At 33.9% G+C, this 1035374-nt stretch overlaps 7 protein-coding genes and 1 long non-coding RNA gene across 19 annotated transcripts in view; 5 read left to right on the top strand and 3 right to left on the bottom strand.

Annotated features, from left to right (window-relative positions):
- Positions 1 to 57757, top strand: part of LOC118194055 (growth/differentiation factor 10-like) — a 75224-nt gene extending 17467 nt beyond the window's left edge. Inside the window, exons 2-6 of the mRNA XM_035365242.2 lie at positions 1410 to 1679; positions 10168 to 10337; positions 20505 to 20718; positions 41669 to 41883; positions 49892 to 57757. Of these exons, the coding sequence (XP_035221133.1) occupies positions 1410 to 1679; positions 10168 to 10337; positions 20505 to 20718; positions 41669 to 41883; positions 49892 to 50083 (1061 nt within the window). The 3' untranslated portion in view covers positions 50084 to 57757. The remainder of the gene's footprint in view (positions 1 to 1409; positions 1680 to 10167; positions 10338 to 20504; positions 20719 to 41668; positions 41884 to 49891) is intronic.
- Positions 57758 to 79834: 22077 nt separating this feature from the next.
- Positions 79835 to 219171, top strand: LOC118194056 (microsomal triglyceride transfer protein large subunit-like). The gene is made up of 18 exons (XM_035365243.1): positions 79835 to 80175; positions 107628 to 107818; positions 124365 to 124583; positions 136928 to 137044; positions 143228 to 143376; positions 149484 to 149581; positions 153642 to 153703; positions 160454 to 160614; positions 167377 to 167542; positions 175235 to 175345; positions 181151 to 181360; positions 185752 to 185966; positions 195783 to 195880; positions 204639 to 204760; positions 212308 to 212502; positions 214490 to 214644; positions 215737 to 215907; positions 218963 to 219171. Exons 1-18 carry the CDS (start codon positions 80136 to 80138, stop codon positions 219099 to 219101), a joined length of 2619 nt encoding a protein of 872 aa, XP_035221134.1. The 5' UTR covers positions 79835 to 80135; the 3' UTR covers positions 219102 to 219171.
- Positions 219172 to 228616: 9445 nt separating this feature from the next.
- On the top strand, positions 228617 to 328765 carry LOC118203298 (zinc finger CCHC domain-containing protein 24-like). Of its 2 annotated transcripts, none has more exons than XM_085816141.1 (4): positions 228617 to 228808; positions 283775 to 283996; positions 318843 to 319007; positions 323158 to 328765. In XM_085816141.1, the coding sequence occupies exons 1-4, from the start codon at positions 228707 to 228709 to the stop codon at positions 323269 to 323271; spliced, it is 603 nt and encodes a 200-aa protein (XP_085672267.1). In that variant the 5' UTR covers positions 228617 to 228706; the 3' UTR covers positions 323272 to 328765. The 2 variants fall into 2 exon arrangements, with proteins under 2 accessions (XP_085672267.1, XP_085672266.1); XM_085816140.1 differs by having other exon boundaries at positions 228619 to 228808; positions 318822 to 319007.
- A 12353-nt stretch (positions 328766 to 341118) lies between these two features.
- On the bottom strand, positions 341119 to 731988 carry LOC118192048 (calpain-9-like). 5 transcript variants are annotated; one of them, XM_085816136.1, is made up of 21 exons: positions 731760 to 731988; positions 722811 to 722940; positions 565974 to 566111; positions 437428 to 437726; positions 425797 to 425866; positions 408643 to 408895; positions 404165 to 404339; positions 398099 to 398173; positions 394006 to 394169; positions 387563 to 387735; positions 381770 to 381933; positions 378941 to 379146; positions 374549 to 374621; positions 373478 to 373513; positions 371838 to 371895; positions 370838 to 370902; positions 365742 to 365810; positions 355551 to 355629; positions 350102 to 350215; positions 348111 to 348166; positions 341119 to 344207 (listed from the first exon to the last, which is right to left on the bottom strand). In XM_085816136.1, the coding sequence occupies exons 4-21, from the start codon at positions 437671 to 437673 to the stop codon at positions 344181 to 344183; spliced, it is 2103 nt and encodes a 700-aa protein (XP_085672262.1). In that variant the 5' UTR covers positions 437674 to 437726; positions 565974 to 566111; positions 722811 to 722940; positions 731760 to 731988; the 3' UTR covers positions 341119 to 344180. The 5 variants fall into 5 exon arrangements, with proteins under 5 accessions (XP_085672262.1, XP_085672264.1, XP_085672261.1 ...); XM_085816138.1 differs by lacking the exons at positions 722811 to 722940; positions 731760 to 731988 and adding an exon at positions 568090 to 568354; XM_085816135.1 differs by lacking the exons at positions 565974 to 566111; positions 722811 to 722940; positions 731760 to 731988 and adding an exon at positions 508898 to 509128.
- Cad87A (cadherin 87A) lies at positions 609545 to 773962 on the top strand. 3 transcript variants are annotated; one of them, XM_035376800.2, is made up of 45 exons: positions 609548 to 609753; positions 638767 to 638848; positions 641314 to 641391; positions 644306 to 644439; positions 647834 to 647902; positions 650006 to 650095; positions 650282 to 650380; positions 652535 to 652669; positions 654897 to 655010; positions 656599 to 656677; positions 660500 to 660612; positions 664689 to 664889; positions 669934 to 670089; positions 673327 to 673491; positions 677001 to 677074; positions 679688 to 679955; positions 680064 to 680209; positions 682301 to 682373; positions 682603 to 682675; positions 687856 to 688034; positions 690823 to 690949; positions 692266 to 692414; positions 695526 to 695658; positions 700268 to 700483; positions 703770 to 703927; positions 704020 to 704169; positions 707043 to 707165; positions 714630 to 714816; positions 717257 to 717474; positions 732641 to 732838; positions 735696 to 735809; positions 739275 to 739395; positions 742583 to 742722; positions 744385 to 744520; positions 747642 to 747928; positions 751919 to 752007; positions 754916 to 755002; positions 756397 to 756526; positions 759765 to 759889; positions 760094 to 760122; positions 761021 to 761054; positions 765426 to 765449; positions 768323 to 768347; positions 773080 to 773274; positions 773546 to 773962. In XM_035376800.2, the coding sequence occupies exons 2-45, from the start codon at positions 638794 to 638796 to the stop codon at positions 773699 to 773701; spliced, it is 5652 nt and encodes a 1883-aa protein (XP_035232691.1). In that variant the 5' UTR covers positions 609548 to 609753; positions 638767 to 638793; the 3' UTR covers positions 773702 to 773962. The 3 variants fall into 3 exon arrangements, with proteins under 3 accessions (XP_085672260.1, XP_035232691.1, XP_085672259.1); XM_085816133.1 differs by lacking the exon at positions 609548 to 609753 and adding an exon at positions 619228 to 619249; XM_085816134.1 differs by lacking the exons at positions 760094 to 760122; positions 761021 to 761054; positions 765426 to 765449; ... (1 more) ...; positions 773080 to 773274; positions 773546 to 773962 and having other exon boundaries at positions 609545 to 609753; positions 759765 to 759893.
- Positions 773963 to 791653: 17691 nt separating this feature from the next.
- LOC118204497 (uncharacterized) lies at positions 791654 to 845985 on the bottom strand. 2 transcript variants are annotated; one of them, XM_085816130.1, is made up of 16 exons: positions 845781 to 845985; positions 841318 to 841411; positions 823152 to 823222; positions 823040 to 823061; positions 822226 to 822763; positions 818045 to 818076; positions 812697 to 812756; positions 810160 to 810269; positions 809907 to 810056; positions 804142 to 804247; positions 799798 to 799944; positions 797631 to 797830; positions 797359 to 797504; positions 797128 to 797253; positions 792873 to 792998; positions 791654 to 792742 (listed from the first exon to the last, which is right to left on the bottom strand). In XM_085816130.1, the coding sequence occupies exons 1-16, from the start codon at positions 845913 to 845915 to the stop codon at positions 792136 to 792138; spliced, it is 2670 nt and encodes an 889-aa protein (XP_085672256.1). In that variant the 5' UTR covers positions 845916 to 845985; the 3' UTR covers positions 791654 to 792135. The 2 variants fall into 2 exon arrangements, with proteins under 2 accessions (XP_085672256.1, XP_085672257.1); XM_085816131.1 differs by lacking the exon at positions 812697 to 812756.
- Positions 845986 to 869893: 23908 nt separating this feature from the next.
- On the bottom strand, positions 869894 to 966623 carry LOC118190791 (glycine receptor subunit alpha-2-like). 2 transcript variants are annotated; one of them, XM_035361570.2, is made up of 9 exons: positions 966474 to 966623; positions 955120 to 955250; positions 939062 to 939129; positions 926298 to 926524; positions 905489 to 905571; positions 887438 to 887575; positions 880371 to 880631; positions 876397 to 876563; positions 869894 to 870369 (listed from the first exon to the last, which is right to left on the bottom strand). In XM_035361570.2, the coding sequence occupies exons 1-9, from the start codon at positions 966524 to 966526 to the stop codon at positions 870142 to 870144; spliced, it is 1356 nt and encodes a 451-aa protein (XP_035217461.1). In that variant the 5' UTR covers positions 966527 to 966623; the 3' UTR covers positions 869894 to 870141. The 2 variants fall into 2 exon arrangements, with proteins under 2 accessions (XP_035217461.1, XP_085672255.1); XM_085816129.1 differs by lacking the exon at positions 955120 to 955250 and having other exon boundaries at positions 966474 to 966522.
- LOC118190792 (uncharacterized) lies at positions 947527 to 952790 on the top strand. 3 transcript variants are annotated; one of them, XR_015040898.1, is made up of 3 exons: positions 947527 to 948022; positions 951422 to 951513; positions 952389 to 952790. It is a non-coding gene; the product is annotated as an uncharacterized LOC118190792 (long non-coding RNA). The 3 variants fall into 3 exon arrangements; XR_004758474.2 differs by lacking the exon at positions 947527 to 948022 and adding an exon at positions 948052 to 948601; XR_004758475.2 differs by lacking the exon at positions 947527 to 948022 and having other exon boundaries at positions 950897 to 951513.
- Positions 966624 to 1035374: the final 68751 nt, after the last annotated feature.

Raw genomic sequence — 1035374 nt, 5'->3', positions numbered from 1 at the left:
TTGTTTGCTTAATTTCTTTTATACATCGCTCTAGCTTTATTATAGTATTTGAATAGAATATGTGGCAACGATTAGATAATTCTATTCTTTAAATGATATAAATTTTGTGCATTATGAGTTATAATATGAACGAAATATAATACTGTTAAGTGAATCTAGTGCCAGAGTGTCGCTATGGTAAACAAATACTAGAGTGAATTATAAAGAATGCATTTATTCTATTGTGGTTTATGCGCTGTCGGCGAAGTAGATTTAATTCAATCCAATAAGTTTAAATGAAATGCAAGAAAATCCAATAAGTTTAAATTCAATCCAATAAGTTTAAATGAAATGCAAGAAAAGTGCGTAAAATTTAATATTCCGTACAAGGAAATCATGTGGTGTACACATCAAATTTTTTATTGTATGCTTTTGTACACGATCCACCTTTTGCTGCTCATTAAGAATAATTATAAAAATAGCTCTTTTCCATGCCGATTGAGCAGAAAAAAGAACAAACGCAATCCAGCCTATTTTTTCCCTTCAGACAATGCGGCAGTTAAATATAGAACTTAGAAATAAATCACGCTTTCTACAAATGCAGCATGAAGACAAATTGTCAATCTTAAGTCTTTAAGAAATCTTGTCAGTTGTAATTCTAGGATTATTTTTCAAGATGGATTATTTTTAGCTCTCAAGACGTCGCCATTTCTGCAAGTAGGCTATTCCAAACAGGGCTTATTATCTAAGTTAATATTATTAGTTCTAAATCGTCCAAACCAGATTTTACTACTATGTTAAGAAAAGAAGCACATTCCAAATGTGCCTCATATTTTCTTGTTCAGAATCTAAAAGAAACAGGCCGAGATCATTGCCATTTATTACTCATTAAGGTAGATTAAGGAAAGTTTTCAGGAGCCTTATAAATTTTGTTTATACAAGATACTGCCTCTTCTCTGCAGGACTTGGGAAGCCCAGAGGACAATAATATTTTGATTAGGGACATAGAAATTTAATTTCAGAGTTGACTAGATTATATGATATCTCCATTTGTTGGCCAAAGAACATGTGGCATATTTGGCAATGAAAGCTCTGACAGGAACTGACTTTCCAAAGAGCCTCAGGTCCACGGCTTTAAAAAAAAAAGGTATTCGAATCATTAGGAAATATCTGTTTAACCAAAAATAAGTCAGAAAATTCAGAAGGGGTATTTATTTTATCAAATATTGTTATTTTTTAAAATTCATATGGTATATTAAGTAATATTGATGTTAAGAACACATTTGCCAAACCAAACAGCTTCGCTGTTAGATGGAAACGTTACGAACAGCTTCCCTGTCTAGATTACGAACAGATTCGCTGTCTAGATGGGCTTTACCTCTTTCCTAGGAAGAAATACAAAAATATCCTATTCTTTTTTCATTTTTTAGGAAGACTTGGAAACGATGATATTTTAGTATTCAATTTAACCGGTGTCCATCCAACAGAATACGTGGAACGTGTGGATTTGCATTTGCAGTCAAAGAATGCTTTCAGACAAGGTGTCCGTCAAGATCTCAAGAAAATAGCTATGGCCATCGAGGTACTGGACTTAAGTCGCCCACTCAGGCCCAAAATAGAGACTATTCCTTTGTCTCGCATGCAGTCTACTGGATGGCAGACACTGGATCTTACGGATAGCATCATTGCTTGTTTGGAAGGTACAAAAAATTTACTTTACTACTTTGATTTAAGTAATCTATGTTACTTTCTTTCTGATGAAATGCTTTTTACATTTAAGGCAGGTTGAATAATAAATTAAAGGCAAATGCAAAAAAGTCAAAAATTAAAAGATTTTAATTATAATTATTTAAATAACTATAATAATAATTTATTATCGCATAACTATTATAACTAATTATTAAGAAATTTCCCTTTTTCCAATGTATATTAATGCATACGTATTTTAGTTCAAGTACACTTTGCACCCTCTCCCCACCAAATTAAAAAAAAAGTTCTGCATCTGGAGCGTTTGACGAAATTTAATTTTCCTTTTCATGTCTCAAAAGCGTAATTAATTAGCTATGAAGCCTGTTTCGCAATTTCAGGATTTCCTTCGATTGACCTTCATGTTTTGAATGACATTAAAGATACCATCAGCAAATTTATGTTCGATACCAAGGTGTTGTTTGAAGATCTTCCACATCCTGCCAATCGTTTGCCAATTCAAACTATCATTTATGACAATTCTGTTGATGATAATTTCCCTGTTGTGTGTTATACAGATGGCAGTAAAATTAATAATCGAGTTGGATTAGCTTATGTCGTTCTCCATAGTGGTTCTGAACTGGAATACGAACTCTTTAGAATTCCCAATGAATGCAGTGTTTTCCAAGCCGAATTACTGTGCATTAGTGAGTCAATTAAGTGGATATTGTTCGCTAAGTGCTAAATTTCTTATTCGCACTGATTCTCTTTCATCCTTATTTTCTCTTAGGAATATCTTCTCATATAATAAATTAATTGTGACTTCCCATGCTCTTCTTAAAGACCTTAATAATAAAGGTGTTGATGTTATCTTTTCTTATGTACGTGGCCACACTGGCAATCTAGGAAATGAAAGGGCTGATTGGTTGGCAAAACAAGCTACACATCTTCAAGTAATTACTCCAATGATACTTCCTAAGTCATTTTAGAAGAACAAAAGTACGGATGATACAATACTCGAGTGGAATGAACTATACAAGAATTCTACTACTGCCTCTTTGACTAAACTATATTTTCCTTCCATTCCTCACAGACTGAATAATAAACACTTTTTCTGCAATTTTGAAGTTACTCAATTTCTAACTGGACATGGTAAATTCAATTCATATCTGAAGAGATTTAGATTATCTAGTACAGACTTGTGTTCATGCAGTTTCGGGGGAGTGCAAAATATCGAACATTTGTTGTTCTATTGTTCAAAGCTCAAGAGGAAGGACGAAAGGAACTCATTTCCAGGTCAAACTCTGTGAATATTACATTTCCTCCCCCTCTTCACGTATTTGTTCAACATAAAATGGCTTTCTCTTTCTTCTGTAAATTTATCTCTTACGTATCATCTGTGAATTTGTAAGTTTATTTTATTTTGTGTTGTGTTGTTGTATTTGTTTGTTTTTTTGTTTTTTACTTACTTCTGTAAGCCTTGTGTTAATACTACGTGGTGCACAAGGATTTAAAATTTTCAATTAAAAAAAAAGCGTAATTTAGGATATATATAAGATTTTTATATAATACTGTTTTAACAGATAAGAAGTCGTCAACGAGGCTAGAAGAAAGTACGATTGTACTATCTTACATTTTTACCTTGTTGTTTTCATATATTACAAAAAACTTGGTGGAATTCATGTCTTCTTAATGATGAGTTGGATACACATCTTGATTTCTATACTTCATTGTTTTAACAGAGATATTTTGACCCCAAACCGGACTGTTTCTGTAATGGTATATAGGTTTCTTCCATATTTCGATTCTATGACTCAAATTATGTCCAAATATTAAATTTTGTAAAATTTCGTGAGAAATTTAAAAATTTATCTTGGCGCACTAATAATAATTAATTTAAGGAAACTCTTAATTTATAGCAACTTCTTTCTCTTTCCCACTTTTCATTGTACATGAGCGGAAAGAAAAGGTGCATCTTTCATTCTTTCAAATAATTTTACATACAAGTAAATACAAATAATACAAATAATTTTACATTACAAGTGCGTAAACCATCACATTTCGTATTATTATCGCTTGCAAAATATATGCCAAATTTCAAAAGGCGCCAATATATAAATTCACATATATATTTGGAAGTTTTGAATAAAAAATTCTAATTTTTTGAAGGTATGTCTAGAAATATATCCACTTTAAGATTACGGTAAAAATTTTAAGGTTTATAATTCAAAATGTTTTTTTCACAAAATTTATAAAAATTATTAAAAAATGCAAATTTTAAAACAAATCAGAGAATAGCTGCGAATTTTATTTGTACACCTAAATTTCGAATTTTGAAGTAATTTTAATATAAAAAAGAGATATCAATAAATATATACTAAATTCAATTAACACTGAAAAGCTAAAATTTTGAGAGCTAATTTTTTAAAATCTATACTCGTGCGATTTTTACAAAACTTTGGCATAATTTGAATCGCAGAATGAAAATATTGAAAATAATAGGTATGCCATTTCATAAAAAGGTCCGATGTGTTAGAACACCTATGTTAGAACAATTGCTGTATATAAATCTAATATGTATCTTAAGTTTCGAGACATGAAAAGTGCAATTTAAATTTCCTTAATCGGCCCAGTAGTATGGGAGATATAGAACTGTCCCCCCTTATGTTACCCCGTGCAAGGTGCATGCAATGATTATTAACGATAGTATTATTATCATAACAATAATTATAATATTAGAATTCATTTAAATGAAACTATGCAATTAAAAAAATTCGAAAATTTTCTGATTTTATCCGTCCAAAGGGGGCCTTTTCTTTAATGTTTTGTGTGTTACTTTTATTTATTAAATATCATATCCTTCGCACTTAAATCATAAAATTCCATTCAAATCCAGTATCACAAAATAATTTTAAAAGAGCATGTCTTTAGAATTTCCGATACACAGTTTCGCGCACTAGAGATAAATACTATATATTTTTGTTTCCGTACAGTGTTACCATTGCTCGCTTTGAAATCGTTGAGTTTGTTAAAAAATTTGTTAAACTATTACAAAATATGAAACCGATAGTAAAACATATTCCAAATTCCAACTTGCCGGATGCCCATATTCGGTGGAAGACAACGTTATTCAGAATTTGATGGCTCTAGGTACCATTGTTTTATTACAATGCGAGAAACATATTTATTCAGATTTTTCATTATTTAATTTCTTTAAATATAACACAGGGCGATAATAGTTGGTGGCAACAGTTTGAACAGTGATATGGACATTTACAGTGAATCGACGCAAAATGCCAAAAACGAAGCTTCTTTGGGCTAAAAATACAGTAATTAATTTTATATAATTAACACTTGCTATAAAATAATAGTTATTTACTACATTTTTTATTTTAAAATTATGCATACATAGCAAAATTAAGCTTTGAAAACACTCATGTTTTTACCAATATATATATAAATATAATAAATGTCCAAAATTAAACACAATGTAATCAAACAGTTAATTACAAATGACGATCAGCATATTTATTATCTTAGATTACTTAAAAGTAATTTTCTGCCTGTTTAAATCTCTGCTCTTTGAATGCCATGAAAATACACAAGGAAAATATAAGAACGGGAGTATCTCTGCTACATGATTCGTGCCCATCCACCCTACTTCATGAATAAAATAGTTCGAAATGGCGCATATGTGCTTGTGCATTTGGAAAAATTTTTGTATCGTTCTTCCTTCTAAGACGGCGAATATAAAAATAACATTGAACATCTCGATAATGAAACATGCTTCATTCTGCACCAAACGCAGGGAAAATGTTTGCAGTTCATTTCGCTCTAGTTAAGAGTATTCAACATAAAAGTCTGCAAAAAATGAAAATTGTTTCTAAAACAAAAACAAGCAGCCTATAATTATCATCACAACTGTAATAATATACCTTGAGTATATCTAAAATATATCTCAGTGACTCGAAAAAAATTAAAGATTAAAGATATAAACTTATGAAAACGCGTACGACGTGAGAATTTGACATAGTAAAGTTTCCACCATGAGCAGAAACACGCATGCGCGAGGTTAAATTTTTACAGAGTGCTTTGACGGAAACTGTGCTATTCATTATTTGCTTCATTTGTGAAACCGTAGAATTTGTTAAAGTTTAGAATATTTTAGGAATTTTCATTGTTTCAGCTTTTTAAAATTAACTAAAATGTAAGAACTCACTGCTGCTCTCTATGTGTATGTTACGGTGAAACACCGAAATCTGGAGAATGGCGACTTTGCACCGGTGAATGTCAACATTCACATAGTCGCTTGGTGTATGTCCGAAATATTTTCCAAATACTCTTATTTCTGACCGGTCAATGTCGACATTCACCATGTACTAATGGTGAATGTTGAACATATAACAATATTATATTTTCTTCTCCGTAATTCAGTCGCGAATAAACGCACTCGAGACTCGAAATAAGAACTTGAGAACATGAGAACCTAAAACACACAATACATTCAAAATGAGAAAGGAAAGTAATAGAAGTTAAAAACTTACTTAATTATACAGTACCTTCTAAATGAGAAAAATAAAATAACAGTCATAAAAAACTTACTAAATTATGGGATTCAAATTTTATTTATTGCAACAACTTAAACTATTATGGCACTTTTATGACCTCTCTTTTCGACTTTCACCAGAGCGTATCTGTGATTGTCAACATACACCGGTGAGAGTCCGAATATACAAGAATGTAGTGAAATATTCGATCTTTCACCGACGTATTTGGTGAATGTTGATATTCTCAGGTGAAAGTCGACATTCTCTAATTTCGGTCTTTCACGGTAACATACTATACACCTTATACACAAAAGTCCTTAGCTGGCCTTTTTGCAATCGTTGGTCGTAGACATACACTTCCAGTTACAAAAATGTTTTTAGTGATACTGGCAGAAAGAAAAAAAATAATTATTTTTTGTGCACCGTAAATTTTAGTGACTTTTGGTTCCACTGGGCAAAAAGAGACTGAAATCGGTGCGCCAACTGACTCAAATAACTATACTACTAAAAGTTTCAGATGTAAACTAATAGCCTTCACATTACGTCTAGCGTCACTTAAACTTTTAAATTGTTATTAATTCTACAACTATTCATGCAGATTAACTAAAGGCATAAAAACCTTAACCAGAAGATAACAACAACATAATTCAATCACTTTTAAAGCAAAAAATGCACAATTTACCAACATATAAGAATAAAGCAACCGAGGTCACCGAATATATAAGTATCACCCGATGGCAGCAAAAAATGGAGATGCACAACTAGATGTTATAACAATTCCATGTACAAAACTTCAATCGTTTTTGAGTTATGCGAGATACATACATACACTTGTATACGTATCACAGATACGTGTATACGTATTGAAAATCATCACGAAAAACTTCCTTTTGAATCCACTTTTAAATCCATTTTATAATCCGTTTCGGAAAAAGGAGTTCCTTTGTTCTCTCCGTACGTATAGATGTAAAAAAAAAAAACACTACCTCATACGGATTCGAGAGCAATCAAAATGGAGATTTTCGATGAAATATGGTACCCGAAATTTTTAGCAATTACAGTACTTCTTTACTTTACAGGAAAGTATAAAAGAAGGAGTTTAAACATTCATGCAACAGAAATTAACCGAAATATTTAATTTAAAAATTTTAAATATTTGAAATTAAATATTTTTATCATTTTCCACCGCCTTCAGGAGTCGTATAATACATAAATTGGAATAAATAATAATACATAAATTAGCTAATTAGAATAATTAATGAAGTAACAATACACAAATTAGAATAAATGTATGTTCATTTTTTTGCTTTTAAATGCCATTCAGTGACCTATTTTGTGATTTACCAGCGCGTAACATTTTTAATTTATAATTTTTTACAACTGGTACGCTGAAAGAATTTTTCCTCATGTAGTTTATGCGTTTTCAAACGTTAAAAATATGTCAGTAAACTCTCATAAAGTTTTATTACTTTAGAACTCTAATCTAATAATGATATAAAAAAATTCATTAAACCAGAAATATTTTTAAAGTATTAACATAGGAAACTTTTAGAAAATTGATATTTTATTTTTTAATGCGTTCAAATGAAACATAACTCGTTCTTCTCTTTATGTAATAGGAATACGATTGCCAACTTAAAAATGAAATATCTCGATCAATTTGTATCGCACATTTTGTATTTTGTTTTTTATAATGCATTTTATTAAATATAAATATAAGGTAAAGAAACGTAAAAAAAAAGGTTTTTATAATTTAAAAAATATTAAATTAAAAAAAACTAAAAAGACGCATGAACATTTGGGTCATTTTAAAATTGTTAGCCCAAAGGGTATTAACGCAGAAGGGCTTTTAATTTCGTTTTGGCATTTTGCGTTGAAAACTTTAAATGTCGGTTCACTTTTCAAACTGTTGCCCCCAAATATTACAGCCCTGTATTATATTTAAAGAAATTAAATAAGGATGAATCTGCATAAATGTATGTTTCTCGCATTGTGATAAAACGACGGTACCTAGAACCATCAGATGCTGATTAACGTATGTTTCCCCCCCCCCCGAATATGGGCATCTAGGAAGCTCGAATTCGGAATCTGTTTTATTATCTATTTCATATTTTGTTAAACTTTAACTAATTTTTTATTGACAATTTCAACGATTTCAAAGCGAGCAATGGCAACACTGTACGGGGGGGGGAAACATTTTTACCTCCAGCATGCGAGACAGTGTATCGGAAATTCTAAAGATAGGCACATTTTAAAATTATTTTGCGATATTGCTGTTGAACTGAATTTTATGGCTTAAGTGCGAAGAACATGACATTTAATCAATAAAGGTAACCTACAAAACGCTAAAAAAAAGGCCCTTTGTAATCTGAATGTAAAATCTGAAAGCTTTTAGATTTTGTTTTTTTCGGTAAGTGGAATTATACGAAAATCTGTTGTGAAAATAAAAGCCGAGTGAGAACTTAAATGGAATCGGGGAATATGCAGTGCAGCACATAAGGCATATTATCATTATTTTTATTTAATATTTTCAATAACAGAAGTTGCATAGCTTATCAGACTTTACCATAGTTAATGTATATTATAGTATCACAGATAAATAGAACATTTTTCACATCAACACACATTAAATAAAGCATTTGATGACATGAGCAGTCTTACTTTAACCCTGAACACCTGGAGTCTACCTGTAACTCCACATGATAATTTTTAAGGAATGTATTATTTTGGCAATACATCTGAATGACGATTAGTTTAAATCTAATTTGGATCATTTTACTCTTAAATAAGGTTTTTACTTATCTCACAGTTCAAAACAAGTGTAGTATGAAAGAAATGGTAAACTAAGACACAATAACACGCCGAATAAATACTAATTCAGAAGTCAAACAACAAAAATTAGCGTTATATTTTCAAAATTTTCACAGGACTAGTTTCGATGGTTTTACCGAACCACCATCCTCAGCTGCAAAACCGCAAATGAACAAGATAGGAAATAATGATTAGATAAGATAAGAAAGCCTGGACAAGAATAAGCAAGTGGCGCCATCTGTTGGTGAAACCAGAACTAAAACATAATTTCTTTAAAGGCCGAAGGCAAAGATGGATTGGAATTAGGATCGTTAACAAGAACAGAAAGATTTTTTTTTAATATGAAATGCCTCTAGAAAATCCAGTTCTCCAATGGAAGATGTTTTTTGAATATATGATGTTTTTTGTTCTCATCTCAACACACCTAAGGCACACTCTTGTTTTAGGAGATTATAAAAATTCTGTTGTCATTCCCTTCTTCCCATCAATTAGCTATAAAGTTGCACATATTTTGCAGAAATTTAACTTTTGGGTTGTTTATTCTCCCAACAATAAAATTCCGAGTTCCATACTCAAGGACCCCATTCCGGATATGTATTCTTGGGGCATTTATAGGATTCCTTGCCAGTGTGCTTTAATTTACATTGGCCAAACTAAGAGAGCCTTAAAATTTCGCATCAAGGAACATGAGGCATATGTTAGATAAAAAGGAAACACAGAAGTCTTCTGTTGCTCAACATTGTTGGTCCGAAAATCACAGTTTCAATTTTTCGGCTGCCAAAATTATTCAAAAAACATCTTCCATTGGAGAACTGGATTTTCTAGAGGCATTTCACATTAAAAAAAAATCTTTCTGTTCTTGTTAACGATCCTAATTCCAATCCATCTTTGCTTTAGGCCTTTAAAAAAATTATGTTTTAGTTCTGGTTTCACCAACAGATGGCGCCACTTGCTTATTCTTGTTCAGGCTTTTTTATCTTATCTAATCATCTTGTTCATTTGCGGTTTTGCAGCTGTGGGTGGTGGTTCGGTAAAAGCATCGAAACTAGTCCTGTGAAAATTTTGAAAATATAACGCTGATTTTTGTTGTTTGACTTCTGAAATGGTAAACTGTTTGCTTTCTTATATCTTTATACTCTATCAGGCGAAGCTGAACAACATCATCTGGTGGGTATTGCTGTGAAAGGCCCAGAAAATGTGGACATAGATGAAATGCTTTCCCAACCTTTTCTGGTGCTTTTTTCTGAAGACGATGATCATTTGGATATTCAAGAACTGGACAGAGGAAGAAAGGACGCCCGTCTTAAAAGAGAGGTTCTGTTTCATTAACTCTTTTAGACTAAGAATGCATATAATGTATTTAAGATCTTTTATAACAGTAGCATGAATGATTAAAAGCATAAGTCTTGTTAAAATTTTAAGAGAATCTCTTACATAAAGCATACGATAACAAAAAGGAGACCCTTTTAAATGAATGTGCCTTCAGCTTTTATACGCAATGGTGCAAAGTTAAAATCATTGTGCATTTCAGAACTGAAACCGAAAGACAATTAAACCAAACCAAATTATTGACGTATTTTGAACCAAAAGACAAATTATCAGACAACTGCTGAGTTGGTGTTAATTAGAAAACAGAGAGGGTTATTTTCCAAGATAAGAAGACTTTCGAGGAAACCTTTCCGATAGAAATCGGCTCACATTCATATCACAATGATGAAAACTACGAAAATGCTTATTCTAGCCCTGCGCCGGGATTCAAACCGGGGGTTCAATTGCCAGTTTTCAGCTATTTTTTCCACTCGACGACAGATGGGTTTCACGCCCAAGAAAAATGCAAATTCGATACCAAAACTAGAAAAGTAGGATAAATATAAAACCAAATTAAGTCTCAGGCAAAAAGATTTCGAAAAGAAATAGTTTCTTGAGGTTTCACTATTGAGAAATTAATGGGCATGTTAAGATTTACCCTTGTAATGTTTTATATATGTATTTTTAACTGATAGTTAATTTTTAATGCTTTCCTATCGCTCTCTTTTCACCCACGTTTTTTCATGCCAGAACGTAAATGAGATAGCGTTTATTTGCGAACATTTATTCAGATTGAGGGAGAAAGAAGTGCCATTTAAGAGAAGATTACGCGAGTTATTTTCCGAGCGTGTTCTGTCTATTTCAGCCCACGTTGTACCGTGTCTGTTAGCGATTTGATTCTGTGGCGTTGCGTGCTTCTAGCCATTTAGCTTGTCTCGCCGGTTTACTACAAACCAGAGCCTTTTCTGTGCATTTAAATTATCCTATGAGCCGTTAAGCTAATCTACTACATTTGAATTAATTCAGCATTAAGTGTTTAAGTTAAGCCAGAAGTGTTGGCTTGTGTAAATCCAAGTAGGGTCATTGTTATTTCTTTGTGTTCAAAATAAAAGGGCTATTTGTAACCTTTCGACTTTTTCTGGCTATACTTTGAGACAAAAGGATTATTTCTTTCAAGAGCTCACTAGTTTACATTAACAAAGGAAGTGAGACTCTGTACACTGAAGATTACGTTATTTGAATATGGAAAACGACGTATTATTGAATATGGAAAAACACGCAATATTGAATATGGAAAAACACGTAACTAGCTTGTACCCACGTTACAAATTGGGAAAATCACGAAAACTAACCATTCAGCCAGTCCGTTCTCCCACAATCGAAGTATCAGTATTCAGCTGTCCTGGTGTATTGGTGTATTTAATTATGGCAAAGCACACTAGGGCTACCTGCCTAAGGGGAGGGATGCCTTCGTGGAGGACTTTCTAAGGGAAACTAGCTCGTATACACGTTACACATGGGGGAAAACCACGAAAACACCCATGCAGCCAGCCCGTTCGCGGGATTCGAACCTCGGACCGAACTACCAGTGTTCAGCGACTTAACCGCTCGGCCGCTGGTGGGCTATTCAGCTGTAGTGACTTAACCACATTAATACTCCTATGAATTTTCATTTAGGCTACCATGATCGGTATGATGCTTAATGCTACTGGTTGCTGTATCACGGCTTAGACTCAAATCTTGGAGAAGGCCTGGATGTTTAAGCTGAGTTTCTGAATATCTGTCGGGCATGGCAATACATGAAATGCCGGTAACTCAAAGCCCTCTTGAGAGGTTCAGTGGTAGGGTAAATTGGTCTCCATCAAAATTCAGATGGACTTTCCTCGTTCTTGCTGGTGTAAAATCGATTGCTGCTTATGGTTCCATTTGGGGAAGGCTCTGGGTGATAGCAAGTCTAAATGGCTGATGGGTATTGGCTATTTCCGATGAATGCATTAAGTTGCAAGTGTTAGGCCCTTCGAAATAACAACAGCAACATGTTTTCATTTCATGAATGTTTTATGCATAAAGAATTTAAGTAGAACTATATACCATTCCGTCTTTATCGTTTCTGATGGTGGTGGTGGTGGTAGTGGATCTGGTGCAAAACCTTAAAGGTTGTATGCTCCGAAATTGCCAACCATAAATTAGGTTCAAGAATAAGTTATAGCATGAAACAAACTGAAACAACAGCAAATTTATAAAATCAAAAGAGGTGATAAAATGATCAATGCTGAAAAGAATAACACCACGAAACTCAAGTAATTATGTCGCATGCAGAAAAAGACTAAAACCAATAAACATGAGATATATTAAAATACATAGCATTAAAACTTCAAGAAACGATCTCAAAGCAAACTCAAATTAAATAATAAAAACTAGTACAGAAATTTTCTGTGCTAGGTTTCTGTACTAGTTTCAAATACAGAAATAAATTGGCACTGACCTCTCCAGATTATACGGTCAAGAAGCGAGTCACACTCGTTAAATTACTTCAAGCGAAGATTTTTAAAATATGGAAGCTCAAATAAAAGGTGGTGCACTGATATACAACAGCATAATAGTTGGGGCAAACAGGCTCGCTCTCCGCTTTTAATAGGTAACAGTGAGTATTTAGAGAGTGACCGATTTTAAAATATGGTAACAAGACATCCTTCTTCCGATTAACGGTAGCTTCCCAACATTCCACTTCAGGTTTGACTCTTCTTATTATCTCGGCAAAAATTCAAGAACTTCTGCCATTTCACCGGGACCTTTTGCCTGATGACTCTACTGATGTCACTAAAAGTGACGAGTCGATCCGACAAATGAAAGCAGACATTTCTGTCAAGTCTGCCACCTCGTTCCCTTTTATGCTTATATACCTAGGAAACCAGCAGGAAAGGATGTCATACCTACAGCTCTTTAATTTAAGATTCAAACTTAAGATGTCAACAATGACGGGATTTTGAGTATTATGATTCTAAAGATTTTAAAGCACTGAAACAGTCTGTGTATATTATAAACTTTCATCGGCGTAACTTAGAAATACACGAAAATGCATAATGTATAGCAATTTAATTCTGAAGTGAGGATTGAGGTGTTATGTAGTCTTATACGCTTAATGTGGTCTTCAATAACAAATGATGCACCAACATGTCCTATTGCTTTCAATCCATTCATAAATATGGGAATATGACTAGTGCATTAGCGTCTATACTGAATAAAAAGTTGTCTGTGTGCAAGCTCGTTAGTATTTCTTTTGCCAAGATGTTGGTATTTAGTGGACTGCATTCTGCAGACTTGCTTTCGTACATCTTCAGTAGAACTAAACAAAATCTCAAACCTTGACCGAAATTCTTTTTTTTTTTTTTTTTTGCTTCTTACAGATATCACGTAGGCTACTCACCAAACACGGCAAAAACTCGAATTGCAACTTACTACATAAAAGCTTTCCTCAAAAGCTTCCCTCTGTCATTCGAACTCCAGTAACTAGCAACTAATTCGAACTCCAGTAACCAGTAACTAGCAACCAAGACGGTATAGTTGATAGGGGAGCCTACTGTGGTATCGAAGGGCCCGGTTTGAATCCTGGAGAAGGCATAGATGTTTGTAAATGTATAGTGTCCGTGTGGTCATTAACATACAAAGACCCTGAAACCATTGGAGGAGGTTCTTTTAGAACAGAGTTTATTTTTAAGCTGAACAAAGTAAGGTATGTTCTTGCGTTCAGTATACAGCCTTGAGACACATCCTTCTCTACAGAAAATACATCTGACATTACAGAGCCAATCCTCACTTAAAAATTCCTAGCCTTCAAGACATTTTTACAGAAATTGGCAAGTTGCCGCGTAAGCCACTAGTGTGAAGACCAAAATCCCATGTCTTACGTTCCTTGTCGTAAGCTTCTCTATGTGAAAAAAAGATGGAGACTAGATTTTTTTTTTTAAAGAAGGCTTTACAGATAGAGGTTTCCAAAAGGAGTATATGATCAATAGTTGCTCCACCTTTACGGAAACCGCTTAGATATGGGAAAATTACGCTATTCTTTTCTAAAAAACTAAAAAACAGAGTAAGCTGCGGTTCACCATTTTTCAAATAGCTTACAAAAGCAACTTGTAAGAGCTATGGACCTGTAGTTGAAGAAATTCTTTGGATTTTTCCCTGGTAGACATTAAGATTTATGAATGAAAATAGCCTTCTTATTCGATACACTGGGAAGGTTATGCTTCTTCCATACTCGATTGAACAAAGCAAGAAGGGCTCTCAATCACTTACAAGAAAGATGCTTCAGAATTTCATAACTGATGCCATCTGGACCCGGGACAGATCTATGTGTCTGTAACAAAGCGCCCCTTAATTCTGTCAGGAAAAATTCCCTATTGTGAGATTTCGAGAAGGTAAAGTTGAATTTAATGGGAATATTTTCGGCACTTAGCTTTGCAGAAAGCAATGATGGACAGTAACTGTGGCCACTAGAGCAAATGTTTCGCAAAAGGTATTCGTAATTTCTTCCGCAGTGCTTGGTTTTTCCCACCAGGATGATGAGTAGTCTTTGTATATTATACATGCTTTTCTAATTCTTTTCCCCACTCGTTTACTGAGGGTTGAGGGTGGTATTCAAGACCCATAGGATACCCAGGTATCCCTCTTACTCTGCCGCCATATAGTTTTTGCGTTTGCTTTGTCTTTTTGCCGTAATTTTCTTGCGTTTGCTTTGGCCTTTGAAGGACTCAAAAGAAAAGATCTTTAATCATTTGCTCTGTTTGTGCATCTCAAGGATTCGTATCCATACTTCCCTAAAAGAGGACTGTGTTCGTTAAAGTTCCCAATAATAGTAAAAGACTCTGGAGCTGTTGTATAAACTCAATCAACTCTTTCTGATCAATAGCTTCATTTGGAGGCATATACATGGAAAGAACAGAAACTAATCATTTTATATTAGACTGTATAACGACCGCTTGAAGGGATGTTGCAAACGAAAAGACAGTTGACGGATAATCGTGTGAGGTGAGAAGGCCTACATTCTCTCAAGACACATTCACTAGCAACAGTGTCCTTTCTCGTAAAAAAATATATCAGCCTCCTTAAGCTTGACAAAATAGCTCCTAAGCTTGGTTTTACTATTGGGTTTGAGAAATGTTTTCTGTAAACAAAAGCATAGTGACTGAAGCAAATCGGTGACATTTTTTATATTCAAGAGAGCCTTGTGGAAATCACGACAGTCCAGTAAATAATATTGGCCATCAGGAGTGTTTATTTCGCCCAGTGCAGCTTCTTTGCCAGGTGTGGAAGGAGACATTTCGGAATTTTAAATCCCGCTCCAGTTTCCATATCATCAGAGCCTATATTTTCGAGTGAGCTGCGACTTCGACGACTCCTAGATTTTACAGTAGAAATCTTAGATTGTTTCATTATGTTACGCTGATTTTGTTTGTAGCAGTGTTTTCTTCTGGTTTATTCTTGGTGTTTATTACTTTTGTTACTTTGCTTTGAGTTGCATTAGTTTAACTTTGTTTGTTCTTATCCGTATTATCCATTGGTATTACTTTGCTTAACCGTATTATCCATTGTTTTGATTTCAGTGAATTAGGAAACTGTACAGTGTGTCGCATCAAGATCGTCAAAACTCTGCATAGCCATATTCTTCGTTTCGTATACACAAAAAGTGCCCAAAGAATTGCAAAGAAAGTATAACGTCATGTCCGTCATATTGCCTATGGTTGCAGCATGACGGAGCTCCAGCAAATTTCAACGCTTCTCCATGTGATTGGCTGGATACGGAATACGCAGGGAACTGGGTTGGATGTGAGGTCCGGCTTTATGGTCGCCACGATTGTCACCTTCGTATTTTTTCCTATGGGGAAGTCTGAACGAAATGGTCTATCAAGACCTAGTTACTATAGAAACGACGTAGTTGCTCTTACTCTGCTGATGGGCACCACGCTACTGCTCTGCATCTCGGCGGATGCATGCCTCGATATGCGATGTGGGCATTTGAATTTCTTCTTATCTAAACACATGCAAATATGGATTATCATGTTTCCATTAATTCCCCCCCCCTTATATCTGATGCGACATCATACTTTTAATTTGCATTTATTTGGAAAACTATGGGTCGTACAGGTACAGTTCTTTGGGCATTTTTTATGCATTTCGAGCAATGAATCTGGCTGTACAGAGTTTGGGCTATCTTGAGGGGACATCCTGTATATGTTAGAGCGCTCTCAATTAGGAAACTGGTGAATATTTTACCACTTCAGTTTAGGATGTGCGGAAACCAACTATTTCAAATGTTAAATTTTGACCCCCAATGCCAAACGACTTATCATTCCGTTCTAAATCTTCTAGCAAAGTAATACGAACTCGAGAATTTTAAACACGGCTAACAAAGGCTAAAGACGATTCAACTAATTTACAAGAAGGGCGGAAGTAGCTGCAAAACGTTCAGCGGTCGTTTCCAAAACTCAGTCTTAACTCCAAAAACTCTGTTCTGATATACTTTACTAATTTACTTCCTGATGAGAGCTGAAAGGAAGTAAATGTGATAGCACCGACGATATAAAAAGAAAACGTGCTAATAAGCATGAAACCTTACAACGGACTTGTAGCTGTTATTAATTAAAGTGTAGAAAAGATTTTAATTTATAAAATTTCTGAATACGTATAGCAGTTAGGAACCGTAGCGAGTTTTTTAATTACTAATAAAAATCTGAGCTTTTGTTAAGCATTGGAATATTTGTATAGAAATTTTTATTTAATTCAAGGGCACTCACGATAACATGCTTGATACGTTAATAAGGACAACTTAGAACTCTCAGCGCAGGTGCGATTCTAATTTAAAATGTTTTAATGGTCTTTGAATGTAAGAAAATTTCTTTACCTTTTAAGCCAGATGCTGTGATCAAAATGTATCGGAAATTATTCCTTAAATTGCAAAATTTCAGTTTATTGGTTGATGTGTATTACATCCCGTTTAGAGTAATATCGTCTGACTGCAATACACTTACGTAAGTGTTTTTTTACCAATCGTCGAAACGTGTGTTAGCGTCGTTTTCCTTCAGTATCGTATCCTATCGTATCGTATCGTATCGAATACGGAGCTTGCGAAGCTCTATTTATTAAATTTTTGGCGCAAAACTTCACGAATAACAGGAGCATTGCGAGTAGGTGTATTTGTCATGATACAAATTTATGGATTTGTGAATTTTCCTTATTTTCATGGAGCCATTTCAAACGTCTCGCCATAATTCATGTCATATAATAGGAATGGCTTGTATCTTTTAGTCTTGAAAAAACATCTTCTAGGCAATTTGAATACTTGCTATTTTTGGAAAAAATTCGAAGTTTTTTTTTTTTTGGAATAACTCGAGAAGTAATGCGTCTTCAATCCAAACGGTCATTCAAAATTATCTGACAAAATCCAGCTGATATAAGAGCTTTTCAATAATATTACTAACTATTAAACAACGATCTTTAAAAATCAGATCCCTCATCTGATCCACAACTACTTACTCATTAACTGATGTAGAAGGTCTTCACCTTATTCTCTGTCTTCCTCAAACATCTCATTCCAAACTCAAATTTATTTTTGATAAAGAGTTGTCCTCAAAGACTTCTTGCAACATTTTACGCATGCTGCCCATGTGTCTTAGGGAAAGGGCAGTCAGCTGCCTGGGTTCAAATTCCAGAGAAAATATAGATGTTTGTAGGTGCATAGAGTCTTTGCAACATGATAACACTTAAAATATTGTCGAGTTGAAAGTCCTGTCGAGAAGTTACTGGTAGGGAGAAGAGTGGTAGCAGATTCAAAGATCCATCATTTATCCTTAGAAATACGGAGAGAGCTTCCTCTTTCTCTCATTCTGATTATGCCTATCAGATAAAAAATCAACAGTTGTTTCCTTGCGGACTAAGCAAGATTTTCGCATTCCTTTACTTGATGGTATCTTACCAACTGATTAAATCTACTGGATTTAAATCTTTGAAGGGCGGTGGTTACCTGCAGTAACAACCTTTTCTACTGAACGTCTTACTTACTCGTGTGAGTGGTTTTCAATACTGACCGTTTCTGAGTTCTCTTTTAGCTCACTAGATGGCATAAAGAAATATAAGCCAATCAAGAAACATAAGCCAGTAGTTAACGCAGCAATTTGTCTTCAAGAAAATAAGTACTATTAGCCATCGAAGACAACATCACGACGATGTGCACACTCTGCAGCACCAAGAAAGAGGCCTGTAAGAAGAATGTGGGAATGAAGCAAATGCAAAGTTGCACTCTGCTTGAAAAAGAAAAACTGTTTCCTTAAGTACTGTAGAGACTGATTTGTAAGGAAGTGCTCTGTGGGCAGTGATCACTGACACTAACCACCAGAAGTGGTCCTTCTTTTCACACATCTTGGACAAAATAGGTGTAATTGTCTAATTGTCGCTAATAATTTCATTATTAACATATAGTAAATAAAACAAGAGGTTTGCTGAAAAAGTTAATTGCCTTTTCTTGCCCCGCTAAGAGTTATTTTATTTCAGAATAAATTCTTAGAATGTCATCATGGGAAATCTTGTGTGATGATGATTTTAGGAGTATCTCGTTCAATGCAATAATCCCGGACATTAGGCGATTTGAAATTAAGGTACAGTTTTTACTAATAATAATGTTTTATAAAAAGAAAAACAGCTCTGTGTTACCAATTGTATTTTTTCACAGAACTGTGCCGATTATTCTAACCTGTTGGCAACAACTGTATTCCTGTGGCATTCGACAATATTTGAAAGCAGTTAAGACAGAATTAATACCTTTTTTGGCAAACAATTACATATTTTGTTCGAAATTCTTTGAAGAGAATTATAATAATGACATACACTTTTCAAATGTGCTAATAATTTTGTTGATAATTTTCAATGAATATAAAAAGTGAAAATTTTTCAAATAATAATATATTCACTTATTTTTACCGCTGTATTAAAATGAATTTTTAATACATATTAAAATAACGAAACATGATTTTTCATCTCATTAATGCATTTGATATCCGTCTGTAAATAGAATATTTAGCTGAGAATTTTTGATTTAGAGGCGCATAGTTTACTATTAGGTTACTGAAAAATGTGATGAAACTTCATCTTTTCTAATTAAATTTTCATAGCTATGCAAAAGACGCATTTCTTATGTTAATAAAGAACTTACTTGCAGTTAGATACTAAATTTTCATCTCGCACTAAAATTTTATTTAGCTCTCAAATCTTTGTTATCTAATTTTCTAATTTTAAATGCCTTCGGGGAAAGAACTAAATGTGAATTTCTCTATTCGTAAATACAAATTGACACTGGGATATTCTTCTCTTCAGTTTATAAAGAATCTTCTATTAATAACTCTAGATATTTTGCTAGTCTATATTAGTATTGAAATGCAATTCCTAGATTTATTAAAGCATTATAAGTAACATTGCTTTTGAAATACTAAAGCAGAATACAATTTATTTCAAATGCATTCGCATCATATAATAAATATCATGAAGATTTTAATTAAATATTATATTAAATATATATAAAGATGTTTGATTATCCTAAAACGTACGAGCAAAAGCAATATAAATTTCCATACTTTTACTGAATGAAATAACGACTTGAATTTACAATAATTTAAAAGCAGGCAAAATAGCAACCTTAATTTGGCTGGAGTTTCCACTAACATTTATCGATTTCGAGGACAATCAGACACAAGTTCCTTAAGAACAAATACATTTTGCAAAATGGGAGGAGTGACGACACATTTATGTCGAAGACAATGGCTGGAGCACAAAGAACGCGAATGCACCGCCATCTGTCTATGAAAATAGTAATGAAATGGGAAAAACTAAAATATTAGAGTTCTAGAAGAGATAGGTAGGACTGGATTAGAATTTATGTTACTAACTAAAGAAGAAAATTTTTGTAAATGTGAAAAACTGTGTCTGATAATCCTCAAACTCGATAAAGTTTTATTCAAAATTTACTTCAAACAAAACTACTGCTTGTTGCCTAATTTTAAATTTGTCCGTATTTCTTCGAATTTGATTTATAAGAGTTTGTTGAAATATTTTACCTATGTGAAGGTTTGAGGTATAATCACTCGAAGGCATTATAATAGATATGTTTTTATCTACTTCTGTTAGATTCTGGACAATGAACTACCTGATTACCCGTCAGAAAATGTCGATGGATCACTTCTGGAAGTGCAAGCGCGGCTAAAATATAAACCTTTAGATTCGACAATCGTTCCACGCCCAGAAGCCAGAAAGGTCTCCAAATCAGACATGGAGAAACACAGGAAAAGACGGCGACGAAGGAGGAGAAAAGATAGGCGCCTTCCTTATGCTTGGGGTAAAGGTAAATCATACGAAATTTGGCATTCTTTTTTTCAGTAATTTTTACTTTATTGTACGAAGTAAAGGAACTACTGTAATCGTGAAACATTTCGGGTATCATATTTCAACAAAAATATCCATTTTGACCGCTCTCGAATCCATGTGAAAGATGGTTTTGAGCGACTTCTATACGTATGGACATAATAAAGGACTCTTTTTTTCCCCCCCAAACAGATTGTAAAATGGATTTTAAATGGATTCAGAAGAGATTTTCTCTTGACGCTTGTACGTAGGTACGTATGTGAGTGTGTCGCATAACCCAAACTAAGTAAATTTAGAAAGCTGAAATGTTGTATATGTGACTAGTTGTGAAACTGTCGTTTTTGTTGCAATTTGGTAATTTGCAGCGCCAATAAATATCACGTCATGGTGTTCAGAGTGGACGGGATCTTTCAAATACGCATATATATTTTTGAATTACGGGTCTGTTTGTAAATCTGAAGAAAAATTTTTTCACCGTGTTACAGGGCTTAGTGAGCTCAGTATTTTTCTTCTTATATGTTGGCAAAATGCGCATTTTTGCTTTAAAAATGATTGAATTATGCTGTTCCTATATTCCGGTTAAAGTTTTTATGCTTTTAGTTAATCTGCATTAAATAATTTTATAATTATCAACAATTTAAAAGTGTAGCTAAGCCTAACGTGGCGGCTATTTATTTACATTTAAAACTCTTAGTAGAAGAGTGAATTAAGTTAGTTGGTGCACCAACTTCAGTGTGACCAAAAGTTAACTTTCAGCTTTGTGCACTGAAAATTTTGTCTTTTCGCCCTCTGGCCGATTTGCTTGTTTTTGCCACAGAAGCTCTAATTTTAATTGTAAAAAAAAAAAAAAAAAAAAAAAAAAAAAAACTGCTTTTTAACTGTATTTGGTATTTCAGGTTTTCTGTATTTTATACAATTTTTAATGAACATGGAGTTTTTATGCATTTCCGCCTTACAACGAAGTTAGAACTGAATTGATTGAATGAGAAATATATCTAATGATATTCGAGGAAGTAAGTTTAAGTGAAGTGCAGCAAAAAAATGCATACAATATAACTGGGCACACAAGGAAGTCATGTGGTGTCCCCATCAGATTTTTCTTTCTGTACAACCAGAGAGATACCATTGTCTTAGGTTTAGACAGAGTGAACTAAGACCCAATCTTCTGAGCTAATTGCCATGCAATTTGATAAAAATTTTGCTAAAGTTTCAGAATGGTTACATATTTTATCTACCGTATACTTTTCTTTAATACGTGTAGATAAGATTTGCTTTCACAGGAGCTCTGTTTCATGCGTCCCTCTGAAACCGGAATTCACAGTGCAATATTTGGGAGCTGCGAGATTCCCTGGTACTGGAGGTTTTACTATATACCTGAGCTACCTCAAAGTTGATTTATGTTTTGATTCTGTGATGTCTCCAGAGTGTTTCAGTTCTAGCATTCCTTTTTTTTTTAAGAAATATTCTTGAAATTTCATGATGTAAAATGGTACATGCTCTAATTTAGGTTATAATTTTTTTTCCATTTCTTCAACATCAGCTCAATTTAACCTAAACTGATTATGTAAATGCAGTTAGTAACAAATGAAATAATCCAATACCGAGTACCGCAATTTCAACCTAGTGTGGACTGAGGAGGTGACGAGTTATCGAAAATGTCGAAGCTTACGGAATCAGGGCTGGGCTATTTACAACTCATATTTTACCATGTGTCACTCTAATGAACATTCTAACATAATACGGGACAAAGGAAAATACCGCGAACACCAGGATAATTTTTAGAAGTTAAAACAAATTACATACAAAACTGAAGAATGACTAGCAGCTCTCTGAAGAAAAATACCTGATGAAGCTGGAGTGTCTCTCACACTCGTTTCGGACTCATTTCGTCTTCATCTCTCATGGAGCTCCGTTCAACTTCATAACAAAGACAACGGAAAAATAAAATATTCATAGCAAGATGTATAGTCCGACTGCGGTAAGTTGGCATATGAACTTGGAGCCTGATCAAGAGGCGTCATTTCAAAGCGAGGGTTACTTGCTTAGGAATGCTAAAAGCAGATGATGCCTGGCGACGGTACATTTTGGCGAACGATTCTTTTGGTTGAAACTGCTACATTTACGAATGATTATAACTTTATCATCAATTTTAAACTTCTAACCAAAAAAGAGGATAACAGTGCTAAATCGGGAAAGCACTATGGTTATGTTACTAAGGAAACAATTGAAAAGCAAAATGGCAAACATTTCAAATATACCATAAAATGTTTTGCACCACAAAAATCTTTGACTACTCTATGAGAATATGATAAAAATCTTTGAACAGGAAAATATTCGGTCATTCATAGCTACTGTTATGAATTTGACATGATGCGAAGCATTGCCAGAAAAATACGATTACAGGAGCAAGTCTACTTAACAGCAAGTCTACTTAACATTGAGGTAAATGGGGGTTCAAAGGGCGCTCCTACATCGTAATGTGCAAAGGTGGGGCAAATCTTGCGATGCATATGCGGGCGGGAAAAGACCGAAGAAATGCAGACAAGGGGAAAACTGCAGCGTTACACAGTAGGAGCGTCTTTTGAACGCATCGCCATTGACATCCTGGGACCTCCACCACGAACTGCTGATGGTAGAAAAACACAACCTCGTTTTCATTGACTATTTCACAAAGTGGACTAAGCGTGTTTTGTCTCTGATCAAGAGGCGTCTAAAGAACTAAGCATGGAAAAAAGCAACTTTATATCTACAGTCAGATCTCATGGCACAGAGGTTTAAGTCGAACTATCCTCAATAACGTCTCCCTGATGATTTCCAGAAACCAACAGGTTTGGGACCAGAAGCTGTCCACAAGACTAGCTGCTATTCCCCATCCCAGAAGCTCTTCTATCGTGACCTTCGTCTGCCTTGTGATCTGTTGTTTGGTCGCCCTCCGGATGCGTCTTCATCGCCTAAGAAGTACATTCATGATCTCCAGGCATGGTTTGAAATGATGCACAGTTTTGCATGAGAGCGAGTCAGTTTGACGACGGAGAAGGGGAAGACCCAATACGACACGAGAGCTACAGGACTTCGATTCAAAGAAGGTCACAAGATGTGGTTACAGAATCCACTTCGTCGGATAGGGATTTCTCTTACACAAAAGTCATCATGTGACGATCCTTACACAGTCCTAAACAGGCTGAATGATGTCGTAGTTTGAATCCGTAAGTCATCATATTCTAAGCCTAAAATCGTTCATAACGACATGCTAGCCCCTTATGTGTATATAAATTCGTGAATCTTTACATTTATTTATTGATTTAGTATTTGATTTGCTGTATATTGTTTATTGAAGTTATTAGTTTAGTATTGCATTGATTTTCCTTATTTATAAGTTGGTTTTCCTGTCCAAGAATTGTACCGCCTGGGATGTGCAGTTTTTCGAAAGGGGACAGTATTATCAATTTTGTATAATACAGCATGAACGACATCAAGAAAACGAAACATTGCCGGAAAAATAAGATTACAGGGGCAAGTCTATTTAACATTGAGGTAAATGATATCTCGCTAAATCGGCGAGATAGTGCCAAGCTGCCGGCGATTTCTGCAACTAATTGGACTAATTTCTGCGACTTGTGGGCAGCCTTTCTACACATTAAATTCAATATTCATCCTTTCTGAACTTTCCTTATTTTTTAAATACATTTTTAAAAATAAATAATCCTTTATAACTCCAAAAATATTTCTTGGGATACCTAAGTTTTTAATATGACCCAGCAGCGAGGCCTATTGCACAGAATCGAATTTCCCCTTAACGTCAAACAAAACCAGGGCCACATGGTGCGTTTTCATTTTTTCTTTTATATTCATAAGAACTTGATAAAGTGCTCATTCCGCCTATCTGCCCTTTCTAAAACTAAATTGATAACCTGAAAGGCTATTAAAATAATTCATATTATATGATAGTCTATTTACAAGAAGTTTATCGTAAAGCTTAGCAAAGACTTTCAAAAGATCGATCGGAAGGAACCTACCCTTGTCTTTCGGTAACAAAACCAATGTTTCTGTTTTCCATATATTTGGAAAAGTACATAATTTTAAACATTCTATTATACGCAATCAAAAAGAATGAAGGGCATTCCACAAGCAATCTTTCAAATATAAAGGCTTCAATCCCGTCCAAGGTTATCTCTGAGACATTTAATGATTTAATCTCTTCATAAGTAAAATCTGTCTCCTCTTTATCTTCTTCAAAATCAACATCTTCAATACATCTATCTTGTTTTGTCTCATTTATATCCAATATCTCGTTAACATATAAGTTTCATCAATGGAAGCGGCCATCCCATCCTTATCTTTTTTAACTTTATTAGTGGCCACCTTAAAAAAATCTACCAAAATACTCTCTATTCTTCGTAAATAAACAATTCTTGTATTTTTTCTTCACCTGTTTGATCAACTTCTTATGCATAGCTAAACCTTTTTTATATTCTGTCTTCTTAATAACTATAATCTGTTGATCCAAATCCTTAATTTGAGAAATTTTTTCTCAAGACTTTTACTCTCCGTCTAAACCTATCTAATTCACATTCCACCAAGGAGTCATAACTTTCTCTTTAACCTTAACATCTCACATATTTCTACATTTGTTTCATTAATTATTTTCAACCTGTAGGATCACATCATTTTTTTTTTCAATGGTGGGCGCTTGCCTATGCCGGCATCAGCCAATCCTAAGGCCAGATGTGGTGGTCTCTTTATTATGGAGGCACCTAACAGGTGGACAACCTTTGCTTGCTATGAAGGGACAGACAATGTTTACATCCATGCCTTCTCCGAGATTCGAACCCGGGTCCTTCGGTATCACAGTCACGCAGCCCTAACCACTATACCGTCTGGGCCACAGGATCACATTGTAAGGATCTTAAGTTTTACTAACGTTTATTTTATTTTAAATCTTTACTATCACTTCTTATTTTCTACTTCCGGCCAGAATTATAAGCGTGAAGGTTTTTATGCAAAGTTTGTCTGGCGAACGCCAAATATTTAAGTGTGGCCTTTTTGCCAAGCGAAAGAGAGGAAGCAGTGAGTTCGAAGCAGGCCGCTTACCTTAGAAGTTACGCAGTTGCTATTTGCCTTCCAGGCCAGAGGTTTTAATCCTCTTGATAAATTAAACGTATTGTAGTGTTCACAGTCTCTGTGCTACATACGCTTCCTGTTACTATAAGGCCAATCTTACACGTGTATTATTCTAAAGTTAAATTAGAGTTTAGTTTTATTTTGATATCTTTTACGTTAGACCCCGAGTGGAGGGTCATTGTATTCCGAAGTACGGAAGTCATTGTATATAAAGAAAAATAAAGGGTTTTGTATACCCTTCGTCTGTATCCTGTCTACTTACTACAATTAGTGAACATAGCTTTAGTAAGCTCTCTGTTCCTAGTCAGGTCCTTGTATGTTTCCGAAGAAGGTTAGAAGAAACATTGAACCTGATAGTGGCGCCCAAAGAAGAAGAATAACCATGGCCGAGTTTCAAGAAGAACCTGTGCTGCCTACAGAAACGGCTCAGAATCCAGAAATGCCAGCTGCCGCCCTGGAAGGATTTGGGTACATCGTCCAGACCATGCACGCTTCGATGAAACCAGAAGCAACATTTAATGGAAACTCACCGGTAACCAGTTTTTTTGGAAAAATTGGATGACCACTTCATGCTCTACCCCGTGCACGAGTTTCAAAAAGTTACCTTAGCTACCAGCGCTTTGAGGGGCCAAGCGCTTAACTGGTTCAAGTGTATCGGCAGAAGTGTCTTGGGTCAAGCAGGAAGTCCCACCTATACTTACGAAAATTTCAAGACTGCCCTACTAAAAGCCTTCCCTGTTGTAAGGGATCGTGCGAAATTAGAAACAGAACTTTTCAGTATATATCAACAAAGAATGGAAAACCTCTCGAGCTTTATTTTAAGAAAAATTCACGTTTTCAAGCTCTTGTATGGAAACCGTCCGGATCCTGAAATAATTCAAGTGATTTTGCCGAGGTTACTACCCCAAGTGCAAGACTTTATTGAATTACGAAATCCGACTACACTGGAAAAGTTATTTGAGCTAGCAATCCAGTTTGAAAGTAGAAGAACGGCGGACGTCGAAAGAAGACGCCAATATCAACAGCGAAACCAATTTGGTACGCCAAGACTACAGCAAACTCAAGCACATGGCTACGGAGAAAAAGCGAATCAGTGGGCAAGGAAACCCGAGCATTCAAAAACAGCCGGCGAACGTCGACAGTTCAATAGCAACCCAGGAAAAAAGTCTCAAGGCCAGTGGAGAAAGAAGGAAAGCACGGAAAGGAAAAATAATTTAAACTAAAACGGATTTCTGCTGACGAGAGGGTGCGGAAATCCGAAGGCCACGAAAATCCCTCTTCCTACAAGTTAAATACAGTAATGGTGAAAAATTTAACTCTTCCGAAGATTGAAGTCTTGGTAAATAATATCCCGGCCACCGCACTCCTGGATACCGGCGCGCAGTGTTCCTGTGTGGCAGAAGTCTTTTTTAGAAAGTATTTTCGCAAATACAATGCGGATAATACGACTGTATTAGCGGCGCAAGGAGAAGAATGTAAGTGCGTAGGTAAAGTACCTTTATATATCCGTATCAAGGACGAACAAGTAAAGGTGATGTTTTTTATAGTAAAGAATTTGCAAGCACATTTAATCCTAGGAATAGACTTTCTTTCAGACGCACAAGCTACACTGGATTTTAATGAAGCGTCCCTTAGGCTGACAATGAAACCAGTGCGTGTAGAAAAGGTTGAACCGCCAAGGTTAAATCTTGACCACCTGCCTAATGACGAGCAAGATAGAATCCGACAAGTGGTAAGTGAATTTGCTTTCTTATTTAGTGATATTCCAGGATTTACTCAGGTTACTAACATTATTGACACCGGAGATGCATTGCCGGTTCGTCAAAAACCATACCGGTATGATAAGAATAAGGAAGAAATTATAGAATGGCATATTACCGATATGCTACGTAAAAAGATCATAACGCCCATCTCAAGTAGTTATGCTAGCCCGGTGGTTTTATGTAAGAAAAATAATGATTATCCTTTGGAGCATCCAAAAAGGTGGAGATTCGCTATTGATTACCGTAAATTAAATTCCATAACGAAATATCCGGTATATCCGTTACCGATCATAGAAGAAATTTTAAGGAACATAAAATCAACCAAATTTATGACGACTTTAGACTTAACGAATGGTTATTTTCAAATAGGGGTCAGGCCTGAGGACGTGCCTAAGACTGCTTTTATAACCAAGTCTGGCACTTATGCATTTTTGCGTATGCCGTTTGGCCTTTCTGGGGCCCCAGCAACATTTCAGCGATGCATGGACATTGTGTTAAGACCTGTTCTTGGAAAGTCCACATTTATCTATTTAGATGATATCATTATTACTAGTGATAATCTCGACCAACATATACAGGATTTAAGACAGGTGTTTTCTTTATTAAATGAGGCCGGTCTAAAAGTTAATGTCGAAAAGTGCAAATTTGCAGCCCCTGAATTAAAATATTTAGGTTACAAAATATCGCAAAAAGGGATCGAGACAGATGAATCAAAAATAATCGCTGTACAAAAGTATCCGACTCCAAACACGGCAAAGAAGCTCTCTTCTTTTCTAGGACTTTGTTCATATTATAGGTCCTTTATAAAAGATTTTGCGGCTATCGCTGAGCCATTGTTAAAATTAAAAAGGAAAAAGGCAAGATTCTCGTGGACGGCCGAAGCCAATAGTGCTTTCGAAAAATTAAAACAAGCATTAACGCAAGCCCCTGTGTTGAAATTTCCTGAAAAGGATGAAAATTTAGAAATTTCAGCGGATGCTTCGGATTATGCGGTAGGAGCGGTACTTTCGCAAAATCAGCAGCCCGTGGCATTTTTTAGCCGAACTTTAAATCAAACACAAAGAAACTATTCCGCGACCGAGAGAGAGGCACTTGCAGTTCTGTTAGCAGTGCAAAAGTTCCGAGTCTATTTCGGAAAGGCACCGATAACATTATATTCTGATCATGCGGCGGTAACTAGATTGTACTCAGGGAAAAATTTATCCCCAAGGTTAATAAGATGGGCACTCAAGCTGCAAGAATATAATCTGGTAATCAAGCATACCCCCGGAAAGGAAAATATCGTAGCAGATGCCCTATCACGAATTAAATTAGACGAACAGGGTAATACCGTAAAAGTTGCAATGCTGACAGCGTGTACAATAAATTCCCGAGAAACTGTAATAACCGAACTGGCTAAGGATCCTGAGTTTGGAAGTATTTATGAGTATTTGAAGGATCCTGAAAATTTTAGCCACCAAGATATTGTGGCGATAAGAAATAGGGCGGCCCATTACGAACTAATAGATGGTCTTCTATTTTATACAAAAACTACGAATTCCAACAACGAATTTCGACCTGTTATCCCAGCTAGTCTTAGATTAAATATCCTGCAAGAGCTCCATGACAGCCCTTTAGCTTCTCATGCTGGTATTCGAAAAACTATCCAACGCGTACGCGAGGCAGTCTACTTTCCTGAACTGCAAAAGTTAACAAGGGCGTATGTCCAGTCCTGCCCAACATGTCAAGCCGTTAATTATATTAATTTCCGCCCGGCCGGGTTTCTAAATAGTATTAAATCCGAATTTCCAAATGAAATAATCGGCATCGATTTATTGGGCCCTTTCCCAAAAAGTCAGTTAAACAAAAGTCGCTATCTCCTTGTTATGGTTGATCATTTTAGTAAATGGACCGAAATTGTTATATTAAAACGAGCCTCCGCGAAATTAGTTACCGATTCTATTTTAAATAAATATATTTTAAAATACGGGGCGCCCCTAAAAGTTATATCGGATAATGGTCCTCAATTTGTAAGTAATATATTTGAAGACATGTGCAAAAAACTGGGCATACGTCATTTAAAAATGGTCCCGTATCGGCCGCAATCAAATATAGCGGAACGGGTCAACAGAAATATAGTGAAAATTATCCGCAGTTATGTTAAAAATTTTCATAAAAGCTGTAATAACTATGTCAATGAATTTGCTTTCGCCCTTAGGACCGCAAAACATGATACAACGGGAAAAACTCCTGCTGAGTTATTTCTAGGCAGAAAGATTATAACACCGTTAGATAAATTATTTTATATGCAACAAAGAGCCCCAGAATTTAAAATGGGTGATATAGAAAAACTAATTAAGGAGGCAAAGAAGAATACTGAAGTAGCACAGAGAAAACAAAAATTGTATTACGACTTGAAACGACGGGGAGTAACTTATAAAGTAGGGGATGAAGTACTAAAAATTAAGCATTCACTTTCTTCAGCACCAGAAGATAAAACTGCCAAATTTTTTCCACGATTTGAAGGACCATATGTTATAGAAAAAATAACTCACGCTGTTGTAGTGTTAAAGGCCAGAACTGGTGAAATCTGTTCCGCAAATATTGCCCTACTTCGATCGTAATAAAATAAGCCCTACTTCGATCGTAATAAAATGCAAATCTTTTCAGATCTTTTGCAGGATCCGGCACGGCAGACACCGCAGGTACAAGTTCCAGAGGTGGGAAAACGACAAGTACAAGGGCAAGCCAATGAGAGACAGAAGCAAGTGAAAAGAAAATTGCCCCGCGGAAAAATTGAAGGTAAAAAGAAAAAGAAGCCGTTCCACCGTCCAGAAAACAGAGTTCACGAACACCCCCAGAATGAAGAAGGGAGAAGGACGACGTATGTGAAGAGGACCAGGAGAAATGACGGCAACTATAACCCGGCTTTAAAACGGAGGATCGACTCATCCGACAGAACTCTCCGCAGCAAAAGTCGCCGAACTGCGGAAGGGCCATCAGCGGCGGAGGAAAAAGTACAAGAAAAATTTGAACGGCCAACAACGAGGTCCAAGCAGGATCACGACAGAAGTTTCCCGGTTCCACCAAGACCAGCTGCCTTCAAACGGCCAAGACCACAAGCAGAGGACAAAAGGAAGGTGTTCAAGGGTGGCCGTACTGGTGAAAAACGGAAGCTTCCAGAGGAAAGCACTGAAGGGCGAGCCCGTACAAGAAGGAGGATCAACCAAGCTACTATTTGCTATACCTTTAAAGACTGGGCCCAGAAAAGGATGTCCGAATATTACAAAGATAAGTAAAATTTTATGTTATTTGCAAACTTAAGTTAATCTTTCATTCTTACTGCAAGTGGCAGATTTCAAGAAGTTTTAACTCATGCGAGGTCTACCTTTATCGCCAAAAGGGCGAGAAATGAGTTATGACCGATTTTCTTATTATGTTTTTCAATTACTCACGCGTAAAACTAAAGTTGATGTATAATAGCGTTGTGTAAAGACTTAAATATTGTAAAAAGTTATTGTATAAATTTTATTTAAAACATTCTAGCAAGAAAGAAGTTTTAGTCTGAAAGACTTTTTGAAATGTAGTATTATTTCAATGTAGAAAGAATTGGCACTTGCTTTGAAAAGAATAGAAGTTAACAATGTACTACTAATGTATGTTTTCAAATGTGTAAAATTAACGGCAGGTTGATATGTTCTTATATACATGTGAACTGTTATTTTAAATGTTAAGAAATACCGTGATATGGTAAACGTGAAAGTAATGTTAAAAATTTGTTATTCGTGTGACTGTAAAGATTAAATCATGGTGAATATGTGGTAAAGGTTGAATGATGTAGTTAGGCTCTCTGACGCTACACTTTAGAGTTAGCCACTTTTAGAATAGTACCTCAGGGTTTAGAGTTGAAAGTAGGGTGTGTTAAGAGGTCTCGTTATGTTGAATTTTAACACGTTAGTGTTTTGATTGTAGGAGGAAGTGTGGCACACGTAGACAGAAACACATTCGTGTTTGGTGTTCTTTTACAACACATGTCAGAGAGCACGGGGAGAGATAATTAAAATAGTCATGAATGAAATAAGAATGTTAAGAGAAGTATATTCTATATGTTATTTGCAATGTCATTCTGTAACATTTCATTAAACTAGTTTTCCTTCCAGATCTCTGGAAGGAACCAGAATTGAATAAAGCTCCTGTTTAGATGCAGTACAGATGAAAAAAAAAAGATTGTTGTAGATCCTGGGAGCTGCTATTGTAACAAATTTCTTTCTTTTAAATTTTCTAGTTTCTAACGAAGTTATGATTGTAAAAGGTTGGCCTCGCGTTATATTCTAGAGCTAAAAGTTTTTAACAAGGTCGTTTTAGACCTCAGTTTCAAACTAATTAACTCTGGCGGGAAGTATGTAAGGATCTTAAGTTTTACTAACGTATATTTTATTTTAAATCTTTACTATCACTTCTTATTTTCTACTTCCGGCCAGAATTATAAGCGTGAAGGTTTTTATGCAAAGTTTGTCTGGCGAACGCCAAGTATTTAAGTGTGGCCTTTTTGCCAAGCGAAAGAGAGGAAGCAGTGAGTTCAAAGCAGGCCGCTTACCTTAGAAGTTACGCAGTTGCTATTTGCCTTCCAGGCCAGAGGTTTTAATCCTCTTGATAAATTAAACGTATTGTAGTGTTCACAGTCTCTGTGCTACATACGCTTCCTGTTACTATAAGGCCAATCTTACACGTGTATTATTCTAAAGTTAAATTAGAGTTTAGTTTTATTTTGATATCTTTTAAGTTAGACCCCGAGTGGAGGGTCATTGTATTCCGAAGTACGGAAGTCATTGTATATAAAGAAAAATAAAGGGTTTTGTATACCCTTCGTCTGTATCCTGTCTACTTACTACAATTAGTGAACATAGCTTTAGTAAGCTCTCTGTTCCTAGTCAGGTCCTTGTATGTTTCCGAAGAAGGTTAGAAGAAACATTGAACCTGATAACATCATTAAGTACTTCTTTTGTTCTAGCATTTATCATGCAATCTTCCATAAAAATAAGATTTTCTTTATATTCTTACAAAATCTTTCTACTCTTATAGCATATTTAGAAAATATAATTTTCTTGTTATCTGTCTCATCCATTTGTCCAATTTCAATAGAGGTGTACTTGTGATCACTCAATGTTCAAAATCAAAATCTCGATCTTAACTTTAGTGACATCAATACGGGAAGAACTTCAATCAGTCCAACCTTCACCAACGGGTGAAGAAAAACTGAGTTTTGAACCCAAACTATTAAATAAAAATAGATCATTTTAAATTATAAAATCATTATTTAAAATTAGTCTATCATCTAGAGATTGAGGCCCCCCTATATAAAATTCTTTGAGTTAAAATCCCCAAAACAAATAAAATCGGGTACTTTTCCGTTTCGCCGGCGCAAATCTCGCCAAGCAGACTTTATTGGCGACAACATACAGTATACACGTAAAAAATATTAAAAAAATGTTAGTTCTAAGAATTCTTTTTAAAAAAGAAGGCATAAACATTTTAATGTCGCTTAAAATTTTATAAAAAGCCAATAAATAAATGCAACAAATTTGTAAAAAGACATTAAGAATTTACTATGCTTTCATGGTTCAACATCCTGATTCGCCGGTTCATATCACGTGACCCCAAGCGATCTCATCTCACGTAAACTACTCTACAAAAATCTAATGCTCTTAGTAATTATCCACATTAATTTCAAGTTAAATCTTAATTTGGAACACAAGTTTAAATGCAAGAAATATTTCAATTCGTACGAATAGCTTACTCAGAAATTATGTAAAACTGCAGTGCTTTACTTCGCTAATGCATTCTCATTAGAATTGATGAATTTAACCCTTGACTTTACCTTTTCTATATTTTTCGGCTTCGGGTAAGTGCTGTGATTGCATCCTAATTAACTTAATTACCGAAAATTGCCTTAAACATAAAACTGAACTATCTGATAAAAATTATATGTAATGATATGCCAGTATTGAAAGAAACAATCAATCTGATAAGAAAAAGCTGCGACTTGTTTTGAAAATGAGGCGTAAAAGGTTACCAGCGAGAATATTTCGTTTGGCATGGGTTGTACCATTATTGGCGACTTTATCGCTTGCGCCGGCAAAACGGAAAAGTACCTAAAATCGTTTGTATATAACAATAAAACATCTTAAAGTGCATATTCAAATGCTCCACCGTTGAGAAGTGAGCCGCGATAATTCCAAAACTTTTGTTTTCTTCAAATATTGAAATTACCACAATAGTACCCAGGACCACTTTCATACGAAATTCAACTCCTGAATTTATTACAACTATAGCTGCCCTCATTGCCTCAGCATATACCGCTCTCCACCCATTCTTAAGATATGCAATATTTTCACTAATATGATACGGCTCATGTAGCGTTATAATATCCGAAATTCCATTAATGATGTTATCAATAGCAGAGAGCCGGCGTTACAATGATTCACATTTCCATTTGAAAATTTTCATAAGTAAAATAATCCAATAGAATATACTCATTAAATCAGATAAAAATTCTCTGAGCAAAATTTTAAAATTTGTCACAACTAAAAACCATTCTATACAATAAAATTAAAATCGGTATGTGCAAAATTAATTAATCTGTACTTACTCTGGGAGGCAAGGGGCAAATTCTTTTCACAACTAGACTACAGAGTTCCCAAAAATTTAAATCTTCTTATATAATTTTCTCAGATTAATTTCAAACATTATTAAATGCTTACGAATATAATTCTTCAAGGCAAGAAAACCTGCGCTGTAGGAATAAAACACAAAATTCTAAAAATACAGCAAATATAGAACATATATTAGATTAAACTCCCCATCACAGTACATTATATGAAAACATAGGTCTCTAAAAATCCATATCTAAATGTCCTTTAATAAACTTTTTTCCGCGAATTAAAGTTGGACAGTCTTTCGCAGACTTTCACAAACGTATCATGACAATAATCAACCTCACTACCAAATTTTTCATAAGCTTATTTACAATTGATACAATCAATTTTATCACTCTGGCGGTTCTTTTTGTCATATTTCTACCAGTGCACTTTGCACAGGATATATCTTTTTTAGAATGCCCAAATTTAAGACAGTTCATGCATCTGTCGGGCTGAATAAATAAATAACCGAATAGGCCTTCAATTTGAAGACTCTAAAAACTTTTAAAAAGTCAATAAAATGTATGAAATATTTTTAAAAAAATTGTGCAATTTTCGGATCAAAAGTGACGAAGTTTGCCAACGGGCAAAAAGACCTAGATTTTAGCACGCCAAAATTTATCATACTTTCCGCCCGGCCGTACAAAAAGACCTAACTCGGTAGTGCACCAAATGGCTTAATTCACTTTTACCCAAGGAGGTTAGAATAGAAGGAGGGAGGGTTCGCAGTTTCCTCCACTATCGGGGAATGAAACTCCACGGAACAAGCGGCGTCCATGTTTGTTACTTCAAAACATTGCAATACGGTAGTGAAACGTATGTGTTTGTAAGCTGTTCTATGCATGAATTTTCCAGTAAAAATATGTTAAATTTGTAATGAAATGCTTCGCTATTGTTAGTTTTTTGTTTTAAAGTTATAAAGATGATATTTGTAATTTACTAAGTACAGAAAATCATTAAGAAATATTTCGAAATCTAAATGCATGTGCATAACATTAAAGCCTTTACAAATTATGTTTCTGCATAATTTCAAGAATTTGTTTAGGTTTTATTAGCAACTTCTCTGGTATACTTTCCAATTGTTTCTTTAAGAAGTGATATTTCTGATTTATTCGCAATATTATTATAATTTATTAAAGAATCATTTTTACCTGAAATTAATAGCAGATAATTATCTAAAAAAATGGTAACATGTTGCTTTTTTTTTAAATGAAAGTTTTAAATAGATTCTTTTCACAATCAACAACCTTATATCAACAAGAAAATAAATATTAATAAAATGAAACAGATTTATGTGAATTCAATGATTTCAGTTTATGCGCGTTTTATATTTATGAATCTCAAAGAAATTACCTTGAATTAAGCTGAATTACAGAAATATACCTATATAAATTTTTGGATATATCTTTTCACATGTTCAATTGTGTAACGTTTATCGCTATACTGCCCAGAAATTTGTAAGCTTATGCAAAAACATTTAACAACAGAACAGTTTATCTTGATCAAATGCACAAATTATATTCGTAACAGTTCACAAAACTTAAGAATGAATAATAATTAATACATAAAGAAAAGCGTTGCTTTATTTAACACCTTTACAATTCATAAAAATAGTAACAATTGATTTCTTACTTTTCATGAAAATTATAAAACGAATTATCTAAGCGTTCAAATTATACAGCAAGCATATAATCCTAGCATATATCATTGTATGTTAAGGAACGAAGATACCAGCTGTAAGCAAAAACATTAAAATATATTGTATTTAACATGTTTCGATTATTATTAAGTCTTTTTTGTCACATCTGGAAAGAAAACAACATGACATTGTGACATTTTTTTAACATATTTATGAAATTACATAAAAAAAAAAAAAAAAAGAAAATACGAGTGAACAGTAATCCCAGGAATATTTTTCGAAAATCTATTTGTGCATCCATATGCAATATAAGCAGACATGCTTCAAAAAGAAAAGAAAAAAAAATGTTACAATTACAGACTTCCTTGCACAAGTCACAGTGATAACAGTAACATGGCCGCCAAGCTTCACCGTTTGAGTTGAACCTTCCCTCCTTCTATTCTAACCTCCTTGCTTTTACCTATAATACCTCTAATGACAACAAACGGCATCCATTAGGCTTAGCTCCATACTCAAATTTTTGAAAGTCCAAAATTCATTAAATACGAATAATCACACAAAAAATAATACAAATTTGTAAATCGGCACTCAAATGCAATCAGATTATATCACTTTCAGAGCATTTAAAGCATTATTTACTGTAAAGTAAGACTTAAAATATGAGCTTACCAAAATCGCCGCTTCATCAGTCCAGACATGCGCAGCAGAAGTATGGACATGCGCAGCAGCGGTGTTAAAGACTGCCTCAGTCTAGCTATTTCGTAGATAACCGCGTTACTTCAAAGATGTTCTCCTGAACAAGCAGAAATCATTTGACGGTTTAAAAAAAATGTGATCGTCCTCTTATACGGAATGTGGAGTAAGCAGTCGAGTTTGCAGTACTCTCCTTCTTGCTCATTATTTCTGGTAGCTCTTGTTTTTTTTTTCCCCCATCTGATAAATACATTCTAATTTTATCGCATATGCGGTTATTCTTATCTTTCACTTGGGCTAAACTTCCATTTTATTACATTGGAAGTGTTAGCTTCATCCGAAAACATCTTCGGTAGTATAGGTTATCTAATGACTGCAGGACTTTGTTAGAAAAGTTGTGGAACAAAAACTAAATAACATACCAGCAAAAAACTTTGAGAAAAGTAATATTTTATTCTAACCGTGTCTCACAAGATATATATATATTTGAAAATTTTATAACGATGAAAACGTTTTATGTAGTAAAATGATGCTGGAAATGATTATCTATGCAAATAATTGCGATTGTCCAGACGTGGTTTCATTTTATTCTCTGTTGTTATAGCGACCTATCCCTGCTATGATAGCCGTGCATCACTGCCATAACAATGATGCACCACAGCTTGTCATACACGAAGTGGTAGTCCTCAGCGGCTGGTGCGTGCGATGTCTTTTCTGTAGGTAGGTATATTACGGAGACGTCTGGTGTCTAACAGAGGTAAACAGGCATGTATTCCACGCGCTCCTCTAACTACAGCAATAGCTTGGAGCCCCACGAGGCTGCACCAGGAGATTATTAAGGTTGTCAAAGGGAAGTACATGGCCTTACAAAGGCATTAGTAGGATTGTATTACAGACTGGAGAGGCAAGCTGTGGTGTTACAGATGGTAAGTAGTTAAAGTAAAAGTACAATAAGACATACACATTAAATACACATAAAACAAATAATACACAAAGCTCAAAATACATAAGCAGAGAACACATGAAACAGGTACATGCACATAATCACTTAAAGAACAAAAAGACAATTGGAGTACATGAAGTCACATGAAGGCTGGAGCACAAAGTTAGTTTTGGGCAGTTTGGCAGTATATAAATACAGGTAAATTTTGCATGATTAGTTCGTGAATACTCATGTGTGCAGATGAGTGCAGTTAGATTGCGTAAGGCATTGATTATTCTAGCGTCAGGCACTGATATAGCACTTACTAAAAATACTGATTACAGAGGCTGTTCGCACATTTTTTAGACGATTTTGGTGAGCGGTAATACAAAATCGTTTGCTGCAAAAGAAGTAATTGCAATTGTACTATTTTTTAAAAATCAAAATTATCGTCTGTGGCTTGAAAGTTTTGTTTTTATTCAAAATGGCGAATTTAACAAAGCAGTGGTTCGAAGGCTACATTTACGCTCTTTCCGAAGAGAAATATGCATACTCCGTTATCCAAAAACGATGTGAGAGCCATGGTTTTGTGATATCTAAAGCGTCGATAGGTAATATCATCAACAAGAAAGGAAAAAACGTCAAATTGGAGCCTCAGGTGGGACAAAAATTCCAAACAAGTATCCAAGTAAAAACGGACATCTTCGACTATTGCAAAGGTACGTTGTTTAAGTGTTAAAAGAAAATCCCCCTAGTCAAAAGACAGTTGCAAAATCATTAAAATGCTCGGTGTCCACTATAAACAAAATGATAAACGTTGATTTAAATCTCTAGAAAGCGTAAAAACGCAATGCGCACCGTCTTCTTTCAAAGCATATCGCTCAGCTGTTCGGGAAGAATGGGATAAAATACCTCTTCTGCCACTTCAAAAGGCGTTATTATCCTGGAAATTGCGATGTCGAAAGATAGTTCAGAATAAGAGATGTCAAATAGAACATTTAAAACACAAGAATTTTATGTAATTTAGTTTTGTGAATACAATATACATCGTCTAAAAATGTGTGAAGAGCCTCTGTATAATAACACGAGGATGTTGTAGCACTAATTATTGGGCAGTGTCCCAGCAATTAGTGCACCGTGAGGCACACAAACGTTCACTAACACTGCACTAAAAGATGCTTGTTCACATGCTGTTGAAGGGATTACACACATATTATTAAGGAGGTATAACACATCTCACTAAGGAGATGTTATGCACTTGCGAATTATTAGTATTGGACGCTTTAAATTGGTGGGCATGGGAGCTTAAACACATAAAGTTGTTGTGATGAGCAGATATTTTAAAATTCATTGGACTAGTGGTAGAGCTTATCATCAGTACACCAGATGGTGGAGGCCGAAGTCTGGTGACCGAGTCATTTTAGCACGGTTGGCAAAGGTCTGTGCCCAGTGCCGCGATGGTATTAATGATGCTGGAGACTGAATGATGATGTACATTAATGATGCTGGACATTGACTTTTCTGTATTTAGACCAGAGCTTAAATTGTGCCGATCAGTATAAGTATTTCTCAGTTTTTATCATAAAGCGTAATTTCAGCAGGAGAGCTCTAGATCCTTAAATAGGAGGGCTCCATGGGAATCAAAGTTTTTGAAGGAGGGTGAGGTTTTAAGGGGAAAAAAGCCCTATCCACATGCCAAAGGCTTTTTCTCCAGAAAGTGCAATAAATTATAAAACCAAATAAATGTTTCGCTCATGAAGATCATTCTACTCGTGAATGTCCAATGCTAGTGACCTTCCTCCTAAAAGGAAAACCTGCAGTCTTTTTGGAACGTTGTAACCAATACAGTGGAGGGAAATTGTCACTTTACATTTCAGTTCTCCGATTTGGAAGGAATGTTTTTCTGGTGTCATGTGCTACTGCTACAATTATATCAGCAGGGAATGATGGTCAGAAGAAATTAGACTCTATTTTCTTTGTTTTCATACTTACAGATCTCCCTTAAAACTTCCTTCCATACTCTCATATGGTTTCTGGCATTCTGTCTATTCTCATTATTAACTGTTTTATCATTTTTGATCGCTGTGCTGAAAAAAATAATGATATCTGTTTCTGGCATTCCTTCAAATAGTATTTTATACTGTATATTGCAGGCTTAATTTCAGCCAGAGTCCGGCTGAGCTGTTTCTCAGTTTTTAAGCGAAATTTTAACTTTAGCCGGAGCCCAAATAAGATGAGGTTCGGCATTTTATTATTTACCGATTTATCATTAATTTGCCATCTTCGAGTGGAGAACTACGCTATTCAAAATTGGATGGCACTAGGTACTGTCGTTTTTTCGTGAAGAACGTACATAGTAGATACATTCAAATTCCTCATTATTTAACTTCTTAATAATACAGGACGATAATATTTGGTGGCAACAATTTGAAAAGTGATACGTCGTTTATGGTGAAACAACGCAAAATCCCATTTCGAGACTAATAGGCCCTTTTGGGCTAATAATAGTACAAAAAATAAGTTAACGCGAGTCTAATAAACCACTTTCTTTAAATCTTTTGTCGATATTCTTAGCCTAATTGACATTTTTAAGTTATTTTATGAGCAATTATTTGTATTGCGATTATTGTGTGTGCTGTAAATTATAGATAAAAATATAAGTGTCGTCGAAGAAAATTAATCTTTTAAAAGAGGTTGGTGCAAGGAAAAGGTTTGGGAATCCCTGATCCAGCATCCAACCAAACTACTGGGGGAGAAATCAGATTCTGTAAAATTTAGAATATGGGCGGTGAATAAGACCGTTAATTTTCAAAGTATACACATTAATCTTCGGATACTATGATTCGGAAATTTCAATTAAGCACGTGCGAGCAACTTGTTTCACAAGCCTACAATCTGTATTTTGTTTGTTTGTCGCTTATCCCACCCGTTCGACAGTAATATCAGATCAGGTGTCTGATATCAGGATTGGATTGGATTGGATTGGATTAATTAATTATGGCAAAGCACACGAGAGCTATTTGCCTAAAGGGAGGGATGCCTTCGTGGAGGACTTTCTAAGGGAAACTGGCTCGTATACACGTTACACATGGGGAAAACCACGAAAACGCCATGTAGCCAGCCCGTTAGCGGGATTTGAACCTCGGACCGAACTAACAGTGTTCAGCGTCTTTACCGCTCGGCCGCTGGTGGGCCTCTGATATCAGGGAAAGTTCAAGAAATTCATCGTGTCTCAAGGGGTCCAGATTGCGCTTGTCGTTCGCAAGAGCCTAGAGCACTATATAGGTGACAGTACTACTTCGCTGAGTTCTTCCCCCCCTTTTGAAGAAGAGCATCCGGGGGGACGTATCCGAGAGTCTTCCTCCCCTCTTCCCGTACCACCAACCTTTTGAGAGGACTTTCAGCTAACCGCATACTTAGAGTGCCCCTTGCCGCACAGACATTATACATTTACAAACATCCCTGCCTTCTCCAGGATTCGAAACCGGGTCTTTCGATACGGCAGTCAACATTACTAACTACTATCCCAGTTGGGCGGTAGCCTATGATGTAATCACATAAAACAATTTACGTATCAGATAAAGTTTTCTCAGCATTTACAACATGATAATATAATTGTACTTTATGTCAACACTACCACACCTCCATAATTTGTAATCGGTTATGTTTTAAAGAACGTACAGGAACGCTTAGGAAAATAATTGTATCTCTTAAAGTTTTTAAATATTAATTGAAGTTTTAAACTGAAGAGTACAAAAGCAAAGATTTTATCATAAACAATTCAAAACTGTCGTTAAAATTTTATTTAAATGCTCGATCAACGGCTTTCTTAACTGTAAGCATTTATTATAAATTTATAACATCTTTAAATGCGGCTTGAAAGCTGAAGCTGCAAAGGAATTTCTTTGTAATAATAAACTACAAATTAAATTCTTTATGTAATTCTTTGTAATGATTAATTTTCAAATTAAATTTGTTTTAACGAGAAATTAAAGCTCAAAGCTTCTGATATCCATTCCTTAAATACAGCCCTAATATAGATAGAGGGATATTCAAAATCACGTGAGTTTTGTTACAGCGGAATTGAAATCCCATATAATCTTGTTTTGTTCCAGGCTGGTGGAGAATGAATGACTTGAAATCTGGACCAGGCGATGAAGGGGATGAAGAAGATGATGACGACGATGATGAAGATAATGATCAGCTTATTTGTCAGAAAAGAAAAATGATTGTAAGCTTCACGGACATTGGATGGGGTGACTGGATCATATCTCCTAAAACATTCGATGCATCTTACTGCTCTGGAGTGTGTCCTCACCCACTGAAGAAGGTGAGTATAATCACGGCCAACTGGAGGAATTCACGAACGTCACGGTATAATAGGCTGCGTTCAGACGGCGGCGTAAAGGGCATAGAGGCGTAGTCATAAGGGCATAAAATACGGTAATTCCGTTCACACTTGCGAGAACGGAGTGTAAGCCGTGGCCAATGAGAGAAGCTAAATTTGCGCATGCTTGGATGTGTCTACAACTTTCCTGCGCTGTTCTCCTGCTCGATTGATTTCCCGCGTTCGCTCTGCTTGTTTTGTAACAGCGAAATCTTCTGTAAAACGCCGCTTCGTTTTAGCTTCGCTCTGATTGGTCGACGCTTATCCCAAACTCGGCGTAAAGTTGAAAACTTTGAACCCTATGCCATGAACCCTAAACCAGATTTTGTGACTTAGCACAGACTGGTTGTCTTGGCAACAGAGCTCGGCTTTAACTATTTATGCCCTTTACGTCGCCGTCTGAACGAAGCTATACAGTAGTACCTCCTGGACGGTACATCTCCAAACAAGAGACACCCCTATTTAAGGGACAGTTCTGTTGTGTCGGTCCCTTTGAATAGGGACCTTAATGTATTTACCTCTTACTAACGGACACTGTATTTAAGAGGCACCAAAAATCAGTTGCAAAAATGAGACAGAAGTAGAAAAATAAATAAAAGTAGAAATATTCTTTGTTAGTAATCTTTTGAGGTTTCAAAGGTAAATTTATGCTCAGTGAAAGATAGTTTTGTTACAAGGAAACAGTAAAATGGAAAGCTAATTCCTCTATTTTGAAAACTGTTTTTCAATTAGGAAAATGGGAACAATAGCTTGGGAAAATTCAAGTTGGGGTGCAATCAGAAGGATATTTCACATTCATAAATTTCACAACATTAATTTTATTCATAGAATAAAAAATCCAGTTATTCTTGCTGCAGTTCACAGTAGGGGGAAGAAAACAAGTATCTTGGATTACCCTATAGCAAGTTGTAAGGCAGTCCAAGATAGAACCAATTGTTAGGTTAGGTTATTTAATTACGGCAAAGCCTCGAGGGCTATCTGCCTAAGAGGAGGGATCCCTTCGTGGAGGACTTTCTAAGGGAAATTGGCTCGTATAAACGTTACACATGCGGAAAATCACGAAATCACGCATGCAGCCAGCCCGTTCGTGGGATTCGCACCTCGGACCGAACTACCAGTGTTCAGCGACTTACCAGTGTTCACCGCGCTCGGCCGCTGGTGGGCTTAGAACCAATTGAAAAGGGAAATGTGAGATGACTAGGCCACCTGCCAAGAAACAGCAATCTCAGAATATGATACTGTGAAAACTTTCACCATTCTTAGTTCATGCTAGGACAGGGAAGCCAAAGTAGTGCAGTTTTGCACTTGAGTGTTATTTTACATATGTTATTTATCATGACTTTAAAGAGGAAAAGATTAACATTAAAACAAAAAGTTGATTTAATTCATGTAGTAAAATCTGAAAAGCTTAGTTTGAGAGATTTAGGGCAGATATTTGGTATAAGTAAAAACCAAGTAAGCCATGTGCTAAAGGATAGAAAGGAAATAAAATTACAATGGATTACTAATTCAAATGAAGATTCCAAGACTGCAAAATTTGGAAAAACTGAAGCATGTGAAATTGATACATTAGAGTTCAACTGGTTTTATTTTGTAAGACCAAACAATATTCCTGTAAGTGGAATATTATTGCAAGAAAAGGCAAAAGAAGTTGTGGAAAGTCTGGGACTACAGAACTTGGAACCTGGAACTTCAGTGCATTAAATGGTTGGTTAGACAACCTTAAGCAAAGACATGACATAACATCACTTTTAAGATCATTTGTGGTGAAGAGAAATCAATAAATGTGCAGTTTGTAACAGACTAGCTAAAAAGACTAAATGGAATTTGTGAAGTAATGAGGCTATAAACATCCATAGTGCAGCAGAAACGGGATTATTTTATTGAATTTTGTCTAATGAAACGTTGTACTTCAAAGGACAAAAGTGCTCTGGTGGTAAAAGATTCAACGAAAAGTCTCACTCTACCTACTTTATTGAAACACATAAGGAGAGTTGATCACTTGTAATTCGAAAGGCCAAAAACCAAAAGGTTAATCTTCGGATTATGGTAACTTGGCGATTTTTTGGCGAAAATTTGGCGACCAACCCTGCTACAGCAACCTGCTAGTTTTTTTATTTTTTGAGACGCCATTTTGTTTTCACGAAGTAAAGGCATGTGTTTTTTTTTTTTCCTCAAAATTTTTTTCCAACAATCTACTAGCCGAATTACGCTTATGCTAGAACTTTTATGGAACAAAAGTGCTTAATCATGACGAAGATTAGGTGCGAAATTGGGAGAAAGTGCAGAATCGCCCACTGCTTGCCGCGTTTTTAAGAATTGTACATACACGGTATCCATGTACACGTCGACCTATTTTCAATTAAAAAAACATCCCAGAATTGCACAAAAATGGCATTGCGCACACTCTTGACTTTATCCGTGTACACTGCTAAAGTCCTAGCTAGTAACCTTTATCGCCTTACCAAAATATCGCCAAACTACCTGTTACCATAGTCCAAAGATTAGCCAACCAAAATGCCTCAAACACATCAGTCCAAAGGCTTTATCGGTCCATTGGCATCATAGTTTAAAATCATGGATGATGCAAAGCATAATATCGGAATGGCTTGTTGCTTTCAGTGCAACAATGTCTAGAAAGAATAGGAAAATTTGGCTGTGTCTTGAAAATTCAAGACCAACCAAATGTAAAACGGGTGAAACGGGCACCATGATCTTTGTCAGGATGCTCGCGGAAACAACGGTCAGTTTGCAAAATGTATCAATGTGTCAGTAGGTAACAAAAGTTGTTAAATCCGTATTAAAACGTTTTAGCACTATTTTAAGAAAGCAGGCTTCGAAATTCCAATTTTGAGTGCCATCAGTGAAAATAATAAATATGCAAGAGTATTTAGAAATTGATGAACGCTTGTATCCTGAAGACACCAGTGAGGACATAAACTCATTTCAACTATAGTTTATGATGTGAGCCTTAACAAAAATAGCTTGGGGAGCAGTGAGGAAGGCGAAGAAAAGCCAGATAAAAAGTGTGACATAAAACTGTACTGATGCCTTAAAACACACCTCACAATTAGAACAATTCATGATCACTATTGGTAATAGTGAAGATTTTAAGATTATCAGTGACTTCGATCCACATCGAAAAATTCAAGTTTTTACAGGCTTCCAAACAAACCCGTGTAACGGATTATTTTGAATTGTGTAAGATGTACGTATGTGTTTAAATGCATGTAAGTACATAACTGAATTCATGCATTTTTGCAATAATTTAACTTTTCTAATTAAGAATTTTCATTTTCATTAATTTCAAATTCAAAAACCTGTGACAATGTTACTTATTTATATATCATTTATTTAAAGCTTGATGCAACCTAAATTTCTAATTTATATTTTTAGCATACCTCTCTGAAGATGGGACACCTCTGTTTAAGGGAAAAAAGGTCTGGTCTAGTGGGTGTTTCTTACTGGGAGATACTACTGTATTTTCATAACCAGCGGAATATCTTATATACGATGTAGGAGAGATTAAGAAATGTATTGCGGCTAAAACGATTACCTGAAGTTATTTAATTAGGAATCATATTACTGTAAATATATATCCGGTCCTGTACATATTTACGCACTTTTCATAGAAGTCCTAATCAGTCATTATTTTTCCAACCATAGGGTTTGTAGACATATACTTACAATTACAAAAGTGTTTCAAATAACGCAAATATTCATGTTTTGTCATTTTTTAATTCAATACAGAGGTTGTTCGTACATTTTTAGACGATTTTCATTACAATTTTCCTAAATTTTTGTGTTTTAAATGTTCTGCTCGATAAACCTTATTCCTCACTATCTTTCTACACCGTAATTTCCAAGAGCCTTTTATAGTATCGGGGGGGGAAGAGGTATTTTACCCCATTCTTCTTCAACAGCTTCCCTTTCATGGATTTCTTTTCACTGAAGCCATTTAAATGCCCCAAGATTCATTTATTGTGATAAAATTTTCCCATTTTTGTTGGGATAAATGTTTCTTGTGAAGAATTCTGCAGTACGTAATGCGTTCGGCGATATGTCGCTAAGAAAGACGATGCACCTTATGTTTTTAAGTTTTTTTTTAATATTAAAATGAGCATTAATCACTTTGTTTACAGTTGATATTAAGCATTTTAATGATTTTGCAACTTTGTGGATATTCTTTTATGACTGAAGATCTTAGCTTCGCAACATTCGAAACATTCTGTTTTTTTTCCTTGGATATGTATTTGGAACAAGTTTTCCGCCTGAACCCAAACTTTGACTTTTTTTTTTCCCCCTTTCTTGTAGACCAGAGATGATCAAACGTTTTCGGTCGCGGGCCAAAAATCGTAAACAAAAAGTTTGGCGAGCCCAAGAAAAAGTTTTTCTAAAATTTTAGAAACAATATAGAAGTATTACAATTTAAATATGTTAATATGCATGAAATTGCGATTTCATTTGTAAAAGTTCCTTATATTGAGTTTCGAAGTAAAATGTACTATTCTAAGGAACGAGGCTAAATGCTCATTTGTCGGTCTGCTTCTGAAATAATTCTTTTTAAGTTTCATAGTTGAAGACACTTGTTCACATATATAAGATGAACATGGCACTGATTTTCCGGGCGTGAGATATTAAATTTTGAAAACTTACTTTCGATAATGATTTATAAAACTATAACTTTGGCACATTTAGAAAAAAACTGCTTTAGATTGCAACTCAGTTGATTCAAGCTACAAATCTGACCTCACTGCTTCACAGTTTACGTTGAAAGGCATGGTAAAAATATCCAATTCTGTTTGAATGGCACTGAAATCTTAAAATCTTCATTCGAACTCAAAATGCAGTTTTTTCAGGCCATCTTCATAATTCTTAAGCTTCTCTTCATTTACGGAGGGTATTGAATTTAACCTCTGGAAATGAGACTAGCTAGCTGCCCAGAAAACAGATTAAGTTTTCTTATTAAGTTTTAAGTTAAGCTAATTAAGTTAAGTTTTTTCTAAGAAGACTAATTCACCTACATTGGATTCCCATATGTCTGCTCCCCGAGAAAGAAATAACGCCTGTTGGCGCCAATCTACAGCTATAACTAACAAAGAATTTCCGCTTTTAACAATTTACCAATTTCAAAGCTGTCTGTGCTTGCTATTTCAGTTAATTCATGTTTTGTAGAACAAAAATAAAGTAAAAAATCATCAGCTCTTTGAAAAAAGGAAGAAAAAAATAATATTTAAACAAAGTTAGAAAAGGAGATGGTATATAATATATAAATACATATTTTTTTTAATTTGCCTCGGACCGGCAAATTATAATTATATCCTCGGGCCAGATAGAACCTTCTGGCGGACCGTAGTTGGCCCGCGGGCCGTAGTTTGCCCATCCCTGTTGTAGACAATATTACTTGTCGTAGCTTTAGGTATCGGAAAACCATTGCTTTCACAGCGTTTTTTAATAACCAGGTACGAGTCATTTTCTTCGGAAAGAGCACAAACATAGCCTTCCATACATTGCTTCTTTAAAAGTGCCATTTTGCATGAAAACGAGTATTTATATAGTATACCATTTGCATGTAGCATACCATAATTTATACTTTAAAAATATAAGTTGCAGTTAAAAAAAAATTCCAAGTAGACGATTTTTTTAAATCGTAAAGCAAAATCAATAACTTCTAGTTTAGTAAATGTTTTTTAATGATTGTTAGATTTTTGATTCTCAAGTAAAAACACTGTATGAGAATATTTATGCTATATTATAAATGTTCGAAAATTTATACATCCCTTCTAAAATTCTTTCTAATTTTCACACAAGGAATTTTGTTAATAATTTATAATTACTATTATAAATTATTAACAAAATTAATTATATGATTAATATTATAAATTATTAATAAAATTATAAATTATAGAATGTTACACACAAAGAAATATCTAAGGAATAAATAGCATTCATTAGAATAAGAGAAAAAAACTGCCTTGAATTTTTCTAATATACTTAGTAACTAAGCTGAAAATGAAGCCAAATATCGCAGATTTAGGAATTAAATATTTCGGTCAATTTTAGCGTACGGAAATCAAAATTTTTTTTTTTTTATTTTTTAAAATATCATTTTTCAAATATACCTATAGGGATCTAAATATACGTATGGGATACGTATAGGGATACGAAAGGGCCAAAAGATGAATACGCCATTTAAAATACTTTAGTAACTGGAGACATATATCTACGACCAATGGTAGCAAAATAAAGGACTTTTGGGGACACGGCTTTATATGTGAAAATACATGCATATACACTATCGAGGAAAAACTTCCAACATCAAGAAGACAAGTTAGATTGGTTTGTGATTTCAGAAACTGACACGCAAATAATTAGGTTTATTACAAAAATCACTTATTATTGCATATTCAGTCAACATAGAGAATAAGAAAGAAATTAGAATTTTCTGATCTCGCATATTGTTCTGAAGTAGAGGGCTGTTATACTCGATATATGAACCCCTAGCGGTCTATCCGCTTAACCAATAGAAATGGAATTTCAGATGTTGTTATTTGAAGGTATGCGCTCGAGATTATAATGATTTAAAATAATACATCTTTCACGGTTACAGTTAGTGAAAACATTTCCAAATTTTTTGGAATGGCAACACTCATTTTTTTTTTCCTGCGCAAACAGATAAGTATACTGAAAAACCATAAATGACACGGGTCCTTTTACAAAGCTTTTCTTTGCAAATGCTTTAGCAATTTTCGTTATACATTTACCGTTTCAACGCTATTTATAGTACACGAAAAACTTAGGGTATCATATTTCAACGAAAATATTCTTTTTGATCGTTCTCGAAGTCATTTGATTTGCCTTATAACTAACTGTACGTACGTACAGAATAAAGGACTCTTTTTTTTCCAAAATGGATTCAGAAGGGATTTTTTTCGAGACGTCTGTACGTGCGTATATACGTACGTATGTATGTCTTGCATAACTCAAAAATGATAACTTGTACAGCGTTGAAACTTTGTATATGAAACTGTTTATCTGCATGTCCACCTCTCTTTTTTGTTGCAATCCACCTCTAGAAATATATATGCATACAACTTACAAGCTGGGTAAGAAAATGGGTATATATATCCATCTTCTTACTCGGCTCTGTGAGCTTTTTTTTATTCTTATATGTTGGTAAATTGTGCATTTTTTGCTTTAAAAGTGATTGAATTATATTGTTCTTATGTTTCGGTTAAGGTTTTCATGACTTTAGTTAACCTGCATGCAATAGTTGTAGAATTATCAACAGTTTAAAAGTGGTGATAGGCCTAAGGCGCCGACTATTTGTTTACATTTGGAACTCTTAGTAATACAGTAAATAAAGTCAATTGACATAGCAATTTCAGGGTCTTTTGGCCTAGTGGGATCAAAAGTGATCTTTAAAATTTTGCGCACCGAAAATTTTGTCTTTCTTCCCGTTGGCCAAATTGCCTGTATTCCCTTAGAAACTCTAAATTTAAGGGCAAAAATTGTTTTTCTTTGCCTGTATTTGGGGGAGTTTCTGCGTATAGATAGGGGAGGGCGCGGGACATATGCCTGTTTACCTCTGTTCAACACCAGGCGTCCCGTCCTCCGTCACTTGTATTTTACAATTTTTAATGAAGATCTTTTGAGTTTTTCTGTATTTTTGCCTTGCTGCGAAGTGAGAACTGACGCATCGATGAAACACATCGCTAATGAAATTCGAGGAAATACGTTTAAATGTAGCGTAGCAAAAAACGTGTATAATTTAATAAGCCGTTCAAGTAAGTCACGTGGTGCCCACGTCAGATTTGTTTTTTATTTTAATGTTATTTAAAGCCTCTGTTTACTTTTAGGCATCGATGGTTTAATTCGTTATTCGGGTTTAAATTGTCGTGCCCATTTTAGAAACATTAAAATATATTATCCATTTTTTTATGTTTTACAGAGCGTTCAGTCTTCTAACCATGCCACCATACAGAGCCTTGTCCAGTCTCTTGGCTTGAAGAAAGGAGTTCCAGGATTGTGCTGCGTTCCTAATTCGCTCTCTCCGGTATCACTTCTCTACTATGATCAAAACAGAAATGTAGTCCTGAAAAGCTACCCTAACATGAGTGTCGAGAGTTGCTCATGTCGTTAAGTACATGTTCAGCATCGTTTTTAACACTTTTACCCGCATCATATGAATGTTAATGTATTACCACATGTTCGAACTCCTGATGTAACTACTTTCGTGTATATTACAAAAAATACTGTATAAAATTATCATCTGAATTTGTGTTGCATAGATTACTATTATGATGTAACATAAATTTCGTTATTTTTAGTGATGGTAAGGATACTGTAGGGACTCCTCTGAATTAAGTTATCAATGTTTGGATAGACGTGGAAACATTTCGGCTGTTTTAAATACTTCGAATAGTGAAAAGTTGATGAAGGCTGAGGAGAAGTAAAAGAGCAAATTATATTGCAAAATGTTTTTAAATTTTGTATAAAATCTTTGGTGGCTATGCTTCTGAAAAATAAACCCTTAAGTTTACTTTAGATATTCGAAACTGGTTTTAAATTGCAACACAGAATCCAGATAGGAGGCAAAAAATGAATTACTTATACTATAGTTAACGTTTCCAAATTTATTTATTTATTTATTTATTTATTTCTGTGTTTGTATGTCTAAAGAGATGCTCAATTAAGGATAATATACGTTTCATCTGTACTTAAGTCTTCAGCAATAAATTTTACATATGCAGCATAATAAATTAAATGATAATTCAGAATGCAAAATAACTAATTGTCCAAACAAAGAAAGGTAACTGTAACTAATTCTCTAAACAAAGAAAGGTAACTGTAACTAATTAGTCATATAATATCCCATGCAGAACAAAAATGATTTACAGGTATAAAAATGATTTCAGTATGCTATAATTTACCACAACGAAATATGATGTACAACAATACATACTTGGGACAAAATTATCGAGCTTTACTCGAGTTATGAATGTTGCTCTAGCATTTGCAGGTTCAAAGATATCTTGGAGAACAATGACCTGGAGAAAGACGTTCCCCGAATACATATGGTCTGTGGGATTTAAAGCGCTTAGGAAAACTGGACACCGTATAAGGATGATATACCCTCTTTTTAAGTATTTTCTACATTAATGTCCAAAATTAAGCTTACAAAAATAAAATATGTGATACCTCTAAAAATATTTGGTTTATCATAATGGACGTTTGCCCATTATTATGTAACAAAAAATAGTGACATAACAAAATAAAAGGGCGTAAATGTTTTATGATATGTAAATGAAACTAAAATGGTTGAAACATAACACCACCTCATATTTCCAGAATGACCAGGTTTAAAGCGTGTTCCCATCCCGCGCAACTTTACATGCCTTACAAGGTATAATTCAACCGCTTCATCCGCGACCATGAGCGCAAACACGCATGCGCCATTCGGACCGAATTATTCTCAAAATAGGGTGGAAGGATGGGGACTTTCTTTCCCTCCAGTATAGCTCTTTCCAGAGAAGAGAAGACCTTTCACGTCACAGCAAGTAATACCATCCCTTTTGCCCGAGTCTGTGTTTTGGCAGAATGCCAAACAGGGTTGCGCTTCAGACGGTCGAACTACCTATATTGCAAATTTTATACCCCTATATTGCAAATGAGGTTGCTAATCATAGCTTGTAGTAATAAATGCTTTTCTTATAAAAGTGAGGATTTTAACGCCTGAAGAATCCTCAAAAGGTTTCAGGAAGTGTTATGGCTCTTCCTAAAGCATGCCAAAGTTGCAGTTAGTCCTGGACCTTTAAAAGCCACAACTATGTCCCAAATACCCTCTTCCTCCAGAAAATCAGCGATCAGTTTGAGCTTTGTGTGGCCTCCTTTTAACGTCTATAAAAATAAAGGCTTCTCCAATAGCTCCTTGGAAAAGACTTATATAAGGTTCAAGAATCTTGTCCCAACAACGCTTTGCAGTTAAGTGTCCTCGTTGAAAACATGCAGTGACGTGCAACCGCCCGACATGTACCCCTTCGCTCAAGGATTACGCTTCCATAGTGGTCAATTTCTGTCATGTTGAAGGGATAACAGTATGCAGCAGGCTTTCTTCAGGTGACAAGCTGGGGAAAATTAATCTGGGTGCTAAATCTCGAAGAGTCACTGAAGATGTCATTTAGTATGTAAGACGGTTGTACAAACATCTTACATACTAAATGAATATGACTCAACAAGTGCTTTTCTTCCAGCAAGTGCCGCATTGTTTTGGTTGTAAAACTCCCCCCCTTTTTTTTAATTCATCATATTGTAGAGACATCAGGTTAATTTGGAAGCAGGCAAGATGAAAAATTAGCAACCGCCTTCGCCGGGAATCGAACCACAGAGCTCTGGAATACCGGCCCAGCGTGCAGAACCACTACACCACGAAGGCACGTTAGAAAAGCGGGAGAAATACCTTATAATATATTTAACGTGATATGTGTTAAGCTCTTATCTCATCATTGGAGCAAATCATAACTCTGGAATACTTCAGAAAACGGTATAGAACATTTCACATGGAAAATCACCTTCTGTAGGGCAACATTTGACGTGATTTGTGATTATCCTTAATTCTTGTGCACGAAAGCATGTTCAAAATATTATTTAATAAAGTCAGACAACAATTAATAATAAAAGATTTTCTGAGGATTTAAATAAACCTTTCAAACCTTAATTTACACGTGTTATCGGCGTCTATAACTATCTGTTTCTTAAATATATTAATTTTTCGATATTATTATATTATCATCAAAATTTCAAATTCAAAATTTCTTCATAACATACAAACAAATAACGCATAAAATGTTTTTTGTTTAGTGCATAGCATTACCGGAAATAAAGTAAACGATTCTGCTTTAAAGATTAAAAGTATATAATTTTACCATCTCCATAGTATAGACCTAAGTGAAATGTTCATTTGTTTAATTTTTGGAAAACTGTAATAAATCTGCGTAAAAAGATCTCCCAGAAAGAAATTTTGTGAAATATTTTTAATACATACATGATGCGTAAAAATATTCGATATTACATTACATCTGAAGAGCGTATATTTAAAGTTGATTACTTACGTATTATCGCAACCACCTTAGTAGAAATCGCCAAAGCTTCAGAATATACCAGATTTTGATAACCCCGCCCATAACAATTATTCGGGCAACCATGCGCAGGAAAAATATTCTGTTTCCAACATAGTTAGTTTCGTATGCGTTCTTTTTGTTGCATTCCAAGTTTCAACGGCTTTTATAGAACAATTATGATTTTTTTTTTTTTTTTGTCTTAAACTTGATTTTAAAATTTGGGTTTATAGGATTTTGCTGTAATAGTAGAAAGCGAGAAGAAATTTCAGGAGGAATACGTTATTTGGTCTCAAAATAGCTAAAGGAACAATGCTTCGAATTCTTTCTCACAGCGCCCACCAGCGGCCGAGCGGTAAAGTCGCTGAACACTGCTAGTTCGGTCCAGGGTTCGAATCCCGGCAAACGGGCTGACTGCAGGGGCGCTTTCATGTTTTCCATGTGTAACATCTATACGAGTCAGTTTCCTTAGAAATTCCCTCACAAAGGCATCCCTTCCCAAAGGCAGAGAGCCTTCGAATGCTTTGCCAAAATCAAATAAACCAAATCAGCTGTTCTTCTCCTTCAGTAAAACCTTCCAAACTACCTCAAGGTGGTTGCGATAATACGTCAGTTTAAATAAAATTTATATAATTTTACATGCATGAAACGTATTTATCCGTATTATTTTCTCTTTAAAAATTGTTCCAACAATTATATAAAACATAATGAGCTTACGAGGACATATTTAATATGAGATTTAAAACACATTAAATACTCAAAGAATTAAAAAAAAATATGAAGCTCCTAAATAACAACACTCACTTGTTGGTAAAAGAATTATATTGCTGCTGATAAGAGTAATTTTAATCCCAATGTACATACGTTTCTTGCATTTTTCAAATAACAACTCAGAAGAAAAATAAGAAATTCCGCACTTTTAAGCGACATACATTCTATCTTATAATAATTAAATAATATTTAATCAGTAATGATTATTTGTATAACTACTTATTAAAAGCATAAAACTATTGCTTCTGCTTTCAGTTTGGTTTTAAACTTGATTTAACAGACAGGTTGGAATTAGTCTTCTAATGATACATTAACTTATGTTCCAGAGCAATGTATATATATAATATACCGAGTCTTGGAAACCAAAGAATATAAATAGAAGCTCGCAATTCTTGTGCATAAAAATGATAAACTTAATTTTGTTCTGTATTCATTGTGTATACATATTCAGACTTTCATGATAATGAAATTAAAATAGTATTTATAACTTTGACATCAGAAAAGAGGATGAAAAGCAAGTGGAAATTAAAGGTCTTGGCACTTTTGCTTTACTAAAAAGAGAACTGATACTTAAAGTTATTTATTAGGCTGCGTAAAAGTATAATATAAACAAAATATCATGAATTATTGCAAGCGTGGTACCTATAGAATGGTGAAATTAATTTAGTTAAATAAATTTAAGAATAAATATTTACGAATCAAAAAATTAATAAAAAATGTGTATACAGTCAAAAGTCTTTAATCCGGACTCGTCGGGACTTCGGCGATTCCGGATTATCGGTTTTTCCGGATTATAGATAATTAATTTAAATCTTGTAAGATGGCAAGCAGAAATTAAATCTTGTAAGATGGCAAGCAGAAATTATAAAATTAAAAATATGAAACCGTAATTTATGAAACAAAGAGCAATTATGATCTAAAGGGTATCAAAATTTACAAAAAAAAAAAAAAAAAAAAAAAAAGCTGAATATTTATTTGTTTACTTTATTAAACATTTCTTTCAACGCGCGCATACGTAAAGCTTATATTACGCATAGTCGAAATTAGAAAATTGCAACCAGAAAATTATTTGATGTGTATTCGTGATATTCATAATAACGAGGAATTTGATTTAAATCATATCAAAGACGGAGTACATCGAGATGAAAATACTACATTTAGTAAGGAATTATATGCCGAATAAAATAAAAACAGCTGTCCTGAAGATAAGGATAGTGCTGACAGATCAACTTCCAGTTCATAGCCCATCCCACCCCCCACAGAGCAGCGCGAAATTGATAAACAGATTTCGGAATGATTAGAGAAACAAAGGCCTTTATCCATTTTTTGCAGCAATTCCACTTTTTGTTTGATGGACATCGAAACATGCTTTCGCTTTGTAGATCCTTTGGCAGCTCTAGAACCGGAAATTCTTTTTGACATAATCCAAAGTTCAAGCTTACTTTTATAAAATTGCTCTAACAGTCTGCAAAAAATAATAAGCCGGATTCAATCAGAAGATTAAGGAACAACGCAATCTGCAACATGAACTGAAATAGATAATTAGATAATTTTAGCTTAGCTTATACCATCCGTTATACATTAAACGGGCAAGCGTAAACGTATTACGCGCATGCGTAAAAGCTACGCATGCGCAGAAATTTGTAGCTTTGAGGTCCGGATTATAGATCATTTCGCATTATGGACGTCCGGATTAAAGACTTTTGACTGTATAAAATTAATAGAATCTAAAATTAATAGCCACTGTTAATAATTAACTAAATAAATACTAAATGCACACATATACATTCAACAATAGTGATACTACGAACATCATGAAGGAAGAGCAGTATGTTTACACAAATCATGAGGGAAGAATGAAGATGTAATTATGGTACGCTGGGAATTAAACATGAGCAGTAAATATGCAAGGCAACAGAATTGGTTTATTTACAAACCTTTATGCGCAATATGAGTAGAAAAACACTTATTATCAATTCGATCATTAATCTTACCTTGCTGCATAAACTCTGCCAATGAAAGCATCAAAGTTCAAGACTAGCGGAGCTTTTTGCAGCTGCTGACTGATGATATCCCAGATGGTCTTTATGGATGACAAGTTTCGAGACATAAAGGCTATGTCAACACATCAAGTCCGTACAAATGGGTTGAAAGGATTTCATGTGTTTACACATGCAGGAACGTGGGCAGCATGCATTTTGGCATTCTTCTGTAGAAAAGAGATGTGTAGAGTACATTTTAAGAATGATTGCAGGGCTGATTATTTAGCAAAATCAATATCTTATTGAGCTATGAATGTTTGTGGAGTATGAGTTAGAGCAGGCATGCCAAACTGTGGCACGCATAAGACTTTTGATTTATAATTTCGAATAACTTTTCTCGCTTATAAAAAGGAACAAGTCCTCAGCGAGATCTAGGTTAACAGACATGCATCTGACCTCTGTTCTGAAAATCACTAATGCGATCACTATGTCGCCATACATCCGAAAGCTGGTTTCAGGAAAACGATGCCAGATGTCCGGAAAGAAACAATAAATATCCATATACTATCAGGATTGCCATATGCTCCTTCTATATTTTACGGTAGTACAATATTTGATAAAATTTAAATGGGTGTATTTACTTTTTCATTATGTCGCCACACGCTATAATGTCAAAAAATGGACAACTGCTCATGTAGATTGGAATATTTTGCTGGCAATATTATTCTTACTTTCCAGACAAGACCAAAATGTAACTATCGCTATAGAAGATAATACTGTTTTCGAGCTTCCAATGCTGTCAAGCTTTATAGTATGTCAAGCTGGCCACCCATTATGATAACTTGGACTTAATGGAATACTGACAGCAAAAAACATAGCAAAGACAAGAAAGTCATACAAAGGTCTTTTGGTAGTCTGTGTAGATATTGTAGAAGTACGTAAGGAATAGTTAATTTTACACAAAATCACTGCCAATTTTTCTGATATGATGAACCATTTGCATAGAGGTTCGATACTGCGCTCTACTTCTTCGCTATTCAGTTCTCCGATGTCTTTGAAGTCAATGCAATATGCAGTATGCAGTATTGAATAATAGTGATATTTCAGCCAACACATATTACAGTATTTTGCAGGCATAATTTTGTGCCCCGGCGTTTAAGCATTCTGCTTGGCTTAGCGGACGACAGTTATGGCCTTTATGATAAGTTATGGTACCAGTCATGACCGAAAACATTGTTACAGCACAAGGTTTCTTTCACACTAATACTTTTCACTAAAAACAACCAACATGTGTCTCACGAAAATATTTTTACTTTTGGATCCTTCTCCCATGACCAACTGGAACCTTGAAGCGTGAATATTCGATCACCTTTAAACAGTAACCATACGTATATCCTTGATTTGCATAATTCCATGATTTCATTTCTTTTGTTTCAGCTAAAGCTTTCACTGTAGATGAATGTGTACATGCATGCAAATATGCACGCATATAAGATAGATATTGATAGATTATTAACATAGGTATTCGGGAGGGGGTGGCAAAAGAACAAAAGACTCTTTTTTTATGAATGCAGTTTCGTACATAACAGACATACATGTTGGACCACATCAGTATTTTGAGAAATTCTATATTATAGTAAGCAACTTTCATTACTGTAAAATGGTTAAAATATAAAAGTATAATATCATTTCTGAATAAATTCTAAAAACAGTTCACACCAAAGTTGTCTATTAGTATCATTCATAGACCATTAATTCGTCATCTGATATGGGTAACATTCTTCACAATCTGTTACATTGCGGTATTAAATTTCAGAGTGTTTAAGGACTGAATCTTTTTGATTGAAATATTTTATCTCTGACAATTATATCTTATTTCAATGAAATGTTTAAAAACCTCTTTTGTTATGTATGTAGATTTCCTGAATAAAAAAATCTTTTATTTAAGTTTCCTTGTGTGATATTTTCTAATAATTAACTCCTTTGGAAGAAGAGAAACTAATAGAATACATTGGAAGAGAAACACGCCAAAGTAACATATGAAATTAGGCATAAAAGAAATCTTAGTTTAGCCTAGATTTTGAAAAATTTCTGCTGATCTCGAGCGAAATCAGAGAGGGTACTTTTCATCAGGGGCAAAATTTATTCTTTCTGATAAAGAGGGTCAATTACTTCCTCGTTAAAGCGGCCATTGATTAACTGCAACCAGTGCACAAAACTGCCAAACATAGTTTTTTACCTCTGTAACATGTAAATTTAAAATGACACCAAAGGTTTATGCGGTAGCCACTTTAACAAAAAAGTACTGCCGATAAATTTAGCATAGTATAAAGTGGACTGTTTTGGTCTCAGAAGATTTTGTAAAAATTTTTATGTTACATATGTTATAAATTTTTTCATGGTAAAAAATAAATTTGAAGAACCCTTGCTTTGAGAGTAACGTAAATTCGATCGAAAAGATTAAATATTATGCATGATTATGAGAGCTAATTCTTACAATCAGAATCCAGCTTAAAATGTGAAACTTGTAAACTTATAATCTTCATGTACAAGTCGATAAAAAATGAACTTTTTAAAAATTTAGTGTTGCCTACGCTTATATGCTTAATAGACCTAAATTAAAATCCTTGAACTGAATATTTGTTGAATAACAAATACGCCGTGCCCACTAAATCCATAAAACATTACAAACAACTGCATTTTCTTTGAGAGATATGCTCTAGATTGCTTATCAGAATATAATTTCTAACATTGTCTGCTATTTTATTCTCATCGATAGCCACTAACATCGCTATATAATGGTATAGATACAACCCAATGAAGGATTTTGCGTCTTCACACTGCTATTATCAGCGCTTAATGAGCCGGCACAAGAGCTGCTGAAGAAGCTCCAGGAATAAACTTGAGCAGTGGTAGAATTGAAAAGTGGAAGATTTTCCGCGGTAGCAAAACGCTTAGAGCTAGCCTTAATTGTGCCAGACACCGAAGGAATCCACTTATGTATAGCAGCATATTGAATTGGAAGAAATTCGATGAGGAGGATAATTTGTGACTTATTAAGCACATTATGCTAGCTTTCCGCGTTAGAAAAAAGGGAAACACGCGGGGAAAGCTTTTCTACACCTAGAAATCTCACATGGAGCTCGGCAGCCACAATTTGTTTAATCGATTATGGGGAAAAAAAAAAAAAAAAAAAAAATTACCGCTATCCATCTAAAGAAAGGAATGTCTTTGCAGAAGATTCTCTAAGGGAAAGTAGCTCGCAGTCACATTGCACACAAGAAAATAGCAAAACCATGAATGAAACCGATTCATTCGTCAAGATTCCAATCCATGTTGAAATATCAGTGTATAGCCATCTTTAACAATTCGTCCAGTGGTGAACTCGATAGTTCACTGATAAAATATGCAAAATTTTTCCTAACTACATGAAGCCATGTACATACCTCAGAGCCTGGATGCAGTTACCGCCAATGATAAGGAATTGAGTGTGCAACTCTACATTGGGATAAAACAACGGGCGAAAAAAATGGATCCATTAGGTGATTCAATGTATAAAACTGCTGAACAGTGGTAGTTAGACTTGGATTAGAATTTGGTGAAAGAGCTCAATGTATGCGTGTATTTGTGGTTTACCCAATGTGTAATGTAAATATGAGCTAGTTGCTCTGAATAAGGCCTTCAGGGAAGTACCCCTCTTTTTAAAAGATGGGTTTGGATTAACCTTGGCATATTTAGCCAAAAACGATAAAGATGTTCATTTGAAATTTTATTTACCTTCTGATTCTCTCTTTAAAACTATACCTCCTAATATGCAAAAGCATCTTTGCTGTGGGCATGAAAATAGATTATGTCCAAGTGATCAAAATGTTTCAGTAGTTAGTTAATTTGCAGCAATAAGGCAACTTTTCAACATTTTAACAGAAAGAATAAAAGTCTCGTCGGTGTTATTTAATTCGTGTAGAGTTATTATCATGCAGTATCTCCAGTTTGCGTGTTATTTGCATTTATTTTAACAAAATTTTGTTTAATCATTGCTTCTTATTTCTTTAAACTGCACAAAAATACCAAAGAATTCTTAACAATTCCATGCTTTTATATCATTTATAGACAGGTACATAATGTATTTATTAGGTCTTCATAACAGAAGAGAAACACGCTAAAGTAAAACATAAAATTAACAAAGTAACAACCTTGTGTTTGGCGTAGATTTAGTCGAGACTCTGGAAGTCTTGACTAATTTACGCCACACATAAGGTTCTCGACTAAATATGTCACACATTCATAATTTACGCCACTTATGTGGAGACTCAAAACGTTTTCACTTTGTCAAGACTCAAAGAACCTTAACTAAATCTATGCCATGCATAAGGTTGTTACTTTGCTAATTTTTTTGATTTGTTGCATTTATTTGGGTATAAACTCAGTCGGTTTCTTCGGCTTAACATGTTACGTTATGTTTTATTTTTGATGACATGAACTTAAATATTCAAAGAGCGAAATAAACAATGCTAGAAAAGGGCAAATCAATCTTCCAGTCATCAAAATAATATTACAGGAGGCCATACGATTTGTCATATTTTTTGAATTATTCATTACACATTTATTTATCAACGGAATATCACAAACTGAACACACAGCTAACTGCTCGTGCAATGGGAAGTTAGCTTAGTTCAGAACATTCAATGTGTCCAACATTTTATTTCATAACTTCTTGCAAGCAAATTTTACTCGTAACATTTGACACACATCTTCCAATTTTCATTGTACATCTGCAAAATAAAAGACTTGGGCTGCACTACATTTTTAGCCTTCCTTGAGAATACTTTGCCTTAAAAAAATCTTATGGATTAATATCAGGGCTAAGATGAGGAGCACTCTCTCCCAGCTTCGTTCAAGAGACCAATGTGACATTATTGCCACATTGAACATCTCAGACAGGAAATCATGAACATTTACAGCTTGTTGGTGTCAGAGTCGTAGCTAGGGTTTTCAGCGCCCAGGGACAGCTGAAGATTTCGCGCCCCCGACTGCTTGCCAAGGATGGAAAACATTTAATTCTAAAATGTCGTAACATCAGTTTGGCGCCCCTTGGATTCTGCGCCCGGGGACAGATGCCGCTCTCTAGCTACGCCCCTGGTTGGTGTGCTCCATTTTGTGTTAACCACTGAATGTGTGAAGGGTAATTGACTGCTATTTTGAAGTAGATGGGCGCCATCGATTCTTTTCCAACACAGAGGCAGTGATTTCCAACTGCTGACACTGTCTGTGAATGTTATATTTGTAAGAAGCCCATCTCAGCAAGGATAAACAGGGAAGGAAAGAATTTCTGCAGAAAACATTGCATACACATACATACACATGCAAACATGTTGCTCTACAATTTGTGTACGGCCCCTAAATATGATACCCGAATTTAATACTAAATATCTCAGTCAAGTTTCCAGTACGGAAATAAAGCTTTTTATGTTTTATTTTTTATAATGAGTACAAAATTTTCTTAAATATAGGTGTAAAACCGGAACGTATAAAATGTTAGATTTTATATTTTAAACAAAATTAATTTGCTTAAATTAAAAAAATACGAAAACGTAAATCTTTGCATCATTCAAAATAGCTTTGTAATGGGAAGTATATGTCTACGACCAGATGCTTTCTTCGAGTGGTGCAAACACTGGAATTCCTGGCCTATGGTGACCTACCCCCATCGAAAAGTAATTTGCTTGCAAACATAGCAACGAACTACCACAGTTGTTACAGGATAGTGAATCACAGTCCTAAAACTATTAGAAAGTAAAGTGCATAAAAACTACAGCGAAAGCCGTCGAGCTGGTGAATTGCATGGAAGATTAAATTTAGAAATATGTAACAGCATACAGAGTAGGATATAACAGAATAGGTAAAACAATAAGTGTGACTTAAATAGGGCATCTTACCTATTGTAACTAAATACACAAATTTCGTGAGGGTAGACCGAAGATTTACCGAAGACAGATTTAAAATAAATGAAATAGGATAAATAATAAAGATCAAAGATTACAGGAAGTACAACAACAAAGTAAATTATCGATCAAAAATAAGTTAATTGCCTCCACGTGTGTACGTGCGTGTGTGTGTGGGGGGGGGGCTGCTGAATAAATTTCTGAACATATTGAAAATGGCAAACAATTTATCTACGAGCTTAGGGGCTTGTTTTAAATCATATAATTTACCGTAATTGTTTATAAGACATCCAAGATAGAAAAATCAGTAAACATTTTCTCGATCTCCGAGATCACAAGCTAAAATTCAGTAAAGACTGTAGAAATATTGTCACTACTGTTTCGCAATTTCTTCAATGAGGAATTAGACATCTCAGACAATTTAATTTTTTCTGATCAATCCAGAGTGTTTTTTGCACTTTCAGATGCTTTCAGATGGAGCTAGGAATTTCCAGGTTTTGCGTGCTGAAATCATTTAATTCACCATTTGGTCTAGAAACAGTTGCCTTACTATTTTGGAAGCATCTCTGCTTAGAATTTAGGAGATTTTTTAACATTTCCTATAATTTGCTACATGTTCCCCATCGCAATGACAGCAGGTGCCTTGGAAATCCTTTTAGCTTAAAAATCTGAGCTCTTGTGAGGAAAGGCGCACTTACACTCGTCCGAGGTGTGGAAACGTATTGACAATTATGACACTGACTTGTCACAACACCAGTTAGGTTGTATACAATTCAGCAGATATACGAAAACACATAAGATTTTCAAGATCGTAAATCTCCACCCCAGGCTCATTAAATAACTGAGCCTGCAATAAAGACATAGATAAGCGCGTTCTAAATCTAACCATGGAAGCTACTTTAAGTACATTAAAAAACCAAGAGTGATAAGTTCATCTTCAACTTCCTCTGAGAATTCTAAGGAATTTCCCTTAACCCCACTTTTATTGGTTTAAGGGGACTCATACACCTTAAAACCCATAACATGTTCGAATAGTTGACTGTTGCAAGAACTGGGATAACTTATTTATTTTAAAAGCAATTACTACCAACTTTTTACAGTTGACTACATAATATAGCTGCTTTCTGAAATGGTAATCAGAAAGTTTGTGTTGCCACAAATATTTTTATAATTTAATCCGCTTTGTGACAACATTTTTCGTCATGTTTCCAACTTGCGCGCACAGTTTAAAACATTCTGTTTCATAATTTAATTCCATATTTAATATATAGCTTTTATAATATTTGGGAACTACTGTGAACCTAAAATTCTAAAAATTTCATGTTCAACTTTTATTTTATTTTGAGTTGAGTTTATAAAATGTATTTTATTAACAAAATTTTTAATGTTTTCGTCCAAAAAATTTTTCAATATTAAAATATTCATCAGATTGTTGGTTCAGTCAGAAAGTAGTGCCCATATAAAGAATTCCATCCAATTTCAAGTATGTACCATTAGCCATTTTTAAAATATCATGCGCGCGAGGTGGAAACACCGGCGAAATATTTTGTCACAAAAGAGGATTAAATTACAAAAATATTTGTGGCAACACAAACTTTCTGGTTACTATTTTCCAAAGCAGCTATATTATGTAGTCAGCTGTAAAAAGTTGGAAGAAATTGCTTTTAAAATAAATAAAATATCCCAATTCTTGCAACAGTCACATAATCGAAGATCATAAAGGGTTTAAGGTGTATGAGTCCCCTTAACTTTTTTAGGGTTAACAATGTAATGCTGAATATGTGTCTCAGGGAACTGCCTAGATGGAATTGCCTAGATTGCCTCTATAGTTCTCTGGAGTGTCAGAAAAGACTTTTAGGAAATCGCCGGAAATTCTGGCTTAAACATTGCTTTAGCATCGTCTTTTAATTTTTTAGTAAAGTTCAGAAACTTCAGCGACGTAATAACCATGATGGGTTTAACTTTTAATTTACTTGCATCCCCACTTGGGGGAGCCTCACTGTTGATCTTTTTATTTACATCATTTAAACTTTACTATCATCTATTATTTACTAGTATTCATTTTGTATAGCATATCAAACTTGTTACTGACATCAACGCCAGTGAAATTCTTAACAATTTTGCTGGGTGAAGTTATTTGCTCAGGAGAGGTAAAATCACTCAAGTTTTGAAAGTTCTTAATACATTTCTTTGAAACTTGACTACCTTCAGTCCCCTTTAAATTCTTAAGGGGATACAAGAATTATGCACATTGCAATTAAATTATAACACCATCTAAAAATTATAAATGATCTGAAACATCAGACTTTATTATTGCATTTTTAAAGATATAAGTCTTCTTTGCTGCTATAGAAAATATTGCGCAATATGTATAAAGCACAATTAAATAATTGAAATACCTGATAATGGTAATGGCAACCAATATGCTATTTTTATTCATGGACACTTACACTTAAAACTAGTTATTATATATATCAAAGGTTTGTTTTCTATGCTTCAGTTGTCAGAAAATAATTGAACGAAAGTCTGAAAACCTCAGACTGCAAACCTAACTTCCCTAGAACCTTTGAAAACTTTACAAAATTTAAATAATATGAAAATTAGAAAAATGGTGCTAACATTTCTCTTGTTTCTTAAATAAAAGGAATATATACTGTTGCCAACTCATGAAATTAAATCCTTAATTTTGAATGTAATTAAAACTCGATTTTAAGAGGAATTCTGATTTTCCGGTGTCAGTTTCTGCATTTCTTGTTTTTGAATGTAAAATGCTACAAAAAAAAAAAAAAAAAAAAAAAAAAAAAAAAAAGGTAAATATGGCGGGGGGGGGGCGGGAACCTGAAAGTTTTCAGCTTTTATATTACATCTAAAGAGGCTTTTTTCAATGTTTTGTGTGTTACCTTCATTTGTTAAATATCATATTCTTAAGCCATAAAATTCAATTCAACAGCAGTACCACAAAATAATTTAAAAAGAGCATATCTTTAGAATTTCCGATACACAGTCTTGCGCCTGGAGATAAAATTTTTTCGCCCCCGTTCAGTGTTGCCATTGCTCGCTTTGAAATCGTCGAGTCTCTTAATCAAAAACTCACATATGCTTTACAAAATATGAAATAGATAATAAAACAAATTCCAAAATTGGGCTTCCAGATGCCCATATTCGGGTGGAGACGTACGTTATTCAAAATTTGATGGCTCTAGGTACCTTTGTTTTATCACAGTGCGAGAAAGATACAAATGTTTATGCAAATTCTTCATTATTGAATATCTTTAAATATAATGCAGGGCTCTAATTTTTTGTGGCAGCAATTTAAAAAGAGAAACGCTACAAAATGCCAAAACGAAATTAATAGCCCTTCTGGGCTTACGCCCTTTGGGCTAAAAATTTATATTACTCGCTGAATAGAAACAGAGAAGATGTATAAGAGATGAATTAAAAAATGGTTACGAGAATAATAAAAAATATTTATTCACAACAGACAGATACTAAAAAAAGGGAATTAAAAGGCATACTTGCCAATGCCTTTTCGTCATAACCCACAAATTTGTTTAGGCATTATCTGAAAACCTAATTCTTTGTTTGATTGACTGAGCGTAAAGAATAATTAAAAGTTACTTTCAGTCTATTTCGTGTAGAAAGTTATAATAAAAAATATATAAAAGCGTCCATTTTACTTTCTACATGAAGTGGTTTCTTGTAATGGCATGAGAAAATTACACGAAGTTATGTAATGCCCATATTCATTTCTTTTTTCTTTCAAATGCAGTGCATCAAACGTCTTCAACAATAGAAGAAAAAAATCTGATGTGTACACTACATGACTTCCTTGTACGGAATATTAAATTATACGCATTTTTTCTTGCACTTTATTTAAACTTATTAGACTGAATTAAACCTACTTCGCCGACAGCACATTAACCACAATAGAATAAATGCATTCTTTAAAATTCACTTTGTTTACCATAGCGACACTCTGGCGCTAGGTTTACTTAACAGTATTATATTTCGTTCATATTATAACTCAGAATGCACAAAATGTATATCATTTAAAGAATTATCTAATCGTTGCCACATGTTCTATTCAAATACTATAATAACGCTAGAACTATGTATAAAAGAAATTAAGCAAACAAAACAAAAAAGGAACAGTTTTTCACAGACGATTGAGTATTTCTCATTTAATTAATTCAGTTCTTACTTCGCGAGAAGGCAAAAATACATAAAAACTCAAAATATCTATATTAAAAATTACGAAGTAAATCTCAAACGCTTATTTTCTCGAAAAAATTCCAGAAAGAATTAAGCATGATTTAATTGGCAATAATAAATGAATGCGTTATCTTTGTTGTTGCGAAGCTAAGTTTCTCTAGATTTGCAACAAATCCACTAGTCTCCTGTTTCAAATGTAAACATCAATGGCCGCCATTAAAAACAGGCTTAGCGGCAATTAAACAACTTTAAAATTGCTGATAATTCTAAAAATATTGCACACAGATTTACTAAAGGCATAAAATCCTTAACCGGAAGATAAAAAAAAACCATAATTCAATCATTTTTAAAGCAAAACATGTACAATTTACAAGCATATAAGAGTAAAGAAATTGAGATCACTGAGCCGGGTAATAGAGTGGATATATATATAAATATATTTATATACGTTTGGTGCGGCCGATTGCAACCAAAATACGAGGTGCACATCTACATGTTATAGCAGTCCTATATACAAAATTCCAACGTTCTGAGGCTACTCGTTTTTGAGTTATGCGAGATACGTACGTACGCACGTACGTACATACGTTCGTACAGACGCCACGAAAAATTCTCTTCAGAATTAATTTTAAAGAAGTTTTATAATTTTTTTTTGAAGAAAAAGGGTGTTTTATTCTGTCCTTACGTACAGATATCACGCAAAAACATTGTTCAATTGCATTCGATAGCGGTCAAAATGGATGTTTTCGTTGAAATATGCTGCCTGAAACTTTTCGCGATTACAATACTTCCTTTTTACTTCGTACAAGGAAGTAAAAAGATTAAAGTGTAACGCTAGCCAACTGAGCACTAGGGATCCAAATAAAACGATCAACATCCAGATTTCAAGCTACGGAATGAACAGATGAAACTAAAGGACCTGCGGAAGAGAGAAGTAAAAAAGAGACAATCAAAAACTATCGGGTCACTTCCATATGATAGGATGAATGATTTTTCTTCATTCATTTATCTGTTCTTTTCCGAGATTTATTCATCCCCCCCCCCTCGCGGATCAACTCTCTTTCTTTCCGAGTTAGATCTCGGGCGCGAAATAGAAGACAAGACGAAGGGATTGTCTCCCTCAAAATAGTTTTGATTCAGCGCAAAAAGAGGAAGACCGACAATCAATGGATCGCATCCTCGCAGCTACAAAGGAGGACACTAATCCGAGAGAATGACAAGGTCCGGACCTCAATTATCCGGCAACCAGATTCCAAACCTCCCTACCCACTCTTTCACCCCGCAGGGAAAGCGCGAAACAGAACGGGGGGAAGAGAAATCAATGCGTGCCGACTTTTCCGCTGATTTTCGATTGAACTCAGCACGGGGACCCCTTTCGAAGGCATTCGCCACAAATGAAGGATCGCGTTCGGTTGCCATGACAACAAGGAACACCTAACACCAACAGCTGACGCTGAACAACTCCAATAAATGAGAGCAGTCTTCAAAAGTAGCCTCGATAGGACCGCTGCCACTTCCCAGTCAAGAAAAAGAGCTGGATTATTCTTAACGGAAACTAAAATAAATAAATAAAAAGTGGGCGATGAAATCTTCAACAAAAGGAGTGCGACACTTTTCTTTCGTCCTTTTTTCTTCGCTTTTTTTTTTTTCTTTAGGGGAATCATTCCGATGCTCTCATGTTATGTTCGCCAGTCGTCTTTAAGAGTTGTCTTTTGCAGCTAATTACGCGGTGAACCTTCCAGACAACACTTCAAAGAAACTCCTTTCTCTACAGCGCTGCGGGGATATCAATGGAATCCTTTGACAAAAAGGAAAAGTGCTTGGACAAAAGAATTCCGCGAGCTTTAGGGCTGGGTCGCAAGAACAGAAGGGTTTCGGAAGGAGAAAAGAACGTTCTGCCAAGAGAAGTTTATTTTTCTCTTTTTATTTTGTTTATAAATATAAGCTTCTGAAGAGCGACTTTCCTCCCACTTCAATTAGGGAAAGAAATAACGATGGCTTTTGAAATCTGCATTTGACATTGAGCTCAAATTTATCAAAGAAATAAAGCAATCAGTAAGCTTTTTATTGGCTTTCTTTCAATAAGAGGTATATTATTTTTTCCTTTTATAAATATCTTTGTTTGTAACAGCGAATTTTAGGCACCATAATTAGCAAATGTGGTAAAGAAGTCATTTAAGAAGATGGATAAAGTGATTTTTTCCCCTTTCAAGTAAATTAAAAAAAAAAAAAAAATTTTTTTTTTTGTCGATAATTACCGCATTTAAATCACTCACACAATGTTTAAATGATGCAAGCAAACATAAACTTCTGAAGAGTGATAAAAAATGGGGGATGAATCACAAAAATAATAAATATGGGAGATGAATTCTATATTATTATCAAGGCAGGGAACCTTTCCTTCCTTTCTTTAGAAAAATATCTGACGTGGACGCAACATAACTTCCGGTCAAACAGAAGCACCTCTGCCGGCAGCTCATCAAAATTATGGAGAAGCTAGCCAGTCTCGGCACGGACCTCTGCGCAGCAGAATAAATGACCCTGGAGTGACCATTACAGCAGGAAGTATCCTCTTTTAATGGCAACAACTGGAATACTAATCGTTAGCAATTTACAGACTATCACTACCTCTTTGTCTTTATCGTAATTTGTTATTTACACAAATGCAACTTGTTATTTACACAAATGCAACAATTTTACTGCCAAGGTATACCACAATTGTTTGTAATCAATCATTCATTTTCAATAATGTACTCACGTATTTGAATTAGTGTTGTCTTAAGGGTTCTCTAGATCATGGTGGACGTGGTGCTATACTAATTAACCGTATGGTAGAGGCATAGTGCCCACGTCCCCCGTTCCTTATCCTTATCCTTGTACGGCCTATTAAATTGCACACATTTTTTGCTGCACTTCATTTAAACTTATATATCATCGAATTTCATTAGAGATATATATCACATTCAATCAATTCTTCGCGTCAAAGCTAAAATGCATAAAACTCAGAACATTTTCATTATAAATTGTAAAATACAAAAAACCTAAAACACCAGATGCAGTTAAAAACAACCAATTTTAATTTAAAATTTGTACTCAAAAACAAGCAATTCGGTCAATGGACAGGAAGACAAAATTTTCTGTGCACAAAATTGAAAGTTTACTTTCGGACACACTGGGTAAAAGGACACTTAAGTTGGTGCATCAACTGACTTAATTCACTCTTCTACTAAGAGTTTCAAAAGGGAAAAAAAAAAAAAAAAAAAAAAAAAATGACGGTCTCGTTAGGCTTAGAGAGATTTCAACTTTTAAACTCTTGGTAATTCTACAGCTATTCAATGCAGATTAACTAAAGGTATGAAAACCTTAACCGGAGCACAAGGACAACATAATTCAATCACTTTTAAAAGCAAAATATGCACAATTTATCAACATATAAGAATTATAAAAACAGCTCATCGAGCCGGGTAACAAACTGGGAATATATATAATATATATATATATATATTGTTTCAAAAGAATAAGTTGAATTTAAATACAAATTTAATTAATTCTTTGCGCAATTGCTGCAAGGAATGAAATTTAAATTTTAATAAATATGTATATACGTAAAAAGCAAATTTAAAGTTAAAATAATTAAAAAATGTGCAAACATATAAAAGATTTAATTTTCGAACTAATCTACAATATCATTTAAATTCAGAGAGCATAAGTAAATCAAGTGCAAAACCAAACCATGAAAATAAATTCACCAATTTTAGCAAATTAAAATAATCTAAATTTTTTTTAAAAAATGCATAAGTGAAAGACCGTTGAGCAGGCAGGAGACAGACTTATCAAGGGAAAGTTGCCTCCAAACCTAACTTTACAATCATTCAATTCGTGTTTCGTCATTCATGCAGGCAAGGGTAAAAGTCAAAACCAAAAGTAAAACCATAGTGAAGAATGTCCAAAAAGAAATACCAATAAAGTGGTACCTTGAGAAATTAGCAATTAAAATAAAGGTTTAAAAACTGAAAGTAAAAGAAAAACTGAAAGTGTGGTTTTCGGACCAACAATGTTGAGCAACAGAAGACTTCTGTGTTTCCTTTTTTCTAACATATGCCTCATGTTCCTTGACGCGAACAATCTGGTTTAACAATCTAGTTTGTCAGCTGTTTTTAGATCGTGCATTCTGCCCACATGCAATTTGAATTTGAGACCACTGACTTAAAAACATCTCGAGATAGTTCTAGTCAACATATGCTGATGATACATGGTACATATGCTGTTGAAATCATAAAAAAATTAAAATAATAATAAAACTTCCATGGGAAAGGGGAGAAGAAGTTGATGTAGATGGCGATCGAATCGCTTTGGAAAATATACTCATGTGAAAATGCTACGGAAAACAACCGCGTCAAAAAACTGGTTGAAAATATTTTAAGAGATTGAATATTTGAGCCTATCATCAAGAAGAGAATATGCCCAAAACTCTTCCTCTGGTGATTGAGCGATGACAATTCAGGTGCCCCTTTCTTGCGCCAGAGCTACTGATGTTAATTTTACAGTAATATTGTCTTCTCAAGATTCTTTAAACTGCAATAGTTAAGACAGCAAGATCTGTATCAATGAGAGTGTTTTGCTGTCAGCTCTCGGCGCAAGTGATTATTGACGACTGCAGCTTATGAACGGACAAGCCACGTTTTAAATTTAATAATTTATACGCTTTTAAACGCTAAAAATGTTATTAATAAAGTTTATTCTTTAAAAATGATAATTTAATAATTCAACAAAAATTAATTACACTAGAAGTACTTTTATTTTTAATTTATGCAAATAATGTTACGGATTGTCTATATGTCAATACTGAAGTCTGCCAGTGTTTTCTAGAACACGAATTCTATAAAATTTAGAGAATAAGGCTTTCTAATAAAGCTTGAAAAAATATATTGATCAATACCTTTTACGATAATCTTCATAGACATGAATGATTTAATCTATTAATGTCAGAAACGTTTTAATATTTTGTTTTTATACAGGGTGGCCCAGAAGTCACTTTACATTTTGAAAATTAAATAACTTTTTCTTAAATGACTGTATTTAATTAATTCTTTTTTATTTTTTGCTTATTCACATGTCCATTCAAATGGAAATGAGCTTCATCTCCCATGATCAACTTGTGAATAAACTCATTGTCATTTCTTGCAGTTCTCTGAAACCTGACAGCATAATTTACTCGTTTCTGAAAGTCTGCTGGTTTTAAAGATTGCACTAATTGAACCTTGAAAACGCGTCACTAAGTTCCTTATTGCAGGCCTACTAGGGGGATGTCGAACATTAAAATGGCGCATATATTGCGTTGCAACAATTGACCGTCCATTTTCAAAGTAAAATTCAATTATCTTCACTCGTTGTTCTGTTGTAAAATTATCCATGCCAAAAATTTCCAGGGATTATATTTTTTAATTCTGAAAAGAGAAAAAGAAATATATTAATAGAAAAAAAGTTATTTAATTTTCAAAATGTAAAATGACTTCTGGGCCACCCTGTACATGTTCAAATGCAAACATTTAGGTTTCTATTTGTGTATGACCCCTGAATATAAATGCTTTTTTTTTTTTTTTTTAAATGAAATATCTCTGTGGTACTCTTTGTCGTACTCTTTATCTTTCATTTTTTTGAATGAGTATATAATTTTCTTCTGATACTTGACAGTTTTGTTTTTATGCAAAATGGCGCTTTTAAAGAAGCAATGAATGGAAGGCTATGTCTATGCTCTTTCCAAAGAAAATTATTCATATCTAGTTAATGAAAAATCCTGCGAAAGCCGTGGTTATTTGATATCTACTACGATAGGTATGATGAGTAATACGATGCATGTGCTACAATAAGGTACGATAGATAATGCTATCAACAAGAAAGGTAAAAAAAGTCAAAGTTTGGCTTCAATTGGAAAAGTTGTTCCCAATGAAGGGAAAAACGGAATGTTTCGAATGTTACAAAAGTAAGCAACTTTTTTCATCACATGCACAAAGAAATTCTTAAAAAACGTTTTCGGTATAGTGCCGAAATTACCATTTTTCAAATGAGAATTACTAGAGTTCTATAGTTTTACTGTGTTGCATCTTTTTAAATTTTAACATCTTACTTATAATTCCAACATACCTTTTTTGAACTGCTTTTTATTATAATTTTAGCGTATAACCTTAACTTGTTTATTTAAATTTCATACAGTACCAACTTTATTCACTATCCAACCGCAGTATCTTTTACTTACATCCTATTTGATAATACCACAATTTTCCTTCATTGAGATAAAGCGAATATATAATTATTAGTCATTTCAAAATAGAACTAGAATATTTTTCACAAACATTACCTTCTTCTATTCAAAACACCCCTTAACCTATAACTGATTTAAGAATACAAACGAGACCCTTATCATAGATTGCTTATCTGTAAGCATCTTTCGACATTTCAGGTTTTTACAACTTCTTTCGTAAGTATTTTCAGTACCATCAGAAAATATACTTCACATTTTTACTCAATTTAAAGGAGACATACTACACTGACTACCAATAAGTATTTGGACACCTATGCAAATGACGATATCTGCAGTCCTAAGGTACGTCACGGACTCCGCCGGTATTAAATCGTGTAGGAAACAGCATCGGCTTTAGTCGCATGCAAGATGCCTCGCAGTTCGGAGCTCTCTGATTTCGAGAAAGGTAGAATTATCGGGTATCACAAATGTGGCCGATCCTTAAGAGACATATCTAGCGATCTGAAGTACCCAACAGTGGCCTACGTGATTAAAAAGTGGAAGGTGAGCGGTGATTGTTGGAATGTGCCCCGAGTCGGCAGACCAACGAAACTGGGAGATAGAGACCGACGAGTGCTGTCCAGAGAAATTCGGAAGAACCGCACCCAACCGATGGCCCTCATCCGCGAAGAGTTTCAACAGGCATCCGGGAGTATTGTTTCAATGAATACCATCCGTAAGGAAGCAGATCTGCTTGGGTTTCGTGGTCGTGCTGCTGCCCATAAGCCTTTGATCACAAAGTTCAACCCCGCTGCTCGGTTAATGTGGTGCAAAGCACATCGAAATTGGACCGTAGATCAGTGGAAACGGGTTCTTTGGAGTGACGAATCAAGGTTCACCCTTTACCGTTCGGATGGCAGGGTCTGGGTCTGGTGTCTACCTGGAGAACGTCTCCTGCCAGAATGCACTGTGCCAACAGTCAAGTTCGGCGGAGGTGGAATAATGGTCTGGGGGTGTTTCTCCTGGTATGGGCTGGGACCCTTTATTCCCATTCATGGTAAGCTCAACTCCGATGCCTACTGCACTATTTTGGATGACAATGTGCTTCCTACGTTGTGGCAGTTTTACGGGTTGGACTCCTGTTACTTTCAGGACGACAATGCCAGTTGTCATGCTTCGACGTTAACCAAGGCTTGGTATGGGGTCAATGGAGTTCATCGAATGGAGTGGCCTACCCAGAGTCCAGACCTGAACCCTATCGAGAACCTCTGGGACGAGTTGCATCGCCGAATTCAGGGGTGCACTACCCGTGCAAAATCGGTGAAGGAACTGCTATATCTTCTCCAAGCCGAGTGGAAGAAAATACCACTAACTGTCATACACAGACTTGTGGAAAGTATGCCCCGGAGGGTCCACGCTGTAATTACCTCTCGTGGAGGCTCTACCAACTATTGATTTTGAATAAAGTTAGTTTTTCTTTTCTATCACAGGTGTCCAAATACTTATTGGTAGTCAGTGTATTATCAGCATCATTTTAGTTAAATTTATAACACAAATAAACACATTTTGTGCTAAATATGCATAAACATTTAGATTCAGAATACTTCTTTTTAATCCGATTTAAGATATGAATTTCATTCATGATATGGATTTTCTATTGATTTATTTGACCATACAGTGTAGAAAATTTTTATTTACAAATTCAGCTTTTAACGAAACAGAAATGAAAACCACAGTACATTTGCTGTTTTTTAAGAAAAGGAACTTTGATATACTTCTGGGAATGTAAACGGCTGTATAGTTTGTAAGGATAATGTTAATTTTATTAACAGTTAAATTTAAAGTTCCTTTCCAGTCAAATTCTTGACTTCAACTTACTACTTCCGGCCAGAACGTCGTTTTGGAATCTTGCTGAATATTTAATGAGGGTATTTAAACCACGAAGTTACTTACAGAGTCCGAGAGAATTACAGTTTCTGATTTACGCGCGTCTATGCCTTTTTGGCCACTCTCTATCTCAAAGCTGTTATTACGCTCGGCCGTACTCAGGCCCTTGCTAAGCTTCGTAGTCAAATAATTTAAGGGGCCAACTCGATATGAATCTTGATAGCTTCGGCTATATTTCTTTAGTTAATCTTAGTTTTAGTTTAATTCTTAGTCTCTTAAGTTCAAGCCCAAGTGTCGGCTTTGTTTGTACACTCCCAGGCGGAGTTTTGTTAAATCTTATTGGAATAATAAAGGGTTAGTTACCCTTCTATCTTGTTGTTTCTTGTCACCCGAACTTAAGCGATTATTCGCTTATCAGTTCTTAAGATTCTTCACTTCCAACATTAACTTAGAATTACAAAGTGAGGAACTCTACAAGTTTTTACCCCAATCTACATTAAATTTTAAAAATGTTTAAACTTTCATACATTCCCGAATACGAAAGAAAACTAAATAGGTATTTTTATATTTGCATATATCAGATAAAATTTATTTAAAACTTTTATGAATGATATTTGAAGTAATGTTTAGAACTTCATAAAAGTTAGCATTCACTATGTGAATACACGTATCATCAGTTATTTATATTAATCAATGTAAAATCATCATTCAATACATGTGGATGATATTACATGCATATATATTTAATTATATTAATGCATATATATTTAATATAATAATACATATATATATTAATTACTTTAATGCATATATATTTAAAATTTTGTTGTCTTACGTTTATTACAGCTGAATAATTAACTTTTGGTAGGAAGAGGTCCATAATTTATAATATTTACTTCGTATTGAATAAATTTCCCCAAGACCCACATTAAAACACATTCATTGAATTCATCAAACCTCTTCTATTTCTCCATTTTTACACTCACGACTCATTTTAACGGTAACCACTGAACATTATTTCAGACATCGATATACAGGACGTATCGTTAATGTTGCGACAAACTTCTAGGGGAGGTAGGGCGCATCGTAATAAATATCCATGCCCGGAAATGTCAGGGGTAAGTGGTAGCAGAGGTAGAAGATGGGAAAAGAAACAAGAGTGATTAATCTGAAACATTTATTGGTCATGAATACAGATGGTGTACACGACAGCCTGCTCGAAGCTTGCAACAGTTGCTCGAAGTTTTCACCATCAGACGCCAAACATGCCTGATACCGACGGACCATTGATTGCCGGACATGTTCAAACACACCGGGAGTTTCTTTGATTGTAGCAGCTGTGTAAGCGAGTCTTGCCACGAGAGCCATTTCAGACACAACAGAATCGTGATAGGGAATACTTTTGATGGCTTCCCGAAAAAAGAAATCAAGGCTCGATAAATCCAGTGAGAGTGGGGGCCAGAGAACCGGTCCACCACGCCCAATCCATCGATGCGGGAATGATCGGTTCAAATGGCTACGAACATCCAGTCCAAAATGAGCAGGGGCCTCATCATGTTGGAATCACACGTTGCGCCTTACATTTTGTGGAAAGCAAATCGAGAAGAACCTGCTCCAGAAAGATCAAATAATTCGTGGCATTCAAATGGTTAGGCGTGTTTGGCATCTGAGGGTGCAAACTTCTAGCATCTGTTGTAAAATTCAAGCTGTCGTACACCATTTGTATTCACTTAATTCAATAAATGTTTCAAATTAATCACTCTTGCTTCTTTTCCCATCTTCTACCTCTGCTACCACTTACCCCTGACATTTCTGGATATAGGTTCCTATGCAAATCTTAATCCTTATGATGCGCCCTACCTCCCCTAGAAGTTTGTCGTAACATTTACGGTACACCCTGTATATCTACATTATAACTAATTTTTTCTGCAAGTTGTAATTTCATATATTCAAAAAGCACATTGAAGTTTTGATTATTCTCTGTGTTCTAGAAAATCGCCTCAGTTGAGAACATACCATTAAGATTTGCGATTTTAGTAGATTTACATGCATTAACAAGGTCAATGTTGCTTCCTTTTTGCAAGGTTCGTGTCAAGCCATGTTGCATTCGCATGTGGTCTAACAGATACCTTTTTCTTTTAGCATTCGTGAACACTGGGCATAATTTCTAAGATGAGAAGTATTATGTTATTTCAAAGCAACATCCATAGTAAATCTCTTTGGACTATATTAAAACAAAAATCATAAGATTTCACGTGTTTCTTCAATTTTTTTTTTTTTTTTTTTTTTTAATCCAAAGGGATTTCAGTCCCGAAGGACTATTGCTTTCGTTTTGGCATTTTGCGTCGGACTCATAAACGTCGGTTCACTTTTCAAACTGTTGCCACAAAATGTTAGAGTCCTGCATTATATTTGAAGAAATTAAATAATGAAAAATCTGCATAAATGATTGTCTATTTCTCGCATTGTGATAAAACAATGGTACATAGAGCCATCGAATTTTGAATGACGAAATCCTACTGCGAATATGGGCATCTGAAATCCCAAATTTGGAATTTGTTTTATTATAGATTTTATATTTTGTAAAACTTTAACGAATTTTTGATTTACAAACTCAATGCTTTAAAAGCGAGAAATGGCAACGTTATATATAAAAGAAAAAAAATACTTTTATCTCCAGCTAGCGAGACTGTGTATATCGGAAATTCTAAAGATATGCTTAATTTAACATTATTTTGCGATATTGCTCTTGAACTGAATTTTATGGTTTAAGTGCAAAGAACATGATATTTAATAAATAAAGGTAACACTCAAAACGTTAAAAAAACGTCCCTTTGGACGTAATTTAAAATCTGAAAAATTTCAGATTTTTTTTTTTTACTTGAAAAAATATCCGAACATTGTTTACACCTACCAACATGTAAAGTTTCATGCTGCTTTAAATGATCAAGCTCGCTAAATATTTTTGAGCTAATATATTTGTCTTTCAAACTGAATCTGTTTGTTGTGGATTAACAAACTAAGCTGTTTGAAAACTTAAGAGTATTCGATTCTTCTTTTGAATTGGGTATATTTAAATAATAAAAATGCATTTTTAATTCACCATCTGCCTAATTAAAAATATTCGATATTTTCATACAATGATGTTATATATTATTATTACTTATTTCATATTTTGTAAAACTTTAAGGAATTTTTGTCTGACAGTTCAACGATTTGAAGCGAGCAGTGGCAAAACTTTACGGAGCAAAACATTTTTAACTCCAGTGCACGAGACTGTCTATCGGAAGTTACTAGTCACGATTTTGTCGTTGAATGGAATTTTAATGTGGCGTAAGTTAGAAGAACATGGTACTTCATAAAGTTAGCACAAAAAATTTTAATAATAAAAATACAATAAATAAATAAATTAAAAAATGATGGCTCTAGGTACTGTTGCTTTATAACAATGCGAGAAACATACATGCATTTATGCAAATTTTTCATTATTTAATTTCTTTAAATATAACACAGGGCCATATTATCTGGTAGCAACAATTTGAAAAGAGAGCCGACATTTACAATGAATCAAAGCAAAATGGCAAAACGAAATTAATAGCCCTTTGGGCTAAAAGGTTCAGTAAGCAATCTTACTCAGAAAACTGAGCATTGATACGATGAAATGAGAAAAGAGTGAAAAAAAATTTAAAATGTTTACTCCAACACTTTATACTGCATTGGGAATTCGTAACATATGCTGTAGTGCAGCTTTTAAAAATTTTGTGATTTTGTTGAGCTGTGTGTGGTGTAAGAGGGAAGAAAATAAATAATAAATAAACAATGCTTAATAATAAAGCTAAAATTTAAAAAATCTGATGTGTACACCACATGACTTCCTTGTACGGAATATTAAATTATACGCATTTTTCTTGCATTTCATTTAAACATATTGATTTGAATTAAATCTACTTCGCTGACAGCGCATAAACCACAATAGAATAAATGCATTCTTTAAAATTCACTCTAGTATTTGTTTACCATAGCGACACTCTGGCGCTAGATTCACTTAACAGTATTAATAATTATATAACAGTTAACTTATATAATAATTATATAACGGAAACTAAGTTAACTGTTATATAATCCAATAATTATATAACAGTTAACTTATATATTTCGTTCATATTATAACTCATAATGCACAAAATTTATATCATTTAAAGAACAGAATTATCTAATCGTTGCCAGATGGTCTATTCAAATACTACAATAAAGCTAGAACGATGTATAAAAGAAATTAAGCAAACAAAACAAAAAAGAAACAGTTTTTCACAGACGATTGAGTATTTATCATTCAATTAATTCAGTTCTCACTTCGCGAGAAGGCAAAAATACATAAAAACTCAAAATGTTTATATTAAAAACGAAAAAAATTCCAGAAAGGATTAAGCATGATTTTATTGGCAATAATAAATGAAGGCGTTATCTTTTGTTGCGAAGCTAAGTTTCTCTAGATTGGCAACAAATCCACTATCCTGCTGTTTCAAATGTAAGCAATCAATGGCCGCCATATAAAAAAAAAGGCTTAGCGGCACTTAAACAACTTTAAAATTGTTGATAATTCTAAAAATATTGCATACAGATTTACTAAAGGCATAAAAACCTTAACCGGAAGATAAAAACAACATAATTCAATCATTTCTGAAGCAAAAAATGTACAATTTACAAACATATAAGAGTAAAGAAATTGAGATCACTAAGCTGGGTAACAGAGTGGATATATATATAAATATATTTATATACGTTTGGTGCGGCCGATCGCAACCAAAATACGAGGTGCACATCTACATGTTATAGCAGTCCTATATACAAAATTTCAACGTTCTGAGGCTACTCGTTTTTGAGTTATGCGAGATACGTACGTACGTACGTACGCACGCACGTGCGTACATACGTCCGTACAGACGCCACAAAAAATTCTCTTCAGAATTCATCTTAAAGCAGTTTTATAATTTTTTTGGAGGAAACGAGTCTTTTATTCTCTCCTTACGTACAGATATCACGCAAAAACATCGTGCAATTGCATTCGATAGCAGTCAAAATGGATATTTTCGTTGAAATATGCTGTCTGAAACTTTTCGCGATTACAATACTTCCTTTTTACTTCATACAAGGAAGTAAAAAGAGTTAGCAGTAGTGAGTGCAATAGCGGACTGCTAGAGATTGTGAACCCACCGACAGCGCAAAAAACCTTAACAAACTCTTTTGGGCAAGCGTTAAAATCTGAAAACTGGTCAAGTTTATTATTATTTTTTTATATATGTATATATACGTATATGTTTACTTCTTTTATTTAAATTTTTGAATAAACTAGAGATCTGAAATCAACTGGAGTCGTATAAGATTTCAGGACATCTTTGAAAACTTTTCAGGCATTTGGATAGGGATTTTTAATATTCATGCCATAAAATACTACACATGATATTATTTACGTGCACGAAACGAGCTTTGTACGTTCCTCCTCCTTTACACGGACACAATGACGAGCGCTAAGCGAATCCAAGCACGTCGGGTGGAGCAAGTTCAGCTGTGGTCAACCTACGTTGTTATTTTTTAATCGCTCTTTGACATTATCAATGTCAACCACACACAGGAAGAAGTAGTGGGAAGAGGAAAGATACCATAATCTGCGCTATCGCTGTGTTTAACATTAGAACAAATATTTACACACATAATGCTGGCCATCGAGGAAAGTCATTCTTCTCATTATTCTGTAAGTTGAACAGAAACTGAAATTTCCTTCAGCTGACTAATCAATAATACTTAATTGTTTTAATTTTTCTATGGTAGTAGGAACGGAAGGAGATACTCAGCTGGGAAGAATGTTATCAGTCTTTTCTGCTAATGCCCAAAGTGTCAAGATTGGGTGAACTTTCTAAGGTTAGAGGTCGAAAGCGATAAGAAAACGGCTGATCGTTGAATTTGTACTATATGCTCTGACGTGGACTAAACTGAGTTGGATGCGTCCCGAACAGTTTCGATTGTATTAAAATTCCCATCTACAATGCAAGGATTTAAAATCTTGCTGCTTTTTGCCGTCTACGGTAAGTACATTATTTTCCTCTTCATTAACAATGTAATTTCAAAACGAATCGAATGTTTTAACTTTCTTACGAAATTATTGAAAGTAAGCTCTCAAGTAAGCCAGTTAGATAAGTCTCACTGTAGCTGGTGACTATCAAAGTTATCAATTTTACTAAGTGAGGATATACAAATTAAAAATTAAATGATCCTCTCTGGATATTTCCAAAAAGTGTTTGTGAGCTGAGCTTAAACAATAAAACGCATATACTTGCAATATTATGTGTATGTTTGCGGTGTGTATGTACGTTTATACGTGTATATTACATTACACACAGAGTCCACAAAAGCTGTAATCCCGCCTTTGTTTTCGCGACTATTGGTGATTAATTACAAAAAATGTTTGATATGACCTATGACCTAGCATTTCTACGTTAAAAAGTCTGATGTGGCTATTGCATGACTTTGTACGCCTATTAAATCATACACATTTTTTGATGCACTTCATTTAAACTTATTTCCTAGAATTATTCTAGTTTACTTAACCGATCGCTCGGGGCAAGTTAAAAATGACATAAAAAATCCCAAATTTTCAAATTAAACATTCCGTTCAATATTTGTCTTACGAGAGTCCTTCTTGTATTTTTATTTTTCACAACCAGTATAAAACTTTTCCAAATATAAGCATAGAAGCCGAGAGACAGTATTAAAAGTTAGATTTCGTTATTTGGCCCAAATTATTTTTTTAAAATTGACGTTGCCAAAACATGAATATTTTCGTCATTTAAAACACTTAAGTATATGACTACTACAACGATTGCGAAAATAAAGGCCGGGTGCAGGGGGTGCAGTGGCGTAGTTAGGGTGGGGCAAGGGGGGACATCTGTCCCTGGGCGCAGCATCCAGGGGACACAAAATTGATGTTAAGAAATTTTAAAATGAAATGTTTTCCATTCTTGGCACACAGAAAGGGACAGAAAATCTTCAGTTGTCCCCGGGCGCTGAAAACCCTAGCTACGCCTTTGATGTGTATATATATGTATATATGTCAAAAGTATGTACATACTACCGATGGCGATAAAAAAAGAGACGTGCAGAGTTAGATGTTACAGCGGTCTCATATGCAAAATTTCAACGTTCCACGGTTAATAATTTGTAATTATGCGAGACACATACGTACGTATGTACGTAAAGACGTCTCGAAAAAAAAATCCATTCTTAAACTTATTTGAATCCATTTCGGAATCCGTTTTGCAATAAAGGGTTCTTTATTTTGTCTGTATGTAGAGACATCACGCACAAAATAATTCAAGCTTCGGGAACAGTCAAAAGGGATATTTCCGTTGAAATATGAAATCCGAAATTTTTAGCAATTAGAATAATTCCTTTACATCCCATGAGGAAGTAAAAAAAAAAGGAAAAATTAACGAGATCTGACCTTTTTATTCTCCCCCCTTCCTGTTCAGAAAAATTTCGTATTTATTACAAAGAATGGATAGTCAAAAAGTGTGGCACTTATCGAACAAAAATTGATCCAGATATTTAATTTCAAAATTTCGAATATTTGACATGAACCTGCCTCGAGGAGCTGTTTAATAAATAAATTGCAGTAATTCGAGGTTGATTTGTCTGCGAAGTAAAGGAAGTTTTGCAATCCCGAAAATTTCTGGATATCATATTTCAGCGAAAATATCCATTCTGACCGCTATCAAATGCAATTGAACGATATTTTTGCCTGACATCTGTACGAAAGGACAGAATAAAGAGGTCCTTTTTCCCAAAACGAATTATAAAACTGATTTAAAATGGAATCAGAAGAGATTTTTTTTCGAGGTGTCTGTACATACATACATATGTATCTCGCACAACTCAAAAACGAATAGCCTCGGAATGTTGCAATTTTTTATTTAGGACTGCTGTTTTGGTTCCAATCGGCCGCACCAAAAGTATAATATATATATATATATATATATATATATATATGTTGTGTATATATATATATATATATAATGTTGTATGAACTTAAATCCATTTAGTGCGAATACAAATAATTCTACTTTATTAAACTTAGTTGTTTACCTTAAACTTAGTTGTTTTACTTTATTAAACTTAGTTACCAACTACTTTATTAAAATAATTCTACTTTAATTAAACTTAGGAGATAATATAATCAATTAATCAATACTGTTTAGGAAATAAATTATTATATATATATATATATATATATTATATATATATACATTATATACATTATATATATATATATATATATATATATATATGTTGTATGAACTTAAATCCATTTAGTGCGAATACAAGTTATTATTACTTGCGCAATTGCTGCAAAGTTAGTTAATAATAAATTATTTCCTAAACAGTATTGATTAATTGATTATATTATCTCCTAAGTTTAATTAAAGTAGAATTATTTTAAAAGTGTGCATCCATACTGGTAAGTTATATTTTGAAAGATGTTTTGAAGTAATTTGAAAGCAAAATGTTAATAATGTTTTAACGGGGACTGGAGTTAAATCATCACGAAGAATAATATTACAATTGTAAAAGGAAAAATTAAAACATGTAATTATTGTCATTGATCGGAAATTAGTTGACTTTTCAAGGGGAACAAACCAACTCCCGTTCAATGAACAATAATTGAAAAAAAAAATACGTAAATATGAAAGTGTTTCGTCTTTACTCGAGTTATAAGTTAAAGCCAAACCGGCAATTCTAGTCAGGCCAAATATTTCCGCGAATAGTTGCTACTCAAAGAACTTATTCTCATGAAGCATTTTAGTCAATTCAATTTGGAGTAAAAATCAATTACTGTAGAGAAATCCTGTAAAACTCGAGTAACCGTCCCCGACACTATCATCTTTATGTATTTGAGTACTATATTATTTGTAGAAATTAAACATTGGAAAATGTCATTATGAAATCGAAATCAAAGTAAAGTTGAAATAAAAATAGAAGATTATAAAAAAGATAAATAATGCAAACTTTGTAAAAACAAATCAAAGAAAACATAAAAATAATATAAAAATAATATAAATAAGATCAGTGAATGTACATGAAGATATAAAGGCCAGAAAGGTATTAAGTAACTTACATTCTTTCTAGTGGGGGAGTTGGCAAAATGTTCTCTTCGTGTCTGACTCAGAAGTGTAGGGTGTCAGAAAATTCTTAGCGGCAGTAGGGGCTTTGAATAATATCAGTCGGTAAGATTTGGGTGAAGTAATTTATGGTAGTGGGTGGGACTTGGAATTCTTGAGGGATGTATTTTGTGGAGTTCTTATCTGAGAGAGACCGTCTGTTAAGATTTTTTCGAAAATACTAGTGAATGGAAATTAATTCATTTCTGGCTAATTGTCGTGTCGCAATGATTAAGAATTTAAGAAAGGAAAAAGGTATTTTCGCTGTCCAAGAGCTAGTAGACAGTCTAAAGGCAGGAAATAGGCCCATTTTTTTAGTAACAGTATAGTAACAGTATATGTCTGAAGACAGTTAGCTTTTTACAATATATACAATTGAGTAATTACACTATATACAAATCTTTCAACTGACAGTCATCCAACTTATACCGCCTTCTCAGGTTTAGGAATAAATTATCATATCCCTATCAGTTAAATGATTTAGAGTGAGTATTTAACGCCTGCTCTTTTAAGGCAATGGTTGATAAATTGAAAGGGAATTAGATTATTTTTGAGAATTTTGATAAGGATCAAAATTTCGCGTTGTAAATCTATTGTATCTGTGCATATAGTTTTAATTCGTTGTATTTGATTAATTATAGTATTGTTAATTACTTTTTTGGATATGTTGGAGTTCCAATTTATTAATTTGTTAGTATTGAAATTGAAGTTTCTTGTTTTGTCAAAAAGTAAAATTTTTTTGTAGTTAATGATTTGAAGATCTAGAAAGTCTATGCTATTTTGTGAATTATTAGTTTTATTAAGTTTAAGACAATTCGGATAAATGTTGGAGTTTTCAATTTTACCAAAATTATTAATTGTAATAAGGTCATCAATACATCTGTAGGTGTGTTTGTAGTAATTTAACTCTTGTGGTTGTAGATTTTTTTGGAAGTTAAATTCTTTGACAAATAAAAAGATATTACAGATCGAGGTGCTGGAATGTAAGCCCATTGGCAATCCTCTGACTTGTTTAAAAAGTTGATTTTGAAACTTGATGTAGTTATGAAAAAGTGTGCAATTTAGGTAGGTTTTCCATTTGTCAAGAGTCATGATATTGAGTATATTAGGGAAAAGTTTTGGTAGATCAAGTAGACTGGTATAGATTTCTTCTAGAGGAAATGAGGTATATAAGTTTTCAAAATCATAGCAGTTAATGTTTTGGATGTTAATGGTATGAATGGTATTAATGACAGGAGTGTTATTATGAATGATCCAGCAATAGTTATGATTAGTGTTACAATCATTGAAAATAAACTTACAGATTTTATTAAGTTGAATTGAAAAATAATAGTCTATATTTTTCTTGTAATTATTAGTTCCATTAGCTATAAATCTAAATTTTAATGGTGTTTTGTGGAATTTGGGAATCGCATAAATCTGTTGTAGTTTGCATTGAAAGTAATATTGAGTTTCTTATGAAAAGTTTTAATCCTGATATACTGTTACTATACTGTTACTAAAAAAATGGGCCTATTTCCTACCTTTAGACTGTCTACTAGCTCTTGGACAGCGAAAATACCTTTTTCCTTTCTTAAATTCTTAATCATTGCGACACGACAATTAGCCAGAAATGAATTAATTTCCATTCACTAGTATTTTCGAAAAAATCTTAACAGACGGTCTCTCTCAGATAAGAACTCCACAAAATACATCCCTCAAGAATTCCAAGTCCCACCCACTACCATAAATTACTTCACCCAAGTCTTACCGACTGATATTATTCAAAGCCCCTACTGCCGCTAAGAATTTTCGGACACCCTACACTTCTGAGTCAGACACGAAGAGAACACTTTGCCAACTCCCCCACTAGAAAGAATGTAAGTTACTTAATACCTTTCTGGCCTTTATATCTTCATGTACATTCACTGATCTTATTTATATTATTTTTATATTATTTTTATGTTTTCTTTGATTTGTTTTTACAAAGTTTGCATTATTTATCTTTTTTATAATCATCTATTTTTATTTTAACTTTACTTTGATTTCGATTTCATAATGACATTTTCCAATGTTTAATTTCTACAAATAATATAGTACTCAAATACATAAAGATGATAGTGTCGGGGACGGTTACTCGAGTTTTACAGGATTTCTCTACAGTAATTGATTTTTACTCCAAATTGAATTGACTAAAATGCTTCATGAGAATAAGTTCTTTGAGTAGCAACTATTCGCGGAAATATTTGGCCTGACTAGAATTGCCGGTTTGGCTTTAACTTATAACTCGAGTAAAGACGAAACACTTTCATATTTACGCATTTTTTTTTTTTTCAATTATTGTTCATTGAACGGGAGTTGGTTTGTTCCCCTTGAAAAGTCAACTAATTTCCGATCAATGACAATAATTACATGTTTTAATTTTTCCTTTTACAATTGTAATATTATTCTTCGTGATGATTTAACTCCAGTCCCCGTTAAAACATTATTAACATTTTGCTTTCAAATTACTTCAAAACATCTTTCAAAATATAACTTACCAGTATGGATGCACACTTTTAAAATAATTCTACTTTAATTAAACTTAGGAGATAATATAATCAATTAATCAATACTGTTTAGGAAATATATATATATATATATATATATATATATATATATATATATATGTATACCCACTCTTGTTACCCGGCTCAATGAGCTCAATTTTATATTCTTATATGTTGCTAAATTATGCATTTTTTGTTTTAAAAATGATTGAATTATGTTATTCTTATCTTCCGGTTAAGGTTTTGTTTTGTTTTTAGTTCGTCTGCATGCAATAGTTGTAAAATTATCAACAATTTAAAAGTTTAGACAAAATAACCCACCGTAAACGTAATTATTTAGAAGTCACACAACAAAAATCAGCTTTATATATGCAAATTTTCACAGGACTAGTTTTGATGGTTTTTACCGAGGCATCATTCTCAACTGCCAAAACGCAAACGAACGAGATAAGATATCGTGATTTAGTGATCATCATTTAAAAGTTGTTAAAAAGTGCGGCTAACCTCCCTTTTTTTAAACCATAGTAGCCATATTTGCTTACATTTGAAACTTAGTAGAATAGTGATTTAAGTCAGTTTTCATTATCTTTTTGCCAGTGGGACCACATGTAAACTTTCAGTTTTGTGCACTGAAAAATCTGCTTTCTTGCCCGCTGGCTGAATTGCTTGTTTTTGCGTAGAAACTCTAATTTTAATTGTAAAAATTCTTTTAACTGTACTTGATGTTTTATACTTTTCTGTATTTTTAATAAAGATATTCTGAGGTTTTTTGTACTTTTGCCTTGCCGTGAAGTGAGAACCTGATTGATTGAATGAAAAATAATCTCTAATGAAATTCGGTGTGGTGTGGTGGTGTATTTAATTATAGCAAAGCACACTAGGGCTATCTACCTAAGGGGAGGGATGCCTTCGTGGAGGACTTTCTACGAGAAACTGGCTCGTATACACGTTACACACGGGGAAAACCACGAAAACACCTATGCAGCCAGCCCGTTCGCCGGATTCGAACCTCGGACTGAACTACCAGTGTTCAGCGACTTTACCGCTCGGCCGCTTCTAATGAAATTCGAGGAAATACGTTTAAATGAAATGCAGCAAAAAATGCGGATAACTTAATATTCCGTACAAGGAAGTCATGTGGTATACACATCAGATTTTTTCTTTTAAATGCTATTGAATGAAATTCTTGTACATAGCATTCTTTAGTTTATAATTTTATTACAATTGGAGTGCCGAAATAACGAACGATTCTACGAATCATTTATGTTTTAAAGAACTAAAAACATGTTATTAATATTTTACTCAAATTTTTATTGCTTTAGCAGCATAACCTAATAATTATATAAAAAATTCACTATACTTTTAATTTACCCATATAATGTTACGAGTTGTCGGTGTGCCAATAGCGAATCCTTCTAGTGTTTTGTAGAGCGCGAAAATTCATTACGATTCTGTGAATACGATCTTCTTTTTGAGAGACATTACATAGATCAATACTTTTCACAGCACCCTGCATAGAAATGCTTGATCTATTATTATCAGAAATCTTTTTAAACTGTTAATTTAATTTTTAATTATGTACAAATGACATTTTGATCTTTAGTTTGTGTAGCCTCTGAATATGATGCTCAAATTTAATATCATTATCTGGGATAGTTTTTGTTGTACGGAAATCAAACTTATTGTTTTTATTTTTTATAATTAGTATAAATAACTATATAAGGACCGAAGTACGTATAAAAAGTTACATTTCATTTTTTTGACCGTCCTTTTTTAGCCCAAAGGGCATTAGAACAGAAGGGATATTAATTTCGTTTTGGCATTTTGTGGCGATTCACTATAAACGACGTTTCACTTTTCAAATTGTTGCCACCAAATTTATCGTCCTGTATTATATTTAATTAAATTAAATAATCAAGAATCTGCATAAATGTATGTAGGTGTCTCGCATTGTGATAAAACATTGGTACCCAGAGCCATCAAATTTTGAATAACGTAATCCTCCACTCGAACATGGGCATCTGAAAGCCCAAACTTGGAATGCGGAATTTGTTTTCTTATCTATTTCCTATGTTAATTAAAAATTATTTAAAGTTTTACAAAATAGTCGGCGATTTCAAAGCGAGAAATGGCAACACTGTACGGAAAAAAAAAGGGGGGGGGAACATTCTTACCTCCAGCGCGGGAGACTGTGTATCGGAAGTTCTAAAGATATGCTCTTTTAAATAGTTTGTGACCTTGCTGTTGAACTGAATTTTATGGTTTAAGTGCGAAGAATGCAATATTTAATAAATAAAGGTAACACATAAAACGTTAAAAATGCCACTTTGGGCGTTTTTTAAAATCTGAAAGCTTTAAGATTTTTTTTTTTTTCTAAAGTTAATAGCAACAGTTGTAACCTTAAGTACTGTTTTGAATTCTTTCTTTTTAGGAAAAAAAATATATAAATAAAATGAAAATTTTTTTTAGACTTACTGGAATTGGAAAATCTTTACGAAGATTTGAATAAACTATTGGGAAACACAATTTTGCATCTGAAAAGCAAATTAAACATTTTAAATTCACATAAAATTAAACACTAAAGGGTCAGGATGTTCATCTAAATTAACAACAAAAAACTCGTAGTGTAATTCGAAAAGTTCAAGTAAATTCTAACCTAAGAGTATCGTAATTAGTAAGAATATTAAAATATACTCTCAAAAATAACAGGATTTGATTTTTTTTTTCTAAACCTATTAAAAGAAAGCCACCATGGTTAACTTACACGCAATTCCCTCTCTCCCGCACATACACACAGTGAATAGATTAGGTGCCTTGTCTTTGGAAAAAATTACATTAATTTTAATTACCTCATTGATTTCTGAAAACGGGTAATATTTTCCGATATAAGGAATCTTCTGCGTATTTAGCTTTAGAGAACGCAAACTTATCTGTGAAAAACTATAGCACAGCTTATTAAAGAAAATTTGACGCCAAATTTGTAAAGCGTGGTGAAGACAGCTCAGTGTTTTAAAAAGGTGTAAGGGAAGTGTAGCTTGAGGCAACTGGAACTTTTAACTCACGATGAACACAATGGATTACTTAAACATTTTGAAGCGAATTTTAAAGCTTGGTATTGAAAAGCTTGTGGATAAATAACGATTGATACTTCCAATAAAACAACGACTTAGCACATTGTTGAAATTAGGAAGCACTAACGGCTCAGCTGCACATCCGTCTCGGTCGCCAAACGGGAATCAATAGTTTGGTTTAGTATAACATTTATGAGATTTTCTGGAATGTAGAATGTACAAATACATTGTAATATTAAAGACTGTGCTGAAAATTGCGTTGACAAAATGTTTGATTTATTTAATTATGGCAAAACACTCCAGCCGCCCAACCGGTATGGTGGTTAGCGTCGCTGGCTGCCGTGCCGAAAGACCCGGGTTCGAATCCCTGGGGAAGGCATGGGTGTTTGTAAATGTATAGTGTCGGTGAGGCATGATGGTACTCTAAATATGCGGCGAGCCGAAAGTGCTCTCGTGTGGTTTGGTGGAAGGGGAGAGGGGTGGGAAACCCTCGGACCTGTCCCCTCCCGGTGTGCTCTCCATAGAAAGGGGGGTGGAACTGAGGTAAATCGCACTGTCACCTGAATGTTGCCAACGGTAGGCGTAATCTAGCGCTCCTTGCCACGAGGAATTTCGTGGGCTTGGGCTGACTACGTCAGACAAGTGAGCATTAACAACAACAAAACACTCAATGGCAGCCTACCTAAGAGGAAAGATGCCTTCGTGAAGGACTTTCTAAGGAAAACTAGCTCGTATACACGTTACACATGGAGAGATCCATCAAAATGCCGGCTAATCTTCCAGAAGTGGGGTAAATTGGCGCCAGATAGACACTCTTTGTTTGCGATGTCAGAAGCCGTTTCATTTTGCAACTGCCAATTGAAAAAAAAAAAAAAAAAAAAGGCGATGTAAAATCTAACATCTCCAAACGAAAACGAAGCTAAATGCAACACAAGCGTCAATTACTGCGAACTAAAACACAAATTTAAAATAAATTACAAAAAATTCAAGTCACAAAGATGAAACTAAAAATTACAAATATACAAACATAAAGGTACTATTCGGTTTCGAGGGCCGTAAAAAAATTGCAGCGAAAATGTACGCGCAAAAGCGCCAAATCTGGCAAACGCGCCCATTTTTCACAGCGTGCCAAATCTAGCGTACGCGCTGATTTCAGATTGCTCTCGTGTGGTTTGGTGGAAGTTTATATAGTTCTATATTTCTTAAGACGCCATTGAAATACTAGTTTAATTTTTAAATCCTTTATTGATATCCTATGGATTTAACAATTTGCGAATTTCCCCGCGCAAAAGCGCCAAATCTGGCAAACGCGCCCATTTTTCACAGCACGCCAAATCTAGCGTACTCGCTGATTTCAGATTGCGTTAAGTTTATATAGTTCTATAGTTCTTAAGACGCCATTGAAATACTAGTTTAATTTTTAAATCCTTTTTTGATATCCTATGGATTTAACAATTTGCGAATTTCCCATGACGAAAACTCGGCAATAGAATTTTGAGTAAAGTGCAGAATCACCCACTGCTTGACGCGTTTTTAAGAATTGCACATACTCGGTATCCATGTGCACATCCACCTATTTTCACTTAAAAAAAAATTCCTAGAATTGCACAAAAATGGCACTGCGCACCCCCTTGACTTTATCTATGTACACATCGACCTATTTTCACTTAAAAAGTAAAAGAAAATTGACAAAAATCCAATTGTTTTTACCTTTGTAAAAAGCGGCAAACAAATAAGTGAGGGATTCTGCACTTTACCGAGAATATTTTCAAAGAAAAGGCATCATTCATTATAGAAAATTGCGTTTGAACAACCAACGGATGAAATTATGCTTTAGCGATAAGTCGGTAGCGAAATAGCGACGCAGGCATCCATTCAGTTATGTTTAGCAATTTTTATATAAATTATAATAATGATCTGAAATAGTTATTTACTCTTATGCTTCCATTCAGTCATGTTTAGTCTTTTTCATATAAACTATAATAAAAAAATATTATATGAAACTAACCTTTCATCTAAATTAAAACATCAATCTTAAATAGTTATTTACTATTATACTTCCTTTCTTGCCGCAATGATTAGGGTTGCCGCAATTATTTTTGGCAGCATTGGCATCAACAATAGTTTGGCGATTTTTTACGGCCCTCGAAACCGAATAGTATCAAAATGGGTTACTACAAAATTAATATACAAATGTCTCTTCACTCGTATCAAAAAATTGTCAACTAAGTAAATATATTCATATTCACTAATAATGGATGCATCATAAACTCACAAAAATATAGAAGTTATTATCGTCGTGGAACTCAACACACTAATCCACTTACACTCAACACTTAAACTTTCCACATCTCTCGACTGCCACATTAAAGAAACAAAACTAAAAAAAAAAAAAAAAATAATAATAATAATTAACTGACCCGAAAAACATTAATTAAATAAAATGAAAACATTTATAAAGTATAAATTACACGTCATCTTAAATCCAACATTCTCCCACCAACAATAGCTTAACCACCTGCACATATTAAACAGTAAAACTTTTAAAAATAAACACAATATTTCGAAATTAAATTTGAAAAAAATCTTCTGGCTACATTAACTCACACACATTACAACCACCGAAATAAAGCTCTATGTTTGCCACAAGGAAATACACGCCGGAAACCACAACTGAATCGAAATCGCCCCAAATAAAAACTCTCGTCAAGTTTCGCGCTCATCTCACTTATGGAAGATTAGGATTTAGGATTTAGGAACGGGGAAGACGGGCACCACGCCTTTATCATTTGGTTAATTGGTTTAGCGCCGTCTCCCCACTACGTGATCCCAGCCGTTTATTAATATTAGCAAACAGATACGCCGGAATTCGAACCTTGGATCAAACTACCAGTGTTCAGCGAATTTACCGCTCGGCCACTGGTGGGCCTGCGTTAACGAAAGAACGAAACAATATAATCTTTATGACATACATACATTGTTGGAATTCTTACATTGTTGGAGCGAACCTATGACATAGCATTTAGTTCTACTCAAGAGGCATAGTGAAGTGAAAATGTACAGTAAACTATGAACTTCTAACTAAAATAAACTTTTCTTGCGTTTTAATTTGATATGCATAGATCTTTTTCTTCTGAACATTCAATTCATTTTAAACTCCACATTTTTTTCCCCCTTTACTTTTGGCAAAAGAGAAATATTTTCAGTCAGTATCGAAAGTGCAAAGGAGATATAAAAATTAAAATTGTATTTTTTCTCATCGATCATTTTAATGAATAAAAATTGTCGCCAAACAGTGTTATTTAGTGCCAATAATGGTTGAGCGTGACGTCATAACGCTCTTCAGAAGTTCTTCGCTTTGGTTTTATGTAACCTTGATAAGCTTTTAGTGAAGAAAGAATTCAAGTTAACTGCTGTTTCTTTGATATTCTTTTGTATTTTTCAAGACATTCAATTGCGAGCTTCGTCAAAATGGTGAAATGTGTAATCACTGCACCACTTGGACTCATTCTCATTCCAATTAAGTGAATTTATGTGGAGTTAAATTTACCACGAAGGTCACAATTTTGAACGTCAATAGGGATTTTTGAAAGATTAGCGCTACATTTAATCTTTTTATCAGATTTTCTAGCTAGATCTTGCTAGAGCTCATGTTCATCTAAACTTTCTAGTGCTCTATTCACTGTTTTGAACACAAAAGCTATTTGCCCAATATATTAGTAATTTATCTAATATATAAATATAAAAGCAGGTTATCTAATACATATATATGTAATTATTCCAGTCTGTAAATACTGTTTTTCCTATGTTTGTTTGCTGCACCATCGGAATTATAGTTGGGGTATTTATGTACTATTATCGCAACCACCTTAGCAGAAATCGCCAAACTCTGGCAATCAGGCACATGCCAGTACTTTAGCAACCATATCCATAATAAGTTGCAATATACAAATTCACCGCATCAATTTTTTCTTCTGTAAAATATCTCCAAACTAAGCCAAGGTTTTTGCGCTAATACGTAAGTACCACAGTCGCTTCCTCACTTCAGTTATTTCTAATAGCGATAGTATAGTCAAAACCGCTGAGTATTGATAATTCAACCGCTTTCCAGTTTCGTGAAATGAGCTAGCTGTATGTCGCGACTTTTCACAAGTGTAATGGGAATATGAGCCATTTTCTTTAGAGAGTTTTTCCCAATGGGAATGCCAGGTTTTACTAAAACAGCTTTTGTTTGGGTTACCGTAATCTAAATAGTCTAGCCCAGTCCATCCTTATTCCAACAATGTAAGAACTTCAATGCTGTAAGGGAACATATTATTTAACTGCTGAACCGTTTTGTAACGTGAACACATTTTTATAGTGAGTGCTGATATTGCATCTCCGTGTGGTTAGTTTTGGTTTATTTGATTATGGCAAAGGACTCGATGCCTAGCTGCCTAAAAAGGTAGGATGCTTTCGTGGAGAACTTTCTAAGGGGAACTGGCTCGTATACACGTTACACATAGCGAAAACTTTCATGCAGCCAGACTATTCGACTGAGATCAAACCCGGATTAGTGGTCAGCGACTTTACTACTCGGCAGCTGGTTGGCCCATCTTCAGATGGTTGAATTCGATATTAAGGCCATTTGCACAAATTCTTTCAGAAAGGAAAATACCTTTACTGGAAAGGAAATACAAACAACGGCATCTTGTACATGGTTTCGCATAACACGAATCATAAATTGCGAGAACTGTCCTATAACACGGTTTCGCTCTAACACGATAAGAAAACTGCCCAAGCGATCCCAAGAAATTTAACGAACTGTGCATGAAATTTTTCCATATTGAGCAATCGGTCAGAGAAATTCTGCCCTGCTCACCCTCCAGGGTGCGGAGATAGTCATTGTCCGACAATCTTCCCTGTCACTTGTCCGATGACCTTCGAGCCTAGTCTGTTATCTGAAAATTAACAAAGGCGACACCCTAAAGAAACGATTTCAAAAGAGTAGTAGTTTCCTATTGAAATGGCAACTGAAGGAGGTGAAGATCTTTTTAAATAAACCTTTCCAAAGAATCCTTGTTTCGTAAGTGCTGCCAGTTGTCTTCTCAGATCCGGTTCCGGTAAGAACAAAAATCCTCAGGAGAAGAGCCACATGGTGGAGACCGACAGTTAAATTTTTAAATGTTAACAAGGGAAAATCGTTTCCTTCTATGACCATCAAAGTATAGCATATTAGAGACAATACCCAGGCACCACATAACAATGAAAGAACCTCACTATCGCAGAAGATGAACGGCATAAGGTCACAATAAAAGCTTCAAAATGCACAACCTTGAACGTTCGGCATCCAAAATTTTAATCCTCATCTACGTGGCCAGAGAACAAAAAAGTTTCACACCGCTGGTCATCAGTCTGCGTGGAGCCACGGTTGTTAAAGAATAACTTTTCTGCATTTAAGACATTAAGTTTCAATCCCAAAACATGTCCTATAAAGATTAAAAAAAAAAAAAGTTTAAAAAGAACTTTATTTCTTTAGAAGTAAAGATACAATTTTGGTTTTAGAAGGGGAAAAGGCATCTCACATTGGAAAATGTCTTAAATTGAATGAAGCAATAGTCCGAACTATTAAGAAAAATGAAAAAGAAATAAGAAGTGCAGTTGCTGCAGGATCTTCGACACTCGCAAAACGTGCAGTTCACCCTAGGGCCAATAATTCAGAAGATGGAAAAGGAACTCAGCATTTAGACTGATGATAGCTGTCAAAAAATAATTCCGTTGGATGGTAATATTGTCAGGACTTGTGTTTCTCTTGATTTGCTTCGGAAACATGAATGATCCTGAATAGGAACAGGGAGCTTACTCAAGCTATGTTCAAGAAGGTGTGAAGTAGACAACACAAGCAAGGAAGGGTATACGAAAACCTTTATTTTCAATCTTTTACAGGCACTTCCGAACTTCGGAATACAAAGACCAACCATTTGTGGTCTGAACGTAAGAATATAAAAACTACTAACTAAAACTCTAACTAAAAGCTAACTTTGAATTAGTATACAAATGCCTAGCACTAAGACTGGCCTTTATTTAAAAAAGGCACGTATGTAGTACGCCGAGCTGCTGGTGGCAAGCGGCTTGCTCCCTAAAACTCCTTCTCTCTCTCGCTTGGCAAAAAGCCACAACTTAAGTACTTGGGCGTTAGCAAGACAATTTGCATAAACACGTTAAAGCATTTAATTCTGGCCGGAAGTAGAAAATAAGAAGTGATAGTACAGTTTTAAAATAAAATAAACGTTAGTAAAACTTAGGATCCTTACAATATCATTAAACAAAAAGCACTCAAAATTTACAAGCACCTTAAAGAACATGGAGAATCCTCTGTCAAACCTGGGCCCACCAGCGGCCGAGCGGTAAAATCGCTGAACACTGGTAGTTCGGTTCGAGGTTCGAATCCCGCGAACGGGCTGGCTGCATGGGCGTTTTCGTGGTTTTCCCCATGTGTAACGTGTATACTAGCCAGTATACCTTAGAAAGTCCTCCACGAAGGCATCCCTCCCCTTAGGCAGATAGCCCTAGTGTGCTTTGCCGTATTCTCAATACACACACATACACATCTGTCAACCCTGATTTTGTGGCACGTAAAGGTTGGTTCGAAAATTTCAAAAAGCGTTTTGCCATTCATAGTACAAGAATTCAAGGAGACTCTGCATCGGCTGATTATGAAGCTGCTAGGATGTTTCCTCAAAAAATTCAAAATATTATAGAAGAGCAGGAATACGTTTCAATAGATCAAGTTTTCAATGCGGGCGAAACTGGGCTGTGGTGGAAAAGTGCCCAGTAGAACCTTTATATCGACAAAAGAAAAAACTCCACCTGGATTTAAGGTGTCTAATAAAGATCATCTAACGCTACTTTTATGCAATAACGCGTCGGGAACTTTATGACAAATCCCTTGTTGTTAGTTTACAGGTCTTTAAATCCTCGTACACTTAAAGACGTAAATAAAAACACCTTATCGGTATATTGGAAAGCAAATCCAAGAGCTTAGATAACTGGAAATTTATTTAAAGACTGGTTTTTAAATTGTTTTGTGTCAGATATTAAATGTTATTTAAGGCATAAAAATTTGAGCTTCAAGGCGCTATTATTATTAGATTCCATATCACCCACAACATTTTAATCATCCCAACGTCAAAATAATATTCGTACCACCTAACACTACTTCATTACTCCAACCATTGGATCAAGGTATTATTTATACCTTATGAGTATTACATGAGAACAGAATTACAGAGAATTTTAGACGTAACCGATTCAAAATTAATTAATGTAATGGAAGCTTGGAAGAAATTTTCAATCAAGCACTGTATCGACATCGTATCGTTCTTGCTGAAATAATTGAAAACATCAACGTTGCATGCGTGTTGGAAGAAGATAGAGACCTCTTCAGTTGAAATAGAAAACGCGCGTGAATCGTCAGAAAATAAAATTGGTGGCATATTAGAACTTGCTAAGTCAATCGGAGGCGATGGTTTTCTGGATATCGCTATTGAGGACGTTCAAGATTTATTACTAGAAGAAGAAATTGACGAAGAAGACTTGATGGAAATGCCATCCGAAGCTGTAAATCAAATTGATTCTGAGGACACTACCACTGATAAAGATGGTGCAGTTAATAATTTAAAAGTAAATATAAGAAGACCTTAGTTGAAATTCTCGAGTTCTTTTCTTTAATGCAGAACCTTCCGCTGAAAGAAGCCGAAAATTTAAAAGAGAGCTGCAAAACTGTCTAGCTCCATATCGAGAGGTGCCCACCAGCGGCCGTGCGGTAAAGTCGCTGAACACTGGTAGTTCGGTCTGAGGTTCGAATCCCGCGAACGGGCTGGCTGCATGGGTGTTTTCGTGGTTTTCCCCATGTGTAACGTGTATACGAGCCAGTTTCCCTTAGAAAGTCCTCCACAAAGGCATCCCTCCCCTTAGGCAGATAGTCCTTGAGGCTTTGGCATAATCACACACACCTATATCGAGAGATTTACAATGACCTGGTAAGAACTAGTAAGCAAAGTAAAATTACAGATTTTTTAAAGAAGGTGTCAGAACTTTAAATGAAGAAGAAAGTGATCTCATTCCACCGAAAAATCTTTCTCGGTTGATTATACTGAGCAATGACGACAAAGAAATTAGTTAAATTAAAGTTGCGTTAAATTAAAATAATAATTTTTGTTTTGTGTTGTACATACATTTATATTTTTAATAAAAATTGAAGTTATTTATAAATACTTGGTTTTAATAACTTTTAAGCCCTCAATCGGAAACCAATACGAGTTCACAAACAGATGTCCTAACGCCAGAGAAAGTAAAATTAATCGAAAGGGATACAATTATCTGAAAAGGGTGGTTCGGATTCTTTGACAATTTAATTAGTACAGAGCACAATTATCTTGCCTGAAACTATGTTTATGGAGGATCAAGCAACGGAAAAATATTCCAACACACTTTAAAAAAAAAGTACGTTTGACAAAAAATTTTGATAATTACTTTCTGTTTCATACCGTAAATAGTTTAATGTCGTTAGTTTCTTAGAAGATAAAAACAAAATTTGAAAACAACGCAAAGCAAGCATTTTCTTAGTGGATATTTTATCGGAACGCATTGATTTTTTTTATTAACTGCTGTAGTGGGCTTTTAAATATGTAAAACACATTGTAAAGTAAATCAGTCGATAGGAGAGAGAATTGCTTCAGCAGGTTGTTTCGAATTCTTTTCAATAATGAAACTTATAGATAATTATTTTATTTCTGCGCTTAGAGCTTCTTTTCAGGTTTGAAAAAAATTAGCATCATCTGGGTAAATTCATTTAGCATAGGTTAGGATAGGTTACTTTTTCATCGCAAATGACTTGTAACTTTGCGCGCTTCCAACCTGCACGCAACAATAGTGGTGACTGCTAAGAACTGGAAAGTAGACCAAAGTCTTGAGAAGGGTTTAAATCCCTTTTTATTCAACTTTAGAAATTACAAATGCGTGCTCTTGACGCTCACAAACTTCGCCGACCCGGCGGTAAAATAAAAATTAGAAACTGAAAAGAGATAATAACAAGTGACTAACTACGAGGCTCTCTAAACGTAACTAACCTAACCGCGTTCTAAGATACCGCTGATAATTCAGCAAACTTCTGAATATTAAGTTGAAAGATTAACAAACTGCCGAGGCAAGCACACAGGCCGAAACGCGTGGTTCTTCAATTTCTAACTAGCCACCTCCACGCTCGTGAAGCAAGAAAGCACACCTTCGAACTCGTTTCCCTTCTATTTAACTCAGAAAACTTCCGCTGACAGTTTGAATCGTTGCGCGTTCTACTAAAATTTACATACTCTGGCATTGGCAATTCCAGGGGAAAGTAAGGCTTGACAGGAAAGATAATTTAAACTTAAAATAAATGTTAGTTAAAATAAATATAAACCCTACAGACTTCAGGGCATTCTGCTTAGTAGCTAGCTATTAAAAAAAGCCTGCATTTTTAAACCTTTAACATTACTTTTGAAACATATTTCTATTATTTAGTGGAATCAGTATTTCTGTATAAACGCTATGTAATATAATTTACACGTATTTTTTATTATTTAACGAAGCCTTTTAATTAAAGTCATTTCTGATTTCGTATTTATACATAGAAATATTAATTCTGCAATTATTTCGCTTGAACTAGGGAAATAATCCATATCTTACTATCTTTTAATGAAGGGAGGTTCGGTTTCATTTAGTTACGGTATAGTACGTGAGAACCTTTGGAGAAGACTTTTTAAGGAAAACTGGCTCGTATCCACATTAAACATGGAGAAAACCATGTAATTGCCCATGCAGCTAGCCCATTCATTGAGCGGAGATTTTTACTAAATGTATTTGCATTAAAGAGTCATATTAAGTACATAATTTTCTGAAACTGTTAGTTATATCTTAAGAAAAGAAATATTCTTGAAATTCGGAATGAGATTTTGCATTTTCTACTTCACTTGAATTTGCATATGGAAATTTAATATATTTCTTATACTTGAAGATGTCGCTCGACCGGAATAGTGCTTAGTAACTCTGAATGCCGTGTCGAAGGACCCAGGTTCGAATGTAGGAGACAGCATGGGTATTTGTAATGTATAAGCATGAGGGCACTCAAAATATTGGGTAAGCTGAAAGTCCTGTCGAGAGGTTGCCAGTAGGGGAAGTAAACCCTCAGGACCATTTGCCCATGGTGCTCTTCAAAACTGAGGGCGGAATTTAAAAAAGACGTACTGTCACAAAGTCGTACTGTATTACTGAGGCGCAATCTTACCTTCTTGCCACGATCTGTTTCATGGGCTTGTTCTGATATGAAACAAGAGAGATTAGTCCCAACCACAACAACTACGATACTTTAATATACTTCATTAATTAGCTAGTAATAAGTGCCATATTTAAGATAATTAAGTTTTCGTTGGTGTTTATTTGATTAATTATGACAAAGCGTTAGAGGAATCTCTACTTAAGAAGAAAGGCATCTTCATGGAAGATTTTCTAAGGGAATGTGTCGTGTTTACGTTATAGCTGGTGAAAACTAAGTACGCCGGGTATCAAGTAAATTCAAACGTCAGGTATCAAGTATAGTTGCTTAAGATTGGAAAAATACTGTTTTCATACCTTTAGCCTCTAAGCCAGTGACATCTGTTTTTTGTTTTTTGTTGAAAGGAACAATTTTTTTTTTAAAAAAGGGCCAAGATTTATGACCAACTGCTTAATATATACAGATTAATCATTATATTTTATAACAATTTTTGAATTATTATATTATTTAACAATTTAGAAAATGTTTCAGCATTTTCAAGGAAGCGCCAAAGTTGGCACCTTTTATACCATGTGAATAGCTCATAAACTTTTTATATCAGGCACATAAGGCATCATTGGGAATAGCTGTGCAATGTTTTTTAATATGCGCAATGCCATGGCTGTGGGAAAACATCCGAGGAATTATACACTCATGTCCATAAATTGAGGATAATTCGTAGTCACGCGGAAATCGAACTCTAAAATAAATATATCACCTGTAAAATCACTACACACATCTTCAAGAATCATATGCAAATTTCAGGAAGTAACCAGATGACACCGATGGTACGTCACAATGACGAGAGTGTAAGAGAGTGATATATAAGGAATACAGGCAAAGAAGTAAAATTGTTCGAAGGCGCTTTATAAGCATTTCAGTGCAATAACCGAACAGTTATGACACAAAGGACACATTTAGATGATGTTTTACGTGGTAGAATTATCGGCCGTCTGGAATGTAGGCGTACCCAACTGGAAGTATCAGACGAACTTGGAATTGCCCAGAGTGTCATCTCCAGGCTTTGGCAACGATTCCAAGATGATGGTAATGTGAGTAGATGTTATAGCACATGTCGCCCCAGAGTTACAACGCCGAATGAGGACCGGTATTTGGCAGTTACTGCCAAAAGAAACAGGCAGAGCACAGCCTCAAACCTGTCTCGTCAGCTCTCTACGACAATTTCAAGGCAGACCGTGTACAGACGCTTAGGACAGATTGGTCTATATGCTCGTAGACCTGTCAGATGAGATCCTCTTACTGAAACTCACTGTCGCCTGTGGTTAGTCTGGAAAAGGGAGCATGCATTGTGGACACTGCAACAGTGGGTTTGTATGATGTTTTCCGACGAGTCCAGGTTTAGCTTGCAGTCTGATTCTCGCCGGACTTTCATATGGAGAGCTCCAGGTACCCGTTACTTACCACCAAGAAAACATCATTGAACGACACCGTTACGGTGGTGCAGGAGTGCTCGTTTGGGGTGGAATTATTCTGGGTTCCAGAACATCATTGAACGACACCGTTACGGTGGTGCAGGAGTGCTCGTTTGGGGTGGAATTATTCTGGGTTCCAGAACTGACCTGCATGTTCAAATTGGAACCGTGACAAGCCAAATCTATCGGGACGTCATTCTGGAACAACATGTACGTTTGTTTCAGGGCGCCATGGGCGCACAATTCGTGTTTATGGATGACAATGCCCGTCCTCACCGTGCAAACATCGTAAGCGAATGCCTTCAATCGGAGGATATCACCCGTATGGACTGGCCAGCATTCTCACCGGACTAGAATCCATTAGAGCACGTGTGGGACATGCTTGGCCGACGAGTTGCAGCCCGTCAACCTCCTCCTACATGTCTACCGGAATTTCGGAGAGCATTGCATTTTGAGTGGTGTAATATCCCCCAAGATCAGATCGATAATTTGATACTCAGCACGCCTAGGCGTTGTACGGACTGTATTGCATCGTCTGGGAGACATGTAATGTATTAACAATCATAGTAATATTGGTTTTTTGTAAATAGGTTTTTTTTTTTTTTTGTAATTTGCTCCAGGGAGAAAAAATCGCTAATTTTTTTAATAATATCAAACATATAGCATCTTTTTTTGCTCTTTACCTTTTGTTTAATAAATAAGCTTTACAAATAAGTTAAATTTGTTTTTCTTCTAACTCTTCCTTTGAATGATTTTGCATTATCCTTAATTTATGGACATGAGTGTATTATATGATAAATTGCTGTTACAACAAGTTCATTTTCTCCAGGGTTGGCGCCAAGATGCATTTTTTCCAGGCCATCTAGTTAGATTTTGCGAGCCGCCCATTCGGTGTAGTGGTGAGTGACCGAAATGCCGTCGCATGGACCTCCGATCTACACCAATCAAAGTTATGTCCATGCGACGGAAAAGAATCTACCATCCACCGTCGGCGGCATTTACTGAATCAATGATAGTAATATTACAATGCTAAATTGACAATGTCATCTGTACAATAATTGTTACATAATAATCCGTATGAAAAATAGATATACAATCAATTAATCATTACATTGTCATGGATAGGAACTATGTGGAGAGTGGAACGTATACATTAACTAGTTTCTAAACATATGTCTTCTTCAATACGTCATAACTGCACGTTCTTATCGGTTACACACCTAATGATGTGTGTCCTTATTACTGTCGCAGTTATCCACAGAGTAGGCCAGTCACATCAGTTCACGCAGTTGATAGTTCCATAGCTCAAAGTATATGATGTTATGTAGACTATTCCCTGACTGTTGTAGCCATGGATCGGAGTTTGCATCCAGGGAAAAACATGGTTGTAACTGTCTGTCCCCTTCATAGGAGGCAACTGTGGTCACCTATTAGGTGCTTCCATAATGAAATGGCCACCACTTTCGGCTCTTGTAGAAGCACAAGCCTAATTAATGGCTATTAAATAAAGCGCCCGGCCATTCAGAAAAAATGCTCCAGTGTTTAGTTAAGTCTTACTGTAAATGCCATGTACAATTACAGATGGCTTACTTTTGATGGCATGCCCGTGAGTTTGGCGTGCTTACTTTAGAACGTTCTTCGTGAAAGCATTATTGCTTCGCAGAGAGTACTGTAATGATTCTAATGCTTATTATTTCAGCATATTCAAAGCAAATCTAGGCTAGCTTCGGTTCGTAAAATAAGCTACATGAAATTATAGCTTCTCAGATTTTTACCCACCTGATAAGCAGGTGGCCATAAGCTTCTATTCAAGTTCTCTTCTTAGGAATCTGGCTTTTTTTCGTCATAGTTAGAGAATATGTTGTGCTTCAAACAGGACTGAGTTTCGAAATGTTATCTATTTCCTTATGCAAACACAACTTATCTTTAGGCGCCGGCTGCTTTGCAGCAGCTAAAATGTGATACTAATGCTAATCGCATGCAACGCTTTATCAGTTATTTCTTTCATTGAACAATTTCCGCAGCAGAGTCGATCATGCTTTAAGCTTCATTATCAATCCATTTACTCTCAAATCCTGAGATTTCTGTCGGTGAAATCTATTTCTACATGTATCGTGTGTACTAAGAATCCCCATCTGTAATTTCTGAAGTTTATTATTTCAGGTTTTTACTCGTTAATGAGAGATATTTCAGTATGAAAACCTCCAATTCTATGACAAAGTTGCAAGTATCTAGCAGCTTCGTTGAATGATACGGTTTTAAACTTTTGAATTTGCAACAAACGTAAGAGTGCTAGACAAAGTATAGAAGTCTTTTAACTTATCGCTATTTTTAAATATACACCTTTTAAACTAGTTATCATAAAAAATATAATAACCATATAAAGGTTTTAGTGAACTCAGCCTGTATAATTTTATATTTTCAAATAAATATTTAATGTTTTCAGTTATATGTCATGAATTAAACACATTTTTATTTATATAGATCAGATCAAAAAGTAAAATAATTATAATTGCTTTTAAATCGCTTAGTTTGTAATCAGTAACAGACAGATTAAATTTGAAAGTTAAATATCTTACGCTTTGCCGAATGGTAACACAGTGGGTGTCCGCCGATAACATCGCGGCAAAAACATCGCGGACGAAAACTTCGCGGAGAAAACAACGCAAGGCGAAAACGTCGTGCTACAAAACATCGTGGGAGAAAACATCGCAAAGAGAAAACATCGCAGTTCTAAAACATCGTGGTACAAAACATCGTCGTCGAAAATAAAGCGGTTCAAAAACTTCGCAATTTAAAAACATCGTCGTCGAAAATATCGTGATAAAAAATAAAGTATCTACAAATCATCGTATGACGATAGCATCGCAGACATACTTTTTTCAGGCTTTAGTAACTTTAAATGGATATTCCCATAATGATTTGTGAGAGCAAGATGGAAAGAAGGATAATTTTTACTTTCACATTTTTTTATTAACTAATAAATTTTTGCTGAGAAAATAAGAAGAAAACTTAAGCATAGCAAATTATTGCAACTTATAGCACTTAATAGAATTTTAAACTGACATATTTAATTAACAAAGGCCATTAATAAATCATTTTTATAAAGTTTTTACTGGTAATTTTTCATGAAAAGTATAATCTATAAGTTGCATTTAATTTTCTATTCTTAAGTTTCCTTCTTACATTTGCAGCAAAAATTTATTAATTAATAAAAAAATGTGAAAGTAAAAATTATCCTTTTTTACATCTTGCGCTCACAAATCATTATGGGAATATCCATTTACAGTTATTATAGCTTGCAAAAAAGCATGTCTGCGATGTTATCGTCACGCGATGATTTGTAGATACTTTATTTTTTACCACGATATTTTCCACAACGATGTTTTTAAACTGCGAAGTTTTTGAACCGCTTTATTTTCGACGACGATGTTTTGTACCACGATGTTTTAGAACTGCGATGTTTTCTCTTTGCGATGTTTTCTCCCACGATGTTTTGTAGCACGAAGTTTTCGCCTTGCGTTGTTTTCTCCGCGACGTTTTCGGCCGCGGTGTTTTTGTCGCGATGTTTTCGGCTGTAACCAACACAGTGGCATAGAAGAAAGAAGTATTCTATTTCTGGGAATGGTAATGCCTTGCTTTTAAATAGCCGATTTTATTGATTAAATCTTACATTTTGTCGATTGGTATATAGAGGTATAAAATATAAGATAAGGAATTTTTGTACAGGAACAAAAACTGAACAATGCAGTATTACTTGTAGCTGTAATTAGACTAAAATGTCTTTTTGCATTGCATTTAGCTTCCTTTTTTCATAGGAAAAAATCTTAAAGCAGCAATACTTCACAAACTCTTAGCCATCTTCTGTGGATTGAACAAAAGCGTGAGTGGAGAGCTAATTTAGTTCAAGAACGTTTCCAAAACGTAAAGTGAATCGCGATCTGACAAAGACTTGTTTTAAAATTCATTCAACAGCTGCAGGGAAGGATCGGTAGAAATCCTCATCTATCACATTGATGATAACGGTGCGCGAATCACCTGTCTCTTGTTCACATATAGGGATAGGAGTAGAGTTCAAGGGAAGAATCCATTTTTACTTTCCTTAGCTTATTTCTTTCCTAATACTTGAATCAAAGAATACATAAAATTTTAACACCGTAATCTGTTTTTTTTTCACTTCATCTGTTTTTACGCTCATGTCCACAGGTGGCATCAGAATTTAGGCAAAAGCTTCTGCAAATATACGAACCAATTTGTTTCCTTCAAATAGAAGCAGGACGTAACAGAATCGAACTTCTTCGAGTAGACATGTGTTTAATATCATTTTCGTTTCTTCCGCCGTGGACTACAGAAATTATGATGTTTTTCACCGTAGACTACAGAAATTATGATGTTTTTCACCGTAGACTACAGAAATTATGATGTTTTTCACCGTAGACTACAGAAACCATAGCTTCTCGTTATTAAGCAAAATGGTTCTAGGTTTTTCATAGTTAACTGTTTCGTTTGGATGCGGGGATATCTTTTTTGTATTATTTGAATGTTATTAATTCTTTTTTATTCAGTTGATCTTCAGTTTGTATGCTTTATGAAACATCTTGAGTTTTTTTTTTTTTTTTTTTTGCTTAATTGGTTGTGGCAAAGCACTCGAGGGGTATCTGCCTAATGCCTTCGCTAAAGATATTTTTAGAGAAACTCGTATTTTTGTTAGACATAGAGAAGGCCAAGAAAATACATTAAAACTTGAAAGTGAGGAAGACTGTAACGTCAGCCAAAGAGAGGTTCATATGGAAACACAGATTGAGTATAATTTTGCTTTTAATAATTTGCACAAAGCGTAGTTTTCCCTTAATTATTCAATCTTTTTTTTTGTACCACCTAAAAGCATATTTTCAAAGTCTTGATTAGCTCTTTTTATACTTTCTTAGCTTTGCAGATGGCAAAACTTGTTTACGAACATCTGTTTCAATCGAAATCTCATCTACTGACATGATTAGGATCGATTATTTAATAATATTGTAATCCATCAATGTCTCTCATCTCCACTTCGAAGTGGAACTATAAGCAGCATTCTCGAAGGCACGACTCGAGAGGGTGTCCTTTCAGTTGACGAAACTTGTATTTTTATTGATCGCGGTTTCACATCTGACTGGCTTCAAATTTAATATCGTCTAATCTCGTTGGATAAACAGTTGTCATTACATTTGATTCGGCGTCACGATAGACGACCCGAAAGCCAACTCGGCTATCTTCATCATCTTTGTCTAAATCCTGTCGCCAGTCCATCTACTTCGTATCCTAACATTCATAGATTTAAGGGTCCAGCCCAGCTACTTCGTACTAGGCTAATATAGGTCTTTCGAGTTTCTGCTGAAACAAAGACTCTTATTTGTTGCCCATTTCCACGTTCTCTGGCTTCGAGAAGTATCGCGTGGTGATACTACAATCTTCTAATCTTGTTGGAGCACATTTAGGTTTACCGGGAAGTGTTATTACAAGTAAAAGAAATCCATTATAACCATTGCCCTATGTTTAGATTTCTCACCATATTTATTAGCAAGCTATAGGTCATTCTCAATTTGCAGAATTACAGAAATGTAAATACGTTCACTAAGTTATGTACTACTTATTCCGCAGTCTTTGACATCAGAGCCTTGAAGACCACAAGTGTAGCGAAATGGTTATTGTATACCATTATAAACTTGATATCACTGTCAAGATGCGACCGTGAGTTTGTAACTTTACAATTCTTAATAGTTTCTTTTGGCATGGCTCATAAGGATGAATGTATACCTTAACATCAGGATGAGCAAAGTTTTTTTTTTTTTTTTTTTCATAAGATTTCTTTCAACATTCTGTCATGGTCTCCCATGCCCATTGGTCATATGAGTTTCACGAAGTACATTACATAACTTCAAATCTGTTACTTAAATCTTTGTTGCAAAAGAGCTCCTGTTCGACAGATTCTGATGTTCGAACAGCTTTGTAATGCGAGCATTTGATCAACTCTCGAGATAGCTGAAGGCCTCTTAGTAAGAAAACGTAACATTGATATGATGAACTGAGAAAAACACAAAAATATATGCATCGGAAATTCTAAACATACACTGCTATGCTGCTTTCAAAATTTTCTAATTTTACTATTGAACTGTATATGGTTTAAGCTCAAAGAAAATAATGCTTAATAACAAAGCTAAAAAGACAAAAAGAAAAGTTAGTAGGAGTGAATGTAACAACAGACTGGTAGACTGCGAGCTCAGCGAGAGCATAAAAGAACTTAACAAACCCTTCTGGGCGACAGTCAAAATCTGAAACCTTTCAGATATTTTTTATTTTACTTTTGATTTTGTGAAAATTTAACGAATTTTTAATTAACAAGCTCTATTTTTCACACTCTGACGTGCCATTCGGCAATGTGTAATATATTAATTTTTCTTTCGAACTAAATCCTCTCTGCTATTGAATTAACAAATTAAACGATTAAATAGAATAAAGAAAAAAAGAAATAAAAGCAGTTCTTCTCATCTATTATTATTAGTTAATAGCTGGACCCATGAAATTACACCATTGGAATCCATTAGAGTCACTATATGCATTTCTTTCTTCTTTATATTAACTATTTTAGTTGGTTGGTCGCGTAACTAGTTAGTAATGAAAAAGACTAAGTCTATTAAAGACAAAGAAGTTTTATTTAAAAATTAAATTATTATTATTATTACATTAAGAAAATATAGTTTATACTAAATGAGTAATATTAATAACTTTGCTCCATAAAATTACCAGTACGCTGCGGTTATATTTTTTATCTTGTTATTCGAGAGTGTTATTTCTGTAGCTCAAAAAAGTATTAAAGTTTCGTTTCCTAATGAATATTCTTTAAAACTTTTGGAAAATGTTAATTTTGAAAATAAATCTCATTTCTTCTTTTTTGTGTTATGTAGTAATACTTTGTACCTTACAGCGATAACCAACGCAAATTACGAGATTGGTGTGACTAACAAGTACGTCTACGAAACAACGGTTTCTGTGGAAGAAGAATGTGGAACGGACGTCGGTGCTCAAATCGTCGGCCACCGGTTAAAAGCCAAAATTCATTTGGCAGCTATTTGGCAAAATCCAAAGAATTCTTTACAAAAGCTTCTTAAGATACAGGTATTTTAAATTGGTTTCATTCATTTTAGTTATCACCTATTCTTCAAATTAATTAAACTGATGATAGATCAATCTGAGTAAGAAGTATCCGACATTTTAAATTAATATTCTTTTTGACAATTAGGGCCTAGCATTGGCCGACTGGATAATCGGCCCAAATCGAGTTCCGATAAATGGATTGCCTGCATGGGTATTTCCCCATGTGGGACATGAATATGAGACAATTTCCCATAGAAAATCCTCCATGTAGGCTTCTCTTTTCTTACAACCTATATGTTTCACAGCAATTTAAAAAAACCCAGCTGTATTAGTAATTACTGCTTAAGAATCATTGAATATGTCAGTGGAGGTTGAGTTATCAGCAGGCTCAGATTTTTAAAAAATATACTTTTAAAAAGAATTTTTTTTTTTACGACTGAAAAAAGTACAATAAGTAACGTTAATAAAGGGATATGCAACATGAAAACCCATAATAATAAAAAAAAAGTGTGTTAACTGAAAACGTTACCATACTTCATTAACACCAAAGAAAATTTATTAAAGTTATTGTAGCAACAAAATATCTGAGTAAATTTCTTAAATTTTTATTTCAGACTTAGTTTCGAGGTCAGATAGAACCATCTTCAGTTTTATGAGTTAAAATGATGAAAAAGAAGTATGAGCTCATGCTATAATAATAGAAAAAAAAAAAATCGAAAACATTCCAACTAAAGAAGAGGAAGCAAAATCACTGGCCTGCATTCTATGACCAAAAAGTGAAAATAACTTAAATGAATTCTTTAAAACGGAAGGTATAAACTTTTAAGAACTGGGATAATTAACTGGAAATTAAAGAATTTCACACACACACACACACACACACACACACATATATATATATATAATTAACAAGCAAGGTAGTTAGTACAATACCGTAAGACCAATTTGGTCTAAATAATTTTTTTGCGCAATATGCTGCAAAATTAAAGATATGAGAAATTGTAGAAAGCTCGCCAAAAAGTTACCAGGAGCTGTGGCTCCAAGAAAAGTTCAACACATTTTTTTTAAAAAACAATGTCACTGAAGGGTGAAAAATTATGCTACACGTTAAATTAAACACAGTAAAATACTAATCTTTGGAAACTAGTAAAGGCAAAAAATACAGAAAATACCTATCGATGTGACAAGTGTAAAGTTAAAACATAGAAAAACCAATCGATGGAACAAGCTGAAACATATAAAAAAAAATATAAAGCGGAAAATGGTAAATTAGCTTAACCCGAAGTCCAACCTGGCTTTTCAAGGGAAATTTCTATGCTTTTGGTATTGCCGATTGTAGCAAAAATGGGAGGTGCACAAACAGATGTTATAGCAGTCCCTTATATAAAATTTCAACTGCTGCGGCTAGTCGTTTTTGAGCTACGCGAGATTTGTACGTACGTACGTTACAGACGTCACGAAAAAATAAATTTTGATCCATTTTTAATCAATTTTAAGACGCGTTTTGGAAAAATGAGTCCTTTACTTTGTTCCAGCCTACAAACATCATGGAAAAAAATCCTCGAAATGGGTATTTCCGTCGGAATAGGATGCCCGAAATTTTTCGTGATTACAAGACTTCTTTACTTCGGAAAAGAAAGTGAAAAAAAATAATGAACAGTTAAAATAGACGAAAAACTTTGCAGTACCTGTACAAATGAGAGTGGGTGGTATAAGTCAAAAATGACGAGGAAGGTGTTATTCCTGAATGCGAAATTAATTCCCTTCCATGAAAACATAAGGTAACTTTAGGGGGTTTTTTCCTTTGTCTCTAAGCACCGTTTGACTCTGCTGGAAACTCACCGAGATTCCGCTTCACTCAAAATTTGTCCAGTGTGATATATTGTTGCCTACGTTTTAAAATGTTTCTAAAGTGAGACTTGGCATTGTCAATGAATCATAAGTGTCTGTTACTACTTTATTAAGCTGATATTTATAGACAAATGAGAACTTTGCACTTTATTCCATTTTGCATAAATGTTCTGTAGTTGTACATCTTTCTTGTTGGCTCATTTTATGTCTCTCTAGCAACTTCTCCGAGTTTTCATTATTCATTTCTTAGCGATGGTTGTGCTCAGATGCACAATATCATAGCTACATAAAGAGTCCTAAGACAGAAAGCGTTACGTTTTGTCTGCAACTCGGACTGGCCATAATTTTCTCTGTGGTTCTGACAGTAACTTATTGCGAAGCTTTGTTAATGAAAGTTAATCAACAGTAAATAATAAAATGATGTTTCAAGAAGTCTCCCAGCGTTAATTCTGTGCCATTAGGTTAGCTGAAAACATCTTTGTTAATCATCTATTGCTGATATGAATGTTTGTAACTCGAGACACCGTTCATCATCCGACGCGTTTTCGTTCGAATAATTTCTTCTTAAACCGAATTCTTCTTGGAGTTTCCGAATTCTATTCATTATCCGGGGCTTCACTGAGTTGAAATATCAGATTTACAAGACAAAGCGGGCTTACAATGCTTGGCTTAGGCCCTCACGTTTTACGCCAGTAGTTTCAGCTAGCATAGTTAAACCGATTCAAGTAATTGAAACGCTGAAAGAAACAACAGCGAGACGTTTAGCGTCAACCGACAAAAACTCTCTCTCGAACTCATGAACTCTGTGCTTAAATACGTTATTAATTTGTATCCTAGTTGGTGCCAATGAATGTTGAAGGGAAAGTAAAAGCACATATGATGATTGGTAAACAAGCGTAAAACCGTACATATTATTCTTAAAATTTTTCCGAATAGTGAAGACAAGTTTTAAGCCGCTCTGTTGATATCTGGTAAGGAAGCCATTTGCCGTGACGTCGGAACTGTGCTGTAATGTTATAGAAGTTGTAAATATTAAGTGTAGGGAGTGTAGAAGGACTCAAAAAAGTGTACGAGACGCTTTCCCGTGGTGCTCTGGTGCATCAGTAGAGCGAGTTTGGGCAAGTTGGGTTACTTGCACCCATAAGGCTGTGTTCAGACGGCGGCGTAAAGGGCATAGAGGCGTAGTCATAAGGGCATAAAATACGGGAATTCCGTTCACACTTGCGAGAACGGCGTGTAAGCCTTGGCCAATGAGAGAAGCTAAATTTGCGCATGCGGGGATGTGTCTACAACTTTCCCGCGCTGTTCTCCTGCTCGATTGATTTCCCGCGTTCGCTCTGCTTGTTTTACAGCGAAATCTTCTGTAGAACGCCGCTTCGTTTTAGCTTCGCTCCGATTGGTCAACGCTTATCCCAAACTCGGCGTAAAGTTGAAAACTTTGAACCCTATACCACGAGCCCTAAACCAGATTTTGTGACGTTATACCGACTGGTTGCCTTGGCAACGGAGCTCGGCTTTAACCGCTTATGCCCTTTACGCTCCCGTCTGAACGTAGCTTTAGGCGCCACTTGCTAATGCTAATGACAGAGGCAGCCACCCCGTCATTCCCCCCTCTCCTTTCTTGCGTTTTCATTGGTCCTTTACAATGCTCTTCTTTGCAAATGTTTTATGTCTGCAGCTTTCACCATACGTGTGATGTTCCAAAGCTATTTATGGGTTTGCAATGTGCTGATCAGTTGGAGTAGGAAAAGTGTAGGTATTGCCTTTCGAAAATTTTTTCACTGTAACAGTAATCGGGAGGGATCTTTGTTTTAAATGTGTCACATTGGCTGTTGTTTTAACTCCTTCACCTCCAATCCGCCCGACACGGCTCTACATTGAAACAACCAGCACCGCCCGAAAACAGCCGAGATTGTAATTTTCTTTTCTTCCCTCCCCTAAGGTATGCAATAGCAGGTGCACTTTCCCCAAATCAGTTTACTGCAGACAGCTTGTTCTAAGAGGTTTTTTTTTAGTTTTTGGATGATCGTGACATTTCGTTGTTGATTCTTTTGTAGTACAGTGTGCTTTTAAGCTTTAAACAGCAGTTTAAAAATTTAAGGATTATATTTATTTTTAAACAATTTATTCCTTCCTATAAAAATAACGGAAATAAACAAATCTCAGTCGTGATCATAACAAAGCCGGAAAGGCTTGTTGATCTGACCTTCAGAGTAGTTTTATAAAGAACGGGGTCAAAGGCTAATGGAATCTTTGTTAGAAAGTACAAAGGATGTCACTGGAAAACTTCACACCTATTTTCTGCGTTAATGGACGGGGAGGGGAGGAAATTGCTGTGAAACTGGAAAAGTATTTCGGGCGGTTCGGGTATTTTGAGGATACAGCTTAGCGAAGGGTTTGGATTTCAAAGAGTTAAATCGTTACATACCTTCACATACTTTCAAATAACGAGCGCATACCTTCAAATAACAGCACCTGATATTTCATTTCGATTGGTTGAGCGGAAAGATCACTAAGGGGCTTTTAAATCGGGGAAGCACTTTTGTGACCACTCTGTATTTGTTACAGTGTAAGGATGTCATTTATCGAAACAATTTGCCGGTAATATCCATTTTGGAATTTCTATTATTTTCAGAATTTCAATGTGCGCAACGTTTCAGTCACCCCGTATAATGCCTACCATTGGACATCTTTAGCAATTTTATAGTGTAAAATTAAATAAATTGCTTTGAACTGCACTGAAAGAAGTATATATAATTAAAATTGTTTTAAACCAAATGCAATTATCTAAAATAATCCTTAAATCAGTTCCGATAGCATCGTAATCTACTATGCTTTTCTGTAAGACGATTTCCGCATTTTAAACGTGTGTCACGTCTCATTGTCCTGAAACAGGAAATAACAGGACACGCGGATGAGATTTGAGCGTTAACGAGAAGGGAAACTTCATTGCACTTTCATTCAATGCAGTTCCGTTGCAATCACAGTGGATCTTTCTTTCCGCACGTTTTGGTGCCTGAAACAATTTGTTACTCGGGAACCCGCTCGTTTCCACTCGTTACCTATGTGTCTCTACCTAGGGATTTTCTGTTTGCTTCCCCTTCTCTGAAAGTAAATTTACTCAGTTCCTTAGGAAATGATACCTCTACTATTAAATAATGAAGAACCTATAGGTATGTAACATACATGTATGTTGATCCATTTTATTACGAAAAATGTCGGTATTAGATTTTGAGTACACATGACCGAACATGTGCCCCTCGAAGCGCGAATTTTGAAATATTATTTATTTTGTACGAATTGAATAAATTTTCGATTATCAAACTGAACAATTTAAAAGAAACGCTGCCCCTGCCCGAAAAAAATGTTTTTATCTTCCGCGCCCTAGTATGTTACCTTTTATTAAAGCATAAGATGTTGTAAGCGTAACATGTACGGGTCCGCAATAGATTGAATGCGCACAGAACCGATGATAGCTTAATTTATTTTAACAAAAGAAACATTTCGCAGATCTGAAAATTTCCACAAAAATAGTCTTACAGTTCTTTACAGTGTCATAGAGTACAGTAGTGACACTTCAAACTACTAATAGCGTTAAACACACCGCAATGCATGCGAAGCGCATACAAAAGGTGAAATTCTTACGGATATCTCAGTACTACGAACTCAGCTCTGATGTAACAACTGAGAAACTGATACTCTCTCCGGTCTTGTAGTTTTCCTCTGTTCTCCGAGAAATCTCTAGTACTTCTCGAAATTACTAAGGCATATGAAGGCCGGATACGGTTCCAGTTACATAGAGGATCAATTACAATTATTCAATTGCAATTATACAAAAACCGGATTCAGACGTCCCAAACGGTCGCCAAGCTTGACGAAAAAAATTAGTCGAAAAAATCGTCGCCAGTTTGGCGATATCTAGCCAATTTAGTCATGTTACATTACACACACACACACACACCATCACAAAAAAAAAAAAAAAAAAAAAAAAAAAAAAAACCTTACTATTTTACATAATAATTTTACTAAAATTTTTTATATGTGAATAACATTCATAACAATATTTAATTTTTCTTACAAATTCAAATTATCTGTTATTGATTAACAAATTAAGCGTTTCAAAAGCAATAAACTCTTCATTTCAATGGCTATTAAATATGTTATGTCATGTAGAAGTGAGGGGGCCAACTAATATTTAACCTAAGTAAGCAGGTATTAGCCCCACACACTAACTAGAAAACCAACAACATTCTGGCATCATTTTCTTCGAGTCGTGATGGAAAATGTGACTCCAGTGAGCACTACAAGTACTGCCACCGGCGGCGGCATCAACGGTACTCCTATCTTTCAGCGTTAAATTAGCCCAAGTAAAAGGGATTGAATTACATGATATACATTGCGAAATACATAGTTGTGCAGGTGCATATTTTGAAGATGTTATCTATTGTAGTGGGTACAGGCAACATGTTTCAGGACATTATATATTGCACGAGAAACAGGCGGGATGTTCTCACGTTACAAATCATTTTTGTAAACATGATCTGTTTACTATCAGAATTAATTAAGAACTATAAAATTGTTTACAAAGCTTACATTTAAGTACTGTTGTAAATTTGTGCTGAAACTTTAACAGCTCAATTTTGACGATTCATTATGTGCTGTAACGTATGTTTTTGTGTTAATTGATTTTCAGAAATTACATTATTGCCTAGCAGTACATTGTTATTTGCATGTAAAGGTTGATCATGACATTATGAATTGAGGTGACTAGAAGCAGCTTATTTTTAGTATATAGATCATGCCTACAATCATGACTTGTTTACATATTTTTTTTTACAAACAGCTGTCAAAAATAGAAAATATAAAATAATAAAAAAGACAAATAAATAAGTCTGAAAACAAAAGAAAAAAATAGCTTCATCCGCATACTTATGCGTACTACGTACTTTTAGATATATCTGCATACATTTGCTGATACATTGCCGACTTATTTTTGTCAGTTCATTGAATGCAATTACGTGTTTTTTTTACAATAATTGGTGTACATGAATTACATACTATGATACATTACATTGTTGATACTTTACCAACTGAATGCTGGTTATTTATTACACGTGTTCACTTATCAGGTAATGTGACCTTATGTTACTTAGAAATGTAGAGGTCATATATTATTTACTTGAAGTAAACAGATAGGAGCCCCTTACCCTACTTGTGAGTGACCTATTTTCTGCTTCATATGGATTAAGGTGCTTATTTCTTTCCTATAAAGGTACGCCCGCGTACATTATATCTGCATTTAATTGCTTTATTTTGCTATTGCTGGATCATTTCTTTGAAGGCTAAATTACACTACATAGCTCTTGACTTCTAGCAGCCAAAACGTCAATAACCTTCGTTGAATATTAAATACTAGTTATGTCTGTGAAATGACACTAACTGGACTCATTAAAATCACTATATATTTCTTCTTTTTTATAGCTGTTTCAGGCGGCTGTCCTCGCAAATGACTAGTTCTAAAAGGATTGATTTATGCATTATATTTCTTGTTATACAGGGTGTTGGATAAACGTAACTAGAAACGTTCTTAAATACCGAGTTTTTTCTGAAAGTAAGATTTAATAGGAAAGCCCTAGCATAATTGTTAAGGATGCTTGTAGCATAACGTCTACCCCAAATAAGCCAAAATCTTCAGCCAAATTTATTGCCGGGCGACCGATCGGAATGCACAGCCAGCACACTTGCGTACCGGGGAATGTAGATGTGAATAATTAGAAACTTCATAATCCAGTTCGAGGAATACTGTAACAAATATATTTTATTGCACCCGTGTGAAATACAGAAAAGGTTTCTGAGTTTTGTGTCTGAAACTTTCCGTTGCTTTTGTTCAGTGCGTTGTTGCTAATAGTTTTTGTTGCCCACTCCTGTCTCATAAGTGTCACATTTATGTTTGATTTAAGGGGAATTCTATTTTCATTCCTAAACAAAATGAGTGTAAAAAAAGAGCTGTTTCGTCAAGTTCGGGAGAAGAATCGTGAAAATTTCCCGAAGCAATTAAATCTCTGATTTGGCCAAAAATGAAGATCAGAGTGCGGAAACTTTAGCCAACATATCGACGAAAGAAATGCCAAGAAGCATCAGTGTGCATCAAATATGCGATGAGTATTTCAGGAATTAGAAGACAGCATCTGTAAAAGGATTGCTGATAGAATAGCAATGCTTTTGGTAGTTCCCATAGCTGATATTCCAGCATCTTCTCTTACAATGGCACTCTAGTTAGATACATACTCAGAAGAATTCAAAGCATCTTAATACTGGGACTGATGGCATCTTTCAGAGATACTAACTGCTTCTAAGGCGACATACAACACTGTTTGAGAAGGAAGGTATTGGAGTTATTAGTTATTAAAATTGCTTTTGCATTCAAATTTCTGTTAATGGCATCGTATTGTACTTTTTAAGCACCCGTTCTCCAACATGACTGCCATAGAGGAAGCTGCAGTGATCGAGGGTCAAGGATATCAAACGATAGTTGATCGGAACAGGGTATCGTAAATCTAATATGTTTTTTACTGGTTACGAAAGGGCAAGATTGTGAGATCACACCTTTTTGCCAACATTCAATAATATGTTCAAAATTTGCTGGTTTTCTGCCCTTTTTACTTCCTTGTACGAAGTAAAAAGGAAGTATTGTAATCGCGAAAAGCTTCAGGCAGCATATTTCAACGAAAATATCCACTTTGACCGCTTTCGAATGCAATTTAACGATGTTTTTGCGTGATATCTGTACGTAAGGACAGAATAAAAGACTCATTTAATCCCAAAAAACTAAAAAACTGCTTTAAAATGAATTCTGAAGAGAATTTTTCGTGGCGTCTGTACGAACGTATGTACGTACGTGCGTACGTACGTATCTCGCATAACTCAAAAACGAGTAGCCTCAGAACGTTGAAATTTTGTATATAAGACTACTATAACATGTAGATGTGCACCTCGTTTTTTGGTTTCAATCGGCCGCGCCAAACGTATATAAATATATTTATAAATATATCCACTCTGTTACCGCCTCAGTAATCTCAGTTTCTTTACTCTTATATGTTTGTAATTGTACATTTTTTGCTTTAAAAATGATTGAAGTATGTTGTTTTTATCTTCCGGTTAAGGGTTTTATGCCTTTAGTAAATCTGTATGCAATATTTTTAGAATTATCAACAATTTTAAAATTGTTTAAGTGCCGCTAAGCCTATTTTAATGGCGGCCATTGATGTTTTCATTTGAAACAGGAGACTAGTGGATTTGTTGCCAATCTAGAGAAACTTAGCTTCGCAACAACAAAGATAACGCATTCATTTATTATTATTAATTAAATTATGCTTAATCCTTTCTTTAATTTTTTCGAGGAAATAAGCGTTTAAGATTTACTTCGTAATTTTTAATACAGATACGTTGAGCTGTTATGTATTTTTGCCTTGTCGCGAAGTGAGAACTGAATTAATTGAATGAGAAATACACAATCGTCTGTGAAAAACTGTTTCTTTTTTGTTTTGTTTTCTTAATTTCTTTTATACATCGTTCTAGCTTTATTATAGTATTTGATTAGAACATGTGGGAACGATTAGATAACTCTTTAAATGATATGAATTTTGTGCATTCTGAGTTGTAATTTGAACGAAATATAATACTGTTAAGTGAACCTAGTGCCAGTATGTCGCTATAGTAAACAAATAGTGAAATTTAAAGAATGCATTTATTATATTGTGGTTTATGCGCTGTCGGCGAAGTAGGTTTAATTCAATCCAATGAGTTTAAACGAAATGCAAGAAAAAATGCGTGTAATTTAATATTCCGTACAAGGAAGTCATGTGGTGTACACATCAGATTTTTTTTCATAATGCGAGGAACATACATACATACATACATACATACATACATACATACATACATACATACATATTCTTTCATTATTTGATAATATTGATAATATTGTTCATTATTTGATAATAGGGATAAGAGATATGTTTTGCCATTTTGCCAAATTTTGTATTGGCGTTAAGTTCAGAATGCTTTAAAACTACCAAAGTTAAGAACTTAAAAAAATGAGGCTGACATCACATCGTGAATTTTTTATGCCATTGATCCATTCGAAGAAGATAAAGTTACGTTTTTGCGATATAAATAATTACGACGGTTCCTCGATCGCAGAATAAATTGCTTTTCAATATCAGGGATACAGAATTCTTTCTCAATATTTGATGAAGCTGTCGCATTTATTAGTCGCAACTCCACTTTTCTTGTAAAGTCTAATTAATTATGAGTATTTGCGAAGAAGCTTCTATCTCTTCAATCTCGTCGTAAGGCAATAAATTCTTAAAGAGCTCATTATTTCGACGATGGAAATATTGGCTAATTAGGTATAGCCATCAAGAAAATGTGCTTGTTTTCGTCGTTACAAAAAGGAAAAACTCACCACTCCACAGAGAAATAATGTAAAATTAAAAGTGTTCCTCGCACAGATGCGAATTCTTTATTTGGCTTAAATTATGTAAGATTCAAGTGTCTCGAAAAATTATTTCGATGTAAAGTGTTTTAGGATTAATTAGCTCTTTGCATGACAAGGGAATTGTTTTAAAATTCAATACGTAATTATACGTAAATTAAAAAAATTTCGTGTCCAAATATCTTGCTAAAAAATTTATCTTTAACAATTGTTAGTTGAAAGGTCTGCACTCAAAATATAAATATGATATTACTAATTTGTATATTAAAGGTTTATTATTAAATTCCGCCTGTCTTTGATTTCATTATTTTTGTTATTAAGTTACTTATTAGAAATGACAGACAACTGATTGTAAAAAAGCTTTGTAGTTTGCAATAATGTACCCAGATATTAACAATTCATAAAATGGAGATAAAGGAATGAAAATAATAAAACACTTCTGATTGTCATTTTTAAAAATTTACTCTGGTGCTTAAAGAACTTAAAAAGTGTGACTCTGAAAAGAGTCGAGTGAATCAATTTTGATTTGTGTTGTTTATCATTAAGCGTACTGAATGATGCATGTAATAATAAAATACATAATAGAAACATCTGAAAGGTTTTAGATTTTAACCGTAGCCCAAAAGGTTTTGTTAAGGATTTTTAAGCTTTAACTAAGCTCGCATTCACCCAGTCTGCTTTTACACTCACTCCCCCTTTCTTTTAGCCGAAAGGAACAATTTGCGAAGAAGGGCTATTAATTTCGTTTTGGCATTTTGTGTCGTTCATTATAAAACGGCCTTCTTTTAGTATCTTCAATATTTGAGAGAGAAACTTTTGCGTAACTTTAAAGCAATTAATATGTAAACTTTCATGATTAACTTCTAGCTGCAATGGACAATATTTTTTTGCAATGGATTTTTTTTAACTTCCGCGTATGAAGTAAAGAAAGTATAGTAATCACGAAATATTCCGGGTATCATATTTCAACGAAAATATCCATTTTGATATTCACGATCTCGAATCCATTTCAACGATGTTTTTGCATGACATCTGTAGGTACGCATAGAATAAAGGAGTCTTTTTTTTTCAAAAAGTAATTCTTCGTCACATCTGTACGTACGTATATATCCATCTTTCATAACTTCAAAACGATTAGCTGCACGACATTATAATCATGTATATGAGACTGCTATAAATATGAAATGAATATTTTTATGAAATTTATATACATCTAGTTGTGCTCCTCCATTTTTTTAATTGCAATCGTCCGTACCAAACGTGTATTTGGAAAGCTACTTACAAATACTTATTAAAGTTTTTTTTTCTAATAATTCATAGCGTTAATTAAATTTCTTTTCCTTGGAGATTATATATAAATATATAAATACCTTTCGTAATAATAAATTATATATATATATATATATATATATATATATATATAATTTATTATTACGTTCTCGAATATGTTCACTATTCGGTATGTTCACTCAGAAATTTCCCTTGAAAAGCCAGAGTGGACCTCGAATTGAGCTAATTTACCATTTTCCGCTTTTTAATTTTTAATATGTTTTTTAACTTGTTCCATCGATTGGTATTTTACTGTGTTTTATAATTTACATTTTATTTCGCATGTAGCCTAATATATCACCTCATTCAATTTAATTAGTTTTTTTAAAACTGTGTTAAAATTTCCGAAAATATTTAACATATAGTTTTTTATTCGAACTTGTAAAAACTACTGGATATGCACATGTTGGATTTTTCTTGGAGCCACAGCTTTTGGTAACTTTTTAGCGAGCGAACTACAATTTCTCTTCTCATTTCCTTAATTTTGCAGCACATTGCGCAAAAAAATTTTGACCAAAATTGGTCTTTTTTGTATTGTTCTTACAACTTTGCTTATAATATATATATATACATATACAGGGCATATCAGTACAATGGTGACAAACTTCAGGAAAGCTAGACGATGAGAAATCACACAGTAATGCATGGGTGGAAACGTTTCCTGCCCTGTTAGTTACGACACAAAAATCACGAAAGAAAGGACACAAACGGGGTGAGAAAACATGTTTATTGTGCTTAGTACAGCAGAAACCAAGAAATAAGTACAAAAACAGACAACAATCGTCATCAAAGATGTTCGAAATTACAACCCCGGACCGTGATGTGATGCATCTTCCACGCACTGAAGATGTGACGCCTGCATCACAGTCCGGGGTCGTAATTTCGAACATCTTCTTTGATGACGATTGTTGTCTGTTTTTGTTATTATTTCAGCATAATAAACATGTTTCCTCACCTTGTTCGTGTCCTTCTTTTCTTGTGATTTGTGTCGACACTACCGCGACAGGAAAGCGTTTCCGATCATGTATTGCTATGTGATTTTCCATCGTTTAGGTGTATTCTATCTCTCCTGAAAGTTTGACACCGTTGCACCGATACACACCTGTATATATATATATATTTACAAAACGATTTTTTAAAAACAAAATATAAACATGCCTAATATTTTCGCGCATTAAGCTGTTGAAGAATTATCAGTAAAGACAAAGTAAGTCCTCCTCCTGACGAAGTGGCATTAAAGTTGATTGAATTCCTCTTCTAACATGTTCGCTTTTTGTATTAATTTCTTTAATTTTTTGAATTGGGGTATCGCTTGTTTGAAAAGCTTTGGTTTTAATATTTTTAAAATTCTTTATTGTATTTACAGGAATATTTGAAATTTATTAATTATGAATATCAATTTTTGGTTTTTGTGAAAAATTAGTTCTAAATTGCTTACTTTATGTCATTATTGATATATATATAATAATACATATATATGTAATAATAAAATTCCATAGCCAAGAATACACTTAAAATTCTAACTGTATGTTCTTTTCATTTTTAATGGCGACGGTCTCTTATTGGAAAGTACGTGGAATTAAATTCACAGCCCCGTAGTCAAGTTGTTTTTCCCGCCTTTTCTACACGTACAGTTATAGAATGTTCTGGAAATATTTAAAGCGAAGTGGATTGGCTGACGAGGTTGACGTCATTTCTTGGAAGCTCCGCCTTTCCAGAGGCTATAAAAGGACTCGCAAAGGAATATCGAGGGCTTTTCTTTAATGCAACGATGCAGTAAACTTCATACAAAAAGTTATTAATAATTCTTTTTATTTACTCCGGATATCTGATTTTGTAACTGCTATTTCTCCTGAATAATAATAAATGGATCCTGTTTTTTAAACTTATCGTCTGATAATTTAAGCTACGACTACATCTATATTTCTTCAACGATCCATTTATTCTGGACAAAAGCTGATACATCACACACACATATATATATTCATTAAAATATTAGAAAGGAGTTTTAAAAAACAAGAAGGAAACGATATATATATATATACATATATATATACACACGGTTTACATATGTGTGTGTGTGCAGGTGAGATAAAAAACAAATTTAGAAGTACTGATATAGGAACACTGAGACGTAGAAACGCAGAAAATACTGATGGCGAAGCAAGATTGCATATTCAAGAGGAAGAATTCTGATGGCGTAGAATGTTAAACCTTTAATGACTAGGAGGCTTGGCAGTCGGTGCGGATAAAATTCCATTTTTATTTAAATTGACATTTTTGGCCACAATTCCCTTGGCACTGTAATCGTGCCTATTTGCAAAATATTTACATTTTTAATACTATTGAGGAAGGTTTTGGTTTCAGTTCTCAAAATTTTGAGTTCAGGTTCTGAATCACCTGCCTCATCGGCGTTACACAAACCATGCCACATAAATTGATCTAGATGTAACGCAATCCAGAAATCTTATTAAATGTTTTAGAATAAAGAGGAAATAACTACATTAGAAAAGAGGAATTAAAAGGCTTGTTACTGAAACAAATTATACAGAGGTTGGACAAAAATATGGAAACACCTTTAAAAAGACATGTTTCTTTGCTTAATATGGTGTAGGAAAACCTTTGGCATCCAAAACAGCTTGCAGTCTTCTCGGAATGGATAAATACAGTTCCTGTATGTTTGCCAAGGGAATATTATACCATTCTTCCTGCGAAACGGTGGCAAGTTCAGATAACGATGTTGGCGGTGGACAACGAGAACGCACTTTCCGTTCCAATGTAGACCACAAAGATTAGATAATATTCAGGTCTGGTGACTGTGGTGGCCAGGGGATATAGGACAACTCATCCTCGTGCTCAGAAAACCACTCCTGGACAATGTGAGCTGTGTGAACAGGGTCTTTGTCGTCTTGGAAGACACCATCATCATCGGGGAACAAAGTTTGTACCATGGGATGAACTTGATCGGCCAAAATGTTCACATAAGTCTTGGCAGTCATGTGCCCTGACACAGTTATCACGGGGCTAGCAGAGAACCACGATATGGCTGCCCAAACCATAACAGAACCCCCGCCATGTTTCACTCTTGGCAACAAGCAGTCTGTATTATAGGCTTGAGATGGCGTTCTCTAGACTTAAAGTCGGCCAGAAGTGGGAAACAATGTAAAAGAAGACTCGTGAGACCATATTACTCGCTTCCACTGCTCTATAGTCCAGGCTTTATGACTTGAACACCACCTTTTCCTGTTACGGGCATTAGCATTACTGATGAGTGGCTTCTCAATTACAGCACGGCCAGCAATTCCCTGTTTATGAAGCTCCCTTCTAATTGTTTTGGTACTCACAGTGTTCGGTAACACAACATTCATTTCAGCAGTAACTTTTGCTGCTGTGGTCTTCTTATTTTTTGTCACAATTGCCCTTAATGATCGTCTGTCACGATCACTCGGGACACACTTTTGGCCGCGCTGTGATTTAGCAGATGATGTTTTTCCGCTTTTCAAATATGCGGAATAAATCTTCGATACAGTACCTCTTGAAACACTAAACACCTCGGCTACCTTGCTTACAGAAACACTTACCATACGTGCTCCAACAATTTGCCCACGTTCGAAGTCTGTTAACTCTGACATAATGCAATGACAACCTCACATAACAGTACTCCGACAACAACTGAACTGTTTAGCACATTTACGAAGCTGTATAGGTGGCGTCAGTAGTCAAAAATGCCAGCGCCACCTACATATTTCATTAAAATCAATCTTTCTTTTCAAACATGCATTTCACAAGGTGTTTCCATATTTTTGTCCATCCACTGTAGCTCTCTTACCCACGTCGGTGAGCTCTGTTTTCTGTTCGTATATGTTAGTAAATTTTGCACTTTTTTTTTAAAGTGGTTTAATTATGTTGTTCTTATATTACGGTTAAGGATTTTATGCTTTTAGTTAATCCGAAAGTAATAGTTGTAGAATTATCAAGCATTTAGAAGTGGCGCTAGGCCTAATGAGACAGTCAGTGGTTTATATTTGAAACTTTTAGTAGAATAGTGAACTACGTCAGTTTGTGCCCCAACTTGAGTGTCTTTTTGCCCAGTGGGACCAAAAGTTAACTTTCAATTGATTTTAACTGTGTTTGGTGATTTAGGTTTTTTTCTGTATTTTACAATATTTGATGAAGATGTCTTGAGTTTTCATGCAGTTTTACTGTGCCGCGAAGTGAGAACTAAATTGATTGTGTGTGTGTGTGTGATTATGGCAAAGCCTCTAGGACTATCTGCCTAAAGGGTGGGATGCCTTCGTGGAGGACGTTCTAAGGGAAACTGGCTCGTATACACGTTACACATGGGGAAAACCACGAAAACGACCATGCAGCCAGCCCGTTCCCGGGATTCGAACCTCGGACCGAACTACCAGTGTTCAACGTCTTTACCGCTCGGCCGCTGGTAGGCTCTAAATTGATTGAATGAGAAATATATCTGTAATGAAATTCGAGAAAATAAGTTTAAATGAAGTAACAGGTAAAAATTCGTATAATTTAATAGGCTGTACAAGAAAATCGTGAGTTGTACACTCCATATTTTTTTTTCCCGAAATTATTCCACTTTTTCGAATGGTGTACAGATTGCTAATGCAAAATTTGTTAAATTTCGAATCTAATCTAATTTTATTCTTATTCAATATTAACAAAATCGATGCACCTCATCTAAATTTAATATTGAATAGTTAATGGTAATAAAAAAAAAAGGGAATAATGATCAAAAACTCCTTTTAATCACTTAAAGGGGGGGAAAGGCTGTCTTGGGAGATAAACATTATTTAATAACTATAATTCATAGAAGTTCTATTTATTTTTATTGGTATTTTATTAATTTATATTAATATTTTCTCTTAGGTTGCTGAACCCACACTGCTCGTGCCGAAGAAATCAAATTTCGAAATCCGCAGTTCTAAGCTTGACAAAATAACTTCGCTTCCTTCTTATTTCCTGTGGGAATCCGGCCGAGTGTTGCAGTGGTGGGATGACGAAAGCGAAAGCCAGATTCTCAGAAATTTGAAAAAGTCTATTGCTACTCTTCTACAGCTCAGGGACAAGGATCAGACTATAAAAGAGGTACGTACTACATTTTTTAATATTGAATTCCTTTCTGCTTCTTCCCGTCAATATGCCGGCCTGAGATAACATTACATCTGGCCACTGGGATATTACAGGACTAAAAGCTCGATATATTTGTGTACTGAAGAATGAAAAAAATAATTTTAAAGGTATCAAGGCCGGTAAAAATAAGCTCCTAATGAGGTTTTTATGAAAATTATATATGTGGTCATTTATCAGATAAGGTTGAAAAACTGATGAGTGAAGTAAGGAAAAAAAAATAAGAAATAAATATAAAAGAAGAGAAAAAGGATAAAAAAAGGAAAAAAGAATAAAGAGAAATAAATGAATGAATAATACAAAAGGAAATAAAGAATAAAGAGAAATAAATAAATAATAATAATAAAAAGAACTAAGTAAAAGGATGAAAATTATATACGTGGCCATTCAAGAGCTAAAGTTGGAAAACAGATTATTGAAAATAGTGAGAAAAAAAAGAAAAAGAAAAGAAATAATGAAAAATAATAAAGAAGGAAAGAAAGAATAAAGTGAAATATAATAAAAATAATAAACAAGGAAAGGAAGTATAAAGAGACATAAATAAATAAATGATAAAAAAATAAAGGAGAGAAATAATTAAAAAATGAAAAGTATACATGTGGTTATTCAATAGCTAAGATTGAAAATTGATTAATGAAACATGTAATAAAAAATAAGGAAAAAATAAAGATAAAAAAATAAGGAGAAAAAAAATCTGAAAGCATCCAGATTTTATGTTACTGCTAAAGGGATGCTTTTTCATTTACATACACGTTTGAGAAGCATTTCAGCTTTTGTTCCGTTGGAATAAAAGTACCTTCAAACAGGCTACAAATATCGTCTACGTAGCGAAACCTTACCGCGAAGTTTAAAGTTTCAAATAATTTTGATTCATAATAAAGCATGTAGATGTTACGGTGAAACACCGAAATCTGGAGAATGTCGACTTTCACCGGTGAATGTCAACATTCACATAGTCTCTTGGTTGTATGTCCGAAATATTTTCCAAATACTCTTATTTCTGACTTACACCGGTCAATGTCGACATTCACCATGTATGAATGGTGAATGTTGAACATATAACAATATTATATTTTCTTCTCCGTCATTCAGTCGCGAATAAACGCACTTGAGACTCGAAATAAGAACTTAAGAACATGAGAACCTAAAACACACAATACATTCAAAATGAGAAAGGAAAGTAATAGAAGTTAAAAACTTACTTAATTATACAGTACGTTCTAAATGAGAAAATAAAATAACAGTCATAAAAAACTTACTAAATTATGTGATTCAAATCTTATTTATTGCAACAACTTAAACTATTATGGCACTTTATGACCTCTCTTTTCGACTTTCACCAGAGCATATCTGTGATTGTCGACATACACCGGTGAGGGTCCGAATATACAAGAATGTAGTGAAATATTCGGTCTTTCACCGACGTATTTGGTGAATGTTGATATTCTCCGGTGAAAGTCGACATTCTCCAATTTTGGTCTTTCACGGTAACATAGATATCAGCTAGGATGGGACTCAGGAGGCTTCCCATGGCCAATCCCTTAGTTTGCTTTTAATACTTATTTTGAAAAACAAAATGCGTTTGCTTCAAAGAGAGTTGAATTTGAAGGTAATAAAGATGATTTAAATAAAGTTATTTCAACAATGAATTCCATTAATCCTGCTATTCAGTTTTCTCTTTTGAGCTTGAGACATGCAATTCTCTTCCGTTCTTGACATTCTGGTCACACGTAACACATCCAACTTCAGCACTACGGTTTACCGTAAACCTCCTTCCACCGCAGTCATCCGACTAAACAAAAGTTAGCTTCATTTTATTCTTATGTTTTCCGTGCACTTCAAGTTTGCTCCTCCAAACTGTCTCTTGATAAAGAACTAAATTATTTAAAAGCAGTAGCTATTGACAAGGGCTTTTCACCCAACATTATTAATCAAGCAGTTAAAAAATTCTCATCTCAACACACCAAAAGGCACACTCTTGTTTTAGAAGATTATAAAAATTCTGTTGTCATTCCCTTCTTTCCATCAATTAGTTATAAAGTTGCACGTATTTTGCAGAAATTTAACTTTCGGGTCGTTTATTCTCCCATTAATAAAATTCCGAGTTCCATACTCAAGGACCCCATTCCGGATATGAATTCCTGGGGTTCTTGCAGGATTCTTTGTCGGTGTGGTTTAATTTATATTGGCCAAACTAAGAGAGCCTTAAAATTTCGCGTTAAGGAACATGAGGCGTATGTTAGAAAAAAGAAAACACAGAAGTCTTCTGTTGCCCAACATTGTTGGTCCGAAAATCACACTTTCAATTTTTCTGCTGCCAAAATTATTCAAAAACGTCTTCCATTGGTGAACTGGATTTTCTAGAGGCATTTCACTCTAAAAAAAGGATCTTTCTGTTATAGTTATCGACCTTTATTCTAATTCATCTTTGCCTACAGCCTTTAAAAAAATTATATTTTAGTTCTGGTTTCATCAACAGATGGCGCCAGTAGCTTATCTACTGTCCAGGCTTTCTTATGTAATCAGTATATCGTATCTCGTTCATTTGCGCTTTAGCAGCTAAGACAAAGAATATGTATTGTACGTCTATACGTTCTTTGGCTGAGGATGACAGTTCGGTAAAACCATCGAAACTAATCCTGTGATAATTTGAAAATAAATCGCTGATTCTTGTTGCTTCACTTCTAAATTAATACTTGTTCGGCGTATTATTGTAACTTAATTAATGTATTAGAAATTAAAAACGTTAGGCTTGAGGAAAAAAAGACGAGAATATGGTAATATAATTGAATAGTTATGAAAAAAAAATTGTTTATTTGTGCTGAAGTGTACCCTATATAACATATCAGAAACTGAAAATTTGCTTTGATGACATTTTGAAAATTAAAGGGTAAGATTCTTCCTGGTAAAATGTTACTTTTTTGTACTTATTTTATACTACTTTTCGTATTGATATACTCTCAGGTGTGAGCAGTGCTTTTAGTTTTCATAAGTGTACTGCTATCCACAAATGTTTTATTTTATTCTTTGAGAATAGAAATAATTAATGGAAAAGGATTTTATCGATGTTATTTAAATAAACTGTGCCATTTCTAAGCCCTGTAAAGTGTTTTCTTTTAAGGAAGAGAGAGTTTTTTTTCATATATTATTTTAACACTGTTACTTTTGATACAACTAACTTTAGTATAGTGCTGCTATTCTGGGTAAGGTGACCTCATTACAACCTTTTAGTTAGTGCCATAGTAAGGCTTTTTTTTTTTTTTCCATCGAAGAATTTATCTTAAGTTAAACACGTCACCATGTCGTTTTTTGCTAAGGGACGTAAACATGATATATGTGTTCTAGTAAATGGATTGGATTGGATTGGATTACTCAATTATGGCATAGCACACGAGGGCTATCTCCCTAAAGGGAGGGATGCCTTCGTGGAGGACTTTCTAAGGGAAACTGGCTCGTATACATGGGGAAAACCACGAAAACGCCCATGCAGCCAGCCCGTTCGCGGGATTCTAACCTCGGACCGAACTACCAGTGTTTAGCGTCTTTACCGCTCGGCCGCTGGTGGGCTTCTAGTAAATGAACTTGGTGTGAATGTTATGGAACAAATGACAACAGTTGATATTATGAATACCATTTTAGTGAGTCAGGGATATAAAGAAGATTTCACTAAAGATCAATTTTTTTAGCATTATTGCGGAACTAAAAGAAATAGAGGAACGTGAATTTAACGAAAGAAAACAACGTGAGGAACGCGAATATAACGAAAGGAAAGAGACAGAAGAACACAAGGACGAGCTTGAGAAATTGAAAACACAAGTAGCTAGTTCAGGTGCTAGTCATGATTCCGTACCTGCTTTGAATCCCACTGACACGGATATTCCTAAGTTACAATTACAAACTTTAATTCCTCACTTTAATCCAAAAAGTGATGACATGAACTTTTTTCTCACTTTATTTGAAAGGCAACTAACAGTTTTGAACATACCTCAAGGGAAATGGGTAGTGTATCTCTAATGACGTTGAAAAACTGACTGCAAAGGAATCTGCTGGTGATGGACAAGATTATGACAACATCAAACAAATTCCGTTAAAGCGTTTTAAATTAAGCGTTGAAAAGTTTCGACAGTTATTTTCGCAACATCTCAAAAGTCCTGATAGTACATGACGAGATTTGAGAATTTCTTTGCTGGCTGGATTGGCGAATTAAAAGTCAATACTTTTGAGAAGTTAAAGGATTTGATGATATCGGACCAAATTAAAAGACGGTCCCCTTCTGAGTATAGAGAACATTTTGTGAATCACTGGTCTGAGTGGACTGATTTGCTTCAACTGGCTGATAAATTAGATTTATATGAAGAAGCTAAATACATCAGAAGTAGAAACGTCAGTAATACCACTGCAAAGCCGTCTCAATGTAGTGGTCCTAAAAATAATAAAAATAACCCTCAAATTGTTAAACCTCAGCGACAAGGAATTCTGACAAGGCGACAAGGCATGAGAGAAGATCGACCAACTGTTAGTTGTGTTATGGTTGTGGAAAATCAGGCGTCGTTAGGGCTAAGTGTCCAACCTGCTCTCCTTCTTTAATTAAAGAATCAGCCGACTTCAAAGCTAGTATAAACTTACACACATTGTCTGTAGAGACACCTTACACGACTCTTTAAGAGTAAAAGTCAACGGATTTACGGGAATTATTTGTGCTGACACTGGTGCTACTCACACTATAGCGGGAGAAACATTACTATATAATCTTTTGAAAGAACAGGGATTAGAATTTAACAAAACTACTATGGAGTTCGCTCTTGCCGACGATTTCAAAGGAACGAAGAGGTTCACATGGCCAAAGTAGACATTCACATTGAAGGAAGATCATTCCGCATAACTTTATTTGCGCTTCCCTCAGCGAAGGGTAACAGGACACTTTTAGGATCGGATTTTATTAGAAGCACTGGAATTGTTTTAGATCTACAAAATCATTGGTGGTTATAACCACGATAAAAATCCGCAACAAAAGTTTATTGATGATGATTTTAAACTCAATGATCGAACTGAATGTACGTCGGAAGTTGACACTACTGTTAAGAGAAGGTGAAGGACAAAATCTATTGGCTCATCAAAGATCACAGTTAAATGAATTACTAAGTCAATATTCAACTATCTTCCAACCAGGGGTAGAAGCAACACCTTTCATAGAACATCGAATTAAAACTGGAAACCATCCCCCAGTAGCTGTATCACCATACAGAATGAACCCTACCAAGAAAGAAATCTTAAAGCAAGAAATTGACAAGCTCTTATCTGAAGGAATAATTGAAGAATGCGAATCTCCTTATGCATCCCCAGTTGTTTTAATACCGAAATCTAATGGAATAGTACGCCTCTGCATAGATTACCGAAAATCGAACGCGATTACAGTTCCGGATTCCTACCCACTTCCGAGAATGGATGACCTGTTACATGAGGCAAAACATATTCCTTTCATGTAGACCCTTGATCTTCGTGCAGGATATCACCAAGTGAAAGTTCATACTGATGATCAAGACAAGAAAGCATTTGTGTGTCCCTTCAGAACATAGTGTTTCTTACGAATGTCCTTTGGTCTTCGGAATGCCCAGCAACATTCCAGAGATTGATAGACCGTTTTCACAATGGCTGGTTTGGTTTGGTTTATTTAATTATGGCAAAGCACACTAGGGCTATATGCCTAAGGAGAGATGCCTTCGTGGAGGACTTTCTAAGGAAAACTGGCTCGTATACACGTTACACATGGGGAAAACCACGAAAACGACCATGCAGCCAGCCCGTTCGCGGGATTCGAACCTCGGACCGAACTACCAGGGTTCAGCGACTTTACCGCTCGGCCGCTGGTGGGCCGTTTTCACAATGGACTTGAAGACATCTTAACCCTCACCTATCTGGACGGCATAATCCTGTTGTCAGAATCATTCGAGAAACACCTTTCCGATCTCAAAGCTGTTTTCGAAAGGCTTTTTCTCTTCAAACTGCACGCCAATAAAAAGAGAAGAGCCAATTCGCTTCTTCTCGTGTGAAATATTTGGGATTTTAGATTTAAAAAAAAAAAAAAAAAAAAAAAAAAAAAAAAAAAAGGATTCAAAAAAAAAAAAGACACAAAAAGTTGATCCAGAAAAAGTTTCCTTTATCCAGAAAATTCCACCTGCCAAAAACATCAAGGAACTCCAATCCTTCCTTCAAGCGTGTTCTTGGTTTAGATGATACATACAAAACTTCGCGGAAATATCACGACCTGTTAGTGATTTGACGAAGAAGAAATTACAATGGAAATGGGGTTTCAAGCATCAAAAAGCATTTTATAAAACTATAAAAAACTGCCTCATAACACCTCCTGTGTTGAAGCGAGCAAATGGAACTCAACCGTATATTCTTCGAACAGATGCAAGCAATTATACTCTTCGAACCGTTTTACTTAAAGGTGAAGGGTCAAAAGAGCATCTTATCGAATATGCCAGCCGACTGAGCAAAACTATTCGACGACTGAACGAGAAGCCCTCGCTGTAGTCTGGATCCTGAAGAAATTCCCTGGTTACGTCGAAGGATTAGAAGTAACTATAGCATCCAATCATCAACCTTTAAAATGGCTTTTGAACTTCAAGTCTCCAGCCAGAAGACTTATTAGATGGGCGCTTGAAATTCAGTCTTTCAACCTGAAAGCACAAAACATTCCTGGAAAGGCAAACGTTATCGCTGACATGCTGTCCGGTCCAAACTCCGAACATGAAGTTACCTTGCGAGATTTCAAATATATCTATAGTGGACATGCCCGCAAAAAACCCAAAAGACATGCGGGAATCCCAACTTAAAAATGGGAAAAAAAAATGATTAGAGAAAGTTTCGAATCCACTCAGAAAACTGAAGAATATGCCAACTGGACTGAACGGGGGTTCTTAATGAATCAAGGTGTTCTCTACCGATATGTCCCTGACTCGGATTGAGAAGAAGCCCAGTTAGTAATTCCAACTGCCGAGCGTGAATCAGCACCATGATGACCCAATGGCTGGACATTATGGAGAGGAAGGAACATTCCAATGAATTGCCAGACGCTATTATTGGACTGGTAAGAAAAAGCACATATCCGACTACGTGAAAAGCTGTCCTGAATGCAACTGCTACAAGGCTACCAATCAAAAGCCTGTTGGACTGCTAAGAATCCCTGTCTATTCTCAACGTTTTGAGATCATATCTATTGATTTGTTTGGACCACTGCCAAAAACTGACACTGCAAAACAATGGATCTTCATTGTCGAAGACAGTGCTACGCGATGAATTGAGTTATTTCCTCTTGCTTAAGCTATAGCACGCGACAACGCTATAACCCTCACTGAAGAAGTATTCATGCGGCATGGTATACCACGAAGAATCATCAGCGATAACGGAACCCAGTTTATCGGTGCAGTCATGCAACAAGTTTGCTGCACATTAAATATCAATCAAAACTTGATACGAGTTTACTTTCCTCAATCAAATCATGTGGAACGGAAAAATAGAGACTTAAAACCTCGTCTTGCAATCCTTGTAGGAGATGCGCATGACAACTGGCATTCGAAACTCCCAGTTATTCGCTTCGCTATGAATATGGCCCTCTGTGACACTACAGGCCATACAACAGCATTTCCAATGTTTGGAAAAGATCTGAGGACTGTCGACGACGTTGTTCACGATTTCAGATCTGTGGTCGAAAATGATAACTTTGTTCCTGAAATCACTCCTTATCTTTAAACGATTCGCAACTATTATAAAGGACATACGAGAGCGTATCGAAATAAAGCAAGATCAACGTAAAAAGCAATATAATAAAGGAAGGCGATAAGTGTTTTATTCACCAGGAGATAAAGTACAGGTCAATTTACATCCCGTTAGCAATGCAAAAGAACAAAAAGACTTCAAAGTTCCTACCAAAGCGTGACGATCCGTACTTGGTAATAACACAGAAATCACGTACTTCGTATGTCATTTCAAGCCTTCATAAATCATAAGAACCGTTAGGAGCGTACTATACGTCTGCACTAACACCTTTCAAAGACACGTCCACTTCTCCCATTCTTCCGCTTAGGAAGAGAGGTAGACCACCAAAAGTTACTTTGCATTCCCGAAATAATCAAGAACTTGTGGTTCCGGACAGTGCTTCAAAGAGAGGTCCCCTTACCCAGGAAACCAAAAAAATTGAGACTAGAGACAATGTTACAAGAGCTCCCAAATCCTTCAGTTCTGTCTCCTTGCCGAGACGTCGGCAGAGCCAGAGGGAAGTTTGTAACCAATCCTTTAACATAAACTGTTGGGCTAACTGTGACAACAAGGGTGCCCTCTGCTGAGTAGCCAGAGAAGGACTTACCAGTAAAAGCCAAGTGTCTAACCTGATAGTAAAAGCCAAGTGTCTAACCTGATAGTAAAAGCCAAGTGTCTTACACTACACAGGACTATTACACTATACAGGACTCTTCTAAGACCCTATCTAAAACGACCCCTTCACATACAAAAATTTTTGGGACCCCATAAGCATTGCACAAATCCGACATATTTTTTAAAGTTAATTCATTTGTAGATTGCCTAGTACAGGGTTTCTTAAACTTTCTTCACTCGCGACCTTTTTTATCACTGAGATTTTTTCGCGACCCCCAGGACCCTGTAATATTTACAAAAATTTTGTGGGATCCCATAATTATTGCCCAAATCCAACACACACGTGAGTGGAACTGTCACTTTTTCCACTTGTACTGTAATATACTATTGCAGTTTTAGGTCATTAACTTTAATTTCTAATTTTAAGAATAGAACAATGTGAAAATTTTAAATAAGTCGCAGAAGAGTTGACAGCGTCACGTGCAAGGCAAGTAAAATGAATGTCGATATTATAAAAAAGATTGCGTCGAGACATTTTCGTTGATTTTTTTTTTTTTTTTTTTGTTTTTGTTTGTCTGTATTGTTTTATCTATTTTCAAAATATTGTGTAAAAATATTTGGTAAGTGTAAAATTATTATAATAAGTTAAAGAAATATGAAAACTGCTAAAATTTTTGGCGGCCCCTTGCTGCAGGTCCTGTGAAGAAAGTTTAAGAAACTCTACTATAGAGGATTAGCTATAATGTGTTCTAGGAATTTCTATAGAACTCTGTCAGGCTAATGGCTATTAAATAAAGCTCCCGGCCTTTTTTTTTTTTTTTTTTTTTTTTTAAAGAACTCTATTAGCTTTCAACTTCTATAGAAAAATTTTCCTACGGGTGCAGTGAAGATACGATAGACATTGTTATTTTCGTGCCTATCGTGCTTATATAAAATCAATAAAAGAAACTCGAAAAAATAAAACTTTTCGGTCAGATTTGTTTCTGAGTGAGTCAAAAATGCGCCTTATAATAAAATATGTCATATTTTTTATTGTTTTAAATCATGAATCATTTATTAATTTAATTGTTTACATATTTATAACACAGAAACAATCAGCTGAAATGCTCAAAAATGACTTTTTGGTATACTGCGCGTAAATTAGCTTTGAAAAATAAGCACAATTAAAAAAAACATTTTTTTAAGCTTGTAAAGTATTAAAAGGGCTGGTTAGAAAAAAATAAAAAAGATTTTATGTGAGTAATGAGAATAAAATATTTGAAATCAACCATTTAAAATGCAACCAGCTTATTTAAATCAAAGCCCGAGCAGGACGGAATATGTCAATCTCGCTTCCTTGGAGGGATGCAGCTGCAGTGGTTTCACTCCCATGAGCTTTGAAGCTCACAGATAAAGCTCTGTTGTGAATAGGGCGAATGCAAATAAGTATATTCTATCAGTAGATTAATCAAATCCTTGTGCTAAGCTTCTGCAAAGATTAGGACTGCAGAAGATAACAAAACTCTCCTTCGCATTTCTCCTCATTTTTGTCACTGCGGGGAAACACCGCGGGGACGGTTCTGAACACTCCAATTGGATGAACAAATAATAATGCTGTTTAACGAATGTCCTTCCTCATGTTCAGTCTGTGAAAGATTTGAATAAATTAAGTTTATCTACTTCATTTATGTGAGCGAATAGATGTATTAATAGTGTGAGCAAAGGGCAAAAAATGCGATTATAGAATACCGATTATTTTTAGAATTAAATCTCTTCAAGGATTGAAGATAACAAAATATCAAAATTCATACCACGCTGTAATTTAAAATGAATTTTAAATAATAGAGAACGCTACAAATTGAAGAGTTGATGAAGATATTGATCTGTTGCATTCGTCCCCGAGCTTGGACATCAGATAAATAAGCTGCAACATGTGGGTCTCGCAGTTAAAGGGCCTCAGTGGCTCAGGCCTTTACCAGTTGAATTTGTTCATGTACAGTGATGCCTCGCATAACAAGCCTAATCCCTTCGGGGATATTGTTTCTTTTTGCGATTTATTTCTTATCCCAGCACCTTTTCCCCATAGATTGCCACGTAAATAATACTAATCCTCTCCTGAACCCAGTCTAAAGTCGCTAAATATCATAGAAGATATTAAAAACACGACCATTGCTGTTAATGGCCCATTTTTCAAGTTTTGCTTACATGTGCTGTCACAAAAGAAAAGGAAATTCAACATAAATTAATACTTAAAGTTTAATTTGAGCAATGCATTGTATAAAGATGACTACAAATATATTTCTGCAACTTAAAAAATGAAAATATCACTTTGAAATCTTTTAGATATGAATTTAGCAAATCAATAAAAATAATTTGTCTTCCACTTCATGTCAGGTCCATAAGCTTGAGATTATTTTACCCACAATTAGTTTGTAAATCTGACCGAAGGGGGCAGTACATTAGTTTATCTATGTCACTGAATATGTACTGCCCCGTTAAGACAGATTTACAAGCTAATTGTGGGTAAAATAACGGACTTGAAATGAAGTGGAAGACAAATTATTTTTATCGATTTCCTAAAGAGAAAAACTTCTACAATTAATTTTTATCTTGAATATAACACACTACTGGTTCATATTTAAAAGATTAAACTTGAAAGGGACAGGCATTTTTGCCTACGATCATATATTTTAAGATTTATATCTAAAACACTTCAATTATTTTTTTATATTTTGAACTGTAAAAATATATTTATAGTCATCTTTATGCAATGTATTGCTCAAATGAAACTTTAAATATTAATTTACATTAAATTTTCTTTCTTTTCTTCTGAGACAACATACGTAAGCAAAATTTGAAAATTGGCCAAATACTTAGAATTCGCGAACTTATTTGTTATAAGAACATTTTGCATGCATACAACAGTATCTCTCATAGTTCAGTTTCGATCAGTCCCCAGTCGCTGTACAGTTTCGAGTCGGTTTGAAAATTTCAAAGAAAATTCATTAAACTCATTTAAACGAGCAAAATAAAAATAAATTCCAAAAAATTATTACGCGTATTATTTTTGTTATAAATAAAGATCGTTTTTCCTCTTTACACAGTACAGTTTTTGAAAACTATCAGAAAGTTGATTATAAATTTCTTTGCTTTCAATTCAAAATTAAGAGAAAAAGTTTCACTTATCTTTTATCTTCGAAAGGCTCTTCTACTCCGGGCCAAGCTTGCCTAGACAAAATTTCAACAAACTTTACTGAAATTTATATTCCCAGAAAACATTTTTATTTCAAATAAATCTTACATGTCGAATACGACAGAAAGCAATTACTAAACATTGTACATCTACACAAAAACAGACGACTGAAAAAAGAATTACAGCCTACTGTCTTACATCTTTTTTGAAATCTGAATTCTTGTTGCCAACTCTTAATGATGAATATTACAAACGTAACATAAAAAACATAACATTTCACGCTGCATGCCACCTGTTGAAAAGAGAATTCTCTTTTTTCGTTCTTCCTTTAGAGGCTATTTTCTACAATAGTCTCATTTTGCAAATTTCATTTTTACCCGATATTAAATTTATGCGATAAAATATAGAATTCAGTTTTTCCCCTGGGGGTTCTCTTTATACATGAATATCACTATTTCTATGTTTATGTATGTTTTTTTAAACTTATTTCTGTACTTAAAACATTTTGAGTTATTAAGTGTAAGCGTAAAATATACTTCACATTTCTGATAGAATGAAAAAATCAGCACACTTTAAATAAATATTTTAAAAGAAGGAAACAATTTTAAATTCATTAATAAATCAAAAAAATTCTTTTACGGTACTGAACTTTTGAATGTTAAATTAAAAACAGTAAAATATATTTGTACTCATTTATAATGTATGATGAGCAGAATTTGCTATCACGAACAATTGTTATTTGCTTTATTTTCAGAGCGATGTAGCAGGGACCTGTGATGTGATTTATAAAGTGAGAGAAAACAGCATTAGGAAAAAGAAAATGAATTGCGTCAATCAGTTTTACAACAAGATAGAAACACAGCCATTCGGAGTAAGTATCCTATCACAGACAGCTGCACTTATTTTTTTAACTTGTCACTAGGAAAAGTAAACTTTTCATTGGTCATCATAAGGTAATATTCTTATCAACCATTTGAAAAAAAGAATCGAAAATATATGTGCTTAAACTTTCGCAGATCTGCTTGCATGTAAGCTTAAAGCAGTATATGTTTTAACATTTTAAGCTATATTTTTCACGTTTTATCCCATGCTTCTTGTGTATATGAAATTAAAAATCTGACGTGGTCACCACATGACTTTTTATATGGTCTATTAAATTCTACACATTTTTACTGCACTTGAACTTATTTCCTAGAATTGTTCTAACTTAATTATTACTAGTTAACTCAAGGCAAGTCGAAAATGACAGCAAAAATTACAAATTCTGAAGTTAAATATTCCGGTCAATTTTTGTCGTGGAGTGAAACTTCTTCATTTTTTTTCCATGACGAATACTAAACTTTCTCAAATATGAGTATAAGAAGCGGGAGGCGACATTAAACCTTAAATTTTGTTATTTGTCCAAAATTATTATTTTTTTTTAAAATTCGCCATTGCCAAAACAGGGATATTTTCGTCATTTAAAACACCTCTAAGACCGGAAGTATATGTCTACGACCAATGATTACGAAAACAAAGGCCGCACACACACACACATATATATGTATACGTTTAGTTCTACTGACTGCAATAAAAAAGGGAGATGCACAACTACATGTTATAGCAGTCCTATATAAAAATTTCCAAGTGCTGCTGCTATTCGGTTTTGAGTTATGCGAGACAGATATAAAAATATATAAATGTACGTACAAATGTCACGAAGAGATCCATTCTGAAATCCTTTGACAATCCGTTTTTGAAGAAACAAACTCTATTCCGTCCGTACTTACAGAAGTCACTCAAAAAAGGTCGTCTGTACATAATCGGAAACGGTCAAAATGTACATTTCTGTTGAAATATGATATCCAGAATTATTCGCGGTAACGATACTTTGAAGAAGCACAAATTCACTATATCCTATATAGAACGGGGAGGGGATTTATTCTGATCGTTTTTTATTGCAGTTTTGGTAAAATCGCTGAATACTGGTAGTTCGACTGATTCCGATTCCAAACGAATGAACTGGGTGCGTAGAAGTTTTCATGGATTTCCTCATGTGCAACGTGGATACAAAGCAGTTTCTCTTAGAAAGTTCTCTACCAAGCATCCCTTTCTTTAGGCAGATAGCCTTCGTGTGCATTGCAGTAATAAAAACCAAACCCAATCAGTATATTATAGTTTTCCAGCGTAATATAACAAAAATATATTAAATAAAATGATTTTAGCACTATTAAAAGACCATTTTTTTCTCGCGAGACTTTAAACTGAAGTAAATGCGAGTCAAATAAGCACTATAAATTCATTTAACAGTTCTGCTCTTCTGACTTTCTTTAGGTCAAGAACACTCACTTATCTGCTATTATTTCCTCCCTTCGACAGAATTTATTATAATCGGACAGCTTAAAACTAATACAATTCTCCTCTGTAAGTACTGCCTCTCTAATCCAATTTCAAGTTAATTACTTCAAGAACAGGAGGTTCAACACCCTAAATGGAGATATCTACCAATCAAAAGGCAGTCCAAGTTAGAGTTTATCGAGAGACACTGCTTGGATTTTAACTATACAGTGTGCTTGAGTGACTTTCATTCGCCATCTGCTTTAGACATGTACACGCTAGTGATTCAATTATTCAGACTCTTTGCCAATTCGGGTAGCAATACAATCTCCTCTTTAAGTGCAAAACTGGAATGTCAATGTGCATGATGAAACTAACGTCTGCAAATGGAAAATAATACCAAATTATACATCTCAGCATGTTTTTAGTCACATCTAGTGGGTATTACCAGTAGTACATCATCATCATCATCATTACCAGTAGTTCGGCGTTTTCCCACTTTGAATAGTAACTCTGTAATTTTATGTGGACTACTTAAACAGTATTTGAAAACGCTGAAATACAAGAAAGGTACTGTTAACCTTAAAATTCCTACAACGCGAAGGAAACCAAATAGTAGAATTTAAGTATGCAAAATAATGGGATAATAATGCATATATACAGTACAATGGGAGAACGATATGATTAAATTTATGGGTTGTTTGGGCTACACAGCGTGCAGAGTTCAGTACATAAAGCTGTCACCACTAGCAACAACAAAGGCAGTAATCCGGCTAGGCATCTAATTGAACTGAACTTGGATGAGAGATACAGGTACTTATTTATTCTATGAGATTCAGCTCTGTATTAGACAGTTAATCAGTCGTGGTAGCTGGTGAGTGGTGGCATGCCAATCTCTTGGCAACTCATGACCAGATGGACGAGAGATCTGGAGAAAGTGTTGGCGAAAGCAACAGTCGAACACTTTGTATATGGAGGAAGGTCAGAACAGCAACGACAATATGTGGTTTTATTATCTTTTTGAAAGATGGCGTCACGCAGGCCTTAAAATAGGGCTTAGCCACGGGCTTTAACACGACAGAAATATAACGGCGGCTGTCCGCATTGCCGGCTATGAGAACAAGAGGTGATTGGGATATGTACCCATGACATGCCATACCAGCACGACAGGTGTTTGGTCCACGGGACGATGAAGAATGCATGCTGGGAACATTCATTCCCGTTTGTGCCTCCGCATACGGATACGTACATTATGGTGATGTATGCAGAACCTGGATTCGTCTGAAAAGCTAATGTGGTGCCACGCTTGTGCTGAATGTCGTCGTTCGTGTCACCATTGTAGGCACACCTGTTGTAAGGATCTTAAGTTTTACTAACGTTTATTTTATTTTAAATCTTTACTATCACTTCTTATTTTCTACTTCCGGCCAGAATTAAAAGCTTTAACTTATTTATGCAAATTTGTCTGGCGAACGCCAAGTACTTAAGTTGTGGCTTTTTGCCAAGCAAAAGAGAGGACGGAGTTAGTAGAAGCAGGCCGCGTGCCTTAGCAGTTTACTCGGTTGCTGGTTGCCTTCCAGGCCAGAGGTTTAATCCTCTTAATAATTTTAAACGTATTGTAGCGTTAACAGTTCTCTGTACTACATACGGCTTCCTGTTAATATACGGCCAATCTTCCACGTAGGCCCTTGTTTATTATTCCAAAGTTAAGTTAGAGTTTAGTTAATATTTTTATATTTTTACGTTCAGACCACAAGTGGTTGGTCTCTGTATTCCGAAGTACGGAAATTATTGTAAAGAGTGAAAAATAAAGGGTTTCGTATACCCTTCCTGTGTATCCTGTCTACTTCCCACATTTATTGAACATAGCTTTAGTAAGCTCCCTGTTCCGAGTCAGGTTCTTGCATGTTCCCAAAGCAAGTAAGGCGGAACACTGAACCTGATACTGTCTCTGCTGCAGATTCAAGGAAAGCCGAAACAAAGGTCACCGTACTGCTGTAGACTCATCGCACTATCTGTGCGGACACTTCTCGTCTCGCACGTGAGCCAAGTTCCTGACTAGAACTATGGTACGTGGCTGTACGATCCTAGAAGTCCGAGGGAACAACAGGTATATTTTCTCGGGCGTAAGAGACCCGCGGTTTTTGTATTTCTGCACGGCGTTCATTAAACTCTCTTGGACCCATCGTACATATTCGCCTCATAGTCATGAGAATCCCACCAACGTGAGCAGCAATGTCGCGAAACGAAGAACAGCTGTCCTGATAGGCCGCAGATCTGCCGCGGTCAAATTCCGACACTTACTGATAGGAGTTTCTCTCTCTTACACAAGACATAACGTTCCCGTTGCACAAACAACCAACGTTCAAATGCGATTTCCAAATGGGAAACCCGTTGTGCAATTTTCCTGTTTATACACAGTGCTGATGGCGTTATTCATACCTGCTTTGTGCGCATGCGCTGGTATGCTAGTTATTTGTATATCCAAGTAAATAATACCTTTCATGGGAATTTGATGTTGGTTGCATGCTGCAGCTGCTTTAATGGCCAGCAGTGTAGTTAGTATCTACCTTTCAAAAAGTCACTCTGTTTTGATACGTGGGATTTCAGTATTAACAACTAATGTCTAAAACCTACAAGAATATCTAGTTTTTTAGGATAAGGATCCGCGAATTATTGACGCACATCCCTTCTTCAAAAGTAATTATTCTGCGTTAAATTCACTTAATGTTATATTTAGTATATACCTTTTCCCTTAAAGATCAGATCTGAATGTACGAATCTAATTTCAAGCTATAATTAGGAAACACTCAAGAGAAAGTTGCGTAATAATACCGGCTTTAGTTTCCTATGGCAACAATAAGTAATAACGTAAATAACGATTAATTAAATATCAACACTTTACCAGACAAAATTCTTTCCTTCAAATTATATTTAAAATTTTATCAAAAAATTTAATAACAGTTAAACCTGAAAATAGTCTGGTACTACTTTGATAAAGAATTATCAAATTTTATTTTTAATTTTTTTCAAAATTGCATGAAATTACAGGGATCCATTAGTTTAAAGCGACTTAATTTATACTTTATGAAAAGCAATAATGCCTTAATAAAAGTAAGTAATCTTTCTTTACCTCTAGTAATTAATTTTTTAGGCGTACTACTTTTGTAGTACATTTTATTTAAGACATTTTATTATCACACTTAAATATTTACTAAAAGCAAGTAAATTTAAAACCTATGAATTGGGATTTTTATTACATAATTTTCAAAGCGTTTGGGGAGAAAACAAATGCTTCCTAAGTTAACAAAAAATAATTAACATAAATATTGCATTTAATTAAACCGTATGCTTTTGATATGTGCATGAAACCTAAAATGTATCTTGCAAGTATGTATCATATGTACCCAAAACTTGTATGTTATCAAAATATATCCACAGTCTGTTCTATTCATATATCCATGAAGATCACGAAGCTTAATCAATGCGCATTCACTTTTACTCATAAAGATGTTTTCAGGCATTTTGAGTTATATATCATTGTGTTTGACGACGCACCTCCAAATGTTGTTAAGTATAAAATCACAACAAGATGGAATTTCAAGTACAGTTTTAAAAGATTAGAACATTGATTACAATGATACTGAAGTTGCTTAAAATAACAAACTTATATAAAAGGATCCATTAAGGAAAAAAATCTGGAAGGTTTCAGATTTGAACTGTCGTCTAAAAGAGTTTGTTAAGGTTTTTTTACACTCTCACTGACCTCGCAGTCTACCAGTCTGCTTTTACACGCACTCCTACCAACCTGCTATTACACTCACTCTACTTCTTTTTGTCTTTTTAGCTTTTATTAAGCATCCTTTTCTTTGCACTTATGCCGCATACAGTTCATCAGCAAAATTTTAAAAAAATTGAAAAGCAGCATAACAGCCCATGATTAAAATGCCAGATGCAGCGTTAAGTGTTGCCATACATTTTTTGTCCTTTTTCAGTCTTTTCTAATTATATCATATCAATGTTCAGTTTTGTTACTAAAATGGCTTTACAAAACTTATTTTTGTCTTTTTATAATTAACGTTTGGCGTGTTTACTTTATTTATGAAATATCATAAAAAATCACAAGATATTTAAAAACAGCGTATCTTTAGTACTTCTGATAGACAGTCTCACGCGCTGGAGATAACTGTTTCTTTTTTTTTCTCCCACACAGTGTCACCACTGCTCGCTTTGAAATAGATGAATTTGTTAATCAAAAATTCGTTAAAGTTTTATGAAATATGAAGTAGCTAATAAAACAAACTGGAAATTCAAAATTCGGTGTTCCATGTGTCCATGTTTGGATGGAGGACTACGTTATTCAAAATCAGATAGCTCTAGGTATCGTTGTTTTTTCACCAGTACGAGAAACACGCATACATTCATGCAGATTCTTCATTTTTTAAATTTCTTTAAATATAATACAGTGCGAAAATATTTGGAAGCGGCAATTCAAAAAGTGATACAACATACTTAAGTGTTTTGACGCAAAATGCCTTTTCGAGACGAACGCCCCTTTTGGTCTAATAAAATGAATATTCACCCAGAGTTTTAAAAGAAATGATTATAATGATGCTTTGATTATAATGATTCTGAAAATGCTTAAGAAAATTCCAAACATATTTGTTGTTTTGAAATAAAAAAATAAACTGTTTTTTACTTTAAAAATGAGTAACGAGTATATTCTTTTTTTTTACAGGTGAGATCTCTAACTGTTCAGCACAATTCAAAAACTGACTGTGAACTCAAGAATGCGGGTAGCTACGTTGTAGAAAAATGCACCTCAAGTGACTTCGTCAAAATGTTCAGTAACGTCTGGCAAAGACCTACTGTCTGCATCAGAGCTAAGTAATTACTTTAATTGGTTTTTAAAGAATTATTTTTTCTAGTCATTTAAAAGCTGATTTTTCTTTTCTGATCTTTACCATAAATCACATAACTTGGAGAGATATTAGGTTAATTGGAAAAGCCAGAGAGATGAAAAATTAGCAATCACCTTCGCCGGGAATCGAACCCCGGACCTCTGAAATACTGGCTCAGTGTGCTAACTACTACACCATGAAGGCACGCTAGGAAGGCGGAAGAAATATCTTATATACTTCCCCTTTTAAAGGGCGACTGGGTTTTAAGGGGACCCAATCGCCAAATCCTGGGTGCGGAGAATCAGCAACCACAACCCTTTTAGTTCGGGCACCACTGTAGAGACATTAGGCGATTTTTTTCGAAGCCTGAGAGATGAAAAATTAGCAACCGCCTTCTCCATGAATCGAACGCGGACCTCTGAAATACCGGCCTAGCGTGCAGAACCACTACACCACGAAGGCACGCTAGGAAAGAGGGAGAACCACCCTATATACTCCCCCTTCCAAAGGGCTACTGAGTTTTTTTAGGGGACCCAATAGCCAAATCCTGGGCGCGGAGAATCCTCATCCAACACTCTTTTAGTTCGGGCTCCACCGTAGAGACATTAGGATTTTTATTGTGGAAGCTGGAAAGATGAAAAACTAGCAACGCCAATCGGGAATCGAACCACGGACCTGTGGAATACCGGCTCAGTGTGCTAACCACTACACCACGAAGGCACGCTAGACAGGCGGGAGAAATACCTTATAACCCACCTTCTACGCCTATCAAATTATACACATTTTTTGTCTGCATTTCATTTAAACTTATTTTCTCGAATTATTCTAACTTAATTGAACCGATCCCTTAACCTTTTGAGGCCGGGGCTTTGGTAGCAGTAAAAGCTACCAAAGCACGAGGAATGCTTTCCTCCCTTTAAGAAATCACTTCCTATTTGCAATAAAGAGTCTTGTGTGTAGTTTTTGTGTAGTTTCTCAGAGGGGTTCATCTATGTTTCAAAAGGAAGACCTTTGAAAGAGATAAGTGGTTAAAACCCTAGGGACGTCAAATTTGGCATTTCACCCCACTTTTCAGCCTGGAAAATGGGGGAAAAAGACATGGCCACTAAAGTGGACAACCCCGTCTTTTCAAAGAAAGGACTCTATGGCCACTATAATGGCCATTCCGTCTTTAAAAGGTTAAGGCAAATTGAAAATGACATCAAAAATTGAGAATCGAGGAAATTAAGTATCCCGGCTAGTTTTTGTAATAAGCGAGTGTTGTACTTTTATTTTTTCATAACGAGTATATAGCTTTCTTAAGTATAAATATAGGAACCGAGAGACAACATTAAAAGTTAATTTCCTTCTTAGGTCCAGAATAAATTGTTTTTTTAAATTTGAAATTATCAAAACATGAATATTTTTGTCATTGAAAACACTTCTGTGATTGGAAGTATATGTCTAAATAAAGACCAGGTAAGGGAAGGAGGGGGCTAATATAACGGGTGGCCATAATTAAACTGACAGTGCTCACAGTGTTCTGTAGCGCGATCTATTTGCTAGAATGACGCCACATCTTGTAGGAAAATTGAAAACGGGAGACGAAGGATTCTGCGAAAAAAAATTAGTTCCAAAAGTCACCGCTGGGGGAATATTTGGCGCTGTGTAATAGAAAATAGAGTGTTAACAAATGCAAATACATACGAAAGTTACCTTTTATTTTGCATTCAAATGTGGTTCAATGTGACTGCCGTTATTGTGGACCACATATTGCATTCTGTGCACAGTATGCACAACAGCAGAAAGTAACATGTCCGCAGGAATCTCCCGTACAGTCCGTGATATGTTATCCTTCAACGTAGCCAGGTGCTGGACCACTCCTTGATAGACCTTGGACTTAAGGTAACCCCAAAGCCAGAAGTCGCATGGGGTAAGATCAGGCGACCGAGGTGGCCATGCAGTTGGAAAGTAGCGGCTAATGACTCTTTCTATTGTGAATTTCTATCGTAGCATCTGTTTCACCCGTACAGCAACGTGTGGAGGGGCTCCATCTTGCATGAAAATGATTTCCCCCAGGCATTCTCTTTGCTGAAGTGCCGGAATGACAAAGCTGTTCAACATGTGGCGATATTTCTCTCCGGTAACTGAACAGGTTTCCGGTCCTGTCGGGGTAATGTTCTCATAGAAGAATGGACCTACGATAAATTTTATTCCGCATTAATTTGCATTTGTTAACACTCTATTTTCTATAACACAGCGCCAAATTTTCCACCAGCGGTGACTTTTGGAACTAATTTTTTTTTTCGCGGAATCCTTCGTCCCCCGTCTTGTTTAATCTTCCTAGAAAATGTGGCGTCATTCTCGCAAATAGATCACGCTACAGAACACTGTAGCACCATCAGTTTAATTATGGCCACCCGGTACAAGTATATATATATATGTAATGTTTTTGAAGCATAGAATAGGAATCAGCTTGTAGTCGTTGTCGCTTATGGTGAAGGCTTGCAGATGAAGATAACAAAACTTGAGCTAGAATAATTTCCATTCTTTATTTCCACGCATATAAAATAATCCCCATAGATATTTATCCAATCATAATTAAATCCGATGCATTTCTATGATTCAATCACAATGAAATATAATAAATTGCTACTTGCATTGGTTTTTAACAAGGAATGGCGCAGTCATTTTAAAAAAGCGAAGCGGGGAGATATTAGCAATGTAGAAGCTAGCAGAATAATAATGACGTAATTATTTCGCCAGAGGTATTGCCCATTGAAATAAAAAGAGAAGTGCACGACTAGATGTTGTAACAGTCCCATACACAAAATTTTAACGTTCTACGGTTAATCATTCTTGAGTTATTGGAGATACGTTCGTACGTACGTACAAACATCACGAAGAAACCCATTTTGAATTTATTTTACAATTCGTTTTGAAATAAAGAGCTCTTTTTTTCTGTCCGTACTTACAGACGTCAAGCAAAAAAATAGTCAAAATGGATTTGGGAATGTCAAATTGGATATTTCCGTTGAAATCTGAAACTCGAAATTTTTCGCGATTACAATACTTCTTTTGCTTCGTACAAGGAAGTAAAATTTGCAGAACGTAACTCAGAGTTTTTCTCCTGATGATGAATTATGAAAATTTAGATTTTTGCACGAGACAGATTTTATAGTGAAATAGAAAGTTCGCAAAATACCAGATCTGCAATGGCATGTACAGGCTTCATAAAATTAAAACTTTTAATATACGGAGGTTGGGGCAAAAGTCATGGCAACCATTTTTTTTCTTGAAGATACCAGTCCGGTTGGAAAATGTGACATATACAGATGAAAAGACAAGGTCTTAAGTACATGTGTGGACAATGAATAGCACTGAAATATCGTAACACACGAATTTATTACGGTAATATACAGGGCAATATGGCCTTCACCGTGCAAAAGAAGGATAACACAATACACATCAAGTTGACATGAGTCCCTCTAGTACCGTGCGGTCACTGTTCTGCCATGAGGAACAAAGTGGCAAACAATGGCACCCGTGACGCCATACGCGACGATCACCATCAATTTGACTGGAAAAGGATTCTCACGGACCTTCTGCTGCCTTGGTGATCCAGGATGTCGCCACTCCGCGGGCAATGCTGATGGACGGGAGCTCCAATGACTTGCTTATTACACCTTCCGCCTTAGAAAAGACATTTATTCTTACATTTCTGCTTTTGGAAGCATCAGTTGTTGAACTTTTCAAGGACAGTCTTTTCTCAATATGATTTGTGTACACTATTAATACCAGAACTCATTTATCTCAGAAAGTCCTCCCAAGTGGTTGATGGTAAAAAAAGAGGGGCGGGAGAACATCGGACCACCCCCCGGGGTGTTCTCCCTCAAAATTGGGGTGGAAAGTTTAACAGTTAGCTAGGTTCAGCAATACCTCAATTACCTGCGGTACTACGGAGGTGCTGGCCTAGCTTCTACCTGTACCTGTACCTGACATTTCAGTTCTGGTTTGTATGCCCTGATCCAAAATTCATCGATGGCGATTATTCGCGAAAAGAATTGATCGCCGTCCTGTTGCCAGCGTGCAAAGTGGTCGAAGCCTATTGCATAGCACACTCACCTTTGAACTTCCGTCAGTGCATGCGCTGCCCACCGCGAAGCGATTTTGTGTAGTTGTAGCTCATTACGCAATATCCTGTAGATCGTGCGTTTCTCGATGCCACTTGCCCTCTCTAACTCCAGTAACGTCCATCGTCTGTCTTCATCCATGAGGTGCTCGATGACGGCACACTCACCGGTCGTCCCGAACGTTGCTCATCACTAGTTGACCCACGTCCTTGCTGAAACTTTCCTACCCACCGTGCTACTGTACGATATGGTATGGCATTATTCCCAAGGGCTTCTACTAATTCACTGTGACATTCCATCGCATTTCTCCCTCGAAGAACGGCTATTTTGATGTAAGCGGGCTGCTCAACACTGGTTATTTCCATCTCGCACGACACTCACCAACTGATTGATTTCAGAGCCCTCGCTACCACACAGCCAGCTATCACAGAGCCATCTGTTGTTCTGCATACACATGCCTGCAGAACTTCCACATGACACATACAGGGGTTGGACAAAAATATGGAAACACCTTTAAAAAAACATGTTTCTTCGCTTAATATGGTATAGGAAACCCGTTGGCATCCGAAACAGCTTGCAGTCTTCTCGGAATGGATAAATACAGTTCCTGTATGTTTGCCAAAGGAATATCATACCATTCTTCCTGCAAAACGGTGGCAAGTTCAGATAACGATGTTGGCGGTGGATAACGAGAACGCACTTTCCGTTCCAATGTAGACCACAAAGGTTCGATAATATTCAGGTCTGGTGACTGTGGTGGACAGGGGAGATGGGACAACTCATCCTCGTGCTCAGAAAACCAGTCCTGGACAATGTAAGCTGTGTGAACAGGGGCTTTGTCGTCTTGGAAGACACCATCACCATCGGGGAACAAAGTTTGTACCATGGAATGAACTTGATCGGCCAAAATGTTCACATAAGTCTTGGCAGTCATGTGCCCTGACACAGTTATCATGGGGCTAGCAGAGAACCACGATATGGCTGCCCAAACCATAACAGAACCACCGCCATGTTTCACTCTTGGCAACAAGCAGTCTGTATTATAGGTTCGAGATGGCGTTCTCCAGACGTAAACTCGGCCAGAAGTGGGAAACAATGTGAAAGAAGACTCGTCAGACCATATTACTCGCTTCCACTGCTCTATAGTCCACGCTTTATGACTTAAACACCACCTTTTCCTGTTACAGGCATTAGCATCACTGATGAGTGGCTTCTCAATTGCAGCACGGCCAGCAATTCCCTGTTTATGAAGCTCCCTTCTAATTGTTTTGGTACTCACAGGGTTCGGTAACACAACATTCATTTCAGCAGTAACTTTTGCTGTTGTGGTCTTCTTATTTTTTGTCACAATTGCCCTTAATGATCGTCTGTCACGATCACTCGGGACACACTTTTGGCCGCGCTGTGATTTAGCAGATGATGTTTTTCCGCTTTTCAAATATGCGGAATAAATCTTCGATACAGTACCTCTTGAAACACTAAACACCTCGGCTACCTTGCTTACAGAAGCACTTACCATACGTGCTCCAACAATTTGCCCACGTTCGAAGTCTGTTAACTCTGACATAATGCAATGACAACCTCACATAACAGTACTCCGACAACAACTGAACTGTTTAGCACATTTACGAAGTTGTATAGGTGGCGTCAGTAGTCAAAAACGCCAGCGCCACCTACATATTTCATTAAAATCAATCTTTCTTTTCAAACATACATTTCACAAGGTGTTTCCATATTTTTGTCTATCCACTGTATATGTTTTGTGATCCGTTCACATATCCACAAGAAAAAAGTAGTTACCATGACGTTTGCACCAACCCTCGTATAATTGTTCTTATTTATGTTTTAAGATTCAAGCATTTGTTTGCTTATGTAAGCTATAAAAATCAATCTAATAAATCACCTTAAAAGACATGGCTCTTTAAGACTTGTTTTAAATGCATTAAAATAAAAACCAAAACTCAAAAAATGTTTTTTATAGGTCTCAGCTTTCGTCACATGATGAAGGAAAAGAAAAGCATATTTTCTCGGATGAAAATCTTGATTCGGTTCTGCAAGAAATAAATAAGTCATTTCCAGGTAAAGATGATGCGTATTTTCTTTCTGTTCTTCATAAAATATTTGTACAATTAACTGCCGAAATAAAAATGTATGGGATTTAAGTAACAAATGCTAGGAACTGAATTGTAGCTAATGCAATTCCACGTCGAAAATTTTGCACCTATTATTTTTTCAGTTCTATAATTTTTTCAGTTAAATATATCATTTATTAAGTTTACACTTTTTAATCGATTTCAACGTGTTGAATACTGAGCAAACTAACGATACGGCTGAAGGGAGTCTTAGTCCACTATCTTAAATATGGTTTTTATTAACACAGTGCTAAGCCTTAATTTTCGTTGCTGGTCAAGAGAAATCTATAAAGCAAGATGATTAATGAAATTTCTTTCTAAATGCGATTTTTTCATTCACTGTTTATTCACTTCTAGAACAAAATATTGTTGCGATTTTGCTTTATTTTTCATTCTGAGTGCAGCATTGGTCAAAGAAAGCGCAGTATTGTTTCATACTGAAAGAAACGTTTCCAATTTTGAAAAATGAACTTTATGTATTTATTTACACCAATTACACCACGAAGGCACGCGGAAAAGAGGGAGAAAATACCTGTCCCGTTTTAATGGATAACTTCGGATGAGTGGACCCAATCCCCAAATCCACTTTTTGGTTCGGGAGCCACTTTTAAAGTTATTAGGTTATATCTATGCAGGAATGTCAAGACATCCGCAATACATCTCGTCCTAAAGCGAATATCGTACATCCTTGATTACACGTCGGACGTGCTTTCAGTTACACCCCGAAGGAAAGCAGAAAGGAAGGAGGAAATACATTATAAATCTCTGTAACAGGAAAAACTTAACGGTAATGCTAAATTAATATCGTTGATAGTAATTCAAATTAATCATTTATACGTATCTGTGATTGAAATTGGATGTTTAAGAGTAAACTGAATCAATAATAATAAGCAAATATCGGTGTCTCTTACAAATCCTTGCTTAAGAATTACAGAAGTGTTTTTAACTAATGAGTTAAGATAAATTGTTGAAATTTCAGCCCCTGAATATGTTTATATAATGTCTGTTAAAAATTTGTAGTAGTCTGGCCAGCTGTCTTAACTTATAATAAACTAGAAATAATAAATGTGTTTATTGTTAAATCTTTGTATGTATTATATTAATTTATGGTCTACCTTGTCACTCAAATTGTTTGAACCGCAAGGTTTATGAAAACTTGGAGATGATTACCTCGGCTTATTTATAAATATAACTATTATTTACTAGCAGCTTCGCTGCCAGCCTTCGTCTGGCTTTTAAATGTACCGGAAAAATGGCTGAAGGAAACATTAAATTTAAAAACTGCGTAGAATTTTACTCTGCAGAACAACTTCATAAAAAAACGTTATTACGTATAACAAAATTACAATGAAATAAGCAATATCTCTTAATACAAATATTAATTATCCTAATAAAATAAATTAACCAACATCTTAAAAACAGTGAAATGAGCAATAAATAACATAAAAGAATACAAAAAACAAAAATTCTGAAAAGGAAAGTATAATTAATGATATTTTATCTTATATTTTCAAGAGAAAAAAATTACAATGAAATAAGCTATATCCCTTAATACAATATTAATTATCCTAATAAAATAAATTAACCAACATCTTAAAAACAGTGAAATGAGCAATAAATAACATAAAAGAATACAAAAATAAATAAATAAATAAATAAATAAAAAGGAAAGTATAATTAATGATATTTTATCTTATATTTTCAAGAGAAAAAAATTACAATGAAATAAGCTATATCTCTTAATACAAATATTAATTACCCTAATAAAATAAATTAACCAACATCTTAAAAACAGTGAAATGAGCAATAAATAACATAAAAGAATATAAAAAACAAAAAATTCTGAAAAGGAAAGTATAATTAATGATATTTTATCTTATATTTTCAAGAGAAAAAAATTACAATGAAATCAGCTATATCCCTTAATACAAATATTAATTATCCTAATAAAAAAAAAAATTAACCAACTTTCCGTTGAAGAAAAAACATCATGCAAAACTTTTCAATATCTTACAAACAGTGAAATAAGCAAAAAATAACATGAAAGAAATTCAAAAAACAAAAACTTCCGCGCAGAATTTTACTCAGCAGAACATCTTTATCAAAAAAAAAAAAAAAAAAAAAAGTATTATTATATATATATGACAATGAAATATGCCAATCTCTTAAAAACAGTGACATAAGAAATACGATGAAAAATTGTTGCCAAACCTATATTTCTAAAAGAATGAAACTATTCAAAATGATGCAATTTCATCAAAAATCTATCAACAACAATAAGAAAGGAAAATTGTTGCCAAAACCACATTTTTAAAGATGTGAGAAGTGTACTCGGAAGCTTCATTTAAAAAAAAAATTTAAATACAAAATATTATCATTTTTCCAAAATTCTTTTTGTAAAAGCAGTCGCAAGGATGAAAGTTTAACGTGTCCAAAAATCAAAGAAAAATAAACTGTACATTTTTTAAAATGAACTTTTTTATAAAATATCCCGTTGAAAAGGTGTTAAGCTCCCTTTGTTAAATAAATTCGTATTTAATCGATTTATTGAAACACGAAATTTATTTTAAGTTTGTAAAATAGCTAAGTGCCTGCGTTTCGTGACGATGTGAAAATGGAGTGTGTAGAGTAAAATCTCGCTTTCCTATAGCCCATTATATCTCAAAATGACGCGATTTCGTCACGAAACATAAAATAAAAAAAATTCGAATTCGAATTTCGAAAAAATCGCTTCGAGGTGTACTGGCTCTTATCCAGATGCACCTATGTACCAAATTTCGTAGCCGTGGGTTTATTAGCTTAAGCGCAGCGAGAACGAAAGACACACACACAGACAGACTCTTTCTTTTATTATATGTAGAGAAGATTATAATAGACTCAACAATAACAGTAATAACGTGATGCCACCCTCTCGGACGCAAATGGCATGGATATACAAATACAGATTAAAGGAACGTTCAATTTCAGTAAAGCACCAGCTTCATAATATCAATAGCAATCGACTTGTAACTGAAACCATAGTCAGTCTTAGATTAAGTCATCACAGAGGACTGAAAATTGACAGAGTGGGTGGCAAAACCTACAGGAGCTGTGATAACTGCCCGGACACAGAAATGACAACTGCACGCATTTTTGCTTGTACCGGCCATCCTTGCTGAATTGTTAAAAATTGGCGTCTTGTTCACAAGACCGAACCTCTACGATGATAACATTTTGCAGATTGCCTCTACGATGATAACATTTTGCAGATTGGACTGTCATCTTCGCCCATGGCATTACTTGAATGGGCTTCATCATTGACGCGACAACAACAGTGCAATAGAAACACGGTGTTTTAATCATTTGAGGGGACCGAGGAAATTGCAAAACAATTGTAGTATTAATTTATTTATTAGTAATGTAAACTGGTGCTTCATGTGCGGATTTCTATCCTGCTATGAATTATGTCACATGTAGGGTTTTCCATCCTGCTATCTTGATGAGTTTTATTTGCATTTCAGTGAAATGAGTTTGTGGCTATCTGTATAGCTTAGGGATTATTATGTATTGGCTTTTGTATGAGATATGACGTGTTTTCAGGATAGTCGGGAGGATGCATAATTTTTGGAAGATAGATAGCATTTTTAGAATTTTTTATTGAAAAATAATGTTTTGATTTTATAAAGGCACTAGAGAAGAACTTATCCCACTTTCCTTTCAAGCTGTTGATTCAATAAGTTTGAATTCGAGTTCTGAATTGAATTACTTTGATGACTGATGATGATTTATGTAATTTAGTTGAACTACAATCACCAGTTTTTAGATTTCAGAGCTTAAATGAGGTTATTTTAATGTGTTTGTCCTGCAGAAGTTGTTAGAGATTTAATGAAAAGTTCTGATTATTATACTCCAAATTTATTTTAAGTTTAATTTTTTCTGCATAACAGTTCATATACGGGGATCATATTGCTTACGTAATTAAAAAATTAAATACTTGTGCCTATCAAGTTATAATAAATTTGTTCTAGGTACTTTAAAAGAAGGTCACATTTCTGCTGACTCTGCAATTAAACAAAGTTCATCCAGCAATGTAAGTATTTAATCCATATTATTATAAATGTGAACATAAATAACAATAATTTAGCAAACACAAAATTCCATTGTAAATAGCCAAGAGATCTTTCATCCCGGCCATCAAGCAAAAATTACGTATACAACAAAACACTTATCCATGCCTCCCCTGCCGTGCCGAAGGGTCCGTGTTCGAATACCTGGAGAAGGCATGGATGTTTGTAAATGTATAGTGTCTGTGCATCATGGGGGAACTCTAAATATGCGGTGAGTCGAAACTCCTCTGTGGTAGGATAAGAGGTTGAGAGACCCTCAGACCTGTCCTCCCGGGATGCTCTCCAAATACTTGGACTAGACGACTGAATATCAACAACTCGGTCTTTCAAGCTGAACTGAAAGCAGCCATCGAACTAGCTATCAACCTAAGAAACGATAGCGCGGTGATATATAGCGATTGAACCTCCAGCTTTGCAGCGATACAAGGCCAAAAAAGTAAAAGCGAATTAATTAATAGCATAAAACGCCTGCTTACAAACTGCCCTCTGCACCAAAGACCTATGCTCTGCTGGGTGCCAGCACACGTTGGTATTCAGGGCAATGAGCAAGCAGACGAATTAGCGAAACAAACTGCGAATCGAATAATATCTCACAACAGAAATACCCGATAAAATTACCAATGTCTCATCTGAAAAAAATCTGATGTGTACACCACATGACTTCCTTGTACGGAATATTAAATTGTACGCATTTTTTATTGCATTTCATTTAAACTTATTGGACTGAATTAAATCTACTTCGCCGACACCGCATAAACCACAATAGAATAAAAGCATTCTTTAAAATTCACTCTAGTATGTGTACACCATAGCGACACTCTGGGGCTAGATTCACTTAACAGTATTATATTTCGTTCATATTATAACTCATAATGCACAAAATTTATATCATTTAAAGAACAGAATTATCTAATCGTTGCCACACGTTCTATTCAAATACTATAATAAAGCACGATGTATAAAAGAAATTAAGCAAACAAAACAAAAAAGGAACAGTTTTTCACAGATGATTGAGTATTTCTCATTAAATTAATTCAGTTCTCACTTCGCGAGAAGGCAAAAATACATAAAAACTCAAAATATCTGTATTCAAAATTACGAAGTAAATCATAAACACTTATTTCCTCGAAACAAATCCAGAAAGGATTAAGCATGATTTAATTGGCAATAATAAATGAAGGCATTATCTTTGTTGTTGCGAAGCTAAGTTTCTCTAGATTGGCAACAAATCCACTAGTCTGCTGTAGCAAATGTAAACAATCAATGGCCGCCATAAAAAAAATGCTTAGCGGCACTTAAACAACTTTAAAATTGTTGATAATTCTAAAAATATTGCATACAGATTTACTAAAAGCATAAATGCCTTAACCGGAAGATAAAACAAAATCATTTTTAAAGCAAAAAATGTACAATTTACAAACATATACGAGTAAAGAAACTGAGATCACTGAGCCGGGTAACAGAGTGGATATATATATAAATATATTTATATACGTTTGGTGCGGCCGACTGCAAACAAAATACGAGGTGCACATTTACATGTTATAGCAGTCCTATATACAAAACTTCAACGTTCTGAGGTTAGTCGTTTTTGATTTATGCGAGATACGTACGTAAGCACGTACGTACATACGTTCGTACAGACGCCACAAAAACTTCTCTTCAGAATTCATTTTAAAGCAGTTTTATCATTTTTTGGGAGGAAACGAGTCTTTTATTCTGTTCTTACGTACAGATATCACGCAAAAACATCGTTAAATTGCATTCGATAGCGGTCAAAATGGATATTTTCGTTGAAATATGCTGCCTGAAACTTTTCGCGATTACAATACTTCCTTTTTACTTCGTACAAGGAAGTAAAAATCACATCCGCAAAACTCAAAAGAATGTGGTAGAACAGATGGGCTGAGTCCACAACCGAATGCAGAACATTCAAGTTTTACCCAAAAGTAAACTTCAAGTTTATAACTCACAGTTGCTATCCTGACTGAGTTTCTAACGACGCAAGGTCCTTTTCCGAGTTACCTTAAAAGATTTAATCTCCGTAGCTCGGTTAACTGCAGTTGCGGTGAAGTGGGAGATCTAGATCATTCCTGTTTCACTGCAGTAATACTTCTCAAGCACATTTGTAAAAAACCGGGTTAAAATAACTGGCACATGTGGATTAAAATTTATTAGAAAATAAAACCGCGCTTAACTAACTATCACAAACCATAAAATATTGTGCAGCACAATATGCCCCGGTTGGGACTAAACTTTACCTACCTTCGTTTCTTCAAACCTGTAACGTTTATGTATAATTAGAAATTCTGTTGTAGCATCTTGTGGGCCTGAGGGAGTATTATTTTAGTGTATCTGTATAATATATTCTTAATAGTGTTTATGTCACCTGAATAGTATCACTGTATTTTTGTTTTCCTAATTTTTATCTCCCTATAAAACATATCTACTTTTATTAATGTAATTCATTTGGTTGATCAGTCCAATCATCCTTATATTTTTTGTTTTAAAGAAAGTAGAAAGTAGATGTTATCTTCTACAAGTCCTATAGGCAAATTTATTATTCTCTATTCAACAGTTAAGTAACTTCTAATGTATGTAGGTGTAGTTTTATAATAAGTGCATTTACTTTGGTCATTTGAGTATACTGATTTTAATCGATTCTGTTATAACTATTTATATAAAAGTGTGAATTTTGTATTTAATTCATTACGGGATCTGCTAACCTTGTGCAACTGTAAATTTTGTATTTAATTAGTAATGTGCTTTGTTAACCTTGTGAATGTGTTTAGCAAAATGAATCTTTAGTAATATCCAACAAATAGGAAATGTAACTGCTAAGCTAAGTCATAATAAACAGCTGTATTTAACATCCTAAGCATCGAAAATGCATGGTGTTATATCTAGAAATGTCTGTGTAAAACTGTATGTATATGTGCCACTGTAACCTTTTGGAGAATCGTTAAAAATGTCATGCTGCCTGCTAGCTGTAACTACGGATAACAGGTATTAGCTGCCAACATGATAATTACACCGAAAGACTCGTTAAGTCCTAGGGTCAGTGGTCAGTTTGTAGTGTTTTTAAGGTGCTCTCCATCAAAATTGGGGTCGGAACTGAGCTAAATCGCACTGTCACCTACCTGTAAGGTGCTGTTGTCAACGACAGGCGTGAACCTGCGCTCCTTGCCACCAAGAATTTCATGGGCTTGGGCTGACTAAAGGCCAGACAAGTGAGCATTAGCAACAATAACAACAAAATTTACATACGTGCAAACAACATTTTTGCACCTATGTGCAAAAATGTCTTTTCATCTTACGTAGATAATGTTCTGCAGGTTCTCCAAGTTCTGAATTCCACTGGTAAGGTATCTACCTGCAGCTATTCTCATTTTGTAAGGAATGATCATTTTATTACAGCTATATATTACATACATTGCCTGGCAGTTTTGTACATGGAAACTTTGATTGGGTAACTTAATGCTGATACTAAATAAATGTAATATTTTATAAACAAAACAGAGGAATATAGAGAATATACAAATAGTTGGTTCATCAGAATAATACATGGTTACAGAGTAATACATTGGTTGAAATACCAATCATCAGAAGCACGTCAGACTTTTTTTATTATAAGACTTCCATAAAGGAATTCTGCAGACCAAACTTGCCGTAGCTTTTGTCAAGTTTATGAAGAGGATGCAGTTGATGGTAGCCAACTTGCCGCCGCTTATAGAAATTCCAAGATTACACAGAAAGGGTACGTCAGAAAGGTTATGTACGTTTATCAAGGATTTCGGATGAAATTGTGAACCGGAATACGAAACTGAACTGTATTAAACCATCCACAAACTATCGAAAACACTGGTGGTACATAGAACAATAATCGAAAGACGGATGCAGGTTCCTGGGCTCATCAGGATGTTCAATCAGTTGTGTTCTAACGGGTTTTGTAGGAAGCAATGGGAGAGGAGAATAGTTCTCTCTGTTTCCTTTCTCCTCATCAGCTTTCTGTGTCTCCACCAGGGCATTAAGTAAATGCAACAGTATAACAGTAAATGCAACAGTATTAAGTAAATGCAACAGTAAAAGCTTTATTTGACTTCAGCTTGAAGTACAGAAATAACATAATCAATTAGAACCTCCGTTTCTCACGGATGGACAGCTGCTATCCAACTGATCTTGCTATTTCAACACTTGTAAAGAAATCTTTAAGTAGCAAATAAAAACTAACGAACTGGTAGCAAAAGTGCTGATGACGTTATTAGTTGCTATTGTTGCCTGAACAACTACAGATGAATTATTACGGCCAGACGGTTGAAGTTACAAATCCTGTCTCTTAAACTTAAATTCTTGTTCCTATTAAGAACGCACCCACCGGCGACCAAGCGGTAAAGTAGCTGACCACTGGTCTTTCGGTCCGGTAATGTTTCTTCTAATTTTTGGGCTGAATGCGTTTTACAAAAGTATATAAGGGCAGAAGTGTTCAAGCGTGTGTCTGGGGGGTGCTATGCCTGTGTTTGAAGTAAAATTTCTGCCACAGGCCGATTTCAAAAATTTTTTTGGACATTCAAAATTCTACTATTTTTTGTGAAATTTCGATTTTTGCCACTTTTTGATGCAATTCTTTTATAAACGGAAATAAAAGTTGGTGAACAAGACCACTGTGCACAGAATACAAAAGCGACTTTCGAAAAATTAGTGCGCGCTGCTTAGAAAGAAGTTGGGGGTCCGGGGATCGAATCTCGGCGAACAGGCTGGCTGCATGGCCGTTTTCGTAGGTTTCCCGAGCCAGCTTTCTTTAACAAGTCCTCCATGAAGGCATCCCTCCCCCTTAGGCAGATAGCAATCGAGGGCTTTGCAATAATCAAAAACATATTTGAATGCCTCTCATTAAGTGGGACGAACCTCTGGTGGAGTAGGCGAAATAATAGAAGTACGGGACAGATTTAAAAAAAAATGTTGTTGTGACTAATCTGCCTTATCTGATATCAGAGCAGGCCCACGAAATTCATCATTACGCTTGTCGTTGGCAAGAGCCCTTGGGCACCATATAGGTGACAGTACGACTTTGCTCAGTTCCGCCCCTAGTTTTGAAGGAGAGCACCTCAGAGGGAGGGTCCGAGGGTCTTCCACTCCTCTTCCCCTATTACCAGTCTCTCGAGAGAACTTTCGGCTGGCCGCATATTTAGAGTACCCCCTGCCACACAGCTACTATCCATTTACAAATATCCATGCCTTCATGGATATTTGTAAATGGATAGTAGCTGTGTAGTTCCCAGGATTCGAACCAGGACCCTTCGGTACCTCAGTCAGCGTCGCTAACCGCTATCGCGGTTGGGCGTTAGAAATCAAGTCCTTATTAAAACAAACATTATGCATGGTTGGCCATTAAAATTGTAATACTGTGAAGGAAAGCAGTTACCAGAATCATGTTTATTTTAAAAATAATTTGTAATAGAAGGATAAAATAATTAAAATTTCAGATAATTTTGAGTTACAGAACATGAATAATTCTCGAGCATCTTCTTCTGGCAACGATAGTACTTGTTATACAGCTGGGCACGGAGTTGAACAGACTTTGGATAACAGTAATGGGTACTGCAGATCCCGAGTTTCAATTCTATAATTTTTACGATTTGTATTCAAAGTAAGTTTCAAAATGTAACTACAGTGAAGTAAAAGACATTATAAAAGACCAAACATAATATATCATTTACCAAGAGATCGAACAAACATATGAATTATGCTTGTCCAATCATAAACAATCAACTAATCATAAACAATAAAACAGACAACATATGAATTATGTTGTCTGTTTTTAATGAGGTACAACATCATGAATGAAATGCATTTTATTTAAATCAATAGCTTAAGCATTTATAAAACGCTATTTAGAACTGCATTTACTGCTTTTAAATCGCTTAGTTTGTTAAGTAATAATGGGCGGATTAAAATGATAAATTAATATCTCAACAGACACTCATCAGCTAGTGGAAGGTATTATTTTTGCCAAAGGCAACACATGGTTTTTAAACAGCGATTTGGATGACTTAATTTAAAAACTAAATATTTTACACTTTGCCGAATGGAAACACACTGACACGAAGATAAAAATGTTTTTATTTCGAGCAGTAGAAACACGTGAGTTTTAAATCTCCGAGCGTTTGTCAACAAAAAATTCTTCAAACTTTAACAAATAATGAATTAGATTTAAAATAAATTCGAAATTTAAAATTTGGACGAAATTCAAAAACTTACTTTTAATATTAATGAATATTGGTTTTTTATCTTGTAAGGAAACACACTTTTAAAAGCTTGTTTATAATAACTCTAGTATAGTTTGTCAAAGAATTTTTGAAAATGTTCTTTAACAGAGAAGACGAAACCATTCTATATCAATTAATTTAAAAATTAAATGATAGAGGGGAAAAAATATGCTGACGATTATTGACGAAATATGCTGACGCTTCTTTGTAATAATTTCTCTGTATAGCATTTTAAACAGTCAAATTTTCATCAGGAATTTTAATAAAGATTCGAGCTCTTTTATAGCGTTATCCCATACGACTGGAAGTCGCTTTTTTAAAAAACAAATGCCTTTTTATTTTATGCGTCAAATAAATACAAAATGTATTATATTAAAATAAAATAAGAATTCTAAGACAAGAGTATTTTTATACACACATTTAATTTCTTTGGCTCTTATTTTACAGCTAGTAGATTCTTTGACCAAGTATCAAGATAGCTTGAGGGACAAAAACTTAGCTAAAATAAAGTCAGCATCAGCCTTCTACAAATTACTACCCATATTTCAAAATGCCCAGAAAGACGTCATTAAGAAAGTTTTACAGGATGAAAAACTAAAAGTTATTATGTAAGTAATTTTATAAATTACATATTTTGCGAAATGAATATATTTCAAAATTTAAATGATGGAAAACTGATACGGTTTTTGGAAAATCTAAGGTAATAAGAATTGGCAAAATTTTCATATAAAAATATATAAATATATAAATATATATTTTTATATGAAAAAACTTAGTATATAAAAATAAATGAAAATTTCGTTTCATTTTATGAAAAAAAATTATGCTGATTCTCGTTGCTTTAGCTTCTCCAATAATCGTTATTCGGGGCGTTATTTTAACCCAGATCTGATACTGTGTTTTATAATTTTAATTATCTTAAAGAATTTTGCGAAAATTTTGGAAAGTGATTAAAAATTACCATGCCAAAAACTTAACGGCAAAGAACAGCTAAAATCTGGCGAAATCACGGGATCCACGAAGTTGGAAAAGAAATTTAAGCATATAAGCGCAGAAAAGTTAATAAGAATGCTTACTTCGCTACAATACTGTATAAATAAAAAAATAATTTAAATATTAATAAACATATAAATAATTCCTATTTTATAAGTATAATAAACTGTAAACTTTTACATGCAGCTTAAAACAAAATTTAAAAATCAGTTTTAGAAAAATAACAAATTCTAACATTTTATACTATTCCCCTTCCGTTTTTATGTTCGTTACGAAAGAAGGAAACACAAATGTTTGACAATCGTACGACAAAAATTGCCCGAGATATTTAATTTCAAACACTTTGGAAGATTTGACGTCATTTTCAACTCGCCTTGAGGGTTCGGTTAGTAATAGTTAGTATTTGAGAATAGCTGGAAGTTGATTTTTCCCCCTTCCAAGTTTATATATATATATACATATATAAACATATGTTACGGTGAAACACCGAAATCTGGAGAATGTCGACTTTCACCGGTGAATGTCAACATTCACATAGTCTCTTGGTGTATGTCCGAAATATTTTCCAAATACTCTTATTTCTGACTTACACCGGTCAATGTCGACATTCACCATGTATTAATGGTGAATGTTGAACATATAACAATATTATAATTTCTTCTCCGTCATTCAGTCGCGAATAAACGCACTGGAAACTTGAAATAAGAACTTAAGAACACGAGAACCTAAAACACACAATACATTCAAAATGAGAAAGGAAAATAATACAAGTTAAAAACTTACTTCATTATACAGTACGTTTTAAATGAGAAAATGAAATAACAGTCATAAAAAACTTACTAAATTATGTGATTCAAATCTTATTTATTGCAACAACTTAAACTATTATGGCACTTTATGACCTCTCTTTTCGACTTTCACCAGAGCATATCTGTGATTGTAGACATACACCGGTGAGGGTTCGAATATACAAGAATGTAGTGAAATATTCGGTCTCTCACCGACGTATTTGGTGAATGTTGATATTCTCCGGTGAAAGTCGACATTCTCCAATTTTGGTCTTTCACGGTAACATATATATATATATATATATACTAGTGTGTCACATTCTTTAATTGGTTACAGTCGGAAACATCGCAGGAAAAACATCTCGGGAACGAAACATCGCTGAGAAAACAACGCAAGTCTAAAAACGGCGTCGTACAAAAGATGTCATCAGATGTCGAAAGCATCGCAGGCATGCGTTTTTAACACTTTAAAAATTCTAAATGCATATTCGTTTAATGATTTGTGAGCGCAAGAAGGAATGAGGAATCGTTTTACTTTTATATTTTTGAATAAACTAATAAATTTTCGCTGAAAAATTAAGAAGGAAACTTAAGCATTCCAAAACTGAAAATGAGTAGAACTGTTGACTATGAAACTGTTAATGCTATACAGTAGTTAATAGAATTTTATAATTTAAAAATTTTAATAGAAGTAACCACATGCAGTTACTCACCATCGTTTTTGAATATCTATTTTTTTAATCTTTTGTTAATTTTTTTTTTTTTAGTCCAAAGGGGCTTTGTCCCTGAAGGACTATTGTTTTCGTTTTGCGATTTTGCGTCGGACTCATAAACGTCGGTTCACTTTTCAAACTGTTGCCACAAAATGTTAGAGTCCTGCATTATATTTGAAGAAATTAAATAATGAAAAATCTGCATAAATGATTGTCTATTTCTCGCATTGTGATAAAACAATGGTACATAGAGTCATCGAATTTTGAATGACGAAATCCTACTGCGAATATGGGCATCTGAAATCCCAAATTTGGAATTTGTTTTATTATAGATTTTATATTTTGTAAAACTTTAACGAATTTTTGATTTACAAACTCAATGCTATAAAAGCGAGAAATGGCAACGTTATATAGAAAAAAAATACTTTTATCTCCAACTCGCGAGACTGTGTATATCGGAAATTCTAAAGATATGCTTAATTTGACATTATTTTGCGATATTGCTCTTGAACTGAATTTTATGGTTTAAGTGTAAAGAACATGATATTTAATAAATAAAGGTAACACTCAAAACGTTAAAAAACGCCCCTTTGGACGTAATTTAAAATCTGAAACATTTCAGTTTTTTTTTTTTTTTTTTTTTATCTTTATAAACTTTTCATGAAAAATTACCAACAAAACTCGAGAGATTAATTAGTGACTGACGTTTATTAGTTAACTATGTAAACTTAAAATTATATTAACTGTGATACTTAGCATTATTTTTTTACATCGTTTCCAGTTTTTGAATGCTTAAATTTCCTCTTTATTTCTTTCAGCATAATGTAGGTGCTTTATATTTTACCACGATATTTTTGACAATGATTATTTTTAAATTGAGAAGTTTTTGAGTCGCTTTATTTTCGACGGCGATATTCTGTACCACGCATTTTAGAACTGCGATGTTTTCTCCTTGCTTGCTTTTCTTTCACGATGTTTTGTATGACGACGTTTTCGCCTTGCGTTGTTTCCTCAGCGACGTTTCCTCCGTGATGTATTCGCCGCGATGGTTTCAGCGAACATCCAGTAATTTATTATTTTGTTGTAAACAGTATTGCCGAAACAGTTTTTCACGAAAGCTTTCAAACGTTAAAAATACATTATTAATGTTTTCACGAAATTTTACTGCTTTAGAATCATAATGTAATAAAAGTACGAAAACAAAATAATTGCGCTAGAAATATTTTAAATTTTAAATCCATGCAAATAATGTTTATTTACAAACATTCAAGAACCTACGATAGTTTTCCTAGAACAGAAATTCTGTGAGATTCTGTGAATCTGATCTTTTTGAAAAAGAAGATATTGATAAATACACGACAGTATCCATAGAAATGTTCGTCACTCTTAATATCTATATAATAATCACTCTTAATATCTAATATAATAATTTCTCTTAAAATCAGAAACCTGTTTCGAATGTGATACTTTATTTTTAGTTACGCACAAATAAATGCAAACAATTTGATCTTCAGTTTGTGTACGGCACTTGAATATAATCTCCAACTTTAAAATAAAAATCTCGGTCAACTTTTGCCGTACTTCAGTCACAGATTTTGTGATTTTAGCTCGAAGGAGCGTAAGATCAGAATTAATTTCTTTCTGGCATTTTCCGTCGTCCACTATAAAATTTCGTTTCATTTTTCAAATTGTTGTCTCCAAATATTACAGCCTTGCATTATATTTAAAGAAATTAAATAATGAAGAATATGCATGAATGTATCTCGCACTGTAAAAAACAGGTACATAAGATATCAAATTCTGAATAACGTAGTCCTCCACCCGGATATGGGCATCTGTAAACCCCGAATTTGGAATTTGTTTTATTATCTAGTTCATATTTTGTTAAGCATTTATGAGTTTTTGATTTAACGATTTCAAAGTGATCAATGGCAACACTGTGAAGTTGAAAGAAAAAAACATTTTTTATCTCCAGCGCGCGAGACTGTGTATCAGAAATTCTGAAGATATGCTCTTTTTAATTATTTTGTGATGTTGCTGTTGAATTGAGTTCTATGGTTTAAGTGGGAAGAAAATGATATTTAATAAATAAAGGTGACGCACAAGTGTGTAACAGCAAACTGGTAGACAGCGAAATCAGCGAGAGCGCGGAAAACCTTAACAAACCCTTTTGGGAGACGGTTAAAATCTGAAACCTTCCTTCATATTTTTTTCAGTCCATAGGGGGCTATTGTTTTCGCTTTGCGATTCTGCGTCTAATCACACTGAATGTCCGTTTCACTTTTCAAACTGTTGCCACCAAGTATTATCGCCCTCTATTATATCTGAAGAAATGAAATAATGAAGAAACTGCATCAATGTATGTATGTTTCTCACATTGTGATAAAGAGCCATCCCATCCAATTTTGAATGATTTAATCCCACTGCGAATATGGGCATCTGAAAGCCCAAATTTTAAATTTGGAATTTCTTTTATTATCGATTTCATAGTTTGTAAAACTTTAACGAATTTTTCATGAACAAACTCAATGATTTCAAAGCGAGCAATGGCAAAGTCGTACAGAAAAAACATTTTTATCTCCAGCGCGCGAGACTCTTTATCGGAAATTCTAAAGATAGGCTCAATTTAAAATTATTTTGCGACATTGCTACTAAACTGAAATTTATGGTTTAAGTGCGAAGAACATGATATTTAATAAATACAGGTAACACACAAAACGTTAAAAAAGCGCCCCTTTGGACGTAATATAAAATCTGAAAGCCGTCAGTTTTTTTTTAATAATGAGCGTAAAATTTTCCATGGGAAAATTGCGATTATGGAAAGGTATAAAAAGTTAGATTTCATAATTTTTGCGAAAGTATTTTATAATTTTAAAATTTCGAAGTTCAGTATCTACTCATTTGAAACACAAAAAACGACAACAACAACAACAACAAAACAAAACAAAAAAAAAAAAAAAAAAAAAAAGATGTAATTGGAAGTATTTGACTACGAGCAACATTTGCGAGAATAAAAATCGGGTAAGAATATCTGTGGATTCGCTTCACATGTAATAAATTTAAGAGATGACATTTAGACACCTTTTAAGAATAAAATATAAGAATAAGCAAAATGAGAATCAATGCACTAAATAAGAACATTTAAAAAGTACGCAGGTTTACAATACATAATTCAAAATAAGCAGCACATTACCGAAAACTTAGATTACTTTGTCTTATTGTTAACTGCTATATAATTAAGTCTGAAAGACTGTAACAAACATAGCTGCAGTAAGTCTTAATTTAAATGTCTTCCTTTCACTCAAAGACAACTCATCTGTAACTTATTTCATTAACATACGCCCATTTTGTAAATATTATCAATTTTAAAGTACCTGATATCAGATGCAATACGTTTCAGGCATTTAATTTCTAAACGCCTCCGTGAAACAAATTGGTATTTACCCTAATTTAATTATTCCATTTATTCTTACCAGGAGCGACAGAGCTTGTTATGCGAGATAGAATTTAACTTTTTAAATATTTGTGTTGTCTAGTTTATCACTGCATAATGAGTTTATTTTGGGAAATTCAAAGGTTCTTCATGTGATATGGATATGTCGCTGTATTGTTTATAACATTCAATGTATGCCTAAAGATTGAGTGATTTCAATCACACTCGAACGCTAATATCACAATCAGCACAGGTTTTGAGTGAACGTTTGAAAAAATGGCGTTTTCCAGATCCTGAATACCTTGCTTAAACGAACTAAATACCAAACAAGTTTTCAATAATAATTTACCACAGAAATGGGGAATCAATAATGAACTATAAATTTCGTGCTCAAAAAAATTAATTGTGTATTTTATGTATCCCTTGGTTATTTTGAGATTTTCAAATCCAACATGACGGCAGCTATTTCAAAGAATATTTAATTATGATTTCAGAATATGTATGATATTCTGAAATTATTCATTACGTTTGTTACTTAGTATTCATTACGTTTACTTTTGTGGTAATAATATATTTCAGAGAATATAGGAGAAACTCATATAAAAGGTAAATCAAGCAACAGAAAATCATTCAGACTTAGGCATAAAATTATTCTTTTTCCTATTTGTTTATTAATTAATTCTTCTACAAAATTCAATGTCTAATATCCCTGATTATTATGAAGTATCCTGATTCTTCACCGTTCTGAAACTAATAATAATAATAAAATCTGAAAGCCTGCAGATTTTATATTACGCCCAAAGGGGCGTTTATTTCATTTACACTCACATACATGTTTCGAGAGCATTTGGGCTAATGTCCCTTAGGGTGAAACATATTTAAGAATAACATGTCTTTAGAATTTCCTATAGATAGTCTCACTCGCTGGAGATAAAAATGTTTTATTCCGTACAATTTTGTCACTGCTCGCTTTGAAATCGTTGAGTTTTTAAATAAAAGAATCGGTTAAGTTTTACGAAATATGAAATAGATAATAGAATTCATTTGAAATTCAAAATTCGGTCTTCCAGGTGGTCATGTTCGGATTACATTATTTAAAAGTGGATGGCTCTAGGTACCGTTGCTTTTTCATAATGGGAGAAACATGCACACATTTATGCAGACTTTTCATTATTTAATTTCTTCAAATATAATACAGGGCGATAATATTTGGTGGCAACAATTTGAAAAGTGATTCAACGCTTTTAAGGATTCGACTCAAAATGCCGTTTTGAGAATAACAGCCCTTTGGAATTTTAGAAATGGGGAGGGGAGGAAGAAAGAAGAACAAATATAAAAAGAAAAGAAAAAAAAAAGCAGGCTAGCTTATGATCAAATATTACATTTATTGTGCTTTTTCGAAAATCCTCATTTCTAAATAATCTGCTGTAATTATTTTTACAGGCCTCAGATCTTGGATTTAATTGCTGCGAGCTGTACAAGGAATGCTCTAACTGCAGCTCTTGAGCATTTCAGCTCCTCTAAAAGCTCTGATGAACTGTTAGAACGTTTTCTTGTAAGTTTATCAGTCTTGCCTCGTCCAGATGGATTCATTTTGGAAGAACTGATGGTAAATATTTTGATTACATTTCTTTTCATTTGAGATTTCCAATAACTGACTAAATTCGTTACAAATTTCAAACATTTTTAATTTTCTTAGCGGAAATATTAAATCGCCGAGTGAAGACTTGGTTTTATATATGTATACATATGCATCAAAGTGTAATATCGATTGCAAGTATAACCTAAGTGAACTTGGTTTTTAACTTAAGTAAGTTACGAAGTATGCTCTAATCTCAAAAACTCGAGGACCCTTTTTAGGCCCTTAAAGTCACATAATTTGTAGCAGCATTAATCGCTATTAATCGTATTATACTTTTGCTTAGTACGTTACAGTTATGGACAGCTCTCGCACCTGGTCTAGCCGAGAATGAGGTACGGGAAGTGGACTGGAGAACTTGATTTTTCTTGGCTGTCATATTACTTTCAAGTAATATGACAGCCAAGAAATGCTGTGCATAGTACCAGGATGCTTGTACTGGTAGCTATACCTAGGTAGTTGTCCAAACATAGTATTCCAAAGTCCATGCCTTGTATCAGGATGTTAAAGCATTCACCAGTCCTTTCTGAAAACCTCGAGACAGAATATTTTCAAGAACACGAAAGTGAACGTGAGCATTTTCATCTTGCTGCCCTCTCCTCAATCCCCTAAATCTCCAGGCTTTACGGAGCCCACTGGATCCCGGCTTGGGTATTTCTCGGTTTTTGCCGGAGTACACCAGATTCCCTACATAGGAAGGCTCCCCGAGAATCAGACTTTTTGAAGGAGGGTGAAATTTTTAAGGAAAGAAAAGCCGTCCTCACGTGCCAAAGGCTTTTTCTCCAGGAAGTGCAATGGATTACAGAAACAGGTAAATGTTTCGTTCACGAAGATAACTCTGGCCATGCACGTCCAATGCTAGTGACCTTCCATGTAAAAGAACACCGGCAGACTTTTTGGAACGTTATTAACCAAATTCGGGGGGATGAAAATTGTCACTTAACATTTCAATTCTCCGATTCGGAGGGAATGTTTTTCTGGTGTCATGTACTTGACAGAATTATATCGCTAGGAGACGGTGGTCAGAAAATGCTACTGTTTTTCTTTACCTTCATACTTTCATTTCTCCGTTAAAAGTTCTTTCCATACTCTTATATGGCCTCTGGCATTCTTTCTATTCTCTTTAGTGACGCTTTTTATCATTTTTGATTGGTATGCTGAGAAAAGCTTTGTCTTTATTTCTGTCGTTCCTTCAAGGGGCAATTTTATTCCGTATATTGAAGACTCAAATTCAGCTGGACCACGTCTGAGCTGTTTTTTAGTTTGAAAGTAAAACTGCAATTCCAGATGGAGCCCAAATAAAAAGAGATTCGATATTTTATTATTTAACTACTTATTATTAATTTAATAAATTTATTACAGATTTTTTATTTCTTTACCTTTTACTGAACCTCAATATTAATTATTTTAATTATTTATCTTTGTTGCTCTTTCTTAACGGCCTTCCATAAGGTTCCGGTGTGCAGGCATGCCTCCACATTTATTCAACATCAAGTCTGTTCACTGCGACCGCTCAATGACAGAGCGAGATTGACCACTACAACCGGTTTTCTGTCCCTTCTGCTGCTAGACTCCGAAGGTGTAAGGCGGGCTTCTGTCCGTCCTCACCCCCCCCCGGGGGTCGACGTAGAGAACTCTGTATAAAATTTATGAATTTGGTGGTTCTGAAGGCTCTGGGAAAGGTCACTTATTGGCCGGCCTTGGAGTCTGGCACGTCCTAGCGCGGCGTGGTTCTTGTAACCCGGGAGTCTCCCCCGGGGTCGCTGGGTAATGTCCCGCTGCGACGGGCTCGCCCAAGCGACTGGTAGGAGCATTAGACGACCAGTGCTGCCTGGTGTCTTATCCAGGTGGTGCGCTGCTCTCCTGGAGGGTAATAGTGGAGGTTGAACCTCCACGATGTGCCCAAAGGGGGAGTAGACCTGTAGTGGGCTTAGTTCCCGGAACAGGGAAGCCAAAATCTTTCTTCTTTCTTCTGTCCGTCCTCACTGCGGATGATGCGTGTCTGCAATTTGTTCTTTTTCGTGCCTTTCTGACGACCATCTCCAATAGTTTCAAGAGAATGCATTTTGTCAAGAAAAATAATAGTAAGTGGTATGAAGATTCAACTAAATTGATCTTGATGCTGACTTCTGCGGTAAATGAATGATGTTTTACGACTTGAGACGTCCTCGAAAGGAATTCCTGTGCACGTGTTGCATCTTGATGCTAGAATTGGCCTTGTGTTTCCACAAAAATATATTGGAATAATAATTCAAGTCCTTCAAGTCAAAATTGAATTTTTGTTATCATGTAACTTTGTGTAACGAAGATGAACTGAGATTTACTAGATTGGAATTTTACGCATTTTGTGCACGAAAGGTTGGGACTCAAAATGGTAGGACTGATTCTTACTGCTGCAGTAGTTTGCCGTCTATTGTCTTCTGTCTGGAGATGTTTTCTTGATTTATGCTAGTATTAATTTAAATTTTCACGATGTCAAGATATAATAAATATTTCGTAATTCACATTATTTGTAAGTGTCATCCTTTGCGGGTAAGTTACTTTAATTCCATAATTTTTTTCAGATCACACATTTCATCCTGCACCTATCCAGTATTTCTGGGTTATTGCGAACACCACCCATTTATCATCACATTTGGAACATCATATATTATTACATTTGGTGCCGTTAGAAATTAAGCCTTGTAATTCTCAGTACAATATGTCTATCTAAAGTGTGCTAGAGAAATCCATTGGAAACCTTTTTTCCTCTACCATTTTGAAGCGGAATAGCCATTGTTATGCAATAAGAATGGCTAAAATATATTTAATGATTCCTCATTTTCAAGTCATTTTCAAGGCGAATTAGTTCAACCTCCAAAACCGGGGCCTATAATATACCAATAAAAATATTACTCTTTTATTGTAGTTATTTCAGTTTTATTGTGTAACCTTTGTAGCTCTGTAGCTAAATTAGTTAAAGCAAAACTTTAATTATGTACTTATTGCTTTAAGCAAGTTAGAATTCGTTTGTGCGGATTCTAAGCATTATATATGCCTGGTCTTTAAATTCTTGAACATTTTTGGTAATTCTATAATTTCTGAACATGCTGTCTTAAATTTTCAATTTAATTTTTTTTTTGAAAATACGGTACATTTTATTGAAAATATTATTCAGCGTTTCGCCTTTTTTTAAAATTTTAGTCACAATTATGTTACCTTATTTCTGAATTTATAAATATATCTATACTTGTTATCATGTACTCAAATGTATTCCAGTATTATAACTATATCTTAAAATCTCTACAACTTGTAATTTGTAAATTTATGTAATTTTGCTTTATCCTGCATTGCAGATATTATGCTCTTAGCGTCCAAATGGAATTAAATACTAGATTTGTATGAAAATTCTTGAAAGGGGCTATCTAAATTTTTTCAAGACATTTATATACAAAGGGAAATTTAATTAACTTCGAAGCTCAGTAATTAAGCAATTGAATTACCGAAACTTCTTAGATTAATTAGAATGCATTCTGTTTGTTTTTTTCAAGTTGCGCCATTTATGGTTTGGTAGTCTCCTCAAACATAATAAAATTCCCTGGATTATAGAATCTTATCTCTGATAATCCCAATAGATGGCACCACTAACCTTTCTCTTTTCAGGACGCGGTACTAGTCCTTCGTTTTAAATATGGGGTTCTCAAACATTTTCCATTTTGTACCATATAAATAAGAATAAAAAATGTATGTACTAGAAAAGGGTGCCATTCTATATTTGTTTTGGTCATTCATTTAAATCTTTTGTTCGAAAATTCTACCACCAAAAGTGATGTAATGGAAGATTAGTGGTACATGTATCATTAGTTTGCGAAACTTTGCTGTAAACACAATTTGTAACATAAGATGGTGACTTGAGTATATATTGACGATTGCAGAAAAACGTCGTAATATTTTGGCCGAATATTTGTGTTGCATAGTCTTCTGGTCTTATCGATTCTCATTCCTCGTCTCGCAGTGACGATGAACGTGTATTGCAGTTTTCTCTCACTTTGGGATCTAACTGTCCCAGTCCAGTAAGCAGACAGTTCAGTGTTATTTTTAGTCAGTTAAAGTATATTTTAAACTTATGTTTTTAGGTACCCTTGAGGACAGAAAAATGTCCCTTTTTAGGACACCAGGCGAATCGGCCGATAACGAAATGGAATCGGACCGGTCGTTAATGTCAGGAAAATCTATGCAATTCCCGATTAGGAAGGAAGATTGGTTAAAATCACCGAAGAATAAAAATAAAAAGAAGAAGATGAAAACTACGTCGGAATCTGATGTGACGCTTCTTAATGAGGACAAAAAGATGGATGGTGAAATCGCAATGGATATTCTGGTAAGAAGGGTTAAGGAACAGGATATAATGAATGTCATGCAATCACTGGGTATATCAGAAGGACCTGCCGAGTTGGTAACAGATAACCAACGAAAGAATACTCAAGACCGAGATGAAGAAGAGAAAAATGAAGGACTGTAGATTTCTCCACAAAAAAAAAAAAAAAAAAAAAAAAAAAAAAAACAGCGAGAGTGCAGGAAAAGACAGTCCCCATGGAATTTTCACAGGAAAAATAGGTTCGGAAAACTGCAGGCAGTTAACGCTAATGAGGAAGAAAGGGCAAATACTGATGAGTTACTTTCACCAATTGTTTTTCAGCAGGGAAAAATAGATTGGTTAAAGATGGAAGATATACTAAGATTAAATTGTACGGAAGAGTTTGATGCCCGAATGAAATCTAAAGCTATACTTGTCAACCTAAAATCTGTAGATGATCACAGGAAGGTCACGAAACTCTTGAAGGAAAGAGGGATTCCTTTCCGCACGTATCTGATGTCCCATGAGAAGCAATTCAGGGTTATTTTGAAAGATAAAATATATAAGATAAAAAGAAAAAATAAAATAAAAAAGATAAAAGAAAAAGACAAAATATAAAAGATAAAATATACAAGATAAAAAGAAAAAATAAAATAAAAAAGATAAAAGAAAAGATAAAATATATAAGATAAAAGAAAAAGATAAAATATATAAGATAAAAAGAAGAAGCAATTTTCGCTGATTTAGAAAGAAGAAAATTCCCGATTTAAAGGTGAAACAGTTTAGCCTATTAGAAATAAGAAATAATTTTGAAAAAGAAAATTCAAAATTATTTTTAAGAAATAATTTTGAAAAACTGCTTATCTGGCTTTTAGAACTTAAGAAAAACAAGAACGGCTACGCAATTCACTCGCTGAACATTGAAAATAGAAAAGTACAATCCGCGCCGAAGACCAACACAGTGCTATAGATGTCAAGAGTGTGGACACTCGCAGCATCTTTGCACTAATGCAGAAAGGTGCTGCAAATGCGGAGAGAATCACAGGAGCAACGTCTGTTCCTTGAAGAAAGAAGACAAATCAGTTTGCATTTTTTGTAAACAAAATCATGTCTGCAATTACTGCGGGTGTGAAGTGTATAAGAAAAAGTTTGAGAAAATAGAGAAGAAAACCGAGCAACAAGCGCCGAAAGAATTCGCTAGGAAGAAAGACCATTTCCCAGAGCTAACGGAGACACCCAAAGAAGGAAAACGAAATACTAGAAAGTTAAAAAGAAAGTGAGAAAGTTTTTAGTGAGAAAGTTAAAAAGAAAATTACGAAGATCCCTGAAGAAGCCACTGAAGCGATGTCTTGGTTACAAGGCCCGGAAATCCAGGATTTCATAGACAATATTATCGAACATATAAACAAAATCAGAGCAGCTAAAAGTACGGCAGAAAAATTAGCAGTTAGTTTTCGAGCAGCAATGTATATTATGAAAGTAGCAGAAGAGAAAGATTAGCTGGTAATTCCCCATCCTAAGGACTTATATCATTCTCGAAAATTTCATTTTTCTTCCTTTACCCCTTTCAAAATTTACTTAACCTTTTTACTTTAATTCAATCAAATTTTTTATAACTCAGCTAAGTTCTAAAAGGTGATAGGTTATTGTTTTGTCATTATTCGTAATTTTTCAAAATGTTCTACAAAGGGTACGGTCTCTGAACCCAGTTGCCCTGGTGTTTTGACATCGTAATTTTAGCTGGAGCGCACTCTGGTGCGCTAAATAAGCCCTAAATGAGCGAGCCTCTGGCAGCTGTTTTGTGAAACGGAACTACAGGGATTCATAAACTTTTGATTTCATAAAACTCTATTTTTATTAAATGTGTTTTAAAAATTTATGGTAATTTCTGAATGCATAGCTGTCTGTGTTTCTGTTTCGAATTTATATATTTCCCCCCATACTTTTTCGTTTAAATATTCTTCTATGTTCTCATATTTTTTCTAACATTCTCTCTAATCCCATTAGCACAATCTTTTCACCTAATTTAAATACTCGCTAACTAAACTTGCATTCTGGCAGGCAAACAGAAAGCCAGAAAAGCAGAAAAGTTATCAAACAAAGAATAACTGTCAAAATCGTAAAAACAACCTTGTATTTAGCGTAAGTATATTGAAGCACTCAATCGATTTCGAGGGCAGCTAAAGGTCCCTCCTCATCAGGAGAAAGAAATAAATCCGTTCAATGATTGCTTTCCATTATTCGAAGTTCAGATTTTGAGCGTGAAGGTGCAGTTGCCCCTCGCTCCCTATTTTTAACTTCGCTAATTTTTCTTGTCCTTTGCGTTATATGTTTGATCAGATAGCCTGGCTCAGTAAAAGTAGGCGGCCAGTGTAACTCTGATTAAAAATCCGGTTTAACCATGTGCAGTGCTGATAAGGACCACGTGTTTCTGAGACTCCTTCCCCTTTATTTTTCTTCTTACTATGTATTTCTTTCTTCTGATAAGGAGGGACCTTTAGCTGCCCTCGAAATCGATTGAGTGTTTCAATATACTTACGCTAAATAGAAGGTTGTTTTTCCATTTTGATTGTCACATTAGCGTGTTTCTCTTCTAGTCTAAAGAATAACTGGTTAATTATAAGTAAATCCTTACAAGATGTTGCCATAGCCGAAGAGCTTCAATAAATAACTTGGCGTCTCCTTTTCAAGACGTTAATTAATGTACAATAACTGACTAAGAATTCTGAAATTAATAATAAATAAAATAATAAAAAATAATTAAATAAATAAAAATAATTACTATAACCAAAAAAGTACTTTTATTGCAACAGGAATTAATTCGAAATCCACATAAAGTGAAAAACAACAGTAAGGTAAAAAAACAACAGTAAAGTAAAAAACAACAGTAAAGTAAAAAACGGAAAATAACTGAACAGCGAAAAGTGACTTTAAGAGGCGCAAAATTCAGTTAAACGCTGCTATAGTTGCTCTGTAGATTGCAATTATCCTTTCTTCAAATGAAATATGTCAAATTTGTTTGTAAGCACTATATTATTTTTATAAAATGAAAGCAAAATAATTGCAATAAACCCCCCTGAAATAGATATACTAATAAGAATTGTAAAATTTAAGAAAACTGGAGAAATATTTTTTTCAGATATATTTTGAAACCGTTTCAATATTATTAACTCAATGATATAAAAATTAACTCATATAAAATAATAACAAAGAAAAATTATAAAATAAGTTCTTTAGAATAGTAAAGAAAACATTTTTGTTTTCAGTTTTTAATAAATGAAGCAATACAATACTTGTTCCTTACATTTTTTATTCTTGCTTTTCAGTCTTTTATAGAAAAAAAGGAACCTAGTGAAAAAGTTCAAGCCACCCTGATTTCAACACTTGGATCTATTTTAAGAATTTATGCACAGCATTATGAAATTGCTGATAAAAAGGTAAGAAACATATTAGTTTGAAGGTTAAACTAAATACGAAGTTTTAACTTATGTGCTTCGATAATTTTTATATGTTTCTCTTGATTGTTAACGTCTAGCACAGCACAGCTACAGTTTAATATCTGTAGAAACTCTTAAACAAGTGTATTTAACGACAGTATTGGCGTTACAGTGTTTTAAAGTATCTTTATTACTTTTCATTTATTTATTTATCATGTGGTCCGCTATTCGGGACTACGCGGAAAGGGAAGGATGCCCCGTGGAGGACTTAGGAAAACTGGCTAAGAGCGATTAACTTCAGTGAGTTTAGCACTGTAGCCTTTCATTCTACAGGTATCTAATTCAACTATTTGCAAATATCTATTTAATAAATTCAACGATTTCAAAGCCAGCAGCGGTAACACTGTACAGAATGAAAGATGGTACTGAAATCATCATTCCGTGGCCTCGCTCAAATTTCAAGTACCGGCTAAAACAACTTGCTTCAAAATCTTGGCAAGATTTGTGGGACAATGCTCCACAGGGAAGACGCACATATAACTTGATGCCCAATGTAAGCTTAGCATCTCCGAACTCGAATCCTTCCCTAAATTACTTTATAACAGGACCATGGACCCTTCCCCACATATTTCTACGCAAGAAATTTGGCAAATTCTGATATCTGCATATGTGGGGAACAGGGAACTCCTGATCACTACGTTTTCTCATGCCCCTTAACTGAGGATATTCACATAAAATCTCCAAGAACTGACCTCCTGGCATTCCAAATGTTTTTAATTAAAGATAAACATCAATATCCAAAGTTTCAGAAAATTATGCAACGACTCTCTTCGTACGGCCTAGATCTCTGTCAAGTGTAAGTCCACATACAGTTTAAACTTGGTGAACTTTTACATGCTGTGATTATGAACAAAATGGATCCGCTCGTGAACTTTATAAACTGCAATAAACCAATATATCTGAAATAACCCATGGACACCTACCATATACTACCTCTTTAGCATTATTATAACAATTCATTTAACATTGTTGCCATTACTAATTATAATTATCTCATTATGTTTATTTGTTTATTAATTATGTTTATCTCCTATTTTTGTTGCACCAAATCAGATGTTTAATTTACCTTGTGAATAATTAAGACACAATAACACGCCGAATAAATACTAATTCAGAAGTCAAACAACAAAAATCAGCGTTATATTTACAAAATTTTCACAGGACTAGTTTCGATGGTTTTACCGAACCACCATCTTCAGCTGCAAAACCGCAAATGAACAAGGTAGGAAATAATGATTAGATAAGATAAGAAAGCCTGGACAAGAATAAGCAAGTGGCGCCATCTGTTGGTAAAACCAGAACTAAAACATAATTTCTTTAAAGGCCGAAGGCAAATTTGGATTGGAATTAGGATCGTTAACTAGAACAGAAAGATTTTTATGAATGTGAAATGCCTCTAGAAAATCCAGTTCTCCAATGGAAGATGTTTTTTGAATAATTTTGGCAGCAGAAAAACTGAAAGTGTGGTTTTCGGACCAACAATGTTGAGCAACAGAAGACTTCTGTGTTTCCTTTTTTCTAACATATGCCTCACGTTCCTTGACGCGAAATTTTAAGGCTCTCTTAGTTTGGCCAATGTAAATTAAACCACACTGGCAAGGAATCCTATAAATACCCCAGGAATTCATATCCGGAATGGGGTCCTTGAGTATGGAACTCGGAATTTTATTGATGGGAGAATAAACAACCCGAAAGTGAAATTTCTGCAAAATACGTGCAACTTTATAGCTAATTGATGGAAAGAAGGTAATGACAACAGAATTTTTATAATCTCCTAAAACAAGAGTGTGCCTTTTAGTGTGTTGAGATGAGAATTTTTTAACTGCTTGATTAATAATGTTGGGCGGAAAGCCCCTGTCAATAGCTATTGCTTTTAAATACTTTAGTTCTTCATCAAGGGCTAGTTTGGAGGAGCAAATTTGAAGGGCACGGAAAACATAGGAATAAAATGAAGCTAACTTTTGTTTAGTCGGATGACATGATTTAAAGTGTGGTGGAAGGCAAACCGATGAAGGTTTACGGTAAACCGTAGTACTGAAGTTTATGTGTTACGTGTGACCAGAATGTCGAGAAACGGAAGAGAATTGCAAGTCTCAAGTTCAAAAGTGAACTGAATAGCAGGATCAATAGAATTCATTGTTGAAAGAGCTTTATTTAAATCATCTTTATTACCTTCAAACAGAGTAAAAGTATCGTCTACGTAGCGGAAACATGCCGGGAAGTTTAAAGTTTCAAACAATTTTGATTCATAATAATGCATGTAGATATCAGCCAGGATGGGACTGAGGGGGCTTCCCATGCCTAATCCCTCAGTTTGCTTGTAATATTTATTTTGGAAAACAAAATGTGTTTGTTTCAAACAGAGTTGAGTGAGAGAAATTAGCTCATCAATTTCGATGCAAGAGAAATGAAATTCGCGAAGTCTGCTTTCTAGACATCTTAATGCACCCTCCACTGGGACATTGGTGAATAATGAACCTTGTGAATCTCCTACTATTTTGTAATCTATTTATGCCCTACACCATTATTTTTAATAAATGCTGGATGCGGAGCGTACTGTGGAATTGCACGATGTACCATAATAGGCAAACTTTAGACCTTTTGAAAAGCTTCAGTCTATGCAAATTCTTATAAAACTTGCAATTAGCCCCCCTTTTTTTTTTCTCTCAAAGAGTTAGTATGGGAAGACATTACCAGTTGACCTATGGTACATCGCTGGTGTCCCCCATACTTTTACCTTTACCTTTACCTGTACAGAATGAAACATTTTTATCTCCAACTCGCGAAAATATCTACCGGAAATTCTAAACATATACCGTTTCTAAATATTTTGTGATTTTGCCGTTGAATCGAATTTTATATGGCGTAAGCATCAATAATGTAGTACTGAATAAACACACAAAGCGTTAATAATAAAAAGACAAAAAAAAAAAAAAAAAGTTTCGTAAAGCCTTCTTAGAAAGAAAACTGAATATTGATATGATAAACTGAAAAAAGATTGAAACAAACAAAAAAATATATGCCAACAGTTACCGCTGCATCGGGAATTCTAAACGTATACAGCTATGCCGCTCTTAAAATGTTTATAATTTTGCTGTTGAACTTTGCATGGCGTAAGTGCGAAGAAACTTATGCTTAACAATATAGCTAAAAATCCTCCCCACCCCCCAAAAAAATAGTGGGTTAATAGGTCTGAGTGTAACAGCAGGCCTGTAGACTGAAAGGAGATTGTAAAAAACCTTAACAAACCCTTTTGGATGAACTCTGGAACCTTTCAGATTTTTTTTTCACATATACTCATTTTATGATCTATTAAAAAATATAATTTTTTAAAATCTTTAAGTGTATCGTAAAATGCAAAAAGGAGAATAAGGAAATGAGGGAATAAGCAATATCGCGTGGACGTAAATTTTACAAGCACAAGTTAGGCAAAAATATAAAATTTGCAAACCATCGCACAATTTTACAGCACTAGACTGTGCTGCAAAGAGATTTAGTCATGCAAGGTGTCCATAATTTATTCACCGGATAAACATATGCTTTACATAAGAGAAAGAGTTATGATATAAGAGACAGAGAAAAAAAGACTAACTGAATTTTATTCAGCACTTCAAAGAATTTTATATTAATACACTTTAAGGGGACTCACGCACCTTAAAACCCATAAGATCTTCGAATAGGTGACTGTGGCAAGAATTGGGATAACTTATTTATTTTAAAAGCAATTACTACCAACATTTTACAGCTGACTACATAATATAGCTGCTTTCTGAAACAGTAATCAGAAAGTTTGTGTTGCCACAAATATTTTTATAATTTAATCCGCTTTGTGACAACATTTTTCGTCATGTTTCCAACTTGCGCGCACAGTTTAAAACATTCTGTTTCATAATTTAATTCCATATTTAATATATAGCTTTTATAATATTTGGGAACTACTGTGAACCTAAAATTCTAAAAATTTCATGTTCAATTTTTATTTTATTTTGAGTCGAGTTTATAAAATGTATTTTATTAACAAAATTTTTAATGTTTTCGTCCATAAAATTTTTCAATATTAAAATATTTATCAGATTGTTGGTTCAATTCGAAAATAGTGCCCATATAAAGAATTCCATCCAATTTCAAGTATGTACCATTAGCCATTTTTAAAATATCATGCGCGCAAGGTGGAAACATGGCGAAATATTTTGTCACAAAGAAGATTAAATTACAAAAATATTTGTGGCAACACAAACTTTCTGTTTACTAGTTTCCAAAGCAGCTATATTATGCAGTCAGCTGTAAAACGTTGGAAGTAATTGCTTTTAAAATAAATAAAATATCTAAATTCTTGCAACAGTCACATATTCGAAGATCATGAGGGGTTTAAGGTGTATGAGTCCCCTTAACATGACCACCATTAATTGCTCGAGAAGTCTGTTCTCTGTTTCCCTCTTGAATTATTAAACATTTGCGGAGTCATCTCGGTTGTTTCTGTTGTAATTCAGTTTTTTAATTTTTGATGCTGCAAATCTTTGCAGCACAAACTCGGTTTATCAAGTATCCCCAGGAAAATGCAAGTGGTGTGATACCCAGAAAGCGTGATGGCCTTGAAACTAGTCCACCTCCACCAAACCAACACTGAATGAATGTTTTAATCACGCACATGAGTAGCCAAATGAGTGGAGGTTTATCTAGTGGAAAAAAACGTTTGGCTGGTTGTCTTCTAATTGCGTTACAGTAAACAATCTCAGTATATCAAAGTAAACATCCAGATTACTTGATGACTGGGAGAAAAACAAGAAACCAGTTTCTGTAGAAATTGAGTGAGGTCATACCTCATTACCTTTCTCAATTTTCCTCGCATAATGCAGGTTTTCTGATCCCGAAATCCTAGCATGAAAAAGTTGATTCATCAAGGAATACGATTTTCGGAAGAAACTGATCGTCCTTATTGACATGTTCAAGCATGTATACAGAAAATTCCTTACAAACCACACAACCATTAGGTTTCATTTGTTGACAAAGCTGCAGTTTATACGTCGACAGTTTCAACCATTGAAGAACAATTTTATGAACAGTCAACATGGGACTTCCTGTTTGTAGGCTGGCAAAGCGAATATATATACTGCGACTGCACACAAACACTCTCGAAACATTTTCATACCTGACTCATTGTCGATTGTCTACCTCCATTTCCTTTTCTGAAACATGTTCGGCTTCTCGAAACAGTTTTAATTGATTGCTCCGTTGGTGAAGGTTTATTTATTAAATTCATGTCGATACCGCCTCTAAACTGTTTCCAGAAATTTCGTTTCCCATAACCAAAGAACGCATATTGCTTTTTCACTGCATGACGCCATTTTGTCTGTAAACAAGCAAGTTTCGTGTTGCCATTTCCAAAAATTAGAGCAAATGAAATTACTTGAACTAAAAAAATTGCCTGTTACTTCGTAAAATTACTTTTCAATTTAATTTTGTCATCCGGTATTTAAATTATGGGCATCCTGTATTTTACTGTGTTATGCCAAGGTGCCAAAAAATCAATATGATTTTAATTTTTCGAATAACTATTATCTATGAAATCATAACATAATATTACAATTTTTGTGAACGCAACTTTCTTACTTTATTTTTTAAAGAAATTTTTTATTAATAGTTTCTTTTGAACTAACTTCAAAAATGTTTTATATAAAAGAAAAGCTCAAAGTACAATTTATTTTATCACAATTGTATTTCAATGTGATAATATTTTATATCTAGATTGTGGACGATACACGTATTTTCCTCGAACGAAGACTTCAGAACTGTAATAGCGAGTCTTGCTCAGTTGCCTATCTACGTGGACTGCGTAATGCTGCCCAACCCAAATCTTCCTCGTTGCTATTAAAATATGCCGTCAAAGGTGGTAAACCTGCATTAGAGGCCGTCTTTGCATTGAGAAATATTCCAGGTCGATTGTTGCCACCCGAAGTAAGGTTTAATTTTGGGTATTTAATATTTAAATGTTTTCTAATAGCTGATTGTTACCAATAATTTATAAATTTTTACTTATGCATGAAAATCATTCTTTACAGTTTTTAATTCAAAACTGAATTATTCTTAAATTCTGCCGTTATTAAGCTCATAAACATAAAGTATTCAGATACAGGTTTCTTAATTTAACTGTTACCTTCTAGATTCTTTAACGGTCAACAGAAATTTCAAGGTGGTTTAAAAGCAAGCGGTAGTTGTATCATTAAAATTGGTATGAACAAAAATATTAATTATATTCGATTACTTGCAAACATTCTATTATATTTCAGCGGCCGGATACTTTGCTAGTTAACGCATTGATCGCCATATAATTTGATATAAATTGATTGAAAAATGACTGTTGGTTTTCAGGCTTACTGAGGATATAAAAACATAATTGGTATTTTATTATTTTGCTGCATTTTTAAACAAATAAAATTTAACGCTTTTTGATGTGAAGTCACCAGTACCCATCACGGGGGTAGTGTAAAAATTTTACTGCATGCGCAGAACGATTTTACGCACTTCACTGGTCACCTATGACCTCATGGCACTGCTAAAATAACCAGATGTCTGTCACCGGTGACCCCCATGGCGACCTTGGCGTTAAGTACTTGTCGAGGAATGCAAAAATAATCGGTCTTTTAGCCATTTCATGATTGAGAAAGTTTCCAAGTGCAACAGAAGAGATGGCCGATTTTAAACTCGTGAGAACAGGGAAACTTCATCCTGATTTTGATGGAAAACCACCTGGAAGTCAGAATGAGACCCCAGGAAAATCTGCCAGTTTCAAGGGCGTCCCACCATCCTACCCTACGATCAAACCTCTCGACAGGAGTTTCGACTCACCAGGCTTTCCCCATGTCGCCCATATATTTACAAACATCCATGCTTTCTCCGGGACTGAATGTGTTCAGGTGTCTCAGATGCTGGAATTCTTTACCATATTTCATCTATTGTAACCACTTTGTCATTAGCTAGGGCACATGGTACCCTGCCCTAGCACGGCAAAAGCTCTGATGAATGTGTCGATTGAGGTAGAAACAATCTGCTGTGCGTTGAAGGATTATCGGACACCGAGACATACGATTGTGCATTGTCCTGTTTGAAGGTGACTGAAGGATGCCTTAAGGTATGCAAGAACCATATGCCTAATGACCACATTAATCTTTCTCTGACTAGTAAGAAGAGTCGTTTTGGCTAGACAGTTAATGTATACGCATACAATTACCGTCATTTTGTTTTGTGTAGAAGGTTAATATCTGTCTATACGATTGCAGTCGTGTTATTTAGATGGTTGATGTCTGCAAATATCATCCTATTGTCTCGACGGCTAGTTACTTCACGCACAATTAAGGTTTTCTGATCAAGAACATAGTTTTATCTAGATGGTTAATGTCTGCATATATGTAATTCTAGGGTGAGTACTATGGCTGTACGGTTCATACGAATCATTCGTTAAGATATCTCTTCTATCGATCATTGGTGCATCAAGGTGTTGTGAGCGTGAATATCACTCCGTCCGTCTTTTCTGGAGCCATGGGTTTCACATTCGCACGAGAATGATTGCGCAAATATAAAAACTAATACGACTAAAGTAAGCAACATTTCGGATATTTGATAATCCGCAGTCGCGGTACGTTTCGTCTTTCTACTCGAGGCTACTTTATACTTTTAGTAAAAGAAGGTTGAGAGACCTTTGGACCCGAACCCCCTGGGGTCAAAACTGTGGGCGGAACTGAGCAAAATCATGCTGTCACTTCGTGCTCAAGGCTCTTGCCAACGCCAGGCGCAATCTTGCACTCCTTGCCACGAAGAATTTCGTAGGTTTGTTCTGTTGTTGCTGTCGGACAAGTGAAATAACTCACAACAACAACAAGATTTTCCCAAATAAAATTTGAGGAAAAAAAGAATCAAAAGCTTTGAAAGATGTTTCAAACAAAATTTTACCAAAGTTTGATTCGATTAAGTTTCACAGGATTGACATGCTTCAAGACTAAATTCTGGCTTCATGCAGAAGTAAAGGAACACGATTCTCGTATAGAAAACCATTGGATACTAAGGCTATTCACTAAATAGTCTACGTACGCTTTGCTAACATTATCAGGTTCAATGTTCCGCCTTACTTTCTTTGGGAACATGCAAGGACCTGACTCGGAACAGGGAGCTTACTAAAGATATGTTCAATAACTGTGGGAAGTAGACAAGATACACAGGAAGGGTATACAAAACCCTTTATTTTTCACTTTTTACAATAATTTCCGTACTTCGGAATACAGAGACCAACTACTTGTGGTCTGAACGTAAGAATATAAAAATATAACTATAACTTAAATTTGGAATAATCAACAAGGGCCTACGTGTAAGATTGGCCGGATATTAACAGGAAGCCGTATGTAGTACAGAGAACTGTTAACACTACAATACGTTTAAAATTATCACGAGGATTAAACCTCTGGCCTGGAAGGCAAACAGCAACCGAGTAAAACTTCTAAGGCAAGCGGCCTGCTTCGACTAACTCCTTCCTCTCTCTCGCTTGGCAAAAAGCCACAACTTAAGTACTTGGCGTTCGCCAGACAAATTTTGCATAAATAAGTTAACGCTTTTAATTCTGGCCGGAAGTAGAAAATAAGAAGTGATAGTAAAGATTTAAAATAAAATAAACGTTAGTAAAACTTAAGATCCTTACAACATAACTAAATTTACTCCTTAGGGGACTGGCTTGACTTCACAGATTCCTTGCATGCAAGTCCCATAAAAGAGTTCACAACTGGTAAAAGGAGAAAAAGCATCTTGCCTATATAAAAGTAAAGCATTCAGAGGAAACATCCCCAAAACAAACATTTCGAATATGTGGTTCACAAAGTACCTTGCAAATTTCATGCATAAATTTACATTACATTTGAAATCCCAGCCTCTCTTTCGCTCTCTTTTCACACTTACTCCAGAGTAACGATACACTCACGCGTCCTTTGTATATGTGCTGCACTGTAATAATTTTCTCGATACCAAACATGTAATTCTTAGGGAAGTTTCACGGCGGAGGGTTATTCTTCATAATATTGCTGCAATTGTAATCACACGCATTGTAATCACATTTATAATATTAAAGACTACCTATAAGAAGAACTTTCAAATACAATTTTGAATTAGAATGAACGCTAAAGAACCACTGGCATTATAAAGATTAATAGGGAATTTAACATCTGCAGCAATTTTGAATTACTGTGTTTCGAATTCTTTCACTGGCAATCACTTAAGAACAGCGGTATTTGCGAAAATGTTTTTTGTTAATTCCCAACATTAAGTGCAGTGTTATAAAAGACAAAGGATCTTTACTTATTAAGGCAAACAATATTATTAATGGGATTTATGCGGGGGGGGATTTGTTATTTTTTTTATCTTTCTTGTTGACAATATTACTATTATAGCTTTAAGCGTCCAAAAACCATGGCTTTCATAGCGTTTTTCATAGCATCACGCACTAGATACGAGAAATATTTTTCCGGAAGAGTAGAAATATAGCCTTTTATCTATTGCTTCTTTAAAAGCGCCATTTTGCATAAAAACAAAACTGTCATGTAGCAGGCGCCTAATTTACACTTACAAAATTAAAGTATAAAAAATTCGAAGCAGACGATTTTTATAGCAAAGCAAAATCGTCTAAAACATATACGAACGGCCACTGTATAACTTATTATTTAAAGAAAAAACAAGTTTAAATTGCCTTTAAATATGTACCGCATGAGACTTACATGGCCTTTGATAGTTAACACCGTCTCGGATCAATTTCGAATAACTGTACATCAAGCCTAAAAACAATGTATTATTCTTTCTTTCATGAAATCAATCAATATAAAAGTTCATAACAGACAAGTCAAATTCATTTGATATTAAATAAAAATGCAAGTGATATTGCTACTGAAATTCTGTGTTATTCATGTGCTGATGGAAAAAAATTATAATTTGTTTTTCGTCAATTAAAACAAAGTAATCGAATGAAGTTGCAAGTTATGTAGCAGGATATTTATTTTATTTTTTGACTATTCCTGCATTTTGATGGTTCTGACTGGTATGTATCTTAATTTGGTAGAATGATATTTCCCTTGCATTTTGATGCATTTCTTACCAGAGCACTTATGTATGAAAGTTGATGAAAAAAGTATGAAACGAAGGAAGTATTTATTTAGAAAATGATGAAATAAGGTAATCTAGCTTGTTTCGGAACGATGTCCTTTTTTTGACTGGCTGAAGAATTTAACTGAATTAACTCTCATCTTTCTGTCTACTAAAATGTTATAAAATTTTAGAACCATACCATTTATTTGACGTAATAGTTTACTTTCCAGGGTCAAGAAAAACTTCTCAAAGTTTTTCATCAAGTGGGTCTGAAGCAGGATAGATCAGTAAGAGCTATTGCGGCGGAAATACTTCTTCGTCAACAACCCGACGAAGGTGTCTTGAAGAGTATTTTAAGTTCTCTTTCAGATCAAACTGATGCTGAATTTTCAACATTCCTCGCGATGAAGATTTTACACATTCTCTCCAAAAATGAGGAACTCAGGTAAATAACGGAACTACTGTTTGGGCATCTTTTTTATAAATACTGTTATTAATGTTTGTAAATATTTAATTCTGTTTATTGTATTGTTGTTTGTTTGTACTCTTACAGTGCTGTGTATTGTTTTACTCAGTTATATGCTTATTTGTTGCTTTCGGAAGGACAATTTTAGGCTTTATTTGTGTTTTATGTATTTGCTACCACATGCTTCCTATTTAACTGTTTTGTTTTCCTTACACAGAATTTAGGTCTTTTAATTCTGAGGACAACAATGTTAAATTTATAAAAATACCTCGAGTAGAAGTTAAGAGATATAAGCAAATTCGTTCTTGACCGGTCAAGGAGACAATTTTTATTATTCACTTAGAGACTTTCTGGAAGATCTTGGAAAACACATTTCCGAAGTTCTAGGGCCAAATCTTCCGGAAGTTTCCCGAACCCATGCTATAATATGTAAATACTAGTTTTGGAGGCAAGGGAATCAGTTCTAAATTCTATGAATGGTTTGGTATGGTTTATCTGATTGCGGCAAAGCCACAAAGGCCTAAGGGAAGGGATGCTTTCGTGGAGGATTTTCTAAGAGAAACTGACTCGTATACATGTTAAACATGAGGAAAACCACGAAAATGTCCATGCAGCCAGCACGTTCGCGGATTTCAACCTCGGGACCGAACTACCAGTGTTCAACGATTTTACCGATGGGCCGTTGGTGGGCCTACCCTATGAATGATTTGACGAACGTATGTAATTTTTCGTACTCTAAGGAGGAATTACTTAATATCGCGTTCCCCTTGAGCTATTTCCAGCTATTTATTGTTCTGCGTGTGCTATTTATGCTTAGTGTAACTAATTTAAACTAAACTAAATACTTAGATTAATGGGTAAATAAAAGGCTGACTCTCATTCCCTTCCTGAAACCATGAAATCCCCACCTGGTGGAAAATCCCCGAGGCAGTGGGTCCAGCTAGCAAATTGAAACAGAAAATATTACATATTTTGTTAAATTAACGTTCGTTTGAAATAAGCAGTTTATTAAAAAGAATTCTGATCACATGACTTCTTTGTACGACCTATTAAATTATGTAAATTTTTTGCTTCATTGAAATTTATGGTGTCCACCGATAACATCGCGGCAAAAACATCGCGGACGAAAACGTCGCGGAGAAAACAACGCAAGGCGAAAACGTCGCGCTACAAAACATCGTGGGAGAAAACATCGCAAAAAGAAAACATCGCAGTTATAAAACATCGAGGTACAAAACATCGTCGTCGAAAATAATGTGGTTCAGAAACTTCGCAGTTTAAAAACATCGTCGTCGAAAATATCGTGGTAAAAAATAAAGTATCGACAAATCATCGCATGAGAATAACATCGCAGACATGCTTTTTTCAGGCTTTAATAACAGCAAATGGATATTCCCATAATGATTTGTGAGCGCAAGATGGAAAGAAGGATAATTTTTACTTTCATATTTTTTATTAGCTAATAAATTTTTTTGCTGAGAAAATAAGAATAAAACTTAAGCATAGAAGATTAATGCAACTTTTCTATGATAAAGTTGCCTTCTTAATTCTTAGCAAAAAATTATTACTTAGTAAAAAAATGTGAAAGTAAAAATTATCCTTCTTTACATCTTGCGCACACAAATCATTATGGAAATATCTGTTTACAATTACTAAAACTTGAAAAATACATGTCTGCGATGTTTTCGTCATGCGATGATTTGCAGATACTTTATTTTTTACCACGATATTTTCGACGATGATGTTTTGTACCTCGATGTTTTAGAACTGCGATGTTTTCTCTTTGCGATATTTTCTCCCACGATGTTTTGTAGCGCGACGTTTTCGCCTTACGTTGTTTTCTCCGCGACGTTTTCGTCCGCGATGTTTTTGCCGCGATGTTTTCGGCTGTAACCGAAATTTATTGCCTCGAATTATTCTAACTTAACTAACCGATCCCTCGGGGCAAGTTGAAAACGACATAAAAAACTGCAGATTCTGAAATGAAACAGCGCGGTTAAATCTGTCGTACGGGAGTCAAACTTCTTATAATTTTATTTATTCATAACAAGTATGAAACTTTCACAAATCTAAATATAGGAACTGTTGGACCACATTAAATTTCGCTATTTGTTGAAAATTAGCATTTTTATTTGACATTGACCAACGACTGCTAACATAAAGAAGCCGGGGAAGGACTTTAAGCCAGGTAAGGGGGTAGGTGTAAAGTATCTCTGTCTCTCTCTCTCTTATATAGGATGTTATATTTTATGATCGACGGATGGCGTTGCACGTAGTTCAACGGAACTGTTTTGTGAAGATTTAGTTGCATTTGAAACTAGTAAGAACGTTAAGCACAGCGTAATGCAAAGCACATCTAAGAAGCAAAACTAATACGGAGATATCTCAATACTCCGAACTTACGCTGAACTGAACAACTACTCAGAAACTGGTGCTCTTTCCGGTTTAATATAGTTTTCCCCAAGCCACTAAATATCTCTAGTACCTTCGACTTCACGAAATTACTGGAAGGCATATGAGGGCCGGATGCGGTTAGATTTAGGACATATAGGATTACCCGTTATTGTCATAAAGGGACCGGGTCAAAATGTAGCCAAATGGGCTCAAAACTTAGCGACTTTTGGCGATTTCTCGCCAAATTTGGAGGAAAAAAATTAGCGCCTAAACCATTGCCAACTTGGCGATATCTCGCCAACTTAGCGAGATAGAGATTTATTCAATGTAAAATAGACTTGCCCCTATATACTTATTGTTGCATGCGTACGGTTTCGTAATACAGTAAGACCCCGCTTAACGCTGTTTCGTTTAGCGCTGTTTCGGTTTAGCGCTCTTTTATTTCAACCCGGGGATTCCACGAAATCGCTCGCAGCATACGGGGATTCCCCGAAATATTATGCAGCGATAGGTTTCAAATACATATCCAAAAGAGTGTACTTGTATTTCTTGTTTGGTGCGGTATTGTACAGACATATTTTGAAGGGGTAAATGTGGAAGATGTCGAAGAAATAATTCAAGAAGCAGCGGCTAGTCTTTCTAATGATGAGCTCAAGGAATTAACTGAACAAGAAGAAAACAAAAATGTTGACAGCAGTGATTCAGAAGAAGAGCAAAAAGAACTTTCGATGGCGTTTGTAAAAAGGAGTTTGTCTACCATAACTGAAATAATGGATCAATTCATTGAAAATGATCCGAATTTTGACAGGAGCTCAAAAGTAAGGCGTGGTGTTAGAGATGCTCTATCCGTTTATGAAGAACTTTTAAGAAAACAACGCAAAAGGAAAAGGCAAACAACATTAGATGCTTTTGTCACAAAAAGGCAGAACACTGAAAACGCGGAAGGCTAACTAAATATGACTGAGAATTTTATTTGTTTTTTTTTAAGAATATTCGTTTTGTTATTTATATTTTGTTTTTATTTTTGCAAGAAATAATAATGTGGTATTAATTTGGGCTTTAAGAAATAAATGTTTGGTTTTATTTTTATTAAAAAAACACACTTTTTAAATTTAATACCTAACCAATTTCCTAGCCATCTTCCCCTAACCCCAATATTTACATGTAAAGATAGCCTCGTTTAGCGCTGTTTCGCATTACGCTCTACTTTGATGGAACGTATCCCGCGCGTTAAGCGGGGTCTTACTGTAGATTAAATGCGCAAGTCCGATAATAGATTAATAAAATTCATTCTTATCAAAAGAAATATATCAGTACGCTTGAATTTTCCTGAGAGATATTCGTACAAGTGTTCACAATAGCACGCAGTATAATCAGTAGTTATAGTTCAAACTGCTAAAAACTTTAAAATAAAACGTCATGCAAAGAGTATAATCTAAAGAGAAAGTTAACATCCGATTTATCTCAGTTCTCGCGTAACTAGAAATCGCAATAACAGTAACTAAGCAACTAACTAAACAACTGAGCTGAGATGTTTTCTCTCCGGCTTTTTATAGCTCTCAATCGGTCGCGAGAAATTTCTAGCAATTTCTACTTCTCGAGATTTCTGGAAAGCAATAAGAGGATGTTAATTACCGTTACAGCTAACGCAGTAGTGAATTACATTTATTCAGTTTCAATACAAATTAAAGAGATACTGTTTATTAAATTTTAAATGCCCGTGCTCCTGTATTTTTACTTTTCCGACATAGCTTTCTCTCAATATTTGTCTCGCGCTGCGTTGCACGGGGAAATACAACAAATTTAATTACAGTTCTGCTAAAATTAGCTACCTAAATACAAAATTCGTAACATTATTTTTCCGATAGAGCAGCTTCTCTTTCAAGCATTTCACGTTACAATGTACGAAAAAAAAAAAAAAAAAAAAAAAAAAAACCACCGCTACAATTTCACAAAAATGATTTACTTATGTACAAAATTCGTAACAGTATTTGAAAACAGCGCAAAAAAGAGAAGGATTTTTTTGAAAAAGGTAAGTACACTGACGGGAAAAAAATCCAGACACCAAGAAAAAATTTATATAGAACAATGAAATTTTAACAATACATTTGTCTAGGTAACATATTTAACTGGTTAAATTTTCAAGATCACAGGTTTATGCAAAGGAACTTCTTGCGTTAATTAATAACCGGTTGTAACCGCCAGTATTTTGAATGTAAGTACGCAAATGTGCATGCACTGTGTCGTACAGGCATCGGATGTCAGTTTGTGAGATGGAGTTTTGTGCCTGTTGCACTTGGTCGGTCAATACAGGGACAGATAATGCTGGTTGTGGATGACACTGGAGTTGTCGTCCAATGATGTCCCTTACGTGCTCCACTGGGAAAAGATCTGGTGAGACCGAAGTACAAATTTGCAAAGTGCATGGGATAACCACTAGAGTGCTCCTGCTGTCGTACTAAATTGCTCCCCAGCCCATAACTCTAGGTAGTAATACGGAGGGTAGGTATCAGGTGTAGGTTTAGTGTGTCTAGGCCGCAGACAAGTTGATTGCAGGCATCCACCTGGCCTTCTTCTAACCAACACATGGCCATCACCATCACTGGTACCAAGGCAGAACGGGCTTTCATCATAAAATGCTACAGATCTTCACTTCGTCCTCCAATGAGCTCTAGCTTGACATCACTGACGTCACAAACGGCAGTGGTTTGAAGTCAGTGGAATGCACAGTGTGTCTGACTCGGAGTTGTCCTTCAAGTAACCGATTTACAACAGTTCTTTGTGTCACTGTGGTGCCAACTGCAGCTCAAATTTCTGCTGCAGACATTGTACAATGCGCCACAGAAATACGCCGAACATGGCGATCTTCCCTCTCAGTAGTGCCACATGGCCCCCGGAATCCTGTCTTCTTGAGCCAGTACCTGCCCTTGACCACTACTGCCAACAATCATGCAGAGTGGAACATTCCCGCTAAGTCTTTTCTGCAGTATCGCGGAAAGAAAATCCATCTTCCCATAGCCCAATTATACGACCTCGTTCAAACTCACTGATCTGTTCATAATAGCTACTTCGTCTTCTTAAAGACTTTCTTGACTAACATCAACTCACTACGTCAAATCTCAATAATAAATAAGACTCACTAACTTTACAGCGCGTATTTGAAGAAAAACAGATCTGCATGTTCATAACAGAGCTACCAGCGCCAAACATATGCGCCTACCTCGAAATCTGAATAGACGTCATCATTCGCATGTTTAAACATGTCTACCAAATTTCGATTATCTAGTAATACTCGTTCTTGGTGACGGGACTTAATTTTCCGTCAGTGTATTTTATTACCGATGTTTCTTGGGTTTCTTAATTTTCGCCAACGAATTCGCGAATGTTCTCCAACCAATTCGTGACTTTTTGGGAGGGGGAAGTTGAGAATAATCAGCCAGTACCATTTAAATTATTAATCACGCCTTAATATTTGCTGAATTTTATAATGCTTAGATTCATGCGGGGTTTCAGATAAATCAGTTAAAATTAATTTCAGAGCAAAGTTAAATTTTGTCCTATTTATATCTTGCATCTGTAAATTTAATTTCAAATGACTTTATTTATAATTTCTTAGGAAACTAAATATATAGCTTATTATGAAATATAAATACCTAATAAATTAAAAACTATTCAAATTATTGCACATTTTAATGAAACATATATTCAGAAAATAAGAATATTATACATAAATTATTATGCAATTTTAAATATGTATATTCTAAAGATATAACATACGTATGTGGATTCTTTTCATGTATCCATAGTTAATAAATCTATTTAAAATAAAAATATTATTTAATAAATTAATTTAATTAAATAATAAATAAATTTAATTAAATAATAAATAAGTTTAATCAATAAATGTAACAAATAAATTTAATTAATAAATGTAATAAATCCATTTTAAATATTTAATAAATCCCTTTTAACATTTACTATCATTAACTTGACTCTTACGATGGCAAGAAAAACATTTAATTAATAAACATGGGTAGAATAAAAACGGTGCCTAAAAGTGTTTGGTGATGCTCGAATCAATACAAAAGTCTTGTAACTTGTAAATAAATGTTATATTTTTTTCTGTTTTAGGAATTAAGGTAAAAGTTTTTTTAATTTACAAGCAGTTTGATGCTTCGATATTAAAGAAGTAAAACCACTAAATATTTCTCAAAAAAATTTTATTGTTAAATCAAGTGCAAACGATTATTTTGTACTGCGATGCATAACACAAAGCTTTTAAAAACATGTTCTGCTAATTATAATAAGGGTTAGTTTTTTTAACTATCATTTAGGTAATTTACAAATCAAATAAATATCATGAAGTACGCTACGTTAGTGTATCAATTACAGATTATTAAAATATAAAATAAAGTTTTAAATTATTAAGTATTTCATATTTTTCTTATAAATAGCTTAATGAGTTAAGCAAAATTTTCAATTTGAAGGCCAAAGATAGCAAAGAATATCTCTGAGAACTGGTAATTTGCCAGGCTGCTCGAATAATAAATGAAAAATCTTATCTTCTTCGAATGGCAACTCCTGCCAGGCAGCATTGATGATAATTACCTTGGTAGGGAAGCATTATGTAACGTAATGATCGAAAAATATGAAAAGGCTTTTCTACTTTATAAAAAGAAATCCAGAACTTTCTAAAGTGAAGAAAGTCGTTAGCTTGTTTTTAAATAGATTAAAACTGGAAAATGTGGAACTGAATACTCTATTCGTGTCACTTGCTATGCCATTTGTACTTCCTTTGTGTTTAATTAAATAGAAAATGAAGAAAGAACTAAGTATCTTACATTATACTGATAATTTATTTTTCCTTTCTAAGCATACGTTTATCTTTTCATGCCATCTTTCGTGCTTTTAGTTTAGAAAAATTGTAATATGATGATGACGGAAATTGTAATTTGATGATGACAGACGGCTTTTAATCCTATACTGGAAGAATTTTTATGATGGTATCCAAAAATATACGCTGCTTAAATAGGCAAAAACAGAATTTTAAATAGCCAAGATCAGTCAGTGGTGTCAGTGGTGTCAAGCTAGAGCTCATTATAGGACGAGGTGAAGATCTGTAGCATTTTCTGATGAAAGCACGTCCTGCTTTGGTGCCAGTGATGGTCACGTGTTGGTTAGTTGGAGGAAAGCTGAATTCCTGCACAGTTTACCCGGCCTTTATTTTCGCATTTGTTGTTCCCAGCATAGACTTCCAATTACAAAAGTGTTTCTGCACAGTTTACCCGGCCTTTATTTTCGCATTTGTTGTTCCCAGCATAGACTTCCAATTACAAAAGTGTTTCTGCACAGTTTACCCGGCCTTTATTTTCGCATTTGTTGTTCCCAGCATAGACTTCCAATTACAAAAGTGTTTATATAGAAACAGAAATATTCATGTTTAGAAAATTTCAATTAAAAAATTTGATGTGTACACCACATGACTTCCTTGCACGGAATATTAAATTATATGCATTTTCCCTTGCATTTCATTTAAACTTATCGGATTGAATTAAATCTACTTTGCCGATAGCGCATTAACTGCGATAGAATAAATGCATCCTTTAAAATTCACTCTATTTGTTTACCATAGCAACATTCTGGCGCTAGTTCATATCATAACTCAGAATGCACAAAATTGATATCATTTAAAGAATTATCTAATCGTTGCCACATGTTCTATACAAAAACTATAATAAAGCTAGAACGATGAATAAAAGAAATTAAGCAAATAAAACCAAAAAGAAACAGTTTTTCACAGACGATTGTGTACTTCTCATTCAATTAATTTAGTTCTCACTTCGCGACAAGGCAAAAATACATAAAAACTCAAACTGAATTAAAAATTACGAAGTAAATCTTAAACACTTATTTCCTCGAAAAAATTAAGCATGATTTAATTGGCAATAATAAATGAAGGCGTTATCTTTGTTGTTGCAAAGCTAAGTTTCTCTAGAGTGACAACAAATCCACTATCCTGCTGTTTCAAATGTAAACAAGCAATGGCCGCCATCAAAAAAATTATTAGGCTTAGCGGCACTTAAACAACTTTAAAATTGTTGATAATTCTAAAAATATTGCACACAGATTTAAAATAAATAACCGGAATATAAGGCATAAAATCCTTAACCGGAAGATAAGAACAACATAATTCAATCATTTTTAAAGCAAAAACTGTACAATTTACAAACATCTAAGAGTAAAGAAACTGAGATCACTGAGCCGGGTAACAGAGTGTATATATATATAAATATATTTATATACGTTTGGTGCGGCCGATTGCAACCAAAATACGAGGTGCACATCTGCATGTTATAGCAGTCCTATATACGAAATTTCAACGTTCTGAGGCTACTCGTTTTTGAGTTATGCGAGATACGTACGTACGTACGTACGTACGTTCGTACAGACGCCACGAAAAATTCTCTTCAGAATTCATTTTAAAGCAGTTTTATAATTTTTTTTGGAGGAAAAGAGCATTTTATTCTTTCCTTACGTACAGATATCACGTAACAACATCGTTAAATTGCATTCGATAGCGGTCAAAATAGATATTTTCGTTGAAATATCCTGCCTGAAACTTTTCGCGATTACAATACTTCCTTTTTACTTCGTACAAAGAAGTAAAACCAAAATTGGGAAAATAATGAAATCTGACTTTTAATGCAATCTCCTGGTTCCTATATTTATACTTTGGAAAATTTTATGCTCGTTATGAAAAAATAAAAATACAAGAAGTTTGACTCAAATACGATAAAATTTAATAGGGATATTTAATTTCAAAATTTGCAATTTTTTATGTCATTTTCAATTTGCCTTGCGAGGAATAGGTTAATTAAGTTAGTATAATCCTAGGAAACCAATTTAAATGAAGTGTAGAAAAATAACAGACGTACAGTGTAATTTAATATACGTACGAAAATGTCATATGGTGTCTACATCAGACTTTTCTTTTGTTGCGTCGAAATTGCATCCTTTCAGCTAAACACATCTTACAAACTAACATTTTTTTTCCATTCATCAAATTGACTTGCGTAGTTTTCTCCTTTAACAAGAAATTTGGCTGGTTATTAAATTGGTCACAAATCAAAAAACAGAAAATTTTGCCATATGTTTAACTGGCCTGCAATTTTTGCTGCAATATAAAACAATTCTAACACTTGTATAAACTGGCTTGCGTTATTTCTTATTTTTTGTAAAACTAACCTCACAGATTAATAAATCAAACTAAGATTGAATAAGCAAATTTTAGTTTAAGATTCCGAGTGAAGACCAAGGTATGCTTATCATTTTCAGTTTTAATATTAATTACTCGAAATATATTTTTTCTCATGACCTTTAAAAATCAGTTTTACTTTATAGATCCCGAGTGATGAAGATTTTGAATGAAAAAGAAATTTCTCATTACTATTCCTTAGCACAGAAAGGATCTTCGTCCCTTTTCACTCGACCTCTTCTTTGTAAGTAGCGGTTCATTTTAAAATAATATTTTATTAAATAGTATTTTACATAAGGATACACTGAAAATCCGATACTCCTTATAAAAATGTTTTTTTTTTTTTTTTTTTTTTTTTTAATTTTATTCTATGAAATCATATTCTTTAAAAAGTACCCAAAGTAAAGAAGTAAAACAGTATATTATTCTACGGAAAAGTATTGAAACAATAATTCAGTTTTGGAACATTTTTGAATATTCTGTAGGAAGACAAATTTATTTCATTTTCTGTCAAAAAACTATTAAAACTATTCAGATAGAACTAGAAATCAGTTTGTCATTTTGGTACAAGACAATCATAACATATATTTGCTCATATACACTTTGCACAAAATAATGGAACAGTTCTATATCTGCCGTTCTACTAGGCTTCTTATGTCTTGAAAGCACGATTTAAGATATATATTAAATTAATATATAATGTTGTTTTAACATGCATATTTTTAATTACAAAATTCTTTGTGTGACGACAAATCAATTTTTTAACATATTTCGATTCTGCAACTCAAATTATGCCTAAATATTAAATTTTGTCAAATTTGGCGAAAAACTTACCAAGAAATTGTAAAATTTATCTCGCAATTTTTTAAAGTTTTCGCCAAGAATAATTTACTTGGCGAAATTCTTAATTTATGGTAACCTATTTTCCTTTCCCTTTCTTCATTGTGCATGAACGGAAAAAAAGGCGCATCATTCATTCTTTCAAATAATTTTAGCAAAGTGCATAAACCACATTAGGTGTTATTATCGCTTATAAAAAATGTGCCAAATTTCAAAACGTGCTACTATACAAATTCGGTATATCCTGGAAAATTTTGAATAAAAACTCTAAATTTTTGCAGATGTGCCTAGAAATTACGATGATGGCAACACTTTTACAGATTATTGTTCAAAAATGTTTTCGAAAAATTTTTAAAAATACTAAAACATACAAATTAAAAAAAAATAAATTAGAAAATATATGCGAATTACTGGGTTCTGAAAGAAGGAATCAAATAAATTTAATAAAAAGGAGATATTAAAAATATATATATCAAGTTCAATAAACATTGAAGCACTAAAATTTTGAATAATAAGCTAATTTTTTAAAAATGTGCTAACTCGTGTGATACTAAAACTAAACTAACTACTCGTGTGATTTTTACCAAAACTTGGCACTTTGGCATAATTTGAAACGTAGAATCGAAATATGAAAAAAATAGGTATGTCTTTTGCGAAAAAGTCCGGTTTTGTGTGAAAATACCTATATTTGAAGAGTATATATAAATCTAATACATATCCTAAGTCGCGAAACATGAAAAACGCAAGTTAAATTTCGTCAAGCGGCCCGCTTGAACGAGGGATATAAAACTGTCACATATTTTGTTTTCAAGGTGTACACAATTTAAACTTTTTATATGCCCATATGCATAAACAAATATAGAAATAGAGTTAATTACTTATTGAATTAAACTTCAAGAATTTTATCCGCTTTTATTTTGCTAATAACAAAAAGGAAAATTTAAGCGGTGGAAGTGTGTGATTCATGAGTTAACCATGTCATTCAGAAAGTGCGGAGTCGAAGAAAAAATTGGGCTCAGTTTGCTAAAGAGACCGCAAATCCTAGAATACTCTGTGAAAGATCTGGCACACGTACAACTCTGTGTTTAAATTTAATAGAAGATACATAATGGTAATTATTTTGAGCTATTGGTTGTGTAAATCTCAATTTAAAATCTTGAATCAAGGAATTTATAAGTGAGAATTTCGACTTTATTGAAGAGGTAAGAATGCAATAAATTTTCTCCCAATATCAGTGTACTTGAGTTCAAGAGAATTTAGGAGTTTTATATAAAAAAAAAAAAAAAAAAAAAAAAAAAACTGAGAAAATACATTCATGTCCATAAATTAAGGATAATGCAAAATCAGGCAAAGGAAGAGTTAGAAGCAAAACAAATTCGACTCATTTTTAAAGCTTATCTATTAAACAAAAGGTAAAGAGCAAAAAAAGATGCTATATGTTTGATATTATTAAAAAAATTAGTGATTTTTTCTCCCTGGAGCAAATTACAAAAAATAAAAAAAAAAAAAATAAATAAAAATAAAAAATAAAAAAAAAACCTATTTACAAAAAACCAATATTACATGGTTGGTATGATTGTTAATACACTGTATATCTCCCAGACGATGCAATACAGTCCGTACAACGCCTAGGCATGCTGAGTATCAAATTATCGATCTGATCTTGGGGGATATTACACCATTCAAAAAGCAATGCTCTCCGAAGTTCCGGTAGACATGTAGGAGGAGGTTGAAGGGCTGCAACTCGTCGGCCAAGCATGTCCCACACGTGCTCCACTGGATTCAAGTCCGGTGAGAATGCTGGCCAGTCCATACGGGTGATATCAAGCGATTGAAGGCATTTGCTTACGATGTTTGCACGATGAGGACGGGTGTTGTCATCCATAAACACAAATTGTGCGCCTATGGCGCCCCGAAACAAACGTACATGTTGTTCCAGAAGGACGTCCCGATAGATTTGGCTTGTCATGGTTCCAATTTGAACATGCAGTTCAGTTCTGGAACCCAAAATAATTCCACTTCAAACGAGCACTCCTGTACCACCGCAACGGTGTCGTTCAATGATGTTTTCTTGGTGGTAACGAGTACCTGGATCTCTGCATATGAAAGTCCGGCGAGAATCAGACTGCAAGCTAAACCTGGACTCGTCGGAAAACATCACACAAGCCCACTGTTGCGGTGTCCACAATGCATGCTCTCTACTCCAGGCTAACCTCAGGCGATAGTGAGTTGCAGTAAGTGGAACGCATCTGACAGGTCTACGAGTATATAAACCAATCTGCCCTAAGCGTTTGTACCCGGTCTGCCTTGAAATTGTCGTACCAGTGGCGGAAGAGAGCTGACGAGACAGTTCTGAGACTGTGCTCCGCCTGTTTCTTTTGGCAGTAACTGCCAAATACCGGTCCTCATTCGGCGTTGTAACTCTGGGGCGACCTGTGCTGTAACGTCTACTCACATTACCATCATCTTGAAATCGTTGCCAAAGCCTGGAGATGACACTCTGGGCAATTCCAAGTTCGTCTGATACTTCCAGTTGGGTACGCCCACATTCCAGACGGCCGATAATTCTACCACGTAAAAAATCATCCAAATGCGTCCTTTGTGTCATAACTATTCGGTTATTGCACTGAAATGCTTATAAAGCGCCTGCGAACAATTTTACTTCTTTGCCTGTATTCCTTATATATCACGCTCTTACAATCTCGTCACTGTGACGTATCACCGGTGTCATCTGGTTACTTCCTGAAATTTGCGTATGATTCTTGAAGATGTGTGTAGTGATTTTACAGGTGATATATTTATTTTAGAGTTCGATTTCAGCGTGACTCCGAATTATCCTTAATTTATTGTCATGAGTGTAGAATATGGGTAATGCATGACTGGAGATAACACTCTATTTTCTGCTGCTTGATAATTTAAACACGAAATATTTTTTAGTATTTATTATTTCTTACTTCAAGTGAAAATCCGACCGCTCAGAAATCAATTGCAAAGTCTTTAAATACTGTAGCAATAATAAATAAGATAATAAAACCAAGATTTACAACTTGAAAAACCTAAAAACATGATATTCACCAGCTTTTGGGGAGGCAGGTGGCTCAACGCTGAACAGTTTGCAGAACCCTGTATGGAAACTATGTAGCAGAAGATACATGGAAATACATTGTAGTCCTTGGTGAAGTTTTGGGGTTTACTTAAATGATTGCAATAAAAATGCCTGTTTATGATCGAAAACGAGGAGAAGAAAATATACAAACGTAGTTCCGTCAATGCAAAGAAAGTTTCAATAAAGAATTTATGATTTTCACAGAATTCTCTTACAGTGGGAAATTTAAAATTAGAACAGCGGGGAAAAAAGAGAAAATCAACCTAATGCATTATAAGGTATTTCTCTCTCCCTTTCCGTTTCTGCATGCCTTCCTGCTGTAATGGCTAGCACACTCGGCGCGTGTTCGAAAGGTCCAGGTTCGAATCCCGGCGAGGGCATTGCCCATTTTCATGTCTTCTGCTTCAAATTAACCTATTGTCTCTACAATGGCACCCGAACTAAAAAGATGGTGGATGATGATTCTTTATCAACAGGATTTGGCTATTGGGTCCCCTAATTCCCGGTCGCTCTTTAAAAGGGAGAGTGTATAAGGTACTTTCTCCCTCCATTCTGCATGCCTTCGGGGTGTAATGGTTAGCACACTCGGCGCATATTCGAGAGGTCCAGGTTAGAGTCCCGGAGAGGACATTGTTCATTGTTTTGTGTGTCCTACTTCAAAAATCCTAATGACTGTATAGAACTATTAAGAAAAAACTTTTTGTCCGATATTTATAGAAGAAATTTCATTTCTTTATCCCAACGTCTTTCAAAGAATGAAACTTCATGAAGACACAGCAAAAAGTTATATTTAGAAACGTACCATTGCATTCCTGGAAAAGAACGAAAACTGATACAGGTATTGCATATAGTACAGAGTGGTCATAAAAAAACTTCCCCTCTATATATGAACCATACGAGTCCCAAGCGGCCTATCCGCTCAACCAATCGAAATGAAACTTCAGATATTTTTATTTGAAACCGTGCGCTCGAGATTGTTATGATATAAAACAATACAGCTCCTACGGTGACGGTTACACTGAATATATTTCGAAATTGTCGAGTAGTAGCACTTACGTTTTCCCTCCTCAAACTCATAAGCGCATTGGAAAACCATAAATGACATTAAAACGGTACACGTATAATGAAAACTGCCGGCGTAAAACATTTGCTAAGAAGACCATTATAAAAAAACCAGTGACAACACAAGAAAGGAGAGGGAAAACAACTGCTCTTGGAATTACGAGTTTCCAACGTGCTCACCTTTGCAGATAATAATGCACCGCATGCGTGAGATTGTTAGGAACAATGACGAGCTAAACATTGCCGGAAGAATCTGTATGACTTCACGGTTTTATGGCATCTTTCAATTCTGACAAATCTCGTGGATTTGATGTGCACATCTTATATTTCGAGTAACCCAAAATCACAAATACATTCGATACTATAATCTTGAGAACTATTTTTACTCCCTTGCACTAAGTGAAGGAAGTATTGTAATCGCGAAAAATTTCTAGTATCATATTTCAAAGGTTATACCCATTTTGACCTTCCTCGAATCCATTTCGACATTTTTTTTTTTTTTTTCGTACGCACAGAATAAAGGACTCTCCCTTTCAAACGAATTGTAGAATGCATTGAAAAGGGATATTCTCGTGACATTTGTACGTATGTATCTCGCATAACTCAAAACCGGTTAGCCACAGAACGTTGAAATTTTGTTTATGGGGTTGCTATAACATCTGGTTGTGCACCTCCTTTTTACTTCCTTGTACGAAGTAAAAAGGAAGTATTGTAATCGCGAAAAGTTTCAGGCAGCATATTTCAAAGAAAATATCCATTTTGACCGCTATCGAATGCAATTTAACGATATTTTTGCGTGATACCTATACGTAAGGACAGAATAAAAGACTCCTTTCCTCCAAAAAATTATAAATCTGCTTTAAAATGAATTCTGAAGAGAATTTTTCGTGGCGTCTGTACGAACGTATGTACGTACGTATCTCGCATAACTCAAAAAAGAGTAGCCTCAGAACGTTGAAATTTTATATATAGGACTGCTATAACATGTAGATGTGCACCTCGTATTTTGGTTGCAATCGGCCACACCAAACGTATATAAATATATTTATATATATATATATCCACTCTGTTACCCGGCTCAGTGATCTCAGTATCTTTACTCTTTTATGTTTGTAAATTGTACATTTTTTGCTTTAAAAATGATTGAATTATGTTGTTTTTATCTTTCGGTTAAGGTTTTATGCCTTTCGCAATTCTGGAAGCAATATTTGTACAATTATCAACAATTTAAAAGCTCTTTAAATGCGGTTCAGTTTTAAATAACATGGCGAACATATTTGTTTACATTTGAAACAGCAGAATTGTAGATTTGTTGCCAATCTAGAGAGACTAAGTTTCGCAACACAAAAATAACGCCTTCATTTAATGTATTTTTGCCTTGTTGCAAAGTGAGAACTGAATTAATTGAATGAGAAATACTAAATCGTCTGAGAAAAACTGTTTCGTTTCTGTTTTTTTTTTTTTTTTTTTTTTTTGCTTAATTTCTTTCATACATCGTTCTAGGTTTATTATAGTATTTGAATAGAACATGTGGCAACGATAAGATAATTCTTCAAATGATATAAATTTTGTGCATTCAGAGTGTCGTTATAGTAAACAAATATAGTGAATTTTAAAGAGTGCATTTATTTTATTGTGGTTTATGCGCTGTCGACGAAGTAGATTTAATTCAATCCAATCAATTTAAATGAAATTCAAGAAAAAAATGCGTATAATTTAATATTCCGTACCAGGAAGTCATGTGGTGTCCACATCAGATTTTTTTTAATTGCAATTTACTGTACCAAACAGATTTATATATATACTTAACGCTTATCCGTCTTAAAGATTCTTACCCGGCCTTTATTTTCGCAATCGTTGGTCGTAGTCATATTCTTCCAACTACAGAAGTGTTTTAAATGACGAAAATATTCTTGTTTTAGCAATGTAAATTTAAAAAAAAATTGTTTTCACTTAGTAACAAAATTTCGGTTACATTTTTAATGCGGTGTTCCGATTCCTGTATTTATATTTGAGAAAGCTTTTTACTCCTTATGAAAAAATAAAATTATAAAAATGTTGACTTCCGTATCACCGGAATATTTAATTTCGAAATTTGAACTTTTTAGTGTCATTTTTAACTTACAGTGAAAGATCGATTAATTTAGAATAATTCGAAGAAATATGTTTTAAATTAAATGAAGCAAGAAGAGATGTATATAGTTTAATAGACCCTACAAGAAAGACATGTGGTGCCCTAATCAGAATTGTTTTTTAGAATGTACTTTACCGCGTGCAAGAACAGAGAAACTTTCTCATATTTTAGGGGTGCTCGACATGAGAAAGATTGAAAATCTATAGTTTAAATAATTATATATGTGGTCATAATCTCGACAATTAGTTTTTTAAAGAGGTTCTTATCTCTGTTTTCATTTAAACTGTGGCATCAGTCAGGTTTCCAGAATGTCCAAGTAAACCTTTTTAACCCTTTAACTGTCAAGTTATTTTGTTGATTTGGGCACACAAATTGTCAAATTTTTTTATTGGAAAAATAAAATGTTTAGTACAAAATAAAATATACTTAAGTAGTTAAAAATTTATATTTTGAAGTACATGGGTAAAATTTCTAATGTCTTGTAGCCACTGCGTATTTGCTAGAGGCGGCTGCCACTCAACATGGCAGTTGTAAAGTTCGCTTCTAGTGGAGCATTATTTTCTAAAAATGAAAAAAATTATTTTCTAAAAAATAAACAAATGAAAAAAAAATAAAAGTGAATACCTATTGATAGTTCAGTAATTCAATCTTGTGTGGTACAACTGGAAACACTTTTCCAAGTACAAACCAACTCCACAATCACTACACTACAATCGTGTTTCCTTCCTTATCTTTTTCCCATTGTTATCCTTTTTCGAACAACACACTTTGTAATGTCTTGTAGGCTCATGTTTCGCAAGAGTAGGAGGAATATGGGAAATAAAATGCCGTTCAGTAAGACGGGCAGGGTTATCTATTGTAGGTGGTCTGCCAACATTCTTTTGTCCAGAAGCTGCGTCATCATATTTATGTAAAAGCTTTTATACAACTTGGATTCCAAATTCTAAAAATGTAATATGTTTCCCAACTACATTTTTATAGAACAAATATGAGTTCCAGAGTACCTTGTCTAGTAAATGTAAAAATATCTTTTTAAAATATTTTTCTGACGTTTTCGGATTGTTGGATGAAAGGATATTTCCTAATCACAGCGATCTACACCACCCATAGTTAACAATCTTCGGCTTGAGTATATCTTCATTTTTTTTATTTTTGAGGCTGACCATGGAAGTATCATGAATACTGCTCATCAAACACACAGCCTTCATCTTTGGTTGAAGAATCTAAATCATCTATATAACGCTTCAAAGAACTGGACGCCATTTTACAACAAAAAGATCCCGTGCACTTTGAACCAAAGAACTTATAACCTCTAACCTTTGAAATCTTCAGTAAAGTGCTGTCATCTATTGAATTGAGTGCACATTAACTTTTCCCGAGATATAGTCGGGTTTGACAAAGAGATGAAGCCGAAATAAACGTCTCCCGATATATATTCGGGTATAACAATACGATGCACTCAAAAAAAAATTACCCCGAGAAATACTCGGGCGTGACATTTTCGAACACCAGTGCTGTGCCCGAGATTATCTCGGGCATGACAATTAAAAAGTTAATGACAAGATATTGTCTCCCGTGCCACAAAAAGTGGACGCTGTGAGCATGCGTGAAATATTAAAAAAAATAACTTAATCAGTTTGCAACTTTTCAGCACAGTAAAATCTGTTATTGGTTGCATAAAATTTGTATTATGCTTTTTAAAAACATTTCACTGGTTTGTGAATAACTCAGTATCTGATGACTGAGTCTGTGAACTTCTTTTCATTGACTATAAATACTGAGTATGTAACTTGAGGTATTTCACATTAAAGGAAGGATAAAATTAGTATGCGTTATTCTAGCCTATGCTTTTCATTCCAGCTGCTGATGGAATAAATGTAACATACGGAATAGAAATGGAAATGCTAGACGGAGGATTATTGAAGAGGAGCTCCTTCGACGTGGATTTTGAAACTTCAGTGGGAATATCCAACCTGCTTTCCGTAAATAAACTAATTAATTTCTTTAAATAATAACCACTTCCGAATTACAGAATTGTGATATTTTAGTTTTATTAATTTTTATTACCAACGACAGCGACCTAAAAATGATAATTATAAAAAGAGAAAAAGTAAAATACAATCTGAAAGGTTTCAGATTTTAAATTACGTCTAAAGGGGCGTCTTTCTAATGTTTTGTACAGTCAAAAGTCGTTAATTCGGACACCCATAATCCGGAATGATCTATAATCCGGACCTCAAAGCTAAAATCTTTCTGCGCATGCGCATAGGCGTTTTATGCGTGCGCGCAAGGCATTTACGACTGCGCATATGCGTTTGAGCAAGCGCAGAATACTTTTCGCGTGCGCGTTTAATGTATAACGGACGGTATAAGCTCTAATTATCTATTTCAGTTAATGTTGATGATTGCGTTGTTCCTTAATCTTCGAATTGGATCCGGCTTATTATTTTTTGCAGACTGTAAGAGCAATTTCATAAAAGTAAGCTTGAACTTTCGATTATGTCAAATAGAATTTCCGATGCTGGAGCTCCCAAAGGTAAAGAAAGTATGTTTCGATGTCCATCAAACAAAAAACGAATTGCTACAAAAAATAGATAAAGCCATATCCTTTGTTTATCTAACCGTTCCGAAATCTGCTTATCAATTTCACGCTGCTCTGCGCGGGGGGGGGGGGACGTTGTGGCGCGCAATGAACTGGAAGTTAATCTGTCAGCACTATCGTTATCTTCAGGGCAGATGTTTTTATTTTATTCGGCTTATAATTCCTTACTAAATGTAGTATTTAATCTCGATGTACTCCGTCTTTGATATGATTTAAATCAAATTCCTCGTCATTATAAATATCACGAATACAAATCAAATAGTTTTCTGGTTGCAATTTTCTAATTTCGGCTATGCGTAAGGTATGCTTCACGCATGCGCGCGTTGAAAGAAATGTTTAATAAAGTAAACAAATAAATATTAAGCTTCTTTTTTTGTAAATTTTGATACCCTTTAGATCATAATTGCTCATTATTTTATAAATTACGGTTTCATATTTTTAATTTTATAATTTCTGCATGCCATCTTACCAGATTTAAACTAATGATCTATAATCTGGAAAAATCGATAATCCGAAATCGCCGAAGTCCCGACGAGTCCGGATTAAAGACTTTTGACTGTATGTCACTTTTATTTATTAAATATCATGTTCTAAGTACTCAAACCATAAAATTCATTTCAACAGCAATATCGCAAAATAATTTTAAAATGAGCATATCTTTAGAATTTCTGATACACAGTCTCTCGCCCTGGAGACAAAAATATTTTTTTTTTTTGGTACAGTGTTGCCATTGCTCGCTTTGAAATCATTTAGTTTGTTAATAAAAAATTCGTTGAAGTGCTACAAAATATAAAATCGATAATAAAACAAATTTCAAAACTAGGGCTTCCACATGCCCATATTCTATGGAAGATTACGTTATTCAAATTTTGATGGCTCTAGGTACCGTTGTTTTATCACAATGCGAGAAACATACATACATTCATTCAAATTCTTCCTTATTTAATTTCTTTAAATGTAATACAGGGCGATAATATTTGGCGGCAACAATTTGAAAAGTGATTCGCCGTTTATAGTTTCCAGCGCAAAATGCAAAACGAAATTAATAGTTCTTCTGGGCAAATTGCCCCTTTGAACTAAAAATATATGGTCATTTTAATGATTCTAGCTAATATAATTACATAAAAATATTTAATATTTATAATTAGACATTACATGATTTAAATGAATCAGATTAAAGATTTTAAAAAGTATTTTTTTGCTTCTAGAAAACTACTGGACCAAATGTTATCAAACTCGGTAGTCGTGTAAAGGAGGTCATGGGAATTTATTTTTCACGAAAAAAAAAGTTTAAAAAAAACATGAAAGGTTTCAGATTTTAAATTACGTCCAAAGGGGCGTTTTTTTAACATTTTGTGTGTTACCTTTATTTATTAAATATCCTGTTCTTTGCACTTAAACCATAAATTTCAGTTCAGTAGCAATGTCGCAAAATAATTTTAAAGGGGTATCAGAAACCCCTATACCGACAATGTTAAATTGGCCATTTTCGATGTACCTTTTCTCAAAATCTGCTGTAGATACAAGCTTGAAATTTTTTCTGTAATTAAAGTATACCTATCTGATTATACTCAAATGAGCTTTTGAAACATTTTGAATTTTAGAGTAAATTACAGAATATTTTGTTAGGCATAGTAACAAATTAATTCTGTAATTTACTCTAAAATTCAAAATGTTTAAATTAAATTAATTCTGTAATTTACTCTAAAATTCAAAATGTTTATAGTAAAATTTAGCACTTTTCTCACGCAAAAAAAAATTTAAATTTTTTTTTTCTAAATTTATTACAAAAAGCTCATTTCAGTAAATATTAGGAAACCTAATAAATAAGCCATAAAAAGTTTAGATACCTGCGAGCAGTAGTTCCTGAGAAAAGGTACATCGAGTATAAAAAAAATCACGTTTGGAGAAAAAAGCGTTTTTATGTAAAAATCCTCATTGATCAAAGCAGTAGATGACAAATTAATACTAGATTTTTTTACAGTTCTAATTTTCATAGAGATTAAAGAATGGTATTTTTAGAAAGATAAAAGTGAAGATAATTTGAAAATGCAAAAATCCGAAATCACAATTTTTTGAAGATTTTGGGGTTCCAACACCCCTTTTAAGATGAGCCTATCTTTAGAATTTCAGATACACAGTTCCGCGCGCTGGAGATAAAAAGGTTTTTGTTTTCTTTTCCCCTTAGATTGTTGCCATTGCTCGCTTTCAAATCATTGAGTTTGTTACTCAAAAATTCGTTAAAGTTTTACAAAATAGGAAATCGATAAAAAAACAAATTCCAAATTTCAAATTTGGGTTTCCACATGCCCATATTCGCCGTAGGATTACGTCATTCAAAATTCGATGGTACCGTTGTTTATCACAATGCGAGAAATATGCATACATTTATGCAGATTTTTCCTTATTTAATTTCTTCAAATATAATGCAGGACTCTAACATTGGGTGGCAACAGTTTGAAAAGTGAAAAGGACATTTATAGTGATTCAACGCAAAATCGCAAAACGAAAACAATAGTCCTTCATGGACAAAGTCCCTTTGTACTAAAAACGTACCACCAGGAGATAAATGGCGCTGTATGTCATTTTATTAAACGAAATAAGGTCGGAATCTAACTACACCTTTTTTTTATACGGGTTTAACATATTGTATACCCTTAAGAAACGTTGACCTATACAGAATTATCATTTTAAGGCTTTAAAGGCGATAAATGTCGAGTGCGCCATCAGTGTAACGGAGAGATCCGTCTATGTAAACCACAAAATAGCGATTAGAAAATGCGAGATCGCAAAACTGTGCGCATTCCGGAAATCGTTTTCTTACAGATCACCAATTTGTGATTTTTAAAGCCTGAATTAGGCGCTAAGACATGAAGATATCGGTTTGAAACGTTTCTAATTGTTTATAAAACGAACGTTTTTGTGGGGTTATGCAAAATCGCAATGGTTTGTATTTGTCTTAAGTCAAGAAGAAGCAAATGATTTATGCAAATAATCTAAACAATTTGGCGGAATTAAAAAATGCGATACACCGACATGTCCGTAACATTCCTCCTGATATGTTAAGAGCTGCTGTTGAGAATGCAGTAACAGGATTTAACTTGCTTTCGGAAAATGGTGGATGCCACATTCAACATGCTTTGTAACACGTTTCAGAAAGGATTGAACACATTTTAAACCGATGTCTTCATGTCTTATTTCGTTTAACAATATTGCATACAGCACCATTCCCTCCCTGGTGGTGAGTTTTTGAACTTTTCTTCTTTCGCGGAAAATAAATTCCGATTACCTCCTTTCCACGATTACCAAGTTTGATAACATTTGGTTCAGTAGATTTCCTTTTATGACCATTTCAAAGTGGAACTTCAATTTCAAATTTTCGCTCGTATAAGATAATAGTATTTCGTTTTAGACAGTGGCAACATATTGCCTTTAAATAACGGAATGCATTGACTAAGACTAAAAGTTAAATTATGTATTATTCAATTATGTGTCTGTGCCTACTTTCCTCAAAAGTTGTTTGAGAATATTCCTTTGGATATTTTGCAGATTTGATGAACATTCTTTTGACAGATAATTCGTAACGACAGTTTGACAGGCACAGTGCCTCTGGCACCGGCATCCTGGTGTCGCACCATTCTACACCGACGATGATGAAAATGGAAGACAAATATCGTATATCTTAAAGAATTAGCGTTATTTCCTCTTTTGAATGGGCAAGACTGCCTAAATGCCTATCTTTTTTAAATTCGGCTTAAGGCCTCTTCAGTCTGTAATCTTTGTAACTCTAGATAAGGTCAATATTGGTGAATGCACTGCCCTATTATCCTTTAATTCTATTCTATTGTATTATTCTGTTGCATTGGAAAGCAAGACCAAGGCTTAGTGACCAAATGTCTGACATTTGTAAAATTAAATATATTTACTCGTCAATAATCGTCATATGTATTGTCTTAGATCCTTAAATTAACCTAATTTCATGTCGATAGTATTTCATTTCTTATTTTATTCTCATTAACTCAAAGGACGTTAGCCCAGAAGGGCTATTAATTTTGTTTTGGCATTTTGCGTCGATTCACTATAAAAGGCGAATCACTTTTCAAATTGTTGCCACCAAATATTATCGCCCTGTCTTATTTTTAAAGAAATTAAATAATGAAGAATCTGCATAAATGTATATTTCTCGCACTGTGATAAAACAACGGTACCTAGAGCCATCTAATTTTGAATAACGCAATCCTCCAACGAATATGGGCATCTGGGAAGCCCTAATTTGGAATTCGTTTGATTATCGATTTCATATTTTGTAACACTTTTAACGAATTTTTGATTAACAAACTCAACGATTTCAAAGCGAGCAATGGCAACACTGTACGAAAAAAAAAAAAACATTTTTATCTCCAGCGCGCGAGACTGTGTATCGAAAATTCTAAAGATAAGCTCATTTTAAAATTATTTTGCGATATTGGTGTTGAACTGAACTTTATGGTTTAAATGCGAAGAACATGATATTTGATAAACAGAGGTAACACACAATACATTAAAAAATACCTTCTGGGCGTAAAGTAAAATCTAATAGCTTCAGATTAATTTTATTTTATTTATTTATTTATTATTTTATTCTTATTTTTTATTTATTTATTTCTTATTTATTTTTCCTTTTTTATTTCTTTCTTTTTTATTTTATTAAAGAGAAATGAGAACTTGAGTTAAGAAACTACAGAAGACTGGTTCTCATAATTCGTGAAAAGCAAACTATAGTAATTTTTCAATGTTTTTCGGTTCTTTTTGTTTTATGTTCAGATGTTTTATGATACCTTTGTTAGCTTTGAGAGTGTTCGGGTTGTTGGAAACACTACAGCTAGCTCTGTGGGTTCTAATTCACGAGTTATCGTAATGGAACTGATATTTCTAGGTTCCGGCATACAAGAGCTTTAACGTTTAACTTAAAAGTTAATTGAATATCTACTTGAGAGTTAATATAAAAAATGCAGATAAAAAGGATAAAGTCTACTGGTCTGTTGTTACACTCATTCTCATTAACAGTCTCTCTTTTGGTCTATTTAGCTTTAATATTAAGCATCATTTTCTTCTAATAAAGAATTCATCATTTTTTTTCATTGCCATATACAGTTCAGCAGTAAAAGTATAAAACTTTTAAAAGTAGCAGCGTTAATTTTGACATACATTTTTCTACTGTTTTTCAGTCTTTTCACACTTCATTGTATCGATGTTCAGTTTGCTTAGTAAGAAGGCTTGCAAAACGTTTTTTTCTGTCTTTTTATTATTAACATTTTGTGTGTTAACTTTATTTATTAAATATCATATTCTTCTAACTTACACCACAATAACTTCAATTCAAAGCAAAGTAACAAGATATTTAAAAACAGCATACTTATGGAAAATCCGATAGACAGTCTTGCGCGTTGGGGATAAATATGCTTCATTCCGCAACGTGTTGCCACTTTTTGCTTTCAAATCATTGAGTTTGTTTATCGAAAGTTCATTCAGTTTTACAAACTAGAAATATAAAATTCGAAACTCAAAATTGGGCTTTCAGGTGCACACATCAGGGAGGAGAACTACGTAATTCAAAACTTGATGGCCTTAGGTACAGTCATTTTTTTCAGAATGCGAAGAACATACATACGTAGAGTCATGCAGATTCTTCATTATTTAATTTCTTTAAAAATAATACAGGGGGTAATATTTGGTGGCAACACTTTAAAAAGTGATTCACTGTTTTTAGTGGACCACGCAAAATGCCGTTTCGAAACGAATAGTCCTTTCAGGCTTACCCCGATTGGGTTAATAATAGTCCACTTGACTATGCTAAAATTCACACTTCAGTCTTAGTGCAAGACAAGCCAAAATTCTATTTTTAACTTTTTTTAACGAGCTAAGCCTCCAATCGCAGTTTACCGTGTTGGACAGGACTGCTCTAAAATCAGCTACACTGTCCAGGATTTTAAACATCAATAATCACCAGCTGCTAACTTCTTGCGGCTCCATTCTCCAGCTTGCTCCTCCACGCTTAGGTCCAGACTCAGACTGATGTTCTTCCGACAGTAGGCAAGTTCAAACATCAGACAATTCTTTGGTTCTAGATAACATGCTTATATCCCTACGCTGTTCTAAAAAAAATCTACCCAGCGAACTGCGTGACAGTGTCTGAAGTGATAGACAAAATGCAAAATAAAAACCAATTATTTAAAAAAAAAAGAAAATCTCAAAGGTTTCAGATTTTAAATTATGTCCAAAGGGGCGATTTTTTTTAACATTTTGTGTGCTACCTTTATTTATTAAATATAACGTTCTTTGTACTTAAACCATAAAATTCATACAAAATAATTTCAAATTGAGCTTATTTTTAGAATTTCCGATACACAGTCTCGCGCGCTGGAGTTTCTGTACAATGTTGCCATTGCTCGCTTTGAAATCCTTGAGCTTGTTAATCAAAAAGTCTTTAAAGTTTTACAAACTATGAAATCGATAATAAAGGAAATTCCAAATTTAAAATTTGGGCTTTCAGATGCCCATATTCGCAGTAAGATTACGTCATTCAACATTCGATGGCTCTAAGGTACCGTTGTTTTATCACAATGCGAGAAACATACATGCATTCATGCAGTTTCTTCATTTTTTAATTTTTTCAAATATAATACAAGGCGATACTATTCGGTGGTAACAGCTTGAAGAGTGAAACGGACATTCAGAGTGTTTCGACGCAAAATCGCAAAACGAAAACAATAGCCCCTCGGTGACAAAGCCCCTTTGGACTAAAAATAAAATAAATTGTGGCATGCTGAAGATTTCCAAATACTTTTTAGGAAGTAATTACTTTTGTGATAAAGATAATCGCAGTAATTTTATAAAGCTGGAATTAAATCTTATGTTAGTATTAATTCATAGCAACTGTTATTTTAGGTTGGGATGTTTGCCGAAGGTTTGTCTTCTATCGCTGGGGACTCTTCAGGAGAAGAGGGAGTCGATCCAACTGCTGGCATGGAGTTAACTTTTCTAGAATCTTCCCTAAGGCCGTATGTCTTTTTCAGCAGTACGTCAGAATTGATGGGTCATGCTTGGTCAGGAACTGCCAGTGAACCAACACCAGCTCTTCAGGTTAGAAATATATTCAGATTACAGCCATTTCATTATTCTTATACCACTTTTTCAGTATGCTCTAATTGCCTGTATGCTTTTTATTGACTAGTAACAATTAAAAAAAAATCCTGACGTGGACACCACATGACTTCCTTGTACGGCTTATTAAATTATACGCATTTTTTGCTGCACTTTAGTTATTTCCACGAATTTCATAAGCTTGCATATTTTTCATTCAATCAATTCGGTTATCACATCGTGAAAGCAAAGTAAAAATGCATAAAAACACAAAACATCTTCATTAATAATTGTGAAATACAGAAAAACTTAAAACATCAAATAAGTAAGTTATCAAGTTAAAAACAATTAAAGAAAAAAAATTTGCAATTATAATTAGAGATTTCTACGGGAAAATGAGCAATTCGGCCAACGGGCAGGAAGGCCTTTAGTGCGCAAAATTGAAAGTTAACTTTTGATCCCACTGTGCAGAAAGACTCTGAAGTTGGTGTTTCAACTGACTTAATTCACCATCCATTATACTAGGAGATTGAAATGTGAACAGATGGCATTGTCATTAGGCGTAGTGCCATTTAACCCTTTATGTCCGAAATTATTTTATTTTTTGAAGAAGATTTTTGTAACATTTTATCACATTTCTTCATGCATGAGACACATCTCACATTAAACTTTCAAAAATATGATAAGTTTTTCACTGCTCTTTTTTAATTTCAAATGGGGCCTTAAAAGTCCCATTGGGGAATAATTGAGCGATTTTAAAAATGGGATTTCAAATCTCGTAGAGAAATTTAAATTTTTGATAATTCTACAACTATTGTATGCAGATTAACTAAAGGCATAAAAACCTTAACTGAAACATATAACATAATTCAACTACTCTTAAAGCAAAAAATGCCCAATTTATCAATATATGAGAATAAAAGTACTTAGCTCATCAAGTCGGGTAATAGAGTGGGAATACATATTATATATATAATAATGTATGTAAACGTTTGGTGCGGCCGATTGCAACGAAAAAGGGGAGATCTACATGTTATAACAGTACCATATACAAAATTTCAACGTTCTTATCAAAATGACGCCAAATACTCGCCAAGTTTCTCGACTTTTGGCGATTTCTTGCCAAATTTGGTGACAAAATGCAGTCGTCAAAAGCATTGCCAGCTTGGTGCTACCTCGTCAAATTGATAAGCTAGCGATTTACCTCAATGTTAAATGGGCTTAGCCATGTAACTGTATTCTTCCAGTGATACTTCTCATCCTAAGGACTTTCATGTTACATTATACAAGAAATACTACAATTTACATATAGTTTCACTAAAATTACATAGATACAAAATTTGTAACAATACTATACCTGCGAAAATTAAGACTGGGTAAGAACATTTGCGGGCATGTTCTTCAAAATGTGAAAGATGAACGCCGAAATTATTCAAAGAAGAAGGCCAAAATTAAGATTAATTTGTAGAGACATTAGGTATTATTTTGGAAGCAGGAGAGATGAAAAATAAGCAACGCCTTCGCCAGAAATCGAACCACGGACATTTGGAATACGCGCCCAGTTTGCAGACCACTTCACTACGAAGGCATGCTAAGAAGGCGAGAGAAATACTTTAGATACTCCCCCTTTTAAAGGGCGACTGGGTTTAGACCCTTTTAAAGGCCACACCCAATCGCCAAATCCTGGGTGTGGAGAATCATCATCCACCAACCTTTTAATTCGAGCGCCACTGTAGAGTCAATAGGTTATTTTTAAATCAGGAGTGATGAAAAAAGAGCTACGCCCTCTCCGGGAATCGAGCCATGGACCTCTCGAATACGCGCCGAGCGTACAGACCACTGCACCACGAAGGCATGGTAAGAAGGCGGGAGAAATACCTTATAAATTAAGATCATTCGATAACTGGAGTGTAATACATTTATGTATTTATGCAACATTAAATGCAAAATTATATGTTTTATTTATATTTTTAATGTATTCTTTCAGGGTATTTTTGCATTAAGCGATGACAAAAATCTTGTTGTTCTCAACAATGGAATGATAGTTCGACTGGAACTGAGAGGCGTGCTGTCAGTGGATTTATCTGCTTCTATACAGATTTCCCTTTGGAATAGAAACTCTCAATCACAAGTCAAAAATGCGTAATGTACAATTACTTTTCTTGAGAATTATGAATTCGTATTTCTTTTCAGAGGAAAAATGTGGTTATCTCTGTCGAGTATGAAATCTTCTATATGTCTTTACTAATATTTTTCAGATATACTTAATTTGTTCTTCTTTTAAAGGGAAAAGTGATATTCCATAACGGATGCTTAAAAGTTATTTAAGAGAAATTTGAATGAGAATCAAGACATATTTAGAGTAACGAAAATGTTTACCTGAAATGTGCAGCTTCTAAACAAAATAATAGTTGTAGAAGATTATTTTATGGTAACTTCAAATACTCGGCAACGCGCTATGAAAGTAACAAAGTAATTCGAAAAACCACAGAAGTTTCTTTACAGCAATTTTTTTCCCTCTAGCAGTCTGTTTTTCGATAGCGTTAGTTTATAGTTAATATAAAAGACTTTGAAGTTCTGTTATTTCTAAAAATTATTTTCTAGAGAAATTGGTTATTTTTGTAGCAGGAGAAGAGATAAATGTGCATTGCTCTTGCCGGACTCGAATTTGGATTGGAACTTCTATTTAAATCATTTAATAGTCAATAATGAAACAATAGTTGATCATCTATTTTGCCATTAAAAATTTAAAATTTTACAAGCATAGTAATTACTTTTCATGAAAACAATTCTTGCGCAATTACTAAGAATACTATTGGTGACTGTTGAATATATCTTTACAAATTTTATAAATGAAAACCACAACTTACGAAGAGTAGTGAAACATCTAAGTTAAATTTATATGCTACTAAAAGTCTTCGACTTATTGATAACAACATCAGTGATTTCTGGTTGCTATAAATTTACATAATTTTTAGTTAACAATTATGTGGCAATTTTGAACAGTACTCTCTAATTTTGCATGCTCTGTAGATTGCCATACATTTTGTTCAATTCGGTGTTAGCTGCCAAAGTACAATTACTTTTATTTTCAGAAGGATATCTGTACATTATTAATGTTTCCAATCACATATTTCATATACCGAATTTACATCATCATATCTGAAATAATTTTAATATGCATATAGAAATGCTTTTATGATTTTTATGTTTAATTCAAAAAAATTATTTCAGCGCTGCCTTATTGATGGTTGGTGTTGCTACCGTGGATTCCGACATCGCCACAACGCAAGGGGCGTTTAACTTTATGGGGCAATCAGCTATTGAATTTAAGACTGACTTGGAGTTCTACGAAAGCCCTTTCAAAATGTGTTTGCAAATGGATCATCCTGATGTCATTATCAAGTAGGTTTAATTATATATTTAACTATTACTCTTAAAGTTGGAAAACCGTTAATGTTTACTTTATTCTAGTTCATGAGATGATTACCTGATTTGGTTTGTTAAAATGAGGAAACATCTACAAAAATAATAGTCTTTCGCACTTTATCTAGACCCATTAATGTTCACAATATCTAGCTGTTGAACAGAGTACCTTATTTTGGTCTACTGAAGTGCAGAGGAATCTACAAAATAAGAATTTTTCGCGGTTTGTGTAGAACCATTAATGGTCGCATCTAGCTGATGAGCAAAGTATATGGTTTTGGTCCACTGAAGTGCGGAATAATCTACAAAATAAGAATTTTCCGTGCTTTATCTTGGTAATTCATTGGTTGGTTTGGTTTCTTAAAATGAGGAATTATCTATAAAAATAATAGTTTTTCGCACTTTATCTAGACCCATTAATGTTCACAATATCTAGCTGATGAACAGAGTACTTTATGGTTTTGGTCCACTGAAGTGCGGAGTAATCTACAAAATAAGAATTTTCCTCGCTTTATCTTTGTAATTCATCAGTGTTCACATAATCTAGCTGATAAAGGGATTACCCGATTCTGTTGGTTCGAGTGCGAAATCATCTACAAAATAGTTTTTTTGTACTTTATCTAGAATCATTAATGGTCATATGTTTTCATTATCTTGTTGATGAGCAGATTACCCGATCTGGTTTGTTAAAATTAGGAATCATATACAGAAACAAGAGCTTTTCGCACTCTTTCTAGAACCATTAATGTTCACAATATCTAGCTGATGAGTAGAGTACACGATTAATGCGGAATAATCTACAAAATAAGAATTTTCTGCGCTTTGTGTAGAACCATTAATGGTCACATATTTTCATTATCTAGTTGATGAGCAGAGTATATGGTTTTGGTCTATTGAAGTGCGGAGTAATCTACAAAATAAGAATTTTCCGCGCTTTATCTTGGTAATTCATCAATGTTCACATAATCTAGCTGATGAAGGGATTACCCGATTCGGTTGGTTCGAGTGCGAAATCATCTACAAAATAAGATTTTTTTCGTACTTTACCTAGAATCATTAAAGGTCATATGTTCTCATTATCTTGTTGATGAGCAGATTACCCGATCTGGTTTGTTAAAATTAGGAATCATCTACAAAAAGAAGAGTTTTTCGCACTTTATCTAGAACCATTAATGGTCACAATATCTTGCTGTTGAGTAGAGTACGTGATTAATGCGGAATAATCTACAAAATAAGAATTTTCCGCGCTATATCTTGGTAAAATATTGATGTGCACATTATCTAATTGATGAGGGGATTACTTGATTTGCTCAGTTCGAGGGCGAAATCATCTACAAAATAAGAGTTTTTGTCTAATCTTTGGAATATGGTAATAGGTAGTTTGGCGACATTTTGGTAAGGCGATAAAGGTTACTAGCTAGGACTTTAGCAGTGCACATGGATAAAGTCAACAGTGTGCGCAATGCCATTTTTGTACAATTCTGAGATGATTTTTTTAAAGTGAAAATAGGTCGACGTGTACATGGATACGGTGTTGTATGTGCAATTCTTAAAAACGCGGGAAGCAGTAGGTGATTCTGCACTTTCTCCCAATTTCGTACCTAATCTTCGTCATGACTAAGCACTTTTGTTCCATAAAAGTTCTAGCATAGGCGTAATTCGCCAAGCAGATTGTTGGAAAAAAATGTTGAGTAAAAAAAAATATGCCTTTACTTCGTGAAAACAAAATGGCGTCCAAAAAAAAAAAAAAAAAAAAAAACTAGCAGGTTGCTGTAGCAGGGTTGGTCGCCAAATTTTCGCCAAAAAATCGCCAAGTTACCATAATCTGAAGATTAACCGAGTTTTTCGTACTTTATCTAGAACCATTAATGGTCACAATGTTCTCATTACCTAGTTGATGAGGGAATTATTTGATTTGGTCGGTTCAAGTACGGATAATAGTTCAAAATAAATGTTTTCCGTACTTTACCTAAGTACTGTGCTCATTAATTTATTCGAAATACTTAAGCTACAAACGTTTGCTTCTTTCTTTTTCTTTCCCGCTTCCTGCATTATAAAACAATCCCTTGATACCGGGCTACGAGTAGTTCTTCAGGCGATTCTACCCTGACTATTGCTTGTACTGCAGCAACTGAGAGTTTAATTTAGGTAAAATTTCCTGATAAGTTAGGTTTTTAAATTTTAATATTAAAAACTGATAACCATTTCAATAACTTTTTTTTAATTCAAAGCCACGTTAGTAGATATATTTAATTAAGGACATATATCCTTGTATAGGTAAGTAGTGTTTCGGAAGTTTTACAATTTGCTTTCGTGTCGGTTTCTTACCCAATTTACTCGACTTTTCAATACTTCCGATTTCTTACTTTTGATTTTTTTCTCTTTCCCCCCCTTTCTTTTTAGTCCAAAGGGATTTGAATCCCGAAGGACTGTTAGTTTCGTTTTGGCATTTTGCGTCGGACTCATAAATGTCGGTTCACTTTTCAAACTGTTGCCACAAAATGTTAGAGTCCTGCATTATATTTGAAGAAATTAAATAATGAAAAATCTGCATAAATGTATGTATATTTCTCGTATTGTGATAAAACAACGGTACATAGAGTCATCGAATTTTGAATAACGTAATCCTCCAACGAATATGAGCATGTGGAAGACCAAATTTGAAATTTGAAATTTGTTTTATGATCGATTTCCTATTTTTTAAAACTTTGACGAATTTTTGATTAACAAACTCAAGGATTTCAAAGCGAGCAATGGCAACGTTGTGCAGAAAAAACATTTTTATCTCCAGCGCGTGAGTCTCTGTATCGGAAATTCTAAAGATATGCTCGTTTTAAAACTATTTTGCGATATTGCTGTTGCACTGGATCTTAAGGTTTAAGTGCGAGGAACATGATATTTAATAAAGAAAGGTAACACACAAAATGTTAAAAAACGCCCCTTTGGACGTAATTTAAAATCTGAAACATTTCAGATTTTTTTTTTTTTTTTTAAACCACTGACTTAATATGTGTGTTTCATTTTTCTTTCTTAGACGAAATTTCCAAAGAAGTTTTGAGATCACTGGCTCGAACTTTCTAGTAAAGAAGAGCAAGAAACGTAAAAGGTTTATTCCCCGAAGATCATATGCACTTCACCAAAGGAACAATGAACAGTGCCGAGATATGAAGTAGCATAAATGTCATAATTTATTTAGAGAAGTTGTGTTGAATATCTTGTAAATAAATCTCTGCTGATTTCTAATATATGTTTCTTATTTCTTAACAGAATGACTGTTTTCCTATTCATGTTGATATACGTTTGCTAATACTATCATCTTGCTAAGCAAAATATTGACGACGAGCTCTCTCTTTTAGATTACAGAGCCGCTGGTGTTTGATGCATAGGATTATTAACGGAAGTGTGAGGATGTTACACAATAAATAAAACTGTTACATACATATATATTTTATTTTTAATCCAAAGGGGAAATTTGCCCAGAAGGACTATTAATTTCGTTTTGGCATTTTGTGTTGATTCACTTTAAACGTTGATTAACTTTTAAAATTGTTGCCACCAAATATTAGAGCCCTGTATTAAATTTAAAGAAGTTAAATAATGAAGAATCTGCATAAACATGTCTATGTTTCTCGCATTGTGATACAACAACGGTACCTAGAGCCATCCAATTTTGAATAACGTAATTTTCTACCGAATACGGGCATCTGGAAGCCCTAATTTGGAATCTGAAATTTGTTTTATTATCAATTTTATATTTTGCAACACTTAAATTTTTATTAACAAACTCAACGATTTCAAAGCGAGCAATGGCAACACAACACTGTACACACACACACAATATATATATATATATATATATATATATATCCAGCGCGCGAGACTGTGTATCGGAAATTCTAAAGATAGGCTCATTTTAAAATTACTTTGCGATATTACTGTTGAATTGAATTTTATGGTTTAAGTGCGAAGAACATGATATTTAATAAATAAAGGTAATACAGAAAACGTTATAAAACGCCCCTTTGGGTGTGATATAAAATCTGAAATCTTTCAGGTTTTTTTTTTTTTTTTTTTTTTTTAATTTTATTTACTACGTTTATTTATTCAGAATGACCCTATGTAAAGCTGGTCGATGATATCAGAAATAAGATACATAATTTAAGATGTCTCCCTAGGATTACATTCCTAGAAAATTGTTTATCTGTAATTGAATTGCCAAGTGTGCTTGGTAATTACTTGGTACCATACTCAGATTAACCCTTTGCGGCACAGTGTGTCCGGTCTGGACACACCTAAAAATTTTCTTCTGTACGCACAGAAAAAATTGAATGAAAAAGGATTTATAGGTTACTCTGAACCTTCTTTATTTATAGTAGATGGCAGCTCAACACAAACCAGTCCATATCTTTGAGCCATGTTTAGTTTTTTAAGACCCTCTTTTTTCAAAGAAATCGTCCAGATTTTTTTTTTTTTTTAGTATATAAAAGGAATTGTTTGAAAAGAAATTTCTATTTTATTTTATTGGCTGTATGCTAATCTCCTTATTCTATATTAGTTTTAAATTTTTACCTTGAAATCTTGCCTAAAATCAAACGCCGAACCCCAGGTGTGCCCAGACCGGGCTCACCGATAATCTAGGACAACTGAGAGTCTGTATTCTTTGTTTCTCCGCATCTCATCGGTCAGTTCATTGACAACAATGCTCGTTTCGGCACTCTTTTCGAAGCTGTATTCAATCAGCATGTCACTTCCACAGAATTAAAACGATAAGTGCTTTCTTCACAAAATTTTACTTGTGTACTCCTCTCGGCCTAATTAGACTGCCTACCTATTTTTTTTTTTTTTTTTTTTTTTTTTAAATCCTCAAAACTTCGACTTTAAAAGGTAGCGTGCCGGAAAGGGTTAAAAGGTGTTTCATAAATGCCTTTTCGTTTCGTTTGACATCTATATTGAAATTTCCCATCATAACAATTGTATCTGTACCTATAGTAAACTCTTCATTAAACTGATAATGAAGTCTTAGGATATTTCTTGAATGCACTAACAAGAACATCTAATCTCCTGAATTAACAGCTGGATGAATACACACGGATGCTAGACTAAATCTTGACTCTCCATTAAAAATTACTTCAACCGTAAAAATATCGCTTGCTTCTGAATCCTGTGTTCCCTTACGCCACTTAACAGTTAATTCTGTTGGTACACTATCGGCTACACCCGTCAAACTTCTATAAATCGCAACACCACTGACTTGACGAAATTAAAAAAAAATACAGTAAACGCCACAGAACACACTGACTGTCTATCAGATGACCCTCCCACTCACACGCGGTCGCGCATGCGGACGGAGCTTCGACGTCACCAAAATTTCGTCAATTTTGAGACGTTCCCATGCATATACCTTTTGCCTAATTCTTAGAAAAGAAATAATTCGCTAATTTTTTGTGTTGCTTTCATCTATCTATTGATATGTTTAGGTTCATTGTAATATTTGTAGTTTCGAAGAAAGCATTCGCCAGACACCTAAAATATCGTGTTATTTTTGCTTTCCCATCAAACCACTATAACGTAATTCCTTCTACGTTAAAAGCATTTTTTTCTTTCATGTATATCGCGTTGTTTTTCAGAATCTTTGTTTTCTAATGAACTCAGTCGTTTGAATTTAGTTGCCATTGACAGAAGATTTTCTTCCATGGTCACAGTTAAAGGCCTTTAAAATCTTTTCCGCTTACCATCAAAGGAGACATTCTACTGCTATAAATAATATCATTAACCTAATTCCATTTCATTCTTTTATAAGTTAGAAAATTGAACCAATTCTTCAGAAGCTCAAGCTCAACTTTCAAGTCATTTTCTTACCTACCAATAAAATTCATTATTCGATTCTTAAATACTATCTCTCACTATTGGAGAATTTATATCGTATCTTGTCCGTGTGGTTCGGGATGTATCGAACAAACTAAAAGAGCGTTGAAATTTTGCATCAAAGAATATGAATGAACGTGGTCGAAAAAAAAAGAAATAAAAGATCTTCTACAGTTAATCATAGCTGAAAATTAAAATTCGATTTTGACTTGGGTTCTGAGAAAATTATGCATAAAATTTCTTTAGTTGGTGAACTGGACTTCTTTGAATCCCATTCCACAGAATGTTTTTACTTCCTTGTACGAAGTAGAAAGGAAGTATTCTAGTCGCGAAAAGCTTCAGGCAGCATATTTCAACGAAAATATCCACTTTGACCGCTTTCGAATGCAATTTAACGATGTTTTCGCGTGATATCTGTACGTAAGGACAGAATAAAAGACTCTTTTCCTACTCTCTTCCTCCAAAAAAACTAAAAAACTGGTTTAAAATGAATTCTGAAGAGAATTTTTCGTGGCGTCTGTACGAACGTATGTACGTACGTATCTCGCATAACTTAAAAACGAGTAGCCTCAGAACGTTGAAATTTTGTATATAGGACTGCTATAACATGTAGATGTGCACCTCGTATTTTGGTTGCAATCGGCCGCGCCAAACGTATATAAATATATTTATAAATATATCCACTCTGTTACCCGGCTCAGTGATCTCAGTTTCTTTACTCTTAGATGTTTGTAAATTGCACATTTTTTTCTTTAAAAATGTTTGAATTATGTTGTTTTTATCTTCCGGTTAAGGGTTTTATGCCTTTAGTAAATCTGTCTGCAATATTTTTAGAATTATCAACAATTTAAAAGTTGTTTAAGTGCCGCTAAGCCTATTTTGATGGCGGCCATTGCTTGTTTACATTTGAAACAGCTGAGTAGTGAATTTGTTGCCAATCTAGAGAAACGTAGTTTGCAACAACAAAGATAAACGCCTTCATTTATTATTGCGATTTAAATCATGCTTAATCCTTTCTGGAATTTTTTTGAGGAAATAAGTGTTTAAGATTTACTTAATTTTTAATAATTTAATTTTTAATAATTAGTAACTTAATTTTTAATAATTAGTCATTTTTAGTAGAGATATGAGTTTTTATGTATTTTTGCCTTGTCGCGAAGTGAGAACTGAATTAATTGAATAATACTCAATCGTCTCAATCGTCTCAATACTCAATCGTCTGTGAAAAACTGTTTCTTTTTTGTTTTGTTTGCTTAATTTCTTTTATACATCGTTCTAGCTTTATTATAGTACTTGAATAGAACATGTGCCAACGATTAGATAATTCTTTAAATGATACAAATTTTGTGCATTCTGAGTTATAATATGAACGAAATATAATACAGTTAAGTGAACCTAGCGCCAGAGTGTGGCTATGGTAAACAAATAGAGTGAATTTTAAAGAATGCACTTATTCTATTGTGGTTTATGCGCTGTTGGCGAAGTAGATATAATTAAATCCAATAAGTTTAAACAAAATGCAAGAAAAAATGCGTATAATTTAATATTCCGTACAAGGAAGTCATGTGGTGTACACATCAGATTTTTTCTTCTGAAGAAGAGAGCTCTGCGTCTGATCGCCATCGAAATCAACAGTTTCGTTTAAAATTTTACCCAAAAATAAATTTGAAATAGAGTGCAATTTTTTTACATTAATATTAACAGGGAACACCTGCTTCGTGGGTTTACTGAAGAGTCGAAATACTGAGAGGCAAAAATACTCCTCAGGCAATGAATTCGGTCTTTTTCGTCTTAGTTCTGTTGTTTGTAACCTCTATTTATGAGATTTTAGTTTTTTGTAACTTTTTTCCAGCAACTGGAAATAAAATATATATATATTAATATTAAAATACAGCGTATATAGAAGTGAACAGCTGCTATTGTTGCAGGCGAAACGATGATATTCTGCTACCGATACAGAATTTCAGAAAAAAAAAAAAAAATAAATAATAGTGGTTTTAAACACCTTCTTTGCTGATTATGGAAAATAATCCAGGAATTAAAGATTCCCACGATATTTTTTTGTTTGTTTTGTTTTGTTGTTAGTGTAGCTACAAGTAACTCGATCTCGGGGCCTTGGTGCAAAATTTTAAACGCAGGAATTAATTCTTGGAGTTATATCCACAATACAACCTTTTTTACGAAATATGACATCTTGCAATGGCTTTCACTGAAATGTTTATTCTGATAAGACCTTAAACAATCACATACATCTTTTATTGACACTTTTTTTTTTTCAAATGGCGGGCATTTGCCTATAACGGCATTGAGCACTCCTAAGGCCAGAAGTGGTGGCCATCTTATTGTGGAGGCAACTCATAGGCGGCCACCGTTACCTCCTCTGAAGGGACAGACAGTTTTACATCCATGCCTTCTTCAGGTTTCGAACAACTGCCCTTCGGTATCGTAGTCAGGCTCCCCTAACGAATATACCGTCTGGGAGCTCTTTTACTGATATTGAACAGAAGTGTTCGTTAAAATGAATGCCCTTTTGTTGCCATTTCATTCCCATCGAATGATTAATATCACCTATAGTGGCGGTCTTAACTGCCATATTCTTAATTCTCTGGAACATTTACTGCTGCCAAGGTCAGTAGACGAACACTGCTATGCTCTTCCCAGCACTCGAGTTCAGTGACGTCACTTGACTTATAAAAGTTGAAGAAACGAAGACATAAACGGCGTACGAAGTAATTAATTCGGAGCAGACTATGAACCAGTGACGTTACATGCTTAAAAATATCCTGTCAGGAAGAGCAAACTTTAAGGTTCCATATTTATGGTTTACCTGTGTAAACTCTAGATATAATCTTTCCCCTCTACATGTCTTTGATTTTAAAACGATTTCTAAAAAATGTAATTGTTACTGAAATTAATAATACTTAATTTAACTATTGTTGAAATATATTGCGTCAAAATATATTGAAAAAAACGAATTTCTGTATTCAACAGATTTAATTAGTTTCTAACTTTTACTAAATTTCTTCTTATCCTATTAAATATGGGTGTATATTAAATGCATTCTCAGAAGTACGGATCCATGAGCATGTCGAATTTTTATGTGCGGGAGAAATTTCTGGGTACTCCTAATGCTAAATAACGCAATTTTAAACACAGATTTTAAATTTTATTGTATTTTACTGAATTTGCTTACTTTCAGATTTTGCTGTAATGTATCTATGCAAAACTGGCTTTGGCGGCCTGTCACTTTAAATGTCTGAGTCACTTTTCAAAGTGTTGCCACAAAATATTAATAACAATATTAAAATATTGCCACAAAATTATTACATTATATCGACCTGTATTACTTTTAAAGAAATTAAATAATGAAGAATTTCCATGAATGAATATATATTTCTTGCACTGACGACAATACTTAGGGCCTAGCGTAGTCTTCCATCCAAACATATGCGCCTGCAATCCCGAATTTTGAATTTCGAATTTTATATTTCATACTTTATAAAACTTTAATGAATTTTTTAACAAACTCAACGATTTGAAAACGAGCAATGGCAACACTGTACGGAATAAAACATTTTTATCTCCAAAGTGCAAATTTTAGTGCGAAACTGTATATCGGTAATTCTAAAGATTTGTGTTTTTAAATATTTTGTGATTTTGCTGTTAATTGGATTTTAAATGGCGTAAATGCGAATAACATGATTTTAATCAATAAACAGAACACACAAAACATTCATAATAAAAAAGGAAAAATAAATTTTTTGCAAGATAAAAGACAAAACGAAATGGGTTAGCAGGAGTGAGTGTAAAAGCAGACTTTTACACTGCGCGCCCAGTGAGAGCGTAAAAACCTTAACAAGACATTTTGGGCCGCAGTTAAAATCTGAAAACTTTTTTTTTTTTTTTTTTTTTTTTTTTTTAAAGAATACATTGCGTTTGTTAATCAAAAATTCGTTAAAATTAAAAAAAAAAAATATGAAATAGATAATAAAACAAATTCGAAATGCACAAAAATTCGGGTTTTCCGATGCCAATTATCAGATGGAAGACTACGTTAATCAAAATTTGATGGATCTCGATACCGTTGTTTTTTTCATAATGCGGAAACATACATACGTTTATGCAGATTTTTCACTACTGAATTTCTTTGAATATGACACAGGGAGATATTTGGTGTCAACAATCTGAAAAGTTATACATCGCATTTAAATGTTTCGAAGCAAAGTGCAGTTTCGAGACTAATATCCTATTCAAAACTAACACCTATTTTGTGGCTAAAAGTATTTGTAGTTTAATGAACGTTTTGTATGATTATTAGATAATAATTCTAAAATAATAAACTTCCCGATAATGTTAGTAACATATTTTTAGCATCCGAAAACTTAAAATTTACTTGCGTGAAAATTCTGTGGCCATACCAGTTGTTACAAAACATATATTAAAGAATGTTATCCACTAATAAATCACAAGAGAATTTAATCTCATTTGAAGAGTAAAAAAAAATGAACCTCTTATAAGGTATTTTCTCCATTTTTTTTTTTTTTTTTTTGCACGCGTTCGTGCTGTAACGGTAGCACACTCGGCGCGTATTCGAGAGGTCCAGGTTCAAGTCCCGGTTAGGACATTGCTCATTTTCAAATTGCCTGCTTTTTAAAAAAAAAAAAAAAAAAAAAAAAACACCACCACCTTATGACTCTACAATGGCTAAACAGTGACTAAAAGGTGGTGGATAATTATTCTTCACCTTAGTCGCCCTTTAAAATGAGGAGTAGATAAGATATTTTCTCCTTCCTTTTTGCATGCTTTCGTGGTGTAATTGGAATATTCCGCCTAGTGTCGAAAGAATTGTCTCTTCAGTGTAGTTTCGTACCAGAATTCGGCAATCCGTGATTCTTTACATGACCAGTGATCGAGTGGATAAGATAACTGACTACCGGTAGTTCGACCCGATCTCAGATCCTAAAGAACGGGTGGCTGCCTTATGTGGTTTACCTTCGTGGGAGCTGCCGGTTCAAGATAGTGGAGGGCAACAATTTTGGCATGCCCTGCTCCGCAACACATTCAAGGTCGCACTACAGGTCCCCCCCCCCACTCCTTAGAACCAGAGTCGGAGGTTCAACCTCCTTTCTGGCCCCTTAGATAGAGATACTTTGATACTTTGATACATATGTATTTATACAGGGGTTCTACTGCATTCGCAGTACTTCCCTGTAAACCTGAAGTAAGTCCACAATGGGCATGGTGATGATAATTTCCTGAATAAAGACCTTGGAGGGAGCAGTGAGTGGGAGGAAAAGAAAAGAAAAAAATAGCGTGCAATCAGATGTGTCGCCCTCTGGTGGCGGTGATGGAGGCTAAAAGATATTCGAAGTCCGAAGGTGGAAAGCCGGGATCAGGAGCTGGCGAATCAAAAGGCAGCGTTGGCGGAGGAGAGCAAGTGTCGCTGGTTGGTTTTAGAGAGAGAGGGGCGCACCGCCCGGGTAGTTATCCGGAACGCCACTGGTCGTCATTGCTACTGTAACAGCTTTACATATTATTAAAATCTTGTAGTTTAAATATTTTAAATAGATGAACATTAAGGTATTTGTTAATGGCAATATTTGAAACCAGACTCGAGTGCCACTTGCGACTCTCGCACGAAGAATGTAATATTATTTTTAAATGTTAGAATATGTTTTCTCTTCTTGTTTGTATGTCGCCATTTTTTTTTTTTTAGTGTTAAATAAAAGTTATTGCTGTGTTCCATCATTGGAGTTGCTTCATTTCGCCAAAGAAGTATCACACTACCCACCAGTCGCTCGGGCTGCCCGTCGCAGCGGGTAATTACCCAGCGTACCCGGGGAATACCCCCCCAGGCTACTAGTTCTACGCCGTGCTAGGACGTGCCAGACCCCGAGGTCGGCCAATAAGTGACCTTTCCCGGAGCCTTCAGAACCACCAAGTTTATAAATTTTATACCCCCGTGGCCGAGACTGCCTAGGTACAGATCCCTGCCAGTAGCTTCGCAGAGTTCTCTATGTCGACCCCCGGGGGGCGTGAGACGTACACCTGCTTACCTTTGTTAGACATCATGTGTCCCCGTCCTCCGTCACCTGTCACCTGTAACGGTAGCACATTCGGCGCGTATACGAGAGGTCCAGGTTAGAGTCCCAGCGAGCACATTGCTCATTTTCCCTGTCTCCAGCATCAAAATAACCTAATGACTCTACACTGTAATTATTTGTGTGTATTTATTAACCGACTCTTCAAGGCAAGTCAAACATTTTATATATCAAATGTCTCTAATTATTAAATCAAATATCTGGATCAATTTTTGCCCTACTAGAGTCAAACGTTTTGTATTAATGAGCATAAAATTTTCTTAAATTTAGGGAAAGAAAGATCGTATAAAAATTAGATTTGGTAACTTTTACAAAAATGATTATTTTTTAAATTTAAAAATGCCAAAATATGAGTAATTTGCGTCATTTCGAAGATTTTAGTAATTGGCTATGTATGTCTATGGCCATACAGGCCGAATAAGGACTTTTTGTGGACACGGTGTAGTATATTGTGTTGTCTGCAGGTCATTCTCACGAACACGTTTGTAATTAGTCCTCCACCACAGACCGTTTCAGACCCTTTTAGAGATTCGTAGCAACAATATGCCCACATTTTAAATCGCAAAAAAGAATGCTTTCTTTTTGAGACAAGTGGCAAAAAAATTTACATTAACCAAAAAACACCCCATCCAAAGAGTGTCTTAAAGGATTAATGGAAAAAGAAAAAAAATCGCTTGACGAGTGAAGTATTTATATCTGTAGCGGCACAGTGCGGCGTCATTGGCTGGGAGGCGTGCCACGCGTTTCCCATCTGGGCCTGAGGCTCGTATGCTGTTGTTATTCGGAGTGTTGAAACTTGTAAAGATTAAGCCATGACTTCGCTTGCCTCCTTGGATGCTCCGGTTTATCAGCCGACACAACTGCTCAACTGGGTTTACTTGACACTCGCTGACCAGCCACAAACTGCTGACCAGGTGGGCTTCTTCCTGCATGCGCATCCTCTTTTGCTCGCTGCCAGTTTTATTTTAGGTTAGTTCATTCCACAACGTGATTCTTTAAAGAATCGTGCGTTGTTTTCGAAATTTCATCATGAAGGTGTCAGAATGTGTATTATACTAACAAATAATCTCGAGAGTTAAGTCACTTCCAGTGACGAAACGTAAATAAAAGTTTTTATAAAATAATCTTTTATTTAAAATGCATAAAATAATTAATCAGAAAAATATCATATAGTTTCATGGCAATAAGAGATTCTTTTTACAGAATCCGTCTTTAGTTTCAGAAAGAAGAAAAATCAAAAGAATTCTCTTTACAAAATCCGTCTACAATTTTCTATCACCAATAAAAAGGCCTGGGCGCCTAAATAACGAAATCTGTTAATTAAATTGTATTGTCAAAAGTATGAGTTGTTATTTTTATAAATTTATTAATGGAATTCTCTTTACAAAATTCATTTAGAATTTTATATTACGAATAACAAAAGCGATCGCTCCCAACCAAAGAAATCTATTAATCGAATTTTGTTACTTAGAAAGTAGAAAAGTCAAAAGTATTCATTTTACAAAAACGGTCTACAATTTTCTATCACAAATAAAAAGCCGTGGACGAAAAGTAACGAAATCTGTTGATTGAATTGTATTGTCAAAAGTATGAGTTGTTACTTTTATAAATTTATTAATGGAATTCGCTTTACAAAATTCGTTTACAAAATGATATTATCAATAACAAAAGAGTGGTCTTCCAACCAACGAAATCTATTAATCAAATTTTGTTGCCAAAAATATAAGCTATTTTTTATAAATTTATCAAAGGCCTACCCACCCTTTTATTATTTATTATCACATAAAATTGTAGATGAATTTTGTAAAGAGAATTATTTAATATCTTGTTCCCATTGATAACTATTTTTCTTCTGTTAGTTCATTAATTATTTTATGAGTTTCAAAAAAAGTTTATTTTATAGAAAAGTTTATAAAATAAACTTTTTTGTTTATATAAAAAAAGAAATTGTTGAATTATGATAAACTTTTTTTTTTTTTGAATTTTCATTTTTATCATTTTAGTCTGGATGACACGTTATTAATCAAACTATTCAAATGAAAATCATAATACAACAATGAACAATCATTGTTTTTCTTTCAATAAGTTTGTTACTTCAAATATTCGAAACAAATACAGTGATTTTAGGAACAAAAAAGCTGAAATTACATTAAAATCATATATATAAGATTTTGTCCTTATATGATTATTATTTTGTACTTCATTTATAAGATTTTGTCCGCTTTGTCCGATAGTGCAAAAGTAATATATTGAGATTTCTAGCCTATTTATTAAACGAATATATGTGTGAAAAAGTTTTGATCATAGTTGCAAACGCCAAGAGGGAATAAAACACTAACGTATTTTACAATTAAATTTTATTTGTATTTAAGCCTTACATCAGTGCGAATTTTGTATACCATAAACAACTGAACAACTTGTTGTCAGTATTTATTTTATGACGAATATATACATCTAGTAAATTAAAACTGCTTAACTTTTTGATATGTTTCAAACAATGAACTGTCAGATCGCGAGCAAGATATCTGAAGGAATCAGGAATGTCTCTTAAGGGGTGTTGGAACACAAAAATCTTCATAAAATGGTGATTTCGAATTTTGACATTTTCAAATTCTCTACGCTTTTATTCTAAAAATACGATTCTTTAATCTCTTTGAAAATTAGAACTGTAAACAATCTCGTTTTAATTTGTCACCGAATGCTTTCATGAATGAGGATTTTTACATAAAAACACATTTTTCTCCAAACGTGATTTTTTTTATACTCGATGTACCTTTTCTCAGGAACTATTGCTCACAGGTATCTAAAACTTTTATGGCTTATTTATAATGTTTCCTAATATTTACTGAAATGAGCTTTTTATGATAAACTAAGAAAACAAAATTTAAAACATTGTTTTGTGTGAGAAAAGTGCTAAATTTTACTATGCCTAACAAAATATTCTGTAAATTACTCTAAAATTCAAAATATTTGAAAAGCTCATTTCTGTATAATCAGATAGGTATACTTTAATTACACAAAAATAATTCAACCGCGTATCTACAGCAGATTTTGAGATAAGATACATCAAAAATGGCCAATTTAACATTATCGGTATAGGGGTTTCTGATACCCCTTAAAAAAACTGCTATTTTTTATTACATGTAGAGAATTCGAAATGCACTTAATATATATTACTATTTTTTATTTCGAATGTATGAAAAAATCTTTTGGAAGTTTGTCAGTAAGATAGGCATATTAAATATAAAAATAAGTTCATATCGATTTTTAACTTATCGATATTTCGTATGTTTCTGGTATAGTATTTTATATTGTATATGAAATGTAAAATGCAGTGTAAAATGTAATCGATATGAGAAATAATGTTATTTTGTTTTACTGTATAGAGATATTAAGCAATTTTGTAAATATTCAGTACTTGGGAGTCAAAATGGGCGAAGAATAAGACTGAGTTAACCAACATTTCGTGTTTCATGCCCGTAAACGAAATGTAAACTAAAAGACGTGGAAGAACAAGGATAGTCTTTGATTAGCAACTGTTGTGGCGTGTGTCTCGGAAATGTGAAATTTGATATGCCGGAGTAGAACAGTCTTGAACTTTAGACTAACACTTGACCTCTGACGTCACACATTGGCAGCTCACTGCATTACTCTTAAGCCGTTAAAGGTTTTGAGCGGAGGAAAGGGGGGGAAATTAGATTTCAGAAAATTTTATTCAAATTCCGAAAGTTTATTTTCACAAGAAATAAAACTGCAAATACAGCATTTTTGAGAAGTGACTTTTTAATTTTACGACTTTTGATTGACGAAATTCAGGTTGCGTTTTTTATGTCTCGAAAGCGTGACTTAGCATATATATTAGATTTATATACAGCATTGTTCTAACATAGGTATTTGGACACAAAATCGAGCTTTATCTGACATAACATACCGATTTTTTTTTATATTTTGATTATACGACTCATATCAAGCCTAGATATTAAATTTTGTAATCGTTAAGGAGAAATTTAAACATTTATCTTGGCGCATTTTTTTTCAGTTTGCGCCAAGAATAATTCACTTGGCGAACTTCTTAACTTATAGCAACCTATTTTCCTTTCCTTTTTTTAATGTACACGAGAGGAAAAAAGGTCATCGTTCATTACTTTCAAATAATTTTAACGAAGTGCAAAAACCACATTTGGTGTTATTATCGCTTATAACAAATATGCTAAATTTCAAAAAGCGCCAATACGTATACCTTAGGAAATTTTGAATACAAAACTCTAATTTTTTGCAGGTAGAAATGCATGTACTTAAAGATGAGGATAAACATTCTATAGGTCATAATTCAAAATATTTTGTGAAAAACTTATAAAAATTATTTAAAAATACAAATTTAAAAAATAAATTATAAAAAAGCGAATTGTTTTTTGGAATGAACCTAAATTTCGAAACGTGAAAGGAAGAATCAAATAAATTTAATAAAAAAAGTTATATTAATAAATATATACCGAATTCAATTAACATAGGGGAGCTGAAACTTTCCGAACTAATTTTTTAAAAACTAGTTATGCGAACTCTCAAAACTTGGCATTTTGGCATAATTTGAGTCGTAGAATCGAAATGTGGAAAAAAATGGTGTATGTTATTTCAGAAAAAAAGTCCGATTTTGCCCAAAAATACCTGCGTTAGGACAATGCTATATATAAATATAATATATATCCTAAGTCACGCTTTCGAAACATCTGAAACGCAATTTAAATTTCTACAATCGCTCCAGTAAAACTGTCTTTTTTTTTTTTTTTTTTTTTTTTTGTGCAAGGTATGTGTCTGTGTCCTATCTAAAGTTCAGCCCTTGCTTTCTCCAATGATCTGTTTCGAATAATTTTTGATACGTTAATATTGATATTAACCCTTCTGTTTGCTTCATCGCATTTTTTCCCGTCTTTCTGAATCATATTAACCAAGATATTGATGTCACTGCCAACGCTGGATATAATAACCGAAGTAACACTAAATAATAAGTAAAGTATGCAGCTCATGCTTTGGATTCTAATAATATCTTAAAACTAATTCCAAAACTGTTCGCAGAATGCAAATCATAAAGTTAGATCATAATAACAAGTCTTATAACATCCTATTGATTGCATTATTAAAATTTTAAAATTCACAATTTTAAACATATAAAAATACCATCTTAGCTTTTTTCTAAGATATAAGTTTGAAAACTTAGAATTCCATTTTATGTTGCTTTGCGAATCGTTGCCATCCAGGCTTCAAAACAAAGAATAATTAAATGAAACATTTTGATATTTTCGAATGTTTTGAACTTGGCATATTGTTTTGAACTGAGTTAGTATTTGTGTAAACACTTTGTATACCTTTGTGAATAAAGAGGCCAGAACAGCAAAAAAAAAATTAACACAAATTCTGAACTATTTTAAGAAGCAGTTACAATTTTTACAGGAGAAGAAACTGGAAACAGACCGAATACATTCAACAATTTATATCCGAAGTATAAGTAGTAAAGCTAATATTAATAATATGGCAACAATTAAACTTTCAATAAACGTGAACATTGACGAGCTGACTGCGTCCACGGTACGCAAATTTTTTCTCTTTGCCTTTTCGAAAGTAAGAATTTTGATTGCTAAATAATGAAGAATATCCGTGTATTTACTTTGGAAAAACGGCGGTATCTAGATCACCAAATTTTGAACACACATAATCCATCACCCGAGCATATTTATATCGAAGCCCGAAATCAGAATTTATTTTAAATTCATTTTATGTTTTGTGCGAAATTTATGAAATTTTGTTCAACAAACTCAGCGATTTAACAGCATTGTGCTGCCACTCGGTAAAGCGTGAAGTATTGACGTTTCAAATTTTATCAGAAAACTCAGCAGTTTAAAAATATGTGGCCACTAGGAAAAGCGTAACATATTATCTTTAAAATTTAATCAACAAATGTGGCGTTTTAAAATAAAATATATTGCAGCTGCCCGTAGTAAAATACCTTTATCTTCTCGCTCCAGGGTTACAGCCGAAAACATCGCAGACGAAAACGTCGAGGAGAAAACAACGCAAGGCGAAAACGTCGTGATACAAAACATCGTGGGAGAAAACATCGCAGTTCTAAAACATCGTGGTACAAAACATCGTCGTCGAAAATATCGTTGTAAAAAATAAAGTATCTAGAAATCATCGCATGACGATAACATCGTAGACATGCTTTTTTCAGGCTTTGATAAATGTAAATAGATATTCCCGTAATGATATGTGTGGGCAAGATGGAAAGAAGGATAATTTTTACTTTCATATTTTTATTAATCAATACATTTTTGCTGAGAAAATAAAAAGGAAATTTAAGCATAGAAAATTAATGCAACTAATAGCACTTAATAGAATTTTAAACCGACATAGTTAACTAACAAAGGCCATTAATAAATAATTTTTATAAAGTTTTTTACTGGTAATTTTCATGAAAAGTATAATCCATAAGATGCATTTAATTTTCTATGCTTAAGTTTCCTTCTTACTTTTTCAGAAAAAAATTTTGTTAGTTAATAAAAAAATGTGAAAGTAAAAATTATCCTTCTTTACATCTTGCGTTCACAAATCATTATCGGAATATCCATTTACAATTATTAAAACCTGAAAAAAGTATGCCTGCGATGTTATTGTCATGCGATGATTTCTAGATACTTTATTTTTTTACAACGATATTTTCGACGACGATGTTTTTAAACTGCGAAGTTTTTGAACCGCTTTATTTTCGACGACGATGTTTTTAAACTGCGAAGTTTTTGAACCGCTTTATTTTCGACGACGATGTTTTGTACCGCGATGTTTTAGAACTGCGATGTTTTCTCCCACGATGTTTTGTAGCACGACGTTTTCGCCTTGCGTTGTTTTCTCCGCAACGTTTACGTCTGCGATGTTATCGGCGGACACCCGCTCCAGTGTGTATTCTCATCCAGCAAAGCGTCTGATATTTAGCCCAAAGGATGTTAGCTCAGAAGGGCTATTAATTTCGTTTTGGCATTTTGCGTGGAAACTTTAAAAGTATGAATCACTTTTCATATTGTTGCCACCAAACATCGTCTCTCTGTATTATATTTAAAGAAATTAGATAATGAAGGATCGGCATAAATGTATGAATGTTTCTGGCATTGTGATAAAACAACGGTACGTAGAGCCATCCACTTTTGAGTGACGTAATCGTCCTAAGAATATGGGCATCTGGAAGCCCAAATTTGAAATCTGGAATTTGTTTTATTATTGATTTCAAATTTTGTAAAACTTTAACAAATTTCTGATTAACAAACTCAAGGATTTCAAAGCGAGCAATGGCAACGTTGTACAGAAGAAAACATTTTTATCTTCAGCGCGTGAGACTGTGTATTGAAAAGTCTAAAGATATGCCCAATTTAGAATTATTTTGCGATATTGCTCTTGATTTGAATTTTATGGTTTAAGTGCCAAGAACGTGATATTTAATAAATAAAATTAACACAGAAAATGTTTAAAAAAAATGACCCTTTGGACGTAATTGAAAATCCGAAACCTTTCAGATTTTCTTTTATATTTTTTAATAGTAAATTCTATGAGGCGTTCTTTGAGGTTAGACTGTAATCTGAAGTTTTTAGATTGCAAGCTATTTTTAAATTTTTTTTTAAATTTAATTTATCTGTATTGATTAACAAACTAAGCTATTTAAAAGCGGTAAACCTTTTCTTCATCTCTACTCTTATTAATTGCTAACTGGACCGGTGAATTTGCTCTATCTGAATGGATTGTGAACTAGCACATGTTCGTGAAATTGCACTAGCACATGTTAGGGTGAAAGGTTGTGTCTGGCGAAACTTTTGTGGCTCCAGGTGCCACCGATTATCAATAACAGCCATAGCTTCTTTATTATTTAATAGGACAGATGGGCGATGCCATCTTTCAGAACTCTATATCAGATTATAATTGTTACGAAATTAATAGAACCTGTTATCAGCGATTAAAACTCCAATTATTCCAACCGTATTTATTGAAAAACGCGGTAGATCTGTTTTCAGAAGTTAAGTTACTTAAGTTACGATAAAGTAAATTTTCCCAATATAATGAAATTATCAACGTTAATTTTTTTATTTGGATAATTGTGACATTCATGCACCAAAGGTAAATTTCTAGAAAATAATGAAACTACAGAGAATTTGTTTATTTGGACTATGGCGACGGACGCTTTTAAATTTCGAGAATATAATCTGCCCACGCAGATTTTTTATTTGGATAATGCTAACGCACGCAAAAGCAAATTATCAAGAATGTAATGAAATTATCAAGGCATTCTTTTATTTGGATAATGGCGACACATACAAGGGTAAATTTCAAGAATACAATAAAAAATAATATTTCAGATTTTAAATTACACCCAAAAGGAACTTTTTTTCCTTTACACACATACGCGTTTTGAGAGCATTTGGGCTAATGTCCCTTTGAGCTAAAATATTTTAAAACAGCATATCTTTAGAATTTCCAATAGACAGCCACGGGCGCTGGAGATTATTTTTTTCCCCGTACAGTGTTGACATTGCTCGCTTTGAAATCGTTGACTTTGTTAATTCAAAATTCGTTATTGAAATGCGCAATAAAACAAATTCCAAATACGGGCTTCCGTTTGCCCATATTCGAGTGGACGATTACGTTATTCAGAAAATTTGATGGCTCTATGTACCGCTGTTTTTCCACAGCGCGAAAAACATACATATATTCATGCAGATTGTTCTTTATTTAATTTCTTTAAATATAATACAGGGCAAGAATATTTGGTGGCAACGAGCTGAAAAGGGAAACACACATTTATAGTTGAACCTACGCAAAATGCCGTTTCAAGACTAATAATTCATCTGGGCTAACATCCCTTTGAGCTTTCTTTGGATAAATTGCTTTAAAATTTTGCCTTAAAATTCTAATTTCATGCCAAAAAAGGCGAAATGTTTTAATCTTCATTGCTAATCACTTATGTTTTTCAAGCTGGTTGAATTTACAAATAAAATTGTAAATCCAACCAGCTTTAAATTTATTTGTAATTTCAAGCTGGTTGAAATTCTCAACCATTCTTATGTCTAAGAATTTGAATTAGTGATATTTCATATCAAAATCTGTTTCCGTTTTTTCCAAAAAAAAAAATTGACATCAAAATTTTGAAAGAATACAATATTAGGAGACATTTCAAATGTTTTGCATATGGTGCTAATTTAACTCCAGAAGAAAGGAAAAAAGGAAAAACGTCTGATAGATTGAGTCAAAAATTTATCCATATACTGGTATTAATCTCAAGTTTCAAGAATATAAGTTTACCTCAGAAAACAATCGTAGAAGAGTTGAATACACCCGAAAGAGAGGAAATTAATGATTATTATCAATGTTAGTTGTTATAGTGTGGTACTCGATAAACCTCGACTAAAGCAATAACCAATCAGACATACCATGGTGATTAACCGTTCCTCATGAGTGTACGGCTAAATTTAAACTTTTTGAAAATCTCTTTAGTACAATTACTTAAAAACCAAAGGCTGCTAAGTTTAGAAAATCTATAAATTGCCTAACAAGAAATGATTTTCCACGAAACTCAATTGTAAGCGTAATAACTAATGTAGCATCAAGTTTTAGGGTGAACTGGTCGGTGCAATGAAGAAAATTTCGGAGAAATTTGGTAAAAATTACTCTCGTTACAATATATTTGTCATTGATCGTTTTATATATTCATAGGCATTATGTAACATCTATTCAAAATTCAATTTATCATTGTTAAACTGGATAGTTTAGATTATGAAAAGTTCTTTGGCAAATACAGGATTTAAAAGGCGACATCATCGTATTTTTTTAAATGAAAAAAAACATAATAGGCTTTCCTCAATTAGCTACAATGATAAGATTTGAAATTTTGCTTTTACTTTAGACATCGCGATACACTTAAACACGTGTAACTTGATGTTACACGATGAAACTTATACATCTAAGAACGTCTGGACAGCTCTCGATTAAAACTCCAACTGTTCCAACAACATTTATTGAAATACACGGGAGATCTCTTATTTAACTTACTTAAGTTACTAGAAAGTAAATTTCGTGGATAGAATGCAATTATCAAAGTAATATTTTTATTTGTGTAATTGTGACACTCACGCACACAAGGGTAAATTTCTAGAATACAGAGGCTGTTCGCACATTTTTTAGACGATTTTGGTAAGCGGTAATAAAAAATCGTTTGCTGCAAAAGAAGTAATTGCAATTGTACTATGTTTTTAAAAGTCAAAATTATTGTCTGTGACTTGAACGTTTTGTTTTTATTCAAAATGGCGAATTTAACAAAGCAGTGTTTCGAAGGCTACATTTACGCTCTTTCCGAAGAGAAATATGCATACTCCGTTATCCAAAAACTATGTGAGAGCCATGGTTTTGTGATATCCAAAGCGTCGATAGGTAATATCATCAACAAGAAAGGAAAAAAACGTCACACTGGAGCCTCAAGTGGGACAAAAATTCCAAACAAGTATCCAAGGAAAAAACGGACATCTTCGACTATTGCAAAGGTACGTTGTTTAATGTTAAAAGAAAATCCCCCTACTCAAAGGACAGTTGCAAAATCATTAAAATGCTCGGTGTCCACTGTAAACAAAATGATAAACGTTGATTTAAATCTTAAGAAATCTAAGATTTAATCTAAGAAAGCGAAAAAACGCAATGTGCATCGTCTTCTTCCAAAGCATATCGCTCGACGCAGGACACGCTGCAGAATTCTACATGAGAAACACTTATCCAAAGAAAAATGGAAAATAATTGTCGCAATAGATGAAGCATGGGTGTATTTAAATGACTGTAACAAAAAAAGAGCCATTTATTATTATAAAAGGGGAGAAAAAAAATTAAGTACATGGTTCAAAGAATCGAAAGAAAGTTTTTCTAAGGGATTCATGATTGTTGCTAGTTTTTCTTATAATGGCAAGTTAATAAAGGTTTAGTTTGGTTTATTAGATTACAGCAAAGCACTCGAGGGCTATCTGCTTAAGGGAGGGATGCCTTCGTGGAGAACTTTTTAAGGGAAACTGGCTCGTATACACGTTACACATGGGGAAAAACACGAAAACACCCATGCAGCCTGCCCGTCCGCGGGACTCGAACCTCGGACCGAACTACCAGTGTTCAGCGACGTTACCGCTCGGCCGCTGGTGGGCCGTAAAAATAAAGAGAGTGCAAAAAAATGTCAAGATTAACTCCAAATACTATCAGGAACATATTTTATTGCCAATTTTTCTCAACGAAATACCATCGCTTTACCCACAGTGCGATCAATCTGTGAGACTCCATCAGAACAAAGCTAGCAGTTACACATCAAAGTCCACTGTAAATTTCTTAAACGAAATGGAACAAAAAACTGGTATCCAGGCCATATCCTTCACTGATATCCCTACTAAATCTCCCGATGTGTCATCTATGGATTTTTGTGCTTTCGGACTTTTAAAAACTGCATTATACAAACGTTGTCCCAAACCCTTAACAGGACTCTGGAAAGCTGTTCGGGAGGAATGGGGTAGAATATCTCTTCTGCCACTTCAAAAGGCATTATCATTCTGGAAATTGGGTGTCGAAAGATAGTTCAGAATAAGGGATGTCAAACAGAACATTTAAAACACAAGAATTTTATGTAATTTAGTTTTGTGAATACAATATACATCGTGTAAAAAAATGTGCGAACAGCCTCTGTATAATAAAACTTTCGAGGATTTCTTCATTTGGATTATAGGGACGCACGCAAGGGAATTTCAAGAACATAATAAAATTATGAAAGCAGAATTTGGGGGATTATGATGACGCATACAAGGGTAAATATCAAATAAATTTCAAGAACGCAATGAAATTATCATTTCGTGTTTTCTAAAACGACTTACAAAAAAAATGAATTTCAGGTAAACTTTAATAATATAGTGGGTACATACGTATTAATCCAGCTAAACCCAGCTGAACAGGCTAGCTGCATGGTTGATTTTCATGGTTTTTCTCCAAGCGAAATATAAGCCAATTTTCCTTAGAGCGTCCTCCATGAAGGCAGCTCTCGTGCGCTTTGCCATATTCAAATATGTCAACCTGTAAAGTGAAGAGAATTTTATTAAGAGATTGGTAACTTGTGAATGATTTTTTAAAGAATTGTCGTCTATTTTTTGAAAAATTTTGTTTAACAAAATGACTTTAAGCTACAAACGATTCTACTGGTAATTTTATTTGTAAATTAAAACTATTTGAGAAAACGTTAACAAATAAAATGTCTTTCTTCTACAATTTTCGGTGATTTTACTCCAGTTTTTTACTTCCTTGTATAAAGTAAAGGAAGTATTATAATCGTGAAAAATTCCGGGTATCAAATTTAAACGGAAATATCCATTTTAACTGGTCCCGAATCCAATGTTGTTCTTCTGTTCCGGCTAAGGTTTTTATGCCTTTAGTTAATATGTCGAATTATCAACAACTGAAAAGTGAACGTAATGTGGAGGCTATTTGTGCACATTGAATTAAATATCAATTTAAAATGCTCAAATTTTAGTATACAACATCAACAAAAGTTTCTATTAACATCCTAACACCTCGCTTCTGGGGCGTTGTTCTTGCGTTGTACAGTTTCGGATTCCGTACGATACCTGAATAGTCCTAGTAAGCCACCCGGTTGTCCGGACCCGCTCTCACCTGCCACCTGTGTATATTTGAAACTGCTAGTATTTAGTAAATTAAGTCAGTTGGTGCACCACCTTCAGTGTCCTTTTGCCAGTGGGATCAAAAGTTAACTAATAAAATTCGTGCACCTAAATTTTGCAAATATAAAATTTTGTCTTCCTGCCGTTAGCATAATTACTTGCTTTTGCGCAGAAAATTATAATTTTAATTGTAAAATTGTTAACTGTTTTTAACTGTACCTGGTGTGTTAGGGTTTTCTGTATTTTACTGTTTTTAATGAAGATATCAGGAATTTTTATGTATCTTTGTGTACGTATCCAAATGATCAGAAGGTTGTTGATGCTTGTTCCTTGATCTATTGCACCAAGATATTTTACTGTACATTTATTTACAATTTATTTACAAGTCGTATGCCACCTGGCATGTTTACAAGCGTTATGCCTCCTGGCATGTACATGATAGACATATTCTGCCACCTGGCATGTGAATTGATACATCATATTAGTTTTCTGCCACCTGACAGATACGATGCAATTACCTCAATTAGCGGTAATACGCCCGACATTTTGGCGTGTCCGCTTCCCTTACGTTCTGTAACGCAACTAACTTTTTGTGCGGTGCGCCCTCTGGGCACAAATCACCGCAATCACCGAGGAGGCCAAAACATCCCACCCCCGATGAATTACATTCATCTTAATACAATCTTCAATATATGCAAACAAGTAAATGAAAAATATAGAAACTGAAAACATACAAAAACCTTCAAAAAGTATAAAATTACATGTTACACTTACCAATCTACACTTACCATCTTATATCTTACTATATTGAAACGTTAACTATGAGGGTTAAACTAGAACAAACAAATAAAATTATTAGTACAATAATAAATAAAAAATAATAAAACATATTCAATATGAAACAAAGGCTTAAGTTAATGTTCTTCAAATGGTAAAAGACACAGTTTGGTAATAGGACGTTTAATGTCCCCGTGCACAGTTTTTAGTCTAACCACTCGGACATTATTGTCTCTTCCAGGAAACACTTCTATTACTCGCCCGAGTTTCCAACGTAATGAAGGCATATTATCTTCTTTAATGATAACCAAGTCATTTAGACGAATATTTCTGCTAGGCTCTCTCCATTTGCTACGCTGCTGTAGTTGGCACAGGTACTCCTTACACAACCGATTCCAAAACCCTTGGAACATCTGCTGTGTTAGTTGCCATCTTTGCAATGGAGACACTCGTACTTCGGTTAAATCTTGTTCCGGAACAGCTGTTAAAGAAGTCCCTATAATAAAGTGTCCAGGAGTCAAAGCTGTCAAATCATTGGGATCACTGGAGACCGGTGTTATTGGCCTCGAATTTAAGCATGCTTCAATTTGTGCAATTAGAGTTAGAAACTCTTCATAAGTCAAAATTTGAGTTCCAACACATTTCTTTAGATGCAGCTTCATAGATCTAACAGCTGCCTCCCATATACCACCATGATGTGGAGCAGCAGGCGGGTTGAATATCCACCTTATGTTTTCATTTGCTAACCACCTTTGAAATTCTGAAGCCTTCCGTAACTCATAGGCGGTAAGCATACCAGATTGCATTTCACGAGCGGATTTACAGTTGTTCACGAAGCGCAGAACATAAGCCATTATTCCCAGTATTTTGTTTAAATTTCCGTACAGTTCAAGATTTAGTAACGGTTCTGTAGATTCCACAAGTGTTTTCAAAGTAACACATTTTCGTTCTTCACTAACGTTTTGCAAGTCAGCTTCGGTATTCATTTCGTTTATGTGATGTCGAATATCTACTTCTGAAAGCCAGGGTAGCCCAGAAAACCAATCACTATCATTAATTAGAGCTTCAGCATCCATGCCCCTCGTAAGTTTATCAGCAGGGTTTGTCTTCCCACTGCAAAAGTAGCAGTTGTTTAAAATTGTTTTCTCCTTGATTTCTACCACAGGATTTCTAACAAATTGTTTCCACTCGTTGGCAGATCCCTTGATCCAGTGAATGCAAATTTGGGAATCAGTCCAGTAAAATATATTTCCCTTATCCAACTGCGGAAATATCGATTGCAAATACGAACCTAATCTTGCAGAAATTAATGTTCCCAAAAGTTCAAGCCTAGGGAGTATTACCCTTGTTAATGGAGCCAAACGGGATTTCGACATTATGAAACTTGTTTTACATTTATTTTCTTTTTAAATCTAAAATATGCTACGGCACCATAACACTTGGGACTGGCATCAGAAAATATGTGAACTTCTATAAACTTCCAACACATATCACTGAAGTACTGTCTGGGAATTTCGAAAAACTTAATTTTTTCAACTTCTTTTAACCATTCCTGAAATATGAATTCTGTATCAAGGGGAACACTTTCGTCCCATTGAATACCCTTTTCCCACATAGTTTGCATTAAGAGTTTAATTCGAACAGTAAATGGATTCATAATTCCTAAGGGATCAAAGAGCATACCACATGCTGCTAAAATGATGCGTTTAGTTACTTTGAGATTTTGTAACTTCTCAAACTGAGATACATCTATTTTCAAATTATCATTGACATTGTCCCAGATAAGACCTAAAACTTTCAACGGTACCAAAGAGTCTTCAGATGTTTCACGAGAGTCAATTCCATTAAGTTTCCATAGTTCATTCAGCTCAGGTGAGTTTGAAACCCATCTACGTAAATTCATACTGGCCTCGCTAAGAATGAAAATCATGTCTTTGCTTAAATGTAAGGCCTTTGCTACATTAGCTGTCCCAGAAATTAAATCATCTACGTAAAGCTCTTTTAACATACTGCATGCCTCTTCGTAGGCATCTTCATACTTTTTTAAATGCAGTCTTACTGTAGCTGTTAATAAATAAGGTGAGCACTTGACCCCGAAAGGAACTTAATTGTGTTGAAGAACTTGTAAGTTGGAATTACTGTGATCGAGATTTGACCCTTCTTCATTTATCCACAAAAACTTTAAAAAATCCCTATCTTCTTTAGCTAAGCCTACCTCTAAAAATGCACGCTGAATGTCGGCACAAAACGCAATTGAATGTACCCTGAATTTAATGATAATCTTTAGCAAATCAGGATTTAAATTAGGTCCGCTTTCCAAACAATCATTAAGTGATAAATTTCCCTTACTTTTAGAAGAGGCGTCAAAAACTATTAGAACCTTTCTAGAATCCTTCTGCTCGCGCACTACCGCGTGATGAGGCATGTAATACCCCGTTTTCAAACTACTATTTAAATACGTATCTACCCGTTCCACTATACCATCTCTCAAGTGTTCATTAATTATCTCATTATATTTTAAATATAGCTCGCTATTTTTCTGAAACTTATTATTTAAAAATTGTAAACGCTGTTTCGCGATTTCATAATTGTTATTTAAACCTTCAACACCCTCTTTCCACAATAATCGAGTTTCATATCTTTTATTTTTGTAAGTTGTATTTCGTTCAAATGACTCTAAAATTTCTTTATATGATAGAGATATTTCTTTATCCGAACTTATCCCAATTGCTTCTAATTCCCATAATTTTTTAACTCTTTCATAATCTAAGTCCTCATTTACAACGGTTATATGATTAACTCTTGCGTCCTTACACTTTGATCCTTCGTCCTTGCCTTGAATCACAAAACCGAAAGTGCTTTCTGTTGCGACTAATTTTTTACAAATCTTCACGTTTCGTTCTCCTAAAACTTCCCAAATATAATCCGAACCTATTAATACTTGAATTTCGTCACTCGTACCAGCATCTGCTAATTCTATTCCCTTCTCAAATGCCATCTTTCGTATCCACCGAGAAGGAACTTTTACTTGCCCTAGTGTTATAGAATCAATGACTATTGCGTTAATTTTTATCTTTTTACTGGGATGGCTTACATTTTGCAATACGATTTCTACGATATCATACAAGCGCTTTTTTGCATCTTTGCATCCAAATGTGAAAATGATAAGCGCTTCTTTATTAATAATTTTCAACCCCAGTGAATCAACCACTTCTCGTAAGATGAATGACTTTGTTGACCCTGAATCTAGCATACATCGTAATACCTTTTCGTTCCCCCTTTTACACCTAACTGTTGCCGAAAACGTCTGTAAAAGAACGGAAGTCGGTAGTTTAATTTTGTTATTATTTTCATTACATAAGAGCGAAAGAGAAGGTTCAGGGATTGGCGTTTGTTTTGTCTGATTGGAAGTATCCGTCTCTAAATCTTTCGATGCGGCGTCACATATTAACGAATTATGTAAACCTTGGACATTGCACAGTCTGCATTTTTCATCTTTATGAGCACAGAAACGCCTTGGATGCCCTTTCGAAAAGCAAATAAAACATAAACCTCGAACCATTATTGCCTTTCGGCGAGCCTTTAAATCAAGTGCGCAATCATGATTCATATGACAAGCAGATAAACAAAATATGCAGACATTTTGATTCTCTTTCTTAGGCGGGGTACAGAACTTTCGATTTGGATTAAAATGTGATTTTTGAAAGTATTTAGAGGGAGTTTCGCTTTGACTAGTTAATACTGAAGCACCTTGCTTTTTCGCACGGTAAATATTTCTTTTAGAATGCATGTAAGATTTATTTTGATAACCTTGATGGGAACTTTTGTTTCGTATTGATGTTTCATTTACATCAAAATTCTTAGAACGCGCTAACATCATTGATGTTTCCCTACATTCTACTTCCGTTTTCAAGAACGTTAGTAGTTCATTAACATCGAAATTTTGTTTATCACTTCTTTTCCTAGTGAATTCTAGAGTTAAATTCTCGGGTATTAACTTTAACAAAATAGGGGATAATAAATGTCCATAAGAACCACTAGTAACATTTAAAGAATTTAAATTCCTTATTTGTATTTCTATATCGTCATAAAGCTTGCTCAAAGAAGCCGTATTTCCGGAATATTTTACAGGTTCTAAACTCAACAATTTATTCATATGCGCATTAATTAGCAGGTCATCTCTGCCGAAACGGGTTTTTAGTATATCAACAGCCACCGTATAGTTTTCACTAGTAAATGTTAATCCACTAATAGCATTTAAAGCTAAACCTCCCAAAAGCGATTTTAAATAACAAAACTTGTCAACCGAACTGAGACTTTCGTTTTGGTGAATGGAATTACTAAACTGATTCCAAAATTCAAGCCAAGAACAAGGATCACCGTAATATTTTGTAATTTTTAATTTTGGCAATTTTAAAGTATTAACTTCACAAGTTTTCAACTTCGGGGATATAGTTTCCTCACTAGAATTTCTAGATTCAACTTTACACGCGTTTTTTCTTAATTTTTCCTGAATTTTACATTTAAAACTTATAATTCTTTCCTGATATTCCTGCGCGGAAATTACTTCTGTTTCCAACTCCTGTTCCGTAATTATAAGTTTTTCAATCTCAGAATCGTATTGTTTCAACAACTGCGATTTTTCAAGTAACATTTCGAGTAATTCTTTTAATTTCTCATCCGCGGTTTCACCCTCTTCTAACAATGCAGAATCTATTTTACTCATCAACTTAGTAGTTAAGCTACGCGTCACCGTACGCAACTTCTTTGCCTTATTCATAGCCTCCATTTTACCATTAGATTCTATCAACTATAATAATCACCAAGATTTTTATTCAACAATTCTATTCAAAACTGGAAAAATGAAAAAGGGCCTACCTCGAATTTCTTCGCGTTAAATCCTGGCTTTTCAGTCATGAACTCACTAATTTTCTTCGTCCATTCTTCATCTCCACAAATCAAGTCCGGTGTCACCAGAAAAAATGTACGTATCCAAATGATCAGAAGGTTGTTGATGCTTGTTCCTTGATCTATTGCACCAAGATATTTTACTGTACATTTATTTACAATTTATTTACAAGTCGTATGCCACCTGGCATGTTTACAAGCGTTATGCCTCCTGGCATGTACATGATAGCCATATTCTGCCACCTGGCATGTGAATTGATACATCATATTAGTTTTCTGCCACCTGACAGATACGATGCAATTACCTCAATTAGCGGTACTACGCCCGACATTTTGGCGTGTCCGCTTCCCTTACGTTCTGTAACGCAACTAACTTTTTGTGCGGTGCGCCCTCTGGGCACAAATCACCGCAATCACCGAGGAGGCCAAAACACTTTGCCTTACCCGAAGCGAGAACTGAATGGATCGAATTAGAAATATATTTTTGATGAAATTCCAGTAAATAAGTTGAAATGAAGTGCAGGGAAAAAATTGTGTACAATTTAATTGACAGTACAGAGAAGTGATGTGGTGTCCACATCAGATATTTTAAAATTAAAAATGACAAAACATTAATATTTATGTCATTTAAAACCCTTTTACAACTGGAAATCTACGTCTAAGACCAACCTTTTCGAAAATGAATATTTGTACACATGGCGTATATAAAGTTTAAGAATTTAATATGAGATAAATGTAGTATTTTAAATGTAGAAATGTATGCAGTTGTTGCTACGTATTTTCCATCTAGCCAATCAAAAATTTAGTAGGATTTCAGAAAAAGCAGTATTTCCAATTATCAAGTATTTTTGTATTTTAATTAGTGTTCATATTTGGAGCTACTAATTCGGCATAATTATTTTCTCACAATTTCTGTCGCTTGGGACATAAGCACTAACATTGGCCAATTTAGGATGTGTGAGGACTGAATTACCTGAATGTTTGGGTTTCCCTCATGTTAAGACGCGGGGCTTATCATTTATTTGTTAAGAAATAAAAAGCCCTGTGTTTATTTTTACTTCCTTGTACGAAGTAAAAAGGAAGTATTGCTGAAGAGAAAAATAGCTGAAGAGCAGATCTTCGAACCGATGAAGGAAGAAAATAAAGCATCCAGAGATGTATTTGAAGAAGAAGTTAAATCACCGGAATTAAACGTGGAAGAATTTCACGAAAATTTGAAAAACGATAAAGAAATTAATATTGAGAATCATTTTGCAATGCAGCGTTATCATCATATTTCGGCTTTTGATTTAATATCAAAGCCGCTACTAATAGACGAAGAAAACAATTGTCGAAAGCAAATGACAAATGAATATTATCCGAAAGGCACAGATGAACTGAGGAAAGGCTTTGCTGTGAATTATAGCCGAGGAACTGGTCCACCATTGAAGAGATCTAGGCGCCGTCAAGAAAAAAAAAAAAAAAAAAAAAAAAAAAGAAGACTAATTTGACCACGGTTCTATTTTCTTCCTATTTAAATGTGGTGTAAAAATATTTGTTTAAAATTTAAAATTTTCGGCCTGAAAATTTGAAAACTTATGAGAGAAGTTATCTTTTCTCTTTAAGCAACTGACCAAGCCGAGCTTATAAATTTTCGAAATTTACAGAACTTTTCCCTTCGTTAAAAGTCTCTCCATTGGGGGAGAGGTTGTAACAGCTTTAAATAATATTAAAATCTTGTAGTTTAAATAATTTAAATAGATGAACATTAAGGTATTTGTGAATGGCAATATTTGAAACCAGACTCGAGTGCCTCGTGCGACTCTCGCACGAAGAATGTAATTTATTTTTAAATATAGAATGTGTTTTCTCTTCTTGTTTGCATGTCGCCATTTTTTTTTAGTGTTAAATAAAAGTTATTGCTGTGTTCCATCATTGGAGTTGCTTCATATTGCCAAAGAAGCATCACAGTACGTATCTCACATAACTCGAAAACGAGTAGCCTCAGAACGTTGAAATTTTGAATATAGTACTGCTATAACATGTAGATGTGCACCTCGTATTTTCGTTGCAATAGGCAGCACCAAACGTTTATAAATATATTTATATATATATCCACTCTATTACCCGGCTCAGTAATCTCAGTTTCTTTACTCTTATATGTTTGTAAATAGTACATTTTTTGCTTTAAAAATGATTGAATTATGTTGTTTTTATCTTCCGGTTAAGGATTTTATGACTTTAGTAAATCTGTGTGCAATATTTTTAGAATTATCAGCAATTTTAAAGTTGTTTAATTGCCGCTAAACCTGTTTTTAATGGCGGCCGTTGATGTTTACGTTTGAAACAGGAGACTAGTGGATTTGTTGAAGATCTAGAGAAACTTAGCTTCGCAACAACAAAGATAACGCATTCGTTTATTATTGCCAATTAAATCATGCTTAATTCTTTCTGGAAATTTTTCGAGGAAACAAGCGTTTGAGATTTACTTCGTAATTTTTAATATAGATATTTTGAGTTTTTATGTATTTTTGCCTTCTCGCGAAGTGAGAACTGAATTAATTAAATGAGAAATACTCAGTCGTCTGTGAAAAACTGTTTCTGTTTTGTTTTGTTTGCTTAATTTCTTTTATACATAGTTCTAGCTTTATTATAGTATTTGAATAGAACATGTGGCAACGATTAGATAATTCTTTAAATGGTATACATTTTGTACATTCTGAGTTATAATATGAATGAAATATAATACTGTTTAGTAAACCTAGCGCCAGAGTGTCGCTAGTAAGTGGTAAACAAAGTGAATTTTAAAGAATGCATTTATTCTATTGTGGTTTATGCGCTGTCGGCGAAGTAGGTTTAATTCAATCTAATAAGTTTAAATAAAATGCAAGAAAAAATGCGTATAATTTAATATTCCGTACAAGGAAGGCATGTGGTGTACACATCAGATTTTTTTAATTTAGTTAATGATTTGGGGCCCTTTGGAAGTCTTTGTGGCCGCGACTTAGGGCGCTCGCAAATCCGTCGCGAGCATGAGTCAGTTTTCTTTAGAAATTCGTCTTTGGTGATATTCCGCTCGAAGCAGATAACTTTCGAGAAAGACCGTAACTTTTATTAATAATTTATTTTTGCTGCTAATAAAAAAGTAGTATTGTCAGAGACAGGGCCATTCCTAGGAATTCTGCCACCCGACGCAACATTTACAGGTCTTCAATTGTGCTTCCTGATGCCATCCTAAATTCTAAAATTTTTGCCAGGCTAAAATTATGCTGTCTAGTGTCTCCTCTAATTTCTAAAAAAAATTTGTTGCCTAGTGAATTTAAAGAAAATTCTAAAAATGTGTCCCTCCCTAATTTTGCTGCTCGGGTTTCTCTAAATTCTAAACATTCTCTTATCTCTTAATTACGGTGGCACTCTAGTTCTAAAAATTTTGCGTAATGAAATGCGCTTCCCAGTGCCTTCCTAATTTCTAAAAATTTTGCTCTCCCTAATTTTGCTGCTCGATACTTCTCTCAGTTCTAAAAACGTTTTCCCTCCTTAAATTTTGCTGCTCAGCATTTCTATCAATTTAAAAAATTTTGCTATTCCTTATTTCCGATGACTCCTTAATTCTAAATATTTTGATGCTCGATGCTTTGTGAATTATAAAAGTTCTTCCAACCGGGTTCCAGCACCGATTTCTCTCAGTGATTTTTTTTACTTCCTTGTACGAAGTAAAAAGGAAGTATTGTAATCGCAAAAAGTTTCAGGCAACATATTTCAACGAAAATATCCATTCTGACCGCTATCGAATGCAATTTAACGATGTTTTTGCGTGATATCTGTACGTAAGGACAGAATAAAAGATTCCTTGTCCTCCAAAAAAATTATAAAACTGCTTTAAAATTAATTCTGAAGAGAATTTTTCGTGGCTTCTGTACGAACGTATGTACGTACGTACATACATATCAGAACGTTGAAATTTTGTATATAGGACTGCTATAACATGTAGATGTGCACCTCGTATTTTGGTTGCAATCGGCCGCACCAAACGTATGTAAACATATTTATAAATATATCCACTCTGTTACCCGGCTCAGTGATCTCAGTTTCTTTACTCTTATATGTTTGTAAATTGTACATTTTTTGCTTTAAAAATGATTGAATTATGTTTTTCTTATCTTCCGGTTAAGGTTTATATGCCTTTCGTAATTCTGGAAGCAATATTTGTACAATTATCAACAATTTAAAAGCTGTTTAAGTGCGGTTAAGTTTTAAATAACATAGCGGACATATTTGTGTACATTTGAAACAGCAGAATTGTAGCTTTGTTGGCCAATCTAGAGAGACTAAGCTTCGCAACACAAAAATAACGCCTTCATTTATTATTGCGAATTAAATCATGCTTAATCCTTTCTGGAATTTTTTCGAAGAAATAAGTGTTTAAGATTTACTTCGTAATTTTTAATGCAGATATTTTGAGTTTTTATATATTTTTGCCTTGTCGCGAAGTGAGAACTGAATTAATTGAATGAGAAATACTAAATCGTCTGTGAAAAACTGTTTCGTTTCTGTTTTGTTTGCTTAATTTCTTTCATACATCGTTCTAGCTTTATTATAGTATTTGAATAGAACATGTGGCAAGGATAAGATAATTCTTCAAATGATATAAATTTTGGGCATTCAGAGTGTCGTTATAGTAAACAAATGTAGTGAATTTTAAAGAGTGCATTTATTTTATTGTGGTTTATGCGCTGTCGACGAAATAGATTTAATTCAATTCAATCAATTTAAATGAATTTCAAGGAAAAAATGCGTATAATTTAATATTCCTTACAAGGAAGTCATGTGGTGTACACATCAGATTTTTGTCATTTAATATCTGAATGACTATTATCGACATCTAAGTTACTTCAAGGAAATTTTTAGGAAAAGAATGATTTTATACCGCATAATTTCTGTGCTTATTTAAATAATTTCAGTATTTTCATTCATTTTATGATTCAAATGTCCGAAAAAATGTTCATTTTATGATTCAGATGTTCTAGAATTTTGTTTTATTAATCCAGTTGCTGTTTAGAGATATTACGATAAGATTTTTTAAACACAAGACAGTTGTTCTGATCTGAATTGACGTTTTTGATTACTATTGTTTGGCAGCACATAAAACATTAAAAGCATACTGGATTTAGATAAACAATAAATGGCAACAGGACAAAAAGAACGTTCTTTGATTTGTACCTTTTATGTAGCTTGAAGAGTAGGTATTAGATTCACTAGTATTAAATTATTTATTGGTAATATTGCCACCAAATCCATTTTAAAACTAGATTAATCATTGATTGATGCAGATTTACCACTGAAACATTAGACATAGAATTAAATGCGTCAGTCTGTCTCATTAGATTTAGATTTGTAATAAAATTTATAGATCGCTGCACCATTATTGTAAAATGCTCATTCAGTTTTAGGTCTTGGTTTTCCCCATGTATAACGTGTATACAAGTCAGTTTCCCTTAGAAAGTTTTCCATGAAGGCATCCCTCCCCTTAGGCAGATAGCCTTTGTGTGCTTTGCCATAATTAAATGCACCAGTTTTAGGTCTAAAAGGTTCATAACCGGTTTCTATTTAGGAAACGTTCTCTCGCTAGTGACGCTTAAAATAATGAAGAAATTTCATGATATTATATTTCAATATTTGTCTGCCTTTTACAATCAGCCTTTAAACGCTCGAAATCGTGATACTTTTTATGTGTCTGTTTCAGTTTCCCTGCCATAACAGAAATATAAACTTAAAATATTTCTCTTTAAACGAGAGATTTATTTAGTGCTGTAATTTAGATGATAGTCTTCTTTCTTATTACAAAGTATCGATGGGGTAAAAAAAAAAAAACTTAGTAAGACTATGAAGCTATTGAAACCTCAGTGTAATTTCATTCAAAAATATTTTTCTCACTTCAGTTACTCGAAAACACATTTTTTTCATGTGATTTAATAATTATTATCTAAAGCTTCATAGCTAAAATACATAAAACTTTAATAATAATAAAAAAAAATTATTATAAAGCCATCTTACTAATAAAACTGAACCTTGATATAATGAACTGAGAAAAGACTGAAAAAAAAAAAAAAAAAAAATTTTCTTTTTGTGTCAACACTTAACGCTGCATCAGAAATTTTAAACGTATTCTGCTATGCTGCTTTTACAATTTTTGTAATTTTGCTCGTGAATTGTATACGGCGTAAGTGCGAAGAAAATTATGCTTAATAATAATGCTAAAAAGAGAAAAAAAAAAGTGGGTTAGTAGGCGTGAGTGTAACAGCAGACTGGTAGACAGCGAAATCAGCGAGAGCGCGGAAAACCTTAACAAACCCTTTTTGGGAAACGGTTAAAATCTGAAAATATTTTTTTCAGTCCAAAGGGGGGGACTATTGTTTTCGTTTTGCGACTTTCCGTCGAATCACTCTGAATGTCCGTTTCACTTTTTAAATTGTTGCCAACAAATATTATCACCCTCTATTACATTTGAAGAAATGAAATAATGAAGAAACTACATCAATGTATGTATGTTTCTCGCATTGTGATAAAGAACCATCCCATCCAATTTTGAATGACGTAATCCCACTGCGAATATGGGCATCTGAAAGCCCAAATTTGAAATTTGGAATTTCTTTTCTTATCGATTTCATAGTTTGTAAAAACTTTAACGAATTTTTCATTAACTAACTCAACGATTTCAAAGCGAGCAACGGCAACGTCGTACAGAAAAAACATTTTTATCTCCAGCGCGCGAGACTCTGTATCGGAAATTCTAAAGATAGGCTCAATTTAAAATTATTTTTCGATATTGCCCTTGAACTGAATTTTATAAACCATAAAATTCACTAATTAGTTCAATTAATTCACTAATTTTATGGTAATTAACCATAAAATTCACTAATTAATTCACTAACTATTCACTAAAGTGCGAAGAACATGATAATTAATAAATAAAAGTAACGCACAAAATGTTAAAAAAACGCCCCTTTGGACGTAATTTAAAATCTAAAAACTTTTAAATCTAAAAACAGATTTTAATTAATTAATTTATTTATTTCACATTTTACTTACTCTAATTTTACCAGCCAAAAATCATCCACAAACCTCTCATTTTTACTTTTATGTTCCATTCAGATGGATAAGATATTACTTTAAAGAAAACTTTATTGAATTCGATGAAACCTACGAAAATGTGTAAGTGTTCTCAGTTTCATTTATTCGAAATGGAACAATTTTTGCAGTCACTGCAAAATTGCATATTTGCCCACCATTCCGCAATTTGCATATTTACTTTCACATATGCGGTATATTTACGTTCATGTATACTTTACATGGTAACTCAAGTACTTTTCCTTGCACGTGTGAAAACATTTTTAACGGTTCAACGAGTTTACATCTGGAGCAGCGAAAAACCATCGAAATGCATATCCACTCATGTCTAAGAATAGAATCCTTGCGATCTCCGATTCGTTTTGTTTTCTTACTGTTTTCAACTAAAGAATTTTTTACTTTGCTTTTACACTTTCTACGCTCTTTAAAATAACAATAGGAAAAAAGCGGCAAAAAACAATAAAATAACAGTAGGAAAAAGCGGCAAAAACAAAGACTTTTAATGAAAGGAAGGAAGTAGGTCGGATACGAACAATAGAAGAAATTTTGTATTCAGTATCTTTCAGCTTGGCAGCAAAGGATAACGGACCCTAAACAGCAATTAATGCAACTATTTTCGGCATAAAGACCTCATTAATGGTCGCTGTTCAATCAAACCGTTGTCACTACATGAAACAAATGAATTTAGTTGTTAAATGAAGTTTAGATAAGCTTCATTCTTTCTACGCCTAATGTCCAAATGCATTAAAAATGCTAAGCCTACAACAATATTACTTTGGTAACGTCCGCCATATTGAAAGATTCGTATGCAAAGTTTTATAACCGAATTTTCAACCTCGGAGGTTATTTTTATTTCCTTGTACAAACAAAGTAAAAGAAGTTTTGCAATCGAAAAGAATTTCGGGCATCATATTTCAAAGAAAATATCCATTTTGACAGCTTTCGAATCCATTTGAACTTCCCCCCCCCGTCACATCTGTACATGCTGACAGAATAAAGGATTATTTTTCAAAATGGATTGTAAATAGATTTAGAATGGATTCAAAAAAGATTTTTTTCATGACGCTAACGTGAGATTTTTAGCCTAAACGGGCATTTGCTCGAAAGGGCTTTTTGGCATTTTGCGTCGGTTCAGTTTTTAAATGGTTGCCACCAAATATTAGAGCCTTTCATTATATTTGAAGAAATTAAATAATTAAGAATGTGCATGAATGTATGTATGTTTCTCGCACTGTGAAAAAACAACGGTACCTAGAGACATGCAATTTTGAATAACGTAGTCCTTCATTCGAATATGGGCCTCTGGAAGCCCAAATTTGGAATTTGTTTTCTATTTCATATATTATAAATCATTTATGATGTTTTAATTAAGAAACTCAACCATTTAAAAACGAGTGGCAAAAGCAGTGGCAACACTATACAGAAAAAAAAAAAAAAAAAATTATCTCCAGCGCGAGAGACTGTGTATCGGAAATTCTAAAGAAATACGCTCTTTTTAAATTATTTTGTGATATTGCTGTTGAAGTGAATTTTATCGTTTAAGAGCAAGAAACATGATGTTTAATAAATAAAGGTAACATACAAAACGTTAAAAAAAGCCTCTTTTAGCTTACAATTAAATCTGAAAACTTTCAGATTTTTTTTACTATGTAGAGACATTAGGTATTTTTTGGAATCAGGAAAGATGAAAAATTAGCAACGCCTTCGCCGGGAATCTAACCACGGACCTCCGGAATATCGGCCCAGCGTGCAGAACCACTACACCACGAAGGCACGCTAGGAAAGTGGGAGAAATACCTTATAACTAGTAATTTTATTTCAGTTTGTACTGCTTTCGAATTCATTTGAACGGTATTTTTGCGTGACATCTGCACGTGGAACTGCTAGAATATGTAGTTGTGCATCTCCGTTTTTCGTTGTAGTCGGTGGCATCAAATGTATATGTTACCGTGAAAGACGGAAATTAGAGAATGTCGACTTTCATCGGAGAATATCAACATTCACCAAATACGTCGGTGAAACAACGAATATTTTACTACATTCTTGTATATTCGGATCTTCACCGGTGTATGTAGACAATCACACATATGCTCTGGTGAAAGTCGAAAAGAGAGGTCATAAAGTGCCATAATAGTTTAAGTTGTTGCAATAAATAAGATTTGAATCACATAATTTAGTAAGTTTTTTATCACTGTTATTTTATTTTCTCATTTAGAACGTACTGTATAATCAAGTAAGTTTTTAGCTCCTATTATTTTCCTTTCTCATTTTGAATGTATTGTGTGTTTTAGGTTCTCATGTTCTTAAGTTCTTATTTCAAGTCTCCAGTGCGTTTATTCGCGACTGAATTACGGAGAAGAAAATATAATATTGTTATATGTTCAACATTCACCATTAGTACACGGTGAATGTCGACATTGATCGGTATAAGTCAGAAATAACAGTATTTGGAAAATATTTCGGACATACACGAAGAGACTATGTGAATGTTGACATTCACGGGTGAAAGTCGACATTCTCCAGATTTCGGTGTTTGACCGTAATATATACATAAAAACTATTACATATCTCCACCTTGTTAGTAGGCTCGGTGAGTTTAGTACTTTTATTCTTATATATTGTTAAATTGTGTACTTTTTGATAGAAAACTAGTTGGGTTATGTTGTCCTTATTTTCCGGTTAAGGCTTTTATGCCTTTAGTTAATACGCATATAGTTGGTAGACTTATCAACAACTTAAAAGTTTAAATAGTTCTACGCCTAAACAGGCCGCCATTTGTTTATACTTGAAACTCTGAGCAGAATAGTGAATTAAATCAGTTGTTGCACCAACTTGCGGAGTGGGACCAAAACTTAACTTTCAATTTTGTGCATCGAAAATTTGCTTTTCTGCCCGATTGCCGAAATGTTTGATTCTGCATACAAACTTCAATTTGAAATGTAGCAATTTTTTTAACTGTTTTTAACTCTATTTGGCGTATTACATTTTTCTGTATTTTACAATTTTTTATGATGATTTGTGCTTTTATGTATTTTTGCCTTTCAGCGAAATGACAGCTAAATTGATTGCACGAGAAACATATCTCTTAGTAAATTCGAGGAAATAAGTTTAAATGAAATTCAGCAAAAATGTGTGTAATGTAATGTGTATAATGTGCTATACAAGGAAATCATGTGGTGTCTACATCAGATCATTATCATTATAAGGGCACAGCCCCGAGCTTCCTAGCCGGCACAAGCCGGCCGTATGATCAAAAAATGGGACTGGCCAGAAAAAACAAATATAATAAAAAACAAAAAGGCCCAAAATCTGAGTCTCAGTGCCGAATTCCAATTCTATCCTTGTTCGTATTCATAATTTTCATTACTGTCTCATCAAATTTGAACAGTTCCTTTTAAAATCTTTCTTAAAATTCTTTCTATATTTCTCTCTTGCACTCCGGGTATGCGTACATTCATCGCTTCACAGAGGTAAAGTGTCTGGCGTCCTCAAACTTGTCACATATTAAGCATTTATCATTATTCTGTAGATGGAACCGATTACAATAAGCCGGGGAACGCCCATGATGAGTCAGTACCTGATTTATATCAACAGTATTTATAATATTTATCTTCTTGTTTGACTTTATATTGCTCATGAACTCTTTTTACTTCCTTGTACGAAGTAAAAAGGAAGTATTGTAATCGCGAAAAGCTTCAGGCAGCATATTTCAACGAAAATATTCACTTTGACCGCTTTCGAATGCAATTTAACGATGTTTTTGCGTGTTATCTATACGTAAGGACAGAATAAAAGACTCTTTTCCTCAAAAAAAAAAAAAAAAAAAAAAAAGAAAAACTGCTTTAAAAGGAATTCTAAAGAGAATTTTTCGTGGCGTCTGTACGAACGTATGTACGTACGTGCGTACGTACGTATCTCGCATAACTCAAAAACGAGTAGCCTCAGAACGTTGAAATTTTGTATATAAGACTACTATAACATGTAGATGTGCACCTCGTATTTTGGTTTCAATCGGCCGAGCCAAACGTATATAAATATATTTATAAATATATCCACTCTGTTACCCGGCTCAGTGATCTCAGTTTCTTTACTCTTATATGTTTGTAAATTGTACATTTTTTTGATTTAAAAATGATTGAATTATGTTGTTTTTATCTTCCGGTTAAAGTTTTTATGCCTTTCGTAATTCTGGAAGCAATATTTGTACAATTATCAACGATTTAAAAGCTGTTTAAGTGCGGTTCAGTTTTAAATAACATGACGGACATATTTGTTTACATTTGAAACAGCAGAATTGTAGATTTGTTGCCAATCTAGAGTGACTAAGCTTCGCAACACAAAAATAACGCCTTCATTTTTTATTGCGAATTAAATCATGCTTAATCCTTTCTGGAATTTTTTTGAGGAAATAAGTATTTAAGATTTACTTCGTAATTTTCAATACAGATATTTTGAGTTTTAATGTATTTTTGCCTTGTCGCGAAGTGAAAACTGAATTAATTGAATGAGAAATATTCAATCGTCTGAGAAAAACTGTTTCTTTTTCGTTTTGTTTGCTTAATTTCTTTTATACATCGTTCTAGCTTTGTTGTAGTATTTGAATAGAACATGTGGCAACGATTATATAATTCTTTAAATGATATAAATTTTGTGCATTCTGAGTTATAATATGAACGAAATATAACACTGTTAAGTAAACGTAGCGCCAGAGTGTCGCTATGGTAAACAAAGTGAATTTTAAAGAATGCATTTATTCTATTGTGGTTTATGCGCTGTCGGCGAAGTAGGTTTAATTCAATCTAATAAGTTAAATGAAATGCAAGAAAAAATGCGTATAATTTAATATTCCGTACAAGGAAGTCATGTGGTGTACACATCAGATTTTTTCTCTTGTTAGACGACTCACAGAAAAAATTCATACTGTATGAATCCAGTTTTCAATTTCAGCAATGGTCTTATTTCTCGAATTTTGGATATCAAAATTATCCCAAGTGCCGCCATTTTAACAAGGGTGTCCGCCCTTTCATTTCCGAAAATTCCACTATGTGCTTTCACCCAGTGTAATTTAGCAATATGTTTTCTTTCAGCCTTTTTAAACAAGTCTTTTATATCATTAAGTAGTCCATTTTTACGATCTGGTTGAGCGAGTACCTGTAGCGCAGATAGGGCATCAGTATAAATATTTATAAAACATCGAACTCTTAACTTTTTATTAATCCAATTCAAAGCTTCTGTCATTGCGTATAGTTCTGCTTGATAAACCGAATCCATCGGTTTAAGTTTTATTCTCACATTAACTTGAAAACAAATCACTCCATGAAAACAAATTACCACAGCGACACCCACTGCTCATCAATTCTACAACCATCTGTAAAAATGTCTATTTCACCACAGAAGGAAAATCACGATCATAAAATAATTCAAATCGTGTCACTGGGTGAATAATAGCCTCATTCTCTTGTTGAAAGGCCTTACTCGTAAGCACGTTTTGTCCAATTTGAGTATCTATAATAATTTTATTAGCTAACATAAACTTTTTGCAGTATAATTTGTATAAAATCGAGAGGGGCGGAACACCCGCAAGGACGCAGTCGAAACTGTTCTGAAGGCTCATGTAATAGCCAGCATCCAGTCTCTCTGCAGGGTGTCCAGTTTCATTCTTATCCTAAATACTTCTTCTGCCCTAAGCTTCGACTCCATATAATATTTTAGGGATGACGACATTTCTAAATATCTCTCTCATGTAGGAACTCTTTCTATTCAAAGTATCAGTACTAAAATTATACTTATAAAATTTTAAAATATTATCTGCGATTCTGTGTATATGTTTAAAATGTTCCACAAAATTTAATTTGCTATCAATAATAATTCCAAGGTATTTCATATTTTCACCAAATTTGATACGATTTCCCTTAAATTTCAATTGTGGGGAGTCTGGTCTTTCTCCCACCCAGAGGGAAAATAAGTTTTTTTTTTATTATTAAAATATATTTTCTCTTTGTTACTCCATTCTTTCAAATAATTTTCTACTTTTTTAAATATTTTCTCCATTTTTTCAAGAGAGTCTTCCTCCACCATAACCAATATATCGACGGCATAACAGATAATCTCACAATTAGAAATATTAACTTCCTGCAGTAAATCATTGACAATGAGGCTCCAGAACAGAGGAGCGCTGCAAGAGCCTTGGGAGCATCCTTTGTAAATGTCAAAAGCGAGGTTCAGATTATCAGATGGACCCTTAAAAATCATCTTTCGCCTTTTAAAGCAACTTTTTATAATTTCATACATATTCTTCTTAGTAATTCCAATATTCTTCAAGTGTCGCATCAGAGAGAACCACCTTACGTTGTCGAAGATGGCGTCAAATGATACCAGAGCCACATGCTTAGTCTTTCTTTTCTCTCTAATGCCAGATATGAGTCTATAAAGAGCCAACTCGGTTGACGTTCCCTTTCTAAAACCAAATTCCCTTTCAGAAATTATTATTATTTAAAATATATTGCAGTGTATTAACTAAAAGCTTATCATAAGTCTGTAGAGTTGCGCGCCTCCAACTTGCACGCAACCCAGAGGTGACTGTTGAAACTGGAAAATAGACAGAGTCTTGCTAAGGGTTTAAGTCCCTTTTTATTCAACTTTAGAAATTACAGATGCGTGCTCTTGACGCTCACAAACTACGCCGACCTGGCGGTAAAATAAAAATAAGAACCTGAAAAGAAATAATAACAAGACTCTAACTACGAGGCTCTCTAAAAGTAACTAACCTCACCGCGTTTTACAATACCGCTGCTAATTCAGCAAACTTTGAATATCACGTTGAACGAATAACACTTCTCCAAGGCAAGTACACAGGCCGAAACGCGGGGTTCTTCAATTTCTGGCTAACTACCTCCGCGCTCGTGAAGTAAGAACAGCACACTTCGAACTCGTTTTTTCCTTTCTATTTAACTCACAATACTTCCGCTGATAATTTTAATCCTTGCTCGTTCTACTAAAATTTACATACTCTGGCATTGGCAGTTCCAGGGGAAAGTAAGGCTTGACAGGAAAGATAGTTTAAACTTAAAATAAATGTTAGTTAAAATAAATATAAACCCTACAAGTCTTAGCAAATGTGTTCAGTAGGCAAATTGGACGAACTCCTCTTTTATCCTTTGGAATCAAGATTAATTTTCCAATTTTCCTCAACTTCAAGCGTCTACTCATGTCCATAAATTAAGAATAATGCAAAATCAGGCAAAGGAAGAGTTAGAAGCAAAACAAATTTGACTTATTTGTAAAGCTTATTTATTAAACAAAAGGTAAAGAGCAAAAAAAGATGTTATATGTTTGATATTATTAAAAAATTAGCGATTTTTTCTCCCTGGAGCAAATTACAAATAAAACCTATTTACAAAAAAAAATTATTACATGGTTGGTATGATAGTTAATACATTCTATGTCTCCCAGACGATGCAATACAGTCCGTACAACGCCTAGGCATGCTGAGTATCAAATTATCGATCTGATCTTGGGGGATATTACACCACTCAAAAAGCAATGCTCTCCGAAGTTCCGGTAGACATGTAGGAGGAGGTTGACGGGCTGCAACTCGTCGGCCAAGCATGTCCCACACGTGATCTACTGGATTCAAGTTCGGTGAGAATGCTGGCCGGTCCATACGGGTGACATCCTCCGATTGAAGGCATTCGCTTACGATGTTTGCACGGTGAGGACGGGCGTTGTCATCCATAAACACAAATTGTGCGCCCATGGCGCCCCGAAACAAACGTACATGTTGTTCCAGAATGACGTCCCGATAGATTTGGCTTGTCATAGTTCCAATTTGAACATGCAAGTCAGTTCTGTAACCCAGAATAATTCCACCCCAAACGAGCTCTCCTGCACCACAGTAACGGTGTCGTTCAATGATGTTTTCTTGGTGGTAACGTTATCAGGTTCAATGTTCCTTCTAACCTTCTTCGGGAACATACAAGGACCTGACTCGGAACAGAGAGCTTACTAAAGCTATGTTCACTAATTGTGGTAAGTAGACAGGATACAGACGAAGGGTATACAAAACCCTTTATTTTTCTCTATATACAATAACTTCCGTACTTCGGAATACACTGACCCTCCACTCGGGGTCTAACGTAAAAAAGTATAAAAATAAAACTAAACTCTAATTTAACTTTAGAATAATACACGTGGAAGATTGGCCTTATAATAACAGGAAGCGTATGTAGCACAGAGACTGTGAACACTACAATACGTTTAATTTATCAAGAGGATTAAAACCTCTGGCCTGGAAGGCGAACAGCAACTGCGTAACTTCTAAGGTAAGCGGCCTGCGTTGACTTACTGCTTCCTCTCTCTCGCTTGGCAAAAAGGCCACACTTAAATACTTGGCGTTCGCCAGACAAACTTTGCATAAAATCCTTCACGCTTATAATTCTGGCCGGAAGTAGAAAATAAGAAGTGATAGTAAAGATTTAAAATAAAATAAACGTTAGTAAAACTTAAGATCCTTACAACGTGTACCTGAAGCTCTCCATATGAAAGTCCGGCGAGAATCAGACTGCAAGCTAAACCTGGACTCGTCGGAAAACATCACACAATCTCACTGTTGCGGTGTCCGCAATGCATGCTCTCTACTCCAGGCTAACCGCAGGCGAAAGTGAGTTGCAATACGTGGAACGCATCTGACAGGTCTACGAGCATATAGACCAATCTACCCTAAGCGTCTGTACACGGTCTGATTTGAAATTGTCGTACCAGTGGCTGAAGAGAGCTGACGAGACAGGTCTGAGGCTGTGCTCTGTTTCTTTTGGCAGTAACTGCCAAAATCGGTCCTCATTCGGCGTTGTAACTCTGAGGCGACCCGTGCTGTAACGTCTACTCACATTACCATCACCTTGGAATCGTTGCCAAAGCCTGGAGATGACACTCTGGACAATTCCATGTTCGTCTGATACTTCCAGTTGGGTACGCCCACATTCCAGACTGCCGATAATTCTACCACGTAAAAAATCATCCAAATGCGTCATTTGTGTCTTAACTATTCGGTTATTGCACTGAAATGCTTATAAAGCGCCTGAGAACGATTTTACTTCTTTGCCTGTATTCCTTATATATCATTCTCTTACACTCTCGTCATTGTGACTATCATCGGTGTCATCTGGTTACTTCCTGAAATTTGCATAGGATTCTTGAAGATGTGTGTAGTGATTTTACAGGTGATATATTTATTTTAGAGTTCGATTTCCGCGCGACTCCGAATTATCCTTAATTTAAGTACATGAGTATATTATAGCATTATTCAAGCATCTATCTATTTATCTATTATTATAATAGATATAGTTGGAAATATAACCAACTTCAAGCATCTATTATATAACACTATATTTTATTATAGTAACGCTGTTAATATACATTTTAAATGCAAAACACCCTAGTTACAAGCTACGGGATTTCGTTGGTAAATGTTGTCTTGTCGACTCCATATGCTGCAGTAGATATACTGGATAATATTTCAAGACATGCTCCAGTTTAAAACGCCTCACCAGTAGGCAAATGGTTAAGACTGCTGAATACTGCTAATTCGACCCCGATTCGAGACCAGGAAACAGACTAATAGCGTAATTCTTTCTTTGTATTTTTTCCCACGTGAAAAGTTAAAGCGAGTGAGTTTCCTTTATAAAGTCCTTCACGAAGGCATGCCTCATGATAGGGCATAGTACTCTTATACTTTTTCATATTAAAATAATATATCGAAGCCTGTAAGGATACAGCATCTGATACATATAACGTACAAAATGTGCTTTAATCGATAATTCTTATTTATTGCTAAAGCTTCTGGTCAACAATAGATTAATTAATAGTTAAGAATGTCAGAAGCATGAGGAATGTCAGAAGTATGAAATGATGTTTTTGTATGAGATATTTCTCTACACTTCGATTCTACGATTCAAATTATACCTAAATATTAAATTTTGTAAAATTTAATCAGAAACTTTCTGAGGAATTCAAAAATTTATCTTGGCCCACTTTGTTAAGTTTGTATCAAGAATACTTGGCGAAATTCATAATTTTATGGTAACCTATTTCCCTTTCCCTTTCATAGTGCGCGAGCGGAAAAAAGGCGGCTCATTCATTCTTTCAAATATTTTTTTTATATTATACGTTTTACTCATAGTTGCTATTTTTAGATCCATAAACCGCATTTGCCGTTATTATTGATTAAAATAAAGATGCCAAGTTTCAAAACACGTCAGTATGTAAATTCAGGTATATCTCAAGAAATTTTGAATAAAAACTCTTAATGTTTTGCAGGTATGCTTGAATGGTAAACATTTTACAGGCTATAATTCAAAACTGCTTTTGAAATTTTTTTTTAAATTACTAAAAAATACAAATTTTTAAAATAAATCAGAAAATAGCTGCGAATTTTGTTTGGATTATACCTACATTTGGAACTGTGAAAGAATCAGATAAGTTAAATAAAAAAAGATATGTTAATAAATATATACCTTGCATATACTTATTAATATATTATTTTTAAAATGTTAATTTAATATAATTTAACTAACACTCATATTTAATATACACTCATGTCCATAAATTAAGGATAATTCGGAGTCACGCGGAAATCGAACTCTAAAATAAATATATCACCTGTAAAATAACTACTTACATCTTCAAGAATCATATGCAAATTTCAGGAAGTAACCAGATGACACCGATGGTATGTCACAATGACGAGAGTGTAAGAGAGTGATATATAAGGAATACAGGCAAAGAAGTAAAATTGTTCGCAGGCGCTTTATAAGCATTTCAGTGCAATAACCGAATAGTTATGATACAAAGGACGCATTTGGATGATTTTTTACGTGGTAGAACTATCGGCCGTCTAAAATGTGGGCGTATCCAACTGGAAATATCAGACGAACTTGGAATTGCCCATAGTGTCATCTCCAGGCTTTGGCAACCATTCCAAGATGATGGTAATGTGAGTAGACGTTACAGCACAGGTCGCCTCATAATTACAACGCCGAATGAGGACCGGTATTTGTCAGTTAATGCGAAAAGAAACGGGCGGAGCACAGCCTCAGGCCTGTCTCCTCAGCTCTCTTTAGCCACTGGTACGACAATTTCAAGGCAGACCATGTACAGACGCTTAGGGCAGATTGGTCTATATGCTCGTAGACCTGTCAGATGCGTTCCATTTACTGCAACTCACTGTCGCCTGAGGTTAGCCTGGAGTAGAAAGCATGCATTGTGAACAAAGCAACAGTGGGCTTTGTGATGTTTTCCGACGAGTCCAGGTTTAGCTTGCAGTCTGATTCTTGCCGGGCTTTCATATGTTGAGCTCCAAGTACCCGTTACCACCAAGAAAACTTCATTGAACGACACCGTCACGGTGGTGCAGGAGTGCTCGTTTGGGGTGGAATTATTCTGGGTTCCAGAACTGACCTGCATGTTCAAACTGAAACCATGACAAGCCAAATCTATCCGGACGTCATTCTGGAACAACATGTACGTTTGTTTCGGGGCGCCATGGGCGCACAATGTGTGTTTATGGACGACAACGTCCGTCCTCAGCGTGCAAACATCGTAAGGGAATGCCTTCAATCGGAGGATATCACCCGTATGGATTGGCCAGCATTCTCACCGGACTTGAATCCATTAGAGCACGTGTGGGACATGTTTGGCCGACGAGTTGCAGCCCTCCTACATGTCTACCGGAACTTTGGAGAGTATTGCTTTTTGAGTGGTGTAATATTCCCCAAGATCAGATCGATAATTTGATACTCAGCATGCCCAGGCGTTGTACGGACTGTATTGCATCGTCTGGGAAACATACAATGTATTAACAATCATACCAACCATGTAATATTGGTTTTATGTAAATAGGTTTTTTTTTTTTTTTTTTTTGTAATTTGCTCCAGGGAGAAAAAATTGCTAATTTTTTTAATAATATCAAACATATATAGCATCTTTTTTTGCTCTTTACCTTTTGTTTAATATATAAACTTTACAAATAAGTCAAATTTGTTTTGCTTCTAACTCTTCCTTTGCCTGATTTTGCATTATCCTTAATTTATGGACATGAGTGTAATTCAATTAACACCGAGGAGCTAAAATTTTGAGAGCTACTTTTTTTAAAAACTACTCGCATGGTTTTTACAAAACTTGGCACTTTGGCATAATCTGAGTGGTAGTATCGAAATATGGAAAATACTCGTTACGTCATATCAGAAATAATCCGATTTTGTGTCAAAACATTTATGTTACTACAATGCTATATATAAATCTAATATACATCCTATGTTGCGCCAAGATTCGAAAAAGACTGTTTGTTCAGTGCCAGAATAGGCTATTTAGTACGTATAAACGCTTTTCGTAGTGTATCCAAAATCAATGTCTTTTCCTACAAATGCAGTTTCTAGCATTCAGCCCTTAGACCGGGGCACAATAAAGTCAAATGACATTCAAATGACATTGCAGGAAAGATGCTCAGGAAATGATGAGAAGAATCGAATTTTTTGAAAATGAAAGTTCTTCGAAGGTGATAGGTATGTTAATATCTCTGCTACAGGTCATGCATATTATGGTCATTGAAGGAGGTCAATCTCTTTAATTAAAAACGGCTTTCCAAAATGCGAATTTTATGTAGAAGAAGCCTCAGAGGATTTGCAAACGATAGTTAATATTTCAGACAACGATTGAGATAAGTTATGATTCATTTTTACTTCCTTCTACGAAGTAAAGGATGTATTGTAATCACAAAAAAATTCGGCTATCATATTTCAACGAAAATTTCCATTTTGACAGCTATCGAATGCAATTTAACGATGCTTTTGCGTGATATCTGTACGTAAGGACAGAATAAAGGACTCGTTTTCTTCAAACGGATTATAAAATTGATTTGAAATGCATTCAGATGAAATTTTTCGTGGTGTGTGTACGTAAGTATGTACGTATGTATATATCTCGTATAAATCAAAAACGAGCAGCCTCAGAGCGTTGAAATTTTTTACATGGGACTGCTTAATTGTGCACCTTCCTTTTTGGTTGTAATTGGCAGCACAACATATACCCACTCTGTTACTCTGTTCGGTTAGCTCAGTTTTTTAATTCTTATATGTTGGTAAATTGTACATTCTTTGCTTTAAAAATCATTAAATTATGTTATCTTTATCTTACGATTAAAGCTTTTATGCCTTTAGTTAATCTACATGCAATAGTTTAAGAATTATTAACAATTTAAAAGTTGTTTAAGTGTGGCGAAGCGTAATTTTTCTTTACCATAACAGCCATATTTGTTTACATTTGAAACTTAGCAGAATAATGAATTCAGTTTCGGCATCTTCAATGTTTTTTATATAAAAGTGAATCGAAATTAAACTTTCAGTTTATCGAAATTAAACTTTCAGTTCTGTGCACCGCACCGAAAAATCTGATTTGTTGCCTGCTGGCCGAATTGCTTGTTTTTGCGTAGAAACGCTAATTTTAACTGTTTTAATTGTATTTGGTGTTTTATTTTTATCTACATTTTTCAATTTTTGATGAAGATATTTTGAGGTTTTATGCATTTTTGCCTTATCGCGAACTGAGAAATGAATTAATTGAATCAGAAATCTATCTGTAATGAAATTCGGGGAAATAAGTTTAAATAAAACGCAGCAAAAAGTGCGTATGAAGGAAAGTCATGCGGTGTCCGCATCGGATTTTTAGCCTATGTGTCAGTTCACAATAATATTGAGTTAAGGAGTATAAAAGCGATCAAAGTGTTAAAAGAACCGTAGAAAGAATCGCGAAAGTGGTACAGAAAAAAATTATGATATGTCTGCATTAACTGGATATAGAAAAGTACAGTATATTTTAAAAAAATTCTTGAATTGAAAAATGCTGATCAAAAAAGTTACCACAGATTTTACGATGTTCAGAACAGAAATGGAAAACTCTTCTTGAAAATATATATATATATAAAGATAGAATGGTTGTTTGTAAGAGATGAAACTACATCAAGAACGTATATATAAATATATTTTATTAAAAATTAAACCATTTATATAAAAATTGCGTATATAATATAATTTTAGCATTAATTTTTAGTTATTATTTTAGAATTAAACTTAGAATAAGCAGTTTGGTATTATTTTACTTTGAAAATGTTAAAACTGATATAACGTTTTGCAATATCCTCATCGCCATGCGTTAAATTGAACTACCTAATAAATTCAAATATGTTTAGAAGGAATATGATTTATTTTCCAAACATATTTGAGCAGCAGCGGGTGCTGTATTTATATTCAGGATGTTTGATTCACCGAGATATTTAATTTCAAAATTTGTCATCTTTGACATATTATCAATTTAATTCAATTTCGGTTATTAAATAAATTAGAAGAATTCGAGAATGTTTTTTTTCCTCTTAAATGAAGTTAAATGATATTCTTTTGTGACTTATTATCGCCTTTAATTTATAGTTTTGTTACATTTGGTAAGCTGAAAGAATTTTCTCTCCAATTATTTATAACGTTTTTCTCCCGCCTTCTTAGCATGCCTTCGTGGTGTAGTGGTCAGCACGCTTGGCGCGTATTCGAAAGGTCCGTTGTTCGAGTCCCGGCTAGGGCATTGCTCATTTTTCATCTCTCCTGCTTCGAAATGACATAGCGTCTCTACAAGTTTTCAAATACTAAAAGCATATTATTTGTATTGTCATACATTTTCAATACTTCGGAATCATAATCTAATTATTATGCAAACGATCATAAAGCTATGAATATTTTTATTATTAATTAATGCAAATAATGTTAGGAGTTGGTTATGAGTCAATATTTAAGGCGGTCTGCGTTTTCTAGAATACGAGCTCTATAAAATTCTGTCAATTACGATATTTATTTTGAAAGAATTTACACTATCGTTCTTCTCAGAAATGCTCGGAAGTCAATCAATTCTAATAGAAAGTTTTTCTTTGAAATGATATTTTATTTTTAGCTACGTACCCGAGCATTTCGCTCTTTAATTTGTGTACGGCCCCTGAGTAGAGAGTCTGTTTGCACAATTTTTAGGCGATTTTGCTTTGCTATAAAAAACATTGTCTGCTTGCAAAATTTTAACTGTAGCTACATTTTTAAAAGTATAAATTATCGTCTGCCACTTGATAGTTTTGTTTTCATGTAAAATGGCGCTTCTAAAGAAGTAGAAGGATGAAAGGCTATGTTTGTGCTCTTTCCGAAGAAAATTACTCTTATTTAGTTATTAAAAAACACTGTAAAAACCATGTTTATTCGATATGTAAAGCTACGATAGGTAATATTGTCAAGAAGAAAGGATACAAACGTCAAAGTCTGGCTTCAAATGGAAAAAATGTTCCAAATACATATCCAAGGGAAAAAACGGAATATTTCGAAAGTTGTAAGAGCTTTAATAATAATTAAAAAAAATTGCTAACTCAAAGGACAGTTGCAAAATCATTGAAATGTTCAGTGTTAACTATAAACAAAGTGGTAAATACCGATTTAAATCTTAAAAAGGCCATAAAGCACAATGCGCATTGTCTTTCTGCACGACATATCGCCGAACGCAGAACGCTCTGCAAAATTCTTCATCAGAAATATTTATCTGAACAAAAATGCAAAAATATTATCATAATATATGGATCTTGAGTGTACTTAAATGACTTCAGTAAAAAGAGATCCATTTATTAGCATTCAAGAGAAGAAAAAAATCTTAAAACGTGATTTAAAGAATCTAAAGAAAGTTTTCCAAAGGGATTTATTTTGCTGGTTTTCACATAACGGCACATTAAAAATAGAGAGAAAGGAGAAAAATATTCCACACATTATCAGAAACATATTTTACACCCAGTTTTCAAATGTGAAATACCTTCCTTTTCCCATTGTGCCATAAATCAGGAGAACTGTCTCAAGACAAAGCGAGCAGTCATGAGTCAAAAACCATTTAATTTCCTGGAAAAAACGGAACAAGAAACGAGTATCAAGGTCATAGTATCCGTAGTAAATCTCCTGATGCAATCGGCTATGAAGTTGTGCGCTTTTGGACATTTAAAAAACAGATTGTCCAAACGTCGACCTAGAATCTCTCCTTGGACTTCGGAAAGCTGTTCAAGAGGAATTGGATAAAATACCTCTTCCGATACAGCAAAAGGCTTTAATGTGTTGGAAATTACGGAGTAGAAAGGTAGTGAAGAGTAACGCTTATCAAGTAGAACATTTAAAACAAAAATTTTAGGTAAAATATTTCTGTAAATACAATGAAAATCGAGTAAAAAGTGTGCAAACAACCTCTGCATAATTTGCAATTTTAGTATTAAATATAGAATCCAACTTTTGTAGTTCGAATCTCTCACCTTTTTATATTTTACTTTTCTACAAAATTTGCTCAAGTGTATGTATACTAGAGGCCGGAAAAACGTATAAAAATTTGAGTTCGTAATTTTAAGACAATCGATATTTTTAAAATTATAAATACCTGAACATGAGGTACTTGCGCCATTTAAAACATTTTTTTAATGCGAAATATATGTGGCGAAGTGATGCGAAAATGAAGATCGAGTAGAGATTTTCGTGGACAGCCTGTATCATTGTTAACAGGAAGAAATTTAAACGAATCATCCGTTAACAAGTTATCTTCTAAGTAAACACAAAATGGAACAGAAGTAGTTGCGTTTACCTCTTTTTTTCCAGCACTTAAGGGGACAGTACACCTTTAAAATTTTCAAAAATTCGATTTTTCAATTTTCTGATATTTTTATAGCCCAATCATTTCTGAGTAATTTGGTGCAATTGTTTCTTTCATACGTTCATTAGTTTGCAAGATATTGAAAATAATGTAAATATCGAAGCAGCTGTTTTTCTTACACCAGCAATAATCGTGGCAGCTGCTGTAGTGTTTGTTTATAGTTTTAAAGGGCCTCAGTTTGGATTTCGTGTGCTGAAAGCCAGCAATTGCTATTTTTAAATAAAAATATGCCAGTGGAAGAAGACGAGATGAAACGTTACTTCTACTTTAATTTTGTTTTGATACGTTATCGCTTGCTTATCACGTTGTAGTAGAAAATGAGAGCTAAGTTTAAGAACTGTGATTTCGTTTGAAGTTTGTTGCCTTGTTTATAAGACTTTACCGTGGTTTATTGTGTGTATTTACTATTTATATTAACTAAATAGTACGCTTTAAATACTCTTTACAAGTACTTTATTAATTTAGTTATGAATATGGATTGTGAAACTCCTAAATGTTCTTCTGGCAAGCGTCAGAAGAAGCGAAAGTTTCATGGTAATCGTTTCACAACACCAGACAAGCAAAGCATTTTTGTGAGTGCTTCAGCAAGAAAACTTAATTCTAGTTGTTTTGAAAACGTAACTGCTGATTCTAAATTTAAAGGATATAGAATTTTGGATATCGAAATTTTATTCAGTAATATTTTCAAGTATCTGTGTTGTGTATCAATGTGGATCAGATGCACAAGTGTGCGAAAACAACACTAATGGATTATCTTCAAAATTTTTTCTGCTTTGCGATACTTGTGGTGAACTGACTTCTTTTTATTCTTCGTCTATGATGGGTGACAAGAAAAACATTCCAGAAATTAATGAAAGATTTATCTATGGAATGAGATGTATTAGTCAACGTCTTGCAGGTATGCGCACATTTTGTGATGTAATGGACTTACCACCACCTATCCAAAAATCTGCATATTGTAGAAAATTAAGAAAAATGCTGTCGACAACTTCAAAAGTTGCTGAAATGTCTATGTCGTATGCTGCGGAACAAGAAATTGAAGCAACTGGCTGCTCAGACCTCACAGTTAGTGGGGATGGATCATGGAAAACACGCGGCCATTCATCACGCGTGGGATTTGCGAGTGTAATTGGTGCAGAAACTGGTAAAATTTTAGACATTGAGGTACTTTCTTCATACTGTAAAGGCTGTGAATCTTGGAAAGGGCCAAAGTATGGAGCACAATATCTTTTATGGAAAGCAAATCATGAACAAAAATGTATAAAAAATCACGAAGGATCTGCAGGTAAGATGGAAGTTGATGGAATATGTAAAATATTCAATCGTTCCATAGAAAAGCACAGTGTCCAATATGTCAGCTATATTGGGGATGGTGATACGAAAACATTTTCTGAATTGCAGAAAAATCATAACTATGGAAGTGATATTGTGTTGAAAAAAATCGAATGTGTTGGTCATGTACAGAAACGAATGGGTAATAGGTTGCGACAATTAAAAATCAATATGAGAGGAAAACAATTGGCTGATCATAAGCCACTAAGTGGAAAAGGTCGATTAACAGATAAAGTTATAGATCAAATCACAACGTACTATGGTAATGCTATTAGGAGCAACAAGGGATCATGCATGGATATGCGTAAAGCTGTGTGGGCTATATTCTATCATAAACGTTCTACCGATGATGAACCTCTTCACGAATTTTGTCCACAAGGTGAGAATTCATGGTGTGCGTTCCAAAGAGCAAAAGCTGCTGGTTCTGAGAAAGGATTCCAACACAAGAACAGCATGCCAGCTGCAGTGATGGACTGTATAAAACCTATATTTAAAGATCTTTCAGATCCCAAACTTTTGAAACGTTGCCTTGGAGCAAAAACACACAACTCCAATGAATCATTTAATTACCTTGTGTGGAAACTATGCCCCAAAACAAGCGGATCGAGTAAACTTATCGCACAGCTTGCTGCATATGAAGCAATTCTATCATTCAATGATGGGAGAATAGGTCGACTTGAATGTATAAAAAGAATGGGCTTTCGTGTAGGACAGTATGCAATTGAATCAGCAAAAAAAGCTGATAAAAGTCGAATTTTTGATGCAGAAATTAGTAGTTCAGCTATGAGTTTAGAAAGTCGCAGAGCAAAACGCATGGCAAACTCTGTAAAATTTGAAACTCAGAAAGAAATAGAGGGCATTCTATATGAAGCTGGAAAATTTTAAAGCTGTTTTATATTTTCTTTAATAAATTAAAATATTCTATAATACTTGTGTTATATAGATCTCTATTATATAGACTATGATCAACTTTTAACTATCACTTAAATTTTCTTCTTTTATTTAAGTGAATTTGCAAATTTTGTATTTTTTTAATGAATTTAGCTTTTTTACGAAGATATTTGTGGCACGTAAGTATACATAAGAAGTCATATTTTTGTCATTTTCTGATGTTTCATTCCAAAATTTATTAATACACTGGCAAAAAAATGAGAAACATTGGTCAAATTTTGAACATTTTCGGATTGTTAAAGGTGTACTGTCCCCTTAACAGTTTCATTTTGCTGCAACGAATTTATCATAAAATGTGCCGTGGTTAAGTTCCATAAGCAGTGATAGACATAGTTTACCTTTCCAGACATTGTTTACCTTCTGTTGTTGCTGGCACTGAGTCTTGGCATTAATCCAAGTAGAGAGGAACGTGAAATATTTTGGATTGTTTCGTAAAACTTGGAGACATCATAGACTTTACGTACCAGTTAAGATATCATAGATTCTTAAGTAATGCTTATAGTAAGACTTTATCCAGTTCCATCAAAGTTATAATAGAGAGTAATAGGAAGAACTGGAACAGATTATCTCTCCCATCTTTCTTTGCTACCCGTATTTCGAGAGGATTTTCTAACATGAATTATAGATATCCCTACTTTACTAAAACACTATGCCTCAAAAGTCCACGTTTTTTTAAGTATGTGTTTCTTTATAGATTTGGAAATTGGATAAATCAGCTTGCGAGTTGTCTCCATTAGTCGACATACTAGCCAGGAAGGATATCAGACAGTAATGAGGACTCGCAGAAAAAAATGTAATCAAATCTTTATATCAAAGTTTCTTAAACTGTGGGTCGAGACATCCAGCATTGGTTTTGATATTTCTTTAACTTAATATAATAATTTTACAGTCGAATGATTTTGAATGTCTGTATCACTTTTCAAATCCCGTTTTGAATGGCCTGAAACCGCCTTTTGAGAGTAATGTAAAATCTGAAAGCTCTCAGATTTTTTAATACTATATATATATATATATATATATACATATCATGTAAATCATGACATATACACCAAATAAGTTTTATCAGAAATTATATCGTTATTAGAATTAATAAAAAAATTTTAAAGATTATGTTAGTAACAGAAAACATTTTCTTTGCTTTCGAGCAGTTAGTTTCTTATATATTTAATATAATTTATTTCATGCTTTTACTTTCATAATGGAAGAGTTACAGAGAGCACGAATACGATAATGCTAGGATAGGTAAAAAGATGTGACAAACCAGATTGGGCAAATTGACAGTAAGTAGTGAAACCGGTTATAAATTATCTTTAGTACAAAACTTTTGGCCGCTTGCCTTGTTTTTCTCAAAACTGCATGACATGCTTCTTTCGTGCACATGCGGAATTGTGAAACAACAGGCCTAAAAATCACTTCGCAAAGCAAAAAGAAGTGTATATATTTCCGTGTTCTATTCAAAGAAGAACTATACAATTACTAATCTTATTTTTAAAAGGATTAACCGCCTGATATCTGTATATATATAAAAAAGAAAGTCTGTCGGTTTGTTTGCTAATAACTCAGTCATTACTATAGCTATCGTCACCAAACTTTCTACAATTCTTTTTCTGGGTCCTGAAAAAGGTGGACGCCCGCTTTTTTCCAAATAAAGTAGCTAAAATCAGAGATATTAATTAAAAACTCGGAAAAACGATAATTTTTGCCCTCATTTTTCCTAGTGGCAAGCTGGAGATGAAAATCTGCTTTATTTCGAAAATTGTTGCCACTGCTCGCTTTCAAATCCTAGAGTTTGTTAATAAAAAATTTCTAAGTTTTACAATGAAATAAAAAAATGCATTGTCAAAAATTAAATACATTATTCCCGTTATCAAAAATTTGTCGGAAACCATTTCGACTATTCCCATCTTCGTACGACTTTAATCAGCCGAGATATTAATTAAAAACTCTGAAAACACTCATTTTTGCACTCACTTTTCTGAGTGGCAACAGTCTCGCGCGTAGGATATGAAAAGGCTTTATTTCGAAAAGTGTTGCTCCTGCTCGCTTTCAAATCGTAGAGATTGTTAATCAAAATTTGTAAGTTCTACCAAATACGTATATATTTAAAGAAAAATGCCTGTTTGTGTGTTTGCTCGCGTTATTGATTTCTGATCAATTATGATCCATTTTTTGAATTGAATATAAGTTAAATATTGGATGGAACTTGAGCTTTTACGATCATTTGATCAGAAAGACGTAAATCATTAAAAACTGCGTGCCATTGTTACAAATATAATGAGAGAGAATTAATTTATATTTCTATCGGAATCTTTTATGTGGGTTCCATATCGCATCAAACTTAAAAATGTATGACTAGGAATCGTATTTTTTTGCATCGTTATTAGAGAAGGTAACAGCGGTATTGTTCTCTCTGTTGTTAGGTACAGTCTAGTTTAACTGGCATCGTGTACTTCCGCTAGTAGTTATAATAAAAAAGAAGATTTTTTATTGGTCTAAATGAGTTTAGCTAATGTCATTACAGTCCAGTTAGTAATACAAGTCCAGTTAGTAATTAGTAAGAAACGAGATAAAAAAATGCCTTGATTGATTTTCAATCGCTTGCGCAATTCACTGGCGCGTGCAAGATGAAAATATTTTATTTTGTGCAGTAACAACACATTTCTTTTAAATACATGAGTTTACTGACGAATTCTCACAAGATCCATTTGCATAGGCTTAAAACACTTGCAAACTTCCAATTGCGGTCTAACATCTCAAAGAAGAGTTTAATATTCGAAATATTCAAAAACTGAAAATATACAAGTTACATGCTCTTAAACGCACTTATTATTAAGATTCATTGACAAAATAGCTTTTTAAACGATTCACTTTCTTATTCTTGATGAGCAAAGTGCTTTTATGGTTTCGAAAATAAATAAAAGATCTCTACGATCTGCAAAAACGTGCTTTTGTATTCTAAAGGGGACTTGTAATGAAACCAGGATTTCATTGGTGACTGATAGATAAAAAGATAAAACATCCTCGAGGCATTCAAAAAGAGCACATAGCTTTTATTATCCCAAAGGGCATTAGCCCAGAGGAGCTATTAATTTCATTTTGGCATCTTGGGGCGTTTCATTATAAGCGTAGTTTCGTTTTTCAAATTGTTGCCACCAAATATTAGAGCCTCCAATATATTAAAAGAAATTAAATAATGAATAATGTGGGTGAATGTATGTATGTTTCTCGTATCATGAAAAGCAAAGGTATATAAAGGCATCAAATTCGGAATAACGCACGTCTCCACCCGAATATGGGCATCTGGAAGCCCAAATTTGGAATTTGTTTTATTATCTATTTCATATTTTGTAATGCATTTATGAGTTTTTGATTAAGAAACTCAGCGATTTCAAATCGGAGAATTTCAAAATTGTCCGGGGGAAATATATATATATATATATTTCTATCTCCAGCGCGCGAGACTGTGTTTCGGGAATTCTAAAGGTATGCTCTTTAAAATTATTTTATGATTTTGCTTTTGAATTTATGATTTAAGTGCGGAAACACGATATTTAATAAATAAAGGAAACACACAAAATGTTAAAAACAAAAAGCCCCTGCGGGCGTAATATGAAATCCGAAAACCTTCAGATTCTTTTTTTTTTTTTTTTTACTTTTTTTTTTTTTATTCCGCTCTCAAATGAGACTTCATTTGAGTCTTATGAGTGACATCTGTACGTACGAACAGAATAATGGACACTTTTTTCCAAAATCTGATGTGTACACCACATGACTTCCTTGTCCGGAATATTAAATTATACGCATTTTTTCTTGCATTTCTTTTAAACTTATTGTATTTAATTAAATCTACTTCGCCGACACCGCATAAATCACAATAGAATAAATGCATTCTTTAAAATTCACTTTGTTTACCCTAGCGACACTCTGGCGCTAGGTTTACTTAACAGTATTATATTTCGTTCATATTATAACTCAGAATGCACAAAATTTATATCATTTAAAGAATTATCTAACAGTTGCCACAAGTTCTATTCAAATACTATAATAAAGCTAGAACGATGTATAAAGGAAATTAAGCAAACAAAACAAAAAAGAAATAGTTTTTCACAGACGATTGAGTATTTCTCATTCAATTAATTCAGTTCTCACTTCGCGACAAGGCAAAAATACATAAAAACTCAAAATATCTGTATTAAAAATTACTAACTATTCAAAATTAAATTACTAATTATTAAAAACTAAATTATTAACAATTAAGTAAATCTTTAACACTTATTTCCTCGAAAAAATTACAGAAAGGATTAAGCATGATTTAATTCGCAATAATAAATGAAGGCGTTTATCTTTGTTATTGCGAAACTACGTTTCTCTAGATTGGCAACAAAACCACTACTCTGCTGTTTCAAATGTAAACAAGCAATGGCCGCCATCAAAAAAATTGTTAGGCTTAGCGGCACTTAAACAACTTTTAAATTGTTGATAATTCTAAAAATATTGCATACAGATTTACAAAAGGCATAAAAACCTTAACCAGAAGATAAGAACAACATAATTCAATCATTTTTAAAGCAAAAAATGTACAATTTACAAGCATATAAGAGTAAAGAAACTTAGATCACCGAGCCGAGTAACAGAGTGGATATATTTATATGCGTTTGGCGCGGCCGATTGCAACCAAAATACGAGATGCACATCTACATGTTATAGCAGTCTTAGATACAAAATTTCAACGTTCTGAGGCTACTCGTTTTTGAGTTATGCGAGATACGTACGTACATACGTTCGTACAGATACCACGAAAAATTCTCTTCAGAATTCATTTTAAAGCAGTTTTATATTTTGTTTGGAGGAAAAGAGTATTTTATTCTGTCCTTACGTACAGATATCACGCAAAAACATCGTTAACTTGTATTCGATAGCTGTCAAAATGGATATTTTCGTTGAAATATGCTTCCTAAAACTTTTCGCGATTACAATACTTCTTTTTTACTTCGTACAAGGATTTCTGCACCTACATACGTGGGTATGTATGCACCTCGCATAACTCTAAAAACAGCCAGAGAGCATTGAGATTTTGTATACGGGTTCTACTATAATACGTAGTTGTGCACCTTCCTTTTTCTTTTCAATCACCCTCACCAAGCGTATAATATACAGTCGTGTGCAAAAGTTTAAGACCACACATGGAAAAATCAGATTTATTGGAATTCCGCAAAAAAACCATACGTCATAAATGAAAAAATAGACTTACAAGGTTATTGAAGTATAGTCAGTATTTTGTCGGATCTCCTTTATTTTTTATCACTGCTGCAATCCTTTTAGGCACGCTATAAACAAGAGACCAGTAAAAGCTTGAAAAATCTCTGTACACCACACATGCTTTATTGCTCCAACAAGTTCTGCAGCACCGGATGGTAGCTTCTCCGCGACTTTATTTTTCATAATACACCACAGATTCAAATCTGGGCTGTTACCTGGCCAATCAAGCACTTAGATTTGAGTAGCCATCAGATAGTCCTTAACATTCCTTGCCCTGAGACACGGAGCCCCGTCATGCATGAAAATTGAACATCTGTGAACATCCAAGTGAAGCTCCAACTTGTCATATAACAAATTAAGGTACCGACTGCCGATCGTGCCACCTAAAAACACGATCTTCATCGTGTTTTTAGGTGGCAGGAAATATACAGCAGCGGTACCAAACGCAGATGTTGCACCCTATATCATCTGGCTTGAAGGGTGTTTCACTGTCGGAATCGTATATCTGTCATCATATCTTTTTCCAAATGGGCGGCGAATACATTTAGCACGTGCAGGAAACTGCTGCACACTTGACTCATCGGAAAATAACACTGTACTCCACTGTTGTTCGGTCCAATTCTAATATTGTTAGGCAAAAGTCAGTCCTTTTTCATGCTTTGAGTAAGTCGAGGTTTCCTTGAAGGTTTATAGGAAAATAAACCATGATCTTTAGTCAAACGTCTTGAAATAGTACTCGAACTCACGTTGGTGGCCCTTTGCAGACAAAGCAGCTCTAATTTTGTTGCAGGAGATGGTTGGACATCGAGTGATCATCCTTATCACACGATGATCACGTACACAAGTTTTCCTTCGACTACCGCTTCTCTTAAGATCCCTATAATTTCCCGAAAATTTTAATTTACGGATAGATTGGTGCATTCTTGTCTTGCTGACATTTGCCTTCAAACTTATTTCACGTTCAGAAAAGCCAACTTCCTGCAGGGCCGCTATTTTTGCCCGTTTTTCAACAGTAAGTGAAGGTTTTTATTTTACTCATTACAAGAATTATACAACAGCACTGTGTATGAAAAATCCAATAACAAACTACCCCACCCACGTTATATTTATAGCAAGTAGATTATAGCAAGTAGTTGATTGCGTTTGATGCAATCAACGCATAAGATAACGCAATTACGAGCGAAAATGGTGCAATTTGTTAAAATACAGGAAAACGGCTAGTGGTCTTAAACTTTTGCACGTGACTGGATATATATTCCAACGCTGTTACCCGCTCATTGAGCTCAATTATTTTATTCCTATATGTTGGTAAATCGTGCCTTTTTTGCTTTAAGAGTGATTGAATTATGTTGTTCTTATGTTCCGGTTAAGGGTTTTTTTTTTTTTTTTCCATTAGTGAATTTACATGTAATAGTTGTAGAATTATCAATAATTTCAAAGTGGCACAAGGCTTAACGAGGCCGCCATTTGTTATTATATCTCTAATACAATTTGAGCGAATACGTTTAAAGAAAGTACAGCAAATAATGTGTATATGTAATAGGCCATACAAAGGAAATCTTACAGCAAATAAATGTGTATAATTTAATAGGCCATACAAGGAAGTCTTGCAGTGTCCACATCAGATATGTTCTTTCTAACTATACAAGCAAGCCTGGGGAATTTTTCTCAAAGAACTACGAGAGAAATGAGAAAACAACTTAAATCAATACTCTGACAAGATTACGGGATACGTGGGTTGGGCTGAATATAATGAATACTGAAGAACTGCATGAAGGGGGGGGGGGCGAATTGTTAACAGTAAGCAAGACAATTTAAAGCAACCATATTAAAATTTTAAAAAAATCTTGTTAGGATCTTCTTTCATTGCATTTAAAGCGCTGAGTTGGTTGTTAATAATAGACAGATCAAATAGGAAATTTAATATATTACTCTTTGCCGAATGGCAACACACTGGCGCATTGAATATGAAGATAGTAGATATAGTGTTTAGTTCCAGCAAGAGTAAACAAATACCCGATAGAACATGTATCGGGTATTTGTTCTTTTTAATATTCAGTGTAATCTCTGCGGGGTGAATTGAAATACTTGATACCATGAGCTACGGTGCTTCTATATTTCGTATTTTGGAACTATCAGTATCAGAAAAAATTGTGAATGAATCATGAGGTAACGAAATTAATTTTTACAGCTAATATTTTGTAAATAATACTTCCAAATTAAGGAAACAAATCTGATGTATACACCACATGACGTCCTTGTACGGAATATTAAATTATACGCATTTTTTCTTGCATTTTATTTAAACTTATGAGATTGAATTAAACCTACTTCGCCGACAGCGCATAAACCACAATAGAATAAATGCATTCTTTAAAATTCACTTTGTTTACCATAGCGACACTCTGGCGCTAGGTTTACTTAACAGTATTATATTTCATTCATATTATAACTCAGAATGCACAAAATGTATATCATTTAAAGAATTATCTAATCGTTGCCACATGTTCTATTCAAATACTATAATAAAGCTAGAACTATGTATAAAAGAAATTAAGCAAACAAAACAAAAAAGAAACAGTTTTTCACAGACGATTGAGTAGTTCTCATTTAATTAATTCGGTTCTCATTTCGCGAGAAGGCAAAAACACATAAAAACTCAAAATATCTATATTAAAAATTACGAAGTAAATTTCAAAAGCTTATTTCCTCGAAAAAATTCCAGAAAGAATTAAGCATGATTTAATTGGCTATAATAAATGAATGCGTTATCTTTGTTGTTGCGAAGCTAAGTTTCTCTAGATTGGCAACAAATCCACTAGTCTCCTGTTTCAAATAAAAACATCAATGGCCGCCATTAAAAACAGGCTTTAATAAACAATTTTTAACAATTTTTAAACAGGCAAGCGGCAATTAAACAACTTTAAAATTGCTGATAATTCTAAAAATATTGCACACAAATTTACTAAAAGCGTAAAATCCGTAACCGGAAAATAAAAACAATATAATTCAATCATTTTTAAAGAAAAAAATGTATAATTTACAAACATATAAGAGTAAAGAAACTGAGATTACTGAGCCGGGTAATAAAGTGGATATATATATAAATATATTTATATACGTTTGGTGCGGCCGATTGCAACCAAAATACGAGGTGCACATCTACATATTATATCAGTCCTATATACAAAATTTCAACGTTCTGAGGCTACTCGTTTTTGAGTTATGCGAAATACGTACGTACGCACATACGTTCGTACAAACGCCACGAAACATTCTCTTCAGAATTCATTTTAAAGCAGCTTCATAATTTTTTTGAAGGAAAAGAGTATTTTATTCTGTCCTTACGTACAGATATCACGCAAAAACATCGTTAAATTGCATTCGATAGCGGTCAAAATGGACATTTTCGTTGAAATATGCTGCCTGAAACTTTTCGTGATTACAATACTTCCTTTTTACTTCGTACAAGGAAGTAAAAAAAGGAAGAAAAGAATGTGATTTGAAAAATTCAAATTAATTCAAAATTTCAGATCAAATAAAGTCTTTAAAATGAAACCAAATTTAATTGTTATTCAATAAACATTGATTAAATTAAGCATATCTTTTACGCAATTTTATATTGCATAAAAAGATAATACGTTTCATCTTTAATTAACGTAAAAAAAAAATTGTCTTGAACTGTTTGAATAAAAGTAAAACTGTGGTTGTACTAAAATTAAGTATTTTTAAAAACGTTTGCACCATTTTTTTTGATTAATTTTTACTCTCTACCCTTTTTTTAACGTTTTAATTCAGAATTTTTATTTAAAAATTTCTGCGCTTATTTCATTCCATTATTATTTTTGCTTATTCAGTTCCTAATTGTCACTGTATTAAGATACTGGAATATTTTATTTTAGAAATTAACTCTAGTTACATAGATTTAATTTCAAAACATTTAATGTGCATTTTTCTTAATTTTATTTTACATTTGATGGTTTAACTAGCATGTTATGGATACTTCGATATTCTCGTGACAGCTGTCGACTTACGGATGCTGCTAACATATACGTGTTTCAATATACCCAGATTTCAACATTTTGTATTCAGATATCACTTCGCTGAACAACGGCCGGGTAATAGATAAAAATATTAGTAATAGATAAAATTATTATAGCCTTATACTATAATAAAGCTAGAACTATGTATAAAAGAAATTAAGCAAACAAAACAAAAAAGAAACAGTTTTTCACAGACGATTGAGTAGTTCTCATTTAATTAATTCAGTTCTCATTTCGCGAGAAGGCAAAAACACATAAAAATTCAAAATATCTATATTAAAAATTACGAAGTAAATCTCAAACGCTTATTTCCTCGAAAAAATTCCAGAAAGAATTAAGCATGATTTAATTGGCAATAATAAATGAATGCGTTATCTTTGTTGTTGCGAAGCTAAGTTTCTCTAGATTGGCAACAAATCCACTAGTCTCCTGTTTCAAACAAAACAGGCGATAAAAATGTAAATATCGGCCTCAGAGATGTTTGGTTACTTTTCTGTTAACAGCGCACAACTTAGCGCCAACCATAAATGTTGGCGCGAATTCTAATTAGACGACAGCAACGCTAACGATACGTAATGTTCCATGAAAAGAATAAACTTGTAATACCGGTAATGTGTCACATAATATATACAATGTGTGATGTGGTGCAAATCTCCGAAATTTTTAAGCGAAAACAGATCGCTGTCAACATGGGGAGAGCGGCAGTTGTTCTGAGTTGTTGTTCTCCTCGTGTACAGAGTTATGTGTTTTCACTTAAAAACACATAAAAGATTTGCAAACATTAGACATCGTGTATATTAAACATTCTACAGTTATATATGGATCAGTATAAATATACTACATCTGACGCTTTGGCACACATTTGGCGACTGGCTTCCAGTTAACAGAAAAGTACCGATTTTTGTGCTTTTCTAAAAACATTTTGTTTCCTGTTAAAATATTTGTAGTTGTTATTGTTTGCGACCTCTCGGGATCGACTGGAGGTGACCCCCTGCGTTCTGGCTAAGACCTGTACTTAGGCAGACTCGGCTCCTGAGGTGAATAATCAATCTTCACAGTGACTCAGTTTTTCGGTGGTAGGTTCAAGCTGGGCAAGGACCCTACTGATACTGTCTTGTTTGCGATCCTAATTCCAAAATCCTAATCCGATCCTAATCCTTGGTTGTGAGGAGGCTACATGGTTAGATTTCGAGAGTTGTCCTTGGAGGGTTGGTTCCCCTTGGTCAACACTGGGACGTAGTCTTTGACCTGACTTCATTCGCTTTGTAGGTCCAGTACCCACTGACTTGTGTTCTAATAACTTTGTGCATTATTGTCCCTCTGGATTGTCCAGGGTGTTATGCGCCCTTGGAACGCTTCTGGGGAAGGAGGCGCAGTAATCGAGTTAAAGCTTGAAAAATAGCGCGAGTGAGGGAGTCTCCTTTCTTGGTGTACTACTATTATTTGGGAATGGAGCCAAATATGTATCTGACATGTGGTATATGTGTATTATTATTTTTTAAGTGTGTTTTATTTATCATAAGTCTTCAGTGTTAATCAAGTGTATCCCTTTCCCCCCTTTTTTCCCCTCTGCGTGTGTGTGTTTCTGTACATTTTCATGTTTTTGTGTTTTCATACATTTAGTACTTAGCTCTGAGCCCCTCACCTGTAAATCCGTCCCACAAGTCTCATACCTGTAATTATGTAATTAGTCAAGCAATGTTAACAAGTCGCCCCTGTTTGGCCATGTAAACTCCAGCACCCTTAATAAGCTCCCGGTGTGGACTCTTGAGGCCACAGGGAGTTGTTGCCATTAGATAGTGGAAGGCGAGGGACACATGCCTGTTTATCTCTGGTAGCCACCAGGCGTCCCCGTCTTCCGTCACCTACCTACCTACCTATGAATCGTAAAGATAGTCAAAGAACTAATTTTTCTCTTATTTTTCGCCAATACATTGGGGACATTTCCTGGAGATGTGGGTAATTTAAATGTGACTTTTGACTTAATGTATTAAATATCGAACGTGTCCAAATTATTTTTTTCCAGACTAAGTATGGATTATCTCCTGTGTACAATGGACTCCCTAATTCCGGTAGCTACGGGGGTTACACGAACGGAGGATTCAACAGCCCCGTTGGAACGATCAACGAACTCACCGACCTTTTCAACGACCTGAGCTTCGATTGCAAGCCCACTAAACGACCGCCGCCAAGCTATCTATGTCACTTGTGCTTCAAAAAAGGTCATTACATTAAAGACTGCCCTCAGGTAATCTTCATAATTTTTACACTATGCTATTTGTTTTACTTAAGCATAAAAAAGTATAACATTTGTTTGAATGCAAACATGGCTGTTCTAATTATCCGTAACGAGTTAGGTTTCAGCACCACTATATGCCGTAAACCTATTACTGTTTCAGAAGTCAAATAACAAAAATCAGCGTTATATTTACAAAATTTTCACAGGACTAGTTTCGATGGTTTTACCGAACCACCATCTTCAGCTGCAAAACCGCAAATGAACAAGATAGGAAATAATGATTAGATAAGATAAGAAAGCCTGGACAAGAATAAGCAAGTGGCGCCATCTGTTGACGAAACCAGAACTAAAACATAATTTCTTTAAAGGCCGAAGGTAAATTTGGATTGGAATTAGGATCGTTAACTAGAACAGAAAGATTTTTTTTAATGTGAAATGCCTCTAGAAAATCCAGTTCTCCAATGGAAGATGTTTTTTGAATAATTTTGGCAGCAGAAAAATTGAAAGTGTAATTTTTGGACCAACAATGTTGAGCAACAGAATACTTCTGTGTTTCCTTTTTTCTAACATATGCCTTATGTCCCTTGACGCGAAATTTTAAGGCTCTCTTACTTTGGCCAATGTAAATTAAACGACACTGGCAAGGAATCCTATAAATACCCCAGGATTAACGCTGATTTTTGTTGTTTGACTTCTAAATTAGTATTTATTCGGCGTGTTATTGTGTCTTAACTATTACTGTTTGTTTCTCTTCATATCTTTAATCATATTAACCTGCTTAGTAAAAAACTGCTCTTCTTGCTTTTATGTATATTATGCTCTCGAAATTTGTTCTTCAGGGTCTTTGTTTTCGAATGAACTCAATTATATGTAACTGGTTGCCAGTGACAGAGAATTTTCTCCCATGGTCATTGGCAAAGCTTTCAAAATCTTTTCATCTTGCCATTAAAAAAGACATTCTGTTGTAAGAACTGTTGTAAGAAATAATACTGGTAATCTTGCCTTCATACCATTTCAGCCTCCTGTGAATTATAAAATTTCACATGTTTATCAGATGTTTTAATTTTCAGGTCATTTTCTCTCCTATCAATAAAATTCGTCCTTTCGTTCTTAAATATTCCATCTCTTTTGGAGAAGTGACATATTTTGTTTTTGTGGTTTGAAATACATCGCCCAGACTAAAAGAGCGTTAAAATTTCGAGTCAAGAAACATGAAGCTATGTGAAAATAGGCAAAAAAGGAAAAAAAAAAGCTATTCTTTTATAGATAATCAAACTGAGCAATTAATAACAATTCTAACTTAATTAATTATCCATAAAAATGCTTTAAGTTGGAGAACTAGATTTCCTAGAAGCTTTTCACATTACCAAAAAAAAAAAAAAAAAAAAAAAAATTATTCTCTTTAGTTAATGACAATAATTCCAATCCATTCATTCGTAACACTTTTAGAATTCCAATATCTTAATTTTCATCTTTAATATCTATTTTGCTCGAAAGATAGAGAGTGGTCATAAAGAAAGTTCCCTGATATATGCACCTCTAGCGGCCTAGCGGCTCAACTAATCGAAATGAAATTTCAGATATTGTTACTTAAAAGTATGTGCTCAAGATTCTCATGATTTAAAATAATACAACACTCACAATCATGATCATAATGAGAAAATTTCGAAATTTTCGAATGACAACAGCCACCTTTTTTTTCGCAAATTGATCAGCGTATTGAAAAAAACCTAAATGACGTTGGAACGATACACGTATGGCGAAAATTGCTGGCTTAAAAAATTTGCAAAAAAGAGCATTGTAAAGGAGCAATGACAACACAACAAAAAAGAGGGGAAAATTTTGTTGGAATTACAAGTTTTCATCCTGTCCGATAACGCATTGCATGCGCGAGATTCTTAACAACGATGAAGAACGTAACATCGCGGAAGGAATGTGTATAATTTCACTTTTTGTGGCATCTTGGTGACGCTATCTCCAAAGTGCTCTTGTAACATTTGCCGAACACATGTGGCGACGTAAGGAGGAGCACCATTTTTCATTCCATACAACATCATTAACGACATTTCGTTGCTAAAATTCTGGAATTACAATTCTGCGAGCACTAGTAATGGACAGCACTAGCATTTTGACAGCTATGGAAGTTGCAGTTTCGAAGAAGTACGGATCAAGAACGAATGTGCTTATCATGCCGCACCTGAGAATCACTTAAGCTTCGTTTAAAGGTGGCGTGTAAAGGCGTGGTGCCACATGGGGAGGATTTTCGCCAGCCTAATAAACGCTTCAACTGGCTATCGCTGTGATTTGGCAAAGTGCATCATTGCACCTCCTTTCTGCGTTGTTGTTGATGCTTTACAATGCTCTAGTTTGCAAATATTTTACTCTGTCAATTTCCTTCATACATGTATCTTTCTAATGCCATTTATGGTTTTTCAGTGCGCCGATGAGTTGGCGCAGGACAAAAGTGTGTGTTCCCATTCGAAAATATCAAAATGTTCCCACTGTAATCAAAACCGCAAGACACTCTATTACTTTAAACCATTATAATCTCCAGAGCATAGCTTCAAATAACAATATCTGAAATTTTATTTTAATTGGTTAAGGGAATAGGCCGCTAGAGGTTCATATATCGGGAAGTTTCTTTATGGCTAGCCTGTATATAAGGAAAGTATGCGAAGCCAACCCATTCGCGGTGATGAGAACGCGGATGAGACTGCCAATAGGGAGCACTCATATCTATTCGGCCATTGGCTGAACGGCAAATGTTATGATACCTCAATGTTACCTTAACATTATTATTATTTTATATGTTTTTTAAATTTTATATATTTATTATATTTTATATATTATTTAATATTATAATATAATAATTATTATATATAATATATTATTCGTAATTTTTCATTGGGGGCTCAAACCATTATAGGCGTTGGCCACTACTAAGGCCGGAAGCTGTGGTCAGTTTATTATGAAGGCAGCTGTAACTAAGAAATGTATATGCATACGTATATAAATCGTTCATTATGTAATAACGGAGATAAATATGATCGTCAAATGCGATAAATTTGGATAATTATTGCTTTAAGTTTTGGCTATGTTAAAAAATAAAAGTCCAAAAGGTGAAATTTTAACAGACTCTGGTTGTCTATACTTTTGCAAGCAAGCAGCAACCAATCTCAAGTCCAAACAGTCTTTTATAATTAATCCATAAAACACTGAAAAATTGAAGCAAAGGTATTTTGTCTCTGCTTCCAAAGGGAGACTATAAGGTATTTCTCACGCCTTCTTAACATGTCCAAACTAAAAAAGGTGGTGAATGATGATTCTCCACCACCAGGATTTGGCGATTGAGTCCCCTAATCTCCACTCGCCCTTTAAAAGGGGGAGTATATAAGGTATTTCCCCCGCCTTTTTAGCATGCCCGAACTAAAAAAAGGTGGTGAATGATGATTCTCCACCACCAGGATTTGGCGACTGAGTCCCCTAATTCCCACTCGCCCTTTAAAAAGGGGAGTATATAAGATACTGATTGGAACCCACCAGTTACTGATTGGTTAAAATTGCGAAATTTTGGTAGTATGACCTGGCTTTAAACACAGGCGAGCGGAATAGCTTCATGATTGGTTTTTGCTGTTTTCCTTAGATCTAACATGAATATGAGCCAGTTTCCCTTAGAAAGGCTTCCACGAAGACATTCCTCTCCTTAAGCAAATAGTCCTTATTTACGTTGACACATCAAATAACCTAACATCATCTAACCTCAGCTCTCAGGATTAAATACTATGGACTGGTAACTGTACAAAGAACGAAATACTTTGAAACCACATTAATCTATTTTTCGCCTACGACGCTCGTTAAAACCGCAAATAGAGATAACCTTAATTTAAATTTAAATATGAATCGATATCACCCTAGGCTACATTGACAACATAATTTTACTTTTATTGTTCAAAGACCTTTTATTTGCTCCATATACAAAATAGACAGATATGAGTCACTTAGAAAGTTCCCCATGAAGGCATCCCTTCTTAAGCAGATAGTTGCCGTGTGCTTCGCCTTTTTCAAATAAACAAACAGTTTTCAAAGAAATAAAAAAAAATGTGCTAGTCCCTTTCAATTACTGGGCACTTGCTAGTTGCCATTTCTCATGTAAAATAACAGACATGAGAACCATAAACATGGTATACCGTCTTCACCAGCAAATAACCCGCATATAAGTCGCACAGTAAAATGTAAAGGAACGAGAAATAAAAGATGTTTCCCTAATATAAACCGAGGGAAGAAAAGAAAATATCAATCATCATTTACCGACAGAGCTGTTCGCTCATTTTTTCAGACGATTTTCCTTGTATTTCCAGATGTATTTTACCTAAATTATTGTGTTTTAGATGCCTTATTTGATAATCCCTTATTCTTCACCATCTTTCAACACCATAATTTCCAAGACACTAAAGCCTTTTGTATTATCGGAAGAGGTATTTTATCCCATTCCTATTCAACAGCTTTCCAAAGTCCAAGGACGAGGTCGACGTTTGGAAAATCCACTATTTTAAAATTCCAAAAGCGCAGAACTCAATATGGGTGATACACTAGAGATACTATAATCTTGGTACCCGTTTCTTGCTCCATTTTTTTCCAGGAAATTAGAAGTGGATTTTTCACGTGCCTTGCTTTGTCAATTCTACTGATCCATGGCACTGTGGATAAAGAGAACGTATTTCATATTTGAAAATTAGGCACAAAATATGTTTCTGATAATATGATAAGTTGATCTTAGCATTTGTTCTTCACTCTCTTTATTTTTAATTTGCCGTTAAATGAAAAACCAGCAACAATTATAAATCCCTTTGAAAATTTTTCTTTAGTTTCTCTGAACCATGTTTTAAGATTTTTTTCTCATTTTCGGTGATAATAAATGGATCTATTTTTATTGCAGTCATTTAAATACACCCAAAATATATATAATTTGATAAAATTTTCCCCTTTTTGTCCGGATAAATGTATCTCATAAATGAATTCTGCAGCGCGTTCTGCATTCGACTATATGTCGTGAAGAAAGACAATGTACATTATGTTTTTTCTCCTTTTAAGCTTCAGATCAACATCAGCCAATTCCTTACAGTTGATGCTGAACATTTTAATGATTTTGCAAACTGTGTTTTGAGTTGGGTGATTTTCTTTTAATATTAAAGATCTTACCTTTAGAACATTCGAAACATTCCGTTTTCTCCTTGGATATGTATTTGGAACATTTTTTTCCATTTGAAGCCAGACTTTGACGTTGGTATCTTTTCTCGTTGACAATATTACCTATCATAGCTTTAGATATCGCAAAACCATGGCTTTCACAGCAATGTTTAATAACTAGATGCAAATAATTTTCTTCGGAAAGAGCATAAACATAGCCTTCCATCCAGTGTTTCTTGCACGGTTTTGCAAGAAAACAAAACTGTCAAGTTGTAGCGTTGCGCGCCTCCAACTTGCACGCAACCAAGAGGTGACTGTGAAAACTGGATAAAAGACAGAGTCTTGTTAAGGGTTTAAGTCCCTTTTTATTCAACGTAATAAATTACAAGTGCGTGCTCTTGACGCTGACAAACTGCGCCAACTCGGCGGTCAAATAAAAATAATAACCTGAAAAGAAACTAAAGACAAGACTCTAACTACGAGGCTCTCTAAAAGTAACTAACCTCACCGCGTTTTACAATACCGCTGCTAATTCAGCAAACTTGAAGATCACGTTGAACGATTAACAGTACTTCCAGGCAAGCACACAGGCCGAAACGCGGGGTTCTTCAATTTCTGGCCAACTACCTCCGCGCTCGTGAAGTAAGAACAGCACACCTTGAACTCGTTTCCTTTCTATTTAACTCAGAATACTTCCGCTGATAATTTGAATCCTTGCGCGTTCTACTAAAATTTACATACTCTGGCATTGGCAGTTCCACGGGAAAGTAAGGCTTGACAGGAAAGATAGTTTAAACTTAAAATAAATGTTAGTTAAAATAAATATAAACCCTACAAAGTAACAAACGATAATTTATACTTTGAAAAATAAAGTTAAAAAATTGTAAGCAGACAATTTTTTATAGCAAAGCAAAATCGTTTAAAAATGTGTGAACAGCCTGTGTACGTATCCAAATGATCAGAAGGTTGTTGATGCTTGTTCCTTGATCTATTGCACCAAGATATTTTACTGTACATTTATTTACAATTTATTTACAAGTCGTATGCCACCTGGCATTATTTACAAGCGTTATGCCTCCTGGCATGTACATGATAGACATATTCTGCCACCTGGCATGTGAATTGATACATCATATTAGTTTTCTGCCACCTGACAGATACGATGCAATTACCTCAATTAGCGGTAATACGCCCGACATTTTGGCGTGTCCGCTTCCCTTACGTTCTGTAACGCAACTAACTTTTTGTGCGGTGCGCCCTCTGGGCACAAATCACCGCAATCACCGAGGAGGCCAAAACATCCCACCCCCGATGAATTACATTCATCTTAATACAATCTTCAATATATGCAAACAAGTAAATGAAAAATATAGAAACTGAAAACATACAAAAACCTTCAAAAAGTATAAAATTACATGTTACACTTACCAATCTACACTTACCATCTTATATCTTACTATATTGAAACGTTAACTATGAGGGTTAAACTAGAACAAACAAATAAAATTATTAGTACAATAATAAATAAAAAATAATAAAACATATTCAATATGAAACAAAGGCTTAAGTTAATGTTCTTCAACTGGTAAAAGACACAGTTTGGTAATAGGACGTTTAATGTCCCCGTGCACAGTTTTTAGTCTAACCACTCGGACATTATTGTCTCTTCCAGGAAACACTTCTATTACTCGCCCGAGTTTCCAACGTAATGAAGGCATATTATCTTCTTTAATGATAACCAAGTCATTTAGACGAATATTTCTGCTAGGCTCTCTCCATTTGCTACGCTGCTGTAGTTGGCACAGGTACTCCTTACACAACCGATTCCAAAACCCTTGGAACATCTGCTGTGTTAGTTGCCATCTTTGCAATGGAGACACTCGTACTTCGGTTAAATCTTGTTCCGGAACAGCTGTTAAAGAAGTCCCTATAATAAAGTGTCCAGGAGTCAAAGCTGTCAAATCATTGGGATCACTGGAGACCGGTGTTATTGGCCTCGAATTTAAGCATGCTTCAATTTGTGCAATTAGAGTTAGAAACTCTTCATAAGTCAAAATTTGAGTTCCAACACATTTCTTTAGATGCAGCTTCATAGATCTAACAGCTGCCTCCCATATACCACCATGATGTGGAGCAGCAGGCGGGTTGAATATCCACCTTATGTTTTCATTTGCTAACCACCTTTGAAATTCTGAAGCCTTCCGTAACTCATAGGCGGTAAGCATACCAGATTGCATTTCACGAGCGGATTTACAGTTGTTCACGAAGCGCAGAACATAAGCCATTATTCCCAGTATTTTGTTTAAATTTCCGTACAGTTCAAGATTTAGTAACGGTTCTGTAGATTCCACAAGTGTTTTCAAAGTAACACATTTTCGTTCTTCACTAACGTTTTGCAAGTCAGCTTCGGTATTCATTTCGTTTATGTGATGTCGAATATCTACGTCTGAAAGCCATGGTGGCCCAGAAAACCAATCACTATTATTAATTAGAGCTTCAGCATCCATCCCCCTCGTAAGTTTATCAGCAGGGTTTGTTTTCCCACTGCAAAAGTAGCAGTTGTTTAAAATTGTTTTCTCCTTGATTTCTACCACACGATTTCTAACAAATTGTTTCCAGTCGTTGGCAGATCCCTTGATCCAGTGAATGCAAATTTGGGAATCAGTCCAGTAAAATATATTTCCCTTATCCAACTGCGGAAATATCGATTGCAAATACGAACCTAATCTTGCAGAAATTAATGTTACCAAAAGTTCAAGCCTAGCGACTGTTACCCTTTTTAATGGAGCCAAACGGGATTTCGACACTATGAAACTTGTTTTATATTTATTTTTCTTCTTAAATCTAAAATATGCTACGGCACCATAACACTTGGGACTGGCATCAGAAAATATGTGAACTTCTATAAACTTCCAACACATATCACTGAAGTACTGTCTGGGAATTTCGAAAAACTTTATTTTTTCAACTTCTTTTAACCATTCCTGAAATATGAATTCTGTATCAATGGGAACATTTTCGTCCCATTGAATACCCTTTTCCCACATAGTTTGCATTAAGAGTTTAATTCGAACAGTAAATGGATTCATAATTCCTAAGGGATCAAAGAGCATACCACATGCTGCTAAAATGATGCGTTTAGTTACTTTGAGATTTTGTAACTTCTCAAACTGAGATACATCTATTTTCAAATTATCATTGACATTGTCCCAGATAAGACCTAAAACTTTCAACGGTACCAAAGAGTCTTCAGATGTTTCATGAGAGTCAATTCCATTAAGTTTCCATAGTTCATTCAGCTCAAGTGAGTTTGAAACCCATCTACGTAAATTCATACTGGCCTCGCTAAGAATGAAAATCATGTCCTTGCTTAAATGTAAGGCCTTTGCTACATTAACTGTCCCAGAAATTAAATCATCTACGTAAAGCTCTTTTAACATACTGCATGCCTCTTCGTAGGCATCTTCATACTTTTTTAAATGCAGTCTTACTGTAGCTGTTAATAAATAAGGTGAGCACTTGACCCCGAAAGGAACTTGATTGTGTTGAAGAACTTGTAAGTTGGAATTACTGTGATCGAGATTTGACCCTTCTTCATTTATCCACAAAAAATTTAAAAAATCCCTATCTTCTTTAGCTAAGCCTACCTCTAAAAATGCACGCTGAATGTCGGCACAAAACGCAATTGAATGTACCCTGAGTTTAATGATAATCTTTAGCAAATCAGGATTTAAATTAGGTCCGCTTTCCAAACAATCATTAAGTGATAAATTTCCCTTACTTTTAGAAGAGGCGTCAAAAACTATTAGAACCTTTCTAGAATCCTTCTGCTCGCGCACTACCGTGTGATGAGGCATGTAATACCCCGTTTTCAAACTACTATTTAAATACGTATCTACCCGTTCCACTATACCATCTCTCAAGTGTTCATTAATTATCTCATTATATTTTAAATATAGCTCGCTATTTTTCTGAAACTTATTATTTAAAAATTGTAAACGCTGTTTCGCGATTTCATAATTGTTATTTAAACCTTCAACACCCTCTTTCCACAATAATCGAGTTTCATACCTTTTATTCTTGTAAGTTGTATTTCGTTCAAATGACTCTAAAATTTCTTTATCTGATAGAGATATTTCTTTATCCGAACTTATCCCAATTGCTTCTAATTCCCATAATTTTTTAACTCTTTCATAATCTAAGTCCTCATTTACAACGGTTATATGATTAACTCTTGCGTCCTTACACTTTGATCCTTCGTCCTTGCCTTGAATCACAAAACCGAAAGTGCTTTCTGTTGCGACTAATTTTTTACAAATCTTCACGTTTCGTTCTCCTAAAATTTCCCAAATATAATCCGAACCTATTAATACTTGAATTTCGTCATTTGTACCAGCATCTGCTAATTCTATTCCCTTCTCAAACGCTATCTGTCGTATCCACCGAGAAGGAACTTTTACTTGCCCTAGTGTTATAGAATCAATGACTATTGCGTTAATTTTTATCTTTTTACTGGGATGGTTTACATTTTGCAGTACGATTTCTACGATGTCATACAAGCGCTCTTTTGCATCTTTGCATCCAAATGTGAAAATGATAAGCGCTTCTTTATTAATAATTTTCAATCCCAGTGAATCAACCACTTCTCGTAAGATGAATGACTTTGTTGACCCTGAATCTAGCATACAACGTAATACCTTTTCGTTCCCCCCTTTACACCTAACTGCTGCCGAAAACGTCTGTAAAAGAACGGAAGTCGGTAGTTTAATTTTGTTATTATTTTCATTACATAAGAGCGAAAGAGAAGCTTCAGGGATTGGCGTTCGTTTTGTCTGATTGGAAGTATCCGTCTCTAAATCTTTCGATGCGGCGTCACATATTAACGAATTATGTAAACCTTGGACATTGCACAGTCTGCATTTTTCATCTTTATGAGCACAGAAACGCCTTGGATGTCCTTTCGAAAAGCAAATAAAACATAAACCTCGATCCATTAATGCCTTTCGGCGAGCCTTTAAATCGAGTGCGCAATCATGATTCATATGACAAGCAGATAAACAAAATATGCAGACATTTTGATTCTCTTTCTTAGGCGGGGTAGAGAACTTTCGATTTGGATTAAAATGTGAATTTTGAAAGTATTTAGAGGGAGTTTCGCTTTGACTAGTTAATACCGAAGCACCTTGCTTATTCGTACTGTAAATATTTCTTTTAGAATGCATGTAAGATTTATTTTGATAACCTTGATGGGAACTTTTGTTTCGTATTGATGTTTCATTTACATCAAAATTCTTAGAACGCGCTAACATCATTGATGTTTCCCTACATTCCACTTCAGTTTTCAAGAACGTCAGTAGTTCATTAACATCGAAATTTTGTTTATCACTTCTTTTCCTAGTGAATTCTAGAGTTAAATTCTCGGGTATTCACTTTAACAAAATAGGGGATAATAAATATCCATAAGAACCACGAGTAACATTTAAAGAATTTAAATTCCTTATTTGTATTTCTATATCGTCATAAAGCTTCCTCAAAGAAGCCGTATTCCCGGAATATTTTACAGGTTCTAATCTCAACAATTTATTCATATGCGCATTAATTAGCAGGTCATCTCTGCCGAAACGTTTTTTTAGTATATCAACAGCCACCGTATAGTTTTCACTAGTAAATGTTAATCCACTAATAGCATTTAAAGCTAAACCTCCCAAAAGCGATTTTAAATAACAAAACTTGTCAATCGAACTGAGACTTTCGTTTTGGTGAATGGAATTACTAAACTGATTCCAGAATTCAAGCCAAGAACAAGGATCACCGTAATATTTTGTAATCGTTAATTTTGGCAATTTTAAAATATTAACTTCACAAGTTTTCAACTTCGGAGATATAGTTTCCTCACAAGAATTTCTAGATTCAACTTTACACGCGTTTTTTCTTAATTTTTCCTGAATTTTACATTTAAAACTTATAATTCTTTCTTGATATTCCTGCGCGGAAATTACTTCTGTTTCCAACTCCTGTTCCGTAATTATAAGTTTTTCAATCTCAGAATCGTATTGTTTCAACAACTGCGATTTTTCAAGTAACATTTCGAGTAATTCTTTTAATTTCTCATCCGCGGTTTCACCCTCTTCTAACAATGCAGAATCTATTTTACTCATCAACTTAGTAGTTAAGTTACGCGTCACCGTACGCAACTTCTTTGCCTTATTCATAGCCTCCATTTTACATTAGAGTCTATCAACTATAATAATCACCAAGATTTTTATTCAACAATTCTATTCAAAACTGGAAAAATGAAAAAGGGCCTACCTCGAATTTCTTCGCGTTAAATCCTGGCTTTTCAGTCATGAACTCACTAATTTTCTTCGTCCATTCTTCATCTCCACAAATCAAGTCCGGTGTCACCAGAAAAAATTAAATGTATCCAAATGATCAGAAGGTTGTTGATGCTTGTTCCTTGATCTATTGCACCAAGATATTTTACTGTACATTTATTTACAATTTATTTACAAGTCGTATGCCACCTGGCATTATTTACAAGCGTTATGCCTCCTGGCATGTACATGATAGACATATTCTGCCACCTGGCATGTGAATTGATACATCATACTAGTTTTCTGCCACCTGACAGATACGATGCAATTACCTCAATTAGCGGTAATACGCCCGACATTTTGGCGTGTCCGCTTCCCTTACGTTCTGTAACGCAACTAACTTTTTGTGCGGTGCGCCCTCTGGGCACAAATCACCGCAATCACCGAGGAGGCCAAAACAGCCTGTGTATGGTAATCATTTTTATCATACGAAATAACAATTATACGTGAAGTCATTGATAATTTTAAGGAGAATCTGAGAATTTACACCAGTTTGAAGATTTCGAAACCTTTAAAACTCGGAGAAAAGCAGCAGAAGTCCAATAACACAAAAAGGATTTGGTCTCTCTTTGCAGAAGTAGTAATTACATGTATCCTTTGCTGTCTTCTTTTCCTATTTGCATCTTGGAGTCTGCCAGTCTACATGGCATAATGACAGTGACAAAAAATATAAGTATTGTGTTTAGTGCATTTGAATCATTGCCAGATTTGGTGGAGAAATGCCTGAAGATTTTGCTGCAGAACAATGTAAAAAATTCCCAATTAACTCTTGATTTAGAAGCCAAAGTTTTAAAGATGACATTTAAGTTCAGATCAGGAACAGAATTTCGAAAACGGATTCTGAAATATGACACAGCTAAATATTTTCATCTTTCTCTGGCTAGATTAACTGTTCCTGGTATAATCAAGCATCAGTTAATTTCATTCCTCTTGAATGCATTATATTAGGTCCGTCATGCTTAGATAAGATTACAACTCATATTATCTTAGGATATGTAACTATCGCAGGGGATCAAATATATATGATAAGAAACAACTTTTCATTAATTGCGAAAACATTTGGCTAGGTTATTTTCGCAATATCAAATTACTGCCGTACGCGTTGCAGTAATTAAATGTATAAAGAAAATATATATGTATAAAAGAAATTAAGCAAACAAAACATCTGTATTAAAAATTACGAAGTAAATCTTGAACACTTATTTCCTCGAAAAAATTCCAGAAAGGGTTCAGCATGATTTAATTGGCAATAATAAATGAATACGTTATCTTTGTTGTTGCGAAGCTACGTTTCTCTAAATTGGCAACAAATCCACTGTCCTGCTGTTTCAAATGTAAACAAGCAATGGCCGCCATCAAAAAAATTGTTAGGCTTAGCGGCACTTAAACAACTTTTAAATTGTTGATAATTCTAAAAATATTGCATACAGATTTACGAAAGGCATAAAAACCTTAAGCGGAAGATAAGAACAACATAATTCAATCATTTTTAAAGCAAAATATGTACAATTTACAAACATAAAAGAGTAAAGATACTGAGATCACTGAGCCGGGTAACAGAGTGGATATATATACGTTTGGTGCGGCCGATTGCAACCAAAATACGAGGTGCACATCTACATGTTATAGCAGTCCTATATACAAAATTTCAACGTTCTGAGGCTACTCGTTTTTGAGTTATGCGAGATACGTACGTACGTACATACGCTCGTACAGACGCGACGAAAAATTCTCTTCAGAATTCATTTCAGTTTCATAATTTTTTTGGAGGAAACGAGTCTTTTATTCTGTCGTTACCTACAGATATCACGTAAAAACATCGTTAAATTACATTCGATAGCGGTCAAAATGGATATTTTCGTTGAAATATGCTGCCTGAAACTTTTTGCGATTACAATACTTCCTTTTTACTTCGTACAAGGAAGTAAAAAGGGTTGACAGCGTTACGTTTAAAATGTGTATCTCAAGAAGTGATTCATTATGTAAAGTGAATATCTTTGAGTTCATGAGGAGCCAAAATATGGAGCTTTCAATGAGTTCAAGGTATCTTTTCAGCTGTTGTATTTGATTTATGTGCAACGTCTCGCACAATTAAGTGAAAATTCGGTTCAATTATGTTTTTAATTTTGTCATTATCAACTTCAAAGGTCGCCAGAACGTTGGTCATCTTCAAGTGAAAAATCTCCAGAAAGAAAAATTTTAAACCAGTTTTGACACATGTTTTCTGTTAAACATTCAACCCCATAAGGTCTCGTATCATGTTCTTTCTTTTATGAAAATAAAAAATCTGATGCGGACACCACATGACTTCCTTGTACGGAATATTAAATTATACGCATTTTTTTGCTGCATTTCATTTAAACTTATTTCCTCCACTTTCATTAGAAATAGATTTCCCATTCAGTTAGTTCTCACTTCGCGGCAAGGCAAAAATACACAAAACCTCAAAATATCTTCATTAAAAATTCAAATATATAGAAAAACATAAAACACCAAATACGGTTAAAACAATTTTACAATTGAAATTACAGTTTCTACGCAAAAGCAAGCAATTCATACAGCAGGCAACAAATCAGATTTTTTGGTGCACAAAAACAAAAGTTTACTTTTGATCCCACTCGGCAAAAAGACACTGAAGGTAAAGAAACTCACTTAATTCACTATTCTGCTAAGTTCCAATTGTAAACAAATATGGCTGTTATGCTAAAAAAGTTTAGGCTTAGCCGCACTTAAACAACTTTTAAATTGTTGATAATTCTGCAACCATTGCATGCAGATTAACTAATAAAAACCTTAACCGGAAGATAAGAACAATATAATTAAATCATTTTTAAAGCAAAAAGTGATTACTAACATATAAGAATAAAAAAACTGAGCTCATTGAGCCGAGTAGCCAAGTGGATATATATATGTGTGTGTATACTTCTGGGGCGGCCGAACAGGAAATTTTCTATATAATAGTTTCTCAGGCATAAAGCTGTATAAAACTTTCACGCATAAAGCTTAAATATAAAGTTTTTACGAAACAGAATTTTATAGAAATGCTGCTTTTCAAATCGCGCAGGAATTTCATGCAACCTTTATTATAAAGTATTCTATAGAAATCTGCAGAATTTTCAGACTGTAATCAAAGCAAATTTTTAGTTTCTTATGGGATGCAGAACAGCAATAAAGTAAAACTTTTTTTTATTCATTAAACCCTTTGAAGTATTTATGAGTAGAAATTTTTGCTTTTCGCTCCAAGTTTAATTAGTTTTAGCTTCTAAATTTATATAACATTCTATGTTATTTTCTGTACAGTGTATTTATATAAAACAGAGTTTTAGCTCTTAAATTTATATAATATTTTATCCATTTTCTGTACAGTGTTGCTTCTATAAAACAATGTTAAATTTTTCAAATATATAAAATCAATTAAAACCATAAGAAAGCATCTAATATATGAAATACGTATAACACATCAAAATGGTAGATAAATATGATATACCAAATACAAAATTAAAAAAACAAAATCTGAAAAGCTTTCGGATTTTATATTACGCCCAAAAAGGGGCGTTTTTTTAACGTTTTATGTGTTACCTTTATTTATTATACATCATGTTCTTCGCACTTAAACCATAAAATTCAATTCAACAGCAATATCACAAAATAATTTTAAAATGAGTACGTCTTTAGAATTTCCGATACACAGTCTCGCGTGCTGGAGATAATGTTTTTTTACAGTGTTGCCATTGCTCACTTTGAAATTGTTGAGTTTCTTAATCAAAAACTCATAAATGCTTTTTAAAATATGAAATAGATAATAAAACAAATTCCAAATTTGGGCTTCCAGATGCCCATATTCGCGTGGAGACGTACCTTATTCAAAATGTTATTGCTTTTTATCACAGTGCGAGAAATATACATATATTTATGCAGATTCTTCATTATTTAATTTCTTTAAATATAACACAGGGCTCTAATACTTGGTGGCAACAGTATAAATAGTGATTCACCGTTTATAGAGAATCGACGCAAAATCTCAAAGCGAAATTAATAGCTCTTCTGGGCAAATTGGCCTTTTGGGCTAAAATTAGTTAAAAGATTAAATTTATGCCATTAATTATAAAATTTAATTCCTGATATTCATGGTTTTAATTATTGTATGTGTACTGCTGATAAGAGAAATGGTTTCTTAATTTTAGTTAAGTTAACTGTTATTAGGCCAAAGGGGCAATTTGCCCTGAAGGACTATTTTAAAACGTATTTACTTTTATTTACATTTTTTTGATAACCAACCGATATCGAAATATTTTATCAGCAAACAAAAATGGCATCATTTATCCCTCTTTCCATGTCATGGATTATTTTAAAATTTAGGTTGAAGAGTTCTATTCAAAGAGGAAAATTTAATTCATTATTTTTAATTCAAAAAGAATTTTTTGGGGCTTTTATAACGCTTTTAAAAACTGAAAAATCTTCTGTAGAACGTGTGATAGGAAATTATGAAGATAAAGATAGCAGACTTTGTTTACCTTTTATTCAGGAGTCCAGTAGCGCTAGTTTAATCTTCGAAATTAAATTTCTTGTAAGGAATGTTTTAACGTGTATCCATTAATATTAGCAAATACATATTCATATACAAATCACGTTTTTTAGTTTTAACTAAAACAATAAGAAGCGAGGGATACATTAAAAATATAGACAAGCACGCAAGACAGAATAAAATAAAAAAAAAGTAAAGAATAGAATAAAAAGATTATAGGATATCGTTTTTGGTCGTGGTTGGCGCGCGCCTAGGCGCAGCTAGGGTTACTAGAAAAAGGTGAGTTGCAAAAGATAATTTTCAAATGCTTGATTAATTTACAACAAATTCAGCAAGAAAAATTGTATAGAATTCTTTAGAAATATGACTCACTTTTTTCATTAACTTGATCTCATATTTCAAGTAAACTTCTATGAGACTATCTATTATCTATTCTATCTTCTATATGTATATGCAAAATATTTGTACGTATATATAATCTGTGAGATATAGAAGCTGTAGGTAAAATCTGTCTTTGATCTATTTCATATGAAATTGAGCCATAATGCTATACTCAAAAGAAGTTCAAAATTGGACTTTTTTAAAGAAATTTCTAAGACGTTTCCGTTAGGCAAATTACCTCTACAGTGGCCCTTCGCCCTACATTTTTAGGCGATTTCGGTTTGCGATAAAAACATCGTCTGCTTGGAATTCTTTTAATCATTTTGAAAGTATAAATTATCATTTGTTTCTTGACAGTTCAGTTTTCATGCAAAATGGCGCTTTTAAAGAAGCAATGGGTTTCTGCTCTTTCCGAAGGAAATTATTCTTTTCTAGTCATTAAAAACGCTGTGAAAGCCACAGTTTACTGTTGAAAGAAAAAGCTGTTCAAGAGGAATGGGATAAAATAACTCTTCCGATAAAGGCTTTATCGGTCTTAGAATTTAAATGATGCAGAAAGATTGAATGAAGAATAAGAGTTATCAAATAGAATGTTTAAAATATAATTTTAGGTACAATATTTCAATAAAGATAATGAAAATCATCTAAAAAAGGTGCGAACAGCCTTTGCATTTGGGAATTTTATTCAAATCCTACAACTCATTTTATATTTTAAGAAATTTTGTTTGGAACTGTTTTCCTTTTAAAAAGGGTAGTGGAAAATCGTTAGCATTGCATAAATAATTGAATTCAAAAACACTTGAGTCTAAGTGTCCTTGGGTTTCATGAAAGAGGTAAATTTCATTTAAAATGAAAAGAAGGAAATGTGCCAAAATTACGCCACTCCACTTCAAGTGAAGAACGCAGACCGAGTTTGGCATAATGTGCACTTTGTCGAAAGTTACGGAGCCACTCGTCATTGCAGTCTGAAGCAGATCTCATGCTAAGATAAGCCTGCGTTGATTAAAATGCTTATCTTAATTTATTGCCAGTTTTACTAAACACTTTTAGAACTCTCTGAAAGGAGCCAATTAGTAAATTTTGCTGCACTGGGTTTCCAAATTGTGATCAACTTTTGCTTAATTTTCAGTTTATTACAAGTATAGCTCTTTAGTCACTGGCAAATAACACTCATAATCATAAGGGATGTTTTTGACATTATGAGCATTGTTAGCCCAAAGCGCGTTAACCCAGAGAACCTATTAATTTCCTTTTAGAGTTTTACCTTGTTCACTATACGTTCACGTTGTTTCACTTTTCAAATTGTTGTCATCAAATACTAGAGGCTTGCATTATATTTAAAGACATTAAATATTGAAGAATATGCATGAATATATGCCTGTTTCTCGCACTGTGAAAAAACAACAGTACCTAGAGACGTTAAATTTTGAATAACGTAGTCGTCCACTCGAATATGGGCATCTGGAAGCCCTAATTTGGAATTTGTTTTATTTTTATTTCATATTTTGTAAGACTTTAACGAATTTTTGATTAACAAACTCAACGATTTCAAAGCGAGTAATGGCAACACTGTACCAAAAAAAAAAAAAAAAAAAAAAAAAAAAAAAAGAATCTCCATCGCACGAGACTGTGTATCAGAAATTCTAAAGATATGCTCATTTAAAAATATTTTGCGATGTTGCTGTTGATTGTATTTTATGGTTTGAGTGCGAAGAACATGATAATTAATAAACAAAGGTAATACACAAAATGTTAAAAAACGCCCCTTTGGGAGTAATATAGAATCTGAAAGCTTTTAGGTTTTTTTTTAATTCAAATATGTTTGAAAAAATTATAGTATTAGCCACAAAGATTTATAGAGGGTGATGAGCTGCATGGAAATTCCTAAAGTGCTATGTCACGTAGAAATTTTTCTAGAAAATATGAATTCTATAGAAACTGTACATAGCTTTCACAGAGCAGAATATTATAGGAATGCTGCTTGAAAACGCATGCAGAAAATTTTTAAAGCCTTTATAGAATAGTATTCTGTAGAAATATGCAAAATTTTAAAAATGTACTCGAAGCAAATTTCCGATGTGCTATTTTTTTACTACATGGGATACAGATGGTCAAAAATGAACACTAGAAGTATTGAATCGTTTTATAAGAATGTAGTAAGTTTTACTAACCAATTATTTTATGTTAATTATCTTTACTGTCTTTTCCACTTTCCATTTTCCTGCCAGAATGCTAATTTCTAGTCCACGTGCTTTCAAATGAGGTAGAAAATTGGTAGTATTTAAAGGAACGTTTTAAATTAAGGAATCAGAGCGTGTTCCTCTTGCTGAAGCCTACATTACTAGTTGAATTTCTTGATATTAGTATCTGCGAAGTTGCATTATTCTCGCTATTAGGCTTGTCACACCAGTTAGGTCTGAACCAACTTCGTGCCTGTGTATCCTTGTCCTAACTTTCGATTTACTTGAATTATGCCATAAATGCTGGCTGGTTCTGTAAGCACGTTCCCTGCTTTTATTAAAATCTACTGATTTTAATAAAAGGGTCTTTTACGTCATTTCAAGTGTCCGCTGTAATTTCAAAGACACAGAAAGAGAGTTTTCATCTAGTTTAAGTTATCAAAGAAGGTTATAAGGCATTTTTTACTCCTTTTCGCATGCCTATGTAGTGTAACTCCAAACATACTCGATACGTAATCAAGACGTCCAGGATTCGAGTCCCAGCTAAACCATTTCACATTTTTCACGCTTCAAAAAATCTTATGACTCTACAGTGAAGCCCGTTCTGCATGTTTCCATGCTGTAATTGGAAGCATTACTCAACGTGTATTCGAGAGCCCCAGGTTTCGACTCCCGGGTAGGGCATTGCACATTTTTCACGTTTCCTGCTTCAAAAAAAAAAAAAACCTTACGACTCTACAGTGTGAGACTTTATAATTTTGAAAAGTAATTTTTGCCAAGATTGTTTTTAAGCTTTATGTTTTTAGTTTCTTAATTTATGTAACATTTTGCGAAATTTTTTTAACAGTACTGCTTATATAATATGGAACTTAAATTTTGCAAAAGCTTAAAATCAATTTAATTCAGAAAGTTAATTTAAAGATTAAATATATGCTATTAATCATAAAATTTTAATTACCGAAATGAATGCTTTTAATTTTTGTACATAAACTCCTGATAAGAAAAATGGTTTCTTAATTTTAATTAACTTTTATTTTAAATGTATTACTTAAATAATTTTTAAATGGGAACGATGTTAAACATTTCCGTTACAAAAATCACATCTGTCCCGGCAGTTTTATACCATCTCCTCTAAGCTACTAATCACTTCACAATTTAGAAAAGCTTAAAGAATTCTATTAGAAAATAGAAAATTCTTTGCAGAAATTTTGCTGATGTTATAACGATTTAAAAATACGTCTTGTTATAATATGTGTTTTAAAATAGTAAAAGCTTTTAAATGTAAGATTTTTATAAAAACTTAAAGCAAGAAAAGTTGTTTAGAATCCTTTAGAATTCTATAAATATTTATATAAATTTTATCTTATAGAATTATATAAAAATTTATTGTGTTTCATAAAATTCTATAAAAAGATCCGGTTTTCTTTACACTGTCTTCCACATTTCAGTAGAATTCTTATATGTCATTCGAAACACAAGGTTCAGTATGTCGAACCATAAGAAACTATCTATAAATTTTTATAGAATCTCTATTGAATCATTCATTACTCTATTGAAGGTATATGTAAACTTTTATAGAATGCTACAGAAGATCTCTAACCTAGTTTACAGAAAATTGAGCCATCATTCTAAAGGATTCTTAAGAAGTTTAACATTGGATTCTTTTCATGGAATTTTTATAGAAGATATTATTCTAAGCGGAAAGAATAATGAATTGATATTATGAACCACGATACTTAACTCTTATGATTCATTAAATATTTTAAAAGATTCGAATTACCATCATTTGATTACGGCGAAACACAGCTGGGTTATTCACTTAAGGTGAAGAACTTTCTAAGAAAAAAAAAAATCGGTTCATAATATCTGTTGTATTAGACATGGGGAAAAGCACGAAAATACCCATACAGTGAGTATATTTCTGGAATTCGAGAACACGAGCCAGACTACCAGTGTTCAACGGTCTTATCCATTCGGCCTAAAGTATACTTAGTTCATCTGAAACTATGACTTTAGCTATAATTATAAAGCAGAAGTTCATTTAATTCCTTTTCAAGTAATTAAAAGATAATTTTTTTTATGTTATCGAATAACATGTTCCAGTTTTTTTTTTTGCTGTTGTGAAACTAGCCGCTTGTGCGGGTAGCCATCTAAAATAGCTTTTATAAAAAAGAAAAAAATATTTAATGATTTTAATAATTTCAGCAATGGTACTGGTAGTTAACAAAGAGAACTACGCTCATTTCTTTTAAATAGCTTAGTTTATCAATCAATAAAAAGCAGATTAAATAAAAAAGAAAAACTGAATATCTCATGTTTTGCTGATTAGTAGAACACTGGCGCGTGGAAGATAAAAATATTTTATTTCAAGGCAGTGACAAAATACTGCTATTAAATCGAAAAATTTGTTGCCTGAACTTTTGTTGATTGCATTTGGAAGACAAATATTTTATGTTTCGTGAACTGCCAATGCATTTCTTTAACCCTTTGACTACGAATTAAAAAAAATGTAATGGCATTTGGCGGGTAAATATTTAACACCAACCGGTAACAACTGGTTTGATTCTACGACTGGGTGTGAGTAGTGAGTTTCTAAGTACTTTTTCATCCAGTAGTAATTTTTAAATTTTTAGTGGAACATACATTTTCCATTAATAGTCAAAGGGTTAAAGCGCTAAGTTTTTTAAACCAAATGTAAGGTCGTACAAATCATAAAAAGAAATTAAAATATATTCACTATTCAGGCTTTCATGTTTATGTGTTCAGAAGAAGAATTACGTGTGCTCAAAATTTAGCGTTTTTAGATGCCACCGTTTTTCCACAATCCGAGAAATATACATAAAAATTTGGTCGTCTTCAAGGTGTACGTACGTTCTCGTGTAAAGGACTACATGCATTCAATACGTGGCGGCTCTAGGAGCTGCCCTTTTTTTTTTCACAGTGGGAGTATAAACATATGCACATACAGATTCTCCATCGTTTAATAGTCCATCAACGGTTGAGCGTGAAAATCGTTGAACATTGGTAGTTCGACGCGGGTTCGGTTCCCGGCAAACGGCATAGCGGCATAGATGTTTTCGTGGCTTTCCCCGTGCGTAACGAAGGTACGAACCAGTTTCCCTTAGAAAGTCTTCCACACGGGCATCCCTTCTCTTAAGCAGACAGACTTAGCTTGTTTTGGCGTAAACAGACAAACCAATCACTATTAAGAATAGAGAAGGCAACGCCAACCAAATACGTCCAGTGAGAAAATGCACATTTGTTTTCAGCTCGTTTCGGGTGTGGTTAATTTTTTTAAAGTGTAATAAATATATCTCTTACGTTAGTTATTTTAGTAAACAAAGGACAAAATAGAATGACACATTTTAAAATCTGTTTCTTGCCGACACTAACTTTAAAAACAAGAACACTGTTAAAAAGATAAGAACAACACATTTAACTTAATAGGGTGGCCAATAGACAACACTGACTTGTATCCTATTGCTGAAAATTGTCTGGTGCGTGTTGTCTTATGCGAGAAGTGATCCTAAGTGAGATCCGTACACAATTTGGTTTTTCGTGCGGCTGCAACATGTTCCAATTCTTAATTCGGCGATGAGTAGCAGTAGCTTCAACTGTTTTACAAGTTTGCTACTTCTTATTTGACAGCAAGATATAGTTGATGCCAAAAGAAAGTGTCAAGGCTTCTGTTAAATTGGCAACACTCTCAATCCTTTCACCGAGGAAAAAGCAATGAAATAAATCACGATTTGATAAGTAAGAGAACTAAGTCTTCTTTTGAAAGAATTGGAGTACAGAAAATCTCAAACGAGAATAATAAACACCATGTCCACAGTCCTTATCCGCCTTTATTTTTGCAACCATTGGTCTCAGTCATATACTTTTATTTCCAAAAAGTTTTAAATGTAAATAGCGAAAACATTCATCCATGCTTTGAAGTTGCGAATAGGAGGGTAAAATCCCCTTCACCTTGATCAGCTGACTGCGTCCACGGCACGCAAGTACAATGCAGTTAGAAGTGGGTGGAACATCAAAATTTCATTATTGGTCGTGCAGGTATACCCGCCCAATTGCGCCCTAATTTTGAGGGAGTTTCGAGGGTATTCCATCCCTTTTTTTCTCTACCAAAAGCCTCTCGAGGGAACTTTCGTCTCGGTATGTATTTTGAATATCCCGTTGCCGCGCAGATACTGTACACTTAAGAACATCCATACCTTCTCCGGAATTCGAGCAGGGCTATCGGTCCGGCGTCACTAACACCTATACCGGCTGAGTGGCCTATCCACGGCACACACATTTGCTTTTTCTAATAACTTCAAGTTTATTTTCTGCCACTCAATTTGATTTGTAACTAAGGAAATAACGGCGACAGTGAAAAAATTGAAACTTTTAATTTTCCCCTTGATTTTATTTCCGTTTATCACGTTTCGATTCTGCGCTGAACTATAGTTACGCAGTATGAATGTTGAATTATTCGGGCAACCAACAAGGCATCATCGTCAGTTTATTTTCCAAGAAAAATTTTAATCCAAAATCATATTCTATTCATTATACAAGAACATTTATAATGTGACCTATAAAATGGAACACTGGATTTGGCAGCACTGTACACAAAAGCCGTCAAGGAATGAATGGATTAAACCATTCCGTATGGTTTTAATTTCTGAATGCAGGATAGCCGAATAAATTAATAATGTTTACATAACGCTTTTGCTTACTGTTTTTCTCTATATGAAATGTACGCTTAATTAATATTGGGAAAACTAACATTATTAGTTAGTCAAATATAACTTTAAACAATTATTCGGTTTCTAAACAAAGTCAAATTAAAAATGAATTCTCTTTCCAGAATTCTGAGTGCCCAGTCAATGCTTTATTTTTTCGAGCTATCTTAGCAGGTGTTCCACAAGGGTAATTACTAGGACCCACATTATTTAACATTTATGTGAACGGCATTCCTCACAGACCCAACGCTATGCTAGCGATGCTTGCTTTCAAAACATATTTCTTAGTTCAGTCATTCAACATTTTCAGAATCCCATACATACATTGGAGATTAAACTAAGGAAATGGAAGATCGAAGTTAATGCGGACAAGACCATTGCTATCTTATTCACATGGAAAAAGAACATTAACAACACCTTCCAATTTTATTACACAACTCTGCTCTGGGCTAAGCAAGTCACTTTTCTTGAGGTGATCCTCACATAACTGGACTGACTTGTCTGACCTTATCAGAACAAGCGTAGCAGAATTGTAGCAGAAAGTACAAGATTACTCCTGTTGTTGGCAACAGCCTTGGGCACCATATAGGTGACAAAACAATTTGCCTGGGGATGGGTCCGAGGATCTCTTACCCTCTTCACCTACCACCAATCCACGCGAGAGGACTTTCGGACCGCCACATATTTAGAGTGCCATTATGCAGCAAAGACAATGGTGACATTATATTTACAACCATTCAAACGCAAAGACATAACAATGCAACCAAAATGCAAAGACATTGTATGTACAAACATCCATGACTTCTCCAGGATTCGAAACCGGGCCCTTCGGTATGGTAGTCAGAGTCATTAACCACTATCGCGCATGGGCTGCTTTAATGTTCATGTAATAAATACATGTTGAAATATTTTACAATGATAAGTTTATTCATTTAAATATATCTCAGCACATTTAATTTGAAAATTCTTCATAAAATATTAAAATGTTTTGAAACTATCTGAGGCTTCCCCTTCCTTCACTGCATAGGCAGATCAAATTATAATGCCTAATATATGAAATCATATCTGTTTTAATGCATTAGAGTAAGTTTTGATGAAGTAATTCTTAGATTTTTTCAATTTTTTATGAATATTGCCTTTGTGTTGTTGAAATTGTTAACACATATTACGGCAATTATTTTAATTATTAGATCAAAGAGGCAATTTACACTGAAGGACTATTAATTAATTAAGTCATCATTTATTAAGTCCGCCACAAAATTTACCGGTTTTCTGTTGACTGCTTTCGCCTTTGTAAGCAGTTTTGATATAGGGCTCTTTCATTCTGAACCCCTTGCATTTCTTACCCACTACAGAATGGATACAAATCAAAAATTGTTTCCGACAGCAAAAACTTGCAAAACAGTTTCATTCAAGTTTAGAAAACCCTTTAATTCAAATTTAAATCACAATTTATACTTTACTTTATTCTTTCTCTGAAGCTAAACTGAAAAGTTTTAATTTTGCTGCCAAAACTGCTTTCGAATATTTTCAGATGTGGTGAAATTCATAAAATTTATATTTTAGGAATTAAAGCTTTATACTATATGGCTTGTTTTATTGAAACTCAATGGAACTGTTAACATTTTGAGTAAAAGAAAAAAAGAAGGAAAAAAGAATCACACACATACATAAATCACAGCGAAAGAGTAAAAAAGGACATTAAACATTAAAATTTCAAGAATTTCTGCTGGCATTTTGGCATCATTATGGTAGGGGAAATTACGCTGCTTTCTGAATGCGTAAACATTCTATTTCGAGTTCACTCACAGAGTCGTATATCTTCCGTCATTTTTTATGAATTCGAGTCTTTATTTACGAGCTGAGAGCTTTGTTTTCCTACGTGTTTTTTGTTTTACGTCCGATTGTATTGTTACCATCTGGAAAAACAGAAAAGGAGCATTTAAATTTACGCTTTCGTTTGTCATTAAATGTTTGTCCGAGCAATCCAGCTGTGATACTTTGTTCTTTTGTAATATAATACTCTGGAACTGAAAAGTTTTATTTGTAAATCATTGTGAATACACACTTTTTGTATTTAAGTAATGTTCTTACGAAAATGTTTTATAGAGGCTGATAGAGCTCTATAAAAATTTCTGTGGAACTTTATGGATAATCTTCTATCTGTGTAAATTACTATAGAACTTTAATAATTTTTTCACAGAATATCACAGAATTCTATAGAAATGTTATTTAAAAATTTTACAAAGTCTTTTTAGAATAATATTCTATAAAAATTCGCAAATTTTCAATTGTAATCAAAGCAAATTTTCAGTTTCTGATGCTATTATATGAACAAAGTAGAAGAACAAGAATAAACGCTTTTTATTCAATAACTTTTTTGCCACTTCTCTTCTATTGATTCTTCTGCATCATTTTCAATGAAATGTTTTGCCTCTTTCTTAATTTTTAAGCTTCTAAATTTATACAACACTTCGCGCAATGTTTTATACTTATATAACACAAAAATTAAATCTTTTAAAAGCATAAAGTCAAATTAAATCATAAAATTAATTAAAAGATTAAATTAAAGTTGTAAATTAAGAAATTTTAATTCCGAATATGCTTTTAATTACTGTTTATGACCCCTGATAAGAGAAATGGTTTCTTAATTTTAATTGAACTTAAATATTATTAAATCGCATCTGTTCCAAAAGCTTTTATTCCCTCTTCCCATACTGTATCACAGATCATTTCGATATTTAGATAAATTTAAAAGAAATTTATTCAAAAATTAAAATTTAGTTCATTCTTTTTAATCACCCCCCCCAAAAAAAAAATTGTAGATTTTGTAATGCTTTTAAATACTGAAAAGCTTCTATTACATTTTTTTCATAGAAATTTAAAACAAGGAAACTATTTTTTGAAATTTAAAACAAAAAATCCGTTGGACTGGAATCGAACACGGGGCGAAACTACAAGTGTTCAGCGATTTTATCGTTAGACCACTGCTGAGCATCCCCTGACGAATGAGTCGGCTACAAATTTTTTGTGATTTTCTGCATCTGTAACGTGAATAAGAAACTTGTTTGCTTTAAAAAGTATTCCACAAAAGCATCCGCGCGAGCTGTCTGCACCTTAGACTTTGCTGTAATTCAGTAATTTAAGAAGAAGTGGAATTACTAAATGAAGAAAATGTAATTATGTATTCTACACACCAGGTTCCTTTATTTCAACATCCACTGGATGTAGATATATACTTCCATTTATCAAAATATTTTAAATCACAAGCTATTCATGGTTTTTCGTTTTCTCATTTTAAAAAGATAGTTTTTTAAGAATTACGAAATCTAACATTTTTAAATTCTTCCCATTCCCTCGATGCGGGTAAAACCTATGAAGTAGGCAAGGATCTGTACTTAGGCAGTCTCGGCACGAGGGTATATAATCACTCTTCACAGGACTAGAACCCCCGTTTATTCGGGAGATAGTTCAGGCTTTGTAGGGACCAAACTGGTACTGTCTTGTCTGCCTCTTGGCTGTGGAGCAGTTACACTGTCAGATTCAGCGGCCTTCCTTGGGGGTTTGGTCCCCCTGGGTCCTCTGCTGTACTGTTGCGACCGGAGTGGCGCCCGGGAATACAGATGTCGACGAACAAATCTTAGTTATACGTACAGTCTCTGTCCTATGCTTTGTAGTGCCCCCTCCCCCCCAGCTGCCGAGAGGGGAAATCGCTGAACCCTGTTAATTTGGTCCGAGGTTCGAATCCCACGAACGGGTTGGCTGCATGGTCGTTTTCGTGTTTTTCCCATGTGTAAGGTGTATACGAATCGGTTTCCATTAGAAAGTCCTCCACGAAGGCATCCCTTTCCTCATTAGATATTCTGTCGTTACTTTCAGCTTGCCTTGAGGAGTCGGTTAATAAATAAATTACAATAATTCGTCATTGGTTTTTTTACCTCTAAAGTGCCATTCAGTGCGATTCATATTATTTTGTGATTTAGGAGTACATAGCTTTCTGTAATTTATAATTCTGTTACAACTGGAACGCCGTAAGAAATTTCACGCAAGTAATTTGTATAAAGGTAAGTTTTCAAATGCTAAAATTATGTTATTAACATTCTCATGAAGTTTCGTTGCTTTAGAATTATGTTATTATGAATTATTTAGTCTAATGATGATACAAAAAGTTGATTGAGCTATTAATATTTTTAACTTTTAATTTAAGCAAACAATATTACGAGTCTGCTGTGTGTCAGTATTGAAGCTTGCCAGTGTTCCTTAGAATTCGAATTCTGTAAGTTTCTGTTAATAAGGTTTCCTTTTTGAGGGAAAAAAGTCTGTACTGTTTGACAACAATCTGCATGCAGAAATGTTTGTCACTGAATTTATTATGATCAGAAACATTTTCTAAAATGGCAGAGTATTTTATAGTTAACCACAACTGCAAATATTTCGCTTTCTCAATTCGTGTACGGCGCCTGAATATGATCTCCAACTTCAAAGTAAATACCTAGGTTAATTTCAATTTTTATTAACTCAAAGGGGCAATTTTCCAAGAAGGGCTATTAATTTCGTTTTGCCATTAGCGTTGGTGCACTATAAACGGCATTTCATTTTTCAAATTGTTCCCACCAAAAATTACAGCCCTGCATTATGTTTAAAGAAATTAAATAATGAAGAATTTGCATGAATTCACGATAGCTTTCTGCTGGGCAAAAACATCGCGGGCAAAAACATCGCGGGCAAAAACATCGCGGGCAAAAACATCGCGGACGAAAACGTCGCGGAGAAAACAACGCAAGGCAAAAACGTCGTGCTACAAAACATCGTGCGATAAAACATCGCAAAGAGAAAACATCGCAGTTCTAAAACATCGTGGTACAAAACATCGACGTCGAAAATAAAGCGGATCAAAAACTTCGCAGTTTAAAAACATCGTCGTCGAAAATATCGTGGTAAAAAATAAAGTATCTACAAATCATCGCATAACGATAACATCGCAGACATGCTTCTTTCAGGCTTTAATAACTGTAAATGTATATTCCCATATTGATTTGTGATCGCAAGATGGAAAGAAGGATAATTTTTACTTTTATACTTTTTATTAACTAATAAATTTTTGCTGAGAAAATAAGAATGAAACTTAAGCATAGAAAATTAATGCAACTTATAGCACTTAATAGAATTTTAAACCGACATAGTTAACTAACAAAGGCCATTAATAAATCATTTTTATAAAGTTTTTACTGGTAATTTTTCATGAAAAGTATAATCTATAATTTGCATTTAGTTTTTTATGCTTAAGTTTCCTTCTTACGTTTTCAGCAAACATTTATTAGTTAATAAAATATGTGAAAATAAAAATTATCCTTCTTTACATACTGCGCTCACAAATCATTATGGCAATATCCATTTACAATAATTAAAACCTGAAAAAAGCATGTCTGCGAAGTTATCGTCATGCGATGATTTGTAGATACTTTATTTTTTACCACGATATTTTCGATGACGATGTTTTTAAACTGCGAAGTTTTTGAACCGCTTTATTTTCGACGACGATGTTTTGTAGCACGATGTTTTAGAACTGCGATGTTTTCTCTTTGCGATGTTTTCTCCCGCGATGTTTTGTAGCACGACGTTTTCGCCTTGCGTTGTTTTCTCCGCGACGTTTTCGTCCGCGATGTTTTTGCCGTGATGTTATCGGCGAACACCATATTAATTAGCCCAAAGGGAGTTAGCCCAGAAGAGCTATTAATTTCGTTTTAGAATTTTGAGTTGGAACACTATAAACAGTGTTTCACTTTTCAAATTGTTGCCACCAAATATTAGAGCCCTGCATTATACTTCATGAAATTAAATAATGAGTAATGTGCATGCACGTATGTACTATGTATGTATGTTTCTCACACTGGGGAAAAAAAAACCGTATCTAGAGACATCGAAATTTGAAAACGTAATTATCCACTCGAATATAGGCATCTGGAAGTCCAAATTTTGAATTTTGAATTTGTTTTATTATCTGTTTCATATTTTGTAAAGCTTTAACGAATTTTTTTGAATAAGAAACTCAACGATTAAAAAAAAAGCATTTTTACCTCCAGTGTATCGGAAATTCTAAAGACATGCTCTTTTTATATTATTTTGTGATATTTCTGTCAAACTGAATTTTATGGTTTAAATGCAAAGAACATGATACTTAATAAACGAAGGTAAAACACAAAACGTTAAAAAGGTGGCCGTTTGGGCGTAATATAAAATCTGAAAGCTTTTTATTTTATTTTATTTTTATAACAAACACAACTTTTCCTTAACGGAACTATAAAAAACAGGGAACATGTATAAAATTAGATTTCATAATTTTTACAATTTTGTTTTTTAATTTACAAATGCTGAAACATTAATATTTGCATTATTTAAAATTTTTGTAATTTGAAGTACATAACCGACGGGCCCACCAGTGGCCGATCGGTAAAACCGCTGAACACTGGTAGTTCTGACTTTGGTTCGATTCCAGGTAAACGGGCTGGCTCCATGATCTTTTTCGTGGTTTTCCCCACGTGTAATGTATATCCAAGCCAGTTCCCCTTAGAAAATCCTCGACAAAGTTATCGCACAGAACCTTTCGTAGACACGGTGTATATCTGATGCTTTATTTCCTATAAATAATTTACTTTATTCAAGTTTTGGTATTTATGAACACTTTGTATAATTTTTCAAGTTTAATTTGTAAAACAGATTAAATATAATCAAATTTTAAATAAATATATATGCAATTATCGAGTTTTCGAAATGAAAGTGGGAACAGTTATCGAGTATAGCTGAAAGGGGTGCATGAACAAAATACACTCATGTCCATAAATTAAGGATAATTAGAAGTCACGCGGAAATCGAACTCTAAAATAAATATATCACCTGTAAAATCACTACACACATCTTCAAGAATCATATGCAAATTTCAGGAAGGATCCAGATGACACGGATGGTACGTCACAATGACGAGAGTGTAAGAGAGTGATATATAAGGAATACAGGCAAAGAAGTAAAATTGTTCTCAGGCGCTATAGAAGCATTTCAGTGCAATAACCGAATAGTTATGATACAAAGGACGCATTTGGTGATTTTTTACGTGGTAGAATTATCGGCCGTCTGGAATGTCGACGTACCCAACTGGAAGTATCAGACGAACTTGGAATTGCCCACAGTGTCATTTTCAGGCTTTGGCAACGATTCCAAGATGATGGTAATGTGAGTAGACGTCACAGCACAGATCGCCCCAGAGTTACAACGCCGAATGAGGACCGGTATTTGGCAGTTACTGCCAAAAGAAACAGGCGGAGCACAGCCTCAGACCTGTCTCGTCAGCTCTCTTCAGCCACTGGTACGACAATTTCAAGGCAGACCGTGTACAGACGCTTAGGGCAGATTGGTCTATATGCTCGTTGACCTGTCAGATGCGTTCCACTTACTGCAACTCACTGTCGCTTGCGGTTAGCCTGGAGTAGAGAGCATGCATTGTGGACACCGCAACAGTGGGCTTGTGTGATGTTTTCCGACGAATCCAGGTTTAGCTTGCAGTCTGATTCTCGCCGGACTTTCATATGGAGAGCTCCAGGTACCCGTTACCACCAAGAAAACATCATTGAACGACACCGTTACGGTGGTGCAGGAGTGCTCGTTTGGGGTGGAATTATTCTGGGTTCCAGAACTGACCTGCATGTTCAAATTGGAACCATGACAAGCCAAATCTACCGGGACGTCATTCTGGAACAACATGTACGTTTGTTTCGGGGCGCCATGGGCGCACAATTTGTGTTTATGGATGACAACGCACGTCCTCACCGTGCAAACATCGAAGCAAATGCCTGCAATCGGAGGATATCACCCGTATGGACTGGCCAGCATTCTCACCGCACTTGAATCCAGTAGAGCACGTGTGGGACATGCTTGGCCGACGAGTTGCAGCCCGTCAACCTCCTCCTACATGTCTACCGGACTTCAGAGAGCATTGCTTTTTGAGTGGTGTATAATCCCTCAAGATCAGATCGATAATTTGATACTGAGCATGCCTAGGCATTGTACGGACTGTATTGCATCGTCTGGGAGACATACAATGTATTAACAATCATACCAACCATGTAATATTGGTTTTTTGTAAATAGGTTTTTTTTTTTTTTTTGTAATTTGCTCCATGGAGGAAAAAATCGCTAATTTTTTTAATATCAAACGTATAGCATCTTTACCTTTTGTTTAATAAATAAGCTTTACAAATAAGTCAAATTTGTTTTGCTTCTAACTCTTCCTTTGCCTGATTTTGCATTATCCTTAATTTATGGAAACGAGTGTAGTTAGAGAAGCACTTCATTATACCTTGGACAAAATAACTTAAAATTGAACCTCCCACTTCGAAGCTTCTACTAAGAGGAAAGTAAAATTAATACCTGCCTTCAGAGTAAATCGATGCAAGTGGATTATCTCGTCCCCCTCGGGCATTTAATGCAACTTGAGGGGGCAAAAAAGCATTATTTGTGGAATGGACTAATAAAAGCTGAAGTAAATATTTCTCTTATATACCTCATTTGGATGCGACATAGAAACACTGAAGTTCGATTTTTAATGAGAAATTCACGAAAATATTCTTGAAAAATCTGAACTATGTTCAAAAAGCGATGATTTTAACAACATTTCATCAGCCTGAATTTTAAATTTTGACTTTCATATATTTTGTTCAATAAAGGTTCACGTTTAGTACGTTTTAACTTGCTTAAAATTATTTTACTGGGTAACTAACATTTCGAGTAACTTACTATGCAATAAATTCGACTTCAACGAAAATAATATTAAGTTTGCGATGCTAAGTGAAATTTCCTGAGAGTTTTGTTAAAATTAAAATACTAAATAACTAAGCTGCCTACCACATGACTTCCTTATAAGGTCTATTAAATTAGACACATTTTTTGCTGTTCTTGATTTAAACTTATTTCCTCGAATTTCATTAGAGATATAGTATTTCTTCTTAAAGGAATTAAATTCTCACTTCGTGGCAAGGCAAAAATACATAAAAATTCAAAACATCTTCATTAAAAATTGTAAAATACAGGAAAACCTAACATCAGTTTCCGTTAAAATCAGGTAAAAAAAATATAGTTAAAATTAAATTAAAAAATGATAGTTTATTATAGTTTCAATGTCAACACAAGCAATTCGACCAAAGGGCAGGAATACAAAATTTTTGGTGCACAAAATTTTAATAAAGTTAATTTTAATAAAGTTTAAAATTTTAATTTAAGTTAATTTTTGCTCCCACTGTGCAAGGAGACTGAAGTTGGTGTACAAACTGACTTAATTTATTATTCTACTAAGAGTTTCAAATGTAAAAACAAATGGGGTCTCACTCGGCCACTGAAACTTAATTGAATTATTAACTGAATTAAATAATTAACTGGATTAACTAGAATTATTAACTGAAACTGTTAAGAATTCTCAAACTATTGCGTGCAGATTAACTAAAGATATAAAAACCTCAATTACAACAATTTGATTTGATCACTATTCAAGCAAAAAATGCACAATTTACAAACATATAAGAATACAAGTACTAAGTTCACCGAGCCGGGTAACAGGGCGAGAATATATTTATATATATATATACGTTTGGTGTGATCGCTCGCAACAAAAAAGGGAGACGCACAGCGACATATTGTAGCAGTCCCATATACAAAATTTCAACATTCTACGCCTACTCGTTTTTGAATTATGCAAGATCATACGTACCTATGTACAGACGTAACGAAAAAAATCTTTTCTGAATCCACTTTAATCCATTCTTCAATCGCTTTTGGAAAAAATCTGATGTGTAGACCACATGACTTCCTTGTACGGAATATTAAATTATACGCATTTTTCCTTGAATTTCATTTAAATTGATTGGATTGAATTAAATCTACTTCGTCGACAGCGCATAAACCACAATAGAATAGTTTATGGTTTATTAGATTATGGCAAAGCACTCGAGGGCTATCTGCCTAAAGGGAGGGATGCCTTCGTGGAGGACTTTTGAAGGGAAACTGGCTCGTATACACGTTACACATGGGGAAAACCACGAAAACACCCATGCAGCCAGCCTGTTCGCGGGATTCGAACCTCGGACGGAACTACCAGTGTTCAGCGACGTTACCGCTCGGCCGCTGGTGGGCCACAATAGAATAAATGCACTCTTATTTGTTTACTATAACGACAGTCTTAATGTACAGAATTTATATCATTTGAAGAATTATCGTTGCCACATGTTCCATTCAAATACTATAATAACGCTAAAACGATGTATGAAAGAAATTAAGCAAACAAAACAGAAAAGAAACAGTTTTTCACAGACGATTTAGTATTTCTCATTCAATTAATTCAGCTCTCACTTCGCGACAAGGCAAAAATACATAAAAAATCACGATATCAGCATTAAAAATTACGAAGTAAATCTTAAACACTTATTTCCTCGAAAAAATTCCAGAAAGGATTAAGCATGATTTAATTCGCAATAATAAATGAAGGCGTTATTTTTGTGTTGCGAAGCTTAGTCTCTCTAGATTGGCAACAAATCTACAATTCTGCTGTTTCAAATGTAAACAAATATGTCCGCCATGTTATTTAAAACTGAACCGCACTTAAACAGCTTTTAAATTGTTGATAATTGTACAAATATTGCTTCCAGAATTACGAAAGGCATAAAACCTTAACCGGAAGATAAAAACAACATAATTCAATCATTTTTAAAGCAAAAAATGTACAATTTACAAACATAAAAGAGTAAAGATACTGAGATCACTGAGCCGGGTAACAGAGTGGATATATATATATATATATATATACGTTTGGTGCGGCCGATTGCTACCAAAATACGAGGTGCACATCTACATGTTATAGCAGTCCTATATACAAAATTTCAACGTTCTGAGGCTACTCGTTTTTGAGTTATGCGAGATATGTACGTACATACGTTCGTACAAACGCCACGAAAAATTCTCTTCAGAATTAATTTTAAAGCAGTTTTATAATTTTTTTGGAGTAAACGAGTCTTTTTTTCAGTCCTTACGTACAGATATCACGCAAAAACATCGTTAAATTGCATTCGATAGCGGTCAAAATGGATATTTTCGTTGAAATATGTTGCCTGAAACTTTTCGCGATTACAATACTTCCTTTTTACTTCGTACAAGGAAGTAAAAAGAGTACTTCAATATGCCCATACGTATACATGTAGCGCAAACAAATCATTCAAATGGATTCGAGAGCGGTCAAAATGGCTAGTTTCGTTGAAATATGATACGCGAAATTTTTCGTGATGACAATGAGTCTAATGACAAAAGCCTGCTTGACTGGCCAGTCTAACGACTGCTTGAAATTTATATCTTTGTAGAAGTATTGAATTTTTGCATGTTGTTTCAATTTTTCTGTAAGCGATGAGAACTTTTAGTCCTCTGCTTACAGGACTGTGTGTTGTGTGCGCAGGCCAGACCTAAAGGGGAAGGTCTCACCCCTTACCAGGGCAAGAAACGCTGCTTTGGTGAATACAAGTGCCCCAAGTGCAAGAGGAAATGGATGAGTGGAAATAGTTGGGCTAATATGGGTCAGGAATGTATCAAGTGTCACATCAACGTCTACCCCCACAAGCAGGTAATTATCATTTAGTTGGCCTATTAACAACAGACAAATAAGTTTTGAAATTTAACTATTAATATTAATATAATTATTATCGCGATAGTTTTCTGCCAGGCAAAATTAAATTATTAACTTTTTAATGCATATTTATTATTTATTTGTATATTAAAGAATGATTTCCGTTTTTGTTTGACGGGAAGTTAGAAAAATGAGTAAGATATATTAAGTTTATCCCCTTGGATGAAATGCAAAACTGATTCCATTTTTTTGTTCTTTTAATAATTATTACTTGGTTGTGATTTCTGTAACTTTTTTAAATTTGATATTTTAATAGACTGCATTAATTTCATTGTTTAGTATAATTTTTTATGTATAAATTCATTTTAATTAATTCATTATTCCATGCATTTTACGATAATACTTTATTTGTCCAAAAGGGATCGAAACGGCATTTTTCTTTGAAACACTTAAGTATTCTATTACTTTTCAAGTTGTTGCCACCAAATATTATCGCCTTGTGTTATATTAAAAAAAATAAATAGTAAAGAATCTTCATGAATGTACACATCCCGAAAGACTAAATGGGTCGGAAGAATGTGGGATGAAATCATACTGCCAATAACGGGTATGATACCCTCTACTCCGCGGCCGCCAACCAGTGTGGTCCGTGAAAAATTTTTGATCGTCCGCAGAAAAATTAGGACATAATTTATGCATTTTTTACGGACATGTTTCACTCATTTTCACTCGCTCAAAAATTTTGTTTCACTCACTCAAAAATTTTTGTTTAATAATTTTCTTTATTTTTTTATGGTTTTTCAGATTTAAATAAAATAGATAATAAACTCATAATGAGTGTGAAAAAGCAAGCGAATATTTTGCATTTCTTTAGTAAAACTAAAGATAGAATAACTAATGAAAATAGTATTACTTCACTTAACAGAAAGGTGATCAATGATTCAAAAGCATCCACATTCCTCGTCACAATCAGACAGCATTAGAGAGAATGTTCAAACTGGAGGCGAAAAAAAATATAAATAAAAATAAAATTAAAAACCAAAATAACGAGAAAATGTGATTCAGACTAATTGAAATTTTGATTTATTCCAGAACCCGGTAGTTTGCAGAATCCAAGGCCTTTTGTATTACCTGTTCTCAGTGTTTATCTAATGATGCCATGAAACCTTCCAAACTCGAAAGACACTTGAAATCAAAACACCCAAGTTTAGCTAAGAAACTACTTGAATATTTTCAAAAAATGTGTGTAAAGATGCAAAAATAAGTAGGTGCCTTAAAAATATGGTTGTTTAAGGTAAGTCCCTATCGAAAGCTTTCTATCTGATAGCACTTCAAATACAGAAAAACAAAAGGTCATATACGATTGGAGAATTATTCAAGCCTTGCGTATTGCATGCCTGTGAAGAGGTCTTTGGAAAAAAAAGCTGTACAGAAATTGAAAGTGATAAGTCTGCTTACACTGTTAAAGCCGAAAATTGAAGAAATGACTAAACTTGACTGGACATCTCTCAGGAGTTGTTGCAAAGATGAAAAATGTTAGTCACCCAGACTTTCTGTTTACACACTGCATTACACGTAGTGAGCATTTGGTGGTGAAAAAAAAATGTCCCCAGAAACTATAGCAAGCATTACCAAATGTTATTAATATCACAAATGAAATTCGACACAACGTGCTTAATTCTCGACTATTTGAAACAATTTGTGAAGAAATTAGTTCACAGTATACTCACCTTCTTCACTCGAGGCGCAAAATACTGACATGTCTGCAAAGAAATCAAATTATTTTTCAACAGCAAAATAATCCGGAATTTCAAGAACTCTTGTCCGACGATTTGAGTGGGTAGCAAAGCTGGCATGCCTGGCAAATGGTTGTTCTCTGTTAACCGAACTAAACATATGCAAGGACATCTTAAGCACGTGTTTACAGTACGAGTAAAATTGATGCTTTTCAAAACATTTCACTGTGGCAAACGCTGTAGAAGGAAATCTACAAATGCTTATAAATTTTAAGGAAAATATGGAAGAGAACGATCTCAACCAGCAAGTGGTATCCATTATTCAACAGCACTTCCAGTCGCTGACAGAATGTTTTGGTTTTTATTACCTAAAGCTAGAAGATCCTAGGCATGGAGTTATGTGGATAATAGAGATTCATTTTCAGCAAACGCTGAAGATAGCAAATTAAGCATGAATGAAAAAGAAAGCCAGAAATATATCTGTCTTGCGAGACAGTTTAAAAACTAAATTCTAGTCATCTTTATAAAACTTCATTATTGCCTCTGTATAAAAAATGAATACCCATCAAAGAGTAGAAAAGCTATGAAAGTTTTAATTCAATTTTCAGTAATATATTTGTGCGAAAATACATTTTCTTCTGTAACAGCTGTTACAACTCGGTACAGGTCTCGGCTTGAAATAAATGTAAATAATTTTTCATTTCTTTCTTTAATGTGTGAATTTCGCATCATTAAAATCAAAGTTTTCTCATTATTATTATATAAATGTATTTACCATTTTTTTTCTAAAATCATATTAGTGGTCCGCCAAAGAAGAAGTTATACATTTAATGGTCCATGAAATTCTAAAGGTTGGTGACCGCTCCTCTAGCTGAAACGTAGGCTTGACAACGCGGGGAGGTAAGCTGGCAACAGTGTCGTTGATCGCTTCTTTTGGCAGTAGCGCCCATTCCGGTAGTACTGCATGTCGGAGATCGTTGTGCCTCGCGGCACACCGCAGCCTGTTATCCATCGTTCCAACGTGTTCAGCTCTCTATCTTGCACCAGCTTGCAATATCCCGACACCCTCTAACGCATTTCATTGTGCAAATGGTGTCTTCGGCTGGTGCTTTCGGCTTTGGTTATCTCGGATTAAAGGGAACCATCCCTGCTTATGAATTGACGCATAGGTCCGGCATGCCTCTTTTTTAGACGTTGTAGTATGTCTGTGGGATTGCATTTTATGCTAATTTTAGTTAACTATTTACATTCGGCGATGTATGCTGTAACTCATACGTAAACTGTATGTTTTAATTCCCTTTCTTACATTCGTACCCTTCTTTCAGCGTTTATTGCTTATTTTTTTAACACAAGTGTATTTTATTACCGGCATTAGTAATACATTGCTTTAAAATAACAGTGTTTGTTAAGTGATATTGAAATATAAATGTCCCAAACTTTGCTGAATGGCAACACACTGACGGGCCGAAGTTAAAAATGTTTCATTTCGAGCAGTTGTTGTATATTTGTTTTAAGTTGCTGAATTTGTTAATCAGAAATACATTAACATTACAAAACATTTAAAAAATAATTAAAATAAAAAAAAAAACAAAAGTGAAATTCGAAACTCATGATTCGGCCTTCGAGATACACATGTTCCGGTCAAACACTATGTGTTCAAAATTTGGTACCTCTAGTTGCCGGTGTTTTGCTGCGCTGGGCGAGGAAGAAACAAGAAAACATACATACTTTTAGAATCTTCCTTATTTGCTAATACAGAAGTGTATTTTTTAGCCCAAAGGACGTTAGCCCAGAAGGGCTATTAATTTCGTTTTGGCATTTTGCGTTAGTTCACTATAAATGTCGGTTCACGTTTGAAATTGTTGCCACCAAATATTATAGCCCTGTATTATATTTAAAGAAATTAAATGATCAAGAATCTGCATGAATGTATGAATGTTTCTCGCACTGTGACAAAACAACGGTACCTAGAGCCATCGAATTTGGAATCACATAATCCTCCATCAAATACGGGCATCAAGGAAGCCCAAATTTGGAATTTCTTTTATTATTTGGAATTAAATTTGGACTTTGTCATATTTTGTAAAGCATTTATGAATTTTCGATTAAGAAACTCAACGATTTCAAAGCGAGCAATGGCAACACTGTAAAAAAAAAAAAATATCTCCAGCACGCGAGGCAGTGTATCGGAAATTCTAAAGACATATTCATTTTAAAATTATTTTGCGATATTGCTGTTGCATTGAATTTTATGGTTTAAGTGCGAAGAACATGATATTTAATACACAAAGGCAACACACAAAACGTTAAACTAAGCCCCTTTGGGCGTGATTGTAAAATCTGAAAGCTTTCAGAATTTTTTTTTTTTAATTTTTACTTTTAATTAATGAAAATTTATACTTTTTTTTCAGCGTCCTCTGGAGAAACCAGACGGTTTGGATGTATCCGACCAGAGCAAGGAGCACCCACAGCATTTGTGTGAGAAATGTAAAACAGTTGGCTACTACTGTCGGCGCGTGCAGTGATTTTTATGGAACCCCTCACAAACTAGATACAAAATCAAAAACCTCTATGCAACGCAATTTACACAATGTTAATACCTACTACTTAAGATTCCATTTTCAAACCTATTTCACATAGCAGTATTTTGTCCATAAAAGAGTATAACAATTTGTTCAAACTTCAAATTGTTAAACATCTCAAGGCACAACTTTTAGGATAACCAGAACTGAAACTGCTCTTTAAAGTGTTATGTATAATCTTGAAAGTGCTTCGGTTGAAGGAGAAGTGTTTATATTGAACTGCAGGTTGAAATAACTGTTTTATTTCTGGTCCTCTTAAGCTCATAGCACTTAGTATTCATCAATAGCAAAATAACAGAGTATAGAAATATAATCAATAACTTAATATAAGGTCTATTCAGATGCAAATATACTCAGCTATCTAAACCTGGATACTCATCTTGCCGTTTATATTTCATAATATCAAGATATTCAAGGATTATTTTGCCATAGTTATCAATACATTAATTCCATTGAACAAGATTTTTTTTTTGTGTGTGTGTTTAATTCGTTTACTTTTTAGGTTCGATGATTGTTCGACTCGAAGTGGATATGAAGTGTGCCTTCACTGGGGCAAACTTAAAGAAGACGAAAAGCGACCTCTATCAATAATAGTACATATAGTATCCCCAAATGTTCTGAATGGCCTTTATTTTCGCAATGTTTGGTCGTAAACATGTACTAATACTTCCACTTCCAGTTACAAAAGTGGTTTAAATGACGAAAATACTCACGTTTTGGCAATTTTAGATTGAAAAAAATTAGTTTTGGACAAATAATGAATGCCAACTTTTTATGTGATCAACCGATCAGAATAATTATAATTAGAAAAATTTTGTACTCATTATAAATATATGTAATTAATGAGTACACCACATGATTTCCATGTACTGGCTATTAAATTATACATATTTTTCGCTGCATTTCATTTAAACTTATTTCTTCGAGTTTCATTAGAGACGTATTTTTCATCCAATCAATTCAGTTCTCACTTCGCTGCAGGGCAAAAATATGTAGAAACTCAAAACATCTTCATGAAAAATCGTAAAATACATCAAATACAGCTAAAAACTGTAATAAAAAAAATTAGAGTTAAAAATTAGACTTTCTACGTCAAAACAAACAATTCGGCTAGCGGGCAGGAAGGCAACATTTTCCGTGCACAAAATTGAAAGTTAACTTTGGTCTCACTGGGCAAAAAGACACTGAAGTTGGTGCACCAGCTGACTTAATTCACTGTTCTATTAAGAGCTTAAAATGTAAACAAATGTCGGCCTTGTTAAGCTTAGTGCAATTTAAACTTTTAAATTGTTGATAATTCTACAACTGCTGCATGTTAATTAACTAAAGGCATAAAAACCTTAACCGGAACATTAGCCCAACATAATTCAATCATTTTTAAAGCAAAAAATGCACAACTTACCAACATATAAAAATAAAAGTATTGAGCCTACCGAGCCGGATAACAGAGTTTCAATATATATATATATATATATATATATATATATATATACGTTTGGTGCGACCGATTGTAACGAAAAAGGGGAGGTGCACAGCGATATGTTGTAGCAGTCCCATAATACAAAATTTCAATCCTCTAAATCTATTAGTTTTTGAGTTATGCGAGGTACAACGTACATACGTATAGACGTAACGAAAAACAATTCTTCTGAATCCATTTTAAATCTCTTTTACAATCTTTGTTTTGGAAAAAAAAAAGAGTACTTTATTCTGTCCGCACTTACAGATGTCACAGAAACCTCGTTGAAATAGATTTGAGAGCGGTCAAAATAGATATTTTCATTAAAATATGATATCCGAACTTTTTTTGCAATTAAAATATTTTCTTTACTTCGCACAAATAAGTAAAAATGAAGTAACAAACGGTTGATTTCCGGACCGCAAAAATTAACAAAAATATTTAATTTTTAAATGTGCGATATCTGAAGTCATTTTTATCTTACATTATGAGATCGGTTAATACAACCTTAATTAGAATAAGTCAAGACTGATTTTTTCCCCCTTAAATTCCATTCGGAGACATTCGTTTGGAATCAAAAAAACCTTAATATTATTATAGTTATAATTTTGTTACAAATGATATAACGATATAAATTTTGCAAAAATAATGTAGAGTCAGTACTTACTGTCCAGGAATATGATGTATGTGAACTTATTTCCGAAGATGAGATTATTTACAGATGAATAGAAGTAACCGTCTTTTTACCTTCAAAACACCTTTCAATCGCGTAATCGTCTGTGTTCTCTCATCGGAAAGAAAAGATTTATTTTCACAGCTTGCCGCGTCATCCGATTATTATCGACGACGCCATTCTACAATAATTTATACGTTTTCTAGCACTACGCTGTAAATACATTATTAATATTCTCATGAAATTTTATTACTTTGGAGATGTTACTCGTAATAATTCAAAATATTTTTATTTTATTTAGATAATGTAACGAATTAGTTACGGATCAATACCAGTAGATATTCTGTAGAACACGAATTATGTAACGTATTATGAATAAGATCTCCTTATTAAAAAAGAATTTACTGATAAATACTTTTCACAACAATTTGCGTAGACACACTTGTCATTTAATCCAGTAACAAAATAAACCTTTTTTCTAAATTCTCATTTAATTTTTAATTTCATATAAAGGAAACTTTTCTATCTTTAATTTATATACGGCTCCTGAATATAATCACTAATGAATTTTTGTAGTACGAGGGTAGACATTGTTTTTTATTTTTTTATAAGGAGTATAAATGTTTCCTAAATGTAAATAGAATGACTGAAATAATACATAAAAAAGTTAGATTTCTTAATTTTTACAATTTTCTTTAAGCCAAAATATGAATATTTCCATTTTTTAAAATCTTTTTGTAATTAGAAGTGTATGTTTACGACGACGATTATGGAAATAAAGGCCTGATAAATAATTTTATGAACATGGTGATCTTACCTTATGTTAGAACTATTCGCTGAATACTTCATTGATATGTGGCAAAATTTGATGAAATGAAGACGAGCGTTGTCATGCAACAAAACCGTTTTTCAAAACATCCTTGACTTCTTCTTCCAAAAATAAATGCTTCGGTTTTCCATAGATTCTTGTTGGTTGTTGAGTTTTCAGCACAGAAGAATTTTACGATAATTCTCAGCTTTTTTTTATCGCATTAATCTGATATAAAACTATTTTTTCGACCATTCAAGTGATTTTCGCTTATACCAATCCAGCACCCCTCCAATGCAAGAATCTTAAGCAAGGTTATGAATTTTCCCTTATAAAAATGACAATCATAGTTTATACCTTTTCATTTAAATGACCTTAACAACAAGTACTGTAATGATTAGAATAATGTGTAATCTGTATAGAAAATAGGAGTTTTATCCAATAAAAAAATGGCTCGTAATATTCCTGCAGTTCTTGCTGCATTTCATTGTAAATTTGCTAAAGTTGAATTATGGTTAACTGAAAGATAAATGAAGATAACCGTTTTTCTGCAATAATTCCATAACCTAGCCCACACATAAATACGAGTTGCAAAGTTATTCATAAGTTCATCAATGTTCTCAGATTATTAGTTTCAATTTATATACTTCAAAATAGATACAGAAATAGTTAATTACAATAAATTTAGGAAAAATAATAATCTTACCTTAAACATATGAATTTTCCGTAAAATCATCTTATAAGCGTTATCTCGTAGGTAATTTTAATTAAAGAAATTTTGCAAATCTAATATTCAGTTATATATTTTCAGCAGTTAAATTTAATGTTTATAGTGTTGCCAGAAACTATTTGTCAAAAGCTTAAAAAAATTAAGAAAATTATATTTTTAGCCAACAAAGAAATAAAAAAATTTTCATGGAAACAAAATAATTTATTCTTTAGTAAAAAATTGCAAAATTTCTTTAATTTAGTATGCTTTTAACTGAATCCTAAAACGATAGATTTTTACATTTAATTCCCAGATTTGGAATTTAATGCAATATATTTACATACATAAGAAAAGATGTTTTAGTAATTTTTCTTCTACATTTGAAATTAATTGCTGCTGAATACTTTAGTGCAATCTAAAGAACAATTTAATCCGAAAATAAAATTTTAGCAAATTGCTTGGCGTCTACAGAGAAACATTTGTAAATTTTAACGCTTTTTTAAAAGTCATAGAAATGCATGATGGTTTTTGAATTCCATTCTATTATCATTTCCTATTATCCTCCTATTCATTTTTTTAATTTTATTGTGTAATTATCTTAGTTCGAACCTAAAAATATATTTAATAATTTAATGTCATTATTTTTTTTATTTGAACTTAATTTCTGCTGAAGATTTTAGCGTAATCTAACAGAAAATGTAATTTGGAAGCAAAATTTTAGCAAACCGTTTGGCTTCCATAGCGAAAAATTTGTAAACATTAATTTCTTTTATAAATCATTGAAATTCGTGATAGTTTCTCAGTTTTATGCTACTGGTCATCTTCTAATTGTAAATTTTTAGTCTTATCATGTTATTATCTTATTATCTTTAGTTTGAACTTGCTAATAATATCATTTTCTCAGACGCATGTTTTATAATGATAACTGATTTAAAGTGATAAACGTGCAAAAAAGGGACATATTTTAATGTATTAGTTAGGAGTATTATACTGTATATGGAATAAGCAGTACTGAGGTATGTATATCGTCAATGCTCTGAAATACCAAAGAACATATTATTTTATATTTATGTACTTTTAGCAATTTTTCCGATTTTTAGTATTTAAGTATGTACTTATATATATCGAAGCGAATGCTAGGAAATGATAGAATATCATAATAGGTAGTACTTTTTTTGACCAAATACTGCATCCGCTAATGCTTTACTTGTGTTTCTCAATTTATATGAAATAAAATTTTTCATTTAGAGTTTTTTATTTTTGAAGTATTTGTTTTTTCTTATTAAAATTTTGATCTGTTAAATGCTTGTTATTAAGTTTGTGTGAATTTTAATTAGATTAGGTTCTGTGCATTATTACAGTAAATGTGCTACTCGTGTTGCCACTGCGTGCTAAAATTTTGATTTTTAGTAATTTGTGTGCTATATCGTTTCTTGTTAGTTCTTATTCTGGTAGTCATTATCGTTGTTTTAGACTGCGTTGTTTAACTTTGTTGTTAATATTTAAATTTTTACATTGGTTTATATTCTGTGTCATTGGAAAATTTTTATCTATGAAATGATATGAATTGTATATATTCTGGTTTTGTTTTAAGTTATAAGATTAAATTTGTATATTATGGAATTATACAAGAAATTTTTCTTTCTTATTCCACGTCTTTTGTGGAAACATATTTTCGAATGTAATCTAGTAAGAGTTTTCAATATTATTTATTATTTTGTTTTTGAATCAAGTTTGTTGAACCTTCTTTGTCCTAAGACAAAAATAAAATGAAATTTTGACACTGACTGTAATGCAAATTTATGTTTTCATTAATAAGATGTATTGAAACGTTTATCTAAATACATAAGTGATTGTAACGAATTAAATTATCATCATACCATACAGAATACATCTAATTTAGATAAGAAGATATTGAAGATACTGAAACATATTATCAAGAAGATACTGAAACATTTTTTTTTTTCAAATGAGGATTATGTTTTCCTTTTGCTCGAAGTACACGAATTGGAAATAGAAATAAATTAAATAAATTTACTCCAGACTCTAAAAAGTGAACGTATAATTTTATCAAACAAGGCTTTGTAATAAAACCTTTCGTAACGGAAAACTCTGTCATAAAATCAGGGAATAACTTATAAGCAGTGAAATAATAGTTAACAGATGTCATGAAAAATCATAGCCTGACAAACATTATTAACTTATACTGAACGTAATTTAATAGTATGAACATTTCATGCCAATCAGAGTCTTAAAATAGCATGGCATATGTGAAAATAAAAAAATACTGCTATAAAAGCGATTTAATTTTACAAAAAAATTTGTTAATGTGTCAGAAATTACTTGAGTATTTTAACATGACTCTTTCTTTCCAGTACTGTATCCATGCGAATTAATAATACTTTGTTTTAAAATTAGTTCAAAAATAATCTAATTACATACGAATTAGCAATGTAATAATAATAAATAAATATGTAAAAATTTAAATCTCAAGGAATTTTAAAAGTACGAGGAGACTCATTATTAATTTGAATAAATTTCCTGAATTTCAGCAATGTAATGTGCATGCTGATAATTACTTTTCCTAGGTAAACTCGATCTCAACAGAATAGCTCATCATTTCTGAAATTGTGTAATGGAAAATTATGCTTTGCGGTAAAAACTAGCGAATAACTTAGTAGGGCCGGCCTAGTGGATATATTGGTTAGTAAAACTGGTTGGTGTATTTTGTTAGACAGTGCTAGGTAATCTTTGCTTTTATTTTGTAGAGAGATTAGGTTATTTCGGAGCATGAGATATGAAAAACGAGCATCGCCCTCAATAGGAATCGAACCACGGACCTCTGGAATACGTGCCCAGCCTGCAGACCACCACACTACGAAGACATGCCAAGAAGGTGGGAGAAATACATTATATACTCCCCCCTTTTAAGGGACGACTGGGGTTTTTAGGGGACCCAATCTCCAAATTCTTGTTGTGGAGAATCATCATATTAAGCAGACACAAAGAAATTGGATCATTTTGTCAAAAAAAGGAAGGACAAATGTCTACGAAAAAGGACAACAACTCCAAAACCTGATCGATTCCTACTCTGAAATGGCATTATTAATCCAGTACAAAAAATAGCAAAGACCTTAAAAGAGACTTATCGACTATATTGGCATTGATATTCATCCTTTAAACGTGTAGGATAGACTAGCGAATAACTTAGTAGTTAATAACTTCTCTCTGCTGTCGGAAGGTGTGAAAGCTATTAGGAAACAATTTTCGACACGTCAAATGAAGTAAAAAGATTCTTATGGGACCCAAAACATAGAAATCTGGCACCACAAATGACTGGAAACGGTCATTTTCAGCGATGAGAGTAATTTATTTGTTCATGGTTGCATATCTGTCATGTTGTCAGACGAAGAAAGGATGAATCAGTAAGACCTCAATATATCTGGCAAACCGTAAAATACCCTTATAAACAAATGTGTTGTGTTTTTTTTTCTCTGCAGATGACACTAAAAATCTAGTTCTTATTGATGGAATGATGAACCCATCCAAGTATATAAAAACTTTACAACATAGGATTGTGTGATTTTGGAAACCCTTTGCAGGAATATTTCATCACGACTTTGCTCCCTGCAACAATTCAAAATCTGTCGGATGGTTCACGTTGGAAAGTAAAATTATTGTGCTCTATCGACCTGGAAATACCAGACTTAAATCCAGTCGAAAACTTGTGGCACATTCTCAAGGAAGATCTTAGCAAAATGGATTCTGCGATAAAAGAGAGCAGGATTAAGAATGCTAATAAAAATGTGGTTCCATGGTAAAGAAGTTAAACGTATATGCGCGTTATAGAGCTTATTTGCGCTAAGAGGACACATCTATTATAATTTAATTATCATCTCTTTATATGACAGTATGTACATAAATTATTAAAAAAACACTTTGTCCTAATTAATTTGCACATTATAGTATTTAGTTATTAAAAATTTTTATAAAATTAAAGAAGACGGTTTCGTTAAAATCATTAAGCATTTCTTCTGTTATTTAACAATTATTTTACGCTAGTGCTTCAAAATTAATAATCGTATTATTTAATAGCACAAATCCATCTGTTGCACCTGTCCCCCGTACTTCCATCGCATGTATTTAGAGTTTGATACCGGCCAGCGCGAATTCCGTATACGTCTTAAGCTCCTTGTTTTACGTTTTAATAATAAAAGATCGCACGTAAGCTAGTGGTGTCGTCGTCCTCCGGAGTCGATTCCAAATATGGCTCTTCGGGAAGAAGAATTATTTTTAGATGAGGAGGCAAACACGTTTCCTTCATTGCGGGCGCCTCATTTTTGCCTCTACGGCTGGCACAGCAAAAAAGGAGGGAAAAAAGATCCCGATTCTGAAAGTTTTCCAACACGTCTTTAATCCTACGTTTATCTTTTATGTAGACACCAGTAAATCAGATTTCCGCTGTGATTCTTTGCTATCAAAAGATTTAAAGTGTGTCAAAAAATTTAATATATCCAATATTTGTTTTGCTTTTTAAAACAGCTCATGCAAATAAACAACATGCACATAAATATAACACATAAAAACCAATGACACTGTATCGTTTATAAATATATTTAAAGCTTCTTTTTAGTTTTATCATACATAAATCTGACGTTTCAAAAGAATATTATTAACAGAATTATAAACTTAATGCTAACCTAAAATTATTTATTTTTTAACTTAAACAATAATTTGCTTAACAGAATTATAAATTTAGGGCTAACATAAAAATATTTATTTTTTAACTTAAACAATAATTTACCAATATTGTTATCATGAAATAATATACAATTAGTCCACGATATACCCTTACTAAAAATTTTATACAATTCTATAGATAATCTCTGAAATAATTTATAGAAAATTGGACCATAACTCTGAAATATTCTAAAGAAGTTTAACGATACATTTTTTGACAGAATTCTGAAGAGCTCTTCGACACGAAACGTTTTCACCAGACATTTTTATCTTAAAACCCCCCTTTTACGACAGCGAAGAACAAAGAGCGATAAAAATCCTCTAAATTTAGTTTACCATCAGGCCTGCCTATATATGAATGCAATCATCCAAATGAGTAACTCTTACTTACATGTTATTTTAAACTAAAGATGTTGTTTATGTGATTCGTGTATTTGTTTATATAAAGGAAAAGCGTTGTTAGTTTTATAAAGTACATACGCATACTTGCGAGTGTACGGGTTCCTAATGGATTGAATATACACAGAACCGATGAGAGAATGATCAAATTTATTTTCCCTAAAGAAACACTATACAGTTCTGTAACTTTCCACACAGCTTTTAGTTTACAAAACAAAGCTTACTCGTACAGCTTTTCTCACAGGGCAGAGCCCAGTCAGTTGCTACCACTTCAAACTAATAAAAACATTAAACACAAGAAAATGCGAAGCGCCTCTGAAGAGCGAAGCTCGCACGGCTATCGCTCAATATTCTGAACTCAAAGCTCAAAACTGATACTCTGTCCGGTATTATATAGTTTTCTCCGGCCACCGAGGAATTTTCAGTGCCTTCCATTTCTCGAAATTATAGGAAGGCACATAAAGTTACATATAAGGGTTGGATACCGTTACAGTTACATATAGGAACAGATCGATTACAGTACCAGCTACAGTTATAGAGGTACCGGACCAAAATGCGGTCAAATGGCTGTTGGTGAGAAATATTAATCCCCAAAAACTATCAATCAGATACGCATTCAGTGCATTCAACCCATTAGGAACCCAAATATCTCAACAATTCAGCGAGATAGCTATTTATCTCAGTGTCAATCCTTTCCGGAACGCTATCTTTTAAATTGAGAGTTTTGATAAAAATAATAATAAAAAAAAGGGTAGGCAGTCTAATTAGGCCTAGAGGAGTACACAAGTAAAGTTTTGTGAAGATAGCACTTATCGTTTTGATTCTGTGGGCACACTGATTAAACAGAGCTTCGAAAAGAGTGCTGAAACGAGCATTGTTGTTAATGAACTGACTGATGAGATGCGGAGAAACAAAGAATACAGACTCTAAGTTGTCCTAGATTATCCGTGAACCCGGTCTGGGAACACCTAGGGTTCGCCGTTTGATTTTAGGCAAGATTTCAAGGTAAAAATTTAAAACTAATATAGAATAAGGAGATTAGCATACAGCCAAAAAAATAACATAAAAAGTTTGGTACTTTTTCCGTTTCACCGTCGCAACTCTCGCCAAGCACACTTTGTTGGCGACAATATACAGTATACATAAAAAATGTTAGTTCTAAGAATGTTTTATTTTTCTAAGAATCTTAGTTCTAAGAATGTTTGAAGGCATAAACATTTTAATATGGTTTTTATAATTTTGTAAAAAGCCAATAAATAAAGACAATGAATTTGTAAAAAGACATTAATTTAAGAATTTATTATGCTATCATGGTTCAACATCCTTGGTTCGTATCACGTGACCCCAAGTGATCTCATCGCACGTAAAATACACAACAAAAATATAATTCTCTCAGTAATTATCTACACTAATTTGAAGTTAAATCTTAATTTTGAATAATAGTTTAAATGCAAGTTATTTCAATTCGTATAAACAGCTTACTAAGAAATTATGCAAAACCGCATTGCTTTACTTCGCTAGTGCATTCTCATTAGAATTTATGAATTTAACCCTTGATTTTGCCTTTTCTATATTTTCGTCTTCGGGTAAGCGGTGTGATAGCATCCTAATTGACTTAATTACCGCGAATGGTCTTAGGGCATAAAATTTAATTATCTTTGAAAATATTCTACGTAATTGTATGCCAGTATTGAAAGAAACAATCAATCTGGTAAAAAATGGCTGCGACTTGTTTTGAAAATGAGGTGTAAAGGGTTACCAGGGAAGATATTCCGTTTGGCATTAGTTCTACCATTATTGGCGGCTTTTATCGTTTGGCCACCAAAACCGATAAGTACCGAAATTTATTTTCAAACAATTCCTTTTATACCCTACAAAAAATCTGGAAGATTTCCTTGAAAAATGAGGGTCTTAAGAAACTAAACATGGCTAAAATATATGGACTGGCTTGTGTTGAGCTGCCATCTACTATAAATAAAGAAGTTTCAGAGTAACCTATGCTAACTTATAAATCCTTTTTCATTCAATTTTTCTGTGCGTACAGAAGGAAAGTTTTAGGTGTGTCCAGACCGGGTACACTGTGCCGCAAAGGGTTAAATAGACTTGATTCTAGACTAAGTTAAGTAGACTAAGGTTGACAGTTTTAAATATCGACTACAACTTATACAACGTTGACAGTTCACCATTTCGGTACTATTCGGTTTCGAGGGCCGTAAAAAAATTGAAGCGAAAATGTACGCGCCAAATCTAGCATACGCGCCTATTTAACAGCGCGCCAAATCTAGCGTACGCGCTGATTTCAGACTGCGTAAGTTTATATAGTTCTATATTTCTTACGACGCCATTGAAATACTAGTTTAAATTTTAAATCCTTTTTTGATATCCCATGGATTTAACAATTTGGGAACTGCCCATGACGAAAACTCGGCAATGGAATTTTGGGTTAAGTGCAGAATCACCCACTGCTTGACGCATTTTTAACAATTGCACATACTGGGTATCCATGTGCCCATCGACCTATTTTCACTTTAAAAAAAATCCTAGAATTGCACAAAAATGGCACTGCGCACACCCTTGACTTTATCTATGTATACATCGACCTATTTTCACTTAAAAAGTAAAAGAAAATTGACAAAAATCCAATTGTTTTTACCCTTGTAAAAAGCGGCGAACAAATAAGTGAGCGATTCTGCACTTTACGGAGAATATTTTCAAAGAAAAGGCATCATTCATTATAGAAAATTACGTTTGAACAACCAACAAGATGAAATTATGCTTTAGCGATAAGTCGGTAGCGAAATAGCGACGCAGGCATCCATTCAGTTATGTTTAACAATTTTTATATAAATTGTAATAATGATCTGAAATAGTTATTTACTTTTGCTTCCATTCAGTCATGTTTAGCCTTTTTCATATAACTTATAATAATAAAGTATTATATGAAATTAACCTTTCATCTAAATTAAAACATCAATCTTAGATAGTTATTTACTATTATACTTCATTCCTGCCCCAATCATTAGGGTTGCCGCAATTATTTTTGGCAGCGTTGGCATCAACAATAGTTTGGCGATTTTTTACGGGCCTCGAAACCGAATAGTACCAAAATGGTAAAGTTATGGGATTCCATATATACTTAATTTTTATTTCTATTTATAAACGTAAATTCATTTGTTCTTTTCTAGAGAAGTTATCTCATAATTTGTATTCCTATTTCAAATACTGAGGATATCTTGTATACGGAGTTAGAGACCTAATCGTAAATTTTGTCTCTGATAATCCGAGTTCTAATAATTTATTGTTCAGTTGCTTTCGTTATATCATATATGCTTTAAAATATTCGTTACTTATCAAACCATAGATCTAACTAATTTAGTAGGGAAAATAATAAACTTAAGAGTTCAATCAAATTATAATTTAATCGAACTCTAAATTAGCACTCAGCAAATGTTGAGTTTCAGGTTCGAGTTAAAAGTGTTGTATTGTGCATGAGTACATTTCCTCTATTAATCGCAGTTTCAGTCAAAGAATCATAAGTCAAAATAACTACGAAACCTACGAAACTAACTACGAAAAGTATGAGAATTCTGCTTAACTTAAGTAGAACACCAATTAAAATAATCTTCACAGACATTAACAAAATTAAGTATTGAAAAGAATAACTTACATAGAATCATCAGCAGGCTTACCTATATAGGCAATAAAAAAGAAAAATGAACATACTTTAACACAGTATGTTCACTGAAAGAGAAAGCACTAATGAATTAGACCTTCGGCCCGGATAACAAGTAGCTAAGGTGAGAATCGAATGGACACCGACCTTCGCTTTCTATCGCCAATATATATCTTGGCGCACATTCTTTCTTTATGATTTTGAGTTTCATTATGCCAAAATACCTAAATTTATGCTAACATTGGCCCTGTTTTTATAATGAAACTAATACCAGTTGCAATTCATTCCTGCAAAACTGAAATTTAGCTTTAGGAATTGGTTTAGATATAATATCAGCAACCATTTGCTCTGTTGAAAGATAAAGTTTTATTATTCCTTTGTTATGCAAGTCGCGTACATGATGGTATTTTGTATCAGTATGTTTTATGCGCGACCTAAACTTTTCAGATTCTACAAGTTTTATTGTTGATTGATTATCTTCGGAAACCTTTATCGGTAAACTTTGGGGTAAATTAAAATCATCTGTTAATTTTAATAGCCATAGTAATTCTTGCGTAGCTTGCGATAGTGCAACATATTCAGCTTCCGCTGAGGATAATGAGACGCATGTTTGTTTTCTTGAAAACCATGAAATACAATTTTTGCCTAATAAAATTACACTTCCTGGTGTGGATTTTCTATCTTCAGTATCTTGTCCCCGATCAGCATCTGAATAAAATGTCAGATTAGGTTCTTTACTCGACGAAATTTGTAGAGATAAATGTTTTGTCGTATTGAAATATCTAATGATTCTTTTTACAGCATCCCAGCCTTTCTGAAGTGGATAATTACACTTTCTTCTAAGTATGTGAGCTGAAGCTGTGATATCTGGTCTTGTGATGGACGATATACACAAAAGATTTCCAATAGCTTGGCGAAATTTATCATTTAAAGTTAGGAGATTTTTTTTCCTTGTTTTGACTATAATAATTTGTTTCCATTGGTGTACTAGCGGATTTCGCTTCTTCAAGTTGAAATTGCTTTACTAGTTGATTTATTTTATTTTTTTGAGATAAGAGATAACTCCCATCTTTTTTTCGATTTATTTCCATGCCTGAGACACATTTAGCTTCACCAAGATGTGTTATTTGATACGTTTCTTTAAATCTTTAATTATTTGAGGAATTAGTCCTTTTTCTGTAGAACTAAATAGGATATCAGCAGCATACACAATTAAATTAATTCTTCGATGATGATCCTCTTTTGTGAAAAGACTCGGATTTGCTTTGACTGAACCCAAAATTCTTCAACGTATTTTCAATTTCTGCATTCCAACACCTAACTGCCTGTTTGAGACCGTAAATCAACTTCTGCAATTTACAAACTTAATGTCGGAACTACGAATCCTTCTGGTTGTTCCGTATATACGAGTATTTCCTCATTTAACTTGCCATTAAAAAAAAAAAAAAAAAAAAAAAATGCTGTTTTAACATCTAGTTGATGTACCTTCGCATTATTATATTCTGCCCATGCTAAGAAAACTAGAATAGTAGTGTGTTTCACTAATGGTGAGAAGGTTTCATCATAGTCACTGCCGTATTTTTCAGTAAATCCTTTGGCTAATAATTGTGCTTTGTATCTTTTTACCAGTTTCATCATATTTGGTCTTAAAACACCCATTTTCTGCCTACTGCATGTTTTCCTAGTGATAAATCTGTAATTTGATTAGGTTTCGTTTTTTTAGAGAGTTTATTTTTTTCCCAAGCTTCTTATTCACGTTTTGGTAAGCTTAAAATTTCTTCAAAGCTTTCTGGATCTTTATTTTGAGATAATGTTGACTATTCGTGTTCTGCTTTGTAGGAGAATCTTTCCGGAACCCCTTTGGTTTCCACCGGAATTATTCTCCTAAAAACCTTTCTTTGTACATTTCCTTCCCATTTAATTAACTTTGCAGATCTTTTGAATCTTCTGTAAAAGCATCGCCAAGAGACGCTTCATCAACGTTTTGAGAGTCGTCGAAATGAATTTATTCCGAATCTTCAGCATTATTTTCACATGTTTGTCACATATAGGTGAGGTTTTTGAAAATTTAACAGTTCTACTTATTGTTATTTTCCTTAAAAATTGTTATTTTCCACCTACATAAAATACGTATCCTTTGCTTCGTAAATCGTATCCTACGAATATTCCTTCTTGCGCTTTGTTGTCGAATTTTCCCCGCTTTTATTTGTTCACATAATAATATGCTTTCCATCCAAATACTCATAAGTGTTTTAAGTTTGGTTTTCGACCATTCCAGAATTCATACGGTGTTTTATCTGTGGCTTTAGTTGGTAACCTATTTTAGAAATAGGCGGCAGTAGCTGCTGCTTCAGTCCAGAATCCTTTTGGTAATTTGGAATTTATTAGCATAGCTTTAGTCATTTCTATTTAACAGCGATTTTTCCTTTCTGCGACGCCGTTCTGAGCCGGACAAGGAACCGAAGTTTGATGAAAAATACCAAGTTTCTAAGTTTGTCGAATACTTTGAAGCAATAAAATTAATTCGAATATAAGGCGAGTAGTTATCAATGAAGGTATATTTTTACCCTCCTAATCTGTTAACTTCAATTGGCCCACACACATCTGTATGGACTAAATCTAGTGGATTTTTAGATCTGAATTCCGTTTTTGGATAAGGTTTCTCTATTAGTTTCGCTTCTATACAAGTAGAACATTCAACACTATGAGTGCATTTAACTATGTTTAATGCCGTCGGCCAAATCATTTTTCGCAAGTGTTTTTATCGCATCTGTATTTCTGTGGTCTAATCTTTGATGCCACTTTAGTATGCAATTTGTATTAGGACGCGAAATAGCATTGAAGCTCCTAAGTCGATAAACCATTTTTTCTGTTGTGAGTTTTCATGTTTATGTTCCATTTTTAAGAGCTTGATTAAACCGAACTTGCGAATTTCCAGTTTCGATACTTTTAAGATATTTATTTTCTTTAACTTCTTTTGCTTTTATGTTTTCTACACTTTGCGTATTTGCTATTTGGCATGCATTACTTTTATAATTTTGAGAATAATTTCGTACTTGACTGTTATTTACTCGTACATCTGTTTTCGGGGAAGTTCTAGCATTGCGTTTTAAATGAAAACAGTCATTTATCGTATGATTATTTCTATTACAATAATATATCTATATATATATTATTATCGAATAACATAATACTTTGATTTCTTTTCGCTTTTACAGCAAATGAATCGTATTTTTGAACTTCCTTAGTTTCCACACGCACACGTCTACAATACTCACATATATTAGATTTACTTTTAACATATTCTATCGACAATTCAGCTTTCGATTTACTTTTTATTGCGGTTATTAACGAGTCGTATGAATTTGGTAAAGAACACAGTAATATTGCTATTAAGTTATTTTCTTTAATTTTTTCACCTACACTACGCAGCTTTTCAGCCAATTCCAGCACTCTTTTAATATGTTTCTGCAATTAAGTACTTTCATTATATCAAATAGGGGCCCACCAGCGGCTGAGCGTTAAAGTCGCTGAACACTGGTAGTTCGATCCGAGGCTCGAATCCCGCGAACGGGCTGGGTGCATGGGCGTTCGCCGTGTATAACGTGTATACGAGCCAGTTTCCCTTAGAAAGACCTCCACGAAGGCATCCCTCTTCTTAGGCAGATAGCCCTCGTGTGCCTTGCCATAACTAAATACACACACATTATATCTAATAGAGCATAATTTTCTAAGAAGGATTGGATGGATTATTCAATTGTGGCAAAGCACACGAGGGCTATCTGCCTAAAGGGAGGGATGCCTTCGTGGAGGACTTTCAAAGGAAACTAGCTCGTATACACGTTACACATGGGAAAAACCACGAAAATGGACATGCAGCCAGCCTGTTCGCGGGATTCGAACCTTGGACCGAAGTTCCAGTGTTCAGCGTCTTTACCGCTCCGCCGCTGGTGGGCAATTTTCTAAGAAGAAATAACTTGTTTGTTAAATTGTCACGTTCATGAAGACATTTTAATTCTGCCATACTTCTTTTGCAGATTTACTATGCAAAACGTGCATAATTTACAAATCTGAAATGTTTAGGCATATTAAAGCTTTAGCTTTACGGCCGTTTTTAAATCAAGTATGAGAAACAATTTCTGGTTTTTCTTGGAATACAGCAGCATTTAAACCTTCTTTTATTAGAAGTTGTTCTATTTTAAATTTCCAGGCTGAATAAACATCGGTTAACTTTTCTGTATAAAATTATTCTTTTAGAATAGTCATAATTATTCGTTACAATTATTCTTTTAAACTTTGTAACTAGCATTTTCAACAACAAGTTTCAATACTGTATGCCCCTGGAATCTTACAACATTTCAATTCTAGAATTTCATTGTTTAAAAGCATTTCAACTTATTAACTTAATCAGTCTCATAATCACCTGTTCTGTTGTGCATGAGTACGTTTCCTATATTTAGCGCATTTTTAATCCAAGAATGATAAGTCAAAATAACTACGAAATCTTTATTTAGAAGTATGAGAATTCTGTTTAAGTTAAGTAGAATACCAATTCAAGTAAAAGTTTTCACAGACATTAGAAATTGAAGTACTAAAAACAATAATTTACATAGAACCACCATCAGTCATAAATCATAAGGCTTAACTATTTAGGCTATAAAATATTTCTCCAGCCTTCTTAGCGTGCCTTCGAGGTGTAGTGGTCTGCACGTTCGGCGCGTATTCGAGAGGTTCGTGGTTCGATTCTCGGCAAGGGCATTGCTCAATTTTCATCTCTTCTGCTTCGAAATACCTGATTCTCTACAGTGGCGCCCGAACTGTGAAGGTTGGTGGATGATGGTTCTCCACCACCAGGATTTAGCGATTGGGTCCCTTAAATCCCCAGTCGCCCTTTAAAAGGGAAAGTATATAAGGTATTTTTCCTGCCTTCGTAGTGTAGTGGTCAGCACGCTTGGCACGTATTCCAGAGGTACGTAGTTCGAGTCCCGGCGAAGGCGTTGCTTATTTTTCATTTTACCTGCTTCCAAAAAATCCTAATGTCTCTACAAGGCAATAAAAAAGAAAATGAACATACTTTGACACAGTACCTGAAAGAGTGAAGCACTAAATAAATCTTTGGCCCGGGTACGCGTAGCTAAGGTGAGAGTCGAATGCACACCGACCTTCGCTTTCTCTCGCCAATATATATCTTGGCGAGCGTTCGTTTTATATGCTTTTGAGTTTCATTATGCAAAAATACCTAAATTTATGTTAACAAAAAGACACTTATTCTGTAGTTTCTAAAATCTAGTTAAGTCTAATCTAATAGCTTAATAAACTAAAAACTGAATAATAAAAGACAAAGATAAAATAATTTTATTCAAGTAAAATTTTTATATACAAATTATAAGATTTTTCTTTTATATGTACAATAAAATAAATTAAATGATTGCACATTACAACTTCCATTACAGACGACAGTTCATTGCCGGCTCTTATAAATGTAAAGGACTGGCATTATACAGAAAAAATACAATAACATGGTATCCTTCAATCAACAGTTCCTTCTAACGAATCTTCGAATAAAAGTGAATTATGCATTCCATATATTGAATATAGTTTTTACTAAAAGTATGGGCCAGTGCCTTAAGGAACTGATGGAGAAAACTCTACTTGTAGCCAGTCATATTCAGTGTAATAATGGACGCAAATATATGTTTAGGACTAGGCTATACTGTTCCATACACTTGAGTTACACATTTGCTATATAAAATGTCACTGGAATTTTTAAGTTTTGCATCGATGAAAATCTCTGCCGCATAAAAAAGATTAAAAGATTATAAAATCTCTAAAATACAAATGTGTGTTTCTCAGTCATTATTTTTTTTATTGTTTCTTGAACCTTCTTTAATAAAGACATTATTTATACAGGGTATTTGATAAATGCAAGTAGAGGGTTTATTTCATCAGTCATCATATATTGACTTCCAATTATACAGTTTCTCAATAGGTCAAAGAATTGTTTTAAAAACAGTCCGAATTGTATGGCTAGAAACCTCAAAACGTTTTGTCTGGCTAAGCATTTTAGTATGGCTCTTAATATTTTTGCGAGGATCCTTAATTTAACTTTTTTGTGTAGCTTTTAACCCTTTTGTATAGCTCGTATAAATATCTTTGTATTCCTCCACCTTTTTTTTGGTACGAATCTTAATCTTGTTATTAATATTTTTATATTCTTTCTTAATATTAATTGACTCTTAATCTTTTTGTATAGTTACTTAATCATTTTGTGTGGCTCCAATAGAACTTACTTTTACTGTAAGTTAACAGTTTTTAAAAATTAACATGCAAAATTAACGGTTAAATATTAGAGAATAAAGTTACCTATTTAAATTATTTTTCAGTGTCTAATATCTAGACATACCGACGCTTCTTTACTTAGATCTCCAAAGAAGATACAAAACAGAAGTCACTCATTTTGGTTACTAATGGTTCTGTATTAAGTAAAATAGTACACATTATTATACTGGTAACTGGTACCAATGAAAGTTTTAATTGTGCATATCTCCGCATATTTTACAAATACGAATACACTTGTCAGGATTAGTTAAAATCCTTCGATTTCAAGAACGATCAGACTCCTCTTATTCTTCCGGAGCAGAATCATTATCGCTTCTGAAGTGCAAAAATGTTATTGCTCATGTAGAAGAGAGACCTATGCCCGATCGCGATCGAAATTCATAAAATTTTGATCAAAAGCTATACCATTCTAAGATTTCTTCTTTGCCTAATTTTAAATTTTGCGCTTGCCGACCAGAAGGAAAAGTGATGGTTAGTGACTCTTTCTACCGTACCGAAGAGTTGAATCTCGGAGAAGGCATGGGAGTAATTTGTCCGTGCCTTCATAGAAAGCAACGGTGGCTCACCTGTTACGTGGCTCTTCAACGGTGGCTCATCTCTTCATTTAGAAGAGACAACCGCTTCTGAACTTAGCAGTAGCCAGTGCCTATAAATGGCTAGAGACCACCTCTAGAATAAAAAATGTGCACTAGAACGTTTCTCTTCCAGTCATTGAAAAACAGTGAATATTTTTCTATACTCAGTTTTTGTGGGAGCTACATAAAAATTTTCGTTATATACTGGCAGCTATATAAAAATTACTCAGAGATACTCCAGAAATTCTCTAACCACGATGTTGGAAACGTTCTCCTAAAATTTTTCTATCTTATTTCGGAAAACTCTGTATTTGGAAGTACACTTATTGAGTTGTGTATCTTTAAGATAAAAAGGCTTGCAGCCACTCTTTATCGAGTATCATATACATCTCTATATTATAACAATTATTTTTTTGAAATCTTAAAAAAATTCTTTTCATATTTAAATGAATATAAATATCAAATTTTAACTCATTTGTTTCAATGACTAGGAGCATTTATAATATAATCCTTGAATGAAACGTAAATATTTTGCTTAAAAGTCTTCAATTTCAGAAACAATGCAGAACTTTAATACTACCAATGCATAAAATGGAAGCTAATTCCATTCCATGTTACACCGGCAAAATATGAAATCCGGTATTCTATAGAATACCTAGGCATTTTATAGAATGCCGAAAATTGGCCGGCCCAATGTATGAAACGATTAATATTTCACACCTTGACTAGGCATTCCACAGAATAGCAGGCGACAAAACGGAAAAATATGAAATAATCTGCATATTACAAAGAATACTTAGGGAAAGTGTATAATAATGCGCGCAATGTATTGGCAGTTGTAATGAATGTGACAGAGGATAGTTTCAACAAACTTCGAACTTCTGAAAGAATTTTTAAACATCTATATAAGAAATCACAGTTCCTTTTATGTTCTAACAACTTACTTAGAATTGAAGGTATTCCTGAGATTCCTCTCTGGCCAGTTGCAATTGCTCAGTCCGATGGATGTGGCCAAGGATTCGTCAAGTATGTGTGTAAATCAAAGTGCCAAAATACGAATTGTCTTTGAAAAGCCTACCATGTTGTAACAAATAGGCTAATTTTAATTTCTTATTTTTATATGATTTTTTTCTTTAATAAAGAAAGAATATACAGAATTAGCCGATAATTCATGTGATAAGACCTGCTAGCAAACAACGTTGGTAACTTCAAAAAACGGTTGTCGAATTCACAGAAAATAGCTCATATGTTAACGCTTATTGAAATGTATTCTATAAATTCTATATTGTAGCGTATTCTAGTTGTTTGGCAGAGGAGAGGTTGCCCAAAGATAAATGATGAAATATTCCTTGTTTATTCTTTGGTGCTTAGTCTGATCATTAAATGGTAGAACTGAAACGTAACATACAAGCGTTATCAGAAAACGAACATGAAATAAGAGGATGTATCCATGAAGCCAAAGTTGCGAAGAGAGAGATCAGGAATACACAGTCAGTAGTATCATCTGAAAAAAAAAAGTTTAAAAAAATTAATAAAATCTTTAAATTTTGTAAACAAAATAACCACATTCACTCGCTTATTCAATCCCCCTTTCTTACTAATTTTACCGCATGAAAACTGACAGAGGAAAATTATGCGAATAATTTAATTTTTGAAAGGTGTTGTTGCAGTAAGAACATAACAAATGAAAAGCAATCATTGAAAAACTACCGACAAAGTATTATTTCTTTAAAAGAAACCTATATTCTAATAAGAATTCATAGTAATATTAACATTGCAGTATCTACTAAAATATCCTCATTTCTACTTCTTTGTATCCAGAATCTCGTTTCCTGTTATTGTTATTCACTGATACCCCCTAGGCCTCAAATCGTTTATTGAAATTGTTTTATTACCCCAAACGGGCAATTTTCCCAGGAAGGGCTATTAATTTGGCATTTAGCATCATCCACTATAAAAAGGGCATTTCACTTTTCAAATTGTTGCCACCAAATATTAGAGGCCTGCATTATATTTAAAGAAATTAAATAATGAAGAATCTGCATGAACGTATGTATTTTCTCGCATTGTGAAAAAAAACAACGGTACCTAGAGACATCACATTCTGAATAACGTAGTCCTCCACTCGAATATGAGCATCTGGAAGCCCAAATTTGAAATTTGTTTTATTATTTATTTCTTATTTTGTAAAACTTTAGCGAATTTTTCATTAACAAACTTAACGATTTAAAGATTCAATTATTCTGTGATATTGCTGTTGAATTGAATTTTACGGTTTAAGTGCGAAGACCATGATATTTAATAAATAAAGGTAACACAGAAAACGTTAAAAAACGCCCCTTTAAACGTAATATAAAACCTGAAAGATTTTAGAATTTTTCATTTTTTGTATTTATTTATTTTGTTATTTATTTTATCATTTACTGAAATTGCTATCTGTGTCGCCTTTTATAAGGCTGCAAGTTATCGTTACCAACACTGTTTTTCGCGTTTTCACCGTTCACTCTGTCCTGCCATGTGCAATGATGTTCATAACCATTAAAAGTATTATTAAATAGTCCCGTTTGTCTTGAAGCTTTTCACAATCATTGCTTCATCAATTAAAGTCCATGCGTCCAAAATTCATAAGCAAATTAATTAGTGAGATGATAACAAACACCACTACGTAAATAAACTGATTTTAAAATTTAAGGTAGCTTGCTTTCTAAACGCTTCGAAGATGTTGAAAATTACGCGAACAGTTAGAAAAATTTCAAAACCTTGAACTAAAATGCTAAGGGAAAAGTCCGGTGAGGGAGAAAAGATACCCGAGTAAATACACTATATACCTTATTTAATGATTTCAAACAGTAGATTAATAAAATAATTAATTAACATATTATTTATATGTATAATTTATAGTATCCTTAAAAGATATTTTTTCAAAATTTTGCAGAATATTTCAAACATGTTCAGGAAAAAAAAAAAAAAGAGAGAGAGAGAGAAAAGGAAAAAAAAAAAAAAGAAAAGAAAAGAAAGAAAGGGGGGAAAAAGAAAGAGAAAAGGGGAAAAAAAAGAAAGAAAGGAAAAAAAAAAAAAAAAAACATTCAACAAAGATTATTTCATAATATCTAAGAAAGAATGTTTAAGAATGATAATGGATTAAAAAAGCTATTATAACACAATTATAAAAGATAATCTGGTGGGAATAGTAGTTAATAAATATGAGATATTATTCAAATTTCAGGCATATAAACCGTACATTACATACCGAAATAAAACGTAATATTTTAATGCGACAATTACTATTTGATATTTCCTTCACGTATTCAAATAGTGAGTAGTGTTTAATGAAAAAACGTATCCTTTCTGTCATCGCTACCGGATTCAGAAATGTATGTATGTATGTATGTATGCGCGTGCATATGTACGTATGTATGTATGTACACCCACCCAAAAATGCATAAGTACGTACTTATATAAATGCATTCATGAATATATAATGCATTTCTAAATCCAATATCGATAATAGAAGAATACAGCGGAAAAAAAGTTAGCAATGAATTTCACTTCAGTATTTTCTTTAATAGAAAATTAATACTTAAATTTATCCAAAAACATAGTAACTCATAATAAATATTAAGAATGGCTTCTGAAAAACTCTGAGCTGCTTTTGAACAGAAAAGCCCATTAATGTATCTGCAATAATATCTCCGAACACGGATAGTTCGGTTAGGTTATTTAGACATCAAAGCACTAAAACAAGGCATGCTTTCGTGGAAGCTGTTGTAAGGGAAATTGGCTCGTATCCACAACCACATGTGAAAAAGCTATGAAAACACCTACTCAGTGAGCCCATTCATCGGGGTTTGAACCCGGGTTGAACTATCAATATTCAGCAGTATTAACCCCATGGCTACTGGTTCGCCCAAGAATAGTTCCATACGTGATCAAATCCTGGGAAATATGTTCAGCTCCATGGGAGTTTCATTCCCCCTCCCTATAACACGAATCTAGCCAATTTTCTTTTAGAAAGTCTTCCACGAAAGCATTTCTTTCCTTATGCAGCCAACCTTTTGTGCTTTGCTATAATTCAAATGTCATAAGTAAAAGTCAAAATTTTCTCATCTATATATATTTTTATTCATCTGACTGCAAAAAGCTACGACACATAATGTTTAGTCAAATACGACAAAATAAAACACCCTTCTGGATTTTTTTTTGAACATTTAATACAATTCTGTTCATAGAGTTATGTTAGAGAGAGTTCCTGCATTTCAACGCCCACCAGCGGCCGAGCGGTAAAGTCGCTGAACACTGGTTGTTCGGTCCGAGGTTCGAATCCCGCGAACGGGCTGGCTGCTTGGGCGTTTTCGTGGTTTTCTCCATGTATAACTTGTATACGAACCAGTGTTCCTTAGAAAGTCCTCTCCGAAGGCATCCTTGGGCAGATAGCCCTCGAGGCTTTGCCGTAATCACACACACACCTACACTGCAACATCGCAATTTTAAAAACGAGGGATCTCTTTTTCTGTACACAACAAATCAAAAAACTCTCCAATTTGTGCAGCGGATTTTATTTTGAATATCACTCATAACACAACGCTACAAATTTAATGAGCTTAACTTAACTTTTCTTAAAATCATGACAACTTTCGGTACATCGCGAGCGACTCCTCGGACTAAAAATGGCGGCAGCTGATACTCTGTGATCATGATTACCAGCATCGCAGCCAAGCTCGTGAGAGGCAACGTCCTTCATGAAAGCATCCCTCTCCTTTGGCAGTTAGTCCTTTTGCAAGCTCACGTATTTTGCTATAACACAATAATCCAATCCAGCTACTTGTAAAGCTTCTATTATTCCATAAGTATAAAGAATTCTAGAATTCATCACAATCTATGTGCAAAAAGCAACTCTCGATATCTTGTAATCTCTTGATGTCGGTGTTCCAACGATACTTGGGTTTTAAGTTTGTCGTTATTTAGAAAAAAGGAACCATTTTTAATTAAAAAGTTTAAAAAGAAAAAGAGTTCCTTTTATCCTACTCAGAGTCTTTCTATGAGTTCCTATTGATAGGAATTCATAGGACAGTTAGTTCTTATAGTCGCTTGGGTTGACTACGTCAGACAAGTGAACATAAGTAACAATAACAAGTAAAACAAAATTTCCACTTGGTAGAACGCAATACTTAGTAAAACCAGTTCTGAAAGTTTGCAGTTAAAATCTTCATATTACATTTAGCTTAAAATATATGTTTTCTTTTTTAAAAAAGAAATTTTTCTTTATAATTCATTATAATTCAGGTTAGTTTTTTTATTATTGAGATAACATGCATGTTGAAGCACTGTTTATAACAGTTTCTTAAATTAGAATCTAGTAATATTGAAGTCTAAAAAAATCTTTTTAACAAAATAAAGGATTATATACCTCTTCTAATGTCATTCCATTCTCTTTCATTTTCTTTTCAACTGTGGTGAATCTCTCTGCAAGACACAAGGTCAAACAATGAAAAAAAAAAAAAAAAAAAAAAAAAAAAAAAAAAGCAATAAAGTAGTAGCTTAAATTTATTTTTAACGACTTGCTAAACGATTAATCTTTGAAAAGCATACTTTGCTACAAATTTCTACAGACGATCCATTATCAATATAGTGAATCGTTTACAAACACATTACTTTATATTCAAGACCATTACTTTCAAAATAAGAATTCAGAAAATGGATAGTATTAATTTATAAGATATGTAGTAATAATTAAAATAACACGTCGAAGAACAAAAATACTATAGCAACAAGAATGAGCGTTAAGTTGCGTAAACTTGCTGCGCTAGTTTCGAAGGTTAAACAAAGCCTGCTTCTTCAGTTGCAGGGCTGAAAATGACGGAGGAGAATCATGCACCCTCGCAATACAAACGGAAAAAAAAATCCAAATCTTACAGCTGAGGAAGAGGAAATAAAGCCAATGGTGCCATATATTGGCAAAAAGTGCAAACAGCTATGAAATAGTCTCTTGGAATCTAGAGGTCTCTTGGAAATTTAGAATATTCATAATCAGTGCTAGTTAATGATCCTAATTTTAATTTACTTTTATCTTCTTCTTTTCACTTTTTGTCAACAGATGACGCCATAAGCTTTATTTCCTCTTCCTTAGCTGGATCTTTTTTGGAAATTTTTGTCTATTGTTATTGAGTGCATACATGCAATAACAAGCACTCAAGAACAATAGACAAAATAGTCAATAGACAATAGTCTTCGTTATTTTCACGCCTGGCAGTTGAAGATATAGATTCTAATTAAACTTCGAATCTACAGCTTTGCAAATTTACGCTTACGCTGATTCGTAGTGCTATGTTATCTTTAACGTAAAACATGTAATTTGTGACAAAAAATTAAGCAGAAACAAGTCTTGCTTTATCAATTAATATAAAGAGGAAACAAAGAACACGATATAACGCAATATTAAAAAATCTGATACGGACAGCCTATGACTTCCTCCAACGGCTCATTGAATTAAGCACAATTTTTGCTACACCTCGTTGAAGCTTATTTCGCATTAAAAAAATTTAGTTCTCACTTCGCGGCAAAACAAAAATACATAAAGACTCAGAAAGACCTCCATTACCATTTGTAAAATACAGAAAACATAAACATCAAATACAAGTTTAAAAGAAAAAAACGACTTTTGAAATTAGAGTTTCTAGGCCAAAATAAACAATTCGGCCATCGGGCAGGAAGACGAAATTTTCGGTGCATAAAACTTTCAACATAGCGTTTGCTCCCACTGGGCAAAAAGACACTTAAGATGGTGGCCCAACTGACTTAATTCATTATACAATTCACAGTTTCAAATGCAAACAAACAGCCGCCACGTTAGGCCTAGCCACCACTTACACTATTAAATTCCTGATAATTCTAAAACTATTGCACACAGATTAATTAAAGGTATAAAAACCTTAACCGAAATATACGAACAATTTAATTCGTTCACTTTTAAAATAAACTTGCACAATTTACCAACACATAAGAATTTAAAAAAAAAAAAAATGAGTTCATCGAACTGGGTAAGAGGAAGAGTATATAAGTACTATATGGTTGGTGCGGCCGATTGCAACAAAAAACGAAAGTGGCCAACTAGGTATTATAGCAGTCCCCATATACAAAATTCTAACGTTCTACGGCTAATTGTTTTTGAGTTATGCGAGATACATACATATGCCACAAAAAAATTCTTTCTGAATCCATTTTAAATCTATTTTACAATCCGTTTTGGAAAATACCGTCCTTTATTCTATCGAATCGTTCAATTGCATTCGAGATATTCAATTGCATTCAAAATAGAAATTTTCGTTAAAACATCTTACGCTAAATTTTGGCGATTATAATACATCCTTTACTTCGTTCAAACAAGTAAAAAGCACTCACCATGGGCTAGATAAAGTTTGACTAGAGCGACCAGAAAGGCTTCTGAAGTAAGTACGCTGTTCTTCGTGAAACGTAAAACAGCGCATTCAAGCACTTTGTTACTGACAGTGAGACCTAGGAAAAAATGCAAAAGAAGCAATATTATAAGAAAGAAAGTTATTTTAGTTAATTAATTGCAACATTATGTGAGCTAATAATATGAACTTTTGATAAAATCTTAAAATTTATTAATACGAAGACGTCATTTCTTGTACTCTTCTAAAAATTTATGTAATGTTTTTCTAAGAAAACAAAAATTAATAGGATACCTGTATTAGACGAAACCTTTTCTTGCATTAAGTGAAGAGACAATCACATGATTAGTTGCAAAATACTACATATCAAAGAAAAAGCAACTGTTGGTAATTATCAGATTTAACAGTTCTTATATGTGGGCCGAAATTAGGTATCTCGAATATAACGTGAAAGAGAAGAAAGTTCAGGGTAACGGAAGTTTTCTTTTCAGAAAAATTTTAGAAGAACAATTCATAAGAAATTAACGACGTAGAACACACATTAAAAAACATTAAATGTTATATCAATATTTTTTTTTAAGTTTTCACTATAAAAATTTAAATGCTGTCTTTTAGTTAAATACGTTATAGAAACACAAATAATGTTCTATTACGTATAACAATAAATTAAGTAAAATAAAATTTATACTAATTTTCAAAACTGTATCTGAATTTATTCCCAAGAAAACGATACACAAATATATAAAAATTAAACCTTAACTAAATTATAAAAAGTATGCATGTTTAAAAATAAAACTAAATCTATAAAAATAAAAAAAAAATCTGAAAGCTTTCAGATTTTACCTTACGCCCAAAGGGGTGTTTATTTAACGTTTTGTGTATTACCTTCATTTAGTAAATATCATATTCTTCGCACTTAAACCATAAAATTCAATTCAACAGCAATATCGCAAAATAATTTTAAAAAGCAAGCATATCTTTAGAATTTCCGATACACAGTCTCGCGCGCTGGAGATAAAAATGTTGTTTTTTCCCCCCTTTTTCGTATAGTGTTGCCATTGCTCGTTTTGAAATCCTTGAGTTTGTTAATCAAAAATTCGTTAAAGCTTTACTAAATATGAAATAGATAATAAAACAAATTTCAGATTCCGAATTCGGGCTTCCAGATGCCCATATTCGGTGGAGGATTACGTTATTCAAAATTCGATGTCTCTAGGTACCGTTATTTTATCACAATTCGAGAAACATACATACATTTATGCAGATTCTTCATGATTTAATTTCTTTAAATATAATGCAGAGCTCTAATACTTGGTGGCAACAATTTGAAAAGTGAACCGGCATTTATAGTAAACCAACGCAAAATGCCAAAACGAAATTAGTCCTTCTGGGCAAACTGCTCCTTGGACTAAAAATTCCTAATAATAATTCATAAATATGATACTGGAAATTTTTCGCGGTTACAATACTTCCTTTGGTTCATACAAGGAAGTAAGAAGTAGTTAGACTGATCAATATTTTTCACAGTAAATCAGTAAAGAAATGTTTTTACTTTACCTCTTAACCTCATAAAGCTTTTTCTAAACAGATATTTTATTTTTAGTTACGTAAAAATGCAAACATTTCGCACTTTAAATTTGTAAGGCACTTGGATATGGTCTGATATTTTAATATTAAATATTTCGGTCAATTTTTTATGTACCGGTGTTAGACTTGTTTTATTTTATATTTATGACGACAACAGGATTTAAAAAAAAAATAAGTATAAGGACCGCAGAAACGTAATTATTATAAAAATTAGATATCATAATTTCATAAAATTTATTTCTCTAAATGTAGAAGTCTAAACAAGACTCTGAGTCATTTAAAACGTTTTTATGACTGGAAGTATATATTGCGAAAGTAAAAACTGGTTAAGAGATTTTGTAGCGACGGTGTATATTTACCTGATTTATAATAACTTGATGGTTGCATAATTTGTTCTCGGGGATCTTCCCCTCTCTCCCGAAAAAAAGCAAATGTACATTTATGTGCCCCACTGTATATGTTTAAGCATATGTTGAGTCATTAACTATATGTGTGATTCAGAAAAAGTCGCAACGATATGCATGTAGGCAGCGAGATCAAAACGTTTAAGATCAAACTCTAGTATACTAGAGTATAATACCTTTTCGTACATTTTGCACACACACAAAATTTGGGACAGTTCTATATTTCTTGTTATACTGAACCGTTGGACGAAATTTAATTTGCGTTTTTCATGCTTCGAAAGCGTGACTTAGTATATATTATATTTATATGTATAGCACTATTCTAACACAGGTATTTTGACACAAAATCGGGCTTTTTCTGAAATGATATACCGAATTTTTTCTCGTATTTCTACTCTACTACTACAAATTTTTAATAGAAATTTAAAAATTTATACTGGAGCGTATTTTTAAGTTTGAGCCAAGAATGGCACTTGGCGAAATTCTTAATTCATGGCAACCTAATTTCCTTTTCCTTTCGCTGTACATGAGACGAAAAAGAAGTACCTCGTTAATTCTTTGAAATAATTTTAATAAAGTGAGTAAACCATATTTGGCGTTATTATCGCTTAGAACAAATATTTTAAATTTGAAAACTCGCTAGTGTATAAATTCATGCAAATCTTGGGAAATTTTTCAATAAAAAATTTTAATGTTTTGCAGCTATGCCTACTTTAAGGTGATGGTAAAAATTTTGTATTTATAAAAATTACTAAAAAATACAAATTTAAAAAAACAATCAGAATATAAAATTACTAAAAAATACAAATTTTAAAAACGAATCAGAATATAGCTGTGAATTTTATTTGGATTCAATCTAAATTTCGAACTATGAAAGAATGAATCAAGTTTAATTTAAAAAAACCTGATATGTACACCACATGACTTCCTTGTACGGAATATTAAATTATACACAATTTCTCTTGCATTTCATTTAAACTCATTGGATTGAATGAAATCGACTTCGTCGATAGCGCATAAACCACAACGGAATAAATGAACTCTTTAAAATTCGTTTACCATAAGGACACTCTAGTCCTAGATTCACTTAACAGCTTTACATTTCATTCATATTTTTAACACAGAATGCACAAAATTTATATCATCTTAAGAATTATCTAATCGTTCCCACATGTTCTATTCAAATACTATAATAAATCTAAAAGGATGCATAAAAGAAAGTAAGCAAACCACAACAAAAAAAGAAACAGTTTTTCAGAGACGATTCAGTATTTCTCATTCAATTAATTCAGTTTTCACTTCGCGACAAGGCAAAAATACATTAAAACTCAAAATATCGGTATTAAAAATTACGAAGTAAATCTTAAATACTTATTTCCTCAAAAAAATTCCAGAAAGGATTAAGCATGATTTAATTCGCAATAATAAATGAAGGCGTTATTTTTGTATTGCGAAGCTTAGTCTGTCTAGATTGGCAACAAATCTACAATTCTGCTGTTTCAAATGTAAACAAATATGCTCGTTATGTTATTTAAAACTGAACCGCACTTAAACAGCTTTTAAATCGTTGATAATTGTACAAATATTGCTTCCAGAATTACGAAAGGCATAAAAACTTTAACCGGAAGATAAAAACGACATAATTCAATCATTTTTAAAGCAAAAAAATGTACAATTTACAAACATATAAGCGTAAAGAAACTGAGATCACTGAGCCGGGTAACAGAGTGGATATATTTATAAATATATTTATATACGTTTGGCGCGGCCGATTGAAACCAAAATATGAGGTGCCCATTTACATGTTATAGTAGTCTTATATACAAAATTTCAACGTTCTGAGGCTACTCATTTGAAGAATTATCTTATCCTTGCCACATGTTCTATTCAAATACTATAATAAAGCTAGAACGATGTATGAAAGAAATTAAGCAAACAAAACAAAAACGAAACAGTTTTTCGCAGACGATTTAGTATTTCTCATTCAATTAATTGGGTTCTCACTTTGCGACAAGGCAAAAATACATAAAAACTCAAAATATCTGTATTGAAAATTACGAAGTAAATATTAAACACTTATTTCCTCGAATAAATCCGAGAATGGATTAAGCATGATTTAATTCGCAATAATAAATGAAAGCGTTATCTTTGTTATTTCGAAGCTTACTTTCTCTAGATTGGCAACAAATTTACTATTATAATGTTTGAAATGTAAATAAACATGGCCGCCATGGCAGAAATATTTAGGCTTAGCGGCACTTAAACAACTTTTAAGTTGTTGATAATTCTAAAACGATTGCATGCAGATTTACTAAAGGCATAAAAACTTTAACCGGAATATAAAAACAACAGAATTATATAATTTTTAAAGCTAAAAATGCACAATTTACGAACATATAAGAATACATACACTGAGATTACTGAGCTGGGCGAATATATATATAAATATATTTTTATAAGTTTGGTGCGGCCGATTGCAACCAAAATACGAATATTACATGTTATAGCAGTCTTATATACAAAATTTCAACGTTCTGAGGCTACTCGTTTTTGAGTTATGCGAAATACGTACGTACGCCACGAAAAATTCTCTTCAGAATTCCTTTTAAATCAGTTTTATAATTTTTTGGGGGAAAACGAGTTATTTATTCTGCCCTTACGTACAGATGGCACGCGGAAACAACGTTAAATTGCATTCGATAGCGGTCAAAATGGATATTTTCGTTGAAATATGATATCCGAAATTTTTCGCTATTACAAGACTTCCTTTTTATTTCGTACAAGGAAGTAAAAAAAGAGATTTTAATAAATACATAACAAATTCAATAAACATTGAGAAGCTAAAATTTTGAGAGCTAATTTTTAAAAAACTGCTCGTGCGATTTTACAAAGCTTGGCACTTTGGCATAATTTGAGTCGTAGAGTCAATATATATATATATATATATATATAAAAAAAAAAAAAAAAAAAAAAAAAAAATTATGCGTCCTTTCAGAAAAATTCCATTTTAGGGTCAGAATACCTACGCTAGAACGATGCTATATAAAAATTTAATATATAATCTAAATCGTGCTTTCGAGGCATTAGAAACGCAAGTTAAATTTCGTCAACCCGCCCGGTAGAACGGGAGATACAGAACTGTCCGATTTTTACTTGTGCGAGGTGTACAATATACGTCCGAGCTAAATCACCTATCGAGTCAGGGTCAGATTCGTAATACATCAATATCTGGAAACTTTCCTTTAAAGTTTAGCAGGATGTTAGCAAGTATAACTCAAATTATACATACTCATTCACATAACAGACAAGTTAATCAAGAGTGCTCTGGGATAAGCTTCATTTAATAGCAATCTAATGCAATTTTATAAATAATTATATCAAACTAATACAATTTTATAAATAATTATATCAAACTAATACAATTTTATAAATAATTAAACTCACCAGCATCCCATAAAAGGCCTCTGAAATTGAAACTGCTAGTTTTGCTTCTGTTGTTAGGATCATGCTTCGCAAATGCTGCCTGTAAATAAGACCGTCATTCTCAGCAAGAAAATGTGCATTTCACATAGAATTTATAATATATTTTGGTAACAATACTGAACTAAATTTCAAAAATAATAAATTTTTGTCACAAGACAGGATTTCAAAGATAAAGATGATTATATTGCTGAATAGGCTTTTATTTCTCTGAATACATTTAAACCTCAGTACACGAAATTATTTTGTTCCTGCAGCTCGTTCGTTTACCGAAATGTTAGTAAAGCGATGCCATTTTTCCTCATGGGAATTAAAAGGACGAAGAATGGATTAGTTGGTTCCCGGGCCACAAATGATTGCTTATTGAAACTTTACACCAGTAATTTGCTCATAAATTCATAACCTAAAATTATAATCAAAATAATGGATCATAAATGGGCATAGCCAAACATGGACATCATTAATTGTAAAACAAAAAAGGTAAAACACAATATCCCCACCCTCCAATGGCAGGCTGAAGCCATTTACAGGCTTTGGCGGGAAGTGGTGGTGTCTTTAATAATAGGTTAAGCCACCGTTGCCTCCTATGGTTTATTAGATTACGGCAAAGCCCTCGAGGGCTATCTGCCTTAAGGGAGGGATGCCTTCGTGGAGGACTTCAAGTGGAAAGGAGTCAAACAGCTTTGAAGGTGACAAGCCGACTTTAGCTAAGTTTCGTCCCCAATTTTGAGTGAGAGAACCCCGGGGGAGGAATCTGATGGTCTCCCACCTCTCATCTCCTACCACAGCCTGTCGAGAGAGCATTCGGCTCGCCGCGTATTTAGAGTTCCCTCATGACGCACAAACACTTTGCATTTACAAATATCCATGCCTTCTCCGACATTCGAATCTGAGACCTTTGGTACGGCAGTGAGAGTGCATTATTTCAATTAGTTCAATATAGTCTATTTTATTATCTATTACTGCCAATATCAGATTACGTAATATACAAGTGCTACACAGATATCGCATGTAATGTATAGCAATAATAAACTTTTAATCGTGACTCTTTTCTGCATGCAAGACTAATTTTTTAATGCAAATTTTCTTGTTATATTTATGCAATTAAGGGCCAGTAACAAAAAATCCTATAGCAGCTTTAGTGTAAAATATAATTTTGTACTTACGCAGAGCTAGGCATTCATACTCAAATTTTAAACTGTATCTGAATGCAATATCGTATCTGTAACTGTTAATTAACTTGCTAAGGAACCTAATCTATTTATTGCTCAATATTTTGATATCAGTTTAATAACGTGCATTATTGCTCCTTTTTGCTAGTATCAGCATGTTTTGTTTATCAATTTTTGTCTAATGCATCGTAGCGTTAAACTTAATGTTATTACGGCCGATGTAAGCTTAAATTGTCTTGACAGGGTACATGCGTGCGTGAGTGTAAATTTTGTTTGCTTGCGTATATTTTTGTAAATATGTATGTATATGTATGCATTTGTGTTTGCGTATTTAAAATATTGTATTTTTGCTGTATTACGAAGATTTTAAAAGTACTGCATAGCAGTGAATAACCCTTTTTACAGCAGTGAAGGATCTTAAACTTTATAATCATATCCATCAAAGATCTTACCGGCCTATATTTATGTAGCCCTGGTCGTAAGGATATACTTCCACTTACAAAAATGCCTTAAATGATGCAAACATTTATATTTTAGCATATTTAAATTTTAAAAAAATTCGTAAAGGTATAACGTATTTCTCCCGCCTTCCTAGCGTGCCTTCGTGGTGTAGTGGTTCTGCACGCTGGGCCGGTGTTCCAGAGGTCTGCGGTTCAATTCCCGGCGAAGGCGGTTGCTAATTTTTCATCTCTCCGGCTTTTTCCAATTAGCCTAATGTCTCTACAGTGGCGCCCGAACTAAAAGGGCGTTGGATGATGATTCTCCTCATCCAGGATTTGTCAATTGGGTCCCCTAAAAACCCCAGTCCCCCTCTAAAAGGGGGAGTATATAAGGTATTTCTCCCGCCTTCCTAGCGTGCCTTCGTGACGTAGTGGTTCTGCACGCTGGGCCTATATTCCAGAGGTCCGTGGTTCGATTCCCTGAGAAGGCGTTGCTAATTTTTCATCTCGCTTGCTTCCAAAAAAATCCTAATGTCTCTACAAACGTTTCGAAATTTAACATTTTTGTACATTTCCCCGTTTATTTTACCTGTACTTAAGAAAATTTTATACTCACTATAAAAAACTAAAACACAAACGTTTGAGTCCCGTACTTAAAGTTTGATCGAGATAAATTGAGGTATTTAATTTAAAGTTAACGTAAAGCCAAAACTTGAAGGACATACTTCATACTAAAGTTGGAGATCATATTTAGGGGCCGTACACAAACTGAACTCCGAAATGTTTGCTTTTTTTAACTTTGAATAAACCGTCAGTATGCAAACGGTTTCTGATGTTAATAAATTAAGTAACGAACAATTCAACGCCGATTGCCGTGAAAAGTATTGATCAATGTAATTTTTTTTTTTTCAAAATGATATCCTCATTCACAGAATATACGATTGACATGTTTTCTGTATTAGCACTTCAACAACCCGCAGAAATCAGCAGGGACAGGGACAGGGAAAAGTGGACGGAGCACCAGAACTTCGTCAATGACTTTTACAGGTGTTGCTCCGCCGCACTACTGTACCCCGCTGGGCTTTTAGTTGGCCCGCATCGGATGCTAGCCTACCAAGACATTTACATAGTAATTTTACATTAATATTAGACTTACGTATTGAATATACAATTACAAAGACATAGTATACAATTATTGCAAAGAAATTAACCTATTAACAGAAATCATAGAATCGCAGAAATCAGCAGTGCTCTCGCCGAGATTCGAACACTGGACTTCCCGATCGCGTGTAGGACGTGCTTCTAGTTACACCACGAGGGCAAGCGGAAAGGCGGGAGAAAATATCGCATAAATTAAAAACATAATTTGAAAAAATACCGCATCCAGATGTTTATTGAACAGTGTCTCATAATTTAATACTAACTCATATTGAATATGTAGAATTTACTATAAGATATTCCTTAAATACTCTCTAATTGAACTCACTAAAGCGTAACTCACCGAATGTACTCAACTCGCTGTCTTTAAGCTAATTGCCGAGAAGTAGCTATGCTTCTTCAGTACTAAATTGGCAAAGGGGAAAAGAGTTCTACAAATTTCAAGCCTTTGTGTTCCCATAGAGAGGTTAACGAAATTTCATTGGCTATTACAATTTTCAAAAAGTCTCCAATTAAACGACATTTTTCCAAAATGCCGAAAATTTGTCGCTGAGGTTTTCAAATCTTAAATTTGATATCTACTATCCGTATATCATTTATAGGTAAAATTAGCTTATCAGTGATTCGAGGATAAAAGCACAGAACACAGAGAGATTCTCTCGGCCGTTTTTCCTTCGTTGTTTTCTTCTTGTGTAATATAAATAGTTACCAGTTTTCTTTGAAACGTCTTCTACGAAGACCTTTCCTCTTAACCTTTGCATGTTCACCAAAATGACATGCGATTTTGTAATGATATAAAGATAAGGCCTATACTAATTCAGAAGTCAAACAACAAAAATCAGCGTAATATTTGCAAAATTTTCACAGGACTAGTTTCGATGGTTTTACCGAACCACCATCTTCAGCTGCAAAACCGCAAATGATTCGGCGTGTTATTGTGTCTTAATAAGGCCTATAGTCAAAAAATTACCTAACATCTTTTCATAACTAAAATTACACAAATGAAATAAGCATTACTTAACACACAAACGTGATTTTCCTCAATCAAGAGACAAGGATCATATCTAAACTTTTGGTTGTTATTTATACTTTTTTTTGTCTCTATTTTTTTTAACTCACTGTCGCTCGAAATAAATTTATTAATAACAGTTTAATCCGTAATATTTTTGAAAATTGTTCGCATAAGTTAATAAAATAACGAACTAGCCATCTATTTCTATTGCATTTTGGGCCCCCCAGTAGCCGGGCGGTAAAGTCGCTGACCACTGGAGTAGTTCGGTCCGGGATTCGAATCCGGGCGAACGGATTGGCTGCATAGGCGGTTTCGTGGTTTTCCTAATGTGTGATGTGTATACGAGCCAAAAAGTCCTCCACGAAGGCACCCCTTCCTTTAAGCAGATAGTCCCCTAGTGCTTTGACATCAATAAATAAACACAAACGAAGCGCATTCCGTTTTGACTGCGATTTAAACTTCTGAATAAAATGGAAAACTTCGATGACAATGTAGGGAGTGTATATGGGGACACATTATTTATTCATGACAACTTTGGTACGACTTAAAAATTTGCTTAAGAAAGAGAGAATTAATTTTGATATCGAATTCTTGGAAATAATGCGTATTCCTGTAAGCTTCCGAGTTTCACTTTACTAAATTTCAAGGAAACATATAAATTTGCACTATTCAATGTAATCTTTGAAGTTTTTAACTTCCGGTAAAAGTTTTTTCATGAATTTAATTTCGTTCTAAACTTGTGCTAAATGATTTCAGTTTCTGAAATCAAGTTTGAGCTCTAATTAACATGAGACTACTTTAATTCAAAAAAACAGGTTGTTAAATACTAGTTTGTGACTGGAAGTATTTTCGTTTAGCTACCAGAATATGGCAAAGTGAATGAAGTCTATCTGCCTGAGGGAACGGATGCCTTCTTAGAGGACTTCCTAAGAGAGACTGACTCGCATTCACGTTACACATGGGCAAAACCATGAAAAACAATCTTGCAGCCAGACTGTTCTTCTGGGTTCGAACCCAGGAAGAACTACACAGCATTCAGCAGTTTTTAATTGCTCAGCCATTAGAATCTGAAGTAAAAAACCTACAACCAGAGACTTCTAAAATAAAAATACTTTATTCCTAAAATAAAAATTAAAAATATTTCTTTCTATATTTCTTCTCCTAAAATAAAAAATATTTCTTTGTTTTGTAGAGTATCATTTATGTTTCTAAACTTATTCTTTGCGAAATTCATTTCTTATCAGACTCGTTTCCTTTTCCTTGCCAGAATGTAAATTTTTTAGCTCGCTCGATATTCAAATCAAGTAGAAAGAAGAAAGTGCTTAAAGGATGGGTTGGGAGGGTAAAATCCCAGCGTGCTCTGCCTGCTTGAAGACCACGTTGCTAAAGTTGATTCACTCGATTAGTATTCTGCGGTTTTCAGTTATTCTTGCCATTAGGTTTGTTACGCCGACTTTGATCAGAACCAGTTTGAGCGCTAATGTGAGCCGTTAGGCTGTATTTAATTGCATTAATTTTAGTTTATCCATTGCCTTTGTTTTAAGCCAAAACTTTTGGCTTCTGTAAGCACCAGTTGCTTCCGACTGTTAAAATTTATTTGGATTAATAAAAAGGTCCGTTACGCCGTCTCTGTGGTACTTATAAGATACCTTATAAGCCACAGAGACGGCGTTTGTTTTAAGCTGAAACTTTTGACTTCTGTAAACACCAGTTGCTTCCAACTGTTAAAATTTATTTGGGTTAATAAAAAGGTCCGTTGTGGTACTTATAAGATACCTTATAAGCCACAGAGACGGCATTTGTTTTGAGCTAAATCTTTTGGCTTCTGTAAGCACCAGTTGCTTCCGACTGTTAAAATTTATTTGGATTAATAAAAAGGTCCGTTACGCCGTCTCTGTGGTACTTATAAGATACCTTATAAGCCACAGAGACGGCGTTTGTTTTAAGCTGAAACTTTTGACTTCTGTAAGCACCAGTTGCTTCCGACTGTTAAAATTTATTTGGGTTAATAAAAAGGTCCGTTACGCCGTCTCTGTGGTACTTATAAGATACCTTATAAGCCACAGAGACGGCGTTTGTTTTAAGCTGAAACTTTTGACTTCTGTAAGCACCAGTTGCTTCCGACTGTTAAAATTTATTTGGGTTAATAAAAAGGTCCGTTGTGGTACTTATAAGATACCTTATAAGCCACAGAGACGGCATTTGTTTTGAGCTAAATCTTTTGGCTTCTGTAAGCACCAGTTGCTTCCGACTGTTAAAATTTATTTGGATTAATAAAAAGGTCCGTTACGCCGTCTCTGTGGTACTTATAAGATACCTTATAAGCCACAGAGACGGCGTTTGTTTTAAGCTGAAACTTTTGACTTCTGTAAGCACCAGTTGCTTCCAACTGTTAAAATTTATTTGGGTTAATAAAAAGGTCCGTTGTGGTACTTATAAGATACCTTATAAGCCACAGAGACGGCATTTGTTTTGAGCTAAATCTTTTGGCTTCTGTAAGCACCAGTTGCTTCCGACTGTTAAAATTTATTTGGATTAATAAAAAGGTCCGTTACGCCGTCTCTGTGGTACTTATAAGATACCTTATAAGCCACAGAGACGGCGTTTGTTTTAAGCTGAAACTTTTGACTTCTGTAAGCACCAGTTGCTTCCGACTGTTAAAATTTATTTGGGTTAATAAAAAGGTCCGTTGTGGTACTTATAAGATACCTTATAAGCCACAGAGACGGCATTTGTTTTGAGCTAAATCTTTTGGCTTCTGTAAGCACCAGTTGCTTCCGACTGTTAAAATTTATTTGGATTAATAAAAAGGTCCGTTACGCCGTCTCTGTGGTACTTATAAGATACCTTATAAGCCACAGAGACGGCGTTTGTTTTAAGCTGAAACTTTTGACTTCTGTAAGCACCAGTTGCTTCCGACTGTTAAAATTTATTTGGGTTAATAAAAAGGTCCGTTGTGGTACTTATAAGATACCTTATAAGCCACAGAGACGGCATTTGTTTTGAGCTAAATCTTTTGGCTTTTGTAAGCACCAGTTGCTTCCGACTGTTAAAATTTATTTGGATTAATAAAAAGGTCCGTTACGCCGTCTCTGTGGTACTTATAAGATACCTTATAAGCCACAGAGACGGCGTTTGTTTTAAGCTGAAACTTTTGACTTCTGTAAGCACCAGTTGCTTCCAACTGTTAAAATTTATTTGGGTTAATAAAAAGGTCCGTTGTGGTACTTATAAGATACCTTATAAGCCACAGAGACGGCATTTGTTTTGAGCTAAAACTTTTGGCTTCTGTAAGCACCAGTTGCTTCCGACTGTTAAAATTTATTTGGATTAATAAAAAGGGCCGTTACACCGTCTCAGTGATACTTATAAGATATCGTGGGAACTCACCAATTGTCTTTTAGGGTTCTGGTCTAAGTTTATGCTACATAAGAAGGACATACCCTATAATTTTACAGCATAGCCCCCTTTCATGGTGTTTGCAGCTATGGTAAAAGTTTGTCATCGATTTTTATACGATTTTCTGATAAGCTATTGAGCTAAGATTTTGCTTTTTTATACGCTCTTCTTTAGCTCATTCATGGTGTTGGCCGCTATTGGTTAAAAGTTCATCGCCGATTTTTATGCTGTTTCCTGTTAATCTATAGAGCTCAAATTTTGCATGACAATTATACAGTGGCATGAAGTGACGCTTTAAAAATTCGATTTGCATATATTTTTTAATTTAATGATGAAATGATTTTTCGCATATAGCTTTTAACTGTAAGATTTTAAGTTAAACTAACCAAGTTTCTTTTTATTTTAAGTTACCCTTTCCTGTGAACTCTTATTTCAACTTTGCTTCAAAATAAGCGCACGGTTCAGCTTTATGCTAATTTGTGTTGGAGCCAAGTTTTGTATTTAAGGTTAGTGAAAAACTTCTCAAGTGTGAGAGAGCTTTTAGTCTCAGACCACGTCGGCTCGGTGGACGTTAGCCAGAATAGTTAGTATTTAAATTCTTACGCCTTACTATTCCTCAAATACTGATAGAAGTGATTTAAATAAGTTAGTACTTAGCAAAGGCTTGCTACGCACCATAAATAGGCCAATCTCGCGTTTAAGCTCTGTGACAGCAACTATTTAAATGTCTACTGAAGTTTTACTTTTAAAAATTGCTGGATTGTTCAAGACCCAAACGCGATTATTATTTCTTCTGTTATCACTCCCGAGTTGGGAGTTGCTGTAAACAGTGATTTCAATAAAAGGGTCTTTTACACCCTTCTTACGTTGTAATTCTTCTAGCATTCTTAAGAACATAGCTGCATTCAGCTCACTGTTCGAGTCAGGACATTGTTACTAGCACCATTATGTTTGCCAAAAGTATGCACGGAACATTAAGTCCTGATATAACGACCGAATTAAAAATCTTAGAATTTTACTGTTTGAACCATAGAAGAGCGCGAAAGCAAAAACCTTTTAAAATTAAGTTCTTGACTTTTTTTATCGAGATTTCAAAAATTATTCGATTTTTTTCGACTATTTAACATCTAAGATGTGTCAATTATAAAGTTTTGAAATTTCACTGCTTATAAAACAGGTTCTTCTATATCTTTTACGATAACAATGATAAAAATATATTAATTCGACGGTTTTCTGTATTTTTTAAAAAATATTCTGCATACTGAAGCAGAACAGGGAGTGTGGGTTAGACTAACGAAATATAATAATCGAACTGCATTATCAAAAGTTAACCCACTATCTTCAAAAATCTATCAAAGGCACTCTACACTTTTATTATTAGCCCAGAAAGGCATTAGCCCAGAATAGGCTATTAGTCTGGAAACAGCATTTTGCGTCAAGCCACTAAAAACGTTGAATCACTTTTGAATTGCTGCCACCAAATATTATCGCCCTGTATTATATTTAAAGAAATTAAATAATGCGTAGTGGGAAAAAATAATATTATCTGAGGCATCAAATTTAAGTAATGTAGTCCTCCATCCGAACATGGGCAGTCCGAAGTCCGAATTTTGTATTTCAAATTTCTTTTATTATCTTACTCCATATTTTGTAAAAACGGATTTTGATTAGAAAACTCAACGATTTCAAAGCGATCAGCGGCAACATTGTAAGAAATAAAATATTTTTAGCTCCAGCGTGCAAGACTGTCTATCGGAAATTTTAAAGATATGCAGTTTTTAAATAATTTTAACCGAAGGGGCATTAACCCAAATTTATGTGTGTGAAAATAAAAAAAGGTCTCTTTGGGCGTAATATAAAATCTGAAAACTTTCAGACTTTTTTTCTTTTTTTGGTTAATCAAACATCAAAATATTGAGGAAAAAATACTCATTTTGTGTATGTGATTTTAATACTGTCGCTCTGTAAATCTGAAATGACAGCTTTGAACTTCTTGTATTTGAGATAAACATTTCATGGTGAAATAAATCATCTACTTGTATTGGTAATCCAAAGACTGACATTTTTCTATTTTTTCTGGTTTATATCGCTGACAGAGATATTGGTCATAATAATCTACAAGAATAGTGCCTTTCCCTCTTTTGGTTGAAATATCTCCAGTCTATTAAAACAAAAATAGTAACTGCACATCCTGAGCGCTGCTTGCTACCTATCGTTCGTCGTGGTTTCAAATTTTGGATAAGACTTGTTTCCTTAAGTGTATAGTGTCTATGCGGCATGGGGAAACTAAGAATATTGGTTAGCTGGAAGACTTCCGAAAAGGTTTGGTAGTAAGCGAAAAGGGGTGGAAGAATCTCGGAGCCCTCTTCCCCGATGTTCTCGACGAAAAAGGACTTCTCCTTTCTCGAGGGTGTAAAATCGGTTTCCCCTGTGTGCACCTTGGATAAAGTTCTCGGTGATAAGATAGTTAAATGACCGATGGGTATTAATCAGTTTTGAGGAATGCATTAAGTAAAATCTGTCCGGGTATTTGAAACAGCTGAGCGAGACAGAAGTAATCCTTCAGTTGTAGAACTTAACTATGCTTATCTGACTCCGATAAATAATACTGACTTTTAATCTACAGAGTACAAATAAATAAGAGATAAACAGCAAGGTTAAGCTGCATCAACAGAATTCGAGAACAGTAGTACAAATTTAACAAACAATGCTAATATATTAAGCTCTAATTTTATGTTCATTTGCGTTCTGTTCTTGGCAATAACTTCAAAATAATTTATATTACTCGATTAAATTATATATTATTTTAAATTGTCTCTCCTAATTTATCAAAATCAAGCAATAAGTTATATAAGAAAGAAAAATTTATATTTATTGCTAAAATACATCTTACAGAACTATTTGTATTACTATGATATCATAGTGAATTAGTATGATATTTTCACAAATAATTTAAAAACAAATAAAAACTTACCCGCCAGTACTGTAACGTATAAAGCAAACCTGGTAGTTCATTCTTGTTTATTTTACCTGTAATCAAAGGCTGCAGAAAAATGTTAAGGTCTAAAAAAAAAAAAAAAAAAAAAAAACTGGTGTATGCTTTTTTCAATAATTTTATCTGATAAAATTAAATAATAAATTGCAATTCAAAATTTTAATAAATGATATCAAGAACATGCCAAACTTCAGAACATACGTTACATTACTTTACAGCGTGCGTCAGAAAAAAGTATACACACTTTGAACTGTCATAGAAAATTCATTTTCCTACCTACAATGTTAAATTTGTAATGCAAAGTAATGTTATGTTTCCTCAGCAAGTAGCAGCCAAATTGTCGATCTAGCTGCACAACCCATTTAGGGCCAAGAGAGTAACTTCGACATGGCGAACGTACGTTTCAAGAACTTTCAAGCGCGGAAGCAGGTTATTAAGTGGTACTGGAAGTTTGTGGATGTTGCTGCACTTCAGAGGCAATGGAGATGTGAATATGGGACAGATCCACCTAAGGTTAACATTATACGTCTAAAAGAAAAAATTGAGATTCACGAAACAGTATGTATTGTGCATAAAGGCGGATCAGGGCGATTTCTCACAGCTGCTGACGAATCATCAGTTGCGGTGCTGGAACTGTTTCAGCGTCCACCAAAAATATCTTCCAAGGGAAAAAATTCACATGAGAGTGGCGTAGTTACGCAATCTGAAGAAAGGCAAGTTGCGTCGTACATTCCAAGGCTGATGCAACTAGCTTTGCTCGGTTAGATGAAGCACAATTTAAACTTAATGGAACTGTCTAGGCATAACTGTATGCACTGGATTCGAGATAATCTCCACATAACTGTTGAAGACGGTGTGAATTTGCCTGCTGTAAATGTGCGGCGCTGATCTGCCTCCTAAGGGACTCACTGGGCCTTTTCGTTTTGAAGGTACTGTAACTGTAGAAAAGTACCTAAAATTACTTACCGATTCCATTTTCCCTTCCATTAGTTCGGTAATGACAAGTTTCACTACCAACAGTATGGCGACTCTCCGCACTATATCATACGGATATGCCAGCATACCTGGATCAAAATGTACCAGGCTAGTGGAAAGGCCGTAGGGGACGAATCGAGTTTCATGCACGCTCGCGACACCAGTAAAAGATGAAGTGTAGCAGCGTAAACCACGTAACCTTAACACACTTCGGGTTGAGATCCAAGCGGTGTGCGCTGAAATCCCATTGGACACTTTGGTACGAAGTACGGAATCAGTCGCGACTTTTATTCAGAAATGCATCGATGCTGAAGGACACCATTTTGAATATTTACAATATTTACTTTAACCACCATTTGGAATATTCTATTTGTCCAGAAAGTGTACGTAGTTTCAAATTAGACTACAGTCTTACTTTTCCCAGAAATTCAACCTTGTAGGTTGGCAAATAAATTTTTTATGACAGTTCAAAATGTGTATACATGTTTCTGACGCATTCCCAGATATTGATTCTTAAAATATACTGCTGTAACACTATGTTAACGGTGCATAATGATTCCAATATAACCCTAATAACATTCTAGCCCCCTTCTGGAGTTTTTCAGATTTCCATCAAAAAATTGCATTGTTACACATCTTTCTTTATGACATGATGTTATTCGTAACATTATAATAACTAGACAGGTACACAAAAACGCGAAACTAAACTGCAATTATATATTACAGGTTTAGTTTAAGAAGAGAAAAATGCGAGGAAAAAGAATATAATTTTGTATATATACGAGTATATTAGTAATAAGTTTTCCCAAGAACAGGAAACGGAAAAACATTTTTCAAATGCTTGATGGCGCAAATATGTGTTAAAAGAAACTCTTTTTCTAGCAGTAATTGCATTATTACGCTTATCGGTGTTTTAAAATTGGTATTTACATATTTTCGATAATAACTTCCCGTTAAAAATAGAGTCACTGACAGCTGCAAACTTCACAAAAGCACGAATTAGTGCTACCCAGTTAATGCGGCGCAAAGGACGTCGACATTACACCGTAGATCAGTAGAAATGTCTTCTCTCCATTCGGATGGCAGTGTGCGGGTCTGGCGTTTTCCTGTAGAGTGCCTCCTGCCAGAATGCATTTGCCCACAGTAAAGTTCGGCGGAGGTGGAATTATGATGGACTAGGACTCTTGGTCCAAATTTATGATAATGCACGATTTTAGATGACAGCGTGCTTGCTACGTTGTGCCTGTTTTACGGGTTGGAACCATGTTACTTTCAGGACGACAACGTCAGCTGTCATGCTGCGAGGTACATCATGGATTGGTATGATGACAATGGGGGTAACCAAATGGACTGGTCTATCCACAGCCCAGATCTGAACCCTATCGAGAACCTCTGGGACGAGTTGGATCGCCAAATTAAGGTGTGCAACAGCCGCCCAACATCGGTGAAGGAACTTACATGGCTTCTTCAAGCCGAGTGGAAAAAATACCAATAGCTGTCACACAAGAACTTGTGGAAAGCATGCCCCGGAGGGATGACGCTGTAAATGCCGCTCGTGGAAATTCTAGCAACTAATGAATATGAAGGAATTTTGTTTTTCTTATAACAGGTGTCCAAATACTTATTGAAAGATAGAATATTATAGCCACGGAATGAGATTTTGCTTTGGTTTACTATAAACGGCGCATCACATTTCAAATTCTTGCCAATAAACATTATCGCCGTGTATTATTTTTAAAGAAATTAAATAATAAAGAATCTCCATATACGTATGTATGTTATTCGCATTGGGAAAAAATGGCGGTATCTAGAGTCTACGGTGTCTAGAGTATGGTAACTTTTAATTAAGGTAATCCTCAATCTGAAAGCCCGAATTTTGAGCTTAAAATTTGTTTCATTATTTATTTCGCATTTTATAAAACTCTAGTGAATTTTCGATTAACAAACTCAACGATTTGAAAGCGAGCAGTGGCAACACTGTACAGAATGAAATAGTCTGACGCACAAGATTGTTGCTGTTGGGGAAAATGTAACATATTTATCCACTCGCCTCTATCAAAGAAACATGCTCCGGAGGCCGGAAATAAAAACACTTTTATCTTTTCATCTTCCACACGTCCACGTCTTAGCATTCAGTAAGATATTTTCAAATTTAATGTGGAAATAATAAACTAAGCGATTTAAAAGCAATAGAAACAGTTTTAGTTTTTAAGAATACTTTTAATGTCATAGATTTAAATAAACATCTATTAAAATCGTGAGCTGTTTAATTAGAAATATATAATACACTAGTAAAATGACAGTAGCTTGACTCATTAAAATCATTATATACTCTTTATTTTTTATGATAATATAATAATTTTGGGCGGCTTTTGAAGAAATAATATAGCGAATATCATTGCTAATCCTGTTTTTCCCCCCCCTAAAGATTTTATTAAGCATCGTTTTCTTCGCAGGCCATATATAATATAACACAATCGCGAAATTCTTAAATGCTGCATGATAGAATATGTTTAGATTTCCGGATGCAGTGTTACATGTTGAGATAATATTTTAATATTTTTTCAGTATTTCCCCGTCTATCATATCAATATATAGTTTTCTTAATAAGATGGGTAAAATTTTTTTCTGTCTTTTTATCATTAAAATTTAATGTGTTTACTTTTTTTATTAAATATCACGTTCTTCAAACTTGCTCCACATAAAACTCTATTCAGCGACAAAATCACAAATATTTTAATACACCATATCTTTAAAATTCCGGATAGAGTTTTAGAGGTTGTCACAGATATTTTTATATTCGCTATGTTACTTCTTTAAAAAATAGCTGCTCACTTGGCCAGCCGCCTAAAATAGTTATCTTACAACAGAAAAAGTATACAATAACTGTAATTAATCCAGCTAATGTCATTTCTTAAAAACTTTAATTACTTGGATAAATTAATTGGATACTTTTAATTAGGCACCTCATGATTTTAATATATGTTTATTTAAATCAATCGCATTAAAAATTAGAAAAAAATACGCACAAATCACATTACAAAAAATTATTCTGAAGAATTCTGTTTATTGATTTTAAACCGCTTAGTTTATTACTCAGCAAGCTTTCAGATTAAATTTGAGAGTATTTTAGGTTTTACTGAATGGCAACGCGCAGGCGAGTGGAAGATAAACGTATTTTATTTCCGGCAGTGGCAACACATTGTTTCCATAGAGTCGAGTTTGTTAATTAAAATTGAAAGATAAATATCTTACATTTTTACTGAATGTCGTTGGCTGGAGCTAGAAATGTTTTATTCCGTACAGTGTGTTGCCACTACTTGCTTTCAAATCGTCGAGTTTGTTAATCAAAAATTCGTTAAGTTTTACAAAATATGGAAAAAATAATAAAAGAAATTCGAAACTCAAAATTTGGGCTTCCAGGTGCCCATGTTTGGGTGGAGGACTTCGTTACTGAAAACTGTATGGCTCTAGGGACGGTCGTTTTTTCACAATAGGTGGACATTTATACATACATACAGACAGATTCTTCATCATTTAATTTCTTTAAAAATAATGCAGGGCGATAATGTCTGGCGGCGACAATTTGAAGAATGATACGCCATTTATAGTGAACCAACGCAAAATCTCATTTTGGGACTAATATTCCCTTTTGAGCTAATAAATGGATGTTAGTAACTCTTCTCTTAATTCAGCCGGATAATTTGTAACACAGAATTCGTTGACACTTATTGTAGTATGGTTAGCAATCAAGTTGAAAGTTAGTAATCATAATTGTTTTAAATGACTGTCTAGATTTCCGTAATTATTTTCACGCTCCTTCTAATTTTTAAGCTGAGGCAAGTGCCTTATTTGTCCCAGCCTTGTCTAGGCTCTGGTATCCATTTTGGAATATATTTGCTGGTAGAATCCAGAAGTCGATTTGTGATAAGTAAATATGTTAAATATTATAATACATTTGTATAATTTTTCTGTAACATTATAATTTAATATAATGTGCAATATTTAACAAACTACTAGGAAAATTTTAGACTATACACAAATACCCTCATAGTAATTAAATGCAAATTATATATTAATGTATATATCTAAAAGGATACATCTCGAAGCATAATAAGATTCCTGCAGAGTTCTAGACTTGGTTTTTCACATAAGAGGTTCAGAGCTGCAACAATAAACGTTACATTTTAATAGGTTACACAAATTATTTAGTACCATAATTTATTTATAATTATTTACAACTATCAGTTCATTTAAAGCAGCGGTTCTCAATCTTTTGACTAACGCATATACCTTCTAAGTAAAAATTTAAAATCTTTAGTACTACCACATTTTACAATAATTATTTCTCAATTTCTCAATAAAAATATTTCTATTGTAAATGGCAATAGAAATATTACAGCGTCAATATGTTGTGATTTGCACAACATATTGGCTATTACCATTAAATATGCAAACATAAAAAATATTAAATTAAAAATTGGTTACCATTTTAATTATGAAAATTTAAGCTATCATGTTTAATTCTAAATTTTATTGTGAAATTTGCGCCTGTTTGAGAGAGATAATTTTTTTAATGTCTGGAATTACTTCACTTTGTTTTAACCGTAAATTAGGATCCACTTTTAATTTTGTTCTGTATTTATTTTTCAAATATAACATGGAAGAATAGCCTTGTCCACACAAATAGGTTGTACAAAAAGGCAATTAAAATGTAACAGCTTTATTTGAAATGCCTTTAAATTCTTTTTTTCGGTTCAGCCAAAAGCTGACAAGTGTGTTATTTTTGAAATCTTCAATTACAGTTTGATCACACGAAATTTCTATCAATTGTTCTTTTTCTTCATGAGATTTTTGAATTTAACAGTTAAAAATACCTTGTTTCTTTACATACCACCTATTTTTCTTTTGGGTACCACCAGTGGTACGCGTACCACTGGTTGAGAATCTCTGATTTATACTAAAGCACTTAATTTTGAAAATAAAGAAAACAATTTTAGCTCTCTGAGGGGAGGAAAACGTTAAATATGCACCGGTTTTTATGAAATATTGACAAATTCTAAATCATTTTTTATAAAGAAATACTAAGTAAAAACTTACAGCGCCAGCTGGAACGTAGGATCTTTTGCAATGTGAGAGCATCCACTTCTTGAGGTATCTGCGAAAAAGAATATAGTTCGTTTTAAGCATACTCAGTTATGCATTATTTAAATTTTTTTTCCAGATTCAGTTAAGTAAAAGGCTAAGTGATACAATATTTCAAAATTTATTAATTAGCGCGTGAATTGAATACATTTCTATCCCAAAAATTCGTTAAATACACAGGCCGTTCGCACTTAACTTCTACTACATTTTTGAAAGCATAAATTAACATTTGCTATTTAATTGTTTTGTTTTCATGCAAAATAGCGCTCTTAAAGAGACAATGGATGGAAGGCATGTTTGTGCTCTTTTCGAAATAAATTATTCGTACCTAGTTATTAAAAACGCTGTGAAAGCCATGGTTTTCAGATATCTAAAGCTACGATAGTTAATATTGTCAAAAAGGAAAGGGAAAAAAATCTGATGTGTACACCATATAACTTCCTTGTACGAAATATTAACTTATACACAATTTTCCTACATTTCGTTTAAACTTATTTCATCGAATTTCATTAGAAATATATTTTCTCATTCAATTAATTCAGTTCTCACTTCGCGACAAGGCAAGACACATGAAACCTCAAAATAACTTTATTAAAAATTGAAAAATATGGAAAAAATGTAAAACATAAATACAGTTAAAACAATTTAAAGAACAATTTTTAGAATTAAAATTAGAGTTTCTATGCAAAAACAAGCAATTCGGCCAGCGTTTTGGCAATTTGGCTTAAAAATGCCAAAGAATGAAGATTCCCATCATTTGAAACATTTTTTTAAACTGGAAATATATGTAAATTGCCGACAGCTATGATAAAAAAAGGCCGGATATGTACTTACGGCGACACGATGTATATTTGCATTTTTGAAGTATTAAATGTGGATATTAAAAATATAGCATGAAATAAAGCAAGAAAGAAATAAACTATGTTTTTCATAATGACGAATGAAGGAAGCAGAATTTGATATTTCGTAATGTAAACATTTTTCTCCCATATAGCAGATGCAGTCTAAAAAAAAAAAAATTGTGTAGGATAAAAGTTTATGCAAATCGCTAAAAATATAGTTACTGTGAGACAGCTGAGCGGTCAAATCGTTGAACACTGGTAGTTCCGATCTGGGCTCGATTTAAGGCGAACGGGCTTGTTGCTATGGTGTTTTCGTGGTTTTCTCCTTGTGTAACGTGTGTACGAGCCAGTTTACCTCAGAAAGTCCTTCACGAAGGCATTTCTTTCCTCAGACAGATAACCCTAGTGTGCTTTGGTATAATTAACTAAACCAAACCAAACCAAACCACTTATTCTAAAATTCCCAAACATCAAGTATTGAACAGGAAATTAGCTAGAAATAAATTAAAGCTCCCGCTTGAAAATAAAGGCATCATCATCGATTATCATTTATCGTCGATAATCATTCATTAAATATATGCAGAAATCGAAAGGTAAGAAAGAGATAAGAAAAAGTTACACTACACTTGTTAAATGCTTGAATTTAAGAGAGAGAGAGATATGGAAAAATATAATTTCTAGTATTAGATCAATTTTGTGTAGCAAGTTAAAATAACTAAACAAATCAAAATATAGTATATGAATATGACTCACCTTATGCATTAATTTTGCTAGAAATGGAAAATCCGTCTAAAAAAAATAGAAATTTATAAACTAAACTTTTGAAAGTTTTAAAAGTCAAATAGCAATAATTAAAATCTTCAAGAAATGAAACAAAAATACACAAAATTTTGCCTTTTTTAGTCAAATTAAAAATAATCAGATGGCGTAAAAATAATTATTAATTTAAATATCATTTGCTCTCAGTAAAGAAAAGGAAGAATCTTTATTTAAAGCCTTATTTTCCTGATAATTTTTTCAGCGTTTAATTTCTAAAAGTAGAAGTGCGGGATCCCTATGGAAGATCGTCGGGAAAGAGGAACAAGAGTTAATAAATAAATTAAATGACTATTAAAATCATTAACAATTTAAAAATTAAATAGTTAATGAGTATCAAATTAATAATTATTTAAGAGATATTGATAATTAATATTTGTTGATTATTATTTAATTTATAATTATTATTTAATTAATTTATAATTGATCTATTATTATTTATTAAAATAATTAAATAATTAAAATTAAAAATATAAGTTAATAAATAAATTAAATGACTATTAAAATCATTAACAATTTAAAAATTAAATAGTTAATGAGTATCAAATTAATAATTATTTAAGAGATATTGATAATTAATATTTGTTCATTATTATTTAATTTATAATTATTATTTAATTAATTTATAATTGATCTATTATTATTTATTAAAATAATTAAATAATTAAAATTAAATGAAATGTTAAGAGGTAAATAAAAATTTAATAAGCGTTTTTTTATGTAATTTTATTGCTCAAAATAAAATTTTTGAGATCAAATTTCGACTGAAATAATTGTTCAGTTCATCAAAAAAGTGCCGGAGCCATGATATTTAGGGCTCCAGTGCGATCCGGCTAGAATTAGAATATATCCCCAAAACTAAGAAGCACCGGACCCGGACTCCGGCGCAATTTAAGCTCTGTTTTTTTTTTAATGGTCTTCCGTATGGGATAACATATAACGTGTGGAAATAATTTTTTACTCCTTACACAATTTGCATTCTGAATCAAACATATAATAGATACTTACTTGAAGAGATACAATATCTGTATTGTAGGTGAAAGTAAGTTCTCTAGAAATGACATTTTCATCATTCACCTCCCTGCAATAAATTAATTTTTGGGTCAGCGTATGATACATATGGTGAAATGCTTCAAAAAAATTTCAGTTTTAAGAACTGTTCGAGTATGCTGTGAAGTACAATAAAATTAGAGATGATCTGAATTTTAACAAATGGCAATATTCAATCTGTGTTTGGTACCAATACGTGTAATTAAATGCAAATTTGTTCAAATGAGGGATAATAGATGGCAGCACTAACAAGAGCTTTGTAAAGTTATTTACTTAGAAATCTGTTATTTCCTGAGATAAATACGCAAATTTTAACGGATAGTCACAAGTAAAAGTTGAAAATAAATTTCTAAAAGTGTAATTATAATAAATAGGCAGTCAACTTTTCTAAAAAATTCTATTTCATATGAAGAGTATTCGAAATTTTCGGCAGATGTATAGCAGAAAAGCAAGGTGGAAAAAAATAACTATGGAATTTTTGTAATAGAGAGATAGTCTATAATTTGTAATTTTGTAAGAAAGAGCCTATTGACATCTTGTATCATCCGTGAACCTTTGGTTCCTTTCGAAGGGCTCCCGGACTGAAGAGTCCTATCCCTATCGACGTTGAATCACTTTTCGAATGTAGGAAGCATAAGTGGGTTCCGGCAGAACGTCAATAAGCAATAATATAGCATTGAATCCAGTCGATGATGTACGGTCTATTAAGTTATACACAATTTTTGCTGCACATCATTTAAACTTATATCCTCGAATTATTCTACTTTTAGTGAACTGATTCACTCAGTCACTATAGTGACTCAAGGCAAGTCGAAAATGATTCAAAACTACAAAATTTGAAATTAAATATCCCGGTTCGTACGGGAGTCATTTTCATTAATTTTTATTTTTTCGTAACGTATATAAATTATAATTTTGATTTACATATTTCTTAGCTTATATATATATATAAATTTGGTACTAATGATTGCAATAAAAAAGGGAGGTGGACAACTAGATGTTATTATTATTATTATAAGGGCGCAGTCCCGATCCTCTTAGCCGGCCGAATGATCAAAAAATGGGACTGGTCAGAAACTATATAGCAGTCTCATATAAGGTTCTTTGCCTGATCTTTCTGAGTTATGGGAGATACATACGTTATGAAAAAATCTGTTTTGGAAAAAACGAGCCCTTTAGTCTATCAGTATGTACAGACGTCACACACACACACACACACACACACACAAAAAAAAAAAAAAAAAAAAAAAAAAAAAGTAAATAAATAAAAAAAATAATAATAATAAAAAAATATCATCCAAACGGATTCAGAAACGGTCCAGATGTGTATTTCCGTTGAATTATTCGAAATTTTTTGCGATTACAATCAGTGGTGGCTCGTGGCTAAAATTTGTGGGGGGTGCTGTTCCAAAAAAATTTAACCTTTGTTTTAAAATTGCGTAAAAGGAAACAAACATGTATAAAAAGAAAATTTATTTTGAAACTTCATGAAATCTTACAAGAAAACAATTAAACATTTCTTAGTTACTTTAACCAAAATTGTTACAGTTCAATCTTTGTCTATTCATTTAAAAATGAAATCCATTCTTCTAGTTTTAATTTGCTCGAAAAGATCAATAATTTTCTCCTTGATCTGTGGATGACAACTGAGGAAATTTTTCTTTATTGAAAGCAATGCAAGCGCATTTAGTCTTTCCGAATTCCTAGTGCTTCTTAGAAAAGTTTTCGTTCTTTTCAATGTTGAAAAGCAGCGTTCTGCCTCTGATGTAGTCATGGGAACTCTCAAGAGAATTTTTATCAATTTCGTAATTTCACTAAGAACATCATCTTGATTATTTTCGAAGATAAATTTCAATAGCCCAATTAATTTGCAGTATTTATGGATATCAGACTTACAATAGAATACTTTTAGTTCAGTTTCAAGCTCTTCTTCGTCAATCATTGGATATGCTTCAGTGGTCAGTAGTATTTCTTCTGTAGAATGTTCATTCCTAAAACTAAGCATTTCTCGTTAAACAATTTAGCAGCTGCTAAGTGTTTAGTGGAAGAATATCTGTGCATTATATCAATGCATAATATAAAATCACATATTTCCTTAGCTTCTGCCATCAGTGTCTTTGAAAAATTAATCCAGTACTTTGAGTTTCTTAATTTTAAAATAGCAGTTTTGAAATGTGTTATATATTCATTAACTTTAAACACACTAATTTATCTCTATTGCATAATATACAAATATTATTTCAACGTGAGGTATCTGATACAAAAGCTCTAACCAAAACTTGAAATTATCATCATTTAGATATTTTAAAATTCCTGTTGCTTTTGCAATAGTTTGCATTTGGCATAGGTGGCATTTGATGTTGACTGAATTTTAGTAAGGCAATTTTTTAAAAGTTGCAAATTTTCATGAACTCTGTTTATGGTCCGTATGATGAAGTTCCACCTTGTGGAGGAATACCACACATGCGGAGTAAAAGGAAATCACGTTTTCAACAACATGCCAGAATTTCGGCACTGCAGGAGCGGCAGTGCTCTTCTCTCTACCTGGCTCGCGTGCTGCTTTCTGTGTGCGCATGCGCAGAACAGCCAAATGCCATGTCGCTGGAACTGTGAAGCGCGCAGTTCCAAACACTTTCGTACCTTTTTCACTCACTGGGGGATGGCTACTGACATTAACCTTAAGGATTATGTATTGCAAAAGTATAAAGAAAGAATTAAAGACTAAAAGGCACACTATATTAAATATTAAAAGTAATAATAAATGAAAATAGGGGGTGCTGCAGTTCAACAGTGCTTATTATCATCCGTGAACCTTTAGGTTCCTTTCGAAGGGCTCCCGGACTGAAGAGTCGTATCCCTATCGGCGCTGACGAGCCGCCACTGATTACAATACTTCCTTTTTTCGTACCTGGTAGTAAAAATTACTTAGTCGTTTTATCGCCGTTAATTTAACAGAACACTAAAAAGCGGAATGAATCAGAATCAGTAAAGAAACCCTAAAATTACCTAATGATGGTGGACATTATTTCTAAAAAGTAAAGTATGTATCTTTGAAAATTATCCCAAACCATCCACAAGTAAAATGAGAACGAGCAACGCAAGAAGTAATGCACAGTTTTAAAAGTAAAGGACACAATTTAAATTTAAAAGTAAGTAAATTTTAAAATAACCTAACTTGTTCCATACATTACTGAATAAATGAATAGTAAAGAACTCATGATTAACCATGATAATGCGTGTTTTCATACACCAAGATAGAAGGTTGAATTTCTTCGGAAAAAAGAAAAAAAAAAAAAAAGAAGAAGAAGAAAAAAAAATTCAAAGTGATAGATCCTGTTCTCTGGATCTTGCTATGTGTGACTTACGGCTCGATTTTCAAATCTAAAACAAAATTTACGTGGTCGTCTGATGAGGCTCTAAAAGAATACTTTTCATCAGTTGAAGAAATGGAACATTTGAAGCATTTAATCTTTGGGATTTCGTTTGAAAGGAGCTACTTTGAACACTCTTAAGAGGTGGTAAGTTTTCCAGTGTGATCTTTTGAACTAATATGTTTCTGTAAATTAATGTACCAGAAAGTAAGCAAAACGGAGACTAATTGTCCTTCATGTCTAATTGGAAGGAAGGAATATATTAAAAGCTGATTGAAAACTAGCAATGCAAATCTGTTCCTTAAATTAAACTGGTGAGCCGGAAGACGAATAATTATTTGAAGATAGACAACTTTGATGAGAAAAAAATTCGTTTACACAGCAGGTGTTCTAAGGAAGGACAGCTAGGCAGGTGTTTGAAAGAACACATGCGCCATTCGAGAAGATGTCTCTTCCATATGCAAGAAGTAAGAAGCTTTAAATCGCAAAAAGTATTTACAAGACGATAGAATTTAATTATGTTAAATATTTTCATCATCTGTGTTGCATATATTTCTAAATAATTGATATTTTACAGGCTGTTATTAGAATGTCTTTTTTTATAACATTCCGTAAAAATTAAAACTTTATTTTCAGTAAGAGTAATTAATCATTAATGCTTAAAGTTTTAAAATCGTATCAATATAAGCACAAGTGTAAACTTTTTTTTTGGGGGGGGGGAATTAGATATTAATCTGAAGTAAAGACACTCTTCGGCTAAGGATATTAAAAAAGCTCGGTTTAGGCGTACGTAAGAGATTGATTCTTTTGATGAAAAACTTATAAAGTAAAACGAATAAATGGCTTTCGCAACTAAATATGTTTAAAAAAAACAAGGTCAATTACTGATCAAAATGATGAGTATACTAAATAATAAATCAAATATTATCTTGCTAGAAGAATATTGAATAAATAATGAGATTATAAGCTATGTAAGTACCAAATGTTACTGATTTCGTCTGTAAAGATTCTGAGTAAGAATTTGGTTTCGCAGTTAGGTTGCACTGTAAAAGGCATAATCACGAAATCTCCAGGCGGCAGAGTGAAGAATATGACGGCTTCCCTTACTGGAGCATGAACTACGACGTCCAATGCTTGATGAGTGAGAATGAAATGGGTATTGATTCGTGCCATGTTCGGAGGTACCTGAAACAAAAAAAGAAATTTTTTCTTAACTTATCTTCCTTTCAGAACTGCTAGGAAATAAGAAAATACTGAATTATTACATAATTCAGTATTTTCTTAATATAGCCCTTACTGAAATGCCTTAGAGCTGCGTTTCCAGAACTTTCTTTAAGTGAGGACCGCTTTTACAAATCAGAATGTTCTGCGGATAATCTTACTCTAGTACCTTTCGAAAACAATTTTTTTGCATATGTTACTACAGTAATACTTATATTGGATTGGCAAAAAAATAATTTCTATTTTCTAGTGTGAAGTAAAACTTAATTTTTTCCCATATAAAAAGTGAACTTTAACCAGTCAAATATATTCCATTCTGCTCGAAGACCTTTTGCCATCTTTAACTTTGTGAGAAACACTGCCTTATAGAATTTTACAAAAAACAATCCAAAATGTTTTTCGAATCCTTTAGAATTTCGGTCCAGTTTTCTATAGACTACGTCAGAGATCTTTCATAAAATTAAGAAACAATATGGACATACCTTCGACAGAGCTATGTGCCGATAGTCTGTACATATATATATAAAGATATTCTGCGGAAATTTCGGCATAGATTCTGATAATAATTTATACAGTTCCCAGAGGTTTCACGCATAGAATCTTAAATAATATGTATATTATAGAATATGTACTATATAAATAACGCGTATAGAATATGTATAGAATGCTACTGAAAATATCAGACCCAGTTTATAGAAATTTGGGCCATATTTCTATGAAGTATTCCTATAAAAGATCCCTTAAAAGCTCTTGAGTATGTAAAGGCATTTTGAAATCAGCAAAATTTTCTTTTGGGTTGAAAAAGAATCAATTAAATTTTTGTTTCTGAATAGAATATTTTAACCTAAATTTTGAAATGATCTGGGACGTGTTTCTTAATATGCAGGCCTTGATGCAGCCCTTGTGGTCTTCCAAGATTTCCCCCCCCCCAAAAAAAAGGCAAAAAATAAAATTCATATTTACTGCGTGAAATTACACATAGAAGTCGTCTACCGTCTTCTTCTCTTTAGACTAATATTTTATGAAATTTATTACCTCTTAGGCTATCAGTGGATTTCCAACTCTAGTGTTAGCCATAAAAAAGGGATTTAGACCACAATGACTGTGATGCTTCTCGCCATCCTTTCGCTGAACATTTGATATCGAAGGATTATGAATGAAAACGGGATATAATGAGTTATACAACTGTGCTTTCAAGTCAGTTCGCTTCTACATAACTGTGTGATAAAAGATTTTCATCAAAAGTCATATGAAATCAAAATAATGAAATCCAGCTGATATATTTCCTGATTTCAGACTTAAGTTTACCAGTAATATAATTAAACGACAGTTGTGTAAGAATCGATAGGCACACCCATTTCACTAAAATGAGTATCAGCATTTAATTTTTAGATCATTCAAACTCTAATAGCGCTGAATTATTTTTAAAAGTATATAATTTTGTTCTACTAATCTAAGTACTTGATATCGATATAAAATTATACGTTTTTAAAAGATAAATATACTGGTAGCAACATATAAAAAAATTGCTTTCGAAGGAAACAAGAAGATGGGCCTCAGGACATTCTGATAAAAATGGTCCGCACCTGAAAAAGTTTGAGAAATGCTGATCTAAAATACATACGGGGGTAAATAAAAACTTCTGGAAGAGATGTGATTTTTTCCCTATTTAAAAAATGTCAGTATCGTTTGATTTTAAAAATTATTTAAATACAAATAAATACATTTTAAATATTAGTAAATTAAAATTAAGAAACAATTTCTGTTAAACAGGGGTACATGAATACAATAATTCAAAGCATTCCTTTAAAAAATTAAAATTTTACTGTTACCAGCATAAATTAAATCTGTTTATTAATGTTATGATCTAAATTGATTTTGTGCAATGTAAGATACCCTTTTTGTATTTTGTAAGCAACACTATGCAAAAACATTATACAAAATGCCACATAAATTGAGAAGCTGCAAATGTTAAACCAGAGAGAAAAAGGCAAAAAATTTAACTCAAAAATCTTAAGAATAAAAGGTGTTTATTCTTGCTCCTATAAACACCTTTTATTATAAACTTAAGTCTGATATACCGTAATATCCGATGTAATATATCAGAAATTATGCCTTGATTACAGTTGAAAAACTTTCCAGATTTCTATAGATTATTATTTTATAAATGCTTTATAAAATTTCTATAGGATTCTGTTCCATGAAGGCTTTATAAAATTTCTTTAGAATTTTATAAATTACCTGTAATGTTCTACATGAATTTATCTAGTGCTCTATCAACCCGTATTAAATTTTTTTGTAAGCGTAGCTTATTCACTCCATTTATAAGAAGAAAAATAATATCAAAAAGTTTTCTATGCCTTACTTATAATTTATCTGTTAACCTGTTAAATATTTTAAAACTTAAACTACAATTACTTCAGCAGTTTAGAAAGATATCTTTAAACTTTAGGCTTAATTTTTAATCACGTCTTAATTTGCATTTATAATATTTAAAGACTTCGCCAGTATTCGAAGATTAGATTCAAATTTTAGAAATAATACTTTACTGGATAAAAATCTAGAAATTCTCGTTAATGTACCTTACCTCGTAAACTGTAAATCCTAATGGAAGCAAAGGGCACTTTTTATTCTGTTCTAGGCTTAATGCTCCTAATGCATACCACTGTAAAATAGAGACCACCACGTGACATTTTTTGGCACCATTTTTCGCTATATGGACCCGAAATTGGGGATTCATAGCAGTTGTATCTAAACAAATACAAGGAAATTGAACGACAAAAATTTCTGATATTATTATTACACAAAACATTACTCATAAAAGAATGAAATTATCCAGTTAATACACTGACTCAAATTTGTAACCATCAAAATAAAAATTATTTATAGTAATTATATTAGGTTTATACAACACGAACACAAGAGTTTTATGTGGCCTTTATTTTCGCATCCTCTCGTAGATAGTTATAAAAATGTTTTAAATAACACAAAGATTCATATCTTATTTGCAAAACTTTCTCCTCACTAGAAAAGTGCGATTATCATACGAAGAAAACTGATCAAGGTATTCCATTTTAAAATTGAAGGTCATATTCAGGAGCCGTACCCAATTTGCAAATCGAACTATCTGCGCTTATATGCAACTAAAAATAAAACACAAGTTTCGAAAAAGGGTTCTGATATTAATAGATTAAATCATAGGCATTTCTGCGCAGCTGTCATAATAAAGTATCTATCATTATAATTTTTTTAAAAAAAGAGATCTTATTCACAAAATCTTATACAATTCGCGTTTGGAAAACCCTAACAGGCTTCAGTATTGGCACATAACCAACTCGTAACGTCTTTTGCATAAATTAAAAATTAAAAAATTTTCAAGTTTAGTGAAATTTCTGTACGAGTATTAAGTTACGAATTTAAAGTAATGAAATTTTATGAGAAAATTAATAACATACTTTAAGCGTTTGGAAACTTGAATATTACTTGCGTGAAAATTTTTAGGCAAGACTTTTGTAACAAAATTACATACTAAAGAAGATTGCACTCTAGAAAATCACAAAAGAGTATGACTGGATGGTATTTGAAGGGGCAAAATTGTCCACGAGTTATTCTAATTTATTTAATTGTTGACCCCACAAAGCAAGCTTAAAATAACGTCAAATATCCCATATTTTGAAATCAAATATCTCGGTCAACCTTTGTCGTATCGGCATCAAATGCTTTGTTTTTACTTCCTTGTACGAAGCAAAGTAACCGACAAAAATTTCGGGTATCATATTTCGATGAAAATATCCATTTTGATCGTTCTCGAATTCATTTGAACGATAATTTTGCGTCGCATTAGTATGTACGGCCAGAAAAAAAAGACTATTTTTTGCCAAAATAGATTGCAAAATGGATTTAAAATGAAATCAGTGTTGAAATGTTCTATACGAGGCCGCTATAATATCTAGCTGTGCACCTCCTTTTTCCATTGCAATAGGCTGCACCAAAGGTGTGTATGTATACATATTTGTAATAATAAAATTCCATAGTCAAGAATACACTTAAAATTCTAACTGTATGTCTTTTCATTTTTAATGGCGACGTTCTCTTATTTGAAAGTACGTGGAATTAAATCCACAGTCCCGTCGTCAAGTTGTTTTTCCCGCCTTTTCTACACGTACAGTTATAGAATGTTCTGGAAATATTTAATGCGAACTGGAATGGCTGACGAGGCTGACGTCATTTCTTGGAAGCTCCGCCTTTCCAGAGGCTATAAAAAAGACTCACAAAGGAATATCGGGGTCTTTTTTGTAACGATGCAGTAAACTTCATACAAAAAGTAATTAGTAATTCTTTTTATTTACTCCGGATTTCTCCTGAATAATAATAAATGGATCCTGTTTTTTAAACTTATCGTATTATCGTATCGTATATACATGTAATAATAAAATTCCAAGAATACAATTAAAATTCTAACTGTATGTTCTTTTCATTTTAAATGGCGACGTTCTCTTATTTGAAAGTACGTGCAATTAAATCCACAGCCCCGTAGTCAAGTTGTTTTCCCGCCTTTTCTGCACGTACAGTTATAGAATGTTCTGGAAAATTTTAAAGCGAACTGGATTGGCTGACGAGGCTGACGTCATTTCTTGGAAGCTCCGCCTTTCAAGAGGCTATAAAAGGACTCGCAAAGGAATATCGGGTGCTTTTTCTTAAATGTCACGATGCAGTAAACTTCATACAAAAAGTTATTAGTAATTCTTTTTATTTACTCCGGATATCTGATTTTGTAACTGATATTTCTCTTGAATAATAATAAATGGATCCTGTTTTTCTTTTTTAAACTTATCGTCTGATAATTTAAGCTACGACTAAAGCTGATACATATATATGTATCCTTACTAACCCTTACCCTGCTCGGTGAGCTGATAGAATTATGCTATTTTTTCGTTCCTGTTAAAGTTTCTTATGCCTTTAGTTATATAATGCAATAGCAATAGTTATAGAATTATCAACAATTTAAAAGTGGCGCTAGCCTAACCAGACCGCCATTTATTTTACATTTCAAACTCAGTAGAATAGTGAATTAAGTCAGTTGGTGCACCAACTTCGTCTTTTTTCGCAGCGGAATCAAAAGTTTCCATTTTGTACACTGAAAATTTTGTCTTCCTACCCGATAATCGATTTACCCCCCCCGCGTCCTTTTTTTTTTTTTTTTCATAGAAACTACTTTTAATTGTAAAAGTTGTTTTTTTAGCTGTTTTTAACCTGTATTTCGCGTTTTAGGTTTTTCAGTATTTTACTATTTTCAATGAAGATGTTTTGAATTTTTATGTATTTCTGCTTTGCCGCGATGTTAGAACTGAAGTGATTGAATAAGAAATATATGTCTAATGAAATTCTAGGACATAAGTTTAAATGAAGTGCAGCAAAAAATACATATTATTTGATAGGCCGTACAAGGAAGTCATGTAGTTTCCACATCCGATATTTAGAAGTATAAAATTTTCCTCAGTACAAATTTAGGGACTGAAATACCGTATAAAATGATAAATTTTTTAATTCTTTTAATTTTTTTTTAAATTTTAAAGCGCCTGATCATAGGTATCGATATATGCACCATTTAATGTAATTTTATAATTGGGTTTATTATGCCTACAAGCCAATAAAAGCCGAGTAATGACTTTACACGGTTTGTACAGCCACATACAGTGAACTCTCTCGTGGCGACCACCTCCTCAATCTCTGAAACCGACATGTATATCTGAGAATCTAACTAAATATCGGCCCTGAATCATATCTCTGTGACAATTACCTCCACAGGAAGCAAAAATGAGTTGGCATCATGACTGGTCGCCTTAGAGAAGGTTTATTGCATTTATCTGTTTAAGCCTGTAAAAGCATTAGGTTGAAGCAAGAAGACGTGAAAAATGTGCAATGGCCTCACTGTGGCTCGAACATGGACCTCTCGAATTTACGCCAAGTGCGCTACCGTTACACCACAAAGGCATGCAGATACCCATTCCATATCGATAACTCAGGAAGGGAAGTTAGTGATACTTTGTAATCAGATTCCATTGAGACAGCTGTATGGGCCACAGTAATCCAAACTTCTCAAAACAAGCCACAGCAAAAATGCCATGAGGTAAGCCACCCGTTCTTTAGGATCTGAGATCAGGGCGAACTACCGATAGTCAGCCATCTTATCCACTCGGTAACTGGTCATGTGAAGAATCACGGATTGCCAAATTGTGGTACGAAACTGCACTGAAGAGACAATTCTTTCTACACTAGGCGGAATATTCAAAGAAGTTTTTTATAAAGAGACTTCAATGGCTTCATTTTTGTGCTATGCCTTCCTTACTCTATAGAAAGTATTGAATGAAAAATATGAATGACAATTAAATTATGATCTTAATATTATAAGTAAAGAAAAAGTTCTTTACTGAGAAACACTACACAGTTTTATTTATGTTACTGCCTAGGAAGATAAAATCGAGAGTTGGAAAAAAAGTCGCTTTGGACTGTTACATTAACCAGTTTATTCCAAACCGAAATTCCAAATACAGTAAGACCCCGCTTAACGCGGCGATACGTTCCATCAAAGTAGAGCGTAATGCGAAACAGCGCTAAACGAGGCTATCTTTACATGTAAATATTGGGGTTAGGGGAAGATGGCTAGGAAATTGGTTAGGTATTAAATTTAAAAAGTATGTTTTTTTAATAAAAATAAAACCAAACATTTATTTTTTAAAGCCCAAATTAATACCACATTATTATTTCTTGCAAAAATAAAAACAAAATATAAATAACAAAACGAATATTCTTAAAAAAAAAAAACAAATAAAATTCTAAATCAGTCATATTTAGTTAGCCTTCCGCGTTTTCAGTGTTCTGCCTTTTTGTGACAAAAGTATCTAATGTTGTTTGCCTTTTTCTTTTGCGTTGTTCTCTTAAAAGTTCTTCATAAACGGATAGAGCATTTCTAACACCCCGCCTTAGTTTTGAGCTCCTGTCGAAATTCGGATCATTTTCAATGAATTGATTGATCCATTATTTCAGTTATGGTAGACAAACTCCTTTTTACAAAGGCCATCGAAAGTTCTTTTTGCTCTTCTTCTGAATCACTGCTGTCAATATTTTTGTTTTCTTCTTGTTCAGTTAATTCCTTGAGCTGATCATTAGAAAGACTAGCCGCTGCTTCTTGAATTATTTCTTCGACATCTTCCACATTTACCCCTTCAAAATATGTCTGTACAATACCGCACCAAACAAGAAATACAAGTACACTCTTTCGGATATGTATTTGAAACCTATCGCTGCATAATATTTCGAGGAATCCCCGTATGCTGCGAGCGATTTCGTGGAATCCCCGGGTTGAAATAAAAGAGCGCTAAACGGAAACAGCGCTAAACGAAACAGCGTTAAGCGGGGTCTTACTGTATTGTAATTCTACTTTGAATTTTCGTCATAATTCTTGCAAATACTACTTCAACTGAGGAAAGTTTTTCTAGATACAAATCGTTTAAGAAGCACGCACTTAAGACCTAAAAGTGAGCATTTTGTATTTACTAAATATTGAACTATCTAATGAAGAACAACTGGAGTAATGAAACAAACTTCTAGAATGTCATCGACGAAGTTTTACTAATAGGAAAATAAGCAAAATAGCACTTTAAGATGTCGGAATTTGAATTCTAGTTCACAAATTAACATAGACATTATTTGGAAATATTATTTGTCGTTTCGATACTATTGCGAAAGGTGGTTCTAATTCTAAACGAAGTGAAATACTTCAACAATCTACAAAAATAATCATTTTATTTACAAAGCAACTTGGATTGCATCGAAGGTTCACTGCTAACTAACTACGTCGCAAAGTAAAAACTAACATTCCTTTTCAGAAGCGAAGCGCCCTCTAACGGCGATACATAAATCATTTGGGGGATTTTTCCACAGATACTTTACATGCCGTTTTGACATTTTATAGATCTGAAATTTTATAACGCTATCTATCTGAATTCTTACGAAGCTTAACTATATGTTGTTGTGGCAGCTTAGATTTGAATTCTTTGTATACATTGGGATGAGTGGAAAATGGACCGCCTCGGCAGCAAAATTCTAGCTACGTCACTGATAATACGATCTCGTTGTCGTCGTCTTTTGACTGTAATTCAGAATACTGTAACCACTTTAAAAATTAAAGTTACAAATTATAACTAATGTCAACGCTCTCAAGTTCATTTCCATTAGTATTCTATAAAGCAAAAATAAAAATTAAGGATCATTATTTATGTTTCAAATTATGAATTGGTGGCAGCAGAATAGCATTATCACGTATTTCTTCCGGTTCAGGTTAGTTACATCGAGGGATGGTCGTCAGAATGTACCACACCTTTGCACTGGGGTCCTCCTCCAGCGTTGAAGCCAACTCGCCACCTACGGCGAGCCAGTACAGCTCTCCAAGGCCTCTTGCTGTGCAGGGAGGGTTCCAACATCCAGTCATCCGGGCCTACATGGAGAAGATCCAGGAATGTGAAGTTCCGAAGAAAATCTTCGAAGGACATCCTGCAGCGGAAGCAAAATTAGCACTCAAGAAGATTTATTACAAATATTTTTTTTACCAATTAGAAATGAAGTGTTTTTATAGGTAGGCGCATCTTGGTAAATTATATGAACTGTAAATAATTTAGCTGATATAAATGCTCTAATACACTCTAATATAAAAAAAACAACTTTTTTTAAGGAGATGTCATTTTATTCTGTTCTAATCAAAACCTTCCTCATACGTTTCTAAGATGCAGGCATATTTATACAGAGGCATATCACATTTGGAGAAAAAAAACTAATCTGCGTTATCGAATGATGAAGAGTCTGCATATGCTTGTTTCTCGCGTTAGGGAAAAAGAGAGGAACCCAGAGATACCGATTTTATTTATTTGTTTATTTACCATATGAATTATCATTATTTGAGCTTTATTATACTTTTATTATTTTTGAGCTTTATCGTTATTTTATTGAGCTTGTAGAGGCATTAGATTATATCTTCATTTATATAATGAAACGTAAAAAAATGTGCAATGCCATTGCTGGGAATCGAACTCCGGAACTCCCGAATATGCGTCGAGCGTGCTTCCAATTATATCATGAAAGCGTGCGGAAAGGAGTGAGAAAATACCTCATATACTCCCCCCTTTTAAACAGTGACTGGGAATGTGGGAGCCAAGTCGCTAGATCTTCGTTGTGAGGAACTATCGTCCATCACCTTTTTAGTTCGGGTGCCAATGTACAGTCTTTTAGAATTTTTTGATATCAAGAACTGAACTGAACTGAAGAAATTGGCAAATGTCCTCGCCGGAATTCGAACTCCAGAATTCCCATATTAGCGTTTATTATTATTTTATTCACCTTTATTATTTTTGAACTTTATTATTTTCAACCCGAACACGAGAAAGGGAACTCAGACAAACTTAAGATATTTCTCTTTCATATTTAATCAACATACTTCTCTGCCCGACATAACATATTTTTGTCTTCGAGTCGCTAGTGTGTTGCCATGCGGTGGAGCTTACGGTGTTTAATTATTCTTCCAATTTTAATTTAAGCTTTTACGGATTAACAAACAAAGCAATTCAAAAAGCAATAAACGTAATTCGTCATCTATGTTGTCGACTTGTTAACTGAAATGAGAAGCATTGTATCTATGGCTTTGTCTGGTTTGTATTTCAGCAATCTATCGCTTAGTTTCGTAGAATTTGAATTTAAATTAAGGGGGTTTAATTTTATTTTGTCTAATGTTAATATCAATAACCGCAAACAGTGGATTTTCATCTTTCGTACAAGCAGTGTCTTTCCGTTAATTTAAGAATTAAATAAAAAAAAGTTATTTTAACCTTCTTAAGATTTGGTCATTTATTCCAGGTTACAGCGATAACTCATCTTCCAGTCTAGTGGGTCTGCATTGATAGAAGCTTCTAAATACAGCAAAAGCCTCATCATACTAAGCGGGTCTAAAATTTCACACTTTCGATCAATTACTTCGAGTGAATGAGAAGTTTTGCGTCAGCTTCTTTTTAACAAATATTTATATATTAATTGTTTTTTAGTAGCATATATACTAAATATTTCAAACCTAGTGTATTCTACACTCATGTCCATAAATTAAGGATAATTCGGAGTCACGCGGAAATCGAACTCTAAAATAAATATATCACCTGTAAAATCACTACCCACATCTTCAAGAATCATATGCAAATTTCAGGAAGTAACCAGATGACACCGATAGTACATCACAATGACGAGAGTGATATATAAGGAATATAGCCAAAGAAGTAAAATTGTTCGCAGGCGCTTTATAAGCATTCCAGTGCAATAACCGAATAGTTATGACACAAAGGACGCATTTGGATGATTTTTTACGTGGTAGAATTATCGGCCGTCTGGAATGTGAGCGTACCCAACTGGAAGTATCAGACGAACTTGGAATTGCCCGGAGTGTCATCTCCAGGCTTTGGCAACGATTCCAAGATGATGGTAATGTGAGTAGACGTTACAGCACAGGTCGCCCCAGAGTTACACCGCCGAATGAGGACCGGTATTTGGCAGTTACTGCCAAAACAAACAGGCGGAGCACAGCCTCAGACCTGTCTCGTCAGCTCTCTTCAGCCACTGGTGCGACAATTTCAAGGCAGACCGTGTACAGACGCTTAGGGCAGATTGGTCTATATGCTCGTAGACCTGTCAGATGCGTTCCACTTACTGCAACTCACTGTCGCCTGCGGTTAGCCTGGAGTAGAGAGCATTCATTGTGGACACCGAAACAGTGGGCTTGTGTGATGATTTCCGACGAGTCCAGGTTTAGCTTGCAGTCTGATTCTCGCCGGACTTTCATATGGAGAGCTCCAGGTACCCGTTACCACCAAGAAAACATCATTGAACGCCACTGTTACGGTGGTGCAGGAGTGCTCGTTTGGGGTGGAATTATTCTGGGTTCCAGAACTGACCTGCATGTTCATATTGGAACCATGACAAGCCAAATCTATCGGGACGTCATTCTGGAACTACATGTACTTTTGTTTCGGGGCGTCATGGGCGCACAATATGTGCTTATGGATGACAACGCCCGTCCTCACCGTGCAAACATCGTAAGCGAATGCCTTCAATCGGAGGATATCACCCGTATGGACTGGCCAGCATTCTCACCAGACTTGAATCCAGTAGAGCACGTGTGGGACATGCTTGGCCGACGAGTTGCAACCCGCTAACCTCCTCCTACATGTCTACCGGAACTTCGGAGAGCATTGCCTTTTGAGTGGTGTAATATCCCCCAAGATCAGATCGATAATTTGATACTCAGTATGCTTAGGTGTTGTATGGACTGTATTGCATCGTCTGGGAGACATACACTGTATTAACAATCATACCAACCATGTAATATTGGTTTTTCGTAAATAGGTGCTTTTTTTTTTTTTTTTTTTTTTTTTTTTTTGTGATTTGCTCCAGGGAGAAAAAATTTCTAATTTTTTCAATAATATCACACATATAGCATCTTTTTTTGCTCTTTACCTTTTGTTTAATAAATAAGCTTTACAAATAAGTCAAATTTGTTTTTCTTCTAACTCTTCCTTTGCCTGATTTTGCATTATCCTTAATTTATGGACATGAGTGTATATAAATTAATCTAAGTTCCATATTCAGGCAGACATTCTTTGTTTCTATACAAAGACAGCGATATTCTACGTTTATGGCATATTCTCTAAGTAAACACATTGCCCTTTTTGATCGATGTTAATACATTTTCTTTTTTTCCATTAGTTGTTAACTTGTGGGGTTATTATTTAAATTAACCAGTTATTATAATTTTAAATTAACTATGTTTACTATAATTTCGCCTTTCCTTTTTCTTCACAAAGAATGCAAATGAGATAGTTAATATTTAAATTTAAATTTCTACATTTAAAGAAAGCGTGTTCTGCCTGCGAGTGCACGCTACATTTAGTTCTTGCCAGCTCTGATAGTTGTAATTATTCTGCTTCGCATTATATTCGTCGCCGACATATTGATTTTGACGCTCCGGTTAGAATTATTGAGCCAATTTAGAGTATATTTAAACTGCGTAGGCTTTCCATACTATTTCATGTCTTAACTTGAATTTAACTCTTCTTTCAATTGCATCACCACGGGATGTTACTGGCATTGTTAGCACAAGAAAGTGCATTTATATTCTAAATTCTGTTTAAATAAAAAAGGTTGTTTAAGCCTTTTCCACGACTTTGGAGTTATTCTAGGCATAGCGATCATTCGCTTTACGTTTGTTGGGATTAGTGAACTCAGTTATAGATCAAGTAAAACCCCATAAACTTCAGTATAAACAAGCAAAAACGAATTTCTGGTATGGTTTTAATATTCTGAAGATTACAGTTATACAAAATGCATTTAATATTTCGCACAGGTATTTTTATTTGATGTCTTTTTTCTGAGCATGTAGAACAGGGAGATAACGCTACAACTTTATCAAAAATGACATTAAGGGAAGTTTCCAACACGACAGACAAACACACACACACGCGCGCGCACATATATATATATTGTTGCGTTTTACAGGTTCGCGGATTTGGAGTGATTAACGACAACACTTAATGAAGAATCGAAATACAATTTATTTGTCAGTATTACACAAGACAGTTCTAAAGACGAGTGATAGTCGTCGAAAAACTACGATAAACATGCTGAAACAATCAGCAACACAGCCTTCAGGCTACCAGGCCATAACGGTGAAGACAGCTTCACGGCAAAGCACTAAAGAACAGTTCCCGACTCGGTCGATCGCTCTCGAGCTAATCTCCGAACTCAACATACAACGCGTACAGGCAGGATATATATATAGCTTTTGACCTGCCTTCGAGAACATTCTCGAGAAAACCGGAAGGAATTCGTTCTAGAATGTTCTCGCTCCGTCTATGGCATATCGCCAAATTTATGGCCAAATTGAAGATTTCGCGCCTAATCTGGCAACTCTGTCTTTCCTAAACCCTAAACCCTCTTTGCGGGGAAGCTATCTTACCGCTGCTGAGCATTTCGTAACAATGTATATATACGCCATATATTCAAATATATATGCATATGCATATAATTCAAAATAAAATAAAAGAATAGGTTTAAAATTCATCACAGATGCAATTTCGGAATAAAAGCAACAAAAACCAAACTACCAGGAACACAGTACAAACTGCAAGAAATGAGGGGGGGGGAGGGTAATAATGCCAAAACGAAAAATAAAATACGAAATTTACATCTTTCGCTGCATCGGCATCGGGGATTGGTGCAACGAAATAAGTTTTTACTTTGTGTTTATTCATTTATTTATATATAATATACAAGGTTGTTCAATAAGTTCGTGGAGCACCATATACTATTCCTCAATATTAGACCTAAAACTTCGACGCCATTTTCATATTTGTTCTTTCTTAGGAACACGTCAAAAGCTTCATTTCGATCTGTTAATTTATTCATTGTTTAACCAACCTTTATATCTAACGTGTTGTGCCTTTTTTCAGGTATGGATAAAATTGAGCAACGTGTAGTTATCAAATTCTTTTGTAAAGAAAGGTTTAAAGGCAATGGAAATTCATGTTCAATGTGTTGGGCTAATCTGCTCCTTCAAAAACAATGGTTTGCAAGTGGGCTAGTTTAATCAAAAGTGGTCGTACCAGCCTTGAAGACGATCCGCGAGAGGGACGTCCAAAAACTGCATCAACACCGGAAATCATAGGAAAAATACAAGATATGGTATTGGAAGACAGTCGATTGACTGAAAGAGATTTAACAGAGGCTTTAGGCATTTCATTGGGCACAGTGAGCAATATTTTGAGGGTTAATTTGGGTTTCAAAAAACTCTGTGCAAAATGGGTGCCGCATTCTCTAACGATGGAGCAAAAACACATTCAGATGCGACTTTGCCAGCAACATTTGGAGCGTTTTAAGAAGAATAAAAGCGACTTTATCCGTCGATTTATCACAATGGATGAGACTTGGGTCTACCGTTATGATCCTGAATTAAAACAGGAGGCTAAGGAGTGGTGTGAACCCGGCTCTTCGGCACCGAAGCGAGTTCGTGCGCAAAAATCAGCGAAGAAGGTGTTAGCATCAGTTTTTTGGGATGCGAAAGGAATTTTGTTTATAGATTACCTTCAAACTGGCAAAACAATTAATTCGGATTAATATTGTAATCTTTTGAATCAATTAGACGAATAAATTCGTGAAAGAAGACCCGGATTACAGAAGAAGAAAATCATTTTCCACCAAGATAACGAACTTGCGCACACAGCTCAAAAAACCATTGCTAAAATAACTGAATTGAAGTACGAATTGTTGCAACATCCAGCCTATTCGACAAATTTAGCTCCCTCCGTCTTCTGGCCCTTCCCACACCTCAAACAATATCTCCGTAGAAAACGATTTTCTTCAAACGAAGAGGTAATAGCTGCCGTGGAGGGATATTTTGCAGAGCTGCCGAAAAACCACTACAGTCAAGGGATTCATAAATTAGAAGACCGTTGGAATAAGTGTATTGAAGTTGAGGAAAACTACGTTGAAAAATAAAGTCATTTTTACAAATAAAAATTGGTTTCTTCATTTCCGTTCCTTGAACTTATTGAACAACCTGATATAGTATGTGTGTGTGTGTGTGTGTTTATGTGGTCTAATTCACAAGAAATGAATTAAACGTCAGTTTAATACAGTTTATGCTAATCAAAACAATGCTTTTAATTGAAGGCGTTTAAATTAAATAACCACAGAGTAGAAGATTTATTTCCATCTTAACTGTTAAGAACATACCAGAATTCTCCATCGTTCCTTATTCTGACGCTAAGCAGCTCCTGGTCTCTCTCCGGTAGACTGTCCCACTCCCACGACCGGTCACTCCACGGTCCGTTCCACTCGCCTTTGCCCCAGGGGTTACGCAGACGAATGAGGGGAACTTCGCCCGTGCGAGTCCTGACCTGTAAAAGGGTTAATTGTAAAATGGTTGCTAATTTCGTGACGGGAAGCGATGAGGAAGTTTCCACCAAATTCAAAATAGATACGCTGCCAGCCACTCAAGTGTGCCATTTTTGTTTCTGCTGGTAGCATACAAATTACTGGGCGTAGAGAGATCACGACCTTCATTAACGAATCTACCAATTACGGGAACTTGACAGATACCGTAAAATTTACGCAGGCAATGCTTTTACACTGAGAAGATCGACCACACCTAGTAATTTGCACAAAGCTCAGAAGCAAATGTTATTTTTTGAACGAAGCATCATGATTTGTTGTGATGAAAGAAAATTAATTGGCCTTTCATGGTACTTCTAACCTTTAAAAGCTGAGGTATAAATTAACGTGGTTGCTCACAGCCTCCATTTTAGTCACTTGTTTGAAATGTAAGCAATGGCAGAACAGAGGTAATTAATGAACTATTTTGTGTGTTTACACAGTAACACACAAAACCAGTGTGTTTACCAGTAGGAGACATAAACATCCCTTACGAAAAATTATAACAGTGGTTGACAGAGCTTTATAGAAATTCTTACAGAACTTTATCAACAACTAGCAGCTGGCTTTTAAATGTACCGGAAAAATGGCTGAAGGGAACACCAAACGTTAAATTTAAAAACTGCGTAGAATTTTGCTCTACAGAACAACTTCATAAAAAAGTTATTACGTATAACAAAATTACAAAGAAATAAGCAATATCCCTTAATACAAATATTAATTATCCTAATAAATAAATTAACCAACTTCCCTTTGCGAAATATTAAGAACTCAAATGGTATAAAGGAGGTTAAGAACTTTGTTTCCTAAGAAAAAAATCACTCAAAACTTTTCAATATCTTAAAAACAGTGAAATGAGCAATAAATAACATAGATACAAAAAAAAAAAAAAAAAAAAAAAAAAAAAATTCTGTAAAGCAAAAAATATTAATTAACCTAATTAAAAAATTAACCAACATTCCGTTGAAGAAAAAAAAATCATTCAAAATTTTTCAATATCTTACAAACAGTGAAATAAGCAAGGTTAAGGCAAAAACGGAGAATCTCCTGAAGGGCCTTCCAAAAACCTCGTTCCAGAACTGTTACCTGCAATGGCAGCACCGAATGCAGAAATGTGTGAATGCTGAAGGGAACTACTTTGAAGGTGATCATGTCACGGGGAACTGATTCTGTAAGTACAATGGTTTATTGGACCAGTCTCGTTTTTTTCAGTCAAAAATCTTTTTTTAAAGAATTCTGCAAGACATTTTCGTAAGGGATATATCAGGCTGAAACAATATCACGAATAAACGATTTTCGGGACCATTAATGTTCAAAGAGAAAGTGTGTATGAAAAGACTCTTCACGTGAAGGCAACGCTTCAACTTCCATGACGAAAATAATAAATAACATGACTGCACCCATCGTAAAGAAATAAGAACAAAGTACCATTTCAGCAATTAAAGAATGATTGAAAACGTTTCTAGGCTTTATTGTTAAAGCTGTGAAGGTAGTTACGAAGAACCGTTTCAAAGAGTGGAGTGGTTTTATAAATGTAGTGCTAAAAATGGATGCAGCAGAGAGATAAATGCACTGCACTAGTTTTTTTTTAATAATATCAATTAATTACTTTTCGATCATCTATCGGAGTTTTTGCGTAACGCGCACGTTTTCTAACCTAACATAAATAGTTTCGCAACAACAAAGCAAGCAAGAGTAAACATCAGAGAACTGCACATACCCGGAAACACGCACAGCTTCAACATTGCTAACAGGCTATATGTTACAACGGTCTCATCATCGTTCTTTTTAGCGATTTCGAGGCAAAATACTGCAAAAATGTTACCGCAGTTTTCTTCCGCATTGTTTGCAAATTCCACGAGCGAACATTTTAAAATTGAGTTTACGGCAAAAAATATCGCGAATTGTCTACAAAATGTGCTTGAAGACAAACGAATATAAATCACAAAAAGAATGCATACGAAAATGATAAACTGAAGGATTGTCATGAGTCTCTTGATGTTATTAGTCTCTTGAAAGATATTTATGCACATAGTTGAGAGAGTTTGGCAAATTTTGATTATTTGGCGACTTTTACTAAGGCGTTTGTGATAGTACATAAGTACCCTCTTAACTCATCTGTTTTCTGTTTAGATTAATTACAGCTTTTAAAATGCGAGTTTTTTTCATAGCTAGATTTATAGTTGTTTAAAACCGTTTTAGTTTAAAGCCAGTTTTGTTTCCTGCATTACAAATTAATAATATAAATTAGGCTTTATATATTACCAAAAGCCCCAAATTCCAGTAAGTAACATTAGTCTGAATTATATTATTACTGTGCATTATTACCCCAAAAGGGACATTAGTCGTGAATGGGATATTAGTCTCGAAACGGCATTTCGCGTTGAAACGCTATAAACGGCTTTCAGATTGTTGCCACCAAATATTATCGCCCTGTATTATATTTAAAGAAATTAAATAATGAAGAATCTGCATGAATGCATGTATGTTTCTCCCATTGTAAAAAACAACAACGGTACCTAGAGCCATCCAGCTTTGAGTAACATAGTCCTCCACACGAACATGGGCCACACCTGGAAGCCCGAATTTTGAATCCCGAATTTGTTTTATCACCTAATTCGTATTTTCTAGAACTTTAACATTAACTTTAACAAACTCAACGATTTCGAAGCGAGGAATGGCAACACTGTGCGAAATAAAACATTTTTATCTCCAGTGCGCGAGACTGCCTGTCAGAAATACTAAAGATATACTATGCTATTTTTAAAAAGCTTTCAGTTTTTTTTTGGGGGGGTGAGGGTTGATTTTTCTGTTGAATCGAAATTTATGTTGCGTAAGGTCCAAGAACGCGATATTTAATAAGTAAAGAAAACACACAAAACGTTAGTAATGAAAAGACAAAAAAAGTTCTGTGAAGCCATCTTAGAAAGAAAACTGAACATTGATATGATGTACTGAGAAAAGATTGAAAAAAAAAAGATTAGAAAAATATATGCCAATTACTTCACGCTGCATCCGGAATTCTAACCGTATACGATTATACTGCTTTTAAAATTTTTGTAATTTTGCTATTGAATTGCATATTTTGTAAGTGCGAAGAAAATGATGCTTAATAATAAAGCTAAAAAGACAAAACCATTAACAAACCCTTTTGGGCGACCGGTACAATATGAAACCTTTCAGATTTTAATTTTTTTTTATTATTTAAAAGTAAAATAAACCTAGTAAATTACGAATGTGGAACAATACCTGTTAGCCACTGGTAAAGATTAAGTGCCCCCCTTCATTATCAACTGAACTGAACTGAACATTCCTATAAGCGTTGTTAGAAAGTTCCTTTTCTCATTTATCACAGGCATCATCCCGATAATTTGATAGGGCTAACTGCCTAAAGGGAGGGATGCCTTCGTGGAGGGCTTTCTAAGGGAAACTGGCTCGTATACACGTTACACATGGGGAAAACCACGAAAACGCCCATGCAGCCAGCCCTTTCGCGAGATTCGAATCTCGGACCGAACCACCAGTGTTCAGCGACTTTACCGCTCGGCCGCTGGTGCAGAGGATAAGAAATTTGATAAATAAGATGATGTTTGCACGACAGGGGAACTATTTCTTTTGAAAACAATCTAAGTTTCTTTCCTCGAACATCCTTTGCTCTAAATCGCAAATCGTTTCAATCATTGAACAGTCGAAAGATGAATTAATTCAGTTTGGATTACAACACGAACTACATAATCAGGATGACATTAACTTCATGTTTTCTTTTATAGAGAGTACGATAATACCTTTGCGTACTCTGCTTTTGGCAGTATAAAAGCGAAATTCGATTGTTGTAAGTTTCGTGCATATGATAGAACTAGTATTTCGCGAGGTTTTTGAACACAGGATTACTTACTCTAGCAAGTCCGGTAATGCAGTATGCGTGTTGTGTTACCAATCCATTTCTTAGCCGCACTGGAGATCTTTGGTCCTGTAAAAAGTAAAAAATAATCGCAATAAAAATTGAGAATTAGTACAACAAAATATAAAAAGCATACATTCTGCAATGAAGAATTTCTGTAGAATTCGGAAATCGTGATATTTAGAAGAAGGAAAAAGTTACAGCCAACGTGTAAAAGAAATCTGTAACATGTAACAATGAAATATACCCTTAGTCACAAAACGCATTACCCAGCATCATCAGAGTGACTGGAACATCAAAATATGACGACAATGTGGACGAGACTATCGGTGCCTCCCGAACTCTCGATGGTCTCATCCACACTGTCAAGTATAGAAAAGAGATGCTCCTGTTTGCCAGGTTGAAGAATAGACAGGAATTTATTGAATATTAATAAATTTATAAACTATTTGCAATAATAATAAATAATGAGTAAACAAAATAATAATAACAAAATATGAAAAGTTTCATATTTTAAATTACGCCCAAAGGGGCGTTTTTTTAACGTTTTGTGTGTTATCTTTATTTATTAAATACTAGCAGCCTGGCTACCAGCCTTCGTCAGGCTTTTAAATGTACCGGAAAAATGGCTGAAGGGAACACCAAACGTTAAATTTAAAAAACTGCGTAAAATTTTACTCTGTAGAACAACTTCGTAAAAAAAGTTATTCCGTATAACAAAATTACAATAATATATTCCGTATACAAATTACAATAATACAATGAAATAAGCAATATCCCTTAATACAAATATTTATTATCCTAATAAATAAATTAACCAACTTCCCTTTGCAAAATCTTAAGAACTCAAATGGTATAAAGGAGGTTAAGAACTTTGTTTCCCAAAAAAATCTCTCAAAAACTTTTCAATATCTTAAAAACAGTGAAATGAGCAATAAATAACATAAAAGAATACAAAAAACAAAAAATTCTGAAAAGCAAAGTATAATTAATCACATTTTATCTTATATTTTCAAGAGAAAAAAATTACAATGAAATGAGCTATATCCCTTAATCCTAATATTGTTTATCCTAATAAAAAATTATCCAACCTTCCGTTGAAGGGAAAACCTTTCAATATCTTACAAACAGTGAAATAAGCAAAAAAATAACATGAAAGCAACTCAAAAAACATAAAATTCCGCGCAGAACAATTTTATATAAAAAAAATCAATAAAAATGTATTATATATATATAAATGACAATGAAATATGGCAATCTCTGAAAAACAGTGACATAAGAGATACGATGAAAAATTGTTGCCAAACCCATATTTCTAAAAGAATGAAATTATTCAAAATGATGCGATTTAATCAAAAATCTATCAACAACAATAAAACAGGAAAATTGTTGCCAAAATCCCATTTTGAAAGATGTGAGATCTGAGAAATGTACTCGGAAGCTTCATTTAAAAAAATTTTTAAAAATACAAAATATTATCATTTTTCCAAAATTCTTTTTGTAAAAGCAGTCGCAAGGATGAAAGTTTAACGTGTTCAAAAATCAAAGAAAAATAAACTGTACATTTTTAAAAACAAACTTTTTTTAGAAAAAATCCCATTGAAAAGGTGTTATGCTCCCTTTGTTAAATAAATTCGTATTGAATTGATTTATTGAAACACGAAATTTATTTTAAGTTCGTAAAATAGCGAAGTGCCTACGTTTCATGACGATGTGAAAATGGAATGTGTAGAGTAAAATCTCGCTTCCCTATAGCACATTATGTCTCAAAATGACGCGATTTCGTTACAAAACATAAAATAAAAAAAATTAGAATTCGAATTTCGAAAATCGCTTTGGGAATGCACTGGCGCTTGTCTAGATGCGCCTATGTACCAAATTTCGTAGCCGTGGGTCTATTAGCTTACGCGCAGCGCGAACAAAAAACACACAGACAAACTCTTTATTTTATTATATGTAGAGATCATGTTCTTAGCACTTAAACCATAAAATTCAGTTCAATAGCAATGTCGCAAAATAATTTTAAAATGTGCTTATCTTTAGAATTTGCGATACACAGTTCTGCCCGCTGGAGATAAAAATGTTTTTTTCTTTCGTATAGTGTTGCCATTGCTCGCTTTGCAATCGTTGAGTTTGTTAATCAAAATTTCGTTAAAGTTTTACAAAATATGAAATCAATCATAAAAAAAATCCAAATTTCAAATTGGGTATTCCACATGCTCATATTCATAGGAGGATTACGTCATTCAAAATTCGATGTCTCTATGTATCGTTTATCACAATGCGAGAAATATATTGTTACGAATTTGGTATTTAAAAAGCTAATGTTAGTTCAATTAGAAATTAAATGGTTTTATTTCTCGCGCAGTGCAGCGCGTGACGAATATTAAAAGAAAGCTAAGCCGGAAAATTGAAAATACAAGAGCGCGTGCATTAAATAAATAAATATCTCTTTTTGATTTCGAGAAAGTACTGGAAAATTCTAGCGCGTGATTTTAAAATCTTATAAAAGGAGGAAAACATCTCAGTTTGTAGTAGTTGCTTAGTTTGTTGTTGTTTAGAAAACTACTGTTGTTGATTGTAGCGAATTCGCGGATTAGCGTTCTTTAGCTGTTTTGAATTACGTTCTATTGGATATTTGAGTAGTTAAAAGATAACTGCTGTGAGATATTGTAATACTGCAAGATAATTTGAGAAAATTTAAGCATTTTTGTTGTGATAATAATAAATTTTTGTTCATTTTTCATCGGACTTGTGCATTCATTTCATAACGAACCCGTACGCACGCAACAATTTTTGGTGTCAGAAGTGGGATTTGAATGCCAATAACAAGAGCGATGGAAGAACAATTGAGACAGCTCATTAGTGCTTTTGCTGCATTCCAAGAAAAGATGGAAGCTGGCCAAGCATCATTTAAGGAAGAAATGAAATTGGGCCAGGAATCCGTTAAGGAAGAAATGAAATTGGGCCAGGAATCCGTTAAGGACGAAATGAAAGCCGTTCAAGCTGGTCAAGAAGAAATGAAAAGAGAAATTACTTGCATAATAGAAAATAAATTTGAAGCTATGGAAGGCAGAATTGACGCAGTTGAAAATAAAGTTGGACATATTGAAGAAAGAGTTTCTTCGGTGAAAGAAGAAATAGAAGAAAGAGTTTCTTCTGTAAAAGAACAAATTGATGAGAGAGTTTCTGCAGTTGCCAAAGAAATGGATACTTTAAAGAAATTCGTAGCGTCGGCAGGGAGCAGGAGTGATGATTTTAAATTCTTACCAATGCCTGCTCGTCCACCTCTGAAGCTATCCACATATGATGGGAAGACCTCCTGGCAGGTGTATAAGACACAATTTTCTATCGTGGCGGATGCGAATGGATGGGATTCCCAAGCTAAGGCCTGTCATCTCGCCGCTTCTCTAAGAGCCGACGCAGCGGATATCCTTCAGACTCTTCCCGAAAACAAAAGGTTAGATTTCGAAGCTCTGTCCGGCGCCTTGGAGTTGCGCTTTGGGGAGAAGTGTTTAAAAGACTACAGCAGGCTCCAATTAAAATCTCGTCAACAGAAGCCTACCGAAACACTTCAGGAGCTCGCCGCGGATGTTGAAAGGCTGTCCCATCTCGCCTTTTCGGAATGCCCGACAGAAATAAGGGAAATCCTGTCCTTGCAATACTTTATCGACGGCATCCGAGATACTGAAATACAGAAAGCTCTACGAATGGCGGATGTAAAAGATTTAAAAAGCGCTCTGTTGTACGCCATGAAGTTCGAGGCAGCCCAGCAAGCAACTAGTAGAGATCGCTACCCAGTTAGAGCTGTGCGAGTCCATGAGCCAGTGGATCAACTGATGGCTCGTTTAGATGATTTAGCCAGACAAGTCGAAGATTTGATACGGAGTAGGAGCGAGAAGAAAGTGGCTCTAAGGTGTTGGAGATGTGGTAGTGAAGGTCACCTAAGACGGAATTGCAGAACTCCCCAGGGTACGGAATATAAAGCAGATGATTTTACCAGACAAGTCAGTGGCTTGAGACGGAACAGAAGTGAAAAGAAACTAATTCTAAAGTGCTGGAACTGCGGAGTTGAAGGCCACATACGAAGAAACTGCAGAACACCCCGAGGTACGGAAAATAAGACCATTTCCCAGCAACAACGCAGTAAACAAATTAGTGACCATATCGAGGAACGGAGGTTGCCAGATAGTGAAAAACCTTGTTTTAAAGCTCTTAAAATTTATACAGTGAGTGGCAACAATAACGGACTGTCCATCAATGGGAATATCGATGGAGTTCCTTGCAGAATGATCATTGACACAGGAGCTAATGTTACCATCATTAGGAAAGATTTAGCTGAACAGTTTAAAGATAAACTTATTTGGACGCCATCCTGTGTTACCCTTCAGACTGCGTCTGGTGACAAGATCGACATAACTGGGAAGTTAAACGTAAACATCACGTTTGGAAGTGCCGCCTACCATCACACGGCATATGTGGCGGATATTACAGATCCATGCATACTCGGATTGGACTTTTTAAGGAAATACAATTTTTCCTTAGACTTGAAAAACAACAAACTGCTTTCAGGATCTGAAGACATAACTATCCATCCTAAGAAGGGATCCTCACCTGGAAATGCCGACGCTTTGTCCGAAAGAACCAGCTCGAGAAACAGCCGAAATCATGCTAGGGTCGAAAAGAAACACCAGACTACCAGCTATTCTCCATCTCAGATGCTCTTCGGTCGAGACCTTCGTCTGCCTTGTGACCGCCTGTTTCATCGCCGTACGGATGCGCCTTCATCGCCTGAGGAACACATCCAAGATGTCAAGGCCCGTTTTGAAGTGATGCACCGTTCCGCACGAAAGCGAGTGAACTTGGCGACGGAGAAAGTGAAGACCAGATACAACACGAGAGCTGCTGGACATAGATCCAACGAAGGAGACAAGGTGTGGTTGTGGAACCCGATTCGACGAAAAGGAGTCAGGCCTGATTTACAGTCACCTTGGGATGGTTCGCACACAATCCTAAACAGGCTAAATGACGTCATGGTTCGGATTCGTAAGTCTTCGAACTCTAAACCTAAAGTCGTTCATTACGACAGGTTAGCTCATTACTATGGCCATAGTACATAATGTAAATAATTGTAAATAGTATAAGACCATGGTCCATTTTTGTTTTTAAATGTGTATTTGATTTGTATTTGATAGCATTTGATTTGTTTTATGTATTGCATTTATTGTTCATGTTGTTTATTATTGTAATGTAATGCTTATTAATGCATTTATGCCACAGTTGTAAGTTTTGCTTCCTGTCCAGGGATTGTACTGCCCGGGACGTGCAGTCCTTGGGAAGGGGGCAGTGTTACGAATTTGGTATTTAAAAAGCTAATGTTAGTTCAATTAGAAATTAAATGGTTTTATTTCTCGCGCAGTGCAGCGCGTGACGAATATTAAAAGAAAGCTAAGCCGGAAAATTGAAAATACAAGAGCGCGTGCATTAAATAAATAAATATCTCTTTTTGATTTCGAGAAAGTACTGGAAAATTCTAGCGCGTGATTTTAAAATCTTATAAAAGGAGGAAAACATCTCAGTTTGTAGTAGTTGCTTAGTTTGTTGTTGTTTAGAAAACTACTGTTGTTGATTGTAGCGAATTCGCGGATTAGCGTTCTTTAGCTGTTTTGAATTACGTTCTATTGGATATTTGAGTAGTTAAAAGATAACTGCTGTGAGATATTGTAATACTGCATGATAATTTGAGAAAATTTAAGCATTTTTGTTGTGATAATAATAAATTTTTGTTCATTTTTCATCGGACTTGTGCATTCATTTCATAACGAACCCGTACGCACGCAACAATATTGTACATACATTTATTCAAATGTTTCATTATTTAATTTACTCAAATATAATGCAGGACTCTAACATTTGGTGGCAACAGTTTGAAAAAGTGATTGAACGCAAAATCGCAAGACGAAAACAATAGTCCTTCAGGGACAAAGTCCCTTTGGATTTATAAATGAATGAGGTGATTGATATCTTTGACATCTAAAGATAATTATTTCATTTACTTACCGTATGGATGGTGGCAGCAAGAAGGGTAGATCGGGTGACAGAACTATTGACTGTCTGGAACATAACGTGAGGATCATGTTCGGATATCCGGAAATTTTGCGCTATTCCACCAGTCAGATCTTGCAAAGCTTGTGACGTCCTGCCTCCTTGCAAGTTGCCATAACCGCAATAGAACCTAAGAAATATGGAAATGTTACGCGAATTGTCAACAAATATTTTTAAAAAAATTGTTAGAATTTTCAGATTTTCTAGAAAGTTTTTCTTCATTTCAAAAAAACATACTGAGCAAATAAAGCCTGCAACGCAATTAAAAAAAACATCAAATGTATCCCATAAATAAGCATTTATCTATGCATATAATATTTTTCTTGATTAATAGCTTTGACTTCAATAATAGTTTTCTTGACTAAATTTTAATTATAATTTTTGATTAATAGATTAATTAATTATTTTTTTGATTAATGGATTTTTTTATTAGCTTTCTTGATTGACAAACAGAATTGATTCTTATTAAAATTTTCCGGATTAATAGCTTCAATTTAATTAAGACACAATAACACGCCGAATAAATACTAATTCAGAAGTCAAACAACAAAAATCAGCGTTATACCTACAAAATGTATGAATGTTTGAAATGTGCAAATGTTTTGTAGGTATAACGCTGATTTTTGTTGTTTGACTTCTGAATTAGCTTCAATTTAATAATTTTCTTGAATAATAGAAATTAATTAATTATTTTAAGCAACGCATTTTATTAATTAGCTTTCATGATTAATAACTTGAACTGATTCGTATTATAATTTTATGAATTAATAGCTTAAATCAATTCTTGTTATATATATATATTTTTTCATTACTTAATTAATAGCTCGAACTGATTCTTATTATAATTTTCCTGATTAATAGCTCCAATTTAATAATTTTATTTGATTAATAGACTAATTTTTGTCGTTTTCTTGATTAATATGTTAATTAATTATTTTAATTAACATATTTTATTAATTAACGTTCTTATTTAGTAGCTTGAATTGTCTATTATTGTCATCTTCTTCATTAATAACTTAAATTTAATACTTTTTCTTGATTGATAGGCTGATAAATGAATTTTTCTTAATTAATTAATGTATTTATTAATAGCTTTAGTTTAATAAATTTACTTGACTAATAAATTAATTAATATTCTTATTAATGTACTTTACTAATTAGCTTGGATTTATTAATAACTTGAATTGATTCCTATTATAATTTTCCTAGTTAATAGCTTGAATTTAATATTTTTTCTTAATTAACAGATTAATTTCTTAAATTATTCAAGCTATAGTTATTGCAAAAGTAATTCTTAAACTATTTATTCTTTCAAAAAACAACTTTAGTTTCTCACATCGTATCTTTCTTATTTGCCCGGCTTAGCTATAAATACATTTTTCAAAACAATAACTTCCCAGAAAAAAAAACTCAGAAACTCATGGTTACAATAAGGTGATAACAAAAAAGTGTTTTTAGATTTGGCCACAGATTTCAATCCTTAAATTTTTAATCCTATATACCCGTTTTCAATTATAAGTTTCGTGAGAGAGAGAGTATAAAACATGTTTAAACAATGTAGATAAGAGGCTTTCTAAGAATAAAATATCCAACTTTTCATATGGTTTCAGTAAGGCAAAAATTGAGTTTAATAAAGTATTCATTATAATTGAATAAGTTACATACAGTAGTACGTAACTTATTCGAGTATAATAAAGTTAGGTACGTTATTTAAGGAAGGTACGCTTAATTAATATTTTCATGAGCTATGTTAGTTTTAATAATAAGTGCTATTTGAAATAAATAAAGAACTATTAATTGCCTAAATTTGGTTGGAAAAATCTTAAATTTTGACAGATATTTGTATTTGTTCTCGGATATCTCTATGAATCATTTACTTTTACAGCAGTTTATACGATAAAAATAATATTACATTTCATTACACAATGTTCTTTTAGAAGTATCACCTTACTCTTTCCCATTTTTTACATCTGGCTGTTGTTATACTGAAAACGAAATCTTATATACACTTTTTTTTAAATAAATTTCAAGCCAAGTTGAGTAAGCCCAATTTTGTGTTATTACTTGCTCCGCCATTACACGGAAAGGAAGGGACGCTTCATAGAGGACTTTCCAGGGAAAACTGGCTCATATTCACGTTACACATGATAGAAACTACGAAAATACCCATGCAGCAAGACCCAGTTAGCTGGGACTCGAACCTCGGACTAAACTACCTGTGTTCAGCGGCTTAAAACCCTCGGCCGCTGAAGGGCTAGTAAAGACAGTTAAGAGAAAATTTAGGTATTTCAGAACCATATAATCTCAAGATTTAAAGAAAATTATATGTAGCATTAGAAAGAAATTACTAGAAATTATATTTATCATGGACTGTAGATGCTCATTGGTCTTTCCATATTAATTTTCAACTGTGAAAGAAAGCTCTTGACATATAATTATACAGGTTGTTTATAAAGTCCCGGACCCATTTTGATGTTTAATAACTCATGAAAATAATGAAGATATAAACAAACTTATGGCATTTATTGATGGAATAACTTATATATTTTCCTTTTCAGGTTTGAATATCTTTAATTTTGTAAATATCGTCTGCGCGTGTGGTTAATTTCAGATAATTTCATTTTCCAGTCTAAATATCTGTACTTTTCTAAATATCGTCTGCTTATTAATTGCATTTTTCTCTCTTTTGTTTTTGGCAACTATTACAATGTTATGTTTACTTTTGATGCGTTTGTTCTAGCACTTTTGTATGTGATGTTTTATTCGACCGGATATTAAAGAAAATGCATACACCGCAAGAAAAAGCACAGATTTCATGGTGGTTCATAGAAACGAAATCCATAATGCAAACACAGAGAAATTGCAGAAGAATTTACCAAAAAGATCCTCCATCCAAAAGCAGCATCTTGCGGTGGAAAAAGAATTTTCTAGAAACTGGAAGTATCGCAGATAAGAAACGTTCCAGACGTCCGTGCACTAGTGATTTTGATGTTGAGCGTGTCAGGGAGACGTTTTTACACAATCCTAGAAGATCTGTCAGATCAGCGGCAAGAGAATTGGATATGCCAATTTCGACGGTATACAAGGTTATTAAGAAAAACATTAAAACTGCATGCATACAAAGTTCAAATTGTTCAAGTTTTGGAACCGGACGATATGCCTAGGAGGATAGCCTTTGCAACAGATATACTAAGAAGGATAGAAGACGATGCTGAATTTCTGAAGCGCATAATGTTCTCCGACGAAGCATTTTTTCATCTTTCTGGCATTGTTAATCGCCATAATGTGCGCATATGGGGATCTGAAAACCCCCATGAATACCGTGAGGCACAAAGGGATTCTCCAAAGATTAATGTGGGGTGTGGACTAATGCACGACCGAGTCATTGGGCCTTACTTTTTTACAGAAAAGACGGTCTCATCAGTCGTATACTTAGACATGTTGGAAAACTTCGTATTTCCACAACTAGCAGAGCTTCAGCCACAAGTCTTTTTGCAACAAGATGGTGCACCAACTTCATTGGGGTACCATCGTTCGTAGTTCTTTGAATGACCATTAAAATGGATTGGGCGAGGAGGTCCAATTCCTTGGCCACCCACATAACCTGATGTAACGCCGCTGGACTTTTGCCTTTGGGGATTTGTAAAAAAACAACGTTTACAGGAGGAGAGTGTCGAACATGGATAACCTAAAAGCCAGAATTACAACCGCAATAGCCTCTGTGGATGCCGACATGCTTGCCGGTACCTGGCGTGAAATTGAATATCGACTTGATATTCTCCGTGCGACGAAGGAGGCACACGTGGAAGTTCATTGACAAGGGTCACGAAACGTTTTGAGTCTATCTAACCATTTATGTTATTAATTTTAATGTATCTTTATTATTTTATAAGTTATTAAACATCAAAATTGGTCCGGGACTTTATAAACCCCCTGCATTTCCAAATAAAGCGATTGTTCTTAGTGCAAAAATTCGTAACCGACCTTACATTTTGACAAATATAAATAGTTAATTTACACAGCATCTTCAAATCTTTCAGTAAGAATTATAGAACACTGTAAATTAATGAGCGACATTTATAGATTTTCGTGTTCGTTATACACGTTCGTGTTTAATCGTAATGAAAATGATGCAAATTCGGACTTCACACAACAAAAGTCTTGAAATATTTGCAAGCAAATACAATTTTGAGATTACCGATTTAAGAAATGCGTATGAATTTTTACTGCAGTTCAATCACAGAAAATTACTCAGAATATCTTAGCAACATTACCTAATTATACGCTGCAACACAAAACTTCTACTTTAATCAAAATAAACGCTAAAATTTTCAATTTCATTAATCCTTATTTCATACTTGATTAGGAATTATATTAAAATAAGATTCATATTAAAATATATCCAAGTTGAAAGAATGGGAAATATATCATACTTGGCATAAGCCTTTTCCAGTAAAGCTGGCCAAAATTCGCTGGGATCTGTAGATCTAAGAAATAGCGGTCTTCCTTTCGCAGTAGGCAATCTGTCATCCACAACGATTTCTACCCAGTCTCCAAACCTCCAAAATCGAAACCGGAAAATTCCGCAGTAGCCTTGAAGGAATGTTTGGTCTGGCGGAACAACCCTTTCCAAGAACCTGGGCGTCATTGTCAGACAAGACACTGCAGCAACTAAACTGTAATCGCCTGAAATCATACAAAATAGTTTTATGCTTTAAATATTCTTATTCTACGATGGTAAAGTAAAATACATAACATCAATAAATCCATTCAAGTTTGCTAAATCAAATAAAATTTATCAAACTGGAATGCAAATTAAAAGAGATATCAGCTACCATAAGCCATTAAACCCTTTGTACTCGAAAGGTGACTTTCGGTTACCACTTAATTTGATGTGACTCTCGATTACCACTCAGTTTGACGCGATAATTCGAGCGGTAATGATTTTATTTAGGTTTGGTTTGGGCAATATGACTTCATGAATGTATTCAACAATACATGCGTATAGAAAAAATGCCAATCTCACCCCGATAGATGCTGCTTGAGAACAGGGAACCTATTGCCGATGAAATGAATAGATTTAGAAAAATGAATTAAAGACTTGATTTTCTTCCGTTGCGGGGGGGGGGGACTTTTCTCTTAAATTTCCTCTTCTCCTGTCTTCATTATGTACATCGCGGTTCTAAACCCAGCTGAAAGCTTTTCTGCAGTAGTTTTTGCTTTTTTGATTCTATCCATCTGTTCTATAATGGTGCTTAAAAACTCTTGAATTTTCTCATCACGTAGCCAACTTATGGCTTCTTCTGCTTCTTTTGGAATTGTGAAAGTTTTCTTTCTTGCTTTCTCGCTGTACTGCGATCGTGCATTTCTTGTGGATTCCGTCTCTTTCAAAGTTGTAAGTTGTGGAAAGTCTTCAGCTTTTCGCACAACATCTTTTTGCTTTTTTTTTGGGGGGGGGCTGCTTCTTTTCGAATTTCTGAAATTTCCTCTTATATTCTTCACATCCACGGTAACTGCAGACATGATTTTTTTCCACAGAACATGCAGGTGGGCTTATCTTCTTTTTTTAGAGGGTAAACGTTGCTCCTGTTATTTTCGCCACACTTATAAATGCTGGGAGTGTCTTCATTCCTGGCACCTAAAACACTGTGTGGGACGTTTCCTTCTTCCGTACTTTCGTGGATTATATTTTTCAGTCATCCCGTTTAAACTGAACATGTGATTCAGATTATGTATTGCGTATCCGCTGTTATTCCTTTTTAACTCCAACAGCCAGATCGGAAGTTTCTCAAAATTGTATTTCCTACCTCTTGCTGAACTGTTTTACCATTGGAAAATTTCTTCTTTCCAGGTCAGCAAGAATATTCTCCTCTGTAGGCTCTCGGCAAGTTCTCAAGGGTTTCTCCTGGTCCATCAGATAAGTGTGGAAAGGAACTTGTATAGTTTTTAGAATCCTGGTAACATTTTTATAGTCTTCCACTGTTTTTACATTTACAAAGATGGAATATGTCTTCATCTTCGCATCGAAATCTTCCATACAAATTCAACAGCAATATCGCAAAATAATTTTAAAATGAGCATATCTTTAGAATTTCCGACACAAAGTTCCGCGCGCTGGAGATAAAAAGGTCCCTCCCCCGTAGAATGTTGCCATTGGTCACTTTGAAGTCGTTGAGTTTGTTAATCAAAAATTCGTTAAAGTTTTCCAAAATATGAAATAGATAAAATTTGGGCTTCCATATTTGGGTGGAAACGTACGTTATTCAAAATTGGATGGCTCTAGGTACTGTTGTTTTATCACAATGCGAGAAACATACATACATTCATGGAGATTCTTCATTATTCAATTTCTTTAAATATAATAAAGGGCGATAATATTGGGTGGCAACAATTTGAAAAATGAATCGGACATTTATAGTGAACCAACGCAAAATGCCAAAGCGAAAATAATAGTCCTTCAGGGCAAATTGCTCCTTTGGACTAAAAATGTTGACAAATGCCAAAAATTTTGAATAAAAGTAGTTTTTATATTCATAAACCAAAACTAAGTACTTTGCAGGTAAATAAAATGGTAACCTCATTCCCCTGTGAACCTACGAAATTCCACCCTCCCCGGTCGAGAGGCATTTCTCTACTGGTTTATGACCCGTTTCAGCCCAAACAAACAAACAAACAATAGTCTCACGTGAAGGTTTCTCAAACTTTTTACATTTTATACCATATTTATAAAAATTAAAAGTATATGTATCACGTGCCAATACATGTGCCAAAAGGGGCGCCATTCTACATTCTTTTGATCTTTGTATAAGAACTTTTCCTCCAAAAATAATTTACCGTTAGCGGCACATGTACACTGCGAAAAAAAAAGGGGGGGACAGTTCTACATCTCCCTTTCTACTGGGCCGATTGACGAAATTCAAATTACAATTTTCATGTCGCGAAAGCGCGACTTAGGATATATATTAGATTTATATATAGCATTGTTCTAACATAGTGTAGCAGCTATAAATATTGTTTTTAAAATCTTGTAATTTAAAATAAATAATTTAAATAGATGAACCTTAAGGTATATTTAACGGCAATGTTTGAAATGCAGGCTCGAGAGCTACGTGTGGCTCTCGCATGAAGAATGTAATTATTTTATTTTTAAATGTTAGAATGCGTTTTATCTTCTTGTTTGTATGTCGCCATTTTGGGTTTTAAATAAAAGTTTTTGCTTCAAATTGCGAAAGAAGTATCACAATAGGTATTTTGACACAAAATGAGACTTTTTCTGAAATAAAATTTTTTTCCATATTTCTAGTGTACGACTCAAATCATGCCTAAATATTAAATTTTGTAAAATTTGGTGCAAAATTTACGGAGAAATTTAAAAATTTAACTTGGCGCATTTTTTTAAGTTTGCGCCAAGAATAATTCACTTGGCGAACTTCTTAATTCATGGCAACCTATTTTCTTTTCCCTTCCATTGTGCAGGAGCGGGAAAAAAGTCACACCGTTTCTACTTTCAAATAGTTTTAACAAAGTGCCCAAACCACATATGATGTTTTATAGCTTTCAACAAATATGCCAAATTTCAAAAAGCGCCAATATATAAATTCACGTACATTTTCATGTATCTGAAATTTTGAATAAAAAACTCGAATTTTTTGCAGGTATGCTTAGAAATACATCTACTTTAAGATGATAGTAAAAATTTAATGGATTATAATTCAAATTTTTTTTCCGAAAAATTTATAAAAATTATTTAAAAATACAAATTATAAAAATAAATCATAAAAAATGGGCGAATTTTATTTGGAATGAACCTAAATTTCGAAATATCAAAGAAAGGCTCAAATAAGTTTAATGAAAAAAAAAAAAAAAAAGATAGTAATACATATATATCAAATTCAATTAACATTGAGGAGCTAAGCTTTTGCAAGCTAATTTTTTAAAACCTACTACCGCCTTCTTCTGGCGGTAGTAGTTTTTAAAACTACTACCGCCAGAAGAATTTCCGATTGCCAATTTTACCATCAATCAAAACCCAGAGAGAATAGAATAGAGAAAAAATCAGGCTTATGTTGAAATTTATCTGGTGAATACCAAAATCTTTTTAAGTGCTAAAGTTTTTAATCTCGCCTTAGGAAAGCGGCAACTGTTTTAATACAACTGGATGGTTCAATCACTTCGTCTCATGGCAAACATAGTACTTGTCATACACGAGGATGCAGTGCTGCGGAGCGGAAAGTTTTTATACATAACGTAAGAAACTTCTCAGAAGCTTTATTTTCTATAGTAAAAGAAACGGGATTAATCTTCCGATGGTTTTATTATGTCAGTTGCTTTATGGACGGAATGAAGGACGTCTTGATTCCAATGTAAAGCTCTTTAAATTGCTTGCAATCGGGTTTTTTCTATTATGGTAGCAAACTGGCTGAAAGTGAAAACAAAGCCGTTCCTCTGACACAGAAACGTTTATCGTTTTTATAAATCCCATCAATCGATCATCGTTCTTCATACGGAACGCAAGCTGTGTTTAATCACTTCCTTTGGATGTACTGGTCTGAGTATTGAAGTCAAGACATTCCAAAGGAAGAATATTAAACATAACTTACAGAATTCAAGATTGAGAAAATTAAACTACCTCTCCCCTCCAGTTCTATGAATATTAGCTACATAATGCATGCTAATGTTTAATAATCATATTATTATTAAAAAAATTTTGAAATCTTTATGTTTTTAACGGTCACCCGAAAAAAATTGTTGAGGTTTTTTACTCTCTCGCAGTCTACCAATCTCCTCTCACGCCCACTTCTACTAACCCATTTTTTGTGTCTTTTTAACTTTAACATTAAGCATCATTTTCTTCGCCATATCCAATTCAACTGCAAAATTACAAAAATTTTAAAACCAGCATAGTAGTACACGTTTAGAATTCCCGATGCAGCGTTAAGTGTTGGCATGCAGTTTTCTTGGGGGTTTTTTGTTGTTGTTGCTTTGTTTTTGCCCCCCTTTCCAGTTCATCATATCAATAAGGGTGTACTCCAACTGCGCTAATGAAAATCCCCCCTCGTCCTGATATAGTCCAACTGCGCAAATAAAAATTTCTTCTCCCCTTTGCCTACAGGGTTACAATTTTACTTTTCGAAGCCAATTGTAGCCAAGAGGAAAATAAAAATAAAGAAATACAATTACATATCACAATGACAAGAACAAGTAAAGAATATCTAACAAGCAGGCTAGTTACTTGAATAACAGTAATAAATGCGAGAGTTAACAAAGAAAATAAAAGGTATTGGTAAACATACACATTAGCATTACAAACGTCTTTCATTAATTACAATATTAGAGGAAAGAGTATTACAATAATATCATAAATCAAATAATTGTAAAGCTATACTTTTTATAAATTACATCAATTATAGTATAGCTCAGTGGCGTGCAAAAGATTTTTCCGTATCAAAGTATGCTAGAAATATTTTTTGTTAATTAAAGTAATCATGTAAATATTTGCAGAAATTAATAGTTAAATTAAAAAAAAAGCTTAGCATGAAATCTATTATAACAAATTATATTATTATTATAAATCTATCATAACAACATTACTATGCGTTTGAACACTGACGTATAAATTGTAAATAAATTTAAATTATTATGCTAAGAAGTTTTATCTAAAATTTATCTAGAAGAAAAGAATTAAGTAAACAGTACGGCAAATTAATATAATCAATCAGGCCCCTCAATAAATAAAAGCTTATTTTTGTAACCAAAAATTAAAAATTGGGTTGCAAAAGTTTGTGTAATATACTTGGAAATATCTGAAAACATAATTAATTAGAATTTATAACTAAATTAATAACAAGCTAATTAACAGCAAAATTAAGCTTAATTTCATTCAATCTAAAACAAGCAATCGATCAGGAACTCCGAATAAGTGAAGTTTTATTGCTATTTTACGTAGATTTGCGTATAAAATGAATATTTGCATTTGTGAAACAAGTGAATAATGTACTGATAGTCAACAGGAATTAAAATAACAGTGGTTAAAAATATGACTACTTGTCAGAAGGTATGCAAAGTTGCCATAGCTAGAGAAATTGAATGATTATAGAAAACTCATAAAACGCTACAGTGTGAAAAGAAAATTCTGGAATAAACATGTTAAGAAAATTAAATGAAGAAATAATCGTTAATTTATTGATATCCAATATAAACTCTATGCTTTTGGAAAAGGTTACATATAATTTGCACCGAGGTATCAATCACCGAAACGAAGTTAATTTCTTTCCTTATTTTTTCTTATCAGAGGGATTTGTAAAAAGATATGATAAGGTAAATTTGAAACTTTTTGCAATATTTTTAAAGAATAAATTTAAAAATTATTTTTGCTTCATGAACTGAAATTTTTACGCTACATTTTTACACAGTAAATAAGTAAAAAAAAAAAAGAAAGAGCTGGGTATCACTGGGACTAGAAACTCGGGTCGAACTACCAATGTTTAGTGACTTTTCCGCTTGATCATAAGACCTTTTGAAATTAGGCTGAGCAATATATTAAAGAAAATAGAAGATACAGCACACGTAAGAACAAAAGTGGGCTGAATTAGAGATTTACATATTTGGTGAATGAATTGAATTTACCTGTATGCCATTATGAAATATTAGGAATGTAGTATAAAAGCATGAGTGAAGAAGGCAATGGCAATCTAAATCATTGTAATATAAATCTAAAACATTATCAGTATCTGCTATTAATTTCAATACTGCTGAAAAAATTATAAATACATATTATAAATCACATGAACTCGTTGCATTATAAATTACAACAGTTAAAAATATTATTAGCGTGATTTAGCGACCATCTTTGTTAAGAAATAATTTCAAGTAATTAATTTCACAAATAATTCATCTTGAAACTAGGTTAGAAAATAAGCTACGTGCTGAAGATTAAGCTTTGCCAAGGTGTTAGAGACATATTCTGTTAACTAGAGTTGTGATCCAAGAATTTGTAAAAATTATCATTTAAACATAAATTGGCATAAATACAATACAAAGTATCTAAATTCTACATACATCTGAACTTGAGTACAGTGCAACAATATGTGAAAAAGGAATGGATAAAAAGGGAACTGAAAATCCCAGGATATGAATATAAAAAGAGTTCTCTTTTTTTGGGGGGGAGTGTGTACACACACACTGATGGTGTTAATTATGAAAATTTTGCTGATGCTCATAATTATCAATTTGTTAATTAAATGTGTATTAGAAATTAAATGTATACCAAAGTACATCAGGTGGAAAACAGAATAAATATTTAAACGTTACTAGTATTAAAATATGAAATTTGTAGCAAAGTTAAATAACCTTAAAATAATTTCAATGACTAAAAATGGAAAGCTTAATACGAGAATATATTGCAATAATATTAGTGTGAATTTAGAACGACTTAAGAAGTCCAATTTTTAGATTTAATAAAGAGAATTTTTTTAATTAAATTAGAACTGTTTACCTAAAATGGTAAATTTGAAAGTTAAATCCATTCTGCTATCTAAGAAGATTTGTTAATATTTATCTAGACAAGAAACTTATTTAAGGTGAGCTACAAATCCGATATTTGATAAGTTGATTATGTATCAGTTTTGTGTATGTCATTAATCTATCAATTTTACTATTCAAAACTGATCAGCGACTAAAATCTGCAACTTGGAAAGTTTTTAATTTTCACAGAGAATAAAAAAGATCTGGCTCATCATTCCTTTAAGCATCATAAAACTTTAAAGTGAGTGTAAAAGAAATTTATTTTTACTTTAGCACACGCCAGAATTTAAATTAATACTTGTTTTGCATGCACAATTTTTTACAATATTGATAAACGAAAATAATGGCTTGCAGTCTCAATAGAATGTCCCATTAATGGCGCTAAATGACTTTTTGTAGCACCCAATATTCTCGGGAAAGAAATAAGGGACAGGAAACGTCGCGCACTTCGTGGGTTAGATGAGAGGGGGACGGGTATCTTCGATCAAATTTGGCGCAGTTCGTACCCTACCATCAATAAGACGGCTTTACCAAACTTATTTTTGTAGCATGATAACGCAATTTAGCACAACATTTCTTGAAAAATCGCAATCTTTATTTTTTCCACGCATCTCAAATCATCCTTTTTCAGACAAGATGTTTCTAATTATATTTAATACATAAATTGCATTTTGAAAACTAGAACGTAATCTTAAGTAACTAAGAAAGCAGCATAGTTTAAAAGCGTCTTGCCAGCAGGAGAGCTATGCGGAAAAGAGCAGAGTATCATAGAACTTCAGAGGAAGAAGGGTGAGAGTCGGAAAAGTTTCAGTTCAGAGTTTCGGTTTAGAATTAATTGGATTGGACAAGAGGTATCTGCATTAAAACGTTATGTAAGATAGAAAACTCTGGAACCCGTGAGAAGATATGAATTTAGGGGCAGATCACCAAATTTAGAATGTTGAGGTCATCAATTATTTTTCTGAAACAGCTATTATATTTTGTTATATCTTATATATATATATATATATGGCGCATTGTGCTGCAAAATTAAGGAAATTAGAAGATAAATTTTAGTAAGCACGCCAAAAAGTTACCAAAAACTGTGGCTCCGAGAAAACTCCAACATAAGCATATTTAGTTGCTATGAAAAGCGAGAAAGAGGAGAAAAAATATTTAATTATTTAAAAATTAATAAAAAAGCTATATGCTAAACAAATTAGGAAATTTTTAATATATAGATATATAGGCTATAAAAGAAAAATACAGACATTCAAAGTCATTCGATACAAAATACCGTTAGACATTGTAACGTCTTTGCGTTGCTACGCTACCAACATAATATAATACCAGTAAGAAATGTAAATAAATCTAGCGCATAAAATATCCGTGCTTAAAGATGCACGCGGTGTTACTATTAATTGTACGCTTTGAAATCATTGAGTTTGTTAATCAAAAATTATTCCAAGGTTTGCAAAATATGAAAAAGATAATAAAAAAAATTCCAAATTTGGACTTCTAGATGCCCATATTCGAGTGGAGGACTACGTTATTCAAAATTGGATGTTCTAGTTACCGTCGTTTTTCTTACAGTGCAAGAAACATACACACATTCATGCAGATTCTTCATTATTTAATTTCTTTAAATATAATGCAGGGCTCTAATATTTAGTGGCAACAATTTGAAAAGTGATTCAGACTTTTACAGTGAGCCGACGCAAAATGCTAAAACGAAATGTATACTCCTTCTGCGGTAATTATTCACTCATTTATTACTATTTTACTTAACGTTATTATTAATATTGTAGAAAATTCAATTACTTAAGTTTTATAAAATGTTTACAGTATTTTGAATAACAGAAGTAAATCTTTGTTAGTTTAATTTTTGTCTGAAAATAAATATTAGTCTTAATATTCTTCACCACATCTTCTCGTTTCCATTCTAATTTATTTTTAAGAGCGTATATATTATTTAGAAATTATTAGTACCCAAATTATTATAAAGAAGTACCTGCATTATTCTACGACTTCGTCCTCAGATTAAACAATAAGTGTAATTTTCCCGTGTTTTTTCCCGAAAGCAGCATATTATTTGATTTTTTTTTTTTTTTTTTTTCAAAAGTCAAAACAGCATAAAGAGAAAAAGCGGTTGTCAGTAATTAATGAAGTAACCGTTTTCAAATGCTCCGAATCTCAAGCACAAGCAACAAAATTACAATATGCTGCAAACAGCATCGACTTTAATACTAATATGCACTAGAAGCAGAAACAGTAAGATAAATACGTATTCTATGATAAATACTGATGAACAGTGTAATTTGACCTTCTAGATTCAATAATAATAAAAGAAATACATGCTGAAGGCTTATATGCGATTTATGTCTTTGAAGTTTGTTCCAGTGTAGGGTTTAACACAGGAATGAGCAAACTCCTGCCCGCCGGAAGGTTCGATCCGGCGCGCGGATAGAATTTTAATTTGCCGGTCTGAAATAAATTAAAAGAAATATATATTGTTACGTTTTTCTCTTCTGACACCAATTGTTACGTTATTTTCTTCCTTCACGTTCGTACGGGGTTCGTGTGGATGTGGAGTGAATAACGACGGCACTTAATGAAGTTTGTTTTTGTTTTTGCTAGAACGCCCCAAACCGCCTGATCACAAAGTGATCTTATGGTCCAAAAACGGGGCGTCCCATTCACAGCACATTCCGAGTAACTAAAAATGTTAGTATAATCAACTAAAGAAAGTAATAATTATACACCCAGCAAGGTTGCCATACGACTACCTAATTTTATTTTATTTTTATTTATTATTGTTTTTTTAAATGGCTGGATTAACGACACAACAGGAAAGAAGAAAACCAAAAATAACTAAATCAAGAAAACTGTATTAGTAAAAATGATAGCATAAAATAAGGAAGGAAAACACACGTAAAACACACAACGAAAATATGACATACAGTCACACATATCATTAAAACACGACGGAAAAGGCATCCTAAAATAAACACATTGAAAATAAAATGAACTTAGTTAAAAACCCCAATCGCATGTCTATTGCCATTAATAAAGGCCATCAATTCTCTTGCATATAATTTCAAATGTTTAAAATCAAAATTCAATAAATCAAAATGTATATCACAAAAACTTCGTCTAATAAAATCAGTCAATTGGCAGTCCACCACGAAGTATTTGGCATCACCCAAAAGATTACAATTTGGACATAGATCATTATCTTGTACATGAAATCTTTTTAAATAATGAGGAAACCTGTCCGGTGATAATCTGATTCATATCAATGTCATCATAGATTAAAACTTTATCTGTAATTTCAATATTAATCAACAAATTATTTTTTCAACAAATCTCAAATAATCAACAAATTATCTTATCTTTCCATATATTTATATAATATTTCTTCATACTCGTAATGGCAATTTGTCTAGAACCAGAAATTTCCACAATGGGTGCATTAGTTGAAATACATGCCTTCTTGGCCAGACTGTCAGCCCTCTCATTACCAAAAAACCCAACATGGGCTTTAATCCAATGAAAAGAAATCGTAGAACTGATAGATTGTAACAGAAATTTAATATCCATAATAATACAGTTAACATTATCGGGGCAAGAGAGTGACTGGAGCAAAGAAAGAGAATCAGTATACAAATTTATAGTAACACATGTTTTAATATTCATTTGAATCCATTTCAAGGCCTTCAAAACTGCAATACATTCCGCTTGAAATACTGAATTATAAGAATTCAATCTATATAAACCATAATCAATTTCAACATCATAGAAATATACAACAAAAGTAGCTCCAGTACACCCTCCTAACCCCGAACCATCCGTATAAATATCATACATTCCAATTTTTGGAATTTCTCTATCAAACCCATAACTGATTCTATTTACAGAGTGTAATAAATGTACATTAAATTTTTCAAAAACATATTTAGTAATAATATTAGAATCAAAACAAATCATATCAATATTTCTAGAACGTAAAAGATATTTCTTGTAATAAAATTCGTAATAAACTGAGAGGGGAGGCAGTCTGGCCAATACACAAACCACCTCCGTGGGGACTGTCCTAAAGCAGCGAGTAATTGCAAGACCCCAAGCTCTCTGTATAGAATCCAACTTCATCCGGAGCCTCACCAGCTCCCACGCTCTGGAACCCCAGGCGCCAATTCCATACATCACAATAGGTAATACAGCGGCTTTATATAGAACTTTAATGAAGTATCGAATAACACACGTTATTGCCAGTATTGTCAGGACAGCTCCAAAACACGTTTTTAACTATAAACACGCTGACACGATCAGCGACACAGACTCCAGGTTATCAGGCTATAATGAGGGAGACAGCTTCACTGCAAAGCACCAGAGTACAGTTCCCGACTCTGCTCTGTCGTTCTCGGAACTCCACGTACTCTCGAGACTCTCCACGCTACAACTCGCGATGCACTCGACGACGCACAGAGCACGGCTCCCGACTCTTCGGTTCAGTCGTTCTCGGAGCTCAACACGCTCTCTCGACGATGCTTTAACCGCGATACACTAAGAGACTCCTTCGGTGAACTCGACGACCGACTCGGCACTCGCTGCCCGGTTGTCAACTCGATCGACTCCGCAGGGATTGACTCGCTAGATGAGACACTAACTCGACTCTCTCGCACTCTATTCGAGGCACACACACTCACTGACTGCGGACCAGCAGGGTTTATATAGCTTTCGGCTTGTGTTCGAGAACATTCTGGGCTAAACCGGTAAGAATGCGTTCCAGAAGGTTCTTCAACCGTCCATGGTATATCGCCAATTTTGTCGCCAAATGGGCTATTTCTCGCCAAATGTGGCAACCCAGACCTCCTTTGCCATTTTATGGCAACCCTAAAATTGCTTTGCGGGGAAGCCATCTTACCGCGCCTGTACATTTCGTAACAATATTTATAAATTATACATTCATCTCCTTTTCTATTTTGTTTAAATATTGATTTTCCCCTCTTCCTTTTTTTAAAAGGATTGATGATCTTTTCACTTTCTCTATTTTTTGTTCTATCCATTTCCTTTTCTACTTTGTTTAAATAGTATTTTTTTTTCCTTCCTTTTTTCCAGAGGACTGATAATCTTTTTTACTTTCTCTAGTTTTGTTCTACAAAACATAAATCGACGGAAACAGCAAGCACAGACAGCTTTCAATCGGTAAAGTGTTTTAAAAGCGGAAGTTCTTTGTTAGTTATAGCTGTAGATTGACGCCCAAAAGCGTTATCTCTTTCTCGGGGAGCAGACATATGGGAATCTAATATACGTGAATTAGACCTCACATGTTTGGCAGATTGCGCATTTTAAGCTCCAGCCAGCGGCTTCTTCTTTTAGCGCGAGTTCTAATATTTATTAACTGCGTATGGAAAGATTGCGGACATATTAGCCTCATTGTGAATAGTGGTGAAATTATTAAAAGTATAGCGTAGCTAGTGCTTGTTTGGGTTATTCGTAAAATATTTCAACCCCAAAATGGCTACTAAAAAACTTAAAAGTTGATTCAGAGTGCCGTGCTTTTAATGATGAAGGGTCCTGGAAATATTTTTTTACAGTCGTAAAAGATAAACCAGTGTGTCTCTTCTGCAATGAAGCTGTAGTAGTCTTCAAAGAATACAGTATTTCCCGTCATTTCACATCTAAGCATAAGAATTCCGTTTAGGAAGCAATGTCCGAATGTGAAAGAAAACAAAATGCAGAAAGTCTTTGTAAACAATTATCAGACCAACAAAATATTCTCAAGAAAGTAAGCAGTTTCCAAGAAGTAGCCACACATGCAAGTTACACTGTAATATACAATATTGCTAAAAATAATAAAGCTTTCAGTGATGGAAAGTTCGTGAAACAATGCATTCTCCAAATCTGTGATGTTTAATGTCCAGACAAGAAAAATAATTTTGAGACTGTAAGCTTATCTCGAAAATGGTAACTTCTAGATTCGAAGCCATCGATAAAAATTTGACACCACAATTAGAATCAAAGATTGGCCAGTTTAAATTTTCTTCCATAGCTATGGATGAAAGCATTGATATAAATGATACTGCTCAATTAGAATTATTTATAAGAGATGTTGATGATAACTTTACCGAGGAACTGGCGTGCCTGCGTTCTTTAAAGGGAACTAACAACGTGATGTCATATTTTTCGTGAATTTCAGGAAGGGCTTTAAACTTTGAAAGTGCCTATAAAAATATATGTAATATTACGATCGATGGAGCATTAAGTAAGACAGGAAAAAAATCTGGATTTTTTGGACTCTTTAATCAAAACAATCTCGGAAACAATGTTGTTTTTCTACATTGTGTTAAGGCCCGTTCACACGAGGACGCTCCCGACGTAGTTGACGTAAATTTTTTGACGCCGGCGTAAATTCGCAGGACGCAGAAGACGTAAAACTGAGTACGTTCCTGTTCAGCTTTTTCGCCCGCGACGCGCGCGTATATCCAATAGCCGACCGAGTTCTTATCACGTGTCATAACCAGAAAACCTTCTTGCTTACCCGTTTCAATATGGCGTCAGAGCCACAGAGAGATGAGATTTTACTTAGAAATATAACTGTATACAGCAATAAAATAATCAGCATTGTTCACGCCATCTTTAGATTTCTCAAACCGTACATGTTAGTATACATTTAAAATTCTCATTAAAGGGGAAAACTGTATACTTATAAAGCAATGATCCGACCAGTATATCCATATGCTTCACCTATTTATAACATCGTAAGTAATAGGAACCTAAATAAATTACAGTTTCTACAAAATCAAAGTTTTTGCCTTACAAAATTCTCCTTAATTATTATAAATATTGGCTATATCATGTGTAATAAAAAGCTCTATAAATATCCCAATATTAAATACACCAAAAACTAACTTCAGCAATATAATAACTTCTAAAATAAAGCAGTTGACTGTGAAAGAGTATTCAATAAAATACAATTACGAAATTTTGGAGGAAAGTTACAACTTGTATCATACAGCAATCAAATTGAAATATAATTAAATTACCTTTGCAGCGACTTCTACTTGTTACATTATTTTTCACAAACACTGCTATCACAGATAGCTGAGTGGTCAGCGCGCTGCTTTGGTGGCGAAGGGATGGAAAGGTGGCAAGTTCGAACCTCACACGTAGACGGTATAATTCAGTTAGCTTTTCTCGTTTTGAAACGTATTTCTTATATTTAATCATGAATCATTATATTCTTATTTTACCTATTATTATTGTTTTCATTTCTTATTTTATTCATTATTATTATTATTATTTTAATTTAGTTTAAAAAAATGCAGTGCAAATAGAAATCCTTGTGTAAAAATATATCTGCATCTCTTTATCATATATTATCTATAAATTCTCTCTTTATTTTTTACTTTATTGCATATTTTATCATGCACATAATTTCTCATAAACTGTCCAAAGTTTGAACCTCATTCTAAATTCAAAAGTAAATAAAAAGAAAAACAAAAGACCAAGGGAGAGCGAGTTAAAAAAATATGAAGTTGGTTTTATTATATGGTGGATAGTGTATATAAAGAGAATTAAGTAATTTAATTCTCTTTATATACTGTATTCCAAACCAATTTTATAAATCCTAATTTTCATACGATATAGAATCTGCAAGTCTGTCAAAATGTTCGATACTCATCCTGAAGGAATTAAAAAACAAGTAATATACCCCCCCCCCAAAAAAAAATTAAGTCAATTCCTACTTAGGTCCACAAAGAAAAGTTTAAAAATACAAAAATAAATAAATAAATAAATAAAAATACAAACATATTTTTTTTAATTAACAATTAAAAAAAATTTAATATGTGAAAAAGCTGTATTAACATCAAGTGTCATTCACTGCAAATTAAAAAAATTGTATTTGAACTTAAGTGGATGAATAAAAAGCATTTTATGTACTGAAAATTTGAACAAGATATAGGGAGAGTGTGAGGTAATAGTAGGAATTTAATAATTCCAGATATTCCTTTCGTAAACAAGGCAGTAAAAAAAAAAAAAAAAAAAAAAAAAAAAAAAAAACTCTTTGAACAGGCCGCTCTAAATAAATCTTTCGGACTCATTCTTGCCATTTTTTGCGGTTTTGCCTCTGCTTAATAATTGCACATAATAGTAAAGTTTCAGCTATAAAAAAAATCATCTGATTCGGACAACTTGCCGCAAACATACAGAAGAACAGCGAAGTAATAAGATACAGCTCTGTTGACGCTATATTACAGCGTCACGTGATTTTTGCGCAAAATAATTCTATTGGTTAAACGCACTCTTCGCAAGCGTACTCGTTTGGACGGTTTTACGCTGGTAACGTAAAAGCGCGTTCGTCAGCTACGTTTCGAGCGTACTCGTGTGGACGGGCCTTTATACATTAAGATGCTTTGTGTAAATCTGCATTGAATATGACACCTGTGCTTGATGCAGTCGTAAAGCTTGTAAATACTATTCGATCTCGTGGGCTTATTCACAGGCAATTTCGAGACTTTCTTCGGTTCGTGCAATCTGAATACTCTGGTGTACTGTATGACACGAAACTAAGGTGGCTTAGCGCAGGATGTATTTTCGAGCAAGTCGGGCAGCTGAAAGACGACATTGTGTCGTTCTTCCACGAGAAACAGTGTTCTGCGAAGTGCGAAATATTAGAAGATACAGAATGGTTTTCGGACTTTGCATTTTTCACAGATCTTCTTTATCATATGAGCAACTTGAATGTCAAGATGCAAGGGAAAAATTAATTTATCGACGATATCTGGGCCCATCTCAAAGCTTTTAAACTAGAATTTAATCTGTTTGCTGGGCAGCTAGCTAAGAACGGATTGTCTCATTTCCCGAGGCTAAATGCATTACCCTCAGTAAATGAAGAGAAGCTTAAGAATTATGAAGATGGTTTGAAAAAAACTACATTTTTTATTATTCTTAGGTTATTTTACAGGTTTGAGTTCGAAGGCAGATTTCAAGATTTCAGTGCCATTCAAAGAGAGTTGCATATTTTTACCATGCCTTTGAACGTAAGTTGTGAAGCAAGGATCAGATTTTCAGCTTGAATTAATTGAGTTGCAATCTAACAATCATCTTAAGCAGTTATTTCTAGATATGCCAAAGTTAGTGTTTTTCAAATCATTATCGAAAGTTAGTTTCCCAAATTTAATATCTCACGCCCAGAAAATCAGCGCTATGCTTGCTTCACCTTATATATGTGAACAAGTGTTTTCAACTAAGAGCCTTAGAAAGAATTATTTCAGAAGTAAACTGACAGACGAGCATTTAGCCTCGTTCCTTAGAATCAGTACATCTCACTTCGAACCTCAATACAAGGATCTTTTAAAAATGAAATCGCAATTTCATTCATCTCATTAACACATTTAAATTGTAATAATTGTACATTGTTTTCAAAATTTTAGAAAAATTTATCTTGGCCCGCCAATTTTTTTTTTTTTTTTTTTTTTTTCGATTTTTGGTCGTGACACAAAAAGCTTGCCTGAATTAGACGATGATTCTGGTGACGCTTAAAATTCTGAGACCCTAGGTCTAAATTTTAGGTTTCTTGTGGCCCCAGGTGATGGTCAGGCCACTGACTAAACCTATTTTCACCTTTTTGTCTATTTTAGTGACCAGAAATCAGAAGAAAAAAAATCTATATTCTACAGGTTTATGAAAAGAGTGCCTTGATTCAAGTCTCCAGCGAAAATGAACTAACCGTAAAGTTAGCTTTCATAAAAGAAGGCATATCTGCACTAGTGTGTGCCTAGAATAAAGTGTAACTTGAGACCAAGAGAGCTAGTTTTATATTACTTTCTATTTCGATAACTAATAAAATACTCCTTTTGTATAAGTCGCATCAAGCGAGGGGAAAAAATGTTTAAGTCTTTTTTTTTTTTTTTTTTTTTTTTTTTCTTGCTAAAATTTTCTTTTACTTCAGACATTCCTTCTTCAGCCTTTAGCAGCACCATTTAGTGAATTTAGTTAAAATAGAATTTTAATTTATTAAAACCCATACGTGTTAAAATACAAAAATTAAAAGTTTTAAGTGTAACAATGAACTCACTTACCCAGTTCTCCTTGTTCGATATCGAAACGTGATGTGTTCTCTGAAATAAATTTGGGGCGAGCACATATTTCCTGTAAAAGCAAAATAAGATATCATATAAATGCGATCTGAATGTATTTACTTTGGAACAAATCACAAAGCATAAGTGAATGAAAGCCACTTATCTGGGTTGGTTATAAAAATAAATCGTCATCATTAAAAGAGCTTATAATACATATAATAGGCATCCTTATACTAGAGAGGGCTTTGTTCATTGGTTTAATTAACGGCGTTCAGCAAAACTGGACGATTGTTTCAATGCGTAGAGTTGATTAATACTTTGATAAGTAAACATTAAACTCAAAAGTCTCTCCTACTTAAGCAGATAAAGCCGAACAGCAACGAAAACTGATCAGTAGTATGAAAGCTTAGCAGTTGTTAGCTTCATTACGACACATTGTTTTATGCAGAGAAGGAAAATGTCACGTAAGGATTTAAAATGATTGTATCGTACTAATTACTTTTATTACTATAGAGTTGTGCAGTCTAAATTTATTTCATAGCAAGAAACCTAAAGAATCAGTAATGCTTTCATTGGGATTTGAACTTTTAACCTCCCAATTACCAGTAGGATGAGCTTCCAATTACACCACGAAGACACATGGTAAGGAAGGAGATAATTACTTATATTCTTTCTTTCCCACCCTGGGGGGGGGAGGACAGTCGCCAAATCTAGGTGGTGACAAATAATCGTCCGCCAAATTTTTATATTATTTCAAAGACAGGAAACGTGAAAAATCAGCGATGCCATCGCCGTGACTGGAACTCTGAATTCTCGATTGCTGGAAAGAAAATGGAGTTTGCCCCAAGTACACAGCAATCAGTTTCCGTTTAAAAAACCGGAGAATTGCACAAATTCGGCATCGCGCACTGCTTTAGCGTAGCGCACATTAAACGCTACATATACATTACCATTGCACAGCTGTTCACGAAGCGATATAAATAGGCTACTACATTTGCTACTTTGGAGCACATCTGTCATCCCTTTCACAGTACAGCACTAGTTATTTCTTTACGTAAATTTTTAATTATACCCCCATAGCACAAAACATCCTCAGGATGTCCTATTTAAGTCGCAGTATCCCGGGACATACTTAGGATGTCCTAAGGATGTTGATTCTCAGATGTCCTGAGGAGATCGTAATTTAACATCCTGAGGATGTCTTATTTAAGTCGCTATGTCCCGGGATATGACAGGATGTCCTGAAGATGTTGATTCTCAGATGTCCTGAGGAGTTCATCAATTTCACATCCTGAGGACATTCATTCTGCACTGTCCGGAGGACTTTCGTTGTCAAACATTTTGAGGATATTTGTTCTCAAATTTACCAGTTTTAATTTTTTGACATTGCACATCTGAAACTTGCACGTTATTTTATTTTTCATATGTATTTTACTAAGTTGTTTCTAAATGCCGTACATTGAAAATATTGATATGATTGATGATTTATTCTTGTTATTTTGTTATTAATTTTAACTGCTATTTTTTCTGACTTTTTTAAAAATTTATTTAGTCATGGAAAAGATTTTTTTCAATGGATTAGCATTTTCTAGAATATTTGCAAAATTCTAGATAACATATATTTTTTTTATAAAAAATGTATAAATTACATGTATAATTACTTACAGATTGCAAACCCTACTACAAATATAGGTAAAATTAGATATAGATATATTTAATTACGGAAACGAATTTTTTTTTTTAAATTTGGGTATAGAGACATTAGGTGTTTTTTTGGAAGCAGGAAACATGAGAAATTAGCAACTGCCTTCGCCGGGAATCGAAGGACGGACCTCTGGAATACCGGCCCAGTGTGCAGAACCACTACACCACGAGGACACGCTAGGTGTGGTGGTGGTGTATTTAATTATGCCAAAGCACACTAGGGCTATCTGCCTATGGGGAGGGATGTCTTCGTGGAGGACTTTCTAAGGGAAACTGGCTCGTATACACGTTACACGTGGGGAAAACCACGAAAACACCCATGCAGCCAGCCCGTTCGCTCGATTCGAACCTCGGATCGCACTACCAGGGTTCAGCGACTTTACCGCTCGGCCGCTGGAGGGCCGAAGACACGCTAGGAAAGCGGGAGAAATACCTTATATTACTTCTCTTTTTAAAGGCCAACATTTTTTTTAAGGGGATCCAATCACTAAATCCTGGGTGTGGATATACCTCATCCCACACCTTTTTAGTTCGGGCGCCACTGTAGAGACATTAGGATTTTTTGGGAAGCCGTAGAGATGAAAAATTAGCAACCGTCTTCGCCGGGAATCGAACCACGGACCTCTGAAATACCGGCCCAGCGTGCAGAACTATTACACCACGAAGGCACGCTAGGAGAGCGGGAGAAATACCTCATAAGGAAAATTTTTTTCCTCTAATTACAGGACAGAAAATGTTTTTCAATCGCGCGATCTGTTATTGATATTGAATTACAGTCGTGTGATAATTTCGCAGTAAAGATACATCTCTGATGACTATCCAAGATTCTAGAAACTTTGGTCTTATATAGAGATGGTCGTCTTATAGAAATAATACTTAATATCAATATTTATTTATAATCTCAGAACTATTGGTCACTTTCAGAAGTGGTCGTTTGAGAGGCGATATTCTATATATTTATTTACTGATACTCTCAGATTCCAAAATTTGTTTAGATTCTCAGAAATATTGGATGGAAGGTGGTCGTCCCATACATGCAAAATTTTACATTTCATTAAAAATGAATTCGGCATTATTTAACTATTTCCCTATTAATTAATTAATTAGATAAAGAAAAAATTAGGAAATAGTACTGTTTATTACGGAATAATGTAGGAAGTTCTACAGAACTATATTCTTTCGCGTCATTGCACATTGTATCCGGCAAACTACTAGTTCCTCGTATTCTTCCGCAAATCCGTAACATCTGTCTGATTTGAAACGAAATCCAAAATGAGGAGCCATGAGGTTAACTTGTATGGATATTTTTTGTTGCATGAAAGGTAAGTTCAGTTGCAATACTTGTATGTTTACTTTTTTTGCTTTTCGAATTTATGTCATTTTGACAGTTAAATGTTTCACAGCTTTATGAATTCAATTGTTACCATTCTGTCGTGAATTACGTGTATCTCAATGGCTGGCTGTCTTTTCAAATATCTAATTTGCCCTGCTATCCAAATGTTTATGATTGAATTTTTTTTAGTCTAGTTTATGCATCAAGTTTCAAAATAATATGTGTGATCAGATTGCTTATTATTTTATTGCAGCAATAAATTTATGTTAAATAGTTTGAACAATTGTATAAAAATAAGAGTTTGCATTGTTTTGTCCAAAATATGTATGGTTGAAACATTATCTTAATCTAGTTTGTAATTCAAGTTTTTTTGGGGGTACTGTTCTGTTATTGGGACCAGAATCGGAAATGTATGAACCTGTGTTCGTAAGTATGTGCATAGATGTGTATATGTAGACACACAAACATACAAATATACAAGCATACATAAATACATTTCTGAACCTGGTCCTGATAACAGAACGGTACCTTTTTTTAATCTTTTTTGAATATTTTATAAAAGGATTAAGCACTTTTCAAACTGCATATCATTTTAAGATTCGACTTGCAGGAAGACAAAATATGGTCATTCAATCAAATGCTTATGATTGCTTTTAACATTTTCTCATAAATATTGTTTGCATTTTTATTGTATTTTAGATACTTTAGTTATGTAAAGTGAACATGAGAATATTAGGAAAGCTGAAGAATATGAATAGCTACCATAATACATGTATTTTTTCATCGAGCCCATTGTTTTAGAAACCAATGCACCATTATTATATGCTGGCTTATTTTATAGTTATATGCAGTTTCATTTTATGTTCATGTTACTGTAGTATTGTCATTATAATAAAAGTATTGATAATTTTTGTTGAATCTTGCAAGTTGCCTAACATTCAGAATTATTACTACCGAATTTTACCGATAGGTTTTTTCGAGTTGACATAATCTGTCTGATAAATAAAATAAACTGGTGTTTAAATTATATGCATTTCTCTTGATGTTTCATTGAAAGTGAGATGGAAATATAAATGCTATCCAGAAAAGTGAATTCTTTTTGCCTGAAATAACAAACTGTACTAAATGATTAATGTTTATATCATTTTAGAAATGTCAATATTAAAGTTTCTCCCCCTTCTCTTCTTTGATTTTGAAATAATTTATAATAAAATAATATATGCATAAGTGTAATTAATGTAAAGTGTCATTCAATAATATAATTTATTTTTACTGATATTTTTATATTTCTTATCTAGGTTTTCTTTTGGTGTTAGAAGGAGGAAGAGACTGTAATGTTTTAATTAAGGAAATAATTAAAACATTACAGTTTTTTAAATAACACAGTTACAGTAATGTTTATTGAAGCAATCAGTACTGTGTGATTGAATAATGTTAAAATGCATTGTTCATAAGGAAATTTGCTTATCTTTGTGTTATAGATTTTATTTTGACACAAGCTGAAATTTGACTTATTGGAAGCACTTTGAAAACCCAAATTATTTCCTGAATCATTAATCAAGCCAATATATAACATACAAATTTTCATACAAAATTATTTCTTTGAGCATATTATAAAGAGCTCATTTAATTTTATTATTTGTACAAATTTTAGACAAAAGTAGCATGTAACAGTTAAAGATTTATTGAAGCCTACTTGTTACTAGTGGTAACAAAGAAGTGTGAAAGATATTGCCACATTAGCGAACATGACGATCATTGATGCTTAGTTTAATAATATATTGAGAAATGCTGGGAACTTTCAGAAGTAGACATTTCGGAAATGATGGGCTTGATAAGAAATTTACATGGTTTTATTATTTATTCTTTAGTTAAGAATGGATTTTAGATGTTCATGTGAAAGAATTCTGTTTAATTAGTGAAAGAATTGTTAAAGTTTGGCATTTAAAAAAATGAATTAATAATATGCAATTATCTTTTTATTATACATATATTACTATATATTTCTAATGCGCTATGTAAATGTCAGTGCTAAACAATTGAGATACTATTGTCAGGGCAATCTTTTCTTATACATAAAAAATTCTGATACTTTCTTATCATCTACCCTCACAGCTTCAACTTAAGCTAAAACAGCAAGAGTATGCACACGATAATAGCAAACTATGAATATGCATACCACACACATGTATTTACATGCTTTATATTTAATCTTTATTTCTGAATAGTATTCCATTGGATGAAAAATATGTGAATATTGACCCAATGTATATATTTTTGTGTGTGTGCATCCTAAAATGTCTTGTTTCTTATAAAGTGCTTATTTGAATTACTACTTGTGAACAGAGCAGTAGATATGAACCATAAACTAACCATTTTGCCAATTTTCACAGCTTTGCAGATAGTCAGAAAGCACCAAAATTTGTAATAATGTTAAGTTTAAATGATGTTCTATACTTTTGTGTTAATTTTTCTATTCTATTAATTCTATTACTGTGTTATCAAACTTTCTGCAGGAATTTCAACTGGTTAAGATGTTATTACCATGTGGAGAAGAATTTGGTTTTCAAGCTAGAAAAAATTGCAGCTGAAGGATTTTGTAGAAGGTCAGTCAAACTGGTTTTAGTTAATTATAATTTAATTTTGGGTGAAGAATTCTCAAATTTATTTATCATAAGTGTCTAAAGGTCTTCTAAATTCTGCTTGTTTTTGAAATTTTTCATGACATTCATTCTTTGATTATTATTTTTTTTTTTTAAATTTACTAACTTATGCCCAGGCACATAATGTTGCATTTAATGCCATACCTTAAATATCGTAAAATGTTAAAATGATACATTTCACTTAAAAATGTGGTTGTGACAGTAAATTTTCTGTTACATTTAATCATATCTATAAACATTGGTATACATCATTTTTCAATAACCTGTATATTATTTTGTGCATTTCTTTTACATCCAAGATCTGGCATATGACTTGCTTTTCAAACTGATAACACGGTGTAATAATGTAATCTAATGGTTAAAGTTTACTATGGAACAGGCCAAATTTAATAAATTATTCTTTGATAGATATTTATTCATGTGTTCAGTGTGTCTCATCTCTTTAAATTGCTAAAGTAAATTTTATGTACTTGCATTTAGGAATTTTGACTGTATCAGAGTAATTTTGTTTCAGTTATTATAACATGCAAGGGAAAAAATTCATTCATAGCTCCGTATTTAAAATTAGTTAATTAAAGTCCTTAATAAAGAGGGACGTTTTGTTGTTTTTAATGTCGATAGAGTTTAATTCAAAAATATGCCACATTAAGGGTTACTTTTTAACCTAATTTAAAATTTTCATTACTTTAACATGTCCAATAATGGTTATTTTAACTCCGATATTGTAATAATATCAAAATTCCTTACTTTTTGATAGGTTATCCAAATGTAAAACAAGAAAAGAAAAAATTAAAATCTAGAAGTATATTTATTTCATACCTCTAACAAATAAAAACAACACAAGCACTTTTTACTGTCTATCTGCATAGTGTGGCATGTCTCGTAAGACTGAGATTTGTATGGTCAAATCCATGTTTCAGTTAAAGGAAAATGCATGCACAGTCTTCTGATTTTCCCTTCGATTTAGGATTCTGTATATACTAGCATAAGAAATATATTATTTAATGCAGTGTTATACATCAATATTTATAGACAATTATTGTGGCTATGTTTATTATAATTTTGTTCACTGTAATGGCTGGAGTGCTTAAACCACCATGCTGTGTAAACAAAACTTAAATCTTCATCTCTGCATACTGCCCCACTAGTGTTTAAACCACTGAAACGGTGATTATGGAAGAACATCTTTGGTAAAAATTTACTCTACTGTAACCCTTGGCGAATCGTTTCTTTTTTTTATATCAAGATAGGCACCAATTTGAAGGTGGCCGCTACATAAAACCAAAATAAGAAGTCAAAGACATACACAAACTCTGTGTCCATGTACACATTGACCTATTAAAACAGAGAACTGCACAAACTGGGCATTGTGCACTGCCTTAACTTTGTCCATGTACACATTGATCTATTTTCACTTTAAGAAAATCAGAAAGTTAAAAATATCATAGTTACCAGAAAAAATTCGCCACTGTCTTAACACACAGACAACCAAAAATACACAAACAGAGAGGAATAAGTTACCAAAAATACATATTTCCTAACATAAAAACATTAAACAACAAATCTTCTAACAAAAATTAAAACACAGAGACAAAAAATAAATGAAACATAATTTTTTTAACATACCTTTTTTCACATGCATATGTTTAGGCTTATGTTATGCAAATTTTTCGTCTCTTAGTCACCTCAGACATACTCAAACGATGGTACCCACACCAAAATAATAAATAGCATGTTCAAAATACAAGACCATACCACTTCCGTGCAACCAAACACAGCAATTGAAAAGAATGGTAAGAACCAAAAACCTGGGACCGTAAAAAATGTTTACTATTAAAAAAAGTAGCCCAAAACTAAATTTATCACAACATGTTGGCAATATTTGCAGAAATAACTCCTTTTTATTGACAAAATTTTTTTTTTTTTTTTTTTTCCCAAAGGCTACTTTCGCCAACATTATCAACATTAGGGTTACCAAAAAACTTATTTGACGCAATGGGCTTCCACATTTCACAAACAACCAATACCACTTTGCGATTTTTTTTTCAGACAGAAACCAAGGTGTACCATACAGTAAAGATTAGCCACATCTTCATTTACTACTGTTACAAGTACTTCTTTGGTAAATTTCTGCGGTTAAGTTCAAAAGTTTAAAATTGCATTAACATGATCAGATTCAGAGTCATAGGTAGGGTTTTCAGCGCTCAGGGACAACTGAAGATTTTGTGCCCCCTACTGCTTGCCAAGGATGGAAAACATTTAATTCTAAAATGTTCTAACATCAGTTTGGCGCCCCTTGGATTCTGTGCCTGGGGACAGATGCCCCCCTTGCCCCCCTCTAGCTACGCCCCTGATCAGATTTTATTTTCTGCACGTAGCTAACAATTACTTATGTGTTGTCAGATAAATGTTACCAGATGCATTTAATTATGTTTTACTTGCCAATCTCATGAGACAAGTTTTTTTTTGCTCCTGCAAGACTTTACTTTGTGTTGCAAAATAAATTCATTCTCACTATTTTTGGACTTGCCTATACATTAAATTTAAAATAGTTTTATGAATAGGTAAGATGTGATTATCATAATTTTGTTTCTCTCTTTATCTTGGCAACTTTATATGTTGATTCAGTATCCAGGTTACCTACCAGTGGCTGATTGATAAAACTGCTCATATGTTCAGCTGGTGGTTTGAGTTTATTTTCTGACATAAAAAATTTTAAAAGGCTTCCCCCATGTTTATTTTACTATAATCGAAAAATCAAATAATTGCTACTCTGTTTATAGGTACTAAATGTTAAAATATTTTAAATGCTTCCTTTAATTTGCATTCTAATAGTCATTTGTTTAAATTTAATTATGAATTATATTCACATATAGTAATTGTGAGTGTTTTTTTTATTTTAGGTGCTGTGAAAGGCAGATCCAATTTATCAAGAGTTCTTATATACTACATAAGAATACATGGATATAAGATTGTTTTTCATGAATTCAAATAAAATGTGATAAATTTGATTAATAAAAACTATTTTGAATTTTGAAAAGTGTTTTTCCTCTGTTAATCATAATATAGTGCCATAAATTTCTGAATGTGTATTTTTCATCCAAATAAATAGCTTTACAAAAATTTGTCATATTAATAGATATTGCATAATTTAGCATTATTATAAACATTTATTATAGCAGATTTAGCTGAACTACGTTTTTAGTCTCTCTGCAGATGAAGTCACAAAGGTAAGTGTAAAGATATTTTTCTGTATTCCCCATTAAGTAATTTTATCTAATAAATTACCATTACTTATATACTAAAGGTGAAAGAATAAGCTTTCCTTGAAGATACAAAATTTGCAGATATTTCAAAAAATTGGTATACGTAATAAAGTTCTTAAATTGCCACATATGCGAAACTGAAAATGTTAGATATGAAATAGTTCAGAAATATAAATATTTTCACTATTTTTTAACTATAATTCACTGCATTTGTTATATATAATCACAGTTTAAGGTAGTGCTTTTCTCACTGATTTCTCATGTATTTTGATTCATAAATACACGTACATAAATCCACGTATTTTGATTTCTCTTTTGAGACCGAATAAAAAATGAACTAAACATTCTCGTTGACATTGAGAGTTGAATAAAAGCTCACCTCAAAATAAAATGAATTAATAAATTTATGGAAAATTTTACATTGCATATATTGAGCAGAAAGAGTAAACTGAATATACTTAATGGAATTAATAATTGGTAGAGTTGATAGCAGAATAAAATGCCTTAATTGCATGGTAAACAGTAGATCTTTTGAACTTTTTCTATGTTGCGTAAAATGCAGATTTAAATTTTTGATATTGATTGTCATATAAATGGCAATTACTGTTTTATTTTGCTCTGAAATGAATGGTTAGTAATAAAATTCTGGATGAGACAACCTTTAACATGTGCTAGAATTTACAGTTTAATTTAGTGCTGATTTCAACGGGTAAATTTCATTTTACTGAATTTTGCGTAAAATAATACCAACGAACTATTGCAAATTATTTTCAGAACTTTTTTTTTTAATCTAAAAGGGCTATTAGTTTTGAAATGTGACTTCATATCGTCAGACGTAAACTTGTTTCACTTTTCATTCAAGTCTTGCCATTTGGCAAAATTTAACATATTTACCTTTAAAATCTAATATATTATTGACTAACAAGCCAAGCTATTTAAAAGCATTACACACAGTTCTTAACAATGCTTTTTTTTAATTTTTAATCTGATTGATTTAAAATGCATTTAATTCATGATATATCTAATTGAAAACATTTTAATATTTCTACATAATTACATGATATATTTCTTCATTTTTCAAATATATAGAAGATGTATAACTTTCTGGTGTCAGTATCTTATAAAATGTTTTGCTATTTCCACTGCCCCATCTGTATTGATAATCTATGCATTCATAAACTTTTAGCCTCTTTGAGTGACTGCTAAAATCTGAGGCCTTTCAGATTTTTTTTTTTAATTGTGTGAGCAGAAAGATAGAATTTTAGAAGAGCTTCTTGAGTTACCTTTTGAATGATATAAAGAATTGTTAACATAATGTCAAATTTTTACAACTAAGTATTAAATATATAAAAAAGCCTGCAGCATTCTCATGTTACGAAAACATATTTATTTATTCTGAGGCTAGGAATTGATTTAGTTTTAAAAATACAATTTATTCCTTTTAACAATTTCCCAACAATGTCATCAAAACACTATAAATTCCTTACATGTTTTAAAGAAAGATGATTCATTTATATAAAGATTATTAAATGGCTGATTTTATTATTCAATTTTTAATACAAATTAACTGAAATTAGAAACTGATTTTGTAAAATAATTTAATTATGAATAATTCAATTTGTGGGCTATTGGATGTTTAAAAATGATCAAAAGATTTTTAATATCTTAAAAATAAAAGCAAAATTTTCAGTTTTAATATTTTGTATTAATAATTCACTTTAATTTCCTTGCTCAGTTTTAATATATTCACAAATTCAGATTTAAAAACAAAAGTTGTATAAATATTTTCAACATTTCTGATTTTTCCATAGTAACCATAGGAGAAGGATTTGAGACTATCTTTGTAAAAAAAGTAGGTTTTAGATCATCACACCTTAACATACTTTCACTGGAATTTTCCTCTGTATATATACTGGGATGTGGCACTAAGTAGTTGAGAGTATGTATTTAAGAGGTTAAAGGGATATTGTAACTAGTGTTTCAAATCCTGATAACATCCCATACGCTGTCGGTGGGACGTAGATAGGATGTCTTAAGGATATACTGAGATGTGACATTAAGCGCTCAGGAGGATGAGTTTAGGAGAAAATTGGGATATTACGGGATGTCCTGAGGATGTAGTAAGTAGGACTTTAAATCCTAATAACATCCCATACGCTGTCGATGGGACATAGATAGGATGTTTTTAGGATATAATGGGATGTGCTTAGGAGGTTTGTGGGATGTCCTGAGGATGTAGTAAGTAGGAGTTCATATCCTAATAACATCCCGCACGCTGTCGATGGGACTTGGTTAGGATGTCCTGAGGATATCCCGGGATGTGACATTAAGCACTCGGGAGGATGTGTTTAGGAGGTTCGCGGGATATTCCGGGATGTCCTGAGGATGTGCGCATATCCCGTGAGCAACGTCATCCCACATAGCACACAACGTCATCCCACATAGCACAGAAACATCCCAAGGATGTTTCTGTGCTATGTGGGATAAACTTCCTACTTTTTACGAATCAAATTACTAAATATCACTGAAGTAATCACGTTAAATATCGCTGAAGGAATATTTCAGTACCCAAATTAAGAGACGATACGCTGCATTCTATAAAATTTTTATGTGAATTTGTCGAGTGTTAAACCAAAATAGAGATTATAACTATACATAAACTTACGTATGGTCGCATCCATGTTACTGATGCCTGAGTTCTGTGCTTAGAGTTCGGAATTTTAGTCGACGAGACATTGAATTCTGGATCCTCAAAGAGAATGCTTCGTTCTCTGCACAATCTCCGCAGGTAATGGTAACCCAATGGTGGAGGCTCCGTGCTACAATGGCTGCCATGCAGGCTTCGATGAGGTCTTCCATTTAACCCCTCCGAAGGGTGGTCATCCGGGGATTCGACCACCGACTGACCCATTCGAAAGATTTCATGGAAATCAGTGGAAGATTTGAATCACATGAAACCTGCGTCTGGGAAGGATATAAAAAAATACAATTAAACAGTTGAAAAGTCTTGTAATTTTCTTGCAGACTTATGTCTCAGCAGTATAAAGTAAAATTAGTTAGTTAATTCTATAATATTACAGCACCTGATGCATTTAAAAGCAGCGACACTTCCGGAAGGGTTTTGGAAAGGAAAAAAAAAAGTAATAAAAGTAAATATATCATCAGTGGCCTAAAGAAGTCTGGTTATGTCTAGAAGAGTCGGATGAGAGGTCATTATGTTAAATTTGATGATCTTAAAGCAGGGGAGATGAGGTTGTTGTGACCACGGTAAACTTCCATAAAGAGGCTCGCAACTTTTCGCAAGCTGGCAATTATTCGCCAAGACACAAAACACATAACAATCAAGTTAAGAACATACATGCACATAATATAATTACACATGAAAAAGAACTTACACATAACAATTCACGTAACATACGAACATACGCATAACAATTCACGTAACATACGAACATACGCATAACAATTCACGTAACATAAGAATATACACATAACACAATACTTATAATATACGTACACATGAGAACTTACACATAACAACTCATAACATGAGAACATACACATAGCATAACACATATAACATACATACGTATATAAGATACGTATGCATAAGGTAAAAGCTTACACATTACAATTTAGTTAGTTTTGCTCTGCGGTTTCGATGTTTGTTTGGTTCGAACTTCAAGGAAGCATACTTCAGTAAAGATAGTTTAGAACTTTAAAGTAGCTTAACTTCTTTATACGAGGGTAAGTTGAAAAATAAGTTTCCCCTGTCGACTGTGGTCAGAGTTGTGTATGAAAGTCAAAAAATAGAATGAGACATTAAAGATATGACATACCTTTATTTTTCCCACATAGGTACCAAGTACATTGAGACATTTGTCATATCGCTTGATAAGCTTCAAAAAGCCCTCCAGGAAAAAATCAGGGCTTTGCATATGGAAGAAGCGTTGAACGGCTTGTTTTTGGCGTGAAATGGTGGACCCACGTTTCATCCCCCGTCACAATCCGAAACAGAAAGTCATTGCCATCTTCATGGTAACGCACGAGATGTTCCAGGCTGACCCCCATGCGTGTTCCTTGTGTGCCGAAGGAGGTGGTCAAAGCAGGAAGTGAGAGCGGTTATCCGCTATGAATGGGCACGTGGAGTATCAGGAACAGAAATTCATAACCGCCTCGTGGAAGTCTATGGGCCAGGTGTGATGTCGAAGCAAATGGTGCGAAGATGGTGTCGCACATTCAGTGATGGACGTCAGCAAGTGGAGGACATACCGAGAGCTGGACGGACGCGCACGGCCACTACAGATGCAAATGTCAGGAAGGTGGATGACATGATTAGAGCGAACCGGCGTATCACCATCGATGAAGTAGCGGAAGAACTTGGAATCTCACATAAGCGAGCTCAAAACATCATCCACGACATTCTCCGATACAGAAAAGTGTCAGCACGATGGGTGCCCCGACAATTGACCTCGACACACAAAGAACAACGCATGGGGGTCAGCCTGGAACATCTCGTGCGTTACCATGAAGATGGCAATGACTTTCTGTTTCGGATTGTGACGGGGTAGGAAACGTGAGTCCACCATTTCACGCCAGAATCGAAGGCCGCATCTATGGAGTGGAAACATCCGTCATCACCTGTCCGAAAGAAGTTCAAGACAACTCCCTCTGCAGGTAAAGTGCTCCTCACAGTTTTCTGGGACGCCCAAGGAGTTTTGTTGTTGGACTTTTTGGAGGTTGGAACCATCAATGCTACGCGCTACTGTGACACCCTGTCGGAATTGAAAGAGGCGATTCGGAAAAAGCGGCCTGGCCTTCTCACATCTGGCGTTCTGCTGTTGGAATACAATGCCAGACCACATTCGGCGACGGCAACGCAAAACCATATTGTAGCTCTTGGTTGGGAGCGCCTACACCATCCGCCATACAGTCCTGATCTCGCACCAAGCGACTTCCATCTGTTTCCGGCTTTGAAGAAAAATCTCGGGGGAAGGCGCTTTGGAAGCAATACTGAAGTGAAACAAGCCGTTCAACGCTTCTTCCATATGCAAAGCCCTGATTTTTTCCTGGAGGGCTTTTTGAAGCTTATCAAGCGATATGACAAATGTCTCAATGTACCTATGTGGAAAAATAAAGGTATGTCATATCTTTAATGTCTCATTCTATTTTTTGACTTTCATACACAACTCTGACCACAGTCGACAAGGGAAACTTATTTTTCAACTTACCTACGTAGTATGAAATAATTTTTCTTAGATAATCAAGATAGAAGAAAGATAGAAAGAAGATAATCAAATCAAGCTTTATGTTTTAAAATATTCTACAAACAGGGAAAAAAGTGTATATTTTCACTTCTGTCTAATAATGTATACGAATTTATTTATTTATTTAGTTATTTTTTTTTAAACAGTTATTTTATGCTAAGTGGCTTTACCGTCGTTATTCTCCCTTTCCCTTTTCTTACCAGAATGGTAATTTTAGTAATTTTAGTATTCAAATGAGGTAGAAAGAGATAGTATTTCAAGGGAAGTTTGGGATTATTTAATCAGAGCGTATTCCGCCTGCTTAAGGCCACGTTCCTAGTTGGATATCTACTATATGAGTCTGTCTGCGGCGTTGTTTTATTCTTGCTAATAGTTATTCTCAGGCAAGTACGGGTTTGAGCCAACTTGAGCATAATTCAGTTCCGCTTAATTTCTTTGGCTAACTTAACGACTTTGTTTTAATTTGAATTCCTTATTTCTGAGTTATGTCGTAAATGCTGGCTGGTTTGTGAGCACAAGAGGTGTCTTCTGTTAAATCATTTTAAGTTCTGAATGATAGGGCCTTAAGTTCTGTGTCATCTTACGTATAGCGGTAAGTCGTTTATACGTCTATTCAAGGATTCGCCACAAGTTAAACTTAGGCACAATCTCTGCAAACCTTACACTGATATTCTCTTTCCTCTTACTTTCTCGTTATGATTGTCATGTAACAAAAGAACTAAATGCTGAAAAAGACTAATAGAAAGCAGCAGAAATTAGAATAAAGTGAATGTTATGGTTTCGATAATTAAACAAAATTTTCTCCTTGAGCTGTGGCACTGAAAATGATGCAGAAACAGACATGTGCCTACTGAGAAAATAACAAAAGGAAATTCGAGAACTTTTTAGCTGAATGACACAAAACATCAGCTAGAACATTCTCGAAATTTTCCGCAACTGAATAAAAAGTTTCTGGTACTCACGTACTACAGCACCCACCTTGGCGCCGTTTGGCGAATTTTACGAAAGAAAAAGAACAATTACTTTTATTGTAAAAATTACATACATACATTTTCTTACATATATTATACGATTCAACTATACATTTATTCCAAAAGACAATCAGTAAACCTGGGAAATCCTACAAGGAAAAATTTTAAATCGAGTTTAAGACAAAAAATAATAATAATTTTATTAGAAAAAGTTATTGGAACTTGAAGTATAACAAAAAGCGAAAACGGCGACGTTGGAAACTGAACAATTGTCATACGCAGGAAAATGAATATTTGTCATACGCATGGTTGCCTTAGTAATTGTTACGAGCGTGTTTACCAGAATTTGGTGTATTCTGAAGCTTTGGCGATTTCTACTAAAGTGGTTGTGATAATACGTAAATGCTAAAGTTCTGTTTTACCTCTGAAACGATAGCACCGCAAATTTACTTATGTTACGCCAATTCCTCTTGCTTGGTTTCTTCAGCGTTTTTTTGTCTTTTTCTTTTTTTCATTTTTTTCATCTAATTATTTTTCCAGTTAATATTGCATTTTTACCAAAAATATAAATAAAAACTTTAACGACGATCTTTCATTTTAATGGCCAATAAACTGTGGCTATGTGAATAAGGTCATTGAAAAATGGTCATTATATCCGGGTTTAAACGGTCAGTATGAAACCTTTATGGATATTTCTGTGGTTTTCTTTGTATGTAACGTGAATAAGAGCCCGCTTCTCTTAGAAAGGCCTCCACGAAGGCATCCGTTTTCCCCAGACAGTGAGCCTTTACCTTAATCGATTAAACTATCGCAGATACAAATGCTAAATTTTAGACTAGAATCACTATTTTAGTTCACCATTTTCAGTTTCAATACGATAAGATTCGCAGAATTAACTTATACAAAAGTCACACCTTTACAAAATTATTGAAAGTTACCAATTTTATACAATCAGCACCTTAATTATAAGATACGTTAAAAGTTGCAAATATTAAAAACTTACTTTTTTTTTAATGTCTGAACATCGTAAAAATATTTATGTGAAAAATGCTTTGAATATCAACGCTTTCTTGTACTGCTACCGTGCAACATACGGGGAAAAAAAACCCACATCCCCGAAAAATATAACATTTCTAAAATCCTAGCCGACACGAATGTGGTACCTGGATGTAAAGAAGAAAGGCGAAATTCTAAGCATTCAATTTCTTCACTTCTTCCTTCAAAATTTTTCTCATTGTTGTAATGAGAATTGTTCAGCATTTCTTGAAATACTGCAAATTTAACAACAGCAATGTTAAACTGATGAGAGTAATTTAATTTTTAAGACACTTAAATTCCATCCCTGCTTAAAGGTCAGTAAAATGATAGTAGGATGAGTGCAGTAGCAGTACAACACAACTAAAAGATCGCTATCAAGTATGCGAAACGACTGTACTGTCCTTCTGTTTTAAAAGGTAGAGCGTGGTGTTCTCAGCAAACTACATCGACCGGTAAATATTTTCCCAACATTCAACCCGGGCACCCAAACAAACAGGACAGTCTGAATGCATCGAGTTATCATCCAGCATCCTTTTATAAATAGCATTCAGCGCTGATGAGGAAAGTGAGCCACCGTGAACACGCGACCGAATGTCACGGAAGAGAAAGGAACAGGTCTAGCGGCACGTGAAAAAGAAATGGTTAAAAAATAAATAAAAATAACGACATAAGGTCAGCACAACGCCTGAAGGCATCTCCCGAGTGCAAAGTACCGTTGCAAACAAACGGTCTTTCCACGCGGAATGCGGAAGCCGGCAATTTATGTGACCAAACACATGATGATATTGCAATAATGCAATGTTGTTACATTTTTTTCTTCAACAGCAGAGTGATGAGACTGGGTTTTGTGCCGAGTACACGTAGTCCACATTGACAAGATCTTTACCATCTTTTCGGACTGGTGTTACTAAGCAATATTTATTCAGATACGTGCTAACAAATCCCAGGGGATGTATTATATTTTTCCGACCGCAAAATGAGAATCTTTTGTTAAGAAGAAATTTTTCACTTACAAACGACTTCTGAATGAGGTCAAGGATAAAAAAAATATGCAGAGAATGTTAATGTATTCACATAATAAAGCTGGTTAACAATTCCATGAAAGAAATAAGAAGAAATTGGATGATGATATTTTATTTTTCATATTTTTAAATTCTCTTTATTAAAGAAGTCCTTTTACGACCCGTAGAGGTTTTATAATTCGCAGTGGAATCCAGTCATTTTATATTGCACAACTGATCTTCTAAAGGTCACAACTTCTAAAGGCACAACTGATCTTCTAAAGTCTTACAAAATGCCATTTTCTTCTCTTTGGATTTGCATTTATGTGACCTTTCTCCAAAGCACGATCGCTAAAACTTCATATATACTATTTGCAGAGACATTAACGAAAAGATATATTGATATGGTTACTATGTATGGTTATTTACAACTGGAACAAGTTTGACACGAACTTCATGTATATGTGCGTGCATGTGTTTATATATACATTCAATTTTTATGAGCAATCTATATGGATACAGCCGTAATATCAAAACATTTTTGTGTTACTAATACCCTTCACTTTAATTATTTAATTTACCTCTTCTATACATTGCTTGCGTAGGATAGAAGGGATATTTTCTCAATGAAACAATGATTTTTGATATGTTTTCCTTATTTTTGTTAATAAAGTAAAAAGTAAAATGTCTTGGGAACTTATAAAGTTTCTTATTTTATTTGCAGCTTTGGATATTTTACATTCAGGGCTTATTTGAAATTATGGATATAAATAATATGTCACAACTGCAGGAAATCACAAAGAACATTTGTAAAAAAATTTTGGACAGCTTTTCTTTTTATTTCATATCTTAATTGTCTTTTTTCTTGGTACGAAAAAGCTTTAAAATGAAGGTCCTCAATTTGAAAAAATCTATTTTTTTAACGGCATTGGAAGCTTTCACCTAATTTTTTCTCGAATAGCTAAACACGAACTAACCCATGAGAAAATTTTTACAGAAGCGAATAAAAATACGTAACAAACTTTATAAAGCTTTTTAAAGAATTGTGTAGAAAAGTTACTTCGCGAAATCATATAGAAATTTTATAAATTTTGTATATAATATTTTATATATAATTATTTCTGCATAGAATGTATGGTACTCTATTTAAATATGAAAATCTTTCAGATTGGAATCAAAGCAAATTTTCATTTTTTAATCTTCTAATAATAATAATAACGTGTAAAAATAAACGCGTTTTATTCATAAGTGTTGAATCATTTTTGAACAGAAACATTTTTCTAACTGTAATATTTTTTAGTAAATTTATAATTATTCAATTTATAATTATTTATAATTATTCAAATTATAAATATTTTGTGGTACTGCTTTCTTAATACAAACTAATCTAAACCTTGTAAACAAGTAAAATAAATTTAAAGCACAAACTTAGTTAACGATTAAATTTATGCTATTAATTATAAAATTGTAACATCTGAAATGAATGCTTTTAATTAGTATATTATGGGTATAGTATACATATATATCAATCTTTAGAGAAATTGTTTCTCAGTTTCAATATTACCTGAAATGTGTTTATTTTTTCTTAAGTAGTTTTTGAAATCCAAATGGTAATGAAAATTTTTATTAGAAAAAAAATACATCATTTCCAGAAGTTTTTATCCATTTTCATGCCTTATGTTCGAAAATAATTTCAAAATTTATACAAAGGTAAAAACATTTTTTTAAAAAATCATAATTTAATTTTTTTTTCTTAACCCCAAAAGAAGGTTTTGCTGATTTTATAATGCTTTTAAATATTCAATATCTTTTCCCTGTTTCAATTTATAGAAAATTAAAGCGAGAAAACGTAGGTAGAATTCTTAGAATTATGGCCCAGCCCAATTTACTTAAAACTGGATGTGATATTTTCAGAAGAATTTTGTTAGTGAGTCTGTACACAGTATAAGATTCTGTACGGGAAATCTTTAGAAAGAAAACATTTCATAGAATCTCTACACATAGCTCTATACAACCTCTGTACATAACGCTATAAAAGTTATGTCTAAATTATATATAATTCTATAGAAGATCTCTGACATAGTTTATAGTAAACTGGGCCATAATTCTGCAGAAGCTTAAACACTAGATATTTTTTATAAAATTCTATAAAACATTTTCATAAAGGAATGGCTATTAAATCACTACAAAATTTTTCTTGGCTTTAAAAACAAAGAAATTTTAACAAGGATTCAAGGATGGTTACTTATTATTATGAGAATTCCAAGGTTTAGATACGGATATTTTTATAAAGGTCTGTAAGACATTTTAGTAACAGAATGATTATTAAACCACTGTAAAATTTTTTCTTGGCTTTAAATCAAGGAAAATTTAAAAAGGATTCAAGGATGGTTACTTATTATTATAAGAATTCCAAGTTTTAGATACGGATATTTTTATAAAGGTCTGTAAGACATTTTAGTAACAGAATGATTATTAAACCACTGTAAAATTTTTTCTTGGCTTTAAATCAAGGAAAATTTAAAAAGGATTCAAGGATGGTTACTTATTATTATGAGAATTCCAAGTTTAAGACACGGATATTTTTATAGAATTCCGCAAGACATTTTACTAACAGAATGATTATTAAACTACTGTAAAATTTTTCTTGGCTTCAAATCAAGGAAAACTTAACAAGGATCCAAGCTACTTAATATTAAGATAATTCAAGTTTTAGACATGAAATTTTTATAGAATTCTGTAAAACATTTTCTTAAAGGAATGACTATTAAACCACTATAAAAATTTCCTTGGCTTAAATTAAAGAAAATTTAACAAGGATTTGAGGATGGTTACTTTTTGTTAAAAATGGTTACTTTTTATTAAGACATGAATATTTCAAATAGACAAATATTTCTTTCAAAATTGTGAGATTTAGGATGAGAAAATGAATTGTATCTTATAAAGTCTGCTGCAGGATCTCAGATTTTATCTACTTTGATGACGACAAAGAGAGCCGTTACATATTTATCTACTTGGATGCTTTCAGAAAACAAACTGCACGTGATAAGATTTTTGGATTACGTCTTATTTTGAAACACTAAACTGTGAAAGCTTTATGTGGTCTCATAAATAAAATACGATGGAAATTTACATGCATTTGTAAGTAAAAGTACCTTTTCCCTTTCTTTCTTATCTAAATAAAAGACTTTCTTCTAGAATATTTCCTGGAACAAAGGAGGAAATGTTTTAATATTCTCAAAAAATTTTCTAATGTTTGTAATTTACATAAATAATGAGAGAAGGGTAGCAATAGCTTAAGTTCATGTCAGTGACTTCACTCGTTAATTCGATAGTTTTGGGTAACATATGTCGTCTGTAGTCTCCGCTAACATTTCGAATTTTTGAAAAGTTTAATTTTTTAGTTATGCATTTAAACTGTGCAACTGTTATACTTTGAAAAAAGGGATAAAAATCTGAAAACTGAAATGAAGTCAGATCCACATTAAATCAACAAATGATGCACATCTTTGTAATTTGACAACATTAAAGTTGTTTTAGTAATCATGGCTCATCAACGATCCAGCGGAAACGTCGCTAAACTCTTGTTTTTTAACTTAGGTCCAAATCCTGCCGAACGGACTAGCTGCATGGGGCGGTTAGGTTAGGTTACGTTACTTGAAGATGTCAAAGCATGCGAGAGTTATTTGTCTAAGATGGACGGATGCTTTCATCGAGGGCTTTCTAAGAGAAACTGGCTCTAATTCCCGTTACACACAGGAAAAACAACGAAAACCAACAGTGCTGCAAGCCCCGTTTGCTTGAATTCGAACCCAGGTTGAACATCGAATATTCAGCGACTTTAACCCTCAGCCATTGATGGGGGCGGCTGCATGGCGTGTACGTGTTTTTTCGCGCGTGAACTTATATACCAAGTCGTATGGTTTAACCCAAATCGCTATTTTTAAAGAAATAAAATTTGAAACTAAGCCTAAACATACATTTTCACGGGTACACTTATTTAACAACCTGTTTTTTTTAATTTTTTTGAAGTAGTCTCATGTTAATTAGAGCTCAAATTTGATTTCAGAAACTGAAATCATTTATAGCACAAGTTTAGAACGAAATTAAATTCATTTAAAAACTTTTACCGGAAGTTAAAAACTTCAAAGATTACATTGAATAGTGGAAATTTGAATGTTTCCTTGAAATTTAGTAAAGTGAAACTCGGAAGCTTACAGGAATACGTATTATTTCCAAGAATTCGATATCAAAATTTATTCTCTCTTTCTTAAGCAAATTTTTAAGTCAGACCAATGTTGTCGAGAATAAATAATGTGTCATATACACTCCCAACATTGTCAGTGAAGTTTTCCATTTTATTAAGAAGTCTAAATCGCAGTCAAAACGGAACGCGCTTCGTTTGTGTTTATTTATTGATGTCAAAGCACTCGGAGACTATCTGCTTAAAGGAAGGGGTGCCTTCGTGGAGGACGTTTTGGCTCATATACAAGTCACACATTAGGAAAACCACAAAACCGACTATGCAGCCAGCCCGTTCGTCCGGATTCGAATCTCGGACTGAACTACCAGTGGTTAGCGACTTTACCGCTTGGCTATTGGTGGGCCAAAATGCAATGGAAGTAGATGGCTAGTTCGTTATTTTATTAACTTATGCGAACAATTTTCAAAAATATTATGGATTAAAATGTCATTAATAAATTTATTTCGAGCGACAGTGAGTTAATAAAAAATGTATAAATAACAACTAAAAGTTTAGATATGATCTTTGTCTCTTGATTGAGGAAAATCACGTTTGTGTGTCAAGCTATGCTTATTTCTTTTTGCATATTTTTAGTTATGAAAAGATGTTAGGTAATTTTTTGACTATAGGCATTATCTTTATATCATTACAAAACCGCAAGTCGTTTTGGTAAACATGCAAAGGTTAAGACGAAAGGTCTTCGTAGAGGACGTTTCAAAGCAAACTGGTAACTATTTAGACATATTATACAAGAAGATAACAACGAAAGAAAAACGGCCGAGAGAATCTGCCTGTGTTCAGTGCTTTTATCCTACACTGGTGTGCAAAAATTAAGGACGAAGTCGAAAAATTAGCATATCAGCTGAACGAAGAGGCAGAGCGGACAGAAAGACCAATCAGGAGATTAAGTAAGGTGATGTACGGTAGCACATGCGCAGATATGCAGGTAGACGTAATGGGTGAGTGTCTGAGTAGTATAAAGCATGTTGTCGGTGTAAGATCAGTATTTCTGGCAAAGAGATTGCACGCCGTATAGCAGTTAAAATCACACCGAGTTGCTGCCTCAGCGAGAAATGGCGAATAATCAATCTGTTAGACGACATCTGGATGCTTTTACCCGAGGTCGAATCATTGGGAAGTTGGAGGAAGGCCGCAGTGTGACAAGTGTGGCTGCAGAGTTCGGAATTGCTCACAGCATCGTTTCACGACTTTGAAGACAATTTCAAACTACAGGAACAGCTATCCGGGGGTTTAGTAGTGGTCGTCTTCGAGGAACCACACCCGCAGATGACCGGTATATTGCCTTACAGGCCAGAAGAAACAGGCGGCAGACAGCGGGAGAAATCGCAAGACACACGACACAGGCGACTGGACGACCGATATCGCGTTTAACCGTGGACCAGAAGACTGCACGGTGGTGGTCTGTTTGCACGACGCCCTGTACGGTGTTTACCTCTAACGCCTGCCCATCGGAGAAGGCGTTCTCTGTGGTGCCGGGAACACCGAAATTGGAGAGACAATGAATGGGGACGAGTACTCTTTACAGATGAGAGCAGATTCAGTCTGAGTAGCGATTCTCATCGCATACTCATCTGGAGAGAGCGGGGAAGCCGCAATCATCCCTCGAACATCATTGAAAGGGACAGGTACGGAGGTGGCGGTGTTCTCGTTTGGGGAGGCATCATGCTTGGTAGTCGTACAGCCCTTCACATCTTCGACGCAGGTTCAGTCAACGGGACCCGTTATTGTAACGAGATTCTTCTTTCATATGTGCGTCTTTTTAGAGGCGCTATGGGTCCGCAGTTCCTTTTCATGGACGACAATGTACCATGTCATCGCACAGTAGCTGCCGAACAGCTCTTAGAGAGTCAGGATATTGAACGTATGGATTGGCCGGCACGATCTCCGGATCTCAATCCCATCGAGCATGTATGGGATTTTCTAGGCAGACGCTTGGCAGCTCGTACCTTATCACCAGTAACGATTCCGGAGCTTCGATTGGCGCTGCAAGACGAATGGGCAGCAATGCCTCAACAACTCATTGACACCCTCATTCTCAGCATGGGCAGACGCTGTGAAACCTGCCTAGCAGTCAGGGGAGATCATATCCCCTATTAAAGACCGGATGTTTCTTGCTGGACACCCATCACAGGGATGTTTCGGCCTTCAGTCGCATTGCGCTCCATGCTACTTTTTCAATAAAGCTTCTTTTTATCCCTCTGATTTCTCTTTTAGTAAGTGTTGCTTACATTACTCATGTTCTTACGTATTGGGGATCTTACGGTATTCAATGTGTTTATTTTGAAAGCTTTTGTACAAAGTTATATTGAAAAAACCGTCTCTCCTTAATTTTTGCACACCAGTGTATAATCACTGATAAGCTACTTTTACCTATAAATGATTTACTGATAGTAGATATCAAATTTAATATTTGAAAACCTCAGCGACAACGTTTTGGCATATTGAAAAAATGTCCTTTAATTGGAGACTTTTGGGAAATTGTAATAACCAATGAGATTTCGTTATCCTCTCCATGGGAACACAAAGGCATGAAATTTGTAGAACTCTTTTCCCCTTTGTCACTTTAGTACTGAAGAAGCATAGCTACTTCTCGGCAATTAGCTTAAAGACAGCGAGTTGAGTACATTGGTGAGTTACGCCTTAGTGAGTTCAGTTAGAGAGTATTTAAGGAATATCTTATAATAAATTCTACATATTCAATATGAGTTAGTATTAAATTATGAGACACTGTTCAATAAACATCTGGATGCGGTATTTTTTCAATTTGTGTTTTTAATTTATGCGATATTTTCTCCCACCTTTCCGCTTTTCCTCGTGGTGTAACTAGAAGCACGTCCTACACGTGATCGGGAAGTCCAGTGTTCGAATCTCGGCGAGAAAATAATATACGGCTCTATTAGATATATTAGTGTAAATGCAAGTATTATGTGATTTTCTAATGTATATTTTCTGTGTTTATGATACATTAATTTACAAAAATAATAATGTAAGACTTCATTGCTGATGCAGTTGTGTGTAACAAGTAAAAAAATGAAAGGAAATGTATTAATAAGGTAATTCGCCTTAGTAATTCAACTAAGTATAATAAGATGCACAAAAAAAAAAAAAAAAAAAAAAAAAAATTCCCAATTAGTTCCTTAAAAAGATGTTTATTGTAATTCGATGTAACTAGATATACTAATGTAAATATATTGTTTGTAAGAAGTACAATGTACAATGAAAGTTTGTATGTATGTTCGAAGTAATTATGTTATAATTTTCTGCCATAATCCAACTTTTGTTAATAGGTCAATTTCTTTGTCATAATTGTATACTGTGTCTTTGTAATTGTATATTCAATACGTAAGTCTAGTATTAATGTAAAATTACTATGTAAATGTCTTGGTAGGCTAGCATCCGATGCGGGCAAACTAAAAGCCCAGCGGGATACAGTAGTGCGGCGGAGCAACACCTGTAAAAGTCACCGACGAAATCCTGGTGTTCCGTCCACTTTTCCCAACCCCTGCCCTGCTGATTTCTGCGAGTTGTTGAAGTGCTAATACAGAAAACATGTCAATCGTATATTCTGTGAATGAGGATATCATTTAAAAAAAAAAAAAATTACATTAATCAATACTTTTCATGGCAATCGGCGTTAAATTGTTCGTTACTTAATTTATTAACATCAGAAACCGTTTACATACTGATAGTTTATTCAAAGTTAAGAAAAGCAAACATTTCGAAGTTCAGTTTGTGTACGGCCCCTGAATATGATCTCCAACTTTAAAATGAAGTATATCCGTCTAGTTTTGGCTTTACGTTAACTTTAAATTAAATACCTCAATTTATCTCGATCAAACTAAGTACGGACTCAAACTTTTGTGTTTTAGTTTTTGTATAGTGAGTATAAAATTTTCTTAAATACAGGTAAAATAAACGGGGTAATGTACAAAAATGTTAAATTTCGAAACGTTTGTAGAGACATTAGGATTTTTTTGGAAGCAAGCAAGATGAAAAATTAGCAACGCCTTCGCCGGGAATCGAACCACGCACCTCTGGAATACCGGCCCAGCGTGCAGAACCACTACATCACGAAGGCTTGCTAGGAAGGCGGGAGAAATACCTTATATACTCCCCCTTTTAGAGGGGGACTGAGGTTTTCAGGGGACCCAATCGCCAAATCCTGGATGAGGGGAATCATCATCCAACACCCTTTTAGTTCGGGCGCCACTGTAGAGACATTAGGTTAATTGGAAAAGCCCGAGAGATGAAAAAATTAGCAACCGCCTTCGCCGGGAATCGAACCAGGGACCTCTGGAATACCGGCCCAACGTGCAGAACCACTACACCACGAAGGCACGCTAGGAAGGCGGGAGAAATACCTTATACCTTTACGAATTTTTTTTTTTTAATTTAAAGATGCTAAAATATGAATGTTGGCATCATTTAAGGCATTTTTGTAAGTGGAGGTATATCCCTACGACCAGGGCTACATAAATAAAGGCCGCTAAGATCTTTGATGGATATTATTATAAAGTTTAAAATCCTTCACTGCTGTAAACTTTAGTACAACTAATCTTTAGCTAGACTGGCAGCGCATTATCGCGAAGCCTAAAATAACCCTTTATTTAAACCTAAATAAGGTGAACAGAAGACACTCATGGTGCTTACAAACTCTGCCAGCATTTACAGCGAGAACTCAAAGTAGTGAGTTCAAAATGTTCAAAAACTTAAATTTAAATAAACTAGTAACCAAAGACTACACTTAGCAAATCAACGCGAAGTTGGCTCGAAACGTCATCGGCAGAAATTTCAGATATTGGAAATTATAATGCAAGGGCCGTAGACAAGAACTCTTATCTGTAATAGCAATCTAGAAACGTGGCCACGAAAGGCAGAACACGTTCTGTCTTACAATCTCAAAATCTCACTTTTAATATACGAAAGCTAAATTTGCATTCTGGCAGGAAAACGGAAAAAGAGTAGTGACAGTATAGATCCAAAACATAAAATAACTGGTTAATTAGCATAAAGAATCTTACATGGTGTATATCTTCATTCACAGTGATTTCACATTATTACATTCGAATATTTTCCACTAGATGAAAGATACGTTGCGTTGAAAAGAATGGGAAATTATCTAGCTATTACTAAACCATTTCCTGCTTAACACAATTTTCCTACGTTATAAAGCAAGTAATCTTCACTTTCTTTCAGTTACGAAGAAATGTTAAATTACCTTTTTGCATACAAAAGGTCCTACGACAAAAATCATTAAGATTGGGTTATGATTAGTATCTGCTTTCATCTTTTCCAAGAACAGGCAGACCTTCCAGACACAATTGAAATAATAGATAGCTCAATTTTCACGGTATTGAAAACATACGTAAAGGTCATCAAATTGAATGGGAAAAAAAAAAAAGAGAGAGAGAGAGAGAGAGAGACCGGTTCTACAAGGCAGTATTAGGAGGGGAGAAGAAGTTACAGACAATGAGTGGGAATCAATCAGATACTGGATCTTAATATCGTTTGTGAGGTGTCTGAACTAGCGACAGCTGATAAACAATAAAATTGAGTTAATATATACGTTATCGAATTCACGCTATACTTCGCAGGATTTTGTTATTATAAATAACATTTCATATTGAAAAATGGGCATAACTATGCCTTTGATAATATGTGGAGTTGATCTTAACATTTTTCTCCACTCTCTTTATTTTTAATATGTCATTATATGAAAAACAACAATCTCTTTGAAAACTTTATATTTTTGCAACTGTGTTTTAAGACTTTTTCTCCTCTTTGATGACATAAATATATCTCTTTATTGCGGTCATTTAAATACAGCCAAAATTCATCTATAATGACAAGAATTTTCCTTTTTTGTGCGGATAAATGTTTCTCATAGAGAATTCTGCAGCGCGCTCTGCGTTCGGCAACATGTCGCAGAGAACGACGATGCACATTATATTTTTTCGCTTTGTTAAAATTCAGATCAGCATTAATCATTTTGTTTACAGCTGATATAGAGCATTTTATGATTTTGCAACTGTCTTATGACTTAAGCGGATTTTCTTTTTAACATTGAAGATCTTACTTTTGCAACATTCGAAGCACTTAATTTTTTCCTTGGATATGTACTTGGAACAATGTTCCCACTTGAAGTCAAACTTTGCTGTTTCTTTTCTTTCTTATTAATAATATTACCTATCGTAGCTATAGGTATAAAAAAACCATGACTTTCACAGCGTTTTTAATAACTACATACGAATCATTTTCTTTGGAAAGAGCACAAACGTAGCGTTTCTTCCGTTGCTTCTTCAAAAGCGCCATTTTGCATAAAAACAAAACTGTTAAGTAGCAGACTACACTATGTACAAATAAGTATTTGGACACCTATGCAAATGCCGGTATCTGCGTTTCTGATGTAGGTCACGCTCTCAACTATTAAATATCGTGAAGGAAAGAATATTGGCATTAGTGGCATGCAAGATGCCACGAAGTATAGAGTTATCTGATTTCGAGAAAGATGTACCACAAAAACGGCCGATCCTTCAGCGGCATATTTACTGAGTTGAATTACTCAAAAATCAACAGTGCCCTATGTGATTCAGAAGTGAAAAGTGAATGGTGATTACTGGAAAGTGCTTCGAGTGGGCAGACACGCCAAACTCAGAGCTAGGGACCGACGGGTGCTCTCCAGAGAAATTCGGAAAACCCGCATACTCCAGGAATTTCAATAAGCATCCGGGAGTGTTGTTTCGATGAATATCAAGCGTAAGGAAGCATGATTCTTGGTTTTTCATGGTCGTGTTGCCGCGTGTTGCGCCACTCGGATATTGTGGTGCAAAACACATCGACTGTGGACCGTAGACCAGTGTAAACGGGTTCTCTGAAGCGATGAAACAAGCATCATCTTCCACCGTTTAGATGCCAAGTCTCAATCCACAATCCAGCGTCTACATGGAGAATGCCTCCTGCCAGAATGCATTGTGCCCACAGTAAAGTTCGGCGGAGGTGAAATTATGATCTGGGAGTGTGTTTCTCCTGATATGGACTGAACACTTATATGGACCAAATTCATGGTAAACTGAGCACCGACGCCTCCTGCCCTATTAAGGACGACGGTGTATCAGGTTCAATGTTCCGTCTTACTTTCTTCGGGAACATGCAAGGACCTGACTCGGAACAGAGAGCTTACTAAAGCTATGTTCAATAACTGTGGGAAGTAGACAGGATACACAAGAAGGGTATACAAAACCCTTTATTTTTCTCTATTTACAATAACTTCCGTACTTCGGAATACAAAGACCCACTACTTGTGGTCTAAACGTAAAAATATAAAAATAAAACTAAACTCTAATTTAACTTTAAAATAATAAACGTGGAAGATTGGCCGTATATTAACAGGAAGCCGTATGTAGTACAGAGAACTGTGAACACTACAATACGTTTAAAATTATCAAGAGGATTAAACCTCTGTCCTGGAAGGCAACCAGCAACTGAGTAAAACTTCTAAGGTAAGCGGCCTGCTCCGACTAACTGCTTCCTCTCTTTTGCTTGGCAAAAAGCCACAACTTAAATACTTGGCGCTCGCCAGACAAACTTTGCATAAATACGTTAACGCTTATAATTCTGGCCGGAAGTAGAAAATAAGAAGTGATAGTAAAGATTTAAAATAAAATAAACGTTAGTAAAACTTAAGATCCTTACAGGTGTACTTCCTACGTTGTGGCAGTTTTACGGGTTGGACCCATATTAATTTCAGGACGACATGGCAGCTGCCATGTTGCGAGGTCCACCATGGAATGGTATGATTACATTGGGGTTAACCAAATGGACTGCCCGCCCAAAAGACCAGATCTGAACGCAATCGAGAACCTCTAGGATGAGTTGGATCGACGAATTAATTGTACAACAACCGTCCAATACGGCTGAAGGAACTGACATGCCTTCACCAAGCCGAGTGGAAGAAATTCCAATAGCTGTCATGCAAGAACTTGTGGAAAGCACGGCCCGGAGGGATGACGCTGTAACTGCCATTCGTTGAGGCCCTACCAACTGTTGAATATGAATAAATTTTGTTTTTTTTTCCCTATCACTGGTATCCAAATACTTATTGATAGATAGTGTATAACTTATACTTTCAAAAATACAGTTGCAGTCATAAAATTTCCTAGCAAGCGATTTTTTTTCATTGCAAAGCAAAATCTTCTAAAAATGTGTATATATAGCCTCTATATACTTTTACTGCGGAATAAAGGAGTAATGTAAAATAAACAATTAAATTTCATAAAAAACTGCAAGTTTCATTTTAGACTGGAAAATAATGTTATTTTATTTCTCTTCACATTTAGTAACACAAATTAGCATGAAATACGTCAAATCAGAATCACGAGATCCACTTAAAGGGGCTGAAAATATTCGACGACTTGTCACGGGTGAGCGAATACTGCAAAATTCGAAGAGTGCAATGACGTTGGCAGGTGATCAAAAGGTTGTCGTCGACGACCCCGCAAAGGGTGTCGTCGCTCTTCAGACAATGAATGCACTTTCTCCCCAAGCAGTTCAGTAATCACGCCGACACGCGTTTGGCAAACTGTTTTGTGTTTACGGCGATAGCAATATTATTACACGGCTTCCTCCGATTCGGTCATTTTTTCGGAGCGAGTTCTCGACATTAAGATGAAATGATGACATTTTCTTTTCTTCATATATAACAATTATCAGATGACATCTTAGACCTTCTTTATCAGATCCAAAATACTGCCGCGAATGCATGTCATTAAACTTGAGACAACTACACGGAAGATTTTCATAATAAAAGTCTACGTAATTAGTTTAAGATCTGCACTGCAGGCTGCGTCAGCGCAATGAATCTTCTTTTCCCTTTGATATTTCATTTTTATTGCACTCGTAATATTACGTAATTTTACCTGTCGACTGTTACGTTCGCTGCCTTTCTTGAATTATCGAAATGCATGTAGCGAAACAATCCAAACAGTCAGAAGAATGAAAAGGGCAGACGCCTAGCATATTGATTTAAAAAAAAAAAAAAAAAAAGATGTGGGCACCTCGTGGCTTTCTTGTAAGATATTAAATTATACATATTTTTTCTGCACTTCATTTAAACTTATTTCCTCGAATTTCATTACAGATATATTTCTCATTCAATCAATTCAGTTCTCACTTCGCGGCAAGGGAAACGTACGTAAAAATTCAAAACATTTTCATTTAATACCGCAAAATAATAATAATAATAATAATAATAATAATAATAATAATAAAATCTGAAATGTTTCAGATTTTAAATTACGTCCAAAGGGGCGTTTTTTAACATTTTGTGTGATACCTTTCTTTATTAAATATCATGTTCCTCGCACTTAAACCATAAGATCCAGTGCAACAGCAATATCGCAAAATAGTTTTAAAACGAGCATATCTTTAGAATTTCCGATACAGAGACTCACGCGCTGGAGATAAAAATGTTTTTTCTGCACAACGTTGCCATGGCTCGCTTTGAAATCCTTGAGTTTGTTAATCAAAAATTCGTCAAAGTTTTAAAAAATAGGAAATCGATCATAAAACAAATTTCAAATTTCAAATTAGGTCTTCCACATGCTCATATTCGTTGGAGGATTACGTTATTCAAAATTCGATGACTCTATGTACTGTTATTTTATGACAATGTGAGAAATATACATACATTTACGCAGATTTTCATTATTTAATTTCTTCAAATATAATGCAGGACTCTAACATTTTATGGCAACAGTTTGAAAAGTGAACCGACATTTATCCGTCCGACGCAAAATGCCAAAACGAAACTAATAGTCCTTCGGGACTCAAGTCCCTTTGGACTAATAATAATAATAATAATAATAATAAAAGAAACTTGAAACACCAAATACAGTTCAAAACAATTAAAAACAATTTTAACGACAAAAATTAGTGTTTCTAAGAAAAAACAAGCAATTCGGCCAACTAGCAAGAAGACAAAATTTTCGGTGCACAAAATGGAAATTTAACTTTTGCGAAAAGACACTGAAGTTCGTGCACCAACTGACTCAATTCACTGTTCTACTAAGAGTCCCAAACGTAAACAAATGGCGGCCTGGTTAAGCGTATCGCCACTTAAACGTTTAAATAGTTGATAATTATACTACTGTTGCATGAAGATTAACTAAAGGCATAAAAACCTTAGCATAAAAACCTTAACCGCAAAATAACAATAACAAAATTCAATCTCTTTTAAAGTAAAAAATGCAGAATTTACCAGCATAAAAATTAAAAGGAAGCAGAGCTCACTGAGCCGAGTAAGAGTGTAAGCATATCTATACCAATCGTCGTCTAAATGGATTGAAGAGCAGTCAAAATGCATATTTCCGATGAAAGCTATTAACCAATTTTCTTACTTCATTTACTTTGTACAAGAAAGGAAAAGGAAACAAAATGATGATTTTAAGATTCACTCCAGCTAGCGAAATTTCACTGATCCACCTAAGAATTAATAAAAACAGAGATGAAGAACTCTGTTTTTCGCTTTCAGATCGCTTAGTTTGTTGATCAATAACAGATTAAATTTGACAGAAAAATTAAATATTCTACTCTATATCGAATGGCAACACACTGGCGCGTGGAAGATAAAAAAAAATATTTCGCGCAGTGGCTACACGTTTCTTTAAAGTCGCTGAGTCTCTTGATTAAATTTGAAGAACGATCTTACGAATCTTATTTCCCATTATTCATCTTATTTCATATTTCGAGCATCATTAAGGATTTAGAACGATCTTACGAATGTCATTTTCGCATTATTCATCTTATTTCATATTTCGAGAAACTTCGAGGAATTTTCAAACAATAAACTCAACGGTTTCAAAGAGAGCAGTGGCAACACTGCACGAAAAAAAAAAGTTTTAAAGATATGCTGTTTTTAAATATTTTGTGATTTCGCAGTTGAATCGAATTTTATGTGGCATAAGGGCCAAGAACGTGACATTTAATAAATAAAGAAACACACAAAATGTTAATAATAAAAAGACACAGTAAAAAGGTTTGTAAAGCGAGCTTAGTAAGAAAACTGAATATTGATATGATCAGTTGAGAAGAAACTGAAAAAAAAAAAAAATGTATGCCAACACTCTTTTTAATAATAAAAAGCCACTGTAAAATTGTTTGTAAAGCGATCTTATTAAGAAAACTGAACATTGATATGATCAGCTGAGAAGAAACAAAACAAAAACAAAAAAAAAAAAAAAAAGTATCCCAACACTTAACGCGGCATGAGGAAATCTAAACGTATACTGTTACGCTGTTTTTAAACAGAAGACTGGTAGACTGCGAGCTGAGCGAGAGAGTACAAAACCTTAGCAAACCCTTTTAGGCGACTACTAAAATCTGAAATCTTTCAGTTTTTTTTTTTTTTTTTTTTTTTAACTTTTATTGTTTTTCTTTCTTTAATAACTATTTTACGCGGCTGAACACGCATGAGACTAGTTAAGATGAAAAAAATTCTCAGCAGTTGTACAGTTTATTTGTTATGCATCTATATTTAACATACAAGCAGGATCTAACAACAGTGACTCAAATTGACTCAGGTTTCAGTACAGAATCTAATAATTCATTTACATGATCATTCAAAATTCGTAAGTACTTTGATAAATAATTTCAATGGAAAACGATCGAATTCCAAAACTCACAGTAAAAAAAGAAAGGAAGTTTATTTTTCATTGAAACTTTCATTTTACTTCTTACTGAAGGCTAATGTGTTCACATTACTCGGTGAAGGTTTTACACACACACACACACACACAAAAAAAAAAAAAAAAAAAAAAAAAAAAAAAAAAAAATACAAAACAAAAATACAAAACAAAAACGTAATCCTTTAATAGCATTTAACCATCGAATTTCTTGATTCCTTCCTTACCTTTCAGAATAAACAAGCGAAAAGAAAAGGTGACAAGAAGCTTGTTAGATTTCTTAGTTTCAATAATATAAAGACACAAAAGAAGCACTTTCATTTCACCGTCATGAATTCTTTCCCATCTTTTTGTGCTTACCGTTTTGGAAGAACGATTTTGTTATTTCTTCACAACAAGGGAAAAAAAAAACTGGACGAAGGGAGGGGAAAAAAAAACATGGAAAAATATTTTTCACATCTCTGTTTCCGTTTATTACAACACAGAAATTAATAAATGTAATTTTAACAATGAAAACATTGTAAGTAGGTACGATGAAAGAATCCAGTTTCACTGCAACTTTAATTGTAATTGGTAACGAACCGATAGCAGTTTTACTTCATTTTATAGTTATAGTAATATAATTAAAATAATATAAAAATAATAATTATTTATTATCCACAATTCATTCAATTCTGATTCAGAAACGTGGATCTATCGATACCCTGAAAAATATCATTGAATTATTAACTTTTATAATGAATTAATTTTGCAACATTGGTACTATTAAATAATTTATTTTTACTTCCTTGTACGAAGCAAAAAGGAAGTACTGTAATCACGAAAAGCTTCAGGCAGCATATTTCAACGAAAATATACATTTTGACCGCTATCGAATGCAATTTAACGATGTTTTTGCGTGATATCTGTACGTAAGCACAGAATAAAAAACTCTTTTCCTTCAAAAAAAAATTATAAAACTGCTTTAAAATAAATTCTGAAGAGAATTTTTCGTGGCGTCTGTACGAACGTATGTACGTACGTATCTCGCATAACTCAAAAACCAGTAGTCTCAGAACGTTGAAATTTTGTATATAGGACTGCTGTAACATGTAGATGTGCACCTCGCATTTTGGTTGCAATCGGCCGCACCAAACGTATATAAATATATTTATATATATATATATATCCACTCTGTTACCCGGCTCAGTCATCTCAGTTTCTTTACTCTTATATGTTTGTAAATTGTACATTTTTTGCTTTAAAAATGATTGTATTATGTTGTTTTTATCTTCCGGTTAAGGTTTTTATGCCTTTAGTAAATCTGTATGCAATATTTTTGGAATTATCAACAATTTTAAAGTTGTCTAAGTGCCGCTAAGCCTTTTTTAATGGTGGCCATTGATGTTTACCTTTGAAACAGGAGACTAGTGGATTTGTTACCAATCTAGAGAAACGTAGCTTCGCAACAACAAAGATAACGCATTCATTTATTATTGCCAATTAAATCCTGCTTAATTCTTTCTGGAACTTTTTCGAGGAAATAAGTGTTTAAGATTTACTTCGTAATTTTTAATATAGATATTTTGATTTTTTATGTATTTTTGCCTTCTCGCGAAGGGAGAACTGAATTAATTAAATGAGAAATACTCAATCGTCTGTGAAAAACTGTTTCTTTTTTGTTTTGTTTGCTTAATTTTTTTATACATCGTTCTAGCTTTATTATAGTATTTAAATAGAACATGTGGCAACGATTAGATAATTCTATTCTTTAAATGATATAAATTTTGTGCATTATGAGTTATAATATGAACAAAATATATAAGTTAACTGTTATATAATTATTGAATTATACAACAGTTAACTTAGTTTCCGTTATATAATTATTATATAAGTTAACTGTTAAATAATTATTAATACTGTTAAGTGAATCTAGCGCCAGTGTCGCTATGGTAAACAAATACTAGAGTGAATTTTAAAGAATGCATTTATTCTATTGTGGTTTATGCGCTGTCGGCGAAGTAGATTTAATTCAATCCAATAAGTTTAAATGAAATGCAAGAAAAAATGCGTATAATTTAATATTCCAATACAAGGAAGTCATGTGGTGTACATATCAGATTTTTTATTTTTAATTCATTTACTATTTTCGGCCCAAAGGGGCAACTTTCTCAGAAAGAGAATTTCGTTCTGACATTCTGCGTTGATTCACTACACACGGCGAAACATTTTTTAAATTGTTGCCACCAAACACTTCCGCCCTGCATTATAGTTAAAGAAATTAAATAATGAAGAATCCGCATCAATGTATGTAGGCTTCTCGTACTGTTAATAAACAACGGTGCCTAGAGACATCAAATTCTGAATAACGTAATCCTCCATTCGAATATGGACATCTAGAAGCCCGAATTTGGAATTTCTTTTATTATCTATATCATACTTTGTAAAACTTAAATGAATTTTTGATTAATAAACTCGATGATTTTAAAACGAGAAATAGTAACATTGTATGGGAAAAAAAGCATTTTTATCTCCAACGCGCGAGACTGTGTATCGGAAATTCTAAAGAGTATTTTTTCTAAAGAGTTTCTAAAAAGTTCTTTTTAAGTATTTTGTGACATTGCTGTTGAATTGAATTTTATGTGGTTTAAGTGCGAATTCAGGTAACACATTTAAAATAATAATAAAAAGGTAACACATTTTTTTTTAATTTTTTATTTTTAAATTTCTTAATTTTTTATTTAAAATTTTTAGCCTAAAGGGGCGTTAGACCCAAAGGGCTATTAGTCTCAAAACAGCATTTTGTTTCATTTCACTCAAACGGCATTTCACTTTCTGCGTTGATTCCCTTTTCAAACTGTTGCCACCAAATATTATCTCCATGTATTATATTTAAAGAAACTACATAATGAAGAATAGTCCACCAGACGGCCAAGCAGTTAAGTCCCTAAAAACTGGTAGTTAGGTCCGAGGTTCGAATCCGGCCAACGGGCAAAGTGTTAATAAGAGGCAGTTTGCCTTAGAAAGCCCTTCACGAAAGCATCCCTCCCTTCCGTCTTAGGGCGGAACACGTCAATAATAATGCTGATTTTGTGTTTTTAAATAGTTTGTGACATTGCAATTTAATTGAATTGTACGTGCTTTAAGTGTGAAAAACATCATGTTTAATAAATAAATACACAAATATAATATTTTTTTTATAAAATAAAAGTTTTATAAAAAATTATTTTTTATAAAATAAAAGGTAATACACAAAACGTTAAAAAGACGCCGTTTAGGGCGTGATATGAAATCTGAAAGCTTTCAGATATTCTTTTCCTTTTTGAATTTATTATTTTTGTAATCAAATTTTTATTTATTTCATCTATTTTTTCATATATTGGCTTACTTCTACTTTTCAATCCGAATGGACAGAGTCCAAACACATTTAATAATATGTGTTTGGACTCGGTCCACTCAGATTGAACATTTTTATTAGATTTTTAAGCTTTTTTTTTTTTTTGCATATTTACGTGTGTGTGATTAATGGCAAAGCCTCGTGGGCTATCTGCCTAAGAGGAGGGATGCCTTCGTGGAGGACTTTCTAAGGGAAACTGGCTCGTATACACGTTACACATGGGGAAAACCATGAAAACGACCATGCAGCCAGCCCGTTCGCGGGATTCGAACCTCGGACCGAACTACCAGTGTTCAGCGACTTTACCGCTCGGCCGCTGGTGGGCCTGCATGTTTATGATTTATGCTATTATTTTTTAACTAGCCTGGATGTTTTCAAAATTTGCGTACAGTTTTGTTTTTCAAATTTTGGATTAAAAAATTTGCATATGATTTTCTGTTTTCGAGTGTTGGATTAATTATTTTTGCAAGTTTTGTTTTTGGACTGGATCTGCTTAAAATAATTCCTTTTAGTTTTTAAATTTGTCTACTACTTTTTCCTCTTTTTGAATTCGTCTATGTTTTTGTATTTGTTTTATGTCTATGCTTTGCCTATGCAAAATTTTGCACTTCTTACCTCGGCCTGTAGGGGTTGGTCTAAAATAGACACAGATTACATTGATTGTATTTCTAAATTTTATTTATTCTTAAATTTTAATTTGTGTCTTTGTCGGTTTAGAAACATCTCATTTTTGGTTTCGGCATATATCCCCCCCTATTTTCTGCAGTTTGCCATTATGCTTCTGTTTATTTGGTTTATGCATGCGGTTTATTTCTAACTGAATATGTGTTAGTGTTGAATGTTAAACGTATTTTTTATTTTATTTTTTCATTATATGTATACAGGTATAGACAGTATACACATGCATATGATGTTATACAGGTATAGACAGTATACACATGCATATGATGTTATACAGGTATAGACAGTATACACATGCATATGATGTTATACAGGTATAGACAGTATACACATGCATATGATGTTATACAGGTATAGACAGTATACACATGCATATGATGTTATACACGTATAGACAGTATACACATGCATATGATGTTATACAGGTATAGACAGTATACACATGCATATGATGTTATACAGGTATAGACAGTATACACACGCATATGATGTTGTGGTTTTCGTGGAAGGATGAAACCAGTTCACTCTTTTGTCATGGCCGAGAAGAAACTCACAACTCAGCTTGGTGCTTTAAACACAATTTTTATTTTGCCCCATGTGTAAAACTTTTCAGATTTATTTTGCACGCGAACAATTATTCAGAAATGCATTTTTACTTAAAACTGGTATAACACTAGGGATGCTAAAGGCTTCCCATAATTCTATATACGCAGTTCACATTTCAGATAATAAAGAAAGAAGGCGAAGCTTACTCCAGCAACAGGCGAGAAAAAGCAATGCGTACAAGCTTCGGTGGTGTTTGTAGCCGGAAAGTCTTTGCGTTAATCCTGAGCAGCGATTGGGCTAAAGATTTCGCAGAAAAACTGCAGGGAAAGCGTGACGTAAGATGCGGCAGAGTGACGCAAAATGGTGTAAAGCGAAACTTTGAAGCGGGAATGTGTTTAACTAAAATTTAGGAACTTGAAAGTCTGTTGCCAGTTGATTCCAATAAAGTTTAAAAGTTTTATTTCAGGAGCAGGAATTTTTGATGGCATAGAAGTGCTGATCCATAATGACTAGGAAATTGGAGGCGAAGGCAGATTAAATCTTCAATTTTATTTTCAGCATTATGCTACGGGTACACACAAGTCGGCACATTATATGTGCATGTTCCAAAAGGCTTACCTTTTTGATAACTTTGTAGCAAGAAAGCAGCAGTAGAGATACAGCAGTCCAGCTAGGCCAAAGCGTGGAAAGCAAGTGCGTGATGTTCAGGATGAAATCTCAAGTCAAGCTGAGTTAGTTTTGGTTCTCAAAGCATTTTGATTGGACAGTTAATATTGCTCTAAAATAACTATTGGCTGGTTGAGTTTTAGTTCCATTTATTACATCATCATAATTACGTAAGAATCATATGACATAGAATAGTCTCGAAATGACGTAGTGCAAATAGATGTTGCTATTTTTAGAATAGAGAAGGAAAATTAATTTACGCTGCTAATGTAATCTTTTACATATTCTTTATTTTTCTTACGCATTGAAATTAATTTATTTAGTAAAGAGTGATTATATTATTCGATTAGATCGATTAGATTCGATCTTTATTCGATTAGAAGGCACCTATGCCTTCTAATCGAATAAAGATGTGCAATTAACGGTTAAATTCTTCTGTACGGTCCTTGGATTGAAAAGCTTCACTCATGTGCCCGACTGCTTAAATAACACACATATATTATAAATATGTATAGATATGTGTGTATGCGTGTAAGACAAAAAGTATGCAAACCAAATTTCTAATTTTTTTTGGCAATAGTCCTTTAGATTCTCCATTTTAATTTGGGTATTTCCCCTCTCTTTCCTAAAAATGGCAACTGCTTATAATAAGTATAATAATCGCTTTAGACTAATAATAATAACCTCTTTAAACTATGTCATTTCAAAATTAATCCATGTGATGTAGTTCTTGCACAAGGCTATTGATGCTGCCTTCACTAGTAATCATTTGAATTTGGGAACCGAAACTTTTATTAATCAGTAAATGCAAACTGAACCCAAACTTAGTCTTAGTACGAAAAGTGAATATTGATATGATGAACTGAGAAAAGACTGCGGGTTGCAAATAGAAAAATGTATGCCAACCCTGAACGCTGCATCAGGATTTCTAAAAGTATACTGCTATGCTGCTTTTAAAAATTTGTATTTTTGAAATTGAATTGTGTACGGCGTAAGTGCGAAGAAAATGATGCTTAATAAATAAAGCTAAAAAGACAAAAAAAGTTTTAATAAGAGTGAGTGTAACAGCAGACTTGTAAACTGCGAGATCAGCGAGAGGGCAAAAAACCCATAACAAACCCTTTTGGGCAACCGTTAAAAATTAAAAATCTGTTTAGAGCTTTTTTCAAATGTACAAAATATGTAAAAAATAATATTCTATTAAAAAGAACTTGACAGGAAATAGTCATTCAGGGTTTGTCATACTGAGATAGCTCGGTCACCTATGACTCTGTCTCATAGGTGAGTCAAAAAGTAATGCCATTCCATTGCAAGTCTTTAATGGCAAGCATTAGACAAATGAATTTGACAGGTAGAAGCATTTGTCCTTGAATACTTTTTATTTATCACTGTTTCAAGTAAGCTACCATGTATACCACGTGAGACCGTAATACGTTGACGTGCAGCAATCGGATTTCTTTGCAAACCTGGGGATAACACGGCAACAGAGATTCAGACTAATCTGTTGCCAGTCTATGGAAACAACGCAATGGAAGTCATGCATATCGATGGCTTTAGAGATTTAGGGGGTGGTGATTGAAATCAAGAACCAGCCACGATCAGGTAAACCGTCACAACCGATGAAAACGCGTCAGTCGCTGAAGAACTCACTCAAAATGACAGATACATCACCACGGAACAGATCATGGAGCACACCAGTGTGGCAAAAGGATCTGTGTCACTGCTAATCCAGCGATTGGGATAGAGAAAAATTTATGCTTGTTGACTTACATGGCTCTTGACAGGAAAGATGATGCAAATCAGGAAGAATATATGTCATGATCTTCGGCAACGTTTCTCTTGGGCTTGCCCAGCATGCTTTCATGGAATCATAATGCTTTCATGAAGGAATAAAACCCGGCTGTTTCAATTTGACCAACGCGCATTTCTGTAATGGGAACAAAAATGGCTCCAAGGTATTAAAGCAAATGGGCGTATAATTGAGTAACCCTTTCAAACAAAAGGAGGGCCAATGCTTCTTTCTAACACAAAATTTCATTTCTCCAATGCTGTTTTCCATCTACAATGGATTTGTGCGCTATTTTTTGACTGACATTTGCACAGATTTTATTAACTATTAGCTGTTACCCGGCATGCGTTGCAATACTCTTTAAAGAAAAGAAAGTGTCTGAGTATGATCGAGCAATCGATTAGCGTTTTGGTGGCATAACTGATTTTACAGCAAAAGTAATGTTTATATGATGAATATCACAAATTCACTCACAGAAAGCAAAGAAAATGCGTATGATGATAATTCTTGCACATGCTAATTCTTGCGTGTTAATGCGTGAAAAGTTTAATACTTTACGCTTTGTTGAACAACAACACACTTTAAAATATTTTAATTTGGACAGTGGCAACACATTTCTCTTATATAGCCGAGTTTGTTTATTAAATTAGAGACAAACTAATGAAATTGTGTTTTCCCGTGTGGCAACACTTTTTTTGGTGCTACTCTGGTAGACGGTTGCACGGATTTTTGGCGATTTACGTTGGCGCAATTGTTGGCGCGATTTCTACAAACGTCAGCCATCTTGAAAAACGCTGTTTTTACGCATAGTAAAGTACCCGAAACTTAAAAAAAAAATAAATATCGTTAGAAATAATGGATTAATTTTTTTGTTGAAAATGTTGTTTTTTAAGATGGCAGGCAAGTGTAAATAAATACATTTACTATGAGTATAAAATACTAAAGTAAGGTTATTATTACTTTCATATAGCAAAGAAGAGAATAAAAACACTGCTATAAAAACATTGTGCCAACGTTTAATTAGATTAAAATATTACTGAAATTGAATATCGAAATAAAAACATCATCCAACATTTAAAAGAATTAGAATATTATTAAATTTAAATACTTTAAAATACGTTATATATAATATAATATATATATATATTATATAGAATAAATACATTTACTACGAGTATAAAATACTAAAGAATTAAGGTATTAATGAAAGAAAGGTTAAATTATTACTTTCATATAGCATAGAAATAGAATAAAAATACCACTATAAAAACATTGCGCCAACGTTTAATTGGATTAAAATATTACGTAAATTGAATATCGAATTAAAAACCATCATACCAACTTTTAAAAGAATTAAAATATTACTTAAATTAAATACTTTAAAATAAGTAAATAAGAACGTTTCGTACACTAGAGCTAAAATGACTGCAATTAGTTTATTGTCGGTAAAAAAGGAGGAATGTCTAGTAATTTTCTTACCGTTACAGCGGTTATTTTTTCCAACATGACCATAATATCATATACGGCCGTCTCCGAATCGGCTCTTCTAACGGTCTTCATCTGTGATCTACATTTTCGCACTTCATTGAAGAAACAATTAGCGACGTTTCCTCCAAAAATTTAAAATAAATTTCCTCTGACCCTTGTAAGAATTTATAAATAAATCTTTGATTAGGAAAGCCAGGCTGGCGAAAATAAGGTCTCAAAGGACAAATTTTTTGATTCCGAAACCAAAAATTCTTGGTACTTTTCAAAAACAACATTCATCTTTGAAGGAGACATTTTTGAAGGAATTCGAAGATATGAATTAAATTTTAAAATGGCGCGGTAATGCACAAATTTTCAGCAACCTATCAGGGAGCTGATTACAGCTCATTAATGCACAAATATTCTATACCTGATAGAGAGCTGATTACATCACGCCTAGAATTAAAATTATTTAAATAATCATACATAATAAAATCATTTTAAAAAAGAAATGCAAAATTAAATTGTATTTTAATATTTAACAGCCATAAATAATGTTTAAAACATTAGATTAAATTTATAGATATTAAAACCAATTACTTTTAAAGTAAGGTGACGTCACTGATTACATCATCTACAGCATAAAATTTCATAAAATATGATAAAGAATAAAACTTTTATTTCAAATAAAAATGCAAAATTAAATTGATTTTTAATATTTAGAAGCCATAAATAATATTTAAAACGCGGAATTTATGCATAATAACACGCATTATTTTTTAAATAAAATGTCAACAAAGTATCGGTTACCATAAATAACTTGTCCAGCAATGCGTTTACCATAAGTCGTATTACTCGACAAAAGAAAAATTGCCAAAAACTCGCCAAAATCCGTGCAACCGTCTACCAAAGTAGCACCCTTTTTTTTTATATATATCGCCGAGTTTTATGTTTACATTTGAAACATATATATCTTACACTTTACAGAGTGCCAAGCAAAGATTTTAAATCGCTGAGTTTTTAATCAAAAATTCGTTAAATTACCGTAAAATATGTGTATGTAAAGAATAAGGACTCCATGCGGACGTTTTGAGAAATCTTACGCAGACAGTGACCTTCCTCTTGTTTTGAAGGTCAAGTGTGGCAAGTTTCATAAATATTATAATTAAACTGTAGATTTGTATAAAAGACAAACAAAGATTCATTTAATATATATACACATAGATAACGTATTTTCTTCATTAAATTAAGAAAATGTTATAACAAATTTACACTTATATTGCTTTACTCGGACCAGAGGAGCTCTGCGGTTAGGACAAAAGGGAAAAAGATTACTTAAAATAGACTCTAAAATAAGAAGTAAATTGCTTGTTTTTTCGGTTCCGTTCGAGTGAAAGTTTTCTCACAGCTAGCTTCAAGATGTTTTCTGAAATACTTTCTTGGCAACAACAAAAAAGCGGAAGATGCGTACTTAATGATCATTCCGAAACATTTCATGGTTGAGCGAAATTGTAAGAAACAAGAATCGTAGATTTTTTTATAGCGGTTCCATGTCATAAAAAATCTTTGATAATTGAATTCATCTCATGATCTAACTCCTAACGGCTGGCTATTAAAGTACAACGACCCTGGAAACAAAATCCAGGGATTAGGAAAACTGATGAGCATATTTTGAAATAGTTAAGTCCATTATAGGAATTTCTAAAACTGCGTTTAACTTAGCATGTATTTATGTGGAAACAAGGATATACTGTATGCAGTAATGACAGATTTTGAAGAAAGTAAGAGTTCGAGAAACGGTTCACAAGGATGACAGAAACTTCTTGTAGAAACTTTTGCCTTGAGGTATGAAACTGAAATATAAATTCATCGCCGCCCCCTCCCCCGGTGAGTGCCAAGTGCCTTTGTGAAAGGTTGTGTTTCATCGATGTCATAAAATATAGTTATTTGCAAATTAAAATGAAATTCATTTTAATAAATTTCTATTTATTTATCATATTTAATGTAAGTAATATCTGCGCTATTTCAAGACATTTTAGTCTAGTTTATATAATCTGTTAATCATTAACTTTTTTCAGCCCGAAGGGCTATTAGTCTCAAAATGGCGTTGTGCGTCGTTTCACTTTGTTCGTTGGTTCACTTTTCAAACTGTTGCCACCAAATACTATCTCCATGTATTATATTTAGAGAAACTAAATAATGAAGATCTGCATGAATGTTTCTCGCATTGTGAAAAAACAACGGTACCTAGAGTCATCAGATTTTGAATAACGTAGTCCTCCAACCGAACATTGCCACTTGGAAGCTCGAATTTTGAATTTCGAATTTGTATTATTATCTATTTACAATTTTGTAAAACTTTAACGAATTTTTGATTAAAAAAATTAACGATTTGAAAGCCAGCAATGGCAACACTGCACGAAAAAAACATTATCTCCAGCAGACGAGACTGTGTATCAGAAATTCTAAAGATATGCTCCTCTTAAATTATTTTGTGATAGTGATGTTGAATTGAATTTTATTCTTCGCACTTAACGATATAAACTAAATAAACACAAAACATTAAAAAAAAAACGCCCTTTTGAGCGTAATATAAAATCTAAAAACTTTCTTTTGGGGGGGGGGCTGTCCTTTTAATTTTTAGCTGATATAAAGTTCTTTTACTTCAGGTCTTTTATGCTTGAGTTATCCACAACATAATTTCCTCTTAATAACATTTATTGACATTGGAATTTTTTATATAGTATTGTTTATATAATTCATAAATTAAATCTTGCAAAAGTGTAAATTGGATTTTAATCAACAAATTAATTAAAAGATTTAATTTATGATGAAATTTTATTTCCTGAAATTAATGCTTTTGATTATATGTATGAACTGTAAATAAACTTAATTGTTACTTAAAATAGATTTATTTTATTTACAAACTTCAGTTAAAAATTATTAAAATTTTTTATATAAAAAATTCACATTTTCCTTAAATTTTCATTCCCCTCCCCCTCTAGGTCATAGATCATTTTAAAATTTAGGTTAAAATATTTTACTCAAAAATGAAAATTTAATTCCTTCATTTTAATCACAAAAGAAATTTTGTTGATTTCATAATGCTTTTAAGTGCTCAAAAGCCTCTATAAGATCTTTTATAGAAACGAAAGCAAAAGAATTTGTTCAGAATTATGGTTCAGTTTTCCATAAACTCTGTCTGAAATTTACAGTAGAATTCTATTAATTAATTCTGTATACAGTATGTAAGATGCTATATACGCGAAACCTTTGAAAACTGTATAAATATTGTGTAGAATTTCTGCACAAAATCAGTACATTTTCACATAATTTGAAGTAATCGCTATACAAAATTCTATAAAAGCTAAATCTAAAATTCTATATAATTGTACAGTAGATCTCTGACCTAATTAACAGAAAATTCGACCATAATCCTAAAGAATTTTAAACAAGGATTCTTTTATTAGAATAAGACTATAAGACTTTTTCGTAAGGGTTAGAATTATTAATCCTAGTGCAAGACAAATCCAATAGTTTTCTGTTCTCGAAATTTTCTTCGCTAAATTAAAAAATCTGATGTGTACACCACATGACTTCCTTGTACGGAATATTAAATTATACGCATTTTTTCTTGCATTTTATTTAAACTTGTTCGATTGAATTAAACCTACTTCGCCGACAGCGCATAAACCACAATAGAATAAATGCATTCTTTAAAATTCACTTTGTTTACCATAGCGACACTCTGGCGCTAGGTTTACTTAACAGTATTATATTTCGTTCATATTATAACTCTGAATGCACAAAATTTATATCATTTAAAGAATTATCTAATCGTTGCCACATGTTCTATTCAAATACTATAATAAAGATAGAACTATAAAAGAAATAAGCAAACAAAACAAAAAAAAGAAACAATTTTTCACAGACGAGTATTTCTCATTCAGTTCTCACTTCGCGACAAGGGAAAAGTACATAAAAACTCAACATATCTGTATTAGAAATTACGAAGTAAATCTTAAACGCTTATTTCCTCGAAAAAATTCAAGAAAGGATTAAGCATGGTTTAATTGGCAATAATAAATGAATGCGTTATCTTTGTTGTTGCGAAGCTAAGTTTTTCTAGATTGGCAACAAATCCACTAGTCTCCTGTTTCAAATGTAAACATCAATGGCCGCCATTAAAATAGGCTTAATGGCACTTAAACAATTTTAAAACTGTTGATAATTCTAAAAATATTGCATACAGATTTACTAAAGGCATAAAACCCTTAACCGGATGATAAAAACAACATAATTCAATCATTTTTAAAGCAAAAATTGTACAATTTACAAACATATAAGAGTAAAGAAACTGAGATGACTGAGCCGGGTAACAGAGTGGATATATATATATATATAAATATATTTATATACGTTTGGTGCGGCCGATTGCAACCAAAATGCGAGGTGCACATCTACATGTTACAGCAGTCCTATATACAAAATTTCAACGTTCTGAGACAACTGGTTTTTGAGTTATGCGAGATACGTACGTACATACGTTCGTACAGACGCCACGAAAAATTCTCTTCAGAATTTATTTTAAAGCAGTTTTATAATTTTTTTTTGAAGGAAAAGAGTTTTTTATTCTGTGCTTACGTACAGATATCACGCAAAAACATCGTTAAATTGCATTCGATAGCGGTCAAAATGTATATTTTCGTTGAAATATGCTGCTTGAAACTTCTCGCGATTACAGTACTTCCTTTTTACTTCGTACAAGGAAATAAAAAGCATTTGCAATCAAAGTACATCTTTTCAAACTTCTTTATGCTTCCTTTCTGGACATGAACCTTTAAAAGAATTGCTTAGCAGAAAATCATATAATGATGTGTAGCCCATATTTCTGGACACGCATGTCAACTCCAAAAGAGCCATACACCATCTTTCGAAGTTATTACCGCGTTTTCCCTGTTAGAAAGTAGCTGACACGCCTCATCAGATGCAATACAAAGAACAAGCACGCAAAGGTACAGATTTCGACAACACATCGTTCCGCCAGTTGATGCGTGCATAACATGCAAACATTCTTTCATTTAACTACAACTTTCGCCGAAGGAAACTAGACAGATAATGGCACGAGGTGGGCTTTTGTTATGCTAAGCGAGATAAATTCCTTGAAATTCTACAACACACAAAATTTGACAGTTGTTGCTGAATTTATTGAACACGCACAAGTGAACCTTGAAATACCTAACTTTGTATGTAAATTGCAGTACTTTTGTTTCTCTTTAAAGAACTGGTTACGGTTAAAATTTCAGCGCATGGAGCTTTCTAATTCCTTTACAAATTCATATGCTTTTTCACCAAATGCGTGTTCACCTGCTTGTTAAAAAAGAAACGACTTAAGAACTTCAGGTAGTTTAATAATGAATAAGAGTAGCAATAAAAAATAAATTAAGATTTATTTAAGCATGAAGATGATCTACAAAACGAATGTTTAACGACTACTCCGAGAGACTACTCCGACTCTCTGTAGAGAAGTGATTTATATACTAAAAACTGCGTATTTTGTATATAAATCACTTCTCTACAGACAATAGCAAAGATATAGCTGCCGTATTCCTAAAAGGGTGGACAATGACTCCTTTGCAAGTAGTCTATATGCGACTGAAACGAAATTATGGCTTTAAATATTTGAAAGGTATTTTACCTATTCGTATAGGCTTTCCAAGGTTATGATAGGTTAATACATTAAGGCAAAGCAATTCGAAGGCTCTCTGCTTGTGGGAAGGGATAGCTTCGTGAAGGACTTTCTAAGGAAATCTACGTTACACATGGGGAAAACTACGAAAACGCCCATCCAACCAGACCATTAGCCGGGATTTGACCCTGGAACGAACTGCCACGTTCTAGCGACTCTCTGCTTGGTCACTGCCTTTCCAATCACCATCACCAAACGATTCGTTCTATATCTAGCTGATTCTAACAGTTTTACTGAGTTAGGTGAAAAGATGATTTTATAGTTTTTATGAGAACGCCAAGTATATACAGAGTTCCAAAACTCTTCCACTCCACCAATAGCTGAGAGGTTCAGATCTCTGAATACTGCTAGTTCGATCTGGGTTCCATCCCGGGCAAACGGGCTGGATAAATGATTGGTTCTTCCCTTTTATAAACTTAATACAAGCCAGTGTCCTTAAGAATGTTTGCTATGAAGGCAACTCTCTCTGTAGACAGACAGCCTTTGCGTGTTTTGCTGTATTTGAGTAACCTATAGCATGACGAAAACCCTACTGAAGAAATATTACTTTACTGCGCTTATATGTATAATAAGCTTTAACTTCACTCAGACCTTTTGAATCCCATGATTTCAACTTTTCTTGAATGTTAGACAATTTCCGGCCCAAAATCCAATAGATGACCAAGAGAAATCGCGACTCCCTGAGAGTTCCTGGGACTAGACATTCAAAAGGAAAAAAGAATGTAAATTTGAATGATGATGAACGAGTTTTCAAAACTTTTCGGAGTAGTTTTCATTAAACTGCATTTTGCTTGTGTTTTTAATAGATTCTCTTTAGCTTTTGCAAATAAGAAAACATCCTCAAATTTAACTATTTCTGAGCGTTTTTAGACCGAAAGGGTAGTTAGTATATTGGTTTCGAAATGGCATTTTGCTTCGAAACACTTTAAATACGTTATATCACTTTTCAAATTGTTGCCACCAAATATTATCGCTTTCTAATATATTTAAAGAAATTAAATAATGAAGAATCTGTATGAATGTACAGTGGTGGCCAAAATTCTGGACACTTTTGGAAATTTTTATGTTTTTGAACTTTGTATGCTTATAGAAAACGTTACGTTTCACAAAATGCAAACTTGTATATATCATTTTAAAGAGAATTTATTACTGAATTCAATACAAAACACAAAATTCAATTATTTGCAATACAAAAAAAGTTAAACGATAATAGTTATCGATATACATTAGATAGTGATGATTGCAGTGAGTTATCAATACTTAGTAGAGTATCCTTTATTTTTGATTACAGCTTCACATCGACGTTTCATTGAGCTGACAAGAGTTTTAAGCTCTTCTTTCCTTATTACATGATGCCAGGAAACAATTACAGCCTCAACTAGTTCCCTTTTATTTGATGGGCGCCTCATTTGGACAAGAGTTTTCAAACGGTGCCACAAATTTTCGATAGGATTGAGGTCAGGACTGTTTCCTGGCCATGACAACAATTTAATGCTCTTTGTACGAAACCACTCTTTCGATATTTTGGCCGTGTGGCAAGTAGCAGAATCCTGCTGAAAAATAAACGAAGTATTGTTGGGAAAGAGATCTGTGATGGAAGGTAGAAGTTTTGGTTCTAGAATAGTGTCAATGTATTTTCTGGCATTCACTGTTCCATCGATGACATGAAAGCGACCCATACCATTTGCTGACACGCATGACCAAATTATAACACTAACTGAGTTCTTCACAGTTGCTTGAATGCAGTCAGGATGTAGCACTTCTCCTATTCTACGTCTTACATATTTTCGCCCATCACTACCGAATAACGATATCTTAGTTTCATCACTCCATATAACTTGTGACCACTGAATCATCTGTCCAATTAATGTGTTCCTTTTCCCACTGCAGTCTTTTTTTTTTTTTTTTTTTTTTCGTTGCTGAAAATTAAGATAAGGCTTTTTTCGTGGAATTCTACCTCTCAGTCCAACATCTGTTAATCTTCTCCTGATTGTTCTTGAACTGACAGAAACACCAGCATCATTCGGATCACTTCTGATGGCCGCTGATGACATTTTTCTATCTTGGAGACACAGTCTTTTTATTCTTCTGTCATCAATAGATGTGGTTCACCTTTTTCGGCCGTTTCCTTCTTTGTTTTTTATTGAATTTGTCTCCTGATATCGTAAACAAAACTTTCGGACTCCAGATGTAGTCACTGAACCACCCACCTGTCTCGCAATTTCAGCATAGGAAAGACCACTTTCTCGTAACACAATAAAATTACATCTCTTTCTAGGTGTCCAATCTACTCTTTTATTTGATGTTATTGCTTCTTGACTAAATATTAAAAATTTTTACAAAAATTCCTACTTGTAATTGCAGTGTACAAGAAACAGGTCCTCCTTCTGCAGAACAAAGCAAAACAATGAATTGTTTCAAGTGTAAACATGATGTCAGCTTCTACTGGCAGTTACTAACATCGGATTGGTTCTCAGAACAAGGACAGTGATTGGCCAGTAAAGCGAGACATTACAAACCACTTCATAACTGTGTTTTTTATTTATATTAAAGTACATATAACTTTTTTATATTGCAAATAATTGAAGTCACACTAGGAAGGCGCGATAAATACCTTATACTAAAGATAGGCTGTTTTTAAACAGTCTGTGATTTTGCCATTGAATCGAATTTTACGTGGAGTAACCGTCATGAACGTGATATTTAATGAATAAAGTATTTACACAAACCGTTAATAATAAAAAGACAAAAAAAAAAAAAAAAAAAATTTGTAAAGCCAACGTAGTAGTAAAACTCAAGATTGATATGATGAATTAAAAAAATAAACAGAAAAATGTATGCCAACACTTAACACTGCATCAGAAATTCTAAACATATATTGCTATGCTGCTTTTGAAATTTCTATAATTTTGCTGTTTAAATGTATATGACATAAGTGAGAAGAAATTGATGCTTATACTAAAGCTAAAAAGACAACAAAAAATTGCTTAGTAGAAGTGAGTGCAACAGCAGACTGGTAGATAGCGAGCTCAACGAGAGAGTTAAAAAAAAAAAAAAAACTTAACAAACTCTTTTGGGTGAACGTAAAAATCGGAAACCTTTCAAGATTTTTTTTTTAATTTTATTTTCATGAGAAAATTATACTTCATTTTCACTCCATTCCTTAATCAAACAAAATGATCTTTCGATGTAGACAATGCTACTCTCAAGTTACGGGAATAATTTATTTAATAGTACTCCCCAGGTACTTAGTCGCAGGCTGTAGCACAAGAATTAAGTTCCATTACAGTATGCAAATAAAAATTTTAAAATGCAAAACTGCTTTGATTACTAGTTATTCAAGCGTGTAATTACCGAATACCTTAACGTTTGTTATGGCTATCGGTGAACAAATCGCTTCTAGGTTTCAGAAAGTGGGTAATTTTGTGTAACTGCATCTTTCCCCGTAAGCCCACTCAACTTGGTGTTCCGGTCAAAGTCTCGAGAGACCGTTTCCCACGGTCACCGAGCAGCTTATTGAGATGCGACGATTTAGGTCTCCGGAGCAATCAAAAGAGCTTGAGAAGTTCTATGGCAAAGGACAGGAAGCTGGAGCAGTCATCAACATACTTGACCTGCTTCGTATTTTGCATAGTAAAGCCAAACAAGAAAACAAACACACACACACAACCCCCTCCTCCCCCCCCCCAAAATGAGCGAGCGGAAATTCGAAATTCTAAGCATGGTTTGTTTTGGTGGTGTTGCATTCTAAAATTCGAAAGCAGTCGTAATGTTTAATTCATGAGTTTTGAAAATTGATTTCCCGGACAAGAAAATGCATTGGCTATATATGCTTAACTGTCTGTTTCTCATTTCACTGTTTTCGTTCTTTGATCACAACTTTCCCAGTTCGGGTCCGAAAGTTTCATCTTAATAAGTGAGAACGAAATATCGGTTCTTGGATCGACGCCTAGGATGCAAAGTGACGCAAAAGAAGTTTTCAGAATTGAATACAAACAATAAACGCTTTATTTTCATGCTTTATCTTTAGCTGGTCTTTTCATGCAAGTATTATTTATTTAAATGTTAAATCATCGATTACTTATGTTCAATTTTTCGGCCTCTATGAAAATATTTCTCATGAACTTCTATAAAAAAGTATGTTAAACGTCTTTAAGAATCCATTAGAATTACGATCCACTTTTCTATAAACAAGGATCTTAAGCTTGTGGAGTTATTAGAATTTTTTTTTGAAGCTGCAGTACATGAAAAATGAGCAATGCCCTCACCAAGACTCGAACCTGGGCCTCTCGAATACGCGCCGAGTTTGCTAACCATTACACCACGAAAGCATGCCGGAAGGAAGGAGAAAATACCTTATATACTTTCCTTTTAAAGGGCGACTGGGAATTAGGTCACCCAATCGCCAAATCCTGGTGGTGAGCATCATCCACCATCTTCTAGTTCGGGCGCCACTGTAGTTATCAGGATTTTGGAAGTGGGAGACACGAAAAATGAGAAATGTCCTCGCCCGGACTCGAACTTGGATCCTCTCGAATACACACGAGTGTGCTAACAGTTACACCCCGAAGGCATGCAAAAAGGAGGGTGAAATATCTTACAAGCTTCAATCTTAAACTAAGAAGCTGTCAGTGCAACATCCTTTATTGCTGGGTTCTTGGACATGTGGATATAAAAGCGGACGAGGTACCTATAAAAAGGGGAGAATGAACCTCGTTGTTCAAACTGCAATGCTCTTATGTCAGTGCATCATTTTAACTTCCTTGTACGAAAGAAAGGAAGTATTATAATTGCAAAAAATTTCGCGTATCATATTTCAACGAAAATGTCCATTTTGACTGCTCTCGAATCCATTTGAACGATGTTTTTGCCTAACTTTTTACCAAAACGGATTGTAAAATGGATTTAAAAGGATTCAGAACAGATTTTCTTTGTGACGTCTGTACGTACGTATATATGTATCTCGTATAACTCAAAAACGAGTACCCTCAGAACGTTGAAATTTTGTATATGGAGCTGCTATAATATGTAGTTCTGCATCTCTCTTTTTGTATGCAATCGGCCGCACCAAAAGTAAGTATATATACATATATATATAACCACTCTGTTACCTTGCTCGGTGAGCTCAGGATTTTTATTTTTATATGTCAGTAAATTGCATATTTTTTAACTTTCAAAGTTATTGAATTATGCTCTTCTTATGTTCCGGTAAAAGAATTTATGCCTTTAGTTAATCTGCATGCAATAGTTGTAGAATTAGAAACAATTTAAAAGTGTATGTGGTTCTAAGCCTAACGAAGCCACCATTTGTTTGCATTTGAAACTCTTAGTAAAACAGTGAATTAAGTCAGTCGGTGCACCAGTGTCTTTTTCCACAGTGGGACCAGAAGTTTACTTTTAATTTTGTGCACCGGAAATTTTGTCTTACTGCACGTTGGCGGAATTGCTTTATTTTTGCTTAGGAACTCTTAATTTTAAGTATTTTATTTTGTGTTTTATGCTTTTCAGTTATTTTACAATTTTTAATGAAGCCTCGAAGTAACAATTGAATTGACTGAATGAAAGGTACCTCTCAGGCAAAATTTGAGAAAGCAAGTTTAAATGAAATGCAGCAAACAAAAAAAAAAAAAAAAAAAAAAAAAGTATAATTTAATAGGCCGTTCAAGGATGTCATGTGGTGTCCAAATCAGATTTTTTAATAGAATGTCCATACTTTAAAAGTCTTCGCCTGAAACATTTTAACGAATGTGACGTGCCCGTTGAGCGTATAATCGGGAAAGAGGTCAATACCAATTTATGTACGTACCTGACAAAGACAGTGCTTTATTTAATTTTGATTTTTTGTTTAAATTGTTTCTTTATTCTTGTTTCACATCTGACATCATCTGAGTTTTATTTATATCTAATTTTAATATCTATGTTTTTATTATCTCATTTGATTTTAATTCTACTGTAGTCGTAAACTAGTATTCGGAAAGATTTCACATCTGCCTGGAGAATATAACCTTTCAAGTATTGCGGGGAAAAAAATGAAACCTACTACCACTTCTATAAACATCCTCCACAGAGTTTTATAAAATTACAAATATAGCTTCTGTAGAGTTATGTAAACACATTCTTTAGAGATAGTGTAGATATTGTATAGGGATTCATGCAAAGGTTCTATAAATATCTACACAGTTTCCAAAGGCCGCATGTATGGGAACTTATAAAACGTGCATAAAAGCAACTAACAGAATTCTATTTAAAACATAAGATCCAATTTGAAGAAAACTGGGCCATAATTTTGAAGAATTCTAAACAACTTTCATTGCTTCAAGTTTCAATAAGAGATCATATAAAAGTTTTCGAGTGCTTAAAAGCATAATAACCCCCCCCAAACAAAATTTTGAAGGGAATTAAAAAGAATGAATTAAATTTTTATTTTTAGATAGAATTTTTTAAACCTAAATTTTGAAATATTCTATGATATGAAGGGAGGGGAGAGGTAAGAGCTTTCGAAACGGATGGAACTTTTATCCTAATAAAAAATGTCAGTATAGTTTCGATTAAAAAAAGAACATTTAAGCAAAAATAAATACATTTTAAATAATAGTAAAGTTTACGAAAATTAAGAAACTATTTTTCTCATCCCGAGAGTACATATACAATAGTTAAAAGTAATTTCATTTATTAGAGTTTTATCAAATTTCACATCAAGATTGGTACAATTCTAGAAATCGATTACGATGAAAATTAATTGGCACTGCACGATACTTTTAGTACATTGTACACTCCTTCTAACCCCCCTTTTTTTTACCTTTTTAGATTTATTATTAAGCATCATTTTCTTGGCACTTACACTTCGCACAACAACAAAATCACAAAATATTTAAAAAAGATATATTTTTAGAATTTCCGATATACAGTCTCTTGCGTAGGAGATAAAAATGCTTTATTTAGTACAGTAATGCGTTTGCTCGCTTTCATATCGTTGAGTTTGATAACAAAAAATTGATTTAAGTTTTAAAAAATATGAAATGAATAATAAAAACATTTCCATATTCAAAATTCCGGCTCGGCTTTTAGGTGCCCATATTCGGATGGACGACTAGGTTACTCAAAATTTAATGGCTTTAATTACCGTCGAGCAGTGCGAGCAGCATACATACATACATGCAAATTCTTCATTATTTAATTTCTTTAAGAATAATATAGAGCTATAATATTTGGTGGGAACAATTTGAAAACAGATTCAGACTTTTATAGTGATTCCATTTCGAGACTAATAACCCCTTTTGGGCTCACAAAATTTCACTTGGAATCATCAATTATGGGCACTGATTATCAACTGGTATATTTCTGAGCGTTCAGAGGCCAGAGTTTAAGAATTTCTGCTATAGATTCGATTAATTGCAAACATCAGATTATAGTAGTCATCTTAACAAGCGATGAACACATAAGATACTGTTTAAAAATGGCTGAAATCGAAACAACAAGATCTACTTTAATGAGAATAAACTTCATATACTACCTCACCGTTCTGCTCGGCAGTACGAAACCAGATTACGCATGATATCACCCAATGAAATATTCGCTTGAATGACCAAACAGAAGTTAATACGAAACTTAAATATATTCCTCTGTCTCGAGATAACATTTGTCGGTTGCAGAAGAGACAGACCAACCAAAAGTGCCCTATTTTTTATCTTGCCTGGTCTTTACGCTTCGAAGGTGGAACGAGATGACACGTAAATTTCATCCTTACCATTTCCCGGATGCATACAAATTGATAAGAATCTCCCTGCCAATTGATATTTCATTTTTTTAAGACAGCTAATCATTATTACTATTTCGAGAATTGTGGCGCGTGGGATAAGAGTTTAAGAGGACAAAATAGATAAGTATGTGTCGCATGTGAAGTATTTAAAACCCTTTATCGTTCGCAATGTATCTGATGGATACTCTCTGTTTATATCTATTTATTGTGCCGAACGAAAAGAGAGGTCAAATTTCGGGAATGCCTTCACGAAAATGTCTTACACAGGTTGATAATGCTCTATAGAAGTTTCTATAGTAATCCTTAAATCCTTCTCTGTAAAATTCTACGGAAGTTTTATGAAGCTTTGACAAAACAGAATTATACAGAATTTCCTATAGAAATTCATAGGAAATCCTCAAGTGAATAGCTTCTCCATAAAATTCTATAGAAATTTCATGAAGATTTGACAAAACAGAATTTGATAGTAATTCCTACAGAGCTTTATAGGTAACCCTCAACTAAAATGCTTCCCTATACATTTCTATAGAAATTTTACGTTGACAAAACAGAATTCTGTAGAAATTCGTACAGAACTTTATAGTAATCTTCAAGTGAAATGAAGCTTTGACAAAAGAAGTATACAGAAATTCCTACAGAATTACATATGCAATCCTCAACTGAAAGCTTCTCCATTAAATTCTATAGAAATTTTATAAAAATTAAGAAGACAGAATTTTAGAGAAATTCCTATAGAACTTTAACCATCGAATGAAATGCTTTTCTATAAATTTCTATAGAAATTTTACAAATCTGTGATAAAACAGAATGCTATACAAATTTCTATGGATTTCTGTGTGTGTGTGTGTGATTATGGCAAAGCCTCGAAAGCTATCTGCCTAAGGGGAGGGATGCCTTCGTGGAGGACTTTCTAAGGGAAACTGGCTCGTATACACGTTACACATAGGGAAAACCACGAAAACGCCCATGCAGGCAGCCCGTTCGCGGGATTCGAACCTCGGACCGAACTATCAGTGTTCAGCGACTTTACCGCTCTGCCGCTGGTCGGCTCCAAATTTCTATAGAACTTTGTGGGTAATCCTCAATTGAAATGCTTCTCTATAAATTTCTATAGAAATTTTGCAAAGCTCTAACAAAATATTATTCTAAGCTTTGACAAAACAGAATTCTACAGCAATTTCTATAGAACTTTATAGGTAATCCTCAGTTGAAATGCTTCTGAATAAATTTCTATAGAAATGTTATAAAGCTTTGACAAGACAGAACTCTATAGAAATTCTTATAGAACTTTATGGGTAATCTTTAATTGATATGCTTCTCTTTAGATTTCTGTAGAAATTTCACAAAATTTTGACAAAACTAAATTGTTAGCTTTGCCAAATGGAATTCTAAGCCTTGACAAAGCAGAATTCTACAGAAATTCTTACAGAATTTTTATTGGTAATGCTCAATCCTTCTCTATAAAGAAATCCTTCTCTATAAAGTTCTATAGAAATTTTATAAAGCTTTGGCAGAATTCTACAGAAATTCCCAGATAACTTCATGGCTAATTCTCAATTCAAATGCTTCTCTATAAATTTCTATAGAAATTTTACAAAGCTTTAATAAAATAGAATTCTATAGAAATTCTTACAGATCTTTATAGGTAATCCTCAACTGAAATGCTTCCCTACAAAATTCTTTAGAACTTTTACAATTGTTTTTTACACTTTCTATACAAATTTTCAAAGTTTTGTCAGAAAAGAATTCTACAGAAATTCCTCAAGAATTTCACAGGTAATCCTCAAGTGAAGTGCTTCTCTACAAAATTCTATAGAAATTTTATAAAGCTTTGACAAAACAAAATTCTACCGAAATTTTGCTTTATAAAATAGAAATTTAAAAAGCATTTGTGGAATGTTATTCCACAGAAATCTCTAAAATTTTAAACTCAAAGTAAATTTTCAGTTTCTGATTACTGTATGGCAGTGGTTTCAAACTAACGGCCCGCGAGTCGTTTATCAACCTCCCCCCCCCCGAAGCAATTTCACGTGGTCTGCGAAGACATTTCTGTTGCATATTTGTTGCAAATACGGTGTTTGTTCCAAAGATTTTAGTTATTTGAAGTCCAAGTTCACATTATTTTCATTTCCATTAAAAACGAACTGGAATAACGTTCTAGGAAATCTATAAATGGAGCTAATTAATTTATAATCTGATATAGATCTTATTCAAAGATTTGAAGATACAGATTTCTTTATAATTGTATTTGTAAAAACATTAACTCAGTTATTCGCACTAAGAACAATTACTTTGTTTGGGTATACATTTATATGTGAACACACTTTTTCACAGCAGAAAATTAATAAAGAGCCCGATTGAGAGAGAGAGTAACAACATTCCGCGAAGAAGATAGTTTCTAGTAATTTCTCTCCAACTTTATCAGCGGTAAAGTCGCTGAACACTGGTAGTTCGGTCCGAGGTTTGAATCCCGCGAACGGGCTGGCTGCATGGGTGTTTTCGTGGTTTTCCCCCATGTGTAACGTGTATACGAGCCAGTTTCCCTTAGAAAACCTCCACGAAGGCATCCCTCCCCTTAGGCAGATAGCCCTCGTGTGCTTTGCCATAATTAAATGTACCATACCATACTAACTTTATCAGAATTGACATGCCATCAAGTGTCAAGCTGCAGTAACAAATAAGAATGTTTATAATTATTTATACACAAACATATGCATTTTTATTTGTTCATCAAAGAAAAGTTTCATAAATAAGAGAAAGAGGCTAGGTTGTCATTATTTGTTCTCAAGTTTTGTCCTACTTTGAGAATTTTCTTTAAAAAGTTAAGAAAGTTTTCATAATTTCTTACAGCTCAAATTAAAATAAGTTATTTTATGATTAAGTAAACGTATTAAAACTATTTTAAATAAACGTTAACAAAGTTATATTGCAGGTACCAAATAGAAAATAAAAATTAATTTTAACTCTTATGCGATACTGCAATATTATTAGTAATGTTTCGATAAATATTGAATAATTTTAATAATACATAATACTAAAATATTTAATTATACATACTTAAAATTCATTTTAAATATTTTTTGTTTTGATAATAAAATTTTTTATTTTGTAAATAAAAAAATTTTTAAAAAACTGACGTCGACACGACATGATTTTCTCGTTACGGCCTGTTAAATTATACACGTTTTTTTGCTGTACGTTATTTTAACTTATTTCCTCGAATTATTCTAACTTAATTAATAGTTCCCTCTAGGCAATTTGAAAGTGACATCAAAACTTACAAATTTTGAAATTATATATCGCGGTTAATTTTTGCCGAACGGGAGTCAAACTTCTTACAATTTTATTTTTTCATTAGGAGTACAAAACTTTCCGAAATATAAGTATAGGAACACGGACATCGCATTAAAAGTTATTAGATTTCGTACCTTATCGAATTTTTTTCCAATTTGATACAGCCAAAACACGAACATTTTCATCATTTAAAATATATCTGCAATTGAAAGTATATGAATACAAACGATTGCAAAAATAAAAGTCGAATAAGGACTTTTAAGCCGACTAAGGAAATGGGTATGTGTGTGTATATAAATATGTACGTTTGATACTGCCTATTGAAATAGAAAAGGGAGGTGCACAACTAGTTGTTATAGCCGTCCCATTACAAAATTTCAACTTTCTATGCCTAATCGTTTTGAATTATGCGAGATGCAGATGTTACGAAAAATTTCTTTTGAATCTATTTTAAATCCATTTGACAATTTTGCAGAAAAGTTCTTTATTGTGTCCGTACGCTTAAACGTCAGGCAAAAAAAATGTCTATATGGATGCGTTAACGGTGAAAATAAGTATTTCCGTTGAAATATGATATAAGAAATTTTTCGCGATTGCTATACTTCTTACAAGGAAGTAAAAATTTTCTGGCCCATCAGCAATTCTGCCCATATGCTATGTCCTCTATACGGCTCACGTGCAGTTTAAGTTTTAGACTATTGCCTTGCAGGATATAGAACAACAAAACTAAACGTTTTTCTTTCATATTTTTCAGTCATTCCTCAATTGATATTTTCCTTTTTTGTTCTGGGCTTAACATTTTTTAGCTTCTAAACTTATATAGAATTTTGTGCAATTTTTTGCAGAGTTTTCATTACGTAATATAAAGGTTATATAAAAGCGTAAAATCAATTTAAATGTTAAAAATTAATTAAATGATTAAATTTATGTCGTTAAAAGTTCCTGAAATTCCTGAAAACAAATTATTTTAATTATTACGTAAGTAGCCCTGATAAGAACAACATTTTCTTAATTTTAATTAATTTTCTGTTATTTAAAATGTATTAATTTTTATTTAAGTATTTTTTAAATCGAAACAATATTCAATTTTTTTAAAAGAAAAATATCCGTTCACGACGAACGTTTTTATTCTCCCTCCCCATGTCACGAATCATTTCAAAGTTTAGGTTAAATAATTCATTTCATAAATGAAAATTTAAATCATTTTTTGTAATTCGCGAAAAGAAATTTTGCGGATTTTATAAAGCTTTCAAATACTCAAAAACTTCCATATGATCTTTCATAAAAACTAAAGCTTGCTTAGAATTTTCTAGGAGTATGGGTCAGTTTTTTATAAATTGAATCGGTTACTGTCCGTAGAGATTTATTATATGATTATACACACATTATATCTGGTTCTCTACGCGGAACCTTTAGAAACTTCATAAATATTTTTATAGAATATTCGCACATATCTCTGTAGAATATCTACACATATCCTCCACGTAATCTGTAGACATAACTCTGCAGAAGCTATATGGTAAATTTTATAGAATTCTACAGATCTGTGAGCTAGTTGATAGAAAATTCGGCCATAAGATTTTAAAGAAGTTTAATATTGCATTTTTTAAGAGAAATCTTTAAAGCATTTTTGCAAGGAAGCCCTTGTATTGAGCTCCTCCTTGATGAATATTTCTTTTTTGTATATGTTACGGTGAAACACCGAAAATCTGGAGAATGTCGACTTTCACCGGTGAATGTAAACATTCACATAGTCGCTTGGTGTATGTCCGAAATATTTTCCAAATACTCTTATTTCTGACTTACACCGGTCAATGTCGACATTCACCATGTACTAATGGTGAATGATGAACATATAAGAATATAATATTTCCTTCTCCGCAATTCATTCGCGCATGTGAGACTCAGAATAAGAACTTAAGAATATAAGAACTTAAAACACACAGTACATTCAAAATGAGAAAGAAAAATAATAGAAGTTATAAACTTACTAAATTATGTGATTCAAATCTTATTTATTGCAATAACTTAAACTATTATGACACTTTGAATTGCACAAGAGGCCCTGGCTTTTACAACTGCATTTATTTGTGGAACATTTCCTTTTGGAATGGCCAGCGTGTACATATACTCCTCTCTTTTCGACCTACACCAGAGCATATCTGTGATTGCCGACATATACCGGTGAGGGTCCGAATGTACAAGAATGTAAAGAAATATTCGATCTTTCACCGACGTATTTGGTGAAAGTCGACATTCTCCAATTTCGGTCTTTCACGGTAACATATACACTTATAATAGTTGTTGCTTGAATTAATGATATGTGTGCATTGTGAAATGTTATTGCGTAACATTTCCTTGACTGTTTTTGTCTTCTCTTATTTTCTCAGTTACAGGCTAAACAAGCATGTCTGTTTTCACTTAAATTATCATTGTGACTTAGAGGAAATCTGGAATATTTAAATGGCCAATAATTGTATACATAAATGGTGCAAACAGACACTCACAAAACAATGAGGAAATAAAGAAATGAAATCAAAAAGATAGAAGCAGATATGCAGCACACAATGAAGTAAGTAATTGAGAGAATGACGTGACTATGGTCTGCCACTTTAAAATAAGGACCTCAAAGTAGTAGCGACCCTCCCCTCATTTACGATCGTAAACGCATGTCGTCAGCACCGCACTGAGAGAATAAGAAGATACCAGGAAATTAGAGATTTGTGCTGAAATCTGCAGCATCGGCCTTTTTACTTCTTGGATGAAGCAAAGGAAGTATTTTTAGCGCAAAAAAATTTCAGGTATCAAATTTCAAAGGAAATATCCATTCTGACCCCTCTCGAATCCATTTGAACAATGTTTTTGCGTGCTATCTGTATGTATGGACATAATAAAGGACTCCTTTTTCCAAAACGGATTATGAAAGGACTTTTTCCCTGACGTTTTTATGTACGTACGTATGGATGGATCACACATAACTCGAAAACTATTAACCGTAGAACTTTGAAATTTTGTATATGGGACTGCTATAACATCTAGTTGTGCACCTCTCTTTTTTTGTTGCCATTGGCCGCACCGTACTTATATACATACATATATACACACCCATCCTCTTACCCGGCTCGATGAACTCTGTTTTCTTCTTATATGGTGGTAAATTGTACAAATTTTGCTTTAAATTTTAAAAGTTTTCATTTTACATGCGTACGGTTTTGTAATGAATTGAATTCGCACAGAACCGATGTAGCCTGATGAAATTTTTTTATTCCAAAAGAAACACTGCAGTTCTGGAACTTTTCCAAAATGCAATCGTATAGCTCTTTTCGGTATGACAGAGCACAATCAGTAATTATCACTTCAAACTCTGGTTATATATAGTTTTCCCCCGTCCGCCAAGAAATTTCCAGTACCTTCAATTTCTCAAAATTGCTGGAAAGCATACACAGTTACAGTTACACAGGGACGGATCGGGGGGAGAAATTTTAAGAAAAAATTTTCAAGTCTACCTTACTTATATTTTCGTGATTTCTCGATTCAAAAAAATTAATTTGCGATTTGCAAAAAATCCTGAAGCAATCGTTAAGAGAAAAGGCGATTTTCGGATTCAGCGCTGAAAATACATAAGAATCTATTACCAAAATTAAAAAACTGCGCCTCTTAGTCTTGTGTTATGATTTATAACCATCAATGGCCGCTAATCTTCCTTATTTTATTTTCCTTGAAATTAAGATTCTCAATAAACATAAAAATAACTTAACTATGGATATGGGCGTTGTTGAAAAGGTATACAATTTATCGAGTTTCATAAAAGTTATAAAATAGAAAGATGCAATTAAGTGCCTTGCACTGTAAAATAAAAAATAAATATGCAAATGCAAAACTAAGATAATGTTCGTAAATAAATCATTGCGAAGAGTGTAGTAAGATGCTGTGATTTCTCTATTTTATTGACTTTTATTTTTCATTTCATTCTATCCTCAACTTAATTATTTCAGTTCCGATATCTACTGTCGAGTTCCAAAGATTCGTAACCTTGATTATCTCTGGTGGAGTCGGTAAGTTAAATTAATTACTGTTTCAGAAAAACATATGACGTGAAAGAGAACAATAGTAATAATTCAAGACCAGTTTGGACAAACTCATCACTTGCATGTTAATTACCTGGAATGAAAAAACTATTGATTATATCCTGTCTTTTTGTTTTAGAAAAGAAATCAGCTGAACAAGTGACGCGTGAATCCTTACGAAAAATTTTTATAGATGCTGACAGAACTCAAATTCCTATAGAATTTTACGGAATTCTGCAGAAGTTTTATACAGCTTTCACAGAGCAAAATTCTATTGAAATGTTGCTTTTAAAACCATATAAAAATTTAATAAAGCCTTTATTCGATAGAAATCTGCAAAGCTAACCCATTTGTAATCAAAACAAATTTTCAATTTACGATGGACTATGTGGGGTATAGAAGTGAGAAAATGAGTACTTTATATTCATAAGTGTTGAACCATTTTTGAATGGAAATTTACGGCCTTTTACCTTCTAGCTTAACGTTTTTGTGCTTCTGACTTTCATCTTCTGACTTGTGTAATTTTTTTATACAGTATTGGTTACACAATAATAAAAAAAAATAATGAAATCTTCTAAAAGCGAAAAATCAATTTAAATCATAAAAATACCTCAAAATAATGATTTTAATTATTACATATGTACCCTGATAACAGATTTGTTTTCATAATTTTAATTAAGCTTAACTACTATTTGAAATGCATTAATTTTCATTTAAATATTTTTTTAAATCAATATGACACTGGAAAATTTTTTTATCCCCCCTCCCCCCCCCGACAATTTTTATCTGTTGCGAAAGTTTTTATCACCCTCCCCCCCTTCATGAAATAGATTATTTCAAAATTTAGACAAGGTCAAAAAAATCTGTTTAAAGAAGCAAAATTTATTTTTTTTTCTTTTTAATCCCAAAAGAATAATTTGTTGATTGTATAATGCTTTTAAAGACTCCAAAACTTTCAAAGGACCTTTTATAGAAAAAAAAAACCAAGGAATTTTCTACAGAATTTAGAATTATAGCCAAATTTTCTGAAAACGGATTTAATATTTTCAGTACAACTCTGTTAGTTGATTCTATACATTCTAAAAGATTCTATCCGTGGGACCTTTAGAAACTCTGAAGAAATGTTTATGCAATCTATATGCAAATCTCTACAGAATATCGACACATTATACCTGTACATTCTCTATGGATATCTATTTACATAAACCATACCTAAACCTTTATAGAATTCTATAAAGCTCTCTGATTAAGTTTATAGAAAAACTGAACCATAGTTCTGAAGGATTGTAAAAAAGTTTTACATAGCAATTTTTTTATATATAAAATTCTATTTTTTAAAGGAATCTGTGTTGAATTTAGGAAATTAAATTCATAAAATAAATTCGAATATTCTGTAAAATACTACTCTGTAAAGTAAATTCGAGGTCAAGTAACAGGAAATTTTAATCTTCGCACTGCTTAGTTCATCTGCAAGTTTTTCAAATAATTGATTAGGTTAGGTTATTCATTTTGACAAAAACACATTTTGCAGTTAGCTGTTGAAAATTAACATTTGTTAATCATTAAAATATACTAACAGCGGCACTGGGTATGAAATCAAAGGTCAGAGAATTAGTAAAATTTAATAGTTTATTTAACGTAAGAGGACATAACAGTACAGAGGCTGCTCGAACAATTTTCAGACGTATATTGCTGTTAGTGCTTCGTCGAGAGAGCGTGTTGAGCTCCGCGAACGACTGAACTGAAGATTCGGGAGCTGTGCTCTGTGTGTCATCAAGTGCATCTTGAGATGTAGTGTGGAGAGATTCGAGAGTATGTGGAGTTCCGAGAACGACCGAACAGAGTCAGGAGCTGTACTCTGGTGCTTTGCAGTAAAGCTGTCTCCACCGTTATAGCCTGAGAACCTGAAGGCTGTGTCGCTGATTGTGTCAGCGTGGTTATAGTAGTTATTTGACGACTGTAACGTGATTTTGGAGCTGTCCTGATTAGCACTGGCTAAAAAATGTGTGTTTCGATATTTCATCAAATGCTGTCGTCGTTATTTAATCCAAATTCACACGAACCTCGTACGAACATGAGTGAAAAGAAAATAACGCAACATCTGGTGTCAGAAGAAAAACGTAACAATATAATCTGTATAAAACTATGGGATGCATTGCGCACCCACAATGACCATATGCAAAGAAAAAGAATATGTGCCCTAAGAATTGTCCTAATTATCAAGCAATAAAATTATGCATGGAATTTATGGCTACGTCTTCATTCGAGTGTCATCAATCTAATAAGGCAGTAAAGCTTCACCAAGTTATTAGAACACACAGAACCATCGCCAATTCGTTGCAGTTTTTTCCAATTCATCCTATTGGCAGAAGACACTGTTTCTCTGTTCTCTTCCTATTGCAGCAGTATCAAAAATGTAATGTTCTTAAATAGGCACGATTAGAATGCCAACTGCGGCCGCAAATGTCGACTGAAATAAAGATGAATATTTAATCCGCGTCAACTGCCAACTTTGTTATTTATTACGGGTTCAACATTCTACGTTCTACGCCATCAAAATTGCTACGTCTTTTTCATTACACACACACATATATATCCGTCTTTCATATACAATACATACAGTACAGAGGCTGTTCGCACATTTTTAGACGATTTTGGTAAGCGGTAATTAAAACATCGTTTGCTGCAAAAGAAGTAATTGCAATTGTACTATGTTTTTAAAAGTCAAAATTTTCGTCTGTGGTTTGAAAGTTTTGTTTTTATTCAAAATGGAGAATTTAACAAAGCAGTGGTTCGAAGGTTACATTTACGCTCTTTCCGAAGAGAAATATGCATACTCCGTTATCCAAAAACGATGTGAGAGTCATGGTTTTGTGATATCTAAAGCGTCGATAGGTAATACCATCAACAAGAAAGAAACAAAATGTCAAATTGGAGACTCAAGTGGGACAAAAATTCCAAACAAGTATCAAAGGAAAAAACGGACATCTTCGACTATTGCAAAGGTACGTTGTTTAATGTTGAAAGAAAATCCCCCTACTCAAAGGACAGTTCCAAAATTATTACAATGCTCGGTGTCCACTGTAAACAAAATGATAAACGTTGACATAAATCTTAAGAAAGCGAAAAAACGCAATGTGCATCGTCTTCTTCCAAAGCATGTCGCTCGACGCAGGACACGCTGCAGAATTCTATATGAGAAACACTTATCCAAAGAAAAATGGAAAACAATTGTTACAATAGATGAAGCATGGGTGTATGTAAATGATTGTAACATAAAAAGAGCCATTTATTATCATAAAAGGGGAGAAAAAATTTAAGTACATGGTTCAAAGAATCGAAAGAAAGTTTTTCTAAGGGAATCATGATTGTTGCCGGTTTTTCTTATAATGGCAAGTTAAAAATAAAGAGAGTGCAAAAAAATGTCAAGATTAACTCCAAATACTATCAGGAACATATATTAACTGAATGAAATATCATCGCTTTACCCGCAGTGCCATCCATCTGTGAGACTCTATCAGGAAAAAGCTAGCAGTCACTCATCAAAATCCACTGTAAATTTCCTAAAAGAAATGGAACAAAAAACTGGTATCGAGGCCATACCCTTCACTGATATCCCTACTAAATCTCCCGATGTGTCACCTATGGATTTTTGTGCTTTCGGACTTTTAAAAACTGCATTATCCAAACGTTGTCCCAAAACTCTAACTGGACTCTGGAAAGCTGTTCGGGAGGAATGGGAAAGAATACCTCTTCTGCCACTTCAAAAGCCATTATTATCCTGGAAATTGCGGTGTCGAAAGATAGTTCAGAATAAGGGATGTCAAATACAACATTAAAAAAAGAATTTTATGTAATTTAGTTATGTGAATACAATACACGTCGTCTAAAAATGTGTGAACAGCCTCTGTACTTACATAGCCACTACGTTTATTCAACTAATTAACTTTTTCAATCCCTACTCTCACAGTGTGACTAATTGTGTTGTCTTCTTTGTGTTTATATTTTATCACCTTTTAGTGGGGACAAGGAAGAAGAGAACTTCGGAAGAATGTCAAAAAGCATCTATAATCATCAAAGTACAGCTTTACTGACAATAAAAATGTTAAAAATTTTACTTTAAATGACATGCATGCCAAGAGAAATTGTACGATTAACCTCGAAGTTCGACCACAGTCCATTAGACATTTACTCTATGATTATCTTTCTGATTAAGCTTCACTAGTTTTTGTAAGCGAACGAGAAATATTCGAAGAATCTGGAAGTTAGAACCCCCACGTTTTTGCAGGGATAAGACTACTCAGCGGGCCACAAAAACTGGTTTCCAGTTAATGACGCTTCATCAACAAACTTTCTTTCTTTAAACTATTGGTTTATGGAAAGGTAAATACAACGTATTAATATTCGGGAAACATTTTTGCAACTATATTTACGCTAGCTAGTAATAAATAATTAGAGTTAAAGAGGTAAGTTTATTCTTTTTAGTTGCTTACTTTGTTAATAAATAATAATATATCAAATTTGAAAGAGAAATTAAATGTCTTACGCTTTTCGCTTCGCAACGCACGAGTGCATGAAAGATAATATTCTTACGAATTCTATATATATATGTAATATATGCAGGAGCAGGAATTTGGATGGTGTAGAAGTGTTGATACATAAAGACTTGGAAATTGGAGGCGAAGGCAGATTAAATCTTCAGTTTTATTTTCAGCAACATGTTACGGCTACACACACGTCGGCACATTAAATGTGCATGTTCCAAAACGCTTACGTTTTTGATAACTTTGTAGCAAGAAAGCAGCAGCAGACAGACAGCAGTCTAGCTAGGCCAAAACGTGGAAAGCAAGTGCGTAATGTTCAGGATGAAATCTTATATCAAACTGAGTTAGTTTTGGTTCTCAAAGCATTTTGATTGGACAGTTAATATTGTTCTAAAATGACTATTGGCTGGCCGAGTTTTAGTTCCATTTACATCATCCTAATTACGTAAGAATCATATGACATAGAATAATCTCGAAATGACGCAGTGCAGAGAGGGGTTAGTATTTTTAGAAATAGAGAACGGAAATGAATTTACGCTGCTAATTTAATCTTTTACATATTCTTTATTTTTCTTGCGTATATATGTAAATAATTTTCGAGAACTTTTATGTGAAATTGCAGTATTTTTGGCATAATACAATATGAAATGCTTAAAAGAGATGAAGCTCTGCTGGAAAAACGAGCTTACAGGTGCAAGTGTATTTAATATTGAAGTAAATGGCTGCTTGGCAAAATTGGCGAGATATCGCCAAGCTCGTGGCAGTTCTGGTGAATCATTTCTGTCTCCAAATTTGGCCAGCAGGCGCCAAACTTGGTGACCATTTGGCGACATTTTAGTCCTTTCCCACTATAACTAACTGATATTGGAATGGAATAACTGTAATTGATCCTTATATGTAACTGTAACCGCATCCTGTCCTTATATTTAACTTATTATCAAGTATATGCTTTCCAGTAATTTCGAGAAGTTGAAAATAATTGGGATTTCGCCGCGGCGGGGGGGGGGAACAGAAAACATCGCGGAGAGCATCAGTTTCTCAATTTTTCAGCTCAGAGTAGACTTACAGCTATTGGAATAACACCGTGTGGGCTTCGCTGTTTAGATGCGCTTTGCAATGCTTTGTGTTTAACGTTCTTAGTAGTTTGAAGTGTCAACTACTGACTGTGCTCTGTGATACTGAGAACAGCTGTACGAGTATTTTCGTAGGAAGTTCCAGAACTGTAAATTGTTCCTTTTGGTGAAATAAATTTTATCAAGCTATCATCGATTCTGTGTGCACGCAATGCATGACGAATCCGTATGCACGCTGTTTCGGGAAGTGCCAATACACTTCTTTGAAATCTCTGAAATTGTTGACTAATTTGAAAGACATAGGGTAACATATTTCGGTACTATTCGGTTTCTAGGGCCGTAAAAAAATCGCCAAACTATTGTTGATGCCAATGCTGCCAAAAATAATTGCGGCAACCCTAATAATTGCGGCAAGAAAGGAAGTATAATAGTAAATAACTATCTACGATTGATGTTTTAATTTAGATGAAAGGTTAATTTCATATAATACATTTTTATTATTATAATTTATATGAAAAAGGCTAAACATGACTGAATGAAAGCATAAGGGTAAATAACTATTTCAGATCATTATTATAATTTATATAAAAATTGCTAAACATAAGTGAATGGATGCCTGCATCGCTATTTCGCTACCGACTTATCGCTAAAGCATATTTTTAACTCGTTGGTTGTTCAAACGTAATTTTCTATAATGAATGATGCCTTTTCTTTGAAAATATTCTCGGTAAAGTGCAGAATCGCCCACTTATTTGCTTGCCGCTTTTTACAAGGGTAAAAACAACTGGATTTTTGTCAATTTTCTTTTATTTTTTAAGTGAAAATAGGTCGATGTGTACATAGAAAAAGTCAAGGGTGTGCGCAGTGCCATTTTTGTGCAATTCTAAGATTTTTTTTTGAGTAAAAATAGGTCGATGTGCACATGGATACCGAGTACGTGCAATTCTTAAAATCGCGTCAAGCAGTTGGTGATTCTGCACTTTACCCAAAATTCTATTGCCGACTATTCGTCATGGGCAATTTCCAAATTGTTAAATCCATAGGATATCAAAAAAGGATTTAAAATCAAAAAAAGATTTAAAAATTAAACTAGTATTTCAATGTCGTCTTAAGAAATATAGAATTATATAAACTTACGCAATCTGAAATCAGCGCGTACGCTAGAATCAGGCGCACTGTTAAATGGGCGCGTTTGCTGGATTTGGCGCTTTTGCGCGTACATTTTCGCTGCAATTTTTTTACGGCCCTCAAAACGGAATAGTACCCATATTTCTTATCGCTTTTTAAATCGCTGAATTTGTTACTTAAAATTTTATTAAATTCGTGCAAAATTCGAAATAAATGAAAAACAGTTTCGAAATCTAAAATTCGGGCTTCTTGAGGCACATGTTTGGAAGGACCACTATGTGTGTTTACATTTTGGTGGTTCCATTTTTCGACAATGCGAGAAACATACATACATACATAAAGATTCTTAATTTTATAATAATAGGAATAAAATGTAGATTTAAGACTTAAACTGCTGAATCTATTTACCAGTGAACAGAGATTTAAATTTTGCTTTAGTTGAAAAGTTTAATATCAAGTAAATAATTTCATTACTAGCCTAAAAGGGACGTTAGTCCCCAATGGAATATTAGTCTCGAAACGACTGCGTTGAATCCAAGGAGGTTAGAATAGATGAATATTGTCACAAAAGTGAAGCCAAGAAAATGTCAATAACGTGGCTTCATGACTTAACATGGCCGCCACACAGAGCACGAATAAGACTTCGAAACATATTGTTAAATAAAATGACGTTGATTTTGAGAGCAAATATCAAAGTCTACAGTCTCAGAAAAGTGTCTCTAGGCACAATTTCCACAAAATACCCCTGAAACTTACATTGGTTTTTTAGGTCTCACAAGCATACATTTATACATTTTCATGTATTTAGATTTTATTAAATTTCAAACGGTTATTTGCAGTCCTTGTTCTATATACTAAGTAAAAAAAATCACTCATGTTAGGTATCAAAATTAGAAAAGCAAACTTATAAATGTTGAATGAGGTATAGCTAACATATAGACAACACCGATTAGAATGTAAACAAAATCAAACAGAAATTCGCCTTTGGCGGCGGGCATGGTAACATGGACCTTATAAGAAGTATTATAAGGCATCTCTTATACGGCCCATGCATGGTAAGTCGTGACGTCATTCCGTGACGTGTCATGGCTTCATTTTCATTGCAAGGAACATAGCGAGAAGGCTTACTCCTTTTATTCAAACATCCTCAGTTGAATCATTATTAACGGCGTATCACTTTTCACATTATGTTTCATGTATTATATTTAAGAAATTAAATAATGAAGAATATGCATGAATCTATGCATTCTCGCATTGCGAAAAAACAACGTTACGTAGAGTCATCCAGTTTTGGATAACGCAGTCCTCCACCCGAACATGAGCAACTGGAAGCTCGAATTTCGAACTTCGAATTGGTTTTATTATCTATTTCATGTTTTGTAAAACTTAAATGAGTTTTTTGATTGACAAACTCAACGATTTGAAAGCGAGCAATATCGTGATTGAAAGTGGCAATATCGTGAGGGAAAACAACAACAAAAAAAAAAAAAAAAAAAAAACATTTTTATCTTCAGCGCGCGAGACACTTTATCAAAAATCCTAAATACAGCTGTTTTTAAACACCTGGCGATTTCAATGTTGAGCTGAATTTTTATGTGGAGTAAATAGGAATATCATGACTTTTAATAAATAAAATTAACACACACACGTTAACACACGCTAATAATAATAATAAAAAAATCTGATGTGTAGCCCACATGAATTCCTTGTACGGAATATTAAATTATACGCATTTTTTCTTGCATTTCATTTAAATTTATTGGATTAAATTAAATCTACTTCGCCGACAGCGCATAAACCACAATAGAAAAATTTCATTCTTTAAAATTCACTCTAGTATTTCTTTACCATAGCGACACTCTGGTGCTACATTCACTTAACAGTATTATATTTCGTTCATATTATAACTCAGAATGCACAACATTTATATCATTTAAAGAATAGAATTATGTAATCGTTGCCACATGTTCTATTCAAATACTATAATAAAGCTAGAATGATGTATAAAAGAAATTAAGCAAACAAAACGAAAAAGAAAACAGTTTTTCACAGACGATTGAGTATTTATCATTCAATTAATTCAGTTCTCACTTCGCGACAAGGCAAAAATACATAAAAACTCAAAATATCTATATTCAAAATTACGAAGTAAATCTTAAACACTTATTTCCTCGAAAAAATTCCAGAAAGGATTAAGCATGATTTAATTGGCAATAATAAATGAAGTCGTTATCTTTGTTGTTGCGAAGCTAAGTTTCTCTAGTTTAGCTACAAATCCACTCCTCTGCTGTTTCCAATGTAAACAATCAATGACCGCCATAAGAAAAGGCTTAGCGGCACTTAAACAAGTTTAAAATTGTTGATAATTCTAAAAATATTGCATACAGATTTACTAAAGGCATAAAATCCTTAACCGGAAGATAAAAACAACATAATTCAATCATTTTTAAAGCAAAAAATGTACAATTTACAAACATATAAGAGTAAAGAAACTGAGATCACGGAGCCGGGTAACAGAGTGGATATATATATATAAATATATTTATACACGTTTGGTGCGGCCGATTGCAACCAAAATACGAGGTGCACATCTACACGTTATAGCAGTCCTATATACAAAATTTCAACGTTCTGAGGCTACTCGTTTTTGAGTTACGCGAGTTACGTACGTACGTACGCCATGAAAAATTCTCTTCAGAATTTATTTTAAAGCAGTTTTTTAGTTTTTTTTGGAGAAAAAGAGTCTTTTATTCTGTCCTTACGTACAGATATCACGCAAAAACATCGTTAACCCCTTCGCGCCGACTGTCACGTATACGTGCCAGCAACGAACGCACTTATCTACCGGCTGACACGCAGGCGTGCCAGAGCAATGTTGCGTTTTCTACCGAATGTCACGTATTTGTGCCAGTACCTTGGAACGTTTTTCAAACTATAATTTCTGTCACAAGATGGCACTGTATGCCCATATGGTTTCAGATACATGTACCTTAGACCTTCTACTCGAAATGAGAGAAGCATGACTCACATACACGTGTTTTTGATTATATAAACAAACGGGGAACTAAATGTTTCCGAATGGCGTGATTTATGACGTCTCTTTAAATCGCACTTTAAGGCCCACCAGCGGCCGAGCGGTAAAGTCGCTGAACACTGGTAGTTCGGTCCGAGGTTCGAATCCCGCGAACGGGCTGGCTGCATGGGCGTTTTCGTGGTTTTCCCCATGTGTAACGTGTATACGAGCCAGTTTCCCTTAGAAAGTCCTCCACGAAGGCATCCGTCCCCTTAGGCAGATAGCCCTCGAGGCTTTGCCATAATCACACACACACACTTAAATCGCACTTTATTCGCACGTGGTAGTTGTTTATTGTAAGTAGAAGTTTTATATGCGCTAAAGCGTTGAGTATTTCGGTTTACAGTTCAGTTTTAGAAAATAATTAGATCTTGTTAGACGTGAATTCTTTCTGTTTTTACCGTTTCAATGTCGAAGCTTCGAAAATGTTTAACAGAGCATGAAATAGCAGAAATGATGCAAAATATTTCAGATATTGATTCTGAAATTCTGATATTCTGATATTGATTCTGAAAGATTAACTGAAAGACATTTTCCAAAACTTTGTTCGGAAGAGACCGATAAGAAAATGAGACGACGATGCTTCGTTTGTTCACATTCCCGGAAAAATCCTCCAAAACGACAAATGAGTTATTACGAGTTCAAGGAATGTAACGTAGGACTGTGTGCAGATCCCTGTTTTAAAATTTTTCATACGAAAAGAGAATTTTAAGTAATATATTTAGTTTTCAGATGTATAATGTTAAAAGTCATAAAATGGTGAGTAATTAAAATAAAATGTGTAAAATATGCATTTAAACAAGAAATAAGGTAATTAACGTATATATATATATATATAAATATCTATAAAGTATAAGCCGTTTAAATACTCTATAGAGCATTATTAAACAATGCGTTGATACTTCGGAAATTTCATGGATTTAGGCTTAGTAGCAAAAAAGCCCCCGGCCCTGGAGAGACGTTCGCGGAAGACACTGCCGGCCTCCGCGATAAGCGCGCGTTTTCGCTACCCGGCTCGAAGGGGTTAAATTGCATTCGAAAGCGGTCAAAGTGGATATTTTCGTTGAAATATGCTGCCTGAAGCTTTTCGCGATTACAATACTTCCTTTTAAGTTTGCAAAGCTATCTCGGTAATAAAACTGAATATTGATATGATGAACTGAGAAACGACTGGGGAAGAAAATATGGTATGCCAACACTTAATGCTGCATCGAGAATTCTGTATACTGCTAATGCTGCTCTTAATATTTTTGTTATTTTCCCTGTTGAATTGTGTATGGCGTAGGTGTGGAGAAAATTATATTTAATAATAAAGTGAAAACGACAAAAATAAATTGGTTAGTAGGAATGACTGTAACAGCAGACTGGTAGACTTCGAGCTCAAAGAGGGTAAAAACGCTTAGCAAACCCTTCTTAAACCGTTAAAATCTAAAGCCTTTAAGAATTTTTAAAATTATTATTATTATTAACTCAAGAATTCAAAAGACTGGAGACATCCAACATTCGAGAAACCTCTTTGATTTCGATCCAGATTCAATAAAATTGAGAATTCATTTGACCTGTAGTAAATAGCTCACAACATTACTTACCATGTCGAGATAAGAAATAAGAGTACGCAACTTTACATCCAGAAGTCAGCTATGCGAAGCATAGATTAATGACCAAAAAAATAAATGACTTGTTTTGAAAAAACTTGAGATTAAACATTGAAATGACAAAAAGCGTAGACCTGCCCAGTAATACATGATAGCTACAGTCTAGTCACGCTTTCGAATCCCAGGCAATTAGGCACCGACAGGCTATAAGAAGAAAAATCCATTCCAAACAATATAACGAGAACTAGTATGTCGGAAACTTTCAAGTGCAAATCGCCATTCTTCGTTGTTGAACGGACCAGATGCTTATTCACGATTCTATTAAGTGAATTCTTTGACTTTGTAACTAGACATGGAGGAATTGGGAAGAGGTTATAAATTCAACGTGTGAATGAGAACGTCAGCCGACAGTTTTACGACGCGCATTCGGAATTTACACGTATATTGGAGCTGACAGATCTTGCTCTGAAAATTTCCTGGAAATCTTTAGTTGCTTGTATTTCTGGGTCTTTCTAAATTTTTGCAACTAACTGCGTTTTAAGCCTGAGATATGCTAGAAATATTAGGTTGCCAAAATTGAAATATTTTTGCTACAAGAAATACTATCTGTTATAATACCAAAAAAATAATATAAGAAGAAATAATATATGTATCTTTATTATTAAATGATGAATAATCTAGCGATTTAAAAGTAATCTGCTGCCACTACTCAATATAAACATTTTTATCTTCTGCGCGCCAGTGTGTTGCCATTCGTCGAACTGTAAGATTATTTCAAATTGAATCTACAGATTCGGTTATTTAAAAGCAATGTGTTGCCTTTGCAAGAAATGACATACTATAATCTCCGACGTGAAAGTGTGTTGCCATTCCACAAAGAGTAAGTTTTATAACTTTTAAATTTCTGATCAACAAGCTAAACAATTTAAAGGGAATAAACGCAGTTCTTGATTTTTAGCCCAAAGTTTGAATCACTTTCCAACTTGTTGCCACCAAATATTAAAGCCCTGCATTATATTTAAAGAAATTAAATAATAAATAATCTGCATGAATGTATGTATGTTTCTCACATTGTGAAAAATCAACGGTACCTAAAGATATCAAATTTTGAATAACGTAGTCCTCCACTCGAATATGGGCATCTGGAAACCTAAATTTGGAATTTGTTTTATTATCTATTTCATATTTTTTTAACTTTTAACGAATTTTTTATTAAAATCTCAATGGTTTCAAAGCGAGCAGTGGCAACACTGTACGGAATAAAACATTTTTATCTCCAGTGCACGAGACTGTGCATCGAAATTCTAAAGATATGCTCTTTTTAAATATTTTCAACCCAAAGGGACTTAGATGCTTTCGAAATGTGTATGTGTGTGTAAATTTTAAAAAATGCCCCCTTTCGGGTAATATAAAATCTAAAAGCTTCCAGATTTTTTTTAAATTTTTAATTTGCTTAGTTAAAATATAAATGCGTTTAATTCATAGTTTAATTTATGACATATTGGAACTGGTGAAAATAATTCATAAGGAAATTCTTCCGTATTCATAATGTTTAGCCCGTTGAGTCTATATTATATCTTGTGATAATATCTCTTTAAGTTATTTTCTTTTGTGTTTCCAGATTTGCTAGGCTTCGTTGCATAGGTAGACCAAAGAAAGAAATTTTACTGCAGAAATAATACATAGGGCGATTACTACAGAACTAGCACTCTGTTACCTATCATTGAATTATCGGTGAAGAACAAAAACAAAATAGGATTAAACAATTTATATTATTTTCGTTTTGCGATTTTGCGTTGAATCACTATAAATGTCCGTTTCACTTTTCAAACTGTTGCCACCAATGTTAGAGTCCTGCATTATATTTGAAGAAATTAAATAATGAAAAATCTGCATAAATGTATGTATATTTCTCGCATTGTGGTAAAACAACGGCACATACAGAAATCGAATTTAGAATGACGTAATCCTATTGCGAATATGGGCATGTGGAAGCCCAAATTTGAAATTTGTTTTATTATCGATTTCATATTTTGTAAAACTTTAACGAATTTTTGAGTAACAAACTCAACGATTTGAAAGCGAACAATGGCAACAATCTACGGGGGGGGGGGAAGAACTTTTTTATCTCCACCGCGCGAACTATGTATCGGAAATTCTAAAGATAGGCTCATTTGAAAATTATTTTGCGACATTGGTATGGAACTGAATTTTATGCAAAGAACATGATGTTTAATAAATAAAGGTAACACACAAAACGTTAAAAAACGTCCTTTTGGACGTAATTTAAAATCTGAAACCTTTCGGTTTTTTTTTTGTTTTTTTTTTTCCCAATCGCACGTCAAACCGCCCACAGACTTTGGCTACTACTAAGGCCAGGAGCGGTGGTCACTATATTATGGACGCACCTAATAGTGGGTCACCTTTGCCTCCTATGAGGAGACGGACAAATACACCATGACAAGTACTCCGGGATTCGAACACGGGTCCGTTAGTATCGAAACGGATCCCACTCCCCTAACCACTATTCTGTCTTGACGGCGAAAATATTAATTTTGATGAAGCTTAAAAATACGTTCGGAAGTCAAAACTCGTAAAAACAGTTTTAGCTTTTTCCATAGACAGAAAAGTTAAAAACACTTTCTTAAGCATAAAAAATGGCAGATTAAGAAGCGCTTCTAAGACTATGTTTGTCTGTTAGATGTAAGTTGTTTAGTAAGTTTAAGATAATTTTGTTTTCCAAATCATTTTAACGATTTAATTTTATGAGTAATTAAATAAGTGCTAATTATATACAGCGTTCGCTTTTAGTAAATGGACAAATTAAAAAACTAAAATGATAAAAAAAAGTGAAAGAATAAATGCATGTGTAGAAAGAGTGACGTCTCAATTCTTATCAAGGTCAGTTTAAACTGGTTATTTTTGTCGTTTGCATATCCAAGCTCGAGAATCATTTTCATTTACTGAGAAGATATTGTACAAAAGAATTTGAGAAGATATTGTACAAAAGAAAAATGTTACAACGTTATAACATTTAAACATCCGGGATTCGAATCATGTTAGGTTAGGTTATTCAATTGCGGCAAACCCTCGAGGGCTATCTGCCTAAGGGGAGGGATGCCTTCGGGGAGGACTTTCTAAGGGAACTGGCTCGTATACACGTTACACATGGGGAAAACCACGAAAACACCCATGCAGCCAGCCCGTTCGCGGGATTTGAACCTCGTACCGAATTACCAGTCTTCAGCGACTTTACCGCTCGGCCGTTGGTGGGCCGGTTCGAATCATGGCAAAAGGTTTACGTATGGGCGTTTCCGTGGTTCTCCCCATGCGTAACGTATATACGAACAAATTTTCTTTAGAAAAACCTCCCCAAAGGCATTCTTTAGACATACAGCCTTCGATTACATAGTTAAAGTGAGTCATCACTTTTACAGAAACCAAACCCATCGAACAGTATATGGTGATTCGTCATTATCAAGAACACAACTGTATGAGTGGTACAATTGCTTTTAAATGTCGGTGCGAAAGCGCTGAAAATAAATCAAAGATAGGGCGCCTTTCAACTTCAAAGGATAAGAAAAAAAGTGAGTAAAATTCGTTTTGAGTAAAAGCTGACAAACGTGTAACAACTCGGCAGCTTTCAGACATACTTGGGATAAGCAAGGAAAGCTGTAGGTTATTTTAACTGAAAATGTCGCCCAGGCGCGAAAGTGGTTAGTAATTCTAACTGCTCTACCAAAGGGTCCAGGTTTGAATCCCGCAGAAAAATGGTAAAATGAATTCTGCCATTTTACCATGGCAGAATCCATGGTAAAATGGCCACCGCTTCTGGCCTTAGTAATGGTTAAAGCCTAAACGAGCTATTGCCCGCCATTATTTTATTTATTTATATACTTATTTTTAAATTTTAACTGCAAATATGAAAATTAATAAGGCTTGTGCACGATTCGTGGCTCGGATTCTTGACAGAAGAGTCCCCCCCCCCAAATAAAGAGAGAGCATGGGTGTTGAAATTAAAGACTAATGTGATGATTGAATTTTTTTATTACAAAGGGCTTATTCACCATGAATTTGTCCCTGAAAATCAATCAGTGTTTTTACAAGCAGGAGAATTTTTGATCACGAAACAAAATAAGGCGAGTTAGAAAGGATTTTTTTTTAATTCCGGGCAATGGTTTCTTTTACACGATACTGCTTGGCCTCATACAGCATTGTCTGTATAACAATACGTTACTGAACATTCAAATGCATTGATTAATCACCCATCATATTCTCCCGACACATCGCCAATCCAACTTTTTTTTCTTTTTTTCAGAGGTTTAACATGGCCATGAAAAGACAGAGATTTTAAAACGTCTCTGACATTAAATCGAATGTTACGCGTATTTTGCTAGTGCTTTGTTCCAATGCCTATAAACAGTATTTCGATGACTTGAAAATAACGTAGGCATTCTCTAGAATGACAAATGCTGTTTAGGCAAAGTATAAAAGAAAGGTCACTCACTATAAGTCTATTATTTCAGAGACGTTCATTCCTCAAAAATAAGATTGCCATTAAAAAGTTTTTATTCAAAATTTTATTCAAAAGAAAAATGAAAGTTGTACGAAACAAAATTTATGCCTTCCTTGTTAAAGAAAAGAAAACTTTCATATAAAAAAATAAGAAATTAAAAATTAACTTATTTGTTGCAACATGGTAGGCTTGAATGACATTTAGAATTCACTTCATTACTTTTTTCAAGCAAAGACCTTTTGCATTTTGGCACTTTGATTTAACACATACACTTGACGAATCCTTGGTCACTTCCATCGGACTGAGAAACTGGTCGGAAAGGAATTTCGTGGTCAAGAATATCTTCAATTTAAATAAGTTCTTACACCATAAAATAAACTCTGATCTAGTATACAGTTGTTTTAAAAATTCTTTCATGAATTCCAAGTCGGTAGAAGCTATCCTTTGTCACGTTCATTACAACTGCTAGTGTACTGCACATATTACTGTTATATACTTTCCCTAGGCATTGTGTGTAATTTGGAAATGTATTTCATATTTTTCTGGCTTGGCATTTGGTATTCTGTAGAATGCCTAGGCAATGTGTGAAATGTTTAATTGTTTCATTTATTGCTGCCCAGTTTTCAGTATTCTATAAAATTCTACAGGTATTCTACAGAATACAAGATTTCATACTTTGTCGGTAATCATTGCTTAACGTCGCCACTCGAGCTGCGCAGATGCAAAATAGGTTTCTAATTTCAGCGAGTTTTTAGCCCTTCAGTTTCAGCAGATTCAGTTTTTAGTTCTTCAGTTCCAACTGCTGCTGCTGCGAGGGTGCTTTTGTGAGGCGGAATACCAGAGATTTCCGCGAGCTTGGAGACTCCCCGTTCTTCAACCTGTATGGTGTCTTAAATGAAGACTTATTATTAATACTAGCAGCTTCGCTGCCAGCCTTCGTCTGGCTTTTAAATGTACCGGAAAAATGGCTGAAGGGAACACGAAACGTTAAATTTAAAAACTGCGTAGAATTTTACTCTGCAGAACAACTTCATAAAAAAATAACTTATTACGTATAATAAAATTACAATGAAATAAGCTATATACCTTAATACAAATATTAATTATCCTAATAAAAACATTAACCAACTTTCCGTTGAAGAAATGAAATCATGCAAAGCTTTTCAATATCTTACAAACAGTGAGATAAGCAAAAAATAACATGAAAGCAACTCAAAAAACATAAAATTCCGCGCAGAATTTGACTCGGCAGAACAACTTTATCAAATTTAAAAAAAATAAATAAATAAATAAATAAATAAATAAATAAAAAATCTGAAATGTTTCAGATTTTAAATTACGTCCAAAGGGGCGTTTTTTAACATTTTGTGTGTTACCTTTCTTTATTAAATATCATGTTCCTCGCACTTAAACCATAAGATCCAGTGCAACAGCAATATCGCAAAATAGTTTTAAAACGAGCCTATCTTTAGAATTTCCGATACAGAGACTCACGCGCTGGAGATAAAAATGTTTTTTCTGCACAACGTTGCCATTGCTCGCTTTGAAATCCTTGAGTTTGTTAATCAAAAATTCGTCAAAGTTTTAAAAAATAGGAAATCGATCATAAAACAAATTTCAAATTTCAAATTTGGTCTTCCACATGCTCATATTCGTTGGAGGATTACGTTATTAAAAATTCGATGACTCTATGTACCGTTGTTTTATCACAATACGAGAAAAATACATACATTTACGCAGATTTTCATTATTTAATTTCTTCAAATATAATGCAGGACTCTAACATTTTATGGCAACAGTTTGAAAAGTGAACCGACATTTATCCGTCCGACGCAAAATGCCAAAACGAAACTAATAGTCCTTCGGGATTCAAATCCCTTTGGACTAAAAAAAAAAAAAAAAAGTAAAAATGTATTTTATATATATATATATAAATGACAATGAAATATGTCAATCTCTTAAAAACAGCGACATAAGAAATACGATGAAAAATTGTTGCCAAACCCATATTTCTAAAAGAATGAAACTATTCAAAATAATGCGATTTCATGAAAAATCTATGAACAACAATAAGACAGGAAAATTGTTGCCAAAATCACATTTTTAAAGATGTGAGAAGTGTACTCGGAAGCATCATTTAAAAATTTTTTTAAAAATACAAAATATTATCATTTTTCCGAAATTCTTTTTGTAAAAGCAGTCGCAAGGATAAAAGTTTAACGTGTCCAAAAATCAAAGAAAAATAAACTGTACATTTTTAAACATAAACGTTTTTAGAAAAAATTCCGTTAAAAAGGTGTTAAGCTCACTTTGTTAAATAAATTCGTATTGAATCGATTTATTGAAACACGAAATTTATTTCAAGTTCGTAAAATAGCTAATGCCTACCTTCCATGACAATGTGAAAATGGAGCGTGTAGAGTAAAATCTCGCTTTCCTATAGCCCATTATGTCTCGAAATGACGCGATTTCGTCACAAAACATAAAATAAAAAAAAATTCGAATTCGAATTTCGAAAAAATCGCTTCGAGGTGCACTGGCTCTTGTCTAGATGCATCTATGTACCAAATTTCGTAGCCGTGGGTCTATCAGCTTACGCGCAGCGCGAACGAAAGACACACACACAGAGAGACTCTTTCTTTCATTATATGTAGAGAAAAATAATGATATTTACTCAGATTATTTGCTAAATGGGCTATTAATTTCGTTTTAGCATTTTGCGTCGGAAACTTTAAAAGACTGAATCACTTTTCAAATTGTTGCCACCCAATATGATCGCCCTGTATTATATTTAAAGAAATTAAATAAATAAGAATCTGCATAAGTGTATGTACGTTTCTCGCATTGTGATAAAACAAAGGTACCTAGACACATCAAATGTTTAATGACGTCACTCGAATATAGGCATTTGGAAGCCCAAATTTGGAATTTTGAATTTTTTTTTGTATTATATATTTCATATTTTGTAAACCTTTAACGAATTTTTGATGAACAAACTCAACAATTTCAAAGCGAGCAATGGCAACACTGTACAAAAATGAATAAATAAAATTAAATTAAATTAAAAATTAAAAAAAAAAACTCCAACGCGCGAGACTGAGAATCGGATATTCTAAAGATATGCACCTTTAACGAATTTTCGATGAACAAACTCAACAATTTCAAAGCGAGCAATGGCAACACTATACAAAAATGAATAAATAAAATTAAATTAAATTAAAAATTAAAAAAAAAAACTCCAGCGCGCGAGACTGAGAATCGGATATTCTAAAGATATGCACTTTTTAAATATTTTGTGATATTGCTGTTTAGTCGAATTTTACTGTTTAAGAGCGAAGAACATGAGACTGAATAAATAACGAAACGTTATAAAAACGCCCCTTTGGGTGTAATATAAAATTCAAAAGCTTTCAGAATTTTTTTTCCCCTTTTATTTTAAAAGAATTTTAACACGTTCACGCCAGCGCGGGCCACTGATGGCCCGCACTAGTCTGTCTCATCCGACGGCGCGTACCACCGGTGGCCCGCACTAGTGTGTGTTATCGGACGGCGCGTGCCACCGATGGTACGCATTCGATTTAAACACAATCGCTGAAAATTAAAATAATTAACATTTATTTATTGTAAAAACTTTTTAATAACAATTATATTTTAATAACAATATATTGTCTTAAAGGCGGTGCAGCTGCTCATCTGATAGTAAATAAATAAATAATAACAATTATAATTACTAATAACTATTAGCAAACGTACAACTCGTATACAGGTTTGAGCAGGTAATAATCGTGCTCCGCCAGATGAAACGCGGCAAAAATTTGAACGCTGTTTCACGGCGAAGAACATTAATTGGCCCCGGCGTGAAGGTGTTAAACATGACAGCAAGCAAAATAAGAATCCGAATTTCGAGATACTCAGTTTGTTTCACTAAAGTCAGAATGAAAAAATAAACTCAAAATCTATAAGGATAGTTTACTAGACAGAGGAAAGGTGATGGCATATGTTTATCTGTTAACACTTAAAAGTGCACAGGTATACTAATATGTAATTGCGCGGAATATGCATGAGATGTTCTCATGTATAAACAAAAGTAATATTATAAAATAAAATAAAAATTAAGGTGGAATTCAATCTTAAGTCGTCTCCGGTTTCATAAAATCTCCAAGTATTTCGAGGGGTCTGAATACGGACCCAAACACGAATCTCACATCGAATTTTTATATGAAATTGATCGTCTTTATCTACTACATTATATTTATCTTTTACTTTATCTACTACATCGTATTTACCTACTACTCTCTTGATAAAATATTTTCTTCGGGGATCTCTTAAAATAATATTATATGCAAAAACACCTGAATGCATGAATACAGGAATGTTTTTCTGTAAACAATACGGTGATAATACAAACTGTTGTTGGTAAAGAAAATATACTAAAGCACTATTTTTTAATAAGCTAAGTTACAAAAGTTTTCCGCTTGTATTTCATTTTAAAATGCTACTCTGTAATCAAACACGACCATAAAATTAATAACATAATTACTCTCAAAACCTAAAATAATACAAATTAGGTGGAATTACATAAATTTCACATACCTGCTTTTATATTCGAAACAGCAAAATAATGTTTTTGGGAGGTTATTCTAAAACGGGCGAGAAGGTTTGGAGCAGACGATGCAATTTCCTCTCTCTTGCGGCAACCCACTTCGTTTTGTTTTGAAAACCAAGGCTCGAAACTGCGAAAACTCAACAGGCACTGGCGCATGCGCAGATCTCAGCCTTTGGAGTATCGGGCGTTTCGAGTTCTGGAGATGTTTGTAGCAGGTAAAAGTGGTCGGGTTATGAAATGAAGTTTTTCGTTAATCAATGAAGTTCGCTCATTCTTAGTTGCAGAGTGCAGCGGCGGATGGGGTGGTGGCGAAAAATCACCATCATCGTTCAAGGACAGGAAAAACGTAAACCTGTTTTCCCAAACGGAAAGGTGGCATCATGGTGCTTCTCAGGGAAGAACCAGCGACTGCGAAAGTCTTGAACTTACGGTACCTTCACCGTGGAATTGGTGTGAAAGTGTGGGGTTTTTTGGTTATTCTAAGATGCCCATTGATTTATTCCCTAGTTACAGTGTTCGTCTGCACAGCTCGTTTACGATGAGCAGTTGAATACTGCCATTAAGCAAACTGGAAAACAATAACTTCCTGGTACAGTAACGATAACGTAACACGTGGTGTAGTAAATTATAGATTTCTAACTATTCAGACATTTTTTTTTTTTTTTTTTTTTAAATTTAAAGAAAAGGAAATCCTCGTGCACCACAAAGTATCATTATTAAGACATAATACTATTAAGACATATAACATAATAGTAATAAATTATAGACATAATAAAATATTACTATTAAGACATAATAATCAAAATAATTTTTTATTTCATTATCCATGAAATATAAATTATTTGAACCAAACAATCTGTCTAAAGATCTCAAATAAAAATCAGATTATCTAAGATATTTTTAAACACATAATTTATATCTTTATAAAAATATCTAATATGGACACCACACGACTTCCTTGTAAGGCCTATTAAATTATAAACGTTTATACTGTATTCCGTTTAAACTTATTTTCCCGAATTTCATTAGAGATATATTTCTCATTCAAGCAATTCAGCTGTCACTTCGCGGTAAGGCAAACACACATGTGAACTCAAAACATCTTCATTAAAAATTCTAAAGTTAAAAAAAAAAAAAAAACTAAAACAACAAATGCAGTTTAAAAAAAATTTAAAAAAGACAACTTTTATAATTAAAATTAGAGTTTCCACACCAAAACAAGAAATTCGGACAACGAGGAAAGAAGAACAAATTTTCGGTTCACAAAACTGAAAGTTAAATTTTGGTTCCACTGGGCAGAAAGACACTGAAGATACTGAACCAACTGGCTTCACTCACTATTCTAAATTAAGAATCTCAAATGTGGCCTCCTTAAACTTAGCTCGACTTAAACTTTTAAATTGTTGATAATTCTACAACTATTGCATGCAGATTAACTGAAGGCATGGAAACATTAATTGGAACATGAGAATGACATAAACACAGTCTCTTCTGAATACATTTTACAATGTGTTCTGGAAAAAAGAGTTCTTTATTCTATCCGTACGTAGAGATGTCACTCAAAAACATCGTTCAAATGGATTCTCGAAAACTATAAAAATAGATATTTTCGTTGAAATAAGGTAGCCGAAACTTTTCATGATACAATACTTCATTTATTTCGTACAAGGACGTAAAAAAAGGAAAAAAAAAAATACTAAGAAACTTACTAGTAATCTAAGCATGTATCTTTATTCCTTACATTCCAGAATCTTTTATTCCTTGCGTTCTAGAATAACGGCGGCACCTAGAGAGGCCCAACTTTCAATAAAAGTCACATGAGCATGTGAATAAAAGTATGTTGAAAGTCTGTAGTGTTTATATTTATTTTAACTAACATTTATTTTAAGTTTAAACTATCTTTCCTGTCAAGCCTTACTTTCCCCTGGAACTGCCAATGCCAGAGTACGTAAATTTTAGTAGAACGCGCAAGGATTCAAATTATCAGCGGAAGTATTCTGAGTTAAATAGAAAGGAAACGAGTTTGAAAGTGCTGCTTTCTTGCTTCACGAGTGTGGAGGTGGCTAGTTAGAAATTGAAGAACCACGCGTTTCGGCCTGTGTGCTTGCCTCGGCAAATTGTTAATCTTTCAGCGTAATATTCAGAGTTTGCTGAATTATCAGCGGCATTTTAGAACGCGATGAGGTTAGTTACGTTTAGAGAACCTCGTAGTTAGTTACTTGTTATTATCTCTTTTTAGTTTCTTATTTTTATTTTACCGCCGGGTCGGCGTAGTTTGTGAGCTTCAAGAGCACGCATTTGTAACTTCTAAAGTTGAATAAAAAGGGACTTAAACCCTTCTCAAGACTCTGTCTAATTTCCAGTTTCAGCAGTCACCACTTTGTTGCGTGCAGGTTGGAGGCGCGCAACTTTACAAGTCGAAGCCCGATTTTTTTTAATTTCAAATTTATTTCATGTTTCGGTCAAATTTAATGAATTTTTATTAACAACTCAGGGATTAAAAATCGATGTGTTGCCAGTACTCGAAATAAAGCATAATTATTACTAGCGTGCCAGTCTGTTGCCATTCCACAAATTCGAAGATATTTATCTTCCAAATTTAATCAACAAAACTCGGCTATCTGAAAGCAATATGTTGCCAGGGCCGCAAATAACACAGCTTTATCTTCCACTCACCAATGTGCTGCCATTCAACGAAGCATAAGAATTTTAAAATTTAATCTCTCTGTTATTCGTTATCAAACTAAGCTATTTATCAGCAGCAAATGCAATTCTAAAGAATATACTTAACATTTTATTTAAAGAAATTCATTTAAATAAAAATGCCTTTAATTCAAGAAACATGTAATTAAAACCTTAACTATTTTTATGAAATTATGCAAGTTGAAAAAAAATATTACTAATTTTTCTATTCTTTTTAATAACTACTTTGTTTGCGCTAAAAAAAAAAAAAAATGTCCCATACAGCTTTGCAATACAGCTTTGCAATTCATCCCACATCAGATAAAATAACTTTCCTTCCTCTTTTATAAATTAAATTAAAAGTGTGATGCAGACAGAGGGAAGTTTAATACACTTACGCATTTGTCTGCAGAGAGAAATCGTCCGACAGTAATGAATTACCTTGCCCCCCCCAAAAAAAAAAAAAAAAAAAAAAAAAAAAAAAAAATGGAGGTGAGAGATAGTCTTATCTCAAAGATAATTTCATGACGATAAAAATTTCTTACTTAGTCATTAGTATTTCCAAAAGGAAAATACACATACATATATGTAAGGAAAAAATCTGTAAACAGAAATAATCTGAAAGGTTTCAGATTTTAACAGTCGCCCTACAAGCGTTTTTTAAGGTTTTTTACGCTCTCACTAAGCTCGTAGTCTACCACTCTGCTGTTACACTCACTCCTACTAACACCCCTTTTTTTTTATCTTTTTGTTCTATTATTAAGCAGCATTTTCTTCGAAGTTATGCCATATACAATTCAAAGACAAAATTACAAAAATTTAACTGTTTTGAAACAGCTATCAAGTATTTGTGGGCGGAAATGTCTATTGAAATAAAGAACATTTAATCTGCCTCGGCAGTCAAGTTTGCTCTTTATTACGAATCAATATCTAAGTTATCAGTATTTCTAATACGTTATTATATGTATATTAACAAAAAGTATTTTCTTCTGTTTAATCTCAATGACGCGCTGACAGTTAAATTATTCAATCGAAAAAATATTTAAAAAAAAGCGAATAATCATTCTGTCACTTTCAATAATTCTGCTACGTCATATGATTGAAAAATTCCACTGGTTTTTGCCATAAAATCAGAAATTACGTTAAAAAATCTCATATAAATTTCATTTGGAAGATTTCCTCCCGCCCCTCCCATTTCTGTTCTATATCTCTCTACTGATAATATTAGTTTGTTCGTTAAACGAGGACATATGCAAAATATCATAACAATAAATTTTAAAATCTTTACTCCAAATTTTGAAAAAAAAAAAAATAAAAAAAAATAAAAAAATAAAATAAAAATCTGAAAGGTTTCAGATTTTAAATTACGTTCAAAGGGCCGCTTTTTAACATTTTGTGTGTTACCTTTATTTATTAAATATCCTGTTCTTCGCACTTAAACCATAAATTTCAGTTCAATAGCAATGTCTCAAAATAATTTTAAAATGAGCCTATCTTTAGAATTTCCGCAACACAATTCCGTGCCCTGGAGATAAAAAGGTTTCCCTCCCCCCGTAGATTGTTGCCATTGCTCGCTTTGCAATCGTTGAGTTTGTTACTCAAAAATTCGTTAAAGTTTTACAAAATATGAAATCGATCATAAAAAAAATTCCAAATTTCAAATTTGGGCTTCCACATGCCCATATTCGCAGTAGGATTACGTCGTTCAAAATTCGATGGCTCTATGTACCGTTGTTTTATCACAATGCGAGAAATATACATACATTTATGCAGATTTTTCATTATTCAATTTCTTCAAATATAATGCAGGACTCAAACATTTGGTGGCAACAGTTTGAAAAGTGAAACGGACAATTATAGTGATTCAACGCAAAACGAAAACAATAGTCCTTCAGGGACTTAAGTCCCTTTGGATTAAAAATCTGAAAGCTTTCAGACTTTATATTACACCCAAAGGGACTTTTTCTAACGTTTTGTGTGTTACCTTTATTTATTAAATATCATGTTCTTTGCACTTAAACCATAAAATAGAATTCAACAGGAATATCGCAAAATAATTTTTAAAATGAACTTGTATCTTTAGAATTTCCGATACAGAATCTCGCATTCTGGAGATAATTTTTTCCCCTGTAAAGTATTGCTATTGCTCGCTTTGAAATTGTTTACTCAAAAATTCGCGAAAGAGTTACAAAATATGGAATCTCTACATATAATAAAAGAAAGAGTCTGTCTGTGTGTGTGTCTTTCGTTCGTGCTGCGCGCAAGCTAATAAACCCAGTGTTCACTTCCACGCCTATCGAATTAATTTCTACCTTTTCGTTGCCCTGCGTTGGCAACACGCTTTTGAGATTTGTCGTTCGTAGAATTCGGTCGCGAAAAGCGTAGCTGACCTGTAACTGTTGTAATTCCTATTTTATGTTTATCTGTACTGCTGAATTATTACTAAATGTTTACGTGTGAATGTTTTATTATTAAATGTATTCAGTTTGGTTTAAATAGACGAGAGTGACTGAATTTATTAAGTATGTTTAAAGTCGAAACTGCGTCATCCATGTCGGCGCCATTCTAATACGAGGAACGTAAACACCCATTGCTACGAAATTTGGTCCATAGGTGCATCTAGACAAGAGCCAGTGCACTCGAAGCGATTTTTTAAAAATTGGAATCAGATTATTTTATCTTTTTTGATGAAATCGCATCATTTTAAATAGTTTCATTCTTTTAGAAATGCGGGTTTGGTAACAGTTTTTCATTGAATGCTTTGTATACTGGACTGCTGTTTGTTAAAAATAGGAAATAAAATGCTGCTTATTTTCTTTTGATTTTTGGTCACGCAACACGCGCATCGCAATCTTCTTATTCTGACACGCATGTGTCTCGCGAGGCACAACAGAAAGAATTTCCTTTCCCCCCTCTCTCTTTAATAACTAATGGCAAAGAAGTTGGTATATTTTGAATTATGTCATCCACAAAGCACAATTTTGATTGGTTATTGCTTTCTGATGACTGTTACTTTCTGATGATAGTTTCATTCTTTTAGAAATAGGGTTTTGGCAACAGTTTTTCATTCATTGCTTTGGATACTGGACTGCTGACTCTTTTCTCTTGAAAATATGAGATTTACTGCTTATTTCATTGTAATTTTTATATTATGTTTCAATTATATATAATTTTAATTATATAAAAAGTTTTGCCTGGTTTTTTTTTTTTAGGAAACAATGTTTTTAACTTCTTTTATACGATTTGAATTCTTAAGATTTTGCAACGGGAAATTGGTTAATTTATTTATTAGGATAATTAATATTTGTAATTGTTTATTTCATTGTAATTTTATTTTATATGTGATACATTTTTATTGAATTTGTTTTGATAAAATTGTTCTGTAGAGTAAAAGTCTGTGCAAGTTTTAAATTTAATATTTGGTGTTCTCTTTAGGCATTTTTACGGTACATTTAAAAACCAGATGAAAGCCAGTCGATAATAAAACTAATTCCAAATTAGGTCTTCCAGATGCTCATGTTCGGTGGAGGATTACGTTATTCAAAATTGGATAGCTCTACGTACGTTGTTTTATCACAATGCGAGAAACATACATACATTTATGCAGATTCTTCATTATTTAATTTCTTTAAATATAACACAGGACAATAATATTCGGTGACAACAATTTGAAAAGTGAAACAGACATTTAAAGTTTTCGACGCAAAATGCCAGATGCCCTTTGGGCTAAAAAAAAGAACTTTTTCACCATATTATATCTTCTTCCACAAATCGTACGTGTTTTCAAAAATTTGAGTTCATACCTCATCAGGAATTGATTTAAATATCGATGACAATGTCTTGACCATAGCGATAAATGCCGCTAATCAGTTAAGCAACAGATTATAAAAAATGGTTCGTCTCAACAGAGATAAGATCAATAAATCGTTATACTGGATAAGATGTACAACTTTAATCGAAACCTATTTTAATAAATTTATGTTAGGTAAGATCATCTGTGAGTTACGATATTCCATAATCAGCAACCCAGCGAAGAAAGCGAATTATCTTGCTTAAGTACTAAAGAAGCGCTTACTGTTAAGTTTTAAAAATAGAGAAGGTTAAAAAAATCAAACTAACGTTTCGTTTCTCTTTTTATTTAAACAAAGTATTCTATGGTTGGCAACACATAAAACTAAAACAACAATTTGGGCTAATTTTTTTTTTTTTAAATATCTGAAAAAAGTTCAGATTTTAACGGTCGGTCGATAAGGTGTTTCACGACATCGCTGAGCTCGCAGTCTACCGATCTATTGCAGTCACTCCTGTTAAACCATTTCTTTTTGTCTTTTTAGCTTTATTATGAAGCACCATTTGTTATGGTTGCTGTTACTTATGTTCTCTTGTCTGACAGCAACATCTCCTACTATTAGCTTTATATGAATGACATAATGATTTTGTATTTGTTAAATTCAAATATATATATATATATATATATGTGATATATTAATGCGTAATCGTTCCACGTGTGTGGAAAGACGAACAGATGACGCCGACACAAAATTCCCAATCTTCATTTCCAAGCATATAAAATTCCCAATCTTCATTTCCAAGCATATAAAATTCCCAATCTTCATTTCCAAGCATATAAAATTCCCAATCTTCATTTCCAAGCGTATAAAATTCCCAATCTTCATTTCCAAGCATATAAAATTCCCAATCTTCATTTCCAAGCATATAAAATTCCCAATCTTCATTTCCAAGCATATAAAATTCCCAATCTTCATTTCCAAGCATATAAAATTCCCAATCTTCATTTCCAAGCATATAAAATCATCTCGGATATTTATCCAATCATAATGAATTATAATAATTTCTTATGTGCACGAGTTGACAGGGCGACATCATTTTAGACGGACAAGCAGACAAGCGGGGATATCTTAGCAGTGGCGAAGCCAGGAAAACTAGTTTTTTTGTGCCAAGAGTATTTATACTAAGTGCATGAAGAAAGTGCACTAAGCTGCGATTGGCTAATCTTAGGCTGTTTTATAACATAGAAGGATCTCAATTTTAGGAGAACTGGGGAGACCAGATGAATTTAGGAGGAGAGCACCAAAAATCGTTAATTTTGAGGTCGCCAATTATTTTTAAAGCAGATATCATATTTTCTTATATCTTACACACACATATATATATAAATAAGTGGTCAGTGAGTGAATACAAACTCAGCATATACTGATATGAATATATATTCATCAGTATATATTTATTTATTGGCCTTACGTAATGTAGTGTTCACATCAGATATTTTTCAAAGCGTTAGAATTAGCTTACTAATGCAGACTTTAACTTTTTGCAATGTATAGCAATTAAAAACGTTACTACATTTTTGACCTACAATTTTGGGATTAGTAATTATCTAACAAGCCTTTTTAAAACAAAATGAAGCTGAAACAAAGACATCTGGCAACAACAGGTATCTCAAAGATTCTTATGAAAGGAAATTACATCAACTCGTTAAACATTTATCCAGCATAGTTTTCGAAGAAAATCGTGCTGGCAGACATTCCAAAAAGGAAAACTCTCTTCAAAGATATCTTGCGTGTTCAAAGGAACTCAAATATTTGCAGTTTTCTTGAGATTTATGACAGGTTGTTTTATTCCGCAATGGATAATCTCCTAACTAAATAAATCGATACTTTATATCTAACAGCTGGTCACGAATGGTCTTTAAATCAAGACCTAAACTCTACGATCATTCGGTAATTTTCGTTTTCGAAATAATAGCAATTAAGTGAAGAAATATGTACCCAGAAATGTTTTAGAGAGAATAAAAGAGCTGGAAATGTAATGTTTGACAGAGAAACAGGTCATTATTTTTCAAAAAAAATTACTTTCGGTTTTAGAACAGTAAATTAACAGCAACGTGTACTGAAATAAGTAAGAAAACTGTAATGAAGATTTTCAGCTATTACTTATTTTTCATTTATAATAAAGATATAAATTATCACAAAATAAATTATCAAAGATTATAAAAGGTGACTATAATAAACACTACAGTGAACAAATTAATTGGAAGAAAACGATTTTTTGATACATTATATATATATTTAATAATAAAATTCCATAGTCAAGAATATACTTAAAATTCTAACTGTATGTTCTTTTCATTTTTAATGGCGACGGTCTCTTATTTGAAAGTACGTGGAATTAAATCTACAGCCCCGTAGTCAAGTTGTTTTTCCCGCCTTTTGTACACGTACAGTTATAGAATATTCTGGAAATATTTAAAGCGAACTGGATTGGCCGACGAGGCTGACGTCATTTCTTGGAAGCTCCGCCTTTCCAGAGGCTATAAAAGGACTCGCAAAGGAATATCGGGGTCATTTTCTTAAATGTCACGATGCAGTAAACTTCATACAAAAAGTTATTAGTAATTCTTTTTATTTACTCCGGATACCTGATTTTGTAACTGCTATTTCTCCTGAATAATAATAAATGGATTCTGTTTTTTAAACTTATCGTCTGATAATTTAAGCTACGACTACATTTATGATTCTTCTCCAATCTTTTTCTTCTGGACAAAAGCTGGTACATCATATATATATGCTGAAGTACACCTTCCACAAAATAAATAAGTAAAATAAAGGCAGTCAGTTCTATATCTTCTGATCTACTGGGACGTTTGTCGAAATTTAACTTGCGTTTTTCATGCCCAAAAATGCGACTTAGGATGTGCAGTTTTATATAAAGCATTGTTTTGACAAAGGTATTTTGACATAAACCTGTTTTTCTTTATTTCGATTCTACGACTCAAATTATGCCAAAATGTCAAGTTTTGTAAAAGTCACACGAGTAATTTAAACATTAGCTCTCGAAATTTTAGCTCTTCACTGTTAATTGAATTTGGTATATATATGTATATATATTTATTAATATATCTTTTTTTATTAAACTTATTTGATTTCTTCTTTCAAAATTCGAAATTTAGGTCAAGTTCAAATAAAATTCGCAACTATTTTCCGATTTATTTCTAAAATTTGCAATATTTAGTAAATTTTAAAATTTTTTTTAAAATATTTTCGAATTATAATGTATAAAATGTTTCTCATAAACTTAAATTAGATGTATTTGTAAGCACATCTGAAAAAAATTACAAGTTTTTATTCAAAATTTCCTAAAATATACGTGAATTTACATATCGGCAAGTTTTGATATTTGGAATATTTTTTATATGCGATAATAACGCCAAAAGTGGTTTACGCACTATGTTAAAATTATTTGAAAGTAATGAACTTATGACATTTGTTCCGCTCTTGTACAACGAAAAAAGGGAAGGATAACAGGTTGCTATAAAGTTTGCCGAGTTGCTATAAATTACGAAATTGGCCATTTTTGGCGCAAACTGAAAAAAACGCGCCAAGATAAATTTTTGAATTTCTCCATATATTTCTCACCAAAAATTATAAAATTTAATATATAGGCATTGTCGCAGAATCGAAATGTGGAAATGTCGCAGTCGCAGAATCGAAATGTGGAAAAAAATTGGTATTCAGAAATTTGAAAATTCAAAAAAGTCCCATTTTGAGTCAAAATACCCATGTTAGAATATCGCTATATATAAATCTAATATATATCATAAGTCGCGCTTTCGAGACATGGGAAACACAAGTTAAATTTCGACAACTGGTTCAGTAGGACGGTAGATGTAAAGTTTTTTTTTTTTTTGTTGTTGTTGTTGTTGTTGTTGTTGTTGTTGTTTTGTTTTTTGCTAGGTGCACAACCTTCCTTGATTTTTAAAAGCTCTTCAAGAGGTATGTTTATTTATAAAATACCATCAAGAACATTTAAAACACAGAAATTTAGATAAAATATTTGTGTAAACACAATGAAATTGTCTAAAATTGTGCGAAACGCCTCTAGCGTACCTTTTTACATTTTTAAATATGTACCATATATTTTAAATTGCACTTCTTGTATTTTATAATTCAACGAAAAATCAGGTATACTTAAGCAATTAACATCAAGTTCTCGAGATCTTTTAAAAGAAAAGGCCTCTAAATTCGCGATCTGTCAAGTTCCATTTCAAATATATGTTACATTTATTCTTTTTCAATATTTACGTGTCCCAAAGGTAGTGAAGTCAACCAGGAGTCTCATATTTTTTTCTAAAATAATCTTTTAAATATATATATCCTCATTCACTTTACGTTAGAACAATATTTGCGCAGAAAAACATCTGAATCCTTACAAATACCTTCTACATTATCTATGTGAAATATAAATAGCAGTTTAGAAGGATACGTTTAAACAAATGCGTAGACGTTTTATTGAAATAAAAGGAAATTTTTGTGTAGGGTATTGATTCAGAATTTATGCTATTTTATTCTCAACACTTGTGCCTTCTGCTTTTATATTTTCCGGCATTCTTTTGACGTAATTCTAATGCACACAATATCGAAAGGAGGATGTCAAAGTTAATTTCTAACATAAATAAACTCGAGCTATAAAATCTCCTGAGATTTAAAGCTACCAATAGGTAGAAGTTCGCCAAACAGAAAATTCTTCTGTATCCCCACAGAAATGTATCAACCTCTACAAATCCTGCAAAGAATGAATTCTTGTATTCTTCGTCAAATCCTGTAAATGCATCTTTTCCTTGTGGGATTACTTTTAAAAAAAACACCTGATGTGGACACCGTATGATTTCCTTGAATGATCTTTTAAATTATACATAATTTTTGCTGTAGTTAAAAAAATAAATAAATAATATGATGATTTATTATATCATACATTGGTTATCATAAATTAAGGAAAAATCACAAAAATCACGATTACTGAAAAAGTTACATGTAAAATTATATAAAACTTACCCACAATATACAACACATAGTAAGGTATCAAATAACATAAAAAGAAATTACCAGACAATTATGGAAGTATAGAAATTAGCACATGTATAAAATGAACAAATCGAAGATGTCATTTTGCTATAGTAAAAGTACCTTCAATGTGGAATATGATCGCCTCTAGAAGCAATACAGCACATACAGCGATGCGTGATGCTTTCAATTATGCGGTCTATCAGTTCCATAGGAAGCGAGAGCCATTGCTCTTGCAAAGCAGTTGCAAGCGCGGCAAGGGTCTAAGGGGGCGGATTGAGAGCAGCTAGACGTCTCCCTAAAGCATCTCAAACGTGCTCGATAAGATTCAAGTCCGGGAATCGAGCTGGCCAAGATAATAGCCCTCCATTGCTCAGGCGTCCAGTGGACATGTTGTCGCGCCCGTTGCAAATGGTCCCTCCTATGGCGTGACTTGAGCAGCACGCAAATGGTTGTTCGCCTCGCATACAGACCACCTTTGTGAAGCCTTCTACGCACAGTTGACGTTGACACCAAACTTCCGGTGGCTGCAGCAAGGGAGAATCTAAGAAGATTCGGAATAGCGGTTCTATTCCTGAGTGCACATAATGTCAAATATCGGTCACCGGCGCTCGTCTTAGCAGTTGGCCGTCCTTGGCTGAACCTCCTCGGTGCCGAATCTGTGATTTGAAATTGCCTCCAATGTCTATGAACCACAGAAGGACTCACATTTAGCCATCTGGCCACTTCTGTTTGTCTTTGCCCTGCCTCTAGTCTTCCAATAGCTTTCTGTCGTAGTTCTACAGGTAAATGATGCCTGGAGATCATTGTTACGAATTGGCTATCTCAGATTTCTGATGTCACTATCACAGTGAAATATGTGGGCTTGCTCTCAAACATGGACTTTTATGCTCCTCGCAGATGACGTATTCCGAGTGCAGCGCCACTAATTTGTATATTGAAGTTTACTCAGCTACTCTTACTTGGCAACTTATTCAAATTTTACACGGTTTGGCTTATTTTTGAGGGAGTTATCGCTATTTTTTTTATCTTTCCTTAATTTATGATAACCAGTGTATATTGATATAAATAATATAGTATTTATAAAATAAATAATATATTAAATAAAAAATAAATAATAATCCGATGATAAAAATTTCATTGGAGATATTTCTCATTTAACTTTTTCAGTTCTTACTTCGCGGCAAGGCAAAAATGCATAAAAACCTAAAACATCTACCATAAAAATTGTATAATAAAGAAAACCTAAAACACCAAGTACAGTTAAAAGCAGTTTAAAAAATTAATTTTACGATTAAAATTAGAGTTTCTCTGCGAAAAGAAGCATTAGGCCAGCGGACAGAAAGACAAAACTTCTGGTGCACAAAATTGAAAGTTAACTTCTAGTCGCACTGGGTTAAAAAAGCACTGAATTTGTTGCACCTGCTGACTTAATTCACTGCTGCTAAGAGTTTCACACGCAGACAAATGACGACTACTTAAATTCGGGGTAATTCTACAACTATTGCATGCAGACTAACTAAGCTCATAAAACTCAACCGGAACATAAGAATAACATAATTCAACCACTTTTGAAACAAAAAATACACGATTTAGCGACATATGAGAATACAAATACTGAGCTCACCGAGCCGGGTAACAGGTTGGGAGTAAATATATATATATATATACATACGGCGGATTGCAAACAAAAAGGGAGGTGCATAACTAGATCTTATACCAATCCCATATACAAAATTTTAGCGTTGTAGGACTATTCATTTTTGAGTTATGCGAGATATATACATACGTACGTACGTACAGATGTCACGAATAAACGTTCTCTTCTGAATCCAATTTAAAATTCGTTTTGGTAAAAAAATCCTTTATTTTCTTCCACAGGTAGAGACGTCAGGCAAAAGAATCATCCAAATGGACTGGATAGCCTTTCAAAATGGATATTTTCGTTGGATTATGATATCCGTAATTTTTCGCTATTACAGTACTTGATACTATGATAGATTTGAGACAACGCTTGTTAGACTCTTGCACTGCACATTTTCATCATCAAATTACTTTGAAATTTTTATTTCAGATAATGAAATCGAACTTTTAATGGGGTCTCTCGATTCCTATGCTTACGATTGGAAAAGTTTCACACTCGTTTTAAAAATTTAAATTTTAAAGAAGTTTGAATCCCTTGCGACAAAAATTTACTGGGGTATTTAAACCCAAAATGTGAAATTTTTTATGTCCTTCTCGACTCGAGAGATCGGTGAATGAGTTACAATAATTCGAGGAAATACGCTTAACTGAAGTGCAGCAAAAAATGTACATAATTTAATAGGTCGTGCAAAGAAGTCACGTGGTTTTCACATCAGGTATTTTACTGCAGCAGACAGAATAAACGAGATCATAATTCTCTTCACACAGAAATATAGGATTGGAAGCAAATGTTAGTTGTCAGAAATTCACCAAATGCGATTACAAAAGATGCACATGTTCAACATCTCTTTGATGAAATTAGGCTTGATGGGAAACATATTACAGAGAAACAACTGCTGTCCACAAGAAATAGTATTTGGACAGTAACCGTTTTGTTTTCCTAAACATTGTCAGACGCGCTCAGAGATCAGTTTTGTTGAATCGCACCGAAGGCAGAGAGTGGCGCAGAATATAAATCAGTTGAACGCGGAAAAACTTATAGGTGAAATAAAAATATAGATTTGTGTACTAAACTGTGACATCAAAGTCGTACTAATGATGATTATCCTGTTGTAGAAGAATTCTCGCCACCCAACCTGTACAGTGTTTAGCGTCGCTGGCTGCCGTGCCGAAGGGCCTGGGTTCGAATCCCGCAGAAGGCATGGATTTTGCAAATGTATAGTGTGGGTGCGGTATGACGACACTCTAAATTTGGGGCGAGCCTAAATTTCACTGGTGTGGTTTCGTGGAAGAGGAGAGGGCGGGAAAACCCTCTGACCCGTAACCCCGGGGTGTTCTCCATCAAAACTGGGAGCAGAACTGAGCTAAATCGCATTGTCACTTGTAATGTCTCAATCACATTATGTTTCGGCTACGCGGGACTTGAAAGGAACAGTTCTCAGAACCCGCACAATTCCAGGAAACCTACGTAGCTAGGTTACCATTTCCACTTACTACAAAGACTTGAACGCGAAACACTAATCGATTATCGCTCAGATTGGGATCACGTGAGGCTTCAGAAGCAGAACTTTCATCTGATTGGTTGTCTCTACCAGGGACTGAGGCTCAGCCGAGATATTTTCGGTTAGGTTTTGAAAATATCCCGCATAGACGCAACATTGTTTCCGTAGCTATTCTGGACTTCGCTTTAGGCAGGGATCTTTTTTCTACGAATCCTCCCGTTTAAACCAGTGCTACCAGAATCTCGTTTCTCAGAAAAGTCCAGTCTAGCAGAGACTGTTGCCATGTGTGATAACCTCTTTAGGTGCTCAAGGCTGTTGCCAACGACAGGCGAAAACTTGCGTTCCTTGCCAAGAGGAATTTCGTGAGCTTGGGCTGACTACGTCAGACAAGTTATAATGTATTTCTCCCACTTCCCTAGTGTGCCTTCGTGACGCAGTGGTAGCACGCTGGGCCGGTATTCCACAGGTCCGTGGTTCGATTCCCGGCGAATGCGAATGCATATTTTTTCATCTTTTCTGCTTCCAATCAAGTTAATGACTCTACAAGTGGCGCCCGAACTAAAAGGGTTGTGCATGATGATTCTCCGCACCCAGGATTTGACGACTAGGTCCCCTAAAACCCTAGTTGCCCTTTAAAAAGGGGAGTATATAAGGTATTTCTCCCACTTTCCTAGCGTGCCTTCGTGGTGTAACGGTAGCACGCTGGGCCGGTATTCCAGAGGTCCGTGGTTCGGTTCCCGGCGAAGGCGGTTGCATATTTTTCATCTTTACTGTTTCCAAAAATCCTAATTTCTCTACAAAGGGAGCATAAGCAACAACAGTTCACTGCAAAGCGTTGTTCATGTTAAAATAAACAATATCAAAATAGACACAAATATACAGATAATAAACTGAAGTAATTTAAATTAAAATAAATATTAAGTTCAAAAACCCAAATTATGCTTTGTAAGCGGCACTGATTCGGTGGTAATATTTATTAAATTCATAGCATAATCGACTTCAAATACCATATTCCAAATGGAACAATGGCGTGGCAAAAAATAGCAAAATTCCTATTGCATATATTAATGTAAAAAGTCTGATTTTTATGCCGTATGACTTCCTTGTACGCTCTATTAAGATATGTACACTTTTTGCTGCATTTAATATAAATTTTCGGCAAATTATCCCAACACGAATAACCGAAACCCTCAATGTGATTTAGATTAAAATAACGCGCGGAACAAATACTAATTTAGTATACTAACTAATTTACTATATTCAAAAAACAAAAATCAGCTTTTATTATATTTGCAAATTTTCACAGGACTAGTTTCGATGGTTTTACCGAAGCATCATCCTCAGCTGCCGAAGCTGTAACCGTCAAGGTAAGTTGAAAATGGCATCAAAAATTGAAAATTTTTAATTAAATATCCCGGTGAATTTTTGTCGAACTTCTTACAATTTTTGTCGTTAAGAAGTCAAACTTCTTACAACTTTATTTTTTCTTAACGAGTATAAAACTTTCCGAACTAGTATATGTATACGAACTGAGAGAATGAAGTTAGATTTCGTTATTTATTCAAAATTAATTGCCTGTTTTAAATTTGACATTGCCAAAGCATTAATATTTTCGCAATTTAAAACACTTCTAGAAGAATATGACTACGACAACCAGTTGCGTGACACACATACAAAAATTGTCAAAATGTCAAATTTTTTGACAAAAAAAATTTTGTCAAAAAATTTCAATTTTGAATCCGCTTTGAATCTGTTCAAATAGATTCGGAGACTGTCAAAATGGATATTTCGTTTGAAATATGATACCGGAAACTTTTATAGATTACAATACATACTTTATTTCGTACCAGGAAGTTAAAACAAATGATACCAACTACAGTTGTCCCAAAATTCCCACACAAACCAATGCAGTAAAAAAAAAGAAGGTGCAAATTATTTTTTTTTACACAGAAGTTACTTTAAAGAAAAGAAAATCTGAAATGTTTCAGATTTTAAATTACGCCTAAAGGGGCGTATTTTTAACATTTTGTGTGTTACCTTTATTTATTAAATATCGTGTCCTTCCCACTTAAACCATAAAAAATCACTTCAGGAGTAATATCATAAAATAATTTTAAATTAAGCCTATCTTTAGAATTTACGATTTAAGCCTGTCTTTAGATTTTAGGATAATTTACGATTGAGTCTCGTGCACTGGAGATAAAAATGTTTTTTTCTGTACAACGTTGCCATGACTCGCTTTAAAATCCTTGAGTTTGTTAATCAGAAATTCGTTAAAGTTTTACAAAATATGAAATGGATAATAAAACAAATTCCAAATTTCAAATTTGTGCTTCCATATGCCATTTTGGCAGTAGGATTACGTCATTCAAAACTAGATGGGCCTAGGTACCTTTGTGTTATCACAATGCGGGAAACATATATACATTTATGCAGATTCTTCATTACTTAATTTCTTCAAATATCATACAGGGCGATAATATTGGGTGGCAACCGTTTGAAAAGTGAAACGGACATTCAGAGTGATTCGACGCAAAATCACAAAACGAAAACAATAGTCCCTCAGAGAGAAAGCCCCTTTAAACTAAAAAAGTTCTGTAAAAATTGTTTATTTTAAACGTATACTACTCTACGTTTAAAATAAACAAATTATGTTGCTTTTAAAAGTTTTGTAATTTTGCTGTTGGATTTTTTAAGACATAAGTGCGAAGAAAATGATGCTTAATAATCAAGTTATAAAGACAAAAAAAATGTGTTAGGAGGAATGAGTTTACTAGCAGACTGGTAAACTGCGAGCTCAGGAAGAGCGTAAAAAACCTTTACAAACCCTTTTGGGCCATCGTCAAAATCTGAAATCTTTCAGATTTTATTTATTTTTCTTTTTGGTTCATTTAATTTATTTACATATTTTATTTACAAAAACTAGTAAAACTCGTAGACTAGTAATTAAAGTATTTCGAGCGAATAAAATTACATAATGGTATTTTCATACTGGTTTTATTTATTCCAGCCTTTTTAGTGCAAAGTATAAATCAAGTGAAATTTGAGTTCAATCTTCGTAAAACAATGCGTAAAACAAAGCCACATAGCCTTAGCTGATGTAATACACTGAAGTTTTAATCCGAAGTTCTTAATCTGAACATTTTAATCTTTCTCTAAACTAAATTTCAAACAAAAGCTAATGCTCTTCTAGTCAGCCTATTCAGAGCAATGAACTCCTTAGTTAATGATAAGCAAATCTGTTTTAGTTATGAAATGAAAGTTTTCGTTTCCTGGGGTTGATTAAGCTGTAGAAATATAATAAAGACCTTTATTCTGCATTCGGAATTGATTTTACAGTAAACGTCCGAAAATCCGTAACTGGGTCTGTAGGGATTTTTCAGAACTCTCAGACATTACTTTCAGAATCCAGATTTAAGATAAAAAGCAAAAGAATTTCAAGTAAATTTTGACGGCTCATTAATTAGCGAGCAAACGACGCATCATTTATCAACCCGAAGACGTTTTTAAAGAAAAAATAAATTCAATACTTCTCAAAAATGTAAGCAATAAAAGTCACCGTGAAAAAAAAGAGAATATATAATACGTGAAATTCTATGTAAAAGGGAAGAAATAAAACAAGTAAATATAATGTATTAAGGAAAGTAAAAGTTACGCAACTCTACAGATTAATTACTTGGCTTCAGTTCATTCACTAATCATCATCATATCCGAGTTACTTCCGTGTAACATAATGCTATGAATTTTATATATAAAATAATTTTACTGAAATTATATGATAAATTGTAGTATTTTTTGTATAATGTAACATAAAATGCTTGAAAGAGACAAAGCTGTACCAGAAAAATAAGATTTCAAGGGCAATGTCGTTAAATCAGTGAGATATTCCAAGCTAGCGATGGTTACGGCGACTAAATTTTGTTTCCAAATTTGGCAAGAAATCTCTTTGGCCGCCAAGAAATCTCTAGTATTTTCCCTTTCTCGAAATTATTAGAAGGCATATAAAGTTACACATAAGGGTCAGAAAAAAACCTAGCCACCATTTGGCGCCATTTTGGTCTGGTCGTTGTATAACTGTAGCCGGTAATCTAATTGGTCCCTATATGTAACTGTAACCGTATCTGGCTCTTATGTTGGATTGGAGGACGACCCGGTCCCCCTTGTCAATGAAGACCTTATGGCTAATATAGGTAGCCCTTATGTGTAACTTTATATGCCTTCTAGTAGTTTCGAGAAATGAAAGGTACCAGAGATTTCTCGGCGGCCAAGGGTAACTTATATAAGACAGACCAACGAGAGTACCAATTTACGAGTTTTCAGAAATTATATCAGAGCTGACTTCGGAGTATTCAGATATCAGGAAAGCTTCGCCTTTTAAATGCGCTTTGCACTGCTTTGTGTTTAATGTTCTTACTAGTTTGTAGTGTAGCTACTGATTGTGCTCAGTGATATTGAGAAGAGTTGTACGAGTGCTTTTGTGGAAAGCTCCAGAACCGTCAAGTGTTTCACTTGGTAAAAATAAATTTTATAAAACTATCATGGATTGTGTACGCATTCACTTTATTATGAACCTGTACGCGCGCAACCCTTTTTCGTGTCAGAAGTGGGACTTGAGTTCCGGTGACAAGAGCGATGTATGAGCAACTATGACAGCTCGTGGCAGCCTTTGTTTCATTCAAAGTGACGGAAGTGGGACAAGAATCCCCATCTTAAAGCTGTCAAAGTAGAGATGGAAGCGGGCCAGGAAGAGATGAAACCAGGGGAAGAAAGATGGAAGGGGATGTCAAGTCCGGCAAACGAGATACGAAAGCGGGCGAAGAATATGTTAAGGAAGAGATGAAAGCTGTTCAAAAAAAGATGGGAGGGACCGTCAAATCAGTTCAAGAAAGATTTCAAAATAACTTGTATTAGTAGGAAGGAATCCAAGAGCAAATTGGCAAAAAGTGAGCGCAGACAAAAAAAAAAAAAAAAAAAAAAAAAAAAAACCTCAACAAAACCCTTGGGGCGACGTTAAAATCTGAATCCTTTTATATTTTCTTTTAATCATCTGTTCTTGGGGTCTCAGTATATCAGCAACAAACTTATTTTGAATCTCAAAAATACAAAATTACGCGAAATTCTAAAATTTGGTGTCATTTTTCTCGCATACATGACTTAAAGATACCTCAAAAGCACGTTTTTCAATCAGTTTTTAAGAATCATTCATTTTTGCGTCCAATTTGCAATTCGAGAATGCAGTTTTAATGCTACATCAAGGAGAAAGTATGCAAATAGTCTGCATATTTTCCCATATGTGTATAATTTTTGTACACGTCGGTAGAGCTCTACAGAAATTATAGAATTTTATACCTAATTCTCTATGCAAATATTTCTCTATAAAATTCTGCAGAATTTTCTGAAGTTTCCACTGAACAGAATTCGATTCCTAGATTTAAAAAATCACTTAAAAACGTTAAAAAGCTTTTACAGAGTGAAATTTCATAGACACTGAAAAGTTTTTAAACTGAAATCAAAGCAAATTTTCGGTTTCTGTGGATATAGAAGAGCGAAAAAAAGCACTTTTTCTTCATAAATGTTGAAAAAAAAATTTTAATGGAAATTTTTAACATTTTTTTCTCTAGCTTAACGCTTATTAATAAATAAATTTAGCTTATATTTTGTCACCTTTTTGTAAAATATTGCTTAAGTAATAATTGTGTAAAAATTAAATCTTGCAAAAGCATAAAATCGATTAAAATCATAAAATTAGTTAAAAGATTAAATTTATGCTGTTAACTGTAATTGATTCATTTGATTTCAACAATATATGCTTTTAATTATTGTTTATGCATAAGTTAATAAGAGAAATTTTAATAAGAAATTCCTAATATAAGAAAATTTTATCTTTAACTAAATTTAACTCCTATTTGAAATTATTATTTTATTTAAATTTTGAAGTCAAAAAAAATATTAAAAAATTTTATCAAAGAAATCTGATGTCGAAACCACATTACTTTCTTGTACAACCTATTAAATTATACTCAAATTTTGCTGCACTTCATTAAAAGGTATTTCCTCGAATTTCATTAGAGATATGTTTCTCATTCAATCAATTCAGCTCTGACTTCGCGGTAAGGCAAAAATACATAAAAACTCAAAGCATTTTGAATAAAAAATAAAATGCATAAAAACCTAAAACACCAAATACAGTTAAAAAGCGTTCAAAAAGAATTTTGCGATTAAAAAAGAGTTTCTACACCAAAACAAGAAATTTGGTCAAAAGCAAGAAGACAACGTTTTCGGTGCACAAAATTTTAAAACTAACGCTTGGTCCCACTGGGCAAAAAAGACAGTGAAGTTGGTGCACCAATGGAGTTAATTCACTATACCTCTAAGTGTTTCAAATGTTAAAAAAAAATCACCATGTTTATCCCCTTAAAGTTCTAAATTGTTAATAATTCTACAACTATTGCATATAGGTTAACTAAAAGTATAAACCTTTTAACAGAAAATAACAACAATATAATTCAATTACTTTTAAACCAAAAGGATGGATATATACGTATATATGCACATTTGGTACTGACGTTTGCAGTAAGAAAACGAGGTTCACAACTAGATGTTATAGCAGTGTCATATACAAATTTTTAAAGTTCTACGCTTAATCGGTTTTGAGTTATCGAGATACATACATACTTATGTACGTACGTTGTGATATCAGGGAACAAATTAGTTTCGAATTTATTTTACAATCCGTTTTGGAAAAAGAGTGGTTTATTCTGTCAATACGTACAGTCGTCACAAAAACAAATCGTCCAAATGGATTCGGAAAATATGAAAATGGATATTTTTCTAATAAAATTCATAGCTATTTTGTCTGATACCGTTTAACAAAAAAATTCAATTTTGTATAAACTGGATCTGAAATTTTCAGCAGAATTCCATTAAATGATTCTGTACACACTATGTAAGATTTTGTGCATGGGAACGTCAAAAACTCCGTATAAACTTTGATAGAAGCTCTGAACAACTATGGAATATTTACTCATATTCCTATAGCATCTCTACGCATAATTCTATAAAAAATATTTAAACAATTTAGAATCTTATAGATTATCTTTGATATAGTTTATAAAAACTGAGTCATAATGCCAAAAGCTTCTAAAAAATTTTAACATTATATATTTTTTACAAAATTCTCTGAGACATTTTCGTAAGGATCAATTTGAAAATTGCGCTAAATTATATTAGGAGAGGAAACGCTGTTACGAATAGGGTTTATGGAATTCATAGACTAAGTCACTAAAACTAAGTCTTTTGCTATCAGCAATTCATTGCCATTTCCACATTTTTTAGGTTGAATCGCAGAAATACCATAAGAAGCATATTGGCTTCTTAACTTAAAAGCAGCATTCGGAATTAATTGCTAAAGAAGAAAAAATGTTTTGAAACGAAACTTATTCGTATAATAAAATTCCCTTGAGAGAGTTTCAAAAGATCAAAGATACTTCAATTTTGAAGAAGCAAAAAACTGTTTTTGATTTAATACCAGGAAAAAACAGAAAACATCATTTATGATAACCTGATCTTTTTTTAAGTCTCTTAAATCATACAGAAGTAGAATTAAAATTTAAGTAACTAACATATCTATGCCACACTTCTGAGTCTAATTTTTTATCATTACTCTAAGCGGAATCAGATGAATCATTTTGCAACGTAGGCAAGTTTTCTTTAGATAAATATCATTAATTAAATTTTATGCATTTTATAAATCAAGCGATTTAAACGTGTGCTCATTCATACATTCTAAAACGCTCGAGTTTTGCCATGTACTTTCATTTCTCTTTAAGCACTTCAAGATTTATCTCATAATATGCAGTTTGGTTTTAAGAAACTGATGCTATTATTTCTCTGAATTTCAAAGTGCTTCAGGCAGACCTAGACATCTACAAAAGACATTAAACTACCTTGGTCATAATCCAATGGTCATAAACATACACAGAGTGTTTCATATTCAATGGGACAAAGCGAAAAGCATAGTGCTAATTCATTTTAATCAATTTATTAAGTTGAAACAAATTACATCTGAAACTACAACTGTACAACATTTATCTGACAGCAGCTAAATGTCTTCCGGTTACGAAATCGCCGTAGTGTTTCGTAACGCCCCACCGTTACGAAAAGCACTGTTAATAAAAATGGGGCTATCCATCTACTGTGTTTTGATACAGTGCAAAGTCCGTAATCCGAACTCGTCGGGACTTCGGCGATTCCGAATTAGGGATTTTTCCGGATTATAAATCATCAATTTAAATCTGGTAAGATGGCATGCATAAATTATACAATTAAAAATATGAAATCGTAATTTATGAAATAAAAAGCAATTATGATCTAAAGGGTACCAAAATTTACAAAAAAAGCTTAATATTTATTTGTTTACTTTATTAAACATTTCTTTCAATGTAAGTTGTTTAAGTTGCTTCGTTTTTCGTGCTAATACTTTCTCTTTAATTTTCTCTTCTATAAACAGACATAATTTCTTGTTCAATTACAAAGTTCCACTGTTCAAATCCTGTAATTTCTGTGTTGAGAACAGCGTAACTTGTCAATCCAATTTTTTTCGTTTTCCAATAACCTCTCTGTCACTTTCTTCTCCATCGGGAGCGCGCATGTGTAAACAATTTACTGGATGTACGCGCATGCGTAAGTTTTTGGCTTTGAGGTCTGGATTATAGATCATTCCGGTTTACAGACTTTCTACTGTATTCAATAAAACATCATCGTTTATCGTCGTTCATCGTATAAAAACATCTTTCTACTCGTTTTCTCTCTACTTTAAATCCTATTTTAGAGATAAACTGGAGGAAGACGGTTTCACGAGCAGATTTGTGTTTACAGATGAAGATTTCAGATGTTACATTGTCCTCCTGGCAAACTTAATCATCATAATTTATGATTTGAGGGACACAGAAAGTTCACATGGTTTAATGGAACATGAGCTTGGCTCTCCAAAGGTTAGCGTTTTCTGCGCGAATTGCAACAATTGTATTTTTGGTCCCTTCTGGGGGGGGTAGAAAAAATCGATTAATCGGATGCATTTAGCAAGATATGTGTGGGGTTTTGAATGTCTTGGCAAGAAGACCAAATTTTTGATGCTCAAAATTAAAAGTTAAGTTTTTCAGGCTTTAATAACTATACATGGATATTCCCGTAATGATTTGTTAGTACAAGATGGAAAGAAGGATAATTTTTACTTTAATGTTTTTTATTAATCAATAAATTTTTGCTGAGAAAATAAAAAGGAAACTTAAGCATAGAAAATTAATGCAACTTATAGCACTTAATAGAATTTTAAACCGACATAGTTAACTAACAAAGGCCATTAATAAATCATTTTTATAAAGTTTTTACTGGTAATTTTTCATGAAAAGTATAATCTATTAGTTGCATTTAGTTTTCTATGCTTAAGTTTCCTTCTTACTTTTTCAGAAAAAATTTATTAGTTAATAAAAAAATGTGAAAGTAAAAATTATCCTTCTTTACATCTTGCGCTCACAAATCATTATGGGAATATCCATTTCCAATTATTAAAACTTGAAAAAAAATGTCTGCGATGTTATCGTCATGCGATGATTTGTAGATACTTCATTTTTTACCACGATATTTTCGACGACGATGTTTTGTACCACGATGTTTTAGAACTGCGATGTTTTCTCTTTGCGATGTTTTCTCCCACGATGTTTTGTAGCACGACGTTTTCGCCTTGCGTTGTTTTCTCCGCGACGTTTTCGTCCGCGATGTTTTTGCCGCGATGTTATCGTCGGACACCTATATAACTGAACTACCGTGATCACTGTCTTCCCTTTGCACTAGCATTTACATTGAAAACAAAACGAAATGATGCTGGTAAAATTGTCTATGTCTATGTTGTACATGTCTTTATATCCTTTTCTCTTTTTTTTAAAAATTTTATTTTTTATTTTTATTTTTATTTTTTTATTTTATTTTATTTTTTTTTTTTTTTTTTTTTTTTTATTTCTAGCTTTATGAGGTGGCAGTAGTAAATATTGTTTTCTCTGTTATCAAAAGCTCAAGAATCTAGTGCTATTAATCTAGTGCTATTCAAATTTGAACACACGTATAGTCTTTCACCCGAACAAGTGCACCTTTTTCACTGACTAGAGAGCCAGTGACTTATTTTCTTTTACTTCTTAATTGTCTCAATTATTTATTAACCCTTTAACGCTTTGTCCCGCATTAACTTGTGGGTGGGTGGCGGGAGGTAGGTTATCTGACTCCGTATAATGTTTGGTACATTTGTGAGGTTGCGTAATAATCACTGCATTTTTACTCAAAACATATTTATTACAACTACGAGAAGCTCTTTACAAATATATATAATTCCGGGATGCATATTTCACAAATGCATTCCCACAAAGGGAGTGGCTTCTAAGTTGGACCAATGGGCATCTAGTAATATTTCTGTCACGTCACATGACCTTTCTTGCGCTTTAAGGTTTAAGAAAGATGGTTGAAAATATTTCGCCACGCAGTTTTCTCTGCAAAATACCTAAAACATCGTCGATTTCTTCGACTTTTTTCTTTTCATTGCGAAGTTAGATCAAATCTAAGCAATTGCGAATATTTCACTACGGGGTTGAAAGAATTTGAAATAAATACAAACACATGTTGGATACTCCGCAAAAATATCCATGTGAAATATTACTTAATAAACGGTAAATAAGATGAAGAAAGAAATTTGTGATAAACATCTGAGCCCAAATTCTATCTTTACATAAAATTATGCATATGAGAAAAATATTTACACCAATTATATATGCAAATAGAAGTCAGCACTTTTTATTGCAGTCTACATGAAAAAATGTTCTGTAATAATAGCCAATGCAGAATGTTATTCAAAGTGAACTTTTCATTCGTACAGATTCAGTGTGCTAAATTTCATATTTACTAACTGCTCACTCTTAAATGTACTGTCTACACAAGAAATACTCATCAAACAGAATGAATTCATCTTATTCACAACGAATATATTCAATTTATTCACATATAAATTTTAATGTTAACAATGGATATAATCAAATCATACACAATATGTATTCTGAATCTTACACTTTCAAAATCAAAATAATGCAAGTACTAAAATAAGAAAACACTACATTGTAGCACTTCCATTTCTTTTCAGCTCAATAATAATAATAACTATACACTTGAATTTTCTTAATTCACAGGTGTTAGTAACTACATAATATTCCAGGCTAATTGTAGCTTGAGTCATTTTTTTCGATGTCAAGAGCAATAATATGCCGTAATTATCAATCCAATTATCAATGCGTGATAAAAATCGCGAAAATAAAATGTCAGCGATTAATTAAGCTTATTAAATGAAAGCATTATGAGATTTATTACGCCATACATTTATAAATGCGAAAGCGTAAACAAAATACGCTCACATGCACAAAGATTTAGCGTCACAAGAGCAATAGAAGCTCATTGGTCCATTTTCGAAACCCCTCCCTCAGTTGCTCCGCTGATGTGCACTTGTGAAATATGCTTCCGGGATAGCATAAAACAGTTAATGAGGTGAATTATAAATCTCGTGTCGTGAGGATCCTAATAGCGAGGGTCTCTCTAATTAATTAGAGTCTCTCTAGTTGAGAGTTCAATATCTCTCTACTCGAGAGTTAGGAGTATTCTGACGTGCTGTTCCGATAGAAAAAATCTTCACACTGAATTAACCGCGCCTCCTTACTTTTTCAGTAGTATTCTACATCCTCTGATTCCTTACATGTGGAAAATATATCAGAGAAAAAACAAGGTCATTTGTTCGTTAGTCCTCCTGAAATCGAGAAGCTTTGAATATAGACACAATGCAGAAAGCTAAAATCTCTTGATACTGGTCGTGAAGTTATATCTCTTCGTCTGTCAACTGGAACGAATTATTGCATCTGAGATGTCAGATCCATGTCGTGTCGACTGTAAAAGCTTGAAAACAGTGACTTGCGGGGACCGCACACACGATTTTCTCATCTCTGTGTGGTCCGTCGCAAACTCCTCTTTCATGTAGGTTTCTTAACGGCTCGTTGCGGAAAATTGCTATTTTAAATATACCATCAAATACAGGCCTGCCTGTGCTTTAAAAAAAAAAAAAACCACCAATGAAAACATACTAACGGCTAGCCGGCATTTTTATCTTAATTTTACCCTCAAACGCCTAAGAAGACACGTGTCCCCGCAACCCTGACGAAATTTCATAAAATTAACAATTTTTTAATATAAATAAAAACACGAATCTTATCAACAAAGTCATTAATTTAAAATAACTTGTAATTGTTACTCATTTGGATGACTGCGCGTATGTATAGGCTGATGGTAATCTAAATTTAGAGGATGTTTATCATTCTTTGTTTTTCACCTTCGCAAAACAGAGTTTTCGTGTTGTTTCGTCATCTTCTCTGAAAGATGCCTTTAATATTCTATTAAAAAAATAGCATAATGTTAAACTTCTTTATAATCACTCCAAGTTATGGATAAACTAGATCAGAAGTCATATACAGTAAGACCCCGCTTAACGCGGGGAATACGTTCCATCAAAGTAGAGCGTAATGCGAAACAGCGCTAAACGAGGCTATCTTTACATGTAAATATTGGGGTTAGGGGAAGATGGCTAGGAAATTGGTTAGGTATTAAATTTAAAAAGTATGTTTTTTTAATAAAAATAAAACCAAACATTTATTTCTTAAAGCCCAAATTAATACCACATTATTATTTCTTGCAAAAATAAAAACAAAATATAAATAACAAAACGAATATTCTTAAAAAAAAAACAAATAAAATTCTAAGTCAGTCATATTTAGTTAGCCTTCCGCGTTTTCGGTGTTCTGCCTTTTTGTGACAAAAGCATCTAATGTTGTTTGCCTTTTTCTTTTGCGTTGTTCTCTTAAAAGTTCTTCATAAACGGATAGAGCATCTCTAACACCACGCCTTACTTTTGAGCTCCTGTCAAAATTCGGTTCATTTTCAATGAATTGATCCATTATTTCAGTTATGGTAGACAAACTCCTTTTTACAAACGCCATCGAAAGTTCTTTTTGCTCTTCTTCTGAATCACTGCTGTCAACATTTTTGTTTTCTTCTTGTTCAGTTAATTCCTTGAGCTCATCATTAGAAAGACTAGCCGCTGCTTCTTGAATTATTTCTTCGACATCTTCCACATTTACCCCTTCAAAATATGTCTGTACAATACCGCCCCAAACGAGAAATACAAGTACACTCTTTCGGATATATATTTGAAACCTATCGCTGCATAATATTTCGGGAATCCCCGTATGCTGCGAGCGATTTCGTGGAATCCCCGGGTTGAAATAAAAGAGCGCTAAACCGAAACAGCGCTAAACGAAACAGCGTTAAGCGGGGTCTTACTGTATATGGAATTCTATAAAATTTTAGACGCAGCTTCTGAACAATTTATTATAGAGCTTCAATAGAAATATATGTGGATGTTCTGCGGAGATTTGTGCTTAGATTTATAAGGTATTTTCTCCCTTCTTCCAGCAACCTTCGGGGCGTAATGGTAGCACACTCGGCGCATATGCGAGAGGTCCAGGTTCGAGTCCCGGCAAAAGCACCAAAAAAGGGGAAGTATATAAAGTATTTTCTCCCTCCTTTTTGCATGCCTCCGTTGCCGTAATTGGAAGAGTACTCGACACGTATTCGAGAGGTCCGGGTTCGAATCCCAAAGACGTAATTGCAGACTTTTTCACATTTGATACTTAAGCAAAAAGGCCTAATGACTTTACATTGGCGCCCGAATAAAATGTGGTGGACAATAATTTGTCCACCCAGTCGCCACTATCCAAATGCTGCCGACTGGGTATTTTAATTCCCACTCGCAGGGTATTTTCTCTCTTCTTCCAACATTCCTTCGTGGTGTAACGGTAGCACAGTCGGTGAACATTTGAGGGGTCCAGGTTCGAGTCCTGGCGAGGGCATTGCTCATTTTTCATGTCTCCTGCTCCAAAAATATCTAATGATTCTACAGTTTCTTAATTCAATGGCAAGAGCGTCTTCAAGAAAATGCCTTCAACTTAAACGTTACTTTTTTTTAAAGATTATATAATGATCTCATTTTTTTTCAAGTATGAGATTTAGTTGAAAAAAATCATAATGTTAATAAAATGGTTATAAGGAGCAGCGGAATTAGGATGAATACGTTTTTAAAATGCATATGAAAAGACATATAAAATTCGATGTATTTATGTATTATATGACTTATATTTAGTCCCTAGCCTAGTAAATACTTTTTTCTCATTCTTAAGCAAAGAAATTTGATATTCCTAGTATGAATGTGAAAGAAATTGTACGTATATTTATATGCAAATTTTCATTTAACTGAAAGCCAGGAAAATATAACCCAAGGTCTACGTGGAAAATCTGTTTTCAAAATTAGTTCTCTAAGAGATGCATTCGAATAGCAGCTCTCACAACTTTTGAATTTGAGGACATGTTTCCTGTAATAGCATAGAGTTTGACTTTAAATCATTAATAAGCAAGACATTTTTAGAGCAGTTGTCGTAACAAATTAAAATGCTTATCTGCTAAGCATTTTAATTTAACATCTATTTGATTCATTTTAATTCAGTTTGAAATACGTTATGGTGGAGGTTGGCTGTTAACTTGCCTAAGTGAGTCTTGGAGACAAGATATAATGCATAAAATACAAATTTTTCTCGTAAACAGGAAGATTCTACACATAATATTTGCAAACCTTTGCTTTGCATTAAATGAGTGATGAGGATGAAGTCAAAATCATGCTACAAACACATATTCAGCTGAGATTTGGGACAGAGCAGATGCGAAAGCACATTTAAGCTTTATGTAGGAAACTTTTGATTATCGCTAAGCATGAAAGCCGCAAAAGAGCGAAGATGGCGACCCTCATGAAGAATCTCGTAGCTGAAAAGTTCAAAGTTGGTTCATTATACACTGACTACCAATAAGTATTTGGACACCTGTGATAGAAAAGAAAAACTAACTTTATTCAAAATCAATAGTTGGTAGAGCCTCCACGAGAAGTAATTACAGCGTGGACTCTCCGGGGCATACTTTCCACAAGTCTTTGTATGACAGTTAGTGGTATTTTCTTCCACTCGGCTTGGAGAAGACACAGAAGTTCCTTCACCGATTTTGCACGGGTAGTGCACCCCTGAATTCGGCGATGCAACTCGTCCTAGAGGTTCTCGATAGGGTTCAGGTCTGGACTCTGGGCAGGCCAATCCATTCGATTAATTCCATTGGCACCATACCAAGCTTTGGTTAACGTCGAAACATGATAAATGGCATTGTCGTCCTGAAAGTAACAGGGGTCCAACCCGTAAAACTGCCACAACGTAGGAAGCACATTGTCATCCAAAATAGTGCAGTAGGCATCGGAGTTGAGCTTACCATGAATGGGGACCAAGGGTCCCAGCCCATACCAGGAGAAACACCCCCAGACCATAATTCCACCTCCGCCGAACTTGACTGTTGGCACAATGCATTCTGGCAGGAGACGTTCTCCAGGTAGATGCCAGACCCAGACCCTGCCATCCGAACGGTAAAGGGTGAACCTTGATTCGTCACTCCAAAGAACCCGTTTCCACTGATCTACGGTCCAATTTCGATGTGCTTTGCACCAAAGTAACCGAGCAGCGCGGTTGGACTTTGTGATCAAAGGCTTATGGGCAGCAGCACGACCATGAAAACCAAGCAGATGTGCTTCCTTACGGATGGTATTCATTGAAACAATACTCCCGGATGCCTGTGGAAACTCCTCGCGGATGAGGGCCATCGGTTGGGTGCGGTTCTTCCGAATTTCTCTGGACAGCACTCGTCGGTCTCTATCTCCCAGTTTCGTTGGTCTGCCGACTCGGAGCACATTCCGACAAGCACCGCTCACCTTCCAATTCTTAATCACGTAGGCCACTGTCGATTTTGGCTACTTCAGATCGCTAGATATGTCCCTTAAGGATCTGCCACATTTGTGATACTCGATAATTATACCTTTCTCGAAATCAGAGAGCTCCGAACTTGGAGGCATCTTGCATGCGACTAAAGCCGATGCTATTTCCTACACGATATATACCGGCAGAATGCGTGACGTACCTTATGACCGCAGATATCGTCATTTGCATAGGTGTTCAAATACTTATTGGTAGTCAATGTATTACATTCTTATGCTTCCTGATAGAAACGTTCATTGAGTTTTCTGAGAACCTTAGCCAAAGGTTCAATCTTAAAGTCGTCGTGAAGACATTTGTTACGCACATAGAAGTGTGGGCATTTGTAATAATGCAAAGCACCACTTGAAGCTTCTGAATTTCCTTATCGGAGATAGTTGTCCATGCTGGCGAAGCGTAAGTCATGACTGGTCTGATAACGGAGAGGTAAATAAATCTCTTCCTGTTCAGGTCCAGTGCAGAGTATTTCCCAATAATTAGGTATAAGCATTTGATTATTTTAAGTACCCTCTCTTTTCTCCTGCCGAAACTCGGCTTTTAAATACTTCCTTCAAAGTAGAAATTTGCATTCCTACATGCGAGCTACAAAATTTACATATTCTGGCACTGACAATTAAGGGAATATGAAGGCTTATAGGAAAGTTTTAACTTTAACTTGTTAATTAAAATAAATATAAATCCCTACAAGGTCATCACCTTAGACAGTATGACTATTGAAGATGTTCAAAGCCAATGTTCTCAGAAATACTATTGGTTTTTGTGGTCAGAGATTTCGCTGTGTTTCACTTCATTTTTCATTACCGAAATATATGCTGAGCTTTTTTCAGTCTTTCCTATCAGCGGAGTTAGATTACAAATTTGTAGATTAGGAAAAATTTCTTTTGGTTTATTTTTGAGTGATTCCTTAATATTTCAGTATTTCGTACCTATTGAAAAAAAATTAACAACGTGTCATTCATTCATGAATATTTTTTGCAGAAATATTAACTTTCGGAAGTTCTCGCAACTCCACTCTCATCTTCGACGCGTTTAAATTTTTCATTATTTTCAGTAAGTAATCAAATGAGATTACTTCAGGTGATTTAATTTCATTGCTCATTTTAGAACTACGAAACACAGTTGAAATAGAAAGCCAAGTTCATTTTTTCACAAACCAGCCTTTTTGTGCAAAACTTTTTTTTTTTTTTGTCTTTTTATTATTACCGTTTTGTGTGTTAACTTTATTTATTAACTTGTAAGGATCTTAAGTTTTACTAACGTTTATTTTATTTTAAATCTTTACTATCACTTCTTATTTTCTACTTCCGGAAAGAATTAAAAGCTTTAACTTATTTATGCAAATTTGTCTTGCGAACGCCAAGTACTTAAGTTGTTGCTTTTTGCCAAGCAAGAGAGAGGAAGGAGTGATTAGGAGCAGGCCGCTTGCCATTGCAGTTTTACTCGGTTGCTGGTTGCCTTCAAGGCCAGAGGTTTAATCCTCTTGATAATTTTAAACGTATCGTGGTGTTAACAATTCTCTGTACTACATACGGCCTTTCTGTTAATATACGGCCAATCTTCAAGTAGACACTTGTTTATTAATCCAAAGTTAGTTTAGTTAGAATTTAGTTAATATTTTTATATTCTTACGTTCAGACCACAAGTGGTTGGTCTCTGTATTCCGAAGTCCGGAAATCATTGTAAAGAGAGAAAAATAAAGGGTTTCGTATACCCTTCCTGTGTATCTTGTCTACTTCCCACATTTATTGAACATAGCTTTAGTAAGCTCCCTGTTCCGAGTGAGGTCATTTAATGTTCCCAAAGCAAGTAAGGAGGAACACAGAACCTGATAGTGGCGCCCGACGAGGAAGAATAACCATGGCCGAGTTTCAAGAAGAACCTGTGCTGCCTGCAGAAGCGGCTCAGAATCCAGAAATGCCAGCTGTCGCCCTGGAAGGATTTGGTTACATCGTCCAGACCATGCGCGCATCGATGAAACCAGAAGCAACATTTAATGGAAACTCACCGGTAACCAGTTTTTTGGGAAAATTGGAGGACCACTTCATGCTGTATCCCGTGCATGAGTTCCAGAAAGTCACCTTAGCTACCAGCGCTTTGAGGGGCCAAGCGCTTAATTGGTTCAAATGTATCGGCAGAAGCCTCTTGGGTCAAGCGGGAAGTCCCACCTATACTTACGAGAATTTCAAGACTGCCTTAGTAAAAGCCTTCCCTGTCGTAAGAGATCGAGCAATATTAGAATCGGAACTTTTCAGCATATACCAGAAACGAATTGAAAATCTCTCAATCTTTATTCTAAGAAAAATCCACGTCTTCAAACTCTTGTATGGAAACCGTCCGGATCCTGAGATAATTCAAGTGATTTTGCCGAGGTTACTTCCCCAAGTACAAGACTTTATTGAATTAAGGAATCCGACTACACTTTAAAAGTTATTTGAGCTAGCAATCCAGTTTGAAAGTAGAAGAACGGCGGGCATTGAAAGAAGACGCCAGTATGAACAACGAAACAAATTTGGTGCGCCAAGACCACAGCAAAGTCAAGAACACGGCTACGGAAGCAAAGCGAATCAGTGGGCTAGGAAACCCGAGTATCCAAAAACAACCGGCGAACGTCGACAGTTCAATAGTAATCCAGGAAAAAAGTCTGAAGGCCAGTGGAAAAAGAAGAAAAGCATGGAAAGGAAAAATAATTTAAACTAAAACGGATTTCTGCTGACGAGAGGGTGCGGAAATCCGAAGGTCACGAAATTCCCTCTTCCTTCAAGTTAAATACAGTAATGGTGAAAAATTTGACTCTTCCGAAGATTGAAGTGTTGGTGAATAACATCCCAGCCACCGCACTCCTGGATACAGGTGCGCAGTGTTCCTGTGTGGCAGAAGATTTTTTTAGGAAGTATTTTCGTAAATACCGCATATATAATTCGGATAATACGACAGTGTTAGCTGCGCAGGGAGAAAGATGCAAGTGCATAGGTAAATTACCGCTATACATTCGCATCAAGGACGAACAAGTAAAGATTATGTTTTTTATAGTAAAGAATTTGCAAGCACATATCATCTTAGGGATAGATTTTCTTTCAGAGGCAGAAGCAACGCTGGATTTTAACGAAGCGTCCCTTAAGCTGACGATGAAACCAGTTCGAGAAGAATAAACGGAACCGCCAATGTTAAACCTTGACCACCTGCCTAAGGAAGAGCAACAAAAAATCCGACAAGTGGTAAGTGAATTTGCTTCGTTATTTAGTGATATTCCAGGATTTTCTCAAGTTACTAACCATAGTATCGACACCGGAGATTCACTGCCAGTTCGCCACAAACCATACCGGTATGATAAGAATAAAGAAAAAATTATAGAGTGGCACATTAGAGATATGTTACGTAAAAAGATCCTAACGCCCATCTCAAGTAGTTATGCTAGCCCGGTGGTTTTATGTAAGAAAAACAATGACTATCCAGTAACACATCCAAAAAGGTGGCGATTCGCGATTGACTATCGTAAATTAAACTCCATGACTAAATATCCGTTATATCCGTTACCTATTATTGAAGAAATTCTAAGGAACCTAACTTCTACCAAATACATGACGACTTTAGACTTAACGACCGGTTATTTTCAAATAGGTGTTAGACCGGAAGACGTGCCTAAGACTGCTTTTATAACCAAGTCTGGCACTTATGCATTCCTGCGTATGTCGTTTGGCCTTTCAGGGGCACCGGCAACATTTCAGCGATGTATGGACATTGTGCTAAGGCCTGTTCTTGGAAAGTCCACATTTATCTATTTAGACGATATCATTATTACTAGTGATAATCTGGACCAACATGTACAGGATTTAAGACATGTGTTTTCATTATTAAATGAGGCCGGTCTAAAAGTTAATGTCGAAAAGTGCAAATTTGCAGCCCCTGAATTAAAATATTTAGGTTACAAAATATCTCAGAAAGGAATCGAGACAGACGAATCAAAAATAATCGCTGTGCAAAAGTATCCGCCGCCAAATACGGCGAAGAAGCTCTCTTCTTTTCTAGGACTTTGTTCATATTATAGGTCCTTTATAAAAGATTTTGCAGCTATTGCTGAAACATTGTTAAAATTAAAAAGCAAAAAGGCAAGATTCTCGTGGACGGCCGAAGCCAATAGTGCTTTCGAAAAATTAAAGCAAGCATTAACGCAAGCCACTGTTTTGAAATTTCCTGAAAAGGATGAGAATTTAGAAATTTCAGCGGATGCTTCGGATTATGCGGTAGGAGCGGTACTTTCGCAAAATCAGCAGCGCGTGGCATTTTTTAGTCGAACTTTAAATCAAACACAAAGAAATTAATCCGCGACCGAGAGAGAGGCACTTGCAGTTCTGTTAGCAGTGCAAAAGTTCCGAGTCTATTTTGGAAGGGCGCCAATAACAGTGTATTCTGATCATGCGGCGGTAACTAGATTGTACTCAGGGAAAAACTTATCCCCAAGGTTAATAAGATGGGCACTCAAGTTACAAGAGTATAATCTGGTAATCAATCACACCCCCGGAAAGGAAAATATCGTAGCAGATGCCCTATCCAGAATAAAAATAGATGAAGAAGGTAATACTGTAAAGGTGGCAATGCTCACAGCATGTACAATAAATTCCCGAGAAACTGTAATAACCGAACTGGGTAAGGATCCTGAATTTAGAAACATTTATGAGTATTTAAAGGATCCTGAAAATTTTAGCCACCAAGATATTGTGGCGATAAGAAATAGGGCGGCCCATTACGAACTAATAGATGGTCTATTATTTTATACAAAAACTACAAATTCTAACAACGAATTTCGACCTGTTATCCCAGCTATCTTAGATTAAATATCCTGCAGGAGTTACACGACTGCCCTTTAGCTTTTCATGCTGGTATTCGAAAAACTATCCAACGCGTACGCGAAGCAGTCCATTTTCCTGAACTGCAAAAGTTAACAAGGGCGTATGTCCAGTCCTGCCCAACATGTCAGGCAGTTAATTATATTAATTTCCGCCCGGCCGGGTTTCTAAATAGTATTAAATCCGAATTTCCAAATGAAATAATTGGCATCGATTTATTGGGCCCTTTCCCAAAAAGTCAGTTAAATAAAAGTCGCTATCTCCTTGTTATGGTTGATCATTTTAGTAAGTGGACCGAAATTGTTCCCTTAAAACGAGCCTCCGCGAAATTAGTTACCGATTCTGTTTTAAATAAATATAATTTAAAATATGGGGCGCCCCTAAAAGTTATATCGGATAATGGTCCTCAATTTGTAAGTAATGTATTTCAAGACATGTGCCAAAAACTGGGCATACGTCATTTAAAAATGGTCCCGTATCGGCCGCAATCAAATATAGCGGAACGGGTCAATAGAAATATAGTGAAAATTATCCGTAGTTATGTTAAAAATTTTCATAAAAGCAGGGATAACTATGTCAATGAATTTGCTTTCGCCCTTAGGACCGCAAAACATGATACAACGGGCAAAACTCCTGCTGAGTTATTTTTAGGCAGAAAGATTATAACGCCGTTAGATAAATTATTTTATGTTCAACAAAGAGCCCCAGAATTTAAAATGGGTGATATAGAAAAATTAATTAAAGAAGCAAAAAAGAACACTGAAGTAGCACAGAGAAAACAGAAACTGTATTACGATATGAAACGACGGGGAGTAACTTATAAAGTAGGAGATGAAGTATTAAAAATTAAGCATTCACTTTCTTCAGCACCAGAAGATAAAACCGCCAAATTTTTTCCACGATTTGAAAGACCATATGTCATAGAAAAAATAACTCAGGCTGTAGTGGTGTTAAAAGCCAGGAATGGTGAAACATGCTCCGCAAACATTGACCAGATAAAACCATTCTATGACCGTAATAAAATGCAAATATTTAAAGATCTTTTGCAGGATCCGGCACGGCAGGCACTGCAGGCACAAGCTCCAGAGGTGGAACAACGACAATCACAAGGGCAAGCCATTAGGAGGCAGGAGCAATTGAAAAGAAAGTTTCCTCGTTGGAAAATTGAAGGTAACAAGAAAAAGAAGCCGTTCCACCGACCAGAAAAGAGAGCGCACGACCACCCCCAGAATGAAGAAGGAAGAAGTACGACGAATGCAAAGAGAGCCAGGAGAAATAACGGCAACTATAACCCGGCTGCCAAACGGAAGATCTACCCATCGGACAGGAGTCTACGCAGCAAATGTCGACGAATTGCGGAAGGAACACCAGCTGCAGAGGCAAAGAAACAAGGAAAATTTGAACAGCCAGCAACGAGATCCAAGCAGGAACGAGAGAGAAGTGTCCCGGTTCCGCCAAGACCAGCTGCCATCAAACGGCCAAGACCACAGGCAGAGGCGAAAAAGAAGGTCTTCAAGGGTGACCGAACTGGAAGGAAAAGAAAGCTCATAGAGGAAGGAACTGAAGGGCGAGCCCGCACAAGAAGGAAGATAAACCAAACGCTAATCTTCGCTACCTTCCAGGACTGGGCAGAAAAAAGAATGTCCGAATATCACAAAGATAAGTAAAACTTTATGTTACTTTGCAACCTTATGTTAATCTTTCATTCTTACTGCAAGTGGCAGAATTCAAGACGTTTTACCTCATATGAGGTCTACCTTTATCGCCAAAAAGGCGAGAAATGAGTTGTTACATATTTGGGTATTATGTTTTTCAATTACTCGCGAGTAAAACTAAAATTAATATATAATAGGAATGTGTAAATACTTGAATATTGTAAAAGTTATTGTATAAAATTCTATTTAAAAGATTCTGGCAAGAAAGAAGTTTTAGTCTGAAAGACTTTTGAAATGTAGTATTTCAATGTAGAAGAATTGGCACTTGCTTGGAAAAGAATGGAAGTTAACAATGTACTACTAATATATGTTTTAAAATGCGTAAAATTAACGGCATGTTAACATGTTCTTATATACAATGTGAACTGTTATTTTAAGCGTTAAGAAATACTGTGATATGTTAAAAGTGAAAGTAATGCAAAAAAATTTTTTTTTATTCATGTGACTGTAAAAAGAGAAAATTATTGTGAATATGTGTTAAAGGTTGAATGAATGTAGTTAGGCTCTCTGACGCTACACTTCAGAGTTAGCCACTTTTAGAATACTACCTCAGGATTTAGAGATCAATATAAGGTGTGTTATGAGGTCTTGTTATGTTGAATTTTAACACGTTAGTGTTTTGATTGCAGGCGGTAGTGTTGAACACTTGTACATAAACACATTCGTGTTTGGTGTTTTCTTTTACAACACATGTCAGAGAGCACGGGGAGAGATAATTAAATAAAGTCATGAATGAAATAAGAATGTTAAGAGAAATATAAATATTCATGTTACTTGCCATTTAATTGTGTAACATTTCATTAAACTAGTTTTCCTTCCAGATCTCTGGAAAGAACCAGATTTCAACTAACAACTCCTGTTTAGATGCAAGTACAGATGAAAAGTAATTGTCCATGGAATTGATAATGTAAAAACGATTTTTTTTTTAAATTTCTAGTTTCTAGTGTTTCTAGTTTCTAAAAGATTGGCCTCGCGTTTCAAACTAATTAACTCTGGCGGGAAGTATGTAAGGATCTTAAGTTTTACTAACGTTTATTTTATTTTAAATCTTTATTATCACTTCTTATTTTCTACTTCCGGCCAGAATTAAAAGTTTTAACTTATTTATGCAAATTTGTCTTGCGAACGCCAAGTACTTAAGTTGTGGTTTTTTGCCAAGCAAGAGAGAGGAAGGAGTGATTAGGAGCGGGCCGCTTGCCATTGCAGTTTTACTCGGTTGCTGGTTGCCTTCAAGGCCAGAGGTTTAATCCTCTTGATAATTTTAAACGTATCGTAGTGTTAACAGTTCTCTGTACTACATACGGCCTTTCTGTTAATATGCGGCCAGTCTTCAAGTAGACACTTGTTTATTAATCCAAAGTTAGTTTAGTTAGAATTTAGTTAATATTTTTATATTCTTACGTTCAGACCACAAGTGGTTGGTCTCTGTATTCCGAAGTCCGGAAATCATTGTAAAGAGAGAAAAATAAAGGGTTTCGTATACCCTTCCTGTGTATCTTGTCTACTTCCCACATTTATTGAACATAGCTTTAGTAAGCTCCCTGTTCCGAGTCAGGTCTTTTAATGTTCCCAAAGCAAGTAAGGAGGAACACAGAACCTGATAAACTATCACTTTCTTCGAACTTACGCCACATAAAATACGATTCAAGAGTAAAATCACAAAATATTTAAAAACAGCATATGTTTAGAATTTTACATAGACAATCTGGAAATGAAATAAAAATTGATACATGTGAGATAAAAATGTTTTATTCCAACATAGTGTTGCACAGCTCGATCCTAAATCACTGAGTTTGTTAATCAAAAATTCATTAGAAGCTTTACAAGATAGGATATAAATAATAAAAAACATATAACGTCATCCTATGAAAATAATGAATATTTTTAATTAGACAGAAATACTTAAGAACTGCATCATGATTTAAAAAGGCTTATTTTGTTAATCCACGACAAACAGATTCAATAAATATCTTATATTTTGCCGAATGGCAACAGACTTTAATGAAAGTTAAAAGAAAGCATTTATAGTCATTTGACGCAAAAATCTATTTCCAGACTAATATCCACTATTGAGTTAAAAAAGGTATATTTACAATTACAATTTTTTTCTTGCACACCCCCCCCCTTAATTTTTTTTTTTTTTTTATGTTGTACGTATGTGCGAGTAAACATTTCTTATCGCTGAAAAAAAAAAAAAAAAAAAAAAATCAATTTCGATTCTGTGTATTTCTTACAATATAAAGTTGATTTCGCCTTTAGTTGGTTTCCTCGGTGCAATTACATCGGTTTATGACCCATTTCAGACGTTAATCTAGAATCTAAAGGCTCAGATAGGAATTTTTTTTCAGGGGGGGGGAGGGGAATGCTCGCTTTTCAAAGTACAAAAATCTTACTGCTTTCCATTTTCCTGTATCACCTTCGCTACAGATAACTGCTTTTGAATAGAAAATAGTAATTTTCGCTCGCTGAATAATCTTTCATTGTTTGTTCCATGGAAGGTATAGGTTGTTTCTCGCCATCTAAGGTACCATAAAATAGGAGACTTGTTTGTTGAAAAAAAAGATACGTAGCTGTTGATGTTCGACACATAGGGATATCATATGAAGAGCTGCTATAGAATAGTTGCATGTATATAGTTTGCTGGTGTATCGTTTTTGCATGTACAGTTGTTTTATGCATAGCAGTTGATGTTCGAAAAAAAGTTTTTTTTGGAGTACGTTCGAAAGAAATATATTTTTGCAGAATGTTCGAAACAAAAGTGAATATTTTTTTTTTCAAATAAGTAATTTATACGTGCATTACATACATATACAAAATTTCCCAAAATAAGGAATATAATCTAGGAAAACAATCGCAATAACGTGGGTAGAAGTTTCATAAAAGTAAAATCTAAAATTTTGTATGTTTTTACCCGAGTGGGATATTACTCTCGAAACAGGATTTTGTGTAGTTCACTACAAACGGCGAATCACATTTCAAATTGTTGCCACCAAATACTATTGCCCTGTATTATCTTTAAATAAATTAAATAATTAAGAATCTGCATGTATGTATGTATGTATGTTAATTGCACTGCGATAAAACGACGATACCTAGAGCCATAAATTTTGAATAACGTTGTCCTTCACCCGAACATGTGCACCTGGAGGTCCGAATTTTGAGTTTCAAATTTTATATTTCATAAAACTTTGAATGAATTTTTGATTAACAAACTCAACGATTTGAAAGCGAGCAGTTGCAACAATAAAACATTTTTTATTTCTAGCGCTATCGCCTATCGAAAGTTCTAAAGATATGATGTTTTTAAATATTTTGTGATTTTGCTGTTGAATTGAAGTTTATGTTACATAAGTGCGAAGACGTGATACCTAATAAGTAAAGTTAACACACGAAATTCTGATGACGTTTAAAAGATGTTAAAAAGACGCAAAAAAAATTAAAACCATCTGACTAAGAAAACTGAACATTGATATGGTAAACTGAGAAAAGACCCAAAAAATAGAAAAATGTATGCAAAACACTGCATAGGAAAAATTCTAAATATAATGCTGCTTCTAAAGTTTCTGTAATTTTGCTGTCGAACTGTATTTGGCGTAAGCGTGAAGAAAATGGTGCTTAATAATAAAACTAGCAGGAGTAAGTACAACAACAGACTGATAGACTAGAGTAATACAAGAATCAACGACAGTGTAAAAAAAACCTTAACAAATCCCTTTGGGCGATCATTAAAAATCTGAACTGTTTCAGATTTTGTTTTCTTTCTTTTTTCTAAATTTGGAGTGGCAGAAATATTCATAATTCTCTAGTGAGGGTGAAATGGAAATCCCTGTGCCTTTAGATGCAAAATTCATATAAATATATGTAATAATAAAATTCCATAGTCAAGAATAATCTTAAAGTTCTAACTGTATGTTCTTTTCATTTTTAATGGCGACGTTCTCTTATTTGAAAATACGTGGAATTAAATCCACAGAATAGTCAAGTTGTTTTTCCCGCCTTTTCTACAAGTGCAGTTTTAGAATGTTCTGGAAATATTTCAAGCGAACTGGATTGGCTGAGGAGGCTGACGTCATTTCTTGGAAGCTCCGCCTTTCCAGAGGCTATAAAAAGTCTCGCAAAAGGAATATCAGGGCTTTTTCTTAAATGTCACCATGCAGTAAATCTTCATACAAAATGTTATTAGTAGTTCTTTTTTATTTACTCCGGAGATCAGATTTTTGTAATTGCTATTTTCTCCTGAAATATAATAAATGGATCCTGTTTTTTAAAACTATCGTCTGATAATTTAAGCTACGACTACATTGATGATTCTTCAACAATCTATTTATTCCTGACAAAAGCTGGTACATCACATATACATGACAGTTATTCTGAAGAACTCAACAACTTTATTAATTAATGCTGTTCTTCCCAATGAAAACTATTAAAGCGTTAAAACGAAGGTGTTTATTTTTTATTTATTTATTATTATTATTATTTTTTTTTTTTAAGTTACGAAAGTTAAGCTTTTAAAGTTTGTATAAAAACAAACTAATAGATCTCGACAGAAATTCTCACAGACCTTTAGAGGTGTATAACTTCTTCTTTAAAAAATTATACGGAAATTTTACAAAGCTCTCTCAGAACAGAATTCTTTTGAAATCCTGCTTTACAAAGCCATTTAGAAATTTTAAAAGCCTTAATAGATTGGCATTCTATAGAAATGCCTAAATATTTCAAACTTTAAATCAAAGCAAATTTTTGTTTTTGGTGGTTTAGTTTCTTATTTTTTATTTTATGGAATATAGAAGAGGAAAAGTGAATAGTTGTTATTCATGAGGATAATTTTTAAATAACAAATTTTTCTTCCTTTCTTCTAGTTTAAAGACTTGAGCTTCTAAATTTATGTAATATTTTGCGTAGTTTCTGTATAGTTTTTACTAATAAATACAAATATTAAATCATTTGAATGTTTAAAATCGATTTAATGCATAAAATAAATAAAAAGATTAAATTAATGTTGTTTATTATAAAATTTTAATTCCTGAAAGAAATGCCTATTATTTACTAACCCTGATAAAAGATGATTTCTTAATTTTAATTAAACTTAAGGGGACGGTGGACTTTAAAATAGCTAAAAATCAACCAATATACTGAATTTCTTTTTTTACTCTCGTAATATTCCATATACGTAACTACATCGTATGCAAAAAACCTAATTCGATTATTCTAATTTTTAAAGAAGTTACAAGCATTTAAAATGTGTAAAAAATGTAAACTTTGCCCTTTAAATTTTGGAGAAAATGTAAAAAAAAAAAAAAAAATGTATTTCAACAGTTATAATTTATATATTTGCCCAAAAAAGTGCTTATTTCTAAAAAAAAAAACTAGAACTGTCAAAGTATTAACAACTATTAATGAATTTAACGTTGGTTATGTAAATGCTGTACGCATAGAGCAGGGAAAAACAAACTCGTTTTCCCTATTCGTTGCAAAAACGCGGGATCAACGTCGCTTGAACCAAAGCAAAAAGAGAAGTTTACCTCCTTGGAAAGAAACAGAAATAGTAAAAAGTATTGTAAAGCATTAAAAGATAATGTAAATGTGACAAATGAAAGGTAAACCATAGGGTGCGAGTGAATTTTAAAAGTTTCATTGGATATAATGCATAAATTGTTTCTCCCTATAACTTCGAATCGCATACCAATTTGCGATATGTTTACATTTGTCATATTTAATATTATGAGATTAAAAATAGTTAAATGATACGAAAATGTTATCTAGCGTTTACAAATTCATATTTAAAGTTAATGTTTAAAGTTTATTACGGCCCAATTTTCTATAATTTGGGTCTATATTTTCCGTAAAATTCCGTTAGAGTAGTGTATATACAATATATATAAAATTCTATGCATGGGACCTCTAAAAAGCATACAAATTTGTATAGAATTTCTGAAAAAAATCTTAATAGAATATCTATACGTATCTCTATTGAGTCTTTTATATAACTTTATGGAAGCTAAATCTTAAATTTTAAAGAATTCTGCCGAAGAATTTTGACTTAGTTTATAAAAAATTGGGCCGAAATTCTGAATGATTCTAAAGACTTTTAACATTGTATCATTTTAACAGAATTCTATCAGAGATATTTTCGGAAGGTTACGTTTAAATTTAGTCTGAAAATTCTTATATTTCTTTAGTTCCCAGAAAGCATCTTAAGCCAGCAAATTCAAACTTGAGTATTCCTTCCAAATTTTACATTTACAGAAAAGTACTTTTTTTATTACTTTATAACAGCATAATAAATATTTTATTAAATAATGATTTTCGGTTTTTTGCGGCTACACAAAATGTTAGATGTGATATTTACATCTTCTCGCTCATATGTTTGAAACAGTTTTCATAAAATTCTGTAATTTATTTTGGACAGCTTTGGAAGTACATATTTCAGATTATAACTTAAAGATCATTAGCATTTTAGGACATTTAAGTATGTATGTTATATATAATAATACTAAATTTATATTAGTAAATACGTTATAAATTAAACTGCCAAATATTTGCATGAAACATATTACCGAATTCACAGAAAATAAACGTTTTCAAACTCGCATCTCGGAATTTTTGTTTGTCCCTTGCTGCAACAAATAACGATAAACAAAAAAATAAACACCATAAAAAAATAAACACCATCATTAGGCTTACTTCAGTCGGAAGCTGATCTGCGTTTAACATATGTTGCTGACAGTAATACTTTAGTGAAAAATGAGTAATGTCTTAGCCGGGACTCGAACCACGGACCTCTCGAATACGCGCCAAGTGTGCTGGCCACTACACCACGAAGGCATATGCTAAGAAAGCGGGAGAAATAACTTATATACTCTCCCTTTTAAAGGTCGACTGGGGATTAGGGGACCCAATCGCCAAATCCTGGTGGTGAAGAATCATCATTCACCACCTTTATTAATTCGGGTGCCACTGTAGAGACATTAGGTATTTTTTTGAAAGCAAGAGAGATGAGAAATGAGAAATGCCCTCACCGGTACTCTCGAACCACGGACCTCTCGAATACGCGCCGAGTGTGCTGGCCATTACACCACGAAGGCATGTTAAGAAAGCGGAAGAAATACCTTATAATATCAGAAAAAAGTCCACGAATTTAGGCATATGTTTGCTTATGTCATTGGCTTGGCGGGCACCATATAAATAACACTATAACCTAGCCTAGCCCAGTTTTTAGAGAAAATTCCTCCGAAGTGCGAATCCATGCGTCTTCCACCCCCTTTTCTGTACCACCAGACTACTCGTGGAAACTTGTCACATAAACACAAAATCTCTGCCATCGGTGAAAAAGATCGAAATAAATTTATCAAAAAGTTAAAAGAAATCCTTTTTCTTCTTTTTGACAGCAGTAGAATCTAGATTTCATTTATTGAAAACAACATTCCGTATCTTTGTCATATCATTTCTTTATTTCTTTCTTAAGGAGATGTAACAAAAGTTCAATGTCAAAACATATTCCGAGATGTAACACATATCCGGAACTTAGTTGAAAACATATCTCTAGTCTGTCTTCTCTTAAATCATACTACAAGATTGTTTTAACCTGATAAACCGTAGCTTTCATCCTCTTAATATTTTTTCTCCCTTCAATCTTCTTTTTTTTTTTTTTTTTTTTTTTTTTTTAAAATCCTTCACACTCTTGCACACAAATTCAGTTCGGTTCAGTTAACGAATGAATAGGACACGTGGTCTTTAGTAATGGTTAACAGGAATTGTCCCACATAAAACAATAATATTTTTTATTGCAATAACATTTTCTTTTACACTTTTTTCATATTTCAATGCATAATTTAAATGGATAAATTTTTACATATACGTGAACAAAAAATAATAAACTAAAATTAAAATAGAATGCAGTAGCATTAAAGATAAAGTTCACGAAATCCATAGTTCATGTATAAGGTTTCTTTTCCGCCTTCTTAGCATGCCTTCGTAATGTAATGGCCAGCACTCAAATGTTACAAAAATCTTTAAGTTTTAATACTAAACTTTTACTACGCATGGCCGTAAATGGAAGCCAATTTGTATAAACTTCTAAAAAAATAACAAAATTTTTAATTAAATTAAACCTACTTCGCCGACAGCGCATAAACCACAATAGAATAAATGCAGTCTTTAAAATTCCCTTTGTTTACCATAGCGACACTCTGGCGCTAGGTCTACTTAACAGTATTATATTTCATTCGTATTATAACTCAGAATGCACAAAATGTATATCATTTAAAGAATTATCTAATCGTTGCCACATGTTCTATTCAAATACTATAATAAAGCTAGAACTATGTATAAAAGAAATTAAGCAAACAAAACAAAAAAGAAACCGTTTTTCACAGACGATTGAGTATTTCTCCTTTAATTAATTCAGTTCTCACTTCGCGAGAAGGCAAAAATACATAAAAACTCAAAATATCTATATTAAAAATTACGAAGTAAATCTCAAACGCTTATTTCCTCGAAAAAATTCCAGAAAGAATTAAGCAAGATTCAATTGGCAATAATAAATGAATGCGTTATCTTTGTTGTTGCGAAGCTAAGTTTCTCTAGATTGGCAACAAATCCAATAGTCTCCTGTTTCAAATGTAAACATCAATGGCCGCCATTAAAAATAGGCTTAGCGGCAATTAAACAACTTTAAAATTGCTGATAATTCTAAAAATATTGCACACAGATTTACTAAAGGCATAAAATCCTTAACCGGAAGATAGAAACAACATAATTCAATCATTTTTAAAGCAAAAAATGTACAATTTACAAACATATAAGAGTAAAGAAACTGAGATCACCGAGTCGGGTAATAGAGTGGATATATATATAAATACGTTTGGTGCGGCCGATTGCAACCAAAATAAGAGGTGCACATATACATGTTATAGCAGTCCTATATACAAAATTTCAACGTTCTGGGGCTACTCGTTTTTGAGTTATGCGAAATACGTACGTACGCACGAAGGTACGTACGTACGTACATACGTTCCCCCTAGTGAATGCCCCTAGGGGCATTATATAGAATGGCTTTCATTTCAGAATGGCATTATATAGATGGCATTCATTGTTCTATATAATGCCCCTAGGGGCATTATATAGAACAATGAATGCCATAGAATAATGAATAGAATATATACATTGTTAAGTGCGTACCAGTTCGTAATAGATTGAATGCGCACAGAACAGATGATACCTTCATAAAATTAATTATTACACAAAGAAACATTTTATAGTTCTGGAACTTTCTACAAAACTCGTACAGCTCTTCCCAGTACTCCCTCCCGGGGGTCGACATAGAGAATTCTGCGAAGCTACTGCTAGGATCTGCTGTGATCTTGGCAGTCACGGCCAAGGGCGTATAAAATTTATGAACTTGGTGGTTCTGAAGGCCCTGGGAAAGGTCACTTATTGGCCGGCCCTGGGGTCTGGCAAGTCCTGAACGGTACGGCTCTAGTAGCCGCGGGGGTAACTCCCTCCGGTTCGCTCGGTAATGACCCACTGCGACGGGCAGCCCGAGGGACTGGCAGGTAGCAAATCAAGCGATCAGTGCTGCCTGGCAAAAGCCAGGTGGTGCGCTGCTCTCCTGGAGGGACAATAGCGGAGGTTGAACCTCTGCGACTTGTCCTAAAGGGAAGTGGACCTGTAATGTTGTTCAGTCTAACGAGGCAGGGAAGCCTATATTTAGTTAGCTCTTCCCAGTGTCCCAGAGTACAACCAGTAGTGATCCTTCAGACTACTAAGAACGTTAAACACATTGCAATGCAAAGTGTATCTAAAAGGCTAGGCTTGCATGGAGATCTCATTACTCCAAAGACAGCTCTGAGAATTGATGTTTTCTTCGGTCTTCTATAGCTTTCCCCGGCCGCCAAGAAATCTCTAGTATCTTCCGAAATTATTGGAAGGCAGATACGGTTACAGTTATATATAAGGATCAATTACGGTTATTCAGTTACAGTATAAATTACAGTTATACAGGGACCGAACCAAAATGTCACCGAACGGTCGCAAAGATTGGTGACTTCTCGAAATTTCTTACCAAATTTGGCGAGAAAAATTGGTCGCCAAAACCATCGCCGGCTTGGCAATATCTCGTCAATGTAGCGAGCTAGGCATTTACTGAATGTTAAATAGGCTGTATTCATATTTTTCCGCCAGAGCATCTCCTCTTTCATGCATTTCATGTTACATTGCACAAAAGATACTATGATTTCACATATAATTTCACTAAAATTATTTACATTTATCCAAAATTCGTAGCAATATAAAGTAATAAGTGCTATTTAGGTAAAGTATTTAAACTGAAAAAACTTTATGTAAAACTCCGTGATACTTATGTCTTTTTTAGTAACATAAATCAATTTACTTTCGTTTTTCATAAACTTATGCATAGTGATTCAACCATTAATAATACCATGGCTCCCTTTTTAATAGTCATCTTGACTTTTTCATCCCTAATTTCTGCTGAGTAGTTTTGGTACACAAGCTCGGACATCAATCAATCAAAATCATTGCACGACAATGATGATTTAGAAATTCTTTTTGGACACTACACTTTGCTCTTTTATTTTCATTTAGAAGAGTAGAGCCGAACAAATTCAAAAGGAGCGTATTTCTTCGCTTTCGAGTGAAGACTAAAACGCGATGGACGAATTATCCTTTACTCAAAAATTTTATAGAAGCTGAGAAAGCTGTTTAAAAATTTCTGGAGAATTCACAGGTAATCTTCTACAGAAATGCTCCTCTATAAAATTCTATAAAAATGTATAGAATTTTACGTATATTTTACGTATATACGCTATACGTATATTTTTAAAACAGAATTGTATAGAAAATGTCTTTTACAAAAACTCATAAATTTAATAAAGCTTTAATAGAATGTGATTCTATAGAAATCTCTTAATTTTCAAACTAAAATCAAAACAAATTTTCAGTTTCTGATTTGCTGTGTGGTCAGAGAAGAGCAAAAATGAACTTTATTCATAAGACTTGAAACATGTTTTGAAACACATTGTAGAGTTTCTCACTTTGGAATTCTAAGTTAATGTTGGAAGTGAAGAATCTAAGAACTGATAAGCGAATAATCGCTAGAGTTCGGTGACAAGAAACAACAAGATAGAAGGGTAACTAACCCTTTATTATTGCAATAAGATTTAACAAAACTCCGCCTGGGAGTGTACAAGCAAAGCCCGCACTTGGGCTTGAACTTAAAAGACTAAGAATTAAACTAAAACTAAGATTAACTAAAGAAGTATAGCCGAAGCTATCAAGGTTCAAATTGAGCTGGCCCCTTAACTTATTTGACTACGAAGCTTAGCAAGGGCCTGAGTACGGCCGAGCGTAATAACAGCTTTGACGGAGAGAGTGGCCAAAAGGCAGACGCGCGTAAATCAGAAACTCTGATTCTCTCTAACTCAGTAAGTAACTTCGTGGTTTAAATACCGGTCCTTCTCATTAACTATTCAGCAAGATTCCAAAACTATGTTCTGGCCGGAAGTAGTAAGTTGAAGTTAAGAATTTGACAGGAAAGGAACTTAACTTTTATTAACAGTTAAAATTTAACTGTTAATAAAATTAACATAATCCTTACAACATTTATGCCTTTGTTTGCTTCTAAATTTTTAAAACATTTTGTCCAATGCTTTATAAAGTATTGCTTGTATAATAAAAAATTAGATTTGCATAAGCATAAACAGATTTAAGTCCTAAAAATTACAAAAGATTAAATTTATGCAGATATTTATAAAATTTTAATTCCTGAAATGAATGGCTTTAATTGTTGTATATGTATCCCTGATGAGAGATAATGTTTTTTTAAATTTTAATTGAACTTAACTGTTATTTAAAATTTATTTATTTTTGTTTAAATATTTTTAAATCAAAACAATATTAAAAATTTTTATAGGAAAACTTTCGTCCGCTTTCAAATTTTTATTCAACTTCATCATTCAAATTTTTATTTCCCTTCCTCCAAGTCATAGATCATTTCAAAATTTCAAATTTTAGAAGAAGTTAAAAAACATCTAATCAAAAGGAACATTTAATTTATACTTTCTAATGCTGGAATTTCAAATCAAAAAAACTTTCTTGCAATGCCAAAATAAAATTTTGTTGATTTTGTAACGCTTTTAAATGCTGGAAAGCTTTGTAAGGCTGTTATGCTAATTAACCAGTTATTATGATTTTCATCTGTACTATAACTTCTTCTATCCGAATTCCTCATCAGAATGCGAATTAGTTTTTAGAGTATATAAGATGAGAATTTTGTATCTTAAACAGAGAAAGCGAAAGATTTTCTAACACTCGCGCTGCGCAGTTAAAATTACCCAGCTCTATCTGAAAGTGATTATTCTGGCTTTCGCATTCTATCGCAGACGATACTTCAAGCTTACGCGCCAATAAAAATAAATTGAGCCAGCTTATAGCTTATGTTACTGAATGTACAGTCTTCAGCCACGTTATCAACGTTTAAATTTATTTAACTGGTATTGCTTAATTTAATTTAACAACGAGTAGAAGTTCTTTTTTTGTCTGCAGCACAAGCCGTGCCTTTTATATTAGAAGTTCAGATTAAATAAAAAGGTTATTTAGAGCCTTTTCAAGACTTAAGTCATAATGCTTCAGAGGTGATCATAGCTCACTAATATTGTCTAGTAATGTCTGCATAATTTAATTTTCAGACCAAAAGCTTGTAGAGACGTTAGGTTATTTCGGAATCAGGCAAAATGAAAAATGAGCAATGCCTTCGCCGGGAATCGAACCACGGACCTCTGGAATACGCGCCCAGCCTGCAGACCACTACACCATGAAGGCGCGCTAAGAAGACAAGAGAAATACCTTATAACCTTACAGAGCTCCGTCTTCTTTGGATTTGTGTAGAAAATTACCGCAAGAAAACTGTTAGAATTCTTTAGAATTATGGCCCAATTGATTATGGTCAAATGAATCTAATATTTCGACTAGAATTCTATTAGCTGATTCTATACATATTATATAAGATAATATGTATGTGGGACCTACAGAAATTCTGTACAAATTCTTACAAAGTCTTTGTATAAATCTCTACGGAATATCCAGGCGTATCTCTGTAGAATCTCTATGTATAAATCCATTGAAACTATAACTAATATTGTATGGAGCTCTATAAAGGGACTTCAGATTCTGGAACGATCAATATTTCACACATTTCCTTAGCATTCTATGCAATACCAAAAGACAAATAAAATACTCTTTCAAATGATTCTAATTTTGCGTGGCAAAGCACACAAATTTCGACTCCCATCCCAAAAGAGCCTTTAAGAAAATGTCTTATAGATTTCTACACAACAACAACAAAAAACCGATGTTAAACTTCTTCAAAATTCTTTAGAATCATGGCCCAGTGTTCCACAGGTTGTTTCAGCAAATCGGTTACTAACTTTCAGGAGAGATAGACGATAGAAAAACACACAGAATGGTCGGAAAAGCTTTCCTAGCATGGTAATGACGACACAAAAACACAAAAAAGGAAGGACACGAACAAGGTGATAATATATGTTTATTATGCTTAGTGCAGCGGAAACTGTTAAACATAGAAAATGCCGTGGTTCGCAAAACAAATATATATTACTAAGTAATGCGCAGAGATACACGCAGAGTTACATGCAGAGAAATACAAGTAAACAGAGAGTGAAAAAGTTTACAGAGGTTATATATATAACTTTACAACAGATCATGGTTTAACAAATAAACAAGACACAATAAATAACCAATCAACCAATCAAAAATAACATAAAGAATGGGATTCAGTTTCAGAAAAATTCGGACCTGACTGAAAGCTAATGTATGTATCGGACGTGACAGAAAGCTATACTTCCTTTTAACCAGTAAGAATACAATTAGAAAATATCTCAACAGAAACGAAGAAATAAAAACAAAAACAGACGATCGTCATCAAAGAAGGTGTTCGAAATTACGTTTGAAACGTATCCTCAACATGAGATCGACAAGGCTGGTCCGGTGGATTGGCCGGTAAGATCTCCAGACCTCACTTGCACTGACTTCTTCCCCTGGGGGGTTATTCAAGACATTGGTGTACGAAACTCCCCTTAGAAGTGTTGAGGAACTTGTTACACGCATCGTGGCAGCTGCTGGGAAAGTCTGGTACATCTCCGGTGTTTTCCAGATTTTCAGATCTTCCAAGTGCTGGAGATGCTTGCATCGGGGATCGGGGTCGTAATTTAGAACACATTCTTTGATGGCGATGTTGTCTATTTTTGTTCTTATTTCTTGATTTATGCTGCACTAAGCATAATAAACGTGTTTCCTCCCCCTGTTCATGTCCTTCTTTCCTTATGTTTTGTGTTGTCTCTACCGCGCCAGGAAAGCATTTCCGACCCTGCAAATTGCTATATGATTTTCCGTCGTCTAGGTATACTCTATCTTTCTTGAAAGTTTAAAACCGATTTACCCTGTAGAACACTGGGCCATAATTCTAAAGAATTCTGAAGAATTTTAACATCGATTTTTTTTTTTTTTTTGATAGAAATAAGAAATTTTCATAAGGAGTCCATCTGGGATGGGAGTCGAAAGTTAAGTGCTTAGAAACATCACACGAGATTAGAAACATCATTAAAAGGATTATTTTATACTTTGCCCGCTTATGTTTTGGCATGGCATAGAATACTATCGAAATATATGAAATATTTATTATTCCAGAATCCGAAGTCCACCTTTCGGCACTCGGCACAGAATCTCAACCCCATCTTCTTCCCCAACGGAACCCAACGTCCCCAAAGGAAGACTGCGTGTATTATTTGCTTTCATACATTGCAAGCAGCATTTACAGTAGAAAGCAAGGGTATTAGAAATAACCTGCTGCTGTTGTTGCAAGATTCTTGCTTGTCTGATATCACAGCAAGCGCAAGAAATTCATTGGGTAAGGAGGCAATATTGCGCCTGTCGTTGGCAAGAGCCTTGCAGGTGGCAGCTCAGCTTCGCCTTTTGAAGGAGAACATCACGGGTGCGAGGGTCTCCCACTGCCTTTCCTTACATTCAACCTTTCGAGAGTACGTTCGCTTCGCCGTATATTTAGCCCCATGCCGCTCAGACACTATACATTTACAAATATATATGCCTTCTCCGGGATTCGAATCTGACCTTCGGTACGGCAGTCAAAGTCACTAACCACTATCCCGTTTGACTGGCTATACAAACAAATAAAGGTCAAAATGATATACAGGAGAATAGATAAAAATTCTATAATTTACTTATAAAGAAAACTATAATTTCAGCAGTTTTAAATTATATTATTATTATTATTTGTAAGCAGAACAATAGATGACATTGTAGAGGTATATGGGCTTGCTTTAAGTGTTGTTATGTAGATTGTATTGAAAGATTTCCTAAATGCAAAATCAACATTTGTGGTTCAGCGTCGCTAACCACGCTGGTGAATGGGAGGCAGAAATAAGCTTAATTCACTAGCGTAGAATAATTGAGATCATACACACACACTGTAGCAAAAATTATAGCTATGTAGAGGAAATTTTTATAGCTTTTTAGTTCAGCTTACCGACGGTGAAAGGGAATTGCTTTTTAAGCTTTTACTTGCATTAACTCGCGTAAAAAATATTAAAAGTGAAACATAATCGCATTTTAAGTCAGGGAGCTATTAGGGATTGTGGAAGATAGTCATTTTACCTCTTTTCAAACACATCATCTTGATCTGGTTTCTATTCCTTATTGCGATGATCAGTTAAGCTGCTGATTTTGCATATTACACAGCGTTACTCTCTCATCAGGAAGACCAAAAGTTGTCCTGCACTATTCTGCTCCATCTCGAATTCCATTTTCTCGAATACTGCGATTTACAGACAGACATTAATGCTCTTGTACCTGGTTGTTCTGCTATTCTGTTTAAGATTTCGTACGAAAGAGACAAGAAATCATAAAGCAAAGAACTTGAAATTATGTACAATAAATGCAGGATATTTCAAGAAGAATGATCTGAGTTTGAAATTTTATATCTGTGCAACCACGCGCCATCAGTAATTAAAGTTCGTAATATTTGAACGGTACTGTCATGGCCTAGAATTTCAAGTTACGGAGGGTGATCGAACGTTTTCAGAGAATTTTCAATGTATTTATCGAAATATTTTACCTAAAATTTTAAAACCTTATTCTTCAACTTTATTTTTCACTATCTTTCTACACAGTAATTTCCGAGACAATAAAAATAAAACCCTTTTCAAGAGGTATTTCACCCCATTCCTCCCGAACAGCTTGCCAAAGTCGAAGGAGGGTTGTACGTTCGTTTGGAAATCTGCTTTATATAAGCCTAAAAGCGAAAAAATCCATAGGCAATACATCATGAGATTTAGTACAGATAAATGAGTGAAGGGTACAGGCCTACCCGTTTCTTAGTCCAAAGGGGCTTTGTCCCTGAAGGACTGTTGTTTTCGTTTTGCGATTTTGAGTTGGTTCATGTCCTTTTCACTTCTCAAACTGTTGCCACCAAATGTTAGAGTCCTGCATTATATTTTAGGAAATTAAATAATGAAAAATCTGCATAAATGTATGCATATTTCTCGCATTGTGATAAAACAACGACATTGTGACAAACAATTCATAGAGCCACCGAATTTTGAATGACGTAATCCTAGTGCGAATATGGGCATGTGGAAGGCCAAATTTGAAATTTGGAAATATTTTATGATCGATTTCATATTTTGTAAAACTTTAACAAATTTTTTAGTAACAAACTCGACGATTTAAAAGCGAGCCATGGCAACAGTCTACGGCGGGGGGGGACTTTGTTTATCTCCAGAGCGCGAAAACGTGTGTCGGAAATTCTAAAGATAGGCTCATTTTAAAATTATTTTTGCGACATTGCTCTTGAACTGAATTCCATGCTTTAACTGCAAAGAACATGATATTTAATAAATAAAGGTAACGCACAAAATGTTAAAAAAAAACGCCCCTTTGGACGTAATTTAAAATCTGAAAACTTTCAGATTTTTTTTGTTCAATTTTCTTTTTTTTTTTTTTTTTTTTTTTTCCTCCTAGAAGTTAACTGTGGATTTGGACATGTTGTTGCTTGACACTGTCTTGATACAGCTCTACTGCTTGGTAGCGCTGTGGGTAAAAGGAAGGTACTTTATATTTGAAAAATAGAGTATAAAATATTCGGTTATAAAGAAAGTTTTCCGCCAAAAAACGTTCTTAGTAAAGTTAGAAAATGATAAAGTCTTAGTAAAGTTTTATGTATATACATATATCGATATATACACTGAAGTGACAAAAGTAATGAGATAGCAATATGCAAATATACAGATGGCAGTAGTATCGCGTAGAAAATGTATAAATGCGAAGTGCTTTGGCAGGGCTTTCATTTGTGTTCAAGTTATTCATGTGAAGAGGCTTTGACGTGATTATGGCCGCACGACGAGAATTAACAGACTTTGAACGCGGAATGGTAGTTGGAGCTAGACGCATGGGTCATTCCATTTCGGATATCGTTAGGGAATTCAACATTCCGAGATCCACAGTGTCAAGAGTGTGCCGAGAGTATCTAATTTCAGGCATAACATCCCACCATGGACAGCGCAGTGGCCGACCACCTGCACTTAACAACCGAGACCAGCGACGTTTGCGTAGAGTTGTCAATGTTCACAGACAAGCAACACTGCGTCAAATAACCACAGAAATCAATGTGGGACGTACGAGGGACGTGTCCGATAGGACAGTGCGGCGAAATTTGTCTTCCTTGGGCTATGCCAGCAGAAGACCGACTCGAGTGCCTTTACTGATAGCACGACTACCGACTACTCGAGTGCCTTTATTGATAGCCTGCAGCGACTCTCGTGGGCTCGTGAGCATATCGGTTGGTCCATAAACGAATGGAAAACCGTGGCTTGGTCAGATGAGTCACGATTTCAGTTGGTAAGAGCTGATGGTAGGGTTCGAATGTGGCGCAGCCCCACGAAGCCATGGACTCAAGTTGTCAACAAGGCACTATTCAAGCTGGTGGTGATTCCATAATGGTCTCGGCTGTTTTTATATGGCATGGACTCGGTCCTCTGGTGCAACTGAACCGATCATTGACTGGAAATGGATACCTTCAGCTACTTGTAGATCACTTACAGCCATTCATGGACTTCACGTACTCAAACAACGATGGGATTTTTATGGATAACAATGCGCCATGTCACCGGGCCACAATTGTTCGCGATTGGTTAGAACATTCTGGACAATTCCAGCGAATGATCTGGCCACCTAGATCGCCCGACATGAATCCCATCGAACATTTATGGGACATCATCGAGAGGTCAGTTCGTGCCCAAAACCCTGCACCGTCAATACTTTCACAATTATGGACGTCTATAGAGGCAGCATGGCTCAATATTCCTGCAGGGGACTTCCAACGACTTGTTGAGTCCATGCCACGTCGAGTTGCTGCACTTCGCCGGGCAAAAGGAGGACCGACAAAATATTAGGAGGTATCCCATGACTTTTGTCACTTCAGTGTATATACTCTGTTACCCGGCTTGTTGAGCTCAGTTTTTTATTCTAATTTGTGCATTTTTTGCTTTAAAAGAGATTCAGTTATGTTGTTCTTATGTTCCGGTTAAAATTTTTATACCTTTAGTTAAGCTACATGCAATAGTTGTAAAATTATCAACAATTTAAAAGTTGTTTAAGTGCTACTAACCCTAACGTAGCCGCCATTTGTTTAGATTTGAAACTCTTTAGTACAACAGTGAATTAAGTTAGATTCTGCACCTTCAGTGTCTTTTTTCCGAGTGGGACCACAAGTAAACTTTCAATTTTGTGCACCAAAAAGTCTGCCTTCTTGCCTGCTGGCCGAAATTGCTTGCTTTTGCGCAGAAACTCTAATTTTAATTGTACAAATTATTTTTAACTGTATTTGATGTATTAAGTTTTTCTGTATTTCACAATTTTTAATGAAGATGTTTCGAGTTTGTATGTGTTTTTTCCATATCTCGAACTCAGAACTGAATTAATTGAATGAAAAATATACTTCTAATGAAACTTGAGGAAATAAGTTTAAATAAATGCAGCAAAAAGGTGTATATTAGGTCATTCAAGGAAGTCATGCTGTGTCCACATCAGATTTTCATTAACTACGTAACATAGTATTATTGATGGAATTTCTACAGCAGTTATGTAAAACCAAACTTGCGTGAAAATATAGCTAGCGTTTGTAATTCTATATGAACAATGATTAAGATTTGAACTGCAATAAGGTGGGAGCCTTCAAAGTTTATTTTGCAAAGAAACAAATAACGGGGGTAAAAACGTGGCCTCTGTTTTGAACCCTCAACACGCTGTATCTTTACATGCAATTATTCTTTTTATTAAAAATTATTAGTACTTTTATATTCATCATAACTATAGTCAATTTCCTAAATATTACATATTTTCTACATTATATTCAAAACAAAATTCTATATTCATTTTTTGTACCAGTTTTTCAAAATTAACTCATTCATTTTTCACATTTAGTGCATTCTTAAAATTATTTAAAATTCTAAAATTCAAATTTCTAAACAATAATCTCATTTCTTATTATTACTACAGTAATATTAATAACCTTCTCCCAAATAAAATAATTATAAATCTTTAAAATTCGTTATTTAATTATGTAAAACATAATTAGAAAGAAACTAAACTTTTTTGTATCACAAAATTTTAATCATTTTCATAAAAATAGTACTAAATTGTTTAAAATGTAATGTAAACAACATTAGATACCTAAATTTCAAAGCAGTACTTAATTAAAAAAAATCACTTACTTCCGATTATTTAACTATGAAAACAATTTAAGAGAAGGACTCCTTCGTGGAAGACTTTGTGAAACAAATTGGCTCATATTCCCATTAATTCCATAGGAGGGAAATCAAGGTAACCCATGATGACATTCCGTTTCATCACTGCAAATAGAAAATAAGGTGAATTACCGGCATTTTTTCACTTAACTAGTGTTTCATATATTTATATATATGTTACCGTAAAAGACCGAAATTGGAGAATGTCAACATTCACCAAATACGTCGGTGAAAGATCGAATATTGCACTACATTCTTGTATATTCGTACCCCCACCAGTGTATGTCTACAATCACAGATATGCTCTGGTGAAAGTCGAAAAGAGAGGTCATAAAGTGCCATAATAGTTTAAGTTGTTGCAATAAATAAGATTTGAATCACATAATTTAGTAAGTTTTTTATAACTGTTATTTTATTTTTTCATTTAGAACGTACTGTATAATTAAGTAAGTTTTTAACTTCTATTATTTTCCTTTCTCATTTTGAATGTATTGTGTGTTTTAGGTTCTCGTGTTCTTAAGTTCTTATTTCAAGTGTCGAGTGCGTTTATTCGCGACTGAATAACGGAGAAGAAAATATAATATTGTTATATGTTCAATATTCACCATTAGTACATGGTGAATGTCGACATTGACCGGTTAAGTCAGAAATAAGAGTATTTGGAAAATATTTCGGGCATACACCAAGAGACTATGTGAATGTTGACATTCACCGGTGAAAGTCGACATTCTCCATATTTCGGTGTTTCACCGTAACATATATATATATAATTACAAAACAATTCTTTTGAAAACAAAACACAAGCATGCCAATTTATTTTCGCGCATTAAGCTGCAGAAAAATTATCGTTAAAGACATAAAGTAAGGAATTTAGAACTAATATTTCACAAAGACCAGAAATTGAAATTCACATTTAATAAATTTCAAATAAACATATAAATGCAACAATGAATTTAAAAATGTTAAAACCAAAACATTTCAAACAAGCTGAACCCCTCTTCAAAAACCATGAAATTTAAAGAAAAATGAACAAAAACAGAAGAGGAATTCAATCAATCTCAGTGCCACTTCATCAGGGGGCAGGAACTTCGAAACTAATTGAAATTTCTCTTACCCAACATCTTACTCGGCATATGTTTGCTATAAATATGTATATAACTGTATTGCAATGAAAAAGGGAAGCACAAAACTATATGTGATATCTATCCCAAATACAAAATTTCAGCGTTCCACGGGTAATCGTTTTTGAGTTATACTGTAGAGCTATTACGTTATTTCGAAGCAGGAGAGACGAAAAATGAGCAATTCCCTCACCGGGACTCGAACCACGGACCTCTCAAATACGCGCCGAGTGTGCTGACCACTACACCACGAAGGCATGCTAAGAGAGAAATACCTTATAAACTTTCGCTTTTAAAGGACGATTAGGGGACCCAATCGCCAAATCCCAGTGATGGAGAATCATCATCCACTACTTTTTTTTTAATTCGAGCACCACTATAGAGTATTATGTAGAGAAATTATCTGATAGCGTTGTAAAAATTAGGTGAATGATTTTATGATTTATGGAAATTTAAATTTTATTTTGATTCTGAATTATTTAATTTAAGGCTTTAATTTTGGGGAGAAACAGATGCTTCGGGAAATATTATTTAGTATAAATGAATATTATTTATTTTCTTTTATTTGCAAATCTTGTACAAACTTTTATTCATTGTGAAAGAAGCAGGGAAAGGGAGGCAATTTTCGCCAAGTCATGATTTCGCGCGCTTTAGAATGTTCGAGAAAGAATTTTCATTGTTAGTTGACCTTAAGAGAGGAAAGTACGTGACGGAAAGGTCAAAGGCTGCTACTTGTCTTTCAATGTAAGTCATTCAGGTTTTTGGCGATTGAGGGTCCGGTTGTTGGCTAAGTGAAGAAGGGCGCGCATGCGCGATCACCCTTATTTCCGCATTCTGGAGTTGAAAACGAAGATTTTGCCATAATTAAGGGGGCGATAAGTGAAGCCATAGTGGGAGCCCGTTTTGGTGAAGGAGACGAAGGAAATTCGAGTTGGATACACACTTTCTCTGGACTCACTTACTGGTTTGCTGGACTTGTGGACGTGGCTCTTGAAAACTGGCTTGAAGAAAATTGGAGTTGGATTCTCTCCCTTACTGACTGGTGGGTGGAACTTACTTGGGACGTTACCCGTGAAGCTTGCTCTTGGGATGAGTAAGAACAGGCGAGCAGTAATTTCCTAGCAACAACGTTTCTGACCGGCGAAATTTGAACGAGTTACCTGCGTGTTGACATAGGACTTTCAGGACCAAGCGGATAGCCGTCCTGGGCAGCAGTGCTCCTGTTTCTGTTCTACGGTAGTGAAGTGGAGTCTACATTTTTAGAACCAGTGTCAAGATGAGCCCGGCCGACATCAACGCGGGATAAGATAAGAGTCCTCCGCTTCAAGATAAGTTTTATTTTTTTTTTTTTTTTTTTTTTGTGTGTTTGAACTTTAGGCAAGCTTTTCAAAAGCGTCCTTAGCAGTAAAAAAAAAAACAACGTCAAATCTAAAATTTAACTCTCAGGCCTTAAATTGGTTCCCTTTCCTTTCTTTTAAATCACCAGACAAACCTCAAGTTTTTTTATGAATTTAAATGAACAGACTCTCAGATGAGGTTAAGATTTTTCTTATTGTGTTGTAATTGAATAAACTGATATTTAATCTGGAACCTCTTACAGTATGTTTTCTTTATATATTTAATATGAACTTTTCCTTTATATCTTGTATATGTTTTATGTTTTCGATCCTCTCACGGCGCGGTCCCGGAATGCATTTTTTTCACAACGCAAAAATGCTGTACACGCTTCACTATACGATTACTACCTTTAACGGAAAGTAGTTTCATATTTAACATTTAACAATATAGGAATTTCAGATATAACATGGTGCCTAGAAGTAAAACTATTTAAACTTGGTGTCGAAACATTCTTCTTCATAACAAGAGCTATTAGGTTATTTCGAAGCAGAAGAGCTGGAAAATGACGAATGCCTTTACCAGGACTCAAACCGTGGAGGTCTTCAATACGCGCCGAGTGTGCTGAGCACTACACCCTGAAGGCATGCTAAGAAGGCGGGAAAAATACCTTATAATACGAGATACATAAGTACATACGTACGTACAGAAGTCACGAACAATCAATTTTGAATCCGTTTTAAATCCGTACTGGGAAAAAAGAGTTCTTTATTCCGTGCATACGTACAAACGTCAAACAAGCATACAAAGAAAAAACTTATTCAGATGGATTTTGGAATGTTCAAAAAGGATATTTCTGTTGAAATATGACACCCGGAATTTTTCGTGATTACAATACTTCCTTTGATTTTGCACAAGAATGAGAAGGGAAAGTTTAAGATTTTAATGATTTACATTATTATCATTACCATTAAAAACGAATGTAAGTAACCATCCAAAAATCTACAAATAGAGCTTATGTCATAAAAATCTTAATGTGGTATAAATCTGTGCCATAAATTATTATACTGTGATATAAATTACGTTGTGTAATTGTGATTACACCGTAATATGAATCTTATTCAAAGCTCTGAAGGTACGAATTTGATAAATCTTATTCGTACTTGTGAAAGATAAATAGCCTCTTGCAAAACATTCTTCAGTGTACTCTAAATCATACAGAATATGTCTTTCGACGTAAAAAAAATCTTTGGAAAGCAACAGAAAAACTAATGTCCTTTCACTACAAGTATTTTTACTCACCGTGACACCTAATAATGATCTTTTGCTTACTAGGGAGGCCGAGAGAATCACATTACTTCCTTATTTTCGTGTTGTCATTTATACAATGGTTACTGGATATTGTTTTCCTATTGTTTAACAAAGAATAATACAAATGGCAGGGTAAACACCAATTCACCGTGTGTCAAATTCTCATGATTTTCTTCTCCGGAATTTCTAGGCCATAAGGCCACAATCTTTTCAGTTACTTCCTACCGATTTAAAACACGTATTTAAGTTTTATGGTGTGATCCAAACAAGACAGCACTGAAGTTATCAAACAATGAAATGTAGCATTGTTTCAAACTGAAGCTCTTTGAATTCCGGGTTACTTAATGGCAATGTCACTCGCATTTAATTTCCCTGGAAAATAAATAAATAAAGCGACACATAAAATAAAATCCGAAAGCTTTCAGATTTTATATTATGGCCAAAGGGACTTTTTTAACGTTTTGTGTGTTGCCTTTATTTATTAAATATCATATTCTTCTCACTGAAAACCACATAAAATTCAATTCAACAGCAGTATCACAAAAGTATTTATAAGCAGCATGTCTTTAGAGTTTCCGATACACAGGCTCGCGCGATGGAGATAAAAATGTGTTTTATACCGCACAGTGTTGCCAATGCTCGTTTTGAAATACTTGAGTTTCTTAATTAAAAATTCGTTAAAGTTTCACAAAATATGAAATAAATAACAAATTCAAAATTCGGGTTTCCAGATGCCTATATTCGGAGAAGTATTACGTTATTCGAAATTTGATGGCTCTAGATACCGTCGTCTTTTCACAATGCGAGAAACATGCATACATTCATGCAGATTCTTCATTATTTAATTTCTTTAAATATACGAGGTGATAATATTTAGTGGCAATAATTTAAAAAGTGATTCGCCGTTTATAGTGAAACTCCACAAAATATCGTTTTGAATATTTCTTCTGGGCTACCGCTTCTTTGAGCTCTTTTCAGTATTTCACATATGACGTCAGAATACGAAAAATAAGATCCCTGATTATATTGCCACATCAGCTGTAAATAGCGTACTAGAGTAACGAATTTATTTTCAGTAGGTTTAGTATTACGTTTTTTATAAGTTTTCAGAGAAATGCAGGGAAGAATGTAATAAAACACCTAGTTGGCAAGAAACTGATTTCGGATTTGAGTGTAAAATAAAACTCAGTATTTTCTATACAAAAAATCTAATGTGTACACCACATGACTTCCTTGTACGGAATATTAAATTATACGCATTTTTCTTGCATTTCATTTAAACTTATTGGATTGCATTAAATCTACTTCGCCGACAGCGCATAAACCACAATAGAATAAATGCATTCTTTAAAATTCACTCTAGTATTTGTTTACCATAGCGACACTCTGGCGCTAGATTCCTTAACAGTATTATATTTCGTTCATATTATAACACAGAATGCACAAAATTTGTATCATTTAAAGAACTATCTAATCGTTGCTACATGTTCTATTCAAATACTGTAATAAAGCTAGAACGATGTATAAAAGAAATTAAGCAAACAAAACAAAAACGAAACAGTTTTTCACAGACGATTGATTATTTCTCATTCAATTAATTGAGGTTTCACTTCGCGACAAGGCAAAAATACATAAAAACTCAAAATATCTGTTAAAAATTACTAATTATTAAAAATTAAATTACTAATTAATAAAAATTAAATTATTAAAAATTAAGTAAATCTTAAACAGTTATTTCTTCGAAAAAATTCCAGAAAGGATTAAGCATGATTTAAATCGCAATTCAATCATTTTTATAGCAAAAAATTCAATCATTTTTAAGATAAAAACAACACAATTCAATCATTTTTATAGCAAAAAATGCACAATTTACAAACATATAAGAGTAAAGAAACTGGTTTGGTGCGGCCGATTGAAACCAAAATACGAGGTGCACATCTACATGTTATAGCAGTCCTATATACAAAATGTCAACGTTCTGAGGCTACTCGTTTTTGAGTTATGCGAGATACGTACGTACATACGTACGTACATACGTTCGTACAGACGCCACGAAAAATTCTCTTCAGAATTCATTTTAAAGCAGTTTTTTAATTTTTTGGAGGAAAAGAGTCTTTTATTCTGTCCTTAGGTATAGATATCAAGCATAAACATTGTTAAATTGCATTCGAAAGCGGTCAAAATGGATATTTTCGTTGAAATATGCTGCCTGAAGCTTTTCGCGATTACAATACTTCCTTTTTACTTCGTACAAGGAAGTAAAAATGAACTTTAATCATAATTTTTATGATGTTTTGCCACCTTTCTGGTAAATATTTGATTCCGCGCTAGAAGAACTTCTGGTTTTTATCAAGAGAGAACGCAACCAAGTACGTTTTGAGGTCATCGTTATTACTGAAATTTTTACCATTTAACAAGTTTTGTAAATTTCGAAGTAAATAATAAGCCGCTGGTGCAAGGTCTGAGCTATATGGTGGATGCGACATCACTTCCCAGGCCAAATATTCATGTTTTGACATGTTGGATTTAATAATATTAATAATAATTTTCGACAAATAGCGAAATCTAACTTTGAATGGGGTCTCTCGATTCTTATATTTAAACTTAGTGAATTTTTATACTCGTTAGGAAAACGTAACGTTATAAGAAAAGACTAAATAGAAGACTAAATAAGACTAAAATATAAGGCTCCTATAACAAAAATTGACCGGAATATTTAATTTCAAAACTTGCAGTTTTTGTTGCTATTTTCAACTTGCCTCGAGGGATTAATTAAATTAGAATAATTCTAAGAAATCAGCTGAAATAAAATACAGCCCTTCCCCCCCCCGGAAAAAAAATGTATAATTTAATAGACCGTACTAGGAAGTCACGTGGTTTTTTTTTTTTTTTTTTTTTTTTTTTTTTCCAGCTTGGCCACACCATTTTTTTCCCCCCTCCTAATAAAGTTTTATGTACCTTAAGCTTAATTTTATTTAAAATGTCTTTCTTTTAAATATAAATGTTCTCCTTTTGTATGTAATCCTATATTAATTAAATTCTGCAGTTTATATCTACAAACTCTGATATAAAAACGTTTCATTTAGATATTATTACCTGTTAAAATTATTCTCTTTAAATACCCTACCTAGCCCATACCTGCTAGTGTTAAATCAACGGAGTATCTAATGAGTGAGCATTGTTTCTTTAATTGGCCGGCAGAGACAACCGAAAGGGTAGAATATAATAAGTGTGGTTAATGACACGAAAACAAACCTTTCCACCAGGGGGTCAACGATCGAGGAAAGGCTAGCGAAAGTGAAAAGAGAAGGATGTCCCGGGAGGGAGAGATGGGCTGCCGTTGAAAGGTCAATAGAATGCCAGTCCATTACGGTCATCGTCGGTCGCTTTAGAACACTTGCCTCTCGTCGTAGTTAAACCAAAGAATTTCATTGGTTAAACCAATGGGTAGAGGAAGTGCTGTTGTAACTTTTACCCCCTGAGTCACGCTTTCATAATGCTAACGAGAAATGCTCTGCCAAGAGTGTGGCAGAAATTAATTAGTATGCAGCCCCACGCGTTTTAAATTTTGTTCCATTCACATATTCCTCCTGACCTTTTTCATCTAATACACATTTCTGAGAATTTGTTTATTTGTTATGTTGCTGTTATATACGTTAAGGTGAATGAACGTCCAGATATGAAGTAGTTTTTATTTCGAATAGTGTATACAAAATTGAATTTTACCCCAGCATTTTAAGCTTAATGAATTTCCTGAGCGTATAATTTTATACATGCCATTACGCGTTGAATTTCGGGGAGGGGGGGGAATGTCAAGATAAAAATCATGTTAAAATAAAATAATAAAAATATCTGATGTGATTTCCTTGTACAGCCTATTAAAGCTACACACATTTTTTTGCTACACTTCATTTAAAAATTATTTCCTCGAATTTTATTACGGATATATATTTCTAATTCGATCCATTTGATTCTCACTTTGGGACAAGGTAAAAATACATAAAAACTCAACCTTCATTAAAAACTGTAAAATGCAGAAAAACTTAAAACACCGAATACAATTAAAAACAATTTTGCAATTAAAATTAGAATTTCGACGCCAAAACAAGCAATTCGGCTAACGGCAGGAAGAAACAGTTTTCGGTGTACAAAACTGAAACTTAACTTCCGGTTCTGCCGTGCAGAAAGACACTGAAGTTGGAACACCACTTGACTTAATTCACTAGTCTATTAAGAGTTTCAAATGTAAACAAATGATTGCTTCGTTAGGATTAATCCCAATTAAACAACTTGTTGATAATTGATATAGCATTATCAATTATTACTACACAGATATATTTATATAATTAAAGAAAAGAGACCAAACGATAAAAGACTTATGTGGTCAAAAACTTTGCGCATTGAGCTTCAAAATTTAGAAAAAAGTTAAAAGAAAATTCCTATTCGTACGCTAAAAAGTTGCTTAGATACTGTGATATATATATATATATACTATTACTATATATAATATATAGGCTTAGTACCACTTTACAACTTGTTGATAATTGATAAATGATAAATTGTTGATAATTCTAACTATTTTATGCAGATTAATTAAAGTATAAAAACCTTAACAGGAACCGAAGAACAACATAAGTCAACCACCTTTTAAACCAAAAAAAAAATACACAATTTAACAATATATAAGATAAATTTATCTTATTTTAATCTTATTTATCTTATTATCTCACTTTAAAATATATAGCTCAGCGAGCCGTTTGATAGGGTGGGTAACATACATACATGTTTGGTACAGCCAATTGCAAAGAAAAAGGGAGGAGCACAACGAGATGTTATAGCAGTCCCATATACAAAATTTCAACGTTCTACGGCTCCTTTTTTTTTTTTTTTTTTTTTTTTTTTAAAGTTCTGCGAGATGCATATATCCATACGTACGTACAGACGTCACGAAAGAAATCTCTTCTGAATCTATTTTAAATTTATTTTTCAATCCCTTTTGATCAAAAGAGAATTTTATTCTGCCGGTATGGATTCGAGAGGGGTAAAAATGGATATTTCCGTTGAAATAAGATACCAGAAATTTTTCGCGGTTACAATAGCTCCTTTACTTCATACAAGGAAGTAAAATGTTATGCTTGTTGAATTGTTTATTAGAAGAAAAAAGACTGGAAAACATTATTTTAAATTAAAACCAAATTTTCCTTAACCAAATTTCGGATAACCAAAAACAAAACTTAAACTAAACGGTTGAATAAAATAACACGCGAATCAATAGTTTATTTTCATCAGATTATTACATATTTTCAAATTAATATTTATTCCCCATTTCATTTGCACTGTTTTACATGGAACGTAAAGCTTTTGTATACTTACTTTTAACGTATATAAAAGCGTCATATGTGCTGAATTCTAAATGAAAATAAAAGTGATGTATACAACACATTGAGTAGAATTGATAGCTTTCGTCTTTGGCGCGATATTTCTCAACGCTTTCGAATGTCATAAAACGTAATGGTTAGAGGTTGGTTATACTTTGATCCATCTAATAAATAAATCGATGCGCACGTAACCTGAAATTCAAATGCTTCGTTTATTTCTTTTTGCCATGGGTATGTAATATTTATAACTCTACTGAAAGAAATTATATATAAAAAGGTAAAAAAAAAAAATGTCTTGGCTATACTTCCGAACAGAAATTTCTCTTTCTTTTTATGTTTTGAAAGTGCAGTGGACTCAAGATTTTACGACCATGCAAAACCAGAAAAAAAAAAAAAAAAGTCGTAAAATTTAAAATTCGAAATTGGGAATTGTATTAACGACTATATATCTTTTATGTAACACTACGACAATTCATAAAATAAGAAGTAATTTTTTTCAAAAAATTATAAATCTTTTGAAATTACGCGACAGCTTTCGAACTAGAAGTTGAAAAAAGAGGGAATTACAGAAGGTGTTTTACATATTTTTAGAATGATTTCGATAAAGGTTTTAAAAAAGCAAATGTTTGGGAGTAAAAAAATTCTGGCAACAGCTTATTATCTGAAATGAGAATATCGTCTGCTAATTTTAAAATTTATTCATCTTTCAGAATGTCACGTGTAAATAAGCCGTGGATTGAAGGATGTGTTTCAGCACTATTCGATGAGAAATATTTGTGTTCCATAATTCAAAAACGTTGTGAAATGCATGATATTAAAATTTCCAATTGCCAAATAAGCGACGTTATTAATCGGAAAGCGAAAAATCATACATCTACGCGGAAAGACGGCTGTAAACAATACCCGAAAAAGGTACGTACTGTTTCTAATGTTTCTAAAATTAAATTGTTGTTAATAACAAAATATCAATTGCTAAGTCTCCAAATACATCAGTCGAACTATAAAGGAAATAATAAACTAAGATTTACAACTTAAAAACGCTGAAAATGTTCACCATCTTTTCCCGACGCATATGGTTCAAGGCAGAACAATTTCTAGAACTCTTTATGAAAACTATTTAACAAGACCTAAACGGAAATCCATTTTAACCTTTGAAAGAAGCATGGCTTTACCTAAATGAAGGCAAGAACAAAAAGGTCTATTTATGATTGCAAACGGAGAGAAAAAAAATTCCCAACTTGGCTCTGTCAATGGAGAGAAATTTACTGACTTTAATTTTTCTATTGTTTTTCTTTTCCTTTCTTCCCCAATGACTTTCAAAGAATGAAACTTCATCAAGGCAAAGCAACAAGTTCGTACTATGGAAAGTGCCACTGCATTCCTAGAGAAAATGAAGACTGACACAGGTATTGCATATATACCTTTTCAACGTATTCCTGCGAAGTCTCCTGATGTTTCGCTTATGGCTTATTGTGTCTTTGGTCTCTTGAAAAGAGCTCTTTCTAAGCGCAAACCTACCACGATTGAAAAGAACTCAGGAAAGTATTGAAAGAGACATGGAAACCAATAGCCCTGGAAATTTTACTAAAAGCTCTTCTATCGTGGAAATCACGATGCAGATTTACATTCTAGAAAAAAGGCTATCAATTCAAACAATTAAAAGAATATTCTTTATATTTTAAATATTAATTAAAAAGTCCTGAAATCGTTTTAAAAATATGTAAACGCCGTCTGCACTAATTCCCGCTGTTTGCGAAAAATGTAATTAGAAATTAGGAGTTCCGGCTTCGAATAGCAGTTTTTTTTTTTTTAAATGAGTTGGAATTATTTAAATTAATTCTAAAGTACTTTGTAACGATTTAAAAATAAGTTCAAAGTTGAAATTCGAATTGTAGTAATTTAAAAATATTTAAATATACTATGAATGTACCCAAGCTGAAAAATTAGAATTTTTATATTTTCTCATCACTCAATTTTCGAAGGCGCTTGTTTATTATTTCAGGAGGTTTGTAAAAGAACCCTTGAAGAAAGGGAAAAAACTCTTTCAAAAAGCTTTTTATAAACAACGACGTTAAAATAGACGTTAATGTCTATGCAATTACTCGAAGGAGTTTTTCCCCCCTCGAAGAATCCAAGAATTACTGAAGGACAGGACGCATCGGTATTAAACTATTAAAGAGTATGTCAAAAAGGGTGCAATAGTTTTTCAATCCTATTAATACACTTTTTAAAACTGAAGAACTATTAATATTGTTTTCTGACTCTTCCTCGAGTATTTTACAGAGCGGTCATTTTCAGTTGTTGTTGAAATCATATGTGGCAGTCGTGTCAAACTCAAATTGCATGTGGGAAGAAAACACGATAGCAGATGAGAGCCGATTTATTTTCCAAATGAAACTTTTTTTTTAGCAGAACAAGTTTTTTAACTGAATTTAAAAATTGTTTTACTAAATATTTGTCAAAGCATACATAAACGGTAATAATAATGACATAAATTGAAAACTAACAAATTAGTAATTAGTATACATAATTTCTTGTAATTTAAATATATATCTTTATTATATGCGGCTTAAGTGTCTGTTTGTCGCCAATAATTTATTGGTTGCTTGCGTAATTGTACTGGCCAATGGGGTGAAGTTGCCACGGCATTCAAATACTCCATATACACTAATACCATACATGAAGTTATCATTGTTTTAAATAAATTATCATGGCATTTAAGAACATTTAAGTATTTTTATTTCATACAATTGTTTTTATTATGCATTTAACTATATTTACATATGAATTACCTAGAAACTTGCAAACGTTAAGAAATTAAAGGAGACACAACCAACTAACGAGTTGTGCGTAGTACATCTCATCAGGTAGGTTTACCCAAACTTCTATGTTAAATAGCCTTTCGCGTAAAATGTTTAAAATTTTGCCCGATTTTATTCTGAAATTATATTTTAAACTGAGTTTTCAGCTGAACGCAAATTGAGCGTGTCAGGGGAACGTGAACATTTGTTTGCATTAGCAATCATCTGTTTATAATCAATTTATAACCATCAATTTATAATATCTAAAACAGCAGTCATTTTGTATGACTGCCAGGCTTTCTAGTAGATATATATATGTGTGTGTGTGCGTGTAAGATAAAATAAAATACGTTGGCTGCTCTAAGAAACGATTGGCGACCTCAAAATTAAATATTCTAAATTTGGTGTTCTCCTTCGCCTACGTTCATCTGTTCTCCCAAATTAGAGATCTTTTCATGTTACATACCGCTGCTTTGAAAATGGAACTAAAACCCGAAATTAACCAATCACGAATTAGCTGTACTTATGCACCTAAAGTCTAGCATATATAGCTACTAACTGCGCAGTCTTTCTCTTTTTCGCCTTTTTCCGCCTCTTCGCCTGCCTGCTGATCGCGTGTCGTTCAGCCTCTGCTATTCGCCATTATTTAAAATGTAATTGCATATCTAAAATTATCGGACGCGTTAAGCACCTCTAATTTTCTACCGGTTATGAAGATATATACTAAGAAATTCGTCATCCAAAAATAAACGATATTTAACTATCAAGCTGGTCGTGCTTCTAAAATTCCATCGGGCCAGTCCACTATGTCGCAGTATTTTTGGCCATGACTAGAACGTCATTGTTTTTATCTCCTGCCAAAAGTAAAACATTACACTTCACACATCTCTACATATAATAAAAAGAAAGAGTCTGTCTGCCTGTGTGGTCAGTGTGTCTTTCGCTCGCGCTGCGCGTAAGCTAATAGACCCACAGCTACGAAATTTTGTACATACGTGCATCTAGACAAGAGCCAGTGCACTTCGAAGCGATTTTTGAGAAATTCGAATTAAAATGTTTTTAATTTTATGTTTTGTGACGAAATCGCGTCATTTTGAGACATAATGGACTAGGAAAGCGAGATTTTACTCTACGCGCTCTATTTTCACGTTGTCGTGAAACGTAGGCACTTAGCTATTTTACGAACTTAAAATAAATTTCCTGTTTCAATAAATCGATTGAATACGAATTTATTTAACAAAGGGAGCTTAACACCTTTTCAACGAGATTTTTTTCTAAAAACGTTTATGTTTAAAAATGTACAGTTTATTTTTCTTTGATTTTGGGACACGTTAAACTTTCATCCTTGCGACTGCTTTTACAAAAAAAAAAAAAAAAAAAAAAATTTTGAAAAATGATAATATTTTGTATTTTTTTTTTTTTTTTTTTTTTTTTAATTTTTAAATGAAGCTTCCGAGTACACTTCTCACATCGCATCTTTAAAAATGTGATTTTGGCAACAATTTTCCTTTCTTATTGTTGTTGATAGATTTTTGATGAAATCGCATCATTTTGAATAGTTTCATTCTTTTAGAAATATGGGTTTCGTAGCAATTTTTCATCGTACTTCTTATGTCACTGTTTTTAAGAGATTGGCATATTTCATTGTCATTTTTTATATATATATAATACATTTTTATTGACTTTTTTTGGATAAAGTTGTTCTGCAGAGTAAAATTGGGCGCGGAATGTTTTGTTTTTGAGTTTCTTTCATGTTATTTTTTGTTTATTTCACTGTTTGTAAGATATTGAAAAGTTTTGCATGATTTTTTTTTCTTCAACGGAAAGTTGGTTAATTTTTTATTAGGATAATTAATATTTGTATTAAGAGATATAGCTTATGTCATTGTAATTTCTTTCTCTTGAAAATATAAGATAAAATATCATTAATTATACTTTGCTTTTCAGAATTTTTTGTTTTTTGTATTCTTTTATGTTATTTATGGCTGATTTCACTGTCTTTAAGATATTGAAAAGTTTTGAGTGATTTTTTTAGGAAACAAAGTTCTTAACCTCATTTATAACATTTGAGTTCTTAAGATTTTGCAAAGTTAAGTTGGTTAATTTATTTATTAGGATAATTAATATTTGTATTATGGGATATTGCTTATTTCATTGTAATTTTGTTATACGTATTAACTTTTTTTATGAAGTTCTTCTGTAGAGTAAAATTCTAATCAGTTTTTAAATTTAACGTTTGGTGTTCCCTTCAGCCATTTTTCCGGTACATTTAAAAGCCAGACGAAGGCTGGCAGCGAAGCTGCTAGTATATATATATAAACAACAACGTAACTGCAGGTAAATAATAAGTCTGTTCATTACATTTAAACGTACTTACAGCTAAATATTAAAGTTTCAGATTGACAATTTATTTTTAATAATTCTAATGTGTCCAATTAACCTCTAAATTACTTACCTTAAAATAAACAAATTGCGGAAACTTTCAATGGGACAAAATTTAAGACTAAATAATGACAGACTATTTATTAAATTTTTCTTTGACGCATGCAGTAAAGATACATATAATTAGTAAATAATTATGAAATTCTTTTTTCTTTCCTTAATACGTTTTTCAGCTACAACATATGACGATCCGATTTTGATAAAGTTTTTAACCTTGGAGGAAAATTACTAGAAATTTCATCACGAATTGCAGATGCTCATCGGTCCTTTAAATCTTTAATCTTTCCTTTAAATTCAGGAATTTTCAAGTGCGAAAAAACATCTATTCATATACAGTGGTGGCCAAAATTGTGAACACTTTTGGAAATTTTTATGTTTTTGAACTTTGTATGCTTATAGAAAATGTTACGTTTCGCAAAATGCAAACTTGTATATATCATTTTAAAGAGAATTTATTACTGAATTCCATACAAAACACAAAATTCAATTATTCGCAATACAAAAAAAGTTATATGTACTTTATAATATATATATATATATATATATATATATATTAAAGTACATATAACTTTTATATACATTAAAATATAAATATATTTATTTATATTTTAACATAATATAAATAAAAAAACACAGTTATGAAGTGGTTTGTAATGTCTAGCTTTCCTGGCCAATCACTGTTCTTGTTCTGAGAACCAATCAAATGTTAGTAACTGCCAGTAGAAGCTGACATCATGTTTACACTTGAAACAATTCATTATTTTGCTTCGTTCTGTAGAAGGAGGACCTGTTTCTTATACACTGCAATTACAAGTAGAAATTTTTGTACAAATTTTTAATATTTAGTCAATAAGCAATGACATCTAATAAAAGAGTAGATTGGACACCTAGAAAGAGATGTAATATTATTGTGTTACGAGAAAGTGGTCTTTCCTATGCTGAGTCCTATAAGTGTACTTCCATATAAGGAGATTTATTCTTACTACAAAATTTCGTGACTGAGGTTGTTTATTTTTTTATGAGGCTTTTATCTTTTTATCTACGGTTGTTTTAACAGACACAAACGGTATTCTTTGCCCTATTTCTACTGGATTCTGCGCATATTATCTATTTTGAATTTTCTATTGCTTCTGCAGAATCACCTTTGATTTCAAATTCACTACCTATTACCCGGTGTCCCCCGAAAACATCTCGGAGAAAACAACGCAAGGCGAAAACGTCGTAGTACAAAACATCGTGGGAGAAAAGAAAGCAAAGAGAAAACATCGCAGTTCTAAAGCCCCTAGGGTACACAATATCGTGGTCGAAAATAAAGCAGTTCAAAAACTTCGCAATTTAAAAACATCGTCGTCGAAAATATCGCGGTAAAAAATAAAGTACATACAAATCATCGCATGACGATAACATCGCACATATGCGTTTTTCAGGTTTTAAAAGTAAGTGCATTTTCTCATAAGGATTTGGGAGCGCAAGAAAGAAAGAAGGATATTTTTGCTTCTATATTTCACATTTTTGAATGAACTAATCACTTTTTACTAAAAAAGTAAAGTTTTCGTCTGCGATGTTCTTGCCGCGATGTTTTCGGCTGTAACCTATTACCATGTCTTTTTCTTACAATTCTTACTTCATCGCTATCTTCATCTTACTTTCCTTCTCTCTGTCATGAAGTAGGCTATTAATAGACATAATTTCATTCTTCGTCAACGAAAAATCGAACTGGTCTTCACTGGAGCTGGTTCCTTCATCGTATTTCATGCTTAATGGGCTACATGACTAATATTCCTATTGCTACGATTCTCGAATTCGAACGTCGAAGACGTATATATAATAATAAATCTAAAAAACGTATTTAAGATTGGGAATTGTTTAATACGTATGTATGTGACCCACTCATTGAGCGATATTGCGCAAACCAAACCAAACATCGTTACTGCTTGAATTATGACATCAAATCAAGTCATCTCTGGAGTTACCTCATCAAATCAAGTAGTCACCAAGAGTCACATCTCGAGTTACCACACATTAGATCAAGCGGTGACCGAGAGTCAGAGTTACCGCCAGATCATGTTGTGAACGTGAGTCACCTTTTGAGTTACCACATCAGATCAAATCGTGATCTTGAGTTACCTCTCGAGTTACCGCATCAAATCATGTGGTGAAGGACAGTCAGATCTCGTATGCAAAGGATTAAATTTGTACGAAAACATTTGTATAATTTATCTGAAAAGTTTGAAATTGACTCTTGCATTATTAACAAACATGAGTGAGTGAGTTGGTATCGACTTATAATTTGGATTCGCTTGCAGCCTCGCTCTTTATGGTAATATCCACTGAGTCAAGACTGAATGCAGCTAAGCGACTTATGCCCAATAACAAAACAGAGAATGTAAGAAAGTATAACAACCCAATAACAAAACAGAGAATGTAAATGACGCTTTTATTAAGAACTCATGAGTTAAACAGAAGCCACTCCCTGTGCTTACAAAACAAGCCAGCATATGACGTAAACGCAAAAGTAAGGAATTTAAATTTAAACTAAAGCTGAATCGTTAAGTTAGCCAAAGACTATGCGGAAATTGTTAACGCGCATCTCTACTCAAACCTAAACCGACGTGACAAGCACTGTCGGCAAGAATAAAGCAACGCCGAAGACGGAATGCTATAGTAGAATATCAACAAATAACGTGGCCTTCAGCAGGCGGAACATGCTCTATCTAAGCAATCTAAACACCTTCTTCTAAATATTATCTCTTTCTACCTCATTTAAATACTAGCGAGCTAAAATTTATATTCCGGTAGGAAAACGGAAAGAAATAAGTGACAGTATAGATTCTGAACATGAAATAACTGATTAATTTAAAATAAATACCTTACACGCTTAGAAATGAAATAATATGTAATCATTTAATTTGAAAGATTTCTATACCTCATGTATGAAAAATATTATTACTTATGAAGTTGATTAACTTCGAAAAGATTTCTGTTCAAACAAATTGAATCTGCAGCTATAAAGACTATAGAAAATAGGCATTCATAATTGCATGACTTTCACCGAATATTAAAATTTTATTAAGTAATATTCGTAATGGCAACTATTTCAGTTTAAAATTTAAACTATCCAAAACCGCTCGCAGCTTTGCGTAACACATCAGCTTATAAAATCAACTGTTAAAAGTTATTCTACAATCAAAAATAACTCTTGATTTTTTTCACGGTTCGATGTTTGTTTACATTTATTCTTTACGCTTTCTAATGATCTGTTTAAACATTTTCGTTTAATATCTTTAAAAAAAGTTACTTCCGTATTTGGAACGCGAGCTTTACGTTGGATTAAACTCAAATGAATGCTACAGGTTGGTTTCCTGTTCTGTTTATCCTATTAAAGAACAAATCCAAACCCAAGCACACACAATTCTTGCTCTTATGTCGCGTAAGATTATAGAAAGTTGTATATGTCTTAGTAAAAGTTTTGTAGCCAATCATTTTTTATCCACATTAAAGAGCTTTCTTTTAATTTTCTTGTCGATGCTTTGATTATTAAGGTTTTCTGTTCATGTTTTTCTGAATGACAAAAGGACATTGCCAAATACGATTAAAAAAGATTCGCCGTGATTTGAGCCCAAGGTAGAATTATCAGTGTCCAGCTATTTTACTTACATCCAAAGAAAAAGTAGAAGAGTTTAAATAATTCGGATATTCATTTAAATAAAGTGAGAAAAATAGAAGCATCGGCAATGCATATACAAATAAAATGGTTTCTGATTAAATAGCAAATAAAGTGGCAGAATATAATGGACATCTGACTATGAAATACACTGCAGCATGCTTTACAATCAATGGGAATAAAAAGTGGGTGTTGCACGTTAACCATTTAGGCAGATGACCATGGCTCGACTCCAAGAAACGAGGAATACTTGGGCCAAAGATGGAAATCTGTATGCTAAAAATCGTGTTGACATGTTTTAGGAATACCAGTGGCATCAACCACTCGGACCAATCACCAAATGGACGTATAAATAAGCGAAATACTCCACCGAGTTACTAGGAAACTCATCATAAAGTGAAACCGAGAGCACCATATACACTATATACCATATACACATTACTGTGATAATTAAACCAAAAATCCGGCGGTTAGGATGGAGTACACTTATCAGCTCATCATGCCCGACCTACTTCCACTATATTACCATCTACTTCAAGATTCGAAGATTCTCATAATTTGAGGGGGGGAAGAAATCGACGATGAGGAAGATTTAACTAAGTCGCTTGACTAAAAGTTTCATTAGTTTAAGATCAAATAAAAAAAATTTAGACAAACTTTAAGAATCATGAATACCCATAGAAACACGAAACAGTAGTAAACTACAAAAGCATAACGGGAAAAAAAATGTAATCACTACTTTCCTTTTTACAAAACTTACAGTATTAATTACTTTAGAGAATATAAAAAATTCGGCAAAAATCAATCCTAGATTGGGATTGGTTTTATAACAGAGTTATAAAGATGAATTTTTCAATAAAACCAACGTTAAGTGCGGTTGGATTCATTAATTTTGCAATGCACAGTTATTATCAGAGTAGTTAAGACAGAAAATAAGCTAATTTTTAAGGAAGCAATATATAAAATTTGTTGTAATCGCATAATAGAATGTAAACACAGCTAATTTAAATTCTTACGTTTATGCTCATTATAATCCCATACCAATGCACACAGTTACTCCAGAAAGCATTCGACCTTCGCTCGATTATCTAAACCAAGGATAGGCAAAGGTCGCGGGCCAAAAATCGAAAAAAAAAAAAGGTTTGGCGGGCCAAGATAAATTTTTCTAAAATTTTAAAAACAAAATACAACTATTACAATTTAAATATGTTAATGAGATGAATGAAATCGCGATTTCATTTTTTAAAGTTCCTTATATTGAGGTTCGAAGTGAAATGTACTGATTCTAAAGAACGAGGCTAAATACTCATTTGTCAGTCTACTTCTGAAATAATTCTTTCTAAGGTTCATATTTGGAAACAATTTAGCACTGATTTTCTTAGCGTGAGATATTAAATTTTGGAAACTTACTTTCGATAATGATTTGTAAAACTCTTAATTTTGGCATATTTATAAACAACTGCTTGAGATGACAATTAGATTGCAACTCAATTAATTCAAGCAGCAAATCTGACCTCACTGCTTCACAATTTACGTTAAAAGGCACGGTAAACATGTCCAATTCTGTTCGAATGGTACTGAAATCTTGAAATCAACGTTCGAACTCAAAATGCAGTTTTTTTCAAATCATTTTCATAATTCTTAAACTTCTCTTCATTTACTGAGGGTACTGAATTTAACCTCGGGAAATGAGACAAGTTGTTCTTAGCTAGCTGCCCAGAAAATAGATTAAATTTTAGTTTAGAAGCTTTGAGATGGGCCCAGATATCGTCGATAAATTGATTTTTCCCTTGCATCTTGTCGTTCAAGTTGTTCATATGACAAAGAAGATCAGTGAAAAATGCAAAGTCCGAAAGCCATTCTGTGTCTTCTAAAATTTTGCACTCCGAAAAATACCATTTCTCATGGAAGAATGTGGTCTTTCAGCTGCCAAACTGGTTCGTTAAACAAATCCTGCACTAAGCAGTAATCAAAAGCACTAAGCAAATCCTGCACTAGGTACTGTATTACACTTTCTTGTAATACAGTACATCAGAGTATTCAGATCGTACGGACTGAAGAAAATCTCGAAATTGCCTATGCGTAAGCCCACAAGATCGAACAGTATTTACAAGCTTCACGACTGCATGAAGCACGGGTTTCATATTTAATTGAGATTTACACAGAGCATCTTGATGTCAAGCACAGTGTAGAAAAACATTGTTCCCGGGATAGTTTTTTTCCTGACATATTTGGTGCTCCGTCAGTCGTAATATTGCATATATTTGTTATAGGCAATTTCAAAGTTAAAAGCCCTTCCTGAAATTCACGAAAAATATTACATCCCGGTGTAGTTCCTTTTAAAGAACGCATGCACGCCGCTTCCTCAGTAATTTCAAAGTTCTCATCAACACCTCATATAAATAATACTAACTGAACAGCATCATTTATATCAGTGCTTTCATCCATAGCTGTGGAGCAAAATTTAAACTGGCCAATCTTTAATTGTGATGTCAAATTTTTGCGGATGTCTTCGATTCTAGAAGTCACCGATTTTCGAAATAAGTTTACAGTTTCAAAATTATTTTTCTTGTCAGGACATAAAGCAGTACAAACTTGGAGCATGCATTATTTAACGAACTCCCCCTCACTGGGAGCTTTATTATTTTAGCAATATTGTAGGGGAAGTTTCTTTTAAGTTTTCTTAAGATAACCTTTTCCTAGACCTATGTCCCTTGGAACCTTCTGAAGCTCTTGCCTGAACGATGGCGCACATTATAGTATTTAGTTCACCGGCGTCCGCATCGGCCGACAACGCAGAGACGTTAGGCAGCCTCTGGAATCGTGGTCGGGTGATACGTCTTCGTCGAAGGCTTTCTATATGACGGCAGCGTTTCACGAAGGCATCGACGCTGTCATAGTCCTGGGGCGACAGGACCTGGTACAAGTCTTCAGCAATACCTTTCATAAGATGGGCCACTTTCTCATCTTCAGACATGGATGGATTTTCTTTTTGGCAGAGAGTGAGAACGTCTTGAATGTAAGCTTCATACGTCTCATCGATTTGCTGGGCACGTATGAGTAGTACTCGTTCAGCTTGACGCTTTACATTAGCTGCTCGGGAAAAGGTGTTCCTAAGAGCAGTCCTGAAAACAGTCCAACTGGTAAATGTGTCTTCATTATTATCGAACCACAGTCGAGCGGTTCCGCCAAGGTAAAAAATGACGTTCGCCAGACACATTTGATCATCCCAGTGGTTATAGTTGGCGATTTGATCAAAGTCCTTGAGCTATCTATTAGTATCTTCTTTGCTGTCCCCGGTGAATACACACGGATTTCTGAGTAGTTGGTACGTCAGGATCGGTATTGGTGCCATGTTACTCGAAGCGGAACTAGCTCCTGCTGGAGGATTCTGCAAGTCTTCGATTCGAGAAGTCACCGATTTTCGAGATAAGCTTACAGTTTCAAAATTATTTTTCTTGCCTGGACATAAAGCATCACAAACTTGGAGCGTGCATTGTTTAACGAACTCCCCATCACTGAGAGCTTTATTATTTTATATTGTATGCTACAATGTAACTTGCATGTGTAGCTGCTTCTTGAATAGTGATGAGTCGGTACTACCGAACCGGGTATTTTGTAACGGGTACTTAGTTGTAACGGGTACTGAAAATCAGTACATCCAAGTACCCGTTACTTCAGTACCGAAATCGGTACTTTTCGGTATTCGTTATTTCTGTACCGAAACGGGTACTTTTCGGTATTCGTTACTTCTGTACCGAAACGGGTACTTTTCGGTATTCGTTACTTCTGTACCGAAACGGGTACTTTTTTTGTATTCGTTACTTCTGTACCGAATCGGGTACTTTTCGGTATTCGTTACTTCTGTACCGAAACGGGTGCTTTTCGGTATTCGTTACTTTGTAACGAAAATATGCGTCTCTTCTCGGTATTTCGGTATTCGTTACTGGAGGATCGATGAGGGTTCAGCTCACTTCGGTTTTGGTACGAGGACAGTAGTATCTGGTTGTATTTGCGAAATGGTGATATGCGCTCCTTGTGTTCATGAATGGTCTGCTCATCAGACACTTCCGCAGTTGACATGTTTTCTGATATTTAAAATCTTACTCCGTACAGATAAAATCAAACACGTGGTGACGTGGTAGAGTTCCTTCAGTGCGCAAAATCGTTAGCTGCGTATTTCGGTACTCCAAATCGTTACTAGGGTACTTCGGTACTCCAAATCGTTACTAGGGTACTCCCGTACAGCAAACAGTTACTAGGGTACTCCGGTACAGCAAATCGTTACTCCGGTATTTCGTTACTTCGGTACTCCAAATCGTTACTTGGGTACTCGGTACTTGAAATCGGTTTTCGCTACTTTTCAAAGTAACGGTTACTTGAGTAACGGGTATTTTGTACCGGGTACTTGTCTGTACCCGTTACTCTCGTACCGGGTACAAGAATGTACCGAAGTTGCCCATCGCTATTCTTGAATGGTGTTTACCTTATTGAAAAATTTTGTCGACCTGGTAATTTTTTACAAAGACTTTCTGCATTTTGTTTTCTTTCATATTCGACAGTACTCGGTAAATGTAATTCTTATAATTAGATGTGAAATGACGGGAAATGTTATATTCCTTGAAGACTGTTACAGCTTCAGTGCAGATGAGACACACTGATTTATCTTTTACAACTGTAAAAGTAATATTTCCAGGTCCATTTATCATTGAAAGCATGGCACTCTGAATCAACTTTACATTTTTAGTACCCAATTTGGCTTTGAAATATTTTACGAATAACCCAAACAAGCATTAGCTACATGTCCGCAATCTTTTCATACGCAATCAATAATATTAGAACTCGGGCCAAAAGAAAAAGCCGCTGGCTGGATCTTAAAAATGCGCGGTCTGCCATATTTGAGGTCTGATTCACCTATATTGGATTCCCATATGTCTGCTCCCCGAGAAAGAAATAACGCTTGTTGGCGCCAATCTACAGCTATAACTAACAAAGAACTTCCGCTTTTAACACTTTACCGACTGAAAGCTATCTGTGCTTGCTATTTCCGCCGAATTATATTTTGTAGGAAAAAAATAAATAAATAGAGAAAGCAAAGATCATCAGTCCTTTGAAAAAAAAAGGAAGAAAAAAATAATATTTAAACGAAGTACAAAATGAGATGGATATATAATATAAATAAATATTTCTTTTAATTTGCCTCGGACCGACAAATTAGAATTCTATCCGCGGGTCAGATAGAATTTTTTGATTGAGTTTTTCCTCTAACACTCGTAAATTTATGCGATCTGAGCTTTGTCAAAGAGTGGTGGTGGTTGTAGTACTTTGTAGTGGTTGTACTAAAGGTTTCCAATTTTTTTTTTAGATGGTAAGCGTTAGTCAAAAGGTTTAGAATCAATGCCATAGGTCAAAAAAGTATTCGACTTTTTTTCTAAACTGAGAACAAGAAAGGATTTATATTATAAATTAATATTCTACAGGATGTCCCTTAGAGTTAATAATGGCTTTCAGTCTAGATGGCATGCTTACAACTGTAACAGCTTTAAATAATATTCAAATCTTGTAGTTTAAATAATTTAAATAGATGAACATTAAGGTATTTGTGAATGGCAATATTTGAAACCAGACTCGAGTGCCTCGTGCGACTCTCACACGAAGAATGTAATTTATTTTTAAATGTAAGAATGTGTTTTCTCTTCTTGTTTGTATGTCGCCATTTTTTTTTAGTGTTAAATAAAAGTTACTCCTGTGTTCCATCATTGGAATTGCTTCATATCGCCAAAGAAGTATCACAGTCATAATTATTTTGGAGGCACCGATTGAGATCGAATAATCGTGCGTATTTTTATTTTATTAGTTCATCACTGAACATAATATTAGTGATACCAGATTATTACTTCCTGTTCATATAGAATTGCTTTATTTTATTAGTTCATCACTGATCGCAATATCAGTGATATCAGGTTATTACTTCCTGTTAACACTGAACTGCCTTATTTTATTAGTTTATCACTTGAACGTAAACTTAGTGATACCATTTTAATGCCGTTTCTACTAGAGCTCAAAGGAAAAGAAAAATAGCTGAAGAGCAGGTCTTGGAACCGATGAAGGAAGAAAATAAAGCATCCAGAGATGTATTTGAAGGAGAAGTTAAATCACCAGAATTAAACGTGGAAAGATGTTCACGAAAATTTGAAAAACGATAAAGAAATTAATATTGAGAATCAGTTTGCAATGCAGCTTTATCATCATCTTTCGGATTTTGATTTAATATCAAAGCCGCTACTAATAGACGAAGAAGACAATTGTCGAAAGCAAATGACAAATGAATATTATCCGAAAGGCACAGACGAACTGAGGAAAGGCTTTGCTGTGAATTATAGCCGAGGAACTGGTCCACCATGGAAGAAATCTAGGCGCCGTCAAGAAAAAAAAAAGAAGACTAATTTGAACACTGTCCATTTTCTTCCTATTTAAATGTGGTGTAAAAATATTTGTTTAAAATTTAAAATTTTCGGCCTGAAAATTTGAAAACTTATAAGAGAAGTTATCTTTTCTCTTTAAGCAATTGAGCAAGCCGAGCTTATAAACTTTCGAAATTTACAGAACTTTTCCCTTCGGTAAAAGTCTCTCCGTTGGGGGAGAGGTTGTAACAGCTTTAAATAATATTAAAATCTTGTAGTTTAAATAATTTAAATAGATGAACATTAAGGTATTTGTGAATGCCAATATTTGAGGTTCTAGTTTGATAGACGGTTGCACGGATTTTGGCGAGATTTTGGCAATTTTTCTTTTGGCGAGTAATACGACTTATGGTAAACCCATTGCTGGATAAGTTATTTATGGTAACCGATACTTTGTTAACATTTTATTTCAAAAATAATGCGTGTTATTATGCATAAATTCTGTGTTTTAAATATTATTTATGGCTTCTAAATATTAAAAATCAATTTAATTTTGCATTTTTATTTGAAATAAAAATTTTATTCTTTATCATATTTTATGAAATTTTATGCTGTGGATGATGTAATCAGTGACGTCACCTTACTTTAAAAGTAATTGGTTTTAATATCGATAAATTTAATCTAATGTTTTAAACATTATTTATGGCTGTTAAATATTAAAATACAATTTAATTTTGCATTTCTTTTTTAAAATGATTTTATTATGTATGATTATTTAAATAATTGGTGCTACTTTGGTAGACGGTTGCACGGATTTTGGCGATTTTTCTTTTGGCGAGTAACACAACTTATGGTAAACCCATTGCTGGATAAGTTATTTATGGTAACCGATACTTTGTTGTCATTTTATTTAAAAAATAATGTGTTTTATTGTGCATAAATTCCGTGTTTTAAATATTATTTATGGCTTCTAAATATTAAAAATCAATTTAATTTTGCATTTTTATTTGAAATAAAAATTTTATTGTTTATCATATTTTATGAAGTTTTATATTGTGGATGATGTAACCAATGACGTCACCTTACTTTAAAAGTAATTGGTTTTTATATGTATAAATTTAATCTAATGTTTTAAACATTATTTATGGCTGTTAAATATTAAAATACAATTTTGCATTTTTTAAAAAAATGATTTTATTATGTATGAATTTTTAAATAATTTTAATTCTAGGCGTGATGTAATAAGCTCTCTGATTGGTTATAGAATATTTGTGCATTAACGAGCTATAATCAGCTCCCTGATTGGTTACTGAAAATTTGTGCATTTCCGCGCCGTTTTAAAATTTAATTCATATCTTCGAATTCCTTGAAAGATGTTATTTAAATTATGATTCCGATTTTTTTTGTGGTACTTATCAATAAGCAATAGGTTAAATGACTAAAAAAATGTAAGTACATATTTTTCCTTTATTTTATAATTGTATATTTCAATTTTTTGTTGAAAAAATTAATACACTATTTTCAAAAATTGCTGAGATAATTATTGTCCATATGTTTTAATGTTAGTTATATTCTATATAACGTATTTTAAAGTATTTGAATTTAATAATATTCTAATTCTTTTAAATGTTGGTATGATGGTTTTTAATTCGATATTCAATTTCAGTAATATTTTAATCTAATTAAACGTTGGCACAATGTTTTTATAGCGGTGTTTTTATTCTCTTTGCTATATGAAAGTAATAGTAACCTTACTTTACTATTTTATACTCATAGTAAATGTATTTATTTGCCCTTGCTGCCATCTTAAAAAGCGACATTTTCAAGAAAAAATTAATCCATTACTTTTAACGATATTTATTTTTTTTTTTTTAAGTTTTGAATACTTTACTATGCGTAAAAACAGCGTTTTTCAAGATGGCTGACGTTTGTAAAAATCACGCCAACGTAAATCGCCAAAAATCCGTGCAACCGTCTACCAAAGTAGCACCAAATAATTTTAATTCTAGGCGTGATGTAATCAGCTCTCTGATTGGTTTTAGAATATTTGTGCATTAATGAGCTGTAATCAGCTCCCTGATAGGTTGCTGAAAATTTGTGCATTACAGCGCCATTTTAAAATTTAATTCATATCTTCGAATTCCTTCAAAAATGTCTCCTTCAAAGATGAATGTTGTTTTTGATAAGTACCAAGAATTTTTGGTTTCGGAATTAAAATTGTCCTTTGAGACCTTATTTTCGCCAGCCTGGCTTACCTAATCAAAGATTTATTTATAAATTCTTACAAGGGTCAGAGAAAATTTATTTTAAATTTTTGAAGGAAACGTCGCTTATTGTTTCTTCAATGAAGTGCGAAAATGTAGATCACAGATGAAGACCATTAGAAGAGCCGATTCTGAGATGGCTGTATATGATATTGTGGCCATGTTGGAAGAAATAACCGCTGTAACGGTAAGAAAATTATTAGACATTCCTCCTTTTTTACCGACAATAAACTAATTGCTGTCATTTTAGCTCTAGTGTACAAAGCGTTCTTATTTACTTATTTTAAAATATTTAATTCAAGTAATATTTTAATTCTTTTAAACGTTGGTATGATGGTTTTTAATTCGATATTCAGTTTACGTAATATTTTAATCCAATTAAACGTTTGCGCAATGTTTTTATAGTGGTATTTTTATTCTATTTCTATGCTATATGAAAGTAATAATTTAACCTTTCTTTAGTATTTTATACTCGTAGTAAATGTATTTATTCTATATAATATATATATATATATATATTATATTATATATAACGTATTTTAAAGTATTTAAATTTAATAATATTCTAATTCTTTTAAATGTTGAATGATGTTTTTTATTTCGATATTCAATTTCAGTAATATTTTAATCTAATTAAACGTTGGCACAATGTTTTTATAGCAGTGTTTTTATTCTCTTCTTTGCTATATGAAAGTAATAATAACCTTACTTTAGTATTTTATACTCATAGTAAATGTATTTATTTACACTTGCCTGCCATCTTAAAAAACGACATTTTCAACAAAAAAATTAATCCATTATTTCTAATGATTTTTTTTTTTTTTTTTTTTTTTTTTTTAAAGTTTCGAATACTTTACTATGCGTAAAAACAGCGTTTTTCAAGATGGCCGACGTTTGTAGAAATCGCGCCAACAATTGCGCCAACGTAAATCGCCAAAAGTCCGTGCAACCGTCTACCAAAGTAGCACCATATATGAAACCAGACTCGAGTGCCTCGTGCGACTCTCGCAGGAAGAATGTAATTTATTTTTAAATGCAAGAATGTGTTTTCTCTTCTTGTTTATATGTCGCCATTTTTTTTTTTTTTTTTTTTTTTTTTTTTTTTTTTTGAGTGTTAAATAAAAGTTATTGCTGTGTTCCATCATTGGAATTGCTTCATATCGCCAAAGAAGTATCACACAACTAGTTTTTTTAGTGTCGTCACTTTGTATTTTATACCATTCTTGCACTAAATGTTGTTTTAGATTCTTCTTGTTTGTAGCACCATTATTTCTGATCCTTCTACCTAATTCTTCCCATAAATGTTCAACTGGATTTATGTCTGGTGATTGCGGTGGTGTTTCAAGTACTTTTGTTGCGTTGTAACAATAGCCAAAATCTGGTATTGAGCGTTTTATGTTTCCGATCATTATCCTGCATGAACACAAAATCTGTCGTTAATCCCATACACTGAGCACTGGCATGTAAATCTGCGTTCAGAATGTAATATACACCTTATGGTCCATTATGCCCATCGATAAAATGTCTCTCTACACCTGCATAAGACATGCACCCTAAAACCATAACGGAACGTCCGACATGCTTTACCCTTGATCGGAGATCTCTCACGTCAAATTTTATTTGGTTGTCTCCATAAATTATGATTATCATCTGCTCCAAATAAGTTATACTTATTTCTATCACTAAACAAACATTTTTCCAAGTATCTAGGGGCTGGTTTACATATTTTTTCTCAAATAATTGTCTTTTATTTCTATTGAATTCAGACACGTAATATTTTTTCCTAGCTGATTGTCCTTTGTAACCAAACCCCTTAAGGGCATTTCTTACAGTTTGAATGCAAACTTCTTTGTGTAAATCAGTAGTTTCAATACTGAACCCTTAATCAGACACGTAATATTTTTTCCTAGCTGATTGTCCTTTATAACCAAACCCCTTAAGGACATTTCTTACAGTTTGAATGCAAACTTCTTTGTAAATCAGTAGTTACAATTCGAACCCCTTAATGTCGGATCTTTTTAACTTTTTGCAAAAAATATTGTTTATCATACCTGGGCAACTTATTTTGTTCGCCCACTTCTTGTCCTGTTTGCAAATTTTATTGGTTCCAGATGTCTTTTTACTTTGTACTTTACAGTTGAAAGTGGTCTTTTAATAGTCTGAGCAATTTTATCATATGTTTCACCAGATTTCCTCATATTAATTACAATTTTCCTTTCTTCAATTGGAATTTCTTTTTCTCGCAGATCCATTTTAAAATTTCCCGTTTAAAGTTGCAGAAATGAGTGTGATTCAGACACAGGAAGTTTCGGATACCCTTAAGGAAATACGCTTGTAACATTTAAGGATGTCTTCAAGTGTTAATTTAAACTTTGTAACTCTTCAAGCGACCTATGAATGATCAGAGTCGAATAGTTTTTTTGGTGAAACAGGTCTCTTTTATCCGAATCAAATCTGTTTCTTCAAATATGATTTTGCATTTAATGACTAGTATAGACCTTGTTAAAACCTAAAATAAAAGAACGATAACAATAAATAAGCAGAGCTGTGCTTTTATGTCATTACCATATACACCAATTCTCCTCAAAACATTCAGAGGCTGTTGTTTGTAGGTTTTCCGGACTCACAGTTGTGCTCTTTTCCTAACGATGTTTTCTTAGGATACCCAATTTTCAACCCTATTTATCTTTCGATCCAAAAAGGGTTGTGCATATGACGACTTGATCATGCAAAGTTTTCTCACTTAACTTGTGAAAACAAATGGCGGTTTGTTAGGCTTAACTCTTTAAAAACTTAACTAACCTTTATTAACTTAACCTTTTAAATCGTTGATAATTCTAAAACTGTTGCATGCAGATTAATTAGAGGCATAAAAACTTACCGGAATATAAAAACCACATAATTCAATCACTTTTAAAGGAAAAAAAAAAGCACAATTTACCAGCATATAAGAATACAAATAAAGCTCATTGAGGCAGTTAACAGAGTGGGAAAACATATATTGTATTTTTAGCATTAGCTTTTAAACATTCCTCTTAAACAAATTTTTAAAAATTTTGAGCTCTATGCGCAAAATTCTTGACCACTAAGGTCTCTCTAATTGATGTTGTCTTGCTAGTTACATACATATATATAAATTAAAAAGGAAATGTAGGAACTAAATTGAAAAATTATTTTTCTTCTTTGGGAAGGGGCCTTAAACAGTTTCTCTCCAGGAAAGGCATTAACAAATGGAGTACATTTAAATTTAATGAATCTTTAAATAAGTAAAAATAATACCCCAAAAAATGTATTAATCTTCTTTGTTTAACGCTTCAAACAGAACTTGTCAAGGTAAAGTGTTCTGAAGCCAAGTTAATTAATGTGTTCCGAATACATGTTTCGTTCCTCTGAATCATTTGAGACTCAAAACTGCTTTATTAGAATCACATCTTCACTTTAACACCACATTTTAGTGGTTCCCAAAGGTTCAGATCTTTTCCCTACATGTATTTGCACCCACGTGAGCCCAAAAATAATATGCAAAAGTTTAAAAAACAAAAAACAAAACATAAAAAAAAAAATTATTTTTTTACAAAACACCTAAAAAGTCAAAAAAATACAAAATCTGAAATGTTTCAGATTTTAAATTACGTCCAAAGGGGCGTTTTTTAACATTTTGTGTGTTACCTTTCTTTATTAAATATCATGTTCCTCGCACTTAAACCATAAGATCCAGTGCAACAGCAATATCGCAAAATAGTTTTAAAACGAGCCTATCTTTAGAATTTCCGATACAGAGACTCACGCGCTGGAGATAAAAATGTTTTTTCTGCACAACGTTGCCATTGCTCGCTTTGAAATCCTTGAGTTTGTTAATCAAAAATTCGTCAAAGTTTTAAAAAATAGGAAATCGATCATAAAACAAATTTCAAATTTCAAATTGGGTCTTCCACATGCTCATATTCGTTGGAGGATTACGTTATTCAAAATTCGATGACTCTATGTACCGTTGTTTTATCACAATACGAGAAATATACATACATTTATGCAGATTTTTCATTATTTAATTTCTTCAAATATAATGCAGGACTCTAACATTTTGTGGCAACAGTTTGAAAAGTGAACCGACATTTATGAGTCCGACGCAAAATGCCAAAACGAAACTAATAGTCCTTCGGAATTCAAATCCCTTTGGACTAAAAATGCTTAAAAACTTAAAAAGGCCATACAAACTAATGAAAAATCATTTACATCAAGAATTAAGGAAAAAATTTTTCGAAATTGAAAAAAACTTATTTGGTCGAATTATGTCAAGCCTAAACAAGGACGGGGAAATTACATGCACCAATTTACTGCGTAGTTGATGTCCGAATGATAGTAGGCGCGCATCTTCTTATAGAGGCTTAGTGAATTTGTGTATTATAAGGCGAGCATGTGCTAGGTCTTTACGTTTACACAAATAAATTGGAACTGAAAGGGTTAAAAAAGGCTTTTTTTAGAATCTGTGACAGTTTCAAAACTTTATATCCAATACATTTTTAGATGTTAGAATTTAAAAACCAAATAGTCTAAGAAGTCGAGATGTTTTCAAAAATTCAGAAATTAAATTACTGTTTTCAATCAAGTTTCACTGAAAAGAATTTTTTTCCTGTTATATTCGATGGTGCAAACAGTAAAATTCTGACATGTTTAGCTTCCCCCCCCCTCGTGATAAATGCGAAAAATCGAATAATCAATAAAAGAATAAAAATCTAAATCGAGTTCTGAAAAAATTTCTCTTCACCGTATGGCATTGTCGTCAACTAACAGTGTCTGCACAAAATTTGAATTCGATAGCTTATCAAGAAGTAGGTTAAAATTCGATAAAATTCCACTCACAAAACTCACCATGAGTGAACTAAAAAAAAATTGGAAAAAAAAAAAAAAAAAAATCCTTAAATTTGCACAAAATATGGAATAATTTTTTTTTTTTAAATTCTGATGTGGACACCCTATAACTTTCTTGTACGATCTGTTAAATTATGCATATTTATTACTGCATTTCATTTAAACTTATTTCTCCGAATTTCGGCAAATGTCAAAAGAATTATTTTTAAATTCAGTGTAATAATGTGTAAAGGAACGATACAAACTAACGTATGTAATGCACCGCTGATAATTAAAAGTTATATGTATATATATTATTAATCTAAATCACATTACAATGGAATTAATATATCAATTAAAAATTCCACTGTTGTGTGTAAGGGAAAGTCTGAACTGCTACTGTATGCAAAAATTCCGAGTATGTTTGGGGGGGGGGGACCGAATACAGGAATGAGAAATAGAATACAATTTTTCTAAGATAAACAATAGACAGGGAATCAACTGTTTATGCTCCCGATATGGTGCGCATCTCTTAACTTAGACTGGTATTCTCATTTTGCAATATACGTTACCTAAATAAATATATGCATTTATTAATTTTTATGCAGCAATAACTTTTATGCTGTCACACTACTGTTTTTCGGGATACATGCTATAAATTCGGGGCCAAAAAATGACTTGTAAAAAATTGGGACAGAGGACTGTCTCGAGAAATTCGGGACGTATGCTCACCTTAACGTATGTGACATATTATTACAAGGCTAATATTTATATAATATTTCGAAACATTTATTCCTTTGTTAATCGTTTCTCCCGTTGAAGAAAGGGAATTCAACGGGATGATCTGGTAAAAAGATCAATCTTTGCAATCATTTTGTGCAACCGCTGTATTTATATTTCCTCAATAGGCATCAAATATTTATTTAAATAATCATTTACCTGATGTTCCTACAGATGGCGATATCTGCCAGAGCATTTAGAATGTTTCTAATAAATTCCCGAAGATGGCGCCACTTGCAGTTTTGAAATTCCATTTTGATCAATGACCGACGAAATGGGATTTTACATTATGGGAAGATCATAAATAGTAAAACAGTTTAATAAGATTAATCAATACATGTTACCAATATTAAAAATGCTTCAAAGATATAAAAGAAATAAAATGTTACTAGAAAACTGGATTATGAAATCACTATTTACTGGACTATTTAAAATCACATAAAACGTCTTTTGATGATAAACGCAAAAAATATTAATATATTTTTAAGTCAATCGAATTTCATTACACATAGTGCAACGAAATACGTTTTACAAAATAATGTTAAAATTGTTTAAAGTATTAATAAGTTTGCTGAATTTTTTATTAAATTATCTTTTACGAAGTAGTATACGATTTGTTATTTTCTTCGATTAAATTATCCTTGCAAATTTATATTCTTAAAATTAAGTTTAAAAGTATATGAAAGTTAGGCTAATCTTTGGAATATGGTAACAGGTAGTTTGGCGACATTTTGGTAAGGGGATAAAGGTTACTAGCTAGGACTTTAGCAGTGTACATGGATAAAGTCAAGAGTGTGCGCAATACTATTTTTGTGCAATTCTGAGATGTTTTTTTAAGTGAAAATAGGTCGACGTGTACATGGATACAGTTATGTGTAATTCTTAAAAACGTGGCAAGCAGTGGGCGATTCTGCACTTTCTCCTAATTTCTCACCTAATCTTCGTCATGATTTAGCACTTTTGTTCCATAAAAGTTCTAACATAAGTGTAATTCGGCTAGCAGATTGTTGGAAAAAATGTTGAGTAAAAAAAAAAAAAAAAAAAAACCATGCCTTTACTTCGTGAAAACAAAATGACGTCCAAAACAAAACTAGCAGGTTGCTGTAGCATGGTTGGTCGCCAAAAAGTTGCCAAGTTACCATAATCCAAAGATTAACCGAAAGTTAAAATATGCATTTCATTTTGCAAGTAATACCAAAAAGGAGTTTAATCACTAGAGTCCATACTAGGCTAAACAAGCTATTAAAAAAATATATTTATTTGCAAATAAATTTTACATTGTTAGTGACATTTCTTCTTTTTTATGAACTAACAACTATAAACATTTTAATCTTAAATAGCCGCTTGTGCGGGCAGCCACCTGAAATTGTAATTAAAAAAAGAAGAAAATATATTATGATTTTAACGAATATAGCTTTCAGAGGTCCAGCTAGTCATCAGTAATAATAGAAATAAAGAACTACGTTTATTATTTTTAAATAACCCTTTCTTTCTTAATTAATAACACAAAAAATTCTAACGAAAAATTAAATTTCTTACGTTTTCCTGAACAACAGCTCATTGGCAAGTGGAATATAAAAATATTTTAATTCGAGCAGTGGCACTACATTTCTTTTATATTCCTGAATTTTTTGATTAAATTCGAAAACCAAATATATTGCGTTTTGCAATACATTTTGCGAGTGGCAACATACTTATTTTGCATCGTTAAGCTTCCCGATTAAACTTGAAGCACAAACACAGAGGGTGTTTATAATTTACAATACAAATTTTTAGAACGATTTCGGGATCATTTAACTAACATTTAAAACTTAAAAGAGTGTTTTAGTATTTATTTTAAATGATCGATCTAGTAGCCTTTTCCCAGGGGTGATGATTTCCATACCTCTTTCACTATTTTCCAGAGGCAATCAGCCGCGATGGCTTTGTGCTTAGAAACAGCTCTTCTCAAGAGAACAAAAGCACAATTGTATATAGATGAAACATCGGGAGACTTTGCAGGAATACACTGAAAAGGTATATACGCAATATCTACATCAGTCTTCATTTTTTCAAGGAATACAGTGGTACATTTTGAAGGACGACTTGGAGTTGATTTTGAAAATCATCGGGATAAAGAAATGGAATTTTGTAAATCTATAAAATATGTAAATCTGCAATTTGTGTTCTTTTGTAAATATCGGACATAAAACGTTCTCTTGACAGTACGTTGAACTGATTTTAGCATTTTTTCCCACTCTTCTTTTTCTTAATTTCCCATTGTAAGAGAATCTGTGACAATCATAAAACCTTTACTGAAACATTCTTTGCATTATCGCAACCCAGGTTTGTATATTTCTTTTCTTCTTTTTCGATATATACAAACCTGGGTTGCGATAATGCAAAGAATGTTTCAATCTTCTTCTTTTTCGATAGCGGCCCACCAGCGGCCGAGCGGTAAAGTCGCTGAACACTGGTAGTTCGGTCCGAGGTTCGAATCCCGCGAACGGGCTGGCTGCATGGGTGTTTTCGTGGTTTTCCCCATGTGTAACGTGTATACGAGCCAGTTTCCCTTAGAAAGTCCTCCACGAAGGCATCCCTCCCCTTAGGCAGATAGCCCTAGTGTGCTTTGCCATAATTAAATACACCAATACACCAATCTTTTTCGATAATAAATAGGCTTTTCTTTATTGCAGTCATTTAGGTAAGCCCGTGCTTCTTCAAGGGTCACAATGGGCTTCCATTTCTTTCCTGCTAAACAGCTTTCATACAGGATTATACAGATAGTTAAATATATATATATATATTAGTTGTATATCTTGGTTTATTATTAGCCCAAAGGAAAAAATTCGCCCCGAAGGGCTATTCCTTTCGTTTTGGCATTTTGCGTTGATTCACTATAAACGACGTTTCACTTTTTAGATTGTTGCCGTCAAATATTATCGCCCTGTATTATATTTAAAGAAATTAAATAATGAAGAATCTGCGGTACCTAGAGCCAACTAGTGATGAAACAACGGTACCTAGAGCCATCCAATTTTGAATAAGGTACGTCTCCACCTGAAGATGGGTATCTCGCAGCCTAAATTTGCAATTTGTTTTATTATCTATTTCATATTTTATAAATCCTTTTTGAGTTTTTGATTAAGAAAACGATTTCAAAGTGAGCAATGGCTACACTGTATGGGAAAATAAATAAATAAATAAAAATCTGAAAGCTTTCAGATTTTATATTACGCCAAAGGGGCGTTTTTTTAACGTCTTGTGTGTTACCTTTATTTATTAAATATCATGGTCTTCTTACTTAAACCATAAAATTCAATTCAAGAGCAATATTGCAAAATATTTCAAAGAGCATATCTTTAAAATTTCCGATACACAGTCTCGTGCGCTGGATATAATTTTTTCTTTTTTCTTTTTCTTCTTTCTTTCTTTCTTTCTTTTTTTTTTTTTTTTTTCCCTGCATACAGTATTTCCAATGTTCGCTTTGAAATCGCTGAGCTTGTTAGTCAAAAATTTGCTAAAGTTTTATAAAACATGAAATAAATAATAAAACGGATTCCAAATTTTAAATTTGGGCTTCCAGGTGCCCATATTCGGGGGGGGGGAGGACTACGTTATTCCAACTTTCATGGCTCTAGGTTCCGTTATTTCTTCACAATGCGAGAAACATACCTACTTCATGCAGATTCTTCATCATTTAACTTTTTTAAATTCAATTCAAGGAGATAAACTACTTTCAAATTTAACATGGAATGTTTTTGAATAATAAACTGAGTTATTTAAAAGCAATAAGTTCTTAATAATAATTTATTTTTACTTTTTAATGTGATTGATTTAAGTAAACATGTACTAAAATCATGAGATGTCTAATTAGAAATATTCAATATTTTTATGAAATTACATTAGATGAACTCAGTTCGAAGAAAAGGATGTTTAATAATGAAGCTAAAAAGACAACAGAATGATTGGTTAGCAAGATTGAGTGCAAAAACTGACTGGCAGACTGCTAACTAAGAGAGAGAGTAAAAAAGCTTAACACACCGCTCTGGACGACCGTTAAAATCTGAAACCTTACAGATTTTGTTTTTTTCTTTGTAATCTTTTTTTTGGGGGGGATATGCAATGAATATAGACCGTAAATAATAAAATGTCTTACACAAATCTTCAATAATGTATCAGATATTCAATTTTTTATGCGTTCTGTGCAATAGTTCTATCTATGTATCTTCTACCAATGTACATATGGATTTTAAATACATAAAAATATGTATTTGTTGTCAGTTATGGAACGAATCTCTTTTTGGCATTTTGCGTGGTGGCATTTTGGTGAATCACTTTTCAAATTGTTACCACCGAATGTTATCGCCCTGTATTATATTAAAGAAATTAACAAAGAAAAATCTGCATGAATGTATGTATGTTTCTCGCATTGTGATAAAACAACGATACACCATAGAATATGGGCATGTGGAAGCCCTAATTTGAATTTGAAATTTTGAAAAATAATCGATTTCATATTTTGTAGCACTGCAACGAATTTGTGATTAAAACACGAAACGATTTCAATGCGAACGGTGGCAACACTGTAGGCTCATTTTAAAAGTATTTTGCGATATTGCTCTTGAAATGAATTTTAGTTTTTTGTACGTAGAACATGATATTTAATAAATAAGGGTATCTCACAAAACGTTTAAAGTACGCCCCTTTGGATGTAATTTAAAATCTGAAACGTTTCAGACCCTTTTTTTAATTTTTTTATTTTTTTATTTATTTATTTATTATTTATTTATTTATTTATATTTTTATTTATTTTATTATTTATTTATTTATTTATTTTTATTTATTTATTTATTTTTTGCTTTCTTTCTTTTAAATGTGTTTGTTTTAAATTAAATGTTTTGGGTTCGCTACACGGATTCTGTAACGGAGGGAAAAAACGTCCTTTGAAGTTCCAAAAATGCTCTCCAAGGCATAAACAACCTATGAAAACAAAGCCACGTAAATAAGAGTACACTTTTCCTAACGGATGTGGTTAAATATGAAGGAAGATCAAACTCGTCATCCTCCACACCTCAGCCTACATTCTCAGTTACCACAGGTCGCTCCTCAGAATTACACTTTTCTTAATCGATCTTCCGCCTAATACTGTTAGAAAAATATTAGGAGCAGTCATTGTTCTCAGTGGTCAAAAGCATCTGATTTTTTTTCCCCTGCTCACGGATTATCCAGTTAAATTTCCCTACGTTCCGCTTTTAACAATTTTCCCTTTCTTATTAGCGACATTCCATCGCAGCTTTCCTAGCAAAAAAAATTTATTTACATTGCAATTGCTTCCAAGCGCAAAACAGCTATCAGATCTTTTAGTTACCCTCAACTGTGGTAGGCAGATAGCCCTTGAGGCTGTGCCGTAATTAAATAACCTAACCTAACCCTGCTAACCCATTTCTTCTTGTCTTTTTAGCTTGATTATTAAGCATAATTTTCTTTTCACCTATGCCATATAAAATTCAACAATAAGATCACAAAAATTTCAAAAGCATCATATGTTTCGAATTCCGTTGCAGTGTTATGGTTGGGCTATTATTTTTATATAGTCCAAAGGGACTTTGTCCCCGAAGGATTATTGTTTTCGTTTGGCGATTTTGCGTTGAATCACTATAAATGTCCGTTTCACTTTTCAAACTGTTGCTACCGAATGTTAGATTCCTGCATTATATTTGAAGAAATTAAATAATGAAAAATCGGCCTAAATTTATGTGTATTTCTCACACTGTGATAAAATAACGGTGCATAGAGCCATCGAATTTTGAATGACGTTATCTTCCTACGAATATGGGCATGTGGAAGATAAATTTGGAATTTGTTTTATGATCGATTTCATATTTTGTAAAACTTTATTGTTCTCAGTGGTCAAAAGCATCTGATTTTTTTCCCCCTGCTCACGGATTATCCAGTTAAATTTCCCTACGTTCCGCTTTTAACAATTTTCCCTTTCTTATTAGCGACATTCCATCGCAGCTTTCCTAGCAAAAAAAAATTATTTACATTGCAATTGCTTCCAAGCGCAAAACAGCTATCAGATCTTTTAGTTACCCTCAACTGTGCATCGAAAAAAAGTTCCTGAAATTTTCACTCCTAGAAAATCTGATTAGTTAACTTATGCGAAAAATTCCCCAAATATATATTCTGCCCTTCCTCTTCTCAGCAAGACAAAGCATGCGCAACGGAAAATTTTCTGTAATTTTCTGCGTTGTAAAAATATTCTTAAGAACAATGTTTATTGCTTTTAAATCGCTTTTGTTAAAAAGTAAGAGATTAAATTGGAAAATTATATATCTTACGCTTTGCGGAATGGAAACACGTTGGCGCGGGGAATATAAAAATATTTTATTTTACGCAATGGCAACATAACTTTTAAAGGGCCAAGTCTGTTGATTAAACACTCCAGTTACACTCACTCCTGCTAACTCAGGCCCACCAGCGGCCGAGCGGTAAAGTCGCTAAACATTGGTAGTTCGGTCCAAGGTTCGAATCCCGCGAACCGGCTGGCTGCATGGGTGTTTTCTTGGGTTTCTCCATGTGTAACGTGTATACGAGCCAGTTTCCCTTAGAAAGTCCTCCACGAAGGCATCCCTGCACTTAGGCAGATAGCCCTTGAGGCTTTGCAGTAATTAAATAACCTAACCTAACCCTGCTAACCCATTTCTTCTTGTCTTTTTAGCTTGATTATTAAGCATCATTTTCTTTTCACCTATGCCATATAAAATTCAACAATAAGATCACAAAAATTTCAAAAGCATCATATGTTTCGAATTCCATTGCAGTGTTATGGTTGGGCTATTATTTTTATATAGTCCAAAGGGACTTTGTCCCCGAAGGATTATTGTTTTCGTTTGGCGATTTTGCGTTGAATCACTATAAACGTCCGTTTCACTTTTCAAACTATTGCCACCGAATATTAGACTCCTGCATTATATTTAAAGAAATTAAATAATGAAAAATCGGCCTAAATTTATGTGTATTTCTCAAACTGTGATAAAATAACGGTGCATAGAGCCATCGAATTTTGAATGACGTTATCTTCCTACGAATATGGGCATGTGGAAGACAAATTTGGAATTTGTTTTATGATCGATTTCATATTTTGTAAAACTTTAACGAATTTTTGAGTAACAAACTCCACGATTTAAAAGCGAGCCATGGCAACACGAGGAAGAGGAAAAACCCTTTTATCTCCAGCGCTGCAGAACTGTGTATCGGAAATTCTAAAGATAGGCTTATTTTAAAATTATTTTGCGACATTGCTATTGAACTGAATTTTATGGTTTCAGTGCAAAGAACATGATATTTAATAAATAAAGGTAACACACAAAATATTAAAAAAAAAAAAAACGCCCCTTTGGGCGTAATTTAAAATCTGAAACCTTTCAGATTTTTTTCCGCCTTTTTCTGAGTTCATCATATCACTATTCAGTTTTTTTTTTAGTAAGATGCTTGTAAGGTTTATCCTAAGTTTTTGACAGTTATCTTTAGCTAAAGCTGTTTTCCTCTCCTTCCTAATTTCAGCTTACAATTTTCTACCAGAATGTGTTTTTAGACTCGCTTTTAATGCAAATAAGTAAGAGCGGTATTTAAGTCGGACCACCGACTTCGTTAGTGGAACTTCATAGGAGTTCTGACTAGCGCACGTTCGTCCTTTGGCTACGTCTCTCTCTAAGCTGTTACTACGCGCGGCCGTATTTCAGGCCCTTGATAGCTTGCTAGCTTATTCGATTCTTAGCGGCCAACTATTTAGAATCCTGAGAGCCTCAGCTATATCTTTTTAGTTAAGCATTAGTTAAGTTTTATTTCTTATTACTTTCCAAGTGGATTTATTATTTTATTCCAAGTGGAGGCTTTACTGTACGCCCTAAGAAAGGAGCCGACTGTTCAATTCTTTTTTTGAGAAATAAAGGGTAATTCACGCTTCTTGAGTTTACGTCTCTGTTCCCGAACTCAAGCGATTATTCGCTTATCTGTTCGAGGTTTCTACACATTTAGCTGTTAAATAACAAGGGAACCCCACATGCCTAACAAAAAATTTTCGTTGTCTTTTTATTACTAACTTTTCATGTATTAACTTTTACTTATTAAATATCACATTCTTCGTACTTACGCTACATATTCTGTTCAACGGCAAAATTATATAGTATTTAAAAAATGCATATCATTAGAATTCTCGGCAGACTGTTAGAGGTTGCTATACAGAGTTTTACATTCGCTATATTGCTTCTTCAAAAGGCTAGCGGGTCACGCGACCAGGCACGCTGCCGCGTGGAAGGCAAATGTTATTTTATTTCAGGCGGGGTAACACATTGCTTTCATACGGCGGAGTTTTTTAATTAAAATTGAAAGATAAATTTCTTACATTTTTCCAAATGGCAACAGTCTCACGCTGAAGATAAAACATGTGTTATTTCCAACAGACAAGCGACTTCTCGCTTTCAAATCGTTGAGTTTGTTAATCAAAAATTCTTTAATGTTTTACAAAATTTGATCTAAATAATAAAACAAATTCGAAATTTAAAATTTGGGTTATTTATTCAAAATTTTCAAAAATAAGTTATTCAAAAGTTGATGGCTCTACGTATTGTCATTTTTCACAATGACATAATTTATTCTTCGTTATTTATTCTTCATTTTTATTTATTCGGCATTACAGATTCTTCATTATTTATTTATTTTTTAATTACATATGGTGTTGACACACATGTGCACTAAAAATTTTGTTTTCCTGCTGTTTGGTCGAATGTCTTGTTTTGGCGTAGAAAATCTGATTTTAATTATAATTTTTTTAAACCCTTTTTAACTGTATTTGATGTATTAGGTTTTTCTGTATTTTTCAATTTAATATAAAGATGTTTTGTGTTTATATATATATCTGCCTTGCTGCGAAGTGAGAGCTGAATTAATTGAATGGAAAATGTATCCCTAATACAATTGGAGGAAATAAGTTTAAATGAAGTGCAGCAAAAAATATATGCAATTTAATAGACTGTACAAAGAAGTCATGTGGTGTACACATCAGATATTTTTCATCTTACTTTTACAGCTGGTTGATAATCAATTGAAATAAAACAATTGCTTTCGATCATCGGAGAAAATTAGAAAAATAATTACTATTAGCAATAATTAAGTTAACCTTAAAATTTAAAGATGTGCAAAACAAATTATATATATCTTGAAAAATTGATTTTGATCGAAGGCTTGGCCATTTTACTTTAGAACAAACATAACTTACAACTGCAAACCGCCAATGAATTTCATTGGACAGAGGAAGTGTTAAAAAAACGCAAAATCTATATCTATGCATACAGGGGCGGATGGGGCTGGTTTGACCGGAGTGCAAGATTTGTAAAAGACGCTTGCACATCTTTGCACATTGGTCAATGTACGCTAAGACACGGAGATGACAAGTACCCTTATGAAACTGCGTTTATAAAATGAAACATCTGTACTGAACAGCAGGAAAAATAACATGTGTTTCTTGTTGTTGCTATGATTTACCTTACTTATCTGACAGCAAGATCGGAACAAGCTCACGAAATTCATCGCGGCAAGAAGTGAAAGATTGTGCCTTTTATTGGCACCATACAGCTGATGGTACGACTTTGCTCAGTTCTGCCCCCAATTCTGATAGAGAGCTATCCGGGGGGGGACGGGTCCGACCATCTCCCATCTCTCTTTCCTACCACTACCCTCTCGAGAAGCCTTTCGGCTCGCCGCATATTTAGAGCGCCCCCATGCCGCGCAGACACTATACTTTTAAAAACATCCATGCTTTCTTCGGGATTCGAGCCCGAACTTTTTGGTACGCCAGTGAGAGTCACTAGCCACAATTCCGTTTGGGTGGCGACATATTAAAATTTCATATTTATAACATGAAAAATGTAATCTTTAGCATGATCCCTGAGTGCTATGTACAGATCTTTATATTACAGAATAGTAGCCGACTTGCATAAAGGCGCTGGATTCTGAGAAATTGTCCAGGCGATGGGAAACAAAAATTCCTCGCATTTAAGTTATGTACTAAAAAATTAAATGGAACTGTTATGCATTTTCGACGAGCTAACGACGACGGGATTAAAACGACAAGTTTAAAATGCTTACCATTTGCATAGTAGAAGTTTAACACATTTGAATTTTCTTTTCTGAAAAGTGCCAGTAAATCATTTTCTTCAATCAGTTTTCTTTTCGTTGTTTTTATTGTTGCATAATTCTCATTAATTCTTATTTATTTTTAAACCATCGATATCAGGTACCAAGGCGGACTTGTAGCCACCGGCGCTTAGACAAATTTCCGGAATTCCCGATAACCCAGTAAGTATTTATGTATGTCTAGCATTTTAAAAACATGACGGCACCCAATATCAATAAATTTTGAACTCACGTGGTCCTCCACCAGAACGTGTGCATCTCAAATTTTGAATTCCCAGTTTTTTTTTACCTATTTTATGTTTTGTATGATCTTAATAAATTACTGATTAACAAAGTCAGTGATTTAAAAGCAATGGTAAAGCGGAAGAAATTTATATTACTCATTTAATTGAAAAACTGAGCGATTAAAAAAAAAAAAAAATACACGTTGTCACTCCTAGAATGTAAGATGCTTGTGTTTCGAATTTAATCAACGAACTCGGAGATTTAACAGAAATATATTGCCACTGCCCAAAATAAAACAATTTTTATCTTCCACGCGTCATGATGCTGCCTGCCATTCGTCAAAGCGTAAGAAACTTAATTTTTTTTTCAAATTTAATGTCCGTTATTCATTAGCTAATTAAGCAATTCAAAAGCAATAAACAAAATTCTTTATTATTAATTACTAGCTAGCGATGAAATTGCACCAGGTGCAATCATTAAAATTATTTTTCTTTTTATTACAATTATTTTAGGCAGCTTCCCGCGCAAGGGCCTAGTAAGAGATAATTATTCAATTTACTTCATATATTTTTCAATATACCTATGTAATTGTTCGAATTCCGTGCCTTAAATAAAGAAAGAAAAAGAAAAAACAAAGAAAAGAGAAAGAGAAGTGACGACAAAATTTAAAGCCCCCGCTCAAGGTATGAGGCAAGCGTTGTTAAGACATATGTCCCCCCCCCCAAACCGGTTTCGAACTTCTTTTCACCGCCAGTTATAGAGGCCACGTCTTGCGTAGAGAGGCGGCTTCGTATTCAGCCCAAGTACCAGCACAACTACCTGTGGGTGACCGCCTAGAAATTCTCGAACTCTTGCCATTCAGGGTCTGATTCTTCCATAAAATCATGTAGCCAACAACTTGACGTTTTAAGAGATTCTTTCGAACGTACACCAGTTTATGGATTAACTCAGGTTTAAAGAATTTGTTCGTCTTCGAGATGGAAATCTGCAAATAGGTAAGTGTTTATTTCTGGAACAGAGTTTAACAGTTTTTAAACAGTTGTCTTTGGCTGTAAGCCGTTCTCTAGCTGAATCGTTTGGTTCAAAGAAATAGTACTTTAACGGGCATTTAGACTGTGGAATTTAATGTTTAATGAGAATTTCAAAGTTTTAATAGAGTAGTATGTAAGAAGCTTCCTTTTAAATTGTTGTTTACTTTCTCGCAAGCAAAGTATTTACATTCTAATTCTTATTATACTGACAATAGTACATTATTGCTATTATACTGATAGATAATACAGTAACGTAAACAAAGTATTTACATTTCTCGTTATTATTCTTATTAATTACTGTTACTTTCTGGTAAACAACGTATTTATTTCTGGCAACGCTGTCATCACAATGACAGTGTTATTTTTGTATTTACATATCTATATTTACTATGAAATTGTTTACGAATAAAACAAATTTATGTTGCGTTTATTAATAGATTACAAAATAGCTTATCATAAAATGACTACCATACATTTTATTTATTATTCTTTTACAAAATAGTAACACAGCAACGAGTACTTATTAAATAATTCATTAAAGTGTAAAAGACATTTTACATATTGTATAAATCCCCAATGATTGAATATATTTTTACATTTATAATTTTGCTATTATTGTTTTTATGCGGTCTTAGGTACGAGTTATAAATTACGTATGTAAAGTACAATGAGGTATACTTAAAAATTAATTTGAGCACTGAAAATTTAATCCTTGTACAATTTTATCAAATAAAGTTCTTTTTTATTACATCACCAATGTAAAATATAGATATCTATTATATTAGTTTACCAATATATATATATATATATATATATATATATATATATATATATATATTTGGTTAATGCTGCAACAACTGAAACAGAAGAAAGTTGCTAAATAACGACATTACGGATGCATTTCAAAGATATATTTTGTGATATTTTTAATAAATATTTTAAATGTGTTACTGCAATTTTTGGCTTTGGTGACTTTTGTTAAGACCTTGTTTTCTAACATTTTGAAGCAGATTATAATATAATATTTAAAAACATTCAATAAAATATGAATATCATTACATAAGGAATCACAGTTGCTGTGTTTTGATATTTGATTTTTTGGTTATTTTTCTCTTAAGGCATCCATCCGACTACGTTCAAATTGTCAACCTTGATTAAACATTTCAGAAAATATTTATTACTTTATTTTAAAGCCCATACATTAAGCTTCGCAAAACTACTTTTATTTTGTCTTTCCGATCATTAGAAGCAGAATTATGACTTGATCAATGCCATTAACCGGAAGTTCCTGGTTAAGAACTCTAAAGTAAAGCTGATGTCTAAAAGTACACAGACTACTCTAAATAGCTTTAATATGAGAATTTTTTTATTTGAACACTTTGGTTATGTTCAAAAAGATTATGCTGAACCTTTTAGCCCAAAGAGGCAATTTGTCATGAAGGACTATTAATTTCGTTTTGGCATTTTGCGTTGAAAACTATAAACGGCGAATCACTTTTCAAATTGTTGCCACCAAATATTATCGCCCTGCATTATATTTAAAGAAATTAAATAATAAAGAATCTGCATGAATGTATGGATGATTCTCGCATTCTGATAAAACAACAGTACCTAGACACATCTAATTTTGAATAATGTACATCTCCACCCGAATATGGGCATCTGGAAGCCCAAATTTGGAATTTGTTTTATTATGTATTTTATATTTCGTAAAACTTTAACGAATTTTCGATGAACAAACTAAAGGATTTCAAAACAAGCAATAGCACCACTGTACGGAATTTAAAATATATATATATATATATAATTTATTTCCTAAACAAAATATAACTTACCAGTATGGATGCACACTTTTAAAATAATTCTACTTTAATTAAACTTAGTAGATAATATAATCAATTAATCAATACTGTTTAGGAAATAAATTATTATTAACTAACTTTGCAGCAATTGCGCAAGTAATAATAACTTGTATTCGCACTAAATGGATTTAAGTTCATACAACATTATATATATATATATATATATATATATATATATATATATATTCGAGGGGAATCTTTCATAGAATATGGGCATGAGGAAGCCCTAATTTTAATTTGAAATTTGTTTTACTATCGATTTCATATTTCGTAATACTTCAACGAATTTTTGATTAAAAAACTGAACGATTTCAAAGCGGGCAATAGCAACACTGTACGAAAATAAATAAATAAATAAATAAATAACGATTTCAAAGCGGGCAATAGCAACACTGTACGAAATAAATAAATAAATAAATAAAAACTATCTCCAGCGCGCGAGACTCTGTATCGGAAATTCTAAAGATAGGCTCATTTTAAAATTATTTTGCGATATTGATGTTAAACTGAATTTTATGGTTTCAGTACGCAGAACATTATATTCAATAAGTAAAGGTAACACACAAAAAGTTAAAAGAAAGCCCCACTTCTTTGGACGTAATTTAAAATCTAGAACTTTTTTTTTTTTTTTTCCCGTTGCTGTTGTTCAGTGCTCCGGAACAAGATTACTTTTGCAATTTAATTTTCATGTTTGGCAACAATTTCTTTTCCTTCTGTTTGTGTTTGAATTGCAAACATAATTTTTGAAAAACTTGATGATTTTTTTCAACTTTTCTGTTACGAAAAAACTTAAAATATTACTACAGTAATTTTTTGAAACTTTCCACAAATATTCCACGAAATATTGTGAATTAAATGGAATAAATAGTTTAGGTTTATGTACATATCTAAAATTTTAATAAAATAATTTATTCAAACTAATCGTTAACCCACATACAGTGTCTCAAAAAAGTGATGGGACACTTGTGCTTTACAAAAGGAAACTGCAATAAAATAAATTTAAAAAACATGTAAAATTTTTTGTGGGTGTGTTTCATACTTAAATTTAGTAACAATTATTACATAACATACATTTTCTCAAAATATTAAAATATTAATTTAATAAAAATACAATTGTTTAAAACGGAGCAGAAAATGACTCACTTAAGTGATGGGACACTACGTACTATGCAACAAAAGTCGTCTGAAGTAAGCAATAAAAATATCTTTTGGGGTATTTATTTTTACTCAAAAGCAATTGCCAATAATTTATAAATTCGTCTGCAGTATTTCTCTCCAGTTTGTTTTGGAATTTTTGTGTTTTTTAGCTCTGTGCAAAAAATGCTAAACGAAAAGAAACTTTGCCTGGAATTCGAAAATTAGTTATTAATTTGCATATTGAACGTGGAAAATCTATTAGAGAAACTACTGAAACAGTTAACTTCAGTCATTCAACAGTTTTCAATATCATTAAACGATATAAAAAGAATCATATGATTCAGGATAAAAGAAGACCTGGCCGACCATCAAAGCTATCCAATGGAATAAAGCGAATTATCGTTCGAAATATTTAAAAAAAATCCAAGAATGAGTGCTCCTAAAGTTGCTGCTGATTTACAAGCATTATATGGAGTAATTGTTAATTCTGAGACTATTAGAAGAGTAATTCTATCTACTGGATATCACGGTAGAGCAGCCAGGAAAAAATTCTTCGTGAGTGAAAAGAATAGAAAACTCAGACTGGCTTTCGCAAAATCCAACATAAATAAGAATTCTGATTACTGGAATGAAGTTATATTTGCTGATGAGAGTAAATTTAATATATTTGGTTCTGACGGTAGAATCTTGGTGTGGAGAAAACCCAGGGAAGAATTTCACAAACAGAACTTGGTGCCAACAGTAAAACATGGTGGAGGAGGAGTTATGGTATGGGGGTGTATGTCGTTCGCTGGAGTTGGTAATCTTGTTTTTATTGACAGTATAATGGATCAGTACAAGTATATTGACATTTTAAATCAAAATTTGAAATCTTCAGCACGAAAATTGAACCTTCATAACGATTTTAAATTCTACCAGGACAATGACCCCAAGCACAGTGCTTTGAACGTTAGACTCTGGCTGTTGTATAACTGTCCTGAAATAATAAAAACACCCTCACAATCTCCACAATTAAATCCCATAGAGAATATTTGGCAAGAATTGGAATCATGAATTCGCAAACACACCATTTCTTCAAAACAACAATTAAAATCGGTGCTTCAAGAAGAATGGGGTAAAATCACTCCAGAATTCACAAATATTTAGCCGAATCCATCCCAAGAAGATTAAATCATGTTTTAAAAGTAAAAGGAAATCCAACAAAATATTAACACCTTTTAAAAAGTAAAATTTTTGGATAAATATTTGATGGAAAAGTAAGTGTCCCATCACTTAAGTGAGCCATTTTCTGCTCCGTTTTAAACAATTGTATTTTTATTAAATTAATATTTTAATATTTTGAGAAAATGTATGTTATGTAATAATTGTTACTAAATTTAAGTATGAAACACACCCACAAAAAATTTTGCATGTTTTTTAAATTTATTTTATTGCAGTTTCCTTTTGTAAAGCACAAGTGTCCCATCACTTTTTTGAGACACTGTAATTATGTGGACATTCGAAACTTTTCTTGAGAATCTGGCAAATCGTGTTTCTTGCCATTAGAGTTAAATCCGGAAAACGTATTGCTTAGTGTTAAGCACGAGATGGAGACGTAATGGTTTGGAGATGTTTCGCTGCCTGTATGATGGAGAATCTAGTCTTTCCAGGAAAAAATATAGATCAGTGTAAATATGTAAATATTCTTTATGAAATTATGAAAGTTTTTGCATGGAAACTTAGAACGCAAAATACATTCAAGTTCTATCAGGATAGACATGCTAAATATTCGTTTGTGAGTATTAACAACTTGAAGTTATCAAAACTCTTCCAGATTTATGTCCCATCAGATATGTATGGAAAGAGTTACTGAAAAGGATAAAGAAACATGTTTTTTTCTTCAGAAGCTCTAGTAAAAGCAATTCTTATGGAGGAATGGGGAAAAAATGAAACATTCTTACACGAAAACATCTGTTGAACTTATGACAGACTGAATGAAAAGCATAAGTTTTGTTAAAGAATATTCAATGAAATAATGAGCGTCCCGTCATTTTCATGTTTTTATCAAATGTGAATTATATGAAGGAATTGTCTAAATATCTATGCGAGTTCATTTTCAGAACATTTTGAATAAATTATTTTTTTATTTTGTTTATTTGTTTTTGGAAACCAAAATCGTTTTGAATAATATTTTTCAAAGCAAGTGGGCTTTAGAAAAGCTGACCAGTATTATATGCGGAAGAAAACTAAAGCCATTCCGATATATTTAATAAATGATATTTTCAAACAAACGTTAAAGCGAAAATAAAATGAGATACTGCATGTTATATTCATAATGTACGCATCTACAGGTAAAGGTAAAGGTAAAAGTATGGGGGACACCAGCGATGTACCATAGGTCAACTGGTAATGCCTTCCCATACTAACTCTTTGAGAATAAAAAAAAAAAAAAAAAAAAAAGAGGGGGGGGGGGTAATTGCAAGTTTTATAAGAATTTGCATAAACTGAAGCTTTTCAAAAGGTCTAAAGTTTGCCTATTATGGTACATCGTGCAATTCCACAGTACGCCCCGCATCCAGTATTTATTAAAAATAATGGTGTAGGGCATAAGTAGATTACAAAATAGTAGGAATACAATTTGAGATTCACAAGATAAATTGAACGGTGCAACAAAAATAGGAGATAAACGTAATTAATAAACAAATAAACATAATGAGATAATTATAATTAGTACTGGCAACACAATGTTAAATGAATTGTTATAATAATGCTAAAGAGGTAGGTGTCCATGGGTTATTTCAGATATATTGGTTTATTGCAGTTTATAAAGTTCAGTTCACGAGCGGATCCATTTTGTCCATAATTACAGCATGTAAAAGTTCACTAAGTTTGGAGAAATACCTTATAATGTTAATGAAAATTCAGACTGCCTGTAGACTGCCTGTACGCATCTACAGGCAGTCTACAGGCAGTCTGAATTTTCTGAACTGAAGGCAGTCTGAATTTTCATTAACATTATAAGGTATTTCTCCCACTTCCCTAGCGTGCCTTCGTGGTGTAGTGGTTCTGCACGCTGCGCCGATATTCCAGAGGTCCGTGGTTCGATTTCCGGCGAAGGCGGTTGCATATTTTTCATCTTTTCTGCTTCCAATTAACCTAATGACTCTACAACATATGATGGCTGTTTAAATCCAGGGTATGAACGAGTGTTCAGCCCTGTAGCTGTAATTAAAGAACATTATAAGAGTAAAAAATTTACTTATCCGCCCAAAAAAGGTCTTTTTAAAATCGTTTCGTTAATTTTTTCAAACTACTATATTAGACTGTCTTCCATCAATCCATATTCAATATTGCGATGATTCTCATTTTCCAACAATTTGTTGAATTTAATGTAATAATGTAAAATACAAAAACAGAGTTCTTAAAAAATAAATAAATCTATTTTGACAACGTTTCACTTACGCTGTTTAAAAAAAAAAAAAAAAAAAAAAAAAAAATCTGATGTGGGCACCACGTGATTTCCTTGTATGGCCTATTAATTATACATATTTTTCCTGCATTTCATTTATTTCCTCGAATTTCATTAGAGATATATTTCTCATACAATTACCTCAGTTTCTAATTCTCGGAAAAGCAAAAATACGTAAAACTCAAAACATCTTCATTAAGAATTGTAAAATACAGAAAAACATAAAACATCAAATACAGTCCCACCCCACAAAAAAGACAATTAAAATTAAGAGTTTCTACGCAAAAACAACCAAATCAACCAGCGGGCAAGAAGGCGGACTTTTCGGTGTTCAAACCAGAAAGTTTACTTTTCGTTCCACTCGGCAAAAAGACATTGAAGATGCAGAAACTGGCTTGATTCACTATTCCACTGAGTTCCAAATGTTAAAAAAATGGCGATTCGTTTGTTAAACTCGCCACTTATGGTAATTCTACATTTACTGCGTGCAGATTAACTAAAGGCCTAAATCCTTAACTGGAACATTAAAAATTACATAATTCAATCACTTTTAAAGAAAGAAAAAAAAAGCACAATGTACCAACATATGAAAATAATAAAAACTAGGCTCACCGAGATAGGTAATAGAGTGGGAATACATATAATATATATACGATGGTGCAACCCACTGCAACGAAAAAGAGATTAGCACAATTACAAGTTAAAGCAGTTCCCTATGTAAAATTTCAGTGTTCTACGGCTACTCATTCTACGTACGTATATATACGTATAGATGTCATATATACGTACGTTAATGCAAAATCTTTTCTGAATCCATTTTAGAATCGTTTTTGGCAAAAACAGTCCTTTACCCTGTCCGTACGTACAGATATTACGAAAAAACATCATGGTTTCGAGAAAGGTTGAAATGGATGTCTTGTTTGAAATATGATACCCGAAATGTTTCGCGATTACATTACTTGTTTTACTTCGTACAAGGAAGTAAAAAGAAAAAAACAAAGAACCACAAAAGTAGAAGCTACTCCATCTTAAATCTTTTTTCTATTAATACAATTTTTATCTCCTTATTTTTAAAATATCCGTCTAATGTTGCAGTTCAGGTAAAGATAAACTTTTTCTCTTTTGTTTGTGATTCACGATTTTTTTTTATTAACCCAAAAAGGTGTCAGCCTGAAAGGGTCTCGAAATGGGATTTTGAGTCGTCCGCTATGAAGGGCGAATCACTTTTAAAACCGTTGACACCAAATACTGACGCCCTTTATTACATTTAAAAACAATTAAATAATGAAGAATCTATATGAATGTGTATATATGTTCTTTGCATAGTGAAATAATGACGATACCTAGAGCCATCGAATTTTGAATAAAGTAGTCCTCCACCTGAACATGTGCCCCTGGAAGTCCAGATTTTAAATTTTGACTTGTATATTTCTTATTTTGTAAATCTTTAATGAATTTTTGATTAGCAAATTCAATGATCTGATATCGAGCAGCGGCGTGACTGTACGAAATAAATCATTTTTATTTGCAGCCTATGGGAAATTGTGAAGATATTCTGCTATTAAATATTTTGTTATTTTGCTATTCAACTGAATTTTATGTGACGTAAAGGCCAAGAACATGATATTTAATAAGTCAACACACAAAACGTTAATAATAAAAAGAAAAAGAATTTTTTTGTACGCCATCTTACTAAGAAAACATTGAAAAGATGAACTGAGAAAAGCCCGCAAAAATAGAAAATTGTATACTAACACTTAACACTGCATCTGGAATTCTAAACGTATCTGATATATTTACTGTTAAAATTCTTGTAATTTGCTGCTGAATTGTATATAGCTTAACTGCGAAGGAAGTGATGCTTAATAACAAAGCTAAAAAGACAAAAAGAAATGGGTTATAGCAGAAATGAGTTTACAGCAAACTTGTACAGTACAAAGTCCGTAATCCGGACGTCCATTATCCGGAATGATCTATAATCCGAACCTCAAAGCCACAAATTTACGCATGCGCTCTTCTGATAGTCAAGAAAGTGACAGAGAAATTATTGAAAACGAAAAAATTTCGTTTGACAAAGTCGGTATTCTCGACACGGCAATTACAGGACTTGAACAGTGGAACTTTGTAAACTGAACAAGAAATTATGTCTGTTTATAGAATTAAAGAGAAAGTATTAGCACAAAAAACGAAACAACTTAAAAAACTTACATTGAAAGAAATGTTTACTAAAGTAAACAAATAAATATTAAGCTTTTTTTTTTTTTTTGTAAATTTTGATACCCTTTAGATCATAATTGTTCTTTATTTCATAAATTACGGTTTCATATTTTTAACTGTATAATTTCTGCATGCCATCTTACCAGATTTAAACTGAGGATCTATAATCCGGAAAAACCCCTAATCCGGAATCGCCGAAGTCCCGACGAGTCCGGATTACGGACTTTGTACTGTATACGGTGAACTCGGTGAAAGCGCAAAATAGCCTTCACAGACCATTTTGCGAATCCGTTAAATTCTGAACATTTTCAATTTTTCTTTTTTATTTTAATTTATTCATTTATTTTTTACTCTTTTCAAAGATAAATTTGTATTTAAAACTCCCAAATCTGTACAATTATGTATGAATAACATAATTCAAATAAAATTTTAATGTTTCTTTTGTTGTATAAAAACGATAATATAAAAAAGACCTCGAACATTCTCGATTATAAATATTCAGCAACATGTAAAAAAGTTATAAAAAACTATCTTGAAACTAGTGAGTATTTGAAAACTTTCAGCTTTTTTTCCGTTAGGAGGACGGAAAGATGACTTCCGAATAACTTTCTTTCAGGGCATAATCCCTACAATTTTAAACCTGAAGGTCGTATGAAAGGCAATATCCTCTCTTCGTCACGCCAGACTTCACAAGAAGGCCAATCGTAAAGAAAAGGGTCAGCTACTAGAATCATATCTTCTCTTCCTGAAGAAAAGGGTGCAGATTTCAAAATCAATAATCTCTCCGTCAAATACTGTAAGAGTTTTTATTTGGTGTTCATGTGACTACTTTTACTTATTGCATTAGGTTCATTGAAATCAATGTTGTTAGTAGAGTTTTTAAGCGAAATTCCAGAAATTTGCTCATATTTTTATTGAATTTGTTAGGTGTCAGATAATTCATTTAGTTTATGACTTTCTTCTAATAGTGTTAAGATTGCGCCTGTCTTTGGCAAGAGCCTTTGGACGCCGTACAGGTGACAATACGACTTTGCTCAGTTTTGAGTGTCCCCATGCCTCACAGACACAATACATCCATGATTTCTCCCGGATACGAGCCCAAGCCCTTCAGTACGGTGGTCAGAGTCACTAACCACTATCCTGTTGGGCCGCACACACACATGGTATATATATATGTATGTATGTATGTATGTATGTATGTATGTATGTATGTATGTATAATTAAAAGTTAAGTTGTAAGAACAAACGAAAAAAGACCAATTTGGTCAAAATTTTGCGCATTGTGCTGCAAAATTAAGGAAATTAGAAGATAAATTTTAGTACGCAAGCCAAAAAGTTACCAGAAACTGTGGCTCCGTGAAAACTTTAACATAAGCATATTTAGTTGCTATGAAATGTGTGAAAGAGGAGGAAAAAAAACAATATTTGAATATTTACAAATTAATAAAAAAAGCTGTATGCTAAACAAATTAAGTAATTTTTAACACAGTAAAAAAAACAAATCAATTGAACGAGGTAAAATAAAGATAGTAAGCTATATGCTGAACAAATAAATTAGATTTTAAAACACAGTAAAATACTAATCAATTGATCAAGGTAAAATATAAAAATATTAAAATTAAGAAGCGGTAAGTGGTTAATTAGCCCAATTCGAAGTTCATTTTGGCTTGTCAAGGGAACTTTTTAAAATGAATTTTGAACCGAGCTAACTCCATTACGCGTTTCGCCGAAACAGACAATTGAAACTTTGCGCGACAAATTTTCTTAATGAATTAAATAAACTATGTCAAAAACCTTAGTCCCAATTCTCTGTTCCAATTTCCCGACGCGTCCGCATATATTGACATATTAAGGTGTAAAAAATGGAAAGGTAATTCCGATGTACAGAAAAATAAATAAATAGCGATATTAGTAAAAATAAACAAGAACTTATGGATATATGTATATATATATATATACATATTCGTACAAATGTTCACAATATCGCGCAGTAATAACCAGTAGTTATCCTTCAAACTACTAAAACGTTAAATAGAACGCAATCCACAGCGCATTAAAGAGAAAGCTAATCCGATCAACAATAACAACAGCAATTAACTAAACAACTGAGCTGAGATGTTCTCTGTCTGGCTTTTTATAGCTTTAAATCGGTCGCGAGAAATTTCTAGTAAATTTCTTCTTCTCGAGATTTCAGGAAAGCAAAAGAGTAGAATTACGGTTACAGCTAACATACTAGTCAATTACATTAATTCAAATTAAATACAAATTACCAAGATAAACTTTTAATGAATGTTAAATGCACGTGCTTTTGTATTTTTACTTTTCCGGCATAGCTTTATCTTAAAACTCGTCTCGCGCTACATTGCACGAGGAATTAAAACAATTAATTCTACTAACACTAGCTGTCTAAATACAAAATTCGCAACAATATAAACAAAAGGAAAGAAGATCTAAGAATCCTGCGCCTAGGCTGCAATGAAATAATTAAACATAATCAAATGAATGAAATGGGACTACTCCTATCTAAAACTCCAATAAAGTAAAAATTAAAGAATGCCGATAAAGAAAATAAAGAATTAAAATTTGAAGACTACATAAATTCCAATTTGCGAGGCCGTAATAAGAAAAGGAAGAAAGTAAAATTGAGACAGTAAAAACTGAAAGGTAAAACAAAAAAATAAAAAAATTGAAATATTGCAAAAGAAAAAGAACCAAGTGGAAAACTGTCTTACAAGCACTAGCTAATAGTTGTGAGAAAACAAATTAAACTGAGATGCAAAAAGGCAAATAAAAATTAAAGCAGTATCATACAAAAATTACCGAAAAACGAACAACTGAAAAGATAGCGAAATAATGCTGACTCTTCACGGGGAATTAGCTTATTTCGCCCGCTTCCTAAATGCTGAGACGTCATGTCATGCATATGTAAATTAAAAATTGAAAAATTTTTATACTTAAAATATTCAGTTCCCGAAATTTAGCTAACTCATAAGCATATCAAGACATAGTGTAAAGGGAATTCATTTTTTTTTTACTGAGGCAAATAAATCAAGAGAAGCAATATTTTAGGCAAGTTTTGACTTTGAGCCTAACACTGTAAAACAACCGAAACTATTTATTAATGACAAATTCTTTAACTACAAATTCGTTATCCTGCCACACTATAATTCTTTAAAAATATAACTTTCCCTCCCAACATAGTATGGGAACCCATTAACGAAATCGCTAGCGATATAAGATCTCACATGAAGGTAAAAATATAAGTTTTACAGCATTCCAAACAATAATTAATGAGAGTATTAACACCACAGATACAGCGCAATTTACCGTTTTCGTTGGAAACGTTAGTGATGAATTTGAAGTAACTGAGGAAATAATGGGAATATTTCCTGTGAAAGGAGAGGTACACAATACGTTTTTTATGAAATGAAAATTAAAATAGATAAATATAAATTAAAACGGGATAAACTGCGTTGTGCGGCCTACTATATTATACACATTTTTTGCTGCACTTGTGCGGCCTATTAAATTATACACTTACGATTTTTCTGGAAGCATGAAAGAAGAAAAATGAGCAACGCCTTCGCCAGGAATCGAACCACGGACCTCTGGAATACGCGCTCAGCGTGTAGGCCACAGCACTACGAAGGCATGCTATGAAGGCGGGAGAAATACCTTATATACTCCCCCTTTTAAAGGGTGACTGAGGATTAGAGAACCCAATCGCCAAATCCTGGGTCTGGAGAATCATCATCCACAATCATTTTAGTTTGGGCGCCACTGTAAAGACATTAGGTATTTTTTTAGAAGCAGGAGAAATGAAAAATGAGCAACGCCGTCGCCGGGAATCGAACCACGAGACCTCTGGAATACGCCCCCAGCGTGCATACCACCACACTACGAAGGCATGCTAAGAAGGCAGGAGGAATACCTTATAACTTCATTTAAATTTACTCCCTCGAATTTCTTTATAGATCTATTTTCCATTCAATCAATTCACTTCTCATTTCGTGGCAAGGCAAAAATATATAAAATCTCAAACCATATTCATTAAAAATTGTAAAATACAAAAAAATCAAAAACACCAAATACAGTTAAAAACAGTTGAAAAAGAATTTTTTGCAATTAAAATTAAAGTTCTAACACCAAAATAAGCATTTCGCCCCCCAAAAGTTAACTTTTGGCCCCACTGGACAGAAAGACACAGAAATTGGTGTACAAACTGACTTTTCACTATTCTAACAACAGTTTCAATTGTTAACAAACCCGTTAGCCCTAGAGACACTTTATCAGGTTCAATGTTCCTTCTCACCTTCTTCGGGAACATACAAGGACCTGACTCGGAACAGAGAGCTTACTAAAGCTATGTTCACTAATTGTGGTAAGTAGACAGGATACAGACGAAGGGTATACAAAACCCTTTATTTTTCTCTATATACAATAACTTCCGTACTTCGGAATACACCGACCCGCTACTCGGGGTCTAACGTAAAAGTATAAAAAGAAAACTAAACTCTAATTTAACTTTAGAATAATAAACGTGGAAGATTGGCCTTATATTAACAGGAAGGCGTATGTAGTACAGATAACTGAGAACACTACAATACGTTTAAAAGTTATCAAGAGGATTAAAACCTCTGGCCTGGAAGGCAACAAGCAACTGCGTAACTTCTAAGGTAAGCGGCCTGCTTCGAACTCACTGCTTCCTCTCTCTCGCTTGGCAAAAAGCCACAACTTAAATACTTGGCGTTCGCCAGACAACTTTGCATAAAAACCTTAACGCTTATAATTCTGGCCGGAAGTAGAAAATACGAAGTGATAGTAAAGATTCAAAATAAAAGTAAACGTTAGTAAAACTTAAGATCCTTACAACTTAGCCTTTAAAATTGTTGATAATTCTATAACTATTGCATGCAGATTAATTAAAAAACTAAAATCTTTAACCGGAGCATAAGAAGAACATAATTCAAATACCTTTAAAGCAAAAATTGCACAATTTTCCAATAGGTAAGCATAAAAATACAGAGCACACCGAGGCGGGCAACAGCGTGGAAATATATATATACTTTTGGGTGCACTCGGTTTCAAAAAGAAAGGGAAATGCACAACTACATGTCATAACAGTTCCATATTCAAAATTTCAACGTTCTACGGCCATACCATAGATATTTTCGTGACGTCTGTACGCACGTACTTATGCATATATCTCGCATAACTCAAAAACGATTAGCGCTAGAACGCTGAACTTTCGTATATGGGACCGCTATAACATGTAGTTGTGTATCTGATTATTTTTTGCAACGGCCGCAATATAAAAGACATCGACGAGATACATATGATGCATAACCTTTCTCTTTTACCTTTCTCTATTTAACCTTTCTCTTTGACTCGTCGACTAATTTAAATATTCTCAATAAGTTGAAAGGAAAGACTAAACTTGTCATTAAAGCTTTAGATTGTAGTTATGTGAAACACAAGTGGAATAAAAACATTTCGTACATTTCCTATATCTTTAATTCAGCCCTATTATTTTAACTGAAAAATCTGAAGAATATAAGGCAAAAATTATACCATTATTACAACAAGAATTTGAAGAAAGATTTAAAGATTTGGACTCCAATTTTACATTCTTTTCATTAGCATTAAAAACGAACATAAGTAGCGTCTTAGAAAATTGACTAATGCAGTTAATTAATTGACAATGTGACATAAATTTTATTCAAAAATTTAAAAATACAGATTTGATTAAATTTTGTTCGCATTTTTCAAAACGAAAATACTCCCAGTTTTTCGCAATAACAAAATTGGTTTGTCTGTTAATACATTTATACGTGAACAGTTTTTTCCGCCGTTGAAAATTAATGAGAAGATCCGATTGACTGAAGAGCATCTGCAAATCTTTATGAAGACAGTTTTTAGTAATTTTTCTCTAAAGTAAAAGACGTTATAAAAATCAAAACGCCATAAGGCGTTCTAGTTGAAAATTATACAAATTGTACTTTTTTTTTCCTGTATGCTTCGAAGAAAATTTTAATAAATAAAAGACAGAGTCATTATTCATTATCAAGTTTTACCACACATGAAACATTTTCAAGACCTTGTATATTTTTACTCCACGTAAGTTATTTAGAGATTACTTCAACCTATTAGAATTAATTGAAGTAGATATCAGTTTTGAAAATCTAATGTTCATTAAAAGGGCATAATAATAGTAATATGCCAATACAGTTGAATTACAATGTGTAACGGAAAGAAATTTCTTGAAAATACCAAACTTTAAGTCTCAAATAAAAAGTAAATATAAATCCGAATTTCTTCCTTTGCATCATTATTACTACTGTTAATGAATACCTTTAAAAAAAAGTCACCTATATCACCCGTTTTAGTGAGTCGATTGACCAAATTAAATTTGCATTTTTCATACGTCGAAAGCGAGACTTAGTATATATATTAGATTTATATATAGCGTTCTTCTAACATGGGTATTTCGACACATTTCGGAATTTTTCTAAAACGACATACCGATTTTTTTCCATATTTCAATTTTAGGTCTCCTATTAGGCTTAAATAATAAATTTTGTAAAACTTGGTAAGAAACTTAGCGAGAAATTCAAAAATTTATCTTGGCGCACTTTTTCAGCTTGCGGTAAGAATAATTCATTTGCCCAAATTCTTAATTTATGGTAACTATTTTCCTTTCTCTTTCATTGTGCGCGAGCGGAAATAAAGTTGCTTTGTTCATTCTTTCAAATAATTTTAACAAAGTGCAGAAATCTGATTTGGTGCTGTTATCGCTTATAAAGAATATGCCAAATTTCAAAACACGCTAGTATGTAAATTCATGCTATATATCTTGGGGAATTTTCAATACGAAAATCTTAATTTTATCCAGGTGTGCCTAGAAATTCATTCACTTTAAGTTGACGGTAAAAGTTTTATAAGATATAATTCAAAAATCGCTTCGAAAAATATGTAAAAATTAATAAATAGGAATTTAATCTTAGGAAATTACTAATTTTAGGAAATTTTGAATAGAAAACTCTAATATTTTGCAGGTATGCTTAGAAATACATCTACTTCAAGGTGATGGCAAAAATTTTACAAGTCACAATTTGTTTCGAAAAATTTATGAAATTACTTTAAAATACATTTGAAAAATAAATCATAAAAATAGGCGAATTTTATTTGGAATGAACCTAAATTTCGAAATATGAAAAGAAGAATAAAATAAGTTTAATAAAAAAAGAGAGATTAATAAATATATACCAAATTTCAATTAGCATTGAAGAGCTAAAATTTTTAGAGCTAATTTTTTAGAAACTACTCATGGGATATTTAGAAAACTTGACGGTTTGCCATAATTTGAATCTTACGAAATATGAAACATATCGCGGCATGTTTTTTTTATTAGAAGTTTGATTTTGTAACAAAATATCTATGTTAGAACAATGCTTTATAAAAATACAATACATATCCTAAGTCACGCTTTCGAGACATAAAAACGCAAGTTAAATTTAGTTAATCGACCCAGTAGAAGGGGTGATTTGGAAATGTCGTTCTCCCCCCGTTTTTTGTGCAGAATATACCTTTTGATAAATATTCAGTAAGTGAAATTTAAAATTAAATGAATTTTTTTAAATTTTGCTAAAAGGATTTTAAAATTTTGTTTAAAATTTCCAATTTGTCACCTGTTTCAAGATTTTGTATTCAGTCCGTATCCAATCTGAATTTGAGACCACAAAGTTAAGTAATGAGTAATCTTAATTTAGAACACAAATAGAAATTCTTATGCCAAGTTGAATGCCAGCACCTTTCAAAAGTCAAAAGTTGAGATTCGCTAGGTTATAAGCATGGCAAACGCGATTTAAAAAAAAAAATGGCTGATGCATTCAGTGATATGATAAGAAATGTTTCTAATGTCAAAAGGCTGAAAAATTATTGCCAGCAACCTATAATGGGAAGAGAATACTAGAATTTCTGGTTATTGCTGTCGAACGGTCAAAGAAGAAAGATTACGTGAGAGACGGAAAACTTGACCTGAGGACTAATTCATAAAGAATGAATGAATGCGGAAGAACTCCAGTTACCTTAACGGTAGTCACAGGGCAGGGTTTTTAAAATTTTTCTTTGAATAACATGCATGTGTTTTATAATAATGATTTTATGTTAACAGCAAACGTCGAAATTTTTCTTTGAATAACATGCATGTGTTTTATAATAATGATTTTATGTTAACAGCAAACGTCGAAATTAAAATGGCTGATGCGTTCCCTTTTAGCTTAAAATGCTTTTAAATCATGATGTTATTGCAGGCAAATATTTTGATTTGACTAAAATAAAAATTTCATTAGCAAGCAGTTTTAATACGCAAGTAAATTTATGAAAATATATAAAGATGAAATACAAAAATTAATGCTGTCAAGTAAACATATTTAATACAGACTGCAAAACATACATAAATTATTACTAATAGAGCATTACTAATATACAGGGTTATCCAAATTGGTGCTACTTTGGTAGACGGTTGCACAGATTTTGGCGATTTTTTAGCGATTTTCCTTTGGCGAGTAATACAACTTATGGTAAACCCATTGCTGGATAAGTTATTTATGGTAACCTATACTTTGTTGTCATTTTATTTAAAAAATAGTGCGTTTTATTGTGCATAAATTCCGTGTTTAAAATATTATTTATGGCTTTTAAATATTAAAAATCAATTTAATTTTGCATTTTTATTTGAAATAAAAATTTTATTTTTTATCATATTTTAAGAAATTTTATGTTGTGGATGATGTAATCAATGACGCCACCTTACTTTAAAAGTAATTCGTTTTAATATGTATAAATTTAATCTAATGTTTTAAACAGTATTTATAGCTCTTAAATATTAAAATACAATTTAATTTTGCATTTTTTTTAAAAATGATTTTATTATGTATGAATTTTTAAATAATTTTAATTCTAGCCGTGATGTAATAAGCTCTCTGATTGGTTATAGAATATTTGTGCATTAACGAGCTGTAATCAGCTCCCTGATTGGTTACTGACAATTTGTGCATTTCCGCGCCGTTTTAAAATTTAATTTATATCTTCGAATTCCTTCAAAGATGTTATCTAAATTATGATTCTGATTTTTTATTGTGGTACTTATCAATAAACAACAGGTTAAACACTCAAAAAAATGTAAGTACATATTTTTCTTTTATTTTATAATTGTATACTTCAATTTTTGTTAAAAAAATTAATACACTATTTTCAGAAATTGCTGAGATAATAATTGTCCATATGTTTTAATGTTAATTATATTCTATATAACGTATTTTAAAGTATTTGAATTTAATAATATTCTAATTCTTTTAAATGTTGATATGATGGTTTTTAATTAGATATTCAATTTCAGTAATATTTTAATCTAATTAAACGTTGGCCCAATGTTTTTATAGCGGTGTTTTTATTCTCTTCTTTGCTATATGAAAGTAATAATAACCTTACTTTAGTATTTTATACTCATAGTAAATGTATTTATTTACACTTGCCTGCCATCTTAAAAAATGACATTTTCAACAAAAAATTAATCCATTACTTTTAACGATATTTATTTATTTATTTTTTTTTTTTTAAGTTTCGAATACTTTACTATGCGTAAAAACAGCGTTTTTCAAGATGGCTGAGGTTTGTAAAAATCGCGCCAACAATTCGGCCAACGTAAATCGCCAAAAATCCGTGCAACCGTCTAACAAAGTAGCACCTCCAAATTAAACTTCCCAACTCAGAGGCCTGTGCAGAGTGTTGTATGGGTCATAATGTGATAAAATTTTAAAAACAGACATTTCTGATCATGCGCTCGAGATTTATTACTGTTACGGATTTGGTATTTAAATAGCTAATGTTATTTGAATTGTAAATTAAATGGTTTTATTTCTCGCACAGTGCAGCGCGTGAAGAATATTAAAAGAAAGCTAAGCCGGAAAATTGAAAATACAAGAGCGCGTGCATTTAACATTTAATAAATATCACTTTTTTTTTTTTTTTTTTTTTTATTTGGAGAATGTACTAGAAAATTCTTGCGCGCGATTTTAAAATCTTATAAAAGGAGGAAAACCTCTCAGTTCGTGGTTGAAATTCGTCGAAACAGAGGAAGACAGCAGTAAAACCCAGATGAAACCTCTCTACAGTGATAGAGTAAAGAAAAAATTGGAAAACCCACCCACAGAGTACAAGGATATCATAAACTGGATCCAAGATCCTAAAATCAAAAAATTTCTGAACAGTATGGTTGAGCACGTTGAGAAGATCCGCGCTGCAAAAACCACGGCTGAGAAGTTTACTGCCGGGTTCAAAGCAGCCATGACACTGATGAGATTTGCTGAAAGTGAAGAGTAATCACCAGCTTAGAAGCATTTGAGGGAATTTCGCTATGTTTACGATTTCTTTTCACTTTTTCAACACACAGGTTCCCCTGTTTACAGCAGCAGAGCTCGGAGTCAGTACTTGGGTGGGTGACCACCCACGTGACTGGCCTCGACGTATCATCTTTCAAGGATCAAGGAAGTTTGTGTTACGGAGTTCTTAGGCATAAACGCCTTTACCTCCACATCATCTGAAGAATAAAATGTCATCATCAAAAGAGGGAATATTCTAATAAGGTAAAAATTTTTGTTAAGCCGAAAAAAGCTTTTAAGAATAAGTGCCTTCACACTGAAAACAAATAAAAAACTCAGAAGGTCTAATTTTGCGCCAAAATAAGAGCCAGAATAAATTAGATAGGGGCAGTCATCTTAAACAAAACTTTTTGCTAAAGACTAGAAAATAAAAGCAGGTGTTTCCTTGATACTTGATCTTTCTTTGCGAACGTCAACTTCGCGGAGGGGAAAGGACGGGGGGGGAACGCTCTTACGCGTCGAAAAAAGTTGCTGTGTCAGTTGGTCAGCTGACGGAGGGAGCAGTTTCGTTTCCGCGCGCTATTCAGTGCGGTCTTTAAGGCCAAATGATTGACACCTCTTTAGGGGTGCTAAAAGCAAGTAAAAGCCCTTTTAGAAGGGCTGAAAGAGCTATTTTGAAGTAGAGAAATAGTCAATTGACTTTAGATTTAAAAAGTTAGGTTCAGTCGCCTGCGACTGTAAAGCTTCTTCTTAAAGAAGCAGGAGGGGTTCCTCCGGTCAATGACTTAAGCATTCAAGACTCGAGAGGCGGGAAGGAGAAGGAACGAGAAGTAATTATTCACATGCATGTTAGTGTGAGCATACCTTGCCCGTTTAAATGGGTTTGCAGCATAGTCCGGGTCAAATTGGATACTTCGCCTGTGCAATTGTGTACTACAGTGTGCAATTCGCAACCAGAGCAAATCACCCCTGCACCGGATGATGAACGGGGAAGACTTGTCAGTCAGTTTTACGAACTCAAACATCAGTTCGAATCAATTCAGAAGCAGAAAAACTTCATGCGACGAACACCGACTCCTGTGGATACTGCCAGCTACAATCAGCTTGACAATGCTGGTAAAGTACTTTTTCATAAGATCAACGAGATAGCGAACGTGTTAGAAGTTCCTATCTTTCACTTGCCTCCGACCAGAGATGAATTTCTGAAAATCATCGAGACTGAGCGGTTAGCCAAAATGGCCGCTACAGCCGTTGAAAATCCTCTCCCTGTCCAAACGGAGGCGAAAACGACCCACGAGATCCGAGGAAAACCTGTTTCTGCCCGTAAGCGCAAGACGCAAACAGTGGACTCTGAGGGGTTTATTACTCCCGCCACGAGAAAAATGGGTAAACCTCCCATAATTGATTTAACTGTGGATAGTAACAGTAACCAAAATACTATTCAAAATTCAAATACTCCTATTTCAAATTCTTACTTATCTAGTACTAATATTACTAGAAAAAACAGTAAAAATAAATATGAAGCTATTAAAGAATGGCTCATCAACGGCGGTGACCCCGTCAAGGAGCAAACCCCCGAGGGAGAAACCAGTTCCGAGCAGGCACGGAGCGTTCCCCCCCCCCTCCACCACAGCCTCAAAATCAAATCCCGGCTATTCATATGAGGAGTAGCAAGAACTGGAAGACCCAGGTGTCTTTCTTAAGAGAAATTGCCCCAAACCTTAAAAGTACTCTCACTGGACCATATTTAAAAATTTTTGTACAGACTGAACTGGAGTTCAGGGAGGTCACACGTTGGATGAAGCAAGCCGGCATCCAATTCAAAACTTTTGATCTTAAACAGGACCGGCCAGTCAAAATTGTAGTCAGAGGCCTCCCTGTGGAAACTGATGTCGAGGACGTCAAAGAGGAAATCGAGTCACTGGGATTTAAAGTGCATCGCTTCGTTCGGCTTTACCAGCCAGGCTCCAGACATCCTATGCCACTTGTTTATGTACAAGTCATCCCACATCCTTTCCTCGACCAAGTGTTTGCCGTCAATGACATGTGGGGCACAGAGGTCAGCATTGAGCGTTATCGCGGCCGAAAGGGCCCTACTCAATGCTTTAGGTGCCAGGGATTTTTCCATTCTTCGGAACTCTGCACTTTGCCAATCCGTTGTGTGAGATGCTCTGGACCCCACTGGGCACGTGAGTGCACCAAGGGGCTTGATGTACCTGCAACTTGCTGCAACTGTGGTGGAAGTCATCCAGCCTCATATAAATCTTGTCCTCGACACCCAGCTAATAAGCGGTCTCGTGGAAAGAAAACCACGCTTAAAAATAGGGAAGCTGCTCAGACAGCCCCCTCTCAAGGTTCTTCTAAGCCCCAAGCACAAGCTACTAAAGCACGTCCCATGCCTGCTCCCCCTAACGACGTCAACTCACCGTCGTATGCAACGGCGGTGAAGAACGCCACCGGGCACGGATTCAGAGCTCAGAATCCAAGACTGCCGGCCGCAGAAAAACCTGTAGCCCCAGCAGTATTAACCTCAGCAGAGTGTGCAAATGATTCCGAAGATGTCTTCGCATCCACACTAAAATGCTTGATTGAAATCTCCCGTGACCCTACGGTAGACAAGCATATTCTGCTTCAAGCCTTCAAAAGAGCTATGCCAAAGCTTAGGCAGGCAGACGCTCTGATGAGGGCCTTTTACTTATATGAAAGCTATATCGAGCTTTCAAATTAATTTCGACCTTCATTAGACCCATGTCTTCTGTTTTTCAGCCAGGAATCTTTTTAAACGGCCTAATATTCAATTGTGTCAGAAAAAGTTCATTTACCAACTCTGAACTAACCATTGGCTCCTGGAATGCCAATGGACTTCAAAACAAGATCCATGAAGTAAGAGACTTTGTGGTAGAACACGATCTTGACGTGTTTTTAGTCCAAGAGACTCATCTAAACTCAGGGAATACTCTCAAAATTGGGAATTATGACATTTACTCGACGGACAGGGTGTCACAAGGCAGAAATCCGAGTGGTGGCACTTGTATTTATGTGAAACATTCGATCAAACATCACATAATACCGTCCCCTGATTTAAATATTTTGGAAGCGACTATTATCCAAATTTTCCTTCAAAATTCTCCCCCACTCACAATTGTTTCAGCTTACTTACCTCCACAATCAACTGCACGTGGAAGGCCTTCTTTCCCTGTCAGTGATTTTGACAAACTTTTGAATATTTCAAATCACCTGATCATTGCTGGCGATCTAAATTCACGTCATACCGCATGGTTTTGTCCTAACAGGAACAGGTATGGCATTAGTCTAAATTCATGGTGCCAGAGTAACCATGTACAGATCATAGCTCCTACCCTCCCGACTTACTACCCTGTAAGAGGGTCCCCTGCAGTACTCGATCTGGCTGCTTTCTATAATATTTTCTTTAGGCATGAAATTGAAGTGATACAAGACTTAAACTCTGATCACTATCCTATTTTGATAACCTTAGATGTTCAAAATCGTTACTCAAAATTACAGGAGCGAGTCTCAACAAATTGGGACGATTTTCGATTTATTTTGGAAAACACTGCACTCCCTCCCATACAAATTTCCAGCAATGCGGACTTTGACAGGCAGATTAAAAATCTGGAGTCTTTACTTAAAGAAGCGAGAGCTGCGGCTTCAAAACCTATTCAGCACCCTGGTGCTAGACTCCCACCTGAGACTAAATTCAAAATTAAGCAGCGGAACTACATGCGAAGAATCTGGCAAAGGTCGCGCGATCCCAATATCCGCGTCCAATTTCGCAAGATACAAAACGAGATAAGGACTGAAACCCGCTTATTAAAACAAGCGGAGTGGAAAAATTATATTGAGTCCCTAACGACTGAAAACAAATCGATTTGGCGTGCAGCCGCCCGATTACGCAAACATTACAAGCTCATTCCGCCCCTTGAAACGGCCGATGGCGCACAGATGGCCTACACAGACTCAGAAAAGGCCGAAGCTATTGCTGACAGCCTTGCTACTCAATTCACACCAAACAACGACTCCTACTGTAACCGCCCGGTTACACAGGGGCGCATCCATTCACGGGTTGAAGACTTTCTATCACAACCTTTCACGCCTGACCTCAGGCCAACTGATCCAACTGAAGTCATGGTTTACATTGATAAAATTAAACCTGACAAGGCCCCCGGCATAGATTCAATTTCGAATCGCATGATCAAAAACTTCCCCGTAATGTTTATTGTCTGGATTACGGTCCTTATTAATTTAATGCTCAGGAGAAGCTATTTTCCCGACTGTTGGAAAACTGCAGCTGTCGTGCCCATTCCAAAACCGGGACAAAATTTAAACTTACCCGTCAATTACAGACCAATTAGTCTGCTCTCGTCTCTCTCAAAAATCTACGAGTATGTCTTGCTTAATCGCCTGAATGAATTCTGTCGAGATCAAAATTTGATCATCCCGGAACAATTCGGCTTCCGACCTAAACACTCCACTGTACACCAGTTATTACGTGTAGTGGAATTCATTCATGAAGGCTTTCACAAGCGAGAGAAAACTGGTATCGTCTATCTTGACGTAGCCAAAGCCTTTGATAGGGTTTGGCATGACGGACTTATCTACAAGCTCATGCGGCTTGGTTTCTCGGCTCATTTCATTAAAATTATTAACTCGTACTTGACCGGACGAAGTTTCCGTGTGCGAGTTAACCACGAATTCTCCACTCCCCGCCCAATCTATGCCGGCAGTCTCGTCGCGCCTTCAGTTTTCAACCTCTACGTAAATGACATTCCTAAGGCCCCTAGTATCGATCTTGCTTTATATGCGGACGATACAGCCATCATCGCACAACATTCCAACACCTTCACGGTAATCTCTACACTACAGAGTTACCTTTCAGCCTTAGAACTCTGGCTCGGTTTGTATAAAATCAAAATCAATGTCGCAAAATGTGCTGCTACTCTGTTCATCCGAAGAAATATCCCCCGTTTAGATAACTTAATTCTCTTCGGTGAACCTATTCCCTGGGTTTCTTCATATAAATATCTTGGTGTATTACTTGATTCAAAATTAACTTGGCAACCTCACATTCAAAAAGTCATTGCGAATGCGACGGCTGTCAAATCCAATCTGCGCCCCTTCTTCGCTTTAAATAGCGACCTGTCAATTGACAACAAGATTTTGCTCTACAAGTCTATCATAAGGCCTGTTCTGACCTATGCATGCCCCATTTGGGGCCCATCAGCACTGACTAACAGAAAACATGTCCAAACTTTTCAATCTAAATTGCTTCGGCAAATACTCAAAGCTACGTGGTATATAAGGAACGAAGAGATTCATAACGATCTCAAAATTATGCCCATTAATCGCTTTATACAGCGACTTTCGGAAAACTTTTTCAAAAATATTCAACATGTTGCAAATCCTGTGCTGCATATGCTACCTGTATATGACGTATCATCTTTCTTCATACTAGTGAAGATACATCACAGCTTGTACGGCGGCCAGATGCTTGAACCCTCCTTCTCCAAAGTCTACTTGACCAACTCACGTGCATTAGCACATGTTCCTGCTTCACCTTTGTCGGTGCGGTGTAAATCACCTTAATTTTTAATTCTTCCCAACGCCTTAGGGCATATCTCCAACAGAGACGGTTAAAGTAGCAGAGGCTACTAAATGCCGCCTAACCATTCACTCGATTTCGATTTCGATTTCAGTTCGTGGTAGTTACTTAGTTTGTTGTTATTTAGAAAACTGCTCTTGTTGACTGTAGCGAATTCGCGGATTAGCTTTCTTTAGCTGTTTTGAATTAGGTTCTCTTGAACGTTTGAGTAGTTAAAAGATAACTACTGTGAGATATTGTTATACTCCACGGATATTTTAGGAAATTTAAGCATATTTGTTGTGATAATAATAAATTTTTGTTCATTTTTCATCGGACTTGTGCATTCATTTCGTAACGAACCCGTACGCACGCAACAATACTAATACAGCATTATTAATGGATGAGTAAGTTCAGATAGTAAATTCGAAACCGTTCCGGCTATTTTTAAAAAAACTGCCGTTAGATTCTAGGCTTGCAAAGATAATAATAAAAGGCATATCAGAAGGGTAGTAAATATTAATTAAAAATTTGGGGGGAAAACTATGAATTAATAATGAATATATTTTATCAAAATATGAAATATCTGCTTTTCACGCACAGTGTCCACCAAGCAGTAGAACTGCATCAAGGCAAAGCAAGCAGCCACTCGTCAAAATCTACTGTTAATTTCCTGATAAAAACAGAACAAAAAAGTGGTATCAAGGCCATACCCTTCACTCATATCCCAACTTATCTCCTGATGTATCTATCACCCATGAATTTCCATGCCAATATAGTAGACTTTTAAAAAGTGTATAAGATACTTCTCCTTCGTGCCTTCGTGGTGTAGTGGTCAGCACCCTGAGCCAATATTTCAGAGGTCCGTGGTTCGATTCTCGGCGAAGGCGGCTGCTATTTTTCATTTTTCTGCTTCCAAAAATATATACCTAATGTCTCTACAAGTGGCTTGTCCGAACTTTGACCTGCAATCCTCCTTGGACTTTGGAAAGCTGTTCAAGAGGAATGGGATAAAATACCTCTTCTGATGTCTGCATCAAAGGTCAGCGTTATCAAATAGAACATACAAAAATGAGTTAAATTATTTCTGTAAATACAATAAATATCGTCCAAAAAATGTGCAAACAGCTTCTGGTATCCTAGCCATAGAAATATTTAATAACTGGACAGTTTTTAATTCTGCACGACAGCGTTTCTTATCAAAAAATCAGATCTTTACCTTCTTGGTCCAAAGACATACAGTAAAAAGAGCTTAATTGCTTGGTACGAAGAGACCTCGACCTGAAATCCTAGCGAGCTTCCTTTGAAATAAATGTCGTTACGTTATCACTCGGCAACAGTTCGTAGTGTAGCAGAATAAATGGGATTAATATCATGGAACACTGTTGCTGATGTCCAGCTCCTTCTGCAACATTACTTCACATCATTGGAGTTGTAACAACCATTAAAAATTGAATTCGTCCTCTGATTAATCGCTTCGGGAAAGTTTAGGGAATTAACAGCAGTAATTGTTCAGTAACTTTTACCTACTGTTACGAATTTTGTATAAGTGTAAATAATTTTAATGAAATTATAGTATTTTTTGTATAATGGGGTTTTCATCCGCAGAGAACCCGTTGGCGCTTCGGGAAAGGACCCGTTGGCGCCGTTGCAATTTTTACTCACCAAGCTCGCGGCCGTAAACGTGATTTTTTAGTGCATGTAAATTTAAGTTAGCAGACAAAACAATATATTAGGCATATGGTAGTAAAAATTCACAGATAATAAGCATGTATACGTAAAACTAACCGGTTAAACGGGATATACGAAAATAAACCTGTCTTTTTCATAATATACGTATTTCACAATACTCACCTTCAACAGTAATCAAAGTTTCTTCGGTAGGGTACGAACTGCGCCAAATTTGATCGAAGTACACCCTTTTCTTCAATAGCATTGTTAATAAAACTAGAACTTTATACATTTTATTATTTTTCAAGAGTCATTTGAACTGTATTCCTTACACCAGCAGTGGTTTGCTAATTTTGATGACCATGGGGATGCATCAAACTATTCTGTCGTCTTAGATAATCAATAATATTTTTTATTTCAATTTAATCAGCTATTTATGCCACACCTGCCATCCTCTGAAAGGTTATTATTAGAAAAGCATTAACAATATAGTATCTTGTTAAAATTTTACGCCATAAAAATTGGAGCCGAGAACCGGCATCTATCGACGAAAACTTTTTTAATTATACGAAAATATTTATATCTATTCGTTGTTAAAAATTCAGAAAAAAATAACGGGGAAATCAGAAAAAATAATAATAAATAAGAGAAGAATAATATAAATCTCCAAATGCGAACAACGACGGTGATAATTCAACAAAAAGAACGCAAGAGGAATGGTTGCAACCTTCGAACAAGCGAATAGGATGAATCCGATAGGTTACCAGGTTTGAACTATTATCGCCAAAGTTGGCGATGTTTACATTTACCGGGTACTCTGCGGAAGTGCTTCCGTATAACGTAATATGGAATGCGTGAAAGAGAAGATGCTCTGCCGGAAAAATAAGAATACAAGGACAAGTTTATTTAACATCGAGTAAATGGCTATCTCGCTAAATTAGTGAGATATCGCCAAGCTGGCGATGGTTTTGGCGACTAATTTGGCGAGTGCGGTTTTTGTGTAACTGTAATGAGTATTTTAATTAAATAATTGCAATTTATCCTACATGTACCCGGCTTTCAAATGTGTTCCAGTAAATTCGAGAAATGAAAGGTACTAAAGATTTCTCGGCGGCCAGTGGAAAACTAAGCATGACTAGGAAGAGCATTAGTTTTTCAGTAGTAGTTATTTTGTTTAATGTGAGTTCGGAGTACGAAGAGATCTCCGTACGAGCTTCGCCTTTTTAGATGCTCTTCGCATTGCATTGTGTTTAACGTTTTTAATAGTTTGGAGGGTAACTACCGATTGTGCTGTGTGATACTGAGAAGAGTTGTACGAGTATTTTTGTAGAAAGTTACAAGCCTGAAAAGTGTTTCCTTTGCTAAAATGAATTTTATGAAGTCGTCATTGATTCCGTGTGCATTCAATCTATTACGAAACCATATGCACGCAATCCTAAAAACATAAGAGTAATGTACAGGATGTTGCTTATTGTATTAGAGGAAAAGAAAACATACATGTGAACGCTCTAATTATTCTATTTTGATAAATCATATTTACAGTGAAATTATAGTTATCCAAAGGCGTTCTATGTGTGACCCTGCGGTGACTCGGCAAATATATATGTGGTATTCCAGTTCCTGACACACTAGTGATAGAATATTTTTTTTCATGATTCGAACATTTAGTTATCCGTTGCTTCTATTGCTGTAAGTCCTGGGGAAACCGAGGCAGAAACACTTTTCCATTAATAATACCCTATAAGAAAAAAATTACAAGGCTTAGATGTGGAGATCTCGAGGGCCAACAAAGCAATGATATACCGTTTAACCCAGCAGAGCCAATCCAGCGATGGAGGCAGACTATCGTTCAGGTACTGGCGTACGTTTTTATGCCAATATGGTGGGGATCGTTTTGTTGCAGAATAAAGCCGGGAACCACTTCCTCCAGTGAGGGAACAACTCCTGCGATAGCCCATGTTGGTAAATGGACCCGTTAATTCAAAAACTACAGCTGTCGGAAATGGCTCAGAAAACGTTCACCTTTGGAGAATCAAGCTTATGTTCCGTTACACCACACGGATTTTTCGTGCTCCAGAATCGTGAATTACGGCGATTAACTTTCCCGGAAACGTGAAAAGTGGCTTCATCCGTAAATACATGTCCGTTCAAGAAACGATCTACCTTCAGCTTATTTTGCAAATCTCACAGAAATATTTAAGCAATGGTTTGTCGAAAGGTTTTAGCGCCTGCATCATCTGAAAGGCGTATAACAGGAATTGTACACGTTTCCTTAAGACTCATCACACCGATTGGTGTTCTGCCCATACGGTGGTTCTTTACCAGATTTCGTGCGAAAATGTCTTTGACCGACTATAAGCAATGATGTTTTGGCGTATTCCAAAACGCAGTACGTTTTCTCATGCATGGACTGCGCCATTTCGATTAACAGTGTCTCTAGCGGCGATTTCTTAACCGGAAGACTTCTCGTTGTTGCCACATAAAAGTTATATAATTGTAGTTTCAGAATTAATTTGTTTCAGCTTAAGTCAATTACAAAATTTGTACTCTGCTATTCTTTTTGCCCCATTCAGTATAAAATAACATGTTATGATTTCCTGTCTATTTAAAATTTATATGTTGTGTTGAGTTGAGGTAATAGAATTTTAATTTATTTTGCAGTGTCTTCATTTAAAGATTTAAAGAAAAATGAAAGGAATTAAAATGTGGATGTTCGCTGTTGCTCTATTTTCTTGCAATTTAGGTGAGTATAACTTTGAATAATATTCGTATTATTATTCAAAATGATCATACAAGAAACTTATCTTTTATGTTATGAAATTATTAAAATGTAAAATGCTTACAAGTTAGTAAATTTAAGAATGTTTTTAGGAACAAAACGGTTGCATGCCATGTAAGAAAAGACTTGTACAATCAATGTTGTTTACTGTGATTTTCCGAGCACTTTCAAGATCTTTTTAAAACTTCATCGTTATACTTTGTGTGTGAAATAGAATTCTTTTATTCACTGTATACATCCTGATTGGGAAATTTGTTTCATTTCATATTTATATGTTTCAGTGTCTTTCGATTTTAACAAATTTAAATTAAAAATTCTTTTGATTAAAGGAAAAGAAAAATATTTTAGATTAAAGCATTTTTCTGCCAGTTGCCCGAGATTTTTAAACCCTGGATTCTCCTTTGTTTATCTGTAGAACATATAATACACACACACACACATATATACGTATATACTAAATAGTAAAGTTTTGCTGAAACATGTTTTCATAAAAAAGCTTTATCACAGAGAAATATTTTTTAAACATGTTAAAAATTTCCAGCATTATAAATTTATTCTGTAGCTTAGCTAAATTTTACAAAATTATTTTGGAATTGAACTGTATTTGATATGCGTCCTAATCAAAAATTGAAAATGATTTCTTCTTAGTTTATCTTAAAGATTACTTTAAGTGAGAAAAAATATAACCTTTTTACTTCCTTGTACGAAGTAAAAGAAGTATTGTAATCACGAAAAATTTCGGGTATCGGATTTCATGAAAATACCCTTTTTGACCGCTCTCGAATCCGTTTGGACCATGTTTTTGCGTGACATCTGTAAGTACGGGCAGAATAAAGGACTCTTATTTCCGAAACGGATTATAAAAGGAATTTAAAGTGGATTCAGAAAGAATTTTTTTTAGTTACGTCTGTATATACGTATTTATATATCTCGTATAACTCAATAAAGAGTATCAGTGAGCTCTGTGTTTTTATTATTATAATGTTGGTAAACCGAGGTATTTTTGTTTTAAAAGTGATTGAATTATGTTGTTGTTATGTTCCGGTTAAGGTTTTTATGCCTTTAGTTAATCTGCAAGCAATAATTGTAGAACTATCAAAGTTTCAAAGTTTAAGTGGCGCTAAGCCTAACGAGGCCACCTTTGTTTACATTTGAAACTCTTGAGTCAGTCATTGCACCATCTTCAGTGTCTTTTTACACAGTGGGACCGAGAGTTAACTTTCAGTTTTTTGCATTGGAAATTTTGCCATCTTGCCCGTAATCTTCGTAAAAACTTAATTAATTCTATTTGTAAAATTTTTTAAACTGCTTCTAACTGTATTAATTGTTTTAGGTTTTTCTGTATTTTACAATTTTTAATGATGATGTTTTGAGTTTTTGTGTATTTTTGCTTTGCCTCGAAGTGAGAACTAAATTGAATGAATAAGAAATATATCTCTAATGAAATTCGACTAAAAAATTGTATATAATTTAATGGGCCGTAGAAGAAAGTCATGTGGTCTCCACATCAGATGTTTGAAGTTTATCTTGAAGTTTACCATTTTTAAAGAAACGTACAACGAACTGGACACCAGTGTCTAAGTCCAATTATCTCACTAACGTATATTAATATATGTTACCGTGAAAGACCGAAATTGGAAAATATCGACTTTCACCGGAGAATGTCAACATTCACCAAATACGTCGGTGAAAGATCGAATATTTATTTACATTCTTGTACATTCGGACCCTCACCGGTGTATGTCGACAATCACAGATATGCTCTGGTGAAAGTCGAAAAGAGAGGAGTATATGTACACGTTGCCATTCCAAAAGGAAGTGTTCCACAAATAAATGCAGTTGTAAAAGCAAGGGCCTCTTGTGCAATTCAAAGTGTCATAATAGTAGTTTAAGTTGTTGCAATAAATAAGATTTGAATCACATAATTTGGTAAGTTTATAACTTCTATTATTTTCCTTTTTCATTTTGAATGTACTGTGTGTTTCATTTTGAATGTACTGTGTGTGTTATGTTCTTAAATTCTTATTCTGATTCTCAAGTGCGTGTTTTCGCGAATGAATTACGGAGAAGGAAATATAATATTCTTATATGTTCAACATTCACCATTAGTACATGGTGAATGTCGACATTCACCGGGATAAGTCAGAAATAAGGAATATTTCGGACATACACCAAGCGACTATGTGAATGTTGACATTCACCGGTGAAAGTCGACATTCTCCAGATTTCGGTGTTTCACCGTAACATATATATATTTGCTATTACGATTTTGGAACTTAGGTATTGATGTCTAACTTATTGTGCCTTACTCGATGCAGGCAATGAATATTGATAAACTTGGCTGTTTTTAGTAAACTGTGAGCATTAAAAAATGTATTGACATTTATCAATTTATTGTAAAATGGAATGTCACGTGTTTTCTATTTTAGGCTTGAGTTTGTCAAATAGTCCGCCAATATTTTTGAGAAATATCGATTTGGCTGTCATAAAAGAAAATACACCAGTAGGTAAGTAATGAGAATTTATTTTTAAAGCTCATATAACATGGCTTTTGATATTACGTAATTATTAAATAATGATTGTTTAGCTTGATAATATTTAACGTGGAGGGTTACTCTAAAATTATACCATGGCATATTAAATAATCGAGTATAACTCAAATGCGCGAGAAAGTTGTGAAAAATGGTCCATTTGAGCACCGAATTTTATGACCTCGTAATTGCACGAAAAAAGCCTTGCCCCCAGACGTCACCATAGGAGGTCTTCACATCTCGTTCAAATACCATATCTATAAAAGTTATCCCCTTTCAAAGAACTGAGAGCTGCCGTCCAGACAGGAAAGTGGATAGTGAATCTGACTGCCCCGGGTTCGAATCTCGAAGAAGGCATGGATGTAAATTGTCTATCCCTTCACAGGAGGGAACAGTGGCCCACCTATTACGTGCCTGCTTAAAAAATGATTACCGTTTCGGCCTTAGTTGTGGCCAACGGCAATAACGGCTAATGCCTGTCACAGGAGGGGGGGGGGGGAGGAAAGAGCAATGAGGTGCGTAAAACAGAGATAGAAATTGGTAAATTTATTTATTTTTAGGTAAATACTGGTAAATTAATTTTAAACAGCATATATTCAGAGTTTCCGGCAGATAGTCTCGCACGCTGGAGTTAGAAATATTTCATTCCATGCAGCGTTGCCACTCTCGCTTTGAAATCGTTGAGTTTGTTAATTAAATTTCGTTAAGGCTTCACAAAATATGAAATGGATAAACAAATAAATTCCAAATTCGGGATTCTAGATGCCCATGCTCGGGTGTAGGACTACGATATTCAACATTTGATCGGTGTAGGTATCGCTGATTTTTCACAATGCGAGAAACATACATCCAGCATATTCATGCAGATTCATACGAATTCTTCATTGTTTAATTTCTTTAAATATACTACAGGACGATTACAATTTGGAAAGTGATTCGAAACAAAAGGCCGTTTCGAGAATAATAGCCCCTCTGGGGTAACGTCCCTTTGGGCTACTAATAACCCTAGGATAATGCTACTGCTAAAATACATATCAAAATAATAATAATACAATTATACGTAAATTAATACTAATGATATTAATAGAAAGATGTGATATAACAACAATATAATGCATTAATTCAAAACTTAACCATACATAGATAAAAACATGAACTTTTGTCTTCTTAGTGAAGATTATGGCAAATGTTTTTTCGACGTTAACCTGAATTTTCTATTTCAGTAGGCAGGCCTCCAGTGCATTTACACTACGGCTACCTGCATGAGGGAAGGACTCTGTTATGCATGTTACACGAGAAACATACATCCAGAATATTCCTTCAGATTCATACGAATTCTTCATTGTTTAATTTCTTTAAATATACTACAGGACGATTACAATTTGGAAAGTGATTCGAAACAAAATGCCCTTTCGAGACTAATAGCCCTTCTGGGGTAACGTTCCTTTGGGCTACTAATAAAACTATGATAATGCTGCTACTAAAATATATATCAAAATAATAATAATAACATTATACGTAAAAATAATACTAATGATATTAATAGAAAGATGTGATATAGCAACAATATAATGCTGTTATTAATTCAAAACTTAACCATACATAGACAAAAACAATAAAAATTCAATGCCACATAAAAAGATAATGTTGGTACATTATATAAAAATAATGATAATAAATGTTTAAATTGCTGATAAAGTTGCTCAAAACAGCAAAGGCTTCAGGGGTATCAGAAAACCCTATACCGACAATGTTAAATTGGCCATTTTCGATGTACCTTTTCTCAAAATCTGCTGTAGATACAAGATTGAAATTTTTTCTGTAATTAAAGTATACCTATCAGATTATACTGAAATGAGCTTTTGAAGCATTTTGAATTTTAGAGTAAATTACAGAATATTTTGTTAGGTATAGTAAAATTTAACACTTTTCTCACACACAAAAAAAATTAAAAACAATTTTTTGTCTAAGTTTATTACAAAAAGCTCATTTCAGTAAATATTAAAGAACCTAATAAATAAGCCATAAAAAGTTTAGATACCTGTGAGCAGTAGTTCCTGAGAAAAGGTTCATCGAGTGTAAAAAAATCACTTTTGGAGAAAAACGCGTTTTTATGTAAAAATCCTCATTGATCAAAGCAGTAGATGACAAATTAAAACTAGATTTTTTTACAGTTCTAATTTTCATAGAGATTAAAGAATGATATTTTTAGAAAGATAAAAGTGTAGAGAATTTGGAAATGCAAAAATCCGAAATCACATTTTTTTGAAGATTTTGGCGTTCCAACACCCCTTTAGAACACCTGACAAGGTCAAAGAAAGCAGGAGGCCAGAGAAAAGAGTTATAACTTAAATGTAGTTCTGGCGCTCGCATATAACATGCAGGAAAATAAGATATACTCTACACCTGCTACAGCTTTGCCGCAACCATAAAATACGTTGTTCACGATATTAAAACGAAATAAGCAATTTCTAAAATTCCCATAATCAGTTAAAATCTTAGTTTATAATTGGTTAAAACGCGAACTTCGTTTGATGGTAATAATAAATGAAATGGGTCATTATTTCGGAAAACGAGCAGAATATCTTTCTTCTCCTGATGGAAATTATTGCAGGGATTAATTATTGAATTATGATTAATTATTGAATTATGATTAATCATTAAATTATGCACATTGATCCTTTCCATTTGTATTTAATAGAAACGGTTAAATTTTACCAGTAAATGAAGCGCATGTCTGGATACCTGTCAATAACCAGTAATTCCAAGGTTATATAGCAGTTTATTATTTGCCATATAAACTCTAAACTTTTCGGGTTTTCTTTTATCCACTGTCATTTTTATTTTTATTTTTATTTTTATTTTTATTTTATTTTATTTTAACATTCAGGAACTGAGTTTTTCCACTTGTTCGGAACTGATCCCGAAAATTCCACTGTCACATACGGCTTAGAAGGCACGGACAGGTTCCATGTGGATTCCAAGACAGGTATCGTCACGGTGGCTGCTCCCATAGACCGTGAGGTAAGAGTCACTTATTTAACTCTCGTAGAACATTTTTTAAAACTTTAAAAAATTCATACCTTAAAACTAAATTCATTGTCAGCAAATTAAAAGGGATGTATTTCCCCACCACCACCACCACCACCGAAGTCTATCTGCGAAGCGTAAATACACTTTGACGTTTTGATTATCTTTAAAACTCGTGATTTAAAGCGAAGATAAATTCTGGTCTTTTTCCCTTTTCAGACGTTTTCATCGAGCAGTAGCACTTGCGGCCACATTTAATAATTTTCGAAAATTTATAAATGTTAGAGACGTAATAAAACAATTTAAATTTTTTATTATGCTGATGCTTTACGATCGTTCATATACACTCATGTCCATAAATTAAGGATAATGCAAAATCAGGCAAAGGAAGAGTTAGAAGCAAAACAAATTTGACTTATTTGTAAAGCTTATTTATTAAACAAAAGGTAAAGAGCAAACAAAGATGCTATATGTTTGATATTATTAAAAAAAACTAGCGATTTTTTCTCCCTGGAGCAAATTACAAAAAAAAAAAAAAAACCTATTTACATAAAACCAATATTACATGGTTGGTATGATTGTTAATACATTGTATGTTTCCCAGACTATGCAATGCAGTCCGTACAATGCCTAGGCATGCTGAGTATCAAATTATCGATCTGATCTTGGGGGATATTACACCACTCAAAAAGCAATACTCTCCAAAGTTCCGGTAGACATGTAGGAGGGCTGCAACTCGTCGGCCAAACATCTCCCACACGTGCTCTACTGGATTCAAGTCCGGTGAGAATGCTGGCCAGTCTATACGGGAATATGCAGGTGATATACTCCGATTGAAGGCATTCGCCTACGATGTTTGCACGCTGAGGAACAGCGTTGTCATCCATAAATACAAATTGTGCGCCCATGGCGCCCCGAAACAAACGCACAAGTTGTTCCAGAATGACGTTTGATATATTTGGCTTGTCATGGTTCCAATTTGAACATGCAGGTCAGTTCTGGAACCCAGAATAATTCCACCCCAAACGAGCACTCCTGCACCACCGTAATGGTGTCGTTCAATGATGTTTTCTTGGTGGTAACGGGTACCTGGAGCTCTCCATATGAAAGTCCGGCGAGAATCAGACTGCAAGCTAAGCCTGGACTCGTCGGAAAACATCACACAAGCCCACTGTTGCGGTGTCCACAATGCATGCTCTCTACTCCGGGCTAACCGCAGGAGACAGTGAGTTGCAGTAAGTGGAACGCATCTGACGGGTCTTCGAGCATATAGACCAATCTGCCCTAAGTGTCTGTACACGTCTGCCTTGAAATTGTCGTACCAGTGGCTGAAGAGAGCTGACGCGACAGGTCTGAGGCTGTGCTCTGCCTGTTTCTTTTGGCAGTAACTGCCGAATACCGGTCCTCATTCGGCGTTGTAACTCTGGGGCGACCTGTGCTGTAACGTCTACTCACATTACCATCATCTTGGAATCGTTGCCAAAGCCTGGAGATGACACTCTGGGCAATTCCAAGTTCGTCTGATATTTCCAGTTGGGTACGCCCATATTCCAGGCGGCCGGTAATTCTATCACGTAAAAAAATCCTCCAAATGCGTCCTTTGTGTCATAACTATTCGGTTATTGCACTGAAATGCTTATAAAGCCCCTGCGAACAATTTTACTTCTTTGCCTACATTTCTTATATATTACTCTCTTACACTCTCGTCATTGTGACGTACAATCGGTGCCATCTGGTTACTTGCTGAAATTTGCATATGATTCTTGAAGATGTGTGTAGTGATTTTACAGGTGATACATTTATTTTAGAGTTCGATTTCCGCGTGACTCCGAATTATCCTTAATTTATGGACATGAGTGTATATCAATGGTCTTCAAACTGTGAACATCGGAGTTCCATGAGTCATATCCTGGGTTTCCAAAAGTCAAAATAAAAATTCGATATATGTCAATGGCAATGACGTATAATGCTTTCCAAAAGTAAACAGTTTTCTAATGTAATTACATTTACACGATAGCGTTAAAAAGTATGCAACGGAGCACCTTTTTCAGGTGAGAAAATTTCCTAGAAGAGAAAACTAAGTACGGCTGGATAAAAAATCTCGAGTACTACGAATATAAGAAGACTTTCCAATGAAGTATAGGGAACAACATATCGATATATAAAAAGATTCCACATTAAAATCAGAATTTAAGCAAAAGCAGCTCCTAAAGTTTTGGTTGCAGATTCATGCAGAATATTTAAAAGTTTCTAAACACAACTCTACATATTTTATCTTTATTCAGAGCATCAGATTTAAGTGAAAAGTTTGCTCAATATAACTGGCAACAAAAATAAAATAAAGAAAAAAAAATTTCGTTAAAGTTTTCCAAAATATGAAAGAGAAACAAATCTGAAAGCTTTCAGATTTTACATTACGCCCAGAGGAGCGTTTTTTTAACGTTTTGTGTGTTATCTTTATTTATTAAATATCATGTTCTTTGCACTTAAACCATAAAATTCGGTTCAATAGCAATGTCGCAAAATAATTTTAAAATAAGCCTATCTTTAGAATTTCCGATAAACAGTCTCGCGCAATGAATATAAAAAAGTTTTTTTTTTTCCTGTACAGTGTTGCCGTTGCTCGCTTTGAAATCGTTTAGCTTGTTAATCAAAAATTTGTTGAAGTTTTACAAAATATGAAATCGATAATAAAACAAATTTCAAATTTAAATTAGGGCCCATATTCTATGGAAGATTACATTATTCAAATTTTGATGGCTCTATGTACCGTTGTTTATACCGTTGTTTTAGTGCGAGAAAGAGACATACATTCATGCAGATTCTTCATTATTTAATTTCTTTAAATATAATACAAGGCGATAATATTTGGTGGCAACAATTTGAAAAGTGAAGCAACGCTTATCGTGAATCGACGCAAAATGCCAAAACGAAATTAATAGTCCTGGGCAAATTGCCCCTTTGGACTAATAGTATGTTTAATGTATCGCGATGCTATTTTTATTTCACATTTTGTAAAACTTACAACTTTTTTTTTATTAACAAACTATATGATTAAGCGAGCGGTGGCAACACTTTTCGCAAAAAGGCGGATTTTTATCTCCAGCGTGCGAGTCTGTTGCCACTCGGAAAAATGAGTGCGAAAATCAGAGCTTTTGGAGTTTTTAATTAATATCTCGGCTAATTAAATTCGTGCCAAGGTGAGAATGGCTGAAGTTGCTTCCACGAGTTTTGGAATCCGGGAGTGGGGGAGGGTATCTCTCTCGAAACTCAACTCTTCGCCATTCGGTGGAGATGATGTTGCAAACAAACAGGCACACGCGAATGTCTATAATGAAACGTTTTCAACAAAATGCATTTAACATTTGAATATATAATTTATTTGCAGATCAATGACAGTCTGAGATTTCATGTCACTCTCGAAGATATTGTCGGAGGCGGACAAGATAACAATATTGTAAGTAACTAAATAATATTTATTTTATTCATTTGAAGTGAAAATCTCAGCTTGTTGGAAACTTTTTTTTTTTTTTTTTTTTTTTGTTTGCCGTTTAAGGTTGGAAGAAATAATTAACAATTAACTCAAAATTCTCAATTTACAGGGCTTAAATTATTTCAAAATTTTCAAATTATTTCTCTCAAAATTATAGGGAATTAATTTTAACACTGCTTAGTCAAGAATGTTTTGTGTATGCATACATATTGTATGTATGAAAAATTCAAGAATTGCCTTGTTGGTAAAGAGGAGGTTTTTCTCTTAAAATATCTTTTTGAAAGCCACGTTCTGTTTAGAATTGCAGCCAACCTTAAAAAATTAGCGAAAAATAATTCATTACATATTTATTAATTTTTACACTAAACGAAAGTATGTAGAGACATTAGTATATATTTTGGATGCAGGAAAGATGAAAAACAGCAACCGCCTTCGCCGGGAATCGAACCACGGACCTCTGGAATACCGGTCCAGCGTGCAGAATCACTACACCACGAAGGGCGATAGGAAAGCGGAAGGAATACCTTATACACTCCCCTTTTTAAAGGGTGACTAGGGTTTTAGGGGACCTAATCGCCAAATTCTGGGTGTGGAGAATCATCATCCACAACCCTTTTAGTTCGGGCCCCACTGTAGAGACATTAGGTATATTTTTGGATGCAGGAAAGATGAAAAATAGCAACCGCCTTCGCCGGGAATCGAACCACGGACCTCTGGAATACCGGCCCAGCTTGCAGAACCACTACACTACGAAGGACGCTAGGAAAGCGGAAGGAATACCAGCTATCAGTTCTGCAATTACATATGCGAACACATGTCAACAGGAGAAATTCTGCATACTCAGTGATTCTTCATCAAGTCTGGCGGCTATCGCAAGTCAAAACAGCCGGAGTCCTTTGGTATACAGAATTCAGAAACAGCTTTTGACAATGCCTATTTCGCAAAGACCCACTTTAAAAGGGGTTCCCGCTCACACAAGGATTCAAGGCAATGAAGCCGTTGACCAACTGGTCAAGCAAGTAGCCAACAGCACGGATATATTAGAAAGAGCAACTAAACTTCCTTGGTCTCATATTAAGCGAACAACTTTGACATGTCTGCTACAAAATTGGCAAAGTAGATGGACAGAGGCAGAGGTAGGACGAAGGACATTTCGCTTACTGCCAAAAGTTAACATGGAAATAAAGACCCACTGTGCTAGCCTAACACAGTTCTTGACAGGTCATGGACCATTCGCAGTATACCTGAACAGATTCAGACTTAGGGATACTCCTTTCTGCGAATGTGGAGAGGAAGGCGACACGGACCATTATTACTTCCATTGTGTACATACAAGAACCTGGCACTTGAAGAAACCAGCGGACTGTGCCTGGGCAATGTGGACGACTAACACACTCAAAAACAGAATAGCCCTTGATAAAATAGAGAAAATCTCAGGACACTGCCTAAGCAGAAACAACCGTGGATAATATTATAATGTTTCAAATGTTCAGAACTTAAAGCAGATAACCAGAATAACTCTTAGTACCTTGCAGTTATCAATATGTAAAAACTGTTATTAGTATATAATATTCAACCTTGTTACTCTTGAGTCTTCCCCGTCGTGATGGTATATAATTCCGTTTGGTTCATGTCCGTGGTTGGAAGCCATCATAGCGGTGCACTCACTCATTCACCTTATAAGTATTGTTGCGAATTTTGTATATATGTAAATAATTTTAGTGAAGTCATTTTTAAAACTGTTCGCATAGGTTAGAATAATTCGAGGAAATAAGTTTAATGAATGCATATATTTAAAGAGGTCGTACAGGGAAGTCAGATTTCAGTTTTAATATGCACTATTGACACTAATTTTTACTATACATTATGCACCCGTTCATCTGCACTTTTCTTTTTTCTCTCAATTTATATATAAGGCTGTTTATGTATACGTGAAAACAACATGATTAATTTTCAGAATTACATTAATCAAGTGTAAATCATATGTTCATTAAGTAATTATATTTCATTATGAAAATGAAACAATATATTATTATTATAACTTAATAGAAATGTGATGTTCTATAGGTAAGGGTACCCGTGACGGTTATAGTTCTGGATGAAAACGACAACGAACCTCTGTTCCATAACATCCCTTATGAAACAACTGTATTAGAAGTAAGTTCAAGAAAATAGTTTTAGTTTATCATTTTGATCCTTTATGCACGTGTCATGATATCATTTGTTTCATCTTAATTTTCAAGAGATTTAATATTCTGCCAATATCATCTCGGAAAGATATAAAATAAATCTATTTTATTATGAGTTTATGTTCCTTTAGATAAAACTACTTATTCTTTACAGGACACACCTGTTGGTACTACTGTATACGAGAACATCAAAGTTACAGATGCCGATGACGTTGGTGGAGTTTTACAAATACGATGTGATTTCAGTCCCATGGTATGAGATTTTAAGATTGTTTCGAAAGAGCCGATTTAGATATTTATTACAGATACCCGCTAAAATATCTTTTATCGATTGAAACATTCTGAATGCATGAATGTCGTAGGGAAGCTATGCTCCAGTTGTAACAAGTTTTGAAAAGATTTTCATATTTTTAAATATATTTATGATTCTTTGGTTATAACTGCTATTTTTTTATAGCACAACTATCCCTTCATCATATTCCTAAAACAAACATTCGGCAGTTTTGTTGATTTTGACGCAATATTTGACTAAACTAATCGTCTGTTACAATTTGCTCTGTACTGTGGTCAAACTGTAACAGATCTGATGCGAATAATCGACAATGAAGGCGTTTCGACAATCGCGACAATAGAGGCATTTCTACGTTTGTACATATATATAGTGATAAAAGAGGGCTAATCTTTGGAATATGGTAACAGGTAGTTTGGCGACATTTTGGTAAGGCGATAAAGGTTACTAGCTAGGACTTTATCAGTGCACATGGATAAAGTCAAGAGTGTGAGCAATGTCATTTTTGTGCAATTCTGAGATGTTTTTTTAAGTGAAAATAGGTCGACGTGTACATGGATACCGTGTATGTGCAATTCTTAAAAACGCGGCAAGCAGTGGGCGATTCTGCACTTTCTCCTAATTTCGGACCTAATCTTCGTCATGATTAAGCACTTTTGTTCCATAAAAGTTCTAGCATAAGCTTAATTCGGCTAGCAGACTAGTGGGAAAAAATGTTGAGGAAAAAATAACAAAAAAAAAAAAAAAAAAAAAAAAAAAAAAAAAAAAAAAAAACATGCCTTTACTTTGTGAAAACAAAATGGCGTCCATAAAAAAACTAGCAGGTTGCTGTAGCAGGGTTGGCAGCCAAATTTTCGCCAAAAAATCGCCGAGTTACCATAATCCGAAGATTAACCAAAAAAAGTTTTGGTTCAATATAAACCATACTTTTATTTTCTACTCAAAATGCTCAAACTAATTTAGGAAGTTTATACGGCATAATCTTGCTTTATGAACCACAGTTTTGTTTTCTATCAAAAATGCTCAAACAAATTTAGGAAGTTTATAGGACAGGAAATCTTGAATTATGTTCTAAATTGATACAAAATTTAGCGTGTTAATTCAAAGAATTTCCACGTGACTAAAATTTAGCGTGTTTATTCAAAGAATTTCCACGTGATTTAAAAATGTGCAGATTCTTTACAGAATTCCATATTATGGTAAGCTGGTATGCTCCTATTTCATCGCATATCTGAGGAACCTATTATTTGTTATTTTTTCAATCTAATTTTTTAAAAAAATTCTTTGAAAACTAAAATCAAATATGTAAAAAATTTCAATAGATTGTTTATTTCTTAATGTAATTAATCTAAAAATTGGTACCTTTTAGTTCTATTGGGAAATACCCAGCTGCGGTAAGATAGCTTCTGCGCAAAGCGGGGTTAGGGTTGCCAAAAAAAGCAGGGAAACGCAAGGTTGCCCGATCTGTCGCGAAATCGCCCATTTGGCGACAAAACTGGAGATATGTCATAGACAGAGAGAGAACCTTCTAGAACTTATTCTTAGTGGTTTCCCCAAGAATGTTCTCGAAGGTAGGTTAAAGCTATTTATACCGTGCCTGTACGAGTAGTATCTTGAGTTCATAGATTAGCTTGAGAGCAATCGACTGAGTCGGGAGGTGTGCTTTGCCGTCAAGCTGTCTTCATCGTCATAGCCTGAAGGCTGTGCTGATGACTGTTTCAGCGTGTTTATCGTAGATTTCCGGCAACTGTAAACGTGTTTTTGGAAATGTCCTGTTTAATACTGGCGAATAAATTGTGTTTCGATTCTTCATCAAGTGTTATCTTCAATTACTAAAAAACCACTAACCCCTAGAACGCAAAAATTCAACATTTTTGGCAATTTAATTGAGATAATTAAACTAGAATTTAAAATGCGTTCATTTCTCGTCCCAAGTACAAAGGCTGAAAGTAATCATTTGTTGAAATCAAGCAGCTAACTCATTATTTTCTGTGTTATAGCGTGTTGCTGTATATTTTACACACACTGGCTTATTACTTAATATGATATTAGTAATATGATCCTGTAATATAGCTGCTAAACCTCATCTTGGAGCTACAAAATGTTTTCTCCTTTTAGTTTCCGACTGCATGTGATAAATTCTCTGTAGTTAGCCAGTCATCCAGCCCGCAGGCTTCTACAGCATCCATTGTACTACGGAGAAATCTCGACTACGCCGAAAGCAACAGATATCTTGTAAAACTTGTTGCTGATGTAAGTAGAACCAATATTTCAGTTTTATGCTTCAAGTTACTAAGAATAGGCTTCAAGTTACTAAGAATCGGCGAGATTCAACATTTTTCGCGAAGTTAATGCACTTTTCAAAATGGTATCGCACTCTGAAAATGATAGTATGAAGTTTACGAAAGATTAATCAGTCGATAAAATTTAAGAAGCAGGAAGCGTCAAATTAGAATAAAATAAATATAAATTAAAACTTACATTTATTTTTTCCCGCTTGAATAGCAGTCTGTGGCTTGTAAAAGATTGTGATACACTCGTAGAATGCAGAAAAAAATTCTTTCTGAGCTACCTTTCTTTAAACTTTCGACGCCACGTAAATTCGCCGAAGTAGGAATGCAAACAAAAAATAAACAAGTGAATAAAATAAATATAAATAAAATAAAAAATAAAATCTAGAAGCTTGCAGGTTTTATATTATTTAACGTTTTGCATGCTACCGTTACTTATTTATAACCATGTTCTTCGCACTTAAACCACATTAAATTCAATTCAACAGCAATATCAAAAAATATTTAAAAACAGCATATCTTTAGAATTTTCGATACACAGTCTTGCGCACTGGAGATAAAAATGTTATCTTCCGTACAGTGTTGCCGTTGCTCACTTTGAAATCGTTGAGTTTGTTAAGCAAAAATACGTTAAAGTTTTACCACATATGAGAAAGAGGGTCAAACAAATTCGAAATTCGCGCGTCCAGGTGTCCCATGTTCGGGTGGAGGATTACGTTATTAAAAACTTCATGGTTCTAAGTACCGTCATTTTTTTTACAATGCGAGAAACAAACATGCATTCATGTAGATCCTTCATTATTTAATTCTTTAAATATAATACAGTGAGACAATTCTTGGTGGCAACAATTTGAAAAGTGAAACAGACATTTGAAAGTAAAACGAAAAATGCCGTTTCGAAACTAATAGCTCCTTTGGGCTAAAAAAACTCACTCAGGTTAGTGTTCTCTAAACATCTCAAGAAATAAAATTGAAAAAAATAAATATTCAACTAAAATTCACTGCGATTTTGTTTATACGGCGAGACGGGAAACAAACTCGAGGTCTTCAAATGCGACCGAATGAAAATAATAAAAAAAAAAGTTAAATATTTATTTAAATTTCGTTGTCATTTTGTTTTATCCAATAATACAAGAAACATAATTTTTAATGCAAGAGAATGTGCCTCTCCATTATGAGCTCAAAGACACTCGCCTGTGTTAAAAATGTTTTAAAGGTTTCAGATTTTCACAGTCTCTCAAAAAGGTTTGTTAAGTTTTTTTATGCTTTCGCTGAACTGGCAGTCTACCAGTCTACTCTTGCAGTGTACAAAACTCCTTCTTTCCTTCTGCTGCTGCTGCCACCCCTTATTCCGTAAAAATCAACTTTGCGGAAACTCGACAGTGTCTAACTCCATATTATGTCGAGTTTGCGGGGTTCTGCTGTATTAAGCTTTTAATGAATACGACGAATGCAACTTCGCATGGAACCAAGTAGAAATTGAATAACAGTAGAGCTAAGTTTATTGCTTTCAAATCGCTCAGTTTGCTAATCAACGTAGATAATTAATTTTGACAGAAAAATTAAATTAAGTACCTTACGCTTCGCCGAATGACAATACACTGGCGCGGGTAAATAAAAATACTTCCTTTCTGGCAGTGACAACACATTTTTTGAAATCGCGGAGTTTGATGAATAAATTTGAAAGAATTTGTCGAGTGGCAACACATTGCTTTTAAATCCCTGAACTTGTTAATTAAACGTTCACTAACTTCGTCCAGAATATGAAATAAGTTTTAAAAAAATTCCGAAATTCTAAAAAAGTACGCATATTCGAATGAGATATATGTGTGCTCAAAATTTGGTGGCTCTAGGGGTCTCCGTTTTTTGAAGAATGAGAAGAACAAACATACATACATGCAGATTCTTCATTATTTAATAACAGATAAGATAAATTATTTTTTCTTAACTTTTGTTAAATATTCAGATATTGATCATCTTTCCTTTCTTTCTATAAAGATATAGTTTATTTATCTTAGAAAAGAAGAAAAATTAGACAGACGAATTCCTTATTATTTAATAATAATGAAGGATAACTCATTCTTCCTTCTGCCATTCATATGCCTTATTTTTGGTATTCTGCTATTTTGTATATTATAAAAATGTATTTTTCCTGTTAGAGAATTTGATTTTTCCCCCCCTTTCTACAGGATGGACGCCATAATGCTATTGCTACTGTCATCGTCAACGTCGGGGATGTCCAAAACCGACCACCTGTTTTCGTAGGATCTCTGACTGGAATTGTGGACGAAAATGCGCCTGTTGTAAGCATTTAAAAACTGTAAAGTTTATAATAAAATGTGCTGCTTATAGTTGCAGAGTATAGCAACTAAGTAGGTGTCCGTCGAAAACGCGACGCTTTCAGATTTTTTCGAGCGAAAATTCATCGCAAGCGACTGAAAATGATAGCGTTCGAAATGATTGACAGGCGTGAAAACAGGGTCATGCTCATATAAATACGATACGTAAAAAACATCAAATGCGGTCTGGCGAAAGATTCGTTGAGGGGATGTGAAAGAAGTTATATCTGTATTCTGTACCCGTTTTTCTAATGCATATTGTTATCTCGCTTGGCTGACAGAAATATTAGAACGTGCCCACGATATTTTAAAAAACTATCGCTGGAATGGGCCTTAGCACCTTATTTGTGAGAGTGTGACTTCTCGTAGCTCTGTCCCGGTTTTGAGGGAAAATCCCCGGACAGACGGGTCCAAGGGTCTCTCACCCCTCTTCTCCTACCATCAAATCAAATCATTCAATATGCTCACAGTGTATTTTAAGTATTTCAATGCCGGAAATAGCCAACCAGCAGCTAAGCGGTAAAGGTTGCTAAACACTGGTATTTAGATTCGGGTTTCGAATGCCTGCGAACGAGCTACCTATATGGGCGTTTTCGTGGTTTTTGTGGTTATAACGTATATACCAATCAGTTTCCTTTAGAAAATCCTGTATGAAAACATCCCTCTCCTTAGGCAGATAGCCCTCGAGTGCTTTGGCATAGTTAAATAAACCAAACCATGCCGAAAAAACACGATACGCGTACAAACATCCAGCCTTTGAACCATTTGGCGGTATTTGAACCCAGAGCTTGAACTAAGTCAGCTAGCTACGCTAACCGCTGCATCGAATCTAGGAGGCTTTGCCCATCTTAAATCGCCTTCACCAGTGATCGAGGGGTTAGGACCACTGAAAACTAAGAGTTCGATCCGTGCTCTATCCCAGACGAACGGTCTGGCTACAGTGTTTGTTTTCGTGGCTATTCCCATGTAGCTGAATACGAGCCATTTGCCCTTAGAAAGTCCTTATGCAATATTTTAATGAGTATACTAAACAGCGTGTGTTATTTATGTAACTTTGTCTAATTCTATATCATTATCCTCTTACGTTTAAATTAACAACTCCGATGTATAACTCCAGTATTACTTAGAAATAACCTATAGTCAATAAAGCTTTTTATTCTGTAGCTGGTTAGTGTATTGGGGCAATACCTGTTCGATTATGTACTGAAGTTTCGGGTGTACCATGCACCTTTACCTGTTTAGAAAGTCCTTTACAAAGGTGCTGCCCTTCCTTTAGGCAGATAGCTGTCGTGTGCTTTGCCATTTTCAAATAATCTGATCATCTTGAATCAGACATGAGTAAAACAGAGACTGAAAATGTTATTTGAAATTTAACTTTATCTACTTCTAAGGTTTCTAATTTTAGTAAGAATGCATATTGATCAATTACAGCACAAAGGTAAGTTTAAGGAAAATTAAACTACGTGATAAGGCACTATGAATAAACTATGTGCTGTTCATTTTCTCTGAAACTACCTTGTGAAAATAAAATTTGAAAACATATTTTTTGTAGGGGACATTGGTAATGACCCTGAAATCAAGAGATGGTGACGAAGGAGACCCAAGAAATGTCACATACGATTTGGTAACAAGTGAGTATAGCAATAACTGATTTCTAAATCAAATATTTCAATAGAATGTTTTTGAAAAAGCAATTTTCACTTACTTTTGGAGTATATATATTTTTTAATTTTCAGCGTTTGTATATTTTAATTCAAAAAAACCTGACATTTCAAACACCAAGTATTTATCAGAAGTTATTTCTTCTATTTAACCATCTTGCACCAATAAAGTTGCCCAGGATGCATCACAAAGGGGGACTAACGCTATACCTACATAGGTGAGAAATATAACACAATATGTAGCCAAGCCTTAGCGGTGTTCGAATCTTCTTTCCTGGTTTCGGACTAGTAACCCGCCCTCATCTAACCACCAGACAGTTCAGGGCGGATTCAGTATTCCAATAAGAGAACTCTTTTGATGGTATTTCCTTATTTTACTTGGCTTACCAGCGGCTGATTTTACCAATCGCTGAATACTGGTAGTTCGGTCCGCGGTTCGAATCCCGCGAAAAGGCTGGCTCATGGGGAGGTTTGGTGTTTTTCCCCATGTATAAGTTGTATACAAGCCAGTTTCCCTTAGAAAGTGCCTCCTCTTAGGCATACGGGGTGCTGGAGATAAATTTCACAGTTTCGTAAGTAAAAAGAAAATCCGCTTTGTATCTATTAACTTGTATTTGTTTTGTCAATTCATTAGATTGAATTGACAAAACAAATTACAGGCAAAGTAAATTACAATACTATCAACAAGATTCACTCAAAATAACCACAATTAGCATCGATCCCAGCTTCAATCCTGCTTCGAAACCTCGAACAAGTTGATGCTACAGTCTCCCTGGGAAGAGCCTCAAAAACTGTTTTAATTTTATCCATTAACTGGGCTTTTGTATTACTGGAGTTGCGATTGGTGTCTTTTTCAACTGCGCCTCATACCAAATAATCCATGGGGTTAAGGTCTGGGGAGTTTGGAGGCCAAACATTTGGACTGGTGAAGTCGTAGAAATTTTCAAACAACCATTTTTGACTCTTCCCAGAGGTGTGGCAAGGGGCCGAATCCTGCTGCCATACATACGGCCTACCTTTGGCTACCCTTGTTATCCAAGGCTTGACTACAGTGTTTAGCACGTGACAAAGCCCGAATTCCAATGCCAGGGTTCTTCAACATCTGTTCTTGCAGATTTGCGAGGAATTCTGCTGGACGAACGCAATCAGATCGTCTGCTAGGGATCTTTCTTCTTGCTACATCCTCGTAGTCACCATTGCAAGTCTCTAGTTCATGCCTGATTGCTTTTACTGTGTTCAGGGAGCATTGGGCAGCAGTCATAATATCCTTATTTTGATGGCCGGCACGAATCATCATGATGCAAGTTATTCTCTTCCATGATTCAGGTGGCTTCCAGTCATCCATCCTTTCTGACATCTTGTATATGAATGAAGAAGGGTCCAAACTTTTAAATGACGAGTAGTGTGTGTCAATACCTCCAACCTACGGAAAAATATAATCAATTATAAATATGTCAAATTTATCCCAAACACCCTGTATAGCCCTCGAAGCTTTTCCATAATTAAATAACCCAACGAAACCTTATTTTACTGTTCCATCATAAAGGCGTCAAGACTGCCAACCAGTTTATGTTTATTTCTGACACACAGTCCCTGGCTGAAAAAATTTTGCGCTTGCATATTTATGTATGTCATAAAAATATGGCATCAAAAGCATTTGCTCGTACCAAGGAATTTCAACACATTAATTCCACAAGCTAGGATTAAAGATAATGAACGAGCCGTATCGCTTTGCTTTTTATTTCACCATTTAGCAGAGCCGCACATTCCTTCGATATTATGTATATAAACAGTTGATATTTTCGGATCCACAGAATGGAATTTAAGATTCTCAGTGAAGTGAGCACACCCAACTTTTTCCAGTTCTATGTTTTGTAATTTCTCCAACAATCGACAGTCCGTTCTGATCGTGATCCACAATTGTTGCCGTAAGAGTTGCTATCTCATCCTAACAAGAAAGCTGGCACCACTTGACTGCGAGATCCGCACTATGGCCACCCCGGTTACAGCCAAAAACATCGCGGCAAAAACATCGCGGACGAAAACTTCGGAGAGAAAACAACGCAAGGCGAAAACGTCGTGCTACAAAACATCGTGCGATAAAACATCGCAAAGAGAAAACATCGCAGTTCTAAAACATCGTGGTACAAAAACATCGCTGTCGAAAATAAAGCGGCTCAAAAACTTCGCAGTTTAAAAACATCGTCGTCGAAAATATCGTGGTAAAAAATAAAGTATCTACAAATCATCGCATGACGATAACATCGCAGACATGCTTTTTTCAGGCTTTAATAACTGTAAATGGATATTCCCATAATGATTTGTGAGCGCAAGATGTAAAGAAGGATAATTTTTACTTTCACATTTTTTTATTAACTAATAAATTTTTGCTGAAAAAGTAAGAAGGAAACTTAAGCATAGAAAATTAAATGCAACTTATAGATTATACTTTTTATGAAAAGTTACAAGTAAAAACTTTATAAAAAAATTATTTATTAATGGTCTTTGTTAGTTAACTATGTCGGTTTAAAATTCTATTAAGTGCTATAAGTTGCATTAATTTTCTATGCTTAAGTTTCCTTCTTATTTTCTCAGCAAAAATTTATTAGTTAATATAAAATATGAAAAATAAATTATCGTTCTTTCCATCTTACGCTCACAAATTATTATGGAAGTATCCATTTACAGTTATTAAAGCCTGAAAAAAAGCATGTCTGCGATGTTATCGTCATGCGATGATTTGTAGATACTTTATTTTTTAACACGATATTTTCGACGACGATGTTTTTAAACTGCGAAGTTTTTGAACCGCTTTATTTTCGACAGCGTTGCGTTGTTTTCTCTGTGACGTATTCGTTCGCGATGTTTTCGGCTGTAACCGAATAGACACGGATGGTTGGCGATGTTATCGGCGGACACCGGCCACCCCTGTTACAGAGTTTCATTTTGTGGACATTTCGCGTATTCGAAAGGGAGGAAAAATGCATCCGTTTTTAAAGAATCTTATAGTAGTTTCCTCAGTCTTCGATAAATAAAAAAATTTACATTTAAAAACAAAACAAAAATACATTAGCACGTATCCTACTTAAGCTCTTCTTCTTGTGGTATAAAAATATTTTAAAATAAATATATTCAGTTCGTTCTTTTCGAGCAACAACCAAATTCGTAAATGCTCTTTTGTTGCCAAATCAAGAAACAATAACTTTTGACACTTCAGATATACGTATGACATAATGATTTAAATTTAACGCAATATAACAACTTTTTCTCAATATTAATAAAAGAATTAGTGTGGCAATAACATAGCGCGTCAGTTATCTTAACCTGAAACAAAAAAAGTTGCCAAAAGCAGCTATTTATTTAAAATGCTGACACTAACGAACAATATTCGACATACAATGACGGCACATGCAATCGCGTGCTTTCTTCAGCGTCAAAATATGACCTTGATTTTCCTCTTCAGCAGGCGATATTGCGAAAATTAACATTTTCAGAGTTTTTAATTAATATTTTGGCTGAATAAAATCCTACAAAGATGAGAATGGTCGAAATGGCTTCCCACAAATTTTTGGAATCCTGGGGTGCCTCTCTCGAAACTCAACACCCCGCCGTTACGGAGAAGATGGTGTCACAAATAAAAAACAAAGAAACAAACAGACAGCAGTGTCACAGATTTTAATAGTATTGGTATCTCATACAACTACCTAATCGTATAATTTTATAAATTGAATGAATGATAATACTGACTTTTTTTTTTTTTTTTTTTTTTTTTTTTTTTTTTTTACGAAATAGATCCTGAAGAATTTTTCAGCATCCACCCTATCACCGGTGAATTGAGAACTGCAAAACTTCTAGACAAGGAAATTTTCCCATCCTCCAATGGTGTTATCAACGTAGGCGTTAAGGTAAGTTCTAAAATCCTTTTTCTTAGTTAAAAAAAAACACAGAACTCAAGAAAGTTGATGAGAAAATAATGTGCTCTATTCAACAGTTCTTAAATTTGTGTTGAAAGAATAAGCAACAACAAGTATTAAAATTAAATGCAATTTTTGTAAATATACTAAAAAGTAACCGTACTTAAGAAAAGGAGTATAGCGAGAGTTGAGAAATGGGCGAAATTATATCTATTTTTAAATTTTAATAAATTTAGTTGTAACAGATCAAATCACAAACTTTTCGATTTTCTCCCCGCCTTTCTTTGTCTTTTAGATATATATGTTACTCAAAAGTTAGTATTATTCCATTTTAGCATAGCTTTACTTTTAAAACTTTAAGTAAACAATGCAGATTTAAATTTGCAAAATTTATACATTTTTACAGTTTATTTATATTCCAATAAATAAAAGCAAAACTTGAAGATATTAGATTTGGGTATGACAAATTCAATACATGTAGTGAAATCGATTACATTGTAAGTTGCACCACATATAATATAATATGAATAATGGAATAAGATATAATGTAATATGATATAATATAATACAATGTAATATTATATAATATTGTTGCGTGCGTACGGGTTCGTAATAAATTGAATGCAAAAGTCCAATAACAGATTAATAAAAATTTACTTTTATCAAAAGAAATATTTTAGAACTCTGGAATTTTCCACAGAAATATTCGTGCAAGTATCACACAGTATAATCAGTAGTTACACTTCAAACTACTAAGAACGTTAAATACAACGAAATGAAAAGCGCATCTAAAGAAAAAGCTAACTTGGATATCTCAGTTCACGTGAAACTAACAAATCTCAACAACATTAACAAAGCAACTAAAAGCAGATGCTCTCTTGTCGGCCTTAAATAGTTTTCAACCGGGCGCGAGATATTTGTAATACTTGCTGCTTCTGTAAATTACTGGAAAGAAATAACAATGTTGTATTATGGTTACAGCTAACATAGCGGTCAATTAAATTTATTCAATTTCAATAAAAATTACCGAGATACCCTTTTACTCGGTTACAGCCGAAAACATCGCAGATGAAAACGTCGCAGGAAAAACAACGCAAGGCGAAAACGTCGTGCTACATAACATCGAGGGAGAAAACATCGCAAAGAGAAAACATCGCAGTTCTAAAACATCGTAGTAAGAAACATCGTCGTCGAAAATAAAGCGGTTCAAAAACATCGCAGTTTAAAAACATCGTCGTCGAAAATATCGTGGTAAAAAATAAAGTATCTACAAATCATCGCATGACGATAACATCCCAGACATGCTTTTTTCAGGTTTTAATAATTGTAAATGGATATTCCCATAACGATTTGTGAGCGCAAGGTGTAAAGAAGGATAAATTTTACTTTCACATATTTTATTAACTAATAAATTTTTGCTGAAAACGTAAGAAGGAAACTTAAGCATAGAAAATTAAATGTAACCTATAGATTATACTTTTCATGAAATATTACCAGTAAAAACTTTATAAAAATGATTTATTAATGGCCTTTGTTAGTTAACTATGTCGGTTTAAAATTCTATTAAGTGCTATAAGTTGCATTAATTTTTTATGCTTAAGTTTCCTTTTTATTTTCTCAGCAAAAATTTATTAATTAATAAAAAAATATGAAAGTAAAAATTATCCTTCTTTCCATCTTGCGCTCACAAATCATTATGGGAATATCCATTTACACTTATTAACGCATGCCTGAAAAAAGCATGTCTGCGATGTTATCGTCATGCGATGATTTGTAGATATTTTATTTTTTATCACGATATTTTCGACGACGATGTTTTTAAACTGCGATGTTTTTGAACCGCTTTATTTTCGACGACGATGTTTTGTACCACGATGTTTTAGAACTGCGATGTTTTCTCTTTGCGATGTTTTCTCCCACGATGTTTTGTAGCACCACCTTTTCGCCTTGCGTTGTTTTCTCCGCGACATTTTCGTCTGCGATGTTTTTGCCGCGATGTTTTCGGCTGTAACCAAATACAAGTGCCCCTGTATTCTTGCTTTTCCAGCAAAGATTTCTCTTAAAATTTGTCTCGCGCTACATTACATAGAAAAATACAACAATTTTACGTATAATTCTACTAAAATTATCTGTCTAAGTACAAAATTCGTAAAGATATAATATAATATATAATGTAATACAATGTAATAAAGTTACGTAATATAACAGAATATAATAATGCAAGGTAATGTAATGTGATATAATATAATGTAGTATAAACCAGACACAGCGGCGAGTATGAGAACCTCGCACTGTGGTGATACAATGATCACATTTTCACAAGTGATCATGATCCTACTTCTTCCTTTACCTCCAAGTATCACTTAGCGTACCCTCTGGGGTATGCGTATTCCACTTTGGATACCACTAACGTAGACGACAGACAGAAGTTTAGACATAGTAAAGTAGAATATAAACTATTGCTTCTACTCACAAAATTATAACAAGATTTCTATACCGTGCCCTCAAAAATCCTTACCAGTCTTTACTTTCGCAACCTTTGGTAGCAGAGCTATACTTCTAAATTCCAAAATATGTTAAAATTTCATAAAAAATCATGCTATGGCATTTTAAAATTTTTAAAAATCAGTTTTGTGTTTAAAAAAAATTAAAATTAAAAAATTCAGTTTTGTGTAAATTGCGAAATCTATTTTTTTATATGGTTCACGATCCCTATACTTAGAAATAATTATAAAGAATAAAACACAAGAGTATCAAATTGAATATGAAAATCAAAATTCGCAAATTTCGAAACTAAACGTCTCGGCCAACTTTTGTCGTACAAGAGTTAAACTTTTTGTGTTTTATTTTATACAATCAGTGCACAGATTTATGCATATAAGTAGAAGGAACGTGTAAAAAGTTAGATTTAGTAATTTTTACTAAACAGTTTTTTTTTAAACTTTCAAAATGTCAGAACATTGAATACAACATGTTCAAAATATACATGTTCAAAAAGTTCCCAGACTGGATTAATGAAAACTACAGAAAACTTAAAGTGATGGCTTTTATGCTTCAGGTGTTCTATATAGTCTACCCGCACTTAAATACAATGTACAGAGCGTTCTTTCAACCATATGAAACTGTCAGTAAAGTTCTGGTTTGGAATATCATTCAACATGCGTGTCATTGTGGCTTGAACGTCAATTATGACGCGATAGCTTTGATCCTTCGTCTGAAGTTGATTTTTGAAAACAAAACAAAACAAAACAAAACAAAACAAAAAAATCTTTCGGTTCCAAATCGGGTGAATATGGTGGTTGGTTAACATTTTTTCACTTCAAATAACAGTATCTAAAATTTCATTTCGATTGGTTCAGCCAATAGGGTTTAATGTATCGGGAAAGTATTTTTATGACCGTTCTTCATAACAAGTAATATTTGCAAAAACTTGCCCTACGATTAATGTATGCAAAAATAAAGGCTTGGTAAGGATTTCTGCTGGCATGGTATATATTATTATTATTATTATTATTACAGAATGTCTACTAAATAAATATTCTTCGCAAATTGTTGGTTTGTCATCGCCCAAAAATAATTAGATTGAGTTTGCGCCAAAATGTTGAGATTATCCTGATAGTTTAGTATCGGAATTGAATTTCTAAACCCTTGATTATCACCGTGCAAAAAAGACATCTTTATATCACGCCAAGTATCATCTTTTCATTAGTAATTTACTACGCTTGCATTGTTGTATATAAATCTGTACTCTTCTTAATTCTTTGCTCTTAGTATGTTATAAATTATATAATTTCAACGATGAATGAACGAAGTAATATATCATTAAAGATGTTATGAAAATATTGTGAATAATTATCGGTAGATTATTAAGATTATGAAAATACAGTCATAAAATGCGACATAAAGTCATAGATATCATAAATTTATTTCAGTTTGAAGCTTTCCTCGACCATTCTGTATTAATCATTTACAATAAACTTATAGTTTGATATCCACGTGTTTAAATATAGTATAATGAGCATTTCAGATAAGTTTAATCCAATATTATTAATTTTTTGTATAAACAGGCGACAGAAGTTTTGCCTAATGGTGCTCTAGCTGTCGGTACGGAAGCTTGGACAGTGGCTGCCTTGACTATTACAATCCGTGATGTGAACGACGAACCGCCTACTTTCAATAAAATCAGTTACACTGTCAATGTGAACGAGAATGTAGCCAATGGAACTCCTTTACCTAACCTGGACATGTTTGTGCAAGATACAGATAGTGTAAGTTGAATTTTCTTTATTATTAGCTTTTATTTATAAAATTGTTTTAACAGCATTTTATGAATAAAGTTTTTCTATGCCGTATACCAACTTATACACTGGTCTGCAAAAATTAAGGACGAGACGGTTTTTTCAATATAACTTTGTACAAAAGCTTTCCAAATCAACACATTTAATACCGTAAGATCCCCAATATGTAAGGACATGAGTAATGTAAGCAACACTTACTAAAAGAGAAATCAAAGAGATAAAAAGAAGCTTTATTGAAAAAGTAGCATGGAGCGCAATGCGACTGAAGGCCGAAACATCCCTGTGATGGGTGTCCAGCAAGAAACATCCGGTTTTTAATAGGGGATATGATCTCCCCTGACTGCTAGGCATGTTTCACAGCGTCTGCCCATGCTGAGAAAGAGGGTGTCAATGAGTTGTTGAGGCATTGCTGCCCATTCGTCTTGCAGCGCCAATCGAAGCTCCGGAATCGTTACTGGTGGTAAGGTACGAGCTGCCAAGCGTCTGCCTAGAAAATCCCATACGTGCTCGATGGGATTGAGATCCGGAGATCGTGCCGGCCAATCCATACGTTCAATATCCTCACTTTCTAAGAGCTGTTCGGCAGCTACTGTGCGATGACACGGTGCATTGTCGTCCATGAAAAGGAACTGCGGACCCATAGTGCCTCTAAAAAGACGCACATATGAAAGAAGAATCTCGTTACAATAACGGGTCCCGATGACTGAACCTGCGTCGAAGATGTGAAGGTCTCTACGACTACCAAACATGATGCTTCCCCAAACGAGAACACCGCCAGCTCCATACCTGTCCCTTTCAATGATGTTCGAGGGATGATTGCGGCTTCCCCGCTCTCTCCAGATGAGTATGCGATGAGAATCGCTACTCAGACTGAATCTGCTCTCATCTGTAAAGAGTACTCGTCCCCATTCATTGTCTCTCCAATTCCGGTGTTCTCGGCACCACAGAGAACGCCTTCTCCGATGGGCAGGCGTTATAGGTACACACCGTACAGGGCGTCGTGCAAACAGACCACCACCGTGCAGTCTTCTGGCCACGGTAAAACGCGATATCGGTCGTCCAGTCGCCTGTGTCGTGTGTCTAGCGATTTCTCCCGCTGTCTGCCGCCTGTTTCTTCTGGCCTGTAAGGCAATATACCGGTCATCTGCGGGTGTGATTCCTCGTGGACGACCACTACTAAACCCCCGAATAGCTGTTCCTGTAGTTTGAAATTGTCTCCAAAGTCGTGAAACGATGCTGTGAGCAATTCCGAACTCTGCAGCCACACTTGTCACACTGCGGCCTTCCTCCAACTTCCCAATGATTCGACCTCGGGTAAAAGCATCCAGATGTCGTCTAACAGATTGATTATTCGCCATTTCTCGCTGAGGCAGCAACTCGGTGTGATTTTAACTGCTATACGGCGTGCAATCTCTTTGCCAAAAATACTGATCTTACACCGACAACATGCTTTATACTACTCAGACACTCCCCCATTACGTCTACCTGCATATCTGCGCATGTGCTACCGTACATCACCTTACTTAATCTCCTGACTGGTCTTTCTGTCCGCTCTGCCTCTTCGTTCAGCTGATATGCTAATTTTTCGACTTTGTCCTTAATTTTTGCACACCAGTGTAGATAACTGAAGTTAAATGGAAAGAATTAAATGGTTTTAAAATCATTGAAAGTGTTTTAAGGGAATTATTAAGGTCACGAAAAAATGATTACAAAGCGTAACTTTTTCTCTAAAGAATTTTATAACATTCTAAATTCTGAAATTATTTTGCTCCTAAAATCTGAAGTACATGACACTTAACTTAGAATTGTAGGTTCTTAGTTACCCTTACATTGAAATCCCGTTTACTTGATTCCGACACGCAGTGCAGTATTCAAGAAGAATAACCCTTACGAAAAATTTTTATAGAGGCTGGTATAGGCAGAAAATAAGTGATCTAAAGATAATTCTATAGAAAATTAGTACAGTAAAACCCCGCTTAACGCTGTTTCGGTTTAACGCTCTTTTATTTGAATTGTGGGATTCTGCGAAATTGCACGCAGCGTTAGGTTTCCGATATCCGAAGCAGTTTATCTGTGTTTCTTCTTTTCTGCGACGAACGTATTTTTATCGTTTCAAACATTTGTGGACGTTATTGTAAGTATAAATTTATATAATATAACGATTGATATAGTCACAAATATTATGATTTTTAGTTTTTATTATGGGTGATAATAAAAAACACGAAAATAAAGAAACAAGAAAAAGCATTCACTAGAAACTAAAATGCAAGTGATTAGAAGATTAGATACTGGTGAACGTCAATCTCAAACTGGTGCTGCATTGAATTTGACAACTTCAACAATAAGGACTATCCTTAAGAATAAATAAAAAAATACTGTCATCGGCAACTACGACAAGCTCTGCAACGAGAATTACCCGTTCTACAAATAATACAATAGAGGAAATGGAAAAACGACTTTCGATATGGATTGACGACGAAATTGAACGCAATATGCCGTTAAGCCAATCTATTATAATGGAAAAAGGAAGAAGAATTCTTAATTACACTCAGGTTGAAGCAAGTGACTCAAGTGAAACTTTCGTTGCAAGTCGAGAATGGTTTAATAGATTTAAACATCGAAATAATCTTCATAACATACAGATTAGAAAAGCAGCAAATGGTGATACGAAAGCGGCGGCTGAATTCTCAGCTACATTAAAAACAATAATTGAACGAGGAAACTATCCTCCAGAATTGGTTTTTAATGCTGATGAAACAGCCTATTTTGGAAAAGAATGCCAAAACTAACATTGCTAATAGTGAACGAAAGTAGTGATTTTGAAGAAGAGCAAAACGAACTTTCAACAGCGTTTCTATATACCAATTTGACCACTATTAACAGAAATTATGGACCAACTTATTAAAAATGACCCAAATTTTGACCAAGAGTTCAAAGACAAGACGGAGTGTTATGGATGCCTTATCCACTTATCAACAATTTCTTACAGAGCACAAAAGGAAAACGCAAATTACATTAGATACCTTCTTGATAAAAAGGCAGAAAATTGGAAATACAGAAGAGACTGAATGATCTGAAATGTAAACATACTGACTTATAATTTTATTTATTTTCATATGTATATTCGTTTATTATGTTTCTATATTTGTAAGAAATAAATTTTTGTTTTATTGTTATAAAAACATAATTAATAAATTTAATGGTAAAATACCTGACCAATTTTCTACCCATTTTCCCCTAACCCCATTATTTACATGATGAGATAACCTCATTTAACGCTGTTTCATATTACGCTCTACTTTGATGGAACGTATACCCCGCGTTAAGCGGTGTCTTACTGTGGTTTGAAGATAATTCTATTGAATATAAGTAATCTAAAGATTAAAACAGATATACGACGGTCAATCAAAAAGTTCCTGGAATTTTCATTTTAACTTTTTATCACTACAAATAATTTAATTTTTTTTTGCACCACTATATTTATTTATTACCGGAATTCATAACAGGTAGTGTAGCTGAAGGTAGGCGTGTGTAGTGATCAGTTGGCGCGATGTCGAATTGCGAGCAAAGGGCGAACATCGAGTTTATGTATAGATTGGGGAAATCTGCTTCAGATACATTGCTAGTCTTACAAGCAGTATAAGGTGGCGATTATTTAAAGAAAACAGCCATTTACGAGTGGTTTTCAAGACTTCGGTGTGGACAAGAATCGTTGACAGGCAACAGCCGCAGTCGGAGACCGTCATCCTCCAGGAACGAAGGAATGGTCGGAGAAGTGAAACAGTTAATCATGTCAGACCGAAGAATGACCATCGACGAGTTGGCAGATGAAGTGGAAATCTCTCATGAATCCATTCACGCAATCCTGAAGACGAAACATGTCAGTACAAAGCCTGTCCCGTGGCAACTGAACCCAGATCAAATGGAGACGGCAGTTGATTGCGGCCGAATGTTTTGAAAAAAAAAAAAAAAAAAAAAAAAAAAAAAAACAGAGGACCCGATGTCTCTTGCGACAATTGTTACTGATAACGACATCTGGATGTACGCTTCCGACCCGGAGACAAGGATGCAGTCATCAGAATGGCACACAATATGCTCCAAAACAACAGTGATGCTCATTGCGTTTTGCGACAACGAAGATGTTGTGCAGCATGAATTTGTACCAGCTGGACAAACTGTGAACGGCCCTTTTTAAGCACAAGTTTTGAAAAGACTGAGGAAGGTAATCCGAGGAAAACGTCCCGCCAAATGGCAAGGAGGATGGTCACTGAATCACGATAATGCTCTCTCCCACACATCGATTATTGGGCAGACATGGCTCGCATAAGAGCTTCCACTACTCCATAAGCTTTCCTATTCATCGGATTTAGCCATCATATTTCTGCCTCTTCCCCCAATATCAAATTGAACCTCTAAGGTAACCGTTTTGACACCATAGAAGCCGTCAAAGCCAACGCGACTGCCTCAACTTCGGAAAGTACCACAACAGGAGTTTCATCGTTGTGTCCAGCAATGGCAGGAGCGGCGGAGCAAGTGTGTGATCTGAAGGAGCCTACTTTGAAGGCGATTTAATAGATGTGTACCTGTATTGTGGGTAATGAAGAGTTACAAACGGTATTCCGGGAACTTTTTGACTGCCCTCGTACAAATCTTAAAGCAACAACAAGAAATCGAAATGAATAAATAAAACCAATCAAATCAAAATATTAAATTTATTATACCAATGAAATAACGAAATATTGTCAACTGTTAAAATAAAAATTAGGTTTTCTAAAAGAAAAAAAAAATGCATGTACCTTATTTAAATGCGAACCACATTTCTATTTTTTAAATAAGATGTAAAAAAAAATTAAGTCATTAAAAGATTATTTGCTGAAATGACATGCAGATGACGATAAAGGGGGGAAAATTATAATATTTTACACAAGACTATATGATAATCAGATTGATCTTTAGACATTATGCTAATGTACTTAATTCCTCCCTTGACTCATCTTTTTTCATTGGGTTTCAGGGCTCAAATTCCGTTTTCAACATAGAACTCCTTGATGACTCGGGAATCTTCAGCGTAGAACCTAATTTGGCAACTGGATCTACATCGGTGAGCATCCGTGTTGCGAATGGACCACTCGATTATGAAAATCCCAACCAAAGAAAATTTATTCTATTGGTAAGTTGTAATATTTTAACTACGTTTCTCTTGCTTAATTATACAAAATTTTAGCTTAATATATTTTAAATAGCTTATAGAGTCTCACTCTCTTTGATAGCATAAAATCATGAACTATAGGAAAATTATAGAAGGATAATCCTGTTATCTTAAACTGTAGACAAACAAAGTCATAAGAAGAGTGTAAACAGCCCTTTTATTTGAATACAAAGATGTGACAATGACCCAACTTGGGTTTACACAAGCCAAAATGTTGAGAATATCGTTAGATTATCCTAACGGCTCACAGGATAAACCAACGCGCAGGAAGGCGAAGGCTCTGGTTTGTAGAAAACCGGTGAGGCAAGCCTAATGGTTAGAAGCACTCAACGTCACAGAATTAAATCGCTATTTAGTCAAAGTAATAACATGGCCTCAAGTAGGCAGAAAAGGCTATAAAATCAACTTGCGAAACATTCCCTTAAATAGCACTTTTTTCTCCCTCACTCTGAATAAACGCTCGCTATCTCATTTACATGCTGGCATGAAAAGCGTGGGTCAAAAGGAGAGCGACAGAAAAGTTACTTAACTCTAAATTAACTATTTATCAAAAATAAATAGATAAATCATCACAAGCTGTTATAACGTCATTGAGGATTATCAGATTACTTTAGTATCTATTCCGATCTGAATAGACACATTTTACTGCTAATCAGTGGCAGCGCAATAAATTGTAACAGAGCATTCGATTTAGATAAATAATAAATGGCAACAACAGAAAAAGAACATTCTTTAGATCTGTGTTTTAAATATATGCTTGAAATGTTATAAATTAAATTACTTGATTAGATTATTGTTTGTTTTATTTTCTAATGCGTTCGGCTTAAAACTAAATAAAAGTATTTGGTTGAAACAGATTTACTATTGAAAGATTAGATGTAGAATTAGATGCATCAGTCTATCTCATTAGATTTAGATTTATTACAGAATTTGTAGATAGCCGCGCCAATATCAATTTCATTTCGTGAAAACTACAGCAATATTCTCCAATTATCGACAGTAAAAATTAGTTTAAATTTTAGAAAGCATTCACGCCAAATCTTTATAGGAAAACTCTCTATAATATAGTTGCGTTAAGTTTCCTCGAAATCATCTTAATTATTAGCCTAAAAAGGATGTTAGTCCCAAATGGGGTATTAGTCTTGAAACGGCATTTTGAGTCGAAATAATTAAATGCGTTGTATCACTTTTCAGATTGTTGCCACCAAATATTATCACCCTGTATTATATTTAAAGAAATTAAATAATGATGAATGTATGTATGTTCGTCGCACTACGAAAAGCGGTACCTAGAGCCATCCAATTTTGAATAACGTAGACCTCCAACCTAATATGGGCATCTGGAACCCCAAATTTTAGCGCCAAGTTAAACAGTTCGCAACTTTTCATGCAGAACTGCTCTGTATTTAACTTGTCGTCAAGCGGATGAACGATGATGGGGCAGCATCGTCAAGTACCTTATATATTCTAATTTTTTTCATCCGTTTCACCTTTTTAACAATGTTACCATCAGCTACAAATTAGTAATCGAAACTCTGTTAGTTGGCAGTTCGCTTAGAAACAGGGAAATTGATGTTCGTTTTGCTTATGTACGTGGTCATGGATTTTATGGAAATGAAGGAGCTGATTTCTTAGCTACAGATACTTCAAATTTACCCATCTATATCAAAATTAGCATTCCAAAGAGTTATTGTCCTTTTATTATAAAAGGAGCTTTTATCTAAGTGGAATGAGGAATATATATGATTTTATAATGCAGGGCAGCAAATACTTTCCTTCTATTTACCATATACTGCATTCGTAGTCTTTATGAATTTTAAAATACCTCACCTTTTTTTTTTTTTTTTTTTTTTTTTTTTTGGTCACCGTACATTTTGCAAGTTACCTGTTTCCTTTCAATCTAAGATCAAATAATTCATGAGAATGTTAAAAAAACGTATCTCAAGACGTGGAGCATTTAAATTTTTCCTGCACTACCTCGATGACGCTGATGCTTGCAGAACGATTTGAAAACGTTTGGCGCTACTTGGACAGTGAACTTATCAGTTTTGGGGAAATCTAGACTGCTGTTCTCTGTGTTTTTGTTCGTTTTATTTAATCGTGTGATATCTAATGTTTTAGTTAATATACTTTTGTAAGTCCCGTGCAGTACATTTTTGGCGCACGAGGAGACTGTATGTGTTCAAATTTAAAAAAAAAATATATCTTATAAAGCTTTAAAATTACATGCAAATATGTTAAAGAAAAATTCAACGGTTTGAAGTTTTGAATAAAGCAAACCTTAGTCTTTAAAACACGTTAATTTTACGTTGATTATTGATATTTTTGTAAAACCAACGTCAGTGTATTGTTTAATTTTATCTAATTTTAAATTTTTATCATCTTTTGAAAAGTTATTATTTTTATATATATATATATCTTTCACCTTCCTAGAAATTTGTTTATTTTGTCATAGACAGTAACCTCATTCAAAACAATCTTCCTTTTGTTTCTTAATATTTTTTCCTTTCCTTTCTTTGTTGCAGAAGAAGCTGTTGTAGGCAACACGATTTAATCATGATAACTTTTAGCTTTTTATATATATCTTGCACCTTCCTAGAAATTTGTTTAACTTGTCATAGACAGTAACCTCGTCTATAACAGTCTTCCTTTTGTTTCTTAATATTTTTTCCTTTCCTTTCTCTGTTGCAGAAGAAGCTGTTGTAGGCAACACGCTTTAATCATGATAACTTTTAACTTTTTATATATATCTTGCACATTCCTAGAAATTTGTTTAATTTGTCATAGATAGTAACCTCATCTATAACAGTCTTCCTTTTGTTTCTTAATATTTTTTCTTTTCCTTTCTTTGTTGTAGAAGAAGCTGTTGTAGGCAACATGGTTTAATCATGATAATTTTTACCTTTATATATATATATATATATCTTGCACCTTCCTAGAAATTTGTTTAATTTGTCATAGACAGTAACCTCATCTATAACAGTCTTCCTTTTGTTTCTTAATATTTTTTCCCTTTCCTTTCTTTGTTGTAGGCAACATGATTTAATCATGATAACTTTAATTATTTATTTAAACTAGCTGAGGACGAGATAACTCTTTAAAAATATACCTGTTCAATACTTCTTATAAAAGAGAATTAAGATATTTAAACCAATATTTGCTTTTGAGTTGTATAATAGCAATGATGACTTCTTTCAGGTTGTAGCAAAAGAAGCGTTCACAAATCCTCAGCTGTCTGGAACCGGTACAGTTACAGTGAATATCGTAGACACAAATGATAATGTGCCTCGATTCGAAAAGCCAGAATATAAAGCCACCGTAATTGAAAATGCTCCTGCAGGGACCGTGGTTGATACAATAACTGTAAGTTAAATCAAATAATTTAATCTTTAAGATATTTTTAGATAAGAAGCCCTAGTCTATAAAACAAGTATTGCATTTTTATATTTGTATAAACATTCTGCATTCTGCAAAATCTTTTTTTTGTCATTTTACATGCTAAAAATAAGATACGATGTTATTTTAAATTTATATTATTTACGCAGCCGTTTTTCAGAGACGCACGCACATACACACACACACATATTGAGATAGATAGATAAATATAGAAATATGCGCGTGTATGTGTTAGAAAGCAAATAGAAATGTTGATCCACATTGAAAAGCGGCCAGACTTCACTTGGCACTCTAATCATGTCTATTCAAGAACATTTACGGTTTTGATACTGTTTCGAGAGGAAGAGAGCAGCGAAGCAACGTCTTAACGAGAACAGAGGTAGAAGCAAAAGTGCGCAGCTATACTAGTATTGCAGCTTATTAAGAGAAAGTTTTCAAAAGTTTTGAATCAGCTACGTCATAAGCGTTATACCATATGGTATGGATAAGTAATATGATATGGATTGATCTAGAATTGACGCATTCCAGGAAAAGTTATTTCTATTTTTAGAAACAGAGAGGAAATATCCAATTTAAAATTCATGAATTAAGGGTCTACTGCTAATTTAAATTATAATTTTGATTTACATAATTTTACCTTAATTTTGTATTTGCACACACACACACATATATATTCCCCTAATTACAAAAGTGTTTTAAACGCCACAAATATTCATGTTCTGGCATTTTTAAAGTTTAAAATCAGTTTTATAAAAATAAAGAAATATAACTTTTTATATGTATTATAGAAAAAAAGGCTACAAAAATATAACCCTCGAATGGCAAAGATTTAGGTTTTGTACATAAATTTAAAAGCGAAAATTTCCATTTGCACATAATAAAAATAGAATATTAATTTAAAGAAAGATTTCCAATGTTAATAGATTAATTCTATGTAGAATGTTATTGAATGTACTGAACATGTTTTTCCCCCCAAAAAAGGGAAATTTTATTCGTAGTTTTAGAGATTTCGTTTTCTAAAAGACACTGGCTAGCTTTAGTATTGGCACGTAGATAAAGCGTTACATTATTTCACAAATTTAAGCTGAAAAACTTCATGTGAATATGAATAAATAAACTTTTATACATTATTTGTGTCAAACAGTTTTTGGTTTACCAGGTATGACAAAATTATAAACTAGAGAATGTTACACACTAGTACATTATTACTGTAGTTTATATCCATTATTACTATATTTACACACTAGTACATTATTACTTAGTTTATATCTAGTCCATTATAACTTAATATATTGCAAAAATATAATTGAATGACATCTAAGAAGAAAAATGAACCTCGAATTATTTAAATTTATTTATTAACCGACCCCACAAAACAAGCTGGGAATGAAGTCAAAATCCCAAATTTTAAAAATTAAGCATCTATATTAATTATTGTGATAACATTATCTGCCTAAATTAAAAATAAATATGTTTCTAATTCAATTATTTTTTTCATGATTACTTTATTATGATTCTAAAGTAATAAAACTGCATGAAAGCACTAATAACGCTAGCACTTGAAAACTTGTCAAAATGCTTTTAGCATATGGAATATAACAAAATCATAAAAAAGTAAAAGTCAAAATATCATTAAATTACATTTAAAGAGAAAATCAATCTCGAATTATTTTAATTTATTTATTAATCGACCCTTCAAGAAAATTTGAAAATGACTTCAAATGTCCAAAATTTCGAAATTAAATATTTTTTTCTTTGGTCTTAAGAAATCAAACCTTTTTGTTTTTATTTTTATAATGAATATGTAGCGACATTAGGTTATTTTGAAGCAGGAGACATAAAAATATGCAATGCCCTTGCCGGGATTCGAACCTGGACCTCTTAAATATGCTTCGACTGTGCTGTCGTTACACCACGAAGGCAAACAGAAAGGAATGAGAAAATACGTTATGTACTCCCCTTTTAGTTCGGGTGCCACTGTAGAGTCATTAAGTTATTTTAAGCAGGAGATATGAAAAAATATGCAATTCCCTCGCCGGGACTCGAACCTGACCTCTCGAATACACATCGAATGTGCTACCGTTACATCACGAAGGCATGCAGAAAGGAGAGAGAATATATCTTATGAGTATTCAAACCAAGGAAACATATGAAAAGTTAGGTTTCGTAATTTTTAAAATTGCATTTTTTTAATTAATTTTTTTTTAATCAATAATGCGGAACCACAAATATTAGCATCATTTAAAGCATTTTAGACTGAAATTTTATACCTAAGATCAACGGTTGTGAAAACAAAAAAGGGTAAGAGCTCTTCTGGATACGGTGTATGCATATATGCAATGAATTAAGGGTACAGTAAGACCCCGCTTAACGCTGTTTCGTTTAGCGCTGTTTCGGTTTAGCGCTCTTTTATTTCAACCCGGGGATTCCACGAAATCGCTCGCAGCATACGGGGATTCCCCGAAATATTATGTAGCCATAGGTTTCAAATACATATCCGAAAGAGTGTACTTGTATTTCTTGTTTGGTGCGGTATTGTACAGACATATTTTGAAGGGGTAAATGTGGAAGATGTCGAAGAAATCATTCAAGAAGCAGAGGCTAGTCTTTCTAATGATGAGCTCAAGGAATTAACTGAACAAGAAGAAAACAAAAATGTTCACAGCAGTGATTCAGAAGAAGAGCAAAAAGAACTTTCGATGGCGTTTGTAAAAAGGAGTTTGTCTACCATAACTGAAATAATGGATCAATTCATTGAAAATGATCCGAATTTTGACAGGAGCTCAAAAGTAAGGCGTGGTGTTAGAGATGCTCTATCCGTTTATGAAGAACTTTTAAGAGAACAACGCAAAAGAAAAAGGCAAACAACATTAGATGCTTTTGTCACAAAAAACAGAACACCGGAAACGCGGAAGGCTAACTAAATATGACTGACTTAGAATTTTATTTGTTTTTTTTTAAGAATATTCGTTTTGTTATTTATATTTTGTTTTTATTTTTGCAAGAAATAATAATGTGGTATTAATTTGGGCTTTAAGAAATAAATGTTTGGTTTTATTTTTATTAAAAAAACATACTTTTTAAATTTAATACCTAACCAATTTTCTAGCCATCTTCCCCTAACCCCAATATTTACATGTAAAGATAGCCTCGTTTAGCGCTGTTTCGCATTACGCTGTACTTTGATGGAACGTATCCCTCGCGTTAAGCGGGGTCTTACTGTATTTGTATTAAACAATTAAGTTTTCTGGAAATGTATTTTCTATAATCGCTAAAAGTAATTAATTTTTATAAAATTCAAGCTAATTAGGATCTTAAAAATTAGTTAATTTTGACTTTGTGATGAAAAATCTATTATGTTTAAAAGCTTTCTTCCAAAAAACGTAATTTTTAACTGACGCAATTTAATAACAAAAAAGATGAAACTCTTTAAAAAAATTTAATTTTTCATTTATTTTTTTCTTTTTTTATTACAGGCCACCGACAGGGATACAAAATTATTTGGTGAAGCAGGAATTGTGTATTCTATTTTTGGAAATGGAGCCGAAAAGTATGTTACTGAATATCCGTACTCTTAACATTATAACAAGCATGAAATTAAATAATTCAATGTTGTTACTAGGCTATCAAGTGCAGAAGAAGGAAACATTATCTGTCTCAGTGTTTATCTTAATTTTTAAATGCATTCAGTTATATGTAAAATTTGGATTTTAACAGTTTATTTTCACAACATTCTTTTTCTTATATACTTTTGAATTACAGACATTATACATTCATTCATTCTTGTATCACTTTCCAAAATGTTGCCACCAAATGTTATCGCCCTATATTATATTAAAGGAACTAAATAATGAAGAATCTACAGGAATGTATGTAGTATATTTCCCGCACTGTGAAAAAACAACGGTACCTAGAGTCATCCAGTTATGAACAACTTAGTCCTTCATCCGAACATGGGCATCTGGAAGCCCGAATTTTGTATTTCGAGTTTGTTTTATTATCTATTTCTTATTTTGTAAAACTTTAACAAATTTTTGGCAAAGATTTCAGAGAGAACAGTGGCAACACTCTAAGGCGAGGGGGGGGAATCTGAAAGTTTTCAGATTTTAAATTACGTCCAAAGGGGCGTTTGCGTTTTTTTTAACATTTTGTGCGTTACATTTATTTATTAAATATCACGTTCTTCGCATTTAAACCATAAAATTCAGTTAAACAGCAGTATCTCAAAATAGTTTTAAAAAGAGCACATCTTTAGAATTTCCGATACAGAGACTCACGTCGCTGGAGATAAAAATGCTTTTTCTGCACAACGTTGCCATTGCTCGCTTTGAAATCCTTGAGTTTGTTAATCGAAAATTCTTTAAAGTTTTAAAAAATAGGAAATCGATCATAAAACAAATTTCAAATTTCAAATTTGGTCTTCCACATGCCCATATTCGTAGGAGGATTACGTCATTCAAAATTCGATGGCTCCATGTACCGTTGTTTTACCGCAGTGCGAGAAATATGCATACATTTATGCAGATTTTTTATTATTTAATTTCTTCAAATATAATGCAGGGCTGTAACATTTGGTGGCAGCAGTTTGAAAAGTGAAACGGACATTTATAGTGAACCAACGCAAAATCGCAAAACGAAACAATAGTCCTTCAGACACAAAGCCCTTTTGGACTTAAAAACATTTTTATCTACAGCGCGTGAGACTACCTATTGAAAATTTTAAAGATGTGCTTGTTTTTAAATCTTTTGTGATTTTGCTGTTGAACTGTATATTTTGTAAGTGCGAAGAAAATGGTGCTTAATAATAGATCTAAAAAAAAAAGAGTTAGCAGGTGTGAGTGCAAAAGCAGCTGACAGACCGCAAACTCAGCGACAGCGAAAAAATCTTAACAAACCTTTTGAGCCACCGTTAAAATCTGAAACGGTTCAGATACCCCCTGCCCCTGTTTTTCACTTTTGCTTCAAAACTACTTTTAAGACTGCCTTTTACGATTTCTGATTGGTTTCATCGTAATGTTTCTCCAAACATAGATCTGTCCCCTTATTTGCATTCAAAAACATTGATGGTGGAGTGGGTTGTTTTCATGGATGGTTTCCTTCTGACTGGGCATCTTCCCACCTCTCTCCCATCTTCAAGAGAAGAGGTAGCGCATGAGCTGGTGCAATTGTTGTGGTCGCACGGGGCGGCAAAATTTATAGAATTTAGAGATGCATCGAATAGCAAAATTTAGGGATGGCAAATTTTGTAAAACTCAGAAGTGGCTCTAAACAGCAAAATTTAGTGGCAGTGAAATTTTTAAAATTTAGGGGCATAACGCACAATTCCGCAACAGAATTGTGCTGTGACTCACTGATATTACGGTAGGGGCAAATTGTTTAGCGCCGGCTTTGACTGGCATGCAGTAAATGAAAGCAAAACATGGTACTCACATATTTTAGACGAAGGAGATTGTAATGAATTCTTAAAAGAGGAACTTCAAATCCGTATAATTAATCGATTCTTCCCCACCAATGACAATTTTTATTTTCGAACGGTAACACGCTCTTCTGTCCGAGTGTTATGTGACTTCAGAAACTCCTAAGTTTTGCAGAACGATCTCTCATCAGTGCTGGGAGTTTCCCATTTTTACTTTGATTAGTTTCTGATTGTAAATGTACATGTTATTTGCTACAGTTACCTTTTTGCATTTATCTCACTTTAATATCTCTATTGTATTATGTAAACAGTGGGTCATAAATGCCCTGTATCAGTGGAGCTGAAGACATCCACTGGTTCATAAAGAAGTGGTTGCAATCATGGCCGATTTTAATTTTTTTTTTATTCTCGCAGTTGGTTTCAGTTCACATCTAATCCATATTGGTTAATAATAAGTTTCGGTTTCCAAATTTAAATCATTGTTATCTATATAGACTTACATAAGTGACTCCATCGCTAGCATCACGTAAGGATCATATGACATGCCTTCATTTTTGAAATGATGCAATTTATTATAATCAATAACTATTTTTAAAACAGAACAAAGAAATGCTCAAATTAAAATAGACAATTGAATGACTATTGCAAATTAAAGTTAGAATATTGCTTTACATATGTTTTAGTCTTACGTGTACGCATATTCATTCTGCACTTCGCAGAGTGATCAGTAAAATATTCTTTTCGAAGGTTCCAAGTGGGCGAAACATCAGGCGTAATCACCGTTGCTCCCTGTCAGACTCCAGGCTCCGGTAACTGTCTGGATTTTGAGACGAGACCAACTTACTACCTATCTTATCAGGCTGTAGATGAAATGGGAAAAGGTCTGGCGACTGTCGTTCCTCTGACAATTGCTCTCTCGGATGCCAATGACAATGCCCCAAATTTCCTTCACGAATCCTATTCTGCCAGTATAGACGAAGGAGCATTGAAATTCGATACACCTCTTCGCGTACAGGTAAATTAATAATGTAATATTGTTCGAGGTAAATTTATGATCTAACCATAAAGAGGTTATAACACGTGATTTTTTTTTTTTTTTTTTTTTTTCAAATTAACATTGCAGGCTGTGGACGCTGATTCAACGTCTGTTGTTACTTATTCTATCATTGCTGGCAACAGTCACAACATCTTTGCCATCGACGGCAGGTCAGGGGAGATATCTGTTACTCAAAGGAATGGCTTGGATGTTTCTGCTCTCAAAACAGATTTGTAAGTAATTAACTGGTGTATCAGTTTGGCATATTCTGTATTGCATTATTTTTTTTTTATGCATAAATGTTTCTAGCTTAATAATATCTGTTTAAAGAATCGTGTAACGTTGAAGCTATTTTTTAAAGCTTTCTTTATGTTTAACTTGATTATGTAATTTGCCATAAAACTCTGTGTTTTCAAAAACTTGCTTTATTTAGAATTTTTTTATGTAAATTAATAATGAAAATTAAGCGATAAAAATGCTGGGTGGTCAGCAGATGTGGCCTTAAAACAACTATCAGCTTTTGGGCGCGTGGGAAGAAATATTTCCGGGAATCTTCATTTCCAGAAAATCTAGTTGGTTGGTCTATGCGAAGTCTTGCCAGAAATATATTCTCTTCTTCCTCTCCTTTGCGAAACAGAGGTGCAGTGCAGATAAAATATTTTTCTGAGCCTCGTATGTCCCGGCTACATACACGAAACATACAGCTGAGCGTAACGTTTTCGGTTAGGAACACTCTCATTCAAACTAATGCTGGAAGAAAAGCGCTTCTCGGAAAGTTCCTTTTATCATCACTGTATGTGATAACTTCTTAAGAAAACCAATGATAATATAGCATAGATTTTATTTTTGAAGAAACCGGTACTATGGAATCTCTGAAATTGTTTTTACTACATAAAATCTGCTCCTACTGTATGTTCCCTTAGAGTCAGTTTCATTTGGTATTTCATTATTTCCCAATCAGAAGATTCTTTAAAAATTTCATAATCTGTTAGAAATTACTATTTTAGTAATAATAAAGCATTTAATTGCCTTCTTGTTGGCATGATGTATCCTTATTTCCTAATCAGAAGACACTTTAAAATTTTCATAATTTATTGGATACTATTTTAGTACCAATAAAGCATTTAATTGCTGCCTTATTGGCATCATGCCAAAAGCCCCGGCTGTCATAGCCTTTGAACCCAATTCAAACATCGGAAAAGGCTTGGATATTTGTTTTTGCGGCATGGGAGAACTGAAACTGCGACGGAGTTGACAAATTCATACCGTAGTGCGTACAACATCTAAGCCAACAACAGACACAATCCTTCTTTCTTTGGTCCACAGTAAAATTCATTGACTTGATCTGATATTTCTGTCAGACAAGCGAGAGAAGTCACAGCAGTAACAACAGCGGATGTCAGTTCGTTGTGTCCAATGCTTAAGCCAAAGACAGGTACAACTCTTGCCTCTTGGCGATGGTAAAATTCGTGTATTTTTATTCTCATTTAGAGATTCTACACAGCAGCAGTTGGTCTTCGTTTCTTCATTTAATATCGTCAATGAGTACCTGGAGAGAGTAGGCATTTCTCGTGTAGACTGGTCTCCTCATTTCCCCCGACCTGAATCCCATTGAAAATCTCTGGGATGCCCGTGGGTGTGCTGTCTCTACACGTTTACTTCCTTCATGCATTTGGAAACTGCCCTGGCTAAATTACCATTTGAGATGGTTGATCACTTCATTGAAAGCATGGGCAACCACTGTAAAATTTGTCTGGAGGTATGGGGTGGTCAAATACTTTAGTAACATAAGATTTGTTTGTTTGTTTTTAACGTTGTGGAGTTGTATCTTGTGTAACTTGTTGCAAATCCTCGAGCGGACGTATCAACTTATCGCTAGGTCTAAGATAAAACAGAACTTATTTAAAACTATGTAAGTTGAACAGAAGACATACCTGGAACTCACAAATCAACAAGTATTTATGGCGTGAACTTAACCTAAGTAACTACTTGGCAAAGGCTACGCACAGATATTTAAACGCGGAAGTTAGCTCTTAAGCCTACACTGGCGTGTCAGCATTATCGATAAGAATAAAAACAAAGCTGTGGACAGGAGCGCTTATCATTGAATAACAACTAGTAATGTGGCCTTCAACAAGCAGAACACTCATCCAAATGGGACGTTATAGTATAATTTACGAAAATTAAGCATCGATTTCATCTTTGTACATAATGCTTTTCCATTTTTACTGATTTTATTGTCGCATGCTTAATTTCTGGAAGCTAAGGTAATTTATATCGCGTTTCTAAATTCACTTATACATTTTGCATATTCTTCTTTTTAGAATTCTGCTAACTGTCCAAGCGAGTGATGGTGGAAATGGAGTTGTTACCACTACAGTTAAAATCACCGTTAAGGTATAGGTTTGATTTTCTTCAAAATATGTTTAAAATTTGGACAAAATGTATATTTTTATAATATTTAACATATTTTATATTTATATTTCGATCATGTAACTATGTATAATAATCATTTCTAAAAATACTTGTTTATTTCCAAATGTCACAGAAAAGTACTAACAGAAGTTTCCATTTTAAATTAAAAAAAAAAAAAAAAAAAAAAAGTTCATACTGTTATTTCTTCTAGGATGCGAACAACAATGAGCCTATATTTCAAAAATCCACCTATACTGCGATTGTTCCGGAATCTTCCACACCGGGTATGATAATTATGTCAAATATTCTTTCGTTACTTGTATTGAAATAAATATTTATTCTTATTTTATTTAAAACTTTTTGTCTTACCAACAATTACGAGAAACATTACGTATTTTTAATATTTTAACAACAATCATTAATTTGACTGCATAATGCATTTGCCGTATATTCCGAAGTATAACGCGCAATTGTGATACAAAATATAAGATCGAAATTTACGGATTCGCGTTACATGTCAGATATAAGATTTAAAAATAAGGAAAAGATGAGCATGCAACAATTAGATTTTACATGTACGTAAATTACCATTTGAGATGTTTGATCACTTCATTGAAAGCATGGGCAACCACTCTAAAATTTGCGTGGAGGTATGGGGTAGTCAAATACTTTAGTAACGTAAGATTTGTTTGTTTGTTTTTAACGTTGCGGAGTTGTATCTTGTGTAACTTGTTGCAAATCCTCGAGCGGACGTATCAACTTATCGCTATGTCTAAGATAAAGCAGAACTTATTTAAAACTAAGTAAGTTGAACAGAAGACTGTTTGTTTATAAGAAATGACATTCTTTATAAATTTAAAAATTTCCTTATAACATGAAATTTCGTTATATTCGTCTTCCGTTCGTCGTCATATCTTCAAGCTCGTCATCAAATTCTGTTTTATCTTCGCCATCACTATTATTCTGATTCATAAGTAAATAATCATCTTCTGTTTCCATCTAGATTGTTAGCTATCTAAATTTTTAATGTCTTTTGAATTATATTAATTTAATTTCATTCCAGGCTTTTATTATCCACTCGCGCGCTATTTCTTCTTTTTCCTTCATTACCTTCGATGTGCACATCAATATCACGGCTTAAGATAACCATAGAAAGAGAAAACATCTAGCTGCTAATAGGGCCAATTTATTGGAGTTGGAAGTGCATTCTTACCTCAAATAGGCCCACCAGCGGCCGAGCGGTAAAATCGCTGAACACTGGTAGTTCGGTCCGAGGTTCGAATCCCGCGAACGGGCTGGCTGCATGGGCGTTTTCGTGGTTTTCCCCATGTGTAACGTGTATACGAGCCAGTTTCCCTTAGAAAGTCCTCCACGAAAGGCATCCCTCCCCTTAGGCAGATAGCCCTAGTGTGCTTTGCCGTATTCTCAATACACACACACTCTTACCTCAAATAATGTCTCTCTTTTCTCAAAACCCTAGAATAACATTCTTGTGCACACTACATTGAACACAACACACCCTCTTTGCAGAATTATTTACTTCTTCAAGCATATCCTCCACATACGTATCGTTTTATTAACTCCTATACCATTGTTCGAAAGCCTGGGTAAAATCTTCTAATGAATGACTTCAGAAGATAAGAACATCACACATGTATTTCTTTCTTTGTAAAAAAAAAAAAAAAAGAGTTAAGGTGCTCGTTATACGGGGAATATATAGAAACTAAAAAATGTAGTCTGAAACACGATTGCATTGCTGCTTATTATACTCCAAATCTTTCTAAGTATTCTTTGTCATTAAGTAAGAAAGAATGTGTATGTATGTATATTTGTTCGTTCCTAACATTATAGAAAAACGACGGCGTTTAGAGCCACATAATTTCGAACACAATAGTCCTCCATCGAACACGTGCACCTTGAAGTCAGAATTTTAACATTCGAAGTTTTTTTTATTCCATATTTCGTGAGAATTTAATGAACTTTTGATTAACAAATTTTCATCATGTTATGAATATCAAAAATCACGTTATGAATGTTATTAGTAAATAGTAAAATTATAGCTTTAAAATTTAAAAGAAGTTAACGAACAGTTATAATTAATGAACTTTATCTTAAAAGATATTTTACTTTTTTAGTTTCTTAAGCTACAATTTTATTTTTGTTTATGAGATGATACTGTTCTGCAATTAGCTGGAGAAAGCTTGTTCAAGTTTTCTGCCATCATGTTTGTTTAAAAACTGGTCTTTTTTTTTTTTTTTTTTTTTTTTTTTTTTTTTGTAATCATGTAAAGAAATTATATAAGTTCTCTGTTATGTAAACTATTTATTTCAAACTGGCAGTTCAATGCTTTTTTCACATACAGGTGGCTATCAAAATAATGGGAACACCTGTAAATAAAAGTGACATTTAAGAATGCGTTTCGTAAGCAATAAAATATAATCCTAGCTACCAGTTTTTATTAATATAGAAGTATGTATCATAAAAGTAGAAGGTAGCTTCTCCGGCCTGGGCAACAGTTCAGAAAAAGGAGTTGAACACGCTACAAATTATTCAAAATAAAGTACTTAGAAGGATAACAAATGCTCACTATTATGTCTCGAATCAAACCCTGCACAATGATCTGAAAATGGAATCTGTAGAAACATATCTACACAAAGCAAATAATAAATTCTTCAATAAGGCACAAGAATGCAACCATATGACTGATTTAAATGTATTAGATTATGTTATTCTTGAAGAAGATGCTGCACTTAGACCGCTCGCGGCCCACCTCGCCAGGGACTTAAATTTTCCCACGTAAAATTATCATGATGGGAATGCACAGTGCCTGTATATATTGTATATAGTGTATAGTGTATTTTATTTTATTTCTCATTTATTATATTGTATGCTTAGTTTGTATGTTCTTTTCACTTGTTTTTATATAATAATGTATGCTTATGTTTAATTGTTATGATATATATTAATTCAGATATCATGATTGAATCTATTGGATTATGTCTGTGACTTCTTTTATGATACAACGCAAACACATCATACAGATCCTCACGGCTCCTGCTTTGCAAATTTCTTGATGCGCGCGCCACTCTTTGGCCTTGCGACTCATGGTCGCCCCCTGTAGCCACCTTTGACCTCCTTGAAACTTGTCATGAAAAATTCAAAGTCTTGCGCCCTTCGGGCTTAATTTTCAAGAGCCGGATAAGTTGCGCAGCTGCGCGACACTTCGGCAATAACCGTGCAGACTAGACTAGACTTTAGAAGTTGGTTGTATACGTCTTGGATTTTCGTCAAAAGCGTAAAATGTCAGACCTCACAGAGTTTCGAAGAGGCCATATTGTAGGAGCCCGACTGGCTGGAGCAACTGTGACTGAAACATCCGAACTATTATAGACTATCTAGAGGTCTAAAGTCATGGACAGTGTCTAAAGTCATGGACAGTGTCTAAAGTCATGGACAGCGTACACACAGCGCGATAAGAGAAGTTCGGCAAAGCAAAATAGTGGACGGAAGGAGAAGCTGATAGTAAGAGATTGACGGGTATTGAAGCAGTTGTCTAAAAAGGAAACAACTGCAGCCAAAGTGACTACACAGCTCAATCAGTCCCAGTTTCAATGATTACAGTTAGGAAGTCCCTTCATAAACACAAAATCTAAGACACAGCAGCAATTCCGAAATCACTTTTCCCGCATGGTTAATGCCAAACGTGAGTATGATGGGGATTGTCTCACCCAGAGATGGATCTGTCATGGTATGGGCAGCCATGTTGTGTTTTTCTGCTGGTTCAATCGTAACTCTGCAAGAAAGGATTACTGGGACGAATTATAGAGAAATTTTAGCTGACTAGATCCATCCCATGATCCTGCAGGAGAGAGAATTTTCCAGAATAATAATGCTCCTATTCATGCAATGAGACTTGTCCGATCATGAACATGAGGATGAAGTGAAACATCTACCTTGGCCCGCACAGTCCCCCGAACTCAATATAATGGAACCGTTATGTTCTGTTTTACAGCGTTCGATTCGGAGTTGATAACCCCCACCAGCATCTGTCCCGGAACGTTCAAATATCTCCATGAAAAAATTGTATAATATTCTTCTGTACACTATTTAGCACTTGTATAAATCGATTCCCAGGCGAATCCAAGTTGCATTACATGTCAAAGGGGGGTCATACGCCATATTAATAAAGAGTTTATAAATCTACAGTGTTTCTATTATTTTGATAACCACCTGTATATTTTCTGCATATTTAACATTTGTTTAACATTCAGCCCGTCTTCCCTCGCCCTGGGAAAAAAAAAAAAAAAAAAGAAATTCCATTTGAGTAAGCGAAGTTTCTGATTCACTTCAAAAATATTGCATTGTTTCGATTAAGAATTTATTTATTTTTTATAATAGCATAGTGGTAAAATATAAAGAATACATAGAATAGCATGGTAATTGAAAACGATTATTTCTTTGTATAATTGAATGTGTAATGTTTATAATAAAATAATTACATATGCTTTGACATAAAACATACTTCCCTGGCAGCCTTTGTTAAAACTAACGTGTGGAATTAAGATATTTAATGATTTTACAGGAATTCGACAAATCCAGGAGACCAACAAAAGACGAAACGACTGACCTACTGAAAACATGAATTTAAGCCATACTTAAAATAGAAGTTACGTTTACTTCATATTGCTGCGGGCGTACGATTTCGTAATGGATTGAATACATCCACCGAATAGCTTGATAAAATTTATTTTCCCAGAAAAAACACTTTATAGTTCTGTAACGTTCCACAAAAATACTCGTGCAGCTCTTCTCAGTATCAGAGATAACAATCAGTAGTTGCACTTCAAACTACTAAAAACGTTAAACATAATGCATTAAAAAGCGCCTCTACAATGAAAGCTAACTCGGAGATATATCAGTACTCCGAACTCACGCTGAATTAGCAAATGAGAACTGATGCTCTCTTCGAAATCTCTAGCACTTTGCACTTCTGGAAATAGGGTTGAATATGGTTATAGTTACATATAGGGATCAATTAGATTTGTTCAGTCACAATTACCAATTGCAGTTGTACAGAAAGCAGCCCAGAAAGTCGCCAAAAGGTCGCCACGTCGAGCGACATTTGGTGATTTCTCGTGAAAGCTGGCAAAGAAAAAAAAAAAAGTCGCCAAGACCTTCGCCAGCTTGAAGATACCTCGCCAATTTAGCGATATATCCATTTATATGTTAAATAGACTCTCCCCCTTTAATCTCATTTTTTCGGCAGTGCTTAGTCTCTCTGAATCATTTCGTGTTATATTTCACAAAAAACATTACAGTTTCGCATATAATTTCACAAAAATTATTTACATATATACAAAATTCGCAACAATATTTACATTATAAAATCGTGAAACCTTTTTCCCTTTTGCTCGCTTCATTTGAACAGCCGATGGCATATTATTAAACTTATCTTTCTTTTTAGGTACAACAGTGGAACAAGTTCTTGCTACCGATGCCGACACGGGTGTTAATGCCGAAATATCTTACAGAATTCAAAAGGGGGCATTTAATGATTTCGATGTCGATCCTAAGTCTGGAGAAATTACAGTCAAAGCTGGAGCAAAACTGGATTATGATCGAAGGAAAGAATATAATATCGAGGTATTAATCAGTTTGTAAGATTCTGTGCTACGTACTTTTAAGTTACAGTTGAAGTTGAAGAATCTTAAGAACTGATGAGCGAATAATCGGATAATCGCTCGAGTTCGCAAGACAGTAAATAAAACTTGAGAAGGGTTAAAGACCCTTTATAATAAGTGCAGAATCGCCCACTGCTTGCCGCGTTTTTAAGAATTGCACATACACGGTATCATCCATGTACACGTCGACCTATTTTCACTTAAAAAAAATCACAGAATTACACAAAAATGGCACTGCGCACACTCTTGACTTTATCCATGTACGCTGCTAAAGTCCTAGCTAGTAACCTTTATCGCCTTACCAAAATGTCGCCAAACTACCTGTTACCATATTCCAAAGATTAGCCTTTTTCGGCTTTGCGTGATTGCTGCCGACGCTGAACTGTTACGCCGGTGAGAAGTTCTGAGCCAACTTAGAACTTAAAATCTATTGTGTATTCTTGGACTGTTAGGCTTAGTTTTAAATCTGAATTTGATTGTTACTTTATCGACACAAGAGGTGACCGATACTGTGAAGCACGAGAAGTGGGTTTATGTTCAAATTCTATTTGAATTAAAAAGGTTGTTTTAAACCTTTTCAAGGCTCTGTTATTACTTTACAGCAATAATTCACTCTGCTGGACGTTTTCTACTAGAAAAAGTCAAACTCTATAAATTTAAAGAAATAAATTTTGTAAAAAGTTACGAAATATAACTTTTTCTATGCTTCCTGATTTCAGTATTTGTATTTAAGAAAATTTTACACTTATTTAAAAAATAAAATAGAATACGTGTGTTTTCCGTGCGATAAAAATTCACCGCGATATTTCATTTTAAATTTGAAAATCATATTTACAGTTACTACGCGAATTCAAGAACGAAATCATTACGATTAGTTACATTTGCATATAGCTAAAAATAAAATATAAGTTTCGGAAAGCGTTTTTGAAATTGAGTATTTCAATGTAGATTGATATGAAAAGCACTGATCAATATAATGTTTCTCAAAATGGAGATCTTATTCACAAAATCGTATAGAATTCGCGTTCTAGAAAATACTGACAGGCTTCGGTATTGGCACGTAGACAGTTCGTAACATTATTTGCATAAATTAAAAACGAAAAATATTTTTAGTTTAAAGAATTTTTTATACAATTATTAGATTATGTTTCGAAGGCAATAATCTTCATAAGAATAATAATGACTTTTTTTTAGCTTTTGAAAGCTTATAAATTACTTGCGTGAAAATTCTTTCATTCTACCGGTTGTAACAAAATTATAAATAAAAATATGATACACACTAGTCAATCACAAAAGAATATCATTAAATTGTATTTAAAGGGGAAAAAATCAGCCTCGAATTATTCTTAATTTATTTACTAACTTACCCATTAAGGCAAATAAAAAATGACGTCAAATATTTAAAATTTTGAAATTAACTTTGCAAATGTCGAATTCGAACTAACGTCGAAGACGCATATGTAACAATAAATCTGAAAAACTCATTTAAGATTGAATATTGTCAGTTGTTTTATACGCAAGTATTGTTGAATACACTCGTGAAACGATATTGCTCAAAACAAATCTCAACAAAGATCATCACCGCTAGAATTATCACTTCAAACGGAGTGGTGATCCAGATTCACATCTGGATTTATAAATGAAATAGTGACCGAGAATCACCTGTCAAACGCAAAGCGTTAACACGAGGAAAGTCAGGAAAACTAAACATAAGCCAGCTCGTTTGCGTAGGATCGAACTTTCGGTATTCAGCCGTCTTCGAATAGTTCGCCACTGGTAGTCTATAATAAGTAAAAGATACGATTCGGTTTCGAGGGCCGTAAAAAATCGCCAAACTATTGTTGATGCCAATGCTGCCAAAAATAATTGCAGCAACCCTAATAATGGCGGCAAGAAAGGAAGTATAATAGTAAATAACGATCTAAGATTGATGTTTTAATTTAGATGAAAGGTTAATTTCATATAATACTTTTTCATTATTATAATTTATATAAAAATTGCTAAACATAACTGAATGAAGGCCTGCATCGCTATTTCGCTACCGACTTATCGTAAAGCATAATTTCATTTCGTTGGTTGTTCAAACGTCATTTTCTATAATGAATGATGCCTTTTCTTTGAAAACATTCTCGGTAAAGTGCAGAATCGCCCACTTATTTGTTTGCCGCTTTTTACAAGGGTAAAAACAGTTGGATTTTTGTCAATTTTCTTTTACTTTTTAAGTGACGATAGGTCGATGTGTACATAGATAAAGTCAAGGGTGTGCGCAGTGTAATTTTGTGCAATTCTGGGATTTTTTTTTTTTTTAAGTGAAAATAAGTCTGTGTGTACATGGATACCGAGTATGTGCAATTCTTAAAAACGCATCAAGCAGTGGGTCATTCTGCACTTTACCCAAAATTCTATTACCGACTTTTCGTCATGGGCAATTTCAAATTATTAAATTCATAGGATATCAAAAACGATTTAAAATCAAAAAAGGATTTAAAAATTAAACTAGTATTTCAATGGCGTCTCAAGAAATATAGAACTATATAAACTTACGCAATCTGAAATCAGCGCGTACGCTAGATTTGGCGCCCTGTTAAATGGGCGCGTTTGCTAGATTTGGCGCTTTTGCGCATACATTTTCGCTGCAATTTTTTTACGGCCTTCAAAATGGAATAGTACCAAGTAAAATATTATATTACTGCATATAGTCTTTTTTTTTTTTTTTTTTAATTTTTTTTACGTTTATTTTTTTATTTCAGATAATAGCTGTGGATGGAGGCAGTCCCACGCAAACTGGCACGACAACCTTAATTGTAAACATCCTCAACAGTAATGACAAGGCACCCTATTTTACTCCTTCCACGCAACGTACACAAGTTACAGAAGGTAGCTATTATTTTCTCACTTAATTCATTTATATATATATATTATAGATATCTATATTACAAATTAAAAAATAAAGGAAAGTTACAGGAATTTTTATTTAAAATTCATTGCTCAGATTTCTGAAACTCCCGTTTGAAAGTAGAAAATGCATTTTGAACGATGAAATTGGGTCAAAGTATTTACCAAAGCTGATTTTAATAAAATGGGTGCGTGGTTTTCATTATTATAATAAAGTTTTGAATATTTCAAAGCTTTTTTTAACTTAGAACATTGGGGAATGAATATAATGTGACATCTGCGTTTTAATAATATGTAAAAAATTTCCTGCTTCCTTACCGTGTGGCTTCGTTTTATAATTGAATAATATGAGGCAGCGGCATTCGAGTCCCGGAAAGCATTGTGGATTCTTCATCTTTCCCCATTTGAAATGAATTTTAAGTAACTTTACAAGTGGAGCCCGAACTAAAAGATGATGGACAATAATAATTCGTCACCGAGAACTGGCGAGTATGTCCTCTCCTTCCAGTTGCTCTTTAAATAGAGAAAAATATAAGGAGACATTTTCTCCTTCCTTACAAAGCGCTTTTATAGTTAATTAGAAAGGTGGTCGGATAAAAGCGCACACCACAAAAGCGCCCTTCCCCTCCAAATAAAACAAATAAAAACCACTTTGCTGATTATCCACGGGACAAATGGCGAATGTATGAAAGCACACATGAATGAAAGCCCACATTGATTTAAAAAAATATGAATAAAAGGGCACATGGTTCTTATCAATATTAATATATTTATGATTGTAAATGAAGTAAAATAGAGTATTTGACATAAAATTATGAAAGCAACAACTTTTTGTTTGGCGTAGATTTAGTCACGATCGCAAACGATTTTCAAGGAAAACAGGTACCGATCCCTCTTCACCAGGAGCAAAGAAACCGGCAAGACAGAATATAACTATATTGACACAAAATCGGACTTTTTCTGAAATGGCATCTTCTTCCATATTTCGATTCTACGACTCAAATTATCCCAAAATACGAAATTTTGTAAAATTTGGGGAGAAACTTGTAAAGAAATTTAAAAATTTGTCTTGCACTAAGAATAATTCCCTTGGCAAAATTAATTTATGGTAACTTATTTTTCTTTCCGTTTCATTGCGCACGACGGAATTAAAAGGTGCTCCGTTTATTTTTTCAAGTAATTTTAACATTATCATCGCTTATAACGAATAAAAAGGATGCAAACTTTCATATTATGTTCTAAGTGCTATTAGTTAAAATAACTTTGGTGAAAATAACGTTATTCTTCTCCCATTTCAGATCAAAATGAAGGCCATGTCTTCTATACTTTGAAAGCAGCTGATCCCGATATCAGCAGCCCCGAATCTTTAGTGTATGCCATTTCTGAACCAATCACAGCTACCGACAAAGATGGAAGGCAGCTGCCATCTGTAGTCACAGGATTTAAGGTAATACTGAAATGTCTTTTCATATAAAGTTTCAATCAAATGAATGATTTGCGTCGAAATAACATTCATTTAATTACAGTCCATACATAAAAGGCAGAAATAAATTTTCATCAAATATGTTTTTATTAAGAAGAGTTAAATATTATGTTTAATGAAATATCCCTTGTTTAATGATACTTTTATCTTATTCCTTAGTCCTACTCTAGTAACATGAATTTCAGCGCATTTTGGCAAAATCGCTCACAACTGAAACACACAAATAAAATGATTTCATTTACTAGGATTTATTTAAAATAGTAGATTTTGACCAGTTCTACATTCATAATTGCCTGCCTGTTATTATAATCTGTAAAAGAAAAAAATCTGAAAAGTTTCAGACTTTAACGGTCGCCCGAAAGGGTTCGTTAAGGTTTTTTACGCTCACTGTGAACTCGCAGTCTATCAGCCTGCTGTTATGCTCACTCATAATAAACCTTTTTTTATGTGTGTGTTTAGCTTTATTATTAAGCCTCATTTTCTTCACACTTACTCTGTATACAATTCAGGCTGAAAAATTACAAAACTTTGAAAAGCAGATAGCAGTGTACGTTTAGAATCCTCGATGCAACGTTAAATGTTGGTATTTTTTAAACTCTTCTTCCACCTTTTCTGAGTTTATCATATCAATGTTCAGTTTTCTTACTAAGTTAATGGCTTTACAAAAAGTTTTCTTTCTCTTTTTGGTTATTAACGTTTCGTGTATTTATTTTATTTATTTAATATCAGCTTCTTTAATATTACCTCACAAAATTCGATTCAATGGCAAAACCACAAAATATTTAAAAATAGCATATCTTCAAAATTTCCGATACACAGATTCGCGCGCTGGAAGTAAATATGTTTTATTCCATACAGTGTTGCCACTGCTCACTTTGAAATAGTTCAATTTGTTAACTTAAAATTAAATTAAATTAAATTAAATTAAATTATTAAAATTATTAAATTAAAGGGGACTTAAAATTCATAAGATCTTCGAATAAGTGACTGTTGCAAGAATTGGAGTAACTCATTTATTTTAAAAGCAATTACTTTCAACTTCTTACAGCTGACTACAAAATATAGCTGCTTTCTGAAATAGCAATCAGAAAGTTTGTGTTGCCACAAATATTTTGATAATTTAATCCGCTTTGTGACAAAAGTTTTCGTCATGTTTCCACCTTGCATGCACAGTTTAAATCATTCTGTTGCATAATTTAATTTCATATTTAATATATAGCTTTTATAACATTTGAAAACTACTTAGAACCAAAAATTTTTAAAATTTCGTGTTACATTTTTATTTTATTTGGAGTTGCTTTTATAAAACGTATTTTATTTAAAAAAAATCTGTAATGTTTTCGTACATAAAATTTTTTAATATTATAATATTCATCAGATTTTTGGTTCAGTTAGAAAATAGTGCCATATAAAGAATTCCATGAAATTTCAAGTATGTACCATTAGCCATTTTTAAAATATCATGGGCGGAAGTTGGAAACAAGACGAAACATTTTGTCACAAAGTGGATTAAATTACAAACATATTTGTGGCAACACAAACTTTCTGATTACTATTTCAGAAAGCAGCTTTATTTTTTAGTCAGCTGTAAAAAGGTGGAAGCAATTACTTTTAAAATAAATAAAATATCCCAATTCTTGCAGCAGTCACATGTTCGAAGATCATAAGGGGTTTAAGGTGTATGAGCCCCCTTAATCAAAAATTTGTTAAATTTTTACAAACTATGAAATAGATAATGAAACAAATTCAAAATTTAAAATTCGTGCTTCCAGGTGCCCATGTTTTCGGGTAGAAGACTACGTTATTCAAAATTTCATAGCTCTAGGTACCGTTGTTTTATCACAATGCTAGAAAAGTACGTACATCCATGCAGATTCTTCATAATTTAATTTATTTAAATATGATATTTGTGGCAGCAATTTGAAACGTAGCATAACGCATTAAAGTTTTTCGATGTAAAATACCGTTTCGCGACTAATATCAGATTTAAGAGTAATGTCACCTTTTGACTAAAAACAAAGAAATATTATACAGATTTTTTTTTCTTTTGTTTACTTTGCAATGATGTATATAAAATCTTAAAAGATTCCTGATATTATGTGGGCTTTAGAGGTATTAAAATACTTTCTTCAGACTATTGCGCAGGTTTTAAAAACATCCCCTGTTTTATGAGATCTTTTAATCAATTACAGCTTGCACTGTAAATAACTTCATGTTATTTATGTAAATGTTAACTTTATGTTCAAGTGTTATGTTAAAAATCAGCAGGCTGATAGACTGCGAGTTCACAGAGAGCATAAAAAACCTTAACGAACCCTTTCGAGCGACCGTTAAAGTCTGAAACTTTTCAGATTTTTTTCTTTTACAGATTATAATAACAGGCAGGCAATTATGAATGTGGAACTGGTCAAAATCTACTATTTTAAATAAATCCTAGTAAATTAAATCATTTTATTTGTGTGTTTCAGTTGTGAGCGATTTTACCAAAATGCGCTGAAATTCATAAATATGAATAAAATATAGAATAATATGCCACGAAACGGATAGTATGGAGAATTTTCTGGCATTTCAGATGCTTGGTAGGGTAAATAAAAAATTCTGAAGTTTTAATTAAAATCGAGATCCAAATGCAGTAAAATCTCTCCTAAACGGTCCGCAGTTGACCGATAATATCAAAATAGCTGCACTTTGAAAGGTCTGACTTTAAACACGAAATTTAGGTCTCTGATATTTAGAAAATATGCAAGGGACCAACAATCGGAAAATGTCGAAAAAAATTGTATTATATATCTGCCTCTTAGTATAACAAGCCTGATCTAACTAAATAAATATTCAATTATCCAAAAATACTTTTATCTGAAATTTCTGGAATCTTGCTGCCGTTTAAGAGATATTCTACTCTATGTTCTAAGTATGCATTTGTGTTATGTTTGCATTTGTGTTTGTAATAATAACTACATAGCCACTATAGTTTCGTACTTTTTAGTGGGGTTTTTTTATTTAATTTTGTTTAACTGTAAAAAAAAAGTGGATTATTTGAATGACAGAATGATAGAATCTGCTGTCTTCTTCTAGTCGTTCTTTGACGTGATTCCTGAAACTGGAGAAGTGAAAGTTGCCAGTCGTTTGGACAGAGAAATGGCGGCTATAGTAACTCTTACAGTAATTGTCACTGATATCACTGCTACTCCTCCTCAGACGGGAACAGGTAAGATTATTATTCGAAACACCCTTTCCTGTACACTTTGAAAAAATATGCAAATTACAAATATCCGTATTTATTTAAACACTAATATAACTTACAAAGTAAAGGACATTCAGCAGCAAAGTGTTCAAACAATCAATCAGCACTTTCAACTACAGAGTGGGGCACGAAATGTAATATCCTTTGCTTTGTTTATTAGTCATTGAAGTTTTATACAATGAATGTAAATATATGTCTGAGTATGAAAAGAGAATTTAGAGAAGAATGTGTTGAATTTGTCCCACCATTTTGTTTCACAATCTCTTTCAAGCGAACTTTTGCATTTGTTGCAGGCCTGTGACATGCGTCTTCCAAATTTGCATGGCACAAATGTATGGTTTAGTTTATTATAGTAAAGCAAACTAGGGCTATCTGCATAAGGATCGGGTTGCCATCGCGGAGGACGTTCTGAGGCAAACTGACTCGTATACACTTTACACATGGGGATACCCATGTGTAACGTGTGTAAGAGACATTTTACGACCTGTATACGAGCCAGTTACCCAAAACCACGAAAACACGCTGAACAGGCAGCCTGTTCGCCTGAATTCAAACCCAAGTCAAAACTACCAGTGCTCAGTGATTTTACGCCCGGCCGCTGATGGCCGCACGAATGTATGATAAGAATGCTGAGTTTTGCTACATTTGTATGCTTCTTTGCGTATAACCTATATTTCAAAGGTCCTATAAAAGGAATTCACATGTTATATGACACATGAATTCACATGTTCGGGTTGTGCAGAGACTATTGTTTTCCAATTTCATGATGTTCAGGAAATCGATGCGACATTACACGCACATTAAATATCTCAAACAGCACATCAAGAACATTTGCAAGCGGGCTTCTTGTTTTTCAAAAACCCTATAAAATGAATTCACAAGGATTATTATTTGGGCTATGCAGGGAACACTGTTTTCCAATTTCGTGATATTCAGGAAGTAGAAGTGACATCACACGCACGTTAAACATATCAAACAGGAAATCAACGGCATCTGCAACGTGCGGGCAAGAACCAAAGGGAATTTGTTCCATGTCCAGATGTGTGAACACTTGATGGCTAGCGTCTATTTATCAATACAGATCCAATGGCTTTCAGTTGCTCAGTCTGTGAATGGTATGTTTGCAGGAACCCCATGCTGAACTAATGTGTGCCTGAAAATGTTTTTGTGTCGTCACCAAATTCTTCATTTCTTCAAAAAACGTTATAGCTGCTATTTTCTTTTCAACATTCAATGATTCGTTATTCACCATCTTGCTAACTACTTTCTCGCGGAGTGTTTGAATCAGATACTAACTTCTGCAGACATCTCGATTTTCCTTGAACGAAAGCAGCCGAATGTGCATTTTTAGCATTCAGTATGCAATGTTAAATACACTGCTGGTCATTAGAATTGCAACACCAGGAAAGAATCATCTGACAGACATCAGAATCACATGAAAAGAAGAAGAGGTTGGGATATGCAAATTCGGTATAGCGCATTTAGACGACGCGGGAGGGAGAAACCGAAGCACTGCATAGAAGAAAAGTTGTGTAATGGATTTCTCATTCGGAAAGCGTTTTGTAAGGTCAGAGTTTCCTAAGAATATCCTGTTATATCTCGAATAAGAAGACATGCTTACCAGCAAGTGTCGGAATTCAATAGAGGTAGGATCGTTGCCTATCGAGAGTGTGGATTATCGTTCCGTGATATCGCTCATCGCACTGGCCGCCATCCAACCACTGTCATGCGAATATGGAATCAATCGGTCGCTGAGGATCATACTGAACGGCATGCAGGATCTCAACGCCCTCCCATGATTAACGCCCGAGAGGACAGTCATATTGTGAAGTCAGCCTTGCAAAACCGTACAAATCAGACCACGCACCATTGGTCAGGAAATGGGCACGTTTGCAGCACGCCCAGAATCCGCTCGTAAGGTCCAGCAACATGGACTATCACCACGCCGACAATTACTTCGCCTTCCCTTGACAATGCAGCATAGAGAGAGACGGCGACTCTGGTGTGTCGAACGACAAAGCTGGATTCAGGAGTGGCACAATGTCATCTTTTCAGACGAGTTCCGGTTCTGCATGCAGTATTCGGATGGTCGTATACATAACTGGTGGCTCCGAGGAGACAGCGCGTTGCCTGCTTGCATTTGATATCAGCATAGGGACCCAGCACCCGGTGTGATGGTTTGGGCAGCCATTGGGTACACGACACGCACATCTCTGGTTTGGATCGACGGTAATTTGAACGCAAATCGGTACATTTCAGACATCTTACATCCAGTGGTTGTGCCCTATCTTCGAGGCCTGCCAAACGCCATCTTCCAACAAGATAATGCAAGCCCACATGTTGCACGTCGTGTTCTGACCTTCCTCGATATTCGATTGCCACCCTGGCCACCCTGGGTATTCGATTGCCACCTGGCTTGCACGGTCTCCAGATCTGTCACTCATTGAAAACATCTGGTCTTGGGTTGCTGAGAGACTGGCCCGCCACTCCTCTCCAGCTAATACGTTTGATGAAGTGTGGCATAGACATGAAGCGGCATGGAATGAGTTACCCGTTTCTGTCATCCAAGCCCAGTTCGACCTCATGCCTAACCAGGTAAGGGTGTTTTAGCTGCCACGGTTGGCAGCTGTTTCTACTAATTTCGCCTTCCTGTAAACCCCCAAACTGCTTATAAATTTAATCATTTTGTCTTCATGCCATACTGTTTACTTACAATAAATATCTTTTTATTATTTGCTTTCCTTCATGGTATGGCAATTTTAATGGCCAACAGTGTATTATTTTATGGAATGACTGAATGGTACGGCGTTCCGTGCGCCGTATTAAATTCTACGGGTAACTTGATTATTTACTGATATAGAGAATAGTAGAGCTACGTAGATACCTGAGATGCATAACGAAGACAAACTAAGAATCGTGACTGAACATATCAAAACACAATTTATCTCTGCTCATTTAAACCTTACGGTACAGATTCTTAATCACACATCATCATTATAGATGCGGTAAGCACCCCACAATTCTATATAACTTATCACATCTTTGCACAACAGATGAAGCGGAGAAATGAACAGCACGCGTTTATATAGCGAAAGTAAGAAAGGAAAGTCAGTGCGCATTTCAGCAAAAAGGTATTTATGGAATTGATTTCTTTGCTTAAATTTTGAACGGTGATTGGGCAAGAGCTGACAACATTGCAGGATGCATAAGATGACATAATGCGGATTAGTTTTCAGATGACGTCCTTTATATTTATATACTAATAATTCTTAAGACAGGCGTAGTCAATGTAAAAAGACCACTGATAAATTAAAGTTACTCGTTTATTTTCATATTTTATATCTCATGATTATCAACCATATGAGGACTGGAGAATAATTACAATGGATTGACGATGGTTCTTTGCTTTGGTAATAACTTAGAGAGGCTTTACTGCGGAGTTAGAAGGATTGCACTTGATGACTGACATAGGTCTATAGTTTGAACTTTATTGCTTGATAGCTTAATTCTTAGGACAAATACTGTTTTCTATTACACATTAGGGGTGCGTTTCCATCCCACAGTTTTTATATAATAGCAGTTTATAACAATGAACTTAACATTGCTAAATTAAAGTTAGTCGTTTACTTTCATATTTTATATCTCATGATTATCAATCATATGAGGACTGGAGAATAATTACAATGGATTGACGATGGTTCTTTGCGTTGGTAATAACTTAGAGAGGCTTTACTGCGGAGGTAGATGGATGACACTTGATGACAGACATAGGCATAGTTTGAATTTTATTCCTTGATAGCTTAATTCTTAGGACAAATATTGTTTTCTATTACACATCATCATTAGGGGTGCTTCCATCCCACAATTTTTGTATAATAGCAGTTTACATCTTAACAATGAAACAAAGCGAAGCGCTGGGGAGTACGTTTGCTAGCATCAAGCAAAGAGGGGAAAAAAGAAATGCGCAGTTGGTTGCAGTAGTATTTATAACAGAAATTAATATAAACTGATTGGCTGAGATTTCATTGCACAGCAGGCACGATTACATAACCGGATTAAATTTGAAAGACGTACTTTAGAATAATTTCTCACTATATTTAAAGTACAGAGGGGAAGTACCCAAATTAAAAAGAGGAATTAAGAGGGCTGTTGCTAATTTAAAGTATAATTTATAGCTATATATATTTATCTTATATATATATAGAGAGAGAGCTCCTGTTTAAACTGTTTTTCTTTCATTTACTGTTTTTCTTTCATTTATGTAAAACATTGTTATTATCTGTTAAAGAATTTCAAGAGCTTTGTGAAAAAAACTGTTTTATGTATCTGAACATAGTTTCAATAACACAGACGTTCTTAATTTGCTTCAGTATTTTTTCCGTCTTTGCGCTAAGCACTTAAAACCGTTGATTTTCTTCCTACATTCTATTAATTTTTTAGTATTATATAATACAAGTATAATAGAAATAAAAAATAAAATTTTCTGATCGTGAATATTTATAAATATTAATTCTTAAAATTATATTAACGTTATTTAATAATATTAATTATTTATTAATGTGAATTGCTTTAGGTACTCTGGTGGTGACTATCATCGATCTTAATGATTATCCTCCATCTTTCCCAAGACCATGGACTCCCGAGACACCGGAAGTTCATGTGAATGCCATGGAAGAGCAACCGAAGGGAAGTGTAGTTGCCACTCTTATTGCAACTGATCCAGATTCTAACATCGCAGAGTACCGGATTGAGCCAGAGAATGAGTACTTTCACATTGATAATGTCTCTGGTAAGTTCTTAAACAACCATTAAAGTAGTATATCGTGAAGCTTTTTAAATGAAAGAAGATGCAGTTAGCAAAAATCGGCCTTTTCTAAATGAAACTGGAAAAGAAGGAAACAAAAAGAAGGGAAATGACTGCTTAATGAAAGTAAATCTCCAGTAACATCAATGCATTGTTGCCATCGGGTGGAAAACTTATTTATATTACATAAATAAATTTTCGTGTGGACACCATATGACTTCTTTGTAAGCCTTATTAAATTATACACATTTTTGTTGCATTTCATTTAAATTTATATCCTCGAATATCATTAGAGATATATTTATTATTCAATTAACTCAGTTCTCCCTTCGCAGCAAAGCAAAAGTACATAAAAATTCAAAACAGCTTCATTAAAAATTGTAAAATACAGAAAACATAAAAAACCAAATATAGTTAAAACAGTTTAAAAGAAATTCATAGTTAAAATTAGAGTTTCTACGCAAAAACGAGCAATTCGGAAAGATGGCAGATTTTTTTTTATGCAGAAAATTTAAAGTTTACTTTTGGTTCCAATTGGAAAAAAGACATTGAAGGTGCAGAAACTGAATTCACTATTCAACTGAGTTTTACATGCAAACACTTGGTGGTTCGTTAGGCTTAACTTGCCATTTAAAGTTTCAAATTGTTGATAAATCTACAACTATTGCATGCAGATTAACTAAAGGCACACAAACCTTAACCGGAACATAAAAACTACATAATTCAATAACTTTTAAAGCAAAAAATGCACGATTTACCAATATATAAGAATAAAAAACTAAGCTCAGCGAGCCAGGTAGCAGAGTGGGAATATTTACATATTTATATACGATTGGTGCAGCCGTATGCAACGAAAAAGAAAGATACACAACTTCACATTATAGTAGTCCCATACACAAACGTTCAACGTTCTACAGCTACTTGTTCTTGAGTTATGCGAGATAAATACGTACGTACGTACAGACGTCAAGAAAAAATATCTTCTGAATCCATTTTAAATCCCTTTTACGGTCCCTTTTTGGCAAAAACTGACGTTTATTCTGTCCGTACAGATGTCACGCAAAAATATCGTTCAAATGGTTTCGAGAGCGGTTGAAATGCATATTTTCGTCGAAATATGATAACCGAAATTTTTTGCGATTACAATACTTCCTTTATTTCGTACAAGGCAGTAAAAATCAGTGTCTTGGAAACTTGTGAAATTTTCCGTTGCCTGTTAAACTGATCCGCCAATGGCAAAGCAGCTTTTGGAAACGAAATGGCTCACCTGCAGAAGAAATGGTTATCCGTTCGGAAAATGTCAGATAGGTATGAGGGATAAGGCATAATTTCACATCCCAAATTGCTGATATGCTGCTGTGGTTGACACTGTGTATAAATAGTCAGACATTATTCTGGAACAATAATTCCATATCAGTTCACAAGTTATAATAAAACCAGCTGTGAGAAATTTAGTGCTGTTCCTTTTGTTTGAAACTCTAAATACATTTTTTGTGTTGTCCCTTTCTTTGATAGCTTAAGACCTCGTTTATTTTGCTGTGGTTAATTTAAAGCGGTAGTCTCTTTATTATGGAGGCATCTAATAGTTGAGCCTCCTCTGCCTCCTGTGAAGGGACGAATAAATTACAGAGGCTATTCACACATTTTTTAGACGATGTATATTGTATTCAAAAAACTAAATTACATAAAATTCTTGTGTTTTAAATGTTCTATTTGACATCCCTTATTCTAAACTATCTTTCGACACCGCAATTTCCAGGATAATAATGCCTTTTGAAGTGGCAGAAGAGCTATTCTATCCTATTCCTCCCGAACAGCTTTCCAGAGTCCCGTTAGGGTTTGGGAACAACGTTTGGATTATGCAGTTTTTAAGTCCGAAAGCACAAAAATCCATAGGTGACACATCGGGAGATTAAGTAGGGATATCAGTGAAGGGTATGGCCTTGATACCAGTTTTTTGTTCCATTTCCTTTAGAAAATTTACAGTGGATTTTGATGTGTGACTGCTAGCTTTGTCCTGATGGTGTCTCACAGATGGACGCACTGTGGGTAAAGGGATGGTATTTTATTCAAAACAATTGCGGATAAAATAAGTTCCTGATAGTATTTGGAGTTAATCTTGACATGTTTTTGCACTCTCTTTATTTTTAACTTGCCATTATAAGAAAAACCAGCAGCAATCATGAATACCTTAGAAAGACTTTCTTTCGATTCTTTGAACCATGTACTTAAATTTCTTTCTCCCCTTTTATGATAACAAATGGCTCTTTTTTTTTTTTTTTGTTACAATCATTTAAATACACCCATGCTTCATCTATTGTGACAATTGTTTTCCATTTTTCCATTTTTTTTTTTTTTTTGTTACAATCATTTAAATACACCCATGCTTCATCTATTGTGACAATTGTTTCCATTTTTCTTTGGATAAGTGTTTCTCATATAGAATTCTGCAGCGTGTCCTGCGTCGAGCGATATGCTTTGGAAGAAGACGATGCACATTGCGTTTTTTCGCTTTCATAAGATTTAAATCAACGTTTATCATTTTGTTTACAGTGGACACCGAGCCTTTTAATAATTTTGGAACTGTCCTTTGACTAGGGGGATTTTATTTTAACAATAAACAACGTACCTTTGCAATAGTCGAAGATGTCCGTTTTTTCCTTGCATACTTGTTTGGAATTTTTGTCCCACTTCAGGCTCTAATTTGACGTTTTTTTTTCCTTTCTTGTTGATGATATTACGTATCCACGCTTTAGATATCACAAAGCCATGACTCTCACCTCGTTTTTGGATAACGGAATGTGCATATTTCTCTTCGGAAAGAGCGTAAATTTAGCCTTCGAACCACTGCTTTGTTAAATTCGCCATTTTGAATAAAAACAAAACTTTCAAAACACAGACGATCATTTTGACTTTTAAAAACATAGTACAATTGCAATTACTTCTTTTGCAGCAAACGATTTTTTATTACCGCTTACCAAAATCGTCTAAAAAATGTGCGAACAGTCTCTGTACATGTTTTCCTCAAACCGGACTCTTTGGTACAGCAGTCAAAGCTAGTGACCACTTCCCCGTTTGGGTGGCTTCTTCAAATGCAGCATTTTACAATTTGGAATGATTTATAGACATCTGTTATTTAATTACATGTAATTTCACTTTAGGTTTGGGTATAGAATTAATTAAAAAATTTACATATTTGTCAACGTTAAATAATCTGATTTTGGTTCCGGTGTAATCACTTCTGCATTTAACATTTAAATTCCTGTTTCAGGGGTAATAAGTGTAAAGAGCCGTGTTGATTACGAAAGTATCCAAGAGGTTGTTTTCAAAGTTGTTGTTTATGACACAGGTATTCCACAAATGTCAGCTACTGCCATTGTCACAGCTAAGGTCATCAACATCAACGACAACGATCCCATGTTCGACAAGGTTTGTAATTCTTAAACATATGAAAACATTTCTTATTTTTATTTTCCTATTACATTTTACTTTCTTTCATATGAATATTCTTCCAAATGCAGAGCTCTTATCACGCAAAAGTGCCAGAAAATTCTCCTCAGGGAACCAGGGTGGTCGCTGTGCAGGCGGTGGATGCTGACGCTGGAGACTTCGGGATCATTAAGTACTCCTTACTTGGCGAAAGGAGTCATGATTTCACAATCGATCAAAAGGTATGTCATCAGCAAGCAGTTTCATTAACTGTGAAAATTGAATGTTTCATTTTTAAACTAATTTACCAATACACTATATGTACTACTAGTTTCTTATTGTTTTATAAATAAATTATTAAGCTTTTTAAATATTTTTATCACATTGTATTTTATTTTGCAGCAGAAAGATATCCACAATATAGCAAAAAGAACTAAGCTCTTCAAAACATTAATGAGTGCAGTTAAAAAAAACTGTTTACCAATTATTCTACATATAACTCTTGTGAAGTTATACATTGGTTGGCGCTTTTCGCAAGACGTTCCATAGCGTACTGGATGTTGGAAGATCTCTTATTAGCTCCCTCGTAATGTTTTTTATAGTATTTCTTGATACTGTCGAATAGATGGCCTTTCAGCTTTAATTTCAGTTTTGGAGACAAAAAAGTAATCTGGTGGTGGTAAGTCCGGCAAATGGGGTGAACCAATTTTTGTTTAAATGGAAGTCCGGACGTCCATGTGCCATGCATTTCAACAGCTGATCCAATATACCCATGTAAAACATAACATTCACTGTTTTTCCTTTAGGAATGAATTCCTGGTGAATCAGTCTTCTGCAATCAGTCTTTCTGCAATAAAAAAAAGCCTCTCCCATTATCTTCCTCCTGGATTTTTGGAAACTCCCTTTCTTTGGCCTTCAGCGAGTTTCGTCCAACCCAATCTGCACTTTGTTTCTTCTTTTCTAGATCGTAGGCGAAATGCCACGGTTCATCATCGGTGAGGAGGTTTTTTTTTTTTTTTTTTTTTTTTTTTTTTTTTTTTTTAAAGTCTGGATCTCCATTTTGCATATCAAGAAGATCCTGACAAACCGCTCCTCGATCACCCTTTTGGTTCTGTCGTTAATGAATGCAGAACAAAAAGTGAACACAATTTCCTTTTTCCTAAATCATCACCAGTTATTGTACGACAGTTTCTTTATCAATGTTTAAATGTTCTGCACGCATTCTAATCGTTAATCGATGATCTTGATTTAACGCAGCAAGGACAACTTTGATGTTCGGACCAATTCGGCTTGTGCGAGGGCGTCCCGTTTTTCATCATCTTTTACGTCATCTCTACCATCTCGAAATCTATCAAACCACAAAAACGGAATATAAAATATTTATAGGCTTAGAAAGCGACAAACACTTTTCATTCTAAGCATTCTGCAACATTTGATAAGTTTCTCTAGCAGCTTTGCCCCTTTCAGAACAAAACTTTACTGCACATCTCTATTCCAAACATGATTCCATTAGAAACATTAATAGTAACATTCAAACACCAAATGATGATTTTCTTCTTAACAACTAGACTCATCCTAATGCGATTAGCAGAGTAGAATCGAAATGTTTCTTATTCATAGTTCTGTTTATTGCAAACAGATAACGCCTTTCATACAATTAATGCGCAAATCAGTTTTAAAACTTTTTAACCAGGCATTGTATACCAAACCCTGAGCTTCAAATCACAGGGAAATGAAATTTGTTTAAAACTGTGTATAGTTGAAGAATCAAATTCCATGTTACATTAATATGTCATTCTTTATGACAATAACTTATAGAATTCAGTAAAAGAAATCCAATGTTAAATTTCTTTAGAATCCTTTAAAGTTACCAGTTTTCCCAAAGAATATTTGGATGCTTATAGAATTGTCTATAGAAATTTGGAATGACTCAAATTTCTATAAAGAAAATCAGAAATCTATTACGGAATTTTATAAAATTTTAAATATAGATTCTATAGAGTTACTATATATAGAGATTATGCAGACATATGTATAAAAATTTTACATTTTTTACATGTTATATGTGTAGAATCTTATACAATGTGCATAAAATCGACAAACAGAATTTTACTAAACACATTAGATCTAGTTTATAGAAAACTGGGCCATAATTCTGAAGAATTATAAATAAGTTTCCCTCCTTTAATTTTTTGCGAGAGATTCTATAGAAACTTTTGAACATTTAAAAGCCTATAAATATTTTATATTCCGTAAAAATTTCAAGTTTCTAAGCATTATACGTACAGAATTTATATAATGCATATAGAATCAACGAAAAGAATTCTACTGAAAATATGAGATCCAATTTATAGAGAATTGGGCTTACTTAAATTTTCTGCAAACGATTCCATACACGCTTTTGGTATTTAAAAGCCTTATTAAAATCATCAAAATTTCTTTGAGGATTAAAAAGGATGATTTAATTCTCATTTATAAAATTTATTAACCTAAATTTTGAAATTATCCATCACATGGAGGGAATGAAAGGTTTCGTAACAGATATGATTTTTTTTTACCTGATTAAAAAATTTCAATATCTTTTTGATTAAAAACATATTTAAATAAAAATTAATGGATTTTAAATAATGGTGAAATTTAATTGAAATTAAGAAATCATATCTCTTATCAAGGGTACGGGTACATACGCAATAATTTAAAGCACTAATTTCAGGAATTAAAGTTTTATAATTATCAGCAAAAGTTTAATCTTTCAACTAATTTTATGATTTAAATTGATTTTAAGCTTTCATGAGATTTAGTCCCCCCCCATATAAGCAATAATGTTCAGAAAATTGCACACCATATTTCATCACGAAAGAAAACTTTGTTGTCATTATAATCTGAAAAGTTTAAGAATACGATAACATAGCAAAATTTTTGTATAATTTTGCAAAGCAACACTTTTTGTGTTTCAGTTTTTCATAAGGGATATCAAATAAAGCAAACGTTTGGTAAAATAGACTACTAAGAATCTAATCTTCTTTGAATAATTCTTCGTATTTTCAGTGCCAAAAAAAAAAAAAAAAAAAAAAAAAAACCGAAAATCTTTATTGTAATTATTTTTAATCTACAGGGAATAATAAGAGTGGCTGCTGCGGCTAACTTGGATCGTGAGACAACACCTTCGATAACTTTGCAAGTTGTGGCAACGGATCAAGGTCAAGACGTAGACACTCGCAGAGCCATCTCTGTTCCGGTAACCTGCAATGCTTATGTTCTTAAATTCCTTGTACTGTCTGTTCTTTTATAATCATGTTTATTGTTCACTACTTTTATTGCTAATCCTACAAGCCCAATGTAACTGTGATAGCACAGGTCAGTTTGTTGAGAAGGAACTAGTGTATATGTTATCGTGAAAGACCGAAATTGGAGAATGTCGACTTTCACCGGTGAATGTCAACATTCACCACATACGTCGATGAAAGATCGAATATTGCGTTACATTCTTGTACTTTCGGACCCTCACCGGTGCATGTCGACAATCACAGATATGCTCTGGTGTAGGTCGGAAGAGAGGAGTATATGTACACGCTGACATTGCAAAAGGAAGTGTTCCACAAATAAATGCAGTTGTAAAAGCAAGGGCCTCTTGTGCAATTCAAAGTGTCATAATAGTTTAAGTTGTTGCAATAAATAAGATTTGAATCACATAATTTAGTAAGTTTTTAACTTGTATTATTTTTTTTCTAATTTTGTACTGTGTGTTTTAAGTTCTTATGTTCTTAAGTTCTTATTTTCTTATATTTAAGTCATTTAAATCTCAAGCGCGTTTTTTTTTTTTTTCCGACTGAATTACGGAGAAGAAAATATAATATTCTTATATGTTCAACATTCACCATTAGTACATGGTGAATGTCGACATTCACCGGTGTAAGTCAGAATTAAGAGTATTTGGAAAATATTTCGGACATATACCAAGCGACTATGTGAATGTTGACATTCACCGGTGAAAGTCGACATTCTCCAGATTTCGGTGTTTCACAGTAACATGTGTACAAAAATATTAGGCTTTAATGCAATTTTGCATACAAAAGTTGATCAAAACGTAACACGCAACTTACTCTAGATCGGCAATAGTCAGCACGAGGAAAATGAAATTTTGTAGGTACAAGCGTTGTTGGTCCTTTGGAAATGTCACTCAATATGTGATCCATAATTGGTCGTTCAATGATTTCCTTTACTGCACTTGAGTCATCTTTTGTAACCATGACACACAACCGCGCCTATTCCGTCGACTGTCTTTTGGTCTAAGGATCGAAATGAAACAGCCACTTTTTACAGCATGTGATGATTTCATGAGAGCATTTGCGACCATGAAATCATCCTCAGCGAAATTTTGCAGAGGATCATTACATACGTTTTTCCTGATTGGTATACGACTCTTGAACAGAGTCAAGAGTCGTATAACCCAGCGAGGACAACTTCTTATGCATCCTACTCACTGGATTAGCATTAATACAGATACTTTTGCCAAATGAATTCGTGGCTAAAAGATATTCGTACATAATATATTGATCACATTATTCTCAGATCAGGAAGATAGTCACAACAGCAATGAGCAGTTGTTCGGAACTCCCGTATTAGACTCCCAACTCAAAAAAAAAAAAAAAAAAAAAAAAAAAAAAAAAAATATGTAGCCACCACATGATTATACACACTTTTTGCTCACTTCGTTTAAACTTGTCTCCACGAATTTCTTTAGAGATATATTTTTCATTCAATCAACTCAATTCTCACTTCACGGCAAGGCAAAAATGTATAAAAACTCAAAATATCTTCATTAAACATTGTAAAATGTAGCAATACATAAAACATCAAATACAGTTACAAAATAGTTAAAAAGCAATTTTTACAATTAAAATTATAGTTTGTACGCAAAAACCAGAAATTCGGCCAACGAGCAGGAAGACCAAATTTTCGGTGCAGAAAATTGAAAGTTACCTTTTGGTCCAACTGGGCAAAAAACATTTAACTCGATGCACCAACTAACTAAATTCACTATTCTGCTGGGAGTCTCAAATGTAAACAAATGGCAGCCTCCTTAGGTCTAGCGCTATTTAAACTTTTAGATTATTGATAATTCTACAACTATGCATGCAGATTAACTTAAGGCATAAAAATCTTAACCGGAGGATTAAGAACAACATAATTCAACCATTTTAAAGAAAAAAACGCACAATTTACCAACATATAATAGTAATAATGAAACTGAGCTTACGCAGCCGAGTAACAGAGTAGGTGTATATATATATGTGATGTACCAGCTTTTGTCCCGAATAAATAGATTGTTGAAGAATTATCAATGTAGTCGTAGCTTAAATTATCAGACGATAAGTTTTAAAAAACAGGATCCTTTTATTATATTTCAGGAGAAAATAGCAGTTACAAAATCAGATATCCAAAGTAAATAAAAAGAATTACTAATAACTTTTTGTATGAAGTTTACTGCATCGTGACATTAAAGAAAAAGCCCCGATATTCCTTTTGCGAGTCATTTTATAGCCTCTGGAAAGGCGGAGCTGCCATGAAATGACGTCAGCCAATCCAGCTCGCTTGAAATATTTCCAGAACATTCTAAAACTGTACGTGTAGAAAAGGCGGGAAAAACAACTTGACTACGGGGCTGTGGATTTAATTCCACGTACTTTCAAATAAGAGAAAGTCTCCATTAAAAATGAAAAGAACATACAGTTAGAATTTTAAGTGTATTCTTGACTATGGAATTTTATTATTACATATATATATAAATTTTGGTGAGGAAGATTGCAACAAAAATGGAGGCGCGCAACTACATGTTATAGCAGTCCTATATACAAAATATCAACGTTCTACAGCTACTCGTTTTTGAGTTATGCGAGATATAAAAATACTTAAGTGCAGATGTCACGGAAAAAAATCTCTTTTAAATCCATCTTAAATCCGTTTTGGAAATTAGCGTCCTTTTTTCTGTCCATTCATACAAATGTCACCCCCCCAAAAAAATCGTTCAAATGGATTCGAGAGTAATCAAAATGCATTTTCGTTGAAAATGATACCCGAAATTTTTAGCGATTACTGTACTTCCTTTGCTTTGTACAAGGAAGTAAAAAAACGGCTGATTTTCTAGATCCTCTTATCTACATCATTTATCACTTATAAACCTTCTCCTAGCTACATCTAACATCCGAACTAAAGAGGTCTAGTAATTTGTCTCTCAAACTGAATTGATGGATTGGGTATCGTCCAGCCTTTCCCTGATAATTTTTATATTTTAAGGTTCCTAAGAAATTAGCTATCCTCGTATGAGCTTAATGCAGAACTGAGCACGTTCATCCAGTTAACTGAAAATCCTATTCTATCGACAGAGTTGATTTTCGAAGATTCCTCGCACTTAGACTCCCATCTTGTTCACAAACGTAACACTTTCTGGATACTGAAATACAATGTCTTCAAACTTGGTTCCGTGGAACCAAGGGAATCCGCGAATCAAACCTCAGGTGTCCGAAAGTCAAAATAAAGATTAAAAGAGAAAATCATAAAGCACTCACGCTAGTTGACTCGTATGAATAGTAGAAGTATAATGCTTTTATTTATTAAAAAGCTTAAAGACACATTTAGTTAAGATTAGTTTTATAACTTAACATGTGGTCTCGTACGTCAAAGAGAATGAAGTGTGGTGCTTTGCAAAATTAAACAGTTTGTAATAGAAAATTAACTGAATTTACATGGCATTTTATGTTAAATTTTTTGAAGTAAAATTTACGATACTTTTCTTTGTCTTTACTTAAAGTACCTATACAACATACTCATCTACTTTAAATATTGATATATTTTTTAAAGGGAGAGATGTTGTTCCCCAAAAAATTTAATAGTTCTAAGCGTTCCGTGAGTCGACAAAGTTTGAAAACCATTGCTGAAATATAAAGAGCCAAAAAGTTTAAAAGATGTCAATATCAGCAATATTATTTCACGGGTAGAGGTGATGGTTTGAAAAATCGTTACATTGGCTTTTTTGCCAACAAACAACAATTACGTAAATAAACTGTAGGCTTACAACTTATGCTGCAGGCAGCATCTATTAAAAGAAATCCTACTTATGATTCTCACGTTCAGTTATAACTAACTCTATGTAGATACGCAGAGTCATTAGGTTTTCAGAAGCAAAAAACATGAAAATACACAATGCTGTTGCCAGAAATCGAACTTTGGACCTTCCAACTGGATGTGCTTTGCTATAACATCATGTTACGTTATTTTCTTCCTTCACGCTCGTACGGGGTTCGTAGATTTGGAGTGAATAACGACGACACTTGATGAAGTATCGAAACACACTTTAATTGCCAATTTTCTCAGGACAGCTCCAAAATCACATTTACAGTCGTCGAAGATCTACCATAAACATGCTGGAACAGTCAGCGACACAGCCTTCAGGCTATCAGCCAATAACGGTGGAGACGGCTTTACTGCAAAGCACCAGAGTACAGCTTCCGACTCTGCTTGGACGTTCTCGGAACTCCACGTACTCTCGAGACTCTCCCCGCAACAACTCGCGATGCACTCGACGATACACAAGAGTCAGCACAGTCTAAGACAAAACTCGACGATGCACTAATTCGCGATACACTAAAAGACTCTCTCGATGCACTCGAAGACCAACTCGGCGCTAGACTCGCTCAATGAATGACTATCAGCTCGCTAGATAAGGCACAGACACTTGCACTCTATGCGAGGCACACCCTGACTGCGAACCAGCAGGGTTTATATAGCTTCCGGCTTGTGTTCGAGAACATTCTGGGCTAAACCGGTAAGAATTCGTTCCAGAAGGTTCTGCATCTGTCCATGGCATATCGCCAATTTTCTCGTCAAATGTGGCAACCCTACCTATCTTACCCATGGACCTTATAAGAGATAGACCAACCCAGTGGGCGGAGCGCGCGTCACCGACATGTCCACAAGAAAGAGTAGGGACGATCTAGTTTACTTTAACACTGAAATGGCGTTTGTATCACATATATTTTTTTTATTATTAAATGTGTTACGTTGTATAGTGATGAGATTATGAAAGTCACATTTTTTTTCAAATAGGATTTTATATATCTCATTAAAGCAGTTTTTACTGCATTTCGCGCATTTTTTTCACGCGTAATCCTTTTACAAACATCGTTACTTTGGTAAAACGATAAAAACTCTAAGCACAACATTAATGAACTTAATTTTGCATAAAAATAAAGTAAAATTAAATAAGATTGATAGTACGTGATGCTTTGAAATAAATAAGGTAAAATTAAACAAGATCTGATATTTTTTTTTAAAAATTTAAAGAACATTTTCAGGCAGGGATGTTCAAAACTATAACAGTACAAAACGATCATTTATTTGATTATATCATCACTAAATTATTAACGTTAAAGTGGAGTATTTCTTTTAATAATTTATGAAATTCGGAGCATAAAATTTTCTGAGTGTAATGAAGGAAAAAAAAAGGTAAAATAAAATCTAGAAGCACTAAGATTTTATATTACGCCCAAAAGGAACCTTTTTTTAACGTTTTGTGCGTTACCTATATTTATTGAATATCATGTTCTTCGCCGGTAAACCACATACATTTGAAAACAGAATATCTTTAAAATTTCCGAGCTGGAGATAAAAATGTTATTTTCCGTATTTTCCGTGCTCGCTTTGAACTCGTTGAGTTTGTTAATAAAAAATTCGTTAAAGTTTTACAAAATATGAAATAGATTAATACAGATTCGAAATTCGGCCGTCCAGATGCCCATGTTCGGGTGGAGGATTACATTATTCAAAATTTGATGGCTCTAGATACCGTCGTTTTTGTCACAGTGCGAAAAAAATACATGTATTCATGCAGATTCTTCATTATTTAATTTCTTTAAATATAATACAGGGAGATAATATTTGGTAACAACAATTTGCAAGGAGACACGGACATTTACAGTGAAACAGCGCAAAATGCCGCTTCGAGCTAATAAATTAAATTAACAGTAAATAAAAAAAATCTTGTGCGGAACTAAAAATAAATTTAAAAAATAATCACTATAAAATACAAGCAAAATTAATTATTACGGTTAAATACAATTTTAAAATTAGAATTAAATGTATAAAATTTAAGGAGTCAAAAGTGTTTATCACAATGATGTATTATGATATATGATTGAAATAAAATTCCTTTTTATAAATTGCGCTATAATACTCATCTATAATTTTAAAAAAGCAGCACAATCTAGAATTTTAAACAAAACTTTCAAAAATTCGTTTTTAAATATTTTAATATTTTTTACTTATTTACACCAATAAAAAGCATACAAATTGCAAGAGAAAATTGCTTGTTTGAAATTTTCTATTAGTTCAGATTTAAAATATTATTTTCTAAAAGAAGTAGTTACAAATTTCCTTACAGCATAGGAAAAGCTAAAAATATATCCAGCCCTGAGAGCATGAAAGCTTATAATTATTTAGAACATTAATTATGCTTGATAAATATGCTAAAATTTTAAATATCAATCTGAGTCTCAAAATTAAAAATATGGAGAAATTCTAATTTGTGAAATGAGGCTCTACAACCAGCTTTTGTTTTTTACAATTATACACGCAATAGGCAACTACTGTTAAATTTCTGCAAGTCGTCCCTACTCCTCCGGATGTGATCAAGGTGACAGCCGGGAACGCGTCAGAGGAGGGAGAAAACCCATTTGGGTTGGTCTATTTCTTATAAGGTCCATGATCTTACCGCGTCTGGATATTTCGTAACAATCACGAAGGCACGCGATAAGAAGTAAAAATACCTTACATATTAATCCCCAAACGTCACTATTTTTACTTCCTTCTACGAAGTAAAGGAAGTACTATAATTGCAAAAAATTTCGGGTATTATATTTCAATGAAAATGTCCATTTTAACGGATCTCGAATTCCTTTCAACGATGTTTTTACGTGACATTTATACGTACGGGCAGAATAAAGGATTCTTTTTTCCAAAATGGATTGTAAAATGGATTTAGAAGAAACCTTTTTCGTGACGTCTGTACGTACGAATAATGACGTCTGTATGTACGAAATAGTAACGTCTGTACGTACGAATAAAAAATCTTCATTTCGAAAAATTTATATTGAAAAATAATGTACATTTCACAATAATATGCACATAATTCCGCTTCAATTAATCTATTATCATCAGAAGCAATTTTCTAAGCAGATATTTTATTTCTAGTTACATACAAATGCAAACATTTCGCTGTTGAGTTTGCGTATGGCCCCTGAATATGATCTTCGACTTTAATATCAAATTTTTCAGTCAGTTTTTGTCGTGCGGTAGTCGCGCTTTTTATGTTTTATTTTTCATAATGAGTACAAAATTTTCCTAAACATTAGCATAAGGATTGGAAGAACGTATAAAAAATTAGAGTTAGTGAATTTAAAAAAAAAATTATTTGTTTAAGTTTAAAACTGCTAAAAAAATTTGAGCCATTTTAAACCTTTTTGAAAGTGGAAATATATGCTTAGACAAACGCTTGCTTAAACAACGGCTTGGTAAGAACTCTTATGGACAAAGTGTATATCGTAATGATTATGCATAAAATGTAAAGCAAAATTCTTGATATATATTCTAGAAATAGAAATACTTTAAGAGGAATATAACTTTGAGTTTGTTCTAATTTTTGCAGCTGTACATCGCTTTGGAAGATCAGAATGATAACCCTCCTACGTTCACTCAAAGAGAATATGAAGCGTCTGTTGTATCTAATTTGCCAGTATCTCCTCCGACGTCAGTTATGCAGTTGACTGCTGAAGATAAAGATATCGGAGATAATGCCAAAATATTCTATAGCATCATTGCTGGAAACGAAAAAGGTTAATTTTTTTCCCTACTAATAACATGAAATTTAAAATGTTAAATTCATATGCACTCTAAGTTAAATTTAAATGCTGGCAAAGTACAAGATTTGATATTTTGAATTTAAGAATACGTAACGAGGTATCTGAAATAAAATTTAGATTTTTATATTGTATATAATAAAATTACTTATTTTTGCTCAATAAGAAAAAAACGCAAAACTGGTCACATGATTCCATTTATCCTTATATCAAAATAGCGACAAAAATGATCAAATTTTTCACAATTTAATCAAATAGGTGTAAGAATCTTACAGGCATCGGCAACCGTTTTTAGCTGCGAGTCAAAATCAACCGAAATGTGTGTATTAAGACGTTTCGGGTCAGTGGTATTTTCATTTTGTAACAGTCTTTCTTGGTGAATAAGAAGATGTATATTATTGAGAAAATAATTACAACGCTTTGAACTTTAAAAATAAAAATAAAAATTCTAGTCTATAAAAGTCTATTATAAAAATTAACATATCTGAATGAACTTCATTATTTTTCTTTTCGAAATTAATGGCTTCCTTCAAGCTGAACCTGTCGTGTCAATTTAGTCAAGTATGGCTTAGAGTTAGTCGTCTTAAGACAAATACAAGTATCTGAATTTTCGGTAGTTAAGTTGCTCCTGTTCTTATTTGAAAAAAAAATTATGTGTGAAAATATTTGCTGGCATTTATGATTTGAACCGAATACGGACAAAATGGCAAAACCAATTTTACTAGCCCAAACGGGCAATTATCTATTTCATAGCTTGTAGAGATATTAGGTTAATTGGAAAAGCCGAAGAGATGAAAAATTAGCAAAGCCTTCGCAGGGAATCGAACCATGGATCTCTGGAATACCAGCCCAGGGTGCAGAACTACTACATCACGAAGGCACACTAGGAAAGCGGCAGAAATATCTTATACACTTCCCTTTTTAAAGTGCGACTGGGGTTTTCAGGGCGACCCAATCGCCAAAACCTGGGTGTGGAGAATCCTCATCCAACACCCTTTTAGTTCGGGCGCCACTGTAGAGACATTAGGTTAATTGGAAAAGCTGGAGAGATGAAATATTAGCAACCGCCTTCGCCGGGAATCGAACCACGGACCTCTGGAATACCGTCCCAGCGTGCAGAACCACTACACCGCGAAGACACGCTAGGAAAGCGGGAGAAATACCTTATAAACTTTAACGAATGTTTGATAAAGAAACTCAATGATTTCAAAGCGAGCAATCGCAACACACGAAACAACAACAACAAAAATTATTTTTTATCTCCAGCGCGCGAGGCTGTGTATCCGAAATTCTAAAGATATATTCATTTTAAAATTACTTTGGGATATTGCTGTTGTATTGAATTTTATGGTTTAAGTGTGAAGAACATGCTGTTTAATAAATAAAGGTAACACACAGAACGTCAAAAAAACGCCCCTTTGAGAGTAATGTAAAATCTGAAAGCTTTCAGATTTTTTTTAAAATTATGGTTATCGAATCGGCGTTTCTGAACTAATCGATTTCTCCTTGAAATTATGTTACCTTTTTTCCCTTCATCTTTAGCCCACTAGCGGCCGAGCGGTAAAGTCGCTGAACACTGTTAGTTCGGTCCGAGGTTCGAATCCCGCGAACGGGCTGGCTGCATGGGCGTTTTCGTGGTTTTCCCCATGTGTAACGTGTATACGAGCCAGTTTCCCTTAGAAAGTCCTCCACGGAGGCATCCCTCCTCTTAGGCAGATAGCCCTCGAGACTGTCATAATCACACACACTCCCCTTCATCTTTAAAAAATAAAAATATATGTTCATTACTGTAACTTTGTAATCAAATATATACATATATTCATTTCCATCCTCTCTCTATATGCGAAGTTATTTAATTTTGTGATCCAAAAATTAATGAACATCATTTTCATCGAAGGTAATTTCAGTGATCATATGAATTTCAGTGATTATTCAGTGAATGATCATTGGCTTTTGTATCTACTTTTCTCAACGATTGAAATACTTCTTTGACTGAAACAGATTTCCACCAAGCAAAACATTAAAGAAAAATTAAATATATAGTAATTCTATTGCATATTTATTAAGATGCTGTGTCTCTGAAGCAAAGGAATTCAATTTTTAAACAACTAAAATGTCACTTAACTCCTCCAAACAAACATTCTAAACCACACTAATGCTGTGCAGTATTTCGTTCCAAACCTTTTCTGAGATGAAAGACCTTCTACAGAGCTAACTATACAAACCACCAAATGATTTTCCATCTGTGCTTGTTTCGTTTGTAACTATGCCATTTAAAAAGATGTAGCACTTTCTTTTTATGTTAGAATAATGTGTAATGTTAGAGTTTAAATTTAATGAGTGTGACCCTAATATGGGATTTATTATGAAAATGTCCCATTAATTGCGAATGTAAAGATATCGCTTGCTTTCACAGATGTTTTCGGAATCAACCCTGAGACCGGCGTCATTTACCCAACGAAGGAACTTCCAGAGAATGTAAAAAGTTTCAAACTGAAAGTACGCGCCATGAATGAAGGTGACGAATCACAAGTTGACGAAGCTGTCGTCCATATTCGAATTGTGGAGATTAATCAAGATAAACCCAAGTTTTTATTTCCAGCCACTCCTGATGCAACTGTGGAGATACCTGAAGTAAGAAGGAAGTCATTTTATTTTATTAATTTTGCTCGCGATAAGAACTGACTCGCTTTTTCCTGCTTTCAATATGAATGGTTATAAAATTTCTAGTGCTAGAGATTATATATTGCTACTTTATGATAATTTTCTGTTCTTTTTGGATTTGCATAAATATTCAACATATTATCAGATGTGCCGTAATTTTTATGTTGTTTTACATTAAGGTTGTGACAATCAAACGCAGCGCTTGACTAAAGACACCATTCTAGCGCTACATCGGTTACGTATCATTATGGAGTTAAAGAGAAACAATACTTCTCTTTTTTTTTCTTTTAGTCTTTCGCAGAATTTAGATTATTTATTGCGGTAAACCTCTATTCGCGAACAACATAATTCGTGACTCATTGTCAGGTAATATGGAGTTTGGCTAACGCAGCTTAAATCTCCAAGAACTAATTAAAAAGTACCAGAAATGTAAAATCTGTAAGTGGGACTTATTTATTTTTTTTTCTGGAGGTAAGTAACACTTTCGAGTACTAATAGACGAATCACCATTCAAAATATCATCTATATGCGATGCCGTTTATGTATTCTACCGGTATCTCCGAAGAAAATTCCCATCGACTAAAGTACGGAGATCATGCTCTACATGATCTAAAGCATAGTATCTTAAACTGTGGGTCGCCGAAAATTTTAACAGTTTTTATATTTCTTTAACGTATTATAATAATTTTACAGTTACCAAATATTTTTACACAATGTATATGAAAATAGATAAAGATTAGACAATACAGACAAAGAAAAAACGAAAACGTTTCGACAGATTCTTTTATAAACGTTCATTTTACTTGCTTTGCACGTAACGCTATCATTTCGTCTATTACTATTAAAATTTTCACATTGCTCTATGTCTTAAAACTATAAATTAATGTTAATGACCTAAAACTGCGATAGTATATTTCAGTACAAGTGAAAAAATTGACAGTTTCATTCACGCGTGTGTCGGATTTGCGCAATGCTTATGGGGTCACACAAAAGTTTCGTAAATATTATGGGGTCGCGAAAAAGGTCTTACTGATAAAAAGGGGTTGCGACTGAAAAAATTGTAAGAAGCCCTAATCTAAAGTATGGGCGACACGCAAAATCCATCGAAAGTAACTCCGGACTTCCGTCGCGATTTTCTTTCCATAGATTTTCTTGTTTTGTCATTAGAATATCTCTTAATACCATCCATCTTATCAATACATTCTTTCTGCGCATGCTTAACTTTGACCAGTATGCTAAGCCACCGCTATCGGAAGATCAGGATCCAATTCTCAAAAGCAACTGTTAATACATGATTTTGTGGTAGATACCGATTTCTCCCTGACACGCTAATTAAACCCAGATTTAATAATTCCAAGCCATCTTTGCCTTCGGCCTTTAAAGAAATTATGCTTTAGTTCTGGTTTCACCAACAGATTGCGCCACTTGCTTTTTCTTGTCCACGCTTTCTTATCTTATCAAATTATTATTTCCTATCTTGTTCATTTGCGGTTTTGCAGCTGAGGATGGTGGTTAGGTAAAACCATCGAAACTAGTCCTGTAAAAAGTTTGAAAATACTACGCTGTATTTGTTGTTTGACTTCTGAACTAGATTTAAGGATTAGAAAGTTGGAGAAAACGGGTGTAAATCTACCTGCCTTATGAGGGATGACCTCTCTTGTCTGAGGACAGAAAAGGCAAAGGAGTTGATAGCTAAAATTTTACAGAGTAGTTACTACAATGGAATTTAATTCTCTCGAAAGATTTAATTTACAAACGAATGAAAAATATTTCCGTTCTGATCTTCATAAGATTTCTCAACTTCATCCACTGCTTTCTCATGACCTACAGGAAACAGGAACTTTCGCCCTAAAGCTCAGACTGAAGTGAGAAATTTATGATCATAAAACATTTAATGAACAGGAAGGCTAATTTTCTTCTGTCTGATGTAAATGTGCATAGCTTCAAGATCTGAGCAGTCCTTTGTGTTGTGTAAAATTTTCATGAAATGTAACTTTTCCTTGTTGAGACACTTTTTCTTGGAATAGCTTCTGTGAACTCCACCACTGCTGCTGTCAAACAGATAGAAATAATATATCTCTTTCATTATAAAACAGTTACCATAATTACAGTAAATGTTTATTCTCATCTATGTGAATGCAACAAGTTAATAGCTTCGATTCCTTCATTCAACTTTTTTATGCAGAACGATGTCCTGATTCTATGCAGAATGTCTTCGCGTAATTGACTTGAGCATCAACCGTTGCAACAAGTCTAAGGTTTTCGCTTGTTCTGAAACCCCTGCAATTCCTATTATGAGGATATCTCAAAGACACTGTCCATCAAAAAAAATTAGTAGCTATGCGAATTTACATTACATATTTATTTCCATAATGTTTCAGTTGAAATTTTACATGCTACGATTTTAATGATATCCTGATTTGCATCAGAGAATTCCTTCTCCAGTATGCTTACGAGCAGCCACGCAGATAGTGTACACAAAGTTCTTACCCGATCCTTACGTTCGCAATCGTTGGTCGTAAACACGTACTTCGTATTAAAAATTTCCTTTAAATATTACAAATAATCTTGTTTTAGCATTTTGAAATTAGAAAAAAAAAATAATAATTTCTTAAAAATTACGAAATTTAACTTTTTGTACATTCCACCGACCTCGATATTTATACTGGGAGAAGTTTATACTCATCACTGAAAACAAAATAAAAAACGTGGAACTTCCGTGCGACAAAAATTGGGTGAGATATTTAGTTTTAAACCTGGAAAATCATAATCAGGGTGGTGTACAAATTAAGGAGTGAAATCTTTGTATTTGTACGTAACTACGAATAAATTAAAAAGGTTTTGAAAAAGGTTCCTTGTGTTAACCCTTTGCACTCGAGGCCTTTTCGCTATCGCGAACTAACAACTTTGCAATGTGACTAACTACTTTACCTATGCTTGACTTCGTAGAAACTCAGTTGAACTATGTAGCGATTTATTGCTGAGTCCAAGTATGTAAACGACAAAGACCAAAGAAGGCTTAAACTCACCCTTTATTATCTCAAACTAAGAATACAGATGGTCCCCTTTCTCGGGCTTACAGAAAAACCTCCACTTGGGCTTTCAATCAAGATAAGAGAATAAGATACTAATCTAATGCTTAACTAAACTGACCTTAGCCGAAGCTGTACAGAATTAGCTAACGTAGTTGGCTCTTTATTAAATTAACCGGCGAATATCAGCAGGCACGGATAATACGACCAAGAGTAGTTAGCTTTAACTCTTTCGTATCGAAGTCGCCCGTAACGCCCGTTCATTCAGGCAACGGCAAACCGCCCCAACGCCTCGTTTATTTTCTACCTAGTTCTTTCCCCTCCACGTTAGTGTATGGCTCATTGGTTTCGCGAGTTGTTAAAAGACATGCCAATCATTCTTTTGAAGCAAATAAAGAGAAATACGGAAAGCTATTGACGATCGCAGGTGCAATCCGGCCCTAAGGGGAAACTGCACACAATGGATGAAACCGCAGAAAAACCTCCAAGAGAGAAACAGTCATTTCACTTAAGTAGGTTATTGTTAATGCTGTGGCTATTTACCAGGCAGGGGGAAAGGAAAACTATTCCAAGACAAATTCGTAAACACGTGCGTTTTCGATGTTTGTTAAAAACAGATTTGGTCGTCTCTCGATGCGAAAGAGTTAAACAAAGAAGCAGACCGACGGAAAACTCGCGCCACTAAAGACTCCTAAGCTCTTCTCCTGAAGTAAGCGAAACCTTCATTTAAATTCTCTTTCTGCTTCATTTACATTGTAGGGTTTATATTTATTTTAACTAACATTTATTTTAAGTTTAAACTATCTTTCCTGTCAAGCCTTACTTTCCCCTGGAACTGCCAATGCCAGAATATGTAAATTTGAGTAGAACGCGCAAGCATTCAAATTATCAGCGGAAGTAGTATGATTTAAATAGAAGGAAACAAGTTCGGTGAGAGAGAGTTATTCTTACTTAGCGAGCGCGGAGGTAGAAATCGAGAATTAAAGAACCCCGCGTTGCGGCCTATGTGCTTGGCGGGAAGTAGTTGCAATTGTTCCAGTGAGCTTCAAGTCTGCAGAATTAGCGGCGGTATTTTGTAAAACGCGGTGAGTTAGTTATTTTAGAGAGCCTCGTAGTTAGAATATTGTCTTTATTTTCTTTTCAGGTTCTTATTTTTATTTTGACTGCCGAGTTGGCACCGTTTGTAAGCGTCAAGAGAACGCAATTGTAATTCATTACGTTGAATAAAAAGGGACTTAAACCCTTTACAAGACTCTGTGGTTTATACAAGCTTTCACAGTCACCCTTGGTTGCGTGCAAGTTGTAGGCGCGCAACGTTATAACATGTAACGCGATACTAAAAACTTATTCTGGCAGGGAATAAAAGATGGAAAACGAGAATAGACAGTAAAGCATGTTTAAAAATCAAAATAACTGTTAGAAACTTAAAATAACCCCTAGAACTTCATACAATTTTCAGCATATTTGATGAATTTCTTACAGCTAATTTAAAATGATTTCACACACATTTTAAAGAAATCTGCCGGTTGTTTAACGTCTGATGATACTTACGGTTCTGCGACTCGACTCTACCGCCGTATACAAACGGTATTCTTTGCAGTATTTCTTCGGATTCTGTGGACACCATCCACTCTGAATTTGCTGTCTCTTCTGCGGAATCATTCACTTTCTATTACCCTGAATTTATGGTAAAACACTGCCATGGAACCCACACATCACAGAAATTATTAAGAAGTTTCGAGCACGTAAAGCTAGACTCTTCCCCTTAATTGCTCGAAAGTATTTTATCCATAGATAACAAGTTACTCATTTATAAATCCATTTTGCGTCCATTACCATGCCCTGTATGGGCCTATTCATGTAATAGTTACAGAGGCAAACTGCAAATTGCACAAAATTCTTCTCTAAGGCAGATCACCATTGCACCCTAGTATATACATAATAATACAATGCATGAGGAACTGGGTGTTCGCCCCCTCAAATCCTTTTACTATAGAATTGCAAAAAGATTTCACAATAAGCAGCTCGTGATCAACAACCCTGCCATCAAAATAGCTACATATGACCATTATGACCTAAATAATAAAAACAGAGCACTGGCCATTCTCAATGAATGGATTATGTAATTTTCATCTTTTCTTTTGTAAACATGGCATAGCAATGAATTCCTTTTTATGTTCTGTATTATGTTGTATATTATATTAAGCATTGCACTATCTTTATTATTAAATTTGCTTCTGCACTGAATAATAATTCCATATGTAAATAGATTACCTTTATACCAGCATCCTCTCTGTGTTGTTACTCTGAGCAAGGGCACTTAGAGTACTTTGCACTTGCTTGTACTTAACCACTTGCTTTTCAGCTTACCGTCACCAGCTCCATAGCTTTCTGATCTTTACAGCTACACAAAAGAAACAATTATTAAAAAATTTGTAGGGTTTATATTTATTTTAACTAACATTTATTTTAAGTTTAAACTATCTTTCCTGTCAAGCCTTACTTTCCCCTGGAACTGCCAATGCCAGAATATGTAAATTTGAGTAGAACGCGCAAGCATTCAAATTATCAGCGGAAGTAGTATGATTTAAATAGAAGGAAACAAGTTCGGTGAGAGAGAGTTATTCTTACTTAGCGAGCGCGGAGGTAGAAATCGAGAATTAAAGAACCCCGCGTTGCGGCCTATGTGCTTGGCGGGAAGTAGTTGCAATTGTTCCAGTGAGCTTCAAGTCTGCAGAATTAGCGGCGGTATTTTGTAAAACGCGGTGAGTTAGTTATTTTAGAGAGCCTCGTAGTTAGAATATTGTCTTTACTTTCTTTTCAGGTTTTTATTTTTATTTGACTGCCTAGTTGGCACAGTTTGTAAGCGTCAAGAGGACGCAATTGTAATTTAGTACGTTGAATAAAAAGGGACTTAAACCCTTTATAAGACTCTGTGGTTGATACAAGCTTTCACAGTCACCTCTAGGTTGCGTGCTAGTTAGAGGCGCGCAACGTTATATTGGCGCCCAAACACTTATCGAACTGAAATGGCCGAAAACTGGATGGAAGCCGCTGGACAACACCAAGAAATGACAACGCAGTTAGAAGGATTTGGATACCTGGTCCAGACTTTGAGAGCATCAATCAAGCCAAACGTCTATTTCGAGGGAAAAAATTCGGTGTCCGTATTTTTAGAAGGTATAGAAAATCACTTTCAGCTCTATCCTGTGCCTGAAAGACAAAAAGTTGCTATTGCCACATCAGCACTAAGAGGACAGGCCGCGCTATGGTGGAAAAATATAGGAAAATTTCTACTAGGTGAATTTGGAAGCCCGACGTATACATTTGAAAATTTCAAAAAATCGTTAGTAAAGGCCTTCCCCATAGTGAAAGATCGCGCACGGCTGGAAGCCGAGCTATATAGTTTCTATCAACGGGATACAGCACAATTGACGGACTTTATTTTACGAAAAATCAAACTAACGGATATGTTGTATGGGAAAAAACCCGATGCGGAGATTATTGAAATAATATTACCAAGATTGTTACCCGCTGTTCAAGACTACTTTGAAATTAGAAACCCAACGACATTGCAGGAACTTTTCGAATTGGCGGTGAAGTTTCAAAATCGCAGAATCGCGGAAAGAGCGAGAGGGGAAACATATTCTCAAAGTACCAGAAGGAAGGAGGAAACAAGAAATGGAAATCGCTCATATGGGGGAAAGAACTATCAAGCTAACGCATCGAAACTTGAAGGGCAAGGCCCAAAAAGAAAATTTGAAAATAAGCATCCGCGTACCCAGAAGACACAGATTGAAAGGAAAGCTTTAAACGACTAGAGGGGACTGTGACGACCTGTGAAAGGGAGGGTCCAGACCCCGGAAGTTTTAGAAAAACACTCAAATAGACATCTAAATACAGTCATCGTAAAAAACTCACAGCTACCAATTACACAAGTCCTGGTTGGCGATGTACCAGTAGAAGCCCTCATCGATACAGGAGCAGAAGGAAATTTCATGAGTGAAAAGGTCTTCAAAAAAGGATTTTTATAGGATACGACTCTTTAAAACCAGAAATACGGAAATTATAGCGGCGCAAGGAAAAACATGTCACTGCATCGGGAAAGTATCATTAAACATACAGGTAAAAGAGGAAAATCTCAAAGTATTAATTTTTGTGGTGAAACACCTCCAACACTCTCTTATTTTAGGTATGGACTTTATAAGGGCCGCGAGGGCCAAATTAAATTTTCAAGATAGTTCCGTGGTGCTGGAGATGGACCAGAGGGTGGTGGAACCGGTGGAGACACCTGAATTGGACCTTAGCCATTTGAATGACCAGGAAAGTAAAGCAATACAGCAAGTGGTGAGTAATTTTTCTCATTTGTTTTCAGAAAAACCGGGAAACTGTCAGATCGTGACTCACAGGATTCAATTAAATGCCGAAAAACCTTGTAGGACTAAACCTTACCGCTATGACAAACAAAAAGACGTAATCATCGAAGAACATATTCAGGAGATGTTAAAGAATAAAATAATAACGCCCATAAATAGTGAATCCGCGAGTCCAGTCGTACTATGTAGGAAAAAGAACGAGTTTCCTCCTTCGGATAAAAGGGCTTGGAGGTTTGCTATCGATTATAGAAAACTAAATAGCATAACTAAATTCCCAGTTTACCCTTTGCCGGTTATAGACGAGATCATTAGACAGATCAAATCGACAAGATATATGTCTACTTTGGACTTAACGTCTGGCTACTATCAAATAGCTATGAGACCCGAAGATATACATAAAACCGCGTTTATAACAAAATCGGGCACTTATGCATTTTTACCCATGCCTTTTGGGTTGTGTGGGGCCCCATCAACATTCCAGAGAGCTATGGACATTGTTCTAAAGCCTGTCCTAGGAAAATCAACTTTAATTTATCTAGATGATATAATTATAACGAGTAGTACGTTGGAACAACACGTCAATGACCTCGAACAAGTTTTTAAATTATTAAAAGAGGCCGGTCTTACAATTAACGCCTCAAAATGCAAGTTCGCAACTAAAGAACTTAAATATCTCGGTTATAAAATTTCGCAAAAGGGTATAGAAACGCAAGATTCAAAAATAAAAGCTATTAAGAATTTCCCACCGCCCAACACCGCCAAGAAACTTTCGTCTTTCCTTGGACTATGTTCTTACTATCGATCTTTCATAAAAGATTTCGCTAATATTGTTGAACCCTCTTAGTAATCAAAAGAAAAAAGAGTAAATTTACGTGGACAGCGGAAGCGAACACAGCTTTTGAAAGATTAAAAGAAGCGCTTATTAATGCCCCTGTTTTAAAATTCCCTGAGGGGGACGAAAACCTGGAAATTGCGGCAGATGCATCAGACTATGCGGTGGGTGCGGTTCTTATGCAAAATAACCATCCGCTGGCATTTTTTAGTAAAACATTGAATCAAACACAAAAGAATTATACAGCTACAGAAAGAGAAACATTAGCCGTATTAATGGCTGTACACAAATTTCGAGTTTATTTCGGCAAATCGCCAGTAACAGTCTTTTCGGATCATGCGGCGGTTGGTAGACTTTACTCGGGAAAAAACCTAACGCCCAGGTTAATAAGATGGGCTTTAAAACTCCAAGAATATAATATCACAATAAAATATAAACCAGGTAAGGAAAACAATGTAGCTGACGCACTTTCTCGTATAAAACTGGACGGTGAAGGTAATGAACTTAAATGCGCTGTGTTGACTTCAAAAATTTTAGATTCTAGAGATACGGTTATTACTGAACTGAAAGCTGATCCTGAATTTGGAAATATCTATGCTTATTTGAAAGACCCCGAAAGCTTTGAGCATACAGATATCGATGCGATAAGAAATAGAGCAAAAAACTATGAAATAATAGATAATTTATTATTCTATACGAAAACAACGAACGAAAATCTTGAGTATAAGCCAGTCATCCCAGCCTCGCTTCGATTAAGCATTTTGAAGGAGTTGCACGAAAAAAAAACAGCGGGCCACCTCGGGGTCAGAAAGACTTTAAAAAGGGTACGCGAGGCGGTATATTTCCCGCAATTATACAAAATAGTAACGGCGTATGTCAGGTCCTGCAATCAATGTCAGTTAATAAATGATATTAATTACAGCCCGGCCGGGTACTTAAATAGCATTCGCGCTACATTTCCGAATGAAATTTTAGGCATAGATCTCCTTGGTCCCTTCCCCCAGAGCGAGTTAAATAAAAATCGTTTTCTTTTAGTAATAGTAGATCATTTTTCAAAATGGATAGAAATTGTTCCACTTAAACGCGCGTCAGCCAAAACAGTCGCAGATGCATTCTTACACAGATACATTTTAAAATACGGTGCACCGATAAAAGTTATTAGCGATAACGGAAAACAATTCATTAGTCAAATATTTGAAAACATATGCAATGGACTTGATATACGCCATATCAAAATGGTTCCGTATAGACCACAGGCTAACATAGCAGAAAGAGTTAATAAAAACATTGTAAAAATAATTCGCAGTTACGTTAGCACACATCACAAGCGCTGGGATGGCTACATAAATGAATTAGCTTATGCTTTAAGAAAGGCACATCATGATACTACGGGAAAAACTCCAGCAGAATTATTTTTAGGCAGAAAGTTAATTACGCCTTTAGATAAATTATTCTTTGTGAAACAAAGAGAGCAGGAATTTAGACAAAAGGACGTGCAAAAACTAATTGATCAGGCGCTTAAAACCTCGGATACGGCAAGAAATAGGCAGAAAATTTATTATGATAAAAAACGCCGTGAAGCAGATTTTAAAGTTGGGGATAAAGTATTGAAACGGAAATTTTCTTTATCAAGTGCCCCAGACAATTTTATGGCAAAGCTAGCTCCAAAGTTTGAAGGCCCCTATGTAATTCAGGAAATCAAAGGAGTAGTCTTATATCTTAAAAACGAGAGAGGGGAAATCTGTAAAGCAAGTCCCGACCAGATGAAAAAATACTATAATCCAAATGATTTTGAAATCCTTAAAAGTTTCTTGCAGGACTCAAGTCTAAACAAAATAGAAGGGCCAGAGACTGCAACAACTATTCCACCACCCAAGAAACGGAGAACTGAAGAGAGACCTAGCACTTCTACAACCCGGACGTCGGTATCAAAAAGAAAAAAGGATTTTCAAACTCCGGCGTTTAAGAAAAACAAAAATACAGATGAACCGGGTAAAGAAACCGTGGTAAAGACGAAAACACCACCTACAAAAGATGGCAGAAGAAATTACACATCAAGGAGAACGCGCACACGGCCACAGAGTCAGGTGCCAGCAAGGCCGCCGTTCCGGAAACTGAAACGCCAACAGGAAGCACAAAAATACGACGAACAGAAGAAATTCAAGAAGGACTCCAGACCGGAGGACGTCAAGACCAGCCGTCCCAGGCAGAAACGCAAAAACCAACAACCAGACGATTACTCCGTCAAGAGGCCAGCATGTAGAGGACGCAAAAGAAAGAACAACGGGGACGCCAATCGGAGATCAATAAGGAGAAGATTGACATCCATGACACCTCTGACTTGGGATCAATTTTGTCAAAAACGGATGACGGAGTTTTAAGCATCGAAAACTCAAAGATAAGTTAAAACCTTCTATAAATATTTTTCTCTTTTGTTCCGAAATGTTATGCATAAGTACGAAGTTCTATGTTTTGACGAAAGTCAATATGTCTCGGTTGAGACTTAGTTTTGTTTTACTTTATTTAGCTAAGGCAAAAGTATTATTTTCTTTAAGTGTAAAAGCTAAAAACAAGCATTTTCTGTTGGTCGAAAGACTAATTCTGTTATGTTAAAGCCAAAATTTGGCCGGAGATAAAAATAACTTCGTATTCTTGTACTAATAAGAATTTTAGTTCCAGTGCCGCCAGCTTGGCGAAGAATGAGTAAAGTAAAAATTTATTTTCTCTTATTCATTTTATGGTAAATTGTAAAAAGCATATGTATTAAACTTTTGTAAATGTATGTAAATACTTGCATGTTATGTAAAAGTAGAATTTAGTCTAGAAGCATAAAATTGTAGATGCTAAAAGTGAATGCTTAAAAGCAATGAAGTCAAAATTTAAGTATTAAACTGTAAAGTCATGCTTTAGAGCGAAAGCCTGCATGTTTAAAGATGAATGAGGGGGAAGTTAGAATGAATGTGTTTTGTAGGGTTTTCCACCTACAAAATCTCCACCACTGCATTTGAATTTTTAAGAATATTAAAGTAGCTCATTGAGTTGTAGAATGTCGAGTAAGGTGTGTCTATTTGGTTGTTGAATTCTAACAAATCATGGTGGTTAGGGGAAGTGTTGTAAGACTAAAACACGAATATTCCCGTTTGACACCACACAGGGTGGAGAGCCAGGGTAAAGTTAAATTAATGCTTGAAAAATTGAATGAATGTGAAGTAAGCAATAACTAAGAAAAACGAAACGTTAAAAACAAAAATTTATTGTGTCAAGAAAGTGTAAATTATAATGTATGTAGAAAGATACTGATACTTATTCCTTCCAGATGCTGGAAGGAAAGACCAAGATTGATTGATGAAGTCCAGGAAAAGTTGCTGTAAGAAGAAAGCTTTGTAACGACTAACAGAATTTTAATTGTTACATAAGATTTTTTTTGTGTAAATGAGGCTTTCGCCAGTTAGTTCAGAATTAGATAAACTTACAACAGGTCGTTTGTAGGACCTGCTTCCAAGTTTTCCAAATTCTGGCAGCGGCAAATGTAGGGTTTATATTTATTTTAACTAACATTTATTTTAAGTTTAAACTATCTTTCCTGTCAAGCCTTACTTTCCCCTGGAACTGCCAATGCCAGAATATGTAAATTTGAGTAGAACGCGCAAGCATTCAAATTATCAGCGGAAGTAGTATGATTTAAATAGAAGGAAACAAGTTCGGTGAGAGAGAGTTATTCTTACTTCGCGAGCGCGGAGGTAGAAATCGAGAATTAAAGAACCCCGCGTTGCGGCCTATGTGCTTGGCGAGAAGTAGTTGCAATTGTTCCAGTGAGCTTCAAGTCTGCTGAATTAGCGGCGGTATTTTGTAAAACGCGGTGAGTTAGTTATTTTAGAGAGCCTCGTAGTTAGAATATTGTCTTTACTTTCTTTTCAGGTTTTTATTTTTATTTGACTGCCTAGTTGGCACAGTTTGTAAGCGTCAAGAGGACGCAATTGTAATTTAGTACGTTGAATAAAAAGGGACTTAAACCCTTTATAAGACTCTGTGGTTGATACAAGCTTTCACAGTCACCTCTAGGTTGCGTGCTAGTTAGAGGCGCGCAACGTTATAAATTATATTAAAAAAAATAGAAGCATATATGCAAATGTGTAACAACGCTATTAACTGTCTACCAATCTACTCGTACTTATTATAAGCTAACAACTAATAATTAATTAACTAATTAATAAAACAAATTACTGGAACTAAATTAATTATGACATCCCATTAAGAGGACACCTGAATCATTATTCGCACTTTCTATTCTTTCTAAAAGGGGTAGGGCCTTCGGCCCAGGTACCCTGGTGTACCAAAGTCCCGTTCTAACAGGACCCTGTATTTTTGCCTCCATACACTTCTTACTTCGTCGCTATCTTCATCACTGCTTTCCTATCGTCAAGTGGTATTCCAGTTCATCTTCACTTAAACTGATTCCTTCATCATATCCCATACTCTCACTCTTAACTTTGAAAATAAAATTCCTATTGCCACGACTGTCTAGTTCGAACTAGTCTAGTTCGACTGTCTAGTTCGTAACGTCGAAGACGCATATATAACAACTAGAAAGCCCGGTGGTCATACGAAATGACCGTTGTTCTAGATATTATACATTGTAATTAAGAAGCTTTGTGCAAAGGTGTCTGCTAATTCAAACTGAATTACCCAGGGCAGGCGGCCCTTTGCTTACTGCCCCACGGGATTTTCCCCTTCTACTTGCTTAATTGCTTAAAGTAGAGAGCCATGAAGGAAACCACTGGCGGTATATTTCTTAAGAGCCACCGCTAGCTCAATCAATAAAGGTGATTTAAATAATAAAATGTTAATTCACATGTCAAAGATCTCTTTGTACACACGATTTCTTGTGTAGATCATGTTTAAGCTCGCCTTGCAGAGGGCCATCCATTATTTTTAATTTCGCATCCGTTCTTTCACGAACTCTTGAACAGGCAACATAAAGTTGACCGTGTCCAAATGCAGGCTCAGGTAAAAAAATGCCAACACACTTAAGCGTTTGGCCCTGAGACTTATGGGTGGCCATAGCAAAGGCAAGTTTTACAGGAAATTGTCTACGTCTCAATTGAAACGGCAACCCTGTGCCGTGGCAACTTAAGCCCATTGGCTAGTACAGTTATGCAAGCAACCAATAAACTATCGGCGACAAACACTTAAGCCGCATATATAATATATAAGATAAATGTAAAAATATATTTGAGGTGAAAGATTGGCAGTTTTTTTATAGTCGTAAGCATATATTGGTTGGTTGGTAACGGATGACGGGGACGCCTGTTGTCTAACAGAGGTAAACAGGCATGTGTCCTGCGCCCTCCACTAACCAGGAACAATTCCCTGGGGCCTCAAGAGGCCGCCTCGGGAGCTTTTTAGGATGTTAACAAGGGCAGATTGCATTCGTTTTAACGTTTTGACATTTGTTGTTGCAATTTGCTATGGTAATTTTGCATATTCACAATAAAATTCAAATAAAAATACAAATTAAATATACAGATACATAAAATCCAGTTACAAAATAATAGGATAAATATACAGGCTCATAGGTTAAAAAAAATAAATAAATAAAAATTAAAAATTAAGTATTATGCATATACAGAAGAGGAAATGTTAAATACATTTCGTTGTACATTATTTGAAAAGTGTCTGTAATACGGACTTATGTAAGTTGTTGGAAGCATATATGTCGGAAGCATATATTGTTGAATACGCTCATGAAGTGGTATTGCCCAAACCAAACCTAAGTAAACATCGTTACCGCTCGAATTAACGCGTCACGCCGAATGGCGATCTAGAATCACGTCTTCAATTAACGCATTCAATCAAGTGGTGACCGAGAATCACCTCTCGAAGGCAAAGGGTTAATAAAATAAGTGGAAGATTATCATGAAAGTGTTGAAGGTATTCGTGGTTCATTTTTGTTTACTGTTACAACTTCGCTAAATCGAGACGAGCAGATGAATAAAACAGAATTAAAGTTCTTACCTTAATAAAGTGTAATCCAAGCTGCGGAGGTAAGGAACACGATAATTGTATTAGCAAACACAAAATAACATATTTATTAGGTATATGAAGAAAAAAATATAGCGATGATTACAAGCGTTGTTTACTGTCCATTGCATAACGCGAGAAGTGAGTCATACAAGGAGAGAATGTTTCTCCTTGTTTTTTGGATCAAGTCCAATCACAGTTAACGGGGGTGAGGGGGGAGTTGTACAGCCTCATCGCTGTCGTTATGAATTGCTCCACAGAAAGACATTAATCAAGATACGTTATTTTCTAGATATAAATCTTATTCACAGAATCTTTACAGAACTGTGCCATTTCAAAAGCAGTTACAACAAACCCATTACAAAAACCATTACAAACCCATCACAAAAGGGCACCATTGCGCCGTTTTGCAATCTAAAGTATATATCTACAATGATTGAGTTTTTGAGCTTGTTGTTTTCTTAACTTCAGACAACACTGCTTGACTGCAAAGTTTCCTTCACAAACAGAAAACCATTATGCTAAATTGGTTTTGAATTTCCCTTTCGAAATGCTCTTGTTAATTACAGGCAAAATTACGTTAGTGGCCTTATTTACAATTCGATCTCATCGTAGCATTTCCTAAAGAGATTGATTTTCCTAGAGAGATTTCATGAAACCATTATGTTGTTTTTTGCTTTTATTGTACTTAACACGTATGAAAACCAAACAGATTTATCCAACATTTAGAATTAAAGGTACAATAAATCTTTCTCCTTATTTGTGAGGAGTGTTTAAAAGCATATAAATAATTCTGTTTAATAGAAATATTGTATTTCTCTGCTGAGAAGGCATTTTGATTTCATACTTCGTACATTTCTACGCTTCTTTTGCAGAATCAGAGTGTACCAGATTTCCTGGTACTGATGGTGTCTGCCGAAGATAAAGATCGTGGTGAGAATGGTCGTGTTTCCTACTACTTAAAAGTGGGAGACACTAATGTAGAGGAGACAGAGCATTTCCGCATCAATACGGTTACAGGCGAGATTAGAACCAAAGTGATTTTAGACAGAGAAGAAAACCCCAAATACCAGGTATGTCATATTTTATATTTTATTGATCTAAACCAGTGGTATTCAAGCTGGTGATGTCCACTTTCAGCCGTGGAAGTTGAGCTGTGGATCGCGACCCCGAATGGGATCGCTAAAATTTAAAGTTGGGTGTTATGAAGTATGAGATACTATAGGTGGCGCTGACGCGCCACAAGAGTTAGTTAGGCCTTGTAACTCAACGTGTAAAGACGTGTATCTTGAAGCGTCGATAGGGCTAAAATCCTGTAGCGCCAATCTTGAATATACAATATTCAAATAAAAAGATAGTGCAGTTGGACAATACCCAAATTACCTATGGTTAAACATTGGGTGTCCGCTGCACTACAACCTGAACCTGGAATAAATTACTGACCACATACAGACAGCAGCCTGTAACAGCACCTCTGGATTTCTTGGAGCTTGCCATCATCGCTCAGTGGGGAAGCAAGATGGATATTATATAACTGAAATATAACTAAGGGTCGACTCTTTGCCTGGAATAGGGAATTTTGTTATTTGGGGTCATTACATTTTTACACAGTAGCACTGTTATAAAGTTTAAAGACCATTAATCTAGACTATTTTTAGTAGCTGTTTATTTTTTATGCATTCTACATTTCGAACTTGAAGTATGCACCAAGATTTAAAGTCTTACGCGATACTTTAAAACCAAAAAATTATTTTATTTTTGCACATGTGCTACAAGTTTCATACCTTTAAAATCGTAATTTGAACTTAGTGTGAAGTATATTAACACAGATATCTCGCTTTTATTTTTTTCTGCTCATATTAAAAGCAATAATTAGTATTCACATGTAATTAAAAATTTTCACTTTCGTCCCCACATGCCTTCGTAATGCAATGGAAAGCACGTCCGGCTGCCTTGCGATCGGAAGGTCTGGAATTTAAATCCCGGAAAGCGAATCGGTAATTTTTCATGTTTTCTAATAAGCTAATGACTCCACAGTGGTGTTCGAACAAAAATATATAATGTTCGATATTTCGTTACTACCTGGATTTGGCAGCTTCGTCCCTTTTCGTGGTGTAATTGGAAGCATGTCCCACTAGCAGTTAAGATATCCACGTCACTTCAAAGTCATAATTGATTTTGTGTGTCTTCAACTTCGAAACAAAGTCTAATGATTCTATAAGTTGATTTTCTAAAAACGCAACGATTAACAAATGGATTAAATTTCTATACTTAATTGTAAAACTCGAAGCCAATTTGATATTTCTATTGTACAGCAGATTTCTTTAGTCCAAAGGAGCATTTTTTTAGCCCAAAGAGGCAATTTGCCCAGAAGGACTATTAATGGGGCAGTTTTTGCATTTTGCGTCGATTCACTACAAGCGTTGTTACACTTTTCAAATTGTTGCCACCAATTATTATCGCCCTGTATTATATTTAAAGAAATTAAATAATGAAGAATCTGCATGAATGTGTATATGTTTCTCGCATTGTGATAAAACGACGAACCATCAAATTTTGAATAACGTAATCCTCCTGCAAATATGGGCATCTGGAAGACTAAATTTGAAATTTATAATTTTTTTTTTTTATCGATTTTACATTTTGTAAAACTTTAATGAATTTTTGATTAACAAACTCAAAGATTTCAAAGCGAGCAAAGTTTAAGCAAAGTTTGGTTTAAGTGCGAAGAACGTGATATTTAATAAATAAAAGTAACATACAAAATGTGAAAAAAAAAAAAAACGCCTTTGGACGTAATTTAAAATCTGAAACCTTTCAATTTTTTTTGTTGCTATTAATAATTATAGTAATTGCTATTAATTAGTTATAGTAAATTGTCGTTTCAAAGTCGAAACTCTACAGTAACCAATTTTTTTTTAATTTTATTATTAGCTCAAAGCGGCTATTAGTCTCGAAACTCGTCGTTTCACTTTTCATTCGAGTCTGTTGCCATTCGACTGAATGTAAGATATTTATTTTTCAGAGTGAATCGTCTGTTGTGGATTAATAAACTGAGCAATTTGAAAGTTCTTAGAAATGCAGTTCCTAAAATGCTTAATTCTTAAAATACAGTTCTTAAAAATATCCGTTTCTTACTTTTGAATCGGATTCATTTAAGTAATAAAAATGCGTTTAATTCATAGTCCGTCTAATTAAAAATATTCAGCACTTTCATAGAATGACGTTATACATTTTTTATTATTTATTTCGTAAAACTTTAAAAAATGTTTGATTAACAAACTCAGTGATTTAGGAGCGAAAAATGTCAACACTGTGTGGAATGAAACATTTTTATCTCAATATGTATCCATTTTTATTTCATCTCCAGACTGTCTATCGAAAATTCTAAACTAATGCTGTTTTTAAATATTTTGTGATTTTGCTCTTGATATTTAATAAATAAAGTTAACACACAAAACGTTAATAATAAAAAGACCCCCCAAAAAAGGTTTTGCAAGCTATTTTACTAATACACATGAACATTGATACGATAAACTGAGAAAAGATTTAAAAAAATATAAAAATGTTATGCCAACACTTAACACTGCATCGGGAATTCTAAATACATGCTACTATGGTGTTTTTAAATTTTTTGTAATTTTGCTGTTGAATTGTATGGGGTGTAAATGCAAAGATTAATCATTATTACAAATTAACGCATAATTATTGTAAAATAAAAAAAAATGACAGGTCTTTGTTTTTAGTCTGATGTTTTCAGAAACGTTTCAATACATTACGTGAAAATGAGATTTATTGATAAGCTTCATGCACATTTTTATTAAATTATGGGGCTTTTGTTTTTGTTTTATACTTTCTCACATATCTTTAAAACTAGTTATTTTCTTATTAGTAATATAATATGCATTATTATTTCTTCTTTTTCTTCAGTTAGTTCTGGCTGCTCGTGACAACGGTTCTCCAGTCGCTTTCGAATCACTTCGCTTCCTGACTGTCATTTTATTAGACGTGGACGACAACAGCCCAGAATTTCCTCGAACTCAGGTGACAGAAAATTAAGACAATTAAGATAAAATTAAAATGATAGATATAAGTAATCTGTAATACAGCTCATCTCCTTTAATAATAATCTAAGGCCAGTGCTATCTATTCAGTGTAAAGATAAATAAAAAAATTAAGATTAAGGTTAAAATTAAGATTAAGATTAATCTTTTTTAAGTTCTCTTTTAATAATCATCTGAAATCAGTGCTATTCAGTTTGTATGAATTAATATTTTGACTGATATCAGGAATATTATAAAAGTCAGGAATCAGTATATGTAATCTATTTAAAATTTAGTATCTTTTTTCTTGTGAGTGAGGATAAAAATTCAAATTAATTGTTTCTCCATCAGCACAAGCAGACTGAAGTCTTTTCTTTGACTTAAATTGGTTAATGCAATGGGCGAAGAGTTTTCGGAACATTCGTAAAACAAAATGTATAATTTAATTCCAGTAACGTTAATAATTTTTAAAAAATTAGAAAAAATACTGCTGAATCTTTCATTTTATCAACACGTTTGGATAAATCAACAGTTTCTAAACAAGGAGAGGCAAAAAAATATATATATAATTATTATCACTCAAATATTCGCTCTTAGAGAGACGCTGAATATTTTAAACCATCAAAAATTATTAAATCACTGCATAATTGAAGCATTTTAATTAGAAACTATTACAGGGAATTAGATACAGCCTTTTCCTGTTATTAAATTGGTCTAATTCTGTTATCCTATAGATCAACTTATTTTTTTCAACTGAAACTAAGCAATGTTTATTTTTCATTGATATAAAGTAATAAAATGAACAAAGTAATCCACTCTTTCTGAAAAATGAATATTGATATTAACTAAAATTACATCCGAAGACAAATACTAAAGATAATATAGCAACAAGAATCAGGGTAAGCTGCATAAATTTGCAAAACTCGTTTCGAAGGTTAAATGGAACCTTCTTCTTCAGTTGCATGAGGGAAAATGACGCCACAAAGCGTTAAAAGAACAATAATATAATTTAAATTATTTCATTGCAGGGCGCCAGTGGTTTTGCTTCCTTCCTTAGCTTCAACGTTCTCGAAATTTTTGTCTCCTGTTATCGCTTGAGTACATGCGTCGTTTTCAGTTTTGCGTCTGAACAAGAAGGTTCTGCTTAACCTCCGAAACTAGTTCTGTAAATTTAAGCTAATTCTTGCTGCTGCAATATCTCTAACAAATGCTTACTATTTTAGCTTGCATCGTTTCTAATACATCATTTCGTAATACAATGTAGAAAACGCTGTAGGGACTATTAGTGAATTATCCCTATAATTTGAATTATATCACTATTCTTTTAATGATTTGTGGCGTCATTTTCCCTATTGCAACTGAAGAAGAAGGTTCCATTTAACATTCGAAACGAGTTTTGCAAATTTACGCAGCTTACCCCGATTCTTGTTGCTATATTATCTTTAATATTTGTCTCCGGCTGTCATTGTAATTACTATCAATATTAACTTGGAACTACTCTTATATGCGCCCTCTTGTCGCCAAATTTCTGGCCAAACATTTTTGGCGAGAAACTCCACGCCCCCATATTACTACCTAATTTTTTTGTTTACATTTCGAATTTTAAGCTTAAAATGTCTTCAAAAACGCGGTTTTCGCACATGCAAAAACCACGTTTCGAAGACACAGTTTAAAAATCCGAAACAAAAACAAAAAAATTTAAATAGCAAAAACGTAAAGTTTCTAACCAAAAAATAATTGACAAGAATCCATGTACACAACGATACGTTTTAACTTCAAAAAACATCTATGAATTGTACATTCCAGGCAGCGAAGGAATCTACGAGTTACACACACCTCGCTTCAATAAATTTACATAACAACAATAAATTTCAAAGAATACCACGTACACAGCATTCTGTTTAAATCTTTAAAATATATATACGAATTGAAAATTGAAATACGAATGAATTGAAATACGAATGCAATGCAATATATTGCATTGCGCACAAATCAACCAAATAAACTAAAATAACTAAAATTACGAACAATTCAAAAACAACAATAGCAACATAAATTCATAGTAAAAAAACAATGAACGTAACATTCTACAAAATAAAAATAGTAAAATAAAATGCACTTAACATAATACATTCGTTAATAAAATTTCTCCAGTCACACAACGTCTGTGAATAAAAGTGCCACGATTTTGCTATATCGCATGTCTTTCTGACATTCAAAATTTCGAAAGTAACGATAATAACTTCAACCACGATCCAAATCTTAAAATCCGCTGACAGCCACATACTTTACCAACAAACACTTGACTGCAAATCCACACAAGAACTATCAGAAACGTCCTCCTTCGTCCGAGTTCTCACACCAACTCCGCATTTCGGACTCCGTTTTAAAAGTCGTCCCACAGAAATTCCAAAAATACACTTCGATCCTCATAAACACATCCGTGAACAAAAGACTCGTTAACAACTCCAACATCTTACCTTTTAATACTAAATTTACTTTCCACACAATCTAAAATACGCGACTGAAATCTTCCCATCCCGTCTATCATTGCAACATAGGCCATTTCAAAACACGCACGACACGAGCCAACGAGCAATTAAACCACTCCAGCAAAAGATTTTTCAACGTCGACAGGGTTGCCATACAACACGCAATCGCGCCAAAAACCAGCGCAGAACACATATCGCCACATTTGGTGACATTAGGGCGCATATAAGAGTAGAGCCATTAATTTTTTAGAAAAAGTGGATCGCTTTGTTCATTTTATTATTTTATATCAATAAAAAATTAACATTATTTAGTTTCAGTTGAATAAAATAAGTTTATCTTGTAAGTAGCACAGAGACAGGAAATGGGTGTAAAGGAGCCTTTGATTTGACTCCTCGAGTTAACAGACGGCACCAGTCATGTTTAAAAGCCAATAATATATTTTAAATCAAAGATAATAGATTAACTAAAACTAAGCAAAGCAAGTTATTCTAACGGTTGCACAATTAGAATAATGCACAAGCTGGCTCTGACCTATGTTGGCATAACAAGCCTAATAGCGGGAATAACACAACGCCGTAGAATGCTATTAGCAAGAAGATCAATTTATCAATGTGGCCTTCAACAGGCAGAAAACGCTCTGATTTTACCCTCTAAAACCTTTCTTTAAATACTGCCTGCCTCGTTTGAATACCACGCGAGCTAGAAATTTAGATTCTGGCAGGAAAATTGAAATGAGGAGGATAGGAAAGCTGTTTAATATGAAATAGCTGGTTAAAGAACTCAAACGACACAAGCTTTTTAGATAACTTACATCAACGACGGGAGAAAAGATGAGAAAAAAGTAAAAGCGTCTTATTTTGCTCTACTGGGGGAAAAAATCTGAATTATTTGAGGTAATTGGATTTCTAGTGTTTTTGCTTTTGGCTGCAATAAAAAACAAAAGTTATGTTTCTTAACCTCATTTCTTTTTCAGACAACCAATCCCTACGTTTTCACTTTGGAAGAAAACTTGCCAGTTAACTTTCCTATTGGCCAAGTAATAGCTCAAGATAAAGATGTTGGAGAAAATGCTTTAATCTATTACTACATCGTAGGTAAGCTATTTTATGCATATCCTGGCTAAAGTAAAATTTCCGAATACGAGTTATATTAATAGCCTACAGATAAATTATTTTGTATCTTTAATAGAAATGCCAAAATCAGGAATTTACATATTTTGTTATTTTCCCCATTTACATGAATTTTCTAAACTGGTTTCTGATACATTTTACACTACGCGAAAATACAGAGATACATTTAAAAGAATAATCAGGTATAGATGCAGAGTAAAGTGGACGGAGCACCAGAATTTCATTATGTTGGTCTTACAGTATTGTCTCACCGAACTGTGTAGCCCCGCCTCAATTTTGATGGAGAGCACCTCGAGCAATGAACCATAGATTTTCCACTCCTTTTCCGTACTATGAAGGCAAGCTCTCACATTTCCACTTCGAATTTCATTTCGACTGTGGCAACTAGCGTTGGCTTAAAAAGACTGTAAACAGATCACTTTTAAAATCTCTTCTTTGGGTCTTTTGCCACACTTTATACTCAATTTATTTCTTTCATGACACTTCTGACTTTTCTTTTACACCAGTGGTGACGTCACATCACGTGCACAGTTCCATGTACATGTTCGTTTTCTGCCAGATCTGATAGTTGTTAAAATTCAGCCTTGCGTTCTTATCGCTGCCGACACTTAATATTCCGACGCACCAGTAGAGCAGTGTGCCAGCTTCTAGTACGGTAATCAATTGTGTAGTCTTTGATAATTGTAAGTCATTTGAATATGGCAAAGCACACGAGAAATATATGCCTAAGAAAGACGTGCCTTTGTTGAGGACTTTTTAAGGGAAAAGACTCGTATTCACGTTGCACATACAGAAAATCTCAAAAATCAATCATGCATCTTGCCCAACATTGAATCCGGGGCGCACTCCCGGTATTCAGTGGTCTTAACTTCATTTACTCTGTGGTTCCTGGTGGGATTAACTAGTGGCAGTTTATATTCGAAGTAGATTATTTTACAGAAGTGTAAAAGAAGTAAATTTTATTCGCCATCGTAATTTTTATTACCTATTAACATTAATTTGCATTGCTCATAGTAAGTATGTAGATTTCTGCTATTATCTAACCTAGTACTTTTTATTCTCTGAAATTTTGAGAAAGGAAGTTATTTAGTAAAAAAGTTTTGATTATAATTTTAGTTAATCATTACCACAATAATTTGAAAGATATAACAGAGTAAATACGCACCTGTCGATTACTTCACCTTGAACATCCTGTTCATTAAAAAAAAAAAATCAGTAAGTTTATAAGGTATTTCTCCCTCCTTTCCGCGTGCCTTCGTGGTGTAATTGGAGAACACGTCCGCCTGGCAATTTGGAGGCCCACTATTCAAATCTCAGAGAACGTATTGCACATCTTTCACGTCCCCTACGTGGATAAGCATGACGACTGTACAAGATAATGTTGAAAATGAGTTCTGATAACAATAAAATCTAATCTAGTAAAAATAAAAAAATGTGTTTGCACATTTTTAGAACGATTTCGCGGTCATTTAGTTAATTTTTAAAATGCAAAAATATTTTCTGAAGCGCTCCTTAATGATAGCTTTTTTTTTTTTTCTGAACTATAATTTTGAATCATCATTTTCATGATAGAAGGGCTTTTCGTAAAATTTCCCAGATGTATTAATTTCCATTTCTCTTCCACTAATTTCCAGAGTCCCTCAATCGTAGCGGATTTGAGCTTAGAAAGAGCTCTTTTCAAGAGATCAAAATCACAATAGTCCATTCGTGAAACATCAGGGGACTTGCAAGAATGCTTTGAAAAGGTATATGTGCAATATCTGTATCAGTCTTCATGTTTTCAAAGAATGCAGTAGTACTTTTCGAAGTTTCACTTTTTGAAGTCATTGGGTTAAAGAAACAGAATTTTTTACTGAAAATATTGGACGGAAAACTTTCTCTTGATAGTATATTGAGCTGATTTTAACATTTTCTCCCACTTTTCTTATTCTTAATTTCCCTCTGTGAGAGGATCTTGCGACAATCATAAACACCTTACTGAAACTTTCTTTGCATTAACGAAACTAGGTTTGTACATCTTTATCTCTTCGTTTTCGATAAAAAAAAAATACACCCTTGTTGTTGCTGTTGCTGCAGCCATATATGTAAACCCATGCTTCGTTAAGAGTCAAAATATATTTCCATTTATATACAGGGTTCTACGAATTGTTCTGCCGTTGAGCCAGATACTTCTGCAAAATCTGGTGAGCATTATGTATTCCAGCCTTTTCAAGTTATAAATCTTGGTTTATTATTTTATTTGTTGTCGCTGCAGATGTATTTAAAGACGCTGCAATTGATTTCTGCTTCGGCGGATTTTCTCTTGTTGCCAAAGTTTTAATTTTAGAAAGATTAGGAACAGTATTTACCTTTTCCGGGTATTCGTTTGAAGTCTTCTTTCTATGTAGAAGTAAGGATTGGCGGTTTTCCCTTTCCAATTAAAAAAGCTGCTTATTCTGCACTTAGAACTTTTTATACCATGCATTTCACAAAGTCTTTTAATTACGGAATAGGAATATTTCTCTTCGGAAGGCGTAGAAACTATCCTTCAGTCCACAGCTCGTTTACATGCGACATTTTGAAAAAAGAATAAATTTAAGCGTAGCAGACGATATTTCTCATTTCAGAAAAATAAGCTGCTGCCAGAAATTTTTATTCCAAAATATTCTTTTCCCCTTTATCGAAATCGTGGTTTAAGCAGGTAACAAAGTAAAAATATTATTCATATTTAAATCTTATGTAGTTTATTTATTTCATTATTACTTCTAGCAGTCAAAAACATACCATTCAATTTAATATATGTTAATTTTTTCAAGGTAGAAATCAATGCATAATCGCTTCTCAGTTCATTCCCAAACTTAAGTCGATGTTTATCTTGAATTTCTCCTTTTTGTTTATTTCAATTTATTTAATGATCGGTATGCATTAATTTCATGAAATGATTTTCTTAAATATCACATGTTAGTCTAGAGCCATTTTGTTATCAGTATCTACTCATAAAAAGATTAAAAGCCTTAATTTCTTGTATCTTAATATCATATTAAAAATTTATTTAGCACTTTGTTGGAGGGTAGAGATTTTTGAAATGGAACTTTTTGCCTACATTTCGATTTGAATGCAGTTATATTCCCATCGAAACAAATAATTAAAAGAAAATTGCATTACCTTGCAGATGGAAATTTTGGTGGAAATTTTAGAGTCGAAAGAACTACCGGTGTGTTGAGGTCAAATTCATCGTTTGATCGTGAAGAACGAGAGTATTACGAAATTGTCGTCAAAGCTACGAGCAATCCAGATTATATCGTGTATGAGGTAAATTACTATAAATTGTCATTATTTTAATGCCAAATGTTTTAATATTCTATGTTATATGAAATAATTATAACATCGTTTTGCTGTTGAGAATTTTAATAGCATTATCTTTTTGCCAAAGGTATAGATCTATCAAATATGTGTTAGCATTCTGTATTCATAATATTTCACATTAAAACGTTTTTAAAGCAGTCACATTATGATGCTTGTCACTAACGAACAGTATAAATTGCAAGTATTTTAATTAGCATGTTATTTTTTATGTTAAATCTGTCCTCTACTTCTTCCGTCAACTGCACTAGTTAGTTTAAATGAAGTAAATGGTGAATATAATTCTGATGTGTATACCACATGACTTCCTTGTACGGAATATTAAATTATAAGCTTTTTTTCTTGCATTTCATTTAAACTTATTGGATTGAATTAAATCTACTTCGCCGACAGCGCATAAACCACAATATAATAAATGCATTCTTTAAAATTTACTCTAGTATTTGTTTACCATAGCGACACTCTGGCGCTAGATTCACTTAACAGTATTATATTTCGTTCATATTATAACTCATAATGCACAAAATTTATATCATTTAAAGAATAGAATTATCTAATCGTTGCCACATGTTCTATTCAAATACTATAATAAAGCTAAAAAGATGTATAAAAGAAATTAAGCAAACAAAACAAAAAAGAAACAGTTTTTCACAGACGATTGAATATTTCTCATTAAATTAATTCAGTTCTCACTTCGTGAAAAGGCAAAAATACATAAAAACTCAAAATATCTATATTAAAAATTACGAAGTAAATCTTAAACACTTATTTCCTCGAAAAAATTCCAGAAAGGATTAAGTATGATTTAATTGGCAATAATAAATGAAGGCATTATCTTTGTTCTTGCTAAGCTAAGTTTCTCTAGATTGGCAAGAAATCCTGTAGTCTGCTGTTTCAAATGTAAACAATCAATGGCCGCCATCATAAAAAAAGGCTTAGCGGCAGTTAAACAACTTTAAAATTGTTGATAATTCTAAAAATATTGCACACAGAATTACGAAAGGCATAAAAACTTTAACCGGAAGATAAAAACAACATAATTCAATCATTTTTAAAGCAAAAAATGTACAATTTACGAACATATAAGAGTAAAGAAACTGAGATCACTGAGCCGGGTAACAGAGTGGATATATATATAAATATATTTATATACGTTTGGCGATGCCGATTGCAACCAAAATACGAGGTGCACATCTACATCTTATAGCAGTCCTATACACAAAATTTCAACGTTCTGGGGCTACTCGTTTTCGAGTTATGCGAGATACGTACGTACGTACATACGTTCGTACAGAAGCCACGAAAAATTCTCTTCAGAATTCATTTTAAAGCAGTTTTATAATTTTTTTGGAGGAAACGAGTCTTTTATTCTGTCCTTACGTACAGATATCATGCAAAAACATCGTTAAATTGCATTCTATAACGGTCAAAATGGATATTTTCGTTGAAATATGCTGCCTGAAATTTTTCGCGATTACAATACTTCCTTTTTACTTCGTACAAGGAAGTAAAAAACCTTAACAAACCCTTTTGAGCGACCGTTAAAATGTGAAACTTTTTCAGATTTATTTATTTATTTATTTTAGTCTATATGAAACTCTTTCTTTCCAGCGAGAAGAGGAGCAAGGATTTTCAGCCGCTTCTCGCAGTTACAGGGAAGAAGATCTATCGTTGGCTTTAGTTCGAATTACCATATCTGATGTGAATGACAATGCCCCCAAGTTTCTCAATGATCCTTATCTTGCAGGTGAGATTATTTTTGAAAATGACTTTTTCTTAAGTAAAGTCTTGTAAAAATTATCATTATATAACAGTACACTCACGGCTGTGTTGTAACTAAATAAACTAGATGCAGTCGTTAGAGTTGTGAGTAAATGAATTGTAAGCAAACACATTCACTCACTAGGTAACAGTTCAAGCGTAATTGATTTGCATTCTAGTGAGGAAAGGAAAATTAGAAGTTATAGTAAAGGCTGAAATTAGAAGTAACGGATTCATTTAAATAATACCCTTGTAGGATTCTCCACTGCGTATTTCTAAGTTACAGTTGAAAGTGAAGAACCTTAAGAACTAGTAAGCGAATAATCACTTGAGTTCGTGAGATAGAAATAGACAAGAAGGGTGAAATAACCCTTTATTATTCCGACTAAAGTTTAACAAACCTCCGTCTCGGAGTTGTACAATAAAGCCGACACTTGGGCTTTAACTTAAGAGACTAAGAATTAAACTAAATCTTAACTAAAGAGATGTAGTCGAAGTTATCAAACTTCTAACTGAGTTGGTCCCTTAACGCTGATTGACTGCGAAGCTATCAAGGGTCTAAAGTACGGCCGAGCGTAATAATAGCTTACGAGAGAGTGGCCTAAAAAGGCAGACGTAGGCAGCCAGAATATGTGGTATCTCTCTTACTAAGACTGTACAACTTCGCGGTTAAATACCGCTCTTCCTCATTAGCATTCAGACGTGATTCTAAAACTATGTTCTGGCCGTAAGTGGTAAGTTGAAATTAAGAGTCGATAGGAAAGGAAGTTTAACTCAAAATTTAACTGTTCATAAAATTAACATAATCCTTACAACCTTGTAACCTTTAAAACAATTTACCACTACACTAATGCAAAATATAATCTTAAATGATGTTCAAAGATTGATAGTTTGTGCTTTAAATTAAATAGTGACAGAGCATAATTTTCTTACTTTCTTGTATTAAAAAAGTTCGAGAAAAATTTGAGAGGCTTCAAAGTAATAAGGTAAAATTTCAATAATTCGGAAAGTACAAGCAGTAGCATGATGCGTTTTTTTCACTGAAATGCATACCGATACATGGGATCTTTTCTCCTAATAATGAACAAATTTATTGTGGTAATAGTACATTTTTTACCGATATTGTGTCAGAACGTTCGTACAGAACACTAGGAGGAAGATGCATCCAGATCTGGCAAGATCGAGGCTGTCTTTACACAGGAAAACGCCCCAACCCCTAGAAGCGATCCACGGAGGCATAACCTTCCCCGATCAATCGGCGGGGATAATTTCTGTTTCATACAGTCAGAGTAAAAGTTACAAAGTCTAAGGTGGATGCATCCACCTAAAAAAAAAATGAAGAACATGCTAGACATCGACCTTCCCCCAGAGCTGAACGATGGAAGTAAGATGTAACCTTATTATCTCCATGAGCTGAACAAGGGGAGCCAAACCCCCAAGTACAACCTACGAAATCAAACCATGTAACAACCCCACAGCGAAGGGGCAGACAAGACAGTACCATATGGTCCCTGCCGTATAGTAGCGCAGCATAATTCGCAACGCAGGTAGGATTACAAATGTTGAATGTCATTCACGAGAATGGCCGTCATACGAGTAGCACGACGCTCTACATAGCATCGAAGGTTGCTCATCTGGGATTCCAGCAATAATAATTACATAATAGCAAGTAATTTCTGTAAAATATGGTCAGTAACGTTCTCCGATCTCTCTGCACACCTGCGCCTTCAAGCGGTCCATAACCAAAAGCCACAAAATCTGGAGAGCCTAGTGAGTATTCGTACAGAAAATATGCGATAGAGGACACAGTCATTGTGAAATGTTGATCACAGTATAGGTGCTGGACAAAACATTTGCTAATGCGCTCCATCCTGCATAAATGTTACACTATGGTCGAAAAAGAAAGCGATGTTGTTTCTTAAAGCAATGCATAAACGCCCGATAGTAATTAAAATAAGTTTAAATGTACCGCTGTGAACCTCATCAAAGAAGAAAGGGCCTATAATGAATTCTGTCATATCTGGCGGATGCAAAGGGATGTGGGTTCTTTCTAGCACAGATGTGACATCTTGTGACATCTTTTGATTTGTGACATCTTTGTGCATTTGCATATCTATTAAATGAAAGGTGTACCTTGTCAGTCCACAGGAGTTTCTCTCGAAATGTATAAAATTTCTATATGGTTTTTTGAAGTTACATTTCTATAAAATTCTTTCTTATTAGCCCAGAAGGGCTATTAGCATCAAAACGGCATTTTGCTTCAAATCACTTTTTAAATTGTTGACGCCAAATTTTATCGCCCTGCATTACATTTAAAGAGACTAAATAATGGAAAAGCTACATGAATGTATGTATGTTTCTCGCACTGTGAAAAAGCAACGGTACCTAGCGTAATGCTGTAATCAAATTTTGAATAACATAGCCCTAACCCGAACATGGGCACTTGGAAGGCCGAATTTGAAATTTGTTTCATTATTTATTTCATATTTTATAAAACTTTTACATTTTTGATTAAAAAATAATAAATACTTTAACTAATAATAAATAATACTAATAACTTTAATAATTAAATACTTTATAACATTTTTCATTAAAAAACTAACAATTTCAAAGCGAGCAGTGGCAACACTGTAAGGAATAAAGCATTTTTATCTCCGGCACGCGAGACTGTCTATAGGAAATTCTAAAGATATGCTGTTTTTAAATATTTTTAGCACAATATGGTATTAGCCCAAATGCTGTCGAAACGTGCATGTGTCTGTAAATGAGGGGGGGGAAACTCGTTTAGGTGTAAAATAAAATCTAAAATCTTCCAGTTTTTTTTTTTATTTATTTTTTATTTTATTTTATTTTATGTAGCAAAAATTTTTTAGAATTTTATTAAGTAGCGTTTCTATAGAGAATTACCTATAAAGTTCTATGAAAATTTTTAAAGAGCTCTATCAGTTTCTACGAAAATGTTTCGTAAGGGACATGGCACGAAATATTGTTAGGAATTCTGCTCAAATGCCTCAGAACTAAGTTTGACTGAATTTTCCAGATTTAGAGTGTTAGCATTTGACTTTCTTAATTTTGAAAATTCATTGATTTTAATTTATTTTACTAAGGTATCCGTACGTCGATGCAAGTGGGAGATCTTGTTGCTGCGGTTTCCGCTGTTGATCCGGATGTAGGTGAAAACGGGAAGTTTGAATACAGGCTCGACGCAATCCGGTTATTTCGTCCGGGTGTCAGCGGCAGTGTCCGACCCGTGCCATCTCCTTTCAATATCTCATCGGATGGCCATATCACAGCGGCACAGCTAATGGCTCAATATGATCATGCTCGTTTTGAACTGAGAGTGGCTGCCAAAGAAGTTGCTTCACCTTTCAGAGTAGCAAAAGCAACTGTGAAAGTAAGTGTTCTGTTCCCCCTTTTCTTTCTCTCCCTTCCCACATCAAAATCCTTTCGTTTGTGTTATTACAAATTTTAAAATTTAAATTTTGTGATAGTTCATGTTTGGGCATTCCTCATACGACGAAAAGACTGTAAAACTAGACTTTGCAACTGCTTGAAGGCCACAGGCTAAATATCTGAAAAATTATCGAAATAAATATTTAAAAAAATCTGGCAAATTGCCAATCTAAATCACCGAGCCGGGTAACAAAGTGGCAGTATATATATATATAAACTTATAGCATATACAGTTAAAAGTACATTGTGCAAAGCAATGCAATTCATCAACAATATTAATAATTGCATCCTTGTATAAGAGGTTTAACACAATATTTAAACAATTCAAAATTTTAAAAAGGATTATAGTAGGTATAAGGTATTTCTCCTACCGTCTTGGCGTGCCTTCGTTGTGTAGTGGTTCTGCACGCTGGGCTGGTATTCCAGAGGCCCGTGATTCGATTCCCGGGGAAGGCGGTTGCTAATTTTTCATCTTGCCTGCTTCCAAAAAATACCTAATGTCTCTACATTGTACAAACTCGAAAACAGAAACTGCAAAAGGGGGGAAATATACAAGGAGAAAAAATATATAAATTAATCTTCTTTTACTGAAATTCCAATTCAGAATCCATCAGGGATAATCTATATTTACATTAAATTTCTTATCGTAGTCATCCAACTATTACCTCCGATTAAGGTTTAAGTAATAATTATCATATCACTATAGTTGAGAAATTTAAAAAATATAGTTAATACGAGTTTTCTTTAGAGTTATAGAAATTTTGAATATATATATATTCATTAAATCACTTTTGGAATTATCTCCTAAGGAAAAAAAAAAGGAATTAGGAAAATGAATAAAATTGAATTAATGCTAGTGTAGTAAAAAATTAGTATTGTTTATAGTAAGTAAAAAAAATTACGAAAATAGTACAGAACAAGCATGTGAAGAAAAATTAAACTGTTGCTATTAAGCGAAAATTAATTGGTTTTTCAAGGAGAACAAACCAATTTCCGATTATTTAACAATAATTAATAGAAGTGAATGTGTTCCGTCGTCTTAATATGCGAGCACCAATTGAACAGCTCAAACCAGGAGCATATTGAGCCGAAACTGATTCAAAGTACAAGTAAAGAATAAACCCTAACAAGATATATAGCTATATAGAAGGTTGGCCAAATTCATTCAAAGTATAAGTCAAGAACAAAACTAAATATCCAAGTTCGTTTTTGAGTTATGCGAGATACATTTGCAGTATGTAGGTATGTATCTCGCATAATGTAAAATAATGTCTGTAACGCATGTCTGTACGTTCATACGTATAGACGTCACGAAAAATTCACTTTTAAATCCATTTTACAATGCGTCTGGAAAAAAGGAATCCTTTATTTTGTCCGTACATACAAATGTCATGCAAAAACATTATTCAAATGGATTCCAGAGCATTCAAAATGAATATTTTCGTTGAAATATCATACTTGAAATTTTTCGCGATTACAGTACTTCCTTTACTTCATACGAGCAGTAACTGTATGTTTAATTAAGAATTTTTTCTCAATATTTCTGAAATGAGACGCGAAACAAGAAATAAAATCTTTATCTGTGCTTTCTAAGTAAGTAGAATATATACGTAACATGTTATTTTCTTTTATTAAATTTCTGAAAAGGTTATAAATGCGAATATCCTCTTACAAAGTGTGCTCAAGAAGGAAGAAAGTATATCTTCAGGACATCCTAACTAAGTCCCATCCACAACGTACGGGGTATTATCAGGACTTAACTGCATTCTCACGACTTCGCGGATAAAACAAATGGGATATAAATAATAGTTCTTACCTGGTTCTTGATCTTCTGAGCTTCTAAAGAGAGTAACTGAAAATTACTTAGTTTTTTTTAATCCTTTATTGACACATTATAACGAGAGACAATTCACTTGACACATCTTATACATTTAACTACATTCTAAAGATAAAAGTAAATAAATCAGTTTTAAATTCAAGGGCTCACTATAGCCCCATATCGGTTGAGTTTCCAACAGCGGAATATCCCATTAATCTCCTAAACGCATCCCATTATATCCTTAGAACATCCTATCTAGGTCTCATCGACAGCGTACGAGATGTTAATTTAAACTTAATAATAAGTATTTTTCTTCATCTGATATCACATACAGCTATATACAATGATGTGCAAAAATTAAGGACGAGACTTTTTTTTTTTCAATATAACTTTGTACAAAAGCTTTCCAAATCAACACATTTAATACCGTAAGATCCCCAATACGTAAGGACATGAGTAATGTAAGCAACACTTACTAAAAGAGAAATCAGAGGGATAAAAAGAAGCTTTATTGAAAAAGTAGCATGGAGCGCAATGCGACTGAAGGCCGAAACATTCCTGTGCTGGGTGTCCAGCAAGAAACATCCGGTCTTTAATAGGGAATATGATCTCCCCTGACTGCTAGACAGGTTTCACAACGTCTGCCCATGCTGAGAATGAGGGTGTCAATGAGTTGTTGAGGCATTGCTGCCCATTCGTCTTGCAGCGCCAATCGAAGCTCCGGAATCGTTACTGGTGGTAAGGTACGAGCTGCCAAGCGTCTACCTAGAAAATCCTATACATGCTCGATGGGATTGAGATCCGGAGATCGTGCCGGCCAATCCATACGTTCAATATCCTCACTCTCTAAGAGCTGTTCGACAGCTACTGTGCGATGACATGGTACATTGTCGTCCATGAAAAGGAACTGCGGACCCATAGCGCCTCTAAAAAGACGCACATATGGAAGAAGAATCTCGTTACAATAACGGGTCCCGATGACTGAACCTGCGTCGAAGATGTGAAGGTCTCTACGACTACCAAACATGATGCTTCCCCAAACGAGAACACCGTCACCTCCAAACCTGTCCCTTTCAATGATGTTCGAAGGATGATCGCGGCTTCCCCGCTCTCTCAAGATGAGTATGCGATGAGAATCGCTACTCAGACTGAATCTGCTCTCATCTGTAAAGAGTACTCGTCCCCATTCATTGTCTCTCCAATTCCGGTGTTCCCGGCACCACGCCTTCTCCGATGGGCAGGCGTTAGAGGACACACCGTACAGGGCGTCGTGCAAACAGACTACCACCGTGCAGTCTTCTGGCCACGGTAAAACGCGATATCGGTCGTCCAGTCGCCGGTGTCGTGTGTCTAGCGGTTTTCCCCGCTGTCTGCCGCCTGTTTCTTCTGGCCTGTAAGGCAATATACCGGTCATCTGCGGGTGTGGTTACACGTGGACGACCACTACTAAACCCCCGGATAGCTGTTCCTGTAGTTTGAAATTGTCTCCAAAGTCGTGAAACGATGCTGTGAGCCATTCCGAACACTGCAGCCACACTTGTCACACTGCGGCCTTCCTCCAACTTCCCAATGATTTGACCTCGAGTAAAATCATCCAGATGTCGTCTAACAGATTGATTATTCGCCATTTCTCGCTGAGGCTGCTACTCGGTGTGATTTTAACTGCTATACGGCGTGCAATCTCTTTGCCAGAAATACTGATCTTACACCGACAACATGCTTTATACTACTCAGACACTCCCTCATTACGTCTACCTGCATATCTGCGCATGTGCTACCGTACATCATCTTACTTAATCTACTGATTGGTCTTTCTGTCCGCTCTGCCTCTTCGTTCAGCTGATATGCTAATTTTTCGACTTCGTCCTTAATTTTGCACACCAGTGTATTACAAATAAATACTGTAAATCAAAACAAATATTATTTTGTTAATATTGTTAAAGCAAAGGAGCAATGTATAATGCATTCGATTTTGCGATATTTTCAGAGTGATATACATATATTAAATGTGATAAAATGTTACTTTTCATGCATTAGGACATCTTCTAATTAAACTCGTAATTTGTTAGTGATATGATGAAAATACTATTAAAATCTTTCGCAATTTTGCAGGTGTGGATTTATGAGCAAAATCAGTTAGTAAGAGTTATAGTACCTCAACCACCTGAAGAAGTGCATAAACGTGAAACTTTAATCCATGAGTAAGTTCCTTTATTTTACTGTTAATAATTTTACTGAAATGATTTTTTTGGGTGAAAACACCATTTTATATATCCAAGCTTTAAAAATGCTTACTGTTTACATTTTACAGAATTTTAATTTATGTACAGAGTGGTCCAAGATAAAGCGTACCGAACCTGAGAGACATCATTTGCCTTGGGTTTAGTTTATCTTGGACCGCCCCATAGAATAATAGTCACTAAATTCATGCTGTAAAGAATTAAGGCATTGTTCTTTTGTAATATACTATAGGCACTTCAAGACCTTTCGACCCCCTCCTATTGTGATCATAGTACGTTCCGTCCTCACCTTACAGCACTTATTTTTTCCAACTTATTTGAGAACCCAAAGCTATAATTTCAAGTAAATCGTAATTCGTGCACCTTTCACGAAGCGAAATACGCTATACCAGAATGAAGTGAGGAGAAAAAACAGTTACGGATACGAAGGCGAGCTGGATAGGAGAAAATTAGCTTAAAATGCTTTTGGAAGTCAGGAAACTGAAGAAAACCGCAATGCCCTCTCCGAACTTCGAACTTCGGACAAAGAATATATATATATATATATATATATATATATAAATGAAAGCTTCCATAGACGTAATGTATCACTTCTGAGCTGCTAGATCGAGAAAGGACAAATTCTCGTCACCAAATCGGCATTTGCACGGGAAATTAAGAATTACCGTACAAATTTAAAGAACTTATAGAATTTGTTCCTTGATAAAGGTTTTCGCTACAATTTAACTCGGATTTTCCTAAATCTTGTTAGTCAAAATGAATAATCTATTATTAATCTACTCGCGCAAATCACTGATTCGATTTACATCGATAAGGCGATTAAAAAGATGGCATCACAGAACTCTGAAATCTTTACGAATGCGACCTTCGACACCGGCCTCGACAACTACACTCATGTCCATAAATTAAGGATAATTCGGAGTCACGCGGAAATCGAACTTTAAAATAAATATATCACCTGTAAAATGACTACACACATCTTCAAGAATCATATGCAAATTTCAGGAAGTAACCAGATGACACCGATGGTACGTCACAATGACGAGAGTGTAAGAGAGTGATATATAAGGAATACAGGCAAAGAAGTAAACTTGTTCACAGGCGCTTTATAAGCATTTCAGTGCAATAACCGAATAGTTATGACACAAAGGACGCATTTGGAGGATTTTTTACATGGTAGAATTATCGGCCGTCTGGAATGTGGGCGTACCCAACTGGAAGTATCAGACGAACTTGGAATTGCCCAGAGTGTCAACTCTAAGCTTTGGCAACGATTCCAAGATGATGGTAATGTGAGTAGACGTTACAGCACAGGTCGCCTCAGAGTTACAACGCCGAATGACGACCGGTATTTGGCAGTCACTCCCAAAAGAAATAGGCGGAGCACAGCCTCAGACCTGTCTCGTCAGCTCTCTTCAGCTACTGGTACGACAATTTCAAGGCAGACCGTGTACAGGCTCTTAGAGCAGATTGGTCTATATGCTCGTAGACCTGTCAGATGCGTTCCACTTACTGCAACTCACTGTCGCCTGCGGTTAGCCTGGAGTAGAGAGCATGCATTGTGGACACCGCAACAGTGGGCTTGTGTGATGTTTTCCGACGAGTCCAGGTTTAGCTTGCAGTCTGATTCTCGCCGGACTTTCATATGGAGAGCTCCAGGTACCCGTTACCACCAAGAAAACATCATTGAACGATACCGTTACGGTGGTGCAGGAGTGCTCGTTTGGGGTGGAATTATTCTGGGTTCCAGAACTGACCTGCATGTTCAAATTGGAACCATGACAATCCAAATCTATCGGGACGTCATTCTGGAACAACATGTACGTTTGTTTCTGGGCGCCATGGGCGCACAATTTGTGTTTATGGATGACAACGCCCGTCCTCACCGTGCAAACATCGTAAGCGAATGCCTTCAATCGGAGGATATCACCCGTATGGACTGGCCAGCATTCTCACCGGACTTGAATCCACTAGAGCACGTGTGGGACATGCTTGGCCGACGAGTTGCAGCCCGTCAACCTCCTCCTACAGGTCTACCGGAACTTCGGAGAGCATTGCTTTTTGAGTGATCGATAATTTGATACTCAGCATGCCTAGGCGTTGTACGGTCTGTATTGCATCGTCTGTGAGACATACAACGTATTAACAATCATACCAACCATGTAATATTGGTTTTTTTGTAAATAGTTTTTTTTTTTTTTTTTTTTTTTTTTTTTTTTTTTTTTTTTTCGTAATTTGCTCCAGGGAGAAAAAATCGCTAATTTTTTTAATAATTTCAAATATATAGCATCTTTTTTTTTTTTTGCTCTTTACCTTTTGTTTAATAAATAAGCTTTACAAATAAGTCAAATTTGTTTTGCTTCTAACTCTTCCTTTGCCTGATTTTGCTTTATCCTTAATTTATGGACATGAGTGTATTACTGGCATACGCAAAAAGGTATAAAGCTAGCTCTCTTTCGGAACAGTTTCAACAGCTATTTGGCGCATGAGCAAAATGATATAAAGCCGGAATGATAGCCTCTGTTTCCCTCTGTGGTCTGAGGGAGCCACTCCATATTTGGCGAAGCTTTCATTCTTAACATTACATATTCTTAGCCTCGGATCTCTCGAAAACGCGTCGCATGGGCTTCCAATCACATTATAAAGGCATGCGGAAGGCAGGGAGAAAATGCCTTATACAGTACGCAGTTTCATTTTTTTTTAATAATAATAATTATGTAAAAAAAACTGCTTTCTCATTTTACGAAAGAAATATATACATATATATAAAAACGTACATTAGCTTTACAAATCGTTATTGACTATGTAGATGTGTCGTAATTTTACAGATAATTGTTAAGTGATTTAATAAAGTCTATTTATCTCACAGAATCCTTTCTAATGCCACGAGAGGTGTAGTGGTAATTGATGACATCAGATACCACGTGAATGAAAAGAAAAAATTAGTTAGAAAATGGTAAGTTAATTATTTATTTTTTCGTTTCAAAATAGCCTTTACGCCTAGGGTGGGCGGCTATAAATAATTATTTTGATAACTGTAAATTATTTTAATATATTCCTCAAAAACATTTTTGTTAAATAAATGCATTTATTTGAATATATTATGCTCTTAACCAAACCTTCTTATACAGTGAAGTAATCAAGCTTGTAAGCTCAAAATCTGGACTTTAATTGTACAAAGAATGTTTGATTGAAGCAAATTCAAAACATCATAGTTTTGCTGTTAATAAAATTTAGAGTAAGTTAAGTAACCTAGTTAATTTTGTGTGAGTGATTTTAGAGTGAGTTTGTGATAAAAACTTTTTAGTTCACTCATAATGTTTGTCACCATGGTCAAAAGTTTGTCATCGAGTTTTGAACTAATTCCTGATAATTTATATCGAGCTGAAACTTTGCACATACATTGTTTGTGTATGAAAAAGTAATGTGGCTAAGCGACATTTTTCAAAATTCGATTTAGACCTTTTTAATTCAATATTGAGAAGAAATTTTGCACATTTAACGAGGAAACTAAAAGTCACAGAATTTTAATGTTTGCACTGCCGGACAGAGTGGAAAAAATCGTTTTCAAAAACTTTGTGCGACAATTTTTAACGTAATTTTTTGGCAAGCTTTTGAAGCAGATTATTAAATACATCTTTTTACAAAACTCCTCCTCAATTTAATGTCACAAGTAAATTGGACTACCAAAAGTATAAGCCATTGTCTTTATAAATTTATAAAAGGAACCACGTGCTTTTATTATTTTCAATATAAAACTGTAGATAAATTTAGTAAAGAGAATTATTTAAGCGCTTGTGTCAGTTAAGCTGTATGATAAATTATTTTTCTTTTAAGTTCGCCCATTATTTTACGAGTTTTAAATGAAAGCTTATTTTATAAAAACTTTTATTTTTATTTTTTCGCATCTTATTATTTTTTCATTTTTGGCATAGTTTATTCAAATCATTTCTATTTTAGCTATAAATTTCCTTTTAAATAATATAATTAATGTGTATTAGAGTGGACTATTTATGAGTTTTAAAGGAAGCATGAAAATTTTTCGGTTTCTTCTAGAACAGGGGTTCTCAAGCGATGGTACGCTGATGGTACGCAAGAGAAAAAGGTGGTACGCAAAGGATATACGGGTACATGTTATACGCCGGAATATATGGCAACAACATTATAAAAAAATTACTGTGAAATTCATGGTGCCATGCTAGAGTGAATGCTAAAATTTGGTTATTGGACTCAATATACTATAAAAATGAACTCAATGATTTTGCAGAGTGAATCCTAATTGAAATCTTCATAAAATCTGACGGTTTTCAAAATTAAATTTTTTAACTCACCACTTTGTTTCATTGCTAGGACGGATCTCTACATCCATGTAGTAAACAACCAAGATGAAATGATGCTCATACCGCAAGTGCTGGAAGCCGTGGATTCGAATTCGAAAGTACTCAGTGACCGCCAAGAAATTAAAATCCACAAAATAGTGGTAAAGTAACAAATTTTTTGTAAATAATACTTTTGCATACTTAATTAATGTAGACAAAATGTTTGCTAGACTTTCTTGCTTTTGGAAAAGAAGGACTTTGTTCATTCAATGTTACAGTAGTACATACAGTAGTACCTCCTGTAAGGGATACCTCTATTTAAGGAACCATTCTGTTGGTTCCTGTCACTTTGAATTGGGATCTGAATGTATTATGATCTTAATGCTTATTAAGGAACACTCTATGTGAGGGACACTGAAAAAAAGCTTCCAAAATAAGATCGAGGTGGAGAAATAAATAAAAATAGAAATACTCTTTTTTAGCAATCTTTTGAGATTTCGGAGGCAAGTTTCTGCTCGGTGAAAGATAATTTTGTGATAAAAGAACAATAAAATGCTCTTTTGAAAAGTGCTTTTCAGTAGGGAGGGAGGAATAAAAGGGGAACAATATACATTGGTAAAAAGCAAGTTGTGATACAATCAAAAGGATATTTCACATTGGCATAATTCAAAATCCAGTTGATCTTCCTAAAGTTCTCAGAAAGGTTACAGTGTTAGCAGTTTCTAAGGCAATCGAAGACAAGGGCCGATGAGGAAAAAATGGCCTCCAGTGGAACGGTGTATGAGACACCAGGGTGCCTAGGCCAAAGGCCTTACCCCTTGTGGAACAATTAGTATCTTAGAATTATGTATCAGTAGCTAACTTGTTCAATCAGCATATAGATTTCAGTTAGATTTTCATAGTTTTTTTTTATTTATTAATTAGGATTAGATTTTGAATCTAAACTCTTTGATTTAATGCATTAATTAATGAGTTGTTAGAATTCTGGGTAACGAGGCGAAAACGAAGGCACAGAAAAGCAGTCGAGCCGTGACTTGGAGAGAAAGCATGGTAAGTGACAAGGTCACAGTAGTCTGAATCCATAGTAATGATATAAAAATTATTACATAAGATATACACTGATAAAAATAAGATAGGAAAAAAATGCTGGTGAGATAACTGAACCACCTTCCCACGATGTGGACAGAGTGAAACTTCTGGAGAGCAAAAGAAGTTTAGTTTTGCATTTGTGTGTTATTTTTGCATGGCTCCAAAGAGATGAAAAATTAACATGTTGATATAATTTATGTAGCAGGAATTTAAGTTTGAGAAACTTAGAGGAAAAGATTTAATAAAAACCAAGTTAGTTATGTGCTAAAGGATAGAGAAGAAATAAATATATTATGCATTATTAATTCAAATGAACATTCTGGGACTCTCAAATTTAGAAAAACTGAAGCAAGAAATTGATGCAGTAGAGTTCAACTGGTTTGTTCTGTAAGAGCAAATAGAATTCCTGTAAGTGGAGTATTATTGCAAGAAAAGGCAAAATATATTTCTGAAACTTTAAAGTATGAAATGGTTGGTTAGAAAACTTAGACATAACATTACTTTTAAAACTATTTATGATGATGAAAAATCAGAAGATATGCAACACGTAAGAAAGTGGATAAAAAAGCTAAATGAAACCAGTGAAGGATATGAGGCCAAAAATATCTACATTGCAAATGAAACTGGATTATTTTGTCGAATATTGCCTAATAAAACTCTTTGCTTCATAGGAGAAAAGTGCTCTGGTGTTAAGAAGCTCCAAGGAATGTCTCACTTATGCTACTTTGTTGTAGTACGGAAGGAGAGTTGGAGCAACCACTTGTAATTGGACAGGCGAAAAAAAACAAGATGCTTCAAACACATCAATCCAAAAGCTTTATCAGTCCATTGGCATCACATTAAAAAGTCACAGATGATGAAAAAACTTCAGAATTGTTGATTGCTTTTGATACAAAATCATCTAGAAAAAATAGAAATCTGCTATTTCTTGACAAGCTTACTCACCAAATGTAAAACTAAACTCCAACTTGCTCAATACTTACTTAATTCACATTCCACCTTACTCACCAAATATAAAATTAAAATCAATTAAATTAGTGTATTTCCCATCCCCCTATACAACATCAGTATTATAGCCTTTGTACTAAAGTAGAATTACAGACTTGAAGATTCTTTACAGAAAACTGTTTTACAGCATGTTCTTTGTCAGGCTGCCTGCGAAAACAGCCATCGGCTTGGGAAATGTATCAATGTATTGAATGTCTTTCAGTGATTAATTAAGGCTGTTAAATCCGTATCACAAAATTGTGTTCAGCACTGTTTTAAGAAAGCAGGCTTTGAAATTCCACTTTCAGGTGCTGTCAATAAAAACACTGATGAAAATTAATTGTTTGAACTTGTCAAAATCAGTGACAGTGCTCATGCAAGAATATTTAGAAATCGGTATCGATTTGTGCACTGAAGACACCAATAATGGCATAAAATCTTTTATTTCAACTATAGTTGATGATCTTTAACAAAAATAACTCGGAAAGCAGTGAAGATGAAGAACAGCCAGACTAAAAGTGTGGCACGAAAAACTATACAGATGCCTCAAAACACACTTCCCAGTGAAGAATTTCATGATAATTGTAGATCACGGTGAAGGACTTAAGATTATCAGTGACATGAACATACACGTGGAATAAAATGCTTGCAGTGGTCAGACTTCAAACAAAATCGTATAACGGATTATTTTCAAAACTTGTTCATATCATAATAATTAAACTTTTTTTAATTAAGAATTTTCATTTTCATTAATTTCAAATTCAAAACATACCTGTGACTAAGCTACTTATTTATATGTCATTTATTTAAAGCGTAATATAATCTGAATTTTTATTAGAAATGCTTTTTAATGTGTATCCTCTGAAAAATGGATAATTTAAGGAACAAAATGTCTGGTGCGGTGGCATTCTCTTATTGGGAGGTATTTACGTCACAATTAAACTGGAAATACAAACACAATTTTTTTAATTATAAAATTTTATTATTTGCTATTATAATAACTTGTTTATGTCAAAATACTAGTATTATTTAGGTTATGTCAAAGGCCTTCAAGTGAAAGTTAAAGTTGTTTTCGCAGATTTTTTAACGGAACATTCATGTGTTCTGTGAAAATTCTCCTCGGTCCTGATCAAGAATATTAGTTCAAATACCATATCAATAAGCTTTCTTATAATGTTAAAAGCATCAGTTTAATTCTCTAAAATAAAACAATTAAATTTTAGATGTTATTGCTTGATATGCTGTCTCATTATATGAATATTGCACTATTGCATAAAGCATCAAACTTTACATGTTATTATTCCTTATTTTTTATTCTAACAGCCAGCTTATGTAGATCTTCTGGATGAAGAATTCGATCTTGCCCTTGCAGCTCTCATCGCTCTGCTCGTCGTTATATTTGTTGGCATAATTACTATGATTGTGTGCTGTCTCTGCTTGAAAAAATGGTAAGGTTTGCCAAAATGACATTCTTTTCCCTTAATATCAAAGTAAAAACGTTGTTGTTTACGCAATCTTTTAACATAGAGTGTAAGAATATTTTTATAAAAGTTTTTTTAAAATAGTGTACGAAAACATTTTATACATATTGCGCAGCGCCTCTAAATCTTTGCAACAATATGCTTAATAAAATTTTTATTTTTATCTTTTAGGTACACAGTCAAAATTCACGAAGCTCTGAGTAAGTATTTTCAGTTAAGAAATTGTTGTGGTAAAAACCTGTCAATTTATGTACAGATAAGCTAATATCACAAATCAGTGTTGTACAATAACAGTAAATTATTTAACACTAAAAATAACATCAGTTGGAATAAATCAACTTCATTTATAACTAATAAAAATTAACAGCATTTTACGGAATAAAAAAAAACTCTTTCTGTAAAGAAGATTTAATAAGCTTTCTCAAAAAATTCCATTTGATAAAATATCTGGCAATAGTATTCAAGAAAACAATTGAAATATTTTATATTGTTGAACCTTTGCAGATATTACAAGTTTTAATAATTTTTCGGGTGAAATGCATTTATATTATTAATCCTAAAAAAATTTTTACTAAGTTTTCTATACGTTGTAATGCTTGGTATGTAATTGCTTGCCCGTTCTGCCATCTATTAGCACCAATGAGAATCTACAAATTCCTTCATTTTAAAACTTGTTTGCATAAGATCTTGCCTGTATCTCAAATGACACCTCTCGTTTCAGTTTTGGAGTAAATTTTTATGTAGCTCCAACTTTTAAATTCATATTCTAATGATCAGCCATATTTTATAAAGACCTAATAAACAAACTTCTGAAAAGAATTCAGTTCATTGGGCCTGAAAATTGTCAATCAATAAATTAGTTTTCGCTGAGTAGTAATAATACGCAGTGATATTTCATTCTGGTCAAGCAGGGAAGTGTCAAATTCTGAACCATTCTTCTTGTTACCAGCTAATTTAATTTTTAAAAAAAAACTGTCACTTGACGAGAAACTTTACAAATGTTATTCGTATTGCATTTGCTGCGCTTTTTTTATGCGTGTTTACGAAAAAAAAAATTGTTGTTTACTGTTTAATTTATTACTTTTTCACTTTTCTTAGTTCCACGAGATGAAGCGGACAATGGAAACACAACGTAAGTTTTTTATAATATTGTAAAAATATGGTAATGTATTTTTTTATTCAGTATGTCTTTAATATTACCGTATTTACTCGCAACATAGTCGCACTTTTTTTTTAACAATTTTTCATTGGGAAAGCCTAGGTACGACTACTATTATGCGGGAGAAATCTACTATACAATATGGTACACTTCTGAGGATTTTTTGTACTTCAAAACGGGGGTGCGACTATTACGCGAGTAAATACAATAAACTGCAAACTATTTGTTCAAAAGTTTGTGTCTGTTTGTCCACGTTAAAAAGAATTTTGGTTAACAATGCTGTTTGCTTCATTCATATGAAGCTTAATAATTCTGTTTATATTAGCTTAATTTTTTTTTTTTTTTTTTTTTTTTTTTTTACAACTGTAAGAAAACTTGCTTTAGTCTTAACATTTAGATAAAATTAATACTTTTATCCAAAATTATGCATAAGTTCTTGAAATCATCATTAAATAATGAAAAATGTATACGTGTGAATGAATATACGTATGTATGTGTGTATGTATACACGTAGTATGTATGTGTATACGTATGTTTGTTTCTATTATCGTGAACAAATGACAACATCTATAAATGAAATTTTGATTAAAAAATTCAGACAATGTGTTGCCATTCAACAAAGGGTAAGATATTTACGTTTCACACAAAGTCGGAAAAACTCAACGATTTAAAGGAAATGCGTTGACATTCAGCAAAGTGTAAAATATTTGTTTTTTAAAATTTAATCAAAAACTCAACGATTTAAAAGAAATATGTTGCCACTGACCGAAACAAAGTATTTTTATCTTTCACGCGCCAGTGTATTCCCTTTCTGCAAAACGTAAGATGTTTAATTTTTATTTCAAATTAAATCTGTATGTTACTGATTAGCAAAAAACTGAAGTTAATTTTCAAGCTAAATCTTTCAAACAAACTAAGCAAATTATCGGACTTCTTCATCTCTGTTATGAATAACAAGCTGGAACTATGAAATTGCACTGATACGACTTATGAAAATCATTATATATATTTTCTTTTTTATAATAACTATTTTAGGTAGTTAGTTCAAAATTAGTTTTAAGTGTTAAAGAAAGGAAAACTCGCTAATTTTAAATATAGGCTTCTAATAAGTTCGCTTTTCACTTATGGCTAATTTCAAATCAGCCATAAGTGAATACGCATATCAAGAAGTGTTGTCAGACTGTCTCTCCAACCGAGCTTTTTTACATCAACTTCAGACTAAGGTCGAATTTTTTCTGCTTTTAAATGTTTAATAAACTTCTACATTAAACATTAAATTAATTTTATTTAAATGATTTATACAGCAGTTTATAATAAAGCTTTCCTTTACAGCTGTAATAATATTTATGTTTTATACAATGCACAGTTATAATAATTTTATTCCAAACAACAGAAAATTTTATGGAAAACGGAAGTTGAAAGAACACTGTTTCATTTTTCAGAATCCAAACTGTTTCCACTTTACACAAATCATAAATATACAATAGTTAATGTTAGATTGCTGGAGTGCTCCCCACCCACCTGATCATGAAGTAATCTTATGATCTTAAAGCGTCACCCATAAAACCAAAAAAAAACTAACCAAGAAAAATATGTGTTAGTATAAGAAAACAAAAATAAGGAAAGGTACATATATAAGAACAACACAAACACAAAATACTACCAAACAAACAACACATTGGAATTGACAGGCACACATAAAAACTAAGAATTAAAACCCTTTAAATCCCAAGTGTAATTAAAAATTTAAATTAAAACTCCTAAAAATTACTGCACCACCAATAATGCCCACAAAAGTAAATCCATCAAACCAAAATGCCAACAACTTGCCTATTATTATTAACAAAGTGCATTAGAATTCTTGAAAAATGCTTAAAATGTTTAAAATTCTAATTCTTAAAATCAATTGATACATTATTAAAACTTTTCCTAATAGTATCTATTAGCGGACAGTCCACCACGAAGTGTCTAGTATTTCTTGGAACACCACAATTCAAACATAATTCATTATCTTGTATATTAAACCTATTCAAGTAATATGGGAACCTCCCATGTCCCGTAATCAATTGATTCATATCTATATCATTGTAAATAAACATTTTATTTGAAATATTAATATCTATGAGTAGGTTTTTCTTCCTAGTAGAGTTTTCCCACATTTCTTCCCACCCATTATTAAAATATTCTTTCATGAGAGTTAAAGCTACTCGTTTGGAGCCAGATATTTCCATAAATGGTATGTTCTCTTTAGTAACAGCCTCCTTGGTCAGAATGTCGGCCCTCTAATTTCCGGCATACCCCACATGGGCTTTGACCCAGTGCAACACAATTTTAGGGTACATATTTTCAAGCAACAATTTTATATCCACAATAAGCAAATTTGTATTGTCGGGGCAGAGCAATTGAAGCAACGAGTGGCAATCAGTATATAAATTAACATTAACATTATTGTAAACATTCATCTTAATCCATTTTAGAGCTTGTAAGACCGCTACACACTCTGCTTGAAAAACGGAATTATAAGAATTCAGTCTATACTGACAATTATGAATTTCTGTTCCATAAAAGTAAATAACGAAAGCTGCTCCAAAGCGTCCCCCGATCCCCGAACCATCCGTATGGACATTTTACATATCAATTTTAGGTAAAATTTTATCAAAACTATAAGCAATACGTTTTGTCGGATAAACCAGATGGTAATTAAATTTTTCAAAAGAATGTTTAGTAACAATATTTGACTCATATTGAATAACGTCCATATTACCGGATCGTAATAAATATTTCTGATAATATAATTTATACAAGACTGAGAAGGGCGGCAAACCGGCCAAGATACACACCACCTCCGTGGGGACTATCCTAAAACATCGAGCGATAGCCAAACCCCAAGCCCTCTGGATTGAATGAACCTAATTTCATTCTGAGCCTTACCAACTCCCCTGCCCTGGAACCCCATGCGCCAATGTCGTACATGATAATTGCCAATAGTTAATGTATCTGTATAAAAGACACCTAATAGCACAATCCATTACCACCGCTTAAAGATAAATATTTTAACAATTGTAGGTCAGCTACGTTCTAGCGACCGAATTCCATAGCGTCAACAACATTATTGCTTTTAAACATTATTAACATCCTCTTTAAACGTTATTGCAAGCTTAATTCTGCATGTCTTATTGTTACGTGCGTAAGGGTTCGTAATGGATTGAATGCGCACAGAACCGATGACAGCTTGAAAAAAATTATTTTCGCCAAAGAAACAACTTTACAGTTCTGGAACTTCCTACAAAAATACTCAGCTCTTCCCAGTATCAGAGTACAATCAGTAATTACACTTCAAACTATTAAGAACAATAAACACAACGCCATGCAAAACGCATTTAAAAGGGGAAGATCGCACGGAGATCTATCAATATTCCAAACTCAACACTGAAGTAAGAATTGTGAACTGCTCCAACTACCGTTTATGTGCCGCGATTGTCGTGCAAGTAGTGCACGACGTGTTCCGGCTCTCTTGAAGTGACTTTCCACTGTGGGCCTGGAGGTACTAAAAAAAAAGTACTGACACCTTAAGAATGAGTCCAAGACGAACTGTCGAAAGTGTAAAAGGGGAAGTGACCATGGTCACGTGAGCAGGTGGTGTCATCGAATTGGCTGTGTCCTTATCCATTAAATTAGATGGAAGACAAAACAGTTCATGAATAATTAAATAAAATAATTAATCTTGAGTGGAGGAAATCTTCATCTTTCATGGCATGCAACTGCAGAGCTGCTTAAAACTGAGAACTGATGATCTTTCCGCTCTTATATAGTTTTCTCCCGGACGCTAACAAATCTCTAGTACCCGTTTCTCCAAATTGCTCGAAGCCGTATACGTTAAAGCCCCATATAAGGGACGGATATGGTTACAATTATATATAACGATCAATTGTAATTATTCAATTACAATATAAATCACAGTTATAAGGGATCGGACCAAAATGTCGCCAAGTTTGGCGACGTTTGGTGAGAAAAATTAGTCGCCAAAACATCCGCCAGCTGGGCGATATTTCAACAGTTTAGCGAGCTGCAGTTTAACTAACCATTTTTACCTCTAGACTTATCCCCGTAACCTTTTTTTCCGGAAGAGTTTCAATTTTTCAAGCACATTATGTTACATTACACAAAAGATACTTCAGTTTCGCATATAATTTAACTACAATTATTTACAAAATTCGTAACAATATTATTTATAACCTTTTTTCAAGTGCAGTAACGAAGTAAATTTTCTATTTTCTGAAGTTGAAGTTTTAAAATTTTTCATTCATTTTTTATCATTTATTTATGATTCTTTTTGTTTTTCAGGGAAAATCCTTTGTGGACTGAACAGTAAGTACTTCATACTATACAGACTTTTTATACACGTTACATGAATTTCGTATTAGTTTCTAAAGGTAGTGCTCAACAACAAGTACCGGAAATAAAAGAGATGCATCACGATTAAGTTCACAAATATTTGCTTTATACAGAGGGTGTTCGCTCATTTTTTAGACGACTTTCATTGTATTTACATAAATATTGTGCCGAAAATTTTTGCGTTTTAAATGTTCAGTTTGATAACTCTCATTCTTGACTATCTTTCTACACCCTAATTTCCAAAAACCGGAAGAGGTATTTTATCCCATTCTCTTGAACTCCAAGGAGGTCGACGTTTGGACAATCCGCTTTTTAAAAGTTCAAAATAGCAAAAATCCTTGGCTGATATATCAGGAGATTTAGTAGGGATATGAGTGAAGCCTTGATACCCGTTTCTTGTTCCTTTTTTACTTCCTTGTACGAAGTAAAAAGGAAGTATTCCAATCGTGAAAAGTTTCAAGCATCATATTTCAACGCAAATATCCATTTTCACTGTTATGGAATGCAATTTAACGATGTTTTTGCTTGACATCTGTACGTAAGGACAGAATAAAGGACTCTTTTTCCCCAAAAATATTGTAAAACTAATTTAAAATAAATTCTGAAGAGAATTTTTCGTGGCATCAGTGCGTACGTACGTATATATCTCGCATAACTCAAAAACGAGTAGCCTCAGAACGTTGAAATTTTGTATATAGGGACTGCTATAACATGTAGATGTGCACCTCGTAGTTTGGTTGCAATCGGCCGCACCAAAAGTATATAAATATATGTATATATATATATCCACTCTGTTACTCGGCTCAGTGATTTCAGGTTCCTTTATTCTTATATGTTTGTAAATTGTGCATTTTTTGCTTTAAATATAACTGACTTATGTTGTTCTTATCTTACGGTTAAAGTTTTTATGCCTTTAGAAAATCTGTATGCAATATTTTTAGAATTATCAACAATTTAAAAGTTGTTTAAATGCCACTAAGCCTAATAATTTTTGCCATGTCGGCCATTGCTTGTTTACATTTGAAACCACAGAATAGTAGATTTGTTGCCAATCTAGAGAAAGTAAGCTTTGCAGTAACAAAGATAACACCTTCTTTTATTATTGCGAATTAAATCATGCTTAATCCATTCTGGGATTTATTGGAAGAAATAAGTGTTTAAGGTTTACTTCAATACAGACAGTTTGAGTTTTTATGTATTTTTGCCTTGTCGCGATGTGAGAACTGAATTAATTGAATGAGAAATACTGAAATCGTCTGTGAAAACTTGTTACTTTTTTTGTTGTTATGGTTGTTTTTTGCTTAATTTCTTTTATGCATCGTTTTAGATTTATTATAGTATTCGAATAGAACATGTGGCAACGATTAGATAGTTCTTAAGATGATATAAATTTTGTGCATTCTGAGTTAAAAAATGAATTTAAAAGTCAAGTATAATATATTGGTAAAGGCCGTTAATGGTGGATTGCCTCTTACTAAGTTATAAGACATAGACATAGTTAACGAATGATTGAAATGTAGAGCTGTTAAGTGGACCTAGGGCCAGAGTGTCGCTATGGTAAACAAATATAGAGAATTTTAAAGAGTGCATTTATTCTATTGTGGTTTATGTACTATCGACGAAGTAGATTTAATGGTAAACAAATATAGTGAATTTTAAAGAGTGCATTTATTCTACTATGGTTTATGTCGACGAAGTAGACTTAATTCAGTTTAATAAGTTTAAATAAAATGCAAGAAAAATGCGTATAATTTAATGTTCGATACAAGGAAGTCATGTGGTGCACAAATCAGATTTTTTTATCAAGAAACTAACAAAGTGCGGCTGCTTTCTTTGTCTTGCAGTTCTACTGATTGATGGCACCGTGGGTGAAGAGAAAATATTTCATGTTTGAAAATTGGGTATAAAATATGTTTCTGATAACATGCGGAGTTGATGTTAACATTTTTCTCCACTCTCTTTATTTTTAATTTGCCTTTATATGAAAAACTAGCAACAGCTTTGAAAAACTTCCTTTATGTTTTGACTTTTTTCTCCATTTTGACGACAATCTCAAGATTCATCTCTTGTGACAACATTTTTTCCATTTTGTACGGATTTATTTCTCATAAAGAAATCCACAGCGCGTTCTACGTTCAGGGCTATGTCGTTGAGAAAGACGATGCACATTGTTTTTTTATCCTTTTTAAGATTTAAATCCGCATTATCGTTTTGATTGCATTTGTCTGTTGTTGATGATTTTGCAACTGTCCTTTGATTTGCCGGATTTTCTCTTAACATTAAAAACTCACTCTCTAGCTTCAAGAACTCTATTTTTATATACTCATTAACTAATTCGTTTTCTGATGGGAGCCGAGGAAAGCAGAAGTGACAGTATAAATAATGAAATAATAAGATGATGGATTAATTGAAATAAAACTTTACTCAGAAAGAAACTCAGAAAGGATTGCTGATATGGCTTTAATAATGCATCTGTATGAAATTTACAGCATAAGTGCTTTAATATGTTATCAGCATTTTGATCTAAAATTTAATTAATTAATTTTTTATTTCATTTATTTATTTGTGTGTGCGCAACATGAATTTATTCCATTCATCAGTAAGAGTCATAAAATATGCTACACAATTTAATTGATTTCGGAAGTAAATTGTTTTAAGCGTTAAACTTTGCCATAATCGACGATGCGGTTTCACGAACACTACTCAATCACTATTTTTCAGAACTTTAATCAAGAAAATTTGCATAAAACTTTTACTCTTTCCTTAGTTTATTTAATTTATAAAAAAGGGTCAAACGTTTTACAGCACAGCAATTTTTGTTAATTTTTTTTCTCTTTATTTTGCAGGAAACTAAAGTTGTATGAAGAACAAGTAAGTTGTACAGCACTTTTGTTACTCTTGTTATATTAAGTAAATATTTATTAAAAAAAATTAAGTTTTCTATTTACTTCCACAGCATTTAATTTAATTTTTGTATTCTTTGAATAACTGCGTCAAATAGACAATCAACCGAAATATAAATTATAGTGATAATCACATCATAACTTAAAGGTAAAATTAAGGTGTGAAAGTTGGATTTAAATATAGTTAATTTAGTAGAAATTACCCCTTGTTATAACGCGGTACACTTTTTTAAATCAGCTTGCAGATCATTTGCGAAAGGTTATAAATCAATTCTGCTAAGCATATTTTCCGTAAATTTTGTGCTGTGCCTGCGAAGCACTTTTAAAGTATCCGCCGTTCAAATGTCTAAATTCTAGTTTTAGATATTTGGACAACAAATGCTCGTAATTATGATGAATAATTTTAGTAAAAATTCTTATTTTATTGTAGCCATTTTAAAAATCAAGCGAACTGTACAGTGGTGGCCAAAACTGTGGACACTTGGAAATTTTTATGTTTTTGAACTTTGTATGCTTATAGAAAACGTTATGTTTCACAAAATGCAAACTTGTATATAACATTTTAAAGAGAATTTATTACTGAATTCAATACAAAACACAAAATTCAATTATTTGCAATACAAAAAAGTTAAACGATAATAGTTATCGATATACATTAGATAGTGAGGATTCCAGTGAGTTATCAGTACTTAGTAGGGTACCCTTTATTTTTTATTACAGTTTCACATCGACGTTTCATTGAGCTGACAAGAGTTTTAAGCTCTTCTTTCGTTATTACATGATGCCAGGAAACAATTATAGCCTCAATTAGTTCCCTTTTATTTGATGGGCGCCTCATTCGGACAAGAGTTTTCAAACGGTGCCACAAATTTTCGATAGGATTGAGGTCAGGACTGTTTCCTGGCCATGACAACAATTTAATGCTCTTTGTACGAAACCACTCTTTCGATATTTCGGCCGTGTGGCAAGGAGCAGAATCCTGCTGAAAAATAAACGAAGCATTGTTGGGAAAGAGATCTCTGATGGAAGGTAGAAGTTTTGGTTCTAGAATAGTGTCAATGTATTTTGTGGCATTGAGTGTCCCATCGATGACATGAAGGCGACCAATACCATCTGCTGACATGCATGACCAAATCATAACACTAACTGGGTTCTTCACAATTGCTTGAATGCAGTCGGGATGTAGCTCTTCTCCTATTCTACGTCTTACATATTTTCGCCCATCACTACCGAATAACGATATCTTAGTTTCATCACTACATATAACTTGTGACCACTGAATCATCTGTCCAATTAATGTGTTCCTTTTCCCACTGCAGTCTTTTTTTTTTTTTTTTTTTTTTTTTTTTTTTCGTTGCTGAAAATTAAGATAAGGCTTTTTTCGTGGAATTTTACCTCTCAGTCCACATCCGTTAATCTTCTCCTGATTGTTCTTGAACTGACAGAAACACCAGCATCATTCAGATCACTTCTGATGGCCGCTGATGACATTTTTCTATCTTGGAGACATAGTCTTTTTATTCTTCTGTCATCAATAGATGTGGTGCACCTTTTTCGGCCTTTTCCTTCTTTGTTTTTTATTGAATTTGTCTCCTGATATCGTAAACAAAACTTTCGGACTCCAGATGTAGTCACTGAACCACCCACCTGTCTTGCAATTTCAGCATAGGAAAGACCACTTTCTCGTAACACAATAATATTACATCTCTTTCTAGGTGTCCAATCTACTCTTTTATTGGATGTCATTGCTTCTTGACTAAACGTTAAAAATTTTTATAAAAATTCCTACTTGTAATTGCAGTGTATAAGAAACAGATCCTCCTTCTACAGAACAAAGCAAAATAATGAATTGTTTCAAGTGTAAACATAATGTCAGCTTCTATTGGCTGTTACTAACATTTGATTGGTTCTCAGAACAAGAACAGTGATTGGCCAGGAAAGCTAGACATTACAAACCACTTCATAACTGTGTTTTTATTTATATTAAAGTACATATAACTTTTTTGTATTGCAAATAATTGAATGTTGTGTTTTGTATTGAATTAGTAATAAATTCTCTTTAAAATGATATATACAAGTCTGCATTTTGCGAAACATAACATTCTCTATAAGCATACAAAGTTCAAAAACATAAAAATTTCCGAAAGTGTCCACAATTTTGAACACCACTGTACACTCTGCACCAAAAAAATAAATAAATAAATAAAAATCTGTATCTCCCATTCTACTGGGTTGATTGATGAAATTTAATTTTCACTTTTCATATCTCGAAAGTGCGACGTAGAATATATATTAGATTTACATATAGCTTTGTTCTGGCGTAGGTATTTGACATAAAATCGGACTTTTTCTGAAATGACATACCGATTTCCTTTTTGCCATATTCGGATTTTACGATTCAAATTATACTTAAATATTACATTTTGTAAAATTTGGCGAGAAACTTAAAACTTTATCTTGGCGCACTTTTTTTTTTTTTTTTTTTTTTTTTTTTTTTTTTTGCGACAATGTAATTCATTTGGCGAATAACGCTGTTAAGTGAACCTAGCACGAGAGTGCAGGAAATGAAATGAAATGCAGGTGAAAAAATGCGTATAATTTAATATTCCTTACAAGGAAGTCGTAGTGTACACATCAGATTTTTTCATAAACGTTTTAGCGTTAACGCAAAATTAACTCCGTTTTGATATAATTATATTAATATTGTATATCTTACGGTGAAACACCGAAATCTGGAGAATGTCGACTTTGCCTGGTGAATGTCAACATTCACACAGTCGCTTGGTGTATGTCCGAAATATTTTCCAAATACTCTTATTTCTGACTTAACACCGATGGTAAATGTCGACATTCACCATGTACTAATGGTGAATGTTGAACATATAAGAATATTATATTTTCTTCTCCGTAATTCAGTAATCAGTAATAAATCAATAATAATCCGTAATCAGTAATAAATCAATAATAATCCGTAATCAGTAATAAAAACGCACTTGAGACTTAAAATAAGAACTTAACATACAGTACATTCAAAATGAGAAAGGAAAATAATAAGAGTTAAAAAATTACTAAACTGTGTAATTCAAATCTTATTTATTGCAACAACTTAAACTATTATGACACTTTGAATTGCACAAGAGGCCCTTACTTTTACAACTGCATTTATTTGTGGAACACTTCCTTTTGGAATGACAGCGTGTATATATACTCTCTTTTCGATCCACATCAGAGCATATCTGTGATTGCCCACATACACCAGTGAGGGTCCGAATGTACAAGAATGTGATACAATATTCGATCTTTCACCGACGTATTTGGTGAATGTTGACATTCTCCGGTGAAAGTCGACATTCTCCAATTTCGGTCTTTCACGGTAACATATATGTGGTGTAATATTTATTTTTATTTTTAGTGTATGCTTATTTTAACCTGATATTTATTTTTATTACTATTATGGTGCTCGCCGAATTCCTGCATTTTTTAAATAAGTCCGCATAGTAAAAATGGCTACCGAACCCTGCTGTATGCTGGAATATCCCTCCTTAAGTTACTTTTGCCATCTTCAGTCCACTAAAACGGAATTTCCGTTACGAGGAGCTTAAAGTACTTAATTTAGCAAGTTGTTTATTCGGAACATAAAATTTTTAAAAAAGAATTAAATACCTTGTAGAGTCTACTTGGATAAATCCTGTTTGAGAACTGTAAGAGTAGTAACTGCACAGAAGAAGGGTTAAAAGTATCCTTTATTAACTCTTTAAACTTTATAATGCATCAGCTCGAAGCTAACAAACTACGCCACTGCTTGGGCGGTAAGTGAAATCAAAGAATTAACTAAAGATTTCAGATATGTATAAGTAGTTGAACTAAACCACAGGTCTCAGAATAATTCCTGTTTCTTAAACCTCCGTCGAAAACTAGTGGCAGCAAGCAAATGCATTTAAGTCAGAGTTATTGCGAACCAGCAATAACTCTGGGGAGCAGACACTTAAAAGCAACAGAGGCGACGGCAATAGTTCTAACTCTGTTTCTTACTGAACCTCGGTTTTTAAACTCTTTCGTCAAGGTAGAATTTGCTTTCCTTCACGCGCGCTACCAAATTTAAATATTCTGGCACTGACAATTAAGAGAATGAAGGCTTATAGGAAAGAATAACAAACTAAATAAAATTGATTATTTAAAATAAAATATAAATCCGTACATCCTTAATACTCAGAAAAAGTGAATTCTTCATAGTACTGAAAACTTAAATCTTTTGCTCTTTGCTTTTCGAGAATACTTTTTAGTTACACAGAAATCGAGTTAACGAAAATAAGTGTTTAGAATAATAACGATATTTTTCAAAATTTTTCTATTGCATGATGAGCAATAAAAGGGATGGAGGTTTCATGGACTTGTTTAAAAGGTTCATATGTAAGCAAATTAAGTTACTAAATTGAATTTAAGTAATGACATCAGTTAAAATGCCGACAGACAGGGGCGTAGCTAGAGGGGGGCATCTGTCCCCGGGCGCAGAATCCAAGGGGCGCCAAACTGATGTTACGACATTTTAGAATTAAATGTTTTCCATCCTTGGCAAGCAGTAGGGGGCGCGAAATCTTCAATTGTCCCTGGGCGCTGAAAACCCTAGCTACGACTCTGTCGACAGAAGGATCCTATTTCTTTCACAAAAGATAAGTGATTCTATCCCTTTTCACCTACAGGAATTGAGTATGAGTGTGGTACCCGACCACAGCGAGAATCCACGACAAGTGACTGCAGCAGAGGTGGAGGCAGATGCGGTGTATGCTACTCTGAGGAAAGGTAACAGACTTGCAACTTTCCACCAACAGCCGGCGAATGAGTACGCGACACTGGATGGCTGCTCCACTGGTCAAAATCCTGACATTCAGCTGGAGGTAAATAGGCAGGAAAAAATTCTATAAAAATTGATTTAGTCTTAAAGTGACCTACAGCAGTGGGTTATATAAATTTTGAAGTAACTGAAATACTGCTGTCACTCCAATGATATATTTAAGCAAAATTTTAATAACGTTTTAAACTTTCACTATACTTTTAAACTTTTCAGTATAAAAATTTCAGTCTGATAATAAAATTTACTTTTGAAGTCTTTTATTATTTTAATTAGTTCTTTAAATGTCTAATACTTATCTCTTTTCCTAAAAACAGAATCATGAATATCACGAACTTAATTCTCGGCAGCCTTCGGGATATTTTTCGTCAAACCCAACGTCTTCCGAACCTCCTCAAGAGAATGACATGCAAGCATCTACATTGACTATAGATAAAGATGGAGAGCCTGTTCTCATTACAGAACTACTGTAACCTTGTTTGCATCCTTTATGTAAATAGTTGTTTGTGAGTAATGTATTCAATGTTTAACGGACATCAGTTTTTCGTTTTTACAAAATGATTCGTGTTGACTGCGAATCAAGTAAAAGAACAATTAGTTTCTCATTATGGAAACTGTTTATTTTTAAGTAACTCGTGCATGTCATCGTTCTATTTATTCAAAAAAGGGACTATATTTAAATACGTTACAAGCGACCTTTTTTTGTTAAAATAAAGATTTTGATGTTAATTAAATGTATTGTTGTTGTTGTTACCAATCTCACTTTTCTGATAATGATCAGGACCAGGGCCGGCGCCAGAGCATGAGTGCAACCGGTGCGGCAAAATAGTTACAATTTAGGAAAGAATCGGGCAGCATATTTCACAAATGCACATCAGCGTAACCACTGAGGGAGGGGTTTCGAAAATGGACCAATGAGCGTCTAATGCTCTTGTGACGCTCAATCTTCATGCATGTGAGCGTATGTCGTTTATGTTTAAATTTGCATTTGTTTCGCGGTAAAAAATGTATGGCGTATTAGAAGAAAATCTCGTAGTGCATTCGTTTCATGAGTTTAATTAATCGCTGACATTTCACTTTCGCGATTTTTATCACAATATTTGGATTGATGTTCACGACATATTATCCTTCTTTACATCCAGAAAATGACTCAAGCTATAATTCGCTTCGAATATTATGCATTTATTTAACACCTGTGGATTAAGAAAATTGAGTGTACTTTTTTTTTTAAATAATTTTTCATATAGACTGCAATAAAAAGTGCTGACTTCTATTTACATATATAATTGGCGTAAATATTTTTCTCATATGCATAGTTTTATGTAAAGATAGCATTTGGGCTCAAATGTTTATCACATATTTCTTTCTTCATCTTATTTACCATTCATTAAGTAACATTTCACATGGATATTTTTGCGGAGTATCCAAAATGTGTTTGTATTTATTTTAAATTCTTTCAACCAGGTAGTGAAATCTTCACATTTGTTTATATTTGATCTAACTTCGCAATGAAAATTTTCAGAAGAAATCGACGGTCCTTTAATTATGTATTTTGTACAGAAAATTGCGTGGCAAAATATTTTAAATCATTTTTGCTTAAATTTTAAAGTACGCGAAAGGTCATGTGACATGAGAGAAATATTACTGGATGCCCATTGGCCCATCCTAGAAGCCACACCCTCGGTGGCTACACAGATGTGCACTTGTGAAATATGCAATCGGGCAGCAGAATTTTGGATTCGCGGTGTTTGCAGTGGACGCCAAAAAGTCTAGCGCCGGCCCTGGTCAGAACAAGTCCACGACATTCATCGTTGCAAGGAGTCAAATGCGCCTGGCATTGGTGAAAGCCTTGAGCACCATTATAAGTGACTGCCCCAGTTTTGAAGGAGAGCACCCTGGTGGAACGGATCTGAGTGTCTCTCAACCTTTTCTCCTACCACCAATCTCTCGAGAGGACTTTCGGATCGCTGCGTATTTTGAGTGCCCACATGCCGCACAGACATTGTACATTTACAAACATCCATGCCTTCTCCGGGATTCGAAACCGGACCCTTCGGTAGGGCAGTCTGAGTCACTAACCATTATCCCGGTTGGGCTGCATATTATGAAATGTTAATCTTATTTCGTAATTTGCATAATGGAAAGAAGGTAATTTATACACATTATTTTCACTTATTGCTTTAAAGCAGCGAACTTCAAATTGTGTTCCGCAGAACCCTGGGGGGGAGGGCAAGTCAAACCCAGGTTCCAAACGTTAAAATAAAAATTCGACATATGACAACGCTGATGGAATGGGACAGCTTCCGTCCTAATACGACCTAATAGGCGCCTATCGGAATTAATGCCGCCCCGCCCTTTGATGAATCCAGAATGTTGCGATCCCACAGAGCAAGGGCTGACAAAACAGTACCAGTACGGTCCCTAGCCTTACTCTGTCTCGAGAGCCTTCAGGCCTTCTGTGAAGTCTGTTATTATGCCCCCGTGATTGAGACTGCCTAGGTACAGATCCTAACCATAACCAGTACTTCCCAGGCGTTCGCCTGAGTCAACCCCCGGAGGATTCGACATATGACAAGTGTCAAAGAGAATGACGTGAAATGCTTTGCAAAACTAAACAGCTTTCTAATTGGAAAAGAATTGTAATACAGCATCTTTTTCACCTGCAGAAACTTATATGACAATATTTCCCAAAAGACAAAACTAAGTATGATTGGATAAAAAATCCATTCTACCGCTACGATAATTCAGAAGGCTTGCTAAAGGAACGAGAATATCTTAACGACATATCACCAGTTTCTATGTTAAGATATAAATTTAAGCAAGAGCAGCTCCTAAATTCTCAGTTGCAGATTCACGCAGAATACACAGAAGTTTCTTACAGAGCTATAAACATTTTAATGCCAGAACAACAGATTTAAATGAAAATATTTTCTAAACATATGCAGCCAAAGGGCAAAAAAATAGAGAAACGAATTAAATGTAGAATATGAAATACGACTACAGATAACACCGATAGAAAGTTTGTATAAAATATCTGATGTGGACACCACATGACTTCGTTGTACGGCCTATTAAATAATACACATTTTTTGCCGCATTTCATTTAAATTTACTTCCTTAATTCACGGAGAGGCAAAAAATGCATAAAAACTCAAAATCTTCATTAAAAATTGAAAAATAAAATTTTAAAAAATTAAAAATAAAATACAGTTAAAAAAGTAATTATTGCAATTAAAATGTGAGTTTGTATGTAAAAAGAAGTAATTCGGCCAACGGATAGGAAGAGAAAATTTACGGTGCACAAAATTGAAAGTTAACTTTTGGTTTCAAGTGTAAACAAATGCTGGCATCGTTAGGCTTAGCGCTACTTTAACTTTTAAATTGTTGATAATTCCACAACTATTGCATGCCGATTAACTAAAGGCTTTTAAAAACCTTAACTGGAACATAAGACAATCTGTTACATAAGAATGTGTAACAGATGTGATAATTCAATCATTTTTAAAGCAAAAAATGCACAATATAACAACATATATATATATATATATATAAAAAAAAAAAACGAACTCACCGATCCGGGTAACAAAGTGGATATATATATATATTATATGTATGTGTGTAATGATTTAATGCATAGAAGGAAACACTGGAACTCTTTAACAGCTTTCAGTAGCAGCCATGGCGTATGGTTAAGGCATACAGATGAAGAAAACGAAATGGATTTCGATAAATCACCAGTCTTTATTTTCACACATATCCAATTAATTTCGGAGATACTTACTGAATCATAATTAAAGAGGATTAATTGCTTTGTTCATTGGTTATTTTAAAGAAATGACGTAAGCATTTGGGATAGGGAAGTAAAGCATCGTGGATGATGGCGTAGCAGAAACCAAGAGAGGAAATGGAATGACATAGTTTATTGTGCTAAGAGTATTTATACTAAGTCTGATGTAATTGTAGAGACAAGCTATGATTGGTTAATTTGAGGTTGTTAAATAACATAGAAAGATCTCGTATTTGGGAGAACAGATTAATTTAGGGGGAGAGCATCAAATCTAGAACAGTTAATTTTGAGGTCGCCAATTATTTTTAAACCAGCTGTCGTAATTTCTTATATCTTACATACTTATATACATATATGTAAAATAAAAAATATGAAAAGCAAACTGCAAAATTTAATTCACAATAACATCTTTTATTTTTTATTTCATTTGGAAATTTCATCTCTCTGTCTTAAAAATAGCGCTGTAAATCTAAACTACGTCATTCAAATTAATCATGCGATCTTACGTAACCCTTAATGCAGACGTCTCTTGATCAATCACTGAATTGTAAACAAAAACTAGAAAATTGAAACTTTTGACTCTCTCTCTTCTTTCTATGAACTGATGCGCCACTTTTGCTTGTGCTTTTCTCGTCGCCAGATGCTTTTCTGCAATCATGTATCAGCCGCTATATTCGCTAATATGGCAATAATATCTAAAATTGTAAATGTGTTTTAATAAGCACGAGTACAGTGCCAAGTAATTGTGGCCACAAAATGTGAATTTAAATTAAAAAAAAAAAAATTAAACCAGCTCGACTGCTTCTTCTTCAAAATGGATGGACGTTCTAAGCCATCAGTATTTTTGCGCATTTACATCTCAGTGTTCTTATATCAATTCATCCAAAATGGTACTATTATTTCATTTATTAGTCGTACAGGATTGAATTATGCTACTAACCTAATGGAGAACATTTATTCTACAGTTGGATTTCTGTAAACTAGTATCTGCAATTCATCATTCTAAAAGATATCGATTCTTCAAATACTGGTGTGCTATCATTACATACATATATATATATATATATATTGTTGCGTTTTTCTCTTCTGACACCAGTTCGTACGGGGTTTGTGAGGATTTGGAGTGAATAATGACAATACTATTTGATGAAATATCGAAACACAGTTTATTGGCCGGTATTAATCAGGACAGCTTCAAAGTCTCGTTTATAGTCGTCGAACTGTTATAAACACGCTGACACGATCAGCGACACAGCTTTCAGGTTATCAAGCTACCACGGTGGAGACAGCTTCACTGCAAAGCATCAGAGTACAGCTCCCGACTCTGCTCGGTCGTTCTCGGAACTCCACGTACTCTCGAGACTCTCTACGCTACAACTCGCGATGCACTCGACGACACACAGAGCACGGCTCCCGACTCTTCGGTTCAGTCGTTCCCGGAACTCAATACGCTCTCTCGACGATGCACTAACCGCGATACACTAAGAGACTCCTTCGGTGCACTCGACGATCCACTCGGCACTTGCTCCCCGGCTGTCAACTTGATCGACTCCGCACGGCTCGCTAGCCAAGGCACACTCGTTGCTAACTATCTCGCACTCTAGACGAGGCACTCTGACTCGCCTTCTCGACGAGGCACACTCGATACTCACTGACTGACTGCGGACCAGCAGGGTTTATATAGCTTTCGGCTTGTGTTCGAAAACATTCTGGGCTAAACCGGTAAGAATTCGTTCCAGAAGGTTCTTCATCAATCCATGGCATATCGCCAATTTTGTCGCCAAGTAGGCGATTTCTCGGCAAATGTGGCAGCCCTGCCTTCCCTTGCCATTTTATGGCAACCCTAAAACTGCTTTGCGGGGAAGCCATCACACCGCGCTTTGACAATTCGTAACACTGCCCCCTCCCAAGGACTGCACGTCCCGGGCAGTGCTTTCCTTGGTCAGAAGCATAATTCGATGCAAACAAAACGTAATGAAACAAACATAAGATATAAATAAATAACATAACTAAAGAAACGGATATTTACACTATGTAGAAGTTACATACACAAACTAAAACAATTTTAAATTATATACATTAAAGTTAAAAATGAATTTCAGTCTTAGTCTATTGACTAAAATATACCCGGGTCAAATACTTTTTCACTGCAGTTCTCAGATATATTTATGTTTTGCACATCACAGCCTGAAGCTTCAGTTCTTTGAAACTTTCCATCCACAGAAAGATGTGAAACAGTTTGTTCACCACACTGTAGTTTATTTGCAGCATGCATACAGTTCACCTCGGTATTTTTAGCAGATGCTACATGCTTATTTACCTCTATTTTCTGAAAGTCAGTTCCGATGTCTGTGCCAGGGTCGTGAATAGAATCCGATCATTTACAAGCAGAAGTTTACAAGTTTAGAATCAAGTCCTTGTCTGCAAAATCTGCACTATGAGACGCACAGATAGTTTGTGAGGTAGGTGAATTTTTTTCAATACTGGAGCACGCTGCTTCAGCTGTACATCAGCATCTTCATTCTCAGCATCACATGAACTTTCAAATGGTTCAGAACTTGCTGACTGCGTTTTCATAACTTCACTATGAGTTTCCAAGAACGTAACAGTCGCATTTTCACTTTCTTCCACTTCAGGCACTTGAAAATCAAAAGCTTCTTTTCCGTCCTTCATTTCTTCATCTTTTCGATCTCTGTCTTTAAGCTCGTTAGGCCCACCAGCGGCCGAGCGGTAAAGTCGCTGAACACTGGTAGTTCGGTCCGAGGTTCGAATCCCGCGAACGGGCTGGCTGCATGGGCGTTTTCGTGGTTTTCCCCATGTGTAACCTGTATACGAGCCAGTTTCCCTTAGAAAGTCCTCCACGAAGGCATCCCTCCTCTTAGGCAGATAGCCCTAGTGTGCTTTGCCATAATTAAATACACCAAACCTTTAATCTCGTTAGATATTTCATCCTTCATTTCTGGATCTTTCTCAGATAGTTCATTAGCTACTTCCTTCACTTCTTCATCCTTTAATTCTTCAACTGCCACTTCTCTCATTTCCACATCTCCTTTTATGCCTCCAATATCTTCTGTAAACTCAACTTTCACCTGTTGGAGTTGCTCTTGCACCTTTTCTTGGCTGACATTTATTTATTCTCGCCGGGCTTTCTTATCTTCCAGTCCCGCTTTCATCTCTTTCAGTGGGGCTTTGATCTCAGCTGACATCTCTTTATATCCAGATTTTATCTCAGCATATCCGGCTTTCATCTCTTCTCGCCAGGCTTTGATCTCGGCAAAGTCCATCTTCGTTTCCTCCTTCCTACAAGTCTTCGTTTCCTCCGCCATGGCTTTCCTCTGCAGGCGAGTCACTGGCATTCACTCGCAAATCCCACTTCTGACACCAGTTCTTGCGTTTTTCTCTTCTGTCACCAGTTCGTACGGAGTTCGTGAGGATTTGGAGTGAATAATGACAATACTACTTGATGAAGTATCGAAACACAGTTTATTGGCCGGTATTAATCAGGACAGCTTCAAAGTCTCGTTTATTGTCGTCGAACTGTTATAAACACGCTAACACGATCAACGACACAGCTTTCAGGTTATCAAGCTATCACGGTGGAGACAGTTTCACTGCAAAGCATCAGAGTACAGCTCCCGACTCTGCTCGGTCGTTCTCGGAACTCCACGTACTCTCGAGACTCTCCACACTATAACTCGCGATGCACTCGACGACACACAGAGCACGGCTCCCGACTCTTCGGTTCAGTCGTTCCCGGAACTCAATACGCTCTCTCGACGATGCACTAACCGCAATACACTAAGAGACTCCTTCGGTGCTCTTCGGTTCTCGACGATCCACTCAGCACTTGCTCCCCGGCTGTCAACTTGATCGACTCCGCACGGCTCGCTAGCCAAGGCACACTCGTTACTAACTATCTCTTACTCTAGACGAGGCACTCTGACTCACACTCTAGACAAGGCCCTCTGACTCGCCTTCTCGACAAGGCACGCTCGATACTGACTGACTGAGGACCAGCAGGGTTTATATAGCTTTCGGCTTGTGTTCGAGAACATTCTGGGCTAAACTGGTAAGAATTCGTTCCAGAAGGTTCTCCATCAGCCCATGGCATATCGCCAATTTTGTCGTCAAATGTGACAACCCTGAAATGTCTGATAGAATTCTTAAAAAAAAGTCTAAGGTTAAACGTTTGTTAAGCTTAAAATTCTGCTTCCAGTTTTTGTAAACTAAGTAGTGATCTTTAATATTCTATAAAATTTTAGCTATAGCTTCTATAGAGTTATGTATAGAGATTCTACAGAGTGAGTGTAGATGTTCTATCAAGATTTATGCAGAAATTCTATAAAAAACTTTATAGTTTCTAAAATTCTCACTTATAGAATCTTATATAATATGTATAGAACTCAAACTCAACTTTCACCTAATAAATGCATTTAGTATGAGTATTTTAAATTACGTCCATAGGGGTGCCCGCGGGCCGTATGTCTGATCTGAAAACAGCTGACAGGTTAAAATTTTCTTTAACAAAATTTTAAAATTTATTGTACTCAACCATTCGGATGATATGATCAAAATAATGATGCAGAATAAATTTTTTAAACTAACAGATTAAATCGCCTAACAGTTTATTTTCGATTTTACTCACTCATTTAAAATTAGACAAAAAAATTAACCGTAATTTCACAGGGATATTTAATATTTCTATTGATTATGAGGGCGATCAGATACAAGTCCCTGTTCTTCCGAAGCAAAAGAATTTCTCCCAAATTTTCTCCCTTTGGGGAAAAAAAAAAAATATCTCTGAAAACATCTGCGTCAAACTAAAGCTACTTTTCCACCTAATTTAAAATTTTCCTTTAACAATTACGGTTCTAGTGTAGAATTGGGTGCGCCTTCGACTGGCGACAAATTTTGTTCAATTTTGGTCATGAAACCCCATTTCTGGTTTCTCCCGACTTCCTTCCCTTATAGTTTTAACTTGATTTTAGCTTCTCGATTTAATAATAGATTAATAATAGATTTAATAATCGATTTATTTTTTAAGTGAAAATAGATCGATTAAGATAGATCGAAAATTAAAAGAGATCGAATTAATAGATTAAAATAGATCGATTTAAGTGAAAATAGATCGCACTGCCTTGACATGGTGCGCAATACCGAGTTTGTACAATTCTCTGATGTTTTTTAAATGAAAATAGATCGATGTGTACATGGACACCGAGTTTGTGCAATTCTTTGACTTTTTATTTTGGTTTTGTGTACCGGCCATCTTGAAAGTGTGCCTTCCTGGCGTCAAAAAAGAATCGCAAAAGAAAACTCTGAAAGGTTACAGATTTTAAATTACGTCCATAGGGGTGCTTTTTTTTTACATTTTGTATGTTACCTTTATTTATTAAATATCATGTTCTTCCCACTTAAACCAAAAAATTCGGTTCAAGAGTAATATAGTAAAAATAATTTTAAATTGAGCATATCTTTAGAGTTTCCGATACACAGTCTCACGCACTGGATATAAAAAAAAAAAATTTCTGCACAACGTTGCCATTGCTCACTTTAAAATCCTTGAGTTTGTTAATCAACAATTCGTTAAAAGTTTTACAAAATATGAAATCGATAATAAAACAAATTTCAAATTTCGGCTTCCAGATGCCCATATTCACAGTAGGATTACGTCATTCAAAATTGGATGCCTTTAGGTACCGTTGTTTTATCACAATGCAAGAAACATATATACATTTATGCAGATTCTTCATTATTTAAAATTTCTTCAAATGTAATACAGGGCGATAATATTTGATGCAACAGTTTGAAAAGTGAAACGGACATTCAGAGTCATTCGACGCAAAATCGCAAATCGAAAACAAGGTGCTACTTTGGTAGACGGTTGCATGGATTTTTGGCGATTTACGTTGATTTTTACAAACGTCAGCCATCTTGAAAAACGATGTTTTTACGCATAGTAAAGTATTCGGAACTTAAAAAAAAATAATAATAATAAATATCGTTAAAAGTAATTGATAATATTTTTGTTGAAAATGTCGTTTTTTAAGACCGCAGGAAAGTGTAAATAAATGCATTTAGTATGAGTATAAAATACTAAAGTAAGATTATTATTACTTTCATATAGCAAAGAGGAGAATAAAAACACCGCTATAAAACATTGTGCCAACGTTTAATTAGATTAAAATATTACTGAAATTGAATATCGAATTAAAAACCATCATACCAACATTTAAAAGAATAAGAATATTATTGAATTCAAATACTTTAAAATACGTTATATAGAATATAATTAACATTAAAACATATGGACAATAATTATCTCAGCAATTTTTGAAAATAGTGTATTAATTTTTTTTAACAAAAATTGAAGTATACAATTATAAAATAAAAGAAAAATATGTACTTACATTTTTTTTAGTCATTTAACATGTTGTTTATTGATAAGTACCACAAAAAAATCGGAATCATAATTTAGATAACATCTTTGACGACATCTTTGAAGGAATTCGAAGATATGAATTAAATTTTAAAACGGCGCGGAAATGCACAAATTGTCAGTAACCAATCAGGGAGCTGATTACAGCTTGTTAATGCACAAATATTCTATAACCAATCAGAGAGCTTATTACATCACGCCTAGAATTAAAATTATTTAAAAATTCATACATAATAAAATCACTTTTTAAAAAAATGCAAAATTAAATTGTATTTTAATATTTAACAGTCATAAATAATATTTAAAACATTAGATTAAATTTATACATATTAAAACCAATTACTTTTAAAGTAAGGTGACGTCATTGATTACATCAACCACAACATAAAATTTGATAAAATATGATAAACAATAAAATTTTTATTTCAAATAAAAAGGCAAAATTAAATTTATTTTTAATATTTAGAAGCCATACATAATATTTAAAACACGGAATTTATGCACAATAAAACATATTATTTTTTGAATAAAATGACAACAAAGTATCGGTTACCATAAATAACTTATCCAGCAATGGGTTTACCATAAGTTGTATTACTCGCCAAAAGAAAATCGCCAAAATCCGTGCAACCGTCTACCAAAGTAGCACCGAATGCTCTCTGAATGTTAAGATTAGGGTACAGCATCAGTCAGATAATTTTTAGAAATGTAATCTACAGATCATAAATGACGTTTTCGATTTAAGATATTATGAACCGTTATAAACAAACTTTTACAATTTTCTAATTAAAATGCTGGGCTTAATGCTGTAATATAACCTACTGATATGCGTCTTGTTGAACAATTATAAATAAATTTTTCATTTAAAAATGTTTTGAAATTTCTGAAATTTAAAAATTCCAAAGTTCTAAAGTTAAAAAATTTAGAAAAATATGTTTCACTTACCCTTTTTCCTTTTCAAAGGATCGATATTCCGGCAGGAGCTTAATCGGCAGCTCATCAGACAGTGCTTAAAGACCAATTTTTGTAGAAAACACTTTTATTTTCATAATTCTCACGACGTACACAAAAACAAACGTAGCCACAAAAATATGGCATATCCAAGCCGAATCACAGACGATACTAAAAGAATGACAGTCGCCAATGATTACAAGTTACGGAATGCCTATGGTTCAAAACCATATACCTCCACATCAGAAAAATATCCAAGTAGTGAGCAGAAATAGGAAAATTGCGTAATTGGGTTATCATGATGCACATTAGAGGCACTACATTAGCTCGAGAATTACAGTCGATGTCAAATGTTTATATTTTTAAACTGCGCTACTGTTGCCAATGTTAAGAGCAAAATGTCTGTTCTTTTTGTTTGTGTTGAGGCCATTTTCGACACTTCTAGTTATATTTATATTATATTATATTAGTTCAATTCCTTTGCTAGTTTGAAGGACTTTTTTCCTCATTGTTTAATGTTTTGCAATCGGTTACAATGTTTACATTCATACATTTACATTCATGCAACATACATTCATACTATTACATAACGTTTTACATTCGGTTAATGTTACCAAAACAGCCGTGGACAAACATTATCACACTAAACGGCGCCTTTTGTACTAAGGAACATTTCTGTAGGATTTCATTTTGTGGAACTCTTACAATATATTCATAGAATTTTATAAATAAGTATTTCTACTTACAAAGTTCTAAAAGAATTTCATGAATTCTATCTAAAATCAATAGCCCTTAGTGAGCCATGGCCTGCATAGTGTTACCAGAAATTTTTGAACTAAAGTAGCAAAGGCAGACTGAAAAATTCGTAAATGGAAGTCAAACATCACGTGATTTTTGCGAGGTTATAGTTACGCATGCTCACATGACCTCTGGCATCATCACAAATTTGTGTTGACTTTTGACTAATTTTAATTAAATCTCATTTAATTTAGGTTTCCGTTTTTAAATTAGTTTGTGCATATCCATTCTTAAGAGATGCCTCACGTTTAGAGCATTAGCGCTTTTGTACTAAATTTTTTGAGTTGGCAGTTATTTTTTTAATTCTTTGTTTTCTTGCTTGATTGTGAACATTTTAGTTGAGGAATGTTTTTCAGTGAGTTTTCCGTTCTTCCTGGTGGGATTACTTCAGATTCTGATTACTTAAGAAATTCCATTGCTTAGTTCTTAGCAATATTATAATCAGGAGAATGAATTTCATTTCTTTCTCTATTTGGGTACCCAATATATGGCGTTCAAGCTGCAAATTCTTTTGTTCGATTCGTTATCACAATAGAACGGGGGGGGATGACTTAAAAACAAAACGCACTGGTGACGAAGGGGGGAAGGTGAGAGGTCCCCAAAACAGTTTTTTTTTTTCTTTTCTTTCCCACTTTTTTGCCTTTCCTTCTATTGACATCAGGCTGTTCAGCCTTGAAAGTCTACGTGTAAACATGATTGCCAGATGCTAACAGTTCTATCTACGCCTAAATAGACTGGGTGTTTTGAATTATTTTTAATTGATATTTTACGATATATTTAAAACATTTTCGAAGTCGGAAAAGGTAACATAAAGAAACGACGGAGATCGCAAAAACTAAAATTTTATCGACCTATTCAAGGGATGAAAGACTGAACCAACATTGCCCAGCACAGGAATCGAACCCCGGACCTGTGGTGATGCTGCGCGACGCACTTAGCCACTGTGTTACCGGGCCTAGAATTCTATCAGCATTTACAATAATCTTTCATAAAAAAAACCCTCCTCCAATATAAGAACAGTCACCTAGCCTCTCAATCATTTGAAATATTCAGATATTGTTATTTGAAGGTATGCACTTGAGATTGCGATAATTTAAAACAATAGAGCTTTCACGGTTAAGATTAAAATGAAAAAATTTCGAAACTTACGAATGGCAGCACTTACTTTTTTTCCTGTGCCAATTGATTAGAGCATTGAAAAAATGTGCTAGAACGATGCATGTATGATGAAAATTGCAAGCGTGAAACAAAAGTAAAGGACCAATGATAAAGCAATAAAAGGAGAGAGAAATTTTTTCATTGGAATTACAAGTTTTCAACGTACCCACCTTTGTTTGGGTAAGTTGTACTGTCCATTGTATGGTGCCTGAGGCCCATGCCAACAGGAAACACAATCCTGCAGTTAATGCCACGATTACGCATTACATGCCGGAGATTATTGAAAACAATGATGAGAGTAACATCACAGATGGAATCTGTATTACTTCTAAGTTTTATTTCATTTTGCAATTCTAATAAATCTTACGGATGTGATGCATGGTTAGGTTTTAGAAAACTCTAGAATTAGAAATCCATTGAAGTGAGGTTGGGGGATTGTGATGGCCATGAAACTGCAAAGTTACAGGAAATGACTCTGTCTTGAATCGTTGAACAGGTTGAAAGAATGCATACCTTCAAATAATAGTCTAAGTTTAATTTCAATTGGTTACGCAGATAGGTCGCAGGGGCTCATATACCGGGGAAGTTTTTTAGACTGCCCTATTCTGATTTGCAAAGATCCTAATCAAAGATGATTAAAGAAATTTTGAAGCTATACAATTTCAAGTCAAATCGAATCCAAGACAAAGTTAACGAATCCTGAGAAAATAATCTGAGCAATCAGTGATTAGGATAGTGGTCGGCACTGCTGGCTGTGATATCATTGGGCCCGCTATCAAATCCTTAAAAAGGCTTGGATGTGCATAGTGTCTTTGCGGCACGGGGTAGCTGCAATACACAGCGAGCCGAATGTTCTATCGAGTAACTGGGTGGCAAAATGATCCTGACAATTTTCCCTTTGGGGATTCTCCTTCAAAATTGAGATGGAATTTGGTCAAGTCGCACTGTCACCTATATAAGGCACCTGAGGTAGACACAATCCTGCACATAATACCACGAAAAAATTTATGAGCACAGGTGTTACTGTCAGCCAAGTGAAATAAGTCACAAAGAGTTAGGCTAGGTTGGCTGATAAATAATTATGATAAATGCAGTCTCTTCCTATACCTCTATGAAGGAATTTTTTAAAAGGTATTACTTCTTGCATTTGTGTCATAAATGGAAAAACCGTTTGCAAGATAAAGGGAAACAGCATTATTATAACAGACAAAAGTTTTAATTTTTCAGCCGATCACAGATATTAACTTAATTGTTGTTCACTTTGGCAAAAAACTAGCACTGTGTACATTCGTAATCTTCATTTGTATTTTGACCTTTTAACATTAAAAAGTTAAAATTTTTAATCAAAAATTATTTGAAAAAATATATATCAAGAATAAATAGTCATTAGAAAATGCATAACTTATTTCCAAACCAAATTTAGATTAGTTAATTGATTATTTTGATATCACATGCTATACGCGAGTTCAGGATTAGCAAAGTAGCATGCTTTAAGGCATTTTATGCATTTGATATGAATATAGAAAGAAAGGAAACACTTCTTCTACGACAGAATAAATTTGGAACAAGCTGGTGATCTTATGAAACCTTTGCCTCATGCAGTACCGGATTTATGTATAAGCTGCACAAGCTATAGCTTAGAGCCACCCCCAAAAATTGTAGCATATTCCATGTTAAAAAAATTGACTCATATCCCTCACAAAAGGCCCCATATCTCAAACAGCTTAGGATCTCGTCAAATCTAAATCTGGTCCTGGCCTTGGGGAAACATTTAATGGAAAAATGAAAAGTATCACGCAGAAAGTGTTAACATGCCAAAGGTGGTTTTAAAATTTAAAAGTGGCAATTAGTGCTATGAAAATCCATAACAGACATTCAAAATTAAATTTTTGATACATCTGCCATCAAATGTGTCAGGTTTTTTATGCAATAGGAAGACATAAACGAGGGCTGGGAAATAGGTTGCACATATTCTTTGATAAAGGACCAGAAGATGCATTAAAGTCTCTTTTCTCTCAATGCTAAAAGGGCCCCTTCCTACATTAAATTATTCCATGTGATAGAAAATAGGTGTTACAATCCCAGCCAAGTTCATAGGGTTTGTCCATCAGAGGTAAAATGTCTTATTTTCCTCTGATGGCATCTGTGTTATTCTACAACTTGACAAATATTTTTAAAATCTTCTTTATAAGGGTATGGTATTGTTGTATATATGCTATCCCTTCTCAGTGTTACTTCGCTGACTTGCTGACTTCGCTGTAAAAGCAAGAATAAAATACATAAGTAAATAACTGTAACCTTAAGTCTCTTAACTGATCTTGTGGAACTCTTTTAACACTAGAATGCTAAGCTGCATAAATTTTACTCGCACAACAATAAAATGTTCAGGTAACTTCTAAACTTTGCACACTAGCTCCAATATCACTCAGATTTACTATCTATGTTATTTTGTATTTAAGATACAGTTATAACTGAATGTGGGATATTTTCTGTCTTCGGGGAAATACCCTTTACCAAATGTAAAGGGTTAGTATTCTAGGGTTAACTGATAAACCATAATTTGCTTAAATATTTAATCAACTTTAATAAACTATACATAACATTACTGACTTAAACTGTGCAGATAATAAATTACTGAGCAAAAGAATTTTGAAATAAGTTAAAAATTATCATTTAATGAGCAAAAATATGCTATGAAAATATTAATACTATTGCTTTTGTATTCTTAAAATACACATGTAGAAGAATGGATGCATTCCTATGCTAGTAACTTAAGTTGTCAAGTATTAACTTGGCAAAATTTATGTAACTTTTTTCATTCCTAATCACCATGTGCTTTGTGGTAAACCAAAGCAAACCTAACAATCATGTTTTGGCTTCATATTATAAGAATCATAAAACTAATTTAAGTTCTTTGTTAATATACTAGTCTACTGATTTATTTTGTTACATAATGATTATTAATGTGATTTTCTATTTGGCACTTTTTTACATGTTTATGAAAAACTCAGTTGTACCTTCAAATTGTACACTTTCCCTTTAATTTCTGCATTGTTGATTTTTTTGAAGAATTGCATTTCACAGCGATCAGTTTAAAAATAGTCATAAAATTTGTTATGTATTTATGCTATTAACTACGTAATAAATGATGAACTAGAAAGATAAAGTAGAATGCATACATTTCTTTACTTTTTAAAGACCATAAATTGAAATTCATTATTAATAAATTTCAGATAAACATATAAATGCAACAATCAATGAAAGTTTGTAGCTTTGAGGTGCGGATTATAGATCATTCCGGATTATGGACATCCGGAATAAAGACTTTCGACTGTATATACATATCTAATTAAAGTCATCAAAAACACCAGGTAGGCAATTTCTTATTTAGGGATGACAACACAAAATAATGCTCAGGAAAGATTAATTATCATATATAAAAATCTCTTTTGTAACACACACCAGTAATAACTGTTTATCAGTGTAATGAGGATGTAATTTAACGTACAATTTTTCCCCTCAGTCTGTTGTAAGGTTGACATGTCAGTTGTAAGGTACAATTTTTCCCCTCCGTCTTTGAAATATTTATTTCGTAAACATAACGTCTGTGCTTTTAAATTGCATACGTTTATTCGTATACTAATCCTCTTTCACGAGTTTCTGTAGTCTTTACCTTATATGCAATATTCCTACAAAAACTTGCGATTTCAGTGTACTTCAGAATTACTCAAATATTATTTAAACTTTTAATCATATTCAGTTGCTTGAAGTCATATAAAAAATTTAATATATCATTTATTTGTATGTGTTAAAGAAGAATGATCTTGATTTTATACCGTTTGATTTGATTTACTAATAATTTCCTTTATATATTACAGTCAAAAGTTGTTAATCCGGACTCGTCGGGACTTCGGCGATTCCAGATTATAGATCATCAGCTTAAATCTGGTAAGATGGCATGCAGAAATTATAAAATTAAAAATATGAAACTGTAATTTATGAAATAAAAGAACAATTATGATCTAAAGGGTATCAAAATTTACAAAAAAAAAGCTTAATATTTATTTGTTTACTTTATTAAACATTTCTTTCAATGTAAGTTGTTTTAAGTTGCTTCGTTTTATGTGATAATACTTTCTCTTTAATTCTATAAACAGACAACTTCTTGTTCAGTTATAAAGTTTCGCTGTTCAAGTCCTATAATTGTCTAGACTAATTTGTCAATCAAAATTTTTTCGTTTTCAACAACCTGTTTCACTTTCTTCACTATCGAAAGAGAATTATAATGACGAGGAATTTGATAATCATATTAAAGACAGAGTACATCGAGATGAAATACTACATTTAGTAAGGAATTATAAGCCAAATAAAATAAAAACATCTGCTCTGAAGATAATGATAGTGCTGACAGATCAACTTCCAATTCATTGCGCACACAAGTATGTGTGGGCAGGATCAACTCATTTACATTGTATTTGCACATATTTGGGCAAAATTAATCTGAAATAGTTGAAATTGCTTTTCCTTTCATCAAATTTCAAGTTTCCCTCCATTCCAAATTCAAATTTTCTGAATACTTTCTCTTCACTCACCTTTTTTCCCTTAAATCTTTCACATGCTTCTGATCGTGGTTATGCGTACCACAGGTTGGGAACTGCTGGAATAAATAATGGAATGTACTTTTTATGGAGTCCTACTCGAATTTGTTTTCCCGATTCCCTCAACAACAGAACCGCAGAGCTTTCAGAAAATGAGTACTTTAAGAATATTGGCATAAACATCATTTGTCCTTTTGGATAGTTAAAAGATGACCGACATTAATTAAAATCAGAAATGTTCAATTTAGTTACTTTTTAAGCCATTTATACCAAATGAAAACCAATATACTAAACTTAACATGCTGGTCTGACTTACAGTTTTGAAATTTTAATGATTTACAGTTTGTATTTCCTCCAACAAACACCTTCCTTGTAACCCACGAGTTTCTAATTGTTGCAGTTTCTCTGAAAAGTATATGTCAATAGACTATGATTGTTTATGATGTTAGTACTTATTTATAAATTCAGAAATATTGATAACTTTCACTACATACGGAGAAAAGTGAGGATGAAAATGAGGAAAAATTGATGTTTTGTGTTAATTTTCATTTCTGAAAGAGAACCACAGCTAAATTTCCATTTCGTTATTCAGACATTACATCTTCAACAAAATTAATCTTACTTAGCAGCCTGTACTAAAATATAGGTACTTAAAAACAAATGAATGGATTTGTTTTTGTTAATGAAAAGACCATTATTTATACTAAATTTTTATTGTACTAACAGTCAGCCATACAAGACAATGACACAGTTTTAATAATGTGCATGAACCAAAATGATAACAATAAAACTCACACATACATAAAAATAGCAAAACTTAACATATATGTGAATTTCAAAGTACTTTAATCGGTAAAACTGGAAAATGTACTATATGCAATAAAGATGGTTACAAAATAACTAAACCTCATGATATTTATGTCTCACATTAAAACATACAGTTTGATGTGATAGCAAAAATGGATTACTTCAGCAAAAACATAATGCTGATGAATAAGTCTGATATAATGTAGATGAACAAATCTGATATAACAAAATAATTAAGATTAAAACATATTATAATGCAGGCGCATTGTACTATACACATCATCAAATTTACTCACCAAGGAACGAATAAATATTTGTTCCAAAACTCAAGTAAGAGTTCAAAAGCAAGTCCTAATGCTTTACAAGAAATTAGAAACGCCGACTATTTGTATTGAAACGATCGACACAAAAGTGTCCAGCAATTGGGTTCATCATTTCATTTCCACCAGCATTGCCAAACATGCCAATTTGATTTGGGGGATGTCCTACATTAGGTGGACCCATATTCATTCCAGGTTGCACTCGAGAATCCATAGCTCCCCAACGCTCTTGTGGAGGCTGATCCATACGACCCCAGTTTTCAGTCATTTTATTTACAGGAACCCACTGAGAGTTTCCCATTTGTGCATTATTACCAAACTTGTTCTGATCCCTGTCAGGAGGTCCACCTTCCCACGGATGAGGCCTATCAAAATTACGACCTCTTTCGTTGAAATTATTTCTTCCAGGTCGATCGAATCCACGATCACGAGTTTGTTTGCCTTTCCATTCATCTCTTCCTCCTCTTTCGGCTGTATCACGAGCATTTCTATTACCACGATGAAAAGCTGGCCTCTCTTCTACATGCTCATGCCTTCCTTCTCTACGTCCAGAGCTATTAAAAGTAGGGGAAATATCACCACCTTTGGCTCTTCCTTCAAATCTGTCACCTCTTCTGTCAGAAAAGGCACCACGATCTCTTCCAAATTCTCCAAACCTACATAAAAAATAAATTATCTTAGTTAACAAAAATTAAAAAACTTTTATAAATTAAGCACTTATAATATAGCAAAAGATTTAAGAACAGGAAGACATCTAATAACATATTATAAACCATATATACATACCCAGTCGGAGAGTCAAGAGATGGTTCTCTTCTTGGTCCAGCATGGCGCTTTCTATCTTCCCAATAAGGATCAATATCTTTACGAGGACCCTCAAAGCCTCTTTTGGAACCCCTTCTATCTTCAAGACTATAAAAAATATTTAATAAAATTTTTTTAAGAAATGTTCATTTTTATAATCTGACTGCTTAGTCTTGCACTGTAAAGACTTCATTTCAGTTTCAAGTTTATTAAAGCATAATGGCTATTTATCAGAGATGTAGGAACAAGTTAAGTTAGACTTGATTTAGACACACATCATTCAATATATATATTTTAATTTAAAATTACCTACTATAACATTCTGATTCTACTCTATTCTTGAAAAAATTAATTACGGATATGTACTTTCAGACTAACATATCAATATGTAATAAATATGTATATTCATTTCTTTAAAAGCAAATCTGATAGAGGACAGATTGTAATGGCCCGAAGACAAGCACCTTTGATACAACATGATTAGACATTTGGTATAACCTGTAGTAAGTAATCTACCGAGAACTTGTGACATCCATGCCAAGGTTAGCTGCTGCCGTTTTACAGGGCAAAGTTTGCACATTTACCTAGTAGGTGGTCATAATGTCTTGACTCTTCAGTACATTTACTAGCACATACGAATATTTGTGAAATTTAGTCTACCCCCAAAAAGAAACAGTTAAAATTTGCCACAAATTTGATTATGTTAACAGCAATATTTAATTTAAAAAGTACATGGCATCCTTTCACACAGCTTACACGTATAACATTAAAAATTAATATAACGATATTTTGTTACAGAATTCAATTACCATTAAAATTATCTTTTATTTTAAATATAAAAACATGATAAAATTTTATTCATTTACCTGCAAGTACTAGCATTGAGAAAAGTACCACAGCGCTTAAAATTGTTAATGTTTTAAGGAAAAGATTTGAGTGCACTCTATTCGTGCACAATCATGAACTAGCCACTAGACCTTTATGATCTAAGTAAGTTATTGAGAAATCAATAAATTACATAGATCATGCTTCAGAAAAAATCCATGCATGCAAAATCTGGTGATTATGATGGCCAAGGACTCGTCACAACCTTTAAAAGTCAGTCGCACTTAGAAGCAGTGTAACACCAGGGTGCCTGAGCCAAGGACCCTATCCCTTGTCAAACATGTAGGTTGTTTCAAATGCTGTCATGAGTAACTAACATAAGATATATTTTTTTTATAAATTATGATCATATTTTTGAGTAATGGGAAAGATATTCTAGCAGAAATAAAGTGTGCGCCGAGTTCCAACAGACCTGATAATGCCATCTAGTAGAGCTGAGAAAGGGGAAATGAGCTGGCTTTAATCAGAGTCCTAGAGATACGTACAATACAGATAGTGCGAGTCAAATGGTGCACTTAAATCATAGCTACAGTACAGGTAAAGTAAGTCAAATTAAACAATATGAATACTAAATATGGCCATATTCCATTTACGTCATAATTGTAGACCCTTATAACAGGGTTGTTGGATACTTGCGAGGTTAGCATAAAAATTCCAGCAATAAAAATATTTCAGTTCTTCAATGCCTAATTCATCATGAAGTTTTTTTTTTTTTTTTTTTTTTTTTTTTTTTTTTTTTTATTTCGAGCGTACCAGGGCGAGTTGCTGATCAATTTTGTGCCTCCGTAACCTTTTCCTATATGATTTGCAAGAATATGCCCAAACCGAGCAGGCATAACATAGTATGAGACGCAATATAGTTTTATAAATATGCAAATTGTTATCTTATGAGTTGTATAGACTTCCGTCCACACAATCCAGAGATGTAAATTACCTTGGCGCTATTGGATTGTGTGGACGGAACTCCATGGAAGCCCATAAGCAGTGCCAAAGTAATTTACATCACCACTAACGTGAGCTAGCAATGTATCATTCTATAACCCCATTCAGGTGTAAACAGCTGGAGGAACACAAAAGTTCCAAAATAATATTTCGTTGAAAGATGCCATGTGTATAACTAGATGACTAGGTTGAGAAAGTATAATCCTTCTAAGTAATTGTACTTGTGCCAGCCCAAATATTAAATGTTTGAGTCTCAAGAAGCACAATAGTGCTGCTGAGATTTTATGTCAAGAAAACCCAGTACATTTTCAACATTGTAGACAAAATGAGAAACACTTATGCAAGAATAGATCCGATCACTTTGCAAACTGCAATAAATGTGATGGAGCAATGAGAAAAAGATGAGAATCGCGTTACCTAACAAATACAAGAAGCGCTACTGCTCCGATCGGGATTCATCGATGCAAAATAAACAAAGCCACCTGAGACTGAAATGGTTAGTACAGAATCTTTCCCTTTAGGCATACAATCTCATGCTAAATGGATTTTCATGTTTCTACAAGTTAAAAGTGTGGGTGTTAAACATACCCGAAAAGGTAAACATAGCCTCATCAGTTACTAAAATACATTTAGAGAAATCGGGTTTCCTGCAACCAGCTGTAGGTAACAGAGGGTAAAATCCAGTTTAAAAATCTACGCTGCAAATGATTTGCACTTCTTCCTCATTTAAAAGTCTTCCAAATGGTTGGTTGGCTTATATCCAGCAGTTCTTGTGCTTGTAGTAAGATCACAGCTCAAATGCATATATCATGACTTCTCCCACTTACAATTCTGGGCTATCTTTACTTTCACACACCACACCTACATTGAGTGATACATTCTCTTAGTTTCTTAATTCTTAGTTCCTGGTTAACACGCTTGGATTCTATGTGCTCTGACACCTGCCTACTTTGGAATCATTCTCTATATGCTCTCTAAACAGCTGCTCTATTTATGTATCACCTTCAGAGATAAAAATGGGTGTTGGTGAACTATGTGTTCATGTACTGATGTAATAATGGGGAATAACAATTTGCACTAGCAAACCACTAATACCTGTTGATCTCAACAACACACTCTATCACTTCAATCTTCATTCCTTTACAGCACTGCTCCGCAACCGGTGTGCCGCAATCAAATACATGTATTTGACATCTTGCAATTTTTTATTATGTATTTAATACACAATGACATTTTTTTCCCTTAATAATGTCTATTTTAAATGTTTTTATATATTTCACTGGTGTGTGGTTGTGTGTGATTGTAAGTGTGTCAGCATTTGAATTTTTTCGGCACTTCCTTGATAACTCGGAACTCAAAAATATATAACTTTTTTTTAAACATAAATTTAAATGAAATATATTGGTTTCAGACCATTTTAATTAAAAATAATAGCTCTAAAACTTTTTTTTTTAATTTGAAATAAACCAATCAAATTGAAGAATTTTTGTTTTTTAATTTTTTTTAAAAAAGAATATTCTCATATTTCCGAAAAAGCAATTTTAACATTACTTCCATTCCAATTTTAACATTCCATTCCTACGACATATTTATGTGAGCAAAGTTTTTCAACTCTATTATTAATTAAAAATGATAAGCGGCCATGCTTAAAAGATCTTGACCAAGAACTTCGTGTTGCGTTGTCAGATATTGAGCCGAATATAAAACTTTTGTGTTCATTGAAGCAAGCGCAGGTATCACATTGATAATTATTATGATTGCATATAAATAAATATGTTATGGTTTTATAATTGTATATTTCTCAAATTAAAAACAAAAATTTATTGTAAATTTTGTGTATAAATCAATACATATATACATTAGCTTTTGGTGTGCCACGAAATTCCAGAAAGATTTTTTGTGCGTCGCAGGTGAGAAAAGGTTGCGGAGCACTGCTTTACAGAAGTTCCATTATAAAAACTGCTTATTTCAGCTTCCTTTACTTGCTCTTACCAGGTTAAGATAGAGCAGGGTAAAATAGGCATAGTTATTTAATATTTAAAAATCACTATGTGTGTGAAATAGACATGGTTTCAAAAATGCATTTTTGGGAGGGCTCCTATATATAGTATTCAGAATTTAAAAAAAAAGAAAAAAAAAAAAAAAGAGAAGAAGCGGTGAAAAATAATACAGTCCTTATTTTTAAGATATCATTGGCAAAACAATCTTACACATAGAAATCTTTCAAAAAAGACTGGATGAAATACAGTAAGTAATTATAAAATCCAAAAAGTATACAAAAGTGTTTTACCCCAAGGTTTTACCAAAAATACGAAGAAACAACTATCTTCTTATTTGATAAAAATACAATAAAAATAAAGGATTACAGAATCCAACAGAATAAGACAATAAGAAGAAAATTATATCTTACGTCATTTGTGTGCGCTTTCGCAATTCAGCCCTTTCTCTTTCTAAACGTTCTCTCTCCATTCGCTGCTTTTCTCGCTCAAGCCGTAGAACTTCTGCTCGTTCTCGCTCCAGTTTCTCTCTTTCAATCCTATTAAAAAAAGAGAGAGAAAGATATCATGTGAAATAATTTTTGGGCAGCTTTAAATATGTCACACGTCAACAAAAACATCTATTTGGAATTTATTTTGCTTACCTTAATCTCTCTCTCTCTCGCTCGAGACGGATGGATTCTTCACGATTCTTTCTTTCAATCTCTCTCTGCCTTATAATATCAGAAAATCTTCGTCGATCAGAATCATGATCTCTATCTCTAATACGATCTCTATGGTAACGATCCATCTAGAAAGAATATTTTAAAACTTCACAATACAGTTTCATTTACTATCATAGATCACTCAAAACATTATTACAATTAAATTTTGAAAAAAATAATAATGCTGACATTTCTTTGCAGTCAATACTCACAAATCTGCTCATGAAGGGTCTGCGGGATCCAAAGCCACGGCCATACCCACGTCTGAAAAAACCACCACGGAATCCAGGCCTTCCTCTGTCTCTACTTCTGGATCTTCGACCACGTAATCTCTTTCTATCTCTTGACTTCTCACGTGCTCGTAGCTCTTTTTCTTTAGATGGTGTTCGCTTTTTCCCCTCTTTCTTTTCACCTTTGAAAAAGAAAATTTTAATTATTTAAGAAACCTAGTAATTATATGTTGAAAATGCAATTCATCATGACATTCCTAATATTACAGTCATAATAAAATGTATGCTTTTCTTGAATGCAATGTCATGATCGAAGAATTCCCCCATCTAGACCAGAGATGGGCAAACTTTTCCGGTCGTGGATCAAAAATCGAAAACAAAAAGTTTTGCGGGCCAAGATAATTTTTTTCTAAAATTTTAAAAATAAAAATAAGTATTACAATTTAAATTTGTTAATGAGATGAATGAAATTATGATTTCATTTTTTAAAGTTTCTTATATTGAGTTTCGAAGTGAGATGTACTGATTCTAGGCAACGAGGCTAAATACTCATCTACTTCTGAAATAATTCTTTCTAAGTTTCATAGTTGAAGATACTTGTTCCATATATAAGGTGAAGCAAACATAACACTGATTTTCTCGGCATGAGATATTAAATTTGGGAAACTTACTTTTGATAATGATTTATAAAACTAACTTTGGCATATTTAGAAAAAAACTGCTTGAAATGATTGTTAGATTGCAACTCAATTCATTCAAGCTTCAAATCTGATCTCACTGCTTCACAGTTTACATTTAAAGGCATGGTAAAAATATCCAATTCTGTTTGAATGGCACTGAAATCTTGAAATTTTTGTTCTAACTCAATTTAACTTATTTTTAACTATCTTCATATCACCATACATACAGATACTACAAGGTGTGGCTATTAATTTCCAGGACTACTCTAATAAAACAAGAGCAGATGATGTGAAAAACTTAACCTTTTAGTATGTTTTGAAGTAATCCCCATCTGCCATAATACACTTCTGTGCTCGGCTGTTCAAGTTGTGGAAACAACTTTTAAAGTCCCCTTTTCGGAAGGCTCTTGTCAACGTCACATTGCATGACAATGCCTGCCCCCACGTGAAGAGGTTTGTGGCTACGCATGAGGTCGTGGAGCTGCATCATCTGCCTTACTTCTTTTCGTTTCCCAAACTCAAAACTGTGATTAAAGGAACACGATTTGTGGATTTTGAAGACATCAAGAACGTGACATTGACATTTAAAGAGCCTTCCGAAAGAGGACTTTAAAAGTTGTTTCCACAACTTATACAGCTGAGAACAGAAGTGTATTATGCTAGATGGGGGATTACTTCAAAACATATTAAAATGTTACGTTTTCACATCATCTCTTCTGGTGTTATTAGAGCAGTCTTGGAAATTAATTGCCACACCTTGTATATGCTTTAGTATCTGTATGGTGATGATTTTCGTGTAATTCTATGTGTAACTTGTATTTCTTTTGTATAATGTTAACATGAAAATCTAAAGGAGGAAGATTGCGAGAAAATTAATACAGGGGCAAGTCTACTTAATATTGAGTACTCGCTGATTTGGTGAGATATCAGCAAGCTCAACTAATTTTTGTGGCAAAAAATCGCCCAAAGTCACCAAACTTGGCAACTTTTTGGGTTCAGACCCTGTATCACCATAGTAGGCATATTAATTGAATAACAACTGTAATTTAAGTTCTGTGTAGCTGCACCCGTAATTTGGCCCTCATCTGCCTTTGAGGGATTTCGAGAAGCATAAAGTACTAGAAATATCTTAGCGGTCAGGTGAAAATTATACAAGGCCAGAGACAGCATCTGCCCTTTGTCATAATAGCTAGTTCTGAGTGACTTCGGAGTAATGAAAGCTTCACTTTTTAAAAGTGCTTTGCATTGCATGGTCTTTAACATTCTTAGTAGTTTGAGGTGTACCTACTGATTGTACTCTGTGATATTGTGAACACATGTATGATTATTTCTCTGGAAAATTTCCAGAACTCTGAAGTGTTTCTTTTGACAAAACAAATTTTATCAACCTGTGTAATCGAATCTGTGTGCATTCAATCTACTGCAAACTCATATGCATGCAACAAATAGTTAACACCAAAAACATGTACCTTCTTTAGTTTCTTCTGTGCCATCTTTGCTTTTTACATCAACATCTTTGTCATCAGATTTTTCAGCAGACTTTTGCTTTTCACCCTTCTCCTTTTCTTCAGCGGTCTCTGCAGATTCTGCATTTTCAGCTGTTTCTTTTGTCTCACCTATTTGCATAAAATAAAATTTTCATTTTGTGATTTAATTAATCAAAATCTTCATTAATGAATTACCAAAAAAAAAAAACACTTTGAATCAATTTTTGCAATACAAGATGCTATATATGGCTTGATTTAAGTAAAATATTTTCTCCCTGTCAAATACTATAATTTAGCCCCTCTCAAAATTATAATGCAAGAAAAATGGAATGCCTATATTTTGATTTGAATACAATATATCAAAGACCAGTAAAGGTTAGGTGAAAAATGACTTCCTATGGCATACAAAAAGGAATGTAATAACCCTCTGAGTGGCACAGCTTTTTTTAATTTGCTCACAAAGACCTGTATTTAAATATCATTTATTAGCTAAATTTACGGCTTTTCTTAATTTGCTCACGAAAACCTGTATTTAAATAGCATTTACTAGCTAAATTTGTATAATTACTTATTTCAGTCTCCATTTCAATAAACTTGCATCCATTAAAGATGGTATTTACATCATTACAGAAAGTAATAAGGAAGCAAAACATTTTAAACTAATATATACTAAGTGACAAAACATCTCATGACCAGATAAAGATGGTCATGCCACTCAGAGAGCTAAGCTGTTAACCACTGTGACTGCTAATAGCACTTCCCCAATATTACTTTTTATAAACTTTTAGGGTTTTAATATACAGTACAAAGTCCGTAATCCACACTCGTCGGGACTTCGCCGATTCCGGGTTAGGGTTTTTTCCACATTATAAATCATCAATTTAAATCTGGTAAGATGGCATGCAGAAATTATAAAATTAAACATATGAAAACTTAATTTATGAAATAAAGAGCAATTATGATCTAAAGGGTATCAAAATTAAAAAAAAAAAAAAAAAAAGCAGAATATTTATTTGTTTACCTCATTAAACATTTCTTTCCATGTAAGTTGTTTAAGTCACTTTTTTTGTGTGCTAATACTTTCTCTTTAAGTTTATAAACAGACATAATTTCTTGTTCAGTTAGAAAGTTCCACTGTTCAAGTCCTGTAATTGCTGTGTCGAATACCCACCAACTTGTCAATCGAAATTTTTTCATTTTCAATAACGTTCTCTGTTACTTTCTTCACTATCGGAAGCATAAGTTAAGCATCGCATGCATAAGTTTGTGGCTTTGAGGTCCGGATTATAAATAATTCCGGATAATGGACGTCCAGATTAGAGACTTTGTACTGTATTTGCCATCATATCTACTACTTTCTTCCTTTCAAGAAATAGAAAACACAGCACAACACGAATTTATATATCACTCTGAATGCAGTTGAAGATGGTGTTTAATGAACCAAATTCATGCTACCAAAAGCAATAAATCTAAAACTTCATTATTAAAAGGATGACTATCTCCTTTCGTCTTCTGTTCTCATAAATACAAAACAAAATCAAAACTATCAGAAAATATTTTAATGAAATCTTTGTGCATTACAAATAACACAGCATTAATAAAAAAATCCAGCTATCAATGCCAAATTTTTAATATAGAAATTATTAACCCAGGTAGCCTTCTAAACTGAAACTAAATGAAGCCCAATATGCTGGTCAACAAAATTAAAGAATAATGACAGAAATAAAATGCAACAGATACTTCACGAAAAATTATTAATAGAAATTTGCACAACATAAATTACAGTGCTTGGCAGTTGATTATTCATAAAATATTGAAATTAAAACCAAATTTATGAAAATTGGAAAATGGAAAAATTAGGACCTCTTGTGGAATTTTTTTTTTCTCTTTAATACAGTTGTTTGGCCACCTCGGACAGATATGCATACCTCAGACTTACCAAAGTGCTGATTAAGTCCTGGCATGGCACACTTCTAAAAGTGTACTTTTCAGTTCTTGGAGGGTACAAGGAGGAATTTTGCATGCTGAAATTTGGTGTCTTAAGGCATCCCACACATGCTCAATTGGGTTGTCGTGAGTATGGTGGCTAATCCATTCGGATGATACGTTCTATCTACGAGCGGCTACAGAACATTTATGAAATATATGCAGCTTGGTGCAGGCGTTTGTCACGATTCCTCCCCAAACCATTAAATCATGGTTATGGAAACAGGATATTTCACACATAAGGGATGGCAAATTGCATGATCCTTCCTCTCTCGAAATTAAAATGTCTAGTATCACCATTCAGACTATATCCGAACTCATCAGTAAACAATACTTGGGGCGAGTCTTTTCGGCTGAATTGCACGATGATAGCACTGGTTTTAAATGGATGTCCTTGGAAGATGGAGTGAGTGGGACACAAACCATTGGTTTTTCTCATATAGAGTTCAACCTCGTTACGCCTTTGTGCAGCATTAGAACGGCTAATTCTGTGGCAGTCTAAAGCTCTTATAGTCACTTTACGGTTTATTCGAGCATATGATAGAAAATGGTCTTCTGATGCAGTTGCTGCACTTGGTCGCCCATCAACTGATCGAGTGTTTAAAAATGTGGTTCTAATCCCCTGATATGACACTTTGAGAGATCCTTCACTTAAATGCTGCCCTTGAGCCATAACTACTGAATACTGATAACTCTCAGAAAGCTCTTACAGAGCCATATTTATTATCATTAACCTTTAAAATTTTGATGACCAGTGTAGATGTTGATACGAAAATGAAATATTTACATACATGCATGCTATAACTAAACACTGCTAGTTAAGCATTCATTAGGAAAGTCTGAACTTGATGATCACTTAGCCACTTCATCATTCAGAACACTGCCTAAGATGCATCAGAGGGTCCCCCTTTTACATTCTGAGAATGAGAGTTCAGCCCCAATTTTGATGTAAAACACCCAGGGAACAGATAAAAGAGATCTCTTCCTCTACCACCAAACTGCTTGACAATACATTTTCAAGAATATGATTATGGCTACTTCATTTAAATGATTAGGTATTCAACGAAAGCATTCATTAATCCTGGGGCAAGTACAATAGATCCTTCATTTTTATATTTAATATGCAAGCTTTCATCCATTTCAGCTATCAAATTTGGATGTTCTTTTTCAGACAGCTAGAGATGATGCACAGATTTTATATACAGTACAAAGTCTGTAATCCGGACCTCAAAGCTACAAAATTTATGCGCATGCGTAAACACATTATGAATGCGCGTTTAACGTATAACAGACGGTATCAGCTAGACTAAAATTATCTAAGGCATTCCAGTTAATGTTGCAGATTGCGCTGTTCCTAAATCTTCTAATTGGATCCGGCTTATTATTTTTTGCCAACTGTTGGAACAATTTTATAAAAATTATGCTTGAGCTTTCGATTATGTCAAAAAGAGTTTCCAATTCTAGAGCTGCCAAAGGATCTACAAAGTGAAAGCATGTTTCGATGCCCATTAAACAAAAAGTGGAATTGCTGGAAAAAATGGTTAAAGGCCTATCCGTCTCAAAATTATGCGAGAAGTATGGCATTGGAAAATCTACTATATATGACACAAGAAAAAGGAACCTTTTGAATTTTTTGTGGAAGCATCTTAAACAACTTATATTGAAAGAAATGTTTAATAAAGTAAACAAATATTAAGCTTTTTTTGTGTAAATTTTGATACCCTTTAGATCATAATTGTTCTTTATTTCATATTTTTAATTGTATAATTTCTGCATGCTATCTTACCAGATTTAAATTGATGATCTAAATCCGGAATCGGCCAAGTCCCGACAAGTCCGGATTACGGACTTTGTACTGTACATTATCATTCCAGTCTAAAAGATCAAAATTTGACTGATCAAGCTATTTTTTTCATATTAGTTATATCTGCCATGGGTTATTGGAAAATGAAATTTGACTGCTATTTTGGGAAGACATGAGCATACATATATCATTTGGTACATACCTAATAAACAAATACTCGAAAATCTAATTTGACTGACACACTGGGAAAAAATTTAACTTTCTAAACAATATAATGCTTGATTACAAACTGATCAATTCAAAAAATTAATGTTATAAGCACATGACTTGTATTTCTATAAATAAATCTCTACTTAATAAATAATTACTATTTAACAAATTATTTTATTTATAAAAATTACAAAATTATAGCTAATAGAAAAATTTTGTATTTTAATCTTCAAGAGGAATCAATCTTTCACAAATCTGGATATATTAATGCATAAACAAAAGAAGAAAAATATGCTAAAAGGTAAATATTTGGCAAAATTAAGTACCTTCCGTTTTTTCTTTTGCTTCAGATTTCCCAGTACTTGCTTTCTGAGAAGTGCCTTTTTTCCTCAGCTCACCCCTTTTTATTGTGCCGGAAGGTTCTTTCGTTGTCTACAAGGATTTAAAAAAAAATCACGAATCACAAAAAGAAAAGCTAAAAAATGTATTTCATGAGCTAAAAACTTAATGTTAGTTATTTGAATGCATGAATATTTTACAATGTAACTAACATTCTTTAATATTACAAGTGGTAATATTTACAAGGCCATTATTTCAAGTTCTGCTTCTGATAATTAATTGAAAAAAATCTTCAGCATTACCTGTGGTTTTGGTATCTGAATCTGAACTTGCGGATATACAGTAAGACCCTGCTTAACGCTGTTTCGTTTAGCGCTCTTTTATTTCAACCCAGGGATTCCACGAAATCGCTCGCAGCATACGGGGATTCCCCGAAATAGTATGCAGCAATAGGTTTCAAATACATATCCGAAAGAGTGTACTCGTATTTCTTGTTTGGTGCGGTATTGTACAGACATATTTTGAAGGGGTAAATGTGGAAGACGTCGAAGAAATAATTCAAGAAGCAGCGGCTAGTCTACCACCAAACTGCTCAATGATGAGCTCAAGGAATTAACTGAACAAGAAGAAAACAAAAATGTTCACAGCAGTGATTCAGAAGAAGAGCAAAAAGAACTTTCGATGGCGTTTGTAAAAAGGAGTTTGTCTACCATAACTGAAATAATGGATCAATTCATTGAAAATGATCCGAATTTTGACAGGAGCTCAAAAGTAAGGCGTGGTGTTAGAGATGCTCTATCCGTTTATGAAGAACTTTTAAGAGAACAACGCAAAAGAAAAAGGCAAACAACATTAGATGCTTTTGTCACAAAAAGCAGAACACCGGAAACGCGGAAGGCTAACTAAATATGACTGACTTAGAATTTTATTTGTTTTTTTTTTTTTTTAAGAATATTCGTTTTGTTGTTTATATTTTGTTTTTATTTCTGCAAGAAATAATAATGTGGTATTAATTTGGGCTTTAAGAAATAAATGTTTGGTTTTATTTTTATTAAAAAAACATACTTTTTAAATTTAATACCTAACCAATTTCTTAGCCATCTTACCCTAACCCCAATATTTACATGTAAAGATAGCCTCGTTTAGCGCTGTTTCGCATTACGCTCTACTTTGATGGAACGTATCCCCCGCATTAAGCGGGGTCTTACTGTATATCCATTACTCTTAGGGAAAATCAAATTTCACATACACCAAAAATTACAGAATGGAATGTTCAAATATACTATCGAGTTATTTCTTGGCACTTGTGTATTATCGCAACCATCTTAATAGAAGTAGCCAAATTTTTAGAATGTATGAAACTCTGGCACTCATGTGCATGACAATTCTTCGATTAAGGAATGCCGCCATTTTTGCACGTGTGCGTTTTGTTGCATTTCAAGTTCGAATTTACAGAAAAATCCCGATATTTTTTGCCTTAACCCTTTCTGGCACGCTACCTTTTAAAGTTGGAGTTTTGATTTAAAAAAAAAAAAAAAAAAGCTAGGCAGTCTAATTAGGCCTAGAGGAGTATACAAGTAAAATTTTGTAAAGATAGCACTGTACTTTGAATTCTGCCAGTGTGCCCAAATTGGGCACACTGATTGAATAGAGCTTCTAAAAGAGTGCTGAAACGAGCATTGTTGTCAATGAACTTACCATTTAAATGCAGAGAAACAAAGAATCCAGACTCTCAGTTGACCTAGATTATTGGTGAGCCTGGTCTGGCCCAACTAGGGTTCACCGTTTCATTTTAGGCAAGATTTCAAAGCAAAATTTAAAACTAATATAGAAAAAGGAGATTAGCACACAGCCAAAAAAATAGCATATAAATTTTTTTTCAAACAATTCCTTTTATACCCCCCAAAAAAATCTGGAAGATTTCTTTGAAAAATTAGGGTTTTAAAAAACTAAACATGGCTAAAATATATGGACTGGTTTGTGTTGAGCTGCCATCTACTATAAATAAAGAAGGTTCAGAGTAACCTATAAATCCTTTTTCATTCAATTTTTCTGTCCATACAGAAGGAAATTTTTAGGTGTGTCCAGATCAGACACATTGTGCCGCAAAGGGTTAAACTTAGTTTTAAAATCTGAGCTTGAGAAATTAGCCAGCAATGGAAGAAACTATTGTAAAATTTAGTAAAGGAACAATTATCATGAATCAAAGCGAATGCTACAAAATTTCCACCAAAGAAAGAAAAACCAGTATGTAAGTAGAATTATTGATTAATTTTTACGATAAATAACTATTTAGAAATGTTTAATAAAGTAAACAAATAAATATTAAGCTTTTTTTTTGTAAATTTTGATACCCTTTGGATCATAATTGTTGTATTGTATTATGAATGTATGTGTAGTAAGTAATTACTTACTACACATATAGAATATATATATGTGTAGTAAGTAAATTTTTGCCAGTGAACTAAATTATGGCTCATACCACTCTTTTTTTCTTTGTAAAAAACTGCCGAACTTCGAATAATAGCTTTAAATAAATAATAATAATAGCTAAAATAATAAAATCAACAGCTTATTAAAAAAATTTAAAGGAAAATTCTTATATTATTAAAGGAAATTATTTAAAGGAAAATTCTCAAGTTTATTACACAAGTGCTTTTGCATTAATTAATATGCAAGTATTTTCTTAAATAGTTTACTAAATGTTGAAAGAAACAGAACAGTAGTAACCATTGCAAAAAAGTATACGATATACCACCACTCTTGAACAAAGCTCAGATTGCATAAATTTATAAGTATTAGAGGAAAAACTCAATCAGGATGTTGGAGTTTTAATTTATGAATTTAATTGTTAAAAATACTTTTCTTCTTTGCGTACCACCGGATGAGAATCCAATATATATACTCACACAATCATACCAAAGCCCTCTTAAGACTGCTGAATAAGCATACAAAAACTAATGTTAATCAAATCTATTACACAGAACAGTGATAATTTCAGTATTTCTATATTTATTCTTCAACCAGATGTAGATGTTATTACAGATGAAGCAAACTCCGTTAAGAAAGAGCATTAAAGTAAAGAAATACCAATGAAATTACATTGCACAGTGATGCAACTTCACCTAGAACATTGCTACAGAAAGATATTCATGAATAAATACAGGGAAAAAAAACTTTAGTAATATGAATTTGATGTGTAAAGAGCTCAAACAAGGAAAAATTTTACCTACGGTTTTTTTTACAGCTCAGCACTCTAAGTGATGGTGAATGCATTAGCTGCACTAAGTTTTGTGTTTACCCAAAGTGCAACATGAATTGCATTATATAAGTATGGTAAAGTATGTAAAGGAAAACCCGTCTGTGCGGAGGGATAGCTTTGTAAACAACTTTTTAAGAAAAATAGACCACTGACATTACTAATGGGAGAAACTATGAAATAAACCATACAGCCAGCCCATTTGGCTAGTCTGGAACTACCAGTATTCAGCAGTTTTAACCATTCAACCACTCATCAGGCTTGTGTGTGTAATATGCACATGAGCAATTAGACCTCCATCTGCCACTTAAGACATACACCTTGCGTGATTTGCTATAATCAAAATTCAGATAATGTTACGTGTAATATTTGTAAGATCATATTTAGAGCAACTCAAAACAAGCAAATTTCACACTGTTGAATGAAGGTCTTCCTTACATATAAACGTGAATTATGAATGTCAGAAAAACTGAAAAATTAATGCATGTGATAAAGTTCTGACAACGAAAGAAAAGGCAGTGCGCATTGTAACTAGTGGGAAAATAATCACATAGAAAATACATTATCTAGTATGCTATATTTTACAAACCTTTCAAAAACAATGCTACATCTTAAAACTTTGCATGTTATTTACATGACATTCACAAGTACACTTGTCTTCCAAAAATAATTATTAAGATTGTGTCCCATGCTACAAGCAACATCAATCGAAGCATTAAGCTGCGTTCAAATCAACGCGGTCACGCGTAAAGCGTTAACCAATCAGGAGCGACATTTGCTGGATGGCCGGAAACCGCGCGAGTCGATTTAACTTCAAACTTTTTGGCGCGTCAGTTTCAGGCATTTTGTTTCAAATGTCCAGTTTATACCACGGTTTTTAAATGACTGCACTTTCAAAAATTCTTGGTGGAAAAAAGTCAAATGAACTAATCTTACTAAAAATTTCAAATAATAATTAAAAAATGCATATGCTAATACAATAAATAGCTTTAAAAATTATTTAAAGCAAATTCTCGAGTTTATTAGCAGTAATAAACATTAATAATCAACTATAAATGATACATGGTTCATAATTTTTACAGAACAATCTAAAGCAATAGATTGTTGCGAGAAAACAGTGATGGATTTTGAAATTCCAGATTTTGAACTTTTAAAATATATGTACATCAATTTAAGGTTGCTCTTGTTGCCTAGTGGATAAAACATTGGCTTCTTGAGATTTTGGATTCAAGCCTCACCAGGAGTGGTGTTGTAATGGAGTTGGTATTTAAAAAAAAAAAAAATATTTACAGAAAATATTGCTAATTTCAGAGTAGCCAATGCTTCTTCAGTTTCGTGAAGGTTAAGTGTGAAATCCACACTTACCTGTAAGATATCTTAGTGCAAAGGTTACGTGCTCAGTAGAAAGCTTTTACTAGGGTCTTGTATTGCGGAGGTTTGGGTCTTGCTTTTTCCTACCTTTGATGATAGTACGAACCTTTTAGATACTCCTTTAGCACCTTTGATAATAGTGGTACCTTTTTTTTTTATCTATCATGACATTTGGGGGGGGGCAACGGAAGAAGCTTGCATTTATTTTTCATTTCATTTATCATTCATATAAACCTAATTTTCACTCGACATTGTGTGATTTATCCTTCTTTTGACATTTGGCCTACACGAGACTAGCAAAAGCAATACTGGTATTGGTATAAAATTGCTGTTTCATCTAATTAAAAAATTTAGTGAGATCTGAATTTAAAACGAGTGGTGATGAGTAAACCATTTGTTTAAAAAAAATTAAGAAAACTGTTATATATACAAGAAAGAAGCTAGCTAGTATGTAGCTGATTTTATGGAATATTACGCATTTTAATAGTTTGATGTTTGTTTTTCTTAACATGCATGACCACTTTTCGACAGGTTTAATCTTGATGAGAATTTTTCATTAATTTAAAAAGCTTTTGCATAAGAATTAGCAAATTTGCTAATTGTGGAATTCAATTTTCAAAGAAAGAAAAAAAAAAAAAAAAAAAAAAGAGTATTATATAAAATGCAGTTACTTCAAATTAAATGTAATTAAAAGAAATTTTGTTTCGTTCAATAGCATTTCTTGCTGCAGTGATCTCTCACATATTAATATAAACCACTGCATTCTGCTTCTCTTACACAAAGCAAAAAGTAAAATTAAGCAGAAATTAAATTCCATTTTAATTAAAAAAATGTATTCGTAAAACGTCAAAATACCAGACAAAAATTTCATGTTTTCCCCGAGCTTCCGATATGAAGTGTCATCTAGTGCGACTATATGATAACTTATTATGACTGATTATAAGCGAAAGTTGCCACGCTGGTGTGAACTAACGTACGCGGAAAGCGTTGACACTTTGTGAACGCAGCTTAAAACTCAAAAGTGGTAGGTCCAATAAACTTGTTCTTAAAGCTATTTAAGTTAGAAACGTAATCAAATAGTAATATCTTCCTCCATAACTGCTGCAAAAAGAAACCACTTACTTTTTCTACAGTTATAATTCTTCCATGAAGTTCAGTATGATTTAACTTCTCAATACAAACAAGAGCTTCTTCACTAGTATTCATTGTAATAAAGCCGTAACAACGAGCTCCGGGGGTTCGAGCATTTGTCACAATTTTTGCTCCTAATACCTGTAAACATAAAATTTATAAAATGTATTTTTATTTATTCTGAAGCTTTCATTTAAAAAAATAATAAGAAGGGCAAAGAGGAAACTTTAAATAAAATTATTACCTTTCCAAATTTGCTGAAGAGAGATTTCAGATCATTTGCTCTAGTCTTCTCTGCTAAGCCACTAACCCACAAATTTTTTCCGCTAGCTGAAACTCGTTTCACATTCTCTCCTAAAATATACAAATTGAATTGAATGAAAAGAATATCCACATCTCTCAAACATAACAGAAAATTGTATTTTAAAACAACATATAAATTCTAGTTCCTAATCAAAACTTACATTGCATAGGTACTCAGATATTCATTATGCTTTAATTGATATTGAATGAATACAAGTCTGAATTATAGTTACAAATTTTTTTATCAGATTCAGCAATAGAATGTGCCCTGTGCTATGAGCAGCATCAACCCCAAGGGTGACAGAATCAATAAACTTGTTTTTGATGAGTCTAATAGTAATATATTTCTTCATAATTGCTGCAAATGACTTCAAGATGAGAATGAAAACAGTATTTGCCTCGACTGTGTTTTGATTTGACCGCAAATTGCACATACTGAAGCCCAAATTCTTTTAACACATTGAAAACAGTATTTACATGATACTACATATCAATGAAAAGAATTATTTGATGAAAACTTGTTTTTGGAAAAATCCCATGTAGGTGTCCAATAATTTTTAACAACCACACTGCATTAATTCCAGTTTTCATAAAAACTAATATAACCACATTCATACAATGAAATGATATAAATGACTACCGATAATAACTGATTTTTCATACAGTCAACACTAATTGAAAAACATTCTTTGGGACAGGTACAAGTGGGATGGGACATCAGAAATTGATCACTGATTGTCCAGATACATTATCTGTTAAGCTCTGCCCCAATTTTGATAGAGAACACCCAGGAAAGGTCTTCCGTCCCTCCTTCCTTGTGCATAAAAACAAATTAGAAGAATTTTGACATGTACTTTGAGTGCCACCATGATGCATAGATGCTATATACAAACAACTACGCCGTCTCCAGAAATATGAACCAGAGTGCATCGATACAGCAGCTAGCTGGGAGCACTAAAAACTTTTATACCAACCAGAGTGGCTATGCTTTGCAAGAGGATCCAAACTCTTTAATGAAAAATAAACCAGTAACACAAAGGCATACTTTCCAACCTAAGACACTCAAAAATCAGGTGATTTTTTTAAGAAATCAGAATTTTCTCAACTACAAAGGAATTTCTTAAATAATAAAAATATGTACAATGAAAATTTATTTTTTAATAATGAACAGACATCGGCAAAATAGTAACTAATTGACATCTGAAAGTTCAGTTATTTCTTAAGTTCAAATAATGCAAAAATACTTACATATAAAAAATAGTTTTATTACTTGTACATTCTAATAACAGAATACTCTAATCATTAAATACTTCAACCAGATCACTAATCATTGACTGCAAAACATGAATTAATGTAATTCTGCACTGTTGAATTGTGTTAAGAATATTTAATGATGGCAAAATGGAGCGTACAAAAAAACAAAGTTTTGTGAAGTTCCGAAGACTAAAGCATAAACATTCATTCTTCACAAGATAAACTTGCAATAATCGGAAAATATGTCCCTTGTCAAGTGATTTTTTTAAATATATTTTGGGAGAGCTTTATGTTTATATTGGATTTTTTTAAAAAAACTATTTTGAGAATTGCCAATTAAACTGCTTGCAAGTGCAGAAATTACTTAATTTTTCTCACCTATTTTTAACAACAGAAGTAATAACTACATTTCCATTTACTTGTGATAATTTATAACATTCAACAGAGCCTAATTTTAGAAGCATTTACTTCTTGCTTAAAAAATGGAAGAAGTGGGTTCCATTGGTTGAGGATTCTAGCTAAATAATTCTTTATACAGATAACAAGTATGCACATACATATTTCACATTTTTCCTTATTTCAATTATTATGCAGCTGATGGAAATTACAATTTTCTTCCCTTTAACGATCTTTCCAAGATTATAATAAATACCAACAATGTGTTCAACCACATCAAATGCCTGCATCATCAATCTTCAAGCCTATAATTCCTGGTCAATGCCTGGTGTGGCACTAAGTGCTAAGCAAGTATCCTGAAGAATTGCACTTTCTTTTAAGAGTTTTAATAATTTAGCTGTGCTTGAATTTCAGTCTCTTCTAAAGTGGGGGCAGAAAGTAAACAACAATTTCTGAAGGAACTGAATTTAAAAAAAAAGAAAGAAACAACAACTGGATACAGTTTTGCATGAGTATTATTGCTTTCCGTAGAGAGGCAGAATGGAACTGTTTTAATGCAACCAATAACTGACGATTTATTTTTCAAACTAATTTCTTCTAAAACTGCAGCCCTTTTTGTCCTCGTGCTTGAGTATTTCTCAGCGATTTTACTGCGATTTTTTTTTTTTTTTGAAAAGCTGCAACATGATCTGATTGGTTGTACTCTAGCAAAAAAAGCCATCCTGCATTAACACCTTTTTGGTATTTTGCTTCCGAAGAAAAATTTTATTTGAGTAAATGTGCAAAAAAGTAAAAATATTAATTACAAATTTAAGTAACACGTCATACCAGAGGATGAAGTAGAACGTGAACTCTTTTTTGTTGACGAATCTGCCTTTTTTGAAGAATCTGTAAGAAATGTTTATAGCTTATTATAAGAATACATTCTGTTTACTACCTTACATTTAATATTGATTTCTTAATTCTGAACAAACTAAGAAACTTAATTTCTAAACATTTAGTAGCCTGAAAGAAATCCATACCAACTTTGAAGTTTACAAGTTTATTAAAACTAGAATATTTAATAATATCTACTTGAATATAATTTAGACACTTGAAGCAGATATTGAATTCCAAGGAATACAAATGCTTATATTAGATCTAAATTTACCATTTGTTGCACAGACTTCAAATGCCTGGATATTATAGCTGTCAGATACTGTCTACTTAATTGGTGGAAAAGTGATTTAAAATGCACAATATGGTGACAATTTTAATAATTGCGAAGTTTTGTATGCCACTCTCAGAAATTTCATTTTAATCATGGGGGGGGAGGAACATGAACATTTAGCATGAAGTAATGTCAGACTTTCTTTCGAGAGAAACTTGCACACGGTAGAATTCTGGTGGCCTTCTTGCTGGAAGATATCAAAAACATTAAATGTTCATTTGAAGTTAAGTCTTAATTAATGATATTGCCTTTTAAAAACACCATCTCTGCCAGCATGATTGCTATGGATGAAACTGCACTGTGAATGGGCAAGGATCTCAAATGACATCAATCTGTATTCAATTCACCAATTATCAAAGTGCATATGTTACCCGTATTTTTGCAATTTATCTGAATGGAAAGAAAGCCACACCTGTAATCATCACTCAGGCCAAGAAGGAATGAATTTACTTCAATTATTTAATTTCTTGTAACCAAAAATGTTTGGTACACAAGCAACGAAAAATAAGAGTTTATTTAATTCTATATCTCGTTTTGCAATGTGGAAAAGGGGTCTGATACTAGTTAAGATACTTATCCAGCACTTCCCAAACAAAAGAGAGGATTCCTCTCAAAGAAAAATAGATCAACCAATGACTCCTGCAAGAATTAAAGCTCTAGATAGTTGATAGTGCAATAAATGAACCATTCAAAAATCACTTGTATATGGAAAATCAATGAACTGGAAATTGACCGAACAGAAATCATTGGGAAAACTTTAAAGCCTGGCCTGAAAAGAAAAAAAAAAAAGACTGCCTTGGATGAAGAATTTATGGGTCAAAATCATTGACTGTATTACCATCATGAGCAGGCAATGAGGACAAGTAATGTGCACTAAATAGTCTTTACTGTTAAGACCTGAGAGATAAGAAATGAAATCACGAGAAATAAGGCCAATATTTAAGATTTAGAGCTTTCATGACATTCCAGAAGAAAATGTGACTATATATGAATAAAATAGAAATTCACTGTTCTGCAAAAATAAATACACAACTTCCTCTTATTTTCCACGAAACAAATCAGATGACATGAAATTTTTTAGTGGTGCTCAATATAATATCATCTCAAAACTGTTTTTAGGGGATCTCAAATGCACCCGATAATTAATTATGCTCGTATTCGTGAATTCAAGTTCTATAAAAAGACAGAATTTATAAAAGAATTTCTGGATTTTTATTTTGCGAACACAGAAAGACGGTGAAATCAAATCTCATCACACAGTGAATTCAAAATGGATCAGCTTTGAAAAGACTTCAGAATGTAAAAAGAATAATAACACATGTAAGTTGAATTTCTAAAAGGAAATATCTTTTTTGGAAGATATAACAACTTATTCAATGAAATACTGCACTGAGAAGAGAGGTAAAATCTTTTAATAAGTTAAAACAATTGTTCTGATATAAAAGTATAAATGAGAAAAATTTCCCACAATCAGAAAAATTGTTTCTTTCTGTTTGTGACATTAAAGAATGAACTTTGTCTACTGGTAATAATTACAGCAAAGTGGCATATATTTTGATGATAAATGCAATGAAACCCTTCATGGCAATTACCTCTACAAGTCATTAGTATACTCAACATAAAAGCTAAGCTATGAATATTCAGTATCTCCTGAGAAACAAACGAGTATGTTTCTTCTGAAGCCATTTAACCTGCAAATGAAGGATTTAAAACTATATCGATTCTCAGAAAATTTGACAAACAGGGTATTAGTTTTTAAAAAGATATATTTAAAAACTGCAAGTCAATTATATACAGTGGTTCACATTTGTTTCAGACATGTATTATTTCATACTTATTTGCATAAATCTTGTATTAAATATTGAATTAAAGACTAAATGTTTTATTAATATATTATTTTTCTCCATTTTAAGACTTCCTTGTTACAAAAAATAAATATCGTGAAAGTATTCTTTGCAAGAAAATAATTTACTCCAGAAATGTTCCATCAATAACTTAAATAATAATACAGACTTTCCAAAATTTTGTTGAGATATTTTATAAAGACTGTTTCTTATCTTTCATCCCTTTTTTTTAATGAAAATATATTACAAGAATCGTCTGCATTTGGAAATTATTACTTGTTCAGAAAAATTACTAGCGGTTCATCTGAAGTCAGCAGAGCAAAACACTACAAATTAACAAGAAGTTGTGCTTTAAAAATCGATTCATGGCTTTAAAGGTAAAGTATTTAAAATATTAAAAAAATCCTTGGTAAAGAGTGTTTAAATATCTTTGACGCATTAAACACAATGCAGATTCAAAATGCACAGAAGGCTGGATCACGTTCCAAACTAAAATAAATAATTGAAGATTTACCTTATGAAAAAGCAAACACTGAAAAATTGGTGCTGTAAAAGTCAGCGAATTTAGAATAATGGTTTGTAATAAAAGCTAACCCTGAAACCATTAGAAAAGTCATTACAACCCATTGTATAATGGGCGATCAGCAAGAAGGAAATTCTTTGTCAATAAGAACACAAGGGAAAGTGCCTGGCATTCACAAAATTTATACTAAGCAATGTTTTATCGCATTGGAACAGTTATATTTGCAGAAAAGTTGAAATTTAATATATTGGAGGCTGATAGGCAAACTAATATGTGGCAAAATTTGAATTAAGAAATTAATTTGAAAAACGTATTGCATAATGTTATGTACGGGAGGTTCGGAGAAGTTTTGCTGCCCTTGGGATAAGAAATTTAGTGTTATTGAAAATAATATGGAATAAAATACACTCTTCGACAAAAAAAAAAAAAAAAAAAAAAAAAAAAAAAAAAACAAGACGCACCGAGAAGGTATAAAGCAAATTGGACACAAACTGATATGGATACAGGTTTTGACGGAAAATGCAAAATTGTACATTTTGGCTGCCAATGAATGAATGGCTGTCGCTACACTGCATCTGATCTGCGCAACTAGCACGCTATTTAAGAGGAGAAATTATGATTCCAGATAATAAAATCTTCACGAATTTCATTCTTTGTGCTCTGGTAGACAGTAACTATGCCTCACATACAGGTGCACTAACGATATGCGCAGATGTCAAAATTTGAGAGAGGTTGTGTAGTTGGGCTCAAAGAAGCCGGTTGGTCTTATCGGCGAATAGCTTGATCTTTGAGCAGGAACAATGCCACTATTAGAACAATGTTGGCAGGAACGGGTGAACCAATGCCACACACAGCGTCAAGAAGGATGCGGTAGGCCTAGAGAAACGGCAGAACGTAAAGACATCAACCGTCAGAGCAGCACTCATAGCCCCAAATACATCATTATCATCGATTGTATATGCAACTAGTGCTTCAGTGACCACAAGGACCATTCACAGACAGCTCACAGAAAGGGGGCTGAGGCCATGACGGCCCTTGCGCAGACTACCATTGACCACTGTACAACGTCAAGCCCGTTTGCAGTGATGTCATGCTCATTCGCACTGGAATGTCACTGACTGGAGTAGAATAGTCTTCAGTGATGAGTCTCACCTTGAACTGAGCCCCCATGACCAGCGAAGGAGAGTCTGGAGACGCCCCAGACTGCAATGTGATACCAACCTGACTGTCTTCTGGCAGACAAGCCAACAACCAGGAGTGATGGTCTGGAGTGACATTTCATTTCATAGTAGGACCCCTTTGGTTGTCCTCCATCGCAACCTTACAGCACAGCGGTACGTCGACGAATTTCTAAGGCCCGTTGTGTTGCCCTTTATGTCACGACACCCTGGGCTTACATTTCAACAAGATAATGCCCCCAGCTCTCACACTGCACATGTTTCTACTGCTTGCCAAACATTACTTTGGCCAGCAAGGTCGTCGGATCTCTCTCCTATTGAGCACATTTAGAGCATTATGGGCAGGGCCCTCCAACCAGCTCGGGATGTTGACGATCTAACACATCAGTTGGACAGAAATTGGCACGATATCCCTCAGGAGGACATCCGCAACACCTATCAATCGATACCAAGCCGAATAATTGCTTGCATAAGGGTCAGAGGTGGACAAACGTGTTACTGACTTCTTCACTTTGTGAAGCTCTATCACTTCAAGAAATCATCCAATTTTTCGCAAACTGTAATCATTTGTTTTTCTGTACATGCACATAACTTTCACCGATTTTCGTCCCTTTCAGAGATAACTCCTTCTTGGTGCATAGTTTTCTATTTTTTTTGGGGGGGGGTCCAAGAATGTATATATAAATATTTTTAATGAAACCTGGAAACATTTTCAAAAAATCTTGGAAGGCAAATTGCATTTAAGTTCTATCAGTATAACAATCTTAAAAGTAAAGCCCCAAATGTCAGCTTGTGGTTATTATGAAGCTGTTCTGTAAGATACCAAAATTACACCATATTCTTTGGACTTGAATCCTATCGAACGGATATGGAGTGATTTTGGAGAGAGAATGAAGAAGCTAACACTGCTACACACACACACACATCACAAAAAAAAAAGTTGAATCCATTCGGTATCCGAATGCTTGTGGTTGTTTCTTTTCACAACTTTTAAATAAATTTCCTTTTTAACCATAAACATTTAGAAAATAAGCAAGTTTAAAAAAAAAAGATCAATAGTATAAAGTAATTTCGCTAATATTTAGCAACTGGTTTTGGATATAAAACTGAAAAACACAAGTGTCCGAAAACTAATGTGAGCCACCACATACAATTTTGTAGATCCAGAAATCAGTTGCTGATCAAATATTGCATTTCCATACTTAGTTTTAACAAGGATACCATATTTGGTGACTTATCACATTTCCTGCTACTACAATCAAAAAATTTTAGTCTATAATACATTAATTGGACGCAAAAAATAATTTTGTGTCCAATTAATGTATATAGACTAAAATAACCTCACATCTTGGCAAAAAATTTCATGGTAATTATACACCATAATTTATATCTACAGTAAAATGTTATAATAATATACTAACCTTTTTCAGAACTCTTTGCAACATCTGCAGAGCTGAAAAATCCACAAAAAATAAAATTACTCTAGGAATAATGGTATATTTCAAACAGAACAAAAAATTATTCTTAATACAGAACTATGATTTATCCTCTTGGAATATATTCTAAATTAAAATTCCTCCATTAAAAAAAATTGCAAAATTTATGCAGTTACTTTTAATTTTCACTTTTAAACAGCTTACATTGAAACGAACTTAAGCTATAAAAGTTAAGAGAGGAAAAAATTTAGTCATCATCTCCAGCTTTTTATTAAATCATATTTACTGCAGTAAATTACTTGATTTTCATGACTGTTTTTACACAAAATAGATGAACAGTATTAAAATATAACGGATTATTCTTAATGGAAACAATATTCATACACTGTCTATGAGAAAAGAATTTGTACCTAATCACCAAACTTCACCCACTAGAGCAGGATACTAAATATCTGCTGATTTACTTTACAATTACTTCCATTACAAAACTTGGTTATTAAAAACAACCAATTAATATAACCATTAACTAGATATCTGCACAACTATTCAAAAACGGTTCACTTTGAACTACTGGAAACAAATTAGAAGAGGGAAGAATCCTTTTTAATATGCATTTAAATAACAACTTTTCACCACTTTTTCCATTCAATCTAAAACTGGCACCTCTATAATACTTTTCATTCAATCTAAAACTGGCACCTCTATAATACTACTCAACAATATTTTTGTAACAGAGAAAGAAGTATCCAATCACATATTTTTGGGATGACGACAAAATGACAATGCAAATGTGAGATTGGTTCTTATCTGAAGTTGAGAAATTAGCTTAATGAGATGTTATTTTATGTGAAATTAATGCATGTACAAAGCTTAATGAGATGCTATTTTATGTGAAATTAATGCATGTACAAATTTTGAATACAATTTTTCCACTTTCCCTTACATTTTGTATCCATAGCACCACCAAAACTGTGAAGTTTTAATACGTTCGGAGCACTTCTCAATATTGATAATATCTTAAAACAGTTGTTCACCACCAGTGCATTGCAATGTGTCATTTAATAAAAAGTAGGGGATATGTAGTTTCAGAGATATTCTGTATCTCAGTTTTTTTCATGCTGTTTCAACAATTTCTGACAAACATTTCACAACAAAACTCTAGGCCTTATATTTTTCCTTTTCACTATCTGTTAAATGAAATTTTAATTCTCCATGCTAAGTTGTTGTTTGATTTGGGGAAACAATAAGTATTCCCTACTTGATTTTTCTCTGTGGTAACTAAAAAACAGCTAACAGAACTACGCAAAAGCACTGTCCTCCCATCAAGTTTTCAAAACCGTTCATGAATTCAAATTTAAGACATAGAGGAAGAAGTATAAATACAACTAAGAATCAGCTTAATATGGCATGATTTAGACCCATGTTTAGAGAACATAAAGCAAACCCCTTCTTGTAATAATCCCCTCTGTTTTGATCATATTACTTACAAAAACACAACTGTACTTAGTATAACACTGTTATTATGTCACTACAGTAGCAACAAATTTAAAATCTCAATAAACATGCCATTCATGATTCTGTACTGCATAAAATTAAGATAGTTCTTTTAGCTGCAAGTGCGGTTGAGTGTGCCAGAGGGATTACCACAACAGCCTTCAATCTGACCTTTGTCAAATCTCTGAACAAATGCCACTCGTTCTGAATGATGAACAAAGCTGATGCAACACTGTTAGCATTGCTGCAGAAACTAAGACATCTTTTAAAAAGAATTAGTCTTGTTAGCAGAGGAACATTTATATTTTCTTAATGTGATTTCACTGTTTGAACTCGGAGGCAAATGCTTCTGCTTTATTCTTGGGCTTTCTAAATTCCATTTGAAACCGTTTTAATTTCCTGTATTATCTTCAACAACTTCTCATAAACATTAAATATCAATTCAGGACCATTTGATGAGCATCCTTGATAATACTGATTCATCTACATTACCCTTTACTGTAAAATTTGGAGATTTCAAAAATGCAGTTCTTTTAGTATAGTACAAGCTTTATTACAGATAATTTGCAGTTTCACTTATTATTTATTTCTTGAAAACAGGGTGCTTTGCAGAAATAGCAGTCAAGTTACAAAATTAGGTTTCCTCCTTCTCTTTCCTATGCAGCCATGCAACCTTAGGTTCATTGAAAAGATACTAAGATAAACACCAGGAATCCATGGCTTGTCTTGATATCTAACTTTACAAACAAAATATATGAAATAAGCAATTTGCATAATTTCTGCCATGGTACACATCCAAAGGCAAAAGGTAACAGATGTTGGTCATGCACTTGCTCCCTTTACATGGAATACAAAACAATAAAAGAAAGGAAAGCTTCAATATGCATGTTTTCAAAGTGCAGACAGGGGCCCATCAGCGGCCGAGCGGTTAAGTCGCTGAACACTGGTAGTTCGGTCCGAGGTTCGAATCCCGCAAACGGGCTGGCTGCATGTGCGTTTTCGTGGTTTTCCCCATGTGTAACGCGTACACGAGCCAGTTTCCCTTAGAAAGTCCTCCACGAAGGCATCCCTCCCCTTAGGCAGATAGTCCTTGTGTACTTTGCCATAATTAAATACACACACACAACAATAATATATGCCAGCTGAACATCTGCACTTTTTTATATCAAATGTACATTTTTACCAGCTTTTCAAGTTTATAAATCACTGCATGTGTCCACTTGAAGATGCAAAGAAGTCCATGCATTAAAAATCAGCTGCCTTGTAGTTTTCCATTCTCATCCAGTTATACAGAATAGTCTAGTTTAAAAAAATGGACGAGATAGCAGTTCCAGATTGAAGTATTTGTTTCAAACCTTGTAATAAGTCAGAATAACATTTTTGCTAGGTTGTTGACATATACTGTGGTGTCAAGACATATATATATAATCATATACAGATGCATACATCTATATACAGACATCCTAAAAGCATATAAAAAACAACATAGTTGTATACAGCAACAACTTTAATACAATGTGTGCAAATGTGGTGAGATGTAAGAAAAATGGGGATAGAACCAATACAAGTTCTACATTGTTCCATTTCTTCATAATTCTAATCTTGACATTTCCAAATAAGAACCACTCTCTGAGTGTCATTTCATAATCAACATCTTAAAAAATGAAATTGGATCCTCATGTCTGTCACAAAATATTTCCTAAAATTTTGAAACATGAGAGAAAACCATAAACAAAACTGTAACACCAAGGAAAAAAGAAAGTTGCTTTAAGATGAACACATACATGTTCTTGTTCTTCAAAAAATGTAACAGTTTGAACGGAAATACGTTATTCTAGCTGAAAACAACCGACACATATGATACATTAATCAGTTACTATAAAAACAATTAAATTCTAGGAAATTAGTTAAATGAAATACCAGTTTATTACATGCTTTCCATGTTTCCCTCCTAAATGACATTCTGTATAAAGTGTTTGAAGGGCATTCTATGCCAATGTGGTCAAGAATATTTCTCACTTATAATGTAATGAACTAATTGCATTGCAACATAACCTACAACTAAATTTCATGAACATGAATTTTTTATCAAACAGTAAGACAGCTTGGAAAATGTATGCTGTATTTTTAATTAGAAAATAACACAATAAATATACTATTTTTAAAATTTCCACTTAACAGCTTCTCACTCTGCCTAGTTACATAACGTCCCAAGACTGACCCACTACCCCGAAATTCATAAATTAGAAAATTTCTAATGAAACTACTACAAATCTTAACATCTTTCAGTAATTCTCTTCCCACCTGATTCTATCAGTGCCTCCATAGTAATTACCTTCCAAATTCTGATGGAGGTGATTCTATACATATTTTTTTTTTTAAAAAAAAAGCCTCCAAATCCCAAGTTTTATGTTACAAATTGGCAAATAGATATATGTACATAACTCAGCTCAAATATTTAAATCTTAATTACGTAGAACTATAAATCCATTTCTGAAAGTCGAAAAATGCTGATTTGAAACATTTTTCAAGTAAGATTTTTTTTTTTTTTTTTTTTTTTTTCTTTTTTTCATTAAAATTATTTTGGAACATTTGGAGGCTACAGAATCAAAAACAAATAAAAACAAATGGCAGCTTCAAAACAAAAATGTATTCTGAATTAAAAAACGAACCTCTTTTGCTTGTCGGTTGCAGGAGATGATTCTGATGTTTTTTCAGTGGAGTTAGCATTCTCTGAAGAAACATTATTAGCATTTGATTCATCGTCTTTAGCAACTGACTCTTCCTTGGGAGAGTGCTTTTCTTCAGAATCTCCTTCTGTGGTGGCATCTCTCCCTGATGACTTCGAATCTGATTGTGCTGCATTTTCTTGACTTTCCTCTTGCACTGGTTCATCGTTGACAGAATCTTTTTCATTCACAGAGGAATCAATATCACTCTGGGTGTCATCAGGATTCACAATTAGTGAATCATTGTCACTTGCTTTGATTATAGATGAAGTGTCCAGTTTGATCACATCCTCTACTGTAAGAGGAGCTACAACAGGAGCAGTTTCTGGTTTTGGAGGTGAAAGACGAGAATTCACAACTTTTCCGGAACCTTCCTCAGAATCACTTCCATTGCACTGAGCATTTTTCTGCACTTCAGAATCACTCTCAGATTTCTTGTTTTCTGCTTTTTCAACATCTTTGGAGTCTTCCTTGTTTATGTCTAGTGTTAAAATTCAATGGCAGTATTATTAAATTGAGAGTCAAATTAATTACCGATAACAACTACATCCCATGGAATATTACATCCAAATTTGGAAGGACAAACCACATCAGAAATGTTACGCACAAGGTAGGATAGATATTTGCGTCAGATATTTAACAATTTGCTAGAGGCCAAAATGATTGGCCATCTAACAGAATTAAAAAGAAGAAAATTAAAGAATAGCTAATTTATATGATAAAAGAGAGAAAGAAAAATACCAAGGAAAAAACATACCTCTCTTGTCCTCAGATTCATCCTAAAAAATTAAAAACATATATTTAACACATATTAAAAAAATGCTATCAATTCAATGCACAACAAATATTATAGAAAAGGTTTAGATTACCATTTTTTCATCTTCCTCTTCCTCCTCATCATTATCATTTACAACTTCAGAATCACTCTCTTTTGCTTTCCCTATGAAGAAATTTATAGGTTTTTAATCAGTCATGAAAAAAAGCTTCAATGCTGGCAAAAACCTTTTTTTCAAGTCTTTTTTTTTGGGGGGGGAGGGATATATAATCAATATATTTGACAATAAAAGTTTTTAATTTTTAAAAAGTATATCTAGATTATTATAGTTTTAAAATAGAAACATAACATAAGGCTTTGAATTTAAAAGGGGTCAGTCAACTATGAAAATAATCTCATAACCTCATTGACAAAACAAAAGGATTTAAGTTTCAACAATAGTTTATAATCACCATACAGAAATAGCAAAAGGAATTGCCTAATCTTAAATGTCACACACAAAATCTCACAGAGCAAAACATCTTTTGGATAATGAAAAAAATAAAATCAACAAAAACTCTCTAGTGCAGGGAATGCGATACAATGTGTTAAGTAATACTAGAAAAAGTTTTATCAATGAAATTCTGAGGATTGGGTTTAATAGATTATAATTAAAATACACACAACAGTTATTTATGCCAACACCTGAGAAATAAATAGTACTAATTGGTTAGAGTAGACTTAGGGTACCCCTTGTATTATCGAGAAGTTGTTGCTACATTTATTGTAGCCTGAGCACTTGAATGTTCCGTAAATATACTTTTACCTAGAACTGGGTGCTCCTTTGACTTTTTAAATGAAAATATATCGATGTGTACATGGACAAAGTCAAGGGAGTGCGCAATGCCAAGTTTGTGCAATTCTTTGATTTTAAGTGAAAATAGGTCAATGTGTACATGGATACTGATTTTGTGCAATTCTTTGTCTGTGTAGCGGCAATTTTTGGTGCTAGAATTACTGCTACACAAAGCCAAAATAACAAGTCAAAGAATTGCCCAAACTCGGTATCCATGTACACTGCCCCCCCAAACAGACAGTTCTATATCTCCCGTTCTACTGGGCCGATTCACGAAATTCAAATAGCGTTCTTCATGTCTCGAAATCGCGACTTAAGATATGTATTACTTATATATTCATATATAGCAATATTCTAACATAGGAATTTTGACACAAAATCAGGCTTTTTCTGAAATAACATACTAATTTTTTTATGTATTTCGATTCTACAACTCAAATTATGCCTAAATATTACATTTTGTAAAATTTGGTGCGACATTTATGGAGAAATTCAACAATTTATGTTGTCGCTTTTTATTCAGTTTGCGCCAAATTTAGTTCACTTAGCGAATTTCTTAATATGTGGCAACCTATTTTCATTTCCATTTTTACATACTGTGTGAGAGGATAAAAGGACCCAATCGTTCCTTCTTTCAAATAATGTTCTTTATCTTATATTTTTAATTATAATTGTGGCTGATCTTTGGAATATGGCAACAGGTAGTTTGGCGACATTTTGTAGGCAATAAAGGTTACTACCTAGGACTTCGGTAATAATGTGAGAAGTACTCAGTTCCGATCACACATTATTTTGTGTGAGGGAAATGAGAGATCATGAGATATGTCATGTGACATCAATGGACGAATTACAGTTCTTTAATCCGAAAAGGTGGTAAATTTGGAAAAATTATTTTGTATTAAGTTTCATCGTGTGTTGTGTGAAATAGTGTTGATTAATTTTCGGATTGCATGGCGCTATGTAAAGTGAATTCTAAATTTTTAATGCGTTTATCTGATACAGTCAAAAGTCTTTAATCCGGACTCGTCGGGACTTCAGCGATTCCGGATTATAGATCATCAGTTTAAATCTGGTAAGATGGCATGCAGAAATTATAAAACTAAAAATATGAAACCGTAATTTATAAAATAATGAGCAATTTATGATCTAAAGGGTATCCAAATTTACCAAAAAAGAAGCCTAATATTTATTTGTTTACTTTATTAAACATTTCTTTTAACGCGCGGATGCGTAAAGCTTACCTTACTCATAGCCGAAATTAGAAAATTGCAACCAGAAAACTATGTGATTTGTATTCGTGATATTTATAATGACGAGGAATTTGATTTAAATCATATCAAAGACGGAGTACATCGAAATTAAATACTACATTTAGTAAGGAATTATAAGCCGACTAAAATAAAAACATCTGCCCTGAAGATAACGATAGTGTTGACAGATCAACTTCTAGTTCATTGCGCGCCGCGACGTGCCCCTGCGCAGAGCAGCGTGAAATTGATAAACAGATTTCGGAATGGTTAGATAAACAAAAGATATGCTTTTATTCATTTTTTGTAGCAATTCGTTTTTTGTTTGATGGACATCGAAACATACTTTCGTTTTCTAGATCCTTTGGGAGCTCCAGCATCGGAAATTCTATTTGACATAATCGAAAGTTCAAGCTTACTTTTAGAAAATTGCTCTTACAGTCTGCAAAAAATAATAAGCCGGATCCAATTTGAAGATTAAGGAACAACGCAATTATCAACATTAACTGAAATAGATAATTAGATAATTTTAGCTTATACCGTCCGTCATACATTAAACGCGCACGCGAAAACGTATTCTGCACTTGCGCAGATGCATATGCGCAGTCGTAAATGTCTTGCGCACACGAGTAAAACGCCTATGCGCATGCGTCAATGCGGCGCATGCGCAGAAAGATTTTAGCTTTGAGGTCCGGATTATAGATCATTCCGGATTACGGGTGTCCGAATTAACGACTTTTGACTGTAATAATAAGTTGAGATTGTGTGAAAGGAAGGATATTACAGATAAGTTTGAATGGCAGTGCAAGAAATCTGGTGAAAATGGACATTTTGTGAAACGGAGTGTAAGGAAGGGTACATGGTTTTCCTGAAAGTAGTTTGAGTATGGGTGAAATTTTATTAATTTCTTATTATTGGGTGAATAGACTGCCAGTTGACTACTGGATTTCGGATTTAGAAATTAGCAGTAGTACTGCAGCCGATTGGAACTCTTTCTGTACGGAAGTGTGCGTGCCACGTAATGAAGATTTTGAAGAAGATTAGGTAAGTTAGTATTTTTAATCATTTGAGGATATTATTTTTATGCATTGTTCTAAATGTAAGGAGTAAATAAATTAATATGGTATTATTGGAAAATTGGTATTAGCAATGATTTAGTTTAAAGTAATTAGGATTGTAATCTAATTTTTATTAATTTAATGTATGTGCTTATTTATATTTTAAGTAGTGTTTTTTAATTTAATTATATTTTAATTTAATGATCGTGATTTTGTGAGTTACATGTTTGTAGTATTTTGGAATATGTTTGAGCAGAATACGTTGAGTATTTTCATGCATTTTCGTGAAATTTTTTTAATTTATGAGAAAGAAGCAGTGTACATGGATATAGTGAAGAGTGTGCGCATTGCCATTTTTGTGCAATTCTGGGATTTTTTTTAAGTAAAAATAAGCCGACGTGTACATTTTAATTAAATGATAGTTATTTTGTGAATTTTATGTTTGTACGAATTTGGTATACGTTTCAGTTGAAGTAAACGTGTATGGAAATAATTTAAATATTTGACACTAAGTATTTGTAACTATTTTTAATGTTTGCATATAAATTCGTTGGTGACGTTTATAATTTAATAGATAATTTAGAGGTAAAAGCTTTTGGATATTTTATTTATTTTATACGTGGAAATGTTCATTCTTGAAAAGGGTATATACTTTTTCGCGATCAGGTAATTTCATATATGTGCTTTTTACGGAGTTAAAGAAAATTTCCTGCGTTTTCGTGCAAATTTTTGTAATTTATGAGAAAATAGCAGTGTAAATGGATAAAGTTAAGAGTGTGTGCAATGCCATTTTTTTGAAATTCTGGGATTTTTTTTAAGTAAAAATAAGTCAACTTGTAAATGGTTTATGTGTATGTGCTATTCTGAAAAACGCACAAGGAGTTTGCGATTGTGCACTTTTTCCCAATTTTGCAGTTAATATTTGTCATGATTAAGCAGTTTTGTTACATAAAATTTCTAGCATAAGTGTAATTCGGCTAGTAGATTGTTGGAAAAAGTGTTGAGTAAATAAAAAGAAAAGAAACATGTCTTTACTTCGTGAAGACAAAATGGCGGCGGGAAAAAAAAATAGAGGGTTGCTGTAGCAGAGTTGGTTGCCATATTTTCGCCAAAAAATCGCCAAGTTACCATAATCCAAAGATCAACCATAATTGTTATAAACTTTAAGTAATTTTTTTTCTTTTTCGAATTTTTATTTAAATTGTTTACGTTGCATAGTTTCTTTTGAATAACTGTTTTAAAAACTTCTATTTACTCATTCCAACTGCGTAGTTTAAATCAAATGTGTACCGTTTATTTTTTTTTAATAGTTTTCTTTATACTACATAATTTTTAGACTTTTGCTTTAATTGTTAGTGTTGCATTGTCTCTTCAGATAATTATTTTAAAATTTTCTATTCATTCGAACTGAGCATTTTAAATATATTTATTAATATAAATGTTCCAGAATTTGATTTTATTTATTTGAATTGTGTTTCTTTCTGAAGAATACTTTGTAACCCAGACTGCGATGCATTTGAAAACTGCATATATTAAAAGAGAAAATACAGTAAAGCACGCCTTTCAATGTTCCTTTCAGAAAAGATATACATACCTGCCAAAAATTCAGAAGATTTCTCCAAAATTCAGAAGAACATGAAGAATTAATATCATGCTTTGATATTAAAAAAATAATTTATACAAATAGAAAAAAGAAAATTGTACTTACATTAGTAAATCTCAATTAAGTAGTAACTAAAAAATTTATTAGGAAACATAAAACAAGAACTTAATGTTAAACAAAAAAATTATTGCAATGAATTTAGAGTGCATTTTTTGGCTTTAGCCAAAAATTCTTTGGAAAATTTCCTGTCATAACAATTAGTTTCCTCATAACATTTAGCAATTAAAATGTTTTCTAGAGTTTTTGGTGAAATTGAAGAACGAAACATAGTTTTGTTTTTCTTCACAACACTGAAGACTCTCTCGCACTCAGCATTACTGTGTGGAATTACGAGAATAGCACATAAAACTCTTGCTAGTCTATCATATTTTGACATTCCATCAGCTCTTTTATTCTTTTCAAGATACCAACGAGGACATCAAGTCTATCTTCTCCAGAACTGGCAAAGTCCTCAAACTGTGCAGCAGAAACTTGGTTCTGTAGTTCATCTAAAGCATCATTATGGCACCAAATGAAATGCAGTTTGATATTGGGATGTTAAGTTGTTTCAACTCATTAATTACCATGGAGGCAATATTTTCCCCCGTAGTGTTTCCATTTAACAATGGAAGACGCAAAAGATGAGTTTTCATTTCATTAGAAACATCACAGAAATATGTGACAACGACGCGGGTAAAGCTTCCAATCGCTGTCGTTGCTGGAGTGCAGCTATCGTTTTACTTTGTGCATCGCAAGCAATTTCGTTCACAATAGAAGATGTTTTCGTGCGAGCACAAGCATATTTCTGAGCAATCTTGGAGTCAGAAACAGAATGCGACAATCCACGCTCGCTGAGTAATTCCCTTGCTGCTGAAACGAACGCGAAAAAAATAATCTGGCGTTCACAAAGAAAATAGTCGGAGAAACAAGTTCAGCGCATTGGATTGGCTGGTTAAGCGGCGAGTTGGGAGAAACCGCAGGTTACTGGATTCGAAGTAGCGGTAGTTGGCGGATGCAATTGGCGAAAAATTCTAGAATTTCGACAAAAATCACTAAAAACACTTGAAAAAGGAAAAAAATCGTAAAAAATGGATTACGATCGTAAAAGTTGGCAGGTATGGATATATATAAATAAGAGAGATGTATAACCGATATTTTAACTTAGAATGACTTGCATACACTGCTTTAAACAGTTTTATCATTGTGCCTATTGCTTTACACAATTTTATCCTACATTTGGTTTCTTAAAATAATATTCATATTTTAGTCAAATATTTTATTTTTGAAATTGCAAGAATCAAATATCATAAGATTAAAAAGTTTTAAATTAAAAAAAAGTACAAATACTAAATTTTACGCGAAAAATTATTTTTTCTTCTCTTTTTCTTCAGGCATTCTGCTTCATTCTTGCTCTTTTTCTTTAGGCGTTCTGCAAGTATAATAAAAATCATCCAACTTTTTGAAACATCTTGGTATTTCTGACAATCATTTTAAATAAAGTTATTGCCTTCCATTTCATAAAGGCCCACAAATGGCCGAGCGCTAAAGGCGCTGAACACTGGTAGTTCACTCCGGGGTTTGAATCCCCGTAAACGGGCTGGTTGCATGGTCGTTTTCGTTGATTTTCTCATGTGTAACGTGTATGCCAGCTGGTTTCCCTTAGAAATTTCTTCAGGAAGGCATCCTTACTTTTAGGCAGATAGCCCTGCTTTGCCATGACTTAATAATCCAATTCAATCCATTTCATCAGAGCCTTTATCAGTCTTTAGATGCAAAGCATTTTGAAGGTATGAGATAAAAGGAAAGACTGGTTTCATCAAGAGGTTTTGGTTTATTTAATTATGACAAAGCACACTAGGGCTATCTGCTTAAGAGAAGGGATGCCTTCGTGAAGGACTTTCTAAGGGAAACTAGCTCATATACACGTTACACCTGGGGAAAACCACGAAAACGCCCATGCAGCCATCCCGTTCGCGGGATTCGAACCTTGGACCGAACTAGCAGTGTTCAGCGACTTTACCGCTCAGCCGCTGTTTCATCAGGAGGGAAAAAAATGTCTTTAGGCGACATCCACATACAACACTGGATAAACTCCCGAGTCTTCAAATAATTCGATTGAGAAATCGTGGGATTCTCCGTTTATGATACGATATGATGTTCTGTAACATAATTTAAATTTACAAAACCATATAGTCTAAAACCAGTCGCTCTTCATTTTAATCTGCAATGATATCGTTTTTGTCTTTTCTGTTAACCACAAGCTCAATTGATGGTATTTTCTGGTGTACACGTCCAAGTGCTTTCCCTTTGAACACCTAAATTCTTTGAAGTATGAAAGTATCTTCAAAAGCGTCCAACTTTTTTAAACATCTTGGTATGTCTGACAGCCAAATTTCCCTGCAAATTTTTGCTTACTTTTCTCCCCAATTTTCTTCTTTCCTTCTACAGTTATTTTCAGTGCTCACACAAGAAAATTAAGATTTTTCGGTTGCTAGACTTCCATAAATTTTGCATTCTTGTCAACTTTTTAAAAATATCAATTACATGAATTGCGTTTCAAAGTTTAATTTACATGGTGGTTATAATTAAAGTTCCACTTTGAAATGGTCATAAAAGGAAAACTACCAGACCAGATGTTATCACACTTGGCAATCGTGTAAAGGAGGTTATGGGAATTTATTTTCCTCGGAGGGGGGGAAAAAAATGTTAAAAAACTCACCACCAGGGGGAAAATGGTGTTGTATGCGATATTGTTAAATGAAATATGACATATAACATCGGTTTAAAATGTGTTTAATCGTTTCCGAAACGTGTTACGAAGCATGTTCAATGTAACGTCCAGTATTTTCTGAAAGCAAATTAAATCCTCTCAACAGCAGCTCTTAGCATATCAGGAGGAATGTTACGGACATGTCGGTGTATCACATTTTTTATTTCTGCCAAATTGTTTTAGATTATCACCATAAACAGTTGTTTTGAGATAACCTCATAGCTAACAGTCACAGAGGTTTAAGGTCTCGTGGGAAGAGAAGTGTTGGCCTATAAGACGTTCATTCGTGAAATCTTTCCTAAGTTAACTGTGCGGTGGGGCCTAGCCCTGCATAAAAATTGTAGTATCTAAAATGTCACGTTACTGCAGTTCAAGTATCACGAAACATTGTAACATTGACTCTAAGCGAGCCGCAATCACATTAAGTTGGTCCAGCTGTCGACTGCTATTCAGAGAAAAATGGTTCAGTTATGAGACTAGCTGTCATTCCACACCAAACGGTTTGGAATGACTGCTATGCAATCGAATGCAGTAGGATAATGCACTGGAACTAGGTAGATAACATGAGGGATTTCTTTGGCCCAAATCGATTAAAAGCGTTTTGAATCAGTATCTTCATGTTTTAGGGCCGAATTCAGGCTTCAAAAATTACAAATTAGCAATCTGTAAGAAAGTGATTTCTAGATTGTATGCACTTGTGCGAGTGATTTGCGATCTCAAATTTTCTAATCGCTAATTCGTGGTTTTCACGGACAAATTTCTCCCTTACACGGATGGCACACTCGACACATCGAATTTAACGCCTTTAAATAGTAATTTGCTTACTTCAAAGTTTCTCAATAGTATACAACATATTAAACCCATGTAACAAAAGTTTAAGTTAGATTCCGACCCATATTTCGTTTAACAATACATATTAATGTTAATATTGCATACAGTGCCATTCCTCCTTGGTGGTGAGGTTTTGAACTTTCTTTTTTTCACGGAAAATAAATTCCCATGACCTCCTTTACATGGTTACCAAGTTTGATAACATTTGATCCAGTAGTTTCCTTTTATCACCATTTCAAAGTGGAACTTTAATGATAATCACCCTGTATATCATTAAATTTTAATTTGAAGCTATGCGTCATATGTATACCATGCGTACGATTTTCGCTTTTAAGGAAAAAATAAAGAATCGAAGCAAATATACTTAGGATAATGGACCAAAACTGAAAAAAATTTCACTCCCTCCAAAAATAAATTATTGAAACTTTGACCTTGAATTTATTGGATTATCCAAAATATTCAATTTGACTTATCTTCTAAATCCTAGTTCCGACAACAATTCCGAATTACTGAAGCTGAAGTAAAAGGTTTAGTATATATTCATTGTATGTCAATAAAGTAATCAGCGTGTAATAAAAATAGGTTATAGAATTTACGCTGATACAACTTTTTGTCTGAATCCGCAACACGTAATGGAAGAGAAAGCTTGTAGAGATCTGTTTTTGACATGCCTGTAAAAGTAGATGTCATAGTCCTTTTGTCTCTTCAATGTGAAAAAACTTTCATTTGAGAGGCAACTTTAGTTTTTGGAAAAGAAAAAGTATCACAAGACAAATTTGAAGAACATGCAGGATGATTCAGTACACATACTTATTTTCGGAATACAAGCGGTTCTCCAATTGGTTATTGAACAATGAAAAGATGCATTGTCATGCAATACAAAACATTTGGAATACGTTTTCTGACTGAATAACAAAAAGATTAAAGTCATCTGCTTAATTCACAGCCATTTACAAGTCAACTACTCGGGCAATTGCAGAATCGTTTTGATTCTGAGCTTGTAAGACAAACCGAATATCACTGAATTTAAACACTTCTTTAATCTCCCAAGAACATTCCTTCTTTAGCTCATATTCCAAAAATATTAAGTCAATACAATTATTTCAAAACAAATTGAATATTCATTTGCACTACGGCTTGGTAGTTTACTAACGAGTTAACAAAACTTAATTCTGCTTTTTGTGTCTAAGAATACAACAATATTTTAAATATTTACAAGCAAAATATTAAATTGGAGCCTCACCAGTTGCCTAGCATTTGAGGATTGTTAAATACTAATTGTTTGTTGCGAAGTCTAACCCAAGCTGCATGGTTGGTTTTCGTAGTATTCTAAAATTTAGTAGTATTTCTTTACAAAGGTTCTCTATGAAAGCATCTTAACCAAATAGTTCCCATGTTCTTTCTATGTTCAAATAACCAACTAACTTAGTTTAAGCACGATGTAGCTTGCCAATTGGGAGTAACATGAAAAATACGGCGCTAATAACTGAATTCCTGTTACGGTACGCTGTTTCTAAACTTAGATGGTCATTCCTTAATTAAATAATATCGTGTGCAATCTTGATTAATATAAAATCAGAAATATTTGCATTCAGTTTTTTGAAATATTTGCAATTACTTTATAAGAAGGATTTATTAATAACTGTAATAATTACTGATGATTAGAATTCAGTTCTTGACAATTACATTCTAAAATAGAATTTTAAGGATATAATGAAAATACGATACGCATAAAAATACATTTTAGGATAAAAAATGAGTTGATTTTTTTATGTTTAAAAACTTCTTAAATTCATTTAATAAACATCGTACCCTTGTTGATATTTGAATCCAGAATTTGGGTATCTTTTATATAATTATTCTTACTTGTCCACAGAACCTGCTGACTTATCATGCTATTAAGTAGCTGCAGATCATTTCTACATAACCACTGAACTTCCATTTATTCGGTCTCTAGAGGGTTGTATGTTTATATTATAGCTTGACTTTTATAAAAATGATTATTCTAAATCTTATGTTTCTATAAAAATATACTGTGCTTAAAAATATGGATGATAGTATCATCCGCTCTTTCAGTCACATCATAAGCAACAGCTTGTTTAGAAACAAATTATGCAGTTAATGTCATAAAATATTTTCATAAAATTCAAATAAACATCAAACGAAAATTCTCAGTTTTAGACAATTTGATTTAAACGAAGTTAAATTAAAGTAGCAGTCGATAAAACGCTGAAGATAAAAATTTACTCTTACAAATATTTTTTTAAAACAAGGAAGAAAGAGAGAAATTTTAAAAAACAGTTAAAAATTTGAATAGTATCATCTACAATTTAAAAAAATAGCTTTTCATATAGTATTAATAAATATTTATTATGCATCGAGGGAAAAAAATCATATAATGAATTCTCCGTAAAATTTTACTTGAAACTTAAGGTTAAAAATAGCTGTGGCAATTCACTGTAACAAAAATCCATAAACCACATTTGGCGTTATTATCGCTAAAAAAATTATGCCAAATTTCAAAACGCGAAACCATGTAAATTTGTATATATCTTAGAAAATTTTGAATCAAAAAGTCTCATTTTTTGCAGGTATGCTTAGAAATACACCTACTTTAAGATGATGGTAAAAATTTTACAGGTTATAATTAAAATTTTTTTTCAAAAAATTTATAAAAATTATTTAAAAATAGAAATGTAAAAAATAGAACACAAAAAATAGGTAAATTTTATTTGGAACCTAAATTTCGAAATGTGAAAGGAAAAATAAAAAAAGTTTAATAAAAAAAAGAGATATTAATAAATATTTGCCAAATTCAATTAACATTGAGGACCTAAAATTTTGAGAGCTAATATTTTAAAAACTACTTGTACGATTTTTACAAAACTTGGTATTCTGACATAATTTGAGTCGTAGAATCGAAATATGTAAAAAAATTGGTATGTTTTTTCAGAAAAAGTCCGATTTTGTGTCAAAATACAGTTAGAATAGTGTTATATATAAATCTAATATATATCCTAAGTCGCACTTTTGAGACATGAAAAATGCAATTTGAATTTCGTGAATCGCCCCAGTAGAACAGGAGATATAGCACTGTCCCCCCCTTTTTTTTTGTGCAGTGTACCACCAAAAATCACCAATTTTTACCAAGGGGTACCCTTAAATATATGTTTGCCTTCTAATTTTTCAAGATAAGGACATCTTGCCTACTCACTAATGCAACAGGTACCAAACTACAGTGTTTTATCCTAAAAAGAATATAAATAAATTTTACTTCTTTGTATAAAGTAAAAAGAAGTATTGTAATCAAGAAAAGTTTCAAGCATCATATTTCAACGCTATCGAATGCAATTTAACAATGTTTTTTGCATGACACCTGTACATAAAGACAGGATAAAGGACTCTTTCCCCCCAAAAAAAAATTTTAAAACTAATTTTAAATGAATTCTAAAGAGAATTTTTTGTGGTGTTTGTGCGTACATACGTATCTCGCATAACTCAAAAATGAGTAGCCTCAGAATGTTGAAATTTTGTATATAGGACTGCTATAACATGTAGATGTGCACCTCATATTTCGGTTGCAATCGGCCGCACCAAAAAGTATATAAATGTGGTATCCGTAAGTGCAACACGACCACCAGAGGGCCTCACCTATGCGCCAGCAGCGAGCACGAGGTTAAAGAGGAGTATGACATTAGACAGAGTCTTCTATCCCACGTGAAGGTGGTAAGATGTCTCCACGAGAAGGTGGTTAAAAATGAACTATGTTTCCATGAGGAGGTGGTAAACTGAACTGCATAATACGACAGCAAGTGCGAGTAGGCACTAAGCTGCTATGATATAAGACTGGTAATACCTATCCAGAATCCTGTTTATATCAAATGGCACTGTGACTCGATTTAACGTACCTTCTTTTTTGTTATGTTACTAAATGTCGTCTGTGGTGTGGAAAACTTTGGAATTGTTTATTGAATTGGAATTGTTTTTTTTTTTTTTTTTTTTTTTTTCCAAAGCATTTTCAACTCCCCTACCACAGAAAATCTGGGGGCTCTGACCAGAGGTACTGTGAAAGTAGAAGACCAAATTAGTACTTCAGAGAAGGTACTGTGAAAACTTTATTTCTTTTTTGAAGATAGTGATACTTTTGTTTCGTTTTTAAAATGAGTCTCGTAAATAATTTAAAGAAAAGTGATTTAATAGCAATTGCAGAACAAATCGGAGAGACTGATCCAGAAAATGCTAAAAAAGCTGACATTTAAAAAATTATCCAAAATTCTGATGCCTTCAAAACAAACGTTGAATTTGTTCATGGAGTCGTCAAATCGATCGCAGAGGATCGGAAGCTTACAACAAGTAATGAACGCTATCTGTTAGAGATTGAATGTCTTAAATTAGCTCGAAGCAGAATGAACTTGAAAATTTAAAATCACAATCATTATCGGGTGATAGAAGAAATGCGCAGACTAGTGTTGGAGATATTAAAAACGTCAAAACACTAACTATAGCTGTACCCCAGAAACCGGAAGCTCTGCATTTGTTTTTTCAGTCACTTAAGAAGGCTTTTACTATGAAAAGCGTACCTGTGGTGTCTGTGAAAACAGTTTCTTTTTTTTGTTGTTGTTGTTGCTCTTTGCTTATATTCTTTTATACATCCTTTTAAATTTATTATAGTATTTGAATAGAACATGTGGCAACAATTAGATAATTCTTAAGATAATATAAATTTTGCTCATTATGAGTTATAAAATGAATGAAATTTAACGCTGTTAAGTGAACCTTGGGCCAGAGTGTCGCTATGGTAAACAAATATAGTGAATTTTAAAGAGTGCATTTATTCTAATGTGGTTTATGTGCTATCGACGAAGTAGATTTAAGTTTAGATGAAAAGAAAAAATGGGTATAATTTAATATTCTGTAGAAGGAAGTCATGTGGTGCACACATTAGATTTTTTAAAAAGGACGTCTTATTGTTTTAATGAATTTGTAATTTCGGAACTCATTGCAAGTATTCCAACTTTACAAAGAGCAGTTGTTACACTGTTGCCCAAATGAAAAAAAAATCTGCTAGCAATATTTATACTTGGCTAAGGAAAAAGTATTGAGAAATTTACAGGAAAGCTTAATAGCATGTTTAAGACAAAGACAGAAGAGTTATCTGGATTATTTAACTGCATAAGTCAGAAAATCTTGAAAATATGTAACGAGATTTTTAATGCTTAACTTTTTATTTAATTCTACAAAAAGGAATTCTGGTAGTTGCAGGATTTCATTTATTTTTGCTAATATTTATTTTAATTTGTTAGCCTTTTCTATCGCTTTTATTCCCGTTTCCTCACCAGTATGGAAATTAGCGTATTCTTTCCACTGAATTATTTATTATCCTGCTGGGATGAGTTACGAGTCAACCAGTTAGATTAAACTGAATTATCTAGTCTTGCACTTATGTTTACCTTTCAGTTAAGTGTTAAATTATCTTTTAAGTCTCGCACTACAAGTGGTCAGTGACTGTAAGCATGTAAGCCCGTGCTGTTTATAGTGTTCCGTAAAAGCCTCTTTTACACCCTTTCCCCACTGTATTCCAAGTCTGCGAGAAGTCGCAAGGACCAACACTTGATAAAGTTACATTGAATGATGACGAAGGAAAGAGATTCTATATTTGGCACTTGAATAAATCTGGACTAATGGGCCAAGATCAACTCACCTTCTCAATGGGCCCCACCAACAATCGCTGTTGCAGAGCCTACCTGCTCCAGCAAACCCAAAGGAGCACTTTGGACTACTTGGCAGATACAATGCAGACCAACATGAAACCCATAGCAACATTTGATGGGAGAACACTTTTTTTTTTTTTTAATACATGGACAACCACTTTTTTCTGTAAAGAATAACCATAGCAACACCCGTGCTATGAGGACAGGCTTTAAGCTAGTACAACGGGATAGGTAAATTTTTATTAGGAGACATTGCCAGCAAGACACTTATGTTTGAAAGATTCAAAACTACCCTTGTAAAAGCATTCCCGCTGGTCAAAGACAGAGGAAGGTTAGAAGCTGAATTATTCAGCAAGTATCAAAATAAGGTTGAGGAGTTGACAGATTTTAAGAAAAATTTAAGCCATTAATTTACCATACAGAAAAAGGTCTGATAATGAAGTTATTCAGATTATTTTGCTACAACTATTGCTTCCGATCCAGGAGTTTCTTGAATTGAGAAACATCAGCACAGTTGTTTGAACTGGCAGTTAAATATGAAAGTTGGAGGGTGGCTAAGAGCACGTGTAGAATGGAATACAGCCAAAGAACAGAGTTTCGCAAGCCAATAGTAGAAAACCTTTTAAGATAAAAAAACAAGGGGTGGAGAAACAAAATCACATTAAATTATGTCTTAACACAGTGGTCATAAAAATTTGGCCTTGCCCATCATTCAGATTTTGCTAAATAACGTTCCAACAGAGGCCTTGTTAGAGAAAATTTTAAAATACATCGATTATTTTGTGCAGAAGTTATTACTGCATGAGGGAAATATTGCACATGCATAAAGTAATGCCACTTTTAATGTTCTATATAATGTGCCAACAGAGGCCTTGTTAGAGACAATTTTCTTTCTGAAAATTTTAAAATACATCAATTATTTTGTGCAAACGTTATTACTGCAATAGAGAAATACAGTAAAAATCCAGAAATCCGCAAAGCATGGGACCAGAAGTTTTGCAGATTTTAGGAATTTTCGGATTTCAGGACAGAAAAAATAAATCATAATATTCAGACTAAAAGTGCAAAATAAATAAGGCATATTATATACATTTAATTTAATTATTATATACATTATTGCGATAACTTATTATATGCATTAAATTATTATTACACATATAAATTGATTATATCATTCATTGTATTATATATACACAGCATCGAGGTTTGCCGATTTCGCCTCATGCAAAGATTTCCGGTTTCAGATTCCGGTGTTAGAATCACTGTTACTGTAAAATTTCAACAGCTTTTCTTTATTTTTCCATATATCATACATAATCATATCACAATTCCATACCATTCTGCTATAAACCAAGGAGTAGCACCTGTCTCCATCTTTTGTAGAATTTGCACTTTTTGCATTACCGTCAATGCAACATGCTTACGTTTTTCAATGTTGCAAGCAGTAAAATCATGAGTACATTTCTTATCTGTAAATGTATTAAAAAGGGCTGAAATTTAAAATATTCTTAATTTATCCACAAAATATATGGATAAAAAGAAAGGTAGCACTAAATAATCTCATGAAATAACAAAGCTCAGAAAATACAACACTGTGAATCGTGAACTTGAAAGAAGAGTTTAGTGAATCGTCTGCTTTTTTACCTTGATGTAGATTAGAGGGGGAAAAACTTTCATCATGATGTCAATAATTTGGTATTTCCGTTATGACTCATTATTATTTGATAATTATGACGTCATTATTCGGCGAGTATTTTTTCTTCAATATTTCGTACTCAATGTTGCAGTTTCCGGAACCTATAAACTGAATGTTTATATTTTGAGACGCAACGCGGATTTTCGGTATTTTGACTGTACTGCACATGTATAAAGTTGCCATTTTTAATGTTCAAGTTAAAAACGAATCCCAAAAGACTATACTTTTTGTCAAAAATCTTCAGACCTCTGTCATTTTTAGGGATTTCCTTAAAACAGCCAGAGTACAAATAAATTTACAGAACGACAATAAAGCTGCAAATGGCAGCCAAGACCGAAATGCAGAAGAAGCAATGTAACAACCATCTTGTACTCGACCCTATGCAACCAGCAAGAAAAATTAGCAGACTTGGTTAATCTGATAATCTTGGCATAACAAATAGCCTAACATGAAATTCAATTAAAGGAAAACCATCTCTGTAGAGCTAAGCCATACAGGCATCATAAGGTAAAAGAGACAATTGAAAATATATAGAGGGTTAAAAAATAGTTATACCAATTAGTAGTTCATATGATAATCCAGCAATGTTTGCTGAGCATGGAGATTTGCTTTTGACTATAGAAGATAAAATCTACTTAATATATGACCCAGTCAGATCTTACCCTAGGGTATTTTTTTCAAATACCTATGAAACCTAAGGACACTAAAAAACCACATTCATAACAAAATCAGGCACTTATGCCTTTTGGCTTGTGTGGAGACCTGGCAACCTTTCAGAAAACAAGGGATATTATTTTTAAGACCTGTCTTTGAAAAATCAACTTTTGTTGAGAAGCAGATTTTAAAGTGAATGCAGCCAAACAATTTAGGTACCTACGCTCTAAAATTTCTCAAAGCGACATAGAACTGAAGATTCTAAGATAACTGCAATAAAAACTATTTGCCACGATATACAGTGAAGAAATTTGAGCATATGTTCTTAGTATCGAACATTTATAAAGAAATTTGCAGAGCCGAACAGCATAATTCTGCTGCAAAAATTTTAAAATGCACTTTTTTCTTGGTTAGTTCAGGCTAATATGACGTTTGAAAAGCAAAAAAATTGCATTAATATAAGCACCATTGCTTCTACAAACAATAAAAATAAAATTAATGATTGATGTACATGATATTCGTTTGAATAAATTTGGTAATGTACCAAATACTGAAGTTAACAAAATTAAATAGGAATATTAACTGATTAAACATTGCTTGAATCTTCACACAAAAATCTATAACTGTTTATATTAAAAGACACCTCAGATCAAGTGATATTTTAAAAGAAAAAATATAATTCAGATGAAATAAAGTTTGCTAAGAAAAATTATTCTGAAAAGCATTAGTGGAATGTATTAAATTTTATTAATTTCAATAAATTTCCTTTATTGCTTGTAAGCATTTTCTTTGGTAAAGGCTGAAAATTAAAAGCCAGGAGATGTGATGAAAAAACTTCGAGTCTCCCTGCAAAGCATATATATATATATATATATATATATGTAAAAAATTCAAAGAAATAAAAAGTAACATAATTTTAGAATTTAAATCTCTGATTTTCAATAAATGCAAAAGAAATTTATATATATATACTAAAAAGAAATTTATATATATATATTAAACAGTTTATACACTTCCTTACTCCAAACCTTTTGTTAGTCTATTCAGTATTGTATCTTGATACTGAATTATCTCAATTGTTAACACTACTCCTAATTACATGAAGGGAATGCAATGCACCTGCAGCCAACTGGACCTCCCTCTAATGGAAAATTTTAATTTTTCTTAACATTTATTTGTTTACTATTGCAGAATGATAGGAAACTTGCCATTCCAAAACACATTATATAAAATTGTGAGCAGAAATATAAAAAGGAAAAGTGCCTGGGCTTACCACCAATAATAGCAGATGCTATTACAGTATTTAGGAGTTTACTTAACCCCAAATGCATGATTTCTTTTGATTTACTGCCAACGTAGGTAGGATAAATACAGACAGTTTGGCAATCTTTTTGAAAAAGGTTGCCAAAATCACCAAGTACCATATGATTACATAAAGGTTACTGAAATATGGGAAAGCACATGTGCACTTCAGGTATTGCCTCCATAAAGGATTTTCTAAAGGAAACTGGCTTGTATTCATGTTACATATGGGCGAAAACACGAAAATCAACCATTTAGCTGGCTGATTTGCCTAGAATCGAACAGAGGTCGAACTCCTAATATTTAATGGTCTTAACCAATGAACTACTGGGTAGAACCTACTTGCATATAATAAATAATTTTGCTAAAAATTTACATCATTAATCCTCATTAAAAATATGCATGCTTACTGTGAAAGATAGGAGAAGACATTAAAAGCAGATCAAAAAGGGATTAAAATCTACCATCAAACAAAGAAAGAAACGGACTCAGTGTAGCTCATATTAATACTTACTACTAGATCGTTTTACAGGAACTTTTGAAGGTGTTTTTTCAGCTGCAACTTCAAATAAATATTCTTCTGGATCATTGCCTTCATCTTGAAGAGCCTAACAAAATCAAATGTTTATGATAAATCTCAAAATAAATGATAACAACCTTACTTCAAAATTTGTTACATAACAAAAGCATAATTTATTGGTACGATAAATCTCAATGCTTATTATTGGTAGTTGTATATATATATCACTTTTACTGTTACACGCAAATATTTATATGTCAAGCACAGAGAAAAATATCTACGAAGCAAAAGAGTTCATTTCTATTTTTATCATTATTGTAATTAATCACCTTCATTTAGAATTAATAATTAAAAGTTAAAGCATTACATTTTATAATAAAGTTAATGAAAATGCGACACTTTTCCATTATACCCCCTCCTCGTACGACAATCGTCGTAATGAGAAAGAAAAAAAAAAAAAAAAACTGTAATTACTGTTGCGCATACTACTACAAAATAGTACAAAAATTTTATTTACTTTTTATATTCTAAATAATTATCATTTATTGACAGAACTTATTTAAACACCAATGTTTATTTCTGGTGGAAACTGCTTAACAATCATTTGGATGATGAAGTCGAATAATATTTTCCATTCACTTTGTTTTTTTCCTTCACATAAATTCTGTCAAATATGATAACACCCCCCCCCGATGTTGCTTGTTCCTTTTTCTGGTGGCCCCCATAGGGGCTCTACCATCTGCATAAGAACACCAGTTTTTGGATCCATGAAGTTGAACTTGAGAGTCACTTTGAAACATAAAAAGCCTGCTCTTTCGAGATCATCACTTTTGTAAGCTCTCCAGCAATCACAGTAGACGACAGAGTTCTCGTTTACATTTTCACAGAAACTCTGTGCCTCTATTGGAACGGCAACAAGGAGTGTATCCTTTGTATCGTGCAAATAATTTGATGCATGATCATGGTCATCAAAATTAGCAAACCACTGCTGATATAAAGAATATATTGTTTTCTGTGTTTAATGAAATTTAAGATAAATTTTTTTCGTTTATCACGTTTAACCAGTTAATTTCAGTATATTAATACTAATTTATATTTTTTAATGAATTTTTATTTCCATTATAAATGCTTAATATATTCTTTTCTGTGCCAACATGAATTTATTACAAATTTATTTTTGTATATATCGTTTAACCAGTTAGTTTTACATCTACATGCTTATTATCTGTGAATTTTTACTACCATATGCGTAATATATTGTTTTGTCTGCTAACCTGAATTTACATGCACTAAAAATCACGTTTACGGCTCGGCTCATCATCGATGAACTGCGAGCTTGGCGAGTAAAAATGCAACAGCGCCAACGGGTTCTCTGCGGATGAAAACCCCATACATAAAGTCAAGGAAGCGCAGTGCCATTCTTGTGCAATTCTGAGATTTTTTTTTAAAAGTGAAAATAGGTCTATGTGTACATGGATACCGAGTACGTGCAATTCTTAAAAACGCACCAAGCAGTAGATGATTCTGCACTTTCCCCAAAATATTATTTACACATGGCTTTTTCAAGAAGCAAGTTTCAGGGATGGTCAATATTTGTCACTTTGTGAAGTGCAAAATCACCCACTTAAATGGCACGTATCGTACATGGACAAAGTCAAGAGTGTGCGCAAAGCCAAGTTGGAGCAGGGTTCATAGCCACATTTTAGTTAAAAAAATAAGCACCTGCCTAATTACATCATACACAACTGCATAACCTTAAAAATTAGACTTTTAATTTAAAATATGAGAAATGAAGTACTTATTAAGAGAGAATAAGCATTACCTCAACAACCATGGAAAATAATTACTTTTTTTTTTTTTTTTTTTTTTTTTGTTTTTAATTTTAAATAATAGTTCAATTTACAGAAGTACTTTACAATGAGAGAAAAAAAAACTATGAAGAACTTAACTATATTACAAGATTTAATGATGAAATTTCAGTTCAAAATAGAGAAAATAAATAATAATAAGACATATTTATTGTATTCACTTGGAACCTAATAATAAATACAATTTATTTTTCCACTCATATTGATATTTAAATAATTGAAATCCAAATTCTGAACATTTTCTAAATTTTCATTGTAATTCTGTAACATTTCTGTAATCAGAAGACAGAAATTTGCTTCATGCAGTCATCTTTAACAGTAACTAATACTCCATCTTTAATATTAAGCTTAACTAACCCGCATACTTGGAAATTGGCGAATATTCGGACAGTCGAGCGTTAACTTGAAGGTGCGGAGTGGGGGGGTAGACTGTAGCCGCTCTTTAGATTTTTCCGCTAAATACTTTTGACATTTCAATATGTGCATCATATAAAAATAAACCAACGGAACTAAAAAATATTCCGCTTAACAAGCACAGTAAAACTCTTTTAAGTGCTCATAAACAAATCTTGGACTGAACATCAAAATTAATTATCTCTGCAAAATATCGCAAACATTATTGCACAATACGTGCGCCGTAATTCTTCCCTACGTGATATTACGCACTCGGAATCAACAACTGCCGGTATTGGGAGAAAAAAGAACTAAATAACTGGGGTGTTTTTCATTCCAATTTTCAACAGACGGCGTTAAATTTCAGGAATAGAATCATTCTTCGCTTGGGTTGGTAGACCGCAGAACTTTTACTCCTATTCAATCCAGATTGGAAAGTGATCCTCCCCCCCCCCTCCCGAAAAAAAAAGGTCCGTTGTTTGTTTTGCAGCGAACTGTAACAGTTTCAATATTCAAGATTTTGCGGAGAAAGGGGAGACCTCCCAACCTTCGTACTGTATAATGTATTGGCCAAAAAAATGAAATTATTTTGACCATTCGATTACTTTCCCTTTATTTAAGCCATTCCGAATATTATTCCTTAGAAAGCTAATCTGTGTTAAATCACAACCATTAATTGGAAGTTTACTATACTTCAGCAGTTACTGCAACTATGTTATTATAAACATTCATACATATGCTCATAATATAAGCATAACGATCACAATAAACACGAATATGAACTGACCAAGCAGAACGAGAATGCAAATTTTTAAGATACTGATAGAAATTCAAACGTGTGTAGTGTTTGGGTGGGAGGAAAAGAATGCTGAATGTAGCGGAATTTTCTACTGCTTTCGCAATTCTTTGACCAATAGAACGCCAGGCACTTGTCTGTACTCTTCGTGCACACCAAAGGTTTTAAAAAAAAAAAGCACTAAAAACAAAAAAATAAAGACTTTAAAGAAAAAGTAAGCACCTATAAGGGCCTTTATATTTTATTTTCAAATATAAGGACTTATAAGCACTTATAAAGACCGCTACGAACCCTGTGGAGAAATTCTCAGATTTTTTTCAAGTGAAAATAGATCGATGTGTACATGGATATAGAGTTTGTGCAATTCTTTGACTTGATATTTTCAAGGTTGGTGATTTTGAGAAAGGCGTGAAACAGTGGGTGATTCTGCACTTTTCACACATCATTTTGCAGAAATAGCACACTTAAAATGGAAACACACTGAATTTACAAACTTTTAGACTAGTTCCAAGTTAATTTTTGGAGAAAGTGCAGAATCGCCCACTGCTTGGCACGTTTTTAAGAATTGCACATACTCTGTATACATGTACACATGGACCTATTTTCACTTAAAAAATATATATATATGTATATAAATCGCATACTTTTTTCTTTCACTGTAAATATAATGATGATTATGTCTGCAGAACTTGTGTTAAGTCTCAAACGATAAAACAAGAGAATAATAAAGGAAGGAAATCAGTTACAAGTACAGAGTCCTATTTTGAAAGCATCAAGTGCTATTATTTTTTCAAACACCAAGTCTTCAGCCAAACTCATAATTTTCTATGAAACTAATCCCAATCTAGATTGATTTTAGCCTGTTTTACATTTTGATACTTGATAAGCAAGGCTGCGGCTATCGTTCAGAAAAGAATCATTCAATTCAGACAATTAAGAAAAACTGTAATATTAAAGACTACACAAGAGAAGAGGTGGATGGGGAATATATTCTTTTGATAGAGATTTTTTCAAATTTTATCGGCAAAATATTAACAATGAATCATTTTTGTTTCAATTCTACTAAGAATTTTAATTACGAAAAGATGGAGTATTAGTTGAAAACATACCGTTCTATTTTCTTAAAACAACGTAGAATTAAAATTTAGAACATAATTGAAATAAGAACACAAGCTCGAATATCACTTTCGATTCACAAAGAGATAGATACAACTGGCAAATATGCGCCGCAAAGAGATATTTCAGAAAATACTTTTAGAAAATCGGTAAGTCCATATTATATAAAATTTACTAATAGAATATTAAAAATAAAAGCGTATAAAACAAATGCGCACATATAAAGTAAAACTTATGATTAGAATGAACTGTTGTGGCGCAATGTGAAATGCTAAGAACATTACCTTCGAAAGTCTTTCAACAAGAGCTGTTTTAACTCCAGTTTTGTCCAGTCCTCTCTTCTCCAGCTCAGATCTCAAATCTATAACACGCAATTCACCAATTTTTTTCTTTGAAGAGTTCTGTTCAACATCTGCCATTTTCAAATTCGCACTTATTCACAAAAGCAACAAAATATGGCGACCACCACCTTAGATAATCTGCCGATAAATGTTATCAACAGCTGTTGCCAAACCTCCTCTTCTATAAATCATGATTGAAAATTAATGTTTGAGTACTGACCAAGCACCAAGGCGTTTGTTTACGGATTACCCTTTGCAATAAACTGCAATTACCTCCACATCGTCGATAATGAAAATTGAAATAATTGAGAGAAAAAGCATTCGCTAAAGTTAGAAGAAGCCGTTAAATGTGATTAATAAAAGGAATTTTAAAAAAAATTTATAAAATAAGTTTTGAATATATTCTTAACTTTTTTGGCTTTATATGTAATTTGTTGAGAATTGTGGCTGTGTGAAAGGGCAAGTATCATGTACCCTAAAATTTAAGCATTTCTATTTAAAATTAAATCTTCAAAACCTTTTAATTATAAGTTGACATTTCCTACCAATTATAGAACCGCGTGAGATCTGGAATTTTGGAAGCAAATTTGGCTATTTGGCTACTGTTTTATTCCCCGTGCAGTGCAGCGAGTGACGAATATTATGAGAAAGCTAAGCCGGAAAAATTAAAAATACAAGAGCACGTACATTTAACATTTAATAAATAAATTTAACATCTAAATATAGTAATAGAATTCGTAAATATGCAACCGACAAAAACCGGCAAGGATGAAAAAACAAATAAAATGAAATAAATAAATATCTTTATTATATGCGGCGTAAGTGTCTGTTTGTTGCCGATAGTTTATTGGTTGCCTGTGTAACTGCACTAACCAATGGGGTGAATTTGCCACGAGAGAGGGTTGCCGTTTCAATTGAGACGTAGACAATTTCCTGTAAAACTTGCCTTTGCTATGGCCACCCATAAGTCTCAGGGCCAAACGCTTAAGTGTGTTCGCATTTTTTTACCTGAGCCTGCATTTGGACACGGTCAACTTTATGTTGCCTGTTCAAGAGTTCGTGAAAGAACGGAGGTCAAATTAAAAATAATGGATGGCCCTCTGCAAGGCGAGCTTAAACATGATCTACACAAGAAATGCTGTCTACAAAGAGACCTTTGACATGTGAATTAACATTTTATTATTTAAATCACCTTTATTGATTGAGCTAGCGGTGACTCTTAAGAAATATACCGTCAGTGGTTTCCTTCATGGCTCTCTACTTTAAGCAATTAAGCAAGTAGAAGGGGAAAACCCCGTGGGGCAGTAAGCAAAAAGGGCCGCCTGCCCTGGGTAATTCAGTTTGAATTAGCAGACACCTTTGCACAAATCATCTTAATTACAATGTATAATATCTGGAACAGCGGTCATTTCGTATGACCGCTGTTCTAGTAGACGGGGGAAACCCCTTGGGGCAGTAAGCAAAGAAGCTTCCTAACCGCCTGCCCTGGTCAACATCATATGCCAAAGTGCAAACGAACGAGTTAAAAGATGGTGAAAAGATAAGAACGACAGGACAAGCTACTGGCGCCATCTATTGATGGATCAAAGAAACTAAAACATAATTTCCTTAAAAGATGAAGGTAAAGATGAATTGGAATTAGGATCGTTAACTAGTATAGAAAGATTTTTTTTGAATGTGAAACGCCTTTAGAAAATCTAATTCACCAATGGAGGTGCTTTTTTAATAATTTTGGCTGCCAAAAAAGAAATGGAAATTGTAATATTTGGATCAACAGTGCTGGGCAACAGAGGACATCTGTTGCCCAGCATTGTTGATCTAAACACATGACTCATGTACTATAACACCCGCCATTCTTATCTTATCCTCTCACTATATCTTAACTCGTTCATTTGTACTTTGGCCGCTGAGGTTGATGGTTCGGTAAAACTATCGAAACTAGCCTTGTGAAAATTTGCAAATAAAACGCTGATTTTTGTTGTTTGACTTCTAAATTAATATTTGTTCGGCATGAATTTTAACCTAAATTATAGCCATACATTGAAAAGAAACTTATAAGTATAAGTTGAAACATCTTGCACCTGTAAAAAAAAAAAAAAGAAAAGAAACTATGAACGCATTACTTATAATAAATTACATTATAATATTCCTTTTACGCCAGTGTTCTGTTTTTCTTCTTCTTTTGTCGGAAAGAAATATACATAGCAAACCCACTAAGAAACTCTTCTCATTCTCGGTACTTTTCTGTTATGAGCCAGCCCGCATTTTGGCAAGTTTTTTATTTTTTTAAATTTTTTTTTATTGTGTTCGTGTGCGTAAATAAATTTTAGTTAAAAGAATAATTTACAGATGGCATGTCTTAAAAGCCATTTTTCCGTTATGCAGGCACACACATGCACACATACACACTGCACTTTTTCATCACGCGCACACATCCCAAAATGCGTAGGAGATGTATAGTGGAAAAGTACCTATCTCGAGATTGCACAATATAAATATCCTATCACTAGTTGAGGGCAATCATTTCTCTACAATTAAATCATGAAGACTCTGTATGCATCTTTGTATGTTCGTCGCATTGCGAAAATACGGTACCACTTAGAATCACCAAATTATGAAAGCGCGTAGTCTTCCACCTGAACATGAGCACCTCGAAGCCCGAATTTTGAATTTGTTTTTGATTTATTTAATATTTTCTAGAAATTTAGTGAATTTTTGGTCAATAAACTCAGTGATTTGAAAGCGAGCAGTGGCGCCACTGTTTGAAACATAGAGGTTAACTCTTTGAAATCCAGACCCTTCGCTAACTGCATGTTCCTAAAACGTACTCGCCGTACCCCCTGCTGTGACAATGCTGAATCACTATTGGCTGACCGACTTGCTACGTAAAAAACATCACTTGTTTGGTCACGTGACAAGCCGATTGCATGGATTCTGAACTGTTGTGGAAGTGTGATTTGTAGTTTGCTGTATAAGACGTAATAAATTTTGTATGCATATACAATTCTGAATTAATAATAAACCGCTAAAAGGTACAGCTGGTAAAGAATATAGAACACAAACCTTTTCAGACATAACGCTTGAAGTATTTTATTTGGACGGCATAAGATATGTTTACTAGGAAGACAAATTTCGGCAAACAAAATATATAATTATGCAAAAGAAATTTCGTTACCGGAGCATAAAAGTATTTATTATTGTACTTTAGATTTTCAAATATCAGAGGTTGTGATATAATGTAAGAGAATTTTGATTTAACATTAGAGATTCAATTTTGAGGGAGTTGGAGCTTGGCATGAAGGGATTTTTTATTTATTTTTCAATAAAACAAGATTGGTTTTGTATTTTTGAAAATTTTTGACAGAAGAACAGTTTAATCTTTTAATATTTCATTGGTATGTTAATATTTTCTGGAACTAAAATTAAAAAATGGAGGACTGTTAATATTTGCAGTAATAACCGATATTCTGAAAAAGAATATTGTTTTCGATTATTTAAAAATATAGAGCAACTTCTGATGATGTCTGTCTCTTAAAAAGGTACAAAAAGGCAAACTAGAACACTACTTTGTCATTGTCACAAGTAATGTATCAAAAAACATTGTTTCAGTTTTGGATGTGGGTATTCAGTTGCATACTAATTTATGTGAATCACAGGAAAAAAATAAGCATTCAAAAACTTGGAAACAGTCATTATGGTATTTCTAGGCAAAGTTTGGCATGGTGAATTAATAATTTCAAAAATTTGTGTAGTGGATTTGTCATTCGGATAGCACTTTGCAAGGTTGGAATGTGCTCAGAATATCATGGTATGCCTTGAATAATAAGAAGAAATGCTTACCAGCAAGGGTCAGAATTCAATAGAGCCAGGATTGTTGCCTATAGAGTGTGTGGATTATCGTTCTGTGATGTCGCCCGTTGCACTAGTCGACATTCAACCACTGTTAAGCGAATATGGCATGTATGGAATGCTGAGGATTATACTGAACGGCATGCAGGATCTCATTGCCGTCCCATGATTAATACCCGAAAGGACAGGCATATTGTGAGGTCAGCCCTCCAAATTTACAACCACATCACAGACCATTAGTCAGAAAACGGGCATATTTGCAGCATGCCCAGTATCTGCTCGTACGGTGTGTCAACGTTTGCATCAGCATGGACTATCAGCACAGTGTCCATTACTTTAGCTTTCCTTAACAATGCAGCACAGAGAAAGATGGCTACTGTGGTGTGTCCAACAACAAAGCTGGATATAGGAGGGGTACAATGTCGTCTTTTCAGACGAGTCCCGTTTCTGTGTGCATTATTCTGATGGTCTTATAAGTGTCTAGAGGCTCCAAGGAGACTGCACATCGCCTGGTTGCATTCAGTATCAGCATAGGAACCCTAATGTGATGGTATAGGCAGCCACTGAGCACATGGCACACACATCTTTAGTTCGGATCGATGGTAATTTGAATGCCAGATCGGTACATTTGTGACATTTTACATCCAGGAGTTGTGCCCTATCTTTGAGGCCTGCCAAATGCAATCTTCCAACAGGATAATTCAAGACCACATGTTGGACATTGTGTTCTGACCTTCCTCGGTATGCAGTGCATTTGATTGCTGCCCTGGCCTGTACGGTCTCCAGATCTGTCACCCATTGAAAATACCTGCTCGTGGTTTGCTGAGGACTGGCCTAGCAACCCTCTCCATCTCATACGATTGATGAAGTGTGGCATGGACTTGAATCAGAATGGAATGAGATGCCGATTTCTGTCATTCAAGTGAAATTCTACTCAGTGCCTAACTGGATAAGGGCCGTTTTTAGCTGCCAGGTGGAGCAGTTGTTTTGACTGATTTCGCACCCTTGTAAACCCCCAAGCTGCTTACAAATTTAATCATTTTGTCTTCATGCCATACTATTTATGCACAACAAATATTTTTCTTATTTGCTTTCTTTCATGCTATAGCAATTTTAATGGCTATTAGTGTATTATTGATTAACAGTTATCTAAGAGACTTCAAGAGTAAGTACTTTAAATAGTTTATAAAACTATTGCATATTTCTGTATAAAAAATTATTGATGCAGGATAGATAGCGCTTAAAGACTTCATGCAGCCATCAATGGAGTTGACAACACATTCATATTAGATGATTTTCTTTTATACTTTTCCCAACCACCAGTAGATTGCAAATAAAAAACAAAGTGACTTACAACATAGCCAAACTGTCCTGAAGTAAACATTAACAATATATACAAAGCCAAAATAATTATATTCACATAATATGTGCATGACACTTTGTTACTAATAAATATCAGAGTGTGTTGGATCAAATTAATATTTGAATATATATTAATTAGAGATATCTTTGAAGATATAATTAATAGCATCATTACAACAAGGTAAAGTATAGTAAAACCACCCACTACTAGACAGTTACAGGATTGCTATATATGTGTACAGTGGTCCTCTGCTTCGAAATCAGGAACTCTCTATTTAATGGGGTATATCTGATAATGTGAAGTGTGCATTGCTGGAGGCTCGACTTACATTATCATCATGTTGGGAAAATATTTTGCATCATGACAATTTATGTGCATGATAAGATACATAAAACTGTTTTGAGTGATATCAGCTGTAAATTTAGAAAGACACTTGGTACACTCCCTTATTAAAGTGGCTTTTCGATAGGTCTTAGGCATTGTTTAAGATTACATAAAGCAGTCAAGTTGATTCATGATGAATTACTAACTCTATCTCAGATTTTATTATACTTATGAAAGCTACAGATCGTGTTTAATAAAAAACACCAGAAATAATCACTGTCTTATTGACTAGCCATTTAGTCGCTCGCATACCGTTTGCCATTGTGCATAATGATATAAAACTAATGCCTTAGTAGCATTGCTCAGTCAACATCATGATATTCATGAAATTTTCTAAGGGATAAATCAAACAAAAAATTTAAGCAAAAGTCTTCTAAAAGATTATCTTCCCTAGAAAATACCAGCCAGATTTAAGACAAAAATACAGCATGTCTTCTGAGAAGAAAATAATTACTTACAAAATCATGTTTCCAACACTAATAAAGCACCTAATTATATATTAAAATTTCAAAAGATCTACACAATTGATATTCAACTAAGTCTTGTATATCTATTATTTGGCTTCATAAAGTAATATGTTGTCTAAAATGAAGTAGTCATATAAAAACAATATATTTTTCTTAATGATTGTTATATAAAATTTCTTAATAGAATGGTTTTTCTGAGTAAATGAATTAGAGTTTAAAACAATAAATATAATAGTGCTATAATAAAGCTTCGTAGGACTAAGGCTGGATTTCCTGCTAATTTATAATTTAGATTTTTTTTTCTGCTTTGTGAAACTTTTCTCTTCTTCATAACATCATGCTTTTAATGTACCTTTAAAAGCTAATTAATTAATTTTGACAAGTATTTTGCTTGAGAGATGCTCTCATGGAAGCTACTAAATGATATTTGTCTCATACCTGCTTTTCTGATTAGAAAATACATGAAAGACCAAGCCAGCCATGACCTGCCTGAGATCAGTGTACAAATGTTTTGTGTCTTTAAATATGAAGCTAGGTTAAGTGATGTAAGTTTAGTAAAACTCTTAATCTTTATAATAAAATATATCATAAATATATTATACCTACATAAATATGTATCTCAGAACATATGCTTAGATACAGCTAGGATAACTTCTCTTGTTAATGTTATTTTGCACAGATTTTTTAATCAAAATTATCTCTAAAGTAATGTGCTATAGATTTGTTTTGAGATTTAGAATGATGTCAGACAAAACTGGACAAACTGTATATTTTCCTAGATCCAAATTTTCCAACTTAATGGAAATAATGCTTATTCATCACATGAAGTAAAATTCTGAGAAGGAAAAAAAAACTTCTGAAAGCATTTTAATGAAAAATTAATAACAAACAGCAATACCGGTTTCTAGGAAATGATGATTTAAGTGAAAGAAATATTAATTAGAAAATATGTAAACTGACGTTTAACATGTATGTTACAAAAGTGCATAAAAGATAAGTTAAGTAAAATGTGTTTCATCAAAGAGTAAAATCTTCTATTAATGATTTACTATGAATAAATTATTAGTAGTTATGTGTACATTTGAGAAAGAGTATGAAAATCATCAGTACAGTGAATATGTTCTACTGATATTATCACTTAACGCAGTTACCATTTGACTGTTAATAGACAAAAATATAAAAATTTCCTCAATTTATTTGCAGAATGAGTGTGGATGAATCTAAACAATATAGGAACATTTCTTTAGATCAGGGGTTTTCAACCATGGTATACAAAGAAGCAAAGTATTTTTAACTATTAAATTAAAAAATTAAAATCCAACATCCTGATTGAGTTTTTTTTCTAACACTCATAAATTTATGTGATTTGAGCTTTGTTCAGGAGTGGTGGTGATATTAAAGGTTTTCAATTTTTGTTTAGATGGTACGCGTTAGTCAAAAGGTTGAGAACCGTTGCTTTAGATTAAATATTAGAAGAAAATGATAATTGCAGTTTGTCTAATTTGTAGATTTCCGCAATGATTTAATATTTTGGGGGGTTAACATTAATATAAATAACTGTTGTAATCTTAAAACACTGATGGCCCTCAAAATTATTGAAGACGGGAGATAAAGCCATATTTATTATACAAATAAATTTTAATACATGGTTTAACTGTACATGTGTAAGCAAATCAGTTAGACTTAAAGTACATGGTTTAAAAACAGTTAAACTTGGAGTATACCACCTCGTACAGCCATTGCATGAAGACAAACAGATACTGGATGTGCACCTAGAATATGTGAGAAAAGTAGATTTCAGTTATTACCAGTTTTCAGCTGATGTAGCCATGGGTAGACTGTGGTACGTTAGTTTTTTTATAATCATAGGCCTGATATATTCAGTAGATAACAGATCTGATGAAATCATAGATCAAGGGATTAATAGATCAATAAAAAAAATGGTGGGAATTTAGGATTTGTTCTCTGTTATGTGCCATACATTCCTTGTTGATCACTAGTTCTAGACAACCTCTAAAGATAGACAGCAGTGAGCTTCGAAAACCTCAGAGTAATAATAAATGATTCATCAGATTTTAAAAACACTGCCTTTTCATAAATGGTATACATACAATAATCAATTTTTGGAAATGAACTAGAAACTAAAAAATTACCTCGCATGCTACATACATTTTATGAACATTGATCACATAGCACACTTCCAAATGGCTATTGATTTCACATTTTTTGTACGAGTTTCCATACTGCATCATCTATCACATTTGAAGACTTCGATTGGGCAAACATTAAGGAGTGCATTTTTGTACATAATGTACTGTTAATATGTTATGTACAAAATGCACCTGGTGTTCACATGATATTTTTGTACATAATGTAGCTGGTGCTCACATAACATACACAGCAAAACATTTGTTGTATGTAAAGAAAATTTGGATAATTTCTCATTCTTTACTTGGATTCAATCATTATAATATGCATAATATTTTCGATATTAGAATTTTTAAATCTGATAAATCATTTACATTACAGTAGCCCTAAACAATGGCGCCTGTTCAACTGCACATTAAACACGGAGGCTGTTTTTTTTTGGGGGGGTTAATTTATTTGATTACAGTATAGTAACTTGGCTAAGGGTAGAAGTACTTTCAAAGAGAAGTTAGCTTATACATATTTCATATATGCAGAAAACTATGAAAACACATGTGCAGCCAACCTGTTCGCTAGAATGTAAACCCAGGTCGAATTATCAGTATTCAACTACTTTATTGCTTGGTTGCTAGCGAAGCCAGAGCTAGATATTTTATCACCTAAATAGAATAACTGCTGCTTGCAAATTATGCCTTCCAGTTCCTGCCAAAATTCTAAAAATTTTGACGCTCCTATGTCTTGTTGCCCATTGCACTCATACAGGTTGCCCTGGCCACCAAGGAGCATTAAACGTGAAGGCAACTGGAATGTAATAGACCATACGATTACACTTGGTTTCAGACCTGTATGGGGATGCATAATGCATGACATAATGCATTTAACGTGAAATTAGCATTAAACGTGAAGCAACTGCAAGCATTAAACGTGAAGGCAACTGGAATGTAATGGACTATACGATTACACTTGGTTTCAGACCTGTATGGGGATGCATAATGCATGACATAACGTGGCATTTTTTTGATGCAGACCATGGATGTGATCCTTGATGGTGTTGATGTATTAAGATTCATCTGGAAAAAATTCATTTATATTATTTATCCTTCTATTTGCAAAGTTCTATGCACAACTATAGCTGTAGTCACTTATAATGTTCTAACGAGGGTTTGGTTAGGTTACTTGAACATGGCAAAGCATCTAAGGGCTGCTTATTTTTTCTACCAAAGTTAGCTGAAACAATGGTCACTTTAAAAAAAACTACTTTAACTTTTTGCTATGTAGCACTTACTTAGTTCTGAACTGAAGAATAATATAACTGTAACAGCCATACATACAGATTATGTTATCTTAATCAATGAGTCAAACTAGTGAGTTCATTCACCAGCTCAGGTAGGAAAACCAGATCAAGTAGGATAGTGCTTTTTTTTTTAAACATAATTAAATATAAAGTATAAAGCATATGTGCTTTAAAAATGATAATTCAAATTGTGACAAAGGTATCTATTTATTATTAATACATGTCAGATTTTTAGAGGTAGTTATTTCCCAGCAATGATGTCTGTGTGTTTTCTTTGGTGGTAAAATAAAAATCTCATAGATTGAAATAATAATCATTCCAAAAACATATTGCAATAGTAAAGTTCTGATATATGCAAATAAATCATTATGTGGAAGAAAGGAAATTGGTTTGAGGAAAGCACAGCTTATTAATTTTTGTTCATCACAGTTCACAAAGTGTATAACTTACTCAAAATAATTCTAAAATGATGAATTTTAGTACTTTCTAATTTTCTGAACCTCACCAGAATGCTGTGAAAAAGTATTGATGGTCTAAACCATGATGCGAAGAAAAATTTATGTGGCTACACATGTCACTAAAAATCATTTATATGGCAACCCAAGTATACACATAGCATTCTCCCAGACAGCACTTCTCCAGATATTTTCACCAGTGTGGTTGCAGATTATGATCCCTCCTATGGGAATTTCAGTACTTCAGCATTCAGGTGGACCACATACCACAGTTTCTGTTGTCTCTGGTAAAATCTTTGGCGATGTTGCTTTCTGCATGCATACAACATAAAAGGCATCACATGCCTCTCTTTCCTTTCTCATTTTAGGATTCTGGTGCCAAAATTTTGCAATTTTCTGTTTTTTTTTATTTTTTTTTTTTTATTAAAAAGATTTATAGGGAAAACAACGGTGAAAAAAAGCCTAGAATTGTGCGTGTCTTGTATTGAAGAAGTAAAATGTAAAACAATAGGTGGTGGTGGATGCATCGTTGAAATAAATTTAAAGATATGCAAACAAACATCCCTCTCCTAACTCACCAACAAGTTTGCAGATGCTCTTCAAAGTTGCCAATGAGTTCACGACTTACCACATCTGTGGTAAGAATGTAAATTCCATATATTTTATGGCTGTTGTTAAAGATGGAATTAAACACAGGAATTTTAATTTAATAACTTATATTATTATATTTGTTTTCCCTTAATGGGAGAGCAAACATAAATATTGGTGCAAAATGTAGTTTAAAATATTAATGGTAAATTTAAAATACATTCAAAATGCAATTTGTCACACTAGATCATCCCCATCTTAAAAAAAAAAAAAAAAAAAAAAAGTAATGAAGTAGAAATAGATAATGTAAATTACACTGTGTATTTTAAAATATAAATGAAAATTTAGGATAATCCAAGCAATGTTTATGTGTCTAAAAAGTATATTCCTTACTACCTAATGCATACTAAAAGTTACTGATAAAATTAACTGAGAAGTTACTTTTAAAACAAGAATATTAAGAGCGATTCAAAGGTTATATTTAATTTAATGGACAGTAGGCAATGTAGGCATATATATTTTGCTGTAAATTGACTGGCAAATGTTATTCAGTAAAGGCAAAGATCCCACGTGTGCTTTCTCTATATGACTACTTTGATCTACTTCATCATTAACAATATTTTTCCTGGGATTTTATCTTAGAGTGAAAACTCAGATAAATTTAGGTGTATAATTGTAAACTTTGTAATCTTGTTCTTAAAAATGTGGTTGTATCACGATAAAAGATTAATAAACTATGTTAAATATTGTTTTTCCAACATTCCATTAGCAAAGTGCTATATGGATATAACCCTCTCAAGCAAATAACCCATTTTCCTTCCTTTGTAATGATCCGGTATTTCTCAAGTGTGTATTGCATAAAGTGAAAATATATATTAACATATGAATTAATTCAGTTGTACATAAAATCACCTCTGACTTAACTGATTTTTTTAAAGAATTAAAACATAACCGCTCTAATCCGAACAAGTATGGCTGGAGTACGAGAAGCTTTACCACGTGACAAAACAAATGACGTCGAAAGCTCTATGTTACGTCTAAATTCTTCTAACCAATAGCAGCGAAGCAGCTCTCACAGCAGGAGGTACAGCGCGTACGTTTTAGCATTGGTTTTAGGAACATGCTCGCTAACTTGTGTCCTCAAAATACCGTAACGCCCGAAATAGTTTTACAATTTCACAGCAATTTCCTCCTCTCCCCGTCCATTAACGCATAAAATAGGTGTGAAGATTTCCAATGACATCCTTTGTACTTTCTAACAAAGATTCCATTAGTCTTTGACCCCGTTCTTTATAAAACTACTCTGAAGGTCAGACCAACAAGTCTTTCTGGCTTTTTTATGATCACGACTGAGATTTTGTTTATTTCCGTTATTTTTATAAGAAGGAATAAATTGTTTAAAAAATAAATATAATCCTTAAATTTTTAAACTGCTCTTTTATTGCTGTTTAAAGCTTAAAAGCACACTGTACCACAAAAGAATAACAGCGAAATGTCACGATCAAAGAAAAGATAAGAAATTTCTTAGGACAAGCTGTCTGCAGTAAACTGCTACAATGCATTTGGGGAAACTGCACCTGCTATTGCATATCTTAGGTGGAGGGAAGAAAACAAGATTACAATCTCGGCCGTTTTCGGGCGGTTCTGGTTGTTTCAATGTAGGGCCGTGTGGGGCGGATTGGATGTGAAGGAGTTAAAACAGAAGTAAGTCTCCTCCGTATGTCCCGTACAATGAAAATGAAGCCATGAAATGCCACGGTATGACGTCACTACTTATCATGGCCGCTACCATAAGCGAACTTCCGGTCAGTTTATTTATATTCTAATAGGCGTTATCTACATGTTAGCTTTCATGATTGAACGTTTACAAATCTCCCGTTCTAATTTTAATACTTAACATAATGGACTTTCTATTTAGCATATAGAAAAGTCACAAGGATTGTAAATAACTCTTTCAAATTTAATAAAATCTGGGTTCATGAAAATGTGTAAATGGTAACTGCAACAGAAATGTATACATGGTAAAAACTGGAAGTTTCAATGGTATTTTACGCAAATTATGCCTAAAAACACTTTTCTGAACCTGCGGACTTTGATGTTTGCTTTCAAATATTCAATTTTGTGACGTCATTCTAGTAGTGCACATCACCACACTCCTCTATTCCAAGGCGCCATACGGCGTACGGGCAAGACTAGGAAATATATTGTTAAATAAAATTACACTGAATTTGAAGGGAAATATCAACAAGCTTAGACAGCACGCTCAGAAATGTATTTTCAGGCATAATTTGCATAAAATATCTTTGAAATTTTCAGTGATCTTCCAGGTTTTACCATGTATACATTTGTTTTATAGTTACCATTTACACATTTTCGTGTACCTAGATTTTATTAAATTTGAAAGCGTTACTCGCAATCCTTAAGATTTTTCTATATACTAAGTAGAAATTTCTTATAATAAATATTAAAATTAGAGCTGGACACTTATAGATGTTCAATGATGGATAGCTAAAGTACAAACAATATAGATATATAGGCCGAATAGAATAGTTGGTTTGGTTTATTGAGATTACGGCAAAACATACTAGGGCTTATCTGCTTAAGGGGAGGGATGCCTTCGTGGAGGGTTTTCTAAGGGAAACTGGCTCGTATTAACACGTTACACATGGGGAAAACGACTGAAACGCCTATGCAGTCAGCCCGTTCGCGGGATTCTAACCTTGGACCGAACTACCAGTGTTCAGCGACTGGTGGGCCTCCGATTAGAATATAAACGTCCGCTTACGATACTGGGCATGATAAGAGGTGACATAATACAGTGACATTTCATGGCTTCATTTTCATTACACGGGATATACGGAGAAGGTTTACTCCATCTATTCTAACCTCCATGATTTGAAGTAAAACCTGTTTCTATAATGAGCAAGGCCGTTTCCATTTAGCAAAATCTAAGCTGTTAGTCTTTCTTTTTTCTTTAACGCTGCTATTTAAAAAGTATTTTATTTCAGGCAAAAAGAAGAATTAAAAAGCAGTCATTCAAGCATTCAGTTCATTTCAGTCAGTGCCAACACATAATATTGCCACTGACTGAAACAAAATACTTTCATCTTCTACGTGCAAGCGTGTTGCTCTTAATGCCTAAGATATTTAACTTTTACTCACCCTTATAGGAATTCCATTTACATCCGGATTCTTCTCAAAAGATGCAATCTGATATTCAATAAAAAGCTAAGCTATTTAAAAGCATAAAAGGAGCTATTAAGTATACTTTTCTTACTTGTAAGTCTGCCTGATTTAAAATGAAAATGCATTTAAATCATGAGCTGTATAATTAAAAATAGTAAACATTATTGCGAAATACCCAGCTACAGTAAGATAGCTTCCACGCAAAGCGGTGTTCAGTATTGCCAGAAAGCGGCAGGGAAAACAGAGTTTCCAGATTTGGTGCGAAATCGCTCACTTAGCGTCAAAATCGGCGATATGCCACAGCCGGAGCGAGAACATTCTAGAACACATTCTTAGCTGTTTTCCCGAGGGTATTCTCAAAGATAGGTTAAATATATATATATGTTGCCTGTAAGCGGAGTTGTAGTATCTTGAGCTCAGTAATGAGTGTCTTGAGTTCAGAGATTAGTTTTGGAGAGCAATCGACCGTGTCGGGAGCTGTACTTTAGTACTCTGCCGTGAAGCTGTCTTCATCGTTAAGCTGAAGGCTGTGTTGCAGATTGTTTCAACGCGTTTATCGTATTTTTTTGACGCATGCAAAAGCTTCTTTGGAACTGTGCTGTGTAATACTGAGCAATAAATTGTGTTTTGATTCTTCCTCAAGTGTTATCATCAATCACTTCAAATCTCACGAACATGTAGAATGCAACTACTGGTGTCAGAAGTGGGGTTTGTGAGTGAATACCAGTGACTCTTCTACAGGAGAAAACCATGGCGGATGAAATGAAGGCCTTGATGGACTTGTTAGCAGTGTAAAAGCCGGGCAAGAAGAAAGCCAGATAGGAAGAGATGAAGACTGTTTTCAAGAGAGAAATAAAATTGAGTGAAGAAGAAATAAAATCTGGGCAAGAAAACCTGCAAGAGAAACTCCAATGGATGGTAGTAGAGCGAAACAAGATTAGAAGCGACATCGTGGAATTTAGAGAGAAAACTGGAACCAAAAATAGAAGATGTGGAGATGACAGTAGTGGCATCTGAACAATCAAAGGATGAAGAAATGAAGGCAGTAGCTGGTGAAGTGTTTGAGAGAGATTAAGAAACGAAGAATGAAGCATCTAACAAAATTAAAGAAAAAAGAGCGAAAAGATGAAGAAACGGAAGACGGAAAAGCGGCTTTTGATTCTCAAGTGTCTGAAGGGAAAATGGAAGAAGGTGATAATAATGTTTTTAAAGATAAAGAAATAAAAGAAGTGGCTAGTAAAGCATCTGAAAAGATGAAGAAATAATTCATGGAAATAAAGTTCCTGATTGTCAAATGCTTGAAACAGAGACGGAAGAAAATGAAAATGTGACTATTAAGTTGGTAGAAACTGATAGTGAAGTTTCGAAGTGGCAGTTAGCAAGTATTGAACCATCTGAAAATTCATGTGATGCAGATATGAGAGAAGCTGATGTGCAGCTTAAAGTACATGTACAGTTCCAGAAATGGAAGGAAATACACCCACTTCGCAAACTAAGTATGTGTCTCATAACATACGTTGCACAGGTACAAACTTGGTTATAAATCAGGATACTTCTGTTTGTAAAAAATCGAATTCTAACTGATCGATTTGCTAATTTGGTCTTTAGCCTGATAAAATCATTTTCGGTCTTTGAAGCTCTTATTTGCTCATTGAGAAAGCATTTAGTTTGAATTAACTCGCTGATTTCGTTTTCAGCTTCTTAAACGTTTCTGGAATCGCGATGCCCATTACAAAGATTTGCTGTTTTAGTAATTTTCTCAAGACACAACTTTTTCAAGTTGCTTGCATTTATACGTAGATTGTCAGACAAACCAAACCCAATACGTTTGTCTCAGCTTAGTAAAGATCATTTGGATCTGTGAGCTCGCACCCTTTATGTTCATATTTTCCCCCTGCCATTACTTCATTTGAAACAGCTTAGGAATCGACTAACTTTCTGTACTGTACTTGCGTATGGCTCACCCATTGTTTATCACGTCCACTGCTTATCACGAGGAATTTTTTTCTCTTTTAAGTACTATGCCATGATATGCCAGGAAAAAGATATGCCATCTTATACGTCCTACATACAGGATGTGGCTTTCCCAGCCTAGGAGCCTGTTGAAGTGTCCAGCACCTGAGCCTTCATTTGCAACTTTTACGAAAGTACTCAGATCTGACTCGCACTTAATACTAGTAACAAAATTGTTAATGTAAAATCTCCTAAGAAGCTTTTGAATAATACTTTGTGGATACGTCGAATTACCAGATTATATTTCTTTTAGGTCGGTTTGCAGTCGCTAGTGAATGGTAGAACCTAAAAGGAATGGGTTGCATGAAATTGATAATACCATTGGACAATGTCTGTATTCAGTTACATCCCCACAGCTACAATGCTATAAAAACGTAGAAAACCTCTATCAGCAGGGGAAATGCTTATTTGTGACATGAGAAAGGGGTACGAAAAATACCCCATGCTTTGGCGTTGAAAATTGCTCTATCCCAGAGTCGCATCTGAATTCTCATATCTCTGTCCCTAATTGTCCGATCGACTTAACTTTCCCCTTAAGCAGATAGCCTAGAAGTTGATCATTCGTTCATTTTTAATCAAAATGCAATTCATTCGCCAGTACATAGGCCTTCCTCCCCATGGAAAATTTTTTCTCTTTGGATATTTCGCGTCTGGTGCATGCAGGTCCAGGGTCTTTTTCCGTCAGAAAACTGCCACAGATAGTGTGGTGGAATGCAGATGCTAGGGATTTGTGATTTTATTCGAGCTTGGAGAATATTCATTTTCATTTCGTTAACGAGGAAAACTTGAAATTTTCGCTCAGCATCGGGAATTCTTACCGACTTGTGGCAACACAAACTTTCTGGGTCCACATGTTGTAACCACACATCATTGCATAGGCCGAATTTCTCTGGACAGCACTCGTCGAAATTTGGTATGCATTGGCTATCTCGGATTGATCGCAAATTGCGAAACGTACATGTTGCAGTGATCTCTCTGCACTGCGTCATAAGCACACCCCCGGAAAGGAATGGTCACGGAAAAATTTACTGTGTTGCAATCGAATGCATTCCGGGGAGGAGGACGACGACAAGGGCCGCGCTATGGTGGATTTTGACCCGCGTCGGCTTGAGCAAGCACGAAAATTTCCCCTGCTGATATCTGCTCTGAGTATATCAGCAATAACACCTACTTTTCAGCACAGAAAAGGATCAAAATGCATTCAATCAATTCAGTAAGATTTGTTCTTTCTCTAGGCAGCCATTAAAGCTAGATCACTCTTTCACCTTAGTGGTCGTATCAGAGACTGGCCTTATTTTAGTCATGCTGTTTTCTTTGATGACTGGATAATGTAGTAAAAAGTGCACAGAAACACCTTTAATTCCATCTCGAACTTCCTCTATAATTCCTTGCTTCAGCCAATTTTTGCACACATCCTCGTATGTTTTCATGCATGGATTGTAATTTCAGACGTTTTACTGTTGCATTGAGTCTCTTCAATAGAAAATTATAATTATCAGGCAAAGGAGAATGATCTTCTATCCAGAGTTAATGCACAACAAAGCTATTACTCTCTGCACTAATACAAGGTAATTCTTTTAAAAACGTGTGTACGAGCCAGTTTCCCTTAGAAAGTCCTCCACGAAAGGCATCCCTCCCCTTAGGCAGATAGCCCTAGTGTGCTTTGCCATAATTAAATACACCACACCTTTTAAAAACACCACACCTTTAATAATTAAATACACCACTTAATAATTAAATACTTAATAATTAAATACACCACACCTTTTAAAAACCTATTTCTTTGAGCTGTAGTTTTGTTAAAAAGTATCCGATTGTAATGCAGTTTGCGGCAAAAGAAAAGGTTCATGAAAGATGAAAAAGTTAGCGGTCCGTTCCGATTTTTGATGTGCAACGAAAAAAAAAAAAAAAAAAAATAACGAAAACCGCGACATTCCGCAAAATTGCATACAAGAAAGACTGCACATTGTTGAAGTCAGAAAACTTTCACGTTTCGCCAATAGATGTACCGTACATACCCGCGTATAAGTCGAGATATTTTGCAAAAAAAAAAAAAAAAAAAGACTTCAAAGTGGGGGGGATCGACTTATACGCGGGGCCATAAAAAATTAAAAGAATCGGAAGTTCAAAAATTTCTTTCTATAATGCAGTTGTTTTCTTCCCGCACTCAAATTGGACGACTTATCAAATAAGTCACTTACTTGAAATAATTTCATGACTTAAATTATGTGACGAACTAATCACAGAGTTTCATACTTTAACTAGAGTAAGTTTCGATAAAACGTACGTATAAGTCTTTATAATAGTTATTGTTCATTCATGAAATACTTTTGTTAACAGGCGTACACGTCAAAATTTAAAAAAATAGCCCACGCAGTAACTGAACAGTTTTGAATATTTCTTTTACCTTTTAAAAAGGGAAAATGCAGATAGATTTTACGTACGCGAATTTTTCCGGAACAAATTCTAGAATTTTAATTCTAGAATTCTAGAATTTCCGGAACAAATTCTAGAAGAAGGATTTTGATTTTGTTTATTTACCAAGGTATTTTTTATCGTATATTTACTGTTTTTTCTCAGATGATTTTGAATAAATGTAGTATTTAAAAAAAAAGAAAAATTTCGAAGTTTCTCGATCGATTTCGGAAGTGGGGGGTCGACTTATACGCGGGTTTCTTATTTTCTACGAATTTTTTTATGTCGAAGTGGGGGGGGGGGTCGACTTATACGTGGGTATATACGGTAACCAAAGTCGCCTCCACGGAACACTTGATTTGCCAAGGCCACGCAACGAGTCCACACACGCTTCGCAGGTTAGTTGAGTGCTGGTCGTGATTCTTGTGATCGGGTAAAGTGAAATTGGTCACCATATAGTATCCGTTGACGGCACGTGTCTTCATAGTGAGGACGTACTGAGAAACAGAGTCGAATCTTCAAACCCAACGAGCATATCGGAAAGAGTTTCGGAGAGTTCTCTGAAGGGTTCGTGTCTATCGCGATAAACCACAGACATTGGAGGAATGAAAGGCCAACTGCATATAGGGAAACTGTAAATAGCTGTGTGTGTGATTATGGTAAAGCCTCGAGGGCTATCTGCCTAAAGGGAGGGATGCCTTCGTGGAGGACTTTCTAAGGAAAACTGTCTCGTATACACGTTACACTTGGAAAAAACCACGAAAACGCCCATACAGCCAGCCCGTTCGCGAAATTCGAACGCCGGACCGAACTACCAGTGTTCAGCGTCTTTACCGCTCGGCCGCTAGTGGGCAACTGTAAATAGGAAATAGGCCAACTAGGAAAACTGCAAATATCATTGCCGATACACTGCGAAGTGTTGAGCAACATGGAGCAACTCTCAACATGGAACGGTGAGTTCGGTTATGCCTACGCCAGGGGGTTGGTCATTTTCAACACCTACTCTAGGGTAAGTGATTATAAACCTTTACAAACCTTTACTAGTCACGTATGATATGCCTCATCGCAATAAGAGTTTTTAACAACGTTTTATTGGCTCAAGCCATTTATCCTTGTATAGCATTTTGTGGTTTTCGTTACTTCTTATTTATTCTTTTTTTTCGGTGTTGCACATCAAAAAACGGGACGGATCCATAAATTTTCCTCTTTTCTGAATCTTTTTCCGCAAACCGCATAAAAATCGGGTATTGTTTAACAAAAATACAGCCCATAAGAAATGCTTTCTAGTTACATCATGCGTAGATCAGCTACTGTCGCGTACACACTGGAAAACAGGAAAACAAGAGAAATGCAGGACAATAATTTTATTGAAACCGAGGTTGAGAACACTCAGAAAGTACTGCTTTTCTACTCTTACGACTACAACTTTTCTCATTTGCTCGATTCATTTGAAGTATAATTTTGTTCATATACTAGCTGTAGTATAATAAATACTTCTCCCTCCAATTAAAAAAAAACAGTTTACACTTATTTACGTCAACATTTTTTCCAACCTCTTGGCTTCATTATGGTTGTTGACTTTGTAAGGATTTATTTATTTTAATCTAACCAATTATTTTATGTTTAGTAGCTTTTCTGGGTACTTTTCCTTTATAAGGGCGCCACGAAAAATACTTTTTATTATAACAGTATTAATAAATTTTAAATGCGTTATAAATGAAATACAGTTTAAATTTTAACAGGGGCCATGACTTTAGTCATGTCTTGCAACACGTTGAAAAAAATTTCCTTTTTTAATGTAATCGTCGCCACATAAACTCTAATAGGTATGATTCAAGATGCAGGTGTGAAGTGCTACGTTGGCTTTATTACGCTATGAAGTATTTCTCCCACCTTCTTAGCATGTCTTCGTGATGTAATGGCCAGCACACTAGGCGCGTATTCGAGAGGTCCGTGGCTTGAGTCCCGGCGAGGACACTGCTCATTTTTCATGTCCCCTGCTTCGAAAGAACCTAATGTCTCTACAGTGGCGTCCGAGCTAAAAGAGGTGGCAGATGATGATTCTCCACCACCAGGATTTGGCGATTGGGTCCCCTAATCTCCAGTCGCCCTTTAAAAGGGGGAGTATATAAGGTATTTCTCCCGCCTTCTTAGCATGTCTTCTTGGTGTAGTGGTCAGCACGCTCGGCGCGTATTCGAGAAGTCCGAAATTCGAGTCCCAGTGGTGGCATTACACATATTTCATGTCTCTTTCTTCGAAAGTCCTAATGTCTCTAACTAAAAAATGTGGTGGATGATGATTCTCCATTACCAAGATTTGGCGGTTAGGTCCCCTAACCCCCAGTCGCCCTATAAAAGGGGAAGTATGTAAGGTATTTCTCCCACCTTCTTAGCATGCTTTCGTGGTGTAAAGACCACCACACTAGACACATACTCGAGAGATCCGTGGTTCGAGTCCCGGCGAGGTTACTGCTCATTTTTCATGTCTCCTACTTTGAAACAACCTAATGTATCTACAAAGTCATTTTGCACTGCCCTACATTCTTTCAACTGTTTGCGTATGATATCCAGTGTTTGGGTCTACGAAATTGTATTTCTGATTAACTGTAAGATGATCACATTTTGCGTCTTTCAAATTCTTTGTTTTGTATACTTTCCAGCAATCAGAGAAAATTGTATTACCGTCTGCGACACTTTTTTTTAGTTGCACCAAGTAAAGTTTTAGCTGAGCGATCCGAAACGGCTACAGAAAACATTGTTTTGTTTCTTTACATATGCCTCCAAACGTCCACTGTAAAGGAAGGTATACGTCCAATGTTATTCCTTTATCTCGTGAAAAGACTTTCCTCAACCTCTACTGTTCTGTTATTTCCACCATTTTTAACATCAGGTCTACACAACAAGGCGTGAGCGCAAACTTCCCGAATTATTGTGGTTAATATTTATTTGCCTGTGGAATCCACTTCTTTTTCCTATAAAAAAATGCTATGAGTCAAATAATGTATACGAAGAGAGTCATCTATCAAATTATGTTTTGTGCAGTTCTTAAGAAAGGCTGCAAATGATAACACACGAATATTTGGCTCAGTTTCGCTCACAAACCCGAGATGATTTAGCAGATCACATTGTTGCTATCTTCGGCACGTTGTGCATTTTGACAGTATTTTTCCGTGGCGCCCGTATAACGGAAAAGTACCCTTTTCTATCATTCTCGCATTCTGTTTTCCTGTCAGAATACAAATTTTAGTTCGCGCGTATTCAAATGAGGTAGAAAGATATAGTGCGTTAAGGAAGGTTTTAGACTGTTGAATCAGAGCGTGATCCTCCTGCTGAAGCTCTGTTTCTAGTTGAAACTCTTGACTGTTATACTTTCATTAAAGCCGCCGCAGACAGACTGCTGTCTGCGGCGTTGCGTTGTTCTCGCCATTAAGCTTGTCACGCCGGTATTAAATCAGAGCCAACTTACTAGTATTCTCTGCTTGTAACTTTTGCCTAATGTACGACTTAGCGCAGTTTTAAATTTTGAATTCATTATTTTTGAGTTACACCATTGCTGGCTGGGTAATGTAAGCACAAGCAGTGACTTCTGTTAGTTTACCGAGTTTAATAAAAAGGTCTTTTACAGCCATAATACGCCTCTGTTATAATTTATAAGACATAACGCTCATTCGCTTACGTCATCATGAGTCTCAAAAGGGTTTATGTTGCCAAAGAAGGAGAGACTCTACAGCTTTAATAAAAGTATAACAAGCGTTTTACATACGTAAGCAAATCCGAACAATAAATTTCATTCCCTGTTATTGTTAATTCATTCAGTTTTGAATCTCAGCAGCCACTCGTTTAAAATTCAGTGTTTAAGATCAAAAAACGCTCTACTAACACTTCCTTAGCTTCACTACGTTAATGTTAATGAAATTATGACAGGCATCTCGTATGGGTAAGTGAATCCGATTGATAAACTTCATTTGCTAATTTTGTTGTTTTCATTTGTTAACTAATTGCACTTATTTTTCAAGCTCATCTACCACTAGTTTGAAATTCACCGTTGAAATCTTCACGTCCAAATGAAATGCTATCGCATTATAAGCCGATAGCTGCTGCGATATATTTGTATAAACGACCATATATATTAAAATATTAGTTGAAAACGCAGAATTTATATCTATATATATAAAGAAGAAAGTCTGTGTTTGTTCGCTAATAACTCAGTCACTACTAGATCTATCGTCACCAAACTTTCTACAATTCTTTTCTGACTCCTGGGAAAGGTCGACGTCCACATTTGTTCCAAGAAAAAGTAGCTAAAATCAGAGATATTAATTAAAAGTTCGGAAAAACGATCATTTTCGCGCTCATTTTTTCGAGGGGCAACAGTCTTGCAAGCTGGAGATAAAAATCTGCTTTATTTTCGAAAATTGTTGCCACGGCTCGCTTTCAAATCCTAGAGTTTGTTAGTAAAGAACTTCTAAGTTTTACGATGAAATAAAAATAGCATTGCCAAACATTAAATACATTATTCCCGATTCCAAAATTCGCGGGAAGCCATTTCGATTATTCACATCTTCGTACGACTTTAACCAGCCGAAATATTAATTAAAAACTCCAAAAGTGCTGAATTTTGCACTCATTTTTCCGAGTGGCAACATTATCGCGCGTTTTAGATAAAAATGCTTTATTTCGAAAAGTATTGCTACTGCTCGCTTTCAAATTGTAGAGTTTGTTAATAAAAAAATTGTATGTTTTACAAAATCTATACATGTAATTTAATGTCTGTTGTCTGTTTGTTTGTTCGCGTTATGGATTTTTGATCAATTATGACAAATTTTTTGCCACATTTAATCAACTAAAATTTAATATACGTGAAATATTGGATGGAACTTGAGCTTTTACGACCATTTGATTAGAAAGTCGAAAATCATTAAAAACTGCATACGATTGTTGCTGATATAATGAGAGTATTTTTCTATCGAACTTTTTTATATGGTTTCCATATCGCATCAGACTGAAAAATGTATGACTGTGAATTGTATTTTTTGTATCGTTATTACAGAAGTATTCCAGCGGTATCCTTCTCTCTTTTGTTAGATACATTACTCTCAATATAACTTAACTGGCATCGAGTACTTCCGCTAGTGTTATATATATAAACTCGTATTAAATGCAAACATGTTTTAAATTGAAGTCAAATACATGTCGAGACCCAACGATAGTAACCCCTGGAGACTATGTGTATATATGCTTGTAAACAAGAACAATAGAATACACATATTATTACAACACTACCGCCAAAATCCGAGGCAAGTGCATAATGAAGAAGTATCTAAAAATTTATACATCAGTTGCTGATGGCACTTATTAGACTTAGGACCTTGGATGAATCTAAATGTTTATTACTCTTGGATAAATTCCATAACAATTATTGGTGCTGAGTTAATATTTAACCCTTTTAACATTATCTTTTCTGAAAGGTTTATCATTTACATTACAGGTATGTTAAGGTGTTAATTGCAGCTTTTTTTAATATGAGACTTTACTATTTCTTATTACATTGTTATCGGTTTTTGCTATAGTTGTACAAAAAGAGCCGAAATTATTAAGACGTTTTATTAAATTGCGTGAACTGGCTTCTGTTAAACGAGTGGCCATATCTAAAAAAAGTTTTCTTCTGTTTTAATTTTTTGTCGTATTTCACCATGGAACCTGATGAGATAGTAGCTTTTTATATTTGTTCTCTGCAATGAACTCTGATGTGTTTAAGCAGCTAAAGTGGAAATTAGAAACCAAGAAATTTAGAAAATAATTAGCTGATTTGCTGGAATTACGGATTCATTTGGGCAGGCTCAAAATAAACCGATATTTCGCTTAAATAGTAAAATATTCAAGAATTGTACAAATTTTACAGTTTTTAAAAACACTGAAACTTTATTTATCAAATAAAACAGCGCATTACTTCATTATTGTTTCATTATAAAACTGCACAGATCTTTCTTTGTTGACTAAGGATGTACATAATAAATACAGTTAAATTCGTACTGAGTTTTTCTCTTGGCTAATTGCTTATATTCTTAATGATGGAATGTAGTACATACATCTGTTTTGCTTTTGTTTCTTTAACATTTTGCAATGACCTTAATTTTTTCCTTCACAACCAAAGAACTAACCAATAAATAACATTAAAGATCAAAAACCCGGTGGGAAATATGCATCGACATTTTCTGTCAATGCTATTAGCAATATCCTGAGGCGTCATTTTGAATTCATCTAAAGGCCAACCGCATTCCATTTGGTGCACACTTTGCATATCGGACAAAGATGCGAATGACGCAGCTTTCTTGTTGGGCATACCTGGTTCGCCTTGCTGACTTTCCCCCTGGAAAAAAAAAAAAAATCCTTATTAGAAAAATGATTGCGAGTAGTGATGCAGAAAATTATTATAAGTTTATAGTTATTTATAGTTCATAATTACAGTAGAAGTCCGATAATCCGGCACGTTCGGGACCGGCTCGGTGCCGGACTACCGAAAATTCTGGTCTATCGGGCGGTAATTATAAGAACAATTAGGTTAATAATTAAACTAAAAATACAGTATGCAAATACATACAACAAAGTTTATTTTACATTTCACATAATGTATGTACACGTACTGTAAAACATATTTCACTTAGATTTAAAAAAGTCACGAATGTCTTTTTGTTTTCTTGACTTTTGGCGTTTAGTATAAAATTTATTTCTAATGATATGGAAATCAGTAATTTCTGAAGCTAGTACTAACCTCGGCAAAAGAGATAAACTTATTTAGTGATTCTGCAGCTTCTGCCCAGCTGATTTTTTCCTTTTCTTCCGTTTCGGCATCTGAGTCATTTTCTTCAAGATTTTGAGTAGGCTGAGGGTTTACTACAATGTTGATAATGTCCTCATCGGTTAGTTCTTGTTCAACAGGCTCATTCTCGTCGATTAAAAGCCACTCCTCTACCTCGTCTTCAGGCAGGTTTTTCAAGGGACTGTCAGTACTTCTAACGACATCCAAAACTTTGGTCAGAGCGTCTTGATGGTTTTCTTCCTCATCAGTCTGTAGAGTTAGGTCAGATGCAGGGTTTGCAGCTGGCCAAAGTTTTCTCCAGCTTTTTTGGAGTGTTGTATTTTTTACCTGGTTCCAAGACTGTGCAATAGCATAGACGGCATCTTAGTTCATCTTTTTGTTTTTTAATGTCATAAATAGTTGATGAGCCAATATTAAACTCATTCATTAAAACATTTCTATTCTCGCCTTTTTCTAGCCGTTTGATGATTTCTAGTTTCTGAGTGAGAGTCAGTGTTACGTGTTTTCGTTTCTCTCCTTTTCAACTCGAAGGCTTAGGTTTTGAAAACATGGTCACTGTACAGTTAGAACGAAAATCACTTTTTTTATAAACAGTTTCAAAAGTTACGTTTACTGCGATGTGAAAGGACACAAAACAACAACGCACAAAAAAATGGCGAAGACGCTTCGTGATTGATTAACGGAGCTGCACTGCACCTGAATTTGTTGCGACAGCTGAGACTAGCCGGCCGCTAATTGTTTCCGAACAATACCGAGCGCTTCTGGATGATCTCGAACTACCCCCGAAAACTTCCGAATAGCTCTCGAGCGGTTTTATTTGCTTTAAAGACACACTTTTGGAGAAAACCAAAATTTTTACAATTTTCCGGGGCGATGCCGGACTATCGGGCATTCCGGACTGTTGGATGCCGGACTAGACTTCTACTGTATTTAGTATTTTACTATTTTGTGTCTTCCTAAACTCACAAACACGGATAAGCCCAGTCTTAGAAATTACTCTGACCGCGTAGCCGAGGTCCTTGCCGCTCCAGCAAAAAGGCCCGTTCATTGACGACAGTAAAGTTCTAGTAGACTTGCAAGCCCTTGCAAATTATATCAAGATATCTGGAATTTGCGGTTTTGTACAAAGCATACAAGTCTATCTTCAAAGCCACAGATTCTGTTGTGCAACCACCCTTCGTTATGGATAATACGCCAAATTGTACTTAACCCATTTTAATTGCCATATGGAATGCATGTACTTTAAGAAATAAGTTTGTCGATTTCCACGATTTTATTGTATAAAATGACATTGACATGTTTAGTAATAGTAGTAGTAGTAACGGAGGACGTGGGCACCATTCACTCTACCATTACGGTTAACCGGTTCTGCCCACGTCCGCTCTTGTCTAGTGTTTATTAATCATTCTTAAATTTTTAAATTGCCATATATTCTGGCTGTTTACAAATAAAGTGCTGTAAGGATCTTAAGTTTTACTAACGTTTATTTTATTTTAAATCTTTACTATCACTTCTTATTTTCTACTTCCGGCCAGAATTAAAAGCTTTAACTTATTTATGCAAATTTGTCTTGCGAACGCCAAGTACTTAAGTTGTGGCTTTTTGCCAAGCAAGAGAGAGGAAGGAGTGATTAGGAGCAGGCCGCTTGCCATTGCAGTTTTACTCGGTTGCTGGTTGCCTTCAAGGCCAGAGGTATTAATGCAAAGTTAGTTTAGTTAGAATTTAGTTCATATTTTTATATTCTTACGTTCAGACCACAAGTAGTTGGTCTCTGTATTCTGAAGTCCGGAAATCATTGTAAAGAGAGAAAAATAAAGCGTTTCGTATACTCTTCCTGTGTATCTTGTCTACTTCCCACATTTATTGAACATAGCTTTAGTAAGCTCCCTGTTCCGAGTCAGGTCATTCAATGTTCCCCAAGCAAGTAAGGAGGAACACTGAACCTGATAGTGCTATATACAATAATTGTATTCACATTATTAACATAACTTATTACATAAATTTTGGTTGGAGAATTTTCTCTAATAAATTTCTTTCTTTTGTAATTTCGCTTTATTTTTAAGCAGTCTATATATTATTTCCTTATTGTGAAGAGAAACTTCACAATAAAGAAATGTTTCAGTAATCATGTAGCATTGACATGATTACTGGAATATGCGCCAGGCATAGTGATAAATTAAAAATCATAAACTACCGTTAATATCTTTGTGACAGGCCCCTGCACAGAGGTGGCGGTGTCTTGGATTTATGTAAAAAACAAATTTCTTTTTAGTTTAATCTCCCAGGGTAACAGCAAAGGGTACGGGGCTTTTCTACACTGCAGTGTACAACCTTCCAGACAACAAGCTTCCTGAAAGTATCCTGTCCTCCATTACCCCCCCCTCCAACACGGCAGCAGGCCTGACATAATTGGCGGAGATATAAATGCAAAGCACACTGACTGGGGTTGCAGAAACAATAATTTAAACGGTAAGGAATAACATGATTTCATCTTCAACACAGGGTTATTCAAAAAGAAAGAGCAGATTGCAAAAAGAAAGAGCAGATTAGTCTCCAGATATCACTCCTTGCGATTTTTATCTCTGGGGTTATGCAAAAGAGCGTGTTTTTATCCCTCCTATGCCTGACACTCTTGAAGATCTACGACATCGGATTATTGAAGCAGTGACTTCGATAACCAAAGACCAGCTGATTCGTGTGTGGCAAGAAATGAGCCACCGTTTCGACATTTGTCGTGTAACACACGGTGCTCCTATTGAAAGCATACCATAATTGTAAACTTTTCTCCATACATTAACGTTAGAATCATGTTTCTATCTTTTATAGTTTGGAAGGAATAAATGTTTGAAATCTGCTCTTTCTTTTTGAATAACCCTGTTATACCATCTCAGTCTATCCGCATGAGGAAACTACATACAGACTACTTCATCCAAGAAGACAGCATGGCATTCTCTAGCTAATACTTATTAATTCTGGCATTCCTATGGCATTAGATATATGGGTGTGGCTATTTAGTACCACATCCCGATCACAGCTACTCCCGACCACTGCTTTTCTTATCTGGTTTATTAAGGCTCTTTCTGGAGCCACATAAGTAACTTAATAATTCGTATTCGTATCTTCTTTATATATATATATATATATATAAGAACTTTTTTTAAAAAAGGAATTGCAGTTTGCAGTGCTAATGAAGGTTTCTTTCCGGAAACCCAAACGAATTTTTAGATTTTGTTTTACATTTGCATTTATAATTGATACAAGTATGAGTCCCATATGCTGTTTCTTCGAATTGAGGTGCTGCAAATAGGTAGTTAACTCTAAAGCTAATTGAAACTAAATAATTCCACAAATTGATTGGATTGGGTTCAAGTACTCCAAGAAGAGATTATTAACAGAACTAATGCCACTCCTGTTATTAACAAAACTAATGCCATCACCAAATACAATAATGGGGTTAAATCTAAGGATATACATTTTCCATTTAATTTACTTTCCACTTCCGGGAAGTCAAATTAAATCAAAATTAAAGAAGCAAGACAAATTTAAAAACAGATTAATATCCGAAATTTCTCAGTTTGGGTTACCCGAGTTTAGATATGAAAACTCATACGACCCCCGATTCTGCCCCATATTAACATAACAAAGAAAAATCATTAAAAGCCTCGCCCACCTACACCAAAGCAGCAGCTTCGGACATTCTCCAATAACGTAGATATTGCTTCTATTCATTATTGGTTGTTATGGAGCGGGGCGGAGATATTTGCATCAGTTCTGGCCTTGATGAAATTTTTGATATTTGAAACATTGCAACTACTTATCAGATATACTATTTCTTTGGTCTTATAGTGAATCAATTTATCCATAAAAGGGATGGAAAATACACTAACCCCCCTTTTTTACTTCCTTGTACAAAGTAAAAAGGAAGTATTGTAATCGCGAAAAGTTTCAGGCAGCATATTCCAACGAAAATATCCATTTTGACCGCTATCGAATGCAATTTAACGATGCTTTTGCGTGATATCTGTACGTAAGGACAGAATAAAATACTCTTTTCCTCCAAAAAAATTATAAAACTGATTTAAAATGAATTCTGAAGAGAATTTTTCGTGGCGTCTGTACGAACGTATGTACGTACGTACGTACGTTATGCCAGTACGTAAGTTATGCGAGATAACTCAAAAACGAGTATCCTCAGAACGTTGAAATTTTGTATATAGGACTGTTATAACATGTAGATGTGCACCTCGTATTTTGGTTGCTATCGGCCGCACCGAACGTATATAAATATATTTATATATATATCCACTCTGTTACCCGGCTCAGTGATCTCAGTTTCTTTACTCTTATATGTTTGTAAATTGTACATTTTTTGCTTTAAAAATGATTGACATATGTTGTTCTTATCTTCCGGTTAAGGTTTTTATGCCTTTAGTAAATCTGTATGCAATATTTTTTGAATTATCAACAATTTTAAAGTTGTTTAAGTGCCGCTAAGCTTAATAATTTTTTTGATGGCGGCCATTGCTTGTTTACATTTGAAACAGCAGGATAGTGGATTTGATGCCAATCTAGAGAAACTTAGATTCGCAGCAACAAAGATAACGCCTTCATTTATTATTCCGAATTAAATCATGCTTAATCCTTTCTGGAATGTTTTCGAGGAAATAAGTGTTTAAGATTTACTTCGTAATTTTTAATACAGATATTTTGAGTTTTTATGTATTTTTGCCTTCTCGCGAAGTGAGAACTGAATTAATTGAATGAGAAATACTCAATCGTCTGTGAGAAACTGTTACTTTTTTGTTTTGTTTGCTTAATTTCTTTTATACATCGTTCTAGCTTTATTATAGTATTTGAATAGAACATGTGGCAACGATTAGATAATTCTTTAAATGATATAAATTTTGTGCATTCTGAGTTATAATATGAACGAAATATAATAGTGTTAAGTGAACCTAGCGCCAGACTGTCGCTATGATAAACAAATATAGTGAATTTTAAAGAATACATTTATTCTATTGTGGTTTATGCGCTGTCGGCGAAGTAGATTTAATTCAATCCAATACGTTTAAATGAAATGCAAGAAAAAATGCGTATAATTTAATATTCCGTACAAGGAAGTCATGTGGTGTACTCATCAGATTTTTTTCTTTTTGCTTCCTTACATTCTCAAATTTGAATTCATCATAAAAATGAATAAATAACTAAAATTTAAGATGGCATCATACAGAGATCGAAGACGTTCATACGATGCTTCCGATGTGAGCAATTTCGTTGCGCATTGTCTGTTAGTACTCCATTCTGCTCAATATGTGGAGTTCCTGCGTCATATGCCCCGCTGCAATTTTCAGAAAGTAGCTTAACAGGATTCGTGATCGAAACGTATTCTTATGGATAACTATCAGAATGTATTAAAAGTAATTTCGCGTTTCACTTCAGAATCAAATGAAAAGAAATCATCAAGTTCTTGAGAAAAAGCTATGAATAGTTTCTTTAATAAAAATGTTTTTTTTTGGCATCAGTTATTTTTCAACCAAAGAAGTTAAGATTCCGATAAGGTAAAACAGTAATAATAACCTTTTTCGCAAACATTCGGAATGTAGATCCAGTGTCGCTGTCCATAGAACAGAATGTTGCTGTACTTTCTGCCCTCTTCATTCCATTAGCCCTTTTCCTCCTTCGTTTGTCCTTATGGTAAATGTAATTAACAAGAGCATACTCAACCAAGGATGCGAAAATAAATCCTATAAAAAGTATATAAAAGTCACGAAAAGTTTCCATTACAGAACAAAAATATTACGGTTATAAGTTTAAAATTAGAATACATATCTACTATAATAAAAGCATCAGTAATGATAAAAAAAAAATTTAGCTCTAGTTAATGACTGCTTTTTTCTAATTATGTAAAGCGTATGTTGTGCATTTTTTAGCACGTAAATAAAGCAACTGCGACGTCTGAAAGAAATGATTTAAACATGATGAAAACAGGTATGGGCTAAACTAGATAAGGGAAGACATAATTACAGTCTCAGAGTACAGTCATTTATTCATGCAGAATAACTGCAAAAGGGCCTTTTGCTATAATGGTAGAGAAGCAGGCTGACTTAGCTTTAGCCGGGGAGTTGAATCCTGGAGAAAGCATGAATGTTTGTAAGGCAGCATATAAGTGTCTCAGCGGCATGGAGACGCTTAAATTAATGGGTAAATGAAAGAGCTCTTAAGAGGCTGGTGGTAAAAGAAGAGGAAGGGAGATTCTCAGACCCTCCTCAGAGGAATTCTCCTTCAAAACTGGGACAGAGCTGGGAATGCTCTTACTGTGATCTGCAAGTGCCCAGAGTCTAAACCAGAGTTTCTTAAACTGTGGGTCGCGGGAAGCATATTTCATAACTGCACATCAGCGTAGCCACTGAGGCAGGGGTTTCGAAAATGGACCAATGAGCTGCTATTGCTCTTGTGACGCTAAATCTTCGTGTATGTGAGCGTATGTTGTTTACGTTTTAATTTACATTTGTTTCGCAGTTATGGCGTAATAGTAGAATATCTCGTAGTGCTTTCGTTTTTTGAGTTTGATTAATCGCTGACATTTCACTTTCGCGATTTTTATCACGCATTAATATTAGGATTGATGTTCACGACATATTATGTAGATCAAGAGAATTCAAGTGTATATTTTTTAAAATTGAGCTGAGAATGACTGAAAGTGTTACAATGAATCTAGTATTTTCTTATTTCAGTGCCTGCATTCTTTTGATTTTTAAAGTGTAAGATTCAGAACACATATTATCTGATTATATTCATTGTTAATATTAAAAATTATATGTGAATAAATTGAATATACTCGTTGTGAATACGATAAATTCACTCTGTTTGATGAGCATTTTTTGTGTAGACAGTACACGTAAGAGTGAGCAGTTATTAAATGTGAAATTTAACACTCTAAAATATATACGAATCCAAATTAGTAAAGTTCACTTTGAATAAAATTCTTCATTGGTTATTATAACATCTTTTTCATATAGACTGTAATAAAAATTACTGAGTTCTATTTGCATATATAATTGGTGTAAATATTTTTCCCTATGCATAGTTTTATGTAAAGATATCATTTGGGCTCAGATGTTATCACATATTTCTTTCTTCATCTTACTTACCACTTATTAATTTCCTGTATTTGATCTAACTTCGCAATGAAAAATTTCAGAAGCAATCGACGATGCTTTACTTATTTTGTACAGAAAATTGCGTGGCAGAATATTTTCAACCATCTTGCTTAAATCTTAAAGCACGCGAAAGGTCATGTGACCTGACAAAAAATATTACTGTATGATCATTGGTCCATCCTAGAAGCCACTCCCTCGGTGGCTACACAGATGTGCACTTGTGAAATATGCTCGCGGGAACTGCAGCAGGGGTCGGCAAAAATTTTAGCAATTTTGATATTTCTTTAACTTATTATAATAATTTTGCAATTACCAAATATTTTTACACAGTGTATCTGAAAATAGATAAAGCCAAGACAATACAGACAAAGAAAAAAAACGAAAACGTTTCGACGGATTCTTTTATAATATTAAACGTTCATTTTTCTTGCTTTGCACGTGACGCTGTCATTTCGTCTGTTACTAATTTAAAATTTTCACATTGTTCTATGTCTTAAAATTATAAATTAATGACCTAAAACTGCACTATTATATTACAGTGCAAATGAAAAAATTGACAGTTTCACTCACACGTGTGTCGGATTTGCGCAATACTTATCGGATAGCATAAAATTTTTGTAAATATTATGGGGCTGGTCCTGGGCGTCGCGACTGAAAAATCCTGGGCGTCGCGACTGAAAAATGTTTAAGAAACCTTGGTCTAAACCAAAGACAGTGTAATCGTCGTTTCTCGGCTACGATAAAATTCATGGATATGATCTGGTTCATATTTAGGTCAGGAGGATTAATAACAATACCAGAAGCAGCAACAATTCAAAAAGTAAAAGAAATCAGTAGGCTAAATTTTTGTCTCTGCACGGAGGTAGCTTAAAACAGATGTGTACAATTTTTGGGTAATGTCTTGAAGTATAGAATACCAACTGTAATGCGAAAAGCTAATCGGAGTTTCAAGATAAGTAAAAAGAGCATATCATCTTCCAAAGGTATTCCATAAAGGAGAAATTGGATAGCTGTCCTGAATTAAAAGAGCGTCGACAGCTGAGTTATTACAAAGCGCATTTCCTTAATACAGCTAATACAAATGCTGACGCATATGACATTGCACAATAAATGCAAATTCCAAACAGGGCAAACATGCTTTGCGCGTGATGATTTTGCGTTTTCATTTTGCTTTAACAAACCACTGTTCGGCTTCATGGTTTGCATAGTCATGTTTGAAATATCTGCATGTAAATAATTATTGAAAACTATGCTTTCTTTGGGCGTTGGCGTTTTTTTCTTCTCCGAGCAAAGGATATTTATAGAACAAAAGAGTTGTATTAATGGGTGATGCTTTAAAATTATTATTAATCAGATTTGTAGTGATAGAATTTTTATATATACATGTCATAATAAAAGCAAAGGAAAAACGGAACACTGTAGATGCGTGATTAGACCTATATGGAAGAAGACTTTGGTTGCGTAGTATGTTAGTAATGCTAACTTGGTAATTTCTAAAGAACTTGGCAGTCGAGGCAGTTTTAATTCCATTTTTATTTGCAACTGATATTTGTGGCCACAATCACTTGGCACTCTAGTCGTGCCTTTCCACAGAAGATTTACATTTTTGATATTGTTAAGATAGAAAGCAAGCTAGCGAAATTACATCTTATCATCATAGAGAGCAAAGCTGAAGTGCGTAGTTATGAAAGACGGAAGCACGGCGAGGAGAAAATTTTTGGTTTACAAAGGCAGTTTCAGTTCCCAATTATTAAGTCATCAGAGCTGCACGGGCCATAGAGTGATCTCGAAATGACGCAATGTAGAGAAGTTATTACGATTTTAGAAATAAAGAGGAAGAATTAATGTTTATAGTTTAAACTATAATTTTGATTCATAAATTTTTATCTTACATATATATGTGATGTACCAGCTTTAGTCGTAGCTTAAATTATCAGACGATAAGTTTTTTTTTAAAAAAAGGATCCATTTATTATTATTCAGGAGAAATAGCAGTTACAAAATCAGATATCCGGAGTAAATAAAAAGAATTACTAATAACTTTTTGTATGAAGTTTACTGAATCGTGACATTTAAGTAAAAGCCGCCGATATTCTTTTGCGAGTCCTTTTATAGCCTCTGGAAAGGCGGAGCTTCCAAGAAATGACGTCAGCCTCGTCAGCCAATCCAGTTCGCTTTAAATATTTCCAGAACATTCTATAACTGCACGTGTACAAAAGGCGGGAAAAAAACTTGACTACGGGGCTGTGGATTTAATTCCACGTACTTTCAAATAAGAAACCGTCGCCATTAAAAAATGAAAAGAACCTACAGTTAGAAATTTAAGTGTATTCTTGACTATGGAATTTTATTATTACATATATATCATAAAAAGTCAACTCAAAAACTTACCAGTACAAACTACATTCCATACGTCTAGAGCATGGACGTAAGACACTTTCGGAAGTTTCTCTCGAATAGCTTTTTCACTGGTGACCAACGTTAACATCGTGGTCATGCTCAAGGTCACTCGAGCAGGGGCAGCTGGAATTTCCACCCAGAAAGACAACCATGACGTAACAACAAATAATATACTTGGAATATATATGTCCAACAGGAAATGTCCAAATTCTCTCTGAAGATCGAAACGTACTGTAATCCGACTGAAATTTCCTGTAAATATTTAAAGCAGGATCGAATTTTAAATTAGAACAACACAAAGAATTTTCCTTATATATTTAGGCTATAAAGCCCACTAATGAGTTTAATGTATTACTTTAAAAGTCAAACAACAAAAATCAGCGTGATATTTGCAAAGTTTCCAAGACTACCAATCCATCTTCTTCAGCTACCAAAGTGCAAATGAAATGACACTAGTCATTTCATATTTTAAAACACTAGACATTTCAGAGTGCTAGAAATTTAATCATACAGTAAAAATAGGTTTTGATATTTAAAATAAAATAATCAAGAGCAGTGAACTCAGATAATCTATGATATATCATTGATATATGCAATGATTATTTAAGCCGATCATTTTTAGAAGAATATCTTTTCAGAGCACTTGTGCATTATCGCAACCACAGTACAAGTCGCCAAATTTTCAGAATGTGCCAAGCAAACATGCGCATAACCATTCTTCGGGCACCATGTTCGCAAAAGTTCTTCAGTCAAGCAACGACGGTATTTTCGTATTGTTGTATTTAAAGTACCAACGGTATTTATAAGCAAACCGCGACTCTGTTTGACTTAAACGCGGGATTTATTTGATTTGATTTATTATTCCAGAAGCCCAATTTTAAAATATGGGCTTGTGAAATTTTCCAGCAATGGAAGAAACTACTGTATAATTTATTTACGGATACAGTGTTTTGCCGAAAATCTTCTACAAGGAGCAATGAGGAGATGTGTTTGGTAGACAACCGATGTTGCTGAAGTTCGCACGATGCCCAGTCTCTACAGTTTCTGATAATTTTCAAAGCGAAAATAGATCGCTGTGTACTTGGGGAGAGTACCATAAAAATAAGAGAAGGATCTGGAGATGAATGTGTTTTATCTTTTAATGTATCGCATAATCCTTATTTAATAATTGAAATTGATAAAGTACTCTTTCTGTTCATATGTTGATAATATCTGGCAACTTGCGATAAAAACAGATAGTTTGGGAATCTTTTCTATAAAACTATTATTACCTTTTCACCTGTAAAATATTGGCAGATTGCGCCAAGGTAAAAAAAAAAAAATTGTCTTAATACATAAGTATCATTTTCAGATATTACGGTTTAAATGACGGTATTATAGCTTAAATGACGGAAAAATTACGGTTAAGTGTATTTAAGTGAAGATTGAGACTGTTTTATTTTGTTATTTAAATGAGGGTTGAGATTGTTCCAGGAGAACTTTCCCGTTCGCCAGTAATCGAATCCAGATCGGAACTACCAGTGTTCAGCGATTTTTACAAGTTAACTGCCAACATTTCCACCACCCTGCTGAAAACTGTAAATTAAAGCCCAGTTGCATTAAGTGTGAGGGGACTCATAAAACTGAGAATTGTAAACAAAAAAGTTTAGATAAAGTCATGTGTTATAATTGTAGTCAGCCAGGGCACATCGCGAATTTTCTTGGCTGTCCTCGGTTTCCTAAGCCCCAAAAAATGAACTCGGATGATGCTAAAAATGATATTGTTTCTGTCAATGCTAATGTAAACAGCGTTTTTACTAAACCTGCAATTCCAGGTGTTAGCTACGCTAACGCTGCCAAAGGTAAAACTGCTATCTCTAATGTTAAGACTGACGAATATAAACATGCTAATAATACTGTGAAAAGTGCTAAGGACAGAGCAAAAAATTAAAGTTTTTAATACCTTTATGGACATTTTTAAGTTCCTCAAAGAACTTGTTGATATTTTTAAGGGTTTCTCATTTACTAAAATTATTAAACAAATTATTGACAGGATGCCAGAGCTACAAGCTGATGAACATGCCATCGACAAGATGTTAATATTATTTAACATATTCGAAAATGTATTGAATTCATCGTACAGTAATAACTAACGTCATTACATCTATTCAATCTTATTACACGTCCTGACATTTTATTCGCTCCATATTTGGATACAGTAGTAACTGGCAGTTGGTCACCTTTAAGATTGATTTTTTTTTTTTTTTTTTTTTTAATACTTAGGGGTTTTTTTGGGTAGAGTAGTGTTTATAAAGAATATTAAATAAATGTTGTCTTAAATTCTACGTAGATGAATCAACCATCTCTGAAATTCAAAGTTTGAACGCTTTCTCTACGATAAAAAATTTCGGAGTTTCAGTTCGAAGATTTAACACTGGTAATCTGCATACAGATGCTGCTTGCACATTTTTTACGCGATTTTTGCTTTGCGATAAAAAAAGATCGTCTGCTGGAAAATTCTTTTTAACTGCAGTTGCATTTTTTAAATTATAAATTATCGTCTGCTACTTGAAAGTTCTGTTTTTCATACAAAATGACGTTTTTAAAGAAGTTATGATTGTGCTCTTTCTGAAGAAAATTATTCGCATATAGTTATTAAAAAACATTGTGAAAGCCGTGGTTTTTCGATATCTAAACTTGCAATAGGTAATACTGTCAACAAGAAAAGAAAAACACGTCAAAGTTGGCCTCAAGCGGAAAATATTTTCCATATATACACATCCAAAGAAAAAACGGAATGTTTCGAATGTTGCAAAGGTAAGATCCTAATTGTTAATCTAAAATTGTTAAATCAAAATAAGTCAAAGGGCAGCTGGAAAATCATTAAAATTCTTAAACTGTAAACAAAGTGATTAATGTTATGTGAATTTTAAAATGGTGAAAAACCCTAATGTGCATCATCTTTCGCCACGACATTATAGCCGAAAGCAGAATGCGTTGAAAAATTCTTTATGAGGAACATTTATCCGGATAAAAATGGGAAAAAGTTGTTTCAATAGATGAAACTTTAGTGTATTTAAATGAATGCAGCAAAAGGAGATCCATTTATTACCATCGAAGTTGAGGAAAAAATTCTTAAAACCTACTAGTTCAAAGAATCTAATTGCAAAGAAAGTTTTGCAAAAGGATTTATGATTGTAGCTGGATTTTCATGTAACACCAGATTAAAAATAAAGAGAATGAAGAAAAATATTAAGATCAAGTCTACATGTTTATCAGAAACATGTTTTATACCGAATTTTCAAATCTCAAACCTTATGAACTTATCACTTAACTACTGAATTTTTGAATTTCTTCACTAACAGAATTACGGTGGCATTACAAGACAGAATGATATAGAGACTAATTGGGAATTCATAATAATTTTTACAAAACATATGACACATTTTACAAAATTCGATTTACATTCTATAACTGGAATTGTAATTATTTACTGAATTGGATGTTGTAAAAATTTTAAATTTCTTTTCTAACAGAAATCGCGTTGTAATTCCAAGACATAATAATACATAAAAGCTTCTTGAGAAATCCTGATAATTCTCTCACAAAAAATTATCAGCATCTGACAACCTAGTATATTCTTACAACCAGCATCTTAAAGCCTAGTTCTTACAATCAGCCTCTGACAACCTAATATATATAGTAATGCCTAGTATATTCTTCATACATGCTTTGCTCCTTCTCAAAAAGGAAATTAAGTTTTACGAAAACTGTATTAGTTTAGTTGGCTCATAACATCATCAGACACCTAAGAGTTATTCTCATATCAATGTATCTTTAAAAAATAGAAATATTTAACTTGTAAAAGAATTTGTAAAAATTTAAATAATTATCCCGGCGATTTTTACATTCCTGACTCCATTTGGACGATTATTTTGCACGACACCTTGTATTTAATGACAGTACGTACTTACAGCGTGTGTACGGGCAATAAAGGATTGTTGTTTCCAAAATAGATTGCAAATTGGATTTAAACTATAGATTCAAGAGGGATTTTTTGTGACGTCAGTACGTACGTATGTACAGTGGATGGACAAAAATATGGAAACACCATGTGAGATGCATGTTTGAAAAGAAAGATTGATTTTAATGAAATATGTAGGTGGCGCTGGCGTTTTTGACTACTGACGCCACCTATACAACTTCGTAAATGTGCTAAACAGTTCAGTTGTTGTCGGAGTACTGTTATGTGAGGTTGTCATTGCATTATGTCAGAGTTAACAGACTTGGAACGTGGGCAAATTGTTGGAGCACGTATGGTAGGTGCTTCCGTAAGCAAGGTAGCCGAGGTGTTTAGTGTTTCAAGAGGTAGTGTATCGAAGATTTATTCCGCATATTTGAAAAGCGGAAAAACATCATCTGCTAAATCACAGCGCGGACGAAAGCGTGTCCCGAGTGATCGTGACAGACGATCATTGAGGGCAATTGTGACGAAAAATAAGAAGACCACAGCTGCAAAACTTACTGCTGAAATGAATGTTGTGTTACCGAACCCTGCGAGTACCAAAACAATTAGAAGGGAGCTTCATAAACAGGGAATTGCTGGCCGTGCTGCAATCGAGAAGCTACTCATCAGTGATGCTAATGCCCGTAACAGGAAAAGGTGGTGTTTAAGTCATAAAGCCTGGACTATAGAGCAGTGGAAGCGAGTAATATGGTCTGACGAGTCTTCTTTCACATTGTTTCCCACTTCTGGCCGAGTTTACGTCTGGAGAACGCCATCTCAAGCCTATAATACAGACTGCTTGTTGCCAAGAGTGAAACATGGCGGGGGTTCTGTTATGGTTTGGGCAGCCATATCGTGGTTCTCTGCTAGCCCCATGATAACTGTGTCAGGGCACATGACTGCCAAGATTTATGTGAACATTTTGGCCGATCAAGTTCATCCCATGGTACAAACTTTGTTCCCCGATGGTGATGGTGTCTTCCAAGACGACAAAGCCCCTGTTCACACAGCTCACATTGTCCAGGACTGGTTTTCTGAGCACGAGGATGAGTTGTCCCATCTCCCCTGGCCACCACAGTCACCAGACCTGAATATTATCGAACCTTTGTGGTCTACATTGGAACGGAAAGTACGTTCTCGTTATCCACCGCCAACATCGTTATCTGAACTTGCCACCGTTTTGCAGGAAGAATGGTATAATATTCCCTTCGCAAACATACAGGAACTGTATTTATCCATTCCGAGAAGACTGCAAGCTGTTTTGGATGCCAACGGGTTTCCTACACCATATTAAGCAAAGAAACATGTTTTTTTTAAAGGAGTTTCCATATTTTTGTCCAACCCCTGTATGTATCTCACATAACTCAAAAGGAATTAGTTTCAAAACGTTGAAATCTTGTGTGTGGGATTGATATAACATCTAGTTGAGTACCTCCCTTTATTACTGCAGTCGGCAGAGCTAAATATATTAAAGTAAAAGTTCGGATATATATATATATAGTATATACGAACTTTTACCCGACATAAAAGTCCTTATCCGGCATTTTCCCAAACATTGGTCGCAGTCATAAACTTCCAACTACTGAAGTATTTTAAATGATGAAAATATTCATGTTTTGGCAATGTCAAATTAAAAAAAAAAAGTCATTTTCGACAGAAATGAACTCCTACTCTTAACGTAGACTTCCGCTTCGCCGATATTTGGGAAAGTTTTATATTCGTTACGAACAAATAAAATTAGGTGAAGTTTAACTCCCGTAGCACAAAAATTAACCGGCATATTTAATTTCGAAATTCGCAGTTATGGATGTCATTTCCAACTTGCCTGAAGGGATCGGTTAGTTTCGGGGAAATAAGTTTAAATAAAGTATAGCAAAAAAAAAAAAAAAAAAAAAAAAAAAAAAAAATGTGTAATTTAATAGGCCATATATGGAAGTCATGTGGTGCCCACATCAAGTTTTTCCCCCCTAGCTTAACGTCCTTTTAACTTGTAAATTTATGCAACACTTTGTGTAATTTTTTGCACAGTATTGCTTATATTATAAAAAAAAAAAAATTATAGAAGAACGGAATCATTTTAATTCACAAAATTGGTTAAAAGATTAAAATTATCTCGTTAATTATAAGAATTTAATTCCTGAAATGAATGCTTTTGATTATTGTATATTATGTTGTATCTCTGATCATAGAAATGATTTCTTAATTTTAATTTAAACTATTTTTTAAGTACATTTATGTTTATTTAAATTTTTTAAAAATGAAAACGATATTGAAGTCTTTTATTAGTAAAAAAAAATCTATTCCACAAGTTTTTTTTTTTTTCTTTTTCTTTCGTATCATAGATCATTTCAAAATTTACGTTTAAAACTCTTTATAAAAATAAAAATTTGTCCATTGATTTTAATCTCCAAAAGAAAAGTTTGCATTAGGTTATTTAGAGATGAAAAATGAGCAAACCCTCCCCGGGACCTCTCAAATGCGCGCCGAGTTTACTGACCTCTACACCACGAAGGCATGCTAAGAAGGTGGGAGAAATACCTTATATACTCCTCCTTTTAAAGGGAAACTAGAGATTAGGGTCCCAGTCGCTAAATTCTGGTGGTGGAGAATCATCATACACCACTTTTTTTAGTTCGGGCACCACTGTACAAAGTTATTTAGTTTTTTCCGAAGAAGGAGAGATGAAAAATAAGCAATGCCCTTGCCGGTAGTCGAATCACGGACCTCTCGAATACGCACTGAGTGTGCTGACCGCTACACCACGGAGGCATGCGAAGAACGAAAACCTTTTAAGTTTACTGATCGTATAATGTTGTTTACGAACTCGAAAGTTTCTATAGAAATCTTTGACTAAAGCAAGAAAATGTGTTCCGAATTCTTCAGAATCATGATCCAATTTTTATTAAACTGGATCTGATATTTTCAGTAGATTTCTACTAGTTGATTTTATACACATTATATACATTTATATAATTATATTGGATGTATCACAGAAACACAAAAATCATAAGAAACGCAAAAGTCACAGCAAGGGAAAAAAACACACACTTAATTAAGATTTTTGGAAGCTTACCTGTCTGCCTATAAGAAGCTATACTTTGCTCCAGGCTGTAATTTGTGAGAAGGAATCCCTGAAGGAAGAAATTTTTGTTAAAATCTAAAGGCTTCTCTTCCATCCAGGCTAGTTCTAAGTCTGAACTTGGTAGAACACCTAGAAATAAAAAAATTACTTGTAAATGTTTTGTAATATTTAAAAGGCAATCAATCATAGACACAGACTTCAGTTAATCAAAGCTAAGGAAGTTCACTCATAAAACAGTTTTGCTAATAGCAGAGTCTGTAGAATCATTAGATTTTTTTTGGAAGCAGCCTACGTGAAAAATGAGCACTGCCCTCACCCGGTCTCGAATCCTGGACCTCTTGAATATGCTTCGAGTGTGCTTCCAATTGTACCAAACAACAGGTTGGTAGGTTGGTAACGGAGGACGGGGACGCCTGATGTCTAACAGAGGTAAACAGGCATGTGTCCCGCGCCCTCCACTAACCAGGAACAACTCCCTGGGGCCTCAAGAGGCCGCCTCGGGAGCTTTTTAGGATGTTAACAAGATCATTTACATGGCCATACAAGGGCAGATTGCATTCGTTTTACCGTTTTGACATTTGTTGTTGCAATTTGCTATGGTAATTTTGCACATTCACAATAAAATTCTAATAAAAATACAAATTAAATATACAGATACAAAAATACAGTTACAAAATAATAGGATCAAAATACAGGCTCATAGGGAAAAAAAAAGAAAAATAAAATTAAAATAAAAATAAAATAAAATAAAATAAAATAAATAAAAATTAAAAAAAAAATTAAGTATTATGCATATACAGAAGAGGAAATGTTAAATACATTTGATTGTACATTATTTGAAAGGTGTCTGTAATAGGGACTTATGTAAATTTTAGGAGTAGACTTATGTGTCTGAGAATGTGGAACTGCATGCTGACTTAGTTAGTGTATCATGTCTTGAGAGTTTTGGTTAATGAGGAGAGCACAAATCTTGGCCCATTCTCTTGAGCTTGTTAACAACTTTGCAAATTGTATTTACTGCCGGTTTGTGCTTTATAAGGAAGCGGTGATAAGCTTCACTATTGTTGATAGGAAGAGGGAGGTGATTTCCTGCTGTCAGATGGCATTCAAAAACATAGTGGTACCAAACAACAGGGAAGGCTTGCTCGTGACGACATCTAGGAGTCAAATGAGAAGTGCGATACGAGATATTGCGTTGCCTTTGAAGGAAAGAAACTGGGCCCAAGTCAAAGAATATGTGTTGACAGAAACGTTCTTTGCCCAAGTCATATAAGTGAATTTTTTTTTACCTCGTCACAAAGGAGGTGACAGGTGACAGGTGAGAGCAGGTCCGGACACCCGGACGGCTTACATAGACTAGTCGGGTATCGTCCGGATCCCGCAACTATCTGAAGCTACACTCCGAAAACAATACAAGGGCAAAGTACATGGCCATACAAGGGCAAAATATAGATTTTTCTGCGTGCGAAATTAAACATTTTCCTGGCTACATCGCATGTTAACACATTGCTACACATACTCGCTGCAATATACATTTCATAATATGCATTGCATTGATCATTGCACTGTACTTAAGGCACATTTACAACTCAATGCTACACTTAATACACTATACATTCTTTGCAACATATTACGCTGAACATTATTCTTGACAATTCAACATAGATTCTGAACAATGTAATTGTTTAAAACTGACATAACTGGATTATATAGTACATAACTTCGTTATATAAGACAGACTTAAATAAATAACTTGATACAACAGATAAATAAATTAAGAGCTCTTAAATAAAGAGCAAAATTGCACATTACAAACAAATTACACATTTTGCACACAGAAATCCTCTTTGTTTACTTTGTGCTGTACTTATAATATACAAAATACAGATTTAAGAACACAGTACAGCCCATATTACTTTTGATTAAATAACATGTTAAAAGTTAACTGTGGCATAAATTTTGCTGTATTCTTAAAACATACCATCCGAATTTGCTCGCGTTGGATGGTTCGTGTACAGCTATAGATTGATCAGGGGACTCCAAACGTTTTAACCCGCGCGCATATTTCACAAATGCACATCTGTATAACCAACGAGGGAGTGGCTTTTAGGATGGAGCAATGGGTATCCAATATCTCTGTCGCGTCTGTCTGTCTTTCGCGTGCCTTACGATTTAAGCAAGATGGTTGAAAATATTCTGCCACGCAATTTTCTGTAAAAAATAATTAAAGCATCGTCCATTTCTTCTGAAAATTTTCGTTGCATAGTTAGATAAAATATGGGCAACTGTGAAGATTTCGCTACCTAGTTAAAAAAAATTGAAATAAATACAATTACATATTGGATACTCCGTAAAAATATCTATGTGAAATATTACTTAATAAGTGTTAAATAAGATGAAAAAATAAATATGTGATAAACATCTGAGCCCAAACGCTATCTTTACATAAAACTATTACATTTTTTGTCATCTGAAAAAGGCAAAATATAATTTGAATGCTTCGCTGCAGGAATTTTTTTCCTTTTACCGTGTAGAGAATTTTACTAATTTGCATTCGTATACATTTAGTGTGTTGAATTTCCCATTTAATAACTGCTCACTCTTAAATGTATTGTCTACATAAGAAATACTCATCAAACAGAATGAGTTTACCTTATTCACAACGAATATATTCAATTTATTCAAATATAACTTTTAACAATGCATATAATCAGACCATACACAATATGTATTCTGAATCTTAACACTTTAAAAACCAAAAGAATGCAAGCTCTGAAATAAGAAAACATTAGATTCATTGTAACACTTCCAGTCCTTCTCAGCTCAATTAGAAAAGAACTATACACTTGAATTCTCTTGATCCACAGATTTTAGTAAATGCATAATATTCGAGGCTGCTTGAGTCATTTTCTCGATGTAAAGAGCAACAATATGCCGTGAACATCAATCCAAATATTGATGCGTGATAAAAATCGAAGTGAAATGTCAGCGATTAAATTAAACTCAAAAAAAACGAAAGCACTACGAGATTTTCTACTATTGCGCCATACATTTATAACTGCGAAACAAATGCAAATTAATACTTAAACAACATACGCTTAGCGTCACAAGAGCAATAGTAACTCATTGGTCCCTCAGTAGCTACGCTGATGTGCACTTGTGAAATATGTAACCCGCGTACTGGCTCTTTTACGAAGCTTTGAGTGTCAACACTTGGTTCATTATACCATGTTGATGTCAGTGGCGTAAATAAGGGTATGCAAAGAGTGCTGTCTCATAGGGGCCCGAAAGCTTAAGGGGCCCTTGAATGTTCTGCTAAACTACATTCACATAATTAACCTTAAAAAAATACGCATTCTTTTATAAATACTATGACCAAGGACAAGGTGCCCCCATAAAAGTTGAATTCAGTGTTACATATACCAAAAGGTCGGGTATCATGTTTCAACAGAAATATCCATTTTGACCGTTCTCAAATCCATTTATAAAGTTTGTTTTCGTGACATCTGTACGTACGGACAGAATAAAGGGCTCTTCCTTTCAAAAAGGATTCCAAAATGGGTTTAAAACGGATTCAAAAGGGATTTTTTTTTCGTGACATCTGTACGTTCGCATATACGTGCATACGAATGTGTACAGAGAGATAGAGATATATATCTCGCATAACTCAAAGATGATCAGCCGTAGAGCGTTGAAATTTTGTATATGGGAGTGTTATAATAGCTAGTTGTGCACTTCACTTTTTTTTACAAGTGGCAGGATACATATCCACCCCTTTACCCGTCTTAAAAGTACTGTAAATTTAATAGGGGGCACAAAAATGTTTTTACATAGGGGCCCAAGAGTTCTAGTTACGCCACTGGTTGATGTAATTATGATGAATAGCATACACATGTTTTTAACAAGGTAGCGAAATTTTTGCGATTGGAACTATGCCGTTATGATAACACGAAGAGTTTTGGATTTTCGTGCCGTTTCACGTACCATTAACTTCTGAAAGCTGTTTAAGCATTTCCAAAAATATTCTTGTCCCAGAACATCAGAGATTTCTTCGGTTTGCAACATAACTTTACTTTTAAGTGGACTACAACTGATCCGATGTAAACTTTCAAAGAGGCATTGCTATAATAGGTGTTTCATATTTTGGGCAAGTCTTACTTGAAAAAAAAATCTCCTCCAAAATTAAAATAAATTACGTCATATACAGAACAAAAATTTAGATCTAAACAAATTCACTGCTGAAATTTTCTCTGAATAAACTTAAAATACTACTGTGAAAGTAGCGTAAAATAACACACGAAACCTTTATTCCCTAAAAAAGTAAGATGACGATTTTTTTAATAGAGAGTATTATTGCATGTCACTCTCTGTTAATTTAGAAACGGTTGTATGATGTTTATAATATGCTTTATAAAGAATATGAATGACATACAATGTATTTGTAGATTGGTTGTTACATAAAGTAGTAAATGTCTGTTATCTTGCTTATTTTAAATCTTATAAAATTATTATATATGTAGTGCCAATGTTGAATACCAGATGGGGTACAGATTGTTCATCGTATAATTCTTTTAATGTTTTATTTTTCGTTTTGTGAGTTGGCAATCAGGTGAGTTGGACTCAAGATGCAGTAAAAGAACGACGACGATAAAGACGTAAATAAAAATGCATTGAAGAAGTTAATTCAGTTTATAACTAACATATTTGTTAAAAATGAAAATACTTTAAATGTAATTAAACGTGCTGTCCTTTCAAGTAGTTTCTTAGATGTCTTTTTCAAGAAGGTATTACCACATATATACATTCGTAAAAAGCAAATTTAAAGTTAATTTAAATGAAATTTAATGCAAACAAATAAATGGTTAAATTATTGTTGCTAACTAATCTACAATATCATTTAAATTCTGAGAACATATGTAAATCAAGTGCAAGTATCAAAATCCATGAATAAATATAAAATTCCAAAAATTATTTAATCCTAATAATTCATTTAGAAAAATGCATAAGTGAATGATTGTTGAGCAGGCGGGAGACAGACTTATCAAGGAGAAGTTGCCTCCAAACCTAATTCTTCAATCACTTAATTCGTGTTTCGTCATCCATGTAGACAAGGGTAAAAGTCAAAACCAAAAATAATACCATATGTGGTGAATTACTAAAAAGAAATTTAAACAAGTGAAATTTTGAGGAATTAGCAATTAAAAGACAAGAATTAAAATTAAAAAAATAAGAGTAGAAAACCTATATATATATAAACATAAAGCATCTAAATTAATGAGTAAATTGGAATAAAATTGGAAAGGAAATTTATTTGTAAATTGGAATAAAACGGACCAGGAGAACTAAACATATTAATCAACTTTTATGAACCTTTAGTTAATTTTCTTCTAATGAGTTCTGAATTGGAGTTTCATTAAAAGGAGATTAACTTTTATTTGCATAATTTGTATATTTTCCCTTTCGCACTTTTATTTTTCGAGATTGTTCTACTATGAATTCTCTCTTTCATTGGATTAGTTTTGAATATTGTGTTAAACCTCTTATACACGGTTGCAATTACTATATTACAGAGGAATTGCTTTGCTTTTATTCCAATTTACTAATTAATTTAGATGCTTTAAGTTTATTCTACTTCAATCCTGCAGCTATAAGCACAGGACGGGTTTAAAAAATTTTTATTCTAATTTTTTAATTCGAATTTTCAGCCTAGTAATATATTTCTATATATATGTATGGAGGAAAGACGTAGCATTGTTGATGGCTTAGAACGTAGATCCATACTATAAAACTTGGCAGCCGAGTAAAATTAAATAGTCAGCTTTATTTAAATTGTTATTTGCAGCCACAATTGACTTAAGACTTTAATCGTGCCTATTAAAAATTATTTACATTTTTGATGTTGTTGCGATAGAAAGAGAGCAGACCGAAATAGCGTCTTAAAAGGGAGAGAGGTAGGAGCTAAAGTGCAACGTTATACAATATGGCAGACTAACCAGGAGAAGGTTTTGGTTTAGGTTACTTATTAAGAGGGAGGTTTCAGTTCTCGAAATTTTGAATTCGGTTTCCAAATTAGCTACGTCATGAGCGTTATGCAAGCCATATGACATAGATCGATCTAGAAATGACGCAGTCCAGAAAAGTTATTACTATGTTAAGAATAGAGAGGGATAATTAAGAGGCTATTGCTGTTTTAAATTATAATTTTGATTTACAGAATTTTTTTCTGAAATCATAACCCCAGCATCTGAATATGTATCTGAATATGCTTGCAATGTGATCCGAAATGCAATCTCTATAAATTTTGCTGCGCAATTTCGTTCTCTTTTTAGCCTTTTCGCTTTGCTCCCTCTGTTTGGTCACCCTTCCTTTTCTCCTGCTTTGTCTTGCCACTAGCCACGCTGAGTTTCCTTTCCACATCGTCCATTGTCTAAAGAGGTTATTAAATCTAGCGATTGTCTCTGCTAGACGAGAATATTCTGAGAAACGAGATTCTGGTAGCGCTGGTTTAAACGAGAGGGTTTCTAGAAAAAAGAGCTTCGCTGGAAGCGAAGTCCCGCCTAGCTCCGGAAACGATGTACCGGCTACACGGGATTTTTTGAGACTTTGCCAAATATGTTTCGGCTGGAGCTCAGTGACGCGTAGAGATCAATCAATCAGACAAAAGTTCTGCTTCTGAAGGATCACGTGATCTCAATCTGAGCGATAATCGGGTACTGGCGTTCAAGTCTTTGCAGTAAGTGAACATGGTAACCTAGCTACGTGGGTTTCCTGGAAATGTGCGGGTTCTGAGAACTGTCCCTTTCGACGTCAAAGCCCGCGTAGCCGAAACGTAATGTGATTGGCTATACTAAGCTGTAGTAAATTGTAGCTGTACTAAACTGTGGGATGCATGTCGCACCCATAAATGATGTTTGAGAATCTGTTTATACAGAGGCGTAGCTAGGGTTTTCAGTGCCCGAGGACAAGTGAAGATTTTCCACCACATACATACGTACGTATATACGCACGTACAGACGTCTCGAATAAAATCCTTTCTGAATCCATTTTGAAAAAAAAAAAAGAGTCCTTTATTCTCTGTTTGGGTTCTGTTTATCAAAGTTTGGGTTCAGGCGGAAAACTTGTTCCAAATACATGTCCAAGGAAAAAAACAGAATGTTTCGAATGTTGCGAAGCTAAGATCTTCAGTCATAAAAGAATATCCGTAAAGTTGCAAAATCATTAAAATGCTCAATATCAAATGTAAACAAAGTGATTAATGCTCATTTGAATCTTTAAAAAAAAAAAAAAAAAAACTTAAAAACATAAGGTGCATCGTCTTTCTCAGCGACATATCGCCGAACGCATTACGTACTGCAGAATTCTTCACAAGAAACATTTATCCCAACAAAAATGGGAAAATTTTATCACAATAAATGAATCTTGGGGGCATTTAAATGGCTTCAGTGAAAAGAGATCCATGAAAGGGAAGCTGTTGAAGAAGAATGGGGTAAAATACCTCTTTCCCCCCCCCCCGATACTATAAAAGGCTCTTGGAATACTATAAAAGGCTCTTGGAAATTACGTTGTAGAAAGATAGTGAGGAATAAGGTTTATCGAGCAGAACATTTAAAACACAAAAATTTAGGAAAATTGTAATGAAAATCGCCTAAAAATGTACGAACAACCTCTGTATTGAATTAAAAAATGACAAAACATGAATATTTGCGTTATTTGAAACACTTTTGTAATTGTAAGTATATGTCTACAATCCCTATGGTTGGAAAAATAATGACTGATTAGGACGTAAATTACTATGAAGAGTACGTAAATATGTACAGGACCGGATATATATTTACAGTAATATGATTCCTAATTAAATAACTTCAGGTAACCGTTTTAGCCGCAATAGATTTCTTAATCTCTCCTACATCGTATATTCTGTGTGCCAAGAATGGAAAACATTTCATTCTAAAATTTCCTAACATAAATGTGGCGCCCCTGAATGCTCCGCCTGGGGACAGATTCCCCCCCGCCCTGCGCTACCTACGCAACTGGGTTTATGCGTATAAAGGCTTGCACTATTACGAAAATAAAATGTGTTCAAATCAGAGGCCATGTCTGCATGTTTTTGGATTATGCATCGATTTGCCACGTTAAATTATATTACAATGAGCATCTTCTACCGATTTTTATTACACATACACATATATATCTATATACAGTAAGAAATTTAGAACTAATTTTTCACAAAGATCAAAAATTGAAATTCATAATTAATAAATTAAAAAAATATCTATTAAATGCTACACAGAATTTTAAAAATATTAAAACCAAAACTTTTCAAACAAGCAAGACCCAATTAAAAAAAAGTCAAGGAAATTTGAAGAAAAATGAACATAACAGAAGAGGAATTCAATCAACTTCAATGTCACTTCGTCGGGGGGGGGGAGGAACATTGAAACCAATTCAAATCTCTCTTCTACAAAAATCTTTGCTTTTCTGTATCCAGAATTAGCCAATGAACCATTTCAATGTATCTTAATTGTAATAGTTCACCCGAAAATTCTGCCCTTCCCCAAAGCAAGGAAAAAATAAAGTAAATTCTAATTAGAATCTTGAACCTTAAATAAAGTGAATTTTATTTTATTTAAAGAATTGAAAATGCAAGTGAAAAAATAAAATACATCAGTGAAAAATTTTTACCTTTAATACCTCTACCAAATTTTTACCTTTATACTAGGCATGTTTATATTTTGCTTTTTAAAATTTGTTTTGTAATTATACATATATAAAACTATACTTTTTGGTCCGGCCGATTGCAACAAATGTAAGAGGTGCACAACTGCACGATACAGCAGTCCCATATGCACGATTTCAATAATCTACGGCTAATCGTTTTTGACTTATGAGCGATACATGCACACGTATGTAGGATTGTCACGAAAAAATCCCGTCTGAATCAACTTTAAATCCATGTTACAATCCGTTTTGGGAAAAAATACTCCTTTATTCAGTCCGTAAGTAGAGATCTCTTGCAAAAAAATTGTTCATATCGATTCGATAGCTGCCAAAGTGGACATTTTCGTTGAAATATGATACCCGGTAATTTTCCCGATTACATTTCCTTTACTACAAGGATTTAAAAATTCTAAAATATATTTCTCAGTATTTATGCATACATAAATCTAACAGGTCTTCAGAGAAAAAAAAAGAGCAAGTAAAGAAACGTTACAGAATTGGAAATAATTTTAAATAAGAATTTTTCGCAAGCATATTCATAAAATATTTATTGGTTTTTGTTTTATCTCTTTGAATCGGTCTCCAAGTTTGATGATGTCAAATATTGACTTTTGTTGCCTTTTCGATTAGTGTTTACGTTTTTTTTTTTAGTATCGGAAAATATCAGTATCTGATAACAGATGCCTTCTAGAGCTTACAATTCATACCTCTTTATCTTTCGTTGAGTAGAAAAAATACCACATGTTGGACAAGGAAAAAAGTCTGATGTGTACACCACATGACTTCTTTCTACGGAATATTAAATTATACGCATTTTTTCCTCCATTTTCATTTAAACTTATTTCCTTGAATTTCATTACAGATATATTTCTCATTCAATTAATTCAGTTCTCACTTCTTCGCAAGGCAAAAATACATAAAAACTCAAAATATCTTCATTAAAATTTGAAAGATACAGAAAAAAACAAAACACCAAATACAGTTAAAACAATTAAAAAGAGCAATTTTTACAATTAAATTTAGAATTCCTACGCAAAAACAAGACATTCGGCCAGCGGGCAAGAAGGCAGATTTTTCGGTGCACAAAACTAAAAGTTTCCTTTTAGTTCCACTTGGCAAAAAGACACTGAAGGTGCAAAAAGACTTAAGTTTCAAATGTAAACAAATATGGTTGGTATGTTAAAAAACACAAAATTCCCGATAGTCTCGCGCGCTGGAGATAAAAATGTTTTATTTAGGGCATTGTTGCCACTGCTCGCTTTTGAATCACTGAGTTTGCTAATGAAATTTCACTTAAGTTTTACAAAATATGAAAAAAAAAAATAAAAAATGTATAAAGTCTTTCTATGGAAATACTGAATATTTTTTGTTAGATAAATCACGAATTAAATGTAATTTTAGCCCAAACGTTCAATTTGCCCAGAAGGACTATTAATTCTGTTTTGTTTGTTTGGCATTGATTCAGTATAAACGGCGAATAACTTTTTAAATTGTTCCCAATAAATATTATCGCCCTATATTATTTAAAGAAATTAAATAATGAAGAATCTGCATAAATTTATGTATGTTTCTCGCATTATGAAAAGCAACGGTACCTACAGCCATCCAGTTTTGAATAGCGTACATCTCCACCCGAATATGGGCATCTGGAAGTCCGAGTTTGGAGTTTGTTTTATTATCTGTTTCATATTTTGTAAATCATTATGAGTTGTTGATTAAGAAACTCAACGATTTCAAAGCGAGCAATGGCAACACTGTACGAAAAAAGAAAAACAAACATTTTTATCTCCAGCTCGGAAATGTAGCAGAAATTCTAAAGATATGCTCTTTTCTAAAGATAATTCGCGATATTGCTGTTGAATTGAATTTTATGGTTTAAGTAACACACAAAACGCCCCTTTGAGCGTAATATAGAATCTGAAAGCTTTCAGATTTTTTTTTTTAAATTTGTATTATTTAAATCAATTTGATTCAAAAGTAAGAAAGGGATATTCTTAAGAACTGCATCTTTCGCTCTTTGAAATAGCTTAGCTTGTTGATCCACAACAAACGTATCTTACATTCTGCCGAATGGCAACAGACTGGAATGAAAAGTGGCGCGACACGTTTACAGTGATTCGATGCAAAATCCCATTTTGAGATCAATAGTACTTTTTGAGTAATTAGACTAACTCATTTATTTTTCCCTGAAGTTGTTAAATGAATCACATTTCCCTAATATACCATTATAAGTTTCTTTGTTCTGTTTACGAAATGACTACAATAGCTAATTTTGGAAGCAGGACCACGCGACTAAATATACACATTATTAACCCTGACTTTGAAAGCCAATGAAACTTAATTTGTCGATTTTTTTTTTGAGTGGTGATGGTGGTGGTGGTAGGGGAAATTGATCTTTATTTTTAAGGAAATGTATCTTGAAAAACGATGCGTTTCCCCTAAAAAGGGGAAAATAGCTCTTTAGGGAAAAATATATTGCATTAAACACAAACGTCACATCAAAATAAAATTTTATAACCTTTGGTATTTATAATGAATTGCTTTTGCACATGCTAGCTATAATTCACAAAGGCCTGCAAAAAATGATTGATTATCAACTGCGAAATAACATTTCATCTTTCAGATATCAAACGGAATAACATATTTGATAAATCATACTGTGAAAAAGAAAGCTACCACCTGGAGCTTGAAAAACGTCTGTTTACGTTATCGGAACCATTGAACAGACCTTTATTTATGATAGAGGTATCAAATGATGTTCCACATGACAGATCTGATATAAAAAATTATATTATTATAAAGAATTAAAAGCATTCTTCTAAAAGTGCTCGTCAAATGCTCTTATGGCTGTTACAGTCAACTTATCTGTACATCTACTGAAACCTGGGATTTAGCTGTTTTTGAAAATAAGTTTAAAATCCGATGTTTTTTACTTAAATAAAGTTGCAAAACTGAAAACAAGTTTTTTTTTTTAAACTTCTTTGTACGAAGTAAAGGAAGTATTATTATCACGAAATATTCCGAATTTCATATTTTAACACAAATATCCATTTTGACCGCTATCGAATGCAATTTAATGATGTTTTTGCGCGACATCTGTATCCCTAAACGTTTTCGAGCTAATGTAGATCCCTCTAGTGTGCATCATGATCTATTACGATTTAACGTAATGCAATTTTCTTATTTCTGCTCTTGGCCCACCAGGTGGCCGAGCGGTAAAGTCGCTGAACACTGGTAGTTCGGTCCGAGGTTTGAATCCCGCGAACGGGCCGGCTGTATGGGTGTTTTCGTGGTTTTCCTCATGTGTAACGTGTATACAAGCCAGTTTCCCTTAGAAAGTTCTCCACGAAGGCATCTCTTCCCTTAGGCAGATAGCCCCAGTGTGCTTTGCCGTAATTAAATACACCAACACCTATTTCTGCTCACTACTTAGATATTTTTCTGATGTGGAGGTACGTGGTTTTGAACCATAGGCATTCTGTAACTCATAATCATTGGCATTGGCAAAAGTATGTATATATATTCCATTATACCATTGAAGTCATGTGGTGTATACATCAGATTTTGTAAATTAAAAAATCTGATGTGTACACCACATCACTTCCTTGTACGGAATATTAAATTATACGCATTTTTTCTTGCATTTTATTTAAACTTATTAGATTGAATTAAACCTACTTCGCGCTAGAATAATTGCATTCTTTAAAATTCACTTTGTTTACCATAGCGACACTCTGGCGCTAGCTTTACTTAACAGTATTATATTTCGTTCATATTATAACTCTGAATGCACAAAATTTATATCAATTATCTAATCGTTGCCACATGTTCTATTCAAATACTATAATAAAGCTAGAACTTTGTATAAAAGAAATTAAGCAAACAAAACAAGAAAGAAGCAGTTTTTCACAGACGATTGAGTATTTCTCATTCAATTAATTCAGTTCTCCCTTCGCGACAAGGCAAAAATACATAAAAACTCAAAATATCTGTATTAAAAATTACGCTTATTTCCTCGAAAAAATTCAAGAAAAGATTAAGCATGATATAATTGGCAATAATAAATGAATGCGTTATCTTTGTTGTTGCAAAGCTAAGTTTCTCTAGATTGGCAACAAATTCACTAGTCTCCTGTTTCAAATGTAAACATCAATGGCCGCCATCAAATTAGGCTTACCGTCACTTAAACAATTTAAAAATTTTTGATAATTCTAAAAATATTGCATGCAGATTTACTAAAGGCATAAAACCCTTAACCGGAAGATAAAAACAACATAACTGAATCATTTTTAAAGCAAAAATGTACAATTTACAAACATATTAGAGTAAAGAAACAGATCACTGAGTCGGATAACAGAGTGGATATATTTATAAATATATTTATATACGTTTGGTGCGGCCGATTGAAACCAAAATACGAGGTGCACATCTACATGTTATAGTAGTCTTATATACAAAATTTCAACGTTCTGAGGCTACTCGTTTTTGAGTTTTGCGAGATACGTACGTACGCACGTACGTACATATGTTCGTACAGACGCCACGAAAAATCCTCTTCAGAATTCATTTTAAAGCAGTTTTTATGGAGGAAAAGAATCTTTTATTCTGTCCTTACGTACAGATATCACGCAAAAACATCGTTAAATTGCATTCGAAAGCTGTCAAAGTGGATATTTTCGTTGAAATATGCTGCCTGAAGCTTTTCGCGATTACAATACTTCCTTTTTACTTCGTACAAGGAAATAAAACAGGTTTTAAATCCGACTTTATTTGCTTGATTAAATTTGCAAAATTGAAAAATCAAGAATATATAAATTGAAACTGCTATTTTTACTTTGCTATTTTTAACTTAAGAACTTACTATTTTTAACTTCACTATATTATTTTAAATTGAAGTTTATATATTCTTGATGCTTCCTTTATGAAAAAGCGATGTTCTTAAACATTTCGAAGGAAATCTGGAACTATGTTTTTTTCAGTTAAAAATATGATCAGTTATTCAGATTTCTGCACTTTTTTCAAATACTTGCAATTAAATTCTTGGATCACACGAAAATATTGCTTCTGAGGAATAAGCAACTCGGTCGAAGTGCTTTCAGTTGGTTATTAAGGGATTAAATTAAGAGGCAATTTTTCATTTAAAATTCATAGCTGAATGTTTTTGTGAAGCTTGGCATTTCAATTTCAATACTTTTAATTGCAATTTCGCTCGCCGGATCTTTTCATATCAATTTAAAGATATTTTAATTTATGTTTTAAAGAAATTTTCGATATATAAACGCAGCTACACGAAATATAGCGACCATCTGCGAAATGGAAATACAGCTAAATTAAGATTCAAGCAGAATGAGATAACCTTACATCATGTGGTTTAACGGTTATTATTTAACGGCTACACAATCTTGTTTAGAACACATTTATTAGAAATATCACAAATAAATCACATCCGGAGAACACTGTTACGAATTTTGCATTTAGTTAGATATTTTTAATTAAATCACAATTAAAACTGTTTTATTTCCATGTGCAATGCAGCGCGTGACATATTTTAAGAGAAAGCTTCGCCGCAAAAGTAAAAATACAAGAGCACGTGCATTTAACATTGAATAAAAGTTTATCTCCGTAACTATATTTAATTTGAATAAAGGTAATTGACTAGTATGTTAGCTGTAACCGTAATTCTACGCTTTCTGCTTTCGAGAAACTGCTAGAACTCTCTCGCACGGCTGATTTAAAAAGCTATAAAAGCCAGAGACAAACATCTCAGCTGAGTAGGAATTTATCAGTTGTTGTTTACTTACAGTGTCTCACAAAAGTGATGGGACACTTGTGCTTTACAAAAGGAAACTCTAATAAAATAAGTTAAAAAAACATGCAAAATTTTTTTGTGGGTGTGTTTCATACTTAAATTTAGTAACAATTATTACATAACATACATTTTCTCAAAATATTAAAATATTAATTTAATAAAAATACAATTGTTTAAAACGGAGCAAAAAATGGCTCACATAAGTGATGGGACACCATTAGATACTACTACGTACTACAATTAAAATAGTTTTTGGGGTTTTTATTTTTACTCAAAAGCAATTGGCAATAATTTATAAAGTCGTCTGCAGTATTTCTTTCCAGTTTGTTTTGGAATTTTTGTGTTTTTTAGCTCTGTGCAGCCATGAATGCTAAACGAAAAGAAACTTTGCCTGAAATTCGAAAATTAGTTATTAATTTGCATATTGAACGTGGAAAATCTATTAGAGAAACTCCTGAAACAATTAACTTAAGTCATTCAACAGTTTACAATATCATTAAACGATATAAAAAGAATCATATGATTCAGGATAAAAGAAGACCTGGCCGACCATCAAAGCTATCCGATGGAATAAAGCGAATTATCGTTCGAAATATTAAAAAAAATCCAAGAATTAGTGCTCCTAAAGTTGCTGCTGATTTACAAGCATTATATGGAGTAATTGTTAAACCTGAGACTATTAGAAGAGTAATTCGATCTGCTGGATATCACGGTAGAGCAGCCAGGAAAAAATTCTTCGTAAGTGAAAAGAATAGAAAACTCAGACTGGCTTTCGCAAAATCCAACATAAATAAGAATTCTGATTACTGGAATGAAGTTATATTTGCTGATGAGAGTAAATTTAATATATTTGGTTCTACCAGTAGAATCTTGGTGTGGAGAAAACCCAGGGAAGAATTTCGAAAACAGAACTTGGTGCCAACAGTAAAACATGGTGGAGGAGGAGTTGTTGCATGGGGGTGTATGTCGTCCGCTGGAGTTGGTACTCTTGTTTTTATTGACAGTATAATGGATCAGTACAAGTATATTGACATTTTAAATCAAAATTTGAAATCTTCAGCACGAAAATTGAACCTTCATAGCAATTTTAAATTCTACCAGGACAATGACCCCACGCACACTGCTTTGAACATTAGACTCTGGCTGCTGTATAACTGTCCTGAAATAAAAAAAACACCACCACAGTCTCCAGACTTAAATCCCATACAGAATATTTGGCAAGAATTGGAATCAAGAATTCGCAAACACACCATTTCTTCAAAACAACAATTAAAATCGGTGCTTCAAGAAGAATGGGGTAAAATCACTCCAGAAATCACAAAAAAATTAGTCGAATCCATCCCAAGAAGATTAAATCAAGTTTTAAAGGTAAAAGGAAATCCAACAAAATATTAAAATCTTTTAAAAAGTAAAATTTTTGGATGAATATTTGATGGAAAAGTAAATGTCCCATCACTTATGTGAACCATTTCTTGCTCCGTTCTAAACAATTGTATTTTTATTAAATTAATATTTTAATATTTTGAGAAAATGTATGTTATGTAATAATTGTTACTAAATTTAAGTATGAAACACACCTACAAAAAATTTTACATGTTTTTTTAAATTTATTTTACTACAGTTTCCTTTTGTAAAGCATAAGTGTCCCATCACTTTTGTGAGACACTGTAGCTGCGGTAAATTTTATTGAACGGATTAGCTTTCTTCGCGCTTTGGTTTGCTTTCTATTTAACGTTTTAGTAGTTAAAAATATAACTATTGTGTGATATTGTACGAATATCTTTGAGGAAAAACTTAGCGTTTTGTTACATTTCTTGCTATAAGAATACATTTTATTAACTTTTTATCAAACTTTTGCATTCTTCAATCTATTACGAACAGGTACACATGCAACAATATAATACCTAGCATTCAATCTACGTCTGAAACACAATTGAAAAGAAACGTTCTCTTCATTGTTGCAATTTATCGTATTTTAAAATAAGATTTTATTCAAGTCGAATGTGTATTTTATTGCATGTCGCGTTGCCACTTTGTAGTAATATAAAGTGTCTATTTAGAGGGAAACACCGAGTTAACCCAGATAGCTTTTCCCCTTTAGATCAAGCAAAAGAAAGGTTTTTACTAACAATGCAAATATACAGCCGGATATACTTTTAACATTTCAACTGTTTCAAAATTCTCAGGATATTAAATAAAAATCTGATGTATACACACTGCATGACTTCCTTGTATGGAATATTCAATTATATGCATTTTGTCTTGAATTTCATTTAAATTTATTGGATTGAATTAAATCTACATCGTCGATAGCGCATAAACCACAATAGAATAAATGCACTCTTTAAAATTCAGTATATTTGTTTACCATAGCGACACTCTGACGTTAGGTTCACTTAACAGCGTTACATTTCGTTCCTGTTATAACTCAGAATGCACAAAATTTATATCATTAAAAAAATTATCTAATCGTTGCCACATGTTCTGTTCAAATACTATAATAAAGCTAGAACGATGTATAAAAGAAATTAAGCAAGCAAAACAAAAAAGAAACAGTCTTTCACAGACGATTCAGTATTTTTCATTCAATTAAATTCAGTTCTCACTTCGCGACAAGGCAAAAATACATAAAAACTCAAAATATCTATATTAAAAATTACGCAGTAAATCTTAAACACGTATTTTCTCGAATAAATTGCAGAATGGCTTAAGCATGATTTAATTCGCAATAATAAAAGAAGGCGTTGTTTTTATTGTTGCAAAGCTTAGTTTCTCTAGATTGGCAACAAATCCGCTATTCTGCCAAGTTTCAAATGTAAACAAACATCGCCGCCATGAGAAAAATAATTAGGCTTAAACAACTTTTAAATTGTTCATAATCATGCAGATTTACTAAAGGCATAAAAACCTTAACCGGAAGATAAGAACAACATAATTCAATCATTTTTAAAGCAAAAAATGCACAATTTAATAACAGTGCGGCCGATTTCAACCAAAATACGAGGTGTACATCTGCATGTTAAAGCAATCCTATATACAAAATTTCAACGTTCTGAGACTACTCGTTTTTGAGTTATTCGAGACACGTACGTACGCACAGACGCCACGAAAAATTCTCTTCAGAATTCATTTTAAATCAGTTTTATAATTTTTTGGGAGGAAAAGTGCATTATATTCTGTCCTTACGTTAAGATTTCAGGCAAAAACATCGTTAAATTGCATTTGATAGCGATAAAAATGGATATTTTCGTTGAAATATGATGCCTGAAACTTTTCGCGATTACAATACTTCCTTTTTTACTTCGTACAAGGAAGTAAAATGGGAAGGAATCATATAACAAGAGAACGGATATATAACCATATAAAAACTGATATTTTATATGTTTTATTTTGATGTATAACCATAATTTTATGTAAAACCATATAAAAAGAGAACGGATTTCTATTATATATGATAATTATAAGAATGCTACTCTAAAGACTTCGTTTATGTATTTTTAAAGCGTCAGACTTACTGCTTTCTATTTCTAGCGTGCACTGTTGTTTGTCCATAGGATACCTATAGAATTCCATCTTGCAAAACGGTCTCAACTTCACCCTACCAGAGAAAGAAAAAATCATATTATAAAGATTTTATAATTTTTATTATTTATAGTATTACAATTTAGCATGCCTTTTTAATAAAACTAGCTGCTTGCTCGGCTAGCAAACTAAAGTAGTTATTATGAAAATGAAAAAAAAATATGATTTTAATGAGTAATTTCACGAGTCTAGTTATTAATTAATGATAATTGAAATGAATCAGCGTTTATTGCTTTTAAATCCCTTAATTTGTTGATTAATAACAGAATAAATTTGAAAGAAACATTAAATACCTTAGTAATAATTAAATATCTTAGTAACGTTAAATATCTTAATATTTGAAAGAAACATTAAATATCTTAGGCTTTACTGAACAAAAACAATGCTGAGTGGAAGATAAAAATATTTTAATATGGGCAGTTTCAACACTTAATACAACTATCGTGAAGTTTGTTGATTAAATTCGAAAATCAAATAAATATATTGCGTTTTGCCGAGTGGCAGCATATTTCTATTATGTAACGAAGATTTCCAGTTAAATTTGAAACATAAATATCTTACACTTTGCAAGATGACAATATAAAACTTTCATATCACTGAGCTTTTAATCAAATGTTTTTGAAATTCGCATAACATAAGAAATAAATCAAAAAACAGGTTAGGAACTTAAAATTCGGGCATCGAAGTTGCATATATTCGAAGGGCGGAGGAACTATGTGTGTTCAGAATTTGATAACACTAGGTGGCGTTCTTTTTCCAAAATGCGGCAAATGTACATACAGATTCTCAAATATTTAACAATACATATTAGGTTAAGCAATTTTTTATAATATTAGGTTTATAATTTTAATTTAATCATGAAGTTATCAAATGTATTTGTAAAACTATGAAAAATAATAAGATGAAAATATTGAATTTAACAAATATTCTCTGTTCGTATAAAGCTAATATAAATTAAAAATTAAATTAAATTTTAATTGCAAAAATAAAAAATTAATTAGTGTTGCGAACTAATTTACAATATCATTTAAATTCTAAGAGCATAGGTAAATTAAGTGCATTTATACTAAGAGCATATGTAAATTAAGTTACCCATGAAGAAATATGTAATTCCAAAAAAATTAATCTCAATAATTTTTTTAAAGAATTTTTAAGACCAAATTAATTTGCATAAGTGAATAATTGTTGAGCAGGCAGGAATATAGCCACTCCAGTTTTACTTGAAGAAATATTAAGCTCATAAATGGTTCGCATTTATTTTGCATATATAAACATTTAAACAAAAATAATCATATCAAAACAAATATTACAAAATATATTCAGGTAGAGTTTCCAGCGCCCGGGAAAAACTGACGAATTTGCGCCCCTTTCTGTGAGCCAAGAATGGAAAACATTTAATTCAAAAATTTCGTAGCATCAATTTGGCGCCCCTTGGATGCTGCGCCCGGGGACAGATGTCCCCACCCCTTGCCCCACCCTAGCTACGCCACTGAATATATTATACAATTTAGAATAATAATATAGTTCCGCTACTACAGAATTAAGTCTCTGTGCATGAATTAGAAGGAAAACAGAATGAGATGAAGTTTTAAATATTATATGAATTATGTTTTCTCACAATAAAAAAATTCGCGTGCTAAATCGTCATTCAAAGGCAAATATTATTTCGCTTCAGAAATATTAAATTATTCAAAACTTTATTCCTTTCGTTTGAACCAATTATTTAATTTTTATATGGTTAAAAATGTAACGAAATACGGGTTTTCTTCCGCAGAGAACCCGTTGGCGCTTCGAGAAAGAACCCGTTGGCGCCGTTACATTTTTCCTCGCCAAGCTTGAGCCGAGCCGTAAGCGTGATATTTTGTAAACGTTGTTTTTAGTGTATGTAAATTCAAGTTAGCAGACAATGTAGTAAAAATTCACAGATAATAAGTATGTAGATGTAAAACTAACAGGTTAAACGTGATATACGAAAATAAATTTGTATTAAATTCAAGTTTGCACAGAAAACAATGTATTAAACATAACAGGATGTAAAAATTCATTTAAAAAATAACAACTAGTATTCTTATACATACGTTTACATTATACTTATATGTATTTCCTCTAATTCATATAGAATACTAATATTTCTATTACAAGTGTCTTTTTTTATTATTAAGTACTTTGCCTGATGATTGATGTATTTCGGTAACAGCCATGCCCATGTAATATATTAATGAATGCATGACCTATCCATTTTACGTAGATTTCAGTATTTTTTTTTCCAAGTTACTTGCGTACAGCTTAAAGCATTTTACGTTGAAACAAATACCTGTCCTTTTTCATAATATATTTCACAATACAAATAACCTTCAACAGTAATCAAATTTTCTTCAGTAGCATTGTTAATAAAACTAGAACTTTATACATTTTAAAATTATTATAGGGGTTGGAAACCTCATGGTTCTGCGCGCTTACAACTGTTAATAATTAAGAACATAACGTGAACAGGCCATGTTACAAATTAGCATTCACCCCTCCCTCCATATTTTCTTCCTTTGATCCCGAACTGACGAGCCGAGAACCGGCACCTTTAGACGAAAACTTCTTTAATTATGCGAAAATATTTCTATCTATTCGTTGTTAAAAAATTCAGAAAAAATAATAATAAATAAGAGAAGAATATAAATCTCCAAATGCGAACAACGACAACCTTCGCAAAAGTGAATAGGATGAATTAGCTAGGTTACCAGGTTTGAACTATTATCGCCAAAGTTGGCGATGTCTACATTTACCGCGTTCTCTGCGGAAGTGCTTCCCGAAATACCTTCTAAATGAAAATGTAATAAAATACCTTTTAACGAATTTTATTTACACGCATTTTGTATTAAAATGCATAATGCTATGATATTATATCTGTATAACGTCTCTCGAACTAAAGAAGATTTACCTATTAAAAAAAAGTTCTATTTCTAAGGCTGCTGAACTGTGCTGCCATCTATAATAGATTCTCTGCAAAATGTATTTGCTGAAACGAAGTTACTGCGAAAATGTGGATGTTATTTGCATAGAATTAATTATTCAGACTCAGTTAACAGACATCTTTAAACTGCTATGAAATATGTTTCAAAATACAATAAGATTAGAACAATCTAATTGAATTGATGTCTTTTTAGGTATTTATACGCTGACTTCAGGTATGAGTTGGGATTTTTATTGTCGTCCGTAGTTTGTAAGCGACATCACTTGTTGATATCATCTGACAGCATGTTTAAAATGTTTCCTGAGAAAATAAAGGTGTATTGAAATCTAATGGGCAAATGTGGGTTACGGATATTTAGCTGAAGTTGGTGAAATTAAGTAAATAACTGTTTTTGAACTTTCTTATACTGTAATGCCATGTTCCATTTACAGCTTCCAGTATTCCTAAACTAAACTATTATTCATGATAATGAAACATTAAGTATAGTTAGAGCAAATTATAAGTTTGAAAGAAAATAAGAAAATTTGAACATCTTGCAAAAGATTTCGAAATGAGCAGTAATATCATATTTTTGCACTTTAAAATTAAAAAATAATATTTTTTTTTTAATTTGCAGAATCTAACTTTTTATGACATCCCTAAATTTATGTATAGGAAAATGTTATTCTCAGTTTAAAAATATACAAAAAGTGAAACTTCCATACAACTGACCGAAATATTTCATTTTAGAGTTGGAAATTACATTCGGGGGATTATACACACACTGAGAAAAGAAATGTTTGTGTTTATTCGATAAAAAAAAAAAAAAAAAAAGCTTTAAGATTTCATAATTACGCTCAAAGCAGCGTTTTTTTTTAACGTGTTATTTGTTACCTTTATTTAATATACATCATGTTCTTCGCCCTTAAACCATAAAATTCAATTCAACAGCAATATCGCAAAATATTTAAAAGAGCAGCAGATCTTTAGAAGTTCCGATACACAGTTCTCACGCGTTGGATATATATATATATATATATATATATATATATATATACATTTTTCTTCGTATAGTGTTGCCATTGCTCGCTTTGAAATCGCTGAGTTTCATAATCAAAAACTCATAAATGCTTTACAAAATATAAAATAAATAATAAAAAAAATTTCAAATTTGGGCTTCCAAATGCCCACATTCGGTTGGAGACGTACGTTATTCAAAATCTGGTGGGTCTAGGTACCGTTATTTTATCACAATGCGAGAAACATACATACATTCATGCAGCAGATTCTTCATTATTTAATTTCTTCAAATATAATGCAGGACTCTAACATTCGGTGGCAACAATTTAAAAAGTGATTCGCCGTTTATAGTGATCAACGCAAAATGCCAAAACGAAATTAATAGCCCTTCCGGGCAAATTGCCCCTTTGGGCTAAAAAATAAAATATCAGTTTAGAAAATTGTTCCTGATGTTACTAGATAAAATGAAGAGTATTTGTATTCAGATGATCGTAAATTACAATGTTTCCAATGTAAAGTTTTAAAAACCAATATTATTCATAAAATGATCATACAAGTGAATACCATACAAGTGACAGTACGACTTAGTTCATTCCGCCCGCAGTTTTGATGAAGAGCATAGCGGGGGGGGGGGGTCACGGGGACTGTTCCAGGGGTTTCCCACCAACTTTTCCTACCACCAACCTCCCGAGAGGACTTTCGGCTAGTGAAATATTGAGTGCCCCTAACCACAATACTGTCTGGGCGGCTGCGCATTAAATTTACTGCTAAATTATTTTTCTTCTTTTTAGTTCATTAATGGTTTTATGAATTTTAAATAAAAGCTTCTTTTACAGTTTTTATATACATTTTTTTAATCACTTTGAATATGAAGAAAATGTTGAAAAATGATATAGATGCAAGACCACGTTGTCAAAAAGAAATTTAGCGCTTTTACCCAGTCGGTCAACTTATGAATCTCATTACAGAAGGCAAAAAGTTGGTGGGTTATCTCCGGATCTATCGCAGATTTCTTTCGGCTAAAGTGATTTTCTTTCGAAATCTTCACGTTTATTTTCCACTTGTTTCGTCCAAAAGATTATTATGACACATTGTTATCTACCACACACTGCTACTGACACACTGCCGCAACTGATAGGAAACAGTAAATATGTCCATTCGGCATTAAGGTAAACATGCGGAATTCGAACAAATTTCCGTTTCAGGTGTGCCTCAAGCCTAAGCGATGTACATCAAATTAGAATCCATTTTCAGAGCAAATGATGTTCCTCCACCTCATTTTTGAATTACGTACAGTGAACTTCCTATAAACTGAGCCTTCCGCCCCCCCCCAAAAAAATAAAAATAATCTGAAAGCTTTCAGATTTCATATTGCGCCGAAAAGGGCGTTTTTCTAACGATTTGTGTATTACCTTTATTTACTTAATTTCATGTTCTTCGCACTTAAAACACATAACATTCAATTCAACAGCAATATCATAAAATATTTAAAAACAGCATATCTTTAGAATTTCCATTGGACAGTCTCACGCACTGGAGATAAAAATGCATTTTTCTGCATAGTGTTGCCATTGCCCGCTTTGAAACAATTGAGTTTGTTAATCAAAAATTCGTTAAAATTTTACAAAATATGAAAGAGATAATAAAACAAATTCCAAATTCCAAATTTGGGTTTTCCAAATGCGCATATTCCAATAGAAACTTACATTATTCAAAATTCGATGGCTCTATAGAGATAAAACGATAAGGATAAATCGCATAGGGATAAAACGACAGTACTCATAGATACTGTGGTTTTATCCCTATGCGAAAAACATACATACATTCATACAGGTTCCTTATTGTTAATTTCTTTAAATATGATACAGGGCTGTAATATTTGGTTGCAACCATTCAAAAAGTTTTTCGCCGTTTATAGTGAAAGGCCACAAAATGCCGTTTTGAGACTAATAGATCATAGCTCTTCTGGGCTACTACCTTTTTGGGCTTCTTTAAAAAAAAAAAAAAAAAAAAAAAAAAAAAAAAAAGTTAAAAAAAAAATTAAAAAATTAAAAGAGAATAATTTTAGAATTTCCGCTATACATTCTCGCACGCGGGAGATATATTTTTTTCCCGTACGGTGTTGCCATTATTCGCTTTGAAATCGTCAAATTTCTTAATCAAAAACTCACAAATTCTTTACAAAATATGAAATTGATAGTAAAACAAATTGCAAATTTGGCCTTCCAGATGGCCATATTCGAGTGGAGACGTTATTCAAAATATGATGGCTTTAGGTACCTTTGTTTTATCATATACATACATACACGTATACAGATTTTTCCCGCCTTTTTCTACACGTACAGTTATAAAATGTTCTGGAAATATTTTTGGATTGGCTGACGAGGCTGACGTCATTCTTGGAAGCTCCACCTTTCCAGAGGCTATAAAAGGACTCGCAAAAGAACATCGGGGGCTTTTTCTTAAATGTCACGATGCAGTAAACTTCATACAAAAAGTTATTCGTAATTCTTTTTATTTACTTCGGATATCTGATTTTGTAACTGCTATTTATCCTGAATAATAACAAGTGGATCCTGTTTTTTTTTAAAACTTATCGTCTGATAATTTAAGCTACTACTAAAGCTGGTACATCATAAGGAATTTTAAGTGTATTCTTGATTATGGAATTTTATTATTACATATATATAATAATTTAAATCTAATGTCCAGCTAGTAATTGATGAAAATAAGAGATGAAGAACTGCCTTCATTGCTTTTAAATCGCTTAATATGGAATCAGTAAGAGGCAGGTTTAATTTGAAAGAAAAATTTAAATATCATACAGTTTGCTGAAGGGTAACACGAGATAAAAAGATAAAATTAAATAAAAAATAAATTAAAAAGATAAAAATAAAAAGAGGAAAAGATCGGGGATGATAAAAGTATTTAATTTCCAGGCGGTGGCAACATATTGCCTTAAAATCGCTGAGTTTGTTGATTAAATTAAAAGGCAAAGATCTTATGCTTTGCCGAGTGGTATACACATTTCATTTAAATAATTAAATTTAAAACATTAAAAAAAAAAAAAAAAAAAAAAAAAAAAAAAGAGAAGTTTCAGACTTTAGGAGTCGCCAAAAAGGGTTTGTTAAGATTTTTTTTTACGCTCTCCCTGAATCCTGCTAATCTATTCAGGGAATGGATTAGCAGGAATGAAAATGGAACCCCCCTTTTTTTGTCTTTTTAGCTTTATTATTAACCATCGTTTTTTTCGAAGTTACGCCAAGTGCAGTTCAAACAGTAAATCACTAAAATTTTAAAAGCAGCATAGCAGCATATGTTTACAATTTCCGATGCAGTTTCAAACGCTTGTATATATTTTTCCTACTTCTTCGCAGTCTTTTCCCAGTTCATCATATCAATTACAGATTTTTTTTTTGTCTTTTTATTTTTAATGTTTTGTGTGTTATCTTTATTTTATTAAATAAAGCTTTCTTCTCACTTACGCCACATAAAATTCGATTCAAGAGCAAAATCACAAAATATTTAAAAACAGCATATCTTCAGAATTTCGGATAAAAATGTTTTATTATGTACAGTGTTGCCATTGCTCGTTTCCATATAGTTGAGTTTGCTAATAAAAAATTCATTAACGTTTTACAAAACATGAAATAAATAATAAAATTATATGTAATGTCATTCTATAAGAATACTGAATATTGTTAATTAGATAGATCATGGAATAAATGCATTTTTATTATTTAAACCAATCCGACTCAAAAGTAAGAAATGAATATTCTTAAGAATTGCCGAAGTTTGTTAATCCAAGACAGATAAATTCAATTTGAAAATATTTTACATTTCCCTGAATGGCAACAGACTCGAATGAAAAGTTAAAGAATGCGTTATAGGGATTCCACGCAAAATCCCATTTCGAGACTAATAGCTCTTTTTGGGATAACAACACTTTGCTGAAGGGCAATATATTGCTTTTAAGTCGCTGAGATTTTTAATAAAAATTTCGCAAAACTTAAAGGAAAATAAAAAACAAATTCGAAATTTAAAATTCGAGTCTCGAGGTGCCACATGTTCGTTGGAACACTATGTGCGTTCAAAATTGTGTGGCTGTAGGTGCTGGTGTTTATCCGCAATAAATGAGGAACCTACGTATTACATATGCATGCATGCAAATTGATTCTTCATTATCTAATACACAGATCCGTTTCAGTCTAAAGACCTGCCATCATAAATTACATCTTTTTTGTTCCTCTGGGTTTCAATATTTTTCATTGTATTTTTAAAAAACATTTTAAAAGGACTTTTATCTTGAACAATGCAGCACAATGTAATGAACTAACAAGAGTAAAAGAAGAACAAAATTCTTCTACAATTTTGTACGAAATAGGAAATACGAATAATACGAAAAATAGAAAACGTGTGAGAGTTTTGACATATGAGTTAGGTTAGGTTAGTTAGATACGGCAAAGCACGTTAGGGATATATGCTCGAAGGGAGGGATGCCTTTGTGGAGGACTTTCTAAGAAAAATCTGATGTGGACACCACATGACTTCCTTATACGGTCTATTAAATTATACACGTTTTTTGCTGCATTTCATTTCAACTTATTTCCTCGAATTTCTTTAGATATATATTTCTGATACAATTAATTCAGTTCTCACTTCGCGGAAGGCAAAAATGCATAAAAACTCAAAGCATCCTCATTACAAATTTTAAAATACAGAAAAAGATAAAACATAAGTTAAAGAGAGTTAAGAAAACAGTTTTTAGTATTACAAAATTAGTTTCTACGCAAAAACAAACAACACGCCAGCGGGCAAGAAGGCAGATTTTTCGGCACACAAAAGTGAAAGTTTGCTTTTGGTCCCACTCGGCAAAAATATACTGAAGTTGGAGCACAAACTGACTTAATTCACTATTCTACTAAGAGCTTCATATGTAAACAAACCACAGCTTCATTAGGCTTAGTACCACTTAAACAACTTTTAAAGTGTTTATAATTCTACAACTGTTGCATGCAGATTAACTAAAGGTATAAAAACCTAAATCGCAACACAAGACTGACATAATTCAATCTCTTTAAAAGCAAAAAAAAAAAAAAAAAAAAAAAGCATTATTTACCAACATATAGGAATAAGAAAAACTGAGCTCAGCGAGCTGGGTAACAGCGTGGGTGTGCATGCATATTATATTTACGTTCAATGTAACCGAATACAACCAAAAAGGGAGGCGTAAAACGACATGTTATAGCAGTCCCATATACGAAATTTCAACGTTTTGAGGTTACTCGGTTTTGCGAGATACATACACCTGTACGTACGTACGTACGTGTGAGAGTACAGAGGTGAAAAAGAAATGTCTTCTGAATCCATTTTATATCCATTTTACAATCCGTTTTGGGATAAGGAGAGCTTTATTCTGTCCGTACGTTAAAACCCTAGTCACCCTTTAAAAAGGGGAGTATATAAGGTATTTCTCCCCCTTTCCTACAGTCCTTCGTGGTGTAATGGTTCTGCACGCTGGGTCGGTATTCCAGAGGCCCGTGGTTCGATTTCCGGCGAAGGCGGTTGCTAATTTTTCATCTTGCCTGCTTCCAAAAATTACCTGATGTCTCTACAAGTGGCGCCCGAACTAAAAGGGTTGTGGATGCTGATTCTCCGCACCCAGGATTTGGCGACTAGGTCCCCTAAAACCCTAGTCGCCCTTTAAAAAGGGGAGTATATAAAATATTTCTCCCACTTTCCTAGAGTCCTTCGTGGTGTAATGGTTCTGCACGCTGGGTCGGTATTCCAGAGGTCCGAGGTTCGATTCCCGGCGAAGGCGTTTGCTATTTTTAATCTTTTCTGCCTCTAAAAAATCCTAAAGAATCTACAACGTTTTCCGTCCTAAGCGGTACTACACGGAATGTAGTGGAGGACTTTCTAAGGAAAACTGGCTCGTATTAACACGTTACGCATGAGTAAAACCACGAAAACGCCCATGCAGCCAGCCCGTTCTCGAGATTCGAACCTCGGATCGAACTACAGTGTTTTAGAGTTGTTAACTCTCGGCCGCTAGAGGGTCAAAGACAATGGATGAAGAGTAATAATTTCCACCTTTTTTTTTTTTTTACATTTTTATGTGAGGATAACAAATGAAAGCTAATTTGCTACTGAAGGTCACGTGATGGACCGAGTGGGGAAAAGGCTAAATTGAACATCACTGAATCATTCAACAAAACAAATAAGCTTCTCTTTTATTTATCCTAAAACAAAAATGCGAAATTTATAGGCAATTAATTGCCTAATCAGAATTCACCAAACCATTACATTGAATGCATGTCTTATTTCAAATTAAGGGAACTGCATTGAAAATATTATCTTTAATTGGCTTAGTGCTCAAATCCTATATTCCATATTCGTCCACAATCTTATTATGTCGGACTTCCATACTCGCTGCAACTAATGTTAATCCACTGCAGAATTTCTCGGGCACTTATAATCAGCTAAACATGAAGGAGAACGCAGAAAATGTATCGGTACACATAACGCTATCTCAAACGGATAAAAGTTCAATTTTTTTTCTTTAAAGAGTAATTAAATTGGCGTAATTAAACATGATTTACTTTTGGCAATTGTTATGGTATGCAGTAGAATATAGTCTAATGTTCTAAATACAGGATACTTTTATCGCAGTGTTTCTCAACTGGACTTACTCCGAGGACCGATAAAATATTTCGGTACGTTCTCGCGGACCGGTAAGTTTAGTAATTCGAATCATTGGCACAATTTTTTCACATAAATAAATCATGAAGACAAAAATAATTTAGTAAACTTCTGTTATTGTAATGTAGGTGCTGTTGTAATATTGGTTGTCGGCCTATGACACTTTGGATTTTGGACAGATAGCTGGATATTTCGCGGACCGGCGGTTGAGAAACTCTACTTTGTCGTATTTATTTTGTAGAATAGAATTGGCTTTTGTCCGCTAAAAAGAGCAATGATGATTATTATTTTGATTAAATTTGGGTTTAAGATCTGAATTAGCTTCGAACTTATAGAATATGTCAGCTGTAATTAAGTCTTTTAGTTTTAATTCTGTTTTCCCCAAAGGGTTTAATGTATTGTTACGTGCATACAGGTTCGTGATGGAGTGAATGCATACGGAATCTATGATAGCTTTATAAGGTATTTCTCCCGCCTTCTTAGCATGCCTTCGTAGTGTAGTGGTCAGCAAGCTGGGCGCGTATTCCACAGGTCTGTGGTTGGATTCCCGGCCAAGGCGTTGCTCATTTTTCATCACTCCTGCTTCGAAAATACTTAATGTCTCTACAGTGGCTCCCGAACTAAATGGGTGGTGGCTGATGATTCTCCACACCCAGGATTTGGCGATTGGGTCCCCTAAACCACAGTCACCCTTTAAAAGGGGGAGTATATGAGGTATTTCTCCCGCCTTCTTAGCATGCCTTCTTAGTGTAGTGGTCAGCAGCTGGGTGCGCATTTCAGAGGTCCGTGGTTCGATTCCTGGGAAAGGCGTCGTTCATTTTTCACTTCTCTTGCTTCCAAAAAATACCGAATGTCTCTACAGCTTGATCAAGGTTATTTCAACAAAAGAAACACTTTACAGTTCTCGAAATTTCCACAAGACTACTTGTACTTGTACAGCTTTTCTGAACAGAGTCCAATCAGTAGTTACTGCTACAAACTACTAAGAACGCTAAACACAACGCAATGTAAAGTGCAAGAGCGAAGCTCGCACGGAGAGATCTCTCAGTACTCTGAAATCAACTCTGAACTGTAACCTGAAAACTGATGCTCTCTCCGGGGTTATAATGTTGCCCTCTAATCGCCGAGGAATGTCTTGTGCCTTCCATTTCTCGAAATTGCTGGAAGACACATGCGGTTAAAGTTACATACAAAGGCCGGAAACGGTTACGGTTATATATAGGGATTAATCGCAGTTTATTCAATTACAGGACCAATTACACACACTTATCCGGGGACCGAACCAAAACGTGGCTAAATTGTCGCCAAGCTCGGCGACTTTTGGTGATTTTTCGCCAAATTTGGCAACAAAAATTATTTGCGGAAACCTTCGCCAGCTTGGCGATATCTCGCCAAGTCCCAGAAATTTTATTTTTATGCTAGAGCTTCGCCCTCTTCAGGCTCTTTATTCTATGTTATATGAAAGATAGTAGAATTCTAATTTAAATATTTTGTGATTTTCTTATTAAATTATATGCGGCGTAAGTTCGAAGAAAACGATGCTTAATAATAAAGCTGAAAAGACAAAACACGGGTTAGCAGGAGTGAGTGCAACAGCAGACGTAAGTAGACTGTGAGCTCTGCGAAGGCGTAAATAAACTTTAACAAAGCCTTTTGGGCGACTGTTAAAATCTGAAACCTTTCAGATTTTTTTCTTCTAGATAGAAAGAAAGAGAGCACGAATTCCATTCTCGAATCCTGATTTTTTAATATTTTCTTAAAACGTACTAAATTATAAAAAAAATTGAGTAATTAAAGTTATCTTTCGCATGAGAATTAACAAAATGTACATCTAAAAGTACTTTTCAAATTAGCATATTTTCGTACATAGTCTGTAAGTAAAAGCAACCAATAGAAAGTATGTAGAGGCATTAGGTCATTTCGCAGGAGAGATGAAAAATGAGCAACGCTTTCGCCGGGACTCGAGCCACGGGAATCTCGATACGCGCCGAGCGTGCTGACCACTACACTATGAAGGCATGCTAAGAAGGCGGGAGAAATACCTCATAAGTAAATAAAGAAATATGTATGTAAACTATATTGTTGTGTTATGTCAATATATTTTAGCATTAATCTACCAGCACTGATAAATATTATATTTTTTCAAACATTCAATATACCTGTCTGATTTTCCCACTTTTTATTTCAAGTAACCATATTCTTAACATAAAAACATTAAAAAATATATTTGCAAAGAAAATGAAATAATATTTCATAATTTATTAGCTGATGTTGTTTAGTGCACAATTAAAACTAAAGTTTTCACTATGTATGCATTAAAATTATTTTGTTTCCATACTGAATAAACGAATATGTAAGAGGATTTTTCAGTCAATTGGTTTTTGAAAAAATCGGTATAAAATTAGTTGTCAATCTCTGTATATTTTTTTAATATGGTATATTCCAAGAAACATACATACCACATTTGCTGGTACAACGATTTGATTTTCAATTATTTATTGCGTATCATTTAGTCTTCAACGACCACTTTTCAGGAATAAATTATGTTGCATATAAAATTTGTATTAAATTTGATTCGTTTTTATCTATTTTCTTACGGAATATTTGTTCTCAAGACAGTAAACGTTACTCAAGGGAAAATAAATGCTCATGGTATACCAATTTAAACTAAAACGTAAATAGGGTAATTAGTCATCCTGCAATATGTAAAGAAAACAAATTTAATGAAATGTTTCGATTATGTATATGCAGGATTCTCCTATGACGCTTTAATAAATTACAACGAAAATTAGATTATCTAATAACCATATTTTCCAGGATTTTTTCTCGAAGCCTAAAAAAGAAGAAACAATTTTGTGAAAGACCTTTTCAGGTTTGAACCCAGCTGCGTCTTACTTGAAAAAGTGGACAACGCAATTCAGTCAGCTATAGAATTTTAAACGCTTTAAAAAAGTGTATATATACAGCCTGTGAAGATGTGGGCGAAAGCTTAATTTCTGCAAGGAAAAATATTTCAAAGAATAAGTGCCAAATGTCGGGCAGTGTAAAATTCGCGTATTCGAGATTTTTCTTTGTCGAATGGCAACGCCAACCGGATCGCTTGGTTTTGATTCAGCAAAACAAAATATTCAGATAAAAATGATTCTGCCAGAATTTTTGTCTTATTTGTAAACATCGAATTTTTTGCAAATACAGTTTCTCAAAAAAGTGATGGGACACGTGTGCTTTACAAAAGGAAACTGCAATAAAATAAATTTTAAAAAACATGTAAAATTTTTTGTGGGTGTGTTTCATACTTAAATTTAGTAACAATTATTTCATAACATACATTTTCTCAAAATATTAAAATATTAATTTAATAAAAATACAATTGTTTAGAACGGAGCAGAAAATGGCTCACTTAAGTGATGGGACACTTACTTTTCCATCAAATATTTATCCAAAAATTTTACTTCTTGAAAGGTTTTAATATTTTGTTGGATTTCCTTTTACTTTTAAAACATGATTTAATCTTCTTGGGATGGATTCGACTAATTTTTTTTGTGATTTCTGGAGTGATTTTACCCCATTCTTCTTGAAGCACCGATTTTAATTGTTGTTTTGAAGAAATGGTGTGTTTGCGAATTCATGATTCCAATTCTTGCCAAATATTCTCTATGGGATTTAATTGTGGAGATTGTGGGGGTGTTTTTATTATTTCAGGACAGTTATACAGCAGCCAGAGTCTAACGTTCAAAGCACTGTGCTTGGGGTCATTGTCCTGGTAGAATTTAAAATCGTTATGAAGGTTCAATTTTCGTGCTGAAGATTTCAAATTTTGATTTAAAATGTCAATATACTTGTACTGATCCATTATACTGTCAATAAAAACAAGATTACCAACTCCAGCGAACGACATACACCCCCATAACATAACTCCTCCTCCACCATGTTTTACTGTTGGCACCAAGTTCTGTTTGTGAAATTCTTCCCTGGGTTTTCTCCACACCAAGATTCTACCGTCAGAACCAAATATATTAAATTTACTCTCATCAGCAAATATAACTTCATTCCAGTAATCAGAATTCTTATTTATGTTGGATTTTGCGAAAGCCAGTCTGAGTTTTCTATTCTTTTCACTCACGAAGAATTTTTTCCTGGCTGCTCTACCGTGATATCCAGTAGATAGAATTACTCTTCTAATAGTCTCAGAATTAACAATTACTCCATATAATGCTTTAAATCAGCAGCAACTTTAGGATCACTCATTCTTGGATTTTTTTTTTAAATATTTCGAACGATAATTCCGCTTTATTCCATTGGATAGCTTTGATGGTCGGCCAGGCCTTCTTTTATCCTGAATCATATTATTCTTTTTATATCGTTTAATGATATTGAAAACTGTTGAATGACTGAAGTTAACTGTTTCAGGAGTTTCTCTAATAGATCTTCCACGTTCAATATGCAAATTAATAACTAATTTTCGAATTCCAGGAAAAGTTTCTTTTCGTTTAGCATTCATGGCTGCACAGAGCTAAAAAACACAAAAATTCCAAAACAAACTGGAGAGAAATACTGCAGACGAATTTATAAATTATTGGCAATTGCTTTTGAGTAAAAATAAATACCCCAAAAGATATTTTTATTGTTTACTTCAGACGATTTTTGTTCCATAGTACGTAGTGTCCCATCACTTAAGTGAGCCATTTTCTGCTCCGTTCTAAACAATTGTATTTTTATTAAATTAATATTTTAATATTTTGAGAAAATGTATGTTATGTAATAAATGTTGCTAAATTTAAGTATGAAACACACCCACAAAAAATTTTACATGTTTTTTAAATTTATTTTATTGCAGTTTCCTTTTGTAATGCACAAGTCTTCCATCACTTTTTTGAGACACTGTATCTTAAATCAGAGCTAAATTATGATTCTGTTTGATTAATTTAATTCCGTTCAGGAGTTTGCTTACATTCAACACTGGTATAAAATCTTAGAATTCTTCAAGTTTTTTCAAGAATTTAACTAGACCTGAAAACTTTTCATGGAAGTGAAAACGTCTCTAGAAAATATAGTTCGTCAGTTAGTGTGTTTTTGAATAAATTTTATCTTCAGAGAAATGGAAAAGGCAAAAACACATAAAAACTCAAAATATCTGCATTAAAAATTACGAAGTAAATCTTAAACACTTATTTCCTCGAAAAACTTCCAGAAAGGATTAAGCATGATTTAATTGGCAATAATAAATGAAGGCGTTATCTTTGCTGTTGCGAAGCTAAGTTTCTCTAGATTGGCAACAAATCCACTAGTCTGCTGTGGCCGCCATCAAAAAAATTATTAGTCTTAGAGGCACTTAAACAACTTTAAAATTGTTGATAATTCTAAAAATATTGCATACGGATTTACTAAAGGCATAAAAACCTTAACCGGAAGATAAAAACAACATAATTCAATCATTTTTAAAGCAAAAAATGTACAATTTACAAACATATAAGAGTAAAGAAACTGAGATCACTGAGCCGGGCAACAGAGTGGATATATATATAAATATATTTATATACGTTTGGTGCGGCTGACTGCAACCAAAATACGAGGTGCACATCTACATGTTATAGCAGCCCTATATACAAAATTTCAACGTTCTGAGGCTACTTGTTTTTGAGTTATGCGAGATACGTACGTACATATATACGTTCGTACAGACGCCACGAAAAATTCTCTTCAGAATTCACTTTAAAGCAGTTTTATAATTTTTTTGAAGTCTTTTATTCTGTCCTTACGTACAGATATCACGCAAAAACATCGTTCAGTTGCATTCGATAGCGGTCAAAATGGATATTTTCGTTGAAATATGCTGCCTGAAACTTTTCGCGGTTACAATACTTCCTTTTTACTTCGTACAAGGAAGTAAAAAGGGCTAATTTACAATTTATAATGTATTTTCTCCCTCTTTTCAGCATACCTTCGTGGTGTAACGGTAGCACGCTCGGCGCATATAGGAGAAGTCCAAGTTCGAGTTCCGACGAGGGAACTCGCCTTTTTCACGTCTCCTGCTTCAAAGGAACCTAACGACTTTAGAGTAGTTCGCAACTAAAAAAGGTGGTGGACAATAAAATCTTATAGAAAATTAGGTGAACTCTTTTATAATAAAAATGTTCAGTAGTGTTTTCATTTCAAAAAATATTTCAATAAAAGTAAACACATTTTTAATACTAGATGATTTAAATAAAAGAAACCAGTTTTATTATCAGAGGTTCATATACAATTATTAGGAGTATTTATTTCAGTAATTAAAATTTTATAATTAACAGCATAAATTTAGTTTTCTATTTAAAAAGTGGAGTCTTTTATTGTAACAGACTGTTTCAATGAATTTTAGGATTTAAATTCCTTTTACGCGTTTACAAGATTTTACTTTTGTATCACATAAGTAATACTGTAAATAAGAATTACACAAAGTATTATATAACTTTATAAGCTGAAAAGTGTTATCTATAAGAGGAAAAGCAAAAATTTCTGTTCAATGATTCAGCATTTTATAAGATATTTCTCCCGCCTTCTTAGCATGCCTTCGCGGTGTAGGGGGCGGCACACTCGGCGCTTATTAGAGAGGCCCGTGGTTCGAGTCCTGGCGAAGGCATTGTTCCTTTTTGATGTCTTCTGCTTTCAAAATAACCTAATGCCTCTACAATTTCATGAGATGTGTTTACTTTTGCCCTTCTGTTTCCCACATATTGCAACAAGAAATGGATAGAACTGTCGTCACCTTTTAGCAGAGGTATCACCAAAAGCCAATACGACTTAAAGAAAAAAGTAAATTAGAGTTCTGAGTAATTAATTTTGGCCGAATTAATTAGAAGTAACTCTATTTGGATAGATTGATTGATCTCACCCCACTCTTTATTATTATTAAATAATTTAAACAAAATGTACAAAATTCATAACACATAATTTTACAAATTAAAGCATGAAGAATTCAAAATAATATGCTTGTTCTTGCTTTAGTGATACATATTTACACATGAGGAGCAGGAAAATACAATTTTATCCAGAAGTTGTACAATAACAAGTACACTCTGCGCAAAACAAGGGGGGGACAGTTGTATATTTCTTGTTCTACAGAGTCGATTGCAAGTAGGTGGATCTAACAATAGATCTACTTTAAGGTGATGGTAAAAATTCAAAAGTTTTTTCGAAGAACTTACGAAAATTACTAAAAAATACGTCTTTAAAAAAATAAATAAGAAAATATTGGGAAATTTTTTTCCTATCTGGTTCATTTGCGGTTTTGCAGCTGAAGATGGTGGTTCGGTAAAACCATCGAAACTAGTCCTGTGAAAATTTTGTAAATATAACGCTGATTTTTGTTGTTTGACTTCTGAATTAGAATCAGTATGTCATTTCAGAAAAGTTCGATTTTGTGTCAGAATGCCTATGTTATGTTATAACAATGCTATATATAAATCTAATATATATATCAGAAGTCGCGCTTTCGAGACATGGATGTGTGTGCAAGGTGTACATTAAACATGAAACTTATGAAAAGATGAATGTCAATTTTCTTTTCGTAGATATATTGCGTATACTTATTTATGTATTATGAAGATAACTTTTGATGCTTTCCAAGAAAAGTCTCATTTTAAAGAAACGTTTTCTCATATCCTTTAATTTGGCGCCTTCGGACATAATGTGCAACCCATCAGCTGTTCTAAGTCCATGTAAAAAGCGCGCTCGCTTTATATTATACATGTATACTAGTTGGGGAAACCCCGTGTCCTGCTAATACTTGGTTTAGAAAGATGTCACTTGCTAATCTTGAAGGTTTAACTTTTGGGATGAGTTGATGTGTTAACCGAGTTATGTCTTCTCATATATTATATTACAACAGAAATTCAAAATTTGCTTTAATATATAGTTTTGAAATTGTGTAGGTTTGTTATGGAATAAAGTCAAAAGGAACAATTCTCAGAAACCGAACATTTCCAGAAAACCCACATACGCAACTAGTACAGGAACGTTCAGTGCAAGTGCTTCACAAATGAATCGGGAACGTTCAAGCAGAACGTTCAAAAACACGTCTATATGTTACAGTTCTAAGATGGACAGTAACACGTCAAATACTTGTGTTTATAACACTTTCATGCAGCGTGTCATTAACGTTCTAGTACAACGTTTCTGGCACGTGTTACCTGAACGTTCTGAACCACCTCTATGTATTGCAGCTCAATAACGGACAGTAGCACGTCAAAAGTGGTACTACTATCACTCTTTTATAACGTTCTATGAATGTTCTTCTAACGTTCTAACATAACGTTCCTTTAACGTTCTGGCAGAACGCGGTGAATCACGTCAAAATGTTACAGTTCAATAACGGGCAGTAAAACGTCAAAAAATGGTGTTACTAACAATTTTGTATTGTTAGTAACACCATTTTTTGACTGCCCGTTACAATGTCCCTAGAGTGTTCTATGGAAGTTCCGGTAACCATCTAGTGGAACATTCCTTCAAAGTTCATGCAAAATGTTCTGAATTAGGTCTGTAAGTCGTAGCTCATTAATGGACAATAAAACTATTAACAATTTTATATAACGTTCATAGAACGTTCTATGACAGTTTCTATAACGTGCTAGCAGAACGTTGTCTTAACGTTCGGGCAGACGTTCTGAAATGTCGTCTATAGATTACAGGTTTATAACGAGCAATAGCACGTCAAATACTTGTACTGTTAACACTTCTGTATAACATGCTGAATCTGTATAAGTTCTGTATAACGTTCTGAATCACATTTAACTAGAACGTTTTGAATCCGGTCTATATGTACAAACTCTGAGGGACAACAATACTTGCGTCTAATGCGCCAGAAATTTAGTTTCCAAATTGTGAATTCAGTTCTTTAATGGAAGAGAACACTGCAGTTTTCTGGAAAAGACTTTATCTGTTTGAAGAAATGAATCTGTACTCGGGACAGAGTTGCAGCCGAAACATTTTCGGCGAGGTTTCAAAAAATCCCGCGTAGCCGGTACACCGTTTCCGTAGCTAGGCGGGACTTTGCTTCCAGCGGAGCTCTTTTTTTCTAGGAATTCTCCCATTAAACCAGTGCTACCAGAATCTCGTTAAGAAAAGTGCCGTCTAGCAGGGACCATCGATAGATGTGATAACCTCTTTAATCTTAAGATCTATGCAAAACGATATTGGAGTTTTATAGAGTTCTATGCAAGTTGATTCTATGCAATGATAGAATTTATGCTTATAGAATTCTATGCATTTTATGCATATTTATTGGGCAAAATGGTACAAAAATTTTATAAAGGATTTAGGTTAATCTTTGGATTATGGTAACTTCACGAATTTTTGGCGAAAATTTGGCGACCAACCCTGCTACAGCAACCTGCTAGTTTTTTTTTTTTTTTTTTTTTGGATGCCATTTTGTTTTTACGAAGTAAAGGCATGTTTATTTTTTTTTACTCAATATTTTTTCCAACAATCTGCTAGCCGAATTACGCTTATGCTAGAACTTTTATGGAATAAAAGTGCTTAATCATGACGAAGATTAGGGGCGAAAGTGGGAGAAAGTGCAGAATCGCCCACTGCCGTCACGCCACTGCTTGCCGCGGTTTTAAGAATTGCACATACACGGTATCCATGTACACGTTGACCTATTTTCACTTAAAAAAACATCCCAGAATTGCACAAAAATGGCATTGCGCACACTCTTGACTTTATCCATGTACACTGCTAAAGTTCTAGCTAGTAACCTTTATCGCCTTACCAAAATGTCGCCAAACTACCTGTTACCATATTCCAAAGATTAGCCAGGATTTATTTTTTATATCAATTTTCAAAACATCACTTTGACAGAGTTCTATTCTGTGAAGGTTTTATAAAATTTCTGTAGAATTTTATAGATGAACATTTATCTATAAAATTCTATAGGAATTTCTGCAGATCTTTATCAACCTCCACAAAGCTTTTTATTAAGAATATACATGAATAACTTACAAATACATATTTGCTTCATTAATCCAAATAAAAAAATAAGAATCCCTCTGAAAATTTGTAATTTAATATGTTTCACAAAGGATTGGAAGCTTGTTTACCTTTTACTCAGCATCACAGAACCATCTGGATCGATGTGCAGTAGTACAGTTCCTTCAGCGCCTCCAGCAAACGACCCAATATCTTTGTCATTAACAACGTGGATGGTAGGTGTCCATATACGGGCGGCATGCCAGTTATCCCCCACAATTTGAACGGAAGAATTTTGGTCATATTTTAATCTGCTGTCGTACCACATCTGTCTATACAATATATGCATCGTATATTCCTATAATAAATGAAATATATTGCAACAAACTTGATAGGTTTATACAGAGGTTATTTGCACAATCTTTAGAAGATTTTGGTTAACGGTAAAAAAAAAATTTGCTTGGAATATTTTTTTAACTGGAAATATATTTTTGAAAGTATGAACTGTCGTCTGCTACTTGACAGTTTTGTTTTCATGCAAAATGTCGCTTTTAAAGAAGCAATGGATGGCAAGCGCTATTTGTGTTCTTTCCGCATAAAAATTATTCGTAAAAAATCGAGAAAACATCGTGAAAGCTGTAGTTTTTCGATATCTAAAGCAACGATAGGTAATGTTGTCAACAACAAAGGTAAAACTGGTCAAAATTTAGCTTCAAATGGAAAAATTGTTCCAAATATACTCATGTCCATAAATTAAGGATAATTCGGAGTCACGCGAAAATCGAACTCTAAAATAAATATATCACCTGTAAAATCACTACACACATCTTCAAGAATCATATGCAAATTTCAGGAAGTAACCATATGTCACCGATGGTACGTCACAATGACGAGAGTGTAAGAGAGTGATATATAAGGAATACAGGCAAAAGAGTAAAATTGTTCGCAGGCGCTTTATAAGCATTTCAGTGCAATAACCCAATAGTTATGACACAAAGGACGCATTTGGATGATTTTTTACGTGGTAGAATTATCGGCCGTCTGGAATGTGGGCGTACCCAACTGGAAGTATCAGACGAACTTGGAATTGCAGTGTCATCTCCAGGCTTTGGCAACGATTCCAAGATGATGGTAATGTGAGTAGACGTTACAGCACAGGTCGCCCCCGAGTTACAACGCCGAATGAAGACCGGTATTTGGCAGTTATTGCCAAAAGCAACAGGCGGAGCGCAGCCTCAGACCTGTCTCGTCAGCTCTCTTCAACCACTGGTACGATAATTTCAAGGCAGACCGTGTACAGACGCTTAGGGCAGATTGGTCTATATGCTCGTAGACCTGTCAGATGCGTTCCACTTACTGCAACTCACTGTCGCCTGCGGTTAGCCTGGAGTAGAGAGCATGCATTGTGGACACCGCAACAGTGGGCTTGTGTGATGTTTTCCGACGAGTTCAGGTTTAGCTTGCAGTCTGATTCTCGCCGGACTTTGATATGGAGAGCTCCAGGTACCCGTTACCACCAAGAAAACATCATTGAACGACACCGTTACCGTGGTGCAGGGGTGCTCGTTTGGAGTAGAATTATTCTGGGTTCCAGAATAATGCATGTTCAAATTGGAACCATAACAAGACAAATCTATCGGGACGTCATTCTGTAACAACATGTACGTTTGTTTCGGGACGCCATGGGCGCACAATTTGTGTTTATGGATGACAACGCCCGTCCTCACCGTGCAAACATCGTAAGCGAATGCCTTCAATCGGAGGATATCACCCGTATACATTGGCCAGCATTCTCACCGGACTTGAATTCAGTAGAGCACGTGTAGGACATGCTTGGCCGACGAGTTGCAGCCCGTCAACCTCCTCCTACATATCTACCGGTACGTCGGAGACCATTGCTTTTTGAGAGGTGTAATATCCCCCAAGATCATATCGATAATTTGATACTCAGCATGTCTAAGCGTTGTACGGACTGTATTGCATCGTCTGGGAGACATACAATGTATTAACAATCAAACCAACCATGTAATATTGGTTTTTCGTAAATAGGTTTTTTTTTTTTTTTTTTTGTAATTTGCTCCAGGGAGAAAAAAATCGCTAATTTTTTTAATAATATCAAACATATAGCATCTGTTTTTGTTCTTTACCTTTTGTTTAATAAATAAGCTTTACAAATAAGTCAAATTTGTTTTGCTTCTAACTCTTCCTTTGCCTGAGTTTGCATTATCCTTAATTTATGGACATAAGTGTATATCCTCAGGTAAAAAAAAAAAAAAAAAGAAAAAAAGAAAAAAAAGGGAATGTTTCAAATGCCATATCGCAAAACGCAGAACTCGCTGCAGAATTTTTTATGGGAAACATCTTCCCGGACAAAAATGGGAAAATGTTGTCACACTATACGAATCTTGGGTGCACTTAAATGACTGCAATAAAAGAGATCCATTTATTATCATCAAAGAGGAGAAAAAAATCTTCAAACATAATTCAAGGCATCTAAAGAAAGTTTTTCTAAGGGATTTATGATTGTTGCATGTTTTTCATATAACGGCAAATTAAAAATAAAGAGAGAGAAGAAAAATGTTAAGATCAACTCGACATATTACCAGAAACACTTTTATATCCAATTTTAAAATATGAAATAACTTCTCTTTGCACACAGTGTGATCAATCAGTAGAACTGCATCAAGACATAATCTGAAGTGACAAGTCAAAATGTACACTGCCGGGAGAAAGGAGAAAAAGCGGGGACAGTTCTATATCTCTCGTTGTACTGGGCCGATTGACGAAATTCAACTTGCGTTTTACATGTCTCGAAAGCGTGACTTAACGATATGCATTAGATTCATATATATCGTTGTTCTAATGTAGGTAATTTGACACAAAATCGGACTTTTTCTGAAATTAAATGCTATTTTTTTTTCCATATTTCGATTGTAGGACTCAAATTATACCAAACCGCCAAGTTTTGTAAAAATCGCAGGAGTAGTTTTTAAAAAATTTGCTCTCAAAATTTTAACTCCTTCATGTTAATTGAATTTGACAGAGATTTATTAATATCACTTTTTTATTAAAACTTATTTGATTCTTTCTTTCATATTTCGAAATTTAAATTCATTCCAAATAAAATTCACCCATTTTTTATGATTTATTTTTAAAATTTGTGTTTTAAAATAATTTTTATAAATTTTTGGAAAAAATCTTGATATATAACCCACAATTGTTTTTTCACAATTTTAAAGTAGATGCATTACTAAGCATAGCAAAAAATTAAAGTTTTTTATTCAAAATTTCCTAAGATATACGTGAATTTACATTTTGGCGCGTTTTGAAATTTGGCGTAATTATTATAAGCTATAATAATGAAAATGTGGCTTGCGCAAATGTGGTTTGCGTTAAAATTATTTGAAAGTATGAACGATGACTTTTCCCTCTCGTGCACAACGGAAAAAATGTAAGGAAAATAGGTTGCTGTAAATTAAAAATTTCGCCAAGTTTTTTCCTTGGCAAAAACTGGAAAAAATGCGCCAAGATCAATTTTTAAATTTCTGAATAAATTTCTCACCAAAAATTACAAAATTTAATATAGGCAAAATTTGAGTCGTAGAATCGAAATATGGAAAAACATTGCTATATTATTTCAGTAAAAGTCCGATTTTTTTGTCAAAATGCCTATGTTAGAGCAATGTTATATATAAATTTAATATATATCCTAAGCCGCGCTTTCCAGACATGGTACAAGCAATTTGAATTTCGTCAATCGGCCTAGTGGAACCGGAGATATATAAATGTTTCCCTCTTTTTTGGAGCAGTATTGTTATTTCCTGGAAAAATATGGAACAAGAAATGAGTAATAAGTCGAGTATGACCTTCAGTCATATCCCTACCAAATTCCTGATCTATCATCAGTATATTTCTGCGCTTTTGGACTTTCAAAAAGCAAGCTGTCCAAACTTCGACCTACAATGTCCTCAAAGCCGTTTGAGAGCCAGTGGGGTAAAATACCTCTTCCGATCTTACGAAAGCTTTATTGTCTCAATCACGATGTATAAAGATAGTGAAGAATAAGGGTTAACAAATAAAATATTTAAAACATAAAATTTTTAGGTAAAATAGTTCTGTAAATCGTCTAAGAAATGTGCGAACGACCTTAGTAGGTATTTATTAATGTTAAACATCTGAACAACAGTATCAATTTTTGTAGAAATTTTCTCATAATTTAATCTGTTATCATATCAAATCTGTTTCTATAAGCTATGCAAAATGGATTCCTAAAATAGATAAAAAAATTGTAATGAAACAGACAAGGGAAGTTTCTGAATAATATCCGCATTCCCCATCGAAAAGACTTAAAAAAGTATTAATGTGACAATGCAATATGGCGCCAAAAGTATTAATGTCGTAATTCCTACTTTTGCAGATATTTTCGCCAGTGAAGCTGAAGATTATGATCTTCCTTATAGGAATTTTAGCACTTTAGCATGGCGGTGGACCGCTTACTGCAGTTCTCATTGTCTGCTGCAAAATCTCGGATCTCTGTCTAAAGTCTTTTTTTGTCTTCTTTCTCATGTTTGGATTTTGGTAGTAAGGTTGTGCACGAGGCCGAGTTTATCTGACGTTTTTTATCTAAGACAAATCGCTGCGTAACGTGAAGAGAGTAAAAGCGCGAAAAACAAGCAATATGCCTGTTTTGTATGGGAAAAGAAGAATGTAAATAATAATAATAATAATAATAATAAAATCTTAAATGTTTTCTGATTTTAAATTTCGTCCGAAGGGTCGTTTTTTTTAACATTTTGTGTGTTACCTTTATTTATTAAATATCATGTTCCTCGCACTTAAACCATAAGATCCAGTGCAACAGCAATATCGCAAAATAGTTTTAAAACGAGCCTATCTTTAGAATTTCCGATACAGAGACTCACGCGCTGGAGATTAAAATGTTTTTTCTGCACAACGTTGCCATTGCTCGCTTTGAAATCCTTGAGTTTGTTGATCAAAAATTCGTTAAGGTTTTCCAAAATAGGAAAATCGATAATAAAACAAATTCCAAATTTCAAATTGGGCTTCCAGATGCCCATATTCGCAGGAGGATTACGTTATTCAAAATTGGACGGCTCTAGGTACCGCTGTTTTATCGCAATGCGAGCAACATACATACATTTATGCAGATTCTTCATTATTTAATTTCTTTAAATGTAATACAGGGTGATAATATTTGTTGGCAACAATTCGAAATTAAATCCCAATTAAATTAGTCCAAAACGGAATTAATAGTTCTGCTGAGCAAATTGCCTCTTGGGTTAAATAAAAGTTGGTACTGGATGCATTGTTGAAATAAACGTAAAGATAGCCAAACAAACGTTTCTGTTCAAAAGTCGCCAGAGTTTTCGATTGTTCAATGCGGATGCGAATAGTCAGAAAGTACCACATTTTCTCATAGTTCTGTCATAATATCAGATCTCTCTTTACAAGTGATATAATAGTTAATAAATAAATACGTAAAAATATCTGTAACAAAATATAAAAGTTTGGTAGATAACTGCGGTGGTGAAGAATTTGACGGCTATCTTCCCCCAAAAGGGTATCTTTGAGGAAGACTTTTTAAACACAGCTAGCTCGTATTAATCTTACAGATGCAACGAAAAAAAATTCCATGTAGCCGTAAAAAGCCATAGAGCCAATGCATTTCATCTACCCATGATGCTAAATCTAACAGGAAAAATTAATAATCAATGATATTACCTAGACAGCTGCTGAAGGTTCACGGACGTGAATTAATTCACTTTTTAGTTGTTATAATACAAATCCTAATTTTTTTTTTTCGGATTCGAATCCTAAAGTTTCTCGAATCACTTAAAATCTTTCACATAAAAATAATAATTCGAATTCTAAAAGGTTCTCAATTCCTCTAATCTTTCACATAAAAATAATAATAAGAAGAAAAATAATTATTTAGTATTAGAAATTTAATTAAAAGAAAATATGATATTAACGTGTAATGAGAAATTTTAAGAATAAATAAATTTAAGAATGCAGTTTTAAAATTATTACTACATTTATTAAGAAGCAAATGCAGTTTACGAATCTTTTTAAATATGACCGATTACGTAGGCGTAATCCCACAACAGGAAGTTAAAATCATCAAAACAACGATAAAATGCCAAATGTGGTTACACTTTATTTACCGTTGATTTTGCATTTATTATAGTAAACGTTTAGCCGGGCTCTTTTTTACCGCTGAATTTAAAATTATTTCCCGTTCAGCTTTCTTATTGTTAATTTACAGATGGACAGACTAATCTGAATTTAAGACTTTCTTCTGTTCAAGGATTTACACACTTGTACTCTAAACCCGCATCCTCGCGAATTAAAAATCATTTATTTCTTCTGCCATTTGATGAGATAGACTTAACTTTGGAATAAATGTTTGAATAACATGTCGGATTCTTTTACTACTGGATAAATTAAACTGGCTTTGCTAATTAAAAGAGAAAATCGTCTGCTGCTTTGTTTTTCTTGATATAGTAGTTCTTCCGTAAAAGTGAGTCTTCCTCTTCGTCGTAATATTTAATTTGGTAGTTATTCTAGATAATTATTCCAAACTGTTTATTCTATAATATTTGCTACCATATCATTGTTATTTTTACTTAAATGTTAATATTTAGCAGATAAATGAGAATTTATCAATTTAATACTTCTTAAAAGGAAACTGGGATGGCAAAATTGTATTTCAAATTTGGTTTGAGCAACAGTAAGAATGTTAGTTGTTTTGTAATTGCTTTAATGGCTGGCTATTCGAGAATATAATCGTTCAAACACGAAAGTAAGAAAATTTCTGCTTATGAGAGATTTTTTTTTTATACGTAATAAATTACTAATGTCAAACAGGGTCTCATTTTATTATTAAGGACCTTTATATAGTCAGTAGTAGTTTCACTAGCATTTAGAAATTTAATATGAGTATTTAATTGATTGAATTTGAGAATATTTTTTAGGCATTAGGAAAACTGAAAGACGAAAAGTGTTCTTGAATAGTATAAGGATGAAGAACTAATTGCTTCACATTACGAATTCCTATTTTAAAAGAAATAGAATATTTGTGGAGAATAAAGCAGCATCATCCGCAACTTTCAAATTCATTTGAGTTCTATTTGGTCGAATTTCGTGGAGATATCGAAACAATATGGAGAACAGTCATTTTGCATTTTCAAAGTGTGCTGAATCTTTCAAAGCCATGACTTGCAGATGAAAAAGGAAATTAAATGTAAGTTTTGATTTATATTTACCTCTTTTCTAATTACTATTTCTTGTATTTGAAATTTTATTTATCCATTCGTGTTTACTTTCATGCCTGTATTAGTTAATATATATATTCAACCCTGCGTTGCCAACAGGTTTCCGCATAGTTGTCGTCGCCATACAGTGTCTCACAAAAGTGATGGGACATTTGTGCTTTACAAAAAGAAACTGTAATAAAATACATTTTAAAAATATGTAAAACCTTTTTGTGGGTGTGTTTCATACTTAAATTTAGTAACAATTATTTCATAACATACATTTTCTCAAAATATTAAAATATTAATTTAATAAAAATACAATTGTTTAGAACGGAGCAGAAAATGGCTCACTTAAGTGATGGGACACTACGTACTATGGAACAAAAATCGTCTGAAGTAAGCAATAAAAATATCTTTTGGGGTATTTATTTTTACTCAAAAGCAATTGGCAATAATTTATAAATTCGTCTGCAGTATTTCTCTCCAGTTTGTTTTGGAATTTTTGTGTTTTTTAGCTCTGTGCAGCCATGAATGCTAAACGAAAAGAAACTTTTCCTGGAATTCGAAAATTAGTTATTAATTTGCATATTGAACGTGGAAAATCTATTAGAGAAACTACTGAAACAGTTAACTTCAGTCATTCAACAGTTTTCAATATCATTAAACGATATAAAAAGAATCATATGATTCAGGATAAAAGAAGACCTGGCCGACCATCAAAGCTATCCAATGGAATAAAGCGAATTATCGTTCGAAATATTTAAAAAAAAATCCAAGAATGAGTGATCCTAAAGTTGCTGCTGATTTACAAGCATTATATGGAGTAATTGTTAATTCTGAGACTATTAGAAGAGTAATTCTATCTACTGGATATCACGGTAGAGCAGCCAGGAAAAAATTCTTCGTGAGTGAAAAGAATAGAAAACTCAGACTGGCTTTCGCAAAATCCAACATAAATAAGAATTCTGATTACTGGAATGAAGTTATATTTGCTGATGAGAGTAAATTTAATATATTTGGTTCTGACGGTAGAATCTTGGTGTGGAGAAAACCCAGGGAAGAATTTCACAAACAGAACTTGGTGCCAACAGTAAAACATGGTGGAGGAGGAGTTATGGTATGGGGGTGTATGTCGTTCGCTGGAGTTGGTAATCTTGTTTTTATTGACAGTATAATGGATCAGTACAAGTATATTGACATTTTAAATCAAAATTTGAAATCTTCAGCACGAAAATTGAACCTTCATAACGATTTTAAATTCTACCAGGACAATGACCCCAAGCACAGTGCTTTGAACGTTAGACTCTGGCTGCTGTATAACTGTCCTGAAATAATAAAAACACCACCACAATCTCCAGACTTAAATCCCATAGAGAATATTTGGCAAGAATTGGAATCAAGAATTCGCAAACACGCCATTTCTTCAAAACAACAATTAAAATCGGTGCTTCAAGAAGAATGGGGTAAAATCACTTAAGAAATCACAAAAAAAAAATAGTCAAATCCATCCCAAGAAGATTAAATCATGTTTTAAAAGTAAAAGGAAATCCAACAAAATATTAAAACCTTTTAAAAAGTAAAATTTTTGGATAAATATTTGATGGAAAAGTAAGTGTCCCATCACTTATTTGAGCCATTTTTTGCTCCATTCTAAACAATTGTATTTATATTAAATTAATATTTTAATATTTTGAGAAAATGTATGTTATGAAATAATTGTTATTAAATTTAAGTACGAAACACACCCAGAAAACATTTTTACATTTTTTAAAAATTTATTTTACTAAAATTTCCTTTTGTAAAGCACAAGTGTCCCATCACTTTTGTGAGACACTGTATAACGTAGCTAACCTATAACTGTATTAAAATTTATTTTTAATTTAACTATGTTATCGGATTATTGTTTGATGCTTCTACATATTTAATTTTTGTATGTTTACGATTTGTTTTGTATAAACTGAGAGTATTTGAATTTATTAAAGTTAATTCAAAAATAAAACTTCTCATCCGTATTTCGGCGCCATTTGATTAACGGCTAGTAAACAATTCATCTTTTACGAAATTACTAGCAAACCGTAATTCTGAAAATTGTTTTTGTCCTTGGCACATAAGTTTGAGGATATTTTTTACTTTGCCAAGACAGTGTTGTTCTGGAAAGTAGGCGAATATATTAACGCTACTAAAACTTTAGTAATAATGGCGCAAAACAAGCGGGATTCAAGACGAGCACAAGTAAAATAACGAATAATTAATATGTAGTTAATAAAACTATATTTAATAAATGCATTAGTTTGTCTGAACTGCCGTGTAGGAATATTACAATGAGAAAGAAGAACGAAAATGGAGAGGATTCATATATCAAAATCTAATTACGTACGAAACTTAAAAATTCCCCCTCAAAATTAAGTTTCAACTATGAATATGCAAGGAGTGATCAAATGAAAAGGTACGAAACGATGTAAAAACGTAACAGTTAAATATTTGCATATTCCGCCATGGGAGAGAGTAGCGAGACATCTCGGGATGCAATTGGAGTCTCTGACTGGGATCGGAGCATGCGCGAGCGCGCGCATGCGCAGGAAAGAGCAGAGGCTCTTATCAAAAGCGGAGTCCAAATGATCCGGCAGTCCGTATGAGGACAGGATTGCGTTCGCGTTGCAAAATTCGACGATTGAGGAGCAGCAAGGTATTATTGTTATCCGATTTCTGACAGCGGAAGGTGAGAAACCAGCAGCTATTCATCGCTGGATGGTGACAGTTTACGGGGAGAAATGTATCTCTGACAAGTTTGTCAGGAAATGGAGTGCCCGTTTTCGTACAGGCCGTGAGAGGGTGGGTGATGACCCGCGACCAAACCAGGCAAACACTGTCATCACGAGCGATCTCATCGACAAGGTGGACGACCTAGTGAGAAGTGATCGGCGTGTCACATTGCGAATGTTGGCCGTGAAGGTTAATGTCAGCTATGGAACCGTGTGGACAATTTGTTCATGACAGGTTGCGATATCGGAAGGTGTGTGCCGCTTGGGTTCCGAAGCAGCTCACCGACCAGCAAAAGGAACTGCGTATGGGGCTAGCACTGCAACATCTGTTTCGGTATCAGGAAGATCCCGCTTTCATGGAGCGGATCGTCACAGGTGATGAGACCTGGTGCCATCACTACGAGCCAGAGACAAAGCGGGACAGTATGCAGTGGAAGCCTGTGTCGTCACCTTCCCCTAAAAAGTTCAAAGCCGTGTCGTCAGCAGGCAAGGTGTTGTTGCTCACCGTCCTTTTTCGACGTTCAAGGTCCGCTACCTGTGGAATTCCTCGAGCACAGAAAAACCATTAACTCCGATGTGTACTGTGAGACACTCCGACGCCTACGCAGGTTCATCAAGAAGAACAGACTGAGGCTGCTCACGGAGGGTATGGTTCTGCTCCATGATAACGCGCGTCCACACGTCTCCAGAGTCACACACATGGAACTGGCCAAGTTCAAGTGGGAGACGTTGGACCATCCGCCCTACAGTCCGAACATGTCGCCCTGCGATTTCCATGTGTTTGGTCCACTGAAGAAACACCTGAAAGGGAAGCGCTTCAACTCGGACGACGTACTCAAGGACGCTGTGAAGGACTGTGTCTCGTCACGGGCACAGGAATTCTGGGAACGAGGAATCCTGCGGCGTGTTCATCAGTGGGATCATTGTGCTCAGGCCTATGGTGTATATTTTGAATAAAGTCTTCATTTGTACCCACCGTGTCGTTTCGTACCTTTTCATTTGATCACCCCTTGTATACTAAAATATTAAACTTTAAATAACTTTTATTTAAAGTGTAATTAAGATAGTGATATTGAATGTTGGTAACATATATTTTATTCTAGAAAAAAAGTAGCAATAAACAGTATAAGCATATGCTATATAAAATTTAAACTTTGAAATTAAATTCTTCCCACAAAAAAATTTGTTTTTCGTTTTATTTGCAAACACAATACTTACCTATTAACCTGTCGTCCGTGAAACTATTGTTAAGCAGTGCGATTTAGCGCCAGTTATGGATAAGTGTTATGTAATGACACCGTTAAAAAGTATCTGCACTTTAATTTGATGTAACTCCACTTGATTCTCAATTTCTTGTTTTTATGAGCAAGAATCTAAACTAGCTGAATTGCTGTACTTTTTTTTTCCTTGTACGGGAAGTATTGTAATCACGAAAAATTCCGGGTATCATATTTCAACGAAAATATCCATTTTGACTGCTATCGAATGAAATTTAACGATGTTTTTGCGTGACATCTATGCATAAGAACAGAATAAAGGACTCTTTTTCCCCAAACGGATTATAAAATTTATTTAAAATGGATTCAGAAGGGACTTTTTTCGTGACGTCTGATTGTACGTACGTATGTATCTCGCATAACTCAAAAACAAGTAGCTTCAGAACGTTGAAATTTTGTATATAGGACTGCTATAACATGTAGTTGTGCATCTCCTTTTTTGATTGCAAAAACTCTCTTTTTTGCGTCTCCCTTTTTGATTTTTTGATTGTTGATTGCATCTCCTTTTTGGATTTTTTGACTGAGTGGATATATATATCCACTCAGTTACTCGGCTCTTTGAGCCCAGTGTTTTTTATTCTTATATGTTGGTAAACTGTGCATTTTTTTGTTTAAAAATTATTGAATTTAAGTTTTTCTTATCTTCTGGTTAAAGTTTTTATGCCTGCATGCTATAGTTAATCTGCATGTAATAGCTGTAGAATTACCGACAACTTAAAAGTTGTTTAAATGCGGCTAAGCCTAATTATTTTACCATAGCAGCCATATTTGTTTACATTTGAAACCTAGCAGAACAGGGAATTAATTTAGCTTTTGCACCTTCAATGTTTTCTTGCCGAGTGGGACCAAAAGTTAACTTTCAGTTTTGTGCCCCGAAAATTCTGCCTTGTTGCCTGCTGGCCAAGTTGCTTGCTTTTGCGCCGAAACTGCAATTTTAATTGTAAATTAAAGTTTCTTTTTTAAAATTGTTTTAAAAAAGGTTAGTCAAGAAACAAGCGACAAGCTGACCACTTTCCCAGGGCATATGCTAATGCACCCCGGGCCAAAGGTCAAGAAAGCAGATTTCGGGGCACTGTGGGCCGTAGCCCGCTAGGGCTGTTGCGCCACTGAGTTTAGTTTATTTATTTCCTAGCCTGAAATTGAACGGTTTTGAGAAACTGCGAAAATATGCACTTTTGAAATTTTCCTTTCTATATTCTAGTTAATATGAAACGTAATTTTTTCCCCCAATGGAGGACTCTTGCCTATAACGGCATTGGCCACTCCTAAGGGCAGAAATGGTGGCCATTTTATTGTGGAGGCACCTAATAGGCGACTACCGCTACCTCCGATGAAGGAACAGACAATTTTATGCCCATCCCTTACCTTCTCCGGCGGCCCTTCGATATCGCATTCAGGCTTCCCTAACCACTATACCGTCTGGTCGGCCGAAAAAAAAAAATAAATAACTTTACTTAAATACGTTAATATTTCAAAGATTAAATCTTTGAGATAATTCCAGGACATATCGTATAAGAATGAATTAGAATGTGTGAACTACGCATATGAAAATGATAATATAATCAAAGAAGAAGCTTACCGTATGAAGTTCATCTAGAGATGTGATACTATATATAAAAATGCTTGTGTTTACTTTCACCGCTGTATCTGAAATGATAAAGTTCATCTATTTCAATTAAACAGAAATCAACATATGCTTAATAAAAGTAAATTTTTACTTCCTTGTACGAAGTAAAGGAAGTATTATAATCGCGAAACATTTCCGGTGTCGTATTCCAAAGAAAATATTCATTTTGACCGCTCTCGATTCCATTTGAACGATGGTTTTGCTTTACATCTGTACATACGAACAGAATAAAGGACTCTTTTTCCCAGAACGGATTGTGAAATGGATTTAAAATGGACCCAAAAAAGTTTTTATTCGCGACGTCTGTATTTACGTACGTATTTTTGTATCTCTTGTAACTCAAAAACGATTAGCCTCAGAACGTTGAAATTTTGTATATGGGATTGGTATAACATGTATTAGGGAGACCGGCACGTAATGTCGTTTCTGCACATGTCGATATTTGATTGTCATTTGTCAACACATTGTGTATCTCGAAGGCATGCCAAAGTCATTTTAAGGTTATTGTGACTTGCTCACTTCTAAATAATTAAATATTAAGCTTTTTTTTTTGTTCAATTTTGGGGAAATGGCCAGCTAAATACCAGAAGAGCGTTATCCGGCATTGTATGCTTTTTGAGTTTCGCAAGGGTAGTAACAGTTGCGACCTAAAGCATTTGCAATGTTTATCCATGTGCATTAGACGTTCGTAATTGCCAAAGATGGTTTTCCAAGTTCAAATTCTGTAATTTTGATCTCTCCGACTCCTACCGATCAGAAAAACCAACAACATTAGAGAACGATATGCTAAGGGCAGAAGTGGAAGCAAATCCATGTCAAACACCCTTAACCTACCGTGGTCGTCCATCCAAGAACATTTAAAGCAGATTGGAAAAATAAGCAGAGCAGGTGTTTGAGTCCCCTATAATCTGTCTGAAGAGAACAAAGCCAACTGAACCACCATATACAATGCAACCATGCAGAACCGTTTTTTGATCTTTCGATTACTGGAGACGAGAAATGAATCCTATATGATAATCCAAAACGCAAAAGGCAGTGGCTCTCTCCAAATGAACGGATTTACATCCCGAAAAGGTGCTTCTGTGCGTTTGATCGAATATTCGCGGAATTGTTCATTTTGAATTGCTGAAACCTGGATAAACTGTTAATGCAGACGTTTAGTGTGAACATTGCATTGAGTGAACCAATCTTTAATAGAAAAATATCAATTGCCAACAGAAAAGGCATCATTCTGCGACCCACTCTGTGCAAAACGAACACTGGAAAAAATTGGAGTGGGAGTTACTGCCATACTCACCCACCATACTCGGCCGATATTGCAGCATTGGATTTTCTTAGTGGCAAAAAATTTGAAAATTTGGATGATGTCCAAAATGTCCTCTCGAGATATTTTACTCAAAAACCAATTGACTTTTCCCGGTCCGGGATTGAAAATCTGCACATTAGATGGCAAAAGGTTGTTGATAAATAGGGTGATTATATTATTGATTAAAAATAAAAACTTGTTAAAAATGTATTCGTTCGAATTTAATGTAAGAAAGCGACATTACTTTCCGGTCTCCCTAATAGATGTGTATCTTCCTTTTCGGTTGCAATCGGCCGCACCTAAAGTATATAAATATATGTATATATATATACCCACTCTGATACCCGGCTAGGTGAGCTAAGTTTTTTTATTCTTATATGTTGGTAAATTGTGCATTTTTTGCTTTAAAAGGGATTGAATTACATTGTTCTTATGTTCCAGTTAATGTTTTTATGCCTTTAATTAACCTGCAGGCAATACTTGAAGAATTATCAACAATTTAAAACTTAAGTTTCACTAAGCCTAATGACGCTACCATTTGTTTACATGTGAAACTTACAAGCATAGTGAATTAAGTCAGATTCTGCACCAACTTAAGTGTCTTTTTGCCTAGTAGGGCCAAACGTTTTGTGCACCGAAAAATCTTTCTGCTGAATTTTATTTAATTTAAAGCCTAATTTTAATTGTAAAAATTGTTTTTTAACAGTTTTTAACACTATTTGGTGTTTTAGGATTTTCTGTATTTTACCGTTTTAATGAAAATGTTTTGAGATTTTGTGTATTTTTCTTTGCCGCTAATCCTTTATTGAATTAGAAATATATTGCTAATGAAATTCGAGGAAATAAGTTTAAATGAAATGCAGAAAAAAAAAAAAAAAAAAAAAAAGTTCATAAGTTAATAGGCCGTACAAGGAAGTCATGTGGGGTTCACATCAGATTAGGGTCACAACAGCTTTATTATAACATTACCAAGATAACAGATTTAAATGTACACTGCGCTATAAAAAGGGGGGGCAGTTCTATATCTCCCGTTCTACTGTGCCGATTGACGAAATTCAAATTGTGTGTGGGATTATGGCAAAGCCTCAAGGGCTATGTACCTAAGGGGAGGGATGCCTTCGTGGAGGAATTTCTAAGGGAAACTGGCTCGTATACACGTTACACATGTTGAAAACCACGAAAACGCCCATGCAGGCAGCCCGTTCGCGGGATTCGCTGAAATCGCGGGAATCGCTGAAAACTGGGCCGAACTACCAGTTTTCAGCGATTTTACTGCTCGGCCGCTGGTGGACTGGAAATTCCAATTGCGTTTTTCATGTCTTGAAAGTGCGACTTAGGATATATATTAGATTTATATATAGCATTATTCAAACATAGGTATTTTGACAAAAAATCGGAATTTTTCTGAGATAACATATCATTTGTTTTCAATATTTCGATTCTATGTCTTAAATTATGCCAGATTGCCAAGTTTTGTAAAATTCGCACGAGTAGTTTTTAAAAAATTAGCTCTCAAAATTTTAGCTCCTCCATGTTAATTGAATTTGGTATATATTTATTAATATCTCTTTTTTTATTACACTTACTTGATTTCTTCTTTCACAGTTAGAAATTTAGGTTCATTCCAAATAAAATTCACCCATTTTTTTATGATTTATTTTTAAAATTTCTATTTTAAAATAATTTTTATAAATTTTTCGAAAACAATTTTGAATTATAACCTATAAAAGTTTTACCATCATCTTAAAGTAGGTGTATTTCTAAGCATACCTACAAAAAATTAGAGTTTTGTATTCAAAATTTTGTAAGATATACACGAATTTACATATTTTCGCGTTTTGAAATTTGGCATCTTTTGTCTGAGCGATAATAAAGCCAAATGTGGTTTATGGATTTTGTTACAGTGAATTGCCACAGCTATTTTTAACCTTAAATTTCAAGTAAAGTTTTTCGAAGAATTAATTATATGAATTTTTTTCCCTCAAGTATGCGTAATAAATATTTATTAATATTATACGCAAAGGTATTTTTTTTAAAAATTATAGGTGCTATTATTCAGAATTTTAACTTTTTTTAAAAATTTCTTTCTTTCTTCCTTATTAGTCCAAAGGGATTTGAATCCCGAAGGACTATTAGTTTCGTTTTGGCATTTTGCGTCGGACTCATAAATGTCGGTTCACTTTTCAAACTGTTGCCACAAAATGTTAGAGTCCTGCATTATGTTTGAAGAAATTAAATAATGAAAAATCTGCGTAAATGTATGTATATTTCTCGTATTGTGATAAAACAACGGTACATAGAGTCATCGAATTTTGAATAACGTAATCCTCCAACGAATATGAGCATGTGGAAGACCAAATTTGAAATTTGAAATTTGTTTTATGATCGATTTCCTATTTTTTAAAACTTTGACGAATTTTTGATTAACAAACTCAAGGATTTCAAAGCGAGCAATGGCAACGTTGTGCAGAAAAAACATTTTTATCTCCAGCGCGTAAGTCTCTGTATCGGAAATTCTAAAGATATGCTCGTTTTAAAACTATTTTGTGATATTGCTGTTGCACTGGATCTTATGGTTTAAGTGCGAGGAACATGATATTTAATAAAGAAAGGTAACACACAAAATGTTAAAAAACGCCCCTTTGGACGTAATTTAAAATCTGAAACATTTCAGATTTTGTTTTTACTATGTTTTTATTATTTTTTTTTTTTTAAATATTTGTGAGAGCAAATTTTTACCTTCGACGTGTTATCGTCTGCTATTTTACTTCAACTTCATTTAAACTGAATTATCTAAAGCTGAGAAAGTTCGTCTGATGTTTATTTTCACAATGTTTTTAAGCAAACAGGATGTTGATAGTTTAGGTCATGTCCCAGCTTTAAAACAATATCTATAAATTTTTACATTAATCCTCTTAGAAAGAATGTTTTAATTAGTAATTTTCTCTCGTGTTGTAGATTATATAAAAAACATCTTCTTTAATATAGAAATTTTTAGGCTTAAAAATTCTAAATAATAATGATTAAGATTTATTGCACCCGATATAAGAATTGGGTGATTCGGTGGTACAGGATGAGCGCTGCTGGAGTGGTTTATTTCTTTCTCATTTAACAAAAATCCTTTAATTCAAATATTTATCCTTTGGACTTTGCCTTAAACTTTATTTATAATTAAAATGTCTAGAAGCTGTCTTCAACTAAAATGTATTTAATGCAACTGATATTTTAAAAAATTTGACAAGAATGCAATACTTATGGAAGTTTTACAATCTAAAAAACTTAATTTTCTTGTGTCAGCACTGAAAACAAATGTAGAAAGAAAGAAATTGGGGAGGGGGGAAGGAAGCAAAAATTTAAAGGGGAATCTATTTCAAGGAAGCTGGGTGTTCAAAGAGAGAAAAAAAAAAAAAAAAAAAAAAACCCTCCAGCAAATAGCAGCAATTGAGTTTGTGCTAACAGAAAAGACAAAAACGATATCACTGCAGATTAAAGTGAAGAGCGACTGGTTTTCGACTTTAAATTAAATTCATGGTTGCATAAATTTAATTTACTACATAGAATATCATATCGTATCATAAACGGAGCATCCCATGATTTAGTAGAATTATCCGGAATTTATCCAGTGACGTATATAGATATCAGCTAAAGACGTTTTCCCTGTCAATGAAACCAATCTTTCCTTTCATCTCACGCCTTCAAAATGTAAAGACTGATAAAGGCTCTGACTAAATACTGATGAAATGGATTGATTTAGATTATTAAGCTACGCCAAAGCCGGGCTATCTGCCTTAAAGGAGGGATGCCTTCGTGAAGATCTTTCTAAACGAAACCAGCCTGTATACACATTATGTTAGCATAAATTTAGGTATTTTACATAATGAAACTCGAAAGGCATACGAAGCGAACGTGCGCCAAGATATATATATATTGGCGAGAGAAAGTAAAGTTCGTATGCAATGCAAAGCATTCGATTCTCATCTTAGCTTCTTGTACCTGGCCAAAGGTCTAATTCAGTTTAGTGCTGTCTCTTTCAGGTACTGTGTCAACGTATGTACCTGTTTCCTTTTTTTTTTATTGCCTAAATAGGTAAGCCTGATGATATATTTAGGACTGATGATGATTCTATGTAAGTTATCTCCTTTTCGATAATTCAGTGTTTTAATGTCTGTGAAGATTGTTACTTTAATTGGTGTTCTACTTGAGTTAAGCAGAATTCTCATTTTTATTAAATAAAGATTTCGTAGTTAATTTTTTGATTTATGATTCTTTAATAAAAACTGCGCTTGAGGAAACTTACTCACTACGCCTTCAGTGCTAATGCATAAACCAACACATTAGAATTAGAAAACCACGAAAACGCCTATGCAACCCTCCCGTTCTGCTGGATTCGAGCCCCGGAGCGAACTACCAGTGTTCAGAGATTTTACCTCTCGGCCGTTTGCGGGCTTTTTTCAAATCGATAAATTTATTTAAAATTAATGTCAGAAATACCAAGATGTTTCAAATAATTGGATGCTTTTGTAAAATGCCTGAAAAGAAAAAAGCAAGCCATTAAGAAGAAAAAATAAATTTTTGCATGATATTTAGTATTTTTTAAATTTAATTTTCTTAAATTTTATGATATTTGATTCTTGAGTTTTCAAAAATAAAATATTTGACTAATATATGAATAACATTTTAAGAAACTAAATATAGGATGATAAAATTGTGTAAAGCAATGAGCACAATGATAAAACTGTTTAAAGCAATGTATGCAAGTCATCCTAAATTGAAATGTCGGATACATATCTCTCTTACTTATATATCTTTTCTGAACGGAACATTGAAAGGCGTGTTAACTGTTCTTTATTGTATTTGCTCTTTTAATATATGCAGTTTTCGAACGCATCGTTGTCTGGGTCACAAAGTATTCTTCCGAAAGAAACGCAATTCAAAGAAATAAAATCAAATTCTGAAAAATTTATACTAATAAATAAATGTATTTAAAATGCGCAGTTCGAATGAATGAATAGAAGATTTTAAAACAATTATCTGAAGAGACAATACAACGCAAAAAATTAAAATAAAAGTCTAAAAATTCAAAAATTGCCTAAAATAATAATTATGACTAAAAATATAGTATAAAGAAACCTGTTTGAAAAAAAAAAGTAATAAACGATGTACCTTTTATTTAAACTACGCAGTTCGCATGATTAAATAGAAATTTTTAAAACAATTATTTGAAAGAAACTATGCAACTTAAACAATTAAAATGAAATATGAAAAAAATATTTAAACTAATAACATAAAAATATAAAGAACATTATTTGAAAGAAAGGACGATTGGCTTTTTTTTTCTTCGCGCGCAATGTGAAAAGGAAAAGGAAAATAGGTTGCCATATATTAAGATGTTCGCCAAGTGAACTATTCTTGGCGCAAACTGAAAAAAAGCGCCAATATAAATTTTTGCATTTCTCTGGAAATTTCGCACCAAATTTTACAAAATTTAATATTTAGGCATAATTTCAGACGTAGAATGGAAATATGTAAAAAATTTGGTATGTTATTTTAGAAAAAGTCCGATTTTGTGCCAAAATACCCATGTTAGAATATTGCTATATATAAATGTAATATATATCCTATGTCGCGCTTTCGAGATATGAAAAACGCAATTTGAATTTTGTCAATCGGCCCAGTAAAACGCGAAATATCCTTTTTTTTTTTTTTTTTTTTTTTTTTTTTTTTTCTGTGTACGTTAATAATATGAAAAAAGCTCATTTTTATTTTTTATTTGCTTTGGATTTGGCTTCTTGCAATGATGTTCCTATTAAGATACTGCATTTGGGGTAAAAGTAAATTTAATTGCAGAAAATATTGCGAATTTTTATATTTCAGAAAATTTGATTTCACTCAGTAATTATTGTATAAAAATAGATACTATGAATACCAAGTTTCCAATAGGTTTCAACAAACTCCTACTAAAATATATAATCAAGATGAGGATATTTCACTATGTTTTAATTTGCATAAACTTGAAAGTAAATTCAATTGGGATAATGTAATCTCAACAAAATGTCTTTCAATTAATCGATGCAAAATTTATTATTGCATCTGTTTCTGTAAAGAGTAAGGGTTATATATTCTTATAACATAAAATTTCAATAAATGCAGGAGTTCCTTTTACCACATTCGTACCGCAAGAGTATCACATTCTTTTATTCAAGAGTCTTGAACACATACACTTAGTCATAGAAGTTTACATACAACCATTAAAATACAGGTTTACCAAACACTATTTGAGTTTAAACTGTTAAATTATATTAATTCTCATGTTACTCATAATGCGTATCACTTACACTCTAAATCTCGCCGGGTGAGATTTGGAGGGTGACAGCAGTTTTCGCTCCGTTTTCGTGTCAAGCAAAGCAAATTTACTGTCTTGGTAGCAGAACATGTTTCCCACTTGCAATAATAACCTTGGGGAAGGGAGTGAATTGAAGGAGCAGGACGACCCCCTGTCTTGCCCAACGACTTCTTATAACAGTATATTATCTCGTTGGTCTTGCCATTGTCCACCCAGATTGACCAAACAAGTTTGCTAAGTCAAAGAACGTTCTTTGGCTAAGCGCCATTTCAAGCGAGGACAGTCGTAACAATGGATACAGCTCCTTTGCCAAAAGTAAGTTCGCTTTTAAAATATATATACAATTATTTCTTAATATAAATATCTTAATTATTATAAATTATAGTTAGATTTATGTGTCAAAATTTAAGTATGTAATAAAAAGTAGTTTTAGTTTGCTCTTTTTTTTTAGGTGTCTGTAAATTTGCTTTAAGAGTGTAATGCTGTAACGTAGTTTTATTTATTACGTACTGCTAACACAATGAAAGCTGTACGTATGGATGGTACTTTTTGTAAATAATTCTTAACATTATTTTTATTTTTGAAAAATTTACACAAAGCTATCGAATTTAGTTATTTAAATTTAGTTTTGCATGCATTCCTATTTCAAATAGGAAGAACAGCGGTGGAAAAAAAAATGCATACTCAAGTTTTGATTTTTTTTTATAACACAAGTGTGTAAATTATTTGGTAGTATTGGAAGAAATAAAAACCGTATACTTTACTGAATTTCCTATTGAAGTCATATCGTTTTCAGCTTCTAGTAGTTTTTAATAGATTTTTAACTTTCATTTTTTATAAATTCTGCTTATAGTTTGTGACAATAAAATTCACTTACTGTTGCAAAGCTGAATTTTTCCAAAATATAAATACTAGCACTACCTGGGTCATATCAGCATTCTAAAACTTATATTTTTGCAAATATGTTGTTATTCTCGAGAGTGTAGGTGTAGCTACAAAAGTCCGGGAGGCCAATAAAGCTGATAAGACGGCTTTCCGTTTACGATTTAAAAAAAATCTTGCATTCTTTAAAAAAGACTGAAAGCTTCAGATTTTAAATTACGTCCAAAGGGGCGTTTTTTTAACATTTTGTGTGTTACCTTTATTTATTAAATATCATGTTCTTCGCACTTAAACCATAAAAACATTCAACAGCAATATCGCAAAATAATTTTAAAATGAACATATCTTTAGAATTTCCAATACAGAGTCTCGCGAGCTGGAGGTATATATATATATATATATATATTTTTTTTTTTTTTTTTACACGAGCAGTCTTGCCATTGCTCGCTTTGAAATCGTTTACTTTGTTAATCAAAAATTCGTTGAAGTATTACAAAATATTAAATAATAAAGAAAATAATAAAACCAATTTCAAATTCAAATTAGGGCTTCCACATGCCCATATTCTATGGAAGATTACCTTATTCAAATTTTGTTGGCTCTAGGTGCCGTTGTTTTATTACAATGCGAGAAACATACATACATTCATGCAGATTCTTCATTATTTAATTTCTTTAAATATAATGTTTGGTGGCAGCAATTTGAAATGAAACATATCGGGAATCGATGCAAAATGCCAAAACGAAATTAACAGTCCTTCTGGGAGAATTGCTCCTTTGGACTAAAAAAAAACCCAGCTATTTAAAAAAAAAAAAAAATAAGTTTTGATTTTCTGATGACAAACTGAAAACTGTTGTATTATTAAATGTTCCAGGTCTACTCTGTTTTTAATTAAAAACTATACCGAGTCCGGATTTTTGAAAATTCCAGATATTCAGTTGACTTTATATGCTATATACATGTATTTATTTTATGCTAAATATGTATTTACTGACAAATATACGTATATGCCAATATATAATACGTACACCAAATGTTTATTTCTTTTAATGCAAATAAGAAAATTAAAAAAACAGTATTTATTTTTAAAAAATGTAAGGCATGTTTTTTTCAGACTTAATTAAATAGTAAAATTCGTACATGTCTAAACATTTTTATTTCAACTGAAACAAAACGACTTTTTTATATGTAAGCCATAAAACCTAAATGTTTGATGCATTTTTATTTTATAATATGAAAATTAAGCAATATTGCCTTATATTTGTGGCAGCGCCTATCATATTTAAAAAATTAACTTATTTTATTAACAGATAATAGAATGGACAATTAAAAAACAGCTTCTCCTCCCTTCTATTGCGGGAGAAAACCTAATTCGACGAGTTATTTTTATTTATTTATTTCCCCCTTCTAAGAAAACTTGTCAGGCATACTTTCAATATTGTCGAAATATATACTAATTTAAACATGATAATTCTAAAATGATTCATAGATTAATTCATATACATCAACTCAATAGTTAGAAAGTTAAACTAATGACATTTACTTATTACTTTTCAAGATTAATGCCTTTTCATTTCAATTAGTTATTATATCTTCTCCTAGTGATATTAAAATGAGTGAGTGGATCTGATAAAGTAATGTTCAAAATAATATAATTGTTTACATTAGCAAAAGCTATTGTTGTATCAAACAAGTCTTATAAACCTTTTCTTATCCACAGTCCTTTAAAGTAGGAAAGAAATGTAAGTAACCTGATTTTAATAAACTCATATGAATTCATTTTCTGGTTTAGATAGGATTTAAAGACCCAGGTAACACAGCTTGTTTACATTTTCAATAACTAAGTTATGTGAACACTGTTAGAGGTGTAGCCAGAGTTCTTGCTGCCTTGCTCAGTGCACAATAAAAAGGTCTATAAAATGTCAAAATGATATATATAAAAACAAAATATCTGGGTTTATTTTTGAAATAAAACATTAATTCTAATACCGTAAAGTACTATTTTGTTTGTTTTCCTATACACAAAATCATTAATAGTATTCTAAAAGTTTGATTTAATACTCTATCAGCTGATTTGTAGACAGTATGGTACAATTTCTCAGTCTTAGGTGTTTTTTAATCCTTTGGAATTGCATTCTGAAATTTTATGAACTGCAGAAGTTCAAAGTTACCATCCTTCCACCTGCCTTCGAAAACACTACCGCAAAGAATCCAGTAAATGTAAACGCTGCAAAAGCACAAAGCTGGTAGAATTCTCTTGCGGTCTCCTCGCTTTCTTTCGCTGCTGTTCAAAATTTATTTGCATGTCTCATTTTTTCTCAATTTATTATTATTTTGTCTGATTTCCGTGCTATGTTTCCTAAAAGTGATTTTAAAGTGTTTGCAAAGAAAATTTACAAAACTGCATACTCGAGTACTTGTCTCGGCATGAAATTAAGCATAATGGTTGAGATACAGTCAAAGAAATATTAAATTGCGTTTAAAGAATGTTTCCTTCTAAGATAATATGTTGCCGAAAATTTTCTTAACGGAATAGTTTTTAGGACAATTTTGAGAAAATGGGGGAAGGCCAAATTGATTTCAGTAACTAATATTTATTTTATGTAAATTTTACTTACGTATGCTTAATATTATATTTCTTGCTGCTCATTCAGAGTCGTAGCTAGGGTTTTCAGCGCCCAGGGACAACTGAAGATTTCGCGCCCCCTACTGCTTGCCAAGGATGGAAAACATTTAATTCTAAAATGCCGTAACATCAGTTTGGCGCCCCTTGGATCCTGCGCCCGGGGACAGATGCCCCTTGTCCCCCTCTAGCTACACCCCTGCGCTCATAACAGGCTGTTAACTAACAAATGCTTAATATCATGCTTTTTCTCCGAACATTAATGCACATCCCCTAAATAATGCCCACTAGCGGCAAAGTCGCTGAGCACTGGTAGTTCGGTCCAGAGTTTGAATCCCATGAAGGAGCTGGCTGCATGGACTTTTTTGTGGTTTTCTCCATGTGTACCGTGTATACGAACCAGTTTGCCTTACAAAGACCTCCACGGAGGCATCCTTCCCATTAGGCAGATTTTTGATGGCATGTCAGCAACTAAAGAACAAATAAAGGCTTTGAAAAGCTGTCAGAATTTTATCGAACCTGTCGAAATTATGCTTGGCAGTAGATTGGATCAAGCTCTGAATACAAAAACAGGTCAATTTGAAACCAAAATTGTAAAAGAAACATTTCAGTATGTTTCAGTGATAAAAACAATTGAAATGGTTTTGTCTAAGTTTGTTTCTTCTGGCTCATAAAGGTAAGCTGTAAATGCATGTGCCTCTAGTGCCAAAGGTCTTTTTAATGATATTTTTGCAATCATTATGTAATAAACGTGTGTATTTATATATATTAGAGAGAGATGACCTAAAAGCATTAGTTTTGCTCACAGAACTTTTGATCAGCTAAAATTATTGGAAAGAAAGAGGGGAAAAGGTTTTATTCATTATTAATGAGTAAATATTTGGCATAAGTCTATGCATAAAAAATAATTTCATATGCTTAGCTATAAAATTCTTTTCATAGGATAATATTTTTAGTTTGCAGTGTATGTATATGTAAATAAGCTATTGATACTATATGTAAGTGAGCTGAGCTGCATATCCTTTGAAATTTGCTACATATTCTATCTTGAATGGTTCATGTGTGATATTTATATAGTTTCAATTAATTATTATATTTCACATGCAATTTTTATCCAGTATATGTCTTTTATATATATTTTTATTTTTATTTTTGTAGGGTAAAGGCAAAGCAAGTATTTTAGCATCAGGCTGTTATTTGAAAAAAATAAAAAAAAAATCCAAATTCTGCACTTCTAATATTTGCTAAATGTAAGTATTGAGGAATTTTGATATGCTTTGCACTAACTTTCATTTTAAGAGGGCAGATTATATTAAAATGAGCCATTTTACAACAGTGAATGTATTTGGCCTCATGTTGCTAAAATTCATCTTCTCAGGCTGCTTTCGACTATTGTACCCACAGATGATGCATGGTCATTTAGCTAATCTCTGTAGAATTGGAATTGCACTGATTTGAATGTCACCTACATACTAGCAAATATTTCAAGAGAATAAGATGGTTTGTAATATGTGTGATGCCTTTATATGATCTAAATCTAAAGCATGACACTAATCATATATATGCATGTATATACAGTGAACATAGAATTTTTTTTTTTTTATTAACTTGTAAAGTGATGGAAAAATTGCTTCAAGGTGAAATTCAAAAGATACACTTCCAGCCAGACTATAGCGATCATGAAATCAAGAACAAACATCTTTACAATAACAATAGTTTATTATGAACAACAATAGTTTATTATGAAGGGATGATACTTGTTTTCATAAGGAAAAGACAGACTAATTCTCCATATAGTTTGTTCTTTTTACATTTTTATGTACATTATTTATTACATTTTTCATTAAGAAGCAATGCACAAATAGACTATCCTATTCTATATTTGCATCAATATAATATTTACATATTCCTATATGTATTTATACTGCATTTTTACAGAAACTAAAAGCAAAAGACCTCTATGTGAATAAAATTACTAGGAATTACTTATTTTTGAAAGAAGAACAAATTTTCTGGCGATATTTTTTAATTGGAAAGATATACTTTCTAGTATGGCTCATTGATATTTGACTTGTCCTAATAGATAGGTAATGGATGTATTCTTAATAAAGAAATTTATTTTCAGGAAATAGAAGACATGGAATCTCTTGGGCCAGCTCAGAATAAACAGCCCATTATAGTGTGTATTACAAGTTCATTCTATATTAAAACAGTAAATCACTTAATAACATGCCCAAATCATGCCATGAAGGCATTTGACATTCTATTTAAAACTAATTTTGTATTTAGCGTTCAATATGCACATACATCAACAAAATTTTATAATTTTGTGGCAAGCCTTTTGTATAATGTCAGCACTCCTAGAGCTTGTGTGGACTCTTTAAATACATGATTGAGTATGAATTTATTGCATTCTGTACATGCATTACATTTCATATTTTTAATGTCATTTTATTGTCATATTTTCCATTTTTATATATGTATATATATGTACATATATTTACTAATAAAGAGTTTTTCATGCATTGCTTGTTTTCACTTATATTTAAAATACTTCGTTCATTGAAATTAATATAATTCTGCAGTTATGGTAATGATTCCTATTCGGATTTAATCAACAAATGAAATACATAATAATTTTCAGCAGAATTATGAAAAATGAATTTTTAGCTTACACATGTGAGCTATAATCCTTATTATTTCACTTTAAAATTTACTTTATTTTTCCCAAATGAGACTTGGAATTACCATATATAAAAATAAGTTATAGTCTAAAAGTATATGTAAGCATTTATTCACCTGTAATGATTAATGTATTGAAATTTGTATGCATATAACTTCTCAAAAATAGAAAGCGTAACAAGCTAACTGAAGATTTTAGATTTTATTCATAATTTGGGGTAATAATTAATTTTAAGGTCTTCATAATTATGTAATAAGAAATAAAAACATTTCTTTTGCAATATTTTGTGCAATATATGGAGCTAAAAACAATAGCATGAGAGTATTTTATGGTTACTTATTTTCTGAATCTCATACATTGAAAATAAAGTTGAATAGTTTTCATGTAAGGGAAATTAAATTCGCATTTATTTCTTAGTTCAATGTATATTAAAATTTATTATTCGATTTTTTATGCATATTATGCTCAAGTAGACAAACTACTAGTAACATCAATTCACAAATTGTATTAATATATTCACTTATAAGTAGCATTTTAAGAAGTTAAATCTATCAGATTATGATACAGGTTTACTGACACATATATATATGATCAGCTGTTCTAACACATTCAAATTTTCATTATAAAATTTGTCAAGAACTATTTTTAATAAATTACTTTTCCAACTAGTATGATTATTTAATGGAAAATTTAGCTTACAATTTACATGATTACGTGCCCAAATCTTGTGAATAAGCATAATTTGCTTTTTTAAATTAAAATATGTATACAAAATTTAGAATGTATATCACTATATATATATATATATATATATATATATATATGATTCATCTAAAATGATTTTATTAAATTTCTTTTATGAAAATAAGCATTTTTTGATTTCTCAAATCAAATTTTGAAAATATCTGAAATATTTATTCAAAGTTTTAAGTACCTGGAAAACCTTATTTTTTATTCAAAAACTAAGTTTTTCATTGCGAATATCTTGCTATTCCAGTTTTTATATATAAGTTGCATTGACGTTCTTATTTTTATTGCTTACTACACATAAAGGTTCTGTAAAATAAAATATATTCTGTGAATTCAAAGTAATTTCACATCAGAAGTACTGTGAGGAAGTGATAGTGTTAAGTATTTCAGAATGTTAACTACACCAAATTTTCAATATTTTAATATGGATGTAATTTTTTATATCTATATTTCGTTAGATTTGGAAAGAAAAACTATATGTCTAAACAATGAAGATATGATTGTCTTTAAACTGTGTTTTTTTATTTCAGTGATGGTCTACTTTGATTCATAATCCAGTTTTTATATATAAGTTGCATTGACGTTCTTATTTTTATTGCTTACTACACATAAAGGCAAAAGCCATGTTTCTGTAAAATTTAAATATATTCTGTGAGAAAGTGATAGTGTTAAGTATTTCAGAATGTTAACTACACCGAATTTCCAATATTTTAATATGGATGTAATTTTTTATATGTATATTTCGTTAGATTTGGAAAGAAATCTCATCACCAATAAATGTTTAAGTAAGCACATAGGTAGCAAATCTAAAACAGATGTATATATCAGATAATTAAAATCACAATAGCATGTTAAAAAGTAGTGTAAAATATTTTTTTCAAGAGATAATATTAACCAGATATCTAAAACAATACATCAGCTATAAAGTTTACACAGTAAATACCAATTTTCAGTTTGCCTATAAAATAATTATATAAAAATCACACCACCAAGGAGTGAGCAGACTATTATTATAACTCCTTGTAATGTGTGTGGTTTCACCCGAATATCGGGCGATATCTGACTATCGAAGAAGAGCGAACGAAGAAAGGGTCACTCCTGTTTTTGTGTGAAAAGGAACCGCTTTTTACTAGAGTGAAATATCGCTCTTTCGAGGTTGGTGCCATTTTGGCATTAGAGGGAGGTGGGATATCACTCCTTTAGAGTCGGATAGGACTCTTTCGAATTTAGAGTGTATCATTGTAATTACTTATAATGGAATCGCGAACAATACTTTCTTTATTTCATACGAGGAAGTAAGAAACAATAGACTAAAAAAAAAAAAAAGAAAAACATATTTTTAATTAAAAATCTCCATTGCTTTTATTAATTATAGTTAAGCTATATTTAAAGATTTTTAGGTGACCTTAAGTTAATAACTTACTTTCCTTTGCTTCTGGACGCAAACGATGCTTATAATATGCTGGATTAATAAGATATGCGAATATTTCTTCCTGGCGATCCCATTCATTTCTACTAGGTTGCCTTAGAATTCTCATTTCGATAAAACTAAAGCTAAAATAAAAAACACAATATATAAATAAATAATAAACAAATTCTGAAAGATTTCAGATTTTATATTACGCCCAAAGGGGCCATTTTTTCATTTACATATACATACACGTTTCGAAAGCATTTGAGCTAAAAATATTTAAAAGCACCATATCTTTAGAATTTCCGATAGACAGCCCTGCGCATTGGAGATAAAAATATTTTATTCCGTACAGTGTTGCCACTGCTCGCTTTGAAATGAGTTTCTTAATCAAAAATTCGTTAAAGTTTAAAAAATATGAATTATATAATAAAACAAATTCGAAATTCAAGATTTGGACTTCCAGGTGCCCATATTCGGATGGATGACTACGTTTTGATGGCTTTAGGTATAGTTGTTTTATCACAGTGCGAGAAACATGCATGCATTTGTGCAGGTTCTTCATTATTTAATATCTTTAAATATAATACAGGGCTATACTATTGGGTGGCAACAATTTAAAAAGGGATTCGCCGTTTAGAGTGAATCATCGCAAAATGCCAAAACGAAATTAATAGCTCTTCTGGACAAGCGGCCGAGCGGTAAAGACGCTGAACACTGGTAGTTCGGTCCGAGGTTCGAATCCCGCGAACGGACTGGCTGCATAGGCGTTTTCGTGGTTTTCTCCATGTGTAACGTGTATACGAGCCAGTTTCCCTTAGAAAGTCCTTCACGAAAGGCATCCCTCCCCTTAGGCAGATAGCTCTAGTGTGCTTTGCTATAATTAAATACACCACACAAATTAATTCTTTGGGCTAAAAAACATTTTCATCTCCAGCGCGCGATACTGTGTATAGGAAATTTTAAAGAAATGCCCTTTTTAAATTATTTTGTAATATTACGGTTGAATTGAATTTTATGGTTACGGGTGGAAGAGAGGTTAAACGAGGGAAACGAATAATCCAGACAGAGCGTGATTTCTCTTGTATAGCGCACGTTTGCTGCTTTATCCTCCAGGTGTTAATCTTAGAAGGCTTTAATCTTAGTAGCGTCAACGCATACTGGCCGTTTAGTTAGTCTATCGCCGGTAGGTTGCTCAGCTAATTTCTCACCGGAAGTAATCGGTGTTTTTGGGATCAGGAAGTCTGTGCCTTCCTGTTAAAGAGTTGTGGTAAATAAAAAGGGATATTTACACTCCTTCCTTGCCGTATTCATTTTCACAGATGTGCGAGAAGTCGCCAGGTTGCACTCTGACATCTAGACACTTTGTATGATAGCAAAAAGGATTTGTTGTTATCAACTGAATATATAAATAAGTACAAAAATTTAATAATAATCACTGCGCCCACAGAACTTCGTACCCGGCATTTATTTTTGAAACCGCCAGTGGAAGAGATATGCTTCCAGTTACAAATATTTTTACTTCCTTGTACGAAGTAAAAAGGAAGTATTGTAATCGCGAAAAGTTTCAGGCAGCATATTTCAACGAAAATATCCATTTTGACCGCTATCGAATGCAATTTAACGATCTTTTTGCGTGATATCTGTACGTAAGGGACAGAATAAAAGACTCGTTTCCTCCAAAAAAATTATAAAACTGCTTTAAAATTAATTCTGAAGAGAATTTTTCGGGGCGTCTGTACGAACGTATGTACGTACGTGCGTACGTAGTATCTCGCATAACTCAAAAACGAGTGGCCTCAGAATGTTGAAATTTTGTATATAGGACTGCTATAACATGTAAATGTGCACCTCGTATTTTGGTTGCAATCGGCCGCACCAAACGTATATATAAATACTATATTTATATATATATCCACTCTGTTACTCGGCACAGTGATCTCAGTTTTTTTACTCTCATATGTTTGTAAATTGTACATTTTTTGCTTTAAAAATGATTGAATTATGTTGTTCTTATCTTCCGGTTAAGGTTTTTATGCCTTTCGTAATTCTGGAAGCAATATTTGTACAATTATCAACAATTTAAAAGCTTTTTAAGTGCGGTTAAGTTTTAAATAACATGGTGGACATATTTGTTTACATTTGAAACAGCAGAATTGTAGATTTGTTGCCAATCTAGAGAGACTAAGCTTCGCAAGAACAAAAATAACGCCTTCATTTATTATTGCGAATTAAATCATGCTTAATCCTTTCTGGAATTTTTTCGAGGAAATAAGTGTTTAAGATTTACTTAATTTTTAATAATTAGTAATTTAATTTTTAATAATTAGTAATTTTTAATACAGATATTTTGAGCTTTTATGTATTTTTGTCTTGTCGCGAAGTGAAAACTGAATTAATTGAATGAGAAATACTCAATCGTCTGTGAAAAACTGTTTCTTTTTTGTTTTGTTTGCTTAATTTCTTTTTTACATCGTTCTACCTTTATTATAGTATTTGAAAAGAACATGTGGCAACGATTAGATAATTCTTTAAATGATATACGTTTCGTGCATTCTGAGTTATAATATGAACGAAATATAATACTGTTAAGTGAACCTAGTGCCAGAGTGTCGCTATGTAAAACAAATAGAATGAATTTTTAAAGAATGCCTTTATTCTATTGTGGTTTATGCGCTGTAGGTGAAGTAGATTTAATTGAATCCATTAAGTTTAAAAGAAATCCAAGAAACAAATGCGTATAATTTAATATTCCGTACAAGGAAGCCATGTGGTGTACACATCAAATTTTTTAAATAACGGAAAGATTCTTGTTTTCCTAATTTCAAATTTTAAAAAAAGTAACATAAATAAAAAGTCTGAAAGGTTTCAGATTTTAAATTACGTCCAAAGGGGCGTTTTTTAAAAGTTTTAAACCTTTATTTATTAAATATCATGTTGCGTGTACGCAAACCATAAAATTGAGTTCAACAGCAATATCGCAAAATAGTTTTAAAATGAGCATATCTTTAGAATTTCCGATGCACAGTCTCGCGCGCTGGAGATACGAGCCAGTATGCGTATCGTGCCGCATTAATGCCGTAATATCGTGCCGCATTAATGGTTTCACCTCTGGGAAGAAATTCAGTAAGCAAAACGCCTATCCTATTCCAGAAGACAGTGCACATGATTTTTTATTTTTTCGATGAATGTGTCTCCACTCCTTCGATTGTTGTTTCGATTCTGGTGTGAAATGACACACCCAAGTTTCATCACCTGTCACAATTTTGTTTAAAAAGTTTTCTTCCTCATCACTGTACCGCGTGAGAAATGTCAGGGCACTACCAAGTCGCTTTGTTTAGTGAACATCAGTGAGCATTTTTGGAACCCATCGGGAACACAGTTTGCGATAATTCAAGCGGTCAGACGCAATTTCGAACAAAACAGTACGTGAAATTTGTGGAAATGCCTCTGAAAGAGCTGTCATTGTGAAGCGTCTGTTCTCATGAATTGCTTCATCAACTTTCCTTACCAAATCATCGGTGACAACAGAAGGCCGACCACTCCGAGCCTCGGCGTGGACATTTGTTCGACCTGCATTAAACATTCTTACCCACTTTCTCACCATTCCATCACTTATCGCGTATTCACCGTAAACTTCTGTCACTTGAATGACGATAAATTTCGGCCGGTTTAACATTCCTCGCGTTCAAAAATTTAATCACGAGGTGAATCAGCGGGAGAACTAATTGTCTTAAACATTTTGAATGTGCACAGCAAACTGAAAACACAACATAGCAACCAAAATTTCAATTTTGGTTGCTTTTAACCAAAATGGCGACAATCAAAAGTCTTTAAACAAGAAAGACTAGTGCGCATGCGCGGGACGCTTACCACAGCACTGCGACGGCGCTAGAATGAAACGGTACTTAGTTTCCGAATACGCTACGTAAAAATTTTTTTTTCGTACAATGTTTCTATTGTTCGCTTTGAAATCGTTTAGTTTGTAAATCAAAAATTCGTTGAAGTGTTACAAAATACGAAATGAATAATAAAACAAATTTCAAATTCAAATTAGGTCTTCCACATGCCCATATTCTATAGAAGATTACATTATTCAAATTTCGATGGCTCTATGTACCGTTGTTTTAACACAATGCGAGAAACATACATACATTCATGCAGATTCTTCATTATTTAATTTCTTTAAATATAATACAGGGCGATAATTCGCCGTTTATAGATTTCAAGGCAAAATGCCAAACAAAATTAATAGTCCTTCAGGGCAAATTGCCTGTTTGAACTAAAAAAAATAGTTTTTGACAAATTACAAAATCTAACCTTTTAACGTTTTTGTGCTCCCTATAAGTATATCCGCTATACTTATCATGAAAGATAAAGTACAAAAACTGTGTCTCTCCGCATGACAAATCCATAAATTTACAAATAATCTTTTAAACCACATATCTGTAATTATAGGTGAACATTAGTTGATGTTCTTTGCATGGCAATCACAATTTATGATTCTAAATTCATGAATGCACGAACACTTATCAGCAAAAACACGCTGTAGCATGTTTTACAGACCGAGGGGTGGTACATAAACTAAAGGACGATATGTTTTAAAGACAAGATTTTTTTCACAGAATCTTAAAAAAATTGTGTTTTAGAAAACAATGACAGGCTTCGGTAATGCACATAATCAACACGCAGCATTATTTGCATAAATTCAAAATATTATTTCTAGTAGTTATTAGATTATGGTTCAGAACTGCAGGAGAATAGTAACAACGCATTTTTAGTGCTTGAAACTTTAAATTAATTGTGTGAAAATGATCTCCGCATAGGAATTGTAGCGAAATTATAAATCAAAGAATGCTATACTGTTATACAATAGAAAAGAATATTAATGAATGACATTTAAATGAAAAGAAACCAGCCTCGAGTTATTCTGATTTATTTATTAACAGACCCCTTAAGAAAAGCTGAAAATGACGTCAAAAATAAGAAATTTTAAAATAAAATATATCGGTTAACTTTTGTCGTATGGGAGACAATTTCGTCATACCGTAAAATTGTGAATTTTATTTTTTATGATGAATATAAATTTTTCTAAATATATGTGTAGAGACTGGAAGATATAAAAGATTCCTTTTCTTAATTTGTGAAAAAACCCGATTTTTGCTTTAAGATTAAGAATACCAAAACATAAATATTTGCATCATGTCAAATATTTTTATAACTGAATGTATATGTTTACGACTCACAGTCGCAAAACTTAAGGTCGGTTCAGGACTTTTGTAGACATGGTGTTAATTGCATCATTTTAATATTATTTTACATCAATTAGAAATAAAATTAAAAATTAAAACTAGATTACAGAATTAGTTTTAGCCTGCGTAAATTAAAAAAAAATAATTTAATTTACTGTTTTATCCTTCTTCGAAGAAGCCTATTTTATTTTTTTTACACTTAAAATCCTGTCTGAGCAAAATGAAATCAATATAGATGATATATAAACTGCGTTATAGAAATATAGTAAACGCTTGAGTTACATGCGCTCCGAAGAATTTTACATAACTAATTTTATGCAAGTCGAATGAGTAAATTGCTTAAGCGTATCTAAAATAGAATAATTAATAATATATATATATATATATATATATGTAATAACAAAATTCCATAGTCAAGAATACACTTAAAATTCTAACTGTATGTTCTTTTCATTTTTTAATGGCAACGGTCTCTTATTGGAAAGTACGTGGAATTAAATCCACAGCCCCGTAGTCAAGTTGTTTTTCCCGCCTTTTCTACACCTACAGTTATAGAATGTTCTGGAGATATTTAAAGCGAACTGGAATGGCTGACAAGGCTGACGTCATTTCTTGGAAGCTCCGCCTTTCCAGAGGCTATAAAAGGACTCGCAAAGGAATATCGGAGTCTTTTCTTTTGATGTAACGATGCAGTAAACTTTATACAAAAAGTTATTAGTAATTCTTTTTTATTTACTCCGAAAGTATGAGTTTTGTATCTGCTATTTCTCCTGACCAATAATAAATGGATCCTGTTTTTTAAACTTATCGTCTGATAATTTAAGCTACGACTACATCTGTATTTCTTCACCAATCTATTTATTCCGGACAAAAGCTGGTACATCACATGTATATATATAGTTATATAAAAACTTGAATAGTTATGTATATATAATATATGTGAGCTGAAGTAAATCAGATTTCTAACTTTAGTTTGCAGTACTCCTTTAACTCGCCATTTTAATTTGGTTACAGTAAGCGCCGTTTTAAGTGATCGCGTTCCTACACAGCTATTTTGGTACCATTAAACGATGAGTGAAGAAGGTCCTTAAAAATAGCAATGGCATATAACTAATTTAATATAAATATAACAGGAAGCACATAAATAGGCACCTAGGTTACATTAATTACTAAATATTTCAACTAGTAACTACAGTATTTTAATTAGAAAAAGGCAAAAATTTGCTTATGGCTTATTCACGTTGTCGTTAATGCAAAATTTCATTTAAGAGCTGTTCATAACGTTTCTGGAAATTATTTTACTTTATACGGAATTCCTAATCTTAATCGGAGGCCCACCAGCGGCAGAGCGGTAAAGTCGCTGAACACTGGTAGTTCGATTTGACGTTCGATTCCCGCGAACGGGCTGGCTGCACGAACGTTTTCGTGATTTTTACATGTGTAACGTGTATACGAGCCAGTTTCCCATAGAAAGTCCTACACGAAGGCATCCATCCCCATAGGCAGATAGCCCTCGAGGCTTTGCCATAATCACATAAACCGAACCAGACCAAACCTAATCTTAATCGGAAATCCTCCCTCGTTCAGTGTAACCAATCTTAGCATAACTATTCGTAATCGGAAGGCATCCTTCGCCAGTGTAAAATTAAACATTAGGTCAAAGAAAAATCAAACTTATTAGATGATTTTTATGGATTTTATTCCCAGAAGCAAGGGAAAAGGCAAAACATTGTTATCGTCTCGTTGAATGCATCATCGGTTAGGCAAAACATTCTGACATTCTGTAGAATTTTTTTCCTAATCGATGATGCATTCAGTGTTTAGCCCAAAGGAGTAATTTTTCCAGAAGGGCCGTTTTGTCATTTTGCTTCATTCACTCTAAACGGCGAATCACTTTTCAAATTGTTACCACCCAATATTATCGCCCTGTATTATATTTCAGAAAAATTAAATCATAAAAAATCTGCTTGAATGTATATATGTTTCTCGCACTGTGAAGAAACAACGGTACATAGACACATCCAATTTTGAATAACGTAGTCCTCCAGTCGAATATCGGCATCTAGAAGCCTAAATTTGGACTTTGGAATTTTTTTATTATCCATTTCATATTTTGTCAAACTTTGACGAATTTCTGATTAACAAACTCAACGATTTCAAAAGGAGCAATGGCAACACTATACGGGGGAAAACATTATCTCTATCGCGCGAGACTGTGCATTGGAAATTCTAAAGATATGCTCTTTTAAATTTACTTCGTGATATTATCGTAGAATGGAATTTTGCGGTTTGTTAAATTCTGCCATGAGAGGATTTAAAGTTCAAACAAAAAAAAAAAAAAATAATAATTTACTTAACTTGGTTGGACATCTTGAAGTGGAGGACTCGTATCCTAACAAGCGTTGACGTCGGCCGGGCTCATCTTTACACTGGTTCTCATGATGTCGACGCCACTTCACACTGTAGAACAGAAACAGGAGCACTGCTGCCCAGGACGGCTATCCGCTTGGTCCTGAAAGTCCTATGTCAACACGCAGGTAACTCGTTCAAATTTCGCCTCTTTACCAGCACGCCGCAAGGAAGAGGGTTTTCAGCTTCAGGTCAGAAACGTTTTTTCTAGGCAATTACGGCTCGCCTGTTCTTACTCATCACAAGAGCAAGCTTCACGAGTAACGTCCCAAGTAAGTTCCACCCGCCAGTCAGTAAGAGAGAGAATCCAACTCGAATTTCCTTCAAGCCAGTTTTCAAGAGCAACGTCCACTAGTCCAGCCGGCCCGAAAATCAGCGAGTCCAAGCGTAAGAGAGTCTCGCCTCTTAACCAAAACGCGGCCGGGGAGCATATTTTCCGCTCCCCGCCGGGAAAACATTTTTCATCGTAATTACATTTTCTCTCTCGCTTTTTTTCAACCTGTTTTCAAGAGTAACATCCACAAGTCCAGCCAACCAGTAAGTGCGCGAGTCCAAAAGTGAGTGCGTAAAAGAGTCGCCTCTTAACCCAAAACGCGGCCGGGGAGCATATTTGCCGCTCCCCCGCCGGAAAACATCTCTCGTAGTCAATTACATTTATCTCCTTCAAGCCAGTTTTCAAGAGCAACGTCCACTAGTCCAGCCAGCCCAAAAATCAGTGAGACAGAGAGTGAATCCAACTCGAATTTCCTTCGTCTCCTTCACAAACACGGGCTCCCACTATGGCTTCACTTATCGCCCCCTTAATTTTTGCAAAATCTTCGTTTTCAACCCCTGAACGCGGAAATAAGGGTGATCGCGCATGCGCGCCCTTCTTCACTTAGCCAACAACCGGACCCTCAATCGCCAAAAACCTGAATGACTTACATTGAAAGACAAGTAGCAACCTTTGACCTTTCTGTCACGTACTTTCCTCTCTTAAGGTCAACTAACAATGAAAATTCTTTCCCGAACATTCTAAAGGACAAAGCGCGCGAAATCATGACTTGGCAAAAATTGCCTCCCTTTCCCTGCTTCTTTCACAATGAATAAAAGTTTGTACCAGATTTGCAAATAAAAGAAAATAAATAATATTCATTTAAACTAAATAATATTTCCAGAAGCATCTGTTTTTCCCCAAAATTAAAGCCTTAAAATAAATAATTCATAATCAAATAAAAATTAAGATTTCCATAAATCATAAAATCATTCACCTAATTTTTATAACGCTATCAGATAATTTCTCTACATAACAGGTTTAAGTACGAATAACATGATATTTAATAAATAAAGGTAACACATAAAACGTTAAAAAATACCCCTTTGTGCGTAATATAAAATTTGAAAAACTTTCAGATTTTTCTTTTCTTTTTCTTTTTTTTTTTTTTTCCTTTTCTCTTCAGAAGAAGAGAATCCTGTGTTTTACTGAACTCAAAATCCATGAAGCTATTTAAAATATGACTACAGTTGCTCTTTGTGCTTAATTTAAAATGGTTTATTAAATATCATTTGCAATTTGACAGCTGAGGGTGCTGGTTCGGTAAAACCATCGAAACTAATCCTGTGAAAATTTGCACATATTATGCTGATTTTTGTTGTTTGACTTCTAAATTAATATTTGTTCGGCGTATCGTTGATTTTGTCAATCAAAAATTCCTTAAAGTGTTACAAAATATGAAATCTATAATAAAACAAGTTTCAAATTTGGGCTTCCAGATGCCCATATTTGCTGGAGGATTACGTTATTCAAAATTAGATGGCTCTAGGTGCCGTTGTTTTACCACAATGCGAGAAACATACACACATTCACGCAGATTTTTCATTATTTAATTTCTTTAAATTTAACGCAGGGCGATAATATTTGGTGGCAACAATTTGAAAAGTGATACGCCGTTTATAGTGATTCGACGCAAAATGCCAAAACGAAATTAATAGCGCTTTTAGACTAATGCGATTTGGGCTAATAACAGGTGATTGACCTTGACTGCAAGAATTCCATGCGATACCTCATAAAAACGCTGTCCGGTATACACTTCTAGGTTCCTATTCCTAACTTTGTTTCCGATTGCTACATTTCGTCTCACGATTACTGGCATCACATCGCCGCACTGGTATCACACAGGCTGGAGAGAATCACGGCTACTGGCCAGTGAATAACTAAGACGACAAACGACTCAAATAGGCGCATTAAGTCCGTGGACTGCAAGTTTTTCAGCGTTATGATTAGACGAAAAAACACTTAGAGCAATCGAAAACTCTAACCGAACATTATAAATATTAAAAACTGATTAATTACCTAATTTTTCTGATTAACTTAATTACGTGGAAAGAATGATTTAATGTTCTCCGGGTGGCTAACTTACATTTTCTTGCATTTTTGTCGAAATTGTTGGTTAAAATTTGCACGTCTGAGATTTCTTTCTTTAATAGTTGATTATTTGAATTTTTCTTGTATTTTCATAAGCATATTTTCACATTTCATACATTTGTACACGCTTCGTATGCCCTCGCATGTTTTGTAACACTTCATACCTTTCATAGGTTCGAAGTAAGTTTACTTTATTAGCCCAAAGGAACAATTTGACCAGAAGGACTATTAATTTCGTTTTGGCATTTTGCGTCGGCTCACTATAAGTGTCGGCTCACTTTTCAAATTGTTGCCACCAAATATTAGAGACCTGCATTATATTTAAAGAAATTAAATAATGAAGAATTTGCATGAATGTATGTATGTATGTATGTTTCTCGCACCGTGAAAAAACAACGATACCTAGAGACACCGAATTTTGAATAAGGTAATCCTCCACTCGAATATGGGCATCTGGAAGTTCAAATTTATAATTTGTTTTATTACCTATTTCATATTTTATCAAACAATAAAGAATATTTGATTAAGAAACTCAACTGTTTCAAAGCGAGCAATGGCAACACTGTATGGGGAATTTTTTTTTTTTTTTTTTTTTTTCCTCTCCGGCGCTCAAGACTGTATCGGAAATTCTAAAGATATGCTCTTTTAAATATTTTACGACATTGCTGTTGAATTGAATTTTATAATTTATGTGCGAAGGACATGATATTTAATAAGTAAAGGTAACACACAAACGTTAAAACGCCTAAGTTTTCAGATTTTATATTACGCCTCTTTGGGCGTATTTCAGATTTTATTAATTTATTCTTCGTTTAATCTCCTTTTGATAATCTACGTCATTTTTCTCTAGCATTTATTGTCGTGAAAAGGCATAACTCTTCCAAAAACATGTTTAGATTCCCACTAAATTAATTAAAAAGATAGCTAACACATCAAAAGAAAAGCTACTTTAGAAAAATTCCTCAAGTTAAACATTAATTTACTATAAAAAGTCTTGTGTTTTTCATTTTCAAATTACCTAACCTAACCCTTTCAAGTAAATAATTAATTTATTTTTGTATAAAATATTGTCTAAATTTAATTCGACATCTGAAATTTAAAGCAAATTTCAGTCTTAATAGCTTAAATGAAGTTATGTATTTTATAAAATACAAAAAAATATGTAATGACATAAGTACAAGTTATTTGGTCTACACAGTCAACTTTTTGACCTCAACGTAAATTTTTAAATCTCGTACAAGTTTTAAAATCGAATATTTCTAAATGCGTCCAACTTAGTTAAGTACGGAATGGAAACTTACCTTATGAAAAACAAAAGCCACATAAACCCCATCATGAAGGAGTTCCAAATCATTTTTTAAAGTGATCGTTACTTTTTCGTTACTTCCCTCTAAAGGTAGAACCGTGGGAATTTGCACCTGAAATGAAAAAAGAACCCGAACACGCTACGAAGGTTTCACTTATCTTATTGTAAATAAAACGCTTCTGCGCATGACTTCTTTTTTAAGATTACAGGAACGTTTCAGGAAAAAAAAATAATAATAATAAAATTTTTGTTCTTGAAAATGATAATCTAAAATTTTCTTGTCGCCAAATCCTACCCTTTTAAATTACAGTGGGGATTGAAACACAGAATTTGTACCTCGAAATAACAGAAATTTATCATCTTGTAAAGATCTTAGGTTAATTGGAAAAGCCAGCGAGATGAAACATTAGCAACCGCCTTCGCGGGGAATCGCACTACGGACCTCTGGAATACCGACCTAGCGTGCAGACCATCATACTACGAAGGCATGCTAGGAAGGCGGAGAATTACCTTATATACTCCCCTTTTTAAAGGGCGACTGGGATTTTTAGGGGACCCAACCGCCAAATCATGGGTGTGGATAATCCTCATCCAACACCCTTTTAGTTCGGGCGCCACTGTAGAGACATTAGGTATTTTTTGGAAGCAGGCAAGATGAAAAATTATCAACCGCCTTCACCGGGAATCGAACCACGGACTTCTAGAATACCGACCCGGCGTGTAGAGTCACTACACCACGAAGGCACGTTAGGAAGGCGGAAGAAATACCTTATAATCTCCTATCATTAAATAATGAAATATCTGTATGTGTGTATGCTTGTATGTATGCTTATTTGTATGTATATATGTGAATCTGTTTGTTTGTTTCTAGTACTGTGAAAAAACGTCGTCATCTAAAGCCGCCATATTTTAAATATAACATTCTTCTCCACCCGAAGATGTGCACCTCGAAAGCACAATTTTGAATTTCGAATTGCTTTTATATTTATTTTCAATTTCTGAGAACATAATGAAATTTTATTTAATGAACTAGGCTATTTAAAAGCAATGTGTTGCCACTTGTCAAATCATAAGATATTGATTTTTAATTTTTTTGTTACCTATAATTTATCTGTTATTAACAAATTAAGCGAATTAAAAGCAATATCTGGATTTCTTCAACTCTGTTATCATTAACTACCTGAGACTCATTAAAACATTATCTATATATATATGTAATAATAAAATTCCATAGTCAAGAATACACTTAAAATTCTAACTGTATGTTCTTTTCATTTTTAATGGCGACGGTCTCTTATTTGAAAGTACGTGGAATTAAATCAACAGCCCCGTAGTCAAGTTGTTCTTCCCGCCTTTTCTACACGTACAGTTATAGAATGTTCTAGAGATATTTAATATATAAGCGAGCTGGAATGGCTGACGAGGCTGACGTCATTTCTTGGAAGCTCCGCCTTTCCAGAGGCTATAAAAAGACTCGCAAAGGAATATCGGGGTCTTTTCTTTAATGTAACAATGCAGTAAACTTCAGGCAAAAAGTTATTAGTAGTTCTTTATTTCCGGAGATCTGATTTTTGTAACTGCTATTTCTCCTGAATAATAATAAATGGATCCTGTTTTTTAAACTTATCGTCTGATACTTTGAGCTACGACTACGACTATGATTCTTCACCAGTCTATTTATTCCGGACAAAAGCTGGTACATCATGTATATATATATATTTAATAATCATTATTCTCGGTGGTTGCCCGAGGAAGCAGTTAGCTGTAACAATACCTCGTAGAAATTTGCCCATCTGGTGAAAGGATTTAAAATATTCTGGGATCTTTGAATTAAAAATTAACCACACATTTGTTTGAATTGTCATTTGCATAGTTCTATATTGCTTGTGTTGCTTATTCTCAAATCCACTCTAGTCCATCCAGCATGGATTTAGCAAATCCACAGCTCTAATAGCTACACTGGAACTCCGAATTCGAATCAGATAGAACATTTTAATGATAACTAAAACGAGAAAGTAAAGTCTCGCAGGGAAGCGATCCTACCTACAAGTTTAAAATGCGGTAACGAAATTATTGAAAAGTCTGGAAACTATTTAGAACACCCAAAATAACAGTTAGGAGTGAGAGTTTTAATTTATTGATCAATTTAATCTAGTTTTTTTATAATAAATGCTGTGTTTTATATTTATTTTCTTTTGTTACTATTTTTGTGGGACAAATTAAATTCATCAACAGTTACTATTATTATGGGGCAGAGGGAATAGTACAATTACTATAAAACGGTGCTGCTACTTCCTAATGATTCCTTTCCTAGTGATATTTAGGATGGTTAAGTGTTCCCACTAACTTTGGATATTAGAAAGGGATTCCGAGAATTTTAACAGAGTATTAAACGATAATCCAAAGCGTTAAACTATGATACTTTGAGCAAAATGGTATTGAAATCATTCGAAAGTTGTCTATATATCTACTACTTTGCATAAAGTATCTCCACAAAAGCGCTTCCCCGGCCTTTAGTTTCGCAACCATTGGTTGTAGACATACACTTTCAATGCCAAATATGTGTTAAATCAGTAATTCTCAACCTTTTTAAAGCTGACGCCCCCCTAAGAAGTGGAAAATTTTCAACGCCCCGTCTGTGAAAATCCTGTAATTTAGGTAAAAACTCTAAGTAATTTCAGTTAGACTTACACACCAAATTTGTTTAACTCGATAGTTCTGCATGGAAGGTAATTACATTCCTTTTGTTAAAATTAAAATGACTAATGCCAGAAAAAATTGCTTAAGCGATGCTTTATGTTTAAAACGTCTTTATTCTTTATTAAATAAATAAAAAAGAACAGCAAAAAATACGCTAAGACAGTAATATCAATGAAACAACCAAGTATGATCTCTGGGATGTCTGTGCTTAACGATTCAGATCCAGTTTCTGAACGTTCAGTTCAATATTTTGAAACAGATGAAGGGGCAAGGTCTCCTCTTTCCATGGTGTCGACTTCTCGTTTTTGTAATTAGATCAGTCACAGCACTGATTACCCGTTCGACAAGGTAGGAGGAACAGAAAGGAATTAAGCATTTTTTGACGATAGTCCCCACTCCTGAGTTGAGGCGACTGATGTTACTTTGAAGCCAAAGCTTTGTAAGGCTATCACCATTCTAGAAGCAGGCAAGTTTCATTAGTTGAAAATTTGACCAGTATCTCCTAAAGCTGAAGCTCTGCTGTCTCAGTATTCATAAAAGGGTTCAAAACACACTGAGGGATTTTCAGAGACAAAATATCCTCAAACTGTTCAGAAAAGTCCTTGTGGCAAAGACTAAAGGTGTTGACAGTGAATATGTGTTTCATCGGCCAAGATTCATTGCTCTTAGGCATATCAGACAAGATTGGAAACTGGCTGAACTCGTTGCCAGAGCAGACGGAAACTAACTGAACTCGTTGCGACCAAAATTCTGCTTTCACGAATTGAGTTTTTTTAGGAAGCAGAAATAGCAGATTTTGTTGTGATCAAATTGAGCTCTTCGCATTGAAGCTGTAAATTAATTCCAATGAATTTTGCGAATAAATCGATTCTGTAAGCAACCTCAATCTTAAATTGTAGCAATTTATCTTTCAACTATATTTTACTCTTCGAGGAACTCAAGTACAGAGTCGAACAAATTCCAAAACCTATTGATGCAGGCGCCTTTGGAAAGCCAGCGAACCTCGGCACGTAGAAGCAAGCGACTGAGGTCTTCATTGTTGTCCTTATACAGCTGCCGGAATAATCGATCGTTGAGAACATTACTGAGAATTTTATTCTCAGTAGAGATGGCATATTGTAATGACAGATGCAATGGCATACTGTCTATGAATGAACTGAAGAGCTAAAATACTTGGTACTTCTTTCTTCAAAAGGGCGATGAACCCATGATGACGACCCACCATTGTAGGATCTCCATCTATGGTAATAGACATAACGTTCGCAAGAGGAATATTTTTCTCATTAAAATATTCTTTGAAAGTATTAAAAATAGATTCACCTTTAGTATCTGTAATCAAATACTTTGCAAAAAGCATTTCTTGAATAATTTTTCCTTCCTTCACAAATCGGACGTACGCTAACAGTAAAGCCTCATTAGTCCATGGCATGGTTGATTCGTCAACCTGAGGAGAAAATTCGGTGAGTATCAAAAGTTTGCATAATGAAGCTTTATCATCTTCCACCATGCCATCAAATCGTCGTCACACTGTATCATTGCTTAATAGGACATTTTTTATAACACCTGATGCGGCTGGATAGTGTAAAACCGTTTTTAAAACTTCCTTGACAGCCGGCAGTATCAACTGTTCGCCCATGTGATAAGCTGTCTCCGATTTAGCAACTAATTTTGGTATATTATAAGAGGCTATCAAACCATCGTCGCACTTTTTTGATGAGGTTGCTAGTAACCCTGAGACAAATGGTGCTTTCAGAAACTTGGCTCTGATGTTCGGGAAAAACGACAAATCTTTAATTTGTTTGTCAGGATGAATTTTTTGCAGATTCGTCTCATCATTCTTAGAACTGCATGAGGAGAGTCGTCGCGGAAGTTCGTTTTATTGCTGGTACAAGTGGTGTAAATCGGATAATCGATTTAATAAATGTTTTGGGGAGTTCGAATGCCAAGACATGTTCATCGCCCTCTACCGCCCAAAACATGCTCGCCGCCCCCCTGCCGCGCAAAATAAGTTCATCGCTCCTCAACGTCCTTCCAGCGCCCCCTGGGGCGCGGTACAACCCCCATTGAGAACCAATGTGTTAAATTATAAAAAAATTCCCGTTTCAGCATTTTTAAATTTTAATAAAAGATCAATTTTATAAAATTTACGAAATCAAACTTTTTAATTTTATACGCTTCTGCAGTCCCTAGATTAATTTTAAGAGAATTTCATCCTCGTTGTAGAAAATGAGACAGCAAGCTTTACTCTCGTACGACAAATATTGACTGAGGTGGGGTGGTTGATTTCAACATTTATTTATCAAAATTTATTTATTTATTTAAAATATTTGGCATTATTTGCAGTTTGTCTTGAGAAGTCGATTAACGAATAAATTAAAATAATCTGATGTTATAACCAATACTTTAACATAAACTGTTGGACTAACTGTGACAATAAGTCTGTCCTCTGGTGTGTACCTAGAGAAGTACTTCAGTAAAAGCCAAGGCTCCCACTTGATAGGTTGTACCAGACTGTTGCTCTGTAATTTTCTTAAAGTTAGATGTAATGTACGTGTGTAACTTAAACCTGTTAATAAATAATTGTTACATTATACAGGACTCTTCTATGACCCTATCTAAAACGACCCCATCACAATGTTGGTTTTCCCACCTTAAATGGCATTCAGTGACATAATTTTATAATTTATTACTTTTCTAAGATTTGTAATTTTGTCTCAGTTAGTACACAGAAAGAATTTTCACCCAAGTAGTTTTAATTTCCAAACGCTAAAAATATACTAAGCGATAATATTCTCAGACAGATTTATTATTTTAAAGCTTAAATTATTTTAGAAAAATAGTATTTTAGTCTAATAGTCATGCAAAAAATTAATTAAGCTAGAAATATATTAAATTTTTAATTCTTTACTGAATTAATTTAATTAACTGGTAGAGAAATTTGGCTATTTCGAAGCAGGAAACATGAAAAATGAGCAGTGTCCTCGCCGGCACTCGAATCTCAGACCTCTCGAATACGCTTCCAGTGTGCTGACCATTACATCACGAAGGCATGCTATGAAGGCTGGAGAAATACCATATAAACTAATTTCTTACGAATTGTCCATGTGCTAGTACTGAAGTATTCCAGTGTTTTTAGAACACCTATACTGTAAGATTCTGCTTTTTTTTTTTTTTTTCTAACAAAATAGCATTGGCCAGTACCTTTCATGTCAATCTGCATAGAATATTCCATCTCTATTTAATTTATTAAAATTAGAAACCTTTTCTAAGCTGATATATATATATATATATGTTACGGTGAAACAACGAATTGGGAGAATGTCGACTTTCACCGGTGAATGTCAACATTCACATAGTCTCTTAGTGTATGTCCGAAATATTTTCCAAATACTCTTATTTCTGACTTACACCGGTCAATGTCGAGATTCACCATGTACTAATGGTGAATGTTGAACATATAACAATATTATATTTTCTTCTCCGTTATTCAGTCGCGAATAAACGCACTCGACGCTTGAAATAAGAACTTAAGAACATGAGAACCTAAAACACACAATACATTCAAAATGGGAAAGGAAAATAATTGAAGTTAAAAACTTACTTAATTATACAGTACATTCTAAATGAGAAAATAAAATAACAGTAATAAAAAACTTACTAAATTATGGGATTCAAATCTTATTTATTGCAACAACTTAAACAATTATGGCACTTTATCACCTCTCTTTTCGACTTTCACCAGAGCGTATCTGTGATTGTCGACATACACCGGCGAGGGTCCGAATATACAAGAATGTAGTGAAATATTCGGTCTTTCACCGACGTATTTGGTGAATGTTGATATTCTCCGGTGAAAGTCGACATTCTCCAATTTCGGTCTTTCACGGTAACATATATATTTTAAATACCAATACAAACACTCTTGAATTTTTATACGGCCCCTTTTTTATCGTATATTTACTTTTTTTCCTCAGATGATTTTGAATAAATGTAATACTTAAAAAACATTTTTCGAAGTTTCTCGATCGATTTCGGAAGTGGTCGGGTTTCTTATTTTCTACGAATTTTTTATGTCGAAGTGGGGGGGGGGTCGACTTATAATGATCTCTAATATGATCTCTGACTTTAAGATGAAATATGTCTATCAATTTCTGTGATATTCGAGTGGCACCGTTTGAATTTTATTTCTTATGTTAAATATAAACGTTTCCTTAATATAACTACGGAATCATGGTATATATAAAGAGTTAGATATCCTAATTTTTTACAAAATGGATTTTCTTTAAAACTAAGCTATGCCCAGTAAGGAATACTGAGTCCTTTGAAGCATTTTTGTAAATTGAAGTATATGACTATGATCAACGTTTGCGGAAATACAAATATAAAATTAATAAAATCACTTTGGCATGTCATTAACAAATATTTGTCCATATTTTAATATAGTCGACTATTGATTACAAAAACTAATGCGAAAATTTAAAATGTTTTCCTATTTATATTGTGCTACTTTTGCGTCACATACAACACTAGCCAGCATCACGTACGACGACTAGAATTCAAATACTGTATTCGAATTCAAGTTTCTTTTCTATTTGAAGGAACTGAAAGAGGTACCGTATATACCCGCGTATAAGTCGAGATATTTTGGACCAAAAAAAGACTTCAAAGTGGGGGGGTCGACTTATACGTGGGGCCATAAAAAATTAAAAGAATCGGAAGTTTAAAAATTTCTTTATATAATGCAGTTGTTTTCTTCCCACGCTCAAATTGGACGAGTTATCAAATAAGCCACTTACTTGAAGTAATTTCATGACTTAAATTATGTGACGAAGTAATCACAGAGTTTCATACTTTAACTAGAGTACGTTTCGATTAAACCAAAGAATTTTTGGCCCCCGAACAACCGATTAATATCGAGCAATAAAAAAGTTTCGCCAACACGCCAAGAAAAGAGAAATGCAGATAGTCATTTTTAAAGCTCGTCCGTTGATCATTTTTAAAAGAAAAACTTTACCGAAAAACGTTGTGTTTCCATCAGGTGTGCTGGTTCGCGCCCATGAAAAGGGATAGATGGATGCTGACGGAACAGTCGATTGGCTTAAAAATGTGTGGGATAAAAGACCGAGAGCAGCTTTCAAAAAACCTTCGCTTTTAGTATACGATTCTTTTCGTGGACACTTTTCTGAAGAAGTGACAAAAGTGACAAAAGTGACAAAACACCTAAAACCGACTGTGGTCGTAATTCCGGGAGGATTAACATCCGTCATTCAACCCCTAGATGTCTGCCTCAATAAGCCCTTCAAAGTAAATGTTAGAAAATATTGGGCAGAGTGGATTAGTTCCGGTCGACCAACATTTACAAAGGGAGGCAACATTAAAAAGCCCGATATTACATTAATTGCTCAGTGGGTTAAAGATGCTTGGAACGAAATACCCTCTGAAATGATTATAAAATCATTTAAAAAATGTTGTATTAGCAACGAACTACACGGCACAGAAGATGATGCCGTTTTTGAAAGTGAAAATGATGACGAAGGCTCTACTAGTAATTGTAACAATACAGAGTTCGAGACTAAAAATATGTATAATGACGAGCCAATGACGACAGAAGAGTTCTATGAAATGTTTGGCGAATCTGACCATGAATCGGACGTTGAAGGATTTTGATTTTGTTTATTTACGAAGGTATTTTTTATCGTATATTTACTTTTTTTTTCTCAGATGATTTTGAATAAATGTAGTACTTAAAAAACATTTTTCGAAGTTTCTCGATCGATTTCGGAAGTGGTCGGGTTTCTTATTTTCTACGAATTTTAGTGGGGGGGGGGTCGACTTATACGCGGTATCGACTTATACGCGAGTATAGACTTATACGCGAGTATATACGGTATTTAACGCGCATTTTTTCTTAACTTTCAGATATTATGAAGTTAAGCATGTAAGTAACTGAACCACCAAAATCTATAAAAGGGATAGGCATTATGAATTCCTCTTGTTTGTGAGAGCTTTTTTGGTATCCAGTTTTCGAAAAATGTTATGGATGAAGTTGATAGTAGTATTTTTATTTATTTATTTATAAATGAGTGACCTGCACTTAAAGACATTAGCCATTTTGCTCCCCTGTACTTCTGGGATCAAATTTCAAGCTATTAAACACAGAGTACGTATTTAATGTTCTTTGTTAGTAGGTTGTCCATCTATTGATAAGAAGTGTAAACAGATTTAAAAGAATTTATTTAAAATCTGAAGGAAAAGACGGATTAGAATTGGGATCATTAACTAGAAGGGGCAAATTTTGATGAATGCGAAACGCCTGTAGAAATTTTATTTATTATTATTCCGCCTGCTTCACCCCTCAATGTGCAGTACAGGTCAGTCATGTTATTCCGATCGTTGTTACAGCAACCTATTTTGGTTGTTTATCTTTTCAAACTTATTAAAGATAAACAGATTTAACAACAGTTATTACTTTTGTTGGGTGCTCCAATTTACAATTTTTTGGGGAATTTAGTATAAAATTAGCAAAAAGGTTTAGTTAGCTTAGAGATATTTACATATATACATGAGTTGAGGCTTGCTGCCTTTACATTTCGTCAGGTGCCTAGACCTGCTTATCTGCTATGATTATTATGTTTCTCTTAGAATAGACATACTCTATGATAGTTCTGACGTTCCGCTGTCCGTAGTAATCCTGAAGAAGGTCTTTGAGACTATGTGATCCCTGGAGCTGAGGAAGCTGAGGAGCTCTGATGGGAGAAGTGAGTGACAGTCGTGGATGTAATGTGAGACGTCTGCTGAAGAAGCTGAAGCACCGAAGGCGCATTTTACGTTTTGATGGCAGAACCTGCTGAGGCAGGCGGGAAATCTTTCGTGATTTGTGAAAGCTTGTTGTAGATAGAAATCTGTTTTGAGCCTTTTGGTGGAAACCACAGGAAAGATGGAGTAGGTGTGTCGACCAGTATTTTTTGAGTCGTCCCAGGGAGCTTGCCAGATGGACATGAAGGCGCAGAAGATCTTGTGTTTGGCAGCGACTATGGAAAGTGGTATCTCTGAGTCGATGAAGGGGTGACATGTGGCTTCTTTAGCTAAAGAGTTTCGTTACCTTGGGTACCTTGATGATTACGTACCCAGCATAGAGACACTTGCCTGGAAGAAGACAGGGTAATAAGCCCTTCTTTTAATGAAGAGATGTGGAAGGCTTGTGTGCCGTTCTTGTTCAGTGCCTGTAGATGCTCATGCTGTCCGTGTAGAAGCTGATGGATGGAAAAAGAGTGTTGCCTGCCCAGAGACCTGCCTTCTTTAAAGTGAAGGACTCAGCCTGGGAAACCGAGGCGTGGTCGCTAAGTCTGAACCGTGCTGAGTGAATTCCTGTATTGTTGTAGAAAGCGACATAGGCTCTGAAACTTTAGAGCCATCAAAAAAGATTTCTAAGTCCTGTCCGTTTGGTAGATGTTTAAGCCATTTTATATCTTTCTTGAGAGATGGGTGGACGGGAGTATAGTAGTAATGTAGTTCTATGGAGCGCTGGTCTATGAATGAGGAGTCATCGAGCTGGAAGGAGTCCTTAAAATGAACTAACCTATAAGTACCACACTCAATTTCTGCTTTGAGATCTAACGGAAGAACCCCTGCAAGGATTTGAAAAGCTGCTGTGGATATGGTAGTGAAACATTTAGTAATTTTGAGAAGGGTGATGCGTTGAATTTGGAGTAGCTTCTAACGAACCCTAACCGTGCCAGTAATCCCGATGGGGGAGCCGTAAAGGATCATCCTTTCAATGCCCCTCAGATATAGTTCTTTCAAAAGTTTCCCTTTTAGATTCCATTTATCTGTGACAATGCGATTTAAGCTATTAATAAGATTGCAGGTTTTATCTCGTATCATCGTTAAATGCGGTACCCAGGTGAGTTTTCTATCAAGTAAGAATCCTAGGTATTTTAAAGTAACTTCATTTTTTAGTGCACGGCCTGCCATTTAATACGATGTGGGCTATTTATAAGTTTATTACTCTTTAGAAAGGTGATCATTTTTGTCCTATCGATGCTGAATTTAAGCTTGAGTTTGAACTCCATTCAGTGATAAGATCTAATGCCTTATTCGCTTTGTATTCTATTTCAGTGCGATTACCTCCTTGAATGATTAGAATAAAATCGTCGGCGTAGGCCTGGGTTTGTGCATTTCCTTCGAAATGCCTGTCGGAAATATACTTCACCAACGGAAGATGATTTTGAATAATTTTGGCAGCAGAGAAACTAAAAATATGAAATTTTGCTGCCCAGCAATGTCGGGCAACGTAGGATTTATGTGTTTCTTTTTTTCTTAACATACGTCTCATGCTTAGCTCGAAATTTCAAGACTTTTTGACCAATGTATACTGAGCCACACTGGCAAGAAATACTGATGTAATCCAGTACGTCTTATCTGAAATGCAAAGCACGGAAATACAAATGTTATCGGTAGGAGAAAAACGACACCTAAATTTATTTTTCATAAAATACATACAATTTTACAGCTGGAAACAAAGGAATGATTGCTGAACCTCATAATGGTTGAAAAACAGAGAGTGTTTTTTATTATGTTTAGATGTAATTTTTAAGCCGCTTGGTTAATGATGCTCTGTCAATAGAAGAAGAGGGATCTATCAAACATTCGAGACTAGTGTTGCCAATTTATGATGTTTCTTGTTGCTACAATATTTTTAACATTTACTGCGCTGGCTGTTAATTAGTAGTGTGTTTATACAGAACATCTGCATTAGTCACCATTCGTTGTGATGTACACTGCAGGGGAAAAAAGACAGTTCTATATCTCCCGCTCTACTGGGCCGATTGACGAAATTCAAATTGAAGTTTCATGTCTCGAAAGCGCGACTCAGAATATATATTAGATTTATAGATAGCATTGTTCTAATATAGGTATTTAGACACAAAATTGGGCTTTTTCTGAAATGACGCCAATTTTTTTTCAATACTTCGATAACGGCAAATCTAGTTTACGCACTTTCTTAAAATTATTTGAAGTATCAACGATGACTTGTTTCCTCTCATGTTCAATTAAAAAAAACGGAAATGAAAATAGGTTGCTATAAATTAAGAAGTTCGCCAAGTGAATGATTTTTGGCTCAAACTGAAAAAATAAGCCAAGATAAATTTCGAAATTTCTCACCAAAAATTACAAAATTTATATCTAGGCATAATTTGAGTCATAAAATAGAAATATGGGAAAAAAACTGTAATATTATTTCAGAAAAAGTCCGATTTTGCGTTAAAATACCTATATTAGAAGAATGCTGTATGTAAATCTAATCATATCCTAAGTCGCGCTTTCGAGACATGGTTTGGTTTGGTTTATTAGATTATGGCAAAGCACTCGAGGGCTATCTGCCTTAAGGGAGGGATGCCTTCGTGGAGGACTTTTTAAGGGAAACTGGCTCGTGTACACGTTACACATGGGGAAAACCACGAAAACGCCCATGCAGCCAGCCCGTTCGCGCTTTCGAGGCATGAAAAACTCAATTTGAATCTCATCAATCGGACCAGTAGTACAGGGGATAAAGAACTATCCAATTTTTTATTTCCCAGTATACTTTGGCAGGAGATACAGATATATGTATGGTTCATTACTTTATTTTTTTTTCAATGACATTAATCTAGCAGATATTTTATATTTATAATGTGAAAAAAAATTGAAATTTTGCTTAATTTTTATTTAAATCCTGTTGTCAGAAATTTGCTAATAATATGCTTTAAGGAAGTTCTTAATGACATTCACGTTTTAAATTGCAAACACTTACCGAATAATACGAAAGCATTTGATTATTGTTATTATTATTATTATTATTTTGCGCTCAACTCTCTTATAAAAATTCTGTTTTTTTTTTTTTTTTTTTTTTTTTTTTTTAAATCGACTTTTAATTCATATCGAAAGAATGATAATTAAAAAATTGAAAACCAGAGCGAACATGTGATTTAACTTCGATGAAAATTGATCTGTAGCGTAAACCTGACAGTCATCACTTTTTAAAATTCTGGTTTGAAACTGGGTATTTCAAAACCAGGAGTAAATTCGACTTTCTTAAAGTTAAGATATTGATATATCCATTGTGGACATTTCAAATGATAAGTGTATCACACGATTTCTTGACTTTGATAAGACTATCGGAAACAAATACGCGTTCAAAACGTCGCTAACATTTGCTTATAGAGATGAGTAAACTTATGAAATCCAGAGTAAACCGTTATAGATATTTCTGCAACATTTATCAAGCGTTAAGAGCACTTTCAGAACACGTTTTTGGCAGAAAACTAAAGAAAATTTTCATAATCTGTGTTATAGTAAGCAATCACCAATATTTTCCAGAAAATCAGCAATTTTAGCACTCTGTCGGAACATATTTATGATTCAGTTTGTTTTAACTTCCTCGTACGAAGTAAAAGAAGTATCGTAATCGCGAAAATTTCGGGTATCCATATTTTAACGAAAATATCCATTTTGATCATACTCGAATTCATTTGAGGGATATTATTGCGGGACATCTGTAGGTATGGACACCTTTTTTCCAAAATGGATTCAGAAGAGATCTTTCCGTGACGTCTGTACGTATACTGCACAAAAAGAAAATGGGACAGTTCTATATCTCCCGTTCTACTGGGCCGATTGGCGAAATTCAGCTTGCTTTTTCACGTCTTGAAAGTGCAACTTAGGAATATGTATTAGATTTGCATATAGCATTGCTTTAATATAGATATTTTGACATAAATATCGAACTTTTTCTGACATGTCACGCCAATTGTTTTCCATATTTCGATTCCATGACTCAAATGATACCAAACTGCCGAGTTTTATCAAAATCGCATGAGTAGCTTTTAAAAAATGAGCTTTCAAAATTTTAGCTCCTCAATGCTAATTAAATTTGATATATATTTATTAATATCTCTTTTTTATTAAACTTATTTAATTCTTTCTTTCATATTTCGAAATTTAGGTTCATTCCAAATAAAATTCGCCAATTTTTTATGATTTATTTTTTAAATTTGTATTTTAAAATATTTTTTATACATTTTTCAAAAATATTTTTGTAAAAATATTTTACCTACAAAATTTTTCACATCATCTTAAAGTAGATGTACTTCTAGGCGCACTTGCAAAAAAATTAGGATTTTTCATTCAGCATTTTCTAAGATATATAGGAATTTACATATTGGCGCGTTTCGAAACTGATTTTTTTTTTTTTGAGCGATAATAACGCCAAATTTGGTTTACACACTTTGTTAAAATTATTTGAAAGTATGAACGAATGCTTTTAATTCCGCTCTTCTACAATGAAAAAAAGAAAAGGAAATTAGGTTGCTATAAATTAAGAAGTTTGCCAAGTAAATTATCTTTGGCGCAAACTGCAAAAAATGTGCCAAGATAAATTTCTGGATTTCTCCATAAGTTTCCCACCAAAAATTACAAAATTTAATATTTAGGCATAATTTGAGTCGTAGAATCGAAATATGGAAAACAACTGACCTGTCATTTCAGAAAAAGTCCGCTTTTGTGTCAAAATATCTATATTAGAAAATGCTATATATAAATCTAATACATTTTCTAAGTCGCGCTTTCGAAACATGAAAAACGCAATTTGAATTTCGCCTATTGGCCCAAGAACGGGAGATATAGAACTTTCCCAATTTTGTTTTTTTTTGCAGTGTACATATGTATGTATCTAGCGTAGCACGAAAGCCGTAGAACGTTGAAATTTTGTATGTGGTACTGCTATAACACCTAGTTATGCAACTTCTTCTTTCGTTGCAATTGGCCGCACCAAACGTATATATATATATACGTTTGGTGTGGCTGATTGCAACGATATATATATATATGTAATATAATGTGTGTATTGAATGCTTTCCTTTAAAAAGTAATTTTTCTTAGCCAAATATAGAAATTCTGATAACGAAGCAGGTACAATTCACAGAACGTAGTAGATCCACATTGAAGAGAAAGAATTCTGATTGCGACGTAATAACTAAGAGATTTGGCATTCGAGGTGGATTAAATTCCATTTTTATTTATGCTGACATTTGTGGTTACAGGCACTCTAATCGTGCCTGATCATTTATTTGTTTGCATTAAATTTCATTAAATTTATCAACTTTAAATTAGCTTTTTACAAATAGAGAATGTTTATTAATTCTATTTTCTTAAATATGGTATTGTCTACAGTAATATTTTAGTTAAGTTTTATTTAGTGCACAATAAAGAACCAAATAAACAACAAAATAAATAAAGTAAGAAATGCAAAATAAAGAACAATTACTAATATTATACTGCTGCAAGTCCTGAATAATGCCTTATCGGATGAAATTACAGAGTACGAATTGGCAATGAAATAGTGAAACATTTTACGATATAAATTCAATGCCTAAAACTCTGTAATTTGAATTTTTTACATTGTTCAAGATGAAAAATTGACGTTTTCGCCGTTTTCCAGTAAACGTAATGCATAAAAGACGGTCTATAGAAACCCGAACTTCGAATTTCTTCTTCACTCATAAAGAATTTTCTTTCTGCTTTCTCCTTTCTTGAACATTCTGCACGAGAAAAAAAGTGGCATTTCTAATATCTTCCGCTCTACTTGGCAGATAGACGAAATTTAACTTGCGGTTTTCATGCATCGAAAGTGCGACTTAGTGTATGTATTTGATTGATATATAGCATAGTTCTAACATAGGTATTTTGACAAAACAATTGTACTTTTTTTATATGAAATAAATAACGATGTTTTTTCTATATTTCGATTCTACGACTCAAGTTATACCCAGATATTAAATCTTGTAAAATTCGGTGACAAACTTACTGGGAAATTATTTCTATTTAAATTTTTTCTATTATCTATTTATTTATTTGATTCATTCTTTTTAATTCCAAAAGAAAATTTTGCTGATTTTATAAAGTTTTTAAATACTCAGAAGCTTCCATAGAATATTTTGTACAAAATTAAAGGAAGGAAACATGTTTAGAATACTTTAGAATTATGGCTTATTTCCTATACAATGTTTTTAATATTTTTATAGAATTGTATTACTAGAATGTGTACACATTACACGTATAATATTCTATTTATATGGCATCTTTAGAAATTTTCATAGAACGTCTGAACAAATTTCTGCAGCGGTTCTCAATCGGTGGTACGCGTACCACTGTTGGTACGCAAGAAAAAAATTGGTGGTACTCAAAGAAACAAAGTATTTTTAACTATTAAAGTCAAAAATCTCTTAAAAAGAACAACTGATAGAAATTTCCTGTGATCGAACTCTAACAGAAGATTTCGAAAATGACACACTTGTTAACTTTTGGCTAAACAAAAAAAAAAAAAAAAAAAAAAAAAAAATAATAATAATAATAATTTAAAGGCATTTCAAATAAAGCTATCAAATTTGTATTGCCTTTTTGCACAACCTGTTTGTGTGACCAAGGATTTTTTCCATGTTATATTTGAAATATAAGTACAGACCAAAATTGAAAATTGAAAGTGGATCTTAATATATCGTTAAAGCTAAATGAAATAACACCCAGACATAAAGAAATTGATCTCTCTTAAACAGGCCTAAATTTCACACTAAATTTTAGAATTAAAGTATTATAACTGAAATTTTGATAATTAAAACGGTAACCAATTTTTAATCTAATAGTTTTTTATGTGTGCATATTTAATACAAAGAGCCAATAGGTTGCACAAATCGCAATATATATATATATATATATATATGTGATGTACCAGCTTTAGTCGTAGCTTAAATTATCAGACGATAAGTTTAAAAAAACAGGATCAATTTATTATTATTCAGGAGAAAATAGCAGTTACAAAATCAGATATCCGTAGTAAATAAAAAGAATTACTAATAACTTTTTGTATGAAGTTTACTGCATCGTGACATTTAAGAAAAAACCCCCGATATTCCTTTGCGAGTTCTTTTATAGCCTCTGGAAAGGCGGAGCTTCCAAGAAATGACGTCAGCCTCGTCAGCCAATCCAGTTCGCTTTAAATATTTCCAGAACATTCTATAACTGTACGTGTAGAAAAGGCAGGAAAAACAACTTGACTACGGGGCTGTGGATTTAATTCCACGTAATTTCAAATAAGAGACCGTCGCCATTAAAAATGAAAAGAACATACAGTTGGAATTTTAAGTGTATTCTTGACTATGGAATTTTATTATTACATATATAGAGATTTAAGTATTTCTATTGAGAAATTGAAAAATAATCATTGTAAAATGTAGTGGTGGTACTAATGTTTTTCAGTTTTTGTTCAGATGGTACATGGTAGTCGAAAGGTTGAGAACTGCTGCTATAGAGTATCTACACATATCTCTGTAGGAATCTCTTTAAATAACTCTACAGAACTTATGTCTAAAATGTACAGAATTCTGTAGAAGATCTCTGACCTAGATTCCAGAAAATTGGACCATAATTCTAAAGAAGTTTAACGTTGCAGTTTTGTATAGAATTTCTTTAGACATTTTCGTAGAGGACTGACACTTTCAGTCAAATTTGAAGTGCTCTATTCTACTACAAATAAAATTCTAAATGGATAATTAGAAGTTTCTGGAAATCTCGGTACAAGAATCTGAGAATGGATTATTAAGAAATAAATTACTGTGGAAATGGGCATAGAGTTTAATAGTTATTGCGTGATAAAACCTGAATAATGCTATCTTGGCTAATGAAGTAAAAACAAATATTATTAGACCTATTTTTGTGAGAATGAAAGACTGGGATTGAAGTGATTAGCTTTCGGACAAAGACAAAAACGCATAATCGCATGTAAGGATAATGACCTAAGAATAAAATCTTGTAATGTTATTTTTCCCAGTCGTAAATTATTCCTTGTGTCAACAATGTACGAAAACATCGTGCGGTAAGGAGACAGTAGAGCAAGATATCAATGATTTACGTGTTTATGACTTTCACGAGATTACAAACAAGCTTACTTTCTTTAGTGGCGGATCTCGGTTCTGTGGGCAAAAGCTTTTAAGAATTGCTGTAAAATTAAATGTTAAATGAAACCTTGAACGGAATGATCATTAAGATGTGGGTCAAACATTCATTTTTGTGTATCTATAGGTGCTTCTGTGAACTACTTTTGTTTCTAGATGAGAAAAGGCATTATTAATATGGAACACTGTGTGTGTATACAGCATTGCACAAAGAGAGCTAACTTTAGTACAAGGGTCAAAGTCTCTGCTACATTGTAAAGTTTTCAACGTGTTTTAGCGAGAAAAATGATTGAATGAATGAGATGATTGCAAATGGTACTTCTAAAATATATTTATGTAATAATCATTAATATGTTAATCTCTCTATATTCTCTGCATGTCACAGATTCGAAATACTTTTTCTGAATAATTTGGAACTATTTTCAAATCTTGTATCGTAAACAAATTGGAAGATGAAACCGCCAGTCTAAATTAGGCTTAAAGAACTTATAAACTTAAAAAGATTTTAAAAGTTTAAAGCTTAAAACTTCCAACTTATAACAAAGTTTTCCTGACACTAAAAAAAGACATCCCGCTGTTAAAAATAACATTAATAACCTTGTTTTAATATCATTTCCTCCTTCCAACAGTTATAAAATTGCACGGATTTTCCAGAAATTCAACCATCCGAGCATTTGCCCACATCTGAGCAAAAATCGTTATTTGATTCTTAAAAATTCCACATCTGACTTCAATTCTTCGGGAATTTATGGCATAGCTTGTCAGTTTAGTTTGGAATATATTGGCGAAACTATGAAAGCTGTATAATATTGCCTGAAAGGAAACGAATCTTATGTCCGAAAAGAAAAAATAAATAAATCTTCAGCAGCCAATCATATAAGGGGCGATTAAAAAGTTTCCCAGAGGACATCTCTGTAGCGTATATGCAAATTAGTGGGTCGCCGATGCGGGTATATAAGCACAGACATCTTAGCATGGCATTATGGTGGTATTTGTCAATTTCCGAAGAATGTGTGGAAGCGTCCGAAGAGCACGTGACGCTGCTTATGTTAAGACATGGCGAAAGTCTTCGACTGCGTATTGCGAGAGGGGCTCTTTTATAAACTAATTCATCTCGAATTGAACCGAGAAGTTATTCATCTGATCTTTTTCTTCTTTAAGCAGCGCACATTTATTGTCGCCCAGCGAAGTGTGATTGAAAACTGTGCCAAATAAAATCGGGCGTCCTGCAAGGGTCGATCTTAGGCCTGCTGCTCTGTCTGCTTTAGATTTGCAACTTTCCAAACCCAGGTCTGTATAATTATTATTTATTGGCATGCTATGCTGATGATTCAGCCATTACCTTGAAAGCAAACCAAACCATTCGCTAGCTTCAAACCTATACTAATTCCATCCAAAAAGGGTGTAGAAAATAAACAACCCAAATTAATACTAGCAAGTCGCAGTTAATAATTCGCAGAACAACCAATAAGGTACATCCAGAGTACTGAAATCTGATACTATACTCCTGGGAGCAACAAAGGTAAAACACGGAATGAAAAATATATTTAATAGTTATAAGTGAAACTGATCCAAGAGCGTTGTATGGTACATAGAACTACATTGTAAATAAGAAAGCAGAGATATATAAATACACATACATTACGAGCATCACATTGCGAAAGACCAAATGCCTCAGAAAAATGTGCAATGGAAATATCACGCTAATAACAGGCATAATACACTCTAGCTGAAATGCATGCTTGACAATAGTGTCTTTGATCGTTTGTTGTGGCAGGAGCGACCATTCCTATAATAATGCATGTCGAAGTTCCTTGAGGGTGCCTCGCGGCATACTGCGACCTGTTATCCAACGTCCCAACATATCCCACACATACTCTTTTGGATTCAGGTCTGGTGATCTACCAGGCCACTGGCAGATGTGGAATGGTTTCATTCCGTATCACTCGACTTCTATGCGGGCGGGCGTTATCGTCCGTAAATATCGCGTTGGTACTTGTTGCTGCGATAAAAAAGAAGCACAACAGAAAATTTCGTCGCATTATTAGATAGTTGTGACGAATTACCAGGAATCACGTAGAATTTAATGCGGCTGTTCGTTGCTATCTCAGCCTATGCAAGCAAGTCTCCTCCTCTGTAATGATATTTTTCAACAGTGTTTGGTTCCCGATAATATGTGCCAGGCTCTTGCCATATCATTGCCCTTTCGGGAATCGAGACTCATTAGTTAAGAGTTCATGTCCCCACTGCTGTGGAGTCCAACTGTAATACTCATGGGTCCATTTCAACCGCGATCGGACATGCGATGACAAAGCATAATGATAAATACCTGAGCATAATGACCAGCCAACATCTCAAGTGGAGCGATCAAATTAACAGTGTTCGTAACAAAGCAATGGATATCATAAATATACTTCTTCCTGTTATTGGAGAATATTCAAAGCTTAGTCTAAGAACAAAGAAACACGTTTGTACTGTATGCGTTATACCAATACTCTGCTAGGCAGCTCCGGCTTGGAACACCGCTGCTACAGAAGTTCCTCGGCAGTTCAATTTCAAGTTGTGTAAAGTAAGTTCCTTAGAAGTATCACCGATTCTCCATTCTTAGTCAGCAATCTCTCATTCCTCAGGATCTCAGAATTGGAGAGATTAAAGATATCTCAAAAGATGTTTTTATAACAAAGCTATAACCAGCAATTACGTAAACTACTCACCTATTTTTAACTGCGAGATTTTATGCGAAGATAGATTTATCAGGCCTCTTGCTGCTCATATAATCACTGACAGCTCGTCATAATCATAGCTTCATTTCCTAGTTCTTTTACGGGTAATTTGTACTACATAGTGTAAAGAGCATAACTTGTTCGTATGGTACTTTGTAATTTTGATATTCTAGTACTGTTTGTATGTTTATATTCTTTTGCAGTATATTTTATTTGATATTGCATTTTGTATTTCGTACTATGCATTTTATTTTAGTATCTTCTATTTTCTTTCACCTGTGACTATACGCAAATGCAATTTAACGCTTCTCCCTTTCAGTTTAGTCGGATTTCACCATAACTTCTTGTTTCGCTTTACCTTTTCAGTTTGTCTCCTTTTTTATGTATTCGGCCCTTTCGGCAACCCAACCTTTTCGTCCCTGCCACCATTTCTCCTCATCGAGATAACCATATCCGGAATTCCCCAACGTCAAGATCCCTAGGGCAAGAACTTAATTGCCACCGAACCGGCAAAGTTGCGCCTTCGCGCAATAGTGTTGTTGTTGTTATTAATCTTCGAGTCCAGCTTCTGCTAGACGAGGTCTACGAGTTTATTCACCTTCAAAAAGTCATAAACTAGCATAGAGGACTTAATCAAGTCGTCGTAGGACAAACCAAGACACCTAAGGATATGTGCCGGAGAAGCCTGCTCATTGTTTCATTTCGGACAAATCAGGTGTGTTTTTTAGCCTTCCTGGAAGGCAAGGTTTCTTAAATGGCCACTAAGAAAGCGGATGCATCTGTCACAGTTCATAGTGAGGGATCCACCAGATGATTCAACGTGGTACCAAGAGTGTGTCGGAAGGACAAGGCAAGTCATTTTATCAGTATGTTTTTTGGCAGAATACAGCTCAAGGTAAGCCAGACAGTTGGAAGTAGCCAGAGCCTCCTCGGCACCCTTCTTTGCCAGGACGTCTGCCTCTTCATTTCCCCAAATGTCCACATGTGAGGAATCCACTGAATGTGCACATCACAAGAGGACGAGACTTGTTTTAATTTAGATTTAGTGAGAATTGAAGTTCCAGTTTTGTCACCAACGTTACACCAGTTTGACAAATATTGGATGGCACTACGACTATCAGTCATAATTCAGATAGCTTTAGGGTCTAAAAATGACATTATATAGCTCAGTCCCTCATCGATAGCAAAGAGTTAACTTTTAAAAACTGAGCTAAAGTCAGGAATTCTTTTCTTTATTTTGACATTTCCATTGGGATCTCTGATAAGTATCTGATCTATGATATACTCCACTGCCAACGTGGGAATCCCCATTTTTGCTACCATCAGTATGCTTTCCATAGTACCTATGTTATGTCTCGCAATAGTTTCAGCGATAACTGCATAACCAGAACCTGAACCCATTTTGCGTACGGGACTTTGCGATGTTAGTGGTGTTAGAGCGAAGCCGGTTGAATCCGTAATGAACAGCAAGAATTTTGATATCGCAGAATGCTTCAATGCCGATCCACAATGACTGGCAGCCGAGGCAGATAAAATCTTTTAAATTATTTCAGCAAACGTTGTGGCCACAAGCAATTTGGATTATTATTTGTGCCTATTTCAAGAGGTTAACAATTTTGATAACTTTGCAGTAAGAAACAATCAGCACACAGCAGTCCAGCTAGGCCGAAAAAAAGCGAGCGAATGGTATGCTCAGGTTGAAATTTTAATTCAGACTGAGTGAGTTTTGGTTCTCAATGCATTTTGATTGGATAATTAATACTTCTTTAAAATTATTATTGGCTGTTTGAGTTTAGTTCCATATACATCATCAGAATTACGTAAGGCTCATATAACATAGATTAGTCTCGAAATGACGCAATGCAAAGAGAGATTATTATTTTGCATTAGAGAAGGAAAATGAATCTTCGCTGCAGATTTAAATTATATTTTATCTTTTACATATTCTTTATTTTTCTTACACATGTATATATATATGTAATAATAAAATTCCATAGTCAAGAATACACTTAAAATTCTAACTGTATGTTCTTTTCATTTTTAATGGCGACGTTTTCTTATTTGAAAGTACGTGGAATTAAATCCACAGCCCCGTAGTCAAGTTGTTTTTCCTGCCTTTTCTACACGTACAGTTTTAGAATGTTCTGGAGATATTTAAAGCGAACTGGATTGGCTGAAGCTCCGCCTTTCCACAGGCTATAAAAAGACTCGCAAAAGAATATCGGGCTTTTTCTTTAATGTCACGATGCAGTAAACTTCATACAAAAAGTTATTAGTAATTCTTTTTTATTTACTCCGGATATCTGATTTTGTAACTGCTATTTTCTCCTGAAATATAATAAATGGATACTGTTTTTTAAAACTTATCGTCTGATAATTTAACCTACGACAAAAGCTGATACATCACATATATATATATATAAGATTTAAGTAAATTAATAAATTGAAATACAATAATAAGCTAAAAGCGAATAGTTTGATTTTTTTAAAAATTATTTTGCTTAATTTTTAGACTCGGAATCTATCTTTTTTGTCCAAAGGGACAATTTGCTCACAAGAACTATTAATTTCGTTTTGGCATTTTTCGTTGAATCACTATAAATGTCGGTTCACTTTTCAGATTGTTGCCACCCAATATTAGAGCCCTGTATTGTATTTAAAGAAGTTAAATAATGAAGAATCTGCATAAATGTATACATGTTTTTCGTTTTGTGATAAATCAACGGTACCTAGAGCCATCCAAATTTGAATAACGTATTCTTCCGTAGAATATGGGCATGTGGAAGCCCTAATTTGAATTTGAAATTTGTTTTATTATCGATTTCATATTTTCTAACACTTCAACGGAGTTTTTGATTAACCAACTAAACGATTTCAAAGCGAGCATTGGCAACACTATACGGAAGAAAAAAAATCATTTTTATCTCCAGCGCGCGAGACTCTGTATCAGAAATTCTAAAGATATGCTCATTTTAAAATTATTTTGCGATATTGCTGTTGAATTGAATTTTATGGTTTAAGTGCGAAGAACATGATATTTAATAAATAAAGGTAACCCACAAGACGTTAAAAAAAAAAGCCCCTTTGGGCGTAATGTAAAAAAGCTTTCAGATTTTTATTATTATTTTTTTTTTATTGATGCAATGATTTTCCCCTAAAACATGCTTAGTTATTTATTTATTTATTTTTACGCATTCTTCGGCAAGGTAAATATCGTGTAAAAACAGAATTATATGTACTATAATCTCACCACAAGCTGCTTTATTACTATTTTTCAAGCGACAGTTATCGATTTAAAGTATTTAATGAAATTTACGAAGCATAGATTTAAAATACGACAGAAAAGGACCCATTCAGCAGTTTTCTTTTATTACTTTTATTCACGGTTCTCACGTGGTTCACCGAAAAATTATGAGAACGCACCATGTTTATCGCTCTCACTCTCTCGCCCCCTGCCGGTGCCATTTACCATGCCCCTTCCTGTGCAAGGCCACATCTGACGCCTCAGCGACCTACATTCATTGACTTCCACGTCTAGTAATTTGAATACCTCATGCCAGCCTCTAATATAGAGAAATATTAAGGCGAGACTTACGAATGGCTTGCGTGTTTAAAGCTTGCGTCGCTTCTCATTAATGTTACGCAACATTCGAGGGCTAAATGAGTTGGCGCGATGTTTATGAAAATATTTTACCCTTTCGCGATTCTTCGTTACATTTAATATCACACAGACATTTATTCCTCTGTGTATTATAATTTAAATGAATGAGCTTTCTAAATTGATCCTTTATATTGATTTGTATATAATAATTTGTGTAATGGTTTAGTTTAGTTTAATTTAGTTTAGTTTACGAGTATGCAGCAACCCTCCTGGACGACAACAATTGGCCTCATGGCTAACGCAGAACACCCGACGCAGACAAACAAAATAAAATTAAAAGATTAAAATATTTAATGTCCTATTCCTATGATAGTCTTGTTTTCATTCATAATCCTCATAATTTCTGTTGCATAGCTATTCAAGAATTTTCTTTTTTTCAATTACATTCTGTTCATTTATTTTTCCAAATCTCGTCCTCACACTCTCGGTCAGTTTACATTCTTCCATAAAATGAGCTGCATTTCCGTACTTCCCACAGGCCAAGCATTGATCATAGCCCTGGAGATTAAAACGTTTTAAATAGGCCGGGAATCTACCATGATCCGTGGTAACTTGAATAGTATCTATATTATTAAATAGATCCATTTTTCTTTTTAGGGTCAAAATCCTCAAGTAACCCTTATTTTTATTTGAACCATTTCATTCCCGAGCCCTTTTCTCAATTATACTTGCTTTCATTTTTCTCAAGGTAATTCTTCTGGAATCATTAATTAGCGTCATAAATATCACCCTCTCCCAGGGCAGCCTCTTTAGCTAGCATATCCGCCCTTTCATTCCCGATAACACCAATATGTGCCTTGACCCAATGAAAATATATACAATTTTTCTCTCTTATTTTGTTATAAATGTTTTTTATATCGAAAATAAGTCTATTGCTTGCTTCCGGATTTGCCAAGCCTTGTAGGGCCGAGAGAGCATCAGAATAAATATGTATTGTTAAGTACTGTTTAAAGTTTTTATAACTCCACCGCGGTGCCTCTCTAATTGCAACCGCTTCGGCTTGATACACTGATTTATTTCCTTCTAATCGTATTTTTCTATTATAGATTCCGACTCCGTAATAAAATATAACAAAAGCGCAACCAGTTCCACCGGAGCCATCAGTGTATATATCAATCATGCCAGTATTCATGCAATTTTTATCGGACGGTATACCCTTGAAATCTTTTGGATGTATATTAATAAAATCTTTTCCTGTCAAGGCGTTACCATTCAAAAAATCACCATTTTCACATGATAAAATCTTTTTAAAACCATAACTGAGTAAAAATGTTTCATAATAAAAGTTATAAAAAATTGAGAGTGGCGGAATGCCAGCAAGTAAGCAAATAACTTCTGTAGAAATAGTACGTGATTGCAAGCAGCCAGCTCCTTTGCAATGAATCTAGTTTAATTCTCAGTCTAATTTGTGTAATGGTCGTGATCATTATAGAAAGCTATGTTTATGAGTCGAAACATAGTTTTAAATGTGCATTCAATTAATATTTTAACCGGGCTCGAATCCCGGAGAAGACATGGATGTTCGTAAATGTATAGTGTCGGTGCGGTATGGCGGCACTCTAAATATGCGGCGAGCCGAAAGTCCTCTCGTGTGGATTGGTGGAAGGGGAGAGAGGTGGGAGACCCTTGAATACCCCCCAGGGGTTCCCTCCCTCAAAACTAGGGTGGAAAACAGAAGTCCACCCTCTCTTTGGAGTAGACTCTGGCAACCATTCTTCCATATAATACGGACAAGACAACAACAACACCAACAGAAACACATTGCTGTACACGGTGTATTAAGGGGACTCGTACACCTTAAACCCCTCATGATCTTCGAATATATGACTGTTGCAAGAATCGGGAATATTTTATTTATTTTAAAAACAATTACTTCCAACTTTTTACAGCTGATTTACATAATACAGCTGCTTTAGAAACTAGTAACCAGAAAGTTTGTGTTGCCACAAATATTTTTGTAATTTAATCCTCTTTGTGACAAAATATTTCGCCGTGTTTCCACCTTGCGCGCATGATAGTTTAAAAATGGCTAATGGTACATACTCGAAATTGGATGGAATTCTTTATATGGGCACTATTTTCGAATTGAACCAACAATTTGATAAATATTTTAATATTGAAAAATTTTATGGACGAAAACATTACAAATTTTGTTAATAAAATACATTTTATAAACTGAACTCAAAATAAAATAAAAATTGAACATGAAATTTTTAGAATTTTAGGTTCACAGTAGTTTCCAAATGTTATAAAAGCTATATATTAAATATGGAATTAAATTATGAAACAGAATGTTTTAAACTGTGCGCGCAAGTTGGAAACATGACGAAAAATGTTGTCACAAAGCGGATTTAATTATAAAAATATTTGCGACAACACAAACTTTCTGATGACTATTTCAGAAAGCAGCTATATTATGTAGTCAGCTGTAAAATGTTGGAAGTAATTGCTTTTAAAATCAATAAGTAATCCCAATTCTTGCAACAGTCACCTATTCGAACATCTTATGGGTTTTAAGGTGTATGAGTCCCCTTAATTGCCTATGTAATGGTAAGATTCATCATACTTTTGCTTACCAAAACGCCATATAGAATTCTGTGAAAAAATATAACGTTAAACCTTTTAATCCTTCAACATGAGAGACAAATTTTCTATAAACTAGCTCAGAGATCTTCAATAAAATTCTGCAACGCTTAGATTTAGCTTCTGTTATGTGGAGAGATTCTGTAGAGCAGGGTTCCCCCCTTTTTGTCCCTAAGTGCACATTCTAGAATATCTGTTGGACGGGGGGGCATCATTTATTTTTTTACATTTTCCAAGGTGAATTTATAGTTGGGTAGAGATAATAATACATGCGCATAAAAAAAGGAGATCGGTCGCATTTTGCTTTGTGTTGTGATTTGTATTGGACGCAATTTCTATTCCGTTAAAAATGAAAAAAACTTTCACATAGAATTTTATTGAAAACTAAAACTTTTTTATTGTGATTGCACAGCGGCGGGCACACGTTAAACGATCGACGGGCGCCGTGATACTCGCGGGTATAGAGTTGGGAACCTCTCCTGTAGAGATATGTATAGATACTCCATTGATATTTGTGCAGATGTTCTATAAAAATTTGAGCAGTTTCTAAAGGTCACATATATAGAATCTCATATAATATGTATATATACCCAACTAATAGAATTCTACTAAAAATATCAAATATAATTTATATGAAATGGCCCTTAATTCTAGAGGATTCTAAAGAAGATTCCTTGCTTTAATTTTGCATAAAATTTTTTATAAAATCTAATGCTTAAAGACATTATAAAATCAAAAAAAAATTTCTTTTGGGATCATCACGAAATTAATTAAATTGTAATTTTTGAACAGAGTTTCTAAACATTATTTAAATTTTGAAATGATCTAAGGCATGGGCAAAAACATCGCGGACGAAAACGCCGCGGGGAAACAACGTGGGAGAACAACAAATAAAACATTGTGGGAGAAAATAAAGCAAGGAGAAAATATCGTCGTACAAAAACTCGTCTTCGAAAGTAAGGATAGTTTAAATTTTTGTGTATTTTAATTACCAGAGCTTCTGAATTTTACAGCTATTTTCTGTGAAAAATCTACCTGCGATATATATCTTTGGTAATTAGAAACTTGTATCTCGGAAAACTGGATATGCTGCATTACTTAATATTCCTGAAATGTAATTGGTCTACAAACAGAAAAGTAGATAAGACCGCTGGGCACCATTAGCTCGACTCCATCAGTATACATGGTTGTTTTTATTTAGTATGTTCGCATTCTGGCTAAAAGATTGTCTCCATGAGCATCTTCCTGGGTATTTCCACGCGTAACGTGAATACGAGCCAGTTTACCTTAGAAAAATCCGTCACGGAAGCATTCCTGCCCTGAAGCAGATAGTTCTCGCATGCCTTGCCATAGCTCCTTAACCCTTTGTGGCACAGTGTGTCCGCTCACACACCTTACAAATTTCCTTCTGTACGCACAGAAAAATTGAATGAAAAAGGACTTATAGGTTACTCTGAACCTTCTTTATTTATAGTAGATGGCAGCTCAACACAAACCAGTCCATATATCTTAGCCATGTTTAGTTTTTTAACACCCTCATTTTTCGAAGAAAACTTCCAGATTCATTTTAGGGTATAAAAGGAATTGTTTGAAAGGAAATTTCTATGTTATTTTTTGGCTGTATGCCAATCTCCTTGTTCTATATTAGTTTTAAATCTTTACCTTGAAATCTTGCCTAAAATCAAACGGCGAACCCTAGGTGTGCCCAGACCGGGCTTACCGATAATCTAGGACAACTGAGAGTCTGTATTCTTTGTTTCTCCGCATCTCATCGGTCAGTTCATTGACAACAATGCTCGTTTCAGCACTCTTTTCGAAGCTCTATTCAATCAGTGTGCCCACTTTGGGCACAACCACAGAATTAAAGTGATAAGCGCTATCTTCACAAAATTTTACTTGTGTACTCCTCTAGGCCTAATTAGACTGCCCACCACTTTTTTTTTTTTTTATCAAAACTCCAACTTTAAAAGGTAGCGTGCCGGAAAGGGTTAAATCAAAACAAAAAGAACCTAAAATGAAATAGATTTCTAATTTTCATATTATTTGAAATCCTTTAATCAAGACGTAATTCTCCAGCATAAAAGTGCAGTAATGCAGGGTGGAGCAAGTTTTGGAATTAAAAAAAACTCAACAAATGTAATGAACTAATTGTTATTCATGCTGTAATTTAATGTTCATTCTTTTTGGAAAAAAATAGGAATGGAAATTAGGTCAATATTAAGTTATGAAAATGACCTATTGTAAATGTTGTTCTTCTCAGTCCTTCTAGACTCAATCAGCGAAATTTGGCACAACTATATAACCGTCCAATACACTCACATCAAGTTACAGTGCGGTTGAAGTTTGGTATGATCGGCTCATATTTATTTGAATAAGATGATTAGACAGTAAGAGTTAATGAACAAAGATTCTCTGCAATACTATATCACTTTCTTGCTAAAGAACTTCACAAAAAAGCTGCATAAAATGAACAAGATTGAACACCTTGACCCCCCCCCCTCCAAATGGGACAGTTCTATGTCTTCCGTGCTACAGGATCGATTGTCGAAATTTAGCTTGCGTTGTCCATTTCTCGAAAGCGCGACTTAGGATATAGATTAGATTTATATATAGCATTGTTCTAACATAGGTATTTTGAAACAAAATCCAACTTTTTCTGAAATAACATACCAATTTTTTTTTCCATATTTCGATTCTACTACTCAAATTATGCCCGGATATTAAATGTTGTAATTTTTGGTGAGAAATTTATGGCGAAATTTAAAAATTTAGCTTGGCGCGTTTTATTCCGAGTACGCCCAGAATAATTCACTTGGAGAACTTCTTAATTTCTAGCAACCTATTTTCCTTTCCTTTTTAGTTCAAAGGCGCTTTGTCACTGAAGAACTATTGTTTTCGTTTTGTGATTTTGCGTCGAATCACTATAAACGGCGTATCACTTTTCAAATTGTTGCCACTAAATGTTAGAATCCTGCATTATATTTGAAAAAATTAAATAATGAAGATTCTGCATAAATGTGTGTATGTTTCTCACATTGTGATAAAACAACGGTACCTAGAGCCCTCCAATTTTGAATGCCGTAATCCTACTGCGAATAGGGGCATTTGAAAGATCAAATTTGATTTATTATCTATTAACGAATTTTTGATTAACAAGCTAAACGATTTAAAAGCGAACGATGGCAACTCTCTTCGGGGAAAAAAAAAAAAAAAAAAAAAAAAAAAAAAAAAACCTTTTTTATCTCACAAACGCACGGAACTGTGTATTGGAAATTTTAAAGATTTGCTCATTTTAAAATTATTTTGCGACATTGCTGTTGAACTGAATTTTATGGTTTAATGGAAAAAAAAAAAAAAAAAAAACATGTTATTTAATAAATCATGGTAACACACAAAACGTTAAAAAAACGCCCCTTTAGACGTAATTTAAAATCTGATATCTTTCAGATTTTTTTTTTTTTTTCTCTTTTCATTGCAAACGAGCGGAAGAAAGGTCATCCTTCAAACTTTCAAATTATTTTATCAAATAGCGACAAAAAAATACAATTATACGAGAAATACATTTGCTTTAAGATGATGATAAAAATTTTATACGTTATAATTCAAATTTTTTTTCCGAAAAATTTCAAAAAATTATTTTTAAATAAATCATATAAAACGGGCGAATTTTATTTGGAAAGAACCTAAGTTTCGAAATGCGAAAGGAAGAATCAAATATGTTTAATAAAAATAAAAGAGATTTTAATAAATATATATCAAATTCAATTAACAGGGAGGAGCAAAGATTTTGAGAGCTAATTTTTTAAAAATTACTCGTGCGATTTTTACAAAACTTGGTAAAAAAAAACGGTATGTCTTTCAGAAAAAGTCCGATTCTGTGTCAAAATACCTATGTTAGAACAATGCTACATACAATTCTAATTTATATCGTAAGTCGGGCTTTCGAGACATGAAAAGCGCAAGTTAAATTTCGACAATTGGTCCAGTAGAACCGGAGATATAGAACTGTTCCCCTTTTTCTTGTGTGCAAGGTGTAAATGCTTCTTCGCGTAAATAATTAGCAAACAATACTCCTTTGCTTGCGTAATATGGCTCCTGAATAATAGTTTTTTTTTTTTTTTTTTTTTTTTTTTTCGAGGTGTACATACGACGGTTTGTGCAGTTAAGGTTTTGACAGAAGTGTTGAGAAGAAATTTTAGTATTCCCACTGGGAGTGCGCTCCCAAAGAATTTAACTTCTGGTCTTGGTGATATCGCATGGCCATCCTGTCGTTTGATCTTTTGTCTTGTAACTTCTTGCTGTAGGCATTATTTGAAATCGAGAGCATATAGCCATAAACCACGTTCCTTTCCTGAACTAGAGGCCACAATTCAACGTTATTAAGCCCATACTGAGAGAAATGTTGCGAAACATCGTAGTAAGTTTCTCTTGTGGAGGCTCGTTTGCTTCTTGGCGTTTTTCTCTTGTCGCCATCTGTTGGCACAGATGGAGACTGCGACGTCACTTTACCCCAATGTCCTTGAAGGTGGCATATGACCTTTGGAGGTTGATGAAAGATATAAATCATAATAATCAAGTATCCTACCACCATCGCAAACGTGTGTCTGTGCAATCTCCTCTGGTATTTGAACTCTTTCCGAGTACACTGACAATCATGATTGCTATGGAGAACATCTAGAAGATGCCATTTTTCAGAATTTAAAATTAAGCGTAATTTTTATTTTTATTTATAATGTTCACATTAAACTGTTAAGTTAAAATATGAATAAAAATGTTTTTATTTATTTATTTATTTATTTTTATTTGGTGTGTTATTTCATTTTAAAAAGCATTAGATTTTTCTGCTCCACCCTATCTATTGAAACATAAAAATTATTTTCGATTTATAAGTATTCAATGTGGGCAGGATAGGTTCCCACCCCTAAATTCGTAAGGTCGTATGAAGTAAAAATTGATAGCGCTTTGAGGCGATTATACAAATGTTCAAACCCTGAATCACTATAGAAGAAACCAAAATTTTGCCTTCAGAAATCATAAATACTGTCACGCCAAAAGAAGATGCTAAGTAACTGGAAGTATTATTTGCATTTTCGGAATTTAGTAGTCAAAACAGAGGTAAATTACAGATATAACAGTAAAATATGACTGCAAGAAAATCCACGGCAGTTCAATCGGAAGAAGAAGAATCTTCAGTCGTATAAAGTTGACGAATTAGTCACAAAACAAAAATATCAGTTTGGCTAAAGCTTAAAATTCCGTTCGAAGGTTTTTGGACCTTACGGTGTCAAAACAGTGAAGCCCAATGACTATTATGAAATTGTGAAAATTCGTATTCAGGAAAAATCTAATACAACATCGACGGCCCAGATGACTATTTGAAGCCTTGCACTGTAGTGAGCAACGGTGTTTCCAGCTAAATCAAGCTAATATGTTGCGCAAAGCAACTGATGGGCTGTTTCATCAGTATGGCGAATAAATACTTAAAGAAGCTTACACGCTTCCCACATTGGTCATTGTCTGATACGTAGTGAAATGTGGTAGTAAGTTATGAAAATGCGTTATATCGGGTGTGTGACCAGCAGTGTTACAAGCGCATTTGACTTGGATAAACGCTAAGTGGCAATAATGGGAAAAAGAACGTTCTTTTTTTTCTGTATTTGACGCAGCTTGAATGCCAAGCGTTAGATTTTTCAGATTATTTTTTGTTTTTGATATTCAAATAAATTCGATTTAAATAACCACAAGTGACTGTAGTTCAAGTGTTGATATAAACACCGGTGAAGAACAATGCTTTTGTTGTACTAGATGAACATTCTTGATGGATCACTGATTTAGCTTTAAGAGATCCGTTTCTTTAACTCTTTGGAAACCAAAGCCTTCGCTAATTGGTATGCTAAAATACCGAACCTCCCAAAATAGTTTCGAGAGTTACAGCAATTTCCTCCTCACCCCCATCCATTAACGGACAAAAAAGAGTGAAGATTTCAAATGACGTTCTTTCTGCTTCTAATAAATAAAGATAAGAAACCACAAATAAATCTTTTAGGAAAAGCTGCTTGCAATAAACTGTTACAATGCGTTTGGGGAAACTGCACCTGCTACTGTATATCTTAGGGAAGGGAAGAAAACAACATCGGTATTTCGGCCGTCTCGGGCGGTTGTGGTCGTTTGAATGAAGGGCCGTCTGGGGCGTTATGGTCTTCATAATGAGTTTGCAACAGAAGTGTTTGGATGTAACCGAACTATTTTATCGAAAACCATCTAGTGGCAACGAAAGCAACCTATAGTCAGTCGACCTCTAGCTTTGATGGGGATAGGTTCTCCGATTAACATTAATTCTAAATGTAAGATGTTCCGTTTTTGGTTATGTTTTCCTTTGATGCATATTTCTTTGTAACTGTTCCTGAGCTCTATTAATAAATAATTTTAGAGCTAGCCGGGGTTTGTGTTTGTAGAAGAACGACTACAAATTTACATTTTCGGGGGCACAGAACAGAAAGAAATTCACAATTCTCAATGGAAGGTTTTTTATAAAATTGAAGTCCTATTTTTAGTCCAAAGGGATTTGAATCCCGAAGGACTATTAGTTTCGTTTTGGCATTTTCCGTCGGACGGATAAATGTCGGTTCACTTTTCAAACTGTTGCCACAAAATGTTAGAGTCCTGCATTATATTTGAAGAAATTAAATAACGAAAAATCTGCATCAATGTATGTATATTTCTCGTATTGTGATAAAACAACGGTACATAGAGTCATCGAATTTTGAATAACGTAATCCTCCAACGAATATGAGCATGTGGAAGACCAAATTTGAAATTTGGAATTTGTTTTATGATCTATTTCCTATTTTTTTAAAACTTTGACGAATTTTTGATTAACAAACTCAAGGATTTCAAAGCGAGCAATGGCAACGTTGTGCAGAAAAAACATTTTTATCTCCAGCGCGTGAGTCTCTGTATCGGAAATTCTAAAGATCTGCTCGTTTTAAAACTATTTTGCGATATTGCTGTTGCACTGGATCTTATGGTTTAAGTGCGAGGAACATGATATTTAATAAAGAAAGGTAACACACAAAATGTTAAAAAACGCCCCTTTGGACGTAATTTAAAATCTGAAACATTTCAGATTTTTTTTTTATTATTATTTATTTATTTTTATTATTATCGGCTAACTTTAGCTTTCAGTTCACAAATTTAAAATTATTATTGGTTAAAGCATTATGAAAATACCTGCGTGATTAGCGCTATGTAAGAATCCTATCTTAAGGGTTAATTTTGAAATGGTGCAATGAGAAAAAATTATTATAAGCAGCTATGAATTTTAAGACAAAAAGAGAAAATAACATTAAATAGGAAAATTAAAGGTTTAATTAAAATAACTGGTATTTTATCATATATAGAGAGAGATAATATCGTACCAAAACTTTCAGATTTCATATAACGCCCGAAGCGACTTTTTTACGTTTTGTGTTTATATATTTAATTTTAAATATTATGTTCTTCGCATTTAAACCATAAAATTCAGTTCAACGGCAATATCACAAAATAATTTAAAAAGAGCATATCTTTAAAATTTCCGATTTACAGTCTCGCGCACTGGAGATAAAAATGTAATTCTTTTTTGTACAGTGTTGCCATTGCTCGCATTAAAATCGTCGAGTTTGCTAATAAAAAAGTAGTTAAATTTTCACAAAATATGAAATAGATAATAAAATAAATTCTAAATTTGGACTTCCAGATGCCCATATTCGAGTAGAGGTCTACGTTAATCAAAATTTGATGTCTCTAGGTACCTGTTTTCATAGCGCGAGATATAGATAGATATATTCACGCAGATTCTTCATTATTTAATTTCTTCAAATATAATACAGGGCGATAACATTTGGTCGCAACAGTTTGAAAAGTGAAATGGCGTTTATAGTGAACCAACGCAAAATGCCAAAACGAAATTAATAGCCCTTCGTGGCAAATTGTTCCTTTGGGCTATTAAATTATGTAAAAAGAAAAATAAATAATTAAGTAGACAGTTAATGAAAAATTAATATTCTGAAATTTACAAAATTTAATACGATGCAAAGATAAAGTAATTGATAATTACAAAAAAGTTTAAATATTAAAATAATATAAAATGAAGAAAGACGTTAATATGACAAAATTGGATGAAGAGTTAGGATCGTTTTTTCCGGATAAAGCAAGTTTTAATATGTGCAGAATATTGATTTAAACAGCTAATATGGAACGCATGGACTATGAACAACTTTTGACATACATGATAAGTAAAAATAAAATATTTTGTTTCAAGATGCTTTCACAAAATGGCGAATAATGTGGTTACTGCTCTTAAGAACACCCTTGCGCTTAGTTTTATAAATAATATGCACTTTATTCAAACTTTTATTGAAATTTCACTTTCTCTAAAGCGCACAGTAATATATTCACCAAGAGCAGTGTTAAGAAACTTAAGAAACGCTGTTGCTATGCGAACGAATACTGAGAACGGGTATCTTAATGAAGAGCTCTTGTGATAGCCACGGGGGAATTAAATACAAGTTACCGTAATCACTTCAGAAGTTTGGTGAAAGAAAAAGGCAGAGGAACAATGAAAACTCTCAATCTTTTCAAGTATCTCAGATGTTCTCGGCAACACAGGAGAAAAGAGGGAATACTTTTCCACTCTCTTGATAAATAATCCTGTGAGACTATCTGATTTAGCGTTTACCTCCAAAATAATGCTTATTATATTATTTAACATTTGGATATAAAATTCTCTGTGTTACATTCTGCTGTTAATTAAAAATAATAAATACTCTTTCCTCATATGCGGGGATATTAAAACATTTAAATAATCGTCTGCCAGTAAACAGCAATTACTGTTTGCTTTCAAAGAAATTCAAAAAAAAATGGGCAAAGACAAGAACAGAGAATTCTAAAGATGTAGCATTTAGTTATGCTTGCGTTTTTGGTGTGTTGGTACAAAGTAATTTTGTATTTTTTTAAGACTGTGTGTATCGTAAAAAAGGGTTTATTAATATGTTGTTAATTAAATAGAATATTTACACTTTCTGTATATACGGAAATGTTAAAACGTAATCGTCTGTCAATTAAAGCCAATACTTTTTACCTTTAAAAATGGCTTTTTTTTCAAACTGGCAACGACGAGAGTCGAGAATTATAAAAATTAACGGTCAGTTTTTTATTTATTTATTACTAGCCGCTACGCAGCCAGCCTTCGTCTGGCTTTTGAATGTACCAGAAAAATGCGTAAAGGGAACACCAGACATTAAATTTAAAAACTGCACGGAATTTTACTCTGCAGAACAAATTTATATATATATATATATATATATATATATATATATATAAAAACAGCAACAACATTTAAAAAAAAAACAGAAATTTCAATAAAAATGTATTATATATAAAAAAATTACAATAAGTAAGCAATATCCCTTAACACAAATATTAATTATCCTAATAAATAAATTAACCAACTTCCCGTTGTGAAATCTTAAAAATTCAAACGGTATAAAGGAAGTTAAGAACTTTGTTTCCTAAAAAAACATGCAAAACTTTTTATATAATTAAAGTTATATATAACTAAACATCATATAAGAAAATTATAATGATATAAGCAATAAATCTTATATTTTCAAGAGAAAACAGTCAGCTGTCCATTATCCAAAGCAATGAATGAAAAACTATTGCCAAAAGCACATTTCTAAAAGAATGAAACTATCATCAGGAAGCAATAGCCAATCAAAACTGTGCTTTGTGAATGACATAATTCAAAATATACAAACCTATTTGCCATTAGCTAATAAAGAGAGAGAAAGAGAGAAAGAAAAGGAAATTCTTTCTGTTGTGCCTCGCGAGATTCATGCACGTCAGAATAAGAAAATTGCGATGTGCGTGTTGCGTGAATATTTAATAATATTTTCAGCAGTCAGCAGTCCAGTATACAAAGCATTGAATAAAAAGCTGATGCCAAAACCACATTTCTAAAAGAATGAAACTATTCAAAATGATGCAATGTCATTAAAAAATAAATAAAATAAAATAAATAAAAAAGAAATCTGATTACCTAATGTCTCTACAGTGGCGCCCGAACTAAAAGGGTTGTGGATGATGACTCTCCACACACAGGATTTGGCGATTGGGTCCCCTTAAAACCCTAGTCGCCCTTTACAAAGGGGAGTATATAACGTATTTCTCCCGTTTTCCTAGCGTGCCTTCGTAGTGTAGTGGTTCTGCACGCTGGGCCGAAATTCCAGAGATCCGTGGATCGATTTCCGGCGAAGGTGTTGTTAATTTTTCATCTGTCCAGCTCTGTGCGGAGACGCTATATCTTACCTGAATGTTACAGTATGAAGCACTGCCTCGTTTGCAAGGAGGGAATGATGATAAATATTTTATTTCGGGCAATGATAAAATATCAGTAGTGCAGGACGCGGTGTGTGTTGCATGGAAGTCGGTGAGCTCTTCAATTGATGCTTCAGTTTCGTGGTTTTAAACGTATTAGAATTAATAATTTTGCATGTTAAGTGTAACTTAAGTGATATTCTATCTAGAGTGACTTAGTATTTTCTATTTTAAGTGACGCTGTATGAATAATTAACGTTTTCTAAAGTTGCATATCGCTACTACTTTTTGGCCTTAGTGGGGGTGTTCTGCATCAGCTCCGAGCCTAGCTCCAAGCGGATTGAAGATATTAGAGATGTAACAGCTTTAAATATTATTAAAATATTGTAGTTTAAATAATTCAAATAGATGAACATTAAGGTATTTGTGAATGGCAATATTTGAAACCAGACTCGAGTGCCACGTGCGACTCTCGCACGAAGAATGTAATTTATTTTTAAATGTTAGTATTCTTTTTTTTTCCTTGTTTTGTATGTCGCCATTTTGAGTGTTAAATAAAGTTTTTTCTGTGTTCCATCATTGGAGTTGCTTCATATCGCCAAAGAAGTATCACAGTCATAATTATTTTGGAGGCACCGACGAGATATGAACTCGTGATCTCCTGTTTGGAGAACTTCTCCAGTACACTTTTTCCAATATGCTATTTCTTTTTCAATTCAAGATCAGTCTCATCAACTTCCGAAACATTATGAGAAAAATGCTGGCCAGATGTCATGTTAATTTCTAGAGATGTGGCAAATAATAGGAACAGCTGAGGAGTCCTCGATATCGATTCAATAAGCGATCGCAAATACATTTCTTTCATAATAAATCATAGCGTTGTTAAATATTATAAACCCGTATAAACGATTATATATATTATAAACGATTTAGGATTAAATACGGGTGACATTCCAAGCGTTACAAATACCTTAAAAAGCAGAATAGAGTCTTACTCTGCGAATAACTGCTAGTGATACTCCAGCTTCTCTTGATGAAACCGCAGAAGCCCTTATTAGAAAGCACAAAAGCAGGCTGCTCGGTAGCTTACAAACTTAAAAAAGCTCCGATTAAAAATCTCCCACCTCGTGGGCAGAGGAAATTCGCATGCACAAGAAAAAGCTTAATACATGCAGCCATCGCTATGAGGCCCACCGAAGAACTACAAGAGCACTTTTTTACTTCTCAAAAGGGAACATGCCAAATATCAGTTGGCAATACTAGATGCAAAGGAATGGGCCTGGTGGACCTTCTGCATCAATACAACAACGAGCGTTGGTATAGCCTTCAAAATGGCAAATAAAACAATCTACAGAAGTACCGTCCTTAACGCAGCATTTACTCAAACGCCCTTAGCACCACCACATCAGTTAGAATTATTCTTTAGTATCTGTTTCCAAGAGATATCATAGATATGGATAAGCCTTGTCATACCGTAGTTAGGGGAGAAGAATGAAACGTTGCCTCCAGCCTATGTATTTTAAAAGCAATCCTTTTCTCTCTCTCGTAAATGGCCATAATAAAAGAGCTGAATCAAAATAAGGCTTCAAGACCAGAGGGAATGAACAACGCCCTCGTTGTACGTTTAAAGGATGGATATCAATACCAATAGATAGTAGATCTTTTTCAAATATCCTTGTTGGTTTTTATTGGATTAATAATGCCATGTCGGAGTAGGAATCGATCAGATTGAGTTGTTTTCCTTTCCTTCCACATTTGTTCTTCCTTTTTGGAGAAAATGATCCAATGATTCTCCTCAAATCATGAAATGCTCGATTTTCCAACATCAACAGCGGAAGCGACATTTCTTACAGCCATAGACTGTTAAGCTCGATAATCTTTGTTCTCTTTTTTTAGGTATTAAATGCATTTTTAGTACACTAATATAGACAAACGCAAAATATACTTGCGAAGTATGCAAATGCAACTTCCTTCTCTTACCGAAACAGGCTTTAAAATGGTGCAATAAACCTAATTTTTTGTCTAAACGAGTTCTAAGCAGTCAAAACCAGACATCCAGACGGCATGAAGGGAGATAAAACTGCTCCTCGCTGAACTAACGTTCAGTTGTAGTGGGTTTCTGGGCGTAGCCTTATCCGAGTACAGCAATTGTATCTTTTTCCGAACGTTGAAAATAGTGTTGTACAAGTTCATAGAAAATAGTAATTCAGTAAGCAATTGAGGCGTGAAGAGATAGCAATTTTGACATAATGGCAGAAGTAATGACAGAAGTAATTGGCAGAGTCCATAGCAATTATTGAGTTCATGGCAATTTTTAAGTTTTCATAAAAACTGCTTTGAGAGAACTGCTGATGCCAGATGGCAACCAACTTAAATTTTGCGAAACAAAATTGCTTTGTACCAGTTAATTTGCATAGTGTACGGATTATTCATTTTTAATTGTAGAGATGTAATAAGAATGATCACTCTAGCTTATATCAGAAAAATAAGCATATACACAACAGCCATTTTTGTTGTTGTAAACAAACAACAACAAGTAGTTTTGTAGTTTGGTTGAAGGATTTAAAATTAAATATTAATATAGTTTTATTCAATTCATTAAACTGTCTTTGAATTGAGTGAAGTTAAGAGTTTGATAATTAATTCTTCAGCTTTTAAACAATAAGATTCTTTGCAACGGAATAATAACAGGAAGCTTTGTTTTGGTTGATAGGTATAAAGAAACACCTCAAAGCAAAAATTTTTGTTGAGTAATTTTTTTACTTAATATTCATCATATACTTTACGTAGACATTTATAGAGTACTCAATTTATTATGCGGTTGGTAATGAATATGTAACAAGCTCTTTTTCTTGGGGTTTATAAATTATTTATGAAGCAGAAACTTTTTTTAAATTCTTGACTTATCTCACTAAGCGGAAGAAATTCCACGTATCTTTTTCTTCCTCCGAAGTGGAATATTGCCTCATGGTTTGCGAGAACATTTCTCAATCTGGTTCTCAAAGCCTGCCCTTGCAATTCTCTCAAATTTTCCAAAAAGGACAAATTAATTCTTCATACCCCACTACTGTTCGATTCCTCCCCAGATTGATATTTTATGAAATTTATTTCCTGTTACTTTACCTATGGACTTCCCATTCTAATCTTGGCAACAAAAAACGTATTTAAAGCACCATAACTGTAAAGCTTCTCGCCATCGTTTCGCTTCGTAATCTGACGCCGCTGGGCTAATTATAAGGGAAAACGGAATATCGTGAACTGTATAATTATGCTTTAAAAATTATACTTTCGGTTTAGTTCTATGTATCTGTGTTACAAATCATTTTCATCGCTAACTCAAATAAAAACAAAGTACTGGAATCGACTTGATGTATAAGCAGATTTTAGACTTAAAGCTTACCAGCATACATCCAGCCATAGAACAACTGTAGAAGAATAGAAATGCTCATTTATCTTATTAATATGAGTACCAATTAATACCAGTATTTAAAATTTAGTTAATAAGATAAAATTATAGGAAATGTAATAAATAGTCTTGAATTATTAAAATAATATAAATTTCTTTTATTACCTTAGTTACTTAATACATATTGTTACGTTTTTCTTCTTTCTTCTCCACGTTACGTACTGGGTTCGTATGGATTTGGAGTGAATAACAACGACACTTGAGGAAATATCGAAACACACTTTATTTAGCCAATATTAATCATGACAGCTCTAAAGCCACGTTTTACAGTCGTCGAAGATCTACTATACACTCGCCAGAACCATCAGCGACATAGCCTTCAGGTTATCAGGCTATCACGGTGGAGGCAGCTTCATTGCAAAGCACCAGAGTACAGCTCCCGACTCTGCTTGGTCGTTCTCGGAACTCCACGTACTCTCGAGACTGTCCAAGCTACAACTCGCGATGCACTCGACGACACACAGAGCACAGCTCCCGACTCTTCGGTTCAGTCGTTCCCGGAGCTCAACACACTGTCTCGACAATGCACTAATTGCGATACACTAAGAGACTCTTTCGATGCACTCGACGATCCACTCGGCACTCGCTGCCCGGCTGTCAACTCGATCGACTCCGCACGGACTGACTAACTTGAGACTAACTATCTCGCACTAGACGAGGCACACACTGACTGCGGACCAGCAGGGTTTCTCTAGCTTTCGGCTTGTGTTCGAGAACATTCTGGGCTAAACCGGTAAGAATTCGTTCCCGAAGGTTCTCCATCCGTCTATGGCATACCGCCAGTTTTGTCACCAAATGTCGCCAAACGGGCGATTTCCCGCCAAATATGGCAACCCTGCCTTGTTTTACCAATTTATGGCAACCCTAAAATTGTTTTGCGGGAAAGCTAGCTCACCGTACCAGTACATTTCGTAACAATATATAAAATTTAAATGAATTGTAGGTAACTGTATTTTAAAAATATAAGTATGCTAGTAGTAATATATGCTAAAAATATGGCTTTCGAAGGGGACGAGAATAAGGTTGATCTATAGAACACACTACTCTTTAAAAATGATCCTTACTTGAAAAACGTTCGAAAATCTTGGTTTACTACAAGTAGTCGCCTTATGCAGTCCCGTAAATGTTGCGACAAACTACTGGAAGAGGTAGGACACACCACAAGGATTTAAATTGCATAAGAATCCATGCCCAGAAACGTCACTGTACGCCGACAAGGTGTGCTATACAGGAGACTACTAGTGGAAAGTGATAGATAGAGTCTCTACGCTCTATAAAAATGTATCTAAATTTTTATAGAGCGTAGAAACTCTATCACATTTGTATACTATTCTATAAACATGTATCTAAATTTTTATAGAAGTCTGCATAAATTGTCATAGAATCATTATTAATAACTTTTTTGTTAATTTTATCTCCAGATACCAACTTTTACAAATATTACATAATCTCTTTAGATATTTATGTATATACTTTTATTTAATAAATATTATATAATTTTATATGCATTATATAATCTTTGCCTCAATCTTTACAGAATATCTACACGTATCTCTACAGATAATGAGTCTCTATAGAATCTGCATCTAACATTTAATAGAATTTTGTTTAAATTATTATCGAATTATTATTAGTAACGTTTTTACTGATCTTATTGCCTCAAAACCAACTCTGTATAAATTATTATAGAAACTTTTCACTAATTTTTGAAGAGTGTCTACATATGTCTAGTGATCAGCAGCTAGAGATGTATCTAATTTTTGGCACTGTGCCTACCATTCACAAGATCCAAAATATCCAATATCTATCCAAAAGTATACAATAATAGGCTGTGGCTTATGCATAAAACATATTTATATTAAAACTCAAACTAAACCACTCGCCAACTTATTATACATAGACAAGCAAGGTAATGTCTTTTGTCCAAAATTCAATAGTGAGTTTTCAAAGAATACGCACGAATAAGGGTCCCCACAGTACGCGTTTACTACTTTTTGCAATAATTTATGCATACCTGTGTGTGACGATGTTTTCGTTCTCGATAATATATATATATATTCCGCAATTTTTATTCCGTATTTAAACATTCTGTATTCATATAATGAATTGATTAGATTTAGGGTAAAATTAGACAATCGGAAGTGGTACTTTACTTGAAGGTCGCAAAGGCTGTTTTACACTAGCAGGACTCTGAACTCAAGATACGCAATGAATTTGGCGGCTCGGGTCTAGAACTTTTCGCCGTCGCCATTTCACCGTGACCGTTTCGTCATCGGGACGTTTGACCGTCAAGACATATTTATCTTTACATAACTGTATGATGGGAGGTTATGTGCCAGCCATATAGAATTTTTAATCACGTGTACAAAGTAAAGGAAGCATTGCAATCGCGAAAAATTTCGGGTATTATATTTCAACGAAAATATTAATTTTGATCGCTCTCGAATCCATTTGAATGATGTGTTGCGAGAAATATGAGCACACAGGCAGAATAAAGGACTTGCTTTTCCAAAACGGATTTTAAATAGATTTAGAAGAGATTTTTTTTTCGTGACAAGGTACATAGGTATGTATCTCACATAACTGAAAAACAAATAGCCATAAAACGTTAAAATTCTGTATATGGGACTGTTGTAACATCTAGTTGTGGGCCTTTCTCTTATGACTCTTATGACCCAGTGCCTTAAGGGGGCTCATACACCTTAAACCCCTCATGATCTTCGAATATGTGACTGTTGCAAGAATTGGGATATTTTATTTATTTTAAAAGCAATTACCTGTAACGTTTTACAGCTGACTACATAATATAGCTGCTTTGGGAACTAGTAACCAGAAAGTTTATGTTGCCACAAATATTTTTGTAATTTAATCTACTTTGTGACAAAAGTTTTCGTCATGTTCCCACCTTGCGCGCATGATATTTTAAAAATGGCTGATGATAAATATTTGAAATTTGATGGTATTCTTTATATGGGCACTATATTCTAACTGAACCCAAAATCTGATGAATATTTCAATATTGAAAAATTTTATGCGCGAAAACATAACAGATATTTTTACCAAAATACATTTTCTAAACTCAACTCCAATTAAAATAAAAATTTAACATGAAATTCTTAAAATTTTTGGTTCATAGTAGGTTCCAAATGTTATAAAAGCTATATATTAAATATGGAATTAAATTATGCAACAGAATGTTTTAAACTGTGTGCGCAAGGTGGAAACATGGCGAAACATTTTGTCAAAAAGCGGATTAAATTATAAAAATATTTGTGGCAACAAAACAGTCTGATTACTATTTCCGAAAGCAGCTATATTATGTAGTCATATCTAAAAGGTTGGAAGCAATTGCTTTTAAAATAAATAAGTTATCCCAACTCTTGCAACAGTCACATAGTCGAAGATCTTATGGGTTTTAAGGTGTATGAGTCCCCTTAAGACTTTCCGCTTGTTCGGATTTTTTTCGCACCTTTATGCCATTAAGAACTTAAGAAATATAGACTGGTAAAGGCCTTAACAGGCCGCATGCCTTTTACACGAATAATGATCTGTAATAAGTGATCTCTTTCGCCTCTTCACCTGCGTGTTGACAGCTTGTCGTTCAGTCTCTGCTAGCTATTCGTTCTTATATAAAATGTAATTGCATATCTAAAATTATGGGGCGCGTTTAGCACCGCTGGTCTTCTACAGTTATGTATTAAGAAATTCGTCATTCAAGAATAAATGATGTTTAACTATCAAGCTGATCGTGCTTCTACAAATTCCATGCGATCATCCACTTCGCCATAACGTCCAGTCATCTACGCAGCAGTTTTCCGGCCATGACTCAAAGTGAATTATTTTCATCTTCCTCAAAAAAAAAAAAAAAAAAAAAAGATTATTACATATATATGTTACCGTGAAAGACCGAAATTGGACAATGTCGACTTTCACCGGAGAATGTCAACATTCACCAAATACGTCGGTGAAAGACCGAATATTTCACTACATTCTTGTACATTCGGACTCTCACCGGTGTATGTCGACAATCACAGATATGCTCTGGTGGAAGTCGAAAAGAGACTTCATAAAGTGCCATAATAGTTTAAGTTGTTGCAATAAATAAGATTTGAATGACATAATTTAGTAAATTTTTTATTACTGTTATTTTATTTTCTCATTTAGAACGTACTATATAATTAAGTAAGTTTTTAACTTCTATTATTTTCCTTTCTCATTTTGAATGTATTGTGTGTTTTAGGTTCTCATGTTCTTAAGTTCTTATTTCAAGTTTCGAGTGCGTTGTTTCGCAACTGAATGACGGAGAAGAAAATATAATATTGTTATATGTTCAACATTCACCATTAGTACATGGTGAATGTCGACATTGACCGGTGTAAGTCAGAAATAAGAGTATTTGGAAAATACCTCGGACATACACCAAGAGACTGTGTGAATGTTGACATTCACCGGTGAAAGTCGACATTCTCCAGATTTCGGTGTTTCACCGTAACATATATATATAATTTATGAGTAGAAATCTTTTTAATACCATCTCTAAGGAAAAAAATTCAGTTAAAACCTTAAAAATAAAGGACTCGTTTTTCCAAAACGGATTTTAAATGGATTTAGAAGAGACTTTTTTTTCGTGACACGTACATATGTATATATCTCGCATAACTGAAAAACAAATAGCCATAAAACGTTAAAATTCTGTATAGGGGACTGCTGTAACATGTAGTTGTGAACCTCCTTTTTTCGTTTCAATCGGCAGCACAAAACGTATATATATTGTTTCACAAGAATATAGTAAAGTTAAACTTAATTTAAATAATTCTCTTATATATATAAACATATTTACATATAATTTATCATTAGAAAACTTTTTAATACCATTTCTCAGGAACAGAAATTCAGTTAAAACCTTAAAAATTATAATAAATAAATTTTTATACATTCTTTTAATTAGTATTTCTAGACCTCTATTGCAGTAAAAACCATGAAAAAGTAAACAGAAAAATCCTGAATCGCAATATAAATATGTAAGATAAAAAATATGTAAATTAAAATTATAATTTAAACTAACGGCAACTTTTTAGTTCTGCCTCTCTATTCGAATAACTTCTCTGGATTGCGTCATTTCTAGATCATTCCATTTTGCATGGGCTGCTTTACGGCATAGCGACGGAAGTTACACGCTCAACACTATCGAAATAAAAAATAAATCCAGAGGAGTGGGTTTCCACTCAGAATGAATCCTGTCAGGCTAATTAATTTACTGTGATGATTTTGCAGATAGACACAGGAATGTCGAAGCTTGGCATCGGAGTCCGGGCATTGTTTGGCTGAGTGGAATGCAGCAGAATGATGATACGGAAGGATTTTGCTTTTAATTGCATATCTTTATTCAATTTAAATGGCAGATCATTTTTCTTTTAAATGAAATTCTCTTAATTACATATCAAATAATGTTTTAAACCAAATAAGATGAAATCTAGGCTTTTGACGTCATAACTATTCTAACAAAGGCAAGAAAGATGGACAGAGCAGCGCAGAGTCTTGTAGCAGCGATAGTAGGAAGCAGTATGACGAAAAATGGCGCGAACTGTGTATTTATACTAGCGGTTACATAACATGCCAGAATGTTCTCGAAAGTACTGCCCTAGGGGAAGATCCTAAAATTGCGGGAGGTTAATTATAGGTTGCTTTTTCGTGCAGAACAAAGCAATCGTATTTTTTATATTTCAAATCTCCCCCCCCCCCGTCAAAACGAGAGGCCGGAAGAGCAGAGCATTAGTACATTAGTGAAGGAAAAAAAAAAAAATGTGTATGAGGAAAGAAATGAAGAACATCATAGCCCTATCATAACTCATGATCTTTATCATATAATTAGAAAATGCTTAATTACATAATTTTGTAATGGAACCTATGCTTTATAAACAAACATATAATTTATAACTAAACATCTAATTTATAACTATAAGACAATAATATGTGTAAGAATAATACTAAATAATAAATTAGATTCTCGCTTACGCTTTCTTTCTATTAAGACGCTGGAATAATCTTCTATGTTCGCTTCTATCGAAATAGTGTCAAAATTGTTCTGGAAATAGGCCCGATTGGAGAGCCAAGTGAATTGTGGCCACAAAATATGAATTTAAATCAATATGGAATTTAATTCGTCTCGACTGTATCTTCTTCAAAATGGATGGACGCTCTAAGCATCAACTACACTGGTTATCATAAATTAAGGAAAAATCACAAAAAGAGCGATAAATCCCTCAAAAATAAGCCAAACAGTGTAAAATTTGAATATGTTGTCAAGCAAGAGTAGCTGAGTAAAACTGCAATATGCAAATTAGTGGCGCTGCACTCGGAATACGTCATCTGCGAGGAGAATAAAAGTCCACGTTTGAGAGCTAGCCCACATATTTCACTATGACAGTGACATCAGAAATCTGAGATAGCCAATTCGTAACAATGACTTCCAGGCATAATTTGCCTGCAGAACTACGATGGAAAGCCATTGAGAGACTAGGATAAAGGATAAAGTGAAACAGAAGTGGCCAGATGGCTAAATGTGAGTCCTTCTGTGGTTCATAGACTTTAGAGGCGATTTCAAACCGCAGATTCGACCTCTAGGAGGTTCAGCCAAGGACGGCCAACTGCTACGACGAGCGTCGATGACCGATATTTGACATTATGTGCACGCAGGAATAGAACCGCTACTCCGACTGTTCTTAAATCCTCCTTTGCTGCAGCCACCGGAGGGTTGGTGTCAACGTCAACTGTGCGTAGAAGGTTTCCCGAAGGTGCTCTGTATGCGAGACGACCAGCCATTTGCGTGCCGCTCACGTCACGCCATAGGAGGGACGCTTTGCAGCAGGCAGGACAAACATGTCCACTGGACGCTTGATCAGTGGAGGGCTGTTCTCTTTACGGATGAGTCCAGGTTTAGTCTAGAAAGTGATAGTAGACGTTATTTGATATGGAGAGAACCTGGAACCCGTTATCATCCGTCAAACATCCGTTAAAGAGATGCATACGGAAGAGGCAGTGTCTGTGTTTGGGGTGGCATCTCTTTGGGTAGACGCACAGACCTCCATGTCTTTCCAACGGAAACCGTGAATGCTCCCGTTTATAGAGATGACATCCTTGGTGCTTATGTGTGCCCATGTGCCGGGGCAATAGGTGATGCTTTCCTGTTACAGGACGATAACTCAAGACCACACAGGGCTCGCATCGTAGATAATTATCTTCAACAGGAAACAATTATGCGCATAGAGTGGCCAGGTCGATCCCCGGACTTGAATCCTATCCAGCACGTTTGAGATGATTCAGAGAGACGTCTAGCTGCTCTCAGTCTGCCTCCTCAGACCCTTGCTTCGCTTGTAACAGTTTTGCAAGAGCAATGGCTTTCGTTTCCTATGGAACTGATAGATCGCATAATTGAAAGCATCACGCATCACTGTATGTGCTGTATTGCTTCTAGGGGCGACCATATTCCCTATTGAAGTTACTTTTCCTATAGCAAACTGACACCTTGCTCATTTTATACATGTTATTTGTTCATTTTATACATGTGCTAATTTCTATACTACCATAATTGTCTGGTAATTTATTTTTATGTTATTTGATACCTTACTACACTGCTGTGCAAAAATTAAGGACGAGACTGTTTTTTCAATATAACTTTGTACAAAAGCTTTCCAAATCAACACATTTAATACCGTAAGATCCCCAATACGTAAGGACATGAGTAATGTAAGCAACACTTACTAAAAGAGAAATCAGAGGGATAAAAAGAAGCATTATTGAAAAAGCAGCATGGAGCGCAATGCGACTGAAGGCCGAAACATCCATGTGATGGGTGTCCAGCAAGAAACATCCGGTCTTTAATAGTGGATATGATCTCCCCTGACTGCTAGGCAGGTTTCACAGCGTCTGCCCATGCTGAGAATGAGGGTGTCAATGAGTTGTTGAGGCATTGCTGCCCATTCGTCTTGCAGCGCCAATCGAAGCTCCGGAATCGTTACTGGTGGTAAGGTACGAGCTGCCAAGCGTCTGCCTAGAAAATCCCATATATGCTCGATGAGATTGAGATCCGGAGATCGTGTCGGCCAATCCATACGTTCAATATCCTCACTCTCTAAAAGCTGTTCGGCAGCTACAGTGCGATGACATGGTGCATTGTCGTCCATGAAAAGGAACTGCGGACCCATAGCGCCTCTAAAAAGATGCACATATGGAAGAAGAATCTAGTTACAATAACGGGTCCCGTTGACTGAACCTGCGTCGAAGATGTGAAGGTCTGTACGACTACCAAGCATGATGTCTCCCCAAACGAGAACACCGCCACCTCCATATCTGTCCCTTTCAATGATGTTCGAGGGATGATTGCGGCTTCCCCGCTCTCTCCAGATGAGTATGCGATGAGAATCGCTACTCAGACTGAATCTGCTCTCATCTGTAAAGAGTATTCGCCCCCATTCATTGTCTCTCCAATTCCGGTGTTCCCGGCACCACAGAGAACGCCTTCTCCGATGGGCAGGCGTTAGAGGTACACACCGTACCGGGCGTCGTGCAAACAGACCACCACCGTGCAGTCTTCTGGCCACGGTAAAACGCGATATCAGTCGTCCAGTCGCCTGTGTCGTGTGTCTAGCCATTTCTCCCGCTGTCTGCCGCCTGCTTCTTCTTGCCTGTAAGGCAATATACCGGTCATCTGCGGTTGTGGTTCCTCGTGGACGACCACTACTAAACCCCCGGATAGCTGTTCCTATATTTTGAAATTGTCTCCAAAGTCGTGAAACGATGCTGTGAGCAATTCCGAACTCTGCAGCCACACTTGTCACACTGCGGCCTTCCTCCAACTTCCCAATGATTCGACGTCGGGTAAATGCACCCAGATGTCGTTTAACAGATTGATTATTCGCCATTTCTCGCTGAGGCAGCAACTCGGTGTGATTTTAACTGCTATACGGCGTGCAATCGCTTTGCCAGAAATACTGATCTTACACCGACAACATGCTTTATACTACTCAGACACTCCCCCATTACATCTACCTGCATATCTGCGCATGTGCTACCGTACATCACCTTACTTAATCCCCTGATTGGTCTTTCTGTCCTCTCTGCCTCTTCGTTCAGCTGATATGCTAATTTTTCGACTTCGTCCTTAATTTTTGCACACCAGTGTATTTGTTGTATATTGTGGGTAAGTTTCATAAAATTCTACATGTAACTTTTTCAATAATCGTGATTTTTGTGCTTTTTCCTTAATTCATGATAACCAGTGTATTTACGCCATCAGCATTTCTACGCTTCCTACATCTCAGTGTTCTTACATTCAATGCCTCCAAAATTGTTCTGTCATTATATTTTTCGACCAGTTCTAATTATGAAGAAATCTACACATGTTTGTTATTCTTTGTTCACAGTGAAGCATGGGTAAAGTACTGTTTCACCGAAAATTTTAATGTAAGTTTGCGCCGCATTTAAAGTCATTAGTCAAATCATTCACGTCATGTCATCAAAGCGCAGTTTCATTACATATATACTATTATATTCCCACTCTGTCACCCGGCTTAGAGAGCTCAGTTTTTTTGTTCTTATATGCTAATAAATTGAGCATTTTTTGCTTTAAAAGTGATTGAATTACGTCGTTCTTATGTTTCGGTTAAGGATTTTATGCTTTTAGTTAATCTGCATGCAATAGTCGCAGAATTATCAACAATTTGAAAAGTTGTTTTACACACCTCACGAGGCCGCCACTTGTTTATATTTGAAACTCTTAGTAGAATAATGAATTAAGTCAGTTTGTGCACCTAATTCAGTGTCTTTTTGCCCTGTAGGACAGAAAGTTAACTTTGAATTTTGTGCGCCAAAAATTTTGTCTTTCTGCCCGCTGGCCGATTTGTTTGCTTCGCGTAGAAACTCTAATTTCAACTCTAAAAATAGTTTTTTTAAAGTGCTTTTAACTATATTTGGTGTTAACATTTTTCTTCATTTTAGATTTTTTAAATAACGAATTTTTTTTAATAACGAATTTTTTAATAACGAATAATTTTGCGTTTCTAATGTATTTTTGCCTTGCGGCGAAGTGAAAATTGAATTGACTAAATGAGAAATACGTATATCTCTAATGAAATTCGAGAGAGTAAGTTTTAAATGAAGGGTAGCAAAAAAATATATATAATTTAAAAGGCCGTACAAGGTAGTCATTTGCTATCCACATCAGATATATTTTATTTTAAATAACGACATGAATTAAATTAAAGTAGCTATACACTACAATCTATTTAAAAATGGATTTTAATGCGTTATTTAAGTATAACGAAGGTGCTATAACCAAAAGAAAAATTCCAACTTGCCTTAAAATACTCGGTTATAATGATTTGGTACATTTCGTGGATAGAACACTTCTTTACTCGGAAATTTACTCAACGCAATGGAGTATAATGAAGTAACATGAAATTGTTGTACGTCATCTGACGAACTTATATTGTTCTTTTCAGTCTTCCTTGTGCTACTGGAAAATGCTTTTAAGTAATTAGGTGCTTAAAATGTTAACATCATCTACTTTCGTGCCACCAGAACTGTAGCTAAACGAAGAAGCTTGTCTTAAATTTTGGTTCCGGTGTATGTCACACGTGCTGAATTTTCTTTACCAAAATGTCATACAGAATTATATACATATATTAAAAACCAAAACAAAAAAGAAAAATCTGGAGGAACAGTGTATTTACATCGGTTTTTAACTCTCAAGGAAAACAGTGAAAATACCAAGAAGGGAAAGTTGACAGGAATGTTTCCCAAAAGATGTGCTCAAAATGTCATATCAACTCCACGAGAACAACTATCTGAAAATGACCGAGCTAATAATTTTAAAATATAGCTAACCCATAAAGTTGTAGTAAATAAAAAAAAATCTGTGCTATTTATATCTTTCCAAGATTTTTGCACATGTGCTGTCATTTATCAATAGTTTTATTCAATTCACAATGCCTAAGTTGAAATTCTGTTTTGAATTTTTGGCGATGAAAGCAGATATTTACACATTCTTGCACTAACCGCTTAACATGGTATTATAAAAATAAAATATATACTATAATGATTGTAATGAGTCTAAAGCTACTAACATTTCATTCAATCTAGCTGTTATAATTTCATAAAAACATTTAATGATTTTACAATAAAAATTAGAGAAAAGAAAGTTTCAATCGGACTATGTTAGACTAACGAATTATTAGCACGAATCCAGTTAAGCAATGAAATTAAATTCATTTTCATTTCAACAAATAAAATTACATAAGGAAAAATATTTTTTAAAATAAACAAACACGGTTCGTGTTTGTTTATTTTAAATCGCTCAATTTGCTAACAGGTAACAGACGGATTAAATTTGAAAGTTACGCTTGCCGGAATGCCAACACACTGCCGCGTGAAAGATAAAAGTATTTTATTTCCGGCAGTGACAATGCATTGCTTTTTAACAGCTCAGTTTGTTTAATTAATTTGGAAAGATGTTACAACTTGCCGAATGGCAACACACCGTTGTAAGGGAGATAAAAACGTTTTATTTCGAGCCATGGTAACATATTTCTTTTTCATCGCCTAGTTTGTTAATCGAAGCTTTATTATATTCGTAAAAAATACGAAATAAATTATTTATAGAACTTCGAAATTCAAGATTCGGGTTCGCAGATGCTCATGTTCATGTACCTCTGTTTTTCTACAATGCTAAGAACAAACAAACAAAAGAATATGGTTAGATGTAATGAAAATGAGTAATCAAGAAAACCAGTAGTTTAGACAACCTTGGAGCATTAAATTAGTTAACCTTCGAATGCATATCTTTTGCCGTTATATAAATTATTTAGCTTAAAATCATCAGGACATTTTGGTAATGGATGAAAGAATGGGAGACAGAAGTGGCAGCAGTGGAAATCGATGAACTATTGCTAACCACAAGGCATCTTTAATGCCTCGTGAATTCATCGATTTTCGATTTTGGAAATGATTCACGAGTTTTCGAAAGAGAATGTTTCATACAGCCTCAGGATTTCGCGAAGTACATTAAGGGTTCCATGAATCAAATTTAAAAATACTTCAAAAGTTAAACATTAAAAATATTTTGTTAATGTTAAGAAATGTGGAAAACGATTTTGCACTAGAAATGAAATAAATTTATGATGTTGGAAAACCTCTTTTATTATTTACAATTATATGCTTTTGGTGTATTTATGTCAGTTAAATACGTTATTGAAATAAAAAGAAGGTTTTTAAATTATTCGAAATGTTTTTATTTCTTTTAAATCCCTTAGTTTGTTGAGACCGATTGAATTTTAAAGGCAAATGAAGGATATTCTGTTTCTCCAAATGGATACATTCTGACAAATGGTTATGTCCGAGACATATGGTGGAAGAATTAACAGGTTAACACTCTGAGTAGGTTGGTTAGTGGAAGAACACGCTCGGGTTCCTTTCCAATGAAGCGGCCGAGCGGTAAAGTCGCTGAACACTGGTAGTTCGGTCCAAGGTTCGAATCCCGCGAACGGGCTGGCTGCATGGGCGTTTTCGTGGTTTTCCCCATGTGTAACGTGCATACGAGCCAGTTTCCCTTAGAAAGTCCTCCACGAAGGCATCCCTCCTCTTAGGCAGATAGCCCTCGAGGTTTTGCTATAATCACACACACACACACATTCCTTTCCAATGGAAGTTTCGCATTCCTCGCGGATATATTTCTGCCATCCTCTTCGCAGTGTTCTTTGTTGTAAGACTGCTGAATGGCCAATGGGTTTTATTCATTCCCGGCGGCCCACCAGCGGCCGAGCGGTAAAGTCGCTGAACACTGGTAGTTCGGTCCGAGGTTCGAATCCCGCGAACGGGCTGGCTGCACGGGCGTTTTCGTGGTTTTCCCCATGTGTAACGTGTACACGAGCCAGTTTCCCTTACAAAGTCCTCCACGAAGGCATCCCTCCCCTTAGGCAGATAGATAGCCTTAGTGTGCTTTGCCATAATTAAATACACACACACACACACACACACATTTCCGGCGAATGCGTCAAGTTAAATAAGTCAGGCCATTTGAAGCAATAAAATGTCTACCATTTGAATTTTTTTTTTGACAGGTATTTAGATTCTTTTTAGATGGCTCTGAGTTTTACGGAAAATTTTATGAGACATTTCTATCTTAGACAGTTCTATATTACCGAGCTATTGCAGGTGCAACGTTGCCGGTTCCTTAAATTAAGCCCAAGGGCACATGACTTAATGAATTCAGGAAATGGAAAACATCTCGGATGAGAAAACGGAGAAGGGAAAAGTGAGAGGGGTACCAAAAGGAAAAAGGTCAAAGGCATCTAGCAGGTGAACGGAACTTGACAAGATGAAGAAAATCCGAACGGATTTTTCACAATTCAGAGAAACGACAAATGCAAAAACATGATTGAAAATGCTATACAACAACTACAAAAGTTCAATACTACTATAAAACTACACAATTCAACCCATACAACAGGAAATCAATACACAACGACTATTACAACATAGCAATACAAACAACTTGAAGTACAGCATTGTCTTTATCAGATAAAATGAAAGAAATTACCGCCTCCAATTGAGGAGCAAGAGAAGAAGCAGAAGTCTCATCCCATGAAGGTGTGAGCAGCAAGTGGTCTTATGTTGCAGTCTTCATTGAGTATTTTCGTAGTTGAAGACTTGGGACTAGTTCACATAGTCGCATTGGACAGCTTTAGAGAAGAATTCCTCATTTGTTCTTTTAATAAATTCTGTGATGGATTCAAGCTTAAGATCTCTATGAAGAAGTTCATTTCGGATGAGAAAGTCAGCATCAGTGATAATACGAAGAAATTTATTCTGCACTATTTGAAGTTGATGTAATTGTTTAAAGATTATGAGGTCATCTTTCTCAGAGATATATTTCATATTGTTATTATAAAAGTTTGTGGTGGTTATGTATAAACTTTCTTTCGCAATTCAGTTATCGTGCCTTGGAATTCTAGTTAGGTTGTGTTAAGTTATTTTGTAGAGTCATTAGGATTTTTGGAAGCAGAAAAGATGAAAAATATGCAACCGCCTTCACCGGGAATCGAACCACGGATCTCTGGAATACCGGTCCAGCGCGCTACCGTTACACCGCGAAGGCACGCTAGGGAAGTGGGAGAAATTCCTCATATACTCCCCTTTTTAAAGGGCGACTAGGGTTTCAGGGGACCTAGTCGCCAAATCCTGGGTGCGGAGAATCATCATCCACAACCCGTTTTAGTTCGAGCGCCACTTGTAGTGTGCAAAACCACTACACCACGAAGGACGCTAGGAAAATAGGAGAAATACCTTATATACTCCCCTTTTTAAAGGGCGACTAGGGTTTTAGGGGACCTAGTCGCCAAATCCTGGGTGTGGAGAATCATCATCCACAACCCTTTTAGTTCGGGCGCCACTGTAGAGACATTAGGATTTTTTGGAAACCAGAGAGATGAAAAATTAGCAACCGCCTTCGCCGGGAATCGAACCACGGATCTCTGGACTCTGGAATACCAGCCCAGCGTGCAGGACCTTTACACCATGAAGGCACGCAAGGGAAGTGGGAGAAATTCCTCATATACTCCCCTTTTTAAAGGGCGACTAGGGTTTTAGGGGACCTAGTCGTCAAATCCTGGGTGTGGAGAATCATCATCCACAACCCTTTTAGTTCGGGCGCCACTGTAGAGACATTAGGATTTTTTGGAAGCCAGAGAGTTGAAAAATTAGCAAACGCCTTCGCCGGGAATCGAACCACGGACCTCTGGAATACCGGCCCAGCGTGCAGGACCGTTACACCACGAAGGCACGCTAGGGAAGTGGGAGAAATACCTTATAAATTGATTAAGGCAAAGGAACTCGAGGGTTATTTGCCTAGGGTTAGGGATACCTTTGTACAGTTCTTTTTAAGGGAAAATGGTTTGTACCCACATTACAAATGGGAAAAAATGAAAACCGACTATGCAGCCAGTCTGTTTGCCGTGACTCTATCCCAGGTCAAATTACTAGTGTTCAACGACGTAACCACTCCGCCACTGGGCCTCACTGAAATTCTGGAAGAAATAATTTAGCTCTGTTGAGTATGGCAAAGCACGCGAAGTGAATCTGTCTAAGAGAAGGGATGACGCCGTGGGGGAGTTTCTGAGGGAAGCTGGCTCGTATTCACGTTGAATAAAAACATCAAACCAGCAATGTAACCAGCCCGTTTGCCAGGGTTCGAGCTCGTATCGAACTGCCAGTATTCAAAAATCTTAACCGCTCGGCCACGCAAGGCCTTTTACAAGAAATGATTTGAAAAATTTCAGAAACACGAATTTTAGCTCAGTTTTTAGAAAAATCAAACTAGGTGTTGGTTATTATTCATAAATATTTGAACTTCTTTATTAATCAAACAATTCCTATAGGAACTTCAAATTAAAAATAAAATAGAGTGCTATTTCATAATTTTGCGAACTATTTTTTTAAGTTACTGCAAAAATTTCAGATCTGAATGACCTGAAATGGTTTATAATTTTAGTTTATAGAATCCCATGGATATTTCAGTTTATGAATTTAAATTCGTAACGGCTTTCAAATTTGTTACTATCTCTTACAAACACTTCACTCTTACAAACATTTTTCCTTTCCAAGCATCATTCATTTAAAGACTCAATTCTTCTGACGTAGCTGTGTGATGTTCATTACACAAATTTGATTTATGTGATACGAATCGCGTCGAAACTGCATCTGCAGAGCGTCCATGTAAATGTTTTCCATTAAGAATTGCCTCATTCTGTATGCAGTGTAAATATTTATTATGCTATTCCAGTGTTATGAACGCTGCAAGCACATGGATATTATCCGAAAGAGAATAATGGTTTTAATTAATATCATTTGTAAACAGATTATTCTGCAACCGTCGTTTCGCAACCATGTAAATGAAAATGATACATGAGGCCATTTGTGCAGCAAAGTAATAACTAGAATAGTGAGATCTTCCGTTTTGTGAGCAATAGTGGATGTGCATGTGAAACAAACTAAATAAACATCAGTCTTTGAGTAATATTGATTAGAACATTCTCTTGTTAATTAAGAAAATTGATAATCTGTGAAGTATCGAAAAATAATATTTTTGCCTTTCAGTTTATGCAGCCATCGCCGGATTAATAAAACAAATACCGGAATGATGGAAAATTACTCATTTGAACCCCATTTATGCGAAATTATTGGAAGGAGACCGTTCAGGTAATTTTTTTTTTTTAGTCCAAAGGGATTTCAGTCCCGAAGGACTATTGCTTTCGTTTTGGCATTTTGCGTCGGACTCATAAACGTCGGTTCACTTTTCAAACTGTTGCCACAAAATGTTAGAGTCCTGCATTATATTTGAAGAAATTAAATAATGAAAAATCTGCATAAATGTATGTATATTTCTCGTATTGTGATAAAACAACGGTACATAGAGTCATCGAATTTTGAATAACGTAATCCTCCAACGAATATGAGCATGTGGAAGACCAAATTTGAAATTTGAAATTTGTTTTATGATCGATTTCCTATTTTTTAAAACTTTGACGAATTTTTGATTAACAAACTCAAGGATTTCAAAGCGAGCAATGGCAACGTTGTGCAGAAAAAACATTTTTATCTCCAGCGCGTGAGTCTCTGTATCGGAAATTCTAAAGATATGCTCGATATGCTCGTTTTAAAACTATTTTGCGATATTGCTGTTGCACTGGATCTTATGGTTTAAGTGCGAGGAACATGATATTTAATAAAGAAAGGTAACACACAAAATGTTAAAAAACGCCCCTTTGGACGTAATTTAAAATCTGAAACATTTCAGATTTTTTTTTTTTTTTTTTTTTTTGTGTGTGTTCCCGATAACATATTGTAAGAAAATATTGTTACAGCTGCTGTGGCTGATCTCGCTTCTCGGCCCAAGCAAACTCGAAAAAGTTCGCCATCTCGCTCGTCTGATATCAGAATAATTCCTCAGAAGTCATCATGGCAAAAAGGCAAGGTTGCTTCAATCTTTCGCAAGAGCCTTGGACACCATGCAGATGACAATACGACTTTGCTCAGTTCCACGCCCCCCAGTTTTGAAAGACAGCAGTCCGGGGCGCGTAATGGCAGACCGCACATTGAGTTGAACAGTGTTAAGCGAATTTCGCTTATTGCGCATGCTTGATGGTGTACCTTTGGCCGCGGGGAGAAATACTGGCGACTAAGCAACCCTACGCTAGCTTATTCGTGATCTCCATGGCTGTCGAGTGTGTTCGAGTGATGTTTACAATTGCAATGTTGTGGAACTTTGTTATTTTAACGTCCATACCGATTGCACTTGCTCATTTTTTTTAATATATATTTCATTTTAATTTGTCAATAACAGTGCATTTAATATTTGTTAACATATGTTCGTAATAATTCATTACTTAGATGTAATTTGTTCACAAGTTATAATTCAGTAATTGTAAACTGGAGTTTCTAGCTTAGTTTGTTAGCGTATATCTGCGCTTTTATTTTCTCATTTTAAAGAATTTAATAACTAGCATTAAGGAATTGTAAAATTCAGTGTTATTTGCAAGCATTTGTTATATTCCTCAGTGTTTCTTTATGTATGTACGAAAGGAACGCATGGTAAATCCTGAATTGTTTTTATTGCTTAAAAGTATAATGAAAAAATTTTCAACTAATATATCCTAAATTTCAGTCTTTTTCTGAAAGAAAATTTGTACAGTTCCAAAGGAATGTGCAGAATTTCATAAGTATTATATCTTACATTTTGAATGCAAACACTGCTTCACATTACTTCGCAATAATTTCAGCTTTCTAGTTGTTTGAGCAGTACAGCAAAAAATAGTATTTTAACACAGTAATTAATTTACATTTACATTATACTCTACGAAGATTTAAACGCCAGATTTCTTTACAATCAGATGGCGGTACATCTACCATATGCCGTATTTATCTTCTTTTCAAATCGCGCCAACACAGTTATTACGCCAAATTCTTTTCTGAGCATGCGCAGTATGCGACATTCGTTTAACACTGTTTAACTCAATGTGCGGTCTGCCATTACGCCTCCGGGGCATGGGTTTGAGGGTCTCTCATCCCTCTTTCCCTACCATCAACGAAAGGACTTTCGGCTCGCCGCATACTAAGTGCCCCCATGCCGCACACACACGATACATTTACAAACATTCATGCCTTCTCTGGGATTCGAACCTAGACCTTTCAGTACGACAGTCAGAATCACTAACCACTATCCCCCGGTTAGGCGGCCATTGTTAAGAATTTTCAGAAGTTAGAAACGGAAAAAAATAAGAAGAAGAAAATCTAAACGCTTTCAGACTTTATATTATGTCCACAGCGGCATTTTTTTAACGTTTTGTGTCTTACCTTTATTTATTAAATATCATGTTCTTCGCACTTAACCCTTTCAGTCCCAGTGGGTTAGATGAGTCCCAGTAGAGTGTTTAAAGAAGCCTAGAGGGAATTACACGCATGATTTACTACGTAGTTGATGTCTCACTGGTAGTAGGCATCGTTTCTAACATCTCCACTATAAAATTCTCGCGCGCATCTTCTTATACAGGCTTAGAGACAGACTGTCAGTTTCTGTCAATGTCATTTGCGTCATTTGTGACAATTATTATCAGTAATTCAGTAATCAAGTCAGTTGAAACAAACAAATAAATTGGGATTGAAAGGGTTGAACCATAAAATTCAACTCAACAGTAATATCGTAAAGCAATTCAAAAAGAGCGTATCTTTAGAATTTTCGATACTCAGTCTCGCGCGCTGGTGATAAAAATGTCTTTTTTTTTTTTTTTTTTCGTACAGTTTTGCCATCGCTCGCTTAGAAATTGTTGAGTTTTTTAATCAAACACTCATAAATGCTTTACAAAATATGAGATAGATGATGAAACAAATTCCAAATTCCAAATTAGGCCTTCCAGATGCCCATATTCGGGTGGAAACGTACGTTATTCAAAATTTGATGACTCCAGATACCGTTGTTTTATCACAATGCTAGAAATATACATACATTTATGCAAATTCTTCATTATTTCATTTTTTTAAATATAGCGCAGGGCGATAATATTTGGTGTCAACAATTTGAAAAAAGAAACGGATATTCAAAGTTTTCGACGCAAAATGCCAAAACTAATATAATATCCGATTTACGATTGTTAAGCAAAAGTATATTTTACAATGTATTTACACACACACACTCAGATGACGACACATACACAGGATTTCTAAAGTTAAGCATGCAATTTTTGAAATACCAGTTGAATTTTGAATGCTAAAAATCGTTCGTATGCAGGGTGCCAGTATGCGAATATTGTATGCAACAACCAGTCATGACTGAGTGTGTGCATATGTTAATTGGACAATCGTTGAAGACGTCAGCATTTTCAAAGATTTAAAGAGGTTCGTTTAAATGGTGATAGGAAAGGATTATAAATTTTGATGATATTCGAGTTTCTATGGCTGAAAGAAGGCGAATGGCGGATAACGATCCCTGGCATGCTATCGGGCACATTGAAACAGGACAGTTAACCAAAGATGTTGCTGTTTTCTTTGGCGCTGATCGTTCGATAATTTCTCAAATGGCGAAACAATTCCAAGGAAGTCAAATAGTTTTCAGAAACATATTTAATTTCCATAAAAGAAATGGTTGTTTTCGTTGTTGTCTTGTCCATGTCATGTCATGGAAGAATGGTTGCTAGAGCTTCAAGGAGGTTGGACTTCTACTTCCACAACAGTTCTGAGGAAGAGCACCCCTGGGGATGGTCCGAGGGTCTCCAACTCCTCTTTCCCTATCACCAAACCACGCAAGAGGACATTCGATTTGCGGTATATTTAGAGTGCCGCCATGCCGCAAAGACACTATACATTTAAAATATCCATGCCGTTCCGGGATTCGAATCCGGGCCGTAGGCTCCCTAACCACTCTACCGTCTTGCAAAAGTAACATACCTTTGTAAAAAGCAAACGAGTACGGTTTTAAAATCCATTGAAAACAAGCGTCAAATTAAATGCAAAAGAGAAGAATGTTACATCTATCGGTACATTTTCTTTGGAAGACTGGTGTATCAAAAGAAGTAAGACGTGTCTGAACTGATATAAACACATATTAAATCAATTTTTAAAAAAACTTTAGTTATTAAATAAAGCAAAACAATCCCTGCTTTCATTAGCCCAGTTACTACAGGCTGTAAAAGACAGCTTGTTAAAATTCATACTAAACATGTTCTGTCACGATTCAAAAATTGTAAATCAGTAATAAAAGCATTCGCTTGATTTAAAAAATAATATGCAAAAGTTTATTTATAATAATTCATTAAATAAAATATAAAAAAATCTGATGTGAATACCTCTGAACTTCCTTGTATGGCCTATTCAATTATATACATTTTTTTGCTGTATTTCATTTAAATTTATTTCCTCGACTTTCATTACAGATATATTTCTCATTTAACCAATTCACTTCTCACTTCGTGGCACAGCAAAAAAACATAACAACTCAAAACATCTTCATTAAAAATTCTAAAATACAGAAAAATATAAAACACCAAATAGACAAATAGACTTAAAGAAGTAAAAAAAAAATTTTTTTTACTATTAAAATTAGAGTTTCTACGCGAAAACAAGAATTCGGCCAACGGGCAAAAAGGCAGATATTTCGGTGAACCTGCAACTGAAACTAAACCAAAACTGAAAGTTTACTTCGTCCCGCTCGGCAAAATGACACTGAAGGTGCAAAACTGATTTTATTCACTAATGTATTGAGTTTCATTGTAAAGTTCGTTGGCAGTTCATTGGGCTTAACTCACCATTTAAAGTTTTAAATTGTTAATAATTCTTTAAAAATTGCATGCAGATTAACTAAAGGCATAAAAACCTTAACCGGAACATAAAAATTATATAATTCAATCACTTTTAAAACAAAAAATGCACAATTTGCTAACATATAAGAATAAAAAACTAAGCTCACCGAGCTAGGTAACAGAGTGAGAATGTACATATATATATATATATATATATACGATTGTAGCAGCCGATTGTAACGAAAAGGAAGATGCACAACCACATGTTATAGCAGCCTCATATACAGTTTTAACGTTCTACGGCTATTCGTTCTTGAGTTATGCGAGATACATACGTACCTATAAACGTCAAGAAAAAAAAATCTCTTCTGAATCCATTTTACAATCCTTTTTTGGCAAAAACAGTCCTTTATTCTGTCCGTACCTAGAGATGTCATCGCTCAAATGGTCTTGATAGAGGTTAAAATGGGTATTTTCGTTGAAATATGAGACCCGGAATTTTTTACGATTACAATGCTTCCGGTACTTCATACATGGAAGTAAAAATTATTAACAAAACCACTTGTTTGATTTAAAAAAAAAAAAAAAAAAAAAAAAACTAACATAAAATGAGTTTATGAAACTAATTCATTAAATAAAATACGAAAAATCACTAAAAAAACCCCATTTGTTTGATTAAAAAAAATCTGATGCAAAACAAATAATTCATTAAATAGAATGCTAAAAATAATGAAATTAATCTGCAACAAACAAACCATTCGTCTAATTAGTTTTATTCTTAATTAGGAACACAGAACTATAGTCGTTTTTCTTCGTTTCTCTTCTCCTAAAACATTTATTTCTTCCGCAATTGCCTTTTGTAGCTGCTTCTGGAAACTGTTATAATTCTTTCTTGTTGAGGTCTGTACGTAACTTCGCTATGTCTTCACTGTTAATTTCCCAGTTCTTGGTTTGTCGAGAAACAGAGTATCAAAGATAACAAAAAATGACCAAAGTGGTTAAAATCTCTGCCTGCAACCTAGTCTGGCCATAATTTCTTCCAAGTCATGGCCCCGCTTGTCATTTGCCGCCAGACTTCGTTAATGAGAGTTAAGGAAAAGAAAATATTGAAATGAATTTTCCATGAATCCCTGGGTGTTAATCATGGGGCATAGATTACCTCAAAAACACCTTCGGAAACCAGTGTTTAAACTGCGGCCGAGTCTGGTTCCGGAAGTCCATAGTTTTTCAGGTAAATCTTAATTTTAGCTGTAGGGTACCGGAACCCTAATATAGAGTGCTCCGGCACACGTTTTATGTAACTGAACCATAATTTCAACTGAGAATTCCTTTTTCCTCGAAAATTTATTTTAATAATAATCTTAAAAATCGAAACTTTGCCAAACGTCTTCTCTATTTTTCTATCAGAATGGAAAATTATATATCTAAGAATCACGTTCCCCAGTACCACAAATGTCTGTATTCTTAATGTTAATTGCTTTAAATGAGGACCAAAGCGTAAAACCGAGGATTTCCTTAATGAAGGAGAAAATTGAAAAGGTAGTTGTTGTAAATGTGAGTTCCTTAATGAAGGGGAAAATTGAAAAGGTAGTTGTTGTAAATGTGAGTTCCTTAATGAAGGGGAAAATTGAAAAGGTAGTTGTTGTAAATGTGAGTTCCTTAATGAAGGGGAAAATTAAAAAGGTAGTTGTTGTAAATGTGAGTTCCTTAATGAAGGAAAAAATTGAAAAGGTAGTTGTTGTAAATGTGAGTTCCTTAATGAAGGGGAAAATTGAAAAGGTAGTTGTTGTAAATGTGAGTTCCTTAATGAAGGAAAAAATTGAAAAGGTAGTTGTTGTAAATGTGAGTTCCTTAATGAAGGGGAAAATTGAAAAGGTAGTTGTTGTAAATGTGAGTTCCTTAATGAAGGGGAAAATTGAAAAGGTAGTTATTGTAAATGTGAGTTCCTTAATGAAGGGGAAAATTGAAAAGGTAGTTGTTGTAAATGTGAGTTCCTTAATGAAGGGGAAAATTGAAAAGGTAGTTGTTGTAAATGTGAGTTCCTTAATGAAGGGGAAAATTGAAAAGGTAGTTGTTGTAAATGTGAGTTCCTTAATGAAGGGGAAAATTGAAAAGGTAGTTGTTGTAAATGTGAGTTCCTTAATGAAGGGGAAAATTGAAAAGGTAGTTGTTGTAAATGTGAGTTCCTTAATGAAGGGGAAAATTGAAAAGGTAGTTGTTGTAAATGTGAGTTCCTTAATGAAGGGGAAAATTGAAAAGGTAGTTGTTGTAAATGTGAGTTCCTTAATGAAGGGGAAAATTGAAAAGGTAGTTGTTGTAAATGTGAGTTCCTTAATGAAGGGGAAAATTGAAAAGGTAGTTGTTGTAAATGTGAGTTCCTTAATGAAGGGGAAAATTGAAAAGGTAGTTGTTGTAAATGTGAGTTCCTTAAGGAAGGGGAAAATTGAAAATGTAGTTGTTGTAAATGTGAGTTCCTTAAGGAAGGGGAAAATTGAAAAGGTAGTTGTTGTAAATGTGAGTTTCTTAAGGAAGGGGAAAATTGAAAAGGTAGTTGTTGTAAATGTGAGTTCCTTAAGGAAGGGGAAAATTGAAAAGGTAGTTGTTGTAAATGTGAGTTCCTTAATGAAGGGGAAAATTGAAAAGGTAGTTGTTGTAAATGTGAGACAAAAGGCAACCACGGAGCTTTGTACAGTGGTTGCCCCAAATTTTCTACAAATAGAACAACCAAGAAAAATACCACAAAACCCGGAATTAGTTTTACTAACGGCTTTCATGGACAAAGATCCGAAAAACTTAAGTGTTAACCAGTGCTGCACCTTCTTCGATGTTCTTTTTTACTGTTACAAGTTTCATGCTGTTTACTGATTCCCTGCCATCAAGTGACATTTCTGACCAGTCTCGTTGCTGTTCTTTCACCACGAGATATCAACGAAACGAGTTATCGAGCGAAATGAGTCAGCAACGGCTTATCATCGAAAACATACGATATGTTCTCATCTGATATAAACTTTGTTTATCAAATTAAACAGGGCTAAGGCTATAGCCAGGTGCCCTGCTTCCGGGGCAAGGCTTTGGTGTGCAGCCAACTAAATACACTATTTGATGTTAACAACATAAGACTTCCTTTTAGAGACTATTAAATTATACACATTTTTTTTTTTTTTTTTTTTTTGCTGCACTTAGTTTAAACTTATTTCCTCGAATTTCATTAGAGATATATTTCTCATCCAAATAGTTCAGATCTCATTTCGTGGCAAGTCAAAAATGCATAAAAACTCAAAACATTTTCATTAAAAATTGTAAAATATACAAAAATATAAAACACCAAATACAGTTAAAACAGTTTAAAAAGTTTACAATTAAAATTTTAAGCAAAAACAAGCAATTCGGCCAGCGGACACGAAGACAGATTTCTCTGTTCACAAAATTGAAAGTTTACGCTTGGTCCCACTGTACGTAACGACACTAAAGTTTGGGCACAAATTGATTTAATTCACAATTCTACTAAGAGTTTCAAATGCAAACACATGGCGGTGTCGTTAAGCTTAGTACCACTTAAACTTTGAAATTATGATAATTCCACAACTATTGCATGCAGATTAACTAAAAGCATAAAAACCTTAATTCGAAAATAAGGACAATACAATTAAACCACTTTTAAAGGAAAAAAATGCAAAATTTACCAACTTATAAGATCCATTATATATATATATATTTTTTTTCCAATGGAAGACTGTGAACAATTACAAATGTAACTCAGTCCATTAATCATTACAAGGCCAGATGTGATGGTCTCTTTATTATGCAGGTACCATCGCCTTTCCTATGAAGGGACGGACAGTTACAACCATGCCTTTTCCGGGATTCGAACCTATGTCGATATCGCAGTCAGCTTCCCTGACCATTATAACGACTCGGCGGCAGATGCATTATAAATCTATTTTACAATTCGCTTTCGAGAAAAGAGTTCTTTATTCTGTCCGTACGTACAGATTTCAAGTAAACACATTGTTGAAATGGGTTCGAGAGCGATCAAAATCGATACTTTCGTTGAAATTCCCGAAAAGAGAAGCGGTCAAAATGGATATTTTGGTTGAGAAACCCGAAATTCTCTGCGACTGTAGTACTTGCTTTAATTCCTGCAAAGAAGTGATAAAAAGGTATTTCCACTGGATAAATAAAATATTTTAACCTTTACCGCACAAGTGTACACTGACTACCAATAAGTATTTGGACACCTGTGATAGAAAAGAAAAACTAACTTTATTCAAAATCAGTAGTTGGTAGAGCCTCCACGAGAGGGACAGAATAAAAGACTCTTTTCCTTCAAAAAATTATAAAACTGCTTTAAAATTAATTCTGAAGAGAATTTTTCGTGGCGTCTGTACGAACGTATGTACGTACGTGCGTATGTACGTATCTCGCATAACTCAAAAACCAGTAGCCTCAGAACTTTGAAATATTGTATATAGGACTGCTATAACATGTAGATGTGCACCTCGTATTTTGGTTGCAATCGGCCGCACCAAACGTATATAAATATATTTATATATAAATCCACTTTGTTACCCGGCTCAGTGATCTCAGTTTCTTTACTCTTATATGTTTGTAAATTGTACATTTTTTGCTTTAAAAATGATTGAATTATCAATTCAGAAGTCAAACAACAAAAATCAGCGTAAATTTTGTAAATATAACGCTGATTTTTGTTGTTTGACTTCTGAATTGGTATTTATTCGGCGTGTTATTGTGTCTTAATGATTGAATTATGTTGTTTTTTATCTTTCGGTTAAGGATTTTATGCCTTTAGTAAATCTGTGTGCAATATTTTTAGAATTATCAACAATTTTAAAGTTGTTTAATTGCCGGTAAGCCTCTTTTTAATGGCGGCCATTGATACTTACATTTGAAAGAGGAGACTAGTGGATTCGTTGCCAATCTAGAGAAACTTAGCTTCGCAACAACAAAGATAACGCATTCATTTATTATTGCCAATTAAATCATGCTTAGTTCTTTCTGGAAATTTTTCGAGGAAATAAGTGTTTGAGATTTACTTCGTAATTTTTAATATAGATATTTTGAGTTTTTATGTATTTTTGCCTTCTCGCGAAGTGAGAACTGAATTAATTGAATGAAAAATACTCAATCGTCTGTGAAAAACTGTTCCTTTTTTGTTTTGTTTGCTTAATTTCTTTTATACATCATTCTAGCTTTATTATAGTATTTGAATAGAACATGTGGCAACGACTAGATAATTCTATTCTTTAAATGATATAAATTTTGTGCATTATGAGTTATAATATGAACGAAATATATACGTTAACTGTTATATAATTATTTGATTATATAACAGTTAACTTAGTTTCCGTTATATAATTATTATATAAGTTAACTGCTATATAATTATTAATACTGTTAAGTGAATCTAGCGCCAGAGTGTCGCTATGGCAAACAAATACTAGAGTGAATTTTAAAGATTGCATTTATTCTATTGTGGTTCAATGCGCTGTTGGCGAAGTAGATTTAATTCAATCCAATAAGTTTAAATTAAATGCAAGAAAAAATGCGTATAATTTAATATTCCAATTTAATATTATAATACAAGGAAGTCATGTGGTGTACACATCAGATTTTTATAATAACTATTTTAACAGCTGGCTCAGGCAAGTAGCTCATAAAAATAAAAAAATAACAAAATACACAACAAAAAATAAAATCTCAAGGGTTTCATATTTTAAATTATGCAGAAAGGGACTTTTTTTACGTTCTGTGTGTTACCTTTAATTATTAAATATTATCTCCTTCGCACTCAAACCATAAAATTCAGTTCAACAGCATCGCAAAATAATTTTAAAATGAGCCATCTTTAGAATTTCCGATACAAAGTCTCAAGAGCTGGATATATATATATATATATGAAATAATAGGAAGAAATTATATATATATATATGTATATATATATAAAAAGCAAGGTAGTTATTACAATACTGTATGACCAATTTGGTCTACATAACATTTTGCGCAATATGCTGCAAAATAAGTAAATTAGAAATTGTAGTAAGCTCGCCTAAAAGTTACCAGGAGCTGTGGCTCCAAAAGGTTCAACACGTTTTAAGAAACAATGTCATTGAGGGGTGAGAAATATGCTACACGAGAAAGGAAAAAAACACAGTAAAATACTCAGCGTTGGAAACTAGTAAAGGCAAAAAATACAGTAAAATACCTATGGATGTGCCATTTGAAAAATTAATACATATGAAAATCAAACCAAGTAACAAGTAAAACACTAAAAAACAAAATCAGATAAAAATAGAAAGCGGAAAATGGTAAATTAGCTGAACTCGACTTCCAAACTGGCTTTTCAAGGGAAATTTCTGATTTGGACGTCGAATCAAGCTAACCCCATTACGCGTTTCGCCGAAACAGACAATTGAAACTTTTTCGCTACAAAATGTTTTTAATTTAGACAAAGTGTCTTGGAAAATTTATTAGTCTCAATTCTCTGTTCCAATTTCCCGACGCGTCCGCACAAAATGACACATTAAGGTGTTAAAACATGTAAAAACTATTCCGATTACATCTAAAATCAAGACTAAAATAAAAATAAAAATGAAAATAAATAGCGGTCTGCTATTAGTCCTAAATATACAAAAACATACGGGCTGGGCCTGCAAGCTTAAAGATTTATAATTTTATAGATTTTAGAAATCTGTAATTAACTTTAAAAGAAAATTAAGATGAAAACTAACATAGTGGGTCTTGCTAAGACCAAGAAAAAGTTTGAACAAAAGAAACAGAAAAAACTGACCTGTGGCGATGCAGAGTTCTCCCTCTTAAAACTAAGTTGAAAAGTAGTTGTAATTCCCTTCTGTGTACTTCAGTCGTGTGACGTAAGTAGGGGGGAGCGATGTTCTGTGGGCATCAGCCAATACGAAAAGACTGTCCGTTAGCTGTAACTCGTCTCTAATTTTCGAAGGGAGTCGGAAAGCTCGGAAAAACGTGAAAAGATTTCAAAATGGCGTCAGTCATGTAGTTGGAAGAAAAAATTGTTACTGAAAGTGAAAATGGCTAATTCAACTAAAACTACTAAACTTGGCCACAAAAGCAAGAGTAAAAGGAAAAAACAGCCATTTTGTTAATAAAAAGTCGTAATTCTTCAAGCTAGCGGGCGATCAAGCTACTATGAAAAACGAAAAGGCCCGATTTGTTAATAAAAGCAGTAAAATTGGCCATTATAGAAATTTAAAACTATTTAAACAATAGTATTAAAAGTAATGTGCCAAAATTTTGGAGGAAAGATAATGTATAAACAAGAATTATCTGTACATTTTTTACATTAGATTCTCTGAATCAGCCATCCACCTTATACCGTCCTTCGGGTTTTAGGCATAAAATATCATTATCTAATTCAAAAAATCTAAAAATAGGTAAGGCTAATGCCAGCTTTTTTTAGAGTATTTTTAATTATTTTATGAGGAATTAGGTTATTTTTCAAAATAGTTACGAAGTATAGTATTTCTTCTTGTAAGTGTTTTGCAGTATTGTAGATTCTTTTTATTCTGAGTAGTTGTGAA

Source organism: Stegodyphus dumicola, chromosome 4, assembly GCF_044657685.1.
Source record: "Stegodyphus dumicola isolate Sdum_Otavi_A_Nest chromosome 4, ASM4465768v1".
Taxonomy (NCBI): domain Eukaryota; kingdom Metazoa; phylum Arthropoda; class Arachnida; order Araneae; family Eresidae; genus Stegodyphus; species Stegodyphus dumicola.
The sequence above is the reverse complement of the archived record's forward strand: the minus strand, read 5'-3'. Positions and strand labels throughout refer to the sequence as shown.

Excerpts from the sequence above, each read along its gene's own strand:
- LOC118194056 (XM_035365243.1), top strand. The coding sequence starts at position 80,136 with ATGCAAGGATTTAAAATCTTGCTGCTTTTTGCCGTCTACG. Across the intron at positions 107,819-124,364 it reads AAAAGCTTCTTAAGATACAG|GTTGCTGAACCCACACTGCT; the intron begins GTATTTTAAATT and ends ATTTTCTCTTAG. Across the intron at positions 143,377-149,483 it reads ACTGTCTGCATCAGAGCTAA|GTCTCAGCTTTCGTCACATG; the intron begins GTAATTACTTTA and ends TGTTTTTTATAG.
- LOC118203298 (XM_085816140.1), top strand. The coding sequence starts at position 228,707 with ATGACTTCGCTTGCCTCCTTGGATGCTCCGGTTTATCAGCCGACACAA. Across the intron at positions 228,809-283,774 it reads AGCCACAAACTGCTGACCAG|ACTAAGTATGGATTATCTCC; the intron begins GTGGGCTTCTTC and ends ATTTTTTTCCAG. Across the intron at positions 283,997-318,821 it reads ACATTAAAGACTGCCCTCAG|GACTGTGTGTTGTGTGCGCA; the intron begins GTAATCTTCATA and ends CTCTGCTTACAG.
- LOC118192048 (XM_085816136.1), bottom strand. The coding sequence starts at position 437,673 with ATGGGTCAGTCGGTGGTCGAATCCCCGGATGACCACCCTTCGGAGGGG. Across the intron at positions 398,174-404,164 it reads TTGCTGCCACCATCCATACG|GACCAAAGATCTCCAGTGCG; the intron begins GTAAGTAAATGA and ends TACTTTTTACAG. Across the intron at positions 355,630-365,741 it reads ATACGTTACAGTACTGGCGG|GCAGCATTTGCGAAGCATGA; the intron begins GTAAGTTTTTAT and ends TCTTATTTACAG.
- Cad87A (XM_035376800.2), top strand. The coding sequence starts at position 638,794 with ATGAAAGGAATTAAAATGTGGATGTTCGCTGTTGCTCTATTTTCTTGC. Across the intron at positions 638,849-641,313 it reads TCTATTTTCTTGCAATTTAG|GCTTGAGTTTGTCAAATAGT; the intron begins GTGAGTATAACT and ends TTTCTATTTTAG. Across the intron at positions 641,392-644,305 it reads AAAAGAAAATACACCAGTAG|GAACTGAGTTTTTCCACTTG; the intron begins GTAAGTAATGAG and ends TTTAACATTCAG.
- LOC118204497 (XM_085816130.1), bottom strand. The coding sequence starts at position 845,915 with ATGGCAGATGTTGAACAGAACTCTTCAAAGAAAAAAATTGGTGAATTG. Across the intron at positions 810,057-810,159 it reads TCTTCAGCAAATTTGGAAAG|GTATTAGGAGCAAAAATTGT; the intron begins GTAATAATTTTA and ends TTATGTTTACAG. Across the intron at positions 804,248-809,906 it reads GAATTATAACTGTAGAAAAA|ACAACGAAAGAACCTTCCGG; the intron begins GTAAGTGGTTTC and ends AAATCCTTGTAG.
- LOC118190791 (XM_035361570.2), bottom strand. The coding sequence starts at position 966,526 with ATGATTTGGAACTCCTTCATGATGGGGTTTATGTGGCTTTTGTTTTTC. Across the intron at positions 887,576-905,488 it reads CACGCTAGAAATAGAAAGCA|GTGTTCTACCAAGTTCAGAC; the intron begins GTAAGTCTGACG and ends TTTTATTTCTAG. Across the intron at positions 876,564-880,370 it reads ATGGAATGTAGTTTGTACTG|GATTTATTTTCGCATCCTTG; the intron begins GTAAGTTTTTGA and ends TACTTTTTATAG.